Here is a 1,153,433-nt window from a genome sequence, read left to right as displayed (position 1 = left end):
TTTCTACATGCTTATTATAGAAAAATTGGATAATACAAAAGAAAAATAAAGAGAATAAAGTCTACCCTCTGAGAAGAAACCACTGGGTTACTTCAGAGACTGAAAGAAGGGTCTTTGAAGACTTAGAGCTTGCTTCATTCAAAGCTACCTTTGAGGAAAATAGTTTCAACCAGTAGCATCTCTTTTTCATCCCCTTTCATCAGTAGCTCCGGATTCTGGAGCTTACCTTGTGGAAAAGGGGTGGAGTCAGGCTCTGCTCTAACCACAGAAGATGGAAGCAGGGCCACCATGCTAACCGAAAAGCAAAGATGGTAGAAGCTTGGCAGCTCCTTGGACTTTGGGAAAGAAGTAGCTGCAACATGGAGTGTTTGCATCCCAGAAAACCCTCACTTTACGAAGTATAACTGCAGACTGAACAGAGTGTTGCAAATCACTCATCTTGAATAGCTGTTGTCCAAGCAAACTCTGAGCATGGCTCAGGAAGCCGGCTCATCGTTCCAGAAAACCGAAACATTTAAAACCTAGTAAGATAATCAGGTAATGAATGAGGCAACTGCCAACTACTTCTCCCTTCTTACATATATATATACATTTGCATCATGTTGAGCAATAAGTATATTTCTTTGCAGCATTTAAGACATTTGCCAAATTGAGCAGTCAGTCCATAGAGGTCACATTCTGAGGTCAATTTTTTCAGTTTTTAGCTACACAAAAAATCTTGTAAATTTATTCAGGCTTTAGGTTTTGGGGTTTTTTGGTTTTGTTTGTTTGTTTGTTTGTTTTGGTTATTCTTTGTTTTGCTTTGCTTTTTTCCTTTTTACAAAACTGGTTTCATTCTATCTTCTAGTTTTTCAATCTGCTTTTTTAAAGGTATATAAACTGGGCATTTTCTATGGTTTCAAATATTTATTTACTATAGTGAATTTTTAAACAACTTCAGTGGCAGAAATATTTTCAAATAAAATTGTATATGGACCCCAGTATATATAAAAGAAAACAGATTGACGTTTAGCCATATTCTAATAATGTGAAGGCAATGGTCTATAACCCACCATGCAGCCCCACCCCTACCCCTTGACTCACAGACAGTCCAGGGAACACAGCAGATCGGAGGTCAAAAAAGCCTTCTGCCGTATCGCTACTAATGAACATATGGCATTATGTGTTGCTTACTGTTCAATTAAAAAACATTCTCCTACATTTTTTAACCTCTTTAGGTAAGTTATTCATATGGCCAGAAGGGAAATCATCAGGCTCAGAATTCCATATTGGGCAAAATCATTAATGACTAACTAGCGAGAGTCAGGCATGATGTAAAAATACTTATTCTGCCAACCTTTTTCATTGCAGATCCTGAATTGAAGTATTTTAAGATTCTAGGTCTAGACAGAGAACTTACATATGCCAGATTATTATGTAATCATGGAAATAACAAGTATTCGGAAACACTAAGGAGATAAATAGAGCGATTTGGAATTTTGCAATCCATATTTTGAATTACCTGTGCAGTCATGCATACTATAATTTTCCAATGAAATTTTTTTACTCAGCATATTCCCTCCAATAGAAACCTAGCCTTCCTCCCTAGAGGATGCAGGAAGTGGGGGAGAAGGGAAGCCTTTACAAAATGATCATGGCTTCCTTTGAAAATGATGAACATTATAAAGGACAGTAGAGCATTATAAAGGGACATTGGAGTTTAAAGGTCTGGCTGATTGGTTGAGTATGGCCAAGTTCAATGGCACTTCAAATAATAAAGATTAGTACCATGCCACGTTCTGTAGGGATTTTGCAGATACAATATTTGTACATCTTAGTAGGCTCAGTATTCAGAAGATTTCTTCCACACTAGATTCCAGAGATTGACACAAACTGATGGACAAGAACATGGAACCCTTACATACTAATCAGACAGATAACTTGTGATGGCTAAAATTTGCTGGGCTTCTTAACAAGATGACCAAACATTCTGCCCACACTTTATAGGCGGAACCCCTAACATTTGTTTTCCAGGAAAAACAGATGCATGTTTGTGTGTATGTTGGGTGCATGTGGGTAGGTATATAAAGACAAATGCTCTAAGTAATAAATACCTTATTTCCTCACATCCTTTTTGCCATGTCCCTTTTATAAGAAAGAATTATGTCATATTTCAGTTGATATTTATTTCCATTTCTAATCAAACAAAATATATGTATCTAGCATATTCATATCTACCCTCTACTATAAAAGTGAAAAACACGATCATCCATACATTTGATTTTAAGTATAATAGCAACAGAAGCATTGAATGAACTACCTACTCAAATAACAAAATCCATGCCAGACTAGTGATGTATCATGAAAAAGTGAAAGAGGGGTTAAGAATCAGGGGAGACTGCGGTCGCGGCTACTGCTTCTGGGGGGAGTGGCGGCCGGTAGCTGAGCCCTCAGCTCTCGGGGCTGCCTAAAGGGTACCGGCGGCGGGGGCTCTTTCCCGGAGGCGAGGGCGAGGCGGAGGACTTGGCCAGGTCCTCGGCGGGAGGCGTACAAGGTGTGGAGGGCGGCGATAAGGACAAGACACTCTTCATCCAGTAGGAGTATGCGCCAAAGAGGCTTTATTCAGGGGTGATTACAGGTTATATAGGCTGGTAAGAAGGGCAGGGCTGGAAAGGAGGTGAAGTAGCCTTAAATGGCAATACTGAAGGGAGAGGGGCTAGGATTGGTTCTGAGAGGACGCAGGAGCCGTTGCAGCGGGCGGGAGTTGTTCTGGCCACGGTGCATGCGCGCTGGCGGTGGCAGGAGTTGCCTTGGCACAGGGGAGTGTACGGGCAAGATAAGGAAGTGGGGAAAGGGCGGTTGGGAGAAAGGCGGTTCCCTCCGGCAAGCCTCCCCTGCCAGTGGCATTTTGGGTGAGAAAAAGGGAGCTGCCTTGACCTCGCTTCCCAGGCTCGGGGGGGCTGCAGAGGGCACTAAACGCCCGTACCCACTACCCTCCCCAGGGGGTGATATCAGGTCCCCTGGCCCAGGCCTGGTAAGTCGAGGTACAAGCTCAGTCACCCGCAATTCCCCTTTCTTTTCTAATTAGAGGAAGAGGCTTTACCGGAGAGGCCCGCTAAGGGTGAGGGAAGGGGGAGGTCAGGGAAGGGAAAAAGGGGTTGACGGTGGCTCAGCGAGGCTGGAGCTCAGTGTTGGTGTGGTGCCCAGGCGCTCGACAAGGGCTTCGCTGCAGCGGGCTGGGCGAAGGTGAGGGGTTTAAAGTTCAGGGGTTCAGAGAAGCTGGAACTCGAGGCGAGAGCGATGTTCAGGTGATTGAGAAGGGCCTCGCGGTCGGCGGGTTGACCGGTGGCGTTGAGGTCGCGGAGGGTTGGCTGTCATCTTGGAGTGGGGGGCGTCAGAGGTGGCGAGTCGCTGATACTGGATTTGCACGAACGAGGAAAAAATGGCATCCGTTTGTTTCCTTACAAGCTGGACAATTTTGCGGATGAGGCAGGGTCCTAAGATGAGAGCTAGAATAATTATTAATAGGGGGCCAAGAAAAGGAAGGATATATGGGAGGATGGGAGTGAAAAAACTGGACCAATAACTGGTGGCTTCACGATCTCTTTTACGCTTTTCCAGTCCCTCTCGGACCCTTTTCAGGCTGTCCTCGACGAGACCTGTGGAATTGGCATATACACAGCACTCTTCTCCTAGGGCGGCGCAGAGGCCTCCTTCTTTGAGGAGGAGAAGGTCAAGACCTCGGCGGTTTTGGAGCACTACCTCAGAGAGGGAATTGACAGAATTTTTTAGATGGTAAATAGCGTTTTGTAAGTGACGAATGTCCTCGTCAACAGCCGCCCTGAGGTGAGTTAGGGCGGAGCCTTGACTGGCTAGTGCAGCGATTCCGGTGCCAGTGCCGGCAAGACCTAGGAGGGAGGCAATGGTGAGGGCGGTGATGGGCTCTCGCTTTTGCAGTGGGGCAGAAGCTGCAGTTGTTTCCAGGCGGAGGAAGAAGTCTTCCTCGCTGTGGCATAGGACCCTAGGGATGAGGACAATTAGGAGGCAAGTTTTATTAGTTGTATTGAGGGTTTGCACGTTAAGGCAGGGGGTAAGCCCTGTAGAGGAGCAGAGCCATTGGGAGGAGTTAAGAGGAATGAGAAATTTTGCAGAGCTGCTGGGAAATGAGTAGTCGGCACAAGCTGTGAGGTTGGGAGAGTTACTTGAGCGAGGACGGATGCACTTTCCTGTAAAGGAGACTGAATGAAAGGTTAGGGGGACGGCAGAGGTATTCCAATTGCATTCCGAGGGGCTGTCCTCTGTGTTTTCTGAGAAGGAGAGGTTGGAGGCAACTGGCTCATACAGGGGGAAGGAGGTGGAGAGGCAAAGCCAACAAGAGGAGGTAAGATTGGGGTTGGAGGAATTCACTGAGGTGAAGGCCGCTTGGATAAGGCCGAGGAGGGGAGAAGAGTAGCGAGAGGAGTAGCGAGAGGGGGGTAGAGGAGGTCGGGGTGGTGGGGTTGGCGATGCGTTGTTTGCAGCTGAGGTGCGGCTGGTTGGAGCTGAGGTGCGGCTGGAGAGCTGTGGAAAAAGGGGGTTAATGACTTGGTTGGGACCTATGCCAGAGGGTGTTCTTAATGCAGTATTTTGGCCTGGTTGGTTTGCAGCCTCTTTTTTTATGAGAATAAGTGATCCTGGGTCGACTTCTTTTTCATAGATTCTGAAGCCCCAAGTTTGACCGAGTAACCAGGAGGGATTAGTGGGGAGCTGCACTGTAAGATTAAGATGTGTGCAGGATCCCTCACTTTCTTGGCCGAGCCAGTTAACTGTAGGGAGTTTGCACCCTGTAGGGGTCCATTTTAAGGTAAGGTAATGATTAGGAACAGGAGGCTTCCAATTAGTGGCTAATGTTTCACACCCCCAGTACGGGCAGTAATAGTTCTTTGGGGATTTGCAATATGATTTTCCAGGATTTGAAGATGGACACATATAATATTGGGCCTGGGGATCACTTACCTTTCGAGCGCAGGTTTCTTCGACTCTGGAGACAAAGGTGGCGAAAGGCTTACTCAGCTCCTGGAAGAGCTTGGTGAATTTATTAGGCCGACAGGCAGAGCAGTTGGCAAATGCTCGTAAGGCGATTCCTCTGAGGACAGTCCAGAAGGTAGCAGGGACATTAATATAAGCAGACGCACTTAGAAACGCTCCAGTGCCCAAATAGGCTTCGGGGGGATGATAGACTCCAATGGCTGCGTCTTGCTTACTTTGCTTAGCTGCTTCCGACTGGAAGTGAGCACGCCAGTCAACAAACTGACCGGGGTTAAGAATGGAACGGGCAAGCGAGGCCCAGTCTTGGGGGATGCAATAGTCCATGCCGAGATCCTGCAGTATTTGGGAAGCGTATGGGCTACCTAACCCGTCCTCCTTGACGGCCCTGCGAAGCTGCTTGATAGTATCTGAGTCAATGGGATACCAGTCATACGGTTTCTGTGGGGTGGGGGCAAGGTTAAGAGGAAAGCAGCGAAAAGCACGAGAGAAAGGAGGACGCGCTTGCAGAGGGCTTGGCGCGGGAGTGGGGGTAGGGGGAGCGTTGCCCCAAGGGTTGCCTTGAGGTGTAGAAGGCAGCCAGGGGTTGTTAGTCTGCAGGGTGGGAGGAGCGGCGGCAGCTGCCGGTAGCGGCTCCGAGGGGGAGCTCGCCGAAGGAGGAGGCGGGAGTGGGTGGCCCCAAGCGTCGCAAGATGGCGGCGCGGTGGGCGTGGCTAAGACACAAGATGGTGGATCAGCCCCGCCCTGTGAAAGGGCGGGGTTTAAGGCACAAGATGGCGGACTAGCTCTGCCCTGTGGAAGGGCGGGGTAAAGCGTATGCGGTTTCCGGCCCAGCTTAGGGCTGACGTCATCGCCGGAGCACTTCCTCCCCTCGATGGAAGAAGAAGGAGGAAGTTCGCCATCTTGGCGTGGCGCAGTGTTATTTTGCTTTTTGGGAGTCACCTCGAGCGCGTTGTTAATCTGCTCGACTAAGGACTCTGTGTCCGAGTCATGATTTGAATTAGTATCGCTATCTGAATCTGTTGGCTGGGTTGATAGGGTCTCCTTGGATTTAACGGGGCTTCGATCAGGGGGGAGGGAGCCTTGAAGGCAGGAGCAGATGGTTATCAAGGTGGGGAGCAAGCCGGGAGGGAAGCGCTTGCTCTCGTGTTCCATGGCGTTGGTGACTCGATCAATAAGACGATCATAAGTAACAGGGTCCCAAAGATGGCAAGTGGTGAGCCATGGGTTAAAGGGCAGCAGGAGGTCCCAGTATACCTGCAGCTGCCGGACAGACACTTTACAGCGATGCGTGTCTAGGAGACCCGCTAGAGCACGAACTTGAGGTGCCTGGCACGTAGATAGACGATTACCCATAGCTGAGGGGGGAGGAGGGGGGGTTGTTTACCGAGCAGAGAGAATGAGATAGACCGTGGCCGCGAGGCCGAAGGAGACGGCGAGAGCGGAAAGCAGTGCCCTTTGGCAACGGGAGCAGTCGGGGGGGGGCGGTTGCAAAGAGGCACACGGCGCCAAATGAGGAGACAAAGACACAAAGAACCACGGCAAAGTAATGGAGGGGAAGAGGGAGAGCGTTAGGAGGAACGGGGGTCATAGAAGTGCGCATACAAGAGGACGAAGAGAGTGTGGGGGAAGGGAGGAGCGGCTTCGGAGCGGTGAACCTCACACGGCTCCGGAAGCGGCGAAGGAGAGGCAGCCCTTACCTTGCAGGCGAGGAAACGGGAAGCTGGAGAGGCGTCCGGGCGAGCGGGCGACCTGCCGAACTGTTGTGTGGAGACGCTCCTCACACGGGGCACCAGTTGCGGTCGCGGCTACTGCTTCTGGGGGGAGTGGCGGCCGGTAGCTGAGCCCTCAGCTCTCGGGGCTGCTTAAAGGGTACCGGCGGCGGGGGCTCTTTCCCGGAGGCGAGGGCGAGGCGGAGGACTTGGCCAGGTCCTCGGCAGGAGGCGTACAAGGTGTGGAGGGCGGCGATAAGGACAAGACACTCTTCATCCAGTAGGAGTATGCGCCAAAGAGGCTTTATTCAGGGGTGATTACAGGTTATATAGGCTGGTAAGAAGGGCAGGGCTGGAAAGGAGGTGAAGTAGCCTTAAATGGCAATACTGAAGGGAGAGGGGCTAGGATTGGTTCTGAGAGGACGCAGGAGCCGTTGCAGCGGGCGGGAGTTGTTCTGGCCACGGTGCATGCGCGCTGGCGGTGGCAGGAGTTGCCTTGGCACAGGGGAGTGTACGGGCAAGATAAGGAAGTGGGGAAAGGGCGGTTGGGAGAAAGGCGGTTCCCTCCGGCAAGCCTCCCCTGCCAGTGGCATTTTGGGTGAGGAAAAGGGAGCTGCCTTGACCTCGCTTCCCAGGCTCGGGGGGGTTGCAGAGGGCACTAAACGCCCGTACCCACTACCCTCCCCAGGGGGTGATATCAGGTCCCCTGGCCCAGGCCTGGTAAGTCGAGGTACAAGCTCAGTCACCCGCAGGAGACAATTAAGACGGCAATGAGAAAAGGAAAAGGAAATGAAAGCAGATGAAAAGTTGGAAAGCAAGACTTCTATAAAATGCATCCTGCCTGTGTCACGAGATCCCAGAAATAACAAGGAAATATATGTACAGCATTTAGCTCAATACTCAGAGTAAAGTAGATGTTCAATACATATTAGCTATTAGCACTGATTAGTGTAATGAACACTAAGTAGACTATAATTATCTGCATGATTATAGAATTTGCATTACTGTTTTAACATAACTTCAATTTTCATCTTCTAAAAATCAAATTATTCTAGGTTTCAAATCTTGCCATTTTTCCATTCTTTCAATTTTTTTGTACTTGTCATTCACTTTATAATGTAGAAGATAACACAAAAAAATTAGGGACATTCAAATCCATTCATAAGATATACTAGCGACTGTTAGCCCAATTCTTTAAATCAAATTGTCCTGTATAAGTAAAGTTGGGATCAATTTCCTTTCTTTTAATGCCCTATCCAAACATGGTTTTGGGTATCCCAGGATTTTAAGAAATCACCTCTCTCCAAAGTTTGTACTCTTATCTCACTCCTCTTCTTCTCTTTCCTACTGCTTCATATCCAAGAAATAATTCACAAAATCAAAAAATCTCACTTTGCACAAGTAGTCATGTTAAAAGAGAAACAATCTAATCATTCTTTCAGAGTAGTTATCTCCTTGAACTTACAATTACATCTGTTTTTAAATATGATTTTTTTTTAGTAAGTGTAAACTCTGAGGATAGAAGCCATATTTTCTTTTATATCCATCATAGTAACCAATTCAAACCTGTCCATAGAACAAATAATCAATAAATATGATTTAATGAATAATATGTTTACTAAAGAGAGAAGGACAAGAAGTAAAGGTTAATTTCAAAGTTCTATCCAATTTCTGATTCCTAATGAGAATTCACTGAATCTTTTGAGTTTCATCTTTTTCATTCTGATTGAAATGCCAATACAAGCTGAACAGTCTGCTAACAATCTGAAAAGAAAATATATTACCATGATTATACAGGGAAACTGGAAGCGATTTTCTCTTTGGTTGGGGGTTTAAACAAACAGGAAGCCCTGTTTAGGATTTGTCTTCATCATCTTTCACCACAAGTCAGCCTGATTTCCTGATGAAGAAATGTGGAACTGCTTTCAGATACTCAACCAAATTGGACAGAAATGCCAACCTGACAGTCTCAAACCTTCAATTCAGGAGCTATTTGTGAACACCCCATCTCTGTCCTATCACAACTCTCTAAGTAAACTTTTCTCTCTTAATTTCATTGAGCAGTGAGCAGAAAATGGGTCTTTGTTGGTGTCTAACCCTGTATTTAAAGGATCACATTTTTTCTACTACTGAGCATTAAGAGAGCATGAAGAACAAACCATATAATAGAGAATAATAATTAATAATCACCAATCCCTTAATGGATTTTCTTCTCAACATTAAATAAGAATGTTTTCCTATAGCTACTTGAAAATATTATTTATGAAATGAAGCATAAAACATTCTATCAAAAACTTGTAGTGATTTTGAGATGGAAAGTTTCACAATTTGTCTCTATACATCTAAAAAAATACATTTTGAGGTTAGGAATTTCATCTTAAAGTTCAAATTCCATGAAGCTATTTAGTTTAAACCATCATTACTAAAATTTTAAAAACAGCAATTTTAAGGGCAAAGTAAAACTTGAGGAATTTTAACTCAAAGAAATAATTCTCTACAAAAATCTCAAGATAAATTGACAATTCTCCAACATGCTTGAAGGAGCTAATGCAGAAATTTGAATCTGAAGTTCCCGCATATATGAATTATAAAATGACTAGTATCTTATCTTATCCTAAGTGGAAAGATACAAATCAGAACTTTTGTTATTCTAAAAGTTAATGAGTTTTCAATTGAAACAACAGATTTTATTTAAGGGGGCTAGATATACTTATTTCATTGACTAATTTGCAAGACCTATTCTCACTATACTTACAGATATGATTTATCCCAAGAATCCATTCTTTTATATTCTTGAAAATTTTAGATTACTATGAAAAAGGAAGAGGTGTTATCATAGAGAGAAACCAAGAGCAGATTCATCAAATCTGTTTTGTACCAGACTCATCAAATATGGTTTATACCAGACTTATAACAATAAACATCTGCTACTTAAATATATCCTGACTCAATTAAATTCTAGAAGTCATTGTTTAATGTTGGAGCCCAGAGGAAGCCAATGCAGGCAACTACCACATCACATACATTCCAGATGTTTCTTGAGCCCACAGTTCCTTCCCTGCTTTATCACCCTATGATAGCCACCTTTCATTCTTTTGTACTGCTATTCAAAATTACACACCTCATATGTATTAAAAAAGAAACAGAATAGAAAAAGGAAAATAAACTTGAACAAAGACATAAAGCTTGTTTGCTGTCCAAGAAAATAAAATATGCACTTACTGAGAAATATATGAATGAATTTCCTTAGACTGATGCAACACTTCAAAAAACATCACAGGATTCATCACCATGGGTGGTAGGATGCTGAGTTTCCCACAGGAAGCAGCTCAGGTAATTGCTTGTTTGTTTTTGCACTGAGAGGCAGTCTATCATGTGCCTAAGGGTTTCTCCTATGAGAAAATCTGCTGCATGGCCTATTTTGTTTCAGGCATTTTGAAGGCATTTTTCTCATGTTTAGAAAGTCCATCATCTTAATAAATGCCCTGTGTTCTGTAGAAGAAATGAGGAAATGTGAAATACATGTTGTTGGCCAACAAGCTATATTACAACACACACAAAAAAAATGTCTACAAATAATGTGAAGATAAAATACCAAGTTAGGAAATATAATTGCTTCTGGAATAAGAGTGCAAACAGGAAGAGTTAGATTATCTGGCCAGTTAAGTTGCCTGGAAGAAATTCCAATGTCAAGGTCACTATTAGAAAAGCCCATGAAGGGAAGTGAAGATTACCTCAACCTGGACCCCAGTGAGGGCCATTTAGGAGTTCTACAATTAGCCCTGGCTTTCATGCACTGTACCACACACCACGCTACATCGTGGGAATACAGAAATAAATAATATGTGGTCCCTGCTGTCATGGAAGTTGGTCCAGCAGAGAAAACAGACCTATAAAGAGATCATCACAAAGTAAAGGAGTACAGGATGACAGAGGTATGCCCAGCATGCAATGTAATTCAAGGGGAAGGAGGGCACCTAGCCCAGTAGAAAGACCCATCAGGGAAGGCTTCCTAGAGGAAACACTCCCTGGGCTGGCCTGTGAAAAGTAGATTGGAAACATGGAGTCAGCAAGATAAAGATGGACAGAGGAACAGTCCAGGCTAGGAAAGAGTGTGAGCAATGACACATAGATCCAAAGCAGAGTGGGCTAGACCAGAAACAGCAAGCCATTTAGTACTGCCAGATTTAGTATTGCCAGAATGTAAATTTAACAATGGGAAGATGAGGCTGAAAGGCCAGCAAGGGGCTAGACCTTGAGGACCACGTACATGGACCATGTTAAGGAGCTGGGATGTTATCAAGTGGGAATTGGGTAACACCTGCAAAACAGAACCCCTCCAGTCCCTTCACTGTCCCTTCCTTGCCAATGACACACAGAGTCACACAGGTAGAGGAGAGGTACCCGCCTGTTCTTTTGCCTCATGCCACCACCCCGGAATTAATGGTAACTCAACTCTCTTTGCAGCCTGCTGGATTGAACATAGAGCATTGGGGGCACAGAATAGAAGGGTAATGAGCTTCACAAAGAAGCAACATTAGAATAAATGTTAATTCTAATACATAGCAAGGGGGCAAAGATACCAATAGCTAGGACCAGAGAAGGAAGACTATGCAGAAGTGAAGAAGCAGCATATATAGAACTATGTGTAAAAAGGATGCGATGGTGAATATCCAGGAACACCTGGGAGAACATGTGAATCATTGTAAAAGAGTAATCCTTGGTTTGTTTAACACATCAAATATATTGTTGTGATGCTTAAATAAGTTATTTTGAGACAAATTATAGGAGGTGTAATTATAACAAGATCTATTCCAAAAACTCCACACGGAAACAGGTCCCATCACTTTTTTAAGATGTTCTCTATATTCCCGCATATAAAATAAATTAACCAGAAGAGGCAAAACAAATATATTTGGAAAGACAAGTGAGAGTTGATCTGAGAAAAGAAGAAGGAAGGATGAACAAAGGAGGAGAAATATGAAGTGCAGCTATAAAAATAAATCTTCAGTGAATGCTTAGCCATGTGCTACTATGGATACCATGTTAGAGGCCTGAAATTCGTCTCATTAATCCTCAAACAGCCCTATTATTACTTTCCCCATTTTACAAATGAGGAAACTGAGGTTTAGAGAGGTTGAGTAGGTGAGTTACTAAACTGAAGCTATACAACTTATAAATAGCAGGACTGTGATGGAATGCAGGTAGTTAAAACCCAAAGCCTCCTCAGTGGGAAGAGGTTGCTCTGCCAAAGAAAATAACTCCCGGTTGAAATCTACATTTTGTGAGCCACTACAACCCCAAAAAACTTTTTGAAAAGACTTCTCTGAACACGAATGTCATAGAAAAATATGAGACTTTGTTTTAATTCTTTTAAGAGTGTCTACATTAGAAAGCATTGACATTTGTGCTGTTTCCCACCATGATTCAAGTGTAGCAACATCAGATAGGAGGCAGAAGTAATTTGTTACTGATAGAAAAATATCTTGGTTTATAAATGAAAATTCTGTGGGGAAAAAATTTTGCACAAAAACAATTTTGCACATGAAGAAAGAAGGTGTGTATATGTGTGTGTGTGTGTGTGTGAGTGAGTGTGTGTATATATATACCTTACTTTATATACATATGCACTGTCTAAAAAATAACTCCATGTATGTAAAGTCTGGCTGCAAAAGATATGGATTTTCCTAAAGTTCTGACAAGGCAAGTAGAAAAATCGCTTTGGGAAATGTCTCTTGTCAGCAAAATGATTTTCAAATAAGTTCTGTCTTTCAAGTAAGTTCTGTCTTTCAAGTAGCTGAATAAAGAGAACAACCAATTACTCTGATCAGGAGTCTATTTATTCAACACTTTTTAGTCAGAGCTAATAGCCTCTATGGCTTCATGGCTCTGAAAGTTTATTCACATTTGGGCAAAGTCAGTCTGGCTATTGGTCTGACATCCATAAAAGGACACAGCCATGAATATTGTTGCATTACACAAAGTACACCTTCATTCAAACATGGGGTAATGTCATCTTTGAAAAGACCAATACATAAAGACATTATTTTTATGCTTCTAATATCTGCATTAATCTTTTTAAAGAATAATGCCTTTATCATCATTAACACTTATTGGTGGCTGATAATGTCTATCATGATCTACACATAATTGACATTACAAACATCTTAAAATTCATTCATTGAGCAAATCTTTATCAAATGTCTAATATGTACAACAAACTGTAAAAGGATATTTCAGTAATAAATAAGACATGGAATTGGAAATCAAGCACTTTACAACTTAGTTGAGACCTCTTTTTATCTTCTAACTCCCATAGTCAAGGCATAAATATTTAAATAAATCAGCAGGCTTGTCTTTCACAATAACTCTAAGCAAATTTTATCTCCTGAGGGCCAATCTTTGTTCTTTTTTTCAGGTTATCTCAACCATTAAAGAGTCAAGACCCAGCCCACATAACAAGACAATAGTAAATTTGATGCCAGATATTTTAATTTTATTTCTAAAAGCTGCAAGTTCTTGGAGTTCTTGTGGAGGAAGAAGACCAACAACAGAAATTATTTGCTTTTCTTTAAATTTAAAACGTTACATCTTCAAGTCATACTTCCCACAACGAAAACATGCACGCTTATTGTCATGCTCCACTTTAGCTGAAATGATACAATCATTTCAACCCACTGAATTTAAAATTGAAATGTCTTTTTCTTCTTTCAGAAAGAACCACCCTATGATTAAAACTTCCCACAGTTGCTTTTAAAGTGCTTGAACTTAAAAAAGAAAAGAAAGGAAAATCTTCCCTCTATTTTTATCAGAAATTACTCTCCTGCACAAACGCTATGGTTAGCAGTGAGTGGTTGGTGGGTTGAGCTGTTTGCAACAGTAACCTTCCCCTCCCTCCATTCCCTCACTCTTTCCAGGAGTAAAAAGCGGACAACTGCCTCTGAGGATTTCCTATCTTGTTCCACTGCCTCCCTCCAAACACTGGTTCCTTTACCCTCTCCAGTTGTGGCTTCCCTCAAATTGCTGTACTGCACAGAATGTCCTCTTAACCCCACATTGGTTGCCACGGGAAATTCAATCCTTAGATGATGTAATGTTTTTTGTTTTTTGTTTTTCATTTTTTTTTAATTGAGATTGTTCAGATATCATACAACTATCCAAAGATCCAAAGTGTACAATTGCCCATGGCACCACCATACAGCTGTGCATCAATCAACAGAATTTTTTTTTCAATTTTTAGAACATTTTCACTACTCCAGAAAAGAACTAAAGACAAGAAAAAAGGAAACTCAGATCCTCCCATACCCCTAACTACACCCCCCTCCATTATTGATTCATAGTTTTGGTATAGGATATTTGTTACTGTTGATGAAAGAATGTTAAAATACTACTAACTATAGTATATAGTTTGTAATAGGTATACATTTTTTCCCTATATGCCTCTCTATTATTAACTTCTAGTTATAGTGACATACATTTGTTCTAGTTCTTGAGAGAGATTTCTAATATTTGTATAGTTAATCATGGACATTGTCCACCACAAAATTCACTGTTTTATACATTCCCATCTTTTAACCTCTAACTTTCCTTCTGGTGACTTAAGTGACTCTGAGCTTACCCTTTCCACCACCTTCACACACCTTTTAGCACTTTCAGTTATTCTCATAACATGCTACCATCACCCCTGTCCATTTCCAAACATTTAAGTTCACCCTAGTTGAACATTCTGCTCATAATAAGCAACTGCTCCCCATTCTTTAGCTTCATTTCTATATCCTGGTAACTTATATTTCATGTCTATGAGTTTACATATTATGATTAGTTCATATCAGTGAAAGCCTGCAATATTTGTAACTGTCTTATTTCACTCAATATATTGCCCTCAAGGTTTCTTCATCAACCCATTTCTTTTAAGATGGTTTTCTTCACACACTATACATTCCGTCCTAAGTAAACAATTGTTGGTTCTCTGTATAGTCACATATTTATGTATTGCACACCATCGCCACTCTCTATATAAGAACATCTCCATTTCTTCCACAAAGATGCAGGAAGAGTCAAAGAAGGCAGAGAGGCAAAAGAAAAAGGAAAAAGAAAGAGAGAAAAAAAAAAAAAAACTTGATAGCTAGAAAGCAACAAAAGGAAAGATAGCATTAACCTAAAGTAGAATAAAGAGTCGGACAGCATCACCAATGCCAGGAGTCCCATACTCTTCCCCTATTCTCCACCCCCACCCCCCAAATATGCACTTAGCTTTGGTATATTGCCTTTGTTTCATTAAAGGAAGCATAATACAATGTTTCTGTTAATTCTAGCCTCTAGTTTGCGTTGATTGTATTTCCCCCCCAATCCCACACTATTTTTAACACCTTGCAATGTTGACATTCATTTGTTTTACCTCATGCAAAAACATATTTGTACCTTATTACAATTGTTGAGCACCTTAGGTTTCCCTGAGTTACACAGTCCCAATCTTTATCATTCATGTTTTGTTCTGGTGTCCCACATGGTCCCAGCCTTCCTCTTTCAAACATATTCACAGTCATCTTTTTTCAGTGTACTTATATTGCTACTATCTCCCAAAATTGTTTTCCAAACCTCTCACTCCTGTCTTTTCCTTTCTATCTGCAGTGCTTCCTTTAGTGTTTTCTGTAGAGCAGGTATCTTGTTCACAAACTCTGTCATTGTCTGTCAGAGAATATTTTAAGCTCTTCCTCATATCTGAAGGATAGTTTTGCCAGATATAGGATTCTTGGTTGGTGGTTTTTCTCTTTCAGTATCTTAAATATATCACACCACTTCCTTCTTGCCTCCATGGTTTCTATTGAGAAATCCACACATAGTCTTATCAGGCTTCCTTTGTATGTGATAAATCATTTTTCTCGGGCAGCTTTCAGGATTCTCTCTTTATCTTTGACCTTTGATAATCTGATTATTAAGTGTCTTGGCGTAGGCCTATTCTGATCCATTCTGTTTGGGGTATGCTGAACTTCTTGGATCCTTAATTTTATGTCTCTCATAAGAGATGGGAAATTTTCATTGATTATTTCCTCTATTATTGCTTCTGCCCCTTTTCCCTTCTCTTCTCCTTCTGGGACACCAATGACACATAAATTCTTGCTTTTCATTTTGTCTTTAAATACCTGGAGACGTTGCTCATATTTTTCCATCCTTTTCTCTATCTGTTGTTTTGTGTGTAGGCTTTCAGGTGCCTTGTTCTCCAGTTCCTGAGTGTTTTCTTCTGCCTCTTGAGATCTGCTGTTGTATGTTTCCAGTGTGTCTTTCATCTCTTGTGTTGTCCCTTTCATTTCCATATATTCTGCCAGTTGGCTTTTTGAACTTTCAATTTCTACCTTATGTATGTCCTGTGTTTTCATTATACAGTTCAGCTCTTTCACCATATCTTCCCTAAACTTTTTGAAGTGACTTATTATTAGTTGTTTCAATTCCTGTATCACAGTTGAAGGGTAAGTTTGTTCCTTTGACTGGGTCATAACTTCATTTCTCTTAGCATAGGTTGTAGTTTTCTGTTGTCTAGGCATGGTTTCCTTGGTTACCCCAATCAGGTTTTCCCAGACCGGAATGGGCTCAGGTCAGATTTTATGCTGGGATTCCGGGCATTCCTCCCAATTAAGGTTGGTGTACGATGAGTGGATGGTCACGTTTGTCCCCCCGCAGTTATTCCAGATTATTTACTAGTTGTTTCTGTTTTTGTTTTTTTTTAGTTGTTCCAGGGGGACTACTTAGCTTTCACTCCTCTCTATGCCACCATTTTAGATCCCAGATGATATAATGTTTTAAACAGTATCACCTACTCAAAACTTTTCAAACAAGAATATCATGTGTGAACTGCTTTTGAGGTCATTATGTGTCCATCTGTACTGACTTAATCAGGCCATTGTCATTATCAAATTAAATATCCACCCAACGTTTACTGAGCATCTTTATCATCTTTATCAAATTACTGTACCAAGCGCTGCAGGAAAATCTTTATGAAATTAACCTGTGCCTGCCTTCTGGGCACTCACAATTTAGATGGGGAGGCAAATGTGAGCCTACATTGCTCTAATAGAAGGAAGGGCTATTGAAGCACAGGAAAAGCAGAAGGCTGGGGGAATGGGAGGGTCAGGAAGAGAGAGAATATGGTCAGCAAGGCTTCTTGGAGAAGTTGCTGACATTGCTAAGGAGCGTCTCTAGTAACATTTTGAGACTCAGCTAACTGAAAGCATCAGTTCTGAGATAAAGTAAAAAGGGACCACAATTTCAAAGAACTAGGATACAAGCCTGAATTCTTTCTTGGAATAAGGCTCTGCCTAACAATATCTGTGTTTACAGCTCTGGGGGGAAATCCCTGAGAAATATTTTAAAGATTCATGTAAGTCAAGTTTTAAGCCTTATCCATTGAAAGACATCAAGACTGTGCCCCGGGAGCCTGGATGAGGCTGGAGTTTCTCTCTAACTAATTTCAATTCTAATTGCAAGAATCTGCACTTCCTTGCCATTCTCCCACAGCCAAAATTCCTTTGGTGATCTGCATGACTCGGGCTTAATGAAGCCATGATGATGCCTTTGCCACATTCTTAAACAGTTCTTGCACTTTCAACCATCATTCAACAAACATTTAATGAGCACCTACTACATGCAAGGCTCTGAGCTAAGAGAAATAAACATGAATATAACTGGGAGAGTCCACATGTAAACAAGTACCTGAAAGGAAATGTGAGAGGCACTGGAAGAGTTGTAGGGAAGGTGCTGCAGAGGAACCAAGGAGGGGCATTTAAATGAAAGAGGAGAGAAAGAGGGAGACTCCAGGGAGGCCTCCAAGGAAGTGACCTCTGAGAACCCTCCAGAAGTGTGCTTGCCCTTTGCCTACAGAACATTTACTAAATTTTAGGGAATAAAAGTAAGAGCCAGTCTTGAAAGAGTCAAATCCTAATCCTAAATGCGTAAATCCTAAATCTAAATGCCTAATCTTATAGGAATTAGGAAGATTTTAAACTACTATAGATTTTTTTAAGATGAAGGAATATATATACTTATATATATTATATAATGTAATAAATTAGTATCTTATATATGTAATGTTATATTAACGTTATAATTAATGTTATAGTAAATATACTAGACATGATTGCCTTGGCAAATGGGTGCAAAATGTTTGGGAAAAATAAAGCTAAAAGCAAGAAGACAAATTAGGAAACTACTCCAGCCGGTGAGGTAAGAGATAAGGAGGATTTGAATTTAGTGAAAATCGGAATTGATAGAAAGGGACAGAGCAATGTTTCAAATGCATAACTGATACGACCTGGTTATCAGCTGTATGTGTGTAGCTGAGAGACTGAGGGGAATCTTGGAGACCTCTATGTTTCTAGCTTGGGAAAGCAGACGCAGAATCACCATTAAGTAATACTGAGCATATTAGAGATAGTTCTATTTGAGGTGGAAGAAAATATGTTGACTGAAGCATGTTAACTATAAGGTACCCATGGGTCATTCAGACGGATTCATCTAGAAGTTAACTGGAAAAATATATTGCAACATCCTGCTCCCCCCACCTAGTGATACACCGAGGAAGTAGAGGAAAGAATGCAGATTGATTATGCCTTGAACTAAACTAAACATTGAAATGTTAACTTTTATGCAGCTAACTGAGGTTTGATCTATACACATATACTGTGGGCCTTAATAAAATAGTCAATATATATTTGTTGAATGAATGAATGCATATAAATTTATACTAATGTGTAAATGAATCATCATTTAACTGAACTGGAATGTGATCTGAGTCCAGACCTAGAAGCCAGAAAATCTGTCCTCTTCATGTCTGACCCTGACCCTCTAAATCTTGGTCTGGGATCCCACTTAATTTAATTTGAAACAAGTGAGCTGTAAATACTCTAAACATTTAAAGGTTTAGAAAGTATTATTTTGTTCTAGACCTTGCTTTCTGCTAAGTTGAGAATGTTTTTTAGTTATACAAATCATGTGGTGGCGCAGTTTCTTTGAGGTTTAATCCATGTAATAAACCAATTGATTCACAGGCATCAATTAAGGGAATTCTGTATGCATAAACCACTGTGCTGGGAGCTGGGGCTAAAAAAGACCGTTAAGAGACAGTTCTTGACCTTATTTAATTAGGGTGTAGGAGTTCAGGGAAGGGAGAACAAGGGAGGGTCAAAGAGGAGAAAAGTTTGGAGGGGCATTTAGGCTTATATCTTCCTGGTTTGATCTACTTTGTATTTCTATTTGTCTTTTGAGGGTGGTGCATAAGAAAATCACCTAAGGCGGTTTACAATTAATTATTTAGAGGTTTCCTGTATGAGGCACTGAGTCAGATCAAACATGAGACTGTCAAGCCCTAAACCCCCCACTCTAATGCGGTTTCTTCCCTAAGCACTATCCGAAAAAGAGCAAATATGTTGGCCTAGAATCTATATCATAGAGTGTAGGACATAAAACTCAGATCTTTAAGACAGGAAATGTGCTTATCTTCCCATTAGAAGCACACTTCAAAGGATTAGGCACAAACTTCAAAGGGTGTTTCCTGCCTGTCTCTTGGAGGCCTTGGTCTAGAAGCGAGTACTGACACCCCATTAGCACCCCATTAGCCAGGGCTCAAGAATGCTGGAAGAGCCCTGGACCAAGGAAGCATCTCCAAACTAAAACGAAGAGGATTCCTGCACTTCTTCTACCACTTTCAGAATGCCCCCTTAGCCAGTCCCTCCCTCAAAATAAAAGATAGCTCAGTTCTGGAATTGTCGTCAGCTACCCAAGTATAGCAAGGTAGGATGAGATTTTTGACATCAAGGTACCATAGATCCAAATCTTCCTTCAAAAAGACACCAAAAATAGGCATCAGGGAGCACTTTGCAACTTGTGTCTCCAACATTCTTAACTGATAATGAAGCCACCCCCAACCTCAGACTCAAAATAAGTTCTTGCAATAATTCTTCTGCTTTCTGTATATTAGAAGCCCTGTTGATTGTACATCACTTAATTTTTTTATTTAAGTGCAATTTTATTGCAATATATTCATGTAACATACAATCCTCCAAAGTATACAATCAGTTCATCATTTAATTTTATAATTCATAGCACAACACCTGGTGCATTGTAGGCACTGATATTCTCATATAACACTTCAAAACACTTTTTCCTCACAAAAAGCAGTATCATCTCTCCAAAGCTTCTTTAATAGCACATCACATCTGCTTACATGGCATAAGTTAGGCACACTGTATGAATTTTCCAGTTGTTTCTCACATTGAATCATCAGACTGGACAGACAAGTACAGCTACCTTAGAAGTTAACATAAAGTGTACAGTTGCCGACAACCAAGATTTTCAGGAACTTTGTAAGTGTTATTTGAATGTTAAAGGAGGTCAAGAATCATTTTTTCAAGTGACTTGATGTTTTGTTCTAGAGTGAAAAATTCTCTGGTGACAGTTTCTTTCCTTCTCAACTTTCTTTTCTTTAATCCATTTTTTTTTTCTATAACCTCTCATTTTTATATGGAGAGCTCCATGTTTGAAATGTTTTTCTACTTCCTGGCATAACCCTTATTCTGATGTGAATTATTCATTTGCCTTATATAATAATAACAATAATGATAATTAATAATAATAAAATTTGTTGAACTCTATGTGTCACTACATGGATTAGTTCCTATTCCTCTTTCTTTTGTCTTAAATATTTATGTAGCGATCCTATGCTCATTCTTATCAGATGACATTTTTGAATGGGGACAATTCTTTCAGGACCAGCTGGGATAAGTGTGGGAGAAGCTAGGGAGATAAACTACTTTCTCACGAATTACAAGGCCTACCTGTGCCTTCAGTTACATGCTCCCAGAATTCCAGTTGCTAAACCCGCATTCTTTCTGCCCCCATTCCCCAATCCAGAGTGAGCACGGTACCTGCTAAGGGGCACTGTGAAGCCTCATGGGATGTTGGTAACCAGTTAACAACTGACTATCCTAAAAATAATGCATGCATTTCTACATATTTGCATTTTATATACACTTACATAAGTATATTATAAATTTATTGCTATAAAGAATGTACAACACACAATATAGAAAATAATAATTGTAAATTCCATATAGCCAGTTGGTTCTCACAGAATGCTATCACTGATTTTTGCTGAACTGGTTCCCAACCAATGGTTGCATGTGACAAATGAGTATAGTTCTGACATGAATGTTGTGTATCTTGTCATCTATGTTAATGAGAAAGATGAAAGTGAAACAATGAAGACACATGTCTCACAGCTTCCCTCTGTCATCAAGGACTGGAGCAACTTCTTTTCTGAATCAGGTAATAGTTTTCAAATATTGGAAGAACACTTCTTCAATTTTTTGTCTTACAGACATGTTACTTTTAAGTTTAATCTACATTATGAACATTTTTTCCATCACTTTAAATCTAACAAATAAACCAATAAATCAAGTGCTGACTTGTAGCATTTGCAGATTCTCATCATGTAAATATTCCCTCCACAGCTGAATTCAAGCTAACAACATGACATCCCTCATCATGGAGTTGGGAAAAATTACGTAAGTAGCCCATCATTTTTTACTATTTCCACTATACAGACACAATAGACATAGATAACCTTAAGAGCATAGATAATAGTAAAATATAGTAATTAAGAAGTGATAGCTTTTGAGTACTTATTACCATTTTTTGTTTTTAATATAATTTATCATAAGTCCATATAATTTAATTTTTAATAATGGCTTTGCTTAACAAATGTCTTGCAAAGTTTCTGAAAATTTACCCATCAGCTCTAACAAGCAGGTCTGAGCCAGCTCCAGCATACCATGTATAACTTCAGCTGCCTGCGATCCCCTAAAAAAAATCTGTTTGCCTTTTAATATCTTGCCTCCACTTTTGATAAAAGTCAGAGCAATTCTGTGTTTATGTCCTGACCCTTCCCCTCCTCAGGAGTGTAAACTCAAATTCGATGACCTTCCTGTAGATAATCCAAACTCCCAGAATCTGCCGTTCCAGGGAAGTATCCTTGGCTGGGCTTTTCAGGACAGCACCTTCACTTCTGACGCACTATTTACAGTCTGAGATGCCCATAGTGACAGCAGTCTGAGGGTCCGCAGTCAATGTGTTCATAATTTCACTGTTTTTAGGCACCTATTCTTTGTTATCATTGTTTCCTTTTGTGCCTTTTGCCTAGTTTCAATGAAGATGGGCTTTCTTAGCTGTTTTTCACTCCTGTTGCTATTATTTCCGGGGAAAAAGCTGGTATACAAACACATTTGCTCTGCCCTCTTTAACCAAAAACATCTGCATTTGGCCTTAAATTTAAACATCTTTCACTTGAGAGCCAAGTTCCTCATTACAAACAATGCCCTTGAGACACACAATCCAAAAGTTACCATAAGAAAAAATTAAATATGGCAATACCAAAATAAGTGTCTCTCATGAAAGAAAGTTCTGAGTATAAAGAGAATGATTACAGCAGTGAGAAAACATCTATATGTTAGGACAGTTGCTGATCTTAAAAGAGCAGATCTTTATCAATCTTCAGCTGAAATGCATTGCATGCATTGTTTAACAATAAGAAAGAACTATCTGCATATGTTTCCCATATAAATGGAAAAGATGATCTGTAAGGAGAGAAAACAAATACATTGATTCACAATCAAGTCATTCCACAGTTGTGGATTCTGTGGTATTTTTTCTCTGAGTATGGAATGCTTACAGTACTACCCTCCCCCCCAAAAAAAAATATCTACAGTCTGCATCATTCCCATAAAGTCTTCTATTTGCTGAAAGAAAACATATCATTGGACAAGAGATAAAACAGAGGTATGTGACCTGCATGCTCTTGTTTTTTTTTTTTTTCAAATGCAAATTTGTTTCAGAATACTGTGAGATATATCCTAAAATAATCCAACAAATACCCTTTTAGCATATATTTCATCTTCAAAATTCACCACCATATGAGAGAAATAAGAAAATATGACCTAGAGTAAGATAGTAAGAGAGAGACTGGTGAGCTGTAAGTTTTAGTTACTCCTCCAGGAAAGTAGGTAGAAAGCCAGGAACTGCGTGGACTGGACACCACAGAGCAATCTGTCTTTGGGCATACTTCATACAAGACTCATGAAAATGTCGAACTGCTGAGATCAGCAAAATCTGTAAGTTTTTGCGGCCAGGGGACCCGCGCCCCTCCCTGCCAGGCTCAGTCCCGTGGGAGGAGGGGCTGCCAGCTCCGGGAAGAAGAAGGGAGAACTGCAGTGGTAGCCCTTATCCGAAACTCATTCTACTGATCCATACTCCAACCATAGATAGACTGAGACAAGACACCAGAGAATCTGAGAGCTGCCAGCCCAGCAGAGAGGAGACAGGCATAGAAAAAAAAAATAACACGAAAAACTCCAAAATAAAAGCAGAGGATTTTTGGAGTTCTGGTGAACACAGAAAGGGGAAGGGCGGAGCTCAGGCCTTGAGGCGCATATGCAAATCCTGAAGAAAAGCTGATCTCTCTGCCCTGTGGACCTTTCCTTAATGGCCCTGGTTGCTTTGTCTATTAGCATTTCAATAACCCATTAGATCTCTGAGGAGGGCCCTTTTTTTTTTTTTTTTTTTTTTAATCCTTTTTTCTTTTTCTAAAACAATTACTCTAAGAAGCCCAATACAGAAAGCTTCAAAGACTTGCTATTTGGGCAGGTCAAGTCAAGAGCAGAACTAGGAGAGCTCTGAGACAAAACGCAATAATCCAGTGGCTGAGAAAATTCACTAAACACCACAACTTCCCAAGAAAAGGGGGGTGTCCACTCACAGCCACCATCCTGGTGGACAGGAAACACTCCTGCCCATCGCCAGCCCCATAGCCCAGAGCTGCCCCAGACAACCCAGTGTGATGGAAGTGCTTCAAATAACAGGCACACACCACAAAACTGGGCGTGGACATTAGCCTTCCCTGCAACCTCAGCTGATTGTCCCAGAGTTGGGAAGGTGGAGCAGTGTGAATTAACAAAGCCCCATTCAGCCATCATTTGAGCAGACTGGGAGCCTCCCTACACAGCCCAACAGCCCAGAACTGCCCTGGGGGGACAGCACTCACCTGTGACATAGCACAGTCATCCCTCAACAGAGGACCCGGGGTGCACAGCCTGGAAGAGGGGCCCACTTGCAAGTCTCAGGAGCCATACGCCAATACCAAGGACTTGTGGGTCAGTGGCAGAGACAAACTGTGGCAGGACTGAACTGAAGGATTAGACTATTGCACCAGCTTTAAAACTCTAGGATCATCAGGGAGATTTGATTGTTAGGGCCACCCCCCCTCCCCGACTGCCCAGAAACACGCCCCACATACAGGGCAGGCAACACCAACTACACACGCAAGCTTGGGACACCAATTGGACCCCACAAGACTCACTCCCCCACTCACCAAAAAGGCTAAGCAGGGGAGAACTGGCTTGTGGAGAACAGGTGGCTCGTGGACGCCACCTGCTGGTTAGTTAGAGAAAGTGTACTCCACGAAGCTGTAGATATGATAAATTAGAGATAAGGACTTCAATAGGTCTACAAACCCTAAAAGAACCCTATCAAGTTCAGCAAATGCCACGAGGCCAAAAACAACAGAAAATTATAAAGCATATGAAAAAACCAGACGATATGGATAACCCAAGCCCAAGCACCCAAATCAAAAGACCAGAAGAGACACAGCACCTAGAGCAGCTACTCAAAGAACTAAAGATGAACAATGAGACCATAGTACAGGTTATGAAGGAAATCAAGAAGACCCTAGAAGAGCATAAAGAAGACATTGCAAGACTAAATAAAAAAAATGGATGATCGTATGGAAATTAAAGAAACTGTTGACCAAATTAAAAAGATTCTGGACACTCATAGTACAAGACTAAAGGAAGTTGAACAACGAATCAGTGACCTGGAAGATGACAGAATGGAAAATGAAAGCATAAAAGAAAGAATGGGGAAAAAAAATTGAAAAAATCGAAATGGACCTCAGGGATATGATAGATAATATGAAACGTCCAAGTATAAGACTCATTGGTGTCCCAGAAGGGGAAGAAAAGGGTAAAGGTCTAGGAAGAGTATTCAAAGAAATTGTTGGGGAAAACTTCCCAAATCTTCTAAACAACATAAATACACAAATCATAAATGCTCAGCGAACTCCAAATAGAATAAATCCAAATAAACCCACTCCGAGACATATACTGATCACACTGTCAAACACAGAAGAGAAGGAGCAAGTTCTGAAAGCAGCAAGAGAAAAGCAATTCACCACATACAAAGGAAACAGCATAAGACTAAGTAGTGACTACTCAGCAGCCACCATGGAGGCAAGAAGGCAGTGGCACGATATATTTAAAATTCTGAGTGAGAAAAATTTCCAGCCAAGAATACTTTATCCAGCAAAGCTCTCCTTCAAATTTGAGGGAGAGATTAAATTTTTCACAGACAAACAAATGCTGAGAGAATTTGCTAACAAGAGACCTGCCCTGCTGGAGATACTAAAGGGAGCCCTACAGACAGAGAAACAAAGACAGGACAGAGAGACTTGGAGAAAGGTTCAGTACTAAAGAGATTTGGTATGGGTACAATAAAGGATATTAATAGAGAGAGGGAAAAATATGGCAAACATAAACCAAAGGATAAGATGGCCGATTCAAGAAATGCCTTCACGGTTTTAACGTTGAATGTAAATGGATTAAACTCCCCAATTAAAAGATATAGATTCGCAGAATGGATCAAAAAAAATGAACCATCAATATGTTGCATACAAGAGACTCATCTTAGACACAGGGACACAAAGAAACTGAAAGTGAAAGGATGGAAAAAAATCTTTCATGCAAGCTACAGCCAAAAGAAAGCAGGTGTAGCAATATTAATCTCAGATAAAATAGACTTCAAATGCAGGGATGTTTTGAGAGACAAAGAAGGCCACTACATACTAATAAAAGGGGCAATTCAGCAAGAAGAAATAACAATCGTAAATCTCTATGCACCCAATCAAGGTGCCACAAAATGCATGAGAGAAACATTGGCAAAACTAAAGGAAGCAATTGATGTTTCCACAATAATTGTGGGAGTCTTCAACACATCACTCTCTCCTATAGATAGATCAACCAGACAGAAGAGCAATAAGGAAATTGAAAACCTAAACAATCTGATAAATGAATTAGATTTAACAGACATATACAGGACATTACATCCCAAATCACCAGGATACACATACTTTTCTAGTGCTCATGGAACTTTCTCCAGAATAGATCATATGCTGGGACATAAAACAAGCCTCAGTAAATTTAAAAAGATTGAAATTATTCAAAGCACATTCTCTGACCACAATGGAATACAATTAGAAGTCAAAAACCATCAGAGACTTAGAAAATTCACAAATACCTGGAGGTTAAACAACACACTCCTAAACAATCAGTGGGTTAAAGAAGAAATAGTAAGAGAAATTGCTAAATATATAGAGACGAATGAAAATGAGAACACAACATACCAAAATCTATGGGATGCAGCAAAAGCAGTGCTAAGGGGGAAATTTATAGCACTAAACGCATATATTAAAAAGGAAGAAAGAGCCAAAATCAAAGAACTAATGGATCAACTGAAGAAGCTAGAAAATGAACAGCAAACCAATCCTAAACCAAGTAGAAGAAAAGAAATAACAAGGATTAAAGCAGAAATAAATGACATAGAGAACAAAAAAACAATAGAGAGGATAAATATCACCAAAAGTTGGTTCTTTGAGAAGATCAACAAGATTGACAAGCCCCTAGCTAGACTGACAAAATCAAAAAGAGAGAAGACCCATATAAACAAAATAATGAATGAAAAAGGTGACATAACTGCAGATCCTGAAGAAATTAAAAAAATTATAAGAGGATACTATGAACAACTGTATGGCAACAAACTGGATAATGTAGAAGAAATGGACAATTTCTTGGAAACATATGAACAACCTAGACTGACCAGAGAAGAAATAGAAGACCTCAACCAACCCATCACAAGCAAAGAGATCCAATCAGTCATCAAAAATCTTCCCACAAATAAATGCCCAGGGCCAGATGGCTTCACAGGGGAATTCTACCAAACTTTCCAGAAAGAACTGACACCAATCTTACTCAAACTCTTTCAAAACATTGAAGAAAATGGAACACTACCTAACTCATTTTATGAAGCTAACATCAATGTAATACCAAAACCAGGCAAAGATGCTACAAAAAAGGAAAACTACCAGCCAATCTCCCGAATGAATATAGATGCAAAAATCCTCAACAAAATACTTGCAAATCGAATCCAAAGACACATTAAAAAAATCATACACCATGACCAAGTGGGGTTCATTCCAGGCATGCAAGGATGGTTCAACATAAGAAAAACAATCAATGTATTACAACACATTAAAAACTCGAAAGGGAAAAATCAATTGATCATCTCAATAGATGCTGAAAAAGCATTTGACAAAATCCAACATCCCTTTTTGATCAAAACACTTCAAAAGGTAGGAATTGAAGGAAACTTCCTCAACATGATAAAGAGCATATATGAAAAACCCACAGCCAGCATAGTACTCAATGGTGAGAGACTGAAAGCCTTCCCTCTAAGATCAGGAACAAGACAAGGATGCCCCCTGTCACCACTGTTATTCAACATTGTGCTGGAAGTGCTAGCCAGGGCAATCCGGCAAGACAAAGAAATAAAAGGCATCCAAATTGGAAAAGAAGAAGTAAAACTGTCATTGTTTGCAGATGATATGATCTTATATCTAGAAAACCCTGAGAAATCGACGATCCAGCTACTAGAGCTAATAAACAAATTTAGCAAAGTAGCGGGATACAAGATTAATGCACATAAGTCAGTAATGTTTCTATATGCTAGAAATGAACAAACTGAAGAGACACTCAAGAAAAAGATACCATTTTCAATAGCAACTAAAAAAATCAAGTACCTAGGAATAAACTTAACCAAAGATGTAAAAGACCTATACAAAGAAAACTACATAACTCTACTAAAAGAAATAGAAGGGGACCTTAAAAGATGGAAAAATATTCCATGTTCATGGATAGGAAGGCTAAATGTCATTAAGATGTCAATTCTACCCAAACTCATCTACAGATTCAATGCAATCCCAATCAAAATTCCAACAACCTACTTTGCAGACTTGGAAAAGCTAGTTATCAAATTTATTTGGAAAGGGAAGATGCCTCGAATTGCTAAAGACACTCTAAAAAAGAAAAACGAAGTGGGAGGACTTACACTCCCTGACTTTGAAGCTTATTATAAAGCCACAGTTGCCAAAACAGCATGGTACTGGCACAAAGATAGACATATAGATCAATGGAATCGAATTGAGAATTCAGAGATAGACCCTCAGATCTATGGCCGACTGATCTCTGATAAGGCCCCCAAAGTCACTGAACTGAGCCATAATGGTCTTTTCAACAAATGGGGCTGGGAGAGTTGGATATCCATATCCAAAAGAATGAAAGAGGACCCCTACCTCACCCCCTACACAAAAATTAACTCAAAATGGACGGAAGATCTCAATATAAAAGAAAGTACCATAAAACTCCTAGAAGATAATGTAGGAAAACATCTTCAAGACCTTGTATTAGGCAGCCACTTCCTAGACTTTACACCCAAAGCACAAGCAACAAAAGAGAAAATAGATAAATGGGAACTCCTCAAGCTTAGAAGTTTCTGCACCTCAAAGGAATTTCTCAAAAAGGTAAAGAGGCAGCCAACTCAATGGGGAAAAAATTTTTGGAAACCATGTATCTGACAAAAGACTGATATCTTGCATATACAAAGAAATCCTACAACTCAATGACAATAGTACAGACAGCCCAATTATAAAATGGGCAAAAGATATGAAAAGACAGTTCTCTGAAGAGGAAATACAAATGGCCAAGAAACACATGAAGAAATGTTCAGCTTCACTAGCTATTAGAGAGATGCAAATTAAGACCACAATGAGATACCATCTAACACCGATTAGAATGGCTGCCATTAAACAAACAAGAAACTACAAATGCTGGAGGGGATGTGGAGAAATTGGAACTCTTATTCATTGTTGGTGGGACTGTATAATGGTTCAGCCACTCTGGAAGTCAGTCTGGCAGTTCTTTAGAAAACTAGATATAGAGCTACCATTCGATCCAGCGATTGCACTTCTCGGTATATACCCGGAAGATCGGAAAGCAGTGACACGAACAGATATCTGCACGCCAATGTTCATAGCAGCATTATTCACAATTGCCAAGAGATGGAAACAACCCAAATGTCCTTCAACAGATGAGTGGATAAATAAAATGTGGTATATACACACGATGGAATACTACGCGGCAGTAAGAAAGAACGATCTCGTGAAACATATGACAACATGGATGAACCTTGAAGACATAATGCTGAGCGAAATAAGCCAGGCACAAAAAGAGAAATATTATATGCTACCACTAATGTGAACTTTGAAAAATGTAAAACAAATGGTTTATAATGTAGAATGTAGGGGAACTAGAAGTAGAGAGCAATTAAGGAAGGGGGAACAATAATCCAAGAAGAACAGATAAGCTATTTAACGTTCTGGGGATGCCCAGAAATGACTATGGTCTGTTAATTTCTGATGGATATAGTAGGAACAAGTTCACAGAAATGTTGCTATATTATGTAACTTTCTTGGGGTAAAGTAGGAACATGTTGGAAGTTAAGCAGTTATCTTAGATTAGTTGTCTTTTTCTTACTCCCTTGTTATGGTCTCTTTGAAATGTTCTTTTATTGTATGTTTGTTTTCTTTTTAACTTTTTTTTTCATCCAGTTGATTTAAAAAAGAAGGGAAAGTTAAAAAAAAAAAAAAAAGAAAAACAAGGAAAAAAAAAAAAGATGTAGTGCCCCCTTGAGGAGCCTGTGGAGAATGCAGGGGTATTCGCCTACCCCACCTCCATGGTTGCTAACATGACCACAGACATAGGGGACTGGTGGTTTGATGGGTTGAGCCCTCTACCATAAGTTTTACCCTTGGGAAGACGGTTGCTGCAAAAGAGAAGCTAGGCCTCCCTATATTTGTGCCTAAGAGTCTCCTCCTGAATGCCTCTTTGTTGCTCAGATGTGGCCCTCTCTCTCTGGCTAAGCCAACTTGAAAGGTGAAATCACTGCCCTCCCCCCTACGTGGGATCAGACACCCAGGGGAGTGAATCTCCCTGGCAACTTGGAATATGACTCCCGGGGAGGAATGTAGACCCGGCATCGTGGGACGGAGAACATCTTCTTGACCAAAAGGGGGATGTGAAAGGAAATGAAATAAGCTTCAGTGGCAGAGAGATTCCAAAAGGAGCCGAGAGATCACTCTGGTGGGCACTCTTACGCACACTTTAGACAACCCTTTTTAGGTTCTAAAGTATTGGGGTAGCTGGTGGTGGATACCTGAAACTATCAAACTACAACCCAGAACCCATGAATCTCGAAGACAGTTGTATAAAAATGTAGCTTATGAGGGGTGACAATGGGATTGGGAAAGCCATAAGGACCAAACTCCTCTTTGTCTAGTTTATGGATGGATGTGTAGAAAAATAGGGGAAGGAAACAAACAGACAAAGGTACCCAGTGTTCTTTTTTACTTCAATTGCTCTTTTTCACTCTAATTATTATTCTTGTTATTTTTGTGTGTGTGCTAATGAAGGTGTCAGGGATTGATTTAGGTGATGAATGTACAACTATGTAATGGTACTGTAAACAATCGAAAGTACAATTTGTTTTGTATGACTGCGTGGTATGTGAATATATCTCAATAAAATGATGATTAAAAAAAAAAAGATAGTAAGAGAGACAAATTTGTTGCTGTGAAGAATGTGAAAGGATACGTGAGATGGCAACAACTCATTCAATGTGAAACTACTTATCAGGCCAACTTCCCACAGGAAGTTGTAGGAGGAGAGGACTGGCAAATCTTATCATCTGAGAGGAATAGATGGTCCCTAGAGGAACAATGACTCTATCAAGTTTTCACTGAAGAGTTTCCAGATAAATAACATCTTTCCACAAATAACTCGCTCTCTAAAGGCAGCCCCAGACATGGGAAGCAGAAGGAATGGCTAAGGGCTGTGGAATTTTCTGAACATGAACAGTAAAGAATGTAGGGCTTTGTGATTGAGAAATGAGATCACTTTGAAAAATAAATGTCTAGAACCAAGGCTATTGCACAAGTAGGCACGTTTTTAGAGTCTCAGAAAAAAAACACACTCTCAAGATTAATCTCTACATCTGTTTCCAGAAGCCCCATTCAGAAGTTGACACTTTTGTACAAACACCCTAGTGCTGACTGTGACGAGGAGATAGCATTGCCAGCAATTTGCTAGAGATCCACAAATCTATGGGAGATACTTGATATACAGTGCAGCTCCCTTGCTGAACACCTGCAACCTCTCCTTGTCCCTGAAATTTGGAGGCTTAGAGCAAAGAGAGAAAATAAAGCAATGTAGAGTGTGCAAAGAAGGTAGTCTAATATATAAAATAAAATAAAAAACAAAAGCAGACTGGGTCATGCCAGTGAGCCATCTGCACGGCTGGAGGCTTCTTCAAGCAAAAAAGGCTCCACTGTTCTTGAATCAATTGCTTCCTATTCACAGACTCACTGTATAAGATGAAATTCAAAATGGCTCTCAGGAAATGTTTGCCAATCCTGTGGTCTGATTTTAGGTTCTATTTTTCCCTTTCTTTCTAAGACCCAGCGATGTAAGTATGTATCAGTCCTGTTCCCATGCCAGCATTCACTGGAATGAGTCAAAGGGACCTGGCATTAAATCACAGAGATTTGAGTTGCTAATAAATACAGCAGGCCTCATCCATTGTTGATTAATTCTGACTGAAATCTAAACAGAAAACAACAAACACTCTTCTGAACTGCTCTGGTACCCATTAGTTTGATGTGTTTATTAGACAGGGCTGTGTTCTTTCAAGTTTATTAACAACAGATTAAAAAACTGCAAACAAATCCAGGTTTCTTCTTATGATTTAAAGAGTGGGTACCATTTAGTAATGTTTTTAGGATCTGACAGTAAATCCAAACAGAGCTGAAAAATATCATCATGTCAAATTAAGATCTTGATACAAAGTATGAATAGTTAACATAAGTGTGCAGCTTCTATTATTTAAACAGTAACCAAGATTTCTATTTAACTTTGTAACTTTTACAATAGTCATGTTTTTAAAATTTATCCCATAACAGGGATATAAGTGGTATCATAGGATAGGATGTGAAACCTTTACAGGTAACACAGTTTACAGCATACTTTTAAAGATTGTAGAAGTTAAGATGTTTTTGTGGTGTTTAATTATATTTATCCAAAAGCAGAGTTACTGTGTGTATCATAGGTTAATTATGAATTGGGGCAATGGGATATGCTGTGCTTTATTTATTAGCATTGCTTGGGATTAAAAAAAATTCACAAGTAAATTCACAGTGTGCAAAGAGACTCAGTAATGCCCTGCTATTTCAAAGATTCAAGAGCTCAAACCCCACAAATTCAAATTATCAAATCTTTTGGTTATTAACTCTGTTAGCACCTAGGTATGAGTCCTTGAAAATTTCCAAGGTGTATGCTTTTTAACAACCTGGTAGAGGGTATAAAAGTCCCAGAGAGGCTCAAAAGGGCCTGATACTCAGCTTTCAAATGTTTCAGTGGAAGCAGAGATACAGAGAAGCAGGAGCTACATTTGTAGTCCCAAGAAAATCACCATAAAGGAGAAATTCTTATCTTAGTCCAAGCTATCTAAAGCCTATGAACAGATTTTACTGATTTAAAGACATATATTTGTATCCTATTAATAGTTTTGCAAACCACGTAATTTAAAATATCTCTTTAAATAATGTATTAAAGGAAATAATTCTCAAGTTCTGGCCAAACAGTAAACTTCTCATCAAATGTAGAGCCTTGGGAGAACTGCCATGAGCTAAGGTTATGTGAGGCAATATCTTGATTTGAAAAGCCTTCCATAAGGCATCTGCTATTGCATTCACAAAATAATCCAACCCAAATCTATCACTGCAATATCTGGATTTTCCCCAGAGCTTCCCAGACCACCAGAGCTCAGCTCAGCAACTCCAAAATTAAATCATTTCCTCCTTTAATCCTAAATCATGTTCTTTTAATTTTTACAGCATGTAAGCTACTAAGCTTTTATTCCTTGTTTTTTTTTTTGTTTTTTTTTTTTTTCATGAAAGCATAGAAGACATGATAGTCAGGATTGGAAGACAAGTACAGCAAATTAAAAATTCAATGACATTTAGCACATCCGGCCTTTTGTGTTGTCTGTGTTGCTATTTATTTTTCATGCCCCCACTATATTGAGTCCTCAAGCACAGGAATTTGTCTTTTAGCCCCCAGATATCTAGCAACTGGCACAAAGTGAATGCTAAATGATTACTAGTTGAATTTATTAGAATACAAATTGACTTTTAGATAGTGAGATCCAAAATAAAAATTTCATTTTCAATACTGCTAGGAGATAGCTCAAGCCCAAATCACAAACAAGGTTAAAAGACTCCCAAAAGCTGTGGAGACAAAAGAAGGGAATGGGCAAAGTGATGGGACCAAGGGAATGGACTTCAGATTTCAGAAAAACATCAGCAAAGTTGTCTTCTCAAAGATGAGGAGCATGTTCTGCAGTACAAAACCTAAATCCCTGTTTTTGCAAAAGTTGGGACAGCATTTTCTTTCTGATCTCAGGAGTTTCCGTATGACTGGTATGGTTCCAAGAGAGGAAGGTGTGGGGATCAGTGAGGAGCCACACAAATAGGCCACACATTCAGAAAGCAAGGAAGGGAGGAAAAACTTGCATTGTAAAAAGACGAAAAGGCAGGAAGGAAGGAAGGAAGGAAGGAAGGAAGGAAAGAAGGAAGGAAGATCCTCCCATAATAGCTACCAATCTTCACAGGAAATGTAAGACTAAAAAAAAAATTACACCAAAAGACTATTATAATAAAAATTTCAATAATCCTGAAATAACCCTGACCCCTTCCCCATGTCAGCCTCCACTTTCATTTCCGATTATTTTTATTTTCATCCTTCCTTTTTTTTCTTTGTCGGTTTAGCTAAACATTTGTCAACTTTGTTGATCTTTTCAAAGAATCAACTTTTGGTTTTTGTTGATTCTCTCTGTTGTTTTCCTATTGTCTATTTTATTTATCTCCACTCTGGTCTTTATTATTTCCTTCCTTATGTACATTTTGCTTTCACTTTACACTTCTAGTTCTTCAGGTGTGAGGTTGGGTTACTGATTTGAGATCTTTCTTCATTTTTTTTTTTTTTTTTTACCATGTCATCTTTACTGGAAATCTTTATTTCTTCATGTGGTTTCAGTCAATTGTTTAGTGTCTCTTCCTTTCAGCCTGCACAATTCCCTTTAGCATTTCTCATAGGACTGATCTACTGGTGATGAAGTCCCTCAGCTTTTGATTATCCAGGAATGTTTTCATCTCTCCCTCATTTTTACCCTCTAGTTGTTTGTGAATTTTCTAAGTCTCTGATGGTTATTGACTTCTATTTGTATTCCATTGTGGTCAGAGAATGCACTTTGAATAAATTCGATTTTTTTTAATTTATTGAGGCTTGTTTTATGTCCCAGCATATGGTCTATTCTGGAGAAAGATCTGTGATCACTAGAGAAGAATGTGTGTCCTGGTGATTTGGGATGTAAGGTTCTATATATGTCTGTTAAATTTCTCTATATCTCTCTCTCCTTTCTTTGTTTCTCTGTCGGTAGGGCTCCCTTTAGAATGTGAAGTAGGGCAGGTCTTTTATTAGCAAAATCTCTCAGCATTTGTTTGTCTGTGAAAAATTTAAGCTCTCCCTCAAATTTGAAGGAGAGTTTTGCTGGATAAAGTATACTTGGTTGGAAATTCTTCTCTCTCAGAATTTTATATATGTCATGCCACTGCCTTCTCGCCCCCATGGTGGCCGCTGAGTAGTCACTACTTAGTCTTATGTTGTTTCCTTTGTATGTGGTGAATTGCTTTTCTCTTGCTGCTTTCAGAACTTGCTCCTTCTCTTCAGTATTTGACAGTCTGATCAGAATATGTCTTGGAGTGGATTTATTTGGAAGTATTCTATTTGGAGTTCACTGGGCGTTTATGCTTTGTGTATTTATATTGTGTAGAAGGTTTGGGAAGTTTTCCCCAACAATTTCTTTGAATACTTTTTCTAGACCTTTACCCTCCTCTTCCCCTTCTGGGACACCAATGAGTCTTAAATTTGGATGTTTTTTTTTTATCTATCATATCCCTGAGATCCATTTCAATTTTTTCAATTTTTTTCCCCATTCTTTCTTTTGTTCTTTCATTTTCTGTTCTGTTTTCCTCGAGGATGCTGAGTCATTGTTCAGCTTCCTCTGATCTTGTATTATGAGTATCCAGAGTCTTTCTAATTTGGCCAACAGTTTCTTTTATTTCCGTAAGATCTTCTATTTTTTTATTTACTCTGGCAATTTCTTCTTTATGCTCTTCTAGGGTCTTCTTTATGTCCTTTATATCCTATGTCATGCTCTTCTTCATGTCCTTTATATCCTGTACCATGCTCTCATTGTTTGTCTGTAGCTCTTTGCTTAATTATGCCAAGTGCTGTGTCTCTTCTGATCTTTTGATTTGGATCTTTGAGTTCGGGTTCTCCATATTGTCTGGCTTTATCATATGCTTTAATATTTTCTGTTGTTTTTGGCCTCTTGGCATTTGCTTTACTTGATAGGGTTCTTTCAGGATATAAAAAATGCCAATCTCTAATTTGTCAGATCTACAGCTTGGTGCCGTGCACTTTCTCTAACTAACCAGCAGATGGCATCTGCAAGTCACCTATTCCCCTCAAGTCAGTTCTCCCCAACTTTGTCTTTGTGGTGTGTGGGGGACTGATTCTTGTGGGGTTCAATTGGTGCACTAAGTTTGGGTGTGCTGTTGGTGCTGTCCGCCCTGAATGTGGGGCATGTGTCTGAGTGGTTAGGGAGGCAGGGCAGTTTTAACAGTCAAACCTCCCAGTGTTCCCAGAGATTTAAGGCTGTTGCAAGAGTCTAAGCTTTCATTTCAGTCTTGCCACAGATTGTCTCTGCTGCTGACCCACAAGTCCTTGGTATTGGCGTGGGGTCCCTGGGATTTCAGAGCAGGTCCCCCTTCTCAGCTGTGCTCTTCCAGGACCTCTGCTGACAGAAGGTTGTGCCAAGTCACAAGTGCGCGCCAGCCTCCAGGGAAGCCCTGGGCTGCTGGGACGTGCAGGGGCGTACCCAGCCAGCTTTAAAGATGGTTGATTGGGGCATGTTAATTTTCCTTTTTTTGCACAGCTCCGCCTTCCCAGCTCAGGGACAATTAGCTGTGGGTGCACTAAAGGCCACTGTCCATGGCCGATATTGTGGCCTGTGCGCAGTGCTGTGGGTATCACTCCCTGTCACACTAGGACCTTTGGCCCGGCTCTGGGCTATAGCTCCGGCCTGGGCAGGAGCGTCTCCAGTCCTCCGGGGAGATGGCTGCAAGGGGCATGGTTTCTTTCTCCTTTTGCCTCCCCTCTGCCCCCCTGGCCCTGAGACAATCAGCAGCAGGTGTGGGAAGGGCTGTCCTCCACACCAGACACCAAGTCGTTGGCCCAGCCCGCTCCTGCCGTGCTTCACTGCACAGTTCTCACTGTCGTAACCACAGCCACTCCCGGTTTTTTGTTTGTTTGTTTTTTTAAAAGAACTAGACCATCTCCAAATGCCAACCCATGGTTTCCCCACACCACAGCACAGCTGCAAGACTTTCAGCTGGCTCACTCACTCATTTCAGAATGCAGACTCCTGGTTTCACCAAATGCATGGTCCCTGTAGATTTAGCAGAACTTGTCTGGCTGGTGCATAGCTGGAACTGGTGTTCTGGGTCACTTTCTGGCTTTTATCTAGTATTTTTCATGGAGGTGTTTTTTTTTTTGCCCTGTCTCACCTAGCTGCTGTCTGAGGTTCTCTTTCTTCATTTTTAATGTAAGCACTACAGCTGTAAAATTCCCTTGAAACATTGCCTATTGTGCATACTGTAAGTTTTGGTATGGTGTGTTCTCATTTTTGTTCAAATAAGGATCTCTCACTCCTTCCCAACTCAGTTGACAGCTGGCTCATGCTTCCAGTGCAGGTTCCTGGTGCCAGTTCCTGAGGAATCAGAATAATCCTTATGCTTGCCTCATCTGCCTAGGCCCAGAACTTTTTTGGAACATAGAAGTAGCCCACTGAGCAGCAAAAATGCTGCTTTAAGACATATAATACATTACTCAGGATGGGAAGGAAAGACTGAATTTTCTGGGGAAAGAGAAGCTTTTATGTAAATGTGAGAACATAACGACATTCACACATGCCCAGGAAAGTCTTGCACTCAGAAAACACAAGAGAGGACCCTATGCTTTAGCCTTGGACTATCTTTAGGGTCATTGTAAGACTGGCTAAGCTGTGAAACAGAGCACTTGCACAGAGCCAATCTGCAAACCAATGTGCAAAGACTGGGAAAGTGTTTTCATTCATTTTGTTTTTGTTGTGTACGGTTTTGTGTTGTCTTATTTGCTAGCTCCTCACATTAAAAAAATTAAGGATCAGACACATCTGTGGCTAAATTACAGAGTTAGCACCTTAAAATGTTAAAACATTCAATGTATAAAGCAGGCAAAGAAATCAGAAATGATAGCACATTCAAAAGAACAAAATAATGCAACAGAAACCATCCACAAAGAAGCCGAGACTTTGGACATATCAAAGTTTTTTTTTAAAAAAAAAAAAAAACTGCCATAAATAAACTCAAAAAGCTAAAGGAAAATACAGACAAAAAAAAATGAAAGGAAATCAAGGAAATGATAGATGAAAAAATGAGAATTTCAATAAAGAAACAGAAATCATAAAAAGGAACCAAACACAAATAAAGGCATGCATTGTTTTACTGTGTTTTGCTTTATTGCTCTTTGCAGATATCACATTTTTTACAAATTGAAGGTTTTGTGGAACCCTGGGTTGAGCAAATCTAATGGGGCTTTCTTCAAATGGCATGTGCTCACTTCATGTCTCTGTGTCACATTTTAATTAAGGCATGTGCACAGTTTCTTTAGACATAATTCTATTGTACATTTAATAGACTACAGTACAGTATAAACATAACTTCTATATGCACTGAGAAAACAAAAAAATTGTGTGACTCACTGTATTTCAATGATAGCTTTATTGCAGTGCTCTGGAACTTAACCCGCAATATCTCTGAGGTATGCCGGTCCTGGAGCTGAAAACCATGATAACTGAAATTCAGAAGTCCCTTGAGTTGTTCAACAGCAGATTGGAGCTTACAGAAGAAAGAATTAGTGAAATTGCAGACTGGGAAATTGAAATTATACTGTCTGAGGAGCAGAAAGAGAAAAGAATGTAAAGGCAACTGAGCCTAAGAAATTTGTGGGACACCATCAAGCATAGCAATATACATGTTATGGAAGTCAGAAGGAAAATAAATAAACAAATAGGCAGAAGGAATATGCAATGAAATAATGGCTGGGAATTTCCCAAATTTAATAAAAGGCATGAATATATGCATTTTGGTTTGCTAAAGCTGCCTGAATGCAGTATACCAGAAATGGGTTGGCTTTTTCAATGGAGATTTATTAGTTTACAAATTTATAGTTCTAAGGCCATGAAAATGTCTCAGTTAAGGCATCAAGAGGAAGATACCTTCTCTGAGGAAATGCTGCTGGCATCCAGGGTTCCTCTGTCACATGGGAAGGCACATGGCAACATCTGCTGGTCTTTCTCTCCTGGGTGCTAGCTTCAATGACTCTCTCCAAATATCTCTGGACATTTCTCTCTCTGCTCTCTCTCCAAATGTGTCTGCCTTTTATCCTTTCATAAGGAACTCCAGTAAAGGATTAAGACCCACTTTGAATGGGCTGGGTCACATCTCAATTGAAATAATCTAATCAAAAGGTCCCACCCACAATAGGTCTTCACCCACAAGAATGAATTAAAAGAACCTGGTCTTTTCTGGGACACATAACAGCTCCAAACCAACACAATATGCATCCAAGCACTGACCAAACTCCAAAAAGGACAACAACTAAGAGATTCACACCAAGACATATTAAAATCAAACTTTCAAATGCCAAAGACAAAGAGAGAATCCTGAAAGGCACAAGTGACAACTTCAATTAGGTTAAGTGCTGATTTTTCATCAGAAACCATGAAACCAAAAAGGCAGTGGGATTTTATATGTAAAGTTAAGAAAGAAAAAATTCCCAGCCAAGAAATCTATATCTGCTAAAGCTGTCTTTCAAAAATGAGGGAGAGATTAAGACATTTCCAGACAAATACTGAGAGAGTTCATCAACACTAAACATTTCCTACAAGAAAAACTTAAGGGAGTTTCTTGGGTTAAAAGGAAAGGATACTAGATAGTAGGTAAAAGCAATGTGAAGAAATAAAGATCTTAGGTAAAGATAACCACATAGGTAAATAAAATGTCTTCCATCTTTTGGAAATTGTGTATAATGCTATGAACATTGGTGTGCAAATACGTGTTTCAGCCCCTGCTTTCAATTCTTTTGGATATACACTGAACAGTGGGATTGCCTATCATATGGTAATTACATACTTAGCTTTCTGAGGAACTGCCAAAATGCCTACAACAGCACCTGCACAATTTTAATTGCCACCAGCAATGAATGAGTGTTCCCATTTTTCCATATCCTCTTCAACATCTGCAAATTTCTCTTTTTTTAATAGTAGCCATTCTAGTGGCTATCGAATGGTATCTCACAGTGGTTTTGATTTGCATTTCCCAAATACCTAATGATGTTGACATAATTTCATGTGCTTTTTTAGCCATTTATATATCCTCTTTACAGAAATGTCTATTCAATTCTTTTCCCATTTCTTAATTGGGTTGTTTATCTTTTTATTGTTGAGTTGTAGGATTTATTTGTACATTCTTGATACTAAACCCTTATCAAAAAAGGTTGTATGCAAATGTCTTTTAATTTTCATGGCAAAGTCTTTTGATGCACAAAAGTTTTTAATTTTGATAAGGTTCCATTTATCTAGCTTTTTCGTTCATTGCTTATGCTTTGGGCATAAATTCTAAGATACTATGTCTAACCTAATATCTTAAAGATGTTTCCCCATGTTTTCTTCTAGGAGTTGTATTGTCCTAGTCTTTATATCTAGGTCTTTGATTCATTTTGAGTTAATTTTTGTATACAGTGTGTGATAATTTTTGTGTATGGTGTGAGATATCCATATCTTTTACATAGGTATATCTAATAATCCCAACAGCATTTATTGAAGACACTATTCTTTCCCAATTGAATGGATTTGGCAACTTTGTCAAAAGTGCAGGTAAACTCACTGCCCTCCCTGCTACATGGGATGTGACTCCCAGGGGTGTAAGTCTCCCTGGCAATGTGGGACATGATTCCTGGGGATGAGCCTGGACACAGCATCATGGGATTGAGAAAGACTTCTTGACCAAAAGATGGAAGAGAAATGAAACATAATAAAGTTTCAGTAGCTGAGAGATCTCAAATGGAGTCAAGAGGCCATTCTGGAGGTTATTTTTATGCATTATATAGATATTCCTTTTTAGTTTTTAGTGTATTAGAATAGTTAGAAGGAAATACCCAAAACTGTTGAACTGCAATCCAAAATCCTTTATTCTTGAAGACAGTCATATGACTATATAGCTTATATGGGATGACTGTGTGATTGTGAAAACCTTGTGGCCCACATTCCCTTTATCCAGTGTATGGACAGATAAGTAGAAAAAAGGAGGACAAAAAGTTACTGAATAATAGGGGGGAAAAGGAATATGAGATGTTTTGGGTGTTCTTTTTTACTTTTATTTTTATTCTTATTTTTATTTTTACTTCCTGGAGTAATGAAAATATTCAAAAAAATTGATTGTGGTGATGAATGGACAAGTATATGATGATACTGTGAACAATTGATTGTACACTTTGGATGATTTTATGGTATGTAAATATATCTCAATAAAATTGCTTTTAAAAAATCAGTTGGCCATAGATGTGAGGGTCTATTTCTGAACTCTCAATTTGATTCTGTTTGCCAGTCTATCTATCCTTATACCAGTAACATGCTGTTTTGACTACTGTAGTTTTGTAGTAAGTTTTAAAGTCAGGAAATGTGCACCCTCCAAATTCATTTTTCTTTTTCAAGACATTTTTGGCTATTCAGGGTCTCCTACCCTTCCAGATAAATTTGATGATTGGCTTTTCCATATCTGTAAAGTATGCTGTTAGAATTTTGATTGGGATTGCAATGTGTTCATCAACCAATCTTAGGTAAAGGTAACCACATAGGTAAATAAAATGTCTTCTGTCTTATAAACAAGTATGCCATGTAAACAAATGTGGTATATACATAAAATGGAATATTATTCAACATTAAAAATGAATGAAGAGTGGGCAGGGTCTTCCCCCATGGTGTAAAGAACAGAAAGCCCAGACCTGTAATGATTAATATTTTTCTTTGTTTTTAATTAGAAGCAATAATTGCTACCATTTGGAAAAACAAGGAGGAAAGGGGTGCAATGGAATTTGACCTGGAGATACAGGAAGAATGTCTGTAGGCTACTATTCAAAACAGAAGTAGAAAGATGCCTAGAGATTACCAGAGAGAGAGGGTAAGAGCATGGACCTGGGAGCCAGACAGCCTTGGTTTGAATCCTAGCTCTATCTTTACCAAGTGTATGCCCTAGGTTTGTTTGTTTGTTTTTTAAGAGAGAAAGAAGTGAAGAAGTGATAATAAGAAAACAGCTGGGACCATGTGAGGGAGAAGCAAGCACTGATGCATCACCAGGGTACCACGCCGGTGTTCTGCCCACCACCCAGCCAGTGCTCCAAATCACAACACTGGCATGGCAGCCTGACAGGAACACCTCCCAAGAACAGCCCAGGGTGATAGTTGCACTTTATTTGTTAAACAAAAAAAGATAATTAAAGAAGTTTTAATAAAATTTAAAATTTTTTAAAAACGAATGAAGTTCTGATTCATTTGACAACATGGATGAACCTTGAAGACATCATGTTGAGTGAAATAAGCCAGACATAAAAGGGCAACACTGTTTGATCTCACTGACACTAAACAGATGAAGCAAACTCATAGAGTCAGATCTAGAATATAGGTTACCAGGGGTGGGTTGGGGGTAAGGAATGGGGACTTACTGCTTAAATTTACAGAATTTCTATTGGGGTGGTTTGTAGTTTTGGTTATGGATGGTGGTGATGATAGCACAACATTGTGAATATAATTAACAGCATTGAATTATATAAGATAATTTGGCTAAAAGGGGAAATTTTAGGTCATATATTTGTTACTAGAATAAAAATTAAAAGAAAAATCATTGGACTGTACAACACAATGAGTCCTATTGTCAATGATGGACTATAGTCAATAGTTCATTTATAAAATGTTCTTCAATGAATTATAACAAATATGCCTCAGTAATACAAGGTGTTAATAATAAGGTGGCATATGAGAATTCTGTGTTTTGTATATTTTATTCATGATATTTCTGTAAATCTACAACAAAAAAAACTTCTAATAAAAAACAGATGATTATTAAACCATAACTTTTTACATCTAAAAGATATCTTGTATTTTTGGTTTGTAACCCCATTTTTAATTTATAATATTATCTAAAATGCAAATGCATAAAAAGAAATTATAAATCTATGGTTTTGGATACAAAAATGTATAAAGATGTAATTTGTGAAAAGAAAAACATGAGTGGGACAGAAGGATATAGCAACATAACTTTTGCATGCTATTGAAGTTAATTTGGTATCAAATCAAAACATTGTTAGAGATTTAGGATTTAAATGTAAGACCTATAGTAACCACAAGGAAAATATCCGGAAAATATACATAGAAGGAAAGGGGAAGGGATTCTAAATGTTCATTTTAAAAAATCAGAAAATACAAAAGTAAGGAGTAATGCAAGATTTGAGGGACAAAAAAGGTATAAGACTTAAAAAACAAAAGATTAAAATGGCAGAAGAAAGTTCTGCATTATCCATAGTTAACTTAAATGTAAACAAGGGAAACTCTTCAGCCAAAAGACAGTGATTTGCAGAATGTATAAAAAAGCATGACCAAACTATATATTGATATATGTGCAAACTGTGTGGAAGAGACTCACATAAACTGAAGAACACAAATAGGATGAAAGTGAAAGAATGGAAAAATGTACCATGAAAACAGCAATCAAAAGAGAGCTGTGGTGGCTATACTCATATCAGACAAATGACTTTATGTCAAAAGCTATAAAAAAAGAAAAAGCAGTCACTATATAAGGGTAAAAAAGTCAATTAATCATGATAACATAACAATTATAAATATATAAGCATCTAACAGCAGAGGCCAAAATATATGGAGCAAACTTTGGCAGATATGAAGGGAGAAATAGACAGCTCTGCATTAATAGTAGGGGACTTCGGTACACCTCTTACAAAAATGGATAGAACATCTAGACTATCAATAAGGAAATAGAGGACTTGAACAATACTATAACCTCCTTGACCTAATAAGCATATATATCAGTCTTCATCTAACGAAAGGAGAGTATCATTCTTCTCAAGTGCACTTGGATCATTCTATGTATTAGAGCTATATATTAGATCACATGACACATCACAAAATATAAAAATATTGAAGTCACACAATGTATCTGCTCTGACTACAAAGGAATGAAGCTAGAAAAAATAACAAAGGGAAAGTGGAAAATCTATAATTATGTGGAAATTAAACAATATACTCTTAAACAACCAATGGGCTAAAGAGGAAGTAACAAGCAAAATTAGGAAATATCTTGAGATGAATAAAAATGAAAATACTGCATAACAAAACATACGGGATGCAGCAAAGTCAGTACTGAGAAGGAAATTTACAGCTCTTAATGCACACGTTCACAAAGAAGAAAGATTCAAATCAGACTTGTAACTTCAAAACTAGAAGAACTAGAAAAAGAAGAGTAAACTAAACCTAAAGCAGGCAGAAGAAAGGAAATAACAAAGGGTAGAGGGGAGATAAGTGAAGTAGAGAACAAAAAAAAAACAATAAAGAGAATCTGCTAAACCAAAAGCTGGTCTTTGAGAAAATCAATAAAATTGGCAAACCTTTAGCTATACTGACAAAGAAAAAGAGAGAGAGGACACAAATAACTAAAATCAGAAATGAAAAGGGGAACATTATTACCAATCAACTGAAATAAACAGGACTGTAATAGGATACTAGAAACAGCATGCAAACTACCTACACTGACTCAAGAAGAAATAAGAGAACTCAACAAACCAATAACTAGCAAAGAGATTGAATCAGAAAAAAAAAAAAGCAGAAACAAAAATAAAAACAAAACAAAAAATCTCCCAACATAGAAAAGCCCAGGACCAGACAGCTTCACAGGGGAATTTTACCAAACATTCTAAGAACAATTTACATCAATCCTACTCAAGCCCTTCCAAAAAAAACAAAGAGTAGGGCGCACTCCCTAATTCATTCTATGAGGCTAACTTCACTTTCATACCACAACCAGATAAAATATACCACAAGAAAAGAAAATTAAATACCAATATCTCTTATAAATATAGATGCAAAATTATCAACAAAATACTAGCAAACCAAATCCAATAGCACATTAAAAGAATGATACACCATGATCTACTGTGATTTGTCTCAGGTATGCAACACAAGAAAATCAATTAAGGTAATATACCACATTAACACAATAAAGGGGAAAAAAAACAAATGTTCATCCTCATTGAAGGCATTTGACAAAATCCAACACCCTTCTTGATAAAAACACTCAGAAAACTAGGAATAGAAGGAAATTTCCCCAACATGATAAAGGGCATTTATGAAAAACCCAGAGCTAATATCCTACTTAATGGTAAAAGACTGAAATCATTTCCTCTAAGATCAGGAAACAAAAAGATGGCCACTGTCACCACTGTTATTCAACAGTGGAGGTTAAATGCTTCTGAGAGAGGAGCAGGACAGCTGCCTTCACCCAGGACACTGCAATGAGTATAAACTCAGAGGTTGTTTGCATTCATGTAGGAGAGATGCTCTCTTCTGAGAGAGAGTCTCCTAAGGTCCAGATGCACAGGCCCCACCTAAAACTATCCTGCTTCTCCCCACACACCGGACCTTGTACCAGGTACAAGATAAGGGCAGCCAATGGCTAGAGGAGGGACAGGAGCACTGAGACAGGCCCCCTTCTGTGGCAGTTGTGCAAGGATTGTTGAAATTTGATGGCAAAGGGGAGCTGAGAGAAACTCCACAGCATTTCAGGTCTCACACTAAATAATAGGCAGTGACAGTCAATCATGGCAGAATTTGAAGTGCTTGAGATACAAAGTATAAATGGTGCAACAACCAAGTCCAAACACAGCTCAACTATAGATTAAATTGGCTCAACTCCCACCCATCCCCCACACATGTAACAGCATGACAAAAACTTCTGGACACAAATATTATTTAACTCACTCTATATTCTTTTTATTATACATGAGGGCAGGGATTCAATCAAATATTTTAAGACATGCAATAAGAAAAAAAAAATGGCCCTATCACCAAGAGATTAAATGATTGCTACTACTTGACTCAGAGATGGCCCAGATGTTGGAATTACTGGTTGAATCTTTAAAATAATATCATTAACATGTCTAAATGATTGAGTGGAAAAGATAGACAATATATGCAAAAAGATAGGGAATTTTAGCAAAAAAAAAAAAGTGGAAACTACAGAAAGACCCAAATTAAAATGCTAGAAATTAAAAACATGAATCAGAATTGAATAATTATTTCAATGGGCTCATCAGTAGACTAGTCACACCAAAAGAAAGAATCAGTAAATTTGAAGATAGATCAATAGAAACTATCCAAACAGTAACACAAAGGAAAAATCATTAAAAAGATGGAACAGATAATCTATGGTCTATGGGACAATATCACATGGTCTCGACCATGTGTTATATAGTTCCAGAAGGAAGAGAGAGAAAAAAAAATGGAGCACAAGAAATATTTTAAGATATAATGCCTGAGAATTTTCCAAAATTAATGAAATACCACCAACCATAGATACCAGAACTTAAAAGGATCCAAGAAGGAAAATACAAAGATAAAACAGGCCTACAGAATCATACTTAAACCCCTAAAAATTGAGGATAAAGAAGAAATTCTTAAAACCATCCAGAGAAAGAAGAAATAGTATATACAGAAGGAAATGATAATAATGAAAGCTGACTTCCCATCAGAACAATAAAGACAATAGAGTGGCATCTTTAAAAGCACTAAAAGAAATAATTATCAAACCACAATTTTATGTCTAGTAAAAATACCCATCAAAAATGAAGGTGAAATAAAGATATCTTCAAAAAGACAAATGTTAAAAATCCATCTCCATTAGACCTGCACTAGAAGAAATAGTAAAATACAGAAACATTTGGTGTCTTGATAAGCATTTTTCAAAACTGATTGAATGGTACACTTAACTGAAAAGTTCACTGTTTGTAAATTATAATTAAATTAATATTTACTTGGGAATTTAAAAAACAGATGTTTGCACTATATGCAGTCATTATTTTCAATTCAAAACAGTAATAGAAATTGCAAATTTCACTAGATCCCTTTAACTAGGACACCTCCCAAAGGATAACATGGCAATGCAATATAAAAACCAGTACTCTCTGAGTAGCTTTTTAATAGGCAATACAGCATAATTAGAAAATACTAAAAAACAAAATATTTCCTAGGACCAATTGCAGTGGAAATAAAAAGTCATTTTTGCCTTACAACTGCTATTCTGCCATTAGAGAAATATGTTTATCCAATGGGAGAGGGCAGATGTGCTGTTAAGAGACCATCTGATAGCTATTAGAAAATCAGAAAATGAAAAACACAAACATCGCAATAAAAACAAAACAAAGCAAAAAGTGCAAAAGAATGAAGAGACAATTCACATAAGAGGAAATTCAAATAGTTAATACACTTATGAGAAAATGTTCAAGCTCATTAATAGTCAAGTAAAAGCCAATTATAATGAAAACAAAAGGCCCTTTTGGACCATTCAGAATGGACAAACCTTTATAAATTACTGGCATATGTGTGGTGAGACTGAGGATGATCCAAAATGCAAATCAAAACCTTCCCGGAAAGAAAACTTATAATGTGTATCATGACCCTTAAAAAATATTCACAGCCTGTAACTCAGTAATAATACTTATCAGAATGTATACAAAAGTAGTGAAGAGGAGTGAACTGGTTTGCTAAAGCTGCCAGAATGCAATATATCAGAAATGGATTGGGTTTTATAAAGGGGATTTATTAGATTACGAATTTACACTTACAAGGTCATAAAAATGTCCAAACTAAGGCATCAACAAGAGGATACCTTCTCTGAAGAAAGGCCGATGGCATCCAGAACACCCTGTCAGCTGGGAATGCACGTACGTGGCTGGCATCTGCTGGTCCTTTGCTCCCGGGTTGCGTTGCTTTCAGCTTCTGATTCCAGTAAATTTCTTTAAGCCTCTGTGGAGTCTTACTCTGCTTCTCCAGGGCAAACTCTGAACTTCATCTCTTAACTTAGCATCTCCAAACATCGTTCTGACTGCATCTTCAGGCATCTGGGTCTCTGTCAGCTCTCAGCTCTCTCTCTCCCTAAGCTCTCTTAAGGACTCCAGTAAACTAATTAAGACCCACCTTGAATGGGAGGGGTCACATCTCCATGGAAACAACTTAATCAAAAGATCCCATCCACAGTAGGTCTGCCCCACAAGAGTGGATTAAAAGAACAGTCTTTTATGGGATCTTTTACGGAAGTACTGACTACATAAGAGATTCAAGGCAGAACAAGGAGATTCAAGATACTTTTAATCTAAAGAGTTTAGTGTAGTATCATTTATCTTAGTGAAAACTGAGTAGCCTAAAATTGCAAATATTTGACTATCAGAGGGGGTTAAATAATGAAATGGCTAAATGATGGAATATTTTGCAGCCATAAAATAATGTTTTCAAATATGTTTATAGGTATTTATAATGTTCACAAATTTATGTTAAGTAAAAAAAGGCATGATAAAACTGCATATATGTATACCAAAATATATACATATACATGTATTTGTATGTCTATGTATGTATATATTATATGTACATATATGTATGCATGCATATGTACAAAAATAATGGAGGAACATGCAGCAAAATGTTAACAATAGTGGTAGGATTATTGGTGATTTAATTTTCTTCTTAATCTTCTTTATTTTCCAAATTTCTATAATTACTTTCTACTATGTCTAAAAAAATTTTTCAACTTCAAAAAAGATACTGTATGCATGTTGGAGATTTGGCATAAATTCACAATTTTTTTAAAAAATTTAGGGTCCTATTAATTAGGTATTTGTTTAATGAGGGATAACAGACATAAATTATATTTAGATTATTTAAGACTTGAAGGAAGAAACTGGCAGTTACCTCTACTGAGTACATGAGAAAGATTAATGGCTTAGACACATGATCTCGTCTAAAGAAATTCTATCTTTTTTTTAAATATTTCTTAGTTGTGATAAAGGAATGGATTAACATTTTTGGTTCCCTAAGATACTATAGTAAACATTATTGGTTGTGTATCCAATGCCCTTTTCATCTTCTGTGTCTGGCAAAATTCTGATTTAGTTTGGATTATCATCCTTCTATGGACTCAGGGAAGGTGGTCCCTCACTAACACCAAGAGATAAACGTTGACTAGTTTAATATAATTAATTATCTATTCTGACAATTGTTGTAGGCACGGTCATGTATCATAATCCTGTCTTAGCTTGCCAGAGCTTCTGTAACAAATACCACAGACCAGGTTAGCTTAAACAACAGGAATTTATTGTCTCACAGTTTTAAAGGCAAGAAGCCCAAAATCAAGATCCAAGACTGCTAGCCCCAAAGTCAAGGTGTCAGCAGGCTGTGCTTTCTCTCTGAAGTCCAAGATGGTCTTGGTTATCAAAGGGGCAGGAATTCCAGTGAATTTCCCTCTTATTTACTGGGATGCTAAAGGACCTCATCTTAAGAATTAAGATGAATCAGAAGTAAACAGATCCTCACAGGAACTAAAGTGAACTTTCAAATCATTTTAATCTCTGAAATTGAATTGAGGTGCATCTAGATTGCTAGTGGCCCCAGACACCTGAAAGAGGAAGATATATATACGTTAAGGAAAAGGATAACATTATCCTAGGCCTATCATTATTTCTATGAATATAATGTCCAGTAAATATTTTTTTAAAAAACACAAGAGACAAGTCACCTGAATAAAAACCAGTAAAGGAGAGAGAGAGAATAGGGAAAACTTCTCATATTAGGAGTATTAGATGCAGATTTCAAAGCAACTATGCTTAATTTTTTCAAGGAGAACAAAAACATGATTGAAAGTATCCAAAGAAAAATAGAAACTAAGAAAAGGGCTAAATAGAAATTATAGAAATGAAAATCAGAATAGCCCAAAATAAAACTTAATTTAGGGGTTTAATTGCATGTTAGACATAGAGAATTGGGAAGATGACCTGAAGAATGCATCCAAAAGGAAGCACAGAGAGTAAAAGTATGGAAATTACAAAGGAAGACAAAAGACTCAGAGCATATTGTAATAAGGACCAAAACATATGTAATCAGAGTCAGAGAGAGAGAGCAAGAAAGAGAGAGAAAGTCAGAAACACTGTTTTAAGAGATAATGACTGAAAACTCTTAAAACTAGTAAAAGACAGCAAGTCACAGATACAAAAAAACACTATATATAAACCACAAGTAGGATAAATACAAAAAAATACATCATTTTAAAACTGGCAAAAACCCAAGCAAAAAGGAGTTCTTAAAAGTAACCAAAGAAACGGACAGTACATTGAAAAGACAATTAGAATGAAAGCTAACTTCTCAAAAGAAACTATGGAACAGATTGTAATTTCTGAAAGAAAACAACCACCAACCCAGAATTCTAAAATAAGGGAAGGAGGGAGGGAGAGAGGGAGGGAGAGAGAAAGAGAGAGAATCTACTATATTGTCTTCTGAATGTTTTAAAAATTGAGATCTCTAGTCCACTTGGAATTGATTTTTTGCATAAGGTTGGGAGATCATATTCCAGTTTCATTTTTTTCCACACAGATAGCCAATTGTCCTAGCACAATTATAAAAATACATCCTTTCCCTACTGAGTGACCATTCCACAGCTATCATAAATCTTATGGGTTTACTGATAATTTTTTTATTTGTTCCACTCATCTATTTGTTTATTTCTAAGGCCACTCCAAATGGAGTTAGTTACTATAACTTTATAGTAAGTGTGGTATCTTGTAGGGCAAATCACCACACACGATTTTTCACCAAAAATATCTTAGCTATTCTGAACCTTAGTATTTCCTCATAAATATTAGAATCAGGTTGTCAGCTTTCAAAAACAAAGCCTATTAGAATAATATGTCTCAATCTATTGAGATTTTTTATGTCTTTCAGTATATATTTTATAATGTTTCCATAAAGATCTTACAAAAAGTTTTTAAGATATAATTTTAGAACTTGGCATTCTTTACACTATTTTGCATTTTAAATTTCATTTTTAACTACTTGTTTTGGTTTATTTTTACGTTTATTTTATATCCAGCAATCTTGAAATACTTTCTAATTAACTGTGACAATTTACCCATGGATTCTTTGGAAGTCTCTACTTACATAATCAAATCATCTTCAGATAAAAGCAGTTTCTTTCCTCCTTGCTATCCTTTTAATATATATTTGTTTTACTTGCCTTATTGAATTAAAATTACCAGTGCAATATTAAAACACCCTTGTTTTATGCCCAAAAGTAATGAGAATATTTTCATTATATCACTATTTAATATTATATTTTCTTAATGACCTTTATCAGTACTATATCTCCAATTCCCAATTTGCTTAGACTTTTTCCCATAAATGGATGTTGAAATTTATCAAATAACTTGTTTTTCATTGAAATGATCATATGAGTTTTCTCTTTGATCTATTAGCATGAGGAATTATATAAATTGATTTTCTAATGTTAAACAAACTTTGCATTCATGGAAAACTCCCAACTTGGTCATGAAGTATTTTTAAATACACGGTTGGATTTCATTTACTAATATTTTAAGACTTTTGCTTATATGTTTATCAATGAGACTAATCAGTCATTTTCATTGCTTATACTTGCTTTGTCAAGTTCTTGTATCAAGGTTAGTCTAGATTCTTTTTTTATGTGAAAACATGTTTATATAAGAATATATTTTTTAATTAATTAAGAGCTTTAAGCAAATAACCATAATAACATAAACTGACAATAACTTGATAGCATGCAAATACTTTCAGGTTGGGGTGGCATGTTCATTCCTGATAAATTTACATAGAATAAATTCTCATAAGACATTTGGTTTGAAAATTGTATGTATGAATTGGTCTTAACCTGATGAATAATTAAAAGTAAAATATAAACATAAAGGCAATTTAAACACTGATATTAATTTATCTGAGTTAATCCAAGCCAATGACTAGACAGCTATATTTTTAAAAGCTGAGGTGAAAAAGTCTTTAGGAAACATACACGTACACATGTACCTTTGAAGATCAAATGCTAAAAACCCATTCCTTTGCTATTAAGCAAAAGATGTATAACATCCATCACACATCTGTTTCAAAAACAGTATGTTTCCAAAATTATACATTTCCTTATAAATAAACACTATAGTATTAATAACTATAGAGAAACAATTGGAATGAGTTCCAAAATATAACTTTCATGAGGCATCCTGGAACCATATCTTAGGGTATTCATTTTAATCTTGTAGCTTTAAGCACATCTTCTTTGCTTCCATTGGTTATATGTTTCCATTTTCATCTTCTTCATAATTGGCACACTCTCTTTTCTTGGCAAACTTTTTTCCAATTTTTCCCACCAAGGTCTCATATCTTCTAGCCATTTCTTCATTGAACACATTGAGATACACTGTTTCATCTTCAAGATCTTCTGCTTTGTTCTTGGCATTCATCTAAAGCATTAATTTCTCAACCTAAGGATTAAATCCTCTGAATGACATTCTTCCATAGAAAAGGTCTTCATACAACATAAAACTCTGCTTTTCTATTATGAAACTCTCTTCAAGTTCTGGCAAATCCAAGTACCAGTGCTCCTCACTAACGATTTTCTTCTCTTCCTCTTCTAGTTGTCTCTTGGTTTCTGAGTCCAATCCCCTTCTCATGACCTTTATGCACAGTGGATCCTTGGACAACTTGGTCTTGTGCTCCGCTGCCATGCTAACCCCCCACCCAGCATAGGCTAGACTCTTAAAATGAGCAACTGACTTCTCCCTTATTATATACCCTGGAATAATTCATACAATATTAGAATTATTAAGTCTTTGAATGTTTGGAAGAATTTCTCAGTTAAAAAAGTCTGAACTTTGAGGTTTCCTTGTAAGAGAGTACTTTAACTACTGGTTCAATATCTTTATAATACTATCCAAGGTTTTTTTAACTTATTACATTTTTATTATGAAAATTTTCAAGCATACATAAAAGTAGAGGAATATAATTTAATGATCATCCATGCACCTTTCACCTTGTGCTCTAGTTTCCTTGGCTGCTCAAGCAAATACCATGCAATGGGTGGGGGAGGGGGAGGCTCAAACAATGGGAATTTATTAGCTCACAGTTTTGAGACTAGAAAAAGTCCAAATCAAGGCATCATCAAGGTGACACTTTCTTCCTGAAAACTGGCATTCTGGGGCTGGCTGCCGGTGATCCTTGTTCCTGGGCTCCTCTGTCACATGGCAATGCATATGGTGGCCTCTCCAGGCCTCTCCCATTTCTTCCAGGTTCCTTGGAGCTTCAGCTTCTTGCTTCCTGTGGCTTTCTCTCTCTCTGAATTTCATTCTGCTTATAAAGGACTCCAGTAATAGGATTAAGACCTATCCTGACTGGGTTGGGCCACACCTTAACTGAATAACCTCATCAAAAGGTCCTACTTACAATGGGTTCACAGCACAGAAATGGGTCAAGTTTGAGCACATAGCTCCAAACACCATACCCAGTATCATCAATTATCAACATTCTGATATTTTTGTTTTCTTATGCCATTTTGAAACATCAAATTTCTAATGCTCACTCCTTTTTCTGCATTTCCTGAGTCTCTACATAATTCAACAAATGTTATATCTAAGCCTTGAGGAAATTAGTTATACCTTCTTTGTGTTGTTATTTTAACAGCTTCGTTGAGGTGTAATTCACATGCCATAGAATTCACCCATTTAAAGCCCACAATTTAATAGCATTTTACATACTCACAGATATGTATAACCATCACTGCAGTCAAGTTTAGAACACTTTGTCATATCAAAAAACAAGAGCTTTTATCCTATAGATATCACTCCCTTATACCCCATCCCTGCATTAGCCCTAAGCAACCACTAAAAAACCTTCTGTATCTATAGATTCCTATTCTGGACTTTCATATGAATGGAATTATGTAATATGTGACCTTTTGTGACTGGCTTCTTTTACTTAGCATAATGTTTTCAAGGTTCATCGAAGTTGAATTATGTGTCAGTTCTTCATTTCTTCTTATGGTTGAAACATATCCAATTGTATGGATATACCACATTTTGTTCATCCATTCTCAGTTCATGGAAGTTTAGGTGGTTTCATTTTTTTGGCCATTATGAATAATGCTGCTATAAACATTCATACACAAGTTTTTGTGTGAACGTAAGTTTTCATTTCTCTTAGGTATATACATAGAAGTATAACTGCTGGGTCATATGGTATAATAGTTTATTTGACAAGCTACTAGAATGTTTTCCAAATTGGTTGGATCTTTCTACATTACAGCTAGTGGTGTTATGAGGCTCCCAATTTGTCCAAATCCTTACCAACACTGTTATTATCTGGTGTTTTGATTCTAGCTACCCTAGTGGCTGTGAATAGGTACTTCATTGTCATTTTTAAAGCAATTTTACTGAGATATATTCACATACCATACAATCCATACAAAGTGTACAATCAATGGCTTTTAGTGGAATCACAGAGTTGTGCATTCATCACTACAATCGATTTTAGAACACTTTCACTACTCCAAAAACAAAACCTCCATACCTTTCAATCCCTTTTACCTTCCCCATTCCTACATAACAACTAGTCTAATTCTGTCCATATAGATTTATTTATATTTACATTTTATACAAAAAGAGTCATAACATATGTAGTACTTTGTGTCTGGCTTCTTTCACTTAGATAATTTTTGAAATTTTTGTGGGTTTTTTTGCTTGTTTTAATTAAAGAAGTTGTAGGTTAACATAAAAGTGATGTAAAAAATACAATGTTCCCATATATGCACCTCCCCCTTGTTGACATTGCATTGGTGTGGTACCTTGTTACAATTGATGAAAGAATATTAAAATATTACTATTAACTAAAGTCCATAGTTTGCATAAAGTGTATGTTTCCCATCTACCACCCTATTATTAACACCTCATTATAGTGACATATATTTGCTATAATTCATGAAAGAACATTCTTATATTTATACTACTAAAGACAGTCATTATCCACAATGTGTTATACAGTCCCATGTTTTATCCTTTAACTTTCCTTCTAGTAACATATATGACTCAAAATTTCTACTGTCACCCACATTCACAAACATAATTCACCACAGTTAATTACACTCACAATAATGTGCTACCATAATTGCTATCCTTTGGCAAACATTTACAATCAACCTAAATAGAAATTCTGCACAAATTAAGCATCAGCTCCCCATTCTCTACGCCCATTCTAACTTCTGGTAACCTATGTCCTAGATTCTAACTCTATGAGTTTGATTACTATTATCGGTTCACATCAGTGAGATCGTACAATATTTGTCCTTTTGTGTCTGCCTTATTTCACTCAACATAAAGTCCTCAAGGTTCATCTAAGTTGTCACAGGCAACAGGACTTCATCCCTTCTTACAGCTGATTAATTTTCCTTTATATGTATATACCACATTTTGTTTATCCATTCATCAGTTGATGGACACTTGGGATCCTTCCATCTTTTTGGCGAGTACGAACATCAGTGTGCAAGTGTCTATTTTGTCTCTATGAATTTGCTTGTTCTAGGTATGTTATATAAGTGAACTCACACAGTATATGTCCTTTTATGTCTGACTTATTTCACTTAACATAATGTCTTCAAGGTAATTGTAGCATGTATGAGAACTTCATTCCTTTTGACAATTGAATTATGTCATATGTATACATATATATATATATATATGGATTTTGTTTATGAATTTATTTGTTGATGACCACCAGGGCTGTTTATACCTTTTAACTATTTCAAATAATACTTCTATGAACATTGATGTACAAACATCTGCTTGAGTCTCTGCAATTCTTTTGGTACTTACCTAAAAGTGGGATTCCAGGTCATATGGTAATTCTATTTTCAACTTTCTGAGAAACTGCCAACTGCTTTCCACCACAGCTGCACCATTGTAAATTCCCACCAACAATGTACACTGGCTCCCACTTTTCTGCGTTTTCTACAATACCTGTTATTTTCCATGTTTTAAATGATATCCAATTTGCAGCGTGTGAAGTGGTATCTCATGGTTTTGATTTGCATCCTAATGGTTAATGATGCTGAACATTTTTTCATGTGCTTATTGGCCATTTGTATTACTTCTTTGGAGGTATGTCTATTCATGTCCTTTGCACGTTTTGAATTGGATTGTTGGTATTTTGTTGTTGCATTGTAGGTATACTTTATGAATTTGGGATATTAAATGCTTCCCAGATATATGAATTTTTCTCCCATTTCATAGGTTATCTTTTTACACTCAGATTGAACACCAAACAGGATACACCTGAAATATAAAAAAATATACTATGGAAGTAATAACCAAAAGAGAGCTTGGATATCTATACAAATATCAGATAAAATAGACTTTAAATTTTAAAAAAATTATGAGGAACAAAGAAGGGCATTATATAATGATAAAGAGGTCCAATTCAACAAGAAGGACTTTTAATGAAGATGGATTCCTCCAAAAAAAAAACATATTTTTCTGCTGGTTTCTTAGGTCTTACTAGCCTGGAACCACTTTAAACTTAATCATTAATTTGAATTTTGTTTAACTACTCAGGTTTTATATATTCAGGCTGCACACTTTTAGAAGGTCTGGCTTTTTGTTACAAATTCTCAGGAACTTTTTTTTCCTTTCCACTCAACACCAATGTTTGAGACAGACAGTTTTTCTTGAAGTTGAGGGTGAGGGAAGACAAAGAAGATTGTATTCATCCTTGCTTAGATTTGTAGTCCTTTCGCATCCCAACTTTATGGATACATCTCCTATTAGGTAACCTGAGTAGGCCCTGGGATTTTACTTCCATCATCTAAGTCCCCCAAGGCTGTAAAACCAATGCTCAACTACACCGGATTCTGCAAATGTCCTCAAGGTGAAAGCCATCATCATTGCTGTGCTTACTTCTGAGTTCCTGCATTTACTTAGTACCTGCTGTAGTAGCCTCTTATGTTGTCAGCATGTGGATTCATTCAAGAAATGTTTTTACAGCCTTGCAAGTTGTTTTCAGGAGAAGTGTTCATCCTGACCCCTAGAATACCATGTCAGAGAAAATAATATGTTTTCAATCAGCTTTTAGTGCCATATTTTCAATATGAACTGACAACAAAAGGTTATCAGACATGTGAGGAAAATTTCTAACATAAAAAGTGTAGACAGATACAAACCAGAGAAAAAAAAGCAGTTTGACAAAAAGTGACAGTGCAGGTAGAAGAAAACCTTCAAACCATTAATATCCTCAGAGAGATACGAAAAGATATAGTATCTATGAAACAAAACCAGGAAGTTTAAACAGGTGCATTCACAGAACCTAAAAGAACTCATGAAAATTAAAAACCTATAGCAGAAGTGAAAAGCTCAATAGATACGTAAGAATATACAGTGAAGGAAGTCTCCAGGAAAATTAGAACATAAAAGATAAGAGAGAGAGAAGAAGAAAAAGATAAAAGCAAAGGTTCAAGAAATCCACTACCCAAATAATATGAGTTCTAGGAAGAGAGAACAAATTTAATTTCCTGAAAGTAAAGCACGTGATTTCTCATATTGAAAAATTCCCCTGGGTGCCCAGGAAAACAAATAAAACAGATACACATTAAGGCATATTGTAATTAAATTCTATTATATCAGGGACAAAGATTTTGGGGGTAGGGTACATGTCAGAAACAAAAACTCAGGAGTCATAATAGCTTCAAAATTTTTTATAGTTACACTAGGAGCAAGAAAATAATGGAACAACGGCATCAAATATCTGAAAGACAATTATTTTCAACCTAGGGTTCTACGCCAAGCTCTCAATAATTAGGATGGAGTAAAAATATTTTCAAACATACAAGGGTTCAAAACATGTAGCTTTCATGAACCCTTTTTCAAATAGGTACCAAAAACTGTGTTTACCAAAACAAGAGAGTAAACTAAGAAAGAAGATGTGGTTTCTAGAAAATAAGAGGTCTAACACCAGACAGATGTGAAGGGATTCCAGAATATGGTAATGAGAGATCTCAAATAAAAGGTACAGTGCCACAGTCCCAGAGAGATTCTCCAAGATCAAATTCATATAATACTTTATATGTTTGCATATATAATTAGGAGAAACAGGAAAATGACCTAGAGTTTGGAGATGATAGAAACACAGAAAACTAATTGATCACACAACCAATCAGGAAACCAAAACAATTATCAACTCCAGGGAAATAAGAGTTGTGCAAGAAAAAATAATCATAAAAAGCTGCATGGCTCAGTTGAAAATAGCATTATGTAATCATAAGAACATAAACTTTCAAAACTGATCTAAGCAAATCTGAAAAAATATTTTCAAAATATTGATAAAAATTTTGGGCCAAAGAGGGTATGTATATGTGACAGGAAAGGGGCTTGGTGAGAGAGACCTAAAATCTCCTGGATCTCAGATGGAAGTCAGTAGAAAATGACGAAAACTTGAATATTAAGAAGCAACAATAGAAATGTGTCTCATACATTTGTGGAAATAAATAAAAAGAATTGGCTCCAATTGTTGAAATCAATGCCTTCTGAGAAAGGAAAAAGTAGGGGAGTGTTGGGATGACTAATGGTTTTGTGTATCTAAACTCAGAAAAATTAACCCTTTAACCCTATGCATTATAGTTTTGATTAAAAAATAAAGTTTGATAAGATTGAGACAGTCTTCTATTTGCAATTATATTATGGGACACCTAACATCATAAGATTTAAAGGCTTTTATTTTTCTTCTATTTTACAGACTAAAACTGGTGTAAGCCACCTTTTATGCCAGGACACCTGTATCACAAGGAGCTCAGGTTTCACTGGAAGAAGAGGGGGAAGTGACAATTGCTGCCTCGTTTCTCTTAGCTTGAGTAGCTGCCCTTACATGGCATATGAGGATGCATTACTGGTGCTGATGCCTGACACCACAATGGTTGTGACAAATATATATGATTTTCCTTTCACAGTTTTATACCAAAATGTTGCCCATGAAAGGCACTTTCACTCACTTTGAGCATTATCATCTCCTTCCCTCGGCTTATATCTGTATAAGAATTTTCCCTACTACCACGTATTCTGTGCTATTTCTACTTTTTTGAAAATATTTTTCTCACCCCTCCCTCATTCTAGTAGGATTACCACCCAGCATTAATGAAGCTTTATCCATGGTTCAGGTAGGGAGGTGACAATGCTCTATGGTTTTTACTTTACACAAATCACTTCATATGTTTCATATTTAAGAAGGTTGGACTCCATCACTCATTCAATCCTTCTAAAGTTCTGCTATGTTCTGATGCCAGAGCCCATAATTACCATAAAACAGGTTGATTTCAGGCCAAATTGCACTGGAAAATGACATTTTGAATTTTTATTGGGACTCTGAAGAGAACATGTTCTTCTCAGTTATTGTACTTTTAACACTAAAATACTGAGAAATAGTCTTTCCATATGAAGTATAAGAAAAAAGTTTAAAATTTAAGATTTATTCCCTTCTCTTATAATTTTTATTAGCATTTAAGTAAATTCAGTGCCCATCAGAACTAGTTCTAGTTATTTTTATTGATGCCATATAGACAATCCATAATCAAAACCATCAGTAAAACTGCTATGTCTCCTCTGCTTCTGCCAGAAAATTGGCAGAAAATTCTTATTTAAAGCTTGCAAGAAAAACCCAGAGGAAGCTTGTAGAAATCCTTTATGCTGTATTTCCCAGCAACAGAATAGTTTCCTGCCACTGAAAACTCAATTAAATTTTGCCTCATTGAAAGTGTGAAGACCAGGTGGCCCCTAGGAATCCCATTCTCACTCTGGCTATCCATATAAAAATAACACCATGACATTTTACAACAAATACTATAAATCCCTTTTGACCACCACAGCAAAATACAATGAGAGAGGAGAACCTAAGATGGTGGCTAGGAGAGACAAGGCAAAAAAACATCTCTGTGAAAAATACTAGATAAAAGCCAGAGACTGACCCAGAACACCACTTCCAGCAATGCACCAGCTGGACAAGGTCTGCTAAATCCACAGGGGCCGTGCACTTGGTGAAACCAGGAGTCTGTGTTCTGAAATGAATGAGTGAACCTGCTGAATGTCTGGCAGCCACACTGCGGTGTGGGGAAACTGCAGGTTGGCGTTTGGAGGCGGACTAGATCTTTTTTAAAAAAAAACCCAAAAGACTGGCAGTTTGATGTGCCAAGCCCTGCATCATGGGACTTGCCCTTATGGGGCTCGTTACTGCAAAGGAGAGGCTAAACTTGCATATACTTGTGCCTAAGAGTCTCCCCCTGAGTACCTCTTTGTTGCTCAGATGTAGCCCTCTCTCTCTAACTGAGCCACCTAGGCAGGTGAACTCACTGTCCTCCCCTCTATGTGGGACCTGACTCCCAGGGGTATAAATCTCCTGGGCAATGCAGGATGTGACTCCCAGGGATGAATCTGGGCCTGGCATCATGGGATTGAGAATATCTTCTTGACCAAAAGGGGGATGCAAAATGAGATGAAATACTTTCAGTGGCTGAGAGATTTCAAGTGGAGTCGAGAGGTCACTCTGGTGGACATTCTTATACACTATATAGATAACACCTCTTAGGTTTTAATGTATTAGAATAGCTAGAAGTAAATACCTGAAACTACCAAACTCCAACCCAGTAGTCCAGACTCCTGAAGACAATTGTATAATAATGTAGATTACAAGGAGTGACAGTGTGATTGTGAAGGCCTTGTGGATCACACTCCCTTTGTCTAGTGTGTGGATGGATGGATAAAAAAGTGGGGACAAAAACTAAATGACAAATAGGGTGGGATGGGAGGATGGTTTGGGTGTTCTTTTTTTGCTTTTATTTTTTATTCTTATTCTGATTCTTTCCAATGTAAGGAAAATGTTCAGAAATAGATTGTGGTGATGAATGCACAACTATATGATTGTACTGTGAACAGTTGATTGTATACCATGGATAATTGTACTGTATGTGAATATATTTCAATAAAACTGAATTTAAAAAAAAAAAAACACAAAAGCAGCTACAGATAAGGCAGTGAGAACCACACGGTGAGGCACAGCAGGAGCGGGCTGTGTGGATGCCTCATTATCTGATATGGAAGATAGCCTTTTGTGGACCCGCTGCTGATTGTCTCAGAGCAAGGGGGGCAGAGGTGAGCCAAAGGGAGAAAAAACCACACCCCTTGCAGACATCTTCCTGGCAGGCTGGGAGTGCTCTTGCCCGGCGCCAGAGCCACAGATCAGAGCCGCACCAAGGGACCCAGTGTGATGGGAAGTGTTTCCCGCAATACTGTGCACTCGCCACAGTATCAGGCATGGGCAGTGGACTTTCACGCACCCACAGCTGGTTGTCCTGGAGCTGGGAAGGCAGAGCTGTGAAAAAATGGGGAGGTTAACACACCCCATTCAGCCTTCTTTACAGCAGGCTGAGAAAGCCCCTGCATGGCCTGGCAGCCCAGGGCTTTCCTTGAGGGACAGCGCACACTTGTGACATAGCACAGCCTCCCCCCAGCAGAGGCCCTGGAAGGGCACGGCTGGGAAGGGGGACCCGCTCGGAAATCCCAGGGACCCTACGCCAATACCAAGGACTTGTGGGTCAGCGGCAATCTGTGGCGAGACAGAAATGAAGGCTTAGACTCTTGCAACAGCCTTAAATCTCCAGGAACACCTGGGATATTTGATTATTAAAGCTGCCCTGCTTCCTTAACCACTCAGACACACGCCCCACATTCAGGGCAGACAGCACCAACAACACACCCAAACTCGGTGCACCAATTGGACCCCACAAGAACCAGACCCCCACACACCACAAAGTTGGGGAGAACTGACTTGAGGGAAATAGGTGACTCATGGACACCATCTGCTAGTTATTTAGAGAAAGTGTATGCCACCAAGCTGTAGATCTGACAAATTAGAGATTGGGGTTTCAATAATCCTTCATATCCTAAAAGAACACTATCAACTAAGGCAAATGCCAAGAGCCCCAAAACAACAGGAAATTTTAAAGCATATGAAAAAACCAGACGATATGGATAACCCAAACCCAAACACCCAAATCAAAAGATCAGAGGAGACACAGTACTTGGAGCAATTAATCAAAGAACTAAAGACAAACAATGAGAGCATGGCACAGAATATAAAGGACATGAAAAAGAGCATGGCACAGGATATAAAGGTCATGAAGAAGACCCTAAAAGAGCATAAAGAAGAGATTGCAAGAGTAAATTAAAAAAAAAAATAGATGCTCTTATGGAAATAAAATAAACTGTTGACCAAATTAAAAAGATTCTGGATACTCATAGTACAAGACTAGAGGAAGCTGAACAATGACTCAGTGACTTCAAGAACCACAGAACAGAAAATGAAAGAACAAAAGAAAGAATGGGTAAAAAAATCAGAAAAATCAAAATGGATCTCAGGGATATGATAGATAAAATAAAACATACAAGTATAAGACTCATTGGTGTCCCAGAAGGGGAAGAAAAGGGTAAAGGTCTAGAAAGAGTATTCAAAGAAATTGTTGGGGAAAACTTCCCGAATCTTCTACACAATATAAATACACGAAGCATACATGCCCATCGAACTCCAAATAGAATAAATCCAAATAAACCCACTCCGAGACATATTTTGATCAGACTGTCAAATACTGAAGAGAAGGAGCAAGTTCTGAAAGCAGCAAGAGAAAAGCAATTCACCACATACAAAGGAAACAACATAAGACTAAGTAGTGACTACTCAGCGGCCACCATGGGGGCAAGAAGGCAGCGGCATGACATATTTAAAATTCTGAGAGAGAAAAATTTCCAATGAAGAATACTTTATCCAGCAAAACTCTCCTTCAAATTTGAAGGAGAGCTTAAATTTTTCACAGACAAACAAATGCTGAGAGATTTTGCTAATAAAAGACCTGCCCTCCTTCAGATACTAAAGGGAGCCCCACTGACAGAGAAACAAAGAAAAGAGAGAGAGAGAGAGAGAAATTTAACAGACATATATAGAACATTACATCCCAATCACCAGGATACACATTCTTCTCTAGTGACCACGGATCTTTCTCCAGAATAGACCATAGGCTGGGACATAAAACAAGCCTCAATAAATTTTAAAAAATTGAAATTATTCAAAGCACATTCTCTGACCACAGTGGAATACAAATAGAAGTCAATAACCATCAGAGACTTAGAAAATTCACAAACACCTGGAGGTTAAAAATGAGGGGAAATGAAAAATTCCCAAATAATCAAAAGCTGAGGGACTTTATCACCAGTAGATCAGTCCTATGAGAAATGCTAAAGGGAATTGTGCAGGCTAAAAGGAAGGGACACTAAAGAGTTGACTGAAACCACATGAAGAAATAAAGATTTCCAGTAAAGATCACATGGTAAATATAAATACCAATACTACTGTATTTTTGATTTGTACCTCCACTATGTACCTCCTACAGGATAAATGAAGTGTAATGATAAATCAGTGGTTTTAGACTCAATGTAAAATATGTAATTTTTGACAAGAACTACATAAAGGTGGGGGAATGGAGGAGTATAGGAACATAGTTTATCTGTCCTGTTGAAATTAAGTTGGTATCAAAGAAAACAAGATTGTTATAGACTTAAGATGTTAAATTTAAGCCCCTCAGTAAACACAAAGAAGATATCAAACAATATGATCATAGAGATGAAAAGTAGAGTATGGGTTACGAAAAGTGGGGGAAGGGGCAATGAGGAGTTAATAAGAAATGAGTGTAGGATTTCTGTTTGGGGTGAAGGGAAATTTCTAGTAATGGATAGTGGGAAGGTGATGGCATTGCAACACTGTGAGTGTGATTAATCCCACTAAATGGAATGCTTGGGAGGGGTTGAAATGGGAAGATTTATGCTATAGATATGTTTCCACAATTGAAAAAACAGACAGTCTAAATAGATAATGACAATTAAATGCCATAGATGATCCTGGACAAGATCTAAGAATAGAGGAGAAAAGACTCGAAAGGACACAATTGGGACATAAGGGAAAAAATGAAATACAGAATGAAAGCTTTTTATCAATGTTAAATTTCTTGAACTTCTTAACTACACTTAATGTGATTATATAAATGAATATTATTGTTCATAGGAAATGTATATGTGAATTATATTATTTGTTCAAGGATTAGTGCAACATGCTCTCATATGTTCAGAAGACAGAGCAATAGATGATGGATAGTAGGGAGGGAAGGAGGGAGGGAAAGAAAGAAATGGTAAAGTGACGAAACATTAAAATTGGTAGATCGGGATATCGGTGGAGAGGGGTTGGGGTATGCTGGAGTTCTGTGTATGGGTTTTGTATTATTTTTGCAACTGTTCCTGTAAGTTTGAATTTATTTCAAAATCAAAAAAAAAATAAAAATACAATGAGAGAGACCACGAATATGGAATATTGATTTTCCCTCCAAGAATGAAAGGCAGAAACGACTAGGGCATAAATCTCTCTGCGCTGTACATTTCACCAAGAAAACAGTTCTTCTTCAACCCAGTGTGGTGCCATTGCCTTTGTATTCCATCCCCAACAGGGCGTTCTGTTCTTATAAGCTCAAGATACAATGTGGAAGAAAATTCAGATGACCACTGAAGCCCCTAGCTTCCCCGAATCCTCACCCAGCTTCCTGGGCAAGTCTGAGAATGATCTTAACTTTTTCCATAGAAACCCAGGTGCTGTTTCTTTTTGGGCTTAGGAGAACAGTTTGGCTTTGCTTTTCCTTTACTCTTATTAGATTAATATTGTTCTAACTAGGCCAATCTCCCTATAGGCCTAAGTTGAAGAAAAGTAAATTATAAAAGCTTCCAGCAGCAGCCTTTGTAAATCTGGGACGTATCTCAGTTTTACTTGGTTCTGCCACCGTCAAAGTTTCTTCCATATTTTGTTTTATCACAAGGTTGCATCAGTAGAGAGAGAACCACAGGGCAATTCAAAACACTTAGAGTTTAGAATTATTACAGCAGAATGATTAGAGAAACTATATTTTGGAAATCTGCATAGCTTTTTAGGAAAGCCTGAATGAAATAAAGCAACTGTCCACATTCATTTCAAGGGTTGACGGCAGTGCCAGGTCTAGAACCCAGTTCTCACAGCTCCCTATAACGTGTCAACAATATACTACCATCCTTGGGTGCTAACTGACAAAACAAAGCAAATATCCTGTTGCAATCAGATATGGGGTTGGAGTTCATGCAAAAGGATAAGGCTAGAGATAGAAATTTGGATATTCACAGATGAGAGTTGCAGACACTGACTTTCCCAACAGAAAATGTTTAGAAGATACTTTCAGTGTGAAAAGGGTAGTCTTACAACTTGTGGTTTTGACCATTTGTGAGCAAACTTGAAGGCCCAAGACACATAGTGATTTGGAAACATGCTAAGACTGGCAAGTTACCTGGCATATGAGCCTAGCCTGAGGTCTAGAATGCAGATTTCAGCAGAGCTTTTCTGTTCTCCACTCTCCTCTGTACAGAGCAATAGAGTGATATTTAAAAGAAAAAAAAAAGTTTCCTTATAAACAAAAATGGCCTAGAAGAGAAAGGCAACTAGATTTGTAAAGGAGGAAATAAGCAAAAGTGAGGATATCTAAGAAAATAATATTCCTTTGATGAAATTTTAGGTAAAGTGCACACTTTTAGACTTGAAATGAACATTCCACAATCATTCCATCAACCAACCAACAAACAAGTAGCCATTGAATTCCTAAACGTGCTTGGGCTAAGTTCGTGAATGCCTAAGACAGTCTATGTCCTCAGTGAGTTTACATTCTGAAGGGAAGCACTGGACAAATATCAACATTAAATGAGACATCTGTAATAGAAGAGAAGCACAGGATGCCTCAGGATCATATAACTACGGAGCCTGAAGGGCAGAGAATGCCCACCTGAATGGGGCTATGGAAGCTAAGACTTGTGTCCTATTTGGATCTAAAATACATAAAGTGTAACGATAAATCAGTGGTTTTGGACTCAATGTAAAATATGTAATTTTTGAGAAGAACCACATAAAGGTAAGGGAATGGGGGAGTATAGGGACATAGTTTATGTGTCCTATTGAAGTTAAGTTGGTATCAAAGAAAAACAAGATTGTTATAGATTTAAGAGAGAAAATTTAAGCCCCACAGTAAACACAAAGAAATTATCAGAGAATATGACCATAGAGATGAAAAGTAGAAAAAAATGAAATATAGAATGTAAGCTTTTTAGCAATGTTAAATTTCTTGAACTTCTTAACTATACTTAATGTGATTACATAAATGAATATTCTTGTTCATAGAACCCAGTTCTCACAGTGATTTGTTAAACTGTTTCAGCAAATGCCTCAGCCAGTTCAAAATTTGTTATGGAGAGAATTCTATACTTTAGAGGATTTGCAAATTTGAAGATTCTCAAAATTCTCAAACTGTTTATCCTTCAAAAATATTACAGATGGAATTGCTGAGGACCGGTGACTGAGGCCCCTGTTAGAAGGTAAGATGACAAAGACGATCCAGAGGAAACCAGGAAACGGTGGCAGGAGAGGTGGGAGGATATGAAATAATATCAAACGCCACTGGGAACTTGAGAAGGATAAGAAAAGAGAAAGGGGAGCTGTTAGTGACCTTCACGGGAGCAGTTTGAGGGGCAGACACTACTGCGATGGTGTGAGGGGCTTATGCAGAGTGGAAGCAGGGGGTGCATGAGCCTTCACTCTTGCAAAATTGTCACACACATTTGCCCTCCCTCATTTCAAGAGCCTCCCGAAATCCTACTTCTTTCAAGAAACTGGTTTTAATAGGAAGAAGAGAAAGGGAGCACTACTCGACTTTTCCTTGAGCATCACCATAAGCTGTCACTAAACATTACTATTTTCTAAACATGCAGCATGTTATTTCACTCAGTCATATGTTTTCAGATCAGCAGCAAGACAGAGAAAATATTTGTGGCTCTGAATTATTAATATTGAACCAATAAAATCACTATTATTCAGGACTATGCTACAAAAATGTGCTTATATAGAGCCACTTTTGTCCACATCCATCCAACTGACCTACTCCCTATTTCTTAGGAGCACTTCTTAGTATCTTACAGCAGCAACAACGCTATTCCCTCCCAAAAGAAAACCACTCTCCCCCCTCACCTGTACAGATTTCTGTTGGATGCCTATGCCTTCTGCCCTCCATTTGACCACAACTGAGGGAATAAAGGTAAATTGCTATTACAGAGCCTGGCAATAATTGGTACTCAGTATTATCTTGTACATTTTCTTTCCTTTTCCTCCCTTCAGCAGACATTTATTAATGAACTGTCAATTGAGTGATTATCTGCTTTCTAGGGCATTCTGTATGTGTTTTGCATGACTATATTTTGACTGCTTATAATTTTTTAGATGTTATCTTTTTTCCCTTTTTTTAACGGTATGAATCTCCTTTATTAAAAGTCTCACCTTTCTCAAATTGAAGACTGCAAAAAAATAAAAACAGTGCTTTATTGAATTCTAAGTTTCTAGAATTAGAAAGTCTATTTATTGACATTATAAAGCAAGCAATTTGAACATTTAGTCCCTCCATAAATACTTCTGAATGATGATAACAGCCCACTTTCCTTAAATTAGTTACAGTATACAAAGAATTCAATTAGTTGAATTATGATTTTATTATCTATCATAGGATTAGCAAACAAGTAAATCAAAGGATTAAATTTATGCTCTCCAAATAAATATGTTTCCAAGCAAAAATATACTTTTTACTTCTTTTTAAGAATCAGTGTCAAATCCCAACAACTTCCCTGTTGCATCTTATTTCATATCCCTATGAAAATTACAGTCTGGGCTTCAAAAGATAACATAAACTTCTTAAACTTAATATTTTAAAAATCCAATATCCCCTGGGGAATAAATGTCCCTGGAAACACAGGATATGACTCCCAGGGATGAATCTGGATCCAGGAGCACGGGATTGAGAACATCTTCTTGACCAAAAGGGTGATGCTAAATGAAAGAAAATAAAGCTTCAGTGGCTGAGAGATTTCAAATGGAGTCAAGAGGTCACTCTGGTGGACATTCTTATGCACTATGTAGATAACATTTTTTAGGTTTTAATGTATTGGAATAGCTAGAAGTAAATACCTGAAACTATCAAACTCCAACCCAGTAGCCTTCACTTTCGAAGACAATTGTATAACAGTAGCTTACAAGGGGTGACAGTGTGATTTGTGAAAACCTTGTGGATCGCACTCCCTTTATCCAGTGTATGGATGGATGAGTAGAAAAATGCGGACAAAACTTAATGAAAAACAGGGCAGGATGGGGGGGATGATTTGGGTGTTCTTTTATATTTTTATTTTTTATTCTGATTCTGATTCTTTCTGATATAAGGAAAATGTTCCAAAATAGGTTGGAGTGATGAATGCACAACTATATGATGGTACTGTGAACAGCTCGCTGTACATCATGGATGACTGATTGTATGGTATGCAAATATATTTCAATAAAACTGAATTTAATTTTAAAAAATCCAATATCAAATACAATTTAGTGAGATTAAAAAGAGCTACTTTTGCTCCATCTGGGTAAATGCTGTTTTCCACACAATGAGATTATATAATAATATATGTATTATTGGCAGGATAGTGGTAGGCCTGCTGCCTTCTCCTGGGACCCACAAATGCATCCTGTGTTCAGGACCAGGTGTGTCAGCCTGGAGGGATAAAATACAAATACACAGTAGTTAAGGGGACTGCCGGTACATTCCTTCCCCTGTTGCCCTGAGCATATATAAACATTCACGGGAAGCAGTCTGATTCTGTTGGGCATGTTTTACGAGCTCACAGATGGGTGGTGTATCTGTGCTTGGCAGTTAGGGAGTGGGGTTCCTCCACTCAGGCAGCATAAGAACATGAGAGAGGGTTCTGTGCATAGAACATCTCCCTGCATTGATCACAGATGGAGAATTGCTGGCTACAGGGAACCAATGCCCACTAGTGAAGCTGAACTTGCTCTTTCTCTTCTCCATGTGAGTAAAACATGTTTCCACCCAAGTCTGTGTAAGGCACACTTTTGTGGCAAACCCTTACACCTGTATTGGAGTGGGCTGACATCTCTTTAGGTGTCCCTCCTTCTGACTGACATATATATATATATATATATATATATATATATATATATTCTTTATTCTTTATAAATTAAATACATTATTTATTTATTTTTAATTATATTCCCACTTTTTAATCTTCAGAAAGTTCCATTTTCAGCAAACATATTTAACATTAACATTGTGGTCTTATTTCTCTGTTTAAGTGGCAAAATATTGATGACATAAAAATTCCTAGTCCACATTCACTATAGAGTAGCACTATTTTTCACACTGAAAATAAATGCTAGTAAAGTTGTTTAAAATTCAGTGATTGCTTCCAAAACATTTGGTCAACTTCCTTCAACTGCTCTATTTAATGACCATAAAGTTTTGAACTAAAGACACTTGGAAAGAAAGCAAAACCATGTGAATCAAAGAAGATTGGAAGTAGAACAATGAAACTTGACTGATAAGAAATCCACAAATCTGTCAGAACTTTAACCAAAAGAACATATAGGATGACTAAGCTGTCCTCCAACTCCTCCCCTTCACCCCCACCATGCATACCCCTGCCGAACCTTTTGCTATCTTGAGTGATTATTTATTACAATTAAAACTATCTTTTCCCCCACATCTTTAGAAAGTGAGGAAAAACTAAACACCTGCTCTAATAATTCCTTATATTACTCTAATAACTACTAATAATTAGTCATTAGTAACAATTATTTGCTGATAAAATTTGAGTATAATTGTTTAATTCTACAAACTCCTACAGAGATTAATGTTTCTTGAACATTAGCAAACTCTGTACCTACACACTAGTTGAAAAAAGTGTTTAAAACAACTAATCAGCTTTTGGTCTATGCTGTGCCATACCACTGGTTTTGGGTTTCATGTGAGGGGTTCCTTGCCTTCCCTTGCCTTGCCTTGCCTTTTTCATTGAATTGACCCAGAATTGGGATATTATGTGGACACAGCTTGAGACAGTACAGTGAGTATCTCCTTTAAGGTCACACAAATAGGTGGAATCCAGAGACCAGGACAATAACAAGAACTGCTCCACACACTGCTCCATAACAAAAGAGAAATGAGTCAAAAAACTTTTCTTCAAGGAATTTAATTGAGGCGATAGAGCGCACAAAACCATGATGAGCCCCAACCCTATTATTTCTTGTTTGTTTAACCTTGGGCCGGTCATGTCACCTCTGTGAGCCTTCACATAAACTCTTTCTGTAAAAGTGATGCAATCAGATTTAATCAACTCTAAATTTAACTCAAAAGCAGGGCCACAACCAGGGTGCAAAATTTCAGGGAGTGCCAAAAAACTCAGTAATCATGCCAAATGTTAGTTGAATGCAATATTCGAAAAAAATCATGTCACCAAACTTTGGTCCACAGTCTAGCCACCTATTTTTTTAATAAAATTTTATTGGGATCGGGGTGAGGATTAAGGGGAGGTGAGTGAAGCAAGGTTGTGCAAGTGCAGGGTTGGGTTCTGTCTTTATTTAAAATTCTCATACTGTTCATCATAGTTTATTGCATTAATTTTTATTTTAAAAATATTTCATTAAAGTATTATTTATCTTGATTACTGAGCTATTTTAAAGTCCCTTAAATTTTGTGCCCAAATTCTAATTTGTTAGAATTAATGAGTGAAGAACTGAATACCTAGTCCTAGTTCAATAAGATAAACAAAAAATAAAACACTAGCAAAACATGCTATGTATATTTAATAAATTATTGAAATTATTGATCAGAAAGCAGCTTCATTTTCTAAAATATATTAAATTTTATTTTAAGCATACAAGCCTCCAAGCAGTGTAATACTATAAAAACTCAAAGCAAGAGAAACATCCTTACAGGCAGGATGACTAAACTGTATTCATTCTGGCTGTTCCATTATAGCCCAGTCTCTGAGTGTGAGAACATGTAGACTGGGAGGCCTCAGTTTCCAACTACCACTTAGTATCCTGAGGAGAGAGTAGCCTGCTAAAAAAGATGCAGATTACTTCAAGTATATTACAAGTTGAAATTTTTGGTTTCCTTTTTTTTTTTTTTTTTAGTTAATGATTTGTTTAATTAAAAACATATAGTCCTACACTCAGACTTTTATGCAAACTATCATCACCCTGGGGTCTTGCAGGATATTGCCTGTAAGACAAAGCAGATGTACATTTTTGGCATGAGTGTATATGTATCTCTTCTTTTCACTTTCCAGTGCTGGATAAAATTAATCTGAAGGCTTAGAAAGTCTTTGGTTTTTATTTTTACTGGAAGCATCAATATTTTTTATGTGATGATCTCAACTTGAGGCTACCTAAAGGTTGAGGGTTTATTTGAGGACAGTCTAGTTAGTTCATCATTACTTAAACAGATAAAAAGAATCAGTCCTTTAAGAAAGTTTGACTAAAACTAAAAGTTACTTCATATATAATCATATGCTCATATAAAATGATGACATGAGAAAAAAACTTATCATTAGAAAATGCTTTTGAAATCAGTATCTAAGCCTTTCAAGTTCTTATCTGGACCTTTTTAATGCAATTTTATTGAGATATATTCACACACCATATAATCCATCCAAAGTATACAATCAATTGGCCCTTTTTTTCAGACAGATTTTTTTCCATAGTTTACATTAGGTTATTTCTTTCCATATAACACCCTATTATTAACACCTTCTATTAGTGTTGTACATTTGTTATAATTCATGAAAGAACACTCTTATATTTGTAATATCAACAATAGTTATTGTCTACAATAGGGTTCACTGTATTACAGTCTGATGCTTTATCTTTTTTTTTTATCATTGGAACTGTCTATTTAAACTGTTTATTTCACATTTACTCAACCAAATCTTTTTTTTATTCATTTTTATTGAGATACATTCACATACCATGCAGTCATACAAAGCGTACATACATTCAGTTGTTCACAGTACCATTACGTAGTTGTGCGTTCATCACTAAAATTAATTTTTGAACATTTTTATTACCACATACACAGAAACAATAAGAATAAAAATTAAAGTGAAAAAGAACAATTAAAGTAAAGAAGAACACTGGGTGACTCCCCCCCCCCCATTTTTCTACTCCTCCATCCATACACTGCACAAAGGGCAGTGTGATCCTTATGGCTTTCCCAATCACCTTGTCACCCCTCATAAGCTACATTTTTATACAATCATCTTCAAGATTCATGGGTTCTGGGTTGTAGTTTGATAGTTTCAGGTATTTACTGCTAGCTATTCCAATTCGTTAGAACCTAAAAAGGGTTGTCTATATTGTACATTAAGAGTGCCCACCAGAATGAACTCTCGTGGAATCTCTCTGCCACTGAAGCTTATTTCATTTCCTTTCACATCCCCCTTTTGGTCAAGAAGATGTTCTCCATCCCACGATGCCAGGTCTAGATTCCTCCCCGGGAGTCATATTCCACGTTTCCAGGAAGATTCACTCCCCTGGGTGTCAGATCCCACGTAGCGGGGAGGGCAGTGATTTCACCTGCCAAGTTGGCTTAGCTAGAGAGAGAGGGCCACATCTGAGCAACAAAGAGGCATTCGGGAGGAGGCTCTTAGGCACAATTATAGGCAGGCCTAGCCTCTCCTTTGATGCTTTATCTTTTAATTTTTATTCTAGTAATATAAATGACCTAAAGTTTCCTCCTTTTAAACACATTCATCAATATAATTCAGTGCTGTTAATTACACTTAAAATAACGTGCTCCCATCACCATCATCCATCTCCAAACATTTTCAATCAACCTAAATAGAAATTCGGTACAAATTAAGCATCAACTCCCCATTCTCTAACCCCATTCTATGCACTGGGAATCTAGATTCTAGATTCTAACTTTGTGAGTTTGTTAATTATAATCAGTTCATATTAGTGAGATCATACAAAATTTATCCTTTTGTTTCTGACTTACTTCACTCAGCATGATGTCCTCAGGGCCCATCCATGTTGTTGCATGCATCAAGACTTCATTCCTTTTTACAACTGAATAATATTCCATTGTATGTATATAACATATTGTATGTATGTAACAATGAATATAACCACATTCATTGGTTGATGGACACTTAGGTTGCCTCTGTCTTTTGGCAATTGTGAATAATGTTGCTGTGAACATTAGCGTGAAAATATTCATGACACTGCTTTCAATTCTTTTGGGAATAAACCTAGTTACAGGGTTGCCAGGTCATGTGGTAATTCCTGAGGAACCCCTAAACTCTCTTCCACAGAGGCTGCACCATTTTAATTGCTACTAGCAATGAATGAGCATCCTCTCTAACACTTGTCGTTTTATGTTTTTTTAATAGTAGCCATTCTAGTGGGTATGAAATTATATCTCATTGTGGTTTTGATTTGCATTTCCATGATAGCTAATGATGTTGAGCACCTTGTCATGAGTTTTCTGACCATTTGTATATCTTCTTTAGAGAAATGTTTATTCAAGCCTTTGCCCATTTTTTAATTAGGATGTCTGCCTTTTTATTGTTTAGTTGTAGGATTTCTTTATATAGTCTTGATAATAAGCCCTTATCAACTGTGCAGTTTCTAAATATTTTCTCCTGTTAAATAGGTTGTCCTTTCATTTTCATTGCAAAGTCTTTTGATGCACAAAAGCTTTTAATTTTGATGACATTCCATTTATCTATTTTTTTCTTTCATTGCTTATGCTTTGGGTGTAAAGTTTAAGAAACCATGTTTAACTCAAGATCCTGAAGATGCCTCCCAATGTTTTCTTCTAGGAGTTGTATAGTCCTAGTTATTATATTTAGCTCGCTGATTCATTTTGAGTTAATTTTTCTATATGGTGTGAGATAGGGGTCCTCTTTCCTTTTTTGTATATGGATATCCAATTCTCCCAGCAGCATTTGCTGAAGAGACTATTCTTTCCCAATTGAGTGGACGTGGCAGCCTTGTCAAAAATCAGTTAGCCATAGATATGAAGGTCTATTTCTGAACTCTCGGTCCAATTCCATTGGTCAATATGTCTATCCTTGTGCCAATACCATGTTGTTTTGACCACTGTAGCTTTGTAATAAGTTTTAAAGTCAGAAAGTGTGACTTTGTTCTTCTTTTTCAAGATATATTTGGCTATTCGGAGCCACTTTCCCTTCCAAATAAATTGATAATTGGGTTTTCCATTTCTGCAAAGGAGGCTATTGGAATTTTGATTGGAATTGTCTTGAATCGGCAAATCAGTTTGGGCCTTCTTTGATTTCTTTTAACAATGTTTTATAGTTTTCTGTGTACAAATCTTCTACATCCTTGATTGGGTTTGTTCCTATATATTTGATTATTTTAGTGGCTATTGTAAATAGTATTTATTTCTTGATTTCTCTGATTGTTCATTACTATGGTACAAAAACATTCCTGATTTTTGCATATTGATCATGTACCCCACCACTTTGTGAACTCATTTATTAGCTCTAGTCACTTTTTTGTAAACTTTTCAGTACATTATATAGGAGCATATCATCTGCAAATAGTGAAAGTTTTACTTTTTTCCAATTTGGATGCCTTTTATTTCTTTTTCTTGCCTAATGTTCTGTCTAAAACTTCCAGTGCAATACTGAATAGCTGGTGGCATTGAGCACCTTTTTCTTGTTCCAGATCTTAGAGGGAAAGCTTTCAGTCTTTCACCATTGAGTATAATGTTAGCTGTGGGATTTTCATACGCACCCTTTATCATGTTGATGAAGTTTCCTTCTCTTCTTATTTTTACTAAGTGTTTTTATCCAGAAAACACTGGATTCTGTCAAATGCCTTTTCTGTGTCAATAGAGATGTAGTTTTCCATTCTGTTTTGTTAATGTGACATATTACATTAATTGATTTTCTTGTGTTGAACTCCCCTGCATACATGGGATAAAACCCACTTGCTCATGGTGCATAACTCTTTTAATGTGCTGTTGAATTCAATTTGCAAGTATTTTATTCAGGATTTTTGCATCAAATTCATAAAAGAAATTTGTCTGTAATTTTCTTCTCTTTATCTGGCTTTGGTATTAGGGTGGTGATGTCTCATAGAATGAGTTAGGTAGTGTTCCCTCCTCTTCAATTTTTAGAAAGAGTTGGAGCAGGATTGGTATTAATTCTTCTTGGAATGATTGGTAGTAGAATTCACCTGTGAAATCATCTGGTCCTGGGCTTTCTTTGTTGGGAGGTTTTTGATGACTGATTCAATCTCTTTACTTCGACTCTTCTAGAATCTGTTGAGGTTGTTCCTGTGTTTCTAGGAATTTGTGCATTTGTCTAACTTGTCTAATTTGTTGACATACAGTTGTTCATAGTTTCCTCTTACAATCCTTTTTATTTCTGTAGTGTCAGTAGCAATGTTACCCCTGTCATTTCTGATCTTATTTTATTTGCATATTCACTTTTTTCTTTGTCAATCTAAGTAACAGTTTATCAGTTTTGTTAATTTTTTTTCAAAGAAGCAACTTTTGGTTTTGTTAATTCTATTGTGTTTTTTTTTACTTTCAATTTCATTTATTTCTGCTCTAGTCTTTGTTTTTCTTTCCTTCTGCTTTCTTTAGATAGTTTGCTGTTATTTTTCTAGTTCCTCCAGGTGTGCTATTAGGTATATGATTTTAACTCTTTCTCCTTTTTCCATATGTTTATGGCTATAAAGTTCCCTCTCAGCACTGCCTTCCATGAATCCCACAGGTTTTGATATGCTGTGTTCTCATTTTCATTCATCTCAAGATATATACTGATATCCCTTACAATTTCTTCTTTAAACCACTGATTAATAATATGTTGTTTAACTTTCATATATTTGTGAATTTTCCAGTTCTCTGCCTGTTATTGATTTCCAGCTTCATTCCATATGGTCAGAGAAAGTGCTTTGTGTGATTTCAGTCTTCTCAAATTTATTGAGATTTGTTTTGTGGCCCAACATGTGGTCTATCCTGGAGAACAAGCCATCTGCACTTGAGAAGATTGTGTATCCTGCTATTTTGGTATATAATAATGTTCAGTATATGTTATGTTAGTTCTAGTTCACTTTTCATATTATTCAAGTTTTCTAATTCTTTATTGATCCTCTGTCTAGATGTTCTGTCTATTGATTATAGTGGTGTATTGTAGTCTCCAAATATTATTGCAAAGATGTCTACTTTTCCCTTCAATTTGGCCAGTGTTTGCCTCATGTGTTTTGGGACACCCTGGTTAAGTGCATCAATATTTATGGTTAAGCACATAAATATTTATGATTGTTATTTCTTCTTGGTGGATTTCCCCTTTTCTTAATATATAGTTGTCTTCATTGTCTCTTATAACAGTTTAGCATTTAAAGTCTATTTTGTCCAATATCAGTTTAGCTACCCCAGCTTTTTTTTTTTTTTTTTTTTTTTTAGTTACTGTTTGCATGGAATCTCTTTTTCCAGCCTTTCACTTTCAACCTATTTGTGTCTTTGGGTCTAAAGTGAGTCTCCTTAAGCAGCATGAAGTTGGTTCATGTTTTACACATTCTGCCTGTGTGTTTTGCTTAGGGCAATTTAAGCTATTAACATTCAATGTTATTACTGTGAAAGCAGTACTGACTTCAGCCATTTTATTTTTGTTTTTTATATGTCATGTCCTTTTTTGTCTCTCTTTTTACCCTTTTACTTACCCTTACTCATAATCTTCATTTCTTCACACTACTCCAAGCCACTCTCTCCTGTCTTTTCCTTTCACCCTGCAGAACTCATTTTAGTATTTCTTGTAGGGCAGGTCATTTGTTAACAAACTCTCTCAGTTTCTGTTTATCTGTGTATATTTTTAACTCTCCCTCATTTTTGCAGAAACATTTTTCTAGTTAAAGAATTCTTGGCTGACAGTTTTTCTCTTTTAGTACTTTAAACATGTTATACCACTGCCTTCTCACCTCTATAGAATTTGATGAGAAATCAGCATGGATCCCTTGTATGTATGTTATGAATTGCTTTTCTCTTGCTGCTTTAAGAATTCTCTCTTTTTCTTTGCCATTTGACATTCTGATTGGTATGTGTGTTGGAGTAGGACTATTAGGATTTATTCTTTTAGAGTACACTGCACTTCTTGAAATGTCTTTCATAAGAGTTTGAAATTTTTCAGCCATTATGTCCTCAAATATTCTCTTTGCCCCCTTCCCCTTCTTTTTTTCCTTCTGTAACACCCATAATGCACATGCTTGTGTGCTTCATGCCATCATTTAAATCTCTGAGACTCTGCTCAATTTTTTCCATTCTTTTCTCTCTCTGTTCTTCTGTCTGTAAGATTTCAATTGTCCTTTCTTCTAGTTCACTTGTTCTTTTCTTCTGCCTATTCTAGACCTTTAGAATAGCCTATGTTTTACTGATCAGTTTTCTCAGATTTTCTTCATCTGATTCTTGCCCCGGATGTGTGGTACAAGTTTTAAGATTGTACTTTTTGTGTCATTGTTTTACCTCCAAGAGAAAACTTCCTTTCTTCTGTTCTTTCTCTGGGAATCTTGAGCTGTTCTGTTTATTTTGGTGTGGAATTTTCTCCCAGCTCCTATGATTTGTTTAAATTCTCTCCCTCACTCTGTACCCCCTTTTCCTTACTCTTTTCAGTTCTGGGATCCTTCTATCTTACCACAGGTCAGTTTAACCGTCCCCCCCCCCCCGCCTTTTTTTTTTTTATCTCTGTGAGGCTTTTCTGCCTCTGGTTTCTTCCCCGATAGGGTATCCCACCCCAGGGAACCAGAAGGAGCCAATCCAGAAACACAGGTCACACCAGAAAAGCCCTTTTTTGCTTTTAGGTGATCAAGTCAACAGAAACTAGATTGAGTGAGCACCGCACTTTCCAGCTGCAGTTTTACCATTTTACCATGGTCTCTCTCTCTCCCTTCCTCCTCCTCCTCCTTCTCCTTCTCCTCATCCTCCTCTTCCTCCTCCTCCTAGGGTCCCTTTTGTACACAGCACTCCTCAGAGGCTTGTATTCCACCCTAACTCTCTATGGACTTGGATCCCTATGCCTGGATATATGTAGGGTTCTAATGCTGCTGTCCACAGAGGGAGATGGGAGGGATATGGGCTGCAGCTTCTCATCAGCTCCTCAAACTGTGCAGGATGAAGTGAAGGAGAATGAGTGACCTGTGGTTCAGGATAGAAGTTTCCTAGCTGATATTTTCCTTTTTCTTCCATTCAGCATTTGTGTAGTCCTTCTCCAGTCTCTACTATCCTCCAGAGTTCTAAGAAAGTGGGATTTGTTCTTTTTTTTTTTTTTTGCTAAGTCTCTAAGGAGATTTTTTTTCAGGGATATTTCAATTGTCATGATGATATCTTTTTTCCTTCCTTAAAAGGAAACCCTTTGCTGGTTTTATGTAAAAGTCTAATTTCCCTGATTTTGTTTGTGTCTTGAGCTAGCTTTCCCCACCCTGCATAGTCCATTCCTGCGAAACTAGCCCACAGAGAAGACAGTAGAGTTGTGGAATCCAAGACCTAATCTCTGGAGGTGACTAGTTCAAACTGGAGGGGAAGGTAAGTATGGGGCGTTGAGAGATTTAAGATATGAGCTCTTGAGAGTACTCTGTTAATTTCCACTGTTCAAATGAAAGACCTCAACTGAAATAACTCTTTTTTTCTTTTTTAAATCACTTTGATTGTGTCATCCACATGGTCAATAAATGAATGTGTTTTAATGAAGCATGTGGTCAACATCATTTAAAAAGATATTTTCTGAAAAGGCATGCAAAATCCCCACAACTATCCAGAGGCCTTTGAAAGCATACCTTCAGACACATGACCTACTGTTACCATTTGGAAGAATTTAGAAGAGGAAGGAGGAAGGGTGATGCTTCTCTGGCAGAGACTTGGCCACAGAGACATGAAATAAAACATACACACACCTGCCTTGGATCCTGAGTCCACTTTATTTACAACATTTTAACACACTGGTTTTTACTATATCCAATGTTGTGATTGTTTATTTCTAATCTCCTCTGGAAAGTAAACTTCCTTGGGTCAGAGCCTTCACATTTCATTTTTGTACTTCTAATATTTGTCACATTGTGGCTTCATATAGTGGAATAAATGAATGAACAACAGAACAATCTTGCTATCTTAGGAAATAAATATGGTTATCTTTACCCCAATTCTAAATTTGCCAGCACAGAGTTTTATATGCTTGTATCTATCCTTCAACTGGAAGTTTGCTCCTGGTTCTACCAATAACTAGTGCTCAGCAGAGGCTTGAGACCAATCAAGAGGCCCAAGCAGTCAATGGCAGGGATTAGCAAACTATGGCCCATGGTCCAAATTCAGCCCATCTGATTTTGTAAATTAAGTATTATTGAAACAACACCAGCCTATTTGTTTGCATATTGTCTGTTCTAGTTTGCTAATGTTGCTGGAATGCAAAACACCAGAGACGGATTGGCTTTTATAAAAAGGGTTTATCTGGTTACACAGTTACAGTCTTAAGGCCATAAAGTGTCCAAGATAACATGTCAGCAATTGGGTACCTTCACTGGAGGATGGCCAATGGTGTCCGAAAAACCTGTTAGCTGGGAAGGCATGTGGCTGGTGTCTGCTCCAAAGTTGTGGTTTCAAAATGGCTTTCTCCCAGGACATTCCTCTCTAGGCTGCAGTTCCTCAACAATGTCACTCTTAGTTGCACTTGGGGTATCTGTCCTCTCTTAGCTTCTCTGGAGCAAGAGTCTGCTTTCAACAGCTGTCTTCAAAATGTCTCTCATCTGCAGCTCCTGTGCTTTCTTCAAAGTGCCCCTTTTGGCTGTAGTTCCTCTTCAAAAGTTCACTCTCAGCTGCACTGAGTTCCCTCTGTCTGTCAGCTCACTTACATGGCTCCAGTGACTCAACTTAGACCCACCCTGAATGGGTGGAGCAACACCTCCATGGAAATTATCCAATCAGAGTCATCACCCACAGCTGGGTGGGGCACATCTCCAGAGAAACACTCAAAGAAATCTAATCAACACTGATAATGTCTGCCCACACAAGATTAAATCAAAGATAATGGCATTTGGGGGACATAATATATTCAAACTGGCACATTGTCTATGTCTGCTTTCATGCCACAATGGCACTGTTGAGTAGTTGCAGCAGAGACTGTTCTACCCTCTAAGTCTAAAATATTTATTATCTGGTCCCTTACAGAAATAGTTTACCAACCTTTGGTCTAAGGTATTGCCATTCACTTTAATAACAGTTAAGATCAACTTCTATGGGGTTTCTGGATGCCCCTACTCAGGAGTTAGTAACAGGTTATCCCATTCATCTAGGACTATCATTCCAATACTGGAGTTCACATCTTTGGAAGAAGATATGACTAAATATTGCAGAGGAATCATGCAATCATATTCAGTCTTTTCATGAACAGGTAAAATAAGCCCTTCTTCAATGTCCTCCTAGTATCTAAAACCAGGAACCTGATCTTCTAGAAGAGGTATTAGATGGAAAGGATCCTATCAGCTTCTGTTAGAAACTAACACAGTAGTGAAACTCCAGGATTCATTTCTCTGAATTAAAGAAGCATAAACCATTCTCAAATCACTGGAAGACAGTTTCTACTGGAAAGCTCAAGCTGAGAATTCTCAGGAACCCTCAGGAGCACACAGTTTTCAAAAGAAGACTCAAGACTTATGGCTTTTGGACCAAGTAGATGCCTATGTAAGACGTAGACAGCTTCTGCCCAAAATCCATGAAACAAATTCCAGATCCTTATCCTTTCAATTTGCAGGCTTTTGTTCTTAATTTCTCAGCTATCTTTTTTCCCCTTTTCTGGTGTAAAGCTATCTTTTGCCTTGTTACTTCTATGAAAACTATAGGAACCTTATTCTTAATGTTGCTTTTTGCATTCTTAGTCACATCTTGGTATGAGTCCAATATATGGCTGAAATTTACTCATGAACTGGCTGAGACATACAGTCAAACCAATGCTAGGTTTGTGCACATTTTCATTTGGGACCCATCTAGCTTCCTTTGGTGCTAGGTCCTTGTATTGAATCAGTTGGTTTCCTGGGTAACTGGATCCAAAGAGTAGGTCATTTTTTTACGTGGAAAGCACCGTAACAGTTCAGATATCCAGTAATTTTACCCACTCTATCACACTGGATCTAGAAAAGGTTTCTATCTCCACTAAAATAATACTCATGAAACTTTTATAACCAAACTTCCACAGAAATAGAAATTGCAAGAGACCTAGAAAACAGATGGTATTTGGAAGTTGTATCATTTTCACATATCTTACAAGTAAGACACACTACTTTTCTTTTGCTTTAGATGTACCTAATGATCTCAGTAATAAAATTTCATTGCTTGGGACCAAATCAAACTCGATGACTAGTGTCAGAATGTTGCCCTATTTGATAACTGCGTAATGGCCAAAAACAGATCACTGGGTAGCCCCCAATGACTGTAAAGGGATTTGTGAAACAAATGCTTGTTGGCTACTACCTGCAAACTGAACAGGAATTTGATAACTTGTTAAACAGTTCTCTGCCTTCTAGATGATCTCTGACATCACTTTGGGTCCATCAGTTTCTCCTCTAGGAAAATAAAAGATAATTTTTAAAACTTAATTCACAAAGAGGAAAAACTGGGCCTAACAGCTCAAGAGGAATTCTGGATTGCTTTCTATTCTTTTTTAACTGCTTCACTTATGCTTTACAAGAGGTCTAGAAAATAAGCAGAATCCTACAGGCCACAGTTCAGAGAAAAGAGTTAGACACCACCACCAAAGCTTTAGAAATTCTTACAAGAGAGTATAATGAAATTAGACAGTGGTTCAGAAAAGAGACTCTTTAAATATAGCATTGATCTCTTAGTAGATAACCAAAGGAAACAGCCACAAGGCATCAGCCTCCCTCAGGTTTGAGGTGGAGTGAACTAGAGGAACTTATCTCTGTCATCATCATGAGTTGCAGCTATATTTCTGCTGTTTTCATTTGTCACTTTGATCAATGCACTGGGCTCTCTCCATTCTCCCTGCTGACAAGGGTTTGAAATAGCATTTCAGTTCAGTTTGATCTTATTTCCTATGGACACACACATGCACACATACACACATACACACACACACACACGTGATGAATAGATGTCAAAGATTTCTTTGATTAGGTCCTTATGTCCATTCTTTCTTTACTATAAATAAAATTTCAGTAACTATGGAAAACAATTAAAATACTTTCACTGGTAACATTGCCAGCATAAATGAATCAGAAGAATATAACTACAAGTGAAGACATCAAAATTTTGAAAATTCAGAAAGCTGCTATAAGGATATTATTTGCTATATTAGCTTAGTACATCTTAATATTTCTTTGGAACCCATGCTTTTGAAGGCTATTATGTGGACTTAGATGAGCTGTATCAATATATCTTACCTCTCTGTTAATTCATTTACCATTCGTATAAATCCCCTAATATACTGTTCAATGTCATAGATATTATTTTGAAATTAGTATTTATTTATTGCATAAATAAAATCAATACATAATGTAATTATTAGCACTAAAGCATGACCATCAAAATTAGACCAGCTTCTATCTGAGTACATGAGCATGTATGAGAACCTACTGAAGCCCTCATCTCTAAATACAGTTAACAGAAAATCAAGGAAAACAATCTGTGGTCATTGGTGTGCAAATATTTATTTGAATCCCTACTTTCAGTTACTTATTAGCTGAAAATCCCATATCTTTCCAGCAGGAGACAAAATATGAGAATGTCCCATATAAACCAGAATGTCTCTTTACTTTTTGACTTATTGATGGTTATTCAGTTGCTGCTTGAGTTTTTTTCTTTAACAGAGAAATTGTGGGTTTAGAGAACAATCAGGCATAAAATGCAGGATTCCTGAATGCCACCCTTTTATTAATACCTTGCATTGGTATGGAACATTTGTTACAATTGATGAAAAAACATTTGTATAATTGTAATATTAACTATAGACCATGGTTTAGCTTAGGTTTCACTCTTTGTGCAGTGGACTTCCATGGATTTTATTTTAATTTTTATTCTATTAACATAGATAAGATCTAACATTTCCCCTTTTAATCATATTCACATATATATATATTTCAGTGCTGTTAATTACATTCACAATATTGTGCTCCCATCACCACCAATCATTACCAAAATATTTTCATCATTCCAAAAAGGAATCCTGTGCATTTTAAACCATAACTTCCCATTCTCTATCCCAACCCCCATCACTGGGTAACCTTTATTCTAGATTCTGACTCTCTGAGACTCTCAGTGAGATCACACAATATTTGTCTTTATGTGTCTGGCTTATGTCACTCAACATGATGTCTTCAGGGTTTATCTATGTTGTTGCATTCATCAGGACTTCATTCCTTTTCATGGCTGAGTAATATTCCACTGTTTGTATATACCACATTTTATTTATCCATTCATCGGCTGATGGACACCTGGGTTGCATCCAATTGTGAATAATACCAGTATGGCCATTGGTGTGAAAATACTTATTTGAATCCCTACTTTCAGTTCCTCTGAGTATATACCTAGCAGTGGGATTGCTGGGTCATATGGTAGTTCTATACATAGCTTTGTGAGGACGTGCCAAATTGACTTCCACAGTGGCTGCACCATTTTACATTGCAATAGCAATGAAAGAGTTTTTCAGTTTCTCCACATCCTCTCCAACTCTTGTAGTTTTCTGTTTTCATAATAGTAGCCATTCTAATGGATGTAAAATGGTATCTCATTGTGGTTTTGATTTGCATTTCCCTGATAGCTAATGATGTTGAGCATCTTTTCATGTGCTTTCTGGACATTTGTATGTCCTCTTTGGAGAAATGTCTATTGAAGTCTTTTGCCCTTTTTTAATAGGGTTGTCTTTTTGTTGTTAAGGAAGGATTTCTTCATATATTATAGATATTAAACTTTCATTGGATATATGGTTTCCAAATATTTTCTCCCATGTGTATGTTGTCATTTTATTTTCATGATAAGTCCTTTGAGGTGCAAAAGTTTTCAATTTTGGGCTCCATTTATCTATTTTTTTTTTTATTTTATTGCTTGTGCTTTGTGTGTAAAGTCTAAGAAACCATTTCCTAAAACAAGGTCCTGAGGATGCTTCCCTATGTTTTCTTCTAGGAGTTTGATAGTTCTGGCTCTTAATATTGAGGTCTTTGATCCATTTTGAGTTGATTTTTGTATAAGGTATGAATTAGTGGTCCTCCTTCTTTCTTTTGCAATGGAGCTCCAGATTTCCCAGCACCATTTGTTGAAGATACTATTCTTTCCCAATTAAGTGGTCTTTGTCCCCTTGTCAAAAATAAGTTGGCCCTTTGACTCTTGAAGATGATTGTATAACTATGTAGCTTACAAGGAGTGATGGTGTGATGGTGAAAACTTTTGGATCACACTGCTTTTACCCAGTGTATGGATGGATGAGTAGAAAAATGGGGACAGGGACTAAATGAGGATTGGGGTGGGATGGGGGGATGATTTGGGTGTTCTTTTTTACTTTTGTTTTTTATTCTTATTTTTATTCTTTCTGGTATAAAGAAAATGTTCAAAAATGGATTGGGGTGATGAAGGCACAACTATATGATGGTACTGTGAACAGCTGATTGTACACCATGGATGACTGTATGGCATGTGAATATCTCTCAATAAAACTGAATTTTAAAAAGTTAATGAAATGCAAAACAAGCACATAAGGAAGAGAATAAACAAAGCCCAAAATATCAAAGATAGACAAGTAAAATAAATTTCTGGTGCAATTGATAAAGGAAAAAATGAGGGAGAAGACACAAATAAACAGAACAAATGAAAAAGCAGAAATCACTAGCCAGAGAGCAGAGATTAAAAAAACAGAAAATATGAACTTCATTCCGAAACAGAAGACACAAAATTCACAAAACCCTAGAAAAATACATTTTTCCTAAACCGACTCAAGAAGAAACAGAAAGCACAAATAGCCTATAATTAAGAAATTGAACCAATATTAAAAATTTTTCCCACAAAGAAATGCCAAACTCAGTTGGCTTTACAGGTGAGTTTTACCAAACTTTCCAAGGAACAGTTCATTTCAATTTGATGTAAACTCTTCTGGAGAATAAGACATGAGGGAACAGTCCCCAACTCAGGGGTACATAGAACAAAGAACCATCTTAGAAAGCTTTTTTAGAAATCTTACTACAAACAAAGGCACTAACATGTACAAGAATATTCATAGCAGCATTGTTTGTTGTAGGAAAAACTGTAAAACAACCCATCGGTAGACGAATGGATAAACAACTTCTTGTTTATGCACTTGATGGAATATTATGCAGATGAAAATGAACGAATCTTGTCTATCTATGACAGCATGGATGAATCTTGGAAAACAATGTTAAGTGAAAAAAAGGAAATTGCAGGGGACTAATAGAGTATTAACACTCTTTGTAAAGCTAAAAAAACAAGTAAAACGAAATACTACATTATTTAAGGATATATACAATATGCTTCAAATATATGTATGTGTATATATAGCAGGTAATTAATAAATACAAAATCAAAGATAGTGGTTAACTCTAGGGAGAGGCAGGAGGACAGGATAGGGGAGTAACACAAGTAAATTCAATGATATTTCCAATGTTTTCATGTGTAAGTTGGGTGATGGGTCATAGGTATTCATTTTATTATTATACTTCATAATTTATACATTTTACATATATTCTTCATAGATATCAAATATTATATATTATAATGTTAAAAAGTCTGCCATGAGCTTTGAATAGGAAGTGAGATATGGAGGGTTGGTATAGGTTAGAGTGAAATAGTGACACATCCCAAAGTAATTTGGGCAGAGAATAAAAAATATATTTACAGCCCCCCCGCCCCCCAGCAAGGAGCTGGGGGAAGGTGCAGAAATATTGGACTTCCTCACCTGGACTGGTGTTAATGTTGTCACAAACATTGGGACTGGTGGTTGTATGTGCTGAGCCCTCTATCATGGGACTTGCCCTTATGGGGCTTGTTACTGCAAAGGAGAGACTAAATTTGCATGTGATTGTGTCTAAGAGTCTCCCCTTGAGTGCCTCTTTGTTGCTCAGATGTGGCCCTCTCTCTCTCTCTCTCTCTCTCTCTCTCTCTCTCTCTCTCTCTCTCTCTCTCTCGGGCTGAGCCACCTAGGCAGGTGAACTCACTCCCCTCCCCCGAGTGGGACCCAACTCTCAGGGGTGTGGATCTCCCTGGCAACGCAGGATATGACTCCCGAGGATGAATCTGGACCCCGCATCGTGGGATTGAGAGTATCTTCTTGGCCAAAAAGGGGATGCAAAAAGAGATGAAATAGTTTCACTGGCTGAGAGATTTCAAGTGGAGTCGAGAGGTCACTCTGGTAGATATTCTTATGCACTACATAGATAACACATCTTACGTTTTAATGTATTGGAATAGCTAGAAGTAAACACCTGAAACTACCAAACTCCAACCCAGTAGTCTGGACTCCTGAAGATGATTGTATAATAATGTAGATTACAAGGGGTGACAGTGTGATTGTGAAGGCCTTGTGGATCACACTCCCTTTGTCTAGTGTGTAGATGGATGGGTAGAAAAGTGGGGACAAAAACTAAATGACAAATAGGGTGGGATGGGGGAGATGGTTTGGGTGTTCTTTTTTTACTTTATTTTTTATTCTTATTCTTATTCTTTCTGATGTAAGGAAAATGTTCAGAAATGGATTGTGGTGATGAACGCATAACTATATGATCATACTGTGAACAGTTGATTGTATATCATGGATGATTGTATGGTATGTGAATATATTTCAATAAAACTGAATTTTTAAAAAAAAAGTCTGCCATGTTTGAAATAAATGAACAAATGAATGAAAAATTAATAATAAGTTGCCCTTAAAAATGAGGGTTGATTTTTGAAGTCTTGATTCAATTCCACTGATCTATATGTCTGTCCCTGTGCCAGTACCATGATGTTTTGATAACTATGGCTTTGTAATAAGTTTAAGATTGGGAAGTGTGAGTCCTTCAATTTCATTCTTCTTTTTCAAGATGATTTTAGTTCTTCGGGGCCCCTTACACTTCCATATAAATTTGATGATTGACTTTTCCATTTCCACAAAGTAGCTGGCTATTGGAATTTTGTTTGGGATTGCATTGACTTTATAAATTGTTTTGGGTAGAAATGACATCTTAACAATATTTAGTCTTCCAATCCATGAATGTGGAATGTCCTTCTATTTATTTAGGTCTTCTTTTATTTCTTTTACCAATGTCTTGTGGTTTTCTCTGTTCAAGTCCTTTATATCCTTAGTAAGATTCATTCCTAGATATTTGATTCTTTTAGTTGCTGTTGTGAATGGAATATTTTTCCCAACTTCTTCTTCTGATTGTTCATTTCTTGTGTATATGCACACTACTGATTTTTGGGTGTTGATCTTGTACCACTCCACTTTGCTGAATTCATTCATTAGCTATAGGAGCTTTGTTGTGGATTTTTCTGTATATAGGGTCATGTCATCTGTAAATAGGGAAAGTTTTACTTCTTTTTTCCAGTTTGGATGCCTTTTATTTCTTTTTCTTGCTTCATTGCTCTGGCAAGAACATCCAGCATAATGTTGAATAACAGTGTCACTTGCCTTTTACTCTCTAAATATTTGAAAAATATTTGATGAAAGAGATTGAGTGAATAAAGAGGTTGCTAGACAGTAAATAATTATTTCCAACAGCTATTCTCAAAGCCATGTGTCCAAATAATGGAACAATAATTACCTAGTATTTTTATTATTATTCTCCAAAACACAAATTCCCTGTAAAACTTATAGACAAATAATGGCAGGTAAAATAAAATTTTCCTTGAAAAACAGCTACCGTTTCACATTCTAAAAATTAATTCTATTATTCACAGATTTCAAGTTTCATCATCCTTTCTTTTCTGACTTTTCCACTTCAGATTTCATCATCTTTTCTTTTCTAACCTTACTAAGCCCTATCCTAGGAAGCCTGAAAATCAGAAATTAGTCATCAATCCCATAAATGGATAAGTAATTAAAACTAAAATGTTTTGAGTTCTGGAATATCCAGACCTATTATCTTTCAATAAATTTACCTTAATTTCTCATTAACTTTTTTTTAAAGTTTTTTTTTTTTTAATTTACTGAGGCTTGTTTTATGGCCCAGCATATGATCTATTCTGGAGAAAGTTCCATGTGCACTAGAAAAGAATGTGTATCCTGGTGATTTGTGATGTAATGTTCTATATTCATCTGTTAATTCAAATTCATTTATCAGATTGTTTAGGTTTTCAATTTCCTTATTGATCTTCTGTCTGTTGATCTATCTACAGGAGAGAGTGTTGTGTTGAAGTCTCCCACAATTATTGTGGAAACATCTATGGCTTCCTTTAGTTTTCTTCATATATATATATATATTTTATTGAGATTGTTCACATACCATACAACTATCCAAAGATCCAAAATGTACAATCAGTTGCCCATGGTACCATCATAAAGCTGTGCATCCATCAACACAATTAATTTTTTTCAATTTTTAGAACATTTTCATTACTCCAGAAAAGAAATAAAGACAAGAAAAGGAAACTCAAATCCTCCCATACCCCTAACCACACCCCCCTCCATTATTGATTCATACTTTTTGTATAGTACATTTGTTACTGTTGATAAAAGAATCTTAAAATACTACTAACTGTAGTATATAGTTTGCAATAGGTATGTATTTTTTTCCTATATGCCTCTTTATTATTAACTTCTAGTTACAGTGTCATACATTTGTTTTAGTTCGTGAGAGAGATTTCTAATGTTTGTATAGTCACAGACATTGCCCACCACAAGATTCACTGTTTTATACATTCCCATCTTTTAACCTCCAACTTTCCTTCTGGTAACATAAGTGACTCTGAGCTTACCCTTTCCACCACCTTCACACACCTTTCAGCACTGTTAGTTATTCTCACAACATGCTACCATCACCCCTGTCCATTTCCAAATATTAAAGTTCATCCTAACTGAACACTCTGCTCATAATAAGCAACCACTCCCCATTCTTTAGCCTCATTCTATATCATGATAACTTATATTTCATGTCTATGGGTTTACATATTATAATTAGTTCATATCAGTGAGACCCTGCAATATTTGCCTTTATATGTCTGTCTTATTTCACTCAATATAGTGCCCTCAAGGTTTCTTCATCAACCCATTTCTTTTAAGATGGTTTTGTTCACACACCGTGCATTCCATCCTAAGTAAACAATCATTAGTTCCCTGTATAGTCAAGTATTTATGTATTCAGCACCATTGCCACTATCTGTATAAGGAAATCTCCATTTCTTCCACAAAGACACAGGAAGAGTCAAAGAAGGCAGAGAGACAAAAGAAAAAGCAAGAGAAAGAGAGCGAGAAGAAAAAAACAAAAAAGAAAGAAAAAACAAAACTTGACAGCTAGAAAGCAACAAAAGGAAAGATAGCATTAACCTAAAGTAGAATAAAGAGTCAGACAACATCATCAATGTCAGGAGTCCCACACCCTTCTCCTATTCCCCATCCCTCCCATAAGATTTAGCTTTAGTATATTGCCTTTGCTATATTAAAGGAAGCATAATACAATGTTTCTGTAAATTATAGTTTCTAGTTTGCATTGATTGTATTTTCCCCCAACCCCACCCTGTTTTTAACACCTTGCAATGTTGACATTCATTTGTTCTACCTCATGTAAAAACATATTTGTACCTTTTATTACAATCATTGAACACCCTAGGTTTCCCTGAGTTACACAGTCCCAGTCTTTATCCTTCATCTTTTTTTTGTTCTGGTGTCCCACATGGTCCCAACCTTCCTCTTTCAACCATACTCACAGTCATCTTTGTTCAGTGTACTTACACTGCTGTGCTACTATCTCCCAAAATTGTTTTCCAGACCTCTCACTCCTGTCTTTTCCTTTCTATCTGCAGTGCTTCCTTTAATGTTTCCAGTAGAGCAGGTATCTTGTTCACAAACTCTGTCATTGTCTGTCACAGAATATTTTAAGCTCTCCCTCATATTTGAAGGATAGTTTTGCCAGATATAGGAGTCTTGGTTGGTAGTTTTTCTCTTTCAGTATCTTAAATATATCACACCACTTCCTTCCTGCCTCCATGGATACTATTGAAAAATCCGCACATAGTCTTAACAAGCTTCCTTTGTATGTGATGGATCGCATTTCTCTTGCTGCTTTCAGGATTTTCTTTTTATCTTTGATGTTTGATAATCTGATTATTAAGTATCTTGGTGTAGGCCTATTCAGATCTATTTTGTTTGGGGTACGCTGCGTTTCTTAGATCTGCAATTTTATGTCTTTCATAAGAGATGGGAAATTTTCATTGATTATTTCCTCTATTATTGCTTCTGCCTCTTTTTCCCTTCTCTTCTTCTTCTGGGACACCAGTGACACATACATTCTTGCTTTTCATTCTGTCCTTATGTTCCTGGAGACATTGCTCATATTTTTCCATTCTTTTCTCTATCTTTTTCTTTAGTGTGTAGGCTTTCAGGTGCCTTGTTCCTGAGTGTTTTCTTCTGCCTCTTGAGATCTGCTGTTCATGTTTCCATTGTGTCTTTCAACTCTTGTGTTGTGCTTTTCATTTCCATATATTCTGCCAGTTGGTTTTTCAAACTTTCTATTTCTTCCTTATGTACGAATTTTTATTATACAGTTCATCTCTTTCACCATATCTTCCCTAAACTTTTTGAATTGACTTATTATTTGTTTCAATTCCTGTTTTCATTATATGGTTCATCTCTTTCTCCATATCTTCTCCAAACTTTTGAATTGACTTATTATTAGTTGTTTCAATTCCTGTATCTCAGTTAAAGTGTAAATTTATTCCTTTGACTGTGCCATAACTTCATTTTTCTTAGTGTAGGTTGTAGTTTTCTGTTGTCTAGGCATGATTTCCTTGGTTACCCCAATCGGGTTTTCCCAGACCAGAACAGGCTCCAGTCCCAGAAGGAAGAAGTATTCAGTGTCCAGTTTCCCTGAGGGTGTGCCTTAGAAATTTGGTACATGCTCTGATGCCTCTACTCACTGTGCTTTTCTGCCCAGCAGGTGGCACCTGTCAGCCTGTAATTCCAGCCTGGTATAACGAGGTGTGGCCCATGGCTGTTTTCCCCCAGGCTCTGTGGTCTGGTTCTGAATGGAAGATGGGTAGTAGAGCTGGGCCCCACCCCTTTCTTCTTAGGGAAGATAACCCCCCTAGGGACAGGTCATTAGCATTTGAATAGACTCTACTTGTGCTGTCTCACCCTTGTCTGGGTCAGAGCACTGGGAACTGAAAATGGCGGAGGCTTTCTCCACTGAGCCAAAACAGGGACAGAAATTCCCCTTCAGTCCATGGCCACCCTCCAGCTCTCCAAGGTCAGTCGTCACCCAAAGCCTCTGTCTACTTGTTGGGGATTTGTAGCTCATAGCGAGCAGTCCATGTTTGTTAATTAAAACCCCAGTTGGAGCTCAGCTGAGCTATATTCGCTTGCTGGGAGAGAGCTTCTCTCTAGCATCACAAGGCTTTGCAGCTCGGGCTTTGGGGGGATGGGGCCTCAGGGTTTGATCTGCAGTTTTTACTTACAGATTTCATGCTGCAATCTTGGGTATTCCTCCCAATTCAGGTTGTGTATGATGACTGGACAGTCATGTTTGTCCCCCCAGAGTTATTCCAGATTATTTACTAGTTGTTCCTGGTTGTTTACTAGTTGTTCCAGGGAGACTAACTAGCTTCCACTCCTCTCTATGCCGGCATCTTAGATCCTCTCATTAACTTTTGTCTTAGATCATTAATACAACTTGTTCATGTTTTCAATCTATATGAATATATAAATTTGAACCTAGTAAATAACCAAATTATAAGGAGAAATTTAGTGCATTTGTTGGTGCTACTGCTGTTATCATTTTTAATTCTTATATTAAAAAAAACCTTTCTATAACATAAATGTCCATCAAAAGGGGAATTATTTGAATAAACTATGGAAACATCTTTTAATGGACCACAATACAGCTTTAAAAAGGAATGGGGTCTATCTTATATACTACTATTCAGTGAGCTCCAAAATATATTATTAAGTGAAAAAAAAATCTAAGTGGTGAGATATAAATATATATACATATTTGTTAATAATAAAAATGTACAATTAAATCATAGATTTTTAAAAAATAAATAGTAATGAGGGAGGATAGGAATAGAGTTGAGATAGAGAAAGAAACTAGACATCTTTGAATCTACCTTGTTTTATAGATTTGACTCTGGAACCTCATAAATATTTTACGTAATTATAAAATGAAACTACATTTAAAAAAAGAAATTCATGAAAATAATAAATATAAGTGTGTGTTCTATTTATGACAAAACCACACATGGAGGAACTATTTCAAATGACCTAAAACACAACAATATATCTCCAGTGGAATGAATCCTAAAGACAAAAAAGAAAAAAGAAAAAAAAAAACAACAAAAAAACAATCTTGAAGCTTTTTTCAGTAATGGTATTGTTGTTGGCAGTGTTGGTATTGTTATTCTGAAATTATTGAGTCATATTATGGATAAAGGAAATGGATAATTATAATGGTATCATTGAGAAACTGGATTTTCAGCATGAGAAAATAAAAGAAACATATCTGAAATCAGAAGCAACCCTGGTGCCCTATTTTAAAATTTTCTGTATCCAAATGAACTCACAATGTAGGCAAACTTTTTTCCGGAAAAAAGTCTGTATTTCTAACTCTGCTTGTGTAAAGGCTAGCTTATGTAAATGATTACCCCTAGTACTCAGGTTAAGTGTTCTGGAAAACCTGTTTCCAACTAAGGGAAACAGTGCTTCTTGGGAAAATGGCTAATGTCAATTATGAGGCATGATCATGCAGCCCCTTATCAGACCAAACAGCTAGGATGCTACTAAAGATGCATAGGAGTGTGTCAAGAGCTCTCAGGAGGCAGTTTGAATAGGCTCCCACTGGCTATGGATGGGACAAATTGAGCATAAATAACAATAACTACAGTAAATTAAAACACAAATTATGACCTCGTAACAATATTTAAAAAGTAAAATAAAACTCATGAACCACCTTTGGAGAATGCTAGGGAACCAACTCATTATTTTGACAACTGATAAATGTAGGGAAAGTATTAAGCAACTTTTCTGCCATTCCTGTATTATCATGGTAACCAAGTGGTTGATAAGGAGAAGTTTGTCTTTATAAAACTATTCCAACTAATAAATAAAAATAATAGAACAATAACTATCATTTTGAAAACCATAATGAATTAATGGGTATAAAGGGTTACAATCCAATTTGGTAGCCACTAGCCACATGTGACTATTTAAACTTAAATTTAAATTAATTAAGTTTAATTAAAAAAATTAAAACAAAGCTAAAAACTTTTCCGTTTCTCAGTCATACTAGACACATTTCAAGTGCTCGATTGCCACATTTCCATCACCATAGAAATTCTATTGGCCAGCATTGTTCTAGAAAGTCTTCTCTAAGCCATGAACTTCAGTGACTGCCAGACATCAAATGATGGAAGTACACAGCAGCAACTTGCCACATAAATAAATCAATAAATAATTAAACAAATTAATAAATCCTGACGCTCCTAGAACTAACTCCAAATTTACAAGAAATATGGGAACAGAGGAATGTGTTAAACAACAGCTTGGAGACAGTCAGCAAGTTCCAGATTATGAAACACCATACAGGACAAATGACCCAGTTTCATCCACAAAAACATCATGAGGGAAAGAAGTTGATGGAGGAGGAAACCTGTAAATTCCAGGAGATTTAAGAGATCAATCAAACAATTACAATCTATAGCCCTTATTAAAATCCTGTTTCAAACAAACTTTAAATTTTTTAAAAACCACTATTTATAAAACACTATAGAACCTCCATTGTAGCATGCTTAAACTTTATATTACTTATGAGATTTTCTTTTAAATGACAAATAAATATGTTCATCTTAAATTAGAAACTTCCTCAGTAAAAGGGAAAAAAATTAGTCAAACATCACTCTTAATTTGGCACCAGTAGGGGGAGATATATGCTGGATTTCCTTTGGGAACTTTTTTTCAATAAATAATCCATGTTTAATCTCATGGTTAGGATGATTTTAAAGGGAACGGACACTCTTCTGCTCTGTTTTCACTAAGAGTCATGTCTCCATTCTCAATTCTTTACCCTTTTCCCAGAAAGGGATTATTCACCCTGCATCATTGCAACCCATTTCCTATCTAAATTTATGTTCAAATTACAGTAAAAACATTGTCAAATGCACTTCTGCTCCTCTCTTATCAAATCTTTTAACAGATCTCTGAGATATTATTCAATTATTCTTACTCTCCTATGCATAATGCTAATTAAACATTTGGGTTAAGCTAGTATTGTAAATAATGTCATTCATTTATACAACTATTGCTTGAATGTCTACTGTCTGCAAGGCACTGTGGTGAGTGGTAGGTTATATTGAAGAATAAGAATTAGTTCCTGTCATCAAATAGCTTACAGTCTAGTAAGAGTATGTATACAGTAGGATAATCATACAGATACAGTATGTATATGGTACTATAAAGGTCCATGGAAGAGCAGCTAACACATCTTTGAGAAAGGCTTCCCAAGTGGAACATACAACTATATCTGTCTCTTACTCATTAATTTATCTAGTTACTCAACATACACTTATTTATTCACTCAACAAATAGGTATTGAACACCTTTTAAGAGCAACGTATGGTGCCCTCTTAATTCAAATCATCATAAAATCTTCCTTTTCAGAATACACCATCTTTAATAGAGTGATCCTGCCTGTAGAAAAGAACAGTTCTAAACTATTTTCTATTTTGTGAAGTTGTCGTTTTCAATATAAATTCAAATGTTCTTCAGGGTGGTATTCAAATGTTACTTCAGGGTATTTTGTACTAATTTTTTTAATTTTGTTATGTTATATCCCTGTACTAAACTAAACAGGTGCTAATGACACATTCTCTTTCTTTAACGCTTACACCATTTCTTACACTCTTTAACCAATTCATTTTTTAATTCAATTTTATTGAGATATATTCACATACCATACAATCATCCAAAGTGTACAATCAACTGTTCACAGTACCATCATATAGCTAGCTGTGCATTCATCGCTTTGAACATTTTCCTTGTAACAGAAAAAGACAAAATAAGAATAAAAAATAAAAGTAAAAAAGAACACCCAAATCATCCCCCCCACAGACACACCCTATTTTTCATTTAGTTTTTTGTCCCCATTTTCCTACTCATCCATCTATACACTGGATAAAGGGAGTTTCACAATCACACTGTCCCCCCTGGTAAGCTACATTGCTATACAGTCATCTTCAAGAGTCAAGGCTACTGGGTTGCACAGTTTGATAGTTTCAGGTATTCACTTCTAGCTAGTACAGTGAATTAAAACCTAAAAACGGTTATTTATATAGTGCATAAGGATGCCCACCACAGTGACCTCTTGACTCCATTTGGAATCTCTCAGCCAAAACTAATTCATTTTTAAATATCCAACAATAACTCCGCAGAAAAGACACTTCCGTTATGGTTCTCCCTCTTCACTATACCTTCGTTAAATTACATGATCATGGTCAGTAGAGGAAAACTTCTCTTCCAGGAATTACATCCCTTGGATTACATCTTTTCACAGTTTTCTGGTCTTCTCAAGTTTTATTCCTCTCTCCACCCTACCACAGTCCAACACATGCAGATAGCTAAATATGGATGTAACTTTTCTATTTGGTAAGACAATTTGAGTTGCAGGGTAGCACCTACTTGAAAACAGTCTTGGGTATTCAGTAAGTTCCACAAGGGGCTCCCTTGTACTACTTTTATTTTTGTGTCCCAAAAAGAATCCTCTTTTTAGACTACCAACCTAATCTCTTCTCCCTGCTTACCCAGGTCTAGGTTGAAAGTTCACTCTGAGATTCCATGGTAAGGAGTCTTTACCCACTGGTCCTTGGCTTCCCATTTCATTTCAGGTGAAAATAGTGTCTGAGCAGCTCAACACCATCAGCTCAGCCTGCATCTCCCAGGGTTGTCCCTTCAAGAAGTCTTGGATTGGCCTTTGGTTTGCCTCTGGGCATTAAGCCCTATATTCAGTTTTCCTTTCTCTATGATAACTTTGTGAATTCTGTTACCCCTAGGCTCTTCTTCCTGTTTTCTGTTATTAACTTGCTCTTTTTCTTGAGACACTATGGATTATCTTCATCAAGTTCTCTCAAGCTTCTTCCCCTCAGAATTTCACTAACTTATCTTCTCACTATTCTGTCACAAACTCTTGAACCTGCTTGTCTAGGCTCAAGATTGCCTCCTCTGATAGTTTTCTCACTTAGGTTCCCAGATATCTCTGGTCTTGCATAACTTCCAGCAGTCACCAGACAAAACCTTTGTAAGGGGGATAATTTTGTTTTCCAAAGACCATGGCCCCTGACCTTTCCCCCTTTTTCATTTTCATTGTGGCCATTCTCTGACCACACCCAGCATGTCCTCTGGAATCCAGCATGCACACAGCCCTTTCAAGTGTACATCTATTTTTACTACAGTAAAAAGGACTTTTAGGATACAAACTATATCCAGATGAGCGAAGTTACAAGTATATGGTTTGTGTCACATGGGTTGGCAGAGTTTTATAGCATTAGTCTCCAAGTTCTTTCTGTGTTTACTCAATTTTCTTGACACAGGCAACACTCCTAACCCTGAATCTTGGGGGTCACTGTCCTTGCTGGTTTCTTCTATTTTCACTTCCTGCTGCAGACTGAGTTCTTACTCCACTCCATGGAGCTGTTGGCTCCTTTTCTGCCTTGACCTCAAGGTCACTTGCTTGGCTATAGGTCACAATTATTCCTCTCAGATCATAATTACTTCTTCTCAGCACCAAGCATCCCATATTTATTTATTGGCTCATTCTTGGTTCCTTCTGACCTTCTTTTCTCCTCTTTTCAATGGAGGCCTTGCTTTTAATTTACTAGTACATTTACTCTCTATCAGTTCATTCAGGAGTCTCTCTCTCTCTCTCTCTTTCTCTCTCTCTCTCTCAAATTTTTATTTTCTCTGAAAGCTTCAAGTTTATTTGCAGCTCTGCCTGCCTGCATCCCTCACCTCTTGGATGAAAAATCACTGAGGTCAAACCAGGCATATTAACATAGTGAAATTTCATCAAGCCCCCTCCTCTGAGTTATTACCAGTGATCTGATTGTACTAATATTATTTTGACTTTAATTATACATGTGTATTTTAAAGTTTCCATTTCCATTGTATCACATCTAGTTCATAAATCATGGTTTTTGAGGGGGAAGTACATTTTGATACAGTATTTTTTGGGGAATCTCTTTGCTGTACTCTCACTGTAAATAGTGTAGTCATATATGTTCATTTGGGATGGAGAATGGAATTATGGAAAGGACCTAAGCCAGCTATTTAACCTGAGTTACACATCAGAACCACCTTTGGAGCATTTTTAAAATGAAAAAGTTCTGCCTCTTCCCTCTCAGAGATTCTGATTCAGAAACTACATGGGCAACTTAGAACCACCGATCTAAATGATTCTTGAGATAGTGGTGTCAGTAGCCACAATGAAAATAAGAAGCTTGAAATTTCAATCGAATGGACTAAATGCAAGTGATAAGATTGGCCTTATGTGATTTTTCTTTGCTTTCATGTTACCTCTCTTCATAGAACTGTGCTTTACATGTATTTCTCCCCACTTGTTCAAGGTCCTTCCCTGACATTCAAAAGAAGAAAAAAAATAGGTTTTTAGATGGGCATGTGAGTAAAAAACCCAATAGTCATTATAAAAGGAAAAAAGGAGGGGTCATCAGGCTTGATTTCTATATTATGTTTGTCACGTATTTCATCTCCAGAGATCTGTGAGGGTTTTTCCTCCACCCAGCTTGACCCTTTAGTTTATTCATCATCTAATATTCTTCTTAGGGTGAGGATGGCTGAACTAGGGTTGAAAAAAATATTTGAGGGAAGGGGTCTTCAGAGAGAGTGGGAGAAAAAAAGTTACCAAAGACCTAACTTGCTCATGCAACATTTATTGAATGAGCACCTCTTGTTTACTGAATGCCAGACTATAGGTCACTGACATTTTCTATAGTCAAATTTACTAGCCCCTTATTCATTTTAGGAGCCTGATTTGCCAGAGGTGGGATTGTGTGAGTACTCATTTCTTTATGTTCTTTTCTCAACTGAATATCTCATTATTCTACTCCTAATCACACCTATATTTTTCTTTTCCTTTCTACTTTCTTTCCATGTTGTGTACACAGAAATCAAAAGTGGGAGAACTTTCTTTGCTAGGAAGTGGCAAGGGATCTTGAGTTATTTTACCTCTAGTATGTGTCAAGTGATCTAGTTCTATTTCTGTCCAGGATACTGGGTTATTGGGGGTTCTGACATTGCTGACGATTTCTAGGTAACTTAATTTCTTCACAAGTGGGAAAGATACTCCCTAAAATACTTGAGAAAATGTTTGAGGTAGGAAAGCCTACAGTAACAAATCTGGTTCAATGCTAGCCTCATCCAACCATCTATATGACCCTAGGACAGCCACTTAACATTCCTGAGACTCAATTTACTCCCCATTAAATGGAGAGAAAGACCTACTTATGGGTTATGGGAATGATAAACAATGTCCATTAAGAGCCTAGCACAGTTCATATCTCACAGTAGGTAATAATATTATTTTTATTCATTTAAACGCTTAGATAGCAGCAAGAATCTTTGAGACTCCAATATGATGAGTTTTCACATGCCATTAGGTTGTAGGAATAAAAGAGTTTTGACAATAACTCATGGTGGCTCACAGATGAATACTTCAAACCATCTATCATGCAACCAAACCTCTCTTATGCTGTCAAGGAGCACTCCTCAAGCAAGAGAATAAGAAAGACACCAGTACATTGAACCATATTACATGATTACTTTGTTTTGTTTTGTTTTTACCATTGAACACTTTGTCAGACTGATATTCTGATTTTTTTCCTGTTATTACTTGCAGATATTACAGGAAAAGGAAAGAAGGAAGCCTATTCCTTCAAATGCTGAAGGAGGAGACTTCAGCTGTCTTCACAACTCCATTTTGTGCACCTCAATTGGTTGAATGAGCCCTTGTCTCCATCTCCTACAGATCATGGACCTAGAAAAAAAAAGAAAGAAGAAATCTCCCCTAATAGCAGACCTTCCAGAATACATAAGAAAGAAATGCTCTAAGTGGCAGTCATCTATTCATTTCCAAAGTAAATAATCCTCCAAAAATTGATAGGAAAAAGTTAGTCTACATTCTTTTACTGTATAGCATGCATCTAGATATGGGCTTTGGTTTTGTTTCCGTAACAAGTCGTGTGCTTAATGTGTCATTTCAATGAAAGCATTCGTCATGTTTCCAACTATTAATGTCTAAGAGGATATTGATGTTTCTGCTATTTTTCAGCTGTTGAAGTTTTTGTTTCCTCAAGGTCTCTTCCAGGCCCAAAATTCTAAAATTTTTTAAGGTCTTAGAGATGGTTCTTGATACAATTTCTATGTATTTCAAAGCATAGTAGGTCTACAGAGATGCTCTTCTCCCTATTTGGAAGGAAACCCATTTTCATGGAAGCCCTTGTGTCTTCTCAAGTGGATCCTCTCTGGTAATGGCCAGAATGTTCCCACCCATGCAATGAGCAACTATGGGCCAGGCTAAGCTTTTACATATTCTACTTTACTTAACCCTCCAAAGACCCTTGAGATGGGTTTTAATTTCTACATGTTATAAGAGAGATTTCAAGAGATTAATCCACTGCAGTTCGGGTCAGAATTTGGTTAAATCTGGAACTAGTAAAATCTACATCTTCCTAACTCCAAAACTCGTGCTCTTTTCTTTATGCCATACTAACAAGAACAAAAAGTGAAATGTGTAAATAAAATGTGCTATATGACAGTTTTCAAACCTAAGAAGCTGAGAAATGTCAAATCTACCCAAAGCAAATCAAGAGTCAAGCATAAAGACTAACTACTAGCAGCCCTAACCTTTCAACCCACAGCCTATGTTTTGTTTGGCCTTTGTCACGTTTTGATTTTAGTTCAAATTAATTGCCAACATTTAAAACTGGATAATTCCCATAGAAATCAGGACTGAGAACTTCTGTTGACAATTCAGAATATCTAGCAACATTGGGCTCCACTTTCCCACATGGTAACAATAAGTAAAGCTGAGTAGCAGATTCCCCTTTGGACAGAAAACCCCCTCTCAGATATACCACAGCCTCCTCTTCACTCATTTAGCTTGTGTGTCTGAACCCTATGTGCTTCTGAGTTTATGATCCCTCCTTTTCTCCATGGCATTCAACCTAGAGAAATCAGAAGGGTAAAGTACGCTCCACTTCGTAAATATACAGTGTGTCAGAAATGATAAGAATTGTGTAACTTGTATCTTTTCCTCAATGGTTTTCTCTTGGAGATGACCCAGAGATTGTGAGGGTTTCAAAAACAGCCTAGGGCCTTCAATTAAAATAGTTTTGTCTTTGGATATTACCGGAATAAACCTGTAAGCAGACAGCTGTTTCATGCCAGCTGAAATTCTAGTCTTGGGTGGGATGGCAGAGGTTTATGACTTCAGATGAGAAACAGGCAGGAACAGATTATATTCTTATGCCAAGTTTCTTCATTGCCATGGAAGCAAGAAGAGAAATGAAGAAAGAGGAAAGCTTTGCAAGACCAGTGTTTCTCTCAGACTTGCTGCTAGGCATCAGGAGCTGCTCAAAAGTTTTGCAGACACATCTACAGGAAAATTATGGCTATAGAATAGCCCCTAAAATTAAAACAGAGCTGGAAAAGAATAAAGTCCATGCATGCATTTGTCTTTAAACTTAGAAGTGGAACCCCCTGGGATTTGGTATTCTATAACAAGACTGGAAACATTATTAACATTAATAAATAAACATCTGGATTGACTTGCAGTCTAAATTTAAGTGTCCTAAATATTTTGGCTCTATTATAACTATACTGCCTTTTCCTAAATTCCCAAATGTTTCTTCTGTCCTTAGCTTACATTTCATTTTCTTCTGACTCTTTTCACTCTGGCCTTATTTTCCATGAAAATGGGCCTTGTTATATAAATGTTTAACAACCAAATGTCCATAAAATGATAATGAGTTGGTCTTGATTTCATCCCATACTTGCACAATGTGGATTCTTTACATACTCATGTCCTTTTAATTGGAACCATATAAATCACACCATTTTCTTCTTCCTTTCATATGATGCTTTGTGCTTATATATCATTCCAGGGGTGCCAAAACTTACCAACAAAATTTTAGTTGATCTGCAGATTAAAACTTCAGAGCATTATGAAGCCATTTGTCAATTCCATTTTTTAATATAAACTTTAGCCAGTGTTAGCCCTCTTTGGGATGGTTTTAGGCAGAAAACATAAAATATTGTGGCAAAAACCAGATTAAGCCATAATCACAGCCAAATTTCCCTTGGATTCTCAAGGACTCCTCAAAAAGCAAGAGTGAATGTGAAAGTAAAGGTCAGCAAACACATCTCCACCAACAAAAGTGCAGTAAAACCAGTGCGAAATTAAATGAGCCAGCTAAGAGAATTCCACCCATAAACACTGTGCTCACACCTAGTCTGTTTCTCTCACCCTCCTTTGAGCATGCTGGTGCTGCCTTGAGCCTTTTCCTAGTTGTAAACCGAAGAGTTGCTATGTAAAGTCCCTGTGCAAGGAAAGAATCAGAGTTAATCATTCACAGGCCCTTTTGCCTGAAATAAGATGCTTTTCATTTCCCTTGGCTTATGTGAATAATGGAAAAAGAAAACAAACAACAGAGATAACTGCACTATGTTAAAAGATAATCCCTTAGCATAACTATTGTCCAGAGGGCTGAGCACCAGAGGCAGGCAAAAATCCAGTCTGCATTCACTGACTACACTGACATTTATTTACAAGGGATTATGCTGTGACAGAGCTTCAAACCATTTAGAAATGCTCCCTTTCCCCAAGGCCTCCACTATATTTATATGCAGGATCCCATATTATTTTTCCTGGTGTTATGGCAACAAGGATTTTAATGTTTACAGAGCTATCAAGTTCTGACAGGCCAAGCTGGAGACTGCATCACTGGCTCACGTTAAAATGGAGTAAAGGACCTGGAGAGCTGAGCACAAGCTCATCTGTCTGAACAATTAATACCTGAGTAGAAGAGCGGTAGGAAGCAGGCAAACGGTGCTAAACAACTTGCAGAGCCACTTTCACCCAAGGGAATTTGCCCTCATGATCCTGTGGTTTATGGGATATATTATAAAGTATGCTGAACCTGGTAAGTCACATTAAACCCGAAAGAAAAACAAAACCCAAATTCCTACTATAATTTTGTACTCTACGTGGATTTTTAAGGCTGTGTTGAATGTAGTATGTTATAGTCCATTATTATGCCTCTGGGGTAATGGAAGGGGAAATGAAAATGCAGTGGGTGAAGAAAGGGCAGAATAAGTACTTTCCCTGTGCCCCACTTTTTGTTTTTAACTACACAATGGAGAGCAGCCCAGCTTACCTTCACACCTAATTTAATCTTTGTCCACGGCTCAGTAGTTTCTAGTGTGCTCCAATTCTAGGGCTAATTACTGTATGAAGTTAGTTATGAAAATGTCACAGAAATGCCTGTATCTCAGACAAGATTATTTTGAGCGCTTGCCCTCTAATGCATGGAAATAACTATGTCGCAAGCGGGACCTCAAGATCTGAGGTTCTCTACATCAAAGTTGTTTATCTGGAGTTTGCCCAAATTCCTTCAACCCTCTAAGATTGAGATGCAGAACTAGGAACCACTGAAAAATAAGTCCTTCCAAATGTACTTTTCAAAAGTCTTGGTTCCAATTGAAGCAGGAAATAAAAGCCACAAGATTAACCTCTGATAAAATCAGCCACTACTTTTCAGTTCTAGGTTTGGACCAGGGAAGTGATCAAGTCAGAATTAAATGGAACAGGGAGTTCTAGGCCAAGTTTTTGTGTCTTTTTCTCTTCTTTTCTTTTCTTTGGGTATGTGTGTAAATATGGTATTAGTGATTTTTTGGTTTCAAAAGGGTCACACTGAATTGTAGAATGGACTTCAAGAGAATGTGTCTAATTTTTTTAAAATTTGAGGTTTTGTTCTCTTTTAAACTATAAATAGCAAGAAACATGAATATTCCCTAATGCTTAAGATTTTAAAAATTCCAGCAAATAATAAACTTCAATTTATCATATACCATAGGTCATGGGAAAATTTTGGTGTTTTTCTCATTCATTTTCAACTTACATAAAATAATGTAATGCATGGGGAAAAAATGGTACTAATAATTTCAGTAAATGTATGGTTTTCTAGATAAACTAGGGCTGAAAGTAAAAATATCTAGAAATGAGTGGGTATGACATCATGGTCTTTCCCCTTGGAAGATAACAGTATTTCCAGGGCTGCTAGATTAATCACAAAGACTAGTTGGAGGGCTGTGAGAGGAAGGCAGGTCTTTGTTCACTGTGAACACAGCAGGCCCATCCCCTCGTTAGCAACTGTGACCACTGTTTGCAATGCCTGTTGCTATCAGTGACTTTGCCTCGAGTGCTGACTTTGCTCATAGTTTGCCAGCTCACTTTTGAGCCTGGCAGGCAGGTCAGATTATCTGCGGCTTGTCTTCCCGGCAGTCATAAGTGAAAGGATATTGTTTGAAGCTGTGCTTCAGCGTGTCTTTGTATTTCTTCTGATCTGCCCATTTCTCTTTACCTCACAGCAGCTGCAAAAACACCTGATGCTCTCCTCTTCCTCATCACAATGATCTTCATCTTCATCATCACCAAGAAAACAATTTATTGAAATACAGTTAATTGCCCTGATATCTTTCCTAAGTACTCTTTGAAGAAAATTGCATAAGCTTGGGTCTTACCATAAACTACAAATTCATGATGCATTCATTCATTCATCTAATATTTCTAAGCCACTAACTTGTGTGCATCCCTGTATAATTCACTAGTGAAACAGTGATAGACAAGGCAAACAAGGGCTTTGCCCTGATTGAGCTTAAATTCCATGGACATACAGTTAGTAAACACAAATAAATGAATAAGTAATAAATAGCTACTGTCAAAAATATGCTGAAAAGGAAATTAAGATATGCTATGATAGAGAGTAATACAGAATATTGCCAGAGATTGGGTAATAAAGAACTGCTTACCTGAGATGACATTTAAAATGAAAACTATCAGATTATAAGAGAACAGTTCTGAAACTAATAGACTGGATGCATTCCATTGGTGGTAATTCTAGTGATATTCTTTATGATCTTGATGACCACTTAAGAAACCAATAAAATATTTCTGCATATTTTAAGTCTCTTATCTTCTGGACTATTGAATATAACTATTTTGGGGGAGACCTATGTCTTAGTCAAAAGCTTGGTTCTACCTTACTAACCAATTCCATCTTTTGACTTATTGTGGATATTTTGGCTTCAATAACAGACCCAGGCCTTCCTTTACTGAAGGAAGATACAGAAAAGGGTTTTTAACCTGGGGGATTCCTTAGTGGTTTCCCTTGGTATCCATCCTGAGTTTATATGCAAAATAAACTATGTAGGGTTCTTATACAATTTACCAGTTAGAAGATCTAGCACTTTCATTGGATTTTTAAAGGGCTCTAGCACCCCAAAAAAGGATAGGACCACTCATATAGAATAAGTCTAAAGTATTCCATTGCTCTGTGAAATTTCAGGAAACTTTGAAAGACTTGAGCTCTTTTTTACAACAGACCGAAAGTTCTGTTTCTTCACTCCACACAGTTTTTTAAAGTGAGTTTATAATCCAGCATGTGTGTTTAAGTGCCTGTTTTCAAGACACTAATACCTCATGCTCTTAAAATGCCAATAAAATAAATAAGGGACAATTGTTTCTTATTCAATTGCCACCTGTGACCCAACAATCTCTGCATGACCCTTCCAGAGAAATATCTAACAGGCTAAAACAGGCTAAAACAGGCTAAAAGGAAGTCATTTCAGGTGTTACCTGCAGATTCAACCAGAAAGACCATCCTGAGCAGCACCAATGGCTGCCAAGGCCTGAGTCAAAGCAAGGCCATTCCCCATCCCCAACCCAGGCCAGGAGGAAGTTCATAGAACGCAGGCTCCAGGACCAAGAGTTCAAACCATTTGGTTTGGTTTTGTTTTGTTTTAACAATATATAAATTAGGTATATGGGTATGGGTATGTGTGTGTCATTGTACTATCTTTTTTAACTTTTCTGTATGTTTGAAATTCTTCATAATAAAAGTTGAAAAAAGTAACTTTGTTCACAAGTTAACATTTTCATCTATACTCCTCACCTTCCCACAGAATATGATTCAATGGATTTGGAGTAGAGTCACACAAGTATGTGTTTGTTAAAAGTAAAAAGGGAATATTCCTCTTATGATTTTGTTGAAAACCACTGTCCTGAGCAGGTATAGGTTTCTTAGCCCCAAGAATCGGCCTCCAGGAAGGCAGCCACCTCAGTATGAACTCACTTGTGCTCCACCCCCTTCCCAGGCCCCAGGGGAGTAAAGAGTCATTTCTGTGATGACAGTACCTGGACCAAATGCTCTATCCAATGAAAATGACCAATTTCTGATTCAGGCTTATTTTAGGGAAAAGTGTGGATGGAATTAGAAAACTGACGCAAGGAATGACATAATGATAAACTTTGTTGACCTGACAGTTTTCTACGGCCACCTTATTTCCATTCAAATAGAACCTGTTTAAGAGAGCCACGTTTTTATCATGAGCATTTATATACATATACAGCTGATACAAAATAATTTCCTTTGACTTCTTGACGTATACTAATGTTGCTTCATTTAGAATTCATTTCATCTTTGTAACATGTCTGATTTACTTAATAAAGAGATTCTATTTTAGTTTCCTAAGCTGTTCAAGCAAATGCCATGAAACAATGGTTAAACAATGGGAATTTATTTGCTCATGGTTTTGAGGATAAAAGAAAGTCCAATTCAAGGTGTCATCAAGGTGATGCTCTCTTCCTGAAGACCAGCATTCTTGCCTCTCAGTGGTTGGTTGGTTTTCTTGAAAGACAGTTTCATATAAAGGCCTCAGCACTGGTCTCTGTGGCTGACAAGTTGCAGAGCTGGATCAGTCTTGGTAAGAAGGAACACACACCTTTCATCTTTACCGCAATGGCTACTGTGGTTGTATCCTTGGACACATTGTGCAAACACTGGGGTAGCCTAGGACAAAGAATGGTTGGCATCTACTGGATGAATCCTCTTGTCCATCTGGTTGTTAAGTGCTGCTTCAGCACTGCCAGGTGTCTGGTGGGCATTAACATGCAATACAAAGATCCCCACACTTTGTCCCGACTCCCATAGGTCCATTCAAATACTTCTAATCTAACCTCCTGTCTTCAATCTTCCAATCTTGCTCTTTCCGTGTCCAAAACTAGCCAGCCAAACCATCTGTCACTCCCCAGTAGTTTGTGTATAAAGCATTGTGCCCCCTCTCTTTCTACACAAAGTGGATAATTAGGTACACTGCCCAACGCTCTGCCTACTAGAATAGGCCACTGGGTCACCAGTGAATGGACTGTAGCACACAAAGATACTGAGCTGACCTATCTGTGAACAAAGCACAGCATTTATCCCCCCGCCCCCCACGATTAGCTGGTAATGAAGCTGTAAGTGTGAACTACGAGTATTAGTGCCACAGGAGTAGACAACATGGGGATCTGAGCCACCTATTATTAGAATTTCACATGCCTTCTGGTCCTGCTTGTTTCTGGATGTACTGCTTCCATTGTATGGTGATTTACTGCTAGGCCTGCCCAACCTTGTGACCTAGTGGGTCTGAAAAACACCCAGCTCATGAGCGGAGTTCTAGGCACATGGTCATGTGCTGTCTCATGCTCAGATGCTCAAATATCTTCTAAGACTCAGGAGCTGCTTTTTGAATGGCTTAGAGTACTCTGTTGCAGATGGCATGCTCCAGAAACCTGGGCTCTGCACTGTTAATTCTAATATGAGATCTGGTCAGAGATTCCATGAAGTGTCTTCATCACAGATACCTCTAGAACAATGGTATTTCTTGGGTCAAAATAGCAAAGAAGCACGTCCCTTGTATTATAGCCTGGCCTGCTACAGAGCCCTTTCTTTATCTGTGCTCTACTCAAAACTGGTAGCCTTCCACGTCACCCAACAAATGGATCAGGACAGTATTTCCAAGTGTGATATATGCTTTTTCTGGAACACAAAGAGGGCTAACAAATGTTTTGCTTATTTCTTAAGTGGTAGGAAATCCAAGATGCCAAAACTTGTTGTTTTTTTGTTTTTTTGTTTTTTTTTTTCTCATTAAACTTTGTTTTAATGGGTCTCAAAATTCTGTGACAGATTTTTGGTCATTGTTTCCATTTAAAAAGTACTGATTTTAAAAACTAATAACTTAAAACTGCCACACAAAAACAAATGGTCCACAAAACATTCCTTTCCTTCTGAAAGTTTTACGATGCATTGTTATCATTAACCAGTCTTTTACTATTAAACTTAAATGGCCAATTGAGACAAACAGTTCTGAGACTGTTCTTCCACCACTGATTAAAACTGGGGTGGCAGGTGTTATAGGTAATATTCATTTAGCCTTCTGAGCTTTCTGGGCAGACTTGGTGACCTTGCCAGCTCCAGCAGCCTTCTTGTCCACAGCCTTGATGACACCCACAGCAACTGTCTGTCTCATATCCCGAACAGCAAAACGACCCAGAGGAGGATAATCAGAGAAGCTCTCAACACACATGGGCTTGCCAGGAACCATATCAACGATGGCAGCATCACCAGATTTCAGAAATTTGGGGCCATCTTCCAGCTTCTTACCAGAACGACGATCAATCTTCTCCTTCAGCTCAGCAAACTTGCAAGCAATGTGAGCTGGGTGACAATCCAGCACAGGTGCATAGCCAGCACTGATTTGGCCTGGATGGTTCAGAATAATCACCTGAGCAGTAAAACCAGCTGCTTCCATCGGTGGATCGTTTTTGCTGTCACCAGCCACATTGCCACGACGAACATCTTTTACAGACACGTTCTTGACATTGAAGCCCACGTTGTCCCCGGGAAGAGCTTCACTCAAAGCTTCATGGTGCATCTCAACAGACTTGACTTCAGTTGTAACGTTGACTGGAGCAAAGGTGACCACCATGCCCGGTTTGAGAACACCAGTCTCCACTCGGCCCACAGGGACAGTACCAATACCACCAATTTTGTAGACATCCTGAAGAAGCAGACGCAACGGTTTGTCAGTTGGACGAGTGGGTGGCAGGATGCAATCCAGAGCTTCAAGCAGTGTGGTTCCACTGGCATTGCCATCCTTACGGGTGACTTTCCATCCCTTGAACCAAGGCATGTTAGCACTTGGCTCCAGCATGTTGTCACCATTCCAACCAGAAATTGGCACAAATGCTACTGTGTCGGGGTTGTAGCCAATTTTCTTAATGTAGGTGCTGACTTCCTTAACGATTTCCTTGTATCTCTTCTGGCTGTAGGGTGGCTCAGTAGAATCCATTTTGTTAACACCAACAATTAGTTGTTTCACACCCAGTGTGTAAGCCAGAAGGGCATGCTCACGGGTTTGCCCATTCTTGGAGATACCAGCTTCAAATTCACCAACACCAGCAGCAACAATCAGGACAGCACAGTCAGCCTGAGATGTGCCTGTAATCATGTTTTTAATAAAGTCTCTGTGCCCTGGGGCATCAATGATGGTCACATAGTACTTGCTGGTCTCAAATTTCCACAGGGAGATATCAATGGTAATACCACGCTCACGTTCAGCTTTCAGTTTATCCAAGACCCAGGCATATTTGAAGGACCCCTTTCCCATCTCAGCAGCCTCCTTCTCAAATTTTTCGATGGTTCTTTTGTCGATTCCACCACATTTGTAGATCAGGTGGCCAGTAGTGGTGGATTTGCCCGAATCTACGTGTCCAATAACGACAATGTTGATATGAGTCTTTTCCTTTCCCATTTTGGCTTAAGAATCAGGGATGGTTTTCACGACACCTGTGTTCTGGCAGCAAACCCGTTGCGAAAGAAAAGCTCCAAAACTTGTTTTTAAATTTAGAAAGCATGTCCTAGAACTCCACTGCTGGGGCCCTAAGAGGTTCACTGATGTGGCAGTCCCCTAAATCCTTTCAGAGTTTATCTCCCAATCTCTGTAGTATATGTGTCTTACCAGGGCATCCAAAGTACTTGCCATTTCCTGCTCATGTATGATTAACAATATGTCACTGAGATGGTGGACCAAAGCGATATTTGTAGACTGTCCGGGTGATCAAGGTCCGTTCAAAATACATTGTGACCCAGAGCAGACTTAACTTAGATCTGAGGCTAGACCATGAAAGTATACTTTTGTCCATCCCAAGGAACTGCTTCTGATCTTCATTTGTGATGGATATTTTGAAAATAACACATTTGGCAACTCATAAGACATATAACACAAATGAGAAGCAGTGTTAATATGTCCTAGTAAAGATACACTAGCCAGGACAGCAGCTGAAATTGGAGCAACTATTTGGTCAAGTTTCTGGTAGCTCACTCTCACCTGCCATGATTCATCTGATTTCTGCAGGAATCAGACTGATGCATTAAATAGGGAAAGAAAGGGAACACCACCAATGTGTACTTTCAGTCTTTGAGGAGGGTGCTAATTTCTGCCACCCCACCCAAGGATTGCAAGGCAGGATTGTTTTTTAATTGACCTGGATGGTTTCCACTTGGTCTTTCCTTCTACCATAGCTCTTATTCTACAGGTTAGGGAACCAAGGTGAGTATTCTGTCAGATGCTAAATATACCTACCCTGATTATTCAGTAGGGAAATTGGAAAATAACTACCAGATGGGCCCACTTTGAGATTGTCTTGGGCCTGAACTTCAGTTATCAGCTGACCTCCATTCCCTCTTGCTCTAAAAGAGAAGCCATGATAGTGTTTTGGGTCCCCTAGTAATAGTATCATCTCAGACCCTATATCCAACAGCCCTTGAAAATCTGGATATTCCCCAGAAACTGACCCTGTGACAAAAATCACATTCAAATAACCTGTTAAGAAAGGACTCCCAGGAGGAACTGGAAAGGGACTAGAAGAAGGATAAAAGAGGAAAGGAAGAACAAGGAAGAGTGTGATTTCAGGTAAAATCCCAGCCTTGTATTGATCTGGCAGGGGAGCTTTAAAGTGTAAAATTCTTACTAAGAGTGAATTGTCCAGAAAGGAGCCGGTCTTTCATTCTCCTATACCAAGACAGCCATTGGTTAGGAGTCATTGGGGGCAGGAGTAAGTGTACCAATGTAAATTTCCAGGCACTTCCGGCGGTCTTGGAGTAGGCGTTCCAGTGGTGGTCCTCTGAAGAGTTTTGCTGCCTCTTCACAGCAAAAACACATGTAGGTCAGAGAGAGGGGTGCAAAATTGAAGATAAAGGGATCTAAGGGGGTCTGGCAAAGCATCAGCTCTATCCATTATAGTGGTTATACTCTATCCATTATCAGGTAGACACAGACTAGTAGTCTCTGGGTGGTAAAAGCAGAAGATAATAAAAAGGACAAAAAACTGGTGCAGAGAAAAAGTTAAGTGGGGAAAGCTAAGATCAGTTTAAATGGATGGGCTAAGACCAAAGGAAAAGTGAAGTAGGATCCCGGTAATCCAAGCAACCCACTTCCCCAACAACTTCTGACAAGCTCCTGACTCCAAGAATTACCAATCAAACAAGCACCCACACTGTAATGTCCCATTAAATTTGTTTTATGAGTTTACTTGCATCTTAAGAGGAAATGGTTCCTCAAGAGTTAGCTTAGTCCAATTAAATATACCAGCAGCTGCAAACCTGGACCTTAGGAGTTGAGTGTTCTTGTGCAAGTTACTTAACCTCTCCAAGCATTAATTGCATATCTTTAAATACAGATGATAACACCCACCATACAAGGATTTTTGAGGGTTTATCTATCAATAAATGCCTACCACAACATTAGGCATATAGTTGGCACTAAATAAATAATAGTTTCCATTTTCCATTAGTCCCCTAACTAGACTGTACTTTTTTATCTGCAACTCTTGAGAAGAACTGGATTTCTGTTGTTACATCATCCCAGGGGCAGTCTATTAAAAACAGAATGCCTGAGGAACATAACCTGATACAATGCTGGCAAATCTCTCAAAGAATAGGAACTCATACTTTTTCTTTAGTTTTAGTTCCTTTAGAAGTAAAAGTTTGTTATTTTTACAGTGTATTTGAACAAATAAGACTGTGATTTATGCTTTAAAATAAATGAAGCTGATTTCACATATGATTGTATATCATAACTTCAGACATTTTGAACTGTCACCATTGTTTTCCAACTAGACATCAGGAGCTTAAATTTCAGCATGTAAGTGTCTAGGAGAGAGGTCCCTTATAGTGAGATGACATAAGACCCAGCCAGGAAATCCATTATAGGAATCTGTATTTCCACCTTGGTTGAGTATCTAAGCACTAAGTAGCAGTGAAGCAATGGTTTCATATATAAAATCAGTCCTGAGAGAAAAAAGAAGAGAAAGAATAGACAGATGAAGATGCAAAGTAAAAATGTATAAGACATAGAGGGAAAAAAGAACTGAGGAAATTATGTGAATGAATAAGAAATTAGGAAACAATACTCATGGCAAAGTAGTTAACATAAGAGATACACAGTTCTAACGTACCGCTTGTAATATCTAATCTCAAAATACATTTTTAAGGGCAGATGGTGTGCTGTTTTGGAGCTGTTATATACCTCAGAAAAGACTATGTTCTTTCAATTCATTCTTGTGGGGACAGACCTATTGTTGGGTAGGACCTTTTGATTAGGTTGTTTCCATGGAGGTGTGACCCAGCCCATTCAGGGTGGGTCTTAATCCCTTTACTGGGGTTCTTTATGAGGATATGAGAGAGAAACACCCAGAGACATTTGGAGACAGCCATTGAAACCACAACCAGGAGAAAAGGATGAGCAGATGTCACCATGTGCCTTGCTATCTGACAGAGGAACCCCAGAGGCCAGCAACCTTTCCTCAGAGAAGTTATCTCCCTCTTGATGCCTTTAATTTGGATATTTTCATGACCTTAGAATGGTAAATTTGCAAACTAATAAATCCCTTTGTAAAAACCAACCCATTTCTAGTAAACTGCATTCTGGCAGCTTTAACAAACTGAAACAGATGAATGGGTGGATGTATAGATAGATGGATGGATGGATGGATGGATGGATGGTGGAGGAATAGAGAACCATAGATATTGAAAAGGTAACCATAGATCAACAACTGTTGAGATGAATTATTAAGGGAAAATATATTCCAAATATCTAAATGGTTATGCACTACAGCTCTCAGGCAGAGGCTTTATTTTTCAATATATCTTTGTCATTTTCCTTCTATGTTTTAGCACCTGGCACCCTTTTGCTCCTCAGCAGGGCCCCATAAGAATGCAAGTTGCTTGGCAACTGATCCATCCACACAAGTGTCTCAAGGAAATAACCCAAGCTCATAGGATGGTGTGAGATCCACGTTATTATGGTAAGCTCCAGTGTTTATACCAAAGCCTGCAGAGATAATCCTTGTTCACAGCATTTCCATTGCAGTCTGTGAAAATCCATGTTCAAGCCAAAAAAGGTAAATGAGAGCTACATGACCTGTTCCTTCTTTCAAAAACTATTAATTTGAAAATATATCAATAAATTCTGATCCAATTTAGTCTAATACCGAAATATTCCTTGTCAAATATAAACAGGAAAATGTGAGAGTGTTTTTAGGTAAACAGGGTGACAATTACTAGACACTTCCAATATTCCAAATTAGAAGCCTTATTAGAAACCACAGAATCCATATAATGGATTGAAATGTTATTTTTGGTGGTGGTGGGGGAGCTGGAAATCTCTAGCTTTCCAACCTGAAATTTAAAAGCATGTACATATATACATGTAAACCTTCCTGCTGAAGTTGCTATTTTTCCCACTTTTAGAGAAAGCAGTAAAGCACAAAGAGGAAAGTGGTGTATTATCATTTGCTCCAAAGGTTTTAGGGCTCATAGAGCTGGAAAAAGAAGTCATTTCTTCAGAAACTACAAGGCACAGGGCATGGAAAGGGTCCATTGGTTTATGTAGACAAACTCAACCAAAAGTACAGAAATCTACTCAGCAAGACAGAGAAGTGTGGCTTGGAATGCTTCTGTCTGCATTACGAAATACATTGTTTTCAGTTATCCTTGGAGGAAAAAGTACCACATACAGCACAAAGGCCAGGTTCACCTAATTATACTCATTGCAACTAAAAATTTGTTTGTAAACTTATTTTATCTTTTAAGAGGCATTTAACAGAAATCCTTTATAAAATAATTATTCCCTTTCCCCAAACTTTTGCTATTTAGACTCTCCGTATATAGAGCTACCTTACAGCAAAATACACATATCTTCATAATTTGTTGGTGTAAGAAAAGGATGAGGGATTGAGTGAGTAAGGCTCAGTCACCTCTAAATAAATTTGTCCAAAACTAATGAAGTAGATGTACAAACATGGGGTCACTTTTTTTATTAAAGAAGTCGTGAATTTACAAAACAATGATGCCTAAAATACAGGATTCCCATACACCACCCACAACCAACACTTTGCATTGGTATAGAAAATTTGTTACTATTGAGGACAGCATTTTTAAAATAATTATATTTTTTAACAGCATTTACTTTTTTACAACTGGTGAAAGATTATTAAAACAGTTCTATCATCCATTATTTTCATTAGGTATATTTTTCCCATATACCACTCTATTATTACCACCTTGTCATACATTTGTTGTAACCCATGAAGAACAGTCTTATAATTGTATTATTAAATGTTAAGCAATAATGAAGTCTTTCTTATATTCTATAGTAAGTGGTACCATGCCAATCCACCCAGAATCCAGCAACAGAATACCACCTTTTACTCTGAATCAAAGATATAAAAAATGTATATACCTTAATTAAAATAATCAGGTTCTTTACCAACAAATTTGTAAAGATTTTGAAGAACCATGCCAGGTATTGCTAAGGAACCAGAAAGATTGGCATTTCCAAGTACTATTGGTAGTGCTATAATATTTCATGTAGAGTTTTTGAAGGAAAATTTGGCAGCATAGATCAAATTTTTTTCAATGGACATACCATATAACCTAGATTGACTATTTCTAGGAATTTCCACTTAACAAAATTGGATGCTAAGAGATAGCTGCCAAGATGTCCATAAAAAGCATTTTACAATAGAAAAATAGGAAACAACTTATATGTTCAACAATAGGAGATTTGTTTAGCCATTTATCTGGCAAATTTTTTTGCACAAATACCAGAGGACAATAGTCTTCTGGGAATAGAGTAAATTTAAAAATGAGTTCCTGGCTTCTACAGAGCTTACATTCAAGTTGGGGAAACAGACAATACAAACAAATAAATATGTAAGTTATAAAAGGAACAGAAATAGCTGATGGGATTGATGTGGAATAGATATAAGAGAGGATTCAAGATAAATTCAAAGTTTTGGACCTGAGCAATTGAGTGAACAAGTGATGCCATTTACCGTGATGGGAAGCACTAAGGATGGAGAAGCAGTGGAGGGAAATATGGAGAATTCTGGTTTGGGTAACTGGTAGGAATTTAAGTGGATGTTGGAATACTAGTTGGGAGGGGTGACGTTTAGGCTGGAGATATAAACTGGGAGTCACCAGCTATGGATCACATTTAAAGTAAGAAGGTAGGATTAGATCACTGCGGAGTGCATGTAGATCAAGAACACATCTAAAGCTGAGTCCTAGGGCACCCCTGGAAATGAAGTAGATTGCAGAGGATCAATATGGTAAAAGGAAAATTAGGAAAGTGTAGTGTCCTGGAAACCAGCAGTTTTAGTGTTTTTGTAAAAATGGAGTGACCCATTGTGTCAAATGCTGCTGAGTAAATAAGGTGAGATTCAAGAAGTATACTTGGATTCGTTAACGTTGAGTTGTTGCTTTTGTGACACAGAGTGGTTTCAATAGAATAGTAGGCTCAAAATCCTGACTCTTCACTGAAATGGATTCAAGAGAGACTGGAGATGAAGAAGGGAAAATCAAGGATTTTGAACCATAAAGTGTAGCAAAAAAAAAAAAAAAAAAAAAAAAAAAAATGCAGCTGTAGAGGACGATATGGGATCAAGAGAGGATACAACTGCAAGTTTGTCTGATGATGGGAAAAACCCAGTTGAAGGGAAACTGGATGATGAGGGAATGAGTAGGGATAACTGCAGTAGCAAAATACTAGCCAAGGTCAAACAGGACACAGCATAGCACATCTATGGAGGATTCAGGCTTAGACAGGAGTAGGTACAGATGCAGATAAGTGGATAGAATGGTTGGGTCAGGGAATGAATGAGTTCTCTTTTAATAGCTTCTATTTTTCTCTTAAAGAAAAGGTATGAGGACAGGGATGTTGGAGATTTGATAAGACAAGATGTGAAAGAATCTTCTCACAAATTGAAAGAATGAAGTGACTAGGAAAATGTGGCAGGATGGCCAGGCAGTACTGAGATTTCTAATCATAAATGTGAATTGAGATCATTCAGATTAGATTTTCAGTCACATCCAAAGTCTAGATACAGTGTAGAAAGAAAGTTGGTTTTAACTTAGGTCAAGGCTTTGCTAGGTGTATTAGTTAGGGTTCTCTAGGGAAACAGAATCAAGAAGAGATATATAAGATTTTATAAAAGTGTCTCACGCAACTGTGGGGATGCACGAGTCCAAATTCTGTAGGGCAGGCAGTGAACTGGCAACTCAGATGAAGGTGTTCGATGAACTCCTCAGGAGACACTGTCTAGCTGAAAAGTGAAGGTTCTCTCTCTTTCTTCATTAAAAGTCTTCAACTGATTGGATTAAATCCAGCTGATTGAATTCCCTCCTTGTGGAAGACATGCCCTTTGTTGATGTAATCAGTCACAGTTGCAGTCAATTGACTGATGACTTAATAAATCAGCCTTCTGGTTTATTAACCAGTCACAAATGTCCTTACAGTAATGGTTAGGCCAGTGCTTGCTTGACCAGACACCTGGGCACCATCACCTGGCCAAGTTGACACATGAACCTAACCATCACACCAGGCAGTATAATGAAGGGAAAGGCAGACAAGAGAGTTGAAGGTAGACACAGGAAAGTGATTACAATTATGGACCACGGAATATAATCAGAAGAGAAGAAAAGTAAGGACATGACAAGGATGACAATAAAAAGGTAACAGTTGATTTTTTTGGTCCCTTGAGTGGTTCCTTCGGTGGAAAAATCTGTTGGAGAGTCTAAACAAATTGTGTTACACACATACAATAGCACATTATTAACAAACACTAAAAATTACTTCACAAAAGAATGAAAACATGATATTAATTGAAAAAAGCTTATTACAAAATCATGTACAATGTAGTGCTACGTATATAGTGTGCATATATACACACACAGTGTAACTGTATCTGTCTATGCATGTAGAGACACAATTAAAAGCACATATTAGAGGTACCATAAAACCCACCATAACAAACTGTGGATTCAAAAAATTTTTCATGTGCAATGCAGTTTCTCATTATTATGCTGTTAGCGAAAAACAGTATTTTTCAAGTTGTCTACTCTTTCTCATCAAGCACTATGGTGAAAACAGCAAAACATATACTGTATAAAACTGAACTGAGAAATTCCCGAGTGATCCTAAGATAGTCCCTTCCTAACCCTCACCCACCACAGAAGATAAGAATATCGGCAACCTCCCACTCCAAAATGGGAGCTGCACAGAGGACAAGAGTCAAACACCAATACAATACATAGACTTTTTGTGTTTGAATCCACATTACCACCAGGCATCAGGATTTACTGTATTATTTTTTCACATTTCCTTGTTCTTCTCTCCTTCCTACACCATTCTTCACTTTGTTGAATGGTAGAAATCACTGCATTAAGTGCATTCACAAAAGTATTCAGGAGAACAAAGGGTCAAAATCTTGCCTGTGAGCTCCAGAATTGCCTTTTTAAACTCACAGCAGACCACAGTTTTGAAAGCCAAGAACTTTGATGTTCAAGACCTAACTTTTCTGAAATTCAAAAAACTAAAAGAGCAAAATGGATTTCAGGTTTATGTCATAAATAATATTTAGGAAAGAGAATATATGAATAAGCAGTTTGCACCACACTAAATAAAGTTTGCACACGTTGAGGGAGCAGAGACTCACAAGAGGGAGAAAAGATATTAAGCACCTGTGAATACCTGAGAAAGAAAACAGCACTTCATCCCACCCTGCGCTGTGTTCCAGAGAAAGGAGAGTTAATATAAAGCCCAGCCAAGTTCAAGGGAGAAAGTCTGTGCCTAATTCCCCAGGGGAAGCCAGAAGAAACAAAAAGTATCATAAAGAACAGTAGCCATGAAGAAGGGGCAACTGGGATGGTCTTGGCCGACTGGGAGGATGGGAGTAGACGCATCTCTTGTCATCTCAGAGGTGACAAAGAGCATCCTAACGCCTCTTGTGCCACCAGAGAGGAATGTCTGAGGAAGACTGGGCAGACCCAAAGGAGACTGATGGTCCAGAAAAGGGGGAGACAGAGTGGCCTTTTAAGACCTGATGATTGGGCGTCATGAACAAAAAACAAAAGGAATAAGAAAGAAGTCAGCAGGTGCCAACAGAGAACACAGGCTAGCTGCAAACGAAAGTCTGCTTCTCACTAATGTCATGGTACAGCTGCAGGTCCCAGGTATTCAACAGTAAATGTCTAGAAAAATTAGTAACTATGAATGAATCCCTCAGGGCCAGAAACATCTGCAAAGCTGAATATCAGAATGGCCCACATCTGTCTCAGCAGTCAGTATTACTGGACTACACAACAGATACTTTTTCCTCAGAAGCTTCTGGAAAGAAGAAGTAAGGGGTGTCTGCTGGAACACCATCTTGACAATGGTCTCATTGCAATCAGAGCCTAGAATTTATGCCAATAACAGGCCTGAAGACTAAACACTACTATAAGACCTAGAGCTACTGATCCTAATTCCATCACCCAAAACAAAGACTACAAAGCTCTCATAACCTTCTAAAGAGAAACATGAAAAGTTCTCACAATCTTGGTTTCATTTCTGAGATGATTACACTAAAACCTCCTCTCAAAGACAGAAAACAATCAATGCAAGAATCGTATATAGATAAGTGCACATCTTCCAACAAACCTGATTCCACTTCCACTTTCACCCATATATTTACAATACTTTTGTGCCAGTTGATACCTTTAGAATGAAACTCTTTTTTTCAACCTATTATGAGATGTGCAACGACTTTATGTCTATTTTGGGGTCTGGTGGGGATATTTTCTTGGATTGGAATTTCATTTCAGAGAGCTCTGTGTATAAAGCACAGATTCAGCTGAACATTTTAAAAAGTAGAACTTTCCATATGCCTATTTCTGAACCTTCTAAGAAAATGAAAACTTAGATTTGAAGCTATGATACAGCTATAGGAATCCAATCAGTTTGTACATATGCAGTGTATCCCTGTAAGTATTCAATCGAATAGTCTGGCTGAGGCCATGTAATCTTGTAAGCAGTCAGTACAACCACCTAACAATTCTGTGCTGTTGTGTAGTCTTACTTCAATCACAGTTATATTAGTTTGAATGTAAGCATTATTTTATTGTTGATTTGTTCTTTTCTACCTCAGCTCTAACTTTTCATTTAAAGCCAGATAAGGACATTAGATGAAAACATTACCTGAAGAGAGAGATCAGGAAGGAAATTCCAAAGTTAAGTTTCTCATTGTAATTTTAACTTTACCATGATACACATATTCTGTATTAGTTAGCATCCTGCATGTGTAGGTTTGTACAAAAAGCCAGATTCTGACCTCAGCCGCACTAATTTTATTTTTCCTGAAAATGTAAGAGGAAGGAATGAAGAACCAGTGAATGGTCAGAGGTCAGTAAGCTGGAAAGAATATGCTGTAGGAGAAGGGTACTGAGGAACACAAATATGGGAGACTGGAAAAGGAAATACAAGGCATAGATGGAGTTGTGTTAGTAAATGTGCAGGTGCACTTCAAGATTTCTGTATATGCATGCTTTCATGCATTTCTTTTCTAATATCTGTAAAACAACAGTTTGAACCACATTAAATTGTTTAAGTTTTTGTTTATGCAGAACTTGAGTGTAAGCTCTCTTTGATTTCACCTCTTGCTTACAAATCTTCTGATCAGTCATTAGCTGCTTGTAAAGACCTGGCATCTCATATATTGTCACTTAATTATGTTATGCTACAGTGGGCTTCCTAGGAGGCAAAAATTCTACACAAAAACACTTATAAAGAAAGCCATGGCAGACAGCCTGACTAAGCCAGTAAGAATAAAAATTGTTGCTGACAAGGGAACAGAATTGACAACTAAAGCTTTCTGAACCAAAGGGGAAAATGAATAGCCAAGACGTTTGAATTGTTGAAGGAAAGGATGTTTCAGATCTAGGCAAGGGGGGAGGAACAGAGCATAAAACTGGAAATAGAAGATTAGCCATTAAGCCTGCTTGGAATGAATCATAATGAGAGAAAAGAGATTATTAGCCCAAAGGATCTAGGCAGGAAAGGCCTAGGGCAAAACCTCCTGGTGTATCCTGCCTTCACATCTAAGATGTTGGAAACTGTACCCTGTTGGAAGGGCCTTCATGGCATGAGCCTGCCCAAGACATGAGGAATAAGAAACACATGAGAAAAACATACTCAAAATGCAGGACACTGTTAAATTGTGAAACTTGTGATTATTTCCGTGATAACATTTGAAGTTGGTGAAGATGTGGTAAACTAGCACCCATATATTACGGGGCAGCATCAGTTGGCACAATCCTTTTGAAAAATAATTAAACATATAACTAGAGACATATAGGTGTTATTTGACTTTAATATGAAATGTCCTTTATTAGTCATCTATCCTAAGGAAATTCCCCAAATACAGAAAAATTTCTATTCATGGAACTATTCATGACAATACTATATGTAATAGGGGGAGAAATGGAAACAAACTAAACATCTGATAATAAAAGATAGCTTAAGTACACTCAATAAAATAAAAAAGCAACCAAGAAAAATCATGAATACTGAAGTACACAGCACCACCTATGAGGTCTTATTGCCTTAAAATAAGTCAAACTTGAATATAATCAAGTTTTTGGATAATACTGCCAATTTACAAGAAATTCCAGGTTGAGAGGAACGAGTTAAATGGTACCTTAAGTAAGCAACCCAGAATAATGGACAATTGCCCTAGTTTCTTCAATATCTCAGTGATATGAAGGAAGGAGAGGAGCAGGGACCTTGTAGTGCACGTTGTCCAAGAGAACTTTCCACGACGATGGAAGTGTTCTGTATCTGTGCTCTCCAATACAGTAGTCACTAGCCATGTGTGGCTACTGAGCACTTGAAATGTGTCTACTAATGACTTGAATTTCTTAATTTCATTTAATTTTAATTAATTTCAATCTTAAAAGCCACTTGTTCCTGGATGATGCAGTTCTGGATTTTAAAAAATCTAAGGAAACAAACAACCAAATGCAATGTGTGGATTTTGTCGGATGCTGAAGTAAACAAAGCAACTTAGAAAGATCTTGTGCCAGTTTGAATGTATTATGTTCCCCTAAATGCTTTTGATGTAATCTTGTATAGGCAGACCCTTTAGTGTTGATTAGATTGTAGTTCTATTGATTGAGTGTTTCCATGGAGGTGTGACCCCACCCATTCAAGGTGGGTCTGAATTAGTTCACTGGAGCACTATATAAGCTCAGACAGAAGCAGCGAACTTGCTACAGCCAAGAGGGACACTTTGAAGAACACACAGGAGTTGAGAGAGAAGCTGCAGATGAGAAACAGTTTGAAGACAGCCGTTGAAAGCAGACTCTTGCTCTGGAGAAGCTAAGAGAGGACAAACACCCCAAGAGCAACTGAGAGTGACATTTTGAAGCAGCACTGTGGTCTAGAGAGGAACATCCTGGGAGAAAGCAATTTTGAAACCAGAACTTGGAGCAGACGCCAGCCACGTGCCTTCCCAGCCATCAGCCATTGGCCATCCTCCAGTGAAGTTACCTGATTGTTGATGTGTTACCTTGGATGCTTTATGACCTTAAGACTGTAACTGTGTAACCAAATAAACCTCCTTTTATAAAAGCCAATCCATTTCTGGTGTTTTGCATTCCAGCAGCATTAACAAACTAGAACAGACCTGACTGAGGCTTTCGGTGAAATTTAAATATGAGCTGGGTTAGATGTTAATTTTGTTAACTGTGATAAAGACGTAGTTATATGAGAAAATTACTTATTTTTTTAGAGACCCATGCTAAAGTGTTCACAAGCAAAATGTCAAATGTCACACTACCTGGGATTTGCTTTTAAATGCTTCCACCAAAGGAGATGGAGAAAAGAGATGAAGCAAGTGTGGCAAAATGTGGATAACTGTTTAATCTGGGTGAGAAGTTCATTATATTATCTTCTTTTGTTTGTGTGTGTATGCTTGAAAGATTTCCTAATAGCAAACTCTAGAAAACATAATTACATGAAAAGTGCTTATAAAATAATATTAAGTGAAAAAGCAAAAATGCAAACTTACACATTCATCATTACTATAACCATTTAATTAATAATGAGCTAAAGTGTTAATGTTGAGTTTCTGTTGGAAATTGAAGCAGGTCCCCCACAAAGGACATGCTTAAGTCTAACCCATGTTTGAATTGATGTGAACCCATTTATAAGTGGGATCTTTGAAGATGTTATTACTAGTTAAAATGTGGACTCATCTCCCCGTGAGTACCTCTTTGTTGCTCAGATGTGGCCCTCTCTCTCTCTAACTGAGCCATCTCGACAGGTGAACTTGCTGCTCTCCCCCCTACGTGGGACCCAACTCCCAGGGATGTAAATCTCCCTGGCAACGCAGAGTATGACTCCCGGGGATGAATGCGGACCCGGCATCGTGGGACTGAGAGTATCTTCTTGACCAAAAGGGGGATGCAAAATGAGACGAAGTAGTTTCAGTGGCTGAGAGATTCCAAATGGAGTCGAGAGGTCACTCTGGTGGACATTCTTATGCACTGTATAGATAACACCTCTTAGGCTTTAATGTATTGGAATAGCTAGAAGTAAATACCTGAAACTACCAAACTCCAACCCAGCAGTCTGGACTCCTGAAGACAATTATATAATAATGTAGATTACAAGGGGTGACAGTGTGATTGTGAAGTCCTTGTGGATCACACCCCCTTTATCTAGTGTATGGATGAATGGAGGAATGGGGATAAAAACTAAAGGACAAATGGGGTGGGATGGGGGGATGATTTGGGTGTTCTTCTTTCACTTTTATTTTTTATTCTTGTTCTGGTTCTTTCTGATGTAAGGAAAATGTTCAGAGATAGATTGTGGTGATGAACGCATAACTATGTTATCATACTGTGGACAGTGGATTGTATATCATGGATGATTGTATGGTGTGTGAATGTATTTCAATAAAACTGAATTTAATTAAAAAAAAAATGTGGACTCATTTGGGAATAGGATCTTCAAAGATCCTATTTAAATGAGGCAAAATTGGATCAGCCTGGGCCTTTAATCCATATGGCTGAAGTCCTTATACGGAGAGGAAGTCTAGACAGAGACACAGACAACTGAGCAGGAGAAACAGAAGCCAGGAGGAGTACCATATAATGGAAACAGACATGCACGCCAAGGAACCCGAAGGATTAAGGCAAGAAGCTGGCACCAGAATGCTACAAACTTCCAATAGAAGCATGGCCTTGCCAACCCCCTGATTTTGAATGTATAACCTCCAAAATCACGCTTGTTGTTCAAGCCAACCCATTGTGGGGTAGTTGTCATAGCAGCAAGTAATCTATTAATACATTCAAATTTACAAATGATTTTTCCTTATATTTCAGTGAAGAGGTGGAGTACAGTCAACATGCTAAGAAATGCTTATGTGAGAATTTGAGCATGTTTAAGTAACACCCCTTAAGTGTGTCGAAAAAAATATCTTAGTGTCACTGTTACAAACATATACACATAACCTGTATATAATCATATACAAAAAAAGATTGGAAGGAAATCACACATTACTTATTTCATAATGGTGGTTTTGTTCATTCAGTTGAAGTAGATAAAGGATAGTTACATTTTTATGGTGTGGTTATGATTCTTTTCAAATGAGATTAAAAGCCACATTTAGAATAAACAAATTAAACTTTTATTAAAATGTGAGATTTATGGTTTGATATATGGAATTTTTCTCTTTTTTTTTTTTTTGCATTTGTTTTTATTAGAGAAGTTGTAGGTTTGCAGAAAAATTATGCAAAAAATATAGAATTCCCATATACCCCACACACACATGGTTTGTTTTCCCTATTACCAACACTTTGCATTAGTGTGGTACCTTTGTTACAATTGATGAAACAATATTATTATAATTATACCATTAACTATAGTCCATAGTTTGTATTAGAGTTCACTGTTTATGGTGTATAGTCCCATGGATTTTATAAATTTTATTCTAGTACTATATATACAATCTAAATGTTCCCCTTTTAACCACATTCTAACAAATAATTCAGTAGGGTTAATTACTTCCACAGTATTGTGCTACCATCACCACCATCCATGACCAAAAGTTTCCCATCACCCTAAACAGAAATTCTGCAATAATTAAGCATTAAATCCCCTATTTCCTACCCCTGTCTGGCTTATTTTACTTGATATTTCTTCAAGGTTCATCCTTGTTGTCGCATGTATTGAAACTTCAGACCTTTTTACAGCTGAATAGTATTCCATTGTGTGTGTGTATATATATATATACAAAATTTTATCCATTCAGCTGTTGACAAACGGGTTGCTTCCATGTTTTGGCAATTGCGAATCATGCTGCTATATTGGTATGCAAATACCTGTTCAAGTTCATACATTCAATTCTTTGGTTATATACTTATAAGTGGGATTGCCAGGTCATATGCTAATTCTATATTTAACTTTCGGAGGATTTCTGGATTTTTATCTTGTTCCTTTGGATAGGCCTTTATTTCCTGTTTCTTTGTGTGTCTTGTAATCTTTTGTTGCATGCTGTACATTTTAATATTTTAAAGTGTTAACCATGGGATTTATTTCCTGAGATGTCCGTTCCTTAAGTTTGTACCCAGCTACTGATATGAGAGAGATTTCCTTGAATGCCAGGAGCTAACAAAAATAAAGAAACCAAGGCAAAAGACAAGAAAGAAACCAGGGCCAAAGAGCCAGTGCAAGTTGGCTCTGCATTGGCTGGTGCTCTCCTTTAGAGTTTAACCCTGCCATCAAGATCAGCCAAAGCTAAATGTGAAGTGCAGGGTCCTCCCTGACTTTTCTGAGCCTTCTTGTCCTGGGCTTTTGCTTGCTCATGACCTGAGGAATGTCCCATTTACAGAAATTCAAATTCCCCCTTTATTCCCTTTGAAATAGACTCCTCCACCCCAAACCCACCCTGGGTACTCTACTGTATTTCTTAAAGCAAGTAATCCTTTGCCCCAGGCCACTTTGACTTATTGTTTCTCAAATTTGCTGTCCTCCAGCTGTTTCTGCATGCAGGGCAATTTTTGGAAGGGCAAGAAAGATACCAGTTGCCTGGTTCAGTCTTCTGGCTGCCACCCAATAGAGTAGCACTTACATACAGGCACTATGATATGCAAATAGGGCTTATTCTTCTCTCTCCAGAACAGGACCAGGGACCCACAATGGAGGGTCAAACTGGCTCCACTCTGCACCTCCTGGGGAGTGGAGAAAGGGCCAGCAAGGGGGTCATGAGCTTCTCCTACAGTTTTTAAAGCTGCATTTTCTTGATACAGCACTCACCTAGTTACAGCAACCCTTTAACTGTTTTCCAGAGTTTTGAGGAAGGTGGCTCTGCCACTTTTTGCTAGTTATTCAAAGATTCTGTGGAGGAACAGAACCCTGGAGTATCTTACACCACCATCTTGGTTGACAAGAAGCCTGGAATTATTCTTAATAGATCCCAACAACTTTTATTGCCAAGAGTCAATATCTCCAGCACTCTGCTCCTCCACTGAGTTAACTTTCTGGGTAACTGAAGTCTAAGGTTTTAAAGAGACCCAGTTTTTTCAGTTAAGTCTTTATAACCAATAATAAGCCTTCTTAAATGGAGTACCAAGAATGTCCAATAAGGGCTGGTAGATCTTGTCACCCCTACATTACATGGTCTCTAGCAGTTGTGCTTTTTCAGTTCTTGTACCTGTTTCTCTATGGCACTTTTCTGGCATCCTCTATAGAAGCCTATCCATTTTTGTCACTTCTTATTGTGCTTCCCTATCTAACAACCATCCCTTCTTCTAATTTGTGGCCTCTAATTTTCTGTGGTTTGGGAAACGTTACAACTATTTATGCCAAAGTATGAATCTATAAATGTAAGAATTTATCAATGTGTATATATTACTATCCCTTTCCCCAAAGGATATGTGGTACCTTTTAAAATTATCAGAAAGATAATGATTTTGAAGGAATTTGAATGAAAAGAAAATAATAAGTAGATAATAAAGCCAAGAGTAACTAACGCACTAAGTCTCTCTATAATGCTAGCACTAGGTAGCAAGTAGAGCTGTAAGCTTCCTGGAAGCCAAAGTAAAGATGAAACAGGGATCAATTAGTTATGAGTTCACAATGCTCAGAAAATAAAAACAGGCCAGCTACTCAGAAAAATTACTACCTCTCTTGACATTAAGACCAAAGAGATATTTTTCTCATGATGGTCTTAAAAAGGATGATATACAATAGGATAATGCCTTCAACAGCATATTCTGACAATAGCCAGCAAAATATTTCAAATGGTGTTTCTTGTAAAATCCCTAATACAAGCCAGTAGCAAATAGCCAAGTAAAATACATCTAAAGAAAGAGTGAAAGGAATCAGACTGAGCTATGAGACTCTCAGTAAGTAATATGCACAAACTTCAATACATGGACTTCGTGAAAACTATTGCTACATACTTCCTAACTGATGGCTGTGTTCCAAATAAGTAGATTCATAAAAATTTATATGTATTTTATAGGGAAACTACTTCTTTTCAGTAATATCTATTTATAAACCATTTTTAAATACTCCTAGTCATTAGATTTAGTTAGCTCTAAATTCCAGCCTTGTTGCTATCTTCATTTTATGAAAAAGGACAAAGAAGTTTTATCATTTGCTCTCCCTTTATAATCTTCAGCTTCCAAACCTTCAGTGATAAGACAAGACTGCCAGATTTTTAAGAAAATTTCTAAATTTGTAAATAGTTAAAGTGAATTGAATAATGACAAACTCTAATTCACACGCTAACTAGGAGAAATTCTTTCACTGTGAAGTGAATTTAATCAAAGTTTATTCAACGAATTCCAAAGCAAACCCACCCAACCACTTTACCTTCCATTTAGATTCCTAACCACAGGATTTGGGAACTGTTCCTTACTTTAATTCTTTACTTGTACAGGGCCTACTGTATATAGAGAATGTTTGCATGTTTGGATTCTCTGAACAACACAATGAATTCCCCACACGATACCACAACACAATTGCTCGGCTATCAAGTAAAGCTTTTTTATCCTGCTGAGTTCAAAGTTCAAAATTTATTTCTTAGCTTAATGCAATGCTAGTGCAAGTGTGTTTAATATATTCATTCTAAATGCCATCAGAGGATGGTGGTGTCAACATTTTGGCTTTGTTTGGACAGCTTTTGTGCAAGTGCAAACACTGAGTGTATGAAATCTAATGAGATTAGGCGCTTACTGCAAAATTAAAGGCAGGCGACTATACTTCAAAGACATTACCGCAGTGCAAATCCCTGACTCTATTTCTTGGGCCATTTCAGCAAACTAAAGTTTGAGAATCGCATTTACCAAAAGATTTTCTTCATAGCAACCCTTTATTGGAATACTTGATATTAAATACCTCCTAAAGAATACAGGTTTTTTTAGTATTTTTTTTCCTCATTAAAGGGAGCTATAATTAAGGAGGATGAAATTAAATCAAAACAAGTGAAAATTAACCAAAAGGTTTTTACAGACCTAGAATTAAGCAGGAAACCTTTAAAAGCTGTGAATGTTAGTGGTGTTTTTTGTTTTTTTTTTTTCCAAAAATATAGAGAACAAAAGAACTTTGACCCCATCATAAGAAGATAATGAGTCTTCTGATTTATTCAATATAATTAATATTTAATAAAGGTTGACTATGTCCCAGGCACTGTTCTAAGTTATTTACATGTATTAAATTAATCCTAACCACAACCTCATGATGTGTTAATATTATTAGTCCCAATTTACAGATTATAAAACTGAGGTTTATTGAAATTAAATAGTGGTTTATTAAACTAGAAAAATGGACCGAGGGTGGAATAGGAAATATATGCTGAAAAATTGAGTGAGAAAGAACCTTGTGACTAATCACAAAGATTTTTAACTTCATATGAGAGACAACAAAGGACTCTCCAACAAAGGGACAATATATCCAAACCCATTCACCTAAGAACCACTGCTTCTGAGCAAAATCAGATTATAAGAAGTCACCTACAAGCTTCATTATGGCAGTCCAGGGATAGCATGGTTAGGAAGAAAAATACTATAGATAAAAACTATAAGCCTCGCTCGCCAGAGAAATAAAGGAGAAACGGAGGCACAGATGAAGGCCAGTGCTGTTACAGGTGGCCCCAGTATAACAAACCCACAACAAGCCAACAGAGTTGTCATGGTAATAATACACTAGTTGGGGAAGATGAAGGTTTAGAGAAAGCAATAACTTGAGTTTGGGGCCATAACTATTAGGTTGGATCATATAAATTTCCTGATATTTGATCATTTTTTACCCACTAGATCGATAATTTCTTACAGTACAAGCTAAGGATTTGAGATATTCAAGTGGAGAGGCTTCTGATAACAGAATGTTCCATTGGATGTGTGTCTGTTACACTAAGGGCTGTATATATAGATTCAAATCGGTTAGACATGGCTGATAACTTGAAACCAAAAGAGGCCCACGTATTTTTTAACAAGAAGGAAATATAGGTAATAGAGAAGCAGACAGTACCAAAAAGAAAAGAGTAAGAGCACAGTATCTATTTGCGTGGCAGAGGATAACCCCACCTAATGAGAAACTGCAGCCTAGAAAGGTTGCTGATACTGGAGGATGAAAAAATGTTCCACAGAAGTAGGGATAGTTCTGCTCTTAGCAACTTTGTGGCACAGAAACTTCAAGGAAAATATCTGGTACACTTTCAGTAAGAAAAATCAGCCCTTGTTCTCAGGCAATCCCATTCTAGAAACTATCATAGTCTATAACAACCACTAGGTAGTCTTGCTTTTATGTGCACATGGAAAGTAGCAGGCTATTGAGATGGGGAGGGGTAAGGGAAGCTGATGTTCTTAACACGCTTCCTGAACATTGGTGGTGATTAGCCTTGGGTAGGGGGAAAACAAGGGTTGTAAGAGGTCACTGGAAGTTGTAAAAAATTCAGTGACGTTGCAGAGAGAGGAACTCATAAAGGAAAAATAGTAAATAATTCTCTATTACCAGGAAGGACAGACACAGGGCAGGATATTATATCATAACATCAAACTTTCCTTCTATCATTTTCTTTATCCCCATCTCATGTTACTTACATTTTCATACACACACACACACACACAGACACACAGACCCTTTGAAGGCAGGGATTCCTATTTGTATTTCTCAAAGAACCGAGCACAGTGTCTTATACATCGTAGAAATCTAATAAACCTATCAGATGAATGCGGTGAGTTTAAAGGAGGTTACTAGTTCTGATCATTAGAATTTATAATACAATGGTTTAAATATAAATATATTATATTTAAAGGTTTAAATATAAATATAATATAATGGTTTAAACTATTTTAAATGATTAATGAAGTTCAGCCAAACAATAACTAACATTTATAGAGTATGTACTATGGGCCAAAAATTTACGTTCGATTACCTGATTTAATCTCTGTAATAATCCTAAAAGATAGAGCTGTTATTTTCACCATTTACAACTGAGAAAAAACTAGACTTAAAGGGATTAAGTACAAGCCCAAGGTCACATTGCTATTAAGTGGTAGCACAAGGATTCAAACCTTGTGCTTTTTCAAAGTCATAATGTCTATAAAGCCCTTGGCCAAGAGCCAGGTCTCTGGTAAAATTGTTCATGGAAGCTGTCTGTAGCACAATGAGGGTCTCAATATGACAGTTAGCCTTAACCTGGCATTCATAACTTGGTTGTGGCTTTACGGGAGTCACTTCATCTTTATATGTCCTTATTTGCAAAATAAGAGATTGGACAAGATCTTTAAAGTGACTTCGAGGTTTGAACTTCTATGACTTAAGATCTATCTCCAACAATGGAACTAAAGTTGGCTAAAATTCTTGCATCGTCCTGGTTGGTTAAAACCCAAACACACTGATAATCATATTATATGAAGCTGAAAGGAGTTCGTTAAAGTGTGAGGCTTTGGAAAGTTCCTTGCTGGTCTTAGAATTTACTGTCACCCTCAGACAACTATTAACATCACCAACTGACAATAAAGCAAAAGTTCTATAAAATTTTATTTTGTTTTAACAAGCCACCTACAGAGAAGTAGCCAAATAGTAAGTATATAAGGTCACATTTAACAAACTCTCAAAAATGAGGTATCACAAATGAAATAAAGCCAGAGGTCTAACCATAAGTATGAGCACCCTGTCCCCAGTCATATGGATTCAATGATGTCACTTTCCAAGTTCACTTATGAGAAAGCAAACATTTTTAAAACACAAAGGACACAGTTGACAAGGGCATTTTAAAACATAGTATCAGATACCCATTAAACTATATCCTCTCAGCCACCAAAAAGCAGAGGCACAATATCCTGTAACCAAATGTACAATTATCTTGTTTATACCAGGGCAGGAAACTATGATTCTCATCCCCAGGTTAGTCAGAATATCAAATGTTTAATTACTTCAAAGCACACTACTAGTTTCCCAAATGATGTTCAAACACCTTCCTAAGACTGAAACAGCAGCTAGGAGACAGATAGAATCAAAGTCAAATTTCTTGACCTTGTAGATGAAGATTTACGTATAGATACAAGGTTATAGAAAAAGGACTATTGCACTTTATTCTGAAAAGAAATGAATGAGTGGATTCTGTTTAGTTTGCCCCCACCCCGCCAAATGAAAACATGCTCACCAAAGAAGAAGCCCTCTTTTCTCCCAGTGAAAACAAGCAATTTTAACTCTATCATATTTTTGGTGTTTTCTTGTAGCAAACCACTATTGATTGTACATAATGTGCATGAAGGTAAATTATCATCAACTAGAACACTTCTGTCCTCTTTCTTATTTCTCCTCTTTACCACTCCCCATCCCCCTTTACCACCCCCACCCCCCCAACTTAGTCTGACCCATATCTTCAATATTGCATCAATTTCTCTCAAAAATCCCAAAGCTTTTTTAAACTATAGATTATTTTTTCTGTTCATTAATAGAAGAGGAAATCCTGTCCTTGGCCAAAACCACAGAAAAGTATTTGGTGAATCACCAATTAAAACACCAGAGAAAATGTGATAACTTCTCATCCTCAGAAATGGCTTAGCAATTTGCTCACAGTTCAACACATCAAGAATTTCTTGCAGAAGAGAATAAGGACAAAAGGAATCTTTTCTCAAGTTAACAGATAGAAGGGGAAAAAAAAATGCTCACAGTTCCCACTGACCTGATGAGTGTTAATTTAAAGGAAGTCTCACTTTCAGAGGAAAACCACCCACAGTAATAAAGACGATGACTCTGACCCGCCAGGTTGGCAACTGGATGCAGATTCTTGGGAAACCAGCCTCTGTGGTTCACCTCACCCTGATAATGACAGGCCCTTGCCTTACCCTCAATCCTGAAAAAGAAAAAGAAAAAAAACAGCACTCTAAAAATAAGAAGAAAGAAAAGGAGAGTGATGTCCTTGCCAATGCTAGTAGCCGGGAGGCCTAGAAAGAGGTCACTGGATACCCTGCTATTTATTGCCCATTTCCACCCTAGGAAGCTGGGATAAGAGCTTGCCAAGGAGAAAGAAAAAAGACAGATTCTCTCTGTCCTTCCTGTTTACATTAGCAGAATAGAGTCACGTAGATCATTTCAGCTCTATCATTTTTCCCTTTCTATGTACAGTAGCTTCTTAAGGTCAAAGTTTTTAAGAAAAATAATTTCACAATTATTTCTTTAAGTTTTAAACCCCACAACCACCACCTTCTGCATATCGTGTACTTTCTTTTATTGTCTCAATTGAATTTATGGAAATAAAAGACAGTTTTAGTCACCTAATCTGAGAGGCTATGTTTTCTTATTTTAATGGATAGAAGTTAAAATCATTACAGGTTCCCATAGTCTACTCTTCTAGAGTGAACCAGCTACTGAGATTGAGCTATGGAAATAAACAATACTTTCACACTTTTTTAAAAAAAAAAGTTCTCCCATAGGGAAAATAAGGTCAAATTCTCAGGATAAAAAACCATAATAAATTTTAACTTTATTGCAGAAACCTGTGATTTACGGGAAGTGCACACCCAATCCCCTAAATCACTACATTTTTAAAACAGAGGAAGTAAACACTGTTATTGACATACAATTATGTATGTGCTTACCTGGGTAGGAATTTTACAAAATAAAAGGGTTCCCCTAAAAACAAAAGAATTTGACTTATTATCGACTGTAAAGCCTGCAAAGACGGGTATTGTGGTCGGACTTTTTAAAACTTTTTGTATATACACTCTGTAATTACCCCCACAGTCTCAGTGATCAGCTTCCTCAGCCTTCTCTCAGTTGCTGCAAAACTTGTAGATCCTTACCTCCTCTTCAGGGCTTTTGCCACATTATTCCTTCTTTCTAGATCAACAGTTCCTCCTTCGCTGTACCCCTTTGCTCTAACTTGTTATTCGTGCTTTGGTGTAAAGGTCACTTCCTCAGGAAATTCTTTCCTGAATTCCCAGTCTAGGACAGATCCCAATCCACCCCTACTTTCACCCCTACCCCACCATTAGTTGTTCACATGCACTCTAACTTATGTTTCATAGCCCTTAAAACCTTTGTGATAAATTAGTTCTTTGTGTAATTACATATTTAATGACTATGTGTATTTTATGTAATGCCTACCTTCTGCACCAAAAAAGCTCCAAGATAGCAAGGCTATATCTCCTTCCTTCCTGGGGCCCAAGAATCTATGCTGAAAGGATATGCCACTTGAGCATAAATACAAATAAAATATTCAATAAGATGTTTTGAATGAGTGGCTAAAAGTTGCCCCAAATGTTCATTACTGTTCGATCAGCTTCATATTGTTTCCAATCTTCTGGAAGCCCTAGAGAACAGGAATTGGGAACATTTCATCAGAAACCATCCTTTCTGAAGAAATAGGATTAAAAAAGGAAAGTAGTCAATCTCTGACCTGTGAAAAGAGAGCAGTATATAAAATGAAACTGGCTGGCAGAGGTCTACTGATTGGGATAGTTGTTAAAGCTAAAAAGACAAATTTGGGGGTGAAGGTATGCAGGGCAGAGGGGAAAATGGGTTAGAATATGGAGAGTTAAATTCAGACTTTAATATATAAGCAAACTGAAAGTTTTTGCATAATAAACTGACATGATTAAGTTGTGAAATTATTTCAGAGGCAAAATGCAATATTGGTTCAAGGGATAGAAGCTGAAGGCAACAACCAATTAGGAAATTAAAATGGTCTGGGTTTGATGTAAATAAGGACTTAAATTACTGTGGTGGGAGTGGAAATGAAAAAGAATGACTGGATTATAAGACAACAAGAAAGAAGGATTGCTAAAACTGGATCACTCTGGAGAAAAAAGATGAGGGAGGAAGTCTCAGTTCCTAGAGACATCCAGCCTGGGTGGAATGGAAAGAGAAGCACAGACTAGGGGTCCATCATATAGAGCTCTTCCCTCTGCCTGCAACTCTCTGGGTGACCTTGAACAAATCGCTTAAATCCTGTAACGTCACCTCTTTTATTTACAAAGGGAAGTTTGGACCAGATGATCACCAAAATTTAGCATTCTTTGAACTTGGCCTTTCATGGAACTTGTCTTTCATTGGAGAGACAAAGGAATTGTGTGTCATGTTGGGTATGTTGAGTTTGAGGTAAAGTGAGACATTCAGTAAAAGATCATCAAGCTTCTGGGTATACAGAACAGATAAGCCTAGAAGGGAAGCAGCTTGGAGATGTGGATTTAAGCATCAAGGGCCACAAGATTTATATGATGTGAAGGAAGAGAGTAAAAGAGCAGAGGGAGATTGTGAAGAGGAGAAAGTGGACTAGAAAGTGTCTCTAGTCCAGGGAACCCCAATCTCAGGTTACTTGTGACCATAAATATCCCCTCGGGGTGAGAGGATTTTTTCCTACTCCAGGACAGAGTTTCCAATCCAACTGTACATATGCACCTTCTCTAATTCAGCCTGGTGGCAAACTGTAACCAGTAAAGTGGACATGAGAGGAGCTAAGAGCTTGCATTCTCTATTGGTTCCTGGGGCAAGTGGAGAATCCCTGAAGTCCTTCACTAATGCCAAAGGACTCTGGGACCTTGGGTATACACTAATTAGGTATTGATCTAATTTTGCCTTCTCCTTCACAATGCCTCCTCTCCAGGACCATTGCAGAGTTACCTGGAGGCAACACTGACGTGGGTGGTCAGCAGTATGCTTAGCGCTCATGCGATGCTTCAGTGCAAGTCCTGGGAAGAAAATTCAGGTCTCTGCCTTTCAATGCAACTCTCTTTTCTGATAACCATTCTGTCTATTAAAAGCATATGTGCTACACCTTTAAAATTCCCTTTGCCCTAACTGTGAATAGGGTTTCATTGTCTGCTGCCATCCTATCAGAGAAGGAGCATGTGCAGTTCTACAAAACTTGCACCCTTGAGCAGCTGAGAGCTCAGTTTCCTCCAGTGATCCTCAGGCAGACAAGCATTGCCAAGGGCATGTCTGTAGACAAGCATTGCCAAGGGCATGTCTGTATATCTGTTCTCCTTGAAATGCATAAGGGAATATTGTTGCTATGTGGCCTGAGCCAAACAATCCCAGAGTCACCTGACATCCTCCATCCAACATTTAGAAGTCATCAAACTTAATTTCCCCTTTGTGCAATAAAACACCAAGAGGAAGCTTTAATAGATTGTATTATGTAACGGTTCTATAAAAATAGCAAGCCAGCACTAGAACACTTCCTTCCCGGGGTCCAATAACCTATGCTGAAAGGATACACACTGGTTGCCCAGGCAACCATGAGAGATGACACTAGGGAAAAAAACAGCAACAAAAGGACCATTTTTTGGCTCAGTCAAATGAGGTCTGGCTTCAAGCTTGTGATACAGTGAATACAGACGTCCCAGCACAGAGAAGGAACCAGTTAGCAATTCTACTCAGGCACCAGGAGCCTTGCAAAGCTGCCTTCGTGTTCTTTCCTCTGTTTCTTTAAAGAGGAAAAGACAAGCCTTCAGCTCCTTTTTTTTTTTTAATTTAAAGAAAGCAAAATCTTTGATTGAAGTTGAACTGTAGCAATCAGCAAACTTTCTTTTCCTCTTCCTAGAAGCTCAAAACATTATTTCAGTTACCTATGATTTTCTTTCATTTTCTACTACTTTGTTAGTAGTTGATTATGCAGGAAGCAACTGGTTTAAAGGCAAAAAGCTTTATAAGCAAACTCTAAAGAAAATAACTCCAGCAATAATGCATTTAAAAGTGAATAATAACTATTTCTGGGCTTCCTCTTCACAGCAGACCTGAAGGAATTTATTTTAACAGACTACAATCTCCTCTCTCCTGCTGCCCTGAATTGGAACCCCTGCGCTTTATTACCATCATCATCGTCATCATTATTATTGCCTCGCAAAATGGACTGCCATTTTAATTTCAGAATATTGGTTTTCCCAATTTTTCCCAGTATACTGAGAATGGTGGCAGTATGTTCCTAAGTTCCTGACATGTCCTGAAACGCTTTTCCTATTACAGGCAGCAAACGGGCCCTGAGGGATTTATAAACGTGATTTGGAACCTCTGGAAAATAAAACCAAGGATGAATCAGATGAGATTAAATTTAGATATCTGATATAAAGCCACATCAATAGTTCTTCCAAAGCAATTCTTGAAATCAGGACTCATAAATATTTAATGTACTTTTCATTCAAAAGACCTGTTTCAATCCTCATATAGTAAAATGATTTATTTCAAGATTAGATACTCAGCACAAAGCAGACACCTCCGATCACGTGGGGATGAAATCTGTGAAAGCAAGTGGTAAATCATTATGCAAATGTTAACCGCTGTGATTATGATTATCCTGTGAACTGGTGTGTTTGAAGGAAGAAAGCCAAAAAAGGAATCAGCTATGTATTCTTTAGAAAAATATCCTCTATCCATCCTGTCTCTTCACATCTCATTCCTGCCTCTTGCTGCCTTTCACAAGTGAATTCAAATCCTCGCAGCCTCTTTTAATCATTTGCCTCCCGGCAATTAACAAATATTAAGATTATCTTCACAAAACAAGGGGAAATGGAGATTTGGAATTTATTCATTTATTTTTATCAATGTATGTTTTCAAACTGGAGATTCTGGTCTCTGCGGGGGTACCATTTAAAGCCAAATTCCAGTCCTGCCCCAGAAAGTTGGTCTAATCATCTCTATTTACCACATCTGGGCTCTCCTAGAGATGGATTTAGAGATAGATTAATTTTTAAAACATCAGATGCTATGTGAAACACAAAACATCCTTTATCATCAAAGTTGCAAACTTCAGGCTTTAGTCCTTTAAGATCTGAGACCCTGCGTCTTCAGAGAAAACATATGCAGAATACATGTGCCTTAAAATTACCAGGCCTTATTTTCCTTTTGTGCTAAGGGTTTTGAAATCAACAGGATTAAGTTACAGCTAGTTGGGTTTTATCCAGATCTTTATTTCAACTCTTAAAAAAAAAGAGGACTGAAGAAGGCTTTGATGAAACGGACATAGCGTTAGCATTCAATAGTAGCTCCACTCCGGGGAGAAGCCTGACTTCTAGGGAATAGAATAGTCGGTCTTGCTTGGTTTTGTGATCTGTGATTTCAAAATATTGATGCCTAAGAATATAGTGAAAAATAAAGTGTACCAGAGTTACAAACGTTGGTATATGCTATTAAATCCATAAGTCCTTTTCAGTTTTGAAGAAATACTAAATAAAGTTAAACCAGGGTGACTATCTCCCAAACTTTGAGTTCTCAATTTAGCTTCTCTCTGATTGCTTCTCCTGCATAGACGAAGTCATGGTGAACAATGATGTTAGTCATAGGTCCATCCCTTCTGGAGATGGCAAAGGACACAATATCTTTATATGTTTATATACAAGGAAAGTATTATAATAGAGTATGACATAAAGTACCAGTTCGTTGAGGCTTACTATACACACACAAACCTGTTGTGCCTTGTAGGAACCTACAGTCTAGGTCGGGGCTCACCAAGTAAACATGTGCAATGATAACTACCACTACTAGGCTCTAGGTGAGAACTGAAGAAGTGCCACAACCAACAAAAACAGAGGAGTTTTCAGATGACAGACATCTCTGTAGGCTGGACAGGCCAGGAAAGGTTTCACAGAGGACAGGGAATTGAAGTCATCTTGAGAGAACAGGTAGGATTTAGGCAACTATAGAAAAGTGACATAGAGAAGGGAAGAGGTAAAAAGCAAAGGGGAACAGATAACAACATGCATGGCATTTCCAGAGGACAGTGCGGAGACCAGCCTGATAGAAACAGAGGGTTTGGAGGAGACAAATGGTAGAAGGCAAGGCAGGAAATACCATCATTTGGATTTATAGAAAAGAAAATAGGATCACTCATCATGAAATATTGAGCTACAAGGAAACTTAGAAATCCTGTATCATGTGATTTGGGGCAAGGCCATTAACGTTCCCTTTCTTCAAGTTCCTTGTCTGTAAAATGGAGACTAGAATAATAATAATGACTCTAACTAATTTATAATGCTTAAACAAATATTATTTGTCATCTTGCCCAGCTCCCTGTTTACAATTTAATTTCTTTTAATATACCATTGCACTGTTGATTTGATTCAATCTCAAACTGTTTTATCTATTTGGTGAGATTAGATACTCCCCAGCCCAATCTACAGCCATGTCCTTTTGAAAAGATCAACAGAAGAGTGGAAGCCAGCCAATCCTCCTCCCAGCTGGCAATGAGGGGCACACTCCCTGAGACAGCAGGGCTATCTCCAGATTGAGTCAGTCTCCCAAGGAGATCACATACCATAGACCCACTGGCATGTTTATCCTGAGGAAAGCTGATATGAACAGTAGTCAAGAGGAGGAAAAGGTCGTGGAGTCAGATCAGAAAGAACATCCCCTACTGGCCTTCCTTCTCCCCATGGCTGGGGGACTTGCTGCGTGAGGTTCCTGATCAAATGCCTCAAAGGGAGTGGATGCCTGGAATAATGACGCCAGTTCCTTGAGTTCCTGGAATGGCTCCGACAACAGCAAAAGCTACTCATTTTTCCAACCTCGACATACTGCTAAGAGACTCAGTGAGAGAAAAGACTCCCTTTTGCCCATTTCTTCTAAAGCATCTTGGTCTTTAGTAATGCCTCTCTTATCCTTGTTGCACATCAAGCCATAGACTCTTGGAACTGCTTACTCGTGACCCACTTCATTTTGTTTAGTTAAAGATTGTTTTTGTGACTTTTAAAAAGGCCATGCTTGCATCTGGGATTTGTAATTCTAAGTCAGAGAAAGACAGTTGTTATGTATTGTTTAAAATTTGTTTAATAAAAAGGAATTTCTTTGAAAACATCAGGCCAAGTTTGTGATGTAAATTTACTCTCTGTAAATTTACAATGTAGTGACAGAAACTATAACACAGTATGTTAATTGATCAATGTTGGAAGAAACATTCACTACAGCAATGAAAGAGTATATGGTATTTTGTTTAAAAGATACTAATCCAAGATGGGAAATAAGATGTTTTCCTTTGGGGTGATTTTCCTTTTATGGTGCTTTTTTTCCCCTTTTGTCCATGTATATTTGCTAACTTTTCTATCACAAATACAAATGTTTTATGTAATGAGAAAAGAGAAGGCAAATAAGATATTGATGATTTGACTTCAGACTATCCAACAGATGATTTTCAACTGAAAATGTCTAAACACCAAGGCCTTTTCCATTCCTTCATGAAGATCTACATGAGTTGATTTCAAGTATGCTCCTAAGGCTAAATAAGCCTAGGATGAGATGATATACACCTCTCCCTGAACCATTAAGTATATTGTTGCTTAAGACTAATCAGAAATTAATCCCAGCCTTTCACCGTGGTCCTTTAGAAAAGGAAGGGTGGGGCCTTTATCTCATTGCCACCATGTACACAATTTACACCTTCATGTGTGCTCAAATAAAAAGTTAGCAGGAGATGGTGCGTTTCAGAGACCTCAACTTGGTTTTTTGCTGTGTAAAATCTACCTAAGACTTTCCCCGGTATGACAGGAATCATAGGACAGGAAAACTGAAGGTGCTCCCTAGCATTAGGGCAACAGCCACTCCGGGTAGTACTCTAATCACCTATTCAACAAAACATTAATTGAGGACCTGGACTGATCATTGTGCAGCAGGGAGGGTAGAGAACACAGCCCTCACTCTCACTCCAAGGAACCTATGCTGTAGAAGAACAGATAAAATTGAAATGTACCATGAAAAATTGCCAAATGACAGAAATGATCATCATTAGTGCTGTTCCCTGATGTTTCTGGGCCTCATTCTTCTGGGTGCACAGTAAGACTCTTTTTCCTTTGCTCCTTGAAGTTAGTTGTGATCAACTGGGAGACATTGGATGATGCAGTGAAAACAGTGTTTAGGTATATTAATTTGGTCACCTCTCTCAGATGGATCAGAGTAAACAGACACCAGTTAACCATTCAAATGCTAACTTTCAAAGCCCTGATGAGGGTTTTAACCTTTGTAATAAACAGGAGGAAATCAATCTAACTTATCTCATGAAGGAAGAATCACAGGACCTGGCTGGCTGATTTATAGGAATGTACACATGATAATGAGCATATAAATATCTATTAGGTAGAATGTTCCTTTATAATTATGCTCATAGTGAATTTGCTTAGCAATCTGATCCTAAAGAATTGGAAAATATTACATCATATTTCACTAGCAGCAAAGACCTAGGAATCAAGAAAAACAGACTGTAGTGGTGTGGTCCAAAGTGCACGAGCTTTCAAATAAGTTTAATTTGAGTTTTACCCCTAGACCTGCTACTTACTAGCTGTGTGACTTTCTAAAAGTCAGCTAAACCTTTGAAAATTAAAGTTATCTCATCTTTAAAATAGAGCTAGAAATACCACCTCAAAGGATTAAATAAACTAGCATGTATTAAAGACTTTGCAAAGTGCCTACTTCATGGTAAGCACCCAATAAAAGGCAGTTTCTCTCATTACCACTTCAAACTAGGTGGAGATACATATTATTTAGCAATTAATCCACAGTGTGAATTAATAAATCTTGAATTAACTAAAATACTTTGCAAACACCTCTCATTTTTCTCACTATTTATTTTCTAAGATAATTTAGTATTACATCTCTACTTTAAAAACTGAAAATTTAATACAACGCAGTAAAATTGCTCCTTGGCTGACATAGAGCTAAAATAAGAACCATTAAGCTTTTCCCTCAGGTTATGGGTTATTCCTTAACAAACAAAAATATTAACCATTATGAGCAGAATAAGGATCTAGGAGAGGAGGCTAGAAGTTCTAGCTTCCTTCAGTTACTCGTTCAAATGTAACAGTCAATTGTAGAAGATAGACATCTCTCTTGTATTCATGATACCCTCTATTACTGCTACCTCATTCCCCAAACCCAATAAATGTAAAGCTGGGCAGAGAAACATTTTAAAAGAATGGTGGTCACAGCATATTAAACATGGCTCACATTCCCAACGAACAGACTTGCAATCACAGAAAATGCCTCTCTCCAAGTTGTGCTTGGGGAAGATAGTCTTTCAATAGGAGAAACATATCCATCTTGGCAGACCTTATAGCTCATTTATTAAAACTGAATACAGGTTTACATTGTACTAAAGCTAAGCAAATACACATTGCAAATATTTTGTGTTCTTGCATATTTTACTATATCTCAAATGACATCAATAAATATCTGTTATACATATTTTAGAAACTACTTTTAGTCTCTATGAAATAAACTTACTTAAAATTCTTTGGCAATACAGGAGGGAATCCAGAAATTAGAATAAAGCTGGCACTGTATGTTGCTTTGTTGTATCAAGTATAATTTTCTTAAGAGCCCCAGAAGTTCTCAATTTCTGGGGCTACAATATAAAATCACTCCAAGAAATTGTACAAGCTTAATTCACTTCCAAACCATCAATCAACATCAAGAGGTAAATAATTCGGTAAATAAATATTTTATCAACACAATTTCTCCTCCTTAAGTAAATTCCCATGCCAGAAACAAACAAAAAAAAAGTCATTAAATAGTTATGGTATATCTACGAAGGGATTCATCGAATGTATCTTGCATATTGAGGACTGAGCTCTAATCTCATGTTTCCTAAACACAACAAGACCTTTTCTTCACTAGACCTTTATATGGGCAAGAATAGTCAGGTCACCACATCTTCTGAATACCACAATTTCACAACCTACTTTGCCTAGCTCACTGTGGTCCACGGCACAATTAAAAATACGTGGTAAACTCTATCAGAGTTTTATTTAGACATCAGTGTCTTCACTATTTTAAATAATTAAACCTGGAACTTAAAAGACAGGGAAAAAAATACTTCTGAATAATCAAACTAGTTATCCACTATCCTTATTCTTAAAAAAACAATAGGGAATCTGGATAACTAGGGAAAGAGCACATTCTTTAAATTATAAGATTTTTTTTTAATAAACCAATTTTTGTTTAATAAGGTTTCTCTGTAATTCAGTTTCACTGAGTTTATTATAAAAGAACTTCTACAAAATAGTCACTTTTAAGAGTTCAACTGTTCTTAACTCCATCAAGTTGGTTGCTTTCTATCGCAACTTTACCACTTTTTTTGTTAAAGGTAACTGCAATAGAATTAGTTATTGAGAAAGGAATCAGCGGGGAAATTAAATCCTAGGAGGAAAAAAGATTCTAACAGCATTACTATTAATAAAGCATGGAAGGAGGAAACCAGAAAATATCTTGCTAATTAGAATTGCTGCCAAGTAAGAATTTTCCAAAGGATATCATAGGCTTCACTCATCATGATTGGTTCTTAAATTATATATGTTTGCAAGTACTGTGGTATTTTTAAAAATTTACCAATAACCCGAAAAGCCCTGGGCATATATGCAAAAAAATAAAAATAAAATACCACAATTAAATTAGATTCAGTGGTAAAAAGAAAATCCAAACCATAAACTACCCCATAAAAGAGGAGGAAGGAAAAAATAACCCAGCTGGATGTTCATAGAATGCCAAACCAAAACTATATGCTTTTGTCCCATGGCCTGAATTCAAAGAACTTGAGTTAAAGACAATATAACTAACCATTGTACCACCTTCTACCTGACAAAGCCACATGGTGGGCATACAAACCCCACATTTGGCATTCCAGCAGTAATCATATGTAAAACCCCAGTCAACCACTTTTTCAAACATAGGAATAGGCTATAGATTTTATCCCATCTTTTCTGATGAGAGAGACAAACCCCAGGTCTGAAACCATACCCTAACCACTTCCTATCCTCAACCACCCTGGCCAGCAAAACCATTGGGAAAATGGGCCAGATGGCAATGGAAACCGTACAACTTCAACTTCCTTCTCCTCTGGCCCACTCATTTACCAGAACTGTAACCAAGCAGCAAAATGCACTGGCTTTAGTTTCACCTCTTCTGATTTCTCAGTCCTTCCCTCTGGTACATGCTAATGAACAGTAAAAATCACCAAGAGACAGGAATCCAGACAGTAACAGGCCGTGCTCAATGATCTCCCTTAGGTAATCAAGAAGAGACTGGGGCTCCTGCAGGAGAACATCATAACACAGAATCCCACGAGAACAGCTGAGCTCCTTCTACAGCAGAATTCAACTCTGTGGAGGAGATGCAAACACTTTATGGAGATCACCTTGTAGTACTGGATGTCTGAAGGCAGTAAAACGCACACATCCTAAATGACTGTAACCCATATAGCAGCTGTGACATGACACACTGCATCAAGGCACCTTGGGGCAGAGGAAACAGGGAGGTAGAGGGCTAGAGAAGCAGAGTAAAGAAACCTGATAGTGGAAGCCTCCTTAGAGCTCCTTTTCTAAAGGTAAATGAAGAAAATTGCTTCTGATCTCACTGTGCCTCACTTTTCTCTCCTGTGAAAAGAGTAATAAAAACAATTCTAGCACTGCTCCTGGCTCGGGTAGGTGGCCAATGAATTATATCAAGTTGATTCAACAACTCTGAGCACCTACTATTTGCCAGGCAGTCTGTTGTACATCACAGTTACAGACACTAAAAAACCTGTTTCTTGCCTTCAGCAATCTCCTTAGCCCTATGATGACAAAGGTCTTCCAGAACAAAACCAGATACTGGCAAACCACTGCAGAATATGCCAACAGAGAGCTCACCATCCCACAGTTTGAGAGTAAGAAAATGGCCAGACTCCAAGATTTTGTGAAATTCAATATAGAAATGTTACTAAAAGGGGCAAAGGAGGGCCATCACACATTTGGATGTCCTGGCACTCAAAAACAATCTCTCCAATGATCAACACTCCCAATATTTGACAACAAATATTTCCTTTCATATGTCAGATACAGCACAACTTCAGAACCAGGAGGAACAAGAAACACATTTTAGAAATGAAGCTCAGAGAAGTTAAGTGACATGTCCGATCTCAGGTACCTACAAAGATAACAAGCAGCAAAGTAAGGAGAGCAAGGGAGAGAGAGAGAAAGGAAAGGAAGCAGAATTTATTGCTAATATCGTTATGTTATAAACGTCTAATCCTCACAGCAAACCCAGCAAAGTAGATGTTATTATTTACCACCATTTTACAGATGAGCAAAGTGAGGCTCAGACAAGTTAAGTGACTTGCTCAAAGCCAAACAGCTGATAAATAGGAAAGCCCAGGCACCTCCCTGTGCTAACATAGCTTCGTTTATCAAGGCTTCTCTTTTTACAACTGCTCCTTTGAAGTAGATGTCAACTTGCTGTCCTTGGTAAGCTACTAATTACTGCTGACTCTGAAACTTGGATGATGTAAAAAGAAAAAAAATTATTCACTGAAATTTAGTAATCTTTCCTAATCTAAAAGAGCTGGTATTGCTGGGATAATTGTCTCCTGAATGGACTATTCTTTAAAAAGTAAAAGGTACATATAAAGATGTGTATGTATGTATGTGTGCATGTGTCTGTGTATATAGTATTTTCATTTTCACAAGAAACTTCAATATTCAACATATGCAAGTATGTATCTTCTAAACCTCAAATTTATCAATTTCTATCATATTATTGCCCTTCAGAAACAAGAAATCTTTTCAGAGACCTTATTCGTAAAGTCAGGAATCCTTCAAAATGCCAACTGGAGCCTTTTCCTGAACTGTTCTGTAACACCATCTCTTTCATTGTTCATCTCAGATACCTCCAGGAGGACACTTTACTGGAAGTCTTCACTACACGAGCAGGATTATACAAAGATGAGTGGTTGTACTATATTTAAGAGGTCAATGTAAATGCAGAAAGGAAATAGCTACACACATTATCCCCTCTGCTGGAGAAGTCACAGACACACACACTCAGCAGACATCTCCCAGCCCTGACCTAACCCCACCTCCTTTTCTATTTGTGTGCAGATATCTCAGTATATTTCCACTCTGCAGCCCTGGTGAGATGTTAGGTCTAATGGAGCAACCTGACCATAGCTTAAACCCAGAAACTGATAACAAGCAGCCCCAGATGCTTATTCAACCCCGGGGTGTATAAATAATCAACACTCAAACAGCACAGGTCTCTCCTCTCAGAGGCAAAGTAGAGCATGTGAACCTGCCATCCACCAAAACTGACACAAGCAGCTGGCCTCTCCGGGAGACCACCGTGATGGGAGCGCTTTCCCTGCTCTTTTGGGCCCTTTAAGCTGTGTAAATAATAAAGTGGCCATTTGTTGGAAGTCTTTGTTGTGCCTGAGCCTGTGTTCCCTTGATGCACCGTGTAGCAACTTGTTCCATCCTCTCAAGATATAATCTGTTATAGGAATTATTGATTGAAAAACTTAAAAGAATTTCTGTCACAGAGTGCCTTCCTTTAAGCAATTACAATAACCAATAAAATTTGTTAAGCCAGTAAAAATGATTAAAGAATATGCCTTAAAATATGTACCACATTTAGATTTGAAGCTATTTTAACCAGAGCAGGACATGTTGAGTTGTTTTGAGAGGAGGTAAAGAGAAAAAAAGACAGGAAAAGGGCAGCATAAATAGATTTCTTACCTTAACTCCCATAAATGAAGCTGCACCTCAAAATCCTTTTTTTTTTTTTTATTTAACAAATTGTAAGGAGAACAGAGAAATTAGGACTTAATTATCAAGATTCTCGAACTACGCATTCTGCAGCCACCAGATAATTGGTTAAGCCTCCACTTCCTATCTTCTGTTCTGTGTGTATTGAGCTGGGCAGAAGAAAAAGAGAAGGGAAACACAAAATAAACAGATGCGGAAATAAATATTTGTCAACAAAAAATCTTGGCAAATTTTGATCTTTTTATCACCCTTGAACAATATTTTCTCAGTTTCCTATTTCCCCCAAACCCCAAGGAACTCCTAGCTAGAGAGGAAGATAAAAATATTTTATAAGTTTACATAGGGTTGGGAAAACTTCTTTGGAAAATTCTGATGCTTCCCCCTTAATCTAATATTAATAAATTTTTTGACCTAAGGAATTTCTGCCAGAGAATAGGAGAAATAAAAGGTTCATTTAGCTGGTTTGTCCTGTCCTCAGACTTCCAGGCAGAATAAACAGCACCTTGTTACAAAAGCAGACCACAGGCTGGCGGAGCTCCAGGCAGACACTGAGGATGCAGTCTGTTTATCAGACAGCACATTGTCTTAACCAGGATGTGGTCCGCCTTTGTAAGAAGTATGCAAATAAGTTTCTCAGGGACCCAACACCCTGCCCCCCCTCCACTTGTTACTTTGGATAACACGAGCTCATGGTGGCAGTCCTGAGAACAGAAGAGAGAGCCACGGAAAGACAGGGGAAGAGGAAGTATCCAGAACTAACCAGATTAGCCCAACCGATCTTTTCAAGAACTACACTATAAAGAATGCAACTTCAAATCACCCTGCATCCTCCCCCACCCCCGAAAGAGAAACATTTTTAAATGGAATTGCATATTTTGTTATGTCCAAAAATTAGAAGACTTCTGCATCTGGCTCATTTATTCTCAGTGCAGGGGAAGAGGCTTTAAAATGCTCCATTTTCTCTGAGGAAATTTACATCATTACACTCCTAATCAAACTGCTGCCAAGAGCATCTCTCTCATCTTCAGTTGCCTCGTATGTAAAACGGTGCGAATAATTGCATCTATGATATTTGGTTGCTGGGAGGAATGAATGAGGGAATTAATGAGAAACAATTTAGCACAATGCCGGGCACATAGCCTGGGCTCAGGAAACGTTAGGAAGTTTTATTATTATGCATATTTTTCAGCTGTATACCATAGAAGTACAAAGAATGAGAGAAAAGTACAAGAGGAAAAGAACACAGTAGTAAAGGCAATTTGGAGGAGGAAGAGCCAGAACGGCACTTGCTATTTTAAAGAATTTAATGAATAACTATTTTGTAAAGATTGTGGAGTTTGACTGGCCTAGTCTTTTATAACCTGGAGAAAATTACCAAATCCTGTCTGCTTCTCGGTTTCTTTACCTGTGAAATGTGTATAACACCCACTTCTTAGGGTTAAGATGATTAAAAAAGACAACAAATTAAAGAGCCTAGCACAACACCAGCCAAATAGTAGCCACTCAATAGTGATAAATATTTGCTTATTTTATTTATACAACCCTATGACTGGGTTCAAATTACAACTTTGTCACTTTGTAGCTGTGTGATTTTAGGCAAGTTATTTAACCTTTCTGTGCCTCGATTTTTTCATCAGTAAAACAGGGATCATAATAGTAGAATCTACCTCATCAGTTTTGGTGTGAGGATTAAAAGAGCTAACTCCTGCAAGATTGCTGGCCCTAAATGAAGACTGGCCATTATTGGTGGTAGTTGTAGTTTTATGTGGTACTTGAGGAGTTCGGTATGTCTCATCTTACTGGTAGGTTCAGTGAGGCAATGGGATGGCTAGTCAGCACCTGGTACTAACCTGCCATTTCTGGCCATTAGAATTGGACCAGGGATCATGGCAAACTTTCATATACTACTACACAGTGACATTAATTATTCCTCATTGTATCCAAGTTGGAAAATCATGGTTTTCTCCTCATGATTGGGTTCACCTTCTTTTGGTCCTCTCACATCACCTTTCATCTGTAAAACAATCTCTTTATCAGGCAGGGTAAATTAATAGGAAACCAATATGAAAATCACTTCAGAGAAAAGAATCCCATCTTGCAGACTTCAGCTCCTCAGTAGGTTTTATATTAGAAAGTGTTTCATCTTGCTAACTACACATTGCTGTGATAATGACACCAGACACCTACAAAAGCAGATGTAGTTGGCTCAACAAATATACGAAAGATGATATTTCAGGTTTTTCTTCTATTTTTAATTAAAAAAAGAATTTTATCATATAATTATGATGCCCCCCCATATGCTTTCCTAGCATCACTTTGATGCCTGTGATATAAAACCTCTCATGCTTTCTTGTGGTTTTTTTCCTTCACTTGCCTGTCATTGCAGCAATTGAGTATTTGAGAGCACTGTCTGCCTTATTCAGATCTGTAATTCCTGTGACTAGCACATAAACAGTATAGTGTCTAAAACATCTTACCTGGGTTCAAATCCCAACTTTACCATGTAATAGCCAAGTGACCTTGGATAAGTCACTGAAATTCTCTGTCTTACTTCTTTCACCTATAAAATGAGGATAATAATAATACCACATCATAAGATTACAAATTAAGATTAAGAACTACTACATGCAAAGAGTTTAGAACATTACCAGGCCACAAAATCATTGCAGATGCTTTATTGTTATTATCATCATCATCATCATTTATGATACAGTATGACTATGACAGACATATTCCTACTTTCATGCAACTTTCATATCACTGCTTGAGACAGATAAATATACCAATAAGACAAAGCAGGTAGTCCTATATGGACAAGGGTAATTTGATAAAACGTGACTGGAAGGCAACTTGAGATCTACGGTCAGAAAAGGCGTCTCCAGGGAGGTGATAATTGATGGTAAGACCTGAAAGACAGGAAGGAGTCAGTCTTAAGAAATCCTGGAGAAAGAACATTCCACAGAGAGAGAAAACTAGCACAAAAGCCTTAAGGCAGGAAGGAGCTTGTCTTGTTCCCAAGTAGAAAGAATGTCAGTGTGGTTTGGCTGGAGTGCAGTCAGCAAGGAAGAAAGGGATAGCAGATAACACTGGAGAGGTAGAAATTGGCTAGGAAATATAGACCCTCCAGACTAGGGGGCAGAATTTGAATTTTATTTCAAGTGTGGAGAGAGAACTTTGTTGGGTCTTGCAAACTTACATGATCTCATTTATATTTTTCAACTAATCACTCTGGCTGCTAGGTAGATTGGAAGCAGGCAGATAAATTTGGAAACGCTTGCAGTAATCGAGACCAAAACAAAACAAACGAGAAAGAAGTTAGCTTATACTAGGATGGCAGCAGCGGAGACAGAAAGCAGTGGATAGAGTTGGCATAGGTTTTGAAGATAAAATCAAGAGGACGTGCTGATGGATCAACAGTATAGGTATTTGAGCTAAATATGCTTATTAAAAGATGCTCAGATTAGATTCAGTTTTTAATAACTGTGTTTTTACAGTCATCTTTCATTTACAAAAGCACAAAGTGACTCAGAAAAGTTAAAAGTTCCATAATGAACCTAAAAAGGGATGGAGCTACAAGAACATCCCAGTAAGTATGGAGGGAACTTGAAAACATAAGGACTAGTAGCCCTCTTTCCCAGGCATGACCTGCAGGAGGTTGCAAGCCTCTAGGGAAAATCCTTCAAACTGCTTGGTGCCATTCCATTATGGCATGGGAAACAGAGGCATCCAGTATGGACTGCAGAGGGAGAGGCGGGGTCCATGAACCTGGGGGTAGTGGCCCTGGTTCCTCAAAGACTGTGAGTAGCATGCAAGGGGCCCACAAGTTCCTATGTGCCCTAGAGAGGGATAGACAGGCTGGTAGAGCTGCAGAGATCTGCAGCACCCAAAAAATAGAAGCCACAGAATATGAATATGTCTCAACCCAATGCCAACACACCCCAAAGCCAAATAAGATCAGTTCTACCACAACATGCACACACTGAAACAGAGACCAATAAGGATCTAGAGAAGGGTGACAGATCCTGCAGTATTATGTAAATCAACTTCACACACCAAGACCCCATCTTGAGGAGATGCAGGGAGAGAAGGGGGTAATTTAAAAAGCATTTAGAGTCATGTACATCACTGGAAGGTAAGTTGGAGGTTAAAACCTGGGAATGTATAACACAGTGAACCATGTGGTGGACTATGAGGGTGATTAACTATACAAATATAAAAAAATATTTAAGAGTTCTTTCAAGAACTAGAACAAATGTATGACACTATTACAAGGAGTTAATTATAGAGGGGTATATGGGGAAAATGTACATATTGCAAACTTTGGACTAGAGTTAACAGTAATATTTTAATACTCTTTCATCAACAACAACAAATGTACCACACCAATACTATGGGTCAACAATAGGAGGCAAATAAGTGGTATGGGAGGATTTGGTTTTTATTTTTTATTTTTATTTCTTTTCTGAAGAAATGAAAATGTTCTAAAATTCATCATGGGAATGTATGCACAACTATGTGATGATACTGTGAGCCAGTGACTGTACACTTTGGATGTTTTATATGGTATGTTAGTGAATATATTTTAATAAAATTGTAGGAAAAAAGCAATAAAACTGTTTTTTAGAAACATAAGCATTTACCCAGAAGAGCATAAATTACCCAAAGGAAACTAAATGTCATTCATTGGCAACAACCAGTTTATTTTCTTGCTAGCAAGGTAAAGGTTTGAGAAGCAAATTAACCCAGATGTGGAAAATAAAAAAGCTACGTTTTCTTTACTCATTTACTGCATACTAGTCCATTTGTATTGGTATTATAAATCTCGGTCACAATATTAATATGAGATAAGATTAAATCCAAGAAGAAGTGTTTTAAAAAGGAAACTTTAAAGAATACAATTCACAATGAGATTTTAACTATCTTAATGTACAAAATAATGTCATATTAAAATCCATAATGCATAGACCCTAGAAAATACAAGGAAAAATAAACCAAAATATATTAGGAAACTTTAAATCACAATTTCAGACCATGAAAAATTAATTAGACAAAAATAATTAATGTTTAATATAAATTAAATATAAATTAAACATTTGATGAGAATGAACCTGATACACAGAACTTGTAACTCACTATTCTACTAAAAGAAAATACAACTGCTTTTCAAAAAATCGAGGGGAATTTTAAAATTTTAACTATAAGTCAAGCAACAAGGAAGACTATAAATAGTACAGAACACATTGTCTGACTATAACTATTATGACTCTTAAGATATGATGAACAAAGAGGAGAAGGAAGAAGAGAAGGACAAGACAAAGAAGAAAATCAATCTCATGAAGTTTAAGAAATTTACTCCTTTTTATGGTTTAAAAAAAAATTTCCTAGAGAAGTACGCTAACAGAAAAATCATGCAGAGCATACAGAGTTCCCATATACCCCCACTCAAATGCACAGTTTTCCCTATTACTAACACTTTGCATTAGTGTGGTAACTTTGTTACAATTGAGAAAACAATACTACTATAATTATACTATTAACTATAGTATGTAGCTTGCATTAGGGTTCACTGTTTGTGTTGTGCAGTCCCATGGTTTTTTTAATTTTTATTCTAGTGTTCTGGTTTGCTACTGCGGCTGTTACGCAAAACACTAGAAATGGATTGACTTTTATAAAGGGGGTTTATTTGGTTACAAAGTTACAGCCTTAAGGCCATAATGTGTCCAAGGTAAGGCATCAACAATAGGGTACCTTCACTGAAGGATGGCCAATGGCATCCAGAAAACCTCTGTTAGCTGGGAAGTCACGTGGCTGGCATCTGCTTGCTCCCAGGTTGCATTTCAAAACGGTGTTCTCCACAATGTCAGGGTCAGCTTTCAAGGTCCATCTTCAAAATGTCTCTCTAAACTGCTCTGAGTTCCTTCTGTCTGAGCTTTTATAGGGCTCAGGTAATTAAATCAAGATCCAAGCTGAATGGGCGGGGCCACACCTCCATGGAAACAATCCCATCAAGAGGTTCACACCCTAATCAAAGGTGTTACTCATCACATCTCCATGTAAACAATCAAAAGGTTCCAACCTAATCAACATTAATACATCTGCCCCCACAAGATTGCATTAAAGAACATGGCATTTTGGGGGACATAATACATCCAAACCGGCACATCTAGTAATATATATACAACCTAAAATCTCCCTCTTTTAAACACATTCAAATATATAGTTCAGTGGTGTTAATTACATCTGCAATGTTATGTTACCATCACCACCATTCATTATCAAAGCCTTTCCATCACCCCAGCAGTAACAATTGAGAATTGACTACCCATTTCATACCCCCTGTATTCTAGTTTGTGAATCTACGAATTTGCTTATTCTAATTACTTCATATCAGTGACACAATATTCGTCCTTTAGTGCCTAGCTTATTTCACTCAACATGATGTCATCAAGGTTCCTCCATGTTGTTGCATATATCAGAATTTCATTCCTTTTTATGGCTGAATATTATTCCATTATATATATAAGTAACATTTTATTTATCTATTCATCTATTGAAGGACACATGGGTTGCTCTTATCTTTTGGCAATTGTGAATAATGCTGCTATGAACATCTTTTGGGGTTATACCGAAAAGTGGGATTGCTGGGTGTTTCAATTTGCTAAAGCTGCTGGAATGCAATACACCAGAAATGGATTGGCTTTTTCAATGGAAATTTATTAGGTTACAAATTTACCATTCTAAGGCCATGAAAATGTCCAAATTAAGGCATCAAGAGGAGGACACCTTCTCTAAGGAAAGGCTGCTGGCATCTAGGGTTCCTCTGTCACATGGGAAGGCACATGGTGACATCTGCTGGTCCTCCCCCTCCCAGCTTCTGGTTTCAAAATGGCTCTCTCTCTCCAAAATATCTCCGGGCATTTTCTAAGAATCTCTGTGTTCTCTCAGTTTCATCTGTCTTTTATCCCCTCATAGAGGACTCCAGCAAGGGGATTAAGACCCACCTTGAATGGGATGGGTTACATCTCCACAGAAGCAACCTTATTGAAGGGTCCCACCCAACAATAGGCTGCCCCCACAGGACTGGATTAAAAGGACCTGGCTTTTCTGAGGTACATAACAGATTCAAACCAACACACTGGGTTATATGGCAATTTCTATACTTAACTATCTGAGGAACTGCCAAACTGTTTTCCACAGTCACTGCACCATTTACATTTTTTTAAATAGTAGACATTCTAATGGATGTGAAATGGTACCTCTTTTAGTTTGCATTTCTCTAATAGCTAAAAATGAACACCTTTTAATGTGGTTATCAGCCATGTGTATCTTTGTTGGGGAAATGTCTATTCAAGTCTTTTAACCATCTTTTAACTGAGTTGTCTTTTTGTTGTTGATTTGTAGGATTTCTTTATATATTCTGGATATTAAACCCTTATCGGATATGTGGTTTCCAAATGTTTTCTCCCATTGAGTAGGTCACCTCCTTACTTTCTTGACAAAGTCCTTCGATGCCCAAAAGTTTTAAATTTTGATGAAGTTCCATTTACCTATTTTTTCTTTTGTTGCTCATGCTTTAGGTGGAAAAGTCTTAAGAAACTACTGCTTAACACAAGGTCATAGAGATACTTCCCTATGGTTTTTTCCAGGAGTTTAATAGTTTTAGTTCTTCATTTAAGTCTTTGATCAATTTTGAGTTAATTATTGTATATAGTATGATGTAGGGTTCCACCCTCATTCTTTTGCACATGAACATCCACTTTTCCCAGCACCATTGTTGAAGAGACTGTTCTTTCCTATTGACTGGACTTGGCAGCCTTGTCAAAAATCAATTGGCCGTAGGTGTAAGGGTTTATTTCTGAACTCTCAGTTCAATTCCAATGGTCTATATATCTGTCTTGTGCCAATTCCATGCTGTTTTGATTACTGTGGCTTTGTAATAAGTTTTAAAATTGGGAAGTGGGAGTCTTCCAACTGTCTTCTTTTCCAAAATAGTTTTGGCTGTTCAGGGCCCCTTATCCTTCCATATAAACTTGATGACTGGCTTTTCAATTTCTGCAAAGAAGTCTGTTAGAATTCTGATTGGGATTGCATTGAATCTGTAAATCACTTTGGGTAGAACTGACATTTTTTTTTAAGTTTTTATTTTATTTTATTTTATTTTATTTTATTTTTATTGTGAACTTTAACATATATACATAACAGTGACAACTTTCAAAACATGATTCCACAAGTAGTTAAGAGAACAAACTTCAAAGAATGTCATGGGTCACAGTTCCACAACTTTAGCCATTTCCATTATTGTACAATATAACATACATACAGAGAGGTGTCACCTCTTAATGTACAGCTCAACAAGCAGTCATATAGGTAATTTCAAAAATTGTTATGGGTTACAGTTCCACAGTTTCAGTTCTTTCCTTATTATGCCATACAAGGTATATAGAAAGGTGAAGACCTTCAAGGCACAATTCAACAAGAAGCTATAGAGCAAATCCCAAGGGATTCCATAGGCTACAGTTCCACCACATCATTTACCTCCTTCCAGCCATTCCAACACACCAGCATCCAAAACATACATATATATAATTATATAGTTTCACTATTCACAGACCCTTGCCAAACCCCATCTTTTCTGTTGTTACCCCTTCCTCTCACCCAATCTCCTTCTTCATCTTCAGGGATGTCTAGTCAGCGAGCACCCTACCTTGTTCATACTGAAAGGGGATGTTGACAGTATGGGGAAGGGACCACATCTGATAGTTGATCCTAAAGAAGCTGATGCCTCTGGGTTTTAAGACCTGTCTGGCATAGGAACACTCTGGTAGATTTAAGTTTCCAAAAGATAAAACTCAGTGAGTGCATCTTTTATAGAATCTCAGGTAGGGACCTAGGTATCTGGGGACCACATTTGGTAAGGGCATGGCATATTGTGGCCATTTGATATGTCTAGCGGGTGCTTGCATAAGAGACATCTTAACAATATTTAGTCGTCAATCCATGAACACGAAATGTCCTTCCATTTATTTTCATCTTCTTGAATTTCTTTTATCAATGCTTTGTATATAGAAGGTATGGTGTTTTTCTTTTGCAAGCCCTTCAAATCCTTGGTTAAATTTGTTTCAAGATATTGGATTCTTTCAGTTGCTATCATAAATTTTTTTCTTGTTTCCTTCTTCAGATTGTTCCTGTCTAGTATATAGAAACACTGCTGATTTTTGCATGCTGATCTTGTACCCTTCCATTTTTCTGAATTGGTTTATTAGTTCTAGAACCCTTTTTGTACATTTTTCAGATTTTTTAATATAGAAGATCATATCATCTGCAAATAGGGACAGGACAGGTTTATTTCTTCCTTTTCAATGTAGAAGCCCTTTATTTCTTTTCCTTTACTAATTTCTCTGACTAGAACTTGCAGCAATTTGTTAAATAACAGTGGTGACAGTGGACATCCTTGCCTTGTTCCTGATCTTAGGGGAAAGTTTTCAGTCTCTCACCACTGAGTATGATGTACCTCTGGGTTCGTCATATATACCCTTTATTATGTTAAAGAAGTTTCCTTCTATTCCTAGTTTTCTAAGTCTTTGTATCAAGAAAGGTTCTGGCTTTTTTTCAAATGCCTTTTCTGCATCGTTTGAGATTTTTTTTTCCCCTTTGTTCTATTAACGTTAGAACATTAATTAATGATTTCCTTATGTTAAACCACCCTTGCCTGGAATAAATCCTACATGATTATGGTGTATTATTCTTTTAAAGCACTTCTGTATTCACTTTTCTAATATTTTGTTGAGGATTTCTACATCTATATTTATGAGGGATATTCATCAGTAATTTTCTTTTCTTCTGTTATCTTTACCTGGCTCTTGTGTTAGGATGATGTCAGCCTCATAGAATGAGTTATAAAGTGTATTCTCCTTTTCAATTTTTTTGGAAGTGCTTGAGAAGGATTGTTGTTAATTCTTCTTGAATTGTTCTGTCCAATTCACCAGTGAAGCTGTCAGGTCCTGGGTTTTTCTTCTCTGGGAGATATCTGATTGATGATTCAATCTCTTTTTTATTGGTCTGTTGAAATCTTCTTCTATTTCTTCTTGAGTCAGAGTAGGTAGTTTGTGTTTCTAAGAATTTGTCCATTTCATCTAGGTTGTCTAATATGTTGGCATACAGTTGTTCATAGTAACTTCATAATACAATTTTTTTTTTTAATTTCTGTGGGTCAATAGTAAAGTTCCCCCTTTTGTTTCTGATTTTAGTTACCTGCATCTCTTTTTTCTTTGTCAGTCTAGCTAAAGATTTGTCCATTTTATTGATCTTTTCAAAGAACCAGCTTCTGGTTCCATTGATTATTTCTATTGCTTTTATATTCTCTATTTCATTTATCCCCACTCTACTTTTTGTTATGTCTTTCCTTCTGCTCAATTTGGGTTTAATTTGCTCTTCTTTTTCTAGACCCTTCAGTTGTGAGGTTAGGTCTCTAATTTGAGATCTTTCTTCTGTTTAATGTAAGGATTAGAGCTATAAATCTCCCTCTCAGAACTGTCTTTGTTCTATCCTACAAGTTTTGCTATGCTGTGTTTTCACTTTCACTTGCCTCACATTATTTCCTAATTTCCTTTGTAATTTTTTTTGACCCATTGGTTAAGAGTGCATTGGTTAGGGAGAGGAGCTAAGATGGTGGCATAGAGAGGAGTGGAAAACTGTTAGTCCCCCCCAGAACAATTCATAAATGACCAAAAAACTAGTAAATAACCTGGAATAACTGTGGGGAGACAAACATGACTGTCCACTCATCATCCACCAACCTGAATTGGGAGGAATGCCCAAGATCGCAGCATAAAATCTGTAAGTAAAACTGCAGCCCCGCACTAAGAGCCGAGAGCCCCTCCCTCACCTCGTGGTGCTAGAGAGCAGCACTCTATCAGCCCAGCTTCAACTGGGGTTTTAATGTTAACTGCTCAATACAGACAGTGAATCCTCAACAAGCAGACAGAGGCTTTTGTTGACAACTGCCCTTGGGAGAGTCGGGGGACATATCTGTCTCAGGACGGGGAGCCCAGAGGAACGGGTGCTATCTCTGGCTGACGGGTGAAACTGGGAGCTTTTCTGTCCCTTTCTCTCTCTGTGGAGAAAATCTCAGCCCTTTTAAGCCTGCAGCGCTTTGCAGAAAGACAGCCTCAGCCATTTTAAAATCAAAACACTTTGATCAGCAGAGTCAGAGAAACAAAGAACTTACTGATATGCAGTGACCTCTCTGGAGGGGGCATAGCTTCCCAAGAGGAAAGGGAGGGGCCCAGCTCTACTGCCTGCCTTTCGGGAACCAGATCCCAAAGGAGAGCCACAGGCCACACCCCCTTACACCAGCCTGTGACAGGCTGACAGGTGCACCTGCCAGGCAGAAAAGCACAAGGTGTATCAATCCTCTAAGAAAAACCTTCAGGGAAACCAGATACTGAATATTTCCTCCTTCTATGACCTGAGCTTGTTCTCGTCTGGGAAAACCTGATTGGGGTGGCCTAGGAGGTCACATGCCTAGACAACAGAAAACTACAACCTACACTAAGAAAAACGAAGCTATGGCCCAGTCAAAGGAACAAATGTACACTTCAACTGAGATACAGGAATTTAAACAACTAATGCTAAACCAATTCAAAAAGTTTAGAGAATATTTCGCAAAAGAGATAGAGGCTGTAAAGAAAACACTGGGCATACATAAGGCAGAAATCTAAAGTTCAAAAAAACAACTAGTAGAATCTATGGAAATGAAAGGCACAACACAAGAGACAAAAGACACAATGGAAACATGCAACAGCAGATCTCAAGAGGCAGAAGAAAACACTCAAGAACTGGAGAACAAAACACCTGAAAGCCTAAGCACAAAGGAGCAGATGGAGAAAAGAATGAAAAAATATGAGCAACATCTCCGGGAACTTAAAGATGAAACAAAGTACAAGAATGTACATATCATTGGTGTTCCAGAAGGAGAAAAGAAGGGAAAAGGGGCAGAGGCAATAATAGAGGAAATAATCAATGAAAATTTCCCATCTCTTATGAAAGACATAAAATTACAGATCAAAAAGCGCAGCATACGCCAAACAGAAGAGATCCGAATAGGCCTACGCCAAGACACTTCATAATCAGATAATGAAATGTCAAAGACAAAGAGAGACTCCTGAAAGCAGCAAGAGAAAAGCAATCCATCACATACAAAGGAAGCTTAATAAGACTATGTGCGGATCTCTCAGCAGAAACCATGGAGGCAAGAAGGAAGTGGTGTGATATATTTAAGATACTGAAAGAGAAAAACTGCCAACCAAGAATCCTATATCCAGCAAAGCTGTCCTTCAAATATGAGGGAGAGCTCAAAATATTTTCCAACAAACAGACAATGAGAGACTTTGTGAACAAGACACCCGTCCTACAGGAAATACTAAAGGGAGCACTAAAGAGTGATAGGAGAAGACAGGAGTGCGTAGTTTGGAACACAATTTTGGGAGATGGTAGCACAGCAATGTAAGTACACTGAACAAAGGTAACTATGAATACAGTTGAGAGAGGAAGGTTGGGAGCATGTGAGACACCAGAAGAAAGGAGGAAAGATAAAGAATGGGACTGTGTAACTTGCTGAAATCTAGAGTGTTCAACAATTGGAATAAAATGTACAAATACATTCTTTTACGAGGGAAAACAGGTGAAAATCAACCTTGCAAATGTTAAAAATGAGGAGGCATTGGGGGAGGGATGCAATCAACATAAACTAGAGACTGTAACTAACAGAATCATTGTATTATGCTTCCTCTAATGTAACAAAGGTGATATACCAAGGTAAATGCAGATAAGAGGGGCGGAAAGGGGAGGCATGTTAGACACTTGACATTGGTGGTGTTGTCTGACTCTTTACTCTACTTTGATTTAAGGTTACTTTTCCTTTTGCTACTTCCTAGCTGTCATTTTTTTTCCCCTTTCTTTTGCCTCTCTACCTTCTTTGACTCTCCCTCCTGCCTTGTGGAAGAAATGCAGATGCCCTTATATAGATAGTGGTGAAGGTGGTGAACACATAAATATGTGACCATACAGAGAACCATCAATTGTTTACTTAGGATGGAATGTATGGTGTGTGAACAAAACCATCTTTAAAAAAAAAAAAATGGGTTGATGACAAAACCTCAAGGGCAATATACTGAGTGAAATAAGCCAGACACATAAGGACAACTATTGCAGGGTCTCACTGATAAGAACTAATTTTAATATGTAAACTCATAGACATGAAATATAAGGTGCCAAGATATAGGACGAGCCTCAAGAATGAGGAGCAGTTGCTTAGTATGAGCAGAATGTTCAACTAGGATGAACTTAAATGTTTGGAAATGAACAGAGGTGTCAGTAGCAAGATGTGAGAATAACTAACAGCGCCAAATGGTGTGTGAATGAGGTGGAAAGGGGAAGCTCAGAGTCATGCATGTCACCAGAAGGAAAGTTGGAGGTCAAAAGATGGGAATGTATAAAACTGAATCCTATGGTGGGCAATGTCCATGATTAACTGTACAAATATTAGAAAACTCTTCCATGAACCAGAACAAATGTATGACAATACAACTAGAAGCTAATAATAGAGGGGCATATAGGGAAGAAATATATACCTATTGCAAACTGTATACTAGAGTTAGTAGTATTTCAACATTCTTTCATAAACAGTAACAAATGTACTATACCAACACTACAAGTCAACAATTGAGGGGGGTTGGTTAGGGATATGGGAGGATTCGCGTTTCCTTTTCTTTTTTTTTTTTCCTTTTTTTTTTTTTTTTTCATCTTTCTCTTTATTTCTTGTCTGGAGTAATGAAAACATTCTAAAAATTGAACAAAAATTAAGTGCGGTGATGGATGCACAGCTGTGTGAGGGTACCAGGGGCAACTAATTATACACTTTGGATCTTTGGATGATTGTATGGTATCTGAACAATCCCAATAAAAATTTAAAAAAAAAAAAAAAAAAGAGTGCATTGTTTAATTTGTGAATTTTCCAGCTCTTCTTCTGTTGCTGATTTCTAGCTTCATTCCACTGTGGTCAATGAAGATACATGATGATTTCAATATTTTTTAATTTATTGAGACTTGTCTTGTGACCTCACATATGGTCCATCCAGGTGAATGATCCATGTTTTCTAGAGAAGGATGTGTATTCTCCTGCTGCTGGGTGATATGTTCTATATATGTCTGCTACATCTGGTTGTTTTATAGTATCATTCAAGTCTTCTATTTCTTTATTGATCTTCTGTCTAGATGTTCTATCCATTATTTAAAGTAATGTGTTAAAATCTCCTATTATTAATGAAGAACCATCTGTTTCTCCCTCAAACCTGTCAATATTTGCTTCATACATTTTTGAGCCCTGCCATTAGATGCATATATATTTATAATGATTATGTCTGCCTGTTGAATTAACCCTTTTATCAGTATGTAGTGACCTTCTTTGTCCCTTGTAACTGTTTTTCACTAAAAATCTATTTTATCTGATAATAGTATATCTCTCTTTTGGTTACTATTTGCATGGTATAATTTTTTCCATCCTTTCACTTTCAGCCTACTCTGAATTTAAGTGAATCTTTTGTAAACAGTATATAGTTGGGTCATGCTTTGTATCCACTCTGTCAATCTTTGCCTTTGGACTGGACAGTTTAATCCATTTACATTTAAGGAAACTTCTGATAATGCTGGACTTTCTTCTATTTTGCTCTTTGGTCTTTGTAAGTCTTATACCTTTTTTGTGTCTCAATTCTTCCATTAATGCCTAGTTTCATATTCTTCCATTAATGCTGGTGATATGACAGAGAGTTCCTTGAGTGCCATTTTGTAGTATACAAATTTTGAATCCCTTCTAATTTCTTTCTGTATATATTTTTCATATATTTTCTTTGTGGCTACCATGGAGCTTAAACTTGACATCTTAAAACTATAACAATCACATTTTATGTGATACCAACTTAAGTTCAATAGTATACACATACACTGCTCCCATACCTTCTGTCCCCCTACCTTTTTGTTATACTTGTTACAAATTATATCCTTATACATTATATGTCCAAAACTATAGATTTATCATTACTTTTTAAGTATTTTCAATTTAGAAACTTTAACAAGTAATAAATGGATTTATATACCAAAAAATGCATGAGAGTAAGCACTGGCACTTATAATTACCTATATGGTTACCTTTACCAGAGTTCTTAATTTCTTTATACCATCAGTCCACTGTCTGGGGTCCTTTCCTTTTGGTCTGAAAAATCCCTTTACCATTGCTTGTTAAGCAGATCTAGTAGTGACAAACTCCCTCAGCTTTTCTTTATCTGGGAGTATCTTAAGTTCTTTACTTTTTTTTTGTTGTAGGTAACCACTATATATAGAATTCATAAAGTCAAGTGGTTTATTTTCATCTCTGCCACCTGAGTTTTCAGCAGTAGCGTCTTGATTTTATCCTAATAGTTTTTTTATTCATTTTATTGAGATATATTCACATACTATGCAGTCACACAAAACAAATCGTACATTCAATTGTTCACAGTACTATTACATAGTTGTGCATTCATCACCAAATCAATCCCTGACACCTTCATTACCACACACACAAAAATAACAAGAATAATAATTAAAGTGAAAAAGAGCAATTAAAGTAAAAAAGAACACTAGGTGCCTTTGTTTGTTTGTTTGTTTGTTTCCTTCCCCCATTTTTCTACTCATCCATCCATAAACTAGACAAAGGGGAGTGTGGTCTATATGGCTTTCCCAATCCCATTGTCACCCCTCCTAAGCTACATTTTTATACAATCGTCTTCAAGATTCATGGGTTCTGGGTTGTAGTTTGATAGTTTCACGTATCCACTGCCAGCTACCCCAATTCTTTAGAACCTAAAAAGGGTTGTCTGTATTGTGTGTAAGAGTGCCCACCAGAGTGATCTCTTGGCTCTTTCAGAATCTCTCTGCCACTTAAGCTTATTTCATTTCCTTTCACTTCCACCTTTTGGTCAAGAAGATGTTCTCCATCCCACGATGCCGGGTCTACATTCCTCCCCAGTAGTCATATTCCACGTTGCCAGGGAGATTCACTCCCCTGGGTGTCTGATCCCATGCAGAGGGGAGGACAGTGATTTCACCTGCCAAGTTGGCTTAGCCAGAGAGAGGGGGCCACAGTTGAGCAACAAAGAGACCTTGAGGAGGAAGCTCTTAGGCACAATTATAAGAGGCCTAGCCTCTCCTTTGCAGCAACAGTCTTCCCAAGGGCAAGACCTGTAGTAGAGGGCTCAGCCCATCAAACTACCAGTCCCCTATGTCTGTGAGCACATTAGCAACCATAAAGTGGGGCAGCCCAATACCCCTGCATTCTCTACCAGCTCCTCAAGGGGGTTCTGCATATTTTTCCCTTGTTTTTTTTTTTTTTAATTAACTCTTTTTTTTAAAATCAACTGTATAAAAAAATAAAAAATTTTTAAAAACATACAATAATCACCTTTACTTTTGATTGGCAGTCTCACTGGATATAAAATTCTTGCTTTGCAATTGTTCTCTTTCAGCACTTCAAAGATTTAGTCTCACTGCCTTCTTGCCTCCATGGTTTCTAATTAGAAATTGGCATTTTCTCCAATTAGAACTCACTTGTACATAACACATTGCTTTTCTCTTGCAGCTCTCAGAACTGTCTTCTTGTCCTTGGTCTTTGACAGTTTGACTACCACGTGTCTTGGCATGGTTCTCTTCAGGTTTATCCTGTTTGGGGTTTGCTGGGCTCCTTGAATGTGCATATTCATGTCTTTCATTAAATTGGGAAGTTTCCTGCCCATTATTTCTTTGAATATTCCTTCTTCCTCTTTCTCTCTTTCTTTTCCTTCTGGCAAGCCCATAATGCATATATTGGTACAGTTGATGGTGTCCCAAATATCTCTTAGACTCTATTCACTATTTTCATTCTTTTTATATTTCTGCTCCTCAGCCTAGCCTAAATCATTTCAATTGTCTTGTCTTCCAGTTCACTGATTCTTTCTTCTGCCAGTTCCAATATGCTGTTGAAAGCCTCTAGTGAATTTTCATTTCATTTATTGTGGTATTCACCACCACTATTACACTTTGGTTCCTTTTTAAAATTTCTATCTCTGTATTGAGATTCTCAAATAGTACAGTCATTGTTTTCCTGAGGTCCTTTAATTATTTCTCTGTGTTTCCCTTTATCTCCTTGAGAATACTGAGATCATTTTCTAAAGTCTTTGTCCTACATATGCAGCATCTGGTCTTCTTCATTGATGGCTTCTAGATTTTTATCCTGTTCCTTTGTTTGTCTTGTAATCTTTTCTTGCACAATGTACACTCTAATATTTTAACATGTTAACTCTGGGCTGTCTATTCCTTAAGTTTGTATCCAGTTGGTGATATGACAGAGAGTTCCTTGAGTGCCAGAAATTAACAAAATAAACAAAACAAGGCATAAAGCACCTTTCAACAATCTTTGCAAATTGGCTCTGTTTTGTCTGGTGCTCTCCTTCAGAGTTTATCCCTGCTATAAGATCAGCCCAAGACAAATGTGAAATGTGGGTCCTCTCCATCTTTTCTGAGTCTGAGTCCTCCCTTGGGTTGTGTGCTTGCTCTTGAGCTTAGGAATCCCCCCTTTTATAGGAATTACAATGCCCCTTCTATTCCCATGAAATAGACTTTCTCCCTCTCCTGAGTACTCCATTGTATTTCTTAAATACAGGTAGATCCTCTGTAATCCTTAAAGCAGGTAATCCTCTGGCCCAGGCTGCTTCCAATTAGTTGTTTCTTGCACTGCTTTACCTGTCTTCAAGTTGGTTCTGCTTTCTGGGCAAGTTCTGGGAAGATGAGGCAAAGATAAGTCTTTCTGGCTGTCACCATATAAAATTACCCTGACATACAGGCACCCCGGTACACACATAGTGACTACTTCTGTTCCCTCTGGAACATAGCCAGGGACCCACAATGGGAACACAGGCTGGCTCCATGTCACATCATGACAGGAATGGAGGAGTAGCCAATAAGATTGCCCTGAGCTTCTCCTACTGTTTTTAAAGCTGCGTTTTCTTGATTTAGCATTCACACTGTTACTGCAACCCTTTAACCATTTTCCAGAGTTTGAGGTTGATGGCTCTGCCAGTTGTTGCTCATTGTTCAAAGATTCTGTGGGGAGGTGACATCTTGGAGTGCCTAATGCCACCATCTTTGTTGATTGGAAGTCTAAGAAATTTCCTTCAAATCAACACTTGGGTCAAAGAAGAAATCAAAACTAAGATTTCAAAATATCTACAAAATAACAATAATGCAATAATTACATATTTTTGAAATATGAGATAATCTAAAACTCTGCTTAGATTTGAATCCATAATCATAAACACAGTAAACAAGAAAGAATGAAAATGCATTAAGCATTCTAGCCAATACATTAGAAAAGGGACAACTAAATAAAATTAGTAAAGTGTCAAAAGGAAGTAAACATGAAATGGATTAGAAAAATAATGTGTGCTAATGATATTAGAATACAAAAAAAAAACAGTTTTTTCATAGATAAATCCAAGAAATGAGTATTTGAAATAATTAATGAAATAAAACACTAACTGTTCTCATCCAGAAAAAAAAAAGTTAATAGAGTTATAAAGAAGGAGAAACAGTCTCAAATATGTAGGAATCTAAAACAATCATAAGAAAATAATTGGGAAAACATTGAGCAAATAAGTTTGAATATTTGATAAAAAAAATGTTTAAAAATGTTTCCAGATTTGACCCTAAAGTTAGCAGAAAATTTAATAAACTAATAACCAATTAATAAAGAAAAATGAGTTATAGCCTCAAATCCTCCATTTGTTTCTTTTCAACCCTTCCCCCAAATACAATCAGAAAAAGGATTTTAAACATAAACTCTATCAAAATTTAAGAAACAATAATTCTGGTGCTATTTAAAAATAAAGAGATGTTCAACTTCTTGTGTAATATAAGAAATGCAAATCAAAACAAAGAGGTATTATTTTTCAGCTATCAGTTGGCAAAAATTAAAATAGCTAATAAATTGAGGGGTGTTGAGAATATAAATAAGCAGGAATCTAATATCATTGAAGGGAGTATAAATGGAAACAATCTTTCAGAGGGTAATTTAGCAATATTTATCAAAATACGCCAGCAATTCCACTATTAGGGATTTACCCTATGAACATATTTACAATAGTATGCTAATATAAATGGACAAAATGTTCACTAAAGCACCATTTGTAATAGAAAAATCTGTATGCAATCTGATAGTTTTAATAGGAAACTGGTTAAGTAATCAAAATAGTGGAATATTATGTAATAATTAAGAAAAATGAGGCCGCTCTGTTATGAGGGAGGAAAAACAAGTCTCAAAACAATGCATATATTATCTTTTTTATGTAAATAAGGCATTTTATGTAAATAATACAGTATTGCACATCTATATCTCCACACTTTTTTTTCTTTATGGATAACCAGAAACTATTGATACTGGTTGGCCTTACAAAGACAGATTGTAAAGACAGACTTCTGGTTTTAGTATTTACCTTTATTTACTGATGAACTGTTTTGCCACTTGTATGCATCAGTCTTTGTGCCAGTCTGAATGTATTGTGTCCCCCCAAACACCATTATCTTTGATGTAATCTTGTGTGGGCAGACCTATCAATGTTAATTAGATTGTAATTCTTTTGAGTGTTTCCATGGAGATGCGCCCCACCCAACTGTGGGTGATGACTCTGGATAATTTCCAAGGAGGTGTTGGCCCACCCATTGGGTGTGTCTGAATTTAATTACTGGTGCACTATATAAGATCAGACAGAAGGAGCGAGCTTGCCACAGCCAAGAGGGATACTTTGAAGAAAGCACAGGAGCTGCAGATGGGAGAGTGTGAAGATGGCCGTTGAAAGCAGACTCTTGCTCCAGAGAAGCTAGAAGAGGACAAATATTCCACGTGCAACTAAAAGTGACATTTTTGAGGAACTGCAGCCTAGAGAGGAAAGTCCTGGGAGAAAGCCATTTTGAAATCAGAACTTTGGAGCAGACGCCAGCCATGTGCCTTCCCAGCTAACAGAGGTTTTCCAGACACCATGGGCCATCCTCCAGTGAAGGTACCCGATTGCTGATGTGTTACCTTGGACACTTTATGGCCTTAAGACTGTAACTGTGTAGTCAAGTGGACCCCCTTTATAAAAGCCAATACATTTCTGGTGTTTTGCATTCCGGCAGCATTAGCAAACTAGAACAGATTTTGGTATCAAGAGTGGGGTGCTTTTGCTGCTGAGTTTGCAACTACCACACATGTTGGAACAGCTTTTTAAATGGATAAGGAGAAGACTCTGGAAGAATTGTGACGAGCTTGATAGAAAAGGCCTAAACTGCTTTGAAGAAACTGTTTGTGGAAATATGGGCTCTAAAGATACTTCTGATGAGGTCTTGAGCAGAAATGATGAATGTGATGTTGCAAACTGGAAGAAAGGCGATCCTTGTTTTAAAGTGGCAGAGAATCTGGCAAAATTGAATCCTGGTGTCAGATGGAAGACAGAATTTGAAGGTGACAAGCTGGAATACTTAGCTGAGGAGATCTCCAGACTACATGTGGAGGATGTACCCTGGCTTCTCCTTGCAGCTTACAGTAAAATGTGAGCAGAGAGAGATAAACTTAGAACTGAACTCTTGGGTTCAAAGAAACCAGAAGCTGATGGCTTGGAAAATTACAGGCTTCTAGGGGGTAGAATCCCAGAAGCCATAGCCCAATGTGAGGATGTAACCAAACATGGAACCCAGCTGCCATTTCAGTACAAGCCAAGATTGGGAAAGGAGTTAAGCAGAAAGGATTTGTGGAAAGTCCTATTGTATGATGGCTTTGAACCCTCTGTGCTTCACGCGAAGCCAACAGAATTTTTATGAGATCTTTATAGACAGAGCCATTGCCAGTCTGGAGTGGAGGAGATAGACAAGGAACAAATTGAAGGAAAAATTTCTTCAAAGACAGAGCCATGGAGGTTGAGGTCTGGAGTCAATAGCTCTCAGGCTGGGAGAGCGGAGCAGCCCACATGCATGGAAAGGGTGAGTTTGTCCCGGAGGTCGAGGGTGGGCCTTCCACCTCAGTACTCTGGAAGAGTTTTGCCACCCCAGGCCCCAAAAAGGGTGGAGCACATTCCCAGGGAATTGGGGAGAGCCTGGCTGCCACCACACCGTTCTGAAGGGGTTGAGCGTGTGCCCCGGAGAAGGGAGGGAATCTGGGAGCTGCCCTGATGTTTGAGGAGGGTGGGGCTGAGAAGGTGGTCTCCCCAATGTGTGGATATGTGGGAGCACTCACTCAAGCATTTGGAGAGGAAAGGGCTGCCACAAAGGCACTTAGAAAGGGTTAAACTCCCACTCTCTCAAGCCCCAAGGATGCAACATCATTCTATAAATGACTCTCAGACTTTGAAATCTAATGGAGTTTGTCCTGTAGGTTTTAGGAACTGTTTTGGTCCTGTTAACCCTGCTTACCTTACTCTTTCTCCTTATGGCAATGGGAATGTTTATCCCATGAATGTCCCTCCTTTGTATATTGGAAGCACATGACTTGTTCTGAGTTCACAGATCCACAGCTGAAGGAGGGTTATGCCTTGGGACTGACCACACCTGTGACTGATTTTGATGGAATTTTGTACTTAACTATTGTTACTGAAATGATTTAAGTTTCTGTGATATTGTAGGATGAATGTATTTTGTATATGGAAAGATAATGTCATTTTGGGGTCCAGGGGGTGGATTGTGCCAGTCTGAATGTATTATGTCCCCCCAGATGCCATTATCTTTGATGTAATCTCGTGTGGGCAGACCTATCAGTGTTAATTAGATTGTAATTCTTTGGGTGTTTCCATGGAAAGGCACCCCACCCAACTGTGGTTGATGACTCTGATTGGATAATTTCCATGGAGGTGTTGGCCTGCCCATTGGGTGGATCTGAATTTAATTACTGGTACACTGTATAACATCAGACAGAAGGCTCAAGCTTGCCACAGCCAAGAGGGACACTTTGAAGAAAGCACAGGAGCTGCAGATGGGAGAGTTTGAAGATGGCCGTTGAAAGCAGTCTTTTGCTCCAGAGAAGCTAGGAGAGGACAAATCCCCAAGAGCAACTAAGAGTGACATTTTTGAGGAACTGCAGCCTATAGAGGAACATTCTGGGAGAAAGCCATTTTGAAACCAGAACTTTGGAGCAGACGCCAGCCATGTGCCTTCCCAGCTAACAGAGGTTTTCCAGACACCATGGGCCATCCTCCAGTGAAGGTACCCAATTGCTGATGTGTTACCTTGGACACTTTATGGCCTTAAGACTGTAACTGTGTAGTCAAGTGGACCCCCTTTATAAAAGCCAATACATTTCTGGTGTTTTGCATTCCGGCAGCATTAGCAAACCAGAACACTCTTCCACATTAAAAATGTTAAAATGGTTGTCTGGGTGTTGACATTACAGGTGATTTCTTCATGCTTTTCAAAATTAAATAAAAGCTGGGTTCATATGACCTCAGGTTGGGCCCACAGACACACACTGCTGGCATAGACGTGGTGGTGATCTCACTAGGACTCCGGGCTGGTCAGGTCGTGCCTAGAATTCTTACTGGACTTAGTTGTGGTTGTCACATTTTAAGGAGAATATAAACAAATGGTGAAGAACTCAAAATCCCCTCATATGAATAACAGTTATAGTAACTGATTTATTCTGCCTGCACTAAAAAATTCTTGATGTGGGGGATTCTCAAGGGAAAGAGGGCCCCAAGGTGTGCTGGAGAGTATTGCCCAGTGAAAGGAAATGTCCTAACAAATAGAGCAGAGTGGGGATGGACTAGCCACTTAAGGAATGATATTCTGCATCACAACTTCAGACTAAGCTAATAAAGGTGCTATATAGATGGCTCCCTCCTCTGGGCTGGTCAGTCATACTGATGATTATTCCATATGGCCTCAGGCAACCTATTCGGTTCAACATATGGAAGAATTTTCTAGTATGCAGATCACTCAAGATCCCCTGAAAGCTTGTTCGTTCTCTATCACCTGAAAAACTCAAACTTAAAATAAAATGACCTCTTGGCAAGAAAGTTTAAAGGGATAGACAACTGTCAGAAAAAGAATTTACTTATTGTAAAATTCCTCTCAATTTGCAGCCATCTGAGGTTCTACATAGAGGCTAAGCCAGAGAAAACTTACTAGGTGGAACCAAATGAATAAATTACTTCCCCAAGGAAGGGAACACAAAAGGAGAATAACAGAGGCCCAAGATTCAAAGTGTATGTTGGGGGGATGGGTGGGCTGTTTACCACAGCGAAAAGAGAGGAAAAGGATAAACCAGTGATGGAGACCAATATATCAGCCCAAGAAAAATTCCAAACATATTAGGCATAAAAGACAAAAGGGAAAGAGTTACATGTACTAAACGGAACTCAGCATCAAATGCAGGAAAAATAAATTAATGTGAGAATTCAAAAAAGACTGTTAAAGAAACTCAACTAAATAGTTTCATTTCCTCATTGTGTTTTTTGAACTAAGTGTTGTTTAACACAATGACTGTTTTTGAACTTTGCCAAAACATAAAGCAGTTGACAAGGAAAATCAAGGATGAAAGGATAGAGTAAGACTCTTATATAGCTGGAAATATTATTTTCTGAAGTATCTTCATTTCTTTCATACATGTCTCATCCCACATAAAAGTACACTTTAAATATTATGAAAACACAAAAAAATACAAAAAAGTAAACTGTTCTTTTCCAAGGGGACACATGGATAAATATGTTTTTATTCATATATTTTAGAGTTGGTCTAAATTACTTCTTGCATATTGCATTTCTTTTTGGTGTTCAGATTATCAGTGTCAAATGTTATAGCAAAGCAAAAAAAAAAAAAATACGTAACATTGTTAAATCAAGGAAAACTTCAAGACTGTGTAAATAAAACTCATACAGATTTTTAGTTTCCGCTGTTGTCAGTGGCAATTTTTTTTCTGAGAACATCTCTAGCTGTCTGATCTGATTACTTCGTGGTCATAGCAATCATTAGGCTACATTGCTTAAGAGATTTTATCCTAAATATAGGACCCTCCAACAGGGCTAAATCTTAGCATCAGCAGGAAATGATATGCAAAGTATACTCCCATGCCTCCAACCATTCCTAAAACTACCAGTCAAATAAATTCCGCCAATTTACTCTAATTAAAGCTAAAAATGTTGTGTGCTTTGAATGTCAGTCAATTTTGAGGTAATTATACCTGAGGCAGGAATCCATCAGGGTCTTTTTTTTTTTTTTTTTTTTGTCTTTTAAGAATTAAACTCAGATGGGAAGTGAAGTAGTCAAGGGATGTTTGCAGATAATTAGATAATTGTTCAAAATTAGCCAAACTTCCTTGGCTGTTCATTGACAGTAAAAGAGAGGTGCATTTTAGGAAGGATAGATGAGGACATTTTTGTTTTTCTCATCCTCATTCCAGCTTTTCAACTGGGTCAACTTCATAGGGAATTTATAATAAACTGAGATTTCAATATGAGGAAAGGAAATGCAATCTTAAGTACAAGAATAAACCTTAACTTTTGTAGAATGCCCTATTGTTCTCAAAACACTTTCATGGACACCATTTCATTCCATTCTCACAGTGGTTCTTAAGGTAAGTGCTCTGGTTTGCTAGAGCTGCCATTATGCAAAATATCAGAAATGGATTGGCTTTTATAAAGGAAGTTTATTAGGTTACAAATTACAGTTCTAAGGTCATAAAAGTGTCCAAACTAAGGCTTCAACAAGAGGATACCTTCACTGAAGGAAGGCCAACAACGTCTGGAACACCTCTGTCAGCTGGGAAGGCATGTGGCTGGCATCTGCTGGTCCTTTGCTCCTCAGTTCTGGTTTCAAAATCGCTTTCTCCAAAATGTCTCCGGGCTTCTATCTCTCTTAGCTTCTCTCTCTCAGCTTCTGTGCATCCTTGCTTGTTTTCCCAGGGCATTCTCTCTAAGCATCCAGCGGTTTTCTCTTAGCTTCTCTTGGCTTCATCTCTTAGCTTAGCATCTCCAAACATCTTTCTGTCTGTATCTCCAAGTGTCTGGGTCTGTGTTGGCTCTTAGCTTCTCTCCAAAATATCTCTCTCAGCTTCTCTGAGCTCCTTCTCTCCATGAGCTCTCTTAAAGGACTCCAGTGATCTAATTAAGACCCGCCTAGAATTGGTGGAGTCACACCTTCATGGAAATGATTTAATGAAAAGGTCTCACCTATAGTTGGGCGGGTCACATGTCCATAGAAACAACCTAATCAAAAGGTGCCACCCTAATCAAAAGACTAATAAGTCTGCCACCACAAGATTACATTAAAGAAGGTGGCTTTTGTGGGGGACATAATAGATTCAAACCAGCACAGTAAGACAGATACTATCTTCATTACAGATAAAGAAACTGAGGATTAGAGATCAAAACACTTGCTGTAAAATTGTGTACCTAAACCAAAACAGAGCAAATATACTGCATGCACAATTACTTCCTTCTCACACACCTATAGCAGACATCAACCTGAATCAGAGAATTCAGATAAGGTCATTGAAGAAACTCAATTAAACACTTTCATCTTATGTGATTTTTGAATGCTATATTGTTTGATGCAATACTATTTTTCAACTTTGTGATAACATAAAGAATTTGGCAAGAAAATCCAAGTATCAAAGGGTAGGGAACCCTTATATGTTTTTCTCTGCTGCGACGACCTTCCTTTCAAACATGCATCTCACCTCTTTCCTACTGAACCCATACTTATTCCCAGACTTTTTCTCAACACAGCTCTCTGTGAAACCACTTTGCAATCCCTGCACTAAGACTTCTAGTAGCACCCACAGCAAATTGACAGTTCAGTGTTCTGTTGCTCCATGAAGAACCTCCTCCGGCAACAGAAAAGCATCTCTGAATCCTTTTCCTTGAGAATTTTACCCATATCACTTTATTCTAAAGAATAATCTGAGGTTAAAAAAAAAAAAAATTGCTTCCTGCAAAGTAGGAGATATCTCAGAGTGTTCTTGCCCAGCGTCTGTAATGGACTCTTTTCTGCAGGATTGGCATGAGACAAATTCTTGGGCTCCTTCCCTTTGAATCACTCTTGGCCTGCTAACCATGCCCAGTGTTAGCCAGCAGGCACTCTGACTTCTGGAAAAAGCTAAAGTGATCTGGCAAAGATCCTTCAAAGAGGGAATTCTTCCTTGAGGACACATCAATTCACACATCTCTCAAGATTTGCTAGCAAAACATTCTCAATATCTACCTCTCAATTGTCACATCAATTTCCTCAGCATAGAAAAACATAAATTCTGATGTTCCATTCGGAGGAAAATAATGACTAGACCTAGAAACTAATGACATGGTTTTCTACTGTAAAATTGTTTTGTCCCTAAATAAACTACATGAAAAGCGCAAATAAAGTTAATAAAACCTTTCCAATCATTTCTACTCTTGAAATAATGTTCTGATTGACCATAAGAAAGGAGCTTTTGTCCAGTAAGTGTAACTAAAGTCTGTCATTCATGTTGTTGAAGTTTCTTTGGCATCAAAGTTACACATGCTAAATACAAATTTTGAGAAAATTAAGAAGATGATTATTTTTAACTTAATATTTTTATTGATCAGCATGTTCTGCAGTTTCCAGAAAAGGTTTGTGTTTTCAGTGTTACTGAATGGTATAAGTTGAATTGTGGATCCCAAAAAGACATTTTCAAGTCCTGACCCCTGGTCCCATGAATGTGATTTGGAAATAGGATCTCTGAAGATGTGATTAGCTAAAATGAGGCCAAACTGGATTAGGGTGAGCCCTAATCCAATATGACAGGTGTCCTTATAGGAAGAGGAAATTTGGAACAGACACAGGCAGACACCAGGGAGAGGGCATGTACAGATGGAAGCAGGTGCATCTACAACCCAAGGAATGCCAAGGATTGGTGACAAGTACCAGAAGTAGACGAGAAAAGGAAGGAATCTCCTCTATAGATTTCAGATGGAATATAGCCCAGCTGATATCCAGATTTCAGAGTTCTAGCCTCTAGAACTGTGAGACAGTAAATTTCTGCTGTATTACGTCATCCAGTTTGTGGTACTTTGTCACAGCACCCTAAGGAAAGATCCTGAGAGAGAGAGAGAAAATGAGATGGTAAAAGAGGATGCACTACCAGTCCTTCCTTCTTTTAAAAAATATCTGTCTGGAACTTCATTCCCATAGGACCATGCCCTCCATTGGTCATGAAATGAGCAAATTGGTTTAGTAACTGTAGATGACAAGTTGATGGCTAATAATGGCTTAGCATGCCCTCTCCCATATAACAGGCATTTATTTTAATAGGTCCAAAGCCAAAGAAGTAAGTTTTTCAAACACTAAAGGAAAATGATAATATTGCACTCCTAGAATCTCAGCCTACACCTGGGTCTAACTAGAATTGGAGCCTTGCTGGAAGCTATAATAACATTATATAGCAATAATCAAATTCACGAACCACACTTCTGTTTGTTCTTCTCTTATGAAGGATAACTGTCTGAGGCATCAAAAACAAAGACAAAAATGAGCAATTATAATAAGACTACATGTCCACCCACTTCCTGAATTTTCTAGAACAATGAGAATTTTGTTTCATCTGTGATCACCAGGGGAAACTGGATGCTCAAAGACTCAATAGGAGAAACAGAGAATATGGATCTGATAAAAATTACTTTTAACTCATCTTAGGTTGGGTCAGTCCTGTGACACTACATACAGAAATTAAAATCTATACCCTCATTTCACAAACATTAGCCCATATAAACATACATAAATTATGAGGAAGAGGCATGGTGCTTGTCAGTCTACATTGTGGAATTTCTAAAACATTCTACAGGGCCAACTGGCTGTCCCCAAATGACAACTTGAATATTGAGAAGTGCTCAAGAGTTTGATTTTAATTTCAGATTTTTTTTCCTTTTGGTTAGTGTTCTAGGTTTGCTTATACCACCAGAATGCAAAATACCAGAAATGGATCAGCTTTTATAAAGGGGGTTTATTTGGTTACAGAGTTACAGTCTTAAGACCATGAAGTGTCCAAGGTAACACATCAACAATTGGGTACCTTCACTGAAGGATGGCCAATGGTGTCCGGAAAACCTCTGTTAGCTGAGAACGTACATGGCTGGCGTCTGCTCCAGAGTTCTGGTTTCAAAATAGCTTTCTCCCAGGACATTCCTCTCTAAGCCACAGTTCCTCAAAAATGTCACTCTTAGTTGCTCTTGGGGTGTTTGTCTTCTCTTAGCTTCTCTGGAGCAAGAGTCTGCTTTCAACAGCCATCTTCAAACTTCTCTCATCTGCAGCTACTCTCTTAGTTTCTGTGCATTCTTCAAAGTGTCCCTCTTGGCTGTAGCTACTCTTCAAAATGTCGCTCACAGCTGCACTGAGTTCCTTCTTTGTCAGCTCATTTATATGGCTCCAGTGATTTAATTTAGACCCTGAATGGGTGGGGTAACACCTCCATGGAAATTATCCAATCCAAGTGATCACTCACAGTTGGGTGGGTCATATTTCCATGGAAACATCCAATCAAAAGGTCACACCCTAATCAAAAAGATTAATCAATCTGCCCCATAAGACTACATCAAAGATAATGGCATATGGGGGGACATAATGCATCCAAACCAGCACAGTCAGAGAGTAGTACAGAAAGAAAAGGTAAATAAAAAAGAAATCCATCCCTCTGGACACTTAAAAGTTTTGGTACAACTGAGGAGTACACCTGCAGAATAAAAAGACAATCAATCTTGATCTTCATTACTATATATTATTACTGTTTTCTTTTAAAAAGCTGTTTTCTTCCTGAAAGGTAAGTTGAGGCTGAGTTGTGGACCAGGGGTACTCATCTCACTTCCTTCTCTTCTTAACTTTAACATGGATCCTAACCCTATCATAAATCATATAATAGGGCTGCAATGGATGTTTGTTATTGATGATGGTAATGATGGTAATAACAATAATCTAGATCAGGTTCAGTAAACTATGGCCCTAGAGGCCAGATGTGGCTGCTGCCTGTTTTTGTAAATAAAGTTTTATTGGAAAACAGCACACCCATTCATTTACATATTGTTTATGGCTGCCTTCATGCTACAAAAGCAGAGTCAAATAGTTGGGACAGAAACCACATGGCCCTCAAAGCTTTAAAATATTTACTCTCTGGCCTTTCACAGAAAAAGTTTGCCAAATCCAGATCTAGAAGATCCCTTGGGAGTCATTGGATACTTGGTAATTGTCACGAAGAATTTTCACGCATAGCAAGTCACAACATAAAAATGTTTTTTGGAATTTGGTGTCTTATTTTAAATTCATCAGTCTCATCTTCAATCACCCCCTTGTGTCTGAGGCCCTGATCTATCTTTTATTTTTTGCCTCTCCTCCATATCAGTGATTATTCACAAAGTAACAGGGATGTGTGCTATCATGGATTCTTCTTCTGTGACAGCTACAGTAAAATGAATATTCCAGGAAAGCTAATGTTAAACAGATTCTAATGATTCATACAGAAGTAGATGGCAGAGATTGTAAGGAACATTTTATTTGCATTTTAGATGGGGTACTTGACATATCCCATTAAGCATCCCTCTATGACAAACCCAAAGGCTGTTACTTTGAAAACTGAACTAATATAATCAAAAAAGAAATTGATATACAGTAAAGCCTATGACCCCAAAGCCTTGCACCTCTCAGTTAACTAACATGTCACATCAGATGAACAATACTGGAACTAGAATACACAAAAAGTGAAAAAATAAATATATTGTTTACAGTTTCAAAGTCAAATATTGGACAAAGTCAAGGATAATGTACATTGTCTCATGAGAAATTTTATCCTTGAGGTATAGCAATTTTCCCCATGATGTTCTGGAAATGGAAAGAATAACATCAAAATATTGATTATATCTGGTTAATATAATTTTTCCCCCTTTTGACTATAGTTGTCCAATTTGGCATACACTGAGAAGATGAAAATTTTCTTTTTTCCTCTGAAGAGTTAGGAAATATCAGAATTTTGAACTGGAAGAATCTTAGTTCAACCCTCTGGATTTATTAGATGAAATTGAGGTCAAAACCACACAGCTAGTTAAAGACAGAAATTGAACTAAAACTCAAATCTGATCCTAGTCAAAAATTCCTTCCATACATCATGGTGAGTTAATTTATCTTCACTTCTTGGATGTATCAGTAAATCAGTTACTTAGGGAAAAAACGCTAGGAGGACCCTGTTATATGCACTTCCTTTGTGGTGATGTAAGTTAATTCTGAGCCCCAAGCAAAACTTTTCAAAAGGTCCCATCACTCTTGATTAACTGCAGAAAAAATGAAGTGTAAACAGATGTTGCAATGAAGAGTCCTTCTCCCCATTGTGGGCCGACCTCCCTTGGATGCAAGCACCACTCGGGCAGTAGTTATGGTCACCTGCCTTTTAAAAACTTCCAGTTCTTTTTTGGTTACTACTGTTGCCCTCCTGTTCCCTGGAGTACATAGTAAAGACTAGATGCCTTCTGAATAATGACTGTGATCAGCTATAAATATAAGGAAAATGAACACGCACCATCTTGATGTCAAGCTAATTTTAGCTTAAGTTTCATTTTAAGAATGCCCAACCCAGACTAGGCACATCATGGTTCAGTCTAAGAAATTTTAAAAATGGAAATTACAAAACCACAACGAGGAGCCAAAAATTGTTCAGATTTTCGTAACAGTGATTGCAGTGCTCTTGGTGATGTTGCCAAGACGAGGCCTTTCCATGCACAGTGGTGAGCTCTTAAACCACAAGGATAAATAGATTCGGTCATCAGTATGAGGTGAACAATAGACCTTATGTTGTGGCTTTGGCTTTGTTGTAATAAGTGGAAATAGTTTCTCACCACTCATGTGGACAATGCTTGATGTGTTACAAAACACATTTTGTGGGCAGGTGTGAAGCAGGTTTCTTAACAAGGTTTAGGTACTATCTTCTCAACATTTTACTTCAGCTTTTAGAGTCAGCAGAGTGTCTGACTACAGCTTTCAGGGCATAAACTAAGCTACGGTACATGTCTGAAAGTTATTTTTCTTCAAATCTGGATTTCAATCTTGGTTAATGTTTGCCCAGAAATATGTAATTGCAGACTTCCTCCTCATAAGCCCTTCCAGAGTGCAGGCTGCCAAGCTTGCATACTAATATTATCTCTGCCTGGGGCTAACGCAGGGCGTGCCCCCACAGTCACAGGGACAGAAAATCCGCTCTCTGCCAGGAAGCCTGCATGGTTAGCAGCTGCAGCTAAGAAAAAACACATCTTTGCATGTTTCCAATAATGTTTGTTTTTCTTTTCCTTTGAATAAACAAATTCTAACTAGTTCCTTTATTAAAAACTCACACTTGCCTTCTCCCTGTATTTTTTGATAACTTCTCATTTACTCTGTTTACATTAGTCACTGTGACTTGGATATACATGTTCCCTCTCCTTCACCCAACTTATCTTTCAGGGAACTTTCTCTTATCTTTCGAATATCACTTCCTCTCTGAGGCCCTCCCTTGCTTCCACACCTGCTGTGATGGTCAACTTCAGGTTTCAAGTTGGCTAGGTGGTGATACCCAGTTGTTTGGTCAAGCAAGCACTAGCCTGATTGTTACTGTGAGAGTATTTCATAGATGGATTTAAATCATTAGTTGATTGCATCTACAGCTGATTACATCTACAATCTACAAAGGAGCTTGTCTTCAGCAATGAGAGGAGTCTCCTCATCGAAACGGTTGGAGGCCTTAAAGCGAGAACTGAGGATTTCAGCCCTCAGAAAAGAGAATTTCTGTCTCTACCTCATTCAGCCTGCTTCTCCTGGGGAATTCAACATCACCTTCATCGAGTTTCCAACTTGCAGGCTGCCCTACAGAATTTGGACTTGTCAATCCCCAAGATCATGTGAGCCAATTCCTATAAAAAAATCTCTTAAGATTTACATACATATATATAAGTAAATCCTGCCAGTTCGGTTTCTCTGGAGAACCCTGACCAATAAACCTGCCCACCCCCAAACACAAACATGCACACACACACACATACACACACACAATTAAAGGTTATTGCACCCTTCTTTATGCTACCCTAGCACATTTTTCATCTCTATTATAAAATATCATGGCCTAATTTGTACTATATTTAGCTGTGACACTTCAGATTTACTTCCTCAGCAAGATTGGCTGACATCTGTATTCTCAGTGTTTAGCAAGTTCTCTCAGACCTAGGATGAACTTAATAAATAATTTTTACATTTTGTAGTAAGGTATAATTTATATATGTAAAATGTATCTTCTTTAGTGCATAGCTCTGTGAATTTTGACAAATGCATTCAGACATGTAACAACCACTGCCACCACAATCAACATACAGAATAGTTCCATTGCCCCACAGATTCCCCTAAGTCCCTTTATAGTCACTTCCTCACTCCACTCCCAGCCCCTGGGAAGCACTGACCTATTTCTGTTCCTATAGTTCTGCACGTCATATAAGTAATATCATGCAGTTCGTAGCCTTTTGAGTATGGCTCCTTTCACTTAGTACAATGCATTTGAGATTCATCCATGTTACTACATGCACCATTACTTCATTCCTTTTTAGGGCTGAGCAATATTCCATTCCATTCAATATTACATTCATTGAATGTACCAGTTTGTTCATCCATTCTCCTTAAAAAAAATTGGTAGTAATAAGTGTATACCTTGTACCTGGAAACTATTTAAGTGCAGCACATGGAGAGATATGATTGAGGGGATATGCACATTCCCCACATCACTGAAAGAAATGCTTTGTAATTTAAGTGCTTTATCTTTTAAAAAAAAAACTTAATAGAAAAGACAATAAATGCATTTTCACTGAGCAATCAGACATATGTTTCTCAAATAATTTCTGTCATAGATATCAATTATTACAATAGGTGTATATCTCTCCCAAGGCATGTCTGACCCATAAACTGTTCAGTACTAAATACCTGCTCCTGACTCCCACTGAAATAAGTCTGTTAAAAAAAACCAACAACATGAACATGTTCAAGGACTATGCAGTCTGTGGACCTGACATTCCCAACAGGCTCTTCAATCCTATTGGATTGAAGTGTTCCATTGTTAATAAAAATAAATAAATAAAATAAAAGTAAAATAAAAAAATAAAGTGTTCCATTGTTAATCTCTGCGTGAAGGAAAGATTTTACAGGAAAGGTAGGGAGTTTTGCTACTGTTTCTAAAAATGAGGTATTTTGCCATCAAGGGTGAATACTTACTTGGATCAAAGGACACAAATACGCCATAAAATGTAACACTTTCCAAGCATATTTATTCTCTTCCAGTCAATAAGTATGTACTATTGTGTATTGTATTATGGACATCACAGAGGAAATATTAGATATGGCTACTCACCACGGGAATTCCTTCTAGTTAAGGAGACAAGAAAATAAAACAAAATATTAGCAATGACACAAAACAGGGTTGACTATCAGGTAAAGACTGAAAGAACATTGTTCCAGTTTGTTAATGCTGCCGGAATATAAAAGACCAGAAAAGGACTGGTTTTTATAAAAGGGGATTTATTTGGTTACAAAGTTACAGTCCTAAGGCCATAAAGCATCCAAGGTAATACATCAGCAATCAGGTACCTTCACTGGAGGATACCCAATGATGTCCGGAAAACCTCTGTTAGCTGGGAAGGCACATGGCTGGCGTCTGCTCCAAAGTTCTGGTTTCAAAATGGCTTCCTACCAGGATATTCTTCCCTAGGCTGCAGCTCTTCTTCAAAATGTCACTCTCAGTTGCTCTTGGGGTGTGTGTCCTCTCTTAGCTTCTCCAGAGCAAGAGTCTGCTTTCAACAGCCATCTTCAAAATGTCTCTGTAAGCTGAAGCTCCTCTCTCAGCTCCTGTGCCTTCTTCAAAGTGTCCTTCTTGGCTGTAGCAAGGTGGCTCTTTCTGTCTGAGCTTGTATAGTGCTCCAATAAACTAATCAAGGCCCATGCTGAATGGTTGGGGCCACACCTCCATGGAAACTATCCAATCAGTGTCATCACCCACAGTTGGGTGGGTCATATCTCCATGGAAACACTCAAAGAATTACAATCTAATCAACACTGATACATCTGCCCACACAAGATTCCATCAAGGATAATGGTGTTTTGGGGGACGTAATACATTCAAACCAGCACAACCATAGATAGGACAATGGGGTAGAGGTGGCAGAAGGAGAGGTAACAGCTAATAATATAGACTTGTTTCTGTCTTATAGACTAGCTATTTCTCTACCAACTATTCAAAAGTGCCGCCATATATTAGTTTAGTTACCACAGTTCATTGGCACAATGAGGCTCAGGTCTGACAGCATGAAGTCAGATTTCAAATATTACATTTTCATATTTCATAGCTCATACTGGCTGGAAGTAATATAGAAGTTCAGAGGAGGGACAAGACCAAAGACTAGAAGAGTCAGAGAAAATGTTGCAGAGGAAGTGGGATGTAAACTGAACCTTGAAGCATGGGTAGATTTGGTTGAGCAGAAGAGGGAGAGGAGAACAGTATAAAGGAAAGCAAAGGGCAGTTTGGAATTTGTCATTCTTTGGTCTCTAAGCAGTTGATGCTCCTGCCCATCACAGAGGCTGAAAGTACCAGATATTTGCTTTGTGGATCTCCCTGGCATTTAGACTAACACATGACCTAGGCACTGCCAATCAGAATCACCTGCCCTTAGACTTAGAATTGACATCTAGCATTGGGTCTAAAAGAAGCAGGTAGCACGCGGCATGCACAGCAGCCAAAGCAGGGGCTGAGAGAGCAAGACCAGCATGATTGGGATCAACTGTGTGTCCAGGAGTACAGAGGTGTCTTCACTAGGTTCCTTTCACAGTGTGATTTGGGACATTTTACCTGAATGTGTGGTGTGGTGGTTTGAAGCTCTTATGTACTGCAGAAAAGGCCATATTCTTTTAATCCATTCCCATGGGTGCAGACCTATTGTGGGTGGGAACTTTTAGTTAGGTTACTTCAATTGAGAAGTGACACACCCCATTCAAGGTGGGTCTTAAACATTTTACTGGAGTCCTCTATGAAGAGAATTAAAAAAAAAAAAAAAAAAGCCAAGAGAGCTCAGAGAGAAGCACCCAGAGAGCTTGGAGTGGAAAGCCCCAGAGATGCTAAGAGAGGACCCAATAGAAGGTTAGAGAGGAGGCCACTGGAACTAGGAGCTGAAAGGACTAGCAGATGCCAGCCTATGCCTTGCTCTCTGACAGAGACCCCAAATGCCAGCAGCATATCTTCAGAGTCCAGGTATCATCCTTTTGACACCTTAATTGGGATATTTTCATGGCCTTAGAACAGTAAATTTGTGAGCTAATAAACCCCCATTGTAAAAGCCAATCCATTTCTGGTATGTTGCATTCCAGCAGCTGTAGCAAACCGAAACATGTGGTCTCCAAGCCCAGAATCTTTCTGGAAATTCTATTATCCCTATCCAGTATCATTTTAACATCTCTTTTCTGCTTAAATCAGCTAAAATTGGTTTTTGATACTTGAAGAAGTAATGGATATTATATATTAAGAACTTCTTTATCAATCTTCATGTACCTGTATAAAGCATCAATTACTAACCTAGCCTCATTTTTCATAGCAGGTAGCATAAGCCTGGGGGTTGAGGGCATGGCTCTGGAATCTGATGGCAGGGCCTGGCTCTGTGTGGAAGTAAACCTATGGGGAAACCTGGAGCCCTCAGCAATCTATATGACCACACCATTCATTTTCACACCTTCTTTGCTCATTACCAAGAAATATTTGCTTGTTGAATATGCACTGAAGAGCCCAAGTTCTTTTCCATTCATCATTCTCATTAGAATCAATATGGGTAATGATGGTTAAGTTCATACTTCATCTTGCCCAGGTGATGGTATCCAGTTGTTTGGTCAAGCAAGCACTGGCCTGATTGTTACTGTGAGGATATTTCATGGATTTAAATCATCAGTAAATTGATGGCATCTATGGCAGATTACATCTACAATCAACTGAGGAGACTGCCTTCAACAATGAGAGAAGTCTCATCCAACCAGTTGAAGGTTTTAAAAGAAGTGATGATTTCAGCATTCAGGAGAGAGAATTTCCATCTCTTCTTCAATCAGCCAGCTTCTCCTGCGGAATTCACTGAAAACCTTCATCGGAGTTCTGAACTTGGAGCCTTCCCTACGGAATTTGGACTTGCCCATCCCCACAGTCACATGAGACAATTCTTATAAAAATCTCATGATATTTACAGATATATCCTGTGGGTTCTCTTTCCCTAGAGAACCCTGACTAATATATGGGTTTTCTGCCTATGAGTTACAGAATTATAAAATAATAAGATACAAACTCAGGGGCCTCTTTGTATAATCCACACTTCTAAGCTCATCAAAACATACCCTACATTAGCACCCATTAGCACAATGCATTTCTTCTAATGGTATTTAATTTCTTATTGCTATTTAACTTTTCAGCAATTGCCACACAAATAAACCTGTCTCCGGGAGGACAAAGACTGTCTGTATCTTTGTGTTCTACCATTATACCCAACACAGAGCTCAGCATGTAGCAGCTAGCTAGGCGATACATATTTCTTGATTGAAATAAAGCCTGTGGAAGTGCTTCAGTCACCATGAAATAAACTGAGTTGCATTCATGTGCTACAGAGAGTGTTTGGTCCTGTATTTGTGCTAGTTAGGATCTATTTCTCAGCCTAAACATGCAGCAAGAGACGACTTGTTCAATCTCTTATGGTAGCAACACAATGGGATATTATGCAGCCCTGCACAATTACTCTTTTAAAAATAGGTAGCCACAGAGAAAACAGTAATGATTCATTAAGTTTAAAAAACAGAATATAGCTATATGTGTATATAGAGATGAGCACACCTAGAGAACACAACTGAAATGAAAACATCATATTTGTTAAGTTAACATCATTTGATTCGATTTTTTTCATTATTCAGATTTATTTTTAAGATTCGAAAAACATGACAGTATCCCTAAGAATTAGGACTTTATGTATATTTCCCTTAATTCTGTAACAATAGATGATTCAATAAATAAAAATTAAGAGGAAAAAATGAATTTGTGAGGAATCTATCAAATACAGAGAAGCAGAGTATAGCAGATACTTTTGGTGCCCAGCCCATATCCTTCACCCTAACCCTGCCCAGACCTCCAAATCCCAGTACCCGTATTTCTTGGCCTAAGGGCTTTGTCTGACCCCCTGAGCCCACTTTCCCCACATGCTGGGCAGCCCAGAAATACCAAGGGATTGGTGTTGGTATCCTCTACAGACTATATAGAAACCTCAGCTCCCTCATTGCTCACATGGAAGAACCCTGAGATAGTGTTCTAACTTTCTTTCTGAAGATCTCCAGGGAAATGGTTCCAGCTACCAGAACAGTAACTGGCTCTGTGATGTACCCCCTATTGCTCCTTCCTTTCCCTGTTCACTTCCCTATGCCTCTACTGGTAGCTTCTGGGATCACTTTCCAAAGAAGTTATTTAGACTTGAATCCCTGGAGCTGATTGTGCCCAGGTTTTAGAAACACACAGACCAGAGTTCCACTCCTGCCACTGGCACTTACTAGCTGTCTGGCGTTGGACAAGTCCCTTGAAGTCTCTAAGCCTCAGTTTTCTCCTGTATACAATGGGGATAATATTAACTGTTTTGCACTGTTATTATGAGAATGAAATTACATGGAACAATTTCTGTAAGTCACTAGAACATGGTACACGGGGGAGCTCTCCTTTGTTTTATACTAGTAGTGACAACAAGAGAAGCAGTAATAATAGTGAGTAGGAATGCTTGGACCAGTGTTTCTTCAACTTTTGCATGCATTGGAATCTCCTGGGTTCTTGTTAGACTACAGTGTCTTTCTGATTCAGAACCTGGGGTGGGGTCTGAAGTTCTGCATTTGTAAACAAACTCTTAATTAATGCCAATGCTGCTCGCCCTTGGACCATACTATGAGTAGCAAGGGTTTAGAGTATCATATTCTGGATGCCAAGAAATGAGGAAGATAAATCACCTGTATAATAATTCGCTATTGGGCTGGTCTTTGAGTACAGTGTACCCACAACACACACACAAACTTTCAGGAATTTTCAGATCTGCAAAGAAATTTCCCTTTGTGCCCAGATATCACACATGTAATTACTTAATCACCTAAAGCTTAAAGACCTTTTCTGGAAGGTAGGCATTCTCTCATTTCTTTCCACTTCTGGCACCAAATTCTGTTCCATTTATCTATTTCTGCAAAACAAACTACTTCAAAACTTTGTGGCTTAGAACAACCACCATTTCATTAGAGCTCACAATTCTGTGAGTGCAGAATTTGGGCAGGGCTCAGCTGGTTGACTCTTCTGTTCCATGTCTCCAATGGAGCTTAACTCTTTGTTATTCAATTAGTGCCTGGGCTTGTCTGAAGGGTCCACAACAGCCTCACCTTGGTGGGGATGGTGAGATGGCTGACTCAGCAGGAACTGTGGACCAGGACACTCACATGAGACCTCTCCAAACTGATGGTCTAAGGAGTCACCTCTTACATACCATTTCAGGATTCCAGAGCAAGGGTTTCAGTGAAAAAGGCAAAAACTGCATGGTCTTATATGACCTAGCCTTGGAAGCCACACAAAATGACTTCTATCATACTCTATTTTTCAAAGCAGTCACAAGCCCACCCATATTCAGGGGGGAGCAGATAAGACCCCACCTCTCAATGAATTGTGGCCATGTTTTTTTAATTAAGTTTTATTGAGATACATTCACATATCATACAATTATCCATGGTGTGCAATCAACTGTTCGCAGTACCATCATATAGTTGTGCATTCATCACCCCAATATATTTTTTGAACATTTTCCTTATACCAGAAAGAGTAAAAATAAGAATAAAAAATAAAAGGAAAAAAGGACACACAAATCACCCCCCCACACACACCCTATTTTTCATTTAGTTGTTTGTCCTCCTTTTTTCTACTCATCCATCCATACACTGGATAAAGGGAATGCGATCCACAGGGTTTTCACAATCACATTGTCACCCCTTGTAATCTACATTGTTATCAATTGTCTTCAAGATTCAAGACTACTGGGTTGCAGTTCAACAGTTTTAGGTATTTACTTCTAGCCATTCCAATACATTAAAACCTAAAAAGTGTTATCTATATAGTGCCTAAGAATGTCCACCAGAGTGATCTCTCGACTCCATTGGAATCTCTCAGCCACTGAAGCTTGATTTCGTTTCATTTCGCATCCCCCTTTTGGTCAAGAAGATGTTCTCAATCCCACAATGTTGGGTCCAGATTCATCCTCAGACATGGTCATATCACGGCCATGTTTTAAAACTGTCACTGTCCTCCCTTTGGCCACAAATTGCTAACATTCCTCCCACATGCAAAATAAACTCCCTCCCTCCCCAAATCCTTCATAAGGACATAAGGTTCAGGCTCAGGCTAAGGCTAGAAGTCTAGGATCTCATCATCTAAATCAGGTCCATATCAGGTGTTTCCTATAAGCAACTCACCAACAAACCTTAATCCTATTTCCGTGAGCTCAGTTGAAAGGCAGGAATCAAGCTATAAGTTAAACCAAGAGTTATATTTTGTGGGAAACTACGGTAGATACTAGAAAGAAGCATTTCAAGGAATGCTTTCATGTTACTTCAAATAACATATCAAATATTACAAACGATAAAACTCAAGGAGCTAGGGTCATAAATGAGGCACTTAGGAAAGCACAGTGAATCTCAAGCCATGAGGGGATCATTTAACGTTCCATTTAAGGCACATTCCTAAGCATCTTTCTTGTTCCCAAGAACATTGCTCATCAACTAACATTTATTCAGCGCTTAACAGTTCCGAACTGTAGTTCATAGTGCTATGGGGGTTCAATCAAATATGTTAATCCAAACATGCCAACATTCTCTCCTTAACTCAATGCCAACAACAATGAGTAAGTAATTTATGATGTAATTCTCATGTTGTTGCTAGAAGCTTAAATGGAAAACAAAGAGGTCTGGTGGATTTTTAACATTACCTCCAAGAAAATGACTTGAAGAGGTCACATGAATGAACAAATTCATTCAATTGCAAATTAACAGGTCATCAAGTACAGCTGAAGCAGCAAGGAAAAGGGCAGGAAGATTGGCAGACATGGATGCTGTAAACACAGATTCGCAGTCCAGTTTCTGCCACCTCTGTGCTCTGAGCAAGGTACTTCACCTCTTTCCACCTTAGTTTCTACACAGTGAGGATACTAGGAGATATATTCCAAGACTGCTGTAAAGATTAAATGAGGTTATAAAGGGAATAAATGTTAAAACCTGTGAAGTGCTGAATAAAGATAAAGTACTGTTAGTCTTCGATTGGCTTCAATAATCATCTTTCAGTTAAATCGCTCCCCAGGTATGGGAATCTGTGGTGGCAACTTCTCCTCACAGCTACCTAACAAACATGAATATTTGTTGGACACACTTATTTTCATTTAACATTGGACTTAATGTCAGGACTTTGTTATTTCTACTAAACGGTGTAGTAGAGGGTCCATTAATGATGCATGTCATGTTGAAGCACAAGTGTATAAAGCGTAAAGCAGCAGAATTAAGGCAATCTGTCCCAGCATACTTCCAATCACCACCTCCACCCATTTCAGACTCCATTACCTTCTCCTCTAGATCACTGCAATGGCCTCTGTAGGAGTCTCCCCAACCCGTTTCTCAAGATTAAAATGGATCCACATTGTCTAAAAATGAAGTACTAAGTCCTTATTCTGGAACCCAAGCCTTGCAAATATGTCCCCAAAATACCTTTCCAGCATTATTTCTCAGAAGATCTCTAGATATAACCTATTCTCCAATTAAACTAATTATCTTGCCTCTCCCAGGACATGTCGTCATCATTTTCTCCTTGCCAGCACTATCTGCTCCACTTGGAAACCTCTGCATCTATCTCCTGTCAAAATCCTACCAACAGTTTAAGGCAACTTTCAAACTTGCAAAAAAAAAACCAAAATAAAAATAAAGCCATATCAATGGTGATAATACATTACACATAAACTCACAGAAACTAAGTTAATGTGCCAGGCAAGATTATAAATTTGAGATATCAATGGAATTAGAAAGATAATGTCAGTCTCTAATACAGCAAAAGTTTGCATTGTTCCTGGCATATGAATTTTGGAAACGTACCTCACCCCTGGGACTTTACTATACAGAACAAGTAGACAGTACCCAAAAATCTGTCAACTATGACAATAACTGGCTGTCTTTTATGTACAGCTCTCATCACATAAGCTCAACCTAACTGGTGCCAAAACAATCCATCATTTTCTTTTATTTGGTATTTTAATGCAAAACAGGTTTCCCAAAAACCTATCCAAAAGTTTTATTTTCCAGAACTTTGACAAAGAGACTTCTTAGTTGTTTTGTTTTGTTTTTATTTCTTCTGAAACCTTGGTAAAGCAATTGCAAGCATATATTATCTTGCATTTTTTATCTTCACGGGGACTAAAAAAACACCAAAAACTCTTGGCTTTAAAAAGCATGGGCAAAGAATCTATAGGCAAGAAAAAATAAAACAGGATCAGATTTTAAACCATCTATTACTCAAAGAGAAGATGCCATATACTTCCCAAGACAGATTTATTTCAAAAAGCTTTCATTGGCTCCAGCCATTTAAAAGTATGCTATCACTGAGTGGTGAACTCAATGCATAAAGTGCTATAAGCCCATAAAAGTAACCCTCAAATACAGAGGCTCAATAGGAAAGGGCCATCCTCTGAGGTTAGCTAGTCAAAATCTACACAAAATGGTTGGAATTAGCCCTCAACTGCTGAGGAGGCCGAAGGAGCCCCAGCAGGAACTACTAAAATTGTGTCCATAAAACTTGCCCGAAGTGACAATATAACAAGAAAATGCCCTTCTCAGAAAAATAGATTGGCTCTTTTATTCTCTCATGGTAGCTGCTATATACATAATATGGAAAGGTGCTGGTTCACAACATGGTCTCCCAAAAGCAACACATCCTTCAGTGTGATTTGGCAAGAAATCTGCCAACAATGCTGTGCCAGTTTGGATATATTATGTCCCCCAAAAAGCCATATTCTTTAAGGCAATCTTGTTTTGATTAGGGTGTGACCTCTTGATTGAATGTTTCCATGGAGATTTGCCCCTGCCCAATTAGGGTATGTCCTGATTAGTTCACTGGAGTCCTTTAAAGGGAATTCACACAGAGAACAGAGAGAGGAAAATGCCCCAGAATGTGCTAAGCCAAGGCCCAGATGCTTAGAGATGCTCAGAGATGCTTGGAGTTGCAGACAGAAGGACATTTGGAGATGCTAAGCTAAGGATGCACAGGAGCTGAGAGAGGAGCTGAAACACAACCCAGGACCAGCAGACACCAGCCACATGCTTTCCCAGCTAACAGAGGTGTCCCAGACGCTATTGACTCTTCTTCAATGAAGGTATCTTCTTGTTGGTGCCTTAGCTTGGACACTTTTTCAGCCTCAGGACTGTAAATTTGTAACCAAATAAACCCCTTTTATAAAAGCCAATCCATTTCTGGTATTTTGCATAATGGCAGCATTAGCAAACCAGAACAAATGCTAAGGAGTATCTTTCTTTGTCATGAAGGAAAAGGCCACCTAAAATAAAATCAGCTTATCTATGCCCCCTCATAGGAGCAGGGTACAATGCCTTTCAAAGAAGATTAAGGCAAGACTAGGCAAAGAATAGCAGAGCTAAAAGAAGAAGGTTTTAAAATTCAATGAAACAATCTATATTTACCATATTTTTGTTCCCAAGTCACTTCCTCAAATGGGAGTGTACCTGGCCATTCAGTTCATCAAGCACTTAGGTTTTTGCGTAGTAAATTTATAAATAGGCCTTTTGAAAAATAACAGTCTGTCTCTTAAAAATTATGTAAATATCTCACCCTCAGAGAGAGGGTCTAGCCCTGACTTGGTCACTTTCCTGGGCATTTCCAGGGTATTCTGTGGAATCTAATTCTCCTTCTGCATGCAGGTCCCCATTCCAGCAAAAAGGGACAAAATCACCTTCCAATTAACATCCTAAGAAACTTGAGGAATGACTGTACCTTTACAACACTCTCTCTGAAGAAATAGATATTAGGAGACCACAGGGTTGTGATTTAAAGAACATAGGTAGTTTGCTTTTCCATTACATTGCTTTTCCTCATCCCTTTGTAACAATTTTACTTAACTGTATTCCCTCTTGATTTCAGACTCACAAGAGCTCAGATCCATGAATGCCAAGGACAACTACTGAACATATTCTTAAGGTATAAAAGTTGAACTATATGAAACAGTCAATGGTAGACCATTTTTTTTAATACACAAAAATGACAATTTCATATATCTCAAACGAACAGAATGAGAAACCTCAAGGATTTCTAGTGTGCTAAGAGGTCTTTAATCCGGCTTCCTTCTCTCTCTAGGGATTTCGGTATTTCCCTGAAAGACGTTTCTAGGTTCCTTCCAACCCACCGGTTATATGTTGCATGTCGATCCAAAACTGCTTTGGGAAGTTGCATGTTGGGAAACTATTAAGCAGCCTTCTCTCAGTGGTTAATTCCAAAGCCATAGGAAATAATGAGAAAAAAAAAATAGGACCTTTTAACTTGTGAGGGCAATAAAAATGTGTTCCAAGTGTAAACAGTTTAAGACAACGTAATACCTAGGTCTTCTAACTCAGCAAAGGAGTTTGTTCCACCTCTGCGGAAGAAAATCTCCATCAAGACATTACAGGCAGTTTAGCTTCCAAACTAGTTTGGTCCTGTATGATCTCTACCAGATTGTATTTATGGACTTCCACAAAGTGAAAGCATCAAAGATACTTCACGTAGGTCCCCAGGCTGGGCTGGCACCGGGGCCAATGAAAGCAAATGTCTGATCCCTTAATTCACAGGGCCGCTCTGCTCTCCAATCCCCTCTTTCTGCTGTCCTGCCCCGCCTGGCTGGGAAGTGTAAATGGAGGGATTTGGTTTTATCCCCCAGGAGGCACAGTACAAAAACACAGTATGAAAATAAAGTATACAGGATAATATGCTTATTCTCCAGGGTGTAAATGTTTACAGTACACATGCTCACTGCAAATCCTGCTCTTCCTCTTACCTGGTGTCTTTGGGCTGGCATACAATAGGGCTGATTAAGAAGGTACCTAGGCAATAGCTCAGAAACATTTCATCTTTACAAGGATATGTATATGGAAATACATGCCTGTGTATACATACATGTGCATAAGAATGTGTGTGCATAATCCTTTTTTTCTAGGCCATGCCCATCCTGGCTGGGTTTATGAAAGTTTAGTTATTATTCATTTTTTATTCATTTTTTTTTAAATGGCAACAGCAAAGAGGGTAAGACATGGCTTTCCCCAAATGAAGGAATGGTCACTAGTAGCCACAAACATGACAAAAGGAAATACAACATAGATTACGTACATCTTTTGAATTAATCTTGCTAAAAAAAAAAAGTAATCTAACCCAAATGAGATCAAGTCTCTAGATCTAACTCCCAGTTCACAGAAAAGAGAGTGGGGGACAAAGGAACAAAAAGTAGAGTGCCCTGGTACAGATGTAGGTAAGTGGGTAGATTGATGGTGGCAACCTGTGGAAGTTCTTTTTTAACCTCTAGACAAATGAAATGCTCAGTGCTTGAATCCATCGACAGTATCCCTGCCATAAGGTCATCCCCTCAGTATCTCTGGAGGTAGAGCGTACTTGGACACATTAAAAATGATCCTTTTAAATGTTCAGAGATAGATTGTGGTGACGAACGCATAACTATGTTATCATACTGTGGACAGTGGATTGTATATCATGGATGATTGTATGGTATGTGAATGTATTTCAATAAAACTGAATTTAATAAAAAAAATAATAATAAAAAAAATGATCCTTTTACTTCTCTCTTTTATAGAGCAAAAGTCTGCCTCTTCTTGTGCTGGATTATGCCATACTCAGCTTGGTTCATCCAACAACTACTGGATTTTCCAGATGTCCCCTCCCTCTAGGGTTTGGGGTTAGAACTGTCAAAAGAGAAACTTGGGCAATATTTGGAGGGGAGAAGTGGAGCTGCAGTAATTAGTCTCTGAAGTCTTCACAGTCAGACATGGTGATGGAAAGACATAGAGGAGGCTGGCAGGTTCCAGTTTTCCTCACTCTCTTCCTTTCCACATTTAGCTCTTCTTTCCAGTGGTTAGCCCTGCTCACCAACAGCGGCCCACTACTCTTTACCCTCTGAAGCGACCCAGCAGCCCCTCCACCAGTGCCCCTGTGCAGTTCCACTTCAGCAGCTGGACCTGCTTGTCTTCTGAGATTTCCCTGCAAGCTCTGACTTGCTCACCAAGGCCAGTGCTTCAGTTATTTCTGAAGTAAATCACTCCTCTGATCCTCCAACTCCTCTTTCCAGACCTTCCTTTCCCCCAAATCCTCCCACAATTGTGTAAGGCTCAATTCCCATAATAAACAGCTCACCCCACACTACAAGTAGCACTCCCCCCCTCACAGAACCCTGCATGACGCAGCTCTGGACACTGTCCTGGTCCTCCCAGCACTTCACAAGATCAACAGTTCTAATTCTCTTCATGAGCATCTTTCAAATCCTGGAGAGGTGACATGATTTTTCACTGCATACCTTATTCCTTCTGGCTATCACCCCTAACCCTTCAGTGTTTCCCCCGTGAAATGGTTTCAACCCCTCTCATGTTTAGTCACTAATAGGATACAGGCTCATTTAACCAGTTTCATTTGTTTAATTAGGGCTCATTTGTTCCAGCTGATTGAATCATTTTTCCTAGTGCTTTAGTCCACACATCCAGTGTTTTTTCCAAATATTCACATTTGACCAGTCTTTATTCAAAACATTAATCGATGGTAAGGAGCCAAAGAACAAATGCTGCTATTTCAGACTCCTCTCCAAGGCATCTCTTTTAGGTATGATTGTCTTGTCCAAGTTTTCATGTGACCCCAGGTTAATCAATATGTAATCCAGCAGACCTGGTCAAATTAGGAGTAGGGAGGCAAAATAAATAAATAAATAAATAAAAGGATATTATCACCAGAGGCTCTAAGCCTGACTATCTGGAAGAACAGTGAATCACTGAAAATAGGAGTAGACAGGAAGGAAGGAAGGAAACCTAAAAACAACAACCAATTCAGTAGCAACAATCATCCCTCATACCCAGGTTATGGTTTCCAAATAATACCATTTCCCAAAAAAGAATATCAGCTTTTTGGGGAAAATGGCTAATTCTCGGTTCAGGGCAAGAATGTACAAGAGAACCCCAAACATTCTGTCATATCAGAAAATAAGAGAGACTAAAGATGACTGAAGGAATCAGAAGACAACTTGAAGAGGTTCCAACTCGCCAAAGATGAGACAATTTGTGCATTGGTAAGAAAATTGCGATCAATTGAAAAACAAGCATTTCAAATACGTTTAAACACCTATTAGTTTATTACTACACTTAAAAAAAATTAAGTGATTGTCTTTGGATGATATTAAGAAACCGATTTATTGAAACTAGTTTAAAAAGGTGAGGGGAGCGTCAGTGTTTATCCTGCCTTCCTTATGCAAACTGTCCTTCAGGATAATCAAGAAAAAATGATAGAATTAAAATATCATAGATCTAGACATGATCATTGAGACTGCTGATATTATAAAAAAAATGAGACAGCAGATACTATGTGTAACCTATGAAGTATTTTTGCTAAAAATAGTCTAACCTGAATTAGATGAAGCCTCCAGACCTGTTGGTTTACAGGAAACACAGGGGACAGAGGAATATGCTAAATGACATCACAAGGACACAGCCAGCAAAATGCAGACTGGGGGAAAACTCTTCCAAAACAAAATGACCTTATTTACTCCAAAGCAAGAAAACAGAGACTTAAGAGAGCTACCAACAAAAACACAACCTTGTTTAGATCCTGATTCAAACAGCCAACTGTCCCCCCCACCCCCCGCCAAAAAAGATAATAATGAGGGAATTGGGGAAATTCAAGCATCGACTAGATATTTGATGATATTAAGGAATTATGGTTAATTATTTTAAATGTGGCAATGGCACTTTGGTTTTTTAAATAACTATTTCTTATTTTGAAACAATTACAAACAGAAAACTTAAAATGCAGGACAAATAACTATTTTCCTCTGAACCATTTTCAAGCAGGTAGCTGACCTGATATTTCATCACTCTCAAAGACTTTAGTATATATTTTATACAAATAGAATCATCTTACATAACTATAATATACCAATAAGAATCAGAAAATCAACATGGAAGCATTCTACCATTTGATCCTCAGACCCCATTCAAATGTTACCTGTTGCCCCAATAATGTTGTTTATAGCAAAATACTCTAGATCAGAATCACACATTGCATTTAGCTTATCTTCTTCAGTCTGGATCAGTTCCTCTATCTTTCCTTAACTCCCATGATCTTGATACTTTTGAAGATTACTGGCCAATACTTTTTTTTTAATGTCCCTCATTTGTCTAATATTTCCTAGTGACTGGATTTAGATTATATATCTTTGGCAGGAATATTACAGAAGTGTTGCTGGGTTGTTCTCATCACATCTTATCATGTGCCATACAATTTCTATTTGCACTATTACTAATGTTGTTCACTTTGATATTTTGATTTAAATGAAATAGTCCAGGCTTCTCCACTGAAGGTAACTCTTTTATCCCTTTGAAATTAAGAAATATTTGTGGGTTAAAATAATGATTCAAATATCCCAATGATATCCCAAATGATTCAAATATCCCATTGCTCATCAGATTTGGACCTATAATTCATTTATTTATACCTATATGGATTCATAGGTTTCTATTTTATTCAATGGGTTATGACCCTTTACTATCCTTTAAAGTTTGGCCAATGGAACTCCTTCAAGCTGCCCCTGTGTTCTGTGACATGTCCCCCAAATTCTTTGAACATTTCCTTTGTTTCTGACCCAGTAAAATGTTCCAGGTTTACTTTGTACTTTCCCTGCCCCCTGCCCTGAGTTCAGTCATTTCTCCAAGGAGCCCTGGTTCCTTTCAGTAGAGACTGGCATTTAGAAGCCATGATCTAGGGGCTTAGTGTGCTTATTGTTATCAGGGTGACACTGTTCCCGACCCCACTCGGTAGACAGAGTTGGGGAATATGTATGTATTCGTACACCCACAGGCATATGTGTGTTGGGGGGGGGGGGGTGTCTGTGTCTCTGTGTGTATTTACATTTATATTTATTCTTTTATATATCAATATATCTTTATATCCATATCTATTGATTGGTTGGTTGATTAGTAGACAGATGAAACTGAATTTCTACCATTATGCCACTTTAATACATCAGCACTGGGTTCATTCTGGTTTTCTTCCTTTCCATTTTTGTACTTCCATTCTCCAACATTGAGAAAACTGACTCCCGTTATCCTTTACTTTTTGCTTGATCCATCCCCTGGATGTAGCCTTTCTCCTGATTCTGCCACCACTCCACCTCTACACATACGCCCTCCTCACCCCACTCGAGCACCAACACTCAGCAACGGCTATTTCCCCACATGGAGGCCCTCTTCACCCTTCTTGGGCACCAAAACTTCACCCCACACTCACACTGCATGGACACCTTCCTTACTCAACCCAACGTCCCCTCTGCATATATCCTCCTCTCTTGTTCAGGTTCTGGATCCTCACATGAACGAGTCCCTTCATGGGCTTCTCCTCTTCACTCCGTTGGTCTCTGGCTTCCTATGCCAGCTCCCCTTCCCCCTCCCCTGCCAATGTTGACACCTCTTTACCCTGTTTGGGCTCTGGCAACCTGCTATGAGCCACTACACTTCCTCCCCATTCCAGTGCAGAAAACTTATTCTGCCCCACCTTATGGATTTAAGACTCAATTGTTCAGAAATGAAAGGAAAGATATGGAAAAGGAAGCAGAAACAATAGTAGAAGGGGAAGAGGAAGGGAAAGGAGAAGAAAAAGGAGGAAGGGAAGAAAAAGGAGGAGGGGAGGAAGAAGAAAAGCAAGAGAAGAAAGAAGTAAGAGGATGAGGTGAGGAAGAAGAAAACGAGGACAAAGAAGGAGGAGGAGGAGGAGGAAGAGGTGGAGAAGGAAGAGGAGTGGTTGCTTTATTAAGCTATTACATTTCTAGCAATACTTACTGAAATATTTGTGGATGCAATGATAGGATGTTTGTCTTTTCTTGAAAATAATTCAGGAAGCAGTCTACAGGACAGAGGAAGTAGGTAGAGATATAGATAGAACAAAATAGGCCATGAGTTAATGATTATTGTTGTACCTAAGAGATGAGTAAACAGGAGGTCATTGAGCTATTCTCTCCACATTTCTGTGTGTTTGAACTTTTGCATGATAAATTTAAAAAAAAAAAAAATTGATTAGGCTTTGAAGTCAAACTGCCTGGGTCTGAAATGGGTTCAGCTACTTAATAGTGATAAAACCTTGGACAAGTTACAGCAAGTTGGGTAATTTCTCTGTCACTCAATTTCCTCATCTATAAATTGGAATGGTACTAATAGTCATTACCCCAGTGGGTTGTTCTGAGGACTAAATGAGATCATATATGTGAGGCACTTAGAACAATGCCTGCTACATAGTAAACCCTTAAATGTTAGCTACTATCATTGCTAGGGTCCACAAAGTTTTTTGAAGCCCTTGCTTAAAGTTTCTGGGCATTTACACCCACAAGACAAGCTTATGAGAAATTGATATTCCTTCTTCTCAGTGAGGAACATAACATAAATCCAATAATCTCCTTCCTTCCACGTGCCAGTTAAATAAATAATAGGGACTGATCAGTCCTTCAGTTCTTACCATTTGACACTCTATCTGCTGCTCCCAAGAAGTGGAAGCTTCCAGTCAAAGCAGCATCCCTTAGCCTTGCTCCCCAAGCCACTGCTGTCTGTTGTCTCTCAACACCACCTCCAGGGGGCAGCCTGTAAGTACCTCAACTGTGCCCTCTGGTGGTAGAGCAGTTTAGCAGAAAGCACAGTGGACTGGGAATCAAAAGCCCTGGGTTCTCATCTTCTCTCTGTCCCTGAAGAGCTGTACAGTCTACGACGATTATTTGATCTTTCCGGAATTTGGGTATTATGACGTTGCCAACATTTTTGGAACTCTTATCTTGAAATTCCCTTTTGGAGACCGTTAGAAAATTATTTTGAGCACTCTTTGCTAATGGCAATTCTTTAGCCTTTGAGGGTAAAATCATATACAGACGAGATCATTTGAATGAGGTAGATAATAAAGTTGTCTTTGGTTTAAAACCAGATGTAACTATAAATAAGGGAGATTGAATTTCTTTTATGAAGCATATATTGGCTTTTAAAAACATTCTAAAAGATAGGCAGTGACAGAATTCTCAGATTTAAAGTAAATGGCTTCTTCAGAGGATGTCTGCCTCGGGAAATATTTCTGGGGTAGGTTTCCTAATTTTTCTTTGAACCAACTTCATTACTTTTAAATCCCACCTTGGACAGAATTGTAATCATCTCATTTACAAAGTATTTGGGTGTGTGGATTTTATCCTTTGTGCAGATGCAACCATATAAGTAAATTTATAACAGCCATAAATCATAAAACTATTATTCACATTTCAGTTAAATAGCTTAAAGAAACTCAGTACAAGTAGAGATGGTGTAGTTGTGTTTTGCCCTCTGTAAAATGGGGCTAATAATAGTATGCTTTGCTTGTCTCATGTGATTGCTCGAAGAATTAAGTGAGTTAATATAGATAACGTGTTTAGACAAGTCTGCTTTTAATAAAAGCTATGGGTTCGTTACTATTATCCTAATTAATATTTCACTCTTTCCAGTTCTTAAAGATTAAATGTCTTGCATATAGCTTCATTTTTTTCATTTATGCTTCCTATAGCAAATGTAGATTCACATCACTAAGTGCACTCACATTTCCAAGGATTTAAAAGTCTCCTCTAGAGCCTGTGGAGAATGCAGGGGTATTCGCCTACCCCACCTCCATGGTTGCTAACATGACCACAGACATAGGGGACTGGTGGTTTGATGGGTTGAGCCCTCTACCATAAGTTTTACCCTTGGGAAGACGGTTGCTGCAAAGGAGAGGCTAGGCCTCCCTGTATTTGTGCCTAAGAGTCTCCTCCTGAATGCCTCTTTGTTGCTCAGATGTGGCCCTCTCTCTCTGGCTAAGCCAACTTGAAAGGTGAAATCACTGCCCTCCCCCCTACGTGGGATCAGACACCCAGGGAAGTGAATCTCCCTGGCAACGTGGAATATGACTCCCGGGGAGGAATGTAGACCCGGCATCGTGGGATGGAGAACATCTTCTTGACCAAAAGGGGGATGTGAAAGGAAATGAAATAAGCTTCAGTGGCAGAGAGATTCCAAAACGAGCCGAGAGATCACTCTGGTGGGCACTCTTACGCACACTTTAGACAACCTTTTTTAGGTTCTAAAGAATTGGGGTAGCTGGTGGTGGATACCTGAAACTATTAAACTACAACCCAGAACCCATGAATCTCGAAGACAGTTGTATAAAAATGTAGCTTATGAGGGGTGACAGTGGGATTGGGAATGCCATAAGGACCAAACTCCACTTTGTCTAGTTTATGGATGGATGTGTAGAAAAGTAGGGGAAGCAAACAAACAGACAAAGGTACCTAGTGTTCTTTTTTACTTCAATTGCTCTTTTTCACTCTAATTATTATTCTTGTTATTTTTGTGTGTGTGCTAATGAAGGTGTCAGGGATTGATTTAGGTGATGAATGTACAACTATGTAATGGTACTGTAAACAATCGAAAGTACAATTTGTTTTGTATGACTGCGTGGTATGTGAATATATCTCAATAAAATGATGATTAAAAAAAAAAAAAAAAAAAAAAAAGTCTCCTCTATTTTTCTATATTTAGGCAGGGCTCTCTTTTCTAGATAGATAAGTTTATATGCAAATAAACTGGTTTCCACATAAGAACACTAACACATGCACTAATTATGGGATCACTAGTTACACAAACATACTTTTGGTTTTCAAGAAAATATCTATAAATATCTATCAATCAGCCAATATTTACTGCATGCTAACTCCATCCAAGGCAACATTCTGGGAACTGTGAAAACGCAAGGAAGGGAAAGACACAAGCCTCATCCTTAAGTTTACCAGTTGAAGGAAGGAGATAAATGTGTATATGCAGATAGTGCTGTGAGTGGGTGCAGTGCAGCTAACGATATATCCAGGGGGGAGGCAGGAGGACAGAGAAGCCCCTGAGGACTAGATTAATTCAAAAACCTTTCAGAGAAGATGGACTTCAGCTAAGGCTTAAAGGATGAGTAAAATCCAGAAAAGGGAAAAGGAAGGAGAAAGGCATGAACAAAGGTCAAGACAGACTTTGGGTGGATATTAGGAAGACTAAACTGCCAGAAGCAGAGAGTTGGTAGAAGGAAATAGTTGGCAATAAAGTTAGCAAAGTTTTCAAGGTTCTTGATGACCAAGCTAAGGAATTTCAACTTTATCATATCACTAGTGCTAAGGTAACAGGGCCTGTCTGAGCAAAGTTTTGACACAAATCAAGTGACGTTTTAAGAAAATTTCTAGATTCAGGGTCCATGCAGCCTCCTGAACCTGAATTATTTGCAGATATGGGCATTTGTGGTTCCCTTCTCTCCCATTTTCAAGAATTTTGTAGTCCATTTGCCTATGTTTACACCACCTTTGATTCACATAATCCCTTATATTTGAGGTAGCAGACGTGATTTGCCATCATGTTCTCAGACCATGTGTACAAGTGCTCCTTCCAAACTGGGTTCTGACAACCCCACAGGCTCTGAAACACTAAAGGCAGGGCAGGGACACACCCAACCTAATGCTGTCTTTCTTCCATCCATAGGGAGTTACAGAAATAGACGAGGATGGCTTTTATCTTTTTCCCCATAGTAAGATGTTCTTATTTTTTCCTGAGTATACAAATAATACGCACTTATAACAAAAAATCCAAATACTCCAAAATATAAGGAAGAAATGATGTAGAATCCCAACCCCCCAGGACTACCACCATTAATAATTTACAGACTCTCTTTTTAAGCATGTTAATTATGTGTAGATATATACATACACACATATATTTTGTAATTTTAAAATCATTCAAGGCATTGCTAATGTGTTGTTAATATCTTTTTATTTAGTCTTTTGTTGTGGTGGTTGTTTTTCAACTTTCTCCCCTCACCCCCAATCCTGCTCTTCCCACACCCAGCTTTATACGACTGTGCTTATCTTCCATAATTTTATGCTCTTATGAATTTATATAGACACACACAAATATATAAGAATTTTTATTAACACTGCTGGCTTTACAAAAGTATCATCTATTAAATATACTTCTCATCATCGTTCCTTTCCCACTAAACAATTCCCCATGGAAATCCCTCCAAGTTAAGTGATATTTAATTCATTCTTTTTAACAGATTGTGAAATAATCATAATTTCTAGTGATTGAATACCTACTATGTGTAAAATTCTGTCCTCAGGTACATTGTCTGTATTACCTCATTTAATTCTCACGTAAACCTTACGAGAATCATATTATTGTCCTTGTTTTATGATTAGAACACTGAGACATAGAGAGGAGGTGCCTTTCCCACTTTCCCAGGACTGTACATTTAGCATACATTTAAAAGGAGTACCATTAACAAGTGATAGAGTAGGAATTAAAACCCAGGCAGTCAGACACTACAACATGCTATTAACCTGTGCCATTCTGCTTCCGCAGGGAGTGGTTTTGCTCCCAACTATTCCCTCTCTAATGGGTATGTTCTTTGATTCTAATTTTTTGCCACTACAACAATGCTGCAATAAATATCCTTGTATGTACATCCTTATCTATGGATGTTTTTATTTCACTCAACAAATATTGATTGCCTACTCTGTGCCAGGGACTACTCTGGGTACTGGAGTTTCATTCATAAAGGAGACAGACTCAGTCCTTGTTTTCATGGTGTTTGCATTATGTTGGGAGAAGACAATAAATGAATGAATGACCTAACAAATGAATGAGCAAATGAACAGTAAGAAAAATAGCAGATAAGGGTAAGTTGTGTTCAGAGAATTAAAACACCAAAATGTCATAGAGAGCCACTTGGTGACAACTTTAGGTATTTTTTATATGGTAGTGATCCCCAAGCATGAGATTGCTGGATTGAAGGACATCTTAGTTGGCCTGAGCTGCTATCAAAAAATACCACAAACTGGTTGGGCTTAATCAATAGGAATTTATTGGCTTACGGTTTTGAGGCTACAAGAAGTCCAAAATAAAGGCGTCAGCAAGGCTGTGCTCTCTCCCTGTAGTCTGTGGCATTCTGGTTTGTATCTCACACGTTGATGTCCTCCCCTTCTCTTCTGCTGGTTTCTGTGAACTTCCAGGTTCTCCCTGTGGCCTTCTCTAACTCTGGCTTCCGGTTTCATCTCTTTATAAGGCCTCCAGTAATCCGGATTAAGGCCTACCCTGCCTCAGTTGACTGCACCTTACCTAAAAATAACGTCTTTAAAAGGTCCTATTTACAATGGGTTCACATCCACAGGGACACCAATTAAGATTGAGAACATGTCTGTTGGGGTACATAATTCAACCTACCACAGAGGATATGTATATTTTTAATTTTAATAATTATTGCTACTTTGCTTTTCAAAGAGCATATTCCAAATAATTTTCATTTCTACCAACACTAGAAATACAGATTTAAAAACACACTTTTCTTGTCCCCTTTTTTTGGCTCACTAAAAGAACTTCTCAACTAGCTATACTGACCTCTTTCAAATTTGACATATAAATGTTAATCAGCTAAAATGTAAATATCAAAAGTTGCTTTATATCACTTCGTGTGCTTTTTCATTCATATGTATATACAAAACTATTCCTAGAAAATCAGCAATGTGTATCTCACTGAACATTCTCAAAGGAAACTTGCATGCTTGCTGGTGAAGTACAGGTGGAAGGTTGTCTTGTGTCATGTCCTTGATAGAAGGGTTAGTTTTAAAAGCTAGATGAACAGAGTTAATTTTTAAAAAATAGCAAGGAAGTAAGTCTAATAGGTTGAAAAGAGACTCTTGCAGAGAAAAATCTTGATAAACATTAAAAAGCAACACTATCAGGAGCTGAGGTATTTTCAGGAGTAGCAATCAAAAGAATACCACAGAATCTACCATCCATATCCTATGGAGTCAGACTTTCCCACCACATCCCCTTTCCTTGTTTGTAGCTGCCTGGTTATCACAAATTCTCCATGACAGTCTTCATTAAGAGGACTCATAAATATGCAATAGATATTTCATGGGAGAAATTGCAATTGAATAATTTCCAACCTCCCTAAGATACAGAAAAGAGGAAAGCCTAGTCCGCCTGGCTCTCACCAGTCCCCTGCCTCTCCGGCTATTCTAAGGAAAAGTGGGAGCAGCACCCAGATAGCGCTTCTCCTCAGAATCCCTGCCAAATCAGAGCGAAGGGATGACAGCATCAGTATCTAAACTCTAACCTCTGACTTTAAAGGTCTGGGCACTTTAAGTGTGCAGGAAAGCAAGGTTTTGTATTAATTGTGTTTCACAAGCAAAAGCAAAGGAAAAAGTTCCACTCCTAACCTTTTTTTTTTCCCCTCCCTTGAAATGTGATCTTATTCCTAACTTTAGTCATACTGCCCAGTTTCCTTTCCTTAATAGAGTGAAATTTATGTCCATGATTAGAGAATTGGCTTGGGAAAACCATTTGAGTTTTAAAAGTTATATGTTTTAAGAATAATAGATATGGGAATCCTGGAAGAAAACCAGTGTGTTTTGGATGTTAATACAGACATCATAATGACTTGCTATTTCAACCCACAGCCAGTAGGTAATGGTACTATTAGACTTATTTGGAGGGGCTAAAATATTGAGTTGAAAGTTTTCACAAGGATAGCACAGTGATAAATTTTAAAATAGAGATTAGATATATAGCTTTTTGGCCGAAATGTCTGCAGATTATTTTGAAAATAAAGAATAATGTGACATGCACTAAAGGAGTAGATTTGCTGGAAGTGCTTTACTCCCAACATGACCCTTAAGCCTTAGCATCCATAGACACAGGAAAAAATAATCAGATGTCCCTTGCTTTATGCAATAGATATATTCCTTAATTCAACCATGTTTTTCAGCATATCAGGGAAACTCACCATAAATGAAACAATGCGGTCAGACGTTGAAAGGATGAGGAACAAGGCAACAAAATGCCCTTCATCCGATCACAAACAGGCCAAATCCCACTTGGTGGTAGGCTGCAAGGGAGTAGGAAAAACTGTCCTCACAGCTGTAAAAATTACCATGAAAATCCCTCTACCTTCTTTCTATGTAACTTAGAACAAGTTACTTAATATTTCTGAACTTCATCTGCAAAATGGGGTGTTAGTACCACCCTTCAGAGCATGTTGTGAGGATTAAACGAGAGAACAGATGCTCTATTAGTTTTCCTGTGGCTGCTCTAACAAAGTGCCACACACTTGGTGGCTTAAAAAAACAGAAATGTGTTTTCTTACAGTTCTGAAAGTCAGAAGTCAGAAATCAAGGGCCTTGCTACCTCTAAAGACCCTAGAAAGAATCCTTCTTTGCCTCTTCTAGCTTCTGGCAGTTGCTAGCAATCCTTGGCATTTCTTGGTTTGTGGTAACATAACTCCAATTCATGCTTCAGTCTTCACATGACCTCCTGTGTGTGTCTGTCTCCGAATTTCCCTTTTTTTCAGTAAGGACACCAGCCATATTGGATTCAAGTTCCACCCTCATTCAGTATGTGCTCATCTTAACTTGACTACATCTGCAATGGTCCTATTTTCAAGTGAAGTCACATTCAGAGATTCTGGTTGGAAATGATTTTGGGAGGGACACTATTCAACCCAGTATATATATAAAACAGAGAAGGTATTTATTACATTTTTGTTCCTCCTTCCTAACCATGTGTTATGCTGCTTTGGGGATAATTGAATGGAACAAAGGAGTCTAATAAAACAAGAAGAATTGGATATAGGGGTGAAATGTAAGGGCTGTTTGAGAGGGGTCTGTAGTTATTTGGCTGAACAATCTCAATTAAAGAACCAAAGAAAACCTTCCCACACCTGAAGCAAAACCTATAGCCAGGCCTCTGCTGCAATGAAGAATGCTTTCGCCATATGAATAATTTCTGAGTTTCTCTTATCAAGGTATACCTGTTCATTTATGTTCCTGCTATGTGGTTTAACAATATTGTCAATATATATTTTATGTAATTTACTTCACTACTGTTCATTTAAATGCTTTGGCTCTGTGACAGTGCTGATCCCAAAACAGTCATACATACTCAGTAATTCTTACAGCATGACAGTTTTAAAAATATTCTCCAAGATATCCTAAGCATAGGGGGGAAAATGGCATGTAGGACCCCAAGTAAATCATTTAACATGCAAATTCCCAAATTCTCAAATGTCACTATAGCATATAACATCCTCCATAAAGTGTAAGAAAGTATATTTGAAAGGTCCGAATCACTCTTTAGGTCTCCTAAGAGAAGGAGGTTTAAAATGCAGGATTACAAATTTTGTAAAAATACTTTCTGCCTAAGAACCTTCATTTTCTTAGACTTTGACTTGTCACTTCCCTCTAACCCAAAGGTCCATCTTTACAGGTCCATTTTTCACAAAGAAACCAAATGTTGCTCACTTGACAAGAATAAATGGCGGCATCCATTGGGATGTGTGAGGAACAACAGACCCACACTGAGGTGTGGATGTTGGGGTGGTTGGGCAGTTCATTCACTAGATGAGGGGCTTTCTTCCACACACAAGATGAAATTTCAGTGCTTTAGGCCTCACTGAGACGACAAATTATACAAATCATGGGTCTTTAGGATCCCTCATGATAAGATGAAACTGCCCATGTTACCTCCATAAATGCCAAAGGCCTAATATCATAGGTAAAGGAGGTATGAGGTATTTAAATCACTTCCTCAATCATTAGCACATACAGGAATTGATGAAGTAATACATGCCTTAATCCCATTTTAAGGCCAGTGTCATTTGCAGATGTCTTTCTTCTTTTGAATAGAGATGGGTAGTAGACAGGCATGTGTTAGGAAATCCATGTTTACCTTAAAAAATCTGTGTCCAATAATGAGAAAGCTCTCTTTATCCAGGAATCTGAATTACTCAATTTTATTAAACCACAATGCAGGCAGTCATTTAACAAGGATAATTTTTTAATTCATCTCTTTCTCTGCTCTTCATTTCTCTGAAACTCACCTACAGAGTTAGCTAGATGCCTGGTTTTATAGACAATTTGTTACAACTTTAAAAAAAAAATTTAACTACAGAAAACTGATTAGGGAATACTTTCATGATTCCACATTCTAAAAACAACTACTCAATTCATTCATGTAAATTTTTTAAGCCTGAATTCAGTAAAGGGGAAAAATATTATCCAATATTATCATTATTTGGTGTAATACAGTCCAGACAATCAGACTGCCTCCTCTCTCTTTTTTAAACCTTTAACTAGTTCTTTGCATCATATAGATACATATTTGGATGCCTTCAGCACCAAACTTCCATTAAAAGTATTTCAATAAGATTTCCTCCAATATCGCTTTATGTCAGCATTTCTTAATCAAACACAGAAAAATTTCATTATGGTGAATTCTCTGCTTCCCATTCCCATAACACATCCACTCCATCACCACCACCAGCCCCAAGTTGTTTAATTGCAGTAGAATTATGTTATAATGTTAAATTGCCATAATTCAAGTTTCCAAGCTAAAGGAAAAGCAGCACCTATAGTCAGCCTTTCAAAGGCAAATTAGCAAGTGAAAAGAAAGGGCATGAACTTGAAGGAGAGGAAGGAACTTTGTAGGGGAAAAAAGGAAGTAACTCCCACAGGCTATTTCCATACCCTTGCCCTCCCCTCCCCACCTCTGGTTATTCCTGGGGTTTTGTTTGGTTTAGTTTTCCTGGCTATAAGGATGTGTGAAGTGCATGCGAGAACTATTAAAAGGTGATTGCAATTTGATGACGGAATAAAGAACCTTAAAGACTTCGCTTTGTCTTCCACTGCTTTTCTCTTCTCTCCTCTGTTTCTGATGCCTTCCATGCTCAGCCCAGTCCTTTCTGTGTGAAGTGACCCAAGCAGGCACGAACCAAACATTTTTGGAACAGGATTCTCTGTTGAAATCAATAAAGCACCATTCCTATGGGCTGACAGAAATTACATCCCACCAAGCATTTTAAACTGAGATTCCACTACGACCCATCCCCTCATTTAACAAAGATTCATTCAGAATCATTCTGTGTCAAATCCTCTGATAGACACTGAAGGAGATACAAAGACACAAAGAAAATGGGTCCTGTGCTGATATTCTGGAAAGGGGGTGGCTGGGGAATGAGGAATGGTAAGACAAGAGTATGAAATTTAACTTCTCTTTGTAGCTCTTTTTCTCCTTGAATCAAGTCCACATTTATGGACTTGAATGTAGTGGAGGAGGGGGGGATTTTTTTAATGTTCACTGTAATCTGACAGATAAGAGAAAACAAGAACATATTGCCATATTGGACAACGTTATAGCTCCAAATAATGCTAACATGCAGTAAATCAATGGAGGATTTCCCCGGCTCCACCAAATGGGTACTTCACACTGGCTCTGGGGTATGGCTCTGCCAATGGCCTGGGATGGGATCGTGGGAGTATAGGGGATGAGAGGGGGTGCAGAATCTGCTCTTAGAGCCAACGAAACCTCTCCAAAACTCCAGTCCCTCAGCCACCTTCCCTCTCTTCTTAAGAAATGACAGAAATCAGGAAATATTACTTCAGCTTGCATGCTTCTGTCCTGGCCTATCAAACCCACAGAGAAGTCCCAGCAAATTACTGGAAACTGCACTTTGAACTTAGCCCCTGGCAAGCAGCCCAGTCAAACAGAAATGTAAAAGTTTCTTTCCTCCACGGGGCCCCTGCACCAGGGTGTCCCTATAGACACTCCAGAGCTGGTTGCAACAGGTTGGAATGAGGCCCTGAGCCAGGAAAACAAGCCCTGACCAGTATTATTTCCTACTGCCTGTGTTGTTTCTTAAAAAGGTTTTTTTTGGCTTGCTCTCCCTCGTTTTGTTGGACTGGGTTACAGGCTCGGGTCCCATCGAGGAAAAGACTGGCACCATTTTCACAAAATGCTTGATCCTTGTTGAGTTCGAAAACTGTTCCCTTGGCCCCACCGGTGAGTGCGGTAGTGTTTGGGGGTACAGGAGGGGGGTGGAGACTGGTCAGGCCAGTTGCTAAGCAAATTCTCAGCACTCCAAGCGAGTCAAGAAGTAATTAGCTTGTAAACCCTGCAAATATTTCTACCTCTGACAAGAGAGACAGTATTTCCCTTTCCACCAGACTTTGCAACATGGTATAAACTAAACCAACAACAAGGGCTGTCATAGTACGAACAGCTTTGGGCAGTACCCAGTGACTGACTGCCAACCGATACCATAGCTGTTTCTCCTTAAGAGGAAACAAAACATTGGCTTCTTTCTAGCTCTGTTATATTTCTCTCTAAGAAAATTCAATTTGAACAAGCAAATAAACTGACTCATTATAAAACTCAGAGGTCAACGAGAGGCAGATAAAACTAAAGGTTAGGCAGCTGGAGAAACAAGCTTCTATTCCAGCTGCAGTGGGGAGATCCTCAAGGAAGCAATAAATCCCCAGGGATCCAACACCAGCCTGTGAAGGGGAGGAGGTAAGAGAAGTGAGAAAGAGGATGTCGGATCACACTCAACATCCGAACATAATTATATATTTTGTGAGATCAAACATTCCTCTCTTGAGTACTGAAACTGACTCAAATCATGGCCAGATCATGCCAGCAGTGACCTAACTCTCCTAATGTGCAATTATGTTAACTGCTTTCTGATAATTGGTTTGTTTTGGTTTTGGTTTTTCTTTTACAAACATTGTGTTGTTTCACATGAGAAGTGTGAATAGGGCAGAGATCTACTCCTATTAATTTTTATAAAGAAAATTCCCAAAATGTGTTTTTTTAAAGTCCTGTATTCCCTCTGAAGACCCTGCATGGATTGGTAAAACTGTTTGCTCTCCTTCTAAGGCCACAGCTTCCCCTTTCCCTGCCTCCCTGACCTCCGACTGACCCAGTTCTGCAATAATCAACAGTCAATGAATACCACACAATTTCCCAAAAATGCCATTTGGCAAAGTCTCAATTTAGGGCACCCCTGGCTGGCCCTGTCATATCCTAGGGAGGTTCCCACAGCTTTTCTACTTTGATTGTTAATGCTGAACTCTTGCCCAGGATTTACCATTTGTTGCCCTTCTCCGAACTCCCAGTAGTTCCAGTTGAAGTCATGCAAGAGGGAACCTCAAACCCAGGTTTCTCACAAAATTTACAAAAATAGTACAGGGTGAATCATTCTTTCATCCATGCACCCTACATGCATTTATTATGATTTTTCTCTAACAAAGCAAATCTTCCCACATGTATCCCTCTCAGGCTCAGTGTCCTCATCTAAAAAATATCCTGGGAGAAAAATACCTAATTCCTATGGATGTCATCCAAGTGTGAGTGGCTACACCCAGCACTGAGGAGATTTCCAGGGAATAGTTAGGAATAGAAGATTGGACAATAGATAGGAGCTCAGAGCTGGAAGGGAGCCTCTGGGTAGGAGAGCAAAACCCACTAGTGAATGAACCCTGGAGTGAAAGGGTAAAGGATGAGAAGCAGAGGCAGGAAACCAGCCCTGGAGAATACGGGGAATAAGAGCCACACATCTGGAACTCTGGTGTGCATGAGAATCCCAGGAATGCTCGAGCAACACACAGACCTCTCAGCCACGACACCAACTCCAGAGGTTCTGATCCAGTAGGCCCCAGGTGATTCTGATGCTGGACATCCACAAACCACACTTGAAAAAACTTCAAATTACAGGGTAAAAAGAAGGGGAATTGGGAATGGTAAAGAAGCAGCAAGAAATGGCCTAGAAAGTAGAAGAATCAAGACAGTAATGTATTAGAGAATCAAGAGAGAAGAGAGTTTGCTAACTGCTAAGAGGCTGGGAGTGGGGCTGAGGGTAGGATGGGTGGGGTAGAATCCAAAACTGTGGAGAGGCCAAGGACATTGAGAATTCTGACAAGGCACTGATTTTCCATAGTATAAGGATAGGTTCAGTAGAAGGGTGGAAGAAGATTACTTTGGTTTATGCTGTTAGATGCCCAAATTCTAAAAAATACAACAAACAGGCAAGCATTTTCAAAACTTGCATTATGCCTCTATGATGTTCAAGTAAAAGTATTCTAAAACTTAGATTAATCCAATCTTCTTTCAGAAAAGTAGCTTCATTCAAGTGACATATGTTGTTGGCTGCTTCGAGCCATACAACTAAATCATCAGGACCTTGTAGAACTAAAACCACCCTATGTATAATAACAACAGCAGGTTATTCATTTTAACCATCCACTTCTTCAGTTTCTCAGTCACATTAATGACCCAAAGTTTAAACATATGTTATAAGCCAGAGAGAAGAAGAAAGCTGGGAGAGCTGAGGTTGCAAAGGAAGCCTCCCTTTCCATCCAGGAATCCAAGAAAATACTTAACTGCAGTTGTATCAAATTACGTGGAAGACTAAGGCCATGAAGGTGGTGACTAGCCGCAAGTGCAAAGAAAATCAGGACATTTTTCAACCAAAGAAAGTCCCAGTGACCAAAAGCCTTCCCCAAGTCCATGTGCATTCACTGGACCATGATCAACCTTTAAGTGACAATAAGGGGGGAGAGGGGAGATTTTTAACTGCCTTATAAAGAAGGCAATACTAAGATCCACAGAATAAAAAGCAAAGGGATTTTTTAAAAATAGGAGAGAAAAATATGTAGGAGATCCAACATATAACTAGTAGAATTTCCAGAAAGAGGAAGAATTATCAAAGCAATACTGTGAGAAAATTTCCCATACCTGCAGGACATGAGTGAGGGTACATTAAGTGAACAGCATGATGAATGATGAAAGATGTACAGCAAAGCACTTCAATGTGAAAGCTGAGAACATTGGGGACAATGACAAGGTCCTAAAAATTTCAGGAAAGACAAGAAATAAAAAGATCACAAATAACTGGTGGTCAGAATTGCCATCACACTCCTCAATAGCAACACCTGAATGAAGCCAGAAGACTGTGGAAAAATGCCTTCAAAATTCTGAAGGAAAGAATGTCCAGTCAGGATTTATATTTCGAGATATACTAGTGGCCTACATTATACATTGCACATAGGGTGGGTGGAGGCTACTCTCTTTTCTCTTGTTGGGCATGTCTTTTTTCAGCTCCTTGCTGGGATTATCTGACCCAGGTTGTCTCTTTTAAGGAGCTTTTTTACCCAGGCCAGACATACTAGGAGCTTTCTCCATAATACCCAGTGTTCGTGGGTTTAAATTTTGCTGCCTGAGCTCACAACCACATGCTATAATTCTTAGTCTCTTGACTGCATTTACTCCAACCAACTTTACTGGTTGTCCCCACCTCCACCCCCAAATTTCCACTGTAAGCACCTCTGCTGAATGCACAGGCAGCCCTCACCTAACCCTCACCTACTCATTCCACTCTTAACAATGGGTCCAAGGCTGGGAATGTCAAGGGGACCAGTCAATGGCATCAGCAGCACCCTTTGACTAAGGTTCCAAAACTAGGGGTAATCTTTGCATGCCCCCACCCCTCATGCCCAGTTGAAAAAATCTTATCAAACCTGGAGATTCCTATTGGCCTCCTCTGCATTAGCTTTCCCTTTCATCCTCTGTCTTCTTCCCATGGTCATCCTAGTTCAGGCTCTCATTCCTTTCATTTAATCCATAGTTTCCATTAACTACCTCCAAATGAATCATTCCACTGCAGAATTCCAAGCATTTGACACCTGTATGATCTGCCTCCCAATATCCATTTCTCCTTCTCTATTAGTAATAGAGCCCTGCTTTTTACCCAATCACACTGTTGCCCAGAATAAAGTCTACATTTCCTGGCCTCCCTTGCAGCTAGAAGTAATGACGTGACTAAGTTCTGGCCAATGAGATTGAGAAAAAATGAGTTGCAAGGGACTGCTGAAAAGCTGATTAAAATAAGTAGAGTCATTTGGGATGCATGCTCCTTTTACCATTCACTCTTCTTCTGGCCTGCGATGCAAGCATGGTGGCTGTAGTCCTGCAGCCTTCTTGGACCATGACATAATCATGAGGGTGTAGGCCTGCTTCATGATGACAGGGAAGCAGAAAAACTGGAGGGGCCTAGATCTCTGATGATTGTATGGAGCTCACATGCCTGCCCTGAACTGCCCATCTCCAGAGTCTTTTACATGAGGAAGCAACTCTTCTGTGTGTAAGCTGCTGTTTTTCAAGTCTCTTAAAGCAGTATGCAAATAATAACCGACAACATTTTATTCTCAAAAATCATTGCTGGCTCTCTAATTCCCATGAAACAATGTCCAGACTCCTTGGCCCAACACACTAAAATTCATTTCCAACCTTGTCTTCTGCTTCTTTCCTTCATCCTCTTCACAAGTCAACCAAACTAAATAGCTTGTAATTCCACTAGATGGTCATCACTCATTGTGTTTACAAGAATTGTAGAATGTTAGAGCTGAAGAGGATCTCAGCTAGCCTCTAGAGTGGTTTAAAACATCCTTTTCCAGTAAATTCCCCTTTTTGGTGTTTTTTTAATTTTAATGTTTCATTTTTATTTTTTATTGTGGTAACATATTTACAAAATAGTATTTCCCATTTTAACAACTTTCCAGTACACAATTCAGTTCAGTTAATCACACAAGGTTGTGCTACCATCACCACCATCCATTAGTGTATGTGTATATCACATTTTGTTTATCCCTTCATCTGTTGTTGAACACTTGGGTTACATCCACCTTTTGGCTATTGTGAATAATGCTGCTAAGAACATTGGTGTAGAGATTTCAGTTTGAGTCCCTGCTTTCAGTTCTCTGGGGTATATAGAAGTATATAGAAGTAGAATTGTAAGGCCATATAGTAATTCTACTCTCAACTTTTTGAGGAACCTCCAAACTGTTTCCCAACAATGCATGAGGGCTCCTATTCCTCCATATCCTAGCAAATACTTGTTATTTTTCTATTTTTTTACATGATAGCCACTCTAGTGGGTGGGAAGTGGTATCTCACTAGGGTTTTTATTTGTTTTTCTCTAATAGCTAATGATGATGTACATCTTTTCATGTGCTTACTGGCCAATTGTATGTCTCCTCTGGAGAAATGCCTATTCACATACTTGGCTCATTTTTAAATTGCGTTTGTTTTAGTTTCCTAGGCTGCTTAAGCACATAGCTTGAATTGGGTAGGGTAAGACAATAGGAATTTATTCATTCATGGTTTTGAGGCAGGAAAATGTCCAAATCAAGGCATCAAGAAGGTGCTGCTTTCTTCCCAAAGACTGGCTGCTGGCAATCCTTGGCTCCTCTGGCACATGGCAAGGCACACGGAGTGTCTTTTGGTTTCTCCCTTCTCTTCATGGTTTCATTGATTTCAGCTTCTTGCTTCCATGGCTTTCTCTCTCTCTCGCTCTGACTGAATTTCATTCTCTTATGAAGGACTCCAGTAATAGGATTAAGACCCATCCTGCTTGAGGCAGACACATGTCTCATATGAAAACCAATTTATAAAAAATTAAAAGTAGAGCTGTTTTGATTTCGAAACTACCAGCCAGGTCCAAATTTTTATTTTACTTTATTTTCTTAGAGGTGAGAAAACTGAGGCCTACATGAGGTGAGAGGCAGGTGACCAGTCCAATGCTGGTTAGTTATCAGACCCAGAACTAGAATCTAGGTTTCCCAACGTCTAGTCAGTGTTCTCTTCATTAACGTTACCAATAGATGATACAAACAGAGGTGCTCATTAAATACATCACCGAATGCAGCAAGTTTTCAGACACCCATATTTCTAGTCAAGAGAGCAGGGTATTATACCACACAAGGATTTCCAGGCCCTTTCAATCCCTTCAAACTAGGTTGACAGGGATATAACAAAAAGAACAGAGGGTCTGGGGCTAATTCCTTTCAACCTGGAATTTTCCAAACACTAGAATTTCCACATTCAGATGCATGCCCACGGGAGCTTCTGTAATTAGCCTGCATCCAGAGATGTGGGACTATTTACCATGTCAAAGGATCTGGTTCCCCATGATACTCGTGAAATCCTACTGGCTGGTGTTTCACACTATTAAAAAATATCAAAATGTTGGCTCATCTGGGAAACTCACATCTGTTTGGCTGAAAAGAACTCAATGACCACATGTGGCAAGATGTGTTGAGATTGCCTGTACTATCTGACCCACGTTTGGGGAACTGATGAAACCCTGACCCCTGACTGAGTGTAAGGAAGGTCACTGCCCTAGGTACAACAGAGGATGAATGAATCATTGAGTGTGAGAAGAGACTTAAGAGATCATCAAGTCCCACTTCATTGAGGTGAAGTTCTGCTTTGTATATTTAACTGTTTTTGAATTAGTTCTCTTCTCTCTACTTGGATAATAAAATCCCAGAGGATGAGGGTAAGTTGGAAATAAAAGATTAATGCGGCCTAACCAGAAATTCACCAGGCTGTGATCAAGTACAGAAAGATAGAGCCCAGGGAAGAAGCAGAACTTGTGTAGGGTCCCAGAAGGCAGTGATGTTTAAACCAAGTTCCTCACAGGGAACCCAAGGCAGTTGCCTGCCTGTCAAAGAGAGGACAGGGAGAGCAGTCTCCAAACATGAGGGGAAAGGAAGTGGCAGAATGCCACCGACCTTCTGCCTTTATTGGATGTTGGCAGGTTTGGGCTTGCAAATCCAAAGTAGTTCGTCTGGAGTCAACCCACCTGCACTCACAGCCTGACTTCCTCCCACTGTGTGACTTGGGGCAAGTGACCTCTCTAAAATGTCTGTGAAACAGAGATGGTACCTAAAGGGGTAATATAAGGAATAAAGGAGATGCCCAACATACCACACTGAGCCTGGTACATGGGGAGGACTCAATAAATGTTAGCTATGATGCTTTTTTCTTTTTTTTTTTAACACTCATATATTCCATCACCCCAGCTAAACCATAAATACCTTAAAAGCAGAGACCATGTCCTTACTTCTCCACGGCGCACAGAAATCCATACTGGATGCTTTAAAAGTGTTGGGTGATTGATTAATGGGCACTGGATGAGGAGGCTGAGCTCATGCGATTACATGTGGCAGCATGTTCCTTCCAGTTTTCAAAGAAAACTCCCTACAAGCAAATCCCCAAGGCCCTGAAAGAGTATCAGAATGCCCCCTTCTTTTCCCCATTTTAGGGATGTGGACAGCTGTTTAGAGCCAGCGAGAGTCAGGGAAATGGGCGGGAGACACGAGGGACTCGCTTCCCAGCCGAGGCCCGCAGCTCGCGCCCCTGCGACCGCGGCCCTCCCCGCGTGGAGCCTCCGCGTTCAGACTTGTGCGGCAGCTCCCATGAAACTTCGCGCTCCGCCTTTTCCTCCCCGGGTTCGTGCTGCCTTTGTATTTTAGCTCCGGTCACGCCATAAAACCACACGCCGGTGGTGCCTTTTCATTTGGAGTGATCGAAGGGGGAGCGGTCTGCTGCAGCCGCATTCTGGTGGAGACCAGAGCACACCCGTTTAATAAATACAGGTTTTAGAATTCAGATTCAAAACCGTCCTCTGGGCTCACCTGTCCCCCAGATTTCTGAATAAGGTATGCCTTTCCCCGTGGCAGGCGGGAGGGCTCACGTGGCCGCGCCTCCGCAGCGGCAGGCCGCCGCCTATCTGTCTGGGGAATCGGGTTACCTGGAATGTCGGGGCACTTCTCAGAGCCTGGGTGGAGGCCGGAAGGACTGGGTGCGGGGAGTGGGAGGACGGTGGGGAGGCTGGGTGGAGAAACCAGAAACCTAGGAGAAGGGAAACAGGTTTCCTCTTCTAGGGCGCCCGTGCTGCAGGCGCATGCAGTTAAAAAAGAAAAAAAAAAAAAAAAAAATGCCTGTTAATTTTGTTTGTCTTGCAACAAAGAGAGCAAGGAGGGTAAAAATTTTGCCTGAAAATATATGCGAAATGCATACCTGAAGCGGTACTGGGTGGAGACCAAAGTAGTTGGCAACCACACCATGATGGAGCAAATCAGAAGGGTCATTGTATAAGCAATGGCTACTGAGAATGGCTGTATAATAGGCGTATTATGGAACACACACCTGGCTCGGGCAAAGCCGGGAAGTAAAAAATTGCTTTTATGGAACCATCCAGTGCGCGATAGGATGAAGGTCCTCTGTTGTGTCAGAGCGCAGTTGTGCACAATATACAATTCCAGGCATTGTGAGAGAGCTTTGCAGTGCCTCCCCGGATGCACTAGTGTGCGTGCCAACCATGTGCCAACCGTGGGCCCCACGTTTTTTCGTTAAGACCAAAGGGGAACAATTTCATCCTGAGCTACAGTATTTAGGGAAAACAGACTCTAACCAGCAAGTGGCCCCATGGTTATTTTGTGAGTTTACAGTGAAAGGGAGAGTTGACTCTTTAGGAAGGCAGACACCTCTAGAGGGGAAATGGGGCACCTTTGAGATTAAAACTTAACTGAAAAAGGAAGAAAAACCAGGTAATATCCTTTCTGCCATCCCCTAATACCTAGAGGAGTTCAAAGGTTTTCCAAGCCTGCGGGGCTTGGCAATTATAATTACACAGTAAAATACCTAAGGTTAATGAATAACCTCCAAAGGAAGTTACTTCACATAATGACGGCAATTTCTCTGAACTAAATGTTAATAATAAGGCCTGTAATACTATGAGAAGGAAATGGTGGCAATTGGCACATGGAACTTTGTTGCTTGGTAACAAAACCTAAGGTATGAGCATTTTCTTTACCTGAATGGGATAGGTGGAAGGATTGCAATTCTAGCCCAAACAGTTTGAAATGCAGGCAGCTTTATGAGGCCAGTGACTGTCCCGCAGCCCATAGAGTGGAGGCATATGTGGCAGTTACGGTGTTAGCAGAGAGGGTTGAGGGGACTAATTCCCTAAGAATTATTTAGCAACACGGTAAAGGAAATGGGGTATAATCTGTAAAGAGACTGAGGGCAACCCAGTTCATGTTACCTGGTACAAATCACTGCTGAACAAATAGAACATTTCAGCAAAATCCACCCAACAGCTAAATCTTCTCCCCTGCCTCTTTCTCTGCTTCCGTTTGTTCCAACAGAGATACACACTTTGATCTTCTTCCTGTTTGCTTTTTCTGTTTTGCAGCAACTGTGGCATTTGAGAGATGAATTAGAAAAGGAATGCAATTAAAACAACCTAAGAGTGCAACATTCCTTGTGGAGGAAAACTTTATGCATTTGAACTGCAGGCGTGTATTTAGTTGGGTAATTATTGGCAGTCTGAACTGAAAGCTCCTAGAGACAGCTTCTTCCAGCTGGTCATTAATCAACAGGAAATAGCCTACAACAAGAGTCGTTATTACCTTAAACCATTACAGGAGCACATTCACGACAGGCTCAGATAAGATTGAGAGTTTTAAATCCCTGTTTGTTTTATGGCAGTGGCTCTCAAGTTTGTCAGAGTACCTGTATCAGCTGGAGAGCTTTTTAAAAATACTGATTCCTAGGGCACCAGCTTTAGCACGTTCTGATTCAGTAAAGTTAGGATGTCTAGGAATCTGTACTTTAAATTCTCCGTGGTGTTCTGATCATCAGCCAAGTGTGGAAACTACTGCTCTCAAATATGTTAAGAATAAGAGTTTTTTGGTTAAAGGATGAAAAGTGAGAATGGATCATTTTTTACACTTGGTATTTAATATATTTCAATTTTTTCCTCTAACAAATTGATCTGCCTGTTTTTAAAAAAAGGCAACTAAATATGCTCATGCAAAATGCATTTTTATCCTTTCTTTTACTTTTTCATATTAAAAATGTTTTAAAACTGAATGCAATACCAAAAACAATTCACTATCTGACTGTAGCATCATTTAATTTGAAGCTGTTCACAGTAACTGTAGCATCATCCATAGTACTCAAATAAAATCTTTGCATAGGCTCATCCTACGCATAACATAGGCAAAGTTTATCCCTAGTGCTGGTTGTTTTTTTCATGGTGTTCCTTATCAGGATTTAACCAGTGCTTTTTAGAGGCCCTCAGTCGACTTCATTTTCCCAATTTTCTCTTCATTACATGCTCCCTCTGATTTCTCCTGTTTTCTTTAATAATAATAATAATAATAATAATAATAATTCTATATTATTTAGCTATGGGTTTTAATGGGCTAATGTTATAATAGCCAAATAACACAAACATGTCTTTACAAATACTGTCCACCTTTACCCACCCCACTCCACCCCCTACCCCCCAAAAAAACAAATACTTGATTAAAAGGAATGACTCTTGGACTGGCAAGAAGATGTTTGAGGCAGATTAGACTGATGAGGCTTTTGGCCCTCTAAAGCACAATATTTTACACACAGATTTGAACCCTGGATCCTTAGGAGCTCTGCATTTGCTGTGCACAGTGTAGGGACTTACCTATTAATAAGACTTTGTAACTGTGTTAAATGAAATTAACACAAAACATTAAAAGAAACACCATCCAAATAATTAATATTAAATATCATCAGAACCTGTGGATCATCTGAACCACATGAAATGGCACTTTACAGAGTGGAATTGACAGCTTGAAAAAAGCCATGTCCATTTTCCCAAATTCCACAGGGGTTGTTAACATGGTTGTTTGGCAGCCAGAAGCCAATCCGCTTTAACTCCAAATCCTAATTTAAATTTATCAGAAGATTCTTTAAAAAGAGATCCCGACTCAGTCCTTACATCCGTACTCTGGAACTGGGAGGAATCTCTGGAAACTCTACTATAGTACTGGTAATTCTCTTGACATTCAGGAAAACCGTACTCTTCATCAAGGACACACACACATGTGCGCACACACACACACACACCTTAAAGATCACATGGAAATTCATTTTCCCCAACCTACTTGAATTGAGGTTGACCTGCATAGTTGAAAGCTGTGAGCCTCACATCTTGTGGTCTGAATAATGTCACCTTACAGAATGTGACTGGCAAAGGGAGGACACCCCTCCCTGTAACACTCCCAGCCCACCCCCCACCCCACCCCCCAGTCTTCCTCTGTGCTCTCCCAGTATCTGAGCCTACTAAAGGGAAGATTTTATAATGATGTAGTATAACAGAGTTGATTTATCGGTTTTCCTGCATTGGAACATAAGCTCCTGGAGGGCAGGAAGTAGGTATTACTCAATCTTGCTTTCCAGGGCGGAACACAGTTCCAAGTACATTAAAGGTTAGATATTGATGACGAATGAATACATAAAGACTCACACTGTTAACAGTTGCTTGCTCTGTGTTAACCATTGCCTTCTCTTATTTTTGTTTCTTTTAAAAAGAAGATAAAATCTTTAGTGATGCACTTATGTCACTAAAACCTTACTCCCTACTATGAATTGTTCCAGCTGATGATTCTTTTCCAGACTAGAAGCATTCATGGATTTGAGAATATGGGCAGAGGGGAGGGACGCAAAAGTTGGAGTAAAGAATGACTATGAAGGAAGACCTTTTACTAATATTCCGCTCTGTCCACAGGCTGACCTTGAACAGTGTTCCTATTTCAGTTCCTTCCTGCTCCTAAAACAGATGATGGTATTTCTTAGTGAATTACTTATCCTATGCAAAAATGCACTACTCACAATAAACCTATGGCAGTCATTTTACAGGGAGAGTGAGAGAGGTGTGGGCAATGTCCAGAGGAATGAGCATGGAATTTGGAGTCAGATGGACCTTTGCTAAATTTCTGGTGTCGTCATTTACTACTTGGATGATCTCCGACTAGCTAACTAAGTCTCAGTTTTCTCATTTGCAAAATGGTGGTGGTAACATCCCTGCCTTTTTGCAACATTACTGAGAGTCAGAGATTATATATCTGTATCTATATATTTTTATATTTAGCAGTTGGCACACTGGCACATACAGCAGTAGATATTATTCTGTTATTTGGACTTCATAAGTGTTCATGATACGAAATGGAATGATCTAACATATTTTGGAATCCCTCTGGCTCAGGTACCATAACCAATAGATTTTACTCCTAGGATACACATCCAATTTTAGACTCTCCATTCTTAATGTGCAAGAGAATATCAGATTTTGTTGTAGCTTAAGTCTTTGTGAAACGAAACGGATGTGAAACAAGATAAATATTATCCAATTAATTTGATCAATGAACCAGACACAATTCAAATTATTTCTTAATTTGACTGAATGAATATGCTCAAAACATTAAAACTGCTACTGCTGGTAAGCATCAGAAACACTGTATTAAGAAATCTATTCTTTAAAATCCTGGACCTTGAGAAACTTGATTTTTGAAATCATTTCAGGTTTTACAAGACCAAAATGAAACCACTTTAAACTTAGCTTTGGTCCAAGATCCAATCAACATTATTACCCGCTTCTGTTAGAGCTAGTAAATTCTTCCTCTTTCATAGTGAACTAATCGAAACACTCTGTACTTACTCAGAAATGTATGTACGTACTGCTCAAGGAGACGGTGTTCCAATATTTCCAGAACTGACATTCTCATTATCTGAACAATGGAGCCCAAGGCATATATAGTCCCTAAAGTCTCTGTGAGGAAGAAGCCCTGCTTCTGGCTGTCCACTTTTAGGTGACTTTATGCCATTGTCACCCAAAGAACAGGGGTTTGTCCTCCTGAGATGATGCTTTTAAAATACACTTACTCTGATAGGGTACTTACACCTGTTCTGTGTTCTCTAAAATATAGCACAAATATGGTCACTGCTTAGAGTTGAACTCTGTAGTGTATCAGATCACAAAAATATACAAATTGAGTAATTTCCAGGTCCCTGGTCTTAGTGAACTTGACCTAGATGGACACAGCTCAGGATTGATTCTGTCCAATTCTCATTTCTAGTTCACCTTCAAATGTTCTTCCCAGGGACTGGTATTTCCCTCAGTTCCCCTCGCCACTAGGGATGGAACAAAAAGAAAGGAAGGAAGGAGGGAGGGAGGGAGGGAGGGAAGGAAGGAAGGAAGGAAGGAAGGAAGGAAGGAAGGAAGGAAGGAAGATACTTTCTGCCTCAGTTCCAGTTCCATCCCTTAATTCTGATTAAAATCATCTTCCTTCCAGCCATAGAAATCACAACTCTGTGGCTTTCCTGGATTCCACTCATTTCTCCATTTCTCTGAGCACAGTGGCTTGGGTCTGTCACCATGAGCTGCTCTCGCCTCGTAGCTTGCTCATGCCATCACTGAGTCCATCATATTCTATCAAGCTCCAAGTCGTCTCCCAGATCTGTTCTCCATCCACCTTATCACCTTTACTTGTATCCAAAACCGTATCTGAGGTGTTTTTAAATTTTTTATTTTGAAATACTGTCAAACTTACAAGACAGTTACAAAAAATAGTACAACCCCCTTACAGAGAAGTCCGAGGTATACCCACCCCCCAGAACCCAGATTTACCAATTTTAACATTTTGCCAAATTTGCCATATCATTCTTTCTTTCTAAGTATCTATCTATCTGCCTGTCTATTCACCAATTCATTTTTTTGAACACTGAGGGTAGGTTGTATACATCATGCTCCGTGAACACTTATTACTGCCAAGTATATTTCCTAGGACCTAGGATGTTCACTTACATAGCCACCTCAAGTGCAGCTATCAAGATCAAGAAATTTAACATTAATATAAAGCTTACAGTCTATATTCTAATTTTTTTCATATGTTCCAATAATATCCCTTTGAGACTTTTCACCTTCCTTGTTAAATCCCATCCAGGATAATGTATTGCATTTAACTGTTGTCTTTTTAGGTGCTCTTTTTTTTTTTTTTTTTTTTTTTTAATTGTGGGAACATACATATAGCAGAAACTTTCCCATCTCAACCACTCCCAAGCATATCATTCAGTGGGATTAATCACATTCACAGTATTGCAGTACACTTACCACCTTCCATTACGAAACTTTCCCATCTCCCCAAACTGAAACCCAACACCCATTATGCATTAACTCCCCATTCCTCAGGCCCTCCCCTGGCAACATGTACTCCCAATTTCTGTCACCATTCACTTGCATATTCTGTGATATTTTCTTTGTATTGCCATGGGCTTAAATTTTAACATCCTAAATCTATAACAATCCCATTTGCTTTAACCAAACTGATTTCAACTGGAAATGTAGAAAGTTAACTATAGAATAACCATATGACCTAGCAATCCCATTTCTAGCTATACACCTAAAAGAATTGAAGGAGGGACTTGAATGTGTATATTGCACACCAATGTTTATAGCAACATTATTCACAATAGTCAAAGGTGGAAGCAATCCAAGAGTCCAATGGATGAATGTATAAACAAAATGTGGTATATACATACAATGGAATATTATTCAGCTGCAAAAAGGAATAACGTTCTGATACATGCAACAATGTGGATGAACCTTGAAGGCATCACGTAAATGAAATAAGCCAGACACAAAAGGACAAATATTGTATGATAGCATATGAAATAACTAGGATATGTACTTTCATAGAGACAAAAATTAGATTGCAGGTTATCAGGGGCAGGGGTTGGGGTACAGAATAGGAAGTTAATGTTTAATGGGCACAGAGTTTCTGTTGCCATTATGGAAAAGTTCTGGTTGTGGATGATGGTAAAGCAACACTGTGAATGTAATTAACACCACTGACTTGTATACTTGAATGTGGTTAAAATGGAAAATTTTTATTTTGTATATATGTTACCAGAATAAAGTTTTAAAACAAAACTTGAATAACTAGAAATGGAACAACTGTATCTCTTCAAAAATCCTTTATTGAGTAATACTGCATGTAGCACACTGTAAGCTACCCAAAGATGAATAGCACACTGTCCTTGCCTTCAAAGAACTTATTAAAAAGTAAATTCATGAAATCCCTTGGATTTGATACTCTAGGAGAAAGAATGACCTGGGATGGACAACAAAAACAACCACTATATTTCAGTTACGAGACATTTGGTGTCATTTCATCAAAATTATATCCAAATTTAATTAATTTATACAGGAATGCCTCATTATCCCATCCTGAAAATATGTCGGATATTATAATCAGTAGCCCCGAATGTGCTCAACAGCTAATTTTTGGATAGCAGAAGCCCACATTCCATTATTTTTAATAGGAAATATAATAAGGTGTTCTCATTGTGTCAGAAAATCCAACCTGATTTCCCTCAAATCACTGAAAAACTCTTAAACATCTCCATAATATATTAAGGATTCCTGCATACTGAAAAACATTTAAAACACCAATGTGTCATTATTTAACACTCAATAAACTCAATAGTAGGTGTATTTGTGTGCAATACTTGGTGATACAGTACAGTCAGATGTGAATTACATTTTTCCTTCTGCATTGTCCCAAACATGCACTGTAATCTAAATAAACAAAGAAGTGATGTGTTAAATATACATAAAAGTTCAAATAAGACTCAGCAAAATAAAATAATGGTTATGGCTCGAACAGTTGCCTGGGTGAGTTTTGTTGGCACGAGGCAGGAGATAGAATTGCGGTTGCTTTTTGGAGGCACGTGAAGGTGAGAGGGAATCAAGATGGCATGCTCCACCACATGAAGCTCTTCTCCTAAGTTACAGCTCTTGCAGACCTCTTGAACTCATCTAATTTCATCACAGGTGTTTGCCCTTTCTTAAAAGACATTTTCATTTAATAATACGGGAAAGAAGAGAGCAATAACGCACAACACATTTAATCAATAGACAAATGTGATTCTATTGATCGAACAGATGAAAAGGAGTCATAATTAAGGTCCAGGGGAACTTAAAGTTGTTGCTGGCTCATATGTGGGATCATTGTAGCAAGCTTTAATTCAGATAATGAACTCTGAATAAACAAATATTTGATAGTGAGAGTTCCTCTAGCAAGAGGTATCTATTTTCTTGTGAATAATAATAACAGAGATATTTAACAGAAGAGATGTCAAATAAATAAGGGAGTGTCTGAAGGCCTTTCTGGGTGCACAAGTTGTCTCCCAGCCAAGAAAAAAAGAGGACTTATCAATGAAGTTCCTAATGCAGGAAACAGGAGTTTGCGAAATTGAACCAATCTATAAAATAAATAAAAGGAAAAGCAGACGCAAAGTATTTAGGAGCTAGTACACTATTAGTGTTTAGGACAGCTTAGAAGAGAATAGCTTAGGAGCTACATACAATTCTTTGGTTTTTATACTATACTATCACTTAAATACTTTCCTATAACCCACTGAAGGTGTTTAGAAAGAATGCAAAAGATGTCTGGAAAAACCAACTTGACCTCTGTTCTAAAAGATTTATCTCCAAGTATAAACAAGCAACTGAAAAAACTGGTGACAGCCTCCATAATGGACAACTCTTACATTTACCTGCAAGACACGCTTACACTTCCAGTGTTCTGTGAACGTCCTCCCCCACCCTCTACAAGAGAAAAACTGCACCTCCTTCCATTTGGACGGATCTATAAATCCTACCACCACCCCTGGCTCTTTCCTTGACCACAGGGAGGCCCGTGACCAAGGCCTGGCAAGTGGAGTGCCCCTGCTGGCTTTAGCAATTGGTCCAAAAATGAGCACCTGCCCAAAGGTGGGCTTTCTGAGCCTTTCTTTCCCAGAGGCTTCCTATACTGAAGCTGGGAGAAGAGCTCTATGCCAGTTTGGATATATTATGTCCCCCAGAAAAGCCATGTTCTTTAATGCAGTCTTGTGGGGGCAGATATATTAGTGTTGATTAGGTTGGAACCTTTGGATTAGGTTGTTTCCATAGAGATGTGACCCACCCAACTGTGAGTAATTCCTTTGACTGGATTATTTCCATGGAGGTGTGGCATCACCCATTCAGCATAGATCTTGATTGGTTACTGGAGTACTTTAAAAAAGAGCCACACAGGCACAGATGCTTGCTGCAGCTTAGAAGTACGTTTTGAAGATGGCTGTTGAAAGCTGACATTTTGGAGAATGCCATTTTGAACCGCAACCTGGAAGCAAGCAGAAGCCAGTCACGTGCCTTTCCAGCTAAAAGAGGTTTGTTTTCCGGATGCCAACGGCCTTTCTCCAGTGAAAGTATCCTATTGCTGATGCCTTACCTTGGACACTTTATGGCCTTAAGACTGTAACTGTGTAACCAAAAGAACCCCCCTTTATAAAAGCCAATCCCTCTCTGGTGTTTTGCAAACGGCAGCGTTAGCAAACCAGAACAAGCTCCCTTTCCTTTGGCATGACTAAGCCTCCCCCAGCACTCGGGCTGGAACTCAAGCTGCTTATACCACCTGCATGCAAGAAGCCACCTGAAAGGTAGGAAGATGATGGCAGGAGAAGCTAAGGCTTAAGATAGAGAAAAGGAAAGACAGTCCTTATGGCTCCAGCTCTGGATCCAAGTGACTCTGAGGCCAACTCCACCTCTTCCTTTCCAACTAAAACAGTCACCAAATTCCCCTTTATGAATAAATTGGTTTGAGATCAATTTCTGTTACTGCAACCAAATGTATTCTGATCAACACACCTGTATGTCCAACAGGACTGGTCAAATAAGATATGGTATATACATCAAATCAAACATTGTGTGACTATTAAAATAATGATACCAAAGTACAGCTTTCAATAAAAATTAAATGAATCAATGGCATGCAATGAACTGATATAGGAAGTAAAAAAAAAAACCTAGTTACGAACAACATCTGCAGTATAAATTAATTTTGTTAAAAAATAAGCAGATAAATAGAGACAAAATTTTCATGGCTTTTATCTGGGTGGTGGGATTACATATGATTTTAAAATCATTTTCCATATACTATAAATTTTACTTTTATGTTAAGAAAAATGACACTAAAAACCAAGGCTTTGATCCAATCTTTTTACAGGTCTATGTGCAAATTAGAATATAGTCATCCACCCATCCACTTTATATTTCACCATATCCTTTCTTACAAAATATGTTTCTTTTAGCATGATGACACATCATCCCTTTCCTTTTTCAAGCTAAGGATCTTTAAAAGATGACATTAATAAGGATGGTAATTAATCAGTCCCTTCTACAAGCATCGTTTATGGCTTTTGGGCTAGAGTAGCAACACACAAAAGAAACGTTTTGATCTAAATGCAGTCACTCAATAACTTTCTATCTTTCTCCATAGTAACACATATAACACATGTAAAATATGAAAAATAGGTTTATTCAAGTTTTTTTCATCTCTTTCATAACTATTTCAAAAAGCCTAAAGAGTTTTATACCTCCTTAAAATTTCAGCCTGTATGTGGGATTCATTTTAACATTAAAATCTGGGGCTTTGCACCAATAACCTATCTCTATTACTGCATTCCTGATGAAAAGCACTAATAGCTTAAAATGTTTCTTTATTGAATTTTTTTTCATGAAAATGAGACTGAAAGATTTGGAAGGAGTTTTAAAAATAATATCATATGAAAAGTCAGCCTTTTTATTAGACTTCAGCTCACAGAGGAATCCCAAGGACTTTTTTCTAATATAATTTAACCCCTTCATTCAGGAACTTAAGAGCCGGAGTGTGGTTTAAGAGGCAGATTTAGAGGCTTCTGTGTCTCCAGTAATCCTCCTTTCATCAAAACAATGGCTATAATTAATATTCATGATTTTTCCTTTCACTTCAAAGGACTTTACAAATTGCTGCCACAGGAATCATGACACTCACTAATAAAGTACTTCTCAGTCCAGAAGAGAAATTTACAAGCATCTCGTTTACTCTACAATGACGTGGTTACAAAGGAAGGTTGGTGGTAACTTGAACTTGACCAGTTCAACTCCCCACCATCTAAAGAACGCATCAAGAATGGGAAATCAATCAGTCAGCCCATATTGATTCCTCAAATTCTACATTGCAAAGTCAGTTTTATTCAATTTCTGTCTCTGTTATATCATGTAGAGCAGGCAAATTAACAGCCGGAGGGCTGGCCTATGCCTAATTTTGTATCCCCTTCCCAAATGAATGATTTTTACATATTTAAAGGGTTGTAAAAAAAAAACAACAATAAAGTAGAGAAGGATACGTGACAGCAACTGTATGTGGTCTGTCAAATCCAAAGTATTTATTGTCTAGTCCTTTATAGAAAAAGTTTGCCATTCCCTTAAAAAGCAAGGAGAAAAGTCCAACTATGAAATGTTTGCTATTAAAGCTGTAAACATTGTCAAATGTTTATGAGAGAGTCATTCAGGAACTTGGACTTACTATACAGATAAATATACTCCATGAAACACATTTCAGTTATTACCATTGTTTTCTTTTTTTTTTCCCCCAGTGTCAGCATGTTGCTCTGGATTGACAGGATAAAAGTTCAAACTCATGTACCAACAGGCCTATCGGAAACTATATACACACAGGATAGTCATTAACAACTGGTTGCTAACATCAAGTGCTACTGCTGGACTATAATACCATCGAGCAATAATGCTGAAAGGAAAAGATAAAAGGAACAGAACCCCAACCATTGGTGCACATTTGGGGAGACTTACAGGCAAGACTGACCTATTTAGGTTACGCCGCACGTGTCAGTCTAACCACCTAATCATCTCATAGTTATTTACAAGTCATACCTATCTTTACCAACAATGAAGATAACACTATTAGGTCCCCAATACAACCGTAACAAAAGCTGCTTTTGTTTGTGAGGCATTGTGCTAAACACGCCACATATATCATGTCCTTTAAGCCTTGAACACCCCCATAGGACAGACATTGCTATGAATATTTTACAGGGACTCTTAGGGGCACACCCACATAATGAAAACCATCTGAAGTAAGGTTAGTGAAGAGTGAGGCTTATGGGAATAGCAGCATGGTTTACGTCAATCTTCCTGCCAAGTTCATTGGACATAGATCCCATGCAATGAATTTTTCATCAAGAATCCAGAATCTTATTTGAAACTAACCATATAAAATTCAGAAATTTTTCTTTGTTGCAACCCCATCTTTGGAAGGGGCAGTTAGAAAAGCTATGTAACCACAAAAATGTACCCATGTCACAAAGACACACTTTAGATCATGATATAAAAGCCCATCTCTTCTAACTGCCTCCCCTGGGGACCTGAGCAGATGGCTAAAGGTGAGCAGAAGCTAGAAGAAACTGAACTAAACACAGGATCAGACTTATGGAATTCCAGAACCAAACTGCTCACACACTTTGAAAAGGGACCTAACATATTATGGGTCTGAAAAAATGCTTACCTACCTTCCCAGTTTCTGTTGTTTCTCCTACACAGAGATACCTAAAAATTCAATGTATATTTGCCAAACATCTACATAGAACTCAGCATTTTGAAAGTGTGGTCCAAATCTTACTCTTGCTTACCAAATCAGTCTTCATGCTTCTCCATGTGTGTGCTGTGCTGCACAAATATGACATCTACTACGGTGTTTGGCCCGTTTTCAGCTCCTACTGGGTATTTTATCAGTTTTCATCTGTTTACACCCTGTTCCTTCATGGGGAATATGTGCAGAAACAAGAGCCCCTCGATTTTGGAGTTAGACCCCAATTTCCTATTTAATCCACAATTTAGCTTTCCACGTAAGGAAATATTCATAGCATGAATTCTTGACTCTTGGAACTAAAGCCGCATGGCTCAAGAAAAAAAAAATGTAAGGAGTAAGAGAATTTTTCCATCTTTTCTGGACATAGAGCTGGTTCTAGTTAAAATTCTAAAATGAGCAAAGTTTTCTTTGACAGCCATACATTATCCTTTCCACAACCCAGCACAACATCTTTCCAAGGCTGCCATGTGCTCCAAGTGTTGCATTCTCTCTCTTTCACTAAGAGCTCCTTAAGAACAGGGACTAAGTCTTAACAACATCTGCATCCCTAAAACCTACCAACAATCCTTTGCACACAATAAAATGTATTTCTATATCCACTCTCAGCAATCAAAACTGCCATCCCTCAATAGTTTTTCTAGGACGTTCAAATGCTAAGATAAAAGGGAATATCTCATCCCTCACACTGTAGGAACTGACTCATTCTGCCCTCCTGTTTGTGCCTCCGCCCCACTTCTCAACTGAATTTACAATGAACATTTAACAGTTAAAGAATACAACTAAAAATTAATAACGCAAATAAAAATGTTTGTTCTTTATGGATAAATTGTATTACTTTGTGTTTAAAATAAATTTTAAATAAAGTCATTCCAAAATTTGGAAGAAAAAAAAAACCTGCCATTCCTTTAGTGCTAATGTCACTTCGAAATTACAGAATGTGAGGGAGATTATGTTTATTAAATCTACCTTATACCAGAAATGAGGCTAATACTTTAAATTCATTATCTTATTTAACCCTCATTATTTTTATTTACTTTTTATTGTGGAAATTTTTGACGTACAGAAAAGTAGAGATAATAACATAATGAACCCACTATACCAATCTCAGCTTCTTGCCAACCACCGCCATGTGTCTAATATTGTTTCATCTACACACCTTATTCTCCTCCACTCCCATTCCTAGTAGGTTATTTAAAAGAAGATCCTAGATATCACATCCTCTCATCTATATCTAATTAACTCTCCAATTTTTTTAGAAAGGTTTTTTCATTCTAGTTTTGTAAAGGAGGCAAGATTCTCGAAGAAGGGAGTAAATCACTCATAGTCATGTAATCATTAAGTAATGGGGTAGGTTAGAACCCAGGTTGAGACAGGTAAAAATCCCTTCTTCCTACATGCTGCTAACCCCTGAACCTTCCAAGAGGCAATTGCTTTCTTACAATATGATCCTTTTTAACCTCAATAAATTTCTAAATTCTTGGGATTTGGGGCACAAAGACAGATTTCAGGTTCAAGGTCAAAATCTTTGAGCAGAGGTTCTACCAATAGACATGTCTGCTTTTCCAGGTCAGTTCCTTTAAAACCCTCTCACTTCTGAACCTACAAATTTTCCAGGAATTCCAAGATTTTCACCAATTGCAGCAGCTGTGGCAGGGCTGAAGATTGGGGTGACCCGGGTCAGTTGTAGTAGTGGCTATCTATACATAAGTGCTTCCTGAGTGACCTGTACAAACATAATCCCATAGATAGGAAGAAATAAAAACTCTCATTACACAACTTAGGAGGATTCTTGTCCCAGGATTCCTGCCAATACTGGGCAAACTGAGATGGTTGGTCTCAGACTAGCTATCACAGATGTATATCCAAAGTGACAACAGTAGGGTTATGAGTGAAATTTATTTTCTTTTATTTCACATACTTATATTTTCTACAGTATGTTATATCTATGTATGCTTTTGAAAATTTTAAAAATAAAGTTTTAAAACTAAAATGTCATTAACTCTAATTCTGATTATATATAACTATTTTAGTTTGGGTGAAACTTACTTTTGTACCACATATAAAGAAACTGGATGGCATAAATACGATCATCTGAAAGATGGATAAAATCTTACTTTTAGATAACCTAGTCAGTGGTTCCCATCTTGTTTCCTGCCCCACCCACCTAGGGGAGTGTGACACCCTCCCCTCAGTGACAGTGCTCACCTGGCAGAGATTCTAAAGCAGGTGAGGAGGGAGGAGGACCAGAGAGTTTAAAAAGCCACACAAGTAAGTCTGATATGCTCCCTCTCATGTCTGTTAAGGATAATTAAAACTTTTTTTTTTTTACAGTGAGATTTATATATTTTTGAAAAAGAAAGTTAGGCTTTACTATTCCATATCAAAGTTATTCTTTGTGTGAATTTATGAAGTTTTACTCCATTTAATATGCTAGTCCATTAATTCTAAAACTCCATGCCCTTACAAGTCCAATAAAGAATGGTGTTTAATGTTTTAGGTACATGGCTGACTGTGGGTAGGGACTCCATATCTTTTATAAAGTCTAGCTTACTTGTTATATACATTCTTCTTTCACCGGTTTGAAATTATCTTGTTTTCTCCTATTCATTAGCTGAGCAGCCAGCAGCTAGACTTATTTCCTTTCCATAATGAACATTCTTGTAACTTTAATCAGCCCAAGTTGTTGATTACATAGTCAGGTGCGGAAATTAAGATGATAAACTTAGCTAGCATAATCCTTTCTTAGCAAAGAAGCTTGAGCCTTGTTTTTCTCCCTCTGTCTGAACTGCACACACACACATACACACACACATACACACACATGACTTTGTTTTCTGGGAGCTTGCCTTTCTGTATAAAAGATTTCTGGCATATGAGATTCCATAATGCCTTTAGAGAAATGCAGTAAGAAGTGCACGATAAGCTGTGATGGAGATGGGGACAGAAGCTGGCATAATACTCTGGTTCCACTAGTGAGCTAATCGTTTTACAGTATGTAAGTGATTTAATGCAAAGGCTGCAGTCTATTCAGAATCAACTATTTCTCTTTTTATGCCAGCAAGTCTGCATAAATTACTGATAATTAAACAACTAACAGCAGGGCTGTTCCTTACTAACAAGGCAGTGGGGTTCTTACTCCTATGTCAAAGACACATGAACATTATAAAATAGAATATTCTCTTCTCCCAGGTTTATAAAAGATTTCATTCCAGATGCATTCTGTTAGCTTCATTGGGGTTATGTTCTTACTACCCAGGCAATAGAAGGTTAAATTAGAAAAGGGTTATTTTCTTAAGTAGCATTTGACCCTCCCTCGTGGAGTTTTATTTTACACTGCCATGTCTTATGGATTTAGTTTCCACTAATACAGGAAACAGGTCCTAGCTCTCTGGAAAGAAGCAAATGGAGGAACTATATCTCGTTACACACAGGCTTTGGAAGGGCAGTCAGCCCTTCAGCCTCCCTTGGTCTCTGAATCAAATCCTGTGCCATTTGCTATGGATGTAACTGGGCCCAAGCAAGAGGAAGCCAGTGAGTTCTAAAGCAAGGGGCTCTTTTTATTCTTCATTTTACAAAAACCTTCTGGTTAGCTGTCAGTGGATCTGCCTCATCCCTTTTCAGGTGGCAGGTTGGCACAATGGGGGAGAAGGGGTTGAGCTCTAAAACACTGAACCATTTTATAAAGCTTGCTTGTTTCCGCTTTAGACTTTACATTACATGTGGGTATCGCAGGTTAGTAGGAGAAATACAGGCTGCAAAGAACGACATAAACTCAGTCAGAAGATGACCAGGAGCAAAGTGGAATGCCCGAAACACCGGTTTCCATTTAAGAGACTTTCAAAATAATTTTTGTTTTCTTGACTGAGCTTCAATATCTTGAGATATTTTGTAACACACAAATGCCTATTTTATGGGCTTGTAAAACCTTAGAATTGAAGAGCATTTGATAGGCCATCTCATTCACTATTTCACAAACATTGGACACAAGAATCACCTAAGTGAGCTTGGCAAATATACAGATAGTCTGGGGCCAGGGTGTCTGTAGTTTCAACAAGCTCTCTGGGTGATTCTGTGGCACCCCAACATTTGAGACTCACTCATCCAGGCTAAGTTCCTCTCTCACATTCTCCATTTGCTCTCATGTACTAACTCAAATAATATTGGACAGTTGGTAAATAATAGAAGTTTACAAAGCACCCTAGCATGAAGAATAGGCCTTTCTTGCTGTGTATGTATGTGCCTAATATCTACATATGCCCTTCTTGCTAAGATTAAACAAATAGAAAATTATTGTTTAAATGAGTAGAAAATATATGAATTGCCTTCAGTTTTACCTTTATTTTCAAAGCAAATCTGTTGTTACATGAGACCTTCTTCCCTGACTAGGGTTTGCTAAGCAGTACATGCTTGGATAAACTACAAGACTTGTGAAATCATACATGCTTTTATTTACCACATGCTTCTAATCAACTTTGGTCTTCTGACTATTGTAAATTAGTCTAATAATAGAAACCTAAGAAATTAGGTAATTTTCCATTCTTCTCACCTATCGATAAATAGTATTTGATCTTTAATTCGGATACAGATTTCTGTAATTTAACTGAGTATAGTTCCTGACTATGTTAAGCCTTGTATGAATTCTGAAAATTACTGTATTAAATTTGTGTTATGTAAATGAGCAACAGTTTATTTTAATAAATGTACACATAAACACATGAAACAAGCACAGGTGTTTTATGGTTACTACTTGCTGATCTGAGGACAGTTGAACCCATCTGTGAATCTATGAGCTGAAAGTTATCATTGCCCTCAATGCCATGTGGTTGTCATTCACTTGTTCCAAAACACCAGCAAAGCCCTCAATGGTAATGCTGCTTTGCAGATGTTCAGAAGACCCATGCATGCATACATTGGGAAGAATGCACTTTTACAGGGCTGACACTTTGACTAACTCTTCTTTTTACCATCTACAAAAAAATTCTTATTAGCTTTAGCTGATTTGATTTGAATAAAGACAGTAGACCCTCACCTGAGGCACACACCTGGCTTTACCAGATTCTCTGTTATGTTGCAGATCAAATCACATTCCCCAAGTACATGATAATGTAAAGTGAGCTCTCCCATTGTGACCCCAGAAGCCAATTATGTGTGTGTTTCCTCGTCTCTGGACAATGGGTGACAATGGGTGACAATGGGATTCCACTATCTCAGCACTATTTGCCTTACACTAGCAGTCCTGCTAAAGCACACAGGCTTAGAGCTGAACTAGATTTTCCTGACCACTAGTTCTTTGGGCTTGCCGTTTCTGCTGCGTACCAGGAGATCCCATTTTCCTACAAAAGCGCAATAAATTTTTTACACCATCCATTAGCAGCACCTCAGATTTTCTTGTTCTGTCCATCCATCTCCCATCTCCTACATGATAGCCAAATATGGCCAACTACGCTCTTCTAACAGCCAAGGAAAAGCTTAAACACAATGTTGCTCTCCCAAAGTGAGTGGCATGACTTTCTAAATGTGACCTTCTGGAGATGAAGCCTCAACTTACAAGGTCTAATGTGGAATACTGATACTAAACCTGGGCTCATGAGCCAAAGAATAGGAGACAGAATCACCATGACAAGTCATTAAGGGAATGGGAGACATTTGGGGTAAGCAGAGGTTAGTAACATCTCTCAGATCACAACCACTGTACCAATGTTATACTTCATATTATCCTGGTCAAAGGTAGACATCTTTGGAGTAAAATGTAGTAAGTAATGAGGCCTTGAAACAACTATACATACCTTTATTCATCTGTTCAAATGTGGTGGGGGTACCTGGAGAGAACGATTTATTTCAGTAATGCTATCATTGGTCAAAGCATTGGAAGTCTCCTCCTTTGGAAGTGCCTTCAGAGTTTCCCTTGGCTCCAAATGACCAGATCATCCTCCTCACTCACTGAAGACTTTTGCCTGTTTTTAAAAATAACATCCACTACCATAGTATAAAAATGTGTTCTCATTCAGAATTTCATCCATCCATCCATCTATTCATTCACTTATCTAATCAACAACTATTTACTGAACACTTACCAGTTGCCACACATTGTACTGAACTCACATCAATGAAAAAGTCTTGCCCTAAGGAGTATGCACTTCAGTAGGAGAGACAAAGGTATACATAGCTAATTAATATACAAGCAGATATATGCTGTAATAAAGATAAAAAATAAATGCTACAGAGGAAGGAGCAATAATTCAGCTTCGGTGGTTAGGAGCATTTCACTGAGATGGTGTTTTAGTTTCCTAGCTGCTAAAACAAATACCACACAATGGGCTGACTTAAACAACTGGAATTTACTGGCTCACAGTTTTGAGACTAGGAGAAGTCCAAAATCAAGGTGTCAGCAAGGTAATGCTTACTCCCAAATACTGTGGCATTCTGGGGCTGGCTGCAGGTGATACTTGACCCTTGGTTTTTCCGTCACAGGACAATTCACATGGTGGCATCTTTTCCTCTCTCTTCCTGATTCTGTTGATTTCCAGCTTGTGACGGCTCCCTGTGGCTTCTCTTTCTGTATCCGATTTCCTTTGCTTATGAAGACTTCAGTATCACTGGATCAAGACAACCCTCACTCAGTTTGGGCACACCTTAGCTAATTACACTTTCAAAGGTCCTATTTACAAATGAATTCACACCCACATAAAGAGGGATTGGGACCTGAGCATGCCTTTTGTGGGGGACATGATTCAATCCCCAATAGATGGCGAATCTGAGTGTAACCTTGAAGGATTTAATGAGATGTCAATAGAAAGACAAGAGCTCGAAAACAATTCTAGGGTAAGGTAATCATTTAGATAAAGAAATTAAAATGTAAAAATGCAAAAAAGTATGGGCCAGACAGTTCAGTGGGGGGAGAATAGTCTTCCACAGACGGTGCTGGGACAAGTGGAAATCCACTTACAAAAGTATGTGTTTGGACTCCTAATGACAAATCACACACAAAACTGAAAATGGATCCTAAACCTAAATAAAAGATCTAAAACTGTAAAACACATAGAAGAAAACTCAGGAGTAAATTCTTGTGACCTTGGGTTAGGGCAATAATTTTTTAGATATGACGCCAAAAACAAAAGTCCTAAAAGAGAAGATTAATAAGACAAACTGAATCAAAATTAAAATCTTTGTGCTTCAAAGGACACCATCAAGAAGGTGAAAAGACAACCAACATACTGGTAGAAAACATTTGCAAATCTTATGTTTGATAGGGGACTTGTATCCAGAATATATAAAGAACTCTAAAAATTTAATCATAAAAACACAAATAACCCAATTTAGAAATAGACAAAGGATTTGAATAGATATTTCCCCAAAGAAGATATATGAATGACTAATAAGCATATGAAAATCATTAGTCATTAGGGAAACACAAATGAAAACCACAATAAGATACTACTTCACACCCTTTAAGCTGGCTGTAATTAAAAAGCCAGAAAATAATAACAAGTATGTGGAGAAATTGGAACCCTCATATATTACTGGTTGGAAAGTAAAATGGTACAGCTGCTTTGGAAAACAGTTTGGCAGTTCCTCAAAATGTTACATATAGAGTTACCATACATGTAAAAACTCAGACATGAATATTCATAGCAGCATTATTCATAACAACCAAAAAGTGTAAACAACCCTGTCATGAGTTAAATCGTGTCCCCTCAAAAGATACGCTGAATGCCCAGTACCTGTGAATGTGACCTTATTTGGAAATAGGGTCACTGCCAATGGAATTAGTTCAGTGCAAATGAGGTCATAACTCATTTTAAGGGTGGCCCCTTAATCCAATATGACTGTGTCCTTATAAGAAGGAGAGAAGAGACCCAGAGAAAGAAAACAGCCAGGTGACAATGGAGGCAGAGACTGAGTTATGCCACAACCCCAGGGATGCTGTGCTGGTTTGAATCTGTTATGTACCCCATAAAAGCCATGTTCTTTTTCTTTAATCCATTTTTTTATTGTGAAATTTAACATACATAAATAAATACGATAACTTTCAAAGTATGATTTAACAAGTGGCTAGAGATCAAATTTCAAAGCATGTCATGGGTCACAGTTCCACAAATTCAGCTATTTCCATTATTGTAAAATATAACATACATACAGAAAGGTGTTAACTTTCGATGTACAGCTCAACAAGCAGTTATACAGATCATTTCAAAAATTATTATGGCTTATATTTCCACAGTTTCAGTTCTTTCCTTATTATGCAATATAGGGTATATACAAAAAGGTAAAGTCTTTCAAAGCAAAATTCAATGAGTAGCTATAGAGCAAATTTCAAAGTATGTTACAGGCTACAGTTCTACTGTGTCATTTACCTCCTTCCAGCTATTCCAACACCCCAGCATCTAAAATATATGTATATATATAAAATTTCAGTATTCATAGACCTTTCGTTAAATTTTATTGTGCCAGTTTGGATGTGTTGTGTCCCCCAAATGCCATTATTTTTGATGTAATGTCGTGTGGACAGACTTATCAGTGTTAATTAGATTGTAATTCTTTGAGGGTTTCCATGGAGATGCACCCCCCCCAACTGTGGGTGATGACTCTGATTGCATAATTTCCATGGAAGTGTTGGCCCGCCCATTGAGTGGGTCTGAATTAAATTACTGGAGCACTGTATAAGATCAGACAGAAGGAGTGAGCTGCTACAGCCAAGAGGGACACACACAGGAGCTGTAGATGAGAGACAGTTTGAAGACAGCCATTGAAAGCAGACACTTGCTCCAGAGAAGCTAAGAGAGGACAAATATCCCAAGTGCAACTAAGAGTGACATTTTTGAGGAACTGCAGCCTAGAGAGGAACATCCTGGGAGAAAGCCATTTTGAAACCACAACTTTGGAGCAGATGCCAGCCACGTGCCTTCCCAGCTAACAGAGGTATTCCAGACACCATTGGCCATCCTCCAGTGAAGGTACCCGATTGCTGACATGTTACCTTGGACACTTTATGGCCTTAAGACTGTAACTGTATAACCAAATAAACCCCCTTTTATAAAAGCCAATCCATTTCTGGTGTTTTGCATTCCAGCAGCATTAGCAAACTAGAACACTTATGTTGTTTGTTGCTACCCCTTCCTCTCACTTAGTCTCTTTCTCCATCTTCAGGGGTGTCTAGGCAGTGAGCACTTTAACTTGTTCATATTGAAAGGGGGTATTGACAGTATGGGGAAGGGGGCTACATCTGATTGTTGTTCTTAAGGAAGCTGTTGCCTTTGGGTTTTAGGATTTGTCTGGCATAGGAACACTCTAAATTCTGGTGGATTTAAGTTTCTGAGAGATAAAACTTAGTGAGTGAATCTTTTGTAGAATCTTAGGTAGGGACCTAGGTATTTGGGGACTACTTTTGGTAAAGGTGTGGCATACTGTGGCTATTGGGATGCCTAGCTGGATCTTGCAAAAGAGAAACCTCCAGAATACTCTCTCAATTCTATTTGGGATTTCTCAGCCACTGTGACCTCAACTTGTTACCCTTCTTTTCCCCCTTTTGATCAAGTAGGCATTTTTCAATTCCTCGCCACCAGGGCCAGACTGAATCATGTCCCACGTCACCAGGGAGATTCATTCCCCTGGGAGTCATGTCCCTCGTTGCAGGGGTGGGGGGGGGTGGTTAATGAATTTATTTGCTGGGTTGGGCTTTGAGATAGAAAGTCCACATCTGAGCAACAGAAGAGGTTCCCTAGAGGTGCCTCTTAGGCATAATAATAGGAAGGTTCAGTCCCCCATTTACAGCCCTAAGTTTCAAAGAGTAAGCCTCAAGTTGAGGGTCTGATTTATTAAATAGTGAGTTCCTAATTTCACTTAATATATATTCTATCCCAAGATAAATGGTCACTTTCTTACATTATCTTCACTAAGTTGTACAATCATCATCACTCTCAACTTTAAACAATTATCATAACATAAAATATCCCAGAGCTCTTATCAACTGCTAATTATTCATCCTAGCATTAGTGTAGTGTTGGTAAAATATTCCTATTAATTAAAGTCTATAATATGTAATGGGTAGTTTTTCCATATACTACTCTGGTATTAACTCTCTGTACCAGTGTCATAACTTATAAGTATAACATGCTGACACTTATTTACGTTTGTGGCTCTACTCTGTGGGTTACATGTCTTTAAACAACCACTTACAAACATGTTCACCTTCAATGCATCACTGATACTTATAATCCCATTAATGAACCACAGTCACACCTGACCATCCCCATACCATTAAGTTCACCCTCATTATCATTTCTGTACATATTGGATTATCATTCTCCCTTCATTAGCTTCTGTCTATCTCTAGGTCCCCTATATTCTACATTATAAGACACTTATTTTACATCTTCCATGGAGTTCGCATTAGGGGTAACATACAATATCTCTCCTTTCGTGTCTGGCTTATTTCACTCAGCATTACGTCTTCAAGGTTCATCCATGTTGTCATATGTCTCACGGCCTCATTCCTTCTTACTGCTGCATAGTATTCTCTCATATGTATGTATCACATTTTGTTTATCCACTCATCTGATAAAGACACTGAGGTTGTTTCCATCTCTAGGCAATGTGAACAATGCTGCTATGCACATCGGTGTGCAAATATCTGTTTGTGTCACTGTTTTCAGATCTTCTGGGTATATACCGAGAAGTGAAATTGCTGGATTGTAGGGTAACTCAATAACTAGTTTTCTGAGGAAATGCCCGACTGTCTTCCACTGTGAAAGTCATGTTCTTTTAATACAATCTTGTGGGGGCAGACCTATTGTGGGTAGAACCTTTTGATTAGATTATTTCCAGGGAGATGTGACCCGCCCAGTTCAAGGTGGGTCTTAATTAGTTTACTGGGGTCCATAAGAGAACTCAGAAAGAAAGAGAAAGAGAGAGAGAGAGAGAGAGAATTCAGAGACAGTTTGAGAGAAAACACCCAGAGACACATTTTGGAGATAGCCGTTGAAACCAGAATGGGGAGAGAAGCTAAGAGGTGAAATCCAGAGTTTGCCCCGGAGAAGCTGAGAGGACCCCCAGACGCTTAGAGAAAAATGCCCTGGGAGAAACAAGCAAGGATTCAGAGGGGCTGAGAAAGAGAAGCTAAGACAGAAGCCTGGAGACGTTTTGGAGAAAGTAATGGAAACCAGAAGCTAAGCCTAGGAGAGGCCCAGCAGACTCCAGCCATGTGCCTTCCCACGTGACAGAGGAACCCCAGATGCTATTGGCCTTTCTTCAGAGAAGGGATAGTCTGTTGATGCCTTGATTGGGACATTTTCATGACCTTAGAACTATAAATTTGTGAATTAATAAATCCCCACCGTAAAAGTCAATCCATTTCTGGTATTTTGCAATTCTGGCAGCTTTAGCAAACTGGAACAATGTCAAGGATTGCTGGCTACTGCCAGAGGCCAGGAGTGAAGCAAAGAACAGATTCCTCCTTACAGGCTTGAGAGGGAACATGGCTCTTTCAACACCTTGATTTCAGACTTTTGACCTCCAGAACTGTAAGATAATAAATTCTGTTGTTTTCAAGCCATCCAGTTTGTGATTCTTGTTACTGCAGCCCTAGGAAACTAAGACAAACCCACACATCCATCAACTGAAGAATGGGCAAATAAAATGTAGTATATCCACACAATGGAATATTATTCAGACATAAAAAGGAAAGTACTGATACATGATACATACTGCATTGCAAATAATATGTAAAGTGAAAGGAGCCTGACCGAAAAGAACACGTATTATATAAAACCATTTATGTGAAATGTCCAGAACATGCAAATCCATAGAGACAGAAAGTAGACTACTGGTTGCCTAAGATTGAGGGGTAGGATGGCAGGAATGGGAACTGACTACTAATGGGTACAAAGTTTCTTTCTGAAGTGATGAAAATGTTCTAAAATTGAATTACAGTGATGATTTTGCAACTCTGTGCATACATTAAAACCCATTGAATTGTACACTTCAAATGGGTGAAGTTTCTGGAATGTAAATTACACCCCCAAAAAGCTGTTAAAAATGCATAGGGGTGACCATATAATTTATCATGTGCCCTGGGACACTTCTGAGAATGCTAAACCAGATGAGACCCCAGGACAACCTGTGTACACTTGGACTGTCCCAGGCAAACAGGGATACAGGGTCACTCCAGGTATTAAAAATTGAACTGACTGGAAATAGAATGTGTGCAGGGAATAGAGAAAAGATAAGACTAGGAAGATAGAACAAGACCAGATTGTGGACAGCCTTGAATGTCAAACTGAGGGATATGGTCAGAGAAAAACAAAACTCTAGCAACAGTGTGGAGAATTAACTGAAGGGGTGTAGGCTGGACATGAGAAAACCAGTCAGAAGATGTTTCCATAGTCAAGATTAAGAGATGGTGAGCATCTCAATTAAGATGTAGGCTTCAGAGATAACATCTGAAGGAGTTTCCTACAGAGAAGCTAAAAAAAAAAAAAAAAAAAAGAATCTTCAGTAATAACAACTTCACTGAAGTAAATATGGAGCTCCCCAAAGTCAATACTCTGAAAAGAACATGTTCTGTTCTGTTCCATTTTGTATCTGCACATGTGCTAGGCTGGATGTATATCTGAGTGTACTCTTTTCTTTGTAAACTTGTTTTGTTTTCAAAGACTGACTGCAGTGTTCATTTTTCTACATAGGACACTAATTTCTCTTGCCAGAGAAATGGAGGAAAAGCAGATCCAAGCAGATAAGTTTTCTGTTTTTGATTGACAATGTGCCTTATAGCTCTGCTGTCTCAAGTAGTTTAAAAACATACGGCCTGGAAGTCAGAGTGGAAGCAGACTGCCATTATTATGGTTCTAGGTATTTAAAAAAAAAAAAAGCAAAAATCTATATCTATTTTTGTAAGATTAGCCATATGTAAATATCAAATGATTTCATCATAATTTGGACCTAGTTCTATCATCCTCATACACTCTCAATGACTTTACCTGAAATAATTGTAGCTGTAGGCTCATTTTCATAAGTGGCTTGTGCAAACTTTTTAAGGCATGCCTTAAATCTGATCACCTGAGCACTTATTAATTGAGAGCCAGAGGATATGAGAAAAATGATTAACTACTCCCCTGGCAGATAGGGATCAGGAGCTACAGAACTGGAAAGAAATGGACTCAGAAGAGAAATCAATGAACCAAATCATCTCTCTGCTCCCAACTGCAGGGCTATGGAATGATATCTTTGCCTCAGGGGCTCATAAACCCTTTTGCTTAAATTAGAAAGTTTAGACACTATTCCCTGCAAAAAGACACTAGGGTTTTAAAATAAGCAAGGTAAAATAAAAGTGACTGTAATTTTAACCTGTAACACTAACACGGGGGTGGGAAAGGCTGATGGATGGTACAGTAAACTTGAAGTCCAGACTCCCCCACGGTTATGGCCGTCTCCTAATTATCTGAGATTCAGGCAGTATACAGCATCTTGTGTTAGATAAACAATAGACGATTTTTCATGTAAAATGCTTGAATGGTTTGTGTAAAATTTATGGGTGTTTAGAAGGTCCCACAAAATAAATTTTCAGGCAAACTGAACTAAAGATGCATCTCAGTCACCAGTTAAAAGTATAAAAAGGGTTGTGTAAATGGGATGGTGACCAGCTGCTTTTCAATCTACACCAAAAAAAGAGGCTGAAATCATTTTTAAATACTAGGGTTGGACAAAAGGAAGAAATTTCCATCCACAATATTCTAGCTAATGATGAAATGGTACATGAAAGATGTTGCTTACCTCCATTAGAGAGTTTTGAAAGACAAATACATATATTCACTTGCTGGATGGACCACTACATACAGGAAAGGAAGAACATATAATGTCCTGGTAAATATATGAGTCTGTGAATTCTGTCATAAGGAAGTAGAATGATTAGCTAAAAAAAAAAATGTGGCTATCACTTGAAGCCAGTTTTTGATGTGGTTTTTCTGTTTGGTTACTCTTAAACTAGAAACTAACCAACTTCATGGGGAGAAAATTAAAATTAGGAAGGTTTCTGTGTTTTCTAAGTTAATTTGCAGATATCACATAATTACTCCAATGAAAACTCTAACTGGATTTTCCTACTGAAAATCAACACAGCAATTGATTCCTGAATGTATTTAGAAAAATAAACATGGACAAAGCCTCAAGAATGTTTGGGTAAAAAAGGGACTAAGGGAGGCTGGCCTCCTTTGTTACTGGCACAGGAATGGACATGTAGGTCAGAAGGACAAAACAGAAAACCGGAACACTTGACTATCTGTAAGAAGGTAATATATGACAAAATAAATTGTTCACACAAGGGAGTAAGGAAAGATTTTTAAAATGATGTGGGATAGATAGCAAATAAGGAAAAAAATCATTTTGATCCATACTTTATCCTACATCACAAAATAATCTTTAGAGGATTTTATACTTTAATTCAACAGACAATATAGAGGACCAACTCTATGCTGTATACAAAAGTGAAAAATCCAGTTCTTGCCCTTAAGGTGTTCAGTGTTGTAGAGGAGAAGGGTAAGTAAGAAAATTTAAAACTTACAAAACAGCAAAACAGTGATCCTTCCACTGAGGTTTAATAGGTAAGTAGAAATTAACCAAGCAATAGCATAGCAGCATTTACAAGGAGAGCTGATTCCAGAATTCCAAGCAGTCTGTGTGACTGGATCACAAAGTTAGTGTGTTGGGTGGGAGAAGAGGGTGGAGGGGCCGGTGATAAGAGGTACAGGAAAAGAGGGGAAGCAGCAGATGAGGCTAGGAAGAGAGTCACAAAGGGCTTTTTTGATCTAAGAAGTTTCTATCTCAATCATCTTTTCAAACCAATGAAGGATTTTACAATAAGGAAGTGGCATGATCAGATGTGTCATCTAGAGAACTCACTCCACAGCAATGTGGTAGATCATCTGCAGAGAAGGGCAAGCTGTTTGCCATGAGATTAGTTAGAAAGTGATGACAGTTATCCTGGCAGGAAAGGAGAAAAACTTGAGTTAAAGCAGGGGCAGTTGGAATGGAGATGACAAAGTCAGGAGTTATTTAGGAAGTAAAAGTGATAGGCTTGAGTAACCCACATCTCTAGCTTTTTGATCTGTGTTAGATGGGGGTACTAGTCATCAGAAAAGAAAATTCAAGCAGGAGGCACGTTTGAGTGAAAGATGATAAATGCAATTTGGGACATGATGAGTTTATAAAGTTTGTAGGACTTCCAATGGGAGAGGTCCATTTGTAAACTTTTGTGCATTTGAGAGTCATCAATAATACTGGTCATTTATACATTATTTATGCCTTATACTCATTTAAGTGTAATTATATAATGAGTACTACCAGCTGGGCACTGTTCTAGGCTCTGAGGATACAGCAAAAACAAAATAGATGAAAGCCCTCTTCCCACAGGGCTCATATTCTGGTGATGTGGGTAGAGAAACATACAATAATCACTTTTACATAGATTTGTTGATGGTAATATCTGTGAAGAAAAATAAATTAAGAGACAAGATAGTGACTGGGTATAGGGCCAGGACTAGGATGAAGCAAGTGAGGTGCCAAGGGTGCAAAATGGAAGGAGGCACTCATTCTCAGGTGCTGACCCTGCACTTGCATGGCAGTGAGTGCCTGCTTACATTTTGCACCCTGGGCACCCTGCTTAGCCCTGACTGGGTACCTGATATTTTAGATGGATAATGACGGAAGTCTTCTCTGAAAAGATGACATTTGAGTAGAGAACTGAATAAAATAAAGAAACAAGACATGTTGGATATCTGGGGAAAGAACATTCTAGGCAGAGAAAACTGTATGTATAAAGGCTCTGAGGTAAGAAGGTGCATAGTGTGTTCCAGAAGGATCCCCCAGAAAGCTCTCCAAGGTAGAATATTCGGAAGAGATGAGAACCGAAGGGAAAACCCCAAGCACAATTAAAGAATGAGCAAAGGGGCAGAGAGCCTGTAAAGAAGACTAAACAAGAGAGGACAGAGAGGTAGGAAAAAAAACAGAGGAAGAGCGTCAGTTACCAAAGACAAGAGAAGAATTTTCCAAAGAGACAACAGTCAATACTGTCAACCACTGCAGAGAACAGGTAAAATACAAAGAAATCCTTCAGAGGTGGCAACTGAGAAGTTGTTCTGACCTTGGGAGAACAGTTTCTGACATAGAAAACTTTCCTAAATTAATTCCACACCTGAATGGAAATTTCTGTGGGCACTACGACTTTTAAACAACCCTCTTTCTGGGATGGATGATAACCACAATCATTTCCATTTTGTGCAAACCCGATCAATGCAGAAACTGAAAATTACAGTCCAATTTGAACACCTTCAGTCCAGACATAATAGTTCGATAGGAACAGGTTTATAGCTAAAGACTTCGGATTCATTCCCAGCCGGCCAAACCTTAACCCTAAGTAGGGTCGGTTTGCTGAAGTGGCCTTTCCCTAGGTAAATGCACAGAGCCTCATTCTCTGATCTTTAATAAAGGCCCAGGTTGGTCCCAAATAACACATTAGTCTTAGGAGCATCCTGGGAATTCTTCACCCAGAATGTGGGTACTCCAGACCCGTTCCCCTGGGCTAGATGAAAAGGCATCATTTATTAACCATGAGTGAGCAGGAAGCTCCAAGTTCAATTAAAAACAAAACTCTTTGCTAGACTGAGTAGTTTCCTTTTTATACTGCATTCTTGTGCTTTAGGGAATTTGTGGTTTCACAGTTTCATCACCAAAATTCACTTACCAACCAAAATGAAATCATAAATATCAGTGAGTGTGTGGGGTTTCATGGTTTAATCAGAATCAGAAGGGGGACACCATCACTGAAATGAAGTCCAACAAAGGACTCATTACATAAAATCAAAAGAAAACCAAGGAACTCAATATGCTCAAGCCCACCTGTCCACAGAATATTAACAATAATGATAACATTGTATTCCATTTTTCACTATTCAGAGGAAAAAACTATAAAATGTTAAACTTTAAGCAAAGCTCTCATTTCTAAACAAATTGTTTATTAGGCAATGCTTAAGCAAGTAAAACAATACTCATTACCCTCCCCACCTCCACCTGTTTTATTAATTTCTGTTAACAGGAAAACTTTGAAACCAGTTTAGGCAGAATTTTTCCCACTGAGGGATGCTTCTGAAAAAACAAAAAAGTACAAATTATAAGCCACAACGCTGACTGACACCTGCTTCTGGCTTTTTTCCTGCTCTCAAATGGCTGGCTGAAATGGGAAAAAAGCTGGAATTCAAAGTTAAGGGTCAAGTCTTAGAGCATTGATAGAAGACTGTACTTGGATAAGAAACAGACGATACTTGCATTTGGTCACTTAAGAGAGTCATGGTAGCCAACGCGGTAATTAATTCACAGGTGCAGGTGTTGTGTGTGTATTGTGTATACTATTAAAGAGGACACATCAGGGCAACTTGAGGGTGAAGAGTCTGAGTCCACAACCAAGTAGCAGGGTAAGAGGCAGTGCCTTTTAAGAAAAATAAAAATAAATTGTGAACATTTTACATACTCAAATTTTACATTAGAATTAGAGACCAACAGATCTCTCTCTCTTTAGAATATCCAAGAATTAAAAACCTCAAGATTAAAATACTTCAGCAATCGATGTTCTCACAAACACTGGGGACAGACGGCTTGACAAGCGGATCCCTCTGTCTTGGGGCTTGCCCCTATGAAGCTTGTTACTGCATAGGAAAGGCTAAACCTGTTATAATTGTGCCTAAGAGTCTCCCCGAGTGCCTCTTTGTTGCTCAGATGTGGCCCTCTCTCTCTAACTAAGCCACCTTGGCAGGTGATCTCACTGCCCTCCTGCCTACGTGGGACCTGACTCCCAGGGGTGTAAGTCTCCCTGGCAACGCAGGATATGACTCCCAGGGATGAATCTGGACCCGGCATCGTGGGATGGAGAACATCTTCTTGACCAAAGGGGGGATGCAAAATGAAACAAAGTAAAGCTTCAGTGGCTGAGAGATTTCAAATGGAGTCCAGAGGTCACTCTGGTGGACATTCTTACACATTATATAGGTAGCACTTTTTAGGTTTTAATGTATTGGAATATCTAGAAGTAAATACCTGAAACTACCAAATTCCAACCCAGTAAGTAGCCTTGACTCTTGAAGACTATTGTATAACAATGCAGAGTACAAGGTTGTGACAGTTTGATTGTGAAAATCTTGTGGATCACACTCCCTTTATCCAGTGTATTGATGGATGAGTAGAAAAATGGGGACAAAAACTAAACGAAAAATTGGGTGGGTTGGGGGGGTGATTTGGGCATTCTTTTTATTTTTATTTTTTATTCTTATTCTGATTCTTTCTGGTATAAGGAAAATGTTCAAAAATAGATTGGGGTGATGAATGCACAACTATATGACGGTGCTGTGAACAGGTGATTGTAAACCATGGATGACTGTATGGTATGTGAATATATCTCAGTAAAACTGAATTTTTTAAAACAATACTTCAGCAATCTATTTTCTAGTAAGTCAGCTTTATGCTACCTTCATAATCACAAGACAATATCTGCTTCCTGTTTAGTCTGTAATGAAAAGTGGAAAATTACCTGATTCCTACAGGACAGTTTTCCATTCATATTTTTCCTTGATGTGTATTACCACAGCTAGAACAGTCCAGCAGAGCCACGGATGCATGTTTTAAGCAAATGCTGGGGCAAAAAAAAATAGGTCATGTGTGTGGACAGTTGGTTGACTTCATTTCAGATTGACTTGGAGTAGCTTCGATGGACCTAGAACAAGCCCCCAGCCCCGCTGAAAGTGGAGCCCTCGAGGTATTCAGCGTGATTCGAAAATCCGTCTTGTGAAATGTCACCATACTCAAGGGCTCTACGGGTACAGCCTTCCACTTTTCTAAGATCCTTCAAGAGTGTGTGTATGTGTGTACATTGCCAGTCTGATGTTGAACATATTCTAAATTACAGCTGTGGAAGCAGAAACACATGTGCGGCTCGAGCCGCAGAGACCATCCTTCAGGCTGTTGGAACCCGTCGGTCGTTTTTCACCGTGCTTCGTGGCATGAGAGGTCACTGCAAAGCAGCCGGGCCTCCCCGAGAACCTTGCTCCCCCTAGTTGCTGGGGAAGCATCCTGAGACCTCTGGACTTGATGTTTAATGTGAAAAACTAAAAAAAAATTAAAAAAATAAAAAGGAGAGGTCTCCGGAAAACACATCTTGCAAGAGTCCTGAACAAGCTTTCCTAGGCTGCTCTCTGCCTAAGTTCATAGAACACTGAAAGGGTACGTGGTCATGGCTCCAAACAAGGCAATTATTATTATTTTAATTCGGAGGCTCTTCTGCAGGACTGACAGACCCATTAACATCTTTTGGTCCCTCCTTGACAAAGCAACGAGGGGGAATAGCAAGTTTAAAGCGCGGGCTACCTTAAGTAAATGAAAAAGTGCGTTTCCATATTTTGAAACAAAGGAGTTCTGCACCATCTGTCCCTGTCTGGGTGCCCCCCTGCTCCACACTCGGAGGATTTGCGAGGGATTCAAGTGCACCTTATAGATTAAATAGTCACTCGGCTGCTTAAACCCGGTTGCCCAGACAATGGCCGCGCAGAGCACCCCTTCCTCCTTCCTTCCTGTCGAGTGTTCTGCCTGACTACACAAACTAAATGCGCGCGGCTCCCCCGTTGCAAGAAGTGGACTTGACCGGAGCTAAAACCAACAAAAGCAGATTCTGGTGGGAGCTGCGGAAGCGCCGGGCACTGAGTCAACAAGCGGATCTCATTGAAATGCAAATGGCGCGGCCGCGGCCCCGGCGCGGCACCTCCCGCCCCTTAACTTCTCAACCCCCGCGCGGCGCGGGCCGCTGAATGGGGCCATTGAGGAGCCGAGGCTGTTCCTAACCGTGTTGGTGGCCTCCGCCGAGCAACGACGCCCGCAATTGCTAACTAGGCACAGGGCCTGGCAGAGTAAGCGCTCCGTCACTGCGAGCTGGTTTTCGTCATCAGGTAAATTTCTGTAAGTCACCATCACATCATCACTCTCCCTTACAAAGCTATGAAGGTGTGCATAGCCTTGAAATCAGCTTTTCCTGATAACTAGCCAAGGAATAGAAATTTAGTCAGCTGGTGAGTTTAACAAATATCCCGAAGTTCCATAGTGTCGATTAGCGTTTGTTTCTTTAAGTATTTACTCACTTAAATCCCTGTTCTGTTTCTTTTATCTAGAAAGAACCAGACGTACATTTTTTCAGGTGCTGGATGATATGTTTAGCTTAGAAGGAAACTCTTTCTCATGCTCTGTAAATACTTAAGGAAAAACAAATCCCATTTGGCATTTGGTTACTGCCCGCCCCTCTCCCCACTGCCCTGTCTCTTGCTTTACTTTGACTAGATACTATTATCAACTTGATGTTTATTTTGAGCTTTCCGGAAGGTTTAAAGTTTAAGTATGCACTGCTAAAGCGCCTATGTAACTTAAAAGGGAGACGTTAAGGTAAGTTTTTCCTTTCCAGAAATAAAAGGCTAATTCAATTTTTAAAAAAGGTATCAGCTGCTAGTAATAATTTTACAATAAAGCTAGCCAGTATTTAAAAGTCACCTGAAAACCTAAGATGACTTTCCACAGGATATGTATTTGACTACTCCATGTCACTGCTTTTTCAGACTATTTGGAAGGGTTGATATAATTATAACAAATATAACACAGTAATTTTAAAAAAAAAAAACTCTAATTTGGTGAGTTTACCAGAGTATAATCCTGTTAGAATCCAATACACTTACATTATACTTAAAATACAATCCACTTAAATTACACAGATTATTTTGCTAAAAAGCAACTAACAGAATATAGCATCTTTTATTTTCAGGGGAATTTTTCTTTATTTGGTAAAGCAAAATAGAATTTTAACTTTAAAAAGTTAATAGTTGACAGTTTAACTTAGAATATTTTAAGATCGTAAAGGCAGGTTTCCCCCACCCGGCCCCCCCACCCCCCTCTCTCAATTGCTCACCACCCACCTGCCCAATATACATGAACACTTTCTGGCATATAATAAGGGATCAATCCTTGTTGGGTTGGGCTAAGTTGAGTAGATTTAAATTGAGTCTAATCTACAAGGCAAGAAATTTAGAAGGGCACTACCATTACCTTCTGTAGTGGACATCTGATAGTTCTGCTTGCCCAGCATCCATTCCCCCTTATTATACTAACAGCACCTGATTTTCATTTGGAGGACTACTCCTTCCCCACTCGCAGTTTAAGTGATTTAGTGGTTGGGTAGAGCTGACCCCACCCACATCCATGGCTCCAGGCCCACAACTATCCATACAATACCTTTGTACACATTAAAAAAAATGCACACCTGCCTCAAGGGAGATGAAGTCCCTGTTCAGCAGCGAAGCACAAGACTTGCCCAGCTGGGACTGTACCACCCTGTCAGCTGGAATTGTACAGTTCACAGTCTTATCCAACCATCCTTCCCATCTCCAGCAGTAAACTTGTGACCGGCAAATCAGCCAATTCAACTTCTCAGGCCACAATGATGGGTTTCAGGAACCGGCATGTAAATGAAGTTGATCCCATGAAAGTCAGCCAGAGAACTTTTGCTGGAATTATGTGAATAGAGGCATTCTTGCTTTCTAGTGGAGTTGCTTAAGTGGTGGCATACAGGCCTGGGCTGCACTTGACCATCACTGTCATCACTAGTGAAGAGTCAGACAAAGAAAACAGAGAGAAGAAGAATGAGATTTTATTGATGGTATCAGGTGAGCACCTGAATCCAACTATGTCTGAATCAATTGCCTTTGAGTTATGTGAGCCAATAAATTCCTTCTTTTGCATAAGCCTGTTTAATGGTTTTCTGTCATTTGCAATCAAAGAGTCTTAAGTAATACAATTACCACACTGGGAAGAGGTAAATCTCATAGTAGATGATATCTATGTAACTGAATTCACATTGAGTTTTGATATCAATGAACTTAATAATTATTTCAGTTACAAGCAAATCAGTGTAAATCAAACTTATAAACAGGCACTCTGTACCTCCTGCCTTTTCTTCCTCAGTATATAATATTAAAATAAGATACATGGGTTAATTGCTGGCCACCGTGTCATCTTTCCAAAACCTCGTGGGGCACAAACAGCACACAACCCACAAGGGGCCCTAGTTTGCAGATGAGGATGTGACAGTGAGTTTGGAGTGGTAATAGAAGAGCCAAATGGAAACTCTTAGAGAAGGTGAAAGAAGCTAAAGCATTTAAAAACATATTAGATGGTTTTATTTTTATGCCGGTCCATTTCTTCTGCTTCCACTGTGCCATCCAGAGAGTCAGACCACAATACATGGCCCAACTCTTGGTGTGCACAGAGCATGGCACAGGCTCATGAACTATAACCATCCAGATGACTCATAGCTCAGCCCTTTGACTGCTGTGACGTTCTCCTTCATCCATCTATATGGTGTCAATAGCTATTTGAACTACTATTGCGTGCCATAAGTATACTAGGCATCCTCCGATGCGGCTCCTACGCCCTCTATTATAGATGCTGCTTTCTCTGTCACTGGCATGGATGGTGTAGGGGAGTTTGGATTCCCTACATACGTAACTGACCCCAGCAATTTATGTAACTCCTCAGATAGTGGGCTAGTATGGAGAGAATGCCATTGTTGCAAATAAGTATGCCATTTTTGTAGTGTGCTAGCCTATGGACAAGCACTTTTGGGTCGAATACAAGTGTCTTTGATCCATCCACTTATTGGCAAAGACATTCACTTAGTTATTGGCAAAGCCATTGTTATAGGTTCAGTTTGCACAAGAGCAAGATGGAAAACAACTGCTAACAGTTGTTTTTCAACAGTACTATACTGTTCTCTTCCTTTTCATAGCTGGGACCAGAACCCAAGTGGTACTCGCTTCCTGTTTTGTTTTTTTCACAGGCCCTACCCAAAACCCTTCTGGGTAGCTGGCAACATCCAATTCACAAGCTTGACCTGCTATTAAAGGACCTAGAGACTGTGTCTGGGTTTTTTGTTTGTTTGTTTTGTTTTTTAATTAGAGAAGTTCTGGGTTTACAGACAATCATGCACATAAAATACAGGATTCCCATACACCACACCACAACCAAAACCCTGCATTGGTGTGAATCATTTCTTACGATTGATGCTAGCACATTTTTACAACTGTCCTATTACTTAAAGTCCATGGTTTAACTTAGGGCTCACTATCTGTGAACTGTAGTTCCATGGCTTCTTTAAAAAAAAATTTTTATTCTGTTACTATATATACAATCTCACCTTTCCCCCTTTTAATCATATTCAGATATATATTTCAGTGCTGTTAATTGTGTTCACAATTGTGCTACCATCACCACTGTTTTGGTTTGCTAAAGCTGCCAGAATGCAATACATCAGAAAGGCCGATGGATCTGGGATTCCTGTCACATGGGAGGGTGCATGGGGGACGTTTGCTAATCCTTCTCTCCCAAGTTTAGCTTCTGGTTTCCATGACTTTCTCCAAAATGTCTCTGGGCTTCTGTCTAAACTCCCTCCAAAAATGTCTCTGCCTTTTATCCTCTTATAATGGACTCCAGCAAGGGGATTAAGACCCACCTTGAATGGGCTGGGTCACATCTCAATTGAAACAACCTAATCAAAAGGTCCCACCCATAACAGGTCTGCACCCACAAGAATAGATTAAAAGAACATAGTATTTTCTGGGGTACATAACAGATTCAAACCAACCCAACCACCATGCATTACCAAAACATTTCCATCATCCCAAAATAGGAACCCTGTAGAATTTAATCCTTAACTTCCCATTCCCTATCCCCACCCCATCCTCTGGTAACCTTTATTCTCATCTCTGACTCTATGAGTTTCTTGTTCTAATTGTTTCAAATCAGTGAGATCATACACTATTTGTCTTTTTGTGACTGGCTTATTTCACCCAACATGATGTCTTCAAGGTTCAAAAACAATTACATGAATGGAATTTTATTTTCTTTGGGGGTTTGAAAACTTTTTCTGCCAGCAGGGCCCATTGTTTAATACACTTAGAGTACTAAGTGGGGGATTTAGGTGTCAAGGTTGGGCGCTACCCAAGGTGCTAATGCCTTTGACATATCTAATGTTGATTACAGGTAGAAGATGATTTATGGCATTTCAAAATTGGGGTAAAAAAAATCTTTTCACACCTATTGAGAAGTCAACTAAGACAGGTCAATAAACTTCTAACTACATTAATAAATAAAAGAACAGATCACCTAGATTGTGAGAATTTAAAAAGGAAAACTGGAATCTGGATGAGAGAAAAGCTCCAGTAAGAAAAAGCTATACCAAATTAAACTCATTTCTCATTTGATAACCAGTGTGGCAGTTCTTTGTTCCTAGAAATATTCCAGTTGAAGACAGAAGATGAATCATTTGTCAGGAATGTTGTAAAAAGAACCCTGCCTTGTAGTGAGAAGTTAGACTGGATGGTTTCTAGGGCCCTTTTGATTTCATATCCTGATTTTATGACTCTAACTTTTTATAAGTAGCAGATATGAACTTGCCCCTAAATTAATTACTATCTTGTCATTTATTTCGGATGTTATCATTTCCCCAACTTAACATTCATGATTATCATTCCAGTGCTTTGAATTGTTTATTTGAACCTGAAAAAATGCAGTCTTGCTTCCAAAAAAGTTTAACCACCTGAATTGTTTCCAGGTTCAGCCCAAAGCTAATTTCCTGTTGCTGTTTTTGTTTTAAAATCCAAGAACAGAGGATTTAGATATGAATGAAAATTAAGAGAAACTGCAATTTGTGTTCTCTGGTTCCTGTTCCTTGTTTTTCTTGGCTGCATCATTCTCATAACTTGGAAGATTGAAAAGAAATACCATCAGTTCTTTGTTTTGTAAATATTGTCTTCTTTTCCTTCCTTGATGTAATTTCTGACACATCTGCTTTCTATTTTTATATTATAATTACTAGCACCTTGTCAATAGCTACACTTTTCCTTTAAAACTCCCAATTTTCAAGAGGAAACATCCCACAACTAATGCAACTTCCCTGACTCTCAACATGCCCTGCCTATGCTATCTGTTAAGTGAATTCAATCAAGTGGAGAAAAGGGGTCCAGGTTTGACAGCTCCTTTAACAAGTGTGAACAATAACTATAAGTTGAGATCCTCAGCATTTATTTTAACTTCCTGTGGCTTAACTTCCTGTATTACAGAGGCCAGAGAGCTGAAATCCACATTTCTCAGACTCCCTTGCAGCTTAGGGTTCCTTATGAGATCCAGCTTCTGCCAAACAGACATAACCACTCAAAACTCAAAGACAGAAGGGAACAACAAAAGAGCCATGGACATGGATGGGGAGATCAAACATCCTGGAAAGTGGAAAACTCCCATCCTCCTAGGGCAGCTATGGCAGAGTTGCTGGAATGCAGTTCTTAGAATTATGGGTTCCAAGTGATGGGAGATAATACCAGGAACATTATGCTCAAAACATGTGGCAAGGCAAAGCATTTCTCAAGGCTGCTTTGTTCCTAGCTGTGAAGCATCCACCTATGCCTGGTTCTCTGGTCCTCATGAAGATTCTTTAAACTATTTAGCATCTGCTTAACCTGGTTAGAGTGAATTCTGATGGTTAAAGTAATTGGTAATTAAGTTGTTTCAAGTGAGGGAAGAATCTGAGATTGGTTGTCTGACTTGGATGATTTGAAGGCACCAAGAATCTTGTTACCCTCAGGGGATGGGGCAGAGTGGTGAAAGTTGCCTAAACATTTAGCAGGAATGCAGAGCTTATTGAAGGCAAGACTTTGGATGCCCAAGTGGCTGCTATTACAGAACAGACTGGACATGCCATAGGGGATGTTCTAGTTTGCTTATGCTGCTGGAATGCAAAACACCAGAAATGGATTGGCTTTTATAAAAGGGGTTTATTTGGTTACAAAGCTACAGTCTTAAGGCCATGAAGTGTCCAAGGTAAGTCATCAACAATCGGGTGCCTTCACTGGAGGATGGCCAATGGTGTCCAGAAAACCTCTGTTATCTGGGAAGGCACATGGCTGGCATCTGCTCCAGAGTTCTGGTTTCAAAACAGTTTTCTCCCAGGACATTCCTCTCTAGGCTACAGTTCCTCAAAAAATGTCAGTTGCTTTTGGGGCATTTGTCCTCTCTTAGCTTCTCCGGAGCAAGGGTCTGCCTTCAACGGCCGTCTTCAAACTGTCTCTCATCTGCAGCTCCTCCCTCACCTCCTGGGTGTTCTTCAGAGTGTCCCTCTTGGCTGTAGCAAGCTTGCTCCTTCTGTTTGAACTTATATAGTGCTCCAGCAATTTAATTCAGACCCACCCTGAATGGGTGAGGCAACACCTCCATGGAAATTATCCAACCAAAGGTCTTATCCACAGTTGATTGAATCACAACTCCATGGAAACACCCAAAGGATTCCAAAATCTAATTAACACTAATATGTCTGCTCACACAAGATTGCATCAAAGATAATGGTGTTTTGGGGGACATAATACATTGAACTGGCACAGGGGAGAAGCTATAACCCCGTAAAATTCAAAGTTCTATTGTCTCAGTGAAGTTTCTGGGGTTTCAGTGGTCTGAGAATGGCATTATCTTCATTCAAAAGTAAGAAACACTCTGTACCCCTCCCACAGTGCAGCGTAGGTCTCTTAGATTTGATGTGTTGTTTTAACCCATTTACCAAATAACCCCGAAGGTTTTTGGTGAGACACTAGAGTGCAAAAAGATTCTACAGCTGGTCCAGGCTAAATGACAATAAACTCTGTCCCTTATTTCTTATGACCCAGTGGACCAGGAGACTGTATGGAACTTGTGGCAATAGTATAATTATACTAAATATCTCTAGGGATTTTGAAGCAAAGCCACAGTCTTCAGCAAATCACAGTTTTCTTTTTGAGGTCAGATTAATATTGAAGTCATGGTGACCATGCTCCCTGAGTTGTCCATTAGGAACTGGCTATTATCCATCATGTCATAAAGTCAGCATCTCCAAGAACACTCCTGCTTTGGTTAGCTAAACCCAGCGAAATGCAATATACCAGGAATGGACTGGCTTTTACAATGGGGATTTATTAGCTTACAATTTAAGTTCTTAGGCTGTGAAAATGTCCAATTCAAGGCATCCACAGGGCAATACCTGGACTCTGAAGACAGGCTACCAGCATCTGGGACATCTCTGTCACATGACAAGGCACATGGCAACATCTTCTGGTCCTTCTTTCCCAGGTTTCATTGCTTCACACTTCTGGCTTCAGTGGATTCCTCTCAGCTTCTCTGGATGCTTTTCTGACTTTCATCTCTCTGCTTCTGAGACTCTTTTTCTTTTATCCTCTTATAAAGGACTCCAGTAGAAGGATTAAGACCCACCTGGGGCTCACCTCAACTGAAATTAAAGGTCCCACCCATAATAGATCTGTACCCTCATACAAGCAGGACCACCAAAAGCTCAACCCTCTCAGGCATGAAAATTAGGGTTGCTTCTCCAGGGAAAGAACCCCAGCCAACTGAGGTACCAGATGAATGTATAGCAAACATAGAATGGGTAACAAAAGAAAGAAATTACAAATATTCTCAATAAACTTGTGACCAGATGCAAAAAAAATGAAAATTATAGTATCTAATTATTATTTTCTTCTGAATTCCTATTTACCCAGCTCCCTTTCCCCTATTATTTCAAGTAGAGTGCACTGATGATATTAATTTTATAACTTAGTCTTCAGGATACAGGATAACAAAATGGGATTGACTAAATTAAAATAAAAATGAATCACTCAGAGATAGCTGCAGTGACTGATGACTGTTTTTATTCTACCCTTTTGGAGAGAGGGTGGGAATGTTTACATTTATAGGAGTCATCATTGCATTTTGTTAATCAGGGGAATGTTACTCTTGCTATTATTGTTTGGATGCTTAAGTATGGAAAGGATAAAGGGATGTTGAGTAACACAGGGATGGACTATGGCAGGTATTGTAAGTTGGCTCACCCAACTTACACCCTTAACTTTCTATACTATAGAGGCTGGAAAGCCAAAAACTAAATTTCCAAGACTTCCTCCAAGCAGACACAATTACATGAGACTTGGCTGTAGAAGTAAGGAGTATGAGGTAGTGACCACAAGCGGGGTGATCAGATCTTCTGGCAAGGACAATGGCAGCTCTGGTTCTTCTGGGATGCTGTTAGCATCTGCTCCTGTTCCAGGTTTCCCCGGGAGGCAGACCCGGAGATGGAGATTAACATTCAGAAAGTTTATTAGAGAGTGCTCTCAAGGTCAACACCTGTAGGCAAGAGGAAGGAAGCAGGATAGGGAAGGGAGCCAGTAGGGCTGCAATTCAGTCTCATCAAGGGCTGCAGCGGACCCTGTGGGATTGTCCTTAAGAACTGTCCTGAGTTGAGACAGAGGAATCAGTATGTTCAGTTGGGACAAGGGCACTCTTCTGTCAAGGGCAATTCCCAGGCAGGTGAGCAGCACATCCAGCAGCACTTTCAGCAGCTGTGGGAATAAATCTTTCAGAACAGAAAGGGGATCTGAGAGGCACATTATGGCATCAGCAAGAGTATGCCCTTGCACTGCCTGGATCCACAGACTTCATGTAAATTCTGGGAGCAGTTCTCCCAGGACTATGGCCTCTTTTCTTGGGGCACAGTTCTAAGATGAAGGTTAGAGAGACAAACAAAAGTGCCCAACACTACAACTGGTCTTGAGATCATACAAGATACTCAGTGGAGCGCCCCTCTACTACATAGTCTAGATCCCTTTCACTTTTATCTAGCTCTTCTGGTTTAAAAAATGTATCTGACTTGGGGGACTCAGAACCTCATCCCTAAGGGATCTGATTCCTTGGTCACAATACTCTTCTCAGGCCCTAGCAGCTACACTTGCCTATTTACCATAATAATTGGATGAAGAAGCACAAAGAGATGCCCAAGTGGATTAACTGGATGCAAAGCATAGTCCCCCTTGCCTCACCTTCTCCTGATGATCATGGTCTATCACCACTGCCAGGATGGTGACTCCTTTTTGTCTGCTGGTTCCTTGGCATGAAGAGTCCAAAGTGCCTGGGTGGCAGCTGTAACTCAAAGTTCAATGATACTTTCACTGTGTTCCACCTTTGGCAACTAGAACCTCTAAACCAGTGAGCCTAGAATTGCAGGATGGGACACTTAAATTCTCAAAGTGGGTCACTTAGAGTGATGGTAACTGGGCTATTCCTATCTTCATTCCTGGATGTATGTAGTCTACCTATTAGAGTGTCATATAATGTTGTTAATTTGAGTGCATAATATACTCCAGAAAATGGATCTCCCTCCTCAAAGGGTATCATCAATGAGATGGTGCCTCAGCTGTGCCTTCAGTAGTCATTCCATTGCTCGATCAGGCAAGCAGCTTCTGGGCAGTACAGTGATAGGTCTAGTAGGTTTCATGGTCACATGGGCAGTGGCAATAGCATATCAACCCCAGTGAGGGGGAGTCCAAGTTTTTGGACCCATGCCTGGCCTCCATCTATGCCACCATGGCTATTTCAATCATGGGCCCATTGTGGCAGCTTTGGACTGACCGATGTCAGCAACTGGCTGACATCTATCAGCTGAATCATTCTGACTTCTTGGTTGTTTAGTTCTCCTTCCATAGTGGATGTTCTCTGGTGGACATTAACCTGTATACAAAGATCTTTACACTTCATTTCCCCTTTTATCAGACCATCCATATGCCTTTACTGTCCTCCAGCTTTCTCCTTCCAGGTCCCTGATCTAGCCGTCTTTCACCGTCCTTGAGTCCGTGTATTTTCTTACCGGAGCCACTTCTGTTTCCATACAAAGTGGATATCCAGGTATATCATCCAAACTACTGCCCATTACGATCTCCTTCCACCACTTGTCTCGAAGCCATTCCTAAGTGGGACTACAATGAGTGGTGTGCTGGTCAGAGTTTCACAACCAACTCTTCAAATAAAAAAAAAGCCTGATTTATAACATTGATTTCTGTGAATACTCCCTGTTCCCGTTTGCTATTTCTGCCATCATGCAAAATACCAGAAATGGATTGGCTTTATAAGGGGCTTATTGGTTACAAAGTTATAGTCCCAAGGCCATAAAAGTGTCCAAACTAAGGCATCAACAATAATGGCCAATGGTGTCTGGAAAACCTCTGTTAGCTGGGAAGGCACGTGGCTGGTGTCTGCTCTGGGGTTCTGGTTTCCAAAAGGCTTTCTCCCAGGATGTTTCTCTCTAAGCTCCTGGGGGTGTTCTCTTAGTTTCTCTCAGGCAAACTCTGGGCTAGCAAAAGTCTGCTTTCAAGGGCTGTCTCCAAATGTCTCTCTCAGCAGCAGCACATTCTTGGTTCTTTCTCCCAGGAAAGACATATCCCAGGGCAAACTCTAGACTTCATCTCTTAGCTAAACGTCCTTCTGTCTGCATCTCCAAGCACTTCTAAGCGTCAGTGTCAGCAAGCCTCTGGGCCTGGAGCTCTCTTAAGTAGTCCAGTGAATTAATCAAGACCTACCCTGAATGGGCGGGGTCAAATCTTCTATGGAAACATTCAGTCAAAAGGTCACACCCTAATCAAAAAGATTAATCAACCTGCCCCCACAAGATTGCATTAAAGAATATGGCTTTTTCTGGGGGAGATAATATATCCAAACCGGCACACTCCCACTATGGCCATTTCAAACTTCCAACATGATGTCTCTGAATGCAGAGTTGGGAAGAGATATGTACATTTGGCACTCACAAGCCAGCATGTTTGTTGCTATGATGCAAACGCAGTCCATTTTCAGCATGTACCACATACCAAGCCGATCCACTGTAACACAAACTTGAGTTTTATCCTCTTCTTTCAGTTGGTCATAGGGGATCCCTCATAGAGCTATAGATGCCCAGGTGTGAGCTGAGAGAGGGACACTAGTGCAGCAGTGATAGATGCCATGGGATTTAGCTAGCTGCTCTTGCAGCTTACTTGTGCCCATCGGCCCTGCTTGTGCCTGATCCTGGATGTATCACTTCTGTCCTACCATGGCTTGCTGCTGAGCCTTTCTGACTTGTGAGTCTTGGTGGGCAGTTCCAGCCTCATGGTCACTTAATGACTCATAGATAGGTATTCCATTTCTACCAGGGATCAGTAGCATGCCAGGAGCTGTTTTCTAATGGTTCATAATCCTCTGCTGCAGATGGTGTGGCCTTGCTTCAGAAACCTAAGGGTTTACATTGTGATTCTCTTATTAGGGCATGCCATGAACTCCTCACAGCATGTTTCCCCAATGCAACATATTATAGCGTCTGCTGGGCCATGTGGCTCAAGGGACAAGACTGCTTGCTCTGTAGCCTAGACCAACTGCAGAGTCTTTTTCTGCCCTGGATCCCACCCAAAGCTGGAAGCATTTCATGTTACCCAGAATAGAGACAGGAGCAATATTACCAGATATGGAATATGTTGCCTCCAAACCCAAATAGGCCCACCAGGTACCGTGCTTCCTTTTTTGTAACAGGAGGTGTGAGGTGCAATAATGTGTCCTTTGCTTCGTAGGGTTTCAGCTTGTCCAAGGCTGCCGGACTGGGAAAAACTTCACTGATGAGGCAAGCCCCTGAATCATTACAGTGTTTATATCCCACTTCCTGGAGGAATTTTTTCTTACCAGCACTTTCTAGCATCAAGTCCACTTAGCTGATCAATGGAAGGAACCAGTAATCACTAAAGTGGACCAGCATGAGGTTCTGCAGGATGTCTACATGGTCCAGGGCCCTTTGTGTTGTATTATAACAGAGGACAAGAGGATAACATAGTGCTGGGCAACACCCTATTGTTGTCTATTCCAATTGAATGTGAATTGTTTTTGATCCTTCTTTCGTTTAGTGAAGGAAAATAACACATTCCCAAAATCAGTGGTCACATACCCTGTATTTAAGGCAGGGAAAATTTGCTCTAGTAAGGATACCACATTAGGCACAGCAGCTTCAGTTTGTAATCATCCACTGTTATCCTCCAGGATCCATCTGGTTATTTTAAGGGCCAGACTGGTGAACTGAATGAAGATATAATGGAGATCACACACACACATACCCCAGCCCCTGCCATATCTTTTATATTTTAAGCGTGGAACTAATTTCTGCCATTTCCTCTGGGATGATATATTTTGGATGAGGTGTGTTAGAGTCCTTCATCCTAAGGACCTATCCTTTCCTAAAGTCATTGGGTAACAGGTCAGAAAAACTGGCTCAGATCCAGAAATTGGCAAAGAGATTCTGACTTTTTATTGGAGCAGCCACTCTCAGCCTCATGATTATCCATCCTTGATTTCTTTTGATTGTATAGATTAAGCATAACCTTGTTGACTGCCCATCTGTATTGCCCCTAGAAATGTCTTGTATTAACCGTCTTCATTGCTCTCTGTAGGTAAAGGCCCCCTGGCTGCCACATGAACCTTGCCGCTCATTGCTGTGCATGCAATCACCTTGCTTTAGATAGTTCAGCACCACCACATGGACTCTATTATTTTAGGATCCCCTTTGCTCTCAGAGAGTCCAGTTCTGTGAAGCTATCTCCTGTCCTGAGTCCTGACCTACAGAAGAGAAGCATCATTGAGTTTCTCTGTGATGTCAGCATCCCTCTCACCAGTGTAAACCTCACTGCTTTGGTAAATGGTAAATGGTAAATGGAATGTCCTCCAGGCCCCCCCATGGAACCTACTTGCAATGGTCAGTTTTATGTGTCAACCTGGCTGGACTATAATCCCCAGTTATTCAATCAAACACTAATCTAGGTGTTGCTGTGAAGGTATTTTGTGAATGTGACTAATGTTCACAGTCAGTTGACTTTAAGTGAAGGAGGTTATCCTAGATAATATGGATGGGCCAGATTCAATCAGTTGAAAGGCCTTAAGACTTGAAGAACAGAGTTTTCCCAGAAGAAGAAATTCCTCCTGTGGCTTGCAGCCTGCCCTTCCTGGCAGCCTACACTACAGATTTTGCATTTACCTAGCCTGTGTGCCCACAGTTGCATAAGCCACTTCCTTGTGATAAATCCCTTAATGAATATTTCCTATAGGTTCTGTTTCTAATGGTCTACAGGCCTTGTATAGTATATCCAGTCTAGCATGCCCATTTCTCTAAACCTTTTTATCCCTACTTTCACTGTCTATCATAAAAGTTTTGGCATTTCTACTTCAATTAATGTGAGCCATCATTTTGTGTAAGCTTCTAGGAGCCGTCTAAGCAGTGTGTTTGTACTGTCTCCCAGAGTCCTTGACAGATTATTTAATCCTGTGTTCAAGTTTATGTTTGTCCTCCTTCATTCAGCATCTTTAGAATCCACTCCCATACATATTTTCCCAGCTCCTGCTGGTACCCATTCATTATGTTATGCAGCTTTTTCAGAATACACTCAATTCCTTTACTCACAAGCCCAGAATATCCGCAGCCTAGTTATGTTGGTGACAACTCTAGGTAGTACCCTAGTAGCCAAGAGAGATGGTGGGGACAGTTCCTGAGAGTGGCCCCTATTTCCTTGGAGGGAAGGGACTCTGTATAATCTTGCAGTAACTCAAGAGCAGAATATAGGCCTTAACTGAGAGCAAAGGGCCGTTTCTATTAGCTCAGAAAGTTCAGGGAATCCTGGAGATGAAAAAAATTTTAGTGCATCAACCCAGATGTCCCTATGCCATGTCTCAGAGTCCCAGTCTTTACCAGTCAGGGCCCTGATCTTGGTATAACAACCCTTCTAGGTTGAGAATTTAACCTTGCTGGAGCTCTGCAACTCTTATGAGCCTCAGCTTTCTCTGCCCTCCACCTGCAGATGACAAGGTTCTCTTTAGATGCAGCCAAGGAGACCTCTGGCTTTCACACTTAGCTTTTAATTGACAATTAGTTGCCTTTTATTAATGCCTTTCATTATCTTTCTCTGGAGCATCAATTGCCCTGTGCAATAGCCATCCATTCATTGTGTGTATAATTAATATTTCCCCACGTTCCTTAAATGTCTGTTTCATTGCAACCTGTTAGTGCATTTCTTTCTATGTATGCCATCTTAGTACACCAAGGGTGAAAGTTTTAACAATTGTATTGCTCTATTTATACCATATGTATATTCATATGCCAAAAACTATCCATACTCTATTTACTACCAGTGATGGGGTCCTCATTTCCAGCCAACCGACAGGTGATCCTGCTGAAAATTCCCATCTTGTCTTCTGCTTTCTGGGGCCTCAGCTCTTAGATTTAACTGGTACTGGTTGGGTTCCCCAGGAAGCAGACTCTGGGACTGGTGTTAGCTTGCAGGATGTTTACTAAGGAGTGCTCTCAAGATTAACACCTATGTGAGAAGGGAAGGAAGTGGGGTTTGGCGTAGGACAAAGTAGGGCTGCAATTCAGGCTAAAGGCTACATCAAACTTCCCTGAGAATCCCTAATCCTGGAATAGCCCTTCAGAGTTGTTTCTAGTTGGTGTGAGAGGTTTGGGTTTTTATATCCAGCAGCAGGCAGTCACTGGATGCAGTCTTCCCTTAGGAAGGGACTGTAACTTTGGGTGCGGCAACCCTTTTCCCCAGGGGAAGTCCCTGGAGAAGGTTGGTGGTGAAAGATGTCAGCCACCGGCAGGGCGTCTGGGACAGCACATTTCTGAATCTACTCTAAGTCCCTAGTGTCACAGTTCCCAAGGTGTAGGCTATGGTGATAACAGTAATTATTTAGATTCAATAATGCTAAATAAAATATTAGTCAACCTAATCAGCAAGAAATTAAAAAGAAATTATTACTTAGTTTAATAAATGCAAGACTGGTTTAACATTTAAAAAATTCTGACCCCATAACAGAGAAAGAAAAATCATCATCACAAAAGATTCAGGTAAAGCATTTGATAAAACTCAGCACTCATTCATGACAAAAGCTCTCAGAAAACTCAGAGTAGAAGGAAATTTCCCCAATCTAATTATGGTATTTACCAAAAGTCTACAGCAAACATTATATTTAAAGGCAAAGTAGTAAAAGCATTCCTATAAAAGTTAGTAACAAATAAAACATTCTCCCGATCACTATTTTTTTAATATAGGAGGGTCTAGCATATGCATAAGGAATGAAGTTTATTGTGCTTGTCAGGATGATCTAGGCTAGGCTGTGGCAATACATAACCCCCCAGATCTCAGGGGCTTAAAATAAAGTGTATTTCTTGCTCAAAGTCCATTGGAGGTCCTGCTGGTGATGACTGTGGCTGTTCATCTCAAAGGGCCACCCTGTCATTCTAAGGGGTGGGTGAGATGGAGGATGACACCACAGCTTTTTTGTTTCTTTGTTTTAGCCCAGTAGTGACACACTTCTATTTCACTTATACCCTACTGACTCAAACAAGTTACATGGCTTTACCTGCATGGGGGCTGGAAATGTAGGGAAGCACATGGATTCACAAATGTCCCTGCTACCACTGGAAAGGAAGAAAATAAATTTTCTTTGTTTGCACATGATAATGATTATCTATATAGCAAACGTGAGAGAATTTATGGACTATCAAGCTAATATTGAATACACTATTCAAAACAGTATGTTGCTAATGTTACTTGTAACAACATTCAGAAATCAATTTCACTCCTATACAGCAACAATAAATAACAAGAAAATGTAATTTTTTAAAAACACAGCTTAAGAGGCTTTGCCACAAAAGATAGGCAAGACCTCAGAAAAATATTAAAACTTCATAAAAAGGCTAAATTCATTAATTAAATACATATATATGATGTTCATAGACAGGATCCTCAACATCAGAAAAATATTAATTTTCCCCAGATTAATCTCCAAATTCCATGCAACTCATATAAAAATTAAAGTGGATTCTTCTTTCTTTCCTTGATGTATTTGTATTTAACTTGTCAACCTAGTCCTAAAATTCGTATAGAAGAGCAAAGATCCAAGAATAAAAATTTTTGAGTAAAAGACCAAGGTAAGAAATATCGGTTTGGATTATATCTGGCTACGAAAAAGTCCACAACTGTCTAATAGGTATGATTTGTATCCAAATTCCAAAAAAAGTTTGGAAGCAAGGAGTTACTTCCAAAGTTTATGGGTTCAGCAATATCAGGGCCTCATGTCTCAATTCTCTTTGTCTTTCCAATGTGGTCCCAAGAGAGCTCCTGCAGCTCCAGCCATCATGTTTATCTCCAACCAGGAATAAGGGAGAAGGGGCAAGCCCAGCCACCACTGCGCCCTTTTATCAGGAAAGTTCTGGCCAGATGTATATCACATGGGCACACCTGGCTATTGGGAGTGCCGGGAAGACATGTATCTAATTAACTCCAAACAAAATTAGAATTCTTTTCATGAGAAAGAACTGGGCAATTGATATTAGGTAAGCACCTCTGTCTGTCACATGCCTAAACTCAGTACCCTAGATGTCCACTTACAAAAAGCAAAATAATTAAGCTTCCTTTCCAGCCTGGGCCCAGGAACCAGGAGCCACTGGGATGCTGAAGTCCAAGAAGAACTGGATGGCCATTGATGAACTCCTTTTTTTTTTTTTTTAAATCTTCATTTTCTTGAGATATATTCACATACCATGCAGTCATATAAAACAAATCGTACATTCGATTGTTCACAGTACCATTACATAGTTGTACATTCATCACCTAAATCAATCCCTGACACCTTCATTAGCACACACACAAAAATAACAAGAATAATAATTAAAGTGAAAAAGAGCAATTGAAGTAAAAAAAGAACACTGGGTACCTTTGTCTGTTTGTTTGTTTCCTTCCCCTATTTTTCTACTCATCCATCCATAAACTAGACAAAGTGGAGTGTGGTCCATATGGCTTTCCCAATCCCATTGTCACCCCTTATAAGCTACATTTTTATACAGTTGTCTTCGAGATTCATGGGTTCTGGGTTGTAGTTTGATAGTTTCAGGTATCCACCACCAGCTACCCCAATTCTTTGGAACCTAAAAAGGGTTGTCTAAAGTGTGTGTAAGAGTGCCCACCAGAGTGATCTCTCGGCTCGTTTTGGAATCTCTCTGCCACTGAAGCTTATTTCATTTCCTTTCACATCCCCCTTTTGGTCAAGAAGATGTTCTCCATCCCACGATGCCGGGTCTACATTCCTCCCTGGGAGGATGAACTCCTTTTTAAGGACAGAGTGATGGTGGCCAAGAAGGACGACCACAGGCCAAAGCTCCCCAAGCCAGCAGACAAGAACAAGCCCAACCTTCATGTCACATAGGCCTTGCAGTCTCTCCAGTTGCAAGGCTTGAGCAGTTTGCCTAGAAATACCTATTTCTATTGGTACCTGACCAATGCGTGTATCCAGTATCTCTGTGATTACCTCCACCTTCCCCAAGGTCATGCCTGCTACCTTGGGCTGCAGCCCATAGGTCTGGAGGGGCAAGCGAGCTGCGAGACTCACTAGAGGGGAAGCTGGCAGACACCTACAGACACAGCACTGTTCTCCCAGTGCCCACAAGAAAGCTGAGGTTAGCGCTGGGTCAGCAACAACATTCCAGTTTAGAGGAGGATTTGGTCGTGGACATGGTCACCCGTCTCAGTAAAATTTGAGTAGGGGCTGTTTTGTGTTGAATAAACCTGTAGCCAGGAAAAAGAAAACATAATTAAGACAGTGTGGCACTGGTAAAGGAAAACGCAAACAGGCCAGCTGAATAGAATCGAGAGCCCCAAAACAGGCTCCTAATGTATGAAAGCATGATATATGACAGAAGAAACATTATAAATCAATCAATAGTACTGGAATAATAAGTTACCCTATAGGAAAAATATAATTAGTTGCCTACACCATACCATCAAAATAAATTCAGGGGGACTAATGACTGAAATGTGAAAATCAAAATTTAAATCTTTCAGAAGAAAATATAGGAAATGTCTTTGCATCCTCAGTGTAGGAAAGGTTAGCCTATACAAAACACAAAGATCATAAATGCTACAGGAAAAGATTTACAGATTTAACTACATTCAATTTAAAACTTCTACTTAACAGAAGACCCAAACACAAAGTGAAAAGACGAGTCATCAACAATAAACCCTACAAAATAATCAAATTCCAGAATATATAAAAATTCTTTTGAATGGTCAAGAAAAGCACAAATAACTTAATGGAAAAATGGACAAAGATTAGAAAAAATGGACCTGCAAAGAGGATAACAGGATGGCAAATAAACATATGAAAACATGCTTAACCTCAGTTGTAATCAGGAAAATGCAAACAAAAACCACAATTTGGTACCATTTCAAACTTATCAGAATGGCAAAAAGTAAGAGGTCTGACAAAGCCAAGTACTAGGGACAAATAAGGAGCACCAGGGACTCCCAGGCGTAGCTGGTAGGAGTGTGGGGGTAGTTTTACAATGACTAGTTAAGTTAAAGTTGTACATATCCAGACCAGCAACTCCCAGAAATATACCCTCCAAAGTCTCTCTCATATGTGCACAAGAAGACATGCATAAAATTGTTCATGACAATACTGCTTGTTATAGCAAAAACTTAGAAGTGTCTTGGAGGTAAATCAAGAGAACAAATGAGTAAGTTTATATACTCATGTAAAGGAATAGTATGCACTAGAAAAATGAATGCATTAGGCATCACAAGATACCGAAATCTCTAAAATATAAGCCAAAAAAAGCAAGTTGCAGAAGAATCTGTTTGGTATTATAACACTATTTAAGGTTTAGGAACATGCAAAGCCCACACCCACTTGCCACTCCAGAGACAGTTTAGGGCATGTAACAACTTCTCTGGGCCTTAATTTATTTTTAAAGTGGAGATAGTAAAATTACCTACCTCACAGGGCACTTTGAGGATTAAAAAATTAATGCATTAAAAACACATATAACAGTTATGGAAATATAGTGAGCCCTAATACATGTTAATATCACTTTTATCATCATTATGAATATATGCAGACATAGTAAAAATATAAAATCATGATAAAGAATGGTAAATGCCAAATTCAGGTAAGTGGAAGGAAAGAGGATGGAAATGTGAAGAGCCATTCAAGGAGTTTTCAGTTATATAATAATGTTTTTCTTTTTAAAAAAGAGATATTATATAACCATGACAAAAGTTAATATTTTACAAACTGGGTGATAGCTAAATGTGTTGTTGGAATTTTGATTGGAATTGCATTGAATCTGTAGATCAGTTTGGGTAGAAATGAAATCTTAACGATGTTTAGCCTTCCTGTCCATGAACACAGAGTATCTTTCCACCTAGTTAGGTCCCCTTAATTTCTTTTAGTGCAGTTACATAATTTTCTGTGTAAAGGTCTTTTATGTCCTTGGTTAAGTTTATTCCTAGGTACTTCATTATTTTAGTTGCTATTGTGAATGGAAATTTTTTTCCTGAGTGTCTCTTCAGTTAGGTCATTTCTAGTGTATAGGAACATTACTGACTTTTGTGTGTTAATCCTGTATCCCAGCACTTTGTTGAATTTGTTTTTTAGCTCAAGTAGCTGTGTCATTGATTTCTCAGGATTTTCCAAATATACAATCATACCATTTGCAAATAATGACAGTTTTACTTCTTCCTTTACAATAAGGTTGTCTTTTATTTCTTTGTCTTGCCAGATTGCTCTGGCTAGCACTTCTAGCACAATGTTGAATAACAGTAGTGACAGTGGGCATCCTTGTCTCCTTTCTGATCTTAGAGGGAAGGCTTTCAGTTGCTCACCATTGAGTACTATGCTGGCTGTGGGTTTTTCATATATGCCCTTTATTACATTGAGGAAGTTTCCTTCAATTCCTACCTTTTGAAGTGTTTTTATCAAGAAATGATGTTGGATTTTGTAGAATGCTTTTTCAGCATCTATTGAGATGATCATTTGATTTTTCTCTTTTGATTTGTTAATGTGTTGTATTACATTAAGGATTTTCTTATGTTGAACCAACCTTGTCTGCAGGAATGAACCCCACTTGGTCGTGGTGTATGATTCTTTTAATGTGTCTTTGGATTCAATTTGCAAGTACTTTTTTGAGAATTTTTGCATCCATATTCATTAGGGAGATTGGCCTGTAGTTTTCCTTTCTTGTAGCATCTTTATCTGTTTTTGGTATTAGAGTTATGTTAGCTTCATAAAATGAGTTAGGTAGTGTTCCTTTTTTTTCATTGTTTTGAAAGTTTGAGCAGGAATGGTGTCAGTTCTTTTGGGAAAGTTTGGTAAAATTCCCCTGTGAAGCCATCTGGCCCTGGGTTTTTATTTGTAGGAAGCTTTGTGATGACTGATTGGATCTCTTTACTTGTGATTGGTTTGTTGAGATCTTCTATTTCTTCTCAGGTCAGTCTAGGCTGTTCATGTGTTTCCAGGAAATTATCCATTTCCTCTAAATTGTCTAGTTTGTTGGCATAAGTTGTTCATAGTATCCTCTTATGACTTTTAAAGTTTCTTCATGATCCACAATAATGTCCCCCCTCTCATTTATGATTTTGTTTATTTGGGTCTTCTCTCTTTTTTACTTTGTCAGTCTGCTAAGGGTTTGTCAATCTTGTTGATCTTCTCAAAGAACCAACTTTGGTTTTATTTATTCTCTCTATTGTTTTTTGTTCTCCATATCATTTATTTCTGCTTTAATCCTTGTTATTTATTTTCTTCTACTTGCTTTAGTGTTAGTTTGCAGATCATTCTCTAGCTTCTTCCATTGCTCCATTAGTTCTTTGATTTTAGTTCTTTCTTCCTTTTTAGTGTATGTTTTAGGGCTATAAAATTCCCCCTCAACATTATCTTTGCTGAATCCTATAGGTTTTGATATGTAGTGTTTTCATTTTCATTTGTCTCTAGATATTTAGCAATTTCTCTTGCAATTTCTTCTTTGACCCACTGATTGTTTAGGAGTGTGTTGTTTAACCTCCACATATTTGTGAATGTTCTGGTTCCTTGATGGTTATTGATTCCTAGTTGCATTCCATTATGGTCAGAGAACGTGCTTTGAATAATTTCAATCTTTTTACATTTTTTGAGACTTGTTTTATGCCCCAGCATATGATCTATCCTGGAGAACATTCCATGAATGCTAGAGAAGAATGTATATCTAGTAATTTGGGATGTAACACTCTATATATATCTATTAAGTCTAATTCATTTATCATATTGTTTAGGTTATCAATTTCCCTATTGGTCCTCTGTCTGGTTGTTCTATCTATAGAAGAGAGTGGTGTACTGAACTCTCCCACTATTATTGTAGAAACATCTATTGCTTCCTTCAGTTTTGCCATTGTGTATCTCATGTACTTTGGAGGACCTTGACTGTGTGCATAAACATCTATGATTGTTCTCTCTTCTTGGTGAATTGTCCCTTTTATTAATATATAGTGTCCTTCTTTGTCTCTTATGACATCTTTGCACTTAAAGTCTATTTTGTCTGATATTAGTGTTGCTACCTCTGCTTTCTTTTGGCTGTAGCTTGTAAGGAATATTTTTTCCATCCTTTCACTTTCAATCTCTTTGTGTCACTGGGTCTAAGATGAGTCTCTTGTAAACAGCATGTTGATGGTTCATACTTTTTAATCCATTCTGCCAATCTATATCTTTTAATTGGGGAGTTTAATCCATTCACATTCAGTGTTATTACTGTGAAGGCAGTTCTTGAATCAACCATCTTATCCTTTGGTTTTTATTTGTCAGATCAGTCCCCCCCACCTCCTCTTTTTTCCCCCTTTAAGTTTCCTTTACTAATATCTTCAGTTCTGTGCCCTTCTCCAGATCTCACTTTCTTTTTTTTTTTCTCAGCTGGTAGAACTCTCTTTAATATTTCTCACAGGGAAGGTCTCTTGTTAACAAATTCTCTCAGCATTTGTTTGTCTGTTAAAATTTGAAACTCTCCCTCACTTTTGAAGGAGAGCTTTGCTGGATAAAGGATTCTTGGCTAGCAATTTTTCTCTTTCAGAATCCTAAATATGTCATACCACTGCCTTCTCACCTCCATGGTTCCCATTGAGTAGTCAGTGCTTAGTCTTATGTGGTTTCCCTTGTATGTGGTGATTTGCTTCTCTCTTGCTGCCTTCAGGAGTTTCTCCTCTTCAGCATTTGACAATCTGATTAGTGCGGGACACTGATTACGTGCTTCAACTTGGCGGGCCTGGGCTGGGGGACCGGATCCACCCCTGGGGAGGGTAGTGGGCACGGGCGACAGCGCCCTCTACAGCCCCCCGGGCCTGGGAAAGTGAGGCCGGAGGCAGGCCCCATTTCCTCACCCAAAATACCAATGTTAGGGGAGGCTTGCCGGAGGGAACCGCCTTTTCCCCACCCCCTTATCTTGCCCGGACACCCCCCGTTGCCAGTGCAACTCCCATCACCACCGGTGCGCATACATTGTTGCCAGACACCGTTACGGGAGCAACTCTCGCCCCTTTTCAATCAACCTCCGCGCCCTCTCAGAACCAATCCAAGCCTTTAACCTCTACAGCTACCCCGCCCTCTAAACCGCCCGATATAAGCTTGTACTCTCCCCTAATAAACTCTCTTGGTTTCTTCATCCTAAAAGAAACGTGTCCCGCCTGTTCCTTTCTCGCCGCCCTCCATACTTTGCACGCCTCCCGCCGGGGACCTGGCCAAGTCCCCCGCCTCACCCTCGCCTCCGGGAAAGAGCCCCCGCCGCCGGTACCCTCGGAGCAATCCTGGGAGCCTAGGATTTAGCAACCGGCCGCCACCCTCCCCCAGACGAGTCAACTGCGACCGCAGATTAGTACACATCTCAGAGTGAATTTATTTCGATTTATTCTATTTGGAGTTTGTGGGGCATCTTTGATTTGCATATTTATGTCATTTAGAAGGGTTGGGAAGTTTTCCCCAACTATGTCTTCAAATACTCTTCCTAGCTCTTTATTCTTATCTTCACCTTCTGGGACACCAGTGATTCTTATATTTGTGTGCTTCATGTTGTCCATCATTTCCCTGAGATCCATTTCAAAATTTTTTTAAATTTTTTTCACCATTTGTCTTTTGTACATTTACATTTAATTGCTATGTCCTCTAGTTCCCTTAGTCTTTCTTCTGCCTCTTCAAATCTGCTGTTGTGTATTTTTTCTTCAAATATTCTTCAAATCTGTGTTGTAGTATATTTTTAATTTGATCAACAGTGTCTTTTATTCCCATAAGACCTGCTATTTTCTTATTTACTCTTTCAAATTCTTCATTATGCTCTTCTAGAGTACTCTTGATGTCTTTTATATCCTTAGCCAATTCACTGAACTTGTTTTGGAGATTCATGTGTGCTTCTTTGATTAATTGCTCCAATTTCTGTGTATCCTCCAGTTTGTTAATTTGGTCATTTAGGTTGTCCATATCTTCTAATTTCTTCATGTGCTTTATGGTTTTCTGTTGTTGGCCTCCCAGCATTTGCTTATCTTGATAAGGTTGTTTTTGGATATGCTGGATTATTTGAACACTTATCTATAATTTGGCTTAGCTACAGCTTATTGTAGTGCACTTTCCTTGTCCTAGAAGTAGATGATGCTCTTGAGCCACCTCTCACTCTCAGGCCAGCCTTTCCCCATCTTTGCCTGCACACTAAGCAGGGTCCAACCTGAATGGAAATCCAATAAGTGCACCAGTTCTGCATGTGCACTTGACACTGCCAGTCCTGTGGGCCCTGTACACTTCGGCAGTCTGCTCCAGGGCATGGTGGTCTCAGCAGTTCCCAGGGCTGCAAGCAGACCACTCTGGGGCTGTGGAGCTGTGCATCTCATCCTCCAGCTCAAATGCACCACAGTCCCTGTCCGCTGTGCACCCTTAAGTCCCTGGGGTTGGGGAGGGGTTCCTGGTGCCTCTTCATGATGCCCTTGTCTCTCAGCTTTGTTTACTGCAGCCTTCTGTGGGGCAAGAGTGGATACAGTCACCACAAATCTGCTAAATCCCAAGTTCCCTCATGGGAGCTTTCGGCTGCAGGGCTGTGAAGGGTTATCTCCCCAGTCACCTGCTAAGATGAGAGTACAGGTTGTGGAAGGCTCCTCCCTCCCACATTTGGCAGCTGGCTCCAGCCACCAGTTCCCAGCATGGGAGCTCTCAGCTGTGGGGCCATGAAGGGTTACCTCCCCAGCCAACTGTTGAAATGGGTGCACAGGACATGGAAATCTGCTCTCTCCCACAGTTGTCAGCCAGCTCCAGCCACCTGCAGTTACTTCTTAATGTAAATGAGTAAACTGACATTATGGTTATACATCAGTCTCTATGATCTTGATTAAGGTAAGTCAGCTTCTATATAAGAACCCATTTTCAGTACAGTGCTAAAGTCAGGTTTCTGACCCTACAAGGTCAGATCATTATGAATTCATGAAAGTAAATGCCATCTTGTGAGGCCACTTGATAACCATCGGACTTTCTACAGATAGCTTTCTACCTTGCCACATGTGAGGGCTTCCATTCAAAATTAATTCCTCTTACACCAATCACAAGCTTATTCATTACTCTTCTGATTTGAAATTTGGCTTCCCATGTTGACCTGTATAAAGGAAAATTATTTCTTCATTCCTTTATGGCACTTTTCAATTACAACTGCTTACTACCTGCCAGACACTATTCTGAAGTGGAGGTGTTGGGGGAGAGGGTTTCTTTACACACATTACAGAAATAAAGAATTTATTAGATAACTAAGTAGGCATTGCCATTTCGAGGTGTGGTACATTTTCACAATAGCATGTGGTACTACACTTCACCTAGTGTAGGCACTCAACAAATATTCTGATTAATTGGTTGTCACAGCAAATAAAACCAGCCCAGCAATCCATACTTTCCAGATATTAAAATCCTCCAGTAAAGTTTCCTTATCAAATTATTCCCACCATATGCCTAAGAGAGATAAATTAAGTCAAGCCAAATTACTAGGTAAAGTCATTCAACATGGTTTAATGAAAGCTGTGGAACACATGATACAAGGATCTACTTAAGTAACACACTGCTTTTGTGTCTTTTCCAGTGTAATTATCAACACATTTTAAACAAGAGTCTGAAAGTAATTAAATGCACTTTGGACTCAAACAGGGAGAAGGATGCAGGAGAGAGAATAGTTGTTTTATTTTTTCTTTTCACAATCAAAAAAATCAAGGAAAACTATGGTTTAATGTGCTGGGACACTATTCTGGTGGTGATGGGGTGGCAAGCTTGTGGCCCTTTCAGAGTATAACTCATTAAAGACACTACATATATCATTACTGGAGAAATAATTTATAGCCACAGAGGAAGAAAAGAAAAAAAGAACACCCTTTATAGATTACAATGAGAGGTCCTGAATTTTCAGCAAGCTTTCTGAAGACGGAAGCAGGAGACAGATTAGAAGAATATGAAACATACTGTGCCCGAACAGATTTCTCATATTCAGGCCGTGCCCAGGATCCATCTGTTTATTATCGGATGCAACACAGGCATCCATAAATGATTCCTGGGAGGTGGGAAATAGGAGGGGAAAATGGTGAGCAATGGAAAGGTCCCCAGGATTAGCTGCCTTCTAACTAGTTACATTTCACCATGCTTTTACAGATTGCAGCATGATGTGCAATCTAGACTTACCAATCATTGTCTGGTACCAATGTTTCTATAGAGAGAAGCCAAAAAGACTAGAAACTTAACTCTTGGCATATTTCTTCCTCTGATCATCTGATTTTGACAAAATGCAAAAGAAGAGTAAGCGATTGTACATCTCATTTGCATTTGCAAACAACGGGTATGAAGAAATGGCTGGCACGTTCATGGTGTGGTTTGTTTTTCAGGAAAATATGGACTTGCAGTTTAACTTTGGACAAACCTACATTGATCCTATTTATAAGTTTCATTCTATGGGTCATTCTTCTGAGAGATAAACAATCATTCTACTAACATATCAATTATTATATTCAATATAGGTAGAATCTGAGTAATTTGAATTAAAGTACTTATCCCCCTGAATTTGTGATGGGCTTTAATTTGTCATGTACACCTTTTTTGAGATGCAGCATGCTGCAGAGGGTAAGCCTCTCTGAAAAGATAACTTTTTAAGGAGAGATTGGAAGGATGCCACATGTGATGGACTACTATTTGATATATTAACTGACGTGTTTTCTCTTCTGGTAGTTTCCATTACCTACATTAGACTGGAGGAATCCCTTCCTTCAAGGGGGGGTATCTTTTATCCCAACTCTGAGAGACCAGAGTGCAAGGCCTAGGTCCCAGGCATCAGACAAAAGGATGGGAAGAATATATAACCAGTCCCTAACAAGGTAGCCTTGTCTATATAATACATGAATCGTATGCCAAACTACGACAGTTTATCTGTCTCATTCACCTGGAAATACCTTTCTCTGTATGGAATTCTGAACTGTGGTCCACTTTTGATCAACTAATATTTACTTGGTGCCTACTTTGTGCAAGGCTTATAGGAATTAAAATGCTAGGAGAGATACTTTTCCTACACTCCAAGAACTTAAAAGTTACAGAGAAGATAAGAAATACATGCAGGTAAGTCTAATATAAAGAAGTGTGCAAAAGTGCTACCAGAGAGGTGGTACTCAACCTAAAATGCCTCCCTCCACAGCACCCATGTCCGTTCATCTCAAAAACTACAGTTATTTTTCAGTGGGTTATTTGTGTGGATGCTGTCTCCCCCATAAGAATAAGCAGGAAATAGGTTTGTCTCTACACAGTAACTTTCCCAGTCCCTAGCACATACCCTAGCTGTTCAAAGCGTATTTTGTGGAGTGAATGAAGGAAGGAATGAACTCATGCCAGGATCTATTTTTGTTTTGGGATTATATAAAATTTTATTTTTCTGTGAAAGTTTAGATAAGTAGGCCTTGTGTGCAGATTGTCTGTGGCCAACTTGGCACCACCACCACCACCCCTTTCTAAGCCTGGAAACTGCCCCAGAAATCCTCTTGCAGGTTACAGGAGAGAAACTTGGGGTGAATGTAGAAGGCAGAAGTAAAGCCGAGTCTCTGGAGCCCTTTGCACACAAATGCACAGGCAAGCTCTTGATAACTGAGACAGTTAGTGAAAACCTCTCAGAGATTTTGCAGCAGTTTGCAGACAAGCTTTTGAAAACCACTTCAAGCATTGTGGGCCGTAGGCTTCTGGGCAACTCCTCTGAATTGCTTTGGGGCAGCTCCCTTGAACTTCAAGGGCAGCTTTATGACCTCTGGACCTGCCTACCACCCCCACCCCCCCGCCCCCCACCAGCTCTTCCAAAAGTTGTATACATTCCTAATTTTAAATTAAACTCCTTCTTCCTGGAATAGATAGAGTAGCTTCTATTTTCCTAACCAAGTCCTGATTAATATACCTCTTCCACCCAGTTAGAAAGTGTGACTTTACCCTGGCCTTTCAAAGAGCCACACTCATATGAAAATCTCTATCTCTGGGACATTTCAACTCAGTGATTCCAGATTAGCTTTCCTTTTGTACAAAAAGAAACCAATCTATATCGAGAGATGACTTTTTATTTTCGTCTTAAACCAAGTGTTTTATCGTGAATTATTATTTAAGCTATCAAGATAGTTCTGCTTGTAGAGTAAACCATTCTATACTTCTGAATAATAATGCATTTTAATTTCATGATGATAGTTTTGTTGGGCATATCCGATAACTCAAAATGAATCCATACCTCTTAGCAGGGATGCTTTTATTCCCATTTAAAGGTGGAAAAGCTGAGACATATAAGAGCCAATAGTAGCTCTGTCTACAGATACATCACATTTCTTACTTTGGAATAACATTTAAAAACCAGCATCATTTAAAATGGAACATTTCCAAAATAATGACAGATTTTTTTTTATAGTCAGTCTCATGAATGCTATAAGGGGCCACACCTTGAAACTTAACTTTAAAATTAAAAATACAAGCCACACATTCAAGTGATTAATTTTAATATTATCCTGAAGATTTTTACTCAAGTTTTCCATTTCTGGCTTTTTCCAATGCAAGTTGGCCCCAGTTTCTTGCCAAATCCACACTAAGATTGCCCACAGATAATGCAATAGCAACAATAAAAAAAAAAAGTTACCCCAAGTTGAGAGCTGAGTGGCCCTTTACTCTGTGTATTTATGGAACAGGTTTTCCCATTCATGGGGTCAACAATGCCAGGGCATTATAAGTTTGGAGCAATGTGGCCTGAGAACTTGTTTCTGGACTCCACATTGGCCTCTTCCTTTGGGGAGCTGCTGGATGGCTTATGTCTCCCTCAACCTCTTCTCCTAGGGTGCACCAGCATCTGCCATGATTCATCTCTCATGTATACGGTTTGAGCACCCCTGAGATGGGCAAACCTTTACCACTGATGTGTCATTCCCACATGCATTTGCCTTCCTCCATCTTCTCTGTCTTAGAGAAAGATCCACCCCAGTCCCATCAGGTTGTGTGAGAAAGAGGAAGGGGATCTAACATTTATTGAGACACAAGTTGATGTTCCTGAATGTACTATTGTTTAAAAAGTACCAGAGTTGCACCAGATGGCCTGATTCTAACCAAGAAGACTCTGCCTGGGTGACATGAGCCTCACGTTCCTCTTGTGTTGTAATTATTGCCATCTTGTACAATCGTAGGGAGTATTCATTGAAATAACATATAGGAAGCACTCAGCACAGTGACCTGCACATGGTAAAACAATCATCATCATAAACACAAGCACTGATTGAGCAATAAATGCTGTTTAGAGGACAGGAGCCTTGCTGTGCCACTCACTAGCTGTGAACTAGGCCAAAGCTCTTTGCCTCTCTGAGCCCTTATTGCCTCATCCATCAGATGAACCTAATAACACCTGTGCCGCTTACCCACGGGTGATAGTGAAAGTCAAATGAGAATACAGATACAAAGCTGCTCTGTAAATTGTAAACCACTACACAAAAAAAGAGCATGTGTAAGCCACCCCACCCCCCAAGCTTGTGTTGCTGAATTGGAAATACTACAGCACCACAAAATAGAAAATACTGAGAAATGCTACTGTAGAATAACTCATATTCAATAGTAATGCCTTAAACTAACTCCTATTAAAAACTTGTAAATTAAGCTAAAGGAAAACATGAACAGAAAACTAAAGGAAATCAGGAAAATGATAGATGAACACAAAGAGAAAATCAATAGAGTGATGGAAGTTATGAAAAGGAACCGGTCAGAGCTGAAAACCACAGTAATGGAAATTAAAAATTTTCTACAGCGGTTCAACCAAAGATTGGAGTTGACAGAAGAAAGAGTCAGAGAACTTGAAGATAAGATGACAGAAATCATTTATTCTGAGGAGCAGAAGGAAGGAAGAATGAAGAAGAGTGACTAGAGCCTGAGGAAACTGTGGGACACCCTCAAGCGTTCCAATATATGCACTGTCGGTATCTGAGAAGAAGAGAGAGAGAAAGGGAAAGAGAATATTCAAAGAAATAATGGCTGAAAACTTCCTAAATGTAACGAAAGATATGAATGTACACATGCAAGATGCTCAATAAACTCTAAACAGATAAACTGTGCCATGTTTTAATCAAACTGTTACATTCCAAAGATAAAGAGAGAACTCTGAAACCCACAAGAAAGCAGCAGCATGTCATGTACAAGGGAGCCTCGGTAAGATTAAGTGCCAGTTTCTCATCGGAAACCATGAAGGTAAGAAGGCAGTGGGTTGACAATTTGAAGTGCTAAAAGCAAAAAACTGCCAACCAAGAATTCTATATTCAGCAAAATTGTCTTTGAAAAATGAGGGAGAGATTGAGATAATCCAAGATAAACAAAAACTGAGTGACTTTGTCACCACTAGACCGAGAGATAATAAAGTGAATTCTTCAGGTTGAAATGAAAGTATAATAGACAATGGATTATAGCTGCATGAAAAAAATAAAGATCTCCAGTGAGGGTAACGACATGGGTAAATATAAATACCAGTACTATTGATTTTTGGTTTTTTTTCTTTAACTTCCTACAGGATCTAAAAGGCAAATGCATAAAAAGTGATGATAAAATAGTGGTTTTGAACTCATAATGTATAAACTTAATTTGTGACAAGAACTAGATAAAGGTCAGGAGATGGGGGAGTGTAGGAACATAGTTTGTATATACTATTGAAGTTAAGTTGATATCAGAGCAACTGAGATTATTATAGATTTAGTATGTTAATTTTAAGCTCTGTAGTAACTACAAAGAAAATATCAGAGAATATACAAGCTCATGGAGACATAACATATAGTACAGGTTTCCAGGGGAGGGCAGGAAGAATGGGGACTTAATGCATAATAGGCTTAGGGTTTCTGTTTGGAAGATGGAAAAGTTTTAGTAATGAAAGGTAGTGAGGGTACTGCAGTATTGTGAATGTGGTTAAATCTCTCTGGTTGGGATGCTCGGGAGTGGTCAAAATGGGAAAGTTTGTGCTGTATATATGTATATATGTTCCCAAGATGTAAAATAAAGAGCAACTAAAGAGACAATGAAAATTAAATGCAATCAATACATGATCCTGGGTAAGATCTAGTAAGGAAGGAGAAAAGGCTCCAAGGTACATTACTGGGACATATGAAGAAATTGAAACATAGAATAAGCTTTGTATCAATGTTAAATTTCTTGAACTTGATAATACCCCTTAAAGTGGTATATATGTGAATGTCCTTGCTCTTGGGAAATGTACATGGCAGTGCTAAGTGTTAAAGGAGCATGACGTATACAGCATACACTCAAGTGTTCAGAAACTGGATAGATGGATACAGCAAATGAAGCAAAATGTTAAAAAAAAATCACTTCTATGGCTATCTGGAGTGGGGAGGTAAGGGTATATTGGAGGACTCTGTAAGGGATTGTATTATTGTTATAACTGTCCTGGAAGATTGAAAGTATTTCAAAATAAAAAGTTTTTTGTTTTTTTTTAAGTATCCTTTGGTGATATCCTAGTCTTTACTGGGTTAGCTTTTTAGTCACTAACCTCTCTCAGGTTTTCAACCCTCAAATTCCAATCTGTGGGGAAAGGACATGTTAAAATATTATGTGGCTTTAAGCAATTCCAGGAGGAATTCAAAGACATTTTCTTGAGCTTCCAAAAGTATTCTTGAGTTTTCCTACAAGTATTTAGAAGAAAGATGTTGGATTCTAAACCTATTGTTAAGACCGTTATATAATGAATCAATTTCTGTCCTCATTCCTTATCCTAAAGCTATGAGTCAAATCAAGAACTGTGACAGAAGGTTTTGCTTTGTAACCTATGATGGTTAAGTTCATGTGTCAAATTGTTATGGTGTCATGTTGTCTGGTCAAGCGTGCAGTGGCCTATTACTGTGAAGGTATTTTCTATATGGATTTGCATCTATAACCAGTTGATTGCATCTGTGGCTGATTGCATCTACAGTCAACAAAGGAGACTGCCCTCAGCAATGTGGGGAGTCTCCTCATCCAATCAACTGGAGGTCTTAAATGTCAGACTGAGGATTTCAGAAGACAGAAAGAATTTCTGCCTTTACTTCAGCATCCAGCTTCTCCTGGGAAATTAAACTTCACCTTCATCAGAGTTTCCAGCTTGCAGGCCTGTCCTGAGGAGTTTAGACTTGTCAGATTTCAGGATCACCTTTATCTGAGTGTCCAGAGTGCAACCTGACTTACGGAATTCAGACTTGCCAGTCCCCATGGTCGCATGAGCCAGTTCCTATACCAAATCTCATTTATAAAGGTATATTTTTAAAACCCTGTAAATAAAAATAAATCATGGCATAACCTATCAGCATTTTCATCAAAATCATTGGCAGGAAAAAAAAGTGCTGTACCAATTTTAAGACATTGCACACACTTGATTCAACTTCTTTACTGATGGTAGGAAGTGAGTGAATGCAAGTTCTCCATACCTCCTGAGCAGCAACATGCACACCATAATATCTCCCCAAACTCCATTAGCTAAAAACCTTTATTGAAATTGCAGAATCACATAGACTTCCCACTGCTTTAAAAGTATATACATTTTACACACACACATACCCACACAGATAATTTAAGAATACATAGTGCAGGCTGTTAAATCATAAAGTACTGCTTTTTTTTTTTAATGATTAGAATTACAGGAGGAAGAAGGAATGTTGTTATGAAATCTGGGTATACGGGACAGCCAGAAAAGGAACGAGGGTAAACAGAGAGCTATGCTATCAGGTGGAATTCAAACAGGTAGTCAGGTTTCTGAGTACGGAAAGGAAAGAAGTTTCAATTGGACTACATTCAACAGGACGTGAGCCCGGAAGGACTGCTTTGCTCTTCTGATAGAAAAAGAAGTTATATAAGTTGAACAAATGCTCCTCTCTTACAGGAATGTCTTACACAGTTTCACAAACTGTCAGGAGCCTCGGGGAAACAGCCAGTAGTGAAAATGTTTGTCCAGTGCTCAGCTGACAGGCGTGCGTTACAAAACTCTCACTATTTGTTACCCTTACCCTGCCCCCAATGTACACACACAGCCACCCAGCAATTAGGCTAAAAGTGAACCACAGCAGAGTGGACCCTCCCTACCCTCTTGCCCTCTGAGTTACAGCCAAAAGATCAGGCCTGCTTTGGAAGGTGTACATTGGAAAGTGTCTTCCTTGTTCCTGCCAGGCCATACCTGTTCTGAACACAAACAGAAGCTGCCATCTCCACAGCTGCTCCCCTGATAAAAGCCACATTGTTCAAAGCTACATGAGGAAAGCATTATCATTGTACCACAGGAACATCCCTGCATCAGCAGGAAGAGTAGGTTAAGTGACCTAACAATTTCTCTCTCTAATTCTGTGATTCTTTAGAACTTTTCAAGGGAGGAAATTCCAGTTGGGCTGAAGAGATGGAATGAGTGAGAGAAAAAGAGTAAAAATTCTTTTCAAGCCACTTGACCTTGTATATTTATTATCGCCACCATAAGAAATGGCTCTTATTTGCTAACATTTGCTGTTGCCTGTGCCTCAAGTGAAATCCAAATTACCCCTTCCAGCTTAAGTGTGATGAAATAAATAACATATTCCTATTTTTCATGTTATAAAAAAGAAGGCCATATTTTCCTCACAAATGTTGTCCAGGATGTATTTTCACAAGCGTTGTTTAAAAGGTGGGTTAATCAGATTAATGGAGCAGACTATGGGGGTGTTAATGGAGGGTTTATTAATCTAATTCTTACCCTCCTCCTTCATGGAAGCTGGTGTTTCTGTCCCGTGTATCTGCGGGGAAAGGGCCATGGGAAGAGAATAACAGTGATAATCAAAAGCATGCACTGAACACTCACTATGTGTCACTCTAAACTAAGCACCCTGTGTTTAATTCTGACGGCAACCCAAGGAGGCTGGTGCTGCCGTTGGCCCCGTGCTTCCTTCCTGTGCACGTCCCACAGCTGGCTGGGGACACGCGGGCCTTTCCCCCCACTCCGGTTGTCCCCGCAGCCCGGCATCTTGACCACGTTCACAGGGGCGAGAGCACCGCGTGTGCGCGTCACGGGATGTCAGCCTCCGCTCCCCAGCGAGCCTTCCATTGCTGAGAGCTACGTGGCCACCAGGGCTCTCCGCTTTTCTATTTTTATACGTCAACACAGATGCTGCCTTTTTGGGAGTTGTTTTTCAGGGAACACATACCTCTTCTTTTCCTGGGCCGTCCTCACATACTGTTGTCATTCGTTTTCCAACCACATCCTGTGCAGCTTGATGAATGGGTTTTGAACTAGTAGCTAACTGTGCTCTAGGGCAGCACTTCATAGAGAAAGAGAGAGAGAAGAGTGTGTGTGTGTGTGTGTGTGTGTGTGTGTGTGTGTGTGTGTGTGTCTTCAACAAACGAAGCTCTATAGAAATATCTACAGTGTTCAGAAGTACAGACTTTGAATATGGTGGGCCCAACCCTTGATATGGGGGCTCTCCCTTTTGAGGCTAGCTGCTGCAAAGGAAAGGCTAAGCCCACTTATAATTGTGCCTAGGAATCTCCCCGCCCCCAGTGCCTCTTTGCTGCTTTGATGTGCCTCTCCTCCTCTAAGCCCACTCAGCAGGTGAACTCACAGCCCTCACCCCTACATGGGACGTGATTCCCAGAGGTGTGAATCCCTCTGGCAACGCGGGAAATGACTCCTGGAGATGAGCCTGGACCCAGCACTGTGGGACTGAGAGGGTTTTCTTGACCAAAAGGGGGAAGAGAGAAGAAACAACATAAGGTTCCAGTGGCTGAGAGATTTCAAATGGAGTCAAGAGGTCACTCTGGAGGGCATTCTTATGCACTATCTAGATATCACTTTTTAGTTTTCAGTGTGTTGGAATAGCTAGAGGGAAATACCTGAAGCTGTTGAACTGCAACCCAGTGACCTTGATTCTTGAAGATAACTGCATAACTATGTAGCTTGCACAGTGTGACTGTATGATTGTGAAAACCTTGTGGCTTCCACTCCCTTTATCCAGTGCATGGACAGATGAGTGGAAAAATGGGGACAAAAATTAGTTGAAGAATAGGGTGGGATGGAGTGGATGGAAAGTTTTGGGTGCTCTTTTTTGCTTTTATTTTTATTTTGGAGTAAGGAAAAGTTTCAAAAATTGATTCTGGTGATGAATGCACAACTGTGTGTTGGTGCTGTGAATAACTGTACACTGTAGATGACTGTAGGGTGTGTGAATATATCTCAATAAAACTGTATTTAAAAAAGTAGAACAATAGGAGAGGAGGAGGGGGATGGGATGTTTTGGATGTTCTTTTTTATTTTAACTTTTATTTTATTTTTTGGAGTAATGAAAATGTTCAAAGATTGATTGTGGTGATGAATGTACAACTATATGATGATACTGTGAACAACTGATTGTACACTTTGGATGATTGTATGTTATGTTAATATATCTCAATAAAATTGCATTTTTTTAAAAGAAAAGTACAGGCTTTGGAATCAAGCAAAAATGGGTCAGAAACCCAGCTTTATAACTGGCTCCTCTGGGCTGTTAGAAAGATTTTTTAGTTTCCTTAAGCCTCAGTTTCCTTATTAGTAAATCCAGAATAATGATAATACCTATTTCAAAAAGTTGTTGTAAAGATTCAAGATAATTTTGTATAATATAGAGTTATTATTTTAGAAACACTAGCTACTATTATCATTTTTTCAAACTTTCAATGTGCAAACATCCATCATCATCATTAATTTAATAGTACTCTGTTTTATGACCTAACAATTCAATACTTCGGAGGATTCCCCAGGGAAACTTTCACTTACTTGCACAAGAAGACCTTTGTAAGAATGTTCATTGAAATATTATCTATAAGAGTGTAAGTCTGGAAATAGCACAAATCTCCATCAATTTGAAAGCAAGTAAATAAACTACAGAATAGTCATATAATGGAATACTACAAAGCAGTGAAAATAAATGAATTAAAGCAGTAACTATTAATGTGCATAAATATCATACATATTACTTCTGGAGAAAGAGGGAAGATGAGGATAGATTTGGGGTAGATACAGAAAGGGTTTCAATTGTATTTGTAATGCTTTATTTTTTAAAGCAGGATGCTGGTATGTAAATGTTTATTATTATCTTATGCTTTTCTACATACCTAATTATTTCATAATGTTTTATAATATAACTCTTACTGGACTCTCTACAGTTTTAGTCTCATCCTCAGTTATGGAAGATAGGGAGGGAAGAGGTGCTGTCCTAAGAGGGACCCTACTGTTCACTGCCATCTCCACTACCAAGCCCCACTCCTGATTAGGAGGACTCTGTGTCTCTAGTATCTGTGACACCCCTGCCCTTGAACTTCAAGACCTTCCTAGTAGGCCCACAGCCAGCTGTTCTATAAGTTCTATCATTAATCTTCCTGGTTGGTCAGTAGTTTGCCATTTGCCAATTAGGTTGGCTTGTAAGTAACTAACTCTGTATGAACATCAGATCTCTGTCATGACCATGGCAGACATATAGCAAAATAAAGTGGAAACTACCATTGCTTTGAAGAGTTTTGACTCACAAACCAAGTCAACAAAAAGCAAATTCTGCCTAATTGCAATCATTAGTGATACACTAAAAACGCTAATTCTAATATTCCTGACCAAATGAAGAAAGAAAAGATTGAGCTTTTATTCCTTAAAAGAGCCAAACAAAACTAGAGATTGTATAGCAGAAAGAGCTCAGAGAGACCTGGGGTTGAATTCAGCCTGACCCTACCTGCTGTTTCACTTTGGCAGATTACTTAACATGTGTGGGTCTCAATGTCCTTTTCTGTAATACAGGTACAATCATCACCACACAGCAAGGTTTTTATAGAGTTGTATGAGGTAATACCTGAAAAGCACCTTGCATGGGACTGCCAAATGGCATGTTCCTTGCAAATACAAATCTCTCCCTTCTCCTTGTAACAGTTAAATTATCCAAGATAAGAAATTTAAAAGAAATCCCATTGTGGTCATTGCAACTATTCCTGGGGATCCCCTTAAAGTCTTTACTTTAAAGGTGAGACATAAATGTGAAAGAGTAAGAAGGGAAAAGGGTTCACAACAAATAGCTGATTTTCTTTTGCTCCAGCTTTCTGATCCTTGTCAAAGTCCAGGTTACCAGTGAATTTACAGGATTGAGGCAGATTTGAGGGAGAAAGAGATTTAAAAATTGTAAAATGATACATAGAAAATATTAAAAATTGTAAAATGATAAATAGTGAGAAAATATTAAAGATATTTAATCTGAAAAAAAGAGATGGCAAATGTGGTATATGTGAGTAGGTTATGAAAAAACAAAAACCAAGATAATTGTGTCTAGGAAAAACATTCCATGAAGATTAGGATGAGCAATAAAAAGTATTAATCAGAAAAAATTAACTAAAAGACAGAAGTCTTAGAAAAGAAAAAATATACAATAAACAATCAGAAAGAAAAGAAGTACTATGAAGGAGATACAGGAGACTTTTTTTTTTTTTTTTTTTTGATCAAAACACGGAAACATCCTCGTAGTAAGACAGCGGATTACAATCTAGGTCACTGATTCCATCAGGTTCCTCAGGAACATCTGATTTAGAAGCTCTTTGAAGTTTTATCAATGTTGCTCAACCTTATGTCTATAAGGAAGACCTAGAGCTCTTGCTAAACTACAGATTCCTATTCAATACATCTGGATTGGGCCTGATATTCTGCATTTCTAACAAGGTCCCTGGTGATACTGACACTGCTAGTACATGGACCACATTTTGTGTGGCAAGTTTAGAAGAGACCATTTCAGGATGGTCTGCCTGTCGAGTCACATAAAAAAATAAAATTGCCTGGTCAAAGTCAACAACTTTTTCCCATTCCACAGCTTGTTGACTGTTGATGTTACAGAATGCACAAAACAGTTTTAAAAAGGTATTTGAATCTTTAAAGCAATCCACACAAATGAGAAAAAAATAAGAAAGAAATTGGGTGGAGATTACTGAGGATGGCATAAAGATAAAGCAGGAAGCTGGGTGAGAGGCCCTTTACTTTCTGTTTCTTATAATGGGGACAACACTGTCTACTGTATTTTCCAGGAGAATAGAGTTAAGTGAAGAACTTTGGGTTCCTCAGTTGGCAAACTCAGTGAATTTTTAAATACTTAAAATTTGCTCCTGTGATATATGCTATAGGCAAACACTTTGATCAAATTGTAAAAGAGATGTGACCATAGGAAAATGAAGCTACACGTCTCCTAGAGTGAAATTTGCAGTCTACTAGCCTCCCTCAAAACTTCAAGACCAGTTGAGTGATACCACAAAAGAAAGACCCTTTGAAACACATGCCACTACAAAATGAGGTGTACAGTACAATAAACCCTTTGCTCACCAAAAGACTGAGTCAAAGGATCCTGCTTGTTTTTTGCATTTCACTTTACCATGGAATTTGAAAGAAAAATCTAAAGTAATTCAATATGTCTACTGTATTGTTTCATTCATTCATGCATTCATTCTACCAACGTTTAATAACATCTAGTAGTTCCAGGCATGGTATTTGTAGAATAGCATTTATCTAAGAAGAGAGTACCTTTTCCCCAGAAATCATTCTTTTTCAAGTAGGATGATTTTTTAAATTTTAATTTTCACCTTTATTGGGAAATAAATTCATATTTATAGAAAAGCACAATAGTGTAAAGAACAACCTTACTCTCTTTACCCAGAGCACCTATTGTTAACATTTTGCCCCATTTGTTTTATCATTTTGAGCCATTTCAGAGTAAGTTGCCTACATCTTGGCCCTTTACCCCAGATGCTCCATTATGTATTTCCTAAGAATAAGGATATTCTCTTATATAACCATAATACAGTAAATTTAACATTGATGCAGTATTTCTATCTATCCTACCATCTGTATTCCAAATTTGTCAATTTACCCAATAATTTGTTTATAACATTTTTTCCCTCCAGAACTGAATCCAGTCTAGGATCAGGTATTTCATTTAGTTATCATATCTCTTTACACTCCTTTAATTGGAAAATTTCCCAAGCCTTTCTTCGTCTTTTCACGATATTGGCATTTTTAAGAATATATCTCCCCCTTTTTTCTTTTAAATGGAATGTTCCTCATTTAGGGTTGTCTGAAGTTTCCTCATGATTAAACTCAGATTATGCACTCCTGACAGGAATACTATATAAGTAATGTTATGTCCTCAAGGTATCACACCCAGAAAGTACAATATTTTTTTTAAGTCAAGAAATGTTATAGTATCTTAATGGAATAAATGTTAAAATTTTAAGATAAGTTTCTGTTAATTGAATATACTTGTTCTAAGTTATGAGAAATCTTTTATTTATTCCATAAAAGTGATTTTTATGCTTAGAACAAGTAAGCCAACTAACATTTTATGCATTTATTTTTTTAGCTTTTCCACTCATTACCTTTTCTATAACTCTTTTTTTTTTTAAATAGTCAAGCATTCATGCAAGGCTTCAATAGCTGTACAAGGGAAACATCCAGAATCATCTCTATTATATTCATTTAAAAATTTCAAGTAAGATTTCAAAAGCATCTTCTTGGTAAAATATACTTGCAAATACGGCACTCCAAAATGCAAATATTTGCATTTTGTCCCATGTCACTTGCTTATCTAATCATAACCCTCACTGAATTAAATGAGCCATTTACATCTTGTTGCAGCAGACATCAACACTTTTATCACAGAACTGACAAATGATTTCAAGAAACTTAAGCTTTGGTTTACTACACGTCTGTATTACAGATGAGTTCTAGAGAAAAAGTGTATCCTGACAGCTGGTTTCAGTTCATTGTACTTTTTTTAAAAGAACATTTGTGTTCAATTTGTCTATAAATAATGGAAGAAAACACAGCTGAAGGGCCCAGTGTGATTTTTATAGAAGGTTCATTTTTGGAAATCTGATAAGCTTATAACAACATGTGTTTAAAATCATTCTAGAATAAAATTCAGAAAGTTGGAGTGGAGAATCCTACTTGTCAGGCAACTCAGTGTTTATCTATCTATTACTTAGCACTGTTTGTCAAACATTTTGTATTTTTAGAAATTTTAAATTGAACCAAAAATTTTAAGTACTTGTTTAACTTGACAATGCTCATTACAAAACTTTTGCATGTAAATGCTGTTTATTGATCATACTATGAGATTGTAAACACATGGGCAAACAGGAATGATAAATGTATGTGTTGATGTAGAATGAGAGAATTATGCTTGTGCAAATGTACCTATTGGAAGTACAGCAACACATTTGTGCATATGAAGTATGAGTATGTTTATATTAAGAATAGCTGCCTTACACCATTTTCTAGAAAGGTGCAAACTTAGCAATACAAAACAAACAAACCAGGGAGGAATTTTAAAAGCCCTTGAAGGTAAGAGATACTTTTCTATGGGAAAATAATCTGGCCAATAGAATTTAATTTTATGTATACTATAAATTCTTCAGTAGATAAGAGCTGACCAAATACTTTTACATATCAAACATAATGCTCTTCTTTGGAAACTCAACAAGCAAATTCCAACAGGAAATAACTTTGTAATGTGTATCATTCTCTAAGGTAGTGTGAGCAATAAAAATCACAGTTTCCTTAAATTAGAATGCACTAAATTTTGAACACTAGATGAGGTATTTGTATAATTTAAATTATAGCTTTTAAAAATTCTAAAGAATCTTCTTTAAAATAAATTTTTAATAATATCATGCCTTCTACAGTCCAGTTCCTAAAGGTAAACTTTCACAGTCCACAATCTTGAAACACAAACTTTACATTAATGCTCAAACTGAATTTAATTTTCTCTTAGTCATCTCTTAATAATACATTTAGGACTGGAAGACACAACAGGAGTCATTTCTTGGTCTCTCCCTCTCAATATAAGAAAATAAAAATAAAAGAGATTTACTCCCTCAGCTCTACTCCAACATGTCTTCTGTCCTCTGGGTGTATAAAAATAAAGATATTTCAACTCTATTGCCTCCTCCAATTTAAGTCCTAGATCAACATAGAATGCTTGTTTATTCTTTTGATAGAGAATTATTTTACAATGGTCATCAGATTTAAGGATTTCTCAAATACCACTTCTAAAACCAAATGATGGAAGCTGGTCAAATCTGAGAAAAAAAGAAAATCTGACAATTCAGAGTTGTTTATGGAAAAACATATGAAGGCAGCCTTTGTCATAATTATTTTCTTTAGGTTTTGAAAATTTTTGACAAAGAACCACTGGGATACAAATGTCACACAGATGAGTAAGAAAAAGGATTTCCTTCTGAGCACAATTGACAGGACAGGTGCTGGATAAAAGAAAATTTATCCCACTGCCAAGGAAGGACACACATCAGATTTGTTAAGGGTTACTCATATTTCTCATAAAATACAAAGAAGCTGCCCATACCATAAAATAGAAAATGTCAAAATTCGGAGAATGGCAAAGTAGTTAGGAATGTGGGCTAAGAAGCCAATCATCAAGTTTAAACTCTAGTTTTGCCACTAAAATGCTGTGTATCCTTGGGCAAGTTACCTAATTTTGGGGGGCCTTTGTTTCCTCATTAGCACAAAGGGAATCATGATAATATATACTGCTAGGGTTTTATGAGAATTAAATGAGCTAACACATACGAAGTACTTAGAACACTCCCCAGCACAAATAAGTACTCAGACATATTAATTATTATCTTTCTTCATAGAACAACACAATATAAGAGAAGAAATTTGCCAAAAGTCTTCTTTCAGCAAAGATTGACTATCTTTTTGATTCTATGAAGTTAGTCTGATCCAAGCATGTCTATTCAGCCAGATTTTCCTTCATGGAGACTTTGATGATGATGATGATGATGATCAATCAAATCACTGTTTGGATTAAGAGCCTCTTAATAGGCAAAGCAGAGAGCTCCAAGACAATGTGGGATTTAGTTAGCACCTCTCTGTTTTAACCTGTTTCCACGTTGTTTTTTATGTTGATCAGTCCACAAGTAGTTACTGAGTTTCGAATCAGCCCTTAACATTTGCTAGGCACAATAAGGAAACATTTCAGAGGCTTCCTTTCTTGTTAAAGACACTAAATTTAATAACCTGAAATAACTAGTGAAATAATTACTGAACACTCTCCTTTGTCACACCCACCTCACTTAAACTTCCTCTACCACACTAGGTACAGTACAAACCCTGGATTTCTAGTCTTGTACTCCCTGTATTCTTGTCAAAGTTGTGGAACCCACAGCTTTGGTTTTAAGCCATCTCAACTTCCCTGACTCTTACTAGACCCTTGCTGCTGCCCAGTAATGTTTTGTTTTTTGTTTTTTGTTTTTTTTATCTCTGGAGCCCTTTACACACTTCCTACAACTATGCCAATAATGGGGCATATGAAAGGAAATATAGGCGTTGCCAGCAAGAGACTTGGATTATAAATAAATTTATGGCTTCTTAAGCTTCAGTTCCTTATCAGCAAAATGGGAATAATAATAATAACAGCTGCATAGTGCTGTTGTGGGGATTAAAAGGAAAGGCATGTAAGATGCCTACATATTACATAGAAGGCACTTAATGGCTTTCTTCAGACCCTGCCATCTTTCCCACTCAGAGGAAACAGAAACCATCTTTTTGCATGAGTGGCCCCTTCCTATGACTTAAGCTTTTAAAATTATATGTCTCATCCTTCTCTTTTCCTTTCCTTCCTGCCTCCAAGAAAGACAAAACATAACTTCTTTCCTCTGCAAAGCTAACCCTCCTCCTGGGTTTTTTATTTCACTCCCTCCCTAATTTATTTAGCAGGCATTACTGATTGATTATTATGTGCCAGGAACATTCACGGTGTTGGTGACTCAGAGTTAAAAGACATAAGTTCTGCTCTCAAGAAGCTCACAGTTAATTAGGGGAGATCAGCAAGTGAACAAATGATTACAACACAATGTAATCAGTGCTAGGTGATAGGGATGCATGAAGAGGTATAGGAGCTGGGAGTATAAAGAGAACCAAAAACTAAAAACAGCATCAACTTTGTTAAGATTGTCTGTGCTGTCATCTTATCACATACACATTGCCCTCCTGCTCCTCCTCAAAAAAGACAAAGCCTTCTAAAAAATGAAACTTTTGCTTCCATGGTCCACTCACTTGTATTGTTTCCAGTCTAAAAGCACATCATTTTCACCAATGTTTCACAAGGCACTAATAACCAGAATCTGGAGCACAAATGAAAAGCTTAGCCCTCCATCTCTGTCCTCTCCCCACCCACCACACTCACTCATACACACACCCCCAAAAGGGCCATGTCTTGGCAAATTTCAATAGTCACCTCAAACATCACATTCAGTTAATTACTCAAAAACAGGAAACAGTCATTAATTCACACGTCTTCTCAACCCTGTTCTGAGTTCTCTGACACATTCACTCTCTGACTTCTCCTTGCTTCAGATTCTCCACCTTAAAACAGCAACATGCCTGCCCCATTTAATGGCCTTCACATGAACTCGCTGACACCATTTCATTTTTCTCCTTCCACTTATCACCAGAGTTCCTGAGTTCTCACGATTGCTTCCTCTGCTTGCACACAACACACTGTTTTCTAAATCACTGGTAATGGGGCATGCTTCCTTGCCACTTCACTTCTAGCCAAATACTTCCCATTTCTTTCTTTCTCTCTATTGCCTTTTTCTTTTTTCATGTAGGAGAATGTTTTTGGCAGACTTTTTCATCATGATGAAAAATAGAAACATATTGTTTCTATTGATAGAAAATTAGCTTTACATTTTTTTATTGAGGTGACTTCACATAACATAAAATTAACCATTTTAAAGTGAACAATTCAGGGACATTTAGTACATTCACAAAGTTGTACAACTACCACTCTCATCAACTTCCAAAACATTTTCAGCATACCATAAAGAACCCCCATAACCAAACAGTTACTATCCTTCTCCTTTCCCCCAGCCCCTGGCAGTCACCAATCTACTTTCTGTCTCTATGGATTTACCTATTCTGGACATTTCATAGAAATGGAATTCCCATTTCTTCAAGGATTAGTTCAAGCCCACCTCTTCCCAATTCTAGAATCATCCCAACTTCCAATGATCTCTTCCTTCTGAATTCCAGAGTGCACCATCTCTCCAGCACTCACTTACATTCCAACTAGTTGGTTACTATCTTTGAAATCTTTTGTAATTTTATATTTAACTTTTGGGTTTGTAGTATTTGGGGAAGAAAGTCATAACATCTTTTAGGAAGATTATTCTTGTGGCAGCATGCAGGATAGATTAAGTGGAGATGGGAGGCTGTAGGCAAGGAAATCAGAGAGAAAACTATTGCTGAGTCAAAGATACAAGCTGATGAGAGAAGAGCAGAGAAGAGTTTACTGAAGAGTTTGTTTCAAACTGGATTTTGGAACATGGAGCAAAATGGGAGGTAAAATGCATTTGGGTTACAAGCTGTTAGAACGCCATTAAGGCTTTATTTCATAAGAAAAAGTGGAAATTAGCATGATTTTAGGAAAATCAGTGAGAAACTTATACGAACAGAAAAGATCGTTCACTAAGGGATTTGGGGTATGTTATCAGGTAACACTATTGCTATTGAACTTTATAGTTTTAGCAGAATTTCATTGTGAATTCAGCCTTTTCCCTTCTGGGTTAGCTTTAAAACAAAGAGAATATAATGGCAAATTACATATTTAAATTTGGTTATGTTCTAACACAAACTTTTTTGTTAATTCCCTAGTAATTCCGGTGATGGGAAATTAAGATCCAATCCAAGCACTGGCAAACAGCTGATTTTTACAGAACATTATTTTTAATTAACAAAAAGCATGATGGTACAGCCCTTTTGCTATTCAAATTGTGTAAATTCAACTTTTGCTTAATTCAGCTCCACTAAGCATAATTCTTCAAAATTCTACTTTGGGAAACAGGAAAACCAAATCGAGTCACTATGGTAATTTTTTCTTATAGGCGAAATGTCAATGACATTGATTTTAGCATCCTGTATTTGCAACAGCTGATCTTTTTTCAGAGCCTCTATCTAATCAACTGAAAAGTTCAAGGTTGTCTTACCCTTGATATATACAGCAATGAAATCTAATGTTCCTGCACATTTTTGTTCCCTTTCCTCTTTTCAGGTTTGCTTATTTTTGTGTTTATTTTCTTATGGTTTCAAAACTTACTCTAGCAGATTCCCAACTCTGGAATTATTTTCTGTCACTGCAATCACTGAAGCATGGTATTGTTTTGTTTGCCATCCGGGACACCCTCCTGTTCCACTCAGAGGGGAAGACGACGAGAAAAAAGGGGGAGCAGGTGCAGAGGTTCTATTCACAGGGGCGCTGACCCTCTGCAGGGGCGTGACAGGGATTTAAAATAGGATTAGACACCCAAACAAGAAAAAGGTCACACTTGACATTTCCACTGGAAATACCAATGCCAATAGAGCTGATCTTAGGGACATTTTTCAAACACATACATACAGACACACACACACACACACACACACAATTTTAGATAGGTTTAAGAGAAAAATGACAAATTTCAATGAATTGTTTCCCTAAAAGCTCAAAAGGGCAACTTCTGGAAACAAGGGCCAAATGATAACAGCAAATGTGAGCCAAAAATTTCACAAAAGAAACGTTTCTCTTTTACTTCTTTGTTATTTTTAAGGGTTCGTTCTTTACTTTGTCATAGGAAGAAAATTAAGGATGGAGTTGGTGAAAACGACATAAAGATCTGGAGACTTTGATTATATTGTGTTCCAACTCTCATTTATTTTTTTAATTTAGACTCTAATCACTACTAGCCCCATTTCTACTCCCCAAATGTCCCATCTGTCTCCTGCATAATCGCTAGATTTTCCATTTCATTTTCAAAAACTGCTGACTAAAGCATCTGATACCAAAATAAAATTTGCAGGCCCTGGAGGAGGAAATCTGTCTCAAGCTGTTTCAAGATTTTCCTTTGATCTATCAATATCTATTGAAGATTTCCAAACTATTCACCACAAAGGAGGAGATTGCCCACTGAACTCGCTGCATGACTCTGAGAAGAATTCAAGAGCCTTCCAGATCCAGAAATCTGAGTCTTCTTTGCTGCAGCTGAGACATGTGTGCCTACTGTAACGTCCCCAAAATCAGGCCAACATAGGTTTATGTCCAATACAAAGACGTTACTCTGGGGTAAATGATTAAATTCTAGCAGACTATCTGTCTATAGTCACTCAAAGACAGTCCAGGGAAAAGGTATCTGCTGTGTGGATTTAGATTTTAGCATATTAGATACATAAAAGGAAGTCGATCTATACATGAATTGTTTGTTAAGGTTCTTGAACATTCGACTATGAAAAAATAAAAATCAATTCTACCATTGAGAAACTAAAACCTTCTAAGTGAAGAAGCATCCTGATCCTGTATCATGGGGTGTAAGGGTAGAGGTTGAGTCAGTAGTTCCCAACTCCAATGACCACAGGTTTTGAAATTGTCTATTAAACTGATGATGTAATTAATCAAAGTCATACAGAATTGCCAGTGTCCAACTGCTGTAAAACCACCCAGGTTAACAAACTGAGTTTCAGCCAAAAGCAAAATTTTAAAAAACAAGCAACCCCCCCAAGGGAAAATGTATGGTTTCATTAAGTTATTTGAAATGATAAAAATAAATTGAAAGACCTTCATTAATACCAAAGCTGACTCCTGGGGATCTACAGACTCCAGATCTCAACCCAACGGAGCTTCCAAAAACAGTAGCAGAATCACCCAGTATGGCTAACTCTAGCCTGGAACATGCTTGACCACGTTCTAGACTCTCAAGTTAATTGTGATAATCTAAATCCTCCCTTAATCCTTAACGAAATCCAAGAAACCGTCACAGAGGAAAATATTTTTTATTAAAGATCAGCCTTAAGATCACAGTGGCAATAAATAATTGTTTACTCACATATGAAACCTATGATATGTTATCTGCAATAGAGACCATAATGAGAATGGAAAATTGACTTTAGTTTAAGCTGAATTTTGGAAAGTTTCTTCTTTGCTGCAATTATTGACATTGTTTTAAATTCAGTTTTATTGAGATATATTCACATACCATACAATCATACACAGTGTACAATCAGTTGTTCACAGTACCATCATATGGTTGTACATTCATTACCACATTCAATTTTCGAACATTTTCATTACTCCAAAAAAAATTAAAATAAGAATAAAAATACAAGTTAAAAAGAACACCAAGAACATCCCATCTCCTTAGCCCCCCTTGTTATTCACTTGCAGTTATTAAGAATTACCAGTCAGGAGAAGGAATTTGTGCAAATTACCTTTAAAAATATTCTAATAGCAATATCTAATTTTACTTTTGGATGTTTGCTGAAATAATCTTGCCTAAGTATTTATATGGCTATTTAACCACAGGGATCAATTAAGGGTTTAGCTGAAGATGCAGTATTAGAAATTGAAATGTAAATTGAGAACTCTTGATGATCATATAATATAGAGAAGTTAAAGTGAAAATTCATAATTAAAGAATTTCATTCTTTTTTCTTTTCTGAGGAGCTCTAGGAAGTTAAAAAAATTGCAAAAAGTGTCTTGGTAGATGAGGTAAAAAAGACCAAAAGAACAGAGATACCTTACTCACAACTCTTAGATTACATGGAAAGGAAAGAAAATATATTTAACTTTGAAATATAATGAAATATAATGTTCAATTGTTTTTCCAACTATAAAAGCAAATACATGCTCATTACAAAAAAAAAAAATTGAAAATTACAAAACTTGGGATCTTACTACCTATAAATAATCACCGATTGTCTTTTTTTTATGCATATATGTACATGTATAAATAAATATACATGCTTATTTTTAAATGGGATTATACTGTTAATATAATATATTCACTGTTTCCAGTGAATTTTCCAGTTCATCTCTGGTTATTTCTGTGGGATAAATTTTGAGAGAAGAAATTACTGAGTCAAAGTATATAAACATTTGCAGTGTCTTATTACCTAAAGCACAATTAATTTCCAAAAAAAGGATTTATCAATGTATAGTGCCACAAGCAATGTCTTTTTCTTTCTAATATCAGATATTATATTTTATATGTTGATAATAATATATTAAATATAACACATTAGTATATGCATAAGCATTCTAAATGATATATCATTATTGCTTTAATCTGTAGTTCTTTAATTAGTGAGGTTGAAATTTTTTACTGATTGAGAAGTCATGGTTTTCTTATTGATTTAAGACAGCTATTTGTTTTTTTTTAATAATCAACCTTGTAATAGTAAAGCTTTTTGTAAATATTTTTCCTTTTTCATCATTTGACTTGTGCTTCTCAAAACAATTTTCTTATATAATTTATTCCATTACTTTGTGTTTATGCTTAGAAAGACCTTCTCCATCTCAAAATCAGTTAATATGCATATATTCTTTTAGGACTTTTTCAGATCTAATCCACCAATATCTATTATGATGTATTTCAAAAAATCTAACTTTATTTTTTTCTCTAATTACTTGGGTAAGTCTCCCATCCTTTATCCATGGCTTTTTTAAAAAAATATGAATTGCCTTTACAAATGCGAGAAACTTTTCAGGGCTATACACTTTACTATTGGTTTGTTTGTCCATTCTTGTTTCAGTTCCACACCATTTAACTTTTGTCACTTCTCTTAGGAGACATAGACAGTCATCAATTACTCTTTACAAAAAATAAGTCGTGGACATTTTCAAATGTTTAGTCTTCTAGATAAACTTTAGAATAATTTGGTCAAGTTCCTAAAGAAACTTATTTTGGTATTATGATCAAGAATGCTTTAAATTTATAAGTTAATTTGGAAATAGCTGTCAACTTTATTGAATTCAATCTTTCCAACTAGAAGAAAAGTACATTTTACCTTTACTTAAAACTCCGGTATAGATTTTTATTGCTATTATTAATTAAAGATTTCCCCCATTATATCTCCTCCATGGTTATTGCTGCCAAACAGGAAAACTACTGATTTAGGAACTTTATCTTGCAAATTATTCATTATTATTCCATTACTTGGTCACTTTATAGAAATTTCCTACACTAAGATTTTCAAAGTTGAGTCCCTTATATTTTTCTAGACACATCATAATAAATAACAATAACTTTTTTCAATAGTTTTACTTTCCATTTCTACTTCAGATAGAATATTGTTACATAATAAGAGTTATAGGGCATCCATGCCTTATTCCTTATTTCAACTCTAGTGTTCCATTGTCATACTTGACCTCGACATTTGGTTTAGGATGGATATTCTCTATCATTTAGGGCTTTTTACAGAATCAGAACTGAAACTCAGATAAGTCAGCATATAGTGTTAAACAATAGTCATTTCATGATAGTATCTAATCACATCACCTGATTTTCATCTGGGCCCAGAGCCCCATTAAAAAATAAATCTAAGTCTTCTATTTAACTGAGGCTAACCAGATACAAACATGCCTGAGGGAGTTGAGTGGAAGAGGGAAGATCAAACAATAAAAACCAGACTTCAAGGAGAGACAATGGGACCTCTGCAATTAAGGAAACTCACAAACAGGAAGATGTCTGATAAGGAGGCCAGATTTCATAATAGTCTCAGCGGAAAGGAAATGGTGGTTCCAATACAAAATGAAACTATTCATGAATAAAATATTTAGTTTATTGATTTTCTTTCCTTTTAGACTAAGAGTAGGCTTCATTATATAGCTTTGTTCATATACTATGGTCATAATAGCAGTGTTTTTTGTTTGATTTTTCTAACAATTGGGAAATCTGAATTTTCTCTTTGACCCAGGAGTTACCACATTTCATTAATTCTAAAACACACTTTTTTTGTACATTTTACAACTCTGAAGCTGAGATGTGACTGACAATCAAAGGTGTCTTTCTTTCAAGAATAGATGACATTTAATTTCCAGGGTAATGAATAATTGTTTATGCTTCTGTTATTAATTTCTAGTTTTATACTATTGAGGTCATATAACATGGCCTATTCACCTTCTGCTTGGGAAGAACTTACTGAGATTTTCTTAATGGCTCAATATAATCAATTTCTGAAAACATTTCACAAACATTTAAAAAGAAGTGTGTTCTCTGAATTATATAAAGTTCAAAAATTAGCTGTAAATTCAACTTAATATTATTTAAATTTTGTATGTCTGTTTATTAGTTCCCTACTTGATTTTGTCAAAAGCTGGATAAAGTGTATTATCTTCCACAATAATTGTATTTATATCTATTGCTCTATATATTTCTTTTTTTTCCTGTATATACAGATTTTGATCCCCATTATAATCCCAATATTAGTAAAGAAGATTTATGACTTCTTTTTCTATATTGTGGGTTGCGCTTTTTATCAACTGGAAAATGACCCCAAACTCCTAATTTGATTCTTTTTCTGGTCCATAGGTTCTGAGGTGTTTAAATTCCTCCCAGATTCTAGTCATAGGGTGGCTATTAGTCTTAGTTTTTAGTATTGTTAAAGAGGTTTCATTTTATTTTGGGCTTCTGGTTGCATGTTTTCCACGGGAATTTAGAAGAAGCTAAGTCAGGCTTAATTTAAACCCAAATTCACCTTAGAACGGCAATTCATGAATGCCACAACCTACCAGTCTCTGTGCTGATCTCTTTGCATAAATCAGCTCATTTAAGCATTACAATGACTTTATTAGATGGACAGGCCTGCTTCTAACGTCTGCAGAGGGGCCAGAGGGCAAATGGAGGCTTCCTTTCCTTCCTGCACCCAGCTCTGCCCCAACCACAGGCACCTCACGCTGCAGTCCTCACATCCCAGCTCCATCCAACTTCCATCCTGCTCTTTGCTCAGTCCTTGATGGCAGCATCAAAGCACTGTGGTCTACCCTGGAAGGACAGATTTAGGAAAGAGTCCTGCACTGGCACCAGAAACAGGCCCATCTATTTGGGCCCAGATTTCTGGGGTCCAGAACACCTGGAATATGGGAGAGACATGGACGCTGGGAGAGTGGCCATATCCCCTTGGATCCGCGACTACCACCGCCATGGGTCAGGGTGAGGTCAGAGAGGGGACAGATCAGGATCCCCTAAGCCAGGGGTAGGGAGTGGACCATGTCCCAGGATAAGGCCTGGTTGCCCGGGTCCAAGAGCAGTACTGAAGGAGACATTGCTCCCTGCGAGTGTTAGAGGCTGGCCTTGAGCTTGTAACTGTCCAATTCTAAAACCCATGCTTTCCCACTTCATTACTTATCTTTGATTTATGTACATTATAGAGCTCAAATGGTTTCAAACAACAGACTACGGAATTCTAGAAAGGACTTTGAGCTTCTTGACTTCAAAAAAAAAAAAAGTTAAGGTGTAGAAAATGCTCTGTTCCTCCTACTGGTTGCCTTATTTTGCTGTGGAAGAAAACTGAGCTACTGAATATACTGTTATTAGATTTAGACTTATTTAACCCCATTGATTTTAGGGGGACCCAAAGAAGCATCCCAATTACCTTTCGGCCAGAGAGCATGACTAAAAGTAGATACATAAGGGTGCTGCAAAGCTTCCTCATATATCTGCCAATTTCTTTGATTGAGCAGGAATTCTTTCTCCCCCAGGGCCAATTTCTCAAAGCAAAACAATGAATCTTAATAAGTTTGTCCACTGCTTCCCACAAGGGAGGCTGGCACAGAGATAAGGAGCTAAGGCAGAACCCCTCAGAGCCTGAAAGATGTATCATAATTTCTCTTTTGTGACTAGCAGCAGTTCCCTGGTGCGTCACACAGCATTTTAAATGTCACGATGAATGGTTCATTAGCTAATTCCTCACCCTCTAAGCTTGTATAAGCTGGATTCTCTCTTCAGCCTGTGTTCATTTAACTTTTTCTCTATTTTCTTCAATAAGTTTTTTCTTGCATGTTCATTCAGATGCCTTAAAAAAGTCATCCTGTACTTCAGTCATTCAAAAGTTACCACAGTTTTGTTAATGCCATCATTTAATAAGGTCATTTTCCTTTCTGTGGGCTTTTCCCCTCAATTTGTTCATAGAATACTCCTCTATTCTGCTAACCTCTATGAGGGCCTTGTTTGCGACTATCAGACGACCTGACCTTTTCATTGTGCTCATCTTTTCCACTCCACCTACCCTATGACTGAAAAGCACTTTGTGCGTGTAAAGTATGCTATGAAATTGAACTGGAGACAACTGAAGAGTGAGATATAGGTTTCTGGTTGTTTTAGCTTTGCTGGTTGGGAAGGAGTGGATGTGCTCATGGTCTGTGTGCTTAAATCCAGCATCCAAAAGTGTCAAACTGCAAAGACTAAAGTAGCAGTTCCAACAGCCCAGCACACCTCTGAGAAGAACGGAAGAGAGGGTAAGGGATCAGAGAGGATGGAGGAGGATGAACATATCAATGAAAGAGTGGGTTTTCTTTATGTCTAGTTACCGGATATGCAAATTACTAATGATGAGCAACACCACAAGCAGATCTTTTAACCATGCCTTCTTCTAAATACCAATGATGCTTGCACTACTGCCAACTTTCCTGGAATGGCTTATGCATGGACTCCTCTATCAGAAAAGAGTAGTGGACAATGCCTACTATTTGATATAAAGAAACTTCTAACAATTTAGGAAATTATCAGTTAAGCAGACACAGTTTGTTCCATTCTGAATGGTTTTATTTTGTTCTTGGTTGATCTAATCGTGCAAAGATTTAGAATAGCTTACTTTTAAAGACCTTCAAACAAGTTTTATTTAGAATTTTCCAACTTGGAAGATATAAAGCAAAGGAAAATGAAAATTAAGTTTAGCAAGCTACAAAGTAAATGTATAGTAGAAGCTTTTCATAAAAATTTCTCATTTCTGATATTACTTTCATCTGAATGTTTTTCATCCAGCTATACATGAATTGTTTAATTTTTTTTAACTTAGGAAAATTCAATAATTATAAACCTGGATTTTTTCCTACTTTTTTTAAAAGTCATTATAATACAAAATAATCAGGAAAAAAAAAAGCTACTGAAAGTACTACTGAGTTATTTGATAAAAGATCGATGTTACTTCTCAAACATGTTTAACAAAATGACATATTTTACATATCAAATTCATTTATTTTAGGCTCCAGGTTTTGAATCTTTTAAAATTATTCTTTGTTCACAATAACTAGTAGTATATAATAACTACTATTTTCTTCCCCAAACATGACAGCATGAAGTTCATTTGAGAGTATCAAAACCTTTTGCTCCCAGAGAGAACGGGATATGGTCTTACTCACCTGTCTCCAGAGCCAACAGGTACATAATGGGTGCTAAATATTTTTTGAAATAAAATGAAATTTAAGATCAAATTTTAGCTTCCAAAATTAGCTTTCCAAAATTAATCTAATTAATATTAGATTAAAGAAACAAAAATGAAACCTCATTCTACCTAGGCCTATGTAAATCTAGACACCTAGCATCTGCTAATATATTTAATATCTTAAATGCCTAAAACTTACTATTAAGGCATAATTCACTTGCCAAGAGAATATAATGTTGTGCCAAAAATAAAACCTCACCAATCTGACCAGATTTACTTACAGAAAATGTCCAGTTCTTTTAATACAGCATTTCTAATTTATTCAGTCTCTAGATATATGGGCCTTAAGGGTGTTTCAATATATAGAAATGTAATTTCTTAACTTGTGGGACTAAGGTGATCTGGTTATACCTAGAAAAGAAAATTGGTTTAAAAATAATACCTACTTTATCAAGTATTATCAAAAATATGACACTTCAACTTCATGTTGATCATTTTTGAGAGAAATTTTTCTAAACCTAAAGTGACCTACATACTTCTGGGCCTTGTTAAGGAAAGTGAACATGACTTAATATTCTTGCAGGTTCAGGGATAGTCTTATGGACTTCCATCACTAGACAATCACTACAACGGCCTCGGGATATCAGCACTGATGGAGCAGGTATGCTCCTTTCCCCTCACATACCACCACATATTTGTGCAATGTACAGTTCACAAAGCTTTTATGGAACACATCTGTTTAACTTTTATTAAGTGGTCCCAGACTACAATAGTTTTTGAGTTCCTATAACAGTTCTTCTACTTCTAACCCACTCTCAGGTTGTTAGCCACTTCTTGCAGGTAGCAAAGTGTCTTCACTAGATCCCTCCCCAGCAGAAGATTATGAGCTTCCAGCTTTATATAACCTGGGGAAACTAGATAGACAGGTTTGTTAAAACTGTGTCTAAAATAAACTCACACTTGGAGTGAGAGTTTGAGAAATTCTACAAATATTAATGTACATAAGCTTTGGTGGATAATTTTCTGACATCCTTTTGGACTTCTCAAAGTCAGAGCTCTTGGTGCTATTTATAATATTCCATCTATCCAACCAACAAATATTTATTTAGTGCCTCCCAGTGCCAGAAACTGTACTACACAACAAGATTGCAGTGGTTAATAAAACAAAAATGGTCTCTGCCCTGATGGAGTTGACACTTTAGAGGGGGGGGAAAGGCAGTAAACAAGTGAGCAAGTAAACAATTACCTACAACCATGGAATGAGTATCCTCACTGTGATTTTAGCAACCACAAATCCCCAACATGATCATTATAATTTAATCACCTTCTGTTCATATTGTTTAGCATTTTATGGCATTCTCACGCATTTCATTTCATGTTAGCCACAAAAGTTAGGGGGTAAAACTCTGTGACAAAGAGAAAACTGAGGTTCTGAGAGCTTTAAATAGTCAGCGGTACAACCAAGTCAGTGATCGGGGCTTGAATGAAGGTATTCACACACACACACGTACACATACACACATGTACACACACACGTGCACGTGCACACACACCCTCCATCTTGTATTCTTTCCATTGGATGAGAGGACGTAGGATGGATGCCACAGAGGAGTTACATCTCCCTCAGCATCTCTAAGCTTTATCATCACAAAATCCTCCATAATCTTTTGAGGCTTGTTCTTGTCCGAGCTGAAAAGTTTCTTTTGGTTTTTATCATTTCCACTTCAACCCAGAAAGTTATTTAACATCCTTTGTAGAGTCTCCTAATAAACAATTATGGTGATAAGAATAGGTTCTTGTGAGGGATAAGTTTCATTTCAGAGATGTTTTGTTTTGGTCTTCAGTAGAATATCTGAACACTACCACCCTGCAAAGAGAAGATATGGGGCATTTGCAAGGGCAGGGCAGTAAGGGAAGTTCAGAGTCATTTGAATTAAGATGGTAATGGATGTTTTTTGCGAACACCACAAAGGAGGGATATCAGAGGTAAAGGACAGAGGACAGGATTGCGGCTTCGGAAGCCATTAGGATTAAGAAGTGATAAAAAGTACAGAACTAAACAAAGACCCCTGTAAACGTGTGGGCTGAGTCATATAAAGAGGCAGAGAGACCCTGGTGAACCTGAGACCAAGGTCAGAGGGGTAAAGACAGAGAGAGCTGGGATTGTTCCAGCAAGAGGATTTCCAAGAACTTCAGAAAGCCTGGTTTCAGTGAAGGGAATGAAACTCATATTTTAGGATAGCATGGGTAAAGTTAAATATTAGGAAATACTGGCAATGATTATAATTCAACAAATGCCTTGTTTACTTCATGATAAATCTGGCTAATTCTCAGTGGAGGGAATATTGAAGACAGCTATATTTCCATAGGGATATTTCACCATGACATTATTTTTAATTCATCCTTTACTTTCAACCAATTTTTAGCAATGGGCTTTAATTTTCTTTAATTTTCTTCCTAATTAAAAGAATCTACTTTGGCTTACTGTAATTACTTCTCATGATTATGTGCACAATAATCAGTGAATCAGCTCTGTGGCCTTCATTGCCATGCCTCTGCCCTCCTTAAGGTCAATCTTATTAATAACTTACTAATACATGACTTTTTTTTGGTGAGAGTATAATTTTATCTTTGCATTTACATGCCATTCCCTAAGAAAGTGAAACGTAAACACTACTATGTTAAGCCAAGTATGCAGAAAATCAGCTTTCTAGGCATAGCAACAAGAGAATATAGTTTACAACTTAACCCTACATTTAAACTTTTGATAGCATTGCTATTTTAATGGTTGAGACAATTAATAAATATTTGTGGACTTGAATACCATGACTACAGTTTTTTGTTGCCTTGTTTATTTATTTGTTTTTATTTTTGTTGCAGTGGTGGTGGTTGCCACCATAACATCATATACATCTCACTCACCACTTTAATAGCCATGTAAATCAGAGGAACATTCTTAGTATCTCTTAGAGGTGATCAACAGAAGAATCTTGATCTTCCAAGATCTAGTCTCTCTACTTTCTAATTCAAGTTCATATATAAGCCAAATCCTTCTCATAAAGAATTTACAATTCTATTTATGAAACTATTTGTTTCTGCAACATCACCATGAGATAAAAAGAGATTTATCCTCATTTCAGGCAGGAGGAATTTAAAGAAAATAAAATGAGATAAGCAGTGGTATGACCCAGACTCCTGCTATCCTTAAGCCACAATGATTAACAGATTCAGCATTTCCCTTTCTTCCCATCTGAAGGCCCTTGTAGGGCCTTCCAATACTCTCCCTAATATTCGTGCAGTCTGACCAGTTCCCAGAGGGGGGGCGAAGTTCCCCTTCTTTGGGGAAAAAAAAGGGGGATGGGGTGGGAGTGGAAGAACTCGGAACCATTCCTTCACTCACTTTAAAAACTCAGATTCTACCACTGAAACTTACCATGATTCCCCTAAAGCGATATAGAGGTCTGCCCCTGCTAATGATCAGATGAGTGGAAACTAAGAGAAATTTACAAACACTTGAATGGCATGTTTTCATTTTACACAATGATATCTCACCATCAATCTTCCTTTGGTCATTTCCCAATCTTTTGAGGATCAACCAGGGAAACCCCCAAATGGCAGGTTATCTGTCTGATAAATTGTTTATCTTGCCTGTTAATAAAACTGATCAACAGTATCCTTTGCTCTTTTTTTAAAAATGTGTGTGTATATACACATATGTGTATATTCGTATAATATATAGATATATACACTCATTGGGAAATTATGCATATTTCACGTTGATTTTTTGAGAGACATTTAACCAATAGTACAAATAACAAAAAAATGCAAAAGGTAGAACGCACCAATAGTTTTTCTTTGTAACTTTTACGCATTTAATACTTACGGTAACAACCATTCTTACAACATGGAAACAAGACAATTAGGAACATCGGCCTTGGTCTGGGTCCTTCTGGAACAACCATATGACTATGAGCTCCTGCTGCTTTGTCTATAAAATGATGCTGGTAATACTTACTCACTCTGCACTTTACATCTTCAACTTCCTTTGTGGTGAAAGCTGATGTACATACTTTCCACATTGTGTGGCAAAGATAGTCCATCTGTGTGACACTGGAAAACAGTTAAGGTGACCTCTTTAGGTATCTCCCAACATGACAAACCTATGAAACAAGAAATGGATCAGACCACCTGAAATAAAGCAGAAAAGTGGCAATTCATTTCAAGTCTCTGCAACTGTCAGGCCAAGAGTTAAGACACAGTATGGCCATTAGCATTAAGAATCACCTACAATAAATATCTGGAGTTGCATGGGTTGTAGGAAGGAGAGGGTTAGATAAGAGAAGACATTTTCATTCTTCCCCTCTCTGGTCAAGGGCTAAGAAACTTCAAAATTTTAGATGTTAATGATAAATTGATAAATATCTAAAAGAATTCCAAAATTCTTCTGTACCTATACAGCAGGATATTCAGATGGAGAGTGAAATTGTCAGTTTTAAAACAAAAATTTCAAACTCACCCACTCTACTAGTTTTAGCAGATAATCCTTCATATTTGAAATCAAAAGAATTTGAGAACTATTTTGAAAGACACAGAACCACAAATTCCTTCATTTAATCCAGGAAGCAAATAAAGTCACGCACATTTTCCCTAATTTTTTAAATTAAAAATGAGTTAGCTTTTAGTGATTAAGCACAATCCCTCTTATATGGTTTCTTACACTTGTTGCCTAGAATAATTGGGAACTTTTGAAAAATTGCTCTCTGAGAAATTCAATATTTTAATTTAAGACTACACACTTAAGTCAGTTTAAGTCTTACATAGAATATTCTGAAATCCTGGGGAAATCTATTCCTCTGAAAGTTCTGTTAAACAGGAATGAGCTAAATACATATAAATGAATTTTTAAAATTTACCACTTGTTTCTCAGTTCACTAAAGTAAAGATACTTTTGCAACCAGGATCCACCAGGGCTGCTTTATATAAACCCCAAGGTTCCCCACACCCACCTATTCCACAGGAGGCCTCAGCTCTACTAAAATTTTGCAAAGCCTTGCATTGTTCTCCCTGACACCGGATCACCCAACACAAAAAAGCAACTGCCAGCTCAAAAGCAATCCGGTGATAGAGCCTGGTGCTATCTAATCAAGGGCAAAAGGTCACTTCCGAACAACTGGGCAATAAAAGATTATTTCTAGCGACAAAACAGAGAGCCCCAGTGGTCCGGGGTTTAAGGTGGGGAGGGGCCGGGAGGAAGGAGGGCAAAAGGGCTCCGGTCTGTGGGAGGAAGTGCATTGACTCAAGGCAGCAGACGGGAACCATCTGGCTCCGTGCGAGGTCTGTTCTTAAGACGAGAGAGAAAGACCCTTTTAAAGGGGCCAGTGACTCTGGGCTGTGGGATTCAGACTTTTTAATAATATAAAAAAGCAGCTTTCCCAGGCATAGAGGAATCAGAGAGACAGGGAAGGAAAAGAGAAATCTGTGTCGAAACAGGACATGTTTTAGCAAATACTAGCTAGAGGATGCATTGCTTTTCAACTCATTTGATCAGTAAATAAACTCCAGGGCTAAGTAGATGATACAGCGACTGGTGTTTATTTATTATTTGCATCTAATCTTACAACACATACACACCCTCCATTTTTAGTAAAATAAAATTCTTATTTAATGATGGTGTTTTACTCTTCCGGAGCCCTCCCAGCAGTTCCTTCTACTTTACCACCCCTCCCCCATCACCAATCCTCTCCCACCAGTCTTCTCACTTGTTCTTATTGAGATGCCTTTGAATGGGTGCAAGGAAATAAAAGGACCCTATCACATCTATCACATTCAGCCTAGTAGCCATGGTCTGGAGAAAACTAGAATTACACTGTCCCCTAATTATACCCACTTCCCTCAAAAATCGGTACCAAGTAAACTATGTCCTCAATTCTCCTGTGAATTTTTTTTTTAAACAGGAGTAATTACCAACTAAAATAGAAAATGCTCAGCAGAAAGTGGTCACTGCTGGCTGTGTGGCTGCACATATGAGAGCCTAATTACAGTAATTCAAAATCCACCGAACAAGAAGCCTGATCATCTTGAGACTTTTTTGGGGGAAGGGTGGAGGGGTAGCATGGCTAATGGATCTGACACAGTTCAGGATGGGTCACAGAATGGTATTCATATCTCAAAGTATGAACATCTTAAAAAATGGTTGCATCCAAGAACTGGGATTTGGAATAAATGTCTGCCAACCAATCTAGCAGTACTGCTAGAAAGGAAATAGAGCATTTAAATGTTTGTTTCTCTGAGGACAACAAAACCTTTGTCCCAAAAGAACACACTGAGAAACTGTTCTACATAGGAAATTTCTTGTAAGTAGGAAGCAGCAATGTAGATAAGGAAACTGGAACTTGCTTTCTGACATCCTCATAGGCATGAGAAAAATATTGAAATGACTTTATAAAAAAATCATAATACAAAGATATTTATTGAGATTTCCTCTCAAGAGGAATGTTAGGAAATGTTAATGCTATATTGTACTTAAATAAGCAAGAAAAATATTAATAATAGTAATAATACTAATAAAAATAGTGGTCAACAAGTTTTATTAAGTGTCCACTGCACGCTGGTCACTGAACAGTAGGTATGATGGGATTGCCACAGAGCCATGTCCACAATCCGTTTCCTCCGGGACCTTATGCTCTAAAATTAGGTGGAATCAACTCACTCGAAAAGATGCAAAAGCATATATAGACAAGCTCAATACAATTGCTCCTTAATGCTTAATGGATCCTGGAATAAAATGGATTCTGGATTAAGCTGGGTTATTTGGGAAGACTTAAATGGTAAAACTAATTTCAAAGAAAATTTTAAAGAAGGGTAGACATATGCTTTCGCAGAGAGTAAAGAAGACATCAGTCTCTGCTAGCTGAGGAGGTTCAAAGGTGGCATGACAGATCTGATCCTGGTCAACTGGATTTGACATTCTGAACTAGAGAAGTACAACAGATGAGAACAGTTCAGAGAGGCAGGGCTTGAAGGAGAGGAGGGCACACTAAAGTGTTTTAGTTAAAATAACATGAGCTTCCATGTCAATGACAGGCTTTAATAACCGTCTCTGCAACTTACTAGTTGTGCCAGTTTGAATGTATTATGTCCCCCAAATGCCATTATCTTTGATGTACTCCTGTGTGGGCAGACAATCAGTTTTCATTAAATTGTGATTCTTTGGGTGTTTCCATGGAGATGTGCCCCACCCAACTGTGGGTAATGACTCTAATTGGATAATTTCCAAGAAGGTGTTACCCCACCCATGCAGGGTGGGCCTTAATCAGTGAAGCCATATAAATGAGGTGACAAACAGAAGGAACTCAGTGCAGCTGTGAGTGATGTTTTGAAGAGGAGCTACAGCCAAGAGGGACACTTTGAAGAAAGCACAGGACCTGCAGATGAGAGACAGTTTGAAGACAGCCATTGAAAGCAGACTCTTGCTCCAGAGAAGCTAAGAGAGGACAAATATCCCAAGTGTAACTAAGAGTGACATTTTTGAGGAACTGTAGCCTAGAGAGGAACGTCCTGGGAGAGAGCCATTTTGAAACCAGAACTTTGGAGCAGATGCCAGCCACATGCCTTCCCAGCTAACAGAGGTTTTCTGGACACCATTGGCCATCCTCCAGTGAAGGTACCTCATTGCTGATATGTTACCTTGGACACTTTATGGCGTTAAGACTGTAACTGTGTAACCAAATAAACCACCTTTTATAAAAGCCAATCCATCTCTGTTGTTTTCCATTCCAGCAGCATTAGCAAACTAGAATACTAGTCATATGACTTTGGATAAGGTACTTAGTCTTTGAGATCCAAATTTCTCAATTATGGAATAGGGATAACAATATCCACAATCCAGGTTTATAAATGCAAGAAGTAATATAATATAAAGTATCCAACACTTAGAAAATGGACTAACTAGGAATCTTGGTTATAGAATCACAAACTGATGTAGTTTAGGGAACCCACTGGCTTATTGAAGCAAAGTACTAAAGGGGCAAGAGTGGTAATTGGAACTAAGGGCTCCAATGCTATCAGCTTCTTTTAATCTGGTCTGTCACTTTTGCATGGTGGTTTCTCAGATTGCTAGAGAATGTGACTATTGGGATTCCAGGCACATATCTTTACACCTTCACAATCAGACAGGAAAAAGCTTCTTTTGGTCGTGATTGAAAAAAAAAAACTGGAGAAGGATTTTGATTGGTCTATCCTTGGTCACACAGCCATCCCCTGGACAGGGTAAGAAAATGAGACCGTTTTCATTTGAAACACTTATTAAAGAAAGAGAATAGAGACATAGCCACTGGGGGAATAGGTGCAAGCCAATCAGCCATTTTACTGGGTGACTATTACAGCATTCATTAAATAGTAAGCTAGAATTTTTTTTTCCTTTTTAGAATTTTTTTTTCTACAAGACAACCAGAAGCCACCTTAGATATCTGAGCTGAGAAATAATAATTTTATCTAAGAAAGATGCATTTTATATTATTTTGAACTAACTGATTAATTCAGTAGCTCATGTATTACCACTGTCATGAGATAAATTACTCCAAACACTGTCATGGCATAAATTAATCTACATAGGATAATTTTCCAAGTAACTGAAATTTACTCTCTTAAGTATTGAAAGTTTGATTTTGAATTAGCCTAAAATATATTATATTATTTTTATGACAGATTATATAAAACATACATATGTTGCAAATTCAAGTCAACATTATGAAGATTAAATATCATACTGTGTTGCAATACACCAATATCCTCAGGAACAGTTCCGGCGCTTCAATCCTTCACACCAAGGCCCAGAAAGCATCTTTTAGGTCAACCATTTTTACTTCTTACTATTCTCATTGTGTCTGCTTAAAAAAAAAAAAAAAACCCCTCCTTTCTATCATTCTTTTTTTTGTGTGTGTGTGTGTTTCAAGAATCTTTTTAATTTGATCAACATTGTCTTTTTTTCTCTTTTTATCATATTTCTTATTATAGAACATGACATATTTACATAACAGTGATAACTTTCCAAGTGCAATTTAACAAGTAGTTACAACGACAGCAAATTTCAAAGAATACAATAGGTTACAATTCCACAGTTTGTTATTTTCTTATTATGAAATACAATATACATACAAAAAGGTACTATCTTTCAAGGTATAATTTAACTAGTAGACATATAGGAAATTCCCAAAGGTATTATGAGTTATAGTAGCATAGTTTCAGTTATTTCCTTATTATGAAATCTAACATATATACAAAAAAGTACATCTTTCAAATTACAGTTTAACAATTTGCTATATAACAAATTTCAAAGGATATTATGGGTTACAATTCCACCATTTCAGTTTTTTCCTTCTAACTGTTCTAATATCCTAGCAACTAAAGGAAAGAAAATTATATAAAGTTTCAGTATTTATAATCCTTTGGTAAATTCCATCTTGTCTGTTGCTACCTCTTCTTCTAGTTTATTCACTTTCCCCATCTTCAGGGATGTCTAGGCAGTGACCACCCTAACCTGTTCATGTTGAAAAGGGGTGTCACCTTTATGAGCAAAGGGGACATATCTAACTGACGTTCTCAAAGAGACTTTTGCCTCTGGGTTTCAGAACTTAGCTGGCATAGGGTCACTCTGAAGAATTTAAATTTCTGACGAATAAACTTAGTGAGTGAAACTTTTATAAAGTATGGTATTCCTATTAATTATAGTCCCTAGAATGCAATGTGTAGATTTTTCCCATGTACCCTTCTGTTGTCAACTCTCTGTGCCAGTGTCATACCTTAGAAGTATATCATGCAATCACCTATCTACAGTTGTGGTGCTGATCTGTGGGAAACATTCCTTTAAGCAACCCCTTTCATTCCTATTGGCCTTCAATACAGCTCTGATACTTAATAGCCCATTAACAAACAATTGTCACCCCTATCCATTACCATACCTTTGAATTCACCTTTATTAACATATCTGAACATATTAGACTATTATTCCCCCTCACTAGCTACTCTCTGTCACTAGGTCCCCAATATTCTTAAATTATAAGACATTGATTTTACATTGTTAAGATAGTTCATAGAAGTGGTAACATATGATATCTCTCCTTTTGCGTCCGAGTTATTTCACTCAGAATTATATCTTCAAGGTTCATCCATGTTGCGAAATGTTTCAAGACTTTGTTGTTTCTTACTGCTGCATAGTATATACCACATTTTGTTTATCCACTTGTCTGCTGAAGGAACATTATCTTTTATTTCCTTAAGATCTGCTATTTTTTTAGTTACTCTTGAAAATTCTTTATGTTCTTCTAGGGTCTTCATGTCCTTTATATCCTGAGCCATATTTATGTTTGTGTGTACTTCTTTGATTAATTGCTCTTAATTTTGTGTCTCTTCCTGTTTTTCAATTTATTTGTTTGGCTTATCCATGTCTTCTGTATGCTTCAAGTGCTTTGTAATTTTCTGCTGGCTTTAATAGGGTTATTTTATTTTGGGAAGTGCAGAATTAGTTTAGCTTTTATATATAATTTGGTGTATTGGCGTGCAGTTTCCCAATCCTACCGGTAGGTGCTGCTCTTGAGGCACAGCTTGCTGGAGTGCAGTTTCCCTAACCTACCAGCAGGTGGCACTCTAAAGTAGGTCTTCCCTGAACTTCTGTGCAGTGGGTGAAGTCCAAACCAGGTAGGGAACCAAATCAGTGCACCGGATTTCCGTGGCTCTGGGGAATCCCGGTCCTGGGCTGCCATGCGTGCCCTGAGCAGGGAGGCAGGGAGCCTGATGAAGGGCACTCTGCATGTGGGACGTGGTCCCTGACTGCTGATTTTCTGCCTGCCTTGCGCCTGCCATTGCAGGTATGATGCTTCTCCCTTCCCCACTTGTCACTATTCCAACCCCCCTCCCCCATTTCCTTGGTGGGAGAGCAATCACCGCCTGCCAGATTCCCTCACGGGAGCTCCTAGCTGTCCGGCTGTGGAGGATCACCCCCCAGCAAACTGTCAAGGTAGGTGGGTAGGAGGCGAGCTGCTGTTCATTCCCTTGCCTGGCGGTGGTTTTGCTGCTGCCGGCCTGGGGGTGGGGGGCGGTCCAGACAAGGAACACACTCACCGTGTCATTCCAGCCACCGTCTCTCCTCCGTTTTTGTCGGGTGTCCCTTCTGGATACTGTGGGGGACCCTCTATGGCCGGTCACACCCTGGAACCGCAGCCTCTGGTGTCCTCTGGCCCTTTTCTAGTTACTCGGACAGAGAAGAAGCCCATTCTGCCTCAACCTACTCCGCGGTCTTCCTGGAAGTCCTGTAGTCTTTCTTAAATTGAATTCTGCAGAATACTAATTAGCCAGAATGGTAATAGGTATTAAAATGACGTGAAAATTAAATGGGGTGTTTAAATAAATTGGAGGTAAATAAAGCCAAATAGATTTCTTTTCTTTAGTACTCTTGGAGCCTGATATGGTAATATATGTTGTGAATTTCCAAGAAGGGGTTATAATGTTTAGAATGGCTTAAATTTCTTTGATCATGGAACTTTTTTCACCCCCTCATGGCCTCTCAAGGGACTAGCATTCTGAGGAATACACATTGGAAAACCCTGGGCTACAGAAAAATGTCCCAGCTCTCATCCATGATTTAAAAGGATATTCGTATCTGGTCTCTACCTATCTTCAGCCCTGTTCCTCTCTATTTTTTTAAATTCAATTTTATTGAGATATATTCACATACCATACAATCATTCATGGTGTATAATCAATTGTTCAGTTGTTCACAGTACCATCATATAGTTGTACATTCATCACCCCAATCTATGGTTTGAACATTTTCCTTGTACCAGAAAAAGTAAAAATAAGAATAAAAAATGAAAGTAAAGAAGAACATCCAGTTCTTTTGTCCCCATTTTTCTACTCATCCATCCATACACTGGATAAAGGCAGTGTGATCCACAGGGCTTTCACAGTCATACCGTCACCTCTTGTAAGCTACATTGCTATACAGTAGTCTTCAAGAGCCAAGGCTACTGGGTTGCAGTTTGATAGTTTCAGGTATTTACTTCTAGCTATTCCAGTGCATTAAAAACTAAGAAGGATTATCTATACAGTGCATAAGAATGCCCATCAGAGTGACCTCTCGACTCCATTTGGAATCTCTCAGCCACTGAAACTATTTCATTTCGCATCCCCTTTTTGGTCAAGAAGGTGTTTTCAATCCCACAATGTTGGGTCCAGATTCATCCCCAGGGGTCATATTCCGTATTGCCAGGGAGATTTACACCGCTGGGAGTCAGATCCCTCGTAGGGGAGTGTTCCTCTCTATTTTTTCTGCTCTTTTACCTCTTCTCCATCCCCAATACTAGATTCCTGATTGTTCCCCAAATATCAGTTCTTTTCCCTGAAATGTTCATTCCTCTGCCCCAGCCATTTCCACCTGACAGATACCTCCTTGAAGTATCAACTCAAGCATCACTTCCTCAGTAAACTTTCATTGACTCACGTGGGCATATTTACAGTTGCTTTTTCCAAGTACCCTATGTTGCCTTGTTCACAGCACCATTATGGAGTTACCACAAGAATACATTTGTCTGTTGTTTTCTTTTCATCTGTGCATCTTTAGCATCTTAACCAGTGCATATCTTTCATAGGTATTTGTGATTTCTTTCTTTAGCTGAGAAAGGGCAAATAAAGTTTAAAGAATGTTTTTACTAAATTCTGCCTCTGCAGGCCGTATCATAATAATGATGATAGTAAATAATTATTTTGATATTAAAAGAATTTTTTAAGGAATACTGTGAATTTTATTAATTTGTAGTTGCTGTTTTAAATCTGGTTTTTAGTCTTTCTTCACTATTTATTTTATTTTTGTAATGGTAAAAAGAGAGGAGCTGAGTGTTCCATCTCCCAAAAGAGAACTGAAGCCTTCTGGTGCTATGGCTGTGACTATACCCTTAAATTGTCTGTTTGAGTCCTCTATTCCTTTCCTTTTTTTTTTTTTTTTTTAATCTTCATTTTATTGAGATACATTCACATACCATGCAGTCATACAAAACAAATCCTACATTCGATTGTTCACAGTACCATTACATAGTTGTACATTCATCACCTAAATCAATCCCTGACACCTTCATTAGCACACACACAAAAATAACAAGAATAATAATTAAAGTGAAAAAGAGCAATTGAAGTAAAAAAGAACACTGGGTACCTTTGTCTGTTTGTTTGTTTGTTTCCTTCCCCTATTTTTCTACTCCTCCATCCATAAACTAGACAAAGGGGAGTGTGGTCCTTATGGCTTTCCCAATCCCATTGTCACCCCTCATAAGCTACATTTTTATACAATTGTCTTCGAGATTCATGGGTTCTGGGTTGTAGTTTGATAGTTTCAGGTATCCACCACCAGCTCCCCCAATTCTTTGGAACCTAAAAAGGGTTGTCTAAAGTGTGTGTAAGAGTGCCCACCAGAGTGACCTCTCAGCTCCTTTTGGAATCTCTCTGCCACTGAAGCTTATTTCATTTCCTTTCACATCCCCCTTTTGGTCAAGAAGATGTTCTCCGTCCCACGATGCCAGGTCTACATTCCTCCCCGGGAGTCATATTCCACGTTGCCAGGGAGATTCACTCCCCTGGGTGTCTGATCCCACGTAGGGGGGAGGGCAGTGATTTCACCTTTCAAGTTGGCTTAGCCAGAGAGAGAGGGCCACATCTGAGCAACAAAGAGGCATTCGGGAGGAGGCTCTTAGGCACAATTATAGGGAGGCCTAGCCTCTCCTTTGCAGCAACCGTCTTCCCAAGGGTAAAACCTATGTTAGAGGGCTCAACCCATCAAACCACCAGTCCCCTATGTGTGTGGTCATGTTAGCAACCATCGAGGTGGGGTAGGCCAATACCCCTGCATTCTCCACAGACTCCTCAAGGGAGCACTACATATTTTTTTCCTTGTTTTTTTTTTTTTTAACTTTTTTTTTTCTTTTTTTAAATCAAAGATTTCGCTGATCTCAGCAGTTCCACATTTTCATGAGTGTTGTATGAAGTATGCCCAAAGTCAGATTGCTCTGTGGTGTCCAGTCCATGCAGTTCCTGGCTTTCTACCTACTTTCCTGGAGGAGTAACTAAAACATACAGCTCACCAGTCCGCCATCTTGCCCCGCCTCCCCTTTCTATCATTCTTCATCCTGCTTCTAATTGCTGAGGATTAAACATCCAGATAATTAATGATTGTGAGGAAAATAAGACTCTCAGTTAAGGAATATTTTGTAGGAAAAAAAAAGTGTATTGGTTTTGGTCCAAACAACAGTCATTATAGGTGTTCAAAGATTTTTTTCTCCTTCACGTTCTCAAAAGTGTTTGGCAAGACAGGAGCCAATTTTTGCCTGAAGTTCTAGGTACTTCAGAACATTTAGTCAAAAAACTAAATATTTTTGTTTCACTAGTCAATCCAATAATCCTTTTGACACTTACAAATGTCCACATTTTCTCTAAAATGCAACTTTAATTCTGCTACTGACCAAAGTACTGATAGTGTAATGCAATGTGTCTAAGGGAAATTGACCAAAAAGAAGCCAAAAGACTATGCTTCCTGTCGTTACATGCTTCACGGTCTTCAGAAAGGTTTGTGATATTATCATCCTTAAAAATAAAGTACATGCCGTAATATTTTCAGTAGCAAATGCCCAAATACTTACAAAATTTAATCAATTGCACCTTCTCAAAAGGAAGTGTATTGAAGGAAAGATCTGGGAGGACAGAGAAATCAGAAGAGTTGTCTTCTCTGTTTTCTCTTTCAAAAAGACCAGAGTGGTCACATAAAATATAATTTCTCACATTATTAAAAGAAGAAATGAGTGATAAAAAGTCAAGATTACTCACAAACAAAAAGAACCCAATTCATACATACACTAACTGCCAGCCATTCTAAGAGGGTAAACCCACAGATAAAACCAGTGCCCCTGCCAAGGCATTAAGTCTCTCCAGCTATGTAAACTGCAAAGAGTTTGCAAAGGAACAAATCCAGGACATAACCTCCTTGAGAACAACAAAAGGGATACTTGTCCAGACATTCACACTGCATCATGCCACTTCATAACTTATAATGAGTCTAGAAAAAGAGGCATGGTTTTAGCATGGCCCAGTCCTTTTGCTCTCATTCCATGAGACACGGCAAGCATGTCGTTATTCTCCAGTTTACATTTTATCTGCTCAAATCCACCTAATGAGGCATTGACAAACCTGTTAAATCATACTAAGCCAAGTCAATGCAGCGCAGCCAAATAACTTACAACATTCTAAGGAGGGAAAGGTGCTGTACTATAAACTGCATAACATATTAGCCATCACTCAAGACCTGATCCTTTATTTTAGGGATATAACTAAGTACCATTTCCTTTCCTTGACACTTTCTATCTCAGTGATAATTGAAAATGCTTCCAGTACAGAGAACATAAAGGACTAGTATGTCCACACTACTTTGGATGCTTAAGTTATAAAATATTTTACTACTGCACAAATATTTAAACCCATACCTATCATAGTGAGTAACAAGCATTTCGCAGGTAAAAATTCTGACTTGGTAGATGATACATACATACATACATACACACACACACACACACACACACACACACACACACACACACAGTTCATCAAAGTGCCTTTGGCAACCATGATTTTTAGGGTATAATCTTCAGTCCTAAGTCTTCCATATTTACTCATCAGATCAAATATTTTTAACCTATGTATTTAAAAGACATGAAGGGGTCATAGATCCAGATCCTGACATTCACAAAGTTAAGAAAGCAATATCTGCGGTGTCAAAGCATGTCCATTTCATGGACTTAGCCCCTGGCATTTTGAGTTCATCTAAATTTTGCCAGATTTAACCCTATTTATTTTCAGATTTGTATATATTTTGATTCAAATTCTTATATTTTAGGCAAACTAGGGGAAATTTTCCCCACAGCTAATATTTGCAATATAAAAAAAAATAGTAAAGTCCATATCATATGATAAGGTTTGTTAAACCTAGTATGAGATTTACTGAACACTATTCATTATTTCCTTGATTTTGTTATTCAGAACATTACAGGAGAATTAAGAGGACTACCTCTTGCATATGACTTCTTTTTTCTGCCTTCCTCTCTTTGAATTCTCTTCTACTTATGCTGATGAAAATATGGGAAGAAAAATAATATTCACTATCTTAATAGTCCATCAATTCAGAAGACATGCAGCTCAATAATTAGATGGCTTTATCTCCTGCTAAATAGTGAAGAAGAATGTTTAGCATGGTGAAAATTAGTTATTTATGCCTAGCGCCACTGGAGGGAAGTTGCTTATAAACTGGTTGGAGAGTTGAAACTAACCTAAAGAACACATTGCAATCCTGACTAAAGGCAAATCCATTTCTGTCAGTCGGAGAAGCAGTTGATAGGGTTGGCAACCTCTCCTGGAAGTTAAGGAGCCTGTTGGGTGTTTAATATAAAGCCACCACCCAAGGATTCTTATTTTAATGTTTGAAGGATTCTTTTATACCCAGCTCTTTCTAAGAGTCATAACTTAAGATGAGAGAGTTATAAAAGACTAAGACCACCAGAAGATTATGATACTTGGGCCACAAAATTTATGTCCTTGTAAATTCCACAGGGAAAAAATCAATCCCCTTCTCTGAAATAGGCTTTAATTTTGTATCTTTGGCTTTTATTGACATTTTCTATAAGAAATAACCACATGAACTATTTCTATCTTTTTTGAGGATGTTGCCCAGTCCCAATATTCAACACCCACTACATAAGTTCTGTGAGAACTGTCCTTTAAAATTTAGTGCTGGAGCTAAAATTAACTTCCATGAGAACTTTGTGTGGTTCCTAAAAAGTCTAAGAACTTCATACTGAATATTTTATTTTATTTTATTTTTTTCTAGTCTGGCAGGAAACAGGATCACATTGGAAGTTCAACCATAGCAAATTCATTAACTATTTAGAGATTTTTGTAAACATCTCTTACATTTTTACAGTTTTTTTTTTTTTTTTTTCTGCTTTTCATACTGATCTCCTTATTTCTGTTTTAGTAAATAGTTCTCAGTATGTTTTTTCACTGCCTCAAAACTCTTCTTAAATGAAAGACATGGTGTTTAAACAAATGAAAATAAATCACTGGCACAAGAAGTGTCCTCTTAAGATTAAACCAGATTTTGATTTCTGTGATACAGAATACCTAAGGGGTAAAAAACATAACCACCAAAAAAGAGGATACTAATTGTCCCTTAAATGTTCATTTTCAATCCAGAATATCCTCATCATATCTAGGAGAAGGAATATCTGACAATGAATATGAAAATAAAACTTTAAAAGTAGCAAAGCTCATTTAAAGGTAGAAAACAAAAGCTTCAAGCCTGAAAAGAGATAAGCTCTACCTTGCTCTTACTGTGAACCCACTGTTTTTTGACTGGACTCTTTAAGAGGTGGTTTTCCAATGGACAGGGCCATTTACAGATAACACAGAAGAAAAAGAAACCAGCAAAGCTTCCAGGAAAAAAGGACAGAAACTCTTTTCGAGTAAGCTAGGAGGTGACTTTCAGGCCTCTTACTGATAAAAATTAATGCCTAGGGAAAAGCTGGCTAAAAAAGCTATTTAATTTCTAGATATAAACTGTAGTTTTTGGAAAGGAAGTTTGTGAAAGGAAAAGTCAAAATATCAAGAACAAAATCCTTAGTTAATTTATTATGTTACAAAATACTTCACTGGAGTAATGTGTCAAAGTGTGTAAAAGTCCAGAGGATGCATTTACAAAATATCAGTAACACATGTTAGAATAATATTTAAAATTCATCACTACTGTATGGATGTCGATGTCAGAAAATATGCTATTGGATCTGCTGAACAAAAGGAAACTAACAAAATAAACTGGCTAAGGTCTTCCTTAAATTCTTCACAAATGTGACAGACCTCCATAAAAACTCTATCTTGTACTGTGGTCTCCATTAAAATGAAAAAAAAAAAATCATTAAGTAAAGCAATGTATTTTCTTACAGGTGAGTGATAAGCGGTCTCTGAAGAAAGAGTTTTCACAAAGTAGGTAGAGATGAAACAGGCTAAACCCTGTGTGAGAAATTAGATCAAAATGGAGTCTAAGTTTATGCATCTACCTTCTCTCTTATCTAAAACTCCTTGAAAGATAGGATAGATTTTATGAAAAAGAATAATTCTTGAAGTACAAAGAAAGGATATATGTAATTAGCAGAATTTTAAGGAATTTCTTTAAGAAAAATCAAGTGGGTTTGAACCAACAGAGAAACAAGACAGAGAAACCATAGCCAAATCCTGTAGACCCAGAAGAAGAAATAGTAAAGATTGCTATCCCCTGGATTTCCCCCTCCTCAAAAGATACCTGGAAATATATCCTGTGCAAAAGGGAAGGTAGTATGATGGTTTGAAGCTGTTATGTACCCCAGAAGATCATGTTCTTAAAGCTAATCCACTTCTGTGTGTGTGGACCCATTGTAAGTAGAACCTTTGGTGAGTAGGATCATAAGTTTAAGATGTGACCCACCTTGTCTCATTCAGGGTGGGTCTTAATACTCTTACTGGAGTCCTTTATAAGAGGATGAAATTTAGAAAAACACACAGGGATAAAGACACAGAAGCTGAGAGAGAAAGCCACAGAAACAGAGAGGAGCCCACTGAAGCTAGAAGCTGGAAGCAATGAAACCCAGAAGAGAAGGGAGAGACCAGCAGACGTCACCCTTGCTTTGCCATCTGACAGAGGAATCCAGGATCACCTGCAGCCTGTCTTCAGGAAGCCTGTCATCATCTTGATGGTGGCATTTTCACAGCCTCAGAACTGTAAGCTCAGAACTAGTAAATTCCCATTGTTAAAGCCAGCCCATTTCTGGTCTATTGCATTTCAGTGCTTTAGCAGACTAAAACAGGTAGGGACCTCCCAAATGGGTTATGCATGAACTATACAAAAACTAATTTATTTTTCCATATGTCATGACAGGAAGAAAAAGAATCATAGAAAAAGACGGCTGTTCATCTGTTTATCATGCTCACAGGGCCCACATACTCCCATAGAATACACACTTACTATAACATATTGTCATGGCCTGTTCAGTGGTATTTATCTCCTACTGCATTGTCAGCTCTGTGAAGGAAAGAACTGTAGCTATCCTGTTCACTGCTGTTATCACCAGAACTCTAGCAGAAACTTTATAAATTTGTTGAACTGAGGGATTGAATCCCAATTTAAGTAAGGAGAGAAGCACTGTATCTGAAAGAGTTGCTACAGCATCAGTATAGTCTATATCCATCTCTCTCCATGACCTAAATCAACATTTTATAAATGGGTTCACCACCTAGCTTATTGTTCTGGTTTGCTAATGCTGCCAGAATGCAAAACACCAGAGATGGATTGGCTTTTATAAAGGGGGGTTACTTGGTTACACAGTTACAGTCTGAAGGCCATAAAGTGTCCAAGGTAACACATCAACAATCAGGTACCTTCACTGGAGGATGGCGAGTGGTATCTGGAAAACCTCTGTTAGCTGGAAAGGCACGTGGCTGGCGTCTGCTCCAAGTTCGGTTTCAAAATGGCTTTCTCCCAGGACGTTCCTCTTTAGGCCACAGCTCCTCTTCCAAATGTCACTCTCAGTTGCTCTTGGGGTGTTTGTCCTCTCTTAGCTTCTCTGGAGCAAGAGTCTGCTTTCAACAGCCATCTTCAAATTGTCTCTCAGCTGCAGCTACTCTCTCAGCTTCTGTGCATTCTTCAAAGTGTCCCTCTTGGCTGTAACAAGCTCGCTCCTTCTGTCTGAGCTTTTACAGGTCTCCAGTGAACTAATCAAGGCCCACGCTGAATGGGCGGGGCCACACCTCCATGGAAACTATCCAATCAAGAGACATGACCCACAGTTGGGTGGGTCGCATCTCCATGGAAACACTCAAAGAATCACAATCTAATCAACACTGATACATCTGCCCACACAAGATTACATTAAAGATAATGGCGTTCTTGGGGACATATTACATTCAAACTGGCACATTTATGATCCTTTGAGAAAGTTAGTGGTCCCTATTTAATATAGAGTGATTCAGTACTAGAGTAGTAGAAGTGTGCTAAATTAATCTGCATATTTATATTATTTTGCAATAGCTTTCAAAGAAAAAAAACAGAAGAACCCCAGAAAGAAAGAACCAACTTATTTTCCCAATATTCCTATTCCTTGAACTGGCAATATGGCAAACCCAGAACTCAATAGAGCAGTTTCTGAGCATCATACCATATGAAGCTTTTAAAAATATCTATTTTTGTTGGAATTTCTAAAAGGAAGTATAGGTAAAGTTAAATTCTGAAAAAAATATCTGTTAAATTATAAAAGAATTTCTTACACTTTGTATTAGTCAGGGTTCTCTAGGGAAACAGAAACAACAGGAAATAATGTGTATATATACACATTATGTACATATATTAATGTAAATATTATGATACTTATTGTGGGAGTTGGCTTATTATGAGATTGTGCAATGGGCAAGTCCAAATTCTGTAGGGCAGGTCACAAGCTGGCAACTCCAGTGAAAGTTTTTGGTGAATTCTCTGGGAAAAGCTGGCTGGCTGAAGTAAAAATGGAAATTCTTCCTGCTGACTGCTGAAATCAACACTTCTCCTTTTAAGGCCTTCAACTGATTGGATGAGACTTCTCTCACTGTTGAAGGCAATCTCCTCAGCTGATTGTAGATGTTATGAGCCATAGATGCTGTGCTAGTATGAGTCCATTATGTACCCCAGAAAAGGCCATGTTCTTTTAATCCATCCAGCAGTGCAGACCTGTTGTGGGTGAGACCTTTTGGTTAGATTCTCTCAACTGAGATGTGACCCAGCCCATCCATGGTGGGTCTTAATCCTTTTACTTGAGTCCTTTATGAGAGGATAAAAGACAGCGAAGCCCAGAAGCATAAAGAGAAAAGCCCCCAGAGGATCTGAGAGAGGAAGCCACTGAAGGTAGAAGCTGAAAGCAATGAAACCTGGGAGAGAAGGACCAGCAGATGCCAGCCATGTGACAGAGGTGTCCCAGATGCTGGTGGCCTTTCCTCAGAGAAGGCATCCTCCTGTTGATGCCTTAATTTGGACATTTTCATGGCCTTAGATCTTTAAATTGTAAGCTAATAAATTCCCATTGTTAAAAGCCAGTCCATTACTGATATATTGCATTTCAGCAGCTTCAGCAAACTGGAACAGATGCAATCAACTTACTGATGATTTAGTTCCATGAAATATCCTCACAGTAACAATGAGTCTAGTGCTTTTTTGTGTGTGTTTATTTATTTGTTTGTTTGTTTGTCAAATTTGACCAAACAACTGGACACTGTTACCTGGTCAAGTTGACACATGAACTAAACCATCAGAGTCCACCTCTTGTCAACTTGGCACCCATACACATCTCTTTAAACTATGCCTAATCTCTAAATAAAAACAATAACAGTCATATTTTCACCTAACATAATTCAACTGTACTGTGTACCACTGGAAAGGCACTAATTTTTCCCCAGAAGAGGATGAAAGTCCTTGGGTAATAGTCACTCTTAACCTTGATATGCATAGTTAACTTATGTACTATGACATAAGGGTAATACAACTTGTTACATGATAAGGATATGAGATAGTGAAGAAAATAAAGATATTTGCTTTAGGTGTATATACTAACATTCAATAAGGAAGAAATATTCATAACCATTACAGTTCCCATTTCTGTAACCAGTCATGTGGTCATAGCTCATATTTATAACTTTCTTCTTCCATTATCATTCTATATTCCCTTTACTCTCAACAAGCACTTCAGTTGGTCATGGTTCTTTCCTTGGTGGGGTGAACCAAATCTTGATTCCTGAAGTTTCTGAGCCATTAGTAGTTCTGCCTGGATTGGGTTGTTGCAGTTTTCCATTGACTTTAATCACAGGGCATGGTAGTAGTAAGAGAAGCATAAAGGATCTCCTGTATTCCAGACAAAGTCTTCTTTACCCCAATTGTGTAGTAAAGCAGTCCTATATCCCCTTGATAATCATGATCAAGCACCTCAGACAATAGAATAATTCCCTTCTTTGCCTGTTGATTCAGAGGTATGAGGAGCCCAAAGGGATCACATGGCAGCTTTAACTTCCAGTTCTATGGAATCATTGTGTACCCCCTGGTGGAAGCACTCTTCCTTTTGTAACTAAGACCAGTAGACCAGCAGAACTTATGATTGTGGGGACAGGAAGGAAAAATATTCCTAGAGGATCACTAGGGGTAAGAGTGAATAGTACAACTCCCATTTCTTTCCCTTGATTACTGGACCCGTGAATCCTGGCGTTAGGAGTAACATCACCATTAGAGTAGATGCTGATTTAGAGCATATACTGCCTCCTGGAGAACACTGTGCCAGTCCTGCAAGGTATTGCCACCCAGTTGGTGCCATAATCTTGAGTCTTCAAAAGGCCATTCAACCATTCTATTGATTCATTTGCTTCAGGATGATGGGGAACATGGTAGTACCAGTGAATTCAATGAGCATGTACCCATTACCACACTTCATTTTCATTTCATGAAGTGATTCCTTGATCAGAAGCAATGCTTTGTGGAATGCCATAATAGCGGATAAGGCATTCTATGAGCCCATGGATGATTGTTTTGGCAGAAGTTTTGTGTGCAGGGAAAGCAACCCCATATCCAGAGTATGTGTCTACTCCAGTTAAAACAAAACACTGCCCCTTCCATGATGGAAGTGGTTCAATGTGACCAACCTGTCGCAAGGTAGCAAGCTGATCACCTCAGGCAATGGTACCATACCAGGGACTTAGTGTTAGTCTCTGCTGCTGGCAGATTGGGCACTCAGCAGTGGCTGCAACAAGGTAGGCCTGGTTACTGGAAGTCCATGTTGCTAAGCCCATGCATAACCTCCATCCCTACCACCATGCATACTTTGTTCATGAGCACATTGAGCAATGACAGGAGTGGCTGGGGTAAAAGGCTGACTGGTATACACAAAAAGGGTTATCCTATCCACTTGATTATTAAAATTCTCCTCTGCTGAAATCACCCTGCAGTGAGCATTTACATGGGACATAAATATCTTCATGTTTTTTCACCTACTCATAATGGTTTATCCACAAGCTACTTCCCCAGACCTCTTTGTCACCAATTTTCCAATCATGTTCTTTCCAAGTCCCTAACCATCCAGCCAAACCATTGGCCACAGCCCATGAATAAGTATACAAATGTACCAGGCCATTTCTCCTTCCAAGAAAAATGAACAATCAGGTCACTGCTCAAAGTTCTGCCCACTGGGAAGATTTCCCTTCACCACTGTCCTTCAGGGATGTCCCAGAAAAAGGCTGTAGTGCTGCAGCTGTCCACTCTTGGGTGGTAACTGTATATCATGTAGAACTATCTGTAAACCAGGCCCGAGTTTTCTTTCTCAATCAACTATCATAGGGAACTCCCCTGAGAGGCCACAGCTGCAGGCTGGGAAAGAGAAGGTACTGTGGCAGGAGTGGGAGTCATTGGCATTTGGGCTACTTCTTCATTTAACTTATTTGTGCCTTCAGGGCCTGATTGAGCCCAATATCATATATATTACTTCCATTTGATGATGGAATGCTGCTGTGCATGCCCTACTTTATGGTTTAGTGGGTCAGACAACACTCAGTTCATGATAAGCAACTCAGGTCTCATGGGAACTTGGTGGCCTATGGTTAAGCGTTCAGTCTCTACCAAAGTCCAGTAGTAAGCCAAAACCTGTTTCTCAAAAGGAGAGTAGTTATCTGCAGATGAAGGCAGGGCTTTGCTTCAAAGTCCTAGTCTGCTCAGTGATTCTCCTATAGAGGTGTGCCAAAGGCACCAGACAACATTTCTATTTGCCATTGACACCTCTAGCACCATTCGATCTGCTTGATCATATGGCCCAAGCAGCACAGCAGCTTGCACAGCAGCCTGACCTGTTGCAGAGCTTCCTCTTGTTCCAGTCCCCACCCCACCCAAATTTGTAGTTTTCTGGGTCACCTGGTATTCTAGTTTGCTAATGATGCCAGAAGGCTAAACACCAGAGATGGTCTGACTTTTATAAAAGGGGGTTTATTTGGATACACAGTTACAGTCTTAAGGCTATAAAGTGTCCAAGGTAAGTCATCAACAATTGGGTACCTTCACTGGAGGATGGCCAATGGTGTCCAGAAAACCTCTGTTAGCTGGGAAGGCACATGGCTGGCATCTGCTCCAGAGTTCTGGTTTCAAAATGGCTTTCTCCCAGGACGTTCCTCTCTAGGCTACAGTTCCTCAAAAATGTCACTCTTAGTTGCTCTTGGGGCGTTTTTCCTCTCTTGGCTTCTCTGGAGCAAAAGTCTGCTTTCAACAGCCATCTCAAACTGTCTCTCAGCTGCAGCTACTCTCTCAGGTCCTGTGCTTTCTTCAAAGTGTCCCTCTTGGCTGTAGCAAGCTTGCTCCTTCTGTCCAAGCTTATATAGTGCTCTAGTAAACTAACCAAGGCCCATGCTAAAAGGGTGGGGCCACACCTCCACGGAAACTATCCAATCAGAGTCATCACCCACAGTTGGGTGGGTCACATGTCCATGGAAACACTCAAAGAATTACAATCTAATCAACACTGATACATCTGCCCACACAAAGTTACATCAAAGATAATGGTGTTTTGGGGAACATAATACATTCAAACTGGCACACCTGGTAAACGGGCTGGAGCAGTACACCCAAATGAGGAATATGTTGTCTCCAAAATCCAAACAGACCAGCTAGGTATTGTGCCTCTTTTTTGGTTGTAGGAGGAGCCAGATGCAATAGGTTATCCTTCACCTTAGAAGGGATATCTCGACATACCCCACACCACTAGATGTCTAGAAATTTCACTGAGGTGGGAGGCTCCTGAACTTTTTTTGGATTTATCTCCCACCCTCTGGCATGCAAACACCTTACCAATAAGTCTAGAGTAGTTTCTACCTCTTGCTCACTAGGTCCAATCAACATAACATTATCAAAATAATTGACCAATGTGCCATCTTGTGGAAGGGAAAGGTGATCAAGGTCCCTGTGGGCAAGATTATGACATCAAGCTGGAGAGTTGATATACCCCTGAGGTAGGAGAGTGAAGCTGTACTGATGGCCTTGCCAGCTGAATGCAAACTGTTTCTGGTAGTCTTTACTAACAGATATCAAGGAAAAAAAGCATTTGCTAGTCAGTAGCTACATACCAGGTAACAGGATGTGTTGATTTGCTCAAACAATGTTACCACATCTGGAACATCAGCTGCAATTGGAGTCACTAACTAGCTAAGTTTACAATAATTCACTGTCATCTTCCAAGAGCCATCTGTTTTCTGCACAAGTCAAATAGAGGAATTGAATAGGGATATGGTGGACATAGCTAACTCTGCATCCTTGAAGTCCTTGATGGTGGCACTAATCTCTGCAATCCCTCCAGGAATGTAACAATGCTTTTAATAAACTATTTTTCTATGTAAAGCATTTCTAGTGGCTTCCACTTGGCATTTCCCACCATAACAGCCTTCACTCCATAAGTTAGGGAACCAATGTAGAGATTCTGCCAGTTGCTGAGTCTGTCTATTCCAATCATGCATTCTGGAACTAAAGAAATAAGACTCACTGTGAGATGGAACTGAACTAATCTAATCACCTGACTTCAACAAGCCCCTAATCTGACTGGCAGACTGCAATGATATTTTGGATCTCCTGGAATTGTCACTTCTGAGCTAGTGTCTAATAATCCCTGAAATTTTTGACCATTTCCTTCTCCCCAATACCCAGTCACCCTGTTAAAAGGCTGTAGGTCTCTTTGGGGATTCCTCTTGGGAGGAAGATTAACAGTATAAATTTTTGGCAGTGTGGCAGAGTTATTCCCCCAAGGGGACCCAGCAATCCCTTCATTCAAGGGGTTATGGGTCTGTAAATGGTCTCAAATCTAGGAATAGATTGGGGAGCAGTAACTGATTTTGTGATTCAAGCTAGATTTGTGTTTACTTGACCTAGAATTCTTCTGTTCATACAGATCAAGTAAGAAATCTGTTGAATGCCCTCTACTTTACTTCTAGGTACCCCACGATCAACTAGCCAATACATCAGACTATTTTGACTCTGCAAGTCAGACTATTCTGAATATTACTTTGACTCTACTGTTCATTATGGCAGCCGCACCCACCTTGTCTTTGTTGATTAAGTGCAGTCACTTGACTTCTGCCAACCCAGAATCTGATCATCCCCATTGTGTTTAAGGATGCAAGTTCAGTGGGGGCACTTCCCAGACCTACAGAGAGGAAAAACCACAAAGCTCTTCATGAATGATGGAGTTGCTCTCAGAAGTATTCCCCACAGTCCTGTTGTAAGGTGTAGTCTATCCTCTGCTCATTACTGGTGTAGGTGAGCAGGTCTTGCATGATAAATCTGCTTTAACATTCCAATATCTCTAAGCCTTTGGAACCCCTCATATGTCAGTATTATGAGATTTGAGGAATATTATAATGGAATAATAATAATATTATTATTATGAGGAATTGGCTCACGTGACTGTGGGGATGGGTAAGTCCAAAATCTGTAGGGCAAGTCACAAGCTGAGAACTCCAATGAAGGTTTTTGATGAATTCTCCAGAGAAGCTGGCTGAAATAGAAATGAAAATTCTTCTTGCTAACTGCTGAATCTCAGTTCTCCTTTCAAGGCATTCAACTGATTAGATGAAACTTTTCTCATTGAAAGCAATATCCTCAGCTGGTTGTAGATATAATGAAACATAGATGCAATCAACTTACTGGTGATTTAAATCTATGAAATATCCTCACAGTAACAATCAGGTCAGTGCTTGTTTGACCAAACAACTGGATACTGTTACCTGGCCAAGTTGACACATGGCATTAATCATCACACACTTGTTATTAAGAAGTCAGAAGATATATTTTTCAGTAGTTTAGGAATATTTGGAATCTGGAGATTTCAAATATCATGGACAAAAATTGTGGGCCAATGTCAACCACAGAAAAGATGGTGAAGTGATTACAATTTGACTGTGTGATGGTTACTAAGTGAAGTAGTTTAATGGTCCTAGTCTAGTTTCCAATTGATAAGGGGCAGCATCTAAAAACCTTGCTTACATTTGTTGCCAATTGTCCAATCTTCATTATTTGCTTCAAAAAAAGATGTTATACATAGAAAATCAAGTACCTTCCCTACATGTGGAGCAGTGGGTCCTACCCCTTTTTGGAGATAGGACATTCTTTGATAGTCTGATAAAGCCCCAGACTCTTTCCCAAGAAGGAATCTATCTCTGTGTCTCTGTCTCTGTCTCTCTCTCTTTCACACACACACACACAAACACACACACACACACAATTTTTTATATCATTTTAAAGGTTCTTAGGTCCCTTGAAGACCCTCCATGGAGGACTGCTCATTTGGTCATTGGATCAGTGGTTTAAAAACTGTTCTTGGGGGCTTGGCAGGAGTGGAGGCAGAGGAAAGTCTGCAGAACTGGGTGTCTGGGCTCCCCATCATGTCTCTGTTGTCAGCTGGATAGTAGTCTTGTTTATATACAGACTTTCAGGTAACATTTGGTCAAAAATGGTTCTACCAGGAAATTTATCCAAGAACTTCTGCACTAGAAGAGGGAATCTAAACCTGGTCAGTCACAAGAATCACCTGAGGATCTTTGTTTTAAAATACGTACTTCATTGAATATACCATAGCATTTATTGGTTGTTCGCAGTCTATTGGTCTTATCTCAATCCATCAGATTGAAGGCTCCTTTAGAGCAGTATCTATTCATTGGTAAATCAATAGATTTAATAGATAAATACTTTGTGTGCCAACAATGCTAAATGCCAAGTACAATTCTAGGTGCTGGAGAGTCAAAAGTGAATGAGGAACATCCCGACTCTCAAGAAGCTTACCATCCAATTTTTGACTTTCTACAATTCTTTATATAATGTTCAGCACATGAAAGAAATTCAATTTTGATATTTACTGAGTGGCCAGCCATCAGCATGATCTTAGATTCTTGCCTAGACTTGGTGCTATGGTTAAATAAAGCAAAGACACATGACCCATTAAGAACCATGCCATATAGTACAGTACTTCCAGATACTGCCACATGTAAGAGAAAAGGGAATACGCCATTTTCATGATCATTGCTAGGCTAGAAAGATCAGGCATTTCCTCTCTATCCCATATCCACTGCCAAGAATGGATCAAACTCTCAACTCAAGTTTAGAATCTTATTAAACACAGTATGTGTTTGTGTTCATAAAATTAATGTAATAGTCATTTGTACTAACAAATGAGACTTTAAAACTTACATCTTTCTATCTGCTCTCCCATCTACCCTCAACTCAAGGAAATACAGGTAAAGTACAACACAAATCTATATTGTTTTAGAGTTAGGCAAAAGAAAAAAAAAGTTAATCTCTTTTTAAATAAAAGATACTTACAATTATTCTCTTCCTTGTTAAAAGTTGACCTTGGTTTCTGGGTTTCTATTTCCAAGGAAAAGTACCAAGGGTAACTCTCTTAGACACCTGTGGTTAAAACAATCAAGGTAGTTCTTAAGCCTCCGTTTCCTCTAGTACACCATATTATGACAGACTGTAGAGTCAGATAACCAGAATTCAAATCCTGGTTTCACTAGTTTCAGCTGTGGGAATCTGGTTTAGTTACTTTACATCTCTGGGTCTTCTTTTCTTCATATATAAAAGAGGATAATAATGTACATGCCTCACAGCCTTGTCGAGAAGATCAAATAAAATAATTCACGTAAACTTCTTGAAACAGTGCTTAGCTACCCTAGCATAAAGTACCCTAGCATAAAGTAATAAATTAGAGCTATGATTATAACAAAAGGAGAGAAAAAGAGTTCTGTTCTTTTTACCACAAGTAAATGATCTGGGAATAAGTACTAATGTGCCTAAGAATAAGCATACAGCTTCCAAACTCAACGTTCAGCAAGAGGAAATGGCAGGAGCATTCCTAGTAGCTTTTTGTTGAGGACAAGTCAATCACAAAATGACCAAAGAGCTCAAATGCAATCAGAGAAATATTTGAGCTATAACAACTGAAAGGATGGGGACCCCAGCTGATGATTCCACTACTTTGTGACCTGGGCTTCTGTATGGATATGGGGAAATAGTTAGTCTTTTTAAGTTTCATAGAAAGAACAAATCTTCTCAGAAGGTAAATAAACCTTTCTTCTCTTGAGTGTGGCAATATCTGAAACAGAGCCGGGAGGATACTAGTACTGAAAAATAGGAAGGTTTCAAAAAAAAATCCTTCACCACTGTAATAAAAAGAGAAAAGCTAAGACCAAACAGTAAGCTCCATGTCTGTTTTTTTCTCCACTAACCTAGGAATCTGGCCCAGTGTCTCCTTCCTGGTCCATCTTTGCCCCTCACCCTCATTTCATGAAATACACACTCATTCCTCCAAAGACCCATTATTTTAGTTTGCTTCTCTAAGAGACGTTAGTGCATCCTAACTCCTTATTATGGGTGAGTATAGGTCAGGCATATAAAATATTTCTGTTGAATTTCTTGATTACTTAAAATTATTATTTTCTATCTTTAAAAATTATTTTACTTTATAATTTTAATTTAACAGTCACACTTTAGAACTTCCTTTCCAGGACTGATTTTGTAACTCTTAAGTAATTCGTGGTATATTGGGCTTCAGAAGTGTCTTGTTTTCTGTAAAACAATTTGTTGGTTTTTTGCTTTTGTAAAAAGTAATAAAACAGTACTAAGGAGTATGCTCAAATACATAATGCCAATATGTTTCTTTTTAATCCCCCAAGGATTGAAGAATTCAGTATTTTTTTCTTTATTTACCACACCATTAAACACCCTAGTCCTGCATCTACCATCACTACCAAATTTTAACTGTAAATGATTTACTGAACCTAAAAGCTTGACTATTATCTTAAATTTCCCTTTCTTAACAGAGAACATGAAACACAATTTTGCCAAAAAACAAAACGCTAGGTTGGCTGTAATTAGAAAGAAGATTTTTGGGGGTGGGGGACCAACCTTAGAGCACTTAAAACTGAAAGGCTGAATCATTCAATCTCCTAATTTAGTTTTTCCATTCTTTTATGGAGGGAAATTGTATATTTGTTTGGCTTATTGGTACTGTGGTTTTAATTCTCTTTTATAATCTAAAAAAGCCACAGTGCTTCTGAAGCTTTTGGTCAGATATTCTTTGTCCCTAGGTTTCAAAACTTAGGGCAAATGGTTTTCTCCAACCCTGCTTAACTCAAATATGAAACAGGAAACTGTGATGTCGTGTCTAGTAAACCATCAAAAGCACTCTGTTTAAAATACAAAAATTAAGTGAGCTCAGTGCTCCTTTAAAATATCTTAATTTTTGGCAGGACACCTACCTATCTTGGAGTCATTGTAAAAGTTTAATTAAATAAAATTAAAAATAGTGTAGTTACTTCTTCCTAAGTACAACAGTTGTTTTAGCAAATGAATTCTTTCATAGGAAAAGATGAAAAATGTCATCATTGTAGTATGAGAATGATGTAACCTGAAGAAGTTATTTTGCTTACAACTCAAAAAATTCCTTTAATCTGTGAACCAAATGAACACTGGATCTTGAGCATTGCACTCTAATAGTATTATTTTTAATATCCATAGATATGTGAATGCACACTTTACTCACAACTGTATGCAACTGAGCAGTCATTTGGAGCACTTATGGAAAACAAAATATTTCTCTGAGGCTTTGACATGATAAATATACAAGTTCACTATCTATATATTAAGTCATATTTTAAAGAGTTACTTTAAGCAATTGTTTCCTGTACAGCTGGAATTAAATATATGGTGATTTTAATGACAGTGATAATAAAGTCGGTTACATAATTCCAAGCCAGTGACCGTGGGGAAAATGATGAACATTTATCTTCAGAGACAAAGTTTCTTAGGGGAAATTATTAGCACTATTAATGTGGTTAATGTAAAAAGTGAGAGGAGGCAGTGAGGGAAGGAAAGAATAGCTACCTGGCTCTCACGGCAAATCTATGATTCACAGTTTTTAAAAAGTCTCTTCTTTACAGGATTATCTTTCTGTAATTATGGGTAATATTAATAGTTATAGTTTATTTTAAATAGAAATTGTATATTCTTGCTACAGAGACTTTACACTTTCACTGGCTAATCCAAATTTCCTCAGTTCTCTTTTGCTTATCAGCAGTGTCTTAGTTTTCCTCCAATAAATGTGCTTGGTAGGGTAAGTGTTAGAATGCTGATAAGGACAAGCTGAGTTTTTCCCCTTCTCAACTCTCTTAAAAGAGATTCACTTTATTAGGGAGAATGAAAGGGGGGAAGTAAATGAAATAAAATACAAATTCTGGTTCTTTTCAGAGTGACTACTTTTCTGACCATCACTTGGTTCTATACCATATTTTGGAATCAGTGCCTCTATTCTGATAGATTCAATGAGTAATAGAAGATAGCAAAGGGATAATAAAAGTAGGATGTTTCTATTTCTAAACTATTATTTTAGAAGTTAAAAAAACTAGGAGACAGGTGAAGAGAGTACCTAGATAATTGTTAAAGCCCCTCTGAAACTAAGTTATGGGGAGGGGAGTTATGCGTGATTTTTATTTTTTTCCTTATATTTTTCTAAATTTTTAAAAACAATGTTACAAGAAAGACATGTTACTTTTACCAGAAGAAAAGAGGATTTAAGCACTTTCCTATTTCTGGTTGCCAGGTTAGCCTCCTGCTCCAAGTCTTAGTGGAAATGAAGAGCTTATACTGTTGCCCTAAACCCACACCACTGGCACAGTGCTAAACATGTTCCGGATGTTCAGCAAGTCTGGACTGACTAATTAACTGATGTAAGACTCTTTGACCTTTATATACCTCTGTATTTAAAACACTGTTCTCAAGGGTGTCTAAATGCGCTTAGAAATAGCTACTCTGGTTTTAAATAGTATATGAATTCCTTTCTAAAGCAACTTCTCTATACACATTATCTCTCAAGAGCAGATGAGTAAGGTGACATTTCATGTTGCCAGTTAGAAGTGACTTGGAACAAAGAGCCACTAACTTCTGGTTTAGCATTATGTTCACTCTAAAAATAAATTACTTGGAGACCTCAGACATGACCCAGTCTTTACATTTTTATCAAGAGCACTGCCTACTCATTACAATTTACGTGTATGCTTAAGTATTAAAACAGATTTTCTTTTCCAAAGAGAAGCCCCCACCTCTTCCCTCAACAGTATCAGGAAAGCAATTGCCATAATCTCCCCCAAAACAGGGCCTCTCATCACTTTTCTATCCCTAGTGCTTTAGCCAGTCTCTGGGACAGAGTAGGTACTTAATAACTATTGAAGATTGAATGAATCAATTAGGCAGTCAGCAGTGCTGCAGGGCTACTTTGTCACCAAGTGGACATAATATGTATCAGGGAGAAGGGTGGTTTAAAAATACATCACTTACTCAATGTATCATAAAGAAAACCCTGTCATTACACATATATACAATAAAAGCTGAGGGAAAAGGGCAAGAATACACTATTTCTACATGTTAGCCTTCTAAGACCATTTCATAAGAATACTTATGACTAATGATTAAATGTGATAGCCAATAAAAACTTCTTAAATTGTCATTATTTTAACAAACGGGCGGATGCTAATGCTGAATTTATAGAACATAAAAATTATGTTAAAGAAATGTCAACAGGTTATGAATCATAAAACAGATGTAGATATAATAAATGCACCCTGAATCAAAATGCACGGCTTAACATGACATAGTTTCTCTAGCATCTCTAAAACGTGCTTTCTTGCTTACCCTTCTGTGTTTTAATAATATTCTTTTTGCTTATACATCTTAAAAGTTTTGTATTCAGTCATATATGTGACCCAGATATTCAATTCCATCTTGCTAATGCTAAAACAGCTATTGTATCCATAAAACCACTGCACAGTGTCTAAATCAGGAGCCGAATATGTTCTTCTACCTTTTATCAGCTCTAAAAAATGCAGAGCAAACATTATCTATTGTTAATTACCTGTAAAGTAGGGCTTTAGCCACTTCCCCTGTTTCTAAGAGCCCTGAAGTGAAACCTAAAAGAAGTCACCCATTGTTTTCAATTGTGCAAGGGCCAGGAGCAAACAGGGCTCAAATTGCAGCTCTGAAAGGCCACAGGAAATTGGCATACCACTAATCTGCACTCAACTATTCATAGAAACAAAGCCCACATTCCTGCTGAAAAACTCACCAGTAGAAACTCAAGGCAGATCTGTTTAGTAAGAACCACAGAAATAAAATCTGCAGAAATAAAAGTTTTTAATTAGAGTGCAATGGGACCTGGCTCTAGTTTCCCAGCTCTGAGAGTAACATGCATCATTTAGATGTCCACTTAGTCTTCCCAATTTTCCCTCAAACAGACTATATAATTTGTATCCTTGCCATGTAATAAGTTGAGTAGGGGGCCATATAATAAGAGAGCATTGTTCACGACAGGTAATTAGCTATGATAAATTACTGTACTAAAATAATAAGAATCCAAAGCAATTTAAATTTGCTTTTGTGTATTTGGCCTATACAGATCTCCTGTAAATGTAATAACAATGAAAATGGAATGCAATTAATAAATTGACTGATTATTTCTCATATGAAACAGAACAACTTAAAATGAAACTCATGTAAAATTCAAGTATGAAAATAGGGACTGTTTTTCCAAACTAGACGCTCCCTCACAGCAAAAATCATGGGCAAAACACTGTGGCACACACTGATTGTGTGGCACAACTATATCATCTTACATGGTGAGCATCGAAAAGATGGCAGAATGAACCAACAGACTGAGAAGTTAGGTTCCAGTCCTAACTTTATCAATAAACGTGAAAAATATATTATCTCCATATGTCCAACTTCCTTATCTGTAAAACTAGTCCAATAATTTGGCTCCCCCCTTAACTCACAGACATGTTGAAATCCTAGTATTTCATAAGCCTAAGTACTTACAGAAATGTTATATGCAATATTCAATGTGTTACTGTATTTACTAACAACAGTACTTTGATTCGAGTGATAATTTAGGCTACATAGTATAATCATATAGGGATCCAAAGACCATTCAAAAGTATTTATAGTCCTCATTCACTCATTTGGAAAAAAGGGTGTTTTGAGAAGTTGCCAGTTCAGCAAGAAAAGTAAACAATAGTTTACTCTTATTTTCTAGGAGATACAGCATTAGTACCTAAGAAGCTGAGAAGGGCTCTGGCATTTCCAAAACTCCAATTCAGTATTAATTATTCAAAGTAAAGGATACTCTGGAAGCTTACCAAAAAAGATCAAATGGTTTGCACTATGAATAACTAATAAGAGATTAGTAAAATGAAGTAGGTGATTCCAGGCACTTCCATGTCAGCCTTTTCTATTTGGGATATCATAGAGAGGATGTATTACTACAATGGGTGAAAGGTAAGATGATTCAATGACCTCCAATGTGTCCTCCAGTGCCAAGATTTGACTGCCCCAATTCTTAAAACAATCCTCTTCTGGAAACTTGATCAATGACAGGACCAAAAGTGTCTGCAGCAGGTAATTACATGATTTTTTCTTAAACTTCTACTTATTACTATATGCAAGACTAAAATGACTTTAAGCAGGATACAGATCATGTCAGAATATATTTTATTGCTATATATCACTATAGGAAATAGCCCTTAGACCAAAAAAAAAAAAAAAATGAGCCAAGCATAGGCTTTTATGACTGAATTGTAAAATGCAGGGAAAAAAATAACAATAAGTATTTATTGAGGACCTACTATGGGTAAAACAACATAGGAATGCAGGTGTCTTAATTTGCCAGGGTTGCTATGATAAATACCACAAACTAACTGGTTGGCTTAAACAACAAGAATTTATCATCTAACAGGTTTTAGAGGCTAGAAGTCTAACATTAAGGAATAAGCAAACCATATCTTCTCTAAACTCTGTTAGCGTTCTAGTGGTGATTAAAGCGCTACCTCTATCTCTTTTCTGTCTCCTCCCCTGGTTTCTTTTTTTAAGTCCAATTTATTTCGCTTATGAATACGTGAGCCGTACAGGATTAAGGCCCACCCTCTTTCAGTTTGGTCTCACCTTAACTAACTACATTTTCAAAGGTCCCATTTACAAATGAGTTCACACCCTCAGGACCCAGGGTTGGGACTCAAATATGTCTATTGTGAGCCACAAGATTCAATCTCCAACAGCAGGTAAGTCTACAATATAATCCCAATATCAAAGATTTTATAATATAAAAGGGGAGACAAGACATAAACATTAAAAGTAATGAGCACAGTGGCTGAGAGACTTCAGATGGAGTGGAGAGGTCACTCTGGAGGTTATTCTTATGCGCTATACCCCTTTTTAGTCTTTAGTGTGTTGGAATGGCTAGAAGGAAATACCTGAAGCTGTCGAACTGCAACCCCTAACCTCGATTCTTGAAGATGATTGTATAACTATATAGCTTAGATGGTGTGCCTTTGTGATCATGGAAACCTTGTGGTTCATACTCCCTTCTTCCAATCTATGGGCAGATGAGTAGAAAAATGGGGACAAAAATTAAATGAAAAATAGGGTGCAATGGGGGATGGAATGTTTTGGGTGTTCTTTTATACTTTTTATTTTTATTCTTATATTTTATCTGTTCTTTGGAACAATGAAAATGTTTATAAATTGATTGTGGTGATGAATGCACAACTATATGATGGTACTGTGAACAATTGATCATATGGTATGTTAATATAATTCAATAAAACTGAATTTTAAAAAAAAGTAATAAGCAGACATGTATCCCAGTATCCATTCTCCCCTTCTTCATAGTTGTTAAGAGCCCAGATTCTAAAGCCAAACTGCAAGGGTTCACCTCCTAGCTTGTCCACTACTAGCTTATTTCACTTCTCTGTATCTCAGTTTCTTCACCTGTAAAATGGGAATAATAGAGCATTCCTCATAAACTTGTGAGAATGAAATGAGTTTATATGTCAAGGGCTTAGGACAGTGCCTGACACAGAGTAAATGCAATAAAGGGTTGACTGTTGCTAACTTTGCATTTAAAAAGTAATGCCGTATTCTCTTTGCACAGAAATCTGTAGCACTACTTTTTTGAGGCCAGTAGTAACATCCAGAGACCATTCTTTCATACTTTACTCCCTTCTTTTTCAGACTCATTTGTAAAATACAGAATTTGAATTTAGCCTTTATGATTGTATATGATCCACAGAAGACCTGATTTATGAAATTTTGTACTAACAAAAATCAGATTTGGAAATGATTGTATTGTGAACTAAGGCTAATTTTTTTTTTTTACCTGTTTCATGTGTTACAATAAAAGCCAGCTTGTAAAAGAAAAAAAAAAAAAAGTAACGAGCAGATTATACAATGTTAACTAAGGAATTTCTGTGAGATTTTGTCATGATCCAGTCAGAGAAGGAGGATTTGAACCTAGCTATATATGAATAGGATTTAAAAAGCAAAGGCAGTTTAGGAGGTCAGGATTTGAAGGTGTGTTTCCGGGACAGGGAGTTAACCAATTCAATTGACCAGAAGATTTATGTAGCAAAAAAAGAGGAGAGAAGGGTGATAGGGCTGGTTGGGAGTGTAAAAGCACAGCCATGAATACCTAGCACATGAGTTTAACACAATCCTATAGTTAATGTAAATAGTGACAGCAGGAAAAGAGGATAGGGCAAGAGGGAAAGACTAAAATTGGGACTTCAAAAAGATATTTCAGTCTGATGAACTGGAAAAAAATTAATTTTTAACATGGTTATTTGTTACGCAGTTCAGCTGTAGGCCAGTAACATCATATGATAAATGACACAAATGTTTCCAAGTGTAAATCACCATATTCCAACTAGGCAGCCACCAGCAGACACACATTTTCCATTGGGTCAAAGAGACCCAAAATTTTATTTGCACACAAAAATAATGTTGTGCGCTTTTTTCCCCCTGAGAAACTGTCCCATAGGTAACATCTGAACAGTCCCCATCATGAAATCACCGTTCTACATTCAGCACTGCCTGCGGTTGAGTTAGTCATTTGTTGTGCCATAGGGAGGAGGTGACAGTTACTGCTTGGGTACGTTTGTAGGGCATAACCTCAAAGGAACTTCCTTACACTCTAGAGTAGAAAAGAATAAATGTTTGTTTTGAAAGATAAGCATGGGTAAGTAGGAAAAAATGCTCAAGGGCAAATACTTTTTAAAAAAATGCTTTATGAAGGAATGTGGAGTTTTTTTTTTAAGAAAGGCAAGTTCAAGCAGACCATTTTTTTTTCCCCAAGAGTACTGCCTCCTTTTCCTCTTTCCAAAGTTTGCCGGATTTTACAATCCACATGAAGCGTATTTTCCCCACCTCTCCCATTAAAATTTTTACTTAAGAAATTAAAGAATCATGTGATACCATATTTGAGTGCCAAGGAGAAGAAATCCTATTATCTATATGGTGTAAGGAGAAATGTGGACTTCACACTTGACATACTTCTAACTAAATTTTTGAAATCAAGTAATTCCAGCTTTTCTCAAATTCAAATCAAACTGTTTTATAATGATCACCTCTTAAAAAGACATTTCCAAGTCTCTACATGTGCTTCATACCACCCATAAAATCTAGAAAAATTTTAACTCCAATACTATCATTTACAAGTATTTCAAACTATAAGAAAAAATAATCAATTCCCAAACCCAAAATTATTTTGTCCTTCGTTCTGTATAGTTCTGCAAGAATTTGGACTTGACTGCATCAGCCTATTGTCATAGTGTACTCTATTTAGGAATTGTAAATTAAACTCCCAGACTTCAAGTATAGACAAAGTCTACATAATGGAAATAGCACAACCTTTTAAAAGTAGTTTCCATATCTTTTTCTCATTCAGCTGATTCTATTTCCTACTAGCTGTTTAACCTTGGGACAAGTCATTTCACCTCTCTGGGGTTCCACCTTATTTACTTTAAAATGAAGGAAAAGGATTAAGTAGCTTTTAAAGGCCTGGCCAAATTTGATTTTGAGTGGCTTCAAATTATTCTGTAATCCAAAATCCTAATCACCTAACATAAATATCCCCAGTCACCCTCACTCCCTCCTCCACCACAGTCACAACCATTTCTGACTTTCACAAACAAATATAGAAAAATGAAAGCAGTAAGGAAATGAAGAACACCGAAGTTGCAAATATTGTTTCTCTGACACTGATAATTTAAAATGTACTGACTGGGCACTGGGGAGAGGGGAGGAAATAGTTTTAGGCAATCAGGAGAAAACATTTGGCTTGGTGAGTTTTCCAGTTCTGGAATTTGCTATTTCTGACAATAAAGTTCAGATACATAATTTACTTTTGAGTGATATACAATGAACTCTGGGAAGCTGGGGGGGGAGGGGAGAAAGAACTAATAATTTAGTTTCAGTTTGATTTTAAAGCTTCTGAGTCTCTTTTCTGCCTTCTTGCTGCCTGCCTTTTGTCCACTTTATAACTCATTAACTATTCCAAAAGAGATGTGGTCTAGGGGAAAAAAAAATAATGATGCTTAATCTGCACAATTAGCAGAATGTTCAGTGTGGAAGCCTTTGGTCTCATTATACATTTCAATTATTAAAATGTTCTTGTCTCTGACCTGCATTACCAGAGATGAGTTGATCCAGTGCTGTCATCCAGGCTTCTCCCCTATCTTCCTCAACCAATAATTTCAAGCCCATACACTCCTTTCAGTCTCCAATGTCTCTTCACAAATAATTGCCTTGACCATTATATTAGCTTCCTAGCTGGTCCCCCTCTTCCCCTCCCATCAATCCTTACTGTGCTGCCTGAGGAATCTTTCTGAAACTCAACTCTGGTCCTGTGATTCTCTTGTTTATAATCTGCCCATTGCTGCCTGTCACCCACAGGATAGGGTTCAAGGTTTTTAACACGACATTCACACTTTCCAGGACTGTCTTTCCCACAGGTACCTTACACTATAGCCAAACTGAATCACTTGCAATTTCACCATCATGCCATGATCATTTCCACTAACATGGCTTTGCACTTATCCTAAATGCTTTTCTCTCCATTGTCTACCTGATGAATTACTACTCATCTTACAAGTCTTCCTTTTTTGCAAATACAGATTTGGCTGCCCTCTTCTTGAGTGTTTCCAAGGCCCGATTTACACACCGCTATTATAAACCCAACCACGTTGCTAAAAAGTCACAAACTACTTCTCAAAGACTGGATTCTCAGCACCTAAGATGGTTGTTGAATGAATGAATGGCAAAGCCAAGCCATTCTTAAATGCTCTCAAAATTCCCAATATTCTTGACATTATAAAGAGTATCAAAAACCCCTCCAAAAACTAATATTCAATTTGGTCGTTAATCACAGCATCTTCCCTTAAACTGAAGCTTCTAAGAATAAATCTAGCAAGTTGGTCAACATTAAATATTTATTGACCTCTTATTCTATTGTAAAAAGAACTGTTCCAGGTACTAGATAGCAGGAAGTTAAACTGATAAATTTTAGTTTCATCTTTGTTTTCTTTTTATTCCCCTAATTGAACTGTGTTTCTGGAACCAAAAGGCAAAACCCAAAAATGGCCAAAGGCAATTATAGGCAATTCTAAGAGCAGCTTTACAAACCACAAAGTAACCAGTTAAAACACCACATACTCTGTAAATAACTCTGACACCAGCTGTTTTCTTTTTAAAGATAACCCTCTATATTTGGAGAAGGCGGCAGACTCTGGGTGGCCCGAAAGAATAAAATGTACTTCTGTTAAGGAATCAAATTTACTCAGAGCCTTCTACTGGAAATCTGCAATACGCAAACTCTGTGAAGTTCATAGGACTAAGATTTTGGACTGTTTGCCTTCAGAAGTGCCTCTGAAGTACACAAAAGCTTAAAGAAGGGAATGTGAAAAGCAGAAGGTTTGGGGGCTCTGTGTACTATTTTGACTGAGTTGACTGGTTATTCAATTTTCATGAAGATATTTTCTTTATTTAATAACAGATTTTTAAAATAAATCGTATGTGTTATAAATGAAGCACATCCTATTTGGAATAAATTCCATTCTACCAGCTCATTCCTTATTAAGTATATTTCTTAAAAAAATCTCACATTTTACTCAGATCTTAATTAATTTCCTGCTTTATAATCTATTAACTTAAAAACAAATTAAAGCTTCTAAAAATATCTTTCCCAAACATGAACACCAGGCTCTCAAATTTTCTCTCTACCCCCTACTTCTGTCATTTTAATATCTAAATTAGCAACTTTTCTAATACTTTGACCTCCATTTTCTCCTCCTTTTCATCCTTAGCTCCAAATACCTTTCACTCCACTCTACCTCAGCTACCCACCCATCAGGACAGAGATACCCCAGATTTCCTCAGCATTTGAAAATTATCCAACTTCTAAGATCTCATTGTGGAAATTCTTCTCTATACCCAACTTTATACCTTTCCCATTTTCTCACTCTAGGTAAACTTGTATTTTGCCTTTGTATTAGTCAGGGTTCTCTATTGAAACCAAACGAACAGGATATATATATAAAGTAAATATTATGACATTTTTATAAGAATTGTCTCATGTTACTGTGGGATAGGCAAGTCCAAATTCCATAAGGCAGGCTGCAAACTGGAAACTACACTGAAGGTTATCAATGAATTCCCCAGGAGAAGCTGACTGGCTGAAGTAGAGATCTCTTTTGACTGCTGAGATCAACATTTCTCCTATTAAGGCCTTCAATTGATTGGATGAGACTTCTCTCATTGTTGAAGGCAATCTCCTCAGTTGATTATAGATGTAATCAGCCACAGAGGCAATCAATTTACTGATGATTTAAATACACAAAATATCCTCACTGTAACAATCAGGCCAGTGCTTGTTTGACCAAACAACTGGACACTATAATCTGGCCAAGTTGACACATGAACTTAACCATCTCAGTCCTTATTGGAACCTTCATCCAATTCTTTTGGTCAGTCATTTCAGGATATATTCCAGCTACTACCCTAAAAACTCCTGACCTCTTTAAAAATTACCATTTCTTATTGGCCCCAAGAAAAACTTATTCTCTGCCTTAACTCTCCCTCTAACCAGCTGCAGGTTGTGAAAAACATGAAAATGTGGTAAACCATGAAAAACGTTCAGTAGACCTCCTCCCCACACAAAAACTCCCTGTTATTCATTCTGAGCTGAGCTCTTTGCGCTGCCTTCACTTCATTTGTCCTTCTCTTAATGACTGTGTATTAGTAGTAGTCTCCCTATCTAGCCATCCAGACCTCTGTTCTCAAGACACAATTTTCGTCCCTGTGTCTTAACTATCAACAGAAGGCCATTCTATTTACCAAAAACACAGAGGCAAATTGAAGTGCATTTTTACAAACTTTCTCTTTTCCATCTCAAAATTCTATTATATCTTCTTCTTCTCTCCTCGTTCATTCTTTACTCTGAGAGAACTGCTCTTACCAAGGTTAAAGCAACTCTTTTGTGTTCTTCCTCCCACCCTTTCCTTCCTCTTCAAGAATTGTGTTCCTTCAGCTATTCCCTCTTACCTGTCTCTCCCTCTCAATTGTATTTGCTCTCTTCCTACAAAAAAAAAGGCTAAAGTTTCTGCTGTTCTAAAAATCCTTCTCAGTAGTGACTTCCCAATCATCTCAAAATTTCTAGAATGAGAAGCCTCAAGTTGTTACCTTCATGTCCTCACCACTCACTCATTTCCTAATCAATGGAATCTGGTTTTCATTACCACAATTTCATCTAAACACCACCCACCAAATTTAATTGGGAGTCTCCTAAATTTTTGACATTTTATCACTAATTTCTTGAAAGTCTCCTCCTTTAGATTCCAAAGCATACCGTCTACCTCTGCTTCTCTGACCATCTCCCTTACTTTCTGCATTTCACAGTTCTACATCCTCCCTCTGCTCACTAAAAAGTAGGTATGTTTCTCAAGGTTTTGTTCCTGACCTTTTAATTCTATGCTTATGAAGCCTCCTGTCACCCCCATGTAGACAGTGGGTCATTAGTCACGTCTCTTAAGTTCTAGACCCTTTTGCAAAATGACACACTGGAAACTCTATCTGCATTTTTAAGTGTTTATCCAAATACTTCTCCCACCCAACACACCTCCAAAACCAATTATACCCATTTCTTTTAACAGAATTACCATTCTCCTATTCACCTAGGTACAAAACTTCAATGTCATTTTCAATTCTTACCTCCACCTCAGTCCCACATCACAGAGAACTGCTAAGTCCTACACTTCCAGACTTCCCATCCTCCATGCTTCACATACACACCCTTTCTTTCCATTCCTATCAACCTCCATGTTAGTACAAGGCCCTTAATACTTCTGGCTTTCCTCTTCTAAATTGGCCTCCTTACCTTAATCTTTCCAGTTTTAATCTCTCACAATTCCCCTACACATACCTACAATCTAACCCAGATTTTAACTATCCTCCCATAATTCCCTTACACTTAATCTAACCCAAAGGTCCTTAATTTTAGCTGTGCCTAGGATCATCTGGCATGCTTTTAGAAGAAACAAATTCAAGGCCTACCCCAAAAGATTGTGATTTAAATCTGGCCTAGGGTGGGTCTGGGTATGGGTAGTTTTTTATACCCCAGATTATTTTAATGTACAGCTAAGGTAGGGAACCACTGCTAGCCAAATTGGAAAACTCAGTTTCTTAAAAATACATCTTGTTTTCTTTCACCAAATTTATTCAGCTAGTTTTGTCTAGCTTCCTTCTTATACTTGTTTCTCTGCCTTGGGCTATCATTAGTCCATTGTACAGTAACAAATTTGTTTAATTTTATAATTTATAAGTTAACCCAAAACTTCCAACCCCTCCCCCCATTAACCTCCCCTTCCTTACAGTCATACAATATGCATCAAGTAGATTTTTAAATAAAGTTTATTTTATTTTGGCTACTAGATCATGACTTTAGGCAAGTTACTCAAATCCTGACTTTCTCATCTCAAAAATAAAGAGGCTGGATTAGATGATTTTTAAAGTTCTCACTAGCATTAAAATTATTATATGATTATCAAAATATCTCTTGGAGTACCGATAAATGATGGTAGCACCCAGTATGTTAAAACACACAGTTCAAAACAATTCTAAACTCTAGGCTCTCTGAGGTTTTGCAATTAGAATTATTACCTTATCTAGTATGATTCTATCTGACAGCATCAATCTCTTTAATAATGCAAAATAGAATATATAAATTAGCTTTTTAATTACCACAGTCCTTATGACATCAGAAAAATGGTAAGCAGTACCACTGAAAAATTTCTTAAATTACTATTACCTTTGCAAACTGATTAAATCTATTTATTCTATTATTACCACATAAACCTGGTCAGAGGAAACATGTTTGGTTTTCAAATTGTTAATTTAATATTAAAATATGAAAAATAATCATGGCAAATGAAGTCATTTACTACTTATTCCTGATAGTTAAGTCCAAATAATATATGCAGGAAAAACACTGCATTTCCTAAATTATGGTCCAATAAATTAACTATGAAGGAAAAACTTTCTAGTGAAGAAAATGGAATGTAAAGGCTAATGTGCAGTAGAAAGGGCTGGTGACTACAAAACAAAGAAATGGCCTGTCTTTAATAAAACAAGAGTTCTGGCTCTACCCTAGCTATCATAAACATAAACAGTTTCTTATTTTCTGAAAAACCAGGGCTTTGTTTTTAAATCCTCAAAATGAAGACATTGAGGTAAATAAATCAGTTCCAAAATTGTCTTATGATAAAATCATCCAACAAGCTTTAAATAATACAGACTACCAGGCTCTTTCCCTGAAGATTCTTCTGATATAGTAGGTCTGATCTATGTGACATAGACTCAGGAATTTCTAACCTTTTAATTAAGTCATCTATATAATTGTTTTCATACATAGTTGAGAAACATTGAGCAAAATACACAGAGACCTATTTCCAGTACAGAATGTTACTGCGTATAAAATAATGCATAAAGCAGTTATTCAGTAAGTATAGAAAAATAGCTTGTTAAAAGTCTGAGGAAATTAAAAGAATCAGTAACTGTGTCAGTTAAGTACATGACTACCTTGATTATATCTAATCAGTGAAATAATGGAAAACAACCCTTCCAACTGTCATTTGGCCAAAAAAAGAAGTTCAAATTCTGTTTTCAAGATACTTAAAAACACCAAACTCCTTTGCAATTAAAAAAAAGAGGTGGGGGTAGAGTTTAAGACAAAAAGTGTCTAGACACTCTTTATCTGTTTCAGTATTTCAGTGTTTCAAAAAGGATTATGCTTTTTTTGCCAAAGAGTTATACATAAACTGCCACGAAATACATCACTCTATCTTAAAAAGGGAAAGATTCAGAAAAATGAGGCAAATCAATCCTCTAGAAATCAATCCTGTAAAATTGGTTCAAACATCAATTTTAGGGTAAGAATATAATTAGCTTATAACTATTTCCTTTTGCTTTAGAGATCACCTGTTTTTTAAATCAATAATTGGAATCGTGAATGGTTTGTGTTTTGAAAACCATATGGTAGTCAGATCAGAACATACATTAAGAATTCACCTTAAGCCTTTACAAAAATAAACTTGTCTTCTTTTTCATGTTTCTTTTTCTTGTTGTTTACATGTTTTATAAAGTCGGTTGACAGGAAACTGCTCTATTACAGAAATTCTGTGTTGAGTTTTATTCACAATTAAATTATCTAAATAACTGACACATCTTCAAAGAGAAAAAAAAACAGCAGTCCGAAAATATGTTGGAAAGAAACTATTTAACAAAAATATCCATTCTGTCAACTGTACTAGTTGAGGAAGAGGAACAAAAGTGTGGAATAAAAAAGGTTAGTCCATCCATTTGGTATGTTATTTTTCATTCAGCAACATCAAATGAATGGCAATGGCACCACAGAAAATTTCAGCTTTACTGACTTTTTCAAATCTTTAGCACTTCACAATGATGATGATCTGTATTAGGTTCAAAAGCCTTGAACACATAAGAACTTAGGAGAACACACCCTAATATTTTTTCCTCCTGAGTTTAATTCATCACAGAGAAGGAAATTTTGAATCAAATTATTTATGCTTTTCCACCTGACAATCCTGTTAGAAATATGAACCTCTAACCTATTCCTGCTTCTAAATACAGACCTGACACTATGCCCAAGTACATATAGAGCCCTAGCAGATCACCATCTTAAGATTGCAGTTCTAATGTATTTTGCACGTAGCCGGATGTTAAAGCTCCACAGCATACCTCATTCTCATAAAAGTTATAAATTTCTTTCAAAAAAAGTTACAGCTTCTTAGTCAAGTTATTATGGCTATACCTTGCACACCAACTCCTAATTATACCAAGGGTCTGAACAACAGAAAAAAAAAGAGTATTTTGAAGGAGTCTGTGTTTATACACTTCATTAAGGTGTTAAATATCAACCAAATAGTCTAAATATTAAGGAACCAATGATATCATATAATTTGAATACAAGAGAAAAAAACTCAAGTTCACATTTCGAAATAATACAGATTATGAAGTAGACTCTCAAACACAAATATTCCTTTAAAATAATCCTCCTGTCTTGAGAGCATAGAGAGAACATTTGATTATATCAAATGCCATGATACCAAATAACAGGTTTAGTGGCTTTCTTATAAAAAAGCATTAAAATGTGTCTACCACTTATACCTTGTCTAATATAAAACAAAGTCAAAGACTATTTGTAACAAGAACAAATACTTCTAAACTAGTAGCTGACCCATGTAAGAGTAATGACCAAAACAAAAGATGGATTAGCTTTGATAGCCTAAATCCAGGATTCAAATTATGTCAACAACTTATTTCAAAATGCAGGTAGTTATTCAAATTTGGCATCTCACAAGTCTGAGTTAGTGAAGCTGAGTCCAAGGATTCACAAAAACAAAAATTTTATCAAACTCCAACATACTAGCTATGTAATGGTTTCACCAGAGTGAAAAAATAAAATTTCAAAATATTTACTTTTTCTACATAAAGTTTCAGGCCCTCAGATTTCTTAATTCCAAAGGACATGAAGACGTGTAATTTTATCGGGCCACATGTAAAGACTCATTAAAGGAAATAAAAACCTAAGGACAGCAATGTTTTTAAAACATTTCTCTGATAATATGACCTAATTCCCTGTGTACTCCAACTTCTAGAATGTTTTATTAATGTGAAAGTGAGCAGCCTAAGCTCTTTAAGTATTGTTGATGGAGGCTAATTTCTGATTAACCCAACAGAGTTAAAATAAACATTTTCAAAAACCTACAGATTTATCCCATTTCAAAAACTATGATATACACAAAACCTCATGCTTACAAAATAGCCAAAGTAAGGTATAAATATAATATTGACTACCAAAATTTTTCACTTTATACAGTGATTCACTTGGGCATGTGTTTAAAGAGTATTGGACACAGGATTTGGATTACAAAGGTTCTTATCAATGCACTTTTCAAGAAACATCTAGTTCATAAATTGAGCTCACCTGTGTCTAGATTCATAATCTTAAAGGAGAGAGTAAAATGGATGTGCATGAAGCGTCAAAGCAAATGACACAAATTACTGTAATGAGACAGGCTAATAAAGAACTCAAGAGACAATTTCATTAATTAATATATTTTCTGCATTATAGTTAACATGTACTTTCTTCGTGTCACCTTATTTTTGTTAAGTATTGATAATTTTGTTATATTCAGACATGAGTACATTTCAACAGTCTTTTGCAATAAATATCATAAAATAATAGATTCGCATAATAAATATTCTTTACAATAAAAAAGTTTAACAGACTTTTGTCTTAAAAATAGTCAGAATTCAACTTTGTGATTTATACATAAAATATACAAAAAGCACCACAATTTGTGGTTAAGGCAATGAAAACACAGAAAAGATTAGAATTACTCAGTTGCTGAGCTAAATGCAGAACTAACTAAGGGGCCAAAAAGACCATTAAGGAACCAAGATCACTTTAGGCAGCCATAGTTCTGTTACATCTATAGATTGATCAGCTATAAATACCAACTTCAGTTATCCAAGTGCCCTCGATAACAAAAGACATTTGGTGAAGCGCATGGGGTGTGGAAGGTAGTTATGTCCTTCACAAATATAAAGCTAGAATAGGATGAGCATGATACAACCAATGTATCTCCAATGTGAAGATTTACAAGTAAAGCAAATCTAAAATTACATAGAAAAAAAAAAAACACCAAAAAGCTGGCATCTCTAGAATAAGATAATGCCAAAACTGAGGGGAGAGAAACTTGAGGGGAAAGAAGTAGGAGAGGGCAGAAGTTAAAGAAAAATTTCTGTATTATAACAAAAATACATCCTCCACACTAAAGGTCCAATGTTATGAAGATAGTCCTAATTGGAGATCGATTTAATACACAGCTTATTTAAGCAACTGAACGTTTGATTCTTTAAAAACCAATTTCCCTCCACCCCGAGTACCCAACCAAAAACAGCTCTAAATTTCTGTAGTCTGGGTGTATGTGGGGGTATGTTCATGGGCACAACTTTGGAAAAGTTGCTTGCAAAACAAAATGGCTACACAAAAGCCCACTGGCTCTCAATACCCCCTTGAGTGGATAGCAGAGGCTCTTGTCACAAGTATGAGCCAGGTGCAGTTTCATAGTCCACTCTTATTGACAATCATCCAAGAGAGAAGAGTAAAATCCATGAGTGAAACCTTGAGAACAAGGGAAGAGACGGTGGAGAATGGGAAAATTCTAAAGAAAATAAAATCAGTCTCTAATGGGATCTTTTTTTTAACAACCACAACTTGAAAGCTTAGAAGTTCAGGAGGTCCAACCCACCTCCAAAAATCATGATGGTTTACCCTGACCCCGGGAGGGGCAGCTCTCCAGCTTACAATAGACAGTGTTGGAGTTCTTACATCTGCACCCTGGGCGATGGATCCAGTCATAACACCCCCTGCACAGCTTCAGGCATCCCTTAGCAGGAGGATAACAGAGTAAGCAAGGTAAAAACAGAGACATTGTTCCCATACACAGGTACCTAGAGCAGCAGTGTGACTGTGAACAGGAGCAAGGATTATCCGAGTAAGAATCCCCTTCATCATCATTGGAGCAGTGGTAAAAAATGCCCTTAACTAAACACATGCAGGTTCCATATTCCACCATGCTCTCAGCAGAGCAAAGGCACTGCCGGTTACAGGCCAAACAGGATGGTAGGGTTCTGGGAGCTGTGCATTCTCCACACTTGCACTTCCCACACTGTTCACAAATGAACTTGTGCTGTGTCAGGTCCTCTTTCAAGGAACCCTTCAAATCATCCACAATCAGTTGCTTGGGCTGAGACCGAATTGCCCTTTCAGACCTATGACCAGGGCCTGGTCTGGATGGTGGTGACCTTCCTAAGAGCCCTTGCTCAGAAGAGGCACTGCTGTTGCTCCCAGAACTGGCTGCACTTCCAGTGCTGGTTGATCTATTCAAAATGGGGCCCCTGACATTATTTGGGAGTCCTCCAGGTCCCAGGTGGCTTGCAGGTCTATGTTCATAGTTATTATTCACATTAATTGGTATGATTTCATGAGTCCTTTCATGCTTTTCTTGTCTTGGTGCTGTTCGAGGAGCAGGTCTTTTCACCACTGAAGGCCCTTCTGTGTATTCATTGCTGCCTCTGATGGCCTTGATTTGGTCTAAGGACAAGATAGCAGCAGGCTGAATCTCTCTCTCATATTCTAACCTTTGACGGCTATCCAAAGGTGGCTGCTGGATCACAACTAATGAACTGCCACTGCCATGTTGATTTGGGGGATCCATGTGTAGTGATCTCGAATTCTGACAATCAGTGGGAACCTGGCATGCATCTGAAACCCTAAAAGGAAATCAAAGATGAAAAGAGAGAGAAAATAAATGACAAGAAGCATTTTTTTTTTTGGGGGGGGGGGACCCGTCAAGTCACAAATTGCCTAAACCACCTGGCAATGATCTCCTTCATCAGCGGATTACATTGATGCTGGGGTCCTTGGCCAGAGTCCAATTCCAAGAGAGGCTGGGGACCACATCAGAGAAGAATGTAAGCAAGAGACCCCATGTCATGAAAACTAGAAGTTTTTCCAAGTTTTATAATGTGGAATCAAAGAGGAAGTAATGCCTTCCTGTTTGTGAATCTAACAAATACTTAAAATGGAATGAATAGCTCTTGACTAAAGAAAGCTCAGCATCAGTTCATCAGTGGTTTCCGTGAAAAAAAAAAAATCCACTTAAAAATTATTGAGAATGGTTTTGGTGGGACCTCTTGGTTATTTATTTGCTGTCTGAAGCATTATTTTCATGATGAGGAAATTAATCAAGGGATACTTCATACATTTTTTTAAAAATCCACCCATAAAAGGGGGAAAGAGATTCCAACTAAAATGCAATCTCAAAATAAGAGGTCATTTTCAGGAGAAATCAGGATTTAAAAGCTAGTTTGTTATTAATCTGTGAAATGCAAAAATGTATGAGGAATACAACAGTTCTTGGCATTTTATAGCCACTAAAATACATAAAACTCAATGTACAGTTCTATGAATGTATTCATATTTAAAATCATGTATTTAAAATTCAAATAATTTACATACAAATAAGTGTTAGACATAGCAGTATGGGGAAGTACTGACTTTTAATTATCTGTATTTCCTCTAATTAAAAAAATCTATGTTTACATGACAGACCTTGAGTTTTCAAAAGCATTGCCAACTCTCTGAGAATCCAAATAAAAAAAAGCATTTGCATTTCCTATTAATAGTCAATTAATCCCAATTAATAATGTTTCTTCATAAAATAAAATACCAAAACATAAAAACCTTTACATTTTCAGTCAGTCTAGCATATTTTTCATACAAATTCCTTCCAAGTTCTACAGATTCAACCCAATTCTCTAAAAATGAAAAGAAATAAAAATGCCTATTCGCCACCATCACCTCTAGCAGGAATCAAGGGATGAAGGAATAAAGCAGAAGGAAACCCATTTCATATATTAACTAAACTAAATGTCCCTGCAGTATGCCCTTTTTGTGACCTTCTTGGAGCTCCCCTTACTTTCACAAGTCAGATCTTCCAAGTTTCTACTTTTTTCTATCTTTTCTGCACATTAGAAGTATTCATAACCTGTTGAGACAGTTAAAAATATTTAATGGTTACTCCTACACAATCTCATTCCACTTTGCAAAGAACTTTTTAACCCAGGACATTCTGAAAACAAAGGGTATCTAAAAAGTACTAAGATTCCACACGAAAGAAAAAACCGTGAACTTGAATAGTATAAGAGGGGGCACTTTAACTTGAGTTTTAAATGATGGTTGTAACAAACAGTTCGTGCTGACTGGTAACTAAAATTACCAGATAAAAATTAAAAGCAAAGAACATTAGCCACCTCTGATTCGAAGAAAAGCCCATTTTCAAACACTGACAGACCTCGATCTATTCCCACGCAAGCTCCCAACGCTCTCGGCAAACTTTTTCCAAAGAGAACACGAATCAAAGTAGAATACCTTTTCAGACAATCCCATCACATCCTAAGGATCGCCGTGGATTTCGAACACAATTTTTGCGTATCCCAACCAAAGTTTCTTACAAATCAAGAAGAGTCTTCAGGAAGAAAAGAGTTTGGGGGGTGCGAGTGGTTGGAGAATTAACATAGGCGCCAAAAGCAAGCCCACGGTATGAATGATTATAAATAAGTATATCTGTCTATACGTTAAAGGAAAAGTTTGATTCATAAAGGGCCGGGAAGAAACAAGCGGGGGGCAGAGGCAGCTGAGAAGTGTCGCCACATTGCAAGTTACGACGGTGGAGCTGCGCCCTCTGCAATCCGAGCTGAGAGAAGCGGTGAATAAATAGTTGACAGAGAGGAAGGAAAAGGAAAAAGTTATGAATGAAAACAAGTTCTCTCTCTCGCAGGAGGAGGGGAGGAGGCTGAGGTTACCATTACCTCAGGAGGGCGGACTTCCCCATTTTTAAAGTGGCACTGCCCTCTCCCCTCCCCTTGCTTTTCCACTGCTCTCAAAACAAGAATAAAGATAAAGCTCGCCTGGGTGTAGACTCACATTGTGGAAACGTTTACCAGCGAATTCCGTGAACTTGCTTCCATAAACCTACCTACCTACCTACCTACCTACACACGCGCGCGCGCGCACACACACACACACACAGCCTTGATACACACACACACACCCTTACACACACACACCCTTGCCCGGGCCTCACGTCTCAGAGGAGACTCCACCACAGAAAGCCCGCCGTGGGCACAAGCCAAAAAAGCTCCCCAGGGCCCTCCAGGGAAACACCCCCAAACCTCTGAGAATCCATTTTCCGGATAGATGGGATCCTCTGAGAGGACAACCCGAGCCACCGTGCCGGGCAGCTGCAGATAAGGAGACCCAGTCTCGCTGCCGCGAGACCTCACCCGCCCCGTCACGCGCCCCCGGAGCCCCCGCCCCATGAGCGAGGGGTTGGCGGGAGGGGCCTGCGCCGCACAAGCGTCGTCCCTCTCCTCCCCTTCCCCCTCCCCGGAGGTCCGCCCGGGCCGCGGCTTGCAGAGTCCGCACCTGCCGCGCCAGGCGAACCCCGCCCGCGCGCCTCCCGCCCTCATGGGCTGCAGGCGGCCGCCGGACACTCACCTCGGGCGAAGCGGTGGCGGGAAGCCAAGCCTTGCAACCCGACCCCGGGCGCAGCGCGGGCGGCAGCGTGCACGCGCCGCATCAACCGCGGCGGAGAGGATGAGGAGGCATCGCCGCAGCGTTGAATCGGCCCGCGGCCTCCCCCGCCCCCGCCGCGGCCGGCCAGGAGCGCTCCCCGCGGCCCCCTTCCGGCAGCTGAGGACAATTCTCTGGCGACTCTGCGCGACGACGCGCAGACTTCTCACCGTTCGCGTTCGCCCGGCGGCTCAATAACATCCACCTCTGGATTTTTTATTTTCCCTGCAGCCCCTTTCCAAGAGCCAAAATAATAATAATAATAATCCCTTTCGGGAGGGCTCTCCGAATCCCTCAGAAAAGCGAGCAGAGGAGCGACGGAGAGAAGAGTGCGTGACGGGCCAGCAGACTGGCACGGCGTGCTCAGACGAGAGTACTTCTCGAGTTGTGATCTCTCCTCGCGGGGAAGGAAGGGGTGGCCGCCTCCGGTCGAGTGAAAATCTGCGTCACGGGCGTTCGAGACTCCGTGGCGCCCGGGACGGGGCTCGAACCGATATCCGCGGTCAGGTCACGGAGCCGCGCAGGCCCGGCGGGGCCCTGGAGCACGTGCCTGCGAGGCCACGGCTACAGCTACCGGGTGGGGTAGGGGAAAGTGGTGGGAATTTTTACCCACTTTTTGGGGGGGTGGTGGTGAAGGGGGAAAGGTTTGAGGGTCTTTCTCAGGGGATAAGAGGCAAGGCGTCGTCCCTTGTCCCCCGCGCAGGCCGAGGCACTCTCCCAATCCCGCACGCTGAGCAAGTGGGCTCACAGCGTCCCCGGGAACTCCGGTGCTAGCAAGTCAGACTCGCCGGGGCAGCGCTCGCTCCCAGACCTCCGATCCTCCGGTTCCACGGCCGAAACTCCTGCTACAGACGATTAGAGATAAAAGCACATTAATTCCCTTTCTTTACAAGCACTTGGACGCGTAGCGCTCTCCGCCTTCCCGGCTGAGAGTGGAGCGGGGCGGGCCGCTTGCCAGCTCGCCCGCTGCCCGCAGCCCACTGCCATGTGCTGCCTGTTGCTGCTCCCAGTGATTGACAGGCCGGCGCACCGTCCGCGTGTCAGCCGCCAACCAAAGTTAACATGCAGTCTTGCACGTTTTTGCCGAAGTGCTTTTGCCCCTTAGAATGCCTAGGAGTTCAAACAACGTTCAAGCAACGCTTCTGCGCATTGGAAATCGATACACAGAGACGGGAAAATTCAGGTTTTTAAAACAATTGCTTTGCTCTGGATTCGGTCGCCAACAATGCCTAAACAAACAAGCATTTGGTCTACACACAGAGTGCCAGACCCTCTTCGGCGTAAAACCGCGCTGTTTTTCACACGTTTCAAGACTTTTAAACTTGTTACTGTTCGCATAAGGAAAAAACAGTGAAAGGGACCCTGCTATTTCTTTCAGCGGTAGCATTTACTTTAAGAGATTAGTATTAACAGTGGAAACGTTACTGGTGTTTTGAAATAAGACCAGTAATTTTAGAACTAAAGCGAATTCAAAGAAATGTTCAGTTCTTGCAAATGCAAACATTTCTCAACTAATCTTTCCTAAAAGGTCTACGGAAGAAAACGAAGGAAACAGTTCTTACCTAATGCAAAGATTGGAAATTGCTTTCCAGGCACATATACAGCGACAGTATCTGATCCTTATCCAGGGCAGGGAGCTCGGTCTCCTGCTATCACCCTGCAAACCACTGCGTGCTTTACAGAGCGATCCCACTCCGGCTCCGCAGAATTTCAGCTCCTCGCCTCTACCTCCACCTCCAACTCTAGGACACGCCTCCAGTGATATCATGTGTCAATCACACGGGTTGCCCGAAAACCTGGAACAGGATTTCTCCCACAGTCTTTTCCTCTTTCGTTTGTGTACAAACTTGGAAACGTTAACCTGTATACTTGTGTAATAAACATTCTGTAAATGTAGTTTATCACAAAATACCTTCGAATGTATGTCTCTTTCGTTAACAGTCTCAGTAAAAGGACTGGTGGGCTCCACCCTAAAGATGAACTAGAAAAGAATTTTGTAGAATAAAGGAAAGCTAAAAAAGTATGTCAAGTCACATATATAGTTGATATTGAAAATATATAGTTGATATTAAAAAAATGCTAATATAACGTTACAGTTTCTATTTAAAACAAAGTTCAGGATATTGAAATCTGAAAGTTCGAAAGGTGGCACTCTTACTGCAAATGTAATATAACAATAGGTCATAAGGGTGAAATTTCAGCTGCAGACTTTAAAATATTGTACTATGTTTGTGTTGCAATTTCCCATATATCAATCAAATGAAATAAATTCCAAATTCCTTCAATTTTGTAATATATTTGTATAATTTTTCAAAAAAAATCATTAATTTTAAAAAAATCAGTTGAAAGGCAATTAATTAAAACAGAAATGTTTACCAAGAATTTTTATAATTCTTAATAATACATTATTTGTCACTGAAAAAAAAGTAAAGTTTTAATCATGCATCTAGGAACCTTGCTTTTTGCTTGCTTACAAATTATGGAATTTTAGGCATTCATTATCAAATTCGTGTAGTCCATGCTGCAGTGAGGATAACTATATGGGAAATTTAAGGTTCCAAAGAGACCTTTAAAAGATGCCTAAAACCAGAAATATGTATTTAGTGGAAAAGAATTTCTTTTCCAGCATAATAGGAGTAGCTTAAAAATCTTTGGCAAAACAAAGCAAATAAAAACAAAACTTCAGAACCTAAAATTCATATATGGAGTTAAGGGCACATATAAAATTTTCAGTTCAAAGCAATTTTAAAAAAAAACTCATTCTTAACAATAGCAAGTGATTCTGTCAAAACTGTTTTTCCTTATACTGGACTTTCAAAGGTTTGAGCACTTAAAAAATTTAAGGTTGTGTTTGGAATTGCCTCTAAGGAACGTGTAGCATGTAAGAACATCAGCAACAGCAGAAAAGCCTCACTAGAAAAATAACAATAAAAACGAAACCAAGGAGCTACATATTTATCCTTAATATTATAAATGGTATTAAAAAAATCTGTTTTAAAGCATTAAAATTGAAGTTATTGTTTATATTTTCTTTTTTCTTTTTCCATGAATCGTACTATATTTGGGGATGTAATAAACTTTTCCCAAAGATGGATAGGATTCTCAACCATTATACATGGATCTGGAATTTATCAATAGTCAAATAAAAAGTAGAATATCACATCAGGGCATCTTATTTGGTTCTTCAAAATTGTCTTCTAGGCTATCATCACAATTTTGAGATGAGAGGTCAGTTCACCAAAATGATAAAGCCAGGAGAGGGAGCACTGAACATTCTACTTCCACAAATCCTACAAAAATAGATTTGAAAGATTTCAATTACAAATAAAGTTCAAACTATTCAACCAGAGAGGTATTAAATTATGATTTTTCATAAGATTAGGTGTTTTAAAAATACAATAGTAAATAAAATCCATGAGATTTTATCGATAGCATCATCATCACAGATGAGCAATAGTCTATTTAGGAAATCAAATATTCTGCTGCATAAAGTAAAAAATGACCTTTTACATTATTTAGCACTAAAAAACACCAGTGTGTGTTTCTCTAAATATTGCATTACAAATAAATATAAGTATAGCCTTGCCATCTTTGATATAGAAGACATTTAATAAAACTTTTCTTTCTTTTCAATTGCTTACAATTATAAGACGTTATAGAAACTCTTAATTTTTAGGTTAAAATAGGCATTCTTCTTTACTTAGTAAGTTTAATTACAGTGTACCTTGGCTAGAAGTGGATAGCTGGGGTATGAAATTTTTCTGAGAAAGAAAAAGAATGTAAATTTCACTGGGAAAATCTTATAGTAATTTTTAGTTTACTATATTAAGATATGTCCAGAAGAATAAAGTGGAGTGAAAAGTGAGCCCTTGCTTGTCCTTCATTTTCATGTGAAAACAAGACTAGCTGTCTCTTCTGATGATTTGATTTTTGAATTAAAAAAAAAAAAATGAAATGAAAAAATATCTAACTTCTTGCAACTGCTAGTGATTAAAAAAAAAAAATGGAGTACTGGGAGGCTGATCTTATTCATTTATCTCCATTATTTGCCAAAATATCGGAACCATAATGTGTTCCAAGCTCTTGAAAAATAGTACTTTATTGATGCCCCCAACGTTTCCATTAAGTCATGATAATAAATATAATACTTTATCTTGTTGAGAAACAAACACAGAAGCTGATGAGTTAGCCTGTGACTATTTAATAAACCAGTGAAGAATCAGGGATAGAAACCAAGTCTCTTTTCTTGCCTTTTAGGGCAATAATCACTATATTACTATACTTCCCAGGAAAAGCTGGCAAGGATAGACCATTTTATTTTCAGTTTCCTTTTGTAAACAATCTTTGTAGTTGACAGAAATAGACCAACCTATTCTGTAAATTTTCCATAAACATTCTCTTCATTTTCATAAGCTTAAATCTCATTCTTCTGCCCTCTTTGAAATGCTAATGTTCTGTATTGGTTTCAAATTCTGGAAGAGGGCAAATCACTTCTCTGGGCATCAGTTTCTCAAGCAATATATTGAGTAAATTGCATTGAATGATTTGTAAAGTTTCTGTCAGTTCTATAATTTTATGACCAATCATTTGTGGGCTTTGTTAGAACTAATTCTATTTTTCTGCAAATATGGAAGGGCTCAGAATGGATGCCCTTCGTGCCTTAAGTGCCTATGCGTTTACTGGGAATCAAAATGATCTAAGAGATCAGATGAACTACATCATCACTATATATCAAAGATTTTACTAATTAAATCCACATGGTAAGGTTGTGTACGGAAACATCTTTGCTGTAGCACAAAACAGTCCTCATTTCTTATCTAGCCAATTGTAAAATAAATCCTGTCCTCTTTCCTCTTCCAGTAATGTTCAATGTTCCCCTTTGAGCCTCAACTTGTCCTTCATTTTCATGTGAAAACAAGGTTAGCCATCTCTTCTGCTGATTTGATTCTTGAAACAAGGACTGGAATGGCTATTATAAGGATCACCTGTTATTATCTTTGATTCTGGTCAGCAAAAGTTATTAATCTCTAATTTCCATAACTATCTGCTATCTGTCTATCTTAATCTTTAGAAACAAAAATCTAGGCTAATTTAAACTTGCAATTACTCCCAAAGATTGAACAGTAGGAAAAAAAAATCATGTTTTCATTAAACAAAAACACTTAAACATCTCCAGAGGCTTATCCAGTTTAATTTTTATTTCCTATTGAAATAACCTATGACCACGGCTACAGTTTATCCCTCATTTGTGAAAAAAAATATTGTAAAATTTTTATTCAATGAAACGACTATCTGCATGCCCTTCTTGAAGATGCCTAATATTGAAAAAATAAAGCATACAAATCTTAATAGAAGAGTTTTCTTTTTAAAAATTGTTTATACTTAGAATTTCCTTTGATTTTCAATTCTCATGGGTCATTTAAAATAACTCCTTTTATAAACATTGTCAAGTGGTATATAACAATTGATGGGATGTATGTATTGGGAAAATCTGAGTTTTAATTCTATCATCCCTCTATATCCTGGTTGATAACTTTAGCTACTATGCCATATTTAGCCATAATGCCTCATGCCCAATGTTTTAAGTAGGAAAACAGCATGGTATAATAAAAGAGTACCAGATGTAGGGTGAGATGATAGGAGGTTTGAAATATTTCATATATTCAATGCAATTCAGCTTTGCCACTTTCTGGCTAGGTGACCTTCACTTAATTTCTCTGAGTCTGTTTTCTAAATAACCTGAAGTTAATAAGAACATTTCACCTCCCAAATCTCAGTGCTATTGTAGGACTCAATATATATGCAAGTGCTTTGTAACCTTTAAAGCTCTCTAGAAATTGTTATTAGTTATCATTGTCTCAAATACACTGTATGATGAAGTGTTTAAGGTCTTTTCTTTCCAAGTGTTTCATCCCTGAATAATGAATTTATCTGCTTTATAATTGCTCTAAGTAAATTTTGTTTTACTTTTATTTTTCTAAGGTGAGCTCTTAGATTTAAATAATTGTATAGCTATGTGTACGTTTTAACTGCAAATAAGTACTGGGATTTTGGAGCGGCTATCTGCTAAAAGTTTCAGATTAAGGAATTTAATGAGATTTGATCACCTTAATATTTATCTGGAATTTTTAAGTGTTAACATTTTATTTCCAGTTAAGATAATGGTAATTGCAAATATTGAAAACCCCTTCTGTAAAGTTTGTAAACTTTTTATGATCAGCAAGAGCAAAAAAACAAACAGCAATTGAATAACATTGAAGAAGTTGAAAACAATTAGAAAAAGTAAAAAAAAAAAAAAAATGATCCTTATACATATTTTCAGAAAAGTTATTTATTGTTGCTTCTTTTTGATACTCTCTTAGAACACTAATTTGTATTCTTCATAAATATGGCAGACACAATAATAAATTAGTATCTATCACTTACCAAAGTATCTAATGAATCTTGATGTTTTTGTACTAATTTTTTAAACTGATAGCAGAAAAATATTTCATATATTCAATGCAATTCAACTGATAATAGCAAAAAAACAACAACCCCCCCCCCCCAAAAAAAAACCTGTGAAGCGCCACCTGTTGTTGAAAATAAGTTATTTCAAATTTCAATCAAAATTTGAAAATGGACTTGAGTCAAAGGATTGGGTATTCACACTGATTAACATTTCACATTATTATTTTTTAAACTCTACAATATTGCTATCTAATTTAAGATGTTAGTTCAAAATAAAATTGCAAAAACTGTGTTATATATTGGATGCTTTTTGAGGAATCTAAAAGACATAAAAACACTGTGCCGAACCACAAGAATCTACACCATCAATGGAAAAGATTATGAAGTAGTGATACTGACTTTTAACGAGCAAATTAGAACTAACATATCCAAACAGGTGTTTTCCCATTCAAAACAGTTACTTGGGAAAGGTATACTCTTATTTCAACAATGTCACAATTATGCAAGTTTTTCTTTAACATCCTTGATTGTAAATATCATCTGGGCCTAGACTGCATTCCTTTGAATATTATCAATATTGTAGAATCTTTCTGTTTTGAAGAAGGATATAATTTTTTTTTTTTTTTTTTAAGTCATAAGTCATTGGAACTATGTGTATTGAGTAGGATGAGGGCACAAGCTGAGTAAAAAGTCTGGGAAGAAAATCCAGTTGTCAACATAAAATTAACAAGACTGATTTTCTTGGGTTACTAATAAACTGACTGAGAGCCTTTCCAAAACAAGAACTCTAAAAATATTTTTAGTAATGGCAGTATCACTGAAGTAAATATGTAACCTTTTACAGTTGTACTTTGAAGGAAAAAATTTAAATTGGGCCACATCCATTAACAGCGTCCATTTCGTTTAAGAAGCTGTTTTGCGACTTTGAATCTACATTTTTACATGTATGAGGTAAGACGATGAGCCACATAAAGAAAGACACAAATGACAGAGGCCAGTGAGGGTCAGGGAAAAGTTTAGGCAGCTAAGAATAACAAGAGAATATCTTCAACTTTTGTTTTTTCTCTTCACTGGCCATATTACTTTCGCAAATCGCTTTCCCTCTTTGAATCCCAGAAAGTCATCTGTAAAGTAGATACACTTCAAAATCAAACCTCACTCAGAGGTTTTTTACTAATTCTTTCAATCATTCCTCTATCCATTCGTTTCATAAATGTTTACTAAGTTACCTACATCATTCCAAGGAGTGTGAACCCATTGGGAACAGGAGAGAGAAAGCCCTCACATTTCTTCCTAGAGCTCACAGGTGAGAGTGAGAGACAGGCAATAAACAAATTAATATTTTGTAACAATAGAGAGTAATTGTAAGCTCTAGAATGGAAAAATGAAACAAAGTTAGAGCGGAGGTGATGGCTATTTTAGACAGAGTGGTTAAGAAGGGTCTCTCTGAAGAAGTGAAACTTGGGCAGAACCAGGAATGAAGGGAGGCAGGATGCATGCAAATGCCTCAGGGAAGAATGATCCAGCAGAAGGAATGGTAAATGCAAAGGCCCTGGGGAATATTCTGTGGAGCTAGTGAGCTGGGAAATGGTTAAAATGAGGTAAGAAAGGAAGGTTTATAGCTGCACATCTAAAACTTTGTAGCCCACAGTAGGGACCCTAGATTTGTTCTAAAGTCATGGGAAGTTTTGCAGTGCTGGTATTTGCCTGTTCAGCAATTTTAAAAGATCACTGTGGTTGCTGTGGGGGAGAATTAACAGTGAAAGGAAATAATTATTTATGCTAACACATAGCATAAAGTATATATTGTTATAAAGTATAAGGTATTAATTATTGTAGAAAGAGAAGCTCGAACCTCATTCTAGAACAACTAAGATTCATAAACAAGGAAAAGAAATAGACAGTCCACCCTTAGGGCATGGCACAGGGAAATACCAGAAGGTGGAAGTAGGCAATAGGCACAACATGATCGTGGTTGATTTACATGACTGGAAGGGAAAGTTTCTTTTATAAAATCCTAATTGTCAAAATTGAATAAACTAAAGACAAATTAAAGAGGTACTTTAATGCCAGAATGAGGAGTTTGGGCTTGATTCCAAGGACAGTGAAGTCTTAGAGCAAAGGAGTTATTTGATAAAGGGATCTTTACTGTTCTGTCTCTTCCCAGAAGAGTCATCTGACTATGTGGTCTGCAGAAAGAAGAGGCTGGCGTCCAGGGGCTGGCTTAGAGATGAGTATGGTAATCCGAATGGGAATCAGGGAGAACTTGGATCAGGGTGGTGAGAAAGGGCCATCTCTAACCTAACTATGAGAAGTCATCGTTTGCCCCTTCAATAGCTGATGTAAACACAAAAAGGTTGAAGTCTTGCTAATGAACTTCAATAAAACCTTAAAAGACGGTAAAATATACTTTTTTTCAGTCATACTGAGGACACTTACTTTGGGAAGAAAGAAGTCACATAAGGAAATTTGAACACATAAAATTTACAGAATTTACACAGGGTTGTGGACCTTCACAGTAAAAGAAGGAATCTAATTCATCAGAAAAGTTACAGAGGCTTTGCTCATTTCTTCCATTCTTTTCTGTTCAAGCTTGAAAAAAACAGGAGGGAAAAAACTGTTTTCAGGGAAAACCGTGTCCGTAAGAGATCACCTATATTTATTGCTACATCTGACCAACCCAAGGAATAGAAGTTTGATTATATTATGCTGCTAGATCATATCGATATCAAGCAGTATGTATGCTCCATTACAGAGTTAATTGATTAGGACACAGAAATGATTACTGAAAAATTCCCCAAGTCAGGAGAATGCATAGGTGCAAGAAAAATTTAATCCATGAAATATCTCAAATACCACATTTATAGAAAATTGAGATCAAAGATTTATAACAGCAACTAAGTTGGAGATGCTATTGTGATTTTTAAAACACATTAAATTTTTTTTCAATTCATTGCCAAATTGTACATGGTGAGTTATGGACCTCCATCTCTTGCAAGATCATTTTGGTTCATGCATTCATTCAACAAATATGTACTGAGGGCCTGCTATGTACACAATAATGTGCTAAGTACTGGGGTTACAAGGATGAAAAACACACCTTGGGAAGCTGCAGTCAATCACTTTCTCTATCATCTGGCCCTACCCCACAGTCAATTGGATTACGAATGGCTTAGGACCTAAGAAGAGTCAACCCACAGGCTAGCCACGGCCTAAAAGTTGTCCTGTTTTGTTACTAAAAAACTGATTGGAAAAAACGAATGAGCTTGGTCAATCTGGAAATTATGAAGAGAATAAGGAAGTTATTATATGGAATAGAACTTGCAAGGTCATGAAGAAAAAGCCAATGAGAGAACATGAGTGAGTACAATTGATAAGCAAACAAATATTATGAGGTAATGATAACCCAAATACTACATTTCATCAAATCTAAGATGTCTTTAGTTGTACAATGCACATTAATATACTATTTTGAAAGAAAAAAAATGCGGGCAATTAATCTATGACATGATGCTTTCTTATCACTTAGAGTTTTATTTCATAGTTATTGAAAGGGTTTTAAATACTGAATTAGGCACAGGTTATATATCAATCTTGTGCATACATGAAAAGGAAAATGAAGCAAAATAAATTAATTAGATTTCCTAAATCTTCGCATTAGGAGTCTGACTCTTCAGGTCACTTTTTGACTCACTCAATACTTGTGGTAGGTACACAATACTATCTTCTGGCCATCTAGAGCATTGGGCAGGAATTCATAAAAGATGCAACAGTTCTTGAGAAAATGTTCCATCATTGTTAACAGGATCTCTTCCAAGCCACTGACACTTAAATTCTGCAAGTTTTGATACCACAGTGTTCTTGATCTTATCAAATATACCAAAAGTAGTACTCATATTCCTGCCTCAAAGCGTCTTTAAATGGTTTGCTGATTCAAAATGGAGAGGTTACAGGTGTCTCGTCATGCAGCCAGGAATGACAGCCAAGTTTGCACATGAGCAGGCAATAATAACTACCTCACAATTGACTTCTGTCAGGCAGACAGCAATTGTAAGATGAAACCCAATTTATGAGATATTACAATGTGCATGGAAATATACATCATAGAATTGATGAAATATAGTTGCTATTGCGTAATCCTTACAATTATCTTATGAGATAGTTATTTTCCCTATTTCACCAATGAGGAAGCTGATACCCAAAGAGGTTTAGTAATTTGCCCAAGATTATGAATGATGGGATAAAGATTTGAACCCAGGTGTTCTAGTTTTCTAATGCTGCCGGAATGCAAAACATCAGAGATGGATTGGCTTTTATGAAAAGGGGGTTTATTTGGCTACACAGTTACAGTCTTAAGGCCATAAAGTGTCCAAGATAACACATCAGTAATCCGGTACCTTCACTGGAGGATGGCCAATGGCGTCCGGAAAACCTCTGTTAGCTGGGAAGGCACGTGGCTGGCGTCTGCTCCAAAGTTCTGGCTTCAAAATGGCTTTCCCCCAGGACATTTCTCTCTAGCAAGCTTGCTCCTCTTCAAAATGTCACTCACAGCTGCACTGAGTTCCTTCTCTTTGAGTCAGCTCATTTATATGGCTCCACTGATCAAGGCCCACCCTGAATGGGTGGGGCCATGCCTCCATGGGAATATCCCATCAGAGTCATCACCCACAGCTGGGTGGGGCACATTCCAAGCAAATCTAATCAGCACCAAAACGTCTGCCTCATAAGACTAAATCAAAGATAATGGCGTTTGGAGGACACAATACATTCGAACTGGCACATTCCACCCCCTGGACCCCAAAATGACATTATCTTTCCAAGTACAAAATATATTCATTCCATCACAATATCACAAAAACTTAAGTCATTTCAGTAACAAAAGTTAAGTACAAGATCCTATCAAAATCAATAACAGGCGTAGTGGGTCCTAAGGCATAATTCTCCTTTAGCTTTGGATCTGTGGACTTAGAACAAGTTATATGCTTCCAATATACAAAGGAGGGACATTCATAGGATAAACATTCCCATTGCCATAAGGAGAAAGAGTAAGGAAAACAGGGTTAACAGGACCAAAACAGTTCCTAAAACCCACAGGACAAATTCCATTAGATTTCAAAGTCCAAGAGTCATTAACAGAACGACGTTGCATCCTTGGGGCTTGAGAGAGCGAGAACCTAACCCTTCCTAAGGGCCTTTTCGGCAGCCCTTTCCTCTCCAAACTCTTAGGTGAGTGCTCCAACATATCCACACATTGGGGAGACCACCTTCTCAGCCCCACCGTCCTCAAACATTGGGGCAGCTCCCGGATTCCCTTCCATCTCCGGGGCACACTCTCAACCCCTTAAGAACAGTGTGGTGACAGCCAGGCTCTCCCCAATTCCCTGGGAATGTGTTCCACCCTCTTTGGGACCTCGGGTGGCAAACTCTTCCAGAGCATCGAGGTGAAATGTCCACCCTCAACCTCCGGGGCAAACTCACCCTTTCCATGCATGTGGGCTGCTCCGCTCTCCCAGCCCAAGGCCTCTTGACTCCAGACCTCAACCTCCATGGCTCCGTCTTTGAAGAAATTTTTCCTTCAATTTGTTCCTTGTCTTTCTCCTCCAGTCCCGACTGGCAGCGGCTCTGTCTGTAAAGATCTTGCAAAAATTCTGTTGGCTTCACATGAAGCATGCAGGGGTCAAAGCCATCTGACAATAGGAGTTTCCACAAATCCTTTCTGGATAATTCCATCTCCAATCTTGGCTTGTACTGAAATGGCGGCTGGGTTCCAAGTTTGGTTACATCCTCACATTGGGCTGTAGCTTCTGGGATTCCACCCTCTGGAAGCTCATAATTTTCTAAGCCATCAGCTTCTGGTTTCTTTGAACCCAAGAGTTCAGTTCTAAGTTTATCTTTCTCCACTCACATTTTACTGTAAGCTGCAAGAAAAAGCCAGGGTACATCCTCCACATGTAGTCTGGAGATCTCCTCAGCTAAGTATTCCAGATTGTCACTTTCAAATTTCTTCCTTCCATCTGACACCAGGACTCAATTTTGCCAAATTCTCTGCCACTTTAAAACAAGGATCACCTTTCTTCCAGTTCGCAACAGCACATTCATCATTTCTGCTCAAGTCCGCATCAAAAGTATCTTTAGAGTCCATATTTCCACAAACAGTCTCTTTAAAGCAGTTTTTGGCCTTTTCTATCAAGCTCCTCACAATTCTTCCAGAATCTTCCCCTTATCCATTTAAAAAGCCGTTCCAACATGTTTGGTATTTGCAAACTCAGCAGCAAAAGAACCCCACTTCTCAGGTACCAAAATCTGTCCTAGCTTGCTAATGCTGCCGGAATGCAAAACATCAGAGATGGATTGGCTTTTATAAAAAGGGGGTTTATTTGGCTACACAGTTACAGTCCTAAGGCCATAAAGTGTCCAAGGTAACACATCAGTAATCGGGTACCTTCACTGGAAGATGGCCAATGGCGTCCAGAAAACCTATGTTAGCTGGGAAGGCACGTGGCTGGCATCTGCTCCAAAGTTCTGGCTTCCAAATGGCTTTCCCCCAGGAGCATCCTTGGCGCTGGCTCCACTGATCAACTTAAACCCACCCTGGATGGGTGGAGCAACACCTCCATGGAAATTATCCAGAGTCACCACCCACAGCTGGGTGGGGCACATTCCAAGCAAATCTAATCAGCACCAAAACATCTGCCTCACAAGACTACATCAAAGATAATGGCATTTGGAGGACACAATACATTCAAACTGGCACACCATGTAAATAGAGTAGAGGCTGAGGAGGCTGGTTAGTAGAAAGAAAAGTAGACAGAAAATGGTAGCTGAGTTGCTGTGATGGTGGGGCATTCCTCTGAAGACCCACCGATTGTCTAATGCTCAGATCCCTAAGGCTCCTTGGTCTCAAGGTGCACAGCTATACCATGGTTTCGTTTCTTAGGTTCCCATGAATTTCCTCTCTCTCTCTCTTTACCACCTTTGTTTGGGGTGGACTGGCTGAGTCTCTGCTTCTCATAACCAATAAGCCTGATGAAGTTAAGCATTGATGCCTACCTGGGAGAACCGGGAAGGCTGCACAGAGAAGGGCACACTGAGCACAGATTTGTTGGCAGACAAAATAGGAGGGGGGCAGAGGGAAGGCGTTCTAGAAAAGTTAAATATGTGTGCAAAGGTACAGAGGGAAGAATAATCGTGGCATATTTTAGGACTATCTTAAAGAATTCAAAATTGTTGAAGCAGAAAGTAAGGAGGTGGAAGTGACCAAATAAGGCTGGAAAGGAAAGCAGAGGTAGCTCACACAGGGCCTCTCTGCCATGTAAAGAAGTTGTATGCTATTCTGAGAAGTTTGATTTTCAACATTGTTTTAGCAGTGACCTGATTTTCCCAAAAAATACTATGTGAAACCCCAGGGATGTAGGGTCCTTCCCAAAGGCAGTCCCACACAACACAGCCTTAAATACATCTCTAGAGGTAAAAATGTGTGGCCAGAGAAGTAACATGAGAAAGATCACTTTGGTAGTAGTAAAGAGGATAGAGGGGCAGTGTATATATCATCCTCTCTGTCACTGCAGTCGTCCAGGAAAAAGACTGAAAATGAGGATTTCCGTGTCTTAGTAATACTTAGATTGTAAGATAAATTTAAATGAAGGAGGATTTCCTATAACTATACAGCAGACAACTTCACAGATACCTGAGGACAGAAAGAAAGAAAAAAAGACAACTAGTTATACACAAAGTGGAACTGGGAAAGCATAGAGTAGTGGTAGACGTCCTTTTTACTTCTGTGCATGTTTTCTGATATGTTAACATAATGAAATGACAATGGATATAAATGCATGTAAATTTTTTCCTGTTATATTAATGTTATAAAATAATGTCAATCTCTAATACATTATATAGTATATACATAGTATATAATACTTATATGCCAATCACTCTATTAAGAATTTGATATGTATCATCTCTTTCAATCCATACAAAAATCCTATTAGGTAAATATTATGATTATAGATGGAGCAACTGATACTCTGGGAGTTTAAGTAATGTACCCAAAGCCACACACCTTGCAAGTGACAAAGCTAAGATTCAAAAATAGATTTGTGTGGCTCTAGAACACCAGCTCTTAACTGCATTATTAAGAACTCTCCAAAAACTTTCATTTAAATAAATATGTAAGAATGTATTGCAACTTGCTTAAATATTCCCATCCCAAATATTAAGAGAAAATATTAAGAGAAAAAAACAAAAATTTCTATGATACTGGGCCTCAACTCTGATATCAAGATTTCACGGGACTGATTTTTACTGTCTTCTCAGCGGGGGAAGCCCAACGCTGCAGCCAAGCCACAAGCGGTGGAAACAATGACGCCACTGGAAATGGCAAATTCCTCACATGTGACTGGGCCTTTGGCTTCTCTTTCTTCCTGTTTACCTCCTTCTTCTACCTTACCCATGATAGGGAATTTTCAGGGAACTTTACCCAGCGGACTCTTGTGAGGCAGATCACAACGCCAACCCACATCTCTGAAGAAATCTTATTCCTATCAGAGTGCATCGTGCGCATGTGCGTGCTGGCAATCAAAGTACTATTCTTAAGATCCCAAGTTGACGTTTGAATTCAGGTACTATTTTTGTGACACCATAATACAGGCAACAATCAGAAGCTTTCAAGAGATGTATACAGGTTAAAAAAAAAAGTTCTCCCCCTTATTAGAACCCCACTCCTCTTACACACACACACACACACACACACACACACACACACACACAAGATTGAGTGTAAAAAGCTAGACAGCATTGATAACTGGATAAAGGAAACCTAACTCCTACGTCATATGAAACCTAAATCAGAAATAATTAAGATATATCCGAGTATAGGACTCAATTCCTGGAATGACTTTTTCCCTCAGGTAACTAATTTGCTTGCCCCCTTTCTGTTTAACAAATATAATGAAGAAAACATGATATATATACACAAACCCAGCTATCTGATAATTGCAAGCTGCTTTAAAATTTATTCCACATGGCACTAAAATGCATCAGAATTTTTTTTTTTCCTGACTAAAAGGTATGCTATACAGAGCCCCTTCTCTTTTAATGGTGTCTATGAAGATGTGACCCAGGAAATGGAGTATTCACCATCTCCTGTAGTACAGAATTTCCCTCTCCCATCTTTAATTGCCTAGATTCTCTCACCAGGAACAAAATCATTAAGCATTGGGAACCATTGCATTGTACTTGAAAGTGTTAGTTTACATGATATGTCAAACAAGAACCATTTCCTGCTTCCAAAGGATTCGTGTTGAATAACAAAGAATATGCCAAGTAAAGTGTTTATTAAAAATGAAGAAAACCAAATGTCAGATGTTTTAAAATAAATGGTGGTTTTACTTTTTAACATGCATTTGCGTCTTATTCAATTTAATTGTGTACAGAACACCTGGATTAATCTTCTTGTCACATTAATTTTTTTTCCCTGTGGGTAGAGGTGCGTCTGTGTCCATTCCTATGGGCTCGTGTGCACTCTGGGGCTTTGGGTTTGGAGGTGAAGGAAGTGAGGGAGGGAGAAGAGAGAGAAAAAGAAATGCAAGAAGGGGTGTGTGCGTCTTACCTGTTCTAAACATTGAATAATATTTAAAAATAAATGCAGGTTTATGTACTCTACATATGAAAAATCGAAGATCCAAAAATAATAATATTAAACTCACAGTAGTCTAATGTCCCATGATTATTTAATACAGTCATTCAGGTTATGCCTATTTCAAACTGTGAACTTTCTACTGAGTAAGACCTACATGTACCAGGTCTGAATTATTACAAATTCCAAAGTGGGCTCTGAACTAATGAGATTAATGAGATTTTTTTTTTTAACTATACAGGGAATTTGACCTTGGGTAGGAGTTTTATTAATGTGTGGCCCTGCACTCAATGACAATGTGCCATTTGACGGGTGTATTTTTATAAGACCTTGTCCAAACATCACTAACTGGGCTCCCTCTCAATTCAGTGTGACAGTAAAGATCATGAGCATACATCACTGCAGCAATCCTTATTCGTTAGAGGAGGATATGGGTTGAAATTATTCATTATGCAGCAGTGGCCATAGAAACTTTAGGCAGTTGTGTTGGTTTAAAATATATTAGCTTCATCTATGCTGGAGTTCTAAGAGATATAAAGCACAAGGTACTGTTGTTTTTTAAGTTTGTGGACAGAGTCTGTAACTTAATAAGCAAATGTTATGCAGATTACAATTTGTCATCACTGTTACCTGATGCAGATTTATAATGTACTTTGATATTTCAGAAATATTTTGTGATAGTTTAATTGCTTATTCCAATCTGATAAAAATAAGCTGAATTTGCCACCAGCCAGGTAGGGGAAAAACTGAAACAAAATTAGGTAAGAAATAGCATGGCTTGACTGGGAAACTAGAAGTGGTTAGGTGCTATTACAGTTAGTTGTTATATTCCTAACAACCTCCCTGAGACATTTGCCAAGACAAGAACATTATACTGTATTTTAAGTGTTTAAGTTCTACGTTTATTCTTCAGTACCAGTGGCACTTACCTTTTCTTCAGGACTGATCACCACCACCCCTAACTTTGCATGAATTCCTGAACTAACCTTTGTTCCACTCTATTTTCCTATCTGAGATTTTGGCCTTCGTGCAGTTCCCTCATTCCAGAATCTAAGAGCAAATGCTGTGTGAGTCCTTCTGCAGGGTTTCAGGGGCATCACTTTCTCCTGGTTTACTTCCCTTTCTTTGAGTCCTTTTGTAGCCTTGTTTCACTCAATGTTGGCATTCCTCGAAATTAGATAGAGTATATGGGTACTATATACTTCTTGTCCCAACTGGGTCACTTTTGACAATGAAAGTGGTGTGATTAATAACTAATAATTATTGCCAGGTCAATAGGTGATAACTGGGACTCCCCCAGGCAAACTGAGATCTATGGTCGTTCTATTCCTGGGCCCCCTACATTTCTCACTCCACACCCTCCCTTAACTGATGTCAACCACTCCCATGGCTTCTTTATCATCTTCATCCCAAGGACAGCCTGATATCGCCAGTCCGGACTTCACTTCTGAGCACCAGACCCATATAGGTAAGTATTTATTCCTCTTGGATGTCTTACGGGTACCTGCAAATCAGTCAATCCAAAAGATAACATTGGGTACTATCTTATATCCTCCAGCCAGACCGATCCTCCTAAAACACACATCTGATCACTCTTTTAGGTAAACTCCAATTGCTTCACATTATACACAGGGTCAAATCCAAAATGTGTCACCTGGCCTCAGGATGCTCTGTGATTCTGGCCCCTTCCTCTCTCTCCAGCCCCAACACAGTCCTTTTCTGTGCTCAGCCATGTTTAGAGCTCTTCAGTTTCTTAAGTGTGCCCGAGATTTTGGCTGACCTCAGAGCCTTTGCACATTAGGTCTTCTGTTTTATGACTCTCAAATACATTTTATTTCTTTGCACAATTTTCAGTTATAATTACTTAAGTATTAGGACTATTTTGCTTAAAAATCTGTCCTCCCTTCTAGATGATTAGGTGCCATGAAGTGAAGGATGTGTCTGCTGTGTTCATTACATCCCCAGCCCCCAGCAGAGTGCCTGAGGTTCAATCTGTGTGTGTTACATAATGAAACAAAGTGTTTCCTCTCTATAGAAAAAAAATCTAATTCCTTGACCAGGTGGGGAAATTCAAATTACTTCTGCTTTCTGAAACAATCTAATTAGCAAGCTAGTAACAAGAATTTTTTGTGTATTTCTCCATTCAAATACGTTTTTGGGGGTGGCTGGGGTGGGCTATGCTTATTGTCCCATCAACAAAGTAGGAGAAGACTATCTAAACCAGCCCCGTCTCACATTATTTGCTCATTAGCTTAAAATTAAAAACATAAAGGTAGAAAATGAGGACAAAACGCAATCTAAATTCCAGATTTTGGATTTTCATAAGTAGGAAACACAAGATTGTAACATGGTGATTTAATAATCAGCTGTTTCCTTCCAGAGTACAGACAAATCACGAGTGTAAATGCTTAAAATTTTCCAATCAAACGTTGCTAATCCTGTTGATTTCGAACATTCAAGAAACCCCAGGAGAAATCTAGTTCCTGGGTTTCTTTTTTAATGAGTATTTGGCAAAAACAGTGAGGTGAGGGGCAAAAATACAGTTGAATGCACAGAATCCATTGTCACTTACTTACAAAGCAACCATTGGGACATTAGGTGATTGAGCATCTGTTTTCCATCTTGGATCAAAATTTCTTTTAATCCAAGATTTAATTGAACCTCTGGTGTATGTACAGGGATATCTATTTCATATATATAAGTCCCTAGATATCTAATTATAAAGTAGTTGCAATCATTTGCACTAATCAGTTCATATTGTATTATTTTAACATGAGCTTTACATGTTTTGGAGGGAGATGTACAGGCCTCCAAAGGAGGAAAGTTAGTTATAATACACAGAAGTTGCCTTGTCTTCATCTCCTTGGTTTCATCTGCCATCAGGGCTGGCTCCCTCTGACTCTTCTTCCATTAATCAGATAGGAGGTGGCAATTTTGTCAAACCTTTGTGTGCCATATTTGTAGTTACCTTAGCTATGTCTGAGCTTTTTGGGAATTTCTTAAATTCCTTGTTAAATTATGAAAAATGTTTTCTTTAAGGTATTAGTTATACAGAAAGAAATATTTACCTTAAAAATAAAAATCCCTTAACTTTGAATAAGACAGGAGGAAATAATGGATTATATTCTCCATGCCACAACATCTTACATCCTCCCATATAATTTCCTTTTGTGAGCTATTGGAGAGTATCTTGGATTATTTTCAGATGAAAAAAAAAAATTGAAGCTGATTTCATTTTCTGTCAATCCAAGTCACATAAAGAGGTATATATCCTCTTTTACCATTCAAGTATTCCATAGTTATATCTTTTGATTCTACACCAAAGTATACAATTGCTATCTTCTGGTTTGTGTTTGAAGTAAGAGGAAGAAGAAATGGAAATAGCAACAATTATGGTTTTGCAAAGACAGTATCATCTGAAATTCTCATTATACATTATGCATATTATACTTTATCTTTGGTAGGAGATCCGGAATGTCAAGAGCTTACTGAGGTGCAAAGTTACAAAATCAAAATTAGCTGTGTATTCATGAACAAACATTTGTAATTCCTTTGTAATTACTGATACACACTGGATAATGTCCCTTCCAAGAATCAGTTCCTATTTTAAAATTTATAGTGTTGTTACATCAAACTACTCGAATATAAAAAATTCTATAAAAGAATATATATAGAGAAAGAGACTGACCTGTTATGGTCTAGAAATGATGAGACAGCATCTTTCTACCCTAAATTATATCCAGAAGCCAGATGAGACACTACTAATTAAAACATTCAATATTCAAGAGGCATGAAAAAGAGACCTAAGTTTTATTATTTTTCCCTACTTTTTTGAAAAGATCTTCCATCTTTTCCTAGTTTATGACTATTGTTTTATCTTCCTCCTTCCAGCACCTCATCTGTAAAATCTGTATTTTCTTAGTACTCTGGTAAACAGCTTTCTAGACTAAGCTATTTATCATTTTTTTTCCTTTTTTTTTTTTTTTGGCTGTTTCATACTTTTGCTTCCTTCCTCCCATTAATCAGCCAGTAATTAATTAAACAAGAATTTATTGAGGGTCTACTATGTGCCAGGCAATGAATATTAGCTCCTCCATTTTTCACAAAGGGGTTTTATTATGCCCATTTTATCAGGTTGCTTTCCATGAAGGCCTTGGAAGTCTCTCTTTAGTAGGTTGAATTTCATTTCAAAGTAAGAGGAGCTAAGGAGGGATTTTAATCGGAGGTGACAAACTTAGATCTTCATCTTAGGCAGTAATGTGCAGATTGGTGGGGAGTGACTGCCTGGAGGTTATTGTAGTCGGTGAGGGAAAAATGATGGTGGCCTGAACGAAGGCCCCGGATCAGGTGTGGTGCCGGCTTCAGGGAAGAAGCAGCCGCCTTTGAGATGAACCTTGAGGGTGGATAGACTCAACAAACTGGGAAGATGTGGGGGAGGCATTTAAACCAAGTTTCCAGAGCAACACCGCAGAATGAGGAAAGCTGATGTGTAGTGGTATTTTTCTGATTTCTGCTGTAACGAATTACAGCAAACTTAGTGGTGTAAAACAACACAAGTTTATTATCTTATGTAAAGATAACTTTTAATCTTCCCATTCCATCAGTGACCGACACCGATAGTTAAACTTCCAGTTACTTAAATTATTTCTAAGAAAGTATATACTTGAGTCGTAAAGACTCCTGTCATGGAAGAAATAAATTGCAAAGTCATCTGTGGTGAGGGAGTTTTCCTTTGCTGGAAAAATGTTAATTTGTGTTTCAATCTGGCATCACATATCAAATTTCAAAATTTTACAATTTTTAAGAAATTGTTCTTTAAAATTTTTGGCTAGGTAATATTTTGACAGCTTTCAAAATAAGAAAGTATAACAATGTCTTCATTTACCTAGTCCTAACCCCACTTCCAACAAGTAATCATTGCTATTACCTTCTTGGACAGACTTTCAGAATTTTATTATGCTCATATAAAATAAAAAATGTTTTATATGTATACCTATATGTTCTAGTTGGTTAATGCTGCCAGAATGCAAAACACCAGAAATGGATTGGCTTTTATAAAAGGGGGCTTATTTGGTTACACAGTTACAGTCTGAAGGCCGTAAAGTATCCAAGGTAACACATCAATAATCGGGTACCTTCACTGGAGGGTGGCCAATGGTGTCCGGAAAACCTCTGTTAGCTGGGAAGGCACATGGCTGGCATCTGCTCCCGAGTTCTGGTTTCAAAATGGCTTTCCCCCAAGAAGTTCCTCTCTAGGCTTCAGCTTCTCTCCAAACTGTCACTCTCAGTTGCTCTTGGGGCATCTGTCCTCTCTTAGCTCCTCCAGAGCAAAGGTCTCCTTTCAAAGGCCATCTCCAAAATGTCTCTGTAAACTGCAGTTCCTCTCTCAGCTCCTGTGCATTCTTGAAAGAGTCCCTCTTGGCTGTAGCAAGCTGGCTCCTTCTGTCTGAGCTTATATAGTGCTCCAGTAAACTAACAGAGGCCCATGCTGAATGGGCGGGGCCACACCTCCATGGAAACTATCCAATCAGAGTCATCACCCACAGTTGGGTGGGTCACATCTCCATGGAAACACTCAAAGAATTACCATCTAATTAACACTGATACGTCCGCCCACAAGATTACATCAAAGATAATGGCATTTTGGGGGACATAATACATTCAAACCGGCACACTATACATATTTAGTCTACAATTTTTTTTTTAAATGGTAGTGTATTTTAAACACTATTCTTTACCTTGTCTTTTTTCACTTAACACAATATCTTAGGCTCCTTACATATTAGCAAATGAGCATGCAGTTGCATATTATACTATTTCATAGCTAATTATGATTTATTTTGTCAGTTCCCTTACTTACAGGTATTTAGATGTTTCTTAATCTTTTGCTCCCTACAAGCAATGCCTCAGTGAATACCTTTGTTCATCCTTGTGCAAATATATCTGCCAGCTAAATCCGGAAGTGCAATAGCCCTGCCTCTATGAAGTTGTCATTTTGGTAGATATTTCCAAATTCCATCTATAGGCACTGTACAAGTTTCACACCCATTAGAACTGTTCAAGGGAGCTTACCTCCCCAAGACCTCACCTACATAGTGCTCATCAAGTGTTTGAATGTTTGCAAGCAGATAAGTAAAAAATGGTATGTCAGTGTGGTTTTAATTTATATTTTGTTTATAGTGGTAGGGTTGAACATCTTTCCAAATTATATTAAAGCCAATGTATATTTTCTTGTTTGTGAACTGTCATTTATAAAATGTTTTTCCATTTTGATATTTCACCTTTCCTTAATGTTATAGAGCTTTATATATTTAGGGAGATTAGCTTGTGGCTTATGTCTTAGCCCAGGTATCCTAGGGACATAGAGCTCGAGGCAAAGCTTAACTGGGGGATACAAAGCCAAGGAAAGAAGACTGAAGGAGAAAGGGAAATGAGAGTAAAAAGGCAGGAAAGTAAATACAAAAAAGGTACCGCGCCAGCCACAGCCTCTCCAGGAAATGTGCTTGCTCAGTCATGCAGGATGGCTCCAAAGAGTCTAGGAAAATGCGGCAGGAATAATTTTGTCATGGAATAGTCTGATGGGGGGCAATAACTACCCCAAGATTCTAGTATTTGTTATCTAGCCCCTTTGGACAGCCACCAAGAAGCCAGCGTTTCCATGGATGCAGCGAGATAGCACTCAGTGGAAGGTCCTCCCCAGCCCCATCCTTGCCACCCTAGGGGAGGCTCAGGCAATCAGCAAATTTAGTAGCTGTGGTGACTGTGGTTTGGCCTTTAAGATCATGGCCATCGTGTGATGGCTTTCTCCCAAGAAGTTCCTCTCTAGGCTTCAGCTTCTCTCCAAACTGTCACTCTCAGTTGCTCTTGGGGCATTTGCCCTCTCTTAGCTTCTCCGGAGCAAAAGTCTGCTTTCAAAGGCCATCTCCAAAATGTCTCTGTAAACTGCAGTTCCTCTCTCGGCTCCTGTGCATTCTTGAAAGAGTCCCTCTTGGGAAAGTATTTCTCTAAGTTTTCATTTCCAGTTCATCTTGTCTACCACATGGTCATTCATGGGGTTTAACTGATGGCGGGACTATCATGTTGAGAAGCCTTGAAATTTTCAGGTCTGTTATTACAGCCTATCCTGTCCTGACCTGTACAATCATACCCTAAATTCTCATTTGTATTTGAATCTATTTTATGACTCTGTATTCTGTTTCATTGGTTTCTTATGCGCAAGTGCTACAGATTGAGACTTCAAAACAGACTTTAAAATCTGTTAGAGCTAGTCTCCTCTCACTGCTTTTATTTTTCAGAAATTTCCTGGCTGTTAGCTGTTGTTATTCATTTTTGTATATGTACTTTATATTCGTCTTTCCTAGGTAAAAAAACATTTTCTTATTTTTATTGGGTTCTTTTTATATTATAAATTAATTTTTTAAAAAATTTTAAAGTTCTTAAAAATTAAAAAATTTTAAAAACTAAATTTTAAAAAATTTTAATTAAGTTTAAAAAAGTCATGGTAATATATTTAGTCAAAATTTTAATTGTCACTGTGGAAATATTTTTCTTTTGCGTGTTCTTCATCTGTTGATAAGAATTCTTGCACTTCCTAAACATGGTTTCTTTTAGTATCTTTGCATTATTGCTATGCTAACTCCTTTTCTTATTACTCATGTTTGAATGTGTTTAGTTTTCCTGGTCTCCAAGAGGTAAGCAGGGGCCAGTTTAGTTTTCTAGACTAGCTGCTGCTTCTCTGCTGCCATGGAGACAGTTTTCTGCCTGCATATATGGCATTTTGCGTAACTCTTTCAGTAGACTTATATCTTCTGCTGCTCTGAACCAACCCAGGAGCTTCTGTTACAAACCCAGCTCATCACAGTTGCTGCACCTCCTGTTGAAAATATTTGAACCAGTTACTTTAGGCTAAGGTAAATTGTGGTAACAAATGACCCCTCAAATCTTAGTTGCTTACAATAAAAATTTATTTTTCACTCACTTCAGAGCCACCACAGGTGATCTTTGGGTCAACTGTGGTTCTGCAACACAGCCTCTTTGGTCAAGGACAAGGGCTGGAGTATTACCCCTATCTGGGACATGCTGGTCTCGTTGCAGAGGAAAGAAAGACGGCAGAGTCATTTGATGACTCTCAAGACTTCTGCTTGTAAGTGGGACCTGTCACTTCCACACACATTGCGTTAGTCAAAGCAAGTCTCATGGCGAAGCCCTGATGTCAGTGGAGTGGGAAGAAACAGCCTTCATCAGGGACGGCCTTGTTAGAGGATAGTAGGAAACCGACTGTTAGGGAGAGGCAGTAAATATTCTGAGCAAACAATACAATCTATCAGGGGAAATCATTTAGCTCTCAGAGTGTGCCTCTTTCCTTCAATAAGTTGTATTTTCACTGGCACTTACTGAGATCTTCCATCTGGGTTCTCCACCAAGGCCTCTCCTCACACGTCCCCTGCCAGTTCTTCCCAGTAACTCAGCTGCATTTGGTGGCCTTTTACATACTTGGGGGTCTGGAGAATATACCTGTCTCCTACCTTCACCAAAAATGGAGTGTGCATTTTTTTTTCATTCTCCTTGTTGCTTCTGGATAATTTCCAGGAGGCTAAAGGGTAAATGCTAATGTGTGCAGCTGTATTCATACAGAAATATCCTTACCTTCTTGACCTGCATTTCTTTATCATGACAGGCTACAGCGAAGTATATAAAGCACACAAAATGTGACCTGGCCAGTGGGATTAAATATGTGGAAAATTTTATAGTCCTACATTTGTGCAATTGTCAGGTTTTTTTTTTTAAGTAAGTGGACTGATAACTATTTTCTCTTATTTTCTGTTCCTTTTATGATTAGGACATTTGTGCTAGCACAGTACCTCTATTGTTCTGTGATTACTCTATAGCAAGACCACAAAATATCCAGGAAAAATGATCAACATAAAGTCACACGCATGTCACTCTTTCTCCCATTTATTTTCTATACTCCCCTAGAGCTTTGAGTAGTAACTGATGCCACTGGGCTTGCACAGTTCACCAGGGTATCATAACACCTGCCTGCCTTTCCTAAAACAGTTCCTGCACCACTCAGCCTTGACTGCCAATATGTTCCAGGCTATGACTCATCCTTTTGGGTATTACCTCTGATGTTCACTCACTCATTCAGTTAACAAATATTTACCCTGTGCCTAATTTCCCCAGCAACTACTTTTCTCCCATCACAACCATAAATAGACAGATAACCAGAGAGAAAAAATTTTAGTGTCAAATGGAAAGAAAGGTGACATATTTTTATCTCCAACTCATCCTCAAAGTAAAACTTGAGTGCTCGGTAAAGCCATAGATAGATCCAGATTTCTTTCTCGGCTTCAATCTCGTTCCAACTATAGATTCAAGCAATAAAAAGATACTTGGGACATGATACCATCCAAAATTGTGAATAGCAAATCATAAATATAAGTACTAGGCCACAAGCCATGGCCAAAAGCATGGTTTGGTATATCAGTCTCCTCTTTCTTAATCCTCTGAACACTCCCTGCACCCACATTACACTTTGGGAACACTTTACTTTTTGCTAAATCAACTTTTCACTGGGCTAAGCTGCAATTGCAAAATTTTATATAATTCAAATATTCTTTCTAGTCTCAAATCTCAGACTTCCCAACTACAGGCAAGAATTTGTCCCATGTAGACAGGTCTTTTAATATATAGGAAGCACAGAATATGCTAGCTGGTAAGCAAACCACATTTTAGTAATAATTAGGCATTCTTCTGGGGAGGAGAGGATGTAGTGATGGCTGGTACAAAGAATAAAACAAACTGTTGAATGAGAAAAACATCACGGGCCCTCAGCTTACAGGGACCAGGCAGATAATGTACACCAGTGAAGTCGGCATGGTGGAAGAAATATGTGACACTCTTGGGATCCTTTTATTTTCCCACTTTTGATAGAGACATGGATACAGAGAGTGCATGAGCATTCTGTTAAATGACAGCTACCTTCAGCCCCAAAGGTTAATTACCCAGCACAGAGTGATGATCCTGGGGTGCATTTGGGATGTGCATGCCTAGTGCTAGGGGTTGAAATGTGTCCCTTCCCAAAAATATATGTTCAAGTCCTGATCCCTGGTCCTGTGAATGTGATCTCATTTGGAAATAGAGTCTTTGAATATGTGATTAGTTAAAATGAGGCCAAACTGGATTAGGTTGGGCCCTAATTCAATACGACTAGTGTCCTTATTAGAAGGGGACAGGATGCAGCAGACAGACTCAGGGGAGAAGGCCATGCAGAGATGGACGCAGATGCAAGGACTGCTGGCAAACATCAGAAGCTAGAGGAAGCAAGGAAGGGTTCTTTTCTATGGGTCTTAGAAGGAGCACGCTGATACCTTGGTGCTGGATGGCTAGCTTCCAGAACTGTGAGACAATAAATTTCTGTTGTTTTAAGCCATCCAGTTTATGGTATTTTGCTATAGCAGCCCTAGGAAACTAAGGTACCCAGTCTAAAGGAGATGGCTGCTCCCCAGCTCCAGCCAAATGCTACCATGCAGAAATATAGGACTAGTGTGGGCAGCAATTCTGATTTTTGCAGAACAAATACAAACCTAGGTTCTTAGCATTAAGTCCCCTGATTTATAAATGTTAAAGAGTAATTTCATTTTTTAAAATACCATGTGTGCTGGTTTGAATGTATTATGCCCCCCAGAAAAAGCCATATTCTTTAATGCAATCTTGTGGGGCAGACATATTAGTGGGGATTAAGTTGGAACATTTGGATTAGGTTGTTTGCATGGAAATGCGCCCCACCCAACTGTAGGTGATAACACTGATGAGATAATTTCCATGGAGGCATGGCCCCACCCATTCAGGGTGTGCCTTGATCAGCGGACCCATATAAATGAGGTGACAAACAGAAGGAACTCAGTGCAGCTGTGAGTGACATTTTGAAGAGCTTGCTACAGCCAAGAGGGACACTTCAAAGAAAGCACAGGAGCTACAGATAAGAGACAGTTTGAAGACAGCCATTGAAAGCAGACTCTTGCTCCGGAGAAGCTAAGAGAGGACAAATACCCCAAGTGTAACTAGGAGTGACATTTTTGAGGAACTGCAGCCTAGAGAGGAATGTCTTGGGAGAAAGACATTTTGAAACCAGAACTTTGGAGCAGACACCAGCCACATGCCTTCCCAGCTAACAGAGGTTTTCCAGACACCATTGGCCATCATCCAGTTAAGGTACCCAATTGCCGATATGTTACCTTGGACACTTTATGGCCTTAAGACTGTAACTGTGTAACCAAATAAACCCCCTTTTATAAAAGCCAATCCATCTCCGATGTTTTGCATTCCAGCAGCATTAGCAAATTAGAACACCATGCATGCCAGTTGAGGAGCTAAGATGGCAGCATAGAGAGGAGTGGAATTTAGTTAGTACCCTGGAACAACTAATGAATAACCAGGAACAACTAGTAAATAATTTGGAATAACTGCTGGGGGACAACCGTGACTGTCCATACATTGTACACCAACCTGGATTGGGAGGAATGCCTGAGATCGCAGCATAAAGTCTGTAAGTAAAAAACTGCAGAAATGTGCTAGGAGCTTCCTACCCCCATGGCAGGCTGAGTTGCAAAACCTCACTGTGGTAGAGAGCATCATTCTCTGAACAAGCAAATACACCTCAGTCCAGCCCCAACTGGGGTTTTAATTAACTAATGTGGACTGCTGAATACAAGCTACAAACCTCTAACAAGCAGACGGAGGCTTTTAGTGATAAGTGACCTTAAACAGCCAGAAGACTCCGCTGTCCCGGGAAGGGGAGCCCAGAAGACCAGGTATTGCCTTTCATTGATGAGCGAATCTGGGGGGCTGTGGACTGGCTCTGAAAGGGGACTTTCTGTCCCTTTTTCCTCTCTCAACCTGAGAGGTGCAGTGGAGAGAGCCCCAGCCATTTTCAGTTTGCAGTGCTCGGACCCAGACAGAGGTGGAGATAACAGGGCCACAGAGACAAGCTATTCAAATGCAGATGATAACTCCCTAGGGGGTGTATCTTCCCTCAGAAGAAGGAGGTGGGGCCCAGCTCTGCTTCAGAACCAGAAGCCTTCAGAACCAGAAGCCAGAGCCTGGGGGAAAATAGCCAAAACAGAAACTAAAGGTGCCACACCTCCTTACACCAGTAGGGAGCCACAGGCTGACAGGTGCCACCTGCTAGGCAGGTTAGGAAAAGCACAGTGACTACAGACCTCAAAGGAAAGACTGTCCCTCTCTAAGACACACCCGCAGGAGACATGAAACTGAATATAACCCCATTCTGAGATCTGAACCCATTCTGGTCTGGGAAAATCTGACTAGGGTAACAAAGGAAACCAGATGCCTAGACAACAGAAAACTACAATCTACACAAGGAACAATGAAGATATGGCCCAATCAAAGGAACAAACTTACACCTCAATCAAGATACAGTTGAGATATTGTTTCACTTTAATGAAACAATCTATTAAAGATTTTCAAAGAAATATGCTAAATCAAATAAAAAACCAAATCAATGAGTTCAGGGAAGATATGGCAAAAGAGATGGAGGCTATAAAGAAAACACTGTGAACATAAGGTAGAAATCGAAAGTTTGAAAAAACAATGGCAGAATCTATGGAAATGAAACTCACAACACAAGAGATGAAAAACACAATGGAGACATACAACAACAGACCTCAAGAGGCAGAAGAAAAGACTCAGGAACTGGAGAACAAGACACCTGAAATCCTACACACAAAAGAACAGATAGGAAAAAGAATGGAAAAATATGGGCAACATCTCAGGGAATTCAATGACAACATGAAGCACATGAATGTGCATGTCATGGGTGTCCCAGAAGGAGAAGAGAAGAGAAAAGGGGCAAAAGTAACAATAGAGGAAATAATCAATGAAAAGTTCCCATCTCTTATGAAAGATATAAAATTACAGATCCAAGAAGCAGAGTACCCCAAACAGAATAGATCTGAATAGACCTGTGCCAAGACACTTAATAATCAGATTATCAAATGTCAAAGACAAAGAGAGAATCCTGAAAGCAGCCAGAGAAAAGCAATCCATCACATACAAAGGAAGCTTCATAAAACTATGTGTGGATTTCTCAGTAGAAACCATGAAGGCAAGAAGGAAGTGGTGTGATATATTTAAGATACTGAAAGAGAAAAACCACCAACCAAGAATCCTATATCCAGCAAAATGGTCCTTCAAATATGAGGGAGAGTTTAAAATATTCTCTGACAAACAGACAATGACAGAGTTTATGAACAAGATATCTGCTCTACAGGAAACACTAAAGGGAGCACTACAGACAGATAGGAAAAGACAGGAGTGAGATGTTTGGAATATAGTTTTGGGTGATGGTAGCACAGCAATGTAAGTACACTGAACAAAGATGACTGTGAGTCTGGTTGAAAGAAGAAGGTTAGGAGCATGTGGGATACCAGAAGGAAAGAGGAAAGATAAAGACTAGGACTGTATAACTCAGTGAAATCTAAAGTGCTCAACAATTGTGATAAAATATACAAATATGTTTTTATGTGAGGGAGAACAAATGAATGTCAACCTTGCAAGGTTTTTAAAAATAGGGTGGGGGAGGCAGGGCAAGATGGTGGAGCAGTGAGGTGTATGTTTTAGTTACTCCTCCAGGGCAGTAGGTAGAAAGCCAGGAACTGTGTGGACAGAACACGGAAGAGCAATTTGACTTTGGGCATACTTCATACAACACTCATGAACACTTGGAACTGCTGAGATCAGCAAAATCTGTAAGTTTTTGTAGCTAGCGGACCTGTGCCCCTCCCTGCCAGGCTCAGTCTCATGGGAGGAGGAGCCATCAGCACTGGGAACGAGGAGGGAGAACTGCAGTTGCGCCCTTTATTGGAAACTCATTCTACTAATCCAAACTCCAAGCATAGATAGACTGAGACCAGACACCAGAGAATCCGGGAGCAGCCAGCCCAGCAGAGAGGAGATAGGGATAGGAAAAACAGCAAGAAAAACCCAAAAATAAAAGCGGAGGCTTTTTGGAGTTCTGGTGAACATAGAAAGGGAAAGGGCAGAGCTCAGACAGAGTCAGGCTCATGCAAATCCAGAAGAAAAACCAGTTTCTCTGCCCCCTGCACCATTCCTTAATGGCCCTAATTGCCTTGTCTCTTAGCATTTCAATAACCGATTAGTTCTGCAAGGAGAGCCATTCCTTTTTTTTTTTTTCAATCTTTTTCTAAAACAATTACTCTAAGAAGCCCAATATAGAAAGCCTCAAAGACTTGCAATTTGGGCAAGTCAAGACAAGAGCAGAACTGAGAGAGCTCTGAGACACAAGGCAATAATCCGGTGGCTGAGAAAATTCACTAAACACCACAACTTCCCAAGAAAAGGGGGGAATCCCCTCACAGCCATCTTCCTGGTGGACAGGGAACACTCCTGCCCATTGCTCGCCCCACAGCCCAGAGCTGCCCCAGAGAACCCAGTATGATGGGAAGTGCTTCCAATAACACACTCACACACCACAAAATCTAGCATGGATATTAGCCTTCCCTGCACCCTCAGCTGGTGGTCCCAGAGTTGGGAAGGCAGAGCAGTGTGAATTAACACACCCCATTCAGCCATCATTTCAGCAGACTGGAAGCCTCCCTACACAGCCCTGCAGCCCAGAACTGCCCTGGGGGGACAGCACTCGACTGTGACATAGCACAGTCATCCCTCAACAGAGGACCAGGGGTTGCACGGCCTGGAAGAGGGACCCACTCACAAGTCTCAGGGGCCATACACCAATAGCAAGGACTTGTGGGTCAGTGGCAGAGACAAACTGTGGCAGGACTGAACTGAAGGATTAGACTATTGTAGCAGCTTTAAAACTCCAGGAACACCAGGGAGATTTGATTGTTAGAGCCACCCACCATCCCTGACTGCCCAGAAACACACCCCATATACAGGGCGGGCAACACCAAATACACACGCAAGCTTGGTACACCAGTTGGACCCCACAAGACTCACTCCCCCACTCACCACAAAGACAAAGCGGGGGAGAGCTGGCTTGAGGGGAATAAGTGGCTTGCAGATGCCACCTGCTGGTTAGTTAGAGACACTGGACTACATGAAACCATAGAGCTGATAAATTAGAGATAAGGGTTTTAATCAGTCTACAAATCCTAAAAGAACCATATCAAGTTAAGCAAATCCCAAGAGGCCAAAAAAACCCAGAAAATTTTAAAGCATATGAAAAAAACAGACGATATGGATAATCCAAGCCCAAGCACCCAAATCAGAAGATCAGAGGAGACACAGTACTTGGAGCAATTAATCAAAGAACTAAAGATGAACAATGAGACCATGGCAGAGGATATAAAGGACATGAAGAAGAGCATGGCACAGGATATAAAGGACATCAAGAAGACCCTAGAAGAGCATAAAGAAGGAATTGCAAGAGTAAATAAAAAAATAGATGATCTTATGGAAATTAAAGAAACTGTTGACCAAATTAAAAAGACTCTGGATACTCATAGTACAAGACTAGAGGAAGCTGAACAATGAATCAGTGATCTGGAAGAAGACAGAAAAGAAAATGAAAGAACAGAAGAAAGAATGGGAAAAAAATCAAAAAAATTAAAATGGACCTAGGGATATGATAGATAATATAAAATGTCCAAATATAAGACTCATTGGTGTTCCAGAGGGGGAAGAGAAGGGTAAAGATCTGGGAAGAGTGTTCAAGGAAATTGTTGGGGAAAACTTCCCAAATCTTCTAAACACCATAAATACACAAATCATAAATGCCCAGTGAACTCCAAATAGAATAAATCCAAATAAACCCACTCTGAGACATATTCTGATCAGACTGTCAAATACAGAAGAGAAGGAGCAAGTTCTGAAAGCAGCAAGAGAAAAGCAATTCACCACATACAAAGGAAACAACATAAAACTAAGTAGTGACTACTCAGCAGCCACCATAGAGGTGAGAAGCAGTGGCATGACATATTTAAAATTCTGAGAGAGAAAAATTGCCAACCAAGAATTCTTTATCCATCAAAGCCCTCCTTCAAATTTGAGGGAAAGCTTAAATTTTTCACAGACAAACAAATGCTGAGAGAATTTGCTAACAAGAGACCAGCCCTACTGGAGATACTAAAGGGAGCCCTATCGACAGAGAAACAAAGAAAGGAGAGAGAGACATGGAGAAAGGTTCAGTACTAAAGAGATTCAGTATGGGTATGTTAAAGGACATTAATAGAGAGAGGGAGAAAATATGTATGACAAACATAAACCAAAGGATAAGATGGTTGATTCAAGAAATGCCTTCACGGTTATAACGTTGAATGTAAATGGATTCAACTCCCCAATTAAAAGATATAGATTCGCAGATTGGATAAAAAAAAAAAAACGAACTGTCAATATGTTGCATACAAGAGACTCATCTTAGACACAAGGATGCAAAGAAATTGAAAGTGAAAGGATGGAAAAAAATATTTTATGCAAGCTACAGCCAAAAGAAAGGAGGAGTAGCAATACTAATCTCAGATAAAATAGACTTGAAATGCAAGGATGTTAGGAGAGACAAAGAAGGCCACTACATACTAATAAAAGGGGCAATTCAACACGAAGAAATAACAATCATAAATGTTTATTCAATCAAGGTGCCATGAAATACATGAGCGAAACACTGGCAAAACTAAAGGAAGCAATTGATGTTTCCATAATAATTGTGGGAGACTTCCACACATCAATCTCTCCTATAGATAGATCAACCAGACAGAAGACCAATAAGGAAATTGAAAACCTAAACAATCTGATAAATGAATTGGATTTAACAGACATATATAGAACATTACATCCCAAGTCACCGGGATACACATTCTTCTCTAGTGCTCACGGAACTTTCTCCAGAATAGATCATATGCTGGGACATAAAATAAGCCTTAATAAATTTAAAAAAAATGAAATTATTCAAAGCACATTCTCTGACCATAATGGAATACAATTAGAAGTCAATAACCATCAGAGACTTAGAAAATTCACAAATACCTGGAGGTTAAACAACAAGCTCCTAAACAATCAGTGGGTTAAAGAAGAAATAGCATGAGAAATTGCTAAATACATAGAGACGAATGAAAATGAGAACACAACATACCAAAACCTATGGGATGCAGCAAAAGAAGTACTGAAGGGGAAATTTATAGCACTAAAATAGGGTGGTATTGGGGAAAAAAATTACAATCAATGCAAGCTAGAGACTATAGTTAGCAGAAACATTGTATTTAGCTTCTTTTAATGCAACAAAGGCAATATACCAAAGCTAAATGCATATAAGAGGGGACATAAGGGAGGGGTATGAGACTCTTGGTATTGGTGATGGTGTCCGACTCTTTTATTCTACTTTAGTTTAAGATTATCTTTCCTTTTCCTGCTTCCTAGCTGTCATGTTTTTTTTTTTTTTTTCTTTTTCTTTTTCTTTTTCTTTTGTGTCTCTACCTTCTTTGACTCTTCCTCCTTCTTTGTGGAAGAATTGGAGATGCCCTTATATAGATAGTAGTGATGGTGGTGAATGCATAAATATGTGATTATATAGGGGACCATCAATTGTTTACTTAGGATGGAATGTATGATGTGTGAACAAAACTGTATTAAAAAAAAAAGGGAGGTTGATGAAGAAATCTTGAGGGCACTATATTGAGTGAAATAAGTCAGACACATAATGACAAATATTGCATGGCCTCACTGATATGAACTAATTACAATATATAAACTCACAGACATGAAATATTAGTTACCATGATATAGAGTGACACTAAAGAGTTGGGAGTGGTTGATTATTATGAGCAGAATGTTCAATTAGGTTGAACTTAAGTGTTTGAAAATGGAGAGAGGTGATGGTAGCACGTTGTGAGAATGACTAACAGTGCTGAAGGGTGTGTGTCTGTGGTGGAAAGGAGAAGCTTAGAGTCATGTATGTCACCAGAAGGAAAGTTAGAGGTTAAAAGATGAGAAACATTGAATCTTGTGGTGGACAATATCCATGATTAACTGTACAAATATTAGAAATCTCTTTCATGAACTAGAACAAATGTATGACACTATAACTAGAAGTTAATAATAGAGGGATATATAAAGAAAAATATACCTGTTGCAAACTATGTACTACAGTTAGTAGTATTTTAACATTCTTTCATCAACAGTAACTAACATGCTATACCAATACCGTGAGTCAATAATGAGGGGAGGTGGTTAGGGGTATGGGAGGATTTGAGTTTTCTTTTTTTTTTTTTTTGTCTTTATTTCTTTTTTGGAGTAACGAAAATGTTCTAAGCATTGAAAAAAAAAATTGTGATGGATGCACAGCTGTATGATGGCACCATGGGCAGCTGATTGTGCATTTGGATCTTTGGATAATTGTATGGTATGTGAACAATCTCAATAAAATTAAATTGGAAAAAAAAAAAAAAACTAAAAAAAAAATACCATGCATGCCAAACAAGAAAGTTTGGCCCCTGGCCACCTGCTACACTCTAGACACTTAAAGAAAGAGATAGGCTTTTATATTAGTATATCCAGTCATGCTAGCAGTCTCAGAGACATCGATGCTATTATTACCAATTTTGCACAAAAACGCCTCCATGGGTCCAGGCTCCTTTACAAGGATGGGGCAATCTGTGGGCTTTGTCCCTTTGTGAGCATCCCTCTCTCCAGCCACCAACCCCTGAAATTATCTTGCTAAAGATCACAGTAAATATCTGGCACTAATGATTAAAAGGGAAGAAAATTCTGTTATTAAAAGAGAAGAAAATCCACTGTATTTGATTTTGTGCATCTGATAAGCAACATCAATCAAAATTTCCTTTTTGCCCCAGATGACCCCTTGTGAACTAGAGGAAGTGAACTTTCCACCCTGGGCTGGAGGAGCTGCTCCATCAATGTGTGTGGGGCCATCATCCAGGTCGAGAGGTCTCTAACAAGCTCTGCCTGGTCTCCTGCTGTCTCTCTCCGTGGCCTTGGGGACCACAATCGGTTCTTAAGCACCCTTTAGTTCACTCTTGCTGATTCCAGATGCCTCTTGTGGTTTGGCATTTTATGGGAAGCCTTTGGAGTTCCTCCTGATGTATGCTAGTGTGGAGATTGATGATACTTGTCAGCAAAAGCTCCCATCACCCCTTTCCCTAAGGTTTAGCAAAGGCTATTTTCTTTACATGACACTGATAAAACCGGGCCTCCTTTCTATTTGATCCTATCTGCCTTCTGCAACTTGGCACTTCTGTGTCTTCAGGTTTCAGTCAACCCTGGGAAATCAGATCTCTTCAGATTTCTGTGCAAAGCTGTCCTCTCTTCAGGTGTTTGGGTGTAAGGAGAATTCTAACATTAATCCCACACTCAAGAGTGTGTACAAATCCATCCCTGCTCTGGTGTCCTTGCATTATAGCCTTGAGCAACCTGTATGCAAAAGAAGCTCCATACTTTTCCAAAAATTGCCAGAGTAGCCTAGTTCTCCTAGAAGTTAGTGTCATGTTGTGCCACCAGGTGGACAACACCAAGTCATCAGAGGCTTCATAACCCACAGCCTCCTGGAGGCTGTGTTCAAAACACTCCTCCAGGTATGTGGGTCCTGGAGGACTAAGCCCAACTCCTCCGAGTACAGCTCAGAGAAAGGTCAGAATTCAAGTCACACATGCTCCAGCTAACTGTGGTTACAAAGCACACACTTTTCAGGCATAGAAATCTATTTTGGAATCTCCTATAATCAGGAATATTAATAGATAAATCACCATGTCTTGCTAAGACTTCACATACTGATACATAATTTCTGATTATCAGGAGTTTGATGAGTACCACAGACACATTAAAATTGGTTTGTAATGCCTTTGGTTTCTTGATTCTCTGTTTATTTCCAGTCACATTTTTTGGTGGGATCTAGGGGCGGTCGAGCCCAGTATACACAAGGGCACAACCTGTCTTCCAGACCAGATCCTTATGGAAGGAGTTTATTCATTTAAACCCTCACTCTACAAGTATTCACTGAGTATTTAGCATGCTCTAAACATTGGGCCAGGCATTAGGACTACAAATATGAATAATGATGAATCAGACAGTGTCTTGCTTTTAAGATTATGACAATGATGACTTTTATGGGTGGTTGGAAAGATTTTATTTAAATACTTACATTTTATAGTGAGTTTCAATTATGATTGAAATATTTAAATTAGATAAAAACTGACTTATAATTACTAATGTACAAACAATAGCCTTGTTAAAATGCAGAGTCTGGGTTCACCTTTGAAATCCTTAAGTGACCTTTTATTTATGATAAACAGCCTGCTAATCTCCAGTCTACTCTCCTTGTATCTGTCCAGTGACAAACCGCCCCCCCAAACCCATTACATATTTCCAATAAAATCAGAAGGGTAGTTTCTAGTTAACTTTATAGAAGTTGAAAATGTAATGATAAGTTTATGGAGTAATGTGAAGAAACATTTTATCAGTCAGTTCTGATCCAACTCCTGTCTGAGTGGGGATGATGAATAAGTGATTTGATACTTCCAGTGGTGTGTGGGGAGTGTCCTAAGCCTGGAAACACCATAGGTGAGAGGAGGATAGCTTTGGGAGTTTGGGTCCATCTCATGTTCCTTTCAACTTTGAAATTCAATCACAAAACAAGTTTGGAGAGAAGTGCTCATTTCAGCCTTGGGCAATCAATGTGTTAGTTTCCTAGGGCTGCCCTAGCAAACCACCACAAATTGGAGAGCTTAAAACAATAGAAACTTACTATCTCAAGTTTAGGAGGCCAGAAGCCTGAAATCAAGAAATCCTCAGGATGCGTTCCTGTGGTGGCTTGGAGCTACATACCCCAGAAAAACATGTTCTTAAACCTGATCCATTCCTGTGGGTGTGGACTCTTGTAAACAGAACCCTTGGATGAGGTTACTTCCATTAAGGTGTCGCCCAGCTGAATCAGGGTGGGTCTTAATCCTATTACTGAGGCCTTATAGGGAAGGTCAGAGAGAGAGAGAGAGAGAGAGAAGAAGTCAGAGGGGGCAGCCAGAAACTGAAAGTCAGTGGAACCCTTAAGAGAAGGGAGAAGCCGTTGCCATGTGACAGAGGAGCAAAAGACCAAGGTTTGCCAGCAGCTAGCCCCAGAATGCTGGAGTCCTCTGGGAAAAATCATTGCCTTGAAGATGCCTTGATTTTGGCCTTCTAGTCTTAAAACCGTAAGCCACTAAATTCCCATGGTATTGCATGGCATTTGCTTTGGTAGCCAGGAAACGGAAACAATTCCTTCTGGAGGCTCTGAGGAAGTGTCCCCTGCCTCTCTCCTAGCTTCTGGTGGTTGCCTGCAATCCTTAATTTATAGATACTGCTCTAGTTTGCTAATGCTGCTAGAATGCAAAACACCAGAAATGGATTGGCTTTTATAAAGGGGGTTTATTTGGTTACAAAGTTACAGTCTTAAGGCCACAAAGTGTCCAAGGTACCTTCACTGGAGAATGGCCAATGGTGTCCGGAAAACCTCTGTTAGCTGGGAAGGCACGTGGCTGGCATCTGCTCCAAAGTTCTGGTTTCAAAATAGCTTTCTCCCAGAATCTTTCTCTCTAGGCTGCAGTTCCTCAAAAATGTCACTCTTAGTTGCACTTGGGATATTTGTCCTCTCTCAGCTTCTCTGGAGCAAAGAGTCTGCTTTCAACGGCCGTCTTTAAGCTGTCTCTCATCTGCAGCTCCTGTGCTTTCTTCAGTGTCCCTCTTGGCTGTGGCTCCTCTCCAAAATGTCACTCTCAGCTGCACTGAGTTCCCTCTGCCCATCAGCTCATTTATATGGCTCCACTGATCAAGGCCCACCGTGAATGGGTGGGGCCATGCCTCCATGGAAATATGTCATCAGAGTTATCACCTACAGTTGGCTGGGGCACATTTCCATGCACATCTAATCAGCATCAAAATGTATGCCCCACAAGACTGCATCAAAGAATATGTCTTTTTCTGGGGGACATAATACATTCAAACTGGCGCAAATGACTTGCTCCAAACTCTGCCTTCATGTTCACATCACTTTCTTCTGTGTGTCTCTGTGTCTCTGTATGTCCTGTTCTGTCCCTGATAAGGACACTCATAGTGTTGGAAAGAATGCTGTAATAAATGCTTACATGATTGTAAAGAAGAAAAGAATTTATTCATGATCTTGCAAGAGCGGGCGCACAACCAAAATCGTGGCAGGCATGCCGGACAATAGAATACAGCAATATTTATACCCTAAGCTTAATACGCAAGTCCCTCCCTTGTTTCTCCATTGGCTGGATACTCCAGAGTGTACAGCCCATCAAGAGAGCTAACTAGTCCGTCTTTGGGGTTTTAAATTATACAGCCTATCTGAGAGAGCTCATTCAGTTTAAATTTCCCGCAAAGAGTTCCCACCTTTGATTATACCACACATTCCTTTATATTCCAGTGACTCTGGTTATTGCTTGTTTTTACCCATATAAGGAGCTAGTGTCAACTCTGGGCTTATGTCAGGGGCCCTCTCCTTCCCTTTCACTGTGGAGCCCATTTGAGCCAGTCTTGTCTAGTTTCCATTTTCCCTACTCCATGTTGCCTTTATGTGAAAGCTAAACTTAACCCTTTCTTACAACAGGAATTTAGGGCCCACCATACTCAAGTATGATCTCATCAGGATTCTAACCTTAATCACATCTGCAAAGATCCCATTTCCAAATAAGGTTATATTCTGAGGTTCCAGGTGGACATGAATTTGGGGGGTGGGGGATGGGGGATCACTATTCAACCCAGAGCATATTCAATATGTGGCATATTCAATAACGTGGGTCAAGTCAGCGGTGGAGGAATTCCGTGACATCAAGTGGGGGTGGGTGGGGTGGTGTAGTGGTGCTCAAGAAGAGTTTAGTGTCCTCCCTACTCTGCCCCCCAGATTTTCATTAGTTGTGTTCTTTTTTTAAAAACTTCATCAAAAAACTTGAAAAAATTCAAACAAAACAAAGAAATAAGAAAAACAAGTATCCTAAAATAACTACATTGCTTCCAATATGCTCCTACCATACCCTAAGAAAATTAGTTGTGTTCTAATGCACTGATATGGACTGGATACCTCCTCCCAGGACACACTCTTGTCCTCTCTTACACATGAGAGCATCAAGACTACAAAACAGTAACATCATGAGAGGGGAGGCAAATATATTTTTTCATGCAGTCCTGGGTTAGGAGGTGGGAATGAGGTCTCTATACCAGGTTTATTATTAGTGTCCTATGTGGTTTTGATTCATATTACATTTAATGGCCAAGACATGGTGCATCTAATTACTTTTGCCTTAAAATTTGTCCTCACTATAATCATATCAGCCAAACAATTAATTACTGACTCAACATACATTTAGGGAGTGCTAATTATATACCAGCCACTGAACTAGACACAAGATGTGATAGTGAATGAGTCAATATTTTGTTTATCAAAAGCTTAGGTAAGAAAAGCAACATTCTGAGAACACAGTCAACATTAATGTGCATATGACTCACCTGGGAATCTTGTTAAAATGCAGAATCTAATGAATTAAGTCTGGGATGGGACCTGGGATTTGCATTCTCAGCTGGCTCCCAGGTGAGGCCGATGCCATCTTACACACTGTGTGTGCTAGAGTGTGTAGCATAGTTGGCACTCCATAGATTTTAGTGATGTTGCTTATTATAGGAGTTATGGGTTATGATTCTGATCATTCAAAATAGGATATAATCACAAAACATTAATGAAGACTTTCTGCACTTTGAGCAGCAAGGCTCTAGAAAATTTATTCACATAACCTAGACCAAGCCAGGTCTGCAGAACGCTGCACCTCGGGTCAGGTCTCAGCTTCCTGCTCCCTCACCTCTTTACTCTGCCTTCCTCCTCGACACCCCCACCACCTTCCCCCAACACACTTATACAACTGCTTCCTGAAGGTTTGGGGGAATGCCGTTGACATATATCAAGAGAGGGCAATATAAGAAAACAGGCCTATAAAACTCACTTTTGTGTTTACTCAAATAATGTAGACCCAAATTATTGCTCATTACCTCACTTGTCACCTTCTTAATCAGCAACCTTAGAAGAAATTTCTCATTGTTTGTTAATTTTTTGATAAATAAAGTTTAAAAAAAAAGAATCAAAGGTTCATGATATATTAAACTACTGGATCAAACTTTTTAAAAAAATTCCTCTTTGCTTTTCCTCTCAAGAACAGTTACATTTTTTTGTAAGCAATTGGTATGTTGTTAGCTCATGCAAGTTGTGAATTGCATAACTGCCTGTATTTCTCTTTTGTGTAATAACTGATAGAAAGCTTAAGGTCAAATTTGTCACCCATCTATAGCATCATTAAACTGTATTTTTGCATTTGCTTAATCCCTGGTTCTAATTTTGGTTCTACCTTATTTATCTTGTTTTCACTCTTAATGCCTATTCCAAACTAGCTTCCTACAGCTTCATGAAACTGTATGGAGTCTGCACATAATACCCACTTATTTAACTACATCTAGCACTCCATCTTACACACTGTGTGTGCTAGAGTGTGTAGCATAGTTGGCACTCCATAGATTTTAGTGATGTTGCTTATTATAGGAGTTATGGGTTATGAGTCTGATCATTCAAAATAGGATATAATCACAAAACGTTAATGAAGACTTTCTTAAATAGATACTTTCATTAACCAAAACCTAGCAGGGTGAAACAGAAGTAGATCTCGAGATAGCTAAACATTTTTATACATCCTTTCTGAATAATGCTGATTGATGACATTGTTTGAAGTTATTCAAATTGAGAATTAAAAAATATAAAACCTTCAAATTTATTTTCTAGATATCTTTCATTTTTCCTTCTCTGCATAGTTTTTTTAAGGATCCTACAGTTTCCTGATTTTTGTACAGGATGATTAAGATAACATGTTCTTGGTGTTTATCATGAGTCATGCACAATTATTTCCCTGTCTAATTTTTTTTTTTTTTTTTTTTTTTTTTTTTTTTTTTAGAGTAGCAAATGTTCAGACAGCTTGAACTTTGAAGTCTTTTTTTTTTTAATCCAAGGAAATTCACACATGGAGGCTGGTTTTTTTGTTTGTTTGTTTGCTTGGTATTTCTTTTTTTTTTTTTAATTAAATTCAGTTTTACTGAAATATATTCACATACCATACAACCATCCATGGTGTACAATCAGTTGTTCACAGTACCATCATATAGTCATGCATTCATCACCCCAATCTATTTTTGAACATTTTACTTACATCAGAAAGAATTAGAATAAGAATAAAAAATAAAAGTAAAAAAGAACATCCAAATCATCCCCCGCATCCCACCCTATTTTTCATTTAGTTTTCATCCCCATTTTTCTACTCATTCATCCATACACTGGATAAAGAGAGTACGATCCGCAAGGTTTTCACAATCACACTGCCACCACTTGTAAGCTAATTGTTATACAATCGTCTTCAAGAGTTCAGACTACTGGGTTGGAGTTTGATAGTTGCAGGTATTTATTTACTTCTAGCTATTCCAATACATTAAAACCTAAGAGGTGTTATCTATATAGTGCATAAGAATGTCCACCAGAGTGACCTCTCAACTCCATTTGGAATCTCTCAGCCACTGAAACTTTATTTTGTTTCATTTTGCATCCCACTTTCAGTCAAGAAGATGTTCTCCATCCCATGATGCCAGGTCCAGATTCATCCCCGGGAGTCATATCCTTGCTTTGCCTGGGAGATTTACACCCTTGGGAGTCAGGTCCCACTTAGGGGGGAGGGCAGTGTGTTCACCTGCCAAGGTTGCTTAGCTAGAGAGAGAGGGCCACATCTGAGCAACAAAGAGGCCCTCGGGGGGAGACTCTTAGGCACAATTATGTGCAAGTCTAGCCTCTCCCTTGCAGTAACGAGCTTCATAAGGCAAGTCCCATGATAGAGGGCTCAGCACATCAAACCACTAGTTCTCAATGTTTGCGACATCAGCATCAGTCCAGGTGAGGAAGCCCAACTCTTCTGCATTTTCCCCCAGTTCCTCAGGGGGGTCCTGCAAATATATTTTTATTCTCTGTAAGGATGTTTTTAAAACCACTATAAATGATCCCAAGTTAAAGAAAAATCTGGTAACTCATACTGCTTGGCTAATGGCCAGATTTAGGAAATTTTGTGTATATTTACTCTGGGAAATTAAATGTCTTCACAAGGAATTTTCAACTTCATGCTAAAGATGTCTTGTGGGTCACCTAGCTTGTGGCCCTTGTTGCTCCCACATCCCTTTATCAGGTCCATTAGGAGGTTTTCAAACTGTAGTTGTTTTTTAATAGCCAAAGTTTCTCTCTCTGCCTGCTTCTACACTTCTCTACAGCACATTCTTGAAAAATGGCAGACCCCAGCAGAAGTGGGTAAGTAGTTCCAAAGTTTCAACAGGAAAAGAAGAAGTCAGTAAGCCCCCAAGGCCATTGTAGGAATTAGAAAGGCATCTTTGCATCAGGGCCTCACCCCCAAAAGCCAAACAGGTAAGAAACTGACGCTGAGCACAGATAGTTACAAAAGCTTCTGCACCATTGTGGTGTTTAGAATGGGAAAGTTATGACAAGTGTGTTGTCAGCAAAATGCATGTTACCCAAATGGATGGCTCACTCACCACTGGCCAACTAGCAAAATAGGGAGAGTAATTATAGTAACATTCATATTTATATGCTGAGTTTTTTTTATCCTATGAGTTCAAGAGTACTTCATTTACACACTTATGCAAGGTGTTAATAGGGCAGTATATGGGAACTATGCATTTTATGCATGATTTTTGTGTAAACCTACAACTACTCTAATTAAAAAAAGAGTACTCCACTAAGAGGCTTTCACTCAGTCACACTAATATTATAAAAGTATTTAATATTAAAGTTAATGTCCACTGTAGTCAACTTAAGGCATCTTACAATGTTTGTCATTGAATTTCATCTTATGTATATGAATAAATTTGTATTTATTAAAATAAAATTTTAATTAGATGTGAAATTCGTTTCTTATAGAGTTTAATTTTAATAGTATCACAGCTAAAGATATTACAGAGTGTGTCTGAGCCACCCCAAGGAAGGAAGGAAACTAAATTACAGAGCATTTTCCAGTGCAGGGCTCTGTACCAGGCACAGCCACATTCTGGGTGTGTCTTAGGAGGCCCCTGGATTTGCTTAACTCTGCTTGTGAGGAAGAGGGCCCGGTGGAGCCGCATCCTTATAGATGCAGGGGCAGTGCTTTGACCCTGGTGGGAGGGAGGCTTGTTGCTGCCTTCCTGACTGGATCGGGTTGCCACGGGGCTCCACCTGCTCAGGTGGCTGGGCCGGTGGCAACAGTTCTTCGCTGCTCCTGGAGTTGTGGGACTTACCCCAACACCACTTCCCGGTCCCTGCCCTGCGGCTTCTCCGCGAGACCTCGCAGTGCCCGCGCTCTCGCGATAGCTCACCCGGCTGCGCCCACTGGGCTGCGGGCTGCGGGCTGCAGATAGGCGGGCAGGGAGGGCTGCTGGCTTTCTGTGGTTCTTGCGGTGAAAAGCGCCAGGGTCAGTCGCCAGATGAGGGAGGTCGTGCACCGTGGAAGTACTGGGCTGCAGATGCCCGGTGGGCAGGCTTTGACTGTTGAGAGTGGGAACCAGTGAAAAATTTCTTATCCCTTCCTCCTTCCAGACAGACTGTTTGAGTGTCGCAGACGGTTCGGAAGCAAGAGCCATTGTTTGCACTTGGGACGAAGCTGTGGCCCACTTGATAATGCCTTACAGTGCCTTATTTTCTTGACTCCTCTGCCTTTTAACCCTCACACATGCTTCCCTGGGGTTGCACTCCCCCATAAACGTGTTAGCACATAAGCTTTTGCCTTAAGTTCTGTTTTCTAGGAAAACTGGGCTAAGTCCTTTATATATTTTTTCTAAAAAAAAAAGTCCTCAAACAATCCTGTGGTATTAATGGTCATCATCTTAATTTATATGGATAAAAATGAGAACATGGTGGTGAATAACTTCACGAACTCTTAAGAAGCTGGACCAGAATTCACCCAGTCTGTCACTAGGCAGAGCTAAGGAAGCTGCAACAAGCCTCTACCAAAACCAGACCTTATCTTTGCTTCCTTTTTCTCCAAATACTGACACAGTTGGTCTGTTGAGCAGCCATATGGAAGATGGACCATAAGAAGTACAGTCAGCAAAATACTTAAAAGGGCTTTTGCATTTTTCCCCTCTGTGGTGGTTTGTATATATTCTGTCCCCCAGAAAAAGCTATATTCTTTAATGCAATCTTGTGGGGGCAATGTATTAGTGTTGATTAGGTTGGAATCCTTTGACTGAGTGTTTCCAAGGAGATGTGACTCAATCCACTGTGGGCGAGACCTTTGATTGGATTATTTCCATGGAGGAGTTGCCTCACCCATTCAGGGTGGGTCTGAACTAAATCACTGGAGCCATATGAAACAGCTGACAAACAGAAGGAACTCAGAGCTGCAGCTGAGGGACACATTTTGAAGACGGCCTTTGAAAGTAGACTTTTGCTACAACAGAGTTTGCTCCAGGGGATTTAAGAGAATATCCCCAGATGCCTAAAGAGAAATTTCTTGGGAGAAAGCCATTTTGAAACACAAGCTGGGAGCCAGGGAGGAAGACACAGCCCCATGCCTTCCCAGTCAAGAGAGGTGTTCCAGATGCCATTGGCCATTCTTCTGTGAAAGGATCCTATTGTTGATGCCTTAGCTTGGACACTTTACAGCCTTAAGACTATAACTTTGTAACTAAATAAACCCCCTTTATAAAAGCCAATCTGAGGACAGGATCTAAGATGGCAGCATAGAGAGGAGTGGAAGCTAAGTAGTCCCCCTGGAACAACTAAAAAAAAAACAGAAACAACTAGTAAATAATCCAGAATAACTACGGGGGGACAAACCAGACCATCCACTCATCATACACCAACCTGAATTGGGAGGAATGCCTGAGATCACAGCATAAAATCTGTAAGTAAAAACTGTGGATCCAAGCCAGGAGACCCCTCCCCCCACAGCCCAAGCTGCAAAGCCTCGTGGTGCCAGAGAGACACTGTCTCCCAGCAAGCGAATATAGCTCAGCTGAGCTCCAACTGGGGTTTTAATTAGTGGGTGTGAACTGCTCACTACGAGCTGCAAATCCCCAACAAGCAGACAGAGGCTTTGGGTGATGACTGACCTTGGAGAGCCAGAGGGTCACAGCGGACTAGCCCTGAAGGGGAATTTCTGTTCCTTTTTTGGCTTATTGGAGAAAGCCTCAGCCATTTTCAGTTCCCAGTGCTCTGACCCAGACAAGAGTGGAGATAGCACAGGCAGAGAGAGACCACTGAAATGCTAATAACCTCCCCCTAGAGGGTCTGTCTTCTCTAGGAGGAAAGGGGTGGAGCCCAGCTCTACTACCCGCCTTTCATTCAGAACCAGATGCCAGAGCCTGGGGGAAAACAGCTACACCTCCTTATACCAGTCAAGAATTACAGGCTAACAGGCGCCACCTCCTGGGCAGAAAAGCACAGTGACATGAGGCATCACAGGGTGTACCAATTTATAAGACACACCCTCAGGGAAACCAGATACTGAATATTTCTTCCTTTTGGGACCTGAGCCCGTTCTGGTCTGGGAAAACCTGATTGGGGTAACCAAGGCAACCATGCCTAGACAACAGAAAACTATAACCTACACTAAGAAAAATGAAGTTATGTCCCAGTCAAAGGAACAAACTTACACTTCAACTGTGATACAGGAATTGAAACAACTAATAACGTCAATTCAAAAAGTTTAGGGAAGATATGGTGAAAGAGCTGAACTGTATAATGAAAACACAGAACGTACATGAGGTAGAAATTGAAAGTTCAAAAAACCAACTGGCAGAATCTATGGAAATGAAAGGCACAACACAAGAGATGAAAGATACAATGGAAACATACAACAGTGATCTCAAGAGGCAGAAGAAAACACTCAGGAACTGGAGAACAAGGCACCTGAAAGCCTACACACAAAGGAGCAGATAGAGAAAAGAATGGAAAAATACGAGCAATGTATCCGGGAACTTAAGGACAAAATGAAAAGCAAGAATTTACATGTCATGGGTGTCCCAGAAGGAGAAGAGAAGGGAAAAGGGGCGGAAGCAATAATAGAGGAAATAATCAATGAAAATTTCCCATCTCTTATGAAAGATATAAAATTACAGATCCAAGAAGCACAGCATATCCTAAACAGAATAGATCTTAACAGGCCTATGCCAAGACACTTAATAATCAGATTATCAAATGTCAAAAATAAGAAAGAATCCTGAAAGCAGCAAGAGAAAAGCAATCTATCACATACAAAGGAAGCTTGATAAGACTATGTGCGATTTCTCAATAGAAACCATGGAGGCAAGAAGGAAGTGGTGTAATATATTTAAGATACTGAAAGAGAAAAACCACCAATCAAGAATCCTATATCTGGCAAAACTGTCCTTCAGATATGAGGGAGAGCTTTAAATTACTCTCTGACAGACAGACAATGACAGAGTTTGTGAACAAGATACCTGCTCTACAGGAAACACTAAAGGAAGCACTGCAGAAAGAAAGGAAAAGACAGGAGTGAGAGGTTTGGAAAACAGTTTTGAGAGATAGTAGCACAGCAATGTAAGTACACTGAACAAAGATGACTGAATATGGTTGAAAGAGGAAGGCTGGGGCCATGTGGGACAGCAGAACGAAAGATGAATGATAAAGTCTGGGACTGTGTAACTCAGGGAAACCTGTGGTGCTCAATGATTGTAATAAAAGGTACAAATATGTTTTTACATGAGGTAGAACAAATGACTGTCAACATTTCAAGGTGTTAAAAATAGTGTGGGATTGGGGGGAAATAAATCAATGCAAACTAGAGGCTAGAATTAACAGAAACATTGTATTATGCTTCCTTTAATGTAACAAAGGCAATATACCAAAGCTGAATGCATATGGGCTGGGTGGGGAATAGGGGAAGGGTATGGGACTCCTGGCATTGGTGATGTTGTCTGACTCTTTATTCTACTTTAGGTTAATGCTATCTTTCCTTTTGTCTCTTTCTAGCTACCAAGTTTTGTTTTGTTTGTTTGATTGTTTGTTTTTCTTTCTTTCTCTTTTCTTTTCTCTTGCCTCTCAGCCTTCTTTGACTCTTCCTCCGTCTTTGTGGAAGAAATGGAGATGTCCTTATGTAGAGAGTGGTGATGATGCTCAATACACAAATACATGACTATATGGGGAACCAATGATTGTTTACTTAGGATGGAATGTATGGTGTGTGAACAAAACCATCTTAAAAGAAATGGGTTGATGAAGAAAACTTGAGGGCACTGTATTGAGTGAAATAAGACAGAAACATAGAGGCAAATATGGCAGGGTCTCACTGATAGGAACTAATTATAATATGTAAACTCATAGACATGAAATGTAAGTTACCAGGATTTAGAAATGAGGCTAAAGAATGGGGAGTGTTTGCTTATTATGAGCAGAATGTTCAACTAGGGTGAACTTAAATGTTTAGAAATGGATAGGGGTGATGGTAGCATGTTGTGAAAATAACTAACAGTGCTGAAAGGTGTGTGAAGGTGGCGGAGAGGGTAAGCTCAGAGCCACGCATGTCACCAGAAGGAAAGTTGGAGGTTAAAAGATGGGAATGTATAAAACAGTGAATCTTGTGGTGGACAATGCCCATGATTAACTGTACAAATATTAGAAATCTCTCTTATGAACTAGAACAAATGTATGTCACTATAACTAGAAGTTAATAGTAGAGAGGCATATAGGGAAAAAATATATACCTATTGCAAACCATATACTACAGTTAGTAGTATTTTAACACTCTTTCATCAACAATAACAAATGTACTATACCAAAACTATGGATCAATAATGGAGGGGAGCATGGTTAGAGGTATGGGAGGATCTGAGTTTCCTTTTTTTTTTTTGGTCTTTATTTCTTTTCTGGAGTAGTGAAAATGTTCTAAAAATTGAAAAAAATATTAATTGTGTTGATGGATGCACAGCTGTATGGTGGTGTCATGGGCAGTTGATCGTATACTTTGGATCTTTGGGTAGTTGTATGGTATATGAACAATCTCAATAAAAAAAAATTAAAAAAAAAAAGCCAATCCATTTCTGGTATTTTGCATTCTGGCAGCATTAGCAAACCAGAACACCCTCTATCATTTTTGCTACTGTTATTATCTTACCCATCTCTTGACCATTCTCTGTGGCCAGGGGAAATGTGTTCTGTAATTGGCCCAGCCTCAGCTTTATGTCCACCTTGTGGACAAAAAGACATGTTCAAGTCCTGACCCTTGGTCTTATGGATGTGACATTATTTGGAAATAGGATCTTTGAAGATTCTATAAGTTGAGGAGGTCAAACTGGATTAAGGGTTGGCCCTTAATCCAATGACTGGCATCCTTATAGGACAGAGAGACAGAGAAGATGGCCAGGTGACAACAGAGGCAGAGACTGAGGCCCTAGGATCACAGGCACACTGCTGGAAGTGGACTGATTCCTGCCTAGGGACACCAGCAGGAGTGTGGCCCACCTTGATTCTGGACTTCTGGTTCTGCCTTCCAGAACTGTGAGACAGTAAATTTCTGTTGTTTTAAACCACCCAGTTTTTGGTACCTGGCTACAGCAGCCCTAGAGAACTAAGACAGGGTAGGAAGTATATTTCTAGGATTAGTGAGGAAGAAAGGATGTTGGACATATGTAACAATTAGCCACCACTATCCTACAACTCAGAGAAGCAAAGCAGTACATTAAAGCCTGACTTGATGCTAAACAGAGCAACAGGTGTAGGTATTTGGAGGAAAGAAGATAGTATGAAGGAGAACATCATAGAAGAAGTGGAATTTCATTTATTAACTCAAATATTTATTGAGTGCTTACTCTGTGTAAGGCATTTTTCTGGGCCATGGAACCACAGCAGTGAACAAAATAGTAAAAATCCCCACTGTCATGGAGCTTACGTTCTATTGGTAGACAGACAATAAAAGGGAAAATAATTAAAGTATATTGTACATTACATAATAAGTGCTTTGGAGAAAAAAATAAAGCTTCAGGTGTTTTTTGAGATTGTTCTTTAGGGAATGAGAAAAGAAGAAGGAAAAGCATTAGGGAAGAGTAGGGATTAGCCAAAGTAAAAGGAAAAAAGCAGGGGATGTGTTGGAGAGGACTACGTCCTGGTAGGGGCAAGAGAGAGAGACGGTCTGTGGTACTGAGGATGTGTGCTGGAAGGAGGGAAGAATAGAAATGCATTTGTAAGCAGAGGGATTGGAAAACTAGGTAAAGGAGTTGGATCTGATTTAGAAAGCAATAGGGAGACTTTAGAGAGTCTCAAGCAAGGGAGCGGCGGGATGAAAATGCTGCTGTAGGATGAATAGTTTGGTAGCAGCATATGGAATAGATTGAAGGAACACAGAGGTCCAACTGAGAAGCTCCTGTGGTAGGGAGCTGTTTTAGTTTCCTCGGCTTCTGAAGCAAATACCATGAAATGGGTCAGGTTAAACAATGGGAATTTATTTGCTCATGGTTTGAGTCTGGAGAAAAGTCCAAATCAAGGCATCATCAAGGTGATGCTTTCTCCCAGAGGACTGTGGAGTTCTGGGGCTGGCTGCTGGTCATCCTTGATCACATAGCAATGCATGCAGTGGCATCTCCTGGTCTCTCCCTTCTCCTCCAGGTTCTGTTGATGTTCAGCTTCTGGCTGCTCCCTCTGGCTTTCTCTCTGTGTCTGAGTTTCATTCCTCTTATCAAGGACTCCAGGAATAAGATTAAGACCCATCCTGATTGAGGTGAGTCACATCTTAACTGAAGTAGCCTCATCCAAAGGTCCCACTTAAAATGGGTTCACCCCATAGAAATGGATTAGCAATAAGAACATGTTTTTCTGGGGTACACACAGCTTCAAACCACCACAGGAGGTGTGAAGTGGGAGAGTTTGGCCAGAAAGAAGGCAGTGGGAATGTAGATAAATAGAGATTGGAGGACCGAGGCATGATCATGGAAGAATTGGCAACATTTGGTGGTTATGAGAGATAAAGGAGAGGGAATAACAGAAAGAGTGAGAATTAGGGGTTGTGTCTTGCCTCTGCCTCTAACTAGTTGTGTGGCTTTAGATGTGTCACTTGATCTTTTGGGAAGCCCAGCCATTTCCTCAACTGTAAAATCAACGGAGAGGTAGTCTCTAAGATGCATTCAAAATAATATTTTTACTGACAGAAGTAGGAGAGTTGAGCAGGAGAATGATGTTTGAAGGTCGATAGTGAGTTCATGTTAGATATGCTGATAAGTTTGATCAAGAAATCATTATTCCTGGTGCTTAGCCATATTTTTAAAATGAATTTCTGGGAAAGTTTTGTAAATGTATTTGTAACAATATCCATTGGTACAGAATTCATGTGCTAATGAAGACGTAATCTTCTTGAGGAGGAGATGACCTTCAAAGTTTACAGTTATTTATACTTAGAACTTTTTAATCTTATGTATTGGTTATTTATTGTCACATAACACATTACCACAAGCTTTGCATGAGTTTAAAACAACACACATTTATTTTCTCACAGTTTCTATAGGCCAGGGATACCAGCATGACATAGCTGGGTCCTCTGCTGCAGGGTCTCTCACAAGATTGTGATCAAGGTGTTTGCCAGGGCAGGGGACTCATCTGAAGACTCAACTGGGGAAGGATTCACCTCAGGATCACGTGGTTGTTGGCAGGATTTCTTTTTTCCTTGACTGTTGGCTTCCCTCAGTTCTTTACCATGAGAACCTCTCCATTGTGGCTGCTTATTTCATCAAAGCCAAAAAAAGTGAGAGTTGGCTAGGAAGATGAAAATCATGATCTTATGTAACATAATTGTGGAAGTGACATCCCATCACCTTTGCCCTATTCTATTCACTAGCAGCAAGTCAGTAGGCCAGGCCACTCAGAAGAGGAGGGGATTACACAAGAACAATGAATACCAGGAGACGTGGTTCATCGGGGCCATCTTAGAGACCATCTACCATATCTCACTTGAAAACTCTGTCCCTCTGTGCTCCCTATTCTCAACTCCTACAGGCTCAGGTCAGGGCTATTCAGGGCTGTGCCCAGGGTGTCCTCGCTCACTGAATCACCTCTTTTTAGTTACCAAGTTTATGTAGGTGAGTGTGTTTTATTAAGCCTGATGTATTTGAGAATACATTTTGGTTAGAAATATAGGAATATCATTTTATTTCTTTATTTATTTGTTATTGAAAGGTAAATATAACACAAAGGTTAGTACTTGGGGAAGGCCAGCATTAGGGACTCAAAGTCAAGGATCTTTCCAAGAAGAGTAAAGGAGATCAAAAGAAGGGGCCATGGTACTGTACTCTATATTGAACCCAGGATATAGATTTCAGATCATCTAATCAATGTAAAAATTCTGATTTTTGACCCTGTGATAGTTTTATGTGTCAGCTTGACTAGGCTATAGTATCCAGTTATTCAAGCAAACACTAACTTAGGTTTTGTTGTGAAGGTATTTTGTAGATGGGGTTAATATCCAAGAATAGTTGATGTTAAGTAAGGAGATTATCCTTGATAACCTAGGTGGACCTTATTCAATCAACTGAAAGGCCCTAACAGCAAAACTTTCCCACAGGAAGAAGAAATTCTGCTTTTAGAGTGTAGCATCAGCTCCTGCCTGGGAGTTTCCAGCCTGCTGACCTGCCCTGCAGAGTTGGAACCTGCCTCTCCAGACCCACAATCGTGTAAGCCAATTCCTTGAATATACTCAGCTGACAGTTAGTGTACTCAAACATTTAAAAGTCACAGATTTTTGTCTTAAAATACACAAACTTATTTGGATAGCTCTTAACAGTTTGAAAAATATTTTTATATACCTTATCTCATATTAATACTGACATCTTGTGAGTTTTATTTTATTATTTTTGTCCCCATTTTATAAACAAGGAAGCTAAGTAATCTGGTTGTTAATAATATGTGCAAATGGCATGACAGAACTCAAGATACAGACAATCTCTACAATATGATGCTTCCTCACTAAAGAGAACACAAGCACCTAGTTCCCTCCCTCCCTCCCTCCCTTCATTCCCCTTCCTTCCTTCCTTCTCTCCTTCCTTCCTTCCTTCCTTCCTTCTTTCCTTCCTTCCTTCCTTCCTTCCTTCCTTCCTTCCTTCCTTCCTTCCTTCCTTCCTTCCATCTTAGCAGACCTTTTAGGAAATAGAAAGTGCATGGGAAGAACCAGGGAGCAAGAAGGCTAATGCACAAAGTCCTGCCTTAGTGATTTTATCAACACCAGTATCTCCCTTAGACCTAGAAGAGAAGGTCCCTACCCCAGTCCCCAAGCTTCAGGGACCTGCATTTTGCAGTGCCTTCCATGAAGTTTTCCAAGTCTCTCTATGGTGCCTGGGAGCAGCCAGGGCCTACTGGTGTCACAAGCCCAGGACAAGACCCATGTGGGCCCCATTCTTCCTTCAGGCACTAACTGACCTGCTAACTTGCTTTTGAGGTTGACCAGATGCCCCAAGAAGCTCTGGGGCTTGTTCTGGGGTGTTGTGGCATTAACACATTGATCTGGGGTGACTCTCACTCATGTCAGACACAGGAAGAGTTCAGGACTCCAGGGTACCAATGCTCCACTGCTGACTCTGGGGCTTGAACTGAGCACATGAGCCTGTGCGTTGGCTCTCACTCAACCATGGTCTCGCCGTGGAGCTGCCTCTCAACTACAGCAACTGAAGGCAATGGGGTGATGCAGCCACCCTTTCACCTGGGCACCACTGGTACCTAGAGCAATCCCTGCACCCCCTCCACAAGCTCTGCTCCACGTGTTAGGCAATCCTCCAGGGGTGGCCCCACAGTCTCATCCAAGGGATTTTATGACCCTACCAAAGCCAAGCCAACAGGTTTTCCTCATTTATGTCCTCTCTTGCCTCCTATTGCTGTAGGGACATTATGCTCTTTGAATCAGTCTTCAGCCGTGCCAGATGAGGGACAGACATTACTTGTGTAATGGGATCCATTCTTCCCTCTCTGCTCTTGGGTGCTTCCCCTTGTCCTCCCCACTGGAAGCCATGTGTGGAAGGCAGGGCTGTGGACGACAGTGAAAGAGATCACATTCTAGGAACACAGTAACTGGCCTAAATGGGTCAAAAGAAGCCTGGTTGGAAGATGTGTGGCTCCATGTGCCTGCAATGAAATTCCCAGTGGTAAGTCTAACACCCCAGGAAACAAATTATTGTTCACACTTTTCTGCTTACATTGGGCAAGACTTTTTATTTGTGGACATTCTCGGAGAAGCACAGTCGCTTTGAGTCAATGGAAGTCAACATTCATGCATGGCCCTATGGATGGTGCCGCACTGCAAAGTGATGATGTAGCCAGAGCTAAATAAATAGAATGTACTTAGAGCTGTATTGTTTCATTTAAGGTAAGAAGAGCTGTATTGTTTCATTTCCAAAGAATCTTGGCATCTTCTGAGTAGTAATGGCATTGTTACCTTTCCTTGCAGTGTGAGATAAGAAGATAGAAATCGTTCATTTGACAATATAGAGCAGGAAGAGATGGTTCCTGGGCCTGAAGAAGAAGAGATGGTGTCTGGACACTACAAAGAATCTTCAGGGGAACTTAGTGGACAATAAATAAACACGTAAGTACCTCAGCTCTAGCCATTATCATGGGGCCATGAATTTTGTACTACATTTTAAAATCAAATGTTTATATAGACAGAGGCCTCAAAAAAAATATGCCCAGACTCCTGCATATCCTAAGAGTGGCCCTGACCTTCCCCAGCTGATGTCAACAGCTGACTCGTAATGCCCCCAATACATGCTCTGCAACCCCAATCTCTATCTTAAAAACATGAAGAACTTTGATTCCTTCTAGAAAATTATTTAGGGGTGGGGGAGAAGCAAACATCAGAACTTTGGTCGAGAATCAGAAAAGTAAAATGAATACTCTCCCATAGAGGTGTTAGTGATGGCCTTTGGGGAGGAGTGGGGAGGTAGTGTGGGGTAGGGAGGCAGGAGATTCTGGGCATGTTCATTTCTTGACCTGAAAGTGGTTACATGGGTGTATTTGCTTTGTGATAATTCATTGAGTGGTATACTTAGGATCTGTGCACTTTTCTGAATGCATATTACACTTCAATAAAAATGTTTACTACACATAAAAAACAATCACCCATAGACATGATTAGATTCTGGAATAAAAATATTTTACGACAGACAGTCCAATGATGTGGAAGAGGGTCTGTGCCCTAGCCTTGTCCAAGGATGAATGTGGTGGATTTCAGGACACGATAAGTTCTTCCTTTTAGCTCTCCCCAAACAAGTCAGTCTTGCAATTAAATTCAGCTCTAACTGTCTTGCAGCATTTCCCCACCCTGCTTAATAAAATAGAAATACTTGTAGAGGTTGTGTCCAGACACGCACAATGGAGACTGACACACACGGCTTGGAGAACTTCCCAGAGGTGGTTTAAGAGTGATTATATAACATGTTAAGTCTGTGTTCCTTTTTCAGGCATAACTGAACGTTTGCCAAAGTAACTAATTGCCAGTCCTTTCCCACTGACCCAAATAAAAACATGATAAATAAATTACAGTTCTGAAGCATACTTTCCAAAACAAAAACAAAAACAACCAACCAAACCTGGTGCTCAGATGACATCACAGCCCTATGTGAGGGTTGCCACGTGCTCACTGAAGGGCGTAATGGTGAATTATGTCTTTTTAAGTCATACCACCTGTGGTGAGAGTTGGTGGGGGCGATGGAGAGAGGAATGTAGTAAAATAAAAGAAACAAAACAATAATAACAAAAGAACTACTTCCCTTCTGCCCACTGGCTTTGGTCAGAAAACGAAAACAAGGATTTTAATACGCGAACATGTTTTAGGGAAGCCATGAAAACAGGCACGTGTCCGAGTGCCCAAAGGTCTAATGAGAAGCAAGCAGCAGACCCAAAATAGATTTAATACATTCGTTCCTTTCCTTCCAATTCCCTTTACGTCTGGTTTTTATAGAACTGTCATTTTATGGGGAAACTCAGAGCATTTGTACTAGGTAGATGTTTGGGTTCTCTTGGGCACGGTTTCTCAATAAAAGTGGGAGATGGTGCGTCTGTGTCTGCGTAGGAATGGGGGTGACATGGGGGCAGTGGGAGGGGAGGGCTGGCAGGAGACGGAGGAGGGGCAGGGCTGTGCCGGAGCCGGCTAGCGCAGGAGAGTTGGCATCTTTCCCCAAATCCACATCCAGCAATGTCACTGACTTAGCCAGAAATTAGCCACGGTGGGCACCTTTACACCCCTGAAATGGTGAGCAGTATATATCATGGCCTTGGGGGGTGGGGAGAGCCAGTGGTTAAACATTTACCAGTGCACCAGACACTGAGCAGGCATCTAAGCAAAATCTGAGGTGACCGTAGAAGTGAGGGCAGTTAGTCGGCTTTTTCAACAAGTTCTCTAACAAAAGCTAACTAATTCTTGGACTCCAGCTGGGATGGAAAGGGGAGGGGACAATCCCACCGTGTTCTGTTCGGGTGTGAGTACCTCGAATATTGTGATCGTGCTTTAAGGACAATATGGAAAACTTATTCTGCACACAGGGAGCAACATGGCACATGAAAACTATCTGGGAAAAGAATCCCATGAGGGATAACCATTACAAATGCTTAGAAGACATTCATTCAACAAATATGGGGTGCTCTCTACAGGTAAAATAGGGATTCAGTGGTGAACACGATAACACAGTCTTGGCCTTCACGAGTGTTCTAAGCTGCCAGAATGCAAAACACCAGAGATGGATTGGCTTTTATAAAAGGGGGTTTATTTGGTTACACAGTTACAGTCTTAAGGCCATAAAGTGTACAAGGTAATACATCAACAATCAGGTACCTTCACTGGAGGATGGCCAATGGCGTTTGGAAAACCTCTGTTAGCTGGGAAGGTACATGGCTGGCGTCTGCTCCAAGTTCTGGTTTCATAATGGCTTTTTCCCAGGACGTTCCTCTCTAGGCTTCAGCTCCTCAAAAATGTCATTCTTAGTTGCTCTTGGGGTATTTGTTCTCTCTCAGCTTCTCCAGAACAAGAACGTCTGTCTCTCATCTGCAGCTCCTGTGCTTTCTTCAAAGTGTCCCTCTTGGCTGTAGCTCCTCTTCAAAATGTCACTCTCAGCTACACTGAGTTCCTTCTGTTTGTCAGCTCATTTATATGGGTCCACTGATCAAGGCCCACCCTGAATGGGTGGGGCCATGCCTCCATGGAAATATCTCATCAGAGTTATCACCTACAGTTGGGTGGGGTGCATTTACATGCAAACAACCTAATCCAAACATTACAACTTAATCCCCACTAATATGTCTAACCCAGAAGATTGCATCAAAGAATATGGCTTTTTCTGGGGGACATAATACATTCAAACCAGCACAATGAGTTTACTTGCAATTGGAGGAGAATGATAAAAACAAGTAAGTAGGCAAAATATGGTTTTTTTTAAATGTGATATTAAAAATCCTGGGAGGGAAATAAACAAGGGAATGAGAAAATGCCATAGGAGATTGAAAATGCTGTGGGAGGATTCAGGTCTTGTGGTCAGGGAAGGCTCCTGGGAGGTGGTGATATTAAGCTAAGGCCTAAAGAAAAAAGAACTAGCATGTGGAGGGAGGGGAAGGGCATGCTGGTTGGGGACACCAGAATGCGGAGGCCCTGCATGGCAAAGAGCTTGGCGTTTTCAGGGACCCTCAGGCGGAATAGAGAGAGTGAGGCTTCAGGAAAGCAAGCGAGGAAGGGCAGTAGGCAGGGTCAGTCCTGCTGGCTTGAAGAGTAATGATCCAACCTGATTCCTAAGTGTCACCTATTTTAGTGTGACTGTGCTGGTTTTCATGTATTTTGTCCCCCCAAATGCCGTGTTCTTTGATACATTCTTGTGGGGGGCAGACGTATTAGTGTTGATTGGGTTAGAATCCTTTGATTGAATGTTTCCATGGAGATGTGAGTCCATCAACTGTGGACCCCAACCATTTAGGGTGGGTCTTGATTTAATCACTGGAGTCCTATAAAAGAGCTCACAAACAGAAGGATCTCAGAGCAGCTGAGAGGGACATTTTGGAAAGCTAAGAGCTGACACTGGTGCTTAAAGATACTTGGAGATGCAGACAGAAGGACATTTAGCTATGAGATGAAGCCCAGAGTTTGCCCCAGGATACACTAAGACAGGATCCTCAGGTGCTTAGAGAAAAATGTCCTGGGAGAAAGAAGCAAGGAAGCACAGGAGCTGAGAGAGGAGCTGGAACACAACCTGGGATCCACAGACACCAACCACATGCCTTCCCAGCTAACAGAGTTTTTCTGGTTGTCATCGGCCATCCTTCAGTGAAGGTGCCATCTGTTGATGCCTTAGTTTGGACACTTTTGTGGCCTTAGGACTGTAACTTTGAAACAAAATAAAACCCCCTTTAGAAAAGCCAATCCATGTCTGGTATTTTGCATAACAGCAGCATTAGCAAACTGGAACAGTGAGATTGCAAAAGTTTAAATGTAATAGCACATACATCTCCCTAGAATCTGATTAAAAATAAGTAAAATAAATAGTATTATGGTAGGTTGAATTATTTATCCCAGTGAAAGACATATTCTTAATCTAATCCATGTTCCTGTGGGTATGAAGATGTTATTATTAGTTAAGGCATGGCCAAATTGAATCAGAGTGGGTCTTAATCCATATTACTGGAGGCCTTACACAGAGAGGAAATTCAGACACAGTCAGAGACACAGCCACAGGAAGAAGCCAGAAGAGTAGCCCCAAGGAGGAGACATCACCTTGTAAAGGCAGGCAGGGATACAAGCCAAGGAACCCCAAGGATTGTGGCAAGCCAGCACCAGCATGTCACAGACTTCCAAGAGAGGGCATGGCCTTGCTGACACCTTGACGCCCAGTCTATGAAACCATGTGGCAATAAACACTTGTGTCTGAGCCAGTCCATTGTGCAGTACTTGTTCTAGCAGCCCTGGGAAACAAAGACAGTGCTCATGGAAGTTAAAGATCAAAGTTGGCAATGTCCAGCTCTAGTGCTAGGAGAGAAACAAAAACAAGACTGGGCTAGAGAAGGAGCCAGAGAAATGGAGTGATACTGAGGAGAGTCAGCAGTTTCAGTTTTGCAGTGCAAATAGAAATTGTGTATGCTCAGGGATGATTTGAAAACTATTTGCTAAGTTTAGTTAATGGGCAGAGCATTGGAATATGAGTCAGAATTCCTGCCTTTCTATTTCCAGTTCCTCAACAGTGCTAAGCATATTGCTTTAGACATAAAAGGAGCAGATTAAACAAATATGTTTTACATTTGTTGACTTGAATTGCCTTGAATTAACACAAGAAGCAGAACAGACGGAAAAAAAAAGAGCTAAATTGTATAGAGAAGATCACAGGTGGTTGATCTCTGAGGACATTATCTGTTCACTCTCCCGTCTGTCTTCATGACTCTACCAAAGACAGACCAGGGGTCAGGCTAGACCGCAGAGTAGTCAGGACACAGGGGGTGAAATAAAGTGGGCCCAAATAGGGACACGCCTTCCAGGAGTGGCAGTAATGTCTGTGATTCAGCCATCTGCAGAGTAAATACCCATTTGGGGACTGTCTGGAAATGTCAAGTCAGCCCAGACAACTAGAGCTTGGGTGCTGGAAGTCAGGCCTGGACTCTGAATACAAGTGAGGAACCTGGGACCTAACCAGTGGATTTGGAATCTTGCTTTCCCTTCTTCTGATACGAGCAGTCATCAGAGTACAATAAAACAGGGTATCATGTAGAAAGAATGTTTCAGTGTGTCACCAGGGACCTGGGTCTGTCAATGTAATTATTCTGTTTGGTGAGTCTACTCTTTGACTGGACACCACTATCCAGTGAAATTCCCTTGCTCAAATTTCTTGGTCACAATGCAAGCTTATGATGATAATTTCTGGCTTTCTATGCAGCTTTCCCACAGGAAGAGAGTATACTGACAACCAATGTGACTATATGGCTGCCCTTGGCATCTCTATTCTTATTGAACAGCAAACATCAGCATTCTGGTTTATGCATCAATCCTGTGTGAGATGTCTCAATGGGAGTCAGTACTTGAGAGCCTGATCATTTCTGAATGCACCGACCAAGCAAATTTCTTTATGAGTGCAACTAAAGACCAGATCTGGGTATTGTTTCCTTAAGAGGATCTCTGGGGTGGCCAGTTGGCTTTATTCTACAATATGTCTAGTTTCTCCCTCTCTAAACTCACCATCTAGATTTGGTGTAGTGTAGCAATTTGTCTTTTCTTATGTGCACTGGCTAGAGAGACCCTGGATAAGGGGGATTGAAGAGTTATAATCCAAGCTGATTTCTAAGTGTCACCTCTTTTAGGATGATAATGTAAAAGTTTAAACATAATAGAGAGCACATACATCTCCCTAGAGCCTGAGTAAATTGTTCTGCTAAATTGCTATGGCTTCCTTGAGCCTAGGAAAGTGACCAGCATGCTCAAGAATAGCAATTCCCAAGCTTGTTTCAGGGAACCACTAGTGTCATGAAATGATAATACATATACAAATAAGTACAAATAATCTGGGAAATTTTGGAACAAACAAAGTTAAACCACATTTATTTTTGTTGTTGTTGGCTCGTTGGCTGTTTTTTAAGCCCAGGACCACTCCTAGGCTTATTTTAACATTGCAGTATTGACTGTCCAATAATGAGCTTTGTTATGAAGCTTCTCTTAAAATGATTGACCACAAACCTCTTTTGCTGAGAAGCATTCCTCAGGACTAGTGAGCCAGGGAAGACACTCTGGAAAACATAGCTTTAATACTATACAAAGTCTCTCCTGATACTCCAGTCTCATCCAAGGAGGGATGGAATAAAGTGGGCTCTAAGGAGGTGGCCACGGAAGGAGGAAACGTAAGAGAAGAAAAGACTTTTCTGGAGCTTTTTGGGTGATGAGCGTGCAGAACCAGAAGCAGAAACTTCATGGTCAGGGGGAGAGATAATTGCTCACATTTACATTTAGGCTCCTTGCCGGGGCTGTACAACCTAGAGGTTCTGTGCGTATGGAAATCAGTGTGCATGGTGCCCACTGGCATTGTGCAAGGTAGCTGTCCTGCAGAATGGGCAGGAGGGCTGAGATAAACATTTGAGGAGTGGTGTAAATGTAATTTATCTAGCAAAACAAAAAAAACGCAGAAAAAGCCTCTATCTTTCATTAATTACCAAACCAAAAAATCCCCAACATAAAGAGGGGTGCCTCGCTCCCCCATTCCCCACCATGGGTTACTCCCACAGTGAGGACTGCCCGGGCAGCTTCTCTGGCTAACATGTGCCGAGAGAAATAAAAAGCAGGACATTCTGTTTAAAATGTTATTCGCTGAAATGTCATAAGCCTCTTTTATTAGGAGAATAGAGCTCATCATGAAAGGTGTTTCAATTTCTATAAATACACAAAGAAAAGCAGAACACATTTTCCCACCATAAGCAGCTCCAGCATTTGGCCATATCAATCAAAAGAGAAACTAAAGAGGAAAATTCAAAGAAAAACAAAGAAAACCCCTGTAACCCCAAAAGGAAGCTTCCATGTGTACAATATAAGCTGTACAACTCTTGACCTTCTTTGAAATCGGTTAGTGAAACTTTGTAGAATGCTTACAAACCAGCATATAGGCCACAGAAGTTTATTCCACACAAATATTGTTTGTCACTTCTCTACTAAAAAGGAGGCAATCCTGGAGGATGATGCAACTCATCAATCTGCTCTTTCTAATTTCAAAATCATTTAAGTAAAAGTAGAAAAAAAAAAGACACACTTATGTCCCCGAGTTAGGACACCACTTCATTTGTAATTAGACCAATAATTTAGAAACCTCTTGATTTTGGTGAAAAAATTATCTTCAGGCTAAGTTTTAGCAGATCAACCTTCAGAATAGTTAGTTTTATTTATTTGTTTGCTTTCTAGTAGTAGAGTTATAAAAGTCTTGAAAAGACTTGGCTTGAAAGCTGCTGATATGCAAAAAAGACATGGTACCCGGTGCTCTTGTTTTAAGTAATTCCTGCGTGAGCTTGGCCTGTACCTAGCCCAGACAGCTGCGCTTCCTTAGCAAGGCCCACTTCCTGAAAGCTTTAACTGTCTAATAAAGTCCCACTAAGACGTTTGCTTTAGCATGTCCTAACCGCTAACAGGGTGTGGAAGCACTCACGTACACACTCCTGCAAACACACACACACACACACACACACACACACACACAGACCAACACCTTGGAGAATATAATCCAGTTCTGCCTTTCGCCTGGTACAGGAAACTCCTGCGTGTGGGAGCTTAGGTCAGTGGTCCAGACAAATTATTTTTCCCCTTGCCCTCTCGCTACACCATCTCCTTTGCTTTAATACTATACATCTCCTGGTAAAGCTGCCAGAGTGGCAAAGGCTCTGGGAGAGAGGCTTAGTTTCTTTTGACTCCTTCCGGGAACCCCTGGGACCCACTAGGCAGGCAGGTGCAAAGCCTGCCGGGCACCTCCAGAATTCTGATGGTGCTTTTAGGAAAATGCACCCTGCCCTACGCAGCCCCAACTCCATCCCCTGCATTAAAAAGTAAACAAACAAACAAACAAGAAAACCTTTTACTCAGCACAACACAGGGTAGCTAAATTCATTTTGACCCTTTATGCACTTACGCACGCCACAACTATTTATTGACTACACAGAGTATGTGAGGGGGAAGCTCGGTATCTGGTGTTGAGAGAACTCAGAAAAATGCAAGCTATGACTCCTGCCCTCAAATGATGAATCGACTAGCTTGACAATAAAACAAACACATGAGGAAATATTGTACGTCCTTGATTTATAGATGTCATTTATAGAAAGGTGTATCACCAAGTTAATAAGTTTTGGAGAAAAAAAGCTAAACCTTGTAAGTGTATGCATTGACTCTAAATGGAATCTGCTTTCAGAAATATTAACACGTGAAGGAAATGAGCAGCTTGAGAGCACAGGGGCCATGGTGGAAGCAGCTGTTAGCAACGATGCCACTCTGGACGGCTGCCCTGGGATGGGCCTGCTTTTTACCAGGAACTCTTCTCTTATTTCAGACATTCTCTTATTTCATTTCATATCTACTCCTCTGATGCTGATTTTGTTAGCTCCACTTCTACATACAAGGGAACTGAGAGACAGACTTTAAACAAATTTGCAAAGGTCAGAAAGCTGGCAAGTTAGGGTGCTGGCGTTGGAACCCGAGCCTGAGAAGCAATGGAGAGGAGTGGTTAGAAGCAGGCTTTGGGGTTAGAATCCCGGCTTTCCTACTTGCAAGCCGTGTGGCTTTGGCAGATGACTTAAACTCTTTGTGCCTCAGTTCCCCAGTGGGAACCAATAACAGTACTTCCTTCTTGGGGCTGTTTTAAAGCTAAAAGTGTTCATAAAGTGCTTAGCCAGGTGCCTGGTACACACATGGAAAATGCATGGTAAATGTAAGCAATTCCTGTTTTATTTTCTGAGGGTGAGGTGGAAAAAGTGCTATATCAACACCGGATAATAAACAGGCAAATTAGATGATGATGGGAACCAGCTTCAAAGGTTCAGATTTTACCAGAATCTTCTAAAAGTAAGCTGTATAATAAATCTTCGCTAGTCTTCATGATATTCTCCTCATCAAGGAGGCAGAGGAAACACAGAAGGGAACTGCTATTCTTCACTTGATTCTGACGAAAAAGAACTTGGCTGTATGTGTAACTTCCAGGAACCTAGAGAAAAAATGACTGCGTCATTCTGGGGGTGGTCAAAATGAAGAAAAGGACCATCAGGCTGAGCTGATGTAAGTCCTGGACTTTGGAAAACAAACTTCAGAAAAATGATAGGCACCTCCCTCCCTTAGCCAGGAATATGATTCACAAGAAAGGGAAATTCTGGAAAAAAAAAAAAAAAGGGTATCAGATGGTACACATAAATAACTTCTGTGAAAAAGAACAGGGGATGGCCACCACAGAAAAATTTCTCTGAATTGTTCAAATTTCAACAGGATGTGTGTAAAGAACAGAAGGATGTACACACAGGGAGGCTGTGACCTGTACTTAGAGTCCAGGCCATGAAGGAGGTGGGAAGGCTGGGTCAATGAGCTGCCCTTAAGGATCAGGCCTGGCTCACACTTCATGTACACAATTCCATTTTATCTTCACACCCTCAAAAGGTAGATGTTACCATTCTTATTTTTTAGGGTAAGGCATTTGTACTGGAGATATTGGGTGATTTGGTAATAGGGCTGGGGTTCAAATCTAGAACAGTTTGAGTTGGAAGTCCAAGCTCCTCACCACCGCTCTGCCTACCTCCTAATCAGCAGAATCATCTTGATCCTGAAAATCTGGAGTAGGGAACCATGAAGAGATTTTAGAGCAACAAGTAGATTGTGGTCCCTCTTACTTGGATGGGTGTCTTCTTCACATTCTGTCAATTTCCTAGAACAGTTTGGGCAGGTCAGCAAGACCAAGAGCCAAGCTCTCAGAGGTGAGGGCTGCCCCAGTGGGGTACACCGCCATCCACAGGGCTGCAGGCTGGAAACCTGGATCCGGCAGACACCTCCTTCTCAGCATGGTTGTTCCCAACACTTTGCCCCACCAAACTGAGTCTGATTATCTTCACCCCAATTATTTCAGGCTCACCAGCTTCCTTTCATCAAGAAAAGCACCTATAGAATCCTGAGCCTGTACACAGAGGCATTTTGAAAATTATTATTGAATGATGAGATGTGACAATGAATAAACAAGTCAATGAATCAATCCTGGTCAAAATCAGCTGACACCTGTATACTTGAATTTTGGGAGTGACTATTCATCTTTGCGTGAAGGCCAAGCTCCTTCAAGACTACCTCATACAGCAAAATAAACTCTCCTTTACCAAAAACTGCCCATCTGATAACTGTCTCTGTTTTCTAATGGGCTCTTTAGCAATCTCTTTTCTTATAGTCAGAAACTTTTGCTTGCTCCATTTCCACTGAAGAGAAATTGAGGCAGTGGTGTGGTTCCCAGGTGTGACTGCTCAAAGAGAATCAGGAGTTATAAAGGCCCATGTACAGTTGGGATGGTTTTCTGAGCATACTCACAAGGGAGAAGGAGGTTGAACACCGGATATGGGAATGAGGAAAGAAAGGCATTACTTGTGATTCCACTAATCCTTTGTTATGAATCCCAAATTTGGTGTGAAAATAGGAGATAAATCCATAAAGGGAAAGGGCACATGGGATATAAGTGCTGTTAACTAAAGGCTGAACCCTAGTCCAAACTCCAGTCATCTGAGGCAGACAGACGGCTGGCACAGGGAATCTGGTTTGGGACCCCAGCCATGAAGAGGCTTCAGTTCAAGGGTGGGAAAGTTAGTCATTGAGGGATTGAAGTAATAAGCAGAGATTTTGTCCCTTGAAAAACCAGTTTACAAAAGTCATCGTGATAAAACTGATTTGCACTACTAACCCATGGTCCCATCTGTTTTCTCTACTCAAAGACTGGGGTAGGACTGATATTAGAGGTAGGAGTTTCCGTTAGATAAGCCACAAAGCTTAGAGAGTTACAGCAGATTATTCTATCACAAACCTATCCCAGGTCAAGATTTACTATGTAACTTAGATTATGCTCTGGGTGCAGTGTCATTGCTTTGTATTTTACCTTCATGTAAGCTAATATTCTGTTTATGGATATTATGCATTTTAAATGTATCAACATTAATTCATTGGTATTATTAAATAAATATTTCTTGGTTATCTGTTAGAGATAAAGCACAGTGCTGAGTAGGATGCAGTTCCCAAAGAGGAAAACAGATGCTATCTGCCTTTGGGGAACTACTATCCAACTAGAAAGAAAACATATGAAATAATAAAATCACAATGCAAGAATACATTAAGTGCCCAAATGAATGGCATAGATGGCACAGGTGGTCACTGCAAGGAGAGATCAATGAAGGTTGGCAGAGCAAGGGACAGTTTCTTGGATTGGTGGGTCTTGGGCTGATGGGTGAAGGATTTAGATCAGCAGAGAAGGAAACGGGGTGCTGTGGATCAGGGCACAGCCTGTGTAAAGGCATGGAGGTGGCAGAAATGTGGACTGTGAGTGGCAGTCAAAAGATGAGGTTTCTTGGAGCAGGGTGGTCACAATGAACCCTGGAGGAAGAAAGGTTTGGATTATTAGGAGGTGGCCAGGTAATTCAAACCTAAAGCTTTGGACTTTCTGAGAAGGCAGGGGTACCCGCTGGAGATGAATGACAGATCTAAGAGTTGGGCATGATGTTTAAGGGGAAACACCAGAGACCAGGAAACTCGTGTATAAACCAAGTGTGGAATGATGAAACCGGGACTTAACTGGGAGCAGAGGGAACAGAGAGGAAGGAAGGGATGGGCCTGGGAGAAGCAAACTTTGTTTATTTTTTAAACAGAAAGGAAAAAAAAAAAAATCCATAACCCTACCATTTTAAAGTGATAATCACTTTTCATACCTTGGTAAATATCTTTCAAGCTTTTTTCTTGCTCATATATTTTATCTATTTAAATCCTGGCTCTGCTAGTTTAGTAGCTGTGTAATCTTGGGTAAGTCACTTCATTTCTCTAAATTTCTTAGGTCCCCTTTCTGTCATCTGTACATGGGGATAATAACCTAGCTCATTGACTATAAACTGGATAATCGTATTATATAAGTGCACTTAGCATTGGGCATGCCCAGAGTAAAGGCCCAACAATGCTAGCTCTAAATCGTATAGCTCTACCTTATTATTTTAAAATAGTCCTGTTATAGATACATCACGATTCATTTAACCAAGCCCTTACTGATACACATTTATGTTTTTTCTAGGGGTTTTTTTTTTTTTCCCTATTGCAAGCAATATTGTTGTAAACCGTTACACATCTAACTTTTAAAAACTCATGTGATAAAATAGATATCAGAAAGAGAGAAGAGTGGCCATAAAATGACACATTTTAAATTTTGATAGTTATTACATGACAGAAAGGAAATCTAGGAGTTAGTGGCTGTTTTAAGAAGGACAATGAATCACAGTTGGGTTAAAGATTTTTAATCAGGGATGTGGTGTCAATAAAGACTTTTGGGGAATGAGATTCCACTCTTTTTCTATGTAACCCTTTCTGGGGCTTTCCACCCATATTTCGATATTTTCTTTCTATTCATGATGTTTAAGCTAAGCAGTGGCAAAATGAAGAAAAAAATTCCAAAACTCCATTACAAGTGCACAATTAAAATGGCTATAATTTTCCTTTCCCAATGCTATGGATCTTAATCAAGTATTGTACACTGCCATTGTTATTTTTAATTTTGGTGTTTATAATTGGATTAATGGTGAGTCTTGGTTTATAACACCTTTTATCATTTTATTTATTGGGCTGTGAACACTCAGCTTATATTTAGTTATTATTTTCAATAATGTAATAACCATCTGTGAACCCATCTCTTCAAGCAAAAATAGGACAGGAAAACAACTCACATCTAATCACACATTACCTCCCCAACCTTACCTGTCTCCCCTACCATCATCCTGAATTCTGCACTCATCATTTCCTTGCTTTTCTTTCTATATAGTTTTATTGTATTCCTAAATTTGAAGATATTTCTTAAAATTTGAAGATATTTCTTAAAAATGTAGTTGCTTTAAACTAAGAATATCATGTGGCATGCAATCTTTTGGGACTTTCTTTTTTCCATAATATCATATTGCTTATATTCATCCACCCTGTTGCAATCATGATGTCATTACTGTTTTTATAAATATGCTCATGTGCTCATTCTTCTTTACCCCATTGTTTCCACTATTTTAACGTAAAGGCCTGATGGACACCCTGTATCTCAGGAAAGAGGAGCCTCTCTGGCCCATGGGTTGTAAGGACTTTTTGGACTCACAGCTGCAGGAGTCTTCCTGCCCCATTATTCGTCATATCTTTGTTCATTGTGACTCTCAGAAATGTATCCACTACAGCCATGAGGATCCACTTCTTAAAATGAAGCATTTCCCTTTGGTCACCAACAAAGGGCATAGAATAGTTAGGTGACTCATTTTGCTCTGATTTCAAAGGGTGATCAAAGGGAAATGTTAATATGAGTCAGAATTTACCCAGTGGTTTTGAGTAAATAAACCCAAAATAGTCTCTTCCCTCTTGGATTCCTGAATGAGAGCCAGCCTGGAAATCCTCTCCTTAAGGAAGTTGTGTAGTTTGGGAGGAAAAGAATGGTTCTGGCAGGCAGAAGACTGGTGACTGGTTGTCATAAAGCACCCACCTGCCCCTTCCTTTTACTTTGCCACCTTGGGCAAGTCACTGAATGCAGTGGTGCTTAGAGATGCCTTCTAATTCTAACACCAGGGAGCACACCACCTCTGTGTTCACACAACACTCAAGGCATTTCCTGTTCTTAAGGTATTAAAGGAGGGTCTTGGAACTTGCCCAGGATTTCCTCATTATTATAGTAAAAATTTTGGGAATCAAGTGTTGGTAGCTAAATAGCACCTGCGTTGGCCGTGATGTTCCGTCCTCACACCCAGGGCCTGCAGCCACGGAGTCCTTGGGAAATTCTGAAGCCTGATCTTCTGAGGCCTGTGGAAGGCAGTTCAGGTTCCACATCTTTTCACTCTTCTGGCTTCTCTTTGAATCACAGGTTATTGCTTGTGTTCTGTGATGCTTTTCTAAAGCCTATGTACAGGACATTTTCAAAGGTAGAAAACGGAGAGAGTTGGAAGATGGAATGGGAAGAAAGAATGGAGAAAGAAAGTCTAACCAGTGCAAACAATAAAATAAAATGACCTTTGTGCCATAAATTAGGGGGTTGGAAGAAATAACTTATTATGCAGCTGAGGTATTTGCAATGTAGAATCTGCTGGGTTGGCAGATTAATCCCATTTATGCTGGGGGAAAGTATTCTATGACATTAAAGGATTTATTTGTTTGCTAATCTGCTTCAGACTCTGGAGTCCTTGTTACAAAATAAGGGGGTGGAGGAGAAGGAAAGGGTTAGAAAGAATGGCGTTAGGAAAGGGAGGACGGAATTTCATTCCTGTTTCTGTTGGAAGTTTTGTTAATCCAACTCCTAATGAGGACTTTTAAAACACTATAGAATCCATTCCACAAACACAACATACAATACTTATAATGCAGATGAAGTAGAGATTTTTGTTTCTATGTTTTTGTTTTTTACAATGTTATTGTGATCATCTTCTTTAACACAGAAGCCAGAATATATTTTTCAGCTATTTCAAACTGGGGTTTAAAGAACTTGTTGGAGAGAGAAGCAAATGGAAAAAAAAAAAAGTACTTAGTTTTCTAACAAGCCTTAATATTCATTACTAGATTCATGGGAACAACCACCAATAATTATTTTAATTTGGAGGGCCTCCCACTCCCACCTTTCTTTCACTTTTTAAAACCCCTACCTCCAAAAACCAAACAAACAAAACATTTGTCTTTACCGTTGCCTTTTTCCTTATGGCTGGACTTCACAGTGTAATATCCAAACACCCTCTTAATCTCTTTTTCCAAGACTATAACCTTCTTTTGGGTTAAGCAGTCATTTTGTTTTGTTCCACAGCACCTTGACAATGCCGAGAAAACATAATCCTTTACTTACAATAGAATCTCAGATTTGCTGTTCCATTACCCGGTAGCCTAAGCATTTGTATTAAAAGACAGTTAAGCTTTTTTCAGTGAGGCATTTCCTTCCTTACCTTCCTCACAGAAAGTTCTGCTTTATTTTTAGTAATATCCTGGCTCCTGTATTGTATTTGTGCACATAATCCCTTCACAATAATTTAGCGCTCTGGTGGCACCTTCCTTCCAAGCATCTCAAAGGCCTTTGCAAACATTAATTAATTCGCACAGCACCCCCCACGAGATGGGTGAATATTCCTTCCCAATCAGTATATGATTATCCCCGTTTTGTGACTTTGCCAAAATTCCTTTGCCTTCTCCCTTCTCCCCCAGTGTTTCCTAACGGAATTCACCTCTGGTCCACTGGAGCCGGCCAATTAAGTCCACAGTTAAGGAATGAAGCAGCAAGAGAAAGGGAAACAAAAAAAGATGTGAACTGTGGCATAGACAAAGCTGGGATATCGGCGAGCGGTGGGGAATGTAAAGCCCCCACCCCACTTTCCACCGCCACCGACACACCAGCCAAGGGGAGAGAAGGGGGAGCGTGGATTTCCCCATCACTGAGAGGAGAAAGCTGACGGGGTGGCAGCAGCAGACAACTCTGCACAGAGCTCTCTGCACACCTTCCCATGATTCTGGCAGTTTCCTGGGCGGCTGGGGCTTCGTGATGAACTCGAACACGCCCTCCGAGGGTGAAAAGTACAGGTTACTCCAAAGCCACTGGAAAAATCCTTACAGGTCTTGGGGTTAATACAGTCCTGTTCTGTGCTGAAACTTCACTGTAGTATTTTTCTCAGGGCACCAACGTTATGTGAGAAAACCTACCCAAAGTTGCAATATTTTACAGAAGTTTGGGTCTTTGTGACTTACAAAATGTTTAAAAATGTGTATTAATATTTCTCTGCGCGAGTGATTCTCCCAACTCTTAGCTCTGTCTAGATATTTTCTTACTAAAATATGAGCTATGTGGAGGAATAATGTAGTAAATTGTTAAAGGTGAAGCTAACAGACATAGGACCTGATTTCTTTCTTGACTGAACCTCAGAAGGCTTAGTCAGAACAGCTGAAACGGCTAAACATAGTCCTTTAACATTCAGCCAATGTCTCCTTTGCTCTCTCATTCAATTACTGTCATCATGTTTTCTGAAGAATTCCTACTGAGAATTTGTTCAGCGGGGGTAAATCACGGAAGTCCACAAAAAACGTTTTGTGGAAATATTCAAAGAAAAAAGGATTGTTTTTTAAGATGGCACAGAGCCCAAATGATTTTCCGTCCCTGGCAACGGAAATTGGGGATTAAATTGAGCCAAGTTTTAGGCTTTTATATATTCATTTAAAATTTTAAAAATTTAGAAAAACTATAAAAATTATGTGTATTTGAGAGAAAACATAAGAATTTGATCAACGAAAGGAAATTCTTTGTGCATTAATTTCGTGACCACTGACCTCAAGTTGGCTCTTAGTGCTGCCTGTCCATCCTAGTATATTTTTACAGACCATTCACTCTCTCTGCTCAAGCCTCCCAAGCCTCCTTGGCCATCCCACATTTAGCTGAGATCTGTGCTTCCTATTTCACGGAGGAAAATGTTCCTAAATTCCCACCAAATATCTCTATCTACTGCCCCTGACCAATCTATTCTGCCTTTCCTTCTGTTACCACAGAGGACCTCTTTGTGCTCTTATCCAAGGCCAAAACCATCCCAGGCCCTGGACCCTGTAATCAACCCTGGCTCTGTCACTTATTGGGTGTGGATCTAGTGCTAGATTGCTTCATCTTTTCTAAGCCAGGGAATCTCAGCATCTCAACCTCATGAAATGTAGGCCGCTGTTGGGTCGAAGTTTCAGTCAACCAACCAAGTAAACTCCATAGAGCTTATGATATTTCATGCAAGTCAAAAACTGACATCTTAGAGTAAGAGAAAAGATATGTTTCTGGCTAAAAGAAAAGCAAGAGATTAGAAACAGGGAATTCAGAACAGGAGACTGACTCCCCTCTGAAAACTGCATAAAGTCTAAACTCTTCAATTGTTTAGCAAATGCAGGAAACACTGATTGGGGATGGTGGAAAATAAAGTTAGGATGGAACCGGGTTATATAACTTACTTTCAAGTCTAAATATTGTAAGTATATTTTTTTCAAATTTATTTATGTAATGAGTATCTCCAGAAAATATTTGACCATATACATTTTAAAGAAAATATATGAACAACTGATGAAATGCAGGAACAAAGTACTTTCCTACAATAAGAAGGTATATAAATCCTTACTTATAGTAAGATCACCACTAGTAAAATAATTGCAGCCATATATTTAACATGATATTAATTTATTTGTCAAGCTTTTTCAGAAGTCTGGAGAAAACCAAGTAAATAATTATTTTCTCCAATTTTGCTTTCAGCATGGTATTCATGTATTTGTTCCTTCAACAAATATTTATTGAGTGCCTACTATATACCAGGTGTGGTTCAGTTGTCTGAATACAGTGGGGAACAAAACAGGAATAAAAAAACAACTCAACCAATCCTAACCACAAAGAGCAGTGGGGTAGAATAGACAATAAACCAATAAACCAGTAAAATAAACAAATGAAGTAATGTATTAAAGTCACTTCCAGATGCACAAACTAATATTTAAACCAGAATCTCTGATATTAATAAATTCAGCTCAAGCCAATGTTACCTTCCACCCTCCTTGGTATAATACCCTTAGAATATCCACAAATATTCTTCTGGTGCTGGTTTCTGTGGGGAGTGGGGGAGGGAGGGGGTGGAAGGTGGGAGCACAATAAGGCTGGATTTGTAAGGGCTGGATTTAACATCTCCTATGGGAAGGAATTGTCACAGCCAGGGAATAAAAGAGGAAAAAAAAAAAACCAAAACCAAAACTCTGTTCAGATGATCCTCAGGAAACAGGCAGGAAGAACACAGGGAGCCCACAGGAAACAAATGGGAAGGAACAAGTCCCTTCTTCCTGTTGCAGACTTGCAGTCTCCCTCTAGCGCCTCCTGTTGGCACAACCTATAAGGCAGTCAGCTGGCAAAGCAGAAATATGGTTTGTATAGTCCCAGCCTAAGCATCATAAAGCAGTTTGGAAGTTTGGGCTTGGAGCTGGGAGCAAATATCTTAGCATGTATATTTATTTTACAATTTTGAAAAAAACCCCCCACAGAAATTATGTAACTCATAGTGCAACTACCAATGGGATTTATTCATAATCCCATTGATACTGCTTATTTAAAGGTCACTAATGAAACTACTAGGAACTAAATCCAATGATATTTACTGAATTTGTTTATCCTCAATGAATATCTGTCACTGCTTCTTGAAAATGACTTCTTTCTCAATTGACAAGGCATCCTTTCGGTCTGTTTACATTTTCTTCCCTTTCCTGTCCCTTCATGGAGACCACAAGCCAAGGATCCACAAATGTAATAGGCTCCTTTAAGAGAAGCACACTGCTTTAGTTTCCTGGCTGAGAAAGCAGATACCATTCAGTGGGTTAGCTTGAACAATGGGAATTTATTGGCTTGTGGTTTTGAAACTAGAAGTCCAAAATCAAAGCATAATCAAGGTAATGCTTTCTCCCAGAAGACTGTGGTTTTCTGGGGTTGGCTGCCAGTGATCCATTGTCCTTGACTTTTCTGTCACATGGCAATGCACATGGTGGCCTCTCCTGGCTTCTCTTCTGAGTTCCGTGGACTTGCAACTTCTGGCTGCTCCCTCTGTGGTTCTCTCTCTCCATGATCATCCCTATAAGGCCTTTAGTAATAGGATTAAAACCCATCCTGATTCAGCTGGACCACATGTTAATGGAAGTAACTTCATGGAAAAATCCTATTTACAAGGGTTCACATCCGCAGGAATGGATTAAGTTTAAAAACATATTTTTCTGGAGTACATAGCTCCAAGCCACCACAAATACAGTACTTCTGGAACCTTGATAATTTAGAAGGAATTTTTTTTTTTTTTTTAATCATCATTTTATTGAGATATATTCACATACCACGCAGTCATACAAAACAAATTGTACTTTCGATTGTTTACAGTACCATTACATAGTTGTACATTCATCACCTAAATCAATCCCTGACACCTTCATTAGCACACACACAAAAATAACAAGAATAATAATTAGAGTGAAAAAGAGCAATTGAAGTAAAAAAGAACACTGGGTACCTTTGTCTGTTTGTTTGCTTCCCCTACTTTTCTACACATCCATCCATAAACTAGTCAAAGTGGAGTTTGGTCCTTATGGCATTCCCAATCCCACTGTCACCCCTCATAAGCTACATTTTTATACAACTGTCTTCGAGATTCATGGGTTCTGGGTTGTAGTTTAATAGTTTCAGGTATCCACCACCAGCTACCCCAATTCTTTAGAACCTAAAAAAGGTTGTCTAAAGTGTGCGTAAGAGTGCCCACCAGAGTGATCTCTCGGCTCGTTTTGGAATCTCTCTGCCACTGAAGCTTATTTAATTTCCTTTCACATCCCCCTTTTGGTCAAGAAGATGTTCTCCATCCCACGATGCCGGGTCTACATTCCTCCCCGGGAGTCATATTCCACGTTGCCAGGGAGATTCACTTCCCTGGGTGTCTGATCCCACGTAGGGGGGAGGGCAGTGATTTCACCTTTCAAGTTGGCTTAGCCAGAGAGAGAGGGCCACATCTGAGCAACAAAGAGGCATTCAGGAGGAGACTCTTAGGCACAAATACAGGGAGGCCTAGCCTCTCCTTTGCAGCAACCGTCTTCCCAAGGGTAAAACTTATGGTAGAGGGCTCAACCCATCAAACCACCAGTCCCCTATGTCTGTGGTCATGTTAGCAACCATGAAGGTGGGGTAGGCAAATACCCCTGCATTCTCCACAGGCTCCTCAAGGGGGCACTACATCTTTTTTTTTTTTTCCTTGTTTGTCTTTTTTCTTTTTTCTTTTTTTTTTTTTAACTTTCCCTTCTTTTTTAAATCAACTGTATGAAAAAAAAAGTTAAAAAGAAAACAAACATACAATAAAAGAACATTTCAAAGAGACCATAACAAGGGAGTAAGAAAAAGACAACTAACCTAAGATAACTGCTTAACTTCCAACATGTTCCTACTTTACCCCAAGAAAGTTACATAATATAGCAACATTTCAGTGAACTTGTTCCTACTACATCCATCAGAAATTAACAGACCATAGTCATTTCTGGGCATCCCCAGAACGTTAAATAGCTTATCTGTTCTTCTTGGATTATTGTTCCCCCTTCCTTAATTGCTCTCTACTGCTAGTTCCCCTACATTCTACATTATAAACCATTTGTTTTACATTTTTCAAAGTTCACATTAGTGGTAGCATATAATATTTCTCTTTTTGTGCCTGGCTTATTTCACTCAGCATTATGTCTTCAAGGTTCATCCATGTTGTCATATGTTTCACCAGATCGTTCCTTCTTACTGCCGCGTAGTATTCCATCGTGTGTATATACCACATTTTATTTATCCACTCATCTGTTGAAGGACATTTGGGTTGTTTCCATCTCTTGGCAATTGTGAATAATGCTGCTATGAACATTGGCGTGCAGATATCTGTTCGTGTCACTGCTTTCCGATCTTCCGGGTATATACCGAGAAGTGCAATCGCTGGATCGAATGGTAGCTCTATATCTAGTTTTCTAAGGAACTGCCAGACTGACTTCCAGAGTGGCTGAACCATTATACAGTCCCACCAACAATGAATAAGAGTTCCAATTTCTCCACATCCCCTCCAGCATTTGTAGTTTCCTGTTTGTTTAATGGCAGCCATTCTAACCGGTGTTAGATGGTATCTCATTGTGGTCTTAATTTGCATCTCTCTAATAGCTAGTGAAGCTGAACATTTTTTCATGTGTTTCTTGGCCATTTGTATTTCCTCTTCAGAGAACTGTCTTTTCATATCTTTTGCCCATTTTATAATTGGGCTGTCTGTACTATTGTCATTGAGTTGTAGGATTTCTTTGTATATGCAAGATATCAGTCTTTTGTCAGATACATGGTTTCCAAAAATTTTTTCCCATTGAGTTGGCTGCCTCTTTACCTTTTTGAGAAATTCCTTTGAGGTGCAGAAACTTCTAAGCTTGAGGAGTTCCCATTTATCTATTTTCTCTTTTGTTGCTTGTGCTTTGGGTGTAAAGTCTAGGAAGTGGCCTCCTAATACAAGGTCTTGAAGATGTTTTCCTACATTATCTTCTAGGAGTTTTATGGTACTTTCTTTTATATTGAGATCTTTGGTCCATTTTGAGTTAATTTTTGTGTAGGGGGTGAGGTAGGGGTCCTCTTTCATTCTTTTGGATATGGATATCCAACTCTCCCAGCCCCATTTGTTGAAAAGACCATTATGGCTCAGTTCGGTGACTTTGGGGGCCTTATCAAAGATCAGTCGGCCATAGATCTGAGGGTCTATCTCTGAATTCTCAATTCGATTCCATTGATCTATGTGTCTATCTTTGTGCCAGTACCATGCTGTTTTGGCAACTGTGGCTTTATAATAAGCTTCAAAGTCAGGGAGTGTAAGTCCTCCCACTTCGTTTTTCTTTTTTAGAGTGTCTTTAGCAATTCGAGGCATCTTCCCTTTCCAAATAAATTTGATAACTAGCTTTTCCAAGTCTGCAAAGTAGGTTGTTGGAATTTTGATTGGGATTGCATTGAATCTGTAGATGAGTTTGGGTAGAATTGACATCTTAATGACATTTAGCCTTCCTATCCATGAACATGGAATATTTTTCCATCTTTTAAGGTCCCCTTCTATTTCTTTTAGTAGAGTTATGTAGTTTTCTTTGTATAGGTCTTTTACATCTTTGGTTAAGTTTATTCCTAGGTACTTGATTTTTTTAGTTGCTATTGAAAATGGTATCTTTTTCTTGAGTGTCTCTTCAGTTTGTTCATTTCTAGCATATAGAAACATTACTGACTTATGTGCATTAATCTTGTATCCTGCTACTTTGCTAAATTTGTTTATTAGCTCTAGTAGGTGTATCGTCGATTTCTCAGGGTTTTCTAGATATAAGATCATATCATCTGCAAACAATGACAGTTTTACTTCTTCTTTTCCAATTTGGATGCCTTTTATTTCTTTGTCTTGCCGGATTGCCCTGGCTAGCACTTCCAGCACAATGTTGAATAACAGTGGTGACAGCGGGCATCCTTGTCTTGTTCCTGATCTTAGAGGGAAGGCTTTCAGTCTCTCACCATTGAGTACTATGCTGGCTGTGGGTTTTTCATATATGCTCTTTATCATGTTGAGGAAGTTTCCTTCAATTCCTACCTTTTGAAGTGTTTTTATCAAAAAGGGATGTTGGATTTTGTCAAATGCTTTTTCAGCATCTATTGAGATGATCAATTGATTTTCCCTTTTGACTTGTTAATGTGTTGTAATACATTGATTGATTTTCTTATGTTGAACCATCCTTGCATGCCTGGAATGAACCCCACTTGGTCATGGTGTATGATTTTTTTAATGTGTCTTTGGATTCGATTTGCAAGTATTTTGTTGAGGATTTTTGCATCTATATTCATTAGGGAGATTGGCCGGTAGTTTTCCTTTTTTGTAGCATCTTTGCCTGGTTTTGGTATTAGATTGATGTTAGCTTCATAAAATGAGTTAGGTAGTGTTCCATTTTTTTCAATGTTTTGAAAGAGTTTGAGTAAGATTGGTGTCAGTTCTTTCTGGAAAGTTTGGTAGAATTCCCCTGTGAAGCCATCTGGCCCTGGGCATTTATTTGTGGGAAGATTTTTGATGACTGATTGGATCTCTTTGCTTGTGATGGGTTGGTTGAGGTCTTCTATTTCTTCTCTGGTCAGTCTAGGTTGTTCATATGTTTCCAGGAAATTGTCCATTTCTTCTGCATTATCCAGTTTGTTGCCATACAGTTGTTCATAATATCCTCTTATAATTTTTTTAATTTCTTCAGGATCTGCAGTTATGTTACCTTTTTCATTCATTATTTTGTTTATATGGGTCTTCTCTCTTTTTGATTTTGTCAGTCTAGCTAGGGGCTTGTCAATCTTGTTGATCTTCTCAAAGAACCAACTTTTGGTGATATTTATCCTTTCTATTGTTTTTTTGTTCTCTATGTCATTTATTTCTGCTTTAATCCTTGTTATTTCTTTTCTTGTACTTGGTTTAGGATTGGTTTGCTGTTCATTTTCTAGCTTCTTCAGTTGATCCATTAGTTCTTTGATTTTGGCTCTTTCTTCCTTTTTAATATATGCGTTTAGTGCTATAAATTTCCCCCTTAGCACTGCTTTTGCTGCATCCCATAGGTTTTGGTATGTTGTGTTCTCATTTTCATTCATCTCTATATATTTAGCAATTTCTCTTGCTATTTCTTCTTTAACCCACTGATTGTTTAGGAGTGTGTTGTTTAACCTCCAGGTATTTGTGAATTTTCTAAGTCTCTGATGGTTATTGACTTCTAATTGTATTCCATTGTGGTCAGAGAATGTGCTTTGAATAATTTCAATCTTTTTAAATTTATTGAGGCTTGTTTTATGTCCCAGCATATGATCTATTCTGGAGAAAGTTCCGTGAGCACTAGAAAAGTATGTGTATCCTGGTGATTTGGGATGTAATGTCCTGTAGATGTCTGTTAAATCTAATTCATTTATCAGATTGTTTAGGTTTTCAATTTCCTTATTGGTCTTCTGTCTGGTTGATCTATCTATAGGAGAGAGTGATGTGTTGAAGTCTCCCACAATTATTGTGGAAACATCAATTGCTTCCTTTAGTTTTGCCAATGTTTCTCTCATGTATTTTGTGGCACCTTGATTGGGTGCATAGACATTTACGATTGTTATTTCTTCTTGCTGAATTGCCCCTTTTATTAGTATGTAGTGGCCTTCTTTGTCTCTCAAAACATCCCTGCATTTGAAGTCTATTTTATCTGAGATTAATATTGCTACACCTGCTTTCTTTTGGCTGTAGCTTGCATGAAATATTTTTTTCCATCCTTTCACTTTCAGTTTCTTTGTGTCCCTGTGTCTAAGATGAGTCTCTTGTATGCAACATATTGATGGTTCATTTTTTTTGATCCATTCTGCGAATCTATATCTTTTAATTGGGGAGTTTAATCCATTTACATTCAACGTTAAAACCGTGAAGGCATTTCTTGAATCGGCCATCTTATCCTTTGGATTATGTTTGCCATATTTTTCCCTCTCTCTATTAATATCCTTTATTGTACCCATACCGAATCTCTTTAGTACTGAACCTTTCTCCAGGTCTCTCTGTCCTGTCTTTGTTTCTCTGTCTGTAGGGCTCCCTTTAGTATCTCCAGTAGGGCAGGTCTCTTGTTAGCAAATTCTCTCAGCATTTCTTTGTCTGTGAAAAATTTAAGCTCTCCCTCAAATTTGAAGGAGAGCTTTGCTGGATAAAGTATTCTTGGCTGGAAATTCCTCTCACTCAGAATTTTAAATATATCGTGCCACTGCCTTCTTGCCTCCATGGTGGCTGCTGAGTAGTCACTACTTAGTCTTATGCTGTTTCCTTTGTATGTGGTGAATTGCTTTTCTCTTGCTGCTTTCAGAACTTGCTCCTTCTCTTCTATGTTTGACAGTGTGATCAGTATATGTCTCGGAGTGGGTTTTTTTTGGATTTATTCTATTTGGAGTTCGCTGAGCATTTATGATTTGTGTATTTATGTTGTTTAGAAGATTTGGGAAGTTTTCCCCAACAATTTCTTTGAATACTCTTCCTAGACCTTTACCCTTTTCTTCCCCTTCTGGGACACCAATGAGTCTTATATTCGGACGTTTCATATTATCTATCATATCCCTGAGGTCCATTTCGAGTTTTTCAATTTTTTTCCCCATTCTTTCTTTTATGCTTTCATTTTCCATTCTGTCATCTTCCAGGTCACTGATTCGTTGTTCAACTTCCTCTAGTCTTGTACTATGAGTGTCCAGAATCTTTTTAATTTGGTCAACAGTTTCTTTAATTTCCATAAGATCATCCATTTTTTTATTTAGTCTTGCAATGTCTTCTTTATGCTCTTCTAGGGTCTTCTTGATTTCCTTCATATCCCGTACTAGGGTCTCATTGTTCATCTTTAGTTCTTTGAGTAGCTGCTCTAGGTGGTGTGTCTCTTCTGGTCTTTTGATTTGGGTGCTTGGGCTTGGGTTATCCATATCGTCTGGTTTTTTCATATGCTTTATAATTTTCTGTTGTTTTTGGCCTCGTGGCATTTGCTGAACTTGATAGGGTTCTTTTAGGGTTTGTAGACCAGTTGAAGTCCTTATCTCTAATTTATCAGATCTACAGCTTCGTGGAGTACACTTTCTCTAACTAAGCAGCAGGTGGCGTCCACGAGCCACCTGTTCTCCACAAGCCAGATCTCCCCTGCTTAGCCTTTTTGGTGAGTGGGGGAGTGAGTCTTGTGGGGCCCAATTGGTGTACCAAGCTTGCGTGTGTAGTTGGTGTTGCCTGCCCTGTATGTGGGGCGTGTTTCTGGGCAGTCGGGGAGGGGGGGTGGCCCTAACAATCAAATCTCCCTGATGATCCTAGAGTTTTAAAGCTGCTGCAATAGTCTAATCCTTCAGTTCAGTCCTGCCACAGTTTGTCTCTGCCACTGACCCACAAGTCTTTGGTATTGGCGTATGGCTCCTGAGACTTGCAAGTGGGCCCCTCTTCCAGGCTGTGCACCCCGGGTCCTCTGTTGAGGGATGACTGTGCTATGTCACAGGTGAGTGCCGTCCCCCCAGGGCAGTTCTGGGCTGCTGGGCTGTGTTGGGAGGCTCCCAGTCTGCTCAAATGATGGCTGAATGGGGCTCTGTTAATTCACACTGCTCCCCCTTCCCAGCTCTGGGACATTCAGCTGAGGTTGCAGGGAAGGCTAATGTCCACGCCCAGTTTTGTGGTGTTTGCCTGTTATTTGAAGCACTTCTGTCACACTGGGTTGTCTGGGGCAGCTCTGGGCTATGGGGCTGGCGATGGGCAGGAGTGTTTCCTGTCCACCAGGATGGTGGCTGTGAGCGGACACCCCCCTTTTCTTGGGAAGTTGTGTTGTTTAGTGAATTTTCTCAGCCACTGGAATATTGCCTTTTGTCTCAGAGCTCTCTTAGTTCTGCTCTTGACTTGACGTGCCCAAATTTCAATTCTTTGAAGCTTTCTGTATTGAGCTTCTTAGAGTAATTGTTTTAGAAAAAGCAAAAAGGATTTAAAAAAAAAAAAAAAAAAAAAAAAAACGGCCCTCCTCAGAGATCTAATGGGTTATTGAAATGCTAATAGACAGAGCAACCAGGGCCATTAAGGAAAGGTCCACAGGGCAGAGAGATCAGCTTTGCTTCGGGATTTGCATATGCGCCTCAAGGCCTGATCTCCGCCCTTCCCCTTTCTGTGTTCACCAGAACTCGAAAAATCCTCTGCTTTTATTTTGGAGTTTTTCGTGTTGTTTTTTTTCTATGTCTGTCTCCTCTCTGCTGGGCTGGCTGCTCTCAGAGTCTCTGGTGTCTGGTCTCAGTCTATCTATGGTTGGAGTTTGAATCAGTAGAATGAGTTTCCGATAAGAGCAGCCACTGCAATTCTCCCTTCTCCTTCCCGGAGCTGACAGCCCCTCCTCCCCCGGGACTGAGCCTGGCAGGGAGGGGCGCGGGTCCCCTGGCCGCAAAAACTTACAGATTTCGCTGATCTCAGCAGTTCCACGTTTTCATGAGTGTTGTATGAAGTATGCCCAAAGACAGATTGCTCTGTGGTGTCCAGTCCACGCAGTTCCTGGCTTTTTACCTACTTTCCTGGAGGAGTAACTAAAACATACAGCTCACCAGTCTGCCATCTTGCCCCGCCAGACTTCTAGAAGGAATTTTAAAACTTCCTGATGGGAAGAGCAGCAGTGACCTGGGGAAGCTTGTTAGTGGAGACCAGGGCTTGAGAGGCTCCCAGGCAGGAGTGTGGGATTGGCAGGGAGGGTAACTAGAGGTGGTGTTAAGCTGTTGTCAATATAAATTCAACAAACATTTAAGTATTAATTGGGAAGTTCCAGGAAGTATTTGGGGAGGCAAAATCTGTAGAATGGACTTTTGGTCATCAGTGGATGAAGGCTCAAAGACAAAGTTGGGTATTAAAGGAAATGTGACCTCATTTTGTTACAACAGCCGGTGAAGTCTGGGGACATTTGTTATATATCAATGTCTCTTAATTTTCTTGGTGTTCTTACCCTGTTCCCTGGTTGGCTAGCACTAAAAGAATAATGTTGAATACAAGTGGTGGAAACTGGATTTTTTCTCTAGCTTCTGTATTTAATTATGTTACTGACTGTGGGTTATCTTTATTTTACCTTTTAAAAAAATGGGAAGTGGATGTTGAATTCCATAAAACTGATGAGTGTTTTCTATTTTGATCAATTGATATGCTGAATTACATTTGATTTTGAGTATTACTATTTTTAGGTACTTTTCAAAGATTTTGATGTGAAGTTAGTGAAGGGGGATTAACACTATGTTAGTCATAAAAAGAATTGCGAGAACTTCCTTTTTCTTTATCCTCTGTGTTTTAGTTTGCCAGGTTGCTCCAAGCAGATACCACGAAATGCACTGGCTTTAACAATGGGTATTTATTAGCTTACAAGGTTACAGTTGTGAGGCTGAGAAAAATGTTCAAATCAAGGCATCATCCAGGCAATTCTTTCTTCCTGAAAACCAGCTGCTGGTGATGCTTGGGTTCTCTGTCACTAGGCAAGGCACATGGTGGCATCTGCTGATCTCTCCCTTCTCTTCCAGGTTTCGTTGCTTTCAATTTCTTGCATCCATGGTTTTCTCTCTTAGGAGAATTTTATTCTCTTATAGGGACTCTAGTAAGAGGAGTCCTGAAAGAGTTGGGTCCCACCTTAACTGAACTTCATTCCTTTTTATGGTTGAATAATATTTCATTGTATGTGTGTACCATATTTTATTTAGCCATTCATCTGTTGATGGACACTTGGGTTGTGTGCACCTTTTGGCTCTTGTGAATAATGCTATGAACAATGGTGTACAAGTATCTGTTACAGTCCCTATTTTTAATTCTTTTGGGTACATACTTATAAGTGGGATTGCCAGGACATATGGTAGTTATATGTTTAACTCTTTGAGAAACTGCCAAACTGTTTTCCATAGTGGCTACACCATTTTATATTCCCACCAGCACTGCATGGGAGTTCCAATTTCTCCACATCACCAACACTTGTTATTTTCTATTTTTAAAATAATGGACACCCTAGTGGATGTGAATTGGTATCTCACTGTGGTTTTGATTTGCATTTCCTTAATGGATAATGATGTTGAGCATCTTTTCATATGTTCATTGGCCATCTGTATATCTCCTTTAGAGAAATGCCTATTCAAATCCTTTGCCCATTTTTCAAATTGTGTTGGTGTTTTTACTTTTTTATTTAAATTTTATTATTTAAACTTTTAATTTAGAAATAATTTCAAACTTGCAGAACAATTACAAAATAATACGAAACCAACAGAGAACTCCAATATACCCCCTACCCAGATTTACTTTTAATATTTTGCCACATTTCTTATATTATTCTATCACCTAACTACCTACCTCTTCATATCTATTTATCTATCTATCTGTCTACCCATCCACTCACCTACCTATTTTCTAAACATTGGAGAATAGATTGCATACATCATGCTGCTTTAAAACTCAGTACTTATGTTTCCTAAGAACAAGGAAATTCACTTATTAGGTAGTTATCAAGTTCAAGAAATTTAACACTGATATAAAGCATACAATATATATTCCATTTTTGTCAGTTGCCACAATAATATCCTTTTGGGCATTGTGCCAGTTTGAATGTATTGTGTCCCCCAAATGCCATTATCTTTGATGTAGTCTTGTGGGGCAGCCATTTTGGTGCTGATTAGATTTGCTTGGAATGTGCCCCACCCAGCTGTGGGTGATGACTCTGATGAGATATTCCCATGGAGGCATGGCCCCACCCATTCAGGGTAGGACTTGATCAGTGGAGCCATATAAATGAGCTGACTCAAAGAGAAGGAACTCAGTGCAGCTATGAGTGATGTTTTGAAGAGAAGCAAGCTTGCTACAGAGGAACATCCTGGGAGAAAGCCATTTTGAAACCAGAACTTTGGAGCAGATGCCAGCCACGTGCCTTCCCAGCTAACAGAGGTTTTCTGGACGCCATTGGCCATCCTCCAGTGAAGGTACCTGATTACTGATGTGTTACATTGGACACTTTATGGCCTTAAGACTGTAACTGTGTAGCGAAATAAACCCCCTTTTTATAAAAGCCAATAAATCTCTGGTGTTTTGCATTCTGCAGCATTAGCAAACTAGAACAGGCATTTTCTCTTCCATTATTAGATTCAGCCTATGATCATGTATTGCATTTAATTGTCATTGTCTCTTTAGATTCTCTCTTTTTTTTATTTAATTGTGGAAACATATTGTTGCTGCTCAAGCAAAAATACCATGCAATGGATTGGCTTAAACAATGATAATTTATTAGCTCACAGTTTTTAGGCTGGGAAAAAGTCCAGATCAAGGTGTCATCAGGTGATGCTTTTTTCCTGAACACTGTGGTGTTCTAGGGCTGACTGCCAGCAATCCTTGGTCCTTGGCTCCTCTGTCACATGGCAATGCACATGTGGCCTCTTGGTTCTCTTCTGGGTTCCAATGAATTTCAATTTCTTAATCCCAATGGCTTTTTCTCTGCTTGAATTTCATTCCACTTATAAAGGATTTCAGTAATAGGATTAATGTTCATCTTGACTGAGGTGGGCCAAACCTTAAATGAAGTAATCTCATTAAAAGGTCCTACTTAAAATGGGTTCATAGCTACAGAAATGGATTAAGTTTAAGAATATGTTTTTCTGGGGTACACACAGCTCCAAACTACCACACATAAATACAACATAAAATTTCCCATCAAAACCACTCCCATGCATACAATACAGTGGGATTAATCACATTCACAATATTGGGCTATACTCACCACCACTTATTATCAAAACTTTCTATCACCCGAAACAGAAACCATATACCCATTATGCATTAACTTCCCAAACTCACTCCCTCCTGCTGGTAATCTGTAATCTGTACTCTAATTTCTGTCCATATGAATTTGCATATTCTATTTATCTCATATAGGTAGAATCATACAATATTTGTGCCTAACTTATTTCTCTCAACATGATGTCTTCAAGGATCATCCATGTTGTAGCATGTGTCAGAACGTTATTGCTTTTTATGGCTGAATAATATTCCCATAATATACCACATTTTGTTTACCTGTTCATCTGTTGATGGACATTTGGGTTGTTTCTATCTTTTGGCAATTGTGAAAAATGCTGCTATGAATATAGCGTGCAAGCATCTGCTTGAGTCCCTGCTTTCAATTCTTTTGGATATATACCTAGAAGTAGGATTGCTGGGCATATGGTAATTCTATACTACACTTTCTGAGGAACTGCCAAACTGTTTTCCATAGCAGCTCACTATTTTACATTCCCATCAAGAACAAATGAGTGTTCCTATTTCTCCACATTCTCCCCAACACTTGTTATTTTCATTTTTTTTTTAAAATAGTAGCCATTCTAGTGAGTATGAAATGGTATATGATTATGGTTTTAATTTATTCCCTAATGGCTAAAGGTGTTGAACATCTTTTAATGTGCTTATCAGCCATTTGTGTATCTTTTTTGGAGAATGTCTATTCAAGTCCTTTGCCCTCTCAAATCCTCTATTTCCTTGTTGATCTTCTGTCTACATGTTTGATCCTATATTGAAAGTGATGCATTGAAGTCTCCGACTTTCAGTGTAGAGCCATTTATTTCTCCCTTCAACTCTGTCAATATTTGCTTCATAAACTTTTGGGCATTGCCATCAGATGCACATATATTTATAACTGCTGTCTTGTTGAATTGGCCCCTTTATCAGTATATAGTGGCCTTTTTTTTTGTCCCTTGTAACAGTTTTTGACTTAAAGTCTGTTTTATCTGATATTAGTATAGCTACCCTGGCTTTTTTTTGTTTACTATTTTCATGGCATATTTTTTTCCATCCTTTCACTTTCAACTTACTCATGTCTTTGCATTTAGATGAGTATTGTAAACAGCATCTGGTAGGGACATGCTTTTTTTTCCATCCTTTCAATCTCTGTCTTTTTATTGGAGAGTTTAACCCATTTACATTTAAAGTAACTATTGATAATGAAGGACTTACTTCTGCCATTTTGCACTTTGTTTTCTATAAGTCTTGTATCTTCTTTGTCCATCAATTCTCCCATTATTGCTTATTTTTGTATTTAATCTTTCATAGTGATCTTTGGAATCTCTTTTCATTTATTTCTGTGCACATTAGTCCAATATTTTCTCATTACTATGAGGCTTAAATTCAACACCCTAAATCAGTAACAATCTTGTTTGATCTGATACCATCTTTACTTAAGTTGTATACCCAAACTATGTTCTATACCCCTCCATCCTCCCACTTTCATGCTCTTCTTGTTAAAAACTACATATTCACACATTATACATGCCAAGCCATAGATTTATTACTTTTTATGCATTCACATTTTAGATACTGTAAGAAATAAAAAGTGGAGTTCAAAGCAAAAATACAATGGTACTGGTATTTATATTTACAGATGCCGTTACCTTTACTGGAGATTTTTATTTCTTCATGAAGCTTTGATCTATTGTCTAGTGTTCTTTCCTTTCATCCTTAAGAACTCCCTTTATCATTTCTTGTAGTGGTGATGAATTCCTCCACATGTTCTTTATCTAGGATTGTCTTCATCTCTTTCATTTTTGAAAGTCAGTTTTTCCAGACATAAGATTCTTGGCTGGCAATGTTTTTTTCTTTCCATAGTTTGAATATTTCATTCCGGTGTCTTTTACTTCCATGGCTTCTGATGAGAAATTGACACTTAATCTTATTGAGGCTCCCTGGCACATGGCAAGTTGCTTCTTTCTTCAGCTTTCAGGATTCTTTCTTTGTCGTTAGCATTTGACAGTTTGATTATAATTTATCTTGGTGTGGGTCTATTTGGATTTATTGTGTTTGGATTTTATTGAACTTCTTGGATGTGTTTATTCATGCCTTTCGTTAAATTTGGGAAGTTTTCTGCCATTATTTCTTTGAATATTCTTTCAGCCCCTTTCTCTCTTTAGCCATTATTTCTTTGAATATTCTTTCTGCCCCTTTCTCTCTTTAGTCTCCTTCTGGCATGTCCACAATGCATATATTGCTTGATTTATCATGTCATATAAGTCTCTCAGGCTCTGTTTACTTTTCTTCATTCTTTCTTCTTTCTAATCCTCAGACTGAATAATTTCAGTTTTCTTATCTTCAAGTTCATCAATTCTTTCTTCTGCCAGCTTCTATCTGCTGTTAAAATTCTCTATGGAATTTTTTATTTCTGTTACTGTGGTACTTGGCTATGTTTGGTTCTTTGTTATGAGTTCTGCTTATTATATTCCCTTTTTGTTAACCTATAATTGTCTTTAGTTCTTGTCCATGTTTTCCTTTAGCTCATTAAAGATATTTAGGACAATTTTAAAGGAAGTTTTTGTCTGGTATGCCCAAGATTTGGCTTTCCTTGTTGATGGTTTCTCATGTTTTATGTTGCTCCTTTTCATGTACCATCATTTCCTGCTCCTTTGTATGTTTTGTAATCTTTTTTTTTTGCACACTGGACATTTTGATATTTAATGCATCTTTCGAATTTAGTCACTGAGGCATCTGTTCTTTAGGTTTCTAGCTTCTGTTATGACAGAGGTTTCCTTGCATGTCAGGAGCTAGGGAAAAAAAAAGATAAAGAAAACACCTTTCCAAGTCTTTGCAGACTGGCCTGTGAGAGTGTCAACAATGAGTTTAAAGACCATCCAAAGGCAAAATGTAGGGTCCTCTTCAGTCTTTTCCAAACATGAATCTTGTCCTGGACATGTGTGCATGGCCCTAGGAATTCCTCCATTTACATAGATCCAAAGTCCATTTTCCCTTAGAAATAGTGTTTCTTCTTGGTCCTGCATACTACACCATATGTCCCACAGCCAGCAATCCTTTGTTCCAGAAATCTGTGCTTTGAATGTTCTACTACAGGATTCTAGCTGCCCCATGAGCCACCTGTACACACAGGGCAAGTTCTGGGGCAGTGAATCTGTGACAAGTGTCATGGTTTACTCCTTCAGACTGCCACCAGATTGGTACAGACATACATGTAGTCTAGTATGTGTACAAGGGTTACTCTGACCCTCTGGATCTGAGAGGGGACCTGCACTGGGAATAGAGGCTGGCATCACAATGTGCTGGGCAAGAGGTGGGGGAAGGCAAGCAAGGGTGGCACAAGACTTTCTCACCATTTTTAAGTGGGCTTTTTTTTGATTTGCTGATTGCCATTTTACCACAAAACTTTCACTGTTTTCTGGAGCTCTGAGGAAGATAGAGCTTTCAGTTCTTATTTGTTGTTAAATGCTTCTGTGGGGGGACTGAATCCTAGAACATCTAAATGTGCCATAATCATGACATAGTTTGTATTTTTGCTGTAGACTTGGAGGATGGCTTTGGATTTTGTTCTTCAAAGAATCAGTTGTTGGATTTATTGACCATTTCTACCATTTTTAAAATTTGTTAGTTTCAGCTTTTACCTTTGTTAAGTTTTTCCTGAGGTAAATTTTGGAATCCTTTTCTATAACATTTGGGTAAAATATTTAATTTATTTAATTCTTATTATATTAAAGAAAGTGTTTAGGTCTATTATTTATTCTTTGTGAAGAGTGTTAGCTGTATCCATGGATTTTGATATATAATATTTTCACTACACTTCTTTTCCAGATATTCTGCAATTTTGACTTTGATTTCTTCTTTGGCCCAATAATTATATAAAATGACTTTGAATTTTAAGCAGTTGTTTTTTGTTGTTGTTTCTACATTTCATATTAATTTTTAGTTTTTAATTTTTGTTGCACAGTAATTGTAGAGCATTTTCTATACTATTCCTACTTTTGCAAATTGTCTGTATTTGTGTGCATGTGCAAACACCCTATTATGTAATGAATGAGAGCATGAAACTGTGTTCTCTGCAGAGTTTAGAGTTAAACCTACTTCTATTACAAATTATTAGTATTTATATCCTCTGTATCTTGGAGGTCATTTCTGTGTTAGTTCATAAAGAGCTTTGTTCTTCTCTTGTACAGCAGCATGATTTTCCATTGTATGGGTATAATTTATTTAAATAGTCTCTTATTGATGGATACTTTGCTATTAAAGCAAATACGGCTGCAAATAATAATTTACATATGTCATGTAATACCTGTGGGACTATATCTGTAGGCTAAATTATTAGAAGTAGAATTTCTGAGTCAGAAGGTATGTGAGAGTATTATTTTTCTTTTAATCCCTTTCCTTAGCTGTTTTTTTTTTTAACCTTCACTCATTTTATTTTCTCCTGAATCACATTGCACATATTTTCTTAAATTTTTTTGACTTTAAAGCAGTTGTATTCTAAAGTGTTCTCTTCCTTCAGAAAAATTTCTCTCTTGTTTTATCTTCTGGTGCTTTGTTTCTTCTCTACCACCTTTTTTACCCTCCCAGATTTTTGGTATAGTTGTCCTTTTTCCAACTGTGATGTTTCCATCTATGATTATTCCTTGCCCCAAGACAATCTATGTTGCATATCCTTGACTCCCATCTCTATTTACATGGTCAACATTTTCATTATTGTTTATGATTATGTTGGTGCAAGTAGTATTAAAACTGATATGGGCTTATGAGAAATGAATGGATGTGTATATATGGGTGTATTTTCCTCATTTTAATGTTTCTGAAATCAGGATGTGTTATCAAGATCAATATCACAGTATTTCACGGTTCCCCAAAAAGTTGTTTTAAAATTAGTAGTGAGTCTTAACAATTGACAGTGTCTTAAAACCAAATAAATACAATATGCCCTGTAATATGTATGTGCTCTCAAGCAAAGAGTGTATTTTGAACTTCCTGAATCCTGTTTAAATTGGTCTAAAATATGTTGTACACCTCACAGATATCCTGCAAAATTTGTAGTATGGTAAAATGTTTGTTCCCTAAGTTCAACAAAGAGGCACCCTACTTTTCTATTTTCCTTCCTTTCTTTTCATTTCCTTGGGTTTTGGTGTGTGTAGGTGTGTAAATGTGATGCTTAAGTCTCTCTCCAGAAAGAGGCTTCAACAAATTTCCCAATGATTTTGTAAGCCATTTCAAACACTGTAACATTTCTCTTTCTGCTAAAATTAGCTAAAGTCATTTTTGTTCCCTGCAGGTAAGCACCAGAAGATACAGGCTAGCGTATATTTGATAAAGACATTAGATAAAGAGCCTCTTCAGGCACATGACAGTTATAATGAACACTAAAGAAAGGCAGGCAAATAAATTTGGAACATTGGAATTCCGATGTTGACCACATTTGCAGTGTTAATTCAACCCATACATAATTTCAAAGGGTGTTTTGGTGTGTGCTCATCTTTAAAGAAGGACTCAGGGAAACATTACAGAATAAAGCAAGACTCTATTAACCTAACATTCAGGAATTTAAGTATCAACAGGCCAGGAAAATAATTTCCCTTGTTTTCTCCTGATTAAGATAAATTAAACATATACTCGTTTGGTTCATCTATAAATTCAATTATTATTTTTCTAAAATGGAAAACCTACACATTATTTTTAAAACCTGTTCTGTGCATTAGAAATAACACAACTAAACATTTTTTCGGGCTAAGTTAGGGCAGTTAATATTAAGATTGGAAACACATTTTCTTGGCCATGAAGAAGTAAAAGTTAGAAGCCATTATTCTCAGTTTCATTGCTAGAAGAAAAAATTAACTACACTATTCAAACTAAAATCTCTTGGAACACTGAAAAGACATTTCAATATGAATATCTCTGCAAGTCCAAAAGAATCTGGACGAAAGACAAACTTTTGATCAAACAGATGCCAAAAAGTAAACGGTCTTCCTAAGACAGGAAGCTGGACATTTTTTTCCCTTGTTGAACTTAAATTTTCCATGAACTATATGGATATTTAATTACAAACAAATCCAAATAATAGGATCATATACTATTTTAAATCCATAAACATGAGATTCTAGAATTAGAAATAAAACCCACATGGAGACAAGCTGGGGTAAATTATTAGTGACACCTGACCTGCTCTTTTTTTGTAACTCGATTTTTGCTGGTACTGTTGTAGAAAGAGAATGAACTTGAAATAAAGGAATATCATGCGTTTTCAATGGTAATTATCTGGAGATTTTAAAAAACGGTTGGTAATAAACTAAAGATGTAGTGCTCTAAAATCTTTAACAATTCTTAATTTCCAACTCCTCGCATGACTACAGTTCTATGAAAACAGATTATTTCCTCCAAAATTTAATTTCTCCTATACTGCAAGGTATGTATTACTCAAGAACTAACTTTCACCCACAAATTTCCCTCGTTTTGTTTCCTGGGTCTTAAAAGGCTGATTTCTTATTTGGTTTCTTGCACTTATTCCATGGTACCCAATGCTTCTGATTTTCTAGACACATGTATTCTAATTATAATACAGTCTATACTTTTGTGTGCCTAAGTATTCCATGATCGCTTTTTAAAGATGGGCCTTAAACCTATTTTGTTATCAGGCAAGGTCAAAATGCATCCATAGCCATGTTCTGCATTTCTACATCAAAATCGTATCATTAAACCCAAATCCATGGGCTTCCAATGCAAGTCACTGTATTCCCATCTCTCAGTTTAAGACTTGAAACATTATTGATACCAATGAAGCACTCTGACTTTTCTTTCCTGAGGAAATTACGCCTCAGTACTTGGTGCTTTTCATTTCTATTAATGTAGCCTTTCACCATGCATGTCCCATACACAACGTATATTATTTTGTATGCCTTAAATTTTAATAAATATCATAAGTATTCTTCTGCAACTTTTGTTTGTCTTTGTTTTTGAGATTCATCTGTTTTATGTGTAGCTGAACTATTTTTTACTTCCATAATAATTCCATGGTATGACTATTCCATATTAATCCATCCCCTTATTGAGGGATATTTAGATTGTTTCCGGTTTCTTACTTTTTAAAAATAATGGTGTTCTAAACTTTCTTATTCATACTTCATTGTACATATGAGAGTTGCTGTGGGATATATACTTTGCAGTAGAATTGTTGGATTAAAGGGTCTTCAACATTACTAGATATGCTTATTGCTTTCCAAAGTTGCACCAATTTATGTTCCCACCTATGGAGTATGAGGGGCCCCAATCCTCCCCATTCTTTGGGACTCTGAGCTCTCTCTAAGCAGTGTTTAGCTACTGGAATCCTCTGTAGCCAGGGTTGAGAATATGCCCCTCTAAACTAGTGCAACAGCTAATCACCACAAGGATAATTTTAGCTCAGATGCATGTTTCCATGTTAATTTCTAGGTTTTGAAGTTTTGCATCATAAAGGTAGTGTGAATTAAAACTCCAAAGTCAACAGGAGGCAAGCCCATAGAATTCTCAGAGGGGCCTTTTTTTTTTTTTAAATCCAAAGCACAGGCCAAGTCAGCAAGATTCCTTTAGTGTTCCCAGCCAGAGGGAGGGTTTCTTTTCTAGTATACCTTCACCCTGAGGATGTTGGTCTGAATACCTAAGCATTAAGTGTGAGGCTTAGTTATAATTTCATACATTATATGGACTGAAGACTTTCAGTGGTCATTACATCTAAACTCCTTGCTGCCAACCTCTTCCCCACCACTCAGTCCCTAGCTCGAGAAACTCAATGTCAATTCAAGATAAGTGTTCTGATTTTTCTTCTTTTGAGGGTGGGATTTCTCTTATTTTCTTATTTTGGTCCTTGGGGATATAATTTCTCTTATTTTGTTTTGTGCCCTCAGCTATGCATTTATAGGGAGGAAGTTAAGGTCCTGTCTTTTCATAATTTTCTTTATAAATAATAACCAAAGGGAAAATGGAGGGCACAGAAATAATTTTGAGATGTTATACAGTTCAATGTATAAGCTTATTTTCTAAATCAGCAGGGTCCAATAGAATTTTCTGCAATGCTAGAGATGTTCTAGAATTTGCTCTGTCCAATACAGTAGACACCTGCCACATCCTCCTTCAATTGCATTTCACATAGCACTTGAAATGTGGCTAACATGACTGATGAAGTCAATTTTTAATTTTAATTAATTTCAATTTAAATTTAAATAGCCACATGTGATTAGTGGCTACTATGATGTACAGCACAGTTCTAAACAGAAGTAATATTCTTGGTCCCTTGGGTGGTTTTATGTACTGGTAAACCAATGTCATCTGGGGGAAAACCTTTTCAAGTCTATTTTTGATAATCAAAGGATAAAATAGTTCAAGCATGACTTCTGAATATCTGCCACCACAAATTTGTATAGCCCATTATTTTGATAATCAGGTATTTCTTGCCTGACTTGTTTTTCTAGGAATTTTTGAAGATCTACAGTTACCAGGTTTAAGCACACATTCTTTCCATTGCCCAGTTCTGAACTGGAAGTAAGAGAATTACTTTCCAACAGCTTTTCAAGGGGGTTTATGGTGCATTAAAGTGTCAAGAAACCCTAAAGATAATAACTAAGAGCATACATGCAAATACTTGGAATGCAATATAAGACAATATGATTAAGAGAACAGTTTGGTTTATCTTTGAGCTGAAAAAGTTTACCGGTAACCTGAAATGTGTACAAGTTAAAACCTGAACAATTCATATGATTTATTTATAGCATTTTGTGAAACAAACAAATAAAACAAGCTTACTGCTCTAGGCCTGGACTGGGTTACACTTCAAGTTTTTAAACTTTTAAAGGGCATTAAACTATCCAAAATGGATCTTAATTCTTTTTCTTTGCCATAGGAACAGATTAAGAAGGGTAAAGAAAAAATATAGGTCTGAATGATAATGAGGATAAATACATTTTTGAAAACAAGGCCACATAAACCTGTCTGGCACATTTGGCCACTTCATTGGTCGTCCGTCAGAAATAAAGATTTATGAATATTTTACATCATGCATCCATCCACTCCCAATTTCCATACTTTCCTATATTCTTGTATAAAATTTAGGTCCACAGGTGTTCTGGTTTGCTAATGCTGCCATTTTGCAAAACACCAGAAATGGATTGGTTTACAAAGGGGGTTTATTTGGTTACAAAGTTACAGTCTTAAGGCCATAAAGTGTCCAAGGAAAGGCATCAACAAAGGGTACCTTCACTGGAGGATGGCCAATGGGGTCTGGAAAACCTCTGTTAGCTGGGAAGGCATGTGGCTGGCGTCTGCTTGCTCCCAGGTTGCATTTCAAAATGGTGTTCTCCAAACATCAGTTTTCAACAGCTGTCTTCAAAATGTCTGTCTCAGCTGCAGCAACCGTCTGGGCCTGTGTGGCTCTTTTTAAAGTACTCCAGTGATTTAATTAAGACCCACGTTGAATGGGTGGAGCCACACCTCCATGGCAATTATCCAATCAAACGTTTCATTCACATTTGATTGAGTCACATCTCCATACAAACACTCAATCAAAGAATTCCAATCTAATCAACACTAATACATCTGCCCCCACAAGACTGTATCAAAGATAATGGCATTTTGGGGGACATAATACATTCAAACTGACACAACAGGTTTGGCATTTAGGGAGGCAATGAAATAGATTCTGGAGTAAGGAAATCATTTAATGGTATGAATGAACCAACTCAAGAATGAAAAAGTTGAAGGTTTGATTTTTTAAAATCAGCATACATTTCCAGATAAAACTGAATTAAACCCATGCCTGAGATTTCTTCCATCGTATCCATATGATATAAAATTTCTATAACAACGGTAGCCTCTCAGTGCCAGCGAACCTATTTCAGACTTTTTGCCTATTAAGGATTTTTTATGGGGACACTCTTAAGACAAAATTTAAAAAAGAAACAAATTTTCTCTAGAAAGGATATTTTAGCATAATGAATATGCATATTTTCTCAGAGTGTATGTAGCCCACTCCTCTCTTGATAATCTTCATAAAAACGTCTCAATGACTCAGGAATTCTAGGTTTCACAATGCTCAAGGCTCCAGTAAAATGTCTTCTCATGATGCAGTTGGCTTGGATGTCTTCTTCCAGAGCCAGAAGGGCTGCTTCTCTACAGACAGCTATAATCTGAAATAGAAAAACAGGGGGGTGGGAGAATAAAATAATCAACACTCTTTTTAGAAACTTAATATTTCAACTATTCATTTGTGTTAACTTCCACAACTGTAAGCACATTGCTAAAATTTATCTGCAAGTGTTATTTCACTTAAGATTTACAAAAGAAACAAAGTAATCATAGACAGAGCTTTTTTTCTCTGTCCGTCCGTCCCAAAACAATGTGTTAAGTACTCAGAACCAGGAGCTTCAAAAAGTGGTATATGGTATGGCATTTGCTTTTAAGGAGCTTACAATATTAAAGGCGGAATAGCCATGCACACATATTTTTAATACAGGGCACCCAAGGTGGCATGGGTATGTGTGGTGGGTGGGAGGTAGGAACCAAATGATAAGGGAGAGCAGAAGAAGGAGATACCCTGATATAGAGTGAGGTTGTGCTCATCAGCACATCTTGTCAAAGCACTGAATTTCCACATTCCTTTCAACCTTTGATCTATTACCAACACGTAAAAAAGCATTTCTTTATGAGCATCTCTTTAAGGAGTGCTTAAATCTTGGGAATGTCAGATAGGGTTGTCTGTGTTATTCTGGAGAACTGTATTAGAACAGAGAAGTGAATTCTGTTTACTCAGCAAGGAAAGCTGGAAGAACTGAAAAGAATTTGGGGAGGGGGTGGAGAGGATGGCAGAGGGAGGGAGGAGAGAGTAGGCGGAAGGAAAACGGAAAGGGAGGAAGGTTCAAGCCTCAAATCCTGAAATGTGTTTTTAAGCTCCCTGGACTTCAGACAGCGGAAGCAGGCTGATGCCAGTGTCATTCTAAAGACACATTACTGTGGTAAAAAGAGCTTGGAGGATGAAAAGAGATATTGTGATTTTCGAAGCAACAGGGAAAACAGTGATTGATATTGATTGTGCCCTTGTATCAGTAAATGAAAGGGACAGCTGAAACACATTTGTCCAGCCATTCAGCATATTTTCTCTGTTCATTTACTGAAAAGAGTTCTTCTGCTTATGCTGGGCTAATGGCTGCCAAAGCAGTTTCGTAGCTTTTTAGGGGATTTAATAGCATGTTTATGGAGCTTTTAAAAAAAATGCATAGATTTAGAAGGCTTTGTCAAATTATGAAATGTAACTATTAGTTATGTGCTACATTAACGAGTGCTGAAGATATCTATAGTGGACATGCATGTTAATGCTTTTCAGAAAAGAGTAGCTACCAAGTTGCTGAGGGAAAAAGCAAAACTTGTAGGGATTAGTGGAACTATTTCATAATGTATTCTGGTGCAAAAAAAGTATTTGAAAACAAGAATGTGATAATTAATAAGCACTGTGAAAGCTTGTGAAATACTGCACATGGTAAACTGACCATCCAGTGGTTACATCGTGTTCCAAGGCAACTATCTACAAACAGAGGTAAAGGGACCAAGTGAGGGAACGCAGCTCCCTCCCTTCAATCTGAAGAGCACTTCTTTTATCTGTGCTAGAATTTGGAGAAATAGTTGTAAGGCTAAAAATTCTGAAGAATGACTAGATGAGGTAAAGAGGATTGAATTTCCTGCTTGTTGGTGAAGTTCTCCCTCTTTCTGAGACAGTACACGGAATGTTTCCTTTATGGGGCTCCCTCTTAAGGCTAAGGAGAATACAGAAGTTACTGCCCTATGCCAGTGCTATGTTTTGCACACTTCATAGCTGAGACTTATTTTGGTGAATACAGGGCCTACAGCATAATGGCTACAAACACTTATTGAGGACATATCATGTACTAGATAAATACTAATTATTGTATTCATTAATTGTTATGTGGTTGGTGCCCCCAGATTTTGTACAATGCAGTGATGTGCAAAGTCTGATGGGAGCATGGCAAATGGAGTGGCCAAATGAGCATAAGCAAGATGGTGGTGGCTGGGGTAGGGGAGGTGGGTTGGGTTGAGGAAAAAAGGGGAGGGGATTGAAAGGCTTCCTAGAGCCTCTAAAAGCTCACTGAATTTAGTTCATGTGGTCAGGTGGTATGTGGCTAAAACATCTGGCACATCTGAAAAAGGGAACCTACACTCCAGTAGGCATCCCCTCTTTGTTAAATAGTTTTCAAATTGGGAGAGGAAGAAATGATTGTATTCCTTGAATCACTTGAATCTCAGGCAGCCTAACATGGCAAGGCAGAGAAATTAGGTAGTGGGAAGTGAGAGAGTATTTCAGGCAGGTCATTGAGGCAAGGAAGGCTGCTCTTGGGATCAACTCCCCTGAGCAATTCCTCTTTGCAGATCAACTTTCCTTTTTCCACATCTATATCCATAGATTTTTCTCTAAGCTATAAATTGCTTTTTGCCCTTACATGACGGTTTCCACGGCAAGAACAAAGGGGGCATCGGTGGTGAGATGTGGTTAGATAAGTAGTGGCCACTTGAAAGCTGGCCATGTGTAATTTGGGGTATCTGGTTTATATTAACATTTGAGAGTAATTCCCTTACTATATTTAGTATATGCCTGACACTTAATAAACAATTCCATCCAATTTGGCGACCTACAGTATTGTGAGATATAAAAAACTTGGACAGAATTTCAACCAGAACATGGAGAAACGTTTTGGATAGGGAAGACATATAAAACCTTTGAGAGAAAATGAAAAGGGAGAGAGAGTAGATGAATTATGGTACTCAAGGACCTCACAGGAAGGTGTTTTCCTCCGTGTAGAGGAAGTAGTGCAGCTGTTCCCAGTTCCTGGGGTGGCAGAACTCCTCGGGACTGTAACTTCCAGAACTCAACACTTGCTTCCATAAACATTTAACCTGTTTATTTTTATTTACAAGAGATGCTCTGAAGAACCAGTCAATTAAGCAATCCCTTTTGCCACTTTTATTTTCCTATACATTTGCTTAGTGATTTAAAATCAGTAACTGAGATAACTAAAAATAGGACTGCACTAACAATAAGCCAGTCACTTTTTCATCAGTCAACATCTATTGAATGGCCACTAGTGCAATAAGTATGGGAGGTCAGGTGGAAGACCCAGAAGTGGGCAAGACATGGTATCTGACTTCTGGTGCTTATAAACCAGTAGGGGATAGACATAAATTAACTGCAATGTGTGGCATGGTATTAGAAGCACTGTCGGAGAGGCAAAAGGAAAGTGCTTTGGGTGTGGAGAGAAGAGAGAAATTACTGCTGGTTAGGAAGAGGCCTCATAAATTGAGTAGGAAAGAAAGAATTTAGATATGCACATATGAAAAGAAATGACATTCTGAGTAAAAGGAATAAAGTAAGCAAAGAAACAGCAAGGGACCAGGGATTACAATGAACTAGCCTTAGTTGGCAAAACAAAGAATTTAAAAAAATCCTTCCATCAAAATATCACTAAAAATAACAGTGATAGAGTTTTCACAAGTCATATGGGCCACAATAACAGTGAATGCTAGTTGATGACAGTCGTCTCAAAAGCTCTCATCTAAATCCACAAGCAGCTGATGAACATCAGTTGACAGAGCAAACTCTTAAATGTTCCTTTGTTTTTATTTTTCCCTCATGAAGGGCTTCTTAGTAGAAATTCCAAAAGAAAAAGCATTACTTGGATTATTTGTTCTTCTCTCCTAATCCATTTCATGATGGCTGGTTTCTGTTTGCCGTAGGAGCCACTTACTTTGGTACGAGTTAAGATATGATGAGTCACATACTCCCCAAGAAAAGTACAGCTTTCCTGCTCAAAAACCTTCAGTGGCTCTCATAGTCCATGCCAGTATTTCCCTTAGGATATTAGTGTCTGTTCAGGGGTAGAAGTATTCCATGACCAAATACCCAGCTGAATTCAACAAACATGCATTCCTCACAATGCACAACAGAATTTTAAAGATTTCTGTGATACGTAGCAGTGCAAATCTGTTTAATTTTGTTTAACTCAATGTTTCCCACAGAACTCTCCCTCTCCCCTTTTTTGGCAGAATACCTATAAATGGCTAACCTTTACAGTTACTTGTGACCTTCAGCATACACTTTGGGAGATGTCCCTGCACAATATGGAACTCAACTATCTCATTTCCTTTTTCCTTTTGCTCTTCCTTATTCCAGAATAGAGTGATTCAGAAGGGGACCGAGGGCAGAGACATATGGAGCAGACATTTATTTAAGGACTGAAAAGGGGGAGGGAAGCCAAGAAGAGGGAGACCAGGCTGTGTGACAGAGGCAAAAGGTGGCAACACTTGCAGCAGCCACAGCACCTACATGTGCTCTGTAAATGGTCAATGCATGTTTGTTGAATTCAGCTGAGTAGTTCCTTAACTATAAACAAGTTTCCAAAAGTGCATGTTATGTTCATCTTTCCCATATTTGGCCAATATTCTGCAGCCTTTTTACTTATATCTGATATAATCTAGACTGTGTAAGTTATATTTAAGTTTTTGGAATGAAGATAAAGTCAATAGAAAAAATGGTTTGACACTGTGATATCTGTTTATCTCAAGCAATGCTTTCAGTCTGGAGAACTGAATTTGTGGTTTCCTTAGAAGTGATATAAATTAGAATTTCTAGCAAGACTACAACTATGCCAGTATTATATATGAGGGGGATGTTTCCTTAGGTATCAAAATTTGTTACATAGGGACAAGAGCTTTTTTGCTGTGTTATAGAAAAAACTGTGCTGGAATTGAGAACAATTTCAGAAAATATAAAAACATTGTGTGTGTGTATCTATATATGTATATGTATGTGTGTGTGCGTGTATATATATATATATATATATTTGGAACACTGAAATGGAAGCTTTGCTTAAAAAAGTGTGCCAATGGTGATCTATTGTCTGTGATGAAAGAAATCTGGGATCAATTAATTGCTCAGAGAGTTTCCTTTCTGTATTAAGTTTTGGAAACATGAGGTCTTTCTAGATAAATTTGCCAATACATCTCTCTGTTTGGGAATAAATACCACAGAAACCGAGAAGAATGGCTTCAATTTAAACTAAGGTATTACTTATTAGGATCTATAAAATTTAAGTAAGAAAGCTTAATGAGACAGGTATATGTGTATGTACGTGTGTGTGAGTGTGTGTGTATCTATCTATATATCTATTTATCTGTATCTACAGTGTTCACAGGGATCACGAATACTCATTGCTCTGCTAACATCGCATTTAAAACCAGACAGAGTCTGGGACTGTTTCAGTGATAAGGAAATTCAGGTGAAATTTTCCCAGGAGTCCACAGAAGAACCTCACTGGGAAGATGTGCAGACAAATGGGCAAATTTGAATCACAGACTGTCTGGAATGTTAAACTAACCTGTGTAGAAAGAAAACCCTTAGCCACTTGAGCTCCTTAACTTCCTTGGCAAAAAGGAATCTGGAAGCTTTCCCCTAATCCCTTCACCATCTTGTTCTCTTCCACCATAGGCTGCAGACTGGATCATTTAAATGAATTATTAGCCAAATACAAAAAAGGTTGCTTTTAGCATTATGCTATAAAAGCAAAAATGTTTGGCTGACTCTATAAAGCTAAGAGTGTATATTCTGTGTTCCTATTCAGTTTTGGCTAAAAGATAGATAGGCAAGCTTTTAGAAAAAATATATATATATGGCTTGCTGCAAAGGTGAAAATATCTGTTTGGAGAAATGAGGAAAAGAGACAAAAGGCTAGCAGAGTGGGCCCAAGATCTCACTGTTAGAATTAGACAAAGACGCTGTCATTTTGGTGGCCATCATGACCATTTGTTTGTCACAAATGCTCTTTCCATTTTTTTTTTTTTTTTTGGCAGTAATAATAGATCTGATTGTCACACACTGAGAAGTAATATAAAACAATAAGAGGAACTCTCTGTGGAAGACTTAGGCATATTTGAGATGTGTTCTTAAGAGGTAGAAAGGAAAAGCTTTTCAATGAAAATGCTTAGAAATATTCAAAACAAAAATCACTGAATAAATACAGTGAGGAATTTTTTTTCACATGCAGTGAAAAAAGTAACTCAGCAATGAAGGCAAAGGGATATATGAGTATGAATTTTCATGCTATGCTTACTCTCTGAAAAAGCAGTTCCTTTGGGAAAATAACAATATAGCAATAACTGGATTATGTGAGACAACTCCACTTGTAAGGGGTGTGGGGAAGCAACTCCCCATGATGAGAAGGCTCTTGACCATTGAACCTTGGGAAATCTAATTACCTCACTTTTAAATGCAAAAGGCAAAAGAGGCAATTGTGCGGAATTCTGAATGCCACGAAGAATAAGAACAATGTCTTACTTCACTGTGGAAAAAATGAGACCTCTTATACATAGCCTAGGAGACAAGAAGAGTTTAAACAGGTGGCTCAGCTTAACAAAATAGAAACAGGCATATTACTAAAATTAAAACCAACATGGTTTCTAGGCAGGCAATAATAATTTTAAAAAACAAAGTGAGTAAAGAGTAACAGTCAAGACAAAAAATGTTTTCTGAAACGTAATAGAAAGGAAAACCTGAAAATGTCAGGCATCATTACGGGGCCATAGCCCCTCCTTTGTTCCTTCCAATTCACAGTAGCTCTACCTTCTTTCCTGGTGCATTGAGATATTAGGAATTTAATAGCAAATTTAAATTCAGCCACTTCCATTTCCAGATAAGGCCTGGGTAGTATCTGCACTTCCTTGCTCTATGTTATAAACAGATTATAATAATGATAATGGGAAAATATACTCACAAGTGGCATGTAAGGTTGGGAGAAAGGGATATTACTGTAAGTTGGCCTTTGGAGTAAGGAGAGCTAACAGCAGCTCATTTCTACTAGAGACGCTGAAATTCGAATTAAACCTCATCATCCTGTTCCTAAATACTTTTCAGATTATTTGTATCCTGATGAAAGGTGGAAGACAGAAGTTCTGAAGACAGCTTAAACAATCAGCTGAAGTCCTATTTGGTGCCTGTCACCCCCTCCACAGCCACGGGGAGCAGCATTCAGATATATGAAGAAATCAAAGTTAGCAATTTTAAATGTGCCAGAAGAGGAAGCTTATTTATAGGGGGACCTTAAATGAGGAGGAAAAGTGGATCCTGACAGCTGAATTCACACACCCAGTTTAACCAGCCCAAGACACTTAAAAGTTCATAGGAAAACTACAACTGCATAATAGAGATTGTAATTAGAATACAAAGATATAGTCACAGCAATTTCTTATGTGAGTGGGTGAATTGCACAGTATAGTTTATATGGAGAGATCAAGCTGAAGAAGAGAGCAAGCAACCAGACCCTTAGTCGTGCAGCTTCAATCTGATTCCACGCAGAGGCAGAGATGCTCTCTCCTCCGGGCACAGGGGAGGCAACCCGGCTGCTGCTCCTGCTGTTTGGCAAGAAGAAAGCCGACCTTCCAGTGAGGCCTAAATGTGCTCTTCAGCTCCTTTGTATTTCAAGTGTACTAAATAGCTTTAAAGAATCCACCCAAAGAAATGGGCTTCGGTGCTTAAAAACGTCTTAGGTATTTTCAAGAAAGTGGTTTTGTTAAAAGCATTTTCTGTCCGGAACACCTGTGACCTGTTGAGCTTAATTGGGCTGCAGCTGGCGCTGATTGTGCGCAGCCGCTGGCGGGCCCCGGCGCTGACATTGTGCTCGGTCGCGTTCACCCGCCCCCTCGCTTTTCTTTTAACTTGCGCAGCCCCGCGACCTCCTTCCCCTGCATGTCTCAGGGATTAGGAAGCCAGTAGAGAGTGGTGTCCTGCTGTTTGCGAATAGCAGACACTGAGGTGCTTCAAGGAGAGGGCTACCTGGGAGATCATGTGCTCCCGTGGAAGCGGAGGGCCCATTCTGCTTCGGCCCCATTGAGCCGCGCTGAGAGGTGGCTGAATGGCCGGGCATGAAAGATGCGGCTGAAGGGAGCGCAGCAGGCTCCTGTCCGCGCGGCGGCAGATGGAAGTCGGGCTGTCCCAAGCATAACCAGTCGAGCAGTGCCTTGAACTGCTAAGAAAGCAGCTGAGAGAGGAAAACAGGCCTGGAGAAGGGAAATTCGGAGAGGCAGCAAGCAGCACTCAAAAAAACTTTTAAGTGATGAGGCTGGAAATGAGTATTTTGGAGGACAGAGTTCAGATTTAAGGAATTACGAAACTATTGTTCTTGGGCTAAATTCCCTTGGGTTGTCAGCCAAATAAACTTTAGGATAATCCATCTGGAATTATGTTAAGGTCATACTACCTAGAATGTCATAAAATTGTATTGAGTCAAAGACACATTCAAAGCCTAATGACATTAGAGAAGGGAGAAAAACTTGATTGCTTAATTTTGCCAATTTATAGTTATTTTGAGGTCTTAAAAAATATAGCATAAGTATGTTTATATCCAGCATATAACCTTTCATTATTATTTGTATGGAGAAGCCTGTACTAGTGTTTGCTTTTTAAAAATTTACAAATGAATTGAGTATTCCACAATGCTTTGGGGCTGGAAAGATGTCGAGTTTTTATTTAGCTATTCCAGCATAATGTTTCTAAGACATTTGCAGCTGTGGGAATTTTAAACGTTTCTAACTTTAACTGAACTTAGTAAGATAAAAAGTATTTTCAGTTTTGAAAAGGACATGCCAGTTGGTATGGGAATGGAGAGAGCAGGAGCTATTGTGTTGGGGAAGAAGGACAAGAGAGCAAAGAAACATTAGGGGCCCTCAATTCATTTATTTATTCAAGAAATCCTTATTGACCACCTACAAGGTACAAGGCACTGGGGAATACTGCAGTGAAGAAAACAAAGTCTTGCTTTCATAAAACAAGGTGTGCAAAGTACTGGCTAATCTATTTAACTGTCAATATTCAGTGTAAATGTTTCCACTGGGAGGCGTTCTCTGATGGCAACTTCACTATTTCCTCATGCTTCATTGCTTTAGGATCATTTGTTTTATGGTCTCACAGCAGCTCCTACTATTGTCATATCACAATGTCAGTATATAGAGTTATTTGTGTTAAATGTGTATCCATGAACGCCCTCCAGCTTTGGTCCTGGCTCAATTCCCCACACATACCAGCCTTGGTACATAGTTTGCACATCCCTTAACCCATCACTACCAACTAGGGAGTTCAGAAAAAATTCTCCTACTGAGGTCATTTCTGAACAGCGATATAAACTAGTTTTGCTTTTGTTTTTATTTTTTTTGGGTTTTTTTCCTTTTAAACATACACAGAGCCCTTGCGGTAACAACTGCTGCCAAGATGACTGTCTATTATAGATGAAAAAAGCTAAAATGTCTCAGACACAATGAGTCATCCTAAATTGGGGTGCGTATTTGTGAACTCTTGTGTGGCTGACAACCAACCTATGGAAGAGGTAACATGCCACATATGGGAGAGCATGAGGTTGGCCTCAAAGAGGAGAGAAGAAGAGGGCAGGGGACACTCTTGAAATAAGAGTAAGCAAGGTTCAGCTACCCGAAATCTTAGATTTTCTCCTCAAGTCTGGAGGGCTTGATCCTTCCTGCCAGTGTTCTGGGAGTTTGGGGGAGGGGATATTGGGGAAACCTGGGCGTGGGTAGGGGCATTAAACTGGTATCAGTATACACTATGCTTCCTCTTTCATCAGCCATCTTCGCTGGCAGCTCCTGCACCTTGCCTCACCAATACACACACAAAGTAGCCTCCTCTGAAACTCTAGCTTCAGGGATGCTTGGGTAGCCTTCTTTGGATTTTGTCTAGCTTGGGATTCTGGACACTCTGAAGTACTTGAAGAATGGAGTACTTGGTGGTTAGAGCCTTTTGCACCTTTATACCTCTTAATCTGTGATGAGCTCCTTTCCATTTCTTTCCCATTATAACAGTTGTAGTCTGGCCCAGGTCTGATCAACAGACTTGCTTGACATCCCTAAAATCATTTTAAAGAGTACAGTATGGTGTTAATGGCTACCTGTGTTAAATAGAAAAAAAAGAAATGACTTGACAGTTTGTAGCTGGCTAAGGGGCAAAAGGAGTGCAAGGTCCTGCTGTACAAACACTGAAGGACACCATTACCACACAATAGGGAGAAAGATGGCAATATGATTATTTATCTTAGAGTTAATTTATGGATGTCATTCTTACTGATAATATTCTTCTTGAAAGAAAGAAAAGATTCTTTTTGAACTGAAAGCAGAATCATTATCATCAAATAAGATATTCTGAAAACATCCAGTATATATTTCCATACCTTACATATTTTTACATTAGTAAGGTGGTCTTTTTTTTTTCTCTGAGTGATGTTTTTGTTGCTTTAAGACATTTGTTTTGAGGTTCACATATTATTTAGTTTTAAACTTAAAAGAATAAAGTATCTTTATAAGAGCCAAAAAAAAAAAAAAAAAGAATAAAGTACCTATGTCTTTGTTACGTAAATTAAAAATTATTTCAAGTGGTGGTTCACCAGTTTGTGTTTATTAGCCACGTAATAAGAATTCTTTTAACCTAGGGTCTCTGGATTCCTAGATGGGTCTAAGGTATTGAAACCATATGAAAACTTTTATATGTATTTTTCTGAAGAGTGAGTTTAAAGCTTTCATCATATCCTAAAAAGGACCCATAACCCAAAAAGGTTAAGAACCATGGCTCTATAATAATATTTCAGACTTCCTTAAACTCCATGGATGCTTCATAATTATACATATTTTCCCCACCTCAGATAACTTGTAACAGAATAAAATTTGGCAAGGATTATGGCAGTTGGGGAGTACAGGAATTATAAAATGGAGTTGATCATAGATCTTTTTAGACCTTCCTTTTGTGTCCTAGAAAAATTCAACAGCTGCTGTTAGGTATAACTAAATGCTTATTTAGGTCTTTATTGATATTAAAGGAATCTAAAGCCATACATCCTATTTCCTTTATTAAAAAATGAAAAGCTAGGGTAATAAGGCACTCATACTGCAAATTTAAGCACACTAGTTATAGAATGCAAAATGCAAGTTCCCAAGATAAGATAAGCATTTACGAATGGCATGTATTAACTAAGTGTTAATTTTAGTTAACCCGTAAGTGAACTAAAAAAAAAAAAATTTAAATGCATGGAGGTTTTGATATTTGGTGATAACCCTACACACTAGTGCGGTCGCGGTTACTGCTTCTGGGGGGAGTGGCGGCCGGTAGCTAAGCCCTCAGCTCTCGGGGCTGCTTAAAGGGTACCGGCGGCGGGGGCTCTTTCCCGGAGGCGAGGGCGAGGCGGAGGACTTGGCCAGGTCCTCGGCGGGAGGCGTACAAGGTGTGGAGGGCGGCGATAAGGACAAGACACTCTTCATCCAGTAGGAGTATGCGCCAAAGAGGCTTTATTCAGGGGTGATCACAGGTTATATAGGCTGGTAAGAAGGGCAGGGCTGGAAAGGAGGTGAAGTAGCCTTAAATGGCAATACTGAAGGGAGAGGGGCTAGGATTGGTTTTGAGAGGACGCAGGAGCCGTTGCAGCGGGCGGGAGTTGTTCTGGTCACGGTGCATGCGCGCTGGCGGTGGCAGGAGTTGCCTTGGCACAGGGGAGTGTGCGGGCAAGATAAGGAAGTGGGGAAAGGGCGGTTGGGAGAAAGGCGGTTCCCTCCGGCAAGCCTCCCCTGCCAGTGGCATTTTGGGTGAGGAAAAGGGAGCTGCCTTGACCTCGCTTCCTAGGCTCGGGGGGGCTGCAGAGGGCACTAAACGCCCGTACCCACTACCCTCCCCAGGGGGTGATATCAGGTCCCCTGGCCCAGGCCTGGTAAGTCGAGGTACAAGCTCAGTCACCCGCACACTAGGTGTTTAGAAACTGAGGAAATTGTTACCCTATCTGAAAAATTACATGAGTTGTCTTATAAGGAGTGAGACACTTTGAGCTCTAGTTCCTGCATGCCAACTAAAAGGAAAAATAAATAAATAAATAAATAAAAGGTTTACTGGTCCTTAAGCCTTCCAGAAAGCCAATAGTGAGATCCAGTTCTTGCCTTTTAACAATAAAAAAAATTATGTATGTGATGTAACTTAAAAGAAGTGACAATGACTGGTAAAGCCACACAGGACAATCATTTTCATTATAGTTACTCTAAATTCAGGTCAAAGTGCAGACAGAATAAAGATGAATCAGGTTATGAAGGCTTTAATCAAAATTTCACATTTTTCTCTGCCAACCATTACTTAAAGGACTATCAAACCTAGACATCTGTTCTTAGGTACTGTTACCCAGAATCCATTACAAATATTTTAATAAGAGAATAAAGATTTGTACCTAGTTCAGAAATGCAAATGTCCAGAAAGTCTCCTAGGGAAAGACTGAAAAATGTCTACTAGTTAAGCCTAAAATCAAACACTCTAAGAAAGGCCATAGTAGAAGTCCACAGATATGGAAAGGGTTGTGGAAAAAGAAGGGTGGATGAAATAACTTGTTGATAATGAATAGATCATGTTTTGTAAGTTTAATTTAGAAGATGTATTTAATTATCACTTGGTGGGAGGGACTGTCATCAGAAATGCAATAGTTTGTATATTCGAAGAGCTGATGGTAAATTTTTAAGCACAGATTATTCACTAAGTTTTTAAGATCTAAAGTTGCAAAACTGAGTGAATTTGAGAACGGGTATTTTCTAGATTTCAGGACTGTATCCATGCTCTTTACACCATTTTAAAACTAGGTGAACTTTCCTCACTTTGCTAACCATCAAAAAATGTAAATTAGAAACAGACCAACAGACATTTCTCATTGAATAGAAGAGATTTTTTTACAGAGATGAGTCAACTAGACACAAGGGGATGATACAAGGGAAAATGTTCTGCAATCTTAGTCAATGCATTCTCTATTATGAAAGATACAATATATACATAAAAGCACCCTATAATGTTGTAAAGAGGAGAAAAGTGAAACAAGTACCAAGAATTTCCTATTTAGACTGTATTTTTTGATTTGGAGATCTAATCACTAAACTTTTGATAGGCTACATCTTGGTAGCAAGCACCTTCATTTTAGCATGCTGGCAACTGGAAATAAATCCAGACCACCTTTGGTACAGTGTATTCAAGGAATCTTACACATTTTACAACCACACTGAAGGAAGTTAGCAGAAATTCTGAATTATTTTACAGGTCTGTCCTGCCCTCCTCCCTCACCTCTGTTCTCATTGAAATAAATATATTCATGTGTGTGTGTGTGTGTGTATACATTCATTTGCAAATGTATATAAATTCACAAGATGTGACATTAGTTTAAGCACTACATTTACTATCAGCAGCTATGAAGTCTAGCATTTTGTGTTATCTTTTAAAATTAACTAGGCTGTTAAGTTCCCATCACTCTGCCAAAAACCCAGACGAGCTATGCCTTTAACAAAAGAATTCTGTAATAAAACGAGATTTTACATGCTGAAACAAAATATTTTAAAACCTCTTTCTGCCAATTGCTCACTTTAGTAATATTTGTGGAATTTAAACCCCCTTTACCCTAATATACAAACATTCCCATGGAAGATTATTTTAAGTTTTGTGTTAACCTCAGAATTATTAGATTTTTATAGAAATCTTTTAATGAACACTCTTGATTTGGTTTCTTTAAGAAGAAATCCAAGACCTGTAAAGATTTGAAGACTATGTATTCCTTAACTGCCTCAACAAACACGACCCAGCTAACTGTAATCAGAGGAATCATGAGTAGTTTTCACACCACTTCTGTGAATGCCTCTAAGCAAGGTGGACAATATTCTATCTCAGCTTTTCTTATTTCTCCAAATATACCTACTCAGTTGGTGACATCTGCAGTATATTAGGGTTTGACTGCTAGAGAGAGAATCAAAAGGGGAGATTTATTACAAGGATACTATTAGGTCTAACAGTACCTAAGGACAGGAGTGTGGCTGGCTCTCAGAGGACCAACTTGAACCAGGGACTAGAATGCTATCAGTATTCTCTCCCATAATTTTTATCTCAGCTTCTCTTGGTACTTTGCTTTCATTCCTCCCTCACTGCAGACTGACTTTTCCCACATAGTGGGAAACACAGTATCCAAAGTTCCTATGTTTTGCATCTTATACCCTTAGCCACCCAAGAGCCCCCATTTTCTCAGTTCCAGGAACCAAAAATCCTGGTTGTTACTGTGCTGGGGAAAGAGTACAACAAAAGGTGCAAGTTCACAAAGGTTGAAATAATTGAAATTATTTCCTTTCCTCTATGCCGTATCAACTGTGAGTGTGTGTGTGTGTGTGTGTGTGCGTGTGTGTGTTGTGTGTCACCACACTGTGATGATATGGCTACTCCAGCATGTAGGTTTTTGGGGTGAGGAGGTGAGGATCCTTGGTAGGGCCAGGAGTCCAGGTGACTTAAGAGAGGGCTATGTTGATTGGTGGAGGGAATGAGGGAGAGGATATCAAACAGTTTCTCTCGTTTGCGTTCACACTGCTTCCTTTCAAATGCTGAGTTGATACTTTGAAGCATACTATTGAAAAGGTACCACTTCTGGAACTTGTGCCCAGGGGTGGGGTGGGAGAGCAACTGCTCCCCGGCTCCTGCCAGCCAAACTGCTTGGCATGTAGCACTGGGGTCACTGTACTTCTAGCTGCCATTTTCTTAGACCAGGGTGTTCTTTAGGGTCTAGATAACATTTTGGGCTGTAAAACAGATTTCCAGGCCATAGGTATCATCTAAAATAGGATAAAATTACACGCCACCATTCAACTTTTTTGAAAAACATTATGTGTCTATTAGAAAAATTAAAGTTATTCTTTTTGAATAATGCCTTCAGTATGGGTCGTGGTCAAATCTAGAAGCAGCTCTCTTTGTCTGAAATCTATTCTCTTTCTTGGCAACTGGAAGAATCTCAATGAAAATCAGAAGAGAAAGCAAATAAGAACTCAACTTTAAGTGAGGAGGGGAGGGCTCATGAATAGCTAATAGGTTACAAAGTAGAGTCTGAAGCTGTTCAGTTTGGAAGTTTATGGAAAATTTTATTTGGAGACAGTCCTGAAGTTCAATTAAAATTGCGCATGTAACTGGAAATGTGTGTTGACAAGGTTTAAGGAGGGGGCAAAATGAGGTGGACAGCATTCTAAGTTGGAAGAACTTTGACTTCATTCTTCCATTCTGAGCAGCTGAAAAATGATTTGTAGTATCTTTCACAGCAGCCTCAGCCCACTTTGTAAACTTGCCCAATTCTTTCTCCCTCGAGTAGAGGAGAAAGAGGAGAGAGACGAGATTGAAATCATATGTGAACATTTAGAGAGAGAATATTAACTTCTTTTCTTCTCCTACCTATCACTTAACTTGCTTTTTTTTTAAAATATGAAAAATTCAAACATATACAATAGTAGAGAGAATAGTTTATAGTGAACTGTCATTTATCTATTATCCAGATTTGATAATTACCAACTCATGGCTAACCTTGTTTCATTTACACCCTGATCCTTGCCAGCCCCCAACACTGCACTGAATTTTTTTGAAGCAAATTCCAGAATCATAATATTTAAAGCATAAATATTCTCAGCATATACCTCCAAAAGTAAGGATGTTTTCTTAAAAGCATAATCACAATACAATTATTCCACATTAAAAATAGCAATAATTCCTTAATATTATCAATACCTAGTCAGTGTTCAATTTTGCAAATTATCTCAAATGTATTTCACAGCTGATTTGTTTGAACCAGGATCAAAATAAGAGCCTCACATTGCATTTAGTTAATATATTTCACATCTAAAGGATTTCTCTCTCTCTTTTTCCTTATAATTTATATGTTGAAGAAACAGAATCATATGCTCTTTATTTTGCTGACTGTATACCTGTGGTATTACTTAACATGTTCCTCTTTCTCCTGTATTTCTTGTAAACTGGTAATAAGATCCAGAGGCTTGAGCAGATTCAGGTTTGATTTTTTGGAACAAATACTTCACAGGTGATGATGAGATAACTGCATGCAATCTCTTCGTAATTCTTTCATTCCTTTCTCATTTATTAGCTGAAATATATTTATAAAGGGAAGAGTTCCCACCACTTCCTGCCACCTTCTTAGATAAATGTTAGCATACTATTCACACTTTTCTCTGCCTTGCTGTTTTCACTTAACAATTTATCCTAGAAGTGATTTCATAGCTATATATAGAGCTATTTCTTGTTTCTTTTCAGCTGCATAGTTTATTCAACCAGGTTCCAAGTGATGGATATTTGAACTTCTAGTTTTTTGCTCCTTTTTCATTTTAAGATTTGTCTATATGTTGCCTCAAAGATCAATGTCTAAAGATAGTCAGGTAAGACAAAATTCAAATTCCAGCAAAGAGGAAGGAATTTCTCCTATTCACTGCTAAAATTCTCCTAGTCACCATAGCATAGGGGTGATTACAGAACCTTGCATGTTCAACCATAGCTTGTTCAAAATTTTAGAAAAGGTGAGTCTTAAAAATCATACTTTCTGACTCCTTTATTTGCCTCTGTTCTTCCCATTTTTTACCTTGCTCCACCCCAACCAGTCACCCAAGGCTCCCAGCCTCTGCCAGCTCTAGTCACAGCTCTACTTACATCTACATTTGGCTTCAGAGTACAAAACTTTACCCTGATGTGACTTTTCTCCTAAGCCTGGCTATTACAACTGACTTCTGCTCAGTCTCTGCCTTCTGGTGCTCATCAGTGCGGCTAATATTCTGTTGTAATGGTAAAAGCAGTACCAGTGCTAGTGAGGCTGGTAGTGGGACAGAGGTCAGCTCAGACCTTCCTAAGTGTCAGGAATAGCAATCATGGGCTTAGGGAAATGATAATAGGAAAATCTAGACTATCTTACTTATTCAGGTGATTCAAACAGGGCTGGTTCTCCTACATCAACTTTTCATGTACATGGCAATATGCTAGGACTAGCTTCTAATAATCAGAAGATCACATGCTTACATGATATAGACATTTCCAATGTAGACATATTATTTTTGGCCCCTTTACTTATCATCTCTCAAAGAATGAACCTACACTTATGTCTTCAACTACCACTCCTATGCAAATGACTTTGAAATATTCATTTTCAGCTCAGGCATCTCTCCAGGCACCTACAATCCAGGGTATCTGACATTAAATGTGTCTGAAAACTGCCTGCCTCTCTGTGTTGGTTTGAAGCTGTTATGTACCCCCCAAAAGGCAATCTTTTCTTAATCCATTTAGTGGGTACAGACCTACTGTGAATGGGACATTTTGGTTAGGTTATTTCAATTGAGATGTGATCCAGCCCATTCAAGGTGGGTGTTAATCCTTTTACTGGAGTCCTTTATGAGGATAAAAGACAGAAAAAGCCTGGAGAGCTCAGAGAGAAACACCTAGAGAGCACAGAGAGAAAAGCCCTGGAGATGCTAACAGAGGACCTGCAGAAACTCAGAGGAGGCTGCTGGAACCAGAAGCTAAATCCAGCAACACCCGGGAGCAAAGGACCACTGGACACCAGCCATGTGCCTTGCTATTTGACAGAGGAACCCTGGATATGCCAGCAGCCTGTCTTCAGATAAGGTATTGTCCTGTTGATGCTTTAACTGGAGCATTTTCATGGTCTTAGAACTGTAAATTTTAAGTTAATAAATCCCCCTTGTAAAAGCCAATCCATTTCTGATATACTGCATTCCAGCAGCTTTAGCAAACTGAAACAGTCACTAATTGCAATTTTCAGTGATATACCATTCTCTCACGCATTCAGGCTTGAATCCACTAGTAAGATATCCTATTTCTTTGCTCCCATACAACTTAATCTGGCCAGGTGTCCTGAAATAGATGTTGGTTTACCTGAGATCACATGAAAATTTAGAAATGACAATCCTAACCAGAAGGGGCTAACTGGTGGCAGATGGCCAGTTTGGAAGGGTGTCTTTAATGGCTGCACCTTGTCCTTGGCCTCATCATAGGGGTAAAGCCTCATATAGAGACTTTATTGGCATGCTGGACAAATGTGACTATTTGGGTGAAACAATGAATATGTGGAAGAAAACAAGCCTAAGATTAAAAAAAGATCCCAATTAAACAAATGAAACTGATTAAATAAGCCTGGGCCGTATTAGGAGAGTGGGTGACTGGATGTGAGAGTGATTGAAGTATCACAGAAGAAACACTGAAGGGTTAGCTGTGAAAGACAGAAGAAATGAGGTCTACAATGAGAAATCAGGTCAACCCTCTGGTATTTGAAAGGCTCTCATGTAGAAGGAGTAGAACTATTGATCTTGTGAACTTCTAGGAAGCAGAACTAGGACCATCGCTGTAGGAGACAGGTTTTTGCTCAAAAAAGGGAAGAAATATATGAATAATTTATAAACTGGCCAAATATGAGGTATCTCTGGAGGTAGTGAGTAAATGACCAAAAGATAGGGATATTGTAGATGTTAATCAAGTGCTGGAAACAAAGTTAGTTTACATGGTAGAAAAGAACTTTCAATATGCTGTCACCATCAAATCTACTCCTTCCCTTCATTTGTACCTGCATACTCAAGTTTTCTTCCAGTTTAAGAGAAGAATTATCTATGTTCCTATCTAAGCCCAGTCCTTTTATTTATGCACTGGATTCCATTTTCTCTTCCCTAAATTGAGGAATTCGCTTCTGTAATTGTCTCCCAAATATATAATCAACTTTTCCCACTAGCATAAAAACATGTTGTTTTCTCATCTTAGAAACATAATCCCAAAAAACAAAAACAAAACCATAATCCCTCCCTTGTGTCCATATCTGCTTCCATCCACCACTTGCATCACTCCTTGAAAGAGTTGTCTTTGTCATTCTCTACCTCCTCTTTTTCCATTTTCCCTTAAAACCATTGAAATGAAGCTTTTGACTAGGTATTCAGTGCAGCCACTTTTCTGCAATTCACTTTCATTGAATTGCTGCTGTCAAGATCACTAATCCAATGGTTAATTCTCAATTTACTACACCTACCAGTAGCATGTGAAACCAGCACCCCCTCCCAGTTTCTTAATTGGGAGCTAGAACAACTCCCACTCTTCACTCCAGCCACACTGGCTTCTTGGCTGTTCTTGAACATACAAAGTAGGGTTCTGTTAAGAACATTTGCACTTGTTGTTCCTTTTCCTTGGAATGCCATTCTCTTGGATAACTAACAGCATGATTCACGCATCTCAGGTCTTTACTCAAATGTTACCTTTTCAGTGACCATTCTGTTTAAACCTGTAGCCCCCTTCCCACAATCCTCTTTTCCCTGCTTTATTTAGCTCCCCTTCTCTTACTGCCATTTAACGTATTTTTACTTGTTGATTGTCTATTTATCCTGACAGAAATGAAGCTCTATAAAGAGTACTGACTTTTATTTTGTTCACTGATGTACACTAATGTCTAAAAACCTTACCTGGTGCTCAATAAATATCTGTTGAGTGAACAAGGACAATGGAGGAAAGAAGGACAATATGTGAAAAGAATAAGGTCTGATATTTGACTTAATGTTAACTAAAGTTAGCATGCAGAACTAGGACTTCAGTGCTAACATTTTGTTTTTTTTTGAGCTATTATGGAATTTATGCCTTAGAGCAGGTACTGTATTTAAGTTTACAATGTATATAATGCTTAGGCATATTGTTAAGACTTACCAAAACCTAAAAAATAACTACTCCACACACTTCAGAACAACTGAACTTGTATGCTCATGTTCTAATCTAGGGTCAATAGAGTTAGCTTTGACTACTATTGATTTGAAGTGTGCTCTGGGCCTGCCTTCCACAAAACCGGCTGCACTAAATACCTAGTAACCAAATAAAAATAATAGAGATTAAGTAGAGATAAGAGCTAAATGGAATGTTAAATAAAGCTGTCAGCTGTGATACTATTTTATATTCCTGAGTGGTTGCAAATAATTCCCCTACGTATTGAAAGTGTGAATTCAGTTTGTCATTTGGCCACCCCCTCCCTTTCCCTGACCCCATCACTACCCTGAGCACACTTTCCTGGGGCTCACCCAGAGCTGTTCTTAGAGCAGGTGAAGAACAGCTGGTTCAAAGCTTTGAGAACATCACTTAATACTGAGTTCTGCATGGTGGTGCTCCAGAAAAGCTTTCTGACTGAGGTATGCCTGATCAGGGGAGTCATCTTTGTGACTCTAGGTGCTGTTATTTTTTTAAAGAAGTCCAGGTGAATTAATTCTGTTTTCCTAAGGTCTCTCAACTACTACCTCACCTGTCAGTCAACTAGCTTTGGTACTCTCCTATTACAGAAGTTTAGACCATCAATAGTGCAACCCCTCTTTGTCTGTTTTGTCCTTCAAAACCCAACCTACCCACAAAAAGAAAATTAAAGGTTATTATAACAAGGGCAATGTGTAATTTGCAGTGATGTTTCTCAGAAGCAGAAAATCTGTTTTCCTGAAACATTTTAAGAGAGAGTAAAGGATTTGTAAGGAAAAAACATTATATAAAAATAAGAGTGCTGGTTATTTAAGCTAAACAACTTTGCAGTTGACTTTGATTTTATATAAATCAAAAGGTACTCATGTTAAGGCAGATACATTTGAATGTTAGAACCTCAAATATATGTTAATTTATTATCTTAAGTATTTTACTGCTGACAGCATTTATGAATCAAATATAAAGGGCTTCTTTCAAAGGTAAGAATTACTTCCTAGACTTCCTAGATCTAAATAAATGGATTGTTAAGACTCTGAAGAATTAAAATGCAATAATTTTAAAGGCTATCTAGTTTCAACCTTCAGTGTGATAAATTATAACAATGATTTTTCAGTATGCTAATAACTGATTAAAATATGATGATATAGCTACAAATTTACCATCTCTGAATCATAAGAACACTGTGAAGTCAGTAGTTTTTTTAGGGGAGAAGAACTGACTATTCTATTCAACTCAACTCACCTAGGAGAATCTCCTACGTGCTATGTTCTTGGGGAATATAAAGACAGCGTCAAAGACCCCGAAATTCAGAAGGAGAAAAAGACAACTATATAGTATTTAAGACACCGAAAGAAAAAACTGCCAACCAAGAATACTATATCTGGCAAAACCGTCCTTCAAAAATGAGGGAGAAATTAAAATATTTTCAGTCAAACACACACTGAGAGAGTTTGTGAACAAGAGACCTGCTCTATAAGAAATAGTAAAGGTAGTACCACAGGCAGATAGGAAAAGCCAGGAGAGAGAGGTTTGGAGACGAGAGTAGAAATGAAGACTATAAGTAAGGGTAAAAAGAGAGAGAGAGAGGGAAAATACAATACAATACAATACAAGGCAATACAATTCAATAAAATAAGATATGACATATAAATTCCAAAAGTCAAAATAGTAGACAGTAGACATTATGTTGAGTGAAATTAGCCAGAAACAAAAGGACACACTAATATAAACTAACACTGATGAGCGAAATTTGAGAGTTAAAGTTGAGAACACAGGTTATCAGGAGATAGAAAGAGGTTAGAAATTGGGCATTTGATGCTGAAGGAGTACATAAGGGTAAACAGGATTGATTGTATAGATCCAGAAATGGATAGCATGATAGCATGTGACGGTAGCACAATATTGTAAGTACTCTGAACAAAGATGGTGTGAGTATGGTTGAGAGAGGAAGGCTAGGGGCATGTATGACACCAAAGGGAAAGACAGAAGACAAAGACTGGGATTGTATAACTTAGCAAAACCTGGAGTGGTCAATGATGGTCATTAAATGTACAAACAGAACGTTTTTAAAAGAGGGAGAACAAATGAATGTCAACATTGCAAGGTGTTGAAAATTGGATGGTACAAGGGAAAAAATACAATCAATGCAAACTAGAGTCTATAGTTACTGGCAACATTATAAGATGCTTCCATTAATTGTAACAAAGGCAATATACTAAAGCTAAATGTCCATAAGAGGGGGTTATTAAGGGAGTGATGTGGGATTCTTGGTGACGGTGTTGTTGTCTGACCTTTTCATTATATCTAACTTTATTTTTATTTTTCTTCTATCTTATATTTTTAGTCTTCATTTTTTCCCCCTCCTTTTCCTATTTCTTTGTAGAAGAAATGGAAATGTCCTCATGTAGGTTGTAGAGGTGACTGCATAACTATGTGACTATACAGGGAATCATTGATTGTTTACTTAGAATGGATTTTATGGTGTGTGAATAAAACTTTTAAAAAATAAACAGAGGACAAGTGCTGGAGAAAATGTGGAGAGAGGGATGTCCCTATTCACTGTTGGTGCAGCCCATCTGGAGGGCAGTATCGTGGTCCCACAGGAAGCTAAGTATGGGGTTGCCATATGGTCCTGCAACCCCGTTACTGGGTATATACTTGGAAGAACTGAGAGCAAGGACATGAATGGACATTTGCACACTGGTGTTTATGGCAGCAGTATTCACAATTTGCGACAGATGGAGGTGAACCTAAAGGTATATCAACCGATAAATGGAATGGTGAACTGTGGTGTATACATTCAATGGAATACTGAGCAGAGGCAAGAAGAAATGAAGTTGTGAGGTATGCAACTAGGTAAGTGGACCTTAAGGACAGTATGTTGAATGAAATAAGCCAGAATCGAAAAGATAAACATTATAACACCTCACTAATATGGACTAATTATAATGTGCAAACTGAGAATTAAATCTGAGAGCATAGGTTATCAGGGGAAGGCTTATGGTAACAGTTCATGGATTGTAAGCTCTTACAGCAGTCACATCTATTCATGAGTTTTAATGGTTATTTCTAAATTCTGAGATGATGAGCAGGTTTGTGTATAACCTGCTCAGTCCTTGGAACTTCAGGTATCTGTGTGACACCTGAGACCCAGAGCTGGAATTCAGCAGCTATGAATTATGAATTACTGTATGCATTACCCCATACAGCAAATGTTAAAGAAGCTGAAAAAGAGATCAGACTTCAATTAGGGATATGAAAAACTAGACTTGGTTAGGACTAATGTAAACCAAACTAAAGGGAAAAGGATGATATTGACTGTGTTTTAAAACTTCAACTCCTATGTGAGACCAAAGGAAGAGATATTTATTTGGTGGAAAATTTATATTTTAGTATGCTATAAAATTTAACTCATATGGTTAGTTTATTCAAACACCATAATTACATGGAACCTTGAAAGGGGGTGAGATATGGTTGGTTCATACAGGTTAGCATGAAGCCCCAATACATCCCATAGAAATTTGGGCAAAGAATAAAAATGTATTTGCAAATCCCCGTTGAGGGACTGGGGAAAAAAATGTTAAACTTCCCCACTTGGGGAATGCCTGATATTCTCGTAAGCATTGGGACTACCACTGTAGTAGGCCAAGCCCTTGATCTTGGGGCATGCCATTATGAAGCTTGTTAATGCAAAGAAGAGGCTAAGCCTACGTATAATAGTGCCTAAGAGTCACCCCCAGAGAACCTCTTTCTGATGCTTAAGGCATTTAGCTAAATTTGCTCAACATCATGCAGATAGGGAAATGGTGGAGACTAGATTTAACCATACCTGCCTGATTCCAGTAACTGCTTTATTCACCATATCAGACTGTGCCCACTATCACTCAGATGAGGAAGAGAAAACAATTACTGGGAGTTCAGTAACATCAAAGAGTAGATCTCTTTCGGAATGACCTTTAAAGGAATTTGGAGATGTGAAGATGGTGGTATTGGAGTGAGGCATTCCATGGGAAGGAATACTCACGAGCAAAGGCACAGAGGCAACACAGGATGGGCTGCAGACAGACACTCAAAAGTGGTCTGATGGGAGTGTGGTTGTTTTCAAACTGTGCTCCTTGCAGCCCTATAAGTTCTGAGTATCTCAAGCGGTGCGTCTGAGAAGGGAAAGTCTAGGAATGTAGGGAGAGAAGAGGTCCAGAAATAGAATCTTGGGAACACTTATGACAGCTTGAAACAAGGGAGAGAAGTCTGTAAAAGGGAGGAAGAACTGGAGGACTCTAAGACTGTCTCATGTGAAAACCAGAAAAGAGGATTTCAGGAAGGGGATATGGATTCTGGCAGATAGGGCAGAAAGGTCAGGCAGGCCCAGGACAAGAGCTGGTTACTGGATTTGGAGACAAGGATGTAGCTGGCAAGATCACCTCTGCTGTGTGTGGAGGGAGGGTTGGAGAGGTCAGACTGCCTGAGTTGGAGAAGTGAATTAGTTGTGATGAAGTAGAGGCAGTAGGTGTACTGGACTTTTAAGAACTTTGGTGGTAAAATGGAGACAGGTTGTAACATAAGGGTAACAATGATCCAAGGAAGGTTTAAAAAGGAATACACTATCCAAAAAGTGGTTGTAAAACACTAAAATGATATTTCCAGAGTTAATTTTTAATTTACTGAGTTCACTGCTAACCATTTTGGCACTCATATCTTGGCATGCGTATGAACTTAATTCTGAAGATAAATGTAGTAGCAGCTCAGACAGAAACCAAAAATCCTCTGTAAAATTACTGGAGTGGTTACATTAAGTTCTCAAACTTCTAATCCCTCAACAATTGCAACCATAATAGTTAGGGGAGTCCTCCATTGGGTAGAGTGAAGACACAGGTGCCCTAAAATGTAGCACAGAAAAGTTTGTTGAATGAGCACTTACACACAAGATACCTAATAACACAGACAATAATGATTATTTCAAAATTTCAGATCTTTTCCATTGTCAAATAATTTTCCTTTGAATTCACATTTTATTTACTTTACCTCAAGTCACCCCCTAATCATGCTAACATCTACTACTGATGATTATATTAGATCTAAAAGTGTTCTTAAACAAATGAAAAATACTGACTTCCATTCCTTCAAGTCCTGCTTCCAATTTTCAGGAGGAAATTAAATAATGTATAAATCAAATACTGGGCCTACGCCCAGACAGCTGAACATCGTTTTGTCCTTTCAAGGCAAAGAGGAAGTGTCTGCTGTGGCAGGGACACGCCAAGAGAAATAAAGCTTAACCTCAGCCCCATGTGAAAGTGATTTTAGATAATTGGGGGTGTATGCAAATAGGTTAAAAATGGGACCACATACTAACAGGGAACTTTCCATGGAAGTCAAAAAGTCTATCAAGATCCAATCCCCACCTTAAAAACAAAATACGTTGGGGAAATGGCATGGCCTTAGAAATTCTATATAAAGGCAGTAGAGGAAAGGGAAAGCAGACTGGGAGGAGAGAGCTGACAAACAAGTCAAAGGGAAACTGAACAATGTTTCTGCTTACCATTTACTGCAGGCTTATAATTTGACTTCATTGTAATTGTAACTGCCAAATTCAAAATGAGGGGTGTGTGTGTGTACATATATGCTGTGTGAAGAAGAGGAAGAGAGAGTGGAGGTGAGGAGGAGAGAGAGAGAATGCATATAAGTATGTGGGTGGGGTGTAGGGGAATGTGGTGGTTTGAAGCTGTATGTACCCCAGAAAATATGTTCTTAAATTTAATCCATTCCTGTGGGTGTGAAACCATTATAAGCAGGGCCTTTGGATGAGGTTACTTCAGTGAAGGTGTGGCCCACCTCAATCAGGATGGGTCTTAACTGTATTACTGGAGTTCTTTATAAGAGAATGAAATTCAGACACAGAGAGAGAAAGCCACGGAAGCATGCAGCTGAAATCAAAGGAAGCCGGAGGAGAAGGGAGAGAACAGCAGATGCTGCCATGTGCCAGAGGAGTCAAGGATCACTGGCAGCCGGTCTTCAGGGAGAAAGCATCATCTTGAAGATGCTTTGGTTTGGACTTTTTCCCAGCCTCAAACCATGAGCGAATAAATTTTCATTGTTTAATCTGATCCATTTCAGTATTTGCTTGAGCAGCCGAGGAAGTCAAAACAGGAGATGGTGAAAAATTTAGATCAAAGGTTGGCAAGCTTATTCTGTAAAGGGCCAGAGAGTAAATATTTTAGGCTTTCTGGACTACACAGTCTCTGCAATAACCACTCAATTCTGCTGTTGTAGTGTGAAAGTAGCCATGGACAATATTTAAATGAATGCCTGTAGCGATGTTCCAATAAAACTTTAAGGATGTTGAAATTTGAAATTCATGTATTTTTCATGCACCATGAAATATTATTCTCCTTTTGTTTTTCCTCCAATTACTTAAAAATGAAAACTCATTTTTAATGAAACTTACCTTATGGGTCTTACAAAAACAGGTTACAGCTCATATATGAACTGTGACCATAGTTTGTGGACCCCTGATCTAGATAGCTAACTCCCCATTACATAGCAGAATATTCCCACGAAACGGGCCTTGACCCAAATTTGGGACTCTGGGTAAGAAGAATTGCTTTTATTATTTTCATTAGCTGAACAAAAAGGTAGTAATGGTAGAAAGCATTTATTTGGAAGATATAGCAGATATTTTCTAACCCTATATAAAAGAGAAAGCATCTCTACTTTTTCTACCAGATACTCGAGCACGAAATCAAAGTTTACATATTAGGAGATTTTGAAGCCCAACGTTACATAGCTATTAATATGAAGCATTATTCAGGAATCATGATTGCTTTAAAATTATTCCCTTTATCAAAATTTAATATTTTATAAACTTCCTTTGCAGCAAAATGTTAGCCTGGAATTATACATAAGTTTCCATTATCATTTCTATGAATACCAGAGAGGTGATGACTAGAAGAATTGTCTTATAGACACATGCTTTACAGATCACATGGCAATAGAAACTTTATGGAGCACCTGACATAGACTTCCAGAAACAAAGGAAATATAAAAGTGCAAGACTTCTATGTTCATAGTTTTGTGATGCAAAACAATTTCTAGACCCTAAATGTTCTGATATAGAACAAATACTGATTTCCCCTTTCTGTCTCAAAGGAGATTTTGTAAAACATCCTCTTAGGTGTCTTACAACCTTGATATATGAAACATACTTTTAAACCTTCTTCTTTTAAAAAATAATCCGAGTTTTTTTTTTCCATGGTTCTTTGAACAAACGGGGCCTTCTCTGGGGGAGTGCTCCTCAGCCATTCCAACCCTTTGCTGTGCCATTCATAGTGCCGGTCCCTCTGGCCACATGACCCAGCTGGCCCATTCAGAACCTTTTCCAGAGATTTCTGGAATTAGAACTAGAGAGGACAGATAATTTCTCTTGGTTGGTAAAGCCGGGAAGAGGTGAGCCTGTGAGCTGTTGTATGCCCATGTGTCCCTCTGTGGAGAATATTGGTACACAGAAGAGGATGAGCCTATATACAGATAGAAGCAGAGAAAAGAGAGAGGGAGACACAGGGTCAGAGAGAAAAACCAAATCACTAGTTTGGTTCTCTCTCCCAGCCAGCTCCTCTTCTCCCTTTCCCATGGTGTGGAGGTTAACAGTCGATAAATTTCTCCTCTGCCTCATTTCTGTCACTTAGTAACTGCTGACTGAAACATGTGAGAAACAGCATTTGCTACAGAAGACAGTGCTTCATGGAAATAAACGTTCACACTTTTAAGTGTTGAAATGAAGCACCTTTGGTTTATTTTCTCCTGTGACTTGGGGCTTGTTAAGACCAGTGGTTCTCAAAGTGTGGTCCCTGGACCAACAGCATCAGCATCACCTATCTGGAATCTTGCTAGAAATGCAAATTCTTGGGCCCCCCACAGGCTTACTCAATCAGAAACTCTTGAGGCAGTTTCTAGAACACAGATGATTCTGATACAAGCTAAAATTTAAGAACTGCTGTCTTAGACTAAACTGCTTCTCAGGGATCCCTAGTTGGGTATATTTAAACATTGGTCTAGAAAAGGGAGGTGCCCTATTTGATCTCCTGCATTGGGAACTTGAAAAACAGAAATGAGTCTGAACTCTGGTTAAGACAAATAAATAGTATGAAAGGTTAGAAGCAACTTACTTATGCTGGGATGTGTCTTTCTGAAGACAGACACATCACTGCCCAAACTGGTATTTCTGGAGGTCAAGACCAGTTGATGCTCAGGTATGGCAGGTGGTGTTCATAAGGTTAACGACTAACAGCTGGTGTTGGCATACCATGAAAAATGAGAAGCAACCTTCTTACTCATGATTTAGTCAGGGGCCACAGCTGGGAAGGGCTGTCTTTGGGAAGGCAAAAGTGGCAAATGAAATGTTCCTGATCATTGAAGTACCAATTAGGCTCTCTACTTACTCCTGCCAAATTAGCACTTCTGTTTTTTTATTGCTATCTTTGTCCATTCTCCTTCATCAGCCCTCAGCAGTGATTTCTGAGGATAGCCCTCGCCATGTTTTAAAAAAAGGGCCCCAAACAAAACTGAACATCAGTGAGATTTACAAACATTTCCTTCTAATAACCAATGAAGGAGGAGTATGCATGCCAACTTTATACACATTTCTCAGATAATCCTCTTTATCAAACTGATATTATTAAATTCTATCCAATTCAACAAGTATGAATTCAGAGTTTGTTATGTGCAGTCACTGAACCTAGGCCTGGGATGAGCCATCCACATTGGCCTTTCACAACTTTGTGACTTCTTTTCCTCTTTATGGCTGTCCTTAGAGGTATTCTGCCAGGGATGGTATGGAGGTGGGAAAGACACCAAAGAAGAAAGGAGACAGAAGGAAAATGGGAAAACCCAAATTAAAGGGAGTCAAGAGAGTTTAGAAAAAGTTATTAGTGTTGTCTTCAAATATTTAGACTTAGATCTTCAAAAAAAAAAGATCCCACTTTTGGAGGCTCTTATAAAATCAACCCAATAATTTTGAATGCTTCTATTTGGTATATGTAAACTCACCAAGAAAGGAGGGCATTAACTGGAATCTTTCTGGAAGCTATTTAAAGAGATGAAGCCATTCACATTATTTCCTAATAGCTCTTAAATTCTGAAGCAGCAAGTAACATTATAGTTTGCATGTTTAAATTGTAAGTATAAGTAGAAGATTAATTTAGTGAAAATTTATGAGTCAGTTTGTACCTTTATGGACCGAATCACTCATGGTATACAGGATCCTAATCAATGGGTAAAATATACTCTTGCTTGTTTTAGAGAACTTGGAGCATACTTTAATTATTTTGTACTATTTTACAGATTTATCAGGGTTGCATGTATGCTTTTGTGGCACATGATTAACCAAGTCATAGTTTACTTCATGGCAGGTTCTTGGTCAGGAACACAAACTTCAATTATAATATTGTTTATATAAGAAAATATAATTCCTTTGGCAAGATCCATTTTGGGGTGGTCTGCTTTGTGGCACTGTTTCTAGGAACCCCCAGTGGTGAAAAAAGCTGACAACCATGCACATAGAAGTTATTGAGGGTGTAGGAGAGGGAGAGGCATGGAGAGCAGAATGGTAGTGTGTTTGAAAATGGGCAGTGGAGATGAAGGCAGGCTCAGTGAGTAGTCTTTTATTTTACCTCTCCCCCTCCATTTCCTTTCACCCTGTTTTTAGAGTCATTCTTTTCTTTCAAGTTTGTTCTTCTGCTTTAAAGTCAAAGCATGTCAAAGTTAGACAGAGTCTTAATTAGTAACCCATAAACCCCCAAAATAGGTATGAGGACAGGAAGGCCTGGAAGTTTAGTGGCTAGCCCTCTGTTGTTTCCTTTGCCCATACATCTGTCTGAGCATGGCCTCCAGGACCTAACAACACCTAAAGGTCCTGCCCATCTTCACTGGCAGCCTGCAGGTCTAAATGTCTGCTAGTCTGTGGGTTAGGATGTTTGACCCAGATTTACACACCTAATGTCATGCTTGGTTTTTTGCAGCATGCAGTGTTATAAAAGAATATGACTCATTCATCTTTAACAAGTTATGCCAGCAGTTTGCTAGCTAATATTTGAGACACAATATTCAGGGAGCTTTTATCTTAGAAGGGAAATATATTTTCCTGTTAGTTTTGTATTGCTCCCTAAAACTGATGAAAAAATACAGATCCCTGACCTTTTTTCCTTTATCTTAAAATAGTTCAAAATTTTGCCCACACACATTCATGCAATTGTATCTTTAGAACACTAAAGATATCATGAGCTAAACAAAAAGCAAAATTCAGTCACTGTGGCCAAGAAAGTGAATTTTCAAAATGACTATTTTTAACCAGTATAACAAAATAGCATTCAAAAACCCAGAACAACAATAGAAATAAAACACTAACAAATGAAAATTTATGGTGTCAGCTAATTTGTAATTGCTAGTTTCTCATGATTATCAAAGAATTTACAAAGCTATGCAAAAATCGCCTTTTTTGGTTATCATAGTATGCAGAATAATGGCTTCCCCAAATATGACCACATCCTAATATCTGGAACCTGTGAGTGTGTTATGTTACATGGCAAGGGGGAATTAGAGTTGCAGATGGGATTAAAGTTGCTAATCAACTGATCTTAAAATAGGGAGATTATTCTGAATAATCTGAGTGGGTCTAATGTAATCATAAGGGCACTTTAAATGTGGCAGAGGGAGGCAGAGTTCAAAATCAGAGAGAAACTTGACAATGCAACATTGCTGGCTTTGAAGATGAAGGAAAGGCTCATGAGCAAAAGAATGCAGGCAGCCTCAAGAAGCTGGAAAAGGTGAAGAAACGGTCTCTTCTGGAACCTCAAAAAGGGCATGCAGCCCCATCAACATCTTGATTTTAGCTCATTGAGACCCATGTCAGACTTCTGACCTCCAGAAATGTAGTAACAAATTTGTGTTATTTTTAATCCACTATGTTTGTGCTAATTTGTTACAGCAACAATAGGAAGCTTGCATAGTCATTTATAAAAGAACTTCTCGATTAATTAGAAGTAATAGTAAGTAACAATAACAGCAATAGCTATTGTTTTTTGAGTGAGCACCTGTTATTGGGTTGAATTGTGTCCTCCAAAAAGATATGTTCAAGTCCTAACCCCCAGTCCCATAAATATGACCTCATTTGAAAATAGGGTCTTTGAAGATGTGATTGGTTAAGACGAGGCCATATTGGTCTACAGTAGGCCCTAATCCAATATAACTGCTGTCCTTATAAGAAAAGGGAAATTTGGACACAGGGGCAGACAGACACAACTGCCATGTAATGACTGAGATACAGATCAAAGTGCTGAAGCTGAGAGCTGAAGTGCTGGCAAACACCAGAAGGTAGAATAGGCAAGGAAGGATTCTCCCCTACAGGTTTCAGAGATAGCATGGCCCTGACGACCTCTTGATTAGACTTCGAGCCTTCAGAACTGTAAATTTCAGTTGTTTTAAGCCACCAAATTTGCGGTACTTTGTTAAAGCGCCCTTAGGATACTTGGACAGTACCTTACATCCAATCTTCACATACCTACGAAAGTTAAGTATTATTACTATTGCCATTTTACAGAATCAAAGAGAGGTTCACTAACTTATTCAAGATAACATAGTCAGTAAATGACAAAGCTATGTTTGGAACCCAGGTCCATCTAACTGTCACAGTCCATGCTTCCTCCACAACAAACTTGCCTCCCTAAAAAACATTCTAGTACACTATTTAAACCTCACAAGATGATGTTACATAGCATTGTATGTTGGTATCCTCTGCAGGATATATGGCTCGATCATAAATGTAAACTAACCTGCTGCAATGATTAATTTTACCTGTCAATTTGACTAGGTTATGGTGTCCAGTTGTTTGGCCAAATACTGGTCTACTTGTTTCTGTGGAGTATTTCATTGATGGGATTAGCATCTAAAATCAGTAGATGTTTAGTAAAGGAGATAACCCTCCATAATCTGGATGGGTCTCATCCAATCAGTTGGAAGCCTTAACAGCAAGAACTGAGGGTTCCAGGGATCAGAAAGAATTGTTTCAATACTATACCCTTCACTCCACCCTGAATTCCCAGCCTAAGGAATTTGGACTCAAGGATTCAACATCACCCTCACTAAAATTTCCAGCCTCTGGCCTGCACTACAAATTTAGACTTGCTTTTATAATATAATAGCCTCGTTTAAAACACTACTTTCTAGTAATTAACTTATTGATTCCTGAATCAATAAGGAGTCAAAAGATCAGTTACCTTCTACTTACTGATGATCTATAGCTAGTAATACCAATAATAGCAATGACAATTACAACTACCATTTTTTGCACCCTTTACTATGTGTTGACCTTTATCCTGGATAGTCACTTCCTTTTTTTTTCCAGTGAACTGAAGAACTGGATTAATTATAACCCTTGGTTCATGATATGTACAGTTGCTTTCAATGGATAATATAATATAATCTTCACAATAATCCTAGGAAGAAAGTACTTTTATTATAACTATTATACATAAGAGAAAACTTTTCGGAGTCATAGAGCTTGTATATGTCAGAGATGGGCTTCAAAATCCCATCTTTTAGGTTTGACTAATTCTAGAAACTGGGTTCTTTACTCTTTGTTATACTTCCAATTTGTATGTATATTTTATACACATTTATTCTGGTTGAAGATTTAAAAAAAACAAACAAAAAAACTCTTCTCTTTTTTAACCAGAGATAATGTGAACTCATTGTAAGAAAAGAATTAATACATTTCAGATTTCTTTGCCACGATCCTAAATCCTGGGGTCTATTACAGTATCCACAAGAGTGCATGGGGCCATTTGTATGAGAAACATATAAGTTAAGGTTTTAAATTTTCCCTTACAACCTCAGCACACAACTCAGCCTTATATGGAAACATAACTAGTTTCTGGAATGTATGTACCCAAGAAAAAAGCATGAGTATTGTACTTATCACATGCTTTCTATTTTCATAGTTTCATAAATGAAAATTAAGGCATAAACCAATTAAATTAGTTAAGAATATAAGCCGCATTCCCACAGGACTTTCCTTTCCCTCCAGGTCATTTTCCTGGCCCCAAGAGACTGAAGTAACGACAAAAACATTTGTAGTTAAGCCAATGTTTAAAAGAACAAATGAAATACAAGCAGAAGAGGCAACCACCTTATTCTAGGGGTCTCGTCATTTGATCTCTTCAGGATCCAAAAGTCATTCACCAGAAAAGTGAATGCTAGACTCAAAGGTAGAAACAAGATATTTTACAAAGTTTGGCCCTTTGTGGTTGCTTACATTTAAATGGAATACACATGAGGTGAGAATAGTGGAACTTGGAGGGGAAAAAAGATGACAATGATCTGAGGATCTGTTTGAGGTAAAAGGACTGCAGTGGAAATTAAGGTGAACATAATTCAATCAGAATACAAACTGTTTTCAGCACACTTGGATGCAAAGGCTTAATATATCTGTGCAACTCCAGAAATGACAGCAAACATGCTGAATCACTCAGTGTATGAACTGTATTTTTATTCCAACCCATCAAACAACTTTCTTCCTGGGATTCTTCTTCTTACTGAAAATGATGGCTCTCAGTAAAATTGACTTTGACCAAAATGTTTAAGATCATAGTGCTGCCAGCACTCTGGTGAGACAGACTGATGGTTCTTTACTCTGGATTCTTGACCCCACATCCTTTCACAAATGACATCCTTTCATTATCAGACTGCCTCTCAAAACACATGAGCTATTCTAGTGGGGAATCCAATTATCATGTCCAAGATTACATCAGTGCCTAAAGCGCTTGTACCAAAGCCTAAAGCACTTGTACCAAAGCTGCTCGTTCAGAGAATTGAGTAACAGGATATGAGGGAGTGTAAAAAAAAAAAAAAAAAAAAAAAAAAAAATTATGTACCTTTAATATAATTGATCTGAACCTTGCCCAAACCAGCACTGATCCACATTTGTTATCATCAAATATCAAAATTCATGCTCAAGGTAAAAGGAAGTGAGTTTCTTTATCTCCAACCTTGGTGAGTGCCTGGGACTCATAAAAGAAGCTAGACTACAGTTAAGACTCAATTGTTTCCGATATTCCAGGAAGAACATGTATTACTTTTTCCCGGAGGAAATTGGAGAGTTTTTAGTGAGGTAAACTCGGAACCTTTCATGAAAATGAAATTGCATGCATACAGTCTTTCATTTATTAAACTTGGACCATGGGCCAGGACTGTCAGCATTCTTTGATCAACCAATTCACTCTAACAATTCTGAGGCTCTAACATTGTATTTCAAAGGCATTATATTTGGAATACTGAAATGGTTTTCTAATCATTATAGAAGAGCAAGTATTAAAATTGAGAAAACCCTTTAAGACTTTGTCGAGTCACAACTAACATAACATACAAACCAATTATTTGTGATACTGAATAAGAAGACTAGATTATCAAGCAAATCAGAAACTAAGAAAAAGCTGTAGTAGGAGCTTAACTTGGGCAAAAATTGTCACATGCACAAACCTCCAACACAGAGAGGTCCTGGCCAAACAGTAATTATATAAAGCCCATCTCAGTATATTCAGTATATTAAAATGAATATTCAGTTTATTCAATCCTACTTTCTTGCCTAGAAAATAGTATTAATTTGCAATAAAAAAAATCTTTTCTAAATATATGATCATCCACACATATACAGCTTCTCCATTCTCTTTATGCGACAGATCATGTTTTCAATGGAATGAGGAGGACTTCAAACAAAATAAAAACTAGTCTGAATGATGATCTTCATTAAGATGATCCATAGGCACCTCCAAATTAATATTTTACATTTTTAAAGTTTGGATCTTTGAATATTTTGTATCTTTGCATATTATTTTTTGAAAGGAGGGATACAACTAAGTGATGATAATGTGAGAGATGGATGGATGATCGCGGACCTAACATATGCCATGTGAACCTAGGAACCCCCTACTTTAAGTAAGTCAAGCCAATTAAAAAATAAACAAATAAAAGGAGGGATCAGACTTTACTAAATATTGTACTCTGTATAGAATTGTACCTGCCCAATTCTAAGGTGCTCATTATATATGGATTCAGTGATACCATGGGTCAAATAAAGAAATCATGGAATAGATTTGGGGATCCTTGAATCCACCTTCCTTTAACTTTCCAGCTCCTACCCATGAAATCATCTACGTCCACAATCATTCTTACTTTTTCCTCCAAATATAAAATAACAAGGATTTCTTTCCTTCAGCTGAAGGCCAAACCTTTCTTTATGCCCGTCACCTCCAATGCCTGTGACTGCCAATGCGGAATATACCCTCACTTTACTATCTTGACTAACACTAGATTAGGCCCTAATATTCTTTCATGTGGGCTACAATGTTAGCTTCTAGTTATGTCTGTCTTAAGTCTACCTTTATTTTAATTAATTAAAACATAAATCTTTCAGTAGTGAAACTAAGCCAAGTATCCAAGTATTGTTCTGAGGCCCACTCTCAGTCCCACTCTCAGATGGGGTTAGTACTAGACATGGTAGAGAAAGAGGACAAAGTTGAGTTAATGATGAGCTAGGGCAGAAGCCCAGAACTGGATTCCACTCTTTGCCCAGATCTCTCAATTTTATAGCTGCATGGGGCAAAAACAGCACCCAACACCAGTGAGAGGAAATACGTTACCCACCACCCCCAAACCTTATCTTTGCTTACCAAACCGACTTCTCTACTGAAAGAAAAAAGAGGGGAGCTGTTTATTCAGACTGGTTTACATTAGATTCTGGGGGTCCATTTTTACTAATTAAGCCACTGATCAGCTTAATACTCTTCTCTGGCAAGTATGAACACAAAGGCTTCTTCTGCCTTTATAAACTTCATCTACTACTACCTCAGGCCTCACGGAATATACTTGAGTAACATCAAATAGGGCAAAGTTTCCTGTACAAATAGTTTCTTGTCTTTTCTTTATACTCTTTCTGCTTTGTAGAATTCTCTAGTCCTACTCCTCTTTGACTTAGGTGAGCCTGCTTCAGGAGGCCTCTTAACCCCGTTCTCATTAGGTTCCTCTTCTCAGTCCTTCCAGAAACTCTCCCTAGTGTTGTACTTGCCACCTTATATTCAAAATTTGCTTACTGATCTTTATTCAACTAGACTGTGGTTACCTTAAGAGTGATGACCATGGTTTATTCATCTTTGTATTCCTACCATCTAGTAAAAGTGCATGACACACAGAGGCACTAGTTAAATATGGAATGAGTATAGAAGGAATTAAAGAAGAAAATGAGGTTAAGTGAATTAACAATGGTCATGTGTCCAGTGAGTGGGAGACATGGGGTCTCCTGATTCCTACTCCAAAGATCTTTCTACTATATTACCTTGCATTTAAGGAATCCACTCATTCTAGTTCTGTGACTGTCTTCAAACATTTGGCAGCACAGGGTCAGGAATTGAGAAAGTAGATGAATAAATGGAGTGGATCTCAAAAGGTAAGCTGTTGAGTGATGGCAGCATTTCCCCTCATAGCACCATAAAGAAATGGCTGGTTTCCTAAACTACTCTCCACAGCATCAGCAGGCTGTAAATGCGTTAACAATAGTTTATAATCTAAGAGGGATAAATGAAATAAAAAACTATAATGTCTGACATATAGTCACTTTGGAATAGAAAAAGTTGGGTGTTTTTTTTTTTTTTTTTGAGTAAAAATTGTAAAAAAAAAAAAATTCATCATCCTAGAACTCAGTTGCACCTGGAAATAAGCAGAGTCTAAACTGATATCACAAAGTGTATGAAAACATACTTTGTTTCATCATGGAAAAGCCCCATATACTCTCATTTTAAGGATGTTTACTTTAATTTAAAATATAATAAATTGGGTAGCTGAACCAAGAATAAGTAAGATTTAGAGATGGATGAAATAGTAATCTCAGTAACTGAAGCCCAGAGAATTTAAGTGGCTTGCTCAAGATCCAGGCCATACAGCAAGGAGTCAGTGAAGAGCTAGGATTAGTATCCATTTCTTCTGACTTCTATTCCTAGTCTGGGGCTCTTTTCTCTATACTGACAATAAAAAGTGGAAGTACTTGGGAAAAGAAGTAGGATGCGATAGCCCCAAACAAGGGAGGAGACATAAAAACTATAAAAATCAGCCATTAATACTTAAAAGGATACAGTAGCCTAATGTTATGAGCTTTGGGGACAGAAAGCCCTTCACATCTTAAAAGTTCCTAAAGCATTTTAGGATAATAACAGCTGTTTTCAGTGATGATTTTGAATTATTATAAAGAGGAGTATTCCATAAATTATTTTATTCATTCTAAAAATTATCTTCAGCCTATAAGAAAAGAATATATTATATCAAATATACTCTGTTTAGGAAGGCAGGAAAGTATCTAATATATTTTAGAAAGAGCTCTATCTAAATTATTTAAAACCTAGAAGTTGAAGTGCTTAAAATTGCAACTACTGGAATTCTTAACTATCCAGAATAGAATGTTAACTAAGAGTTCCAAAACCTTGAGCTTTACCCCAGAATTATTTCTGGGCATTTAAAGTAGGTAGAAAATTAGGAATCAAAATACTGAAATTCTTGACTTAAGTCTCATGTTCATTCTACTGACTGATGCTTACCCTGAAAGAACAAGTACTAATTTTCTAAACACAGACTATAGTTTGAAGATTACTTGATGTACTTATTTTCTATCTGACAGACATGAATACTAAAATCCTTTGGAAAAAGAATTAACAAGGCAACTAAAAGCCGAATGAAACATAAAACGGCTGTACATTAATTTTAGAGTTGTTTAGACAAAAATAGCCCCTATAATTAAAAATGTTTTCAAATATTAGAAGATAAGAAATAAGTGAAAATTAGCTTGAACATTTTATTATGGATGAGTGATTCTCAAATTAGGTTGGGTCTGCAGGGATCTGTGAATTCTTCGCGAGAACTCACACCACCTCATTTCTGCCATGTTGTTGGTCAAAGCAAGTCTGAAGGTCAATTCACCTTCAGAGGGCAGAGGAATAGACTCTATCTCTTGATTGGGAGGCTAAAATATTATGGCCATGTTTTTTAACCCACCAGAGTAAGCATTGAATATGTATTAACTGTCGATATTATTATGGAGACTATTTTGGGAAAATTGAGTTATCACATGGTATCTGTGGCATTATTTTATTCACATGGCAAGTAGTAAGTTAGTTTCAGCAAAACAACAATATACACATTACATTATACTTATGTTGCTAATTTAAATTTTGTTGTTTTTGTCATTAATTTGAAAATCTGTTTTGGTTTCCAGTTCTTTAGGAGCTATACAAGTAGTTTTTGACTACTATTGTTTGCACATTTTAAAATAATTATAACAAAAATAATTAAAGGTAATATTGCAAGTCCGTAAACATTTTTTTCTCCTTTAAGAGGACTAGTACATCATTCATGTTCAAGAAACATTATCACAGATTAAATACAGTAATTATTTAAATATGAAATTGTATCTCTGCTTAGAAGACAAAACTTTATAAATTTTCTCAAAAGCATGAACATTTCTGAATAATTTTGTCTGATGAATGTTTATTGAACATGTACCATATGCAAGTCATTTATACTGACCCCTTTCCATTATGAAGGAACTATGGCTTTCATTAGTTGAAAAGCAATTATTTTGGTTTTGGATTTGCTTTTCTAGACTGTTCTAGCTCTCCCAGAGCCACTACCCACTGACCCTCTAAATGCATTATACACTGCTGACATATTCCAGGAATAATGCCAATGTTCAATAAGGTCAATTTTCATTTAAGGAAGTAAAGTAATAAGCTGATACCTATTGAACTTATTCCTACAAGCAGCACACAATGGGCAAGAAATTAAGAGATGGAGGTAGATTGGATCTAAAGACCCAAGTCTCAGAAATTTTGCTTCCCATCTTCCCAACAGTAGGTTCTTTCCATCTTAAAGTTTTAGTTTCTATAGGAGGAATGCTTTACTTGCAGTCAGGCACCTGGCTGTTGGCTATTGTGAGCTTCTTTTCTCACAGACAGAACAGTAAAAAGGAAAAAAAATCACAAAGTTGGTAAAGAGGAAGAGAATGACAATGCATAATAAGGGTTTGGGAGGGTACGAGTGGAACCTTGGTAAATTTTAGAGCAGACAACTAACTACCATGACCAGTGGTTAAGATTAATGGATGACTATTACAACACTAAACAAACCCACAGAGAGCTGAGACCCCTTAGGAATGGTGGTTGGGTCACTTCAATAGTATATAAGAACTTTGCAAGTGTTTTTGGCAAAACACTAGCCAAAGGCAAAGGGGAACACGGAGGAAGTTATAAATACTATGGGTCCATTGCTAGGTACAGAAACTAGGAGTGTAGCTTTTGCCATTTTGTCCTTTCTTACAACTAGAGTATCTAGAGATTGAAAAATTACCACTCCTTTCCCTTTCCTCTTTTAAAAGATACTCTTTTGTTACTTGTTTTTCCTTTGCTCTTTTACTCCCTAACTTGAAATGTAACCCCTAGATTACAGAATCTTGCAAGGCCACAGGCAAGATGGGATCATAATGGAAAAACAGAAAGAATAGGAATCACTAGGAGATTTCAGATTTGGAAAACAATGGCCCCGTGGTATACCTTCTGGATGCTGTCTTTATTTGGGGAAGGGAAAGTATCCTTATAGTCATTTATAACAAGATATTGTGTTACCCATAAGGAAGTATGGGAATATAAGTGTACCTAACATGAGCATTTAAGAAATGAATATACACACTTAATAACTTAGATGTGGCCTATTTCACAATAATTTCTTTTTCTCTGGGAAATGGACTTGAAACTAGTTCCTTCAGTCTATCTATAAGGTGTGACCTTGTTGTCCCTGTCAGAGCTAAATAGCCCAGGAGCAGACACATAACTCAGACTGTACCAATTAGTCTCTCTCCAGGGATTTTGGAACTGAGGGATACAAATAAGAGTTGAGGGGAGCTGGTTAACATTCACGTGGCTGGACAGTTACAATTCCTGTTGTTGAGGTTTGGGGAGTCCATCTAGCGCCTGACATTCCAAAGGCTTATTCCTTAAATTTTATGAGATCACATCTATTTTGAAAACATTCTATATTTTGTCTTGCTTGCTTTTGTTCAGGCCAGTTATAGCTGATTTCTCTTACTTACGACAAATAGAAACTTAACTATTATATTCTTATTTTTACTGATAGTATCTTACTGATACTATTGCACAGTCATCAGGCTGAAACATTACAATCAATTTTGATGCTTGCCTTTTTTTTAAAGCCCTTTAAATCAATTACCAAGTCTCCTAATTGAAATTTACTCTTTCATTGTTCTTTTTTTCCACTTGCATGGTCTTCCTAGTTTACACCACTCTTAACCTTTCAGTAGCTTCTAGTTCCAAGATTAACTTTCCCAAATCATAGCTCTGTTCTCACTTAGAAATCCTTCAAAAGTTCTTTGGTGTGCTTACCAGTGAATGATGAACTTCCACTCACACTACTCTACAGTCCTTTCCTACCTTTTGAGCCTTATCTCCACATACTTCTCTACATGGCCCATTTCTCAGCGTACACTTCAGGCTTTTATTAGTTGCATTCTTCTTTACCTCTCCCTCTGCTAAAATGCTTCCGTTTCCATAGTCTCTTCACCAAATTGTACTTAACCTTTAAAGACTCATCAAAATGTCACCTCTTCTATAAAGCCTTTTTCTTTTCTCCCAATGGCGAAAAGAAGTCTTGCGAAGTCCCATGGCATGGTGTGTTGGTACACTTGTCATATTTCCCTTTCTAGACTTTATAACATGGTTCTCAACATTTCCTTCACCATTTAGGTTGAAACTGTTGTGATCTGTCTCATCAGGGAGGGTAAGAGTTCATCCTGGAAACCTCTGGAGATAAGGTGAATTTTTCTGTGGGTTAACCATGATTAATTAGCGGCTTGATAACTTGAGGTTTTGGCTGGTTTGCTTTGCTCTGGTGGAGGTACTCCAAGTCATCCTAGAAACTCCTGAAGACGGTGTCGAGCAACTCCATAATTTGGTAGCATTTTTTCCTTCACTTTTTCCTAAAATTATTTTTCTATGTCAGAGAAGAGGTTATAAAAGAGCAACAGTCCCCTATTCTCCCTTCCTCAACTGCATCCCACTCTTCCGAGTAAAAACTTCTAAGAATTTTTTATTTTTAATTCTTCTGGCAATTGCCTCCCTATCTTTAATTCATGATCTATCAACTTGGACATTATCTGTCAATATCTTACTATGATACACGTGGATTAAGCTCATTTATACCTTCTTTCTCCTTTTGTTACTTTGTAACATTAAATAATATACTTAAATCCCTATTTCTTGTTCAAGTAACTAGACAAGTGTAGCCTGATTTCTTACTTTGTAAGATTAGAATATTAATGCCATTTTGTTGAATACATTTCCTTGTCCCCTTCCACCTCCCAACTTTATTATTATATTGTTATAGTGTTGATAATCTTTACCTTTTGTTCTGCAATTAAGCACTGTCTGCAGGTACAAATGTCGAAAATAACCTAAGAATATTTAAGTATACTATCTAATTCCTCTCCCTTGCCCTTCTATATACTTCTGATATTTTTTTCCTTTGTCAGATCTTTGGGTTCTTTTGGCATCTCAATCATAATACTTATCTGTGATGCCTCCCTCCCCTTTTCCCTGAGACCTCTCTCTTGTAACCCTCCACTCTCCTACTCTATATGGACTATCTGCTCTCTAGCCCTGCATAGCATTTCCCATTCTAAGACTTTTCATTCTTACCCTTCCCATGGCTTCCTAATTCCTGGATTACTCCCTTATTTACCTGGCACATAACCTTAAGAACTCTGTAAAATAAAGTACATTTGTGTTCTTTCTAGAATATTCCATTACACCTCATGCATGTCTAAAAGTTTGGCTGGGTGTATAATGTTAGGTTAAAAAATCATTTTCCAACTTTTATAAAGAAACAATGGATATCCAGGAAAATTAGGATTTAGGGGCACAGGCTTTACAGTCTGAGAGATCTGGGTTTAAACCTTGGTTTCACTAGCTATTAGCTGTGGGATCTTGAGGAATTTACATTGTTACACTTTCTTCTATAAAACAAGTATACTAATTTGTACCTCATTGTGCCGGTTTGGATGTATTATGTCCCCCAAAATGCCATTATCCTTGATGCAATCCTGTGGGGGAAGATGTATTGATGTTGATTAGGTTGGTGTTTCCATGGAGATGTGACCCATCCAACTGTGACTGACACCTTTTATTAGGGAGTGACCTCTTGACTGAATGTTTCCATGGAGGTGTGGCTCCAACCATTCAGCGTGGATCATTATTGGATCACTGGAGTACTTTAAAAGAGCCTGTGTGGCCCAGACGCTGCTGCAGCCTAGAGAGGAACAACATCCTGGGAGAAAGCCATTCTGAAACCAGAACCCCGGAGCAGATGCAAGCCATGTGCCTTCCCAGTTGACAGAGGTTTTCTGGATACCATTGGCTATCCTCCAGTGAAGGTACCCAATCGTGATGAGTTAACTTGGACACTTTATGGCCTTAAGACTGTAACTAAAAGCCAATCCATTTCTGGTGTTTAGCATTCTGGCAGCATTAGGAAACTGGAACACTCATAGAGTTGTTTACTAAATTGGGTAACTTATGTAAAGTACTTATTATTGTGTCTAGCACATAGTAAGTGCTCAATAAAAAGGTAGCAAACATTACTAATGTTACTAATAGATGACTTGATACTGAGTGTGTAATGAAGACCGAAAGAGAATCTAGTGACTATGGGTTTATCTATCACTTCTTCTGAAAAAATCCAGTCTACTGTTTACAACCTAAATAACATGAAAGTCATTGTGAGTAGTCTAGGATGCACAGATCTCATGTGACTTTATAAGCTTCTGCAGGTGATGACATCTCTTGTCCTGGTTGTAACTTGGACTGTAATTCCTGAAGTTTCAGCTCTGCTGAAGCATTTTTCCAAAAAGTAACAGAAGCTACTTGATGATGTGATGTGAGATGACTGTAAGCAAAGCAACCTAATACAAATTTTTACAGCCAGATAGCATTCAGTGTTGGGGACCAAGGGGGAATGATATTGGTAAACGGCAAACTGGCATGAAGAAGTCAGGAGGTGAAGCTCATAGGTTTAAGACACAGTTGTACATAATCAAGTTTTGTAAACACCAAAAACCTAAAGATGGACTTTGTGTGTATTTAGTAAGAAAGATGTCCTGAGCTCATGGTGGTATTTTCATTACATCTACACACAGAGACTGGGTTGTCTGTCAACAGCCATCTTTGAAAATGGAAAGCAAAACATTTTCTAGCAGACAGAAACTCAACTGCTTCTGTCTACTACTGGTATTATCTGAGCATCAAGACTGAGTGATGAAATTTTGGAGTGCTTTTGCTGACTGGTGAGTGTATTTATAAACTGATGGGAAAGACCATTCTTGCCAACTCCTCGAAGAATTTCACCCAGCACAACAGTGCATTATTGTTAATGGCATCATGATTCTTTGCCTGTGAAATAATAATTATTTTAAACCTTTCAGAACTAGTATAAGTAAACTTATTCACACTCCAATGAGAAAACCAGAATTATCAACGTTGCTTTGGGGCACAAAAAAACCAGTGACATATTAGGGATAATGCTTAAGACAGAGTTTGAACTGTAGGACCATAATGACCTCGCAGTATAAGTTACAAATGGCAAATGAAAAACTTACATTTATTCAAATGTATGGGTATAACAGTTCCATCAAATGAGCAATGGGTCTCAAATTCCCAAACAACTCCGCTCTCATGAGTGAGTAAGCTAGAGACCTAAAGAGACTAAGAGTAAAGCTTAGCCCCAAAGGATCAGGACAGCCTTGAAGCCCTGAACTTTGCATAAAAAGCCATACAAAATGAGGCTGGGAGGCAAAGCCACCAAATAAGGCCACAGAGACTGAGCACTGTCTAAATTTAGGGGTGACTGATATTCACATGAACCCCCCTGGAGCTGGGAGAAGCCAGAATTTACTGGTGCCCTTCAACTATTCATAGCAAAAGGAACCTCATTTAATTAAAACAAAAGAAGAAAAACAAAACAGACGGCTATTTTTTAACTGTTTTCATAGAAGATGATAAAAGAGAATTGAAGAACAGCTTTCTCAAGCGATTCCAACTATTCTTTTCTTGTCAAGTTGGGTAGTCACGATTTGCCCTAAAAGGCATGTCTAAGCAAAGTTTTGGCCTTGAAAGTGGCTTCAAAGCGAGGAGCGAGCACTGTGCCGCACTAGACTACAAGGATATTACCAGTCCTGGTAAATTTAGGTACATCTATGACCTATGTGGACTGGACATAACACCATGGTTCTGCTTCCTCACAGGTGTCACAAAAAATACCCTTAGAGAACACTGGTGATAAAAATGGTGGACTGACGTTAGTTTCAGATGTAACTCACTTTTTTATGGTCTTCAAAATGAAAACACAGCCCCAGTATTGAAATGCTTATCTGTGCATCTGCTTTTTAGGTTGTGCATAAGAAGATAGTAGCATCTCTAGCTATGAGTCAGTGTTCCAATTGTACTTTGATCAAGCTTGAAGTTAAAATAACTTAACCTGCCATGATATGTACTTGATGAAGGTTTCAATTATCAAAATTACAGGTAAGAATATAAAAGTAGAGTTTTTAAAATGTTATTTTCCTGTTCTAATTTCATCTGCTATGTTTTCTGCATTATGTAGTTGAAGAACTTAAAAGGCATGGGTGAATGGGAAAACAACATGAACGTAAATTCTTTCATACACAAAGCATACAAGATTTATAGCTATTTCTTCATTATATTTCTAAGCCTTACAAATAAATATTAAACATTAACCAGTTCACAAAATGTTTGCTTAGGGACTACTCTTCCCACAGGGGGTACACAGGCAGTAAAAGCAATAAAGTTGGCATTTTTAATACTCACCAATGATAAATCATTTTTCAGACAATAGTAATTACCATGCTCAACTACCGAATCTTTCACATTTTCATGGTACACAGGCAGACTCAATTCCAATGTGACAGCCATCCCATAATGACCCCACTATATAAAAAGCCCAATTCTCATAGCATTAAGTTATCTGTTTTTATCCTTTGACTCCATCTTTTAGTTTTATTTACCAAAAAAGTTGGTATCTGGAAAGCTATTTAAAACCATAAATCTTTCAACATTTTCTTTTACAGAAGTGACATGGGAAAAGGAAGAATAGCATTAAGAGGGACAAAGGACATATTGCAAAGAACACTTGAAATGCAGACTCCCTCACTGCAAATACAGGGCTATTTGGATGGTCCATGTTTGCCTCAGTTCATGCTTACAAAGGATAAAAAAATATTAGTTACTGATTTCAAACTTAAAAATTGCCAGGAAAGTAAAAACTGGAGGTTCCAACTTTATTTGAAACCGATGCAGAGACATTTCATTGAAAGCAACAACAACAACAATAATAAATTATTACATTGAGATAGGCACAAACTTGTCAGGATGGGATCTTGCAGTGTGTGTTTTACACATGCACACATAGATACCCTCACTATGTGCACAGTGTTACAATAATGTTCTTCTGTGAGTCATGAAACTAATGGGTACTTATGGTATGATTCTGAGAAATAAGAATGAAATAAACCACGTGGTCAGTGGCATTTTTAGCTAGAGCAATAGTTTTTAATTGCTCTGCAGAGCCTCCAAGGCACCTCAGAACCACAGCATAGGGAGGAAGGAGAGGGATGTGGGGAGGGCAGGCCCCCAAGCAACCAAAGCAGATCTACTCATCACCTTCATACCATGGGTTTCCCACATAAGGTTTTATGTGAGGGAGGAAAAAAAAAAGGTTCTGCTACTAAAATTTTTTTTGTAAATTATTTATCTCTAGGATCAAAAGTGATAGAAAAGACTAACACTGAATTCTGAAATAGGCTTTAATGGAGAAACACAGCACTAGATTGTAATGAAGAAGTATCGAGAATGAATATATAACTATTTCTTGAGACAATTTTTTGCTTTTATAACTTTCAAGTATACTAAAATAATCTTCACCTACTACGCTTATTATTTATTCTCAATTGAAAATATAAGGTCAGTCGAATAGTAAAAACCTGGTAAGAATGAGTCTTGCCAGCTTACACAGAGAAGCTTAAAAATGTTTATTCTGGGATTTCTCTTCAGCATTACCCTGGGAATTCCCTTCACCACTCTCCTGTGCTGAACTGGCTGTTTCCTGGATCCCATGTTTTTCCCTTGTTTTTGGTGGAACACATCCACCAGTAGTTTCCTAAAAAGCTATCCATGGAGGGAAATTTGTTTCAGATCTTGCATGTCTAAAATGTCTTTATTTCATCTTCACATTTGATTTCAGAGTTTGACTGGATATAGAACTCTAGGTCAGAAATCATTTTCCCTCAGAAAGTTAAAGACACAGCTGAGAAGTTTATAGCAATCCAAATTCCCATTACTTTGTATGTGAACTTAATGTTCTTCACTTCTTGGGAATTTGCTCTTGTTATTTCCTTGATAGTTTAAACTCCTCCGATATCTGTTTGCTACGAGACCTCTGTTAACCTGTTGACTCCCTTTCTCCAATTTTTACCTCCTTATCTTTTTGTTTTACCACTTTCTGGGAGACTTCCTCAACTGCATCTTCCAATTCTTCTATTGCATTTTAATTTCTAATTGGAAATCTTAAATTTTTGTTTAAGGAACAATTGAGTGCTCCTTCTGAGCACACTGGTACTTGTTTCATGGCTGTAGTATATTTTCTTAGCTTTCTTTTCATCTGCTCCCTCATTGTCTCTTTTCTGCTTGTGTTTGTTTTAGGTTGTCTTTCATGTTTCAAGTCTTTAGATATGACGATCTCTAATTTTCCATTTATACTGAGAAATGAGGCACAAAAGAACCAACTAGAAACTGCATGGGTGAGGCTCATTTGCTGGTGGTCTTCACTACTGTATTACCTCCAAATATAAGGATCTGGAGAGCTGTTCCTTGGGCTAATAGTTTCTCTAGAGAGGAATCTTCCAATCACTTGCCTAGTAAGCATTTTAGGGGCAGAGCAAGGGAGGGGGCTTGGCAGTCTTATCAGGAAGTATTGAGATTTCCATTTTATAGCATTTTTTTTTGTTTCTTTGGCATGTCATCTCATCCCCATTTTCAGGGGCCTGGTATTATGGTGTCCAGAAACTCTGTAGTTCAACTTCTATGAAAAATAAAGCTCCAATTTTTTGCTCGTGGTAATCGACTGGCTATTAGAAGTAGGAAAAATAATCCGGAAGTCTTTCTCCTCTGTTAAGATTTGCAACAAATCCTCTTTTTAGTCCTTCAGAAGTAACTTGTACTCTAATTCTTTTCTTTGAGTCTTTCTTGACTTCTCTTGTGGCAATCAGCTTGTGTCTTAACATTTTCTTTACCCTATAGGTTTCAGCATTCTCTAACCTGCTTTATTATTGTTTTCCAGTTTTCAAAATTTCATTTATCCTTTAAATATGTTGTCATCTTCTTCCCCATTCTCTTTGTCCTTGGTGGTTTATGCCTTTCTTATTCTTTGTTGTCATTATAGTAGGGTTTTAGAAGGTAGCAGAGGTAAAGTGAATGTGTTCAAATTACCGTGTTAAACCAGACATTTCATGAATTTTTTTAATGACATTCAGGCAGTTATCTATAGGTCACTCCATAGGTTCAACAAATTTTCTACTCCTCAGAAATTCGGACTCAACATATTGCACCACTTGCATGTAGACTCATGCCAGCCAGCATGCTGCATCATGGACTTGACTAAGATATGATTTTCTAGATGTTTAACATTTAAAGTTAGTATTTGTCATAAAAGAGACATGCACACTAAAATGGAAGTCCCTATCCCTGTCCCCAACACACAGTCACTGTAAAGCTATTATTAAACTGATTATATCTCTTAAAACTGATGGCATCTTTGAACCAAGGATATAAGGTAGAATCTATCTGAAAGGGTGATTGTAAGACACAAATGAGATAATGCTTATAAAGTTTTAAGCCAGCATAATGGCTAACAGAAACTACATTCTTATATTTTAGTTGCTCATATACATTTTTCTAATATTCTCCTGCATGATGAGATACTTTCCCTACTTTTTTCTACTGTTCTGTTCATGTAAGAGAGGTCAACATGTTAATATATCATAAAGTATATAAAATCACCAGACAGCATATAATGAGCTATTTAAAAAAAAATGTGTGCATATATGTGTATATATGCATATGTACATATACATACACACACATATACTTGCTGTTTTCTAAAGAAAGTGAAATGAGAATGGGCCAGCATGAAATTCAGAGCATCTGGACACATGGGTGCTACTTCATTCATTTCATATTTAGTCATTTATTTAAAAAAAATTATGAAGCATTTCTTAAGTGCTTCAGCTATTGGGATACAAAGGCATTATGACATAGATCCTATCTTAGAGAAGCTTACAATCCAGGATGACTAGGCTATACTATGTTGAGTGAGATCCTGTGGCCTGTGCAACATAAAGCATGACAACAGCTAGATATCTGGTTTGGGGGGCATATTTAATAGTATCACACTGAAAATCTCATGGATTGCATATTTCTCTAACATATGGGGATTTGATTTCAGTTTGCAGACTGTTCTGGTTTGCTAATGCTGCTGGAATGCAAAACACCAGAAATGGATTGGCTTTCATAAAGAGGGTTTATTTGGTTACCCAGTTACAGTCTTAAGGCCATAAAGTGTCCAAGGTAATGCATCAACAATCAGGTACCTTCACTGGAAGATGGCCAATGGTGTCCAGAAAACCTCCATTAGCTGGGAAGGCACGTGGCTGGCGTCTGCTCCAAGTTCTGGTTTCAAAATGGCTTTCTCCCAGGATGTTCCTCTCTAGGCATCAGCTCCTCAAAAACTTCACTCTGAAGTCACTATTGGGGCATTTGTCCTCTCTTAGCTTCTCCGGAGCAAGAATCTGCTTTAAAAGGCCATCTCCAAAATGTCTCTGTAAGCTGAAGCTCCTCTCTCAGTTCCAGTGCGTTCTTCAAAGTGTCCCTCTTGGCTGTAGTAAGCTTGCTCCTTCTGTCTGATCTTATATAGTGCTCCAGTAATTTAATTCAGACCCATCCTGAATGGGCAGGCCAACACCTCCATGGAAATTATCCAATCAGAGTCATCACCCACAGTTGGGTAGGGCGCATCTCCATGGAAACACTCAAAGAATTACAATCTAATTAACACTGATAGGTCTGCCCACACAAGATTACATCAAAGATAATAGTGTTTGAGGGACATAATAAATTCAAACTGGCACACAGACCAATGGAGGAAAAGGTGCCAAAGGTATTTAAATACCTTTCTGTGCTGGTTTGTATATATTATGTTCCCCAGAAAAAGCCATATTCTTTAATGCATTCTTGTGGGGGCAGACGTATTAGTGTGGACTGGGTTGGAACCTATTGGTTCAGTGTGCATGGAGATATGACCCACCCAACTGTAGGTCATAACTCTGATTGGATAATTTCCATGGAGGCGTGGCCCTGTCCATTCAGCATGGGCCTTGTTTAGTTTCCTGGAGCACTATATGAGCTCAAACAGAGGGAGCTCAGAGCGAGCTGGAGCTGACACAGAAATTTTGAAGACGGCCATTGGAAGCTGATGCAGACACTTTGGAGAATGCCATTTTGAAACGCCACCTGGGAGCAAGCGGATGCCAGCCACGTGCCTTCCCAGCTAACAGGTTTTCCGGATGCCAATGGCCTCTCTCCAGTGAAGGTACCCTTTGTTGATCGACACTTTATGGGCTTAAGACTGTCACTGTGTAACCAAATAAACCCCCTTTTACAAAAGCCAATCCATTTCTGGTGTTTTGCATTCTGGCAGCATTAGCAAACTAGAATGCTTTCCTTTGGCCACAGCATCCAGACAAATGCTGTTCTGAAGAGATGATGTGGCTGTCAAAGAGAACACAGATGCAAGTGTCAGTCAGAATAGACAGCTGCAGTATCAAGTCAGAAACAGTATTTTGGTGAGCAAATTGGAGGAGGCAAAATCCTTTTTGGAAATTAATTTTTAAGAGTTTCACTCTTAAAGGCTTTGTTAAGGAAGCACATATTCTAACACTTTGCGATAACAGACCTGAAGTGAAAAGTGGAATAGCAGGCAGAAGAGTATGAAATAAAAGCACCAAGACACATGGTTGAGATACCAAGTGAACAGGGATAATTCCCATAGCCATACCGGAGGAATGGAAAACTATGAGAAACTACCATAAGAAAGATAGGGGTGGGGTGGGGGTGGGGCACGATGGCAGAGTGGTGAGGTGTGGTTTCATTACTCCTCTGGGGGGACTGGTAAATAGCCAGAAACTGAATGAAATGGACTTTTTGGGGTTTTCAGTGACTGGTCACGCATTCAGCAACAGTCTGGAATGGGTGGAATAGCTGAGATCGCAGGAAGCCTGTAAGTTTCCCTGGCCAGGGGGCTGGCCCTCCCAGATGTGGAGGACTCTCTTGGAGCTGGCTCCCCCAGGGTAACAGAAGCAATCTGCACTAGGGGCAAGAAGGGGGGCTCAGCCCAGCCTCAACTGCAGAATTAATTAACAAATTAATTAATTAACTTTTGGAGTTGGGGGTGTTCGGGGTGCTGGAGAAGGACTGGGCTCTGGGAAGGGGGAGCACGTAGAAAGGGGTACTCAACTGGGCTCTCATCTGGTGACTCCAAAAAGGGTTATTTTTTTATTTTTATTTTTTTTAACTTTTCTTCCCTTTTCTTTTCTTGCTCTCTGACTCCTTATCTTTTTACACTTTAATAGCCCCCTGGCAAGGGCAGCACCTATGCAGGTGAAGGAGATAACAGCATAAAGCACATATCTTTAAATACTCTATACTGAGACAAAACTGGGGGGCTGGGGAAAGGCCTTAAAAAGGAATTTTATTTTCTTTTTGTCTTTTTTTTCCTCTTTCTTTCTTTTTTTAAATAACTATTCTAGGTGGCTCTTTACAGAAAGCCTCAGATATTTGCAACTGGTGTCTGGACCCAGGAACAGGATAGTGGAGATAGGACTGACAAAGCAATGAACCTAGTTGGGAGTGGGGGGCAGTTCCCTGGAGGGCATGACTTCCCTGGGAAGGGGGGGGGGGCGTGGTCCAGCTCAGGTGGTGGCCCTCCTTCAGACCCCAGGGGCTGGAAAACAGAAAGCAGCTTCAGTGGGCCATGCCCCGGACAGGGATGGAGTCTGCAGAGAGTTGAAAGCACTGCATCTCTTTATACTGGGGGGAGTTGCGGGCTGATGGGTGCTGCCTACTGGACAGGATAGGAGGGGCACAGAGTCTAGAGGCCTCAAGGGAGGGTTTCATCCTCCTCCTGAGACCTGGGTCTCTCTGGACTGGGAAAACCTATTTAGGGTTGACCATATCTGAGGAAACTGTCTCACAAAAAGGTTACATAGAGGCAGGGCAAGAAACAGAAAAACAAGAGGTGAAAAATGCTGATCAACTAAACAGAAGCTAAGTTAGAGGTCTAGAATAAGTTGAACTGAACGCCAAAAGATAGAGAACAAAGCCAACAAACAAGAAAAACCTAGATAAAAGAGTGCAAATGAGCTCCAGAATAAACTAATCAAGAAAATCAGATGCCTAGATAGCTTAAGATAGCAAACCATACTGGGAGGCACAGGGATATGGACCAGCCAAAGAAGCAAACTAATAGTTCAACAGAGATACAGGAGTTGGAACAACTAAATAATAATCAAACAGATCTTCTAATTCAATTCAAGAATTTAATTCGATGAGCTGAGGGAAGATGTGGCAGAGATGAAGGATGTAAAGAAGACACTGGATGACCATGGAGGGGGGAATTCGTAAGCTTGAAAAAACAAGTGGCGGGGCCTGTGGGAATGAAGGGTACAGTGGAGGAGACGGAACGCACAATGGAGATATACCACAGTAGATTTGAACAGGCAGAAGAAAGTCTGGTGGGCTGGAAGACAGGACATTTGAATTCATATGCACAGGGAGACAGATAGGGAAAAGAGTGGAAAAGTGTGAGCGGGGTCTTAGGGAGATGGATGGCAGCATAAAGAGCATGAATGTACATGTTATGGGTATCCCAGAAGGAGAGAAAAGGGGAGGGGTGGGGCGGAAGGAATGATGCAGGAAATTATCACTGAAAATTACCCAACTCTTGTGGGAGACATAAGATTACAGATTCAAGAAGTACAGCATACCTCAAACAGAGAATAGATTCCAAGAGATGTGCTCCAAGACACTTACTGATCACACTGTCCGATGTCAAAGACAAAGAGAGAATCCTGAAAGCAGCAAGAGAAAAGGGATCCATCACATACAAGGGAAGCTCAATAAGACTATGTGAGGATTTCTACGCAGAAACCATGGAGGTGAGAGGGCAGTGGTATGATGTGTTTGGGATACTGAAGGAGAAAAGCTGCCAACCAAGAGTTATATATCCTGCAAAGCTGTCTGTCAAAAATGAGGGAGAGATTGAAATATTCAGACAAACAGACACTGAAAGAGTTTGTGAATAGGAGGCCGGCACTGCAGAAAATGTTGGAGGGAGTGCTGTGGGCAGATGGGAGGGGATGAGGGAGAGGGTTTTGGAGAGGAGAGTAGAAGTGAGGACTGTTGGGGGGGAGGGGGGTAAAAACAGAGAGGGAAAAGTGAGATGTGACATGTGGAGTCCAGGGGACAAAATGGTAGAAGAAAGTACTGCCTTTTCAGTAATAACGCTAAATGTCAATGGATTAAACTCTCCAATAAAAAGAAAAAAAATTGGCAGAATGGATTAAAAAACAGGACCCATCTATATGCTGTCTACAAAAAACTCACTTTAGACACAAAGACAAAAATAGGCTGAGAGTAAAAGGTAGGAAAAAGATATATCATGCAAACAAAATCAGAAAAAAGCAGAAGTAGCTATATTAATATCAGACAAAGAAAGATATGCCAGTAAAGTCTGTTATCTTTATTATACTGTGTGTTCAGACATTTTCAACATCTTTTCCCATCTTCATCAAGTGCTAGGATAAGGAACCCATTTTTAGGTTAAAGTTACCAAAATTACATGGCCTGGATGGACCCTAAATCTTTTACTGATTTCTGTCTTAAAGAGGCTTTAAAAATAATGAAGGTATGAAAGAGAAATAGGTAAGGTGTTATGGGAGGAATGTAATCTAGGTTGGAGGTGGTCACAGAGGGTTTCTTGGGAGAGATAGTGTCTAAGCTAAGTGTAGAAGATGCGAACGAATAGTCCTATAAAGCTGTGGCTTTACAATTGACTGTTCGTAAATATCCCTGGGCTCTTCATCCAATAAGATAATCCTATTTTGGGGAGAGGGGGAAGATATCGTTTAAAATGTCACAATAAAGACACACAGCCATTGTGCATTTGATAAGGAGGGGAAAAAGCAAAGCATACTGCTTTAAAGACAAGGTCCTACACAGGAAATGAAACTGACAGCTAATGAATCTTCAATCTTTAATATGCCTCTGTAAATGAAGACTGTTTTATTAAGATTAGCAAACAAAGATCATGGGTCTCTTCAGATATGTAAGGAAAGAAATTGAACAATCCTGAACACAATAAAACAACTGAAGTCTCCCAGGTTAAAGAAACATTATTTCTCAGTTTTATTTAAGTCCACCAGTCCTCAAAGCTTCTAAATTACTGATTAAATTAAGAACATCAAAGAGATGAACCTAGATCATAAGTTATATTCTGCTTTAGCACCAATTTCCATTTTCCATCTCTCAGTTTCCTAATGCAGGTAACAGAATCCTTAAAGAAACACATCCGTTTCTGGTCTGGTCTTTGTTCATCCCTTACATTGCTTGATACCACTAAATGAATTTTTATTTTGTAGTATAAAAAGGAAAGTAGGAGAGGGAGAGTAGAAAAAGCAAAGGTGAATGTTTAAGATCTATATTAAACTCCAAACGAGAGCTTGTCTGTTATCACCTCTCAAATACAAATGTGTATTTGGTTCTCCTGTCAACTGTTCATTCTCTAGGGTTGTTGTAACATGTAAGGATACAATGTATTCTGTGTGATTTCTTAATAGTGGAATAAAAGGCTCTAGTTTACTCAATGACACTGATAAGGAAGCTTTGTTAATTTTGGGACACTGCACGATATGTAAAATAATTTGGTTTCAGAAAAGTTCAAAGTTTTGATTCCTATAATTTGTGTACACGAGCTGGGTTAATATGTGCACATAAACATATGTATGTTTGTTGTGGCAACAAAAAAACCGACAAAACATAATAAAGCTATGTCACTGTAATAAGAAAAACAATCTAAGATTTCTCTGTATCACTTTACTATAACATTTTGTTAGGGTAGTTTTTAGTGTGCCACCAGAAAGTCAGAGATTGTTGGATATGTAAAGGGACACACGAACATTCATTTGGAAACAGACACCTTAGATTAATTCTTGGTTATAGTTTTGACTATAACTGTACTAAGTTTAAAAAGCAATCTCCATTTTCATACTATTTTTTTTAAATAAAATAATGGCTATTTCAAATCTTTTACTGATTGTTTTTATCAGTGGTCCTTTCTTCCCTTTAGAGCATGCTCTCAATTAATGTTCATTTAATTTCATCCCTTTTTAATCCAACACTAATTATACTAGTCAAGTATAGGAAAATTTTACCAACAAGGGTCAAAAGAATCTGATAGTGCACCAATACCTCAAAAAGGAGGACAAAGTGAACCATAGGTTGTCATTTCAGATCTTTTCAGTCATTCTCAACAGCCTTTATAGTTTCTCTGCCTTTTTCTTTTCAGTCACAGGTTTATTTTCATGGTAATGATGTGGTCAGCCTGTGAAATACTTTTTGGGAAAGATGGGTTTTGGTAGGCTCAAAACAAATTAATTAGTAAAAGAGTCATACAGTGGCTATATTGAGAGTCTGAAGAGTTTATCTAAAATGGACACCTGACTCATCTTCAAAATCAAAAGTGCAACATCTGAAGTTACAAACTTTGTTTACTAACTATAAAATTTTATGGATTGACCTAATTTATTGACCTTGATGACTTATGAAACTCTTTTGGAAGATTTTTTTTCTTTTATGACTTAGTGTGCTTAAAAGATTCAGACTTAAAGACACAGATTGTTTAAAAGAAAAGATGAGCAATGCAAACTCTTACAGGTCATTGAAAAATATTAAGATGGCCAAGGGTAGGAGGATTAAGTTATTACAAATCTGTCATTAGTTTTCTGATACAGCAACTTAGGGTTCCATAAGAGGTGACAGTTATTCTTCATGAATGCATGAATCAGTAAACAACCCTCTGCATGTAATTGCTAAGTGAACTTGAGTTCTAATCACAAAAGTATTAAAAACGCCTTTCTAGCTAGAATCAAGTAAAGGGCAATGTAGGGCGCAAAAACACTAGGCTAACAGAATTCCAATAGTTTAAGGAAGTATTCCTATGTGACCTGGATGCCATTTACCATCTGTTTCTTAGTTCTTAATTCTGCCTCCCTCCTACTTTCCTCAGGGAGAAGCAAGGAAGACTCATGGTATATCGATATTATATTTTGAGTTCTTCTATATGAGTACAATTATCAAAGAATGACTGCATTTTTGCTGCTTTGTATCTACCAGGATATATACTATTAGATATGTTTGCAAGAGACATGCTAGTAAATTGTGATTAAAAAAAAAGTCTTCTTTTTTGATTAAGTTTCAAACAATAGATACAGCATGTTAAAAAAAATATTTGCTTTAACTTTCTGTCTTACAATTTTACAATGTGGGCATATTGCTGGTTTTTGTAGACAATTTCCCCTAACATTAGCTCTAACACTGTTTTAAAACACTGGGTAATAGTGCAATGTAAGAGTCATTGGACATAAAATACCAGAATTTTAAAGATAGAAAGGCCCTCAGGAATGATTTCATTTGGTGTAAAGAAAGAGATTAAGACTTGCCCAAGGTCACAAAGCCAATTAGCAGCACAGCCTAGAGAATGAGACTCTATTACATCACTGCCAATATGTCATGTGACAAGATTCTTGAATCGAGCAAAACTTTAAAAACGTAAAGGTTTCTCTCCATAATGTATTTCTTCATTTAAAACTTCCCTCCCCTCATCTATCACCTCCTAGTACGGCTATCCTGTATTTTAAAACATGGCAAACAGTACTGCCATTTTCTAGTGTGTGATGTACATATATAATGTCACATGAGCCTAAGTTAAAATCGCTCCTGCTGAGTGGGGAGTCTCAGTGTCCCAGGAGAATGTTTTTCTACTCATGTAGGCATAAATATCTGATTCAAATACAGTAGCATAATATTCAAAATAAAAGAGAGTGGTTTTCTTTCATGGTAACAGTTCTTTGAGGGGACAGTGCACCCCATTAAGTTACAAATCATCACAATTATAAACAAAAGCAAACGATTGAACATATATAGTGATTTTTACCTATAAATATTTACAGAACATACAGTGAATACAAACACATTTCTTTCTTAAGAATATATTCAATGTTTTATTAAATGTAATTTATTAATAATGCCATATAAGAGATAATTCTAGCTACTAAAAGCATATCTTTTAGTACGGTAGTATAAACATTGATAATTTTTCTAGTGAGACAAATGTTTTCATACTAAGATTCTCATATATAAATTTCAAATTAAAAAAAAATGCATCACCAAAAAAAAGTAATTTTGGCACTAAGATAATAGAAAATAGTAGTTTTCAGATTTTGTATACCAAAGTCTAGAAAAATATGGTCATTAAGCATGTATGTCCCAGTTTTTGGGGTAATGCTTAAGGACTGGTGACCAAATATTTATAGATAGTTTTCTTTTGAAACTCTTTGATGCCCTCTATATGTAATCTGTTTCCAAAAATTTTGCATAAAAATGTCTAGCAAAGAAAAGCCTCTTAAAACAGAAGGGGAGAAATTATTAATTTTATTTAACTTGGTTGTCTTTTTGGTGCTTGTGTGAAACTCTTAAGTTTTCACATTTTAAACCTGAATTACCTCTTAAATTAGGACCTTCAATGCAATATTCCTTCAGGAGCAAAAGCCTGTTATCAAACAAAATCTGACAGATTAAAGTGGAACTGGCCCCACTGAACTTCGGGTATGGGGGCCCTACATCCTTCCTGCTGGGCTCCTAACCTTCTAGCCCTGAGGAGCCTGAGGACTTTAAGAGACACAGTTTTAAATTATCCTCTAAAATATAAGGATTTCCCAATTATTAAATCACTTACTACAAAATTTCCTGTTCCCATTACCTATCCTTTAGCTCCTACCACCAAAGTCCTTGATGCTAACAAGGCTCAGTAAAATGTAAAGGCAGTGCTTAAAACAAGGGTGGACTAATACCATAGACATTAAAATATGTTATATGATTATAACAATGTAAAAATGTAATCTGCATACAATAGTAGAGGTTCTTTTGGCAAATTGCAGATAGTTTTATTTATGTTCACTGGATTGTTTTATGGTAAAAATTGTTGATGTAGAATAACCTTTTCTACATGGTACCTTGAGCACTTCAAGTATCTAAAAGGTCAATAGAAGCGGAAAGGTGAAGGGGTTAAGGAACAAGAAAAGCTATAGGAAGCAGATCAGGGGAAGTTTGTTGTCCTCATAGGGGCTGACCTGCTATTCTCCTGGCAATACATTATTCAGAATACCTTTAAGTTCTTTTCTATTGCTTAGTTGTACAGCCTGAAAATCCACCAGATTTTCAGAAATTCTTTGGGGAGAGTATAAACTTTTTTAAAAAAATGCAGATACCTCTGGCAGTGATACAGATTATTATAGTGAATTGGTTCAATCAAATAGTTTTCTTATTGGACAACTGATTGGGGCTGTCAAAAGAAGCCCTTAGAAATAGGTCTGGAGGATGCTGGGGGTGGCAGGTGGGGCAGAGACCTTGAAAGATGAAGGGGGTGCTGGGAGGAGGTATAGAAAGAAATGAAGTGAAGATTAATTTTGCCTTGTCTAATCTTGTCCAGGTGTGTGTGTATGTTGAGGGGAATCCTTTTTCCTTTCATTAGTCTTAACAGTGCATGTTCTTTTGCTCCCATAATCTAAAACTCAGTCTACTACTGTTAGATTACCTACAAAGACCATAATACATTAATATGTTCCAGGGGACTAGCCTGGGAAACTAACCACCATAACAGCATGGCTTCCAGAGTGTTCTGAAGTGAATTTTCAATAGGCAACTTATAGTACAATGTTGGTGAACTAGGAATTGTCTATAATTTGATTATTGCAGACAAATTTGGCAGAAGTTAATGACTATAAATTGACAGAAATCATCTTTATCAATAAAAAAGAAACAAAAAATATAACATGATCTCAGCTGTAATGAACTTTTTAAAAAATTATAAGCAATTATCCTTGGGAAGAAGAAAGAAAAAAATTCTTCAAACTTCTTAGGCACTGGTATTCTGTTTCTTTTTTCTTTTTCACTTGCCTGTGGCTTTTTCTGTGATGTCTATAAAATGGGAGCAAGATTCTTTTTTATTTTATTTTACCTTTTGTGTGTTTAGTATATGAATGTAACATGAATTATGTAATGATCATCTAAATTATTAGCTATCAAAGAAATAATGCACTCTCATGAGTGGTTCGCTTACAAGACAAGATCAGTTTTTATACAGGGCTATATTTAAACATGGATTTACAGATGTAGATGGTTCAGGAAGCAAGTCAACAGAATCTTGAAATACCTGTAAAAACTTGTTTTAGGTTACGTGGAAGTCCTCAGTGTGTCACTACTGGAGTTGCAAAAATAAGTTTAAAACAATATAGAACATAGCTATACAATATTTTATGCCATAAGATACAGAAAAATTATTATAATGAGGTCCCTTTTGATACTAGTTACAATAAATCACTTTGTGTAGGATCCAAGTCATATCCATAGTAAGCCAAATTTTATGCTAAGCTAGGTCATGTTCTAACTGGACTCCAATGTGCTTCAATTTTTACGTAATTTATAATGTATAATATGGATTGTCTTGTCTTTATTTTAAATTTTGCCCCTAAAATTCAATTATTGATTTCTAGTTTTATTCAAGTACATAATGAATGAAAATATTACTGCAGCTTGCTTTATATAATAAAAGTTCTTAAATATGTAAATAAATTTTTTGAAAAATAAATTGTAATTTAAAAGCACTGAAGGTTTAATTTCCCCATGAAAATATCCTGGAAGATCAAAAAATAAGGCAGGCTAGATAAGACAGAAAGAGCTTTTTGATGTATTATACACAGTGGGTGCAATATTTATTTTATAAATGAATGACTATTAGAGGGGTGAAATCATAGTATAGTATCTTTTATCAAACTATAAGGAAACCACAAATGAAACATCAGCCCAGCTTCTGTGAATCTGTGCACCTGTGCATATTTCATGCTGATCATATCCACTTCAGTGGTATAACAAGAAAACACAATTTGAATTGACAACTGTTGGATTCATCTTCCTCCTAACCTCCAGTTCTGATACTTAGGTTTATGACATGGAACAGGAAACAATATGGAATGCTGGGACCAGTAATTTTATATCTATGAGTGTTAGTTTGGCTTATTATATATTTTTAAATTAAATTCAGTTTTATTAAGATATATTCACATACCATACAATCATCCATGGTGTACAATCAACTGTTCATAGTATGATCATATAGTTATGCACTCATCACCCTGATCTATTTTTGAACATTTTCCTCACACCAGAAAGAATAAGAATAAAAATAAAAAATAAAAGTAAAAAAGAACACCCCAATCATCCTCCCCATCCCACCCTATTTTTCATTTAGTTTTTGTCCTCCTTTTTTCTACTCATCCATCCATACATTGGATAAAGGGAGTGTGATCCACAAGGCTTTCACAATCACACTGTCACCCACTGTAAGCTACATTGTTATACAATCGTCTTCAAGAGTCAAGGCTACTGGGTTGGAGTTTGATAGTTTCAGGTATTTACTTCTAGCTATTCTAATACATTAAAAACTAAAAAGGTTTATCTATATGGTGCATAAGAATGTCCACCAGAGTGACCTCTCGACTCCATTTGAAATCTCTCAGCCAGTGAAACTTTATTTCGTTTCATTTTGCATCCCCCTTTTGGTCAATAAGATGTTCTCAATCCCACGATGCTGGGTCCAGATTCATCCCTGGGAATCATATCCTGCATTGCCAGGGAGATTTACACCCCTGGGAGTCAGGTCCCATGTAGGGGGGAAGGTAGTGAGTTCACCTGCTGAGGTAGCTTAGTTAGAGAGAGAGGGCCACATCTGAGCAACAAAGAGGTACTCAAGTGGAGACTCTTAGGCACAATTATAAGCAGGTTTAGCCTCTCCTTTGCAGTGACAAGCTTCATAAGGGCAAGCCCCAAGAGAGAGGGCTCGGCCTACCAAACTGTCAGTCCTCAATGTTTGTGACAACATCAGCAGCAATCCAGGTGAGGAAGTCCAACACTTCTGCATTTTCCCCCAGCTCCTCAGGGAGACCCTGCATATATATTTTTCTTCTCTGCCCAAATTACTTTGGCATGTGTCGCTATTTCACTGTAACCTATACAAACCGACCATATCTCACTCTCTATTCAAAATTCCATGTAATTATGGTTTTTGAACAAACTGACTGTAGAAGTTATATTGTTCAGAAAATATAGATCCTGCACCAAATAAACATCTCTTCCCTTGGTCTCACATGGAAATCGAAGTTTTAAAACACAGTCAATTTCAACCTTTACTCTTTGGCCCAATTTGCCCTGGTCTTAACTGGATCTGCTTCATTCAAATCTCTAATTGAAGTCTGGGCTCTTTTTCAGCTTTCTTTTTTTTTTTTTAACAGTTGCTGTATGCACTAATACTGACATTTGTATCTATCCAGCTCTAGTTCTGAGTTTCAGGTATCACACAGATTCCCAACATTCCAGAGACTGATAAGGTTATATACAAAGGGATCAGTATCTCAGAGATTGGAGACAGCCATTACAATTCAGGAACAGATTTGAATGCTGTAAGAGCTTACAATCTAGGGACCATTACAATAATCATTCCCCTGATAGTCTGTGCTCTAAGATTCAATTCTGAGCTTACACATTGTAGTCAGTCCATATTGGTGAGGCATTTTAGTGTTTGCCTTTGTTTCTGGCATACTTCACTCAAAATGCTGTAGCCTATTATATTTTTAAGGAATCTGGCAAGAAGTTAAAGCTAGTTAAACTAAATACAATTCTTGCTTTTAAATATAAAACCACTGCTTAAGGATTCTTTTGAAGTGAATAAAAATATGCCAAGGGGCTGCTTTTGCTATCATTGAAAGAATGTCTTGCCTAAATGTTCAAAACATTTTAAGTGATACTTTTAAAAATTCCAAATGAAAGAGAAAATAACTAAGCTGTGATTTGGAAAACCTTCAACTACCACAATTTAGAAGTGGCACTATACATTATAGCTGTTTTTATTTTTCCTTCTAAATGAATAGGGAAAATTTCCTGCAAGTATAAAAGCAATTGAGCATAAACCATTTACCAGATTATAGCAAAAAGAGAGTTATTTATTACTAGAGAACACCAGAAATAATATTTGGAAGTTAAAAACAAAAATAAGACATCCCTGCAAATTGTAATTCTTTCTACTTTTTTTTTCTAGCCTTTCTAAGGCAAGGTTAGATCCTGTTTTTAAATTTCCAAAACCTAGTGGAGGGTATATTGAAGAAGAATCTAATGACTACATTGCAACTCTGAACAAACATTTTATAGCGTTTTAGTAATACTTGAATAGAATGACAGCTTGTAGAAGTCAGAATTAATGCCATTGGGGCTGAAGAATGAGAACATGCCTATGTGATCATCACACACCCAATGACAGACATGTGGGACTTTTGTCCTTAGTGTTAGGTTTCTAGGCCTTACCTAACTTGGGTGCAATCCTAACCTAAATGAAAGGGCATAGCAATTACATATGCTTATTTCCTAAATGATTATTCTAGCAGAAATGATTATTCAACTTTCTAAGGTAGCTAGATTCACTGATTTTTTTTTTTTTTAATAAAAAGACTTATGTAAAAAAACAGTAAAGCTGTAGGCAAGGAACTAGGAATTACCTTAAAGAATATGCTGAAAAATGGATATTATGTAGACAGTCTGTAAAGAAACAATAGCTTTTTTGCCTTGACTGTGAATAATAGTATACATCTTTAACAAGGAAAAAACAAAAATAGGGATTACATATGTTTATATATAGCTGAACTATATCTTAATTGTAAAATATAGTTTGATTTTAAAGAACATGCCATTAAAACTTAAAACATGACATACACATGAAATATTCATAAATCTAAGGCAAAAATATGAAAAATTAGGCAAATATAGACTTTCATACTAGAGATCAATTAAATTTGATTTACTAATTATAAAAAATACAAAAAAATGATTTATTGAGTACTTAGTATTTATGCACCTTATATGAATCATCTACATTTGACAACTCTAAAAAGTAGGGGCCTCTTACACCTGAGGAGACTGGTCACTATGGAATCTGTCTGTTTCTGTAATCCATGTGCTTAACCATAATGCAATTTCACTTAGCAAAAAATGTCCTAAAAAGAAGAAATAGTTTTTTCATATATTGGTGGCATACTTTCCTTATATAGACCAATCATAATTATTAGAAATTAGCTTTCCATTACCTCGAATAACCAAACCAAAATATTCGACTCTTTACCAGAATCCAAACTATTGAGTTTATAGCAGGCTTTACATGTCTTCTTCTTTTTTTTTTAAATCATGGGTTCCTATCAAGTTAGATTCCCCAAATTTTATCACTCTTTTGAAGATGAAGAAGCACAGATCAAATGGTTTGTGCAAGAACTCTGGAGAACTAGCATAAGGAATAGATTGAGAAGTTGAAAGAGGAAAAACAAAACGGAATGTTAAAATGCTCAAGTCAGCATTACTATTGGTCCGAATTAATTCTCCATTGATGCATATTTAGCCTGGATATGAGGCTTGGGGTCTAGATTGTCAAGTAGGTCCTGACTAACTTATTGCCTTGACATACTACTTTCCTATAAAGGGGTTTCCATATTTAGTTATAAAATTCTATATTAAGTTTGTTGCTAGCCAGTTTCTCATTAAACATCCATTTCCTTTCTGACTAATGCTTCTTTAAGCTGACAGCAGTTTTAAACACCTGGCAAGGAGTCAGTAATACAGGTATGGCAGCACAAGCTGTTCCTGAGGATGATATGCTTTGGTGTAAACATCCTATCTAAAATAGCCTTCAGGTAAGCAGAATTAAGGGAGTCTTTTTGGCAACCTAAGTAGAAAGTGAAATTAGGAAATATGTGAACATTGATTTCAGTGCATGAAGTATTTTCTTTGGTTGGTGAGGAAGAAAGAGAATGTTTATATCTCCATGACAGATTGAAAAACAAATTATAGCATCATAACTCTGCAGCTTCCGGTTCTTTTCCTAAAAAAAGAGTTTAGGGAAAATAGCTGTTGCACACTTCCATTTTATAACAGTTTTTATCCAAGCACCTCCAATATCACAGATACTGAACTTATCTTATCTTAAGGAAGTGCTTTGCTGTCATTTGAAATCAAAGCAGAAAAACCAAAGGACTCAGAAAAAAAAAAATCACTGGGCTATGGATCCCTGAGCAGATAAAACTTTCATTTCTATTAGTCAAAAATTATTAAAGAATTTTATTAAAATCTGAGTTCTATGCACTGTTGGCCTCTTCTTCTGACATTCCTCTGGTGCTGTGATTAGGATCTCTAAACCACTAGCAAGTATTTAGGGATGTTAACCAAGATCCCAAGATCCCAGGTTTCTAAAAGCATTGTAAGGGAGGTACACCATGTTACATCTCTGGAGGTCTGACCACTAAGGGATTCCTTATACAATTAATTTAATTGATAACAGGTATATAACCACAAAGATTTTCAGCAGAAGGGACCATAAAGATCATATTCCCACTCTCTTATAAGATGAGAACTGCATCCCAGAAACAATACCTGATTTGCTCAAGCTCACACCACAGTAATGGGCAAAGATGAGATTAAAGTCTAGGCCTTGGATGTTACTAAGTTTCTTCACTTAGCACAAAGATCATAAAATACTGTGTAGGGCTGGCTTAAAAATTACAATTGTAATGATTTACTTTTAGTATATGCTGGCTTTTGCTCTGAAGGATCGTACCATAAATCATTTACAACAGGATAGCCATATTCAGGCTATCCTAGAACAAAGGTGTGGAGATAAGGTTCTTGCCCAAGGAATTATATTCAAAGTTACATGTGATAATATGATTCAGAGGACATGGCCTCTTGACATCCAATATTCTGTCAATTCATAGCAGGTGCTGCATCTAGCAGGTTTAATGTGCCAATATTGTATACAAGACATCTTTAATATTCCCAAATTATCCCCTTTGGAAAACATTTTTTTGCCCAAGGATTCATGAAGCCAAATCTTTAACAGTCACAGAAAGTAGTTGAGTTGTAGAATCTAAATCTATTTAGTCAATAAATATGTATCAACTCTATATGAGGTACTGTGCTAGGCACTGTGAGGTATATGATGATACATAAGCCAAAAGTAAGACAGCCTTGTACAGCTGTGAAAGTGGTGCCTACACAAAGACGCCCAGCTGAGGGGGGCAAATCAGGGCTAAAAGGTAGAACATGCTCTGCTTGAAAAGCTTTTTGCCCTCATAGGAAGCTGTCACCAAGTGGGAGAAGGAGCACCTTTTTCCTAATCCACATAAAAGTGATCAGTGGGCTAGCTAATAATAGCTCTGGATGCAAATGCCACCAATCTTTGGATAACCGAAATCTGACCACAGCACTCTCTCAATAAATTTTTCAATGGTTCTCCATTGCTTAAAGGAGAAAGGCAAGTTCAGATGATATTCAAGGCCCATGACATTTAAGTCTGACCTACTTTTCCTGCTTCATCCCCTACTACTTCAAGACTAGACCCTTTCTTTTAGTCATATTCAACTTCTAAGCAAGGTTAGAGATGCCAATCAGACATCTCTTTCATGCATCTCTGCCTTTCTATCTGCCAGAAGTGTTTCCTTCCCAGTCACTCTATTAAGAGTAACTCCTATTCATCCATTAAGACTCAGATCAAGTATTCCTTCTGTGCATCAATAATTAATTCCAGGTAGTATGAGTTATCCCCTTTTGTTTGCTCCTATAGTGTTCTGCACATCACTAGATCATGCCACATAAATACGTTATAAAGAATTTAGTTGTCTCTATGTCTTTCCCTCTAAGCTGTAAGTCTTATTCCCACTGTTGAGCAATATGAAAAATGAATGAAGAAAACCAGTTCCTAACTTGAGGGAGTTTATACTTTTCTGGGAAGATGCAGACAAGGTAGGTAAAGATAGTTGCTATAGAAAAAGTACATATAAGACGGCTCAACATGTTTCACAGTAGGCCATTTAGCTTACTAAATCACTATCCAGAAAAAAAAAGGCAAACTTGCGCAAAAATTCGGAGATGTCAAAGGGAACTAGGGAAGTTTCAAAGATCTGTCAATTGACTCGGAGGTAGAAAGAGATCATGAAAAGAGTCTTCCACAAGAAGTTGAAAGATCTGGTTTCTGGTCTTGGGTTTGTCAACTATTTGCTATGGGACTTAAGGCAATTCCTTTTGCTCAAATCTAGGGCGATTTATTTTTTTATTTTTTGCTATAGTACTGTTCCCACAGAGTTGTAGCACTCAAGAGGGCCTGAGACCAGGCCAAAGGATGGTCTGTCCTGCCTTAGAATTCTCATCCTATCTCAGATTTGTTGTCAGGTAGACTGGTCAGATACACAGCCAATCTATACCATGGATCCTGATTTTCTGTTTGGGGAAAACTGTCACGAGATTTCACGCTGGAAGAATACGGACATCCTAAGTGGCTCTAATTGGTCCTTCTGTTTTGATTGCGTGGGAGAAAAGAGAGGAATGTCAATCAGCAAGTTAGAAAAGTAACTTAAGGCTTGTCCTTTATGGGCTATAATAGCTCAAGAATGGTAAATAAACCCTTCTTGAATTAATGAGGTACCACTGGAAGGTGATATTTTAATGTGAAGCTGGCATGAAGACCTTGTGCTATTATTAGATTCTGGAAAGCACAGATTACAAAATAGAATTCAGGGCAAGACATCATTTTAGTAAAATAGGACTAAATAGACATGAAGTTAAAAGCTTTTTGAAAACTTTGTGTGAAACATTTAACTCTAAAAAATTGCTTTAAAGAGATTTTCTGGAGCTGCATTCATAAGATTATACTAAAAATCACCATATTAAACAAATTTTTATATTTTATAGGATAAGAGCCAAACTCAATTATCATTTAGCTTTTACATAAACTATCTGGTTATAGAGGCAATGCAAAATATACTGCCATCTTGTGCAACATCATTCAATATTTTAGTGGTAAATATAGCTACTGAACAGATGGGAGGAAGAAAGGATGAAGAGAAGTAACATTTATGAAGCACTCGATGTGTCAGGCACTGTTTCTCGGTGTTTTTTTGTTTATCTCATTTAACACTCAAAACAACTTCTGTCACATAGATATTTTACAAATGAGGAAATGATGTTCAAAGAAGTTAAATAACTTGCCTGAAACCACCCTGAAAGAAAAGAGCTAGGTTTCTATTAAAGACCTGAACAACCACAACATTGGAATTCTTTATTTTTTCCACTTTATTACCTCTGCTGGAGGTTAAATCCAAAACCAATATATGAAATAAATGCTATGATCACCTACACTATTTGTAAAATGTATAGTTGATACCTGGCTCTTAGACATATGTTGCCAATTTCACTTAATGAGATAAAAAGCATTAAAAGAAGAATGATACCCAAATACAAATAAAAATATCAACAGGTATTAGTCTTCAGGCTATGTCAGGAAATTCTTACATGCAGAGGAAATTACGTATCTAACTCATCCCCTCTGTTCTCCAGCACATGGCACACAGGGTAACTAGCCCAGTTATGGCTTTGATGTGCATATATTTGCGATACTTGATTTCCTGTAAGTGCTTAAGATAAAAGTTTTCCTAAAGAAACTAGGATAATTTGATAAAAGACACATGAATAAATGAAGTGGAATCTGCTACAAATCACTCCAAAAACAAAAATCAAAGCAAAAGAAAACAATAGCTATGACCAAAAAATGACTTATTATTTCCTCTTGAAATAAATTCCCATCTGCTTTTAAATGGCAACATGTTTTTCCATTAACTAGGAGCCACAGCCAAGAAGCCAAAGACAATGACGCCCACGGCCACGGGGGAGTGATGGGTGGCAGAGAGTGCTGAAAGCTGAGCCACTGCCGGCTCCAGCCTCTCCTGGGAGGCTGCTCCCTGGAGCCTGCGTTCTCCTTTCAGCAGGCGACACGCTTCCTTCTGGGATCCTCCAGAGGCTTAAAAAGTGCTTCAATTCTCTATGTTCCCTTTCCAGAGAGGGTATAAGGAGCATTTCAAACACTGGGTCTGTGCTAGCTTCCATGAACAATGTTTATTAGGCAAAATAAAGCACCAGGTCAAAAGAAAGTATTTTTTAAAGTATTTCCCCTTTTATCTCTATCATAATCATTAAAAGTGCACTACAGCCGCTTCGATCCCATTCAGTCTCCATAACTTTTTAAATAAAAATATAAATAAAGCAATGCTCATTACACAAAATGCTCCTCCCCCTCAGTACCCCCAACCCCCAACCCCCAAGTTTTCATCCAGGGCCTGGAAAAGAACTATCTACTTTGCTTTAAAGGAAGAATGAGAAGTAAAATAAAGATGCTTCTTTATACCATGGATCCTGCCATTTCAACATACCATTATATTTGCTGAGGCCTGTTTCTAACCTCTGAGGGGTATGAAGTAAGGGTACAAATGGAGCCCACAAATCATTTGGCTAAATATTTAGAAGGACAAACTAAGAGACATTTAAATAAAAGATGTTCTATCTTCCCACCCTAACAAATTTACACTCATAGTGGCAAAGTCAACCACAAGCCTTCATGCCATTTGGATGTAGTTGCTCTGAGTGCTGGATCCTGAGTGACACACCATGTGAACACAAAATCATTTGACCCCTATGAATCTATGGCTGGCAGAATTCTAGTTTGCATCTCTGTATTCATTTATTTCAAAGTAGGGTGATAATTGCCCAGTTGTATATACCATTCTTAATTTTTTTTTTTTGTAATTTGATTCTGACATTTCATTTTTTTCTCTCTTATTTTGTGAATTTATTTTATGTGTGTTCGTGATACAGAGCACTCTTAACGGGTGGGATTCAGGGCAAGGGTTTCTCTTGCCTGATCTAAAAGGAGTAACATATTTGCTTTTATGGCCCTAAAATCTAGTAGAAATTAAATAGAGATCAACTGGGATATCTAACAGTCCTGTGATAGCTATCACCATTTCAAGGACCCCAGAGCAGGTATTGGCCACATGAGGGGACCACAAGTGCCACCAAAAGCTGTGGTTCAGGGTCTTCCTTTTGGCAGTGCCTATCTGGTAAGATGCTGGCAAAACTAATACCAAGGGCTTTCCTTCTTTACCTTCCTTCCTTTTCTAGGTCTCGGACACATAAAAGAATTATAGGGTCTATGTACAGGGATGTTCCTCATAGCTCAGTAGAAAGGGTACAGTGCCACAAAATGAGAGGGATCCAATTATGACAAATGACAACTGAGATCATTTTTTTCTAAAGGTACGTTTTTCCTCTCCTTCCTTCCTTCCTTTTTTTTTTTCTTCAGTTTATCAAGTGTTTGTTAACAATATACTATGTAGTAGGTTTTCTGCTGAGGATATGGTCTCAGCATGGGGAAGAAATAAATTTGTTACACTAATGGTAAAAATCGAGCCTGATGGGAGTCAGGCAACTAAGGTTCTGGCTTTGAATTTACTTTCCTATAAAAAAGAAGCACATCTAGTTTTGGCTTTCAAACATGACAGCACCATTTTCATTCTGTTGAAAACAGAGATTTAAAAAAAAGAAAAGATGGGTTCTTATATTTATCTGAAGCTAAATGCTTTTAAATTTCTTATTTATTAATGTCATTTTGTTTAATATAATAGTTTTCTTCAAACAGTAGGACATCTGTGTGAAATGCCTAAAGATTCAGTAAAAAGAAGAGTGGAACAAATCTGACTCATTCAAATTGAAAACCCTAGAGCTACTAAAATGTACCTCTGGAATAAAATTTTTATAAAATTGCAATATACTGATTATAAAAAGGACCACAGTGGAATACCCCTCCCCTACCCAAACAACTGGGACACAAAAATATAATTTGAGGAGGGACAGAATTTTCTGCTACTTTTCCTGTAGCTATCTTTAAAAGATCTGATATAAAAATTAATCAGAAATATGCTTACATTCTAGACTGAATAAGGCATGTACTACATAAGAACTAGCAGGCTGGTACAATAATTCTTGGCACCAAATAAGTTGTTTTTCCCTTCAGCCAGACACAACTTCATTGGCTTTTATTTTTGTTTTGTACATTTATATTACTACCATGAATTACTTCAAAACAAGAAAGGCATATTTATACTATACTAACTGCTTTTCTACTTCACTCAGCTCAAATGAAAGATTTATGGTGTCTTCTCCTCGCTTTTTCCCATTAATTGACATATCATACATATACCAGTCCTTGTTCTCATATCAAAAACTGAATTCTAGAAATGCTGGCATTGTCAGTTAACAGTAACTATATATTCAAGAGATGCTTATTAAGATTACTGTTTCAGACAGAACTTAAAGGTAAGTATACGTCAACTTCATCTCTAGTTACTTCCTATGTGGCTTCTTTCTAGTAAGTTGAAATATATATAGGGGGATGATCAAATATCCATACCTGGAGACAAAACAATGAGTAAATTTGGGATGTATTTAGGTTGTTGTTGTTAGTTGTGATTGCTTGGTACACTGAGTCCAATTCAAAGGTGTTCTTGGAGTACTACTATCTGTTACATGTTAATCTCTTTGATTTTTACAGAAGACAGATAAAAATGATGGGAAGAAAATAGAATGTGGAGTGCAACCTGCTGGATAATTCAGAATGAAAAGAATTGACAATTAAATACTTTAAAAATATCAATTTCCTAATACAAATTGTGGATCAGTGGTATTCAGAAGACATTTCTATGTTGAGGAATATAGTCTGCCCTTTTCTTAAGAAACACATGTAAAAAATTGCAGAATTACTTTAATGGAATTTTATGTTGCAAATAAAAACAACCTAAATAAGAGTTGTTAGGGAGAGGAAAAGTGTTTATCTGCCATTCTTAAAAGTGAGGTTCATGTTTTCAAAGAGGTCTTTCCTGTTCCTATCAAGAGTATATTTTCACACTTAAAGAAATAATGTCTGTTCATTTTATTGTTTTTTGAGAGAATCTTTGTTAATACATAAGTAGATTGGGATAATTTTTCAAAATGATAAAAGACAGTAATAACACAATCCTTTTACTAAACCGTTTGTATTTCAGAGTGCTTGCATGAAAACCCAAATTCATCTTTATGCTCTTCTTAAGAAAACAGCACAGAAGGTTGTACTATCATCTCCATTTGAAAGGTGAAGAAATCAAAGTTCAGAGAACTGTGTGACTGGTTGGAAACTGCTGTATCAAGAAGCCAAACACAAGAATTTTCTGACTTCTACACCAGTGTTCTTTCAACTACATTATGCTATTTATCTGAAGACTACATTTTGAGGAATAACAGAAGCCAGGTAAAAAACAACTGAGATATAACAAGGGCCACATAAAATGCAATTTAACTTAGTGATTGTGGTGGTTTGGAGCTGTATGTACCCCCGAGAAACATGTTCTCAAATCTAATCTATTCCTGGGGGTGTGAACCCATTGTAAGTAGGACCTTTTGATGAGGTTACTTCATTTAAGGTGTGGCCCATCCAAATCAAGATGGGTCTTAGTACTATTACTGGTGTCCTTTATAAGTGGAATGAAATTCAGACAGACAGGAGAAAGAGCCATGGCAAGAAGCTGCAAGTCAATGGGACCCAGAAGAGAAGGAAGAGGCAGGAAAGGCCACCATGTGCATTGCCACGAGAAACAGGAGCCTAGTGCTAAGGATAACCAGCAGCCAGCCCCAGAACTCCAGTCTTCAGTAAGAAAGAACTGCCTTGCTGACACCTTTGTTTGGACTTTCTCTTAGCCTCAAAACTGTGAGCTAATAAATTCTTATTGCTTAAGCTGGCACATTGCATGGTATTTGTTTGGGGGGGGGGCAATAAAACTAAAACAGTAATTATCTGTCATGTAGTGCATTTCCTGTTTTAAAATTTCTTAATCTATCGTCATTTAAAATTGTTGGCAATCAGCAGTCTTTTTTGCTTATGAACCCAAGTCAGTGCTTCCCTCTGCCAAGGTATTTTGAGGGGAATGGTCTTACCTCAGCTCCTGAATATGTATCTGTTTGGAGGATGAGTTGATCCAGTTCAACCTCATTACTGATTGGCATAGAGCGAAACTGCAGGTTAAATATTTCCCTTCTTGTTGTTGCATCTGGTAAAGGCACATAGATGATTCTATCAATTCTCCCAGGCCGCATCAAAGCCTATAAAGAAGATGGGTAACATGGCTTAACCAAGCTCAGAATTGATATTCCACATCAAAGAACTTAAGAAAAGGGGATATCCAGAATCTCATCAATAACCCACTATTATCCATAATTAGTAAGTAAAACCAATACTACAGATTCTATAAGCTATTTGAAAGGTTCACACAAACAAACAAGCAAAGTTCAAAGTACTTTTGAAAATAGAAAAGCAGTCTTTCTGGGGGATTGCTGTTCCTCAGAAACTGTCAGGTCAGAAGAAGATAATTTTCTTTTAGGGAAATGTATATACAACTTGCATTCATCATATCAAAGGGACTTGTTTGTAACTTGCTGTAATAGAGCTCTTAAAATACAGGCTATGTTGTTTCAGAGAACCCTCAGAATAGAATAAAGCTGATAAAACAAAATAGCATAGCTCTGATAAAAGAATAATTCTGGAACTGAACATAGTCAAATGAACTTCTATAACACTTCAGAGTCTAATGCCTAAATGATCTTAGAACTAATGAATTCATGTATGCAGCAAAATTTATTGAATATATAACAGGCATGGTTTTTGGTACTAGAAATAAGCATGGATAAGAGATATGGATCTAAAATGCCTCTCTGAGGGGGTAACTTATGCAAAGACCCACAGGAGTCAGCCATATAATGATCTGGGGAAGCGCATTCAAGGTAAAAGGTGATAACATCAAGTGCAAAGTCAAGAATGACTTTATTATGTTCTAGGGAAAGGGAAAACCCAATGTGGCAGAAGCATAGTGAACAAAGGGAAAAGTGGTAGATTAGGTCAGTTAGATAGTCAAGATCAGATGATAAGGCCTTGAAAGCCATGTTAAGGAGTCTAGGTTTTATTCTACTTGCAGTAGGAAGCCACTGAGAGGTTTTAAGGAAGGGGTCAAGTGATAAGATTTACTTTAAAAGATAACTCTTGTGGGACAATATCAAAAGGTCAAACAAAATGTGTAATTGGAATCCCAGAAAGAGAGGGAGAATAAGGTAGAAAAAAAAATTGGAAGTAATAAAGGCTGAAAATTTTCCAAATTTGGTAAAAAAAATCTAAATTTATACAATCAAAAAGCTCAATGAATCTCAACCAGGACAGTAAAAAGAAAACTACACTTAGACACCTCACAGTTAAACTTTTGAAATCCAAAGATAAAGAAAATCTTGAAAGCAGCTAGAGAAAAACAACACATTTCTTACAGGGGAACAGTGACTCAATTACTACTGACTCTTTTTTTCAAAAGTGTAATTTTATTTAAATATATTCACATACCATACAATCATGAAAAATAAACAATTGTTCACAGTTTCATCATATAGTTCTGCATTCAACACCCCCAATCAATTTTTGAACATTTTCATCACTCCAAACCACTGACTCTTAGTCAAAAACAATGGATAGCAGAAAGGTGGAGCAAGATGAAGGAGTGGTGAGGTGTGGAATTTAGTTACTCTTCTAGGGCAGCTGGCAAATAGCCAGGAACTTTTTGGAACAGCCATTTTGGGGATTTCTGTGACTGATCACATGTTGTATACTAGTCTGGAATGGGGGGAATGGCTGAGATGGCAGTGAAGACCTGTAAGTTTCCTTGGCAAGTTAGTTTCCTTGGTGCCGCTCTCCCCCCAGGCATGGCAGATTGTCTTTGAGTTGGTTCCTCGAGGGAAAAAGAAACAATCTGGGCTGGAAGCAAGGGGGGAGGGGGACACAATCCAGTCCCAATTACAGAAATAATTAACAAATTCTGACTGCTGAAGAAAAGCTCCAAGCACAGATAAACCAACAGCAAGCACAAAAGGAACCAGGAGGAATCAGTCCAGCAGAGAGGAGGTGGGGCTAACAAAAACAACAAAAATTGGAATTGGAGGTGTTCAGAATACTGGAAAAGGGCTGGGCTCCAAGAAAAAGGGACACATAGAAATGTGTATCAACTTGGGCTCCTGCTTGCAAACCCAGAGAGCTGGAGTCCAGCTCCAAAAAGGCACCCCCCCTCTTTCTTTTCTTTTCTTGATCTCCAACTCTTTTATCTTTTTACTTTTCAATAGCCCATCAGAGACCCTGCTTCAGCACTGCCCTGGCAAGGAATTAAAGTTGTCTGAGAGTAACTATTTAGGTGAAAGAGATAATAGCCTAAAGGGCATATCTTTAAATAGCCTATACTAGGAATGACAAAACTTGGGGGCTGGGGAAAGGCTTGAAAAGGGATTTTTTTTTTTTTTTAAATAACTATTGTAAGTAGCTCATTACAGAAAGCCTCAGACATTTGCAATTGGCAGCTGGACCAAGGCAAGGGCAGAGCTAAGATGGGTCTGAGAGACAAAGTAATGAGTCTAGGGGGGAGACAATTCCCTAAAGGGCATAACTTCCCCAAGAAAGGGGAGGCCCAGCTCAAGTGGAGGCTCTCCTTCAGAGAACTCAGACCACAGGGGTTGGCAAGCAGAAACCAGCTTGAGTCAGCCATGCCTCTGGCAGGGACAGGGTCTGCGGAGAATTAAAGGCACCTGTGGCAATTCTTTACACTGTGGGGAGCTGTGGGCTGACAAGCACCACATGCTTGAAAGGATAGGAAAAGCACAGAGTCTAGAGGCTTCACAGGAGGGTCTGACAACTTTATTCACTCTTCCTGAGACCTGGGCATGTCTGCACTGGGAAAATCAGATTGGGGTTGACCGTATCTGGGGAGACCATCTCATAAGAAGGTTACATAGAGGCAGGGCAAGAACCAGAAAAACAAGAGCTAAAAATTTCTGATAAACTAAACAGAAGCTATGTTAGAGGTATAGAATAAGTTGAACTGAATGCCAAAGAACAGATAGAGAACAAAGACAACCAACAAGAAAACCCTAGGTCAAAGAGTGAAAACAAGCTCCAGAATAAACAAATAAAGAAAATCAGATGACTAGACAGCTAAAAATAACAAGCCATACTAGGAAACATGAAAATATGGACCAGACAAAGGAACAAACTAACACTTCCACTGAGATACAGGAATTGAAAAAACTAAATGAAGATGTTCAAACAAATCTCCTAAACCAAATCAACAAGCTGAAGGAAAATGTGGCAAAAGAGATGAAGGATATAAGTAGACAGTGGATGACCATAAAGAAGAATTCATAAGCTTGAGAAAACAAGTGGCAGAACTTATGAGAATGAAAGGCACAATAGAAGAGATGAAAAACACAATGGAGACATACAACAGTAGATTTGAAGAGGCAGTAAAAGGATCAGTGAAACTGGAAGACGGGGCATTTGAAATCATATACACAAAAGAACAGATAAGGAAAAGAATGGAAAAATACAGGCACAGTCTTAGGGAACTGAATGAAAACATGAAGCTCATGAATGGATGTGTTATGGATGTCACAGAAGGAGAAGAGAACGGAAAAGGGGCAGAAAGAATAACAGAAACAATAATCACTGAAAATTTCCCAACTCTTATGAATGACATAAAATTACAGATTCCAGAAGTGCAGCATACCCCAAACAGAATAGACCCCAATAGACCTACTCTAAGACACATACTGATCAAGTTGTCCAATGACAAAGACAAAGAGAGAATTCTGAAAGTGGCAAGAGAAAAGTGATCCAGCACATACAAGGAAAGCTCAATAAGACTATGTACAGATTTCTCTGCAGAAACCATGGCAACAAGAAGGCAGTGGTATGATATATTTAAGATACTGAAAGAGAAAAACTGCCAACCAAGGATTCTATATCCGGCAAAACTGTCCTTCAAAAACATGGGAGAGATTAAAATATTTTCAGACAAACAGACACTGAGAGAGTTGGTGAATAAGACAGCAGTGCTACAAGAAATACTAAAGGGAGTGTGACAGGCTGATAGGAAAAGACAGGAAAGGTTTAGAGAAGAGTGTAGAAATGAACACTGTCAGAAAGGGTAAAAGGAGAGAGAGAGAAAAAAAATTAGATATGACATATAAAATCCAAAAGACAAAATGGTAGAAGAAAGTACTGCTGTTATAGTAACAACACTAAATGTTAATGGATTAAACTCCCCAATAAAAAGACAAAGACTAGCAGAATGGAATGAAAAACAGGACCCATCTATATGCTGTCTACAAGAAACTCAGCTTATACACAAAGACAAAAATAGGCTGAACGTGAAAGGTTGGAAAAAGATATTTCACACAAACAACCAGAAAAAAGCAGGGGTAGCTATATTAATATCAGACAAATTAGACTTCAAATGTAAAACGATTAAAAGAGAATAAGAAGGACACCTTATATTAACGAAAGGGTCATTTCATCAAGAAACCATAACAATCATAAATATTAATGCACCAAGCCAGAATACCCCCAAATACATGAGGCAAACAGTGACAACATTGAAGGGAGAAGTAGATACCTCTACAATAATAGTTGGAGACTTCAATACACCACTCTCATCAATGGATACAACATCTAGGCAGAAGATCAATAAGGAAACAGAGTGTTGAATTTTATAATGAGTGAACGAGACTTGACAGACATTTATAGAACACTACACCCACAACAGCAGGATACACATTTTTCTCAAGTGCTCATGGATCATGCTCTAGGATAGACCACATGTTGGGTCACAAAGCAAGTCTCAACAAATTTAAAAATATTGATATTATACAAAACACTTTCTCAGATCACAATGAAATGAAGTTGGAAATCAATAACAGGCAGAATATTTGAAAATTCACAAATATATGGAGGCTAAACAACACAGTATTAGACAACCAGTGGGTAAACGAATAAATTACAAGAGAAATTAGTAAATACCTCGAGGCAAATGACAACGAAAACACAATATATCAAAACTTATGGGATGCAGCAAACATGGTGTTGAGAGGAAAATTTGCCTTAAACTACTATATTAAAAGAGAAGAAAGAGCAAAAATTGAGGAATTAACCATGAACCTGGAGGGATAATGAGTGTATACACCAAAGCAAACAGAAGGAAAGAAATAACAAAGATCAGAGCAGAAATAAATGAAATTGAGAACAGGAAAACAATAGAATCAACAAAGCCAGAAGTTGGGTATTTGAGAAAATTGATGGACCCTTAGCTAGTCTAAGAGAGAGAGAGACAGACAGAGAGAGAGAGAGAGAAAGAGAGAGAGAGAGAATGAATATGCAAATAAGTACAATCAGAAATGGGAAAGTGAACCTAACTACTGACCTCATAGAAATTAGGAGATAATGAGAGTATACTACGACCAACTATACGCTAATGAACTAGACAACTTAGACAAAATGGATTTCCTAGAAAAGCATGAACAACCAACACTGACTCAAGAAGAAATAGATGACCTCAACAATCAAAACATAAGCAGAGACTGAGTCAGTCATCAAAAGCTCCCAAAAAAGAAAATCCCAGGACCAGATGGCTTTACAAGTGAATTATAGCAAGCATTTAAGAATTAGTACCAATCATGCTCAAACTCTTCAAAAAAATTGAGGAGGGAAAGCTACTTAAATCATTCTATGAAGCCAACCATCACCCAAATACCGAAGTCAGAAAAAGATACTACAAGAAAAGAAAATTATAGACCAATCTCTTTAATGAATATAGATGCAAAAATTCTCAACAAAAATACTTGCAAATTGAATCCAGCAGCACAGTAAAAGAATTCTATGCCATGACCAGGTGGGATTTATTCCAGGTACGCTAGGCTAGTTAACACAAGAAAATCAATTAATGTAATCCACCACATCAATAAACCAGAACAGAAGAAACATGATCATCTCAATCGATGAAGAAAAGGCATTTGACAAAATTCAACATCTTTTCTTGAGGAAAACACTTCAAAGGATAGGAATAGAAGGGAACTTTCTCAATACGATAAAGGCAATATAGGAAAAACCCACAGCTAACATCATACTCAATAGGGAAAGATCTTGTTCTAAGATCAGGAACAAGACAGGGATGCCCACTGTCACAACTGCTATTCAACATTGTGCTTGAGGTTCTAGCTAGAGCAATTAGGCAAGAAAAAGAAATAAAAGGCACCCAAATTGGAGAGAAAGAAGCAAAACTTTCACTGTTTGCATATGACATGATCCTATATGTAGAAAATCCAGAAAAACCTACAATAAAGCTACTAGAACTAATCAATGAATATAGCAAAGTGGCAGTCTACAAATCCAAGTCGCAAAAAACAGTAGTGTTCTTAACACACTAATGCAGAAGGAGGAAATCAAGAAAAAATTCCATTTACAATAGCAACCAAAAGAATCAAGTATTTAGGAATAAACTCAACCAAGGCCACAAAAGACCTATACATAGAAAACCATAAGAAATAGCTAAAAGAACTCAAACAGGACCAAAAAAATGGAAGAACATACCGTATTAGTGGATTGGAACACTAAAGATCATTAAGATGTCAATACTACCTAAACTGATCTATAGATTCAATGCAATACCAATTAAAATTTCAACAACTTAAATTGCAGCAATAGAAAAACCAATAACCAAATTTATTTGGAAGGGCAGGGTGCCCTGAAGAGCCAAAAATATCTTGAGAAAGGGGAATGAAGTGGGAGGTCTCACACTACCTGACTTTAGAACACAATACAAAGCTACAGGGGTCAAAACAGCATGATACTGGCAATACGATAGATATACCAACCAATGGAATCAAATTGAGTGTTCAGAAATCGACCCTCTCATCTATGGACAACTGAACTTTGACAAGGCAGTCAAGCCAAAGCAACTGGGACAGAGAAGCCTCTTCAATAAATGGTGTTTGGAGAACTGGATATCCATATCCAAAAGATGAAAGAGGACTCCTATCTCACACCTTACGCAAAAATTAACTCAAAATGGATCAAAGACCTAAACATTAGTGCTAAGACCATAAGAGTTTCAGAAGAAGATGTAGGGAAGTATCTTGTAGATTTTGAGATAGGAGGTGTTTTCCTAGACCTTATACCCAAAGTGCGAGCAATCAAAGAAGAAACAGATAAATGGGATCTCCTCAAAATTAAACACTTTTGTACATCAAAGGACTTTGTCAGAAAAGTAAAAAGGCAGCCTACGCAATGGGAAACTATGTTTGGAAACCACATCAGATAAGGGTCTAATATCCAGAATATATAATGAGATCCTACAACCCAATAACAGAAAGACAAACAACCCAATTAAAAAATGGGCAAAAGACATGGACAGACACTTTTCTGAAGAGGAAATACAAACGGTTCAAACACATGAAGAGATGCTCAACTTCACTGGCTATTAGGAAATGCAAATCAAAACCACAATGAGATATCATCTCACACCTACCAGAACGGCCATTATCAAAAAAATCAGAAAATTACAAGTGCTGGAGAGGATGTGGAGAAAGAGGCACACTTATTTACTGTTGGTGGGAATGTATAATGGTGTAGCAACTTTGGAAGGCAGTGTGGTGGTTCCTCAGGAAGCTAAGTATAGAACTGCCATGTGATCCAGCAATTCCATTACTAGGTATATACTAAGAGGAACTGAAAGCTAAGACATGAACGGACATTTGTAAACCAATGTTTATAGCAGCAGTATTCATGATTACTGAGAGACGGAAACAGCCCAAATGTCCATCAATGGATGAATGGATAAACAAACTGTGGCATATACATACGATGGAGTATTATGCAGCTGTAAGATAGAACAATGTCACAGAACATACAACAACGTGGATGAACCTTGAGGACATTATGTTGAGCTAAGTTAGCCAGAAACAAAAGGACAAAATACTTTATGGTCTCACTAATACGAACTAACATTAATGAGCAAACTTTGCAAGCTGAAACAGAACACAGGTTATCACAAGATAGAGGGTAGAAATCAGGCATTTGATGTTGAAGGAGTATAGAGTTTTCAACAGGATTGATTGTATAGACCCAGAAATGGACAGAACAATACTGTGTGATGGTTTACAATATTGTAAGTATCCTGAACAAAGATGTCTGTGAGTAAAGTTGAAAGAGGAGGGCTAGGTTCATGTATGACACCAGAAGGAAAGACAGATGATAAAGACTGGGACTGTATAGCTTAATGAAACTTAGAGTTGTCAGTGATGGTGACTAAATGTACAAATATAAAAATGTTTTTACATGTGGGAGAACAAATGAATGTTAACCTTGCAAGGTACTGAAAAAAGGGATGGTATTGGGGAAAAATATAATCAATGCCACTGGAGTCTACGGTTAACAGTAGCATTGTAATATGCTACCATTAAATGTAACAAAGGCAATATACCAAAGCTAAATGTCCATGAGAGGGAGATATAAGGGAAGGGTATGGGATTCTTGGTAGTGGTGCTGCTGTCTGACCTTATTGTTGTATTATACTCCATTTTTAGTTTTTCTTTTATTTTTATTATTCTTAAAAAAATTTTTTTTTGAGTAATGAATATGTTCAAGTGCTCATTGTTGTGATAAATGCACACCTATATGATAATACTGTGAACAACTGATTGTACACTGTGGATAATTGTATGGTATGTGAATATATCACTATAAAATTGCAGAGAAAAAAATAAACAGAGGGATACATGTGCTGGAGAAAACATGGAGAGAGCAATGTACCTATTCACTATTGGTGGAGAAGTAGAATGGTTTAGCCCATCTGGAGGACAGTGTGGTGGTTCCACAAGAAGCTAAGTATGTGGGTGCCATAAGGTCCTGCAACCTCTTAATGGGGTATACACTTGGAAGATCTGAGAACAGACACATGAATTGACATTTGCAAATTGGTGTTTATGGTGGAAATACTCACAATTTTTAATGGAAGGAGGTGGCATAAGGGTATATTGACTGATGAACAGAATGGTGAACTGTGAGATATGCATACAATAGAAAACTGAGCAACTGCAAGAAGGAATTAAGTTGTGAGACATACAACTAAGTGAATGGATTTTGAAGACAGCATTTTGAGTGAAGTACGCCAGAAATGAAAAGAAAAACATTATAATGCCTCACTAACATGGACTAACTATAATGTGTAATTCTGACAGTTGAATATTAGAACACAGGTTATCAGGGGAATGCTTATTGTAAAGGTCCCTAGCCTGCAAGCTCTTACAGCAGTCATATCTCTTGCTGAGTTGTAATGATTATCTCTAAATTCTGAGATGCTGAGCTTTTTGTGTATAACCTGGTTGGTCTCTGGAATTTTGGGTACCTGTGTGACACCTGAAACTCAGAGCTAAAGCTCATCAGCTATGAATGTCAGTATTACCTCATACAGCAGCTGTCAAAAAAGCTGAAAAAGAGTTCAGACTTCTATTAGAGACATCACTGAAGCGGATCTGACTAGGACTAAGGCAAATCAGGCCAAAGGGTAAAGGAGGATATTGACTGTGTTTTAAAACTTCAACTTCTGTGTGAGACCAAGGGAAGATACGCTTATTTGGTGCAGGATCTATATTTTCTGTAGCACACTAAATAATTTAACTTGTATGGTTAGTTTATTAAAACACCGTAAGTACATGTAACTTTGAATAGGAAGTGAGTTCTGGTAGGTTTATACAGGTTAGGGTGAAATCCCAATGCATCCCAAAGTAATTTGGGCAGAGAATAAAAATGTATTTGAAGGGCCCCCCTGAGGAACTGGGGAAAAATATGGAAATGTTAGACTTCCCCACCTGGGCTAGTACTGATATTCCCACAAATATTGAGGACTCCCAGTTTAAAAGGACCAGCCCTTGATCTGGGGGTTTCCTTTATGAAGCTTGTTACTGCAAAGGAGAGGCTAAGCCTACTTATAATTGTGCCTAAGTGTCTCCCCCAGAGAACCTCTTTGTTGCTCAGATGTGGCCTCTCTCTCTCTAAGCCCACTTGGCAGGTGAACTCACTGCCTTCCCTCCTACATGGGACATAACTCCCAGGGATGTAAATCTACCTGGCAATGCAGGACAAGATTCCTGGGGATGAGCCTGGTCATGGAATTGAGAAAATCTTCTTGAACAAAAGGGAGAAGAAAAACGAAACAAAATAAAGTTCCAGTGGCTGAGAGAATTCAAATGGAGTCAAGAAATTGCTCTGGAGTGTATTCTTATGCGTTATATAGATATCCCTTTTTAGATTTTAGTGTTTTGATTGGCTAGAGGGTAATACCTGAAACTATAGAACTGCAACCCAGTAGCCTTGATTCTTGAAGACAACTGTAAAACTATATAGCTTACATGATGTGACTGTGTGATTGTGAAAACCTTGTAGCTCACACTCCCTTTATTCATTATATGGACAGTTGAGTAGAAAAATGGGGACAAAAGTTAAATGAAAAATATGGTGAAATGGGGTGATGGAGTGTTATAGGTGTTCTTTTTTACTTTTATTTTAATTTTTTCTGGAGTAAGGAAAATGTTCAAAAATTGATTGTGGCGATGAATTCACAACTATATGATGGTACAACTGATGGTACACTGTGGATGACGGTAGGGTATGTGACTATATATAAATGAAACTGTGTTCAAAAAAACAAACAATGGATAGCAGAAACCAGTGAAGCAACATATTTAAAGTGCTGAAAGAATAAAAATGTCATCCCGGAATCCTATTTCCAGTGAAAATACCCTTCAATAATGAGGACAAAATAAAGGCATTTTCAGACAAAAGAAATGAAAAAAATTTGTGCTTGTTTTACAAAAAAAAAAAAAAAAAGCTAAAGGAAGTTCTTCAGGTTGAAGGGAAATGATACAATGATACAAAACAGCAAACAGAATCTTCAGGAAGAAGAGCATTGGAATTGGAAATGAAACACCTAAAACACGTAGACTTCTCCCACTCCACCCTCAACTACTTTTGTTAAAAAAAGGACTACTTTTGTTTTTAGCATAATCAGAAATGGCATTTCTTGAATTTTTAAGATATATTCATTTATAAATAGTGGAAAAGACCACATTTCCATATGTACATTTTTGTATTTTTATGAAATAACCAGAGAGAGTATGATGGAAGCAAATACAGAAATTCAGGAAGACAGATACTTAGGCATAAAGCATCTCCTAAACAAAAAAAAAAATTTTACGAAAATTTAGCTGAGTTCATAACATAAAGTCACTACAGAAAACACCGACATCAAAACCCCATGTGGGAAAGAAGAAAACAGCTGGGTCTAGATACATGTGCTATGGATGTAAGCAGAAAATAAAGGGGCATTTATGAAAAAGGAAAAAAAAAAAGCCACAAGTGCACAACTATTAAAATACTAAGATCAAAGGATAATATAAATTATTTTAGAAGATAAATGAGGACTTCTAAGGCTTAATAAGGATTAGAGTTAGGAAAGGAATTTCAAAAGTACTGCACAAATTATTGGATCAATTACAATTAGATTAAAGATGTTACAAGACAATTTATAAGGCACTCAATACATTAAAAGGAGATAGTAGTATCTTCTTCCTTCTATTATACTCCAGAATTGGGGGTGCTTCTATTAGAAAGATGCTAAAGAAAACTCCACATCTAAGGAGGTTTAGAACCTTAGTTTATGGTTTAAAACCACCATAAACTCTGGACAAAATACAAAAAATTCAGGATTTCCCTGAATTTGTTCCACAGAATACTCCTCCAAAGAAAATTTTTTATTGTTATGTCAAAAAGCATTCAATAGACAAATTAGTTTGGGAAAACCAAGGTTAAACAAAATTAAACAGAATACTGTACTCCAGAACTCTGTAGAAGCTTTAACATGTAAATAAGCATGGTAGGTTCCTAAAAGAGGCACACAGTATACAGCAACTTTCAAACATTATCTGAGCCCAAAACATCCTCACCAACTCTTCCATAATCTTACCCTGCATGGAACAAACTTAGTGAAAAAATGCCTTATAGCAAAAAGGTCAAGGGCACCAAATTTAAAACAGTGGGTATCCTACACTTACTTGATCTATATATGGTATTAATGATTGTGGCAACTCTGCTTACATCAGTAGTTGAATGATTAATAAAGAATGCAAAAAGAAGAAATTATGGGAGACTATGTAAAAAGCTCTTCTATTGAACTGTCAAAGTGATTACAATCTACAAGAAGGGATCAAGTGATCCTCAGTTTTAGTGAAATGTGGTGATGTTGATTTTTTCAAATATAAAATAATGATTACTTAAGTAAACATAACTTAACTGAAAGAGAAAACAGAGCACAAACTGTCCCCAGATAAGATTAAAATAGTGAGATAGCAAGATGATAAGGAACAGAGAAGCTGCTATATGGTTAGAAATTTTAGCTTTTTTTATGGAACTTTACTAAAAATTCCAGATAGCCAAGGACTTTTTAATCACAGTATTCACTAAAACTACACTATGGATTACTTTTTCTAGGTATAATTAACTACCTACTTGTAAGTTTGCCTATCAGCTTTCTTTTCATTCATAAAGCCATAGGTGTTGTTCCTAATGGCTTCACACTTTAACATCTGGGACTTATTACTATGACTTGCAATACAGAAAAGTAAAAACTGAGAAGAGTTAAAAATACAGTCTACAAAGTCAAAGATAGAAAATGTGCACACCGACTTGCTCACTAAATTCTGAATAAAAGAGCTGGAGGGAATATTCTGAAGCAGGAAACAGAAATTTAAAAACCAATAAAGGAAACAAAATTTCCCGTAAAAGGCAAAGTTATAGTCATTATCCCAAATGACTTCAAAACGGGCTTTTATAAAGTCAAAGAATTAATAATAATGATTGTTAAAGGACGTGAAGAGCAGTGGCTTGTGGCAGGCATGCAGTCCAAATACTCTGGCCTGTGGCTGAGGGATTTTCACTTCTGGAATAGAACAGTAAGCTCATAACAAGACAGCTTTCCTGCAAAAAAAAAAACAACCATAAACTCCAGATGAAATACAAAAAATATCTGTCTGAGGGCTCTATAGAGTGCCAAAAAGCAGGCAGATTTTGGAGGGGAGTCAAAACTTGGAGCAAGTGATCAGCATGGAATGAGCTTTGTCCTAGGAGCAGTTGCAGTGGGGTACAACATGGGTAGTCAAAACTCCACTAGATTCAGAATCTCCTCAACATAACATTCCCAATGTCTAAGGTACAGCCCAACATTATTCAATATACAGAGTAATTATTAAAATTAAATTTAAAAATATCTACTGTTCTGAAGGAAAAAGTCAACACAGAGGCCAACCATGAGATGGCTAAGATGTTAGAATTACCAGGCTAAAACATTAAAGGAGTAATTAAAACTGTGCTTATTCAGGTGAAAGAAAATAGGCTTGTAATGAATGAAAAAATAAGAAAGCTTGGCAGTTAAACAGAAAATATAAAAAAGAATCAAATGGACAGTTTAGAATTGAAAAATACAATATCTGTCATGAAGATATACCTTGGATGGAGTTAATAGCAGAATGGAGATGACAGAAGAGAATTGGTGAACTTGAAATTAAATCACCAGAAACTATCTGATATGAAGAAAAGAAGGAAAAAGTATTTTTAAAAAATGAACAGAACCTCAGGAGGTATTGTGAGGTCTAACACACATGTTATAGGAGACCCAGGAGAGGAAAGAAAAGATGAGCAGAAAAAAAAAATAATGCTGAAAATTATCCAAGTTTGGCAAAAGACATTAATGCACAGATTCAAGAATCTCAGTAAACCTCAAACAAATTAAGTATAAAGACAAATCACAGTCAAGTGCAGACAACAAAAAATAAAGAAAAAAAAATTGAAACCAACCAGAGAAAAATTAATTATATAGAGCAAAACAATTTAAATGACAATAACTCCTCATAAGAAACCATGGGAAGGAAAAGCCAATGAAACTAAATTTTTAAAGTGTGAAAAAAAACAAAAACAAAAAACCAAACAACCCTGTCAACCTACAATTGTATATTAAACAAAAGTTTTATATCTAAGTTGGAAGAAAAACATACTATTAGGATATTTGGATCATAGGGAAAAGATGAGGAACACTGGTAATGTGAAATATCTGGATAAAAATAAATATTACTTCCCCTCTGAATTAAGAAAAATACTAAAGGCTGTTTAAAAGAAAAATTAAAATACTGTCCTGTGGGGTAATATACAGAAGTAACACTTTTGAAAATTATAACATATGGAACAGGGTATGGACCTAACTAGTTGCAAAAGGGTTACATTTCAGATGAAGTGGTACAATGGAAATTCTAAGTAGACTATAAAAAGTTATCCATATAAATTGCAATCCCAAGGACAACTACTAAAAAGAGGGATAGTTAAAAAAAAACACATACACACAAAAAGAAATTCTGAAAATTATTCAAATAATCCAAGAGAGGACAGGAAAAGAAGAGAGGAACAAAAACCAAAGAAGACAAAAAAATAAAAATAAAAATAAAAAACAGAGTAAAATAGTAAAACTAAATCCAATTAATAATTACATCACATGTTAATTCACTTAAAAACACCAATTAAAAGGCAAAAGTTGTACCAGTATGTAACAAACAAACGAAAGGCAAAACACAACTATATGTTGCTATCGGTTATTTCAATATAGAGAAAACATAGGCTGGAATAAAATGAATGGGAAAAGATATACCATGCAAACAATAAGCCTAAGGATGGAATGTCTCTATTTATATTAAATAAAATAGATTTCAAGCAAAAGAATATTACCAAACATGAAGAGAGACATTTCATAATGAAAAAAGGGTCACTTCATCAGGAAGACATAACAACCATAAAATGTGTATTGTTGACAATTTTCCAAGAGTCTCTAGCATTTCTGCATATCCTATGAGCAGAGGCCCTGACAACCTCTTGTTCTGGACTACCTTTTAAGGGACTACCATTTTTCAGTGAATCACTGGGGAAACAGAGACGTCTCCTTAAGGAGCAGAGAGCATGTTTCAGGTTTGTTTACTGTCCACTAACATAATGTCTCCCTGTGGGCAAGGGTTGTACAGGTTAACTTGCAGCACATTATAAGACTGGTGTTTCCTAACCTGTGTTCCTCTCCTATAACAGCACCCACTGTGTAGGCAGGCATTACCTGGCCCTCGTGGTATTGCTGCGTGTAAATAAATTCTTGCTGTAGAAAAAAATGATAGCATTCTGGTTACTGCTATTGCTGTGAGTAACAAACTGTCCTATGTCTCTGACCTGAGACTCTCATGTCTTTTGCTAGCCTTAATGAAATGGTGGCAAACTAATTTGTTAGTTAGCAAGTAGGGAAAAATCCGAACCTTCACAGGTTCTTAGCATGTATGATCCTAATAATAGTGCCTCAAAAAATATAAAGTAAAAATGTACAGGATTAAATAGTTACATAGTACTACAATCATAACAGGAGATTTAAACATTCCCCTTTTAGTAATTGATAGAACAAGAAAATAACAGCAAGATAGGATGATCTGAACAAGACTATCAACTACCTTAATCTAACTGGTATTTTTAACGACTACACACCCAAACCTGCAGAACACCCAGTCTTTCCAAATGTATTTAGTATATCCCCCCAGTATACCATATGATGAAACACAAAGACTCAATAAATTCAAAAGGATAGAAATCACACCTATGTTCATCAATCACAAGAGTAAATTAAACATAAATAATAAGACATATAGGAAAACCCCATATATATGAAAGTAAACAATACACTTCTGAAGAAACTGTGGGTAAAAGAAGTTATGGCAGAAATCAAATGGCACACACTCAGGCTGTACTATCCACACTTCGCTTGGAAATCACCTCAACTAAATATCCAAGTTCATCACAAGTTCTACTTTCTACCCAAGAACGGAATACAATTCAGCCAAGTTCTCCGCCGTTTTATAACAAGGATTGTCTTCCAGTCTCCAATAACATATTCCTTACTTTCTTCTCAGGTCTTACCAGAAATACCTTTATTATCCATATTTCTACCAACAATTTCTCCAAGGCAATTTAGGTATTTTGCATTAAATGCCTCAAAATACTTCCAGCCTCTACCTATTACCTACTTCTAAAACCACTTCCACATCTTTAGGTATTTGTTACAGCAGCACCCCACTTCCTGGTATCAAAATCTGTATCAGTCAGGGTTCTCCAGAGAAATATATGTATGCATATATGTGTGTGTGTGTATGTGTGTGTGTGTGTGTGTGTGTACACATAATATATGTTGCTGTCAAATCTGAAATTTGTAGGGCAGGCCTTCAGGTTGGAAACTCAGTCAGGAGTTAATGTTGTAGTCTTGAGGCACAATTTCTTCTCCAGGAAACTTCAGTTTTTGCTCTTAAGGCCTTCAACTAACTGGTTGAAGTCACCCACATTATTGAGAGTAATCTCTTTTACTTAATTTTGAGTGTAAATGTTAATCACATCTACCAAATACCTTCATTGCAACATCTAGACTAGCGTTTGACCAAATGACTGGACACCACGGCCTAGCCAAGTTAACATATAAAATCAATCATTACAATGGGCAAAAAATGTGAACAGACATCTCACTAAGGAAACTATGTGGTTGATGAGTATATGAACAGATGGTCAACATCATTAGTTATCAGTCCAATGCAAATTTAAATCAAGAGATGTCATTGCATTCCCATAAGAATGGCTAAAATTAAAAACACTGACATTTGCAAATTTAAATCAAGAGATGTCATTGCATTCCCATAAGAATGGCTTAAATTAAAAACACTGACATTACCAAATGTTGGCAAGGATATGAAGTAATTAGAACTTACATACACTGAGAATAGAACAACCACTTTGGAAAACTGTTTGGCAGTTCCTTAAAAAGTTAAACATACCCTATTATAGATATGTAGTACCTAGAACTTACGTACACTATTGAGAATAGTACAACCACTTCAGAAGACTGGCACTTTCTTAAAAAGTTAAAAACACCCTGTCATAACAACCTAGCCATTCCATTCCTATGTATCAATGTTACGATAAATGCAGGTATGTATACATATAAAGACTTGTACATGGACGTTCACAAAAGCTTGTATTCTGCAATGCCAAAACCATAAATGACTCAATGTTCACCAATTCATGAATGGATAAAAGAAATATGTATATCCATACAATAGAATACTACTGAGCAATAAAAAGGAACAGACTACTGATACACTCAATAACATGCAAGAGTCTCGAAAATATTATGCTGAATTAAGAATCCAGATATAAAACAGTACATACTAAATGATATCAATTGTATAAGACACTAAAAAATCCAATCTTACCTAGAGTGACAAAAAGCAGATCAGTGGTTGCTTGGGGCTGGTATTAAAGAGGGAAATAGACTGCAAAGGGGCAAAAGGAATCTTATGGGAATGATGGAAATATTTTGCACCTTGATGGCAGAGATGGTTTTACAGGTTTACAACATGTCTAAAAGTGATTGAATTGTACACTTTAAGTTGATGCAGTAAATTATACCCTAATAAAGCTGATTTAAAAGAAGAGTAGTAACTAGTATTTGCTAGGTTTTCAGTATTTATAGATCAGTAAACTTAAGGGTGATAAAAATTTTTCAGATCCTCTCTATCGACTAAGTGGTTTGGGAAAAGTCATATAAAAGTGGCCAATAAGAGGAAAGAATAATTACTTCACAAGCTCTTGCAGACCAATTTCTATGATTGGGCTAGGAATATATGTGACAGGTGTCACAATCATTTCAATACACAGCCAAACTGTTATTTCATTATTTTATTTAACTTGCCATGTTTATGTTTCGAATTCCAAATAGACTGCTAAAACTAAAACTTATATGGCTGATACCATCATATCTCATACCAATGTTTCACAAAGTATTCCAAGAAAAGTTAACAGATGTAATGGAAAGCTAGTTAAATAAGTTTGGGAAACACTGGATAGAAACAAGATTAAACATGTTTCTATATTCAGGACTTTTTGGAACCTACACAAATGGATATTACAAATCTCCAAGAGAGGAATGTAATAGTTTGTAGAAATTCTACCCCAAATTCCCAAACTGTAATCATGGAACATCTCAGAAGCTAATATTCCATTTCCACTTTGGAAAATGCTGTCGTATACTTTCTGCACACACTACAATACCTAGAACATAGTGTCTACCACATACCTATTAAACTGTGTACAAATTAGCAAACAAAAAGTCAATTAAGAAAAATATATAAAATCTATTTCTTTGTTTAAAAATGAATGCTTTAGTTATTTTCATACTATTTAAAACAACTAACACTATTATATTAGATAAACATTATATGTGATCAGCTTCTTTTAAATGTACTCTAACAATTCAAAACTGCATTTCAATCACGGAGATCATGTCTCTCCTACCTAAAACAAACACAGGGTTTAAGAAATTAGGATGATTTCCGTAAAAATATATTTTCACATTATTAAAAATGTTATCTAGAACTAAAATTAATATTTTATAGCCCTTAAGAATTTATAAAGCACTTATCACACACTGTATCTCCTTTAACATACCCCAAATCCTGTGATTTAAATACTATTATACTCTCTGTTAAGACAAAGCAAATAAGCCCCCAAGATCATACAATAAATTGCAGACGCTGGGCTGAAAGTATGGGTCTCTGAATGCTGAATGTTTCCTTTTATATTTTACTGTCCTGCCAGTATAACATGGTACACATTATTAAATGACAAAGGAAGGAAGACAATTCTTGTTCTGAAATATGACATAAGTAACAAACTAAAGTAATCCTTTCATAAAAAAAATTATTAACTATCTACTATGTGTCAGGCCCTATTATAGATATAGCTGTGAATAGCTTCGTTATTTTTTTTTTTTTAATTAGAAGTTATTCTTTTCACTCTCCTGGAAAAAACTCAAATTCTAGGCTATTTAAAATTTTCCTTTCTAATAGCTGAAAGAAAATAGCAAAGGAGATATCACATACACACTATCTAAGTCACTGGAACAGATTTCAGCATGTGGAAGCTCAGCATATGGTCTGTGCCTGCTTTTTTTTTTTTTTTAAAGTTGTAGCTGTCCCTGGGCAGTGCAGATTGAATACACATTAATGATTATAACATTGTCTGGGCCAACAGCCAACTAGGCTTTTCCTGGCGTGATGTTGTCAGCGAAAGTTATATATAAAAAAATATTAGGAAAGAGCTTTCCTTCCTGTAGAACCCTTCCTAGAATTTCTTTAAAAAATACTGTTCTGGAATATTAAGGTGAATGAATATATTCTGAATGATGGTAGGCTCTGTTATTTTAAAATCACCATATGACAACTCTCAATGAAAAAACAAGTCAAGGCCTCCTAATATTCCGAAGCCTTCTAGCACGAAGGTCATAGATATTATGGTCTCTATATGAATACTCTATTAAAAAATTATAGGTCAAGCTATTTTTTTTTGAGAATGTATTCAGGACTTTCAGAAAATCTTTACATTTCTAAGAGCCTCAGTTTCCTCATGTGTCAAAATTAAGTTGATTCTTTAACCAGAAAGACTGAGCATCTGATAAATAATTCCCCTCAAAACGCTGATGCACAAACACACCTCCACATAAATTTGCAACAATTCCAGGAAATTCACCTGAAATCCGCTTGTGCATCCTAGACTAAGAATCATTGCACTAGATGACTTTTTAAATGGGTCTTCCAGTCCTCAAATTCTAGGACTCCATATGGTACCCCTGCCATTCTTACCCAAGGAAATGCCCACAGTTTAGCATTACATGGTCATTACTGAAAACAAGATTGGTTTATTAAAAAATACTATTTTTGATCTTCTGACCTTTATATAAAAGGACAAAAACATTTCTGATACTTCAAATGAAGGATACTGACTTATCCAACGTCATACAATAGTTACAGGACTGTCTCTTCATTTTTTTATCTTTTTTAAAATAAATTCTGAAATTCAACACTCAATTTCATATTCTATTAAATGTTCAAATTTAACTGAATTAGCATATAAATACTTGGTCAAATAAGTAAAATATTAAAATAAGACACTTTGAAAAAACAGGTCCTATTGGCTGCCATTCACTTAAAATCATCAACAAGGGTGTGCATATGAGTGCAAGGACTGCCTTCCTCTAGGAAAGAAAAACAGTATTGACCCTTTATGTTTTACTCTAATAAACACATATCAATGAATCATGATTCAGGGAGAGAATAGCTGCAGAAATCAGGAGAGATGTGGATTCTTTTAACAGCTCTTTATTTCAAAGAAACCTTGGATTTATTCTAGGCATCTCTCTTTCCCTCTAAATCCAACTAATTAACGTTAAGGCATGCCTAATGCTGCCTCTTAAATCTCTCCTGTATCTGCCACTTCTATTTAATCACCTTTATTATATATTTGTGTGCTTATTTACTGTCTGTCTTCCCCATCAGATTGTAGGCTACATCGAGTGGAGGAATCCTATTCATTTTGTTCAATACTATAAACCCAGCAATGGCACAAACAAGGCACTCAGTACAGGTATACCTCGGAGATATTGTGGGTTCAGTTCCAGACCACTGCAATAAAGCAAACGTAGCACTAAAGTGAATCACACAATTTTTTTTAGTTTCTCAGTGCATACAAAAGTTATGTTTATACTATATTGTAGTATATTAAGTGTGCAATGGCACTATGTCTAAAAGACAATGTAAATACCCTAATTAAAAAAATACATTATTGCTAAATAGTGCTAACCATCATCTCTGCCTTCAGCGAGTTGTAATCTTTTTCCTGGTGGAGGAGGGTTGTGCCTCAGTGTTGATGGCTGGTGGTGGCTGAGGTTGGGGTGGCTGTGGCAATTTCTTAAAATAAGATAACAATGAAGTTTGCTACGACTATTCCTTTCATGAAAGATTACTTTGTATCATGTGATGCTGTTTGACAGCATTTTATCCACAGTAGAACTTCTTTCAAAATAGGAGCCAATCTTTTTAAACTCTGTCACTGCTTTATCAACTAAGTTTATGTAATACTCTAAATCCTTTGTTGTCATTTCAACAATGTTCATAGCATCTTCACTAGGAGTAGATTCTATCTCAAGAACCATTATCTTTGCTCAACCATAAGAAGCAACTCCTTATCCATTAAAACTGTATTATGGGATTGCAGCAATTCAGTCACATCTTCAGGCTCCAGTTCTAATTCTATTTCTTTTGCCACTTCTGTCACATCTGTAGTTACTTTTTCCACTTAAGTCATCCATGGGGTTAGAATCAAATGCTTCCAAACTCCTATTCATGTTGGTATTTTGACCTCCTCCCATGAATTATGAATGTTCTTAATGGCATCTAGAATGGTGAATCCTTTCCAGAAGGTTTTCAATTAACTTTGCCCAGATCCATCAGAGGAATCACTATCTATGGCAGCAATAGCCTTAGGGAATGTATTTCTTAAACATAAGACTTGAAAGTTGAAATTACTCCTTGATTCATAGGCTGCAGAATGGATGCTAGGTTAGCAGGCATGAAAACAATATGAATCTCATCGTACATCAGATGGAGGTGATGGAGTATATAGCCAATGAGCACTTAATATTGTGAAAGGAATCTTTTTCTGAGCAGTAAGTATCAACAGTGAGCTTAAATAGTCTGTAAACTATGTTGTAAACAGATGTACTGTTCTCCAGGCTTCCTTGTTCCATTTACAGAGTACAGGAAGAGTAGACTTAGCATAATTCTTATGGGTCTAGGATTTTCAGAATGTTAAATGTGCATTGGCTTCAACTTACAATTACCAGCTGCATAAGCCCCCAAGAGTCATTCTGTCCTTTGAAGCTTTGACCCAGCATTGCCTTCTCTCAGCTGTGGATGTTATTAGATGACATTTTCTTCCACTATAAGGCTGTTACATCTACTTTGAAAAGCTTTGTTTAGTTTAGCTATCGTCATCAATTATCTTAGCTAGATGTTCTGGATAACTTGCTGCAGCTTCTACATCAGCACTTGCTGCTTCACCTTGCACATTTATGTTATGGAGATGGCTTCTTTTCTTAAACCTCATGAACCAACCTCTGCTAGTTCAAACATTCTTTCTGCAGTTTCTTTCCCTCTCTCAGCCTTCATAGATTTGAAGAGAGTCAAGGCCTTTTCTTAGATTAAGGCTTTGACTTAAGAGAATGTAGTGTCTGGTTTGATCTTTTATTCAGGCTACTAAAACTTTCTCCATATCAGCAATACAGCTGTTTCTTATCATTTGTGTGTTTGCTGGAGTAGCACTTTTAATTTCCTTCAGGAACTTTTCCTGGGCTAACTGTTTGGCACAAGAGACCTGGCTTTCAGTCTATTTTGGCTTTTGTCATACCATCCTCACTAAGCTTAATCATTTCTAGCTCTTGATTTAAAGTAAGAGACATGGTACTCCTCCTTTCGAACACTTAAGAGATAACTGTATGGTTATTAATTGGCCTAGTTTCAAAACTGTTGTGTCTCAGGAATAAGGAGGCCCAAGGAAAGAGAGAGAGATAGGGAAACAGCTGGTAAGTGGAGCAGTCAGAATATACACATTTATTGGTTAAGTTCTCTGTCTTATATGGTGCAGTTCACAACACCCCACAACAATCACAATAGTAACATCAAAGATGACTAATAACAGATCATCATAACAGATATATTATGAAAAGGTTTGAAATATTGTGAGAATCGCCAATTGTGACACAGAGATATGAAGTGAGCACCTGCTATTGGAAAAATGGCACTGACAGACTTGTTCAACACAGAGTTGCCACTAACCTTCAATTTGTAAAAATGCAGTTTCTGTGAAGTGCAATAAAATGAGGTATGCCTGTAAATGTTTACTCAATGAAGTCAAGCCAACATAACCTCCTGTCTAGGATACCACAACTGTCTTGCTGGTTTTTTTTTTTTGCCTTCATTCTTACTCTCTCCTTCCCCATTCCTTTACCTAAACCAGTGCTTGTCTGGCTATTATTCCATGTGTGCCATAGCATGAAAAAAGTCTAGGAAACACTGGAGGAGGAGACTTGGAGACATAGGGGCTGTAGAAGTAGATGAAGTTAAAAAAAAAAAAGCACAGACATGATTATATTATGTATAGTAGGTATAGAAGTTTGGTTTTCATCTCATAGTCTTTACTGTAAGTTCTTAATTAGATGAGAGACAGGCTTGAATTCTGATTTAAGAAAGTAAACAACTCCAGTAGTAGTGTAGAGATACTACAAGAATGAAGTCCAACTTCCAGATAGGAAGCTAATACAGTTATAAGGTTCTATATTAGAACATGTATTGTAGCAGAGGCAGGGAACCTGAAAGGGACAATTTAAGAGATGGCTTTGAAGTAAAACTGCCAAATATTTTCAAAGTATTAAAATTTTTTTCCCTTTTCAAAATGCTTTTCCATTTTGCAAAGGAAGATAAAGATAAGACAGGATTCCTTTTAGATAGATTTGTATTTATTCTGCAAAGAGAACAGTATCAATCAAATCAAAATTTGGATCTCACAATATGGAACTGCTTCATTTTTCAACTATTGTCATTACTTTCTCAACAGCATTTCAATTCATATTATAACTATTTAAGATACTCAGTTACTCTCAGAGTTGAAGGAGGCTTATAGTGCTCAGTTTGAGGTATCACTGAGCAGTTTCCTTTACTTTCCACAAACATTTGAGGAGTATCTATTATGTGCCAGGCACAGGATTAGATGCTAAAGTTACAAAATTCTTTGTTCTTTGAAAAGTAATTCTTTTAAAAATAATTTCTGTATGACAACATCTGAGCATGTGTTTGTATTAAACCAAACAAATCAATCAGTCCGTAGGTTATCTGTCTAATGCTGGGCTTGCTCAGTTCTGTAAAAAGCCGTAGCAATGTGCAAGAAAAGACTTGAGGTATTTATTTGATAGCAGGTGTTCAGGAAGAATGTATTACAGTAAATGGCAGCACTTGATGATGAGCACACAAGAGTGAAGAGAACAGAACAAAAACAATTCAACACATACACATACAAATACTTAAATTCTTTTACTAGCATGATATATTCTTCGTCTACTTTTATTTAAAGGGCCCTTTCACAAAGCCAAAAAGTATTTATGTAGAACTAATCTTAATTCTTCCTCTTGTGAAAAGTGAATCTGCTTTTTGAAAAGCTACAGAGTAAAACTGAAAACAATGCAAATTCATCTTTCGAATATCTCTACAAAATTCACTCTTTTAAAAGTTCCCCCTGAGGTAGAGAGAAGAAAAAAAAAACGTGTTTCCTTACATACAGACATTGATTTTTATGGTACTTTAAAAATAAATAAACCTATAGATCCAAAATGGAATTGAAGGAAGAGGGAATAAATAATCTATCCTCTCTGTATTTCTCTAGCATTAATTGACCCCTCCATTTCTTTTACTTTTTACCAGTGCTGAACACCATGTAATTCCCTAGAAATAGCACATTCTTTGCACCTCTGTGCTTCTGTACACAGTGATCTCTGTGTCTTGTCCACCCCTACACTATGTGCTCCAGGAAAATTCTAGTTATTCCCTCAAATCACTTCTGGATAAACAAAGAATAGTCATTTTCTTCTCTTTACTATTTCTAAACATTGTTCACATTTCTGTTACACATATTATACTATAATATTCGTTTACATGTTCTAATGCTCCCACTAGACTCTAAGATAGTCAAGGGGCATATATTATGATCAATAAAAAGAGAAAAAAATCAGTTCATCAAATGTAAGGTAAAATACCTAAAGACATCCACCAGGTCAGAAGCATGCAGACAAGAAATAGCCAAGACATTAGGTGGTACCACAAAACACAGTGCTCAGAATATGAGTTTTTTCAATAGCGGGTTTTTTTAACCCATTACATACAAACCATTTTTAAAAAACTTAAAGTAAAATAGAAAACTTCAGATATATATTATATACAATGGATGATATATGGTGTTCTGGTTTGCTAATGCTGCTATCATACAAAATGCCAGAAATGGATTGGCTTTTATAAAGGGGATTTATTTGGTTACAAAGTTACAGTCTTAAGGCCATAAAAGTTTCCAAGCTATGGCGTCAGCATTAGTATACCTTCTCAGAAGAATGGCCAATGGCGTCTGGAACACCTCTGTTGTCTGGGAAGGCATGTAGCTGGCGTCTTCTTTTGCTTTGTGTTTCAAAATGGCGTTCTCCAAAATGTCTCTTAGCTGCAGAAAGCATCTGGGCCTGTGTGGCTCTCTTTATAGGACTCTAGTGATTTATGAAGACCCACACTGAATGGGTGGGGCCACACCTCATGAAAATAATCTAATCAAAGGTATCACCCACAGTTGGGTGGGTCACATCTCCATCAAAACAACCTAATCCAAATATTCCAACCCAATCAAGTCTAAATGTCTGCCCCCACAAGATTGCATTGAAGAACACAGCGTTTTGGGGAACATAATAAATCCAAACCAACACATATGGTAAATGAAAAAAAAAACTGTTTCTTGTTGACTCAAAGTTTTCTTTTCCCTCTTATCTTAGTCTGCCAGAGCTCCTATGACAAGTAAACGCCACACACTGTTTAGCTTGGACAACAGGAATTTATTGGCTCAGTATTTGGAGGCCACAGGTCCAAAATTGAGGTATCAGCAGGCCATGCCTTCCCTGAATTCTATATAGTTCTGGTGGTGGCTTGTTGGCTATCAATCTTTGCCTCTGTTGCATGGCAATCTCTTTTTGTTTCCTCCAGTGGCTTCTGTTCCCATGTCCCAACTTCCTTTGCTTATAAAGACTCCAGTCATATCTGGCCTCATACAAATAGGATCTTATACCATTTCAAAATGAGTTCCCACCCACCGGACCGGGAGTAAGGATTTGAATATGACTTTGTGTGGGATATGATTCAATCTAACACACCTCTCCATCATGATTAAATCTTAGTTGGCGCTCAGTATAGATGTCAAGCATACAGATGTAGTATGACATATTTATATAGTATCACTTGAATGGGCATGATAGGATTGATCAATATCACAGATCAGAGTGCACTGACTGCCTGCCTACACTTCTAGGATTCATGAATATCTCTACAACCAAAGAGCTGCACAACAATATTTTCCTGCCTCCCATTCCAGAGACATATTGTTTTTTCCACTCCTGCCAACCCTCCAGTTTTTGGGGGTGCAAAAAACCAAAGTATAGGAAGCTATTTTTAATCAATTCCATCGTCTGAGAGTACAGGGCTATTTTATCCTTTCCTTTGACTTTCTTTTTTTTTTTTTTTCCTGTCAGGCTTGTCCCAGCCCACTTCTGAGATCTGTGACTATCAGTGCTGCATCTGCTTTGACTGTTCAGTACTTGTTTCTTCTTCTATAATTCAGGTGCCTTTTCATTTTTAATCTTATCTTTAACAATACACATTACAAGCTTTTTGTTTCTTTACTTTTTTTAAAAAAAGTGTCTGACATTTTTTATTATAGAATTAGATTTACAAAAAAATTATGCATAAAAGAGAGTTCCTAGATACAGACAGTTTTCCCTATTATTAACACTTTGCATTTGTAATAATGTGGTATCTATTCGTGTGGTAACTTTGTTAAAATTGATGAAACAATATTATTATTATTCTACTGTTAACTATAGTCAATAATTTGCATTAGAGTTCACTGTTTTGTATAGTTCCTGGTGTTTTTAAAGTTTTTATTCTAGTAACATATACAACCTAAAATTTCCCTTTTACCACATACAATTATATAACTCAGTGGTGGTAATTATATCCACAATGTTGTACTACCATTACCACCATCAATTACCAAGACTCTTCCATTACAAAATTTAATTACAAATTAAACATTGTTTCCCATTCCCTACCTCCCACTCCATGCCCTGGTAAACTGTATTCTAGTTTTTTACTATATGAAGTTGCTTATTATAATTATTTCATATCAGTGAGACCAAACAGTATTTGTCCCTTTGGGTCTGGCTTATTTCACTCAACACTATGCCTTCAAGGTGCACCCATGTTGTCACACACATCAGAGCTTCATTCCCTTTTATGGCTTAATAATATGCCATTGTGTATACACAACATTTTATTTACCATTCATTAGTTGATGGGCACTTGAGTTGCTCCCATCTTTTGGCAAATGTGAATAATGCCATCATGAATATTGGTGAACAAATATTTATGAGTGCCTGCTTTCAATACTTTTGGGAATATACCTGGAAGAGGGATTACTGGGTCATACGGTAACTGTAAACTTAACTTTCTGAGACATCAAACTGTTTTCTACAGCAGCTACACCATTTTACATTGTCACAAACAATGAATGAGTGTTCCTATTTCTCCCCATCTTCTCTAACACTTGTTATTTTCCATTTTGTGTTTTTAAAATAGTAGCCATTCTAGTGGGTATGAAATGGTATCTTATTGTGGTTTTGATTTGCATTTCCCTAATGGCTATTGGATGCTGAGCATCTTTGTATGTGTTTATTGGCCATTCCTACATCTTCTTGGGAGAAATGGTTATTCAAGTGTTTTGCCCATATTAAACTGGGGTTTTTCTTTTTGTTGTTGAGTTGTAGGTTTTCTTTATGTATTCTGGATATTAAACTCCTATCAGATATGTGGTATCTAAATATTTCCTACCATTCTGTTAGCTGTCTTTTTATATGAAGTCCTTTGTACACAAAAGTTCGTGATTTTGATGAAGTACAATTTACGTATTTTTTTCATGATTTGCTTGTACTTTTGGTGTAAAGTCTTTTAAGAAATCATTGCCTAACACAAGTTTATGAAGATATTTCCCTATGTTTTCTTCTAGGAGAATTATAGTTTTGCTTCTTATATTCAGGTCTTCGATCCACTACAAGTTAATTTTTGTATATGTAGGGGTCTGCCTTCGTTATTTTGCATATGGATATCTAGTTTTCCAGCACCATTTGTTGAGTGGGCTTGGTGCCCTTGTCAAAAATCAATGAGCCATAGATGTGAGGATTTATTCCTGAACAGTCAAATCTATTCCATTGGTCTACACATCTGTCCTTGTGCCAGTACCATGCTATTTTGGTTACTGTAGCTTCGTAAAAAGGTTTGGAATCAGGATATGTGACTCTTCCAACTTTGCTTCATTTTTAAGATGGTTTTGGCTATTGGGGACCCCTTATCCATCCATATTGTTTGATGATTGCCTTTTCCATTCATGCAAATACACAACTGAAATTGGGATAACAATGAATCTATATATGACTTTGGGCAAAACTGACACCTTATTGATATATATTCTTACATTCAATGAACACAGAATGTCCTTACATTTATTAAGGTCTTCTTTAATTTCTTTTAGTATAAATTCCATAGCTTTCTGTGAACAAGTCCTCTTATTCCTAGATATTTCATTCTTTTATTTGATATTATAAATGGAACTATTTTCTTAATTTCCCCTTCAGATTGTTCATTACTTGTGCATAGAAACACTACTAATTTTTGCATGTTGATCTTGTACCCCACCATTTTCCTGAATTCATTTATTAACTTTAGTAGATTTGCTGTGGGTTTTCAAGACTTTCTATATACAGGATTACATCATCTGCAAACAGGAAAGTTTTACTTCTTTCAATTTGGATGTTTTTTATTTCTTTTTCATGCCTAATTGCTCTTTAGAGAACATACGGCACAATGTTCAATAATAATGATGACAACAGACATCCTTGCCTTGTCCTGTTCTTACAGGGAAAGTTTTCAGTCCTTCACCATTGAGGATGATGTTAGCTGTGAGTTCTTCATATATGCCCTATATCATGTTGAGGAACTTTCCTTCTAATCCTAGTTTAGTAAGTGCTTTTTATCAAGAAGGGGTGCTAGCTTTTGAAAATGCTTTTTCTGCACCAATAGAGATGATCATATGGTTTGTATCATTTGTTGTATTAATGTGGTATAGTACATTAATTGATTTTCTTACATTGTACCTTCTTTGCATTCCTGAAACGAATCCTACTTGATATTGGAGTATAATTCTTTTATCTTGGGCTGTTGGAGTCAGTTTGCTAGTACTTTGTTGAGGATTTTTGTATTTTTGAGATACCAAAATAGTAATAATTTTTGGTCTGTAATTTTCTTTTCTTCTGGTATCTTTATCCGGCTCTGGTATTAGGGTGATGTTGGCCTCACAGAATGGGTTAGGAAGTGTTTCCTCTTCCTCAATTTTTTGGAAAAACTTGAGTAGGATTGGTGTTAACCACCTTGGAATGTTTGCCAAACTCACCAGTGAAGCAATCTGGTCCTGAGCTTTTATTGGTTGGGAGGTTTTTTTTTTTTTAAATGCAATTTTTTTTTTTTTTGTATTTTTTTTTTTTTCATTTTTATTGAGATTGTTCAGATACCATACAATTATCCAAAGATCCAAAGTGTACAATCACTTGCCCCTGGGTACCCTCATACAGCTGTGCATCCATCACACTTAATTTTTGTTCAATTTTTAGAAACTTTTCATTACTCCAGACAAGAAATAAAGTGAAAGATGAAAAGACAAAAAAAGAAAAGGAAACTCTAAACCTCCCCTATCCCTAACCAACCCCCCTCAATTGTTGACTCCTAGTATTGATATAGTACGTTTGTTACTGTTTATGAAAAAATGTTGAAATACTACTAACTGTAGTACATAGTTTGTAATAGGTATATAGTTCTTCCCTATATGCCCCTCTATTATTAACTTCTAATTATATTGTCATACATTTGTTCTGGTTCATGAAGTGATTTCTAGTATTTGTACAGTTGATCATGGACATTGCCCACCATAGGATTCAGTTTTATACATTTCCATCTTTTGACCTCCAACTTTCCTTCTGGTGACATATATGACTCTGAGCTTCCCCTTTCCACCTCATTCACACACCATTCAGCGCTGTTAGTTATTCTCACATCTTGCTACCAACACCCCTGTTCATTTCCAAACATTTATGTTCATCCTAATTGAACATTCTGCTCATACTAAGCAAGAGCATCTACATTTCTTCCACAAGGCAGGAGGGAGAGTCATAGAAGGAAGAGAGGCAAAAGAAAGAGGAAACAAAAAAATGACAGCTAGGAAGCAGCAAAAGGAAAAATAACCTTAAATCAAAGTAGAATAAAGAATCAGACAATACCACCAATGTCAAGTGTCTAACATGCCTCCCCTATCCCCTCCTCTTATCTGCATTCACCTTGGTATATCACCTTTGTTACATTAAAGGAAGCATAATACAATGATTCTATTAGTTACAGTCTCTAGTTTATGCTGATTGCATCCCTCCCCCAATGCCTCCCCATTTTTAACACCTTGCAAGGTTGACATTTGCTTGCTCTCCCTCGTAAAAGAACATATTTGTACATTTTATCACAATAGTTGAATACTCTATAGATTTCACCAAGTTACACAGTCCCAGTCGTTATCTTTCCTCCTTTCTTGTGGTGTCTCACATGCTCCCAACCTTCCTCTCTCAACCGTATTCATAGTTACCTTTGTTCAGTGTACTTACATTGTTGTGCCACCATCTCCCAAAATTGTGTTCCAAACCACGCACTCCTGTCTTCTATCACCCTGTAGTGCTCCCTTTAGTATTTCCTGTAGGGCAGGTGTCTTGTTCACAAAGTCTCTCATTGTCTGTTTGTCAGAAAATATTTTGAGATCTCCCTCATATTTGAAGGACAGCTTTGCTGGATACAGGATTCTTGGTTGGTGGTTTTTCTCTTTCAGTATCTTAAATATATCACACCACTTCCTTCTTGCGTCCATGGTTTCTGCTGAGAGATCCGCACATAGTCTTATTAAGCTTCCTTTGTATGTAATGGATTGCTTTTTTCTTGCTGCTTTCAGGATTCTCTCTTTGTCTTTGACATTTGATAATCTGATTATTAAGTGTCTTGGCGTAGGCCTATTCATATCTCTTCTGTTTGGAGTACGCTGCGCTTCTTGGATCTGTAATTTTATGTCTTTCATAAGAGATGGGAAATTTTCATTAATTATTTCCTCTATTATTGCTTCTGCCCCCTTTCCCTTCTCTTCTCCTTCTGGGATACCAATGATACGAACATTATTGTACTTTGTTTCATCCTTGAGTTCCCAGAGACGTTGCTCATATTTTTTCATTCTTTTCTCCATCTGCTCCTTTGTGTGTAGGCTTTCAGGTGTTTTGTTCTCCAGTTCCTGAGTGTTTTCTTCTGCCTCTTGAGATCTGCTGTTGTATGTTTCCACTGTGTCTTTCATCTCTTGTGTTGTGCCTTTCATTTCCATAGATTCTACTAGTAGGTTTTTTGAACTTTTGATTTCTGCCGTACACATGTCCAGTGCTTCCTTTACAGCCTCTATCTCTTTTATAATATCTTCTCTAAACTTTTTGAATTGATTTAGCATTAGTTGTTTAAATTCCTGTATCTCAGTTGAAGTGTACGTTTGTTCCTTTGACTGGGCCATAACTTTGTTTTTCTTAGTGTAGGTTGTAATTTTCTGTTGTCTAGGCATGGTTTCCTTGGTTATCCAAATCAGGTTTTCCCAGACCAGAACAGGCTCAGGTCCCAGAGGGAAGAAATATTCAGTATCTGGTTTCCCTGAGGGTGTGTCTTAGAAAATTGCTCCACCCTTTGATGCCTCGGGTCACTGTGCTTTTCTGCCCAGCAGGTGGTGCCTGTCAGCCTATAATTCTTGACTGGTGTGAGGAGGTGTGGCCGTGTTCCCCCAGGCTCTGGGGTCTGGTTCTGAATGGAAAGGGTCCCACCCCTTTCCTCCTAGAGAAGACAGACCCCTCAGGTGGAGGTCATTAGCATTTCAATGGTCTCGCTCTCTGCTTGTGCTGTCTCCACCCTACCCAGAGTCACAGCCCTGGAAACTGAAAATGACTGGGGCTTTCTCCACTGAGCCAAAAAAGAAACAGATAGTCCCCTTCAGACCCAGTCCAAGGCAACCCTCCGGCTCTCCCAGGTCAGTCGTCACCCAAAGCCTCTGTCTGTTTTTTGGGGCTGCGTACCTGTAGTGAGCAGTTCACACTCGCTACTTAAAACCCCAGTTGGAGCTCAGCTGAGCTGTATTCGCTTGCTGGGAGAGAGCTTCTCTCTGGCACTACGCGGCTCTGCAGCTCGGGCTATGGGGGAGGGGGTCTCCCGACCTGGTTCCGCAGGTTTTACTTACAGATTTTATGCCGTGTTCTCGGGCATTCCTCCCAATTCAGGTTGGTGTATGATGAACGGATGGTCTCGTTTGTCCCCCCGCAGTTATTCTGGATTATTTACTAGTTGTTTCTGGTTTTTTGTAGTTGTTCCAGGGGGACTACTTAGCTTCCACTCCTCTCTATGCCGCCATCTTGCCCGAGTCTCTTAAATGCAATTTTCGAGATAAATTCACATACCATACAATCATCCAAAGGGTACAATCAATTGTTCTCAGTATCATCACATAGATGTGCATTCATCAATACAATTATTTGAACATTTTCATTACTCCAAAAAATAAGAACAAGAATAAAAATAAAAATAAAAGTAAAAAAGAACACCCAAAACATCTCATACACCTTTCCCTCCCTATTATTCATTTACTTTCCCCCCCTTTTTTCTACTCATTTGTCCATACACTGCATAAAGGGAGTGTGAGCCACAAGGTTTTCACAATCACACAGTCATACGGTATAAGCTATATAGTTGTATTATCGTCTTCAAGAATCAAGGATACTGGATTGCATTTCAACAGTTTCTGGAATTTCCTACTAGCTATTCTAGTACACTAAAAACTAACACAGGATATCTATTTAATGCATAAGAATAACTCCAGAATGATGTCTTGACTCCAGTTGAGATCTCTCAGCCACTGAAACTTTATTTTGTTTAATTTCTCTTTCCCATTTTCGTCAGGAAGGCTTTCTCAATCTCATTATGCTGGCTCCAAGCTCACCCCTGGGAGTCATGTCCCATGTTACCAGGGAGATTTACACCCCTGGGAGTCATGTCCCACATAGTGGGGAGGGCAGTGAGTTTGCCAGCCGAGTGGGCACCATTATAAGTAGGCCTAGCTTCTCCTTTGCAGTAACAAGCTTCATAAGGGTAATCCCAGAATGGAGGGCTTGGCCTACTACAATGGTAGTCCCCAATGCTTGCAAGAATATCAGGAATTCCCCAGGTGGGGAAGTTTAATGTTTCCACATTTTTCCCCAGGCCCTCAAGGGGGCTTTGCAAATACTTTTTGTTCTCTGCCCAAATTACTCTGGGATGTATCGAGGTTTCAGGCTACACTGTATAAACCAACCAGATCTCACTCCCTATTCAAGGTTCCGTGTAATTATGGTGTTTGAATAAACTGACCATACAAGTTAAATTATATAGCATGCTACAGAAAGTGTAGATTTTGCGCCAAATAAACATCTCTTCCTTTGGTCTCACACAGAAGTTGAGGTTTTAAAACACATTCAATATCACCTTTTTCTCTTTAGTCTGGTTTTTTAGTTCTAATCAAGTCCCGTTCGTTCATACTTCTAATTGAAGTCTGACCTCTTTTTCAGTTTTTTAACATTTGCTGTATGGGGTAATGCTGACATTCATGGTTGTCAAACTCCAGATCTGAGACTCAGATGTCACATAGATACCCGAAGTTACAGGAACCGACCAGCTCAGCATCTCAGAATTTAGAGATAACCATTAAAACTAATGAATAGATGTGAATCTTGTAAGAGTTTACAATCTAGGAACCATTACCATAAGCCTTCCCCTGATAACCTATGCTCTCAGAATCAATTCTCAGAGTTTTCACATTATAGTTAGTCCATATTAGTGAAGCATTATAATGTTTGTCTTTTCAAATCTGGCTTATTTAACTTCAATAGTATACACAAACACTTCATCCCCTCACTTTTTTGTTGTATTTTTTACAAATTATATCTTTCTACAATGTAAATCCAAAACCATAAATTTATCATTACTTTTTTTGCATTTTAGAACCGTTAGGAAGTAAAAATCAAACCTGGAAAATGAAGGGTTTAGAGAAGGCTGTTCATATAGTACACTGATTTCACAGTGACTGCTGGGCTGGCAGACATATGTAACTATATCCTTATCACTGTCCAGAGGATCTCAATTACCTAAAAGTTCTTAGTTAGACTTATGAAAGGGACTATCTGTGAACCCCTGGGAAAGGGACTGTGAACCCCTTAAATTGTGGGTCAAATAAATTTTATATACAAAAATTGGGTATGTTTATTTTCCAGGAGCATATATTTATCTGTTCTCTAAAGAATGCATTCTCTAAAAGAGGTTAAGACAAGTCATTTACCCCTAAGTGTCTATGTCCTAAGACACAGGTCATATCAACCCCTTATAAGAACTTCCTATGAAGAAAAAAAATGTCCTTTGTGAGTTATTTCCAAATTCTGATGCCCTGTTGAAAATAAATCCGTTTAAGAAAGAAATTTGCTGGCTTTTCTTTATTACTGGTGTTTTCTAAGCTGAGTAGTTAAAAATTAATAATAATTTCATTACTTCTATGGAGGTATCTGTATTTCTAACCAAAAGCTTAATGTCTGTTGGAAAAGTCCAGTTGCATTGTCATTAAATATAAGCAAAAATGGAATCTGGTTATCCTGTGGGATGGTATTTTTACGGTTCCTTTCCACTGGTAACAGTGGACTTTACATGGTCAAGTCCAAATATGAGTACTGAGAACAACTTTGATTCTACATCTCTCAGACATCTAATTATTCAGTCATATCACGTGGTCAACAAACCCAGAATAACCTGGATTCCACTCTGCATTTCCTCAATCTTTACCAAAGGACCACTCATTATGTTTTTTCCAAACTCTCTAGAGTTATCAAAAGAAGTTTGATTTGCTTCCTCGGTACATGTTCATCGCCATCTAATACAGGGTAAACAATTGAGATTGAGTGCTAGGTCAAGTAAACACTACCTTTGGGGAAGACACTGTCTTGTAGGACAGTTGTCTCCACACTTTACTGATCATGCATCCATATCAGCAGAAATAATTTGAGCACTTTCCCCCTATTCTTCTGTGTTTATTCAGAAAGTACACACATGCATCCTTGTATTCTTATATTATTTATATCATAAAATGCAAATATACATTAAGAAAGAATGCTACATAAAAAACCATGGATACAAGTTTCTAATGTTTCCTTCCCTCACCCTACTGGAAAATGGGGTGTGTTCACACATCTTTACAGATCTCAGTCCTAAGTGAGTGGCAGCATATATGAAAGCTTATGGTTCTATCTCTGCCTTCCAGTGAACCAAACCCTTCCTGACCCATGCAATGGATAAGAGACAATGGAGAGGCTACTCCTGGATGATGAAAATGATGATACCAAAAATAACGCTTGCATGGAATTTGCTATATGCCTAATACATGTCTAAGGGCTTTATGCCTAAACCCTTTACATAAAATAGCTCATTTAATCCTCAAAACAAACTTATTAGTCCCACTTTACAGATAAGAAAACTGAGGTATAGAGAGGTTAAGTAACTTGCCCAAAGTCACACAGCTAATAAGTGGTGGGGCTTGGATTGTACACAGTTAACCTCAATGCTGAAATACAACTTATTAAATTTCAAAGTCAAAAGTAAGGCAAAGATTACATTGCAAACAGAAGCCAGTTTCCTTATTTTATCAGTCCTGAGGGATGGGAATAATTTGTATCGAAAGCAAATATTTTCTATTTAATTTGACACGGAAGACAATTAAAGAATCACAAGATACTAGTATCACAAGGGTTTCTTCCAGTTTTAAAGTCTTGCATTCACTGAGAAGACCGAGGCCCAAAGAGGTTAAATGAATGTCGAGTCATATATGATTAAGTGGTAGAGTACAGAATAGGCATTCTAACAATGTTTAAAGTGATATTATTGAATTCCTATGATATATTCTGAACTGTGGTAAGTGCTTTACTATGGTAATTCGTGCCATCCTCACAATGACACTCAGGAGCAGATATTCTTATGCTCAGTTTGCAAGAAAGGAAATGCAGGCTGGAAGAAGTTAAATAATTGCCAAAGGTTAGAGGGATGTTAAGTAAAAAAGCTGGAATTTTAACTAAGGTTTGATTCCATGCCCTTAGACTTTGGTAAGTAAACTATCCCATTATTCTATGCCACTACCCCAAGACCAATTTCTAGACAATTTAGAATATTATTAAAGTTTTAGTAAATATTGCGGAAAAAGACAGTGAACCCAGACAAATATGCCTTTGCACGAATAATGTTCAAGTTTTCCTCTTTCTTTTATAAGAAGTGCTAAACATCAAGAATATAAGTTAGGTGTCTGTATCCCCCCCGCCCTCCCTTTTAGGTAGGAGCAGGACACCTTTGGGAAAGATAATGATATGCAATGGAATATAGAGCCAGATTCTCCTGGCAATTAATCACCCAGTGCAAACCTATAGGCTGTTTCTGACAGATCCAAGGGCTTTGCTTGAACTGTTAGATAAGATGTGCCTGGGCTGGCTTATGAAAAGCAACTCTATGTTTACAGTCTTTGAAAGTATTTTAAAATACATTTACATATACTGATGTGTGTGTACAGTGCAAATGGATTTTTGTTATATATTTATATTTGTTCCACATATGAAACTGCAGAAATCATTTTATAGCTCAAAAAAGTAGAAAGACATAAAAGAGACTTTCTTTTCCAGCAACAGGGAGCTATCTATAACTTAACATAGTACTTCCTGTTTTTAAGCTGTTGCGAAGGCATTATTTCCAACCCAAATACTTGGCTTGGCAAGTTAGTGCTGTGTTGATAGACACTATTATTACTGCTTTATTCCACCTGACGTTAAAATATGAAAAGAGGAGAGGATTTGTTTTCCCCCACCTGCTTTTTTTTTTTTTTTTTTTTTTAAGGTTTCAGAGAATAGGAGAAGAAAGAGGAAAAGGAAGGAAAATATTATAACCAGAACAGCTGAACAACAGAGGGTAGCATAACTTTGACAGATGTGGCTGTATAATCTTAACTTTACTCTGAGGGTGGGGATGGGGCAGTGATTTCTTTGTACGGAAAAAAAAAGGAAATTGAGCCAAATATTACAAATCTTTAAAGATTTCGAAAATTGCAACTACAAGTCCACCACATTCTCTAACAAAGCGTTTTAAAAAATCTTTCATGTGGACCATTGGGTTAACACTGCCTCAGGCATTAAAATTTATAGGACAGGGATATAAAAGATCTCTGCGTCATTTCTGGCTTAATGAGTTAAAAAAAGTAAGGAATTTTGTTTTTGACTACTCGACATCACTCTTTGGTGTTAGAGTGCAGTTTCTATGGTTGGTTTTAAATTTCTGTGTTTTGTTTTGGTTGTAACAGGGAAGACTATCTTTAGGAATAGCAAAGTGCTTGTTTGGTTTTCATGATTTTAGTGTGACTCTAACTGACATTTAGACATGATAGGATGTTTTTATATATTTGCTCTAACTTTACATCAACCAGCTATTCTACTTCTTATCTATGTCTATTCCCTCCAAATCCCTGCCTTCACACAAACTTTGCACTGCAATTATCACTCCTCTGTGGTATCTTCAAATTCTCTATTTGCTCCTTTCCATCATCATTTCAGCCCACTAAAAACCTTTGTTCAACACCTCATCCCAACTTAGTTACAGCCCAATCTCTTTTTTCCCCATTCATAGCTAAACTACAGAGCTGTTTAAGCTCAAAATGAAATGTCTCTAGTTCCTCAGCTGTCACTTTTTTCTCAGTCCATTCAATCTATTCCTATCACTCCACCAAAAGACTCCTGTTAAGATCACCAATGACCTCCAGATTGTTAAATCCAGAAAATACTTTTCTGTTCTTATCTAGCCTAAACTTTCAGCAGGATTTAAAAAGCTGAATTACTCCTTTGTTCTTAAAACACGCTTCCCTCTTGACTTCTGGCACTCCACATAATACCTCCTATTTTTCTGGATGTTTCCACCCAGCCACTCCTGCTGGTTGGCTCCTCTCCCTCTACCGAAACTCTGAAGTGCCTCAGAACATATACTTAACTTCTTCTCTTCTCTCTTTATTCACTTTCCCATCTGTTCTTTTGACTTCAATTACCATCTACAAATAAATGATTCTCCAAATCTACATATCAGGTCCAAACTTCTCTGAGCCTACTTGACATCTCTACTTGGATGTCACACAGATATATCCAAATGAACACACTAAAACATAATTCATAATTTTTCTTTCCAAATCTGTGATATTTCCAGGATTTACATTCTTCATAAATGCCCTTCCATCAACCCAGAAACCTATTAACTGTGCAACCTCTTTCTCATTTGCCATTTAATTGACTGCCAAATTCTGTGGACTGCAAGTAAGTATCTCTCTTCATTTTGCTCCATTCCTATTGCTTGGGTCTCTTTCTCATCACTGCGACCATACTTGCCATATGATGGTTAAGTGCATGTGTCAACTTGGCTAGGTTATGGTGTGCAGTTGTTTGGTCAAGCAAGCACTGGCCAGATTGTTACTTAAAGGGTACCTTGTGGATTTAAATCATTAGTCAGTTGATTGCATCTATGGCTGATTTAATCTATAATCAACAAAACAGACTGCTTCCAGCAATGAGAGAAGTCTCATCCAATCAGTTGAAGGCTTTAAAGGAAGAACTGATGGTTTCAGCAGTCAGAAGAATTTCTATCTCTATGTCAGCCAGCCAGCTTTTCTGGGGGAATTCATTAAAACCTTCATTGAAGCTCTCAGCTTGTGACCTGCTCTACAGAATCTGGACTTGCCAATCCTCATGGTCATGTGAGCCAATTCCAATAATACATCTCATAATATTTACATATATCTCTCACTGGTTCTGTTTCTCTGGAGAACCCTGACTAATACATGCCACATCCCCAAAAGACCATTCATACTGAGTGCTAGAATGATCAAATGATTTTTGAACCGCAAACCTGATGATTACCAGCCACCCTCTAGCCACATTCTTGAAGTCTTCAATTGTTTGCCAACGTCCTTACAAGAAAGGGCTAGCTTGCCATATTTCATCTCTCTATCTTTTCAAATGTTAAACTCTCTAAATGAAATTATCTTCTGTACCCCACTCTCTCTCTTCCTGGATAACACCTACTAATTCTTCAGATTCAACTTAAAAATCATTAACTCAGGGAAGCCTTCCTTAATCTCCCAGACTAAGTTAGATTTACCTTCCTACATGCTCCCATAGCACCTGGTATATATTCAAAGCACTTTGAATACTTACCATTACTTTCTTAAATATTTAATAATATTTAATATATTTCTTCTTTGCTAGGCTACCATGAGGATAGGGAACAATATTTGTATCATTTACTATTCTATTCCAATATCCAGCCTAAAATATCTTAAATGTTCAAAAATACTTGTTGACTGACATCGATTTTCAGACATACAAACCACAACAAATTCCCTCTAATCAGCTGACTTTTTAAAAAATCAAACTTCTGTTTAGTACAGTTTATAGTGAAAGGGGAAGTGACTTTATGTCAATCATATCTGGTTTAAATCCTGAATTTTCCATTTGATAAGTATGTAACATTTATTAGCCAAGTCCCTTGGCTTCTCTGAGCCTCATTTTTTTTTACCTCTAAAACTTGGTAATTATAGTACATCTCAGGTTTGTTCTAAGGATTAAATAGAATAATGTATATTTAAAGAAACAGCATGATTTCTGGTATATAATATGTGCTAAATAAATGGAAGCTATTATTATAGAGAATAATTTGGCTGTGCACATTCCTTCTTTCAGCACTTTAAATATGTCATTCTATTGTCTGAGAGTAATCACCAGAATAATTATCATGTTACCCTGCAAGTAGTATGTCTCATTTCTCTAGCTGCTTTAAATTTTTTTCTCTTTTATTGTTTTATTTTTTTTCAGCAGATTGATCATGATGCGTCTGTTCTTTTTTGGCTTTTATAAACGGGGGTTTATTTGGTTACAAAGTTACAGTCTTAAGGCCATGAAGTGTCCATCAACAAAGGGTACCTTCACTAGAGAAAGGCCATTAGCATCTGGAAAACCTCTGTTAGCTGGGAAGGCAGGTGGCTGGAGTCTGCTTGCTTCCACATTGCATTTCAAAATGGCGTTCTCCAAAATGTCTGCATCAGCTTCCGACGGCTCTCTTCAAAATGTCTGTCTCAGCTCCAGCTAGCTATGAGCTCCTTCTGTCTGAGCTTATATAGTGCTCCAGTAAACTAAACAAGGCCTATACTAAATGGGCAGGCCCACACCTCCATGGAAATTATGCAATCCAAGTTATCACCTACAGTTGGGTGGGTCACATCGACACTGAACCAACAGGTTCCAACCCAGTCCACACTAATACATCTGCCCCCACAAGAATGCATTAAAAAATATGGCTTTTTCGATCATGATGGGTCTTGAAGTAATTTTCTGCTGCGGGTTTGTTGATATGTATAGATATATATACATACAGATGATCACATTCAGAAATTCTTTCACCGTTATTTTATCAAATAATTATCTGCTTCAAATTTTTTCTTTCTCATTTCTTTTTAATGCTCTTCAATCACATGATTGTATCTCACCAGATCACTGAAGTTCTGTTCACTTCTTCAATAACTCTTTTTTTTTCCCTGTAGGCTTCAATTTGGACAGTTTACTGCTGTGTAATGTCTAATCTGTTCATAAACCCAACCAGTGAATGCTTATTTCTGCTTTAGAATTTCCATTTGATTCATATTTTAGCTTCTATATATCTCCTCTTTTTTTTTTAAATTTTTGTTGGGATTGTTCAGATACCATACAATTATCCAAAGATCCAAAGTGTACAATCAATTGCCCCGATACCCTCATACAGCTGTGCATCCATCACCACACTTAATTTTTGTTCAATTTTTAGAACCTTTTCATTACTCCAGACAAGAAATAAAGTGAAAGATGTGAAAAGAAAAAAAAGAAAAAAAAAAAAAATAGGAAACTCAAATCCTCCCATATCCCTAACCAACTCCCCTCAATTGATGACTCATAGTGTTGGTAAAGTACATTTGTTACTGTTTATGAAAGAATGTTGAAATACTACTAACTGTAGTATATAGTTTGCAACAGGTATATATATCTTCCCTATATGCCCCTCTATTATTAACTTCTAGTTGTATTGTCATACATTTATTCTGGTTCATAGAAGAGTTTTCTAACATTTGTACAGTTAATCATGGACATTGCCACCATAGGATTCAGTTTTATACATTCCCATCTTTTGACCTCCAACCTTCCTTCTGGTGACATATATGACTCTGAGCTTCCCCTTTCCACCTCATTCACACACCATTCGGCACTGTTAGTTATTCTCACATGTTGCTACCAGCACCCCTGTTCATTTCCAAACATTTAAGTTCATCCTAGTAGAACATTCTGCTCATACTAAGCAACCACTCCCCATTCTTAACCCTCATCCTATATCTTGGTACCTTATATTTCATGTCTATGAGTTTACCTATTATAATTAGTTCTTATCAGTGAGACCCTGCAATATTTGTCCTTATGTGTCTGGCTTATTTCACTGAGTATACAGAGCCCTTGAGGTTTTGTCATTGACCCATTTTTTTTTTTTTTTTTAAGATGATTTTGTTCACACACAATACATTCCATTCTAAGTAAACAATCGATGGTTCTCTATATGGTCACATCTTTATGTGTTCACCACCTTCACCACTATCTATATAAAGGCATCTACATTTCTTCCACAAGGCAGGAGGGAGAGTCAAAGAAGGTATAGAGGCAAAAGAAAGAGGAAAAAAAATGACAGCTAGGAAGTAGCAAAAGGAAAAGTAACCTTAAATCAAAGTAGAGTAAAGAGTCAGACAACACCACCAATGTCCAGTGTCTCACATGCCTCCCCTATCCCCCTCTCTTATCTGCATTTACCTTGGTAAATTGCCTTTGCCACATCAAAGGGAGCATAATACAATGATTCTGTTAGTTACAGTCTCTAGTTTATGTTGATTGAATACCTCCCCTAATGCCTCCCCATTTTTAACACCTTGCAAGGTTGATGTTTGCTTGTTCTCCCTTGTAAAAGACCATATTTGTACATTTTATCACAACTGTTGAACACTCTAGATTTCACCAAGTTACACAGTCCCATTCTTTATCCTTCCTCCTTTCCTCTGGTGTCTCACACGCTCCCAACCTTCCTCTCTCAACTGTATTCATAGTTATCTTTGTTCAGTGTACTGACATTGCTGTGCTACCATCCCCCAAAATTGTGTTCCAAACCATGCACTCCTGTCTTCTCCTACCACTCCGTAGTGCTCCCTTTAGTATTTCCGGTAGGGCGGGTGTCTTGTTCACAAAGTCTCTCATTGTCTGTTTGTCGGAAAATATTTTGAGCTCTCCCTCATATTTGAAGGACTGTTTTGCTGGATATAGGATTCTTGGTTGGTGGTTTCTCTCTTTCAGTATCTTAAATATATCACACCACTTCCTTCTTGCCTCCATGGTTTCTGCTGAGAAATCTGCGCATAGTCTTATTAAGCTTCCTTTGTATGTGATGGATTGCTTTTCTCTTGCTGCTTTCAGGATTCTCTTTTTCTTTGATGTTTGATAATCTCATTATTAAGCGTCTTGGCGTAGGCCTATTCAGATCTATTCTGTTTGGAGTACGCTGCGCTTCTTGGATCTGTAATTTTATGTCTTTCATAAGAGATGGGAAATTTTCATTGACTATTTCCTCTATTATTGCCTCTGCCCCTTTTCCCCTCTCTTCTCCTTCTGGGACACAAATGATATGTACATTCTTGTACTTTGTTTCATTCTTAAGTTCCTGGAGACGTTGCTCATATTTTTTTATTCTTTTTTCCATGTGCTCCTTTGTGTGTAGGCTTTCAGGTGTTTTGTTCTCCAGTTCCTGAGTGTTTTCTTCTGCCTCTTGAGATCTGCTCTTGTATGTTTCCATTGTGTCTTTCATCTCTTGTGTTGTGCCTTTCATTTCCATAGATTATACCAGTTGTTTTCTTTGAACTTTCGATTTCTGCCTTATGTACGCCCAGTGTTTCCTTTACAGCCTCTATCTCTTTTGCAGAATATTCTCTAAACGTTTTGAATTGATGTAGCATTAGTTGTTTAAATTCCTGCATCTCAGTTGAAGTGTACGTTTGTTCCTTTGACTGGGCCATAGCTTCGTTTTTCTTAGTGTAGGTTGTAGTTTTCTGTTGTCTAGGCATCTGACTTCCTAGGCCACCCCAATCAGATTTTCCCAGACGAGAACAGGCTCAGGTCACAGAAGGAGGTAATATTCAGTATCTGGTTTCCCTGATGGTTTTTCTTAGAGGCTTGATATACCTGTGCTTTCCTGCCTGGCAGGGGCACCTGTCAGCCTGTCACCACCTGTGTAAGAGGGTGTGACCTGTGGCTCTCCTCCCCCAGGCTTTGGGGTCTGGTTCCGGAAAGGACGGCAGTAGAGCTGGGCCCCTCCCTTTCCTCTTGGGAAGCTATGCCCCCTCCAGAGAGGTCATCTGCATATCAATACTTTCTTTGTTTCTCTGTCTCTGCTGATCAAAGTGTTTTGATTTTAAAATGGCTGAGGCTGTCTTTACTGCAAAGCGCTGCAGCCTGAAAACGGGTGAGGTTTTCTCCACAGAGAGAGAAAGGGACAGAAAAGCTCCCAGGTTCACCCGTTAGCCAGAGATAGCACTCGATCCTCTGGCTCCCCGTCCTGAGACAGATATGTCCCCCGACTCTCCCAAGGTCAGTTGTCACCAAAAGCCTCTGTCTGCTTGTTGAGGATTCGCTGTCTGTATTGAGCAGTTAACAATAAAACCCCAGTTGGAGCTGGGCTGAGAGAGTGCTGTTCTCTAGCACTGCGAGGCTTCTGTGAGGGAGGGGCTCTCAGCTCTCGGCTCTCAGCGCAGGTCCGCAGTTTTACTTACAGATTTTATGCTGCGATCTCAGGCATTCCTCCCAATTCAGGTTGGTGGATGATGAGTGGACAGTCACATTTGTCTCCCTGCAGTTATTCCAGGTTATTTACTAGTTTTTTTGTCATTTATGAATTGTTTTGGGGGGGACTAGCAGTCTTCCACTCCTCTCTATGCCGCCATCTTATAACACATATGTTCTCTTAATGGTGTTTTCCTTTAAATCCTTAAACATAATTATAATAGCTGTTTTCAAGTCTGCTAATTTTATCATCTTGATTATTTATGGTCTATTTCTATTGACTGAAATTCCTTCTAATTATGGGTCACATTTCTGTGTTTCTTCATGTGCCTAATAATTTTTTATTAGAATAGTACTTGTGAATACTATGCTATTGAGTATCTGGATTTTGTTGTCTTCCTTTACAACTGTTGTACTTGGTTCTGGGCAGCAGTTAATTTACTTGTGGATCCATTTGATCTTTTCATAGCTTATTTTTGAGCTTTGTTAGAACAGATCTGGAATACACTTTACTCTAGAGCTAATTTAGTTCTATTCCTCAGAAAGCGCTTTTCTAGTGTCTCTACCAAATGCCCCAGTATTCAGTGAGGTCTCTCTACTCTGGCTGGTTATAACTTGAAGCTCTTTCTGTTTATTCAATTAGTTATTCAATTTTTAGTTCCATATTTTTTCTTTCCATAGCCTCATGGAGTCTCACCTTATACATGTGCAACTTAGCATTTACCCAAGGACTCCAGGGGACTACTTTTGTTTATTCATTCATTTATTCAGCAAATATTTGCTGAGTGTTTGGCATGTGCTAAATAGTATGATAGGCAAGAACTCATCCCTGACTTCATGGGATTTTCAGTAGGGAGATACAGATATTAAAATAATAAGTAAAATATACATGTTAGATGATTATTTGCTACTGAGAAACATACAGCTGAGAAGGGAGGAAGGAGATTGCAGTTTTAAAGATGGTGGTTAGGAAAGACTTTTTTAGAGAGGATAAATTTGAGCAAAGACTGGATAGAGCTGAGGGAGCAATTCATGCATATATCAGGAGGAAGAGCAATCTAAGTAGGAGAGTATCAAATACAAAGGCCCTGAGGTGGGAGTGAGCCTGAACTGTCTGAAGAATAGCAAGGAGGTCAGTGTAGCTGGAACAGATAGTACAAAAGAAAAGGAGAGTAGTAGCAGATGAGGTCATAGGGTTAATGGAGAGATAACCTCTGTAAGGCAGTGTAGGATATTAAAGAGCAGAGCTTTTATTCTGAACGAGACAGAAAATCATTGCAGGTTTTAGAACTGAGACTTGACATGATCCAACATACTTAAAAAGGATCACTCTAACTGTTACGTTGAGAAGAGACTGTAGGCAGTTAGTGTCGAAGCAGGGAGACCAGTAAGGAGTCTAACGCAATATTTCAGGCAAAAGGTGATAGTGGCTTAGACCAGGGTGGGAGTAGCAGAGATAGCAATGAATATTGGAATTAAAGCTGTTGATGGGTTGGAAGTGCAGAGTGAAAGAAAGGGAGCCAAGAATAATATAAAAGTTTTGGGCCTGAGCTGGAAAGAGAAGGAGTTGCCCTTTACTGAGATGGAGAAGATTGTAGGAGAAGCATTTGTGGGAAAGTAAAAAGCAAGGGAATATTAGGACTTCCATTTTAGTCATGTTAAGTTTGAGCTGTCCATTAAAGATCAGAGTGGAGATGTCACGTAGTCAGTTGTATATATGAGTCTGAAGTTCAGTAGAGAGGTTCATCCTGGACACATACATGTACTTACGCACACACACAACCACACACAAAAATGAATTTTTTCATTCATTTGAAATGAGACCAAGATAGTGAATGTAGATATAAAAGAGATCCTAGGACTAACCTTGAGATATTCAATGCAGTGGAGGGATGAGGAGAAATCAGTAAAGGAAATTGAAACCACAGAGAAAAGAAAGTAAACCAGAAGAATATACCACCTGTAAGCTAAGCTGGTTTCAAGGAAGATGGTGAAATGAGCTAGTTAAATGGTACTGGTATCAAATAATATGAGGTCTTTGAATTAACCATTAGATTTAACAATACGGTATCACTGACAAGTGCAGAGAATTAGGGAGATAACTAGAAAATGAAAATTGGTGATGCAAGTGACAGTGGAGAGAATAGTTAGAGCAATGCACTCTGGTTATGGAAGAGCAGAAACATTTGGTGGCAAGAGAAGAAGTTGACCTTATATAGGATTACAGATAGTTTTTCTTATAATAGGAAAGAAGGGGAAGTATATGGGTACAGATACATTGATGTGGTGAAGATATAGAGGAGATGCTTATGTAAGTTCTCTTCTGACTGCTTCAGTTTTGTTACTGAAATGCCAAGACATCAGGCAAAAAGTGAGGATGGAAGAGCTGGTACTAGAAGTTTGAAGAGAGAACATAAGAAATGGTTCCCTAGGAGAGTGGGAAGTAAACAGATTAGGAATAAATGAAATATCGCTATTCAGAAGAAACTGAGATTAGGAAACCATGTTTTAAATACCTTCAATGAGTTTAACTGAATTTTTTTTTGTTTGAAATAGATAAGGCATATGACTATTTTAAGTACTTTCAAGAAATTGAAAAGAGCTCTGAGAAGAAAAGATCAGAGAAATAGTGTGGTCACTATACACAGTGGAATTACCATTACATCTCTAGATATCTATCCATAAAGAAAATATGAGCTGCCCTTTCATATTCTTCATGAATAGACTGAATTTACTGAAGGAGTGTTGCCCCAGATACTCAAGACCATGAAACCCAGTTTCACAAAATGGGTTAAAGCCTTTAACCATCTCTAACTGCAAATCAAAGACAAGAAACTTCTGTCAGATCTCTTTTAAAAGGACAGTACTAACGGTACTCCTTTCACAAATTTAGGAAGCAAATGTTAATCAGTGCATATTAGTTCAAATTTGGCTAGAGATTTCAAGAACTTTAGAAGGAGAATCTGAAGAGTACAACATCAAGTTAAAAAAAAAAAAAAAAGAGTGGGTCCACTGTGACCTTTATCATGAAGCAAAATATTCTCTTGGCCCAAATTTCCTCCGTTCATGGACCCACCTGATATTGCCCAATGACTCTCTCTGTTACCCCCTCCCTACAATGGCTCTGTGTGAAAGAATAAATTAGAAAATACTTTTATGAGAATTATTCTTTTTCATAAATCTCTCCCCAAAAATCTGCACTCTGAAAAGCAACAATAGAGTATAATAACTAAAAAAAGATGTAAGACATTCTTCAAACATGTCTAAAATGTAGGGGCCCGGTTTTGTTCAGTACGGATCCCTACCTAATGCTTAGTCACAGCAAGTTCAGTTGTGATTATGAGGAAATACCCCTGACACTATTGTTCCTTTCAATTTCCACTCAATTTAGGGTGATTTCACCCCTTAGTGCTAAAACTTTGCAAACTGCTATAGCAAAAAATACTCCCACTTGCAAGCATCTGAAATTGGAAGCAGCAGAAAACAGAAGGTAGGCCTAGAAGAAATATACATGTGTATGTGTTACACAAAATTACCTACGTTAAAAGGCAAAATTCATTAGTTATTTAATTAACCAAAGAAATAAGCATTTATATGTCTCCTACTGGATTTATCAAAGACAAGCAAAACATCATCCTGCCTTGGAGAAACTTAGAGTCAATGGGGATGACAGATAGACAAAGAAATAATGACCATTCAAGATGAGGTCTCTTAGGCAGATTAAAAAATTTTGTTCTTGAAGGCAAAATCTGCATAACTTTTCTAAACAGAACAATCATAACAATACCTCTCAATACTTCAAATTGTATAAAGAGATGGTTTTCATTTCAGCTCAAGCAACGGAATTCTGTTTTCTTGTCTCATTTGCCTACATTTATTATATCTGCACATGATGAAGTATAAATAGCAAATGGATTTCTTCATTTCTTCAGTTTCATATTTTCTGTAAGATTCACTATTGTATTTGATAACCAGATTGCTAAACGGAGCTAAAATTACTCAGGGGAAGAATTGGAAAGGAAATCTTAAACTAAAATCAGCAATATACCATTTTGGTTCTGTATGCTCTGCTTCTCTAATTCCTGCTTTTTGAAAAGGAAATACTTGAAACAAACTTCCTCAAGTACTTGTACACATTGCAGGTCTCCTGACACAGAGAATTTCAAATTTTATTATCTTGGGCAGAAGTAGCCTGATAATATCAATTCCAGTTTGATCCTAAGTTGCAGAGAACTGTTGATGACCTTTGCAGATACAGATGTGAATAGTTACACCATTGCCTTCTCAGTGAAAAGTTCTGAAATGGGTTTATTGCCTATTATTAACTAAATGGGAACACAAGGAGAAAAAACAAACATTGTAAATGCTGAAGAGACATAAGCTGCAATCCAGGATACCATATGTCACACTTTTAACCCCCTCAGAGCTGATCCTGCAGTACTTGTATAAAGCCTAATTTTTTCTGAGAACAGCCAGGGAAAAGGAATTGGGTCTAAAAGTAAGGTCCCGGCATGGGTAGGACTCATGTCATCCTCCAAAATGCAACATTCACTTCAGCTAGCTATGTAAAGTTTTTCCTTTTTTTTTTTTTGCAAAAAAAACTAAGAGAATTTCTCCTCTGTATATAACTAAAAATAAAATTGTTGAGTCTGAATGAATGGAAAGAGACATTCCCCCTTTCCCGAAACTCACTAAGAGAATGTTTAAAACATGACTGAGTTCTAAACGATGAGTAAAACTAAAGACAGTCTTAAAATAGCCTCATAATTCTGGACTTTGCCATTACTCCTTTGAATCATCATGCTGACTTCTCTCCTGGTTTCTGTTTACATCTTGCTTTCCCTCCATCCCCTTCACTTCTTTGACAGTACTGCTTTTGCTAACGAAGTTGTTGATGAGAAATCTGACCCCACACCCTTTGAGAAGTCATTCACTCCAACTATTTTGGAGCCAACAGTGGCTTAAGACTCATAAAAGGGGAGGAAGATAGAATGGGGAGTATAACTGACATTTACAATGAAAGTTTATTATTAGCCTCCTTTTACACAGGAGGAAGCTTAAAACAAATTAAAAGTCATACTGTTAGTAAACAGCAAGGTTATTCACAATTTATTTTTAGACTAAAAACTGCTCTCAGAATATAAAAGTGATTCACATTGATTATAAACAATGTTGACTAATATTAATTAGAAAATAAAAATCACCAAAATGATGACTCTTTTAATATCTGGGGGACCATTTTTGCAGACCATTGGAATGTACATAGTTTGACATAATTGAAGTTCTGTTATGTATGCATGACTGCTTTATAACTTACTTTTATTTCCCAGTTAATATAATGCAAGGCCTTCATTTAATGCTAGTATGTATAGATACATAACACAATTTTAATAGTTGCTTATTAAATAGATATAGCATAACTGTCCATCTCAGCTAATCCTCAAAGCAAGTCTATATTGTAGGTACCATTATTCTCATTTTATAGATTCATAATATAAAAAACCATTTCATGAACATCCTAAAGGTAACATGTTAGATTTCTTGTCCAATTATATCCTAGGATAAATTCTTAGAAATGGAACTGGCAGAAAAGAGTTCAGTACTTTAAGATTTTTGTTACATATTAATTAACTATCTTACAGAAAGGTTGTACTAATTTATGCCCCATGTTCACTTTTATCTACATACACTTTGATAAATATAGTATGGTGATGTCTGATATTGAAAAAAAGACTGTGCAATGTCTTCTAGAAGTATCTAAGAAAAACTGGGCATAGGCCAAATCTCATCACATTGCTCTACTTGTATTCTTTTGCAACCCTGAAATATGTATAAATGTCTGTTATACACAAAATTATCAACTTAAAAATAATCTCTCTCTCTCCATATATAAAGGCCTTGCTCCTTTCTACTTGCCCTTATTAGGAAATCATATAGTAAAAATAAAAGGAAAACACTGGCGTTTTTAAGAGACTTCCCATGTTGTTTTAGAGAGAAGTAACTGACAAGAGATAAGGATCAAGACTGGTCCTGGGGCAGATTCAGAGTAGCCTCCTCCACAACTGCAGCCTTATGACCCAAACAGCTACTCTGACATTAGAGTGCTCAATTCACCTTGTCACACTATCTGAACATTTTGTTTAGAGATTCATCCAGACAATAAATATCACTGGAGGCAGAGAGAGAACTGGAATTAGGAACTTTGGAAAGATGGTAGGAAACACAGTAAGTACTCTGGAATATGGGAGGAACTCTTTGGGAGGAAAAGGAAAGGGGAGAGAAGTGAAAAGGTAGGAGGCACTGTGGTGCAGTGCGAAAAACATGGGTTTAGAAATGAACACACTGGAGTGTACATCCACAGGTTTGTTCTCATTTAGTGTGACCTTGGCAGAGATTATCAATTTTATTTCTGGTGCTTCAGTTTTTTCACCTCTAAAAGGAGAGGGACTGGACCATGATATCCAGGGTATTCTTTAGCTCAAATATTCTGATTCTACAGGCAAATAAAGTCCAGAAATTATTAAAATATCCTCAACTTATCCAATAATTTCTAACATTTAAAAATATAAAATTATTTATCTGTATTATCTCACATCATTATAATTAGCATTAGATTGTAACATTCAGGGCCTAATTTAGGCATAAAAATATTTCATGGAAAAGTAGGCAAATCTGATATTTCATCTTTGCCTTAATTGGCTTAGCTTTAGAGTTGGTGTGATGTGTGAAGCCATCACATATATTTTCAATATCCAAAGCAAACAGGAGAGAAAGACTAGTACTTCAAAGCTTAATTAAAATAAAACATTAATGTCTAATCCCATTTCCATAATATCTAAAACATGTTATTTTAAGTTGTAAAATATATATTAAAAAATTAGCAGTTAGACAGCCAAAAATATTTTAATAAGAACAATGGTAATGCTCTATTGCTAAATTTATTGACATATTAAAATTATAAAATATAATAGTCTGTTTCCTTTTACTTACTAAACTTTTCATTAATAAGAAAGTAATTTCTTCCTAATACTTTCAATTAGTCAAAGAACTGATTACATGTAAGCTAATTTACGCTAATTACTAAATAAAAAACTAAGCAGATACAATTTATTCTACAGAGCTTCTGGAAAATAATTTGTTGAAATAATAAATGTACTAGTTTTCTCTTGCAAGGACTGAACTGGGTTAGATTAGGATATCTAGGATTTCTGTTAGCTAGTAACGTAATTTTTAAAGAGATAGGGATATACTTATTTAAGTTTAATGTCTATTAGGTTGTATGTAGACCTGAAAAAACAATCAATTTATAAAAACGGCAGCTGCATTGTGTGGACTTGCTGGAAGAAAGCCTCATTTCCTACCTGGAAGGCTGGTTGTCAGGAGTTTCCTACCAGGCATCACTGAACTGGTTTACAGTGTACAGAGGCTCAACAATGGAGCAAAAGCCTCCACAACAGAGATGCCCCAGGAAGCAATTGCAGTTACAGGTGTCTCGGAGCAGTTCTTCTTAGAATTATAACACTAAGCATTCTTTCCATTATTTGTCATAGTCTTACAAATCCTATGTTTAATATTCACTGACTGTGGTGGTTAGGTTCATGTGTCAACTTGGCCAGGACATGGTGCCCAGGTGTCTGGTCAAGCAAGCACTGGCCTGTTACTGCAAGGACATTTGTGGCTGGGTAATAAACTGGAAGGCTGGTTTATTAAATCATCAGTCAATTGGCTGCAGCTGTGACTGATTACATCAACGAATGGCATGTCTTCCACAAGAGAATGCAATCAGCTGGATTTAATCCAATCAGTTGAAGATTTTAAGCGAGACAGATAGAGGACCTTCACTTCTTCTTTGGCTGACCAGCAAAGGGTTTCCTGAGGAGTTCATCAAAATTGCCAGTTTGTTGCCTGAGGAGCTCATTGAACACATTCATTGGAGTTGACAGTTCGCTGCCTGGGGAGTTCATTGAACATCTTCATTGGAGTTGCCAGTCTACTGCCTGCCCTATGGAATTTGAACTCGTGCATACCCATAGTTGTGTGAGACACTTTTATAAATCTTATATTTATAGATATTTCTGGTTGATTCTGTTTCCCTAGAGAACCCTAACTAATACACTGACAATCAATGGCTCGTTTTTAGTAGGAGCTAATGTATCTACCTGAACCCAGAAAGGACTTGGGCTGTGCTCAGACGTGCATTGAGTAATAGTTTTGTTGGACTGTCCCCACTTTTCCTAAATTAAAGCTATATCTATACATCTGGGACTAAGCATCTGATTTTAATCAAAAGAAGTCTAAAATTTAAGATTTTTTCAGCTAGGGTACAAAGGAGGTGTACTTGTATGCATTGAATGTGCACATGTGTATGTTTAATTCCTTATCTAAGGTAACAGAAAAATAACATGATACTTAGGAAAGATTTTATACCACATAGGAGGTGTACCATTAAATATTAATTGTTAGTTCAGAACTTAGCTTTAGCTTATACACCAGAATCAACTTATATACATGGTATATAAACTCCAAATACTGGTAATACTACTTAATATTTAATAATATATAATACAAACCAATACCATGGCATTCAGTTTTTGTTTTTTTTTTTTAAATGAAACTACTCATTTTGTAGGTAAATGAAGTAAAAAAGACTGATGCTGGTGAATTAAATGCTGAATTTAAATGCTGAATCTTCAAGTAAAAATCTTTTTTTGGAGGGAGAAGGAATGAACTTGCAATTTTACTAACTATAATATGATTGTATTAATAGCTAAAAGTAACCATACAGCAGGGATTGTATTAAGTATTTATATCCTTTCTTTCATTTAATCCCGTAACAAACCAGTGAGACATTTAAAATATCCTGATTTTACAAATAAGAAAATTAAGGCTCAAAGAGGCTATGTAACTTGACTGAGGTTCAGCAGGTTGAGAGTGGGGTAGTGTGCAGGTTTGGATGTATTATGTCCCCCAAAACACCACGTTCTTTAATGCAATCTTGTGGGGCAAATGTATTAGTGTTAATTAAGTTGGAATCTTTGGCTTAGGTTGTTTCCATGAGATGTGACACACCCAACTGTGGGTGATAACTTTGAGTAGATTATTTCCATGGAGGTGTGGCCCCGTCCATTCAGCCTGGGTCTTGATTAGTTTACTGGAGCCCTGTAAGGGCTCAGACAGAAGGAGCTTGTTGCTGCAGAGACATTTTGGAGAATGCCATTTTGAAACACAAGCTGGGATCAAGCAGACACCAGCCATGTGCCTTCTCAGCTAACAGAGGTTTTCCGGCGCCAATGGCCTTTCTCCAGTGAAGGTATACTCATGTTTATGTCTTGGTATGGACACTTTTATGGCTGTAGAACTGTAAATTTGTAACTTAATAAATCACCTTTATAAAACCCAATCCATTTCTAGCATTTTGCATAACAGCAGCATTAGCAAACCATAACAGGTAGCACAGATTCAAAGCATGCAGTGGGATTAGAGCCCTACTTCTAACCACTATGGTGTATTTCCATGTAAATCCACCAAATGAAGGCACTTTGTGGCACAGGATCTCTTGTAATGATAAGTATCTATGTATACCTACTTCTTTAGTTCGGGGCTAAAACTGCCATCTGTGGCTCTACTTTCTTGCTGAATAACACAAGATTTATATTTTAAAATGTCAACAGTATTTATATTTGGCCATTTCCCAGCTGAAATGGCTTTCTGAGAGTATCTAGAATCAAATTTACCTAGAATGTTTCAGCTCTTTGTAAACAATAAATCCTCAAAGGCATGGAAAGATTAAGACAAGTAAAAGATGGGTGTTATGTATGTGTGTGTGGGAACAATGAGTAAGTAGGTTTCATGTCTGATCTGAGGGTCTGGGTTGTGGGCAGGTTATGAAGACATAAACTGAGATGATGTTAATCTGAGCAAGGGAAAACAAAAAATCTGATAGCCCTAGAGGCTGTCAAAAATGAGTAACTGGAGAATATAGCTAAGGTAATGGAATCTAGGGAATCAGGGGTGATGCAAGAATCAATATAACAAAAGGTGTCCTTCCTATCCTCAGTATTTCTGTTACTGAGTATTACATGCCCATGGTATAACAACAGAAACAACAAACAGCATAGAAACATGTAGTGTGAAAAGCAAAAATCCTGTTTCCTCCCCCAATCCATGAATTTCTCTTCATAACAACTGTTTTCTTATAGACATTTTCTGTGCTTGGATATATCCAAGCCTGTCAATTAAAAAACAGAAGCAGAATGGGATTATACTTCCTTGTTTGTTTTTAATCTGCTAGTCACAAATATCAATTCTTGCCCACATCATCTTAAAAGTACCATCTGGCACCTTGATGACCACAGGTTTGCTCTACAGGGCACAGGGAACATGTGGGGAAAATGCTTTTCAGTAAGGCGAGGTAGCAGGACTTTCAAGATTAATCCCCATCTATTTTCCATTTGGACTCTAGAAACAAAATTATGAGTCTTGGTGAAAAAATTATCAAATGACTAAAGAGGTCTATATGTTTACTCCACATTAGCAGAACAGCTAAAATTTCAAGCAGAATTCACCATCATTGACTCTTCGCTATAGCCAATTGACATATAAAAGGATGCTTTCCAACTCGTTTTGTGACGTCCCTACAAGATGCAGATCTTCTTGATCTGCTTTGATCCTGAAGGACGAGGATCTCTGAGCTCAGACACTGATTTCTTCCTATAGTTCATTCTCTCTCACACACACAAGCACTTTCTAAGACATTTACTAGCTTTCCTATAAAATTGACACTTGCCTCAGAACATTCTCCTGCATGTCATGGGAGTTTTAGCATGGGTTAAAAAAGGTATTCTTACCCTGAGTTCAGGATGAATTTCAAGGCATTGATGAACAGACAAAATACATACATACATTTATGTATATATGCACTTCCATGGGCAAATGTTCCTTAGAACGAACAAATGATGTTAAGATCTACCGGTTTAAGGGTACAATGTAGACTGGGTAATGCAGATAATAATAAAGCAAACTATAAAAATGAAGCTTATTCATTGGCAAAATACTTATGTTCTGATTGCAATACTGAATTATGGCCATAACACTTCAAATTTTTTGTGGACACTTTCAATTAGAGAACAAAAGGAAGTGGTATTAACATGTGAAGTTCTCTTAATCCACCTCTACTAATTTGGCTCCCCAGACTTAACTCTGTTCTACATTTCCTCTGTAAAACTTAAACCAAATCAGTGGCTCATTAGTATTCAATAAATACACACACATATCCAGTGTGCTATTACTCATATTCTTACAACACAACTAAGGTGAGTAGATGATAAGGAAATAACTAAATAGATGATTTGTGCTTTTGGAGACAGGGAATGAAAAACTGTCTTTCAGAGATAAGGAGTGAAATAGAAAAACTTGCATCATTTTACAGATATACTTAAAAAAAAAAACTGTTCTAGAAAATGGCATAAAAGTTCTCTGTAGTTCACTGGAGAGAAAGTCAAGACATGTTTTCAATGATGGATACTTTCAGAAGAATAGGTGCTAAATTTTCAGGTCAGGGACTCCCTACCACCAGAGAAGTCCAGGTTTTTTGTTTGTTTGTTTGTTTGTTTTAATCCTGTTTTTCTTAAAAGAATCTGACGTTAACTTCTTTTATTTATAATAGGTCAGGACATGTATGCCACAAGCAAAACTCTTATATAATAAATTTCCAATCTCCTGACCATACCCTGAAGAAAATCTGTTCTGAGATTAACAGGGGCTATTATCTTCACGTATCCATTTCTTTTTACACTTCTTTTAAATCACCTCTTATATCCAGATAATCATGAACCACCTAGAAGTCACACACACTTGGGAAGCTAACTGGCTCCATTTAAAATGCTACATTGATGTATGTATAAATACTAGCAGTTTGTTAAAAATAAGTAAATAAAAATAATCCCTGAACCAATAATTTTGTTCTGAGATGGTCAATCTGAAAGCCTGTTTTATCAAGAGCTTTGCTTCCTGTAGTCATATTTTAAAATTCTGAGTTTATTCCATGTTATCAGTAGAACATTACATTTTCATATGACAACTAACCTCAATATAGCGATTATATAATCCACTTTAGTTTTCTTAAATAATTTCACTAAGTCAATTTATCATGAGATGGTCAGGTTCTAAACTTGAACAAAACAAACAACAAGGAAACCCCAAACTCCTTACTCATTAAAAGTGCTATGGGGCTAACCAGGAAAAAAAAAGCCGTTGAAAATCAAATGGAATTTTATTACAAATATGAAAGATGAAATATGAGAACAGACTTCCAAAATATTGTTTTACCAATGAGACAACCCAGGTGGGCTCTCTCTCTCTCTATATATATATATTTTTTAAGAAATTGACAGTTAATGTTTAATTATAACAGTCTGCTGAAAACATGAGTACAAGGCTTTCAAGACTTTTAACACAAGCATATATACGTTCATTATTCTGTCAGTTGGGAAAAATTTATGATTATAATTGCCAATAACTTGAACAGTATGCAGCTAAACTTTCTGTGGTTAGGTATCTTCTGTTCATCTTATAGGGAAAACACAGTCCTTCTCTCAGTATTGTCACTGTTTCTTCTATTTTCTTTTACTCCCATGGTTCTCTTTAATTATTTGTGCTCTCTGGTTTTAGACTATTCACTGTTTTTTCTCCGTTAATAGTTTCATTAAGGAGACGGTGTTCCGTATGGGTGTGAGGCTGTCATTCTTATAGGTTGGCTTTCCTTTTGGGTCCACATTTTTGCATGGATCACAGCCTCGCAGGCGGCTTGGGAATCGCTGTCTTTAGCCAACCCTGTCTCCAGGAGGGCAGGGACAGTTTCTGCTTTGCTTATGGCCTTATTTCTTAGGCTTAGCAAAATGCCTGGTACAAGGGAGGCACCCAGTAAACATGTTAATAAAGAAGGAAGGGACTATCCAGCCAACTTGGGGGAGCTGTAGATACTGGAGCTTGCCCTACCCCCCACATGCCAGCAGATGCTAGCTCTTCAAAGAAAGGAATAAGATTATTTTGGCATTCTTTGTTCATAAAGATCTTCAGAATCTTCTGTCTGGGGAATTTCAAGGTCATGTAAACCACCCTGAAACTTGGTTATTTTAGGAATTTATAGAAAATTTAAGTACAATAATGAGACTGGTTATGATCTTATGGTAAGTAACTAAATATAGGAAAATCTACTTTCTTAATTCAGATTCAATGGAAGTATTTTTTTTTATTAAATTCAGTTTTATTGAAATATATTCACACACCATACAATCATCCATGGTATACAATCCACTGTCCACAGTATGATAACATAGTTATGCGTTCATCATCACAATCTATCTCTGAACATTTTCCTTACACCAGAAAGAACCAGAACAAGAATAAAAAATAAAAGTGAAAAAAGAACACCCAAATCATCCCCCCATCCCACCCCATTTGTCCTTTAGTTTTTATCCCCATTTTTCTACTCATCCATACACCAGATAAAGGGGGTGTGATCCACAAGGTCTTCACAATCACACTGTCACCCCTTGTAATCTACATTATTATATAATTGTCTTCAGGAGTCCAGACTGCTGGGTTGGAGTTTGGTAGTTTCAGGTATTTACTTCTAGCTATTCCAATACATTAAAACCTAAGAGGTGTTATCTATATAGTGCATAAGAATGTCCGCCAGAGTGACCTCTCGACTCCATTTGAAATCTCTCAGCCACTGAAACTATTTCGTCTCATTTTGCACCCCCCTTTTGGTCAAGAAGATACTCTCAGTCCCACGATGCCGGGTCCACATTCATCCCCGGGAATCATATTCTGCATTGCCAGGGAGATTTACACCCCTGGGAGTCGGATCCCACATATGGGGGAGGGCAGCGAGTTCACCTGTCAAGATGGCTCAGTTAGAGAGAGGGCCACATCTGAGCAACAAAGAGGTACTCAGGGGGAGACTCTTAGGCACCATTACATACAAGTTTAGACTCTCCTTTGTGGTAATGAGCTTCATGGGCTCTATATACTTCTGTCTTTTGGAAGAAAATACAAGATATCTTTAAAGTCATATTTACGTTTGCAAAATCCATCGCAGGCACAGTTCATTGCGAATATGATTTATTCGTATATTTAACAAATACTTATTGTGCATCTGTTACTTGTCAGGCACTGTGCTATGCAATAGGAATACTATATCGAATAAGTCAGACTGAAAATACTGTGGGCATTTCTATTTTTGCCTACTCAGATATTGGTATGGGAATGTACACTTATTTAGTAGCTTTTTTTTTATGGCTTTTTAAGGATTTTCTGTATATAGGATCATGTCATCTGCAAACAGAGCAAGTTTTACTTCTTCCTCTCCAATATGGATGCAGTTTTTCTCTCTCCCTTCCCTACTTGCTCCAGCTAGAACTTCTGGTATAATGTTGAATAGCAGTGGCGACTGCAAGCATCATGGTCTTGTCCTGATCTTAGAGGGAAAGCTATCAGTCTTTCACCACTAAGTATGATGTTAGCTTGTGCATTTTTATATTTGCTCTTCATTATGTTGAGTAAGTTTCATTCTATTCCTAGTTGTCTAAGTGTTTTTATCAAGAAGGGGGCCTGGAGTTTGACAAATGCTTTTTCCATATCAACTGAAACAATCATGTCTTTTCTCCCCCTTTTTTCTGTTAATATGGTATGTAACATTAACTGACTTTCTTATGTTGAACCACCCTTGCAAACCTGGAATACTTGCCACTTAATCATAGCGCACAATTCTTTCAATGTACTGTTAGATGCGGTTTGTTAGTATTTTGTTGAGGATTTTTGCATCTATGTCCATAGAAGATATGGTCTATAATTTTCTTTCCGTGTAGTATCTTCATCTGGTTCCATTTGAAGGTGATGTTGGCTTTGTTAAGTAAGGTAATGCCCGCTTGTCTTCAATTTTTTACAAGAATTTTGAGCAGAACTGGTGTTAATTCTTGGAATGTTTGGTATAATTCCCCTGTGAAACCATCTGGTCCCAGGCTTTTCTTTGTTGAGAGGTTTTTGATGATTGATTCAATCTCTTTACTAGCTATTGTTTGTTGAGATCTTTTATTTCTTCTAAAGTCAGTGTAGGTAGTTTGTTTTTCTAGGAATTGGCCCATTTTGTCTAGGTTATCTAATTTGTTGGCATACATTGTTGAGAGAATCCTCTTATAGTCCTCTTTATTTCTGTGGGGTCAGTAGTAACATTTCCCTTTCATTTCTGATTTTAGTTATTTGTTTGCTCTTTTTTCTTTGTCTAGCTAAAAATGTGTCCATTTTATTGATCTTTTTGAAGAACCGACTTTTGGGTTTTTCTGTTCTCTATTGTTTTTTTATGGTCCTTCATTTGTCTCTGTTCTAATCATTGTTACTTCCTTCTATTCACTTTTGGATTTCGTTTACTTATCTAGATGCTCCAGTTTTTAGGTTAAATCTCTGATTTGAGATCTTTCTTCTTTTTCAGTGTAAGCATTTAGAGCTATAAATTTCCCTCTCCACACTGCCTTTGCTGTTGTGTTTTTGTTTTCATTTAACTCAAGATACTTCCTAATTCCCTTGTGATTTCTTCTTTGACCAATTGGCTGTTCAAGCATACGCTGTGTAATTTCCACACATTTGTGAATTTTCTATTTCTCCCTCTGTTAATGATTCCTAGCTTCAATTTCAATCCACTATGGTTGGAGAAGATACATTATATGGCTTCAGTATTTTCTATTTTAATGAGACTTGTTTTATGACCTAACATACGGTCTATCCTAGAGAATGATCCATGTGCACTAAAGAAAAATGTGTATTCTGCTGCTATTGGGCGAAGTATTCTACATATGTCTCTTAGGTCTAGAGTTATCATTCAAGTCTTCTGTTTGCCATTGATATTCTTTCTAGATGTTCTATCTATTATTTAAAGTGATGTATTGATGTCTCCTACTATTAATGTAGAAGTGTCTATTTCTCCCTTCAAATCTATTAATATTTGCTGCATATATTTTGGGGCTCTCAAGTTAGGAGCATGTATACTTATAATTGTTATATCTTCTTGTTGAATTGATCACTTTTTCAGTAAACAATGACCTTTGTCACTCGTAAAAGTTTTTGACATAGTCTATTTTACCTGATATTAGTATAGCTACACCAGCTCTCTTATTTTATTTAATTTTATTTTTACTACTGATGTTGTGGATTTTCAAAACAATCATGCATAAAATAAAACAGAGGGTTCCCATATACCACCCTATTATTAATAGCTTGCACTAAAGTAGTACATTTGTTAAAACTGATGAAAGCACATTTTTTTATAACTGTACTATTAACTGTAGTCCTTAGTTTAATTTAGGGTTCACTGTTGGTCTTGTGCCAGCTCTCCTTTGGTTACTACCTGCATGGTATTTTTCTTTTCCATCCTTTCACTGTCAACCTACTTATGTCTTTGAATTTAAAAGTGTCTTGTAAATAGCATACTGTTTGGTTGTGCTTTTTATCCGTTCTGCCAGTCTCTACCTTTTGTGTGGAAACTTGAAACTATTTACATTTAGTGTACCTACTGATAATGCAGGCCTTTCTTCTGCCATTTTGATATTTAGTCATTGTAAGTCATACCTTTTTTGACCCTCAATTCTTCCATTATTGCCTACTTTCCTATTTTTTTTTTTTGTATTGTACTACATTGAGTTCCTCCTCATTTCTTTCTGGATATATTTTTCACATTTTTTTTTTTTTTTTTTTTTTTTGTGGTTATAATGCAGTTAAAATGTAACATCCTAAATATCTAACAATCATTTTTTACTGATACTAACTTAACTTCAGTAGCATACACACACACTGTTTCTAAAGTCCTCTGTCTCCCCACTTTTTAGTATTTGTTATGAAAGTTTGTACACTGTATATCCAAAACTTTTTGTACACTGTATAGCCAAAACCATACATTTTATGCATTTGCATTTTAGCATATGTTAAGAAGTAAAAAGTGGAGTTACATTCCAAAAAATACAATACAATAGTACTGACATTTATAGCTACCCATATGGTTACCTTTACCAGAGGTCCCTACTTCTTTACGCTGCTTTGAGCCACTGTCTGGTGTCTTTTCCTTTCAGTATGAAGAACTCCCTTTAGCATTGCTCATAGGGAAGGTCTAGTGCTAATGACCTGCCTCTGCTTTTGTTTCCCTGAGAAGGTCTTAATCTCTCCCTCCTTTTTGAAATTAAATCTCACCAGATATAAAATTACTGGCTTGCAATTGTTTTTTTTTAGCACTTTAAGTATTTTATTCCACTGCCTTATTCTTGCCTCCATGGTTTCTGATGAGAAATTGGTACTTAATCTATTGGGGACTCCCATTTAGTACATAACATGTTTTTCTCTTGCAGCTTTCAGAACTCTCTCCTTGTGTTTGCAATTGACAGTTTGGCAGTTATGTGTCCGGGCATATTTTGTTTCAATTATCCTGTTTGGTGTTTGTTGGGCTTCTTGGATGTGCGTATCTTTTGCCACTTCTGGGAAGTTTCTGTCATTATTTCTATGAATACCCTTTGTGCTCCTTTCTCTTCTTCTCCATTTGGAACGCCAGTAACGCATATATTGATATACTTGATGGTGTCCCACAGGTCTCTTAGGTTATTTTCATAGTTTCTAATTCTTTCTACTTTCTGCTCCTCAGCCTTACTCATTTCAATTGTCTTGTCTTAGAGTTCTGTGATTCTTTCTTCTGTCAGCTCCAATCTGCTGTTGAACCTGTAATTTTCCTGGAAATTTTTCATTTCAGTTATTGGGGTCTTCAACTCCAGTAGTTCTGGTTTGTCCCTTTTAAAAAATTTCTATCTCTTTATTGAGATTCTCACATTGTTCTCATAATAATCCTTTAGTTCCTTCTCTGTATTTTCCTTCTTCTCCTTGAATATATTGATGATCTTTTTTTTTTCTTTTAAAGTCTTTTTTTGGCATGTCTATAGCCTTATCTTCTTCGTTGACCTTATTTGGATTTTTATCCTCTTCCTTTGGATGGGCCATCATTTCCTGGTTCTTTGTTTTGTAATCTTTTATTGTACACTGTACATTTTATTATATTAAATTAAGTGTGGAATTTATTCCATGAGCTATTTGTTTCTTAAATTTGGATCTGGTTAGTGACATGACAGAGATTTTCTGGAGTGTCAAAACCTAACAAAACCAAACAAACCAATGCAAAAAGAAACAAAACAAAACAAAACAATACCTGTCACAGTCTTTAGCAAATTGCCTTTGAATTGTCTGGTGCTCTCCTTCAGAATTCAGCCCTCCTCTCAAGAAGATCAGTGTGAGGCATATGAAAAGTACGAGATCCTCCCTATCTTTTCTGGGCCTGTGTGTTGTCCTGGGCTTGTGCTTGCTATGGCTTTAGGAGAACTCCCTCTGTTTAGAGGAATTTTAATTCCTCCCTCTACTCCCTAGGAATCGTCTCCCTGTCCAGGATATTGCGTCTCAGGACTTAAAGCAGGTAAGCCTTGTCTCAGGCCACCCAACTCAATTGTTTATTACACAACATTTGCTGTCCCAAATTGCTTTTTCCCAGAGCCAATTCTGGGAGGTGGTGGGAGGTAGAGTGAGCAGAAGAGGAGTTTCCTAGGTCAGTCTTTCCTAGCCAGATGGAATGCAGGGACCCACAATGGGAGTGCTGGTCAGCTTTATGCTGCTTTGGGGAGATGGCAACAAATGTGCCAGGTGCTTTTCCTATGGCTCTTCGAAGCTGCATTTTCTTGATCTGGCACTTGCTCAGCTAATGCAGCCTTTTAACTATTTTCCATGGTTTCGATGAAGGTTACTGTATTTAAGACTCTTACGTTTTTCACCCGAGGCGGTTAGAACGATGACTGCCCTCACAGCTGGGCCTCTAGTGATCTGAAATAGCTGATAAAAAGTCGTGATTAGGAGGCGGGGCAAGATGGTGGACTGGTGAGCTGTATGTTTTAGTTACTCCTCCAGGAAAGTAGGTAGAAAGCCAGGAACTGTGTGGACTGGACACCACAGAGCAATCTGACTTTGGGCATACTTCATACAACACTCATGAAAACGTGGAACTGCTGAGATCAGTGAAATCTGTAAGTTTTTTGTGGCCAGGGGACCCACACCCCTCCCTGCCAGGCTCAGTCCCGTGGGAGGAGGGGCTGTCAGCTCAGGGAAGGAGGAGGGAGAACTGCAGTGGCAGCCCTTATCGGAAACTCATTCTACTGATCCAAACTCCAACCATAGATAGACTGAGACCAGACACCAGAGAATCTGAGAACAGCCAGCCCAGCAGAGAGGAGACAGGCACAGAAAAAAAACAACACGAAAAACTCCAAAATAAAAGCGGAGGATTTTTGGAGTTCTGGTGAACATAGAAAGGGGAAGGGCAGAGCTCAGGCCCTGAGGCGCATATGCAAATCCTGAAGAAAAGCTGATCGCTCTGCCCTGTGGACCTTTCCTTAATGGCCCTGGTTGCTTGTCTCTTAGCATTTCAATAACCCATTAGATCTCTGAGGAGGGCCCTTTTTTTTTTTTTAATCCTTTTTTCTTTTTCTAAAACAATTACTCTAAGAAGCCCAATACAGAAAGCTTCAAAGACTTGCAATTTGGGCAGGTCAAGTCAAGAGCAGAACTAAGAGAGCTCTGAGACAAAACGGAATAATCCAGTGGCTGAGAAAATTCACTAAACACCACAACTTCCCAAGAAAAGGGGGTGTCCGCTCACAGCCATCATCCTGGTGGACAGGAAACACTCCTGCCCATCGCCAGCCCCATAGCCCAGAGCTGCCCCAGACAACCCAGTGTGACGGAAGTGCTTCAAATAACAGGCACACACCACAAAACTGGGCGTGGACATTAGCCTTCCCTGCAACCTCAGCTGATTGTCCCAGAGTTGGGAAGGTGGAGCAGTGTGAATTAACAAAGCCCCATTCAGCCATCATTTCAGCAGACTGGGAGCCTCCCTACACAGCCCAGCAGCCCAGAACTGCCCTGGGGGGACGGCACTCACCTGTGACATAGCACAGTCATCCCTCAACAGAGGACCCGGGGTGCACAGCCTGGAAGAGAGGCCCACTTGCAAGTCTCAGGAGCCATACGCCAATACCAAGGACTTGTGGGTCAGTGGCAGAGACAAACTGTGGCAGGACTGAACTGAAGGATTAGACTATTGCAGCAGCTTTAAAACTCTAGGATCACCAGGGAGATTTGATTGTTAGAGCCACCCCCCCTCCCTGACTGCCCAGGAACACGCCCCATATACAGGGCGGGCAACACCAAATACACACGCAAGCTTGGTACACAAATTGCACCCCACAAGACTCACTCCCCCACTCATCAAAAAGGCTAAGCAGGGGAGAACTGGCTTGTGGAGAACAGGTGGCTCGTGGACGCCACCTGCTGGTTAGTTAGAGAAAGTGTACTCCACGAAGCTGTAGATCTGATAAATTAGAGATAAGGACTTCAATTGGTCTACAAATCCTAAAAGAACCCTATCAACTTCAGCAAATGCCACGAGGCCAAAAACAACAGAAAATTATAAAGCATATGAAAAAACCAGATGATATGGATAACCCAAGCCCAAGCACCCAAATCAAAAGACCAGAAGAGACACAGCACCTAGAGCAGCTACTCAAAGAACTAAAGATGAACAATGAGACCATAGTACGGGATACAAAGGAAATCAAGAAGACCCTAGAAGAGCATAAAGAAGACATTGCAAGACTAAATAAAAAAATGGATGATCTTATGGAAATTAAAGAAAATGTTGACCAAATTAAAAAGATTCTGGACACTCATAGTACAAGACTAGAGGAAGTTGAACAACGAATCAGTGACCTGGAAGATGACAGAATGGAAAATGAACGTATAAAAGAAAGAATGGGGAAAAAAATTGAAAAAATTGAAACGGACCTCAGGGATATGATAGATAATATGAAACATCCGTATATAAGACTCATTGGTGTCCCAGAAGGGGAAGAAAAGGGTAAAGGTCTAGGAAGAGTATTCAAAGAAATTGTTGGGGAAAACTTCCCAAATCTTCTAAACAACATAAATACACAAATCATAAATGCTCAGCGAACCCCAAATAGAATAAATCCAAATAAACCCACTCCGAGACATATATTGATCACACTGTCAAACACAGAAGAGAAGGAGCAAGTTCTGAAAGCAGCAAGAGAAAAGCAATTCACCACATACAAAGGAAACAGCATAAGACTAAGTAGTGACTACTCAGCAGCCACCATGGAGGTGAGAAGGCAGTGGCACAATATATTTAAAATTCTGAGTGAGAAAAATTTCCAGCCAAGAATACTTTATCCAGCAAAGCTCTCCTTCAAATTTGAGGGAGAGCTTAAATTTTTCACAGACAAACAAATGCTGAGAGAATTTGCTAACAAGAGACCTGCCCTACTGGAGATACTCAAGGGAGCCCTACAGACAGAGAAACAAAGAAAGGACAGAGAGACTTGGAGAAAGGTTCAGTACTAAAGAGATTAGGTATGGGTACAATAAAGGATATTAATAGACAGAAGGGAAAAATATGACAAACATAAACCAAAGGATAAGATGGCTGATTCAAGAAATGCCTTCATGGTTATAACGTTGAATGTAAATGGATTAAACTCCCCAATTAAAAGATATAGATTCGCAGAATGGATCAAAAAAAAATGAACCATCAATATGTTGCATACAAGAGACTCATCTTAGACACAGGGACACAAAGAAACTGAAAGTGAAAGGATGGAAAAAAATATTTCATGCAAGCTACAGCCAAAAGAAAGCAGGTGTAGCAATATTAATCTCAGATAAAATAGACTTCAAATGCAGGGATGTTTTGAGAGACAAAGAAGGCCACTACATACTAATAAAAGGGGGAATTCAACAAGAAGAAATAACAATCGTAAATGTCTATGCACCCAATCAAGGTGCCACAAAATACATGAGAGAAACACTGGCAAAACTAAAGGAAGCAATTGATGTTTCCACAATAATTGTGGGAGACTTCAACACATCACTCTCTCCTATAGATAGATCAACCAGACAGAAGACCAATAAGGAAATTGAAAACCTAAACAATCTGATAAATGAATCAGATTTAACAGACATATACAGGACATTACATCCCAAATCACCAGGATACACATACTTTTCTAGTGCTCATGGAACTTTCTCCAGAATAGATCATATGCTGGGACATAAAGCGAGCCTCAATAAATTTAAAAAGATTGAAATTACTCAAAGCACATTCTCTGACCACAATGGAATACAATTAGAAGTCAATAACAATCAGAGACTTAGAAAATTCACAAATACTTGGAGGTTAAACAACACACTCCCAAACAATCAGTGGGTTAACGAAGAAATAGCAAGAGAAATTGCTAAATATATGGAGACGAATGAAAATGAGAACACAACATACCAAAACCTATGCGATGCAGCAAAAGCAGTGCTAAGGGGGAAATTTATAGCACTAAATGCATATATTAAAAAGGAAGAAAGAGCCAAAATGAAAGAACTAATGGATCAGCTGAAGAAGCTAGAAAATGAACAACAAACCAATCCTAAACCAAGTAGAAGAAAAGAAATAACAAGGATTAAAGAAAATAATGAATGAAAAAGGTGACATAACTGCAGATCCTGAAGAAATTAAAAAAATTATAAGAGGATATTATGAACAACTGTATGGCAACAAACTGGATAATGTAGAAGAAATGGACAATTTCCTGGAAACATATGAACAACCTAGACTGACCAGAGAAGAAACAGAAGACCTCAACCAACCCATCACAAGCAAAGAGATACAATCAGTCATCAAAAATCTTCCCACAAATAAATGCCCAGGGTCAGATGGCTTCACAGGGGAATTCTACCAAACTTTCCAGAAAGAACTGACACCAATCTTACTCAAACTCTTTCAAAACATTGAAGAAAATGGAACACTACCTAACTCATTTTATGAAGCTAACATCAATCTAATACCAAAACCAGGCAAAGATGCTACAAAAAAGGAAAACTACCGGCCAATCTCCCTAATGAATATAGATGCAAAAATCCTCAACAAAATACTTGCAAATCGAATCCAAAGACACATTAAAAAAATCATACACCATGACCAAGTGGGGTTCATTCCAGGCATGCAAGGATGGTTCAACATAAGAAAAGCAATCAATGTATTACAACACATTAACAAGTCAAAAGGGAAAAATCAATTGATCATCTCAGTAGATGCTGAAAAAGCATTTGACAAAATCCAACATCCCTTTTTGATAAAAACACTTCAAAAGGTAGGAATTGAAGGAAACTTCCTCAACATGATAAAGAGCATATATGAAAAACCCACAGCCAGCATAGTACTCAACGGTGAGAGACTGAAAGCCTTCCCTCTAAGATCAGGAATAAGACAAGGATGCCCGCTGTCACCACTGTTATTCAACATTGTGCTGGAAGTGCTAGCCAGGGCAATCTGGCAAGACAAAGAAATAAAAGGCATCCAAATTGGAAAAGAAGAAGTAAAACTGTCATTGTTTGCAGATGATATGATCTAATATCTAGAAAACCCTGAGAAATCGACGATCCAGCTACTAGAGCTAATAAACAAATTTAGCAAAGTAGCGGGATACAAGATTAATGCACATAAGTCAGTAATGTTTCTATATGCTAGAAATGAACAAACTGAAGAGACACTCAAGAAAAAGATACCATTTTCAATACCAACTAAAAAAATCAAGTACCTAGGAATAAACTTAACCAAAGATGTAAAAGACCTATACAAAGAAAACTACATAACTCTACTAAAAGAAATAGAAGGGGACCTTAAAAGATGGAACAATATTCCATGTTCATGGATAGGAAGGCTAAATGTCATTAAGATGTCAATTCTACCCAAACTCATCTACAGATTTAATGCAATCCCAATCAAAATTCCAACAACCTACTTTGCAGACTTGGAAAAGCTAGTTATCAAATTTATTTGGAAAGGGAAGATGCCTCGAATTGCTAAAGACACTCTAAAAAACAAAAACGAAGTGGGAGGACTTACACTCCCTGACTTTGAAGCTTATTATAAAGCCACAGTTGCCAAAACAGCATGGTACTGGCACAAAGATAGACATATAGATCAATGGAATCGAATTGAGAATTCAGAGATTGACCCTCAGATCTATGGCCGACTGATCTTTGATAAGGCCCCCAAAGTCACTGAACTGAGCCATAATGGTCTTTTCAACAAATGGGGCTGGGAGAGTTGGATATCCATATCCAAAAGAATGAAAGAGGACCCCTACCTCACCCCCTACACAAAAATTAACTCAAAATGGACCAAAGATCTCAATATAAAAGAAAGTACCATAAAACTCCTAGAAGATAATGTAGGAAAACATCTTCAAGACCTTGTATTAGGCGGCCACTTCCTAGACTTTACACCCAAAGCACAAGCAACAAAAGAGAAAATAGATAAATGGGAACTCCTCAAGCTTAGAAGTTTCTGCACCTCAAAGGAATTTCTCAAAAAGGTAAAGAGGCAGCCAACTCAATGGGAAAAAGTTTTTGGAAACCATGTATCTGACAAAAGACTGACATCTTGCATATATAAAGAAATCCTACAAGTCAATGACAATAGTACAGACAGCCCAATTATAAAATGGGCAAAAGATATGAAAAGACAGTTCTCTGAAGAGGAAATACAAATGGCCAAGAAACACATGAAAAAACGTTCAGCTTCACTAGCTATTAGAGAGATGCAAATTAAGACCACAATGAGATACCATCTAACACCGGTTAGAATGGCTGCCATTAAACAAACAGGAAACTAAAAATGCTGGAGGGGATGTGGAGAAATTGGAAGTCTTATTCATTGTTGGTGGGACTGTATAATGGTTCAGCCACTCTGGAAGTCAGTCTGGCAGTTCCTTAGAAAACTAGATATAGAGTTACCATTCGATCCAGCGATTGCACTTCTCGGTATATACCCGGAAGGTCGGAAAGCAGTGACACGAACAGATATCTGCACGCCAATGTTCATAGCAGCATTATTCACAATTGCCAAGAGAAGGAAACAACCCAAATGTCCTTCAACAGATGAGTGGATAAATAAAATGTGGTATATACACACGATGGAATACTACGCGGCAGTAAGAAGGAACGATCTCGTGAAACATATGACAACATGGATGAACCTTGAAGACATAATGCTGAGCGAAATAAGCCAGGCACAAAAAGAGAAATATTATATGCTACCACTAATGTGAACTTTGAAAAATGTAAAACAAATGGTTTATAATGTAGAATGTAGGGGAACTAGCAATAGAGAGCAATTAAGGAAGGGGGAACAATAATCCAAGAAGAACAGATAAGCTATTTAACGTTCTGGGGATGCCCAGGAATGACTATGGTCTGTTAATTTCTGATGGATATAGTAAGAACAAGTTCACAGAAATGTTGCTATATTATGTAACTTTCTTGGGGCAAAGTAGGAACATGTTGGAAGTTAAGCAGTTATCTTAGGTTAGTTGTCCTTTTCTTACTCCCTTGTTATGGTCTCTTTGAAATGTTCTTTTATTGTATGTTTGTTTTCTTTTTAACTTTTTTTTCATACAGTTGATTTAAAAAAGAAGGGAAAGTTAAAAAAAAAAAAAAAGAAAAACAAGGAAAAAAAAAAGATGTAGTGCCCCCGTGAGGAGCCTGTGGAGAATGCAGGGGTATTCGCCTACCCCACCTCGATGGTTGCTAACATGACCACAGACATAGGGAACTGGTGGTTTGATGGGTTGAGCCCTCTACCATAAGTTTTACCCTTGGGAAGACGGTTGCTGCAAAGGAGAGGCTAGGCCTCCCTATGGTTGTGCCTAAGAGCCTCCTCCCAAATGCCTCTTTGTTGCTCAGATGTGGCCCTCTCTCTCTGGCTAAGCCAACTTGAAAGGTGAAATCACTGCCCTCCCCCCTACGTGGGATCAGACACCCAGGGGAGTGAATCTCCCTGGCAACGTGGAATATGACTCCCGGGGAGGAATGTAGACCCGGCATCGTGGGACGGAGAACATCTTCTTGACCAAAAGGGGGATGTGAAAGGAAATGAAATAAGCTTCAGTGGCAGAGCGATTCCAAAAGGAGCCGAGAGGTCACTCTGGTGGGCACTCTTATGCACACTTTAGACAGCCCTTTTTAAGTTCCAAAGAATTGGGGTAGCTGGTGGTGGATACCTGAAACTATCAAACTACAACCCAGAACCCATGAATCTCGAAGACAGTTGTATAAAAATGTAGCTTATGAGGGGTGACAAGGGGATTGGGAAAGCCATAAGGACCACACTCCACTTTGCCTAGTTTATGGATGGATGAGTAGAAAAATAGGGGAAGGAAACAAACAGACAAAGGTACCCAGTGTTCTTTTTTACTTCAATTGCTCTTTTTCACTCTAATTATTATTCTTGTTATTTTTGTGTGTGTGCTAATGAAGGTGTCAGGGATTGATTTAGGTGATGAATGTACAACTATGTAATGGTACTGTAAACAATCGAAAGTACGACTTGTTTTGTATGACTGCGTGGTATGTGAATATATCTGAATAAAATGAAGATTAAAAAAAAAAAAAGTCGTGATTAGTGATCAAACTGCACACCCCTTGATCTTGGGGAACTAGGCCTTTATATCCCACCCTGGCAGCAGCAAACCACACAAGGAGCCAGGGCTGAAGACTTCATTGCTGCCTGCTCTGAGGAAATGGGCGACAGTAGCTGTTACATGGAGAGTAAAATTTACCAGCCTCCTCCTACCTCTCTTCCCTGGTTGGTGTGCACTGTTTTACTAGACCCTAGTTTCAAAATAGCTGAGGCAGACAGTTCCTGCCTGTTTAACAGATGTTCTGGTGGAGGGACTGATTGCTGTAGCTTCCTACCCTGCCATCTTCCCACAATCTCTGTTATAGATAATAAATAAAAAGAAAAAACTGTAGATAATTGTTCATAGAGGCTTTATTCTTAATAGTAAAAAACTGGAAACAATATAAATGTCCTTCAACAGGTGAATGGCTAAACAAACTCTGGTACTCCCATACAAAGGAATGCTGCTCAGCAATAAAAGGGTGTGAAGTACAGATTACACACAACTTGAATAGATGTCAAGAACATTATGCTTAGTGATAAAAGCCAATTTCAAAAGATTACACTGTTATTGCATGATTGTTTTTATGTATTATTTTTGAAATGAAAAAACTATAGAGATAGAGAGAGTGGTTGCCAGGGGACTTGTTGGGGGGTCAGTGGGATGCTACTATAAAGGAGTGACTTTCTTGTGGTGATCAAGACAGAGTATTGTACTTTGATTGTAATAGTGATTACATGAATAATTAATGGGGTCAAATTTGATCAAATTATATATACATACAAGTTCATGTAAAAACCAGTGAGAACGAATAAGGTCTGTGTTCTATAATTAGCAGTATTGTAGTGCTATCAATTTCCTGGTTTTGATATTGTTTTATAGTCATATAAGATGAAACTACAGGGGAAGCTGGGTAAAAGTTTTATGGGATTCTATGTACTATTTGTTGCAACTTCCTGTGAGTCTATAATTACATTAAAGGAAAAGTTAAAGAAAAACAGGAGAGAAAAATCATGCATTGGATATAAAAAAAAATACTAGAATATATGTTCAAAACATATGATCTCATCCTTTTTAGTTTCTACAGGTTTGATATGTTTGAGTTTTTATATATCTTGTATAATGCACCTGTATATATCTTATAAGTAAATGAATATGCAAATATTGGTGGTACCTTAATTATAATAAAAGGTATATGCAATCAAAAAGTTTAGAGACAACTGCTCTGAGGTACTATTAGCATATCTATCTTGAACAGCAAAACATAAAATGTTATATGGTATTAGGAGGTAATTTTATCTCCAGAATAATTTTTTAAAAAACGCTAACTAGTAGAGGATTTAAGATGGCAACATAGAGAGGAGTGGAAGCTAAGTAGTCCCCCTGGAACAACTGAAAAAAACCAGAAACAACTAGTAAATAATCTGGAAAGAACTGCAGGGGGACAAACGTGACCCTCCACTCATCATACACCAACCTGAATTGGGAGGAATGCCTGAGATCACAGCACAAAATCTGTAAGTAAAAACTGCGGATCCAAATCGGGAGACCCCTCCCCCACAGCCCAAGCTACAAAGCCTGGTGGTGCCAGAGAGAAGCTTTCTCCCAGCAAGCGAATATAGCTCAGCTGAGCTCCAACTGGGGTTTTAATTAGCAAGTGTGAACTGCTCACTATGAGGTACGAAACCCCAATGAGTAGACAGAGGCTTTGGGTGACGACTGACCTTGGAGAGCTGGAGGGTCACCTCGGACTAGCTCTGTTCCTTTTTTGACTCAGTGGAGACAGCCTTAGCCACTTTCAGTTCCCAGTTCTGTGACCCAGACAAGGGTATAGCACAGGCAGAGAGAGACCATTGAAATGCTAATGACTTCCCCCTAGGGCATCTATCTTCTCTAAGAGGAAAGGGGTGGGGCCCAACTCTACTACTTGCCGTTCATTCAGAACCTACACCAGTCAAGAATTATAGGCTAAGAGGTGCCACCTGCTGGGCAGAAAAGCACAGTGACTTGAGGACTCACAGGGTGTACCAATTTTCTAAGACACACCCTCAGGGAAAGCAGATACTGAATATTTCTTCCTTCTGGGACCTTAGCCCATTCTGGTCTGGGGAGGTCTAATTGGGTAACCAAAGAAACCATGCCTAGACAACAGAAAACTACAACCTACACTAAGAAAAATGAGGTTATGGCCCGGTCAGGGGAACAAACTTGCACTTCAGCTGTGATCCAGGAATTGAAACAACTAACAATAACTGAATTCAAAAAGTTTAGGGAAGATATGGCAAAAGAGATGAACCGTATAATGAAAACACAGGACATACATAAGGTAGAAATTGAAAGTTCAAAAAACCAACTGGCGGAATTTATGGAAATGAAAGGCACAACACAAGAGATGAAGGACACACTGGAAACATACAACAGCAGATCTCAAGAGGCAGAAGAAAACACTCAGGAACTGGAGAACAAGGCACCTGAAAGCCTACACACAAAAGAACAGATAGAGAAAAATACAGAAAAATACGAGCAACGTATCCGGGAACTTAAAGTCAAAACGAAAAGCAAGAATTTACGTTGTCATTGGTGTCCCAGAAGGAGAAGAGAAGGGAAAAGGGGTAGAAGCAATAATAGAGGAAATAGTCAATGAAAATTTCCCATCTCTTATGAAAGACATACAATTACGGATCCAAGAAGTGCAGCGTATCCCAAACAGAATAGATCTGAATAGGCCTACGCCAAGACACTTAATAATCAGATTATCAAGCATCAAAGATAAAGAGAATCCTGAAAGCAGCAAAAGAGAAATGATCTATCACATACAAAGGAAGCTTGATAAGACTATGTGTGGATTTCTCAATAGAAACCATGGAGACAAGAAGGAAGCAGGCTGATATATTTAAGATACTGAACGAGAAAAACCACCAACCAAGAATCCTATATCTGGCAAAACTATCCTTCAGATATGAGGGAAATCTTAAAATATTCTCTGACAAACAGACAATGATCAAGTCTGTGAACAAGAAACCTGCTCTACAGGAAACACTAAAGGAAGCACTGCAGACAGAAAGGAAAAGACAGGAGTGAGAGGTTTGGAAAACAATTTTGGGAGATAGTAGCACAGCAATGTAAGTACACTGAACAAAGATGACTGTGAATATGGTTGAAAGAGGAAGGCTGGGATCATGTGGGACACCAGAACAAAAGACGAATGGTAAAGACTGGGACTTTGTAACTCAGGAAAACCTAGGATGCGCAATGATTGTAAAAAAAGGTACAAATGAGGTAGAACGAATGAATGTCAACATTGCAAGGTGTTAAAAATAGGGTGGGATTGGGGGGGAAATACAATCAATGCAAACTAGAGGCTAGAATTAACAGAAACATTGTATTATGCTTCCTTTAATGTAACAAAGGCAATATACCAAAGCTAAATGCATATGGGGGGGGTGGGGAATAGGGGAAGGGTATGGGACTCCTGGTATTGGTGATGTTGTCTGACTCTTTATTCTACTTTAGGTTAACGCTATCTTTCCTTTTGTCACCTTCTTGCTATCAAGTTTCTTTGTTTGTTTGTTTGTTTTTCTCTCTTTCTTTTGCCTTTTTCTTTTGCCTCTCTGCCTTCTTTGACTCCTCCTGCGTCTTTGTGGAAGAAATGTCCTTATATAGAGAGTGGCGATGGTGCTCAATACATAAATACGTGACTATACGGGGAACCAACGATTGTTTACTTAGGACAGAATGCATAGTGTTTGAACAAAACTGTATTAAAAGAAATGGGTTGATGAAGAAACCTTGAGGGCATTATATTGAGTAAAATAAGACAGACACATAAAGGCAAATATTGCAGGGTCTCACTGATATGAACTAATTATAATATGTAAACTCATAGACATGAAATATAAGTTACCAGGATATAGAATGAGGCTAAAGAATGGGGAGCAGTTGCTTATTATGAGCAGAACATTCAACTAGGGTGAACTTAAATATTTGGAAATGGACAGGGGTGATGGTAGCATTTAACGAGAATAACTAACAGTGCTAAAAGGTATGTGAAGGTGGTGGAAAGGTAAGCTCAGAGTCATGCATGTCACCAGAAGGAAAGGTGGAGGTTAAAAGATGAGAATGTATAAAACAGTGAATCTTGTGGTGGACAATGTCCGTGATTAACTATACAAATATTAGAAATCTCTCTCACAAACTGTAACAAATGTATGTTACTATAACTACAGGTTAATAATAGAGAGGCATATAGGGAAAAAAATATATACCTATTGCAAACTGTATACTACAGTTAGTAGTATTTTAACATTCTTTCATCAACAGTAACAAATGTACTATACCAAAACTATGACTCAATAATGGGGGGGGTGTGGTTAGGGGTATGGGAGGATGTGAATTTCCTTTTTTTATGTCTTTGTTTCTTTTCTGGAGTAGTGAAAAAGTTCTAAAAATTGAAAAAAAAAATAATTGTATTGATGGATGCCCAGCTGTATGATGGTGCCATGGGCAACTGATTGTACACTTTGGATCTTTGGATAGTTGTATGGTATCTGAACAATCTCAATAAAAATAAATAAGTAAATAAATAAATAAATAAATAAATAAATAAATAAATAAATAAATGATAACTAGAAACAGTGAAGCACCAGCAATTCTGGCAGTTGTTAATCTATATCATCTCAAGATATGGCTTTAGCTATCCTATTACACTTTCAATCAGCCTTAAAAATCCTTTGTACTTTTATCTAATTTATACATGTTATTATTAATTTTGTATATTCCTATTCATTGTTTATAGACAACTTTCGAGTCAGGATTATTTCTACCAACAATTTTACAGTCATAAGACTAAAACTGAAACATCCAGTTTTTGTTCAGCAAGGTATGTTTTCTTTACAACACATACTTGAAGAGTACTTGGAGTTATTTGATAATGATTAGCAAATTTGAGCTTAATATATTTGCAGATCATTTTGCAACCAAATAGACTTTAGATTAAAGTGGTGACATGTTTTTATTCTTTCTGGAAAACTACAATTTATGATTTCATAGTGGAAACTGGCAAATGCAGATTGTTGTTAGATATTAGCCAATCAAGAGAGTTATGGAATAAGACTCGTGTCTCCAAATTTGTCAATTTGTGAGTTACTGTTTTATACAATAAATCCAGAAGAGTTCATGGAAATTTAGAATTCTTAGATAAACTCATACCAAATGTTTAAATGGCTTACAAAGTATCTGAAATAATTAAAGTCACTGTATTAAATACAAGGATGCTCACTATAGCTATATTCCCTACTTTGATAAAGAAAATAGGTGAGTAAAGATTAGACTTCACATATATCAATTTTTGTTGCTCATTAGTTCATTTCATTAAAGTTAACACATTGTTTTTTCATTGTGAGTTCTTAAAATCTTTCCTTAAGGGTACTTGGCTCTCTGAACTGTGCTTTTTTAAAGTTTTACTTTGAAGGTAGAGCATTCACTACAAAAAAAAATATGATTCAAAATCATGGAACGAAAAACTCATGTGAGGACATTGGATCTTTATTATTATACTGAAACTCAAAGACTGAATTATTTAGTTTTTTAAAGTAACTGACACCTTGTCATAGCTACCTTGCCTTGGAGAGGTTAAAAAGTTGTCCAGGTTCCAGACAGCAAAAGAGCAGCCTTTAAACTGCCAACATACAACATGCTTGGACAAGCACTTTCTTTTTACAGTGAAGTTACAGGATTGCTTTTTTAGTGCAACCAAATTCAAACAATGAATGGAGACACTTCCAACCCTGAGCAACGACAAATCGACAAATCGAGGGCCAAGGCAGTGGTACACAATGGAGCATTCCCACTGGGCAACCATGAGCAAACATAAGTTTTCTCTTCAAAGAAATGTTTTAAGAGGTTATTAGATTACGTATGCTTCAGCCTTTCAAGTACCCTTAAGTATGTTAACTCACATTCGATAAGGATTGTTGAAAGGTATGCACTGAAAAGTACCACAAATTGCTTCTTTGAACACAGCATTTCCTTGGACTTCCAAGATGATGCACAGAGGGGAGTGAAGAAAATAATGGCAACTCTCCTCATGATTCTGAGTGCCATATGAAATGGTGTTGGTAGAAAAATTAACATACAATGTGGAGTTTTCTTTTGGTATAAAGTAATCATGCTACTGTTTTATGTATTCACTCTACTCAGGATCAGAGTGTATTAATGCCCTGTGAATTTAAATTCAATTCAAATAAATAATCATAACCTGTGAACTGCCTCTGATTCCTTATGTCAAAATTAGGTAGAGAGAAAAATTAAGGATTTGCTCCACATGCCAATTAAGAAAAATAAAGGGAGAGATACAAAGATACAGAATAAAACACAAGAAGTTCCATCTGTAGAGGAAGGTCTAAAGATAATTTTCACTTCCTTACGATAATGTAAAAAAAAAAACACCAAAAAAAGGTATGCTCAAAATACCTTTGAAAAATTTAGTCCAGCAGAAACTAAAAGCCTGGTTTAGACAAACACTTCCCTTAAAATATGGACTGGATGAAGTCAGAAACTTTTATACATTCTGCCATAAGCATGAGTGGATTTTTACTTAGCTTTGGATTTGAGACAACAGATAAAATATTAGGACTCTGAGAATATCACTGAAAAGATTCTATAATTTATTATATCTAGTATTTATAATAAAACAGCCTTTGTCTAAGATTTAAAATTATAATGTGTAAAAATTAATGTGTGATTATCTATTAAGAGCTATATATTAGTATTAGTTTCTTATATTACTGCTATACTCCTTTCATAAATTCAAAGACAATGATGTTATCAATGTTCTGAAAATAACTCATTCTCTGTGGGCCACCTAAATTCTACAAGTTTATTTCATCGAAATGATCCAAGTTCAGGTTGTATAAAAGTTCTATGGAATAGCACATTGGAGCTGGCAGAACAAAAAAATCAGTGAACCTGAAGACAAAATAACTGAAATGATTCAGGCAGAGAAGCAAAAAGGAAAAGAATGAAAAAAAGTGAGTGGAGACTAAGAGACCTGTGAGACACCATCAAGTGTACTGATATATGTGATATGGGAGTCCCAGAAGAAGAAGGAGATAAAGGGGCAGAAGGAGTATTCAAAGAAATAATGTCTGAAAACTTCCAAAATTTAAAAAAAAGACATGATATATACAATCAAGAATCCCAATGAGCCCCAAAGAGGATAAACATGAAGAGAAATATGCCCGGACATACTGAATGTGAGGGACAAGGAGAAGGTTCTAAAAGTTGAAAGAGAAAAGTGGCTTGTTATACACAAGGGAGACTCAATAGACTAAGTGCCAATTTTTCATCAGGAATCATGGAGGAAAGAAAGCACTGGGATGAAATAGTTAATATGCTGAAAGAAAATAACTACCGACTAACAACTGCATATCCAGCAAGACTATATTTTTAAAATGAGGGAGATATTAAGATAGTCTCAGATAAATGAAAGCTGAGGGAGTCTGTCATCACTATACCTGCTCTACAAGCAAAGCTAAAGGGAGTTCTTCAGACTGAAAGGATAGGACACTAGATAGTGGATCAAAGGGCATCAAGAAATAATGATCTACAGTAAAGGTAACCATATGGGTAAATATAATTGCCAGTAGTACTGTATTGTATTTTTTGGTATGTATCTTTACTTTACTTTTACAGGTTCTAAAATACAAATGTATAAAAATAATGATAAATCTCTGGTTTCGGACATACAACATATAAAGATATAATTCGTAAAAAGTACAACAAAAAGGCGGGGGGATGGAGGGATACAGGAACAGTGTTATTGTATGTTACTGAAGTTAAGTTGTTATCAAATAAAACATAATTGTTACATACTTAGGATATTAAATTCAAGCCCCATAGTAATCACAAACAAAATATCTTAGAAACATAATATAGAAGGAAATGAGAAGGGACTCAAAATGGTACAATACAAACTACTAAATAAAAACCACAGTAAGCATTCTTAAAAGAACTGAGAGACAAAAAAGATGATTCAAAGATACAAGTAGGTTGAAAGTAGAAAGGAAGGAAAAAATATACAATTCAAAAAGTAACCAAAAGAGAGCTGGGATAGCTATACTAATATCCACTGAAATAGACTTTATTTTAAAATTTGTTATGATAAGGAGGTCAATTAAACATGAAGACATAATGATCTTATACATATGTAAAATATAAAATATACTAATTTTATAAAATAAAAATATTTAAACTATAGATATATAAAATATGTAAATATATAAATATATATGAATAATTGTAAAATATAAATGTATATAAATATATAATATAAAAGTATATATTATTTCTTATATAAAAATATAAAATAAATATAATATCTCTTAACTGCAGAGCCCCTAAATATATGAAGCGACTATTGACAGATTTGAAGGAGGAAATAAATGTTCTACAATAATAGGAGGAGACTTCAATATATAACTTCCAATAATAGACTGAACATCTAGAGAGAAGATCAGTAAGGAATAAAAGCACAGTACTATGAGTTAACTAGACCTAAAAGAGATATATAGAACCTTTCAGCCAACAACAGCAGAGAACACATTCTTCTCTAGTGCACGAGTCATTATCTAGGATAGAACATATGTCGGTTCATGAAACAAGTCTCAAAAAGTCAAAAATATTGAAATCATATAATGTATCTTTTTTGTCCATAACAGAATGAAGCTGGAAATCAATAACAGAGGGAAAAATGGAAAATTCACAAATCTGTGGAAAACAAACAACACGCTCTTTTTTATCCTGCAGTTTTATTGAGATATAGTCACCTACCATACAATCATCCAAAGTGTACAATCAATTGTTCACAGTATCATCATCTAGTTGTGCATCCATCACACAATATTTGAACATTTTCACTACTCCACAAAAGGGAAATAATAAAAATAAAATGAAAGTAAAAATAGAACACTCAAAACAACCCATGTACCCCATCCCACCCTTTTATTCATTTACTTTTTTGTTCCCATTTTTTCTACTCATCTGTCCATACACTGGAGAAAGGGAGTGTGAGCTACAAGGTTTTCTACAATCACACAGTCACACCATATAAATGATATAGTTATACAACTGTCTTCAAGAAACAAGGTTACTGGGAAGAACAAACTCTTAAACAATGAGTGGTCAAAAAAAGGAATATGGTCACAAGGGAAATTAGGAAATACCTGGTAGAATTGGGAAACTGCACTCCAGCAAACCAAATTGTATGTAACTGCTCAAATAATTCTGCATTCTGAAAATAACCCTATCAAGACAAGCCAATGCCCCGGAGCCAACAGAAAATTACAAAGAACTTGAAGGATCTAGAAGTTATGGACAAGCCAAACAAACAAATTAAAAAGCCACAAGGGACACAAAATTTGGAGCAATTAATTAAAGACATACAAACAAATCTCCAAAACAACTTTAATGATATGGCTAAAGACATAAAGGAAGTCAAGAAGATTCTGCGAGAGCATAAAGAATTTGAAAGAGTAAATAAAAAAACAGTAGACTTTATGGAAATAGAAGACACTATGGCTCAAATTAAAAATATACTAGAGACACAATAGCAGATTTGAAGAGGCAGAAGAAAGGAAAAGTGAACTTGAGGATAGATAATTGAATGTGAGCACACAAAAGAACAAAGAGAAAAAAAGTCAAAAAATTTGAAATGGATCTCAGAGAAATCATGGACAACATGAAGTGAACAAATATAAGAATCATTGGTGTCCCAAACGAAGAAGAAAAGGGTAAAGGGCTAGGAAGAGTGTTTCAAGACATAGTTGAGGAAAACTTCCCAAACCTGCTAAATGACATAAATATGCAAGTCAAAGATGCCCAATGAACTCCAAAGAGAATAAATCCAAATAAAGCTATTCCAAGACACAAATTGATTAGACTGTCAAATGCTGAAGAGGAGAAACATGTGAAAGCAGCAAGAGAGAAGTAATTCACCACATACAAGGGAACCAACATAAGACTAAGTACTGACTACTCAGTGGGCACCATGGAGGCGGGAAAGCAGTGGTATAACATATTTGAGATTCTGAAACAGAAATATTGCCAGCCAAGAATTATTTTTCCAGCAAAGCTCTCCTTCAAAATTGGGGGAGTTTAAAAATTTCACAGACAAACAAAGGCTGAGATCTGATAACAAGAGACCTGCCCTGCAAGAAATACTAAAGGGAGCTCTACCAGGGGAGGAAAAAAAAAAAAAAAAAGGAGAGAGAGGTCTGGAGAAGAGCACAGAAGTGAAGAGTTATTAATAAGAGAAACTTAAAGGAAAAAAAGTTAGAGGGGGGAAAAACAGATCTAACAACCAAAACCCAAAGCATAAGATGGCTGGTTCAAGAACTCCCTTCACAGTAATAACTTTGAATGTGAACGGATCAAACTTTCAAATTAAAAGATATAAACTGGCAGAATGGATGAAAAATATGACTGATCAATATGTTGTTTACAAGAGACTCATCTTAGACCCTGCAACACAAAGAGACTGAAAGTGAAAGGATGGAAAATAGTCTATGCAAATTGCAATTAAAAAAAAAAAGCTGGGGTAGCTATATCAATATCAGACAAAATAGACTTCAAATGCTAAGACACCATAAGAGACAAAGGAGGACACTATATATTAATAAAAGGGATAATTCACCAAGAAGAAATAACAATTATAAATGTTTATGCACTGTGCCAGTTTAAATGTATTGTGTCCCCCAGAAAAGGCCATGTTCTTTGATCCAATCTTGTGGGGGCAGACATATTAGTGTTGATTGGATTGGAATCCGTTGAGTGTTTCCATGGAGATGTGACCCACGCAACTGTAGGTGATAACTCTGATGGATAATTTTCATGGAAGTGTGGCCCTGCCCATTCAACATTGACCTTGATTAGTTTAATGGAGCACTATATAAGCTCAGACAGAAGGAACAAGCTTGCTACAGCCAAGAGGGACACTTTGAAGAATGCAAAGGAACTGAGAGAGGAGCTGCAACTTACAGAAACATTTTGGAGATGGCCTTTGAAAGTAGAATTATGCTCTGGAGAAGCTAAGAGAGGACAAATGCCCAAGAACAAGTGAGAGTGACATTTTGAAGAGAAGCTGCAGCCTAGAGAAGAACGTCCTGGGAGAAAGCCATTTTGAAACCAGAACTCCAGAGCAGACGCCAGCCACATGCCTTCCCAGCTAACAGAGGTTTTCCAGACACCATTGGCCATCCTCTAGTGAAGGTACCTGATTGTTGATGTGTTACCTTGGACATTTTATGGCCTTAAGACTGTACCTGTGTAACCAAATAAACCGCCTTTATAAAAGCCAGTCTATTTCTGGTGTTTTGCATTCTGGCAGCATTAGCAACTAGAACATGTACCCAATCAAGAAGCTCCAAAATACATGAGACAAACATTGGCTAAACTGAAGGGAGCAATAGACATGCCTACAATAATAGTGGGAGATTTCAATATACCAGTCTCTTCTACAGATAGAACAACTAGACACAGGACGAATAAGGAAATTGAGAACCTAAACAGTATGATAAATGAATTAGACTTAACAGACACATATAGATCGTTACATCCAAAGTGAAGGATATAAGTCTTCTCTAATGCCTATGGAACATTTTCCAGGATAGATCATATGCTGGGGCACAAAACAAGTCTTAATAAACTAAAAAAGATTGATGTTATTCAAAGCACATTCTCTGACCACAATGGAATGCATCTAGAAATCAATAACCACTAAAGAAACAAATCTTTCACAATTATATGGAGGTTAACAATATACTCCTAAACAATCAGTGGGTCAAAGAAGAAATTGCAAGAGAAATTGGTAAATATCTAGAGACAAATGAAAATTAGAACACAACATATCGAAACCTCTGGGAAGCAATGAGGGCAGTGCTGAGAGGGAAATTTATAGCTCTAAATGCATATATCAAAAAGCAAGAAAGAGCTAAGACTAAAGATGTAACTCAACAATTGAAGAGGCTAGAGAATGATCAGCAAACTAACCCTAAAGCAAGTAGACAAAAAGAAATAACAAGGATTAAAGCAGAAATAAATGAGCTGGAGAACAAAATAATAGAGAGAATAAAAAAATTCAAAAGTTGGTTCTTTGAGAAGATCAACAAGATTGACAGACCCTTAGCTAAACTGAAAAAGTAAAAAAGAGAGAAGACCCAAATAAACAGAATCAGAAGTGAGAAGGGGATAATTACTACAGTTCCCAAAGAAATTAAAAAAAAAATCGTAAGAGGATACTATGAACAACTGTATGCCAACAAGCTACACAATTAAGAGGAAATGGACAATGAACAACCTAGACTGACCCAAGAAGAGACAGAAGACCTCAACAAACCAACCACAAGCAAAGAGATCCAATCACTCATCAAAAATTTACCTACAAATAAAAGTCCAGGGCCAGATGGCTTCACAGGGGTATTTTACCAAACTTTCCAAAAAGAATAGACACCATTCCTGATTAAACTCTTTCAAAAAATTGAAAAAGGAACACTACCTAACTCATTTTATGAAGCCAATATCACTCAGATACCAAAACCAGAGAAAGACACTACAAAAAAGGAAACTATAGGCCAATATCCCTAATGAATATAGACACAAAAATCTTAAACAAAATACTTGCAAATCGAATCCAAAGGCACATTAAAAGAATTATACACCATGACCAAGTGGAGTTCATTCCTGGCATGCAAGGGTGGTTCAACATAAGAAAATCAATTAATGTTGATTCAACACATTAACAAATCAAAAGGGAAAAATCAAACGGTCATCTCAATAGATGCTGAAAAAGCATTTGACAAAATTCAATATCTCTTTTTGATAAAAACACTTCAAAAGGTAGGAATTGAAGGAAACTTTCTTAAAATTATAAAGGGCATATATGAAAAACCCACAGCCAGCATAATACTCAACAGTGAGAGGCTGAAAGCCTTCCCTCTAAGATGAGGAATGAGACAAGGATGCCCACTGTCACCTCTATTATTCAACATTGTGCTAGAAGTTCTAGCCCAAGCAAGTCACCAAAACAAAGATATATATAACAGGTATCCAAATTGGAAAGGAAAAAATAATACTGTCATTATTTGCAGATGATATGATCTTATATTTGAAAAACCCTGAGAAATCTACCACAAAGCTACTTGAGCTAATAAACAGATTCAGCAGAGTGACAGGATATAACATTAATGTACATAAGATGGTAATAATCCTATAAAGTAGTAATGACCTAACCGAACAGGCAATGAAAAAAAATTCCATTCACAACAACTAAAATATCAAGTACCTAGGAATAAACTTAACCAAAGACATAAAAGACCTCTACACAGAAAACTACAAATTTTTACTAGAAGAAATAAAAAAGGACCTAAATCAGTAGAAAAATATCCTATGCTTATGGATAAGAAGACTAAACATTCTTAAGATGTCAGTTCTACCCAGACTGATGAACAGAGTCAATGCAATTCCAATCAAAATTCCAACAACCTACTTTGCAGTCTTGGAAAAGTTAGTTATCAAATTTATTTGGAAGGGAAAGGGGCCTTGAATTGCTAAAAACATCCTAAGAAAGAAGAACGAAGTGGAAGGACTTACGCTTCCAGACTTTGAAGCCTACTATAAAGCTACCGTGGTCAAAACAGCAGAATAGGCATTTGACAAAATCCAGCACACATTCCTGAAAAAGGCACTCAGAAAAGTAAGACTAGAAGGAAACTTCCACAACATATCAAGGGTATATATGAAAAACCCACAGATAACATCATCCCCAACAGTGAAAGACTGAAATCTTTTCCTCAATGATTAAGAACAAGGCATCTCTGTCATCAATGTTTTTCTAACCACAACAATTAGACAAGAAAAAGAAATAAAAAGCACCCAAATTGGAATAGGAAGAAGTAAAACTTTCTTGGTTTGCAGAACACATGATTCTACATAGAGAAAATCCTGAAAAATTCAGAACAAATACAGTAGAGCTAATAAATAATATGGCAAAATGGCAAGGTAGAGACCAACAGAAAAAAAACCAGTGATGCTTTTATACATTAGTAATGAACAATCTGAAGAGAAAATCAATAAAAAAATTCTATTTATAATAGCAACAAAATAATAAAATATCTAAGAATAAATTTAACCAAGGATGTAAAGGATTTGTACAGGGAAATTACAAAAGAAATCCAAGAAGACCTAAATAAATGGATGGAGATTTGTGTTCATGGATTGGAAGACTAAATATTGTTAAGATGTCAATTCTAAGCAAAGCCTTCTTTGCAGATATGGAAAAGCCAATCATCAAACTCATATGGAAGGCTAATGGTTCCAAATAGACAAAAGCATCTTGAGAAAGAAACACAAAGTTAGTGGACTCACACTTCCCAATTTTTACCCTTATTACAAAGCTCCAGGGGAAAAAAAAAAAAAAAGTGATACTGGCACAAGATCAGACATATAGACAAATGGAACTGAATTTAGGGTTCAGGAAGAAACCGTCACATTTATGGCCAAGTGATTTTTGGCAAGGATGCCAACTCCATTCAATGGAGAAAAAATAGTCTCTTCAACAAATGATGTTGGGAAAGATTAGATGTCCATATACAAAAGAATGAAGGTGGCCCTGTACCTCAAGTATATACAAAAATTAACTCAAAATGGAACAAAGACCAAAAGATAAGAAACAAAACTATAAAACTCTAAGAAGAAAACAAAGGAAGCATCTTCAGAACCTTGTGTTAGGCGATAGTTTGACTTTTCACCCCAAGTACAATCAACAAATTAAAAAAAAATACATAAATGGTACTTCATCAAAATTCAAAACTTTTGCATATAAAAGGAATTTAACAAAAAGTAAAACAACAACCTACAGAAAGGGAGAAAATATTTGGAAACCACATATCCAAAAAGGTTTTTATACCCAGAATATATAAAGAAATCCTACAAGTCAACAACAAAGAGACAACCTAATTAAAAAATGGGCAAAAGACCTGAATAGATTTCTTCAAAGACATAGAAATGGCCAATAAACATATGAAAAGATACTCAACAGCATTAACCATTTAGGGAAATGCAAATCAAAAACACTAGATACCACTTCACACCTATTAGAATGGCTAATAAGTAAACTGAAAATAAGAGTTGGAATGGATGTTGCAAAATAGAAGCACTCGTTCATTGCTAATAGGGATGTAAAATGGTGCAACCTCTGTGTAAGGCAGTTCGGTGGGTCCTCATAAAATTAAGCATAGAATTACTGTATGACCTGGAAATCACACTTCTAGGTATATACCCCTAAAAACTGAAAATAGGGACTCAGATATTTGCACACCAATGTTCACAGTAGTATTACAGGCACACCTTGGAGATATTGTGGGTTCAGTTCCAGACTGCTGCAACAAAATGAATATCACAATTAAACGAGTCACATAAATTTTTCAGTTTCACAGTGCATATAAAAGTTATATTTACACTATACTGTGGTCTATTAAGCGTGCAATAGAATTATGTCTAATAAAACATACATACCTTAATTAAAATGTGACAGAGAGAAATGAAGTAAGCACATCTGTTGGAAAAAAGGCACTGATAAACTTGCTCAATGCAGTGCTATCACAAACTTAAATTTGTAAAATATGCAGTATCTGCAAAGCTCAATAGAGTGAAGCACAATAAAATGAGGTATTCCTGTATTGCCAGTTGTCAAAAGATGGAAGCAACTCAAATGTCCATTAACATATGAATAGATAAACAAGATGTGGTATACACATACAATGGAATATTACACAGCCATAAAAAGTAATGAAGTTCATCTACAACATGGATGAATCCTGAAAACATGTCGAGTGAAATAGATAAACATTGCATGATCTCACAGATAGGAAATAACCAGAAAAATCAAACTCATTAAGTCAGAAACTAGAATACAAGTTGGCAGGTGCTAGAGTGGGCTTAGGGAATAGCGATTTAGTGATTAGTTGGTAAAGAATTTCTCTTGCGGATGATGGAAAAGTTTTGGTAATAGATAACGGTGATGGTAGCAAAACATTGCTCAAGTAACTAACACTACTGAATTGTGTATTATAAAGTGGTTAAAATGAGTAATTTTAGGTTGCATATATGTTACCAGAAAAAATTAAAAAATTAAAAACCATAGAACTTTATAACACAATCAGTGTATCATAATGTAAACTATGGAGTATAGTTAATAGTATTATCATATTAATATTGTTCCATCAATTATATCAACAACAAAAGGAATGAAGTTTTGAAACATGCTACAACATGGATGAACCTTGAAGACATCATGTTGAGTGTAATAAACTTGACACAAAAGCACACATATTATATGATCTTCCTTATGTGAAATAATTAGAATATGCAAGTTTATAGAGTCAGAAAATAAAAGTGTACCTTACAAGGGAGAGGGGATGGGGTAGGGAATGAGAGGGTTAATACTCAGTTGGTACAAAATTTCTGTTTGTGGTGATGGAAAAATTTCAGTAATGGATGGTAATGAAGGTGACACTGAATTGTATACTTGAATGCAGCTAAAATGATTAAATTTTGCTTGCATATATTTTACCAGCATAGAACGGTTGAACACAAAGAGTGAACTCTAATTTTAGCTATGAATTAAAGTTAATAATATATTTATAATAATAATGTTTCATCAACTATAAAAGGATACCTCACTGATGTAAAATGTTAATAATAGACAAAATTGGGTGTGTGTGTTTAGGGGGTGTATGAGAACTCTCTATTTTCTGTATGATTTGTCTGTAAACCTACAACTGCTCTAATAAAAAATAAAATTAAAAAGTCATTTGGTATAATGTAAACATTAATATAATTCTATATTTCAAGTCCAGAGATACCAAGGTTTGTATCTGTTTCACATCCCTAACCAGGGTATATAAGTATAGGTATAGGTATAGCTTTAGGTATGAGAAGAGAGACATCTACTGATCCAAAATATCTGTAATCCATGGAGGTCAAGGAGTAGCCCTGATCCCGAGTGACTGTGCCCTCATCCAGAGAGGTTAAAGATGGGCTTATATCCACTTCCCAAGACCACCAAACTTTCATCCACAGGCTCAAGAGGGAGCCCTAAACGCCTTGCCTTTTCTCTCATCACTCACAGTGTCACCACTGTTATCTGGCTTGAGTCTATCAGTACTAATTTCATGATGCTCTTCATCTATCAGAATTCCAGTTCACTCATCTTCTAGATTCTAATCCCCACAAATGTCAATACATTCCCTAGTGTGTCCCCTTTTCCTCCTCTTATTGTATTATATAACAAATAACAGCAAATATAACAAAAAGTGCAGGTCAATTTTACCACATGCCAATCTCCAGTAGGCGAAAGGATCCAATCCTAGGATGGGAAGATGTTTTGGCTTTTAATGGACTTAGTGGGAATTTTTAGCATTGTGTGAAGTCCTAGCTTCAATTAAGGGCATCTATCTGAGAAGAAATAAACTCAGAGGCAGAGACACAACTTTAGGAAGAGACTGGCAATGTCCCTTTAGGTAGAGCAGTGGTCTCAGCTGGGACCAACCAGGGAGCCAGGGACTCAAGGGAGCCAGGAACACTCTAATCAGACAGACACACACCCACAGCCACCAGCACAATACTGAGCAAACTGTGTGCACGCTGCAGAGAAGAGCCTGGGCAGTGGCACTCTGGGTGCCTCCATCTTGGTTTCTGTTATCCTTTTAATGCACAATTATGTTGGAATCTTCAAGATCCTAGAGTTTCTATTGTTCATGATATTTAAATAGAATTTGCAGTTCAGCATTTCACAAACCTTTTATTTCTAAAGTTAACACTTTACATTTTATATAAGTTCTTAATACATGTGTCTCTTTTAACACATTCATGAACGTAAGCCCATATGCTTATTAAAGAGACAATAGTGTGAAACTAATGAGCATGGATCCATGAGCCTAACCTGGAATTTAACGTTATTCCCTTTTTTTAAAAGAATTCTAATTTGTTTTTACAGTATCTATTACACACAAAATGCCTATGTTCCTTTTTTTAATTCAATTTTATTGAGATATATTCACATATCATACAATCATCCAAAGTGTACAATCAAGTTTTCACAGTACCATCATACAGTTGTGCATTCATCACCTCAATCTATTTTTTGAACATTTTCCTTACACTAGAGAAAGTGAAAATAAGAATAAAAGTAAAGAAGAACACCCAAATCCACCCCCCACCCCACCTCCCACCCTATGCCTATGTTCTTTTAACCTATGGCTGGACTTAAGAAATAGTAGAAGTGCATATTAGGAATAAGTAGGAAAAATATACAATTATAACAAATACTAATGGTTATTCATATTATTTTATTGACCAAACATTGTCTAAAATAAGAGAGCCAATGGACCTCTAAATTATTATATTAACCAGATTGGTGGGTTGTAATATTTACTTTAATTGCATCGGACTATTGACAGTAAACTTAGGAAGAACCAGTGTAAAAAGCATGCAAATCCAATGGTTTTAAACAACTCTTTTAGATTTATTATGGTAATCAAGATTTCATTAGCATTCTTGTTCACAGTTCTAATGAAGAAGAGGGGTAGAATACTTATTCTTTTTAAACAAGTGCTACTGTTAATACTGATAACATCTCCCTCTTTGAACTAAAGGACAGCCTTCTTGCCTAAGATTATTAATAATCCATTCAACTACTCATTTTAGTCAATATTTTACATCTAACAGAGAGCTTTGGATTGTTAGAAAAATGGCTTCTACAAATCTCTACATAGTAGAGACTTAATACTACTATTCATAGGGCTGGGAATGTTTCTAATGATAAAGAACTTGGATCTATTCATGTATGCTTCTGAAATTTTATTGTGTTTTTCTCTCATATAATCTCTGTACCTGGTTATACCTGACCAACAAAGAACAAATAAACTAAGAACCTATTGCAGGATGCTTCATATGAAATTCGTTAAAATTTAGAAGTCATGGTCTAATGTGGAAGAAAATTAAATGTTTTCCCTTCTTGTTTGAAATGCTCAGGAAAACTGTTAAGCTTAATGCTTAGTATTTAGTGAATCCAATCAGCCCATGTGTGTAAGAAATATCAAATCTGATTGAGGGGTGGGTGGTGGTTAGGGAGAAATAAATTACCAGCATTTCCGGGTTGGGAAGGAGTGTTTGCTTTTTTTTTGGGTCAGACTAGCTGTCGCCACCAATACTGACAGGGAGAGTTACTATAGTGATGCTCTACCTGTGATGACTGAGGGACACAGAGACAGAAGAACAAGAGGGAAATCATATCCATAATACCTTGTAGAGCACCACCAAAAGAAACCTATTATCTGGGCTTTGTTTTGATTTGTCTTTTCATGAAGGATTAAGATTCTTAACAAGATATGCTGTTAAACTTGAATTTTTTATCAGTTTTGTAATCTAGATTTAAAAAACAAGTATGTATCTGCACATACATAAACTCATAATACCTCTTTTTACATGCACTGTATTCTAAAACATCTACTACTGAGAGTCTTACATCTAACAAGTGTTAACTTTTAATTGAATCTGACATTTTTCATGGAAGTTTTAAACAATATATTTCAGTATTAGAAAAAAAGAAAATTTGAGAACTCATGGACCTTTATATTTGTATGGAATTTTGGTGTGTTTCCTATCAAATAAATTAGCTTCAACATAATTTAGATTGGATTTTCATGACAGCAAATAACTAAGGAAAGGAAATATTTTGGATTATATCTTCATGATCTACAAATTGGTTCAACTTTTTTTTTTATCATAATTATTTTGAACTTGACTAACTGGCATGATGCCTTAGTGATGAGAAGGGTATCAGGTATCCATGCTTTTGTTTTGCCTTGTCAACTTGTTTAACTGTTGAAGTCATGATATGATGTTTAACACTAAGCTCTTATTAATTTAATATCTGTTTAGAAACAAAGATGTGAATGAATGAATGAATGAATACATGAATGAATGGAAGGATGATGAAGAAGGTAAGTTACTTGTCGTCGTCTTAATTTCCCTTTTGCTATTTAGGAATAATAATATTTTAGAGCTTATACAATAAGAAAATTGGTGAATAGATGATAATTAAGTAAGTAGTATTATTCTGATTATAAGAGATCATTATTTTTATTACTACTTCTATTGCTGCTAATCAGTTCCAAGCTCCCCCAAGAGCCTAGGAACTATTTGTTTTACTATCCCCAAACTAAGAAACCGCATGCTTAAAGTCATGCACTGGTATCAGTCCGGAATTAAGTATTAAAAAAAAAAAAATTAAACATTATTCAAAACTCCAAAACAAATGAGCTTCTTAAACAAAACGCAACCGAAATACCTACATAGTCCCTTTGTATATTTTCAATGTTTCAAATCTCTTAGACTTCATATAACTCACCAAAGACAGATTTGCTTTTCCTTATAGAGAAAAACATGTTTTAAAAATTGGCTCAATCTTCATGTAATCCTAAAGGTCTCAAAGAAAAGGTGCTGTCAAATATATGAAGAAAGTTTCAATGAGTTTTTTTCCCTTTCTGCTAATACTCCTTACAACAGGTAAGGAGAGGATTTCCTTTTTGTGCTTTTGGCCTCTAATCCCCAAAGCCACCCAAGAACAAAAATTGAACTGAATACATTTTATAAAATTTCCAAGAACTGCTTATAAAACATAGGTAAAACATAAAATAAAGAAACCTATGAGTTACTCATTAACATGGAAACTCTATGACCTTGTAGGTTGCCTTATAAAAAGAAATTTGATGATTAGTTTGTCCCTCTAAGACTAAAGTCTACAAAACAAGACATTTTATACAAGTCATTTCAAGTTGTTGCTTAATAAAGCCTATGATTCAATAAGTACAGAGAATTAATTACTTTCTTGCCTCAGGAAACAGCGGAAAGTAAACTGAGAGGCTGATGGCAGAACACTTGCCCTATTAGACTGTACCCTTCCTTTCAGTACACAAGGGACATTAGTTCTGATGCCATTAAATCTCTTTTCTCCCCCCTTACATTTTAAAAGCCCTCTTGGCTTAAAAGCAAAAGTTTGTGTGTGGTCTGTTTTCAGGAATGATTGAGATGGGCTATATACATGTTTATTCTTATTTGTGTAAGTGATGAAATTTTTATACTTATAATTTTTGAGGCATACTTTAAAGATGTCAAACTCTGGTTTAAGTTCTGATGAAAACATAGTTCTATATTTTATGCTCTTTTTTTCACATTTTGATTCAGAAACAGAGGTACTGAATATTAGATGTTACACTCAATCTTTACTTTTACACTGACCTAGTGAACTTCTTTTGTAATCATATACCAGAGAAAAGCTTTGCTGTGGGTTTCAGCCATATTAAATGCTTTAAAATGTTAAATTATTTATTTGTTGGCTTTTAAATGAGTACTATACTCTTTTGTCTGTGGTGTTTAAAGGTGAAGTTTGTTACTATTGTAACATTCAGCAACTAAAAGCTTAGTAGGAATAATCTGCAATAATCTTAATTTTTCTGAAGTCTTAAAACTTTAAATTTTATATCTAACTGTAAAGTAAGAAATAGAAACTAGAGGTAGAGAATATTTAATTGTATAAGTTATATATTCTCTGTATTTTGCATTGCAGGTCAACATTTCATATAGATAAATATTTAAAAATTTGTACATTAGGGAGTGTTTAAAATACCAAGAAACTTTAAATGTGTATATATATTTTAATTTCCTAAATGCATTCTGAATGTACTGAAGTCTGGAGTATTTATGTTAGAGTTGGTAGCACTTGTATTAATATTACTAAGGATGCTAATGTTTACCTGCATTAATAATATATAGCCTTATTTTAATGAGTATTAAAATGTTTTAGCTTTAATGCTTCAAGTTGAGTTATTCTCACTATGTTAATCTGCAAAGTTTATAATTCTCCCCACAAAATCATGTTTCATCAAGGTTTTACTAGGAGCTTTGTTATTACCAAGACCTCTTGTATTCACATGGAGTTTACAAGTATTCTCAGAAGAATTAAAGGTATTCAATGATTGAACAAGCAAAACATATAAAAATAAATGAAAAAAATGTAGTTTAAAGATTATTCACGAGTGTCTTAGAAAGCTAAGGAAAATATTATATTATAGTTTATGTTTATGTTTAAAGTTAATGCTGAATATAACATATTTTTAAATGAGCCAGTTTATTTGCTTAGTAATAGGGCCTAATCAATGATGGAATAAAAAACTAGACTTGGACTTAGGGAGAAAAAGATACTCTTTTAAAATAAAAATATGTTTACTTCAAATAGTATGAGTTCAAAATTAAAGGTAAAAGAGTTTTGACGTTTTGTATAAATACATAACATTTTGAAGGAATGTTGGGTAGTTCTACTTTTGATAATGGAGGTCTAACTAATTTGAACAAACCCTTTTGCTCAAAATAACTAGAAATACTGGAGAAAAAAAAAATCTAACTGAAAGAATCAGAGAACTCATAAGTTAGTAAAGAATAACGGCATGAAAATCGGAGAGAAGGAGGACCAAAGAGATGAGTCCTGTATTTAGGGTCACTTTTCACTTGGGAGAAGCTCTAATTCCTGCAAGTAGCTATTGAGAGATAAGAAGCTAGTTGCCCCTTCCGTATACTTATGGATCCAGGAAGAAAGAAGTTGGAATCAAAGTCCACTAAGAGGAGAATCCTAATAAAGACCCAAGAGGATTGCAAGAGACTACTTACTGCGATGATGTAAATGTTCTATATCTGTACTCACTATCCAACAGAGAAATCACAGTGGCTACTGAGCACTTGAAATGTGGCTAATTTTAATTTTTTAAAAAATTTTAATTAAAATTAAATAGCCACATGTGGCTAGTGGCCACTTATTGGACAGTGCATATATGCATGAGGAGATATTTGAGTATGTTCATTGCAGCACTGAATGTTAAGAAAAAATTTCAGATTGATTAATATAAAATAGATTCTGAATGTACAGAAGGATTTCTTTAACAGGATATAAAAAACACAAACCATAATGGAAAAGATCGATAAACTGGACTACGTTAAAGAAGAAAACTCCCATACAATAAAAGACCACATGACCAAAGTATAAAGACAAGTAACAGGACTGGGACAGGACTTCTGCTGTACATTTAACTGACAGAGAATAGTATCCAGAATATATGAAGAGCTACAAATCAATAGTGAAAAAGACAACTACAGAAACAACAACAACAACAAAATGGCAAAGGATATTCTTAAGTTTTATCTTCTCTATCAGAATACAAGAGGGGAAAAGGGGAAAGTGTGAGAGAGAAAACATGAAAATACAGAAGAATAAGAAATATTGAAATCAAAATATATACTTTATTACTAGAGGAAGTAGCTTATATGTATAACCAAATGTGCTTCCTAACATTTCACCTCTGAATTAAGTGCAGTTATATGCTAAATCAAATTAGTTAGTTGCAGGATCCTGCCAAGGGGCCAAGTCCACGCTTACAACATGGTGAAGTAGACACCATGATAGGTCTCTGCAGTCTCAAAAGAATAAGAGCCCAGAAAGGGGTGAGCTGCTCAATTCTTTTATTCAAAGGCAACACTCTGTGGAGTTGATAATATGACAGTAATATCTAAAGATAGGTTTTTATTTCTTCTATATATAATATCACTTTCATGAATCAAGGAATAGTTTCACTTTGAAAATGACTAAAAGAATACAAGAATAACTTCTCTGAATTACTCTATCAAACTACCTGTAATTGATACAGATCTTCCAGAAGTTAGCAGTCCATGAAAAAACGTTCTTCCTAGATAGCAAGATGAGGACACTTCTTAGAGCAATGGGTAAAAAGTAACATCCCTGCAAAGTTTTGCTTGTGTGCATAAGTTTAAAAAAAATCTCTGCACTCTTTCAGCCACCAGGTAATATGTAGATGGGGACCCTCTGAAGTACTGTACTGAAAAGGTTGAATCCCCTTAATATTTTTCTGCTACTTTAAATTAATAGGGTTTTACATGAGATGTCACTCAAAATTTCGGGGTAGATAAGCAATTTTCAAAATCTGCCTGTTTTATTTCTTCCATCCAAATGATCCCCATTTTCCTTATATAAATTGGACACAATATAACTAGAAAGACAGATGCAATATTGGTTGAATTGTAAAAAAATTTTTTTCATATAAAGAAGGAACTGGTGAAGTATTTGTGCAATAGTCCCCATAATTTCTCAAACTTCCCATGTAATTCATCATCTTCCTCTGTTCAGCTGCTGAGTTAACCTGAACCAACACAAAATAGTATTTTCAAAGCTACAGATGAAAAACCAGAAAAGCCTTAGAGAAAGCCTGACCTGGGGAGGAAGGCTGATAGGGAAAAAGTGATAGCCATAATCACTACAATATGTTTGGTTCTTTATCAGTTCACAGTTTATTATCTCATCTACTTACCATAACAAACCTGTGAGACAGATAGCACCAGCACTAGGAAATTAAACCTTTAAAATACCAGCTTTAAATAACAGCCAGTAAGTGGTAGAATGGAATATCAAGCACAGATATTCCAACTTTCAAATATCATATTCTTATCCCTACACCCAAATTGCTTTTTAATTGTGAGAGACTGTGAGAGATTTTTAATTGCGTTCTAAGAAGAAAATGCATTTAGGAATAAAGACTAGAAATTTACTTGATAAACTTGCAAATTTAAGAAATTTGTCACTTCTGTCAACATTACTCTGTAGAAGAATACCTAGCTTATTCCCAGAAATTTGGGGGCCCAATACACCAACTAGTAGTCTGCAACTATTAAGATGCCAGATGCTTTTATCACTTGATATGTAACAAGTAAACTGTGAAAACAGGATGACTTTTATAATTTGCATTTTAAAATAGAATTGATACAGATCAGGACTTCTGGAAAAGATCAATAAGGTTCAAGGAGGGAAAAAAGGTTGAGGGGAGAATTGTTGTTAAGCTGGAGATAAAATTTGAAGTGATAGTGCAGATTCACACTGGCAAAAAAGATGTAGACTAATCACTATCACTTATGTGATTGTTTTCTCCTTGTTTGAGAACAGTTTGCAAAGAAAGACAAGAGCAGCAATCTTTCCTACCAAAGCGCTGGTTCTTATTTTGAGTACACTAAAGAAATGTTATTAATATATCAGGATTGCTGTTAATATTTTATAGGAGAGTTATTGTTTTTAAAACATTCTTCAATATGATTTTATGATATTTAGATGTTAGAACTAGAAAAAGAGCTTACAGTCTTAATTTTATAATGGAAATCAATGGGAAAAATCACTAAATAAACAAAGTTTTGTAAAGCAAATCTTGTAGGAATGTATCTATTCTGTTAAGGAACAGACACTAGTATATAACCTCTTAAAAAACATGTTAAGTTTACATGGACTATGCAATATTGTCATTTATACATTTCACAAGAATGAATAAAAATGAAAGATTTAAGAATAAAAGAATAATTCCATTTTCTTTTTATTTTCTTCTTAGACTTAGCAGCCTAATATTTAAAGGCTAGGGTTCAGCTTTTTTTTCCTTCCTATGGCATAAAGAGTCGTGGCAGATCACTGTAGCTTAGAGGCAAATCTAACCAAATGATGAAATTAATATGCATAATAAGTAATAATTATCATTTGATGCCAGAATTATCTAAACTTCAAACAAAATACCAAAATTCTTATGAATTAAAAAGAACATGCTACATCCATACATGTTCTAATTACAGAGAAAATGAGGTATTGTGTTTGAATGAAAACCTAATATATTTGTGGTCAAAAACATAATTCAACAAACTTAAGTAACTCACTGGGTCACTCAATGCCCTTAAAATTTTCTTCTTTATAAGTGGTTCAAGCCATTCCAGAATGAACTCTTAGAGAATGATCACAGATGCAAGTTAATGCAAACAAATCAACAAAAAATCATATGAGGGAGTGGTAAAGTGATCGTGGACCTCAGAGGTTCCCAGGAGCTCACAAGGTCTGGTTTGGTCTGGTTTGCAGCTCCGTGTCGCCCGCCGCCTGGTTGCACCTGGCCGCCCTGCATGTCCTGTATCTGCCCCAGGTGCTCGAGTTGCAGGACTGAGTCTCGGGTTGGGTCTGCAGTAGAGTTGTCAGCGGCTGCTGGCAGAGATGCCTGGGACGGAGCGTAAGAACGTGCAGCCGAGCAGTGTGCGGACTCCGGCAGAGCTCGAGGTTGAGTGTGCTATTCAACTCAGGAGAATTGGAAACAATCTGAATTTCAGGCACAAGCTTCTGAAGCTGATAGCCAAACTGTTCTGCTCAGGAACCTGACTGCTTCAGAAACATACAAATGAGGGGACTCTTTTCAAATGGAAGATTCCCTATAGGTGGATTTCATCAATTGGAGGAGAGAACATGAGGGAGCATGTCATTTGCTTTTGGATGCCCTTGGAAATGAAGACGGAATATTTCAAAACATGAGTTGCTGTTGGAGGTTTTCCAGAAGTCATTCTTTGGGGATATGAGAACATTATAAAATCATTTTGTTTGTATTAGAGCAAGAACGGGAGAGCCTTGAAAACAGGGAAGTAATATTTATACATTTCTTTTTTGCTTAGAGAATTTGGTTTAGTATTTCTGCTGAAGGTTGCTGCCCAGCCTAATGTTAAGAGGAGTTGACAGATGATGAGACTGTAGATAGGTGTTCCAGTTTGCTAATGCTGCCAGAATGCAAAACACCAGAGATGGACTGGCTTTTATAAAAGGGGGTTTATTTGGTTACACAGTTACAGACTTAAGGCCATAAAGTGTCCAAGGTAACATATCAGCAATCAGGTACCTTCACTGGAGGATGGCCAATGGTGTCCGGAAAACCTCTGTTAGCTGGGAAGGCACGTGGCTGGCGTCTGCTCCAAAGCTCTGGTTTCAAAATGGCTTTCTCCTAGGATGTTCCTCTCTAGGCTGCAGTTCCTCAAAAATGTCACTCTTAGTTGCACTTGGGGTATTTGTCCTCTCTTAGCTTCTCCGGAGCAAGAGTCTGCTTTCAATGGCCGTCTTCAAACTGTCACTCTCAGCTGCACTGAGTTCCTTCTATTTGTCAGCTCATTTATATGGCTCCAGTAATTTAATTCAGACCCACCCTGAATGGGCGGGCCAACACCTCCATGGAAATTATCCAATCAGAGTTATCACCCACAGGTGGGTGGGGCACATCTCCATGGAAACACTCAAAGAATTACAATCTAATTAACACTGATAGGTCTGCCCACACAAGATTACATCAAAGATAATGGCATTTGGGGGGACATAATACATTCAAACCAGCATGATAGGTGTAGGGGAAGACACAGGATATGTTTAATTTTTGTCTCTGAGGTTTTGGATGACAACAATGTATAATATCTTTTCCATACATAATATATTGTTAAAAGTAAAGATTTCATTCTGAGAACATGGGACATCATAGTGAATGTTGATTCCTAAAGATCTGTAAAATGCCCTTTCTCACAGTCAGTGTGTGTCCTATAAAAAGTGGTCTTTTATGCACTGAAGGTGAAATGTTTATAAATGGTTGTTTAAAGGCAAGTAACCCACAGAGTAGCACCACAAACCTAAATAAGTGTTAGCATTGTACACTGGTGCAGAGGGTAACAACAGTGGTATGGAAAAACTACCCATTATGTATTAATGACTATATTTAATAGGAATATCTTACCAACTCTACACTAACACTAGGGATGAATAATTAGCAGCTGATAAGAGCTCTGGGATGTATTATGTTATGATAATTGTTTAAAGTTGAGAATGATTGTACAACTAAGAGAAGATTAGGTAAGAAAATGACTGTTTATCTTGGGATAGAATACATATTAAGTCAAGTTAGGAACCTACTACTTAATAAATCAGGCTCTCGACTTGAGGCTTGCTCTTGTGAAATTTAGGGTTGTAAAGAGGCTGAGGCCTCCCATAACTATGCCTAAGAGGCACCTCCAGGGAACCTCTTGTTGCTCAGATGTGGCCTTTCTCTAAGCCCAACTCAGCAAATAAATTCATTAACTTCCCTGCCCACAACCACCACCAAGAGGGATATGACTCCCAGGGGAATGAATCTCCCTGAGGTCACAGTGGCTGAGAGATCCCAAATAGAGTCGAGAGGCTATCCTGGAGATTACTCTTATGCAAGTTCCAACTAGATATCCCAAATGGCCACAGTAAGCCATGCCCATACCTAAAGAAGTCCCCAAATACCTAGGTGCCTACCTGAGATTCTATAAAAGATGCATTCACTAAGTTTTATCTTTCAGAAACTTAAATCCACCAGAGTGTTCCTATACCTGACAAGTCCTAAAAGCCAGAGGTGACAGCCTCTTTAAAATCAACTATCAGATGCAGCCCCTTTCCCCATACTGTCAACACCTCCTTTCAATATGAAAATGTTAGGGTGCTCACTGCCTAGTTACCCTTAAGATGGAGAAAGAGATTAAGTGAGGGGAAGGGATAGCAGCAAACACGATAAGATTGAACAAAGGTCTATGAATACTGAAACTTTATATAATCATATGTATATTTTTGGATGCTGGGGTGTTGGAATGGCTGGAAGGAGGTAAATGACATGGTGGAACTGGCATATAGCATCCTTCGGATTTGCTCTGTAACTGCTTGCTGAATTGTTTCTCGAAGGTCTTCACCTTTCTGTATATACTTTCTATTGCATTATAGGGAAGGGACTGAGACTGGAACTGTAACCCATAACAGTTTTTCAAATTGCCTATATGACTGCTTGTGAGCTGTACATCAAGAGATGACACCTTTCTGTATGAATGTTATGTTTTAGAATAATGCAAATGGCTGAAGTTGTGGAATTGTAACCCATTACATTCTTTGAGATTTGCCCCCTAACTATTTGTGAAATCATACTTTGAAAGTTATCACTGTTATGTATCTAGGTTAAAATTCACAATAAAAAATATTTTTAAAAAAAGTGATTGTGGGAGATTTGTTTCAGAGAGCATTATAGACAAAAATGTACACCATAAAGAACAGCCATAAGGATTGTGGGAAAATGGTGGAGTAGGAAGCTCCAGGAATCAGTCATTCACCAGAATAACTACTGAACAGGATTTGTCTGAAACAACTGCTTTGAATACTGTACAGCATCCAGGGAACAGTGGGAGGGAGAGGCTGGCAAACTGCGGAAAACACCAGTGAATTGCCTTCACCCTGAAGAAGCTACCTTCGCCTATCCCACAATTCTGTTGCAGGCAGCTATGAGGTCCTCAACCCTGGCTCTCAGTGCAGCTTGCTGGTGCCAGAGTGGAATATAAAGACCTACTTTCCCAAGATCCAGGGGTGTGCAATCTGATTGCTCATCACCACTTTTGATCAGCTCCTTCAGATCACAGGTGGCCCAGCTGTGAGGGCACCCTATATTCCAACCTGCACTGGGCAAAAGTGGCACAGGAGTCTAAAAGACATTACCCTTCATCAAAACTATGAAAAAGAGTTAAAAGGTTGCATTTACTGAGCAAGTGCTGAATCAAAAAAATGCAAACTGAAAAAGCCATAGTAGAAGCTCCTGGCACACTTGTTGGCCACTCCCTCACCCCATCCCCAGAGCAGTGTGGAGCTGGCTGGCATACCCATTGTGGGTCCTTGGCCTTATTCCCACTGGGAAAGACTGTCCAAGGACATTCCTATCTGGATTCCTATGCCCCCTCCCCTGTCCCAGAATTTGCCCTCCAAACAAAAGCTGATTGGAACAACTAAAGTAGTGTCAAAACAATTAAATCAAACAACTTGGGGCAAAGGCTTACTTGTTTTAAGTCATAAAATAGAGCACTAGGGAGAGTGAAAAAGTCTATTTTATCTGGAGTAAAGGGCACATTCAAATTCTTGTAAAAAGGGAACTCCTAAGGCCACTAGCAAGCATAAGCACAAGACAAGAACAGGCTCAAAAAAGTCAGGGAGGATCGTTCGCTTTGCATTTGCCTTGGGAAGACCATCTTGAAAAGAGGGCTGAAATCAGAAGGAAAGCACAGGCCAACATAAAATGATTTGCAAAGGTGTTTGTTTTTCCTTTCCTTTTCTTTTTTCTTTTTTCTTTTTTTTTTTTTACATAAGTTTGTTTAGTTTTGCTAGTTCCTGGCACTCAAAGAAACGTCTGTCATAACATTAGCTATATATAAACTCAAGAAAAGGACAGCTCAGGGTCTAACATCAGAGTCACTACTTTACAATATTAAAATGTACAGTATGCAACAAAAGGTTAAAAGACAACCAACAAACAAACAAACAAACAAAAAACAGGAAATGATGGCCCATCCAAAACAAGAGGAATATCAATGAAAAGAAAATTTCTACAAAGATGACAAGATTGTGGAGTTGCCAGGCAAAGATTTTTCAAAAATAATGCTCGTGATTAAAGAGATGGAAGAAAATACACAGAAAGAACTAAAGGATATCAAGAAAACAATGAATGGACAATTTGAGAATTTCAATAAAGGAACAGAATTTTAAAAAGGAACCAAACAGAACTACTGGAGTAACCAGTATTACTGGAGTAAGACCAAAACAACTAAAAGGAAAAATTCCCTAGAGTGATTCAATAACAGATTGGAGCTGGCAGAGAAAGAATCAGTGAACTCAAAGACAAGACAATTGAAATCAGTCAGGTTAAAGAAGAAAGAAAAAAGAATTAGAATCCATGAAAAGAGTCTGCCTAAGAGATTTATGGGACACTATTAAGTGTACCAATATACACATTTTGGAAGTAACAGAAGTAGGAAGAAAGGGGTGGAAGGAATATTCAAAGAAATAACAGAAAACTTCCCAAGCTTGGCAAAAGATGTGAATATGTGTATCCAAGAAGCACAACCAACACACAAAAAAAGGATAAATTTGAAAAGAATATGCCCAGACACATAACAGTCAAACTGTCGCATGCAAACACAAGGAGTTTGAAAGATGCAAGAGAAAAACAACATGTTATATACAAGGGAGTCTTAATTAGATTAAGTGCTGATTTCTCATCAGAAACCATGGAGGCAAGAAGGCAGTGGAATGAAACACTTAAAGTCCTAAGAGTAAAAAATTGCCAGCCAAGAATTTCCATCCAGTGAAACTTACTGTCAAAAAGGAGGGAGAAATTAAGACATTCCCGGGGAAACAAAAGCAGAGACAGGTCATTACCATTAGACCTGCCCTATGAGCAAAACTGAAAAGGAAGTTCTTCAGACCAAAAGGAAAGGACACCAGACAGTGGATTAAAGAAGCATAAAGAAATAAAGACATTTAGTACATGTAACCATATGGATAACTATAAATGCCAGTATTATTGTATTATATTTTTTGGTATATAACTTTATTTCTTACTTCTCACATGTGCTAAAATGCAAATTTCAGCACCTCTCTAGTGCACATGGATCATTCTCTAGATCCATGGTCATGGACACATAGTGTACAAAGATAATTCGTAACAAGTACCAAAAAAAAGGGGAGGAACAATGAAGGAGTATAGAAACAGTGTGTGTGTGTGTGTATGCTATTGGAGTTAAGTTGGTATGGAAATCAAATGTAATTGTTATATATTTAGGATATTACATTTTATCTGCATGGTAACCACAAATAAAATATATTAAGAATATACTCAGAAAGAAATGAGAAGGAATTCAATATGGTACAATACAAAAAAAAAAATCAAATTTATTTGGAAGTAGGCATTAATGGAAGAATGGAGGGTCAAAAAAAAAAGTGTAAGATTTACATAGACAATATAGCAAAATGGCAGTAGAAAGTTCTGCATTCTCAGTAGTTCCTGTAAATATAAATGGATTAAACTCTCTAGTGAAAATGTAGATATTGGCAAAATGGATAAAAAAAGCATCATCTAACTATAAGCTCTCTGTAAGAGACTCGTGAAAGGATGGAAACAAATACATCAGCTAGTAACCAAAAGAAAGCTGGGGTAGCTATACTAATTACACATAAAATAGACATTAGGTCAAAAACTGTTATGAGGGACAAAGAAGGCCATTATATACTAGTAGTGAAGGGAGTCATTCAACAAGAGATAACAATTATAAATATATATGCACCTAAAAGCAGAGCCCCAGAATATATGAAGCAAATACTGACAGATTTGAAGAGAGAAGCAGAAGGTTCTACAATAATATTAGGAGACTTCAGTACACCACTTTCAACAATGGACAGAACATCTAGACAGAAAGTCAATAAAGAAATAGAAGTCTTGAATGTTACTCTAAACCAATTAGACCTAACAGACATATCTAGAACATTTCACCCAACAGCAGCCGAATACAAACACCTCTCTAGTGCACATGGATCATTCTCTAGGAAAGACCATACATTAGGTCACAAAACAAGTCTCAATAAGTTCAAAAGTACTGAAATCATACAAAATGTCTTTTCTGACCACAATGAATGAAGCTACAAATGAATAACAAAGGGAGAAATGAAAAATTTGCAAATATGTGGAAATTACACAGCCTGTGATTAACCAATAGGTCAAAGAGGAAATCATAAGGGAAATTAAGAAATATCATGAGGTGAATGAAAAGGAAAACACAACATAAAAAAAACATATGGGATGCAGCAACGGCAATGCTAACCATGAAATTTGTAGGTCTAAATACTTAAGTTTAAAAAAAAAAAAAAAAAGGAGTCTCAAATCAGAGACCTAAAGTCAAGACTGGAGGGTATAGAAAAAGAAGAGCAACCTAAAACCAAAGTGAGCAGAAGGAAGGAGGAGTAACAAAGATCAGCATGGAGACAAACGAAACAGAAAATAATAATAATAAAAAGAAAACAATAGACAGAAATAAAGAAAAGCAAAATTTGTTCTTTAAGATCAATAAAAGTTGGCAAACTTTTAGCTACACTGACAAAGGAAAAAATACAGAGGACACAAACAGTTAAAATTAGAAATGAAAAGAGGGACATTACTACCAACCCCACAAAAAGTAAAAGGACTACAAGAGGATACTTTCAACAACTATGTGCTAACAAATTAGATAACCTAGATGAAATAAACAAATTCCTAGAAATTACCTACCATGACTCAAAAAGAAACAGAAGATCTCAATGGACCAATAAATAGTAAAGAGATTGAATCAGTAATCAAAAACCTTCCAACAAAGAAAAGACGAAGTCCAGATGGCTTCACAGGGAAATTTTACCAAACATTCCCAGAATTAACACCAGTCTGGTTCAAAGACTTTCAAGAAACTGAAGACATGAGAACACTCCCTAACTCATTCTGTGAGGCCAACATCACCCTAATATCAAAGACAGATAAAAATATCACAAGAAAAGAAAATTACAGACCATTATCTCATAGGAACATAGATACAAAAATCCTCAACAAAATACAAGCAAACTGAATCCATCCGCACATTAAAAGAATTATACACCATGATAAAGTGGCACGCATCCCAGGTTTGCAAAGGTGGCTCAATGAAAGAAAATAGATTAATATAATATACTACATTAACAGCAAAAAGGAAAAAACAAAAAAAACAAAAAAACAAAAAAGCACATGATTGTCTCAATTGATGCAGAAAAACATTTGGCAAAATCCAGCACATGTTCCTGATAAAAACACTTAGAAAACTAGGAATAGAAGGAAACTTCCTTAACATGATAAAGGGCATAGATGAAAACTCCACATTAACATCATACCTAATGGTGAAAGACTGAAAACTTTCCCTAAGATCAAGAACAAGACAAGTATGGCCGCTGTTGCCACTGATATTCAACACTGTACTGGAAGTTCTAGCCACAGCAATTATACAAAAGAAGTAACAGACATCTAAATAAGAAAGGAAGAAGTAAAACGTCCCCTGTTTGTAGATAACAGGATCCTATATAGAGAAAAACCTGAAAAACCCATAACAAAGTTTCAGGGGCTAATCAATGTATTCAGCAAAGTGGTGAAGCACAAAAACAACATAAAAAATCAATAGGGTTTCTAAACACTAGAAATGAACAATCTGAAAAAGAAATCAAGAAAAAAATTTGATTTATGATAACAACTAAAAGAATCAAATATCTAGGAAGTCAGTCATCTAACAAAGGATAAGGATGTAAAGAATTTACATAGAGAAAACTACCAAACATTGCTAAAAGAAATCAAAGTAGACGTAAATAAATAGGACATTTTGTGTTCATAGACTGGATATTGTTAAGACATCAATTCTCCCCCAAAGTGATTTAAAGATTCCACGTAATCCCAACTAAAATTCCAACAGCCTTCTTTGAAGAAATAGAAAAGTCAATCACCAAATTCATACGGAACACTAAGGGGCCCCGAATAGTCAAAGCCATCTTGAAAAAAAAGAACAAAGTTGGAGAACACGTATTTCTGGATCATAACACTTACTACAAATCCATAGTGATTAAAACAGTATGTTACTGGTACAAGGACAGACAGATGGACTAATGGAATATAATTGAGAGCTCAGAAACCCTCACATTTATGGCCAACTTACTCTTGACAAGTGCTAAGTCCACTCAATGGCAAAATAATAGTCTCTTCAACAAATGATATTGGGATAATTGGATGCGCATATGCAAAAGAATGAACTTGGACACCTACCTCACACCATACACAAAAATCAATTAAAAATGTATTAAAGACCTAAATATATAATAACCAGAACTATAAAACTCATAGAAGAAAACATAAGGATGCATATTCAGACTCCTTTGTTAGGCAGTGGTTTCTTAGATTACACACCCAAAGCACAAGTACAAAAGCAAATATACATGGAACCTCATTAAAATTAAAACATCAAAGGATTTTATCATGAAAGTAAAACAACAACCTAGACAATGGGAGAAAATATTTGGAAACCACATATCCATAAGGGTTTAATATCCAGAATATATAAAGAAATTGCACAACTCAACAAGGAAAAGACAAACAACCCAATAAAAAAAAATGGGCAAAAGACTTGAATGGACATATCTCCAAAGAATATATATAAATGACCAAAATCATATGAAAAGATGCTTAGTATCATTAGCTATCAAGGAACTGCAAATCAAAACCATTATATAGCATTTCACATCCAGTAGAATGGATGGTATTAAAAAACAAAACCAGAAAATTATGCATTGGAGATGAAGCGGAGAAATAGGAACACTCATTGATTGTTGGTAGGAATGTAAAATGGTGCATCTGCAGTGGAAGACAGTTGGTAGTTCTCCAAGAAGTTAAGTATAAATTTACTGTATGACCTGGCAATCCCACATCTAGGTATAAACCAAAAAGAATGAAAACAGGGATGCAAACAGACGTTTGCACACCCATGTTCATATCAGCATTATTCACAACAGACAAAAGATGGATGCAATCTGAGTGTCCATCAACTGATGAATGGATAAATGAAATGTGGTGTATACATACAATGGAATATTATTCAGTAGTAAATAGGAATGAAGTTCTGATACATGCAAAAACATGGATGGATGAACCTTGAAGACATCACTGTTGAGAGAAATAGGGCAGACACAAAAGGACAAATATTGTATGATCTCACTGGTGTGAAATAATTAGAAAGGTAAATTCATAGAGTCAGAAACTAGAAAAAGGTAACCAGGGACAGGGATGAGGAGTAATGAATGAGGAGTTAATGCTTAAATTATACATGGTTTCTATTTGGGATGATGAAAAAGTCTTGATAATGGATGATAGGGATGGTAGCACACATTGTGACTGCTATCGACAGCACTGAAATTTATATTTGAATGTGGTTAAAAGGGAACATTTTAGGTTGCACATATGTTATTAGAATAAAAATTAAGAAAGCAAAAACAAATCCATAGGGCTACACAACACCAAGAGTGAACCCTAATGTAAACCATGGACTATAGTTGATAGTACAATTATAAAAGTGTTCCTTCATCAATTGTAAAATATGTACCATACTATTTACTGCAATGTGTTAACTATAGGGGGAATTTTGGGGGACTCTGTATTTTATGCATTATTTTTCTGTAAACCTACAATTTCTCTTAAAAAAAAAAAACACTAACAAAACAAAATCCCTAAAAAACCAAATAAGGTAGAGTGACCATTAGCTTCTCCTTTTTGAGGTCATTTATATTTTTATATGACTGGATTCGCCAACTATTTTATTTACAAAGCAATGACGACATGACAGACACTTGGAAAATCAAGAATGTGTTCTCTTTCCCAAGCCTTTCATTTCAATATATAGGCTCTTTCCGTTTCCACTTTTCTTTCCTCAATGTACAGTGTCTGCGAGAAAGGTGGAATAACAAACCTGTCTTTCAGGTAGCTAAGTTTTCCCCTTTCTCTTTCACATGCCAGGGAGTGCCATTCAACAGAACTTTGTAGGTACACGCTCCCTCCTCCTCACCTCCTCATTTGTACACCCATTCAATGACTGCTCAAAGAATAGAATTTGGTATATTCTTTATAATTAAGGTAACTTCTTAGGAACATCTCCACAGGTTTCACAGCCCACAGCCCAACCACATATGTGTTCAGATCTTTTATCACTCTGTTTATGAATATATTTTTCATTATTTACCTTTTATGACCTTAAAGTTCAATATTTTTCAAAAGTGAAACTTTCTGGAAAGCTACAAATCATGACTAAATGCGTTAAATTAGATATTCCAACTAGAGTTCAGATTAAAAACGATTGTCTTTTACAAGTTTACTAGATTTTAGAAAACTAAAGCTTACAAACCAGAAGAGCACATTGCCTTTTAAGGAAAGAAGGCACCCAGCCAGACATGCTCACCAATGTTTCCTTTGTAACCCCACGTCTATTTGAACGTGTTATGTCTATGCTAAAGTCTAAAAGTTGACTAATGCAGGATACAATAATGTGAAACTGCCTCATATACTGAAAAACCACTACCTTAGGAAAATAAAAGTAAAATTTCTATACTTAAGAAATTTTTATTCAACCTTTCAATTATTTGTGTTAAAATCATCCATTATGCTAACTGTTCTATAGTCACAGTTAGATAATATTGTACTATTATTCTATTATCAGTTGTAAACTAAAACAGAAAAAGTGTAGTGGTTAAGTAGTCTGTCTCCAAAAGTAATCCCTACACTAGGATTCCTAGTATAACATATTATTAATTGAGTATTGAAACCTATTCATGAATATAGAAATTTTAGTATTATATACTTATGAATTTTTGACTTTGAATGTTTAATCAGATCAGCCACAGAAGAACCCAGGTTTCACATGTTGAATGATACACTCTTGTAATACTGTCTAGTTTCCAAAATAAAAGCAAATAATTACTCAAGTGACACTGTGATACATTCCACAAATATCTTTTTTCTAACTTCACCTAACAAAAGTCTCCTTGAAACATACCCAGAGAGATTTCTGATAATTACTACAGAGGCCAACACAACACATTTCATCATCTAAATAACTTTTAAAATCCCCATATATTGATTCACTAAACTGATTTTCTGCAGTTTGATCACACCAGAATAGGAACATGTCTCTATCTTAGAAAATTAAAGCATACAAATCCTAAGAACCCTTACATGTTTAAGGAAAGAAAGTATCTTCCTCTAATGTGCCTACCCTAGTTCCTAAGTAACACCAGGCTTACTTTAGTAAGAATTATGATTATAGCTTTGAAAAAGTAAAAGTGGTGGGAAGGGACTGAGATTTGGAATCAGATGTGAGTTCAAACTTGTTCTTTCTGCATTCAAATTTGTGTGATTTTGGGCAAGTTACTTAAACCTATTTAGTGTTGGATGGCAGATGTTTAAAAAGGGCATAATAATAGTTATATTCTCACATAGTTGTTGTGAATATTTAAATAATATGTAAAACACAAAATGAAAGGTGGTGTCAAAAGTATGGACCTACAATACCTGCTTTAATAATAACTATTGTTGCTTTTGATGGTATGAGATTATAAATACAAAATAGATAATAAACTTGAAAATCGGCATAATAACTATATCTCATAAGGTGGTAGAATAAATTTAAATTAGAAAAACAGGTAAAGCACCAAATAGGTGCTTGAATAAAGTTTAACAATTATTATTAATATTGCTCCAATTCTTCAGATACCTGGACTCAAGTTGGTTTTGGGAAAGGGTGAACACCAAATTGGCTTAGCCAAGGCTTCATCTACTAAAGGAATAAAAGCCTTAAAGGGGAGTTAGGAAACATGAACTTTAAGCTTGACTCTGCTAAAAACTAGAGCTATGACGACCAAATTCATCTTTCAACACAATTCTCTCATTTATAGGGTTATGCCTGGGGATTTGATTTATCATTCTAACCAAAGAACCAACATTGTTGGTTATTTAATAATGGTTTTCACTGCTCATTTTCACTTCAGAGTTGATCATCCTAGACCTTACTGAAAGGAATAATTTCTCACTCTTTTCCTGTCCCTAATATTCCTAACATGAACCCTGGCCATACACACAACTAAGATCCTGAGGCTATGGGGATAAAGTAAGGGAAGACTGAAGAGCATTCCAATTCTATGGTCACTTTCTTGAGGATGAAGAATTTGGCAGCTTTGTAATCACATGCTTCTGGAAGAAGCAAGTCCTTAAACTATGTTATCAATAAATAGCAGAGAGGATGGAGCCAGTTTTCATGTGGTGCCTAAGTTAAATAGAGAATGGGCTATTTTATTTCTAGGTTGATACATAGAAGAGGAAAATGAAAACATACCAAAAAGTGATAAACAGACTATTCTGTAACAACATGTGCTTCTATAACATCACTTATCTCCTCCATAACTGGTAAAGAGAACATGTCAGCATAATATAGTCATGATATTGGCCATAAATGATTTTTCTTAGACAAGGGGTATTGGAATAGAAAGAATAAGTTATACCTATCAGCAGGAAAGGAAAAAGTCTAAGCAGGGCTGCTGCACATATGGAGTCCTAAAAATGTTCAAATGTACCTGGAACTCCCTTCCCTGGAACCCTACCCTTGAAAGACTCTCAGCTTAAGGCAGGTTGCACTTCTTCCCGTGCTGAGTTCTACATCTAACTGCATTGTTTCAAACACCTCTGAGCCAATGTTTCCATTCTATTGTTTTTGTGTATTTTAAATACTTCCTGAGAGGGTCACCAGTCATGCTGCACTGCCTGTCTGGGTTGGCCAAGTTATTTCCAAAATTATTATTTTTATTAATATTCTGGTTACAAAGTTATATAAATTATGAGTGATCTGTGCTGTGGTTGTTTGAAGCTGTATTACCCCAGTAAAACATGTTCTTAAATCTAATCCATCCTGTGGGTGTAAACTCATTCCAAGTAGGACCTTTGATGAGGTTACTTCAGTTAAGGCGTGACCCATCTCAGTCAGGATGGGTCTTAATCCTATTACTGGAAGTCTTTATAAGAGAGTGAAATTGAGACAGAGTCACAGAAGCAAGAAGCTGAAATCAGTGAAACCTGGATGAGAAGAGAGAGACCAGGAGATACCACCATGTGCCTTGCCATGTGACAGAGGAGCCAAGGATCATTGGCAACCAGACTTTGGGAAGAAAGAATTGCCTTCATGATGCCTTGATTTGAACATTTTCCCAACCTCAAAACCATGAGAGAATAAATTCCCATTGTTTAACCTCACCCAATTCATGGTATTTGTTTAAGCGGCCTAGGAAACGAAAACATGTGCCAACCATATTTTTCCCTTAATTTCTGTAATTTTCAGTATATAAATTTATAGAATGTGAAGTCCAGGAATGCACATATCTTTATGCATTATAAAGAAATGTCTGTATCCCAAATGCAAATTAGTTTAAGGCACTGAAAGACTAATTTATCTTAGACTTTATTTTGAGTGGAAAAGTATAACTCTCCAAACATAATACAGCGTTTGAAGCTTGGGATAAAAACATATTTCCTGCTTAAGAAATTAAAATCTGATTTTGGAAAAGATGGAGTAAGTACACTCTATCCTTTCCCTTCCTGAGAAGATCTATATATCTTGCACAGGATGCATGGAGCAGCTATCTGAGGATGCTGAAAGGTAAATGGTAGCAGGCAGACTGAAGGAGACCAGAAACTGAGCCCCACAAAACTGGAGACGTGTTTACTATTTTTTGCTACTGTTATTATTTGGCCTAAACTCAAAGGCAGCCTATAACCCAGAAGAATGCACTAGACATGAACAGAAAGAGTTCCAAGACATGCCGTCTCTGGTCTGAGGAGCAGGAAAGCTGGACCATTTGAGTCAGAGAGAGTAGGGGAATTCCCTGTTGTTGTAGTTGTTTTTTTTCTTCTTTTTTTTTTCTCCTTTTCTCATGCTCCAGGCCCCAGGCCCCAGGCAAGCCACAGAGGTGGCAGGAGCACAGTGATGGAAGGTACCTAATACCCTGAGGGAGAGGAACTCTCTGAACAGAGGAGCTTTTTTCTTAAGACCATGGTGCAAATATATCCCAGCTGCATTTTTTTCTCTCTTTATCCTCTTCCTACTTGGTCCACGACAAGTTGCACCCTCAGGAAATATGTATAGCAAAGAAGGGAAACTTAAACCCCAAATTTCCTGCCAGAGGACCAGGAAAGGAAGCCCCAGGGAGCCTGAGTGTCAGGAAGATCATGGAGAATAAGGAGATCAAGAGAGCAATCCCATGTAGTTGTGTATGAATTCCTAGGCTTACCCTATCTGGGTCTGATCCTAATTAGCATACCTAAGACTTTAAGAATAAGCTAAGGGATAGCCCTCTGTCCATGTCACTGACTGGACAAACCTGGGAAATAATTCAATAAGCAAGGGGAAAGAGTGAAAAACACCAACTCTGAGACAACAGATTTTAGAATTATCAAAATCTTTAAAGGAATTATGCTTCAACAGGTAAGGGTGAACACTCTAAAGAGAAATGAAAAGACAGAAAGTTTCAGCAAAGAAATAGAAAACACAAAATGGAAATTTTAGAGCAGAAAACTATAACAACAAAAATATTTTACGGGATTAATAGTACAATGGAAATGACAGAGTGAAAAAAATCAAGGGGTATGAAAACACATCAAAAGAATTTATCAAATATGAAGAGAGAGAAAAGTATTAAAAAGAAATGAATAGAGTCATAGGTCCTGTGAGACAATGCCAAAAGTCTAAGATTCATGTCATCAGAGTTCCAGAAGGCGAGGTGTGAAACAGAAAAAAAAATATATTTAAAGAAATAAAGGTCACCTACAAAAAAATCACAGCTAAAATAATACGTAATGGTGAAAGACTGGATGCTTCTCCCCTAAGATAAGAAAGTGGATAAAAAAATCCGTTCTTGCCACTTCTATTCAACATTGTACTGAAGGTTCTAGCTAAGGCAATTATGAATGACTGGAAGGGAAGAAACGAAATTAGCTTTATTCACAGAAGAAATGATCTTGTGTATAGAAAATCCTAAGGACTCTAACAAAAAAACTATTAGAACTAATAACTCCACCCAATTTCTAAGATACAAGATCAATATACAAAAACTCACTTGTATTTCTGTATGCTAACAAAATATTCAAAAGTGAAATTAAGAAAACAACTCTACAGCTATCATTAAAAAGAATAAAAAAAAATTAACTAAAGGAATACATGATTTGTACACTGAAAACTACAAAACAAGGACTTGAAAGAAATTTCAACTGAAATTTTGAAAGAAATTAAACAAGAGTTAAAAATATGTTCATGGATTGGAAGGCTTAATATTGTTAATATGGCAATACTTCTCAAATTGATCTAAATTTAATGCAATCTCTTTTAAAATTCCAACAGAAATTGACAAGAACGTCTTAAAATTTATTTGGAAATTCAAGGGAGCCAGAAAAGCCAAAACAATCTTGGAAAAGAAGAACAAACTTGAAAAGACTCAAACTTCTAGATTTTAAAACTTACTACACCAAGCTACCCTAATTAACATCTGTGGCACTAGCCTAAAGGTAGACATATAGATCAATGGAACTGAATTGACAGTGCTGAAATAAGCCCTCACATTTATAGTTGATTATCAACAAGGGTGCAAGATCGTTCAATGGGGAAAGAATAGCCTTTTTCAACAAATGGTTCTGGGACAAGTGAATATCCACATGCAAAAGAATGAAGTTGTACTCATTCCTAACACAACACTTAAAAATTAATTCAAAATGGATCACAGACCTAAACGTAAGAGATAAAGCTGTAGAATCCTTAGAAGAAAATATAAGAATAAATCTTCATGAACTTGGGTTAACAAAGCCTACCCAAGAGAAATGAAAGTATACTTCGATATAAAAATGTAAAAACTTGTATAAGAATGTTCACGCCAGCATTATTCATAGTAGCCTCAAGATGGAAATAATCCAAATGTCCACCAACTAATAAATGGATAATGATATTTAATTGAAACATAACCAAATTATTTTCTGAAATAAATGCCTATCTAAAATGGTGAAAGGAAAGCTAATGTATAGATAGCTCATAGATTTTTTCAAGCTGGAAGACACTATTAGTTTATCTTCATTAAAGAGCTGGGGCAGCTGAGTCCAACCACACAGTCTGCCTAAGATCCCTGAGTGAGTTGGAGGCAGAGCTGGGTCTAGAACTAAGAGCTTTTTAAAAACAGCCAAGGGGCCAAATCTGTTTTTGTAGGGTACTGAAGCTAAGAATAGTTTCTACATTGTTAAGGGGTGGGTGGGGGGTGGGGGTGGGAGTGGGTGAAGAAAGGATAAGGCGCAAGAGAGCAAGGAGGAGGAAGAAATGCAACAGAGACCATATGGGGCCCACACAGCCTAAAACATTTACTATCTGGCCCTTAACAAAAGAGTCTGTTGACTCTTGTTTTAAAGAAAAAAGAGATACTGAGACCCAAGGACAAAAACAATACCAGCACACGCCAGTATGTCAGATTAATAATATCTGATTTTAAAGTTTAGTTAAAACTTCTTAATAAAGGGGTATTGAATGCAATATCCATTTCTTTTTCAAAACAATGAAATGTTTTAAAGTAAGCTAATTTCAGGTTTTAAACACCTATATTCTCAGCAATTTCTCTGACTGGAGAACCCTGGCAAGTGTGATTTACCACTTGTCTATAAGGCCCAAAGATATAAGAAAAAGAAATGAGAATTCTAGTATGAAGGCCAAAAATAAGAACTGACCTTGCCTAAGAGATATGCTATCCCTTCCTTGAAAAATAAATCATACTTTGGCCTATACTTATTAGAAACATTGGGGATCAGATTCAGCAGTGACTTAAGATTACTTCCTACTACAGAGCCAACCACAATTATTTTTTAAGCCAAATGTACTACCTATGAACCTCCGTGAATATGAAATTTGTCACCTGTCACCACAGTGACTAAAGAGGTTTTGAAAAAACTTCACTTTAGCTCCAAAATGTACCTATAAAATAGTCATATAAATGCTTATGCTACTAAGTTCCTTATTACCCTTTCCTTTCTTTTGGAATCACATGCTTAAAACACCTTACATCCTTTCTGATAAAATTCCTGTGGAAATAACTCTATTTCAAATTAATGATTTTAACAGAATATTCAATGCTATAAAGCACTAATTCCTATGGCAGTTGTAAGAGGGTGACATTTATTATGTGTGTGTGCATGAATGGAAAATTTTGTCAAATTCCACTCCTGATATAGAGATAAAATTCTACTTAAAAGTGTGTATTGGTTGATGTGCAGAGTTTACAAAAACCACATTCAGTTATTTAGATGAGAAAGGAAACTACATGCCCCCATCCTGTTCCTACTTTCAGACTGTTATCATTTGAAGGAAAAATCACCAAAGGTCGTTGTCCAGTTAGGTACAATAACATGAAAAAAAATTCCTCAAAAGATATTCACTCTTTTTGGTTTCTTACTGATATCTATAATCTTGGGCCCAGGGATTTAGAAAATATAAACCATATGTCTAGGAAAGAAAAACTGGCTTGTAGAGGGAGTTAAAATTGTGACTATCCATTAGTTTCCTCTATTTCATAAGCTCATAGGCAGATCGAACATCTTTCACTCATATTTTGGTATACAAGAGCTTCGGTATCTGGAATGATCTGTAGGGAGTTTGGGGTAACCTATTTGCAGGTATTGATAGACGCACAGGAGCATTAAAAATTATTCTGTGGAATTAAATCCTATTCTGAATACTTGCAGCAGTATTATTTTTCTGGTAGTCTTGATTGCAAATATAATATATCACCCATGTTATGGGTTTAAAAGGGATTGTTGCCTACCATTCTTAATACCATCTTATAGAAAAATGCAAATTTGGATAATTTGTATACAACCTAGTTTTGAGAACCCAGTTCCTTCTTAATCCTGTCTATATAAAACAAACATGGAATCTGTATATACTTTTAGGGATGAAACACAGAAATTTCAAGAGATAAAACTCAAAATTCTGAATGAATCAGTTCTATAGGAAACAATGGGAATCTACAATGCAGAGATTTTACAGCTTAGGTTTTAATGGAGTATTGTTCAAGAATGTGAATGGAGATATGTTTGTAAATTAGAATTCACTTTAGTTACTAACAGAATTGGAAGAAACCTGAGGATCTGTTATGGATCTACAGAGGTGGTGTAACAGAGTAATTATCCTTGAACATTAATTTCAGTGTTTTTAACACTTATGGAAAAAGCTGTGTATTTTCTCCTATGATGATAATGGAGGTTCAAGTAATTTTAGAGGTGATTAAACAGAATTTGGTAACATATGAACCATCATAGTGTATGTTTCCCCTTGCCTGACTATAAAATGACATAAATTAAGGGAAAGAATGCTTAAAAAAACAAGATCAAGAAGCTCATTCCAGAACAGTCAACGAAGAATAAGAACTAAGAGTAAAACATGACAGAGAAACATGGCACTCTTCATAGGAACATGAGCTAGCCTTGATAAAACATCTAAGTGGTCACTGGGTCCACTGTGGTTGAAACGCTGGAAAAGGCAAAGTTAAGCATAATGAGGACTCCAAGAGAGAGAGACCTACATGTTCACATACAGGAGTTGAGTAGAAAAGTGTAAATTTCAAAATTAAGTTTTTTTTCTTTCCCAAATTAAAGAATCTATGTTCTTAATACCTATAATGTTGCCTCTAAATATTTATTAAGGAAGCTGAAGTGAATTCAATCAACCCTAAGGCTTTTGCTTTCAAGGATTCACTGAAAGGGACCTGATTTGGGGGCTAGGGAAGTCTCTGCTCCTAAAAAAAAAAGCTCTTTTCTATAGTTAAAAGTAAATGATGGGCGGGGCAAGATGGCAGACTGGTGAGCTGTATGTTTTAGTTACTCCTCCAGGAAAGTAGGTAAAAAGCCAGGAACTGCGGGGACTGGACATCACAGAGCAATCTGTCTTTGGGCATACTTCATACAACACTCATGAAAACGTGGAACTGCTGAGATCAGCGAAATCTGTAAGTTTTTGCAGCCAGGGGACCCGCGCCCCTCCATGCCAGGCTCAGTCCCGGGGGAGGAGGGGCTGTCAGCTCCGGGAAGGAGAAGGGAGAATTGCAGTGGCTGCTCTTATCGGAAACTCATTCTACTGATTCAAACTCCAACCATAGATAGACTGAGACCAGACACCAGAGACTCTGAGAGCAGCCAGCCCAGCAGAGAGGAGACAGGCATAGAAAAAAAACAACACGAAAAACTCCAAAATAAAAGCAGAGGATTTTTGGAGTTCTGGTGAACACAGAAAGGGGAAGGGCGGAGATCAGGCCTTGAGGCGCATATGCAAATCCCGAAGCAAAGCTGATCTCTCTGCCCTGTGCACCTTTCCTTAATGGCCTGGTTGCTTTGTCTATTAGCATTTCAATAACCCATTAGATCTCTGAGGAGGGCCGTTTTTTTTTTTTTTTTTTTTTTTTAAATCCTTTTTGCTTTTTCTAAAACAATTACTCTAAGAAGCTCAATACAGAAAGCTTCAAAGAATTGAAATTTGGGCACGTCAAGTCAAGAGCAGAACTAAGAGAGCTCTGAGACAAAAGGCAATAATCCAGTGGCTGAGAAAATTCACTAAACAACACAACTTCCCAAGAAAAGGGGGGTGTCCGCTCACAGCCACCATCCTGGTGGACAGGAAACACTCCTGCCCATCGCCAGCCCCATAGCCCAGAGCTGCCCCAGACAACCCAGTGTGACGGAAGTGCTTCAAATAACAGGCACACACCACAAAACTGGGCGTGGACATTAGCCTTCCCTGCAACCTCAGCTGAATGTCCCAGAGCTGGGAAGGGGGAGCAGTGTGAATTAACAGAGCCCCATTCAGCCATCATTTGAGCAGACTGGGAGCCTCCCAACACAGCCCAGCAGCCCAGAACTGCCCTGGGGGGACGGCACTCACCTGTGACATAGCACAGTCATCCCTCAACAGAGGACCCGGGGTGCACAGCCTGGAAGAGGGGCCCACTTGCAAGTCTCAGGAGCCATACGCCAATACCAAAGACTTGTGGGTCAGTGGCAGAGACAAACTGTGGCAGGACTGAACTGAAGGATTAGACTATTGCAGCAGCTTTAAAACTCTAGGATCATCAGGGAGATTTGATTGTTAGGGCCACCCCCCCTCCCCGACTGCCCAGAAACACGCCCCACATACAGGGCAGGCAACACCAACTACACACGCAAGCTTGGTACACCAATTGGGCCCCACAAGACTCACTCCCCCACTCACCAAAAAGGCTAAGCAGGGGAGATCTGGCTTGTGGAGAACAGGTGGCTCGTGGACGCCACCTGCTGGTTAGTTAGAGAAAGTGTACTCCACGAAGCTGTAGATCTGATAAATTAGAGATAAGGACTTCAACTGGTCTACAAACCCTAAAAGAACCCTATCAAGTTCAGCAAATGCCACGAGGCCAAAAACAACAGAAAATTATAAAGCATATGAAAAAACCAGACGATATGGATAACCCAAGCCCAAGCACCCAAATAAAAAGACCAGAAGAGACACAGCACCTAGAGCAGCTACTCAAAGAACTAAAGATGAACAATGAGACCATAGTACGGGATATGAAGGAAATCAAGAAGACCCTAGAAGAGCATAAAGAAGAGATTGCAAGACTAAATAAAAAAATGGATGATCTTATGGAAATTAAAGAAACTGTTGACCAAATTAAAAAGATTCTGGACACTCATAGTACAAGACTAGAGGAAGCTGAACAACGAATCAGTGACCTGGAAGATGACAGAATGGAAAATGAAAGCATAAAAGAAAGAATGGGGAAAAAAATTGAAAAACTCGAAATGGACCTCAGGGATATGATAGATAATATGAAACGTCCGAATATAAGACTCATTGGTGTCCCAGAAGGGGAAGAAAAGGGTAAAGGTCTAGGAAGAGTATTCAAAGAAATTGTTGGGGAAAACTTCCCAAATCTTCTAAACAACATAAATACACAAATCATAAATGCTCAGCGAACTCCAAATAGAATAAATCCAAAAAAACCCACTCCGAGACATATACTGATCACACTGTCAAACATAGAAGAGAAGGAGCAAGTTCTGAAAGCAGCAAGAGAAAAGCAATTCACCACATACAAAGGAAACAGCATAAGACTAAGTAGTGACTACTCAGCAGCCACCATGGAGGCAAGAAGGCAGTGGCACGATATATTTAAAATTCTGAGTGAGAGGAATTTCCAGCCAAGAATACTTTATCCAGCAAAGCTCTCCTTCAAATTTGAGGGAGAGCTTAAATTTTTCACAGACAAAGAAATGCTGAGAGAATTTGCTAACAAGAGACCTGCCCTACTGGAGATACTAAAGGGAGCCCTACAGACAGAGAAACAAAGACAGGACAGAGAGACCTGGAGAAAGGTTCAGTACTAAAGAGATTCGGTATGGGTACAATAAAGGATATTAATAGAGAGAGGGAAAAATATGGCAAACATAATCCAAAGGATAAGATGGCCGATTCAAGAAATGCCTTCACGGTTTTAACGTTGAATGTAAATGGATTAAACTCCCCAATTAAAAGATATAGATTCGCAGAATGGATCAAAAAAAATGAACCATCAATATGTTGCATACAAGAGACTCATCTTAGACACAGGGACACAAAGCAACTGAAAGTGAAAGAATGGAAAAAAATATTTCATGCAAGCTACAGCCAAAAGAAAGCAGGTGTAGCAATATTAATCTCAGATAAAATAGACTTCAAATGCAGGGATGTTTTGAGAGACAAAGACGGCCACTACATACTAATAAAAGGGGCAATTCAGCAAGAAGAAATAACAATCGTAAATGTCTATGCACCCAATCAAGGTGCCACAAAATACATGAGAGAAACATTGGCAAAACTAAAGGAAGCAATTGATGTTTCCACAATAATTGTGGGAGACTTCAACACATCACTCTCTCCTATAGATAGATCAACCAGACAGAAGACCAATAAGGAAATTGAAAACCTAAACAATCTGATAAATGAATTAGATTTAACAGACATCTACAGGACATTACATCCCAAATCACCAGGATACACATACTTTTCTAGTGCTCACGGAACTTTCTCCAGAATAGATCATATGCTGGGACATAAAACAAGCCTCAATAAATTTAAAAAGATTGAAATTATTCAAAGCACATTCTCTGACCACAATGGAATACAATTAGAAGTCAATAACCATCAGAGACTTAGAAAATTCACAAATACCTGGAGGTTAAACAACACACTCCTAAACAATCAGTGGGTTAAAGAAGAAATAGCAAGAGAAATTGCTAAATATATAGAGACGAATGAAAATGAGAACACAACATACCAAAACCTATGGGATGCAGCAAAAGCAGTGCTAAGGGGGAAATTTATAGCACTAAACGCATATATTAAAAAGGAAGAAAGAGCCAAAATCAAAGAACTAATGGATCAACTGAAGAAGCTAGAAAATGAACAGCAAACCAATCCTAAACCAAGTACAAGAAAAGAAATAACAAGGATTAAAGCAGAAATAAATGACATAGAGAACAAAAAAACAATAGAAAGGATAAATATCACCAAAAGTTGGTTCTTTGAGAAGATCAACAAGATTGACAAGCCCCTAGCTAGACTGACAAAATCAAAAAGAGAGAAGACCCATATAAACAAAATAATGAATGAAAAAGGTGACATAACTGCAGATCCTGAAGAAATTAAAAAAATTATAAGAGGATATTATGAACAACTGTATGGCAACAAACTGGATAATGTAGAAGAAATGGACAATTTCCTGGAAACATATGAACAACCTAGACTGACCAGAGAAGAAATAGAAGACCTCAACCAACCCATCACAAGCAAAGAGATCCAATCAGTCATCAAAAATCTTCCCACAAATAAATGCCCAGGGCCAGATGGCTTCACAGGGGAATTCTACCAAACTTTCCAGAAAGAACTGACACCAATCTTACTCAAACTCTTTCAAAACATTGAAAAAAATGGAACACTACCTAACTCATTTTATGAAGCTAACATCAATCTAATACCAAAACCAGGCAAAGATGCTACAAAAAAGGAAAACTACCGGCCAATCTCCCTAATGAATATAGATGCAAAAATCCTCAACAAAATACTTGCAAATCGAATCCAAAGACACATTAAAAAAATCATACACCATGACCAAGTGGGGTTCATTCCAGGCATGAAAGGATGGTTCAACATAAGAAAAACAATCAATGTATTACAACACATTAAAAACTCGAAAGGGAAAAATCAATTGATCATCTCAATAGATGCTGAAAAAGCATTTGACAAAATCCAACATCCCTTTTTGATAAAAACACTTCAAAAGGTAGGAATTGAAGGAAACTTCCTCAACATGATAAAGAGCATATATGAAAAACCCACAGCCAGCATAGTACTCAATGGTGAGAGACTGAAAGCCTTCCCTCTAAGATCAGGAACAAGACAAGGATGCCCGCTGTCACCACTGTTATTCAACATTGTGCTGGAAGTGCTAGCCAGGGCAATCCGGCAAGACAAAGAAATAAAAGGCATCCAAATTGGAAAAGAAGAAGTAAAACTGTCATTGTTTGCAGATGATATGATCTTATATCTAGAAAACCCCGAGAAATCGACGATACAGCTACTAGAGCTAATAAACAAATTTAGCAAAGTAGCGGGATACACGGTTAATGCACATAAGTCAGTAATGTTTCTATATGCTAGAAATGAACAAACTGAAGAGACACTCAAGAAAAAGATACCATTTTCAATAGCAACTAAAAAAATCAAGTACCTAGGAATAAACTTAACCAAAGATGTAAAAGACCTATACAAAGAAAACTACATAACTCTACTAAAAGAAATAGAAGGGGACCTTAAAAGATGGAAAAATATTCCATGTTCATGGATAGGAAGGCTAAATGTCATTAAGATGTCAATTCTACCCAAACTCATCTACAGATTCAATGCAATCCCAATCAAAATTCCAACAACCTACTCTGCAGACTTGGAAAAGCTAGTTATCAAATTTATTTGGAAAGGGAAGATGCCTCGAATCGCTAAAGACACTCTAAAAAAGAAAAACGAAGTGGGAGGACTTACACTCCCTGACTTTGAAGCTTATTATAAAGCCACAGTTGCCAAAACAGCATGGTACTGGCACAAAGATAGACATATAGATCAATGGAATCGAATTGAGAATTCAGAGATAGACCCTCAGATCTATGGCCGACTGATCTTTGATAAGGCCCCCAAAGTCACCGAACTGAGCCATAATGGTCTTTTCAACAAATGGGGCTGGGAGAGTTGGATATCCATATCCAAAAGAATGAAAGAGGACCCCTACCTCACCCCCTACACAAAAATTAACTCAAAATGGACCAAAGATCTCAATATAAAAGAAAGTACCATAAAACTCCTAGAAGATAATGTAGGAAAACATCTTCAAGACCTTGTATTAGGAGGCCACTTCCTAGACTTTACACCCAAAGCACAAGCAACAAAAGAGAAAATAGATAAATGGGAACTCCTCAAGCTTAGAAGTTTCTGCACCTCAAAGGAATTTCTCAAAAAGGTAAAGAGGCAGCCAACTCAATGGGAAAAAATTTTTGGAAACCATGTATCTGACAAAAGACTGATATCTTGCATATACAAAGAAATCCTACAACTCAATGACAATAGTACAGACAGCCCAATTATAAAATGGGCAAAAGATATGAAAAGACAGTTCTCTGAAGAGGAAATACAAATGGCCAAGAAACACATGAAAAAATGTTCAGCTTCACTAGCTATTAGAGAGATGCAAATTAAGACCACAATGAGATACCATCTAACACCGGTTAGAATGACTGCCATTAAACAAACAGGAAACTACAAATGCTGGAGGGGATGTGGAGAAATTGGAACTCTTATTCATTGTTGGTGGGACTGTATAATGGTTCAGCCACTCTGGAAGTCAGTCTGGCAGTTCCTTAGAAAACTAGATATAGAGCTACCATTCGATCCAGCGATTGCACTTCTCGGTATATACCCGGAAGATCGGAAAGCAGTGACACGAACAGATATCTGCACGCCAATGTTCATAGCAGCATTATTCACAATTGCCAAGAGATGGAAACAACCCAAATGTCCTTCAACAGATGAGTGGATAAATAAAATGTGGTATATACACACGATGGAATACTACGCGGCAGTAAGAAGGAACGATCTGGTGAAACATATGACAACATGGATGAACCTTGAAGACATAATGCTGAGCGAAATAAGCCAGGCACAAAAAGAGAAATATTATATGCTACCACTAATGTGAACTTTGAAAAATGTAAAACAAATGGTTTATAATGTAGAATGTAGGGGAACTAGCAGTAGAGAGCAATTAAGGAAGGGGGAACAATAATCCAAAAAGAACAGATAAGCTATTTAACGTTCTGGGGATGCCCAGAAATGACTATGGTCTGTTAATTTCTGATGGATGTAGTAGGAACAAGTTCACTGAAATGTTGCTATATTATGTAACTTTCTTGGGGTAAAGTAGGAACATGTTGGAAGTTAAGCAGTTATCTTAGGTTAGTTGTCTTTTTCTTACTCCCTTGTTATGGTCTCTTTGAAATGTTCTTTTATTGTATGTTTGTTTTCTTTTTAACTTTTTTTTTCATACAGTTGATTTAAAAAAGAAGGGAAAGTTAAAAAAAAAAAAAAAGAAAAAAGACAAACAAGGAACAAAAAAAAAAAGATGTAGTGCCCCCTTGAGGAGCCTGTGGAGAATGCAGGGGTATTCGCCTACCCCACCTCCATGGTTGCTAACATGACCACATACATAGGGGACTGGTGGTTTGATGGGTTGAGCCCTGTACCATAAGTTTTACCCTTGGGAAGACGGTTGCTGCAAAGGAGAGGCTAGGCCTCCCTGTATTTGTGCCTAAGAGTCTCCTCCTGAATGCCTCTTTGTTGCTCAGATGTGGCCCTGTCTCTCTGGCTAAGCCAACTTGAAAGGTGAAATCACTGCCCTCCCCCCTACGTGGGATCAGACACCCAGGGAAGTGAATCTCCCTGGCAACGTGGAATATGACTCCCGGGGAGGAATGTAGACCCGGCATCGTGGGATGGAGAACATCTTCTTGACCAAAAGGGGGATGTGAAAGGAAATGAAATAAGCTTCAGTGGCAGAGAGATTCCAAAACGAGCCGAGAGATCACTCTGGTGGGCACTCTTACGCACACTTTAGACAACCTTTTTTAGGTTCTAAAGAATTGGGGTAGCTGGTGGTGGATACCTGAAACTATTAAACTACAACCCAGAACCCATGAATCTCGAAGACAGTTGTATAAAAATGTAGCTTATGAGGGGCGACAGTGGGATTGGGAATGCCATAAGGACCAAACTCCACTTTGTCTAGTTTATGGATGGATGTGTAGAAAAGTAGGGGAAGCAAACAAACAGACAAAGGTACCCAGTGTTCTTTTTTACTTCAATTGCTCTTTTTCACTCTAATTATTATTCTTGTTATTTTTGTGTGTGTGCTAATGAAGGTGTCAGGGATTGATTTAGGTGATGAATGTACAACTATGTAATGGTACTGTAAACAATCGAAAGTACAATTTGTTTTGTATGACTGCGTGGTATGTGAATATATCTCAATAAAATGATGATAAAAAAAAAAAGATAATGCAGTGGCAATGATATAAACATACAAATTGTAAAAATATAACTTGTACGGTGTCATGATTTTAAATAGTACAATAAACAATAATACTTTATTGATGTGCTGGCTTGATTATAGGATTTTTCTGGCTTGCTTTTCTGCAAATTCACTTATCAGGTCATCAAAATTTATATGTTTAGCCACTTTATTTTTAGGTGATTTAACTGGAAGCAACATCAGTTATTCTTGGCAGATGCAAGATCACAGATAATTTTCAATCATTGTTCATTTTGAGAAGGAACTTTCTGCTGATGTAACTGTTACTGGAGCTGTTAAGAATATTTTGTAGATTGTGATTACATTGGAATACATTTCTGATTAATTATTTTAATATAAACTTTAGTACTGCTGGAACTGGTGATTCTTGCAGATCAATTATTCTAAAAAAGATTTAACTCTCCATACAAATCAGTTTTGTGTAAGTCTAAATTTAATTTTAAATGTAAATTTGAACCCAAAGTGGCTTCATGATGTGTCTATTATTCAAAACTTCCATTTATGCATTTGATTGTTGTACCTCCAAATTAAAAAAAAGTAATTTATAAAAAAAAAAAAAAAAAAAAAAAGTAAATGATGACATAATACCATGATTACAGACACTAATTTTAAGGTTTGTGAAGAAATCTTTTACCTAGGATGTAATAAAATAGTTTTCTCTAAAGCTAATATAAGTTTTGGATTATGTTTTTTGTTTTTTGTTGTTCTTACTTTCAAATCTTCTGAGTATGTTTCAAGTTAAGACAAGTTCCCACATGAAATATTAATGTTCTCATTTTACACTGGTAGGCATGTTTTATTTCAACAAGCATCAACATGCTATCATTACAGTAGCTCAGTCCTGCTGGGGGAAATGAAAGAGATTTAGGAAAAGCTTAAAGAAGGTATCCCTAGGCTCACATCTCCCATAAGGCAACAACAGTAAACGCAAATAAGAGGCTAGGCCTTAGGCTCCAGCACTTTCCCTCACCATTTCTATGCCCATGTGTATACTGGTATTTGGACTTCAGCTGCTGAAAACTGAATTATATTAAACTGCATTAAAGAATAAGAGTTCACACAAGGCTCTTCTAATTTAATATTTCCTTTTATGTACACTATTGGTCTCTTCCCTCCAGCCCCAATCCCATCCCCACTAGAGATGAAAACCCTTATACATTTCGTAAAGGAATTAATCTTCAAGTAATACATACTATTGCTTTATATATATGTTTAATTTACATAAATAAGATAATGCTATAGATCTCATCTCAGCCCTTTAAAAAATCAATACAGTGTACTATGTTTTTAAAGATCTATTCATGTTGTTGTATGTACTTAGAAAAGCAGTCCCTGGACATCTGGGAGCTGGCCTGGTATTATCAGCTAGGCCTTTGTGTTTTTACAAGCTGGACTGACACTCACAGTGAGATCTTGATATTCTGTTAAACACAAAAAATTGCAAAGAAATTGATACCAGACAAGACAACTCTATGACCATGATGGATCAAGACAAAACCAAACAAACAAAAAACAAGATCACTACATAATCATGTTTAAAAACAGATAAAATGTGAACATTGTTCAAGCCATAAAAAATGACTAAACATCCCCTATCCTCCTAAAAACAATGAGTGTTACTTCTTTACCAATTACAGCTGTAGCCTCAGTCTACCCTTTCCTCATTATAGGTAAGATTTAGTTAATCAGAGAATCGCTGCTTCCTGACAGCATCTTGAGAGCCCCACTCTCTTAAACCCTCCCTCAACCTAATACAAACTCTAATTTTATAAGCCCCTTCTAGCATCCTCTTACTGAGATGCTCCACAGTTCCCCAAGGTGTGCATTATCCCCTCTCTGCAATGAGTAACGAACCCAGCTTGTTAACTATAGGTGTGTCCTTGGGGGGCTTTGGCTGGGGGACAATGCCAGTACATTTAGTTTATTGCTTCCGACTGCTAAAGGGTGTTCCATAGGATCCATCCCATTTTACTTAACCATTGTCCTAGTTATGGATACTTAATATTTTTCCATCTGTACACTACCAGAAACAATTCTGTGATAAACATCCTGGAACATACTTCCATATAGTCCTGAGCTGGTGTTTTTTTTTTTTTGTAATCTGTACATAGAAATGGGGGATAAATTACACACATACTTGTACTAAAATAAAATTCAGGGAGAACCTAAGATGGCGGCTAGGAGAGACAGGGCCAAAAAACACCTCCTTGAAAATACTAGATGAAAGCCAGAAAGTGACCCAGAACACCAGTTCCAGTAATGTACCAGCTGGGCAGGGTCTGCTAAATCCACAGGGACAGTGCACTTGGTGAAACTGGGAGTCTGCATTCTGAAATGACTGAGTAAGTCTGCTCAATGTCTGGCAGCCATGCTGCGGTGTGGGGAAACTGTGGGTTGGCGTTTGGAGGCGGACTAGTACTTTTTAAAAAAAAAACCCCAAAGTGGCTGCAGATATGGCCGAGAGAACCGCACAGTGAAGCACAACAGGAACGGGCTGTGTCAGTGCCTCAATATCTGGCGTGGAAGATAGCCTTTCGCACACCCGCTGCTAAATGTCTTGGAGTGAGGAAGGCAGAGGTGAGGCAAAAGGGGAAAAAAACCACGCCCCTTGCAGCCATCTTCCCGGTGGGCTGGGAAAGCTCCTCCCTGGCGCCGGAGCCACAGCCCAGAACCATGCCAAGAAACCCAGTGTGACGGGGGGTGTTTCCAGCAGCACGCACACACACCAGTGTGTTGGACATGGACAATAGCCTTTCGTGCACCCACAACTAATTGTCCCAGAGCTGGGAAGGCAGAGCTGTGTGAAAAGGGGGAAATTGGCATGCCCCATTCAGCCATCATTACAGCAGACTGGCAATGCCCCTACACAGCCTGGCGGCCCAGAACTTCCCTTCAGGGATGGTGCGCACTTGTGACGTAGCACAACCTTCCCCCAGCAGAGGCCCTGGAAGGGCACGGCTTGGAAGAGGGAACAACTCGGAAATTCCAGGGACCATACGCCAATACCAAGGACTTGTGGGTCAGTGGCAGAGACAATCTGTGGTGAGATTGAAATGAAGGTTTAGACTCTTGCAACAGCCTTAAATCTCCTGGAACACCTGGGACATTTGATTATTAAAGCTGCCCTCCCTCCCTATCTGCTCAGACACATGCCCCACATTCAGGGCAGACAGCACCAACAACACACACAAACTTGGTGCACCAATTGGATCCCACAAGAATCAGACCCCCACACACCACAAAGATAAAGTTGGGGAGAACTGACTTGAGGAGAATAGGTGACTTGCGATGCCATCTGCTGGTTAGTTAAGAGAAAGTGTACACTACCAAGCTGCAGATCTGACAAATAAGAGATTTGTCTTTGAATAATCCTACATATCCTAAAAGAACCCTATCAAGTAAAGCAAATGCCAAGAGGCCAAAAACAACAGAAAATTTTAAAGCATATAATAAAACCAGACGATATGGAGAACCCAAACCCAAACACCCAAATGAAAAGATCAGAAGAGACACAGTACTTGGAGCAATTAATCAAAGAACTAAAGACAAACAATGAGAGCATGGCACAAGATATAAAGGACATGAAGAAGACCACAGAAGAGCATAAAGAAGAAACTGCAAGAGTAAATAAAAAAATAGATGATCTTATGGAAATAAAAGAAACTGTTGACCTAATTAAAAAGATTCTGGATACTCATAGTACAAGACTAGTGGAAGCTGATCAACGAATCAGTGACCTCGAGGACCACAGAATGGAAAATGAAAGAACAAAAGAAAGAATGGGGAAAAAATCGAAAAAATAGAAATGGATATCAGGGATATGATAGATAAAATAAAACATCCAAATATAAGACTCATTCATGTCCCAGAAGGGGAAGAGAAGGGTAAAGGTCTAGAAAGAGTAGTCAAAGAAATTGTTGGGGAAAACTTCCCAAACCTTCTATACAATATAAATACACAAAGCATAAATGCCCAGTGAACTCCAAATAGAATAAATCCAAATAAACCCACTCTGAGACATATTCTGATCAGACTGTCAAATACTGAAGACAAGGAGCAAGTTCTGAAAGCAGCAAGAGAAAAGCAATTCACCACTTACAAAGGAAACAACATAAGACTAAGTAGTGACTACTCAGCAGCCACCATGGAGGCGAGAAGGCAGTGGCATGACATATTTAAAATTCTGAGAGAGAAAAATTTCCAACCAAGAATACTTTATCCAGCAAAGCTCTCCTTCAAATTTGAGGGAGAGCTTAAATTTTTCACAGGCCAACAAATGCTGAGAGATTTTGCTAATCCTGCCCTACTTCAGATACTAAAGAGAGCCCTACAGACAGAGAAACAAAGAAAGGAGAGAGAGATATGGAGAAAGGTTCAGTACTAAAGAGAGTCAATATTGGTTCAATAAAAGACATTAAGAGAGAGAGGGGAAAAATATATATGACAAACATAAACCAAAGGATAGGATGGCTGATTCAAGAAATGCCTTCACAGTAATAACATTGAATGTAAATGAGTTAAACTCCCCAGTTAAAAGATACAGATTGGCAGAATGGATAAAGAAATGTGAACCATCAATATGCTGCATACAAGAGACTCATCTTAGACACAGAGACACAAAAAAAATTGAAATTGAAAGGATGGAAAAAATATTTCATGCAAACTACAGCCAAAAGAAAGCAGGAGTAGCAATATTAATCTCAGATAAAATAGACTTCAAATGCAAGGATATTAGGAGAGGCAAAGAAGGCCACTACATACTAATAAAAGGGGCAATTCAACAAGAAGAAATAACAATCATAAATGTTTATGCACCCAATCATGGTGCCACAAAATACTTGAGACAAACACTGGCAAAACTAAAGGAAGCAATGAATGTTTCCACAATAATTGTGGGAGACTTCAACACATCACTCTCTCCTATACATAGATCAACCAGACAGAAGACCAATAAGGAAACTGAAAACCTAAACAGTCTGATAAATGAATTGGATTTAACAGATATATATAGAACATCACAACCCAAATCACCAGGATACACATTCTTCTCTAGTGATCATGGAACTTTCTCCAGAATAGACCACATGCTGGGACATAAAACAAGCCTCAATAAATTTAAAAAATTGAAATTATTCAAAGCACATTCTCTGACCACAATGGAATACAATTAGAAGTCAATAATCATCAGGGTCTTAGAAAATTCACAAACACCTGGAGGTTAAACAACACACTCCTAAAATAAATGGTTTATAATGTAGAATGTAGGGGAACTAGCAATAGAGAGCAATTAACGAAGGGGGAACGATAACCCAATAAGAAAAGGCAAGCTATTGTGGGTAAATTTAACATTTTGGGAATGCCCAGGAATGACTATGGTTTGTTAATTTCTGATGGGTGTGGCAGGAACAAGTTCACAGAAATGTTGCTATATTAGGTTATTTTCTTGGGGTAGAGTAGGAACATGTTGGAATAAAGTAGTTACTTTAGGTTAGTTGTCTTTTTCTTATTTCCTTGTTATGGTTTGTTTGAAATGTTTTTTTTATTGTACATCTTTTTTTAAAAAAATTTTTTTTTGATATAGGTAATTAAAAAAAGAGTTAATTAAGAGTTAATGACAATCAATGCAATATATGATACTGGAGTGGATCTAAGAATGGAGGAGAAAAGCTCAAAGGGGGCATAAGGAAAAAGTGGAACAGAATTTAAGCTTTATATCCATATTAATTTTCTTGAATTAACTGCAGTTAAGTTAGTGACATAAGTGAATATCCTTGCTAGTAGGAAATGTACATGGAAGTGTTATGAGTTCAAAGAGTATGATATATGCAACCTGCTCTCAAATGTTTAGAGGATGATAAATGGCAGATAGATAATTGATAGAAAGATAACAGATATAGTTGAAAGAAAGAGGGGGGGGGAGGGAGAGAGGAAGGAAGGAAGGAAGGAGAAAGAAAGGTACTGCAAAGGTAGCAAAATGTAAAATTGGTAGATACGGATACCTGGGGGTAGGGGGGTGTTGGAGTTCCCTGTATGGGGTTTGTATTGTATTTGCAACTGTCCTATATGTTTGAAATTATTTCAAAATAAAAATTAAAAAACAAAACAAACAAAAATAAATAAATAAATAAATAAAATTCAGGAGGCCATTAGACTGGGGTGACTGGCCTTGGCTAACCCCTGACCCACAAACCCAAGTAGCCAGATACAAACTTGAGAAAAGGCTGTCTTTCTGGAAAAGGCCTGCTGTACCAAAAAAATAAATAAATTAAAAAAAAAATGGAAACGTAATACCAGCCAATCAAAAACAGACACCTTAAGAAGATAGCTTTCCACTGGAAACAGCTCAAATAAGGCAAAACAGCTTAGCTATCCAATCAAAGTATTTCCTTCCTTGCTTCCACATTTGCCTTATATAAGTTCCTTAACACTTTCTGTTTGGTGCTGCCCTCTTTGTAAATCGTTTGTTGACCAAATTAACTTTGATAAAAATTTTACATTTCCTCAGTTTACCTTTTACACTCCCCTTTACTAAGGACTGTGAGATTGCTCTTCAGATTGGCTTGTCATTCTGTTTTCCACTCGCAGTGCATAGGTGACTTGGTTACCCCAAATCCTCACTCACATTTTGATTTACCAACTGGTTTCCTTTTTCTTTTTCTTACCAAATAGATGGGTATGAAATGGCATGTTATTGTGGTTTTAATAAGCATTTCTGTAATTACTCCTAAGGTTGAACATATCTTCATATACTTGGCCATTCGGGAGTCTTATTCCATGAAATTATCTAGCATAGCCTCTGCATATATATATATATTGGTTTCCTCTTCTTGTTCTTGTTGACTTGCAAGCATTCCTCATAGTGTCTACATATTTATCTCTCAGCTTTTCATGTTGATGATATATGCTTCCAATCTATCACTATACTGTTTATTTTGTTTATAATTCCTTGAACAGAAATCTGTAGTTTTTATATTATAAAGCTATCAATTTATCCTTGAAAAGTTTGTGCTTTGTGAACAGTACTTAAGAAGTTCTTCCTCATAAAGATATTCTCTGACATTTTCTTTTATTAGCTCTATAGTTTTCCCTTCTCCTTTTGGATCTTTGCTCTATTTGGAGTTCACATAATACATGTCATGAAGCAGGGGCCCAACTTCATTTTTCATTTAGCAAATCAGTTTTCCTAAGGGACATACCTCTTCTCCACCAATCTATGATATCTCTATCACATACTGCCAGTCTGTTTTTGAGCTCTCCTGCTTCATTAGTTTGCTCGTCAATTTCTGTACCAGTTCCATACTATTTTTTTAATGTGAATTAAAATCTAGTTGAAAAATCATTCCTCTTCCTGTTATTCAAAACAGACTTAGCAATTTGTGGCATCTCTGTCCTTCATCTGAATCAGTTTGCTAAGTTCCTAAAAAAATGCTATCATAATTTTAATTGGAATTGCATTTGCTAAGAAATTGGCATGTATGTTGTTACACTTCCTACCCATGAATATGTTATACCTCTTCATTTATTCAAGTCTTCATTTATGTCTTTTAATTGAGTTTTGCTATTTGTTCCATAAAGTTATTATGCATTTTTGTTAGGTTAATGCCTTAATGTATTAGAATTTTTGTAAATATTGTAAATTGTGAATGTAGTACTGCTGATGTAGAAAAGCAAAACTATTAAGTTTTGGAAGTATGTAACTTGTTTTTTCTAGTTCTAATATTTTGCTGACAATCATTTGCCCATGTAGACATCATATATTCTCAAAATAAGGACAGTTTTATCTCATGTATTTTTCTTTCTCCCCAACTCCCCTTTCCCACTGTCCATCTTTAACTCATCTTTAGTTCACTTCTATTTATTATTGTATTGGCTAGATCTAAGTCAAGAATAGCAGTGTTAGCAGTCATATCTGTCTTGCTGTTTTGTTTAAATTTTACCTTTAATAGCTGTTGTAGGTTTTTAATATATAAGCTTTATCAAATTAGTAAAGTTTCCTTTTATTCCTTGCTTTCTGAACTTTTAATCATATACTGGAGTAAAGTTTTACCAAAAGCTTATGAAGCATTCATTTATTTAATTATGTGGTTTTTCACCTATAGTACATTAAGATACTGTATTTCATTGATTTTTTTATTAAAACATCCTTGCCCTCCAAAGATAAATACTATGTTAAAAAAATTGCTGTTGGATTTAGTTAGCTAATTTCATTTAGAATTCCCACATTTGTGATTATAAGTGAGATAGATCTAAAATTTTGTTTTCTTGTACTGTACTTTGCTGGGTAGCCCCCCCCCCCTTTATTTTATTATTATTTTTTAAGAACATCTGCATGGGATAGAACTATCATCCCTTGAAGTTTGGTAGAAGTGTACTGTAAAACACATGGGCATGGGAGTATGTGTGATTGTTTATTTGGATGTTCATGTGCAGAGTTTAGGGAGCACTTTATCAAATTCATTTCTTAGTCTATCTAAGCTTTCTTCTTTTTCACAGTACTTACTTTCCATTTTTAGTCCAGAAAGGTATTAATCACAAAGAAGTTTTTGATACCCCAGATCTGAGTACAAATGACTTTCTTAAAATCTTGTACCCAGTCATCATGCCAGCCCCTAATTTTAAGCGGAGAGTGTTTTCTAAAAAAAATGAGCTATCTAGCAGAAAGTTCTGCACTTAAATAAATGTCTAGAGAAAATGATCTGTCTCTATGTGGACAGCTGTTTCAGTAATAGAGACAAGGCAGCATCCTAGCTGAAAAAATATTCTGAGCATTTATACTTCTAGCATGGAAATAAAGGACTTATGAAACAATGGACAGAATCAAAGAAAATTTGCTGGTGGGCCCATAGAGTGGGTGAGAAAAGTTTTGCCTCTGAACACGATTCCTGTGCTAGTTTGGATGATATTATGTTCTGCCAAAAGCCATATTCTTTGATGCAATCTTGTGGGGGACTGTTTCCATGGAGATGTGACTCAATCAACTGTGAGTGAAATGTGTGATTGGATAATTTCCATGGAGGTGTTACCCGGCCCATTCAGGGTGGTTGTTAATTGGATCACAGGAGTTGTATAAAGGAATTCACAGGAGGAAAGACCTCAGAGCAACTGAGAGTGACATTTTGGAGGAGCTGCAGCTCACAGAGACATTTTGAAGACGGCCATTGAAAACTGATGCTTTGAAGAATGCCATTTTGAAATACAACCTAGGAGCAAGCAGATGCCAGCCACGTGCCTTCCCAGCTAACAGAGGTTTTCCAGATGCCAAAGGCCTTTCTCCAGTGAAGGTACCCGAAAATTTGATGCCTTACCTTGGAAACTTTATGGCCTTAAGACTGTAACTGTGTAACCAAATAACCCCTCTTTATAAAAGCCAATCCATTTCTGGTATTTTGCATAATGGCAGCATTAGCAAACCGGAACTTCCTGAATCTAATTTTGATGGTCCAGACCACTGGTCATGTTTTGCTAGTAGATTACAGGAAAACAGGGAAATTGGCTTAAGTACAGATTACAGAGCCTACATTTCACTAAAGATGTTAGGGATGCATACTAAAGGCTTTGTTTGGTATTTCTGAATAATTAAGACTACTGAAAGCCTTCAGAGCTAGGCAGTCAATTTATCATGCACAGATTATTAAATTGAGCACTTTCTCATGGTCTCAATTACTACATTATTTAACATATCTTGTGTATCCTGTCCCATAGAACCATAACAGGATTTTTATAAATTGTTAAGACAAATGCTGACGTGCGTCTTACTTTGTTTATCACTGAACTCAGGCCAAAAGGCACTAATGAGAGTTGTTCTACTACACAATGTTTATATACTAATTACCCCACTTCCTAAATCAAAAGTTCCAAGTAGTAAGAATGTATGGCAAAAGGCCACTGGTTGCAGCATCAAGTATGCTGCTTTACAAACAAAACAAAACAAAACAAAACAAAACAAAACACTCATAGGCTCTAAAAGGAAGGAAAGAATAGAAAAACCAAACATATAAAGTTTGGTGAACAAGACAAGTGCTTATTCCTGAAGATATGATGAGCATTATTATGTTAAATACTTAATGGAAAATATTAGTAAAGATATTTATGGAAAAATGCTGTTTAACATCTCAAAGCCCTATTTTTTACTCAATTTTAATACTTAGTGAGTGTCTTCCATGTGCTAGACACTAGGGTTCCAATAATTAAGGAGACATACATGTTTCTTGTGGTTTAAAGAGCTTGCAGTTTAATGGGGAAGATGGACAACTAACCAAACAAATAGAATACAGTGTAAATAAATGCTATGAGGTGGGGGATAGTAGACCACAGCAAGGCACTAGGCCAGTCTAGGATTTTACTTCTTGAGTGTGTATATGTGTTGTGTGTGTAGGTGTGTACACAAATAAATGGGCTTTAGAAGTAGGAAGAACTTTCTGGAACTTTCTTATCTATTCTTATCTGTTCTTTCTTTCTCCCTGGGTGTTTATGTTTTACTCTCTGCTTCTTCAGTGCTTTCACCCCTGTATAATCTTGTCAGTCTGCCTTCTCTCTCTTCCCTCATTTCTTTTTCCTTCATTTCTCCACTTGGTTATGCTGTAGAACAAAAGTATATTTGTAGTACTTTTTTACATTTGTTTTTAAAAAATTGTGCTAATAAAAATAGTGACAATGTTGAAAATAATTATAATAGGCTTACTATGTGCCAAGGTATTCTAAACACTTTTACATGCATTAACTCAGTTTTCATAAGAGTCTATAAAGTAGGCACCAATATTACTTCCTTTTACAGTATGTGGAAACTGAGGCACAAAGAAGTTAAGCAGCTTGCCAAGATCACATAGCTAGCAAGGGGCAGAGTTGTAACATTAACCCTGGCAGTGTAGCTAGAGCCATACTGTTTCAATTTTAAATAATAGCTAATATTCATTGAGTGATTGCCATGTGCCAAGCACTGCTGTAATCATTCCACAGAGATGACCCCATTTAATCCTAACAACAACCCTTTAAGAAACGTAGACGAATAATACCATTTTATGGATAAGGAAATTAAGGCAGAGTGGGTTACCCAAGTCAAGCTAATAGGTGAAAAAAAAAAGTGAGAGAATTTAAGAAAAAACATTAGCAAAGGAAATGAATTTTTAAAAGAGAACAAAACACAAATGATCATTCTTTTTATATGAAATCATATTCTTTTGGTTAAGACTTTGGAAGAAAAACTAAAGTTCCCTGCTTTGAGCTAATAAATCTGACTCTGCAATGCAATCAGTCAACAGTCCCCTGGTTTTTCAGTTAAAAGGAATAAACAGTCTCTGCCTTGCCATTTTCAGAAGTTTTTGGTAATTTAGTGAATCCCTTTCTTAGTTAATATTTATTCTTTTCTACCCTCTTGGTTATTACCACAAGGAAACTCAGGTAATAGCACAGGAAGAAGAGATACAGAATCACACTGGTTAGTTACAGATGGAATCTGACAACCACGAAACAAAATGAACCCTCCTTCATAGTCTCCAGATTTTCTGTCAAAAAGCACTATATTTTATGCCTATCGTGGAGTAAACTTTTATGCTCATCTCATTATATACAGGCAATACTGATGGGTTATAAAAACAAAGGCACATTGATTTGTTTACATTGTTATAAAAGTATAAGCTTCAAAAACTCCCCCATAAAACTTTAATTCAAAGTCTTGTCACCTCAATTCTGGAGAAGTAAATGATGCTCCAATGATGGGAAAGCCCTCTTAGAATACCTGAAGACTTACTAGTTCAAAAGCACATCAAAATTCAGATTAGGAAAAGGAGGTAATTAGTGCCTGCAGCTTTGTTTAGGGTTATTAGTGCCAAGGACTATAGTCACAGAGTACATGCAATCAGTCTTTGCACATCATAATTAGATGATGGGAAGGACAGAGCTCTGTATCCTAAGTACCAAAAATACAACAAACCCTCAGAAGTGCCAAAATGAACCCATTAGCTTTCCCCATCAAACCGTTTTCCAGCTCTGTTACTTCAGCTGTATGAGGGCTATTTTAGACATTCATTGAAAGAAATTGTCTAGGATGTATATTTTAAATTTGTGCCTAGCGACTGTTCCAACATTGCACAAAAGTTTAGGTATACATATATGCCACCAGGTCCCATGACCTGAATAAAGTGTGGAAGCTGGTAATGCTTTCATATGTTAAGTTTGGAATGGTGAACATTAAGGCAGAATTATTTGCTCTGCACCACATCTTAGGTTTCTGAGAAGAAAATAGAAGAATCTTGAGGAATATACGTAATCCAAACTTAGTTCTTAAATTTCAACTCAGTCCTTGCTGCTTTTTTTAGCCATTCTTTTATGAAACCTTTCACCCTCCTTCAGAGGCTAATCCAAATCCTTTCTACTCCCCTCAAAGCTTCAATTTAGTCTTCTATCTCTCCATGTTGGTTAAGGGCAGGTATTATTAACTCTTTCATAGACCTTGTTAGTGACCTCAAAATTCCTCCATTTTAAGACCCATTATTCTAAATCAATCAGAAATGCTCACTATCTCTCTTCCTTACCATTCATTCCCACCTCCAAGGATAAACCACATGTGGGAAAGCAGTCTTAATTTTGCTCCTTACAACATTCCAAGATTGTACACTCTCAACTTTATTTCTTTCATCTCTCACAATCTTTCAATTCAACAAACATTTACTGAGCTCCCTCCTGGGTGTCAAGGCACTGTGCTAAGCACTGAGACACCAATAACCGAGACAGGGCCCCTAAATAACCCAGAGACTTCTTCCCTTTTGTCTTCAAACACATACCAACAATTTTCTTTCAAAAATCTCTTACTCTTCATTCCTTCTAAGGTCAATGTCTCTACCTAGATGTAATCTGCCTAGAGTTTCTAATCCAATGTGAGTTGTATTCTCATGCAGCTTTTCCTGATCACTGCAGCCTGGAGCAATATCTTTTTCCTTTGTTCCAATCATTTGGTACTCACCAAAAACTATACTAATACTCTCAGTTACCTTTTCTAGACTAATGTTATATTGTGTTTCATGTTTTATTTATATATATGTTTGTTTAAGAGGAAAGGGTTTAGGTTTTAAAGTAAGACAGGACAAACCTGTTCAAAGCAAAGCTCTGCCTCTTTATTACTGTATCTGCCTTTTTATTCCTGTATGACCTTGGACAAGTCACTAAGCCTCTCTAGGTATACAGAGCTACTGTGAGAATTAATAGTTTAAAATTTAGGCACATCATAGTTTGGTAATAAAAGTCACTTCTCCATTTGGCCCTCGTTGATTAAAATCTTACAGTATGTGACAATTAAAGTCCGACTTTAGTAAACCATATAATTTTTTTTCCTAATTAAAAAAATTGTATTCACTTAGAAGCATTCAGAATGTGAGCAAAACAGCTGCAGGGTTTTTTTGTTTTGTTTTGTTTCGTGGTTACAGAGTGGTATTCAGTTAACAGAACGACAATTATTTTGGATAAGCCACACTTCAGAGACAAATGAAGAGAAAAAAACTACCATCCCCAAACTAATTTGTGCTTTGCACCAACAAGAACCTGCTTTAAATTTCCGTGCCAATTTACAAACCCCATATTGTGCCAGGCAAGGTTAGTGGCTATTGAAAAGGCCACCAGGACAGGGCTATCTAAAGACACATTTGGTAATGTTAACTATACAAAAAAAAAAAAAAAAAAAAAAAGGCCCTGTAAAGTTTAAAAACAAACCTTACGCAGACTTACACTTCAACTTTTTTTCTTTAGAAGGAGTGAGTTGTGTGAGGATGGGGGGTGGGTAGGGTTAAATGTCTTACAGACAAGGAAAAAAAAGAAAAAACTGCCCTAGAACCAACTTATTCATCATCACTTTCTTCTTCATCTTCATCTTCTTCATCTTCCTCATCTTCTTTGTCCCCCTCTTCCTCCTCCTTTTTCTTGCTGTTTCCTGACCTGACAATTCCCTTTTTTTGCTGCCTCAGGCTTTCCTTTAGCCCTGAAGGCAGCAATATTCTTTTCATATTTCTCCTTCAGCTTAGCAGTTTTCTTTTCATAAGGCTGTTTGCTATCTCCAGCAGAACTCCACATCTCCCCCAGTTTCTCTGCAACATCACCAATGTATAGGCCAGGATGTTGGCCTTTGATTTTTGGGTGATGCTCAGAATAAAATAAGAAAGAGGCTGAAGGAGGCCTTTTGGGTTCACCGGGGTCCCGGAACTTCTTTTTAATTTCCCCTTTAGGAGGGATATATGTTTTCACTTCTCTTTCATAACAGGCCTTGTCTGTCTTGGCCATGACTTCAAAATTTCCTTTCTCTTTATTTATTTATTTATTTATTTTTTTTGTATTTTTTTTTTTAACTGTTTATTTTGAAATAATTTCAAACTTACAGGACAGTAGCAAAAATAATTTCTCTTTTAGCAAACATGGTCTTCCACTTCTCTGAGCACTTCTTAGAAAACTCTGAAAAGCTGACTGAAGCATCCAAGTACCTCTTTTTAGGCTCCTTCCAGCAAGTTCACCTTTGCCCATATTTAGTTGTTTTTCATCCAAGATGCAAAGATTCATCCAGTGCCCGCTGGGATCGCATTTGCCTTAGTGTTGTCTCTATAGAGCTCAGTGTACTACAATGGCTGTCTAAACCATATTTTTAGGTTCCTCATTTTATTGTCATTATATGTGAAAGGATTTAAATCAAAGATGGAAAAATGCTACAACTTAAAGAGTCTTTAGAGCTACTACTTTGTCGTCCTCCCACTGAAGTGTGATTCTTTGATAATGTTACAAAGCTGACAAGTCAGTTTCTAATTCATCATTAGGGATTTAATGCTGTAGTTACTATATCCATCCATTACTGTCATCCAACTAGATGTTTACCAACTGGGACAGGCAACTGTTTAACCACATTTATAGCTAATGGATATTCTTAACTGCAAGCAGACATTACTCTAAAACAAATTGTGTCACTAAATAAGATTCTAAACATCATAACCAGAGGCAAATGAAATTTCAATCACTTACAATCAGCTTCAACAGCTAAAATGAAAAACAGGACATGTTCATGGTAATATCAATTTTTCTCTTTCCATATGGAGCTATCAGATGGAAATTGATATTTACATATTTTGGTATACACAAAAGGAATCTGTGGATTTTCCCTTAAAAAACTTTAGAGAAAAGGACTTACAAAATGATATGATATTGGTTATATGTTAAATGACTTCTATCTTAATACACCCAAAATATTCCATATATAACGATTACCTATTTGATGTCATATTCAATTAATAATTCATTGTGATAATTATCTTTTTATAAAGAAGCTTTACTTAGAGGTAAATGGGGAACTATGCCTTTTCTCCTCACAGAATTAATAACTGTGGCATACCATTAAGGTTAAGTTTAACCTTATTTTTATTTTCCAAAACCATCCTAGGACATAAGAATAGTAACTTATTATTATCTTAGTTGTAAACATAATTTTAAACATTAGAAATCTTTGACTTGCACACATTTTTAACCATAGCATTGATACCACATCATTTAATGCGTCACTTAAAATTAAAATAAAAATGTAAATAATTAGCCAATGAGCTTTACGTTCTCCTTTTCCCTTTTTCTGTTACCAGATTTAAAAAGACTTCACATGGACCTCTGAAATTATTTGTTTCTTCATTAATAAACTGCCTAAAGGAGAACAAGATGTTAGATTTCTTAAAAACATAAAGACTAATAGTTTGAAATGCAATAAAAGTCCCACCTTATCTCCAAATATTTTACCCTCAAGATTTTTTAAGTTTAAAAGCAAAGATGAATTACATAGACATGGCTAGTAGATGTCAAAGAACATTACAAATGAGATTTCAAAATAAACAACCACCTGGGGGAAAACATCTCCAAGAAAAGATTACTAACCTAACAATATAAAGAATTAAGCAAATTATTAAGAGATTAATATTTCAGTAGCTAATGAAGGAAAAAAAAGAGCTAGTTTACAAAACAGAAAATCAAATGATTAATAAGACTGAAAATTTATCACCCCAACAGTAATTAAAAAAAAACAAAAACAAAATTTTAAAAAATATCATTTTCATCTATAACCACTAAAATATAGGAATAAAGTGAGTCTCATATACTATTCATTGGGATGCAATACAGTGCAAAATTTCTGGAAAGTCATTAGCAATATGTAAACAGAACAATGAAGATATTCATATCCTGACCTGGCAAATTCATTTCTAAGCATCTGTCTCCAGGAAACATTCCAAGATGGGGAAAAAGAATTATGGAAAAACTTGTCCACAAAAACACTGTTGAAAAACTGCACATAACCTAAATGTCCAATACATGAGAGTTTTTTACACAATGGACTAATATGCAATCATTAAAGATGTTTAAAATAAGTTTAAAAATATGAGCTGTGTGCATGTGTTCAAAATGTTTAGGAAAAAAGGTAAACTATAAAACTGACCAGTTATATTTTATCAATTTAAAAATCAGTCAAAAAAAGAATCTATTAAGAAAAATATTGGATTTACAATAGTTATCTTCATAAGCTCTGAACATGTTATTTTTTAAATTTTGTGGGGTTTTTTTTTTGCATTTTCAAATTTTCCTACAAAAATAATGTTCTTATTTTACAAACAAACAATAAATAAAAATATATGTACTTACAATTCTCCTTATCAAACTTGTAGGAGTGATGGAAATTCTACTTTAAGAGAATTTATTAAGTCTTGTGGTCCTTCAAGGCCACAATGAACTCAAGAACACAATGAACTCTTTCATTAAAATGTAAATAAATGTAAATACTCAGGGAAAAGTAACACCTAAAGCATTTCTAAATCTCAATTTAATGAAGACATATATTTGGAGTGAGGAGTGAAAAACCAGATAGGAGAAGGGCAGGGTAACATAAGGTTGTCATTCTACCTACAACCAGCGCTGGAACTGGCATTATACTGGCTCATTTGTGATCTGACCAAAGTCAGCTTCAGTGCTACCACTATGGACAGCCAGTCTTGGTATTATTACCCTTAAGTAATTTTAATTGATCAAAACAAATAGGCATTGGGTACATAAAAAACAACTAATTTGGTATGCATATGGTAGGAAATTTTGACGCTGAAGCAATAGTTCTCAAACTAAGGTCTGCTGGTATAGTTTCAAGATATTTTATAAGTTTAAATTTTGTGTCTTCATTTTAATGATTATCTCAAAAACTTAAAATGCTAGATCAGCTGGATAAAAATCTTACAATAGAGTACTGCTAACCTACTGACAGTATCTATATTTACACTTGTGTTTCAGATTGTGTTGACATCAATCTATCAGAGAAAATGACAGCATTCAGTTAATGCAGGTTCTTTGACTGGAGTTGTAAGTATTCATAGAAGTCTGAGAGAATTATTTGCCTTTAAAATATGTCTGTGCATTAGGTTTAAGAGACAAAGTTCTAGAGTTAAACCTATAAAGAGAGAAAAGCTAAGAGTAAAAATAATTAGTTTTTTCTGATGTAATGATTTGAATCAATATCTTGGCCTTTCATAATGGAAATATTATCACTTTGGGCAATTTATGATGAAAAAAATTTAACCACATAAGCTCATAAGTTATTTTTAACAAGTATATTAAGGAATAATTTATATACCATAAAATTCTCCCATTTTAAGTGTACAACCCAATGATTTTTAGTAAATTTCCTGAGTTAATCCAGTTTTAGAACATATTCATTGCCCAAAATGATCCCTCATGCCTGTTTATAGTTAATCCCCTTCCCACCTCGAGCTCTAGGCAACTACAAATCTACTTTTTGTCCCTATAGCCATGCCTTATCTAGACATTCCATATAAATGGAATCATACAGTTCTTAAGTTATTTTTATGCTAAGAAGAATTTTTTAAAGCACAGTGTGTTTTTTTACAGTAAATTCTGAATAAAACTAACTTCAGATTTTTATTAGAGATTATAGATACTGAAATTTTGAATGAAAGGGGGAATTTTATGTCTTTTCGGAGAAGGTAAAAGAGCCTTTAAATCACATTGACTACTGTGAACACACATTCAAAATTATAGAATCATTAAATGAGTAGAAGCTCCATTTGTTGTTTGCTTCAGTACCATACCTAGGAGAAAGAAAACTAAACTAGGAGCCAGAATCCTTAGTTTATTTCCTTATACTAAGTGTTTCCTAGTCATGATGATACCTTAGGTATCACCCATCATTTTGAAAAATCAGAATTGCTCAGAAAACGCTCAAAGGCAAATTAACTGAGTAAAGTAATGAAGTGTTGGCATAGAGTCCTTAACAAATATCAAAGTATCCAAAAAATTTAAGCAATTTAATAAATCTTAATTGAATATTCATTATTTATACTACTTTTTGTCAGGTGACATGGAAGAAATATAGTAATGCTTCCTACCCTTCAAGGGCTTAAATTTCTATTGGGAAAATAACTTTTGCACATGAAATAAGTAGTGAAGAACTCAAAATAGAAAGTAACTGCCAAAATGTGAAAGTCAGAGAGTTAGGTTTGTGTGAAAGCAGGGTGGCGGAAAATCACTATGGGCTAGAAAGTCACTAAAGGTCTTAGAGGAGGCAGATCTTGGGTTGATTCTTGAAATGTGGCTCAGAATTATATGAGTCCAAGATGAAAGACGGGCCCAATTAAAAAACAGTCCAAGATGAAGAAGAAAAGATGGAATGATGTGTGTGCCTGGACATTAGCAACTTAAATTCTTCACTTTTATATAAAACAAATGATATGAGCCTCTGCCCTCTGTTTATCCATTAAAACTTAGAAGTTTCGTTTTAAGTGCTACACAGTAGAGGATAGTCCATGAGATGAATCAGTCCCAGGAGTTTGCACTGGCAAAGAGGGACAGTTTTCTCTTCCCTCAGAAGTATGGAGCTCAGCCAAGCTTTCCAGTCCACCTGGGTTTGTAAAATACGTGTTAGCAGATCATAAGTCGGGTTATGTTCATACATTTGGGGAAATGAAATGAAATTAACACTGAGCTTTTACTACATGCCAGACTCTGCTAAACACAGAAACAACACACATGAGCTCATTTAATATTCCAAACTTGTAGGGTGGGTAGGTATTGTTTTCATTTTACAGATAAAGAGTCAGAATTCATACTGGTTAAATAGGTTGCAGCGGATGCACTGCTAATAAGTGATTTGAGTTAGTATTCAAAGCCAGGTCAGTGTGACTTCAAAGCCCACACTCTGTCCACTTGACCATTTTGTATCTATGTAGCAAGCTTATTTAATGCTTTTTAAGATAATAACATTAGTGTTTAACGTTATTGTGTATCAAATATGTACTACATTCTTTTCTATGTACTGTATAAATGGTAATGCTAATCTGTATAATAACTATGGAAGAGAGTAATTATATTCCTGTTTTATAGATGATTAACCAAGACCCAGAGAGGCCAATTTTGGGGACTGACTCATGTCTCCCACAAGACCTAACTCTTGGTCCTGTGGGTATGAACTCATTTGTAAATCGGATCTTCAAGTTCTAATCCCTGGTCCTATGGGGATTCATTTGTAAATAGGATCTTTGAGGATCCTATTTGGACGAGGTCAAATTGAATCAGAGTGGGCCTTAATCCGGTAGGGCTGGAGTCCTTATAAGGAAAGAAGTTTGGACATGGGAGTACAAGCCACAGAAGAAGCCAGATAAGGAGACATATCGCCACGTGACAGAGGCGGAGATGTTTCTACAAGCCAAGGAAAGCCAAGGATTGCCAGCTAGAATGCCAGAGACTTTGGAGAAAACATGGCCTTGCTGACACCTTGATTTTGGATGTCTAGCCTCCAACATTTGAGACAATAAATTCCTGCTTTTTAAGTCAACCAGTTTGTGATAGTTTGTGAAAACAAACCTGGCAAACTAATATGCCAAATAAAATGTCAAGGATAAAATAGCTAGGTGTCATAATGACTCCTTATAAGTAATCTTTGTTATTTGGTATTCATTTTAAGAAAGAGATTCTATTATTCATACATGGGTACTTAAACTTCCTGAAATGTTTCTTTGTATTTTTTGTTATCTGAGTTTTTGAGTAGTAAAAATTCTGAAATACTGCTGCAATAATGTGAGTAAATAGCATGGACACAAGTTCTAAGCCATTACTGGACCACTTTCCTTTCCCTTTACTCTCTGATATCAGCGATACTAATAAAATAAATCCAATGGACACTATTAATTGTCCTTTTAAGAACATTTGCCACTGTCAACATTCCCTCCCAATTTACCTATACTTTCTACAATATTTCTAATAGATGGCCACCTATAATAGATGGTAAGTTCTAAAGAGAAAAGTTGCTTCTCTGTAACTTACAAATGGTTTTGATGTATGAAAGTAACTGAATATGTCCCATTTCCATGTGGAAGATTTTTCACATACATGAAGACAATTCTCAAGTTCCTTATGAGTTTCCTTAATCATAAATTAAACCTCTTAAAATACTTGAATTATTCTTCTGAAGTGACCGATTCCATAGTCTACTTTTTTAGTATCTCTTCTTATGCCCCTGCAGTAAGAGCATGTTGTCTCTTCTAGTTGACAGTCTTTCAAATAATAGAAGCTGTCTATCAGATTCTTCCAGAGTCTTTTTTCCCTCATGATTAACCATGAACTCACAGTTTGTAGTCCCTCACCCCCTCCTCCCATTGAAATCATGATTACTCTCTTTAGGACCTATTTTCACTTTTCAGTGCTTCTCTTACAATGTGGTCACCCAAATGTAAAACTGACAAGCACACTTCTGTCTCCTGTATTTTTATTTAGTTTAGCTTCATCTTAAATATCTCCCCTAAATAACGATTATAACTCTTTACCCTTAGCCCCCCTTTTCTAATCCAGTCTGAGCACTGATTAATCTTCATGCAAGTCTGAGAATTCCATGATGTGGCCTTAATTTATTTACCCAGCTTTATCACCTACTAATTTCCTATTTATAATTTGGAACTACATAAATTAAAATAATCACCATTCTCCAAATACATTCTTTGTTTTCATGTCTATGTCCCTTGCTTAAGAGTGTTATTTCCATATAAAATACCTACCTATTCCTCTCTTCTGCTTCCTGAAATATCACCTTTTTCTAAGACCTAGCATAATGATTAACTGGAAGCAGTCTATCCTTGCTAGATATTCTTGAACCTCTTACTAGAGTACTTATCTCATACTTTCTTGTCTTCAAATTAGTTGTATGTCTTAAGTCTCCTATTCAGATCTAATTCTGAGATCAGAGACTATATCTCATTAAGCCAATATTGTGTATGTTAAACAAACTTTGGAGCTAGACATGATGCCACATCTCTACAAGCTAATCAATTAATTAATTAATCCAATAGATAGTTAGTGACTATCATATAACAGGCACTGTGCTCAATTTTGGGATTTGAATCTGAAGAGACTTGGTTCTTGTGAGATAATTGTTTTATGTGGAGAAGCAGCCCAGACCTCTCTCTGTTGGGGTTAGTTAGGAGGATCTGATTCTTAAAGGAAATGAGTACAAATTTAGCAAGCAGCCAAATAGGAAGGTAATTTCTTGTTCACAGAATACACTATCAGACATTTGGGAAACCAAGGGAAGAAAAAATGTCAAGGAAGATGCTACAGAATGAGAAGTTATCCCAGAATACTCAGGTATCAGAACTACCAACAGAAGCCTGGCTCTTGGAAAAGGCAGTGTTTACATTAGTAGTATCAGGTGAATAGCAGTTAGTGATGAGCTGATGTAAAAATGATAATGCAAGAAGCTGACCACAGTAATTTTTGCTGTGTTTTCAGGAAGAGGTGTGTCTTTATTTTGCCTGCAGTGAAACTGATGACTATGGGCAGGTTTGTACTACACCCAAAATGAATTTTTCTTTTTTTTAAAGGATGTAACTGAATTTTAGAATGCTGTGTTTTAGCATTGAGTCTACTGGTTAGGGTGGGTTAAAATCTCATGTAAACAACTACTGGCTTCTTCACTATCAAGTACAGCACTTGGATTTTTCTCAAAGAAGTAGCACAACTTGGTAAAACAGAAAAAAACTCCTGTCATCACGCCACCATTGTTTCTCCAAAGAGAGGGGAAAAAAGTGAAGAGATTTTTTTGGCAGATTATAATTATCCACACCCTTGTTAGATTCATCTTTTTAAAACATTGGTTACTTTATTTCACTCCTTTTTGGAGGCTCACTGTTGCCTAAAAAATATCATTCAAATGCTTCAGGCTAGCATTCAATCTTTAACTTGCCGTCTAAATCCTAGGAGGGTCTCAAGGATAGTGAGAGCTGTCCTCCCTCACTCAGATTTAAACTGTTAGATTTGAAATCTGATACATTATCCTGTTCAACAGTGAAGAGAACCTGGAGGCTGAGGCTCAGGACAAATGGCTCTGCTCTGAGAACTATCCTCACTCTCTGAATCTCCAACCCCAGGTCATGCAGCCTTCCAGGCATCTCCCATTGCTCCCCATAGTAGCCTTTGCTTCAGCCAGGCTCACTTTCTCTGTCACCCAGGCTCTCTCTCCACCCCTACCTCCATTCTTCCTCCCCTTCAGAGAGGCCTTTCTCTTTCCTAACTGACTACCTTAAGGATTCTAAGGTCTACATTTCTTTACCTGTTAACATCATGGTAATCAGTATGTGTCCTGCAGCCAATGCATGTCATAGTTTAATTGGCTTCATTTTCTTTCTTAGAAATCCATAAAATAATGGTGCATCTTATAATCAAGGGCATCTTGACTGTAACAATTCTATGACTTCCATCTGACTTGGCTCCTGTGTGCCCAAAACACTCCCCCACAGAATCATGCTTGCTTTATCAAAACTATAATTGAGCAAGAAATATGACTTTAAGAGCAACATTTGGTAGCTCCCAAATGCATCAGAATATCAGATTAAAAACTTGTTAAAATTCTTACAAAAGAAACCTAATTTATTTTCTGTAAATCCCTTAGAATTAGTTCCTCAGAATCAATTAATAGCTATACTCAAATAACAAAGACACACATGACTCTTAATAGGTCATGATTTATCTGGAGTTTGAAAGTGATTTGGTTGGAACTGTTACTCTTCATAGATAAAGCAACAGAGAGTTAAAGACAGAACACTAGGCTAGGAGTCAAATAACACTCTCTGATCCATGCTACCTTATCTGAAATAAGAGGGTGAGACATGATTTTTAAGGTCCCTTTCAGCATTCACCTTTTGTAGTTTTCACAATCAATAGTTAGATATAGATCACCTTTACCAGTGGAAAAAAATAGAAAATGAACTCTAAATCTAGGACAACATAGTAATTTTAGCAGCTAAATTTGAACTCTGTTATAAGTTTTAGGAATCTGCTCTTTCTCTTAAACTGCAATTGATGAGACATTTTGGCACTTGCTACCTGGCATTCTTTCCCTTTCTTGCTAACTTCCTTCCTCTGATTGCTGCAGACAGGTTGTAGCAAGTAATGCTTGCTTTAAGAGAGATTTATTGTGCTCAAAGTTTCCTTCTGTATTTTCTTCCACTGACACGATGCAACAATAGAATGTTTATATACTGCCTATGTAGTCTGTATTTCTCGACCCAAACTTCTGTGGAGAGCCACTACATCATAGATATTACCACACTCTGACATTCACTTATGAAGAAGAGAGATTAAATACTGAAAACATATAATCATCTCTACTATTGTTATGTCACAGTACATTAAATGATAGCTTAGTGAACTCTAGTCTCTATGCTAGTTTCTATAAAACTGCATTGCTACAAAACTATAAATACCCCCTCCCTTTCTCCCCCACCCACATACACATGCAGACTTTGTTTTGAAATTCCTGAGATTCACCTTTCATTGAAAATAAGTTGTCATAGTCGAATTCTAAGAGGATTCCAAACTTTTAAATGTCTAAAAGAAATACTAACTCATCTGAGAATCAGGTTTATTATTTTCTCTGCCAAAAGTGATTTTGGGCAAGGCATTTTATCTTCTCAAAATATTAATGATCACATTTGTAAAATGAAGATTTGGACTGTCAGTGGTTTTTAAACCATTTTCTGCCTCGGCACACCAGAGATCCTACTCAGTCTCATCAATTACAACAGTTCTCATTCTAGCAGTGCTACAGAGTGACTGTGTATGTGTGTGTGTGTATATTTGAAAAGGCTTCCAGGCATACGTGACAAAACTAAAGCTGTATATGTGTGTATGTGTGTGTGTCGGGGGCAGGGAGGGTAGGTTGCCTTATTCCAAACCCCGTTTTACCCCCGCTCTCATTGCTAAATATTAACTATCTCATAGGTTCTCTATGAATGGAAAGGATTCTTTCAAGAATAACACATTTCATTAATTAAATTGAATAGGTTTTGCTCTTTCATAGAGAGGAAATATATTCACTTGATGATATAGAAAGCTATATTTTTAGGAAAGACCATTTATTTCATGTTATTGGAAGTTGAAGTGGATGTGAACAGAGATTAATTTTATAACCAGCTAAGATCCTACTAATTATTACTTAACTATATAAATCAAGGGTTAGACTCTTAGAAATCCTTCTTTTGAGGATGATCTATTCTAAACAGTAGCCTGAGGAAAAAACTGATTAAGCTGGTCATGGTTCAGAGAGAAATCAGGAAAACTTTCTAATAGAAAGAAGGCTCATAAAAATCTCTTTATTTTTCTCTTTAATAATTCTTCTTTCATTTTCACTTCATCTTTAAAAAAAAAAAAACCTAAAAACGTCTTCCAGTGGTCCTTAACTTTTTGATAGTGATATATCCTTTTAAAAATCTGATGATCTATAGTTAATGAATAACAGTACCAAAAAGTACAAAATAGGCAAAATATTGCATATTTCAGAGGGTTTTGAAACCCAGAAATCTATGACATTCTTCTAGGGAACTGTGGATCCTTTTGAAAGAACCTCTGCTGTAATACTTTTAACTCTTTCTTTAAGATGGAACCACTTTCTAAAGAGAGGTTACTTAATTCAATGGTTTATTAAGTCTGTGGCATTCTCAAAGTACTGGAGCTACAGATGGGAAAATGCAGTAATTCTGGGTCCCGTGCTGGTTTGTATATATTGTGTCCCCCAGAAAAAGCCATATTCTTTGATGCAATCTTGTGGGGGCAGGCGTATTGTTGATTAGGTTGGAACCTACTGGTTGTTTTTTTTCCATGGAGATGTGACTCAATCAACTGTGGGCAAGACCTTTCATTGGATTATTTCCATAGAGGTGTTGCCCCACCCAATCAGGATAGACCTTAATTGGATCACTGGAGTACTTTAAAGAAAGAGCCACACAGGCCCAGAAGTTTTGTTGCTGTAGCTGAGACAGACATTTTGAAGACAGTCTTTGGAAGTTGATGTAGACATTTTGGAGAACTCCATTTTTAAACACAACCTGGGAGCAAGCAGATGCCAGCCATGTGCCTTCCAAGCTAACAGAAGTTTTCCGGATGCCAATGGCCATCCTTCAGTGAAGGTACCCTATTGTTGATGTCTTATCTTGGACACTTTATGGCCTTCAGACTGTAACTCTGTAACCAAATAAACCTCCTTTATAAAAGCCAATCCATTTCTGGTATTGTATTAGTTAGGGTTCTCTAGGCAAACAGAATCAAGAAGAGATATCTATAAATATAAGATTTTATAAAAGTGTCTCATGCAACTATGGGTATGCATGAGTCCAAATTCTGTAGGGCAGGCAGCAAACTGGCAACTCCAATGAAGATGTCTGACGAACCCTTAGGCAGCAAACTGGCAACTTTGATGAACATGTTCAATCAACTCCTCAGGAATGAGCTGGCAACTTCGACGAACTCCTCAGGAAATGCTTCACTGGTCAGCAGAGGAAGAAGTGAAGGTTCTCTATCTGTCTCACTTAAAAGTCTTCAATTGATTGGATTAAATCCAGCTGATTGCATTCTCTCATTGCAGAAGACATGCCTTTCGTTGATGCAATTAGTCACAACTGCAGCCAACTGAGTGATGATTTAATAAACTAGCCTTCTGGTTTAGTAACCAGCCACAAATGTCCTTGCAGTAACGGTTAGGCCAGTGCTTGTTTGACCAGACACCTGGGTACTGTCACCTGGCCAAGGTGACACATGAACCTAATCATCACAGGTATTTTGCTTAATGGCAGCATTAGCAAACTAGTCCTGAGGAACTTTAGGAAAAGGCATACCTTGGAGGAGGGGCGAGACTATACTTTCAGAGGCCTCAGTACCAGAAAACAGAATATAAGAGAAAAATTCCCCAAGACTGATTAAAGGAAATCAAAGCCTATGGCATTACATGTCACAGAAAATTACTCCCAATAGTCAGTAACAGATCTGGGTTCCTTTCATATCAGAGTCTTCTTAGACCCCCTCTCACTGCCTCCCATTTATCTTGGCCCTGTGATTCTTGGGATGATATAGATTACCCTATTTCATAGGACCCTGAGGAATGCACATGATCTTTTATGTAAAACGTTATCCTTATCCTAAGGAAGGTAACAGTATTTGGAAAATAAAACATGGATGCAGACATCAAATAATTCACATAGAAAGATATGTAAGCCACACAACTTTTTTTGTGTGTTATTGTTGGGGGGGAACCACAGTCCAAAAAAGGTTTTGGCATTATATTACTTATTACATACAAAACTAAGTGTGTATGGTTGTAATGAATGAAAGCTTGTAGACAGACCATTCAGTGTTGTTACTAAGTTTGGGCCTCATTCCATGAGTTAATTTTTATTTAGGGGAAGGAAACTGCCCTGCCCACAGATTGGGGATCTGGTAAAGTTAATTTCACCTTCCATATAAGTTTCTTCTTTCTATACATATACATTTACCAGCATTAATTAATAGCAACTTACAGTTTGTTCAAATAAACTACTAACATGGACTCACTTAGAAAAGTTTTTCAATTTATCTTTTTAATTGTTACAAAGAATAGGAAGGTCTCTGGGTGCCCATGACCTATAAGGTGGTTTTCCTCCTTTTAAAAAATGGAGAAACTGGCAATCATAAATTTAAAAATTGCATTCAGACATAGGTTGTAAACAAAACTTGCTGTCTTGGCTAAGAATATGGCAACTGAAAATTTCTTATTGGAGTAGGTACCGAAGCAGCTCCCAACTGTTGAGGATTATTTTCTAAATTTTTGTTTGTAATTTCATTTTTAATGCTTGTTTTAGTTTCCTAGGCTGCTTACCACAGATACAATGAAATGATTTGGCTTTTAACAAAGCGAACTTATTAGCTTACAAACTTAAGTTTTGAGGCTGTGAAAATGCCTACACCAAGGCATCATCATCAAGATGATGCTTTCTTCGTGAAGACCAGGTGCTGGTCTCCTGGACTCCTCTGCCACATGGCGAGGCACATGTGCTGTCTCTCCCTTCTCTTCCAGGTTTCCTAGCTTTCACCTTCTTGCTTCTGTGGCTTTCTCTCTGTCTGTATTCATTCCCTTTATAAAGGACTCCAGTAAGAGGATTAGGACCCATCCTGAATGAAGTGGGTCACACCTTAACTGAAATAGCCTCATCAATAGATCCTAATTACAATGGGTCCACACCTACAGGAATGGATTAGCTTTAAGAACATGATTTTCTGGGGTACATATAGTTAAAGACCACCACAACACCTTTTGGCATTTTTCCTGTCAAATCAGTGTTTTAAAATGGGTTAGTTCTTTCTCTCAGCCAACTCTGCAAATAAACTCACTACCCTCCCCTCTATGCAGGACATGACTCCCAGAGGTATAAGTCTCCCTGGCAAAGAGGGACAGGACTACAAGTGATGAGCCTGGCCTTGGCGTCATGGAATTGAGAATGCTGTCTTGACCAAAAAGGGGGAAAAGAAATGAAACAAAAAAAGGTTCAGTGGCTGAGAGATCTCAAACAGGGTTTAAAGGTCAATCTGGAGGTTATTCTTATGCATTATATAGATATTCCTTTTAGTTTTTAGTGTATTAGAATACCTAGAAGGAAATACCTGAATAGGCTGAATGGTAATCCAGTAGAATTGATTCTTGATGATAATCATATAACTATATAGCTTTTATCGTGTAACCATGTGATAGTGAAAACCTGGTGAGTGACACTCCCTTTAATAAGTGTAATAAAATAATGAGAAAAAATATATAAATAATAGGGGGGATAAAGGGTACGGGATGGATTGGGTGTTCTTTTTTATTTCTTTTTATTTTTAAAATTTTTTATACTTAATTTTTTTCCTTTACTTTGGAATAATGAAAATGCTTGAAAATGATTGTGGCAATGAATGCATCATTATATGAAAATATTGTGTGCCACTGATTGTATACTTTGGATAGATTATATGGTGTGTGAGTATATCTCAATAAAATTGCATTAAAAAATGGACTAGGGGTGGCAGATTGGATTATGCACCCCAGAAAAACATGTTAATTTTAATCCATTCTTGTGGGTGTGAATTCCATTGTAAACAGGACCATTTGAAGATGATATTTTTAGTTAAGGTGTGGTCAAGTGAATCAGATAGGGCTTTAATCTGGATTATTAGAGTCCTTTATAAGCAGACTGAGATTCAGACATAGAGAAAGTTATGTGGAAGAAGCTGGAAGTCAATGGAACCCAGAATCTGGAAAACAAAGACAATGGTGCCATGTTCACTGCTACGTGACAGAAAAGTCAAGGACCCGAGGATTGTTGATAGCCAGCCACAGAATGTCAGTCTTCGGGGAGAAAGCATCACCTTTTGATGCCTCAATTTTGGACTGCTCCTAGTTTCAAAACCATGAGCCAAGAAATCCCTGTTGTTTAAGCCAACCCACTGTATAGTGATTGTTTAAGTAGTTAGGAAACTAAAATACTAGCTGTCCAGGGATTTTCTTCTAAGGAAGCCATTGTCATCAATAATTGAAAAGCCACAGCATAAAGAAAAGGCCCTTTATGGATAATGCACCTAATATGGATATTAGAACCCATGTATTTGTTTATTTTTTTCAAGATATAACAGAATATATACATTGTACTTTTGAAATACAGAAGTAAATATCAGGAAAAACAAATAAAATGGTAGAAAGTGGTTCATTGTGGGGAACAGGCATTGAAAATGGGGAAAAAAGGGCAGCAAATTGCTGATTTCGGTTTTAGCCTTACACTTCTAATTTGACTTTAAAAATATTCCTTTGATACAAGTAAAAAGATATATATATATAAATAAAAAGATACAGATATACGTACACATGCATTGAATGACTTTATAAGCAATACGTATTTCTATTTCTGTCCCCCCCTAGAAACTTCTGTCTTCTTGGAAGTATTGGGATAAACTGTCTTATATTTTTCTCTACCTCAGACCAGAGTGATTTCAGTGAATACTGAGACTGAGAAAAGAGTCATGCACAAGAACATTCAGTCTCTCCTTCTTCCCTCCCTACCATCCTCGGATTAGCAAAATCTTATCCCACTATCAAATAGTCTTCAAAAAAACTGTCTGAGACAAGATATTTTAAAAATAACTTCATGCGATTACAAGTAAAGTAGCTAGTTATCATTAATAAATATAATTAAAAAATAGTAACAGCATAGAAAGCTTTCATATTACCTGTGGTGGATTAAAGATGGCTGGAAAATTTTTTTCCTACTTATCCCATTAAGAGATCAAATCTATTTCTCTTCCCTTTGAATCTGGGCTACCCCCATGAGCTGCTTTGATCAAAACATGGGGCAAAAGAGACACCATATAACTTCAGAGCAGGGTGAGCGATCTATAGCTTCAGCTTTTTTTTTTTTTTTCATCCCTCTTCTTTCTGTCCCAGGACAGCTTGCGCTTTTCTACCTTTCGCTCCTCCCTGGAATCCTCAGTCCTGTCTCTCTCTGCCTGAATTTCCCACTCTTCTTCCAGAGCCAGCTCAAATTGTCCTGAAGTCCTCAGTGACACCATCACACCTGCTGAATACTGTCAGAAGTTGTTCTGCTGGAGCCATGTATATGCCTTGATATAGGCAAGGCCTCATTTTTACAACCGCACTGCAATCTTTAGAAAAACAGGACTGTGAGTGCTGCTTCTTTGCTCTCCTGATGCTGTGCGGTGATGAGTGCTGAAGAAATATTTACTTAACTGGAACAAAGCTCAGAGTTAGATGTTCTGATTAGGTCAGGGTCCGAAGGCTGCAGAGTGACCTACCCAGGTAGCCTGCCCTCCTGCAAATGTTCTAGGCCTTAGCAGTATGACCCTATTGTATTAAAGGATATTTTCAGAGTGCTTCTATTCTGAGAAGCTTTGAAGGATTATTCAGGTTAAAGCCACATTAAGTTGGTTGTCCTTTGTAGAACCTGATAAAAATTTTTACACTTCTATTGGTATTTTTGTGTGAAACTACCATTTCACCACTTGTTGCCAGTTTTTTCAGTTGCTTACTGATACCTAGGTAGTACTGTATCGACCACAGCTGCAGTTCAGATGCCAGATTCTGAGACTTGTCCCTGAAAGCGTGAACAGTGCAGATTGGAGGCATGGCTGAGCGTCCATCGTTGATTCTGTAGTGGTCTGATTGGTTCTGACTCCAGTCAGTGGTGCACATCCACAAAGGTGCAAGTCATGACCACTTTCAGTGAATCATGCTGTATTTTTATATTTCATGTAATGTGTGATTGCTTTTAATGTTTTAAGCAGACATCAGATCATGTCTAGTTCTTTGGGTTCTACAGTTGAAATACCCCCAAATCCAGTGGTTCCCTCTAAAACAAGTTGCACATTTATATTCATTTATGAAAACTACAGCTACATGAACTAACTTAGAATGGGCTCCCTTGCAGCAGTCACTTGTTTTACATTGTGATGTAAGCTGGGCAGGGAGGGTCTTATGATCACATCAGAGACTTGAGTGGTACACAGGTTCCCTCTGAAGGTAGAGCTGCCTCTGAAATTGACTGGGTGTAATTCTTCTTCACAGTCCACTTTTTTTTTTTTAATTATTCATTTTATTGACATATATTCACATACCACGCAGTCATACAAAATAAATCGTACATTTGATTGTTCACAGTACATTACATAGTTGTACATTCATTACCAAAATCAATCCCCGACACCCTCATTACCACACACACAAAAATAACCATAATAATAATTAAAGTGAAAAGGAGCAACTAAAGTAAAGAAGAACACTGGGCGCCCTTGTCTGTCTGTTTGTTTGTTTCCTTCCCCCACCTTTCCACTCATCCATCCACAAACTAGACAAACGGGAGTGTGATCCCTATGGCCCCCCCAATCCCACTGTCCCCCCTCATAAGCCACATTTTTATATAATTGTCTTCAAGATTCATGGGTTCTGGGTTGTAGTTTGATAGTTTCAGGTATCCACCACCAGCTACCCCAATTCATTAGAACCTAAAAAGGGTTGTCTAAAGTGTGCGTAAGAGTGCCCACCAGAGTGACCTCTCGGCTCCTTTTGGAATCGCTCTGCCACTGAAGCTTATTTCACTTCCTTTCACATCCCCCTTTTGGTCAAGAAGATGTTCTCCATCCCACGATGCCGGGTCTACATTCCTCCCTGGGAGTCATATTGCACGTTGCCAGGGAGATTCACTACCTGGGGTGTCTGATCCCACGTAGAGGGGAGGGCAGTGATTTCACCTTTCAAGTTGGCTTAGCTAGAGAGAGAGGACCACATCTGAGCAACAAAGAGGCATTCGGGAAGAGGCTCTTAGGCACAACCACAGGGAGGCCTAGCCTCTCCTTTGCAGCAACAGTCTTCCCAAGGGCAAATTCCGTGGTAGAGGGCTCAATCCATCAAACCACCAATCCCCTATGTCTGTGGACATGTTACCAACCATTGTGGTAGGGCAGGCCAATACCCTTGCATTCTCCACAAGCTCCTCAAGGGGGCTCTGCAAATTTTTTTCCTTGTTTTTTTTTTTTAAACTTTTTTTTTCTAAATCAACTGTATGAAAAATAAAAAAAATAAAAAAAATAAAAATACAACAAAAGAACATTTCAAAGAGACCATAACAAGGGAGTAAGAAAAAGACACCTAACCTAAGATAACTTCCAACGTTTTCTTACTCTACCCCAAGAAAGTAACCTAATATACCAACATTTCTGTGAACTTGGTCCTACTATACCCATCAGAAATTAACAGACTATAGTCATTCCTGGGCATTCCCAGAACATTAAATTTACCCATGATAACTTATCTGTTCTTCTTGGATTATTGTTCCCCCTTCCTTAATTGCTCTCTATCGCTAGTTGCCCTAAATTCTACATTATAAACCATTCGTTTTACATTTCTCAAAGTTCACATTAGTGGTAGCATATAATATTTGTCTTTTTGTGCCTGGCTTATTTCGCTCAGCATTATGTCTTCAGGGTTCATCCATGTTGTCATATGTTTCACAACATCGTTCCTTCTCATTGCCATGTAGTATTCCATCGTGTGTATGTACCACATTTTATTTATCCACTCATCTGCTGAAGGACATTTGGGTTGTTTCCATCTCTTGGCAATTGTGAATAATGCTGTATAGCTTCAGCTTTTGAGGGCTCCAAACACTCTACCTGGAAATGTAGCTGCCACACTGTGAGATGCCCATGCCAAGCCCAAGCCGTGTGGAAAAGCACTTAGCTGCTCTGAGAGAATGCCACAGATGAGGCACTGGCAGAGCCATTGCGGACATTCTAGGCCAGCAAGTCTGAATTGGCAAGAGGAAGCAAGGACTAAGCTGAACTGCCCGCTCAGACAATGGGAGAGCTAATATCTGAATGATAAAATAATACATAGGAAGGAAACTTGGGAAGTTTCTTTGATAGTAAGACACATATATGGTTAAGGTTATAAGGATTAGATAATTTAACATCTGTAATGTAACAGTGACTGATACATGTCCCAAAAGAACTGCATGAGTTTTTCAACTGATATAGGCAGAAATCAAGGGAATGTGCATGGGAATAGATATTAAGGATGTGGGGTAATGGTGGAAGGAACATAAAGTTGGATAAGGCTCAATTTACAGATATGGGCCTACAAAGCTGAGATTCTGGATTCACTGTTGAAGCTCAAGGGGTTAGAAAGGGCTCTACCAGTTTGTTTAGGTGGTTGGCTGAAGCATGGACCTACATTGCCAAAACTTCCCTGGTATAACGTGGATGAGGGGATCCAAAGGCTTAGAGAGACTGGATTGTTACAGCGGATTTATCATGCAAGAAACACTCACCTAGGAATGCCCATCCAGAGGACACATCTTTCACCTGGACTGTGAGGAATAAATTTGTGAAAGCAACTTTATCATCCTTGAAGTGCTCTATGGTTGCTGTTCTTTGTAGGGCAGATATTACTGAGGGAACTGCTATCACTGAACTGGGATCCTTAAACACAATGGGGAGGGTTAGATCCTAAGTTGGCAGTAGTCAAGAAGCAGCACTTAATTGACAAAGAGAAGGTGGGTGTGGCTACCATAATGGACAGCAGACTCTCAAAATAGAAATCAAAATAGTCTGACTCGCACAGACCTATGGCAATGACTACTAGATTATGGGGTATCTAGAAGTAAAATAGATGGGAAGCCTAGTAAATTCTTATTTGACCTGTATAAGCAGAAGAGTTCTACATCAAGTGAACAAAAATCTAACTTGAATTACGAAAACAGACAGTCATGGTCTATTAATCAATTCCAAGACTTGAGAGAGTTTATAGAGAAGGGAAGGCTGAGTCCCCTTGGGGAAGGGCTCCTCTACACTGCAGAAAAATTTATACTGCTAATCTTTCTCCCAGCCTTTCCCAAAGAAAGCCAAGGGTGTATACCAGGGTAACTATGCATTAGGGAAAAGGAAATGATCAGACATTTGGGGGATTATTATACAATGGCTCAGAAGTAACATTAATTCTATGGCACCCAAAAAGTCCCTGTGCTCCACCATTAAGAGTAGGGGCTTATGGTCAGATGATCAATGGAGTCTTGGCTCAGGTCCATCTTATAGTGGGTTCTCTGGCTATTTCCCCAGTTCCAGAATGCATAATTGGAATAGACATAGCACTGGGAGAATCCCCATATTGGTCCCCTCACTTGTGGAGTGAAGGCTGTTATGATATAAAGGACTAGTGGAAGCCACTAGAACTGCTTCTACCTAGCAAAATAATAAATCAAAAGCAATACTGGATTCCTGGAGGGACTGCAGAGATTAGTGCCACCATCAAATACTTCAAGGATGCAGACGTGGTGATACCCACAACATCCCCAATCAACTCTCCTATTTGGTCTGTGCAGAAAGTAGATGAATCTTGGAGGATTTGGAGGATGACACTGGACTTAACTAGGTGGTCATTCCAATTGCAGCTAATGTACCAGATGCGGCATTGTTGCCTGAGAAAATCAACACATACCCTGGTACCAGATATGTGGCTACTGATCAGGCAAATGCTTTTTTCTCAATTTCTATTAGTAAGGACCACCATAAACAGTTTGCTTTCAGCTGGCAAAGCCAGTAATAAACCTTCACTGTCCTACCTCAGGGATATATCAACTCTCCAGCCCTATGTCATAATTTACTATGCAGGAACCTTGATAGTCCATTCCACAAGACATCCCTCTGGTCTGTTACATTGAGGATATCATATTGATTGGACCTAGTAAGAAGGAAGTAGTAACTAGTCGTATTGATAAGTCATTTGTGTGTTAGCAGGTAAGAGATAAATCCAACAAAAATTCAGAGGCCTCCCACCTCAGTGAAATTTCTAGACATCCAGTGGTACGGGGCATGTCAAGATATCCCTCTTAAGGTGAAGGATAAGCTGTTGCACCTGGTCCTTCTTTACAACTGAAAAAGAGTTACAGCGCCTAGTTGGCCTCTTTGGATTTCAGCGACAACATATTCCTCATTGGGTGTGCTACTCTGGCCAACTTTCCAAGTGACCCAAAAAGCTACTGGTTTTGAGGGGAGATTGGAACAAGAGGAGATTCTAGCAACAGGGCCAGGCTGCTATGCAAGATGCTCTACCACTTGGGCCATATGATCCAGCAGATCCAATGATATTAAAAATGTCAGTGGCAAATAAAGATGCTGCTGGAAACTTTGACAGGCTTCTATAGGAGAATAGCAGTGCAGACTTTTGGGACTTTGGAGCAAAGCCCTGCCTTTCTCTGCAGGTGACTACTCTCCTTTTAGAAACACCTAAGGCCTACTGGGACTTACTAGAGACTGAACACTTAACCATGGGCCAGCAAGTTACCATGAGACTCAGTTGTTCATCATAATTGGGAGGTGTCTAAGCCACCAAGCCATAAAGTTGGGCATGCATAACAAAACTCCATCATAAATATATGAGACAAGGCTCGAGCAGACCCTGAAGGCACAAGAAGGTTACACAAGGAAGTGGCCCAAATGCCAATGGTCCCCACTCCTGCCACATTACCTTCTCTTTCCCAGCTCATAGCTATGGCCTCTTGGAGAATTCCCTACAATCAACTGACTAAGGAAGAGCAAACTCAGGCCTGATTTAGATGGTTCTGCATGATACATAGGTGCAACCCAAATGAGGACAGGTGCAGCACTACAGACACTTTCTGGGATATCCCTGAAGGACAGTGGTAAAGAGAAATCCTCCCAGCGGGCAGAACTTCAAGCAGTGCACCTGAATGTTCCTTTTTTTGGAAGGAGAAATGGCTGGAGGTGCATTTGTATACTGATTTATGGGGTGTCGCTAATAGTTTGGCTGGATGGTCTGGGACTTGGAAGAAAAATGATTGGAAAACTGGTGACAGAGAGGTTTGGGGAAGTGGTATGTGGATAGAACCTTCTGCTTGTGCAAAAAAACATGAGAATAATTGCGCTCTACATGAATGCTCACCAGAGGGTGACTTCAGCGGAGGAAGATTTTAATAACCAAGTGGTTAGGATGACCTTTCTGTGGACACCAGTTGGCCTCTTTGCCCAGCCACTTCTGCCATTGCCTAAGAGGCTCAAGTACAAAGTGGTCATGCTGGTAAGCACAGAGGTTATGCACAGCAACATGGACTTCCATTCAAAAAGGACAACATGGCTACAGCCACTGTTGAGAGCCCAGTCTGTCAGCAGTAGAGACCAATTCTCAGTCTCCAATATGGCACCATTTCGCGGGTGATCAGCGTGCTACTGGATGGCAGGTTGATTATACTGGACCATTACTATCATGTAAGGGGCAGCATTTCGTTCTAAGTAGAATAGATGCGTACTCTGGATACGGGTATGTCTTCCCTGAATGCAATGCTTCTGGCAAAACTACCATCTGTGGGCTTACAGAATGCCTTATCCATGGTCATGGTATTACACACAACATTTCTTCTGATCAGGGAACCAACTTCACCACGAATGAAGAGCAAGAATGGACATATGCTCATAGAATTCACTGGTCTTATCCCTGCTCCCCACCATCTTGAAGCAGCCAGATTTACAGAATGGTGGAATAGCCTTTTGAGACTCAATATGGTGCCAACTGGGTGGCAATACCTTGCAGACCCAGCATAATGTTCTCTAGGAGGCTGTATATGCACTACATCGGTATCCACTCTATCACATAATATATATCTCTCCTATCAGTTCTGTTTCCCTAGAAAACCCTGATTAATACAGATAATGTTGATGGCAGCACAACATTGTGAATGTAATTAACACCACTGAATTGTATACTTGAAAGCAGTTAAAATAGACAATTTAAAGTTACATGAATGTTACCACAAAAAAAATTTTTTTGAAAGCCCATAAAATGGTACAACACAAAGAATGAACCCTAATGTAAACTATGGACTTTAGTTAACAATATAATATTGGTTCAATTGTAACAAATGTACCATTCTAATGTAAAATAATAATAGCAAAAACCATGTGGCCATAGGGGTAGGGGAAGTATATGGGAATTCTTTACTATCTCCATGATGTTTATTAGACGTATACCTGCTATACAAAAATAGATTTTAAAATAAACAAAAACCTTAGGAGGTTAAGAGATAATGTAAAGTGCTTGTCATATTAGCAGATTAAAAGTACATGGTTTTGCTACTATTAGGTATGCAGTTGTTCAGTTTGTCATATAATCAATGTGTTTTTTGAAGTAGTCCTTATGCAAATTACAAGACTAAATGCAGACACTGCAATCACTTGCAAGGCTTCTATGTCTTTTATCTCATTCTGTCTGTTCCCCTTCTCTGACTTCATTTCCCAGCTTCAGTTTCAATAAAGAACTGGGCAACTAAGCAAAAGAGCTTCCATATGTAAGCAAGATCTGTTCCTGTGGCTAAATAAAATTATTCTCCAAACTGTAAAAGAGATAAGAGAAACTGTAAGAATAATTTATAATAACTTATTAAAAATTAACTCTCTATGAAACACAGGCATAGAATGCCATGATTAGGAGAGTGAATCCCTGCCTTTCAAGAACTTGAAGTTTAGGGATAAACAAAAAGATAAATGGCAATTCTAAGCCATATACATTAACTGCTAAGTGGACACTCTAGATAAGTTCACAACAGACTTGAAGAAGAAAATAAACTACTTAGGCTTGGGAAAATACTTGCTTTCATTGTATTTTCAAAGCAAGTCTCATTTTTCTACAGGTCCATCTAATGACATAAGAAACTAATACAGATTTTTTTTTAAATTATATCAAAAAATACAAGGACACTCAGCACTTCTCTTAAATTAGAATAATCAATTTCATCAAATAATCAAGTAACAGTGTTCAAGTCCTATCAGTTTGGAGAAATTTAAATCAACAGTGGAATATATTTTCATCCTGGTGGAGCTTTTCTTTTGTTTCAAAAATTTATTGTATGAACAAGCATTGTTTCCCTATTAAGAGGAACACTTTGGCTTTTAATCATATCTAACACTTAAGACAGGTTAAAGAAAGGAGAGAGAATATCCCTTTACAATTATGGAGCTTTATAATTACTGTGTGGTTTAAAACAGTCCCACTTACAAGGCATCTTCCATTTTCAGCTAAAGCTGAGATCCCTCTGGATATTTTTAAGTTATTTACTGGTTTCCCAAGCATCTGGCACCCAGTGCAGAACATAGTATATAAAAATATTATCACAGTTCAGATAACAACAGGACAATTTCTGTAGTATTTAGGGCATAAAAACAAATTGAATTAGGTGATTTATACAGCTTATCCTTAAATTAAACCCTGCTGGGCAAGACAGAGAAGTATTTGTTAGAAAGAATATCAAAAAAGAATAGGAAAAAAAAAAAAAGAAGAATAGGAAACCAACAGACATACAAAGCTAAACAATTTTGAGAATGTGATCTTTCCAAAATTTCCATCTTGTCTCTAAGGCAGTGTAATAAAAACAAAATATTACAATGATGCCTAGAGAAACTGGAAACATTGTCAACCCTACAGGCCCAGATTACTCGAGCTCTTCCACTCGTTTATAGCATGACTCCTGGAAAACTGCTTAACACTTTGACACTCAGTTTTTCCATTTGTAAAAAAGGAATAACTGTCCCTTACTAACTTCATAGTCTGCACTGGCAAGTTAGACTACTGGGGCTAACCTTGCTGGTGAGAAGGGCATAAACTGGTCTCTTTCTGGGGTGCAAATAGGACACAGTTTAATTCTGAAGATAAATATTTACAAAATGCACTTTTTTGACTTGAACAGAGTGAAGTACTATTAAAAAGTAATAAGATTTTATTTTCAAAGGACTGTGATTAAATGTATTTATTATTAAAATTAATAGTGTCATTATTTGTGGCTTGGTTTAAGTATAAAAAAAGACGACAAAAGATTCTAAAGCATTCCAAAAACTTGAATCTTCACTTTATTTTATTAACTCTTAGATTAATATTTTTCTTACTAGCTTCAATTTTCAGCATAATATATGTAAGAATATATAACATACATTATCTATTATCTATCTATATATAAAAGAATTGTAGAATTATAATTCTCAAAACCGTAAGTGTTGGTTTACTTACTATCACATAATAAATTTCCCACACATTTTCAATTGTGTTAGAAAAGGTCTTGACTACAGATATACAGGTTCTTGTCATTGTCCCAGAATAACTAACAAAGATTTTAATTATTAGTTAGAACAACGTGGAGCCAGCTAAATTCTCATTGAGGAACATGCCTATACCAAATAGGTCATTTACTTGCATTTCAGGGGGAGATCATTTATTTCATCTGAATGTACTCTCCCTTACCCCAATGACTTCTGAATTTGTCCTGATTAGTCATGGAATTGAGACTAGTGTGTACATCTATTTATGGTGCTAGGGAATGGTAGAAAATTAAGCTCAGAATACTTACTTTAAGGCATTATCAAAAATTTTGGTAGGAAGGTTTAATGTAAGTACTCTTTTAGGACAATGGTTTCAAAAGAAATACATGCACACAGCAGAAAATTTAGAAAACAGAGCAAAGTACAGACAAACAAACATCTTTTTAGATAACCTTTTAAATTTTCAATGTATATTTATCTTTTGAGCTTTTTCTATAAACAAAATTATAGCACACACAAAAATGCATATATTGTGCAGGTTTACTTTAAAGTTTATATTGGAAATATCTCTGCTAAATGAAGGATTGATTTATTAAGACGTGTTTTGTGCCCCAGCATATGATCTATCCTGGAGAACGTTCCATGAGTGCTAAAGAATGTGTATCTTGGTACTTTGGGATGTAATGATCTATATATGTCTATTAAGTCTAATTCATTTATTATATTGTTTAGGTTCTCAATTTCCTTATTGGTCCTCTGTTTAGAAGAGAGTGGTACATGGGTCTCCCAATATTATTGTAGGAATGTATATTGCTCCCTTCAGTTTAGCCAATGTTTGCTTCCTGTACTTTGGAGCTCCTTGATTGGGTACATAAACATTTAAGACTGTTATTTCTTCTTGGTGAATTGCCACTTTTTTTAATATATAATGTCCTTCTTTGACTCTCATGATATCTTTGCATTTAAAGTCTATTTTGTCTGATATTAGTATAGCTACCCCTGCTTTCTTTTGGTTGCAGCTTGTGTAGAATATTTTTTTCCATCATTTCACTTTCAGTACCTTTGTGTCACAGGGTCTAAGATGAGTCTCTTGTAAACAGCATATCAATGGGTCATACTTTTTAATCCATTCTACTAGTCTGACCTTTAATTGGAGAGTTTAATACGTTCACATTCAAAGCTATTACTGTAAAGGGAGTTCTTGAACCAGCCATCTTATCCTTTCGTTTTAGTTTTCAGATCTATTTTTTCCCTCTATTTTTTATTCCTTTAAGTTAGTTACTGATACTCTTCAGTTGTGCCCTTCTCCAGACCTCTCTCATTTCTGTTTTTTTAATTCAATTTTATTGAGATATATTCACAAACCATACATTCATACACAGTGTACAATCAATTGTTTAGAGTACCGAGTTCTACATTCATCACCATAACCAATTTTTGAACATTTTCATTACCACAAAAAAAGAATAAAAATTAAAGTAGAAAGAAAACCCACAACATTCCATCCCCCCATCCCTCCCTATTATTCATTTACCTTTTATCCCCATTTTTCTACTCATCTATCCATACAACTGGATAAAGGAAGTGTGAGCTACAAGGTTTTCACAATCACATGGTCACACAGTGTAAGCTATATAGTCATACAATGGTCTTCAAGAATCAAGTCTACTGGGTTACAGTTCAACAGTTTCAGTGTTTCCTTCTAGCTATTCTAATACATTAAAAACTAAAAAAGGTTCTCTATATAATGCATAAGAATAACCTCAGAATGTCCTCTCGACTCCATCTGAAATCTCTCAGCCACTGAAACTTTATTTTTTCATTTTTCTTCCCCCTTTTGGTCAAGAAGACATTCTTAATCCAATGATGCCAGGACCAGGCTCATCCCTAGGAGTCGTGTCCCACGTTGCCAAGGAAATTTATACCACTGGGAGTCACGTTCCACATAGGGGATTGTGCAGTAAGTTTACTTGCTGAGTTAGCTTAGAGAGCGAGGCCTCATCTGAGCTACAAAAGAGGTTCTCTGGGGGTGACTCTTAGGTACAATTATAAGTAGGCTTAGCCTCATCTTTGCAGTAACAAGAGAAGCCAAAGTTTTAAAACATAGTTAATATCATCCTCTACCTTTAGTCAGAATATCCCAATCTCAACCAAGTCCATTTCATTCTTATATCCAGTCAAAGTCTGATCTCCTTTTCATCCTGTTTAACAGCTGCTGCATGGGGCAATGCCAACACTCACAGCTGCCAAACTCTGGCTCTGAGGCCCAGGTGACACACAGATGCCCAAAGCTCCAGGGACTAACTAGGTCACATACAAACAGCTCAGCATCTCAGAATTTAGAAATAATTGTTACAACTCATGAATAGATGTAACTGCTGTAAGAACTTATAATCTAGGAACCTTTACAATAAGCATTCCCCTGATAACCCATGCTCCCAGATTCAATTCTCAGAGTTTGCACATTGTTAGTCCACATTAGTGAGGCGTTATAATGTGTCTTTCATTTCTGACTTATTTCACACAACATACGGTCCTCAAGGTCCATTCACCTAGTTGCATACCTCAACTTCATTCCTTCTTGCTGCCACTCAAAATTCCATTGTATGTCTACACCACAGTTCACCATTCAGTTTATCAGTCAATGTACCCTTAGGCCACCTCCATCCATTGCAAACCGTGAATTCGGCCGCCACAAACACCAGTGTGCAAATGTCCACTCGTGTCCCTACTCTCAGTTCCTGCCACTATACATCCAATAACAGGGTTGCAGGACCATATGGCAACCCCACAGTTAACTTCCTATAGAGCTACTACACTGCCATCCAGATGGGCTGCACCATTATACTTCCCCACCAGCAGTGAAAAGGTACAACCCTCTCTACACATTTTCTCCAGCACTTGTATCCCTCTGCTTATTTTTAAAATAGTTTTATTCACACCCCATTCAATCCATCTTAAGTAAACAATCAATGATTCCCAGTATAATCATGTAGTTATGCATTTACCACCACAATCTATATGAGGACATTTCCATTTCTTCCGTAATGAAAAGAGGAAGAGGAGAAAAAAAATGAATAAAAGATAGAAGAAAAAAATTAAATAAAATACAATGAAAAGGTCATACAACAAAAACACCACCAAGAATCCCATATCACTCCTTTATATCCCCCTCTTATAGACCTTTAGCTTTGGCATATTGCCTTTGTTACAATTAATGGAAGCATCTTACAATGTTACTGTTAACTAAAGACTCTAGTTTGCACTGATTGTGTTTTTCCCCCTATACCATCCAGTTTTCAATACCTTGCAATGTTGGCATTCATTTGTTCTCCCTCATGTTAAAGTATTCTTATATTAGTACACCTAATCACCATCACTGACCACTCTAGGTTTCACTAAATTATACAACCCCAGTCTTTATCTTCTATTTTTCTTTCTGGTATCATACATGCCCCTAGCCTTCCTCTGTCACTCATACTCACACTCATCTTTGTTCAGAGTACTTACAAAATTGTACTACCATCACACAGTATTATGCTATTTCTGGATCTATACAATCAATCCTGTTGAACATTCTGTACTCCTTCCGTCTTAGATATCTGATCTCTACCCAATTTCTATCTCCTGATAACCTGTGTTCTCAACTTAAATTTTCAAGGTTCGCTTATTAACATTGGTTCATATTAGGGATACCATACAGTATTTTTCCTTTTGTTTCTGGCTAGTTTCACTCAATGTAATGTCTACTGGCTATCATTTTTGTCTTTTGGATTTTATATGTCATATTTTGTTTTATTTTTATTTTTTCTCTCTCATTTTACCCTTACTGATAGTATTCATTTCTACACTCTTCTCCAAACCTCTCTCTATCATTTTTTCTTATCTGCTTGTAGTGCTCCCTTTAGCATTTCTTATAGAGCAGGTATCTATCTTGTTCACAAACTACCTCAGTGTCTGAGAATATTTTAAACTCTACCTCATTTTTGAAGGACAATTTTGCTGAATATATAATTCTTGGTTAGCAGTTTTTCTCTATCAGTATCTTAAATATATCACACCACTATCTTCTTGCCTCCATGGTTTCTACTGAGAAATCTGCACATAATCTTACCAGCTTCCCTTGTATGTGATGGATCACTTTTTTCTTGCTGCTTTCAGAATTCTCTTTTTGCCTTTGTCACTTGATAATCTGATTATTAAGTATCTTGGCATAGGTCTATTTGGATCTATTCTGTTTGGATTTATATCCAAAACTGCACTTCTTGAATCTGAAATTGTATGTCTTTCATAAGAGATGGGAAATTTTCAGTGATTATTTCCTCCATTATTGTTTCTGTTCCTTTTCCCTTCTCTTCTCCTTCAAGGATATCCAGGACACACATATTCATGTGCTTCATGTTGTCCTTCAATTCCCTGAGACAGTGCTTATATTTTTCCCCATCTATTCTTTTTGTGTAGGAGTTCAGCTGTCCTGTTCTCCAGTTTAAGAATCCTTTCTTCTGCCTCTTCAAATCTGCTGTTGTTCCCATTGTTTTTCATCTCTTGTATTGTGCCTTTCTTTCCCATAAGTTCCGCCATTGTTTTTTCAAGCATATGAATTATTGTTTGTGGTCACCCAGTGTCTTCTTTATATCCTTCATTTCTTTTGCCCTATTTTCCTTCACCTCATTGATTTGATTTAGAAGAATTTGCTTGAACATCTCTAGTTGTTTTAACTTCTGTATCTCATTTGAAGTGTAAGTTTTTTCCTTTGGGCCATATCTTCATTTTTCCTAATATGACTTGTAGTTTTTTGTTGTCCAGGCATCTGGTTTCCTTGTTTACTCCAATCAGATCTTACCAGAACAGATGGGCCCAAGTCTCTGGAGGAAGGTACAATCAGTATCAAGTTTCCCTGAGGATGAGACCTAGCAGGTTGTGTGGCTTCTAGACTCTGCTTTTCCTATCCTGTCCAGCAGGTGGTGCTTGTTAGCACACGGCTTCCTGCTGGTATAAAGAGCCCCTGTCCCAGCCAGGAGCCGAGGGTGCCAGAAGCCAAGCTTAAGTGGTTTCTGGGTTTTCCCCCTGCCAGGCCATAGGGTCCGAATTCTTTGAGGGAGGGTAGCCACTTAAGCTGGGCACCACCCACCTTTTCTTAGGAAAGATACAGCCTTTAGTGAATTATCTCCTACACTTGAATTCCTCCTTTGTCTCTCTGACTCTCTTAACTCCACCCTTGCCTGGGTCAGCACTGACAACTGAAAATGCCTGAGGCTTTTTCTAAAGAGCTTCTTAGAATGGAAGAAAAAAAAAAGGAAAAAGAAAGAAAGCCCCTTTTCAGAGCCAGTCTCCAGGCCCCCTGGTTCTCTGTGCAGACCTTTCTGAATTGACCCTATCTGCCTCCCCAGGGCAAGATACCCTAATGGGGAAGAAACATAAGCAGAAAAGCCACATGGAAAAAAACAGGTGGGGGGAGGGGAGGGAAACCGAACTGCTGTAAGACAGGATAGGTGCCAAAACTGAGAAGAGTAATAAAAAGGGGACACTGAGTGAGGAAGAGAATTTAAACAAATCATAGGAGCTAGGGAGACATTTTGCACATACATACATACCTATACACACATACATATAGACGAGATCAAGATTCCTGGAGAAGAAACAGAGGAAAGGAAGCTCTCTCCTGGAGGTGAAACAATTGTGCACAAAAAGGGCAGTCTTAAAAACTGTAGCATATATCCAGGGCAAGAAATCAGGTGCAGAAGACCTGAGAAAATCTGAACAGTTAAACACGGGCTACCCTAAAAGTCCAGGATAGGATGGTTGAAGCATCAAAGAAGAGCCTCAAAACAAAGCTAATCTATAATAAAACCCTAGGCAAGAGGGAGAAACTGACCTTCAAAGTTAACACATCAAAATATTCACATGACTAGACATCAGCAAAAAATAACAAGCCATATTAAGAAATAGTAAGATATGGCTCAGTCAAGGGAACAAATTAAAACTTCAGAGGGGACACAGAATTTGAAAAACTAAATCAAAGAAGTTCAAGCAAATCTTCTAAATCAATTCAAGGAGATGAAGGAAAATATGGATAGAAAGAAACTAATGGTGGATATAGGGCTAAAGGATATTAAGAAGACACTGGGTGCATAAAGAAGAATTGGAAAGTTGTAAGAGAAGCATAACAAATTACAAAGAAGAAAGGCACAATGACAGAGATTAAAAATATACTAGAGGAATACAAGAGCAGATCTGAACAGGCAGTAGAAAGAATTAATGAACTAGAAGACAGGACAATTGAAATCATAAAGTAAGAAGAACAGATAGAAAAAAGAAGAGAAAAAATTGAGCAGTGTTTCAGGGTTGTGAGTGACAGCATGAAGCATACAAACATACACATCAAGAGTGTCCCAGAAGGAGAAGAGAAGGAAAAAGGGGAAAAAAGACTATTTGGGGAAATAATGGCTGAAAAGTTCCCAATTATTATGAAAGGCATACATATACATGTCCAAGAAGCACAACATACTCCAACATAACGAAACTTTTGGGATACAGTAAAGGTAATGCTGAGAGCGAAATCTATATAACTAAATGCTTACATCAAGCAAGAAGACAGCACTAAAACCAAAGGCCTAACTGCAAGCGTGAAGGAACTAGAAAAAGAAGAGCAACAAAACCCAAAGCAAACAGAAGAAAATAAATAAAAAAGATTAGTACAGGCACAAAGATAGATAGAAATAGACCCTCACATCTATGGCCAATTGATTTATGACAAGGCTGCCAAGTCCACTCAAATGGGAAAGAACAGTCTCTTCAACAAATGATGCTGGGAAACTGGGTATCTATATGGAAAAGAATGAAGGGGGAACTCATATTACACCATATAAAAAATTTAACTCAAAATAGATCAAAGACCTAAATATAAGAACTAGGACTATACAACTCCTAGAGGAAAACATAGGGAAGCATCTTTAGAATGTTGTTAGGCAATGGTTTCTGAGACTTTACTCCAAATGCACAAGCAACAGAAGAAAAAAATAGACAAATGGGATCTCATCAAAATTAAAAATGTTGGGATATCAAAGGACTTCATCATGAAAGTAAAAAGGCAACCTGCTCAATGGGAGAAAATATTTGCAAACCACATATCTGGTAAGGGTTTAATATTCAGAACATATAAAGAAATTCTACAATTCAACAACAAAAAGACAGACAATCCAATTTTAAAAAGGGACAAAAGACCTGAAGAGACTTTTTCAAAGAGGATATGCAAATGGTTAAAAAGCACAAAAAAAGATGCTCAACATCATTAGTAAATCAACACCACAATAAGACACCATTTCACACCCACCAGTATGCATACTACTGAGGGAACATAAAATTACATTCATTGCTAATGGGAATGTAAAATGGTGCTACCAATGTGGAAGACAGTTTGCAGATCCTCAGAACGCTAAGCATAGAATTACCCACGTTATCCATCACCCACTACTAGGCATATACCCCAAAGTATTGAAAGCATGGACTCTTACAGATATTTGCACACTTATCTTCATAGTGGTTTATTTACAAACATCAAAAAATGGAAACAATCCAAGTCTGTATCAACTAATGGATGGATAAATAAAATGTGGTCTATATAAACAATGGAATATTATTCAGGTTTAAAAAGGAATGAAGTTCTGATTCATGCAACAACATGGATGAACCTTAAAAATACCATGTTGAATGAAATAAGCCAGACACAAAAGGACAAATATTGCATGACCCTACTGGTATGAAATAATCAGAATAAGCAAACTCATAGTGTTAGATTCTAGAATACAGGTTACCAGGGGCTGGGTTGGGGTTAACGAATGGGGAGTTAATGCTTACATTGTACAGAATTTCTATTGGGGTTGAGTATAAAGTTTTGCTAAGAAATGATGGTGATGGCAGCACAACATTGTAAATGTAATAAAAGCATTGAATTATATATGTGAATGTGGTTAAAAAGGGTAATTTTAGGTCACATGTATGTTATTAGAATAAAAATTAAAAGAAACAGGACGAGAAGACAGTGAACCCTGTGGCAAAGGATGGACTATAATTAATAGTACAATTATAAAAATGTTCTCTCATGAATTATAACAAATGTACCACACTAATGCAAGGGGTTAACAGTATGATGTTATATAGGAACTCTGTATATTACATATTTTATGCAAGATATATCTGTAAACCTACAATTTCTCTAACTAAAATAAATAATTTACTTACAAATTAAAAAGTAAAAAGAATTAAAAAAAACTAGCAAGTACCAAAAGGGTTAATTTAAATATATTTAGATATCAGCCAAATTTAAGTCAGTATTTTTCAATTTAGAGATTTATAATGCCTTTACCAGTGCAATAAAGTTGTGGCATGTTTTTTTTAACTCATTCTCTGAGGAAAGATCCTCTGAACTCAGCACACATGTGGAATTCTGACTCAATAAATAAGCCTAACTCAACATCCTATATCAACCATTTAAAAGACTTTTTGATTTATTTCCTATTGTGATGTTGGATTGTGAGTAAAAAGGGGAAATCATAATTTTAAATACAGAATCCATTAAATCATGTACATCTAACACTCCCAAGAACTGAAACTGAAAGCAGGTTCTATTTTAAAAAATAATGTAACAGTGGTTGATAAAAGACGGATTTCCTCACTTAGTCATTCTCCTGTATTAACAGCTTAATTTCCTACCATCATTTGCTCAACTAAATGTTGAATGTTCTGTAAACAGGTTTGTTCACTTTTTATAATAGGGACTGAAGGGAAGAAAGGAAATAAAGTATTTTTTTCTGAAACAGTTACTAAAATGTTAGCCTTCAAGAGCTATGGCATGCCAAATAAAAGGGTAAATACGTTGATCCAGGAAGGACCCACCAGTTGATATTAACCTACCTCTGGGGGCTCTTGGAGCACCTGAACCATCCACCTGTGATTTATCAGTCTTCTGGAGAGTAGTCAACACAGGCTTGACAGAGCGGGGCTGTTATTTTGACATACAAATTTAACCAGTCTGGATGGCAATGAACAAGGTGAAATTATATTGTTTTATGCTTTGTGTGTCTTGAAAAGGGAAAATCTGAGTTCCCCAACTTTGGTCTTATCTCTTTATTGGATATTTATTTATGTCTCTGTAGGTATTTATTTAACCATATAGTGTTTTAAACAATTTTTTTTTTTTATCCTGGAAACCTATTCCTCTGCTACGATTATAAAGCAATGGATATCAACTTGAAAACAAGAAGAAGTTCACATTAAATAATAAGCTTATAAAACTTAATAGACTACATAATTTAAATGATCCATAAAATCAGTAACCATTCACAAAATAAACTGCTTCCACATTCTTCCTATTTATTGTCTACGTGTAGTTTAATGATGCACCAATTTTTGTAGAAAATAAAATTCAAAATAAGTTTACGCTTAAATGAAAAATAAAAATTCACCTTAAAAAGACTAGTCATCTCTTAATGGTTTTAAATAAAAATCCACTATAAAATCCAATAGCTGCTTTATCAGTCTGATACTTGAAATTTATTGTCTTAATTCCTTAATATGTAGATTAAGTGAGCACTAAAGTATATTCCTTATTACTACAATTGCAGACTAGAATTTATACTTTTACTTCCAGCTTTTCTGAATCACCATTGTAACTGTCAAATGGATCAGGTTTAACCTTCAAATGTTATTGCAGATTTTCTCAAATCTTTAAAACTCATTTGGTTCCAGGGGGAAAAAATGTGCCAAAGGGTAAAAAAAAAAAATAGAGGCTGGTTAAAAGAGGTCTGTTCACAATTATTTCAATACTGGTTTTAAAGAATCTTTTTTGCATACCTCTGAGTATTATTTTTTTTAGGAACGAGGTAATGATCACTAGAGAACAGGGAAAGGGAAAGTGGCAAACTCAAAGACTTTTTAGACATTGGAGCTCTGCATCCCTGGAAATAGTATTTCATAGGCATCATTTTTTTTTTTTTGGTTTGCTTGTTTTAATATTTGCAAAATCTGTTCATTATTCTATTTGAGAAGGGCTACAATATAATCAAAGGTGAGGAAGAAAGAAATAACTATTAAAAATCCAAAATTACACCTGTTAATAACTCACAGTAAATATAACATTCTAGATGGGTAATGTAAAGCATATTTCCATTTCTATGATAAGGTTCAAGTTTGATAGATGTTAGATTTCTCATTTTATATATTTACATCTCCATCTGTATCTGTATATATGTATTTCTTCTAAATTTGAATCAATTAGCTTTGGTAATCTAGAAGAAATGTAATTATTAGTTATTATTATTATTACTATAAAGTATTGATTATTATTATTACTATAAAGTACTGGTTATTATTATTGTTCTTATTACTTTAAAGTATTGGTTACCAGACTGTGAGTTGCATGCCCTTGTAGACCTATATAATACCAAGTATTTTCTAAAAACTGAATAAACAATATCTCTTGCATCTATTTTTATATATATAGTGTTTAAAAAAAACACTTTTTATAAAGTGTTTTCCAATTACATTGGGGAAATTTAACTGCAATTATGTGGAGATCCACAAATTATTTTCACGATAAATGTAGCTCAAAAAACTCAAGAATGTTTAAATTGCTGAAATTAATTTTTAAAGAGGCATTTGATCTTTAAGTATTGAAGGTACTTAAAGAAGAAGGGAGAGAGGAAGTACCTTTTTACAACAATTAAATTAGAACACCCAAAGATATGAGAATGAGGAGACTTAGAAGCCATATATTTCAAAAAGACAAAAGAGTTTCCATAAGCACTATTTTCTGAAGTAAAACACAAGCAGTAGCATCATGGTTAAATGTGTGAACCCTGAAGCCAGACTGCCAGAGTACAAACTCCAGCTCTGCCATTTACTAATTGTATGATCTTTGGAAGCTCAACCTCTTTGTACTTCACTTTTCTCATCTTTAAAATATCAGTAATTTCATCTTGCATAAATATTTCAGAAAATGTCCCAAGAAGAGGGGCATGAATATAAAGCTGTTTTATACATACTTGTATACTAGTCTGGTAGTAATGCAGAACAAAACAAATTAAAGGGTGGATAAAAAGTAGTGCAGAAAACATTAAGAATAGACAAAAGAAGGCTAACGAGCAACTTAAGGTTGCCTTCTGTGGCAGACACTTAGTTGCCATCAAATATACATTTTCCCTATCTTCTTGACCTAGATGTTGTAGGTTTCTACACTTCACTTCAAGTGATAAAATATAAACTCTAAGTAGACTCTGAAAAGTTTTGTATGTATATTATAATCCATATGGCAACTAATAAAAGGGAAAAATAAATATAATAAAGCCAATGGAATAAATTAAAATTGAGTATTGAAAAATATTCCATAATACAAAAGAAGGCAGAAAAAAGGAAACCAAAAGACTGAAAAACAGAAGGACAAACAGAAAACAAGCAAATAATAGACCTAAATCCTACACAGACATATCAAAGATTACACTAAATGTTAATGGTCTAAATGACCCAATTAAAATAACAGAGATTCTCAGATTGCATGAAAAATAAGACCAAACTACATGTTATAGTTATCTAAAGGAAGTTCATTTGAAATAACACAGAGAAGTTAAAAGTAAAAAAATGGAAAAAGATATATCATACAAACATCAGTAAAAGAAAAGTGGAGTATATTAATATACAACAAAGTTAGACTTCAGAACATGAAAAATCATAAGGAATAAAGAAGGTCATTACATAATGATAAATTTTTATGTTCCTAACAAGAGAACTTCAAAATCATATGGAATTGAAAGCAGAAATAGGTAAATCCACAATCATACTTGGTGACTTCAACATTTCTCTCAGTTACTCAAAGAACAAATAGAAAGAAAATCATCAAAGATATAGAAGACAAAAAAAAAACCCTATTAACCAGTGACTTAAATGACATTTATAGAACACTATATACAGCAACAAAAGAATAATACCTTCTTTTAAAAATACATGGAGCAGTCACCAAGTTGGACTGCATCCTGGATCATTAAAAAAAAAAATCCTTCCAAAATGAAATCATACCAATTATAGTCTCTGATTCTAAGACAATTAAAGTAGAAATCATAACAGTAAGATATGTGGAAAATTCTCCAATATTTGGAAATAAGCAACACATTTCTAAATAATCCATGCATCAAACAGGAAGTCTCAGGGAGAAATCAGAAAATATTTGAGCTGAATGAAGATGAAAATAGAACATATCAAAATTTTTGTGGAATGTAGCTAAGGCACTGCTTGGGGGAAATCTGTCACATCTGAAGAAAGGTTTCAAATCAATAACCTAAATTACCACCTTATGAAACTGTAATAAGAACAAAATTTAAAAGAAGCAGAAAAAAAAAAAAAAAAGAGATCAATGAAATTGAAAACAAAACAAAATAGAGAAAACCAGTGAAACCACAACCTGGTTTTCTGGGGAAAAAAAAAAAAGTCAATAAAATTGATTAATCTCTAATAAGACTGACAAATAAAAAAGGAGAGAATAGATAACTTGCCAATATCAGAAAGGAAAGAGTAAATGTCACTACAGCTACCAACATACATTTAAAGATAGGGAAAAGTGATGAACAACTCTATGGGTATAAATCTGAGAAATAAGAACTGGGTCAACTGTCTGAAATACACTAAACTTACAGCTTACTCAAGAAATATTCAATAATTAGAATAGTCCTATATTTATTAAAAACACTGACTTCATAGTTAAAAAAAGAAAAAAAAAAGAAACTAAACTAAAACTGCTAACAAAGGTAACTGCAATGGAGAATTCTACCAAATATTTAAGGAAGAAATGAAACAAATTCTATGCAATCTCCTCAGTAACTAGAATAAGCGAGAATACATCTCGTCTCATTTTATTGAGTATTACACTGATACCAGTGTATTGAAGAATTAACCTTACGCAAAGAAAGATCTGGCCTTTTCCTTGGATTTGGGGAGATGATCTTTAAGCCATTGGAATGTCCTGCCTGATGACAGTGTCTTTGCTTATCGGAAGACTTTGGGCCACATGATATCAGCTCAACCTCTAGAGGGACTAGAGACTAAAGAAAGTAAAGGTTAGCCACATGGACAATCAACATTGTCTATATGACTGAGCCCCAATAAAAATTCTGGACATCAAGGCTTGAGTGAGGTTCACTCATTGACAGTACTCTGTGTGTACTGTCATACATGATTGTTGAAAGAATTTAACACTGTTCATGACTCCACTGGGAGAGAACAATTGGAAACTCTGTACATGTAACTTTCCTAAACTCTGCCCCATGCACATCTTCCTTTGGCTGATCTGGCGAGAATACCTATAGTGGTCAATATGATAGCTTCCAGTGAATTCTGTGAGTCTTTCTAGTGAATTATTGAACCTCAGGATGGTCTGGGGGATTACCCCCTGAACTATGCAGTTTGGTTCAGAAGTGGGATTCACTAGAACTATCCTGACTCACTGAAATTCCTAAGGAGCTGGCTCATTGGATACACAGATAATATCTAATAGTAAGAAACAAGATAGATATATAATCCATGGTTATTATTACCTGTAATAGCTAAAATAAAAGTAATAATGAGTGTTGGGGTAGAGAGTATCCTGATGCTGGACCAAACTCAGATTTTGGCTGGACTGAGCTCTGCTCATTAGCCTGAAGACCACTATCAAAGAGAAAAATTATTCTGGGAAAAGACATAGTACCTCTATAACCTGTGATCACCAAAAAAATAGTCTAGGTAGGAGAAGGGCAAAACCCAGAAACTACTGAAACTACTGAAATCAGGGGGTACAGTGTGAAAGAACTGTTTCACATTGCGGATAAGTATCATTGGCTTCCTGAAGAATTTACTAAAATGGATTGTGAGGGTGATTAGCTTAAGAGCAGTATCTTTGGGTTTGAATACTATAGAATGGAATAGAATACTGATTAATAACAGATGACTGTATGTGATCCAGATAAATAGATTATATTTCTGAGGGAGCAGCCAGCCAGGTAGACAGAATACAACCTGCCATAAAATTTGTTTACCCTTAAAAGGGGGATTGTTCTTCTCCTCCTATAAATGCCAGGTGGAACTCTCCAGATGAAGCGGCTAAAATATTCCATATGCAAGCCAAAGTGGATTGGCTTTATGATAATCAAGATATTCATCCACTGAACATTCCCCCTGCTCAGGTCCTAGAAAACACTGTGATTTGGGGGCCTCTTTTGCATGGGCACTGTTGCAAAATCAGGAAACAGTTTGAGAAGCCTTATCAGATTTGTTGTTTCAGCTTCCCCTTATGGGTCTTACAGATTTCAAGAAAATTTGAGTGATTCACAAGAAAATGAGGAAAAACAAAAGGGAAGATAAGGGACTCAGCCCAGCACAGTTGAAATTTGTAGATGGTTATTAAGAAATGGGTTGAATAAAGAGGACATTAATGGGGTTGAAACAAAGGTCTTAAAGCAGATTAATAAAGTAAAAGAAAAATAGATAAGTATCCCTCATAAACATAGATATAAAAATCCTCAACAAAACATTAGCCAAACTTTTGAATAAAGCAACATATAAAAAGAATAATACTACATAATCAAATAAGATTTTTCCTGGGAATGCAAGACACTTTACTACTTCAAAACTAAACAAAGTAATCCCACTGGCTTTTAACAGTCTAAAGAAGAAAAATCCCATGATAAAATCGACATGGAAAAAGCATTTGACAAAATACAAAATTCATTCATGATTTTAAAACTCTGAACAAACAAGGAATAGAAGGGAACTTCCTTAACCTGTAAACGGGCATTTACAAAAAATCTAATCTACAATCACAGGAACAAGAAAAGGATGTCTACTCTCACGACTCCTATTCAATAAGTACTGGAAATCCTAGCCAGTGCAATAAAAGTAAAAGAATAAAAAGTTTACAGATTAGAAAGGAAAAAATAAAACTGTTTTCATTCACAGATGGCAGGATTGAGTACATATATTCCAAGAAAGCTATAAAATAACTCCTAGAATCAATAAGTGAGTATAACAAAGTGTGGCAAGCAAGCTCAACACAAAAAATTAATCATTTCTATAAACCAACAATGAAAAACTAGAAAACAAGATTAGAATAAATCAGACCCTTATATAATAAGAAAAAAAAGAGAGAAATACTTAAGTATAAATTTAACAGAGTATGTGAAAAATCTGTATGTTGCAAACTACAACACCCTGAAATCAAAGAACAACTAAATAAATGGATAGATGTTCAATGTTCAGTCACTGGAAGACTCACTATGGCTAAATTGTCAATACTCCCCAATCTATAGATTCAAAACCATAGCAATCAAAATCCCAGCTGGATTTATTGTAGATACTGACAGCCTGATTCTGAACTTCATACAAGTGGGCAAAGAACTAGAAGAGCTAAAACAAATTTTAAAAATGAAGAACAAAGTTGGAGGGCATGCACTACCTCATTTTAAGTGCTACCATATCATTACAGTAATTAAGACAGTGTGGTTTGGTGACAAGAGATAGAGAACAATGGAACAGAATAGAGGATCCAGATGTAGAGCCACACAAATACAGTCAATTGATTTTTCACAGAGGTACACAGGGAGTTCAACAGAGAAAGGACAATCTTGTCAACAAATGGTGCTGGAACAACTGGGCATCCACATGCAAAAGTGGACTTTCACTTATACCTAGATGCAAAAAATAACCAAAAAGGGGGTTATAGATACAAATGTAAAATGTAAAACTATAAACCATTTACACACACACACACACACACACACAAAGACAATACTCAAGACCTTGGGTTAAGCAAAAAGTCCTTAGATATAATACCAAAAAGCTTGATCCATAAAATAAAAAATTGAAAACTGGACTTCTTTAAGATGAAAAACCTTTGCTCTGAAAAATGAACTGTCAAGAGAATAAAAAAGACCAGCTACAAACCAGGAGGAGATATTTGGAATATATATGACAAAGGATTGTTATCCAGAATATATATAGAATAAAAATAAGAAAATAAGCCACATGATTAAAAAAATAAAAGCTGTGCAAAACAATTTAAGACACTTTGCCAAAGAAGATGTTTGAATGTCAAAACAGCACATGAAAAGCTGCTCAATATCATTAGTCATTACAGAAGTGCAAATTAAAACCACAATGAGATACCACTGCACACCTACTGGAATGGTTGGGAAAAAAAAACCTGAGAATAATAAGTGCTAGCAAAGATGCAAAGCACCTAAACCTTCATTGCTGGTCAAAATGTAAAAAGATTCAAACACTCTGGAAATCAATTTGGCAATTTCTTACAAAGTTAAGCACACGGTCAGTTACCCTATGATCTGGCAGTCCCACCCCTACTGTTTTCCTAGAGATAAAAAACACTTATGTACATACACAAACCTGTGCATGAATATTTATAGTAGCACAGCAAAAACTGGAAACAATCCAAATAGCCTTCAATGGGTGTATGGATAAACAAATCTCCAGTGCATCTATACAATGGAATACTACGCAGCAATAAACAAGGAACAAACGATTAATATACACAATCACACTTATAAATCTTAAAAATATGCTCAGTGAAAGAAGCCAGACTCAAAGGGTCACATAACTGCTCGAATCTACATATATAACATTAAAGACATTAGGGACAGACGTAATTAGTGGTGGCCAGGGATTAGGGGTAGTAGAAGGGTTTGACTGTAAGGAAAGAAGAAGCATGAAGTAATTTTTTGGAGTCATTAAACATTTTGTACTGTAATTGTGGTGATTATTACACAAGTCTATGCATTTGTCAAAACTTGTAGAATTGCAAACAAACAAACAAAAAACCTATTTAAAATACTGTAACCTCTTTTCCTCTAAAAATGAAAAACAAAATAAAAAATATTCAAAATCTGAGTTAAGTATTTTCCCTAGGGTTCATAGGTCATTTAAAAAATTTCATTAAAATAATTTTAAATTTTACTTCATGTCAAATTACTTCATGTGAAAATCAATTTGAAAATGGTTATGGCTTTTAAAATGCTATGTAAGTTTACATTTTAATAGACTACCATATGTAAAGAGTCAAGCAATTTTTATAATCCCTAGATGCAAGCCAAAAATTATCTGTGACTTGCTATTTGTTAATAATGATGGAAAACTCCATATACTTCCTAACGTTTATCACACACCTCAGACTATTGAGCATGTTGTAAAATTCTCAAATTCTTTGCTTACTAATCCCTACAGAATTTTGAAAAGTCTACTTGATTATTTTCATATCATACAGGAACAAAAAGTAATCAAAATTGAGCTACAGTCACAAAAACAGAAAAAAGGTAAATAAGTCAAATGCAAAGTTTTAACAAAAATATTTGTACTTTTTCCTCTATCTGAATCTTTTCTCATGCAATACAGAACTAAGATTGATTTCTGTCCACATTTGGTGATGATGGTAGAAACCAGGTAGTAAGTATTCTATGTTCACAAACTGTAGTTTTCTGAGTTTCTTAAAAATAAAACTGTTAATTAATTCGGGCCTACCATGTGCCAAGACAAGATACTGAGCTATACAGAGGAAACAGACTGGTGAACAAAAATGGACTATAGTCCAGATGGGAAGACAGGGAGGGGCTAAATGAATAACAAAGAAAAAGAAAGGGAACACTTCAACTCCAATAAGGGCTATTAAGAAAAAGTATGATGGTAGTATTAAACATGTTAAGAGGGGAATTTTGACTGATAAAAATGTTCTAAGAAGTCTTGAAAAACTAATACTTGAGTTGATGTGGTGGTAGAGAGCATGGACACTGGCACCAGACCGCCAGGGTCCAAATTCCAGTTTGGTTAAGTTTCTTAACCTGTTTATATCTCAGTTTCTCATCTGCAGGATAAGATATGATGAAGTATTTATTTCATAAGGTTGTTAAGACTAAATGATATAATATATATGAAGCACTTAGAAAAAAACCTAGATTTAGGATATGCTGAACTTGAAATGCTTTTGAGACATCTAAGGAAACAAGTGAGCAAAAGTCTGAGCTGAAGCAAGTGGAATCACTTGATAATTGAAGCCATGGATGTGGATGAGATTGCCCATGGAGAAAGAAGAAAGAAGGCTGGATACTAGTCCTCTCTTAACAAACTGCAACATTTTAAAGCTGAGCATAGGAGAATAAATATGTAAAGGAGTTAAGGGGGAGGGACAGAGAAATAAAAGAAAAAATAGAGCTCTATGTAAGCCAAAGTATTTCAAAGGGGAAGGAGTGGACAACGAATGTTGCTAACAGAAAAGAGCAAAGACTGCTTAGTTCTTCTCTTTTTCCTTTAGTAATAAAACCCCTGAATTCAAGTTGTGCACATACTAACTCAAATAGAGAATATATTTATTTTGCAGTCTCCCTGTAGCTAAGTAGAGTCATGTAGCTAAGATCTGGCCAATGGGATGTAAATGATGAATGCAATTTATGGTTTATGTTCTTAAAGGGAGGAGTGAGCTCTCTACCTCATTTCCTCATTCCTGTTAATGAGAATGAGGACCCATAAAAATCAAAGTACCCATGGGATGGGAAGATTATTTTTATGTGGCCCAAGGGATTATATAGCAACAATAGAGAAGGAAGATGAGTTTCCAACACCATGGAATCACCATGGAGCTACCATATCAGTTAGCAGCTCTGTTGTTTCACACTACTCCCTTTAAAAGAGTCAATTAAAGGTGCAGCAGCCTTAGTATTTCCTCATAGTAGAAATATATGTATACATGTGAAGAATAATGTTCAACATATTTTTAAGCAAATATGTATGCAAAGGGTATAGTATATGATATATGCATTAACAGAACAATTATTTGATAATAAAAGGCACATGATACTTCTCTAAAGTATGAAAGTGATTAAAAAACATTTTTAACCTTGTATTTGGAAATTCTTGCAGGTGAATGGAACTGAATTTGGGAATGAGTGGGGACTCAAACAGAGAATCACTATAGATAATTAGGCATGTTAATTATAACAGTTGTGATGAGGAAGAAAATAAACTGACCAAGAAACTAGATTTAGGTCTAATCTGTGATGTCTTTGGTATATAAGGGTTTAACTATAACCATTTTGTTCAGTCACTGAACAGAAATTTCACTACTACTTTCATTGACTTCTTACCTATCAGGATTAAATATTAGAAAAATCATTCATTAGAATATTCCATGTTAAAGTTACACAACTATGATTTTTATACATCTTGATGACTCACATTAAACAATGAAATACCATAAAAACTCCAAATCTAACTTTTAAAGGAATAAAAGCTTTGTTCTAAAAACAATTTCCCAAAACGATTTCTTTAGTGGAAATGTTAGCAAGGAGTGGCGGACACTGCATCTTTTAAGTGTAAAGAATTACCATAAGCCTGATTCAAGAATCAGAAACTTTCAGCTAAGAGAACAAAGAAATAATTATTTATTAAATCTGTTTTTATGCTTACCCTGTGACATTTCTACACACAACTTCCAGCAAACTACTAGGAAGGAAGATACTTCTTTCTCAGACACAATGAATCTTTTTCTTCTTCCCCAACTAAATGCATTTCTTAGCTAAATGCATGCAAAGTTAATAAACGGAAGGAAAAGCAAATACAGAGCTGTCATTTTAAAATTATATTCTTAAAAGGTTTAGGGGTATCATTTGTGGAACACAAAGAGATTTCCTTCTCTAACAGCATTCCAGGACATCACTCTTTCCTGCCTACCAGCAGACAAGATTATACTTGTCTGGAATCTCAGTGAGGTATTTATACAAAGGCAGTTTTTGAGAATCTTCTTACTGTGAATACAAAACAGGAAATACAGTAATACCATCAGCATATGTTAAACACCATTTGGTTTAAACTACGTTTCTTCCTTAGTAAGTACTAGGCTACCCTCCAGGAGGAGGAGGTGAAAATGAGTACATGTATTACCACATACCACTAGTTGTTTACAGCTTGCCACAGGAAAGATTCAGAAAGAGAAACTCAGTAAAACTTTAAGAATTTGCCAAATTTTGTTTTAGTCAGCATGGCCTCAAATAAAAACTCATTTTCTCACTAAGTTCACAGGAGAAAATAAAGGTATTCTATAAAAATTAATATTTTCTTGAATGAAAATAGCCTAATTAATAAAAGAAATATTTAATCGGAATACTCATCTGAAGTAGGAAAACAAAGTTATATACATAAAACCAACGCCAAATAATAATGCATTTCCTGACCTAACAAACCAATCTCAATTTTTTCTATAAAAAAATCTATTTACCTTACATAGCTAAAAAAAATTAATACAATTCTACAAACCCTTCAACCAATGAGTTTCAAAAGTCAATTACAAATGCAGTGTAAAGTACACTTGGTATCCCAAGTAGAATAACTCTTACTAAGATAAAATTTTAATTTTCCCAAAGATAGCACAATGAGCTTTGGTTTGACTGCCCTCTGCTGATGTAAAATTTTTACAACCAGAAAAGTTGACTGGATAAAATTATGATGCTATCATTTATAAATAACTGTTTCTCCTTAAAGAATTGGCTTTATTATTGACTCACTGTGAAAACTAAAGAGCTCTAAATATTTAGTACTTATGTCTTATTTTCATTTAATGGATAAATATTTGTGGAATATCAAGTATGTGACGGTTTTCAAAAATAGAATTTGATCTCTTTAACTTCAAGATACTTATGATAGTTATTAGATGAATAGGAAAAGTCTAGGAAAGAATAAATGATTACAGAAAATCAAGAAGTAAACTAAGTGGTACTGAATAAAAGTAAGTTAGAGAAAAGAAAAGAAATTGATAGAGCCAAATTAGTAATAAAACAAAAAAACTTAATGGAAAAAATGACTGAGACTGAGATAGCTGAGGAAAAGTAAGAGGATAGTCTTAAATAAGTGGGAAAGAGACAAAAAATAAGCAAAAACCTGGAAGAAATAATGAACACAGCATTTACAGAGCACATGATACCAGAAGCCTTATTTGTCAGGATAAATGGTTAAATGAATAAAATATTCAGAGAAAACAGAAAATAATGGTAAGAGACTGGAACCAAATTTTTGAAACTAAAAAAATCAGAATGAAGAGCTGGGCTATGTGGCAAAAAATAGGGAGGCTCTGTAGGTTCTTTAGCAGTGTAATCACCTCAAAATGATAATTCTTTAGCATGAGTACTCTGAAATACAATGAAAAAGAAATGGAAGAGGAAGAGACTGGAAGCAGAGAAACCAGTTAAAAGACAACTACAGTAATCTAGGTAAAGAACTGAACCAGAATGAAGCAACAGAAAAGGAGAAGAAAAAAGAAATTGAGATACATTTTGAATAAAAAATAAATCTGGGTGCCTAACTGCATTCAGATTTTTGTCCAATTCTTACATCATTTTAGGTGCTTGTTAAATTCAATTGAAATAAAAGAGGAGTGGACAAAGAGTTAGCAGAAGGGAAAATTGTAGTGGCATTAGAGCTAAGGGAGGGAGTTCAAAGTTTCAAGATGCAGGTAGTTAGCAGGGTCACATTTTGTGGAATTCAAGTCACACAAGAATCCTTAAGAGACATTAAATTTTGGTAAAAAGTCATTTGTGACCTTCACAAGGTCAATTTTTAAAAAGTTACACATTCAGAGGAACTAGAGAGCTGAAAATTTTTAAGATTGAGAAGAGATACAGAAACTAAGTGGAGAATTACATGTTATGGAGAAAATCTCCTTCTCTAAGAGTAGATGAAAGGAAAAGCACATAAACAATAGGGAAGAACTATGTTTATGTAAAGATGGAGCTACTTGTGGAAATTCATGGCAAATGGTCTCAAACATCTCTGTAACTCAGTTTCCAAGCTTATTTAACAAAAAAGAATGATAGATCAATATTTGGAAAAAACTTGAAAAATATTTTTGCCACTTTTTCTGACCAGGAGTCATCAACAGTCCCAAAAGATGGCTTCACCTAGACAAACGTCTCATTTTTCTATACCCATCTAGAAAAATCTATGCACTATTTCATTAAAAACAAACAAACTCAAAGTGTCCCACTGATGACACTGTTCCTATACAAATAAAGTATAGTCTTTCCAAACTTTGTTTATGTGAAGACATCTGGAATCAAGCATTCAACTCAGGAGTAGACCATATTAATATGCTATAGGTAAAAGTGGTCATGTTCAGAACTCATTTTAAAATGGAATGTTGCTCTTATAATAAAACAGCAGTCTTGTTTCAGAATCATCAAAACAAAACCATGGAAAATTTTAACTTCTGAATTTTATGATACATTTTCTTTTCAAAAGAATTTCTGTTAAAAAAAAGTATAATACTTAAAATGAGATTTCAATTTAATTTATTTGCTTTAAAGCAAATCATTTGGAATGTTTTTGGCCCAAGTTCACTATGTTATGTCACTGTAATGTCAGTTTTAAAAAAATGAACATTGTAATAATGAAGATTTCCCTTAAAACTCACATTAACAAAATAAAGAAAAAAACCTCAGGATGTGCAGAGGTCCAATAAGGACATATCATGCTTACTGGGGAGTACGCCATCTGTTTTAGGGCAAGGCTTTATTCTTCTTTATGATTGAATACTCTCAAAATTACAACAGACTTAATAAGAGATGTTAACATTACTAGTTCCTAGAAAAAGATTAAAAATCATTAGGAACTTAATAAGCATTTGTACAATGAATAAGAATACTACACTGTTTCACTGCCTACTCAATAGACTTAACTAAGTTCTCTCCAAGTTAAGTGGTAAGGGACCTAATGACATTTTTTTTTCCTTTTAAATTGGAAAAGACTATATAATGTTATAAATATTCAGGAAAAAATGCAAAAATAATTATTGTTTTCTTCTTAAAATATTATCCACTTGTCTTTATCTACAGGAACATATTTTATAGCACATTACACTTGTATTTTAGATATTCTGAACATTTTTTGCAATTAAAATGTCAATTTTTCAGTTTCATACTGAAGCAAAATAGCTTTTTCTGAGGAACTGCTTTTTTTTTTTTTAAAGCAGTTTTTATTCACACATCATACAATCCACCCAACAGGTACAATCAATGGCTCTCAGTACAATTAGAGAGTTGTGCTTTCATCAACACAATTTTAGAACATTGTCCTTGCTCCAAAAAGAAAAAAACCCATACCCTTTTGTTGGGACCCAGGGCCCAGGTCCCCTCCCCTCTACAGTGATTTCACAAAGCCACCTACTTGACCTGGACAGATCTTGAAAGCCATCAGACCTTCCCGCGGGAGGAAAAAATGTACTGGAAACGGAGCATTGAAACTCCCTTCCCCTGACCACTGTTGATAACAAATCTCCACACCCTTGTGCACAAGACCCTGCTGAAACTATTCTCACATCCTCCTTGTCCTAACCCTCATAAACCACCCCTTGGCACCCGTGCTTTTGCAGAGTGCTAACTTCATCTTTCCTGGCTGGTTGCCGCCATGGAATAATAACTTATCCCATGAGTAAGTCTTATTAAACTCATGTCTAACTCCGTGTCTGGCGTGTTCTTTGGTCTGGGGGCTAAGCTGCATTGTGACATCCTTAGATACCACCCCCAATTATTCACACTTAGCATTGGTCTGATATCTTTGTTACAACTGAAGAAGAATCTTATAATATTACTACTGTTAACTATAGTCCATAATTTGCAACAGAAGTATTTTTTCCCATATTCCACTCTATTATTTACACCCTGTAATAGTGACATACATTTGTTCTATTTTACGGAAGAAGATTCTTATATGTGTACTATTAACTACCTTTGTCATCCATACCAGGGTTCACTATGTTATACAGCCACATGGGCAACTGCCTTTTGAGATAATAAAAAAGAAATTCCTCTGATGATTGCTTTCTCTGCAAAAAAATTAAAAATAAAAAAGGATTTATTTTTACAGTTTTCAGAAAGTAAAATACACAGAAAAAAGCAATAGGAAAAACAATTTTTAACTGAGGAATGCAAAGGAGATTTTAATCTGTACTTCAAGTAGGATAGATCTCAAGGAAGAGCAGAAGTAGATTTTAAAATGGTACCGACAACCTAATATACTGTCTCATAAATGCTCAACAAAAACAAAAGATCGCTTTCAACTGCATCATGGAAGAAATATCACAAAAGCTTAATTTTCCAATACATAACTATGCTAGCCATAGGAGGTTAAGTATCGCTGTCTGATAAGAATATCCTCTGCCATGTATCCTCTTCCTCCTACTCTCCTATGCTTTCCTCTCCTTATTTTGGCTGTACACCAGGAGTCAGTAAGTCTGTTCCCATACTAGCTCCTTTTTTCCTTCATCAATAAGTATTTACTGAGTACTTAATATGGCCAGACAAATAAAAGCAGGGGGACACATTAATGAACAAAGCACAACTAAAAAATAAAAAAATCTAGTTTAACATTTAATACTGTAATTATAAAATTTAAATAAAATGACATAAACCAATGAAACATGGCTGTTAAAAAGAGCATTACTAAGGAAAATGCTTAGGAAAAATTCAATAAAGGTGAATAACTAAAATAGCTGTTAATTTAGTGTAGGCAGAACATTTATAAAAGAATAGAGGCACTCAGGCTGCCTCAAAAGTCTCCTTAAGTTCTCACTCCACTTTACAGAACTCCAGAATTGAAATCATTACAGATGTGGTTTAGATAAGAGGCTGTCACAGAACTCGAATCAGTGGACCATTCTCAAAAGAAAGAAATTATTTGCCCTAATTTTCGCAAATGAATGCACATTTATATGTCCTACGTTAAAGTAAAATCATTAAACTTTATATGAAACATTTTAATGATTCTTTTTTTCAAACGACTTTTTCAATTAACTACTACCTACTGGTACCAACCTGGAAATCCTGACACATTCTAAACCACTGGTGAAAACGAAATGGTAGAACCACTGTGGAAGGCAACATGGTAGTATCGAATAAACTTAAAATTGCATTTACTCTCCAATATAGCAATCCCCTGTTTAAAACATACCTTCGCAAGTACAAAAGGACACTTGGATAAGGTTATTCATTGCGGTACTATTAGCAATGGCAAAATACTGGCAGCAGCCTAAGTGTCCATCAATAGGGGACTGGTTGAATAACTATGGTTCATCTGAGCAACAGAATACCATACAGCCTAGAAAAGAATGGGGAAAATTCTCATATAATGATAAGCAAAGATCTCCAAGGTACAGTGCTAAATGAAAAAAAGGAAAGTGCTGAACAGTGTATGCAGTTTCCTACATTTTGTATATCTAGAGAGGGTGCTGGAAAACAAGAATCTATGTACAACATGCACTTGTCTTTAAAAAATAAACATTCAAAGAAGAAACCAGATGCTGATAAAAATTGGGGTCAGGGACAAGGTTCAGATGCAGAGGTGGGAGCAAGGTATATCTTACATATATTTTTGATCTTTGAATAATGTAATACATATCATCTATTCAAAATATTATCTAGCTTCTCCTCTCCCCAACATGGCATGTGCTCGTCCATCAATATCAGTGTACTCTGAAAAGGGGGAGTCATCTGGCAAAAATGTTACCTTGCCTGCTGTGTTCAAGGCTCCCATTAGACTGGATATTGTGAACTTCGTTCGCACCAACTTGTGCAACAATAACAGACAGCCTTATGCTGTCAGTGAGTTAGCAGAATCAATAAACCAGTGCTGAGTCCTGGGGCACTGGCATGGCTGTGGCTCGAATCCCCAGAGTTCGATGTGGTGGAACTCACCAATCTGGCCAGGGTGCTTTTGGAAATATGTGTCGTGGAGGTCGTATGCTTGCACCAACCAAAACATGGCATTGATGGCGCCAGAGAGTAAACACAACACAGAAGCAATATGCCATCTGCTCTGCCCTGGCTGCCTCGGCCTTACCAGTGCTGGTCATGTCTAAAGGTCATCGCATTGAGGAAGTTCCTGAACTTCCTTTGGTGGTGGAAGATAAAGTTGAAGGTTACAAGAACACCAAGGAGGCTGTTTTGCTTCTTAAGAAACTTAAGGCCTGGAATGATATCAAAAAGGTCTATGCCTCTCAGCGAATGAGAGCTGGCAAGGGCAAAATGAGAAACCATAGTCGCATACAGCCCAGGGGACCATGCATCATCTATAATGAGGACAATGGTATCATCAAGGCCTTCAGAAACAACCCTGGAGTTACTCTGCTTAATATAAGCAAGCTGAATATTTTGAAACTTGCTCCTGGTGGGCACGTGGGACATTTCTGCATTCGGATTGAAAGTGCTTTCCGCAAGTCAGATGACCTCTATGGCACTTGGCATAAAGCTGCCTCCTTCAAGAGTAACTACAACCTTCCCATGCACAAGATGATGAATACAGACCTTAGCAGAATCTTGAAAAGCCCAGAGATCCAACGAGCCCTCCGAGCACCACTCAAGAAGATTCACTGCAGAGTTCTAAAGAAGAACCCACTGAAAAACCTGAGAATCATGTTGAAACTGAACCCCTATGCCAAGACTATGCACCGAAACACCATTCTTCACCAGGCTAGGAATCACAAACTCAGGATGGATAAAGCTGCAGCAGCACTAGGGGCCAAATCAGATGAGAAGGGGGTTCCAGGCAAGAAGCCTGTAGTAGGGAAGAAAGGAAAGAAAGCTGTTGGTGTTAAGAAACCACAGAAGCAGAAGCCTTTGGTGGGAAAGAAGCCTGCAGCTACCAAGAAGCCAGCAGAAAAGAAACCTACCATAGAAGAAAAGAAGCCTGCTGTTTAAATTGCTTATTTCGTAAAAGTCAAATTATTTTGGACACCTTATTTTGAATAAAGACCAGATCAAAAAGGAAAAAAAAAATCAACTAAATAAACTGTCCTTTAAAAATGAAAAGCAATGATTAAAGGTGAGTATACAGAATAGAGAATATATGAAATTTACTGTATTGTTTCCTGTTATCAATGAAACTAATTTATATACTATAATCTATAAGAGATCCTCAAACTTTGCATTTTTCACCTCTAGATGAGGTCCAGTTTCTTGTCTGAATTATTTTCTATACTAGCTGTATAGATCTGGTTGGTGGCTTTATTGAAACTTTTTTATTTTTATTTTTTAAAGGCTCTCAGATGTTTGGTGATGACAGAATGTAGATCTCCTGTCTGTCTCTACCAAAGAGACAACAGGTAAACAAAAGTAAAGTGACTTGCTATGATTTGAGACTCCAAGCTGCCATTTTTCACCTCTCCTTTATAGAAAGCATGACTTTTTCACAGCATGCATTCAGTTAATTAATGGAGTATGGATAGTGTGATTGATAACATAATTTAAATTAAAAATAAATGCAATTTTTAATATGGTGGGAACAAAATGATCACTTACATATATTCTTCAATGTCTTTTTTTGCTTTAGTATATGGATAGAGTATTATTAAATCTGTTTAAAGACTTATGTTCCACCCCATGTCCTACTTCTGTGAACCCCAAGGGGCAATATGGGTATGCCCTACATCCCAGGCCAGGTTCCAAAGACCTAAATCTCCGGAAAGCAATGTAAATACTTTTTGTCATGCCCCAACTTCCCTACCACTATGTCAGCAGGTGTGTTTGTGTTTATACATGTGTGGTTATATATATATCCTTCCACTACACCTTAATGTGATTGAGCAGACAATGCTAAAAATGGAGTATCAATAGCTAATGAACAAGGAAATGCCTACTCCTTACACAGACGTCAAGTAATCAATTAAACATTAGACAATTCTTTTAATTCATCTGAGAAAAGTTTAACATAAATACAAGTTACCAAATAAAGTTAGCAAACACAAATCTAACAGGTTTAAAATAATGATCTTACTTGCCAGATGTGTTAACTGAGGCTTAGACATTAAATAAATTACTCCTACTCACATCTAAGAAGTGAATCTGGGGTATAAAGTGCTTGAGTATTCTACCAAGCTAGTTAATTCCAGATACCATGATTACTCTTTTTTATTAAATGACTCAATTCACCAATATAGAAATAATTCTATTCAATCCCATTTCCTATACAGAAGTTTCCTTTCATATGCATAAAGGGGAATAAAGAATATAAAACTCCTCACCTCTTTCTATGATGAAACAGAATTGTTTTCCATTTTTCTGTACCAAGAAATCACCAAACTGTCTCCATGAATACTTTTCAAAAGATGTTTGTATTTATTATGCCCATGAAACCCCAAATCAGTGTCTAAAGCCATTTCTCTCTTTTTAGTAATTCAAACAAAACGAAATCTCCATATAGAACATTGTAAACATCAGTGTGGCTATTCATTTTGAAAAACTCCCATAAATATAAAAATCTGTGCAATGGAGTACGGTTTCTTCGACCTCAGCACTATTGACATTTTGGCTAAATAATACTCTTTTGTGGGGGGCTGTCCTGTAGTGCATTATAGGATGTTTAGCAGCATACTGGACATCTACCCACCGGATGCCACTATCACTCCTCCAGTTTTGACAACCGAAAATGTCTCCAGACATTGTCAAAGGTCTCCTGGGGGGCACAGGAGGGTGATGTCTATCGCCAGGTTGAGGACCACAACCTTAGAGAAAGCCTATAAAATCTCCATTAAAAATCTTTAAGGAGTGCAGCTGTGAGTGACGTGTTGAAGAGGAGCAAGCTTGCTAGAGAGGAACATCCTGGGAGAAAGCCATTTTGAAACCAGAACTTTGGAGCAGACGCCAGCCACATGCCTTGCCAGCTAACAGAGGTTTTCCGGATGCCATTGGCCATCCTCCAGTGGAGGTACCTGATTACTGATGTGTTACCTTGGACACTTTATGGCCTTAAGACTGTAGCTGTGTAGCAAAATAAACCCCCTTTTTATAAAAGCCTATCCATCTCTGGTGTTTTGCATTCTGCAGCATTAGCAAACAAGAACAGATTTTGGTACCAGAGAAGTAGGGTGCTTTTGCTGCTGAGTTTGCAAATACCAAACATGTTGGAACGGCTTTTTAAATGGATAATGGGGAGTTTCTGGAAGAATTGTGGGGAGCTTGATAGAAAAGGCCAAAACTGCTTTAAAGAGACTGTTTATGGAAATATGGACTCTAAAGATACTTCTGATGAGGACTTGAGCAGAAATGATGAATGTGTTGTGGCAAACTGGAAGAAAGAAGATCCTTGTTTTAAAGTGGCAGAGAATTTGGCAAAATTGAGTCCTGGTGTCAGATGGAAGGAAGAATTTGAAAGTGACCACCTGGAATACTTAGCTGAGGAGATCTCCAGACTACATATGGAGGAGGTACCATGGCTTCTTCTTGCAGCTTATAGTAAAATGCGAGCAGAGAGAGATAAACTTAGAACTGAACTCTTGGGTTCAAAGAAACCAGAAGCTGATGGTTTGGGAAATTACGAGCTTCCAGGGGTTGGATTCCCAGAAGCTACAGCCCAACGTGAGGATGTAACCAAACATGGAACCCAGCCGCCATTTTAGTACAAGCCAAGATTGGAGATGGAATTATCCAGAAAGGATTTGTGGAAACTCCTATTGTCTGATGGCTTTGACCCCTGTGTGCTTCATGCAAAGCCAACAGAATTTTTGCAAGAACTTTATAGACAGAGCTGCTGCCAGTCTGGACTGGAGGAGACAGACAAGGAACAAACTGAAGGAAAAATTTCTTCAAAGTCAGAGCCATGGAGGTTGAGGTCTGGAGTCAGGAGGTCTCAGGCTGGGAGAGTGGAGCAGCCCACATGCATGGAAAGGGTGAGTTTGCCCTGGAGGTCGAGGGCGGGCCTTCTGCCTCGATGCTCTGGAAGAGTTTTGCCACCCGAGTTCCTAAAGAGGGTGGAGCACATTCCCAGGGAATTGGGGAGAGCCTGGCTGCCACCACACTGTTCTGAAGGGGTTGAGCGTGTGCCCCGGAGATGGAAGGGAATCTGGGAGCTGCCCCGATGTTTGAGGAGGGTGGGGCCGAGAAGGTGGTCTCCCCAATGTGTGGGTATGTTGGAGCACTCACCCAAGCATTTGGAGAGAAAAGGGCTGCCACAAAGGCCCTTGGGAAGGGTTAGGCTCCCGCTCTCTCAAGCCCCAAGGATGCAACGTTGTTCTGTAAATGACTCTCAGACTTTGAAATCTAATGGAGTTTGTCCTGCAGGTTTTACGAACTGTTTTGGTCCTGTTAACCCTGTTTTCCTTACTGTTTCTCCTTATGGCAATGGAAATGTTTATCCTGTGAATGTCTCTCCTTTGTATGTTGGGAGCACATAACTTGTTCTAAGTTCACAGATCCAAAGCTAAAGGTAAAGTATGCCTTAGGACTGACCACGCCTATATTTGATTTTGATGGGATCTTGTACTTAACTATTGTTACTGAAATGATTTAAGTTTCTGTGGTATTGTGGGATGAATGCATTTTGTATTTGGAAAGAATATGTTTTTCTGGGGTCCAGGGGGTGGAATGTGCCGGTTTGAATGTATTATGTCCCCCAGAAAAAGCCATATTCTTTGATGCAATCTTGTGGGGCAGACAGAATAGTGGGGATTAAGTTGGAATGTTTGAATTAGGTTGTTTGCATGGAGATGTGCCCCACCCAGCTGTGGGTGGTGACTCTGGTGGGATACTCCCATGGAGGCATGTCCCTGCCCATTCAGGGTGGGTCTTGATCAGTGGAGCCATATAAATGAGCTGGCTCAAGGAGAGAAAACTGAGTGCAGCTGTGAGTGACGTGTTGAAGAGAAGCAAGCTTGCTAGAGAGGAACATCCTGGGAGAAAGCCATTTTGAAACCAGAACTTTGGAGCGGACGCCAGCCACGTGCCTTCCCAGCTAACAGAGGTTTTCCAGATGCCATTGGCCATCCTCCAGTGAAGGTACCTGATTACTGATGTGTTACCTTGGACATTTTATGGCCTTAAGACTGTAACTGGGTAGCCAAATAAACCCCCTTTTTATAAAAGCCAAAAAAAAAAAAAAAAAAAAAAAAAATCTTTAAGAAAAAAATAGATAATCAATTTCCTGTTCCTGGATAGCTCAGACATTCATTATATGCTGGTTTCAAAAGTTTTTGTTTGGTTTACAGAATCTTTTGAGGTGCTTTTTAACTGTTGCTTGTTTCTATAATTCTATCCTTCTGGACTTTCAAGGAAAGTCAAAATTCTTATAACCTTTTCTAAAAAAAGAAATACACTAAAAATAAATCTTAAATATATGTCAGTGTATATGCCCACATTTTTCTTCTCAATTCTGACAAAGATGACAAAATATAATCCGTTGAAATCAGGCCCACAGTTGCGGGGTGCAAGGGCTGTATACAGAAATCAAAAATAAAATCCAGGTAATTAGTACTACATTCCTTTCATACTTGAGATTTCCGTTCCACTCATCAGCACATTCACTGTTCCCGAACTGAGCTGGTGAGAATACTGCAAGCTATTAAAAACTGTTTACAACCAGATTTTTGAAAAAAAACGAGTATGAGGCTGCAGCGCACTACAGGTTATCTCTAATGCAGCAGGAAGTTTTAATCCCTGTGGAGATTGTCTGGCTAAGTGAGCAAAGGCTCTAGCTGACAGCACAGATAATACAATTCAGTTCCAGGCCAAAACACTGTATTTGTTTTTGTTGTTTTTCTCCTATCCTAACAGCAGCCTGTCTCCATGGATTTGTCTGGGGAAATGATAAATAGTAAAGCAAGCAACCCTCTCCATCTATTTAAGCCATCCTCCAAAGTAAAGACCCCAAGCAAAGCTTTTGGAAGAACCATCTTTTTAAGTGCAAGTTTATATGAATAATAAGTCAAACTCAAAGCCAATTAAAATAAATGCAAACACACATACAGAAAGATAAGTATTTATACTTAAAGTGAAAAACATAATAGAAAATAATGCCATTGACTATCTAACACTTATAAATATGTCAAATAGAAAATATAAATATTGAACCACCTGACCCTGCCATTTGCTACTAAATTACAGATTAGTTACAAACCAGGTTTGACCACTAACAACCACCTATGTATAGAATTTTTAAAATCTAACATTCAAATTATCCTCCAATTCTAAGAAATAAAAATCTGAATATTTTAAACAGTAAATGGCAAATTCATTTTGACAAAAACAAAAAAATTTAAAAAAAAAGTTAAGCTCAGGAAAAATCTAAACAAAATTTCTGTGCCCTTTTGGAACACTTTTGGAAAGACCTTTAAAATACTGGAGACTGAAAAATTGTTAATGCTTGGGAATTAGATATAGAAAAGTAGGAAAAAATTCACTATTCTGTATTTAAGTTTTTACCTCCACATTTTGTACTTTTAGCCAACTGTTCAGACTAAATTATTCCATATCACTCTCTCAGATAAAAGAGAAGTTTCAAGTTGAAAGATGAAAGGGAATTAAGTTTTCCAAGACTTAAATGTTCTACATAAACAAGTATAGACTATTAAAAACCCACATCCTTAAATCAAGAACCATCTTTGGCAGTAATATGATGGTTCAATATGGAGAGTACTAATGTGGCAGACTAGTAACGGTGAAAGCAAAAGAGTACGGCATCCCTAAGTTTTAATCGCAATGATATGAGGAACACATAAAATAAATTTTAAAAGATTAACAATTTACCTCAGCAATTTTTTTTTCCAGTTTTCTTCATCACCTCATTTGCCTTTAGGAGGTGTATAAAATTTCTTTTTGGCAATTACAAAAAAACATCTTTATACCAATAATAAACTATGTAAATTTAATGTTTCCAAAGCCAAGGAGAAGGACCTTTCATTTAAAGGGAGGTTCTAGAGAAAGTTGAGTCTGGAATCCAGAGCTCTGAATTTATTTCTCCATTCATAAAATAGACACTAATTTAAAGCAATCTGTGGTATGGAACATTCTACAATAATAGAAGGTCCTACACTTCACAATACTAATAATTACTATAGTTGAAAAAAACATTTGTTTAATGCTTAAGGCATGTACAAAACACCTCAACTACATTACGGTAATTGATTGTTCACTTTCTCCTGGTTTTATGATCTATGATAAAAGGGAAAAAGCTAAATTTGTGATGAATAAGAGGTAGGAATGGGAATGCAGCCATCAGGAACAATTTGGTGAAGGTTACAAAATTTAAGTTCAATACTAAAACTTAAGTCTCCCACGTTTTCCAGACTTGTGGTCTGGAAACTTTATCCAATGTGCTAATTCCTTCATTACCCCACAGGTTTTCAGTCTTTGACCAAATGAAAAGCTTAAATGAGTCCATTTCATTCTCCTATTAGATCTAAAATTTCAGGGGAAATCTAGGTGTTTATGTTAACCACAGAATATCAAATTCTATATTAAATAGGTCACATACCCTCAAACCACAGTAGAGACAATTAAGTTTCTTATTGCTTCAAAACAGAAAAACTCATTAAATGAGGCAAATTATTTACTCACAGACAACTAAACATCTGAATTTAGAAAAAGTATGGATAAATCTTAAGTGAAGGATTACAGAATGAAGTTACCTCAATTTCTTGGCTAATATGCCATGCTAATCTCAGTTAATGACATGAATAAAATAAATTACAGTGATAGAAAATACCATCTTAGTCTCTTTAGGAATCAAATTATTTAATAAAGATGTTCTTTGGGTAATTATTTCTGCACAACACCTTTATTTTAAAACTTCAAAACATTAAATACTATAAACAAAAACAAACATAAAAATCATGTTGGTGATTAGGTACATGTGTATATATGGCTTGCAAGACCTAATAAATGTTATGGGGTTGGGAAAGGTAAAATGAAAGAGTGCATATCAGTTTAAAATTAGAAAGCAATGGCTTTAATTTAAAAATAACAAACAGGAAGCTATTTATCCCCTCCATTCACCATTTCCTGAAATAGCAAACCATTTCCTTATATAAAAACTCTCCTTGGGTTATTTAGAAGAATGCTATATTATGAAATTTTAAAGAATATATAGTGTAAATTTTCTAAGCTGTGTATTTTTACAGTAAATTATGGAATACAGCCTACAGTTATTTTGATGGAACATCTTCACAACAAATGAGAAATTGACATCTAGTAGGATAAAGAATAAGGTATTTAGAGAGTCAGGAAGCCCTGCCTTATAATCTTGCCTTTATCACTTATTAGTTCTAGGACTATGGCTCATTATTTAATAACTCTGAACATCGTTTTTCATCTCCCCAAAATGTACATGGAAATACTACTTTTCAGGGATGTTAGAAGAATTAAGGGTGATGTACATAAAGCACAAAGCACAGAGCTTGGTATCCTGTAGATGCTCAATTAAAAATGGTAATTGAGAGAACCTAAGAGGGAGGCTAAGTGAGACAGGGCAAAAAAAACACCTCCGTGAAAAATACTAGATAAAACCAGAAGGTGACCCAGAATACCAGTTTCAGTGATGCACCAGCTGGACAAGGTCGCTAGACCCACAGGGGTTGTACACTTGGTGAAACCAGGAGTCTGCATTCTGAAACAAGTGAGTAAGCCGGCTAAAGACCCATGCCGCGCTGCAGTGTAGGGAAGCCAGGGATTGGCGTTTGGAGATGGACTGGTTCTTTAAAAAAAAAAAAAAATGGGGAAAAACCCAGGAGCAGCTGCAGTTGTGACAGTGGGAACCACACAGTGATGCATGGCAGGAGCGGGCTGAGCCAGCCTCTCGGTGTCTGGTGTGGAGGATAGCCCGCTGCAGATTCCCTCAGGGCCAGGGGAGCAGGGGGGAGAGCCGGAAGGAGAGAGAAACCCCGCTGCTTGCAGCTGGCTTCCTGGTGGGCTGGAGACACTCCTGTTCGGGGCTGTACCCACAGCCCAGAGCCGCACCAGTTGTCTTGGAGCTGGGAAGGAGGAACTGTGTGTGTGTGGGGGGGTTGAGATGCCCCGTTCAGCCATCTTTGCATCAGGCTGAGAGCGCCCCTGCACGGCCCTGCGGCCCGGGGCTTCCCTTGAGGGACGGCGCACACTGGTGACGTAGCACAGCCTGCCCTCAGCAGAGGTCCTGGAAGATCACAGCTGAGAAGGGGGGCCCACTTGGAAAACCCAGGGACGCTACGTCAATGCTGGTGGTTTGTGGGTCAGCGACAGAGAGGGTCTGGGGCAGAACTGAAATGAAGATTTAGACTCTTGCAGCAGCCTTGAATCTCCAGGAACACCTGGGGGGTTTGAATATTAAAGCTGCCCTGCCTCCCTAGCCACCCGGACACAAGCCCCACATTCAGGGCAGACGGCTCCAGCAACACACCCAAATTGAGTTCACCAACTGAACCCCACAAGAATCATTTCCCCACACACCACAAGGACAAAGTTGAGGAGAACTGACTTGAGGGGTATAGGTGACTCGCAGACACCATCTGCTGGTTAGTTAGAGAATGTGTACGCCACCAACTTGTATATCTGAAAAATTAGATTGGTATTTTTTTTTACAACTTGAAAGAACCCTATCAAGCTAAACAAATGCCAAGAGGCCAAAAACAACAGAAAATATTCATGCGTATGATAAAAACAGATGATATGGAGAACCCAATCCCAAACACCCAAATCAAAATATCAGAAGAGACACAGTACTTGGTACAATTAATCAAAGAACTGCAATAGAGGAATGAAAACATGGCAAAGGATACAAAGAACATGAAGAAGACCATGCACAGGATATAAGGGACATAAAGAAGACCCTAGAAGAACATAAAGAAGACATTGCAAGAGTAAATTAAAAAATAGAAGATCTTATGGAAATAAAAGAAACTGTTGACCAAATTAAAAAGACTCTGGATACCATAATACAAGATTAGAGGAAGTTGAACAATGACTCAGTGTCCTAGAGGACCACAGAACAGAAAATGAAAGAACAAAAGAAAGAATGGAGAAAAACATCGAAAAAATCGAAATGGATCTCAGGGATAAGATAGATAAAGTAAAACATCCAAACTTAAGACTCATTGGTGTCCCAGAAGGGGAAGAGAAGGGTAAAGGTCTAGAAAAAGTATTCAAAGAAATTGTTGGGGAAAACTTCCCAAACCTTCTACACAATATAAATACACAAAGCATAAATACCCAGCGAACTCCAAATAGAATAAATCCAAATAAACCCACTCCGAGACATATTCTGATCAGACTCTCAAATACTGAAGAGAAGGAGCAAGTTCTGAAAGCAGCAAGAGAAAAGCAATTCACCACATACAAAGGAAACAACATAAGACTAAGTTGTGGCTACTCAGCGGCCACCATGGAGACGAGAAGGCAGTGGCATGACATATTTAAAATTCTGAGAGGTAAAAATTTCCAACCAAGAATACTTTATCCAGCAAAACTCTCCTTCAAATTTGAGGGAGAGCTTAAATTTTTCATAGACAAACAAATGCTGAGAGAGTTTGCCAATAACAGACCTGCCCTACTTCAGATACTAAAGAGAGCCATACCAGCAGAGAAACAAAGAAAGGAGAAAGAGATACAGAGAATTTTAACAGACATATATAGAACCTTACATCCCAAATCACCAGGGCACTCATTTTTCTCTAGTGATCATGGATCTTTCTCCAGAATGGACCATATGCTGGGACATAAAACAAGCCTCAATAAATTAAAAAAAAAAAAAAAATTGAATATATTCAAAGCACATTCTCTGACCACAATGGAATACAAATAGAACTCAATAATTTGTGAATTGTAACTCCACTATTTACTTCCCACATGATATAAAATACACAAACTCTAAAGACAAATCAGTGGTTTTGAACTCAATGTAAAATATGTAATTTTTAACAAGAACTATATAAAGGTGGGGGAATGGAGGAGTATAGGAACATAGTTTATGTGTCCTATTGAAGTTAAGCTGGTATCAAAGAAAAACAAGATTGTTATGGATTTAAGAGGTTAATTTTAAGCCCCACAGTAAACACAAAGAAATTATCAGAGAATATGACCATAGAGATGAAAAGCAGAGTATGGGTTAAGACAAATGGGGGAAGGGGCAATGGGGAGTTAAGAAATGAGTGTAGGGTTGCTGTTTGAGGTGAAGGGAAATTACTAGTAATGGATGGTGGGAAAGAGATAGCATTACAACACTCTAAATGTGATTAATCCCACTAATGGAATGCTAGGGAGGGGTTGGAATGGGAAGATTTAGGCTGTATATATGTTTCCAAAATTGAGGGGAAAAAAAAAAAAAGACAGTCTAAATAGATGACAATTGAATGTCAAGGATGACCCTGGATGGGATCTGAGGATGTAGGACAGGAGGCTCAAAGGGACACAGTTGAGACATAAGGGAAAAAAAAAAAAAAAAAAGGAAATATATAATGTAAGCTTTGTATCAATGTTGAATCTCTTGTACGTTTTAGCTGTGTTTAATGGGATTGCATAAAAGAACATTCTTTTTCATGGGAATTGTATATGTGAATTATAGTGTTTGTTCAAGGAGGTGTGCAGCTAGCTCTCATATGTTCAGAAGACAGAGCAATAGATGGTGGATGACAAGGAGGGAGGGAGGGAAAGAAAAAGTGGTGTGACAGCATGTTAAAGTATCAGGGGAGGGGGTCAGGGTATGCTGGAGTTCTGTGTATGGGGTTTGTATTGTTTTTGCAACTGTTCCTATAACTTTGAATTTATTTCAAAATAAAATTTAAAAAAATGGTAATAACTTATCTTAGAGTAATATTTCTTGGATTTTTCTGACTCCCTACATGTATTCAATTTTATATTTCATTCTATTTCTTTTACTTCAAATATATCTAAGAAAAAACTGCAATGGAATGCATAAAGCCCAAAATAATGATTTTCTATAGATCTACCTATATATTCAATATACAGATTATAGTTTCCTTTGAAGTACATTTTTAATTCTTTGCTTTCCATGAAGAAAATCCTTGCTTTTTATGAGAACATTTGGCTCTCTGTAGGAATGCAAGTTTGGGTCTCAAACAATATGAAATATCAACTCCTGGAAACTTGGTTGCAGAATACCATTCCCTTCATCAATTTTGCAAACTAGATAAACAGGGCAACCAATTATCACCAACAAAATAGTAACAAATATAACAAAGACAGATTTTATGAGAAATTATTCTCAATTATTTTCATAGTAATTAAACTCTCAAACACATTATTTCCTCAAGGCCGTCAGAGTAGTTAATGTAAGCTTTAGTATGAGTGTGCATTTTTCTATTCAATAAACATATTACTGAACTACCCAAAACATCCTTTACTAAATTATTATCACCCCAAGAAAAATTACACATACAGTATATAATTGGTGATAAAGTGAGGAGGTAAAAACAGAGGAAAATCATAGCTTTCTCAATGAAGAACATATAAAACAAATAAAAGAGATTAATAATTTAGCTCAGCAAATCTATTTGCATTTCTAATCAGCAATATTACAGCTGACATTTGAAGAAGTTCATGCTTCCCAAATGCATTAACAGAGCAAATCAGAAGAATGTGTAAAGCAGGTCTCTTTCACACCGTTATAGGTGGAACTGTGTCCTCCAAAAAAATGTTCAAGTCCTAACTCCCAGTCCCATGAATGTCTCTCTCTATATATTCATAAATAGAGTATCTCTCTATTTGGAAAAGGGGTTTTTGAAAGATGTTATTAGTAGAGGCCAAACTGGATTAGGGAAAGCCCTAATACAATTTGACAGGAGTCCTTATAGGAAGAAGAAAAGAAACACAAACAGATGGGGGAGAAAAGGCCAGGTGAAAACTGAAGAGGCACAGACTGCAATGATGGTCTAGGAGCCAAGGAATGCCAAGAAGTGCCAGTAAACACCAGAAGTCAGAAAAGGCAAGGAAATCTTCCTATAGGTTTCAGACAGAGCGTGGTCCAGCTAATGCCTTGATTTCAGACTTCTAGCATCCAGAACTGTAAGACAATTAAATTACGTTGTTTTAAGCCATCCAGTTTGTGTGGTACTTGGTTACAACAGCCCTAGGAAACTAATGCACATGCTAACTGCTAGCATGTGTTCCAAGCACTTGGGATCTATAAGTGAACAAAACAGACAAAAAATCCTTGCCCTCACGGAGCACTCCAGCAAGGGAGACAAACAAATAATAATCATAGTAAATAAGTAAACTGTATGGTTATAAGAACTATGGAAAAAATAATTGAGCAGTATTAAAGGAGAACAGGAAAACCAGAGAGAGAAAAAAGGAACTGGAGCATCTATGGTATAAGATAATTGAGACAGTTATATCCCAAGAGGCTAAATATTATTATTTCTTCAGGTAAATGAGATCTGTCTTATGAATATCTCCTAGCTCTTATAATTAACATTACCTTTTACCAAGCTGTGTTATAATTGGTAACAAAAAATAAAGTCAAACATTTTTGTAGGACACGTTTTTGCCTCTCCACCACCTAACACATTCTTCTATGGCTCATAATAGGTGCTCAATAAGTATTTAGTGAATGATGCAATTAATGAGCCAACAAACAAACAGTTCATGTGAATAGTTTGGGTCCAAAAAACTCTACTTTTCTTTAGTCCAGGGGTTGGCAAACCTTTTCTTAAAGAGCAGATATTAAATATTTTCGGCTTATAAGCCATGCAATCTATGCAGGAACTACTCAACTCTGCCATTGTAGTGTAAAAGCAGACACAACAGTAAACGAACGGGTGTGACTATATTCTAATAAAGTAATATTTACAAAAATAGGCAGATGGCAAAGTAGTTTATTTTATATCTGGCTTAGTTTATTTTACATCTAGCTAACTGCCTTAAGTTTTCCATTAAATTTTCCCAGGAGGATGAAGGTGAATTATCACCTACTTGCCAATGCTTAAATTTTCAATTCTAATAAACATACATACATACATACACACACATATACATACATACATACATAAATACCAGAACATAAAAACAACAAAACACACACATACAGAAAGACAGTCTCTCTTTTGCCCGTCATCTAGTAACACAATGCAAATGTCAGTGACTGAATTCAAATTATAAATGCAAGAGCAAAAGCAGATCAAAACATTAAACATACAATGAATTCAAAGACATTAATAATGCTACAGAATTTAAGAATTAATTTAATTTAATAAAGGTAAACTGCCTGAATTTATAGCCCAGTTCAATTGCATTAAGCAATTTACTTAATCTTTCTAGGTAACAGTTTTCTCATCTATAACTTGGGGTCAATAATAATGCCTACTTCATAAAGTTATTGCACTAGATAAAACGTCAGCTCTCTACTAGCCTTTGAAAAAGGACACCTACATTTCAGCAAGAAAAGCAAATGAGTGCATCATTAAACCTAAAAATATGATATTACAGAGGAAGAAACTAAAGAATCCCAAACTATACAAAATTTGCTTGAAAGTACAATTTTCCTCTTCTTCCCCAAACATTAACAATTTATTTTCTTCACCTTTCTACTTAGATAAAATATACTACCTCTTTTTTACCCTATTATATCAAGTGCTAATTTTGTACTTTAATATTTTAAAAAATGCTCCAGAATCAAGATTTCCAAAAGACACCAGTCTCATAATTGGCTTAACATTGCCTTTCTATAACAAAATATATCTCTGAATAAGTGTGTCATCACATACCTTGATGAAAGCGAAAACAACATGAACCTTCAGGACATAAATTTTTCTGGCATAGATTGAAAAGTTGCTGAAAGGTAAAACTTACTACTTGATATGTAACTTAGTGATTAATCTAAGGCACTAGTCTGGTTCACCTGCACTGTCCCTTACAGGAAGGAAAAGAAAAAATATATTTTCATGATTTTATTTAGACTTTATTACAATAAAAACCAAATTGGAAACTGTTCCTAATATATGCATAGCTAATAGACTGACTTTTGTTACTAAGTTCTCTAAAAGATTTATTCAGGAAATCTCTAGTTTTTCAGGCAATGTTTTACTAAGAAACCAAATTTTCTAAGAATCTTTCCACCCCTACAATTCTACCCTTACCCTACTTCTGCCCTGAAAGCTGGTTACTAAGGTTTGAAAGCAAAGTTCCCTTATTTGCTGAGGTAGGTAGTGAGACAACTGAGGCAGAGGTAATAAAAAGCCTGTATAAATAATGTATCAAAAGATAATCAAAGGCTGGGAAAGAGCAGAGATGCAGGAAGTTTTGTATCTCCAAGTAAGAAGAAACTGCTGCTGAAATAAAGCTGACATTTTCCTTGGCATTAAAAATTAAAAAAATTTTTCTAGGTATATACTTTTTTCATAGTCAGGTTTATTGTATGCTTTATATACTGTAAAATTTATTCTTTTTCGGTTTACAATTAGAAGAGTTTTGATAAACATGTACAATCCTGTAGTCACCACAACAACCAAGATACAGAATTTTTCTATCACTCTAAAAAGTTTCCTCATGCTGCTTTTCTTTTCTCCAAACTCCCAGCCCTTGGCAACCACTAATCTGATTTCTGTCCTTATAATCCTGCCTTTTCCAGAAAGTCATAAACGGAATCAATCAGTACATTTTGTAGCCTTTGTGTCTAGCTTCTTTTGCTTAGATATGCTTTGGGAATGCATTCATCTTTTTGCTTTTATCAGTAGTTCCTTCCTTATTATGGAGTAGTATTTCATTGTATGGATATATTACAATTTGTTTATCCATTCACCAGTTCACAGATGTTTGGCTTGTTTAGGCGATTACCAAGAAAGATGCTATAAACATTTACATACAGGTCTATGTGTAGACATATGTTTTCTCTTTTCTTGAGTAAATACAGAGGATTGTTGGACAGTATGGTAAATATATATTTAACTTTGTAATAAACTTTCTATTTTTAAAAAATCCAAAATGACTGATAACTTCACTTAAATGGTGAACAAAGCTATCACATTTGTTGATAGTATATCAGTTTTTAACCAGATACATACATAAACGCACACACCCCAACACTGATCTAGTATAATTTACTAACTTAGGAATACATTGGTACTATATCAAATACATGTAAAATCCTTAATTTGAATAGAATTAATTAGATATCACATATAAATCACCTAGCATGGGACTCATTATATACATCATGACTGCTAATTCCCTCTCACTGTTCACTTTCCTTGCTCCCACCATCCCCCAATTCACATAAACTCAAATTTAAATTTAAATCATTGGTTTTAAAATACATTATACAGTAGAACACCCATATAAATTTCAAGTATTAGTTTCAAAAGCAAAGCCAGTACCTCTCATTTCCTTAAACTGTTCATCCTTTGGTTGGAGGAGGGGAACCTCTAAGAACAGAACCTGCACTCAGCAAACTTCTCAGGTGATCATCACCATCTTGTGTCAAAAAAGAGTTACTACAATATCAAATTTATTGTCAAACAGAACACACAGACCATAGTCAGGAAGGAGGGTATGAGATGTAAGCTCCATTCTTCCAAATCAAATCTGATGCATATGCTAGTCAAGTATTGCAGCAAAAAGTTTGGACTGTTCATGTTTTATGATCACAATGCTTTAAAATTTATGTGTATTTCAAATTAGATTGCAACTGAGTTGTCTTTCATTAAATCCCTCCCCCCACTATACTTCTTCACATAACTTCCAAACTCACACACACACACTGTCAGATGTGAAAATGGCACTTCATTAAGAAAAGTAGCAGCTCTTCTCTAATGATCTTAAAACACTCAATATATGGTTTCAGATTTAAATCTTGTCTATACTGAACGTTAGTTCCAAATATGGGATTATAGAAGCAGTAACAACATAACAAAAGAAGCTCTTTCAAATTTAAAAATGGCTCAACTTTAAATAATGTAGTTAGACATGTTTGTTCTAACGCAAAACTATTTTATATTCACAGAACTTTTTAAAAATAGTTAACAACATATTAAAAAGAATCAAAATATTGCAGGCTAATTAGACACCTGTGAAAGGAGAAAATATGTAGCTCAGCAAGCTTTCCTTCTTCAAAGTAATAAATTTTAAGTGAAAAAATTAAGGTGTTCTTCAACTGTCAACTATGGTTTTTATTACACAACAGCAGCCTCAAGGCTGATTTATGGCTTTTTCCCCTTTTCTGACAATCACGTGCTTAAGAAAGAAAACTCATTTTTTGCACACCTGGATAATATTTTTTTGCTTTCTAGCCTGTAAGAAGGAACTTTTCAATAACAAGAGAATTTGGGAACATGGCACCTGAAAGGCCTAAAAAAAAGAAAAATTTCAGAAACAAATTACATCCTTTTGTGTCGCAGTCAGAAACTTTGTATCAAAAAATAAGAGAACTGTAGAACTGAATAACATTTTGGGGATTGTCCAGTATATTTCCGTCAGGTTAAAGCAGCAGATGTCCAAAGAGAGCACACAATTTCAAACAATACCCAGTTTATTAGCAAAAGAGCCAGAATTAGAAACTAAGATCCTGTATCTGTATCTGTCTGCCCCAATTCTTTCTGTTGCTTGTTTCTCATTGACCATTTCAGGCCTTTCTTTCGTATTCTGCATGTTAACATTCTGGTCCCTATCATTTTTGTTAGCTGCTAGATGTGTCAATCTTGTTTTTCCTCTAGATTCATTTCCCCAAGCATGCTGCTTGCATTGTGCAAAAGCCCCTATCTGACACATGCATGCTTCAAAAACTCATCTAAAAATACTAAGGTTTTTTAACTAAGGTGGGTCTTGTGCCCCAAACAATATTAGCAAAATGTTCAAAGAAGGGAATTACACAATAACTCCTCTTACAATACAATACGATAACTCTAATACCACATATTCACTTAAGTGAACAGGAAATTATCTATGTATTTCAGCACTGTTTTAAATCTAAAAGAAAACAAAACATAAGGCTTTAAATATCTATATGGTTTGAACCTGATTAATTCACTTTAACAATATAAAGTCCTAAAGTTAAGAAGTTTATCTAAATTTCAAATGCAATTTAAGTCTGTTCACTCTTATCTATTTCCATGAGAGAAAATAAAGTATTTCTCTACCTCCATGTTTACTTAATGCAAATTATTAGAATTTTACTTCCAATTGCTCTTCCTCCATATAAAAATCTTAATCATTCTAGTTTCTTTTTAGGGGTTCTCTTTGGTCATTCTTCAAAAACATCCCCTGATTATCTCTGCACCAATTAAATGTTCCATGAATCTCACCTAAATTGGAGGCCTTGAACGAGACAACTAACTCTTCAAAAAGTTAGAAAGCTACATAAATTCTTTTTCGTATTTAATCACTGCCCTCCCCACTACGTGGGATCAGACACCCAGGGGAGTGAATCTCCCAGGCAACATGGAATATGACTCCCGGGGAGGAATGTAGACCTGGCATCGTGGGACGGAGAACATCTTCTTGACCAAAAGGGGGATGTGAAAGGAAATGAAATAAGCTTCAGTGGCAGAGAGATTCCAAAAGGAGCCAAGAGGTCACTCTGGTGGGCACTCTTACGCACACTTTAGACAACCCTTTTTAGGTTCTAAAGAATTGGGGTAGCTGGTGGTGGATACCTGAAACTATCAAACTACAACCCAGAACCCATGAATCTCGAAGACAATTGTATAAAAATGTAGCTTACAAGGGGTGACAATGGGATTGGGAAAGCCATAAGGACCACACTCCACTTTGTCTAGTTTATGGATGGATGAGTAGAAAAATAGGGAAAGGAAACAAACAAACAAACAGACAAAGGTACCCAGTGTTCTTTTTTATTTCAATTGCTCTTTTTCACTTTAATTATTATTCTTGTTATTTTTGTGTGTGTGCTAATGAAGGTGTCAGGGATTGATTTAGGTGATGAATGTACAGCTATGTAATGGTACTGTGAACAATCGAATGTACGATTTGTTTTGTATGACTGCATGGTATGTGAATATATCTCAATAAAATGAAGATAAAAAAAGTAATAAAAATAAAATGCATAGTCCCTCTGCTATAAATGCATATGAGAGATATATGAAATAATAGAATCAGGATCCCACACTTGACAAGTTAGAAAGATCAAATCTAATCAGATGAATTTAATAAGAATTCATTCCTCCATCCCTACCGCCTAAAGCATTTATAGTTGCTGCCACAGAGGATATTAGGAAACCACTTGGAGTTAAGAATAAGAAATCTCTGGGAATCATGTGAAAAATAGGATGGTCTAGGCAACTAACCTTGGAGGAAGACTTGGAGGAAGATCTAATTATACTATAGCTTAACTTCTATGACTTAAAGAAAATTAACACAAGCCCAAGGTGAGGAAGCTGTTACTCAGCAGTAGACTATGAGGAAAGAACTTTAGTTTTGTTGTTTTGTTTTTGATGACTTTAAGTTCAATAGCAGTCTACAGTGTGATTCAGCTGGCAAATAAGCTAACAAAACTAGAATACTAAAAGAGCTTGGTATTTAGATTAAAGGTAGTAAGATTCTCACTGAGCTCTGTACTGTTCAGACCACAATCTATTATGTTCATTATGGATGCCACAATTTCAGAGAGAAAGGAACAAGTGGATGATAGCTCAGAAAGGAAGGGACAGAATATTAAAGATGGAATAAAAATGCCACACAGAATAACCCAAGATGGCAAGCCTAGAAAAGGAGCATAAAGATAAGACACACAGAGTTTCCAAAACACAGAAGGACTTATAGAAGGGGGATAAAGACTATTCTTTATAGCACTATGGAACAAAATTGGACTGAAATGTAGAATTTTTAGGGAGATAAACAGCTGCTGGTTCAGAAAAATAAAGAACTTTCTAACACTCTGAGCCAAAGATGGAATGGTCTATTTCGTGAGTTATCAATAGGTTCAGCATAGGTGACAAAGCAAAGGATGAACAAATGTTAGGCAGGGATTTTATAAAAGGGATCAGTGCAACAGAAGGATAACTAGCCTTCAAGTTCTTTCCAATCTTGGGAAAACTATTTCTTTTAGACTTTGGATATCAAGGACAATACATACTTTATTATATTACTACTCTTTTTCTAATAATTAATTGTACTCCTATTTGCATGTTGACATCAAATATTATATACCGAATATATCTAAGCACAGAATCTTAACCTCACGAAATTTAAATATCTAAGACTAAAAACCACAATGATGACAAATACTAAAAAAAGCCATTCAACTCACAATTATAAAAAGTCAAACACCAATGCAGCTTTAAAATTCACATGTCAGGAATAAATATTTACATTGTTCATATAATAGAGAACTGTATTTGTAGATTTATGGATTTTCGTGAGTCATTCAGTTAGAAAGAATAATTATTTTGTCCAAAAAAATATTTAACAAGATTAAATACTAAAAGAAACTTTCAAGAAGAGATGGAACATACTAGAAAGAATGAGAAGTTTAGTCAGTTTTTACTACTATATTTGGCTTGTGGCTCATCTATGAACAACACACATTACAGACTTCACTAAACTTCCAAAAGCTTTTTAAGGATAGACCAGGCATTGGAAATTTTTTCTGTAAAGGCCAGATGGTAAATAATTTAGGTTTCAAGGGCCATAAGGTCTCTATTGCAACTACTCAGCTCTATTACTGTAGCGCAAAAGCAGTCATAGACAATACATGAATAAATGAGTGTGACTGTTAAATTTATTTATGGAGATTAAGACTGTATTTCACATAATTTTCATGTCAGAAAATACTATTTATTCTTTTAATTTTTTCAGTCCTTTAAATATGTAAAACCATTCTTACATCACAAAATATTAAAAAAATAAGTGGTAGGATAAATTTGCCACACAAGCCACAGAATGCTGATCCCTGGGATAAACAGTCTTTATCTTATAAACATCTAAGTGCACGTGATCTGTATATGCATTCAATCCCTGACCCAAACTCTCTTCTTTCATCTCTCCCCATCCCATACCCCCCAAAATTGAAACCCTTACAGTTACTGCCATAGAAGAATGAAAACACTTGGAGCTTTAAACAAACAAACAAAATCTAGCAACGATTAAACCACTTCTGAGAATCCTGTGAAAAGGTTGTAAAGCTAAAATTGGAAGCTAACCTTGGAAGAGACTTCCCAGGTAAGATCACACTACCACTCACCTTCTTTACCCTCAAAGATTCTCTACTGTTGATAAACAGTATTAAAGATTAATAAGCATCCTTTCCTTAAATAGTTTTGGGGAAAATATTAAATAATGATTCATTTAAACTTTAGTGTCTATTGGGTCAAGAGGTTGTTTAGCTCTGAATGAGGTGAAAACAGCAATATTAAAATAACAGGACTTATAACCAGAAGGATGGTGTGCTGTTTTGAATATATCATGGCCCCCAAAACACCATTATCTTTGATGCAATCTTGTGGAGGCAAATGTATTAGTGTTGATCAGGTTGGAACCTTTGGATTAGGTTGTTTCCATGGAGATGTGATCCACCCAACTGCAGGTGATAACCCTGATTAGATAATTTCCATGGAGGTGTGGCCCCGCTCATTCAGCATGGGCCTTGATTAGTTTACTGGAGCTCTATGTAAGAGCACGAACAGAAGAAACTCAGGGCTGCAGCTTAAAGAGACGTTTTGAAGACAGCTGTTGAAAGCTGACAGTGACACTTTGGAGAATGCCACTTTGAAATGCAAACTGGGAGCAAGCAGATGCCAGCCACGTGCCTTCCCAGCTAACATAGGTTTTCTGGATGCTAATGCCTTTTTTCATGAAGATACCCTATTGTTGATGCCTTACCTTGCACGCTTCACGGTCTTAAGAATGTAACTTTGTAACCAAATAGACCCCCTTTATAAAAACCAATCCATTTCTGGTGTTTTGCATAATGGCAGCATTAGCAAAGTAGAGCAGATAAAGATAGGCCATCCACAAATATATTTGTAGTCTTCCTTCTGGAGAGACTTTTAGAACATAATTCATATAAAAATTGGAGGTTCTCCATATTTAGCTTTTTATCTGCTGACACTGATAAACACTGCAAATTAATTTTCTTCCATGTTACAAAAATATCCATAAAACCAATGTTTAATTTGCAACATGTGAGAAATAAAAATGTTATGTCTTATTTAAGCCATCAAGCACAATTACTCTTCCAGAAAAATGGCTGGAAAATTAATGCCAGTATATCACTTCCATGAGCTAAACATAGAGTTAGAAAATAATTCTGAAATCTTAATTATTCAAGATCTCTGTGCAACTTCCCAAATTCTTAATGGGGCAATCTTAACAGACAGCTTAGAGCAAATTTTAAAAATTCTACTAATTTACTGACTATTCAATTCTCCTCAATTGATCAGTCTTTCCAATAGATGGTTTAGAGCAGAATTTTTAAATTCTATCAATTTACTATTAGGAAAAAAATAGGTTTTAGGCTAGGGATAATATTTATAATAATAGCTACTATTGAGTCTATTAAATATCAGGTGCCAGTACTAAATGTACCCAAAGGGTCTAAATTCAAAAATATTCATAATGCCTTCTCCCCTACATGGGGCATGACTCCCAGGGGTGTAAATCTCCCTGGAAATGTGGGACATGATTCCCAGGGATGAGCTTGGACCCAGCATCATGGGATTGAGAAAACCTTCTTGACCAAAAAGGGGGAAGAGAAATGAAACAAAGTAAAGTTTCAGTGGCTGAGAGATTTCAAGTGGAGTTGAAAGGTCATTCTGGAGGTTATTCTTGTACATTATATAGATATTCCTTTTTAATTTTTAAAGTATTGTAATAGCTAGAAGGAAATACCTGAAACTGATGAACTGCAACCTGGTAGCCTTGATTCTTGAAGACGACTGTATAGCTTACATGGTGTGACTGTGTGACTGTCAAAAATATTCATAAAAGTAAACTATTTTGAAGCCTAACCCCTGGAGATAAAAAGATATGATCATCATTCTTTCTTAAGCTCCACCACAAATACATGAAATGTCGTGGGTTTGGCACTATACTCTTCTAAAGGGGCAACTCAAGCCAACAGCCCAATAAAGAACAATATAAATTCCAAGAGATCTGTTATTTAACTGCTCTTTGAGCATCAATAACAATTTAGTTGCTTGCTGTTCTAAAGTACTTTGTTGCTGAGGAAATTCAGACCATCATCAAGCTAAAGACAATGCATCTACTTGCCATCATACAATCTCATTAATCTTCATTTGTCCTATCTCATCCTGTCATTCTCACACAAATGAACACTTGAGGATGCAACTTCCCTTCACTCAACTATAAGCTGGAAGGAGTAAAAGGCCTATGGAGACTTCAAGTTACCATCACAGACTACCAACAAGCAACAGGTTCAGCCTAGACTGCCACATCCCACCTAACGGGTTTGACATAAAATACGACATAGCAGGAAGTAGAATGTGATTCTTGAAAAACGTGTCTCACTTCCATAGCTAAATCATCAGAACCTTCAAAAAAAACTCCTGGTTTAGTCTCACCAGACTACATGAAACTGAAATATTGTCAAAAAGATGACACTCAATACATATAACATGTGGATAACATAATGATATTAATTTCACTCCTCTGCCAGTCCAAAAATACTCTGTTCTAACCTTTCAAACTCAAGGGTCTCAACATAAGAGTTGTGGGCAATAGGTAACAGGACTGCAAAGTATGAAAGCTAATTTTCAAAGTCAAATTAATATAGCCTAAATTAGGCAAATTATATATTTCTTGGAGACTAGAACAGCCCTTTTTAAATTTTGTTTTGTTTTAGGCTAAAATACAAAACCTCAATCTTTAATATTAGCACATGAAATTTACTTTAAATCTTTTGTCACCTATTTTCTCCCTACTATAATTTCCCCAGCCAACACAAGTGGTGAAAACTATGTCTACTCATTTCAAACAGGAAGTTTTTGGTTTTGCTCTTAATTGTCCCTTAAGACTATTTTGTTTCTACCAGCATATTCAGGGCATATTTGAACATGATGCTCTAATCACACATGTAGAAATCTTTTTTATTGTATTATTAAGCAAAACACAATTATTTTCCATAATAATTCTTCAGAGAAAAAAAATGTGGGAAGAAAATAGACTTCTCAGATAATACATATCATCTGAATGTTAATAATAGTACAGTTAAGAAAAAAATCCTTGTTCCATGTGAATATGGAATTCTATCTGAAATAGAAATGGATTAAATATTAAAATATTCTTATAAAAATCACTGATTATTTAAAGCAGATTTTTTCAGTATTACATAATACATGCAGAACATTCAAAGCTGAACTTGAAAGCAAAGCATATCATTTGATGACTTCAAAACCATTATTATACCACTTAAATGGTATAATATAAAAAACATTTATAAAACATGTTTAATATATTTATTATGTTTAATGTATATATTTAATGTTTAATATATAAAATAAAAAACATTTATCAATTTTACATTTTGATGTCAGTGATGATTTCATTATTTTACTTATTGCAAATTAAACATCACAAATTTTGAAAAATTTGAATAGTAAATTAAAGACCTCAGAGACACCCTGACCTAATGCAAATAAGTCCGTCTCTTTAACTACCAATCACTTTCAGTACCTTAACTTAAATATGTTCATTCAAAATTAGGTGGTTAAAAAGAAGTTGGATTTCTAATTTTTAAAAAGTAATCAAAGTGTGAATGTAAGTGTATATGTATAGATATGTGCATACTAATACACATGAATTATATACATATACATGAACACACTACATATGTTTTTTTTTTTTTTTTTTTTTTTTTTCGAGTTTTTAATGTGTTGTAATACATTGATTGTTTTTCTTATATTGAACCATCCTTGCATGCCTGGAATGAACCCCACTTGGTCATGGTGTATGATTTTTTTAATGTGTCTTTGGATTCGATTTGCAAGTATTTTGTTGAGGATTTTTGCATCTATATTCATTAGGGAGATTGGCCGGTAGTTTTCCTTTTTTGTAGCATCTTTGCCTGGTTTTGGTATTAGATTGATGTTAGCTTCATAAAATGAGTTAGGTAGTGTTCCATTTTCTTCAATGTTTTGAAAGAGTTTGAGTAAGATTGGTGTCAGTTCTTTCTGGAAAGTTTGGTAGAATTCCCCTGTGAAGCCATCTGGCCCTGGGCATTTATTTGTGGGAAGATTTTTGATGACTGATTGGATCTCTTTGCTTGTGATGGGTTGGTTGAGGTCTTCTATTTCTTCTCTGGTCAGTCTAGGTTGTTCATATGTTTCCAGGAAATTGTCCATTTCTTCTACATTATCCAGTTTGTTGCCATACAGTTGTTCATAGTATCCTCTTATAATTTTTTTAATTTCTTCAGGATCTGCAGTTATGTCACCGTTTTCATTCATTATTTTGTTTATATGGGTCTTCTCTCTTTTTGATTTTGTCAGTCTAGCTAGGGGCTTGTCAATCTTGTTGATCTTCTCAAAGAACCAACTTTTGGTGATATTTATCCTTTCTATTGTTTTTTTGTTCTCTATGTCATTTATTTCTGCTTTAATCCTTGTTATTTCTTTTCTTGTACTTGGTTTAGGATTGGTTTGCTGTTCATTTTCTAGCTTCTTCAGTTGATCCATTAGTTCTTTGATTTTGGCTCTTTCTTCCTTTTTAATATATGCGTTTAGTGCTATAAATTTCCCCCTTAGCACTGCTTTTGCTGCATCCCATAGGTTTTGGTATGTTGTGTTCTCATTTTCATTCGTCTCTATATATTTAGCAATTTCTCTTGCTATTTCTTCTTTAACCCACTGATTGTTTAGGAGTGTGTTGTTTAACCTCCAGGTATTTGTGAATTTTCTAAGTCTCTGATGGTTATTGACTTCTAATTGTATTCCATTGTGGTCAGAGAATGTGCTTTGAATAATTTCAATCTTTTTAAATTTATTGAGGCTTGTTTTATGTCCCAGCATATGATCTATTCTGGAGAAAGTTCCGTGAGCACTAGAAAAGTATGTGTATCCTGGTGATTTGGGATGTAATGTCCTGTAGATGTCTGTTAAATCTAATTCATTTATCAGATTGTTTAGGTTTTCAATTTCCTTATTGGTCTTCTGTCTGGTTGATCTATCTATAGGAGAGAGTGATGTGTTGAAGTCTCCCACAATTATTGTGGAAACATCAATTGCTTCCTTTAGTTTTGCCAATGTTTCTCTCATGTATTTTGTGGCACCTTGATTGGGTGCATAGACATTTACGATTGTTATTTCTTCTTGCTGAATTGCCCCTTTTATTAGTATGTAGTGGCCTTCTTTGTCTCTCAAAACATCCCTGTATTTGAAGTCTATTTTATCTGAGATTAATATTGCTACACCTGCTTTCTTTTGGCTGTAGCTTGCATGAAATATTTTTTTCCATCCTTTCACTTTCAGTTTCTTTGTGTCCCTGTGTCTAAGATGAGTCTCTTGTATGCAACATATTGATGGTTCATTTTTTTTGATCCATTCTGCGAATCTATATCTTTTAATTGGGGAGTTTAATCCATTTACATTCAACGTTAAAACCGTGAAGGCATTTCTTGAATCGGCCATCTTATCCTTTGGATTATGTTTGCCATAGTTTTCCCTCTCTCTATTAATATCCTTTATTGTACCCATACCGAATCTCTTTAGTACTGAACCTTTCTCCAAGTCTCTCTGTCCTGTCTTTGTTTCTCTGTCTGTAGGGCTCCCTTTAGTATCTCCAGTAGGGCAGGTCTCTTGTTAGCAAATTCTCTCAGCATTTCTTTGTCTGTGAAAAATTTAAGCTCTCCCTCAAATTTGAAGGAGAGCTTTGCTGGATAAAGTATTCTTGGCTGGAAATTCCTCTCACTCAGAATTTTAAATATATCGTGCCACTGCCTTCTCACCTCCATGGTGGCTGCTGAGTAGTCACTACTTAGTCTTATGCTGTTTCCTTTGTATGTGGTGAATTGCTTTTCTCTTGCTGCTTTCAGAACTTGCTCCTTCTCTTCTATGTTTGACAGTGTGATCAGTATATGTCTCGGAGTGGGTTTTTTTGGATTTATTCTATTTGGAGTTCGCTGAGCATTTATGATTTGTGTATTTATGTTGTTTAGAAGATTTGGGAAGTTTTCCCCAACAATTTCTTTGAATACTCTTCCTAGACCTTTACCCTTTTCTTCCCCTTCTGGGACACCAATGAGTCTTATATTCGGACGTTTCATATTATCTATCATATCCCTGAGGTCCATTTCGAGTTTTTCAATTTTTTTTCCCCATTCTTTCTTTTATGCTTTCATTTTCCATTCTGTCATCTTCCAGGTCACTGATTCGTTGTTCAACTTCCTCTAGTCTTGTACTATGAGTGTCCAGAATCTTTTTAATTTGGTCAACAGTTTCTTTAATTTCCATAAGATCATCCATTTTTTTATTTAGTCTTGCAATGTCTTCTTTATGCTCTTCTAGGGTCTTCTTGATTTCCTTCATATCCCGTACTATGGTCTCATTGTTCATCTTTAGTTCTTTGAGTAGCTGCTCTAGGTGTGTCTCTTCTGGTCTTTTGATTTGGGTGCTTGGGCTTGGGTTATCCATATCGTCTGGTTTTTTCATATGCTTTATAATTTTCTGTTGTTTTTGGCCTCGTGGCATTTGCTGAACTTGATAGGGTTCTTTTAGGGTTTGTAGACCAGTTGAAGTCCTTATCTCTAATTTATCAGATCTACAGCTTCGTGGAGTACACTTTCTCTAACTAACCAGCAGGTGGCGTCCACGAGCCACCTGTTCTCCACAAGCCAGATCTCCCCTTCTTAGCCTTTTTGGTGAGTGGGGGAGTGAGTCTTGTGGGGCCCAATTGGTGTACCAAGCTTGCGTGTGTAGTTGGTGTTGCCTGCCCTGTATGTGGGGCGTGTTTCTGGGCAGTCGGGGAGGGGGGGTGGTCCTAACAATCAAATCTCCCTGATGATCCTAGAGTTTTAAAGCTACTGCAATAGTCTAATCCTTCAGTTCAGTCCTGCCACAGTTTGTCTCTGCCACTGACCCACAAGTCTTTGGTATTGGCGTATGGCTCCTGAGACTTGCAAGTGGGCCCCTCTTCCAAGCTGTGCACCCCGGGTCCTCTGTTGAGGGATGACTGTGCTATGTCACAGGTGAGTGCCGTCCCCCCAGGGCAGTTCTGGGCTGCTGGGCTGTGTTGGGAGGCTCCCAGTCTGCTCATTCATGTCAGCTCTGGGACATTCAGCTGAGGTTGCAGGGAAGGCTAATGTCCACGCCCAGTTTTGTGGTGTGTGCCTGTTATTTGAAGCACTTCCGTCACACTGGGTTGTCTGGGGCAGCTCTGGGCTATGGGGCTGGCGATGGGCAGGAGTGTTTCCTGTCCACCAGGATGGTGGCTGTGAGCGGACACCCCCCTTTTCTTGGGAAGTTGTGTTGTTTAGTGAATTTTCTCAGCCACTGGATTATTGCCTTTTGTCTCAGAGCTCTCTTAGTTCTGCTCTTGATTTGACGTGCCCAAATTTCAATTCTTTGAAGCTTTCTGTATTGAGCTTCTTAGAGTAATTGTTTTAGAAAAAGCAAAAAGGATTTAAAAAAGAAAAAAAAAAAAAAAAAAAAAAAAAACGGCCCTCCTCAGAGATCTAATGGGTTATTGAAATGCTAATAGACAAAGCAACCAGGGCCATTAAGGAAAGGTGCACAGGGCAGAGAGATCAGCCTTGCTTCGGGATTTGCATATGCGCCTCAAGGCCTGATCTCCGCCCTTCCCCTTTCTGTGTTCACCAGAACTCCAAAAATCCTCTGCTTTTATTTTGGAGTTTTTCGTGTTGTTTTTTTTCTATGCCTGTCTCCTCTCTGCTGGGCTGGCTGCTCTCAGAGTCTCTGGTGTCTTGTCTCAGTCTATCTATGGTTGGAGTTTGAATCAGTAGAATGAGTTTCCGATAAGAGCAGCCACTGCAATTCTCCCTTCTCCTTCCTGGAGCTGACAGCCCCTCCTCCCCCGGGACTGAGACTGGCAGGGAGGGGCGCGGGTCCCCTGGCCGCAAAAACTTACAGATTTCGCTGATCTCAGCAGTTCCACGTTTTCATGAGTGTTGTATGAAGTATGCCCAAAGACAGATTGCTCTGTGGTGTCCAGTCCACGCAGTTCCTGGCTTTTTACCTACTTTCTGTGGGGATGCAGGAGTCCAAATTCCACAGGGCAAGCAGCAAACTGGCAACTGTGATGGTAGTGTTTGATGAACTCCTCAGGAAATGCTTCACTGGCTAGCTGAAGAAGTCTACATATGTTTTTATGTTTATATTTCTCTGAAACCTCTTGAAGCAAAGATTAATTAGTCAAGAGGTGTTAAAAGCTTATAATAATTTTGGTACTTAAAGCTCAATTTTAGATGATTGTTTTTAAAACTTAGACATTAAAGGTAACATTTTATAAAGTATCAAAAAACGACTAAATATTTGGCAAGATATTCCCCAAACTTTTATTTCTCAAACTCTGTTACATTGAAGATTGTCACTTATGAGTTGCTATTAAAGAAATATAGCATCTGCCTTCTAACAGCACATATTACTAGAAGGCAGGAAAAAAAAAAAAAAATTACTAGAAGGCAGGAAAAAAAAAAAAAAAGCAAAAAACTTAAAACGTAAAAAAAGAAGAAACACTTCTAACTCCCACCTTTCTTTGAAGACCAATTCTGCCCAGGATCTGGTTAAGCATTTTCTCCAAGAGATCAAGATACCCCCAGGCTAAAGTATTCTAAATAGAATTTAAGTCATGTACCTTTACCTTAGGGGTTTTGATTTATTCTAGGATGAACATGAAAAACTCAATTTGGCCTCAAACCTTAGAATGGTCCAAGAATAATTTACAATCTCTAGTTTATCTTACAAATTTCTGAAGGTCTTTTGTACCAGGTGTAAGTGAAAACTTGGATAAACTACCCCTTACTGTGGAACTTAACATTTGGGGTTCAGTTTAAGGAAAACATGATAAATCAACAATTCTATATTGAATATCAGAGTTACAAAGTGACATCTATATAAAGAATGGGAAAACATGTCTAAAAATCCTTTAGCCCTTTAAAAATCGAGTTTAAAATAATTTCTCCTTTTCCATTTAAGAGAATATATACATGATTTAAAGAAAGAAGTATATGGACAAGGCAAGGTAGAGAAATGCTACATCTGAGGAAAGGTAACAGATTCCTCAGGGAAAGGGCATTTCAAACATGCTGGATTGTAGCCAATCATATATAGATAAAAATAAATTATTCTGGGAGAAAGGAAGAAGTTATTCTTAGTACCCAGAAGATTAGTCAAGTAGAAGTGGGAGGAAGAGGCTGAAGAGCAATGTGGTAGGCAAAACTCTATGAAACCTCAAGGCTCCTGACCCTTTAGACACATAACCTTCTCCCAATTATTCAGTCAAACACTAATCTCGGTGCTGCTGTGATGGGCTTCTGGAGATGTAACTAAGGTCCTGAATCAGCTGGCTTTTAGGTGGGCTTAACCTGATCAGCTGAGCCTTTAAAAGGGAGTAGGCTTTTCCAGGCAAAGAGAATTTGAACCATGAGAGGGATAAAATGTGATGGAGGTTTCTCCATTGCTGTCTTTGAAGATGCAGGAGGACTTGTAGCAAGGAATGTGAGCAATCTCAGGGAGCTGAGAGTATCTCCTAGCTGACAGCCATTGAGGAAACAGACTCCACAAGGAACTGAATTCTGCCATAACCACTTGAGCTGAGAAGAGGAACATGATGAGACTCTTCTTGATGAGACTCTCTTGATAAGAATGCAGTCCAACCAAAACCTTCTTTTTAGCCATTAGTGAGAATGAGCAGATAACCCAGTCATGCCATGTTCAGATTCTGACGTACAGAATGGTGAACTAATAAATGGGTATTGTGTCAAGCTACTAAATTTTTGGTTATTTGTTGTACAGCAACAGAAAACCAGCATTAGCACTAACCAGGCTAAATCATCTAGATTGATTCAGAAGAACCCAGAGAAGTTTACTGTAATCCCTTAAGTGCTACTTCAAGAACTGTATCTAACACTGAGGATGTGCAACATTTGGAAACCAAAGAAGGCCATGATTAGATTAGGCCTTTTAGAGAGGAAACCTAAGAAATTTTACACTCCATTAGCCATGAAGTAACTAGGCGACAAATGTTATAAGGAGAAAAAAAAAGTACTCTTACCAGGAGAAATATTTTTTTGGGCTTCTGTAGTCTTTATTTGTGAAACAAGAAGATGGAATTGGGTGATCTTTAAGGGTTCTTTCAGCGCTTTCTAAAATCCTTGTTAAGATACAGTCCTATCTTTGATAGACTTCAGAAATGCCTTGGCATTGACCCAGATCCTATAAATGTTCAGAACCCACCTAGCTTCTTATATAACACTGCATTAGAAATGGAAAGATTCATTAAGTTCCAAAACTCTCATACCTGTGCTTGAACAAAGGGTTTATCACATAGCAAAATATCTAACTGAACCACAACAAGGCTTTCTTCCCACATAAAAGCTCCTTTCATATCTTTAAAAGTTATCATTTTGAAAAATCCCACTTTTAAAACTGAAAGTGTATAGGGTAGGGAAAACTCATAAGGTCATATACATGAATCAATAATGCTAACAAAAAGAGAGAAAAGTTGTTTCCTATCATGGCAGCAAAAATTTACTGTTAAGTTAACTCCTTCAGAAAAAAATTACATATTAAAGTAGCCACTTTTAAAATTAGTGGACTCCTTTATTAAACTATAACTTGGGAACCAAATAGTAACAATAGTTTAAAAGGGTTAATTTTTGTACCTATACGTTTATTTAATGCCATAGCCAAAGTAACTTCTTAGAAAATTATAATCCATTGTTATTTTTATTCTAACTACTCGAAAAGTAAATGGTAGGCCAGGACTTCTAGAACATCGTGGATGATAAACTTGAGTCTGTCTAGTACTAAGCCAGAAATTTACCTTAATTGAGATGAAAAGATGAAAACTTATCAAAAAGAATAAACCAGATGAAACAAACAAAAACAATCTCAGAACTTCAATCCCCCAGAGAAATGTACTGATGGTCTGACACAACATAGGGGAGGGGAAATTGGAGGTATTACAAAGTAGTTTCATTAATAATACTGAACCATATACAATGAAAACACAGACAAAAGCTTTTCTTTGTTCTCTTCAATTCCTTTAACTTAAGATCCTTCATCATGCTCTAAATCAACACCTGATTAGAAAGCAATTTGACATGAAAAAAAACAACACACTCAAATGATCCAGCACTTGATTTTACAAAGCACCAAAATGTCCCACAATGCCTCTTCCTTACCTTGTCTATCCTATCCGGACGGTTAGTAGCTGCCAAAACAGTCACATCATTTAGCTGTTCAATTCCATCCATTTCTGTTAAGAGCTGAGCCAAAACACGGTCTGCTACATTCCCAGCATCTGAAGAACTGATGTTTTAAAAATACAGTTTTAAAAATCTATTTACCTATCTCTAAATACTGTATCTTTATTATTTTAAATGGCTGTATATGAGAAAAATTGTCTGCCTCAAAACATAAAACGCATGTTTTAGAATTTATTACTTATAAAATCATCACATCTAAAATAGAAAGCCCCCCAAATCAACAATACTAAAATCATTTCTTTTCCCCCATCTTCAACCATGTTAATTTTCTCTTCAATACTGAAATGCTGAATGAGTGTCAGATATAAAAGTTCTCAAAAGAAATAAATAAAATTATTTAAAGTAGTTCATCAAATACATAAAGAAGTGTTTTATTTAATTAAATTTACATCCTACATGGCAAATACACTGATAGGAATTGGGAGTAAAACAATCTGAATAAGATATAAACTGTTCTTCAATGAAGCTTAGAGCCTATTAAAACATATACGTGAAACAAAAAATGGAATATTTCTGCTGTTTCTTGAGATTTTTAAATATCAGGAATATTTTTAAATCTTATCAGCAGTTAAGTAGTTATAATCCGCCTTTCACATTTGCCTGGAGAAACAGGCAAAGAGAGGATGTTATTTTCCTCCTTTTGTACATTTACCATGTCAATTACAAAGCGACTAGAGGACATATTAAAAAAAAAATGAATATTGATTTTTAGGAGGTAAACTTTACAGATCCACTAATGAACAAAACACTGATATCACACTATCAAGACCCCTAGAATAACAATTATCTTTAGCAATAGTTGGAGTTTACTGTGATCTATTCAGAGTCGACACATACATAATATACCTGGGTGGACAAGTATATAGTGAAATAATCGTGTAAGTGCATTAAACTTACATAAATACAGCCAGACACATTTGGGGAAAAAGGGGAGGAAGAAGGAGAGAGATAGATGGTGAAAGGGACATCCTATACTTTTCCTTGAGCACTTGTGACAGAGCAAAGCAACTTAGCATAATCATGATGTAATATATTTAATAAAGTAATTAGGATCTTTAAATAATACAATTTAGACTTCAATATGCATTGCAAGTTCAAAAACTTGAATTACTGTAACTACAGGAGAGTAGCTTCTATCTTAAACTAATCAGATACACAAGAGATTGTGATATAAATCACAATGTCAATTTATTAATTTAAATGGTCTAAAATGTTTGGGATCATGGAGTATCTGGGAAGCCAACAGAAGAGTTTTTGTGAGCACTCATTTCTGCAAACAGCTAATCTCCTCCAGGTACACGGACTGTTAGTCTGACTCTATCTTAAGTGTAAAGTTAGAGAATGTTGAATAAATGGACTTCCATATCATTTAAAAAATCCTCCATAATACAACTTCTCCACAGGGGAGTTTCACTGCCAGATAGGAACATTCTTAGAAAAAGCTCTAAGAGTTCATTACACACTGAATACAAGCATATAAATATTTAACTCTGCCAACAGATTATATTTAAGGCCTTTAACTGTATCTACTCTGCCAACTAGCTGTGATCCTTCCCTACTATGCACAGATCACAGACAGTTCCTAGAAGAGTCAGGGTGGGCTGTCCCTGGGGATATGGTGTTTCAGGTAAGACCTGAAAAATGAGTAGGTCCAGACAAGCAAAGGGGATGAAGAGGAAAAGAGAGAATTCAGGATATAGAAAACGGAAAAATGTTCAGAACAGCCCAGCATAGAAGTAAGGTGGGAATGTTAAAGATTAGCCTGGATACAGAGGCTGGATAACAAAGGCCTTGCTAAAAATGAGGGATATTATTTAATTTCAAAGTACAACAATTCATTCAATTCGATTCAATTGATTCATTCAATAAACAATGATTGCCTAGTAATTTCAAAGTACAACAATTCATTCAATTCAATTCAATTGATTCATTCAATAAACAATGACTGCTTAGTAGGCCAGGCACAGTTGAAGGAAATGGGAATGAAAAGATTAAGAAGGTAAGAAAGTAGTCCCTACTCCCTCAAGAAGCTTAGAATCTAACCAGGAGAAAAAGAACCCCTCACTCCCCACTGCACCTACCCCCACCCCAAAAAAAAACAGTCATGATGTGATAAACTTCTCTAATAATGCAATACAGAAGAGAAGCAGGGACAAAGGAGAACACTTGACTCAGTGTGGAGGCATCAAAAAGCTTCCAAGTAAAATTAATTCTTGTGCTAAGCAAAGAATTGGTAAGAGGTGGCTGTTCCAAGAGGACTAGAACTGTGATGGATTTTCTCTGTTTGTTTGTTTGTTTTGTTTTGTTTTGTTTTGTTTTGTTTGGCTACCCTGAATGAAAAACAATGGTTGCCAAATTTGGCTGTGCTTTAGAATCACCTATAAAACTTTTAAATCCCAAGAAAACACCCAGACCCAATGAATCATAATCTCTATAGCATCTAAATGTACTTTTTAGTAGCAAGCCCTATATAGATGGAACAGGGGACTGCTGAACAGCACTTGTCAGAAGTCTTGCATATTACAGACACAATATATATTTGGGTGATGATCTGATCTGGTTCTTGTGAGGTGTATAACATCTTTTGAAATAAAAGGATCAACACCATTAGTTCTTCTGTTAAGCCTAAGTAAACCCATATTCTTTACCATTCCTGGCAAAAGTCTTGGTTCCAAACATTCACTATCTATTATTAATGCACAATAGTAGTATTTTTATGTATATGTTGAAAACTGCCCAAGTCAGTATTTTGTACGATTAACCATATGATTTCATTTGCATCTCTAATACTACACATCTATAAGGATTAACATGCACACATTATGCCTTTAGTTATAGAAAAAGGACATAAATTTATTCACATACAGGGTAAAAAAAATTCAAAAGAAAGTCTGACTGGGTCTTTTACTTTTTGACCTTCATTAAGCTTGATCTATAACTATTGCAGAACAGGTCCACTTTTTTGCTATCTCTGCCTTTCAATAGTCAAAAACAGATTTCTCTTGCTTGAAACTTTTGGCAATTCAACAAATGAATGTTCAGTGTCTGTTATATTCAAGATAATGTGCTAGGTGCAGAAAGCAATGAATCAATTGTGCACAGAGATGTAATCACGAACAATCTAGTAGAAAATATATGGAAACTGTTACCCAATACCCAACTGTACCAGTTTGTATATATTATGTTCCCCAGAAAAAGCCATGTTCTTTGATGCAATCTTGTGGGGGCAGACATATTAGTGGGGATTAAGTTGGAACGTTTGGATTAGGTTGTTTCCATGGAAATGCACCCCACCCAACTGTGGGTGGTAACTCTGAGTGGATAATTTCCATGGAGGCGTAGCTCCACCCATTCAGCATGGGCCTTGATTAGTTTACTGGAGCATTATATAAGCTCGAACAGAGGGAACAAGCTTGCTACAGCCAAGAGGGACACTCTGAAGAATGCACAGGAACTGAGAGAGGAACTGTAGTTTAAAGAGAAATTTTGGAGATGGTCTTTGAAAGCAGACTTTTGCTCCAGAGAAGCTGAGAGAGGACAAACACCCCAAGAGCAACTGAAAGTGACATTTTGGAGAGAAGCTGAAGCCTAGAGAGGAACGTCCTGGGAAAAAGCCATTTTGAAACCAGAACTCCAGAGCAGACACCAGCCACGTGCCTTCCCAGTTAACAGAGGTTTTCTGGATACCACTGGCCTGCCATCTTCCAGTTAAGTTACCTGATTGTTGATGTGTTACCTTGGACACTTTATGGCCTAAAGACTATAACTGTGTAACCAAATAAATCCCCTTTATAAAAGCCAATCCATTTCTGGTGTTTTGCATTCTGGCAGCATTAGCAAACTAGAACACCACCCAAATTTCTTCCCTACAATTCTCCCTGCTTTTAACTGAATCCTCCAATCCACTTTCCTGTTCATCTCCCCTAGGCTACTCTGCCATTAGTGTATTGACATAAAACATGATTTTCTTTTATGGATGATGTCTGCTGGGAGACAATCCTCTATGGGTCTCTCACATTTCTTCACATCTTATGAGCAAGGCACTAACCACCCTTTGTTCCAGACTATGTTTGCAAGGATGTTTATATAGCAAACATCCTTAGAATACAAACATCCTTAGAAGATGTATTGTCAAAGGCTGCATACTGCATGATCACATTGATGTGAAATGTCTAAAAGAAGCAAATCCAGAGAGACAGGAATGGCTACCAGGAATAGCGTGAGGGGGGAATTGGGAGATATGGGGTTTCTTTTAAGGGTGATGAAAATGTTCTGGAATTACATAGTGGTGAAGGTTGCATAACATTGTGAATATACTAAAAAAACACAGTGAATTGTACATTTTTAAATTGTTAAAATTATTTAATAATTTGGCATTAAAATCAATAAAATCAATAGTAAAATTATAATATTCTTTCATGAATTCTAACAAAGTTACCATACTAATGCAAAATGTTAATAATAAAGGAAACTCTGTTTGTGAGAGGAGGGTATACTGGAACTTTATACTTCCTCAATAACGTTTCTGTAAACCTACAACTGTTCTAATAAAAACATTTTTTAAAAACTGTGAAACATAAAAAAAGGAGAAAGAGGAAGAAGAAAAGAAGATGAAAATGATGACACAGTGTGACCCTCCAGAGCAAATGGTGGATTTACTTACAGCCTTGAAAGTAAACATAGAATCTCCCTCAAGGGCAAAAAGCAGATAAGCCTATAGCTCAGTATTAAGATTTGAGTTCAATAAGCTTAGGGTTCCCCTCCTGTAATCAACCCACTGCATGCACAGTTAGTTATCTATTTGGCCCATCTACATCACACCCTTGGGATTTATGGGAAAGGGGAAATCACCACAAATAAACTGACATTCATGCTGCTTGCTACGCTGTCAATAATAAAGTCCTTTGTCTCTGACCCAGGAACCTCGTGTCTTCTGCCAGCATCTATGAAACTGTGGCAGGCTACATGTTAGGCTGCAAATAGGGTAAAATCCCAGACATGTCACAATTGACAATGTGAAGCAATGAATAAATTTGAATTCCAGGTTACGCAACTTAGACTTTATCCTATAGGTAATAGAGTTGGGAAAGGGTTTTAAGCCAGGAAAAAACATATAACCAGGCATGAATTTTTAAAAAATGATCTTGGGTGTAATAAAAATTGCATCAAAGAGAAAACAAAGATAAATTTGAGGTACCTCTGAAAAATGTGGGTGGAGACATATCTAGAAGGCATAAATAATATGAAGCTAGAATTCAGCAGAGAGACCTGACTTAGAATTATGGCTAGGAGCAGTGCTGGAGGCATCTTACTTTATTTTTACATGGATTTCTTTTGGTGGTCAAAGGCAAGAACTTTTCTTATTTAAGAGGGAAAAAAAATCTGTAACCCCAGACATAGAATATCACTGAATATAAAAGTGACAGACAATTTCTACTATACTTATCTTGCTTTTCCAAATTAAAAACAAAGAACAGCTCCTGAAAGATTTACTCAAGAACTCCAGATTAGATTTGCTTTCAAGTTAAGTACAGAATTTGGACTGAATAAAAGAGAGTGCATAAAACTAGATTATGATGACCACTTACTCCATTATGTAAGTGGCTCTAATGTACAGCAATTACTGATCATACTATTTGGTAGATTTAGAATCATTTCTAGGAAGTCAAGTTAATCTTAGCTGCAAAAGTTCAGTTTAGCAAGATAGTACTGAAATTAGAGTATATTCAAAAGAGACTTTCATATGTGGTAAAATTTGAAAGGAAATTTTAAAAATTATGTCAGACACTAAGAAATGAGTTATTTTAACTAATTACATATATTTATTAGTAGTAAAAATCATATATAGGCGTTAACTTCTCAAATTTTAGAAAATAAAATAATTTGAATACCTTCGAAGGCATTCCAAATATATATAAATCTTCATTTTATTTTCAAAAACAACTTCAGTATCTTATAACCTAGGATTAAAGATGTGAACATACTGAAAGAATGCCTCATATTAAGCTTTTATTATAGCACTTTTTACATGAGAGCTCATGGGAAAAAATATGCAAATTGAAAAGCTATGTAACTGTTTTTCATTTTGAATTTAACTTTTAAATCACAAATAAGGGCAAAATATTCAGGGGCTTTCTTAATGCTATTTTTGTTTAATGCTGAAAGCTTACTGACACACCACCACATTCTATTACAATATACTAACCTAAAGTTAACTTAGGTATGGGTAAGACATTTCACAAACAGAAAAATTAATATTACTATAATTGCTTTAGACACTGAACTCAGCACCACTCATTAGCATAAATTACAGTAAAAAGAATGAGTCCTTACAAAGAGATAAAATGATTGAGGAAAGCCCAAAATATCATGTTTCCAATGAAAACACAATAAATACACACCTAATCATACCATTCCTCAACACTCTATACCCTAAGGGGAAAGAAGAGAAAATTTCCTAGGTTATCACTCAGCCTGTATTCCTTCTCCCCTTTCATTTCCTCTTCAGAAGAGATCCTAAGGAGCTACAATCTGTGGAACAACATTAAGACAGCAATCTCGAAAGGGACAGGACTGAGAAAGTAAGAAAAAATTCATGCTAACTGTAACAGAAAAGAAGAAGGGTGAGTTTCAGTAGGAAACTGGATTCTGTAAGAAAACATCAAAGGAAAATTCTAAACCTAAAGAAGAAAATTAGTGAAATTAAGAATTTAAAAGATGAGGTCATTCTGGATGGTATTCATATGAGCTATATAGATATCCCCTTGTAGTTATTAGTGTACTGGAATAGCTAGAAGGAAATATATGAAACTGTCGAACTGCAACCCAGCAGCCTTGATTCTTTAAGTCGATTGTATAACTATGTGGCTTACACAGTGTGACTGTGTGATTGTGAAAACCTTGTGGCTCACACTTCCTTTATCCAGTGTATGGACACATGAATAGGAAAAGCGGGACAAAAATTAACTGAAAAATAGGGTGGGATGGGTAATGGGATGTTTCAGGTGTTCTTTTTTACATACATTTTTATTCTTATTTTTATTTTTCTGGAGTAATGAAAATGTTCAAAAACTGACTGTGGTGAGGAAGCACACCTATATAATGGTACTGTGAACTGACTGTACACTGTGGATGATTGTATGGTATGTGAATATATCGCAATAAAACTGAATTTTTTTAAAAAAAAGAATTTATTTGGGTGTCTGTTTTGCTTTTCCTTTCTTTACCTTGCACTGACAAGTCCAATATGAACTTCTTTTAAAATGAATTACTCTGACTAGGATATATATATTCTTGTGAAGGAGTTGAGTTTTCTTGACTGAGGAAGAGGTAGTGAGGTTAGTTACCTGAGAAAAACGAGTTTGGGGTAGGAAGAGACAGATGTGATAGTTCATCCTTTTTCTTTTCCCCTCTTTTCAAAAAAAATTTCTGGAAAATAGTATGGATTATATTTTGATCAAATAAATAGTCTGAAGACAGCAACAATATGGAAAGGATAACTATAGTTCTGGCTCCTTAACAGACATTTCTTTAAAATAAAAAATAAAGGAGCCACTTATATTTTTAAAAAGTACAAGCATGAGAAATAACATAAAAAAAGCATAATCCATGAAAAAATAAAACTCATGGAAGCATTAGTTTTGTCAAAACTACATTCAAACAATCTTCATGAGCAACTGGAAAAGGAAATCAAGAAAAAAGTTCCATTTACAATAGCAACCAAAAGAATCAAATCTCTAAGAATAAATATAAAGAAGAATGTAAACAATTTGCACATGAGAAACTATAAAATATTGCTAAAAGAAATCAAAGAAGACCTAAATAACTGGAAAAACATTTGTATTCATGGATTGTGATGACAACAATTCTACATAAAGTTGTTTACAGATTCAGGACAATCCCAATCAAAATCCCAATATTCTTTTTTTGCAGAAATGAAAAAGCCTATCACCACATTTATGTGGAAGAGTAAGTGGTCCTGAATAGCCAAAACTGTCTTAAAATAGAAAAATGAAGTTGGAGTACTCACATGTCCCAATTTTAAAATTTATTAAAAAGCTATAGTAATCAAAACAGTGTGATACTGGTGTAAAGACACACATATAGACAATGAAATAAATTGAGAGTTCAGACATAAACTCTTACATCTATGGACAATTGATTATGATTAGGGTATAAGGCCACTCAATGGGAAATATCAGTCTCTTCAAAAAATAGTTCTGGGAAAACTGGATATCCATATGCAAAAGAATGAAGTTGGACTCCTATACTATATACAAAAATTAATACAAATGGATCAAAGACCTAAATATAAGAACCAAAACTATAAAACTCCTAGAAGAAACCATAGGGAAGCATCTTCAGTACCTTAAGCTAGGCACTGGTTTCTTGGACTTTATACCAAAAGCACAAGAAACAAACAAAAAAATAGATAAATAGGACTTAATCAAAATTAAAAACTTCTGTGCATCAAAAAACCTTATCATAAAAGTAAAAAGACTACTTAAACAACGGGAGAAAATATTTGGAAACCACATATCCAGAATATATAAAGAAATCCTACATCTCTGTATCAACAAAAAAACACAACCTAATTAAAAAACGGGCAAAAGACTTGAATAGGCATTTCTCGTAAGAAGACCTAGGAATGGTCAAGAAGCATTTGAAAAGATGCTTATCAATGGCAATCAGGAAAAGGCAAATTGAAAGCTCAATGAGCTACCATTTCACATCCACTAGAATGGCCACTATTAGAAAACCTGAAAGTAACAAGTGTTGGAGAGGATATGAAGAAATAGGAACACTCATTCATTGTTGGTGGGAATGTAAAATAGTACAGGTACTGTGGAAAACAATTTGGCTGTTCCTTAGAAAGTTAAGTACAGAACTGCCATATGGCCCAGCAATCCCATTATGAGTTATATAACCCCCAAAATTGAAAACAGGTACTCAAACAGGTATTTGCAAACCAGTGTTCATAGCAGCATTATGCACAACTGCCAAAATATGGAAGCAACCAAATATTGACCAAAAGATGAATGGATCAATAAAATATGGTATACACACACAATGGAATATTATTCAGCTGTATAAAGGAATGAAATTCCAATACATGTGACAACACAGATGAACCCTGAAGACATCATGTTGAGTACAATAAGCCAGACACAAAAGGACAAATATCTAATGATCTCATTGATAATTAGAATGAGCAAATTCATAGAGTCAACTCTACTAGAGCAAAAATAAAAACAAACAAAACATTGGAACATATAGTGAACCCTCAAGTAAACCAAGGACTAAGTTAATAGCGCAATTAAAATATTCTTTCATCAGTGATAACGAAAGTACCACACTAATGTAAAGTGTTAATAATGCAGGCGTTTACGGGAACTCTGTATTTTCTGCATGATTTTTCTGTTAACCTGCAACTACTCTGATAAAAAAAATTTTTTAAAAGAATTAAAAATGCCTTGAATTTCCTAGCTTACCACCTACATGATAAACTATACTGTCCAAGTATGATAAGCATTCAACATACACCAAACAATAAATAAGCTATTTTAGTTTTACAGATATCCCATAAAATGCAGAGACATGGCTAGTTGTTTTCACCAGCTGTACTATATATGTGTAAGCTACATGTGCTCTGTGTAACTGCAGCTTTGTATAAAATGTAAAATGTTAACAGAGAATGACATACAAGTATGATTTTTTTTTCCATTTTGCAATGATTTCCCAGTAAAAATTCCAAGTTAATATACACAATACTCATTACATTTTTATAGTTTTATCTCAAGCAGAATGTAGAGAAAGAATTGATTCTGAGACTCACTGTTCAATTTACACCCTGCCTAAAGAACTTTTTCCTAACTTTGAATTTCTATACCCTGTTATAATATAACCCAATAAAAAATGACAAAAATTAATACATGGTTTATAATGTAGAATGTAGGGGAACTAGAGATAGAGAGCAATTAATGGAGTGGGAATGATAACCCAATAAGAACAGATAAGCTATCGTGGATAAATTTAACATTCTAGGAATGCCCAGAATTGACTATGGTTTGTTAATTTCTGATGGGTATGGTAGAAACAAGCTCACAGAAATGTTGCTGTATTAGGTTATTTTCTTGGGGTAGAGTAGGAACATGTTGGAAGTAAAGTAGTTATTTTAGGTTAGTTGTGTTTTTCTTACTCCCTTGTTATGTTATGGTTTGGTTGAAATGTTTTTTTACTGTATGTTTTTTTTTTTAATTTTTTTGATGTAGTTAATTAAAAAAAAAGAGTTGATTAAAAAAAAATGAAAAAAATATGCAGAGCCCCCTTGAGGAGCTGGTGGAGAATGCAGGGATGTTGGGCTCCCCCACCTCGATAACTGCTGATGTGCTCACAGACATAGGGGACTGGTGGTTTGATGGGCTGAGCCCTCTACCACAGGACTTGCCCTTGGCGAGACTGTTGTTGCAAAGGAGAGGCTAGGCCTACCTGTAATTGTGCCTAAGAGCCTCCTCCCAAATGCCTCTTTGTTGCTCAGATGTGGACCTCTCTCTCTAGCTAAGCCAAACTGGCAGGTGACTCACTGCCCTCCCCACTACGTGGGATCTGACACCCAGGGGAGTGAATCTCCCTGGCAACATGGAATACGACTCCCGGGAAGGAATCTAGACTCCATCATGGGATGGAGAACATCTTGACCAAAAGGGGGATGTGAAAGGAAATGAAGTAAGTTTCAGTGGCTGAGAGATTCCAACAGGAGCCGAGAGGTCACTCTGGTGGGCACTCTTATGCACAATATAGACAACCTTTTTAGGTTCTAATGAATTGGAATAGCTAGCAGTAAATATTTGAAACTATTAAACTACAACCCAGAACCCATGAATCTTGAAGAAGATTGTATAACAATGTAGCTTGTGAGGGGTGACAATGTGACTGGGAAAGCCATAAGGAACACACTTCCCTTTGTCCAGTGTATGAATGAATGAGTAGAAAATTGGGGGCAAAAGAAAAAGGAACCCAGTGTTCTTTTTTACTTTAATTGTTCTTTTTCACTTTAATTTTTATTCTTATTATTTTTGTGTGTGTGGTAATGAAAATGTTCAAAAATTAATTTTGATGATGAACGCACAACTATATAATGGTACTGTGAACAACTGAATGTATGCTTTGTATGACTGCATGGTATGTGAATATATCTCAATAAAATTGAATTATTTAAAAAAAACAATAATAAATTTAAAAAAAATTGAGGGAGATAAAATTATTTTAAAACATGCCAAAATGCCAAAACAGAAAATTTAAATTCTGTAGAAATCACAGTATGTTATTATGTAATATAAGGTTTTATTTTTTAATTCATCCTAGTAAAAGCTTCGCTGACCAGTACTCATCGGGGAAGGTTGCTTTGAATTTAGGAAACAGCTTTGATAGTTGATAAGATAGGGTGCAAAGGCCAACTTTACCACTTGTTTTAATATACCATGTGGAAGAATCACTGAACCTCTCCAAGCCTCAGCTTACTCAGTCAAAACATGGGAAAGGTCACACCTTCTCCAAAATTAAATATATAAAGGTACTAGCAAAATAGTTATCACAAAAAGGAAATGTTCAATATGCAGTAGTTATAAGCATTAATTATAATTATCACTATTATCAGTTTAATGAAGATACTTATAATTTTTAAAAATTATTATAACAAATTAAAAGTAACAAAGGGTTGTCTGGCACACAAACATTGACTGAAATAAGTCAGGGACTTGATGTCTGGTAGAAGATTTTTAGAAGCCAAGAATAACAGCACAGGTTAGCAAATATATCCAAACTAATAATTCCAGATCCCTACTGAGCCTTGACTTATAACATGGTAGAAAGTATCAAACTCTCTTAAATTTTTTGCCATGAAAACAACCAGCCAAATATTAAGACAAGAACTGCTTCTCTGATGTTCTTCACAACTACCAGTCATGCCCAGACTGCTGGCCCTTTAATCAATACACTACTGAAAGACTCTTTCTACACAATATTACACATTGGTAGTTAAGAGTTTTTTTACATTTTCTCCTAAGTGTGGAGTACCTGTTCAAATGTAGTAACTGTTTGATCCCTTAGAGTCCTCAAGGAATTCTTTATTTTGAACAGCTAAAGTTTCCAGATTGGGAAATTTTTATATTTCTCAAATATTTTTATATTTTAAAAATGATTTTTTTTAAATGGAAACTTCTTCAAAATGGATAAAATGCCTTTCAATAATACCATGTAAAATTGTGTGCTCAGATGCAGAAATGGTTGCCTCAGGAAACAGGCTAATGAGAAGAAAATCTTGCTTTGGTTTTTTGGGTACATGCCAAAAGAAGTGTTTTCTAAACCAACTTAGCTTTTCGGAAGTGGGGTAAGATATTGGACAGCATTTGATTTTAATGCTTCAGGATCATTGTTCATATGCTATTACGTGGGGCTTCAGACACAGATTTTGGGAACCCAGTATCTTGCTTACTTGGGAAAGACTATTAGATTCCCCTACAATAAATTGTGACTGAGTGTCCTCCAGGACAAAGATTAACATGGTTACATTCCAAAAAGCTTAATTCATATATCAAAGATGGCAGCAGTCTTTTACAAAATGTTTTTTCACCTGCCTTTGTTACCTGTGTTGTCCTTGGATTATTGTTACTATCAGCTACATTATAAAGAATAACTACACAGGAATAACTATACAAGTGGGATTTATTCCAGGTATGCAATCCTGGTTCAAGATTCAAAAATAAATTAATGTAATCCATCGTATCAACAGGCTAAAGAAGAAAAATCATATAACATCAATATGAAGAGAAAAAGCATCTGACAAAACTCAACATCCAATTCATGAGAAAACTTTCAGCAAACTAGGAAAAGAGGGGAATTTTCAATTTGATAAAGCGCATCTACCAAACAAACAACCATACAGTTAACATCATACTTAATGATGAGAAACTAAATGCCTTCACCCTAATATCAGAAATAAGAAAAGGATGTCAACCATCACCTCACCTATTCAACATCATACTGGAAGTCCTACCTAATGTAGTAAGACAAGAAAAGGAAATACAAGGTATTCAGACTGGGAAGGAAGACATAAAACTGTCTTTGTTCACAGATGACATAATTGCTTATGTAGAAAATCCCAAAGAATTGACCAAAAAAAAACCTCCTAATAAGTAAAGTAAGTAATTATATCAAGGATACTAGATACAAGTGCAATATGTATACAAAAGTCAACTGCTGTCTGTACCAGCAATGAACAATTGGAATTTGAAATAAAAAACATACCACCATTTATGTTAGCCAAAAAACCTGAAATAACTGTATAGATTTAACAAAATATGTATAAGAACTTAGGAGGAAAAAAACTGATGAAATAAATAAAAGAAGATCAAAATACATGGAGAGATAGTCCTTGTTCATGGATGGGAAGACTCAATATTGTTAAGGTGTCAGTTCTTCCTAACATCATCTATAGATTCCATGTCATCCCAATCATAATCCCAGCAAATTATTTTGGAGGTATAGGAAAACTGATTCTAAATCCATATAGAAGGGCAAAAATCCAGAATAGCTAACACAATATTAAACAAGAAAAACAAAGTCAGAGAACTGACACTACCCAACTAATTAACAAAAATGGACTGCTGAATACAAGCCACAAACACAAAACCCTAACAAGCAGCAAAGTACACTGAGGTCACTCCCAGTGGAAAGGAGGTGGGGCTGACGGAAAGGAAAATAATTAATTAAAAAAAGAAAAAAATATAGAGAGACTTTTAGAGACTGACCTTAGAGAGCCAGAAAACACCTGTGCCCCTAGAGGGAGAGCCCAGAAGACCAGGTGCTCTGACTGATGAGCAAAATTGGGGGGCTGTGGACTGGTTCTGAAGGGGGGCTTTCATTCCCTCTTTCTCCCTCTCAACCTGAGTGGCTCAGTGGAGACTCACCCATTTTCAGTTCATAGTGCTCTGACCCAGACAGGGATGTAGCTGACAGAGCCAGAAAGACAAAGAAACTATTGAAATTCTGAAGACAGCTCCTTAGGGGGTGTATCTTCTCTAAGAGGAAGAAGGTGGGGCCCAGCTCAAGGGCCTATCAGAACTCAGACCCCAGGGCCTATGGGAAAACAACCAAAACAGAAACAACCTAAGAATGAAAGAGGCCACACCTCTTTACACAAGTCAGGAGCAGGAGCGGGAGCAACAGGCTGACAGGCACCACCTGCTGGGCAGGTTAGGAAAAGCACAGTGAATAGATACCTCACAGTAAAGTCTGTCAATTTCTAAGACACACCTTCAGGGAGACTTGAAACTGACTATAATCCCATTCTGAGATCTGAACCTGTTCTGGTCTGGGAAAATCTGATTCAGGTAATCAGGGAAGCCAGATGCCTAGACAACAGAGGACTACAAACTACACTGGGAAAGGCAGAGATATGGCCCAGTCAAAGAAACAAACTTATACCTCAATCAAGATATAGTGGAGATACTATATCTATTCATTAAAGTGAAATGAAACAGTCAATTAAGATTTCCAAAGAAATATGCTAAATCAAATCAAAAACCAAATCAACGAGTTCACAGAAGATATGGCAAAAGACATGAAGGAGATAAAGAAAACACTGGGCGAACATAAGGTAGAAATCGAAAGTTTGAAACAACTACTGGCAGAATCTATGTAATAAAAGGCACAACACAAGAGATGAAACACACAGTGGAGACATACAACAGCAGAGTCCAAAAGGCAGAAGAAAACACTCAGGAACTGGAAAACAAGACAACTGAAATCCTACACACAAAAGAACAGATAAGAAAAAGAATGGAAAAATATGAGCATCTCAGGGAACTGAACGACAATATGAAGTACATGAATGTACATGTCATGGGTGTCCCAGGGGGAGAAGAGAAGGGAAAAGGGACAGAAGCAATAATAAAGGAAATAATCAATGAAAATTCCCCATCTTTTATGAAAGACATAAAATTACAGATCCAAAAAGCACAGCATACCCCCAAACAGAACAGATCTGAATAGGTCCACGCCAAGACACTTAATAATCAGATTATCAAATGTCAAAGATAGAGAGAATCCTGAAAGCTGCAAGAGAAAAGCGATCCATCACCTACAAAGGAAACTTGATAAGACTATGTGTGGATTTCTCAATAGAAACCAGGGAGGCAAGAAGGAAGTGGTGTGATATATTTAAGATACTGAAAGAGAAAAACTGCCAACCAAGAATCCTATATCCGGCAAGACTGTCCTTCAAACATGAGGGAGAGCGTAAAATATTCTCCGACAAACAGACAATGAGAGAGTTTGTGAACAAGGTATCTGCTCTACAGGAAATACTAAAGGGAGTACTACAGACAGATAAGAAAAGACAGGAGGGAGAGGTTTGGAACACAATTTAGGGTGATGGTAGCACAACAATGTAAGCACACTGAACAAAGATGACTGTGAGTATGGTTGAAAGAGGAAGGTTAGGAGCATGTGGGACACAAGAAGAAAAGAGGAAAGATAAAGACTGGGACTGTAGAAATCAGTGAAACCTAAAGTGCTCAATAATTGTGATAAAATGTACAAGTATATTTTTACATGAGGGAGAACAAATGAACATCAACCTTGCAAGACGTTAAAAATGGGGTGGTATTGGGGAAAAAATAAAATCAATGCAAACTAGAGGCTAGCTAACAGAAACAGTGTACCATGCTTCCTTTATTTTAACAAATGTAATATACCAAAGCTAAATGCCTATAAGAGGGGGATACAAGGGAGGGGTAAGGGACTCTTGGCATTGGTGATGCTGTCTGACTCTTGTATTGCACTTTAGTTTAATTCTATCTTTCCTTTTGTTGTTTTTTAGCTGTCACTTTTTTTTCTTTCTTCTTCTTTTTCTTTTGTCTCTCCTCCTTTGTGGAAGAAGTGGAGATGTTTTTATATAGATATATATATATATATGGTGGTGAATGCATAAATACATGATTATACAATTGTTTACTAAGGACAGAATGCACAGTGGGTGAACAAAACTGTCTAAAAAAAAAAAAACAAAAAATGATGAAGAAACCTTGAGGGCATTATATTGAGTGAAATAAGTCAGACACAAAAGGACAAATATTGTATGGTCTCACTGATATGAACTAATTATAATATGTAAACTCAAAGACATGAAATATAAGTTACCAGGATATAGAATGAGGCTAAAGAATGGGGAGTGGTTGCATATTATGAACAGAATGTTTAGGTAAGTTGAACTTAAGTGTTTGGAAATGGACAGAGTGATGGTAGCATGTTATTGTGAGAATAACTAACAGTTCTGAGCCGCGTGTGAATGTGGTGGAAAGGGGAAGCTTAGAGTCATGTATGTTACCAGAAGGAGAGTTGTAGGTTAAAATATGGGAATTTATAAAACAGTGAATCTTGTGGTGGACAATGTCCATGATTAACTGTCAAATATTAGAAATCTCTTTCATGAACTAGAACAAATGTATGACACTATAACTAGAAGTTAATAACAGAGGTGTATATAGGCAAAAAATATATACCTATTGCAAACTATGTACTACAGTTAGTAGTATTTTAATACTTTCGTCAACAGTAACAAATGTACTATACCAATACCATGAGTCAATAATGGAGGGAGGGAAGTTAGGGATATGGGAGTATGGGAAGATTTGAGTTTTCTTTTTTGTTTTTATTTCCTTTCTGGAATAATGGATGCACAGCTGGATGACGGTACAGTGGGCAATCGACTGTGCACATTGGATGATTGTATGGTATGTGAACAATCTCAATAAAATTGAATTTAAAAAAACAAATTAGTGATGGGGGTATGGGGAAATGAGTAGGTAGAGCACTGGGGATTTTTAGGGTAGTGAAACCATTCTGTATACCATAAAGGTGGATACATGATATTATGCATTTGTCAAAACCCACAGAACTGTAAAACAAAAAGCATGAATCTGCATGTAAAATATGGACTTTAGTTAGCAACAATGTATCAATATTGGTTTAGCAATTGTAACAAATATATCACACTAATGGAAGACATTACTATAACTATAGGGGAAGGAGTATATGGGAGCTCTGTTTAATTTTTCTATAAAGCTAAAATTGCTCTAAAAAGTATATTAATTTATACTTTAAGATACATTGATTTATATTTATATAATTAAAAAATTTAAAAAGTCACTAAGAAAAAAAAATCTGTGATTCCTCTATCGTAAACACAACAGACAAAGTTCTGTGAGTCCAGGCCCACATTTAGATACAGTGTAGTCAAAAACTATTGAAATTTTTAAAAGAGAACATCATTTAGCACATTATTTTTTTAATTAGTTTTTTTTAGTTGTGGTAAAATATACCTGAAATAAAAATCATTTTAAACATTTTTTAAGTGAGCAATTCCGTGACATTAAGTACACTGACAATTTTATGTCATTTTTACCACTGTCTACCTCCAGGACATATTTGTCCTTTTGCATCTGGCTTATTTCACTCAACATGATGTCTGCATGGTTCATCCATGTTGTAACACATACTAGCACTTCATTTCTTTTTATGGATGAGTAATATTCCATTGTATGTGTGGTGGCTTGGAGACATGTACTCCTGAAAAACATGTTCTTCATCTTAATCCATTCCTGTGGGTATGAATCTATTGTAAACAGTACCTTTTGATGAGGTTACTTCAGTTCAGGTATGGTCCAAATGAATCAGGATGGGATTTAATCCTTTTACTGAGGCCTCATAGAGAAAGCAACAGAAGAAAGTCACAGGAGTGGCCAGGAGCTGGAAGTCAGCAGAACATGTAAGAGAAAGGAGAAGCTGCCACCATGTGCACTGCCATGTGACAGAAAAGCCAAGGATGAAGGATCAAGCGCAGCCAGCTCCAGAACACCATAGTCTTCTGAGAAAAATCACTGCCTTGCTGACTCCTCAATTTTGGATTTCTCCTAGTCTCAAAACCATGAGCCAATAAATCCCCATTGTTTTAGCCAAACTCATTGCAAGTAGTTGTTTTAGCCGCTAGAAAATTAAAACAGTACGGATATATCACATTTGGTTTATCCATTCATCATCTGTTAATGGACATGACGGCTGCTTCCACCTTTTGGCAAATGTGAATAATGTCGCTATGAACATGGGTATACAAACATCTGTTCAAGTTCTTGCTTTCAATTCTTTGGGGTAGATACCCAAGAGTGAGGTTGCAGGGTAATATGATAATCCTATGCTTAATCTTCCGAGGAAGCACCAAACTGTTTTCCACAGCAGCTGCACCACTTTACATTTTTTTTTTTTACATTCTTAACAACAATGTACTAAGCTTCCTATTTCTCTGCATCCTTGTCAGCACTTGTTATTTTCTGATTTTTAAAATCATAGCCATACTAATTGATACGCAGTTGTATCTCATTGTAGTCTTGATTTACGTTTCTCTAGTAGTTAATGATGTTGAACATCTTTTCATATACTTATCGGCCATTTATATAATCTGCTTCAGATATACAAACTCTTGAAATGTCTGTTCAAGTCCTTTGCCCATTTTTAAATTGGGTTGTCTTTTTATTGTTGAGACATTAATTCTTTTAAGAGCTCTTCGAGAGCTTACAAAAGCTTACAAATGATTCTTTATAAAAGAAGATGGTGACATTTTGATGAACATACATGCAGAGCACAAAATTCCATAAGATAGTCTGAGTGTTTAATTGTAAAAGAAATCTGCTCACAAATTACACCAAACCATGGTCAAGTCTGACGTGGCTAATAACCAGCTGAGTGATCATAATCCCCAATTCTCTATTCTCTTATTCAAAAAATAATATCTATGTGCCTATTTGCTAGGCACTGTGCTGGACATCTGAGATAAGAGGATGAAGACATGATTCCCTTGAAGATCTCTTAATTGCTGGCATCTATGAATAAGCTGAATTAGATGACACATACATAGGTCCTTCTAGTTTTAAAATTCTGTGATTCTATGTTGTTATTATGTAGCAATTAAGTGCAGCTATTTATTTCATTATTCGTAATAAAAACATTCATATTTAGTAACTTATTATTGACATCACCAGTCAGAAACTTTTAAACAGAAAGAGGTGAAACTCAAACTTGTCCAATTTGCTGTTTGTTGTTGGAGGAAACAATAGCTGTAATTAATGTTAAGATTAAGTGAAGGGAATTCTTTGGATTCCCTTACCCATGCTGCCCTTTCCCTTTACTTCCACAATCACTATGAGCTAGCTGGAAAATTGCAAAGTGAAAATGTTTCATGGGCTGAGAAATATTCTTGGCTAACTTTCAGAGCTTCAGTAGGAAACAAAAACCATAAGACTGACATCCTAGGAAATCAAAACCAACTCCAAGAAAAAGGTTAAAAACAAATGCTTAATCACTAACATAATGAGATGACTTTTCAAAATTCTATCATCTTCTAGAAACAGACAACACAACTGAAAAAAATTTCAACTATATAAAGTATTGAAGTTAGATTTCCTCAAAACATTAACATTAATTCTCCTTACTCTTCTGAAGTCAAGCCTCTTTTCCAAATTATTTCTTTTCAAAACTCATAAGCAGGGGTCAGCAAACTACATCTAGTAAACCAAATCTGGCCAGCAACTGTTTGAGTTTTTTTTTTTTTTTTTTAATTAATGCTTACATAAACCTATGACTGCATTTGCACTACAACAACAGAGAAGAGTAGTTGCAACAATTACAACTTTCAACCCACAAAGCAGAAAATATTTCCTAATTAGCTACCCTTTATAGAAAAAATGTACTGACCCTATCTTAAAGAAACCTCACTGATATAATGGTAATTATTTCACTGATTTTTTCAATAGTAAAAACTTTCACAGAAACAATATCTGTTTCCTTTTCAACTCCTCTAATAAATAATATGCTTCCTAAATTACAGGACTCATTAAGGATTCCCTTCAAATGATTCTTGGATTATAGACCAATATCTCAGGTTACCATTAAAAAACAAAAAAAGTTTTGTTTTTTTTTGCTGGTATATATTTTATACATCATAAAGAGTCCCAATGGTAGGCATCTGAATTTGTTTGTTTTCTTAAAATCTCCCTCCCTGCATGCCAGAGTCAATACTCAGGCTTGGGAGACAAAGACAACCTAAGGATAGCTAGCCAAACATTCTAAACTGAATGAAAAGTGTTACGCATGATAATTTTCATGATGCATTACTTTCACTTTAAAGGCAAATTAGCTACAATAAGAGACCTACATATCCTAAAACATCAACAAAAATATCAGCAATTACTACCAATTGCTAGTAAAATGCTGCAAATGGTCATCCTCTAAGGAAAATCATCTTCTACCTTTAACTGTATTATAGTTCTTAGCTACATGTATAGATAAAACACAAAACAAAAAATATTCATAGAACTCTGCTATATGTATAAAACTATTATAAGGAAAATATGGCATATATTTTCCATTTCTTCTTTTATTCTGTTTTCCTCAGCATTTGTTTAATATTAAAAGTTAATCAATGCAAAACTGGTTATATGTGTGGTGATTAAGTATAAGACAGGAAAAACTGCGTAACAGAAAACAGTTGCTATTGAATTTAGCAACTTTAAACACAGACTAATGTTTTTCTGTCCAAAATCATGATAGAATAAGGGTCGTCCCTATTTCTCTGTACAGTTCAAGGAGCACTAACTTAGAAGACATAGATTCTTGTCTTGTCTGGGTCTCTTACACTCTAGGAGCTTCTGTTCCTACTGAAAAATAAAAGGTTTACACTAGGATGATTTGTAAGAACAGTTCCAGCTATAAAGATTTATGATTTTATGAAATTTTTAAAACTACCATAAAAATCATATAAAAAATTTATAACCCCCCCTTGAAAGTGCCATTTATAGAAATGATGCCTACAAAAATTTCCTCTACAGTGCTTAGTGTCAGGAATTCAACAAATGTACTTGAAATCTGGATATGCTGCAAAAGAGGTTCCCCCTTTTCCTGATCTTTATTTTAAAACTCAGAGCTCTTTTCAAAATGCTGCTGCTAATCCTGGAATCTTCACTTTCAATGAAAGCTAGCTCAGACCTTCTTACTTTTTCTCCAACCACTCCAAGAGGAAATTATTTCTAGATGATTAAGTGCAGAAACAGCTATTCAAGAATGAAGTTATTACTATCATAGATTCTCCAGCACCTCATAGAAGATATCCTCCAACAGCTCAGGTTTTAACTGAGCAGCACTTAACCATTTTCTATTTTTTCATATATTTAATCATCTTTTTTATATTTTATCATTAAAAAACCCCAATGTTAAATAGTAGTATTTTTATAAAACAGAATAATACATCATCTGCTTTCTCCCAAACAAAACTGCCTTTATTCTATTTCTAAGATACAAACTTTTTCATATGTTAAATATGTGAAATCAGGATGCCTCATGCAATCAATGATTTCTCAATTCTATTTCATATTTTAATTGGCAGCATTTTTTTCTTCAGTAGTTGTTCATAAAATAATGATTCGTGTTACAACAGACAGCATCTTAGATTGATGAAATATCTTCTAAAGAAGGCTTTTCCTAATTTCCCAGATGCTTCATTTAATCAGTATCTCCCTCCAGAATGTAAGCTCTACTGGAGGCAGGATTCATTTCTATATCCATTACTATATTTCCATCTATATGGAAGTTATTATTGTAAGAAGAAACACTAATGTTTTCTAAGCATTTATGAAATGGCAGGTACTCTGTAAAGCACTTTATATGTATTTAATTCTAACAACCTAGAACTTATCTCCATTTTATATATGAAGAAACTAAAGGCTTAGCGAGGTTAAGAAACTTGCCCTAGGTCCTGTTCACTGTTGTATCCCCAACACAAAACCTGTTGCAGAATGAGCATCCAATAAATATTACTGAAGGAGAGAATGAATTCATGCTTCCAAGGGAGTCTTACAACAGCCTAGTTAGACAAAACAGGGTCATCACTAACATATGAGTCACACAGAAAATGCCCAATAAATACAAGCTCACAAAGTTAGTTAATTAACAATCGGCCTGGAATCCTGATCTATATGGTACTATAGTGAAGTTAAAAAATAAGCAGTTCAGGGTATCTTCTCTGGAGTCAGAATACCTGAATTCAAATCCCAGCTCTGCCACTAAGGAGGCATGAGCTTGAGTAAGGTATTTAAGCTTCTATATGCATATGTTTTCTCACCTGTATAGGAGATAAGAATAGTACCTATACATACTGGGGTTGTTGTGAGGATTATTTGAGTTAATAAAGCAAAGGCCCATAATACGGTGAGTGGGGTCCAAACAAGGGGCGTCATTGTTATTTGGAAGCTGGTTAACGAAACAAGGTGGACCACTCTAGCTAGTGATCCTAAGTCCAGAGATACGTTCCTAATTTCAATTTGTGCTATCAAATTTGGCACTACCAGGCAGTTGCTGTCAGCTGATGAGGATGATTGTGGATCCTGTGATTGGCTGGGATGTCCTGGACAAAGGAAAGTAATTCCAGGAATCTCCAGGTTAGTCCGTGCCCATTTCCTCAGTCTGAGGAGCCTGGGCAAAGAGAATATGGGAACCCACCCAACCCCTCTCCACTTCTGGTGATAGAATGGTTCCCTAAGACAGGGACAACTGATGGTTTACTGCCCACCTTGCCCTCCCCTTCCCATTACAGTCTTTAAAAAAGGTAAAAATTTAAGGCAGCCTGGAGGTGGGGCAGAGGACTGGAGTCAAGTGCCAAGTGTATTAACATCTTACTTGGCATTAAAGCAAGAGGACTTTGTGTGAGCATTTTCTTTATGTAAAAAACACTTAAAACATTTTTTGGTAGATCATAAACACTAAATGAATGTTATCTAATATTATTATTAACCCAGTATAATTCAAATTTCCTCCCTACCTCAGTGTCTCACTCCCTACCACATCTATTTTTCAAAGATCTGTGCTACCTTAATAACATTTTCAATTTTCCTAAATGTAATGGAGGTCATTAAACCACTTTGTAAAAGGAATCTTAAAGCATTTCCCCCAACTCACAAAATGAAATATGACAAAAGACCTTATTCAGAGCACCTATAATTTAAATGGGCATACAGAGGAAGGGAAGTTAGTATCAGGGTTATTTATTTTTCAAGCTCAAAGAAATTATTAAATGAGGAGGCAAGGAGGAGAAAATAGTGACTGTAATTAGACATTTTGATAAGAATGAAAAAATATTTCTTTTTGAAAGCACAAAGATTTCTAAAGCTAAGCAAATGGCATGTTTATGCTCTATTTACAACGTGCTGGCTGCAATCTTTTTTGAGTAACTTCAAATAGTCAAAATAATTCAATTCAAAATGCACAGGATAGCAAGGACTAGGATATACCATAATTGTTTGTTCAATTTGTTAAACATGTTAAGATTTGGAAAGGGGGAAACATGATAAGAGGAAACTGTCTTCATGCACTCATTTTTGGAATGGTCATATGGGTTTGATCTTAATGTTAGTATAGAAAACATACAAAGCTTTGAACAAATGCCCACTGTGTGACCTAATGTTATATAGAAATGCATCCTACTTTATGGAATTTTTCATTTTTCTATGTTTTCTTATTCCATGAGTGTCTTAACAATGCATAAGACTGGTTTAATATTTTGGGAATTTGATGCTTTTTTTTGATATCTATCAATGGTTGTATTTTTCATTTCCAGAAAATGTGTTCAAGTAGCTAAAGAACAAAAATATACATGTGGAGATTTTAACTGTTTTAGTTTTTAAGTAACAGCAATCTAACTGGAAAAACAATCACTTTCCAGGCAATGCTGAATGCTGGTCCATCAAACAATAAGGAAAAAGAGCTGGAAAAAAAATCCCACTCTACAAGATTCTTACTATTTTAAAAAACAAACTATATAAGGTTTAGTGCAAATAAAAGGAAACCAAAACTCCATACTTTGAACCCACTGGCTTCCTCTTTGTTTTCTGAAATGTCAACTAACTTGATAAATCATGACCAGAATTTTTTATATACATACAAAAGAAACTGCATAGAATTTATTTATACTGTATACTTGAGTTCAACGAGCCACTGAAGGAAGGAGGTATATAAAACACACAAGTGTTCCCTGAAAAGTTCAGTATGATGAAACCAGAAGAGGAAATGATATCTCCAGGCTGCAAATTACTAGCATCTCTAATACATATGCAAATTCCTACTAAGCAAAATTGCCTGCAAAACTAGGGTATTTCTACCAAGTGCCTTGTATTATTTCCTACACCATTTTGTTTGAGAAGAATTTTATGAGAACTCTGCTACATATTTTATCCCCCATCTGGTTCATATTTAACATTGTATCCCACCCTATTCCATTTTAGGCTCTAAAAACAAATGTTTTTCTTTAGTATCACATAATGCAGTAGCGTCACACTACTACAGCAAACTTTTTTTTTCTTCTCTTGTAGTTAAGGTGTATTTGAGCTAAATATAACCCTTTGTGCCACCTCAACTCAGAAGTAATAAAAGAGCCTGAGTACTTCAACTCATGGAACCAAAAATCTGGTAGGTATTTATGGAAGTTTGACAGGGTAAGAGTGGGGAGCAGGGAAGCCAGCTTCTTAATGGCAGAATCCCTATGTTAAAACTCTCACCTGATGAGGCAGCTCTACACAGAAAGAAATTATAGCACTGCTTCATATCACATTTAGTTTTGGGTCTTACAAGCTGCTTTCTGCAATTACTGTAATTAACATCAGCAAAAATTTTATATTCAAATATATACATCAAGAATTTATGCATAAAATACACGCATTAATATTATTCAACATGACATACTTGTAACACAAGTTGTTTAAAAGACAGAGAAAAAAATCCTATACTTGTAAACAGTTCTGATACAGATACCTGTTTGAAATGACATTGTAGATAATCTTTATTGTCTGAGATTCAGGAAAAAAACTTTTAATACTAATTTATATTTTACTGTTAATAATTATTATATTTCAGGGACATGATTTATTCCAAAGAATATTAAAATCTGTGTAATAAATTTTATTAAAATGGTTTCTACTATTTCAAACAATTATGCTTAATCCATCTTTGTTCACTGTTTTGACTATATGTATACAACCACTCTAATTTCAGTAGGCAATATTAGGGTCTCTGTAGAAAATAAACTACAAAAATTAACTGAAGTGCTCCAAATGAATATTACTGTTTTGCTAAAAAACAAAAAATTTTAAAAAGTATATGAAAGCATTATAAAGTGATAAAATGGAATAATTTAATGGGTAAAAGAACACATGAATTGAAAAATGTTCTCTTTTAGGTCAAATGTATTAACAGCCCAAATTTTATTTCCTCTATACTGTAAGTGCTATTAAATATTTCTTACCTGCCCCTTTCAACTGCTAAAGCATCAAGTTCATCAAAGAAGAGAATTGAAGGAGCCACTGCTCTTGCTTTTCGGAAGATCTGGTGGAAAGAATACCACATTAGCTAAACAAACTCCTGAAAACTCTGGAATTCAGTTTTAGTTTAAAGACTGTATTTAGAACTAATTATATCATGTGCCAGTCAACCAGCCCAATTACTTTGTACACACCTCAAACAGATGCCCAGGATATTATAGTAACAATGTAAAAGTTCCTTCTTCCATGGTCCTTATTCATAGACAGACAAGACTGCCAATACAAATTCATATAGGTGTGTAGAAAGCAATTTGGCTAAGCAATCAGGCTGGACAAACAATCTTTGTTAAAATCCCACCTCCTACTATTTAGTAGCTGTCTGACCTTTAGCAGGTACTTTACTTCTCTCGGCCTTAATTTCCACATCTTTAAAATGGAGATGAAAATAAATGCCTACCTCAGGAGATTATTTCAAGAAATTAATTTTTTTTAAAAAGAATTCAAAGTATTTAGCACAATGCCTAGATTATAGTAAGAGATCAGTAAATGATAGGTATAGGAAAATAATGGTTGATGTGAATCCAGGACAAAAAAGCCAGAAAAATGGCCAAAACTTGAAGAGCCTTAGGCTGGTTGGAGCAGAAGTCAACCCGACTGCTAACATTAGAGATTGGCCAGAAAGCCACAGGGGTGACGTGTGGAAATGGGCTAGAAAAAGACAGCATAGGCAAATATGTGCCACCTATAATCTATACCCCCATTTCCTGATCACAAGTAATATGACATAAAAATACAAACAAGTTAAAAAGCATTAATATTAATAAACTTTTTTTATACTTTAATCAATGGTGGTGCTGTCATAATCAGTTACTATGTTTTATATGATTATTATCTTCTACATTTTGAAGGAATAGGAAAAACAGTAATTTAAATTTTCTTCTCAGTTTAAAAAACAAAGTATTACAACCCATTACACTCCTAGGCTGATGGCCAGGTATTTCCTAAATGGGTGCCATCCATTGCTTTGCTACTTAGGTGTTACTGCCCTAGCTCAGCTTCTGTGACCATACAAGGTCCCTCCGTGAAGCAGGCCAATCTCTACATAGGAAAGCCAAGACATGTGGTCGGATTGCTGTTGTTACACGACAGTTACCCTGACTTTGCATGAATTTACCAGTTGTCTAGCTTCCTCAATATGTAGGCATGGTAAATCATTCAGGTATCAAGCCTGGCTTTAAAACTTAGAAAGGAAGAAGGAGATGCATTGTCTAACTCACCTGGTGGTAGTAAAATAATGACAGAGAAGTGAAATTTTCATATACTAAGTTAGAATTACAAGGGCTATCTTGTTTAAAAGATTTAAATCTCATTCTGAGATTGTGCATTCTCCTTTGAAGGTTTAGACATATCTTTCTTTAATGAAATTATGGTCGATTTTTAACAAAAATACCTTTATTGGGTAAAAATAAAATCTGGTAATATTATGATGTATAATAACAAAAATAAAGTATTAAAGACTATTATATTTTTAAATAATAAAATAACATTTTGCCTGAAGAAAAAGATGCACCACTAGAATTTGGATATGAAAATTTCAAAGTCTATAACCCAAAAACAAATAGTACAATATTTTTGAAACCATACAGAAGGACAGAAGTGTGATCCTCCTATGCAGAGTTCCACTTAAGGCATAATTACCTCTCTAATTGCTCTTTCAGATTCACCAACATATTTATTCATTAATTCAGGCCCCTGATGAAAAGAAAACAACTGTTCAGTGAATGCATAAATGAAATCATGTGTATGTCTTTAGATAAAGTAGGAAAAATATACAAAAAGAAGAAAAAGGAAAAAAATAAAAATCCATTTTTAATTAAATTAGTTCCTTTAGCATGCTTATATTCACTGGGTGTTATTAATACCTCAAAAATTAAAGCCATTCTACATTCCAAAACTACACATCAATATGAAGGAGATGATGTGACTAAACAATATTTTCACATCTCATTCATTATCTGTCCACCCATCCATCCATATCTTTATTGCAGGCATAGTGCTAGGTAATCAAAATAGAATAGTGTGATTTGGAAGGCTAACAAAGAGGTAAAATCCATGTATTCCCAGGGCTAACCAGTGGCTGGTTTTGAGTATGTCTATTTATCAGTTTGTGTCTAAGTTCATTGGCTCAATACTGCTGTCTGATAAGAGGCAAGACCGCAGAGTGATTCTTATCTCTCCATGAGAAGTCCTACAAAACAAAGGAAATTGGATGGGGACCATGTAATCCATGACATTATCTTACTGTCCATGAATGTTTCTGATATAGATGTTGCTCTCACCTCTTTCTGTTCTCACTGGACTTGTCCATAGGGCAGTAACTACAGAGGCCTTGTGCCGGTTTGAATGTATTGTGTCCCCCAAATGCCATTATCTTTGTAGTTTTGTGGGGCAGAAGTTTTGGTGCTGGTTAGATTTGCTTGGAATGTGCCCCACCCAGCTGTGGGTGATAATTCTGATGAGATGTTCCCATGGAGGCGTGGCCCCGGCCATTCAGAGTGGACCTTGATCAGTGGAGCCATATAAATGAGCTGACTCAGAGAGAGGTAACTCACTGAGTGCAGCTGTGAGTGATGTTTTGAAGAGGAGCAAGCTTGCTAGAGAGGAGCGTCCTGGGAGAAAGCCGCTTTGAGGCCAGAGCTTTGGAGCAGACGCCAGCTGCCTTCCCAGCTAACAGAGGTTTTCCGGACGCCATTGGCCATCCTCTAGTGAAGGTACCCGATTGCTGAGGTGTTACCTTGGACGCTTTGTGGCCTTAAGACTGTAACTGTGTAGCGAAATAAACCCCCGTTTTATAAAAGCCTATCCATCTCTGGTGTTTTGCATTCTGCAGCATTAGCAAACTAGAACAGGCCTACAAGGCCATATGTATTCTTCTCAACCATGTCCTAGCCAGTGGAGACACCTCCTATAGGACAAAGCCTCAGGATCAACACGCCAACCCTTGATCACAGTGTCACATGGTGACAATCTCAATGACCCTTGTGACCCTCCAAAATGTCTATTGTCTAGTCATATCTACTGTTTGGAACTCCCTTCAGATATCTATTAAGTATTCCTTCAGTTCATAGAAAACTTCTTTTTCCTTCTATGTCCAGGTATTTTAGAAGGCTAAAAGGCATATACTTCCAGCAATAAAATTATATCAATTTTTACTACCCAGCTTTTAATAAGAGAGTCCCTATTATTTCCCAGTGATATATTACACATCACTAATTCAAAGATGCACATCTTTTTGATATTTAATATTTCTGAATTTTAGCATTTTTTTCTTTCTTAATATTCCTAATATATATTGTATGGAAAGTGGTAGGCTTTCTTTTACAGAATACACCTATCTAATTTCTTTGGATACACAGTCACTCCAAGCAGTCATGAGATATTAAAATAATAATAATAATAACAACAACAACAACAACAATAACACTGTGCTCAGAATCAAAACTAATGCATTCACATACTGGTATAAAGTTTGTCCCACCAAGTTAGATGTTTTCTCAGCTGCGGTAATTTTTCTCTCAGTGTACTCATCACTGCTCTTCCTTCTGTTGATAGCTTTCCCTACACAACCTGAAATCTAATGTGCATGTCTGTCTCTCTGTCTATCTATATATATCTATACAAACACACACACACTTTTATTTTTAACAAGATTTATGTTCTATCCCATGTAGATCATGGGTCCAGACAAGTTGGGGGATGTAACCAGACACTGGCTTGAATATTTCCTGAACAATTTTACATTAGTCAAAAACCGTATGACTGATTGAAGTACATGGGAATAACCTATCAGAATGTCAACTAATCCCATAGATTGGTATGGGTTATACGTAATTCAAGTTAATGTAAGATACCGTTTACAAAAATAACTACCATACAGTGTGACCAAGTACTATTATAGAGGCACGCACAGGCACCAATGGAACACAGAGGGTGAACTCTTAAGAAATTCAAGGAAGACTCCTAGAGAAAGTAAAATTTCAAGTGAGTCCTCAGTTGATTTATTCCCCACCCTCAAAGTATGAAATACATCAAAACCCAGGAAGAAATCAAAAAGGTCTCTGATCAGCCAAAATAGACGTTACTATATGCACTTTAATTGTAAAAGAGCTCTTATGGTCTTCATTCAGAGTTCACTGACTTGTAATTTATACAACAAGACTAACAAATTTGAGTGGAACTGGTAAGAGTTTAGTGCAGGTAGAGCATAGGATACAAGGAGCATGCAACAATCAGTAAGGCTACCTAAAGCGGGAGGTAGGGGCATGTCAAAAACAAGTTTAAATTTTATTCTGTAAGCAATGTGGAAGGTCTTTAGTGAGTTAACAGATAACAGGGGCACTGCAGAAAAGAAGATTTTGGCCACAATATGAAGAATGGCTTGGAAGGACATATGAGACTGGAAATAAACAGACCACTTGTGAAGTTCTTAAAATAGTCAAGGTAAGAGATGATGATGGGTAGGAGTAAAGAAAAAGAATGAGATGGAAATGAGAAGAGAGCCTCTGAAACTATTAAGATAAAATCAGTTTAATTTGTTGTGGGAACCCATAAGTGAAGGTGAGATCCTCACAATGATGACTTAATTCATCAAGAAAAATATTATGCTCAATACAATCAGTGTAGCCAGTCTCAGATATATGAATCTCATTAAGAAATTCATTCCAAAATTATCAAATAAAAATGCTGTAATCACAATCATAAGTGCTAATATTTATTGAACATTTATTATATACCATGAACTATTCTAAGCACTTTCTATGCATTAACTCAGCTAGGTAGAATGTCAAAGAAAAGCATGGAGTTGCTATGATGATTTTGCATCTGTACATTGAATACACAAAATCAAAGGCAGAGAAGATCTCAAAAATCCAGTATCTTAAATCCTTTGCTAAAATTTACTGTAATGAATGACATATAGAAGCATTAAGTAACTCGTTATGCCTACAATAAGTTTATGTTCTAACAAAGAAGATAAAGCATACTCTTAAACAAACATAAAACTACAGTGAAGAAAAAAAGACCACAACTACATAGAGAGTACCATAATGAGAAGTAAAAATAAAGCAGTGATCCCTACCAAGTGAGGGAATCAAAGAATAATCCTGAACAGCAATGAGATCACAATTCTGTAAGATCACATAGAGTGGCTGAATCAACATCCTTTATGATATTTTCCTAGGGATGTGCATGGATGCAAAAGGGGAAGGAAGAACAAAGACAGTTATGTTGATCCCAGGGCGTGGATTGCTCTGGGTTGGACACATGTAGGATAATTCCAGAATTCTAGATTAAGCCTGAGATAATCTCAGTGGCCAGTAAGACAAGGAGGGAGTTGATAAACTAGAAAAGGTTGAGGAACTAGAAGGTGCTACAATAGAAAGTGGCAGATATAACAATGCAGAAAGGGAATTTCTAGAAGCATATGAGTTTGCCATCAGAAAAGGAGTTTCAGGGCCCAAGATTTTGTAGGTAAGAATAATTCAAGGTGAGAAGAAAGTTCAAGTTGTCAATCAAAGGGACTCACAGAATGCTGACAAGGAGGGAATTGACCATTTTTATTTTTCCAAGACAATTTATCTTTCACAAAAACAATATGATTCTAAACAATTAAATCCTTAAACGCTCTGCTCAAATATGATGGAGTTCTATATTGCTCACAACTTCCTAGATACTGTCATCTCTGCCCATAGAACTTGTATAATTCTTTCTTGTAAAATCTGTAATTTCAACCAAGCCCAATGATTTAGTAAATGTAACTCTAATCACTCAATACTCCTGGCTCCTAAAAAGCGCATCTGTTAATCCCTTGAATAGAAATCCTAACAAAAAATTTAAAAATTAGAAATATAAGCTTTCTAATTTTGGTAATAGTATACCATTTTGTTTTAAACCAACCTTGATATCAAGAATAGTTAGAAAAGGCAATAGATAAATATTTAAAGGCCCTGGAAATGTTCCAAGGTAGCTAGGATTTGCAGGGTTAAGATGGCAGAAAGAAGGGAAGTGCTGAAGGTATACTTGTGTTGATGCCTTAATTTCGACATTTTCATGGTCATAAGACGGTAACTTTGTAACCAAATAAACCATCTTTATAAAAGCCAATCCGTTTCTGGTATTTTAGATAATGGCAGCATTAGCAATAGAGAAGACTGGCAGACACCATCTTACTCAAAGTTAACATCACCAGCAACAGAACAAATTAAAATCAAGACTCACCTGATAGGATGCAATGAGCACACAGAATGATTTCTATGAATAACCTGAATCTAATCATGAGGAAATATCAGATTAAACCAAATTGAGGGAAATTCTATACAATAACTGGTCTGTAATCTTCAAAAATGTCAACGTTATGAAAGTAATGACTAAGGAGCTGTAACCAGTTGAAGAAGACTTAAGATACAGGACAAATAAGACGCAACACATGGTTACGGACTGGATGTTTCTGAGATAAGGGACATTCTTGAGATAAAGGACAAAACTTGAGTGATAATAATATTCACTTCTGATTCTGATGGTAATGTTCATTTCTGATTTGAAGGCTGTATTGTGGTTATTACATAAGGAAAACGTACTTTTTTTTGCAGGAATGCATACTAAAGTTTTCAGGGATGATGAGGAATACAACAGCAATTTACTCTCACATGCTTTAAGGAAAGAATTATTTGTGACTATTCTAACAAGTTTTCTACAGAGTTGACATATGTGCTGGTTTGGATCTGGCCCCAGAAAAGACTGTGTTCTTCTAATCTATTCTCATAGGGGCAGACCTATCGTGGGTGGGACCTTTTGCTTAGGCTATTTCAATTGAGATGTGACTCACCCCATTCAAGGTGGGTCTTAATCTTTTACTGGAGCCCTTTATGAAGAGGATAAAAGACAGTAAAAGCCCAGAGAGCAGAGAAAGACATGCCCCGGGAGAAACAAGCAAGGAACCACAGGAGCTGAGAGAGAAATGCCCAGAGACATATTGGAGACAGCCACTGAAACCAGAATCAGGAAAGAAGAACTAGCAGACATTGCCAAGTGCTTTCCCATATGACAGAGGAACCCCAGATGTCAGCAGCCTTTCCTCACATCTTCCTCTTGATGCCTTAATTTGGACATTTTCATGGCCTTAGAACTGTAAATTTGTAACCTAAAAATACCCCATTGAAAAAAACCATCTCATTTCTGGTATAGTGCATTCTGGCAGCTTTAGCAAACCAAAACAACATATTTAAAAGAAAAGAGAAAAAAACTTGATCCCTCCAAAATATTCAGTCATGCAAAAAAATGTGAAGTGACTGAAAACTGAGATTAAAAGCAACAATAAAAAACCCAGAACATAAGGAAAACCAGAGACCCAGAAATACTGAAGTTAAAAAATAAAAAAATAATTAAAAAAAAAAGCCCAGAATTAAAAGAAATGATGAAACTAGCAGATGAGATGTTAAAAACAGCTATTTATAAAAGATCAAAAATATTAAGGAAACATGAAAATTATCAGAGAAAAACAGAATGCATAAAGAAGAACCAAATGAAACTTACAATGGTAAAAGATATATCTCAAATGAAAAATGTACTAAAAATATAGCAACTATACAAAATTGAACAGAGAAAAATGACAAAAAATGACAACAGACTCAGGGACCTGTATAACTATATCAAGAGGTTTAATACAGGTATAACCAGAGTTCCAGAAAAAAAAAGTAGAAGGGGGAAGACAAAAATATGTACACATTTGATGAAAACCATTGTTCTAGTTTGCCAATGCTGCCGTTATGCAAAATACCAGAAATGGATTGGCTTTTATAGAGGGGGTTTATTTGATTACAAAATTATAGTCTTAAGGCCATCAAAGTGTCCAAGCTATGGCATCAACAATAGGGTACCTCCACTGAAGGATGGCAGATGGTGTCCAGAAAACCTCTGCCAGCTGGTGTGCCGGTTTGTATATTTATGCCCCCAGAAAAAGTCATATTCTTTAATTCATTCTTGTGGGGGGCAGATATATTAGTGTGGATTGGCTTGGAACTTATTGGTTCAGTGTCCATGGAGATGTGACCCACCCAACTGTAGGTGATAACTCTGGATAATTTCCATGGAGGCACGGCCCCGCCCATTAGTGTGGACCTTGTTTAGTCTACTGGAGCACTATATAAGCTCAAACAGAAGGAGCTCATGGCAAGCTGGAGCTCAGACAGACATTTTGAAGATGGCCGTTGCAAGCTGATGCAGACATTTTGGAGAATGTCATTTTGAAACGCAACCTAGGGGCAAGCAGACACCAGCCACGTGCCTTCCCAGCTAAGAGAGGTTTTCCAGATGCCAGTGGCCTTTCTCCAGTGAAGGTACCCTTTGTTGATGCACACTTTATGGCCTAAAGACCGTAACCTTGTAACCAAATAAACCCCCTTTTATAAAAGCCAGTCTATTTCTGGTGTTTTGCATTCTGGTAGCATTAGCAAACTAGAACAGCTGGGAAGGCATGTGGCTGGCATCTGCTGATCCCGGGCTGTGTTCTAGCTCCTCTCTCAGCCCTTATGTATTCTTGGCTCCTTCTCCCAGGACATTTCTCTCTAAGCATCTGGGGGTCCATATCCCAGGACAAACTCCAGGCTAAGATCTCCAAAACATCAGCTTTCAACGGCCATCTTCAAAATAGCACTCTCAGCTGCTCTTAAGTCCTTCTGTTTGTGAGCTCTTTTATAGGACTCCAGTGATTAAATCAAGAACCATCCTGAACTGGCAGAGTCCATATCTCCATGAAAATAATTCAATCAAACATTTCACCCACAGCTGACTGAGTCACATCTCCATGGAAACAATCAAAGGATTCCAACCCAATCAACACTAACATGTCTGCTCCCACAAGACTACATTAAAGAACATAATGTTTTGGGGGACATAAAACATCCAAACTGGCACAACATTAACCCAAAAAGGTCAATGAACTACAAGGAATGTGAGATGATTCAGTTAATGTATCAACTTGGCCAGGTTATGATGTCCATTCGTTTGGTCAAGCAACAACTGACTAATTGTTCCTGTGAAGCTATTTCAAGGATTTAAATCATCAGTAAGTTGATCGCATCTATGGCTGAGTACATCTAAAATCAACTAAGGTGACAATGAGAGGAGCCTCATCTAATCACTTGATGGCCTGAAGAGGAGAAGTGATGATTTCAACACTCAGAAGGGAGAATTTCTGTACTTCAGTCAGCCAACTTTTGGGGAATTCACTGAAAACCTTCATTAGAGTTCCCAGCTTGCATCCTGCACTACAGAATCTGGACTTGCCAATCCCCACAGTCGTGTGAGACAATTCCTATAAAAAAATCCCATAATATTTACATAATACGTATATACATATACACACATATGCATGTGTATGTTTATATCCTGTTGGTTCTATTTCTCTAAAGCACCTTGACCAATACATAAGGTAAACACAAAGAAAATCACACCACAGCAAATAATGATGGAATTTCTGAAAATCAGTAATAAAGAGAAAATCTTAGGAGAAATCAGGAAAAAAAGGACACATTACATTTAGGCAAACAAAGGCAAGAGTCACTACTGACTTTCAGAAACAATGAAAGTCAGGAGGCAATGGAACAAAAGGGTTTCAAGGAAGGAAAAAAAACCTGTGAAACTACAATGCCATATCCAGCAAAAATATCTTTCATAATTGAAGGGAAAAAAAGAGATATTATCAGAAAAATAAAAGCTAAGAGAATTTGTTACCATCAGATAATCATTACAAGAAAAGTTGAATTTTTACATCCTGTTGGAAATTTATACCAAATGAAAATTCAGACCTATGAAGAGAAAGGATGAATGCTGGAAATGGTAAATACAGGGGTAAATAAAGATTTTCCTTTTCTCATTAATTTCTTTAAAACATGATTCATCATACAAAACAAAATTAATAATATATTTGTAGGGTTTAGAGAAGTAAAATACAGAACAGTAGCACAAAGAGAAGGAAGGTATATTGCTGTAAGAATCTTGCATTACACATGAACAGAAAAATTATCTGAAGGCAGACTGTAAATTAAGATTGTATATTAAAAACCTTACAATAAGAATATATATTAAAAAAGAAAAAAAGACGATTAGCTCTTAAGTCAACAGATGAGATAAAACAGAATGCAAATATATATTCAACTAATCCAAAAAAAGGAAGAAAAAGAAAAAACAAAAAAGAAAACAAAGAACATAGGGGTTGAAGAAACAAAAATTACCATGATGGCAGAAGGATTTTAAACCCAATCATATAAAAATTATTTTAAATGCATATGGTCTAAACATTCCAATAAAAAGGTAGAGACTTATCAGACTAAATAAAAATAAGACCAAACAATATGCTGTCTACATAAAATGTATGTTAAATATAAGAACACTGATAAGTTAAAAGTAAAGGACAAAATGATAACACCCTGAAAACAAAATAATCATAAGAAAGCTGGACTGGCTATGTTCATATCAGACAAATTAGGCAATATATAATACCAGAGATAAAAAGCAGCATTTCATAATTCTGCAATAATTTCAGCAAAAACATACAAAAATCCTAAATGTGTATATACCTAATTAGCAAAAGTTTAAAATATATATAAAACAAAAACTGACAGAACATAAAGAAGAAATAAGCAGACATACAATGAGAGTTACCGATTTCAATATTCCTCTCTCAATAAGTGGTAAAACAAGTAGATAGAGTATCAAGGATATAGAAGACTTAACACTACCATCAAACTTGACCTTACTGATATTTTCATAATACTCTCAATTACAGCAGAACACACATTCTTTTTGAGAGTATGTGGAACATTCAACAAAAGAGAGCATATGCAGGGATATAAATCATGTCATTAATTTTTTATACTGTAAGTGATTTTATTTCTTTTTATTATAGCACCTGAAGATTTATAAAAAATGAAGTACAGAGTTCCCATATACCCCTACACACACTCAATTTTCCCTATTATTATGATTTTGCATTAACATAGTACCTTTGTTACAAATGATGAAACATTATTATTATATTATTAACTTTAGTCCATAGCTTACATTAGGGTTCACTATTTGAGTTGTACAGTTTTCTTTTCTAGTAACATATATTATAACCTAAAACAACTCAGTTTAGCCACTCTCAAGCATACAACTCAGTGGTGTTTAAATACATTCACAATGTTGTGCTATCCTCACCACCACCCATTACCAAAATTTTCCACCAGCTAGCTTAACAGATACTGTGTACTAACTGAGCATTACCTTTCCATCCCTACCCCCAACACTGCCCCTGGTAACATATATGCCAACTTCTGACTCTATGAATAGACATATTCTAATTATCTCATATATATGCATTTCAGCCTGACTTTTATCACTCAATGTGATGTCTTCAAGGTTGATCCATGTTGTCACACGTATGAGAACTTCATTCCCATTTATTGATGGAAATATATTCCATTTTATGTATATATCATATTTTGTTTATCCACTCATCTGTTGATGGACATATGGGTTGCTTCATCTTTTGGCAATTATGAACAATGCTGCTATAACCATTGGTGTTCAAATATCTGTTCGAGTCCCTGCCTTCAATTCTTTGGGGTATATACCTAGAAGGGGCATTGCCAGGTCATATAGTAATTCTATGTTTAATAATCTGAGGAACTGCCAAACTGATTTAAACAGCAGCTACACCATTTTATGTTCCCACCAGAAATGCATTCCTATTTCTCTACATCCTCATGAGCAATCATTACTTTCCATTTTTTAATAAGAATTATACCAGTGGGTGTGAAGTGGTATCACATTGTGGTTTTGATCTGCATTTCCCTAATAGCTAATGATGTTAAGCACTGTTTCATGTGTCTCCTGGCCATTTGTGTATCTTCTTTGGACAAATGTCTATTGACATCCTTGACCCATTTTTTTTTAGTGGGTTGTCTTTTTGTTGTTGCATTGTAGCAGTTCTTTATATATTCTGGATATTAAACTTTTATTAGATACATGGATTCCAAATGTTTTCTCCCATACTATAGGCCACCTTCTCAAATTTCTTGATAACGTCCTTTGATGCACAAAATATTTTAACTTTGATGAAGTCCCATTAACTACTTTTGTCTTTTGTTGCTCATGCTTCTGTTGTAACATCTAATATACTATCACCTAATACAAGGTCCTGAAAATGTTTCCCTATGTTTTCTTCTAGGAGTTTATACTTATAGATCTTATATTTAAGTCTTTAAGTCTTATTCCAGTTTGAGTTAATTTTTATATGGGCTTTGAATAGGGATCTACTTTCATTATTTGCACATGGATATCCAGTTTTCCCAGTACCATTTGTTGAAAGAGACTATTCTTTCCCTGTTAATTGGACATGGCACCCCTGCCAAAAATCAACTGGACAAAAATGTGAAGGTTGATTTCTGAACTCTCAATTTGATTCCACTGTCTATATTTCTGTCTTTGTGCCAGTACCACACTGTTTTAATTACTGTGGCTTTATAATAAGTTTTTAAGATTGGGAAGTGTAAGCCCTCCAACTTTATTCTTCTTTTTCAAGATGGCTTTGGATATTCAGGGCCAGTTATCCTTCCATATAAATTTGATAATAGGCTTTACCATTTCTGCAAAGAAGGCTGTTGGAATTTTGATTGGAATTTCAATGACTCTATAAATAGCTTTGGATAGAACTGACATGTTAACAACACATAGTCTTGCAATCCATAAACACAGAATGTCCTTCCATGTATTTAGGTTGCCTTCGATTTCTTTTAGCAATGTTTTTCGTTTGCTGGGTACAAATCCATTATGTCCTTGGTTAGATTTATTGTTAGATATTTGAATCTTTTAGTTGCTATTGGAATTGGAACTTTTTTCTTGATTTCTTCAGATTATTCATTATTATATAGAAACACTACTGATTTTTGAATATTGATCTTGTAACCCTTCACTTGACTGAATTCGTTTGTTAGCTCTGGTAACTTTGTTGTGGATTTTGTGGAATTTTTTCTATATAGGATCATGTCAACTCCAAATAGGGAGTTTTAATTTTTCCCTTCCCATTTGGATGCCTTTTTCTTTTTTCTGCCTAACTGCTCCAGCAAAAACTTCCAGTACTACGTTGAGTAACAATGGTGATACTGGACATCCTTGTCTTGTTCCTAACCTCAGGGGAAAGGCTTTCACTCTTTCACCATGGAGTATTTAGCTGTGGGTTTTTCATATATGCTGTTTATTATGTTGAGGATATTTCCTTCTATTCCTAGTTTTCTGGGTGTTTTTACCAAGAAGGGATGCTGGATTCTTTAAAATGCCTTCTCTACATCAAATGAGGTGATCATATATTTTTTTCCTTCCTTCTATTAACATGATAGATGACATTAATTTTCTTATGCTGAACCATCCTTGAATACCTGGGTCAAATCCCAATTGATCATGATGTATTAATTCCTTTAATGTGCTGGTGGATTTGGTTTACTAGTACCTTGTTGAGAATTTGTGTGTCTATATTCAAAAGGGATATTGGTCTCTAATTTCCGTTTTCTGTAATATCCTTATCTGGCTTTGGTATTAGGGTGATGCTAGCCTCATTAATGAGTTAGGAAGTGTTCGCTCTCTTCAATTTTTTGGAAGAGACTGAGCAGGATTGTTGTTAATTATTCTTTGAGTATTTATTAAAATTCAGCAGTGATATCATCTTCCTGGGCTTTTCTTAGCTGGGATGAGTTGATTTACTTGTTACTGGTTTGTTCAGATAATCTATTTCTTTGTGAGTCAGTGTAGGTGGTTTGTGTGTTTCTAGGAATTTGTCCATCTAATTTGTCGGCATACTATTGTTCATTGTATCAATTTATAATATTGTTTATTTCTGTGGGGGTCAGTAATACACCCCCCCCTTTCATTTCTGATTTTATCTGTCCTCTCATTTTTGCTTTGTCATTTTGTCATTGTAGCTAAAGGTTTGTCAATTTTATTGATCTCATCAAAGAGCCAATCTTTGGGTTTCTTGATTCTATTATTGTTCTATTATTTCATACTTCACTCTAATTTTGATGTCCTTCCATTTGCCTTGAGTTTAGACTGTCTTTTTTTAAGACTCTCCAGTTGTGAGGTTAGGTCTCTGACTTGAGATCTTTCTTCTTTTTTACTGTGAGCATTTAGAGCTATAAATTTTCTCTCTCAGCACTGCCTTTGCTGCATCCCGTATCTTTTGGTATGTTGGGTTTTGTTTTCATTTGCCTCAAGAAATTTCTTAATTTCCTTTGTGATTTCTTTGACGCACTAACCTTTTAACTGTGTTGTCAATATCCACATATTTGTGAATTTTCCAGTTCTCCCTATGATTGATTTCTAGCTTCATTATATTGTATTTGAAGGTACATTTTATGATATCAATATTTTTAAATTTATTGAGACTCGTTTTGTGACCTAACATCTGCTCTATCCTGGAGAATGGCCCATGCGCACTAGAGAAGAATGTGTATTTGGCTGCTATTAGATAAGTGTTCCATATATGCCTGTTAGGTCTAGTTGCCTTACAGTATTGTTCAAGTATTCTATTTCCTTATCGATCTTCTGTCTAGATGTTCTATATATTATTGAAAGTGGTGTATTCAAGTCTCCTATTATCAAGGTAGAACCATTTATTTGTCAAATCTGTCTATATTTCCGTCAAATATTTAGGGACTCTGCTGTTAGACGTACATACATTTATAATTGTTATTTCTACTTTTTGAATTGGCCCCTTTATCATTATGTAAATACCCTCCTTTGTTCCTCATAACAGTTTTTTACTTAAAGTATATTTTATCTGAGACTAGTATAGCTACCACAGCTCTCTTTTGGTTACTATTTGCATGGAATAGTTTTCCCATCTTTTCACTTTCAGCCTACCTCTAACTGAATTTAGGGGAGTCTTTTGTAAACAGCCTGTTTTTGGGTTGTGCCAATCTCTGCCTTTTGACAGGAGAGTTTAATCATTTATATTTAAAGTACCTACTTATGATGCAAGACTTTTTTCTGGCATCTTGCTCTTTGGTATTTGTAAGTCTTACACCTTTTTGGTCTCTCATTTCTTTTTTAACTTCTTACTTTCATATTTATTTGCTCTTTCGTAGCAAACTGTTTTTAGTACCTTCTCATTCCTTCTGTTTACATTTTTCAGGTATTTTCTTTGTGGTTACCATGAGGCTTAAACTTACATTCCTAAATCTATAACAATCTCATTTGATCTGATATTAACTTAATTTCCATAGCATACACAAACTATGTTCCTCTACCCCTACAATCCCCCATCTTTTTGTTGTACTTATGACAAATTACATCATTTTACATTGTGTCCAAAACCATATATATGTCATTTCTTTTTATGCATTTGCATTTTACAACCTGTAAGAAAAAGTGGGGTTACATACCAAAAATACTGTACAAGAGCACAGGCATTTGTAATTAAACATGTGGCTGCTTTACCTGATATTTTTATTTCTTTATGCAGTTTCAGTCTACTGTCTAGTACCCTTTCCTTTCTATCTGAGAAACCCCCGTTATCATTGCTTACAGGGCAGGTCTAGTAGTGATGTATTCTCTTACCTTTTGTTCATCTGGGAATGTCTTAATCTCTCCTCATTTTGAAATATAAAATTCTTGGCTGCAAATTATTTTCTTTCAGCATTTTATTCCATCCCACTGCCTTCTTGCCTCCATGGTTCCTGCTTTGAAATTGCACTTAATCTTATTTTGGCTCACTTTTTCTTGACAAGTTTCTTTTCTCTTGGAGCTTTCAGAATTCTCTTTGTCTTTGGCATTTGATAGTTTGATTACAGTGTGTCTCAGCATGTTTCTCTTCAAATTCATCCTGTCTGGGGTCCACTAGGCCTCCCGATTGTGTATATTCATGTCTTTCAATAAATTTGGGAATATTCCTTCTACCCTTTTTCTCTCTTTCTTCTCTTTCTCAGAGTCCCAAAATGTGTATATTTGTATGCTTGAAGGTGTCCCACAGGTCTCTTAGACTATGTTCACTCTTTAAATTTCCATTCTTTTTTATTTTGGTCTTCAGCCTGAATCATTTTGAATCAATTGTCTTACCTGTGAGTTCACTGACTTTCTTCAGCCAGCCCTAATGTACTTTTGAGACCCTCTAGAGAATATTTTATTTCAGTTATTGGGGGAATTCACTGTTTGGTTCCTTTTTAAAATTTCTTGGTTCCTTTTTAAAATTTTTAAAATTTCTAACTCTTTATTGAGATTCTCATGTTGTTATTCATCACTTTTGTAATATCATGCAATTATTTCTCTGTATTTTCCTTTATCTCCTTGAGCATATTGAAAATTAATTTTTTAAAGTCTTTGTCTTGTTTGTCCAAAGTCTTGTCTTCTTTTTTGATGGTTTCTGAAACTTCAACTTGCTCCAAATACACTTTTCCTGTTTCTTTGTCTTGAAATCTTGTAATCTTTTGTGGTACACTGTATATTTTATTATTTTAGTGTCTTAAACCTGGGATTTAGTCCCTGAGCTGTCTGTTCCTTAACAGGATCCAGTTAGTGATATGACAGTTTGTATCCAGTTAGTGATAAGACACAGATTTTTGAATACCAGGAGCTGTGAAATCTAACCAACCAGTGCAAAGAACACCTTCAACAGTCTTTGTAAATTGACTTTGTGTTGACTGGTACTCTCCTTCAGAGTTTAGCCCTCTTACCCAGAAGATCAGCCCAAGGCAAAAAGAGCAGGGTTGCAGTAGTTTGAAGATTTATGGACCCTAGAAAAGTATATTCTTAAATTAATCTATTCCTGTCAGTTTAGACATATTGTGGGTAGGACCTTCTGATTAGGTTATTTCAATCAAGATGTGACCTACCACATTCAAGGTGGTTCTTAAGGCTCTTACTGGAGTCCTTTATAAGAGGATAAAACACATACAGAAGCTAAGAGCTGAAACTGAGAGAAACTCCCAGAAAAAAAGCCCAAGAGAGAAGCTGAGAGACAAGGACACACCCAAAGAAGATGAAGAGAGGAAGCCACTAAAGCCAGAAGCTGGAAGCAATGAAATCTGGGAGAGAAAGGTCAGCAGACATCGCCATGTGCCTTGCTATCTGACAGAGGAGCCCAAGCTCACTGGTAACTGGTCTTCAGAGGAAGTTTTGTCCTATTTATGCCTTAATTTGGATATTTTCATGGCCTTATATCTGTAAACTTCTAAGCTAATAAATCCCAATTGTTAAAAGCCATTTCATCCATTTTTGGTATATTGTATTCTGGCAGCTTTAGCAAACCAAAACAAGGGTCTTATCCAGTATTTTCTTAGCATGCATCTTGTACTGGGCATATGTTCATGGCATTAGGAAGTCCCATGTTTACAGAGCTCTGAATGCTCCGAAGAGAGAAGCAGAATATTCTTCCCTCCTGGGTGCTCTATTGTATGTCTTAAAACCAGTAATCCTTTACCTTGGGACCCTTTGATTTCATTGTTTCTTACACTGATTTGGCTGTCCCCAAACTGCTTCAGCATGAAGGGCAAATACTGGTATGATACGCCAAAGGGGACTTTCTTGGTTCACTCATTCAGGCTGCCACTAGGCAGACTATCACAGACATACATGCACCTCAGTATGCACATAGGCATTAATCTTCTCCCTCTGGAATGTGGTTAGGGACCCACATCGTTATCGCAACCTGGATCTACACCAAGGTGTGTGTGGGGGGGGGGTGGAATAGGCAGCAAGGGTGACGTGAGCTTTATTTCTACTGTTTTTCATTTGTGTTTTCTTGATTCAGCACTCACCCAGCTACTGCAACCCTTTAATTGATAACCAGAGATCTGAGGAAGAAGGCTCTGCCAATTTTTCCTGGTTGTTTAAAGATTCTATGTGGGAACAGAAACCTGGAGTGTCTCATGGAGCCACTTTGATCAACCAAAAGTTCACCTTTTTAAATTTTAAAGAGCTGAAAGCACAGAGAATTCAACTAGAGATCAGCAAAATAAAATAAAGAAACACAAATAATTACTACACCAACTACATGAAAAAGTTTAAAAGTCCTGCTAAACCAAGTGTTAAGAATGTGGAAAAAACCCTCCTACACTGTTAATGGCAGTTTAAGTTGTTACAATCACTTTGGAAAACTGTCTCTCAGTATATAAAGAAGGTGAATATATATCCACCCTGTAACAAGCAATTCCACTCCTTGACAACTACCTAACATGTGTACACGTGTGAACCAAATGACAACTGTAAGAATACTGTCAGCATCATTAAACATTTATTCCAACCTTAAATTAAAAATAACCTTTAATGTAAGACAAATACATTAGCGTTTCTAAGGCTGTATTAACTGTGCCTATGTCTAAACATGCATATAATACTATAAAGGCTTTTTTGTAATGCCCAAACTTTTACAGTGCATCTGTACAAAATCACAGATAATCAAGATAAGGAACTGTAAAAAGTTATAAACTCCTAGAAGGTTAAGCAGAAAATTCAGAATTAACTTGCCTTCTTCCTAATGTAACTATGTAAGAAAAATGAGGGAAGGAGCAAAGTTTACTTTATTCACCCATGTACATGAAACTATCCCTACATGTCAGGCATTAATTGGAACTGAATAAATATATTTTAATACATGAATGAATAAATGCATATATGGATACATACACACATAATATAATGTGGAAAGTTTCCAGGTTTCAGATTTTATTACATCAGAAGCTTCATAACTTTCTTTTAAAAGATTAAAATATAGCCATATCATGATTCAATTTTTTGGATCCATAAAAATTATTTAGATGAAACTGCAGACACTTTAATTTATCTGTTAATGATAAGGAAAATTCAGTAACATATTGATTCATATAAACAGTTTTTTCCTTCAACAACTAAAAAGTTTAATTTCAATCAATCTAATAATTGCAAAAAAAAAAGTAATGTAAAATGTAATATAAGATATTCATTCTATTCTTCAGTGGAATAGGAGGAAACAGAAGGGTGGGGGTAGTATGTCAGGCTAAGAAGTAAATATAAATGGCAGTTATTACAAAGGAAATTAACATTTACCTATGTTGCATGTAATATGTTAATATTTGCATATATTATCTAGTCATCATAACAATGCTAAAATTAGTTATTATTAGCTCCCAATTGCAGATGAGAAACCCAAGACTTAGACAAATTAATAAAATTTGCCCAAGACCTCCCAGCTAATAAGCCAGGAATTAGGAACCCAGATCTTTATTTACTCGAAAGTCATGGCTGATCCCCCATACCATCTGACCACTCTATAACAATGGTTGAGATAGCTGAAGAAAGTAGAACAAGGCTGTAAATTCTCAACACCAACATGATACAATAATTTTAGAACAAAAACAGGACCTTAGAAAGATGAAAGATATCTAACCATCAAGTCAGGAGAAGGGTAGGTCTAAAATCCACCATTCCCTGACTCCCTGGTCCAATGTTCTTTTGTACCACACTATAGTCTTAATAATCTCTATATCACATTACTTTCCTTAAAGCCAAAACAATTAGAAATTACAACTTACTCTGAATAATAGAGAGTATTAAAAAAGTCCAAAATTTTTTCAAGTTACATGTCTGATGAAAGGGAGATTAATAATTTTAATTACTAAAACTTAATATTTTTAATATTATTTTTATGTACTATTTCCACAATGAGTGCTTTAAAAATACTGAAATATGATAATATGATAGTGAATAAGCAGCTATGGAGAGTGGATAGAAAAGTGAAAAAATAAAAATAGGGAAAGGATGCAAAGAACATCTCCAAGTGTAGGGTGACAAAACCAAGCTGCCCCAAGGACCCTGCCATTCACCATACCCATTTAAGATGAGGAATCCAATAGTGTCAACACAGAAATCTTCAAGTACTGACAGAGGTAGTTCTACCTTTCTGTCTGATTTTTTAATTAATCCAAGATAATGCATTAGTAAACCTTACATAACATTAACAAAGTTCATTTTAATGTTTCCCTAAAAAATTAAAAAAAAACCTAATTCATCCATATTTCTCCTTGTGTCTGTTTTCCTGTTTTCTTTTAAAATAATATTTTAAAAAAATTATTTCAGAGTAATATATTATGCATATTTTTAAAAGAAGCTAATTAAAAGGCTGATGAATTATGAAAAACCTAATTATATCATAATATAAAATATTATCCAACATTTATGGTACTTCTAAACCTCTCACCAAAATCTTTCAACAACCAGTGAATACATAAACCATCTGTAACTACACTAAATTATTAAGATTTGCTTGGGGTCATGCCTTTGATAACTAAATATTATTATTTATAATTGGCATATCAAGTGTGTGTATAATTGTACTTAAAATATCTCTAAGCAATCATATTTATGCAATAAAATTGTTTTAAAGTTCATTTCTTCAAGGATACTAAAGAGATAAATTTCATGACTCTACTCTCATCACCAATTATTTAATTATCCCAATATATTAAATAATATTACTCCCAAAATAGATTTAATTGAATAAAGCCAAACAATGGATCATTAATTATGCAGAGGCATGATGTTCTCACTTTTTAAAAGATTTTGAAGAAACAGCCACAACTTATTACCAAATCAATTTTACAAGCTTATTTTTAGATACAATGTTAGCCTATACAAGAGGGACACAAAATTTACATTCATAGCCATCACTAAGGTGAATAAAAGTGAAGGCATTTTCCCCAAGTATTGTGGGATCAGGGAAGAAGAAACGTAAAGGCCTACATATTAAATATTTTAGGCTTTGTAGAACACATACAGTCTATCACATATTCTTTTTTAAAAGTTTTTTCTTTGTATCTAAACATCCTTTTTAAAATGTAAAAACCATTCTTAGCTAGTTGGCTAGACCAAAACAAGCAGCAGGACAGATTTGGCCTGGAAGTAGCAGTAGTTTGCTGACCCCTGATTAAACTCCTATTATTTAATAGTTAATTTCTGTCCATGTGATTAAGTCATATAAAACATCAGTGACATTATTGCTGAGGAGTAGGATACCTGTACCTCACAACCTAACCAATAGCAATCAAAACCTTAAGAAAAAAAAAAATCAATGCCACTTTAAAAAAAAAAGTAATTTCAAAATACCTAGTAAAGCTGAAGATGTTCATACCAATAAACAAGAACTTCTACTTATAGGTATATATAGTCTGGATAAACTCTTGCACATATATACAAAGAAACAGTAAAAGAATATTGCTGCTTACAACAACAACAAAATTAAACCTGGAAGAATCAAATATTCATTATTAGAAAAACGGTTAAATAAATTGTCGTATACTCACAAAATGGAGTACTACGCTATCAAAGTGTGAATGAAGGGCTAGTCTAGGAAGAAAGTTTGGAAGCACAGAGACTAGAAAGGAAGCTGTTATACAGCCAAAATGTATTGCCTAACCAATAGTAAGAGAGTTCTTAATATTTTGACAAAATTATTTAAGGTCACAGAACAATCTCTGCATGGTCATTTATATAATCCTTCATTATGCTGAAAAGCATGGACTGTCCAAACATATTATAAAACATAAAGTCAAACAAACAAAGCAGGTGCTATTCATTTACATGTGGTAAATTAAAATTTTACCCCAAGGGGTCTGTGGAGTTAAGAAAATGAACCATAAAACAAGGATCAAGGACTTACACAATTAGGAGAATAGAATTTTAATTTGTTGGGGGGGTGAGGGATGTAAGAATTTGTATGCAGAATTTTATTCATTTTAGGACTAATTAGGCAAGTTGTGGCCAGATAATGGTCAGAGAGTAGGAAACTGCTGGTACCATTATTGCTTCTATTGTTATTATCATGCCCATTCTATAATTTCGTTGTTCTTACAGCAACTCTCCATAAAAGTCAAAAGCATGAGATAAAATAGTAACCCAGCAAAGACATTTCTTTAAGCAGGAAATATAATTCAATGCAGATACACCACTTTCTAGTTATCTGGCTTAACTGAAGGAAGGAGTTTAGAGAATCAGGAGAAATAGCACAGTTACTATGCTACCACACTGCACAGTTTACTGTTTTAAAGAAGCGAGTAACTTGAGCATCAATGATGGAAGCACAAGATTATGGTGATTTCATGATTTCTTCTCTGTTGAACAGAATGTCAACATCCTGTTACTGATAAAGAGAGGTTAACATATATTAAATACCCAGTGTTCAGGCAAACATATTTGATATTCTGCTGAAAATGTGAAAATGTGTCATACAGCGTCACCAGTTTAAGGGTCATTCTACTACTACACAAAGGTAGACCACAGGAAGCCTGTCGTAAAGGGACAATGTTTTTTCTCCCAAATCAAGCAAAAACAAAAACAAAAACAAAAAAAGCATGCACGCACACAAAACTAAAAAAAAAAAAAACAAAACAAAACAATAAACAAAATCAAATAGACCTGAAACTATGTTGGACAACAAAATTTAGCACTGTGAGGAAAATCTGGTTTGGAATAATTCAAGTCAGGTGTTACTAACACGCATCACAGTAATGGAATGACTCCTGTGGAGCCCTTGGAGAACAAGTGATTTGTGAACATGAATCTACCCAGATGACTGACTTACAAAATGTAACCCCAGTGGCTGAACTGACATGTTGCAGGGGTCTATAATTCTACAAGAAGGGAAAGCAATATCACCAAGGGAGGTTATTTTGAATTTGAAGTTCAAGTTGCCTAAAATCACTGAATTCTGACACAAAGAGTTGAAAAAATTTACAAGCAGTTTCAAGGATATGTATCACACTTAGAGAAAACTTAAGGGATCAGAGGTTGAGCTGCCATAGTTTTAGTTCCATTTGAGGTCAAATATACATTCAATGCTTAAAAATAGAAGATAGCAGCAACTACTGTCAGCTAATTTTGTGAAATCTTACTAAACGCTTGATATATATTATTTCCTTTACTGCTTACAAGAGGCCTATTATGAGGTGAATGCTCCTGTTATCATAATTTTACAGGAAGGAATATGAAATACAAAGAGGTTAAGTAATTTGCTCAAAGTCACAAAATTTACTAAATGGCAGAACTGGGATTCAAGTCTCCTCATCACTACACTGAAGAGGTGGAGGAATTCACCTAATGTTTAGCCACTATCAGGAACAGAGGATAAGCAAGGGATTAAAACAAGTATTATATGAACTACTCATAGAATGCTATTATTGGAAAATCTTTTAGCCATTTTAAAAGCTGAAGGAAACAAAGCACAGAAAGGTTATGTGACACGCCCAAAATCCTAGAACAAGTTAAATGGTAGAAACAATGATAATAATGCAAACGTTTTGGTTCCCAGTCCAGTATGCTCTCTAAAAATTATGATACCAAATGTTTTCCCCCATCCTTACAAAATAAAACAAATGTCCCCTTAAGACTTTACATTGTACTAGCAATTCAAATTCAAAAGTATTTTGGTGAACAGATCAACTGGCAAGGGCAAAGTCTGGTTCAAAATAGTTGCTTGCCCAGATTAATTTGAAAATAAGAGTTTGCTCAATACCACAGCAAACAAGAAACCATTTAAACTTAACTAAATGTTTTAAGTCTGTATAGTATGGCCCATGATTACCACATTTGCTCAAAAGTTATTTAACTCCTTAAAAAATAATACATAAGTTTCTTGACTAAATTCATAGAATAAATAAGGTATTTCTTCTCCAATTTTACATAAATAACCATGGTAAGTTAGCCATATTTTACCTGCCTAGATAGCATGTGCTTCACTGATAAGGATGATCAAGAAAAACTGCCAAAAGTAAGGTAAGTGCCATGTATTGCTTTATTTGGGGAGTAGTGTCGTGTGCTGTTTTTTTTTTTTTTTTTTTTTTTGTAGTGTTTTCATGGCCAAGACTTCGAGTGTTCAAGTTACAAAACAAAAAAATATATTATATATGTATGTGAAAATATTTGTCCAACTGTTTTATTAATCTAGTGAGAACTAAGCCTGTCTCTTATCTTTCATTGTATTTCATTATTTTATACCATATCAGTCACATATTCAAGTATAACATTTACACCTCATGCTTTTGCAATTTTTCTCCTTTAATCACTTCTGGGTTTTTTCCAGTCTTCCCAAGGGCTTTTTAAATGTGTCTGACACCTGCCTGGTACTTTTGGCTATTACAATTCAAATCAAGGTTTTATAAGTTCTAAAATGTCTGGGGAAGGTAAGTTAACCTAAGTGTTAACTATGGTTAAATGTTATGGAATATGCTCATAAAAAACCAAACTCACATAAGATAGAATTACATATACGTAACGTGAGTAACGGATCTTGAAAACTAATAAAAAAGTACAGCATCAGCACATAAAGAAGCCCATTCTGGGAAAGCACTTCAAAGAGTTTAAAAACAGGCATTAAATACTAGGCAAGAAGGCCATAGGCAAGTAAAAACCTTAAAAAGTGAGTGGAAATGGCAGGGAAGGGAATAGAACTGAAGTTTCTCTCAAAAAGTGTAATACAAACCTTTCCCTCAATTTGTTCATTCAGAAGAAAACAACGAATACGAAGACGAAAACAACGACCAGACACATTTCTTCAGAACTTACGTCACAGGTACCATGCTAGCTCCAGTGAAGAAGCTAGCTGTAAACTGTACATGCACACATGCCAAGAGAAATCCTAATATCATTATACTGCCCACTCTCACCACTCTCTGTCTCCTTTACTGACTTCTCTGCCAGAACCTTAAATACTGTTTTCTCAACATCCATGTTTTCATCTCTAGAAACTACCTCTTTCCCTTGTGCTACAAATCCATCTTCTCAACTGCTATTTGGATATACCCACCATTTTGCCCCAAAGGCATTTCAAAGTCAATATATCTAAATCCCAATTTGGTATCATCTCCTACATCCAACCTGCTTCTCCTCCTCATAGAATAATTCTCTCCTAAATTAGGATACTTCCATAGTCCTGTCACTGGAAGTAAAGAGTTTAATTATTTGACTTCTCTTTTTCTTTCTCACTTTTTACATACAATCAGCCATCAAGAACTGCTGATTCCACACCTTACCCTTTTCATTATATTACACATTTGTTAGAATGTCTCTTCTGCTAAATTGTAGTTAGGGAGCCCTTCTGATGCATCCTTGTTTACCATTACACTGCCTGACACACAGAAGGTGTTTAATATGTTCTTTTGAGTTCTTGTTGCAACTGTAAAATATTTACAAATATTTTTAGTGTGGCAGATATTAAACTGTAATATTCATTTCAACTCCAAATTTCTTTCAAAAAGGAGATAAAAGAAGGAAAAAAATAACTAGTACCTCTCAGCTGGAATCCAAAAATAAAAAACAATCCTACATTCACGTTTTCTTTCTTTCTATTATTAAATTACTTACAGAAGTCTAAAACTATTCTTCTTTTTCTAAATCTGTCTTATTAGATTCTAAATACTAAAAGTTTTGTTGTTATTATTGTCTTGGATTGCCATTTTTTGCTTTTAGCCAAGTGTTATTTATAGAATATTTTCATCACAAGAAATATTTTTATATCACCTTTAGCTGCTGATACAAGTCTAACTCAAAAATATTATTTATTAACATACACAGTCAATATATGATGCCCCAGTTTTCACGTCAGTGAAAAAAAATCCCCAATTTATGTAAATCTGCTCTAACTTCTAAATAACTTTATGAAACTAATGAAGGCACATTAGCTAATCCATACATCCTAAGCAGAAAAATAGGTCACTATTAGTTATTCCCAAATAGCTATTCAAACAGTAACAATAACTAAGTATATGTGTTTATTTAGCATCAATGCTAAAAGCTGCCATTCAAGCAAACGAAGCACATAAGACAACACTATTTAGAGGAGAAAATAAAAGAAGTATGGGGAATTTAAGAAGAAAAAAAAAAAAACCTCAAGGAAATTAAATAAAACTTCAGGTTTCAGATTCTAGATGAGCCGTGAATAGGAATAAAATCTAAGGAGGGAGAATATAGAATTAGAGTCTACAAAAGGCATGAAACTGACATGGTTCCTGGTGAGACTCTAAATTAGAAGCTGCACCCAAGGTGAAAGAAAAAATAACCAAAGCTCTAAGAAAAGGCAATACTTATAGTGTTGAGGTCTGGATCTGGGGCCAGAACCAACACACACCTTTATAGGCTTTCAATGAGACCTACAGTGAAACAGGCACACCTAGGGCAGTCCCATACCTGGATTCCCCAGCCAAGTTCCTATCAAAGCTTTTTTCATTAACTTTCCATTATCACCATACAGAGAAATGACAAATAGGAGAGAGGATCTCCTCCAAAGCCCCTAACCATGGGATACACAACCTTTCTGATGATTCTTACCCTTCCCAACACTCCACTCATCCTGTTTATTGCAGTACAGAGCTCAAGTCAACCTTTAAAAAATTTTAACTGCAATTTACATTTATTGAATGTCTGACATATGCCCAGATCTGTGCTACTGACCTAAAAACTTTTTTCTTAAGCTAACAGATTTTAGTTCTAGAACAGTTTTAGATTTACAAAAAACTTGAGCAGATAGCACAGAGAGTTTCCATATACCTCCACACTCCACAATTAGTTTCTTCTATTATTAACATCTTATATTAGGATGGTACATTTATTACAACTAGTGAACCAGCATTGATACCATATGATTAACCAAAGTCCACAGCTTATTCAGATTTCCTTAGTTTTTACATAATGTTCTTTTTCTGTGTCAGGATCTCATCCAAGGTACTGCACTACATTTAGTTGTCACGTCTCCTTAGGTCCTCTTGGCTGTCACAATTTCTCAGAATTCCTTTTTTTGATAGCCTTGACAGTTCAAGTAGGATAACGCACTATTGGAATTTCTAGGATGCACTTCTCATGATTAGACTGGGTTTATGGTTTGGGGGAGAAAGATATCAGAGGTACAGTGCCATTTTCATTGCATTATATCAAGGGTACTGTTATAGTTTCCTAGCTACTAAACCAAATACCATACAATGTGTTGACTCACAGTTTCAGAAGCTAGAAGGCTTGCTTCCTCCCAGACTCAGTACCTTCTAGCTGGCCAACAATCTTTGAGATTCCTGGTTTTTCTGTCACATGGCAATGCACATGGCAATGTCTTCTCCTTTCTCCTCTGGGTTCCACTGACTGCCAATTTCAGACATTCCCCACGGCTTCTCTTTCCGCATCCAATTTCCTTTGTTTGTAATGATTTTATCCATTTTGGGTTAAGGCCCACCCTCCTTCAGTTTGGACACACTTTAACTAATAATTACTTCAAAGTTCCTATTTACAAATGGTTTACACCCGTAAGACCAGGAGTTCAGACCTGAACATTCCTTTTACAGAGGATATGATTCAATCCAACAGGTACATATTATGTACATGGATTCATGACTACTGATGTTGACTTTGATCACCTGGGTAAGGTACTGTTTTTCATTTATCTTCATTTTAAATTTCTCTTTTCCCCTCTTTCCATAGAATACTCTTTGGAAGGAAAGTCACTATATGCAATCTACACTTAAGGAGTGGGGAGTTATGTTCCCCAAAACTTCTTCATTTCCCTTTTTTAAATGCAATCTTCTCAAAAGATCTACAAGGTACAAATGTTAACCACTCTTACAGAAGAAGAAACTAAAACTTAGAGAACTTACTTACAAAGTTAAAAAGTGCTCAAGTTAGTAATCAAACCAAAGCTCTCTGAATCCTAAACTAGTACTCTTCACTGTAACAACTTAATCTCAAGGATACAAATCACACACTAACAGGTAAACTTCAAGCTCCACATTACTCAACCACCAGTCACTTTCCAGGCACTTTCATTCATCAGTCCCTGTTTCTTTGGCAGTGACTACTCTTTCTTATTAACTCACTCACCCAGTTTCCACTTCTAGACCAAAGCTATGCTATTCTTCTCAGTTTTTATTCACCTGTAGAAAGAGAATTTTTTTAACAGGTCTCAGAAATATCTTTCCACTTCTCTGAAACTTTCATACAGAAATTGCCTGAACTACCTTTCCCAGTAACTTGGTATAATTAATGAAAAAAAGCAATAGATAGTAGTTTCATTTAAAAAAAAAAAAAAAAAAGGGAAAATGTAAGATAGTATAATTTGGTGGTTAAGAGTTCAGACTCTGTAGTCAGAAATCCTGGGATCAAATTTTCATTCCATCATCACTGCTTTGACCTTGGAGAAGTTATTCACCTTTCTTAAGCATCATTAGCTCTATCTGTAATCTAGAAACTAATTTTAAGCATTCTATATATAAAAGAGGTATCTAGCAGTTTTCCATGCAATATCTGCAATATGGAAGCTCTATCATTTATAAAACATCCTATATAATTTTAAAAGAGAGGCTTAAAGATGAACTTGGAACTTAACAAGTTCAGATTATCTTGTACCTTTGATAACAGAATAATAGGGGATCCAGTTAAAGGAAAAATTGCAATTACTTTGAATTGTGCACTGCTTTGAACAAAGTACAGGTTTTCCTAAAAATGGAATATATTTTGTACAATTCTTCTCTGAAAAAAATATATAGAAGAAAATTTCCCAGTAAGTCAAGGATATACTAAGTTCACTATATTCCTGTACTCACCAATACAGCTAATAAAGGACTTGCTGAAAATCCCCTGTCAAACCACCCTTCTTCCAGAAACAGTGACAGTCTTTCATAAAGTAAAGCAGACCAGCTATCCAAGGGCAATTAATCTATCATAGCACTACAGCCAAAAGCAAGAGGCAAAGAGGAAATTTCAACTAGAAAGTATTTTGACGTAATTGACCCAATGACAAACTAAAGCATATGTCACATGCTATAATCTGCACAAAGGTATATACACATGCCAATGGATATTAAAAACCCACATAAGTCATGGTAAAGTCTCAACTCTGAGCATGGCATGTCATATAATCACTGTTTTAAAAAGATGCACAAAGGTTAATAAGAGTTTTTGTTTGTTTGTTTGTTTGTTCAATAAATTCAGAGAAAGCATACCTGGTAGTTTCCAGAACCATTACCTTGGATCACAAAAGAGTGAGATATTAGTTTGTAAGAAAATATATGTGGTTTTCCTTGAGATTCAAGTCTAAACACCTACAAGCTAGGTCCTTGTCTAACAAGTTTTAGATTTCCAGTAGACAGGAAAAATTGAAATAGATGACACAGTTACGGAATACACGATATAGGAACAGTAAAGTAGAAATGATGGCAAAAAGAGCAGGAAATGCCAATAAGATGGCTATGTCCATTATGAGATAAGAGGACAGGGACCAAAGAAATTAAGATGTCTTTGGAAATTGTAACATTACTCCTTACTCCATTACTCCATTATACTCATTACCCCAACCTTTAAAATTGCAAAAAAAAAAAAAAAATGCTGAAGAACTCTGTAGTTGTGATTCAGCATAAATGATAGTAAAATTGGTCCCCTCCCCATATCTTCATTACTGAATATTGTCCAAAAAAAAAAGATCAAAAGTATGAAAATTATAGTGATTGTGCTGAGATACTGATTCTTAAAGAGCAAAACTACTTAAACATATATAACTATTATTTAATAAAATGTTTAAGTAAAACCAAGAGATGACAAACTGCCAGTGATTTCAATGTTCTAAATTAGAAAATGCATTTTATCATGCAAAAAATTCCCTGATAATATCAAAACAGATTATAAGGTGCCCTTTTCTGAAATTTATTTGATATTAACATATTTAAGTACATATTTTATGATAGAGTCCACAGAAATGATTTTAAGGTTTTACATATATGTATTTAGTCACTGAATATGCAATGTTATTACATAAAAATTAAAAACAAGTTAACATCTGGTCCTAAAGTAAATGTAAAACTATCTACCAAGTAAGATTATTTATCTCAAGTAATGGAAGGCAGGACAGTGAACAAATAAAAAGTGCACAAAAATACATATAAGTCATTCAGAATAAAGACAACGCACATAAACTCTATGACTGGAAAGTGTTTTAAAGAATTAGGTTTTTACCATGTAAAATATCTGATTTATTTGAAAATTCTAACTATGTGAATATTGAACTCACAATCATTTTTATAATTAAGTCTTGGGTAAGGAAAAGTCATCGGTACAATTAAAAAATGTACAAACTTATGAAGATCAATTTCTATTACACATGGGTGTAAGAAATACTGAGACTCAATAAGCTAAATAAACAAAGTCTCATTGTCTGCCATGATTTGCTGACTACTTGTACTAACTTATTTCTTCTCTCTCATCTCTTCCTATATACTTACATCTACTGCAAATAAAAATCCCCTGCTCTTTAAGATGCTGTTACATGTTCTCCTGGACATGGAAGTCAAGGGATAGGGAGAGGACAGAGAAAGGGAATAGCCAATAAAAATATGTAACAACCTACCTTTATAGCTAGGAAATTAAGCCCACTCTCATTGGCTAAAGCCTTTGCTATCATTGTTTTAGAGCATCCAGGTGGCCCATACAGGAGAACTCCTTTAGGTGGCTGAATACCCATTCTGACAAAAGACTCTGGATGTTTCAAGGGCCATTCCACAGCCTGTTTCAATTTTAGTTTGATATTTTCCAGTCCTCCTATATCTGACCAGGATACCTGCAAAAGAGAACATTTTTTAAACTTAAGTTTTGACAAGACTGATAGAGAACTAAAAAAAAAAAAAAAAACAAAAAACAAATAAACAAATAAAATATTATCAACAAAAGAAGAGAAAACAGAACCATTAAAGAATCAAGAAGGATCATAAAATATTCCAATAATGTCAAGAAGTAAATCAGGAGTAAATAAAATGCTGGCTGTGTACTGTAGAAATAACAAAGGAAAAAAAATGTCTCTGCTTACAAGTCTTCCGTAAATAACTGGAATGAACATAATGCTATCTTCTATTCAGGCTTTACAAATTAGATCCCATTTCTCTGAAAATGATTTCAGTCAATGATTCAAGATCCCGTCTATCTACCTGATTTCTTATATATATTTTTAAAAAATTACACCAAAATATGTTTTATAGAACATAAGTGGAACATATGATCTTTTCTGTCTTCTGAATATTAATAAATTATGCTCAGAATTCTGTTACATTTTCTCAACTAAGAAATAGCCTCTACATGAGACAGGTCTTTATATATTCATTTACTCAATAAATATGTTTTAAGAACAGCTATCTACCATATAATGTTCACAGGAAATAGAAGTATGAGACAGGATTCCAGACCTTCAAGAACTTATCTACTAGGATCAACTAGCAGCATGAACATAAATAACCATAAGACAAAGCAAAGGATACTAAGTATAATAACAAAGAAACAAAAAGTATTTGGGAGTTCCCAAGAAGGAAAGATTATTTCCAGCTGGAAAGCACATCTGAAAGCCAACTCTTGAAGGATGGATGAGATCAGGAAATGTGAAAACAGGGAAATGCTCAGGTAGAGTCTAAAAAATGAAGAAAGGTTCAGAAGCCAGGAAGTATGAGGAAGAAGAGAGGAAAAACATTTGAAGAAAGGAAATAAAAAAGAAAAGTATGTTGAAGCCAGATAGCAGAAGTTCCTGAAAACTAGATTATGAAGTTCAAGATCCACTTTGTACACAATTCAAAGTCTCTATGTTTTTTTTTATCTAGAAAATGAGAGGATCTGAGCCGTATTGCAGGAAAACTTCTCTGACAAGATGCATTAGAGAGGGAGGAGAATGGAAGGAGATAATGATCTGTTACAAATATCCTTAAAAAAATAAAGATGGGCTTTAACTAGGGTAACCACAATCAAATAACAAAGACCAGAAAGATACTACAGAGATACAGTTGAGAATTTGGAGGGTAGAGTAAGAAAGAAAGGTGGAGAACTCAAAGCTAACAAAAAGATTTCAAGATGGACCACAAAAGAAAGAAAAATCTTTAGGAGGGAAAATAAATAAGATAGATTTTTTTTAGATGTACAGAGCTGGAACTTGGGACAAGATATTTAAACAATGAAAAGTGAGCAGCCAGGAAAGTAGACATTACAAATGGAGGTCTGGAAAGAGGCTAGGACTGGAGAGATATCCACATATAGACAATGGTAGAAGCCAGGAAATAATTAAAATTGCTAACCAAGAACAGAAAGATTGGCAGATCTTTGGGCAACACCTAAGTTTAAGAGGCAGAGGAAAAGGAAGAGGAAGAAAAGTTAGAAAACAATCAAAAAATCCAAAGGATAAGAGAGGGAGTTTTGTTTGTTTTGTTTCTTTGTTAATGCCAGGAAAAGACTACTTGTTCCAAATGAATGTGCATGGTTTTATGGGTGTTTTATTGTTGTTGATTACCTGCAGACCCAGCAGAATGCTACATTATCAGTCATGATCCTGAGATTAGACAACTTTTTTTTTCTAAATTGCGCTCTTCAGGTTTATTTTGGAAAGTATCATTATTGGATTAAAGGGCATGAACACTTTTAGGTCTCTTGATGTAAAATGCCAGTTGGCCATTTCAATGATTTCATCTATTTTAATGGTGTCAAAAATAAGTATATGTTTCCCTACAGCAGCAGCAGCTTTGGGTTTTATTTTTCCCTTTTCTTTTTCTTTTCTTTTAATGGATTTTTATTTCCACCCATAATAACACTAAAATTAAACTTGAGGTTGGTACACATGAGCTTAAGGCCCTTAAAAACAAAACAAAACAAATTGTGGCCATCATTGGCAGCATCAAAGTTACTGTTTATCACAGAAGGCAACTGCCCTTAGTATAACTGGGCCTGCTGTGGACAGAAGTGCACCAGCGTTGTCACACTCTGACATTTTCCTGCTTGCAATCTCTGTTGTCTCTTATCTTTTGATTTTATTTTTTAATTTTTATTTTGAAAAATTTCAACCATATGCAAAAGTTGAAAAATCAGTACAACAAACATCTATACACCCTCCACCAAAATTTACCATAGTATATAACTAACATGAATAATGAGAATTGAGTATATGTGTGTTCAGAGAGAGACAATGCATGAGCTAAGGCAAATCGGCAAATTTTAAAATGATTCTCATTAGACTGTAACTACATTCTATAAATTCACTACAGAGCACAGAAACAAGTAAATACTGAACCATTGCTCCTAGAGGAAATACATGGTTAGGTTCTTATAAACCAATGGCCACAAATTTTGACCAAAAAAAAGCACAAGAACATAAAAAAAGTGGAAATAAATGTGCTGTGAAAAAGACAATGGTTATGAAAACTGAAACAAGAAGACAGAGCAACATCTTGTTCAGCCTCAGCTAAGAACCTGCACGTAAGGCGACTCATATTTTTCACTGCTCTGTACATGTCCACAAATGGCAGTGAAATCTCAGTGAATATTGAATTGGGAGTTATAAACACATTTTAGCACATAGACAAATTCACAAATACAGAATCCATGAATAATGAGTATCTACTGTTTATACAAACTATGCATAAACATACACACTTAATCAGTATTTAAATTTTTTGTAGAATTAAAAAAAATAAGCTGCAGACATCATGACACCTTTCCTAAATATTTTAGCATAGAATTCATAAAAATAACCATAATGAAGAGGGTTTTAAGGAGGGTGGTTAACAACTGTCAAAAACTAAATACAGAGGTGAGAAAGTATAGAGAACTAAGAAGATATAAATGGTCTGTGGATATGGTAAGAAGATTACTGAATAGAGTGGTTTAATTACATCAATAGCTTTTATTTTTATCCTTTTAAAGCAGTGGAATACACACACACACACACACATACATGCATACATATATACATACATACATAGAAAGACAGCAAGTATTTATAATATATAAAATAGTAAAAGCAGCATTTACAATAACTATCATAAATGTAAAAGCTAGAGAAGCAACCCCTTAAACGTATGATAACTAAAATGATAATGTACCACTGTTATGATGCTGCATGATTCCCATTCACTTATTACTACACAATCATTACACTCACCATGAGAAAAGCACAGATGCTGTGAACATGCTCTGTGAGTACCAGATGTTTCCATGCCTTGGAGCATGTTTGAGTTATTGAAAGTACTGCAGTAAGGCAGTAGTTCTCAGCTGAGAAAACTTATACTTATTTAGGTAAGTGGACATTTACAGATATAACTTTTAAGATTAGTCAAGAGCTTTATTCTTCTTAATCAATGACGTTTTTACAAAAATGAATTATATGCCCATAGTGGCTTGAAGGATTTTTCCTCAGGTCTGCACAAAACCAAAAAAACTGGAAGTACAATCTGATAATCTCTAATGTGACAGAATTTGGTATATATTAAATACACATTCAAGTGTGTTTGGTTTTGAATTAGTCTTTCTGAAAGTTTTTAAAGTCTTTAAAAAGAAAATAAAATCAGATACTGAACCCTAAAGCACCCCCATGAAGCACACATTCTGAAAACCACCAAAATAAATAAGGAAATCCATAGGTTAGAATTATCTCTTTAGTCAGTATCAAGAAGTAGTATCAAACAGTGTCACTTGGAGCAAGACTTGGAGAGGACTGGTTTCTCCAGAGAAATTAATATGCTCTTACCAGAAAACAGAATGTTCACTGAATAGGCAAAAAAAAAATTAGTGTCTACAGCATGCACCTAGTAGTCTATGCTCAGGAAACGATCCACAGCCCTCAAGGCCAAAAGAACCAGTGGAAGAGTGAAACAACCCTGATCCCATTTATCTTCTGACATTTGGGGCTCTTACTTCATCATTTGTACCCTGTCTATTCCTGTCTTAATTGTATCCTTCACTAAATCCTTACTTTAGCCCACAAAATATCCCGTGTTTCTTCCTGTCTTTTAAAACAACCTCACTTTGATATTGTTTCTACCTTATAGTGTATCATATCTCCTTCCTTCATCACTAAACTTCTTGAAAGATAGTTAACACCGCTCTGCAGCTACCACATTTATATTTTCCACTTTATATTTTAGTTTGTTAAGTGTTTATCCTTCCAAGCCAACATCAGCTCTATTCTCTGAAGAAGCAGGAAAGGAGAGCAAAGGGGTAAAGATAAAAAAGTTTAAGATTGGTGAAAATTGAGGAGTTAAGAGAGTAATGTCAAAAGGTCTCTATCTAGTCTCTCAGTAAAATATGAGGCAAGGTCATATGCAGAAAGAAACATCAATTAATTCAACAATATTTACTAAATGCTTATTTCATCCTATTCTGATTTCCTAAAGAAACAACAGTTCCTGCACAGACTGAGCTTCCAACCTGATGGAATATTTCCATAAACAGGACAATTTCCATAAATAGGCAGTTACTAAATGGTACAGTACATGCACAAAGGGCAGACAGAGTTTAAATGGATGATACGAAAAAGCTTTCAGAAGTGACATATGAGATGGGATCTGTTGAACATACAGGAATTAGCCAGTTGAAAGTAACAGTAAATGCCATGTAGAGAAGGGAAGGAGGAAAAGTACTGTACATTAAGAGAATTAAAGGTAACTCAGTATGGCTAGAATTAAGAGAGCCAGGAGGGGAGTAGAAACAAGGCAAGTTAGCATACAGGGAGCAACCAGACCATGAAGAGCCTCAAAAGCCATAAAGAAGACTTTATAATAAGAGCAAGAGCTATTTAATCAGGGAAATAATGCAATCAGATTTGCACTTCTGGAAGATTACCCTGGTTACAATGTAGGAGAAGAGTAGAATGGGGAGAGGGAACAAGAATGGAAACAGGAAGACTAATTAGGAGGCTTCAGCAGTAATGCAGTTAAGAGAGATGTAGTCTGTACTATAGCAGTAACTGTGAGGCTATAGAGAAGAAAAGAAATAAAAAGGATATTAAATAAGTCAAATCGATGAGTCTTGATAATTCATTAGATTTGAGGAGGGAGAGGTGAAAAAGGAAATGGAATCAAAGACAACAGTGAGGATTCAAACTGGGTAATTGAAAGTTCCACTAAAAGAGAAAAAAGAAACAGGTTTGGGAATAAGAATACGAATCATAAAGTATTATAAGAATCATAAGGTAGTACCAGGGACTTGAGTACAGTAGAAAAAATTTGGAATATGTGCTAAGAAGTCAATCAAAAATGAGTGAAAAGATTGTCTGGGGCCCCGGTGATACATTCTCTATCATTCATTTTTTTTCCAACCACTTGCTACCCCAGGATGTAACAAATACTCCACCTTATATAAAACTGCATTTTTATAAACGTATGTATTTCTTAAAGCACTTAAAGTTACATACATGAAGTATGTGATTTATATAACTAATAACATAAGCTCAATACAATGTAAAAAAAAAAATAAAGTTTACATTCTTCCAAATATGTTAGAAATGAGCTCAATGCTATCATATAAGTAAGTATTCAACAATTACATAGAATCACTACAGAATTCACATAAAAGTCAAAGTTCTGTTTCAATAACTGGGCAATTTAAAGTAACACTTAATCTAGAACATAGTATACCAAATCTCAAACTACATCACAAGATTTAGAACTTGGTCTATAAATTTAATAGTTATATGTGAAGCAATTTGACTATCATTCACAATGTATTTTATCTAGTCTAATACAGTACTCCTTGGGGGTAGAATGAAAAAGCCACACAAGCCTTCAATCTTTCCTACAAACCCAATGTTTTTTCCACATGTGAAACTGAATTTATATGGCTATCAAGGCCTGTGCAGAAAGTGTAAATAATCTATAAAGCATGCAATCCCAGAGGTGTATTTGCACACTGTCTTAATGACAGTGGTATAAAAAACAAAGGGTTACAACTGAATTTTTTAAGTATAGCATACTAACTATCCTTTCTGAATTTTACCAGTTCCTTCTCCCAATTTAGAGACTTCCAATGCAAAGTTTCCAAAATGAGTGTGTATTCTCTATGCATACCACTGTTTTAGAGGCCTCTCTCCTGGGCTGTTCTGGACTACTGACTGTATTAAGACATTCTGCTACTGCCATGTGAAAGAAGACAATTTTTAAAAGAACAAAATAATCTGATTTATTTTTAACACAGGAGGAAAAATTGTGAGTGACTGCTGAAAACTTTTTCTGTGGGAACACATACTGAGATGATTAGTAACTATTCTGGAATTCCTCTAAAATGCAAATGACCCATCTGTACCACAGAGATGCTTACCGTCTATGAACACCCATGTGTTGGTAAAAGAGGCTGTCATCAAATAAGAGGAAGTATGAGAGGAATGAGAAAATAGATTTAAATGAAGAGTAAAATCAAAGTAACTAACATTATAGTTAGTATCTAAGATGGAAACAGTAAATTATAAATATAAGATTCTGATGCCATGGTTGAAGACTCTATATTTGCCATTTTGATTATATATACTCTAACTTCCCAGGAGGTTACAATAGCTTTTTAAGAAAGAATTAAAAATCTCAAAGAGGAAAGAGTCAATCCAAAAATAATTCAATTTTTTAAAAAAGATGAACATAAATGACTAGCCAGGGAGAGGTACTGTTGCAAATATGAAATACAAAAGGAAACAGATGATTCAAAGATGGAGAAATGTGAAGTCAATTAATATACGAAAAAAAAGCTCAGCTCACTAGTAATCAAAACCAAAAAATATAAATTAAAATAATGAGAAACTATTTTTAGCTATAAAGTACTTTAATTATAAAATTAGCAAAGATTAAAATATGGCATTTCTCAAGGCTGGCGATGTATAATGAAAGCATTCTCACCCACTACTAGAAGTAAAAAAAACTACATTTCTGAAAGGAATTTGGCAACATATTTAAGAAGTTCATACTCTGGAAATTCTATTCCTAGAATCTATCCCCCCAAAATAGTTAGAATGTTCAGAAAGATTTTTCTTCAAAGATTTACAATACAACACTATGAGAGCAAAAACCTAAAAACAATCTAAAAGACAAACATTAAATGATTTATTAAATGAAATACAGGAAACCCAAAGAATGAATTACTATACAGAAATTGAATATATTTTAGAAGATATTTAATATTTCAAAAGATGTATGAAGTAAAGAAAGCATAATATAAAACAATATACTTTGTGACCCCAATTAAATCATATCTATATGATGCATTTTTGAAAGGCTACAAGGTACTACATCAAAATATTATGAGTGGTTACTTTTAGCTGGTGGGAATACATACAAGTAATTCTTATACACTCCTTCATAATTTTTGGTACTATCCAAATTTTCTACAATGAAACAGCATTACTTTTATAATCTGAAAAAGAGGACAAGAAAGCAGACTGAGAAAGTTGTGGCCAAAAAAGGTGGAAGAGCATGATGCATGTGCTTGAACCAGAGGGGCAGGTATGAGGTTCAGCAAGAAAAAAGCCTTGGCAGGTCCCCAGTATTGTCAGGGAACTGCTTGTTCATCTGGTAGAACTAGGTGAAGAAGTCAGAAAAATCAATCATATTCATAAATCTAGAATATTTTAAACCTAAATTTTTTTTATTATTACAAGTGCAATTCCCTTACCCTTCCCAATAACTGAACACTGGTTGAAATTTACAAGTAAATGAAATAAATTCAACAAATTTTTAAGAAATGTTTTCTAGGTACTGGATTTGTCCCAGGGACTGCAGAAACAAAAGACGAGTATGATACAATCCACAAAAATTTATAATCTAGAAAGAAGAATAAGACAAGTATCCTAAAAGATAGAGTGTCTTTGTCTGAAGATTAAAGTATCTGTCTTCATACAAATTAATATAAAAACTACTGACAGAACATTCAATAGCTTTACAGTTCTCAAATATGAGAATGTAAGGGTAGAGATTTAGAAATTCTTTTGCATATGTGTAAGATTTATGCAGGGGTTAGAGTATAAAAATATTAATAGGAATTCCTATCTTGTATGATTATGAAAAGAGCTGACATGTAAGTACAGCCTTTTAAGAAAAGATGAAGGAGAATATAAGAATTACTTGTATTTCCAACATCTAAAAGTAACCACTGTTAACATTTTGTTGCATTCTAGCCTTGCAAAAATGCAAAAGTGTGTGTGTGTGTGTGTTTCAATTGGGATCACAATGTATTCACAGTTTTATTTCTGCCTTTTTTAACTTCACATATTTTTGGACATATTAAATATCTTCAAAAATTTAGAACTTGGTAGAAAAAAACTGTCTTGGATTTAAACCCAAGATCCACTCTTACTGTGTAACTCTGGAGAATTTACTTCATCTTTCTAAGCCTCTTTCTCATCTGTAATATGGGAATAATAAAACCTAAGATATCAGGATCATTGTCAATAATTATCATTAATTAAAGATAATATATGTTAAATTAATTAGCACCTTGCCTGCACATGGTAAATATTTAATAAATACTAGGTGTTATTTTATTTTATTTAAATGCCTAAGAGATGTTTAAAGTAAGTATTAAGTATATTTTAAAGGACTATTTACAAAAGATAAAAGAAACAGACTCAAGTATCATATTGGAGTTTCATGACCAACATTTAATTACCATCATTTTTTTAATCTTGTTATTTTTGTCCTGTTATTTTGTCTGATTATAAATTTCTTAAACTAACAGCAAACAATTAGGTTCTTCACACATATTTTGACTTTCACCTGAAGGTCAAATAAATGATGAGTCTTTCAATAGCTAACATTTTAATTCATAAATAAATATGTCAGCTACAAACACTGACTATTATACAGAGAAGTGCTAATGCACAGAAAGTCATGGGAAAACTTAGTCTGTAAGAGAAGGATAAACACCAGCATGAAATCATAAAATCCTAGAACTAGAAGTGAAATTCTAAAACTGGTTCACTACTGTACCTTAAGAAAGGATTTCATTTTTAACACTTCTCATCTTTCAACAAATACTATTTTATGCTAATAAAATAAATAAAATCCCAAAAGTCTTTTTAATAAGTTATATCATAACTACCAGAAACTTATTCCTACAATCTAACCTAAATAACTACTGATAATAATTGAGTCCTATCTTTCTTATCATTCCCTAATGAAAATGTGAACAGCTGTTTGCATATGGTTTTATACACTTTTGAATTAATAATTAAGTTAGAAGTGAAGGAACAGCTGTCAAACAAGCACAGAAGAGTGAGATAAATTTCCCAAGAGAAATAACTTCCATAAGTATCTTACAGTACTTTTTAGACCAGCATCCAACAACACACAAACCACAACAAACAACAAAAAACCTACTTCAATCCTAACTGTGCATCCATAGAAAGCAAAGAACCTGATGATCAGGTAAAAACCTTTTATGGACAAGTTCCAAGGCAAAAAAATAAAACTTAATGAACTGGGCTGCAAACACTGGGGAATTACTATAAGAAAGGAATTCAGTAGCTCTAGGGGGACTGACAGTGTTTCTTACACATCTCTCAGTCAAGATCCTCCTGTTTCCTAGGTTCCAAAGTTTACACTGCCAGGGACAAAAATTCCTTTGAAGGTGTTATTTTATAGAAAATACTGAGACAACAAGTACTTCTCATTTTGTTCTTTCATACTAACAGGCGTCAAGAGAAGGACAATAGGCCAGGCAGCAGTGAGCAGGTTGGCACCTGTTCCAAATTGTCTGCTGGGCCAAACACTGACTTTCAACCATTCAAATGTATAAAATACATATATTTTCTTTTGAAATCATAAACTTACTAAAGTATTTAAAGATACTACACAATTCAAAATTAAGTAAGTTGAGAAAACCCAATGTCCAAGGTCCAAAAGAAAAAATCATTTCTAGAAGCTTCCTTAATGGAGTTAAAGCAAGATAAGGAAGCAGTAAGTGTTCAAAATGCATTCTCAGATCTAATGAAAGCCATTACCTTTATAAAGTGAAAAGACAAAAAATATTCTTTCCCATGGCTTAAAGACGCTTTCTAAGGAGATTTTAACAAATAAAACAAGTCAAAGTTCCAGTTCCACTATTGTGTGTGCCATAGACCATCTACTGCCTCTCTCTCCCATTGCTTAAAAATAAAAACTTTAGACAAAATACAAAAACTACTTGAGGATTATCAAAAGTAAAGAAACACAGGTGGAGTGAGGAGAGAAGTAAAAGGTAAAGAAATAACCTGCACAGGGTGGGTGAAAAGGGCGAAGTATAGTTTAAGTTCTTTTTTTCTTCTCTTTTTCTCTCATGACTGCACCCCAAGAACAGGTCTCAGTCACAGAACTAAACAATTAAACAGCAGAGCAGGCAGCTAAAGCTCTGATAGAATCCCTGTCTTTCTGGCCAGAAGAACTGGAACAAAAGGGCCTCAGTAGACCAGAGTGAAAAGAAACATCAGAGAGAACTAGTGAAAGAGATTGCCATGAACCTGCACAAGTCTTAAGTTCACCCTTAAGCTGTGCATTGCAAATGCAGGCAGACCCAAACCTGCACCGTAAAAGCTCTGCACACTTAACTCATTTAAACCATGGTTCACGTGTGAGACAAACCCCTGAGTGATGGACACCATTCAAAGAACAAGCTCAAAGCAGTATAGCAAAGGATTTCAAAATTGAACTGAGTTTGGAATCATAACCCACTGAAGCTAAGATACACTTTCCATCTGAACCTAACTAGATGGACTATACGCTGCTAAAAGAAAAAAAGAAAAAGAAAGAAAGAAAGAAAAAAATAGACATTCCCCAAAGGATTACAAATAACATGAGTATACAATATAACATTCACAATCAGGAAATAATCCAAAATCACTTGATATACAAGGATCCAGCAAAGTGTGTGTGACCACTTGACAAGGGAAAAGACAATCAAAGATACCAATGCTGAGATACCAGATGTTATAATTATCAAACAATGATTTTAAAGTAGCTATTTTAAGTATGCTCCATGAGGCAAGGATAAATGTTACCTTTGCCATGAAGTAAAGATAAACTTAGATGAAATGAACAGGAAGAGAAATTCTCAGCAGAGAAACAAAAACTATAAAAAAGAATGAAATGGAAATTTTAGAACTGAAAAAATTACAATATCTGAATTCATTGTACATGCTCATAAGCAGAATGGAAATGACAAGGGAAAGAATCAGTGAACTTGAAGACTGATTAACAGATAATATCCAAACTAAAGAATAGAGAGAAAAAAGATTGAAAAAAATTTGAGTAGAGCCTCAGGGAGCTATAGGACAATATCAAACCATTTAACATCGTGTCACTGTAGTCTCAGAATCAGAGAGACTGGGATAGAAAATCAAATTTCTGAATAGCAAAGATAAGCAAAAAAAAATCATGAAAGCAGCTAAAGAAAAATAATCTATTATATACAGGGAAACAATGATTTGAAAATCTTTGTTTTCACATATTTCTAATTTTAAAAATGAGATCACATGTTTCTCACTTAAAAAAAATCCTGATGTCAAATGACTGCAAGATCTTTCAAATGCTGAAAGAACTCTTAACCAGAATTCGACATGCAGTGAGGATATTCTTCAATAACGACAGAGGAGATCTAAGCAAATACTTGGCCAGCAAACCTGCTCTACAAAATATGTTTATAAAGTTCTTCAGGTGGAAGGCAATTGATACCAGAGGCAAATGTGGATTTTCAGAAATGAAAGCAGAACAGCAGAAACAATAAGTGTCTAGGTAATTTTAAAAGACTATGTTTCTTCTCTTAAGTTTTTAAAAAATACATTCATGTTGAAAGCAAAGAGTATAACTTTGATATTTGACAACTATAAAAAAATCTCAGTGACTAATAACATATATGGTTGCAAAACTCCTATATTTCACTTAAAGTGGTACAATTTAACTCTAAGTAGAACTGTGAATAGTTATTATATAATAGTATATATTATAAAATTATAAAGATATTATACTCCTTAAAGCAACCATTAATAAAATAATACAGAGATAAATCCAAAACACAGTCAAATTAAAATGGAATACTAAACAAGTATTCAAGTAATTCAAAAGAAGGCAGGAAAGAGGATAGAGAGAGGAACAAGATCTAGAGAGGACAAATGGAAAACAAATAATAAAACAGTAGATTCAACAAGCATATCAACAATTACATGAAACCTTAATGGTCTAAACACTGTAACCAAAAGGCAGAAATCGAAAGAGTGGATAAAAAAGGAAGACTCTACTATATGCTGCCTACAAGAAACATACTTTAACATACACAGATAAATTGAAAGTAAATGGATAGAAAAAGATACGCCATATAAATAACACACAAAAAAGGCTGGCTGGTTATTTTAATATCAGATGAAATAGACATCAAAACAAAAAGTATTACTAAAAATAAGAGGGGCATTTCATAATGATAAAAAGGACAATTCATCCCTTCTAATAAATCAAGGAAGACATTTATTATAAATGTATATGGGTCTAAAAATAGAGCCTCAAAATCCATGAAGCAAAAACTGACAAAATTGAAGGAGAAAATAGACAATTCTACAAGACAGCATAAGATTTTAACAAACCCCTCTCAGTAACTGACAAAACAACTAGATAAAAAGTCAACAAGGATATAAAAGATCCTAATAGTATTATCAAGTTCTGAATAGCATTATCAATATCAAGAACAGTTTCTTAAAAAATTAAACATAATCTTCCATAGGACTCAGTCATCTATTCCTAGTATTTACCCAAGAGAAATGAAAACCTCTGCAAAACAAGCCAAACACACAAAACCTTTAAGATTTAGGTAGTTATTTGATAATTATGAACACTGCCTCCATTTATTTTTTAAAGAATAACAAGATAATTTTCTCTCCAAATTATTTCCTCTCTGTATTTTACATCCATTTGCATAGGAAATCATGTTGAAAACAATTTCAGAGGTAAGAGTACAGCTAAAAAAAAAACACACAGATGAGAAAGAGTTTAGGAAACTGTATGCCAAAACTTTGCCACTAATTTTATCTAACCGTGGGTGATTTGTTGTTCTTTAGTAAATGACAGTGAGGACCTTGCTGAAACATATGATAAAAGCTATGGAAGCCAGATTTTCCTACAGTCATAATTAATAAGGGAAAACATTAAAGAAAAGAAGGAAGTTATTCAAATAAAATAAACACACACACACACAAATATCTGACAAGTCATGGAAAATGTGATCAACTTAAAGGCAAATATTTAAGTCAAATTTTAAACTGTATAGATTTCATAATCAATTTAATAGTTATATTAAAATCTAAGTTCACTTTCTAAAATATCATTACATTATAATCACACTTTAATAAATTTACTATGAGATGTCCTCAGAGAGCTGGCTATGTATAAAGTCAAACCTTGTAAATACAATAATAAATTATTATCTAAATAAGCCTCCCTTAGATCACAAAATGGTATGCCTTAATATAACTTAAAACTGGTTAACCATTCCAAAATGAGCTTTTAAAAAGGTACCTACTTTTGCCAGATGAACAAGTCTACAAAAAATCCCATAAAAATAGAAACTTTAAACTAGAAAAAACAACAGCAGCAATAATAAAAAAGAAAGACTCAGATCAGGAGTAAAACTTCACCTAGAAAATTCTTCATACCTCATTAAAATATTTCCTTATGCTTTTTTTGATGCACCAAATTCCTTGAATAATTTCACTCAAAATCACAAAATCTTTGACTATTTAAGGAAACTGCTTAGAGATTCCTTCCGTTCTTACTATGGCAGCAGAACTGTTAAAAGTTAAAGGAATACGGATAAAGGAAATGAAAGCTACAAGGACAGAGGGAAAAAAATGAGAACTTCTACTGATTTGGCTCCTAAACCCAAGTACTAAGTATATGCTCATAAGTTACCTATGTGAATTAATATCAGCCATGCAGAATAGTATATCACCAAATACCCCAAAATAAAGAAAAATTTTTTAAATAAAAATTTTAAAATGAGTTTTGTTGGAGGCTCTACTCCAATCTAAATGCTTCAGGGCTCCATTCTCCTACAGAAGTTTTGAACAAATAGCAAGAACTAACAGAAACATCTTTCTCAAAGCTCCAGAAAACGTTAAGGATTGCAAGACAGAGTGCATGCCAAATCAAGTAAAAAGGCTACTTAAAAGAATTAAGATCTCATGGCACCCTAGCTGGCCCTTCCCCCGCCATTCATCAGCTTGGCATGAAGTTGGCTTGCGCTCCCAGTGTGGACCCCTGATGCCTGGTTCTGGAGGGAGCAAAGTAACCCTTGTGCACTTATTAGGAGCACATATGTCTAGCCTAATCTGTCTGGTGTTGGCCTGCGGGTATGAAGAAGGACACTCCTCACATACTCATCACCCCAGAACTTGCCCTGCAAGTAGAAGGCAGCTCAAAGAGCTCTTCTACAGAAAGCTGCCTGGGGCAAAGGATTGTGAGGAAACTGTTTCCTAGGAAGAGGGGACATTCATATCCATGTAAACAGGGGAACTTGTAGGGCCATATGCACATGTCCAAGGTAAGACTCATGTAAAAGAAGTATTAGGGTATCCCCAATTTGGTCTCTAGCTATTCTCTAAATTCATTGTATGAATAAGTTCTGAAGGAGGGCACTAGCACAAGTCAATCTGCAAAAACTGGGAAAGATGTTTTCTTTTTTTCCTTCTCTTTTTTTTCCCCTTATTAGCCCCTGGCATTCAATGAGTGCTCTGTCATAACACTAACTGTATACAAGCTTAAGGAAAAGATGCTCCAGAATCTAAATTCCACCAATAACTCATCAAAATATCAAAATGCCCAGATTTCAAAAAAAGATTATAAAACATACAAAGAAACAGAAGTGATGGCTGAAGCAAAGGAGAAAATTAAAGCACTAGAAACCATCAATGAGGAGGACCAGACCTGGGCTTGGGATGTACCAGACAAAGACTTTGAGAATATTTAGGACCATTTTTTAAAGGAGCTAAAGGAAAACATGGACAAAGAACTAAAGGAAATCAATAAAATGATAGATGAACACAAAGAAAATATGAATAGAGAGAAGAAACAAAACAGAGCTGAAGACCACAGTAACAGAAATTTAAAATTCCCTAAACGGGTTCAACAGCAAACTGGAGCTGACAGAAGAAAGAATCAGTGAAACTGAAGATGAGACAACTGACATCATCCAGTCTAAGAAGCAGGAAGAGGAAAAATGAAGAAAAGTGAACACAGCCAAGGAGGAACTTGTGGAACACTATCAAGCATACCAATTTATGCATTGTGGGAGTCCAAGAAGGAGAGAGAGACAGGAGTAGATAGAAAATCCAAAGAAATAATGGCTGACAACTTCCCAAATTTAACAAAAGGCATGAATATACACATCCAAGATGCTCAACAAACTCCAAACAGAATAAAGTCAAATACACCCATGCCGCAAGATATTATAATCAAACTGTCAAGGTTAAAAGAGAATTCTGTAGGCCACAAGAGAAGCAACATGTCACATAAAAGGGAGCCTCAATAAGATTAAATGCTGATTTCTCATCAGAAACCCTGGAGGTAAAAAGATATTTAATGTGCTGAAAGCAAATAATTGTCAACCAAGAACTCTATATCCAGGAAAACTATGTTTCAAAAAATGAGAGAGAAATCAAGACTTTCTCAGATAAACAAAAGCTGAACCTACAACAGTTGTTAAAGGAGGTTCTGCAGGTTGAAAGAAAAGGACATTAGACAAGAGACTGAAGCTACATGAAGAAATAGGATCTCTGGTAAGAGTAATGACATGGGTAAATATAAATGTCTGTACTATTGTATTTTTGATTTGTAACTCCACTTTTTACTTCCTATAGAATCTAAAAGGCAAATGCAGAGAATATAATGAAAAAATCAGTGGGTTAATACTCATAATGCATAAACATGCTATTTCTTACAAGCACTACTATGTAAAGCTGGGGGGAAACAAGGGTATAGAAACATAAGTTGAGTATACCATTGAAGTTAAGTTGGTATCTAAGTAAGTAAGAGTGTTATAGATTTAGGATGTTAAATTTAAGCCCCACAGTAACTACAAAGAAGGATGGATATGCAAGTTCATAGAGACAGAAATTAGAGTACAGGTTTCCAGGGGTGGGAAAGAGAGAAAGGCAGAGCTAATATATAAGGGATGTAGGGTTTCTGTTAGGGGAGATGAGAAAGTTTTAGTAATGAAAGTTGATGACTATACAGCAACATTGTAACTATGAATAATCCCACTGAATGGGAGTGGTTGAAATGGGAAAGTTTATGTTGTACATATGTTCCCTCAATTAAAAAAAAAAAAGAATGAGCAACTAAAAAGACAATGACAATTAAATGCGGTATTTTGTGGTTTCTATCCAGGGAGGAGAAAAGGCTCAAAAGGACATTAAGACATGAAAAAATTGGAATATGGACAGTAAGGTTTCTATCAATGTTATTTTTTTTTGAACTTGATAAGCACACTTAAGTTAGTTACATAAGTGAATATCCTGGTTCTTAGGAAATACACATGGCAGTATTAAGTGCTCAAGGAGCATGGTGGATACAACCCACACTTAAGTGTTCAGAAAAAGGACTGATAAATAGACAAGACTGAGAGACTGATAGAATGAAATGGGAGATGTGACAAAATGTTAAAATTGGTGGATCTGGGTATCTGGCAGGGGGGCAGGCGTATGTTGGAATTCTCTGTATGGGGTTTGTATTATTTTGTAACTGTCCTGTAAATTTGAAATTATTTCTAAATAAAAAGTTTAAAAAACAACTGTGTTTTGGTGCTTCTGATTATTTATTCTTCTCTGGGAATTTGTAATATGAGTGAATAATAACCAAGTGTCCTCAAGTGGTATGGTTGTTATATATGTATGTATCTCCATGGCCTTCCTTACACAGTGTTTTGCACATTACAAATGCTCAATGTTTTATAAATTAATAAATTAATGAGCAAACTCATATTTCTCCTATATCATATTAGAGACAAACAAGCAGAAGGGGCAGAAGTAGCAGAGAGGACAAGCTACTAGGAGTTGAGACAGTAAAAAGAGGAGGCAGAGCTAGTAAACCAGTATGTGTGGTCAAAACTAATGAAAAATGTTGCCAACATGTAAAAATTTACAGGGAGTATAAATATGCCCTGAATTACATTTTCTAGCATAGGTCTGTCAAATAGTTGGATCATAAATTCAAACAATTTCCTCTGATCTCCTTTGATGGTTGGTTGACAATAAACATTTTTGCATAAATGGAAAGGAAAGCACTCCCCTGGCAAGACTGACTAAAGGGGCACTCCATATTTTTGTTATATAGAAGGAAAGAAAGTCCTTTTCTCAGAAAATTGAGTAAACTCATAGGTAAATTTCATAAGCAGCTCAGATTTTGCATCCTGATATACAGACCAGAAAGGAAGCTCCCATATGGGGAAGAATAGTCAATACTGGTCAGGGAACCATGATGTTGGGGAAAGCGGATTGCTATTAATCTGTTGACTTGAGGTCAAGAGGTATGAAGAGAAAGCTGTGATAAAGAGTAAACGATATATTAGAAAAGAGCCCTTAAAACTCAGTCTCAATGAGCAATATTTAGACACAGAACAAAAGATTTTACCTTACAATGAAAGCTTATCCTTGCCTCTGAATGTGCTGCACGTAACAGCCGTGGGTATGAGTGTTAGACGGACAGGACCAACATGGGAACCCAGACTTGAAATATACCACAAGAAAATGGAGAAGAAAGCTGCATAGAAAAATTAGACATATATCCTATTAGACATATATCCTAGGTTAGACATAGACTGCGTTCAATGAAATCGATCAAACAAGTCTCAGAGAACTAATCAAGCCTCAGTGAGCAAAAACTGACTATCCTAAAACAGAAGTTGTCTAACTGTGCCTTCTTTTATAGCTTCTAATAAATATGAGGGCACAAGCATTACAGGTGTTTACTTATGGTGAACAAGGAAGCCAGAGATTTTAGTATCAAATATCCATTCATTTCCTCGCTAACTTACATTTATCCATTTCTCATTCATTCAGATATATTCATTTTACTGCACAGCTATTATGTTTTGAGCACTGGGAGTTAGGCAAGTCAAGAGAATGAATGAGACTGTACTTTCTGGGGGCCCCAAATAATGGAATCAGTTCATATTGGAAAAGGAAGAGATGTATGAGAATAATGGCAAGAATCATACTGAGACACCAGATTGAGTTTACTTCAGATTCTAATCTGATAAAATAGACCCATCTTAGCTTCCCTAAACTGTGACATGACCAATTACTGTTCTTCCTGGATTCCTTCCCCAGGAAAATCTAAGATTATGCACATTAGAGATCTTGACAACATTGAAAAAAAGAAGGTTGCATAGTTAAATATGGATAAGAAAAGCCAGTGAGAACAAATCGTGCACATAACAGTACGTCAGGATAAAAGCTGGTTAAGTACTGCTGAAGGAGTAGAGGATTTTAAAATTAGCTAGTTAATGCTTCAAAATTAATTATTATACCTTTATAGGTTGAGATGAGAATGGAACTTCACCTCTGTTGCCTCCCTTCCCAAAACTCCACATACCCAGTCTAACTGTAAGAAAAACATCAAACAAACTTAAATTGAGGGAAATCTACAAAAGATCTAACCACTATACCTCAAAACCCTCAATGTCTAAAGTAAACCCCCCCCCCAAAAAAAAAAAAATCATCAAATGAGTATGGAAAAAAAAAGTAAATGAACAATGGGGAAGGAGGGGAATGGAATATTTTTGAAGTTCTTCTTTATTCTAATTTTTTATTTTTTGGAGTACTGAAAATGTTCAAAGATTTATTGTGGTGATCAATGCACAACTATGAACAATTGATTGTACACTTTGAACGACTGTATGTTATGTGAATATATCTCAATAAAAACGCAATTAAAAAAACCCTCAAAGTCATCAAAAACAAGAAAACACTCAGATGCCTCTTTGTTACTCAGATGTGGCCCTCTCTCCCTCTCTAAGTCACCTCGGCAGGTGAACTCACTACCCACCTCTGATGTGGGACCTGACTCCCAGGGGTGTAAGTCTCCCTGGCAATGCAGGATATGACTCTCAGGGATGAATCTGGACCTGGCATCATGGTCCAGAAGATATTGAGGATATGTTCTTGACCAAAAGGGGGATGCAAAATGAGATGAAATAGTTTCAGTGGCTGAGAGATTTCAAATGAAGTCGAGAGGTCACTCTGGTGGATATTCTTATGCACTATATATATAACACCTCTTAGGTTTTAATGTATTGGAATAGCTAGAAGAAAATACCTGAAACTATCCCAAACTCCAACCCAGTAGTCTGGACTCCTGAAGACAATTGTATAACAGTGTAGATTACAAGGGGTGACAGTGTGATTGTGAAAACCTTGTGGATCACACTCCCTTTATCTAGTGTATATCGGATGGATGACTAGAAAAATGGGGACAAAAACTAAATGAAAAATAGGGTGGGATGGGGCGGATGATTTGGGTGTTATTTTTTTACTTTTATTTTTTATTCTTATTCTGACTCTTTTTGATGTAAGGAAAATGTTCAGAAATAGATTGCGGTGATGAATGCATAACTATGTGATCATACTGAGAACAGTTGATTATATACCACAGATTATTATATGGTATGTGAACATATTTCAATAAAACTGAATTTAATTTTAAAAAAAAGAAAAAGAAAAAACACTAAGAAACTGCCACAGCCCAAAAAAGCCTAAAGAAAATGATGACTAAGTGCAATGTAATATCCTACATGGGAATTGACAAAGGACAAAAGGGATAAACTATGAAATCCAAATAAAGTGTGGAGTTTACTAGGTAGATAGTGTACAGGAAAGGTTAACAAAGAAGGCCTGGGTTGCTCAAACCCTATGCATTCCAAAGAAAGCCATGTCTTCAGGACTGGCCCTTGGCTAGCTCTTGGGAGATAACCTCTGAGTCCATGGAATATTCTGTCTTAATAAGAGTACTTTTGTATGCCTAAGGCCTTTTGGCCATGCTATATCAATTTGACAAGATAAGTTTTTCCTGTCAATTTGATTTATGGTGAATGACTGTTCTGGCTCTGGATTAGGGGATGGGAGGCAGATGCTGAGTAGCTGCAGTCAGTCACACAGGTACTACATATCTATGTTGCTGACTCCCAATAAAATCCAGGTCACCAAGGCTCAGGGGAACATCCCTGGCTGCCAACACTTCATATGTATTTTCACACATCTTTACCGAGTTAATTAAGTGTATACCATGTGACTGCACAGGGAGGGAAGACATGGAAGCTTACACCTAGATTCTCCTGGACTTTGGACTATGTGCCTTTTTCCTTTGCTGATTTTGATCTGTATTCTTTCATTGTAATAATCCATAACTGAGACCTGTGAGTCTTTCTAGTGAATCATCAAGCCCAAGGGTGATCTTTAGGACCACCAACAAAGATTAGATCAATGATTGATTGATTCATGGATGGATGGATGGGTGCATGGATGAGAGAGACCTCAAGCCAAGCTAACCAAGAGAAAAAGAGAAGACGCAAATCACCAGTATCAGCAACAAACAAGTGGATGTGCCGGTTTGGATGTATTATGTCCCCCAAAAAGCCATGTTCTTTGATACAATCTTGTGTGGGCAGATGTATTTAGTCTTGATTAGGTTGGAATTTTGGAATAAGTTGTTTCCATGGAGATGTGACCTGCCCAACTGTAGGTGATAACTCTGATTGAATTATTAACATGGAGGTGTGGCCCCGCCCATTCAGTCTTGATTCAATCACCGAAGTCCTTTAAAAATACTGGCACAGACCCAGACGCTAGCTGGCTTAGCTCAGAGATGCTTGGAGTTGCGGACCCCTGACGCTGGCTGCAACTTAGAGACATTCTGAAGACATCCGTTGAAAGCTGATGCTGACATTTTGAAGAACGCCATTTTGAAATGCAAACTGGGAGCAAGCAGATGCCAGCCACATGCCTTCCCAGCTAACAGAGGTTTTCCAGATGCCAATGGCCTTTCTTCAGTGAAGGTACTCTATTGTTGATGCCTTACCTTGGGCACTTTCATGGCCTTAAGACTGTAACTTTGTAACCAAATAAACCCTCTTTATAAAAGCCAATCCATTTTTGATGCTTTGCAAAATGGCAGCATTAGCAAACCAGAACAGTAGACACCACTAATAATCCTGCACACATTACAAAGATGATATGGGAATACTGTGAACAACTCTATGCCCAAAACTTGACAACATAGGTGAAATGGACCAATTCCTTTAGAGATACAAACTACTAACACTCATTCAAGAAAAAACAGAACACCTAAATAGTCCTATAATTATTATAGAAATTAAATTTGTACTTAAACCTTCCAAATAATGAAAATTCCAGGCCCTAGATTATTCCAGTGGAGAATCAAGGGAGAAGTAGTATTAATTCTACACAATTTCTACCAATAAATGGAAAAAGTGGGAACACTTCCCAACTCATTCTATAAATCAAAATCAAGCAAAAACAGAATAAGAAAACAACAGACCAATATCCCTCAGGAACAAAGATGCAAAAATCCTCAACAAGTATTAACAAATAGAATCCAGCAGTATAAAAATAGGATACTGTATAAAAAGGATACTGTATCACTATAACTAGAGTTCTTTCCAGGAATAAGATTGATTCAGCATTTGAAAGTCAATTAATGTAATTCATTATACTGAAAGACTGTAAGAAAACTCATAAGATCATATTAATACTAAAGAAGGATTCATCAGAATTCATCATCCATTCATGTTAAAAACTCAGCAAACTAGGAATAGAAAAGACCTTTCTTAACATAATAAAAGGTACACATACAAATTAAAATCATACTCAATGGTGAGAAACAATGATTTTCTTCTAAGATCAGGAACAAGGTAAGGCTGTCCTTTCTCACCACACCTATTCAACACTCTACTTGCAATAATGCATGAAAAAGAAATAAAATCATACAAACAGGAAAGAAATAAAACTGTCTTAACTAGCAGAAAACATGCGTGTTCATCTAGAAAATCTCAAAGAATCTATAAGAAAAGCTCCTAGAGCCAGTAATAAGTGAACTTAGCAAAGTCACAGGATACAAAGTCACTATCCCAAAGTCAACAGTATTCCAACATATCAGCAAACAACCAACAATTTACAAATGAAAAAAAAAAAATACCATTGACAATAGTACCAAAAATTAATTAACAAAATATATGTGAGATTTGTATACCAAAAACTACAAAACAATTAAGAAATAAAAAATCTAAATAAATGGAAAGGCCTACCAAGTCAATGAATTGGAAGACTCAGTATTATTAAGATATCGATTTCCCCAATTTGATATACAGATTGAACACAATTTAGAATCAACAAGGAAATCCTAAAATTTATATGGAGTAAAATACTTTGGGATAAATTTAACAATTAACAAAACAAGGGCAAAACTTGTACTCTGAAAATTACAAATTAAAGAAGATCTAAGTAAATGGAAAAAAAATATCCTATGTCAAGGGATTAGAATACAATATTATTAAGAAAGAAAAGCTTCCCCAAATATCTACAGATTCAACACAATTCCTATCAAAATCTCAGCTGGCTTCTTGGTAGATATTCACAACCTGATCCTGAAATTTATATGGAAACTCAAGGAACCCAAACAGCCAAAATAATCTTGTAAAAGAAGAACAAAGTGGTAGGATAGATACTTCCCACTTTCAAAACTTACTACAAAGGTATAATAATCAAGACATAAGGCATAAGGATACACCTACAGATTAATGGAATGCAATTGAAAGTCCAGAAATAAACCTTTGCATTTATGACTAATTAATCTTCAACAAGGGTGTCCAGATCATTCTGTGGGGAAAGAATATCTTTTCAACAAATGGTGCTGGGACTTAAAATGGAGCAGAAATAAACATAAGAGCTAAAACTATAAAATTTATAGAAAAAATACAGGGGAGAATCTTTGTGACCTTGGATTTGGCAATAGTTTCTTAATTATGATACCAAAGGCACATGCAACAAAAAGAAAAAAACTGATAAACTGGACTTCATCAAAATTAAAAAATTTGTGCTTCAAAGGACACTACTAAGAAAGAAAAAAGAGACAAACCACTGAATAGAAAAAAGTATTTCCAAACCTTATATCTGATAAAGGAGTTCTATCTATAATATTTAAAGAACTCACACAACTCAGTAATAAAAAGAAAAATAACCCAATTAAAAATGGGCAGATGTCATTAACATGGAGACATAAGACAGCTACTGAAAACCTCTCCCCCATGATTCAGCAAAAAAAAAAAAAAAAAAAGGACAAATCTCATTTGCTCAGAACTCTGGAGGAAAGTAAAGACTGGAGAAGGATCCCACAAATACTGAATCAAAGATAGAGAAAAATATCAAGTAGGAAATTTCTGTCCTGAATAGCCAGTCCTCTTCCCTCACCCTACTTGGTCCCATGCAGCTTGGGAAGTGCCCAGAAGCAGCAGCCAGAATCGCTCTCCCCTCCCACCAGGGACACAGACTATAAAATCTCTCACAGCAGTGAAACAGATCCCCACCCATATCCAGACACAGAGACCCAAGTCCACTGTGACCCATGGCAGGACTCAAGCCCCTGGGGAGTACAGAATACAAAAGTGCAGCAAGGAGGGGCTTCCGAAATGGAGGATTAGGGAGAGAATGACAGAATCTCCTTTTTTTTCCCAAAGCAGCAAGAAGCCAGGCAGAAACTGCCCAAATCAACTGTCAAGGGACCCAGGAGACAGGAGAGGACATTTCAACACCCATGTCTGTGCAAGATGAAGGAACTGAGAAAACAGGGGGAGAGACTATAATTCCAGTTGTGGCTCCTGGAGCCCAACCCACACCATTGAGGGAAGCAGCAGCAGGAGGCCCAATCCTTGCTTAGGGGACAGCTGCAGATGGGGCAGCTACAGGAGTCCTTCACACCAAGTACAGAGGGGGACATAGTCCAACACTGAGCCAGATATTGGCTGGACAAGTGAGATTCCCACAGTTTCAGCTCTGCCCAGTCAGATGCTGATTGGCACCACAAGTTAAACAGCTTCAGAAAACAAATAAGTAATGAAGAGTACCATCTGTTGGGAAGACCAGAAAGTGCAGGGTAAAAAAAGCAGGGCTTTTTGGAGCCTCTCCAGACCCTATCCCAGACCCGTCGGAGTTGCTCTACACCTCTGCATGGGTCCATGGCCCTGTTTTGACTGGGAAATACTGACAACTCAACTGTCAAAGCAGTGCCTTAATACAAATCCAGGCAACAACTAAATCCTAGACAACAGAAATCAAACATCAGAATAGATCCATCAGGGTAATCAGATGACCAGGTATCAGCAAAAAATCACAAGGCATACTAAAACAAAAGAAAATATGGCACAATTAAAGAAAAAAATTAAAAAGCCAGAGACACAGAATCTGGAACAACTAATCAAAGATGTTCAAACAAACCTCCTAAATAAATTCAAAGAAATGAAGAAAAATTTTCTTAAAGAGGTAAAGGATGTTAAGGAGACGTAAGAAGAGCATAAAGAAGAAGTTGAAAGAATACAGAAAAATAACAGACATTGTGGAAATGAAAACAGTGTATGTGAAATTAAAAATAAACTAGAGATACACAACAGCAGATCTGAATAGGCACAAGAAAGGATCTGCAAGCTAGAAGACAATGCAATTGAACTTGAACAGACAAAAGAAAAATTGGAGAAAAAAATGGGAAAATTTGAGCAGGGCCTCGGGAAATGATTGACAACACAAAGCACACAAACATACACATCAGGGGTGTCCCAGAAGGAGAAAAGAAGAAAAAAGGTCCAGGAAGTATATTCAAGGAAATAATGGCTTAAAAGTTTCCAACCCATATAAAGGACATAAATATGCAAATCCAAGGAGCCCGATGTAATCCAAACAGAATAAATCTGCATAGACCCACTCCAAGACACATACTAATCAGACTGAAAATGCCAAAGAGAGGGAGAAAATTCTGAAAGCAGCAAGAGAAAAGTGATTCACCACACACAAGGGAAGCCCAATAAGAGTAAGTGCTGATTTCTAATCAGACACCATGGAGGTGAGAAGGCAGTGGTACAATATATTTAAGATACTGAAAGAGAAAAATTGCCAGCCAAGAATTCTCTATCCAGCAAAGCTATCCTTCAAAAATGAGGGGGAGTTTAAAATATTCAGAGAGAAACAGGCGCTGAGTTTGTTAACAAGATACCTGTCCTATAAGAACTACTAAAAGGAACTCTGCCAGCCAAAAAGAATAGACAGGCGAGAGAGGACTGGAAGAAGGTACAGAAATGAAGAGTATTAGAAAGATAACTAAAAGGATAAAAAGAGAAAAAAAATAGATCTGAGAAGTAAAAGCGAAAGAATTAAATGGGTGAAGTACTCACCTTTCAGTAGTAACATTGAATGTTAATGGATTAAATTCCCCAATCAAAAGACACAGATTGTCAGAATGGATAAAAAAAAAAAAATATGATCCATGTATATACTGTTTACAAGAGACTCATTTTAGACCCAAAGATACAAACAGGTTGAAGGTGAAAGGATAGAAAAATTAATTCCACACAAGCAGTAACAAAAAAAAAAAAGCTGGGATAGTTATCTGACAACATAGATTTTAAATGCAAAAATGTTATAAGATACAAAGAAGGACAGTATATACTAATAATAGAGGCAATTCACCAAGAAAAAATAACAATCATAAATATTATGCACCTAATTGAGATGCCCCAAAGTAAATGAGGCAAACACTAATAAAACTGAAGGAAGTAATAGATGTCCCTACAATAATAGTGGAAGACTTCAACACAACACTCTCTTCAATAGATAGAATCTAATCAGGATCAATAAGGAAACAGAGAACCTGAATGATATGATAACTGAACTAGACCTCATAGACGTATTTGGAACATTACAACCCAAAACAGCAGGATATACATTCTTAATTGCTCATAGAATATAATCCAGGAAAGACCACATGTGGGGAAGAAAACAGGTCTTGATAAATTTTAAAAGACTGAAATTCTATAAAGCACTTTCTCTGATCATAATGGAAAGAAACTGGAAGCCAATAACAACCACAAAACTGGAAATTTCACAAATATATGGAGTTTAAACAACTGACTCTTAAACAACCAGTAGGTCAGAGATGAGATTGCAATAGAAATCAGTATGAGAACACAACATATCAAAAGTAATGGGATGCAGTGAAGGCAGTACTACAAGAGAAATTTATAGCCCTAAAAGCCTACATGAAAAAAGGAAGAAAGAGCTAATACAAATGACCCGACTGAACAACTGGAGAAACGAGAGAAAGAACAGCAAACTAATCCCAAAACAAATAGAAGGAAAGAAATAAAGAGAAGAGCAAAAATAAATGAAATGGAGGGAGAAAAAAACAATAGAATCAATAAAACCAAAACTTGTTTCTTTGAGAAGATCAATAAAATCAACCAACCCTTAGTTAGACTGAAGACAAAAAGAAGATGCAAATAAATAAGCCAGAAATGAGAGGGGTGTCATTACCATGGACTCAGAAGAAATTAAAAAAAAAAAAAAAAAACAAAAAAAAAACTAAGAGGATACTACGAACAATTGTATGCCAACAAACTAGACAACTTAGATGAAATGGACAACTTCCTAAAAACACATGAAAACCCTAAACTGACTCAAGAAGAAATACAAGATCTCAATAACCCAATCACAAGTAAAGAGATTGAATCAGTCATCAAAAACCTCTCAAAAACAGAAAAACCCAGGACGAGATGGCTTCACTAGCAAATTTTACCAAGCATTCCCAAAAGAGTTAATACCATTCTTGCTCAAACTCTTCTAAAAAACTGAAGAAGAGGGGACACTACCTAACTAATTCTATGACCATCACTCTAATACGGAAGCCTGCTAAAGATTCAACAAGAAAAGAAAACTACAGACCAATCTCTAATGAATATAGATGCAAAAATCCTCAACAAAACACTTGGAAATTGAATCCAACAGCACATTAAAAGAATTACACACCATGACCAAGTGGGATTTATCTCTGAGATGCAAGGATGGTTCAATGCAAGAAAATCAATTAATGTATTATACCACATCAACAAATCGAAAGGGAAAAACCACACTATCATCTCGATTGATGTAGAAAAGGCATTAAATTCAGCATCGTTTCTTGATAAAAACACTTCAAAATATAGGAATCAAAGGAAACTTCTTCAACATGATAAAGGGCAAATATGAAAAACCCATGGCTAACATCATACTCAAAGATGAGAGACTGAAAGCTTTCCCTCTAAGATCAGGAACAAAGCAAGCATGCCCACTCTCAACACTGTTACTCAACATTGAGCTAGAATTTCTAGCTAGAGCAATAAGGCAAGGGAAAGAAATAAAAGACATCCAAACTGGAAAGGAAGGAGAAAAACTTTCACTATTCACAGATGACAAGATCCTACATTTAGACCCCCCCGCCCCCCCAAAAAAGCAAAAAAAAAACATGACAAAGCTACTTGGCTAATAAACGAGTTCAGCAAAGTGGCGGGATACAATATCAACACACAAAAATTGGTGGTGTTTCTATACACTAATAATGAGATATCCAAGAAGGTAATCAAGAAAAAAATCCCATTTACAATAGCAACCAAAAGAATCAAATATCTAGGAATAAACTTAACCAAGGATACAAAGGACCTGTACAGAGAAAACTACAAAACATTGCTAAAAGAAATCAAAGTAGGCCTAAATAAATGAAAAGACATTCTGTGTTAATGGATTGGAAAGCAATATGTCGTTAAGATGTCAATTCTACCCAAACTGATCTACAGGTTCAATGCAATACCAATCAAAATTCCAACAACCTACTTTGCAGAAATGGAAAAACTATGAAATTTATTTGAAAGGGTAAGGGGCCTCAATTAGCCAAAAACATCTTGAGAAAGAAGAATGAAGTGGGAGGACTGATGCTTCCTGACCTTAAAGCATATTATAAAGCCACAGTGGTCAAAACAGAATGGTACTGGCATAATGATAGACATATTAATCAATGGAATCAAATTGAGAGTTCAGAAACAGACCCTTCACATCTATGATCAACTGATTTTTGACAAGGCTCCCAAGTCCACTCAACTGGCACAGAATAGTCCCTTCAATAAATGGTGTTGGGAGAACTGGATATCCATATCCAAAAGAATGAAAGAGAACATCTATTTCATACTCTATACAAAAATTAACTCAAAATGGATCAAAGACCTAAATATAAGAACCAGCATAGTAAAACTCCCAGAAGAAAATATAGGGAAACATCTTCAAGATCTAGTGATAGGCAGTAGCTTCTTAGACCCCACAACCAAAGCACAGGCAAGGAAAGAAGTAGATAAATGGGACCGCCTGAAAACTGAATATTGCTGTACTTCCAAGGGTTTTGTCAAAAGGGTGAAAAGGCAGCCAACTCAAAGGGAGAAAATATTTGGAAACCACATACCTGATTGATATCCAGAATATATAAAGAAATCCTACAACTCAACAATAAAAAGACAAACAACCCAATTTAAAAATGGGCAAAAGACATGAATAGACATTTTTCCAAAAAGGAAATACAAATGGCTAAAAAGCACACGAAAAGATGCTCAGCTTCACTAGCTATTAGGGAAATGCAAATCAAAACCACAATAAGGTAGCATTTTATACCTACTAGAACAGCCACCATTAAAGAGATAGGAAACTATAAGTTTTGGAGAGAGTGTGGAGAAACAGGAACACTAATATCCTCTGCTGGTGAGAATGTAAAATGGTACAGCTGCTGTGGGAGGACAGTTCCTCAGAAAGCTAAGTACAGACTGCCTTACGACCCCACAATCCTACTACTTGGTATATACCCAAAAGATCTGAAAGCAGGAACATGAACAGACATTTGCACACCAATGTTCACAGCAACATTATTCACAATTGCCAAAAGACAGAAACAACCCAAATTTGGTATACACATATGATGGAATATTATTCAGCAGTAAGAAGGAAGAAGACCTGAAGCACACAACAACACAGATGAACCTTGAGAACATTATGTTAAGTGAATTAAGTCAGACATAAAAGGACAAATATTGTATGATCTCACTAATATGAACTAATTATCATATGTAAACTCAGACAAAATCTAGAATACAGAGGTTATAAGGAGATAATAATAGAGGGTTACATGGAAAAATTTCCCTATTGCAAACTATGGATTATATTTAATAATATCTTAATATTAATATTAATAAAGTAATAGCTTAATATTCTTTTATGACCAGTAATAAATGTACCAGCCCAATACTAGGGGGTCAATAATGGTGGGGGGAGGGGGGTAAGGGGTATAAAATGTTTGGGATTTTTTTTTTATTTTTCTTTCTTTTTCTGGAGTAATAAAAGTATTCTTAAAATTGATAGTGATGATGAATACACAAGTATGTGATGATACTGTGAGCCAATGATTGTATACTTTGGTTGAACTGCATGGTATCCAATATCTCAATAATACTTACCTCAATAAAATTGCATTTTTTTAAAACGGGCAAAGGATCAGAATAGACATTTCTCCAAGAAGATATAAAAATGGTCCATAAGCATGTGGAAAGATGCTCCATATCATTAGCCATTAAGGAAATCCAAATCCAAACCACAATGAGCTACCACTTCATGCTAATATGGCTATAATCAAAAAAATAATAAGTGTTGACAAGGATGTGGATAAATGGAAACCCTCATACATTGGTGGTTAGAAAGCAAAATGGAGCAGCCACTGTAGAAAAGCCTGGCAGTTCCTCAAGTGATTAAAAATAGTTACCATATGCCTCAGTAATTCCACTCTTAGGTATATACCGAAAAGAATTGAAAACAGGTGTTAAAACAAAAATGTGTTTACAAATGTTCATAGCAACATTATTAATGATAGCCAAAGAACAGAAACAAACCAAATGTGCACCAACTGATGAATGGATGAATAAAATGTGCTATATCCCTACAATGGAATTTTATTTGGCAATAAAAAGGAACAAAGTACTGATCCATATTATCACACAGATGAAACTTGAAAACATTATGCTAGGTTAAAGAAGCTAGTCACAAAGGACAACATATCACGTGATTCTTTTTATATGAAATAACCAGAATAGGAAAATCTATAGATAGATAAGCAGATCAGTGCTTGCACGGGGCTGGACGCATGGGGAGATTGGAGAGTGATGTCTAAAGGACATCGGGTTTCTTTATGGGATGATGAAAATGTTCTAAAATCAACTGTAGTAATGGCTGTACAACACTGTAAATATACTAAACACTACTGAATTGTACAATTTTGATGGGTGAATTGTATGGTATGTGAATTATCTGAATAAAGCTATTAAAAAAAATCTACATAAAAAAACAAAAGAACTATTTTTGAAAAAGAGCCAAATGCTTCATAAAATATTCATTCAGCCTTTCAACAAATATTTAGTTGCTACTAAGTGCCAGGCACTGGGGATACAAAAATGTACAAGACAAAATTACATCCTCAAAGTATGTGTGTATATTTTGTGTGCATGTGTATTGGGGAAGGTGTACACATTACAGGATCTTTGATAACAGAGCAGTCAGAAAAGAATTTTTCAGGTAGATGGGAGGGCAGCATGGGCAAAAATATGAAGTGCTTAACAATTCTAGGGCATAATGTGCAATAAAAGTGGAGGAGGCAGGAGCATGGTTATGAATGCCAAACAGAGAGATGATCAATGGGAAGGTATAGTGATGGATTTTAAGCCAGATCAGTAATTTCTTTTGGAAAGATCACTCTACAAAGTATCGGGACAGATGAACTAAAGGAAATGATCAGATGAGTGTGCAATTGTTCCACATTTGGAAGGGCTTAAGTGCCATACTACAAAAGAACCACATTAAGCCCTACCAATGGGTATCAGTCTTGATATGAATTATTTCCTTTATCCTATATATAAACATGTAATTTTAGCAAACACTCATCAAGTAATTACTGGGTATCTGATCAATTATAAATACAAGTATAGCATATGCCTCTATTTATAATGTTACCTTAATATTATTATAAATTCAAAAGGAGACAGCCATCAGAAATGGTAAATAAACAGTTACTCCATTTAGACTGAGGGAATGGGTATCTGATCTCAACAAAGGCAACCAGGATCAGAGACGAGAGCAGATATTGGTGATCCTTCCACTAACTTTTGCTATCTCTCTCATTTTCCTCTTACAGAGACCTGAGAAAACTAAGGTATGAAAATAAAAGAGGAATGAGAAAATTAAATTTCTAAAATACTTAATAAGGTAAAAATGACAAGCTTGGCACTGAATATTTCCTGGTGAAAAGTAATCTACTTTTCCAAATGTGCTTTCCTTTTCAATTGTTATTACGTAAAAACTATAAAAATGAGTAAGAGGAGTTGGCAGGGAAGACTCTGATCTTAAGAGCGATAGAAGACAGTTTTTGTCTAGACAAGAATCAAAATCAAAAGAAACCAAATTCAAAAGCCCAGCCAAGAACCAACATGGCGTGAATAAAATTTCCACAGGTTGCACTATGCATTCCAAAAAAAGCAATCTTTTGTTTAATAAAGCATCACAAAAACCCACAATCCTTTGAATCTGTACAAACATAAAGAAAATACAGAATGCAACACTGCTTTTAAAGAATAGAAACTCAAATTCCTTCAAATTATCCCGAGGGTACATTAAGAATGAAATGTAATTATGGTCAATTAAACAATTCTACTCAAACCTTTTTGCCAGAAACTATTTCTAATGAGCATATCCTATGAAATTCAACTGACTTGTCATACTCTGATGTTGTAGGCTCATTTGAAAAGGCGCCAGATGAAAATACAGCAGTAAATTTTGAATATATAATTAGTTAAACAGGCTTTTGGTTATTTATATAATTAAGTTTGCTACTAACTTTTTTAATGGGGGTTAAATGAAGAATGCTTATTTAACTAATGGCATTTGGTATATACTTAATTGGACTGCCAACTACCTGTAAATTTAACCTGGATCCAGCTTACAAAGGGTTTGCAGTTACATAGTTAGTCCTAAGACTCTCATTGCAGTTCATTTTACAAAAGTAGGTTCACATGAATGTAAAACCCTACCTACTTCTTCATTGGATTTAGTATATTTTGAACCAAATTCTGAAAACTGGAATACAAAGGCCAGGTCAAAAGTATAAAGACAACCAATTCGCACCCCCTAAAATGGCTAATATTTTAAAAATGGAAAATAACAAATGTTGACAGGGATGCAGAGAAATAGGAACCCTGGTATACTGTTGGTAGGAAAGTAAAATGATGCAGCCTCTGTGGAAAACAGTTTGGTGGTTCCTCAGAAAATCAAACATAGAACATATGATCCAACAGTCCCCACTTCTAGGTATATACCCCAAAGAAGTGAAAGCAGGGACTTGAACAGATATTTGAATACCAATGTTCATAGCGGCATTATTCACTATAGCCAAAAAGGTGGAAGCAACCCAAATATCCATCAACAGATGAACTGATAAACAAATGTGGTATAGTCATACAATGGAATATTACTCAGCCTTAAAAAGGAAGGAATTCTGATACATACTAATACATGGATGAACCTTGAAGATATCATGTTAAGTGAAATAAGTCAGACACAAAGGGACAGATATCGAATGATTCCATTTATTTGAAATAGCTAAAATATGCATACTCAGACAGAAAGTAGAGTACCGGTTACCAGGGGCCAGGAAGAGGGGAAATGGAGAGTTAATGCACGAGCGCAGAATTTCTGTTTGGGGAGATGGAGAAGTTCTGGTAATAAATAGTGGTAAGGGTAGCACAACATTGTGAATGTGATTAATCCCACTGGATTCTATGGTTAGGAGTAGTTGAGAGGGGAAAGTTGACGATGTACATATGTTTCCACAATAGACAGAGAAAGGGACGGGGGAGGAGAGAAAGAGATTGACTAAAGATACAATGACAATTAAATGCGATACATGATCAAGTACTGGATCTAACAATGCAGGAAAAAATGTCCAAAAGGATATTGGGACATATGAAAAAATTGGAATAAAAACTATTACATCAATGTTAAATTTCTTGAAATTGATAGCTGTACTTAAGGTAGTTACATAAGATGAACAGCCTTGTTCTTAGGAAATGTACATGGAAGTATTGTTTAATAGAAAGATAGATACGTGGATGGATGGATGGAAAGACAGGCAGAAGAATGGATAGGTAGAATGATACAGCAAATTCAAAAGCCCAGCCAAAATATTAAAAGTTGGTGGTTCTAGATATCAGAGCAGGGTATATGGTAGAGTGCTCTGTAATGGGTTTAGTATTATTTTTGCTACTATCCTGTATGTTTGAAATTATTTCAAAATAAAAAGGGTTTTTTTAAAAAAGGTATGGAGACAGATTATTTTCTAAATAATATGGGACAACCAAAAATAAAATGAAATAGAGAAATCTGGGAGGCAAGAGAGGGCGTAAGATGTATAAATAAATTAAACTTGATGGCAATCAATTTTTTTATATTTGGATAAGAATGCCATTTATCACTGATAATTGTTATAGGGCATATGAAATGACCTACTAAAAAGATAATATACAAGTACTAAAAACATTATAATTTTTTCTTTGTTTACTTGAATAAAATGAGAATTTTTAATAGGTCAAGGAGGCAAAATGTTTCTGCAGAAAATGTAAAGGATTACTCTATGCTTCCAGAGTAGACACCCTAGCATCATAAAGTGTATTTTTATGCTAAAAATGTTAATTTCACTGAACAAATAATAAGGGTTAAAATTCACTAAAGAAATCAGTTGCTTTATAGACATGAAAAAAACAAAAGAATGTTACACGAGGGTAATAATAGACTTTATTGTACTCTGGATAAGAAGGATGAGATTTTTATTTTCAGAAATATCTGAAATTGAGCATTTAATGTGTTTTTTTCATGGAAATTATAGTTATTCACTTATTTATTCAACAAATGTTGACTGGGCATCTCCTATGTGCTAGTCATAGGATAAGTATAAGGATAAATATAAAAGATAAGAAGCTTTGCTCTCATGGAGTTAAAACCCATTAAAAGTAATAACCTGGCTATCCTACAGCTTTCTGCAAATGCAAAGATTATTTACCTTGTATGCCACACCCTTTATCTAAAACCTTAACATTTTTTACAGGAAGGAGAAGTTATTTAACTTACTTTCCATTTTCTTTTTATCTAAATGTCTTTTAGTATTAATTTGCATTACAAAGGAGACATTTTCAGTCAGGATAATCAACTGTAGTGGAAAGTAAAAAGGGAAAAGTACTAAAATGAAAATGAAACAAGACTTTGCTTATGCTTTTTGTAATTTTAAACCTTTATCATAGTATTACAGTATCATAATTAGAACAACTTTTCTGAATAAAATAATTTAATGATATTTGTCATAAGCTTTAAAATTTCACATATTTTAGCATGGTAATTCCATTTCTAGGGCTTATAAATGCAAAGGTTTAGATACAAATATGTTTAACAATATTATGGAAAAACAGAAAATAATCTATATATTTGAATGGAATGGAAGAAGGATAAAACAATTATACTTTATCCATATAATAGTCTAACATACAGTCAATAAGATGTTTGCCAAGAAATTTTGAGTAAAATGTTTACTGTATCAATTTAAAATATAAAACTATATACACTAAAGGAAACTATGTTAAAATACCCATATGCAAAGAAAACATTGTATTTCTTACAAAAAATATTAACAGTTATTATCTTTGGGTGAGAAAATTGGAACTTCACTAAGCATATTAGTATAATCAAATATTCTCAGAATTCCCGCAGTAAAGAAATACATTTGACTTCAATTTCACTGTAATTGCCAATTCAGAAAGTCCCCCAAAAAGAAAACATTACATTCATTTTAGTGGCTGATACTTTTTGTCTCCCATTAAAATTAATTATATATTTTATTATACTATAGTATACTGTACTATATTACAGTATAATTATACTATACTATTGTATACATAGTATACTATATTATAGTATATTTAATATTAAAAAGTAAATTATGATTGGTAACATTTCCATCTTAGAACATTTCTTTCCAACTTAAGTATAACTAAGCAAAAGTGATTTGGAAGTTTAGTTTAACACACTAAAATCTTTCCTCAAAAGATGTTGCCTGCCCAATTTACTATAAAAAAGAAAATATTGCTCACAATCAGCTATTTGAAACAGGTTTTCTATAGCAAAATAAGGATTTAACCTCTGCAGAAATAATATGGAGATGCTGCCATTTTTGTAAATATAATAGCCAGAAATTGGAAAACTAAAGTTTAGGAATCCAATTATGGAAATGTTGACTCCTCAGCAGATTTTTTTCTCTCATAATTTTAACAATCTGAAGCAAGCATAAAAAGGAGTAGAAAAGTACTTTCATCAGTGCTAATCACTCCATAGCTCATGAGTCCAGGGACTTAAGCCAAATAATAAAGTGCCAAATGGAAAATGGCAAAAGTCCATGGATTGTAAATAGTGTATCAAAAGAAAATAAAGGAAAAAATCTTTCAGTAGAGCAATTAAAAATGCAGTTGTAGTACCAGTTTCTGAGATGAATAAATCAATTTAGCAATTCCAAGAGTGGACAGATACTGTTTAAACACATGCTCCATTGGCAGTAACTTTAAATTTAAAACCTTACTGTATGTTCCTTTAGTTCCTAAACTTATTTAGACACCAGAGTTGGTGTAAGGTGGTGTATAACCTTGACTATCACTCAAAATTTTCATATGAGGCATTTGATGATTAGGCACCTACTTCATCTATTATATTATGCAATGGTAGCCAATAAAACACAGACACATTCTGCAAATAAAAGTATTCATAGCAATATATCCAAAATTTAGGCCATTAACCATCTCAGAAGTTTCTACTAACCCAACATCAATCATTCAGTATTCCATAATTCTATTTGTCAAATTATATACTCTAAATTTGCATGTTCTGCTACAAAACTTCTGAAAAACACCAAAGTTAAGCTATACATTCAACAATCAATTTCAAAATGTTTCAAAAAGAATCCAAAACAACATTAAGTACTTAAACTACCAGCATGTCCTTTGGTATGTTCCTATTTCTAAGACACTGTTTTCCAGTCATTTACAAAATAATTGTGCTTGTTATGATGTGTTTTGTATTATTTAGCTTTTGCCAACTAATTACCACTTAGTTTTTGCCAACTAATTGCCCCAAAATTTAATGACTTAGAACCACAAACATTTATTATTTCTCACAATTCTGAGGGTTAACTGGCAGTTCTTCATCCAAGTTGTTGTGTGTATCAACAGTTTGATCTCTGTGTAATCAACAGTTTAGCTAACTGAAGTTGGGGTAGGATGGTCCAGTGTGGCATCATTCCCACACCTGGCAATTGGCAGAATCATTGAACTGAGTAGATCTCAACTAAGAAGGCTCATCGCTGTTCCACCTGGTTTGTCATCCTCCTGTAAACTCGCACAGATTTCTTAACATAGCAGGGTTTCAAAATGCAGCAAAAGAAGGCAAGCCCCATTGCTTTTCAATCCTGCTTGCAACATGATTGCTCATATCACATATTAGCAAGTTATATGTCCCGCTCCAGATTCAAAGAGTGGAGAAATTGACTCCATCTCTTTTATGGAAGGTGTTACAAAGTTGCAATGCAAAGGGGTAAGCACACAGGAACAGGAAGAATTTCTGGTCATTTTTTTACAATCAACCACATTGCAAAATGAAAAAAAAAAGTTTCTGCTCCACATGCTCTATGGCCAAATAAATTTTCATAACAGCTCTCTTTTGACAGTTGAAAATGCACATCAGCATATTAAAAAACTCTTAGAAATCCGGTAGCAAAGACAGAAAACATTATTTAAATCAAACATTTCACAATGTTTATCTGACCAAAAACACTGATTTTCAAGGAGCAGAGTCCCTTTTAAGAGTGAAAACAAATTCAATGGCTTCTTCCACACTATATTACTTCCACATAGCTATTGGTTTTTAAAAATATCTTTTCAGTCTTTTGTTTTTCTTAGCTTACAACAATTAAAAACATTAGTCAATGACAAAAAGAACTGTGAATACTGGCATGCCAGTGTACAATGGGACACACAGTACAAATCATGCCTGACTCTCTAATTATGTCCTAAGTTTTCAAATAACTGCAATGTTAGAGCTTTTGCAAGAGGAATATTCCCAAATTAAAAAAAAGAAATGGGACGATATTATAGACGCAGAGGGAAAGAATAGTTACAAACTTCCATTGTTTCATCAGGTCTTCAAACAACTGACAGCAATCTGTAAATTTTCCCCAATCTGTGGGACCAAGCCGAGACTAATAGACCATCCCCTATCTCAACATACTATCATACACATGCCAATACTTTGTTTCAACATTCATTTCCTAGAAATAATAATGTATACAAAGAAAAGTAAAAGACCATTTTTTTTCCTGAATGTCTTTTAGAGAATTTATTTAAGCAAGTTTTAGGTCCACATGGGTCATCGAGGACAAACTCACACATAAAAGATAGCTTCTATTGTCCTTGTGGTGATTCAACTGAGAACTATGCAAAGACTGTCACTGATGAAGTGCATGTACAAGAGCCCAAGGAAATATTAAGCATTAGCTTATAACTACAAGACTTTTTTTGTTCTAAAATTAGCCTAGTTGATATTTTCTTATAAAACTAAAAATGAAATGACTATGCAACCCAACAATTGCACTCCTGGACATTTATCTCAGAAAAATGAAAATTTATATTCACACAAAAATCCTATACCCAAATATTCATAGCAGCTTTATACATAATAGCCAAAAACTGAAAACAGCCAGTAGAAAACATTCAACAGGTGAATGATTAAACAAACTGGTATATACATGCCAGTGAATACTACTCAGCAATAAAAAGGAACAAACTATTGAATCCCCAGGGAATTGTGCTGAGTGAAAAAGTAAACCCAAAGGTTACATACTTAATGAATCCATTTATATAACATTTCTGAAATGACAAAATTTTAGAAATGAGGGCAGGAACAAAGTAGGTATATTTACAAAAGGGAAACAGGAGGGATCTTTATAATGAGTGAAGCAACTGTTCAGTACCTTGACCCTGGTAGTAGATATGCATACCTTCACGTGATAAAATTGTATAGAACTAAATACACACACACACACACACACACACACATACACACACACCATGAAATGAGTGTAATACCACTGGGGAAATCAGAATACTATAGGTGGATTGTGTCAATGTCACTATACTGGTTGTGATACTGTACTACAGTTTTGTAAGATGTTACCATTGCAGGAAACCAGATAAAAGACAGATGGAGTAACCCTGCATTATTTCTTCCAACTACATATAAATCTACAATTATCTCAGTAAAAATGTCAATAAAAAATTTTTTTAAAGCTTAGCCCAGGAAGGCGGGCCCCTTTGTATATCAGTTTCAGAGTTTAATTCAAACAGGGTAGCACGTGTGGGGTACAAATGACTTACATTTGGGACATCAATTGCCACCTCCCTCATGGCACTGGGCCTGATGTCATTCATTGCCTGCAGGAAATCATTCAGAGTAATCTTCATCAGCCCAGCAACCTTGCTGTCAGGAAGGTCAGGTTGTTTCCTAAGGACTCTCCTCAAGGCATAGAGAGCTACAAAGGAAAAAAGTAACACAGGATTTACCTTCTACCCCATAAATAAAAACTACATCATCACCAATAAAAAAATAATAAAAATACTCAAGCCCCATGAATAGTACAGCATTTTAAAAACTATATGCTTCTGTGGTAGAGAAAGAGGGAGAGGGAAGAGGGGGTAGAGATGACAGCAAAAACCCAAATGTTTAGTTCTGACAGGGAAATTATGACAAATAACATTAAATATGAGAAGACAGATATTTTGCAAACATGAAATAGAACTTATAAAGCAACATCCATAAGAAAGACCAAAAAGGTTTAACCAAATAATTTGTTTGGGGACTGTCTTTTAAAAGAGTAAAATGTGAAAATAATAATATGCCTATTGCCCCTGCTCTTTTTGTTAATACGTTCAAACCAGAGTCAAAAATTTTGTAAGATATTAGCAAAACATCTGAAAGGAAATATTGAGCTGGCAGTTGGAAACATGGTTTTGGAACCCTAGAAATGAGACTCAGACTTATGAGTTACATGCCCAGATGTTAGATCTGATACTAAAGGAATGGAAGAGATCTACAAAGGGAGAAGAGAAGGATCAGGTTTGGAGGAATGAGGACTGAAGGCTGACTCTTAGGGAAGCCCATCACTTGGAGAACATAAGAAGAAGTGATGGTTTTAAACAAGAGAGAGAATGAAGAGGAAGAGAAAGAGGAGTAGAATCATAATAATAAAATATTTGCAGGAGCCAAGAAAAAAACTGGTTAACAAATTTAGAGAGATGCAAAATAACTTAAAGAGATGGTTTCCTGATCTGGAAAGTTAAAGATGCTAAGTTATTTGTTTTTGCTATTTGCCTGGAGTTTATACACTGGCAGGACTGAAAGTCCAGACCCCTCTCCCCTTGCCCCCATCACCCAGTTGCCAGATTTAGAGTTCTTTGGATCTGAGACAAAGACCTCTAGTCTAGAGGGCAATGAAGATCCTACATGTTTATTTTAATGAGGTGCTACATTTATGTTCCAGAGACCTCTTAGAAATCCAGACTGAATATCTGAACTTGCACTGGAACGCCAGCTAGCTCCATCATTTTTTTAGCCTTTTTGTCCAAAACATTACATCTCCATGAATTTTTACTAAATTAGGATGATATTTCATTTTTTAAATTTTTTTCATGTATTTGAAACTTTATATAGACACAGAAGCATTGATGCAAGGAAGGCAGATACAAACTTCCCCAAACAGAATGTTGGGTATCTTTTATTACTAAGAAAAAACAGTAAGTAGTACAAAGACACTTAAAAAAAAAAACAAAAAACAAAAAACAGATCCATACTAATCTTTCTGAGAAAACTATCGGTGTGAGTCTAACATTCATGCAGTTCTCTAACATACTAGTCTAATTGAGAAAAAAAATTACATAAGAGGAAATTGAGGATTTATATAGATATATCACTATTTCCTAGGAAAAATTTAAGATAGTCCCTCCAATTGAAAATCTATGTCACTTATTTAGACCTATCTTATAAACAGCCATTTGGTTTTTCTGTCTTTCAAAATTTTGAAAGACAATTCTTCATGTCTGTGTGTTTCTGCTTATCTTGCAAGTAAAAGCATTAACTGCTTCTGCTCCAATCTTTTTTTTTAAATCAATTTTATTGAGATATATTCACATACCATACAATCATCCAAAGCATACAATCAGTTGTTCACAGTACCATCATATAGTTGTGCATTCATCACCTCAATCTATTTTTTGAATATTTTCCTTGTATCAGAAAAAGTAAAAATAAGAAAAAGTAAAAAAGAACACCAAATCATCAGCCCCCCCACCCTATTTTTCATTTAGTTTTTTGTCCCCATTCTCTACTCATCCACCCATACACTGAATAAAGGGAGTGTGATCCACAAGGCTTTCACAGTCACACTGTCACACCTTGTAAGCTACATTGCTATACAATCGTCTTCAAGAGTCCAGTCTACTGGGTTGCAGTTTGATAGTTTCACATATTTACTTCTAGCTATTCCAATGCATTAAAACCTAAAAAGGGTTACCTATATAGTTCGTAAGAGTGCCCACCAGAGTGACCTCTCGACTCCATTTGGAAACTCTCAGCCACTGAAACTTTGTTTCACTTCGCATCCCCTTTTGGTCAAGAAGATGTTCTCAATCCCATGATATTGAGTCCAGATTCATATCCTGCATTGCCAGGGAGATTTATACCCCTGGGAGTCAGGTCCCAAGTAGAGGGGAGGGCAGTGAGTTCACCTGCCAAGTAGGGTTAGCTGGAGTGAGAGGGCCACATCTGAGCAACAAAGAAGTACTCAGGGGGAGACTCTTAGGCACAATTTTAAGCAGGTTTAGCCTCTCCTTTGCAGTGACAAGCTTCATAAGGGCAAGTCCTGTGATAGAGGGCTCGGCACACCAAACCGCCAGTCCTCAAAGTTTGTGAGAACATCAGGAACAATCCAGGTGAGGAAGCCCAACACCTCTGCATTTTCCCCCACCTCCTCAGGGGGGCCTGCATATATATTTTTACTCTCTGTTCAATTACTCTGGGATGTGTCACTATCTCACCTATGCAAACCTACCAGGTCTCACTTCGTATTAAAAGTTCCATGTAATTATGGTATTTGAACAAACTGCACGAGTCAAATCGTTTAGGAAATATAGATCCTGCACCAACTAAATCTCTCTTCCCTTGGTCCAGACAATCTTCTGAAGGATGTTTGTATATAGGCATATAAAGATAGATAAGTGTCTCCCACTGAAGCAAAGGACTTATGTGTTTACTGCCTGTTCCAGTCTGCTAATGCTACCATTATGCAAAATACCAGAAATGGATTGGTTTTTATAAAGGGGGTTTATATGGTTATGAAGTTACAGTCTGAAAGCCATGGAAATGTCCAAATTAAGGTATTAGCACAATTGAAGGCCAATGGCATCCATAAAACCTCTGTTAGCTGGGAAGGCACGTGGCTGGCATCTGCCGATCCCAGGTTACACTTCAAAATGGCTTTCTCCCAGGACATTTCTTTCTAGGTGTCTGAGGGTATTCTCTTAAGTTTCCCCCAGGCAAACCCTGGAATAGCAAAAGTCTACTTTCAATGGCCATCTTCAAAATGTCTTTCTTGGCTGCAGCTCCAAAATGTCACTTTCAGCTGCTCTAAGCAACTTCTGTCCGTGAATTCTTTTTATAGGACTCCAGTGATTTAATAAAGACCCACTTTGAATGGGTGGGGTAATACCTCCACAGAAATTATCTAATAAAAGGTCTCGCCCAGTTTATTGAGTCACACCTCAATGGAAACACTCAATCAAAAGATTCCAACCTAATCAACACTAATACATCTGCCCCCACAAGACTGCATTAAAGAACATGGCTTTTGGGGGAGATTAATTCATCCAAACCGGCACATTGCCCATTTGTGCAAACCAAAGATTTGGTTTCCCTAAGCTCAGAATTTTCCTCCTGCGGTGCATCCTTGTGTGGGCTCTGATATCACCCAGTCCTCTTTGTGTCACTCTTTGAGAATATTTATATAACTTTTCGAAATGAAAACATTTTAGAAATTAGGAACCTGGGGCAAATGCTACAAATTCTGGCTACTTCTGTTGCTGTGAGTAATATTCTGTCCTTTGACTGCAGGGACTTAGAAACTTGCAAATAGGGTAAACTATCAGAACTTTTATAGTTCTTGACACAAAAATAAAAGTACATGTTATATTAGGTTGTCTCACTGCCCAATATACTTATTAGTTAAATGGGACAGTAGTATTAAAAAAGAAAAGAAAACTTCAGTAATATAGTGTTATGTTATATTAAACAGCACCTGGTGCCCTGAAAAAATTTAAGTGGTCTTTTAAAAAATCTAATGTAAATGCAATTTATCAAAAGAACAGAAGATCCTGACTCTTATTCATATCCCAAATGACTATCTGGCAATACCTGTCTGTATTTCTAATTTGGACCACATACTTCAATCTTATCAGTACTGAAATACCAAAAATAGAAACAAGAGAAGTGGTCTGTTCTAGTTTGCTAATGCTGCGGAATGCAAAACACCAGAGATGGATTGGCTTTTATAAAAAGGGGGTTTATTTGGCTACACAGTTAGTGTCTTAAGGCCATAAAGTGTCCAACGTAACATATCAGTAATCGGGTACCTTCACTGGAGGATGGCCAATGGCATCTGGAAAACCTCTGTTAGCCGGGAAGGCATGTGGCTGGCGTCTGCTCCAAAGTTCTGGTTTCAAAATGGCTTTTTGACGTTCCTCTCTAGCAAGCTTGCTCCTCTTCAAAACGTCACTCACAGCTGCGCTCCGTGTTACTTCTCTTTGAGTCAGCTCATTTATATGGCTCCACTGATCAAGGCCCACCCTGAATGGGTGGGGCCACGCCTCCATGGAAATATCCCATCAGTTATCATCTACAGTTGGGTGGGGCGCATCTCCATGCAAACAACCTAATCCAAACGTTCCAACTTAATCCCCACTATTATGTCTGCCCCACAAGATTGCATCAAAGGATATGGCTTTTTCTGGGGGACATAATACATTCAAACCAGCACATGGTCTAATAATTTTCTTGTTTATTATATCATGCAATAAGGGAGACCAATTATTTTCATTTGAGGAAGGAGTTTGAAAACACACACATACACATACACACACGGGCTGGGGAGAGTGGACTCAATACTGGGCAGCACAAATAAACTCTGAAAAAAATTTAAAAGTCAGGATTAAAATGGAAGATTTAAGTTAGAAGTCTGTTAGGGAGCAATTAGGTCCCCAAGATTCCATCCACAACTACATGGAGTCAGGTACTCCTTCCTGACTCCTGCATCCAGAGGATGTAACCTCTGGATTAAGTAACACCAAGAATTTCAGAATTGAGGGACACAAAGCACAGTTAAAAGCAAGGAAACCATATTGAATAGGGTAATTAAGCGAGACCTCAACTCCATCCCCCTTCCTCCCACTGCTCCTCAAATTTACAGCCACTTTATACCTGCCAGAAAAAAGAGCTTAAAAGATCCTTCTCCCAGAAATCTCCCAACCCAAGAGGAAAAACCTGAAGATAGTGGCAGGGGTTCCCCAAGAAAATGGTCCCTGAAGAACAAGACACTGAAGCCCATAGCTCACAAACCCACAATGGTTCCGAATATCTGATCAATTTTTAGGATGCTCTACTTTCGAGTATGAGAAAACACCTAAAGATCACTAAATGTCAAAAGAAAGTCTGTAGCAAGAAACGTAAACAGCAAAACAAATAGAAAAAAAAAAAAAAAACTTGGAAGAAGAGATATGATTTAAGAGTGACCTGAAAGATGACTTGGGTAACTAAAAGACTGTAAGCAGATGGGGCCTAGATTAAAAATTACAGCAAACATTTTGCCTTCCCTCCTCAATAAAGCCCTGAGAATTATTCTGTAAAGAACATCAAAGATCTGCCCAAGAAGGGCTTCGAACGGGAGCACTGGGATCAACAAGAAAAGCTGAATAGAGGTTGAGGTAACTCCAGAATCCACAATGACTATGAAGGGGTGTTGGGAGTGTGGGAGTGGATTATGGTTGGCAGTGGGTGGGGAAGTGGGGGCACTTACTATAGAATAGTACGTAAAAGCATTCTACCTCTTTTGTGTTTTGTTTTTTCCCTACTCTGCTAATTTCTACTCCAATCTTCATTAAATCCTTCTGGTTTCTTAAGTTGAATGTACAGCTCATTATTATTATTATTTTTTTTTACCATTTTTTCATTTCTAACAGAAGAATTCCCAATAATAATATTTCCCTGTAACCACAGCTTTAGCTGCATACCATAAATTGACATATTTTCATCATTCAATTCAAAAGAGCTTTTCATTTGCATATTATAGTTTGACCAATTAGTTATTTAGAATTTTTTAATTCCAAACTATGTGGTTTTTAACGAATTGATTTTTAACTGAAATGAATTTTGGTCAGAGAACAAGGTCTGTATGAAACCACATTTTGAAATACTGTCGATACTTGCTTTATGGCATCCTGAAACTGAGAGTTTGTCAAAAGAGACCTGACCTACAAAAAATATTAAAGGGATTTCTGTAGGCTAAAATGAAAAGACAGGACAGAGAAGCTTTGAAGTAGAGTGTATAAATGAAGATTATTACTACTAAGATTATTAAAAGGTAAAAGAGAGACAAAAATAAGATATGACATGTAATAGCTGAAGGATAGAGAGGTTAAAAGATGGCAGATCAGGAGAGACAGAGCAAAATACTTCTCCATGAAAAACACTAGATAAAAGACAGAAAGTGCTCCAGAATACCAGTTCCAGGGTTGTACCAGCTGGACAAGGTCTGCTACATCCACAGTGACTGTGCACTTAGTGAAACCAAGAGTCTGCATTCGGAACTGAGTGAATGAGGCTGCTGGGGAAACAGAGGCTGTGCCATAGTGGGAAGAAACCTGAGGTCAGTGTTTGGAGGCAGGTTAATTTAAAACCCCCGAAAGCAGCTGCGGATCTGGCAGCAAGAGCCGCGCACACGGGCGTGGCAGGGAGTGCCTTCCATACCCCGGGCACCCACCTCAGTATCTGATGTGGACAATAGCCATTCGCACACCCACAGCTAATTGTCTTAGAGCTTGGTGGGGTCCGCAGAAGTGGGAAGTTACCACGCCCCACACAGCCATCTTTTCAGCTGGCCAGGAGACACCCCTTCACGGTGCCATGGGCGAGAGCTTCCCTTGGAAATTCCGCTCACCTATGACATTGAGCAGTATTCCTCCACAGAGCCTCACAAAGTACACAGCTTGGAGGCAGGGTCCTACACAGAGGTTCCAGGGACTTATGGGCCCGCAGCAGAGAGAGACTGGAGAGTCTAAGCTGATGGGCTGGACTCATACAACAGCTTTAAGACTCCAGAAAAGGTGGAGAGTTCTGGTCTTAAAGCCATCTTCCCTGCCTAACTGCTCAGGGTGTACCCCCTAAACCCTCAGGGCTGGCAGTCCATATTGCGCAGATTGGACCTCCACAAGGTTTGGAACCCCACTAGCTGCACTGATGAAGTTGGAGAGAACTGGCTTGAGGGTAATAGGTGGCTCAGGGGCGCCATCTGCTGGTAAGTCAGGGAAAGTGAATTCCACCAACCTGTGGCTCTGACAAATTATAGATAATTGTTTAAATAAGTCTACATATCCTAAAAAAGCCCTATCAAGATAAGCAAATGCCAAGAGGCCAAAAACAACAGAAAATTTTAAAGCACATGAAGAAACCAGAAGATATGGATAATCCAAACACCCAAATCAAAAAACCAGAGGAGACACAGTACTTGGAGCAATTACTCAAAAAAGTAATCACAAACAACAAGACCATGGTTCAGGATATAAAGGACATGAAGAAGACCCTAGAAGAGCATAAAGAAGAATCTGCAAGAGCAAATAAAAAAATAGATGAGCTTATGGAAATAAAAGAAACTGCTGATCAAATTAAAAAGATCTTGGAAACACATCGCAGCAGATTAGATGAACTCAAAGAATGAGGAGGCGAACTTGAAGAAAGATTCTGGAGAGTGAAAGTACAAAAGAATGAATGGAGAACGAAATTGGAAAATTTGAAATGAATCTCAGAGATATGATGGACAACATGAAGCACACAAATATAAGAATAATTGGTGTTCCAGAAGGGAAAGAGAAGGGTAAAGGTATAGGAAGAGTATTCAAAGAAATTGTTGGGGAAAACTTCCTAGCCCTTCTAAACAACATAAATACACAAATCATAGATGCCCAACAAACTCCAAACAGAATAAACCCAAATAAACCCACTCTGAGACAAATTCTGATCAGATTGTCAAGTGCTGAAGAGAAGGAGCAAGTTCTGGAAGCAGCAAGAGAGAAGCAATTCACCACATAAAAGGGAAACAACATAAGACTAAGTAGTGACTACTCAGCGGCCACCACAGAGGCACGAATGCAGTGGTATGACATATTTAAAATTCTGAAAGAGAAAAATTTCCAGCCTAGAATTCTTTATCCAGCAAAGCGCTCCTTCAAATTTGAGGGGGAGCTTAAAATATTTACAAACAAATGCTGAGAGAATTTGCTAAGAGACCTCCCCTAAAAGAGATACTAAATGGAGTCCTACCAGCAGAGAAACACAGAAAAGAGAGAGAGGTATGGAGAAGGGTTCAGAACTGAAGAGTTTTAGTAAGGGTATGTTAAAGGAAATAAAGAAAGGGAAAAAATATATCTGACAAACAAAAACCAAAGGATAGGATTGCTGATCTAAGAAATGCCTTCACAGTAGTAACACCGAAGGTGAATGGATTAAATTCCCCAATTAAAAGATATAGAAGGGCAGAATGGATTTAAAAAAATATGAACCATCAATATGTTGCTTACAAGAGACTCACCTTAGACCCAGAGACACAAAGAAATTAAAAGTGAAAGGATGGAAAAAAATATTCCATGCAAGCTAGAGCCAAAAGAAAGCAGGAGAAGCAATATTAATCTCAGATAAAACAGACTATAAATGCAAGGATGTTATAAGAGGCAAAGAATGTCTCTATATACTAATAAAAGGGACAATTCAACAAGAAGCTGAAATGTCTATGCAACCAATCAAGGTGTCCCACATTACATGAGACAAACATTGGCAAAACTGAAGGAAGCAATAGATGTTTCCACAATAATTGTGGGAGATTTCAATACATCACTCTCTCCTACAGATAGATCAACCAGACAGGATCAATAAGAAAATTGAAAACCGAAACAATTTGATAAATGAATTTGAATTAACAGACATACATAGAACATTACATCCCAAATCGCCAGGATACACATTCTTCTCTAGTGCTCACGGAACTTTCTTCAGAATAGATCATATGCTAGGCCATAAAGCGAGCCTCAATAAATTTAAAAAGATCAAAATTATTCAAAGCATATTCTCTGATCACAATGGAATACAACTAGAAGTCAATAACCATCAGAAATTTAGAACATTCACAAATATCTGGAGGTTAAACAACACACTCTTAAACAACCAGTGGGTTAAAGAAGAAATAGCAAGAGAAATTGCTAAATATCTAGAAACAAATGAAAATGAGAGCACAACATATCAAAACTTATGGGATACAGCGAAGGCGGTATTGAGGGGGAAGTTTATAGCTCTAAATGCATACACTAAAAAGAAAGAAAGAGCTCTAATCAAAGAACTAATGGAACAACTGAAGAAGCTAGAAAATGAACAGCAAATTAATCCTAAACCAAGTAGAAGAAAAGAAATAACAAGGATTAAACCAGAAATAGATGACATAGAGAACAAAAAAAAATAGGGAGAATTAACAAAACCAAAAGTTGGTTCTTCTTTATGTTCAGAAGATCAATAAAATGGACAAACCTTTAGCCAGACTGACAATGAAAAAAAAGAGAGACAATGCAAATAAATAAAATACCAAATACCCAAAAACATCCTGAAAAAAGAACAAAGTTGAAGGACTCATACTACCTGACTTTAAAGCATGTTACAAAGCTAAAGTGGTCAAAACAGCATGGTACTGGCATAAAGACAGATATATTGACCAATGGAATCAAATTGAGAGTTCAGAAGCAGACCCTCACATCCATGGCCAATTGATATTTGACAAGGCTGCCAAGTCCACTTGACTAGGACAAAATAGTCTCCTCAATAGACGGTGCTGGAAGAGCTGGCTATCCATATCCAAAAGAATGAAAGAGGGACCCTGTCTCACACCATATACAAAAATTAACTCAAATGTAAGAGCTAGGGCCATAAAACTCCCAGAAGTAAATATAGGGAAGCATCTCAAATTCTTATGATAGGCAATGGTTTCTTAGACTTTACACCAAAAGTAGAAGTAACAAAAGAAAAAACAGATAAATGGGACCTCCTAAAATTAAAAACTTTTGTGCAAAGGCCTTTGTCAAGAAAGTGAAAATGCAACCTACTCAATGGGAGAACATATTTGGAAACCACATATCTGATAACAGTTTAATATCCAGGATATATAAAGAAATCCTACAACCCAAGAATAAAAGGATAACCAGATTAAAAAATGGGCAAAACTCCCTCCTACGTAGGACTTGACTCCCAGGGGTGTAAATCTTCCTAGCAACATGGGACATGACTCTCAGGGAAGAGCTTGAACCCGGCATCATGGGATTGAGAAAGACTTCTTGACCCAAGAGGGAAGAGAAATGAAACAAATTAAAGTTTCAGTGCCTGAGAGATTTCAAATGGAGTCAAGAGGTCATCCTGAAGGTTATTCTTATGCATTATATAGATATCCCTTTTTAGTTTTCAGAGTATTATAATAGCTAGAAGGAAATACCTGAAACTGTTGAACTGCAACCCAGTAGCCTGGATTCTTGAAGACAACCGTATAACAATATAACTTGCACAGTGTGAACGTGTGATTGTGAAAACCTCATGACTCACACTCCCTTTATCCAGTGTATGGACAGATGAGTGGAAAATAGGGACAAAAAGTAAATGAATGATAGGGAGAGATGGGGGGTATGGGATGTTTTGGGTATTTTTACTTTTATTTTTATTCTTTTTTTTTTTTTTTTGGAGTAATGAAAATTCAAAAATTGATTGTGGTGATGAATACACAACTATATGAGGAAACTGTGAACAACTGATTGTATACTTTGGAAGACCGTATGGCATGTGAATATATCTCAATAAAAATGCATTTTTAAAAAATGGACAAAAGACTTGAATAGACATTTGTCCAAAGAAGAAATACAAATAGCTAAAAAGCACATGAAAAGATACTCAACATCATCAGCCACCAAGGAAATGCAAATCAAAACCACAATAAGATACCAGTTCACACCCACTAGAATGGGCAGTATTTAAAAAAAATAGATAATTACAAGTGGAGGATGGGGAGAAGGAGGAACACTCATTCACTGCTGGTAGGAATGTATGATGGCGCAGCCACTGTGGAAGATACTTTGGCCAGTCCTCAGGAAGCTAAGTACAGAACTGCCATATGATCTAGCAATCCTGTTACTAGGTGCATACCCAGAACTGAAAGCAGGGACTCAAAAAGACATTTGCACACCTATGTTCATAGCAGCATTATTCACAACCACCAAAAGATGTAAGCAACCCAAGTATCCATCAACCAATGAATGGATAAACAAAAGTTGGTATATGTATACAATGGAATATTATTCAGCTGTAAGAAGGAATGAAGTCCTGATGCATGTGACAGCATGGATGAACCTTTAGGACATTACACTGAGTGAAACAAGCCAGACACAAAAGGACAAATACCGTATGATCTCACCGACATGAAATAATTAGAATAAGCTAATTCACCGAGTTAGAGGTTACCGGGGGATAAAATGGAGTTAGAAACTGGGGAGCTGATGCTTAATTTGTTAAGTACTTATATTTAGGTTGATTCTACATGTTTGGAAATGGATAGTGGTGATGGTAGCACATTACCGTGAGTGTATATAACACTGTTGAATTGTGTTTGGAAATGTGGTTGAAAGGGGGAGTTTTGGGTCATGTATATTAGAAGAAGTAAAGTTAGAAGATAAAACATGAGATTAAATAATACAGTGAACCCTGCTGTGGACGATGACTGTACTGGTTTGGATGTATTATGTCCCCCAAAATGCCACTATCTTCGATGCAGTCTTGTGTGGGCAGGAAACATACTGGTGTTGATTTGGTTGCAGACTTTTGATTGGATGTTTCCATGGAGATGTGATCACTGAACTGTGGGCAAGATCTTTCACTGTATAATTTCCATGGAGGTGTGGCCCCGCCCATTCAGGATGGGCCTTGATTAGTTTACTGGAGCACTATACAAGCTCAGACAGAAGGAGCAAGCTTGCTATAGCCAAGAGGGACACTTGGAAGAATGCAAAGAAGCTGAGAGAGTAGCTGCAGCTGAGAGACAGTTTGAAGACAGCCACTGAAAGCAGACTCTTGCTCCAGGGAAGTGAAGAGGATAAACACCTCAAGAGCAACTAAGAGTGACATTTTTGAGGAACTGTAGCTTAGAGAGAAACATCCTGGGAGAAAGCTATTTTGAAATCAGAACTTTGGAGCAGACACCAGCCACATGCCTTCCCAGCTAACAGAGGTTTTCCGGACACCACTGGCTATCCTCCAGTGAAGGTACCTAATTGTTGATGGCTTACCTTGAACACTTTATGGTCTTAAGACTGTAACTTTATAACCAAATAAACCCCCTTTATAAAAACCGATCCATTTCTGGTGTTTTGCATTCCAGTAGCATTAGCAAACTAGAACAATGACTGTAGTGAATAGTACAAACATAAGAATGGTCTTTCATGAATTTTAACAAATGTATGTCACTATTACAGGGTGTTAATAATACGGTGGTTTATGGGGAAAAAAAATACACCGAATATAAACTATGGACTATAAGTTAACAGTAATATTTTAACATTCTTTCATCAATTGTAACAAAGGTACCACACCAATGCAAAGTGTCAATAGAGGGGTATACGGGAATGCTGTCTTTTTTACATGACTTCTATGTAAACTTACAGCTTCTCTAATTAAAATGATTATAATTTTTTAAAAATTATGCTAAGTGAAAGAAACCAGACACAAAATACTACATATTGTTTGATTCCATTTACGTGAAATTAAATATAAATAAACTTATAGAGACAGAATTAAATCACTGGTTATATAGGGCTGGGGAAGGATAGAGGGATTGACTGGTGACTGCTAAGGGGTATGGGGTTTTTCTTTCTGGAGTAATGACAATGTTCTAAAATTGATTGTGGCGATGAATGCACAACTCGGTGATTGTACTAAAAGCCACGGATTGCATACTTTGGATGGATACTGTGGCATGTGAATATATCTTAATAAAACTGCTTTAAAATAAATCTCTTAGAATAAATAAGAGAGTTGGATAAGATTGCTAACCTACAAAAAGAAAAATCAAAATACAATTTAATGAAAGATACCATCTGCAATATTCACAAAAACTATGAACTATCTAGGAATTAACTTAAACAAGAACATACATGACCTCTATGGAGAAAACTTTAATAGAAAAATATCAATAAAAGACATTTCATCATCTTGGATGGGATAACAAAACATAAAAAATGTCAATTATATTCAAATTATTCTACATATTCTAAATGCAATCCCAATCAAAATGCTAGTTGTATATTTTTGGTAAATTGAAATGAATTTTCTCTAAAAATATTTAGGAATAAATATGTAGTATAAGTCAACAGTAGCCTACATAAATAAATCGGAAGGATTTACCTTACCGGATGTGGTAGATTGAATTGTGTACCCCAGAAAAACATGTTAATCTTAATCCATTCCTGTGGGTGTGAGCACATTGTGGATAGGACTCATGAAGATGTTATTTTTAGTCAAGGCGTGGCCAACTTAATCAGGATGGGTCTTAATTCTATTACTGGAGGCCTTACAGAGAAAGCCACAGGGAGATAGCCATGGGGAGGAGCCAGAGCTGGAAGTCAACAGAATCCAGAAGAGAAAGAAGGTACCACCACGTGCATTGCCATGTGATGGAAAAGTCCAGGACCCAAGGAGGTACCACCACGTGCATTGCCATGTGATGGAAAAGTCCAAGACCCAAGGATTGCTAGCCAAGGCCCCAGGATACCAGTCTTCAAGGAGAAAGTACTGTCTTGCTAACACTTCAGTTTTGGTCTTCTCCTAGACTCAAAAGGTGAGCCAATAAACTCCTGTTTTTTAAGCCATCCCACTGTGTCTTATCAGGCAGAAAAATAAGACCCCAGATATTAAGACATACTATAAATCACAATAGTAAAAACAGTGTGAAAATGATATAATTCTAGACAGACCACAGTGGGACAAAATAGAGCTCAGAAACAGATCCAAAAAGTATACACTTAAACTATAAGTTTGTGAATATATATCACATACCAATGAGGCAAGGAGAGGCTATTGAATAGTAACAGAATAACGGGATAATGAGCTCATTTAATGGATAAATAGAAAACTATATCCCAGTCTAACATCATATATATGGGTGAGTTTATCATTAAATGAATAGGGAGAGGGAGACCCCGCCCCCCCAACCAGCCTCCCATTGTCTCCAGGAGATTTGCAGACAACTGTGACCAGATTGGAAAACTTCCCTAGCCCTGACACATCTCTGCCTTTCAATGGCAAACAAGAAAGAGAATAGCACTGATAAAAATTGAAATCCAGTACTGAATCTTCCAAATCCCAGGCTGAATTACGATGATCTGCCCCTAATTTAACTGCTTGCTAAAACCAAAAATTAATTCTTACTGGAGGAAAATAACAGCCAAACCTCAAAATGCTCAACAATGTTGTATATATAATGTCTGAAATTTAATAAAAAATTACAAAGCATGATATAAGATGGGACTGAAAAATGAAAAATTAAACCATAAAAAAGAAACCTACATGTTATCAGACATAGATTTTAAAATAACTAATAAATATGTTCAAGAAAATACGGATAATTTCAGAACTTAACTCCGCGATACAAGAGGGTAATTTGAAATTTGGGGCCTCAAAAATAAAAACTACTAAAATTAAGATTCAATAGATGGATTTAAAAGCAACTGAAGCCCTAATCAGTCTTAAAAGCATTGTGGGACATATTTACTAGGTTGACTAGTATGCAAAATACACCAGTATGCAAAATATGGATTGTGTATATAACTTACAGTGCTCACAAAGAGCATTAATGTGCCAGAATATGTTTAAACAAATGGATATGTCTGGTTTGTGGGAGAGAAGAGGGAGTAAAGGAGGAAAGAATAGGACATGAACAAGAGCATTCTTAAGGGCTGTGTACTAGTTTGGATGTATTAAGTCCCCCAAACTGCCATTCTCTTTGATGCAATCTTGTGGGGGAAGACATATTAGTGCTGACTAGATTGGAATCCTTTGATTGAGTGGATTGAAGATGTGATTCAATTAACTATGAGTGAAACGTTTGATTGGATAATTTCCATGGAGGTGTTACCCCGTCCATTCAGGGTGGGTGTTAATTGGATCACTGGAGTCATATAAAGGAATTCACAGAGCAGCTGTGAGTGACATTTTGAAGAGGAACTGCAGCTAAGAGAGGACAAATGCCCCACAAGCAACATTTGGGAGAACACCATTTTGAAACGCAACCTGGGAGCAAGCAGACACCAGCCACATGTTTTCCAAGCTTTTCCAGATGCCAGTGGACACCAATGACCATTCTTCACTGACTGTTGATGCTTTACCTTGGACACTTTATGGCCTTCAGACTGTAACTTTGTAACCAGATAAACCCCCTTTATAGAAGCCAATCCACTTCTTGTATTTTGCTTAACGGCAGCATTAGCAAACTGGAAAAGGCTGCTACTCTTAAAAAATTTTTAAAGAACAGTTCCTAATAAGAGAACCAATACCTTGGATCGGTATTACTTCTCACTTCAATTACAATTCATATAAAGTAAACTAGTTTTTACATTAAAAGATTATATCATGAACCCAATGAGAAGATACATTCTTTGACTACAGGTTACTCTTTCATTCACACTCTTCTTCAATATTATTCCATCTATCCAAACATTCAACAAATATTCACTGAGAAGCTCTGAGACATAATTTGTTCATTGAATGTACTGAGCTCTTCTTTTATGCCAGGGCAAGCAAGAGAAAGCAAGACAGATGGCACGTCTCACCGTGCTAACAGTCTAATGGAAAAGACACTTAATAATGGGTAATTACTATAAACTGTACCATGTACTGTGACATGGAAAGAACAAAGTGGCACAGAAACATATGTCAGAGACATCTAACCTAGTTCAGGGAAGGATCAGTAACAGTTTAAATCTAGATAACCTCTGTAAAAATCATTTAGCATATTTCCTTATTTCACAGATAAAGAGAAACTGAAACGTGTCCAGTTAGAAAATTAGTTGATGTTAACCAGATAAAAAGGGGCTTGGGACCAAAGGAAAGCAGAGTATTCCAAGACGAGGGCACAGATGGAAGGAACAATGGCCTAGGAACAAGAATGAGATTAGAGATTACGAGGCCCTGTGGAACACACTGATATATACATATGAGACAAAATCCCTACCCCTAAAGAGCTCAGTTTTATAAATATGAAAGAATATGTTTTAAATAAATCTAAAACCAACTCTGTTTATGAATATGTGAAAAGATAATACATGGTAGACTGTAGAAAAGGGAGAAAAAACATGGAAGAGTTTTCTGATTTGCATAAACTGTAAAAATGTAACAAGACAACCTGGAGATTTCTGTCATTGGCCTTAAGATTCTTTCCAACTCTGAGGTTCTGTGGGACTAGACTCTATATAAGATACCTTATTTGGTACAACAAATGCTGTTCTTAAAAATAGTGTTTAAGTTAAAAGTTAGAATTTATATGAATTAAATACATTAAAGCTTGCAAAAATAAAGGATCCTTGTAGCTATCACATTAGTGCAACCAATGCTCCATGGTTCTAGGTCTGCCACTAGTTCAAGGTGTAACCTTAAATAAAACTTAGGCTTTCTGGCCCTCAGTTATCTCATTTATGGAGTGAAAAGATTAAAACATTTTTTCTAATTATTTTTCAGCTTTAAAATTCCATGACGCTAAGTTTTTAAGTTATTGGACACCAACCATTTGTATAAGACTATACTAGAATCTATGCCAAGAGATGAAAATTTTAAAATATATTTATCTATACTTACAAACCTCAAGACAATTAACTAGGTACAAATGAGCACATGTACAGCATCAAGGAATATACTTCAGAGCAGGCAATCTATGAGACTCCCATTCCTTACTAAGTTAAAAGTTTAGTGTTAATTTTTAAAATGTAAAAATATACAGAAGCAATATACTTTAATGTTCCTAAGACAGTAGCTTTGAAATAAAATACAGGTGTGGTTAATTAAACAAAAGATGTGCCATTTTGCTTTCAGTATTTTATTTTCCAGTGCTCTCAAAAGTTTTGAGAATGCAAAACAAGACGCAATGAGAAGAAAAGGCAAAATGCTTCAGGAAAGCCTAATAACAACACATTCCTTCCAGTGTATGACATGTTCCCCTCAAGCCCCACACTAATATCCAGATACAACCACTTCTGGACAAGAGCAATTACCCTAAATTTAGACTCTTCAAAACCATCTTCTCCAGAGTGAATAAAAAACCATCATTTGCCCCCTGGCTACAGAACCCTACAATTTTATACTCAATTCTTTCTAAGTTACAATGTTGCTATTTTTAGACTGATAAAATTCAATGCAAGTAACAATGAACTTATATTGATCATAGGAGTAATAATGCTTCAGGGTACTTAATTATATGAAGTAATCTGAAACAAGAGCATCTGGATCTGAGATTTGAATTGTAAAAATCAGGCATAAAATTTCATAATAATATATTCAGGCAAGTTCATATGAAGACTGAAGCAAGTATAACAAAATCTAAGCCCTAATTTTAAAAAGGCACCTTCCTCAAAATATCAGAACTTCAGAAAATTTCCATTTTATCTGGAGCCTTTACTCTCCCTATACTCTGTATAGACAAGGTAATAAGTATCACTTGATATATCACTGAAAAAGTTCATTTCTCACTGCTCGTTAATAAAAAAGAAATCAAAAAGATTACCCTCAAAGAGGGTATTGTGGGCCTCTATTTAGTGATTGGTTTAACTTAAACTGAACACAGGAGCCAGGTCTATTCTGAATACCCTATGGCTTTCAAATGCTGCTTCTTAAAGTAATGGCAAAGGAAGGCATTCTGGCCTCAAGACCTGAATCTTGGGCCAAAGGTTATACCTCACAAACTGCTTGAACTAGATATACCTCTTAGTATCTCCTCATCTATGAAATTAGGGAATTATGTATTAAATGATTTTGGAGAGGGCTTTCTAGCTCTAAAACATCAGGATAGAGGAACCTAAGACGGCAGCTGAGACGGCAAAAAAAACACCTCCATGAAAAACACTAGATAAAAACCAGAAAGTGACCCAGAACACCAGTTCCAGCGATGCACCAGCTGGACAAGGTCTGCTAAATCCACAGGGACCATGCATTTAGTCAAACTGGGAGTCTGCGTACTGAAACAAGTGAGTGAGCCGGCTGAAAGTCCAGTGGCTGCGCGCGGTGTGAGGAAACAGTGGGTTTGCGTTTGGAGACAGTCTAGTTCTTTAAAAAAAACCCGGGAGCCGCTGCAGATACGATTGGGAGAACTGCGCAGTAAAGCACAGCAGGAGGAGGCTGTCCCAACGCCTCGGTGTCTGGTGTGGAGGACAGCCCTTCCCACACCCACTGCTGATTGGCTTGGGGCCAGAGGGGCGGGGGAGCCAAAAGGAGAAAGAAACCGTGCCCCTTGAGCCAGCTCCCTGGTGGGCTGGAGACGCTCCTGCCTGGGGCTGGACCCACAGCCCAGAGCTGCGCCAAGAAACTCAGTGTGACGGGGAGTGTTTCCCACAGCACCGTGCACCTGCCACATTATCAGCCGTGGACAGTGGACTTTAGTGCACCCACAGCTAATTGTCTCGGAGCTGGGAAGGCAGAGCTGTGTGAAAAGGGGGAAATTAACACACCCCATTCAACCATCTTTACATCAGGCTGGGAATGCCCCCGTATGGCCCGGTGGCCCAGGGCTTCCCTGGAGGGCCGGCACGCACTTGTGACGTGGCACAACCTGCCCTCAGCAGAGGTCCTGGAAGAGCACAGCTAAGAAGGGGGACCCGCTCGGAAATCCCAGGGACCCTATGCCAATATCAAGGACTTGTGGGTCAGCAGCAGAGACAATCTGTGGCAAGACTGAAATGAAGGCTTAGACTCTTGCAACAGCTTTAAATCTCCAGGAACACCTGGGAGGTTTGATTATTAAAGCTGCCCTGCCTCCCTAACCACCCAGACACATGCCCCACATTCAGGGCAGACAGCACCAATAGCACACCCAAACTTAATGCACCAGTTGAATCCCACAAGAATCAGATCCCCAGACACCACAAAGACAAAGTTGGGGAGAACTGACTTGAGGGGAATAGGTGACTCGCGGGTGCCATCTGCTGGTTAGTTAGAGAAAGTGTATGCCACCAAGCTGAAGATCTGACAAACTAAGAGATTGGTATTTTTTAGACCCTGAAAGAACCCTATCAAGTAAAGCAAATGCCAAGAGGCCAAAGACAACAGAAAATCTTAAAGCATACGATAAAACCAGACGATATGGATAACCCAAACCCAAAACACCCAAATCAAAAGATCAGAAGAGACACAGTTCTTGGCGCAATTAATCAAAGAACTAAAGACAAACAACGAGAGCATGGCACAGGATATAAAGGACATGAAGAAGAACATGGCACAGGATATAAAGGACATAAAGAAGACCCTAGAAGAGCATAAAGAAGAAATTGCAAAAGTAAATAAAAAAATAGAAGATCTTACGGAAATAAAAGAAATTTGGGCAAATTAAAAACACTCCAGATACTTATAATACAAGATTAGAGGAAGCTGAACAACAACTCAGCATCCTCAACGACCACAGAACGGAAAATGAAAGAACAAAAGAAAGAATGGGGAAAAAATCAAAATTGATCCCAGGGGTATGATAGATAAAATAAAACACCTAAATTTTAAGACTCATTGGTGTCCCAGAAGAGGAAGAGAAGGGGAAGAGAAGGGTAAAGGTCTAGAAAGAGTATTCAAAGAAATTGTTGGGGAAAACTTCCCAAACCTTCTACACAATATAAATACACAAAGCATAAATGCCCAGCAAATTCCAAATAGAATAAATCCAAATAACCCACTCCAAGACATATTCTGATCAGACTGTCAAATACTGAAGAGAAGCAGCAAGTTCTGAAAGCAGCAAGAGAAAAGTAAAACACCACATATAAAGGAAACAACATAAGACTAAGTAGTTACTACTCAGTGGCCTCCAGGGAGGCGAGAAGGCAGTGGCATGACGTATGTAAAATTCTGAGAAAGAAAAATTTCCCACCAAGAATACTTTATCCAGCACAACTCCTCTTCAAATTTTAGGGAGAGCTTAAATTTTTCACAGACAAACAAATGCTGAGAGATTTTGCTAATAAAAGACCTGCCCTACTTCAGATACTAAAGGGAGCACTACTGACAGAGAAACAAAGAAAGGAGAAAGAGATATAGAGAAATTTAACAGAAATATATAAAACATTACTCCCAGGTCACCAGGACACACATTCTTCTCTAGTGATCACGGATCTTTCTCCAGAATGGACCGTATGCTGGGACATAAAACAAGCCTCAATAAACTTAAAAAAAAAAAAAATTGAATTTGTTCAAAGCACATTCTCTGACCACAATGGAATACAAATAGAAGTCAATAACCATCAGAGACTTGGAGAATTCACAAACACCTGGAGGGTAAAAATGAGGGGGAGATGAAAACATTCCCGGATAATCAAAAGCTGAGGGACTTCATCACCAGTAGATCAGTCCTGTAAGAAATGCTAAAGGGAATTGAGCAGGCTGAAAGGAAGGGACACTAAACAATTGACTGAAACTACATGAAGAAATAAAGATTTCCAGTAAAGATCACATGGTAAATATAAATACCAATACTACTATATTTTTTATTTTTAACTCCACTATTTACTTCCTACAGGATATAAAATACATAAACTATAATGATAAATCAGTGGTTTTGGACTCAATGTAAAATACGTAATTTTTGACAAGAACTACATAAAGCTGGGGGAATGGAGGAGTATAGGAACATAGTTTATGTGTCCTATTGAAGTTAAGTTGGTATCAAAGAAAAACAAGATTGTTATAGATTTAAGAGGTTAAATTTAAGCCCCACGGTAAACACAAAGAAATTATCAGAGAATATGACCATAGAGATGAAAAGTAGAGTATGGGTTACGAGATGTGGGGGAAGGGGCAATGGGGAGTTAAGAAATGAGTGTAGGGCTTCTGTTTGGGGTGAAGGGAAATTTCTAATAATGGATGGTGGGAAGGTGATAGCATTACAACATTCTAAATGTGATTAATCCCAATAATGGAATGCTAGGGAGAGGTTGGAATGGGAAGATTTAGGCTGTATATATGTTTCCACAATTGGAAAAAAAAGAAAAAGACAGTCTAAGACAATCTAAATAGGTGACAATTAAATGCCAAGGATGATCCTGGATGGGATCTGAGGATGGAGGAGAGGAGGCTCAAAGGGACACAGATGGGACATACAGAAAAAAAAAAAGGAAATATGGAATGTAGGCTTTGCATCACTGTTGAATTTCTTGAACTTCTTAGCTGCACTTAATGGGATTGCATAAAAGAATGTTCCTGTTTATGAGAATTGTATATGTGAATTATATGGTTTGTTCAAGACTGTGTGCAGCTAGCTCTCATATGTTCAGAAGACAGAGCAATAGATGATGGATGATAGGGAGGGAGGGAAAGAAAGAAATGGTGGTGTGACAGGATGTTAAAGTTGGTGGATTGGGGTATCAGGGGAGGGAGGTCGGGGTATGCTGAAGTTCTGTGTATGAGGTTTGTATTGTTTTTGCAACTGTTCCTGTAAGTTTGAATTTATTTCAAAATAAAATTTAAAAAAAAAAAATCAGGATCAATTAATTCACTTCACCAGTCCTGGATTTCAATAAAATTTCCCTACAAATATAGCTTTTAGTTTCAAATTTTAATTATCTACTTAACTGGTTCTCATTTAACAATCTTACTAATATGCCATCTTAATAAATGAATCAATGAATGAATTCTCAATGATTCCATTCATTTCAATGGCTTCATTAAGCATCTAACTCCTGACGACTCTCAAATCCGTTATCTCCAATCCAGACCTCTCATCTCCAAACTGGCAATTTGGAGTCCAGTAGTTAGACAATGCAAAGAATAAAATGGGGTGGGGGGAGGGAATAGGCAGGAAGAATGTATTGCAACAATTCAGACAATGGCTGATGATAACTTGGACTACGGTGATAGCAATGGACACAGCATTAAAAAATTTTTTTAAAAGGTCAGAACTGACTTTTGAAAATTTTGAAAATAGAACAGTATCTGATAAAGAAAAATAAAGGAAAAAATCAAGAATAACTCTAAGAAATAACTTATTTAGATAGACTGGTTATATTTTTGTGACTGTTTTAATTAGAAAGAAAACCTTTCCTAGAGCTTTATACTTTTCAAGTCTTGGCAAGACAACCCAGAAGAGTTTCCATTAGCAAATTCAATGATAAATGTCACTTAAGAGCTTACACAGAATCAAAACAGCCACCTGTTTTTCTGAAACAAACCATTCAGCTCCAGTCACTTCAAGTCACAGCAAAAAAGTCGGTAAAAATACCCACTTCACAGACCAAAAAAAAAAAATTTCACTTCTTATATACTATCAATATTTATACAGCAGAAAACATCCCAACATCACAAACATAACATTCAGTTGCTATATTTCAGGATTATGAAATAGAGGGAAAATTCATTGTCTTATGTGATATTATGCTACATATTACTGCTTATTTATCCAGCAACAGAAAATATGTAGCCCCTTATAAAATGAATTAGAGTGATAATCATATAAAAATTTAATTTGAATAACATTACTTTTCTCCTTTTGTTTCTCTACCACAGGCCTACAATGGACTGACATGTTGGATGGAAAAGGGAGGGAGACAGCAATTCTGCCTATGTATGACATGACAGCTCCCAAGGTCAGCAAGAAAATCTGTCAGGGAGACTCCCCCAAAATTAGCTATATCTATCTCTAGTCTGTATATTCTTATCCATAGCTAAGACTTTCCCTGATCCAGATTCAGTAAAAATCACTACTCTAGCAAGAAAAAAGATTCTACGAGATCTCCCTGATATCTCTTGTACTAGAATAACCAAGAATACATCAAAAAATATCAGGAATTGACCATAATCAAATAAGCATCTACAACAGAAATGCATAAACAAATGTAAAATATAAAAAATTTTTCAAGATGTTTAAATAGCATATCAGAGGCAAAGGAAGAGGAAGAGAAATAAGTGACACTGATTGAGAGCACATATGAACCATGACTAGTGTTGCATGCTTTATTTTTTAAAGCTTATAAAAATAAAAAAAATATAATGGTGTCTATTAACAGATGAGCAAACAGATCTCAAGAGGTTAAGTGACTTGCCCAATGTCTCTTAGCTACAAAGGGTTAATGGTAGCATTTGAATCTACAGCTCACCATGAGCTTTCCACTAGACTCCACTATTTCCCTGCACTTTATTTAAAAATACTGAATTTTCACAGAATCAATATCTTAAAGCTAATTTAGAAAAACAACATCAGCAGAATTCAAAAAACGGTAAAATGTCGTAAGGAAAATCTTTCATAAAAGCTGAACCAGTTATGTATTCTGTGCATAGTAGATGCTTCATAAATTCCCGTTGAAATAAAATAACCAGGTAGAGGGGAGGTGGTGGGTGGACTAACAAACCATAAATATCTTAGAACTCTGGTATAAGACAGATAAAATTTTCCATCTCAAAAACAGTTATGTCATAGAAATTAGATTCAGTACTGTTATCAGACCTATTTAAGTACTATAATGAAAAAATCATTGTTTAAGTAAGAGTTTTAATTCTTCCTATTCTGTGATGCACTCTTATCAAGACCCAAGTCTTTGGTATGCACTTGCTGAAATGATGTGTAATCAACAAGGATGCTAAAGATAAATTCTAAGAGGTGTAAAGCAAACACTTCCTTTCACTGTAAACAAAATGACTGAGTTCCCTTCTTGAAGAAATCAAGTTCTATTTATATTCACTTTCCTGAAATGGCACAGGCAGCCTTAGAAGGGTAGGTTTATAATAAATCCCTATATTTGGAAAACATCGTTGCTAAGCATCTTCTAACATTCTGCAAAGTTTATATAATTCGGTTTCTGCTACATAATTAACATTTCACGTTTTCCAAAAAAAAAAAAAAAGTAGCATGCTTATCTATGTTATTAATTTAAAACATTATAAATTCTGAAGGAATTAATAAAAGTCTATGAAACTAATTAGAATGGCAGCTTAATCCCAGAGGAATACAAACATAGACATTAAATGTCAAGATGTGTCAGAGGCTAGCTTTTAAACAGCTTATCCACTTGAGATAAAGCATTTCAAAATGCAGCTGCTCTTTGCTTAAAAAGATGAGCTACAAAACATTAGGTCTTTGAACAAGCCATGACACGTCAACCCACACTCTAACCCAAAAATCAATTATAAAAGAAAACAAAACACTTGACACATCTAACCTTCAATTTGAAGCACTGTATCTTCTCAGATAATGGGAGATCCATGTATTGAAGCAACACTAACTATTGTTGTATTTCCAAATTTCATATTCATTATAGAGACATAATTAAAAGTTATAATTAGCCATCAGGGAAATGCAAATCAAAACCATGATACCACTTTGTACCCACTAGGATGGTTATCAAAAAAATCGGAAAATAACAAGTGTTGGTGAAGATGTGGAGAAATTGGAAACTTCATGCATTTCTAGTAGGAGTGAAAAGTGGTACAGACATTATGGAATAGTTGGCTAGTTTCTGAAAAAGTTAAACATAGCGTTACCATATGACCCAGCAATTCCACTTCTAGGAATATACCCCAAAAAACTGAAAATAGGGACTTAAACAGATATATGTACAAAGTTCACAACAGTATTATTCACAATAGCCAAAAGATGTTAACAACCCAACTGTCCACTGGCAGATGAATGGATAAACAAAATGTGCTTTATTCATAAATTGGAACATCACTCAGCCATAAAAAGGAAGTAAGTTCTGATACGTGCCACAACATGGACGAACTTTGAAAACATTAGTCTAAGTAAAATAAGCAGTAAAAGCACACAAAAGGACAAATACTGTATGACTCCAATTACACATGAAATATCTAGAATAAGCAAATTCATAGAGACACAAAGTAGATTAGAGGTTGCCAGGGACTTGGGGTAAGGGGAAATGGGGCGTTAATGTTTAATGGACACAGAATTTTTTTTGGGTGGTGAAAAAAGTTTTGGTAATAGATAGGTGTGGTGATGGTATAAAATTGTGAATGCGGCTGATGCCACTCAACTGTACACTTGAAAATGGTTTAAGTGGTATACTTTATATTACAGGTATGTTACCACAATTTTTTTTAAAAAAAGCTAATTTCAAAAGAGATATGGAAAATATTTATTAACTCTTGAAAAAAAGCTGATAAAAGTTAACAGTAAACACACTCCAAAAACACAGTATCACTGTTACAAACTATGGAATTAAGTCCTCTGTCCTCTCAAAAAAAACATGCACAAACTATTTATTACAGGAATCTTGATTACTTTTATTAGTATTCCACAAACAATAACCTTTATTTTAAAAAATAAAAATCAGGAAGCACAGTTCACTTACATTTTATGAAATTCTGAATCACTCCAATTCATGCTATTACTAGACATCCGTGTATCACTTTTGTTTAAAAGGGGAGCACTTCTCCCACCAGAGGGCACTCCAGGAAAAGAGATAACCATCAGACAACCAAAACAGAAAAAGCACAAAGAATACACAGGTCCAAAAATCATAAGCAAACAAATATTATGGGGAAAACACATCTGTATTCTTATTAGTATTCTTAATTGTTAATTCTTAATTGTTTTCCTCATTGTGGATTTTCTGTCTTTCAGAATTATTTTCCATTTTTAAGTTATACTCAAAACCATACTACATACCTGCTACTCAAACTTGAGTGGCAGAGTTAAATGATACAGTTCAGAATAGCACATTACTACCACTCAAAAACTGTGAAAATAAATTGAACACTGTTAGAGGCAGTCAGAATTATATTCCCTATATAAAATCCCGTTATTTAAATCAGCTACAGAGAATCTTCAAAAATGGACTAGTTGGTTAACCTAGATAATTGTAGTCCTTGGACCAGCTGTATTGGCATCACCTGTGAGCTTCTTAGAAATGCAAATTCATACACCCCATCCAGACCTACTGAATCAGTAGGATAGGTCGCAGAACTGTGTTTTAACAAGCTCTACAAGTGATTCTCATGTCTAAATTGGAAAGCCACTGGCCTAAATCAATGATTCAAATACCTGCTCACAGGTAAGACTGACTACTTCAAAATAATGGGAAATCTGTAAAAATTGATTCCAATTCCCTACCTCCCTGTTCTAGTTTGCTAATGCTGCTGGAATGCAAAACACCAGAAATGGACTGGCTTTTATAAAAGGGGGTTTATTTGGTTACACAGTTACAGTCTTAAGGCCATAAAGTGTCCAAAGTAACACATCAGCAATCAAGTACCTTCACTGGAGGATGGCCAATGGTATCTGGAAAACCTCTGTTATCTGGGAAGGCACGTGGCTGGTGCCTGCTCCAAAGTTCTAGTTTCAAAATGGCTTTCTCCCAGGATGTTCCTCTCTAGGCTGCAGTTCCTCAAAAATGTCACTCTTAGTTGCTCTTGGAGTGCTTTTCCTCTCTTAGTTTCTCCGGAGCAAGAATCTGCTTTCAACAGCTGTCTTCAAACTGTCTCTCATCTGCAGCTCCTGTGCATTCTTCAAAGAGTCCCTCTTGGCTGTGGCAAGCTCGGTCCTTCTGTCTGAGCTTATATACTGCTCCAGTAATCAAGACCCACCCTGAATGGGTGGGGCTATGTCTCCATGGAAATTATCTCATCAGAGTTATCATCTACAGTTGGGTGGGTCACATCTCCATGGAAATACTCAAAGGATTCCAATCTAAGCAGCACTAAAACGTCTGCCCCACAAGATTGCATCAAAGTACATGACTTTTTCTGGGGGACATAATACCTTCAAACTGACACACTCCCTTTCTCAATTAAGTTTGGGATGGGAGTGGAGTGGGGGTGTATGTGAGTGAGAGTGAGTGTGTGTGTGTGTGTGTGCGCACATGCACACGGTAACCTTCCCAGGTAAGCCTGAGGCATAACAAGGTTTGAGAACCAATGGCCCATGTCAGTGGTTCTCAAAGTGTGGTTCCAGACCAGAAGCATCAGCAACCCCAGACCTACTGAATCTGAAACACTGAGGGTGCTGCCCAAAAATCTGTGGTTTAACAAGCCCTCCAGGTGATTCTCACACACAGTAAGGTTTGAGAACCTCCTGCTATAGGTAATCTGTATTGAACTGAGGACATGTGAAACAATCTGAATTCCGTGAAGAAAATAAACAATACAAAGAGACAATTAACTTATATACCCAGAAATACATCTACTGGACATGTAATCTCCTACTTTCCAAGTCCACAATTCTTGAGGTCAAAGTGTCTTACTACATGATATGCCAGTGGGCATTCACAAACAGCCCATTTAAGCATAGCACAACTGGTGAGCAATGAAGATGCCTCTAGAAAAGCACTTGTTTTGACAAAACGTAAAGTCCACAGTAAGCCACAGCTGAGAATCTGTCAGAGGGAAGGTAAACATGTACTGTAAATGTAAATGTTCAAGAAATCAGCAGCAATTATTTAATGCAGCTTCACTTTCCTACCTTTTCTAGCACTACAATAGCACTTACATTTATTCATGCTACCTAAAAGGTAGCAATAACCACTTTGAGTTCTTTTTTCAGCACACAGCAGGAATTTCTGGAAACAGAGGGGAGAATGACATGAATCCTACCAGGTGTTTAAACTCAACTCTGAACCCAATACTTTTCACCTCTACCAAGGGGGATGGAGCAGTGATGTCTCATTATGTCTCTCAGCTTCCATACATATTTCTAAGATCACTCTTCTTCAATTCAATTGATCAAATATTTGTTGAGCACCTATTATGTACCAGGACCTATCACAAAAGACAAAGTGCCCCAAGGCCACCCTAGAGCTTCTACAATTAGATGGCTTCTTTTCTACTTCAATCAAGACTGTCCCTGAAACTGTTGGCCGAGGATGGGGGTTGTGGTGTCGACAATAAGAAATGAAAGGAGAAAAGTGAGAAAAATAAAAGAATCAATGAAGACTATAAACAAGAGAGCACAGTTAAGAATGTTCAGCTCTCCAAACACTCTTAACAGAAGTCATTAATACTGCCTCCAAATATTAAGATATTACCATGACTCTTTTTTTAAAAACCAATGATTCTAACTCTGTGTAATCCTAAAGTCAATGTTATGATGGTGACCATTTCCACTTGCCCAAGGAAGCTTACCATGCAAAAAGAGGCATCAGTTCAAACAGACTGAAAGGTACTCAAATTATCTTCTAGTAACACCTCTAGTTTAGGTGGGATACAAATTAAATGTTCAATTCTTTTTATTTATAACTAAGAGAGTAGTTCAAATTAGCCACACTATTGAGTTTTTTCTTCATATGCTGTTTTAGTCTGCTAAAGTTGCCAAAATGCAATACACCAGAAATGAACTGGCTTTTAACAATAGGTATAGCTTACAAGTTTACAGTTCTGAGGCCATGAAAATGTCCAAATCAAGACAAAAACAGGACGATACATTCTTCTTGAAGAAAGGCTGCTGGTGATCTGTGATTCTTCTGTCACGTGATAAGGCACATGGCAGCATCTGCTGGTCCTTCTCTCCTGGGTTTCCTTCTTTTCAGCATTTCTGGCTGCTCCGTCTGTGGCTTTCTTTCTAAGCTTCTGTTTGTGTCCTTCTCTCTCAGCTTCTTTATCTTTCCTATTTCACACTCTTATAAATGGCTCTGGTAAGAAGATTACCACCACCTCGGGCATGCCTTGGCTGAACTAGTCTAATCAAAAAGCCCCACCCACAAAAGGTCTAACACCCACAGGAATAGATTAGCTTTACCAACATGCCTCTTCTGAGGTCCATAAAACCTCCAACCATCACATAAGCTCAATGTACACATGAGCGTGCTTGGGAATGACTATGGTTCATTAATTTTGGGGGGGTATGATAAGAGCATATTGGAAGCAATGTAGTTATTTTAGGATATTTGTTTTTCTTATTCCTTTGTTTGAAATGTTTTTTTAAATTTTTTGATAAAGTTTAAAAAAATTCATAGTATCTAGAGATGCCCTTGTATCATGAATAAGTGAGATTCACATATGCCCATTTTATAGCATTTACAGCATAATTCTACTATTTTAAATGCTCACAGACCTTTAGAATTGGTTTATCTTTGCTTCTGAGTCACACTATTAACCAAATTTATAATTTACTCAGGGTTAAATTGTTAGTCAGAAATTATAAAAGGATTTCAGTAAGAAAAAGCAGTTCTTTTCACAATCAACATTAGCCTGTTTTATCCCAACATTTCTAAAAATACCATGGGGAAAGGCCTCAAACCAACCAAATATGTCTATCAGGCAAACAAGTACAAAATAGAAGACCATGGAAGGCAGAAAGGTCACATGTACAAAAGTAGTTAAGGGAGACAAGGACAGGTTTAGTGAATAACTTGAATATATCTTTGTTCTCTTCTCCCTGTCCTGTTTATTTCTAATTCTTTCTGTCTATTTTTTCCCATGTCTTTCTTCTTCTCACTTACATCCAGGGAATATGAACACTGGAAGGGCACTTAGTTATCACCTACCAAAGCCCCCTAAATTTACAGATGGAGAAAACTAACGACATATAAGATAAAGAACTTGCCCGAGATCACAAGCTTGATTTTAAAGGCACAAGTCTGATTTTAAAAGTCCAATTCTCAAAACCCCTTTTCTTCTATACCACCCAACCTCTTCAGAAAATTCCTTTCAAAACTTCTAGCACACCATTTCTTAAACCTTATTCTACAACATAAATTAAAGAATGACATTACATAATACAATTTATGCTAGTATTCAAGAGAGTATAAACAAAACTTCATAAATATATTTTCTCTACTGAACAATTTAATTATAACATTAATCTTTTCAAAAATTACCCTCTGGTCATCTAGTAATCTGATTCATTGATTCACTGTTAGATGAGGGGTAAATAATTTCTACCTCCTAGAGGCTTTAGATTTTTAAAATTTTATTGTCATATTAACAGTGAATAATGCTTATTTACTGCTTGTAAGTGCCAAGTACATTTATTTCTATACGTATTTCTTCACGTTAGCGGCCTCTCTCCACCCACTTGCCAATCTCCCACAATTTTTAACCAAATATAACTTGGTAAGGGGTAGACTTTATCCAATTTTTGTGACATTTTGCTAAAGTTCTTGGGAGTACTGCAACGTCCATGAAAGTAAATGGTCCTATTTCATATAGCATGTGAATTACATTTTAATTTTTCTTTTTCAAGTTTTAAAGACACAACTTAGTTTCAGGACTATTACCTGTGAAAAGATACGGGTATTTTCTACTTTATAAATTCATCCTATGCTTAGTTTCACAGACCAAAATTAAATCATAAAACTTTCTACCACTCTGACAGAATCCAAGTTTTATTATTTGATTTTTATTAAGAGTATGAATATGTGGTAAGATATCCTTGGGTTAAATTCCAGCTCTACCACATACCAGCTGTAAGACCTCTACTAAATCTATCTCATACTTAAATCTCAGAGACTAACTGTAGAACTACTTTTTCTTTAAGCTTCTTCTTAAGATGTCACTTTTCCTATTTAACCATAGCATTTCCTGTCCCCATAGGGAAAGTCACTACATTTTCCATATTTTTATGAGTACTTATCTCTCTGTATAAGTAGTTGTTTAGAAATCCCTTTCCTTCATCACACTGTATGTTTCTGGACCAGCAAGAATCTCAGTGCCTTCTAGAGTATATGAAATGTATTAGAAAGTCAAAAAAATGTCTGATACAGGATGTTGAAGATTGAATCCTTGCCATGGACAAGTTCAGTGCAACACCTACACAGTAAACCAGATTCTTCATATCTCCTAACGGAATGAAGAAAACAAAGTTATCCACTGATACTTCTGCTTCATGACCCTTAGGGAATTCATTTCTATGCAAGGCCTACCTGCTTTGCTAGAAACAGCAAAGAAACTAGACAGAAAGGGATCCTCCTAGACCATAATTAAATGGGAGAATGTTTATATTTGCCTTGGTAGTCTACACAATCTGCAGTTTTATCTATGAGTCCACTAATCTCGAAATTGTAATGAACAAATAGCATGAAATAAAACTGATTTTCGGGGCGGGGCAAGATGGCGGACTGCTGAGATGTATGTTTTAGTTACTCCTCCAGGAAAGTAGATAGAAAGCCAGGAACTGCGTGGACTGGACACCACAGAGCAATCTGACTTTGGGCATACTTCAGACAACACTCATGAAAACGTGGAACTGCTCAGATCAGTGAAATCTGTAAGTTTTTGTGGCCGGGGGACCCGCACCCCTCCCTGCCAGGCTCAGTCCCGTGGGAGGAGGGGCTGTCAGCTCAGGGAAGGAGAAGGGAGAACTGCAGTGGCAGCCCTTATCGGAAACTCATTCTACTGATCCAAACTCCAACCATAGATAGACTGAGACCAGACACCAGAGAATATGAGAGCAGCCAGCCAAGCAGAGAGGAGACAGGCATAGAAAAAAAAAACACGAAAAACTCCAAAATAAAAGCAGAGGATTTTTGGAGTTCTGGTGAACATAGAAAGGGGAAGGGCAGAGCTCAGGCCCTGCGGCGCATAAGCAATTCCCAGAGAAAAGCTGATCTTTCTGCCCTGTGGACCTTTCCTTAATGGCCCTGGTTGCTTTGTCTCTTAGCATTTCAATAACCCATTAGATCTCTCAGGAGGGCCCTTTTTTTTTTTTTTAATACTTTTTTCTTTCTCTAAAACAATTACTCTAAGAAGCCCAATACAGAAAGCTTCAAAGACTTGCAATTTGGGCAGGTCAAGTCAAGAGCAGAACTAACAGAGCTCTGAGACAAAATGCAATAATCCAGTGGCTGAGAAAATTCACTAATCACCACAACTTCCCAAGAAAAGGGGGGTGTCCGCTCACAGCCATCATCCTGGTGGACAGGAAACACTCCTGCCCATCGCCAGCCCCATAGCCCACAGCTGCCCCAGACAACCCAGTGTGACAGAAGTGCTTCAAATAACAGGCACACACCACAAAACTGGGTGTGGACATTAGCCTTCCCTACAACCTCAGCTGATTGTCCCAGAGTTTGGAAGGTGGAGCAGTGTGAATTAACAAAGTCCCATTCAGCCATCATTTCCGCAGACTGGGAGCCTCCCTACACAGCCCAGCAGCCCAGAACTGCCCTGGGGAGACGGCACTCACCTGTCACATAGCACAGTCATCCCTCAACAGAGGACCCGGGGTGCACAGCCTGGAAGAGGGGCCCACTTGCAAGTCTCAGGAGCCATACGCCAATACCAAGGACTTGTGGGTCAGTGGCAGAGACAAACTGTGGCAGGACTGAACTGAAGGATTAGACTATTGCAGCAGCTTTAAAACTCTAGGATCACCAGGGAGATTTGATTGTTAGGGCCACCCCCCCCTCCCTGACTGCCCAGAAACACACCCCATATACAGGGCAGGCAACACCAACTACACACGCAAGCTTGGTACACCAATTGGACCCCACAAGACTCACTCCCCCACTCACCAAAAAGGCTAAGCAGGGGAGAACTGGCTTGTGGAGAACAGGTGGCTCGTGGACGCCCCCTGCTGGTTAGTTAGAGAAAGTGTACTCCACGAAGCTGTAGATCTGATAAATTAGAGATAAGGACTTCAATTGGTCTACAAATCCTAAAAGAACCCTATCAAGTTCAGCAAATGCCACGAGGCCAAAAACAACAAAAAATTATAAAGCATATGAAAAAACCAGACGATATGGATAACCCAAGCCCAAGCACCCAAATCAAAAGATCAGAAGAGACACAGCACCTAGAGCAGCTACTCAAAGAACTAAAGATGAACAATGAGACCATAGTACGGGAGACAAAGGAAATCAAGAAGACCCTAGAAGAGCATAAAGAAGACATTGCGAGACTAAATAAAAAAATGGATGATCTTATGGAAATTAAAGAAACTGCTGACCAAATTAAAAAGATTCTGGACACTCATAGTACAAGACTAGAGGAAGCTGAACAACGAATCAGTGACCTGGAAGATGACAGAATGGAAAATGAAAGCATAAAAGAAAGAATGGGGAAAAAAATTGAAAAAATCAAAATGGACCTCAGGGATATGATAGATAATATGAAATGTCCGAATATAAGACTCATTGGTGTCCCAGAAGGGGAAGAAAAGGGTGAAGGTCTAGGAAGAGCATTCAAAGAAATTGTTGGGGAAAACTTCCCAAAACTTCTAAAGAACATAAATACACAAATCATAAATGCCCAGTGAACTCCAAATAGAATAAATCCAAATAAACCCACTCCGAGACATATACTGATCACAATGTCAAACACAGAAGAGAAGGAGCAAGTTCTGAAAGCAGCAAGAGAAAAGCAATTCACCACATACAAAGGAAACAGCATAAGACTAAGTAGTGACTACTCAGCAGCCACCATGGAGGCAAGAAGGCAGTGGCACGATATATTTAAAATTCTGAGTGAGAAAAATTTCCAGCCAAGAATACTTTATCCAGCAAAGCTCTCCTTCAAATTTGAGGGAGAGCTTAAATTTTTCACAGACAAACAAATGCTGAGAGAATTTGCTAACAAGAGACCTGCCCTACTGGAGATACTAAAGGGAGCCCTACAGACAGAGAAACAAAGAAAGGACAGAGAGACTTGGAGAAAGGTTCAGTACTAAAGAGATTCGGTATGGGTACAATAAAGGATATTAATAGAAAGAGGGGAAAAATATGACAAACATAAACCAAAGGATAAGATGACTGATTCAAGAAATGCCTTCACGGTTTTAACGTTGAATGTAAATGGATTAAACTCCCCAATTAAAAGATATAGATTCCAGAATGGATCAAAAAAAATGAACCATCAATATGTTGCATACAAGAGACTCATCTTAGACACAGGGACACAAAGAAACTGAAAGTGAAAGGATGGAAAAAAATATTTCATGCAAGCTACAGCCAAAAGAAAGCAGGTGTAGCAATATTAATCTCAGATAAAATAGACTTCAAATGCAGGGATGTTTTGAGAGACAAAGAAGGCCACTACATACTAATAAAAGGGGCAATTCAGCAAGAAGAAATAACAATCGTAAATGTCTATGCACCCAATCAAGGTGCCACAAAATACATGAGAGAAACACTGGCAAAACTAAAGGAAGCAATTGATGTTTCCACAATAATTGTGGGAGACTTCAACACATCACTCTCTCCTATAGATAGATCAACCAGACAGAAGATCAATAAGGAAACTGAAAACCTAAACAATCTGATAAATGAATTAGATTTAACAGACATATACAGGACATTACATCCCAAATCACCAGGATACACATACTTTTCTAGTGCTCATGGAACTTTCTCCAGAATAGAACATATGCTGGGACATAAAACAAGCCTCAATAAATTTAAAAAGATTGAAATTATTCAAAGCACATTCTCTGACCACAATGGAATACAATTAGAAGTCAATAACCATCAGAGACTTAGAAAATTCACAAATACCTGGAGGTTAAACAACACACTCCTAAACAATCAGTGGGTTAAAGAAGAAATAGCAAGAGAAATTGCTAAATATATAGAGACGAATGAAAATGAGAACACAACATACCAAAACCTATGGGATGCAGCAAAAGCAGTGCTGAGGGGGAAATTTATAGCACTAAACGCATATATTAAAAAGGAAGAAAGAGCCAAAATCAAAGAACTAATGGATCAACTGAAGAAGCTAGAAAATGAACAGCAAACCAATCCTAAACCAAGTACAAGAAAAGAAATAACAAGGATTAAAGCAGAAATAAACGACATAGAGAACAAAAAAAACAATAGAGAGGATAAATATCACCAAAAGTTGGTTCTTTGAGAAAATCAACAAGATTGACAAGCCCCTAGCTAGACTGACAAAATCAAAAAGAGAGAAGACCCATATAAACAAAATAATGAATGAAAAAGGTGACATAACTGCAGATCCTGAAGAAATTAAAAAAATTATAAGAGGATATTATGAACAACTGTATGGCAACAAACTGGATAATGTAGAAGAAATGGACAATTTCCTGGAAACATATGAACAACCTAGACTGGCCAGAGAAGAAATAGAAGACCTCAACCAACCCATCACAAGCAAAGAGATCCAATCAGTCATCAAAAATCTTCCCACAAATAAATGCCCAGGGCAAGATGGCTTCACAGGAGAATTCTACCAAACTTTCCAGAAAGAACTGACACCAATCTTACTCAAACTCTTTCAAAACACTGAAGAAAATGGAACACTATCTAACACATTTTATGAAGCTAACATCAATCTAATACCAAAACCAGGCAAAGATGCTACAAAAAAGGAAAACTACCGGCCAATCTCCCTAATGAATATAGATGCAAAAATCCTCAACAAAATACTTGCAAATCGAATCCAAAGACACATTAAAAAAATCATACACCATGGCCAAGTGGGGTTCATTCCAGGCATGCAAGGATGGTTCAACATAAGAAAATCAATCAATGTATTACAACACATTAACAAGTCAAAAGGGAAAAATCAATTGATCATCTCAATAGATGCTGAAAAAGCATTTGACAAAATCCAACATCCCTTTTTGATAAAAACACTTCAAAAGGTAGGAATTGAAGGAAACTTCCTTAACATGATAAAGAGCATATATGAAAAACCCACAGCCAGCATAGTACTCAACGGTGAGAGACTGAAAGCCTTCCCTCTAAGATCAGGAACAAGACAAGGATGCCCGCTGTCACCACTGTTATTCAACATTGTGCTGGAAGTGCTAGCCAGGGCAATCCGGCAAGACAAAGAAATAAAAGGCATCCAAATTGGAAAAGAAGAAGTAAAACTGTCATTGTTTGCAGATGATATGATCTTATATCTAGAAAACCCTGAGAAATCGACGATACAGCTACTAGAGCTAATAAACAAATTTAGCAAAGTAGCGGGATACAAGGTTAATGCACATAAGTCAGTAATGTTTCTATATGCTAGAAATGAACAAACTGAAGAGACACTCAAGAAAAAGATACCATTTTCAATAGCAACTAAAAAAATCAAGTACCTAGGAATAAACTTAACCAAAGATGTAGAAGACCTATACAAAGAAAACTACATAACTCTACTAAAAGAAATAGAAGGGGACCTTAAATGATGGAAAAATATTCCATGTTTATGGATAGGAAGACTAAATGTCATTAAGATGTCAATTCTACCCAAACTCATCTACAGATTCAATGCAATCCCAATCAAAATTCCAACAACCTACTTTGCAGACTTGGAAAAGCTAGTTATCAAATTTATTTGGAAAGGGAAGATGCCTCGAATTGCTAAAGACACTCTAAAAAAGAAAAACGAAGTGGGAGGACTTAACACTCCCTGACTTTGAAGCTTATTATAAAGCCACAGTTGCCAAAACAGCATGGTACTGGCACAAAGATAGACATATAGATCAATGGAATCGTATTGAGAATTCGGAGATAGACCCTCAGATCTATGGCCGACTGATCTTTGATAAGGCCCCCAAAGTCACTGAACTGAGCCATAATGGTCTTTTCAACAAATGGGGCTGGGAGAGTTGGATATCAATATCCAAAAGAATGAAAGAGGACCCCTACCTCACCCCCTACACAAAAATTAACTCAAAATGGACCAAAGATCTCAATATAAAAGAAAGTACGATAAAACTCCTAGAAGATAATGTAGGAAAACATTTTCAAGACCTTGTATTAGGCGGCCACTTCCTAGACTTTACACCCAAAGCACAAGCAACAAAAGAGAAAATAGATAAATGGGAACTCCTCAAGCTTAGAAGTTTCTGCACCTCAAAGGAATTTCTCAAAAAGGTAAAGAGGCAGCCAACTCAATGGGAAAAAATTTTTGGAAACCATGTATCTGACAAAAGACTGATATCTTGCATACATAAAGAAATCCTACAACTCAATGACAATAGTACAGACAGCCCAATTATAAAATGGGCAAAAGATATGAAAAGACAGTTCTCTGAAGAGGAAATACAAATGGCCAAGAAACACATGAAAAAATGTTCAGCTTCACTAGCTATTAGAGAGATGCAAATTAAGACCACAATGAGATACCATCTAACACCAGTTAGAATGGCTGCCATTAAACAAACAGGAAACTACAAATGCTGGAGGGGATGTGGAGAAATTGGAAGTCTTATTCATTGTTGGTGGGACTGTATAATTGTTCAGCCACTCTGGAAGTCAGTCTGGCAGTTCCTTAGAAAACTAGATACAGAGTTACCATTCGATCCAGCAACTGCACTTCTCGGTATATACCCGGAAGATCGGAAAGCAGTGACACGAACAGATATCTGCACGCCAATGTTCATGGCAGCATTATTCACAATTGCCAAGAGATGGAAACAACCCAAATGTCCTTCAACAGATGACTGGATAAATAAAATGTGGTATATACACACGATGGAATACTACGCGGCAGTAAGAAGGAATGATGTTGTGAAACATATGACAACATGGATGAACCTTGAAGACATAATGCTGAGCGAAATAAGCCAGGCACAAAAAGAGAAATATTATATGCTACCACTAATGTGAACTTTGAAAAATGTAAAACAAATGGTTTATAATGGAGAATGTAGGGGAATTAGCAATAGAGAGCAATTAAGGAAGGGGGAACAATAATCCAAGAAGAACAGATAAGCTATTTAACGTTCTGGGGATGCACAGGAATGACTATGGTCTGTTAATTTCTGATGGATATAGTAGGAACAAGTTCACAGAAATATTGCTATATTATGTAACTTTCTTGGGGTAAAGTAGGACCATGTTGGAAGTTAAGCAGTTATCTTAGGTTAGTTGTCTTTTTCTTACTCCCTTGTTATGGTCTCTTTGAAATGTTCTTTTATTGTATGTTTGTTTTCTTTTTAACTTTTTTTTCATACAGTTGATTTAAAAAAGAAGGGAAAGTTAAAAAAAAAAAAAAAAGAAAAACAAGGAAAAAAAAAAGGTGTAGTGCCCCCTTGAGGAGCCTGTGGAGAATGCAGGGGTATTGGCCTACCCCACCTCCATGGTTGCTAACATGACCACAGACATAGGGGACTGGTGGTTTGATGGGTTGAGCCCTCTAACATAGGTTTTACCCTTGGGAAGACAGTTGCTGCAAAGGAGAGGCTAGGCCTCCCTATGGTTGTGCCTAAGAGCCTCCTCCCGAATGCCTCTTTGTTGCTCAGATGTGGCCCTCTCTCTCTGGCTAAGCCAACTTGAAAGGTGAAATCACTGCCCTCCCCCCTACGTGGGATCAGACACCCAGGGGAGTGAATCTCCCTGGCAACGTGGAATATGACTCCCGGGGAGGAATGTAGACCCGGCATCGTGGGACGGAGAACAGCTTCTTGACCAAAAGGGGGATGTGAAAGGAAATGAAATAAGCTTCAGTGGCAGAGAGATTCCAAAAGGAGCCGAGAGGTCACTCTGGTGGGCACTCTTACGCACACTTTAGACAACCCTTTTTAGGTTCTAAAGAATTGGGGTAGCTGGTGGTGGATACCTGAAACTATCAAACTACAACCCAGAACCCATGAATCTCGAAGACAGTTGTATAAAAATGTAGCTTATGAGGGGTGACAAGGGGATTGGGAAAGCCATAAGGACCACACTCCACTTTGTCTAGTTTATGGATGGATGAGTAGAAAAATAGGGGAAGGAAACAAACAGACAAAGGTACCCAGTGTTCTTTTTTACTTCAATTGCTCTTTTTCACTCTAATTATTATTCTTGTTATTTTTGTGTGTGTGCTAATGAAGGTGTCAGGGATTGATTTAGGTGATGAATGTACAACTATGTAATGGTACTGTAAACAATCGAAAGTACGATTTGTTTTGTATGACTGCATGGTATGTGAATATATCTCAATAAAATGAAGTTAAAAAAAAAAAAAACTGATTTTCTCCAACAAAAGTAAGATATTTCAAAGGACTCCTAAATATCTCTTCTAAGTTTTTTTCCCTACCTACTTTTGCCTTTCTACCCTCTTTCCCTACATACATCAGGCCAAATTAGAAGGATGAAAGGACTAATGGAAAGGTTTTTAAAGCCTTCTTTACTTACAGACAACTATGAATGGTGATTTGGAGGTGTGCCGGTTTGAGTGTATTGTGTCCCCCAAATGCCATTATCTTTGTGGTCTTGTGTGGGGCAGAAATTCTGGTGGTTAGATTTGCTTGGAATGTGCCCCACCCAGCTGTGGGTGATAATTTTGATGAGATGTTCCCATGGAGGTGTGGCCCCGCACATTCAGGGTGGGCCTTGATCAGTGGAGCTATATAAATGAGCTGACTCAAAGAGAGGGAAGTGAGTGCAGCTGTGAGTGATGTTTTGAGGAGGAGCAAGGTTGCTGGAGAGGAACGTCCTGGGAGAAAGCCGTTTTGAGGCCAGAGCTTTGGAGCGGACGCCGGCTGCCTTCCTAGCTAGCAGGGGTTTTCCAGACGCCATTGGCCATCCTTCGGTGAAGGTACCCAGTTGCTGATGTGTTACCTTGGATGCTTTGTGGCCTTAAGACTATAACTGTGTAGTGAAATAAATCCCCGTTTTATAAAAGCCTATTCATCTCTGGTGTTTTGCAATCTGCGGCATTAGCAAACTAGAACAGGAGGTAAAAGATAAAATCCTTCTGTACTAAAGTTCTAAAATAATCATATGTCCAAGTCAATAATTCAATTTCTTCCATTATCCATAAGGGTTAAACTTTCTTTAAAGTACCTTACGAAACTATAGCTAGGTCACAGACTGAAACAGTGGAATGCCACAACTAAATAAAATTCCTCTTGACTATAAAAGGACTCAGAAACATTTGCCTCTCCTAACCTCAAAACTGTGAGCCAAAAAAGTTCCCACTGTTTAAGCCAACCCACTATATGGGTTGTATACCAGCTAGGAAACTAAAATAGTTTTTGGTACCAGGAGTGCGTTGCTGCTATTACAAATAACTAAAAGATGAATCAGCTTTGGAACTGGGTAATGGATAGAAGCTGGATGAACTGTAAGGTGCTTGACAGAAAAGGCCTAGATTGTTTTGAAAAGACTGTTGGTAGAAATATGGACATTAAAGGGACTTCTATTGAGGCATTAGAATGAAATGATGAGTGTGTTATTGGAAATTGAAAGAAAGGTAATCCTTGTTGTAAAGTGCTAGAGAACTTGACAAAATTGTGTCTCATGTAAGGATGAAAATAGAACTAGCAAGCAATGAACTTGGCTGTTTTACTCAGGAGATTTCCAAGTTAACTGTGGAAGGGGCTTTTTTTTTTAATTTATCAGATTTCCTATTTCTAGGGCACAAACTGTAGCAGTTCCACAGATCCGATACATGTTTAACAACTCACAGATAAGAAAGCTTGATAGAGGCCTGCCCAAATTTAATAATAATCCTAAAATTTTACATAACAAAAGTAATAAGTTGTGAAGCTGAAAGAAACTTTTCTAAATGATCTATCACTCTAGAGGAAAGATCAAATTATTTTTCTCTTCTCTCAAAATGGTATTACAGTGACGAATGCACAACTATATGATGCTACTGTGAACAGCTGATTGTACACCATGGATGACTGTATGGTATGTGAATATATCTCTATAAAAAGGAATTTGTAAAAAAAAAAAAAAGTAAATGAACAATGTGGGGGGAGGAGGGGAATGGATGTTTTAGATGTTCTTTTTTATTTTATTTTACTTTTTGGAGAAGGAAAATGTTCAAAGATTGATTGTGGTGATGAATGCACAACTATATGACAAAGCTGTGAACAACTGATTGTACACTTTAAATGATTGTATGTTATGTGATTATATCTCAATAAAATTGAAATAAAAATGGTATTACAAAGTCTTTATGATATGAAGAGGTGATCAAAGGGTATTCAGCCAAAACACATAGGAAAAAATATTATAGACATATGTCAGGCAGTTCCTTTTTATGAAAATGTTAGATTATTTTTCTGGATTTGTGATATTTGGGATGTCAGCTTTTAAAATTATATAAATTGCCCTTTTTTCCCTCATTCTAAATAAACTCCATTTTCATATTTCAAAAAAAAAAAGTTAAAATGGCAAGTTTTATGTTATATATTTCACCAGGAGTTAGAAAAAAATTAACAGATTTTTTTCAATAAATTCTTACTTGCTTGGTCAGTATTTCAACAGCTCATAAAAACTCCCATGATTTGAACATATACTCCATGGCTGAAATTACCCTGAAGAACTGTGCAAACATTAAAAGGTCTTAAGAGTTTCCAAAGTAACTACAGCTATGCCAGACTGAAGTTCTTAATGACAAAGAGTCAAGTACTTAATAACAACCCTTAAACATTTTCAGACTAAAGCATCACTGTCACATACTTGGTGGCATAAAATTCTTGCATTTCACTGAATACTTTTTCAACACTTCAACAAATACAAAGTTACTCCCAAGGAAAATTTTGATCCTCCTGCAGGCTCTTCTCCTTAATTTCCTAGCACAGTATCAATAAATATTGTCACATTTATTAACAATAAATAAATTGATGGCAATAAATATGCCATCAATGTATCTGGTAACGTGTATGTGTGTCTCTGTGTACTTAGAAAAACTCTAGAAGGATATATGCTACAATAATGGTTATCTTTAGGAGGGAGGATTAAGAGTGATTTTTACTTTCACTTTCATGGTTTTCCAACTCATTTGTACTTTTTTCAATGAACACAGATTTTGATGATTATTAAATATTAAATCTATTTCCCCTAAAAGAAAATAAAGGAGTATAAATTATTAATATCTAAATAAATTGGAGTACTAAGTCTATTAATATAGACTCATGGTAAATCACACTCACCTGCTTCATTACACAAAGCTTTCAAGTCTGCTCCAACATATCCATGAGCACCATTTGCCAGCTGTAGCAGTTCGGCTTCAGTGAGCAGATGGGGTACCCTCTGAAGGAGCTTTTGGAGGATATCTAACCGATCTTGAGCATTAGGAACTCCAATCTCAATCTCTTTATCAAATCGTCCAGGTCTTCGGAGTGCAACATCCAAAGCATGGGGGCGATTTGTGGCCCCAAGGACCAATACCTGTCCTTCATTTCCTTCCTAACAAAATGAAATGAAAATAAATTACATATTCTTCCAAAAGTAAATGTATATATATAGGCACTAGCTGAATAGACAAAGATGGATCTAATTGCCCAGGCTAAGTCCACACATTTCATTTGTTTTGCCCATCCCACACTGTTCAACACTCAGCCTAAATGCTTCCTCCTCTTTCCCTCTCCATCTTATTATAAGTGAAATCTCTCTCACTTCTGGATATTAACTATACCATTCTCATAAATAACAACATATAATGCCCTGCCGTATAGTTGTTTGAATACATGTTTATTTTTCCTACTTGAGAGCAAAGATTAAGACTCTACATATTATTCAAATAGAACAAGGCTCTATTAGACATTTATCTAAGAAGCCTTTCTCACATATGGATTATTTTCTTATTCATTTTTATAAATTTTTAGATCCCTGAATATACAGACAACAATATAACCAACATCCGTGTATCTACCACCCTTTAATACATATGGATTTTAACTCCCCAAACTAAGGTTGAGTTTACTCTGTGATAATAGAATTAGAAACATCAAAATATAAAGAAACATAATTACAATCAGCCACCTGTAGAAATTACCCACCATTCTATTAAGATGACCAGAATATAATCTCATAGAAACAGATATAACTAGAATGTGATTCTAAGTAAGAAAACTCCAACCCAATCTGCTCAATGTGCCAAAAGAAAATGCATGTACAATAATGAATCCGTGAATGTGAAATGTGAATTTAGAAGGACAAACAGAGGCCCGTAAACATTTTCACATAAAAAATGTCATGTAGTTTCAGCCCTGCTCAAATGTCAGAAGGACAGTCCATTCAGCAGGCCTATCCCAGTGGTGGAGAAAGAGACATACAGATACTATACTACACTACACACTGGTATAGTGATTAAGACCCTCCAACATAAAACTTTCCACCTCATTCCCTACTCACCAAGGTCCCTCTGAATTATAATACAGCTCTCCATAGATATTTGCCTTCAGAGTGAAAATATGGCCATCCATAAGCAAAGATATTTGGTCTGCTTAATAGTCACATTTCTTACTGTAAATGAACAAACTAGCATCCTGGTTTATCAGTCTCTTGTGAGTGTTATCATGGGTCAGTCCTCAGAGCCCTACCCTTTTAAACATACTAACACCCTTGAATTCTCCAGCTTTATAAGCTGAGAACCAAACCTGAGACATCATGATCACACCTTGGTACTGCTCCAGTACTGAGAACCAGGTGGTCACCCAGCTTCCCCCAGGATGTAACCTTTCTCTTGTATGGCTCTTAAAATTATAACACATGTTAGCAAATAACAGAGACCTAGTACTGAACTTTCATGTCATTTTCTCTGTTTCTGCTAATAACCAATAAAAAACAAGAGATTCTAATTTAATGTACAAAAGGGGGGCTTGGGACTACATGATTTCTAAGAGTCCTTTTTGCTTCATATCACATTCTAAAAACTTGAGTTATCTTCAATCCTGTATAAGAGGTGTAGTCTTCTGGTTAACAGCTGTTAGGAATCAGAGAATTTTCTCCATTCCTTTTCTCAATTAGTGCCATGGGTCTCTCTTTCATAATTAGCATACAGTTTTTATTAACAGAAGTGTATCCAGTATCAGAGAGTCTTGTAACATGAGTTAACTCTATTTAAATGTTGTACAAACACAATTTTCATCATTCTCACTTTCTTTCATTCCACTTGTCTAGCACAAAGCCCCAAAAGAATAAATTTTTAAATGAATAATATCAGTTACTCATGAAATTTCTTAGTAAAATCCTCAAAACTTTAACTGATTAATTTTCCTTATTGAATTTTGCTTTAGGTCTTTAAATTAATACCATTTATCACAAAAGAAATCCATCATGGCATATTATTTTATATGATAGAAAAACATGCTAGCTTATGTTATCCTAAGCATTTACTAAGTAATCTGCTGAAGAAAATTATTTTTTGGGTCTTTCCTCTAATTTCTATGGCTAATAATCTTTCATTATCCTAGAATATCCAAAGATTAGACATATTCAATAATTTCTATTACAATACACATATTACTAAGAATCAAGTCCTTCCTACACAGAATCAATACTAGTTCTGTACTTACTGAACCAATGCCATCCATCAGTGTTAAGAGTGAAGCTACAACTCTTTTTTCCACTTCATTCTGAGCCCCTTCTCTTTTAGGGCAAAGTGCATCCAGCTCATCAATAAAAATAATTGAGGGGTGTCTAAAAAACAAACAAGTAAAATGAATTCTCTAATTTACATTTAATTTTAAATTTTAGTTTCTCTTTTTTTTTAATTTAAAAGTACCATTTCAAATTTAAGATTCATTTGAAGATATTAAAGACAAAGGCATTAGGATGTTAAGTTGAAAAACCTTAGGTTAATTCTATCCCAAATTATTAACTCATGATAACATATTTTAGTGGAGTCTGCCCTCAATAAGAAGGCAGAACATTGAGAACAGTCTATTGCCCGTGAGATGCAGGTCTATGTCCAGAGAGAACTCACCCACTAATAATGCCCACTAAATTGCCAAGGACTGGATCAGTTCAGAAGCCGGAGGCCAGAGATATTGTCCCTTGAAACAGGTCTAAAGCCCTAGGGATATAAGCTAGAAATGCCCTCTTTTTTCCCCATATAAAGAACTTTCAAGATTATCAATTTTCCCATAAGAAGATGTAAATTTTCTCACAAGAGGAAACCTCAACTGCTAGGAATACAGTAACAACAACAAAAAAAACATACTAAACTCTAAGGTACACCATTGGTTCTCAAATTTTCAGTACAGGCTACATATTTCATCCACTATCCACTATCACTGGGAAAAAAAAAACAACACAACTTTGAAAACGTCAGCTCTTTTGATAAAAGAGCAGTAATCATAATAAGTTAAAAATCAAAAGAATGGTAAAGACTTAGTCATCTTCTGAATAACAATAATATATTAGACAATGTTGCATACTCAACTCATTGCAATGCAGCAGCATGGCTTAAAAGTTTTAAGCATAAAGGGCTACTACTGTAATAGAGTCTACTAAAGGAACTAGATATACTGAACATGCCTAAGCATCCAAAAGAAAGAAAATACCCAAGCAAGTTCATAGAACTTATGAACAACACTTTGCCTTACCTCTTCTACTCTATGTAAGTTTTTATTTATCAAATTTCCAAAACAATATTTGACTTAGAATTTCATTAGATCTACAATCTATTTCTAGTACTATCACTATTGTTTTTATACTATTCTTTTATAATTTGTATAAAGTGCCAATATCTCCACTTCGGTTAAACAGCCTTGACTATTAATTCCAAAAAATCTAAAAATAAAGAATACCGCAGGGTAGCTTCGGCAAATATCTGACGTAACCTTGCTTCAGTCTCGCCATAAAATCTGTAACAAATAAAAGATATTTAAGGACCAATTCTTTTCTTTTAAAAGCATTATCTTTAAAGCTAATCTGACTTTTCAAATAATTAAAATTACTTAAATATTAAAAATTACCAGAATACTTAAAACTACATTCAAATATTATTGTCCAAACTTGATTTTTACAAACAATAAAAAGAAACTTAAAAATGCCAATGTATGAAACATTCAAGCAGTGGAATACCATGAAGTCACTTTAAAAACCAGAATAGTAGGTTTGTTCCATTAAAAATGCACCTACTTGCTTATAATTTCAGGACCATTAATTATAGAAACATAGGCTCCAACTTCATTGGCAACAGCCCTGGCAATCATTGTCTTTCCGGTACCTGGAGGGCCATAGAGTAACACCCCTCTGGGGGGAGGAACTCCTATAAGAAAAAGAACAGAACATTGTTTGGTTCTCTTTAATCACTACAGCTGATCTAGCATGACAGGATACTTATTTTAGATCCAATCCAAACAACTATGGAAGGATGCATTTAGAAGAGATAAGGCTCTCTCTTCTAAACTCACATCACATATCACCCATCACAACATAAAAAGACCAAAGCATAGAACATGGCTCTCCTAACTGTATCTCCCAAAGCAAGTAACACCTCTACCACACCTATCCTTAGAAGATAAAAACAAAAAAATGAGAGCATGCAATCTTTAGATGGAATTGACTGACTACTTTTTAGTTTGAATTTAACAGTTTTGGAGGTAGTAAACTGAAGAAATCATACCATAACTCTTGAAAAGTTCAGGCTGTTTGAGAGGCAATTCAATTATTTCTCTAATTGCTTTCAGCTGACTATTTAAGCCTCCTATCATGTCATACGTTACTTTGAATTGGTTGTCTTGTTCTTTTGAGTTTGTATGAATCTTTGTAAAATTGACTCTAGTTGTTGAAGAAATAAAATAAAAAGTATCAGTGTTGCACTTTGCTCCCATGCTGAATGATTTTAGCAATTTCTCTTCATTGATAATTCGTTCATTTCCTTCTCTGGCAGGCTCAAAACTACATTTAAAACCCATGACTTCCTCTAGTCCAAGTCTACTGCCTTCCCCAGGACTCGGTGTAACATCCAACAAAATGTCAACAGCTTTATTTACACTTCTGTCATCTACTGGTTTGCAAGGAGTACTGTTTGTTGCTGGGTCTCGGGGCTCTTGTAGGTCCAACTGGCTTAGCTGTAAGGATATATCCAGGCTACTAGTTTCCATGCTAGATTGTTCAGAGGCCATTCCCTGGACATCAGTGTCAGAGTCACTCTGAGGCCTTCCCAATAACAGGCCATCTGCCCCTTTTACTTGCAACACTTGCAACTTGCATGGTCGTCCATAGAATGTGCAGTACAGAAAGTTGCCTGGTAAAACAATCTTGCCATCTAGAAAACAATTTATTAAATACATTTGTTAGCACATTTTTTTCACCAGTTTAATGTTTTAAGTAAGAATTTTTTAATCTACTAACATATCTACATGACTATAAAGACCAAATCAATAATGGAGTATTAATGACGTGACTGTTGTGAAAAATTGAGGACCTAATAGTCACCTAAGATTTAGCACTATCTGGAGATAAAAGGAAAAGGACAAGATGATTCATTTAGTTTTAGGTTGTGTGTGTGTGTGTGTGTGTGTGTGTGTGCGTGTGTGTGTGTTCCAGTCATATTCTGTTTTTTTTTGTTTTCAAATTAAGAGACTTTATTTTTTAGAGCAGTTTTAGGTTTACTGAAAAAATGATCACCAAATACAGCGAGTTCCATAGGGCTTCCTCTTCCCTCCCAGCTTTCCCTATTATTAACATTTTGCATTAGCATGGTATATTTGTTACAACTGATGAATCAATACTGATTCATTAGTTTACATTAGGATTCACTCTTTGTGTTACACAGTTCTATGAGTTTTGGCAAATGCATGTCATGTATTCACCATTGCAGTATCATACTGAACAGTTCCACTGCCCTAAAAATTCCTTGTGTTTCACCTATTCACCTCCTGTCATGCTGATGCTGAGATCTTCTACATTCAACAGATCTAGGATTCTATCAAATGTATCAACAAATAGCCAGGAATTCCATGTTCCAAACTAAACTCAACCAAACTAGCACACCTATACCCCAATTCAAACATTGTTTTGTTTTGTTTCTTACTGGAAAGACCATGAACTCCAGATAAAAAGGTCTCACTTCTCCTACTGACTTTGTTCATAGAAAAATCATGTATTCTCTGTAATATTCAAATGCCAATAAATTAAGTGGGAAACAACACATCTCTGTCTCACAAGGGTATCAATTCATTGAGGGAATATTCCTTAAGCTATTTTGCAGAAAACTATTATGAATACAAGATCTCAAAGACACTTTACTTGTTGCTGCCTTGCTTCTCAAAAATTAAGAAAATAATTTAAAATATGTCTCACCTAGTTTTCTGAGAAGACAACCAGTCAGTTCTTCTTCATTAATCTCCGTATCTTTGTCACTGTATGAAGTGTAATAGAAATTGGCATTAAGTATATCAGAAACTAAAATGTAATGTAAAATGACAAATACATATCTGGAAATGATTCGCACAATTTTTGAAGGACCACAACAGCTTTCGAACATTTCTTATGGCCAGGAAAATCTTTTACAAGTTGGTGTCCTTGTAATGGCCTAAAATCAGTGTACACATGTATGTGCATATATACGTACACTGCCTGGGGGTGGGTGTATACAATGAATCACAATGAAAAATGTATGGTTTTATTGTGTTTTGTAGTTAAAAACATTTGAAAAACACTGGCCTAAATTAATCATTTCCTTTCTGAAGGTGCCACCCTTGGAGAAAGGCTTTTATGTTTATCTTTTTAAAACAATTTTATTCACACACCATACAATCAATCCAAAATGTGCAATCAATGACTCTCGGTATAATCACCAAGTTCTGCATTCATCACCACTATCAATTTGAGAACATTTTTATTACTCCAAAAACAAAAATCCCATTTCCCTAATACCCTCCTATTATTGACACAGCATTGGTATGGTACTTTTGTTACATGCCAACTGATAAAAGAGCATTATAATATTACTGTTAACTATAATCCATAGTTTTCATTAGACATATTTTTTCCCATATACCACACTATTATTAACAACTTGTAATAGCGATGTACATTTGTTCTAGTTCATGGAAGAACACTCTTATACTTGTACTATTAACCACACTCATCATCCACAACAGGGTTCACTATGTTATACAGTCCCGTGTTTTATCCTCTAGCTTTCCTTCTACAAAGGTTTTAATTAATAGCTTACTTCACTCTCTTGATATGATTTATAAACTGTCTCTTCATGAAAATTAAACCCTATATAGTATGCTATCTGAAGAGATAGAATTACAAAAAAAGAGTGTAATGGTTGCAATGGATGTTAATTCTAGAAAAAAAGGCAGTGCCTGAGAAAAAAATGAGATCCACTTATTTGACTGTTAACTGTATCTTCCATGAAGCTTGCTTGTTTGAATTCAGGAAGTAGGCACACCCAAAAATCAATGTACTTGTAAAAAAACATACTCCTGGAGAGTTCTCAGAACATGTGTCTTTTTCCTCCTCTGTGTGTAAGCAGCCCGTATCAGCAGAAGAGGCCTCCAGGTGCTCTGCCAGTGACCAGTGGAGGGAGGGAGGATAAGCTTAGCTCAGGGGGAAGAGTATTAGCAGACCCATCAGGTCAAAATCAAAGCCTTGAGAGACGGGGAAGATGGTGGCATAGAGAGGAGTGGAAGCTAAGTAGTCCCCCTGGAACAACTTAAAAAAAACAGAAATAACTAGTAAATACTCCAGAATAACTGCGGGGTGCCAAACAAGACCGTCCACTCATCATACACCAACCTGAATTGGGAGGAATGCCCGAGAACACAGCATAAAATCTGTAAGTAAAACCTGCGGATCCAAGTCATGAGGCCCCTCCCCCATAGCCCGAGCTGCAAAGCCTCGTGGTGCCAGAGAGAAGCTTTCTCCCAGCAAGCAAATACGGCTCAGCTGAGCTCCAACTGGGGTTTTTAAGTAGTGAGTGTGAACTGCTCACTACAGGTACAAATCCCCAAAAAACAGACGGAGGCTTTGGGTGACGACTGACCTTGGAGAGCCGGAGGGTCGCCTTGGACTAGGTCTGAAAGGGACTATCTGTTTCTTTTTTGGCTCAGTGGAGAAAGCTCCAGCCATTACACTTCCCAGTGCTGTGACTCAAAGAAGGGTGGAGATACCACAAGCAGAGAGAGATCATTGAAATGCTAATGACCTCCCCCTAGGGGGTCTATCTTCTCTAAGAGGAAAGGGGTGGGGCCCTTTCCATTTAGAACCAGACTCCAGAGCCTGGGAGAACACGGCCTCACCTCCTCACACCAGTCAAGAATTATAAGCCAACAGCCACCACCTGCTGGGCAGAAAAGCACAGTGACCTGAGGCATCACAGGAACCAATTTTCTAAGAGACACCCTCAGATAAACCAGATACTGAATATTTCTTCCCTCTGGGACCTGAGCCTGTTCTGGTCTGGGAAAACCTGATTGGGATAACCAAGGAAACCATGCCTAGACAACAGAAAATTACAATCTACACTAAGAAAAACAAAGTTATGGCCCAGTCAAAGGAATAAACGTACACTTCACCTGATATACAGGAATTTAAACAACTAATGCTAAACCAATTCAAAAAGTTTAAAGAAGATATCACAAAAGAGATAGAGGCTGTAAAGAAAACACTGGGCATACATAAGGCAGAAATCAAAAGTTCAAAAACACAACTAGTAGAATCTATGGAAATGAAAGGCACAACACAAGAGACGAAAGACACAATGGAAACATACAACAGCAGATCTCAAGAGGCAGAAGAAAATACTCAGGAACTGAAGAACAAAACACCTGAAAGCCTACACGCAAAGGAGCAGATGGAGAAAAAAATGAAAAAATATGAGCAACGTCTCCAGGAACTTAAAGATGAAACAAAGCACAAGAATGTACGTATCAGTGGTGTCCCAGAAGGAGAAGAGAAGGGAAAAGGGGTAGAAGCAATAATAGAGAAAATAATTAATGAAAATTTCCCATCTCTTATGAAAGACATAAAATTACAGATCTAAGAAGTGCAGTGTACTCCAAACAGAATAGATCTGAATAGGCCTACACAAAGACACTTAATAATCAGATCATCAAATGTCAAAAACAAAGAGAGAATCCTGAAAGCAGCAAGAGAAAAGCAATCCATCACATACAAAGGAAGCTTAATAAGACTATGTGCGGATCTCTCAGCAGAAACCATGGAGGCAAGAAGGAAGTGGTGTGATGTATTTAAGATACTGAAAGAGGAAATCTGCCAACCAAGAATCCTATATCCAGCAAAACTGTCCTTCAAACATGAGGGAGAGCTCAAAATATTTTCTGACAAACAGACAGTGAGAGACTTTGTGAACAAGACACCCACCCTACAGGAAATACTAAAGGGAGCACTACAGAGTGATAGGAGAAGACAGGAGTACGTGGTTTGGAACACAATTTTGGGAGATGGTAACACAGCAATGTAAGTACACTGAACAAAGATAACTATGAATACGGTTGAGAGAGGAAGGTGGGGAGCATGTGAAACACCAGAAGAAAGGAGGAAAGATAAAGACTGGGACTGTGTAACTTGGTGAAATCTAGAGCGTTCAACAATTGTGATAAAATGTACAAATATGTTCTTTTACGAGGGAGAACAAGCAAATGTCAACCTTGCAAGGTGTTAGAAATGGGGAGGCATTGGGGGAGGGATGCAATCAACGTAAACTAGAAACTGTAACTAACAGAATCATTGTATTATGCTTCCTTTAATGTAACAAAGGCAATATACCAAGGTAAATGCAGATAAGAGGGGGGATAGGAGAGGCATGTTAGACACTTGACACTGGTGGTGCCTGACTCTTTACTCTGCTTTGATTTAAGGTTATTTTTCCTTTTGCTGCTTCCTAGTTGTCATTTTTCTTCCTCTTTCTTTTGCCTCTCTACCTTCTTTGACTCTCCCTCCTGCCTTGTGGAGGAAATTGTAGATGCTCTTATATAGACAGTGGTGAAGGTGGTAAACACATAAATATATGACCATACAGAGAACCATCGATTATTTACTTAGGATGGAATGTACAGTGTGTGAATAAAACCATATTAAAAAAAAATGGGCTGATGACAAAACCTCGAGGGCAATATACTGAGTGAAATAAGCCAGACACATAAGGACAAATATTGCAGGGTCTCACTGATAGGAACTAATTATAATATGTAACTCATAGACATGAAATATAAGGTATCAAGATACAGGGCGAGGCTTAAGAACGGGGAGCGGTTGCTTAGTATGAGCAGAATGTTCAACTAGGATGAACTTAAATGTTTGGAAATGAACAGAAGTGTTGGTAGCAAGATGTGAGAATAACTAACAGTGCTGAATGGTGTGTGAATGAGGTGGAAAGGGGAAGCTCAGAGTCATATATGTCACCAGAAGGAAAGCTGGAGATCAAAAGATGGGAATGTATAAAACTGAACTTTATGGTGGGCAACGTCCATGACTAACTGTACAAATATTAGAAATCTCTTCCATGAACCAGAACAAATGTATGACAATACAATTAGAAGTTAATAATAGAGAAGCACATAGGGAAGAAATATATACCTATTGCAAACTATATACTACAGTTACTATTTCAACATTTTTTCACAAACAGTAACAAATGTACTATACCAACACTACGAGTCAACAATTGAGGGGGGTTGGTTAGGGATATGGGAGGATTCGAGTTTCCTTTTGTTTTTTTCTTTTTTCATCTTTTACTTTATTTCTTGTCTGGAGTAATGAAAAGCTTCTAAAAATTGAACAAAAATTAAGTGTGGCTATGGATGCACAGCTGTATGAGGGTACCAGGGGCAATTGATTGTACACTTTGGATCTTTGGATAATTGTGTGGTATCTGAACAATCCCAATAAAAACTTTAAATAAAATGTAAAAAAAAAAAAAATCAAAGCCTTATTCTCCAATCTTTATCAGTAATAAAACCAACATATTCATATAAAAGAAAGAGAGAAAGAACTAGAACAAGGAGGAAATTTTATGCATCAATTACATGTATAAACTAAACAGGAAATTGTATCTCCTTAAATGCTTATATTTAGTTCTGTTTATAGGACTCTGAATAAATTTATACTTAAATTGCTTCTATTTAATAAACTCATTTACAAAAACACTCTTACCAGTTTTGCTTTTAAAAAAAGAATAGGTGCAGATAAATTCATTTCCACTAGAAGGAGCTCTAATCTTTCTAATAAAATTTTTCAGCTGCAACTGAGGGGTTTCAGTAGCAAATTAAAATTACTAATTTTCCGATCAGAAATTAACTTTCTTGTCTACGTTATGCTACCATATTTAAAATGTAAGAATTTTTTTAAATATAAAAAACTAAGCTTTCATTTAAAACATACATAGCCTCTCTATAATAGACAACAGATAGCAACTAAGACTGCTGAACCCTCAAGAGGTCAAACTAGTTCATCGATGATGATAAACATTCCACTCCACTGATTACTGCTGCCAGCAGAACTGTTTTAAGATATAGTCCTAAAATTACTCTGGTTTAATCTGAGCAGTACTACCCAATATCTATAAAATAACGGGCAAATTACTCCTCCTGACTGAGCCCATTAACTCATCTGTAAAAAAGGGATAAATGTAGATAACTTGTAGGGTAAGAGAATTAAACAAGAGAAGACAAAGGAAATAGTGCATGTGTGCACATATACATATATGTGTACAGGATACATGCATTATATATATATATACATAAAACATCCGGCATACAGCAGGTGTTTAACATACATTAGTTCTCTTTCTCTTTCTGCTTTGCGGGACACTGATTACGTGCTTCAACTTGGCGGGCCTGGGCTGGGGGACCTGATCAGCCCCTGGGGAGGGTGGTGGGCACGGGCGACAGCGCCCTCTGCAGCCCCCCGGGCCTGGGAAAGTGAGGCCGGAGGCAGGCCCCATTTCCTCACCCAAAATAACACTGTTAGGGGAGGCTTGCCGGAGGGAACCGCCTTTTCCCCACCCCCTTATCTTGCCCGGACACTCCCCGTTGCCAGTGCAACTCCCATTACCACCAGTGCGCATACATTGTTGCCAGACACCGTTACCGGAGCAACTCTCGCCCCTTTTCAATCAACCTCCGCGCCCTCTCAGAACCAATCCAAGCCTTTAACCTCTACAGCTACCCCGCCCTCTAAACGCCCGATATAAGCTTGTACTCTCCCCTAATAAACTCTCTTGGCTTCTTTACCCTAAAAGAACCGTGTCCCGCTTGTTCCTTTCTCGCCGCCCTCCATACTTTGCACGCCTACGCCGGGGACCGGGCCCAGTCCCCCGCCTCGCCCTCGCCTCCGGGAAAGAGCCCCCGCCGCCGGTGCCCTCCAAGCAATCCTGAGAGCCTAGGATTTGGTAACCGGCCGCCACCTCCCCCCCCAGACGAGTCAACTGCGACCGCAACTGGCGCCCAACGTGGGGCCCCTGGAATTAAAAGTCCTCTCCATGCAGCGGTCCAGTAAAACCACCCGCTCGCCCGGACGCCTCTCCAGCTCCCCTTCTCCTCGCCTGCAAAGTAAGGGCCGCCTCTCCCTCGCCGCCCCGCGGAGCCGCCTCTCCCTCGCCGCTCCACGTCCGGAGCCGCCTCTCCCACGCCGCTCCGCGCCCGGGCCGCTCTTCCTTTCCCGCGTTAACCTAACTCTTACCCCCGACTACCTTTCGTCTTCTCTTCCTATGTCCCCCCATTCCTCCTAACACACTTCCTCCAGTAGCTTTCCCTCTTCCCCTCCATTACTTTGCTGTGGTCCTTTGTGTCTTTGTTTCTTTGTTTCGCGCGGTGTGCCTCTTTGCGACCGCCCCCCCCCAAACTGCTCTCGCTACTAAAGGCTCCTGCCTTCTATTCTCGCCGTCTCCTTCGGCCTCGCGACCACGGTTTACCTCATTTTCTTTACTCAATAATCAACCCCCCTTTTTCTTTTCTCACTCCGCTATGGGTAATCGTCTATCTGCACGCCAAGCACCCCAAGTTTGTGCTCTGGCTGGTCTCCTAGACACACATCGCTGTAAGGTGTCTGTCCGGCAGCTGCAAGTATACTGGGACCTCCTGCTGCCCTTTAACCCATGGCTCACCACTTGCCATCTTTGGGACCCTGTTACTTATGATCACCTTATTGATCGGGTCACCAACGCCATGGAACATGAGAGCAAGCGCTTCCCTCCCGGCTTGCTCCCCACCTTAATAACCGTCCGCTCCTGCCTTCAAGGCTCCCTCCCCCCTGATCGAGGCCCCATTAAATCCAAGGAGGCCCTATCAACCCAGTCAACAGATTCAGACAGCGATACTAATGTAGACCACGATTCGGACACAGAGTCCTTAGTCGAGCAGATTAACAACGCGCTCGAAGTAACTCCCAAAAAACAAAATAACACTGAGCCTCGCCAAGATGGCGAACTTCCTCCTCCTCCTTCTTCTTCCATCGAGGGGAGGAAGTGCTCCGGCGATGACGTCAGCCCTAAGCTGGGCCGGAAACCGCAAGCGCTTTACCCCGCCCTTTCACAGGGCGGAGCTAGTCCACCATCTTATGCCTTAGCCACTCCCACCGCGCCGCCGTCTTGCGACGCTTGGGGCCTCCCACTTCCGCCTCCCCCTCCGGCGAGCTCCCCCTCGGAGCCGCTACCGGCAGCTGCCGCCGCTCCTCCCACCCTGCCGACTAACAACCCCTGGCTGCCTTCTACACCTCAAGGCAACCCTTGGGGCAACGCTGCCCCTACTCCCACTCCCGTGCCAGGCCCTCTGCAAGCGCGTCCTCCTTTCTTTCGTGCTTTTCGCTGCTTTCCCCTTAACCTTACCCCCACACCTCAGAAACCGTACGACTGGTATCCCATTAATTCGGATACTATCAAGCAGCTTCGCAGGGGCGTCAAGGAAAACGGGTTAGGTAGCCCATACGCTTCCCAATTACTGCAGGATATCGCCATGGACTTTTGCCTCCCCCAAGACTGGGCCTCGCTTGCCCATTCCATTCTTAACCCCGGCCAGTTTGTTGATTGGCGTGCCCACTTCCAGGCAGAAGCAGCTAGGCAGAGCGAGCAAGATGCTGCCACTGGGGCCAATCATAACCCCGAAGCTTACTTGGGCACGGGAGCGTTTATAAATGCATCCGCCTATATTAATGCACCTGCCACCTTTTGGCCTATCCTTTGGGAAATCGCCTTACGAGCGTTTGCCAACTGCTCTGCCTGTCGGCCTAATAAATTCACCAAGCTCTTCCAGGAGCCGAGTAAGCCTTTCGCCACCTTTGTCTCCAGAGTCGAAGAAACCTGCGCTCGAAAGGTAAATGATCCCCAGGCCCAATATTACATGTGCCCATCCTCAAATCCTGGAAAATCGTACTGCAATTCCCCCAACGAGTACTACTGTGCATACTGGGGGTGTGAAACATTAGCCACTAATTGGAAGCCTCCTGTTCCTAATCATTACCTTACCTTAAAGTGGGCCCCTACAGGGTGCAAACTCCCTACAGTTAACTGGCTCGGCCAAGAAAGCGAGGAATCCTGCACACATCTTAATCTTACAGTGCAGCTCCCCACTGATCCCTCCTGGTTACTCGGTCAAACTTGGGGCTTCAGAATCTATGAGAAAGGAGCCGACCCAGGATCACTTATTCTCATAAAAAAGGAGGCTGCAAACCAACCAGGCCAAAATACTGCATTAAGAACACCCTCTGGCATAGGTCCCAACCAAGTCATTAACCCCCTTTTTCCACAGCCCCCCAGCCGCACCTCGAGTACAAGCAGCACACCCGGAAACCGCACCTCAGCTGCAAACGGCGCGTTGCCAACACCACCACCCCAACCTCGTCCGCCCCCCGCCCGTTACTCCTCTCCCCTCCTCAGCCTTATCCAAGCGGCCTTCACCTCAGTGAATTCCTCCAACCCTAATCTTACCTCCTCTTGTTGGCTTTGCCTCTCCACTTCCTCCCCCCTGTATGAGCCAGTTGCCTCCAACCTCTCCTTTTCAGAAAACACAGAGGACAGCCCCTCGGAATGCAATTGGAATACCTCTGCCGTCCCCCTAACCTTTCATTCAGTCTCCTTTACAGGAAAGTGCATCCGCCCTCGCTCAAGTAACTCTCCCAACCTCACAGCTTGCGCCGACTACTCATCTCCCAGCAGCTCTGCAAAATTTCTCATCCCTCATAACTCCTCCCAATGGCTCTGCTCCTCTACAGGGCTTACCCCCTGCCTTAACGTGCAAACCCTCAATACAACTAATGAAACTTGCCTCCTAATTGTCCTCATCCCTAGGGTCCTATACCATAGCGAGGAAGACTTCTTCCTCCGCCTGGAAACAACTGCAGCTTCTGCCCCACTGCAAAAGCGAGAGCCCATCACCGTCCTCACGATTGCCTCCCTCCTAGGTCTTGCAGGCGCTGGCACCGGAATCGCTGCATTAGCCAGTCAAGGCTCCGCCCTAACTCACCTCCGGGCGGCTGTTGACGAGGACATTCGTCACCTACAAGACGCTATTTCCCATCTTAAAAATTCTGTCAATTCCCTCTCTGAGGTAGTGCTCCAAAACCGCCGAGGTCTCGACCTTCTCCTCCTCAAAGAAGGAGGCCTTTGCGCCGCCCTAGGAGAAGAGTGCTGTGTATATGCCAATTCCACGGGTCTCGCCGAGGACAGCCTAAAGAAGGTCCGAGAGGGACTGGAACAATGCAAAAGAGACCGTGAAGCCACCAGCTATTGGTCCCACATCTTTACCCCCCTCCTCCCTTACCTCCTCCCTCTCCTCGGCCCCCTACTAATGATTATTCTAGCTCTCACCTTAGGACCCTGCATTATCCGCAGAATTGTCCAGCTTGTAAGGAAACAAACGGATGCTATTTTCTCCTCGTTCGTGCAAGTCCAGTACCAGCGACTCGCCACCTCTGACGCTCCCTACTCCGAGATGACAACCAACCCTCCGCGACCTCACCGCCACCGGTCAACCCGCCGACCGCGAGGCCCTTCTCGATCGCCTGAACATCGCACCAACCTCGAGCTCCAGCTTCTCTGAACCTCCAACTTTAAACCCCCCACCCTCGTCCATCCCGCAAGCAGCAAGGCCCCTGTCGAGCGCCCGGGCGCCACACCAACGCCGAGCTCCAGCCTCGCTGAGCCACCGTCAACCCCTTTTTCCCCTCCCCGGCCTCCCCCTTCCCTCATCCCTTAGCGGGCCTCTCCGGTAAGCTTCTTCCTTTAATTAGAAAAGAAGGGGGAAATGCGGGACACTGATTACGTGCTTCAACTTGGCGGGCCTGGGCTGGGGGACCTGATCAGCCCCTGGGGAGGGTGGTGGGCACGGGCGACAGCGCCCTCCGCAGCCCCCCGGGCCTGGGAAAGTGAGGCCGGAGGCAGGCCCCATTTCCTCACCCAAAATAACACTGTTAGGGGAGGCTTGCCGGAGGGAACCGCCTTTTCCCCACCCCCTTATCTTGCCCGGACACTCCCCGTTGCCAGTGCAACTCCCATTACCACCAGTGCGCATACATTGTTGCCAGACACCGTTACCGGAGCAACTCTCGCCCCTTTTCAATCAACCTCCGCGCCCTCTCAGAACCAATCCAAGCCTTTAACCTCTACAGCTACCCCGCCCTCTAAACGCCCGATATAAGCTTGTACTCTCCCCTAATAAACTCTCTTGGCTTCTTTACCCTAAAAGAACCGTGTCCCGCTTGTTCCTTTCTCGCCGCCCTCCATACTTTGCACGCCTACGCCGGGGACCGGGCCCAGTCCCCCGCCTCGCCCTCGCCTCCGGGAAAGAGCCCCCCGCCGCCGGTGCCCTCCAAGCAATCCTGAGAGCCTAGGATTTGGTAACCGGCCGCCACCTCCCCCCCCCAGACGAGTCAACTGCGACCGCACTGCTTTTTATTTTGTTGTTTATTAAACTGTTATTAAATGCTCGGACAACATTTTCCTGTTTTTAAAGTAAAAAAACATGCCAAAGTCAAACATGGAATCTACAAGTAGCAGAAGAAAACATTTTTAAAACCAAGCTAACAATTGGAAAACGTTTTGTGATATTTGCGTTTACTATAAAGACAACCCAAAGTTTGCCACTAATGTGATATAAAAGTCTCAAAAGATGTTTTTAAAATTAATTTTGATAAGACATATATGCAAAGTGAGTCAAAATGCTATCAGATATAGAGAATCTAAGAGGATGGGTGACATACATTATATTGATAGGTTGACTCAATTAATTAATCTTTGGTGAGGAACTATTTAAACATATGACAGAAATGACCATTGGTCTTACTAGTTTGAATAATCAATGTTAAAATACACAATCACATACTTGGCTTGAGCAGTCTTAATTAAAACTTGTTTCTTGACAACTCACAGTACTCAACTCCCTCTTTCAAAAACCATAAAACATAACAAGAACCCTTGGTTACACTGCAAACCACTATGAAAAATGTTTTGAAATGTTCACCAATAATAATTCATCTCACCTAAAATGTCAAGGCATATTCTAATCAAAGGACATGAGAGAGTCCCTAATCCACAGATAACAAAATACTCATCTATCCTGTACTGTCTAATATAGTACCCCACTAGCCACATGTGGCTATTAAGCACTTGAAATGTGACTTGTCCAAACTGAGATGCGCTACAAGTATAACATACACACTGGGTTTTGAAGACTTAGTTCAAAAAAAGAACATAATTTTTAATATTTATTATATAATAATATGTTATATATAAGTATATATAACATTTTATGTATATTAAGATTTTAGATATGTTGGTGATACAATATATATTATTAAAATTAATTCTACCTGTTTCATTTTGCTTTTTAAATGTGGCTACTAGAAAATGTAAAATTACATATGTGGTTCACACTTTTAACTCTCTAATGAGACATGATTATTACTCTTGGACAGTCCTGATCCATTCAGTCACCAAAGAAAAGAGCCAAACCTGAGTGTCACATCTATTTCCTCAGCCTGTAGCACAGCACCAGTAAGAGGCTGAACCTGGACAGCATCACCAGACTTCACACCCACATTCTTCTGTGCCATTTCACTCAGGCCAACCTTGCCTCCAGGAAATCCTGCCACAGGCCAGGCTGTATAGACCTGCCCAGAACATAAGAAACAAATAATTTAGAAAATAAATATTCAAAGAATACCATAAATTTATAAGGCAGAATGCTAGGCATAGTCAAGTACATGGATCTGCAAAACACAGTCCTGACTCCAAAGGAGTTACAATCTAAACCAAGTTGCAACAAGATAAACTGCAATAAAAATAAATAAAGATAGGAAAGCTTTTTAAAATATTGTATCCTTCTGTGAAGATCAGGAATGATTCCACGAACAAGGTACGAGATCTGAAAGGTGGATTTAGTAACAGAGACAAAGGCATTTAGAAGTGATAAGAAGAAAATGAGAAATATATTGACAGCAAAACAACCAGGGAGCAAGTAATCCAGCCTAGAGCATAAACTACATCCAGGATGTAGTGAAGGACAAGGCAGAAGACCATCGCTGGAACCTGGACCTTATCAGACTTAAGTGTTAAGAGAGAAGAGAAGATTTCTGGCTCAAGTAGTATATTAAGCTCACACATTCATAGTCCTCTCTTCCACAAGATGCAGTAAACGATTTGTAAGAGTATAAACCAAGAACAATGAAAAGAATAGGAAGGGTGCCATTAGCTGACAAGAGATTTCAAAACATTTCTATAGGGTCCCCAGTACAAGAGAGAACACTGACTGACAGAGCAGTCAGAAGAAGCCATAGCTGCCGGCAGGGAAGAAGCCAAGCTGCCAAAAATGATCCAGGAAAGGTTTTGGACTTCCAATGTCAAGTGTAATGAATGAAAGGCTGCAAGGACAAACACAGCTGGAACCAGGGAGAGTAAATTAAACACTTACTTTTGGACAGATGACCCTCATATCCCAAAATAACATTTTTGAAAAGAAATGTAATTAACAGACTCCAAAGCTCTCTCCACCACATGCCATTTAGGGGCTACTATTCCCAGCATAGTCATAGATATCCAAGGAAGAGACAGTTTGTTGTCAATGTCATTTAAAACACAGATAGATTTGCATTTATTCCTACTTGTGTTGAAAATTATAATCAGAAATATCTCAAATCTTTCTAAACAAAAGGAAATGAAAAGCACTCTTACCTCTTGTTTTCCATCCAAACTGGTAAGCAACACTGGTCGACCTATACATATATTAGCAGACTTCATAGTGTTGAGTCCGAGTTGAACAAGGGAATTCTGGAATGTTTTAGGAACTTTGTCATCCACTATGAAGAAAAAGAAAATCATTTTTGTACTATTTTGTAACTGACATTAATGCTCACTTTCTTTTTGGAGTAAATAAAATGCTCTATCCATATAACCATATGAACACATTTATGCACTGGAGAAACCACTGTTCCAACCCTCCTTATTTTAACAGATTTACAACTAAACTCTTTTGGAGGTCCACTGATGGTATAAGGGCTAACTAAAAACTATGAAGCTTTATGGGGTGTTAGTTTTTGATATTTTTTTTATCTCTAATTTCATGAAGAACTGAATATGCTTGCACTAGAGAGTATTAGAGCTTTTCATAGTAAATGTTCTAAGTCAAGTCTGCTATTAGTATTGAAAGGCTTAAACTGGGAAAAGCATTAACTGGGGAACTGAATTCTCTTCTCTTTTCAAAATGGCATTTCTAAATGGCTCTCAAGATTATCTTACGTTTCCACTTCTGACCCACAAGTTAGTAATCAGAAATTTTTCTTTTCTATTCCCAAGAATATGTGGATAGGACAGTAACAAAGGTTTTATTTCTTAGGCAAACATGCTTACACTGACTGAAATAAAAATTAGTGATTTCAATGTTTATTCCCAAGAAGGGGCTGAAAATGCAGCCCAGTTGGCATCATTTCTGAAAAAGATTTGCTACACATCTCTGCCTCTTCTATCTACCCCCAAGCTCCAGATTTGGTTAGGTGTCTCTCCTCTGACTCTCTCAGCAGCCTTTGCTACCATAGATACTAACATTTATCACCATATTAATTTTATAGTCTTTCTCCTAAACTGTATCTGCTTTGGGGACAGGAATTGGATTTTATTTATCTTTGTATGTCCAATACAAAGAACTATACATAATGAATTATTGTTCATTATATATAGCAGTTGCAAAAAAAAACTCTATGAAATAAATGAAGTAGATGAGTACACAATATTTTTCTTTTCAGCACAAAACCTGCAGAGCATTTATAATGGTCAGGTGGAAGGAGATGAGCCCCCAAAGGAGGCTGTGATGGAGTATAAACTAGGCAAGTTTAATGACACAAAAGTCAACAGTTTCAAGAAAGAGCAAACAAACGTCAAGGGCTGCTGAAACGTCAAAGTAAAGTAAATAATGAAATAATGTCTACTGGATTTATCAACACGGAGACCATCAGTGACCCTGGCAGGAGCAGTTACCATAGAAACAGGCTAAGAAGTAAGCACTGAGGGAGCAGAAACAGAAACGGTTCCTTTAAGAAGTCTGGCGATCAAGGGATGGAGAGGGGGAGAGAGAGAGAGAGAGACAGAGAGAGACAGAGAGAGTAGCTGTGGAAAAGAGACGTGGGGCTTTTGTTTTGACTTAAGATGGAAGAGAAGTGAACATGCTTAAATGTCAATGGGAAGGATCCAGTTGGGAAAGGCTAAATACGCAAGACAGGACAAACTGTCCTCTGATCCCTAAGAGTGAATGAAAACACTATGTTAACTCTAAGACGGTGTTTAGGTTCTGCATTAGGTATCAACAAAAATCTTGCCGCTAGTTTAGTATGGTCCATTTTTCAAAGCTATTACGCACTAAGCCCGCTAGAAAGTTTTACGAACTGACTTTTCAGATAAATCCATTCTCCCAAGTCAAAGCAGCATCGTCTGATCTTCCTTCCTCTCGATTGCGCCCCTCAGCCTCGGGTCTCCCTTCCAGAACCCTTTACCTTTTTCTATGAAGTTGGTCACCACCAAAGTCGTGGCCGCCGCCACGAAGCCTGGCCCAGTAGAAGAAGCCGGGGTCCCGGCAGGAGAGAGAACGGCAGCTGGCGAGGGCGAACCACTTTCCGCGCTTTGGTTCAGCCGCTTTCTACTCTTCTTGGAAGACATGATCAGACTGCAGTGTGGTCAAAGCAGCGGCAAAGCCGGCTCAACGTGCGCTCTTCTCCAGCAGAAAAACTTCCGGGGCAGAAGTCAGCGAGGCACCGCCTTACGCCGTAATCCCCCGAGTGGAGCGCAGAAGGAGGAGAAACGAGCGTCTGTCTTCTCTAGACCCTCTATGTTTGAAGAGATTGCAGAAGTTGTGACTTCTGCGAAAGAAGGCCGATTAGGTGGATAGAGCCACCATGTTTATTGTAGGTTCCTGAAAAACGGGATTTTTTCTTATCTCCGACCGCCTTTCTCAATCCCTAAGCAAATGTCTGTTAAATTAAACTAGCAAAAATATTAAGGGGGTATGAATTCACTCCTCGCCTTTCCGCCAGCTGGACAAATTGCTGAAAAGGGGTAGTGGACAGAACTTCGGGGTCTCTTCGGTATAGCGCTGCAAACTGGTAAGTCGGCTGAGCGAGTGGCACTCTTCTAAAATTTACAGTAGTGACCTCCGCTCCGAAGCGTAGAGGTCTTAGGGACTTAAGGGTACTTGGGGACCACGAGGGGATGCTGCAGCTGCTATGCCGTGGCTGCTGGCGCGGAGTGCTTACTGGGGCCCGTCTCCCAAGGCTCTCGGCGGGGTACTGTGGGACATCTGGCTGGCCGGGCTGCGCGCGGAACTCCCCGGCAGGAGGGGAAGAACTGCGGGGCGAGCCGGACAGGTTCGGGGGAGTCTCGGTGCGCCTGTCGCAGCTCAGCGCGCTGGACCGCCTGGACGTCGCCGCCTTCCAGAGGGGCTTGCAGGGCAAGTGCAGCTGGGGCGAGGGGCTCCCGGGCTCCTGAGCCTTTCTAACGAAGTAACCGCGACCCCTACCCGCGAGTAGCTCTGCATTAGTCCAATAAAGCCCAGAGGGACGGGGAGAGAGCGCCAGTGACCAAAACCCTGCTTTCTTATGCCCTTTGCTGGGAGGTCGCTAAACGGTTGAGTGACTTTTTTGAAGGCTTGGAGTTTGCGATCGGCAGCCCAGTTAATGGTCCTTTTTCTACTGTGTGACTTTTGGCCAATTCTGTAAGCTCTCATTTCCTCACAAATAAAATGGGGTAGTAGGAACTCATGGAGTTGCTGAGGGTTAAGTTGGATATGGATATAAAGCGCTTAGTATGATGCCTGCCACGAATTTAACGCACAGTAAATATTTGTTAATGTTATTACGTTATTAATATTATCATTTACCTATCCTTAGTTGTGCTGGGCACTTTGCCAAGACAAAAATATCTCACATTCTAATATAGGTGGTGTACAACGAGGGGAACAGAGAGGTTCTGAGTGGTCATATTTTTATACAAATCAGGTCAGGATCTGGAGCTTGCTTCTGCTTGTTAAAAAAAAAAAAAGTCTTTTACGATTAACCAGGTTAGGGTAGGTCTTCAGTGAGAAAATTCTCCACTCGCTTTGAACTTTGAGCCCATTGATAAAGCAGACTTGGTGAGGAGCCTTCATTTTGGGAGAAGCCCTGATTTGATGGCAGCCTGGTTTTTATATTGCCCCCAAGGGTCTTATGCTAGGATCCAAGGCATAGCATGGAAATTCTGCTATAGAAAAATCGTGTCACATAATAGGAAAATTCAAATAATCTTTATCATATTGAGCATTATGCTAAGTGAGCATCTATGTAAATATAATCAAGCAAGTTATTTCAGTGTTTAATCATCTTCATTGCTAAAGGACTTGCTACAATTCACTTTCTCTCCTACTTATGAATAATTACTGACAAGCCCACTTAGACTCCAACAATATCATCAGTAAGAGAATCAAACCACTGCTCATCCTCTGATATGAGTACATATATGTGGGTACACACAGGTTTTTACTGCACATACTGATACTTGTCAGTGAACCTAAAGGTGATCAAAACACTGCCCCAGTCACATGGCAAAGCAGAATGCGTGTTTGATTTGGAGTCAACATCCAGGTCCAAGATTCTGACAGGCCATAGGCAAAACACCAGTGAAAATTTTTGTCACTTAGCTTGCTTATGTGAATAATACCAGCCCTAGTTACTTTACTGGATGGATGTAGTAATCAAAGGTAAATTACGTGAAACTAATTTTTAAATGGTGAGGCGCTACATACTTTCTTTGTATTTTAATGTAACAAATTCTATTGCACTTACAAAGTGTCAGACAGTTTTAAGAACTTTACAAATATTAGTTCATTTAACCCTCATAACAACTCTAGGAGGTAGGTACTATTATTATCCCCATTTTATACTTGATGGAACTGAGGCACAAAGAGATTAAGTAACCCCTGGTTCTTAATCACTGTGCTATGCTGCTTCTAAGAGCTACTGTTCTGTTATTGAGTCAAACAAATCTTGACTAAATGGCAGTGTCTCTAAAGAGAATCTTTCTGAGAAGAAAGCCTGCAAGGAAGTCTGAATCTTTTCTTTCTTCTCAAGTAAATTGTACTGATTGTGTATAATGTATTAGCAATAGTTATCATGCACATTTACACATGCAGTCCACTAGTCTATTAGTGATCCTGTTTTCTTATTTACAGCTATAAAATTTAAAAACTGATGGAAGACAGGAAATGTGCTGTTCAGCTTCAAATATTGTATGTCTGCACCTGTGTTGAAACAGCCTTACTATGCCACTGACTAGCTGTGTGACTTTGGGCATGCCAATCATTTAATAAATATGAATTGAGCATCAGTGCCTAATATTGTGCTAACCTGGAGGGTAGCAGATGTGTAAAATATTAAATAGGATTAGAAAAAATAGAGACATCAATAGGCAATATATGATAAGTTCTATTAAGTCATTCAGATATAGTAAGTAGTCCATAAGTTCAGATATGAAAGAACACATGGGCAGTGGTTAGGAAAGATTTTTGTCAAAGAGGTAGGGTATTACTGGACTTTGTGGGATGGATGTGAGCTAAGGGGATGGGGAAGTGGGGGAGGAAAAAGCATTTAAGTTTATTAAAGAAAAAGGAAAGAATAAAAAATAATTCTAAACTTTCAAGCACTGGTGCCAGAAACAAGCAGGCCTGTAAGTGAAGCTATAGGTAAAAGGTTCAGTTTTGAACTTTGAGAACTTTGAAGTGGCAATCTTTGGGAAATGTTTAAGAGCAGCTGGTGAGCAGAGAAGTTGAGTATTCTTGAGGTCAGAACTGGGCAACCATCCTCATGTAAATATTAGCTGAAACAATGGGAGTAGACACGTTCTCCAAGGGAGAAAGTGTAAAGATAAAGGCAGCAAAGCAAATGGCTAAGCTTTTGGAAACTTCACCTTCTTCATTTCATTGAAAGGATTCACTGGGAACTTTTTTGGGTGATTGAAATGTTCTATAACCTTGACTGGAGTGTGCATTTGTCAAGACATAAGATGTGCACTTAAGATTTATACATTTCACTCTGTGTAATTATAGCTCTATTTAGAAAACAAGATTTAAACTGAGGAAAAGAATGAGGTGAGATGGACCTAATCCTATTTTATGCTAAGTCAGATCAAGAAGTCTTTATTAAAGGCCCTTTGTGCCTGTCACTTTGTCAGGCGCATGACTTTCAAAGAGGTAGAGAGTGTGGTCCCTGATAGGGAGGAGCTTATTGCAGAATTGGGGAAGATAAGAGAAGGGAAAGGAAATCAACAGTTAAATAAATATTAAAAGCCTCTGTACACACACATACACCCATACAATTTACAGAATTGTTGGAAAAATTAAGTGAAATGATGGATGGAGTGGAGAAAGTGTTCTGAAAAGTTAAAAAAAAAAAGACTTTAAAACTGTAAGGTATTCATTTCTTCACCCATAAATTGAAGGGGGCTTTCATGTTTTTGAGACCTTAATGAGATAATGTATATAAGTGCTTCAAGTTTAGTAAAAGCTAGGTAAATATTAGCATCTTCTTCCCCTGGTTCATTCTTAGGTAATAAAGAAAGAGAATTTATAGAAGTCAAAAGCAGAAAACCTATCTTTATATTCATCATGGTATTATTTATAATAAAGAAAAGTTAGAAACAATCTAAATGTCCTAGAGGAGATTTATGAGGAAAACTATTCAGTCATTTAAAATATATGTTCATTAAAAGAATTTTAATGACATAGCAAAATGTTTACAATATAATGCAGTGATGCAAACTATATACTGTATAATGTCAATTCCAAAAACGTGTTCATGAAAAAATGTCAAAATATTAAATTTTATTATCTCTGCTTTCTAGTAAAAAGTGAAATCTTGATTTCATTATGTTTCTTTATTTTCATAATTTTCTAGAATTAGCATAAATTATTTTAAAAATACTTAGTGTATATTTTTAACCATCTTGAAATTTATAAACTTAAAAATGATAGACCTTTCATAGAAGAGTAAGTAGAAGTCTGTAACAGCCACTTGTAAAGATTAAAAAGACGTTAAAAAGAATGGTATTAAAATGGTATTTTATTTTAAAATCAATTTATTCATTCTACAACATTGGCTATCTGTTATGCACCAGGCATCACTTTAAGTGATATGGATATAAAGAACAGCACTATACTGACTCTATCCTTAAGGAATCCAATCTGGTGGTAAAATCATATAGCAAGGTGGTAATTACAACAAAAATATGGTAGTTCTACTGGTGATGTGAACAGGACTTGGGGATCCCACCCCAGATAGCTAGCCAGTAAAGGAAATAGATGCTTAAAGATAGCTACCTAGCAGAGGTGACCCTCTGAACTGAGTATAATTTATTCCACTCCTCTCACTGGGAAATATTTACAAATTTTTATTTTCTTCCACATTTTAGCTGCGATACAACAGTGGAGATCAGAAGGTAGAATAGCCGTATGGCTACATATTCCCATACTTCAAAGCCGATTTATTGCCCCTGCCGCTTCTCTGGGCTTCTGCTTTCACCATGCAGAATCGGATTCATCAACACTGACACTGTGGCTGGGAGATGGGCCCAGCAGATTACCAGGATATGCCACACATCAAGTAGGAGTTGCAGGTTAGTTTCAAACTAATGATAATTCAGAATTAACTTTTTAGAGATCCGCCTAATTTCTTGCTTCTTATAGATGCGCAGATAATTTATTCATGTGGAATGAATAGTATCGTCCTTGGGACTATAGTACTTTTAGATGGGTGAAGTTTGCCTTTAAAGTCAGCAGAGGGCAGCCCAGAGAAAAACAAGTTTAGTATTTAGTTTTCCAAAGGATATGTTTAGACATGTTTTACACAGGTATTTGAAATTCACTACTCAATTAGTGGCACTAAATTGGGATCAGGGAATAAATTTATTATGGTAAAAGATATTAGTACTAAAATGTGAATTAGTAAAATAAAAGATTACCTCTAGGTTGAATTTCAGGTAAAGCAAAATAATTTTTCAATGATATGAACATTATTTCTTAAAGATATTTACATTAAATTATTGTACCAAACGGTTGTTTAAAGCAATTCCAATGTATTCTAGAATTTTGGAGTCTCTGATTAGCTACAGAGATATAGAAGAGTTGAGAGACTTCCTTTAGGTCAAGACAGGGATTCTCAAACTTTAGAGAGCGTCAAAGTCACCTGGAGGGCCTGTTAAAACACAGATTGTTGGGCGTTTCTGATTTGGTCGGGCTGGGGTGGGTCCTGAGAATTTGCATTTCTAATAAAAGTCCCCAGGTGGTGCTGCTGCTATGGCTGCTGGTCCCAGGACCCTCACCCTTTGAGATCCAGGGTTAAGAAAATTCTTAGATTTCCAGAAAAACTCAAACGATTAAGGAATCCTCATGCTCTTCAGACTCTTCACCTTTTGCTCCTGATGAACTTCTGTATTCTTTTTCTGCAAACAAAATACCTGCTTGTACTGTCTGATTCCAAAGAGCCCTCAGTAATGATAAGCAGGTCATTTTGTGGGTTTATGTTATTCGTAAATAGTGTCATTATTCTTCGGATCTGAGTCTTAGAAACTCATAATTATCTGTGATTCCTCCCCTGTAATGTGTAATTGGTCCCTGGACTTGCCGTTTCTTCCTTTACAATGTCTCTAACAGCAGTCTTTTCCTTTCTTGTCCATTGCCTACCCTCTTAGTTTAGATCCTTCCAACATTTTCCTCGTCTGAAGCTTCCACCTCCCAACCACTCTCCCTGCCTGTAATTTCTCCCTTATAAATTTTTTTGTACACTATCATCAGATTCCTCTTTGTAAAATCAGATTCCTCTTTGTATTCTCATGCTACTCCTCTGCTTCAAAAACTTTAATGGCTGAACAATGACTCTTTTTTATTTAGCCTCCCCCATTCCCTATACCCACCCTGGTCCCTGGTAACCTGTATTCATAAGTAGCTATAGTTTTTTTGTTTGTTTGTTTTTAAATTTTTATTTTAGTAACATATATACAACTTAGAATTTCCTCGTTTAACCACATTCAAATACATAATTGTGGTGTTAATTAACATTTATAATGTTATGCTACCATCGCCATCCTCCATTACCAAAAGTTTTCAATCATCCCCAACAGCAATTCGGTACCAATTAAGCTTTAATTCCTCCTTCCCTAGACCCTCCACAGCCCATGGTAACCTGTATTCTAGTTTCTGACTATATGAATTTGCTTATTCTAATTATTTCCTGTCAATAATATCATGCAATATTTGTCCTTTTGTGTATGGCTTATTTCACTCCACATGATGTCTTCAAGGTTCATCCATGTTGTTACATGTATCAGAATTTCATTCCTTTTCACAGCTGCAGAATATTCCATTGTATGTATATATCACCTTTGTTTATCCATTCACAGATGGATAGACACTTGGGTTGCTTCTATCTTTTGGCAATTGTGAATAATCCCACTAAGAACATCAGTGTACAAATATACATGTGAGACCCTGCTTAGAATTCTTTGGGTATATACCTAGAAGTAGCATTGCTGGGTCATATGATAATTCTATACTTACCTTTCTGAGGAAACGCCAAACTTTTCCACAGCAGCTGCACCGTTTTACAGTCGCACCAATAGTGAATGAGTGTTCCTATTTCTCCACATCCTCTCCAACACTTGTGGTTTTTCATATTTTAAATAATGCCCATTCTAGTGGGTGTGAAGTCATGGACTATCGTTTTCTTTTCATGTAGCATCTTTGATAAATTGCACAAAACTAAGTATATATTAGGCTTTCAACAAATATCTATCAAATTTTTCTTTAGGAAAAGAAATGCGTTTTAAAAAAAAGTAGTTGAGCAAAATGAAAAGATTCTGTCATGCTAACAGCGTACTGATGAACTGATAGCCAAGGAAATAGAAAATTAGATTCTCTTTGACCCACTTGTCCCTTCAGCAAAAGACAAACAACCCATTCAAAAAATGGGCAAACGACTTGAATAGACATTTTTCCAAAGAAGATAAAAAAATAGACAAAAACACATGAAAAGATGCTCAACATCATTGACCATTAGGGAAATGCAAATCAAAACCACAATGAAATACCAACCTATTAGAAGGGCTAAACTCCAAAACACTGACAGCACCAAATGCTGGCAGGGATGTGAAGGAACAACAACTCTCATTTATTGCTACTGGGAATGCAAAATGGTACAGCCACTTTTGAAGATAGTTTGGCAGTTTCTCACAAAGCTGAACATATTCGTACCGAATGATCCAACAATTATACGCTTAGGCATTTACCCAAATGAGTTGAAAACCTATGTCCAACACAAAAACCTACACACAAATGTTTACAGCAGTTTTATTTGTGATTGCCAAAAATTGGAAGTGACCAAGATGTCCTTCAATTAGTGAATGGATAACCAACGTAGTACATCCATACAGTGAAATGTTATTTGGTAATAGAAAGAAATGAGCTGTCAAGCTATGAAAAGACATAGAGGAACCTTAAATGCATATTTCTAAATGAAAGAAGCTAGTCAGAAAAGGCCACAATACTATATGATTACAACTATATGACATTCTGGAAAAGGCAAAGCTATAGAGACAGTGGTTTCCAGGGGGTTGGGGGGAGGAGTTTAGGGGGACGAATAGGTGGAACACAGGATATTTAGGGCAGTGAAACTATTCTGTGTGATATTATAATGGTGCATATGGGACATTATGCATTTGTCAAAAGCCACAGTCTGTACACTACAAAGAGTGAACCATGATGTAAACTGTGGACTTTGTCAATTATAAGAAATGTACCCCACAGTACTGGAAAATGTTAAGAATAGAAGAAGCTGGAGAAGGGGGAGAGGGTAGAGGAGTATATCGGAGCTCTCTGTACCTTCTGCTCAGTTTTTCTGTAAACCTAAAACTGTTCTAAAAAAATAAAGAATATTAACTTAAAAAACTTGTAGTAAATTTGACCTAAAACAAATGAAAATAGTAATACATATTAATTAATAACTTAATACTTTTGTCTTCATATAATTTACAAGAATTTTTTAAGGTAGTTTGCATATCTGAAGTCTTTTAAAGGAGCTGTTTATGGATGTCTAATACTGTCTTCTCTGTCCCTGTTCTCACTCCTCCGTAGCAAGTAGAGACATTTGGAAACTTTTCCATTCAGCTTTATTTCAAAAGACTCTATTTGATAATTTGGTGACAGCTTCCCTTTATTGGAAAATCGTATAGGTAATTACAAATTTCTTGGCACAGACTTTTAAATTAGAATATCCAGTTATTACTACAGAATTGGTAATATAACCCTAAAGAGTGTCCTGTGAAGGACCTGTTTAAAATTAAGTACTATATTGTGTGTTACAGTTTAGAAATACCATAGGAATTTAGGGAATGGGAGAGTCAAAACTTGACCAGAGTTTTGAAGAAGAACTAGGATTTGATGTGGCTATGGGCTAGGGACCAGGTTAGGTAGGAAATTGTTCTGGAAAGGTGCAGAGTTTGTTAGGTGACAAGAAATTAGTTTACATTTGTTATTATAAACAATAGAAGGTAGGTGTGGCTGGAATGGAGCTAGCTATGGCTTTTGTACAGTTCTTCAAACAGCAAACTTGTGTCTTCCTCAGGGCGCTTACACATGCTGACTCTTCTTCCTGCAGTGCTCTTCCCCTGGGCTTTGTTTTTCTAGCTTTTAGGTTTCAGCTCAGATATCTATTTCTCAGAAAAGTTCTTACCTCCTGTCTAAAATAATGTCCTCCTGCACACAATCCCACCGTTCTTTGTCCCTTTAATACAGCTCTATTTTTCTTTATGGTACTTACCACAATCTGGAATAATATCATATCATGTACTTAATCTTCCCCATGATAAAATAAACTCCACAAACGCAGGTATTTTATCTGTTTTGTTCACTACTATATCCTCAGCCTAAAGAGAGTACCTGGAATAAAGTCATTAGATATTCAATAGGTATTTCTTGAATGAATGCCTGTTTGGATACATCTTCAAGTGGAAACATCAGCCCTCTGAGAGAGCAGTTGTAGTGTTGAGAAAGGGGCAGTGTTGCACAGTGTCACCACTGCACGATGAGAAGAGCGCCTGCTCGAAAGTCAGACAGACTGGCTGTCGGTCCCAGGTCTGCCACGGAGGGCTGTGTGAACTTGGGCACTCACAGTGACACCATGCACAGGATTCTTGTGAAGCGTACCTGAGACCAGGCACACTAATCACTTAGCACAATGCTAGACTAATCGTAATAATATAATAATAACCTCTGCTTAATCCCTCATCTCCTTGTGACCAGCAGGGGTGGCTCACATTGTGCTTCAGTGGTACTGGTTTTGTCTTCAGGATAAATATTTTGCTCAAGTTTATAGTGAATTCATTAGGGAAAAGTTCAGTGTGAGTAATCACGGAATAATAAAATTTAAGAGTAGGTTTCCTTGGCATTTCCTCGTCATTCTTTCCTTTGTAAAGTCCAATTCGATTATTGTTTACATTTCTAAACGAGGTCAACATTATTGTTAATTATATCTCAGTGGTTTTCCTTCTTGCTTTAAAATACTAAAGTGCGTTGTTTCATTTCCTAGAAAATTGCTTTCCTTATGCTACACAATCCTATCCCCTTTTTATGTTTTAACTCTACATAGCATTTGTCACCTTCTAATGTTCTGTGTAGTTTATTTTTTATCTATTTTTTCGTCACCCCCCAACACACACCCCAGAATGTGAGCCCCATAAGGACAGGCAGTTTATTTGTTTTGTTTACTGCTATATTCCTACCGCATAGAAAATTACCTGGCACATAATAGGAACTCAATATATTATAAATAAGGCCTATATATTATATATAGGAGCAGAATTGATACTGAAAGAATGGGTAAATATGTAGGAAATATCTTTTAAAAATATCTTTTAACATTATATAAATACAAATATTTTCAAATTATAGTATTTAAAGAACCTAATATGGATCATTTAATTGTCATTTGTATTTCTGACACAGGATCGCCCAAAGGGAAATATAAAGAACAGTGACTATCTTATTTGTTTTGAGTACCGAAAATCTAGTAAAATGCCTAATGTGCTGGGTATAATGTGTATGAGGAATGAATAAATGAAAGAAACAGACTGGAACTTAAGGCATATATAGAAGTATTCCAATGTAATATATTAGTTATAAAGTTGTAAAGGTACATAGTAAGGAAATTTAAACAACTTCAAGGAGATCTTGAACTGAATTATTGAAAGATGTTTAGGATTTTGATTGTAGTGTTCCATGCATAGTGATTCAAGGAATAAAAATGAGAATGGAATAATCATTTATTTAATAATTTTTTTTTATCTTTTTAAAACTTTTTTTTAATTAGGGGACTTGTAGGTTTACAGAAAAACCATGCATAAGATACAGAGTTACCATATACCACCTGTTTTGGTTTGCTAATGCTGCCATTATGCAAAATACCAGAAATGGATTGGCTTTTATAAAGGGGGTTTATCAGGTTCCAAATTTACAGTTCTAAGGCCATAGAAGTGTCCAGACTAAGGCACCAACAAGATGATACCTTCACTGAAGAACAGCCGATGGCATCCAGAACACCTCTGTTAGCTGGGAAGACACGTGGCTGGCATCTTCTGGTCCTTTGCTCCCAGATTGTGTTTCGAAATGGCTTTCTCCAAAATGTCTCTGGGCTTCTGTCTTTGCTCCTCTCTCTCAGCTCCTGTGCGTTCTTGTTTCTTTCTCCCAGGGCATTTCTCTCTGAGCATCTGGGGTTCCTCTCTTAGCTTCTCCAGGGCAAACTCTGAGCTTCATCTCTTAGCTTAGCATCTCCGAACATCTTTCTGTCTGCATCTCCAGGCGTCTCCAAGCGTCAGCATCTGTGTCAGCTCTTGAGCTCTCTTGAATACTCCATCTCTTAAATACTCCTGTGAACTAATCAAGATCCACCCTGAATGGGCGGGGTCCACACCTCCATGGAAATAATTCAATCAAAGGTCTTGCCCACAGTTGGTTGAGTAACATTCAATGGAAACACTCAATCAAAAATTCCACCCAACAAGATTGGATTAAAAGATCATGGCTCTTCTGGGGTCTATAACAGTTTCAAACTAGCATGCCACCCTATTATTAACACCTTGCATTAGTGTGGTACATTTGTTACAATTCATGAAAGAACATTTTTATAGTTGTACTATTAATTATAGTCCATCATTTACAATAGGGTTCACTGTTTGTGTTGTATGGTCCCATGTTTGTTTGTTTTAATTTTTATTCAATAACATATATACAACCTAAAATTTCCCCTTTAACCACATTCAAACATTCAAATATATAATTTAGTGTTGTTAATTATCTTCACAATGTTGTGCTATCGTCACCACCATCCGTAATTTAACATCCTAAATCTAAAACAATCATATTTGACTTAATATCAACTTATATTCAATAGGATACACATATATTGTTCTTATACCCTTCCATCCTCCCACCTTTTTATATCTTTGTACATTGTCTGTCCAAATCCATCAATTTATCATACTTTTTATGCATTTGCATTTTAGCACCTATGTAAAGCAAGAAGTTGGTTTACATTAACAAACAATGCAATAGTAATGGCATTCATAATTACCTATATAGTTACCTTTGCCTGAAATCTTTATTTCTTTTTTTTTATCATCATTTTATTGAGATATATTCACATACCACGCAGTCTTACAAAACAAATCGTACTTTCGATTGTTTACAGTACCATTACATAGTTGTACATTCATCACCTAAATCAATCCCTGACACCTTCATTAGCACACACACAAAAATAACAAGAATAATAATTAGAGTGAAAAAGAGCAATTGAAGTAAAAAAGAACACTGGGTACCTTTGTCTGTTTGTTTCCTTCCCCTATTTTTCTACTCATCCATCCATAAACTAGACAAAGTGGAGTGTGGTCCTTATGGCTTTCCCAATCCCATTGACACCCCTCATAAGCTACATTTTTATACAACTGTCTTTGAGATTCATGGGTTCTGGGTTGTAGTTTGATAGTTTCAGGTATCCACCACCAGCTACCCCAATTCTTTAGAACCTAAAAAGGGTTGTCTAAAGTGTGCGTAAGAGTGCCCACCAGAGTGACCTCTCGGCTCGTTTTGGAATCTCTCTGCCACTGAAGCTTATTTCATTTCCTTTCACATCCCCCTTTTGGTCAAGAAGATGTTCTCCGTCCCACGATGCCGGGTCTACATTCCTCCCCGGGAGTCATATTCCACGTTGCCAGGGAGATTCACTCCCCTGGGTGTCTGATCCCACGTAGGGGGGAGGGCAGTGTGAAATCTTTATTTCTTTATGCCACTTTGATCCACTGTCTAATGTCCTTTCCTTTCAGTCTGAAGAACTTCCTTTAGCATTCCTTTTTGGGAAGGTCTAATGGTGACAAATTCCCTCAGCTTTTTTTATCTGCTGTACCGGCTTGTATGTATTATGTCCCCCAGAAAACGCCATGTTCTTTGATACAGTCTTGTGTGGGCAAATGTATTAATGTGGATTAGATTGGAATTCTTTGAATGAGTATTTCCATGGAGATGTGACTCAACCAACTGTGAGTGAAACGTTTGATTGGATAATTTCCATGGAGGTGTTACCCTGCCCATTCAGGATGGGTGTTAATTGGATCACCCAGAAGCTACAGCCCCACATGAGGATTTAACCAAAAATGGAACCCAGCCACCACTGCAGTACAAGCCAAGATGGGAGATGGAGTTATCCAGAAAGGGATTTATGGAAACTCCTTTTGTCTGATGGTTTTGACCCGTGTACTTCATGCCAAGCCAACAAGATTTTTGCAAGATCTGTTTAGACAGAGACACTGCTGGTCTGGACTGGAGAAGGGACAAATTGAAGGAAATATTTCTTCAAAGACAGAGCCATAGAGATTGAGGACTGGAGTCAAGCGGTCTCGGGCTGGGAGAGTGGAGCAGCCCATGCATATGGAAAGGGTGAGTTTGCCCCGGAGGCAGAGCCCGGGTCTTCCACCGCCTCAATGCTCAGGAAGAGTGCTACCACCCCATGCCCCAAAGAGGGTAGAGCACATTCCCTGGAGGTTGGGGAGAGCCTGGCCACCACCTCACTGTTCAGAGAGGGGAGAGTCTTTGCCCCAGAAAAGCAGAGTCCAGGTGGCATCCCAGTGTTTGAGAAGGGTGGGGTCGAAAATAAGGTGGTCTCCTCAATGTGTGGATATGTTGGTGCACTCACCCCAGCGTTTGTAGAGAAAAAGGCTGCCGTGTAAGCCTTTGAAAAGGATTGAACTGCCACTCTCTCAAGCCCCAAGGATACAACATCACTCTGTAAATGACTCTCAGACTTTGAAATCTAATGACATTTGCCCTGCAGGTTTTAGGAACTGTTTTGGTCCCTTGAACCCTGTTTTCTTTTCAATTTCTCCTTATGGCAATAGGAATGTTTATCCTATGAATGTCCCTCCTTTGTATATTGGAAACAGATAACTTGTTCTAAGTTTCATAGGTCCACAGCTAAAAGGGGAATTATGCCTTTGGACAGACCACTCCTGTAACTGATTTTAATGGGATCTTGTACTTAACTATTATACTGAAATGATTTAAGTTCTGTGATATTGTAATGGGATGTTTATATTTTATATATGGAAAGAAAATGTTTTTCTAGGGTCCAGGAGGTGGAATGTGTGAAAGAAGGGAGCCAACTCTGTCCCTCTGTTACTGTAAGAAGTTTTTTATTGGCTTTTTAGCACAGGATTATATAGCATAAGCATTCTTTGGGCTACGTAATTGTTTTTCCTGTTTCCCCAGGCAACCGCATTTGTTCTAAAATCACAAGACTAGCATGTTTACAATCTTTGGGTGCAAGCTGGAAGACAATAGTAATCTCAGGGAACGATCTCTTCTGAACCAGGTGGGAAAGCAGGGGCATGGAAGGAGCCCAGCATCATTCTCTAACTTAACTGACTGCCGTCAGGTGCACAACGCCTCCCTCGGTGCCTGCCTTCAGGCACACAATGCTTTGGCCTTCTCCTAACCTGGTGCCTGCCTTCAGGCATCCAATGCTTAGGGAGCGGCCTCCCTGAATAACTTGCCAAGCCAGGGAAACTTCCGTGCCTCCACAGGAATGTACCGATATTTATTATGTCCCCCCAAAACACCATGTTCTTTGATGCAGTCTTGTGTGGGCAAAAGTATTAGTGTTGATTAGATTGGAATTCTTTGAGTATTTCCATGGAGATGTGACTCAGTCAACTGTGAGTGAAACACTGGATGATTTCCGTGAAGGTGTTACCCCGCCCATTCACAGTGGGTGTTAGTTGGATCACTGGAGTCCTATGAAGGAATTCACAGACAGAGCAACTCAGAGCAACTGAGAGTGACATTTTGAAGAGGAGCTGCAGCCAAGATAGACATTTTGGAGAACACCATTTTGAAACACAACCTGGGAGCAAGCAGACACCAGCCAAGTGCCTTCTGAGCTAACAGTTTTCCGGATGCCAATGGCCATCCTCCAGTGAAGGTACCCTATTTTGATGCCTTATTGTGGACATTTTATGGCCTTAAGACTATAACTTTGTAACTGAATAAACCCCTTTTATAAAAGCCAATCCATTTCTGGTGTGTTGCTTAACAGCAGCATTAGCAAACCACAGCATCTGGGGATGTCTTAATTGCTCCCTCATTTTTTTTTAAATGCAACTTTTACTGAGTTATAGTCACACACCATAAAATCCATCCAAAGTATACAATCAGTGGCTCCCAGTATCATCACATAGTTGTGCAATCATCACCACAATCAATTTTAGGACATTTTCATTACTCTATGAATAATAAGAAGAAGAAGAAGAAAAAATGAAAATATAAAAGAGAACCCAAAACATCCCATACCCCTTATCCCCCCCACCATTGCTTTCCCCCCATATTGGTGTGGTACATTTGTTACTGTTGATGAAAGAATATTAAGATAACAATACAAAACCCATACACAGAACTCCAGCATACCCCAAACCCCCTCCCCCGATACCCCGAGCCACCAATTTTAACATCCTATCACACCATCATTTCTTTCTTTCCCTCCCTCCCTCCCTATCATCCATCATCCATTGCTCTGTCTTCTGAACATAAGAGAGCTAGCTGCACACATCCTTGAACATTAACTATAATTCACATCTACAATTCCCACGAACAAGAACATTCTTTTATGCAATCCCATTAAGAGCAGCTAAGAAGTTCAAGAAATTCAACATTGATACAAAGCTTACATTCTATATTTCCTTTTTTTTCTTTTCTTATGTCCCAGCTGTGTCCCTTTGAGCCTCCTCTCCTCCATCCTCAAATCCCATCCAGGATCATCCTTGGCATTTAATTGTCATTGCCTATTTAGACTTTTTCTTTTTTTTTTTTTTTCAATTGTGGAAACATATATACAGCCTAAATCTTCCCATTCCAACCCCTCCCTAGCATTCCATTAGTGGGATTAATCACATTTAGAATGTTGTAAAGTTTTTTTCCACCATCCATTACTAGAAATTTCCGTTCACCCCAAACAGCAACTCTACACTCATTTCTTAACTCCCCATTGCCCCTTCCCCCACTTCTAGTAACCCATACTCTACTTTTCATCTCTATGGTCATATTCTCTGATAATTTCTTTGTGTTTACCGTGGGGCTTAAATTTAACCTCTTAAATCTATAATAACCTTGTTTTTCTTTGATACCAATTAACTTCAATAGGACACATAAACTATGTTCCTATACTCCTCCATTCCCCCACCTTTATGTAGTTCTTGTCAAAAATTACATATTTTACATTGAGTCCAAAACCACTGATTTATCATTAGAGTTTATGTATTTTATATCCTGTACGAAGTAAATAGTGGAGTTACAAATCAAAAATTATTGACTCCTATTTGTATTCCATTGTGGTCAGAGAATGTGCTTTGAATATATTCAATTTTTTTTTTTAATTTATTGAGGCTTGTTTTATGTCCCAGCATATGGTCTATTCTGGAGAAAGATCCATGATCACTAGAGAAGAATGTGTGTCTTGGTGATTTGGAATGTAAGGTTCTATATATTTCTGTTAAATTTCTCTATATCTCATTCTCCTTTCTTTGTTTCTCTGTCAGTAGGGCTCCCTTTAGTATCTGAAGTACGGCAGGTCTTTTATTAGCAAAATCTCTCAGCATTTGTTTCTCTGTGAAAAATTTAAGCTCTCCCTCAAATTTGAAGGAGAGTTTTGCTGGATAAAGTATTCTTGGTTGGAAATTTTTCTCTCTCAGAATTTTAAACATGTCATGCCACTTCCTTTTCGCCTCCATGGTGGCCACTGAGTAGTCGCTACTTAGTCTTATGTTGTTTCCTTTGTATGTGGTGAATTGCTTTTCTCTTGCTGCTTTCACAACTTGCTCCTTGTCTTCAGTATTTGACAATCTGATCAGAATATGTCTTGGAGTGGGTTTATTTGGATTTATTCTATTTGGAGTTCGCTGAGCATTTATGCTTTGTGTATTTATATTGTGTAGAAGGTTTGGGAAGTTTTCCCCAACAATTTCTTTGAATACTCTTTCTCGACCTTTACCCTTCTCTTCCCCTTCTGGGACACCAATGAGTCTTAAATTTGGACATTTTATTTTATCTATCATATCCCTGATATCCATTTCAATTTTTTCGATTTTTTTCCCCATTCTTTTGTTCTTTCATTTTCCGTTCCGTGGTCCTCAAGGATGCTGAGTCATTGTTCAACTTCCTCTAATCTTGTATTATGAGTATCCAGAGTCTTTTTAATTTGGCCAACAGTTTCTTTTATTTCCATAAGACGTTCTATTTTTTTTATTTACTCTTGCAATTTCTTCTTTATGCTCTGCTAGGGTCTTCTTTATGTCCTTTATATTCTGTGCCATGCTCTTCTTCATGTCCTTTATGTTCTGTGCCATGCTCTCGTTGTTTGATTTTAGCTCTTTAATTGTGCCAAATAATGTGTCTCTTCTGATCTTTTGATTTGGGTGTTTGGGTTTGGGTTCTCCATATCGTCTGGTTTTATCATATGCTTTAAGATTTTCTGTTGTTTTTGGCCTCTTGGCATTTGCTTTACTTGATAGGGTTCTTTCTGAATATAAGAAATACCGATCTCTAATTTGTCAGGTCTACAGCTTGGTGGCGTATACTTTCTCTGACTAACCAGCAGATGGCGTCCGCGAGTCACCTATTCCCCTCAAGTCAGTTCTCCCCAACTTTGTCTTTGTGGTGAGTGGGGATCTGATTCTTGTGGGGTTCAATTGCTGCACTATGTTTGGGTGTCCTATTGGTGCTGTCCGCCCTGAATGTGGGTATGTGGGTGGTTAGGGAGGCAGGACAGCTTTAATAATCAAACCTCCCAGGTGTTCCTGGAGACTTAAGGCTGTTGCAAGAGTCTAAGCCTTCATTTCAGTCTTGCCACAGATTGTCTCTGCCACTGACCCACGAGTCCTTGGTATTGGCATAGGGTCCCTGGGATTTCTCAGCGGATCCCCCTTCCCAGCCGCACTCTTCCAGGACCTCTGCTGAGGGAAGGCTGTGCCACATCACAAGTGCATGCGGCCTCCAGGGAAGCCCTGGGCCTCTGGGCCATACAGGGGTGTTCCCAGCCTGGTTTAAAGATGGTTGAATGGGGTGTGTTAATTTCCCCCTTTTCGCACAGCTCCGCCTTCTCAGCTCCAGGACAATTAGCTGTGGGTGCACTAAAGGCCACTGTCCATGGCCGATATTGTGGCGTGTGCACAATGCTGTGGGAAACACTCTTGGTGCAGCTCTGGGCTATGGCTCCGTCCCCAGGCAGGAGTGTCTCCAGCCTGCCAGGGAGATGGCTGCAAGGGGCATGGTTTTTTTCTCCTTTTTGCTCCCCTCTGTACCCTGGGCCCAAGACAATCAGCAGCGGGTGTAGGAAGAGCTATCATCCATGCCAGACACCGAGGCGTTGGCTACAGCCTGCTCCTGCCGTGCTTCACTGCGCAGTTCTCACTGCCGTATCTGCAGCCGCTCCCGGGTTTTTTTTGTTTTGTTTTGTATTTAAAAAAGAACTAATGGGGGCGGGGCAAGATGGCAGACTGGTGAGCTGTATCTTTTAGTTACTCCTCCAGGAAAGTTGGTAGAAAGCCAGGAACTGCGTGGACTGGACACGACAGAGCAATCTGACATTGGGCATACTTCATACAACACTCATGAAAACGTGGAACTGCTGAGATCAGCGAAATCTGTAAGTTTCTGTGGCCAGGGGACCCGCGCCCCTCCCTGCCAGGCTCAGTCCCGGGGGAGGAGGGGCTGTCAGCTCCGGGAAGGAGAAGGGAGAACTGCAGTGGCAGCCCTTATCGGAAACTCATTCTACTGATCCAAACTCCAACCATAGATAGACTGACACCAGACACCAGAGACTCTGAGAGCAGCCAGCCCAGCAGAGAGGAGACAGGCATAGAAAAAAAAAAAACACGAAAAACTCCAAAATAAAAGCGGAGGATTTTTGGAGTTCTGGTGAACATAGAAAGGGGAAGGGCCCTGAGGCGCATATGCAAATCCCGAAGAAAAGCTGATCTCTCTGCCCTGTGGACCTTTCCTTAATGGCCCTGGTTGCTTTGTCTATTAGCATTTCAATAACCCATTAGATCTCTGAGAAGGGCCCTTTTTTTTATTTTTTTAATCCTTTTTTCTTTTTCTAAAACAATTACTCTAAGAAGCCCAATACAGAAAGCTTCAAAGACTTGCTATTTGGGCAGGTCAAGTCAAGAGCAGAACTAACAGAGCTCTGAGACAAAACGCAATAATCCAGTGGCTGAGAAAATTCACTAAACACCACAACTTCCCAAGAAAAGGGGGGTGTCCGCTCACAGCCATCATCCTGGTGGACAGGAAATGTCCCAGAGTTGGGAAGGTAGAGCAGTGTGAATTAACAAAGCCCCATTCAGCCATCATTTCAGCAGACTGGGAGCCTCCCTACACAGCCCAGCAGCCCAGAACTGCCCTGGGGGGATGGCACTCACCTGTGACATAGCACAGTCATCCCTCAACAGAGGACCCGGGGTGCACAGCCTGGAAGAGGGGCCCACTTGCAAGTCTCAGGAGCCATACGCCAATACCAAGGACTTGTGGGTCAGTGGCAGAGACAAACTGTGGCAGGACTGAACTGAAGGATTAGACTATTGCAGCAGCTTTAAAACTCTAGGATCACCAGGGAGATTTGATTGTTAGAGCCACCCCCCCTCCCTTACTGCCCAGAAGCACGCCCCATATACAGGGCAGGCAACACCAACTACACACGCAAGCTTGGTACACCAATTGGACCCCACAAGACTCACTCCCCGACTCACCAAAAAGGCTAAACAGGGGAGAACTGGCTTGTGGAGAACAGGTGGCTCGTGGGCGCGACCTGCTGGTTAGTTAGAGAAAGTGTACTCCACGAAGCTGTAGATCTGATAAATTAGAGATAAGGACTTCAATTGGTCTACAAATCCTAAAAGAACCCTATCAAGTTCAGCAAATGCCACGAGGCCGAAAACAACAGAAAATTATAAAGCATATGAAAAAAACAGACGATATGGATAACCCAAGCCCAAGCACCCAAATCAAAAGATCAGAAGAGACACAGCACCTAGAGCAGCTACTCAAAGAACTAAAGATGAACAATGAGACCATAGTACGGGAGACAAAGGAAATCAAGAAGACCCTAGAAGAGCATAAAGAAGACATTGCGAGACTAAATAAAAAAATGGATGACCTTATGGAAATTAAAGAAACTGTTGACCAAATTAAAAAGATTCTGGACACTCATAGTACAAGACTAGAGGAAGTTGAACAACGAATCAGTGACCTGCATGATGACAGAATGGAAAATGAAAGCACAAAAGAAAGAATGGGGAAAAAAATTGAAAAAATCGAAATGGACCTCAGGGATATGATAGATAATATGAAACGTCCGAATATAAGACTCATTGGTGTCCCAGAAGGGGAAGAAAAGGGTAAAGGTCTAGGAAGAGTATTCAAAGAAATTGTTGGGGAAAACTTCCCAAATCTTCTAAACAACATAAATACACAAATCATAAATGCTCAGCAAACTCCAAATAAAATAAATCCAAATAAACCCACTCCGAGACATATTCTGATCACACTGTCAAACACAGAAGAGAAGGAGCAAGTTCTCAAAGCAGCAACAGAAAAGCAATTCACCACATACAAAGGAAACAGCATAAGAATAAGTAGTGACTACTCAGCAGCCACCATGGAGGCGAGAAGGCAGTGGCACGATATATTTAAAATTCTGAGTGAGAAAAATTTCCAGCCAAGAATACTTTATCCAGCAAAGCTCTCCTTCAAATTTGAGGGAGAGCTTAAATTTTTCACAGACAAACAAATGCTGAGAGAATTTGCTAACAAGAGACCTGCCCTACTGGAGACACTAAAGGGAGCCCTACAGACAGAGAAACAAAGAAAGGACAGAGAGACTTGGAGAAAGGTTCAGTACTAAAGAGATTCGGTATGGGTACAATAAAGGATATTAATAGACAGAGGGGAAAAATATGACAAACATAAACCAAAGGATAAGATGGCTGATTCAAGAAATGCCTTCACGGTTATAACGTTGAATGTAAATGGATTAAACTCCCCAATTAAAAGATATAGATTCACAGAATGGATCAAAAAAAATGAGCCATCAGTATGTTTCATACAAGAGACTCATCTTAGACACAGGGACACAAAGAAACTGAAAATGAAAGGATGGAAGAAAATATTTCATGCAAGCTACAGCCAAAAGAAAGCAGGTGTAGCAATATTAATCTCAGATAAAATAGACTTCAAATGCAGGGATGTTTTGAGAGACAACGAAGGCCACTACATACTAATAAAAGGGGCAATTCAGCAAGAAGAAATAACAATCGTAAATGTCTATGCAACCAATCAAGGTGCCACAAAATACATGAGAGAAACACTGGCAAAACTAAAGGAAGCAATTGATGTTTCCACAATAATTGTGGGAGACTTCAACACATCACTCTCTCCTATAGACAGATCAACCAGACAGAAGACCAATAAGGAAACTGAAAACCTAAACAATCTGATAAATGAATTAGATTTAACAGACATATACAGGACATTACATCCCAAATCACCAGGATACACATACTTTTCTAGTGCTTACGGAACTTTCTCCAGAATAGATCATATGCTGGGACATAAAAGAAGCCTCAATAAATTTAAAAAGATTGAAATTATTCAAAGCACATTCTCTGAGCACAATGGAATACAATTAGAAGTCAATAACCATCAGAGACTTAGAAAATTCACAAATACCTGGAGGTTAAACAACACACTCCTAAACAATCAGTGGGTTAAAGAAGAAATAGCAAGAGAAATTGCTAAATATATAGAGACGAATGAAAATGAGAACACAACATACCAAAACCTATGGGATGCAGCAAAAGCAGTGCTGAGGGGGAAATTTATAGCACTAAACGCATATATTAAAAAGGAAGAAAGAGCCAAAATCAAAGAACTAATGGATCGACTGAAGAAGCTAGAAAATGAACAGCAAACCAATCCTAAACCAAGTAGAAGAAAAGAAATAACAAGGATTAAAGCAGAAATAAATGACATAGAGAACAAAAAAACAATAGAGAGGATAAATATCACCAAAAGTTGGTTCTTTGAGAAGATCAACAAGATTGACAAGCCCCTAGCTAGACTGACAAACTCAAAAAGAGAGAAGACCCATATAAACAAAATAATGAATGAAAAAGGTGACATAACTGTAGATCCTGAAGAAATTAAAAAAATTATAAGAGGATACTATGAACAACTGTATGGCAACAAACTGGATAATGTAGAGGAAATGGACAATTTCCTGGAAACATATGAACAACCTAGACTGACCAGAGAAGAAATAGAAGACCTCAACCAACCCATCACAAGCAAAGAGAGCCAATCAGTCATCAAAAAGCTTCCCACAAATAAATGCCCAGGGCCAGATGGCTTCACAGGGGAATTCTACCAAACTTTCCAGAAAGAACTGACACCAGTCTTACTCAAACTCTTTCAAAACATTGAAGAAAATGGAACACTACCTAACTCATTTTATGAAGCTAACATCAATCTAATACCAAAACCAGGCAAAGATGCTACAAAAAAGGAAAACTACCGGCCAATCTCCCTAATGAATATAGATGCAAAAATCCTCAACAAAATACTTGCAAATCGAATCCAAAGACACATTAAAAAAATCATACACCATGACCAAGTGGGGTTCATTCCAGGCATGCAAGGATGGTTCAACATAAGAAAATCAATCAATGTATTACAACACATTAACAAGTCAAAAGGGAAAAATCAATTGATCATCTCAATAGATGCTGAAAAAGCATTTGACAAAATCCAACATCCATTTTTGATAAAAACACTTCAAAAGGTGGGAATTGAAGGAAACTTCCTCAACATGATAAAGAGCATATATGAAAAACCCACAGCCAGCATAGTACTCAACGGTGAGAGACTGAAAGCCTTCCCTCTAAGATCAGGAACAAGACAAGGATGCCCGCTGTCACCACTGTTATTCAACATTGTGCTGGAAGTGCTAGCCAGGGCAATCTGGCAAGACAAAGAAATAAAAGGCATCCAAATTGGAAAAGAAGAAATAAAACTGTCATTGTTTGCAGATGATATGATCTTATATCTAGAAAAACCTGAGAAATCGACGATACAGCTACTAGAGCTAATAAACAAATTTAGCAAAGTAGCAGGATACAAGACTAATGCACAGAAGTCAGCAATGTTTCTATATGCTAGAAATGAACAAACTGAAGGGACACTCAAGAAAAAGATACCATTTTGAATAGCAACTAAAAAAATCAAGTACCTAGGAATAAACTTAACCAAAGATGTAAAAGACCTATACAAACAAAACTACATAACTCTACTAAAAGAAATAGAAGGCGACCTTAAAAGATGGAAAAATGTTCCATGTTCATGGATAGGAAGACTAAATGTCATTAAGATGTCAATTCTACCCAAACTCATCTACAGATTCAATGCAATCCCAAACAAAATTCCAACAACCTACTTTGCAGACTTGGAAAAGATAGTTATCAAATTTATTTGGAAAGGGAAGATGCCTCGAATTGCTAAAGACACTCTAAAAAAGAAAAACGAAGTGGGAGGACTTACACTCCCTGACTTTGAAGCTTATTATAAAGCCACAGTTGCCAAAACAGCATGGTACTGGCACAAAGATACACATATAGATCAATGGAATCGAATTGAGAATTCGGAGATAGACCCTCAGATCTATGGCCGACTGATATTTTTTTTTTTTTTTGCATTTTCATTTCTTTGCCTTTATTGGTAAAACTGTTTTATTTTTTTTTATCTTCATTTTATTGAGATATATTCACATACCACGCACTTATACAAAACAAATCGTACTTTCAATTGTTTACAGTACCATTACATAGTTGTACATTCATCACCTAAATCAATCCCTGACACCTTCATTAGCACACACACAAAAATAACAAGAATAATAATTAGAGTGAAAAAGAGCAACTGAAGTAAAAAAGAACACTGGGTACCTTTGTCTGTTTGTTTCCTTCCCCTATTTTTCTACTCATCCATCCATAAACTAGACAAAGTGGAGTGTGGTCCTTATGGCTTTCCCAATCCCCTTGTCACCCCTCATAAGCTACATTTTTATACAACTGTCTTCGAGATTCATGGTTTCTGGGTTGTACTTTGATAGTTTCAGGTATCCACCACCAGCTACCCCAATTCTTTAGAACCTAAAAAGGGTTGTCTGAAGTGTGCGTAAGAGTGCCCACCAGAGTGACCTCTCAGCTCCTTTTGCAATCTCTCTGCCACTGAAGCTTATTTCGTTTCCTTTCACATCCCCCTTTTGGTCAAGAAGCTGTTCTCCGTCCCACGATGCCTGGTCTATATTCCTCCCCGGGAGTCATATTCCACGTTGCCAGGGAGATTCACTCCCCTGGGTGTCTGATCCCACGTAGTGGGGAGGGCAGTGATTTCACCTTTCAAGTTGGCTTAGCCAGAGAGATAGGGCCACATCTGAGCAACAAAGAGGCTGTTGGGAGGAGGCTCTTAGGCACAACCATAGGAACGCCTAGCCTCCCCTTGCAGCAACCGTCTTCCCAAGGGTAAATCCTATGGTAGAGGGCTCAACCCATCAAACCACCAGTTCCCTATGTCTGTGGTCATGTTAGCAACCATGGAGGTGGGGTAGGCCAATACCCCTGCATTCTCCACAGGCTCCTCAAGGGGGCACTACATCTTTTTTTTTCCTTGTTTTTCTTTTTTTTTTTTTTAACTTTCCCTTCTTTTTTAAATCAACTGTATGAAAAAAAAGTTAAAAAGAAAACAAACATGCAATAGAAGAACATTTCAAACAGACCATAACAAGGGAGTAAGAAAAAGACAACTAACCTAAGATAACTGCTTAACTTCCAACATGTTCCTACTTTACCCCACGAAAGTTACATAATATAGCAACATTTCTGTGAACTTGTTCCTACTATATCCATCAGAAATTAACAGACCATAGTCATTCCTGGGCTTCCCCAGAACGTTAAATAGCTTATCTGTTCTTCTTGGATTATTGTTCCCCCTTCCTTAATTGCTCTCTATTGCTAGTTCCCCTACATTCTACATTATAAACCATTTGTTTTACATTTTTCAAAGTTCACATTAGTGGTAGCATATAATATTTGGCTTTTTGTGTCTGGCTTATTTCGCTCAGCATTATGTCTTCAAGGTTCATCCATGTTGTCATATGTTTCACAAGAGTGTTCCTTCTTACTGCCGCATAGTATTCCATCGTGTGTATATACCACATTTTATTTATCCACTCATCTGTTGAAGGACATTTGGGTTGTTTCCATCTCTTGGCAATTGTGAATAATGCTGCTATGAACATTGGCGTGCAGATATCTGTTCGTGTCACTGCTTTCCGACCTTCCGGGTATATACCGAGAAGTGCAATTGCTGGATCGAATTCCTACCTTTTGAAGTGTTTTTTATCAAAAACGGATGTTGGATTTTGTCAAATGCTTTTTCAGCATCTATTGAGATGATCAATTGATTTTTCCCTTTTGACTTGTTAATGTGTTGTAATACATTGATTGATTTTCTTATGTTGAACCATCCTTGCATGCCTGGAATGAACCCCACTTGGTCATGGTGTATGATTTTTTTAATGTGTCTTTGGATTCGATTTGCAAGTATTTTGTTGAGGATTTTTGCATCTATATTCATTAGGGAGATTGGCCGGTAGTTTTCCTTTTTTGTAGCATCTTTGCCTGGTTTTGGTATTAGATTGATGTTAGCTTCATAAAATGAGTTAGGTAGTGTTCCATTTTCTTCAGTGTTTTGAAAGAGTTTGAGTAAGATTGGTGTCAGTTCTTTCTGGAAAGTTTGGTAGAATTCCCCTGTGAAGCCATCTGGCCCTGGGCATTTATTTGTGGGAAGATTTTTGATGACTGATTGGATCTCTTTGCTTGTGATGGGTTGGTTGAGGTCTTCTATTTCTTCTCTGGTCAGTCTAGGTTGTTCATATGTTTCCAGGAAATTGTCCATTTCTTCTACATTATCAAGTTTGTTGCCATACAGTTGTTCATAATATCCTCTTATAATTTTTTTAACTTCTTCAGGATCTGCAATTATGTCACCTTTTTCATTCATTATTTTGTTTATATGGGTCTTCTCTCTTTTTGATTTTGTCAGTCTAGCTAGGGGCTTGTCAATCTTGTTGATCTTCTCAAAGAACCATGTTTTGGTGATATTTATCTTCTCTATTGTTTTTTTGTTCTCTATGTCATTTATTTCTGCTTTAATCCTTGTTATTTCTTTTCTTCTACTTGGTTTAGGATTGGTTTGCTGTTCATTTTCTAGCTTCTGCAGTCGATCCATTAGTTCTTTGATTTTGGCTCTTTCTTCCTTTTTAATATATGCGTTTAGTGCTATAAATTTCCCCCTCAGCACTGCTTTTGCTGCATCCCATAGGTTTTGGTATGTTGTGTTCTCATTTTCATTCGTCTCTATATATTTAGCAATTTCTCTTGCTATTTCTTCTTTAACCCACTGATTGTTTAGGAGTGTGTTGTTTAACCTCCAGGTATTTGTGAATTTTCTAAGTCTCTGATGGTTATTGACTTCTAATTGTATTCCATTGTGCTCAGAGAATGTGCTTTGAATAATTTCAATCTTTTTAAATTTATTGAGGCTTCTTTTATGTCCCAGCATATGATCTATTCTGGAGAAAGTTCCGTAAGCACTAGAAAAGTATGTGTATCCTGGTGATTTGGGATGTAATGTCCTGTATATGTCTGTTAAATCTAATTCATTTATCAGATTGTTTAGGTTTTCAGTTTCCTTATTGGTCTTCTGTCTGGTTAATCTATCTATAGGAGAGAGTGATGTGTTGAAGTCTCCCACAATTATTGTGGAAACATCAATTGCTTCCTTTAGTTTTGCCAGTGTTTCTCTCATGTATTTTGTGGCACCTTGATTGGGTGCATAGACATTTACGATTGTTATTTCTTCTTGCTGAATTGCCCCTTTTATTAGTATGTACTGGCCTTCTTTGTCTCTCAAAACATCCCTGCATTTGAAGTCTATTTTATCTGAGATTAATATTGCTACACCTGCTTTCTTTTGGCTGTAGCTTGCATGAAATATTTTTTTCCATCCTTTCACTTTCAGTTTCTTTGTTTCCCTGTGTCTAAGATGAGTCTCTTGTATGCAACATATTGATGGTTCATTTTTTTTTGATCCATTTTTTTTTGATCCATTCTGCGAATCTATATCTTTTAATTGGGGAGTTTAATCCATTTACATTCAACGTTATAACCGTGAAGGCATTTCTTGAATCAGCCATCTTATCCTTTGGTTTATGTTTGTCATATTTTTCCCCTCTCTCTATTAATATCCTTTATTGTACCCATACCGAATCTCTTTAGTACTGAACCTTTCTCCAAGTGTCTCTGTCCTTTCTTTGTTTCTCTGTCTGTAGGGCTCCGTTTAATATCTCCAGTAGGGCAGGTCTCTTGTTAGCAAATTCTCTCAGCATTTGTTTGTCTGTGAAAAATTTAAGCTCTCCCTCAAATTTGAAGGAGAGCTTTGCTGGATAAAGTATTCTTGGCTGGAAATTTTTCTCACTCAGAATTTTAAATATATCGTGCCACTGCCTTCTCGCCTCCATGGTGGCTGCTGAGTAGTCACTACTTATTCTTATGCTGTTTCCTTTGTATGTGGTGAATTGCTTTTCTGTTGCTGCTTTCGGAACTTGCTCCTTCTCTTCTGTGTTTGACAGTGTGATCAGTATATGTCTCGGAGTGGGTTTATTTGGATTTATTCTATTTGGAGTTTGCTGAGCATTTATGATTTGTGTATTTATGTTGTTTAGAAGATTTGGGAAGTTTTCCCCAACAATTTCTTTGAATACTCTTCCTAGACCTTTACCCTTTTCTTCCCCTTCTGGGACACCAATGAGTCTTATATTCGGACGTTTCATATTATCTATCATATCCCTGAGGTCCATTTCGATTTTTTTCAATTTTTTTCCCCATTCTTTCTTTTATGCTTTCATTTTCCATTCTGTCATCTTCCAGGTCACTGATTCGTTGTTCTGCTTCCTCTAGTCTTGTACTATGAGTGTCCAGAATATTTTTAATTTGTTCAACAATTTCTTTAATTTCCATAAGGTCATCCATTTTTTTATTTAGTCTTGCAATGTCTTCTTTATGCTCTTCTAGGGTCTTCTTGATTTCCTTTGTCTCCCGTACTATGGTCTCATTGTTCATCTTTAGTTCTTTGAGTAGCTGCTCTAGGTGCTGTTTCTCTTCTGATCTTTTGATTTGGATGCTTGGGCTTGGGTTATCCATATCGTCTGGTTTTTTCATACGCTTTATAATTTTCTGTTGTTTTCGGCCTCGTGGCATTTGCTGAACTTGATAGGGTTCTTTTAGGATTTGTAGACCAATTGAAGTCCTTATCTCTAATTTATCAGATCTACAGCTTCGTGGAGTACACTTTCTCTAACTCACCAGCAGGTGGCGCCCACGAGCCACCTGTTCTCCACTAGTCAGTTCTCCCCTGCTTAGCCTTTTTGTTGAGTGGGGGAGTGAGTCTTGTGGGGTCCAATTGGTGTACCAAGCTTGCGTGTGTAGTTGGTGTTGCTTGCCCTGTATATGGGGCGTGTTTCTGGGCAGTCAGGGAGGGGGGGTGGCCCTAACAATCAAATCTCCCTGGTGATCCTAGAGTTTTAAAGCTGCTGCAATAGTCTAGTCCTTCAGTTCAGTCCTTCCACAGTTTGTCTCTGCCACTGACCCACAAGTCCTTGGTATTGGCGTATGGCTCCAGAGACTTGCAAGTGGGCCCCTCTTCCAGGCTGTGCACCCCAGGTCCTCTGTTGAGGGATGACTGTGCTATGTCACAGGTGAGTGCCGTCCCCCCAGGGCAGTTCTGGGCTTCTGGGCTGTGTAGGGAGGCTCCCAGTCTGCTGAAATGATGGCTGAATGGGGCTTTGTTAATTTACACTGCTCCACCTTCCCAACTGTGGGACAATCAGCTGAGGTTGCAGGAAAGGCTAATGTCCACGCCCAGTTTTGTGGTGTGTGCCTGTTATTTGAAGCACTTCTGTCACACTGGGTTGTCTGGGGCAGCTGTGGGCTATGGGGCTGGCGATGGGCAGGAGTGTTTCCTGTCCACCAGGATGATGGCTGTGAGCGGACACCCCCCTTTTCTTGGGAAGTTGTGGTGTTTAGTGAATTTTCTCAGCCACTGGATTATTGCGTTTTGTCTCAGAGCTCTGTTAGTCCTGCTCTTGACTTGACCTGCCCAAATTGCAAGTCTTTGAAGCTTTCTGTATTGGGCTTCTTAGAGTAATTGTTTTAGAAAAAGAAAAAAGGATTAAAAAAAAAGGGCCCTCCTGAGAGATCTAATGGGTTATTGAAATGCTAAGAGACAAAGCAACCAGGGCCATTAAGGAAAGGTCCACAGGGCAGACAGATCAGCTTTTCTTCAGGATTTGCATATGCGCCTCAGGGCCTGAGCTCTGCCCTTCCCCTTTCTATGTTCACCAGAACTCCAAAAATCCTCCGCTTTTATTTTGGAGTTTTTCGTGTTGTTTTGTTTCTATGCCTGTCTCCTCTCTGCTGGGCTGGCTGCTCTCAGATTCTCTGGTGTCTGGTCTCAGTCTATCTATGGTTGGAGTTTGGATCAGTAGAATGAGTTTTTGATAAGGGCTGCCACTGCAGTTCTCCGTTCTCCTTCCCGGAGCTGACAGCCCCTCCTCCCACGGGACTGAGCCTGGCAGGGAGGGGTGCGGGTCCCCTGGCCACAAAAACTTACAGATTTCGCTTATCTCAGCAGTTCGACGTTTTCATGAGTGTTGTATGAAGTATGCCCAAAGTCAGATTGCTCTGTGGTGTCCAGTCCACGCAGTTCCTGGCTTTCTACCTACTTTCCTGGAGGAGTAACTAAAACATACAGCTCACCAGTCCGCCATCTTGCCCCGCCTCCCGACTGATCTTTGATAAGGCCCCCAAAGTCACTGAACTGAGTCATAATGGTCTTTTCAACAAATGGGGCTGGGAGAGTTGGATATCCATATCCAAAAGAATGAAAGAGGACCCCTACCTCACCCCCTACACAAAAATTAACTCAAAATGGACCAAAGATCTCAATATAAAAGAAAGTACCATAAAACTCCTAGAAGATAATGTAGGAAAACATCTTCAAGACCTTGTATTCGGCGGCCACTTCCTAGACTTTACACCCAAAGCACAAGCAACAAAAGAGAAAATAGATAAATGGGAACTCCTCAAGCTTAGAAGTTTCTGCACCTCAAAGGAATTTCTCAAAAAGGTAAAGAGGCAGCCAACTCAATGGGAAAAAATTTTTGGAAACCATGTATCTGGCAAAAGACTGATATCTTGCATATATAAAGAAATCCTACAACTCAATGACAGTAATACAGACAGCCCAATTATAAAATGGGCAAAAGATATGAAAAGACAGTTCTCTGAAGAGGAAATACAAATGGCCAAGAAACACATGAAAAATTGTTCAGCTTCACTAGCTATTAGAGAGATGCAAATTAAGACCACAATGAGATACCATCTAACACCGGTTAGAATGGCTGCCATTAAACAAACAGGAAACTACAAATGCTGGAGGGGATGTGGAGAAATTGGAACTCTTATTCATTGTTGGTGGGACTGTATAATGGTTCAGCCACTCTGGAAGTCAGTCTGGCAGTTCCTTAGAAAACTAGATATAGAGTTACCATTCGATCCAGCGATTGCACTTCTTGGTATATACCCGGAAGATCGGAAAGCAGTGACATGAACAGATATCTGCACGCCAATGTTCATAGCAGCATTATTCACAATTGCCAAGAGATGGAAACAACCCAAATGTCCTTCAACAGATGAGTGGATAAATAAAATGTGGTATATACACACGATGGAATACTACGCGGCAGTAAGAAGGAACGATCTCGTGAAACATATGACAAATATGACAACATGGATGAACCTTGAAGACATAATGCTAAGCGAAATAAGCCAGGCACAAAAAGCCAAATATTATATGCTACCACTAATGTGAACTTTGAAAAATGTAAAACAAATGGTTTATAATGTAGAATGTAGGGGAACTAGCAATAGAGAGCAATTAAGGAAGGGGGAACAATAATCCAAGAAGAACAGATAAGCTATTTAACGTTCTGGGGATGCCCAGGAATGACTATGGTCTGTTAATTTCTGATGGATATAGTAGGAGCAAGTTCACAGAAATGTTGCTATATTATGTAACTTTCTTGGGTAAAGTAGGAACATGTTGGAAGTTAAGCAGTTATCTTAGGTTAGTTGTCTTTTTCTTACTCCCTTGTTATGGTCTCTTTGAAATGTTCTTTTATTGTATGTTTGTTTTCTTTTTAACTTTTTTTTCATACAGTTGATTTAAAAAAGAAGGGAAAGTTAAAAAAAAAAAAAAAGAAAAACAAGGAAAAAAAAAGGTGTAGTGCCCCCCTTGAGGAGCCTGTGGAGAATGCAGGGGTATTGGCCTACCCCACCTCCATGGTTGCTAACATGACCACAGACATAGGGGACTGGTGGTTTGATGGATTGAGCCCTCTAACATAGGTTTTACCCTTGGGAAGACGGTTGCTACAAAGGAGAGGCTAGGCGTCCCTATGGTTGTGCCTAAGAGCCTCCTCCCAAATGCCTCTTTGTTGCTCAGATGTGGCCCTCTCTCTCTGGCTAAGCCAACTTGAAAGGTGAAATCACTGCCCTCCCCACTACGTGGGATCAGACACCCAGGGGAGTGAATCTCCCTGGCAACGTGGAATATGTCTCCTGGGGAGGAATACAGACCTGGCATCGTGGGACGGAGAACAGCTTCTTGACCAAAAGGGGGATGTGAAAGGAAATGAAATAAGCTTCAGTGGCAGAGAGATTCCAAAACGAGCTGAGAGGTCACTCTGGTGGGCACTCTTACGCATACTTTAGACAACCCTTTTCAGGTTCTAAAGAATTGGGGTAGCTGGTGGTGGATACCTGAAACTATCAAACTACAACCCAGAACCCATGAATCTCGAAGACAGTTGTATAAAAATGTAGCTTATGAGGGGTGACAATGGGATTGGGAAAGCCATAAGGACCACACTCCACTTTGTCTAGTTTATGGATGGATGTGTAGAAAAGTAGGGGAAGGAAACAAACAGACAAAGGTACCCAGTGTTCTTTTTTACTTCAATTGCTCTTTTTCACTCTAATTATTATTCTTGTTATTTTTGTGTGTGTGCTAATGAAGGTGTCAGGGATTGATTTAGGTGATGAATGTACAACTATGTAATGGTACTGTAAACAATCGAAAGTACAATTTGTTTTGTATGACTGCGTGGTATGTGAATATATCTCAATAAAATGATGATTAAAAAAAAAAAAAAAAAAAAAACTACAACCCAGAACCCATGAATCTCAAAGACAGTTGTATAAAAATGTAGCTTATGAGGGGTGACAATGGGATTGGGAAAGCCATAAGGAGCACACTCCACTTTGTCTAGTTTATGGATGGATGAGTAGAAAAACAGGGGAAGGAAACAAACAGACAAAGGTACCCAGTGTTCTTTTTTACTTCAATTGCTCTTTTTCACTCTAATTATTATTCTTGTTATTTTTGTGTGTGTGCTAATGAAGGTGTCAGGGATTGATTTAGGTGATGAATGTACAACTATGTAATGGTACTGTGAACAATAGAATGTACGATTTCTTTTGTATGACTGCGTGGTATGTGAAGATATCTCAATAAAATGAAGATTAAAAAAAAAAAAAAAAAAAAGAACTAGTCCATCTCCAAATGCCAACCCGCAGATTCCCATCACCGCAGCACGGCTGCTGGACTTTCAGCTGGCTTACTCACTCGTTTCGGAATGCAGGCTACCGGTTTCACCAAATGCGCGGTCCCTGTGGATTTAGCAGACCTTGTCCGGCTGGTGCATCACTGGAACTGGTGTTCTGGCTCACTTACTGGCTTTTATCTAGTATATTTCTCACGGAGGTGTTTTTTTTGCCCTGTCTCACCTAGCCACCATCTTAGGTTCTCTCATTCTTTCTTATAGCTGAATAATATTCCATCGTATATATATACCACATTTTGTTTATCCATTCATCTGTTGATGGACATTTGAGTTGCTTCCATCCTTTGGCAATTGTGAATAATGCCACTCTGAACATTGGTGTGCAAGTGTCTGTTCATATCCCTGCTTTCAGATCTTCTGGGTATATACTGAGTAGTGGGGTTGCTGGATCGTAAGACACTTATACACTTAGCTTTCTGTTGCTCTGTCATTTTTGAAAGAAAGTCTTGCCAGATACAAACTTCTTGGTTAACAATTGTCATTTTCTTTCAGCATTTTAGATAGTTCACACCACTGTCTTCTTGCCTCCGTGGTTTCTGATGAAAAATTGGCACTTAATCTTATTGGGATTCCCTCATACCTAACGTTTATCTTGCAGCTTTCAGAACTCTCTTCTTGTCCTTGGCATTGGACAATTTGGTTGCTATGTGTCTGGGTGTGGTTCTCTTTGTTTATCCCGTTTGGGGTTCATTGGACTTCTTGAATGTGCATATTTCTGTCTTTATTTGTTTTACTATTACTTCTATCCCTTTCTCTCTCTTCTCCTTCTGGGATTCTAACACTGTCCCAGCCTTATGCAAGTAGCTTCTCTGCCCTTAGGACAAACTCTGGGAGGATGAGCCCGAGACAAGTTCCCTGGCTCAGTCTCTCAGAGACTTCCATCTAGTAGATTGGCACTGACATACATGCATCCCAATATGCACACAAGGGCCACTCCGCTCCCTCTAGAAAAGGGCCAGGGACCCACAATAGGAGCGCAAGCTAGATCTACCCTGTGTTGTGGAGGGGATGGGGACAGGGCCAGCAAGGGCACCAGGAGCTTCTTTGGCTTTTGAAGCTGCATTTTCTTTAGTCAGCACTTGCCCAGTTAATGCAGCCCTTTGTTTTCCATAGTTTTTGAGGAAGGTTAATGCCTTTAATATTCCTCCGCTGCCTTTGCCCAAGAGGGGTTGGAACAATGGCTACTGTCAGAGCAGGCCCCCAGCGATCTGAAGCAGCTGATCAAAGATAGAGATCTGGGATCAGACCATATATCCCCAGTGTTTGGAGGGCTAGTTCTTTATGTCCCACCCTGGCACCAACAAGCTGCACCAGGAGCCGGAGCTCCAGCCCTTTCTCCTTCCTACCAGGAGAATTGGGTAAGGGTGATGGTAGCCATTGCAGGGAGGGTGAAACTTACCTGTTTTGTTTTGTTTTGTTTCTCCACAATTTACCAACCTCTTCCTCCTGCTCCTCCCTGGATGCTGCACATCGTACCGCTAGACTCTGGAGCGTCAAAGTGGTTGATTCAGATAGTTCCTGTCTGAACAACCAAATAGTTGTTTTGGTAGACTGATTCCTGGAGTATCCTACTCTACCATCTTCTCATAGTCCTCTCCTCAATAAATATTTTTAAGCACTTAAAATTTTCTGGATGCTGAAGAATGCTATTAAAGGATAGAAAGATTAATTTGTTTTCACTGTGTACCATCAGGTATAGACTATCTAGAGATGACACTTATGCAGATGATTATACTACAAAGTAGCATATGATAGAACCATAATTGGTTATAAGAGCCTGGAGAATGGAGCCATCATTTCCTTGCTGTAGAGTTTTACAAGTATACGTGGATGAGGTAATATTTGAACTAGGCCTTCAAAGACAGGTAGGATTTTAATGACCACAGATAAGTTTGAGATGATTCTAAGGTGGGTGAAATTAATCTTTTTAAATTCTATTTTTCCCCCAACAGGAGCAGTATTTGATGAAAATACTAGAAAAATATTGGTTGTACAAGATCGAAATAAAGTAAGTTGCTCCTGCTTTGTAAATTACTTTATAAATATTCACTTCTCTCTAGAGAAAAATAAAATATAGAAATTTTGATACACCTAAGGAATCATAGAAAGAAATAAGGGTCACTTGGATACCCTTTAAACCAAAAAATACTTATGTGGGCCTTGAAAAGGTCAAGGTAAATATTTAATGTTGCTCACCACCCATTACTTTATAGTTGCAGAAAAATTATTAATGCCTGTGTTTAATTGGGAAGATAAACTCTGTTTCTAACAGTCTATCAATATATTCTCCTGTTCCGGTTTGCTAATGCTGCCAGAAATCAAAACACCAGAAATGGATTGGCTTTTATAAAAGGGGTTTATTTGGTTACACAGTTATAGTCTTAAGTCTATAAAGTGTCCATCAACAAAAGGGTACCTTCACTGGAGAAAGGCCATTGGCATCCAGAAAACCTCTGTTAGCTGGGAAGGCACGTGGCTGGCGTCTGCTTGCTCCCAGGTGGTGTTTCAAAAGGGCGTTCTCCAAAATGTCTGCATCAGCTTCCAACAGCTGTCTTCAAAATGTCTGTCTCAGCTGCAGCTAGTTATGAGCTCCTTCTGTCTGAGCTTATATAGTGCTCCAGAAAACTAAACAAGACCCACGCTGAATGGGCGGGGGCCACGCCTCCATGGAAATAATCCAGAGTTATCACCTACAGTTGGGTGGGTCACATCTCATGGACACTGAACCAAGAGATTCCATCCCAATTCACACTAATACATCTGCCCCCACAAGAATGCATTAAAGAATATGGCTTTTTCTGGGGTACATAAATATGCAAACCGGCACATCTCGCATTCATTCAACATTCGTTGAGCCAGGGTTGAGAATACAAAGATTAATAACACAGTATGCCTGATGTCCTGCAGTTCACTATCTATTTGGGAAAACAGATATACAAATAGATGGTAACAATTAACTTTGCCTTATGGAACCCCTAAAGACTTTTCAGGGGAGGTGACAGAGACTAGGTCTTGAAGAACAAGTAGGAGTTTACTAGGGTAAAAATAAATGTTGAAAACAGACTAAGAAATTTGGGATTGCATGTATAAAGGCACAGAGTTTTGAAAAGGGTGCACACAGTGTGTAAATAATGGTAAAAAGTTCATATGGCCAGGAGTGAGGGATCTAATAAGATAATAGATATGAATGCTAGAATGAGAACAGATTTTAAAGAGCCTTATATACTAAAATAAGGAGTCTGGGCAACTAGGGGCAACAAAGATTATTAAGAGCAGTACATGATTAGAGATCAAATGTTTTATGCTCAGGAATACAAGTAAGAATGAAGGACAATAATTATTTTGATAGTTTCTGAGACATTAAAAAATATTAGTGGGCAGGGTCAAACATTTACCCCATCATATATGTTTTTAAACTCTGAATTAATTTATGTATAATGATAGCTGAAAGCAGTATCACACATTTCTCAGAAATGCTGTCTTCTAAATGCATTCAACATTCATTAAGTGCCTACTCTGCAAAGATTAATTAGACAATATCCCTGATGTCCTGCAGCTCACTCTCTGTTTTGGAAAACAAACATATGAGTTATAAGTAACATTCAAGATTTTAGTTAAGGCAGAAACTCTGACTCAAATTGAGCTTTATCATCAGCAGATATTTATTAAGTACCTAAAGTAGTTCTGTGCCTAGCCCTCAGTAAGTTATATGTTTGAATATGAGTATAATGCAGTTAAGGTACTTAAAGCAGAATAGAGGGAAGAAAACTAGCACACGTTGAAGCCTAACAATGTCAACAACAACTGCATATAATAGCATTCAGCTGTAGGGTAACAAGTACCTTTTCTGAGTAAGTAGTGTACTTTTCTTCAGGAAGGAGAGATATTATTGAAGATGTCAATAGGATCTCAGGAAAGTCTTCCAGAAGGAAGAGTATTTTGAGCCATGCCTTGTAGGAAAGGAAGGATTTACGGGACAGAATATTACAGAAGAGGAGACCAATAGGCAAGTAGGTAAAAGGCAACAAGAAGCAATATATTTGCTCTGAGATTAATTTGATTAGAATGAGTGGAGAATAGTCAGCATGATTGGAAAATGGTGAACTGTTTTGACTTGGATGATGAAGATGATGTCTGGGCAAATCTGATTGTATGTGGAATGGGAGATGGCACAAACAGAATAAGCTTGAGAGTCAGGCAGACCTGAGCAGTTCCAGTCCCTATGCCACTTCTACCTTGAGCAAATCTCTAAACCTTTTTGTCTTCTTTAAATCTTTTTGTCATCTCATAGAAAGGATGCATTGGCTGTCTATATTAGGGTTTTCCCCCACTGGATTCATGTCTAGTAACTTGAGATACACAAAAATATAAAACACCACAATGTAAAACTATGCTGGGGAGTTTGAATGCTTTGTTCTCTCATTCATATCTTCTTTTTTCCATACACAACCAAATGATATGCACCACCTTTCTTCCCTTTCTTTTCCTTTATTTTCTTTCTCTTTTTTTGAGAAATTATAGATTATTTTTAGAAACTGGTTTATAAAATCATGAATCACTTTTATAAATCATACATAAATGATAGATTAGTTATTATGCCTGCAAAATTGGCTATCCAGGATCTTTTTTTTAATTTTCAGGGGTTTCTTTTGTTAAATCTATTTTGTTTACCATGTGTCACCAGAATGTTTATTCAATTGGCAGACAATAAGTATTTAATTTTTTCCATACAGTGAAAAAGTAAATTAGAAACATTGCTTAATATTTCATTTAAAATTGTGCCTTCGTACAATTTTTATATTATTTGACCATGTTGGAATATCTTAGTCACCTAGCGGATATGCCCCACCAGATGATAAACACAGCGTCAAAGGACTGTATTGCCCTAAGGCAATCTTGTGTTTCAGCTTCTTGCAGCCAAATCTCACGTACTTAAGTTTTGTTAAAGTTTTTTTATATAATTTTATTTTTTTTATTAGAGAAGTTGTGGGTTAACAGAAAAATCATGCATAAAATACAGAATCCCCATATACCACCTTATTACAAACACCTTTCATTGGTGTGATGCATATTCTTGATTCTAGGCTTTGGCTTCACATCTGGGTAGTTGAATGATGCAGTTGAGATTTGATTTCCTCAAAATTTTATCCTTAAAATTATGGTTTCCTTAAAATTATAGTTGGCTACTTTGTGTTCAGTCATTTGGAAGCATGTAACTCCAGCTAAAAGTAAAGGAAGTACATGCCCAAGATAACCTGTATTAGTATGCTTAACAGAATCTGGCTATTTCCAAATAGACTTAATAGCTCACTGAAAGATAATTTAAGCTGATTATTGTTAGTTCACAATTAAGGTGCTTTCACTGTAGAAATTTAAGGTATACAACTGATACACTGTATTACAAAGCCTTATCACTGAAAAAGATGTTTACATATGTTGTTTATATTTTAATAAAATTTTTTCTAGCTAATCATTGGCTTTGATCTACTTCTGATGTGATTATAGTGATTTTTTTGTGTGTGCAATAAGGAGAAGTACATATTAATGATGATTATTTTAATGCGTATTAAACAAAAGGAGAGGTACGGGGGAGAAAGTATAGACAGATATAGCCAGAAAGGCTAGCAGGTGATTGTTGTGATAATTAAGGAAGGCTTGCACTAGGGTAGTGGTATGCAAAAGGAAGGAAGAAATAGATGCCTCTTTGAAGTGGTGACAGTAAGTCTGCTTGGCAGTTAAGAAAATAATGAGTTTAAAATCATTCAATATTTTGAGCTGGGGTTAGGGACTGGAATAATAATATCACCAACCGAGACAGTGATTGATGATGGTAGGAGGGAAAATAGAAAAATGATGAATTTATTACAGGGCATATGAATTTAAGTTGAGATTTTAAAATGGGAGTACCCAGACATTTCTTCTCACTCCTCCTGAGAAATTAATGAGTACCATAAAAGTTGCCATGGGTCAATTCCCCTCAGTTCCCTAAGGTATTAAAAGGAGGTATGAGATGAAGCACATTAATTAATGAATTTCTTTTTACAACTTCTACCATCATGGCCCACAGTGGCAAAAAGCTCTTAGCACTGGGCCTTCATTCACAGGAGTGGATCAAAAGGAAATATTGGTGTTAATCTAAGGCTGCACTACCTAGCCATTGTGCTTTCACAGTAAAGTACTGGGGGACTCTCCATAGCTATACTTCTAGCTGTTGTATTCTGTGGACTCATGCCCTTGTAGTCCTGCAATATGGCTGTACTGGTGCTACCCCAGGAAAAATGGGTACATAACAAAGGAACATTACATGAAAGAGCAAACTGAGTACCATTTCTAAACACAGATGAATAGTACGCTGAAGTTAATTTTAGGTATCATCTGATAAACACAGCTGACTATCACACTGTGTACACTGTGTACACAGTGTGACAGTACACTGAAGTTAATTTTAGGTATCATCTGACAAACATAGCTGACAAAGAGGTAGCTGAAATATAAGAAGGGTAATAATGCACTTCCATAGGCCAAAGAGATTGGTGGAGTTCAACATAAAGGTAGTAATTAAATCATAATATGTATTCCTCATGTGTCTGGATCTGAGTCAATTCACCATTCTTTGAAATAAATTATTTGGAAGTGAGAACTCTCGATATCACATTAGGAAAGGAGACTTCTCCTTAGTCTCTTTTCCCTGGAAGAGAAATTAATTAATTGGAAGGAAATTAATTAATTAATTAACTAAATATAGTCCTGTTTCGGTCCACAAATGTTTTACAAAGAATACAGTTATATACAGAGAGTAGTATGTCTCTGAGTCTTTAATTTTCTAATTTTTATTTGTGTGTGTGTGTGTGTATATATGTATATGTATATATATGTGTGTGTGTGTGTGTGTGTGCGCGCGCGCACGTATATATATATGACAGTTGAAAGCCAAAGTATTGTCAACATCTGCCAACTTAATCAGCCAAGGAATTGTAGATCAATTGTGGCATAGCTATTCTGAGATTACATTTCTGGTAAAATCAGTCTTCCCTTCCCGCACCTCTCCAATAACTTTTGAGCTCTTCTCCCTATTTAACTGATATATTTATTATATCATCACAAATAATTTTTTTAGAGACAGGATATAAACAATAGCAGTAATAATAAGTTACTTGAAGACATCAGTACTTTGCACAAAGTAGCTAATTTAATCCTCACAATAACCCATGAGATTGTTTATCCCTATTTTAAAGATGAAGAAACTGAGGCACACAAAGGCTAAGCAGCTTACCTCAAATTACAAAGATAATGTGGTGGAATCAAGACATTAACCCAGACATTCTGACTTCAGAGTCTGTGCTCTTAACAACAACAGAGAAAAAAAAATTATCTAAAAGCCCCCAAAATAACTCATTTCATGTGAGAATAATAAGCACTAATTCTCTCCACACTCAATTCCAGGTATCAGTAAGCATTTCAAAGACATAATAAAGGCAAGAAACCAAGAACTGTTCCCCTAAATACCAGGAAATTGTGAGTAACACCAGATAGTCCCTGGTTCTTCCTATTCTAATTTACAAGGGAAAAATTTCTCTAGTCATTATTTTATTATTTTGTCATTGAGGTCTTGCTACCCATAGGTCAAAGGAGCTTACATATACTTAATATTGACTATCCAAGATTTGATAAAACTTATTTAAGATTTTATTCAGTTAAATTGGCTTAGACTGAATATGCAAAAGACTCTGCAGTATATAACAGACAGAAGATATGTCCAAACATTATTGACAATCACCATATATACAAGTAAAATCAATTGGTTAATTTAAGTTTGAAAAAACAAAATCTAGACCTTGGTATGTAAAAGTTACATCTAAAGGGATATTGTAAAAGGCTTTACTATCTTATAATTGTATCTCTTTAACTCACTCTCTTTTCCTTACATTTAAAGAAGAAGGAATGTTACTGAAAGTCATGTTAATCTTTTCTGGGCTCAATGCCATAAGAATTTCCCGAGACAAAATGAATCAGGATTCAAGACACCTGGGTCCTTAAGGCATGGAAATGCCACTAACTAGCTCTTTGACTTCAGGCAAAACTCTGAGCCTCTGGGGACCTAACTTTTCTGTTTATAAAAGTAAGAAGTTAGACTCGGTGATCAAAAATGAAATACTGACATACTAAAATTTGACGTACATATTTATGCACCTGTAAGATAAGAGACCAGATATAACATGATCTAAGCCACTTCAGTATTTTGGAAAGAAAAGGGTAAACTATTGAGATTTTAAAATAGCACTCTGTTTCAAAATGTCATTCAAATAAAATTCCTTTCAGGACTTTAACAGGTACTGAAAGGCAGCCAGACTAACACGATTGCTTCACTCGAAGCAGTCTTGCAGGGATCTACCAAATAAGAATCTATTTATATCATTACTCATTTATTAAAACATGGAAATAATAGAAAACAAATCTGGGTCTTATAATGTTAAAAATTGTATTGCAGTCTAAAAAAAGAAACTAAGGAGCTACTCTGGCATCTACGGCTAAACTGTCTTACTCCAAAGCTTGACAAACTTTGTTTTTTACTGTGGTTTTTTTTTTTTTTCCTTATAAAACCTGCCAGATAAATGATTTAACAGATTCAGTTTGTAGAAATCCAACTTCCAGAGCAATCTGTTTGTATAGTAATTGATAAGTAAAGTATTTAGTTGGGCTGTATTTTTTAAAGAGGATAATAAGACTATGTATACCAAATTTAGCTGAACCCTATTGTAAACCACTAAAACTTTTATGATTCTCTATTAATCATTCAATGCCACTCGGGTTTTATTACTCTTAGTTTAAAAGAAATAATTGCTAGTGTTTTCAGAAATGATTGTTAGTTATTTTCCAAGATAGTCAGGAACAAAGGAAGACCAAAACTTAATGGCAAAAAAGTAAATATCATTCCATTATGGGATTACCGTCTAAAAAGAAAACTCAAGATACCTATCCATAATGGCCTTGTCTATAGTCACTCTTTGGAATGGAGTTCAACCAGTAATGTTTACGAATGAAGATGTACGTGGAGAATTTTCAATTTTTTTTCAGTTGAGTTTTTCTTTCAGACTGGCCTTTAGAGCCCACTGAAAACCATACCTTCAGGCTGGGGGAATTGAGTAATTAACTTTAAGCTTTGAAAATAGTTTAATGGGTGTCTCTTGGAACCTATAGCCATATCTGAAGAGGATTAAAATATCATAATCAAACATTTGCTAATATGTGATCATTTGCCAAAAAGTTTGCTCCTCTGTTATAGCACACATTCCTGATCTTGTTGATGAAGATTTCAAACTAAAAATTTATTTTAATTCCAGGATGTTTTGCTCTGTTAGTAGAAACAAAATCAGATAATGATAATGATTGTGATGACATAAAATACTTCCATGAACATGTACTCATTTAATAATCATCTGTATTATTGTCCCCATTTTTCAGAAGAACAAACTGATATTTAGAGAGTTGCAATAACTTACTCAACATTACACAGTGAGTAATTGGCTGAATCAGATTTCAAGTCTAGAGGGTAATCTTTTCACTAAAACAGAGCAAATAAAACAGAAAATGAATTCAAACTTGGATCTGAATGAATAAGCAGTTGTATGGCAATGCCTACAAGTGTGCTGTATTGGATGAAAAGTCTTCACTTGAGTGGGGTTTTGTTTTTAGAACAGTAGTTTTGTTGTTGCTGTTTTTAATACATAGTATAGGTACCACTGTGCTGGGGTTAATTTCCTTCAGTTCTGTTGTCAGTAATGATACTAAGTGATACACATTTGCTGGCATGCTGATTATAAATCAGAATGTCACTTTCTTAATTCACAGTAGGGGAAAAGGATCCAGGCTTTCAACTATAAGAAATGAATCAGATAAATATCCCCAAATGTGGTATATGTTGCCTCCAGAATGCCAAGAAGCCCTCCAAGTGCTGTGAGTGATAGGGAAGTGCAAGGTGCAACAATTTGCCTATTACCTTAGAGATCTACAGACCATTAAACCCCTAAAACCTTCATAGAATCATCTATTCTCTGGCACATGTGTCTTACTAATACATCTAGAGTACTTGACATTTCCTGCTCACTAGGTCCAGTTAGCAAGCTGACATCAGGACAGCTGGATAGTGATATCCCCTAGCATACAGTGTAACTACTAAGATTCTTATATATGGAATGAGATAAGGTGCAAATGAAAGGGAAATATTGGGTGAAATGGATGTTTGGTAGCAATGGCATTTTAACAATATGGGGCAATAATAAGTATATGGCTATGGATGGCTTAGGCTAACTACTTTGGAAACCTTAACAAAACAGAAATGACAAGCTCAGGTCAGTCTGTCAACTCCAGGCACAATGTGAAAACCATAAGGCCTCCATGGCAGCAATTGAGATCTCCTTTTCTGGAAACACAAAATAGGCTATGCTGAAAATTATGCTTATATCCAACTGTAAGTGGGGGAACTGCAAAGAAAAAGCTAGGCCCCTGAGAGGAAAAGGGTGGAACCTGAGACCCTGAGTGAATGAGCCTGAGAATTTTGAATCTCAAATTCTCTTGAATCCTCTGAGCCAAAGGAATCACCCTTCTTCTTCCTAGAGGAGAACAGCATCCCCTTGCCAGGGAGGCTCTGCAAAGCATGAATATTTAAATAAGGACAGTGTATTTAAAATCCAGAATATTCATAATGGCCACCAGACCTGGTGACCTCTGACTGTAGAAGTGCTCATTTACTCATAGAAGACACCCAATTGATTGCCATTATTATTCCATCAAAAAAATGAATTCAACATGGTCTCCACAAAGTAGAAACAGACAGGGACTTCCTGGAGAAAGATGTTAACTATAGGATGAAAATAACTGTGTGAAGAAGGTATCATTAAGTCTATGATTAACAGAGCACAAGATACATATATGAATCAGCATGCTGCATTATATTTTGTTATATAGCATATGGCATTTGCAAGCAGAGAAGGAATCCTGTATCTTTAGTGAATAGTGTGTCCAGTTTTGACCTCCATATAATTATTTGTTTAAAGGATTTAGAGAAACCATAGAGGCCAAGCAACCATCTGTTATAGGTAGCTTCAGTATTAACTTATCAGTCAGTGAAGAGTTGAATTAGACACGACCTCTTCAATTCCTCCCAGTTCTGTCTGCAACTCATGGGTGGAAATAAATGAACAGATTTCTTAAAATTTCCTACATGGAAACACCACTTCTTTTTCTCCTTTATGTTGGCAGAAGTAAAGTACTACAGGGCATAGAGGGGGAAAAAAAAGTGTATGGAACGTCTTTCTGTGTAAATATGTATAAACACATATACATATGAATTGCCAACCTCATCCACTTTCAAGTGACCAGTAAAATAGCTTAAACATACAAAGAACCTACCGAGTAAAATGTTATAATCTAAGAGCCTACAAGATGTATTTTCTTAGTGTTATATGACAGAACTTTACTGAGAAAACCAATTTATTAAAGATCCTAATCATAGCAATTAGCATTTAGCACTGTCTTCTGTGCTGAATACTAATTAGCTAATCTAATCAATGTAGCAACCTATTATGATCCCCACTTCACAGACTTGGAAACTAAACAAGGGAGTCATGGAATAGTGACCTTATGTAAGTACCTCTGTGAGGAAGTGCTGCTGGGCTGGTGCTGTTGTCTCTGAACTCAGAAGAGCTTTGGACCAGAACTCTGAAAATGAGTCATCAGCTGGCTGGTGTCTTTGGACAAGAGGGGTGCGCAATGATGCTTCTGCTGTAAGTGTTAGAAAATTGCAAACTGGATTTGGCTGATACTGTGGGAAGGAACTTCTGCTGCCAGAGTGAAGCAGCATTGTTGGTACAATATTCATAGGAACTACAAGCACACAGAAAACCCACAGGAGGCCGACAGAAAGGAGCTAATCCCTTCTTCCTTGCAGTCTTAGTAGAGCCTAAAAGGGAGTCAGCTGGCAAAGCAGAAACGTTGACAGAGTCCAAACTCTAGCATCACTAGACATAGTACAGAGGAGTAGGTTTGGAATTGAGAGACAGTAACATCATCACCTGGGAAGTTAATAGAAATGCACTTTCTCAGGCCCCACCCCAGACTTACAGAATTGGAACTCTGGGGATGCAGCCCAGCAGTGTTAGCAGGCCCTCCAGGTGATTCTGGTGCACACTAGTCAGAGAACCACTAAACCTGCAGATGGGCTTCCTGACTCTTCATTTGCTAGTTTTCAAACTTGCCAATGATTGGTTCTTTAAGCATGAGAAAGTCCTGCTTTTCAGAATCTAGTCATGTTCTGAAATCTATTTTTGTTCCCCCTACATTTCTAGGCAGTTGGAAATGGTAGAACATAGAGAGAAGCTCAAGTTATATAAGACCTTCAGTTTTCATTGTGGATTAAGTAGGAATGGTACTCCTAAATAGGCTTTTCTTTGATTTCTTTTTAAGTTGTAAGAGAGCAACAAAATACAAAAAGTGAGTATTCATATATTGTTCAATGTTGTAATAAAAAAAAGTAAGACCTGACTCATATTTCTGTAATTATTTTAGAGGTAAATAGAAATGAAACATACATGATAGCTATTAACCCTAAATAACTCATTAGCATTATTTCCAAACATCTAAGCCAACTTTTCTCCTTTCTTTAAGTATCTCATTCTCCCCAAGCATCAGTGTCACATGTTCACTGCAGAGTAAAGTTTACCCTCACCTTGAGCATATGCACACACTCAAACACAGACACTTAAAATGACACTTAAAACATGTCCTTTCTCCTTCCCTAACCACATATTCCAATTCCTAGTCCCTGCTTCATGGATTAAATGTGGCTTGCCCTTGTAAACTGGGTGATAAAAAAGTTGAGTTGAGGGTAGGGACCTATTAATTTCATTCACTAACATTACTATGTTCTTATACGTATGTGTTGTAAGCCCTATTCTAAGCAGTAGGCAAACCAGTGAATAAAGTTTCTATGTCTAGAGCTTATATTCAAATGGGTAAAACACAAATAATATATGAATGAATAATATGTAAAGTGGGGATACACAACTATTAAGAAAAATACAGTGAGAAAGTACCAGGAGAAAGAATGTACTTGCTATATTTTCCATTAATTTCCATATGGCCAGTGCCTAGCATTCAATATATTTTTGCTGAATGAACATATCTGTGTGAGGCTGATAATACTCTCCTATAGCATGTATCTCATTGGTGTAAGCAGTGATAATTTGTAACTAATGAGATTTATCTAAATACAGTGTCCTAAATTCTGACAGGTGAAAGTAGTAGCATAAGAGACTAGAACAGTGAAAATAATAACCAAATTCCTGGTATATGACCAAGTTGGAGTAAAGGAAAAATACAAAGGTCAAATAATACTAGAGAACCCAAAGCGACAGGCTAACAGGTTCTGTACCATTGTTCTAGGTTCTTGGGATATGGCTGAAAGAAATTAATAGTCTTTGGGGATTTTGTTTACACAAACTCCTGGTTGGGTATTCAGCAACCATGCCCAGAGATGGTTCTGAAGCTAATCCTCTGCTTAGGAAAACAGAAGATACCTGTGGGGTTGGAAAAATAGAGAGAAAAATGGATCAGAAAATGAATGATTCCTTTTCACCCACCCTAGAAACCCTAAAATAAACTGAGTTTATCTTCAGGACAAGTTGTAAAAGAAATTGCACTATTATACTTGAAATTGCTTTAACAGAAAAATATATTGCATTCCTATTATTTGTTAGCATCTCTGAAAAATGCATTAGAAAAGTAATACTTACCTTTTGTTGATATCCAAAATGCCTATTCTTTGGGCTAGCAATTCCTGATACCAGGGGAAGGGGTTGCAGAGTGAAATATAGGGCCACTCTTATGTCATCCACATTGTCTTCTATTTTCCATCCATTCCTTCTCCTCCATTCCCACAGGGATGTTACATTTATAATTGGCAAATGAATTTGAAAAATTTGTTATCTCAGTCACCCATTCCAAAATATAATGGAACTACTCTTAATATAGTTTTAAAAATATACATTTTCATAAGTTAAAGGAATGCTTTACCTTTTGTAGTATGTAAAAATCAAGTATCGAGGAACTAGACCCACCAACTCAAAGCAGGGAGAGATCATATATGTGAATGTTGAATTGCAACCAACAAGTAACCAGGCACTAGAAAGTTTGAGAATATTTCTTTTAGAAGAGAGTGGAAAGTTCCTTTTCTAAGATTAGGGGGAAAATATCATGGAATTTTACACTTGAAGCATAAAGATGTTTTGTCTTCTTTTATAGGAAGGTAGAACAAAGATTAATACAGAAGAAATAAAAAGGCTACATTTTCAAAACTCAGGCTCATCCCTTCTTCAGTAAATTTTTCCTCATGAAACAATATATTAGAAAGAATAATAATAAATCACTAGCAAGGTAATAATCCCTTGCCAATCAGATTCTAGATATAAAGACCATTTGACAGCAAATTAGATTTTAGTTCAAATTCATAAGCCCTGGAGAAGTGTAAGTCTAAGATTGCATTTGGTTTTACATAGACTGTTCCAGTGAGGTCTGAAAGCATATGAAACAGCAGCAATTAGTACTTAAGGATTCGTGAGAAAATATCAAATAAACTTTAAAAAATTTTTAAAAGATGGCTAGAATCAGACTGCCTGGACTTTACCACTCACTACCTGTGTGACCCTAGGCAAGTTTTTAAACCTTTTCATGCCTTCTTTTTCATTACCTCTAAAGTGAGAAAAATAATAGTCCAACATAGGATTATTATGAAGTTTAAATGTGTATAATTCTTAGAAAAACACTTAGTATAGTGTCTGGAACATAGTAGGCATTCAGTATATGTTAAATAGTATTTTGTTGCTTTATTGCTAAACCCAGTTAATGGAACTATTTTTTAATATAAAGAAGAAAAGAGTGAGAAGACATACTTATCTCTCTCAGTTGATCATGTCTACATTAACCACATAAGTTAGGCCTCTCTACCTACCACTTAGAGCCAACATCACAAACTACTTACCCAGCATAAAATATATTTAATCTTTCCATACCCTAGATTTCATTTATGAAGTAATCAAAATCAAATTTCTATGAGCTGTTTTCATTCCTTATATCTGGCATTTTCCCTCCTAATGAATCCATATCTCCAAATTTAATCAACAACTAATCTCCAATCATTTAAACTCAAGTCTAGGTAAAGTTGGGTTTTTTTTTAAGTTTACTTTTATGGTTTTTAGGAAGCATTTGTCTGCCTCATTATAACACTTCTTTTCTTAGAAATAGAATTTTATGATGGTGAAGTACAATGTCCTATCAGACAAAAGACTAGTTTCTGTAGAAACTAAGCTTCTGGAAACTATTTCAAAATGAAATACAAAAGAAAATACACTTATGTAGAGATATATATATATCTACATTAATAAAATTAATCTCAAGTCTCAGCCAGACACAGAACGGTGGCAAGCCTGAATTCTATACCCACATAATCAACAGTCTGTGGAAACTCTGGGAACCATGCCACTGGTCTCCAACTTAGCATAGCTGGGAAATGACACATTCTTTAAGAAGCAGTCATCCAGGAAATGAGTGGGTCACAAAGCACACCAGTAAAAAGGTCCATAAACTTGTTTTATGAATGAAGAGTATATGGTGTACTTCTCAAAGCTGCTGTTTCCTTATGAGTTATGCTGTAATTTCTGTTATTCTTCAGTTTGTATCATGGTGATGGAAACATATAAGCAGGTGTCCAGCAGGAAAAAATAATCGTGTTAGCCATAAGAATGTTGTCCCATGCACCTCATAGCTTTTTAATTTCTTTCTTTCTATATTTATCCCCATTCCAAGATCAAATCTTCCCACCAAAAAAAAAAGTGTAAACAAGAAAACACAAACTTAAACTAATCAATTTTATTCACACTACCCATAAAAAGCAATTATAGAGTCATTAACACATAGAATAGAAATCATAAGAGTAATATATCTGATTAGAAATACAATGCAGGAAATAAATGTCAAAATTAAAAATAGCATACTTTAGTGACTAAATTTATACTATATATTTCTACTTATTTATAGCAGCATCCATATGATTCCCCTATTTATTCATTAACTAGTTAACTAGCAGCAAAATCTTTTTAATTATACAAATTCAGTAGATATTTCCCTCTACTCTTTCATTCATACAGAATTTATCACATTAATCAAAACAAAACCACTTCTGTTTCCTACAGGAAAAGGTGGGAAAACATTTCATCAGACATCTATGCCCCTCTCAAAAAAAAAAAAAAAAAAAAAAAAAAGTGAGAGAAGGAAAGGAAAGGAGAAAGAAAACTGGGAAAAATTTGCAGGCAATTATAAAAAAATAATTTCTCAGGTGCCTTGATCAATCATAGGTGGATTTTGTAGAGTCTGCATATGTATGGTTATGAGTAAATGTAAGAGTGAGTGTGTATTAGTGAATAAATGCTGATTTAACTCTATTTTCTGACTTTATGCTGCAGTTGAAAAATATGTGGAAGTTTCCAGGAGGCCTTTCAGAGCCTGGAGAAGATATTGGTGTGTATTTTAGGTATTTTTAGTTGGCTTGAAAATGTTGAAGAAATTCACGTTTACTTTCTTGCTTTACAATTAAGAATAAGATTTTAAATTTTCTAATTGGTTTGAGTTGGTCAGAAAATTCCAGTTACTTCAGGGATGATATAAAAGTAGAAAAAAATTACAACATTATAACCTATTCCATAGTATAATACAATGAGGAATACACCATCTTTTCCTCTTTTTAGGACTGCTTCTAGATTAGTTTGTTTGAAATAAGAAGCTCTGGATATACATTAGTAAAGTATAGCCTTAAGGATTATTTTGGGCATGTCTAAAATTGTTGTTGGAATGAACCTATTAGAAAATACAAATTATTGACCATTCCATCATAGAAGGATGAATAGTAACTTTTAAATGAACTTAAAATAAATACAATAAAATCAAACCTACATGGATTAAACCTCTGGTCACTCATTTTTTTCAATTATGGAGCAGTGATGACATACTTCTCTGATGAAAATTTTATCTATTATTTCTTTTATATAGTCACAAGCCAAAACACAGTACAATGTCATATGAGGAAGTCTCAAATGAAAAATAACCCCCCAAAACAATTTACTGAGTTCTATATTTAAGATGAAAAGATATATGAAATAAGCTAAAAATCCTTAACATCACTGTTTTTAACAGGAAATAGACAAAAGAATAAAAACTGAATTTTCCTACCTATTCCTTAAACCATTAGGTCAAACTCATCCCCATCAAAATAAGTCAACAGATAAGTTATTTGATACCAGTATTATTTTTCCATAACCTTTTCCTCGATATACATGGCTCCTGCTCTCCCATCATTTATATAGATAATTTCCTAAAATTAACTTCAATTATAAATTAAAATATATGTATATACCTGAAACTTCATTTTTTTAAAAATGTTAGGTCAAATGTTCTACACACACTATATAGCCAACTCCTTACAACCTGTAAGTAGATTTACTGCAGTAAGATACAGCCATAGCAAATCTTGGATTTAGGTACATTTTGACCTTTTGCTTAGATTCTGCTTAAGTCTTCAGTTAACATAAAAGAGGATTCTGTAGTGGTGCAAGTGCTGAAAAAGAAGGCCATTTATTTCAGAGCATATAATTTTCATACACTACCCCTATATGATATTGAGAGTGTATAAACTAGTTAAACTTATGTTTTGCATCCTTAAGAGAGGAAGGTGTCCATATTGGGCAAAAAGCAGTCTATAGAAGGTGTATATAGCTTCCTCTTCCTGAGTCTTGCTTTCTCAGATGAACTGACTTTTTCATTTGAATTATTATGGATCCTCTGAATTTCAGATATTTAAATGTAAATAAACATATTTCCAAGCCAAATATATATGTATAATTTTAGGTTTAAGTGTACTCCAGAACCCTTCATTAAATCCAGAGAATTTAGAATTCACTACATTTTTAAGTATTTGTGATTATTTTTCATAACAACCCAACTATCCACAGATCATATATATGCCTCAATCATGTGGAATTAAGGGAATAAAAGACTTCTAAGTAGCAGCTGGCATTTACCATACTGCCTAGGAGTATTATAAATTAATGCTTTGTTTTAGAATTCATAAAACCTTGAAAGCAGCTGAAAGTGATAACTTATAGTGGGTCTGAAAGATTATCGCTCTATGAGGGTATTTCTGTTTTATAATATTGTATGATTATAGATATTTTTAATGATGAAGCCAAATCATCCAAGAATTATTTATTTTCTTTAAACTCTGTGTTTCGGAAAGTATATAATAAATTTTGATAATACTGCCATTACAAATGACCAAATATTCATATTGGCTTCTAAACAGTAAACGCTAGTTAACTGGGAAATACATTTGTATGGAATCTTTCATTCTTTGATAATACTAGGTTAGCGAAGACTTATTGCCCAGCGTGTTAAAAAGAAAAAAGAAAAATTAAGAGGACCACATAAAAAATAGAATGCAATTCTGAAGGCATTAGTATAAAGTAGTATGTCAGGAATACAAAGAGTAGTTAAAGAATCAAGATTAAAAATAGACAAGTTGCCTTCCTAAAAAATGTTACTACCACTGAGAGTAAGGAAATCACCTGCATTTGCCAAAGGACTATAAAGCAGCCAAGTCTGGTCAGAGATCATCAGTACACAGAGGGAAACACCAGGAAAACCTACATTTTGGAAAACTGATCCTATTATTTTATTCCATTTCAACCTTAGCCCTATTATTATTAAATATAACAAAATAGAAATAGCAAATATAAACTCCATTTCATTATTGTTTCGTAACTAACCAAAACACTATGACATATTTAAACATATCTCAATCAGCAAAAATAAAAACAAAAACCTCTTGGTTTTCATATGTTCTTCAAGCCTTTACATTAATAAATGTTAGTTCAGCTTACAGTACATTAAAATAATAAAGGCACAACAAAATAAAACACTTAATCTTGATAACTTTAAATTCATGTTGAAATACTTGGGGAAGAGCTTTCCACCTTGAGGTGGAAAGGGTCTCTCATACCCTAGATACAAAAACCCATATTTGCCCATTCAATTATCAGTCTAGTCAATGATATGCTGATTAAAGTTAAACTGCTCAAAACTACCCCAGCAGCACTGACACTGAGTTGGTTGGTATTCTAATTACTGAGCAGGGGAGATTCACTCATTAGCCCTGTCCTGTTGCTTCCATGATATGTATCAGCCAAGACATGTGAGCTAAATGCCAAATTCTTGCTTAGTAGTACTAAGAGCTAAATAGGACCCCCAAGATTATTTTTCAAAACATTTAAAGAATAAAAATAAATATTTAAACAATAGTAAAGTGAGATTGGCAAATAACATTATATAAAATTTCAGATGTGCTGCAATCTTTAGTAACAAATATGTATTATATGCCTGGTAAAAAACTGTTTTTCTTATTAAGGAAAATTTCTCTTATTAACCTAGATTCTTTTTTATTTTTTCAGTTTCAAAATGTAATTTCTAACCATGTTTAACCTATGGACAAGTCTCGATAAGAGAAGTCAGCATGGAATCTGAAAATGGCAGATAAATGTTTTGTATTTTAGAACACTCTGCTCTTACCATTGCATCTTTCTAGATGAGTCCCTTAGAGAAGAAAATAAGAGCATATCCAGAGAACTGATAAGACAGTCTATAGGAAGAACACATGGGAATTGAGGCATTTTTCCTCGACTTCCTCTTCCTTGCCCATCCTTCACCAGGACTGTTGAGACGGCAAATATAATTTACTCTTTGACAAACAAGAACAATGGAGGTATTAACGGGTACTTGAAGGAAAAACTCTGCCTGTGGCAGTTGTGAAGCTTCCCAGCAAAGTGGGCAGGGAATGCAGCTTTTGTAAGGGTTTCTCACAAATGCTTTGGGAGACAGTGACAGCATAACAAACTAGGGAAAGCCCATTGTGGGGCGGGGGGGAGGGGGGGGTGTCCATCTCGATGTTTAGAAAATGCAGCTACAAAAATGCCTGAATGGCAATCAAAATCCTGCCCCAGAAATTTGCATGTAATTGAAAAATCAACTTTATAAAATGTGAAAATCTTTCTTGCATTATAAAATCCTGTATATTTCAAGTTCTTTAAAACTTCTGATGAAATGACTGCTGCATTTTGGTATTATAGGAATGAATCAAAGTTTTTTGGAATCCTGTCTCAAGATAAAAAGGAAATGCCAAAATGCCTAGCATAACTAGAGGAGAAGTAATTTTTCATCAGTTATGAAGAAATCTGCTAAATGCATTCTGAGGCTTGACGGTCCCACATGAGATCATCAGGACAGATTAGAATCATGTTACAGATCAGTACATTCCACAGCTCTACAGACTTTTACAAGGAAGAATGGATCTCTTTCTCTCATTACTGAGTTGTATAAATTTAGACAGTCTTGATGGATGATGAGGAACAGGATAATAAGGAAGAAATATGTAGGAATATCAACTGCAGCTTTTAAAAAGTTATGTTTTAACTTTTGCAACATGATTTTTACCTTTTGGGTAACAGAGCAGGTAGAGGTTAAAAAGGTATGATGTCAAAAAGGTACAGGTGGAAAAGCCTGCAAGTAGCAGCAAAAGAAATAATCAATTTTTCAAAAGCTTCTTAAATGTACAGTGTAAGAAAATACCTTGGTGATATATACCATTTCAAGATGTCCAGACGGCAGAGTCTGGGCTGAAAACTTTACTTTCTTAGGGTACAGTTGTGCTTCTGAACCTTTAGGTAATACTACTTTAACTGAAAAATCTCTGATGATGAAGTTCTAAAACTGTGATCGTTACTGATTTGTACATCTTTAATGTAGGAGACACAGCAGTTCGAGAAGTCTTTGAAGAGACTGGTATAAAATCAGAATTCAGGTCCCTCTTGAGTATTCGGCAACAACACACCAATCCTGGAGCTTTTGGAAAGTCAGATATGTATATCATCTGCCGACTAAAGCCATATTCATTCACTATAAATTTTTGCCAGCATGAATGCTTACGGTGTGAGTGGATGGATCTCAATGACCTGGTGAAGACTGAAAATATAACTCCCATCACCAGCAGAGTCGCGAGGCTGCTTCTCTATGGGTACAGAGAAGGGTTTGACAAGATTGATCTACCTATGGAAGAACTTCCGGCGGTTTACACAGGCCTGTTCTATAAGCTTTATCACAGAGAACTGCCAGAGAACTACAAAACTACAGGAATGTATTAAATTCACATTTACATATTAAATTTTTTTTAGTAAATTATACATGTAGATTAATAAATGCCATATTATAAGAAGTTGTGGACATTCTGAGTGATTAAATAGGTGACATTAATTTCCTAATGCGTATGATTTCCATGAAGAAAATTTGTTTGTAAATGTAGGCTTTTCAAAGAAGCCTCTTTTCAAATAAGGCAAATGTATGAAAAAATGTCATAGCTCTAAGTAAGCTTTACTGGGCAAAGATGGATGCTATATAAAAGGGGGAAAGTCTATACATTTTCCAGGAATTTGTGTTTTTATTTACTAAGACAATGGTTAAATGTTTTACGGGTAGATAAAACTTGATCTGACAAGTTATCCAAACTGAGTAGATAACGGTACACATTTTCTTTTTCTTGCATTAATAAATTTCTAAAATATACCTCTTCTTTCATGTGAAATGAGATTAGATGCTGCCATTTAGATCAGCTCTTAGCAGACATTGGAAGAAAAAGTATGGCTTTCTGCCCAGGTCCTGTTTTGGGTCCAAGTTTATATTGCCCAGTTCGTTTCAGTGCCACATACCAACTGGAGTATTTCCTTGATCGGTACGTATTGTAGTTATTAGATTCCAATCGTTCAAAAAAGAAACACTCGTCCGTTACACATTTCTGAAAAATAAAGGAAGAATTAGTTGTTATTATTATTATTACACATTTCATAGACAGCCAGTAGCAGTAGTCTGTTCAACCAGTAGCAGTAGTCTTGGATTTAGCAAGACAATCAAACTAACAAGACTTAATAGACCATAATCTGATCCAGACTAGCTCTGCAGAAGGATACAGGACAAGAACACAGCATTTCAATAAGACCGCATCAAGCAGATGTCTTCAGTAGGAGGAGTACAATGACCATCTCCAGTCCCCATAGGAAATAGATCGTGTTAGGAAGTGTGCTGGTTTGAATCTGTTATGTATCCCATAAAGAACTATGTTCTTTTAATCCACTCTTTGTGGGGGCAGACCTGTTGTGGGTGGGATCTTTTGATTAGGTTGTTTCCATGGATATGTGACCCACCCAATTATGGGTGGGACCTTTTAATTCGATTATTTCCATGGAGATGTGACCCTGCCCATTCAAGGTGGGTCTTAATGAGTTTACTGGCATCCTTAAGAGAGCTCAGAGCCAACACCGACCCAGACACCTGGAGATGCAGACAGAAAGATGTTTGGAGATGCTAAGCTAAGAGATGAACTCCAGAGTTTGCCCCAGAGAGTCTAAAAGAGGACCCCACAGATGCTTAAAGAGAAGCTGAGAGAGACGTTTTGGAGAAACCACTGAAACCAGAAGCTAAACCCAGGAAAGAAGGTTCAGCAGAACCAGCCATGTGCCTTCCCAAGCGACAGAGGAACCCCAGATGCCATCAGCCTTTCTTCAGAGAAGGTATCTACCTCTTGATGCCTTAACTTGGACATTTCCATGGCCTTACAGCTGTAAATTTGTGAACTAATAAACCCCATTGTAAATGGCAATCCATTTCTAATATATTGCATTTCAGCAGCTTTAAAAGCCGGAACAGGCAGCGAGACCTCAAAGATGGTACAGGAACCACAGTAGTTCAAACCTGAAATATCCCATGAACATAGCATTCAAGAATACCAACAAGGAGGGACATACCCAGTAACAAGTGTCACAATATACTCAGGGAAGCCCAAAGCTAAGGCTTCCAGTTAGATATTTATAATCCATTCACACTACACCATCCAGAGGCAGTTTACTAATCATGGCTCATTTTTACTTTTGTCAGGGTCCCAGGAAAGCAGTGATAGAAGGATGATCTTCCTATGAAGAGGAAGGAGTTTTGTTAAACTTTTACTCAAAGAAACAGAATTAATTCCTAAATTTTAATAAATTTTTCCAGTGGCTAAAGTTGTTTCTAAGTATAAAAATATAGTTTATTTTATAGAAAATAGCTACTGATACATAATGCCCCAGGAATATTCTATTACATGATTAGCATTCGCAAAACACTAATAGATAATGAGGAATGAGGTATGTAGGTTTCTGCAGTCTCAATCTTGTGGGAGGGGAAGCCACTCTGCCTTTTCATTTCAATTCAGTTATTTATCAGAAAAAAAGAGATAACTTTATTTCCAATACCTGGACCAGAGAAATACTATTCCAAGTAATGGAGTCTCATAGACTTCCACATTATTTAATGTTAAGTGTTCAAAAATTAACTTCACACTGATGATACTTATTTGATATCTGGGGGAAAAAAAATCAAATGATTTATTCACTTCAAAGGAAAAAAATATTTTTATATCTTATGTGCATATATCAATTGAACGACTTTATATAAAGTCACAGAAATCCATACATATCTATACATACAAGTATAAGATGTATATATAGATATATTACATAAATACATGGTTTTTTTATTCATGACAATACTAGATTCCAGCTTATTTCTAGATCCTCAAATCTAAGAAACTTCAGGTTTGGAAAAACCCACATTCAAAATAGTTGTAGCTTTTACCAGTTTTTTTAGTTCCAAGATAAGTCAAACAATGGTGCACACTGTGAGGAAAACATAAATTGATAAGGAAACAATGAAAAGAACTGGAACAATAACCAAAATGAAAAGTAAAGGATTGCCAAAGATCTAAAGGTGAATACATCTCAACCATTGTAGTAAAAGGTGAGATGTTGGATCTTGTAATCTGCTTATAGGGATAAGAATTTTACCAAATATTTACTTGGCTTTAATATTTTGACCAGTATTAATTCAATTTTTTAAAATTGAAATACAAACTTATCTAATTTACCTATAATGCACACATTACTAATAAAAAGCTTAAGTATCTAACTCTAATCAATCATTAGCTTTACAAAGAAGCATACCTTGCACAAGGAGCCAGCTCTGTAATATACAAGACTGTCTCGTGTTGCTCATAAAGATTCTAATGTGTTAAGAGTGAAACGTGTATATCTAGAGTACTGTAGCTATTCCAAATCCGATACCTTCACTATACCTTTTATGAAATATATTATGCTTCTGTGTTAAACAGTTAAAATTGTGTTACTTTATTTTGTCACTTGCAGTGCAAATGATAAAAAAATCTTCCCCTTTCCATAATCCAGGCTTAAGATAACAAGTAGAAGGGAAAGAGAAGTAAAGAGTGAAAAGTCATAGTGATCCCAAAAATAACACGGAAGGCCATTATTGAGCTTCACAGGCCGAGTCCCCTGAGGTAGACTTAACATCAGGATATTCTGGCATGTTCATTTTCTGTTGTTCTGTCTGCTTCCAGAGTGCTCCACCTTGCTGGCTGGCACCCCCTACAATGCTTGGCCTACTGGATTACTTATCCTGCCAATAATGTCTGCCTTTTCAGCCAGTTCCAAAGAGAAACTGATAGTACCAGGAACTAAGCTGATATATCATGGAACCCACACATTTATTTTTCTTTTTTTACAGAGATTACTTTTACTTTTACAAAAAAAGAAGACAGGGAAGGAAAACTTCCTTCTGTGCTGAAAATTCAGCCGTGTAAGTTTTCTAAATCACTGTCTTACACTTGAAAACAGACTGCATTATATTTTTAAATGAGTAAGAGAGCCAAAATTCAGTTCTTAAGAAAACTAAGCATTTAAAAGTACAATTTAAGTACAATTTTCAATGTTCTACATTCTTAGTTTACAAATCATCTCAGTAACTGTGGTCTCAAGGTCACTGTTAAAAATTGATGCAATGTAATTTTTTTAATATACACAGACATTTACAGAGATTTTTTTTCCTATTCTCAAAATTTAACTGCTCACTTTTTCAAAGGGATATCATCACAAAGGAAATGAATAACTAGCCTTTAAGGACTTAAAAACTTGGATCTTGCCCTCAAGGCCTTATTTTATATAGGCCTATGAGCTGGGAAGTAATCCCTTAATTCCAGGTTTTGACAGCTTTAGTACACATAACTTCATTTAAATATCATTACTCTCATTAACAAATGAGGAATCTAAAGTTCAGTGCTCTTAGTAACTTTTTATTTCAGACTATAGACACCCTTTGCCCAACTATCTGACAACTTTTCATCAAATTAAGTTTTCCTTTATTTCTTGATTTTTTTTTTTAATTGAAAAATAATTTCGAGGTCCAGAAATCACAGAATTTAAATAACACATTGATTCATTCAACACAAATTTTTTTCTTCTAGGTACCTGGCATTAGTGAACAAAACTGACAAAGATCCCTGCCTTTGTTGTCACTTAAATTCTAGCGGGGGAGACACACAATAAGCAATAAACACAACTGAGTAAATTATATTCTATGTAAAAATATGATAAATGCTATGGAAAAACGTAAAGCTGAACAGCTAAGAGGAATCAGGAGTGCTGGGGACAGGGGTTAGGTTGCAATATTAAACATCATGGTCATGGTTGGCTTCACTGAGAAAGTGACATTTGAACAAATACTTGAAGTAGTTGAAGGTATTATTAACCACCTTCATCATAGATATCTAAGGGAAGAGCATTTCAAGCAGAATGGCCAGAGCACAAACCCCAGAACAGAACTGAACTTGCAGCATTGGAAGGGCAGCAAGGAGATCAGTGTGGACGGAGCAGAGGGTTTGCAGGGGAGAGGAATAGGAAAGACGATTGGAGAGATAATGGGGTGGGAGAGTGGGGCAGATCACGTGGTGATTTATAGGCTATTTTAAGTATTTTGGCTCCTACTCTGAATAAAATGGGAAATCACTGTAGGCTTTTGAGAAGAAAAGTAGCATGATCTGATGCATTTTTATAGAATTAATCTGTCTGTAAAGAATATATGGGGCCAGTGGTAGAAACAGACCAGTTAGAGGCTTGTTCAGTAACATGGGCAGAGAGAACGGAGAGAGACTGGAGTCTCAGACCACTGTGGTGGCAGTAGAAGTGGTAAGAGCCTGGCTGAGTCTGGATATAGTTTGAAGGTAGAGTCAATGGAGTTTCCTGACAGACTGGATCCACAGTGTGAGAAACAGAGGAATCAGAGATGGCACTAAAGTTTATGTTCTGGAGTTGAAGGACTTGCCATTAACTGAGATGGAGAAGGCTGTGAGTGGGAACAGGTTTTATAGGGAAAGACTGGGAATTCAGTTTTGAACAAGTTGAGTATGAGATGCCTGCTAAACATCTCAATGGAGATAATGAATAGGAAGTTGGATCTTAAAGTCTAGAGTTCAAGAGAGACCCAGAAATATAAATTTCAGAGTTGAAGACACATAGATGGTCAATGAACATCTCAGGAAATATTGTGAGCAAAATACCATACTAGTTGATTGCTGTAAAAATTCAACACTAACCTGTACCGGTATCATTCCAGCCATTCTAAGAAAAATTTCAGTTCCTCAAAAATGCCAATTTGCCCTAGTTTCTGGGCTTTTCTACATGCTGGTCTTCTGCCTTTACCCTATCTTTTTACATAACTAAGTCCTACTAATCCCCTCAGATCCTATCTTAAATGTTACTTCTCCAGAAAGCCTTCCCTGATTTCCCAGTCTAGGTTAAATACCTCTCCCTATGTGTACCAAAAGTACTTCTATCATAGATTCTATAAATTGAACTGAATTAAAGTTTTTTTTTAAAAAAAGAGCATGTAAATAAAATATGAATCATTTTAGCAACTAAGGGATCTTCAATAATTCCTATCTGAATTAACTAGCTGTTGCTTTTTTTCTTTCTTATGTTGTATGAGGCCAAAATTTATTCATATTTCAGAATTTAGCCATTAATTTGAATTAACATACCAAGAACTAATTTTTTAAAATGATATTGTAACAGCAACTAGGTATTTTTATGAAAGTATAGAAGGACAGTGGTTCTCAACCTAGAGTGTGGTCCACCCACTGTGGGATGTCACAAGTAATTGGTATTAATAATAAAGTCCCAGAGTTTATGCATGATTTTCTATTTCATAAATTAGAGCAGATTTAAGATTACCTCTACAGTGTGTTGTTACAATAATTCCAATAAACCATTATTCTCAAATGTAAAAAGTATAGGACCTAAAAAAAAGAACGTGGAGGTATATGTTTATGAAAGTGATATATACATCTGTCATGTGTTAGTGGTGGGGCAGCACCTCAAGGCTTCCCCACCGGCTGTCCACATAAACTAGCTTAGCTCATGGTCCTATATAAGGAGCCCAATAACCATTTGCTGATAGCTATAATGAAGCCTAATTATTTTTAAGATAGTGCTGGGTTTTGAGTGAAGTAAGCCAGAAACAAAGGCAGACACTGTAATGCCTCACCAATATGGACTAACTACAATGTGTAAACTCAGAATTGAATCTTAGAGCACAGCCTAACAGGGAAACAATTATTGTAATGGTCTCTAGATTGTGAGCTCTTACAGCAGTCAAATCTATTCCTAAATTGAATTGTAATGGCTATCTCCAAACTCTGAGATGTTAATCCCTTTGTGTATAACCTGATTGATCTCTGGAACACTGGGTATCTGTGTGACACCTGAAACTCAGAGCTAGAGCTCAGCAGATATGAATCTCAGTATTAGCGCATATAGCAACTGTCAAAAAAAAAAGAGCTGACATAGAGCCCAGACTTCAACTAGAGATATGAACGAAGCAGATCTGGATAAGACTAGGGCAACTCAGGGCAAAGGGTAAAGGATGAAACTGACTGTTAAAATTTCAACTTCCATGTAAAACCAAGGGAAGAGATCTTTATTTGGTATAGGATCTATATCTTCTAAACAATATAACTTCTACAGTCAGTTTGTTCAAGCACCACAATTACACAGAACTTTGACTAGGAAGTGAGCTGTGGTAGGTCTGCATGGGTTAGAGTGAAATGGCAACACTTCCCAAAGTAATTTGAGTGGAGAATAAAAATATATATTCGAGGACCCCTTGAAGAGCTGGGGGAGAATGCAGAGGTGTTGGACTTCCTCACCTGGATTGTTGCTGATGTTCTCACAAACATTGGGCACTGAAGGTTTGATATGCTGAGCCCTCTGTCTTGGGGCTTGCCCTTATGAAGCTTCTTACTGCAAAGGAGAGGCTAAACCTGCTTATAGTTGTGCCTAACAGTTTCCCCCTGAATGCCTCTTTGTGGCTCAGATGTGGCCTTCTCTCTCTAACTAAGCCACCTTGGCAGGTGATCTCACTGCCCTCCCCACTACGTGGGACCTGACTCCCAGGGGTGCAAATCTCCCTGGCAACGCAGGATATGACTCCCAGGGATGAATCTGGACACGGCATCATGGGATTGAGAACATCTTGACCAAAAGGGGGATGCGAAATGAAACGAAATAAAGCTTCAGTGGCTGAGAGATTTCAAATGGAGTCAAAAGGTCACTCTGGTGCACATTCTTATGCACTATATAGATAACCCTTTTTAGGTTTAATGTACTGGAATAGCTAGAAGTAAATACCTGAAACTATCAAACTCCAACCCAGTAGCCTTGACTCTTGAAGATGATTGTATAACAGTGTAGCTTACAAGGGGTGACAGTGTGATTTGTGAAAACCTTATAGATCGCACTCCCTTTATCCAGTGTATGGATGGATGAGTAAAAAAAATGGGGACAAAAACAAAATGAAAAATAGGGTGGGATGGGGGGGTGATTTGGGTGTTCTTTTTTACTTTTATTTTTTATTCTTATTCTGTTTCTTTCTGGTGTAAGGAAAATGTTCAAAAGTAGATTGGGGTGATGAATGCACATCTATATGATGGTACTGTGAACAGTTGATTGTACACCATGGATGACTGTATGGTATGTGAATATATTTCAATAAAACTGAATTTTTACAAATTAAAAAAAATAGTGCTGGGAGTTGGACCCCTTGTGAGGTATTCTGAATAGGGAAGAATCAAATGTAGTTTGAAAAAGCATACTCAAAATTTTAAATAGTTTGTTTTTTGTCAAGATGTTTAATTTGAAATTTCAAAAAGAAAGTAAAACAATGTGAGATATTTATAAATATTGAAAAAGAGTTCATGATAAAATATTTTAAGAGACAAAAACTGTTTCAAAGAAGATACTGGGAGCCAGGTTTCTCACTGTTGCAGTGAGAGGTTATAGACAAGCAAGGCGGAAGGCTAGAGTTGGAGAAATCAATATGATCTCATGTTTAGCTTAATATAGATATAGATGCACACATACAGAAATATTTACAGTTATGTGTTCACACATACACACATACATACAGGTTAGTATACACTGTCAGCTGGGAGGGCCTAGAAGCAAAGACACCTCAGTAGCGACAAGCCCATCCAGCATCCAGACCTTGGTTTCTAAAACTAAAACCATTCTCCAATAGAAGGAACCAGGGCTCCTCAAAGAAATGGCCCATTCTATGGCTGGAGTAGAAAATATACAGGATGAGCCTGGAGCATCTTGGAGGCAAAAAGTAAGGAAGTCCTCAAAACCCATATTGACAAGGTATGTCAAAGGAGCACAGAAACCAACTGAAAGTTCTCAATGGCCAAAGCTGCAACAAAATAAATAACATAGTATTGGATTATAACCCAAAGTATAAAACAAATATCCGAGAATCTATACTGATGTAAATAAATGTATAAATAAATAAATGTGGAAAAATATACAAGTCTCCCACACAGCATTCCAAATAATTTATGTAGATTCTCCCTCTGTCAAGGAAGATAATTTCCCCATCCCTTAAGTATGGACTGCATACAATGACTTCCTTCTAAAGAGTACAGGATAGGAAATGGAGAAAAAAAAGAGTAACTTTACAGTGGAGAAATCTAACAAACACTACCTCAGCCAAGTGATCAAGGTTAACATCGATAGTGATAAATCATGTTGACAGTATGTACCCTTGACATAATGTAATGAGAATGGCACTTTTCTTCTGTGTTCTTACCCCCAAACATTCATAAACCCTATTAATCCTTGAGAAAAACATCAGATTATCCCCAAGTGAAGGACATTATGCAAAATATCTGACCAGTATTTTTTCAAAATTGCCAAGGTCAGAAAAATAAATAAGGAAAGTCTAAGAAAACTGTCACAGTTTAGAGGAGCCTAAGGAGACACCCGTGATTCAGTGTAATATGGGATCCTGGAACAGAAAAAGGACACTGGGTTAAAAACTAAGGAAATTTGAATAAAGTACAGACTTTAACTAGTAATAATGTACCAATATGGATTCATTAATTGTGACAGGTATACCATACTACTATAAGATATTAATAAAAGGAGAAACTGGGTATGGAGTATTGGAAGCTATATTATCTTCACAACTTTTTTGTAAACCTAAAACTATTTTAAAATAAAAAGTTAATTAAAACAAAAACCATTGGCCCTAAGGCCACAAATAACACAAAAAAGAATTTCTCAAGTAGCTGGATTTAGTAACTTTAGCTATAATATAAATAACGAAAGTGCCTCATTCATTTTTGTGCTCTACCACATCCAAATACAGATTATTTACTTATATATCCATATCCACTTTATTTCACCAGACTGTAAACGCCATGTGGGTGAGGACTGTCATCTATTTTGCCTGCACTCTACCCCAATGACTACAAAAGTGCCCAGAACATAGTGTGTGATCAATAAGTATCTGTTAAATTAATGATGCAACTATTTTATATAACTAACAAGAAAAAAATATTCAATGACATTGCAAAATATAAATAAGAACTAACAAGCTAGGACCAAGGAAAATCCAGATGAGAAATTTGAAATACAGAAGATGGTTTAACTTTATGGACTGTTTAGTCCCTAGGCTTTTCCAAGTTTTTCCATCTTAACTGGACATCTGTGAGGATTTTGGTTAAGTGAGGAAACCTGGGTTCCAATCTTGCCTTGGTTCCTAACTAAACTGCATCTTTGAGCTAGTTACAACTTCTCTGGGCCTCACCTTCCTCATATGTAAAATAAGAAGGTTGAATTAGACTATCTTTAAGATTCTTCTCAATCACTAACAGCCTTTACATACAATAACTAAAGAAATAAGACCTAGAGTAAGTTCTCCTCCTTTCTCACCCTTCCAATAACACACCCTCCCCTTTCCTTTTTCATTGGTCTCACAATTCTGGTCCATTGCTAAATTTTAGATTTGAACCTTATGGCCATTTCCCCATGCTCTGTTACCTGGGTTGTTTATTCTTTTTACAGTACTTTGATTTTGCAGTGTTGGCTTATGAGTGTGTTTGCTCAATATGAATCTGAAAATGCTTTTGCTTACACCACTTCTGAGAATTAAAAACAGGCATGATGTAAGTACCAGTGTTGACTATTTCGGGACAAAATACAACATACAAATCATGAAAAGTTAAAAGTAAATTTGGTAACAAAGGTAACTAATATAAAAAATTGGTACAATTACAAAAAAAAGCTCTATCATCAATTGTAACAAATATTCCACACCAATGTAAGGTGTTAGTGGTGGGGTGGTATATTAGGAATTCTATATTTTACCATAATTGGTCTGTAAACCCACAACTTCTCTAACAAACAAAATTTTTTTAAAGTAAATTTGATCTTAATCTTATAATGTATATAGGTTGTGGAAAATTTTAACATTGGTTTCAAATAAGCAATAATTTTTATTAGGCAGTAACCTTTGCATTTAATTGCTTAAAATAATATGCATTATTCAATTACTGTATTTACTGACAAATTTGGGCAGTATAAATTGTTGATCTAGATAACTGAACCCTCAAAAATCTATTTTCCCTACTTTATGTCTGTAGATTTCATTTGATTTTTAAGGTCCCTTAATTAAGAAATTATTTTATAGGTTAAAAAGTACTTTCCTTTTACAGTAATTAAATGTATATAGAGAATATAAATTTTTAAAAAAATATTTCATTATTGTAGATCAATAAATTACACATATTCTAATACTTATTGAGATATTTTGCTCAGGGTTTCACAATTTATGGCGTTCTGTAGAAAACAATGTGAAACTTTCTAGCACATGAAAACCAGTCAAGTTATTTCATACCAATGCTGACACTGAGGTTGTTTGGTGATTTAAACATAAAACTACAATTAACCTCATTATATGCCATCTATTTTTTAAAAACCTACATTTTGTGAACACTTAAGAGATCACAAATCCTAATATTTGTTCTGGGCTTTTGTTGCCCATAGCAACAAAATTTATCCTGCTATGCAATGTAATAAGGATTCTGTTCTGTATTAAAGAACTATTCTACTTCAGCCTCCAAATAGAGGCTTTGGCAATTAAATACAATTATGCTTTGAACTTTTGTATTTTCTAGCTTTGAAAGAGCGGGAAAGACCCTTTAGTTATGTTTTCAAATAGTGAGAAATTCTTAGCCTTAATGAATTTATACCATTAATATATGAAGGGTATGAGAAAAAAATGGTACACAAATTAGCCTTTTTATACTTTGAATTGGTAATAATCAACCTCACATGTCTCCTAGAAACCAAAATGTTTCATGTGCCAGAACACTCTTCCTTCTGAAGGGAAACTAGAAGGGTCTATAAATCAAATGCAGGAATCACAGGGTAAAATGCAGAAGAGCCCAGGTTCATGCCATAACACAGCAGTCTAAAATAGGGCCCAGCAGAAGAGTGGGAAGGACTATACCTTTGGCAAGTGCAAGTTCATAAAGTCCAGTTTCTCCATGGTTTAATTCCCCTAAAATGATCACTACTGATCAGAACACTGGATTTACACCAGAAGCCACTTACTGAATCACCAACATCACCACCTTGGTTTGGAATGGGGGAGCTTACTTTCTCATCTGAAGACTGACACAGCCCACCCAGACTAATTTGAAAGAGTAAATGAGTGCCGCTGAAAAGACATGGCAGCAATCCACACAAATTGGCATGGTAAGACTAAGAGGTTAACTTGTCAACTTGGCGAAAACAGATCCTATGATAGGAGCTGGTACAAACATAAGTAGCTATCACAGCCATATCTTAGCTGGTGCCATTTCTCAAAGAAGCATGATAACTCTTGAATTTTCAATTTTTGTGTAACAGCTACGGATTTGTCCTATAGAGCATCTGATAACTTTCCAAGCATAGCTAAATTAACTCTTACAACATCAACTTGATCAAAATCCATTACATCGGGTAGAGTTAACAGGCATCCAATGGAAATACATTTTAGAATAAATAAAATGCTATGACCTTAATTTTGTGAAAGTACCTGCTTAGCTAAAGAAGAAACTAGAACACAATTCTTATTGTAGATCATTTTATGCCTCTGATGGTACAGAATCAATAGGCTTAGCAAATGTAATGCCTATTTATCAAGAGAAGAAGCCAGAATTCTCTGAAATCTAACTTGTAGAGAATTCCATAAGAATGAGAAGAAAGTTCAGTCTTTGGGCCCACTGTGCTTTAATTTGCACATTTGAAACTACTGGGGTATCCGTCTTTGAAACTACCCCAGTAGTTTCAAAGGTGCACATTAAAGTAGAGAAGCTTCTGTTCTTATCACTTTTAACAACTATGAGGGTTTTTATTACTACCTATGTTCCAGATATCAATCATCCCTGACTATCTTACAGGGCCAAGTGGATTTTCTAATTTCAGTAATTAGAAAACCATATGGTAACAATTAATAATCTCAAGTCCCTGACAGAACACTGAGTCAGATAACCACTGATTAAGACAGACATAGAAAAAAGCTGGAACTTTAAAACTATTTGACTAATGTTGGCCAAAGTTAGTTACGATGGAAGTGAATGTTGTTTGCATCTCCTTTTTTCTCCGCCACCCTCACTGCCTGACAGTAGCCAAACCTCTGCTATTGCAGAAGCCACAGTGATTTCACACTGAATGTTTTGTCATACCCTGAGGTGAAGGCATGGGGGTTGAAAACCCCTTTTCCTCTCTCTCATATCAAGGTCATCCAAAATTATCAGTCTTGGGAAATATTTAACAAGCTACCCTGATAGATTCCCAAAGTATACCTCTTGAATTGACAACAGATTGGTAGGAAAAAAAACAAGAAGAAAGTGGAAGAAGTCAAAGTCCCAAGTAGTCAATCCGAGGTCCTCTTTTAGAGTTATGTTTCTCACCTAGGAAACCCCATTCATTACCATGACTTTAACTCCCAGACCTTTCTGGTAGTTAAAGGTCAACAAAGACTTTTCCTCTAAGTTCCAGAACCATAAGTTTAACTACTTAGTGAACATTTTCACCTGAATTTCCCTAAAGCAACTCAAATAGGTCTAAATTTGAACTTATTTTTCCCTTTCTCATCTACCTTTTCAACAACATAAGAAACCTAGGAGCCATCTTTGACTATTCCCTCAACTTCACCCCTAACTCTAATCAATCACAAGTGCTAGCACTTTGCTCAGTCCTCTCTGCCCTACTGCTGTTGCCAGGTTCTCAACATCACTTGCTTAAACTATTATAATGTCCTTCCAACTAACTGGCTGGCAGTTTGGGTCACTTCAAATGCATTCTCCACACTGCTCCCAGAGTGATGATCTTTCTAAAATCCAAATGATCATTTCTCCTCTTAAAACTCTTCATGACTCTTCACTACTTATGTTGAGCAGGGTGTATAAAGCCCCTCGGTAGGCAGTCTACTTCCTTCTCCAGCCTCATCTTTCCTAAGCCACCCTGCCCTTCCTTTGTACTTTATGCTCCAGCAGTAGCAAATTACTCATAGTTTTTGAAAAACACCAAGTAGTTGTCGGCATCCATACCTTTACATGTGCTGTGTTCTAAAATTATCCACACCCCCATCTCCATGCCTTCTGTTCCCTGACTGCCTGATGAACTGCTTCCTCTACATCATCTAAAGTCCTATTTTTCGGGGTCATCACCTAGTTCTGGACAAATTTAATCACATCCTTCCCTATACAGATCTAGAATAATACATCAAAACCCTTACACATTATTACAAATACACATTTACACTTTTGCCTGCCCTGGATTGTACTCATTAAGGGCAGAGACCATTTCATATTCAGTTTTATAAAACATGCCTAGTAAAGTGCCTGGAACACTGTATGTTAAATAAGTACTGGCTAAAATAAACACAGATTCTAAAATTTATTCAACTATCAAAAAATTGAGAGTCACAACACAAATTGAGAGTCACAATTGAGAATTTTGCTATTTATCCTGCAAAGTTCACATAAATTGATATTAATTTAATAAATTGATATTAATCTAAGTATTTTCTTCACTCAGAAAAAAATTTTTCTTCACTCAGAAAAAATTTCAAAAACTATCTGTACAGGTCAGAACACAACTGATTTCTTAGTATTATTAGATCCCTTCTGTGAAAGTTACAGCAAGGTTATTGGTCTTATGGCTGTGGTTGGTATTTCTACTTTTACATACATGTCTTATCTATTCCCTTAGAGAAATGAGAGTGGAGTCTGTGTCTTTTACGTCTCTTTATTTCCCTGACACCATTCCCCACATACTATGTGCACTCAACAGACATGCAATCCTGATTCTGATAATAATGTTGATATTGACAGCGACCCTGGCTAGTGGAAAGAATTCTGGCCAGGAGCTAGAACCCCTGAGCTAGCTGTGCTAAAAATGTGAAAAAAGAGACATCTCTGTTCAGAACTTGCATAATTTAAATGAGAAATAGCTTGAGAAGGAAGTGATAATTCTGCATACCTATTACGTGTCAGAAACAAATTTTGGCATTTAATATATATTTTCTAATTTAATCCTCATAAAAACGCTATGAGATAGGCTCATTATTGTCTCTACTTTACAGGTAAGGTAACTGACTCAGAATAATTTATTCAAGAATGCACAGCTAATAAGTGGCAGAGCCAGTATTTGTACCCAGGTAATGAGCTCACATTCACAACTACTATCATGTTAAAAACAAAGAAGCAACTTACAAGTGACAATATTTTATAGGTTTATTCTTCTAATCTTCAAACATAATATAAAGACTTTTAAAAAGCAGGAGTTTAGTAGCTTTGCAGAGAACGAAGTAAAATGTAGTGGTTTAGAGCTCATGCTCTGGAATCAAGGTCTGCCTCAAGTCCAATCCAGTTTCCACCTCCAATTAGCTGAGTTTTCTTCATTACTTTATAGTCCCTCAGAGCTTCAGTTTCTGCATATGTGCAATAAAGAAATAATACTCTCTACTTCATAGGATGAATATGAAGATTAAGTGATATAATACATGTAAAGCCCTTAGTAAAGATTTAATAAATATCAATATTAGGAAATTAACAGCAGGAAAAGCTAATAGAAAAAAATTGCAAAAACAAAAGCATTACTTACAGAAGCCTGTAATCTTCCATCTTCCTTCATAGCAAGATATCGGTTTGCACACACACCTTTGATAGACACAACCCCTCTCTCTTCTGCTTGAAGTTGTAGTTTGACTGTAAGTAATTGGGGAAAGAAATTACCTTTGTAGCATCACAGAGAAAAGAGCAATCTCCACAATATTTATGCAGTATAAAAACAGTGGGGCGAAAGGGGGTACACAGGTAGATGTGCAGTAAACTGTTAAAGCAGATGTGGTACAGATCCACTAAAGTACACACTCTCCAATAACTGTCTTCTCACTCCTGTGTCAAAGTGAGCAGAGAAGAGCCAGAAGAAAGAACTCTTTCCTTTGATAGCATCGATGACCCCCTACCCTTTGGCCCTGTTAATGGTTTAAAAATTTTTTAAGTGAACATATTTTAAGAGTATAAAACTCCAAACCATTTACGATGAATTTCCATGCTATTGCCAAATTTTAAACATCTTTAAAAGTCATCTTTTTAACAATTCTTTACAAATAAAATATCCATTTAATTGCTCATTATTACCTTTTGGTTTTTATATCCTTGACTTCCTCCATATCTTATTTCTAGCCTTCTTTCAATACAATACCAATAAATTTCTTTCTTTAATGGAGGAATGTTGATGTATAGCTTTTTTTTTCCCATATTTTATTGACATTTTACCGTAAGTGTTTTGACATAATGCTCTCAAGATTTTTAGGGAACACTTTTACCATGCTTCTCAAATGCCCACAGTCACAGTTTCTCTGGCAAAATGTCAGAACAGTAAAACCCAAAGCTCAATCCTGCACTAACTCTACCTTTGCTAGTATCACAGGGCCTTAATTTACAAAGAGAACAAAACCAAGTCCCCAGAATTTAATGCCTAAATCTATTCCTTTCTCAAAGATTCATCTGTCTCACAAATCTCTAATGTATTTCTAAAACACATTGCCTGCCACACAATCTCCTCAAATGCAGTTATTTTCCACTTTATATCACAGATGCATTTCAGCCATGTTGGACATAAAATAATTCCTAGTTTTAGTTTCTACTGATTTCTATGATCAAATCATAAAAGCATTCCCAGGAGAAGATTCTCCAGTACAGCAAGTTGCAGGGGTTTCTTTGGGGTATTTGTTTGTTTGTTTGTTCTTTACATTTTTTAATCGTGAAATATAACATATTGTATAGCTTTTTAAATTGCAAATATCCACACAGAAGAAAAACAAATAATGTTTTTTTAAAAAAACAAATTTAAAAAATTTAAATTTGCTCATAATTTAATTTGCTTATACAGTGTGATGAGTGATTTTCAGAATGTAAGATCCTGGGAAGGATGACTTATCCTGTTTACACTACCCTATCAATATTAAGCAGAATGCAGGAGAACAAAAGATAAATGTTACCTGATTATGATGATAATGCCATATGGACAATTATCTAATTAATTCAAATAAAAATGGAGTTAAAACATTCCTGTTGGTGATTCACAGGCAGCTCTGCATTGTCCTGCCCCGAACAACATTCCCCTGAAGTGTATTTAGGTGTAAAAAACAGGTTCTGGGAGGGGGGAGTTGAAGAAATTATGGATTAAGCCAAGTTAACCCTTTATTGCCAAACTTTATTGCCAGAATTTTGCATGTGATAAGCAGCACCGTGAAACACCATAAAGGGCTATACACTATACAGTGTTTCTTAAATTTATTTGCTCTCATAAATATTTTTCATGGGGCATCCCCTGATCTAGGTCATTCTTGACAGCAATAGAAAAAAGGCAGTAAAAAGTAAAAAAAAATAGAAATTAGCTAATCTTATTTCAATAACATTAGAAATATAAAGGAAATTTCATTTTCCTGCTTATTTCCAGGTAGTTAGGGAAACCACAAAGTGAAACTATTCTACATGATTCTACAATGTTGGATATATGACATTACACATTTGTCAAAACCTAGAGTTGTATACACAAATAGTGAACCCTACTGTAAACTATTGACATCAGTTACTAATAATGTATCAGCATGGGTGCATCAATAGTACATACTAATGCAAGATGCTAATAACAGGAGAAATGATGTATGTGGGGGTGGTGGGAAGGGGATATGGGAAACTCTGTGTTTCCTGTGAAACTTTTCTGTAAACCTACAACAGCTCTAAAAATAAACATTAAAAAATTTTTTTATAAGATTCTGGAATTATTACTAACTTGTTAGATATCATAATGTCATAGTAATTATATTTTTTAAAGTTTTTCATATTAGGCAAAGCTACAAACAGGTAAAATGAGATATGATATCTGGGATTAACTTTAAAATACTTCACAAATAAAATGCATATATAAATAAATTTAAATTTTTTTTATAAAATGGAAGGGATAGGTAAAACAAGGTTGACCAATGTTAATAATTGTTGGTGGCATAGGGATTCATTATTTTTTTCTCACTAATCTTATGAATGTTTCAGAATTTCCTTTTTTTAACAAGTCAAAAGATTCTGGGATTTTATTGGACATATAATGGCTAGAATCCTTCTGTATATCAGTCATCCCTAGACTCCAGGGTGCACAACACCCACTAGGCCTGCAGTTACCAGGCACAATTCTTTAAGGAAACTTAGAAGATAATACAAAGCAAAATGAATGTAATCAAGAAATGAAATCTGAGTGAGAGGCAAAAAGTCTTTTTCACAGCATCACTGTGAATTAACTATAATTAACCAAATTTCTCCAGTAGAAAATAAGTTTTATTTTACCAGTATTACCAGATAACTTAATGATCATGAGCAAATCCTTCCATGCATCTCTAAGTGATCTAGACAATCTATATTAATTATCAATGCAACTATACCTCTTTTTTAAAAACCAGTTTTATTGAGATATAGTCACATACCATACAATCCATCCAAAGTGTAAAATCAGTGGCTTTTAGTAGAGTTGAAAATTCATCAACACATCAACTATAGAAAATTTTCATTAATCCAAAAAGGAAAACTCTGTAGGCCTTAGTAGTCAGCTCTCAATTCCTCCGTCCTTCACCACCCTACCTAACCACTAATCTAATTCTGTCTCAATAAATTTATTTACATTTATATTTATATTGTATATAAATGGAATCATGCTATATGTGGTACCTTGTGCCTGGTTTCTTTCACTTAGCATAATGTTATTTTTTAAATTGTTTTCTTTATTAATTACATGAATTGTAGGCTTACAGAAAAGTCATGTAAAAAATACAACATTCCCATATACCTCCCCTATTGCTGACACTGCATTAATGTGGTACCTTTGTTACAACTGATGAAAGAATATTAAAGTATTACTAACTATAGGCCATAGTTTATATCAGAAACCTCCATGGTTTCTGATGGGAAACTGGCACTTAATATTATTGCAGATCCCTTGAATGTGATGTATCATTTTCCTCTTCCTGCTTTCAGGATTCTTTCTTTATCTTTGGCATTTAACATTCTGATTAGTATGTGTCTCAGAGTAGGTTTATCAGAATTTACTGTGTGGAGTACATTGCACTTCTTGGACATGTATATTTATGTCTTTCATAAGAGTTGGGAAATTTTCATCCATTATTTCCTCAAATATTCTTTCTGCTTCTTTTCCCTTCTTTTCTCTTTCTGGGACACACATGATGTATATGTTTGTATGCTTCATGCAGTCTTCAATTCCCTGAGACCCTGCTCATTTTTTTCCCATTCTCTTCTCTAACTGTTCTGTCTGTAAGATTTCAATTGTTCTGTCTTCTAGTTTGCCGATTCTTTATTCTGTCTATTCAAATCTGCTCTTTTATGCCTCTACACAAGTGTGTTTCTCATCTCTTTGTTCCAGTTTGCTAAACTGCCATTATGCAAAATACCAGAAATGGATTGAATTTTATCAAGGGGATTTATTAGGTTACAAATTTACAGTTCTAAGGCCATAAAAGTGTCCAAACCAACGCATCAACAAGAGGATATCTTCAGTGAAGAAAGGCAATGGCATCCAGAACACCTCTGTCAGCTGGGAAGGCAAGTGGCTGGTGTCTGCTGGTCCTCTGCTCTCAGGTTGCATTTCAAAATGGCTTTCTCCAAAATGTCTCTGGGCTTGTCTTTCTTAGCTTCTCTCAGCTCTCTATTTGGTTCTCCTGGGGCGCTTCTCTCTAAGCATCTGGGAGTCCTCTCTTAGCTTCTCTGGGGCAAACTTTGAGCTTCATCTCTTAGCTTGGTATCTTTAAATCTCTTTCTTTCTGCATTTCCAAGCATCTGGGTCTATGTCAGCTCTTAGCTTCTCCCGGGGGCAAACTCGGGATTATATATCTTAGCTTCTCTCCAAATGTCTCTCTCAGCTTCTCTGAGCTCCTTCTCTCCATGAGCTTTCTTAAATGACTCCAGTAAACTAATCAAAAACCAACTAAATGGGTGGGTTCACACCTCCATGGAAATAAAGGTCTCACCCACAGTTGGGTGGGTCACATCTCCATGGAAACAAACTAATCAAAAGGTCTCACCCCACAAGACTGGATTAAGAGATCATGGCTCTTCTTCTGGGGTTCATAACAGCTTCAAACCAGCACACTCATCTATTGTACTTTTCATCCCCTGAAGTTCTGTTATGTTTCTTTTATACTTTCAAATTATTCTTTATGGTCACCAGTGTCTTCTTAATATCCTTTATCTCTTTAGCCATACTAAGAAACAGGAAGATATGGCCCAATCAAAAGAACATATTAAAACTTTGGATGTGACAAAATATTTGAAACAACTAATCAACAATGTTCAAACAAATATCCTAAATCAATTCAAGGAGCTAAAGGAAAATATGTTTCTTACTATGGTTTGTAATTTTTTGTTTATATCTAGGTATTTGATTATTTTGATGAGCTTACTCCAAAGGTTAGTTTCTCTCTATTGCCTAGAGTTTTTTTATTGATGGTTTAAAGGCACTTCTTTGATACTTGGTTGAACTTACTCAACACCTTTATAACTGCCCGTGTTTTATTGATCAGACTTTTCCAGGTCTTCTTTATCTGATTCTTGCCCTGGATATGCAGTGAAATTTTTAAGTTTGCACTATTTGCGCAATTGTTTCACCCCCAGGAGAAGGCTTCCCTTCCTCTGTTCCTTCTCCAGGAATCTTGATCTGTTCTGTTTTCCTCTACAGTTTTTCCTCTTTCATTGCCTCTAGCTGCTTTTGCCTGGAGGGCAAATTCTGGGAGGCGGTCACCCCAAAGAGGACTTTCCCAAGTCAGTACTTCCCAGCCAAAACAGGGCCAGGGACCCATGAAGGGGGCACAGACCAGCTCCAAAGAGCACTGAGGAGAGAGTTTGAAACAATGGCCACCACCATCCCTGTCCAGGGAAAGCTGAAACAGCAGCTCTGCGTAGGGACCCACTGATCCAAATTCATTGATCAAAAGCCATGATCAGTGCTCAGCTACATCCCTCCATCCCCATTCTTGAGGAAGAGGACTTCCATGTCCCTTTCTGTCAGGGACCAAACCTGGATGCAGCCTGCCTTGAAAGTGCAGGATTGGCACTGGCAGCCACCATGGAGCAATCCACTCACTGTACTTTACTGCAGTTTCTTAGCCTCTTCATCCCATTCTTCCCTGCATGCTGTACAGTGTTCTCCTGGCTTCTGGAGCCCCAGAACAGATATTTTAGACATTTCCTGCCTGTCCACTAGCTGTTTTGGGGGAGGAGTGAGTCCTGGACGTCTCTATTCCATTACCTTCCCAGAAGTTCCCCTGTATCTCTTTTCAAATCACTGGTTAGATAAGCACTCATGAGGCAAGGCTGCATACTCAATCACTATACTTTCTTCCTGCATCATATCAATAGACTATTCCAGCTCTAATCCACCATCTCTTAAATAAGTATTAGTGGTCATAAGGGAGATTAAGGGTATCAATATGTGGCCGGACCAGTGCCAGTGAATCAGTTCCCTAAATAAATATCATCATTCATTTATTCACTGAACTGTACAGGTTTATCAGGTATTCCACACTAGGATGCTTGAGAAGAGTTTCCATTTGATAGGATTTAAAAATAAATTTTAAAAATAACCAGAGCCCCACAACAAGATCTATAAGCCACAAAATACATATTTTAAAAAACACACAAAAGCATCAGAGAGCTGAGACACAATGAAACCTAAATGAACTAAATTCCAGATACAGACAATCCCATCCCCAAAAGAGATGCACAGCTTCTTTCATCTCTGACATGAGGAGGAATAAACTTTCAAATAAAAGGGATGTGCTGGTTTGGAGTTGTTATATACCCCACAAAAGGCCATGTTCTTTTAATCCATCTCTGTGGGGGCAGACCTATATTGGGTAGGATTTTTGGTTCAACTGAGATGTGACCCAGCTCATTCAGGGTGGGTCTTAATCCTTCACTGGAGTCCTCGATGACAGGATAAAAGCAGGAGCACTGAGAAAGAAATGCCCAGAGATATTTGGGGACAGACTTTGAAACCAGAGAAGGACCAGCAGATGTCATCATATGCCTTCCCATGTGACAGAAGAACCACAGAGGCCAGCAGCCTTTCCTCAGAGAAGGTGTCTTCCTCATGATGCCTTAATTTGGGCATTTTCATCGCCTTAGAACTGTACATTTGTAACCTAATAAAACCCCATCGAAGAAGCCAACCCATTTCTGGTATATTGCATTTTGGCAGCTTTAGCAAACCAAAACAAGAGTATACAGAAAAACCACTTGTGCCGGTTTGAATGTATTGTGTCCCCCAAATGCCATTATCTTTGTGGTCTTGTGGGACAGACGTTTTGGTGCTGGTTAGATTTGCTTGGAATGTGCCCCACCCAGCTGTGGGTGGTGACTTTGGTGGGATACTCCCATGGAGGTGTGACCCCACACATTCAGGGTGGGCCTTGATCAGTGGAGCCATATAAAACATGCTGACTCAAAGAGACTGAACGGAGTGCAGCTGTGAGTGACGTTTTGAAGAGGAGCAAGCTTGCTAGAGAGGAATGTCCTGGGAGAAAGCCATTTTGAAACCAGAACTTTGGAGCAGACGCCAGCCATGTGCCTTCCCAGCTAACAGAGGTTTTCCGGACACCATTGGCCATCCTCCAGTGAAGGTACCTGATTGCTGATGTGTTACTTTGGATGCTTTATGGCCTTAAGACTGTAACTGTATAGCCAAATAAACCCCCTTTTTATAAAAGCCAATCCATCTCTGGTGTTTTGCATTCCGCAGCATTAGCAAACTAGAACAGATTTTGGTACCAGAGGAGTGGGGTGCTTTTGCTGCTGAGTTTGCAAATACCAAACATGTTGGAACGGCTTTTTAAATGGATAAGGGGAAGTTTCTGGAAGAATTGTGAGGAGCTTGATAGAAAAGGCCAAAACTGCTTTAAAGAGATTGTTTATGGAAATATGGAGTCTAAAGATACTTCTGATGAGGACTTGAGCAGAAATGATGAATGTGTTGTTGCAAACTGGAAGAAAGGCGATCCTTGTTTTAAAGTGGCACAGAATTTGGCAAAATTGAGTCCTGGTGTCAGATGGAAGGAAGAATTTAAAAGTGACAACCTGGAATACTTAGCTGAGGAGATCTCCAGACTACCTGTGGAGGATATACCCTGGCTTCTCCTTGCAGCTTATAGTAAAATTAGAGCAGAAAGAGATGAACTTAGAACTGAACTCTTGGGTTCAAAGAAACCAGAAGCTGATGGCTTGGAAAATTATGAGCTTCCGGGAGGTAGAATCCCAGAAGCTACAGCCCAACATGAGGATGTAACCAAACATGGAACCCAGCCACCATTTCAGTACAAGCCAAGATTGGAGATGGAATTATCCAGAAAGGATTTGTGGAATGTCCTATTGTCTAATGGGTTTGATCCCTGTGTGCTTCATGCAAAGCCAACAGAATTTTTGCGAGATCTTAATACACAGAGCCATTTCCGGTCTGGACTGGAGGAGACAGACAAGGAACAAATTGAAGGAAAAATTTCTTCAGAGACAGAGCCATGGAGGTTGAGGTCTGGAGTCAGGAGGTCTCGGGCTGGGAGAGCGCAGGAGCCCACATCCATGGAAAGGGTGAGTTTGCCCTGGAGGTTGAGGGCGGGCTTTCCGCCTCGATGCTCTGGAAGAGTTTTGCCACCTCAGGTCCCAAAGAGGTTGGAGCACATTCCCAGGGAACTGGGGAGAGCCTGGCTGCCACCCCACTGTTCTGAAGGGGTTGAGCATATGCCCCGGAGATGGAAGGGAATCCGGGAGCTGCCCCGATGTTTGAGGAGGGTGGGGCCGAGAAGGCGGTCTCCCCAATATGTGGGCATGTTGGAGCACTCACCTAAGCGTTTGGAGAGGAAAGGGCTGCTGAAAAGGCCCTTAGGAAGGGTTAGGCTCCCGCTCTCTCAAGCCCCAAGGATGCAACGTTGTTCTGTAAATGACTCTCAGACTTTGACATCTAATGGAGTTTGTCCTGCAGGTTTTAAGAACTGTTTTGGTCCGGTTAACCCTGTTTTCCTTAGTGTTTCTCCTTATGGCAATGGGAATGTTTATCCTATGAATGTCCCTCGTTTGTATATTGGAAGCATATAACTTGTTCTAAGTCCACAGATCCAAAGCTAAAAGAAAGGTATGCCTTAGGACTGACCATGCCTGTATTTGATTTTGATGGGATTTTGTACTTAACTTTTGTTACTGAAATGGTTTAAGTTTTTGTGATATTGTGATGAAATGAATGTATTTTGTATTTGGAAAGATAATGTCATTTTGGGTTCCAGGGGGTGGAATGTGCCGGTTTGAATGTATTGTGTCCCCCAAATGCCATTATCTTTGTGGTCTTGTGGGACAGACGTTTTGGTGCTGGTTAGATTTGCTTGGAATGTGCCCCACCCAGCTGTGGGTGGTGACTTTGGTGGGATACTCCCATGGAGGTGTGACCCCACACATTCAGGGTGGGCCTTGATCAGTGGAGCCATATAAAACATGCTGACTCAAAGAGACTGAACGGAGTGCAGCTGTGAGTGACGTTTTGAAGAGGAGCAAGCTTGCTAGAGAGGAATGTCCTGGGAGAAAGCCATTTTGAAACCAGAACTTTGGAGCAGACGCCAGCCATGTGCCTTCCCAGCTAACAGAGGTTTTCCGGACACCATTGGCCATCCTCCAGTGAAGGTACCTGATTGCTGATGTGTTACTTTGGATACTTTATGGCCTTAAGACTGGAACTGTATAGCCAAATAAACCCCCTTTTTATAAAAGCCAATCCATCTCTGGTGTTTTGCATTCCGCAGCATTAGCAAACTAGAACACCACTGAACTTTCAACAAACTTTCAACAGCTGCTGATGTGAGGAATTAAAATTCTGATAAGCCTCAATCAAAGAGCAATTCCACTTGCCAATTCTTCCCTACAAGGCTTACACTGGATGCACAGCTGTAGCACACCAAAAATTAGGGACAAAGCAAGAGGCTGAGAGAGATCCTCCTGAATTACCTTGGGCTTTTGCTGAGTGCAAAGTGGTGGTTCTCTAAAGGCTGTGAGCAGGACAAAGAGCTTGGAGAGACCACCCTGAGAAGCATGGAAACTTCACCAAATACAAGCCAAAACTCATCACAGTCAGGCAGCAGCAGAATGAAGAAATCTTCCAAGGCACAGAAAGACAGGGATAGAGTTTGAGAGTAGACTTAGCTCTCCACAAAAACAAAAACTTTGCAGCTTGGCTTTAAGGCAGAGAGATCTTCCACAGCTCAGAAAGACAATGGCTGGGATATAAAGAGATCTCAGTAGTCTGATGGTGGTGCAGATACCAAGCCCTGCTGAAGGGCAAGTCCTGATCTCACTCTCAAAACCTGTGAATCCAGCGGTGAACTAACTAAAGCTGTAAAATAGCTTAGACCTAGGTCATATACAGATTAGATAAAAACTCAAAGTCCCCAAACACCAACCTGATGACCTATCAGAGGAAAGAAGTGATAGTTTCTGGGTATAAATACTATCTACTTCAGACTCTACCAATCTTTTACATACAGCGTCACCATACAATCAAATACTGTAAGAGAGGTAAAGAAGTAGAATGTATCCCAAAATCAAGAGAATAAACAATTAATAGGAACAGACCCACAGGTAATCCTGATGTTGAATTTAACAAAGGATATTTAACACAGAGAAAAATTAGTAAAATATAATTCCAAAGAGTTAATTATTTGGTGGTGATAAGAAGGTGATATTTTACTTCTGTATACTTTTTGATATTTTCATATTTTTCTGCAATGAGCCTATTACTTTTACAATAAGATAACAATGTTAGCATTGTTCCAATTTTAAAATAATCTAGAATACCAAGTGTGTGCCATATTAAACATGACCATGAAAATAAGCATATCCATAAGTTCAAAAAGGGAGAATTTCTAAATTAAAAGGGACTTCAGAGACCTATCAACCAAATGCAATGGGTGGGGCCTATTTGAATACTGATTAGAACAAACCAACCGCAAATATATAAATATATATGTATATTTTTAGTTTTAATGCTTACTGGATATTTTATATTTCTAAAGGAATTTTTAGTTTTTTTTAGGTATGAAAATGAAACCTTGATTGTATTTTTTAAAAGTCCATGTGTTTTAGGGATACATACAAATCATTTATGTATCTAATATGTATTAATAAATGCATATCATTTATCTAACAATTTATGAAATGATATGATGAAATTATATAATATGCAGGCTATACTTCAAAACAATCCTGTGCAAGGGGAAGGGAAAAAGACAGTTTGTGGGAGTAGAGATAAAACAAGATTGGCTGATGTTCATATGTTGAAGATACATGGTTGGTGCATGGAAGGATCATAATACCGGTCTACCTATTTTTATATTGTGGTGGTTTAAAGCTGTAACCCCAGAAAAAAGTGTTCTTTAATCTAATCCATAATTGTGAATATGAACCCATTGTAAGTAGGACCTTCTGATGAGGTTACTTCAGTTAAAATGTGGCCCAACCCAATCAGGATGCCATTTAATCCTATTTCTGGAGTCCTTTATAAGAGGAATGAAATTCAGACATAGAGAAAAAAGCCACAGGAAGCAAGAAGCTGAAATCAATGAAACCCGCAAAAGAATGGAAAGGCCAGGAGAGGCTGCCATGCGCATTGCCACGTGACAAGACAAGGATGAAGAATCACCAGCAGCCAGCCCCAGAATGTCAGTCTTCAGGAAGAAAGCATCACCTTGACAATGGCTTGATTTGGACTTCCTTTAGCCACAAAACTGTAAGCAAATAAATTCCAGTTGTTTACCCAACCCATATTATAGAATTTGCTTAAGCATCCTAGGAAACTGAAACATATGTATTTGAATTTTTTCCAAATAAAAGGTTGTTTTAGTTATAAAAGAAAAAATTAAGCAAAGGTCATTCATTGGTTAGAGTTAAATCTGGATAACAATGAAGACAAGTTAAAGAATGGGAGAAAATATTTGGAAATCATATATTTGATAAGGGTTTAATATCCAAAATATATAAAGGACTCTTAAAACTCAAAAACAAAAAAGACAAACAACCCAATTAAAAAATGGGCAAAAGACTTTAATAGACAGGTCTCTAAATAAGATGTACTAATGGCCAATAAGCACATAAAAATATGCTCAACATCATTAGCCATTAGGGAAATGCAAGTCAAAACCACGATGAGATAACATTTCACATCCACTAGCATGGCTATTATTAAATACTGGAAAATAACAAGTAGTGGTGAGGATGCAGGGAAACAGGAACCCTCATACATTGTTGGTGGGAATGTAACATGGTGCAGATGCTATTGAAAACAGTTTGGTGTTTTTCATAGAATTACTATATGACCCAGCAATTCCACTTCTAGGTATACACCCAAAAGAATTGAAAACAGGAACTGAAACAGATATTTGTATACCAATGTATACAATAATAACAGCATTATTCACAATAGCCAAAATGTGGAAACAAACCTTCCATTGTCCATCAACAGAAGAATGGATAAACAAAACATGGCATATATATACAATGAAATATTATTCAGCATAAAAAGGAATAATGTTCTGATACACACTACAACATGGATGAACCTTGAAGACATCAGGTTGAGTGAAAAAACCCAGGCACAAAAGAACAAATATTCTATGATTTCACTTATATGAACTACCCACAAAAAGCAAATTCATAGAGACAGGAAGTGGATTATACATATCAGGTGCTGGAGTAGGGGCAGGAATGAGGAGTTATCACTCAATGGGTACAGAATTTCTGTTTGGGGTGGAGGAAAAAGTTTAGGTAATAGATGGTGGCAATGGTAACATTAATGAATGTGATTAATAACAGAATGATCATATAATCATAGTTAAAACGGGAAACAACAAAAGATATTTTTGTTTTTGTTTTTTAGTTTGGATGGCAATATATTGATGGGATGAAGTGGCATAAAAACTGTCAAAGTTGCAGACAGAATCTTTCAGATATTGATGATTCTTTACACTGTGAAAGCTTAAATCCTCAAGGTCCTAGACAGTACCAACCACTGAAATGAAAGCTGGCTACATTCAAGACAGCCTGTTAGCTGTCACTGTTCCACACTGGACTGGCTTCATGGGGAGGAAAGGTAAAACAAAGTCCTCAAACTTGAGATTTGTAAGACACTTAATAAGTAAAGCCACTGGATCTTATGATATAGCAAAGGCATAAGCCAAGCACATATTTCATTTGCTTGGCAGGGAGGGGAGAACTTCTAAAAGGAGTAGTCTTAAATATTAAGCACTTCAACACAGAGAATTGGCAGAATTTTCACATAATGTATACAGAGTAAAACTTTCCACACTTTTTAGTAAATGAAACAATATAATAAACAGGCAAACTAGTAAAAATCTGTTCTGAAAAATGGAGGATGACTTAATCAACTCATCTGAACCACAGAAAATGTCCATTCCCTTCTGTGCCTAACAAAGGGAGCTGTTATCCTTAGCCCAGTTTCTGGAAATAGTAAAACACTAGTTTATACTTTTGTATTTAGATAAATGTTAAAGCCTGGTTTTCACATTGTACAAAACCCTACATTAATATTTTAATCCAGTTTTTCATTTATACACTTGGAAAGTTTCCACTGTAGTTATCAAAAAGCAGAAAAGATAGCAAGATATTGTCTCCATGATAATATGAAGCTTGCCCCCTAAAAAGCACTAAATAAATGACTGTAAAATGAAACATTCATTTGCAACACTAATCCATGCAACAATATAACTTACAAGATTTACTAAATGCCTATTATGGGGCACACACTGAACTAGTTTCTGGAATTACAATTTACTCTAGAAAACTTTCCATGGTCATTCCCTCCTATCCTCCCACCTCCGTTTAAAAAAGGAACCCTCTTTTCTATATTCTATATGATCTTTATTCCTCCCCTCAGAGCAATTTTATACCAAATTATTATTGTTTGTTTACCTGTCTATCCCCCTCACATGACCGTGAGCTGCTTAAGGACAGGAACTGTGCCTTATCTACTTCCCTAGGATTAACATGGTGGCAGGCATGCAGAAGTATCTGGTGAATGGTTTTTGGATGGAAGTGTCTCATCAGGAGACACACAGGTAAAAAATAACTTCAGCCCTGTGACAAGTGCCATCCTAGAGTTTTATATAGGTGCTATGAGAATACAGAAAAGGATACGTCCTCTTATTAGACAGGAGATAGGAGATATTTCAAAGACAGATGAGACTTGAGCTAAATTCTGAAGGATATTTAATGTGTTAATCATATTAATAAGGCATGGAGTAGGGAGAAACAAGGGGAAATGACATTCCAGGCCTGAGTATGAAACAGCCGCATTTGTTCTAAATGGCCAAGTCCAATCAGTTCAAACAACCCAATTTTTCAACAAATAAATTACAAGAAGGAAAAAAGGATAGAAGGAGAACATGATGAATTAAAAGAGGCTTAGAACTCATATTTCTTAGAAGGAAAACTAGAGTATTTAGGGATGCCCATTGGAGTGCTGAAACTAGTAAGGAAAGCTAAACAGGGATTGAAATGATCATCAGAGCACTTTTATTGGGCAGGCAAGGGGATGCAGTTGGGATAGGGGACATGGAGATTCTTCTGTGGTGGCTGGCAAAGTTCTGTCTTCTGACCTGGTATCAATCTAGGAGTAATTCATTAAGGTACACATTTGTTTTTATCTATTATAGTTCTATCTATGTTATATTTTACATTTTAAAAGCTTTAAAAACAAAGACTACATTAAAAGATCTTTCTAAATTGGACCTTTGACACTGATATAACCCAGGTCATTTCAGCAAACTAGAGGCTACCCACTAGGTTTAGAGATTTTGGAAGCACGGAGGTCAGCAATTTTGACAAAACATAGACTTCTGAGGGCTTTCTAATGTTGATACTAAATTCAGTGAGAGATGAGCTTGGCAAAATAAATAGTGTGTCATTCAACCTTAAAACTCAACATTTTTTTTTTCTTTTATAGCATACAAGCAAAACTGCAAGTATAAAATTGAAGATTCTTATCATTAGGCAAGGTCTTAGTGGTCGCTTAATCTAATCATTATACTCTCACATCTTAAATCATACCTACAAAATCCACAGCAAGGAATTGTCCGACTTTTACTTGAAAATCTTTAGCAGAGGGGTATTTGACACTGTTTGTCTAAAATGATTTAGAAAGGTAAGAAAGGAACAGAAACTCTGATCATCATAAGTAAAGCACTCAGATGTCTAGCACTCAACATACAAGTCAAACAATGTGACCACAAAGACAAATTCTTATTTCAATGTCATCACCATTAAGCAAAATAATTTGGAGCTCGTTTTTTGGAATTTTATCCAGATTCTGCATCATTTTCTTTTGAATATGCTCAAGGATGATAAATCTTAGAATCATAAAATACCAAATTATTAGTTGTAAAGGACTTCAGAGATCTAGCCTAGCCCTTCATTTGTAAACAAGGAAGCAGACATTTAGGAGTTTATCCCTTGTGAAAGAATAAAGTTTTTGGAAACCATCAAAATTGTGAATATGTTTATCATTCATTCGATAAACATTTACCAGTAACAGCCATGTGCCAGGCACTGTGATCAGCAACAGGAGGTACAAAGAAAAATAAAGCATCAGTCTTTGACCTCAAAGACCATACAGTATTGTTGAGGGAAAAGGGGGATATACAGAAAAATAACTAAACAACCTCAATACAGAAATTGCCATGAGAGAAACAGACACAAGCTACCTTGGGAACACACAGTGGGTGTACCTAAATCAGACTGGGAAATTAGAGGTTTCCTGGAAGCAGTGACAATTGAATAGAGACCTAAAAATTAACATGAGTTAACCAGGAAAAGAGAGAACAGCAGCAAACAGAGAGCATCATAAATAACATCCAAAGGAGAGGTGGAGGAGAAAAAGCATGGCACATTCAAAGAACTTCAGGTGGTGTGGTACAGCTGGCACACAGAGTGTATGTGAATGTGTGTGCCACGGAAGAGGGTGTGGTGGGACTAGAGGAGGCTGGAGAGACTGGGAGGCTCTGAATAATATGTTACGGAGTTTGGCAGTGTGAAAAGATGATTTGAGGGATGAAAGAATGGGAGTTTTCAATGAAACAGTGCAAATGGAGAGAAGTTAATGAATATGCAAGACATGAAGGAAACAACAGTTTTGGATATGAGGGAATAAAGACAGGAAGTAAGAAAGAGGAAGGGAGGAAGAGAGGTGGGGAGAGAGGGAAGTGGGAAAAGGAGGAGGAAAAGAAGAAAGGAAGAGAGGAAAGGAGGGACAGAGGGGGTCCAATAAGCCCCAGGTTTTTCTCTGTCTTGGATAACTGGGTGATTGTTGAGATGGGAAATACAAGAGGAGAGAGAGGTTGCAGAGAGAAGACTGTGAGATGTTCCATTTACAACCTATTGAAATTAGGACACCCGTAGAAAATCCAAACAGAGATATCCAGAAGATAGTCAGTTATATGAATCTGGAGGTCAAAAGAGAAATCTGTGCTAGAAGTAAAGATTTGGAAATCTTAGCAAATACTGCCCACCTTGGGAGCAAGCACTAGCTGCACCTAACCCAGACTGGGAGATAAAGTGGGTGAGATCTTCCAGAAGAGTGTGTGGCAGGCAAGAATTAAAGGGCAAAGGACAGAATCTTGAGTAATCCCAACATTTATGAAGGAAAAGAACAAAATAGAGCCTGCCAAAGAGTGCTCAACTAAGCCAGTAGAGTAAGATATTTATATACACATCTAACACACCACACACACACACACACACACACACACACACACACACACACACACATTTGGAAACTAAGGGGAAAAAAACTGTTTTTTACATTAAAAATCAAGAGCAGTGCAACATAATATCCTGGATTGAATTCTGGAACAGAAAAATGACATTTGTGGAAAAAGTGATAAAATCTAAATAAAGCCTGTAGTTTAGTTAACAGTATTGGACCAATATCAATTGCTTAGTTTAATAAAGTTATCATGGTTATGTAAGAAGTTAACCTTAAGGAAAGCTGGGTGAACTTTATAAACCAAGTCTCTAAACAAATCTTTATAACTCTTCTGTAATTCTAAAATTATCCCAAAATAAAAATATTTCAAGAGATGAAGAGAAAATACAAATAAATTATCGGAAATAATTGAGCAAGTCTGCTTGATTTAAGATACAAAAAAATCACTTGAATTTCTGTATACCTGCAACTATTAGACCACATAATTATTTTTTTTAATTATACCATTTAAAATAAAAGGTACCTCAGATTTTTATGTGGAAAAGTATACAATTTATTGAAAGTCATTTAAGATTAGACTTAAAGAAAAGGGGAACTATGCATGTTTACAGATGGGAAGGCTAGAGGTTGTTAAGTTACTTCTCTCCTAAAATAATCTATAAATTTAATGCAATCCGAGAGCATGATCAGAGGTTAAGAAAACAAAACAACAAAACAAAAAAGAAGCAAACAACAACAACAACAAAAAAAAAAAAAAAAAAAAAAACAGGAGCTAGAAGCCAAGTGCAAATAGCATCTCAAGCAGGACATTCAGGAAGGTCCTCAGTGTCATGGTACAAAAGAAGTTGGGTACCATAAGACTAATAGGTATTCAGTGGATTTAACTACAGTAAGAATTTTGTAACTGTGGATGCAAACTCTTGCAAGAAGTTTTGTAAAATCAACCACAAAAGTTACACTGGAGACTCAGAAAAATTAACAGGGTGCAAAGTCCATGGACTTTGGAATCAGACAGAACTGGACTCAAATTCAGACCTCGCCTCTTACTGATCTTACCTGCTCATCTGCAAAACAGAAAATAATTATTAGATCTTTATATATTAAAAAGTTTTATAACATAAGCATTCAAATACATTGGCCTCCTATCCATACTGCCTTCTTTTCTATAGATTTGTTTTGAGGTTTATGGAACTATGGATTTGTTAGGAGACCCTGTATTTGATCAGGAAAAGGAGAATATATAGGAGGGGATAAGTATGACGTACAAAACGTGCATGGGGCATCTTTTAAAAACATGGAATTTATGCACTATATCTTATCATGGTGGGGTTCTTTTTACCTGTTGCAAATATATTTATAGTTTCACAATTCTCAAGGAAAATAAACTAAATGACATAGCAAAGAAGACACAGGCCTTACTCAATTTCCCAATCTATTTCCTATGTTTATTATTCATTCACTCATTCAACAAATTGGTGTTGGGTGCCTCTTATGCACCAGGATATATTCTAGCAGCTAGAAATACAAAAGTGACCAAAAGTGCTGAGCATGAAAAACTAGATCTCATATATGTATATAGAGTACCTAGGATAATAAGCAAATAAATAACAAAGATTAGCATCCTTAATTACATTCTTGCTTTTTCATTTCTTTTTTCTTTTCTTTTCTCTAAACTTTTATTTTTTTATTATTTTATTTTGTGTATTATCCCAGAACCCGACACCACACATCCCAATCACTTCACAACTCAATTGGCTAAATTTAAGTTTAGAGATAAGAATATTAGACAGCCAGATAGCTCATTAAGATTCTTAGCAAATACTCAGTTTGCAAACAAGGTTAAAATTGGGAATGGTATAAAAGAAAGAGAAATAGAGGGAAGAAAGGAAGGTAGGTAGAAAGGAAGGAAGGAAGGAAGGAAGGAAGGAAGGAAGGAAGGAAGGAAAGCAGGAAGGAAAGAAGGAAGGAAAGGAGGGAGGGAGGGACTGAGGGAGGGAAAGAGGGAGGAAGAAGAGAATGGAAGAGAGAGAGAAAGAAGGAAGGGAAGGAGAGAAGGAGAGATGGAGGAAGGAAAAGAGGGACCTTAGAAATCCCTGAGTTCCTTTATTAATACTCAATCAGAGCAGGGCTTTATGAATTCATCAAATCTTTCTGTGCATCAATTTTTATATTCTTAAGGTAGAAATTTTATTATGTGACTTAAGACTGTTGAAAACGACAAAATATTAAAAACAGTCTAATTAAAATAATATATCTGTAGTATCTAATTTATTACCATATTATTTTTAATTCTAAGTCATACCATTTAATTTATGCAATTTAAAATAAGTTTGAAAAGTTGCAGCTAATTTATGCCAAAGACTGGACTGTTAGAGAAATTTCAATCCATGAAAACCTACAAAAACCAATTTCCTCAGATATTTCACCTACTATATTTATTACTTCATGTCCTAAAAAGGAAATGTTTGAGATAGCTGAGCAACAGATAAGAGCAAGTGTAACATAATACGCAAATAGCTGTGGCTATCAGATGATTCCTGATTCTTGCCTTCAAGAATACCAAGCTGCTTGCCTTGAAAAATGGTAATGACTTTAATTCTGTGGTGGCATCAGATAATTAAGTTAGACTGATAGCAAGCAAGAGGGAAACAGTAAGAACTCTGACTATCTTGCATTTTGTGGCATTCCAGAAGCTCCAGGTGCAATACAGGGGCAAAGCAGAGCTGCAGAGCAACAAAAGTAATCTTCAGAGATAAAAAGAAAAAGAGTTCAGAGTTCCAATGCTCATCAGTAAACAGCTAGTAAATAGGTCAACGGGTACACAACACACCTTCCCTCACCTTTCCACAGCTGCCAGGGGTTATAGGCAATATGTGTCTGCACTAAATGTCCACCAAGGACATTTCTTGCCCTGCTTTCTGGAGGTAGTCGATTTCAGGTGGGAAAATTCCATCAACCTTTGGCAGAGGCATTCTCTGGCAAGAAGAGATGCACTACGGACACCTCAGTCATCTGGAGCTCAGGACACAACACTGGCTCCTGGCACAGAACACAAAGCACATGCACCTATAAATTAATACCTGGCTTCCATCTCCAAAGGCACCAGTGCATAATTGTTAAAAGCTCTTATCTTCCCAGAGGCCAGCTGTTGGAGAAATGCTTCAAAAGAGTTTCTAAAATTAAATCAGTCACAAAATTATAGAAATGAAGAATAGATTAGTAATTGCCTGGGTTCAGGGATGGCGGGGGAGAAATGACGGGAGGAGAGGTTTGGGCTGTAAAAGGGCAACTGAGGAATCCAGGTGGTGATGGAAACATTCTGCATCTTGACTGTATCAATGTCAACATCTTGGTTGTGATACTGTACTACAGTTTTGTTGGCAGTAACTGGATAAAGGGTATGATGGATTTCTCTGGATTATTTCTTACAGCTCCATGTGAATCTACAATTACCTCAAAATAAAATCTTTTGGAGGATTCCCAGGGAAGATGTGGAGTAGGGAGCTTCAGGACTCAGTCCTTCCACCAAAACAACTACTAAACAGGCAGGAACTGTCTGAAACAACTATTTTGAAATTCCAGAGGCCAGAAAAACACTGTACAGCATCCAAGGAAGTGTGGGAAGAAGAGGCTGATAAACTATAGTGAAGAACAGTAAACTGCTCTCTGTGTGGCGGCTACCAGCGCCATCCCCTACTCTTGTGGCAGGCCACCTTGGGGTCCAGTCCCTGGCTAGCTGCTGGTAACAGAAAGGGACACAACAGTCTTTTTACCCAAGAACAGGGGTGAACAGATGATTGCAGATCACAGCCTTTGATTAGGACAGCTGTCAGCCTGGCTTTGAGGGTAGCTACTGTTTCAACCAGCCGGAACGAAGGCAGTGACAGCCATTTTCAACCCTGCCCTGACAAATGCAGCTGCAGCCAGTTTCAACCCTCCCCGGACAGAGGCAGAGGAGGTGGAGATTTAAGACACTGTGCTTCCTCAGGGCAGCGGTGGGCAGTTAGCTGAAGGGCTGCATTTACTGGGCAGACCAGGAAAGCTCAGCTTTGAGGAACCATCAGAGAAGCTTTTGGCACCCTTTCTGATCTCTCCAGGACACCTTGGAGCCGGTCTGCACACCCTTCGTGGGTCCCTGGTCCTTTTATGGCTGCAAAAAACTATGTCTGGAAACTCCTCTCTAGGTGACCCTCCTCCCAGAATTTGCACCCCCACTCCCACCCCAGGCAATAGCATCTTGGGACAATGAAAGGAGTGTAAAAAACTATGGAAGTAGACAGCCTGGGACAAAGGCTTCCAGCTTCAAACACCTGGGAGAGGAAGGTCTGTCTCCTGGGAAACAGAGGAGACAATCAAACTCCTGTAAACAGAGAACTCGCACACAACTAACAAGCAAAAGCCCAGGACAAGACAGAGGCCCAGAAAGACAGAGAAAACCCTGCACACTGCATTTGCCTTGGGCAGACCATTCTGATAGGTGGGCTGAAGCTCAAGAAAATCTCTGTCTCATCCCCAGCTGGTTACAAAACCAAGAAACAGACATCCCAGGGAGTAAATCCGAGAGTTAACACCTTATATTTACAGTGTGCAACAAGAGTATAAGACAAATAAAGAAACAGTAAATGATGGTCTATCCAAAGGAAGAAGATAAAAACCCAGAAAATACCAACAAGGAAGATGAGAATGTGGACATACCAAATAAAACCTTTAAAAAAGTGATCTTTAAAATGCTCAAGGAGATGAAGGAAAGTACAGCTAAAGAAATAAACAATATCAGGAAAACAATGAATAAACAATATGAAAGTCTAAGTAAAGAGACATAAATTTTAAAACGGAACCAAACAGAACTACTGGAGGTGAAGACCATGATAAGAGAAACGAAAAATTCCCATGAGGGTTTGAAAAGGAGATTGGATCTGGCAGAAGGAAAAATCAGTGCACTTGAAGACAGCTCACTTGAAATGAGTCAGGCTGGGGAGAAGAAAGGAAAATAAAACATTCAAAGCAAAAAATAACCTAAGACAGCTATGGGACACCAAGAAGAGCACCAATAAACGTATTATGGGAGTTGCAGAAGGACAAGAGAGAAGGGGGCAGAAGGAACAATCAAAGAAGTAAAGACAGAGAACTTCGTAAACTCAGCACATCCAAGAAGGTCAGAGAACACTAAACAGGACAAATATGAAGAAAAATACACCCCATCATACACAGATTACTCTATCAAATGGAAAGGACAAGGAGAATATACTGAAAGCTGCAAGAGAAAAACAATGTGTTATGTACAAGAGAGTCCTACTTAGACTGAATACCAATTTCTCATCAGAAATCATGGAGGCAAGAAGGCAGCGGGTTGAAATAGTTAAAGTGCTGAAAGAAAACAATTGCGAGCCAAGAATTTTATATCCACTGAAACTCTCTTTCAAAAATGAGTGCAAGATTAAGACACTCAGACAAACAAAAGCTAAGGAAGTGCATGACCACTAGACCTGCCCTACAGGCAATGACGAAGGTTCTTCAGACTGAAAGGAAAAGACACTAGACAGTGGTTCAAAGCAGAATAAAGAAATAAAGACCTATGGTAAAGGTAGCCATTTGGGTAATTATAAAGACCAGTATTAATGTATAATATTGTTAGGTATGTAACCCACGTCTTACTTCCTAAAAGTGCTAAAATGCAAATACATAAAAGGTAATGATACTGTTTCCACAGGGGTCCTGGCAGAGGGCAACAGCCGGATCTGCCCTGGGATGAGCAGCGTGATTTAACACTGCTTTGTCGCAGTTTTGCAAGTTGGAAATGTTCTGTCTGTGGATCTCAGAATTTTCTAAGAAATGGAGGAGCCTCAGAAAAACGATATGAACATGATGAGCCTTGAAAAATATGACTCACTCAAAAGCGCCAGCCCTCAGATTTCCGTTAGCAAATTTTCATGCCACTGCTGTTACGACATCCTGGTTAACCCTACCACCTTGAACTGCCTAGCTTTGTGGTAGGCATCTTTGAAGAAAACAGTGTCCAGAATGCAGAGAAAAATGGGAAGGTTTCCCTAAAGTCAATATTCTCCTCAAGGATGCCATTAAAAAATTATTCCCTGATGTCACAAGAATGAGATTTGAAGACGTTCAGCAAACTCATGACATAGTCCAGACTCTTGCAGCCCTTCAGAAATATGGGAATGATCAGATTTCCTCTGCTCCCAACACAGGCCAAGTGAATCAGTGGAGAGAAGGAAGATTCTTTTCCAGAGTGCTCACAGCTTTAACTGGTGTGGCAATTGCTTTTAACTTTGACAGAGGAGGAATTTTCAAGGATGCTATATACCATAGAAAATAGCAGCCACAGAAGAGTCATCTTCATGCAACTGGAGTATGTCAAAGCCCTAGGTGTGAAGTGCCCCCCAAATCTCTGGGAATATAAGGCTGTGAACCCAGGCAAGTCCGTGTTTCTGCAGTAGGCCCTCAGAAGCTCCCCAAAACTTAGTCTCCTGTACCTGCACCAGACACGTTCCTTCCCTTCATCCATGCCATCTGCCCTTCTGCAAGAAGATGTTTCTGGGAGGATATCATCTCCAAGCTTCTGGTTCTTAGAGAGCCCACATGAAAGCAATGGGGAGAATTCTTTGTCAAGTATTACTTCCTCCCATACTAGCTGATTGCAGAATTTCCTCAGGACTGGCTGGACGTCCATTACTGGGTGTCACGGTTTCTCACTGTCAATGCCATGTTACTCTTAGTTCTGGAATTATTCTCCTTTTGGAGGAGTTGGTCAAGAAGTGAAATGAAGTCTGTGCTTCAGAGGATGTGGAGCCTATTTTTGGAAAGTCTCAACACAGGGACTCTTTGTGGCCATGTTCTGGCCCCTCATTCCTCAGTTTGTTTGCAACTGTTTATTTTACTGGGCCCTGTACTTTTACCCAATTATTAACATTGATCTCGTGGTCAAGGAAGTTCAGTGGCTGGAAACCCAAGTGTTGTGACTGGCATGCCCAGGCTCTGAGGGCCCCTCCCAGCCTGTCTGACGTTGTGTTTTGATACTTGAAAGGCAGGCAGGAGGGAGGAAGTTCCTATTTGCTACCCCTAGTAAACAAGGTGCTGCTTTGTGTGTAAAGGTTATAACCCAGTCCTCTCTCCCTCCCCCGGTGGCATCGGGACAGCAGACACTGACACCCAGAGCACAGCACTCCGGTTGACTGGCCAACCCAGCAGCAGCAGCTCCCACCCAGCCACCTTCCTCACAGGGACTCATGAGGTTCAGTCCATACTGGCTGGCAAGACCCTCAGAGTCATCAGAGGATGCGGTATGGTCCACATCAGAAAGCTGCCATGTCAGCAGTACCCCTTGCCCGAACTTCAGCCAACGACAAAGGCTCCGGGGTGAGTGGGGGCCCTAGACAGAGAGTCCGAGGCCAGGCTGGTGAGGGCCAGGCCTGTGCTGCAAGTCAAGGTTAGGGAAATGCAGGTAAGATTTTCTCATAAGCATAGACAGCTAGTTGCACATAAAAAAATACAGATGAAAAACCAATATTTGATTGTGATTCTGTCTTAATGAAAGATTCGCGAGAAAGTTTCAGAGTGAAACCTCTAAAAGGCTTCAGTTTGAGACTAGAATGATGATTCTTCTAAGCACTGGAGTTTGAATCCTTTTCTCTGAATGGAAGATTGAGTGGGATGCCAGGCAAGTAGTGGAGGGTAATTCACACCAGGCAGAACTGCCTCCCAGCTACCCTAAAATCATTCTTGTCTTGATTTTAAGAATTTAATCTGTCAAATAAATTCCAGGACAGCCCCTTTGTTCAAGGAAACATTTTGTAAATGAAACGTGCACTGCTTTTTGTTGTCTTGTTCTGATGTGTATTTACCAAGTGCTGAAATTGTAAATAGAAATGAGATCAACTATGCCTTTTATTTCCCTCTGTGAGAAAACAGCAGGTGTGAAATGCGATCTGTCTGACGACCTGAGCTCACAGCGATAAAGTGTTTTTTTTGTTTGTTTGTTTGTTTGTTTGTTTTTGGTAATTCCATAAATCATTCATTTATCCCTTGTTATCTTTGAATGAAGATGTCCTCAACCCTGGCAGCTGAAACTCTGAAGAAATTACTTGCAATAAAAATAAAATTTTTCTACAGATAAAAAAAGCAATGATAAATCTATGTTTTGGAACATACATTTAAAAGTTTTCATTCTACAATTCAATCTTGACTGAACACCCTCAACGAGCCCAAAATTACTCTAGGCGCAAGGGATAAGATATGAACCAAAATCTCTGCTGTCTTGGGACTTACATTCTAGTGCAATTTCTTAATTTAAGATTCAACTAGTGTTTGCACCTTAACACAATGTAACACTACATAAAAATGTGGTGAGACCGTTACGTCTCATTTGATGATTTGATTCTAACAATCTTGGGGAAAATATATGGAATGATTCTAAGAGGAATCATTATTTGAAAAACTTTGCTTAGTCTACCTAAATCCTCTATAATTCAGAGTCTAATTATGTGGTCTGTGGCATATTCTGTCATCATGGGTTTTCGTTTTCTTCCCTTCTCTATTTTTCATCACTTCTGAGTACTTTCACTAAGAGGTGAGGATACAGGGGCACAGGAAAGAAAGATAAAGCTCAAATATCATTTTTGCTACCTGTTTTTCACTGTATTAATAATTAGGTGGTAGAAGTGGGTCATTTAAAGACATGACAAAATAGATTTTTTTTGAGCCTCAGATACTAAACATCTACAGATTTTAATATTTTTCACTAGTAAGAGAACCCCAAGATCTGCTCTGGTAACTCCAGAACATTTGATCACTTCACATTTCATTGCATTTCCTGCAGTGTTTACTGACTTCTTGGTGGACTGGCTAACAAATAAACAGGAAGTTCTTTGTTCCTGGGTAGGGATCTGAGCTACTTCTGAGAAGGTGTCTTTTAGCAGAGGTGAAAGCACCAGATTTTAGAAGGGTTGCTCTGTTGTCTGAGGAAAGCAGCTTCAGAAACAAACATGAGAAGAGATCGACATCCTAATACGGAACAAATTGTTTAAGAAGTCAGATCTTCAATCAGGGTTGGCAATAGCTATAACTGAAAAGTATTTTCAGTGAAAAAACACTGTTCATGTTTCTAAATTTTAGTTCTATAACCAATTCTTGAAAAATCCTTATCAACCCCTGTGCCGGTTTGGATATATTATATCCCCCAAAATGCCATGTTCTTTGGTGCAATCTTGTGGGGGCAGATGTATTAGTGTTGATTAGGTTGGAATCCTTTGATTGTTTCCATGGAGATGTGACTCAATCAACTGTGGGCGAGACCTTTGATAGGATAATTTCCATGGAGGTGTCACCCCACCCATTCACAGCAGGTCTTAATTCAATCACTGGAGTCGTATAAAAGTGTTAAAAGATACAGAAGGAGGTGCAGCAGCCAGGAAAGACACTTTGAAGAATGCACAGGAGCTGAGAGTGGAGCTGGAACTCAACCTTGGATCAGGAGACACCAGTCACGTGCCTTCCCAGCTAACAGAGGTTTTCCGGATGCTGTTGGCCTCCTTTGGTGAAAGTATACTTGTGTTGATGGCTTCACTGGGACATTTTCATGACCTTCAGACTGTAGATTTGTAGCCAAATAAACCCCCTTTATAAAAGCCAATCCATTTCTGGTATTTTGCATAACAGCAGCATTAGCAAACTGGAACAACCCCTTTGGTCTGTCTCAGAGTAAACTGAGTTTAGCATTCAAGAAACAGTGTGAAAATACTTGTACAAAGAGGGTAGCAAACTCAAAAGCCTACAGGAGCTAAGTAGGTAACATTTAAGAGTGAAGCAGCTTCTTGGATGCAGAGTAGCAGGAAGTAATAAGGACTGTGACAAACACATACCCCAAACTAAAGGGGCAGCCACTATTCAGTGCCAGCCAATTTTTTTTTAATTAGTACATAGACACACACACACACACACACACACACACACACACACACACACACACACCAGAATTTGGCTTGTGAGTAACCAACATGAAATCTGTGTCAAAGGCAGTTAATCTGGCAAGAGTACTCTGAAATCCTAAGCAGCTCAGAAAACAGTTAATTTCAGTGACAAAAATATCAGGTGCCTCAAGCAAGTATTTTTGCAACCAATCCAAAATCCCCAAGAAATGGAACACCTCCTGATTACAGCCTTTTCTTGGCAATTCTTTCTCCCTTTTTGAAATACTTCTTGGATGATTTGTGAGAGCCTGAGGTTTCTCTCAAAGCTAAGTAAGTGCCCCTTGGAGGTAATGCAACCAGCTTGGTTGGCCATGCACGTCTCCGAGGAGTGCATGCCAATTAGCTGGGCCGTTTGTGTTCCTGGCACTCCTTTCTGGATTGAAGAGTTCACATTCATCTACAAAAATCACACAATTCAGGCAGCTCAAGAACAGAAAACAGAGCAGCATGTGTGTGCCTGAGGAAAGAGGAGCTCTGGGGGAAAGGCAAGTAGGGGCACAGGGTGGGGAAGGGAAGCTGCCCAAAGTGTTCCAGTTATTTAACTACACTCTCCCACACAGCCATTCTAACTTAATGGTAAAATCATTAGGAAAACACCTTTCAAAGCAGACTTAAGACAAGAGAGTTTTATTTGACTCTCATGAAAATGCCCCAGGCAGCACGTCCCTTAATCAATGACGAGCATTACTGCAGCCTCCAATTTGGAAAACCACGATTCTAGCCAAACTGCTCAAGGCCCATCTCCAAAACTTCTGAGGAGGCCCTTGCAAGGAAAATTCTCCTCTGCATCCCCAGCATGACATAGGAAGTTGGAAACAGCTTGAGTGCCTGAAAGTCTCCAGTAAGAAACAGGGCCCCTTCTTCGGCTGTGCTGAGAATTTAAAGGAATAAAACAGGATCACAGTAAAACAAAATCATGGCTCTACCCTCAAGAATCCAGCCGCTGGGAAGTACAACTTAATAAAGTTAGGTGGACTACTCTGGACTTCTTTAAAATATATTTGAAACTGTCATTGGAAGCCAGCAGGGCCTGGGAAGTTCCTCGCCAAAAATAATGTTTGTCATTTTCTTCTTACACAATCTTGTTTACTGAGGCTAAATACTATCACTGGGTTCAAAAATACTCTGAATTTGATTGAACTTAAATGTTTGGAAATGGACAGAGGGGACAGTAGCATGTTATTTTGGGAATAACATCAGTGGTGAATGGCATGAGAATATGGTGGAAAAGGAAAGTTTAGAGTCATGTATGTCACCAGAAGAAAAGCTGGAGGTTAAAACATGGGAATGTATAACACAGTAAATCTTGTGGCGGACAATGTGATTAACTGTACAAATATTTAAAAGTTCTTTCATGAACTAGAACAAGTGTATGACACTATTAGAAGGACTTAATTTATGGGTAAAAATGTCCCTATTGCAAACTATGACTGTAGTTAACAGTAATATTTTAATACTGTTTCATCAACAGTAACAAATGTACAACACCAATACTACGGGTCAATAACGGGGTTAAAAGGTATGGGAGGATTTCAGTTTTCTTTTTTATTTTTATTTCTTTTCTGGAGTAATGAAAATGTTCTAAAATTGATCATGGGGTATATGCACTGTGATGATACTGTGAGCCAGTGATTGTATACTTCGGATGGTTTGTATGGTATATGAATATATTTCAATAAAATAGCATTAAAAATACTCTGACTTTGAAATAGGAATAAACAGTTCTCAAAATAATGTCAGCAAATAACTTAATATGCTTGCTAAACTTCCTTATGTTAATGCTTTTCTATCTCCACCATTTTAAAATACTATTACCTCAAGGTGGCAAGATGGTGGCATAGAGAGGAGTGGAAGTTAGTTAGTCCCCTGCAACAACTAATAAACTACCAGGAACAACTAGTAAACAATCTGGAATAACTGCAGGGGGACAACTGTGACTGTCCACACATCGTACACCAACCTGGATTGGGAGGAATGCCTGAGATTGCAGCATAAAATCTGTAAGTAAAAATTGCAGAAATGAGCCAGGAGCCCTCTCCCCCCAGAGCAGGCCAAATGGCAAAACCTCTCTGTGATAGAGAGCACCACTCTCTGAACAAGCGAATATACCTCAGTCCAGCTCCAACTGTGGTCTTAATTAACAAACGTGGACTGCTCAATACAAGCTACACATCACCAATGAGCAGACAGAGGCTTTTAGTGACAACTGACCTTAAAGACCCAGAAGACTCCACTGTCCCAGGACGGGGAGACCAAGAGACCAGGTGTTGCCTCTGGCTGATGAGTGAAATTGGGGGTCTGTGGACTGGCTCTGAAGGGAGCTTTCTGTCGCTTTTTCTATCTCTCAACCTAAGCAGCTCAGTGGAGAAAACCCCAGCCATTTTCAGTTCACAGCACACTGACCCAGACAAGGGTGGAGAAAGCAGAGTCAGAGAGACAAAGAGCCTATTTAAATGCTGATGATAACTCCCTAGGAGGTGTATCTTCCCAAACAGGAGGAAGGTGGTGCCCAGCTCCACTGCCGGCCTTCCACTCAGAACCAGACTCCAGAGCCTGGGGAAAACAGCCATGGGCCACACTTCCTTACACCAGTCAGGAGTGATGGGCTGACAGGTCCACCTGATGGGCAGGTTAGGAAAAGCACAGAGGCTAGAGGACTCAAAGGGTGTGTAAATCTTCTAAGACACACCCTCAAGGAAACCTGACACTGAATATTGCCCCATTCTGAACCTGAGCCTCTTCTGGTCTGGGAAAACCTGATTGGGGTAACCAAGGAAAACAGATGCCTAGACAATAGAAAACTATAACCTACACTAAGAAAAATGAACATATGGCTCAGTCAAAAGAGCAAACTTACACTTCAACTGAGACACAGGAATTGAAACAACTAATGCTAAATCAATTCAACAAGCTTGGGGAAGATACGGCAACCTACACTAAGAAAAATGAACATATAGCTCAGTCAAAAGAGCAAACTTACACTTCACCTGAGACAAAGGAATTGAAACAACTAATGCTAAATCAATTCAACAAGTTTAGGGAAGATATGGAAAAGAGGTGAAGGGTATAATGAAAACACTGGGTGAACATAGGTAGAAATCGAAAGTCTGAAAAAACAACTGGCAGAATCTATGGAAATGAAAGGCACAACACAAGAGATGAAAGACACAATGGAGCCATACAACAGCAGATCTCAAGAAGCAAAAGAAAACACTCAGAAGATGCAGAACAAGACACATGAAATCCTACACACAAAAGAACAGATAGGGAAAAGAATGGAAAAATATGAGCAACATCTCAGGGGAATTTAATGACAACATGAAACACATGAATGTATGTGTCATGTGTGTCCCAGAAGGAGAAGAAAAGGGAAAGGGGGCAGATGCAATAATAAAGGAAATAATCAATGAAAATTCCCCATCTCTTATGAAAGACATAAAATTACAGATCCAAGCAGTACAGTGTACCCAAAACAGAATAGATCCGAATAGGCCTATGCCAAGACACTTAATAATCAGATTATCAAACAACAACAATGAAGAGAGAATCCTGAAAGCAGCAAGAGAAAAGCGATCCATCACATACAAAGGAAGGTTGATAAGACTATGCATGGATTTCTCAGTAGAAACCATGGAGGCAAGAAAGAAGTGGTGTGATATAGTTAAGATACTGAAAGAGAAAAACTGCCAACCAAGAATCCTATATCCAGCAAAATGGTCCTTCGAATATGAGGGAGAGTTTAAAATATTCTCTGACAAACAGACAATGACAGAATTTGTGAACAAGATACCTGCTCTACAGGAAATAATAAAGGGAGCACTACAGACAGATAGGAAAAGACAGGAGGGAGAGTTTTGGAACACAATTTTGGGTAATGGTAGCACAGCAATGTAAGTACACTAAACAAAGATGACTGTGAGTATGGTTGAAAGAGGATGGTTAGGAGCATGTGGGACACAGAAGGAAAGAAGAAAGATAAGAACTGAGATCGTATAACTCAGTGAAATCTGGAGTGCTCAAGAACTGTGATAAAAGGTATAAATATGTTTTTACATGAGTCAAGTTGTTAAAAATAGTGTGTTATTGAAGGAAAAATACAATCAATGCAAACTAGAGACTACAGTTAATAGAAACATTGTATTATGCTTCCTTTAATGTAGCAAAGGCAATATATCAAAGCTAACTGCATATAAGAGGGGAACATAGGGAGGAGTACGGGACTCTTGGCATCAGTGTTGTCTGACTCTTTATTCTGCTGTGGTTTAATTCTATCTTTCCTTTTGCTGCTTCCTAGCTGTCACAGGTTTTTTTTTCTTTCTTTTTTCTTTTTCTTTTGTCTCTCTCTCTTCTTTGACTCTTCCTCCTGCTTTGTGGAAGAAAGATGTCCTTGTATAGATAGTGGTGATGGTGGTGAATACATAAATATATGACTATACAGGGAACCATCGATTATTTACTTAGGATGGAATGTATGGTATGTAAACAAAACTGCCTTAAAAAAAAAAACAGGTTGATGATGAAACCTTGAGGCCACTATATTGAGTGAAATAAGTCAGACACATAAGGACAAATATTGCATGGTCTCACTGATATGAACTAATTATAATATGTAAGTTCATAGACATGAAATATAAGTTACTAGGATACAGAATGAGGCTAAAAAATGGGGAGTGGCTGCTTATCATGAGCAGAATGTTGAACTAGGTTGAACTTAAGTGTTTGGAAATGGATAGAGGTGACGGTAGCACATTGTGAGAATAACTAACAGTGCTGAAGGGTGTGTGAATATGGCAGAAAGGGGAAACTCAGAGTCACATATGTCACCAGCAGGAAAACTGGAGGTTAAAAGATGGGAATGTATAAAACAGTGAATCTTGCAATGGGCAATGTCTGTGGTTAACTGTACATATATTAGAAATCTCTTTCATGAACTACAACACTATAACCAAAAGTCAATAATAGAGAGGCATATAGGAAAAAATTTTTACCATTGCAAACTATATACTACAGTTAGTAGTATTTTAACATTCTTTCATCAACAGTAACAAATATACTATACCAATACTATGAGTCAATAATGGAGGGGGGGTGGTTAGAGGTGTGGGAGGATGTTTCCTTTTTTTGTCTTTTTTTCTTTTCTGGAGTAATGAAAATGTTTTAAAAATTGAAAAAAAATTAATTGTGGTGATGGATGCATAGCTGTATGATGGTACTGTGGTCAATTGATTGTACACTTTGGATCTTTGTATAATTGTATGGTAGGTGAACAATCTCAATAAAATTAAATTTAAAAAAATACTATTCCTCATTTCAAGAAGAACCTATTTTTTCAGTGTCCTATTTTGAAAATCTTATCTGATCAAAAAGGCTTGCAGGTCTAAAGAGAAAAGATATAATGACTTTCTTTTCCTCTGTTCTTAATAGATTTTATATGCTCCATCAAGCTCACTTAACTAGCTAAGCCTTCCGTTCATCCCACCTTGTCTCAGCATCTAGAGTGCATACAATGAGTGCTTAACAATGTCTGTTCTTAATGTGAAGATAATTCACAAAATGGGTTTTGCATCTCTCTTGATTTAATATATAATACCATACATCCTTTTATTTGACTCTGTTGATATCCATTTTATTTCATGAAAGGTAAGAATCCAGCTAAGGTTTGTTTATATTCTTCATCCAGTGAACATCTATGAAGCACACACTGTGTGCCGAGCACAGCACTCAGACACACACCGTTCCATTTAACAAAGATAACAGTAAAAATAGATGGTGTGGGCATGGATGCACAACCAACTGAAGCAGGAATAGTGCCGTGGTCAAAGAACAGTTGTGAGATTTTTAAAAATTAAGGAATTCTGTGGAAAGGATCTAAATTCTAATCCCCTGAAATATTTTGATTCCCTTTTTGTCTCCCTCTTAATTCTCAAAAATACAAATAGAAACAACAGAAACTATTCTTCTTTATATCATATCTATAAGGATTTTACTCCACAACCATATCACTTCCTCTATTCCTCTCTCTGTTCTAATATATTTATTATCTAGATTGGCAAACTCTCTTTTTTAGTATCTCCGCTCATCATTCCCTAATTCTGGAGGGTGGATGACATACAATAGTAAAAAATAGAGTTGTGTAAATGGAGTAGAGTCAGATATTTTAGGGCCTCAGAAAAAAAAAGGAAGGTTAGGTTGAATGCAACCCAAAATATAAGCATATAAGAAATGTGTCAGACTGAAAGTGGTGTTTAAAGAATATATAACTGAAAGGTTCCTCCAACAGTCCATGGGTAAGATAAGAATGCAGACTGTAATGGTATCAATAAGCATGAAGAACGAAGGAAGAAATACCAAGGTTTGCCGAATTCTGGATTTGGGTTACAAATAATAAGATGAAAAAAAGTTGTGTTTAGGTTTTCAACTTGGAAATATGAAAATTGATATGTAATAATTTGGAGGGAAAGTTGATAAAATGGGGATGTTCAGTTTATGACCTAACACCTTGCATAGTTCCATGCTCACCAAAGAGAAGAGTCAATTGTTTACTTGAATGGAATTGAAGTTACTCAGGATTGAGATATTAGAAGGACATCCAGTTGAAGATGTTTTCAGACAGAAGGGATTTAAATTTTTTATTTTGAGATAATTTCAAACTTACAGTACAGTTGCAAAAATAATACAAACCACATTCAGAGAATGCCAATATGCTCCAGTCCCCAAATACACAGATCGCCAATTTTAACATTTTGCCACCTTTGCCATATTGCTCTGTCTACTTAACATTTACAGCAGGTTACATACATCATACTCCTTGAACACATAATAATTCTATGTGCATTTCCAATGAACAAAGATATTCACTTTTGTAATCACCTTAAGTTCAGTTATTGAGTTCAAGAAATTTAATGTTGATCAGACATGGGACATGCTTTATCTTGTTTGGAGTTTGATGGGCATCTTGGATGAGAATATTCATATCTTTCATTAATTTGGGGAAGTTGTCAGTCATACTTCATTGATATTGTCTCTGCCCCTTTCTCTCTTCTCCTCCTGTGACTCCCCTAATGTGTATACTGGAATGCTTGATGGTGTCCCACAGGTTCCTCAGGCTCTGTCCACTTTTCTTCAATCTTTCTTCTTTCTGCTCCTCAGACTGGATGATTTCAATTGTCATATCTTCAAGTTCACTGATTCTTTCTTCTGCCAGCTACAACTAGCTCAATCTGCTGTTTAACCTTCTAGGCAATTTTTAATTGCTCTTACTGTGGTCTTCAGCTCTGTTTGGTCCCCTGGTGAGGGGATGGGGAGGGGCCAGCCAGGGCACCATGAGATCTTACTGTTTTTTATTGGCCTTTTTGTTGATTTGGCAGTCACCCTGTTACTACAATCCTCTGTTTTCTAGAGCTTTTAGAAGAATGTTTCTCCCAGTTCTTGCTGGATGAACAAAGCTTCTGTGGGGGGACAGAGTCCTGAAGTATCTCACTCCACCATCTTGAATGGAGTAGGCTACACCAGGGATTCTGAAGCTGGATGTTAGAGGCCATTATTTTGGTGGCCCTCAATGAACCATGTTTCCTGATATGCATACCTTGCATAGCATCTCCCATACTGGCTCTGGTCTTGGCCATGTCGACTGGATTTGGCCAATGGGACATCAAGCATGCTGTAAGTAGAGAGAGGCTTGATAAGCGCCTGCATATTGGAGCTTGTCTTCTTGGAACTCCCACTCTTGAGATCCAGCCACTATGTAATAAAGCCCAAGCTAGTCTCATGGAAAGTCCATGGAGATAAAAAGAGGTCCTTAGACTTCCAGTTGCCCCCAAAAGGTACCAGACATATGAATTAAACCATCTTAGATATTCCTGTCCCAGACACCATCTGGCTGCAGCTGCATGAGAAATCTCAAACAATACAAGCAAAAGAACCATCCAGCTGAAGCCCAGCCAATCCAAGGAATCATGAGGAAAAAAAGTGGTTGTTATTTTAAGCATTAAGTTTTGAGGTGTTTGTTACACAAAAATAGACAGCTAAAGCACTGAAGAGCAGATGAGATATAAGGTTGAAAATGGGATATTTAGGAATAACAAGCAATAACAATAGCTAACATTAAGTGCTTACTATTTGACAGTACTATACACAACACACCTGCTGTGTCATTATGTTACTATTCAGAACAATCCTAATACAGTAGAAATTATTAGCTTAGTATCCTCAACTGGTAGATGAGAAAACTGGTATTTAAAGAAATTAAGTAACTTACCCAAGACTGTGTATCTAGAAACGACAGAGCTGAGACATAAACCCAGGTCTATCTGCTACCTGCACAGATGTGAAAGATGAAGCCGTGAGAAGAACCTCATCAGAGAGTAGAAATAAAGAAAGGAGCTGAGGCCAGGGCTAGGCCCAGGAAAAAATATCACTTGATTATACTTTTGCATTTCTCTCTAATTTCAGGAAGAGCTGTTCAATACATTCTATTTAAGGACTTGATTCTAGCCCTAATTAAAAAGCCAGTTGCTGTTTTCTATCTCTGTGCTTCAACTCTGATAACATTCTGTCCTTCAAGTTTCCCTTAACCCTTAAGAACCACACATTGGCTAAAGAAGTCTGGCCTCACAGGTCTACCTGCTTTAAGATCAAGGGGTTTTTAAACTCTCTCCTCTGACCATCTCCAGTGACAGGCCAGATACGAAGCACCCTCTTCCCTGGACTCATACTCTTTTCCTTTGACCAGGCCTATTTCAGATGATATATTAGCCCTTCCCAAAATCTGATTCTCTGGACCTCTTGCAGAATTTGAATCAAAAATCCTTACAGCTGAGCCTTTAGACAGCATCAAGTCCAGGCTTTTCAGTTAAAGATAAGGAAACTGAGTGTCATATTGATAAACTGCTTCACCCAAGGTGACCTACTCTATGGCTGGATATGCTGACCACAATGCCCCTTTGAAGCATGCCCCACTGTCATTTACTCAATTGCCATTCAGTGAGGAGTAGCTGGTTGAAATAATGCTAAACTTGTACATTGTTCTAAGCAGTTAATTGTGGAAGGGAGGACAAAGAGAATAGATGAAAACACCAGAAGTCTTTCCTTCCCAAAGACGGTCATCTTACGCTGCACGTCAGCAGGTGTAGGCATGCCTTTTCTGTAAAGTGCCACAGTATTTTACTCCTTATAGTAAAAAGGAATAAAAAGACAAATAGTTAACTGCTACAGTATAAAACTTTTTAAAATGCCATAAAAGTAAGTACACATGTAGTAAAGCAAATAGCTTCTGGTTCCACTAGTTACACTTCCATCCCAAAAAAGGAGCTTAAAATCACAACTATTGAATGTATTTCCTTCCCCTGTGCCACCAAAACTAGTCATTTTGTTTTCTTTTGCTTATTTCTCCTTGTCAGATTTGGAAACACTCTCTGAAGAAACTGCCAAGAGCCCCCACACAACTAATTAACTCGGGAGTTTTCAATATGCTTTGGTTTTTATGTCATATCTTATTCTTACCCTTTAAGTTACCCTTACTCATAAAATCTTAATTTCTATACTTTTCTCTCCTGTCTTTTCCTTTGAGCCTGCAGAATTCCCTTTAGTATTTCTCGTAGGGCAGGTCTCTTACTGACGAACTCCCTCAGCTTCTGTTTTATCTGTGAATATTTCAAACTCTCCCTCATTTTTGAAGGACAGTTTTGCCCAATAAAAACTTTTGGCTGGCATTTTTGTCAGTGCCTTAAATATAACACACCACTTGCTTCTTTCCTCCATGGTTCCTGATGGGACACTGGCACTTAATCTTATTGCAGTTTCCGTATATGTGACGAATCGCTTTTCTCTTGCCACTTTCGAGATTCTCTCTTTATCTTTGGCATTTGACATTCTGATTAGTATGTGTCTCAGAGTTGTTGGTCTATTAGATATATTCTACTTGGAGTACATTATACTTCTTGGACACATATATTTAAGTCTTTCATAGGTGTTAGGCAAAACTCCCCACCCCAACACACACACAACCCACCCTTAGCAAATATTCCAGGAAGCTCTCTGCACCCACAACTGACGTGACTATTTACATAAAACCCACACTTAGCTAAAGTAGCAGCCTGAGCAAGAAGAAAAACAAACATTTTCCATAACTTAATAACTTCCCTGACATCAACTCCTTATCTTACCCTAGCATCAATTCCCTATCTTATCCTGACAACTCCTTACTTCTCTATCTTATCCCAACCCCCCTCCCAAAAACTATAAAATTGTACTCCCCCCTCTGTTTGTGGCTGTTGCCATCTTAGGCTTCAGCCCGCCTTTGCAAAAATAAAACTTTCTCCAATTCAGTTTTTGTTTCTTCTCTTCCCGGTCAAAAAAAACTAACAATAGGCCTTGGGAAATTTTCAGTCATTATTACCTAAAATATTCTCCTCCCCATTTCCCTTCTCTTCTCCTTCTGGGATATCCATGATGTGTATATCTGTGCACTTTATGCTGTCATTCAATTCCCTGAGACCCTGCCCAATTTTTCCATTCTTTTCTCTACCTGTTCTTCTGTCTGTAAGATGTTGAATGTTCTATCTTCTAGTTCAGTGATTCTTTCATCTACCTGTTCAAATCTGATGTTGTATGCCTCTAATGTAGTTTTAACCTCTTCTATTGCACCTTTCATTCCTATAAGATGTGTTACATACCTTTCATACTTTCAAATTCTTCTTTATGCTCACCCAGTGTCTTCTTAACATGTTTTATCTCTTTAGCCATATTTTCCTTCATCACCTTGAACTGATTCAGGAGAGGAGATTTTTTTGAACATCGTTCATTAGTTGTTTCAAATATTGTGTCACTCCAAAGTTTTAATATGTTCCTTTGATTGGGCCATATCTTCCTGTTTCTTAGTATGGCTTGTGAATTTTTCCTGGTGTCTAGGCATCTGATTATCTTAATGATTTTACTCTCAGGTCAATTTCTCTCTCTTCTCTGGCATTTCATTGTTGATTGACTTCGTGTTAAGGCTTTCCTTTGATACTTGATTCAATTTATTCTAGACCTTTAGAATTGCCCATGTTTAACTGATCAGATTTTTTCAGCTCTTCTTCATCTGCTTCTTGCCCTGGATACGTGGTACAATTTTTAAGTTTGCACTCTTTGTGCAACTGTTTTAGCTACAGAAGAAAGTTTCCTTTCCTCTGTTCTTTCTCTGGGAGTCTTGATCTGTTCTCATTTTGCCTCTGTCGGTTTGTTTGGATTTTTTTTTTTTTTTTTTAACTACACTTACATTGTCTCTAGCTGCTTTTGCCTGGAAGGCAAATTCTGGAAGAGTGGTCACCCCAAAGAGGGCTTTCCCAAATCAGTACTCCCCAGCAAAAACAGGGTCAGGGACTCATGAAGGGCCCTGGGGAGCATATCAGGAAAGATACCCAAAGGCCTTTTTATCAACTCCCCAAAGCTGCACTTTCCTGGCCTGCCCAGCAAATAGCACCCTTCAACAAACTGTTCCCCACAACCCTAAGGATACCTCCACTGGCTCTGCCCCTGTTGGGGGCAGGGTTCAAATTGAAAACAATGTCCAGGGAAGGCTAGTTCTAAGCCAGGACCCAGCAATCTAAATTCTCCAATCAAAAGCCATAATCAGTACTTGGCTTTGTCCCTCCCCACTCCAACTCCTCATTCTTGGGGAGGAGAGCTTTTAATTACTGCTCCATCCACAGCAGCCAGCCAGACACCAGACTGAGGCAGATCATCTTGAGAGTGTGGCATGGGTGCCAGCCACCACCAGAGAGGTTAGTTTTTTACCACTGTTTCTCAGTCTCTTCATCCTGCTCTTCCCTAGATGCTGAACAGTACTCTGCTGGTCTGTTTCAAACAGTTTATTCCTGTCCACTACCTGCTTTTGGAAGAGGAGTGAGTCCTAGAGCCCCCTACTCTCCTAACTTTCTGAGAAGTTCTCAGGAATTCTGAACGTGAAAGTCAGCCCAAATCTTCTCTTCCATGTCCTTGTTTTTTTTTTGTTTCTTTCTTTCTTCTTTTCCCTCTTTTACTTCTACTTCTCTTATCCTGTCTGCTCCCCTTATTCTTTTTGCTTCCTCCAGAAGATATAGAAGGCCAAATAAGAGGGGAAAAAAAATTCAAATCTCTATAAAGGCATCTACCATTGCCTCTGCATTATTTTTGGAGGTTTAAGTAAAGGTTTTAGGCATAGAAAGTGATTATATTTGAGATGCTCTGAATTGATACCTCTTATCTCAGAGATGGTCTTGGGATTTCTAATGATAAGAGGAGCTACTGTCACTGACCCGGCTGACCTGGCATCTCCAGAATACTGACACTTGTGTGTGTTCTCCCTGGGACCAGAACACTCTCCATATGAAGTTTGAGGGCATGGTGGGCCCCAACCTCACCCTGCCCACTTGACTCCCCCAAACAGCTGCCTCAAGGCTGACCTGGTGCCTGGGAGCAAAAGACTGTGAACTTGAGTGGCCTAAAGTCAAAGCTAGCTCTGAGCATCAGCTGGGCAATGTCACCCTGCCCTCACCTCATCTCCAAGTTTCACAGACTATCTCTTCCAAGTATGGGGGTGTGGGAGAGTGGCTACTCTCCAAACTCTGCCAAGGCAACAGCAGAGCTGGTCTTCTGGTCTCCTGGAGAAAGACTCCATTGCCCTGATTATGAAAACTATAATAGAATATATAGCATTTGTACCTTTTTGCAGGAAGATAATTTCCTGTAACCATGCAATTGTATTAGAATTTTATAAAAGTTAACATTTTGTATAATTAACATTTTTTAAACAAAAAGGGGGGTGAGGGTAGGGAGTCTGACCATCCTAAGCAAATCGTTCCAAGACCAGAAACAGATTCCTCAACTCACAAAATTTTACTAAAATTATCTATTTTCCCAAGAATTTCTAAAGTATTCTACTCTCTATGTTTGTATGTTAAGCTTTTAAATTCTAAGGAAATGATGGTTTTTCGTAAGAGGAAAAGATGATTCAGAATCTAAGCATATTCTTCCAGCTGGGTAATACAAAGGATTAAGTTTCTGATTTGCATTTTTTTTTTCAGATTCATGGAAAGAACATTTAAGTCACCTATTCCAACACTCTTGTTTTTAGAAATAGACAATGGAAAACAGGCTCCCTACCAAAAGCTGTTTTCCTTACCCTATACCAGATCTTTCCCCTTGCAACACTCAAATCCTAAGGGCTGCTGGTTGCCATAGCAACACCATTAGGCGCTAAGCACACCCAGATCCACAACTATTTTCAACTGGGTTCAGATATCTCCCATCTTAGCAGATGAAGGTCTTTTGTGAGGTCTACGGCTTCTACAACGATTACTTCCTCACTACCATACTAAAGTCCTTCCTTCTTCAAGGTTCATGCTATCTGGGTTATGACACCCTCTCTTCCCCTTTGCTGATGCCATCCACTAATTAATCGCTGTCACTCACTGAAAACTTTGGAATTTGACACCCCCCCCCCCACATCTCTTGTCATCATCCTGAAAGATTTCAACATTCATGTAGAGATCCCACCAACAACCTAGCCTCAAAGGGCCCTGGCTTACTCAAATCCAGCAACCTGTATCAACCACTCTCATGACCTGCCATTATTAAGACCTACTTTACCTTAAACTTCAATATGATAAAAACCCCTTTCCCTCTGCTGGTTTTTTGCCTCACTGACTTAGGCGATCTTGACTCATCATTTGTCTACCAGTCCTTAGCCCCTTACCAATAGAAATTTTGGGGTGCGGCATCACTCAATCCCACCTGTTTCTTTCCAGCATCTCTACTCTCAAGCTCCAATTCTAGATCAATACAGTCATTTGGTTTCTCCACCCCTGCACTTGCATTGTTGAACTTATACAATGGAAATGTGTCTGAAAATGAGGCAATAATCCAGACTGATGTTATTAGAAATGCAGCATCTCCAGCCTCAAAGTGAGCCCTCAGTAAAGGTTCAGTGACTGTGGGTATATTCCTGGTCACTCTCCTTTCCCATTCTCTACTGCAGCCATATAAGCTTTCACCATTCTCTACAAGCTGCCAAGCCTCCAGCTGCATGAGTTATCACAGACATGAATTCCTCAATGTTCCTGAGCCTAAAATCGTATCTATCCACACTGTGCTAGCCAAGGTAAGCTCACCATTTGGTGGAACATTTGTTTCTTTTTTTATAGCTGATCATTTTGCTAAAAAAATTTGCAAATTCCAATTTGCAAAATTGAAATTTCTCTGTGTATTTGATGGCATTCTGGTGTGGCCGTTTAGCTTCTGAGTAGGGAAGCTCCTTGCCACTGAGGACCTAAAGGAAAACAAGGAGACCTAGTTAGGAAATCCAGTTGTCCAAGGGTGCAGGTAAGGGCCGTCACATCCCAGCTCCCTCCCAGCAGTGCTAGTGAAGTATTATGACATCTTGCATCAATCTTCCCTTACTTCTATGTCATCTTGGACCTCCCCTGAGGCTCGGACAACCAAAAGCAGAAGTGCCTCTACTTATGCTGATGTCCCTGCTTCTGATCAATGTCAAACTCTCCCTCACAGGAAAGGATGAAGATGCTATGTCAGAGGCAGCAGGCATTTACAGTCATAGACCATAATATGACTAAAAAAAATAAAACAAAACCCTAGCCCCTTTACCACCAAATCAGCCTGGATGGCTGCTGCCCAGATCCTGAGCAAAGAGCACGTGGGGACCAGTCTATCTCTGGGATGAGGAAGGAGCAGAACTGTTTGCTTCCAAAGCAGGGGAGACTTTGCAGCACATGACAGCTGCAGAGACCAGCAGCAACTGTTTACTGCTGTGACCACATTTTCAGGAGGCAACAGCAGCCTGAAACATCTCCACATGTTAAGTATCACTGTGATCTTCTTGGGGATCCTTTTTTGTTTAATCTAATAATGTCCCTTCTTCTGGAATTGGGTCATTATTCTTGTTGTCAGAAATCCTTTAAAACAAAACTAACCCACACACTTCAGGGGAAGGAAGGGAGAAAGACGCCAGACTCCATGTCCCCCCAGCAAGTAGCAGTCATGAAAGGAACAGCCTATTTAGGGCCTCAGTGGTGAGCTGGGTCCAAACAGAACTAACCCCTGGTGGTTGACAGGAGGCCAATCTAGTGCCTCTGTCAGGAACTCTTCTGACCCAGGTCTTTGGGTTCTTAGTGAATACACTCATTCTATCCAAGATGGGATTTATTCGTTCGCCCCTTTCAGCACTCAGGCCAGCCTAATGTTTATGCCAATAAGGACCACCTATAAATCAAGTTGCTGAGTCCTCAGGTGATCACCATGCTGATCCTCCACACAGCAGAGCTATGGCCAATGCTGATTCCAAGGCCAGGCTGACTTACAGTGAGCACCACTGATTGCATAGCAAACCCAGTTCACAGGACAGTCTAAAATGCACCCACACTCCTTTCCTCCCATCCTAGAGTCTCCTTTCTTCCATTAAGTTTAATCCATCCTTCTGTATTCTTGGTCCAGTCCCTTCCTGTCTCTTCCAAGTCACTGCTCCATTAGCACAGGAGTTTCCTAAAGAACACTGTTATGATCTGCTCACCTAAAAAAATTACATTATCCTGAATATGCACAGATTTTTACTTTGGGTGTGCTTTGATTTAGAATGTACAGTAAATTAGAGATAATATTCTGCTTTCAGAATATAATGATACTAATTAAGTACCATTTCTCTATGCAAGGTAAAGCAGTTGTGGTGAAAATGATTAAGGCTGCATTTCCCTGAGTGGTACTTGAGAAAACAAGTCAAGGGATAGATGAATGAATGAAGAGCAGGGTCACCAACAAGCAGTGCTCTCAGTCAACTGATCCATCTGTGCTGCACACATCTGTGTGAATCATGGCCCCCTCCTCACAACCTGCTCTTCAAAGACAGAAATCTTCTGGCTACTATCACTCCCCATTCATTCTTCTCAGAAATTTTTACACAAATAATATAGCAATACAATTTTTTTTTTAATTTGCAAATACATATGTTAAGAAGTAAAGATTCGTTCATCTTTTCTCTCCCAATCCTATTTCCTTCCCCAAAGTTATAAGCACTGGAGAGCACTTTGTATGTAACTTTTTTAGATCTTAGTCTACGTATTTACTATGCCAGTATATAGTTTTCTTCACGCATTTTCATAAATTGGTTGTGATGGTTAATTTCATGTGTCAGCCTGGCTAGGTTATGATGTCCAACTGTTTGATCAAATACTGGCCTACTTGTTATTGTGAAGGTGTTTTGTAAATGGGATTTGCATCTACAATCAGTTGATTGCATCTATAACCAACAGAGAAGACTGCCATCAGCAACGTGGGTAATCTCCTTACGTGATCAGCTGGAGGCCTTAAAAATGAGAAGCAAGAGTTTCAGATATCAGAGGAAGAATTTCAGCCTCAACTTCAGCATTGACTCTAGCCATAATTTCCAGGTAACCATCTTCTCCTAGGGAATCCAGACTAAGGACTTCAACATCAGCTTTTATTGCAGCTTATGGCCTGCCCATGGAATTTAGACTTGCCAGCCCCCAGTCATGTGAGCCAATTCCTTAAAAACCTACTTACATAGGTACACACACATACCCCAAAACATACATACCCTGTTGGTTCCTGTTTCTCTGGAGAACCCTGATTAACACACAGGATAATACACTAAGTAGTATTTTATAAATTCCTATTTTCATTTGACAAAATGGAGACCCTTCCATTCTAGTGTGTATACATCACTTACTATGTGCCAGGCAGTGGTCTAAGATATCTGTATTTATCACTTGATTTATTCCTCAAAATGACCAAAATAACAGCATTATATATATAAGGAATGAAGCACTAAGAGGTCAGGTAAGTGCTGGAGCCAGGTTCTAAACCTACTTCTGTTCTTAACCACTCTAATACCGCCTCTGACACTACCACCTGCACCTGTGGCGTATGTCCAACTATGAGAGCCATGCTTCAGCCCACTGTAACCAGGCTGTGCTCACATCACTGCCTGGGTACTGCTCCAGCAAAGTTTGTCAATGACTTGACAAACCAGATGGACTCTTTCTGTACCTCACCTTAATTATTTCTCTACAGCATCTGATGACACTGAGCACTCCCTTCTAGAAACTCTCTTCTTACTTGGCATCTCTTACCTCACTCTATCCTGGCTCTCCTCCTACCCCTCTGAACACTTTTTCTAGTCTCTGAGGTCCTGACCTTGAAGCATTAGTCTGTGGCTCTGGGTTTGGCCCACTTCTCACTTAATTCTCTCCAAAAGCAATCTCACTCTTTATCATGGCCTCACATACTACCTGCATGTTGATCATTCCCCAAACTATATCATCTCTAGGCCAGATCCCAACACACATCCCGAAACATCTCACCTAAATGTTCCATAAGCACCTCAAACTCAAGATGTCTGAAGCACCCTGCCCCAAATTCTCCTAAACTTTATACCGAAATGAATGGCACCAAGTCAGAATCCTGAGAGCAGGATTGAAGCTGAATAGACATCTCTCAAATCTGTCCCTTTTTCTTTATCCATACTTCTACTAGTATAATTCAGATCCTAACCATTTCTTAATTGGACCACTGCAATAATTTCCTAACTATCCTCCCTGCTCCCAGACTTACACTCTCCAATCCATGACTCACTCCTGTCTGAATGATCTTTCGAAAAATCTAATCACCTTAATAATCCCCTGATTAAAACCCTTCAATCACTCCCCACTGCTTCCAGGATAGAGACCAAATTCTTCAATATGGCTTACAGGGCCCATCATAAACAACCCCAGCCTATCCGACTGGCTTTAATTCTCACCATCGCCCTACACTCCAGCCGTACCAAACTGCACGCCTTTCCCAATACTTACTAAACTTAGCACCCTGCTGCCTTTACTCACTCTGCTTCCTTGGCCTTCATGCCCTTACCCACCCTGTCTGCCTGGCAAACATGTACTTGCCTTCCGACACCCAGTACAGTGGTAACTCCTGTATGAAGGCTCTCCTGACTTCCCCATTTACAATTGGCTGTCCCCTTTAGTATGACCTCACTGTGCCATAAGGCACGACATAAGCAAAGGCATAATACTTTATTGCCTTTATTGATTTACATTTCTTTCTAATCTTGCAAGGGGCAAGGACCATATTTTATTTTAATTTTTAATCCCTGGCACCCAACACTGTGCATAGACAAACAGAAAATACTTTGGAGTTAAAATAACAAATTAATGAATATTTTTTATTGAGGTGTTAACTTATCTGGTTCCCCAAAAATATTGAGGGTGGTTTATGAAGATATTGACAATATATTAAGAAAAAAAACTTTTAAAAGGACTTTTGAAAAGGGAAAAGAGAAATTAATGGTTGAAAATCAGTGAAGCCAGGAGTAAGATTCTTTTACTTGCTAGAAGCAGGCCACAAGTTTGGATTTCTAATAGCCAAGAGCAGTAACAAGATTTGCAGGCACGATAAGGTATAAACAAACTGACTGCTAAGGAGAAGTATTAACTAGTCTTAACCCAGTTACCAAAGAGAAACTTCTACCAAGGGACCTCAGAGTGGACACTATGTAATGAGACAGACAACGGCCTTAAGCATTTCGTATGATTAACATACAGACATGTTTCACAGAGATATTCCTAATAAAATGACTCATTATAAACACAGTATTTGGTATATGTATTTCTCCCAGAAGATGTACACCGTGATGTGATCCAAATGTGGTCAGGTGAATTAGAAGACATATTTTAGTGTATCTAGAGATACTGTCCTTACCTGGTCCACAGGTCAGTCTTTGAGAATCTGACAAAACGTTATGTATCCTCCCCTCAGAAAACCACCCTGACACACAACATTTTGCATCTCTTTTCAGAGGCTCATGGAAACCTATAGCTTGTTCATGGACCCCCATGTTAGACTACCTCCACCTGGAAGAAAGATGCATTACCTATCCTTGAGGCAGGCTTCCATAAATATTATTTCCCCCAGTAGAACTTTTAAAAGGTTCTGCTCTCTGGCCTAGCTAGAGGGCAGAGCCATGTGCTTTAACAGGGGGCCTTGGGGTATGTCAGCCTCCTCCTGGAAAAGACAAAGGCACTATAACAGAAATACCCACCCACTTCTGGAGGCGATACCCATGAGTGATTTTAGAATTCTTGAGAATTCTACAATATAAAAGCTCTACAGTTCCACATCATTATGCTTGGCCAAAAATAATTTTAAGTCTGGAAAATATCCAAAGTAGGAGTAACTGAACAGATATCCCAATTGTTTTTTAATCTCATTAAAACACTCAGAGAATATCTACCTTTGAGTAATGTAACTTCCTGCAATAATTTCCAAGAAAAAATAGTTGAGCTGCAAAACATCTATGTAAGTAACGAAATGAATTCTCTCCTGTATGGGGATAGTAGCTACATTGCTGTTAAAAGTCGGGAGGAGGGTCTAGCAAAAATTATGGCTTTGATTTAGAATTATAATCTAAAACATTTCTTTCTGGTGGTATCTAGGAAACAGAGTCAGCTGTCTACTAAGAATTCTTTTAAATAATCATAATAAATCAATTCCATATCAACAATTAAGGTACAGGAAAATTTTTACCTTTATAGAGGGAGAATACAAGAGTATTCTTCCCGTTCATTGTACATGATAGATAGTAGATCATTAATAAACAAATTTTAAAATGAGAGAGCAGCCTGGATATAACAATTCTGTCTACTGAATCAAAGGTTAAAGAATATCAATAAAAGCCACAGACACAAGATGACACAATTTTAATAGTCTGGTATAGCAGAAATGCCAGCACTAAAGATTGCCTGCTCCTCATGGAAAATAATAGCCTAAAGCCAGGTTCTGGCACGCCTTTTCTGTAAAGGGCCACAGGATATATTTTAGACTTAAAAGGCTATTTAACTCTGCCTTTGTTGTACAAAAGTCACCATGGACAATAATTAAACAAATGATGGTATTCCAATAAAACTGTATTTACAAAACAGGCTGTGGGCAGTATTTGGTTCTCAAGCCCTGGCCTACGAAGCCCAAACATGAAAACTTCTGGACTCTCTCCTGAAGAAAATACACATCTTTTGAAGATGCTGTTATGAGAAATTTGGTTAAATATTCCATTAAAATTTACATATTAAGCCTACTATATTTTACTATTCTATTCTAGTACTCTATTACTAACTTATTCTGTTATTTTCTCTTTTCAGTATCTTCAAGACTCTTGTGTAGCAAACCATTTTGGGATTTTACCAGAAAACCATATCATAAGCTTACTACCTACTTCTACTATCCATAAAACACCTTTATACCACTTTTTGACATCCATGACAACCACCCATCTACTGATAACTTTCTTTCTGTCTATGATATCTTAAAAACTTTCAACAGTGATCATATCTGCAAGCTCTGGGAGGCAATGCGCGTTCCAGGTAATTGGATTTGTGGGACCCAAAGACAAACAAGGCATAATTTTTCCTGAGGAGATGAGTAACATGATTAGAGCTGCTCTTTGGGAAGATTACTCTGGCAAAGAACAGGATCAAGTTGACGAGATGGGTTTATGCAGAAGGCCACTGAACAGTTAGGACTGGAATTAGAGCAGCCCCAGCAAGAACAGAGAAACGGCAAGGGTTTTGAAAAATACTGCAGAAACTAAATTGACAGAGCTTGGGAAGGGATGTGAGGATTGAGGAAACAGAAGAGTAGAAATTTACTCCACAACGGGCCTGGTTGGCAAGAAAGATGGTGACATGTCAAAATAAAAGAGAGTCGGAAAAGGGGCAAGTATTTTCAAGGAAAGAAGGGTTTAATTTTAGACACATTTCTGGATGTGTGGTGCTTTCTTGATATGTCTTTATCTATGTTGGTCTTTATTTCCTCACATAGTAGACACTCGAAAAATTATTGGTTGACTGACAATCTCACTTGGTAAAGAAGATTAAAATAAAATAGACCCAAGTATGCCTGCTTTTTTTCTGTTGTTTTTTACTCTTATATTACATGTCCTTAAACAGTGAGCCTATCCAAAATTTCCTGGAAAAGGCCTACCTATACTTTTAAAACATCCTTTTAGCTATTCCTGTTGCATTTTCTGCATACCCTAACTTATTCTGGATTTTAATCTTCTTGCCCCTTTGAGGTTCATTCCATTATTAAATAGTACTAATCCTTCATTATGTCACAATTTTTCCATGCCATTTAAAAATCTCTGAGTTCTTCAAAAAGCAACCCCTAAATATGAGAGAAGAATTATGCACTAAATCATGACAAAAACATTACCTAAATAAAGCAGAGAGAAATAGTGAAATGGGTGGAAGAAGAGATGAGACTAACTTTGCTGGACATGGCAAAGCCTCTGATCAGAGTTTAAATTATTTTTTGAATCACTAGTTCTGTTCAAATTTCTGTTACATTGTTCATTGGGAATTCTGGCCATGAACCTGTATTCTAAACACTAAAAAGTTTAGAATGCATAATTAATTATCTGTTGTCACGAACAAAGAGATCACATTTTGAAAAGCCAATAGGGGAAAAACTCTGTTTTCTTACCTGTAAAATGAGGAAAATGATACTTGCTTCATAAATTTGTAATCAAGATTAAAGTTCTTATTTGTAAAGCTGACAGAGCATGTTCAAGAATTTCTTTCATTCATTCATTCAACAAGTACTAAGTAAATATACAAGTCTTATGAAGGCAGTGGTAAAGGTCAAACAACTATCCCTTCCGCTACCACAGGGCAGAGGATTTTTGCCTTGTCACTGTGGCAATCTCCTCGGGTGTCTGGCCAGGGCTGAACAGATCTCATGAATACTTCATGGCTTTAATACCTTCTCCCATTTCCCCCCAGAAATCTATGTCTTCCTTTTCCCATCTTGTTATAGCTGGGGATGTCTCTTTAATTCAATAATTTTTAATCCAACTCCTACTATATATGTCTTCTTTATGTATTAGTACCCTCTACCAAAACCAGTTAGCAAGATTATCTTTACAGTCACACTTGAACCATATTCCTATTACTGAGTTATTGAATTTGGAGTAATGTATAAACACAAATATGAAAAAGAACTTCTAAAACTTAGAAAGAAACATACTCAAAATAAGAGTATTTCTCTTCTCACACAATTTTCTTGACAAATACTTTACTCCAAAGAAGATAAGTAAATAAGGTTAATCAGTTTTACGTTTAAAGAGTGAAGATTAAATTTGACCCAGAAGAAAGTTCTCCAGTTTCATGTTTCCGGTAAGATGAGAAGTAACAAAACAGGGTGAACTGATGCGAGATGACCCAGAATCAGAATTTCCAAGATGAAATGGACCTTCTTCTCTTGAATCCCCATCCAATTCAAGTAGTCATCCAGCCAGTGAGTAAATGGCACCAACTGCCCCATCCCTTCCCCGTCAATACAGGCATATTCCATCTCCAAATGAACAAAGGCTAGAAATAGCTATGAGGAAAAATGTCAAATGACATTTGGGAGAATCAAGAAAAATCAAGGCAAGAAAAGTAACAATAAAGAAAAAAAATAATACATATATACAAAAGTATATAGACATTAGAGAAATTATTCCATTTCCAATACAAAACGAAGACTGCATGAGTGATACATTTCAAAAAGAAATTTTTTAATTGGTGGTACTGACTCTTTTACTCTCTTCCTCTGTATCTGTAATGACCACCAAAAACTATGAATTGTTTTCTATTTGCCAAATGATTCAGCTCAGAAAGGAGCAGAATGAGACTGGTCATTCAGCAATTCCTCCCACCCATCCTTGCAGACATCACATCACATCACAAAGACCATGACTCACTTTGTCATACAATGTCTATCCTTTTAAGAGTTTTTACAGATTGTTGTGATGAATACTGGCTCATAAATCTGAATGAATATCAAGATGAAAATATCTGCACAAAAAGGATACTCCAGTTCTCAATTCTAATTTATAATATGATCCACCGGCTTTACACTTGAAAAAAGTGAGAGAGACCACTTGAGGATTGAAGCATCTGAACCAAGTATGAATTCCACAGATCAGCATTCCTTGATTAGAGGACTATAACCAGTTCTGGAACTCAGCATTAATAATAGCTAGAAACATTGATATGTTACTCAATAGCTGAAAAGAAAATCATCCACAATAAAAAGTGATCTTAACAAATGTTTATGTTTTACCTTTATTGCTTCCTTCGAACAACATGAAAGGTGTTTGTAGGTAGAGAAGAACTACGGTGCCTGCTACATTCAATCGATTTATCCATTTCACATGCCTTATACTGCAGTGTTTATGCTTTTTGAAGTTTTAGATAAATACAAACTGAACCTCTTCATGGTCATTCTTTCAGCAACGGAGCCAAGGGAATCCAAGGTTGATTAAATTATTTCAATTCTGAGGGTCTCTCAGATCTTCAGAACAGGAAAAAGAGTAACACTGTTAGGTAATGGTGTATGAATTTTTAAAAAATTTCCAGTTAGAAATGTCGAATAAAATTGGGGGCATAGAATTGAAATATAACAAGCTATTAGACCAAAAACTTAGCATGCAGGAAAGATGGGTTCAGGAGAGCATGAAAGAAATGGGACTTGAGCCATGATTAGGATTAGGATAAGGTAAAATGATAGAGAGGCCCTCCCAGGCCAGGGAACAGCCAGATTAAAGGCTCAAAGGAGCAGAAAGTGAGGGGAAAGTGAGAAAGGAAGTTAGGATACTTGCCTGGCTAATTTGTTCGGTATATTTTCAACTTAAAAATTTGTTGAGTAGCCTCTATGTGTGTGAGGACAGTCAAATTGCCTGTATCTGTCCTCAAACACAAAGTGGCCACTCAAAGAAAGTTTGTCCCAGTAAAAGAGACAGTCACACAAACAATAAACTATAATAAAAAGCATTCAGTTCTGTAATAGAATATGTATAAAGTACCATGGGAAAAGAGAGATAGAAACAATTAAATCCTCCCTAGGATGGTGGGGGATGTTTCACAGAGTTGGAGACAACTGAGCTGAATCAAAGATTTTTCCAGACAAAGGTGTGAATGGGAAGGAGATGGAGAAAAGGAATTGATAGGGAAAAGAAGGATTTTCCAAAAACAAAGGTCAATGAAGCAAGGCCAATCATTGCAATAGTGACAGTTTTGTCAGGTTAGAGAAACTACAGTTAAAGTGCTGAGTGCTGACAGCATTGGGAAATACAGATAGTAAACAGTGCATTGAGCAGATAGGTCACATTTGAGAAGGAAAGTCAGGTCAGGTTTGGTTTATGCTTCGGGTAGTAGCAAATTAAAGGACAGGTGAAACCAAAAGACAGGACATGGAAGTATCCTAAGGCTGGAAGACATTTTAGAAATGTGGATACAAGAAAAAAAGAGGAGAATGGCATCAGAGATGACTCCACGGTGCCCAGCTTTGGAGAAGAGAAAAATAATTTCACCACAAACATAAATCTGATAGGAAGGAGTGCCAGTATAAGAAAGATGATGTTGAGTTTTGCTTTATCCATGTGGAGTTTGAGGCTGTGGCACTGTATCTCAGTGGAACTGTCCTCCAAGAAGTGGGGAACATGATACTCAACAGAGATAGGAAATTAGGGACAGAGATAGAAGCTATAAATAATCTCAGAAGAAATATGAGTACACAGAAAGGCGGAGGACCAAAAACAGAGCAGTGGGGTATATAAAAGCAAACAACCAGAAGAAAGAGACTAGCACAAAAAGACAATTAGATGGGTTAGAGAAAAACAAAGTTGATGTAGTATAACAGAAGTCAAGGAATTCTGAAGAAGTTGGAGGCAGGGAACAGGATCAAATGTCAGAAGTAGGATGACAAATTGGAAAAGGCCATGTGCTTTGACTAGAAGATTGTTGGTGATCTCCTAAAGAATGATTCAAGTAGAATATTGGGGGCATGAACCAGACTAAAAGAATTTAAAAAGAGAAAAGAAGGAGGTGAAGTAGATGAGAGCACAGAATGCAGGATACTAGCCACAAAAGAAAAGTATACACAAAGTACAGTATATCTGAAGAAATATTATATTGCACAGTACATGAAAAAAACTTAAATGGCTTTTTAAAGAAATGAGAATTCCTAATAAAAGTTCTTAAATATTTTCCTAAAATAGAATGCATCTTTCTATAGATTATCCTAAGGAAAGTTAATTGCCAGCGTCTAAGATTCCCAAATAAAACTCTTATTATAAACTTCGTTATTAAGAGACCGAACAAGTGCCTAAATGTGTTTGTTACTATATCAAGGGAACTATAAACTTTGACTAAGCTTTATATAGCATATGAGCAGTTTTTCCACAGGAGGGGCCCTAGAGAATGTTTTCATCATTGCTGCCATTTAGTAAGCACTCCAAGTAAAAGGTACTAAGCCTTTTATGATGTTTATTTCTAAACATGGCTCTTTTTCTTCTCTTTCTAAATTATTTTAATCTGGTTTATGCCCTCAGTATTCTGCTTGAATCATTCTTTAGGTGATCACCAACAATCTTCTAGCCAAAGCACATGGCCTTTCCAAGTCATGGCTCTTCCTTATGGTGCCAGCATCTTCTCAAAGTGCCTAAATTATAAACAGAATAATCTACCCACAGAATCTAACCAGCACATTACTATTCTATAAATTTCCTAAACAAAACAAACCACTTCTTCTTTGGCTTATCACTTCATTATAAGTTTTAATTATAAGTAGATTTATAGATTAATTATAATTTAAACCAAGATGATTCCTTTCAATCATTTAATTATATCTAGAACACTTATATTCACACACCTTCTCTTTGTTGTTGTTTTTTTTTTACTCTCCACAATACCTTAAAAATCTGTGAACTTTTCATTTAATAATTCTACTGGATGGTTTGATTTAGATTTTAAGTTTATTTGGAAAAGTAAGTAGCCCTTTGAAAATACACACACACACATGCACACGCACACACACACACACACACACCCATTACAGATTTCTGTAAATGAATAAGCATTAAGGATACAACTGGTCAAGTCAAAACTCATCCTGTGCAACAAGAGTGACAGAAGACAGCTGGGATGAGACACAAGTTAAACACTGAATATTGGCTGTCTGTTGCTACCAGGCCCTCCAAATTTCTTCAAACTAAAAATATCCTAGGGGAATTCAGAATGGGGACTAGTTGGACTTCTAAGAACCACAGCCTATGGTTCAATGGGTGAGGTTCCCTGAGAGTCACCACTCTCCTAAGTCCCGTGGCTATAAATAACCTAGCTCAGAGGGTCTCCGTGGTAGTAATTATTAGAGGGAGCATTGGACAGGAGAAGAGAGCACAAAGCTGACCAAACAGTGGATACAACATGGAAACACAAAATGACAAGCTCAAAAACGGAATACAACACAACACCTGCTTTCATAAAATATACTAATGAGGTTAAGGCCTCAGGTTTGAGCCCCAGATGTGCAGATTTGCCTTGCTCTGTCTCATGGTCATACACTCTCACCTCAGGCCAGCCTTCTTACACATGCATGCTACAGAACAAAGGGACCCAAGCAGGGTGTTTGGAAAATCAACAAACACTTTGAAAAATAAGCAAAGGCTACACATAGTAACTATGTGTAGTTACTATTTTGTTGAATAGACATCTGGCGGTCTGAAAATAACAGTTTTAATAATGTGAGACCTGAACTCACCCTTTTCAACCCAACTAATGATGATTTCTAAGAACTAAATATAGATGAATAAAGTTAATTTTATGCTTATAATATAAAAAAGGATTTTATTTTCATTAATACTTTATTTTCAAATTAAACTTTAAATTCATGGGCATCCATTTAAAATGACTTCATAAATCATTGAAACTGGGTTGTTACAACACTGTCAAAGCTTAATTGCATAATGGCCATTTAATAAAGACAACAAAAGCATTCAGGACATGACACAAGGGGATATTGCCTTTTCGAAGCTGAAGTCACTTGGCATCAAACACATCTTAAAGGGCTCCTAAGGTGGGGTAATATCTATGACTCATGAATTGTCCTTTCATTGCTATACCAATTACATGATTTCCACAAGTAAATGAGCTATTAGAGTTTTACTTCAGTCTTTACCGCATACAAATAGCATTACAGTAAATACCATTGTTTACTAAGAAAAACTAGTGAGACCCACTTGCCAGATTTACCAAAAAACAAGGTGGAGGAAGAGAATCTAGTATCATGAAATCAATACTGCTACTTATATAAAGGCAGCAGTGAAAGGCAGCTACCCAGGAAAACAACCTGAGGCCACCTGTACAGACAAGTGTAAGACCTCCTCGGAGGGGCTGGCTAACTCAGTACTCTGAAACTGAGGTAGCCCAACCAAAGAGGGACAAGAACACCCTGATTGAATGCAGGAGAGCAATGATGCTGGGGAAAGGTAGGAACAAAAGGCAAAGGGCCAGGTGGGCAAGAAGCTTGTTCAAGATGATAAAAGAGGGAGTGGACAAGTGAACTCAGGCAATAATTTAATTTCACTGAACCTCAATATCCTCTTCTATCAAATGAGATCTATGAACTAGAAGGTATGAAGCTACCTTTCGCAAGCTCCTGTTTTTTAATTGGGGTTGCATGGAATACATGCAGGGCAAAGAACATGGAGGTTAGGACCACAGGAGTGGGCGGCCCCTCAGCCTCTCCAATTCTCAGCATCCTCTGGGGTCTGGAAACAGAGAAGTGTGGCCAACAGTAAGTCCCTTCCTGGGAGAAGCTCACTTCTAACTATCTTTACTTTTTCCTAAATAATAACATCTGGAACACATTTAATGTTAAAATGTACATAAGCAGCATACATTTCATTTACTATCCTCCACCAGATGTTGTACGCGCTGCTTGGAATAAAATATTCTCTCTTCTGAATGTTTTTACATGCATCACTACTTTAGAGTATATATACTTAATGTATACATTGCCAGGGACATTTGGAAGAGGGCTAACCAAATATCCAGGGCTCCAAGAGGAAGTAGGGTGTGCAGTGCACAGGCTGGAGAATCAGAGCTCCATAATCACTTTTAACATCTTGCTTTCATCAAGATTCTCATGTCAAATGAAGACTGATTACTAAGAACTATGAGGAAAAGTGCCAGAAAATAGGCCCTTTCAAGTGAAAACAACCCAAGAGAATACCCAGGTGAGAAGCAGAGCTGGCCTTCAGTAAAATTGGGAAGTTGAAAAAGTTTGTTTTCAAGTCACCTTCTCCCACTGCTCCTTACAGTTTTTGCCTTCGTCCTCTTCTGCCTCATTCCTCCCAACCAGCCCCCATTCTACAGATTGCCCAGGGATCTCTGGCTACCTAAGCTACACCCCCCACCATTCCCTCTGGCTACCTGAGCTACCCCCCACCACTTACGCCACAGACTTCAAAGCTTCCCTCCCTAAATTCCAGTCCTTCTGGTCAGCATTTGGGAAAGAAATTGCACTTACAATTTAATTTACACTAAATGTTAAAATCTGATAATGGCTGAACTTGTTTTCCCTGTCAAGAGTTATTTACAATCTAAAAGACATCTGGGCAGAAAGTGTTATGCCAAAGGACTAAATCTCCAAAGATTTTCAGGTTAGTTGAACAAAACAATTCAAGGAATGGGGCCATGGGTTTTCAGCTTTTCAAATGCCTAGGTATCTGAGCCATAGTTCAATGGGAAATTGTTACTACCATTAGCCCTGATTTTATTTCTCTGTGTTGTCTGAACGGTTTTGTTTTGGGTTTTATTTCAGGGAGCGGAGTGAGGTGGGAGGATATTTTTATGTCATGTCCATACTCATTTTTTGTTATATTTTTTCCATGTTGGTCTCTTTCTGGTTTGGTCAACCATTAGCACACCTTCAACATACCAGAAACATAAACTGTACTTAAACTGAGGTCCAGGTTGTGCTACACAGAAGTGGTCTATAAGCATCACTTTTAGATTTGTATTCTTGTCAGTCTATTACCTGTGAAGGGTGTCTTCTTATTTTTTTTTCCTTAAAATAAAATAGTAGTCTCCACAAATCTGGATGAGTCTTCTACTCTTCATACTTTTTACACCTTGTCCTTTGCTAATTATAAAGTTGGCAGGGATTCTCAACCTTCACACTATTGACATTTTGGGCTGGATAATTCTTTGGGGCATGCGGTTGTCCTGTGTATTGTAGGATGTTTAGCAGCATCCCTGGCCTTTACTCATTAAGTACCAACAGCATTCTTCTAGATTATAACAAACAAAAATGACCCCAGGCATTGCCAAATGTCCCCTGGGAAGCAGTCTCTTCCCTATTTGTGAATTCCTGAGTTAAAGTAAGTTTACAAAAATGGCAGCACCACAAATATAGATAGGTGTTGCACCATATACTTCTAAGGTATGACACTAGCACACAAAGTTGAAAACAAAAAGGTATATGGGAAAAATCTACCTATTGCATACTAGGGACTATAATTAACAGGAATACCATACTAGTACCACACAAAATACTAGGGACAAATAATTAAGGGCTGACAAGAGCTATGAGGTGTTTTGGGTCACGAGAATTGTTTAAAATGGAGAGTGATTAAAAAAAATGGCAGTCCAACCCACTGTTGGGAAGAAAAAAAAAAAATAACATCTGTTTTTAGAAAGGTGGTAATGTGATGTGCAATTCAGAATTATCTCCATTCTCTAGCCCCTATACAGTCTTCTCATCAGGCAAATAAGGTACCAAACATTTAAAAAAAAAAAAAAGGATTAAACATGCTTCTTTTATATTATTAGCAGTTTGTGGTACTAGAAAAGAACATAACTACTTGGTGCTTATATGTATCTTGCCCGATTCAGCTTAGCTAGCCTAGCAAACTTCAGAACAAACTTCAAACATCCAGAATTTTGTGAAATCTATCAAGTTACCAGAATGGAGAAACAGTACTAAGCAATTTATTGGGTTACAAACATCCTTTGTTTTCCTGGATAATGTATACAGTTGATAAAAATTTTTTAATTATGGTAGTCCTGAAAAAAATTAAAAACTATCTTTTGCTTTTTGCCATTTTGAAAACCATAAAGACCCAATTAACATAAGTTTTCCCTTTCCTGCTAATTCAGGTTTGGCTACAGAGCACTCTCCTCTTCCTCCCATTAATTCCCAAGATAAAGACAGAAGTACAGGGAAGTTCTAGCTCCCTGTGAGGCTTTTCTCAGACAAATAGAAGATTCCATTCTCCACCTGGAACCCATAAAGGAAGGAATGTCAGGACACACAGTTTTTAAAACATAAGATGCTTTATCCACACTTGCAGAACAGGTTAATAAATACTCTGGTCCTCTTTCTCTTACCTCGAATTTCATCAGCGTTGTAAATCAGCCCATTTTATGCCTTTTCTTCCTCTTTTCTCTAGACCAGTGGTTCTCAGAGTATGGTCCCCAAATCAGCATTCCCTGACAGAAGTGCAGACCCTCACCCCACACCAAGGGAATTAGAAACTGGGGGTGATGGGACCCAGAAATTTGTGTTATAACAAACCATCCAGGGAATTCTGATGCACACCTAAATTCTGACAACCACTTACCAATGCCAAATTATTTCTATAACCACAAATAATTTTTTTTACAGAAAGCAAAGTGTCAACTAACATTTAGTGAGCTGCCCCCCCCCAAAAAAAACACACACTTTAAATTATCTCTTGATCTTCAAAATTACTGCGAAATGGGTGTTATTATACCCATTTTAAGGATGAGGAAAGACGCTAAGGAGTTAAGTGACCTCAGGACCCAAAGCCAATAATCGCTGGTGCGAAGATTTAGGATTTTGCAGTTCTTTTCAATATACAAACAAATGTCGGCCACACTTTATTAACAAAGTCCATATTTTTTGCCCTTTCAGCTTTTGCCAGTTCGGGAAAAAAAAAAAAAAAAAAAAAAAACAGAAATGGGTGAGTTTGGGGAGTAGAGGTAGCTACAATAACCTCAGTAACTAGCTCAAAAAGTCTTGGGAGAGAGCTGCGTGCCAGATGCCTCGGGTCCTACCAGCAAGAATCAGAATTTAAGAGCAGACTCTGGAAAGATATTTTTCCAAGGAAGAATGATTGATCTCTTGCGGTCCCTTGTGATTGCCCGGAGAACCGTAAGCTTGGGGTAGAGAAGCGGCATCTCGGCAAGCGTCTCATCTCTGCTCCGCCGCTGGGCATCCCGGACGCGACAGGTTGTCTGCGCAACGGGAGTCGGCCGGCGAGGCTCCCCGCCCAGGGGACTGACTGGTTCGCCAAGGGAAACAGGCACAAACCCCAAAGCCTGGGGGCTAGGGGGCGGCAGCGTCTAAACTGACACCGTAGGTCCGGGCAGGAGGGGGCGAGTGGTGAACCTGAAACCGCCGAGGGCTACGCGGAAAAAAACCACACATCCCACTAGGGTCTGAGTGAAGAGAAGGAGTAAGAGAAGGTGAGAGAGTGGAGGCTGGAATGAAGGGGAGGGGGAAAGAACTACCGGGAAAGGGAAATTGGGGGGAGGGCGAGAGGAAAGCAAGGGCACTCACTGTGGGGGTCGCTCTTCTCCCGGACCCCGTCCACTCTGCCGTCGGGATGGATACGCAGGAAGAAGCCCCCGTTTTTGCAGTAGAGCCGCTTGGGATCTTTGAAGTGGCCGGGCGGGAAGGCGCCGCTGCCTCCGTCCTCGGGCAGGGCGGGCAGCGTGGTGATGCTCCCGGCTGCCATGGCCCCACCGGGGCCCTGCCGGAGCACCCGAGCCGCTGGAGCAGCGCGGGGTGCCGCAGCCCCACGGCCTCGGCCGCGGCCTGCGACCCGCTCCAGGGCGCGGCCCCGGCCCCGGTCCCCCAGCCTCCCGCCCCGCGGCGCACGGCCGCGCCCGCGGGCCCCCAGCCTCGCCCCGCTCGGCGGTTCCCCTCCGCGCCGGCCCAGTGAGCCGGGCGGCCGGGAACTGGGATGTAGGGCTGGGTGTCTCCGCTGCCGCCGCTCTTGGGAGAGCTACCTCCTCAAGCTGCAGCGTCGGGGATCCGGTTGCAACCGCGGGCACCGCGTCCGCTGGTCTGGCACCGGCTTGGCTGCGGCGTCACATTTTCTACATCTCCACCCCCGAACACCCACCAACCCCCCGCGCCCCCAGCTCTCCTCCCTCTCTCTCCGCACCTCCCCCTACTCGCTCGGGGTTTTCTGGGGCCGGCCTCTGAACCGGGTTCTTCGGCCGCAGCACGCAAGCGCGCGACATCAGTCCCCAGGGGGAGCTGAACTCCGGCGGGGGCGGAAGAGGTGCGGGGTGCGCGCCAGAGGCGGCGGAGGAGGCGGAGGAGGCCTCGAGCGCTCTCGGGGCGCGATCCCCGCGCTTGTCCCCAGAAGTTACCCCTGCCACAACCCCGCGCCATCCAAACCACGTTGAGTTTTTCTCTACACTGCGAAGCTTTTGCTATGCAGTCAGCCGTGACTCAACTTTTAAAAGTTTAAATGCAACTCTCTCCCCATTCTTTTTCGTTGCCAGCCTTTCAAAACGGAGAAACTATTTCCACCCTGAAGAAGTAGAGGAGTAGGAAACCATAGAGGATTCTGTGTAATTATTGGGTTTCGAAAATCTAGTCACCAGAAGACTGGGGGTACGCATAGGGAATTGACTGTTACAAGAACAGAGGCTGAAGTAGTTTACCAACAAAAGGCAGCAAGAAAGAGGCCAGAGGAGGGGAGAGGGTTGGGTTGCTAAGAGGAAAAGGTTTTCTTTTACCAAGCTCATTTGAATTCGACTGTGTGGAAAGATAAAGAGCCTTAAAGTTTTATCGTGATGCAGCGAATTAATATCGTATTCCTGAGCTGGGACTAGCCCTAGCTAAATTGTTAGGCAGTTCTTGGAGGAAGGGTAATTGTCTGAAAATCCCAAACCACAAAACTGAAGTTAATTGCTTTTTGGTAATGTTTAGGAAGTACTGCAGATGTTTAGCAAAACGTCCATCCAAAAAACTTGCATTTACTGAGCGCTTAACTATGTGCATTGTGGTAAGTAAGGTGGAATGGGAGATGCTGAATCTTTTGTGATCTTCTCACATGTTGAGAGAAATAGATGGGGAACAGGAACAACGCAAATACCACTAGAAAGTGACGAGACCATACAGGAGTAAAACAAGTGCTGTGAGATCTCAGTTTGGGGCCTAGGGATGGTGGGTTAAGGAATTAGGGAAACCTCCTCTTGTCTCTACTGGACAAAAATCTACCAGTTAACAGAGTCTATGCTTTAACCAGTAGTAAATAGTAAATCAACCAAAAGTGTCCTACACTAGAGGATCAAATAACCTATAAAAAGGCCTGTTAGAGGATGCTCCAATATGACATCGAAAGAACATGCAGCCGATCTTTTGCCCCATTTCCAAGTTTTTGATAATTTTTCCTTATAGGTAACTATACTTATGTAAAGACTGATCTGTCACAAATGCAGCCTTGAGACTGAATGAGTAAAGGAAAGCAGCTGAGGTGCTTTTCCTCTCTTTAACAAAAAAAGTTTCTTCCATCTAACAAAAGAGTAGTTCTGCCTGAGGCTGTATATATAAAATAGCCTCTCTCCCACTACTTTTTTTTTTCAGTGAAGTACCTGGTAAGCTCAATTAAGTACAGCTTGCATTCCATGCAACCAGTGGACCCTCCATATATAAAGAATTTCTTATTAGATATTCTCTCTTATATCCTCATATTATATATGAGGCAATATAAAATTTCATATATACAGTACTATTACTGTTATCAAAGAATACGTTAAGCTTTTCAAATATCATTCTTTCCAGACTCTATCTTCTTTAAAACTTTTCTAAGAATCTTTCAAGATTTTCATCTCTTTGAAGATTTGGGAACACCAGCTTGTCCTAAAGAGATTAATTGTTCACTCTTGGACACTAGATCTTCAGTTGCAAGAATTGTGAAGTGAGCTCTTACTGTGCCCAAGGCGTTGTGATAAATGCTTTTAATACATTGTGTCATTCAATCCTCTCACCAATCTGGGGAATCAGAAGCTTTAGGAGGTCAATTAACACACCTAACTCTATAACAGGTAAATGTCAGACTGGGATTCAAACTCTAACATTTCTAACTCCAGGGTCTGTGATCATAAATTCTGTACTCTAGCACCTTGAGTTTGGCTGCATGGACCTAGACAAAAAGTCAATAATTAGGAAAAATCATATGCCACAGTTAATTCAATGTATTAAATATGTACTCAGCATCCACAATGAGCAAAGCTCTGTGCTAGGTACTGCAGGGATTAAAAATAATGCCTGACCAAGATACAAGCACAAAAGTTTCTCTATTTAGAAACATGTTTTCAAAAGTTAGTCCATGAGCACTTTGGTCTAAGTCCCCAGGAAGGGTTTAACTCTTAGATGCATTTCTAGGATGTTAGATAGAAACATGAGTCAGTTCTTTGAAACTTTTAATGTATTCATACTCCTCTCCTGGCTGGTATATGTTATCTGACATCTCAATCCAAAATGGACTGGGTTTACCTACATTAAAAAATTGGGGGGCAAATAGCTCCCTCTAGATGACCTCTGTAGGTGCTTACGGCTACTCTAGCACTCACCAGGTGGTCACTTTGAAATGGAGTATATTTGAATAAGCCTTCAACTTTGTGTCAAAAAAAAAAAAAAAAAAAGTATTCCAAGAGCAAAGAAATGAGATCTAAGGCGATGTATATTTTAAAAGTAGTATCCAGAAATTCTGAGAATTACTATAAGCAGTAATTTGTATGCAAATAGACCAAAGAGCTTGTTGAACTGCATTTTATGGTATAGAACCCCAATTTCTTCCAGATTTCACAGGAAAAGTTAATCAAGTTTTGGTAATATCCAAGAGTCCAAAACAAATAGTGTTAATTCCAAGAAGAGATGCTGAAGATAGTTGTCTCAAGACCCTACTCACCCTCCTCCCAATACTGGCTTCTGCAAGCATGTGCATACACACGCAGTTCTTGGGGGCAAACAATTAGCTTTCAGTGGAACCATGGACACTAAAGTAACTTACTTACATTTTCAGTGTACCCAAGTATAAGGATGAACACAAAAATAATTAAGGTGATTTTAAAACATAATTAGAAGCAATAGGAGAAGTTTGTAAAATGATAGATACAAGAAGCCTTTAAAAAAAAAAATCACTAGGTTCCGGTAATAATTATTTAGAAACTATGAAGGAAAAAGGATATGTCCTCACAATACCAAAATAAATTACCTTGGAATTAACAAGAACTATTCACAATGTACAGGATGAAAAGGGTAAATATTTCATGAGAACTTAAAAAGGAAAAAAAAAAAAAATACAAATGTTCCTAGATGGAAATATTTTGTAAAATAAGAGTATAAAATTCCTCCAGCCTTATTTAAAAATTTATAAGCTCATTTGGAAAAATATATGAGAATAGCAAATACGTTTTTTTTAATTGTAGAGAAAAAATATGAAAGACTGAAAAGGACAAAAAAGATTATTGTGTATCTTCAACAGAAAACTAAGCATTATCTAGGTTATCTGATTCTATGGGGTCTATGCTTTCTTTGTCTCTGGGTATCTGTGCCTTTTACTGTTTTCCAGGAACTTTACAGCCCCTAAAAGTTGTAGATAACAGATAACATGAGAAGAATTATGTCAAGTGAAAGGACAATTGATTTCCCACCCCTACCTATGAAATAAACCAGTTTTGCATGTATTTGTGAATTCATTTCAGCATTCTCTACTGCCTTTATATGTGTAGTTCTTTGAATTCTATTTTGAACCTATTGTGACATCTTGTTTGTCCCCTCATTAATTAATGAGTTAAATAAAATACTAATTTCTGTATGACATATAAATATTCATGTGCACTTTATAAGTGTATGAGTTATGATTTTACTTTAAAAAAAAAAATTATCCTTTAACAAAAAAAGAGTAATGAGGAGAAACTTGCCCTTCCAGATACTAAAAAGTACTATAAACTATTAAATATATTACAGAACTGATGCAAACAATGATTGGAATATCAATGAAATAATTAAAGTTTCAGAATATATAACATCTAACTGAATATATAATAAGTTGGCAACAAAAAAATTTTTTTTTTTAAATTTAGTATCAGTAGTAATCAAGAAGTGAATGTCAAGTAATCAAAAAACTTCCGACAAAGAACAGCCTAGGACCATATGGCGTCACTGGTAAATTCTACCAAATGTTTAAAGAAGAATTTATACCATTCCTAAGCAAACATTTGGAAAAATAGAAGAGGGAGAAACATTTCCCGATGCATTCTATGAGGCCAGAATTGCCCTGATAACAAAACCAACAAAAACATCACAAGAAAAGAAAACCACAGACCGATATCCCTTATGAATATAGACACAAAAATCATAAAAAAAAATACTTGCAAACAGAATCCAGTAATATATAAAAAGGATTATACACCATGTAAAATTGGGATTTATTCCAGAAATGCAAGTTTGGTTCAACCTACAAAAATCAGTCAATGTAATAAGCCATGCTAATAGAATAAAGAAAAAAAGCCACATGATCATCTAATCAGACACAGAAAAAGCATTTGACGCAATCCAGTACATTTTCATGACCAAAAAAAAAACAACAACAACAAAAAACAGTCAATTAGGGATAGAACACGACTTTCTCAACCTGAAAAAAGTTCATTTACAAAAACCCTACAGCTAACATCATACTTAACGGTGAAAGACTGAAAGCTTTTCTCCTAAAATCAGGTAGAAGATTGTCACAGCCCATGAGGGCCATGCCAGTCCAGAAGCCAAAGAAGACAACAAGCATTTTCTGATACATGAACTTTTTATTCAGGGCTTACCTACAGGCTGAGAAGTGGTGGAGACATCATGACGGCTCTCTCAGGCTGGGCAGGCATTGCATTCGCAGGGAAGTCAACTGCGTGATGCAAAGAAGACAGAAAGCCATTTATCAGGGTTTAAGACAAAGGCCTTCCTAAGGGTGGGGGGAGCATAGGTGCAGGAACAGGTCACTGTAACCTGGGGGGTGGTGCAGGAAGGAAAGAATTATAGGATGGGGCTTTATAAATAACCACAAGAGTGTTAACACTTGGGGACCAGGAAGCAGGTAGACTAGATTAACATTGTTGCCCTTTGTGAGACCTGAAGCCTCTCACCTTCTGTCTCCTTCCTGTTTCACATTTTAAAGTTCCATTTTAAGGTCAATTTACCCTTTTTCTCTTTACTGGCTTACAAAGACAATAGGATAAACATTAGCTGCCTAGGTCATGCAGACTGCTGTGCACCAATATCTGCAGGCCTGTTTTGCTCAGGCCACGGGCTTCCACAAAGATGATGATGTTCACTTTGACCACTTGTATTCATCATTGTACTAGAGGTTGTAGCCAGGACAATTAGGCAAGAAAAAGAAAGAAAAGGTATTCACATTGGAAAAGAAGAAGTAAAAATATATCTACTTGCAGGTGACATGGTCTTATATAGAGAAAACCCTGAAGAATCCACCAAAAAACCTATTAGATCTAATAAACAAGTTCGTAAGATTGCAGAACATAAGATCAATATACAAACATCAATTATAGTTCTACACACTAGAAATGAACAATCAAAATGTGAAATAGTGTAAACAATGCCATTTGCAATAGCATCAAAATAATAAAATACTTTGGAATAAATTTAACAAATAGTGCAAGACTTATACACTGAAAACTACAAACATCATTGAAAAAAATTAAAGGACCTAAATACATGGAGACACCCCATGTTCATTAATTAGAATACTTCATATTTTTAAGATATCAATACTTCTCAAATTGTTCTACAGATTCAGTGTAAGCCCTTTCAAAATTTCAAGTGGCTTTTTTGCACCAAAAAACTGATCCTAAAATTCATCCATAATAGCCAAAACAATATTGAAAAAGAAGAACAAAGTTGGAGAAATCACTCAGAATTTCAAAACTTACTATAAATTGACAGTAATCAAGACACTGGTACTGGCATAAGGACAGACTTGGAGATCAGTGGAATAGAAATGACAGTCCAGAAATAAACTCACATATCAATGTTGAATTTAGTTTTGACAAGGGTGCCAAAACCATTCAATGAGGAAAGAAGAGTCTCTTCAATAAATGGTACTGGGAAAACTGGATATTCACATGGAAAGGAATGAATTTGGATCCCTACTTCACACTATTTGCAAAAATTTAACTCAAAATAGATCACAGATCTAAATGTAAGAGCTAAAACTATGAAACTCTTAAAAGCAAATGTAGCTGAATGTCTTCATGACCATGGATTAGACAACAGTTCTTATACCAAATCACAAGCAACAAAAGAAAAAAAAAATATATATATATATTAGACTTCACTAAAATTCAACACTTTTGTGCATTTAAGAACACAGTGAAAAAAGTAAAAAGACAACCCACAAAATGGGAGAAAATATTTGGAAATTATATATCTGATGAGGGTCCAGAACCCAGAATACACAAAGAACTCTTGCAACAATAAAAAGACAAATAACCCATTTAAAAATGGGTGAAGGATTTGAATTGACATTTCTCTAAAGAAGATATACAAATGACCAATAAAGGTGTTTAACATCATTAGCCTTTAGGGAAATATAAATCAAAACCACAAACCTCACACCAATTTGGATCACACTCTAAAACGAAAAAAGGAAAATAACAAGCATTGGCAAGAATATGAAGAAATTGGAACGCTTATACGTTGCTAGTGAAAATGTTCAGCTGCTACAGAAATTAATCTGGCAGTACCTCAAATAATTAATTATAGAGTCATCATATGACCTAGTATCTGATGCCTGGGTATATATTCACATGAAAACATGAATTCATAATAGCTAAAAAATGCAAACAACCCAACTGTCTTCAAATGATGAAGGGATGAATAATCAGAACATACAATGGAACATTATTTGGCAATTAAAATAAGTGAAGTGTGATACATGCTACAACATGGATGAAACTTGAAAACATTATGCTAAGTGAAAGAAGCCAGAGAGTAAAAGCCACATATTATATTATTCCATTTTTATGAAATGTCCAGAATAGGGAAATCCATGGAGACAGAAAGTAGATTAGTGGTTGCCAGGAGCTTGGGAGAGGGGCTATGGGAAGTGACTGCTAGAGGATGAAGTGCTGTTTTGGGAGGTGATGACAAAGTTCTGGAATTAGATAGTAGTGGTGGTTGCACAATTTGGTAAATATACAAAAAAAAACACTGAATTGTACATTTTTTAAAAGGTGAATTTATGGTATATGAATCATATCTAAAAAATGTATGTCAAAACAAAACATTAATTTTTCTGCCGTAAGTTACAGAGAAAAAAAGAAGTGCTGTTACCCAGTATTGCCATGGATGAGCTGAACCGGAGATCTCATGAACTGTCAGAGGGAGGATAAATTATGATAGCATTGAGGGAAGGCACTTTTACAGTGTGCATCAAGTCCTTAAATTACTGAATATCAGTTGAGCCAACAGTTTTGGTATGAGTTATTTATTCTAAGGAAATAATCACAGATGTATACTAAAATTTAGCAGTCTGGATGTCCTTACATTATAATGATGAAAAATGAGAGAGAAACTAAATAACCAAAGATGAGCAACTGGTTGAATAAACTATGTGATATTCATATAAAATAATATGTTCCATGTAGTCATATTGACCATTTTGTGGGAGAATGCATGATAAGATGGAAAAATGCTTGCAACATATTGTTTATTGAAATAAGCAGCTTACAAAACTGTACGAGAGCATCTCATTTGCTAAACACACTCATACATGAGTTAGAATGAGAAACACTAAAATGTTAGTAGTGATTACTTTGGATGATAAAGTTATTTTTATTTTATAAAAACAATGCCTCATTAATGGCTATCATATAAAACTTATCTGAAATTCTATCTTCTTTATATTTATTTGTTTCCTTATTTATTATCAGTCCCTGTCCCCCAACAGAATGCAAGATGCCCTAGAGCAGGGGTCTTGTCTGCTCTGCACAGTGCTGTGTCCTGGGGGGTGGCAGCACTAAGCAGGGCACTGATAATTATTTTCCATGAATGAATGAATGCCTTATTTTCATTTTTAAAAGTTATTTTTGAGAACTAAACTAATCATCTACATTATGGAGGAGTGTGTATGGGGTGTCGTCAATGACTGGAACTCTGAAAGTTTTTTAATGGAAACCACATTAAACTCATTTCCTTAAGAAAATCCCACCAAAATGCACAAATTCCTATCCTCTAAAACCATTATTGACAAAAATAATCTTACCAGTTCTTCAAGTCATCATTATGACCATCAGCTGTGAAATAATAGAAAAAAACTACCCTATGTTGCCTCCACAAAAGTTAGAAAAAGGTTGTTGATTACTGTTCTAGTTAGCTAATGCTTCACCAGAGGATGGCCAATGGCGTCCGGAAAACCTCTGTTAGCTGGGAAGGCACATGGCTGGCGTCTGCTCCAAGTTCTGGTTCCAAAATGACTTTCTCCCAGGATGTTCCTCTCTAGACCACAGCTCCTCTTCAAAATGTCACCCTAGGTTACTCTTGGGGCATTTGTCCTCTCTTAGCTTCTCCGGAGCAAGAGTCTACTTTCAACGGCTGTCTTCAAACTGCCTCTAATCTGCAGCTACTCTCTTCAGCTTCTTCAAAGTGTCCCTCTTGTCTGTAGCTCCTCTTCAAAATGTCACTCTCAGCTGCACTGAGTTCCTTCTGTTTGTCAGCTCAGCTCATTTATATGGCTCCAGTGATTTAATTTAGATCCACCCTGAAGGGGTGGCATAAAACCTCCATGGAAATTATCCTATCAGAATCACCACCCACAGTTGGATGGGGCGCATCTCCAGAAACAACCCAATCCAAACATTCCAACTTAATCCCCGCCAATATGTCTGCCCCAACAAGATTGCATCAAAGAACATGGCTTTTTCTGGGGGACATAATGCGTACAAACTGGCACAATTACTTTCTGTCCAGATATCAGATTCTGATCTCATCGTACTAATTCTCTTGGCTTTATGTTGACTTTGTGTCCTATGTGACTTCTTGAGGTCTTTTACTCTTGAATTATCTTTGGGGCCTCTCATAGGGCTCTTGGACAACAACAAAGATTTGTTCTTTTACCTTTTAAAAACAGGGATGCTAGAAGGAATTAGATTTATTGGTGTTTTCAATAATTTTAAGTTAGTTCAACAATATTGTAAGAGCTGTGTAGGAAGAACTATCAAATTAAAAGAGAACCTCAGAGAAACTAAGATGGCGACTAGGTGAGACAGGGCAAAAAAACACCTCTGTGAAAAACACTAGATAAAAACCAGAGGGTGACCCAGAATACCGGTTATAGCAATGTGCCAGCTGGATGAGATCTTCTAGTTCCAAAGGGGCCATATACTTCGTGAAACCAAGAGTCGGCATTCTGAAACAAGTGAGTAAGCTGGCTGGAAGACCCGCAGCCACGCGGCGGTCTGGGGAAGCTGAAGTTTGGCGTTTGGAGACCGACAGGCTCTTTTAAAAAAAAAAAAAAAAAAGGGAAAAGCCCTGGAGCAGCTACAGCAGCGATAGTGGGAACCACACAGTGAAACACAGCAAGAAGGGGCTGGGCCGGCCTCTCGGTGTCTGGCCTGGAAGATAGCCCGCTGCAGATACCCTTAGGGCTGGGGTAATGGAGGGGAGAGCCAGAAGTCGAAAGAAACCCCACAGCTAGCAGCTAACTCCCGGGAGGGCTGGATAAACTCCTGCCCAGGGCCGTGCCCGCAGCCCAGAGCCCCTCCAGTTGTCCCAGAGCTGGGAAGGAGGAACTGTGCGAGGAGGGGGGTGTGGAGATGCCCCGTTCAGCCATCTTTGCATCAGGCTGAAAGCGAGCTGGCACGGCCCGGCAGCCCAGGGCTTCCCTTGAGGGATGGCGCGCACTGATGACATAGCACAGCATTCCCTCAACAGAGGTCCTGTAGAATCGTGGCTGGGCGGGGGGACCCGCTCGGAGAACCCAGGGACACTACGCCAAGTCTGGTGGTTTGTGGGACAGTGAGAGAGAGGGTCTGGGGCTGAAATGAAATGAAGGCTTAGACTCTTGCGGCAGCCTTGAATCTCTGGGAACCTGGGAGATTTGAATATTAAAACTGTCCTTCCTCCCTGGCCACCCATACACATGCCCCACATTCAGGGCGAGCGGCTCCAGCAACACACCCAAACTGAGTTCTCCAACTGGACCGCACAAGAATCATTTCCCCACACACTGCAGGGACAAGGTGGAGAACTGACTTGAGGGGTATAGGTGACTCACATATGCCATCTGCTGGTTAGAGAAAGTGTATGCCACCAAACTGTGTTTCTGAAAAATTAGATAGGTATTTTTTTTTCAATTTGAAAGAACCCTATCAAGCAAAACAAATGCCAAGAGTCCAAAAACAACAGAAAATCTTAATGCATATGATAAAACCAGATGATATGGAGAATCCAACTCCAAACACACAAATCAAGATATCAGAAGAAACACTATACCTCGCACAATTAATCAAAGGACTACAATCGAGGAATGAAAACATGGCAGAGGATTTAAAGGACATCAAGAAGACCATGGCCCAGGATATAAGCAACATAAAGAAGACCCTAGAAGAGCATAAAGAAGACATTGCAAGAGTAAATAAAAAAAATAGAAGATCTTATGGAAATAAAAGAAACTGTTGGCCAAATTAAAAAGACTCTGGATATTCACAATACAAGACTAGAGGAAGCTGAACAACATCTCAGTGTCCTAGAAGTCCACAGAACAGAAAATGAAAGAACAAAAGAAAGAATGGAGAAAAAAATCGAAAAAATTGAAATGGATCTCAGGGATACAATAGATAAAATAAAACGTCCAAACTTAAGACTCATTGGTGTCCCAGAGGGGAGGAGAAGGCTAAAGGTCTAGAAGAGTATTCAAAGAAATTGTTGGGGAAAACTTCCCAAACCTTCTACACAATATAAATACACAAAGCATAAATGCCCAGCAAACTACAAATGGAATAAATCCAAATAAACCCACTCCAAGACATATTCTGATCACACTGTCAAATACTGAAGAGAAGGAGCAAGTTCTGAAAGCAGCAAGAGAAAAGCAATTCACCACATACAAAGGAAACAACAGAAGACTAAGTTGTGACTACTCAGCAGCCACCATGGAGGTGAGAAGGCAGTGGCATGACATATTTAAAATTCTGAGAGAGAAAAATTTCCAACCAAGAATACTTTATCCAGCAAAACTCTCCTTCAAATTTGAGGGAGAGCTTAAATTTTTCACAGACAAAGAAATGCTGAGAGACTTTGCCAATAAAAGACCTGCCCTACTTCAGATACTAGAGGGACCTCTACCAACAGAAAAACAAAGAAAGGGGAAAGAGATATAGAGAATTTTAACTGACATATATAGTACATTACATCCCAAATCACCAGGACACTCATTTTCCTCCAGTGATCACGGATCTTTCTCCAGAAGGGAACATAAGCTGGGACATAAAACAAGCCTTAAGAAATTAAAAAAAAAAAAAAAAAAAATTGAATATACTCAAAGCACATTCTCCAACCACAATGGAATACAAATAGAACTCAATAATTTTTGAACTGTAACTCCACTATTTACTTCCTACATGATATAAAATACACAGACTCTAATGACAAATCAGAGGTTTTGAACTCAACATGAAATACGTAATTTTAGACAACTATATAAAGGTGGGGGAATGGAGGAGTATAGGAACATAGTTTATGTGTCCTATTGAAGTGAAGGTGGTATGAAAGAAAAACAAGATTGATCTGGATTTAAGAGGTTAATTTTAAGCCCCACAGTAAACACAAAGAAATTATCAGAGAATATAACCATAAAGATGAAAAGTAGAGTTTGGGTTAAGAGAAATGGGGCAAGGGGCAATGGGGAGTTAAGAAATGAGTGTAGAGTTGCTGTTTGAGGTGAAGGGAAATTTCTAGTAATGGATGGTGGGAAAGAGCATTACAACATTCTAAATGTAATTATTCCCACTAATGGAAGGCTAGGGAGGGGGTAGGAAGATTTAGGCTGTATATATGTTTCCAAAATTGGAAAAAAAAAAAAAAAACAAGGACAATCTAAATAGATGACAATTGAATGCCAAGGATGAACTTGGATGGGACTGGAGGATAGAGGACAAGTGGCTCAAAGGGACACAGTTGAGACATAAGGAAAAGGAAATATAGAATGTAAGCTTTGTATCATTGTTGAATCTCTTGTACTTCTTAGCTGTGCTTAATGGGATTGCATAAAAGAATGTTCTTGTTCATGGGAAGTGTATATGTGAATTATGGTGTATGTTCAGGGATGTGTGCAGCTAGCTCTCATATGTTCAGAAGACAGAGCAATAGATGATGGATGATAGATAGGCAGGGAGGGAGGGAGGGAAAGAAACAGTGATGTGACAGCAGGTTAAAGTTGGTGGATTGAGCTATCGGGGGAGAGGGGTCAGGGTATGATAGAATTCTGTGTATGGGGTTAGTATTGTTTTTGCAACTGTTCCTATAACTTTGAATTTATTTCAAAATAAAAAAAAGAGAACCTCAGCTTTTCTGATATTAATTTCATTCAAATAAATTGTTATGAATGATAAGTATGTTCTAAAGATGACTGTTTATAGGAAGACCCTGTTATTCTTGATATTCTATGTAATCTGTCTGTATTATAGCGATTCTTAACTCAATGTCCATTTGTTCTTACTTTGACATTAGTTTAATGTGACATCCTGATTCTCAATTCAAGGCTCTAATTTTTTTCTTTTTAAATACAGGAAGTGGGAGGAAAAATTGTCATCTTAAAGCAAACATGCAAGAAATAGAACTTGAATTTACTTTTGGGCAGACTGCTACTTGGTTTGGAGAGGCAATTTGACTGGACACTTCAATTATGTAAATTTAATCAAGTGCCCACCATCAGTGCTGCCCCTGCTATAAACAAAATAAAAAGATAAATGACAAACTTGGAAAATATGCAGTGTCTGTGACATCAAAGCTAATATTCTAAATATATAAAGAGCCCTTAAATAATCAGCGAGAAAAGACCAACTCATGTGCAAGGAAATATGAACAGGTAGTTGCATAGAGAAGGAAATACAAATTTCTTTTTAAATATATGAGTAAAAAATGCAAATAAAATGTAGAATGAGATATGTTTTTCTGCTTGTCAAATGGACACAATAAAAAAGTTTTAATAAATGCAGCACTAGAAAGTATGAAGAAACAGGTTCTCTCATTCACTGTTGATTGGCGATCAAATTGACAATAGCTATCAATATTTGAGATAAGTATACCTTTTGACCCAGCTGTTTGCTTTCTAGAAATTTATCCTACAGACATATTCACATATGGTATTCAAAGTTTCAGTTTGGGTTGTAGTTCCAACCATGCAGTGCAATTGTGTAGTTTGCACAGCAAAGCATATAGTACACAACCATTTTTCAAAGTAAAGACATACATTCATTGCATGTACATGATTGCATAGCCATAGTATATATTTCAGGAATGTCTGCCTCTGGGGAGAAGAACTAGGGACTGGAGTTTACAGTGAAAGGAAGTTTTCTTATAGTATTATTATTGTATTATTTGAACTTTTAACCATATGTGTGTACTATGTTTCCTATTTAAATAATTTATTTTAAAATATATGTAGGGAGAAAATTAAAATAATATGATATGAGGTTTCCTCAAGAAAAAGAGAAAGTAAATGCAGAAGGTCGGAACAGTAAAAGATACTGTGTGTCAATCCCTGTCTCTGACCTGTGGGATGCCAGGGGACAGCTCTCTGATGACCTCTGTACTCCCATCTCATTTCCCACTGGAAAAATGGCCACAGCTATGTATTGAGGGAAGACTTGTCTTCCCTCATACACTTTTAGCCTCACTCCTCAAGGTTGTACTTTCAAGTTTTTTAGTTTTCAGTTCCTTTATTACAGGTGAAACTTAAATATATATTGACCCAGAGCCTAATGGATGTGAAAGGATGAGAACACAGAAAATAAGCCACATCATGGTATAGGACAGAGCATGGACTGATTTGGGGTATATTCCCCAAATTTCACAAACACTCACTGAGAATCTCCAGTAGGACTTTATCATGCTGCTCATGTTTTATAATTGTTTTCTTCTTTTTAAATGTATTATTTCTTTAAAATAAAGAAATATTTTTTAATATAAGTGAAAACCTATTTCCCTTTTAAACACTTTTATCAACAACTTGAACACGACAATGTCATTCTAATAATTAATTTTTAATCAGTCAAGTAGCATGTTAATACAGTATCTTTGTAAAAAATTAAAACAACAGCTGAAGTAAACTTTGAACTCCATCATCAATCCCAGTCATGGAACCAGTTTTCTCAGTTTGGTGTGTGTCTTTCCACACCTTTCTTTGTGCATTTACATACACATATATTCATAAAAAAGATATATTTTTGTTTTGTATGAGTATGTGTCCCTACATAAATGATATCTATTTTCCTTATCTTTCGGCAACTTACTTTTTCACTCAACATTTATCTTAGGAGTTTTTATATATTAATCATGGATTTACCTTGCTTATAGTATAGTATTCCAGAGTACAGCATATCCACATTCCTTAACCATTTTCTGGTTGATATACATTTAGGTTTTACACAATTTTTTTCCTATTACAAAAAATGCTGCAATGATCATCTTTGTAGTTGACTTCATGTGCATATGTTAAGTATTTCTCCAAAGTTGTTGTCTAGTAGTGGATTGGCTGGGCTCCTGCATTTTGAATTTTAAGAGACACTGTCAAATTCACCTCCAAAGTGGCTGTACTGACCCATATTTCCACCAAAAGTACTCACACCTTCATAGAGATGTGATTCTTGCCAAAACGTTAGCACCATAATGCTGAAAATGCAAATTAGTAGGATAGATGACAAAATCAAAATTTAAAGCCTTTCTTTAAGTAGGAAGGTAGAAATAAAATTAGTAATAATGTAAATAAGAGTTCTGTATCTGCTTGTTTTTTTTTTTTTTTTGAAGAATCAAGTAGAGCATGGGAGAAACTGGATTAGAAAAATGTCATATAAAAAAGATCACATGGTTAGAAATCAAGAGGGTAAAATAGTTGCCAAGAAGAGCTAACGTAAGTGACCAGGTGACAGGAAATTACAATTCCTCTGAACATTGAACAGATTACACTTGGAACATTCACATTTTAAGGGATATTGATGAGTTAGATTGTTTTCAAGAAATGGGCAACAGAAATTACGATATTCATGTTGTGTAACTTCCCATGTACAATCAAGTTTCTCATTCAAAGACTGAATGAGAGTGGGTTACAATAAGAAGTTATAGAGACACTTCTCCTTCAGATCTTTAAATAGATTATCCATTTAATATGGACCCTTACTTCGTTAGCCTTTCTAGGAGAAATGGCCACCAGAGGGTTCTTCTTTCTCTACAGTAATAAGATCCTTAATATTTCCTTGGAAATATTTCTATCTTCCCAGAAAGGTTTCCACACAACAGTAGCTTTACCCTGACTACATATGGTCAAAGAGCAATACATACCAGATTTGGAAATATAATGAACTCCAATTCACAAAAAGTGGCTGATTATAACCAGTGCTTGTTTGCGTCTAGAAGACAGGACTGAATATTTTTTTCTTTCATCATTGAGGAAGCATCAGCCTTTGTCCATAGTCCAAGTTTACTGTACACTCAGCCAAACCATGACTTTGTTTCTAACTCTCCAGCCAATGACCTCAGACCTGACCTATAGCAATCACTCTCTGGGATGTAAAAAGGTCATTTAAACAGCTCTCAGCCCATGGACATTAGGAGATTGCAAAATTTCATCTCAAATCAGTGCTGTTAAGGTTAAGATCATCTCACAAACATAAAATTAAAGGAATGAATCGTGATTTTTAAAAAACAAACAAATCTGGAACGAGAATTGTTAAGCTTGAAAATTTCAAATGTTTTCACAGTATTTCTTCTATGATAGGAAAACGTATTTCATTAATTTAAACTCTCCGAAACAATATGCTTCCAGTTAATGGTGGTATAAGACACTTCAGGGTTCTGTTTACCCACAGAGTCTTTGAACAACTAGCGAAAATTGGCAGAATCATCTTTCTCAAAATGCCGGAAAACTGTTAAAGGTTTGCAGTAACTGGGCAAGTGCTGAAACAAGTAAATGCATCTTTAAAAACAGTAGGAGAAACTTGGGGTGGCCTTGCTGGCCCTGCCGCCTTCCTCCCCTGGGGTGTTGTGGAGCCAGCCTGCTCTCTCCTTGTGGGTCCCTAGCCCTGTCCTGGAGGGAGCAGAGTAAACCTTGGGCACCTACGGGGGTGCCTGCACATCAGCGCCAATCTATTGGGTGGCAGCCTGAAAAAACTGAACCAGGACACTATTCACTGGCTTGCCCTCCCAGAACTTTCCCTGCAGGCAAAAGCAGCTTGCAAAATACTTCCTGGCAAAAAGGAAAATAAAATGTGCTCTAAAATCTGTTCTGTTTGATAAAACTGAACTGGAAAGTGAACTTTTTCCTGATATCAGTTCTCTTAGAAACCTGTTGAGCTGTGCTCCTTGTAAAAGGAGTTGTGAGTAACCTAAGGTGTAATGTCTTCAAGCATAATTTTATAAACTATTATTAGAATGTTCTTCATGTTGCCTCAATAAAAGCCAACGGTTAAACGTTGAATTATAACTTCGTAAAAGCATTTCCAGAGGGAATTTAAAGAATGTATTTCAGAAACATTGCATTGTGTTGAACTAATTTAAGACAAAGACAGATTTTAGATAATTTAGAAGAGTGATTGGTTAATACATCCCGTAAGTTGTCTCTCTCAAATATCAGTCACCCCATGTCCAATTTATAGCTTGCTACTGCTATTATTTTTAATAACTATAAGAATGTTCATTAAGATAAGTACAAAGTAGTAAACATTGCTGTAATATCCCTAGGCAGCAATTATCATTGGTAAATTTTGCTGATATATCCTCCAGAGACTGATACACAAATAGTGATAGAGATGTATAGTTTTTTAAAATTTGGTTTGGTTTTTACAAAATTAGGTAAGTCTGAACACATTATTTTAATAATATTATTTTCCATTTATCATTATATTATGAACATTTCTTTGTAATTAAGTGGTTTTCCATAATTTTATTCTTAATACCATAATGTTATTTCATTACATGGCTGTAGCATATTTTATTTAATCCACTTTCTGTGGACATTTAGGTAGTTTCCTATTTTTACATTATATCTTACTGCATAATTCTAATTACTTTCTTAAGATCAGTTCCTTGCTCCCATGTCCCTTTGATTTCCCTTTCACAGGGATCATTGAACTTGTAATTATTTATGTAATGTCTATTCACTGATAAATGGAATCCCCAGTCTTTGATATAGAAGGCCCTCAATAAATACTTGTTGATTAGTAAATTGTTTAAGGCTTAGGGGTACACTTTATCAGGTTGGTCGGGAGAAGTTGTGTCAATTCAGGCTTTTCCCAAAAGTGTGGTAAGAGCCCTCTTTCCTTACATTTTCTTCACCATTGAATACCATCCAAAGCCCATCTTTGGATAATGACACAGAAAACATAGCAGTTCATCATTGGTTTAATTTGGATTTCTTTGATTATTATAGAAATTGAACATTTTTTCATGAATTTATTGCACATTTATATTTCTTCTTTTGTGATTTGTTAGATGTAAGTTTGGCACATGCTAAGGAACAGTCATTTCAGTGTTTCTGGGAAAGTGCCTAAGACACCCTGTTTAAAGCAGTACTCTCTGGTTTAAGTTACCAGAGAGACAGGCAATAACATTAGGCTACAAAAATTCAGAATTTTGACTCCTACTCTGGAAGAGAAAGTTCCTAATCTCTGCACAGAGGTAAACCATAAGCATCTCCATGAGATGAACACTTGGGAAAAGTCAAATTTTATTTGCTCTTTTTTGATCATCATACTCCCCATTTAATTTGTATTTTTAAAGGAATAAGAGAAAGATAAAGTACATATTTTCTTGGTCACTTGTAATAAGTGCTTAATTTTAATTTCTTTTGTTCTCCTAATGAATTTGTTTATCCTAAGGGTTTCGCTTTCCTTTGTCTGCCCCATTTCCCAATCCACTTACAATAAATCCCAAAGTACACTCACTGTCATTTAGTACTATTAATGATATCAGTATGTAGGCTACAAAAAGCTCAAAAAGTATCTACTTTTGAGAGGCGTTAGTCATGCAATTTGTGTGGCCCTGTCTTCATTCCAAAAAAAAAGAAAGAAGAAAAGAGACTACATCACTCGTACAGAGCAAAATGATACAGATTCTTTTTCATTTTTTGCACTTGCTGAGGAGGGTCAATTCTCCCAAGAATCTACCATCTCCAACTCACACCCATAAATTATAGGTCATGGCTTCTGATGGGTAGTGGCGTCAGTGCCTAGGATCAGCTCACCGTGTTGTTTCCAGAGATGTTCTTGTATAATGATATGATACTGAAAAAGTAAATGTAAGCTGACACTTCAAGGCAGCTGCTTATAAGTGTATGTTTGACATCATTTCATACATAAAATGAAAAAAGGTGGATAATAGCAATTTTCCAACTCCTTTTAAAAACTGGGAACAATGTATGATACTGAAATCAGTCTCTTCTTAAGAGCAGATGGAAAGAAGGACTGTGTTCAAGGCACTGACACTGTATAGTTGAGAGAGGTTGCCTTGCACAAGATAGGACAAGTAGATACTATGTTCTCTCAGGAAATTGTACCATTTTACCTTATCCCATTAACTCTCTCAATCTCCAAGACCATTTTGCACTTTCTTCTCTTTTCTTAAACTTCTAACATCCTCACCATTGGCTGGCACCTTGCTTTGCTTATTTTACTGGGAAAATGAAATCAAGCAGAGTAGAATTTCTTCAACTTCCCCCCCATCAAATTAGCCAGCCTACCTGTGCATGTTCCCTGCCAGAACAGATTTTGGTACTAGAGAAGTGGGGTGCTGCTGAGTTTGTAAATACCAAACATGTTGGAACGGCTTTTTAAATGGCTAAGGAGAAGATTTAGGAAGAATTGTGAGGAGCTTGACAGAAAAGGCCTAGATTGCTTTGAAGAGACTGTTAGTAGAAATATGGACTCTAAGGATACTTCTGATGAGGCCTTAGCAGAAATGATGAATGTGTTGTTGCAACCTGGAAGAAAGGCGATCCTTGTTGATTTTATTTTAGGTAGCCTTTTCCTTCAGGACAAAGAAAGATATTTCTTAGCATTTGTTCTGGTTGGCTAATGCTGCCATTATGCAAAATACCAGAATTGGACTGGCTTTTATAAAGGAGGTTTATTTGGTTACAAAGTTACAGTCTGAAGGCCATGAAAAAGTCCAAACAAAGGCATCAACAGTAGGGTACCTTCACTGAAGAACACCGATGGCATCTGGAAAACCTCTGTTAGCTGGGAAGGTGTGTGGCTGGTATCTGCTTGCTCCTAGGTTGCGTTTCAAAATGGCATTCTCCAAAATATTGCTTTTGGGCATTTTGTCCTCTCTTAGCTGCAGCTCTGTTTCAAAATGTCACTCAGTTGCTCTGAGGTCCCTCTGTTTGTGAGCTCTTTTTATAAGACTCCAGTGAACTAATCAAGACCTACCCTGAATGGGCAGGGCCACATTTCCATGGAAACATTCAATCAAGAGGTCACAGCCTAATCAAAGGTGTCACTCACAGTTGGGTGGGTCATATCTCCATGGAAACAGCCTAATCAAAGATTCCAACCTAATCAACACTAATACATCTGCCCCCACAAGATTGCATTAAAGAATATGGCTTTTTCTGGGGGATATAATATATACAAACCAGCACACTGCAGATTGATGCCTCCTGCTCCTGTCCAAGGCCCACCTCCACTTAAGCGTTGGGTCACCTTTCCTCTCCTGTACTGAAGGACTTTGCTCCTGTAACTTGTTTTTTTCCAGCATCAGTTTTCCTCCTTTCTAATTGATCATTCCCATCAGCATAACAATATGTAGCATTTTTCCCTGTCTGCAAAAAAGCCTATCCTTTTCCTTCACCCTCCATCCTGTTCTAGGTACTACCCCATTTTCTGCTTTGCTTTACAGCAAAATTCTTTAAGGATTGTCTAACGATTGCTGCTTCTACTTCCTCTCACTTGTTTCTTTTTTAAGTCTTATTTCATTTATTGCTTAACTTCATAGCAACAAAAGTAAATTTAAAATAATAAAGACTTCATTGCATTCCACTAGCCTAAGACAGCAATCCTTGCTTTACGTGTGTTCCTTTCTGGTATTTGCTCATTGGTTTATGTACTTTTTTTGCATTTTTCAATCAAAGTGTAGGAATATTATTGTATACTACTTTTCCTACTTAATGTTACAATTTCCCAACTGGGTACACAATTTACAGAATTAGCAATTTAAGAATTAATTTCCATCTAGTTGAGGTGTATATAATTCATTTCACCATCCTGCCATCTTTGGCCATATAGATGGTATTTTACCACTGCTACAAATGCCTCTGTGGTTAACCACCTCATGCCCATGGTTTACCAAATAGACTTTGTGTGAGTTGTTTGTTTGTGTATATTGTAGAGGAGCCTTTTGAAACCTGCTATAAGAATCCTACAAAATAGAGGCTGATATTCTGTCCACTACTGAAAAAGTAATAAGATCCTATCACACAGTATCATATCAAGTCGAAACTGGGATGGGGTGGAAGGTTGCCTCTTCCTAGGTACACCTGACCACGGTTCCTTCACACCTGGGGTTGTCAGCCACTCAGTGGCCTCCCACCTTCAAGATTCCCTAGGCCACATGCAGATACAGGATCATGTTGATATACGGCCCATAATCAAGAGATCCACAGTACTTACCAAGAACCCTCTGCCACATATTACTTTGTTGGCATTACCTGATTGGACTGTGTATTCTGCAACTCTGCAAGCATCCAGCCAAGGAACTAGATGTAAGTCACCCCATTTTGCAGGAACTTCAATCTCCTTGTATCTCTTGACTTCAAGTGCCTCCCGCCAGGAATACTGTACCACTTCATAACCTAAAATTCACCTTTACCTCCTCTCCAATTCTTTTTTTATATAGACAGTGTATAAATCCTTTATGCCCTTGATTAAATTTATTCCTAGATATTTGATTCTTTTAGTTGCTATTTTAAATGGAATCTTTTTCTTAATTTCCTCCTCAGATTGCTCAGTACTGATATATAGAAACACTACTGATTTTTTGCCTATTGATTTTGTGTCCCGCCACTTTGCTGAATTTGTTTATTACCTCTAGTAGCTTTGTTGTAGATTTACTGGAACTTTCTCTATATAAGATCATGTCATCTGCAAATAGTTAAAGTTTTACTTCTTCCTTTCCAAATTGGATGCCTTTTATTTATTTATTTTTTTCTTGCCTAATTGCTCTGGCTAGAACTTCCAGTACAAAGTTGAATAACAGTGATTACAGTGGACTTCTTTGCCTTGTTCCAGATGTTAGAGGGAAATGTTTCAGTCTTTCACCATTGAATATGATGTTAGCTGTGAGTTTTTCATCTATGCCCTTTATCATGTTGAGGAAGTTTCCTTCTATTCCTATTTTCCTAAGTGTTTTTTTATCAAGAAAGGATGCTGGATTTTGTCAAATGACTTGTTCATCAATCGATATGATCATGTGTTTTTTTCTCTTCATTTTGTTAATGTGCTGCTTTACATTAATTGATTTTCTTATGTTGAACCACCCTTGCACACCTGGGATAAAACCCACTTGATCGTGGTGTATAATTCTTTTAATATGCTGTTGGATTCAATTTACAAGTATTTTGCTGAGGATTTTTGCATCAGTATTCATAAATGAAATTGTTCTGTAATTTTATTTTCTGGTACTGTCTTTATCTGGCTTTGATATTAGGGTGTAGATGTTGGCCTCACAGAATGAGATAGATAGTGTTCCCTCCTGTTCAGTTTTTTGGAAGAGTTTGAGCAGGATTGGCATTAATTCTTTTTGGAATGTTTGGTAGACTTCACCATCTGGTCCTGGACTTGACTTTGTTGGAAGCTTTTTGATGACTGATTCTATCTCTTTGCTTGTAATTGGTCTGTTGAGATCTTCTATTTCCTCTAGAGTCAGTGTAGGTTGTTCTCAGGTTTCTAGGAATTTGTCCATTTCTTCTAAGTTGTCTAATTTGTTGGCATAGGGTTTTTCATAGTATCCTCTTATGATCCTTTTTATTTCTGTGCAGCCAGTAATAATGTTCCCCTCTTATTTCTGATTTTATTTACTTGCATCTTCTCTCTTTTGTCTTTGCTAAAGGTTTGTCAATTTTATTCATCTTTTCAAAGAATCACCTTTTGGTTTTGTTACTGCTCTGCTGTTTTAGTATTCTCTATTTCATTTATTTCTGCCCTAATCTTTGCTATTTCTTTCCTTCTGCTTGCTTTGGGTTTAGTTTGCTGTTTTTTTCTAGTTCCTCCAGGTGTGCAGTTAGGTCTTTGATTTTAGCTCTTTCTTCTTCTTTTCTTTAATGCAGTTCTATTGAGAAATTTTCACACACCATACACTCCATCCAATGTATACAATCAGTGGCTCACAGTATCATCACATAAATGTGATGTGCATTTATCACCAAGATCAATTTTACAACATTTTCATTACTCCAAAAAAAGAAATAAAAAGAAAAAGAAAACCCAAAACATCCCCTAACTCTTCCCCCTCCTCCAATATTGATCCCCAGAATTAGTGTGCTACATTTGTTGCTGTTGATGACAGAATATTAAGATATTACTGTTAGCTATAGTCCATAGTTTGCAATAGGTACATTTTTACCATATTCCACTCCATTATTAACTCCTTGTAATTGTGTTATACATTTGTTCTAGTTCATGAAAGAATTTTTTTATATTTGTACAGTTAATCACTCATCATTGTCCACCACAATTATACATTCCCATTTTTTAACCTCCAGCTTTCCTTCTGGTGACATACAGGATCCTAAACTTCCCTTTTCCACCACATTCACCCACAATTCAGCACTGTTGATTATACTCACAATAGTGTGCTACCTCTATCCATTTTCAAATATTTAAGTTCAACCTAGTTAAAAATTATGCACATATTAAGCAACCACTCTCTATTCTGTGGCCTCATTCTATCTTTCTTCTTTTTTAATGTAGGCACTTAGGGCTATAAATTTCTCTCCCAGCACTGTCTTCACTGCATCCCATAAATTTTGTTATGTTGTGTTCTTGTTTTCATTTGTCTCAAAATCATATAAGAAAGAAATAAAGACACGTAGAGGCAACCACATAACATTTTGGCTTCTTTTCCGTCAAAAGGTTTTAATTTTAATGTAATCAAAGCTATGAATTTTTTATTGAAAGTTTCTGTCTTTGACATTATGCTTGAGAAGTAATATCCTTTTCCAAAATTATATTAATATTCACTTATATCTTTTTCTTATATTTTGTATTATAATTTACATTCAAATTTTGATTAATCTATAACTTACATCTATGCAACAAATATGAGGGAGCTAAACTTTTTTCCTCAATGGTTAGTTAGTTATAATTGTCAAATTTATTGAAGTTTGTGTTATCAAATTTATTTCAATTTATCATAAACTAAATTCTTTTTCTTTAATCTGTTTTGGGACTTACTACTTTGTTACTTTGATCTCTCTATTTCTGTTCCCTTTCACACTGTTTTAATTATAGTTGCTTGAGTTTCCTGGCTATCCTATTATTATTCTCCTGCTTATTATTATTATTATTATTATATATATATAATATATATATAATATATTATATTATTATTATATATATATAATATATATATAATATATTATATTATTATAAGCAGGATAATAATTATTATTATCCTGCTTATTCCTCAAACTGAACTTCAGAATTCTTGATGTAATTCTCTCTCTTCCTGTAAAAACTCTGTCTGCAACACTATTGCCCCTCAAAACAAAAATATCCCCAAAGGCTCTATTGATTATAGATACTCAGTACTATCACAGTGATACCTCCATGTTCCCTTCTAAATTCACCAAAGGACTCTAACTTTTTAAAAAGTTTTAATTTTGCAAACAGGTGTAAATAAATGTGTAATCAACAGTTCATTTTTTAAAATCATAAAAATATTACCAAAAAACCCAAGACAGGCATAATTTTGTTGAAAATGAATTAGATTCTTTTTATTTGGAAATAATGTTAAACTTACAGAAAAGTTTTTCTTACCTGAACCATTTGAGAATAAGTTGCTGACATAATGCTGTGTCATCCTCGAATATTTCAGTCCATATTTTCTATAAGTAAAGGTATTGTCCTACGTAACTACAACACAACCATCAGATTAACATTGGTTCATTACTACCATCTAAACCTCAGTCTCCATTCAAGTTCCCCCAATTGTTCCAATAATGCTCTTTACAGTAAAGTAATCCAGTTCCACGTCACAACCATTAGAATGACTATTATTATGTTTTAAATGGAAAATAACAAGTGTCGGTAAGGATGTGGAGAACTTGGAATTCCCATGCATTGCATGTGGGAATGTAGGATGGTACATCCATTGTCAAAAACAGTTTGGTGATTCTTCAAAAAGTTAAACATCAGATTACCATGTGACCTGGCAATTCCACTCCTAGATATATATATCCAAAAGAAGTGAAAGCAGGGACTTAAACAGATACTTGTACACTAATGTTCATAATAGCCAAAAGGTGGAAGCAACCCAAGTGTCCATTGACAGGTGAATGGATGAACAAAATGTGGTACATACATGTAGTGGAATAGTATTCATTTATAAAAAGGAATGAAGTTCTGACACATGCTACAGCATGGAAAATCTTGAAAACATTGGGCTAAGTGAAATAAGCCAGAAACAAAAGGACAAATATTGTATGATTCCACTTATGTGAAATATCCAGAGTAAGCAAATTCACAGAAACAAAAAGTAGACTAGAGGTTACCAGGGGCTGGGGGGAAGGCCTATGGGGAATTATTGCTTAATGGGCACAGAGTTTGTGTTTCGGATGATGAAAAGGTTTTGGTAATGGATGGTGGTAATGGTTGCACAATGTTGTGAATGTTATCAACACTGAATCGTGCACTTAAAAATAGTTAAAATGGGACATTTTCTCTCTATATATGTTACCAAAACAAAAATCAAAACAAAACAAAAAAGATCCAGTCCATTGCATCATGTCTCTTTTTTCTCCATCTATTTAGAAAGTTCATCAGTCTTACTTGACTGCCTTGGCCATGATAGTTTTGAAGATAACAGGCCAGCCAGTTATTTTGAAGAATGTCCTCAGTTTGGGTTTATCTAAGATTTCCTCATGATTAGATTTGGGTATTCATTTTGGGCAGGAATAAGACACAGTGATACTGTGTTATTACAGTGTATCCTATCAAGGGTACATGATTTTGATGGTCCCATTACTGGTGATGTCAACTTTGATAATTTGATTAAGATGGCATCTGTCATATTTCTCTGTTGTAAAATTACTGTTTTTCCTTTTGTAATCAATCAGTATTTTGTGAGGAATTACTTTGAGACTGAGTAAATATCTCATTACTCATTAAGCTTTAACCCACCCTCTAGTTTAACTAAATTAATTATTACTATGATGTCAAATTCTGATGTTCTAATTCTGTTATTCCTTCCAAATTTATTAGTTGCATACTGTAAGGATAATTTATTTATTCATTTATTCATTTTTTAATATTTAGTATGGACTCATGGATGCCTATTTTATTCAATAGGCAATAGCAATTTATATCATTGTTTACTGATGCTAAAATTATCCCAGATTGGACTAGTGAAAGCCCCTGAGCCTGGCTCCTTGGTCTTTTGACATATCCCCATTAGTTTTTGAATACTTCTTTACTCTCTGTACATACATAAATGTTCCATGCTTATCTTCACTTTGCCTGCCCCAGCCCTGGAATCAACTATTTCTTCAAAGAGCTTTGTTTTTTGTTTGCAGAGAATGGTGTTTAGAAACTGAGATCTGGGGACTAGGTGTGCTCAATGCTATTGCAACGACTTTGCTCGGAGGCCTTCTCAATGGAAAGAGCTAGAGAATATATTTCTATGTATCTGAATGTGTACACACACGTGCATATCGCACACACCATGAAAAACACAAAACCATTCATCTATCCAATTTCAATCCAACACACCACAGGGTTTAGTCTCAGTTTCTCCCTTTCCATATTTATAATTCCTTTTTCTACCAGTGAGAAACCTGGCTCCCATTACCCTCAATATATTTATATATTGGATCAATATCCTAATGTAATCATCCTCCTTTCATTGCCACCTCCCCCTATGTGAGCATCCAGCTCACCTCATTCTGTCTCCAGCATCCCATGGCGGGTGGCTGCTCCCTCTGCTGGGTAATTTCCATATCTTGCTTGGGGTCCACAAGCCATGCCCCGCCTGCCACCTCTACTCCACACAGATGCTTTTCTCACCCCTCTTGGGTTCAAACTCCCTATCCTTGTCATCACCCCCACCACCACTCCACATGAATGCTTACTTTTGCTCAGCTCTGGCTACTGTCTTTAGGACCAAATTTTTCAGGCATGAAGGAAAGAAGGAAGGTAGGTAATTATAAAAATTATATAATTTTCTGTGTGTGTGTGTGTGTGTGTGTGTGTGTGTGTCTGTGTCTGTGTCTGTGTGTATATAGTCTTAGTTTACCAAAGCTGCCATGACAAATAGCACACAATGGGTTGGCTTGAACAACAAGAACTTATTGGCTCATGGTTTTGAAGCTACAAGTCCAACATCAAGATATTGGCGAGGGTTGCTTCATGGGTGTGTGACCTGTACAGTTGCACAGGGCCTCATGTTTAGAAGGGCCCCATGCTCACTTTGAAGCTCTGCTGTCATCATCTTGAAATTCTTAATAATTTTTGAACAAGGAGTCTGCATTTTTATTTTACTCAAGGCCCTGGAAATTATGTAGACAGTCTTGCTTATAATCTTTCTCAATCAGATCCAGCCTCTGCAAACTTCATGTTATACAGCTTTCTCCAGTCCTTTTTAGGGAAGAATACATATGTTTATATATTTATATATTTTTAATGAAATCATATTGTTACCTGCTTTTTTCACCTGAAAAATTTGCTTTACATGTTGATATAGTATATCTTCTGCATCATTTTTAATGACTGCATAATATTCCCTTTAAGGATGAACTGTTAATTTAATTACTTATTATCGGACATGTAGATTATTTCTAACTTTTCAATATTTCATAAACAAGGATTTGGGATAATATATAGAATTGAGCTAGAATCCTTCCTCCATCACTTACTAGTTGTGTCACCTTAAAACGAATTCACCTCTTTGAATCTTGATTCCCTCATTTATAAAATAGGGGAGATAATAGTATCTCATAGATTTTTTTAAGGATTTAATGAGATACTTCATGCCTAGCACTTAGTACTTAGTACCTGTTACCTAGTAAGTACTTCATTAATTTTTCCTCAGTTTCCTCAACTGTAAAATGGTAATACTGATAGTATCTTCTCACAAGGTTGTTGTGAGGATTAAATGAGTTATTACATGTAAAGTGCTTATAAAACATAAAGCACTTGGTAAATGCTAACAATATGATTACCAACTATCAATTGATTCAGAGTTGATTGACTGGTAAGGAATTATAAATTAAAAGACAACAAAAGGTAAAAAACAAACGCTGCACATTTTTTTTAATAAACAGAAAAAAATGCTTAAAAAAAAGTTTGCAAAAGTTTCTCTGACTCAAACATCTGGAGCCATGAGGGACTATCTGGCTGTTATGAGTTGAACTATGTCCCCCAGAAAGATATTTTAGAGTCATAACCCCTAGTTCCTCAGAATGTGACCTTCTTGGGAAATAGGGTCATTGCAGATGAATTAGTTAAGATGAGGCCACACTGGATTACAGTGGACCCAAATCCAGTATGACTTATGCCCTTAAAGAGAAATGTGGACACATGCAACACAGGGAGGAGAATGCCATGTGAAGATGGAGACGAGAAAATCACTAAGTGATGACACAGGCAGAGATCGGAGTGCTGTAACTGCAAACCAAGGATTGCCGAAAATCTACCATAAATTAGGAAGAGGCAAGGAAAGATTTTTCACCTTTAGGTTTCAGAGGCAATGTGGCCCTGCCAACACCTTGGTTTCAGACTTCTAGCCTCCAGAACTGTGAGACAGTAAATTTCTGTTGTTTCAAGCCACCCAGTTTGTGGTACTTTGTTACAGCAGCCCTGGCAAACTAAGGGTGGCCAAGAATCAGTTTATTCTGGTAAACTGTTGGAACACACTAGGCTGTTGTATTTTTATATAAATCACTAATCCTATTTTTGGCCAAGCTATAAATTCTGGTTTCCTAGCATTTGTTGAACCATTTCATTTTTAAACCAGAATAATATCCCTTCTTCATCTGCGTTTTCCTAGAATAAAGAAATGAATATTTTCCTTTTATTGGCTCCATATTTCTCTTTTTATTTAATTGTCACATAGATTTTGCACTATTAAAATTCTTTCTGATAGTAGGCATCTGGGAAGCATGTTGGCATATTTGGACCTAAGCCAATGCTTTCATTACTGTGCATTTTAAATATCTTAAATACATTTTAAATGGTTTACTCCATTCTATCTTCTCTTCTCCAGGACCCAGACCTGCAAGTCCTAACATGCCTTCAGAAGGACAGTTTTGGGGGAGATGAAGTGAGCTAGGGATTTGGGCCATGAACCTGAAACTGAAACCTTTCAGAACTCTCCTCTCAACTTCCTCCCACACTTAAGGTCTCTTTGCCTTTCCAACAACTTCCTCCTCTTTAGCGAACATTCTATCCTTCAAGCTGCTCCAGAATGGGGCCTGCACTTTTCTATGCCTCTACTCCTGCTGTTCCCGCCCGTCTGTATCAGGGTAGTGTCTTGAGGAATTAAATTGTGTACTCTGTTCTGCAAACTTCCTTACTTGAGACATTCTGTTATTTAGTTAGAGGCATCGATTCCCTCAGGGAGGATTAGGATTAATAAAGCAGGAATGTGAAAAGAAACAGTTATTGTTCAGCCTTTGTGCTTCAGAAGAAACTTTTGAAACCCATAGCAGAGACAGAGGCAGAAAGGGTTTTTTTTTTAGTTCCAAAAGCTTAGCTTTAAGTATCAACAGAAAAAATCCCCAGGCATGAAATTTAACATACACAATACATTGTTGAGAAAGTAGAGGAAGAAACATCGGCTCAGAGACTAGAAGAGCATTGCTCAAGCGCAAAGGAAGAAAGGGACTCAGAAGTAGCTGGCAAGCGGGTCTGAGAAGGGACATGTCCCCCAGAAGCCTTATGGGATTGAAACCTTGAGGACAGCTTAATGAAATCTGGTAAATTTTCAGAATTCCAAGACTGTGGGAAACGTGTGACCCAAGATGAAGCTCAGGATTGGCAGCAGGCCTCAGAGGAGGACCCGCACAGCCTGGTGCAGCCTCACAGGCCTGGTTCCAGTATTTCCCATGACCGAGAGGTATGAGAGGGTTACCAGACAGAGAGAGAGAAAGAGGCTGTCAGGGTACCGAGGTCAGGATGTGGAGGTGCTGCAGCTTTGGGTGCATCTCACTTACGTCTTGGTTGATGATGGCCACCTAAGGACCAATCAGGCTAGCACATCCCTGCAGCACCAGCTTCAGTAAGTACTGACAGTGTTGAATTTTACCCGAATCCTGGGATCCTGGAAAACAGCCTTGGATAAAAAATCCCTACCCTTTGTTTTACTGACTGAAGCCATATTAATTTCCCCTTAGCTTGCCTAAACTTTAGACAGGCCTCTCCTTGACTCTAGCCTCTGACCTCCCTCACCTTGGCCCTTACACAGTCCAGATAGAACATGGTCCACTTGGCCTCAACAGTAAACTCAGGAGATAATATCATGTAATTGACACCCCATCGCTTGGCCTCCCCCTCCAGTACTCTTGGATCAGCTCACTCCAGTCCTTAACAACTCCCTTGCCCTCCTATTCAGCGGAGTTAAGCCCTCTCTCTCCCCTGTTTTGTGATAGGCTTCTGGTCTCTTTTTCCTGTGGCACATAGCTTTCAATCAAGTCGTTCTTGGCTTTTTAACATTGTCCAGTGTAGTTTTTACTTTGACATTACTGGTAGATGGAGGCCACTGGATAACAAATGGTAGAAGACCAAGTAACCAGGACACTTCCCCAGGGCTTGTGTCCCATGGAATATCCTGCTAGTAGACACCGTTGGTCCCACCTTAACCCTTTATTTGGCCAGTGCACCCATTCCCAATTGCTGCAAGAGGTGGCTGCACATAGCTCACAGGGACACTCTTCTCCAGAGAATTGCTTTCAGCTGGGACTGCCAGAGATACCTGGAGGTTACACCACCTAAGAAGTGGCCTGCCGCCAAGGACTAACTGATACGGGGTATAGAAACCTGGTCCCTTGCCTCAAGGGGGCCAACTTTGTGGAGCTATTCATACTCCAGGGCTTTCGAGAAACTGAGGCTACATTTCAACTGAAACCTCTTCTTTGCTTAGCTTGGTCTCCTGCGGTCTCCTGCTTTCCTCACTTCCTTACACCTAACTCCTGAGAGCACTCCCTCAATCGATCACTTGCACAAGAATCCTTGCCACAGTCTCTGCTTCTAGGAAATCTGACCTAAGACACTCCCCAAGCACAGAGGCTACTTTGGGAGAATGAGGAGCTGGAGAAATAGCCTGGATGACTGACCAAGTTTAAATCCAAAATAAACTGAGAAGCACACTGAAGTGATTGGATTTACCTGCAGCCGATTAGATAATGTTTGCAGACATCAGGTACAATAAAAGCACAAGATAAAGACTAAGTTTAGTTATAGAAAAATTTAAAACATTACCTTTCTTCACATCAGGACCTGGAAAATGCAGAGAGCAGTGGGAGGGCCCCGAGTACTAAAAGGGAAGAGCTGAGAGCACCAGCTACCTCCCCATCACCAGTTTGGCATTCTTGGCTCTTGACCCTGACTGGGGCTAGTGTCATTAGTTGCCATTGCCTATTAGATGGACAGGAATTTCAGACATTTTGGCAGTGGCATCAGTGGGGAAGGAGTAACTAAACTTTGATGATATCTCTCTAGATATGGAAGAGCTGACCCTTATGGAATACAAACTAACCAGTGAACTATAGGGTGACTTTTCAGAGACTTGGTAAACATTTTAAAATTTGGGGATAGAAATCTTTCTAAAATGTATTATATACACTCTGCTTTTTTCAAAGAAAATATGTCAAACATGTTTAACCTCTGCCTTTGATTGCACAAGATCACCATTGTGTGGGCAGATTGAAGTATTGCCCTACACTATATTGCTCTGCTCTTTGCTATTAATTGCATGTGTGGTTTTTGCTTGTTTGTAAGTTTGTTTACTTTTTATCTTTCCTTTTATTCTCCTTCCCTTCTGCTCATCTGTCAGCCATTCCTTTGTACTGCTCCTGCTATGTCTACTTATACCAAATCCCTCTCTATTTGGGTTCACATCTTCTGAGAACCTGGGCATGAGATCATCATGGTGGCCAAAGTTCAAATCAAAGATTGCCAACATTGAAAGCTGCCATTCCCTATCACTACTCATCAATCACTAAAACCCTGGATGTGGTCTCAGAATCCTTCCACAAAATGCTCCAGGTAGCCCCTACGAATTGATTGGGGTGGGACTCAGAATGGAAACCTCTCAACCATGTGATGGTGTTATCAGTCAGGTCTTGGAGAAAGAAATGGTACTTCAAACTGGGTAATCTGAAAAGGACTAAATAAAGATTATATTTACAGAGGTCTCGGTAGGATTTAAAGACATCAGTGCCCTTTGGTGCTCTGAAGCAAGCAACAATGAGCACCATTACCACCCCTAGGCCTGAAGGGCAAAGAGAGCAAGTAGTGTCCAGAGCTCCATGGCTCAAACTCCATGGTTCAGGAGCCAGGGCCTGGGTACTAGGCTGCAGGTAATTTACAGAGAGCATGCAGGGTGGGGGACAGGGGTTAAAATACCATGATCTCATTCTCCTCTCATACTTCAGTGTCCTTCAAGTGCCTCCTATTGGCTAAACCCAACTGGAATCCAGAAGGCAAAATAGATCCCCCTGGTACAGTCCATACACATCAGCCTCCTGGGGCACAAAGCAGGGTGGAAAAGGAAGGGGAGGGAACATGGGAGGTAACAGAGGATAATCAGCACAGAGGGGAAAGGGACCTTGTGGGGCACTGGAGAGCTGGAGGTAGAGTTATTAATTGGGGGTGCCTGGGCACTAAATGTGCACTGATGTGCTCTGCTGATGCTGAGTTGGATTCAAGAACCAGGAAAACACAGTATTTATCAGCTTTCCCTTAAATGGAATGACATATAATATTAGTTTAAGTTATAGAATGGTGAATGAACACCTGGTATAAAGGGGTAGGATTGTAACAAGAATTAGTTTCCAGATAGAGAAGCCCTACCATGTATTGACAGTGTTGGTTTTATTTGCTTGTCTGTACCCCACTGTGCCCTACCCCTGCCCTTAGGGATTTTGGAGTCAAGGAAAGCCTACTGTAACATGCTACATCTATTTCTATTCTATGGCCTCTTCATGTCTTCTAAGATCTTGTATCCTTAGCTAATTAAATTGAGAACATAATTTAACCTTTTATTATGTGTATATGTGGGTGTGCATGTGGGGTTCCCTCTTACCAGTCTAGAGCCCAGGGAAAATATTTCTAGAGTCCAGGAGAAATATTACTCCATCTCCGACCTAAAGGAGAGTAAGATTGATTCAATTCTGCAAAATTATCTGAGTTTTCTTTTCTATAAAAACCTATGAACTTTTTGAATAAGCAAAATGGCATGGCATTTATTTTGCCTGCTGAGACCATTTTGCTTCTTGGTTTGATATTTTTTTTTCCTGGGTAGGCAAGGTTGATACACACACACACATGTGTGTATAACTTACACTTATACTAATACTATGTCATTCCATTTAAGTTCTGAGTAGGTGAAGTACTTACAGGTCTTCCTGCCAGGGCTCTCAACATGTAATTTCTAAAGCAGACTTGGGACTTCCATATACTAAAATGCCTTCTTCCATCCTATTTCTCTTCTTTCTTCACCACTGAACCTCTTCAAAGACTGGTCTACACCTGGAAATCCACTTCCTGATCCATTGCCCTTCCCACTCCTTAAACCACTGCAGTTTGAATTCTTCCTCCTGAACTTTGCTGAAAAGTGGGTGTCAGAGGCGGGGCAAGATGGCAGACTGGTGAGCTGTAAGTTTTAGTTACTCCTCCAGGAAAGTAGGTAAAAAGCCAGGAACTGCGTGGACTGGACACCACAGAGCAATCTGTCTTTGGGCATACTTCATACAACACTCATGAAAATGTCGAACTGCTGAGATCAGCGAAATCTGTAAGTTTTTGCGACCAGGGGACCCGTGCCCCTCCCTGCCAGGCTCAGTCCCCTGGGAGGAGGGGCTGCCAGCTCCGGGAAGGAGAAGGGAGAACTGCAGTGGTAGCCCTTCTCGGAAACTCATTCTACTGATTCAAACTCCAACCACAGATAGACTGAGACCAGACACCAGAGAATCTGAGAGCTGCCAGCCCAGCAGAGAGGAGACAGGCATAGAAAAAAAAATAACACGAAAAACTCCAAAATAAAAGCAGAGGATTTTTGGAGTTCTGGTGAACACAGAAAGGGGAAGGGCGGAGCTCAGGCCTTGAGGCGCATATGCAAATCCCGAAGAAAAGCTGATCTCTCTGCCCTGTGGACCTTTCCTTAATGGCCCTGGTTGCTTTGTCTATTAGCATTTCAATAACCCATTAGATCTCTGAGGAGGGCCCTTTTTTTTTTTTTTTTTTTTTTTTAATCCTTTTATCTTTTTCTAAAACAATTACTCTAAGAAGCCCAATACAGAAAGCTTCAAAGAATTGCAATTTGGGCACGTCAAGTCAAGAGCAGAACTAGGAGAGCTCTGAGACAAAAGGCAATAATCCAGTGGCTGAGAAAATTCACTAAACACCACAACTTCCCAAGAAAAGGGGGGTGTCCGCTCACAGCCACCATCCTGGTGGACAGGAAACACTCCTGCCCATCACCAGCCCCATAGCCCAAAGCTGCCCCAGACAACCCAGTGTGATGGAAGTGCTTCAAATAACAGGCACACACCACAATACTGGGCATGGACATTAGCCTTCCCTGCAACCGCAGCTGATTGTCCCAGAGCTGGGAAGGTGGAGCAGTGTGAATTAACAAAGCCCCATTCAGCCATCATTTCAGCAGACTGGGAGCCTCCCTACACAGCCCAGCAGCCCAGAACTGCCCTGGGGGGACGGCACTCACCTGTGACATAGCACAGTCATCCCTCAACAGAGGACCCGGGGTGCACGGCCTGGAAGAGGGGCCCACTTGCAAGTCTCAGGAGCCATACGCCAATACCAAAGACTTGTGGGTCAGTGGCAGAGACAAACTGTGGCAGGACTGAACTGAAGGATTAGACTATTGCAGCAGCTTTAAAACTCTAGGATCATCAGGGAGATTTGATTGTTAGGGCCACCACCCCTCCCCGACTGCCCAGAAACACGCCCCACATACAGGGCAGGCAACACCAACTACACATGCAAGCTTGGTACACCAATTGGGCCCCACAAGACTCACTCCCCCACTCACCAAAAAAAAGGCTAAGCAGGGGAGAACTGGCTTGTGGAGAACAGGTGGCTCGTGGACGCCACCTGCTGGTTAGTTAGAGAAAGTGTACTCCACGAAGCTGTAGATCTGATAAATTAGAGATAAGGACTTCAATAGGTCTACAAACCCTAAAAGAACCCTATCAAGTTCAGCAAATGCCACGAGGCCAAAAACAACAGAAAATTATAAAGCATATGAAAAAACCAGACGATATGGATAACCCAAGCCCAAGCACCCAAATCAAAAGACCAGAAGAGACACAGCACCTAGAGCAGCTACTCAAAGAACTAAAGATGAACAATGAGACCATAGTACGGGATATGAAGGAAATCAAGAAGACTCTAGAAGAGCATAAAGAAGACATTGCAAGACTAAATAAAAAAATGGATGATCTTATGGAAATTAAAAAACTGTTGACCAAATTAAAAAGATTCTGGACACTCATAGTGCAAGACTAGAAGAAGTTGAACAACAAATCAGTGACCTGGAAGATGACAGAATGGAAAATGAAAGCATAAAAGAAAGAATGGGGAAAAAAATTGAAAAAATCAAAATGGACCTCAGGGATATGATAGATGATATGAAACGTCCAAATACAAGACTCATTGGTGTCCCAGAAGGGGAAGAAAAGGGTAAAGGTCTAGGAAGAGTATTCAAAGAAATTATTGGGGAAAACTTCCCAAATCTTCAAAACAACATAAATACACAAATCATAAATGCTCAGCGAACTCCAAATAGAATAAATCCAAATAAACCCACTCCGAGACATATACTGATCACACTGTCAAACACAGAAGAGAAGGAGCAAGTTCTGAAAGCAGCAAGAGAAAAGCAATTCACCACATACAAAGGAAACAGCATAAGACTAAGTAGTGACTACTCAGCAGCCACCATGGAGGCGAGAAGGCAGTGGCACGATATATTTAAAATTCTGAGTGAGAAAAATTTCCAGCCAAGAATACTTTATCCAGCAAAGCTCTCCTTCAAATTTGAGGGAGAGCTTAAATTTTTCACAGACAAACAAATGCTGAGAGAATTTGCTAACAAGAGACCTGCCCTACTGGAGATACTAAAGGGAGCCCTACAGACAGAGAAACAAAGAAAGGACAGAGAGACTTGGAGAAAGGTTCAGTACTAAAGAGATTCGGTATGGGTACAATAAAGGATATTAATAGAGAGAGGGAAAAATATGGCAAACATAAACCAAAGGATAAGATGGCCGATTCAAGAAATGCCTTCACGGTTTTAACGTTGAATGTAAATGGATTAAACTCCCCAATTAAAAGATATAGATTCGCAGAATGGATCAAAAAAAATGAACCATCAATATGTTGCATACAAGAGACTCATCTTAGACACAGGGACACAAAGAAACTGAAAGTGAAAGGATGGAAAAAAATATTTCATGCAAGCTACAGCCAAAAGAAAGCAGGTGTAGCAATATTAATCTCAGATAAAATAGACTTCAAATGCAGGGATGTTTTGAGAGACAAAGAAGGCCACTACATACTAATAAAAGGGGCAATTCAGCAAGAAGAAATAACAATCATAAATGTCTATGCACCCAATCAAGGTGCCACAAAATACATGAGAGAAACACTGGCAAAACTAAAGGAAGCAATTGATGTTTCCACAATAATTGTGGGAGACTTCAACACATCACTCTCTCCTATAGATAGATCAACCAGACAGAAGACCAATAAGGAAATTGAAAACCTAAACAATCTGATAAATGAATTAGATTTAACAGACATATACAGGACATTACATCCCAAATCACCAGGATACACATACTTTTCTAGTGCTCACAGAACTTTCTCCAGAATAGATCATATGCTGGGACATAAAACAAGCCTCAATAAATTTAAAAAGATTGAAATTATTCAAAGCACATTCTCTGACCACAATGGAATACAATTAGAAGTCAATAACCATCAGAGACTTAGAAAATTCACAAATACCTGGAGATTAAACAACACACTCCTAAACAATCAGTGGGTTAAAGAAGAAATAGCAAGAGAAATTGCTAAATATATAGAGACGAATGAAAATGAGAACACAACATACCAAAACCTATGGGATGCAGCAAAAGCAGTGCTAAGGGGGAAATTTATAGCACTAAACACATATATTAAAAAGGAAGAAAGAGCCAAAATCAAAGAACTAATGGATCAACTGAAGAAGCTAGAAAATGAACAGCAAACCAATCCTAAACCAAGTACAAGAAAAGAAATAACAAGGATTAAAGCAGAAATAAATGACATAGAGAACAAAAAAACAATAGAGAGGATAAATATCACCAAAAGTTGGTTCTTTGAGAAGATCAACAAGATTGACAAGCCCCTAGCTAGACTGACAAAATCAAAAAGAGAGAAGACCCATATAAACAAAATAATGAATGAAAAGGTGACATAACTGCAGATCCTGAAGAAATTAAAAAAATTATAAGAGGATATTATGAACAACTGTATGGCAACAAACTGGATAATGTAGAAGAAATGGACAATTTCCTGGAAACATATGAACAACCTAGACTGACCAGAGAAGAAATAGAAGACCTCAACCAACCCATCACAAGCAAAGAGATCCAATCAGTCATCAAAAATCTTCCCACAAATAAATGCCCAGGGCCAGATGGCTTCACAGGGGAATTCTACCAAACTTTTCAGAAAGAACTGACACCAATCTTACTCAAACTCTTTCAAAACATTGAAAAAAATGGAACACTACCTAACTCATTTTATGAAGCTAACATCAATCTAATACCAAAATCAGGCAAAGATGCTACAAAAAAGGAAAACTACCGGCCAATCTCCCTAATGAATATAGATGCAAAAATCCTCCACAAAATACTTGCAAATCGAATCCAAAGACACATTAAAAAAATCATACACCATGACCAAGTGGGGTTCATTCCAGGCATGCAAGGATGGTTCAACATAAGAAAAACAATCAATGTATTACAACACATTAAAAACTCGAAAGGGAAAAATCAATTGATCATCTCAATAGATGCTGAAAAAGCATTTGACAAAATCCAACATCCCTTTTTGATAAAAGCACTTCAAAAGGTAGGAATTGAAGGAAACTTCCTCAACATGATAAAGAGCATATATGAAAAACCCACAGCCAGCATAGTACTCAATGGTGAGAGACTGAAAGCCTTCCCTCTAAGATCAGGAACAAGACAAGGATGCCCGCTGTCACCACTGTTATTCAACATTGTGCTGGAAGTGCTAGCCAGGGCAATCCGGCAAGACAAAGAAATAAAAGGCATCCAAATTGGAAAAGAAGAAGTAAAACTGTCATTGTTTGCAGATGATATGATCTTATATCTAGAAAACCCTGAGAAATCGACGATACAGCTACTAGAGCTAATAAACAAATTTAGCAAAGTAGCGGGATACAAGATTAATGCACATAAGTCAGTAATGTTTCTATATGCTAGAAATGAACAAACTGAAGAGACACTCAAGAAAAAGATACCATTTTCAATAGCAACTAAAAAAATCAAGTACCTAGGAATCAACTTAACCAAAGATGTAAAAGACCTATACAAAGAAAACTACATAACTCTACTAAAAGAAATAGAAGGGGACCTTAAAAGATGGAAAAATATTCCATGTTCATGGATAGGAAGGCTAAATGTCATTAAGATGTCAATTCTACCCAAACTCATCTACAGATTCAATGCAATCCCAATCAAAATTCCAACAACCTACTTTGCAGACTTGGAAAAGCTAGTTATCAAATTTATTTGGAAAGGGAAGATGCCTCGAATTGCTAAAGACACTCTAAAAAAGAAAAACGAAGTGGGAGGACTTAACACTCCCTGACTTTGAAGCTTATTATAAAGCCACAGTTGCCAAAACAGCATGGTACTGGCACAAAGATAGACATATAGATCAATGGAATCGAATTGAGAATTCAGAGATAGACCCTCAGATCTATGGCCGACTGATCTTTGATAAGGCCCCCAAAGTCACTGAACTGAGCCATAATGGTCTTTTCAACAAATGGGGCTGGGAGAGTTGGATATCCATATCCAAAAGAATGAAAGAGGACCCCTACCTCACCCCCTACACAAAAATTAACTCAAAATGGACCAAAGATCTCAATATAAAAGAAAGTACCATAAAACTCCTAGAAGACAATGTAGGAAAACATCTTCAAGACCTTGTATTAGGCGGCCACTTCCTAGACTTTACACCCAAAGCACAAGCAACAAAAGAGAAAATAGATAAATGGGAACTCCTCAAGCTTAGAAGTTTCTGCACCTCAAAGGAATTTCTCAAAAAGGTAAAGAGGCAGCCAACTCAATGGGAAAAAATTTTTGGAAACCATGTATCTGACAAAAGACTGATATCTTGCATATACAAAGAAATCCTACAACTCAATGACAATAGTACAGACAGCCCAATTATAAAATGGGCAAAAGATATGAAAAGACAGTTCTCTGAAGAGGAAATACAAATGGCCAAGAAACACATGAAAAAATGTTCAGCTTCACTAGCTATTAGAGAGATGCAAATTAAGACCACAATGAGATACCATCTAACACCGGTTAGAATGGCTGCCATTAAACAAACAGGAAACTACAAATGCTGGAGGGGATGTGGAGAAATTGGAACTTTTATTCATTGTTGGTGGGACTGTATAATGGTTCAGCCACTCTGGAAGTCAGTCTGGCAGTTCCTTAGAAAACTAGATATAGAGCTACCATTCGATCCAGCGATTACACTGCTCGGTATATACCCGGAAGATCGGAAAGCAGTGACACGAACAGATATCTGCACGCCAATGTTCATAGCAGCATTATTCACAATTGCCAAGAGATGGAAACAACCCAAATGTCCTTCAACAGATGAGTGGATAAATAAAACGTGGTATATACACACGATGGAATACTATGCGGCAGTAAGAAGGAACGATCTGGTGAAACATATGACAACATGGATGAACCTTGAAGACATAATGCTGAGCGAAATAAGCCAGGCACAAAAAGAGAAATATTATATGCTACCACTAATGTGAACTTTGAAAAATGTAAAACAAATGGTTTATAATGTAGAATGTAGGGGAACTAGCAGTAGAGAGCAATTAAGGAAGGGGGAACAATAATCCAAGAAGAACAGATAAGCTATTTAACATTCTGGGGATGCCCAGAAATGACTATGGTCTGTTAATTTCTGATGGATGTAGTAGGAACAAGTTCACTGAAATGTTGCTATATTATGTAACTTTCTTGGGGTAAAGTAGGAACATGTTGGAAGTTAAGCAGTTATCTTAGGTTAGTTGTCTTTTTCTTACTCCCTTGTTATGGTCTCTTTGAAATGTTCTTTTATTGTATGTTTTTTTTCTTTTTAACTTTTTTTTTCATACAGTTTATTTAAAAAAGAAGGGAAAGTTAAAAAAAAAAAAAAAAGAAAAAAGACAAACAAGGAAAAAAAAAAAAAGATGTAGTGCCCCCTTGAGGAGCCTGTGGAGAATGCAGGGGTATTCGCCTACCCCACCTCCTTGGTTGCTAATATGACCACAGACATAGGGGACTGGTGGTTTGATGGGTTGAGCCCTCTACCATAAGTTTGACCCTTGGGAAGACGGTTGCTGCAAAGGAGAGGCTAGGCCTCCCTATATTTGTGCCTAAGAGTCTCCTCCTGAATGCCTCTTTGTTGCTCAGATGTGGCCCTCTCTCTCTGGCTAAGCCAACTTGAAAGGTGAAATCACTGCCCTCCCCCCTACGTGGGATCAGACACTCAGGGGAGTGAATCTCCCTGGCAACGTGGAATATGACTCCCGGGGAGGAATGTAGACCCGGCATCGTGGGACGGAGAGCATCTTCTTGACCAAAAGGGGGATGTGAAAGGAAATGAAATAAGCTTCAGTGGCAGAGAGATTCCTAAACGAGCCGAGAGATCACTCTGGTGGGCACTCTTACGCACACTTTAGACAACCCTTTTTAGGTTCTAAAGAATTGGGGTAGCTGGTGGTGGATACCTGAAACTATCAAACTACAACCCAGAACCCATGAATCTCGAAGACAGTTGTATAAAAATGTAGCTTATGAGGGGTGACAATGGGATTGGGAAAGCCATAAGGACCAAACTCCACTTTGTTTAGTTTATGGATGGATGTGTAGAAAAGTAGGGGAAGGAAACAAACAGACAAAGGTACCCAGTGTTCTTTTTTACTTCAATTGCTCTTTTTCACTCTAATTATTATTCTTGTTATTTTTGTGTGTGTGCTAATGAAGGTGTCAGGGATTGATTTAGGTGATGAATGTACAACTATGTAATGGTACTGTAAACAATCGAAAGTACAATTTGTTTTGTATGAGTGCATGGTATGTGAATATATCTCAATAAAATGATGATTAAAAAAAAAAAGTGGGTGTCAGTGATTGCCTTCTAATCCGATTTTTTTCATCCTTCTTCTTTCGTAAGATGATGTTATCATTACTTCATATTACAGCGTTCTCTTTTAGATCCTCGCCTCTTTTTCTTTTCCTCTCTCTAACAGCTTCTCTGCTTCCATTTTTAATGCCTTTCTTTTTTCTGTTCTCCAAACACAGAGAGATTTCTCAGGGTCCTTTCTCAAACTGTATCACCAATCTCTCTCACTCTCATTTTTAGAATCCTCTTACTTTCTTCCTCAACAAATATCTATTTCCTCTGTTCAGTTGCCACTGTTTTGAGAATGACTCCTTAATTTATAAATTTTGCCTATATCTTGCTGTATAGCCCTCTCATTTCCACTTACCTGGTGGATATATCTACCTACATGAGCTGCCGGCACAAACTAAACAAGTCTGAAATCAAACTCATTATCTTCCTGATAATTTACCTTTCAGCCCCCCTGGCTCAATACATTGGAGTTTTCTTTGTGTAGTGGTTTTCAAGAGGCTTTTCTGTCTACTAGGCTCCTTTCCGCAAAAACTGTCCCATCCTAGACACATGCCCTCACAATTCTACGTCTCTGGTCTCAGCTGATTGGTCCAAAGGTGATGCCTGATCCAAGGTGTGCCAATGCAGAGCAACAGTGCCCAGTGGCTAATGGCTTGATTCTGGAGTCAAATGGCAAGATTTCAATCTCTGGGCTACTATCTTCTAGCTGTGTGATGTCAGTTTCTTCAGCTATAATGTCAGGATAATGACATAAGGCTATGCATTTTAATGAGGTAACAAATGTAAATTGTTCAGCACAGTGCCTGGTACATAGAAAGCATTTTAAAAATGTTATGTGTAAGACTTGCTGTAGCCTGGCTAGCTGTAACCAGTGATTCCTAACCACCTGTGGCTGCCAGTTACACCGAGGTTGTAACAGCATGTTTACTTTCTGTACAACAAAGATTGTAAATAAAATCTTAACATTTTGGGTTAGTTTTCCATGCTTTTCTTTGCCTTTTTTGTTTTTAATGATTTTTTTTTTTTTTTTTTTTTTTTTACGTTAGGACATTTTATGTGAAAACTGCCAAAAAGGAATTGTTAAGAAATTAACATGTTACTCTTTGGTAAAAAAAAATGTTACGGATATTTCCTGGAATGTTTGGACTTAAGAGGAAAGAGTCACTCCTTCTCAGTGGTAGAATTTGAAAGATACAAGCCTCAGCAGATGTTAGCGACCACATTTCTTGCCATATTGAAGTCAGTCTTTAGGAAGGACTGGAGATGAGAGACCTGCCAGCATTTGGGTCCTGCCTCTCGTTGCTTTTGTGGCTGGGTTTCAGCCCCTCCTTGGATTTGGTGAACCTTTTCTGCCTAGGCTGGTTCAGTTTAGCCTATTACTTGACTGTAACCAAAAGAGTAACTAATACCTTTTGCTCCCAAATTCAGCTGATTACTAAGGCCTAAAATTTGGCTTTGGAAATATCTCTGGTTTTGTGTCTTCTTTTTCATTTTCACTTCCTCTTTTGTTTTTTTATCAATACAAATACGTTCTAAACAATCTCTGCAGTTGTAGTCTTACCTATAGTCTGATTACAAAATAATCCTTCTGAATAGCTACTTGAGCATGACACACTCTTCCTTTAGTATCTCCAAGGGACTTGAACTGTCTTCTGAATAAAGTATAATCTCTACTGTAAGTTTCCACTTACCTTCCCAGATGTTTTTGTTCCCTGGCTTCTAAAGCAAATACCATGCCATGGGTTGGCTTAAATAGCGGGAATTTATTGGTTCATTGTTTTGAGGCTAGAATTCCAATCAATATATCATCAAGGTGATGCCTTCTCCCAGAAAACTGTGGTGTTCCATGGTTAGATGTTGGCAATTCTTGGTCCTTGGCTTTTCTGTCACCTGGCAATGCACATGGTGGCTTCTCCTGGATTTTCTTTTCTCTTCCAGGTTCTGATGACTTCTAGCTTCTGGCTGCTTCCTGTGGCTTTTTCTCTCTCTGTGACCTTCCCTATAAGGCCTTCAGTAATAGGATTAAGACCAATCCTGATTGAGCTGGGCCACACCTTAACTAACCCACAGGAATAGAATAAGTTTAAGAACGTGTTTTTCTGCAGTACATAGCTCCAAATCACCACATCAGTCTGTTCCCCACCCTTCCTGGTCTCCAGCTACTTGCCACATTTTACATTCCAACTAAATGGAATGAATTGCTCATGATCCCTTTATATATTTCTGTCTCTGTGTCGTTGCCCATCTGCTGTTTCACACCATTCCTATCAGTCTCTGTCCCATCATTTCTATAAAGATCTCACCATCCTGCAAAAGTGCACCCTGAATGCCACTTTCTCTATGAAACTTTTCCTATTTCTCCCAACCAAAATGATATCTCTTGAACTCCTGTACCACTTAATGCCTTGTTTATGGTTTTTATTCTACTCCATTTTCTATTATGATTATTTGTGTGCATAATTTATTTCTACCATCAGACTGTAAAAGTTCCTGGAGGACAAGTGTCTTACTTAACTTGGTATCTCCTGAAGAGACTACCTACTACATAGAGGACATTCAAAAACACATTTGTGACATAAACCGAATCTGGAGAGAATGTTCTCTGGTAGATTGGGCACACAGAAGCTGAAGGTATGTGTGTGTCTGTGTGTCTGTAAAGAGAGAGAGGTAGAGAAAGCGAGAGAGGCATATTCGTAGTCTCACAAACACATACTCATATATATTTGAAAAATTCAATTCACTTCCATGCCATAAGTGAACTCAAGATGCATACAACTTGATCTGTGATACCAATTTAGCATCACTTTCTATTTTTTTTTTTTTGGCTCTATAACAAAACTGATTTAACACCATTTACTTTAATTCATATTCCATTTACATTTCTTCCAAGTTTCTGTGTGTATATTTATGTGCTATAATTTTATAATTCAATTTCCAACTTTCAAAAATAATCTAAAGCATACTTTTCTGGCTTATTACATAGGGGCATTAACAATATTTATATAATAGAGGCAAATTATGCTTTTAGTCAAAATCAATAAAAAGTTTCAAACCAAGTGTTTCATAATAGCTTTACCGATTGCATTTTCAATTTAATACAACAAATGATGAATAGAAATGCAGGGGTTTTGTATGACATGTAATATTTAGTTTTCCAAAGAAGTTTTTCATTTCTCTTACGTAATATATTTTGAGATAAATATCCTTTAAAATTTAAAAGAGTAAGAGAGCACTGGTATTCTGTAAAATTTTTGTATTATTGAAAGTAATTGTCCCCCCAAAAATATATTCTGCTTCAAATATGGAGATAGTATGTACTTTCCCTTTTATTTAAATTTTACTGGATATTTTTGGAGAAGAAAAACTTGCGTAACAAAAATATCAAGCTGTCATCATGGATTACTCATAGGAATTTTGACTATCAAAATATACAACATACTTATGGGAAAATGTGCATATATTTCATTTTATCAAGTTGTGCCATTTAATAGTCTTTCTCTCATTTCCTGGGTGAGTGCCTCCCTCTTCAATACCCACTCAAGGAAGGCAGTCAAGTAAAAAGCAAGAGACAAGAAAGGAAGTAGAAACAGTTGGAGGGGATACTTGATGATTACCACATCTCAAAATCTTAGGAAAACTCATTCCAAATGGATTACAGAAACAGCAAGCTGTAAAGGAAAAGTAGTTTAAGAGATTCCGAACCATAACATCATGTCTACATTTGGCCTCAATGTGGATTCTGGGGTTTGTTCACCTTGATGGGTTTTCAATGGCGAAGAGAGCAAAATGGTCACTTTAGACAAAAAGGACCTATAGAGGAAGGAAAAGAGTGATGAACACAGACTATTCTTTTAGATTCTTTCCTACTTTTATTGGAATTGGTTCGATATGTTGGTCTCCCCTAGATGAGCAAAAACTGAGTAAAGATAAACTATGCACAAATAATTAAAAGTGAAATAGGCGTGCTTTGTACCCATGTTCTGCTTAGTATGCTGTCACCCGAGAGCCCCTCATATTTGTCCATCCTAGAGACGTGAACTATGGCATAGCTTCTCCCTAAATACCTTTTTTCCCTCTGTAACACATTATGATTTTTTAAAATGGGTTTATTTCTTTCCTTTTTATTTTTATTTAGGCTAATAACAAAAAATTAGATTATAATAATCAGGGGAAGCACAGAAGTAAGCCAGATCCCCAGTCTGAAATGAAACTTTTTTTGATAAACCAGAAAAAGAATAATATGCATGCAGATTACTGGAATCAGCCTGCATTTTAGGTTTTGGCTTTTCCTTTTAGCATGTTTAATACAACAGGCAAATACACACAATATTTCTTATACACAATGTGTGCTTGCTGTGATATCTTTTGTAAGCAGAATCCCTGACAGTTTGTTCTCATTTCCCCTGCCTTCCTTTGCACACACACTGTTTTTGAAAGGAGATAATTGTTTATAAATACTAAGAAAGAATTTATTATGGCTACTAATATATTTCCCCTAAGTAATTTTTGTAACAACTTGAATTACCTTGAAGCACAAAATGAGACTTCTGAGGGATGCATATCATTTTATGGAGCTTTACTTCCACAGGCAGTTTGATGAACAAAAAAAGCAACTGTTTAATTATTGAAAAATGAGAAAAAATACTTCTTAGACTTTTAGATTGTGCTTTCTGAGCTTTTTCAATCTGGAGTAAAAATTTGCAATGTAAGGTATTTTTTGTTAGCTTTACTGAAAAGCAAAATTAAAAATATTTAATATTTTCAACCTAATTGAATGACATTATCATCCCAGTGTATAGCCATTTTGTTTATTAAGAAAACAGAGATGGGATAAGAGAGGAAAAAATTAAAACAAAAGGAAAAATCTACTTATAAAAAGTGGTTTCAGTAATGATGTGGGCATATGTTGGTATGAGTCTTTCTGTATTGAAAAGCACTTTCATATACACTGTCTTTGTGAACTTTCCAATAATACTGTCTTCTGTATCTACTGAAAAGTGTTTCAGTTATGGAACACAGATGCAATAACTTTCTCATCCTTATAACTGGATAGGAAGAAAAACTAAAGACTGATATTAGCTGGGTGAAAAATAGCATAACTAACAGAATGCTCATTTGGTGACAATTTTTTTTTTTCTTTTTTTATGTTGGGAAAAGAAACAACATGAGTTGAAATAGGCCAGGCTGGCTAATTCAAGGGAATGGTGATGGAAGACTTTTGATCTGATCTAAAAGCAGGAACTAGTACTGACATATATTTCAACAGTAGCCTGGTGGAAATATTGCTTGTTTTCCAACATTTAAGTTCTCTTTAAATCTCATATTCCCTTAAATTGTTTGTATTTAAGCATCATCAAGTTCAAGAATCATCTGAGCTTGCGCAGCTTTCAGTTCCTTTTTTCTTTAAACTTCTCTTTCCTTTTTCTAATCTGAATGCTTTAAGGAATTTCTTGCCATATTTGCTCTAGATGTAGGGAAAAAAAAAAAGAATGGACTTCTTTTCCTTTTTTTCCTGATCCAATGAGTACCGAATACTAATTTTCCTTGAATTCCCTGTGTATGGATGTTATAGTCTTAATTAGATTAGAAATAATCACATAGTAATTCTTGGGGAGGGTACAAAAGATTAGCTGGTGCTTTACTGCAAATAAAGACACACTGAAATCCCAAGTATTGTTACTACTATTAAGTATCAAAATCCCGTTTGCTCCATATATCAGATGTACTGTGGAATAAGACAGCAATCAGCACCTGCTTGGGGTTAGAAAGATGGAAAACAAAGGCAGGTTCTTTTTGGTGATTTTCTTGCCTATTTATTTTTAAAAATTGGTAGAAGAAAACAGAGGATTGAAATTGAAGTTACAGGGAAAGGGAAACCAAACAACAGTTTGAAAGTGTAGGATAAATTATGTCATTTAAAAAAGTTCCACATCCCAGTATTATATTTTGGACTAAATTTCTTTAATTACTATTAACACTGCCACTTTTTCCCAAGTATTACCCAACAGTTGCATCTATCGTTAATCAGGACTCCTTTTCAGCTTATGTGAATACATTGGAATGTTTTCCTCTGTGTCTGACATTGGAGCAAATTATCCAATGCATTTGTATAGAAACTTTTAGCGATTACATTGTTTAGATATACTCCATTCTGTCCTCATTAATCATTAATCAGGGTCCTAATGTATTTTACCAATCTCTGAACAGGAAATCCTGTGTGTAATGCCTCCCTTTAGTCTGTGTCTCTTTGTAATATTACACTTCAAAAGTAATTCCTCATGATCAGCTAGGTAAATAAGCACCAGATTCCAGAATTAAAAGGGTAAATTAAAAGGATTGAACACAGGATTAAATCATTAGGCTGAAGAACTGAGGAAAGCAGGTCAACCATGGACTAATTTTCTGTCCCACGGCCTTTAGGAATTTCTGATCTTTTGGAATCATGTGCAGACTAACAAGCAAATAAAAGATTTACTCGAGAAAGTAGAAGAAAAATCTTTCTTTTTTATGGACCCACACTGTAAACTGCACTGAATTATAAGCAGTGGAATATTACATTATCCCAACATGTCTGGGCATGTTTGAGGACTGGTTGTGCTCCAGGCTAAGCTCCTCATAGATTCCTGACAATCCAGGGGTGGGGTTGGTAGAATTGTCAAGAAGAATGGGCATACTTAAAATTCAAGCTGGGATAACCACTGTACACAGATACATAGAAGCTGTTATTCTACCTGCATTTATTACAACTACATCTAATCATAATTAGATCCCCATTATACACACACATATGGAAATTGCTATTATATCTAAATAAACCTGACTTGGAAACAAGTTGATTCCACCATCATCTTAATTGTTTAGGTGATCTGGGCTTTTGATAGAGATCTAAGTTCATGAGAGGAAAAGATGCCCTTAAGATTTTTAAATTTGCTTGCTTCTAATAACTTCAAGTGATGTTTTCAGACAGTGTCTTCATTTACTAAATAGTTCCCCATTGTTATGAAAGAGTAGATACCATGCCATCAAAAGTCCTAAGATAGAAGGAACCCAGCTCTTCAAGCAAAAGGCTTAGTGAAAAGCTTAAATTTAAAATAGACCTCAAAAGTCTGTGCCCCTGCTCATTCACATAGTAAATATCAATCATGTGCATGTACATGTATTGATATAACAGTATAGTATAGTATTTTAGGAATCATATTATAGCATTATAGAAATTGTATAATAGCATAGGAATTGCATGTAAGGAAAGATTATTTACAGCATTGCTTTCCCTCTGGAATATCTCTGAAGTGTTGAAATTGCTAGTTCATAAGATTCACCTCCAGACATTTGCTTTGCTGCTGGTAGTGTTTAACTGAAAAAAGAATGATATAAAGCAGTAATCCTGGCAGAGAGGACGACAATGGTCTGGCTTACATTTTGATTCTGATAGGGAGGTAAGAAGGGAAGTTGCAAGGCTCGACTGCCTATGTATATCTAGGAGTCAGAGCCCAGTGGCTGGAGGTTGCAGAGGCAAGGAATCTCAGCATACTCTGTTTACACCGAATACAGCAGGCATGCCACTTTCCAGAGCAAAGCAGATGTTACTTACCTATACTGAGGAAGCTTTACTAACCAGCTTACTGTTAGATCCCAGAAGAAGAAACTAACATGTAAAAGGAGTTTCTAACTCAGGGGCCCCACAGCTTATCTCACAAGAAAACAGGTGCCCCATAAACTAAACAATGAAGGCTGTTCAAAGCTGTTCAAGGCCGTTCCAGTGGGCCTCAAAGACCGGTAAGGCAAGGACAGATATGCCCATAAAATAAACAACCAAAAAGGCCTACTCTCCCTAGCTAGATAACGCAGCTGCTTTCCTAAAAAGAATATTGTCTCAGAATTCTAGCAACCAATCAGCCCAAAACTAGACAGGCACTTACCCAATCGAGGCACAGAACATCACAGCAGGCACACTTCCCAACGTGGGTTTCTTTTCTCGTTAAAAAGTGCTGCTCTCAGATAGAGAGCGGGAGCCATTATCTTTTTCTTCTTTTCTGCTGGCTCCCACCTGCTTTCTTCCTCTAATAAATCTTAAACTTAATACTTAAACTTTGACTCGCTGCATTGTATGAATCCTTGAATGGCTCCGAACCTAACACTTACTAAAGTACATCAGGATGAACCCTAGAAACAGGGCTTTGGGGAAGTGGCCCTATGGACTGGTGGTTTGGAACTGTTTGTACCCCAGAAAAACATGTTCTTAAATCTAATTCATTCCTGTGGGTGTGAATCCACTGTAAGTTAGAACCTTTTGATGAAGCTACTTCAGTTAAGGTGTGACACACTTCTTTGAGGAGGGGACTTAATCCTCTTATTGGAGTACTTTATAAACAGAATGGGGGGGCGGTGAGTGCACGTGCGCAATGGAGGCAAGAAGCGAAAATCAATGAAACCCAGAAGAGAAGGGAGAGACCAGCAGATGCCATCATGTGCCTTGTCTGTGACTAAGGAGCCAAGGATCCCTGGCAGTGGTCTTCAGGAAGAGAGCATCACCTTGATGGTGCTTTGATTTGGAATTTTTCTCAGCCTCAAAACTGTCAGTAAATATATTTCCCTTATTTAAAGCCAAACTGTTTCATGGTATCTTGCTTTAAACAGCATCAGACACTAAAACATAGACTCTGGATTTCTTACAAAAACGTGATTTCTTACACGTTGAATGAGTTAGGAAGAGTAATTTATGCTTTCGATTCAGAGCTACTTTTTGCGGATTACAAAAGCTGAACTTTATTATAAAATTTCAAATATGGACATGTTAACATTTCTTGACAGTTTCATTCATCTGATGATAATTGACTGCTCTTATCCCTCAATGCACATGACAGTGATGCATTGTAACCAAGTAGCAGAGCAGACAGATTTGGGAGTCAAACTGCATGCGTAAAAATCTCAGCTGTATAATTTAATAGCTGTGTGACCATGGGGCAAGGAGCTGACCTCAGTTCTTCAGAATTGCCCTTGTAAAGCAGGGATAATCACCTACCTCACTGGGCTGTTGGGAGGATTAAATAACTATATATATATATAAAGCACTTAGAACAGTGCTTGATACACGTAAGTGTTGTGCTACTTATTATAAGTACGTTTGTAGATATTTACACATGAAAGTATAAGGCATTTTTGTGAGAGTATGTGTAGCTTTTTGTTTACAAAATGAGATCAGATTATACACACTTTGGTGATCCTGATTATTTATAGGTTGAATCTTTGTGATCTGTCCTCTATAGCTCTTTGGACAGTCTCTCTGACTTTTTTCTCTGCATTCTGTATATTTTTGTCAAGCTTGTCCTCCACATCACAGATTGGTTGCATCTGTGTTGATTTTGCTCCTTGTTGTTTGAAATGCATTTATTAGTTCTTTAATCATATTATTTCAATGAATTTAAATGCATATGACAATGACTTCAAAAATACACAAAGTTAAAAAATAAGTCTCCCTACATCCTTTTCCATCTGACACCCAATTCCTCTCCTAGGATCTAGCACTGTTACCGTTTTCTTGTTCATGTTTTTTACATGCATTATGGTATACTATATCTTCTCTTCTACACTTTGCTTTACAATACATCTTGGTGTGTCTACCCTATTACTACATAAAGATCTGCCTCAGTCCTGTTAATGACTGCATATTCCAGTGTATGAGTTGCTATAATTTACTTAACTGGTTTCCAATTAATAGGCATTTTTGTCATTTCCAATCTTACACTCTCACAAACAATACTTCAGTGAATAACCTCATACATACATGATTTTATACACATATAGGATAAAGTCCTCTTTTATTTTGTAATTTTTGTAGATCTTGCCAAATTGCTTCCTTTAGAAATTGTATGGTATTATTTTTAGCTCTTTAAAAGAGAATTGTAATCTACATTTTCATTGGATTCTATTGTCTTATTTTCCCCCTAATCTCCTGATTCAAAAATAAAATATCTGTAGACTCCTCACTATGAATAGGCTCTTTAGAGTTGCAAGTTTTTCCAATTTGTTACCTGAAATCATATCCTGGATTGTCTTCTTCCAGGGTGGATGTTTCATGTCTTTTGCATGCCATGCTCTTTTCTTTTTTAAAGTTTTTATTCAGGTTCTTTTCTTGGACTAAGTGCTGTTCCTTTGAGTTTCTATTAGTCCAGAATTCATGGGGAAATTTTTCCATGACTCCCGATTCTGTTTAGCAGGAGACTGTTGGAATCCTCCTTTTAGGTCAGGAGTTTGAGGGCTGCGGGCGTGGGAGGGTTTTGGTTTGTATTCTTTGTTTTGCCTTCAGCTGTGGGCAAAATAGCTGCTTTCTTTCTCCCTGTTTTTGTCAGACTTGAGGCACCACCAAGGCAGGGGTGTAGCAAACTTGATAGAGAACGCCCTGGAACTTTGGTGTGTTCCCCCAGCAGAAGACCTTGTGGATATCACATCTTTGCAATTGAGATGATTACTCCTAGCTGATCTTGTCCCCTCACTCCTACTTGACCCCCTATTTCTCCCAGCCACACAACAAGGGGAAAGTGAAATTTTAGTGGCTCTTCCACTAGCTCTTCCCTCCCCAGCCCCCACCCCACCAAGCTATCAGGGAGCATGTCTGTCTCTTGTCCATCTTTAATAATGTTTATTCTGGTCTTTGCTAAAGTTTGGGTTACTTTATTTTAAGTGTTCTTGGCAAGAGGCAGAAGTTTATTTTAGTCCAGATGATACAAACTTAGACTTAATCAGTAAAATAGTTAAGCAGAATGAGAATAAAATTTCCCCGTGCAAAGTACATTACTACAAGGTGTGTCAAGGGAACACAGGCTCAGGCAAAACAGAAACTTTCGGCAAATGACTACTTCATTACTTATAAAGCACAAAAGGTCCAAAAGAGCAAGGGAAGAGATCCCCCTGTGGCCTGTCTCCCAACGATGCCAAAGTGCTCAGGTCAGTGTTGGAGAATGGCAGCTCCACATGCCCCAGTTCACATCACAGGGGAGAGACCAATCTGTCAAGGGTGGGGTATTTATATAACCCAGGGGAAGGGGGCCCTGCCACTGAGATTTCCCACACTGATAAGCAGCTGGGGCTGCTTGTTCCTAGTTTCCAGGTTCCAGGTATAGTCAGGTCTTTTCATTAGACCTAACGTCTCCCCGGGGCTGCAGAATGGAAAAATACTGAAACAATAGGAAAGAAGCAGGGGATGGGCGTGGGGGCGTGGGGCTGTAGGCGAGGGCTGGGAGATGACTACTGAGCATGTGTCTGTGACTTCCCCGGCACCCCATCCAATATTTGGCCTGCTTAGCTATTAGGTAATGTGATTACAAAAGTCTTGAAAATGAACAGATGAATACAGCACTTTTCATTCCAAAATGAAACAGGAATTCAGATTGGATCATGTTCTTTTATTTTATTGAATTGTATTTATATACAATTTATCTTATTATTATACATAATAATAATAAAATAATAATGGCATATGCATATAGCACTTACTAGGTGTCACACACTTCTAAACATATAATGTATTAACTCATTTAAAGTCTGTCACATAATAAGCAATATGTACTATGCAAAAGGTACTGTACCTCAGCAGAGAGTGTGTGTAAATTTGCAACGGAGCTTCCTTGTTGCCAGTATAAGAATGAAAATGTGAACAGTACAATAAGTACAGTGTCTATAAGATAAAAATAAGCCAATTTGTCAGGAGAGCCCAGAACTTCGAACTAATGTGTGAACTAAGAAAAAATTCTCCCATAATCTTTCACAAACTGGAATGGGTAAACCACATTATGCCATCCTTAATGCTTAGGTCCATAAGCTATTCCTTATAACTTTCCTCAATGTCAGCAGAGCACTGAACAATTTTATAAGAGGCCAACATGATATGCTGTACACAGAAACTTTTCCGTGACTGACTTATCCAAGGATGAAATTTAGACTATTTTGAGGAATGGTTAGATTGTGAATCCATTAGTAAATTTTTCATAAATATGATTTCCAAACTGATACTTCATAATTACAAAGCAGCACTGAATTCAAAGATATACTCTGTCATACCTAAAGGGCAGATATCCCATGCTATTGTTTGAGGATAGAACCACAGTCTTTAATAGTCAGCCAGCCAAGAGATTTATGTCCTGTTAGGAAAGCTTGGGAAGTCTAAACCAGGATACATGTCTCTCTCTTCTGGGAGGCAGTTCGACCATGATTTTTTAAACACTATTGCAGTAGATTGCATTATTGGCCTCAATTCTCCATCCCTTGTTGTAACTTGGAGTTTTGATTTGCATATCCCTAATGGCTAATGATACTCAGCAGGTTTCCATGTGCTTATTGGTCATTTGTATAGGACAAATATTTTTTCAAGTCCTTTACTCATTTTTAATTTGGTTTGCTTGTCTTTGGTCACTGAGTTGTAGGAGTCTTTTTTAATATATTTTGGATATTAAGCCCTCATCAGATATGTGATTTGCAAATATTTTCTCCTATTCTGTAGGTTGTGTTTTCACTTCCTTGATAATGTTCTTTGATGCAAGAAAGTTTTTAATGAAATCTAATTTGTCTGTATTTTTCTTTTGGTGCTCATGCTTTTGGTGTCATTTCTCAGAATCATTGTCAAATCCTGAAGATTTCCTCCTGTTTTTTTCTATAGAGTTGTTTTTTTTTTTTTACATGTAGCAAAATGGTTGAATCTCTTTTTAATGCAATTTTATTGAGATCTATTCACATACCATACAACTATCCAAAGTGTAAAATCAGTTGTTCCCAGTATCATCATATAGTTGTACATTCATCACCACAATCAATTTTTTGAACATTTTCATTATTCCAAAAAATAAGAATAAGAATAAAAATAAAAGAAGAACACCCAAAACATCTCATACTCCTTTTTCCCCTCTATTATGCATTTACTTTTTGTCCCCCTTTTTCTACTCATTTGTCCATACACTGGATAAAGGGAATGTGAGCCATAAGGTTTTCACAATCACACAGTCACAGCATATAAACTACATAGTTATATGATCATCTTCAAGAATCAAGGATACTGGATTACAGTTCAACAGTTTCAGGTATTTTCTTCTGGCTATTCTATACACTAAAAACTGTATATATAGCATAAGAATAACCCCCAGAATGACCTCTCGACTCTATTTGAGATCTCTCAGCCATGGAAACTTTATTTTGTTTCATTTCTGTTCCCTGTTTTGGTCAGGAAGACTTTCTCAATCCCATGATGCTGGATCTAGGCTCATCCCTGGGAGTCATGTCCCATGTTGCCAGGGAGATTTATACCCCTGGGAGTCATGTTCCACCTAGGGGGGAAGGCAGTGAGTTTACCTGCCGAGTGGGCTAGGAGAGAGACAGGCCACATCTAAGCAACAAAAGAGGTTCCCTAGGAGTGAATCTTAGGCACAATTATAAGTAGGCTTAGCCTCTCCTTTGTAGTAACAAGTTTCATAAGGGCAAGCCCCAAGATCGAGGACTTGGCCTATGACAATGGTATTCACCAATGCTTGCAAAAACGTCAGGAATTCCCCAGGTGGGGAAGTTTAATGTTTCCACATTTTCCCCCAGGTCCTCAAGGGGGCTTTTCAATACTTTTTATTCTCTGTCCAAATTGCTCTGGGATGTAGCAGGGTTTCATGGTACCCTGTAAAAACCAACCAGATCTCACCCCCTATTCAAGGTTCCATGTAATTATGGTGTTTGAATAAACTGACCATACAGGTTAAATTATACAGTATGTTACAGAAAGTATAGATTTTGCACCAAATAAACATCTCTTCCTTGGTCTCACAGAGAAGTTGGAGTTTTAAAACATAGTCAATATCATCCTTTTTCCTGTAGTCTGGTTTACCTTAGTTCTAATCAAGTTCATTCTGTTCCTATTTCTAATTGAAGTCTCATCTCTTTTTCAGCTTTTTTAACATTTGCTGTATGGGGTAATGCTGACATTTATAGCTGCCAAACTCTGGCTTAGTCTCAGGTGTCACACAGATACCTGAAGTTACAGGGACTGACCAGCTCAGCATCTCAAAATTTAGATAACCATTACAACTCATGAATAGATATGATTGCTGTAAGAGCTTACAATCTAGGAACCTTTACCATAAGCCTACCCTGATAACCATTCACCTGGTTGCATACCTCACAACTTCATTTCTTCTTGCTGCTGCTTGGTATTCCATTATATGTATACACCACAGTTCACCATTCTGTTTATCAGTTGATATACCTTAGGCCACCTCCATCCATTGTGAATTGTAAGTATGGCTGCCATAAACACCAGTGTGCAATATCCACTCATGTCCCTGCTCTCTGTTCTTCCAAGTATATACCAATACTCATAATTTGCAGTGGATGGTGGGGGCCTAAAAGTACACTGACTGATGAATGGAATGGTGAACTGTTGTGTATACATACAACAGAATATTGAGCTGCTACAAGGAGTGAGGTTGTGAGGTGAATGGACATTAAAGACAGTATGTTGAGTGAAATAAACCAGAAATGAAAAGAAAATGTATCTGACTGATTCTTTTCTCACTTTTGTTTGTATAGTTTTAAAATATTTTCTTTGTGGTTACCCTGGGGTTTGTATTACACAACTTACATCAGTAAGCTGCTACTTTGAAAAGACCCCAACTTAGCTTCAACAGCATACACGTTCTCTGCTCCCATATCCCTTTGCTTCCCCTCTTTATATTTTGTCCCACATTACCTTTTTTTAAAAGTAAAGTATTTATTTTTCTTTCTTTGATTGTTAGAAAAGCATTTGTAATAAGTACAGCAGAATAATAATAGGGTCTGGAAGCTGAACCACATTCCTTTTTTTTTTTTAAATCAGGCAATGTCAGTGTTTTTTAAAAAACTTTATTTATCAAAAAATTAACAAACAATTAAAAAACAACATTTCAAACAAAACAAAACAAAGGAATAAGAAAAACAAATAACCTAAAATAACTGCATTGCTTCCAACATGTTCCTACCATACCCCTCAAAAATTAACAAACCATGGTCATTCCTGAGCATTCCCATAACATTAACATTTACCCTCCATAACTTATCTGTTCTTGTTAGATTATCGCTCCCCCTTCACTAGTTGTTACCTGTTGCTAGATTCCCTACATTCTACAATATAAAACATTTATTTTACATTTTTCACAGAGTTCACATTAGTGGTAACATGCAATATCTCTCTTTTTGTGCCTGGCTTATTTTACTCGGTATTATGTCTTCAAGGTTCATCCATGTTGTCATTTTTGTTTCACAACCTCATTCCTTCTTACTGCTGCATAGGTGCATTGTGTGTATATACCACATTTTATTTATCCACTCATCTGTTGGAGGACATTTGGGTTGTTTCCATCTCTTGGCAATTGTGAATAACACCACTGTGAACATTGGTGTGCAAATATCTGTTCGTGTCACTGCTTTCAGATCTTCTGGGTATATATCAAGAAGTGAAATTGCTGGATCAAAGGGTAGCTCAATATCTAGCTTTCTAAGGAACCACCAGACTGTCATCCAGAGTGGCTGAACCATTATACAGTCCCACCAACAATGAATAAGAGTTCCAATTTCTCCACATCCCCTCCAGCATTTGTAGTTTCCTGTTTGTTTAATGGCAGCCATTCTAATTGGTGTGAGATGGTATCTTGTTGTGGTCTTAATTTGCATCTCTTTAATAGCTAGTGAAGATGAACATTTTTTCATGTGTTTTTTAGCCATTTGTATTTCCTCTTCAGAGAAATGTCTTTTCATATCTTTTGCCCATTTTATAATTGGGTTGTTATAATTGGCTTCAGGGCTCTTAGCTGCAGTGTGCAAAGGGCTATCACCCACACCAGATACTGAGGTGGGTGCTTGGGGCATGAAAGGCACTCCCCACCACATTCGACTGCGGCTCCTGCTGCCATCTCCTGGGCCGCTTTCCGGGTCTTATTCTAACCCACTTCCGAACATGGTTTCTCGGTTTCTCTGCACCATGGCACAGCTCCGGCTGCTGTTTTGCCAGTGGCTTCCAGATCAAACACTAACACGATACCAAACGCAGTCTCTCAGTTTCTCCAAGTGCACAGTCACTCTGGATGAAGAAGTCCCTGCCAGCTGGTGGAACCCCTGGCAGTGCTCTTCTGGAGCACTTTTATCTAGTGTTTTACATGGAGGAGAATTTGCCGTTTCTCCTAATCCGTCATCTTGTCTCTTCTTCCCACATTACCTTTTTTATTTGCACATCCATTATCAGGAAGTATGGCTTTTTCTTGTGCAATTATATTCTGACTCGTAGGAATTAAAGAATAGAGTTGTAAATTGAGGATACAGTACTATTGGATTTTGCATTTCCTCTTTTAGTTACCTTAACTGAAGACCTTCGTTACTTCACATTACTCCAACACACTCTCTCCTATCTTTCACTTTCACACTGAAGTATTCACTTTAGTAATTCTGGTAGGGTGGGTCTTTTGTTGAGGAACTCTCTCAGTTTCTGTTTATCTGTGAATATTTTAAACTCTCCCTCAATTCTAGGACAGTTTTTGCTGGACTAAGATTTTTTGGCTGGCAATTTTTCTTTTTCAGTACCTTAAATATATCATACTGCTGTCTTCTCACCTCCATGGTTTTTTGATGAGAAATCAGCACTTAGTCTTATAGAAGGTTGCCTTGTATGTGATAAACTGCTTTTACTCTTGCTGCTTTCAGAATTTTCTCCTTATCTTGGCATTTGATATTCTGATTAGTATGTGTCTCTGAGTGGGTTTATTAGGGTTTAGTCTCTTTGGAGTACATTGAACTTCTTGGAGATGTATATTTATGTTTTTTGTAGAATTGGGAAATTTTCAGTTATTATTTTCTCAAATACTCTTTCTGCCCCTTTTCACTTTTCTTCTGGGTCACCCATGACATGTATGATTATTAGCTTCATGCTGTCACACAGATCCCTGAGCTCAATATTTCTTTTCTTTTCCTTATGTGCTCTGCTGACTGTATGATTTCTATTGTCTTGTCTTCTAGTTCACTGGTTCTTTCTTCTGCCCATTCAAATATGCTGTTGTATGCCTCTAGTGTATTTTTAATCTCCATTACTCTGCCTTTCAGCCCCATAATTTCTGTTATGTTTCTTTTTAAATTTTCAAATTCTTCTTTATGCTCACACAGTCTTCTTAATATCTTTTAGCTCTATATTCATATTTTCCTTCATTTCCTTGAATTACAGGATATTTGTTTGAATTTCTTTGATTAGTTGCCCAAAATCTGTGTCTCCACTGAAGTTTTAATTTATTCCCTTGATTGAGCCATATCTTCCTCTTTTTAGTATGGCTTGTAATATTTTACTGATGTCTGGGCATCTGATTATTTTGATATGCTAACTCTGGAGGTCAGTTTTCTTGTCTTATCTAGGGTTTTATTGTTGGTTGGTTTTGTGTCAAAGCTCTTTTTTGACAAATTTATGTGCAATTTTATCAGATCTTCATTTGTTTCTTCCCCTGGATATGTGGTACAGTTTTTAAGATTGCATTTTTGTGCAGTTGTTTCACCTCCAGTAGTAAGCTTCCTTTTCTGTGTTCCTTCTCCAGAAATCTTGATCTCTTCTGTTTGCTTTTATGCACAATTTCCCCCTCTGCTCCAGTCATTTGTTTAAATTTGCTTCCTCACTCCATACCTTTTTTCCCTACACTTTTCTGTTCTGTGACCCACATTGTCTTACAGCAGCTAATTTGTCCCACTCTCTTTTTTTACTGTGAGGCCTTTCTGGTTTCTTTTCCATTACAGTAGTCCACCTGGGACCCAGATGGAGTCAATCCAGAAAGGTGGGTCAATCCGGAAAGGTCTATTTTGCATTTAGGTGGTTCAGCAAACAGTGGCTTTTGAGTTGCGAGTTATGAGTTAGCGTACCTCTTGCCAACAGGTCTGTCACACTCTCTCTCTCTCTCTATCTATCATCTATCTTCCCTGGTGTTCCTTTTGTATGCAGCACTCCTCAGCTGCTTGTATTCCACTTGGGTCTCTGTGGACTTTGGTCCATGTGCCTGGCTATGCATCAGGTTCTAACTCACTGCTATGGGTGGCTCTGTGGTCTGCATCTGTGGCTGGTAGGACCCAGGCTGTGCTGCTTCTGTGTGACTCCCAAGCTGTGTGGGACTGAGTGGTTGGGAGGGGCCAAGAGTGGGGTTCCCAGAAGAAAATCTATATGTTCTTGGAAATTATTTCTCTTTTTCTTTGACTCAGCATTTGTAGAGTCCTTCTCCCATCTCTATCATCTGTCAGAATTCTAAGCAAGTGGGAATTGTCCTTTTATTTGTTGATTCTTAAGGAAGATGTTTCCAGAGGATGTCATTGTGCCAGTTTGAATGTATTGTGTTCCCCAAATGCCATTATCTTTGTGGTCTTGTGGGACAGATGTTTTGGTGCTGGTTAGATTTGCTTGGAATGTGCCCCACCCAGCTGTGGGTGGTGACTTTGGTGGGATACTCCCATGGAGGTGTGACCCCACCCATTCAGGGTGGGCCTTGATCAGTGGAGCCATATAAAACATGCTGACTCAAAGAGACTGAAGAGAGTGCAGCTGTGAGTGACGGTTTGAAGAAGAACAAGCTTGCTAGAGAGGAATGTCCTGGGAGAAAGCCATTTTGAAACCAGAACTTTGGAGCAGATGCCAGCCATGTGCCTTCCCAGCTAACAGAGGTTTTCTGGACACCATTGGCCATCCTCCAGTGAAGGTACCTGATTACTGATGTGTTACCTTGGACACTTTATGGCCTTAAGACTGTAACTGTGTAGTGAAATAAAACCCCTTTTTATAAAAGCCAATCCATCTCTGGTGTTTTGCATTCTGCAGCATTAGCAAACTAGAATAGTCATACATCACCATATTGATGACATCACTCTCCCATCCAGCCCTTTAGTTTTGGTGTATGGAAAATGGATCATGGAGAATTGCTACTTTTGGCTACTCTTCCTTTCACTGCCTCTGTACATAATAAACTGTCTAAATCTAAAAAGGGCTCATTGTGTCTTTAGTAACTGAATTTACCAAGCTTTGACATTGGCCTTTCCTGCTGTGTTCAATAATAAAATTTAGAGAACTTGCCATAAAGAGTCTTAAGAAGACAAAACATAATTCTTCAATTAAGAAGGAATGAAGATTCAGCAATTTTTCTGAAGTAAGAGTGAGTAGACACCTTTTCTCTCCTCCATCTTCTTCAAAATGTAGAGAACATAATATTATGACAGCTACAACAGAGAAAAATAGTAATGGTCACTTCAAAATTGAATAGTAATTGTAAATTTTCTTCATCAATTTGGATTTAAGTGATTTCTTTGAGATTTGTATGAGCTCTTTATATAGTAAATATTCTGGTTTGCTAATGCTGCTGTTATGCAAAATACCAGAAATGGATTGGTTTTTATAAAGGGGGTTTATTTGGTTACAAACTTACTGTATGAAGGCCATGAAAATGTCCAAATTAAGGCATCAACATGAGTATATCTTCACTGAAGAAGGTCAATGGCATCTGGAAAACCTCTGGTAGCTGGGAAGGCACATGGCTGGCATCTGCTGATCCTGGGTTGGGTTCCAGCTCCTCTCTCAGCTCCTGTGCATTCTTCAAAATGTTGTTCTTGGGGCGTTTTGTTCTCTCTTAGCTTCTCTGGAGCAAACACTGGGCTAGCATCCCCAGAGTTTCAGCAGAAGTCTGCTTTCAGTGGCTGTCTCCAAAATGTCTCCCTGAGCTACTCTCCAAAATGTCACTCTCAGCTGCTCTGAGGTCCTTCTGTTTGTGAGCTCTTTTATAGGGCCTCAGTGATTAAATCAAGACCCACCCTGAATAGGCGGGGTCCATATATCCATGGAAATAATTTAATCAAATGTGTCACTCTCAGTTGATTCACATCTCCATGGAAACAACCAATCAAAGGATTCCAACCTAATCAACACTAATATGTCTGTCCCCACAAGATTACATTAGAGAACATGGCATTTTGGGACACATAATACATCCAAAACGGCACAGTAAAGATACTGTTTTGTCATATTTATGAAATAAATATATTTTCCCAATGTTTTTAATCTGGGGTCTTCTGATACACAGATTTTCACATTTTTATATAGACATATCCATGAATCTTTTCATTCATGATTTCTTCCATCCTTTCTGGTCTTGTAAAGGTTTATTCTTTCTAGAGTCTTGATAAATATCTTCTGTGTCTTGTTCTTTTATTTCCCTATGACTTAACAATAATAATTCTGTAATCCTTCTGAAATTTGTTTCTGGAGATGGAGCAAGGTCTTAACTAATTTTTAAAATATCTAATGAATTTTCTAAGCACCTTTTATTTCTTAAAGTTTAACTTTTCCATTGAACTTTTCATAGTTTTTAAAATTTATTTTTAATTTACATGCAGTGTAATTCACTTTTTGGTGTGACGTTCCATGTGTTTTGACAAATACATAGAGTCTTGTAACCACAATCAAGTTCCACCATCCTAAAAAAATTCCCTCATACTACTGCTATGTAGTCAAACTCTAACTCAATTTTTTTATAACTGCTTTATTGGGATATAATTCATATACAGTATAATTCACCCATTTTAAAGTGTACAATTCAGTGATTTTAACGATATTCACAGTGTTGTGAAACTGTAAGCACAATCAATTTTTAAGCATTTTATCACTACCCAAAAGAAAAACCATAACTATTAGCAGTCACTTTCTATTTCACCCCAAACCCCACCCCCCTATCCCTAGGAAATCATAATCTTTCTGTCTCTATAAATTTGCCTATTTCAGACATTTCATATAAAAGGCATCACACAATATGTGACCTTTTGTGACTGACTTCCTTCATTTAGCATAATGTTTTCATGGGTCATACATGTCATAGCGTATGTCAGTGCTCATTTCTTTTTATTGTTGAATAATATTCCACTGTATGGATATACTTCATTATATTTATCCATTCATCCTTTGATGGACATTTGGATTGTTTCTACTTTTTGACTACTATGAATAACTCTGCTATAAGCATTCATATGCAAGTTTTAGTGTGGACATCTATTTTCATTTCTTGTGGATATATGGTAAGGTGTGGAATTGCTGGGTTATAAGTTAGTTCTATGTTTAACTTTTTGAGGAACTGTCAGATTTTTCCAAAATTGCTGCACAATTTTACTTGCCTTCAGCAGTGTGTAATTTCTCCACTCAATCCTTGGCAACCACTGATCTGTTTTCCTTCCCTATAGCTTTGCCTTTTCCAGAATGTCATATAAATGTAGTCCTATGGCAATTTGAATTTGGCTTGTTATGCTTTGCATAATGCATTTGAAATTCAACCATCTTGCTGTGTACATCAATACTTCTTTCCTTTTTATGGAGAGTGTTACATAGACATACCACAGTTTATCTATTCCTCAGCTGAAGGACATTTGGATTGTTTCCAATTTTTGGTGATTGTAAATAAAGCTGCTATAAACATTAGCCTACAGATGTTTGTGAGAATGTAGGTTTTTATTTCATTTGGGTGAATACCAGGAGTGAGACTTATGAGTTAAATTTAAGTGTATCACAAGAAGTTTTCCATAATGGCTGAACTGTTTTTGCATCCCCACCAGCAATGTATGAGAGATCCAGTTCTTTCACATCCTTGTCAACATTTGGTATTATCAGTTTTTTGGATTTTAACCTTGATAATAGGCATGTTGTGGTATCTCATTTTGGTTTTAATTTGCATATCCCTTGAATTAGTCTATATGACTAATGATGTTGAACTTCCTTCTATGTGGTTATTTGCTATCCATCTATTTTGTCTGGAGAAATGTCTGTTCAAATCTTTTGCTCATTTCTTTGGAGAATTGTTTTTATTATTGTTGAGTTCTGAGAGTTACTCATATATTCATACATTCATGTATATCCAAGTCATTTGTCAGATAGGTGATTTGTAAATATCTTCTCCCAGTCTATGGCTTGTGTTTTTATTCTTTTAGTGTCTTCATAGAAAAAGCTTTTAATTTTTATAAAATCTGATTTATTAGCATTTTCTTTTATGGATCACACTTTTGGTGTTATATCTAAGAATTCTTCACTTAACCCACAATCACAAGATTTCCTCCTATGTTTTCCCCTGAAAGTTTTATAGCTTTACATTTTGTATTTAGGCCTATGATCCATTGTGAGTTAATATTTTATGTAAGGTGTGAAGTATAGATCAAGCTTCAATTTTTGGCTTATGCATATCCAATTTTTGTTGCCTCACCATATGGTAAGTTATGTAATATAATACAGTATATAAACAATGTCTTCTGCACTATTGGTCTGTTTGATAATTGATGTGTCTGCTAATCTAATGCCAGTATCACTGTTTTAATTAGTATGTTTTTATAAATTTAAAATACATGTAACATAAGGTAAACTTCTGCTCCCCAGCCTACCCCAAATCTCACCTTCATGGATGAATACAAGGAATCAACACTCCAAGTATGTGTCTTCCAGGCCCTTGATCAACCTTTTCAAGTTCTTCTGTACCAGCAATAAATGCATCCCCATAAAAGAAAGGCCTATGTTTTGGAAAGAGGGCCTGGGTTGGCCCAAAAGCAAATGAGCTGCAGATATCTGAAGCTTTAACTCATGTGTCAGTGTAAGTACAGGCTTATTGGCATAAATTGTTTCAAATTATTGAAATATTTAAATCATAATTTGTTATTTCCTTCTTTTCTGGTTAATGTTAACTGTCCACAAGGAAAAAAAATCAGACAAAAAAAATTGTAATACTGGGAATTTAGTTTCAATGCTCTATAAATATTTTTTCTACATGCACAAAATTGGATAGAAAGGAGATTAATATATTTTCCCCCAAAATAACCCAATTCTCTGATATTAAGATCTTTAGGGAAGCACATGAGATTTTAGGGAATCTGTCAGTGAAAATTTCTGCTGCAAAATGTTTATAAAATTTAACTTATTTTCTTCTTTCATTCTCCCTACCACATATGAATGTGCATAGTGCTTAAATGGTGAAAACTTGGACATCAGAAAGAATAAGAATAAAAGCAAAGGACCTGGATTATAAATAGGGTCTCTGAATAATTAAAAAGTACCTGTGAACACACTTTTTGTCCAAAACCCAAACAAGGTTTCTGCCCACTCTGGTCAGATATGGCACTACTAATGCTCAAAGCAAATAGCAAATTAATGAGTCTGTTTTTGTTCAGAGGATATTTGAGCAAGTGGAAATAAACAGCAAATGTCATCTGGCCAAAGCAGTTTCTACCTTATACAGAAACTATTAAATTCTTGCACATTTAAAGAGTTTTAAATCTTTTGAGGCCAATCTGGGGATGGGATACTAACTCATGAGTAAAAACATAACGTCAACTGACATTCACTAAGTACTAACTGAGAGCCAGCCATTCTGACATGCCTATGTGTCTCCCTGTTTCCAGTTTTCTCTACTTTAATCCACATCTCTGCTTAAAATCCTTCTGAGATGCTCATTGCTTCCAGGATGAAATACAAACACCTGCACCCCATGCACAGTCTAGCCCTTGCCAGCCTTTCTGGGCTCCTCTCTGCAGGTTTTCCTTTCTATCTTAGATCACCAGTATCAGACAGACTTGCAGTTTTCCAAGAATACCCTGCCTTCCGTGCCTTTACACATTTTGCCTATTTCTATCCCCACTCTTTCCATCTTCAAGGGAGTAAATGTTCCTTATTTACATATTCCATAGCATAATCAGCCTTTAAAAATTAGCACTTTTATCACTATTTACTTGCTCTCTCCCTCCCTAGACTATGAGTGGTCATCTCAACTTTGTGATTCTAGCACTTACCACAGAATAACATCAAAAGTGTTTATTGGATGAATAATGACTGTTAAGAGACATGTAGAATACTGTGAGCTAAGATAGTAGAATTGCACATTATAGTAAAGATAAAAATTCACACAGCATAGAGGTACAGTTGTTTAAATGCCAATTACATTGATAACTGGTAAAGCAAACTCTGTCCTGCATGGTTCTCAGGGGTCTAGAGACATTTTTATTTGTGAGGGTAAAAGAAAAGTGTGGATATGAATAAGAGGCAAGGTACACACGGCTTCATATCTGGCTAAGAAGGTTAAAAGTAAACTTTTGCTTTCGCGATTCTACTAAGACTTTAGTGCTCTAAATTTTCTTGATACTAGGCTTGAAAAAAAAAGTGCTTAAAATGATTGTAAAAATTTATACTGTCAGAAATTGGGGTAGGGATTCTGGAACCATTATGAAACCACAGGACTTTCTTCAGAAAGGTAGAATTAACTTGTGTCATGAGTCAATAGGAATGTAGAAATGATTTCAAGGGATAAGAAGGAAGGGGGTAGAAGGAACCCCAATATTATAGAAATACTATTGGATTTGGAGTTAGACGATCTGAAGTAAAATCTGCTATTCTTTTTCAATACCGTCATACGTTAGTCATAAATTCTCTATGCTTCCTTCCACATCTGTAAAGAAGTGAATAAGAGAGTCTGAGCCCTTTAAGTCAGTATGATTCTGATCGTTAATTTCATGTGTCAGCTTACCTAGGTTATGGTGTCCAGTTGTTTGGTCAGCAAGCAATGGCCTGATTGTTTTTGTGAGGGTTATTTCATAGTTTGATAGAAATCATAATTCAGTTGATTGCGTCTACAATCTTCAGTTGACTGCATCTATAACTGCCTTCAGCAATGAAAGGAATCTCCTCATCCAATCAGTTGGAGACCTTAAAGTGAGAACTGAGGATTTTAGAAGTCAGAAAAAAGAATTACCATCTCTGCTTCACTCAGCCAGTTTCTCCTGGGGAATTCAGCTTCACCTTCAGTTTCCACCTTGCAGACTGCCCTATGGAATTTGTACTTGCCAATCCCTGTGGTTGTGTGAGTCAATTCTTATTTTATATATATATATATATGTGTGTGTGTGTGTCGGGGGGTGTATCCTGTCATTTCTACCATTTCTCTCGAGAACTTTGACTAATAACATAGATTGGACCAATTTTTGAGAACAGATTCTTTCCACTGAGGTTTAAAACAGGCTTGAAAGTAAGAAAGGGAGATCTTTTCTTTCATTTATTTCATTTCATTTATTTCATTTCTTTTATTTCATTATTTAGGTATAATGAAATAAATAATAATAAAGAAATAATGAAATAATGAAATAAATAATGAAATAAAGAGGAAGCATGAAGCCAGACCATAGAAGAGGAACCACAGTTAAACTCACACGGGCATTAGAACAAGATATACAACTAAATGGCTGGGGATTCACCACCACAGGAAAGAATTCAACACTATTGTCACATGTAAGTTTGGAGCTAGAACAGAGGTCCCTATATAAACCTAGGAACATGAAAGGTGAAATGGTGCTCTGTGCCAATTTGAATGCATTATGTCCCCCCAAACACCATTATCTTTGATGTAATCTTGTGTGGGCAGACTATCAGTGTTAATTAGATTGTAATTCTTTGAGTGTTTCCATGGAGATGTGCCCCACCCAACTGTGGGTGATGACTCTGATTGGATAATTTCCATGGAGGTGTTGGCCTGCCCATTGGGTGGGTCTGAATTAAATTACTGGTGCACTATATTAGATCAGACAGAAGGAGCAAGCTGCTACAGCCAAGAGGGACACTTTGAAGAAAGCACAGGAGCTGCAGGTGAGAGACATTTTGAAGACAGCCATTGAAAACAGACTCTTGCTCTGGAGAAGCTAAGAGAAGACAAATACCCCAAGTGCAGCTAAGAGTGACATTTTTTAAGGAACTGCAACCTAGAGAGGAACGTTCTGGGAGAAAGCCATTTTGAAACCAGAACTTTGGAGCAGATGCCAGCCACGTGCCTTCCCAGCTAACAGAGGTTTTCCGGACACGCCTGGCATCCTTCAGTGAAGGTACCCGATTGCTGGTGTGTTACCTTGGACACTTTATGGCCTTAAGACTGTAACTGTGTAACCAAATAACCCCCCTTTTATATAAGCCAATCCATCTCTTGAGTTTTGCATTCCGGCAGCATTAGTAAACTAGAACAGATTTTGGTACCAGAGAAGTGGTGTGCTTTTGCTGCTGAGTTTGCAAATACCAAACATGTTGGAATGGCTTTTTTTTTTCTTTTTTTTTTTTTTTTTTTTTTAATCATCATTTTATTGAGATATATTCACATACCACGCAGTCATACAAAACAAATTGTACTTTCGATTGTTTACAGTACCATTACATAGTTGTACATTCATCACCTAAATCAATCCCTGACACCTTCATTAGCACACACACAAAAATAACAAGAATAATAATTAGAGTGAAAAAGAGCAATTGAAGTAAAAAAGAACACTAGGTACCTTTGTCTGTTTGTTTCCTTCCCCTACTTTTCTACACATCGATCCATAAACTAGACAAAGTGGAGTTTGGTCCTTATGGCTTTCCCAATCCCACTGTCACCCCTCATAAGCTACATTTTTATACAACTGTCTTCGAGATTCATGGGTTCTGGGTTGTAGTTTAATAGTTTCAGGTATCCACCACCAGCTACCCCAATTCTTTAGAACCTAAAAAAGGTTGTCTAAAGTGTGCGTAAGAGTGCCCACCAGAGTGATCTCTCGGCTCGTTTTGGAATCTCTCTGCCACTGAAGCTTATTTCATTTCCTTTCACATCCCCCTTTTGGTCAAGAAGATGTTCTCCATCCCACGATGCCGGGTCTACATTCCTCCCCGGGAGTCATATTCCACGTTGCCAGGGAGATTCACTTCCCTGGGTGTCTGATCCCACGTAGGGGGGAGGGCAGTGATTTCACCTTTCAAGTTGGCTTAGCCAGAGAGAGAGGGCCACATCTGAGCAACAAAGAGGCATTCAGGAGGAGACTCTTAGGCACAAATACAGGGAGGCCTAGCCTCTCCTTTGCAGCAACCGTCTTCCCAAGGGTAAAACCTATGGTAGAGAGCTCAACCCATCAAACCACCAGTCCCCTATGTCCGTGGTCATGTCAGCAACCATGGAGGTGGGGTAGGCGAATACCCCTGCATTCTCCACAGGCTCCTCAAGGGGGCACTACATCGTTTTTTTTTTTGTTTTTTTTTTTTTTTCCTTGTTTGTCTTTTTTCTTTTTTTTTTTTTTTTAACTTTCCCTTCTTTTTTCAAATCAACTGTATGAAAAAAAAAGTTAAAAAGAAAACAAACATACAATAAAAGAACATTTCAAAGAGACCATAGCAAGGGAGTAAGAAAAAGACAACTAACCTAAGATAACTGCTTAACTTCCAACATGTTCCTACTTTACCCCAAGAAAGTTACATACTATAGCAACATTTCAGTGAACTTGTTCCTACTACATCCATCAGAAATTAACAGACCATAGTCATTTCTGGGCATCCCCAGAACGTTAAATAGCTTATCTGTTCTTCTTGGATTATTGTTCCCCCTTCCTTAATTGCTCTCTACTGCTAGTTCCCCTACATTCTACATTATAAACCATTTGTTTTACATTTTTCAAAGTTCACATTAGTGGTAGCATATAATATTTCTCTTTTTGTGCCTGGCTTATTTCGCTCAGCATTATGTCTTCAAGGTTCATCCATGTTGTCATATGTTTCACCAGATCATTCCTTCTTACTGCCGCGTAGTATTCCATCGTGTGTATATACCACATTTTATTTATCCACTCATCTGTTGATGGACATTTGGGTTGTTTCCATCTCTTGGCAATTGTGAATAATGCTGCTATGAACATTGGCGTGCAGATATCTGTTCGTGTCACTGCTTTCCGATCTTCCGGGTATATCCCGAGAAGTGCAATCGCTGGATCGAATGGTAGCTCTATCTCTAGTTTTCTAAGGAACTGCCAGACTGACTTCCAGAGTGGCTGAACCATTATACAGTCCCACCAACAATGAATAAGAGTTCCAATTTCTCCACATCCCCTCCAGCATTTGTAGTTTCCTGTTTGTTTAATGGCAGCCATTCTAACCGGTGTTAGATGGTATCTCATTGTGGTCTTAATTTGCATCTCTCTAATAGCTAGTGAAGCTGAACATTTTTTCATGTGTTTCTTGGCCATTTGTATTTCCTCTTCAGAGAACTGTCTTTTCATATCTTTTGCCCATTTTATAATTGGGCTGTCTGTACTATTTTCATTGAGTTGTAGGATTTCTTTGTATATGCAAGATATCAGTCTTTTGTCAGATACATGGTTTCCAAAAATTTTTTCCCATTGAGTTGGCTGCCTCTTTACCTTTTTGAGAAATTCCTTTGAGGTGCAGAAACTTCTAAGCTTGAGGAGTTCCCATTTATCTATTTTCTCTTTTGTTGCTTGTGCTTTGGGTGTAAAGTCTAGGAAGTGGCCTCCTAATACAAGGTCTTGAAGATGTTTTCCTACATTATCTTCTAGGAGTTTAATGGTACTTTCTTTTATATTGAGATCTTTGGTCCATTTTGAGTTAATTTTTGTATAGGGGGTGAGGTAGGGGTCCTCTTTCATTCTTTTGGATATGGATATCCAACTCTCCCAGCCCCATTTGTTGAAAAGACCATTATGGCTCAGTTCGGTGACTTTGGGGGCCTTATCAAAGATCAGTCGGCCATAGATCTGAGGGTCTATCTCTGAATTCTCAATTCGATTCCATTGATCTATATGTCTATCTTTGTGCCAGTACCATGCTGTTTTGGCAACTGTGGCTTTATAATAAGCTTCAAAGTCAGGGAGTGTAAGTCCTCCCACTTCGTTTTTCTTTTTTAAAGTGTCTTTAGCAATTCGAGGCATCTTCCCTTTCCAAATAAATTTGATAACTAGCTTTTCCAAGTCTGCAAAGTAGGTTGTTGGAATTTTGATTGGGATTGCATTGAATCTGTAGATGAGTTTGGGTAGAATTGACATCTTAATGACATTTAGCCTTCCTATCCATGAACATGGAATATTTTTCCATCTTTTAAGGTCCCCTTCTATTTCTTTTAGTAGAGTTATGTAGTTTTCTTTGTATAGGTCTTTGACATCTTTGGTTAAGTTTATTCCTAGGTACTTGATTTTTTTAGTTGCTATTGAAAATGGTATCTTTTTCTTGAGTGTCTCTTCAGTTTGTTCATTTCTAGCATATAGAAACATTACTGACTTATGTGCATTAATCTTGTATCCCGCTACTTTGCTAAATTTGTTTATTAGCTCTAGTAGGTGTATCGTTGATTTCTCAGGGTTTTCTAGATATAAGATCATATCATCTGCAAACAATGACAGTTTTACTTCTTCTTTTCCAATTTGGATGCCTTTTATTTCTTTGTCTTGCCGGATTGCCCTGGCTAGCACTTCCAGCACAATGTTGAATAACAGTGGTGACAGCGGGCATCCTTGTCTTGTTCCTGATCTTAGAGGGAAGGCTTTCAGTCTCTCACCATTGAGTACTATGCTGGCTGTGGGTTTTTCATATATGCTCTTTATCATGTTGAGGAAGTTTCCTTCAATTCCTACCTTTTGAAGTGTTTTTATCAAAAACGGATGTTGGATTTTGTCAAATGCTTTTTCAACATCTATTGAGATGATCAATTGGTTTTTCCCTTTCGAGTTTTTAATGTGTTGTAATACATTGATTGTTTTTCTTATGTTGAACCATCCTTGCATGCCTGGAATGAACCCCACTTGGTCGTGGTGTATGATTTTTTTAATGTGTCTTTGGATTCGATTTGCAAGTATTTTGTGGAGGATTTTTGCATCTATATTCATTAGGGAGATTGGCCGGTAGTTTTCCTTTTTTGTAGCATCTTTGCCTGGTTTTGGTATTAGATTGATGTTAGCTTCATAAAATGAATTAGGTAGTGTTCCATTTTTTTCAATGTTTTGAAAGAGTTTGAGTAAGATTGGTGTCAGTTCTTCCTGGAAAGTTCGGTAGAATTCCCCTGTGAAGCCATCTGGCCCTGGGCATTTATTTGTGGGAAGATTTTTGATGACTGATTGGATCTCTTTGCTTGTGATGGGTTGGTTGAGGTCTTCTATTTCTTCTCTGGTCAGTCTAGGTTGTTCATATGTTTCCAGGAAATTGTCCATTTCTTCTACATTATCCAGTTTGTTGCCATACAGTTGTTCATAATATCCTCTTATAATTTTTTTAATTTCTTCAGGATCTGCAGTTACGTCACCTTTTTCATTCATTATTTTGTTTATATGGGTCTTCTCTCTTTTTGATTTTGTCAGTCTAGCTAGGGGCTTGTCAATCTTGTTGATCTTCTCAAAGAACCAACTTTTGGTGATATTTATCCTTTCTATTGTTTTTTTGTTCTCTATGTCATTTATTTCTGCTTTAATCCTTGTTATTTCTTTTCTTGTACTTGGTTTAGGATTGGTTTGCTGTTCATTTTCTAGCTTCTTCAGTTGATCCATTAGTTCTTTGATTTTGGCTCTTTCTTCCTTTTTAATATATGCGTTTAGTGCTATAAATTTCCCCCTTAGCACTGCTTTTGCTGCATCCCATAGGTTTTGGTATGTTGTGTTCTCATTTTCATTCGTCTCTATATATTTAGCAATTTCTCTTGCTATTTCTTCTTTAACCCACTGATTGTTTAGGAGTGTGTTGTTTAACCTCCAGGTATTTGTGAATTTTCTAAGTCTCTGATGGTTATTGACTTCTAATTGTATTCCATTGTGGTCAGAGAATGTGCTTTGAATAATTTCAATCTTTTTAAATTTATTGAGGCTTGTTTTATGTCCCAGCATATGATCTATTCTGGAGAAAGTTCCGTGAGCACTAGAAAAGTATGTGTATCCTGTTGATTTGGGATGTAATGTCCGGTAGATGTCTGTTAAATCTAATTCATTTATCAGATTGTTTAGGTTTTCAATTTCCTTATTGGTCTTCTGTCTGGTTGATCTATCTATAGGGGAGAGTGATGTGTTGAAGTCTCCCACAATTATTGTGGAAACATCAATTGCTTCCTTTAGTTTTGCCAATGTTTCTCTCATGTATTTTGTGGCACCTTGATTGGGTGCATAGACATTTACGATTGTTATTTCTTCTTGCTGAATTGCCCCTTTTATTAGTATGTAGTGGCCTTCTTTGTCTCTCAAAACATCCCTGCATTTGAAGTCTATTTTATCTGAGATTAATATTGCTACACCTGCTTTCTTTTGGCTGTAGCTTGCATGAAATATTTTTTCCATCCTTTCACTTTCAGTTTCTTTGTGTCCCTGTGTCTAAGATGAGTCTCTTGTATGCAACATATTGATGGTTCATTTTTTTTGATCCATTCTGCGAATCTATATCTTTTAATTGGGGAGTTTAATCCATTTACATTCAACGTTAAAACCGTGAAGGCATTTCTTGAATCGGCCATCTTATCCTTTGGATTATGTTTGCCATATTTTTCCCTCTCTCTATTAATATCCTTTATTGTACCCATACCGAATCTCTTTAGTACTGAACCTTTCTCCAAGTCTCTCTGTCCTGTCTTTGTTTCTCTGTCTGTAGGGCTCCCTTTAGTATCTCCAGTAGGGCAGGTCTCTTGTTAGCAAATTCTCTCAGCATTTCTTTGTCTGTGAAAAATTTAAGCTCTCCCTCAAATTTGAAGGAGAGCTTTGCTGGATAAAGTATTCTTGGCTGGAAATTCCTCTCACTCAGAATTTTAAATATATCGTGCCACTGCCTTCTCGCCTCCATGGTGGCTGCTGAGTAGTCACTACTTAGTCTTATGCTGTTTCCTTTGTATGTGGTGAATTGCTTTTCTCTTGCTGCTTTCAGAACTTGCTCCTTCTCTTCTATGTTTGACAGTGTGATCAGTATATGTCTCGGAGTGGGTTTTTTTTGGATTTATTCTATTTGGAGTTCGCTGAGCATTTATGATTTGTGTATTTATGTTGTTTAGAAGATTTGGGAAGTTTTCCCCAACAATTTCTTTGAATACTCTTCCTAGACCTTTACCCTTTTCTTCCCCTTCTGGGACACCAATGAGTCTTATATTCGGACGTTTCATATTATCTATCATATCCCTGAGGTCCATTTCGAGTTTTTCAATTTTTTTCCCCATTCTTTCTTTTATGTTTTCATTTTCCATTCTGTCATCTTCCAGGTCACTGATTCGTTGTTCAACTTCCTCTAGTCTTGTACTATGAGTGTCCAGAATCTTTTTAATTTGGTCAACAGTTTCTTTAATTTCCATAAGATCATCCATTTTTTTATTTAGTCTTGCAATGTCTTCTTTATGCTCTTCTAGGGTCTTCTTGATTTCCTTCATATCCCGTACTAGGGTCTCATTGTTCATCTTTAGTTCTTTGAGTAGCTGCTCTAGGTGTGTCTCTTCTGGTCTTTTGATTTGGGTGCTTGGGCTTGGGTTATCCATATCGTCTGGTTTTTTCATATGCTTTATAATTTTCTGTTGTTTTTGGCCTCGTGGCATTTGCTGACCTTGATAGGGTTCTTTTAGGGTTTGTAGACCAGTTGAAGTCCTTATCTCTAATTTATCAGATCTACAGCTTCGTGGAGTACACTTTCTCTAACTAACCAGCAGGTGGCGTCCACGAGCCACCTGTTCTCCACAAGCCAGATCTCCCCTGCTTAGCCTTTTTGGTGAGTGGGGGAGTGAGTCTTGTGGGGCCCAATTGGTGTCCCAAGCTTGCGTGTGTAGTTGGTGTTGCCTGCCCTGTATGTGGGGCGTGTTTCTGGGCAGTCGGGGAGGGGGGGTGGCCCTAACAATCAAATCTCCCTGATGATCCTAGAGTTTTAAAGCTACTGCAATAGTCTAATCCTTCAGTTCAGTCCTGCCACAGTTTGTCTCTGCCACTGACCCACAAGTCTTTGGTATTGGCGTATGGCTCCTGAGACTTGCAAGTGGGCCCCTCTTCCAGGCTGTGCACCCCGGGTCCTCTGTTGAGGGATGACTGTGCTATGTCGCAGGTGAGTGCCGTCCCCCCAGGGCAGTTCTGGGCTGCTGGGCTGTGTTGGGAGGCTCCCAGTCTGCTCAAATGATGGCTGAATGGGGCTCTGTTAATTCACACTGCTCCCCCTTCCCAGCTCTGGGACATTCAGCTGAGGTTGCAGGGAAGGCTAATGTCCACGCCCAGTTTTGTGGTGTGTGCCTGTTATTTGAAGCACTTCCGTCACACTGGGTTATCTGGGGCAGCTCTGGGCTATGGGGCTGGCGATGGGCAGGAGTGTTTCCTGTCCACCAGGATGGTGGCTGTGAGCGGACACCCCCCTTTTCTTGGGAAGTTGTGTTGTTTAGTGAATTTTCTCAGCCACTGGATTATTGCCTTTTGTCTCAGAGCTCTCTTAGATCTGCTCTTGACTTGACGTGCCCAAATTTCAATTCTTTGAAGCTTTCTGTATTGAGCTTCTTAGAGTAATTGTTTTAGAAAAAGCAAAAAGGATTTAAAAAAAAAAAAAAAAAAAAAAAAAAACGGCCCTCCTCAGAGATCTAATGGGTTATTGAAATGCTAATAGACAAAGCAACCAGGGCCATTAAGGAAAAGTGCCCAGGGCAGAGAGATCAGCCTTGCTTCGGGATTTGCATATGCGCCTCAAGGCCTGATCTCCGCCCTTCCCCTTTCTGTGTTCACCAGAACTCCAAAAATCCTCTGCTTTTATTTTGGAGTTTTTCGTGTTGTTTTTTTTCTATGCCTGTCTCCTCTCTGCTGGGCTGGCTGCTCTCAGAGTCTCTGGTGTCTGGCCTCAGTCTATCTATGGTTGGAGTTTGAATCAGTAGAATGAGTTTCCGGTAAGAGCAGCCACTGCAATTCTCCCTTCTCCTTCCTGGAGCTGACAGCCCCTCCTCCCCCGGGACTGAGCCTGGCAGGGAGGGGCGCGGGTCCCCTGGCCGCAAAAACTTACAGATTTCGCTGATCTCAGCAGTTCCACGTTTTCATGAGTGTTGTATGAAGTATGCCCAAAGACAGGTTGCTCTGTGGTGTCCAGTCCACGCAGTTCCTGGCTTTTTACCTACTTTCCTGGAGGAGTAACTAAAACATACAGCTCACCAGTCTGCCATCTTGCCCCGCCCTCTTCAATTATCTGGAATGGCTTTTTAAATGGATAAGGGAAAGATTCTGGAAGAATTGTGAGGAGCTTGATAGAAAAAGCCTAAACTGCTTTGAAAAGACCGTTTGTGGAAATATGGACTCTCAAGATACTTCTGACGAGGACTTGAACAGAAATGATGAATGTGTTGTTGCACATTGGAAGAAAGGCGATCCTTGTTTTAAAGTGGCAGAGAATTTGGCAAAATTGAGTCCTGGTGTCAGACGGAAGGAAGAATTTGAAAATGACAACCTGGAATGCTTAGCTGAGGAGATCTCTAGACTACATGTGGAGGATGTACCCTGGCTTCTCCTTGCAGCTTATAGTAAAATGTGAGTGGAGAGAGATAAACTGAGAACTGAACTCTTGGTTTCAAAGAAACCAGAAATTGATGGCCTGGAAAACAGCTTCCAGGGGATGGAATCCCAGAAACTACAGCCCAGCGTGAGTATGTAACCAAACATGGAACCCAGCTGCCATTTCAGTACAAGCCAAGATTGGGAAAGGAGTTAAACAGAAAGGATTTGTGGAAAGTCCTATGGTCTGATCGCTTTGACCCCTGTGTGCTTCATGTGAAGCCAACAGAATTTTTGCGAGAACTTTATAGACAGAGATGCTGCTGGTCTGGACTGGAGGAGACAGACAAGGAACAAATTGAAGGAAAAGTTTCTTCAAAGACAGAGCTATGGAGGTTAAGGTCTGGAGTCAAGAGGTCTCGGGCTGGGAGAGCGGAGCAGCCCACACGCATGGAAAGGGTGAGTTTGCCCTGGAGGTCGAGGGCGGGCCTCCCCCACGATGCTCAGGAAATGTTCTGCCACCCCAAGCCCCAAAGAGGGTGGAACACATTCCCAGGGAATTGGGGAGAGCCTGACTGCCACTACACTGTTTTGAAGGGGTTGAGTGTGTGCCCCGGAGATGGAAGGGAATCCGGGAGCTGCCCCAATGTTTGAGGAGGGTGGGGCTGAGAAGGTGGTCTCCCCAATGTGTGGATATGTTGGAGCACTCACCTAAACGTCTGGAGAGGAAAGGGCTGCCACAAAGGCCCTTAGGAAGGGTTAGACTCCTGCTCTCTCAAGCCCCAAGGATGCAACCTCATTCTGTTAATGACTCTCAGACTTTGAAATCTAATAGAGTTTGTCCTGCAGGTTTTAGGAACTGTTTTGGTCCTGTTCACCGTGTTTTCCTTACTCTTTCTCCTTATAGCAATGGGAATGTTTATCCTATGAATGTCCCTCCTTTGTATATTGGAAGCACATAACTTGTTCTATGTTCAGAGATCCACAGCTAAAGGAAAATTATGCCTTAGGACTGACCATGCCTATAATTGATTTTGATGGAATTTTGTACTTAACTATTGTTACTGAAATGATTTAAGTTTCTGTGATATTGTGGGATGAATGTATTTTGTATATGGAAAGATAATGTCATTTTGGGGTCCGGGCCGGGGAATGTGCCAGTTTGAATGTATTATGTCTCCCCAAATGCCATTATCTTTGATGTAATCTTGTGTGGGCAGACTATCAGTGTTAATTAGATTGTAATTCTTTGAGTGTTTCCATGGGGATGTGCCCCACCCAACTGTGGATGATGACTCTGATTGGATAATTTCTATGGAGGTGTTGGCCCACCCATTGGGTAGTTCTGAATTAAATTACTGGTGCACTATACAAGATCAGACAGAAGGAGTGAGCTTGCTACAGCCAAGTGGGACACTTTGAAGAAAGCACAGGAGCTGCAGGTGAGAGACATTTTGAAGACGGCCATTGAAAACGTTCTGGGAGAAAGCCATTTTGAACCCAGAACTTTGGAGCAGACGCCAGCCACATGCCTTCCCAGCTAACAGCGGTTTTCCGGACACCACTGGCCATCCTTCAGTGAAGGTACCCGCTTACTGATGTGTTACCTTGGACACTTTATGGCCTTAAGACTGTAACTGTGTAACCAAATAAACCCCCTTTTATAAAAGCCAATCCATCTCTGCTGTTTTGTATTGTGGCAGCATTAGCAACTAGAACATGCCCAGAAAATCCTAATCTCTGGTCCAGGAGTAGGCATGGAAGAAGTCCAATGGCATGCTAAGGATCTTCTTATGTTTTAGAGGAAGATTACATATTAGTGAAACTTTTTAAGTTCAGTAAGCATGTTAAAATTTAAGAGTAATCACTCATAGAAGAGAATTAGAAGTTGTAACCTTCCTTTAGCCTAGTGAATCAATGAGACAGTGAACAAGAAAACAAGAAGTAAAGAAAATGCACAGTAAAGAAAAAAACACACAAATAAGATGGTGGATGTAAGTTCAAATATGTTAGCAATCACAAAAAATAATTTATTAAATTCACTTATTAACATGAGTTTATAACAATAGAAATAATATTAATACCTAGTGCATAAAATTGTAAGATCCTGGTTTAGGTTTTTCCAATAACCTTTAGGGCAAGCCAACTGTAAGACTATTCCCAAAACAGTTAGAAAGTTCAGTATGCAGTTCTGCACATAACTGCCACTTGATGAATGATTCCTTCTCTCCAAGCAGACTCACGAATGGCAGCCTCCAGACAAGATTGCATCACCCATGTCATTGAAGATTTCTGAGCACATTAACCTTTCACCATCTGTTTCATATTACTGGGCTTAAGTTTGAAAAGAAGAAGGAAAAATATGGATTTGATTTCCAATTTATTTTATCCTTTGTTCAGCCTCCTCAGCGGTTCAACTCGAGTCTGTTTTACAGTGTAAACATTGTGTTAAAATACAAAGCAAACTCTTAATCAAACAAAATTTCTTTTCTCATTCAATAACATTTGGGATTTTCATAGTATAAAAAATACTTTGATGCTGGTACAAGAATTTTATGCCCTGATAAGACTGTAGAAACCTAGTCAAGTGTTTTTTTTTCCAGTAGTACTCTAAGGAACCATAGGGTCCTTCAGAGCCCCTGGGCAGTAAGAGAGAGGGGCGGTGAAGGGTGATTCTGAGCAGAGGGAACTCCAGGTACCCACCCTCACATAGATCCTTCAGCCTGCTGTCTGATCTATACACTAGGCTTCTGCATGAGATTTTGCTTGAAAAGAGTACCATGGCTATGAAAAAAAAATCGATTAGATAGATGGATAGATTTTAAAAATGGATTTTTAAAATTGATGACCTAAGTTTCACAAATGACCAAACAGAGGTTAGAGAAAGTAAGTGAAGTGTTCACTGTTGACAAAGAAAGTAGAAAAGCAAGGACCAGAAGCCAACCTTTTCCTTCTATACTGTCTCTACAATTAGAGACATGATTTTATCTTTTCTCCTGATAAAGGGAACGTGGGCACTGTGCTACTCCCACTGTGTTGGGAGAAAAAATACAAATAATTGCTAGTCTGAGCCCTCAGAGGCCTTTGAATCTATGGGGACCAGCAAGGGGAAAGTTTTAAGAGTGGGGAGCCATCAACAATACTCAATGTGTCCATAGAACCAGGAAGCTAAGAACAAAAGAACCCAAGGAGATAAAAAGTAGAAAAAAAGGGCTCACTTTTAGAGCGGGTGAAATTTGACTTGCCTTACATTTATACCATCATCATAAAATAAGTCATTGACGATATTTGCATGTCCATGGAGCTTTAAGAAGAAAATAGACAATCATTTGGTAATATGGCCTAGACTAATGGGCTTCATACTTCTCTGATCACATCTACCAAAGCCATATATGTTTATTTATTTATAAAATATGCACAAGTACTATATCAAGTATATAATGCATATTATAAACACATAAAATATAATTTATTAAAGGAAAATATAGAAACTTAAATAAAAATGGAAGTTCTGATATTTTCTCTGTTCTCCTGTTGGTCTTCTTATAGACCCCATGGATGAGATGCACCCTACTTTGGCCACCCCTAGGCATTAATATGTCTGAAGTACAAGACCAGAGGAAATGAACTCAACATCATTTCCATATTTATAATATTGTTAATTTCACAAAAATAAATTTTATGTAATTTACAATAGCATTTTCTTAAAAAGAGAAGTTTGTCAACAATATTAAAGAATATCAGCCAAATTGCTGAAAAGGAGGTGGAAAGAACACTAAATCTGGAATAAAGTAGACCAAGTTTCATCCAACTCTGCCTTGAAGTAATCTTTGGTAAATCAATAAACATCCCTGTGCCTTAGTTTTCCTGTTAGTAAAATGGGAACAATAAACCCAGTGCTCAATATATGTCACCTGTTACTCAATGTGTATCTAAAAAAGGAAAATCGAGCATGGTAATTAGGACACGTGGATCTTTTCTTGAAGTAGACTTTGGAAATTCAATAAAAGCTGGAGGAAACGAATACATTAAAGGGCAACAACATCAAAGAAAGGTTCTTTGCCCTGAGGAAGCTCTTCTTAAAGTTATATTACTATAATAATGGGTTAAGTGGTGCTCATATAGTTAGCTTGAATAGCTGGTAGTAAAAAGGAGTCAACTTATTTACCAAAAAGCTTTTAAGAAAATTGATAAAAGCTAAAATGACTCATTTTGCCCACATGTTAAACACATTGTTTAAATATATATATGTGTATATATGTGTGTGTGTGTATATATAGATATATAAATTACAGATGATGAAACAATTTAAAAATGTGGGAGAAAAGTGGTTTTATCAGCAACTAAATGGTCTTTTCTGGGCCTCAGTTTCCTCATGTGTAAAATGAAATTGGAGGAGGGAATAAAAAAATTCCCTTCTAGTGCCATAAGGTCCTGCAACTCCATTATGGGGCATATACTTGGAAGATCTGAGAGCAGGGACATGAATGAAAATTTACTTGCTGGTGTTTATGGAGGCCGTATGCACGGTTTGCAATGGGTGGAGATGGCCTAAGGTTACAACGACTGATGAACAGAATAGTGAACTGTGGTGTATGTATACAATGAAATATTGAGAAACTGCAAAAAGGAGTGAAGTTGTAAGGCATGCAACAAGGTGAATGGATCCTGTAGACAGCATTTTGAGGGAAGTACACCAGAAACGAAAAGATAAACATTATAATGCCTCACCAATATGGACTAACTACAGTGTGTAAACTCAGAATTGAATCTTAGAGCACAGCTTATCAGGGGAATGCTTATTGTAATGGTCCCCAGATTGTAAGCTCTTACAGCAGTCACATTTATTCCTGAATTGTAATGGTTTTCTCCAAATTCTGAGATGCTGATCCCTTTGTTTATGACCTGGTCGGTATCTAGAACTTTGGGTATCTGTCTTGCACTTGAAACTCAGAGCTAGAGCTTGGCAGATATGAATGTCAGTATTAGCACATACAGCAACTGTTAAAAAAGCTAAAAAAAAGTCCAGACTTCAATTAGAGATATGAATGAAGCAGATCTGGTTAGGAATAAAGCAAATCAGGCCAAAGGGTAAAAGTCGATACTGACTGTGTTTTAAAACTTCAACTTCCATGTGAGACCAAGAGAGGAGATGTTTCTTTGGTGCAGGATCTATATTTTCTGTAGTATACTAAATAATTTAACTTGTATGGTCAGTTTATTCAAACACCATAATTACATGGAACTTTGAATAGGAAGCAAGATCTGGTAGGTTTGTACAGGTTAGTGTGAAACAGTGATACATCCCAAAGTAATTTGGGCAGAAAATAAAAATATATATGCAAGGCCTCCTGAGGAGCTGGGGGAAAATGCAGAAATGTTGGACATCCCCACCTGGATTGTTGCTGATGTTCTCATACTGAGGACTGGCGGTTTGATGTGCCCTTATGAAGCTTTTTACTGCCGAGGAGAGGCTAAGCCTGCTTGTGATTATGCCTGAGTCTCCCCCTGAGTACCTCTTTGTTGCTCAGATGTGGCCGTCTCTTTCTTTCTAGCTAAGCCAACTTGGCGGGTGGACTCACTGCCTTCCCCATTACGTGAGACCTGACTCCCCAGGGCGTAAATCTCCCTGGCAATGCAGGATATGACTCCTGGGGATGAGCCTGGACCTGGCATCGTGGGATTGAGAACATCTTCTTGACCAAAAGGGGGATGCAAAATGAAACAAAACAAAGTTTCAGTGGCTGAGAGATTTCAAATGGAGTCAAGAGATCACTCTGGTGGGCATTCTTATGCACTATATACATATCCCTTTTTAGGTTTTAGTGTATTGGAATAGCTAGAAGTAAATACCTGAAACTATCAAACTGCAATGATTGTATAACTATGTAACTTACATGGGGTGATGGTGTGATTGTGAAAACCTTGTGGATCATACTCCCTTTGTGCGGTGTATGGATGGATGAATAGAAAAATGGGGACAAAAACTAAATGAAAAATAGGGTGGGATGGGGGGGATGATTTGGGTGTTCTTTTTTACTTTTATTTTTCATTCCTATTTTTATTCTTTCTGGTGTAAGGAAAATGTTCAAAAATAGATTGGAGTGATGAATGCATAACTATATGATGGTACTGTGAACAGTTGATTGTACACCATGGATGACTGTATGGTATGTGAATATATCTCAATAAAACTGAATTTAAAAAAATCCCTTCCAGCCGGGAAATTCTCTATGGCTACCACAGAGATCTGATACTCAAGAAAGGGGAGAGAGAGAAGGAAAGAGGGAAAAAAGGAGAGAGAGTGGGAGAGAAGAAAGAAAGAGAAAGAGACCATTCAATTAGTAGCTGAGAAACAAGTTATACTCTTCCCTCTGTGATTTTATTTTCCTTAAATGAAAACAAATGGCATCATTAATAAAAGATTTGACATAAGATTTGTCATTCAATGAGGAAACTTTAAAAAAACTGAAAACTAGAAAAATGAAATGATTTTCTCTTAATCTGCTTGATATTATGAGTACTTATAACATGGTAAGGGCCTCATAAATTAGTATACTTAAGGACAAAGCAAATTTTAAATTGCTATTTGTTTTCTTTGCAAAAGAAATAAAACATTAAATGTGAGAATATAAAGGCATAGTCTACAAGTGGCTAATGAAATAAGAAGGAATTCTGGAAATCCATGAAAATATTTCAAAGGAATCATCCAAGGATTACATGCCAAACAGAGTTTATGAAATCAGTGGCAATGCTGAAATTGACCCAATTCTAAAGATGTAATCCCAGAACCAGTCATTAATGTTGAACAATATTGTTTTAGCCCACAAATAATATTGCAAAAGGAAGTGGACATTTTCCAGAACCTCATGATATTGTAGTCATTTCTACCCAACGGTCTTAGGAAAATAAATAGTGCTAAAGAAATACGTAAAGAGGTAATAAGTTATGAAGCCCTGGGGTGGATAAGGAAATCAGAAGGGGTGGGTGTGCTGGTTTGAATATATTATGTCCCCCAGGAAAAGCCATATTCTTTGATGCAATCTTGTGGGGCAGACATATTAGTGGGGATTAAGTTGGAACATTGGATTAGGTTGTTTGCATGGAAATGCGCCCCACCCAACTGTGGGTGATGACTCTGGATAATTTCCATGGAGGTATTACTCCACCCATTCAGGGTGGGTATAAATTAAATCACTGGAGCCATATAAATGAGTTGACAAACAGAAGGAACTCAGTGCAGCTGAGAGTGACATTTTGAAGTGCAGCTGAGAGGGATGCTTTGAAGAATGCAGAGAAGCTGAGAGAGTGGCTCCAGATGAGAGACAGTTTGAAGACGGCCGTTGAATGCAGACTCCTGCTCCAAAGAAGCTAAGAGAGGAAAAATGCCCCAAGAGCAACTGAGAGTGACATTTTGATGAGGAGCTGTGGCCTAGAGAGGAACGTCCTGGGAGAAAGTCATTTTGAAACCAGAACTTGGAGCAAACGCCAACCACTTGCCTTCCCAGCTAACAGAGGTTTTCCGGACACCATTGGCCATCTTCCAGTGAAGGTACCCGATTGTTGATGCGTCACCTTGTACACTTTATGGCCTTAAGACTGTAACTGTGCAACCAAATAAACCCCCTTTTATAAAAACCAATTCATTTCTGGTGTTTTGCATTCTGGCAGATTAGCAAACTAGAACAGTGGGAAAGAACTAAATTCATAGAAACTGAATGCACGAAGTAAAATAAGAATGGAAGAAGAGTCTAGAATTGTTAGAATAGTAACAGCAATCTAAAAAAGTATTGGCAGTAATATAAAAGAAAGAAAAATTTTTAATTTAATTTAGGGAAATTCACCTGATGCCTGTGTACAGTAGACTCTAAAAATATATGAATTAGGTAAGTCTCTTTGGTATATATCCTTTTACAGGAGTTCAAGAATCTCTTAGTTTTTATTTTGTTTTTGTTTTCCTGGAATAAAAAATAGACATAAATTCAAGGTAGATTCAAAATATTTGGCTAATCACTACAAGATGCTGTCCAAAACCAGAACCTGAATTTACAGCAAGGCAAGTTTTCAGCAAGTTCTGAGGACAGAGATTCTACAGCCTTCTTTGGTAAAATCTACTCTAATGGTAAATGACATCTATTGTCAAAAATTATCTTCATCTCTCATCAGGCTAGCTTTTATTATAGATTAAAATAAGATCAATCTTTCCTGTATTCTCACACAGAGGATGCTGAATATCTTTTACACTTCTCTTGATAACTCATGTCCAGAAGCACATCTATTATCATCCTATGAGGAAGGACAGTCTGTGCTGTTTTGCCATTGTTCTGTGTCCATCTGGATTACCAGCATCAACCAGTTCTCCTGTTGGAAACTTTAATAGATTTCTATGGCTGCTGTAACAAATAGTCACAAATTTAGTTGCTTGAAACAACACAAAATTTATTATTTTACAGTTCTGGAGGTTAAAATTCTGAAATGAGTCTCACTGGGCTAAAAATCAAGATGTCACCAGAACTGCATTCCTTCTGGAGGCTCTAGAGAAGAAACTGTTTCCTTGCTGTTTCTAGCTTCTAGAGGCAGCCCCCATTCCTTTGCTCATTGCTTGTTCCTTCATCTTCAAAACCAGCAGTGTAGCATCTTCAAAACTCTGCCTGACTCATCTTCTGCCTCCTCCTCTGGCTTTTAAGGGCCCTTGTGATTAAATTGGATTTGCCTGGATAATGCAGGCTCCTCTCCCTGTGGTAAAATCAGCTGATTAGCAACCTAATTCCATCTGCAACCCCAATGCCCCTTTGCCATGTAACAGAACATATTCACAGGTACTAGGGATTGGGACATGGCCCTCTTTGGGGAGCCATTATTCTGGCTACCTTGTCACCATAGCATATTCCTTCACTTCTATTCCAGTTATCTATTCATTGGCCTAGTTTGTTACTGTATAACAAAACACTTCAAAAATTAGTGGCTTAAAACAACAATGGTATCTTTTTTTCTCACATTTCTATGGGATGACCACTTGAGCAATTTTTCTGTTGGTTTCACCTTTGGTTACTCACGTGGCTGCCATCTTCTCATAGCTCAACTGGGGCTGGAGGGTGCAAGATGGCCTCACTCACATGTCCGACGGGTGGAGCTGGCTTTTGACTCCTCCATGCAGCATCTCACCTCAGTAGCCATGACTGGCTGAACTTCTTCATAGTACAGTGGTCTTAGGGTTTCAAGAAAGCTAGAGAGGAAGCTGCAAGCCCTCTTAAGGCCTAGACTCTAGAACTCACACAACATCACTTGCCACCACATTCTATGGGGCAAAACAAGTCACAGAGCCAGCCTACACTTGGTTGATAAAATAGATTCTTTTTCTTATGGGAGGAATGGCCACCTCACACTGTAAAAGGCCATGCACAGAGGAATGTGTGACTCATTGGGGACCATTAGTTTAATACTCTAACACAATTTCCTACCTCTCTTCTAGTAACTTGCTTTTCATCCATCCAAAAACCAAAATTTTAAACTTACAAAAATTGAATAAAATAAAAGCCAATCTCTTAAAACTTATTTTAAAATATAACATACATAAAGTACATAAATCATAAATATACAGCTCAAAAATGAACTATCACAAAATGAATGAACCCCCTCTAACCACTACCCAAGTCAAGAAATAACACTGCCAAGTACTCCAGTGCCCTCCTTGTGGCTCCTTTCCACTATTTCCTCTATGAAGATAATCACTAACCTCACTTCTAACACTCTGGGTTAAATGTGCCTGTATCAGAGAAACAGAACCAATAGGGTATATGTGTATCTATATCTATCTATACTAAGAGATTTACTTTCAGTAATTGGCTCACATGATTGCTGGGGCTGAAAATTCAAGATCTGTGGGGCAGGTGGCAGGCTGGAAATTCTGGTAAGAATTGATGTTGATATCTTGAGTCCAAAATCATAGGGGGTGCCAGTAGCTTGGAAAACCAAAGAGAAGTAGTAGATAGTGTGGTCTTGAAGCAGAATTTCTTCTTTTTGGAACCCTCAGTTCTTTGCTTTTACGTCCTCCAAGTGATTAGATGAGGCCCACCTACATTAGGAAAGGTAATCTGCTTTACTTAAAGTCAACTGTTTGTAGATGTTGATCCCGTCTACAAAATACCTCTGCAGCAACATTGAAGCCACAAAAGTGGTTATAAAATATGTTTTCTTTTTTTAAAAAATAGCATTTCATATTGACATATAATTCACATACCATAAAATTAACCATTTAAAAGAGTACACTTCAGTGGATCTTAGTAAATTCACTATGCTGTGTAACCACCACCACTATCTAATATCAGAACATTTCTATCACCCCAATAAGAAACCTTGTACCTATTAGTCAGTTAGTATGTTCTTTTTTTTTGTATCTGGCTTCTTTTGCTCAATTTCATGCTTGTGGGAGCCATATTTTTTATTCAGTAGTCAATATGTTTTTGAGTAAAGCCAAAGGAGTAAAGTACAGGTTTTTCTAATTAGCTTTAGTTCCATATACCAGATTAGTGGTTTTCCACCCTGGTTGTACATTAGTATCACCCTGGGAGCATTAAAAAAATGCGGATGCACATGCCTTGTCCCTGGTAACTAAATGACAATCTGAGTGTGTGGTAGGGATAGGCTGGAACATTAATCATTTTAAAAACTCTCAAAGTGATTCTACTATGTAGCCAGGGCTAAGAACTACTAAGATAGAACAATATTTCTTAAACTTAACTGATCAGAAGACATACCTGATCAAAATAAGACTCTAACTAAAAATATAGATTCTCTTTGGGCCCTCAAGCATATGGAATTGGAATCTTGACTCTATGGGTCTGGGAATTTGCATTTTGACCAGAGCTCCATGCAATTCTTAAAAGGCAGTTTCAGAAATGCTTCAGGAAACCAATGATTATTTGTAGGAAAATAAATGACTTCATCAAGAGAAGTTTCTATTGCTTTCAGACAAGAAAACACTAATGCTACTTTAAAACATTTTTAATACATTAAAAACAGATGATTTTAATGTACAATTTAACTATAGTGGTGAGGGAAAGAAAGATGTTTTCTATCTGCCTCATTTCTTTTAATTTATGTTTAGTCCAAAGTGAAAACCTATTGGGAAGTAGTCTTTTCTACCTCCTGCTCTGAGGTTAACACAGGAAACTGACTACTTTTTTTAAACATCAAACCAGGGCTCAATGTTCTCAACAGGCTGTAAAATTCCCAGTTTGCTTTTCATTCACAGTGAACAGGGTACAAAGAATCTTCTTCACATCATCAGATAAACACATTGGGAAATTTTTTTAATGCAATGCCAAGAAAAATGGTAAAAGAAATGGAAAAGAGAAAAAAAATTCAAAAAGGGAAAAGAAATCTCAAAATAATCTTGAAATGAGACTACATTACATACTGTAATACAAAAGTAACTTTACATTTTGATAAGAACATTTTGTTAGAAGCCAGAATGTGCATTCTAGACTAGGAATGTATTCCTATCATTTCCTTTGGTTGGAGATAACTTATATAAACCTGAGGTAAGGATAGTTCTTAATATAGTACTTTCTACATTCTAGTTCTTAATTACATATTTTCTTTATTGAAGAGTGTCTTCAATTATTGAAACCTTCTCTTGATCTGTTGTATAATTACACATATGACCTGGTAGTTTCGCAACTTAACAGATGAACACTCATAGGAAACTAGGTTCTGTTACTTAGTACGTTAGCTCAATACATTAATGTTGTTATATAGTGGTCTGAGCACACTAATAAATTCTTCAGTTGTTTTTTTAAATAAACCATTTATTTTAGAATAATTTGAGTTTTACAGAAAAATTGCAAAGATAGTTCAGAGAATTCCCATATGTCTCACACCTGGTTTCCCTTACTAATAACATCTTATATTAGTATAGTACATTTATCATAATTAATGAGCTGGCACTGATACATTAGTAACTAAAGTCCATACTTCATTCAGATTTCCTTAATTTTTACCTAATGTCTGCTTTTCTGTTCCTGGATACCATATTACATTGGCTGTGACAGTTTCTTAGACTTCGTTTTTGATGGCTTTGACAGTTGAGCAGTACTGGTCAGGTATTTTGTAGAATGTCACACACTAATAAATTTTAAACATGTGTAATTAATTCCTAGATTCAGTAAATGCACAGGAAACATTTTTTTAAATAAAAATTTTTATTGTCCTAAATATATATAATGTAAAATTTGCCATTTTAGCCATTCTTAAGTATACAATTCAGTGGCATTAATTGCTTTTACAATATTGTGCTACCATAACCATTACCTACTCTTTTCCATCACCCCAAACAGAAATTCTGTACCATTAAGAGTTTCCTTTTTATTGTTAGAGAACTTGTAGGTTTACAGAAATATCATGCATGAAATATATAAAATACAGAGTTCCCATATACCACCCTATTATTAACCCCTTGCATTAGTGTGGTACATTTTTTATAATTCTTGAAAGAACATTTTTATAATTGTACTATTAACTATAGTCCATTGTTTATATTGGGGTTCACTATTTAAACATTTTTTTCTTTTAAATTTTTATTCTAGTAACATATATACAACCTAACATTTCTCCTTTTAACTACATTCACATATATAATTCAATGCAGCTAATTGCATTCACAATGTTGTGTTACCATCACCACCATCTGTTACCAAAATTTAAAAATCAACCCAAACAGAAATTCTGTATAACTTAAGCATTAACTCCCCATACCAAATCCCTAACTCAGCCTCTGGTAACATATATTCTAGATTCTGACTCTATGAGTTTGCTTATTCTAATTATTTCATATCAGTGAGATCATAAAATATTTGTTCTTTTTTTGTCTGGCTTATATCCCTCAATGTAATGTCTTCAAGGTTCATCCATGTTGCCGCATGAATCAAAACTTCATTCCTTTTTAATGCTGAATATATACCACGTTTTGTTTCCCCATTCATCAGTTGATAGGTACTTGGGTTGCTTCCAATTTTTGGCAATTGTGAATAATGACACTATGAAAATTAGTGTGCAAATATCTGTTCAGGTCCCTGCTTTCAATTCTTTTGGGTATATACCTAGTAGTGGGATTGGTGGGTCATATGATAATTCTATGCTTACCTTTCTCAGGAACTGCCGAACTGTCTTCCACAGCGGCTGCACCATTTTACATTCCCATCAAGCAATGAATGAGTGTTCCTTTTTCTCTACATCCTCTCCAACACTTGTAATTTTCATTTTTTTTCAATAGTAGTCATTCTAGTGGGTTTGAAATGGTATCTCACTGTGGTTTTGACTTGCATTTCCCAAATAGCTAATGACGTTGAGCATCTTTTCAGTGCTTTATAGCCATTTGTATATTCTCTTTGGAGAAATGTCTATTCAAGTCTTTTGCCCATTTTTAAATTGGATTGTTTGTCTTTTTATTGTGGAGTTGCAGAATTTCTTTATATTTCTGGATATGAAGCCCTTATCAAATATGTGATTCTCAAATATTTTCTCCCATTGAGTAGGTTGTCTTTTCACTTTCATGATAAAGCCCTTTGACGCACAAATTGCTTATAATTTTGATGTTATCCCATTTATCTATTTTTTTCTATCATAGCTTGTGCTTTGGAGGTAAAGTTTATGAGACCATTGCCTAACACAAGATCCTGAAGATGCTTCCCTACACTTTCTTCTAGGAGTTTTATAGTCTTGTTTCTTATATTTAGGTCTTTGACCCATTTTTAGTTGATTTTTTGTATGTGGTACAAGATAGGGGTCTTCCTTCATTCTTTTGCATATGGATATCTAATTCTTCCAGCATTATTTGTTGAAGAAATTATTCTTTCCCAATTGAGTAGACTTGGCAGCCTTGTCAAAAATTAATTGGCCATAGATGTGAGGGTCTATTTCTGAACTTTCAGTTTAATTACATAGATCTATACATCTATCCTTGTGCCAGTACCATGCTGTTTTGACCACTGTAGCTTTGTAATAAGGAGAAGTCAAGACATGTGAGTTCTCTAATCTCGTTCCTCTTTTTCAAGATGGTTTTCTCTTTTCAGGGCCCCTTACTTTTCCAAATAAATTTGATGATTTGCTTTCCCTTTTCTGCAAAATAGGCTGTTGGAATTTTGGTTCAGATTGCATTGAATCTGTAAATCATATTGGGTAGAATTGACATCTTAACAAATATCTTCCAATTCATGAGCATGGACTGTCCTTCCATTTATTTAGACCTTTTTTGTTTTCTTTTAGCAAAGTTTTGCAATTTTCCTTACACAAATCCTTTACATCTTTGGATAAATTTATTCCTAGATATTTGATTCTTTTAGTTGATATTGTAAATGGGATTATTTTTCTTGATTTCCTCCTTAAATTGCTCATCATTAGTGTATAGAAATACTACTGATTTTTTGTGTTTTGTTCTCTTACCCTGCCACTTTGCTGAATTCATTGATTAACTCTAATAGCTTTGTTGTAGATTTTTCAGGACTTTCTACACGCAGGATCACATCATCTGCAAATAGTGAAAGTTTTACTTCTTCCTTTCCAAGTTGGATGCTTTTTATTTCTTTTTCTTGCCTAACTACTCCGGCTAGAACTTCCAGTACAATGTTAAATAACTGGTGACTGTGGGCATACTTGCCTTGTTCCAGATCTTAGAGGGAAAGCTTTTAGTGTTTCACCATTTAGTAGGAAAATTTGATTTAAAGCAATTTAAAAGGAAAAAAAAATCCTTTGGAGATTGTTCAAACTATTTGTATCAAGTAAAAAAGACTTGAAAGTCATTATTAGGTTTTAGAGATATAATACAAGATAGATAAGTTATGATTAGTTGTTAGAATTCTCATCACTGCCAAAAACTGAAACTTGAACAACTTTAAAAATTGAGCAGGAATTGAAATTATTTATATTCCTCTAAGTTCCAATTTTTGTTATTGTCATTACACAGTCGATAAAGTTAATATTCTCTTGGGTTTTTTTTAAATTCATCACTATAAACATTTTTTGCTTTGTAGTAGTATACATATTTGACATTTTAAAGCTATATAGTAACTGTTCCATCATATTAATATGTCTTATTTGTTGAAATCTTCTCCATTGTAGAATATTTGGATTGTTTTCACTTTTTAAAATACTTTTTTAAACATTTTTATGAAGAACCATTTAAAGCTAAACCAATTTGTATTTTCTCCAGCTATGTATATAAATGTACAATTTTCCTCACATTCATCAGGTTTTGTCTTTCATGTATTTTCTACTCTAATTAGTATGTAATACTCCTTTAAAGCTGTTCTGCTGCATACTACTTCACAGGAGCCAAGATAATTCGTTTTTCCGTGTCTCCCCGTGTAAATTATTTCTTCTTTCTAATATTAAGTGAAATTTAAATGCCAACCTTATAGAAGAAATTAGATGCAGAAAATTTTATTTACTATTATGCCTCTTAGTGAGGGAGAGCTGTCCTTTTGGAAAATGAGAGTTTGTAGTAAAGGTTAAATATAAGGAAGACAGTTCTTCTAGAAACTAGGGATGATTTTATTGATTGATTAAGGAAGAGGGAGGGGAAGAGAGAGGAAAAGCAAGAAAGAAGGACACAATAAGGATATAGTGAAAGGTCAGCACTCCATATTTTGACATCTGTCCCCTCTATAACTTGCTCAAATCTTTAATAAAGTATTTTTAAAGACCTAAAAAGTGCTAGATACAAATGGATTAGCTGAAGACACTAAGATTGGTGAGATAAAGAGTGGTGGGAGAGGCGGGGCAAGATGGCAGACTGGTGAGCTGTATGTTTTAGTTACTCCTCCAGGAAAGTAGGTAAAAAGCCAGGAACTGCGTGGACTGGACACCACAGAGCAATCTGTCTTTGGGCATACTTCATACAACACTCATGAAAACGTGGAACTGCTGAGATCAGCGAAATCTGTAAGTTTTTGCGGCCAGGGGACCCGCGCCCCTGCCTGCCAGGCTCAGTCCCGGGGGAGGAGGGGCTGTCAGCTCCAGGAAGGAGAAGGGAGAATTGCAGTGGCTGCTCTTATCGGAAACTCATTCTACTGATTCAAACTCCAACCATAGATAGACTGAGGTCAGACACCAGAGACTCTGAGAGCAGCCAGCCCAGCAGAGAGGAGACAGGCATAGAAAAAAAACAACACGAAAAACTCCAAAATAAAAGCAGAGGATTTTTGGAGTTCTGGTGAACACAGAAAGGGGAAGGGCGGAGATCAGGCCTTGAGGCGCATATGCAAATCCTGAAGCAAGGCTGATCTCTCTGCCCTGTGCAACTTTCCTTAATGGCCCTGGTTGCTTTGTCTATTAGCATTTCAATAACCCATTAGATCTCTGAGGAGGGCCGTTTTTTTTTTTTTTTTTTTTTAAATCCTTTTTGCTTTTTCTAAAACAATTACTCTAAGAAGCTCAATACAGAAAGCTTCAAAGAATTGAAATTTGGGCACGTCAAGTCAAGAGCAGAACTAAGAGAGCTCTGAGACAAAAGGCAATAATCCAGTGGCTGAGAAAATTCACTAAACAACACAACTTCCCAAGAAAAGGGGGGTGTCCGCTCACAGCCACCATCCTGGTGGACAGGAAACACTCCTGCCCATCGCCAGCCCCATAGCCCAGAGCTGCCCCAGACAACCCAGTGTGACGGAAGTGCTTCAAATAACAGGCACACACCACAAAACTGGGCGTGGACATTAGCCTTCCCCGCAACCTCAGCTGAATGTCCCAGAGCTGGGAAGGGGGAGCAGTGTGAATTAACAGAGCCCCATTCAGCCATCATTTGAGCAGACTGGGAGCCTCCCAACACAGCCCAGCAGCCTAGAACTGCCCTGGGGGGACGGCACTCACCTGTGACTTAGCACAGTCATCCCTCAACAGAGGACCCGGGGTGCACAGCCTGGAAGAGGGGCCCACTTGCAAGTCTCAGGAGCCATACGCCAATACCAAAGACTTGTGGGTCAGTGGCAGAGACAAACTGTGGCAGGACTGAACTGAAGGATTAGACTATTGCAGTAGCTTTAAAACTCTAGGATCATCAGGGAGATTTGATTGTTAGGGCCACCCCCCCTCCCCGACTGCCCAGAAACACGCCCCACATACAGGGCAGGCAACACCAACTACACACGCAAGCTTGGGACACCAATTGGGCCCCACAAGACTCACTCCCCCACTCACCAAAAAGGCTAAGCAGGGGAGATCTGGCTTGTGGAGAACAGGTGGCTCGTGGACGCCACCTGCTGGTTAGTTAGAGAAAGTGTACTCCACGAAGCTGTAGATCTGATAAATTAGAGATAAGGACTTCAACTGGTCTACAAACCCTAAAAGAACCCTATCAAGGTCAGCAAATGCCACGAGGCCAAAAACAACAGAAAATTATAAAGCATATGAAAAAACCAGACGATATGGATAACCCAAGCCCAAGCACCCAAATCAAAAGACCAGAAGAGACACACCTAGAGCAGCTACTCAAAGAACTAAAGATGAACAATGAGACCCTAGTACGGGATATGAAGGAAATCAAGAAGACCCTAGAAGAGCATAAAGAAGACATTGCAAGACTAAATAAAAAAATGGATGATCTTATGGAAATTAAAGAAACTGTTGACCAAATTAAAAAGATTCTGGACACTCATAGTACAAGACTAGAGGAAGTTGAACAACGAATCAGTGACCTGGAAGATGACAGAATGGAAAATGAAAGCATAAAAGAAAGAATGGGGAAAAAAATTGAAAAACTCGAAATGGACCTCAGGGATATGATAGATAATATGAAACGTCCGAATATAAGACTCATTGATGTCCCAGAAGGGGAAGAAAAGGGTAAAGGTCTAGGAAGAGTATTCAAAGAAATTATTGGGGAAAACTTCCCAAATCTTCTAAACAACATAAATACACAAATCATAAATGCTCAGCGAACTCCAAATAGAATAAATCCAAAAAAACCCACTCCGAGACATATACTGATCACACTGTCAAACATAGAAGAGAAGGAGCAAGTTCTGAAAGCAGCAAGAGAAAAGCAATTCACCACATACAAAGGAAACAGCATAAGACTAAGTAGTGACTACTCAGCAGCCACCATGGAGGCGAGAAGGCAGTGGCACGATATATTTAAAATTCTGAGTGAGAGGAATTTCCAGCCAAGAATACTTTATCCAGCAAAGCTCTCCTTCAAATTTGAGGGAGAGCTTAAATTTTTCACAGACAAAGAAATGCTGAGAGAATTTGCTAACAAGAGACCTGCCCTACTGGAGATACTAAAGGGAGCCCTACAGACAGAGAAACAAAGACAGGACAGAGAGACTTGGAGAAAGGTTCAGTACTAAAGAGATTCGGTATGGGTACAATAAAGGATATTAATAGAGAGAGGGAAAAATATGGCAAACATAATCCAAAGGATAAGATGGCCGATTCAAGAAATGCCTTCACGGTTTTAACGTTGAATGTAAATGGATTAAACTCCCCAATTAAAAGATATAGATTCGCAGAATGGATCAAAAAAAATGAACCATCAATATGTTGCATACAAGAGACTCATCTTAGACACAGGGACACAAAGAAACTGAAAGTGAAGGATGGAAAAAAATATTTCATGCAAGCTACAGCCAAAAGAAAGCAGGTGTAGCAATATTAATCTCAGATAAAATAGACTTCAAATGCAGGGATGTTTTGAGAGACAAAGAAGGCCACTACATACTAATAAAAGGGGCAATTCAGCAGGAAGAAATAACAATCGTAAATGTCTATGCACCCAATCAAGGTGCCACAAAATACATGAGAGAAACATTGGCAAAACTAAAGGAAGCAATTGATGTTTCCACAATAATTGTGGGAGACTTCAACACATCACTCTCTCCTATAGATAGATCAACCAGACAGAAGACCAATAAGGAAATTGAAAACCTAAACAATCTGATAAATGAATTAGATTTAACAGACATATACAGGACATTACATCCCAAATCACCAGGATACACATACTTTTCTAGTGCTCACGGAACTTTCTCCAGAATAGATCATATGCTGGGACATAAAACAAGCCTCAATAAATTTAAAAAGATTGAAATTATTCAAAGCACATTCTCTGACCACAATGGAATACAATTAGAAGTCAATAACCATCAGAGACTTAGAAAATTCACAAATACCTGGAGGTTAAACAACACAGTCCTAAACAATCAGTGGGTTAAAGAAGAAATAGCAAGAGAAATTGCTAAATATATAGAGACGAATGAAAATGAGAACACAACATACCAAAACCTATGGGATGCAGCAAAAGCAGTGCTAAGGGGGAAATTTATAGCACTAAACACATATATTAAAAAGGAAGAAAGAGCCAAAATCAAAGAACTAATGGATCAACTGAAGAAGCTAGAAAATGAACAGCAAACCAATCCTAAACCAAGTACAAGAAAAGAAATAACAAGGATTAAAGCAGAAATAAATGACATAGAGAACAAAAAAACAATAGAAAGGATAAATATCACCAAAAGTTGGTTCTTTGAGAAGATCAACAAGATTGACAAGCCCCTAGCTAGACTGACAAAATCAAAAAGAGAGAAGACCCATATAAACAAAATAATGAATGAAAAAGGTGACATAACTGCAGATCCTGAAGAAATTAAAAAAATTATAAGAGGATATTATGAACAACTGTATGGCAACAAACTGGATAATGTAGAAGAAATGGACAATTTCCTGGAAACATATGAACAACCTAGACTGACCAGAGAAGAAATAGAAGACCTCAACCAACCCATCACAAGCAAAGAGATCCAATCAGTCATCAAAAATCTTCCCACAAATAAATGCCCAGGGCCAGATGGCTTCACAGGGGAATTCTACCAAACTTTCCAGAAAGAACTGACACCAATCTTACTGAAACTCTTTCAAAACATTGAAAAAAATGGAACACTACCTAACTCATTTTATGAAGCTAACATCAATCTAATACCAAAACCAGGCAAAGATGCTACAAAAAAGGAAAACTACCGGCCAATCTCCCTAATGAATATAGATGCAAAAATCCTCAACAAAATACTTGCAAATCGAATCCAAAGACACATTAAAAACATCATACACCATGACCAAGTGGGGTTCATTCCAGGCATGCAAGGATGGTTCAACATAAGAAAAACAATCAATGTATTACAACACATTAAAAACTCGAAAGGGAAAAATCAATTGATCATCTCAATAGATGCTGAAAAAGCATTTGACAAAATCCAACATCCCTTTTTGATAAAAACACTTCAAAAGGTAGGAATTGAAGGAAACTTCCTCAACATGATAAAGAGCATATATGAAAAACCCACAGCCAGCATAGTACTCAATGGTGAGAGACTGAAAGCCTTCCCTCTAAGATCAGGAACAAGACAAGGATGCCCGCTGTCACCACTGTTATTCAACATTGTGCTGGAAGTGCTAGCCAGGGCAATCCGGCAAGACAAAGAAATAAAAGGCATCCAAATTGGAAAAGAAGAAGTAAAACTGTCATTGTTTGCAGATGATATGATCTTATATCTAGAAAACCCTGAGAAATCAACGATACACCTACTAGAGCTAATAAACAAATTTAGCAAAGTAGCGGGATACAAGATTAATGCACATAAGTCAGTAATGTTTCTATATGCTAGAAATGAACAAACTGAAGAGACACTCAAGAAAAAGATACCATTTTCAATAGCAACTAAAAAAATCAAGTACCTAGGAATAAACTTAACCAAAGATGTCAAAGACCTATACAAAGAAAACTACATAACTCTACTAAAAGAAATAGAAGGGGACCTTAAAAGATGGAAAAATATTCCATGTTCATGGATAGGAAGGCTAAATGTCATTAAGATGTCAATTCTACCCAAACTCATCTACAGATTCAATGCAATCCCAATCAAAATTCCAACAACCTACTTTGCAGACTTGGAAAAGCTAGTTATCAAATTTATTTGGAAAGGGAAGATGCCTCGAATTGCTAAAGACACTCTAAAAAGAAAAACGAAGTGGGAGGACTTACACTCCCTGACTTTGAAGCTTATTATAAAGCCACAGTTGCCAAAACAGCATGGTACTGGCACAAAGATAGACATATAGATCAATGGAATAGAATTGAGAATTCAGAGATAGACCCTCAGATCTATGGCCGACTGATCTTTGATAAGGCCCCCAAAGTCACCGAACTGAGCCATAATGGACTTTTCAACAAATGGGGCTGGGAGAGTTGGATATCCATATCCAAAAGAATGAAAGAGGACCCCTACCTCACCCCCTACACAAAAATTAACTCAAAATGGACCAAAGATCTCAATATAAAAGAAAGTACCATAAAACTCCTAGAAGATAATGTAGGAAAACATCTTCAAGACCTTGTATTAGGAGGCCACTTCCTAGACTTTACACCCAAAGCAGAAGCAACAAAAGAGAAAATAGATAAATGGGAACTCCTCAAGCTTAGAAGTTTCTGCACCTCAAAGGAATTTCTCATAAAGGTAAAGAGGCAGCCAACTCAATGGGAAAAAATTTTTGGAAACCATGTATCTGACAAAAGACTGATATCTTGCATATACAAAGAAATCCTACAACTCAATGACAATAGTACAGACAGCCCAATTATAAAATGGGCAAAAGATATGAAAAGACAGTTCTCTGAAGAGGAAATACAAAGGGCCAAGAAACACATGAAAAAATGTTCAGCTTCACTAGCTATTAGAGAGATGCAAATTAAGACCACAATGAGATACCATCTAACACCGGTTAGAATGGCTGCCATTAAACAAACAGGAAACTACAAATGCTGGAGGGGATGTGGAGAAATTGGAACTCTTATTCATTGTTGGTGGGACTGTATAATGGTTCAGCCACTCTGGAAGTCAGTCTGGCAGTTCCTCAGAAAACTAGATATAGAGCTACCATTCGATCCAGCGATTGCACTTCTCGGTATATACCCGGAAGATCGGAAAGCAGTGACACGAACAGATATTTGCACGCCAATGTTCATAGCAGCATTATTCACAATTGCCAAGAGATGGAAACAACCCAAATGTCCTTCAACAGATGAGTGGATAAATAAAATGTGGTATATACACACGATGGAATACTACGCGGCAGTAAGAAGGAACGATCTGGTGAAACATATGACAACATGGATGAACCTTGAAGACATAATGCTGAGCGAAATAAGCCAGGCACAAAAAGAGAAATATTATATGCTACCACTAATGTGAACTTTGAAAAATGTAAAACAAATGGTTTATAATGTAGAATGTAGGGGAACTAGCAGTAGAGAGCAATTAAGGAAGGGGGAACAATAATCCAAGAAGAACAGATAAGCTATTTAACGTTCTGGGGATGCCCAGAAATGACTATGGTCTGTTAATTTCTGATGGATGTAGTAGGAACAAGTTCACTGAAATGTTGCTATATTATGTAACTTTCTTGGGGTAAAGTAGGAACATGTTGGAAGTTAAGCAGTTATCTTAGGTTAGTTGTCTTTTCCTTACTCCCTTGTTATGGTCTCTTTGAAATGTTCTTTTATTGTATGTTTATTTTCTTTTTAACTTTTTTTTTCATACAGTTGATTTAAAAAAGAAGGGAAAGTTAAAAAAAAAAAAAAAAAGAAAAACAAGGAAAAAAAAAAAAGATGTAGTGCCCCCTTGAGGAGCCTGTGGAGAATGCAGGGGTATTTGCCTACCCCACCTCCATGGTTGCTAACACGACCACAGACATAGGGGACTGGTGGTTTGATGGGTTGAGCCCTCTACCATAAGTTTTACCCTTGGGAAGACTGTTGCTGCAAAGGAGAGGCTAGGCCTCCCTGTATTTGTGCCTAAGAGTCTCCTCCTGAATGCCTCTTTGTTGCTCAGATGTGGCCCTCTCTCTCTGGCTAAGCCAACTTGAAAGGTGAAATCACTGCCCTCCCCCCTACGTGGGATCAGACACCCAGGGGAGTGAATCTCCCTGGCAACGTGGAATATGACTCCCGGGGAGGAATGTAGACCCGGCATCGTGGGACGGAGAACATCTTCTTGACCAGAAGGGGGATGTGAAAGGAAATGAAATAAGCTTCAGTGGCAGAGAGATTCCAAAAGGAGCCGAGAGATCACTCTGGTGGGCACTCTTATGCACACTTTAGACAACCCTTTTTAGGTTCTAAAGAATTGGGGTAGCTGGTGGTGGATACCTGAAACTATCAAACTACAACCCAGAACCCATGAATCTCGAAGACAGTTGTATAAAAATGTAGCTTATGAGGGGTGACAATGGGATTGGGAAAGCCATAAGGACCAAACTCCACTTTGTCTAGTTTATGGATGGATGTGTAGAAAAGTAGGGGAAGGAAACAAACAGACAAAGGTACCCAGTGTTCTTTTTTACTTCAATTGCTCTTTTTCACTCTAATTATTATTCTTGTTATTTTTGTGTGTGTGCTAATAAAGGTGTCAGGGATTGATTTAGGTGATGAATGTACAACTATGTAATGGTACTGTAAACAATCGAAAGTACAATTTGTTTTGTATGACTGTGTGGTATGTGAATATATCTCAATAAAATGATGATTTAAAAAAAAAAAAAAAAAAAGAGTGGTGGGAGAAAAGGAAAAAAAGACTGCCAACTGGACAGGCAGAGAAAAGTAAAAGGAGGAAAGTAAAAGTGTGCATGTGTGTGTGTGTGTCTGTGTACATGTGTGGTTGGGGACAGGAATATAATTCAGAGGACTTTTCATCATTGGAGTTACTTAAGGCTTAAGTCTTGAGTCAGGTATAACCTGAGCTCAGGGAGACCCCCTCTGATGCCTGGATTCACAAATTTATATGTTTGAAATGATGTTTTTTAAGTTTATCACATTTAGTTCCTCTCATCATTTGAAAATGTTTTTATTCATAAAGTATGGAAATATGTACCTTGTATTCAAAATTTCCTTTTAAAAAAATAGCCACTAATTATCTCCCCATTCTGATTTCTTGTAAATTTAAGTTTTATATTCTATTTTTTGAACCCAATGTAATATTGATATGGCTGCAGAGATAATGGATCTAAGTTAATCTTTTCCCATATCATTGAAAAAAGTTATTTTGTTCTCTATTGTATTACTTCTGGTTTGCAATAAAATAGGTCCTTGTAATGGTTGGAATCTATAATTGGCCAATTTTTGGAACCCCGATATTATAAACACTAACACCTTGTAATGAATTTTATAATCTGGTTCTATCATTATGTTCATTTAAGAAGTAATTATTTGACAGTTTTGCCTCCTTTCAAATGAGTTTCATTATCAAACAAAATCTGTTGGGGATTTAAGTTGGTAATAAGAATCATAGAATTTAGACCAGACAAGTATAGTAGGGTTAATATTGATTAATTTTGTGATTTAAAAGTGAGATAACAGAGGCCAAAAGAACTTGGATCACTTTCCCAAGTCACAGCTAGTTAACAGCAGAGCAGGAACTCTGAGCCTGTCTTTCCTGACTATTTCAAAACATACAGCAATAAAAAAGGAACTGCCTAAAGATTTCCTTTTATTTCAAATACTGTTTCTCATGGATTTCTGCTAACCCATACTAAAATAATCTCACCTTTCATTCTGTGAACAGGGAGGTCAAAATTTTAGGAGCACAGGAGTAGAAGTTTGCCACCTACAGGTCAAAAGAAAGAAGAAATCTTTCAGGTTTCACACTTTCAGAATAAAGATTTGACTACCCTTATGAAGCAAAAATGTGCTTTAAAAAACTTCCATAGAATAAAAAGTATTTGCAAATCCCTGTTGAGGAACTGGGGGAAAATGTGGAAACATTAAACTTCCCCACCTGGGGAATTCTGGATATTCTCACAAGCATTAGGGACTACCAGTTTAGTAGGCCAAGTCCTCGATCTTGGGGCTTACCCTTATGAAGCTTGTTATTGCAAAGGAGAGGCTAAGCCTACTTAAAATTGTGCCTAAGAATCTCCCCCAGAGAACCTCTTTTGTTGCTCAGATGTGGCCTCTCTTCCTAAGCCAACTCAGCAGGTAAACTCACTGCCCTCCTCACTATGTGGGGCATGACTCCCAGGGGTGTAAATCTCCCTTGCAACATGGGACATGACTCCCAGGAATGAGCCTGGACCTGGCATCATAGGACTGAGAAAGCCTTCTTGGACCATAAGGGGGAAGAAAAAAGAAATGAAATAAAGTTTCAGTGGCTGAGAGCTCTCAAATGGTGTCAAGCAGTCATTCTGGAGGTTATTCTTATGCATTATATAGATATCCCTTTTTAGTTTTTAGTGTATTAGAATAGCTAGAAGAAAAAACCTGAAACTATTGAACTGCAATCCAGTATCCTTGATTCTTGAAGATGATCACATTACTATATAACTTCTACGATATGACCGTGTGATTGTGAAAACCTTGTGACTCATAGTCCCTTTATCCAGTGTATGGACAGATGAGTAGAAAAAAGGGGGACAAAAAGTAAATGCATAATAGGGAAAAAGGAGTATGAGATGTTTTGGGTGTTCTTTTTTATTTTTATTTTTATTTTTATTATTTTTAGTTTTATGTTTTGGAGTAATAAAAATGTTCAAAAAATTGTGATGAATGCACAACTACATGATGATACAGTGAATAATTGATTGTACACTTTGAATGACTGTATGGTGTGTGAATATATCTCAATAACACTGCATTAAAAAAAAACACTTTTTAGGTGATGTTACCCTCATTTCATCACTGTTATTGTGCAATGATTCTACTATATTCTTTTTCAATAGTATATGGTACTGTTGTGACAGAAAAATTATGACAGAACACTCACTGGTATGAATCCTTAATTAGGCATGAAAATGCTTCTTAGAAACTAAGAACATCTCTCTCCTTCTGCTGGTATTTCCTCCTCATTGCTGGGAAATATCTGAGTGGGCAATGAAAACACTTTAGTGATTTGGGGACAACTGAATAACCCCTTGGAAAAAGTTCATTTAGAGTCTTAACTCATATGATTTACTAAAATAAATTCTAGGTGGATTAAATATTAAAGTGTGGAATATTAATAAGACCATAAAAGTTCTAGAGATCTTTGTAGGCAATTGTAAGAATGGGGGTTGGGAAGAGCTTTCTAAACATAACACCAAAGGAAGAAAATCAAAAGAAAATATAGACATTTTACAAACATTTTTTAAAATAAGGAAAAATCACTCTTCTTTGTTCCTCACTAATAATCAAAGAAAGGTTAATTAAAATGAGATAGCCTTTTTACTCAACTTGCCAAAAAAAAGTTAATGAAAATATCCAGTATTGGCAGGAGTTGGGGAAATAGTACTCTCACTTATAAAGCCTTTTGGAAGAACATTTAGACAAAAAATATATTAGAAAAGCTTTAAAAAGCCCACCTACCTGTTGACCCAGTATCCACTTCTAAGAATTTATCCAAAGAAAATAATCATGAATAAGAGGAAAGATTTAACCACAAATATATATACTGTAACTTAGTTTATAATAGCTCCCAAGCCTGAACTGATCTACATGCCTGATAGGATATGGGTTAAATTGATTATAGTAGGCTATTGTGATGGAAATAATATGATGCTATTAAAATTACTTTACCTAACTCTATTTAATGGTATTGGAGAAGCGTTTTTAATATATTGCTTCAGTGTGTTCAGAATGATACCATTTTTGGATTGTATAACACACAGCTACATTCACACATACAGAAGAGGCCTTGGAAAGCCATACCCCAAATATTAACGATGGTTACCTGAATGTGTAGGAAAAAGAAAAAGAGACCAAGAGATTCATCTAAAAATGTTCTTGTAGAAAAAGGGTAGGAACTAAAGGATGACTGTATTTAAAAATCCTGGGTGGGAAATGTGTTTAGGGGAAGAGGAAAAGGCAATCCATAGTTAATTGTGTCTGGCAGAGAAAAGATTAAAAGAATGGGGCCTGGCTGTGAGGAGATAAAAGTATTTGGGGAGAATGGAGGTGCCAGAAATACAACATTTTTCAAGAAGTTCAGATGCAAAATAAGAGCTTGGCCACATGATTTAGGAGCCAGGATGTGAAGTCACAAACAGAACTGGTAATTTGACAGGCCTGCTGACTGCATGGCATAGATTTTGTTATCCCAGGAGTCAATCTAAAACAGTTCATAAATTCTCTGGTCTAAATTAAGGCCTAAGGTGTCAAAAAAGCTCCACAACAAAACATTACTAAATGGGCACAGATGAAAACTCATTCAAAAATAGCAAAGAAATTTGATTTTTTTTTAAAATGGTTTCACTTCACTAAAATATATCATACTAAAAAAAATCTCAATTTTTTCACCTATGGAAGTTAGAGCTGAGCAAAATTCATTTGATTTTCACCTTTTATTGAATATTTGCTCCTACGTTACTTTCTACACTATCACAACAGTGCAGATTAACTCGTAGAGATGTGATCTTCAAACTTTTTTATCATGTGCCCCAATATATGCACATTTATTTATTTATAAATTAAGTAGTTTGTGCTAGTTTGCTAATGCTGTGGAATGCAAAACACCAGAGATGGATTGGCTTTTATAAAAAGGGGGGTTATTTGGCTACACAGTTACAGTCTTAAGGCCATAAAGTGTCCAAGGTAACACATCAGCAATCGGGTACCTTCACTGGAGGATGGCCAATGGCGTCCGGAAAACCTCTGTTAGCTGGGAAGGCAAATGGCTAGTGTCTGCTCCAAAGTTCTGGTTTCAGAATGGCTTTCTCCCAGGATGTTCCTCTCTAGCAGGCTTGCTCCTCTTCAAAACGTCACTCACAGCTGTACTGAGTTGTTTGTTTGTCAGCTCATTTGTATGGCTCCAGTGATTGAATTTAGACCCACCCTGAATGGGTGGGGTAATAACTCCATGGAAATTATCCAATCAGAGTCATCACCCACAGTTGGGTGGGGCACATCTCCATGGAAACACTCAAAGAATTCCAATCTAATTAACACTGATAACGTCTGCCCACACAAGATTACATCAAAGATAATGGTGTTTGGGGGACATAATACATTCAAACTGGCACATAGTTATAAATATATCCTACCAAACTAAATATATGTAAATTAGGTATGTTAAGAAAAAAAAATTAAAATTATAGAATGAGATAAAAATAAACAGAAGTAGAAATTCTAATATATTCGTCCTGCACACAATGGGCCTTCTTGTCTGTGCTTCTCACTCCTTTTCAGACATCACTGGCCTCCAGTACCATCTCTGTAAGTCCCACTGTCAGACTCTAACTCTTGCTGGGTGCCTCTGGTACTCAGTTTTTCTGTAAAATGCAGATACTAATAGAGCCTACCTCACTGAATGGCTGTGAGGACTAAAGTGCTCCCCATAGTGCCTGGTAGGCAGCTATGACACACACTTTACATGGAGCAATCCTTCTTTTGGTAATTGCTGGGGTAAAGCAGATTGCATGTGATATTTTAGGAATTCAAGTTGTTTCTGTGAAATAATGCAAGAAGATTTGTTAGTATACATTTTAGTCTCCTAGCTGCTAGGCCAAATACCACACAATAGGCTGGCTTAACGATAGGAATTTATTGGTCCATGGTTTCAGAGGTTAGAAGGCTTGCTTCCTTCCAGAGTCAGCATCTTCTGGCTGGCCAGCAATCTTTGGGGTTTCTAGCTTTTCTGTCACATGGCAATAATGTACATGGCAATGTCTTCTCCTTTATCGCCCAGGTTCCGCTGACTTTCAGCTTCTGGCTGTTCCCCATGGCTTCTTTTTCCAAGTCCAATCATTTTTGCTTACAAGGGCTTTAGCCATATTGGATTAAGGCCCACCCTTATTCAGTTTGGCCACATTTTAACTAATAACATCTTCAGAGGTCCTTTTTACAAATAGGTTTACACCCACAGGACCAAGGGTTGGGACCTGAGCATGACTTTTGTGGCAGACATGATTCAGTCCCCAGCAGCATCTCTCCCTACTCCTCATCCCTGTGCCCTTTGCCTGCATTGCTCTCCCATAGCTGGAGCTAACTGCATGAGTTTTGAGATTTTTGCACGTCACAACTGTACATTCCTTTTGAACATGTTGATTTACACTTACCCTACAGAAGGATAGCAACTACTTTGTATTAAAGATCATCTCTTCATATTCTACTTAAGTTAAAACAGTGAGTATCAATCCTGGCCACACATAATCATTGGGAGACCTTTAAAAATATAGATGCCCAATCCCAGAGCTTCTCATTAATTTGTCTAAAAGCTCCCCAGGTGATACCAAAGTACAGTCAGGGATTGAGAGCCACTGAGCAAGAGAAAAATCATCCCCTTATGTCAGTGGTTCTTAACCTGGCTGTTTATTACATTCACCTGTGGAAGTTTATAAACATTCCAGTGTCTGGCACTCTGACCTTAGAGTGATTAAGTAATTATTTGCAGATGTGGTCAGGGCATGTGCACTTAAAAGCTCCCTAGTGGATTCTTATGAGACACCAGGGTTGAGAACAATTGCTTTACGTAAACAAAATACTAAAGTAGGCGACAGTCACATGAAGAACTTGACAGCAAGATTTGTGACACATGACACAGGCAAACTTCAAGGGAGGCTGAATTGAAAGGTGCTGTGCCATTTTATATAATTGTCTGTTTCTGATTCCTCAGCCTTTTAGGCGAACAAACCCTTATGGGAAACAGTAGCCCTGCTACTCTATGGAAATGGCCCACAGTTTAGTAAAGCACTAGTCATTATTTTCCTTAGTTGCTTAGCCTTTTATCTGCTCTGGCCAGGTTCAGAAGTGAAATACATCTTATCCTAGTATTTTCCTTTACTGTTGCTCTAAATAAGTAGGCACCCAAGCCCTTTTATTCATGGGACATTTCTAATCACTATAATGAGGGCAATGGAGGCGGAGGGCATGAGGGTGAAAAAAGGAGAGTCACTAAAATTATAAAGGCTAGAAAAATAACACAAGTCCCCCCAGACTGTTTTATAACAATGTCCTAAATGCTTTATTTGCTCCCCTAGATATTTCCATGCAGTTAATATTTTTTGAGTTAGGTTATCCTAACATATATGTCACTTAAACCTCAAATCTACTTTAAGCTTACATTTTACAAATAAGGAAACAGATTAAGAGTGATTAAGTTACTGGCCCAAGGTCACATGGGGGCAAAGCCAGAATTGAAATGAATTTCAAGTTCAATGCTTATTTGAATACATTACAAGTGCATCTTGGAAGCTGATAGCTTCCTCTCTTTTTTTTTTTTTTTAAATCTCCTTTTGAAATAAATTCAAAGTTATAGGAACAGTTGCAAAAACAATACAAACACCATACACAGAACTCCAGCATACCCTGACTCCCCTCCCCCGATACCCCAATCCACCAACTTTAACATCCTGTCACACCACCATTTCTTTCTTTCCCTCTCTCCCTCCCTCCCTATCATCCATCATCTATTGCTCTGTCTTCTGAACATATGAGAGCAGGCTGCACACATCCTTGAACAAACACTATAATTCACATATACAGTTCCCAAGAACAGGAACACTCTTTTATGTAATTCCATTAAGCGCAGCTAAGAAGTTCAAGAAATTCAACATTGATACAAAGCTTACATTCTATATTGCCTTTTTTTTTTTTTTTTCTTATGTCTCAACTGTGTCTCTTTGAGCCTCCTGTCCTCCATCCTCAGATCCCATCCAGGATCATCCTTGGCATTCAATTGTCATCTATTTAGACTGTCTTTTTTTTTTTTTTTTCAGTTGTGGAAACATATATACAGCCTAAATCTTCCCATTCCAACCCCTCCCTAGCATTCCATTAGTGGGATTAATCATATTTAGAATGTTGTAATGCTATCACGTTCCCACCATCCATTACTAGAAATTTCCCTTCACATCAAACAGTAACCCTACGCTCATTTCTTAACTCCCCATTGCCCCTTCCCCCACTTCTCATAACCCATACTCTACTTTTCATCTCTATGGTCATATTCTCTGACAATTTCTTTGTGTTTACTGTGGGGCTTAAATTTAACCTCTTAAATCCAGAACAATCTTGTTTTTCTTTGATACCAACTTAACTTCAATAGGACCCGTAAACTATGTTCCTATACTCCTCCATTCCCCCACCTTTATGTAGTTCTTGTCAAAAATTACATATTTTACATTGAGTCCAAAACCACTGATTTGTCATTAGAGTTTGTGTATTTTATATCCTGTAGGAAGTAAATAGTGGAGTTACAAATCAAAAATTATTGACTTCTATTTGTATTCCATTGTGATCAGAGAATGTGCTTCGAATATATTCAATTGTTTTTTTTTTGTTTTTTTCTTTTTTATTTATTGAGGCTTGTTTTATGTCCCAGCATATGGTCTATTCTGGAGAAAGATCCATGATCACTAGAGAAAAAATGTGTGTCCTGGTGATTTGGGATGTAAGGTACTATATATGTCTGTTAAAATTCTCTATACATCTCTCTCCTTTCTTTCTTTGTCTGTTGGTAGGGCTCCCTTTAGTATCTGAAGTAGGGTAGGTCTTTTACTGGCAAACTCTCGCAGCATTTGTTTGTCTGTGAAAAATTTAAGCTCTCCCTCAAATTTGAAGGAGAGTTTTGCTGGATAAAGTATTCTTGGTTGGAAATTTTTCTCTCTCAGAATTTTAAATATGTCATGCCACTGCCTTCTCTCCTCCATGGTGCTGCTGAGTAGTCACAACTTAGTCTTATGTTGTTTTCTTTGTACGTGGTGAATTGCTTTTCTCTTGCTGCTTTCAGAACTTGCTACTTCTCTTCAGTATTTGACAGTGTGATCAGAATATGTCTTGGAGTGGGTTTATTTGGAGTTATTCTATTTGTAGTTTGCTGGGCATTTATGCTTTGTGTATTTGTATTGTGTAGAAGGTTTGGGAAGTTTTCCCCAACAATTTCTTTGAATACTCTTTCTCAACCTTTACCCTTCTCTTCCCCTTCTGGGACACCAATGAGTCCTAAATTTGGACATTTTATTTTATCTATCGTATCCCTGAGATCCAGTTCGATTTTTTCGATTTTTTTCTCCATTCTTTCTTTTGTTCTTTCATTTTCTGTTCTGTGGTCCTCTAGGACACTGAGTCATCGTTCAGCTTCCTCTAATCTTGTATTATGAGTATCCAGAGTCTTTTTAATTTGGCCAACAATTTATTTTATTTCCATCAGATCTTCTATTTTTTTATTTACTCTTGCAATGTCTTCTTTATGCTCTTCTAGGGTCTTCTTTATGTCCTTTATATCCTGTGCCATGTTCTTCTTCATGTCCTTTATATCCTCTGCCATGCTCTCGTTCTTGATTGTAGTCCTTTGATTAATTGTGCCAAGTACTGTGTCTCTTCTGATATTTCGATTTGGGTGTTTGGGATTGGGTTCTCCATATCATCTGGTTTTATCATATGCTTTAAGATTTTATGTTGTTTTTGGCCTCTTGGCATTTGCTTTGCTTGATAGGGTTCTTTCAAGTTGTAAAAAATACAAGTTGTGGGGCGTGTGTCTGGGTGGTTAGGGAGGCAGGGCAGCTTTAATAATCAAACCTCCCAGGTGTTCCCGGAGATTCAAGGCTGTTGCAAGAGTTTAAGCCTTCATTTCAGTTTTGCCCCAGAGTTTCTCTGCTGCTGGCCCACAAGTCCCCGGCATTGACGTAGCATCCCTGGGTTTTCTGAGCGGGCCCCCCTTCTCAGCTGTGATCTTCCAGGACCTCTGCTGAGGGAAGGCTGTGCTACGTCATAAGTGTGCACTGTCCCTCAAGGGAAGCCCCGGGCTGCCGGGCCCTGCAGGGACGCTCCCAGCCTGATGCGAAGATGGCTGAATGGGGCGTCTCACCCCCCTCCTTTCATACAGCTCTGCCTTCCCAGCTCCAGGACAACTAGCTGTGTATGCACTCAAGGCCACTGTCCATGCCGATATTGTGGCATGTGTGCGGTGCCGTGGGATACACTCCCTGTCACACTGGGTTTCCTGGCATGGCTCTGAACTGTGGGTACAACCCCGGGCAGGAGTGTCTCCAGTCCGCCGGGGAGCCGGCTGCAAGCAGCGTGGTTTCTTTCTCCTTTTGGCTCTCCCCTCTGCCCCCTGGCCCTGAGGGAATCAGCAGTGGTGTATCCTCCACACCAGACACCGAGAGGTTAGCACAGCCTGCTTCTGCTGTGCTTCACTGCGTGGTTCTCACCATCATAACTGCAGCCACTCCTGGGTTTTTTTTTTTTTTTAAAAAGAACTAGTCCATCTCCAAACGCCAACCCCTGGTTTCCCCACACCGCAGCATGGCTGCAGAGCTTTCAGCCTGCTTACTCACTTGTTTCAGAATGCAGACTCCCGGTTTCACCATGTGCACAGTCCCTGTGGTTTTAGCAGACCTTGTCCAGCTGGTGCATCACTGCAACTGGTGTTCTGGGTCACTTTCTGGTTTTTATCTAGTATTTTTCATGGAGGTGTTTTTTTGCCCTGTGTCACCTAGCCTCCATCTTAGGTTCTCTCCTGTCATTTTTCTTTTATCATAGGAGCTAAAGTACATTGCTCCCAGAACCAGGAGATAAGGTTAAATTCTGGGGATTAAACAAATATCATGAAATGGGTGAATGCAGTTACTAGAAAATATCACTTTAGGGGAGAAGATGTCCCCTGAATCAAAGCAATACATTGCTTAGTTTGCTAGGGCTGCTGTAACAAAGTACCACAGATTAGCTGGCATAAGCTATTTTCTCATAGTTTTGGAGGCTAGGTCTGAAATCAAGGTGTTGGCAGGGCCATGATTTCTCTGTAGTCTGAGCATACTCATTGTGGCTTGCTGGCAGTCCATAACTCAATCTCTACCTTTGATACCTGGCCATCTGTTTCCTCCCTGCGTCCACATTTCCTCTGCTTAAAAGGACAGATGGATGTTAGTAAGATTGGATTAAGGCACACCCTGATTCAGTTTGGCCTCACCTTAACTAATAGGATTTTCAAAGATCCTATTTACAGATGAGTTCATTCACAGGACCGGCATTAGGACTTGAACATGTATCGTGAGAGACATGATTCAATCCATAACAGTTAATATTGTTCAAAGGGGCTACAAGGTGTAGCCTCAGAGGGCAAGTCTGAAATAAGATTTAGTTAAAAGCAGTGTATAAGTATCTTACTGTCTGAGTGAACAGTATGTTAATAGAAGAAGTGAGCAAAGAGCTCATGTTTTGGGTTTGTGAAGGGTCTCCAACATTGTTCCTGAAGAGAAGGTGCCTGCCTAGTGCCCATATCAGAGTTGTCCATTAGCTTGGATTCCCAGTCTCAATATGCAATCTTCCTAGCTTCCACGAGAGACTTTCCTGCATAGGGAGAAAAAACTCTTGACTCATTCCTAGGAATATCTGTTTTCTCTGGTAGGTATGTCACAAATACAAATATAAAATTAGCATCCTTGTTTGCATAACAATTTCCTTTGAATTTGATTAGTATAAGTTAGTTCCCCTGATGATGAATATATCCTAGTATCCTGACAAAACAGTTTCTGGGCCTGCAAAGCTTTTGATCACAGTGTGGTGTCTTGGGGTTATGTACCCCATAAAAACATATTCTTAACCCATTCCTGTGGGTGTGAACCCATTGTAAATAGGACCTTTTGATGAGGTTATTTTAGATAAGGTGTGGCCCAACTGAATCAGGATGGGTCTTAATCCTATTACTGGAGGCTTTATGGAGAAGGCCACAGAGAGAGAAAGCCATGGGGAGCAGCCAGAAGCTGGAAGTCAATGGGACTAGGAAGAGAAAGGAGAAGACATTGCCATGTGCATTGCCATGTGAAGGAAAAGTCGAAGACCAAGGACCGTCAGCAAACAACCCCTGAAGGCCACAGTCTTTGGGAGGAGTGGGAAGCATTGCCTTGCTGATGCCTCGATTTTGGACTTCTCTTAGCCTCAAAACCTTGAGTGAATAAATTCTCATTGTTTCAGTTGACTCATGGTATGGTATTTGTCTTAGCAGCTAGGAAGCTACAACACGCGGAAACTCTGCCATGTGGTGACTTCATCAATGATAGACTCGTTTGATCTATCATTGCCTTCTCCACTCACTAAACAGAGTAGAACAATGGCTGAACTAGTGAGCCAAGAACTACCCCTAAATTTAAATGAGTAATTAATGTCTTTGACAGGTTCCAGAGAGGTGACTCTAACGTTAGATTGGCCACCGCTTTATAGAGGAAAGTTATCCTTTGGAAGGATTGGGCATTTAAATCATCATTTTGAAAGATAAAAGGTACAATGCAGATCTCTGATATGGAATTTTAGAAGAGATTCTGAAAGAGATTTCTCTACTGGTTTCCTGGGAAGGAAACTTACTTCCCTAACTGCTTTCTCTGGAGTCTGTTTGCTCCTGTGTTACTTGTAATCTAGTGTGAACTGTTTCTTCTCTCCTCCCAACAATTATTTTCCAAGTTCTTTCATTTCAGAATTTGTTGCTTGCCATCTAATTTCTGAGAACTCCATTTCTTTGAAAATTTCCAATCTAAATGATTTCCTTTAACTCATTTTAAAACAGTGATTTTCATCTGCTTTGTGGGTACACTTTTTCACTTTTTACCCTGGTGAGTTCTCATTGTCTGTTGGGGTATTATTTGGTCTGCTTTAATCTTTTATTTTTATGCCAAGGTCATTTAAGGTTAAATGGCATTTCTTTTTTCCCCATGGATTTCTGTGTATCCCATCAAAGGATGGGATCCCTGTAGAGGAGATGGGCAAGGGCCAGGGTCAGTTTTGCAGCTTCTAGGTCCAGGGTGCTTTTGTATTACCAAGGACAAAAATATAGCCTTTCTGTATAGGCCATCTCTGCTTGTCAAAGCTATGTCTGGTTAGAAGATTTTCTACCTCCAGCTGTTTCCTAGAACTCTATGGATCTTGCCTTCAAGGTTACATTTACTGTCTGTGCCCTTGTTCCTCTGATCTTATTCCTCTGGGTCTACCCTCCCCAGGCATAATACAAAATGGCATTGTTTTACCATTCTTGATCTAAAATTTCCCTCTCTCTTTCCCCAGATGTTTCTACACTGCTCTATTTTACTTGTTTTCAGTTTTTTTTTGCCCCTCAGAGCATGGCTCAGACCTCTGGAAGGAAGCATGCACTCATCAAAAGGTCCTATTTACAATGGGTTCACACCCACAGGAATGGATTAAGAATATGTTTTTATAGGGTACATAACTCCAAGACACCACACTATGATCAAAAGCTTTGCAGGCCCAGAAACTGTTTTGTCAGGATACCAGGATCTAATCATCATCAGGGGAACTAACTTATACTAATCAAACTCGAAGGAAATGGTTGTGCAGAGTTTTGACCATCACAGCCCTCTTCAATTGTCCTGCAGCCACACATGCACATGCTGGTGTTTATTATTTTTTCATTTTGCACTCACACAGAATGTACAGCCTGTGAGCTAGTTCTCGAAGTGACTTATATTTCCTTTCAAGTGAAGTTTTCCCTTTTGGAAGTACTTGTTAGCAATTCTGGGGTCTGTAGCTCTCAATGACCTATCAGTAACCCCTTCATTCCTGCTGATTCCTGCCACTCTCCTGCTGAACCTGAATCCATCCTGCCATTGGGTGGGGCAGCACATCTGCTCATTTTCTAGAATTTGTAGGAATTCCACTGCTGGAGTTTCTTCAAAGATTATCACTTTTTGAAGAGCTAGTTAACTCCTGGTCCATGCGGCATTATCTTTAAGAAGACAGACTTCTCTCAGATGGGAGATAACTGCAGACTTCTTTGTAGTCTGTTTTTTTTTAAAGGCAGGTCAGTCTCATAAAGATATGAACACTGCTCTGGCCTTGTGGGAAATGTGTATCTGCTTGTAGATAGGATTCCTTGGAAAACCCACTTACTTACATGAATCAAGTTTATTCCAGGGACTCTCCTCATTTTGTAACAGGATAGAGCAGGCAGTTCCTGGAATAATTAAAACTTAATGTTATCTTTTGTTCCTATCAGAATTAGGAAAATAGCTGAGAAACCACATGGTAATACAGTTTTTTAAAAATCTGGAAACAAACACACAAAATCTGTATTAGAGTGTGACTTCTAATTTCAAAGGAAAAATATTTTACAAGGCTTCATTAAATATTTAGTTATCCTAAATACTGACTTCACAAAAATTCTATTACACAAAGTGAGCTGAGCATCTACATTAATATTAGCGGTACTCATAGTTTTGTAATAATTTAACAAAAACTAAGATTTAACAGTACACAGAGGGAGAGTGAAAGGATCAGTATGAACCCAGGTAAAATAATACACTTTATTTTTAAAAACATACAACATTTTTGTTTTTCCAACTTTGAACAAAGACAGTATATAACTGGAATGGATACTTGTACAAGGTTGTGATCACATTTAAGCCAACTACCAAACCAGAAAATATTTCATTTATTTTGTATAATGCAAAATAACATTCTTTTATCACTCCCAAAAATAAAAACAGTCAAATTACATTTTCTAATGCATTTAAATTAGTTCTATAAATAAAACAGGCATATCTTTTCTTCTAGTTTTGTTCTTTTTGTCACCTTACAGAAAGAAGTTGCATACTATAATTAATGCTTAGAAATACAGACTTTGGAGTCAAACAAAATATTGGTTAAAATTACATCTCTCCCACCTGGTAGCTGTGAGAACTTGGGCAAGTTTCTTAATCTTACTGAGACTGTTTCTTCATCAAAAATATGGAGAAAATGAATGTTGCAAACATAGAGATAATATATTCTGTTAAGTTCATGTGTAAACTTGGCTAGGTTATCATGTCCAGTTGTTTGGCAAGCAAGCACTGGCCTGATTGTTACTGTGAGGGTATTTCATGGATTTAAATCATCAGTCAGTTGATTCCATCTATGGCCAATTATATCGACAATCAACAAGGAGATTGCTTCAGCAATGAGAGAAGTCTCATCCAATCAGCTGAAGGCCATACAGGGAGAACTGATGATTTCAGCAGTCAGAAAGGAGAATTTCTATCTCTACTTCAGCAAGCCAGCTTGTCCTAGGGAATTCATCAAAACCTTCATTGGAGTTCCCAGCTTGTGGCCTGCCCTACACAATTCAGGCTTGCAAATCCCCACAATTGCATGATCCAATTCTTGTAAGAAATCTCTTAATTTTTATGTATATCTATAATCAGTTCTGTTTCTGTGGAGGACCCTAATGCAATATATAAAGAATTTAGAACAGTGCTTAGGACATGAAAGGTAATCAATAATTCTGTTACTTCTGTTATTTTCCCAGAGCTCTTTTAATACTCAACTCCAAAAGCTACACATGTAATTCAGTCTCATTATGTTCAATTTATGCTTAATTAGCAAAAGAGAAACCCTACGTTGGGACAGGCAGTCCACCATAGACGGTGAACATCTTTGTATATTCTTGCTGGGTATGACTGCTTTTCATCCAGGCCATTTCTCAGGTCTGTGTTTGTAGTGAGCAACCTTGAGGGATGATGTAATGTCTCCCTCCGGACAAAAAACAGGCTTGCTTCTACTTACTATAAAAGTGGTGAACTGCCCAAGCTCTCCTGTACCACAGCCACTGTATGTGCAGGAATCCATCATAGGCTCTTTGTGTCACCCCTGTGGGACTTGGGGAGCACAAGGGACTAACACAACTAATATGAAGCTCTGACCAGTATAAAGCTGTTGCCTCTGACCCTGGAATCTCGTCTTCTGCCAGTATTTCATGAAACACTAACTAACAAACTTGTTAGCTTGTAAATAGGTTAACACAGACCTTGCAGAGTTCTTGACAGTTTTGGCAATGAGGATAGGATGCTGATAGAGCCTTGGTTTTCTAGAAAAGATGAAGGCCCTCATGGGCTAGGTTAGGAGATATGAGAAGACTACCTGGGATCTAGTAGTGAATATTCTGGCCCAAGTGGTTAGTAAGGGGTGGGGGAGGAGGGGTCCCCCACTGTCCTACCTGTTAATGAATGTTTAGAGGTTAAGCAGTGAGAAGTAGGATTAAAATAAGACACCAGAATAGCACCCTCCTTGTTACTCTCTCATCTCTAAGTGGGTAAAGAAGGATGTTATCAGGACAATGAGGAAACAAGCCCCAGGTCCCAGCCCAAAGGAAAGTTGGCTGTGGTTGCTGAATCAAGGGGTTCCAAAGCTGAAACAAATGCTGCCAGCAATGAGGAACTAAAGCTTTGGGTAGATCAAAAATAGAAGTTTGTTGAGCCCGAATGGGTAGCTGCTCAAAATTAAAGGCTTACTGGCATGCAGCTGCTTTGTCCCTCCAGACCCCCTCATGCTTCCTTCCCCCTCTACCCTAACCTCAACTGCTTTAAGGAAAACAAAAAAAGTCAAGTGCTGGGAAACTTTGAGGAAGAAAGTGACTCCAATTTTTATAGCTGTGTTTAATGCAGTTGCCCAAGTCACCCTTCTATCCAGACTGATAGGGGGAAGGGTTACTGGCTATAGGAGTAGCCAAGGGAACACAGGGCTGTGGGGCATTGAGGGTTGCAGTGATGCATGGGGTGGGGATGGGGGCAAAAAGAAAGATCCGCTGAGTCTAGGTACTCTCCAGATGCTGGAGACTGCATGAGAGAATTTGGCATCAATCCTGAAGTGAATAGCCAAAAGAGAAAAAAAAAATCTTCCCTGGCTGCCTCCCTCAATTCCCTGCTCCTTTCTAAATTCCCAGCCAGGGAGATAACAGAATCTGCTGGCAACTGTTATAGCCCCTAATGTGCAGGTGTTACAACTTCTTGGTCCATGTTCCCTTTGGGGGAAAAAATGACTAAATTTAATTGATAGGGTTAGAGAACTTGCAGTGAAGAAAAAAAAAGTGAGTCTGCGTGGGGCCCTATGGCCCAATTCAATGTACTCCTGTTATGAAAACATATAATTGGTATTGATGTGTTATGTTTGTATTGCAAATGCTCATACTGTGTCAGAGAAGATTCTCCCATTAAGGGCATTGCCACTTATAAAGAAATGAGACAAACTCTCCACCATCTACTAGTGGGTGGTCACGTTTAGTGTTTAAGTGCCTCTACTCTCTGATGCCAAAGTTTTCACTAGATAGAAGATGTTCTGTTGGTTGACAAGCCAGAAACCTCCATCTAAATGGCCCTGAAAGCTGTGTCCTAACATCTCCACCAACAAGGGTGGCCGATACTCAGACAAAATTCAGGGCTCTGTTTGCCAAATAGTTTCTTGAGACTATCTGGACAGATTCACAGCACCCAATCCACAGCCGTTAAACAAACATACACACACCAAACTCCTTCCTCTTTGAGCCCCCACCACCAGAATGGAGGCTCCATACTTCATTAAGACCCTTTGAGTATTGACAGCACATGATGCCATCAATGGCAGCTCCTAGAGGTCAACACGTACAAATATATGGACCAGCACAACCTTGTTTCAATCTGACTGATATGCTTCTATTATGGACTATGCCATATATAGCAACTACCCATTTGACTTAATCAAACCTATAAAATGGTGATCCAAATCAGGTTTAATAACAAATCCTGAAGTAGAGTGACCAGAGCTCCTCTGGGCTATATGCTCATATGCAGGAAAAATGGACCATGAAATGTCTCTCCATGGGGATAGGGTTTGCTTTTTGGCTCATCGACTGCCCTTTGGCAATAATAGCAAAGATCAGCAGGTCACTCAAAGCTCCCTTGTGTGGGTCATAATGGATAATAAATGGGCCTTATATTACATTCTGGCTGCCTAATAAAAAGACCTATTAGTCCCCCCTTGGACTTAATCACAATTAACTCAATCTAGGACCCTGAATAACATGACTGAGGTCAATACTCAAGATTGACTTCATGCTGCTGCTCAGAGTCCTGTTGATAGTAGCCTTAATTAATTGCTACATACCCATGATATGATACCCATTTCATGAGACCTATGGAATGGATATGGTACCGACCAAACAACCTCTGGTGGTCAGATTAAGCAGAGTGGAATACTCATGTGATCATTCAAATTCAGCCAAGGTATCAGGCTGAGGGACAGAATGCTGGAAGATGCTATCCTCATGGGCCCTGAGCATCCCTGCATGGAAATGACAAGGATGCAAAGCCCCTGACTGACCTTTACCCAGTCCATGTCTCAGGGTCGTGTTTTCAACAAGCAACCTTAAGGCATGAGGTAACAACTCCCATTGGACAAAGAACAGGATTGCTTCTACTTACTATAAGAGCAATGAATATCCCAAACTCAGTGTTCCTTTCCTGTAATGCAACCCACCGCATGTGCAGGCTTTCTTCATTGACCCTTTACATTATCACCATGGGACTGGAGGAAATGGAGATCAGATGCAAACCAATATGAAGCTCTGGCTACTGCTTTTGCCATGAATAATAAAGTCCTTTGTCTCTGACCCAGGTGTCTCATGTCTTCTGTAGCACTCATGAAACAGTAATGGGCTAACTTATTAGCTTGTAAGTAGGGCAAAATCTCAGACACTGCATAGTTATTAACAAACGTCGCTTGTTTTCTTCTTGGGAATAGTTGGCATGTTAGGCACCATGACTAGGCTATTATTAAATTTATTATTAGCACATATTACAAAAGATTACTTTCTGCAGACTTAGCCAATAACACTACAAAAACAAAAAGCTCTCTGATTGCTCTGAATTTATCTGTGTATGTCCAAGTCCAGTAATAATTTCATTGTCTGTCTGAAGTACTAACAGTACTAAATCCAATGCTCGGCGCCAGGCCTCAATCTTTGGTGTAACAATGTCATAAACTCTTGGAATATGCTCCAGTTTATTTGAAATGCCTGAATTCAAAACTCCACTATTCAGTTTTCTATATTCATTCAAGATGTAAGATGAAGGAGAACTAGAGTTTGTGGCATTTTGTAGATGATGTTGAATCAATGTGCTGGCTTCAAATTCTGATGAGCAATTGGTAGTGTTATATATGAGAGTTGACAGGTATTTGTGCCATCCACTTGCCAGGCATTTAAGTACTGTTGGTCTGTATAGTGCCAGAGATGAGGCCAGCCAAGAGGAAGTATTATGAAGCCATCCTGAACAGGCTTGGTTTCCTTTTTTCAGAGACTGTTCCTCAAGAATTTGAAGATGGCTAAGACACAAAAATTCAACTGCACCACCTCCAAGAAAGACCTTTTGCTCTTTTAGAGCATAATACAGACGATAGGCACAAGTCCAGAACCTATCCTCTTTATTTTGCATCTGTGCAGAGACTGGGCTAGTAAGCACTGCTGTAACCAAATTAATTCCTTCTGTTTTTAACAAGATAGTCATTCTGTTATTCCTATCTACAACATCCAAGGGAAAGCTTCTCCAGAAGGTCACATAGACCCCATTTCCTATACAGTCTTCATTCACTTGGGTAATGTAGGCCACCTGTACTGCTCCTGAAGCCTCTGCAAAAGCCTGTATCACACTGCCATTCACTGACCCAATTATCAGTCGCTTGCTGGGTATGCATTTTTCAATTAAGTGTTCAGATATATTTCCTTGTGCCAGGACGAGGTTCACATTGAACTGGACTAATACCTGTAACACATGATTAGCCCACAGTTCTTCTGAGGTATCTTCTTGAATCTTCATGCTTCCTAATACTGTTTTAATATTTGTGGACCTATTAAATCCAAGGTGGCAATAATTCTCGGTGAGGTCACCTTCAATGAGAACCACCCGGATAGGCTGATTCTGCAATTCCTTGATCAGAGTACTACTAGATTTTGATACAAGAGTGATATATCCTGGACAGACACAAGAAAAAGTTTCAGGTAAACCTGACAAACAGCAAGTGAAGATTCTTGAAATGTCAAACACAAATGGCACTGTATAGGTGCCTTGTTGCATGCACACATTCTGATATTGCAGCCGTACTGCTTCTTCTACTAATTTCATGCTGCTGTGATCTCCATGACTCAAGCCCACTGCCAACTCTACCAAGTCATTACATCCGTGATTTCTGGAAGTAGCTGCACCATTTTGTTCTAGAAATCCATCTGGTTTGCTTATCCATTGATCATTATCTGTCCTATTAAAATGCCTACTGTGGGTTAGTATTGACTTTTTGCAACAGGTGGTTGCAAGCAAACTTTTTTTCAGAGTTTGTGAAATATGTGACGTGTTTTTGTCCGCTTCAACGTTAGCCTGAGGTCTGAAGAGTTTAGGCGATTTAATGGGTCTCCCAGAAAAATTGTGAGTCGTCAATGATTGAAAAGCAACATCTGTGAGATCATGCTCTTTCTGTATCAAATCCGACTCTGAAGGAATTTGTAGAAAAGGGCATGAACTGACACTAAATGTTTCAAGTCCAGAAAATGTCTTTGTTTTGTCTATATGGTCAAATATATTATGGATAGGTACTTGTAGGGAAACTGTCTCTTCACTGCAAGTGTTCAACCCTTCTGACATTACTGACACTATTACTGAAACTGGGACACCCAGATGAAGACATTCTTCAGCAGCACTGCTCCAAGCACCAACAAGAAACAAAAGAGTATTGGTTCCAGTTCTATATGTATTATTTTGTGCTTGCACTGTTTCATTGAGAAGTTGTCCCACTGCACTAGTTAAATCCAAACTTTCAAGAAGTCTTACTGTTGAACTGATTAACACACTTTCATGACACTCTTCATCTATAATAAATTTGGATGATTTTACTGGACCTAGAAAAGTTCTTCCTGCTTCTGCAAATGATGAAAGCTGTTGAAGTCCCACGTGCCTTCTCTTGTTTATGACCCTGCAAGCCATCACAATGAGTCATCATCTGCAAATGAAATAAAAATTTGGAACTTTATTCAGTGTATTCATTTATAAATGCTATGTAGAAAGAAAAATAAGAGTCCCTGCCTTTGAGGAGTTTTGGGTATATAAAGGTTCTACTTAATATGGCCAGATAATGATACAGTATTATAATGATATTAATGATAAAGGTATGGGGGCATGGAGGAGGAGTATTTAGTCCAACAGGGGAAATGGATTATGTGGGCAGGAGGTAATGTTTCCATAAGAAGGCAATCTTTGAGCTGAGTCTTGAAGAATAATTCAAAAGAGTTAGCAAGTTGAAGGAAGTGGTAATAAATGCACATATGTGTGAGAAAGCACAGTGTATTGAAGTAATACAAATAGTTTAGTTTCATGGGAATACAAAGACTGTAATGGGGAATGGTGAGAAATGAGGCTCTAGAAGAGTAAAAGGGATCAGACCATGGAGACATTATGTACCATGCCAAAGACCTTAGATTTGATCCTGTAATGGGAACTACTGAATTGTTTTAAGTAAGAAAGTATGTTCAAATTAAGAGATAGTTTGATGTAGTGTTTGAAAACTGTACTTTGAATCTAGATGTCTGGGTTTGAATTTGACTAACTACTGCTTATTAGCTATGTAGCCTTCAGCAAGTTATATAACTACTCTGCCTCTCAGTTTCCACATGTGAAAAATGGGTATAATAATACAACCTACTTTATAGGGTTATTATGACGAGAAAAAGAGTATAATGCTTAGAATAGTGCCTGGCACTTAGTTCATGCTCTGTAAGGCTTAGCTCTAATAATAATAATAATAATAATAATAATAATAATAATAATAATAATATTTGTGCTTTGGATATACTATTACTCTGATAACAGTGTAGAGGGCTGATTGGTTAAGTGCTAGACTAGAAGCAGAGAGGCCAGATAAGATATCTATAGTTATCTAGGTGAGAAATGTGGAAAATAGATGGAGGGAAGGGGATGGTTTTGGTTATTGATTAGATTACATAGGGAAAAAACAGTACTATTTAAAGAGAAGTTCAGGAGCGACTGAACTTGTTCCATATAATATTTTAGGATTCATATCTAAAACGAATAGGAAAAAGTTACAAGAGAAAGACTTCAGCCAAATAAAAAGAACTTTTTAACAAGGTGTCCCCTACTGACAATGCTGTCCATAATAAAATGACCTATCTTGTGAGGTGTGAGCTCCTGGTTATTTAAATAGTAGAGGTAAGATTATAGATCATACCGTCTTTTTAAATGTCAAACATCAAAAAACAAACAGCTCTTAGATTTTTGCTTTTCCTCTAATACTGGCCACATCACTAGTCAACTTGTTTCCAAAATACCTCGACTAATTCTTGAAGCTGAAGAGTATTATGTTTCAAGATAAACCTTAAGATCAGCAGGCGGTCATAGCACAACTACTAAAGAGTAGCTTCCTAAAGGCTTTCAGGGACTAAGGAGTCAAGTTAGTATGGTCTAGGACAATATATAATAGTTTATTTGAACTCAATTACAAATCTTCTTTTGTAAAATTTTCAGTTCTGTAAGATAAAATTAAAACTCATGATACAGTCACGCATATCCCTAGAGAGCATCAAAATGCAACATCAAAATACACTTCAAGACTCCTACTTCAACAATGCTCTGAGATCCCATCATACATTACAACTATCTGATTCTTTTTGCTCTTCTTCCCCCTCTTACACCCACAGGAACAATTCCCTGCTTACCAAGCTTAAATTCCACTGTCAAGTATTACAATCACTCCCTTGCACATATATCTGTCCCTCTTTTGTTTCATTTTACTCACCTTGCAAAACCACTAACAAGATGAAATCCAATTCTGTCTACTCCATTCTTGCACCATTGCAACTGAAAATAAACAGAAAAACACATACAATCATGCTGAATGGTCTCATTTAAAGTTCATGATCCCAAACCTTAATGATGCCTGATAATCTATTTCCCTAATTCATTTATCATTTTTTCTTTTATGCTTTATTACTTTGTGTTCTATGGAAGAAATTTTTGCCTACATCTGAGTAAAAGAGATATTCTGTATTTTTCTAAAAGCTTTATGGTTTTAGATTTTTTTTTTAATCAATTGAGGTGAAATTCAAATAACATAAACTTAACTATTTTAAAATATACAATACAGTGGCATTTAGCATATTCACAATGTTGTACAACCACCATACCACCTCTATCTAATTCTAAAATATTTTGTCACTCCAAAGGACTCCCTCCACCCCCAAACATTCCCATGCCCATTGGACAGTCATTCCCTCTTCCATCATCATCCCCAGCCCCTGGGAACCACCAATATAAGGGTTTGCATATTCTGGATATTTCATATGAAATTATATATCATGTGACCTTTTGTTTCTGGCTTCTTTAGCTTAACATAGTGTTTCTGAGGTTCATCTACGTTGTAGCATGTATCAATACTTCATTACATTTTGAGTATCAATACTTCATTACATTTTGAGTAATATTCCACTATAGGTACATACATTTTATTCATCCCTCATCCATAGTTGGACATATGAGTTGTTTCCATGTTTTGGTTATTGTGAATTGTGCTTCTATGAACATCTGTGACGAGTATTTGTTGAGTACCTGTTTTCAACTCTTTGAGGTATATGCATATTTTACATGTGAATATCCATTTATACCAGCACAATTTGTTAAAGAGACTATTCTTTCCCCATTGAATGGTCTTGGCACCATTGAAGAAAATCAATTGACTACAGATGTTATGGGTTTATTTCTGGACTCTCAATTCTATTCCACTGGACTATATGTCTATTGTTAGGCCAATACCACACTGTTTTGTTCACAGTTCTACAACTTCAGCTATTTCCATTACTGTAAAATACAACATGCATACAGAAAGGTGTTAACTTTCGATGTAGAGCTCAACAAGCAGTTATATAGGTAATCTCAAAAACTGTTACGGGTTACAGTTCCACAGTTTCAGTTCCTTTCTTATTATGCAATATAGGGTATATATTGAAAGGTGAAGACTTTCTAAGCACAATTCAATGAATAGCTATAGAGCAAATTTCAAAGGATATTATAGGTTACAGTTCCACAATGTCATCTACCTTCCTTCAGCCATTCCAAAACCCCAGCATCTAAATATACATATATATATATAAGTTTTAGTATTCATAGACCTTTGTTTAATCTTATCTTGTTTGTTGCTACCCCTTCCTCTCACTTAATCTCTTTCTCCAACTTCAGGGGTGTCTAGACAGTAAGCACCCAAACTTGTTCATATTGAAAGAGGGTGTCAACAGTATGGGGAAGGGAGCTACATCTGATTGTTGTTCTTAAAGAGGCTGTTGCCTCTGGGTTTTAGGATTTGTCTGGCATAGGAAAACTGGTGGATTTAAGTTTCTGAGAGATAAAACATAGCAAGTGAATATTTTATAGAATCTCAGGTAGGAACCTAGGTATTTGGGGACTACTTTTGGTAAGGGCATGGCATACTGTGGCCATTTGGGATGTTTAGCTGGAGCTTGCATAAGAGAAACCTCCAGGACAGCCTCTCGACTCTATTTGGGTTCTCTCAGCCACTGTGACCTCAGCTTGTTACCTTTCTCCCACCCCTCTACCCCTCTACCCCTCTTTAGGTCAAGTAGGCATTTTCAATCCCTTGCTGCCAGGGCCCAGCTCATTCCTGGGCATCATGTCCCACCTCACTAGGGAGATTCATTCCCCTGGGAGTCATGTCCCTCACGGAGGGAGGGGGAGGGTAATGAATTTATTTGCCAAATTGGGCTTACAGAGAGAAAGGCCACATCTGAACAACAAAAGAGGTTTCCCAGAGGTGCCTTTTAGGCATAATTATAGGAGGGCTCAGCCTCCCATTTACAAACATAAGTTTCACAAGAGCAAGCCTCAAGTTGAGAGCTTGATTTATTAAGTAGGGGGTTCCTAATTTTACTTAATATATATTTTTTATCCCAAGCTAAACGGTCAGTTTCTTACATTATCTTCACTCAGTTTTGTACAATCCTCATCACTCTCAACTTTAAACAATTATCTTAACAAAATACATCCCAGAGTTCTCATCAGCTTCTAATTATTCATCCCTAATATTAGTGTAGTGTTGGTAAGATATTTCTACTGAACATAGTCTTTAATATGCAATGGGTAGTTTTTCCATATACCCATTTTTTTTTCATTTTTTTTTTCTTTTGGCTATCCAGGTGCTCCAGAATCATGTTGAAAAGATTGGCTCTTCTGTTTTTGTTTATAGTTCCTAACATATTTTGACATCTTACTAAGTATGAGGCACTTCATATATGTACTATGTAATGTAGTCCTCACAACATTAGGAGGTGGGTACTATAATTAACCTATCTTATTGATGTGGAAAGTGAAGTGTAAGGGTAAAGTAACATATAAAAAATCTCACAGATAGTAAGTAAAAGTCCATGGACTAAAACCCAGGTTTGTCTGACGCCAAAGCCCATGTTATCTAATGACTATAAAATACCGCCACCTGGCTGCCTCTCTACCCAGCATGATTGTCCCTCACCCTATATTCTTTAAAATCTTCCACTGTGTTTTCCATGTCTGCATTCTTCCAAGCCTTGTTCATACCCTGAATATGCATATGCCCATCTCCTTTTCAGGTGGCAGAGACTCAGCTTATGGTCTTCTTTCTGTATTATTTTGAACCATAAGATATTAGTATATAAGTAGAAAAGTCATAGACAACCTGGAACAAAAGGACAAAACCCTGGGGCTATTTTAGATTTAGTCTGTATTTAATTTATATGTAAAAAGCTCTCCCAGACAGAGAAGGTATGAAATTATTTAAACAAAACTGTTGTACAAGTAAAAAGTAACATAAGGCTAATATGAAAATATTTTAAAGAACTCTCTTGCAGCATTTGAAGCTATACCATGTTTGAGTAGTAATTTTTAAAAAAGCAGTCTTATCATTCCTAAATTTAGAAGTGCTCCTAAATTATTTTGAAAAAGTATAATTGACTATATTTAGCATAAAATAGAAACTCAAAACAAGAATCTCTCCATCTTCTAAGAGGTTGGGTACAAAAAATCAAAGAAGGTGACGGGAATAGTGAAATGGATAATTTCAAAGACAATAAGTACCTCTGGCAACTTTTCTTGACATTGCATTGATTTACTTTGATTCTTGTTCCGCTACGCATCAGCACCAAGGTTTTCCACAAACAATTTTCCATTTTCATGAATGGAATCCCTAACAACTTTGCTTGCCAGCTTAATGTTTCTGTAACTTGCTAAGTGTGTAATGGAAGAAGAGAGTAAAACTACTTCACTGGGATTTGACATCAGAAGAAGTTTTCTTTTCCTAAGATCATGTCTAGTCTTGTCTAAGGTGGTCAGTTCAGAATACCAAGCCATTCAATGCTTTTCAAAACTGCAGCTAAAAAAAAAATATTTTCTGATGGGTATGATTAGTCTTATTCATCATAAAAACCAACAGTATGTCCATCTCCAGTTTATTCCCCACACACCAGTCTAATCATATCATGCCACCAATTAAAAACCTCTAATTCAGAAAATAAAGCCTTTTTATTCCTTTGACACAGGAGTCCCTTTTAAAAAATTTCAGATCCTTTCACTCCTCTGCTCAAATTCTTGAAAAGTCTTCCCATTTCACTCAGAATGAAGGTCAGAAGTCCTTACCATGTCCTAATAATCTTCACTCCTCCTTCTTACCCCTCTGAGTTTATCTCTACCCCTTGACCACTTTGCTTTGGCCTCCTTTCTATTTCTGGAATATGCAAGGCACACTCCCCACCTTACTGTTTTGTTCTAGCTGTTCCCTCTTCCCCAAGAAATCTTTTGCCTCACCACCTTCAACTATTTTCTCAATTTCCTTCAATTCCCTTTACCCTGCTCTACTTTCTTTTTTTTTCCATAACAGCTGTCATTTTAAAACATAGTACATAGTTTAATTCACCAAGTACCTTGATTTAATCATTTAATTTCCACTGGGGTAACTTCATACAATAAAATTACTCTAAAATTGAGATAACTTTCTCTGTTTTCCAGGAGCCTACTAAGAGTTTATCAATGATTGCAATGCTTAGCTGTCTGCCAGGGATATAATGTGAACTTGGTATGCTGATAGCTTTGGAAAATGTGCCATGTTTCTAGTTACTAAAGCATATAAAGTGATTTGGGAGACTGTTCACAGATGTTCTTCGCACAGTTTTATGCCCTAACTTCAAGGAGATAACAGAAACATAGGAAAAGCACCAGGTAGAAGTTAATATTCTTCATGAATCCAATATCACAAAATCCAGTAGGATTTTTAGAAAACAAAATATTTGCTCTAGAGAAGGTACTGCAGAAAGCATAAGAAGAGTCCTGATGTATAAGCAACTAAGCGTTAGAAGTTGTAAGAAACTATCACCTCTGCATTCCTACCAGGAAGTCAGGGGTACACTATATCTCAATCCTTCTCCCCCACCCTTTGGGCTGGTCCCTTGGCCAGGTTCAGGACTAAGCATAACGAGCAAATCTGGCCCTCTGGACAAGAGTTTGCTTCTGTTTACACCTGTTACATGAGCGTCTAAGTTTCAGCCGTTTCTGAGTCAACTGGATGATCAGCTACCTGTGGACGACTCGAGTGCAGCTCTATGCTTGAAGTGGTGGGATTCAGCCAAGAAAATGGCTGGGGTGTGTGGGTGTCTGGTGATGATTATGCGTGGGGCCAAAGTCCTACCCCGCAAATAAACATATGAGGTAAGTAAAAAACTGTTTCCTATGCTCGCAGTGCTTCCAATCCTGCTCCCATGCTCACTTCCAACCAGACCGCTACCCCATGTGCTATTCAGAAATTATGGAGCTCTGCCAGAATCCCTGCCAAATTCAAGTTAGCGGAGGGAAGTGCCAAAAGGTCAAGCCCCAGGCACTGTGGCGGCTGGAGAGTGTCTAGCCGAGCGGGAAAAGGACAGTCTCCTCTGCGTCTGGACACCCCAGTCAGATGGTAAAGCAGGGCTGGGCCAGTTCACCTCAGGCCCACCAGGCCCTAGAGTCTCATTCTCAGCCTGAATAGATCAGGAAAACAAACATGGGCTCCCCCCGGCCTCACCAAAGACTTCGCATTGGGTGGAGTTGGAAGCACCTCGTTACTAACCTCCCTTCTTTCTCCACCCCCAACGGAGAGTCGATTACGGGCTTCCAGCCCGCCATACGCTGTCCTGGCTGGTACCCGGGCGCGGTAGCCGCCAAAGCGGCGGGGCGAAGTTTGCGCATGTGCAAAGGGGAGCACTAACGCCTGGCGGGTGGGCTAGGTGGCTAGAAAACCCAGCCAGAGAGGAAAGTTCCGCTTGACTGTGGGCTGAGAAAGGCGGGAGCGCCACGCAATTGGTAGAGGGTAGCCTTCTTTTCTGTCCATTGGATGGGGTAACTGTCAATCAGTAGGGCTTCGGTGGGCGGGGCCGCTTGAGAAGCCTGTGATAGCGGCCTTAGCAACGGTTTGGAATCTGTGAACCCTGAGGCTGAGCCGCGAAGTGGGAGGGTGAGGCCGGGAGATCCCTGCCGAGGGCTCCGGTTGGTGACATGGTGAGTGAGAAGCTGTAACCTGCTGGGGCTGTAATGAAGAGATTTTGTCTAGTTTATGTGTTATTCGCCTCCTTTTTATGAATGTCTGATATCATTAGTAACCCCTCCGCACGTCTCCAAATGGAATCATTGTCCGTAACTCTAAGGACAGAAGAACGGTTCTCGAATTCATTTTTTTCCCCCCATCTTCCCCAACAGTTCATAATTCCTTAGGATAACTGGACTTCTACTTGGGAGAAGCAGTCTGGTGAAAGTCATGATCACTGTCTGTTTCTTTTGAAAGGCTTGTCCCATACTAAGTAGTGCTCTGCAAAGGGTTTGCGAAGGAGATTTCCTCCCTTGGAATTCCTTTAATTCGCCATTTCTATTGATAGCAGTTAACCTGTGTTTATAATGGAACCAAGATTCGTCTTTCAGAAGTCTTGGATTTTAATTTTTAAGTCATTTCCCAGAATGTTAGCTCCAAATAGAATTACGAAAGATATGGAGACCGTGCCTCCTCTAAACTATTTTTTAAGCATCTCTAGAGGGACCAATCACATGCAGTGGACACGTTGCTTTTATAGTTCTAAAACCCTCGGTTACAAGGTAAATGCCCCTTTAGACTTGGAAACGACAGGATTAAGTTGAACCTTCCTTAAATACCTAGTGATAGGCACCTGTTTCAACAGCATGTCAGCTGATCAGTAATTTTCATTTACTCCATTCTCAATGCTGAATAAATTGGTCTATATTTATATAAAGTTTTTCGTTTCTGAGAGTGGAGGGAATAAAACCCAAAAGCCAATAAAATAGTTTCAGAAATATCTTAACTGTTTTATATCTTTAAAAATGTGATTATTAAGTCAAAGCAACTTATATTTTGTTAGGACTTCAAAATCGTATACTTCATTTCATAGTTTTAAGATTTCCTTTAAGATTTTTATTTTTACCATTGTGTTCTGGGCAACTACTAAGTACACAATAAATACTGAATAAATGAAAGAAACAGTAAAGTATAAGTTTTTCCCATACTGGGGTATGAATGCCTACAATACATGTGTTACAAAATTTAAATTAAGAAAATAAAAAAATGTTGTGGTTGGTTAGGTTGAGACTTAGCCACAGTCATTTGAAAGAAAAAATTTTATCCTAGTGTAATTTCAATAATGAATTTTACAGAGGTTCAGCTTGATTGGGAAATAGGCTTTTACGAAGTTATTATTCAATAAACAATTGAGAACCTATTAATATACCCTTTTGCTAGGGCTTCAGATATTAAAATGAAAATGGTCCTGTTGTCACAGTCTGATGGGGAGAAAAGAGAAAAGACCGTTATAATACAGAGTGAAAAGTGCTCAGGTGGGAGTAGTACAGAACGTTTGTAAGAACACATGGGAAGGTAACCTAACCTAAAGTTCCCTGGAGAGAGGAGGAGGGAAAAGGAGAGCTTCCTGTAGGAGTTGGTCCTTGAACTGACTTGACTGGATGAAGATGGAGGAGAAGGGTGGAGGACACCAAAGTCATGAGAGATTGTAGATTTTTGTCCTGAAGCAATTGAATACCATTGAAGGATTTGATGCTGGGGAATAACATGATCAGAATTACCCTTTAGAAAAGCAACCATGGAGGTGATGCATTGGGAGGCTTGGAAGATTGGTGTTTAGAGACTAGTTAGGAAACTTGCAGTGATTCAGGTAGAAAATAACAAAGCTAAGGCCGTTTCTCAAGCATGGAATGGAGAGGACATATTCAAAAGCTCTTTAAGAGGTAGATCTAAACAATCTGGTTGGTATTTCGATGTGCGGGTGATAAAAAGGGAGGAGTTTAAGAATGATCTCCAGGTTTCTAACTTAGATAGTGGGTGACTGTGCTGGTAGTGCGTCATCAAAAATACCTGGACTTTTGGGGATGCTCATGATAGTAAAATGAAAATGAGACTATCCAACCACTAACAGTCTGTATCAGTTAAGTTCAGTGTTGCAAATAGAAATCACTGTTTAGTAAGAGAGGAATTGAATACAGAGATTAAGATGCTTAAAAACTGCTGGAGGTTCTGGGGGAACATATTGTAGGATCAGCCTCTTGAAAGGACATCCGGAACTCTGAAAAATTGACTACCCAGGGGAACTATTAATTTGGGATGGTGAGGATTCAGAGGACTGCCATGGAGTTATTGAATCGAAGACCATAGCACTGTTTCTGTAGTCCAAGGATCAAGATCTGCAGCTGCCACGAGCACGTCTTAATACTTGTGAAGCTGGTGATTTGAAACATTGGAACATGGAGTCCAGTTGTGCTTCCTGTGCCACCAGTGCATTCTAACCAAAAACTGGAGACAAGATACCGAAATAAGACTGCAGAAAATTTCCACATCTCCATGACCCTGCTTGTCAGCAGAAAATAGCAAAAAGCTATAGGAAAAGCTCCTCTACCTTCCAAATATTAGGTGAATATAAATTGACCCAACATTTATTCTTACCTAGATCTCTGGAGTAGTTTTTCATCTAGAAAATGCACATTTTCACTTTTCAGCCTCTGCGGTACAGGCATGCTGGAAAAAGGTGGGAAAGGATACTTGATGTTCCAATCAAGCCTATCCCACAAAAGATGCAAATTTTACTGTAAGACCCATAGACATATATGAAAGTAAATATTAAGCAACGGCTTTTCAGATATACCAAGTGTGCCGGTTTGGTTGCATTATGTCCCCCCAAATGCCATTATCTTTGATGAAATCTTGTGGGGGCCAATGTATTAGTGTTGATTGGGTTGGAACCTTTTGATTGGATGTTTCCATGGAGATATGACCCACCCAACTGTGGATGACATTGACTTTGATTGGATAATTTCCATGGAGGTGTTACCGCACCCATTCAGGGTGGATCTGAATTAAATCACTGGAGCCATATAAATGAGCTAACAAACAGAAGGAACAGAGAGCAGCTGAGTGAGACTTTTGGAGAGATGCTTGGGAGCTGTCAGAGATGCTTTGAGATGCTAGCCCAGAGTTTTCTCCGGAGAGGCTAAGAGAGGACAAAAAGCCCCAAGAGCAACATTTTGGAGAATACCGTTTTGTAACGTAACCTGGGAGCAAGCGGATGCCAGCCTCATGCCTTCCCACCTAACAGAGGTTTTCCAGATGCCAATGGCCATCCTCCAGTGAAGGTACGCTATTGTTGATGCCTTACCTTGAACACTTTATGGCTTTAAGACTGTAACTTTGTAACCAAATAAGCCCCCTTTATAAAAATCAATCCATTTCTGGTGTTTTGCAAAATGGCAGCATTAGCAAACCGGAACACCAAGTAAGGCTGGTTGTATTCTTACAGAATACCACCCACTTTTCTTGTTTGCCTTCTGTTCTAGTTTGCTAATGCTGTGGAATGCAAAACACCAGAGATGGATTGGCTTTTATAAAAAGGGGGTTTATTTGGCTACACAGTTACAGTCTTAAGGCCATAAAGTGTCCAAGGTAACACATCAGTACTCGGGTACCTTCACTGGAGGATGGCCAATGGCGTCCGGAAAACCTTTGTTAGCTGGGAGGGCATGTGGCTGGCATCTGCTCCAAAGTTCTGGTTTCAAAATGGCTTTCTCCCAGGACGTTCCTTTCTAGCAAGCTTGCTCCTCTTCAAAATGTCACTCACAGCTGCACTGAGTTCCTTCTCTTTGAGTCAGCTCATTTATATGGCTCCACTGATCAAGGCCCACCCTGAATGGGTGGGGCCATGCCTCCATGGGAATATCTCATCAGAGTCATCACTCACAGCTGGGTGGGGCACATTCCAAGCAAATCTAATCAGCACCAAAACGTCTGCCCCACAAGACTACATCAAAGATAATGGCGTTTGGGGGACACAATATTCAAACTGGCACACCTTCCTTTATTTCTCTTTCCCTAAAAGAAAATCTAAGTGAAAAAAACGTACCAGGATTTCCATCAAGACTTTAATAACTGAAAGCACAAATGTCAACAAGGGGAGATTGCTGAGATTCATTATTCAATAATAGGGAATAGGGTACTTTAATATGTTTATTAGATTTAGTTTGTCATCAATTAGTCTGATTCTGGTATCTTTTCCAGTTATATAGTTTATCTTTCACCTACATGTATATTTATTACAGGCATCCAACTACTGCATGAGTTCAGACCAGTGGAGGAAAAGAGCAGCAAAAATTGAATTGAATGAAACCCAAAAGCAAGAAATTAAAGAGGCCTTTGATTTATTTGATGTTGATGGGTCTGGAACCATAGATGTGAAAGAATTTAAGGTTCTGAAATTATTTCTAATTCTAAAACTTTTTAAACAACTTATTTGTGGCAATCTTTAAATTTTTTTTTTCAAAATAGTCTTCTGAAAGCTAGATATAAAGTCTCTTCAGTGCATACATCTGCCTTTGAGGTTATTAAGCATTTAAATCTTGTTATATAAACAAGGAAAATTTGTCCCAGTGGGCCAAAGCCCAGGGTGTGACAGTGACACACCTTGTAACACAGTTGGCCTGGAACCTTGGCCTGCCAACCTGATTGTCTAGGTTTATTCCCAATCCATGGTAAAAAAAAAAAAAAAAAAATGGAGAGAAGGTAGTAATTAATAGGTAATTAAGCTATGAATGAGATCATGGCATGTTATGATTTATTTGCTTCCTATTTCAGATTGCAATGCGGGCTTTAGGATTTGAACCAAAGAAAGAAGAAGTTAAAAAAATGATTGCTGAAATTGACAAAGAAGGAATTGGCACCATTAGTTTTGAAGATTTTTTGGCTGTAATGACTGTGAAAATGGTACAATAGTGATTTTATTTTTCAAAGAAATACAAGCAATGACCTTCTGTATTGGGCTGTGGCAATCATAGGTTTCATAGGGGAAGGATTGGAATCATGACTAAGGATTTAGATAGACAGGAATAGCAAGATTAAAGATGAGAACAGATTTTTCAAGGGGTAATGGAAAGACTGTCTAGTCTGGGAAGAGAATGGGGCCAGAATTGTGAAGTCTTGAATTCAGCAAACATTTGTGGAATGCCTATTTAAAAAAAAAAAAAAAAATCCATTTTATTGAGATATATTCACATACCATGCAATCATCCGTGGTGTACAATCATCTGTTCACAGTACCATCCTATAGTTGTGCATTCATCACCCCAGTCTATTTTTAAACATTTTCCTTACACCAGAAAGAATCAGAATCAGAGTAAAAAATAAAAATACAAAAAGAGCACCCAAATCACCCCCCCCCGTCCCACCCTATTTTTCATTTGGGTTTTGTCCCCATTTTTCTACTCATCCAACCATACACTGGATAAAGGGAGTGCAATCCACAGGGTTTTCACAATCACTCTGTCACCCTTGTAAGCTACATTGTTATACAATTGTCTTCAAGAGTCAAGGCTATTGGGTTGGAGTTTGGTAGTTTCAGGTATTTACTTCTAGCTATTCCAATACATTAAAACCTAAAAAGTGTTAACTATATAGTGTGTAAGAATGTCCACCAGAGTGACCTCTTGACTCCATTTGAAATCTCTCAGCCACTGAAGCTTTATTGTATTTCATTTCGTGGAGTGCCTATTTTTAACAGGCACTATAGTAGAGAGTGTGGAGTTAAAGCATTGAATGAGACAACAAGCTCCTTGTTTTCATAGAGCTTACATTTTTGGTAATGGATCTAAATTACTGGAGTTAATAAGGGACATATTCTCTTTACCACTGTGTGCCTTTTCTGCTTCAATAAACCCTGGATTTAAATATCTTAAGGGCAGATGTGAGGGCATTAGAACAATTCTTAAAAATCAAAGTAATAACTAATGTTAGCTACCTAATATGTTGCTGCCCTAGACCTCAACGATCTAATAAGTCCAGCTTGATAGAAAAAATAAATAAAAGACTAGTGACATTTAATTGTTTCTTTTTTTAAAGAGTGAAAAAGATGAAAAAGAAGAAATATTGAAGGCTTTCAAATTATTTGATGATGACGATACAGGAAGCATAACACTGAACAATATCAAGAGGGTTGCTAAGGAACTAGGGGAAAACTTAACAGATGATGAACTCAAGGTAAATTTTGCTTATTTTTTTCTAGTATGGCACTATACAAATGTGAGTTATTATATTCTCACTTCAGCTGTGCTTATAAATACATTTAAACTAAAATTTGATTTTGAGTATGTATTTGAATATACTTTTTTATCAATATTCATTTTAATGGATTTCGAATATCATATTTACCTCTTTTTTTATAGGAAATGCTTGATGAAGCTGATCGTGATGGGGATGGAGAAATAAATGAGGAGGAATTTTTGAGAATGATGAAAAAGACCACTCTTTAATGATACTAATTTTATTTCTTGTTGTGGTTCCTTTTGGAAAAGTGTTAACCAATTTGTATTTGTAATACAGTTCTGTAATTTAATATATGAATGTATTCATTTTCAATTTTTAGTTTATCTGTTCAGATTGGTCTTTTGATTTCAGATACACCTGATAAATTTCATGTTTTTGCCAATATGTTGTTAAATCCACAGCATCAAGAAACAAAGAAAATGGAATGACTTGCTTGAACCATTAATCCAAGAAACATTCTAATTCCAATTGCTATTTTCAAAGCCCCAGGTTCCAAAGACTTAGAATTTTTTTTTTAAGTTTAATGAATTTGGCCCCATATCCAAATAAATTTGGCAACAAGACACTACTTTCTCTATTATTTTTCTGTTGTATAACTCTAAAAAAAAACCTGATGAACATTTGCTTTTTAATCAGTTATTCAAGTATGCAAAGTATTAAATAAAACTGGCTGGCAACTGTATTATTTGCTAATATTCTTCTTGTAGTTATAAAGAAAGAAATTCAAAACAGCACTTCTTTCATGCAGCTTTCCCTAGGACCAAGAGAGGGGGAAGGTTAGCACTTATACCTCTGCCAGAAAGGTGCTAGGGATTTTATGTGTTATCTCAGGCAACGTATAACAACCTTGGAAGCTGGTGGTATTAGCTTCATCTTATGTATGAGAACCCTAAAACAAAGAAAGATTTAAAGAATTGTCCATTTTCCCATAGGTAATAAATAAAGCATGGATTCCAAATTTTGTATTTGTACTCTTCATTATTGCTGCTTCCCTTTGGACAAAAACTTTCAGGATGATTAGGTATACATTTTTTCTAACTCATTTTTAGTTCTATGACTCTCTTGTAACTTAATTTTTTTCTGAATAAAAGAGGGGAACTTTCTGAATCCCAAGTAGTTGTCTTTGGAACAAGAAAAACTTGATAGAAAATGGAAATTTAAAGGCCCAAAGAAAGACACTAATGTTTAGCTCAACTGAAATAGACTGAAAGTTTGTTTTA

General features: G+C 37.7%; 8 protein-coding genes, 1 long non-coding RNA gene and 5 pseudogenes across 21 annotated transcripts; 6 read left to right on the top strand and 8 right to left on the bottom strand.

Annotated features, from left to right (window-relative positions):
- Window positions 1–51,580: 51,580 nt before the first annotated feature.
- LOC119529836 lies at window positions 51,581–52,057 on the bottom strand (annotated as a pseudogene).
- A 54,911-nt stretch (window positions 52,058–106,968) lies between these two features.
- On the bottom strand, window positions 106,969–108,472 carry LOC119529835 (elongation factor 1-alpha 1-like). Its single transcript, XM_037830614.1, has one exon. The coding sequence runs from the start codon at window positions 108,419–108,421 to the stop codon at window positions 107,033–107,035; it is 1,389 nt and encodes a 462-aa protein (XP_037686542.1). The 5' UTR covers window positions 108,422–108,472; the 3' UTR covers window positions 106,969–107,032.
- Window positions 108,473–144,061: 35,589 nt separating this feature from the next.
- Window positions 144,062–193,305, bottom strand: LOC119529022. The gene is made up of 3 exons (XR_005215810.1): window positions 193,240–193,305; window positions 146,481–146,563; window positions 144,062–144,152 (listed from the first exon to the last, which is right to left on the bottom strand). It is a non-coding gene; the product is annotated as an uncharacterized LOC119529022 (long non-coding RNA).
- Window positions 193,306–245,789: 52,484 nt separating this feature from the next.
- Window positions 245,790–261,951, top strand: LOC119530444 (annotated as a pseudogene).
- Window positions 261,952–343,611: 81,660 nt separating this feature from the next.
- Window positions 343,612–350,424, bottom strand: SPRY1 (sprouty RTK signaling antagonist 1). 9 transcript variants are annotated; one of them, XM_037830607.1, is made up of 3 exons: window positions 350,276–350,424; window positions 348,639–349,558; window positions 343,612–345,850 (listed from the first exon to the last, which is right to left on the bottom strand). In XM_037830607.1, the coding sequence occupies exon 3, from the start codon at window positions 345,793–345,795 to the stop codon at window positions 344,836–344,838; it is 960 nt and encodes a 319-aa protein (XP_037686535.1). In that variant the 5' UTR covers window positions 345,796–345,850; window positions 348,639–349,558; window positions 350,276–350,424; the 3' UTR covers window positions 343,612–344,835. The 9 variants fall into 9 exon arrangements, with proteins under 9 accessions (XP_037686535.1, XP_037686537.1, XP_037686533.1 ...); XM_037830609.1 differs by having other exon boundaries at window positions 348,639–349,555; window positions 350,276–350,393; XM_037830605.1 differs by lacking the exons at window positions 348,639–349,558; window positions 350,276–350,424 and adding exons at window positions 345,954–346,027; window positions 347,059–348,419.
- Window positions 350,425–442,068: 91,644 nt separating this feature from the next.
- Window positions 442,069–892,035, bottom strand: SPATA5 (spermatogenesis associated 5). 2 transcript variants are annotated; one of them, XM_037830598.1, is made up of 16 exons: window positions 891,801–892,035; window positions 889,990–890,114; window positions 888,772–888,929; window positions 877,155–877,213; window positions 875,473–876,117; window positions 874,986–875,115; window positions 874,652–874,708; window positions 873,416–873,539; window positions 871,049–871,304; window positions 829,083–829,237; window positions 790,063–790,272; window positions 761,328–761,381; window positions 759,614–759,693; window positions 734,131–734,257; window positions 513,509–513,673; window positions 442,069–442,554 (listed from the first exon to the last, which is right to left on the bottom strand). In XM_037830598.1, the coding sequence occupies exons 1-16, from the start codon at window positions 891,961–891,963 to the stop codon at window positions 442,378–442,380; spliced, it is 2,685 nt and encodes an 894-aa protein (XP_037686526.1). In that variant the 5' UTR covers window positions 891,964–892,035; the 3' UTR covers window positions 442,069–442,377. The 2 variants fall into 2 exon arrangements, with proteins under 2 accessions (XP_037686526.1, XP_037686527.1); XM_037830599.1 differs by lacking the exon at window positions 888,772–888,929 and having other exon boundaries at window positions 891,801–891,934.
- LOC119529831 (phorbol-12-myristate-13-acetate-induced protein 1-like) lies at window positions 610,177–610,338 on the top strand. The gene has a single exon (XM_037830602.1). The coding sequence runs from the start codon at window positions 610,177–610,179 to the stop codon at window positions 610,336–610,338; it is 162 nt and encodes a 53-aa protein (XP_037686530.1).
- On the bottom strand, window positions 650,934–651,589 carry LOC119529832 (annotated as a pseudogene).
- LOC119529084 lies at window positions 701,549–702,806 on the top strand (annotated as a pseudogene).
- Window positions 892,036–892,472: 437 nt separating the features above from the next.
- NUDT6 (nudix hydrolase 6) lies at window positions 892,473–947,105 on the top strand. Of its 2 annotated transcripts, XM_037830600.1 has the most exons (5): window positions 892,473–892,750; window positions 896,740–896,943; window positions 926,729–926,784; window positions 941,291–941,345; window positions 945,678–947,105. In XM_037830600.1, exons 1-5 carry the CDS (start codon window positions 892,513–892,515, stop codon window positions 946,070–946,072), a joined length of 948 nt encoding a protein of 315 aa, XP_037686528.1. In that variant the 5' UTR covers window positions 892,473–892,512; the 3' UTR covers window positions 946,073–947,105. The 2 variants fall into 2 exon arrangements, with proteins under 2 accessions (XP_037686528.1, XP_037686529.1); XM_037830601.1 differs by lacking the exons at window positions 892,473–892,750; window positions 896,740–896,943; window positions 926,729–926,784 and adding an exon at window positions 933,751–936,559.
- On the bottom strand, window positions 944,791–1,019,781 carry FGF2 (fibroblast growth factor 2). Its single transcript, XM_037831474.1, is given in 4 exon segments — window positions 944,791–946,719; window positions 961,295–961,398; window positions 1,018,939–1,019,374; window positions 1,019,377–1,019,781. Coding segments are annotated over 4 exon segments (1,131 nt in total). The 3' UTR covers window positions 944,791–946,533.
- On the top strand, window positions 983,009–986,781 carry LOC119529829 (annotated as a pseudogene).
- A 4,453-nt stretch (window positions 1,019,782–1,024,234) lies between the features above and the next one.
- Window positions 1,024,235–1,145,786, bottom strand: BBS12 (Bardet-Biedl syndrome 12). Of its 2 annotated transcripts, XM_037830595.1 has the most exons (6): window positions 1,145,683–1,145,786; window positions 1,140,346–1,140,407; window positions 1,135,971–1,138,536; window positions 1,131,656–1,131,715; window positions 1,119,392–1,119,451; window positions 1,096,892–1,097,138 (listed from the first exon to the last, which is right to left on the bottom strand). In XM_037830595.1, exon 3 carries the CDS (start codon window positions 1,138,518–1,138,520, stop codon window positions 1,136,382–1,136,384), a length of 2,139 nt encoding a protein of 712 aa, XP_037686523.1. In that variant the 5' UTR covers window positions 1,138,521–1,138,536; window positions 1,140,346–1,140,407; window positions 1,145,683–1,145,786; the 3' UTR covers window positions 1,096,892–1,097,138; window positions 1,119,392–1,119,451; window positions 1,131,656–1,131,715; window positions 1,135,971–1,136,381. The 2 variants fall into 2 exon arrangements, with proteins under 2 accessions (XP_037686525.1, XP_037686523.1); XM_037830597.1 differs by lacking the exons at window positions 1,096,892–1,097,138; window positions 1,119,392–1,119,451 and adding an exon at window positions 1,024,235–1,024,294.
- Window positions 1,145,787–1,145,998: 212 nt separating this feature from the next.
- Window positions 1,145,999–1,153,171, top strand: LOC119528805 (centrin-4). 2 transcript variants are annotated; one of them, XM_037829057.1, is made up of 5 exons: window positions 1,145,999–1,146,110; window positions 1,150,218–1,150,364; window positions 1,150,750–1,150,878; window positions 1,152,010–1,152,147; window positions 1,152,333–1,153,171. In XM_037829057.1, exons 1-5 carry the CDS (start codon window positions 1,146,108–1,146,110, stop codon window positions 1,152,417–1,152,419), a joined length of 504 nt encoding a protein of 167 aa, XP_037684985.1. In that variant the 5' UTR covers window positions 1,145,999–1,146,107; the 3' UTR covers window positions 1,152,420–1,153,171. The 2 variants fall into 2 exon arrangements, with proteins under 2 accessions (XP_037684985.1, XP_037684986.1); XM_037829058.1 differs by lacking the exon at window positions 1,145,999–1,146,110 and adding an exon at window positions 1,148,250–1,148,538.
- The last annotated feature ends 262 nt before the right edge of the window (window positions 1,153,172–1,153,433 follow it).

The sequence above is a fragment of the Choloepus didactylus genome, chromosome 3, assembly GCF_015220235.1.
Source record: "Choloepus didactylus isolate mChoDid1 chromosome 3, mChoDid1.pri, whole genome shotgun sequence".
Taxonomy (NCBI): Eukaryota; Metazoa; Chordata; class Mammalia; order Pilosa; family Megalonychidae; genus Choloepus; species Choloepus didactylus.
Note: the sequence above shows the minus strand (reverse complement) of the source record. Positions and strands in the feature narration are given on the sequence as shown.

Coding starts and splice junctions, on each gene's coding strand:
- LOC119529835 (XM_037830614.1), bottom strand. CDS start 108,421: ATGGGAAAGGAAAAGACTCATATCAACATTGTCGTTATTGGACACGTA.
- SPRY1 (XM_037830605.1), bottom strand. CDS start 345,973: ATGAAGGAGATCATTGCCAG. Junction 345,851..345,953: donor ATGAAGGAGATCATTGCCAG/GTGGTTTAGGCA, acceptor ATTTCCTTTTAG/GGTTTCAGATGCATGCCAGG.
- LOC119529831 (XM_037830602.1), top strand. CDS start 610,177: ATGCCTGGGACGGAGCGTAAGAACGTGCAGCCGAGCAGTGTGCGGACT.
- SPATA5 (XM_037830598.1), bottom strand. CDS start 891,963: ATGTCTTCCAAGAAGAGTAGAAAGCGGCTGAACCAAAGCGCGGAAAGT. Junction 888,930..889,989: donor GTTTGGATGGAAAACAAGAG/GTAAGAGTGCTT, acceptor TGTTCTGGGCAG/GTCTATACAGCCTGGCCTGT. Junction 875,116..875,472: donor TGAACTTTTCAAGAGTTATG/GTATGATTTCTT, acceptor TTTTTCTTATAG/GAGTTCCTCCCCCCAGAGGG.
- NUDT6 (XM_037830600.1), top strand. CDS start 892,513: ATGCTGCAGCTGCTATGCCGTGGCTGCTGGCGCGGAGTGCTTACTGGG. Junction 892,751..896,739: donor CTTCCAGAGGGGCTTGCAGG/GCAAGTGCAGCT, acceptor TCCACATTTTAG/CTGCGATACAACAGTGGAGA. Junction 926,785..941,290: donor TTGTACAAGATCGAAATAAA/GTAAGTTGCTCC, acceptor TTTATGCTGCAG/TTGAAAAATATGTGGAAGTT.
- BBS12 (XM_037830597.1), bottom strand. CDS start 1,138,520: ATGGCTTGCAGGGTCATAAACAAGAGAAGGCACGTGGGACTTCAACAG.
- LOC119528805 (XM_037829057.1), top strand. Junction 1,150,365..1,150,749: donor TAGATGTGAAAGAATTTAAG/GTTCTGAAATTA, acceptor TTCCTATTTCAG/ATTGCAATGCGGGCTTTAGG. Junction 1,152,148..1,152,332: donor TAACAGATGATGAACTCAAG/GTAAATTTTGCT, acceptor CTTTTTTTATAG/GAAATGCTTGATGAAGCTGA.